Raw genomic sequence first — 1,149,131 nt, 5'->3', positions numbered from 1 at the left:
AAAATTCTATAAAACAGTGCCCTTGATCATCTTCTTATTGAGGTCATTGAATTCCATTCTAGCCCTCCCATTTTAGGTCTAACCTGATCATAGGAAATGAGGTCTAGGCTAGGGTCATGCTTGGCCAAAAATTCTTAAAGAAACTGGGTTTCAGAGCAGAAGTGGGACTTCCATATATTCTAACCTGACCTAAACAACTTAATTGTTGCTTAAAAACAACTAAAAAATTACTATCTCCTCTCAAGGTCCTGGGCATTTTGTAACCATATAACCAGGAAGCTATATCAATAGCCAGGAATTAATCTCCTGAGGCAGTCAAATATCAGGACAGTCTCAATACCTTTTAAGGAAAAATCTAACATAACTTGCATGGGGAGACAGGGCAGGTTAATTTACTCTTCTCACTATACCTTCCTAAATTTTCTTTTGTCTTGGCTAATCAGATTTTCATTATGCCCTTCTTCACCCAACACTGCCTTAAAAGTGACCTATTTGATGACAGTGACCTTCAGTGAATGATAAAATATTGGACTTTTACTATCAAAATTTTATAAGTTTTTTACCCTCTCATAGTAGTATGGCACTGCAGTTTTAATAAAGATGCTTTTATCTTTATTGCTATAGCTGAGAAAAATATAGAACGATTATAATGACATTCCTTTAAGAATTTCTTTCTTGAGAGCAGCTAGGTAGCATAGTGAATAGAGCTCTAGCTTTGGTGTCAGGAGGAACTGAGTTCAAATCCAGACTCAGACTCTTAACACTTAACTAGCTGTGTGACCCTGGGCAAGTCACTTAACCCCAATTGCCTAAGCAAAAAAAAATTAATTTGTTTCTTGTCAAGGCTTATAAGCCTTTGTTAATTTTACAGCTACTTAGTCCACTGCTAAGGGCAGCTAGGTGATGCAGTGGATAGAATGCCCAGCCTGGAGTAGTCAGGAAGACTCATATCTTCATGAGTTTAAATCCAGCCTCAGACATTTACTAGCTGTGTGATCCTGAGTAAGTGACTTAACCCTGTTTGCCTCAATTTCCTCATCTATAAAAGGAGCTGGAAAAGGAAATGACAAATCACTGCAGTATCTTTGCCAAGAAAACCTCAAATGGGGTCCAGAAGAGTCAGACATGACTGAAAAACAACTGAACAACAAAGTCCATCACAGAGAAAGAATACCAAAAAAATTCAAGAAATCCCATGAGCTGTGTGCAATGCTAATTCCTATGGAGGTTATAAAGAAATATAGGGTTCCTGACCATAAGGAATGTGTTTGTAAACTAGCTGGATAGATTGACACAAACATACAGAAAGTTACACAACCACACAAAACAACACATATGTGTGTGTGTATACTTTTAAAATGTTTTAAATTATTTACATTTTAATGGGTTAACTTAGCACAGAGGGACCATTTAGCTTAGAAAGTACTTAAGCACTCCGTCAACAATTATATTTAGTAGCTCTCAAAATAGCTGCAAAGGGAAACCAAGCTATGTCTCTGCTCTTTGAAGGTTGAAAGTCATTTTGTCTTTTGTTTCAGTTTCTATAACAAAGAGAAACCCACAAACTTCTCAGTCCTTGGAGGATAGAAGTGGAGAAGTGCCCATCACTTTGCCCTTTGAAATCCCCAACCTATTGTTAGAAAACTGGTCCCTCCCAGATCTCTCCCAGGACTCCATGTCTTTAAAAATACCAATCTAATGCCAAATGGTTGATTTTTCTCACCTCGCCCACCCCAGCCAGCTTGGAGGTGGGGTTGGCATTCTTCTTAGTCTCCTCTGCTATTTACAGACCACCAGTTCAGAACACAGGATTAGCCAACCCATTCCAATTCTTGTTGCTATCATCTGCTGATCACGTGGACCTTTTTGACACTTTCCAGTTACATGAATGCCTGACTCTATCTTCTGTTCAGTCCCTTCTCCTGTCATCATTTTTTGGACACCAGTATCCCTATCAGACATATTTGTAATAATACTCTTCACAATTCCTGAAACTTCTCCAACTCCTGACCTCCATCTCCACTCTACTGCAGTCACTCATCACGGCTGTTACAGTTAAGTAATTTCGCCATCATGTAAAGTAAAACGGCACCACCTTCAAGATCTTAAATTCTGAATTCCTCCTCTGGCCATTATCTCCTCTCCTGCCACCTCTTCTACTCCTTTCCTCTTGCCATACACAGTTCTTCTCCCCTCCCAACTGGATTTCTGACTTTTTGCCTCAGATGCAGGCTCATCCTGAACTTCCTTATCTCCTGAAGCCTCCTCATCCTGGAACATCCCTCCATCATGCAGGCCTCCTTCTTCTATCATTTCATTCCTCCTGCTGCCTCCATTTCGAAGAGGGCCTATACTGGCCAACCTTCATTCTCCAACCAGTTGTGCTTCTGACTTTCCAGATTTCAACAGCAGGCCCCAACACGACTACCTTCTCCCTCACCCCTAAACCCTTTTCAGGTCCCTTTTGTGAATTGTCTTCACCCTTTGGAATGTAGGCTCCTTCAAGGAAGGGCAGGAGCAAGCTTTTATTAAGTTTCTACTATGTCCCAGGCACCCAGCTAAGAGCTTTATTCACAATAACTCTGGGAAGTAGATGTTATCGCATCATTACAGCTGAGGAAACTTAGGCTGAGTGATAGTAAGTGACTTGCCCAGGGTCAAACAGCTAATAGGTGTCTGAAGCCATATCTGAACTCACATCTACCCAACTCCAGAACCAGGGCTCTGTCTACTTCCATCTCTAGATGCTTCTACTTCTGAGGGCATTAACCGCTTCTTTTGGTTTGTATTTTTTTCTCCAGCAATTAGCACAGTCCCTGGCACATACAACAAGCACTTAATAAATGCTTCTTGCCTTGCCTCACCTTGCCTCCCCTTCATTCTCATCTCATCTTTGTAGTTTCCCAATTTATTAACCCTATCCTGGTTTCCCTTTTCCCTTTCTATCCAGCCATTTCAATAATTTATGCCCTTTCTTCCAGTTTTGAATGTTTTATCCCTTAAATCAATCAAACAAATATTTAATAAGCTCCTACTATATGATACCAGGCACTGTGCTAGGTGTGGAGACATGAATAGAAAAGTAAGTAGTCCTTCCCCTCAAGGAGTTTATGTTCTACTGGGGATCACAATCTATTATCAGAAAAGAAAATATGGAACATATAAAAATGTTATTTTTTGAGAGGGACTAACAATTGGAGGAATCACAAAGGACCTTTTATAGGAAATGGCATTTGTGCTCAGCCTTGAAGGGAATAAGCTGTTCCAAAAGGAAAAGATGAGGAAGCCAAGCATTCCAGGCTCAGCGACCAGTCTGTACGAAAGCACAGAATCAGGATATGAAAGGTTGGTTGTGGACAACACCAAGGTCAAGTTTGGCTGCAACGTAGAGTGCATGAGGGGGAATAATTCATAATTAGCCTGGAAAAGGTGCATAGGGCTTTAAATGCAAACTGAGGAGTAGCCCTTTGCCCATATCAACCCTTGCCAGCCATAGATAAGTGTTACTACCTGCCTCCTCTGCCTCTACTCCTAGGGAGGTGGGGGAAGGAGGATGGGAGGTGAGGGAGGGTAGGGAAGAGGAAGAATACACTACTAAAGGAAATGAAACTACGCTGCCTGCATCTAACCCAATTCTTTGCTATCTAATTTCAAGTGAAGCCCCACAGTCTTTCTCTTCTCCTAATAATTTCCTCATATTCCAGAATTAGGAGTTGAGGGGCAGCTAGGTGGCACAGTGGATAGAGAACCGGCCCTGAAGACCAGAGGACCTGAGTTCAAATCCGGCCTCAGACCAAATGCTTGACACTTACTAGCTGTGCAACCCTCGGGCAAGTCATTCAACCCCAATTGCCTAAAAAACCCAAACAAACAGAATTAGGAGTTGGATTAGATTATCTCAAAGGTCACTTCAGGCTCTAAATCTATGATTCCATGATTCTACAGTTGTCATTCTAAAGTTCCTCTTCTTTCTTCAAGGCCTCATCTCCACCCTTCTACCCTCACTCTCAGCAAATCACCTTCCTTCTTACTTTATGGAGGAGGTTGAGTTCATCCAGTGTTACTGCCTCTGACTCCTTGCCTCCAAACCTTTCAGTCTTTTAATATCTTTACCTATCCCCCATTCTTCGGCAGCCAGGCTGAGGTCAAGGCTGTGGAGGCCGGGAGGAAAGGCTGAAGACAAGGATTGGGTTCCTGTCATTAAGCTGGGCCGGCTAGTCAAGGACATGAAGATCAAGTCTTTGGAAGAGATCTATCTTTTCTCCCTTCCTATCAAGGAGTCTCAGATCATAGATTTCTTCCTGGGACCTTCAATGAAAGATGAGGTTCTGAAGATCATACCTGTTCAGAAACAAACTAGAGCTGGACAATGTACCAGGTTAAAGGCTTTTATGGCCATCGGTGACTACAATGGCCATGTTGGCCTGGGTGTCAAGTGCTCCAAGGAAGTAGCCACAGCTATTCATGGTGCTATCATTCTGGCCAAGCTGTCCATTGTTCCTGGGAGATGTGGCTACTGGGGGAACAAGAACGGCAAGCTCACACAGTGCCCTGCAAGTTTACTGGGAGATGTGGATCGGTTCCGGTGCGCCTGATCCCCGCCCCTAGAGGTACTGGCATCATCTCAGCTCCTGTGCCTAAGAAGCTCCTGATGACGGCTGGAATTGATGACTCCTACACATCTGCAAGAGGCTGTACTGCCACTCTGGGCAGCTTTGCTAAAGCTACCTTTGATGCCATCTCCAAAACATGCAGCTATCTAACCCCAGACCTGTAGAAGGAGACTGTGTTCACTAAGTCTCCCTATCAGGAATTCACCTACTACCATCCTGTGAGGACTCACACTCGAGTGTCTGTCCAGAGGACCCAGGCAGCTGCTGTGGCAACCACATGGATGTTTTTTATAAACAAATAAGTTGAATTATGCCTGCTAGAAAAAAAAATGAAAGAACTTCTCCAAGATCCCTAATGACCTCCTCACTACTAAGTCTAATGGCCTCTCTCCGTGTTCTCATACTTCTTTATTTCTCTACAGCATCTGACACGTTTATCTTCTCCCTCTTTGAACATACACATTTTTTAGTTTGTATGATTTTTGGCTACGACACTGAGGTGATACAGTGGAAAGAGTGCTGGGGCTGGGGTCAGGAAGACTTAAGTTTAAATCTGGCCTCAGATACTTGCTAGTTGTATGACCCTGGGCAAGTCACTTAACCCTGTTTGCCTCAGTTTCCTTCATCTGTAAAACGAGCTGGAGAAGGAATAGCAAACCGCTCCGGTGTTTTTGTCAAGAAAACACCGAATGGTGTCAGGAAGAGTCAAACACAACTGAAAAATGACTGAACAACAGTGCTAGGCATCGTACTGGGTATTATTGGTAACACAAAGAAAAGAAAGAAACAATCCCAACCCTCAAGAAAACTTACATTCTACTTTTCCTCACCTTCTTCTTTACTGGCTTCTATGACATTGAATTTTCCTGATGCCTCTTTTAGCATTCCTATTATTTCTTTCTTTCTCTCTTTCTTTCTTTCTTTCTTTCTTTCTTTTTTTTTTTTGGTGAGGCAATCAAGGTTAAGTTTCTCACCCAAGGTCATACAGCTAATAAGTTTCAAGTGCCTGAGGCCAGATTTGAACTTAGATCCTCCTGACTCCAAGGCCTGAGTTCTATCTACTGCCCTACCTAGCTGCCCCCCCCTTTATTTCTTCAGGTAGCTTGTTATCATCTCCTTCCCTTAAACATGAGCACTACTCAAGATTCTGTGTTTGGCCTTCTCTCCTCTTGCTACTGTCTTCTACCCTATGGCTTCCATTTTCATTTCTATGTTAATGACTCACCAATCTATCCCTCTACCCCCACTTTTCCCCAATTCCTCATCCCTACACACACATTCAATAGATTCAAGTGGCTTCCTATTATCATCAGCTTCAAATGTAAAATCCTAGTTCACTTTTAAAGACCTTCATAACCTGTCCCCTTTCTACCTTTCCAACCTTCTCATACCTTACTTCCCTTCCAGGTACTCTACAATTCAGTGACTCTGGTCTCCTTGCTCTTCCTTCAACAAGAGAGTCCATCTCCCAATTCCTTCCTTGCATTTTCACTGGCTGCCTCCCATGCCTAGAATGCTTTTCCTCCTTACCTCCACCTCCTGGCTTCCCTGGCTGCCTTCAAGTCTCAACTAAAATCTCACCTTCTAACCAGAAGCCTTTCTTAATCCTCCTTAATGCTTTTGCCTTCCCTCTGAGATTATCTCCAGTTTATCTTGTCTTTATGTTATTTGTATTTAGTTTCCCCCACAAGATGGTAAGCTCCTTGAGACAGAGATTGGTTTTGCCTTTCTATTCCTGGTGCTTACCACAGTGCCTGGCAAATAGTAGGTACTTAATAAATGCTTGTTGATATGACCTCAGCAAAAATATAAAGTGTGTTTCATTTTCAAATATGCTACTAATATTTAATTACATAAATTAATGGCATCTACATCGATTAATTTTACAACTGGTAGTATTTAACACAACAATTTTAGCCAGGGTCTGGAGATAATCAATATTGTCTTGTTATTTGTTGCTTGCCCTCCAAGTTAGGATAACATTTTTGCTGATACTAATTGCCTCTTGTTTATTTTGTCCTGTTGTGATCACCGGAATCTACTTATCAATAACAGCCCTTTAAATTTATTTGTATACAGCTATCTAAATTTGCTGGCAACTAGTGGATAGAGTACCCCGCCAGCAATCAAGAACATTCAAGTTCAAATCTAGCTTCAGACACTTACTAGCTGTGTGTCCCTGGGAAAGTCATTTAACCTTGTCTATCTCAGTTTCCTCATTTGTAAAATGAATTGAAGAAGGAAATGGCAAAGCATTTTTGCCAAGAAAATCTCACATGGGGTCACAAAGGTAGGATGTAACTGAACAACAAACCAAAACCCAATTTTAGTTATTTGTATAATTTCTTTGGTATCCTTTTATTCCCACCACATAACCAAGACAAGTGGTTATTTTACAAAATAAAGAATTCTGAGCTTCTATGTTGATTTTTTAAAACTAAGGAATTCAGAGCTTCTGTGATGATTGCCAGGTCTGTCAAAAGGATCAGCTATAGGGTTTATAATAGCAATAATAAATCAATATGACACCAACTTTAAACTACAATTATCGGTTTGGCCCCCTTGAAGAAAGAACTGGGCTTGCAGTTCTTAAAGCATTTATAACATGGTTAAACTTTAATTATAAAGGTTGTGTTTACAACTAATTACAAGATGTGGAAAAATGAATGGAAAGAAAAAATTCCAGTCAAAATCTATAATGGAGGTTACGTGGTGTAGGGGAATGAGTACTGAACTAGGCATCACAGCAGCTGGCTTATAGTCCTAACTCTGTCACATCAGCTATGTGACCCACCACACCCTATCATCAAATCAAACTCACTTCACCTACTACCAAATTATGTTATACACTCTCCACTGGGCCCTACTCTATCTTAAACACTCTTTACCTCCTCCTCTAAACAGTTGGTTCTAAATCTTATCTTATTTCCTTTCTCTCCAGCCCTGTTCCCCATATTTATAGCAGATGACATGGTATCCAACTTAGCAAAGATGATGAAAGTCCTCTTCCATTCCTCAAAATATATACAAAAACCACGGGAGTGATATGTGGAAGGGTGGACTCATAATCAAAGCTAGATAGCAGTTTGTTATTCGGTTGTTTCAGTCATGTCAGACTCTTCATGACACCATTTGGAAGTTCTCTTGGCAAAGATACTGAAGTGATTTGCCATTTCCTTCTCCAATTCATTTTACAGATGAGGAAACTGAGGCCAACAGGGTTAAGTGATTTGTCCAAGGTCACACAGCTAATAAGTACCTGAAGCTAAAGATGAGTGTTCCTGATTCCCAGCCCAGTACCCTACCCACTGGCCATCTAGCTGCCCCTAGATACAACAGGGTGGCATAAACTTGCAACAACAGTATCAGGAAGCTAGAGCCTTGAGATTTCTGACCAGCTTCCCCAACTGGCCATAAGACAGATATCTCTTTAGATATCTCATCTGCATGTTTAATTCACTACATCCCAAAATAAATTTGTTTTCTTTTTCCCTTTTCCTCTCTCTGACTTGACTATTTCTGATTGTCACATCCTTTGTTTTCAGTACTTTTTCCTCTGAGGGCTGACTTTAGGTCCTCTCAGAATTGTCAGTGTGTTTCTCTCAAAGTAATTTTCTCTGAGGAGTTGCTTTCTCATAGGTTTTCTCAGAATTAGCTGTGTGTTTCTGCTGCTTTCAGATTTGGACAATTTTGTGGAAAGGAGCAGAAATGCAGACAGCTCTGAGAGAAGTGAGAAAACTGCCCCTCGGAGAAAAGCACTTACTCAAGGCAAAGATCCCAATGTGCTTTATTTCCCGGCAGCTAATTTACTAATAATGGCTTATTAGGAATTTGAGGTTGATAGCTTTGAAGCCCCAATAACTAGAACTTTGGGTGAATATGGGACACTTGTCTATTGACTATTTGTGGTATGTCTGACAAAAATGTTAATTTTGGTCTGTCACCTTAGGATAAAGATGAGTCACTTCACAAAAGGTTACCCAGCTTTCAGACAGGACAGAGACGACAGAAGAAGCATAGAAAACAGAATCATCTGAGCTCAGACAAAAGAAGCACCACAACTATCCTTTCCCCCACCCCCACCTCTCACCCCCATGCTTGAAGAGAGCTGAGCTCAGACAAGCCCAACTGAGAACTGTGAGAACAGAGGCTCAGAACCTGGAATGTCTGCCCCTGCCCTTTGAAAGGAGCCAAGCCCAGCTGAGCTATGAACAGAGAGCTCATAGGAAAACAGCCAGACTCAGAGGTGAGAGAAAACTTTAAAGCTTGCATTGTCCGCTACAAAGCTGCCTAGAGGAAGACAGGCTTTGCATATGCTGTTTGAATTGAGCTGATTGGAGGATTCAAACATGTGCAAAATTGTCCCTCCCTTTCCCCCCCCCTTTTCCCCCCAACCCCCATTAAGCCCTGCCACAAGTGTGACACAAGACCACAGCAAGTTTGGAAATGAACTCTATCTTCCTGCTCAGTGCTGGAAGGACTTGGAACTTTGGTATTATACAACAAATTCTGGGTGCTCCCTTTGTCCTTCCCCTGCCCTATGACTGTGGCAAGTGAGGCAGAGTGCTATGTCAGTTTAAAAGGAAAGACAGTTTCCAGCTCACTCTCTTCTTTTGACTCTCTTATGATGACAAGTTGCTTATTCATAGACCAGATTTTTTTTTCTCTTAAGGGATTTGGGGAATAAGTGGACCCCTTTCTACCCACACTTCTACCTCTCTTAGGTGAATATGAACTCATCTAGGCAAGCTTGTTCATCTCCCCCCAACCTCTTTTCCACGTTACGTTTCCTTTCCCAAGTAGGTGATTCTCAAGGGGGCTATATTTAGGGTTAGAGGCATACTTTGAGTTCCAGAGGTCCTAGATCTATCAGGTGGAACAAAGGGACCGCAGACAGCAGGAATGGAGTTGTTTGGTTGATGAAGAACGGAGGCCAAACGTGGATTGCTTATTTGGCTGCTTTACATTCTAATGAGATTTAAATATTACCCTCCTGAAAGACTGTAACAGTAGTTCTAAGTTAATGAATTCTTGGCTTAAGCTGTCTGCCCATGTACTCTGTGAGTCTTTGAGTCTTTGGACATTATGACTCTGTGTAGAAAAATAAATAGCTGTCCCATACCTCATTCACATTGTACATTGAGCACTTTCCTAGTTACCCTCTCCATTTTGGGGAGATTCTGGGCATGAGCCACCCCCTAAGTGATCAATAAATCTTCAACAGGGCACAGGGATAGGGGACACAATAAACCAAAGAGCTGGTTGGTTGTTGTCCTTTCTTCTGGAAGAGGACCAAAATGACATCACTGGGTTAGAATCAAATGTGTCTGACTGTGGCTGATCAAACCAATACAAACTCAGAATACTCTGCCATAGGTGGGGCACAAATAGTCCATGCGAACATTTGGGGTGGATTTTCTAAATTTATGCATCTTGTATTTCTTTTGAGCTACTTCATTTCTGCTTTGCTCACAGAGCACAGCACCTTCTCTGACCAGAGACCAGTCCTGTGCCAGCATCTCCCATGTCACAAATCAATTCCAAAGTTCTTAAGAGAGACCTTGAGAGTGCCCTTGTATCGATTTTTCTGACCACCGTGTGAGCCCTTGCCCTGTGTGAATTCTCCACAAAATAGTCTTTTTGACAAGGGTATGTTTGGCAGTTGAACAATGTGGTAAGCCCATCAGAGTTGTGCTCTCTGCAGTAGAGTTTGAATACTTGGCAGTTTAGTTCAAGAAAGGACCTCAGTATCTAGTATTTTATCCTGCCAGGTGATCTTCAGAATCTTCCTAAGACAATTCAAATGGAAGTGATTCAGTTTCCTGGCATGGCACCCGTATACTGTCCAGGTTTCACAGGCATACAACAATGAGGTCAGTTCAAGGGCTCTGTAGACCTTCAGTTTGGTAGTCAGTCTAATACCTTTTCTCTACCCATACTTTCCTTTGGAGCCTCTGAAACACTGAGCTAGCTCTGGCAATGCCTGTGTCAACCTCATTATCAAAATGTACATCCCTGGAAAATATACTGCCAAGGTAAATGAACTTATCCACAGTATTCAAAACTTCTCTATTTGCTGTAACTGATGGTTTCACATATGGATGGTGTGGTGCTAGCTGATAGAGCACCTGAGTTTTTCTTGGTGTTAATTGTCTGGCCAAAATTAGCACAAGCAGCAGAGAACTGATCCATACTTTGTTGCATCTCAGCTTCGAGGCTGCACTGAGTGCACAATCATCCGCAGACAAAAAACAAAATCATTCACTAACACTCCTTCCACTTTAGTCTTGGCTTGTAGCCTTTTCAAGTTGAAGAATTTGCCATCAGCACAGTAGCTGACCTTGATGCCATGCTCTTCCTCATTGAAGGCATTTGACAATATGGCTAAAAACACCATGCTAAAAAGCTTGGGAGCAAGCACACAGCCATGTTTCACTCTATTGGTGACTGGGAAAGCACAAGAGCATCGTCCACTATCTAGAACCTAGGCAAACATGCTGTCATGAAACTGATACATAATATTGATGAACTTCTCTGGGCAACCAAATTTTGATGTGATTTTCCATAAGTCCTCACAACTAGACAGTATCAAAGGCCTTGGTCAGATCTACAAACGTTGTGTACAGACCTCTGTCCTGCTCCTGACATTTCTCCTGGAGTTGTTGGACAGCAAACAACATAGCAACTGTTCCTTGGCCCTTTTTGAAGCCACACTGGCTCTCAGGTAGATAGCCATCTTCCAGGAGAAGGATCAGCCTATTAAGGAGGACTCTGGCAAGAATCTTGCCAGCAATGACAACCCCCACCCCTGTGATTTATTTCCTTTTTTATATTTATTTCCTTTACCTTTATAGAGATGGATGATGGAGGCATCCTTGAACTCCTAGGGGATAACCTCCTCTTGCCATATAACCTGGAAAATTCAGTCAGCTTTTGTATAAGCAACGGGCTCCCCACCTTGTAAATCTCAGCTGGAATAGAATTGGCACCAGGTACTTTGCCAAACAAAAGGAGACTAATGGCATTCAAAACCTCTTCTTCAGTTAGAACTTCATCTAGGGAGGGATTGACTTCAACCTGAGGTAAACAGTCGATGGCTTCAGCATTGATTGATGATGGTCTGTTGAGAACACTATGAAAGTGTTCAGCCCATCTCTGTAGAATCATGTCCTTATCACTAACCAATGGGGTTCCATCAGCACTGAGCACTTGAGAGACACCATAGGTCTTTGGCTCATAACTAGCCTTTAGGGCATCATAAAAGGGCTTTGGATTGTTACTATCAGCATAAAACTGAATTTCATCTGCCTTCTTACTGAGCCAAGAATCCTGCATTCTCTAAACTTTGCTTGTGCTTTACTTTTGATGGAATTACATGCTGCCTTCTTAAAGACAGATGAACCATCCTGCAGGTAAACCCCGTGGAGTTCTCATTTTTCATTTAGCAGCTTCTGAATTTCCCAGTCTTGATGTTCTGACCTGGATGAGCAAATGCAGTGCTATACACCCAGTCTCTGAAAGCTGCCAACTCTTTTTCTGATCCACTGTTGCCAACTGTGTGTCAGCTCAACTTTCCCTCCAAGTAAGCAACAAACTGTTCCCACTCAGAGAAGCTCTCTAATCTGTTGACATTAATTCTTTTGGTAGTCATTTTGCATTGCAGCCACTGCTTTTGTTGAATTCAAATATTTAACTTGGAGAGGATAAGTCTATGATCAGTCCAGTACTCTGTGCCACATACTACCTTTGTCACTCTCACATCCTGTCTGTCTCTTCTCCTTACAATCACATAGTCTATTAAATGCCAGTGTTTGGCATTTAATCCAGAAAGTATTGTGTTTAGGTAAATGGAAGACAGTGTTGGTGATGAGGTCGTGAGATGCACAAGTCTTTAGTAGTAAGTGACCATTGCTGTTGCTATTTCCAACTCCATTCTTCCCGAGGATTCCCTGCCATGTCTGGCAATCTGAGCCTACTCTAGCATTAAAATCACCTAGAATTTTAAGCTCGTCCTCTTTTGGCACATTGATGATAAGGGTCTCTAGGTCTCCATAAGTTTGTTTTTTTTATATACCTCATCAGGGTTTATCGTGGTGGGTACATAGACACTGATGATGGTGGCATGGTATTTTCCTCTTAGTGACAATTGTGACAATCACATAGTCATGAGCCTGGTCATTCACTCCTTTTGCTAGGCATACAAGCTTGTTGACTAGATTAATTTTGATTGTAAAACTTCCACCAGCTTCACGGTGCTTCTATTCACTGCAGCCACTCCAGAAAAACATGTCTCTAGCTCCAGCTTCAGTAAGCTGGCCTTCATTTGCCAGCCTTGTTTCACTTGGGGCTGCTATTTGGATGTGATACCTGCTGAGTTCTCTTGCAACAAGAGCTGTTCATCTTTCAGGAATACTGGATTTTGTGTTGTCTATGAGTGTGTGTGTACATTCCATGTACCAATGGTGAGTAGAATCATCTTTGTAGAAGTTTTTGTACAATTTTTTTGTGTTTTGACCACAGGGTGAGATCCTCACTTCCTGATGAAAAATCAGGCCAAGGCAGGGTAAGCAGACAATTTTTAGGGCACCTTTTCTAGTCCCTTCCTTACACCAGGAGGTGAGAAGTATGATCCTTAAAAGCCTGCTCAGACACCCAGAGGGCTGCTGAATGCCCCTGCTGCCTCCAGTCAGAAGGCAACCCTATGGACTGGGCTGCCTGTGTGCATGGTTGTAACTACAGCTCCCAGGGTATCTGCACCTGCTTCTTTGTCACTTGCTTGTCTCAACAGGACTTTGAGATAGGTAAAAATGACAAAATGGATTTGTGATGTCTTTTGATTCCTGTATAAATTGGATTGAAGTGGGCAGAGTTGCATGAAGTCGTCAGCCTCACTCTCTCTTCCAGAGACATCACAATCTAGTGGCAGGACAGAGTTAAGATGCCTGGTGATGGCTCAAAGTGCAGTGGATGACCTTGACGTCTTTGATGTTTAACCAAGCACTAAGAGCTCCACAGCACCTGCTTCAGTTGCCTTCAAGGCTGTTAGTACAGACTGTTCTCATCTGCCCATTCTACCAGGGGAAGTCTTCACATGCTTGGGGTAGACACTCCCTTGACTCACCAATGAGTTTGAGATGCCTTGGTTACCCTCAACCTGGTTTAACCTGTGTGCCCAAGCGATTTACTGGGGTGTGGCCACTGTTGAATACCCTATACCCAGAACCAAAAAGTATGAGAATGGGAAACTTGGCCCCTTTTATTAGAGGCCAGTTTCCCCCAGAAGTGGAGCAAGTACATAACACAGAGATAGAACTTGAATCCAGGTCTTCCTGACTTCACAATTGTTCCCTATTTACTGTGCCATTTTTCCTCTCTCTTTCCTGGGTTACTCTAATGGAAACCAGAGATGTTGTTGCATTGACTTTGGAATGAGTGCTGAGATGTGTGTTTCTTTTGTTTTATACTTCTCTCCCAATTAAATACATTTTTTTGTTTCAATGCTGAATTCCTGTCTGGCCTGTTAGAAAATGCAAGCTGAATTCAGATGACCTTTAGAAGTTCCTAGGAAAAATAAATGAGGACTGGAAGTAGCTGAGATGCATTGTAATTATCATCCAAGGTAACTCCACATTGAATCCTCGTTACATGTGAATCTAGAGTTGAATGAAAAAAATTTGCATTTGTAATTTAGGAAATTGAATTGAGCAATTATATCATAAATCAGTAATAAAGAAATTTAATATTGTTTAAGAAATGGAAAAATGGGCTAAAGGAATAGATTAGAGAAGAAAAACCCAGAAGTAATATAGAAACGTAGTAGTCTCGTATTTAATTGGCCCAAGAATATAAACTACTGGAGTCCCTGATAAGATATGAGATAAAATAAGAAACAATGTAAGATAAAAATAAGATAAGAGGTCTTTCAGAACTGGTACATATCAGGGGCAGCTAGGTGGTGCAGTGGATAGAGCACTGGCCCTGAGTCAGGAGGACCTGAGTTCAAAGCTGGCCACAGACCAAACACATGACACTTTCTAGCTGTGTGACCCTGGGCAAGTCACTTAACCCCAATTGCCTAAAAAAAACCCAATATAACAGAACTGATACTTGTCGATTAACAACTTTTAGACCAACATTTTCTAGCCAATCTGGCAACTTCAACAGTCTTCTCTAATGCTTTTTTTTAATGTCTTTTTAAATTCTTTGTAATTTCTGGATAACTATTTCCACTGCTAGTCTAGTCACAGCATGACATCATTCACACTCAGTGAATTTGATTGATTTGGTCCATGTACTCCACAGGAACTGCATGGATCTCTGCAGTTACTTCTGCCTTAGCCCAAAGTCAGAAGCCTTCTCTCATTCCTGTTGGAAGGTAGACAGGGACTTGATGCTTCCAGTCTTACACAACTGGTATCCAGCCATGACCTCAAGATTTGCATCTTCAATATATGTATAATATCAAGGACAGAACCTCTGAAACTCTTTAGTAATTGTTTATTTTCTCCATCAGACATCAGCCATTCTTTGATGATATCTGTGGTACACTCTATCAGACTATTCTTTGATATAGTACTTAACTAATAAATAACTTGTTCCACAGTCTGAGCCCATGCCCAAAAAAGTTTTGACTTACTTCCTCCACCACCACCAACTTCCCTCACACTATCCATAGTCCACACTTTTTTTTATCCGTAATGGGCCTCAGCTTGCTTAGAAAGTTCTTGACAGAAATAAAGGGTTTGGCAATTAATTTTCAACTATTCCATGACTGGGAATCTCTCTGAGGATATGGGACAGTTCCATAGTTTTGGACAATTAAGTATAATTTAGCAATTATTGGTTTTTCATCCAGTAGATGCCTTACTCACTATCTTACATTTTCTGAAAGGGTCCAGAACATAATATAAAATCCATTCATTTTCGTCATCACATTCAGCAGGTAGCCCCCAAACCTACTGTCCTCTACAGGGATATGCTGGAGCTAGCTTGTACTAGCTTCTGAGAGCAAATTGTTAAATTTTCCTTATGAGCATTTGCACTTCAGAAATTAGCAAACATTGTAAATCAGGGCCTGATTTATTGTTTTGTTCAAGTCCAGTGACTTAAGGAAGTGGCAAAAAAAAAATGTTAATAATGCAGATTAAACTTAAAGCTATATCAGTTCTGTACAGTGGTTCTTTGAATCACATTTTCCAGGTTTGTTAGCAGGGTTTATGCTTGGGGGAGGGGGATAGAAGGAGGAAGGCAGAAAAAAACATGTTCAGATATGGCCCACTATTAAAATACTAGCAGTGTTTTAGCAGGTAGCTTGAGTTTGAGCTCAACACTCCATCAATAATCTGGATGAGCCCTAACAAAATGTAATCCAGTTTACACTTGTAACCTGTGGCTCAAAGCCTATTTGCATGAGGCTCTCCTTATTGTTGGAGATTGCTTAGTCAATGCTTCCTCCCTTCCCTCCCCTCAGATAAGGGGCAGAGCAGGTGAGAGCTTGAGAAAGGAGAGAACCTGGCCTTCTGGCTTTCAGCTTTGCGAGAGAAGACACTTGTTTCGGGTCTCTGAAGGGAGAGCAAAACTCTAGGAAGAAGCTGACTCCAGCCCCATTTACTTCCCTCAAGATTTCCAAAGGTTCATCTAAATTCAACCTTTACCTGACTAACAGACTAGGTAAGAAGTAGTAAAATATTTAAGCAGGATAAAATTGCACAGCACACAATAGGAAAACATGTCTCAACACCCTTTCCCGAATGAGCATCAAGAGATAGCCATATAGAGAATACCTCATTCCCTGGCTAACAAGGGATGAACAAGATAACACAAGCAGTGAGTAGCAGAACTGAGATGTGAAATACAAATTCAAATTGAAACTTCAAATTCAGTGCTCTTTCCCCTACTCCGTAATGTCTCCAAATTTTCTTATTACATGCTACAAGAAATAACTCGATATTTTCTTTTATTAAGTATTCTGTCAAAATATAGAGAACCATTAAAATTCCTTATTGCCCAATGGATGTGTAATTGTGTAAATCTTCTCTGTTTCAACATAAAATTGAATATTCTCACACGGGGACATCCTTAGTGGAGTTAGGAATCCAAAGCAATTAGCACTACCCTGCCTCCCCAGCCTACATAGAAAAAATCATTTATTTCTTTTTTTTCTTCTCTCTCCCCACCATGATAATTTTGTTTCATATTTGAAAGGAATAGCAAGTTGTACATAGTAGATTTGCAGTTTCATATGCAATCATCTTTTTATTGCATTTGTTATGGAAATGTTTGTTTTATTCCATAAATTAAAAATAAAATAAATCAGATTTGAATGCATGTATTTTCCTCAAAAGGGAAAAGAAGCACAAAAAAGCAACATTCTGCAACTTTAATTCAATAAATATTTATTAAACCCCTTGTGATATACAAATCATTATGGTAGGTTCTGGAAATAAAATGATAAAAAGAAGGCATTCTCTGCCTTCAAAAAGCTTATATTGTACTGCGGAGTGAAAGATACAAAACACACCATAAGTAAATGAAGTAATTAGTGGATGAGTTGGGTACTAAGTGGGAGAAATCAGGGAAAGCTTCATGTAGTAGGTAGCACCTGAGCTTACCTTGGAAGGAGGATTCTGAGGGGCAAAGATGAAAAGGGAGAACATTTCTAAGCATAGGACATATCTTACAGGAAAGTTCCAAGAGATGGAATGTTGAGTTTGGGGAATAGCTAATAATCACATTTGGCTGAACAGTAAAGCTTATGAAGAGAAGTCATATGTGAAAGAATGTTGTCAGGAAAACCTGGAAAGATTTGTATGAACTGACACAGAATGAAGTGAGCAGAATCAAGATAACAATTTGTATAATAACAATATTGTAAAGATTAACAATTTTGAAAGACTTATGGACCCTTATCAATGCAATGAACAACCCCAATTCCAGAATTCCAATGATGGACCATGTTACCTACCTCTCGGCAGACAGGTAATGGATAGAAGAGGCAGAGTGAGGCATATTTTTAAACAATAGCTGTGGTAGGAATTTGTGTTGCTTGACTGTGTATTTATTATAAGGGTTTTGGTTTTATTTTATTTTCCTTTTCAATGAGGGAGCAAGAAAAAGTCTTTAATTGAAAAAATATTTTTAAAGAAATCTAGGTGATATAAAAACAAAGGTATCAATGTAACTTTTTAAAAAGAAGAGTCATATGAAGATTGAAGAGGATGGTTTGACCCAGTTTGATGAGGGCCTTTGATACCAGCTTGTAGTACATATGGAGAGAGGGAGGGAGGGAGGGTTATTTTGACTCATTTTGCTGTACTTTGCCTCACTTTGTTAAGGGGGTGGCAGTGAGGAATGTAAGCAAAAGACTGTCCATATATTCCCCTCTCCTCCAAATTGGGGACTAATTGTAAGCATGGGCTAATTATATATATTAATCTCAGATGTTTTTAATCCCTTCCCTTTTGACTACTTTTCATGAGTAGCTAAATGCAGCCCATGTGGCTAGAAACAGGGTACAGCAGCAAGGTCAGTTAGTATAGTTGTCTCAATTCTCTATACCCTAGAGATAGTTCTGATCTTTAGATAGGCAACCCAGCTACAGTGACAGGAAGTTACAAAATGAAGATATTGTATTGATTAGTTCTATGCCTATTTTTATCTCAGTGTAAATGAAAAGTTTAAATTGGTTTATCCCATACCCATGTGGAATATATCTGATCTCATGCCATCCCCATTTCACCATACAAACTGCATTTTTAAAAATTCAGTACCTTTAAACGAGGCATGAATAAAATCATTTGGAATGCTGGTCGAATTGCTTAGGGTGATTCAGATTGTGTAAACATGGTTATTCAGAAAGAAAAACAGGATTTCTGGCCCCCTCAAGTCAAAGATTTAGATAAAAATTTATGCTGCATTTTTGTCCTAATGAGCAGTAAGATGGAGGTATAGGGTTATTACAGGAAAGACCAAAAATTCCAATCAGTCTTGTAGAATTATATGTCTGCTTACTGAAGCTATTTTTGGATTTTTCAAGTCAAACAAGTTTTGAGCCAGAAAGAGAGAAAAATGCCTTATTTGTGGAAATGAAATATGTTCGGTTCATTCCATATTCCTAGTATGGCATCTGAATTATCATTCAGATTGTGTATAGATGCCTCCATTCCCTGAAACTACTTTCAACCTATTTTCAAATTAGTTTAAGCTGTAATAGGCAACCAAATTTAGTTAATAGATAATCAAAATTTTAGGATAACTTCATCACAAAGGCAATGTTTAGACCCTGTCCCAAAGGGAAAACGTTCCTTATGTTGCCTGTCTCCATAGAATCTCTACTTAATTCCATCAGACTCTTATTCTAAATGATACCTATCTAACTTTAGGTGAGTTTACAGAAATTCTAATGTTAAATTTTCAAAGAATCATTTTTTATTAATTAGCCATTTACAAGAACGAAGGAAAGGAAACAGGTTCAGATTTTGTCTTCTTAACATTAGACTGTGAGCTTCTTGAGGGCTTCTGTCCTCAGCCTTTAGCACAGTGCCTGGAACATAGGAGGCACTTGATAAAAGTTTATTGAGGACTGGCATGCAACTCATTCTAGACATTAGAAATAATGAGAACCAGAGCTTTCATTTGATTACTTTCATTAACTTCAGCCAGCATTGAATTAAATGTCATGTTATTATTTACGTAATCAGGTTCTAGCTTACAATGCATTTTCTTCACATTTCACATTTTCTTCTGAGATAGGTAATTCAATTCAATTCAGTATGTATGTATTAAGTGCTACTTTGTGCTAGGCACCATTCTTAGTATTAAGTATATAAAGCCAATAAGGAAATAGTGCTTGTCCTCAAGGAGCTTACATTCTATCAGGAGGAAACAGGAGCACGAAGTAAATGCTGTACAGAGAATGCTAACAATGCCAAGGACCAGGAAAGGCTTTGAGGAGGTACTAGCATTTGAAACGAGCCTTGAAGAGAGCTAAGGGTTCTAAGAGATGAGGAAGAAGAGCATTCCAGACATTCAGGACAGATTGTGCAAAAGGATGGAGATGAGAGATGAAATATCCTCCATAAGGAACAGCAAATGAATCATTTTGGCTGGAATATAGAACAGTGAGGAATAATGTGAAATTATCTACTAAGGATTTGTCCCTAGGTCTCTGTTAACTCCAAATCCAGAGCTCTTTCTACTATCCCATTTTACCTTTTTTTTTTTTGGTTTTTTTTTTTTTAGGCAATTGGGGTTAAGTGACTTACCCAGGATCACACAGCTAACAAGTGTCAAATGTTTGGTCTGAGGCCAGATTTGAAACTCAGGTCCTCCTGACTTCAGGGCCAGTGCTGTATCCACTGCGCCACCTACATGTCCCCACCATTTTACCTTTCTAAAAGGTATCCAAGTGATAACAAAGCACTGAAATCTCAGAAACTATATAATGACAACTATATTTGTTCATACTCATCAGGTGAGGACAGTATACAAAATATGTGTGATGGTAAAATCTCACAAAGGCAAAATCTCAGATCTCAAAATCTATGATCGTAAGTTTGAACATATTATTACATATTTGTTATTAACAGAGTTAGATCAAATCAATGTTAATATAGGAGGATGCCACTAAAAATTTTATTATTCTTCCTCCTCTCAACCTTCTTTTACCTTCTCTTCTAGTTTGGGACGGACTCGGGGCAATCCTCTGGTAGTTTAGGCTAGATAATGGAACAAAATGGGACCCTTAGAGGACATTCAACAGTTACCAAAAAGAGATTTACTTAGCCGAAACAGAGGAAGGACATTCAACAAGCAGAAGCACTGAGGAAACCTAGAGCTGATTCAGTCGAATAAAGCTCACTTGCCTGAGTGGCCCATCACAATCCACAAATCAAGCACCAGAGAGCTGTTCTAGAGATCCTTATGGCTGCTTTCTACTTGGGTGACCAACAAATTGTGTTAGAACCAAGGGCTCCACTGTTTTCCACAAAAGGCAACAAAACTGTCTTGGGACCTGATTGGCCCCTTTCTCCCTTGACACAGTTTTCTGGTTATCTAAGAACATAAAAAGTCCTGCCTAAGTAGAGTCCGGAGCCCCCTAGGCTTTGAAAATGTCTGAAGACCACCATATCCTACCTGGCTAACCAGAAACATCTCCATAGGGAGACAAGGGATAGGTATGTGTGGTAGAGGGTGAGAATTGGGATGGGGAGATAAATATATGCTGCATATGTGCTGCATACCTTCAGTTCCTCCATATCCTTACTGTATATTCTTGCTGTGTTAGGGCAAAGAAAATCTCCTCTTATTAACTGTTCAGTGACTTACAAGTGCCTCATTTCATCCCAAAACTGAACCTAAACTAAGAGTGCTGGCATAAGGCCCTAACAGATAGTGACAGCCTGAACCTTTAGTCCCCTTGAGCCAACCAAGTCTCTAGGAGAATCTCAATTCCATTTAAGGAAAATCTAGGCTAACTTGCATGGGGACACATGTTAGGATATTACTTCTCCTATACCCTCTATCCCTACACCATAATAAGGATTCCAAGTTAGTTAAACAAACTTTATTTTTAATCACAACTTAATTGAAATTAAGAGTGCCCGGCAAAGTGGCTATTGAGCTGAATTTGGAATCAGGCAAACCTGTATTCAAATCCTATAGTGCCCACATACAACTACAACACGTATATGTATAGTCAGCTCACAATTAACTGTATTATGCTTACTCAGGTACTCAGGTGGACCAGGGATTTCATCAGAGTGGATTCATTATGCATCTCTCAAACCCTCCATACCTGCTGTTGGAAGCAGCTCCAACATCAACACTCTCTTTATTCAGGTTCAATTTTGGGATTAAATGAGGTACTCACAAGTAATTGAACAATTGAAAAAAAACAAGTTTGCTTTACCCCTAACAAAAGAAGGGTAAGTAACCAATGGCTTTCCTTGATGAAGACCCCCTCATCTCCATAAGGTCAACAGAGTAGGAAGTCATGGAAGACATTGTGACCCTTGGGGTCTTCAGAAAGACCTAGAAGACTACATAGCTGGGACTTTTTAGGCTCTAGGTGAGAAGGAAGCTACACAGGGAGCAATTTTGTTTCCTTGTACAGAAAGCTAATCCCTGGCACAGGAGGGAAAGAGGAAGGATAGACCTAATCCATTTTGTTAGGAAATGATGGTAGATATTAGTCCAATCACACTTTTCCATTCTACAATCCTTCCATAAGCTCAACACATGTGGTTCACCCAACAAGCTGGGAACCTTCCTCATTTTCTCTTGACATACTGAGATAATGATGAGAACACATGGGCTGTCTGGTGGCTATCTCTTTCTTTTATCCATGTAATTCAGAAGCCATTAGGATCATATCCCAGAAATACTTAAATAGCATCAATCCCTGTTAGTACAAATCAACTTTCTAATCACAAATTCAATTCTTAAAAAAGAGGGTGAATGTTTTTTTTCTTAGTAGCATTTGGTAGATCACAGAATGTTAAAATTGTTAGGACATCAACTTCTTACCTAAAACAAGAATTCCTTTTGCAACATCATTCATTTATTTACTCATTGATATTTATTAGTCTATACATAAAGCACTGAGGATACAAAGACAAAACAAAAACCAGTCCCTGCCCTCATTACATTCTAGTGAGGTGGGGATGAGAGGAATACAATATGTATATAGTGAGGCGAATACAGAATAATTTGAGGTAGGAGCATGTCCTAACAACTAGAGGGGTCAGGAAAGAATTTCAGTTCGAGATGTCACATGAATCACGCTAGGAAGGAAGCTCTAAAGGTGGAAGTGAGAAGGAAGTGCATTTCAGGCGTGGAGGATGGCCACTACAAAAGCATGAAAGAAGGGGATGGGATGCTGATCTGGTACACAAGCAAGTAGACCAGTTTCTCTGGAGCACAAAAAAAGAACAATGAAATAAGTCTGGCAAGGCAAACTTGAATACTCACTGATTACAATTATCAAATATCAGAGCTGAAACAGTCTTTAGAGATCATCCAAGCTCATCTCCCTCATTTTACAGATCAGGAAACTGAGGTGAAGAGAAGTAACCTAGCTAGTTCTTCTAGCTTGTAATCCAATATACTTTCCATTATGTTGCTGTCTCTCCCTGAATTTTTGGCTGATATTACTATGGAGTAAACTTGCAATACACAATCCACATTCATTTCGGTTCTGTTCAATAAGCATATATTTGGTGCTTACTATGTACAAGGAACTCTCCAAGGATCTGAAGCTAGAGAAACAAATATATAATGCTTCTGCCCTCAAAGACTTTACGTTCTACTAGGAGAGTACAAAACATAAATGGATAATTAAATACAAGATAACTAGAGGCGGAAATGGGCACTAACAACTCGGGGATCAGAAAGGGCTTCATACATGAGGGGGCACTTGAACTGAACCTTGAATGAAGTTAAGAAATGAATCTAAGGGTCTTGGATGAGAAGGTAATACATCACAGGCATGGGGGACAGCCTATGCAAAGAGAGAATATTGCAAATCAATTTCAGTGTATAGTTAGCAAGCTAGTTTGGCTGGGCTGTAAACTGTGTTAAATTGTGTTGAATGTCTGAAAATGTAAGTGTGAATAATATTGTCCAGGTCTTTAAATGCCAGACTGAGAAATTTGTAGCTTAGAAGCAATGGAGAGCTAATGATGATTTCTGGAAAGGGGAGTGACATGGTTAGATCTCTATCAGAGAAATATTAATTTGGCAGCTATAGGGAGGATAGATTGGAAACGAGGAGCCTGAAAGCAGGGAAACCAACTAGGAAACATTCTGGGCCAGGCCTAGCGTGTCTGAGAATTGAAGTTCAGGACTGGAATGCAATGCAAACTCTCAAAGACCATAAAATGTAATTAAAATCAGTTTTACTCAGATTAAGGCGAAAAAGGATACAATTCCTAGCTGATAGAATGATTCATCATTCGCCACAGCAATGGAAATGTCAAGGCTAGATCAGAAAGGAATTCCCCCACAGAGTAACAGAAATTTGGCTAAAGCTTCTGAGGCCCACCTCCACGTAGGATGGGATTTTTATGTCCCAAGTCATCCTGGCTAATCAAGTCCTAAAGACTAACTTATTCCCTTAAAAGGCAACTATTGCAGTCTAAAATAAATATTCTTCTTAACCCAGGAGGCTACAGCGACAGTACAGTGTAGGGATGATGAATACCTGAACTAGGATAATGGTATTGTGAGTGGAGAGAAGGGAGCAGATTTGAGAGAGGGTGACATGGGGTAATTAATCAGTTCCTGATTAGTCTATTCAACTAAATCAAGTCAAATCAGTCATTATTAAGCACCTTCTAGTGCTATTTGTTGTTTTTGTTGTTATTCAGTCATGTCCAACTCTATGTTACCCTATGGACCATAGCATACCAGACCCTTCTATCCTCCACTGTCTCCTGAAGTCTGTCCAAGCTCAAGTTCATTGGTTCCATGATACTATCTATCCATCTCATCCTCTGCTGTCCCCTTTTCCTTTTGCCTTCAATCTTTCCCAGCATCAGAGTCTTTTCCAATGAGTCCCATCTTCTCATTATGTGGCCAAAGTATTTAAGCTTCAGTTTCAGTATTTATCCTTCTGATGCATAGTCAGAGTTAATTTCTGTTAAGTATTGATTGATTTGATCTCCTTGTTGCCCAAGGAACTCTCAAAAGTCTTCTCCAGCACCACAATTTGAAAGCTTCTATTCATGGCATGCAGCTTTCCTTATAGTCCAATTCTCACAGCTATGTATTTATTACAACTGGAAAAAACCACACCTTTAACTATATGGGCCTTTGTCAGCAAGGTGATGTCTCTGCTTCTTAATATGCTATCCAGATTTGTCATAGCTTTCCTTCCAAGGAGCATCTTTTAATTTCACGGCTGTAATCACTGAGTGCAGGGATCTCTGAGTTCAAGAATATAAAATCTGACACCACTTTCATTCTTCTCCCTCTATTTGCCAGGAAGTGATGGGACCACATGCCATGATCTTAGGATTTTGGTTTTTTTTAATGTTTAGCTTCAAGCCAGCTTTTACACTCTCCTCTTTCACCTTTCATCAAGTGGCGTCTTAATTATTCTTCACTTTCTGGCATCAGAGTGGTATCATCTGTATATCTGAAATTGTTGAATTTTATCTTGGAAACTTTAATTCTGGCTTTTGATTTATTCAGCCTGGCATTTCACATGACGTATTCTGTATATAAGTTAAATAAATAAGGTAGAAATATATAGCCTTGTCATACTCCTTTCCCAATCTTGAACCAATCAGTGATTCCATGTTTAGCTCTAGTGTTATCCACTGTGATAAATACTGGGGGGGAAAAGGGCAAAAACTGTCCCTGCCATTAAAGGTTTATAATCTAATGTGAGACACAAAATATAAACAGCTACATATAAATAAATCCTGTATATATATGTGTGTGTACTCTGTATACACACACACACACACTCACGATAATGTGGAGATAATCAGCAAAGGGAACACACTATCATTAAGGGAATTTGGAAAAATTTCTTGCACAAGGTGATATTTTAACTAAGACTTGAAGGAAGCCAAGGAAGTTGGAGAGAATTCCAGGCCTGAGGGACAGCCAGAGGGGAGTAAGGCATAAGAAGACTGGAAAGGTAGGAGGGGGGCAAGTTATGAAGGACTTTAAAAGCCAACCAGAGAACTGCACGATAGACTTCTGTTTCAGCTTTGAGCACCATACATGCTCAATAAATGCTTTCTGCCACATGGGATATAGGAAAGAGCCTCTGACTTGGATTTTTGGCTCTGACACTAACTAGGCTGGCCATATACAAATCCCCATCCCTTTCTGAGCCTTAATAGTCTCATCTACAAAATAAGGATAATAAATTTACTTGGCCTCTTATAATTGTATTAATTAGTCTAATAGCTTCCAGTCTTTCCCCTCTCTAATCCATCCTTCACACAACTGCCAAATGAATATATTTCTAAGATACAAGTCAGACTGCATCGCCTCAAAAAGTATTTATGGGGAAGGTGGCTTGTAAACTTTAAACAGCTATAGAAATGTGAGCTATTGATTGTAAGATTTTGATAGGGTTTCACATATTTAAAAAATGTTTCTAAGGTCACATCTACACAAATACCACGCTGTTTCATTTTTGTGGAGGTGACTCTGGGTTCTTGAAGACTACTGCTAGTAGAATACAAGCCCTGGCAGGTCCTACCAGACTGGAAAGGCTTCATGTACAGTCCTGCTATTGAAACTAATCTGATTTCAAAGAGCCTTTATGTCTATTGTTTGAAGACTAGCTTGATTACTTTGGAAAAGGCTCCTCACCAGGTTGGCTGCAAGGTCATGAATTTTTTTGACCACAGTAACTCTCACAGGCTACCTACACCACAGACTTGTTTCAATCTGCACTGATGGAGGGACTAGCTACATTGATGCTTGGAGTACTGAAGTATAGGTGGTGCGGTGGAAAGAGGAATGAGGAAGACCTGAGTTTAAATCCTGCCTCAGAGCCCTACTACCTGTGTAGTTAACTTGGCAAGTCACTTAGCCTCTCAGCCTCAGTTTCCTCATTTGTAATTCAGGGATAATATTAACATCTAATTCTTAGGGTTGCTGTGAGAATCAAATTCAAAAATATTTGTAAAGTACTTTATAAAACTCAAAGCTCTCTATTATTATTAAAGGTCATGGAGAATATTTGCTTGTATCGGCAGCAGCTCTGACTTGTGGAACGCAATCCTATGTTAAGACATGGGTACTTAAAGTTTTATCAGTGAGTTAAATGTAACTGGCATTGAGGATTATTGTGAGAGACCCCCAAAGTAACACTTTGAAGCCCAGTTAGTCACACACCAAGTCATCTCATCTACAGCAACTTTTCATGACAAGATGAATAATGAGTTCAAAAAAGGTGAAGGCACCAGCCTGAACCTCTTCTCTATCTCTATTTGCTATTAATTTAGCAAGAAAAGGACAGGTACGTTCTATAAACATTCCATGCAGAGCAAGAAGACAACCACTGGTTACTCTCTAAAGAGGGGCTAAAAGCCATCCTGAAATATGTGTAGGAACTAGGGCAACCCTATTCTCTGTTCTGAAGATGGAAAAAAAAAAAAGGGTGGAGGCCCAAATAGGAAAGTGAATAATTAGCTTAAAACATCCATTCTTTAAAAGCTTATTTTGTATGAAAACCAGATTTTTCCAGGTTCTTTTAAAAACTGTTGCAGTATTATTGTACTCTTATCTTAAATACCTCATATGTGCCCAATTACCAGCTATAACAGAATATGGCACAGAAAGCCATTTTTTTGTTGTTTGATATTTGAAATAGAGATAAATATTTAAGGTATTTTGTTTGTAAAAGAAATCGATCTCCTCTTAAGAATGCATCTTTTAAATTATCTGCAGACCATGCTTTAGGCCTATTAGTAAGAAACTCAAATGGCTTGAAATAGCTAATAACTAAGTGCACTGTAACCAAATGTGTATGTTGGGGAAGGGAGAGCAGAAGGTAAATGACATGGTTTGGTTTTCAAGTACTTACTATTTTACATGTGTGGGGGGGAAACACCCCAATAAAATGAAGTGACAGGTTTTTCTCAAAATGAGTCTTCTCCAACCCTCAGGGAAGTTCTGACATAACCTTTTCACATGTATTTTTTTTTAATTTTTTCTACCATTGTCTACCACAGGTAGCCAAGCATAATGCAGCACAACTCTCCAACAGACGAGTTTTACAGCATTTTAAAAGCAGCCTGATTTACAACCTCTGCCGAGGCTTCTAGCCTTTCATGTCTAAGATACGAACAAACCCTCTAGCAATCTGCCTTTCATCTTGTAAGGCACAGAACATGTGTAGGATGCTGAGAGCGCCTGTCCTTTAGCTCATAGAGTACATGATAGTAAATAGAGCCCTGTCATTAACTTTCGTGCCAACTAAGTATGTGCAATGATGAAAAAGAACTCCTCTCCCCTTCCCCAAAGGGGCTGTTATAGATAAAAGAGTAAAAAAAATGCGGATTGTGTTTTTCACATCTGGGAACTGGGATTTGCTTTTCATTATTTTGGTTTCCTTCCTCTTCTTGCTCTGAAACACACTCAGGTGTATTCCTGAAATACTTTTCACTATTGGTTGTGTATTTACTCTCCAATATTTCAAAGAACGGTGAACCCATCTTTTGGTGAGAAACATCTCCAAACTTAGCTAGGTGGTGCAGTGGATAGACTGGTGGTCCTGGAGTCAGGAAGCCCTGAGTTCAAATCTGGACTCAGACACTAGATGTGTGGCCCTAGGCAAGTCACTTACCTGTTTGCCTTGGTTTCCTCAACTGTAAAATGGGGATTATAATAGCACTTACCACCCAAAGTAGTTATGACTTGTAAAGTGCTTAGCACAGTGCCTATTTATATAATAGAAAATACATAAATGTTTATTCCTTTCCCTCTCCACCCCTTCTTTTGAAGATGGGAGGTTGCTGGAGCTCATTAAGTCCTTCTAGGCTTCATAGAGATCTTCCAGAGCTTGAGCTCCACTGCATGATCTTAGTGAACTTGAAATCACCTTCACATCATGAAACACTAGAGGACTTTAGGGATGATGCAGTTAATAATGCAAAATTTAAAATAATTAAGAAAAATATAAGATACAGGATTTTTTTTTAAATGCTACAACCCAGGACAACATCATCTGTAAAACCCCAAGAAATACTGGAGGGGATACATCAGTAGAGCATCCAGCTTTCTCCTGTTTCTTTACAAAATGGAAAAAGAAGTCACTGGTGTTTGAAGGCTCTAACTCCCCATGTCACCAGGGTAAGTTCACTTATCTCTCTGAACTTCGGTTCTCACATCTCTGAAGTAAGGGGATTGAACTAAATGACTTCTAAGCACCGATTCCAACATTCCTGATCTACATCCAATGGAGTTTAGCTGTCTTCCACAATACTGACCTCGAGCAACTGACAATAACTGTGCACATTGGTTTAGGAGCCATTTATTTCCAGGCAGCTTTTCAGCAATGAAAACATGACAGGGTAAACATTTGAAAAGCTAAGGAGCAGAAAAAATAACTAAATTTTTGTTTTCCTAACTCAACCCTTCAGCCTACATATAAATCACCAGATGAAAGCATTTTGATTTTCTGCTTATCAGGAAATCAGCATTTTCCACACTTAGCTCTTATGAATAATTTCGCTGGTAGTACTGTTCCAAGAGTACTGTGCAAACATTCAATGTTAAGATGATTAGGTCTTTCTTTTTAAGTACAGTACTTCCCAGAGAATCTTGTCCTAAGATGAAAAACACTCAGATTAAAAGAAAACTTGCTACACATTGTAAATATTCACTGTCCCTTTGAATTAGCTTTAAAAACCTCTTGTAATGAATATAAGTTCACACTCCAAATTGGTTTCATTTCATCTGGAATCCTTGATTAAATCTTTGATTTTATTTTAATCTTTGATTAAAAATATAGGGAATAGATTTCATAGTTTGTTGGTCAAACACAAAAGATCATTTACCCCCTTTGCTTAAAGCTTTCTTTCTGCAGATGGAATTTAAATGTCCACTTTTCTCAATACAAATTATATTAAGTAAAGGGGCCTATTGAAACAGAAAGTTCTATTTATCCTTATGGAAATGGGCTGGCTTTGTAATTTCCTATGAGTGAAAAATGAGAAGAGGAAAGAAAACCATCAGGCTCCCAGCTGGTTGACACAGCGAGTTTGTAAATTTGGGGCTAACTGACCAATTATCAAATATACTTTATGGTTTGTTTTCATGAGAGTTTTGAAATCTTAAGCAGTAGAAAAACAATTTTAATGGCTAATAACCAACCTTTAAGGTCACTTAAGAAAAAATTAACAAAATAACCACGCTTTTATTTATATAGTCTAACTGTCCTAGGAGAGGAAGTTTACCTAATATGTACTGTCTCAACATGCACAAATAAAATATTCAGATTTTTTTTTTGCTAAAATGTATTTTTTTAAAGCAAACAAAAACCCCAAAACCAAAACTCTACAACATATCACACTTTAAAATAGTTTTAATTTAAGGTATGTTCAAGTGTAAAATTTAAATTATAGAACAGGGATCATAAATTCTAATTATATAGTACCAGATAAGGGAAGAAAGTATTTATTAAGCCCTTACAGTGTACCAGGTGCTGTGGTAAGCACTCGAGATACAAATAAGATAAATAAAATAGTCCCTACCTAAAACAGCTTATTCTAATGGAGGAAGAGATTACATAAATGAAAGATGAAAAATGGAGGGGACAGAGTATGGAAGGGAAGGCATGGTCTCACACTGGTGGGAAGATATTTGATATAAATATTCTTTAAATTCTATTCTATAAATATTATAAATAGACCACAACAAACCATGGTTTCTATTAAGGCTTATAAAATATTTAGGAGTTTACCTCCTGAAACAAACCCAGGAACTATATGAACACAATTACAAAACACTTTTCACACAAATAAAGTCAGATCTAAATAACTGGAAAAACATCAATTGCTCATGGGTAGGCTGAGCTAATATAATAAAAATGACAATTCTACCTAAGCTAATTTATTTATTCAGTGCCGTAACAATCAAACTTAAAAAAATTACTTTATACAGTTAGACAAAATAACAAGATTCATTTGGAATAACAGGAGATAGAGAACATTACAAAAAGCAAAATGGATACCTGTGATTACATTAAACTGAAAAGTTTTTGCACAAACAAAGCCAATGCAACCAAGATTATAAGGAAGATTATAAGATGAAGAAATTAAAGCCATCTATAGTCATATGAAAAAATGCTCTAAATCACTATTGATTAGAGAAATGCAAATCAAAACAGCTCTGAGGTACCACATCACACCTATCAGATTGGCCAACATGACAAAACAGGAGAATGATAAATGTTGGAGATGTGGGAAAATTGGAACACTAAGGCATTGTTGGTGGAGTTGTGAAATGATCCAACCAATTTGGAGAGCAATTTGGAACTATGCCCAAATGGCTATAAAAATGTGCATACCCTTTGCTCCAGCAATAGCACTTCTATGGCTATATTGCAGAGAGAGCATACAAATGGGAAAAGGACCTACATGTACAAAAATATTTGTAGCAGCTCTTCTTGTAGTGTCAAAGAATTGAAAATTGAGAGGATGCCCATCAATTGGGGAATGGCTGAACAAATTGTGGCATATGAATGTAATGGAATACTATTGTGCTATAAGAAATGATGAACAGGCAGACTTCAGAAAAACCTGGACTTACTTGAACTGATGCTGAGCGAAGTGAGCAGAACCAGGAGAACATTGTACACAGTAACAGCCACGTTGTGTGATGACTAACTTTGATAGACTTAGCCCTTCTCAGCAGTGCAAGGATCTAAGACATCTCCGAAGGTCTTATGATGGAAAATGCTATCCACATCCAAAGAACTATGGAGTCTGAATGCAGATAGAAGCATACTATTTGCTATTTTTTTTCTTCTGTTGTGTTTTGTTTCCTCTTTCTGGTGGTTCTTCCCATTGGTTCTAATTCTTACCTACAACATCACTAATGTGAAAATATGTTTAATAAGAATATATACATATATATTCTTATCATATTGATGACGCAAATTACAACCCATCGATACCTGTCTTGTGTGATTCACAACCCATCCGTGACCATCTGAACAAGTTCATCAGAGGCATCCACTGACATTCCGAGGCCTTCCCCTTACTTTCTTCTGACATCACATATATGTATTCACACCATACATGCCAAAATAGTCATAGCACAACTTTCTGTGGTAGTGGGGGGAAAAAAACAACTGGAGGAACATGTCCTTATTCATTGAGAGATGGCTGAATAAATTGTGAGAGAGCAGAGAGAGAGAGAGAAGAGAGAGAGAGAGAGAGAGAGAGAGAGAGAGAGGAGAGGGAGAGAGCAGCGAGAAAGTGCACAAGTGAGCCTATATCAGATTGCCGCCATCTTGGGGAGGGAGGTGGGGAGGAAGGGGAAGAAAAATTTTAAACTCAAAAATTTATGGAAGTGATCGTGGATAATTCAAAATAAATAAATTTAAAAATTTTTTTAAATGTTTTGGGGTGGCTAGGTGGTGCAATGGATAGAGCACTGGTCCTGGAATCAGGAGGACCTGAGTTCAAATCCAGCTTCAAACACTTGACACTTACTAGTTGTATGACCCTGGGCAAGTCACTTAACCCCATTGCCTAGCCCCTCCCCCCCAATTAAGTAAATGTTTTAATCAATGTTTAAATGAAAAACAGTAACAACACTGAATTGAATGGAATGATTGGATCCTGGATCCTTACAACAACCCTAAGACCCAAGCCATCACACAGAATACTGAGGCTGAGAGGTATTGGACTTTACCTTGAAAACAAAGAAAAACAGCTGAGCCAAATAGACTTGTCCAACAGCATGTACAAGATTCTATACCCACAGGTGCCTTGCCTCATTTTTTAAAATAAGCATTTGCTTTCAATTAATAAGCATCATTTACCATAGTTTACAATATGATTTCTATTACATAATATATCACAATTTATTCAGCCATCTCTCAATGAATAAGGACATGTTCCTCCAGTTGGTTTTTTCCCCCCACTACCACAGAAAGTTGTGCTATGACTATTTTGGCATGTATGGTGTGAATACATATATGTGATGTCAGAAGAAAGTGAGGGGAAGGCCTCGGAATGTCAGTGGATGCCTCTGATGAACTTGTTCAGATGGTCACAGATGGGTTGTGAATCACACAAGACAGGCAGGTATCGATGGGTTGTGATTTGCGTCATCAAAGGCAACATCAAAATAAAAAAACTCACACACCAGATCAATCTGATTATCTGAGAGTATCTAGATACCTTCAATACCTATATATATATATATATATATATATATACACACACACACACCTGATGGCTTTGCGGGACACGCCCACTAACTGTATTGGTGGACTGAAGTGTTTGAATAGTTTAGCAACTTTTCACATAAAATTCCAAGTAGTTTTCTGGAATAGCTGCATCACTTCACAGTTCCATCATATTACTGTGCCTCTGTTCACAGTTTCTCCAACACTATTTGTCTTTTATCATTTTTACCAATTTTATGACTGAGGTAAAATATGAATTAAATTTGTATTTCTCTTATTAGTGACACCCCTGGTAATCTCATTCACTCCTAAAGCTTTGGTAGCACCTCTGACTCGCAAATCTCTATCCTTTACCTATTCCTGGAGCTCCAGATCTGTAGGAGGAAGCAGAGGGTGAAGCAAAAGGAACACATTCTTGGAGCCAGAGGACTTACATTCAAATCCTGCCATTGGTGGTTACTATCAGTTGTATCTTGGGCAGGTTACTATTTAGTACCACCCTAGTTTCTATTCTTATCTCAACCAATTCCCTTCCATGTACTTTATGTTCATGCCTAGCTGCAGGATACTCACTGCCCCCTTTACTTCCTTGCTTTCACACCCCTGGTGAAACTGCTCCCTCTATCTGGGATGCCCTCTTTATCTAACCAATTCCTTATCTAGCTTTTAAAACACATCCTAAATGGGATATCCTTATGGACACCTTTTCTGAACCCCATTGTCAATAATGACTTTTCCCCAATTAGGAAGCACATAGCAATTTTCCCCTCATACCTTTTATGCACTTACCACATGTTACTTTAGTGGTGAGGCCATTGGCTATAGTAAGAAAATAGGAATTGGAAAGAGAGTACCAACCAGCTCTCACTACCTATATAACAATAAGCAAGGCACTTAAACTCTCCAAGTCTGTTTCTTCAACTGCAAAACAGAAGTGGTGGCAATATTTACAATACCTACCTCACAGTTGTGAGCTAAGTACTTTGTAACTTTAAAGCAGCTCATTATATACAATGGATAAAGTAAGTTGGGCAGAGGAAGAACACTAGTAACTTTGGGGAATCGTCAAGAAATGGCTCATATAGGAAGTAGTACTTGGCGAAAGCTTTAAAAAAGGGAGTTAGGAGTTCCAAGAGGCAGGACCAAAGAGGGATAGTATGCAGGAAATGGAAACTGCTCTGCAAAGCACAAAGATGGGAAATATGACCACGTGTCCAAGAATCTATTTGTCTGGACCACAGTGTGTAAAAGGAGTAATGCGTATTAAGTCTAGAAAGGTTCCCTGAAGCCAGATTAAAGAGGCCTTTAATACTAAAGGAGGTTCTAACTTCATCCTAAAGACAACAGGTACCCACTGAAGCTTTTTGAGCAAGAGAGTGGCAGTCAGAACATTACATCGGCAGCCATGGGGAGGATGGATTGTAGAAGAGAGATCTGAGGTGGGGAGACTAGGAAGCTATTACAACAGTCTAGGTAAAAAAGGGATGAGCTCCTGAATTAGGGTGGTGACCATGTAAGAAGGGGAAAGATGTGAGAGATGTTTGGCAGAAGTGACAAAATTTGGCAAATGACTAGATGTGAGGGGAGTCAGGAAAAGTAAGGGGCTGAGAAAGCCTCTCAGGCTGTGGCCTAAGAATGGTGGTTATCTTAATAGAAACGGGTGTTAAGAGCAGGGGTGGAGCTTGGGGACATAGGAGGAGAAGACAACAAGTTCCATTTTGGACATGGGTTTGAGATTCCTATGGAACATTCAGTGGGAAGTGTTCCACGGGCAGCTGGTGAAGTGGAACTGGAGCTCAGGAGACAGACTAAATCTGGGATGCTTATGCAGAGATAATAAGTGAACCCACTGGAGAAGATATCATTGAAAGGGTGATAGTTACTCTTTCATGAGACATACAGAAGGTTGGAATCTGCAGCAGTGGAAACACAGCAATGAAATCATGTATCCTTGAATTAATTCAAATACCGTATTTGTATAAACTGACATTTATTATACTGAGGCACAGAGAGTGTAACTATGAGTACGACTTATGTTACTTTGGATTTTATTTTTTAAAAGGACAGTTGATCTTCCATATATTATGAGAGAAAAAAGACACACAAAAAAAGATTGATTCAAAGTTTAATCCACATAAACTATTATTGGTCAGTATCATCAATATCATCATGAAAATATCAAAATTTGTGAGTACTGGCATATGGCAGGAGGAATTTTATTTTTATTACAAATAATACAGTACTGGTGTTTCCACTACACATAAGCTATGCTGCAGAAAGAGCAATTGCATTAAATCTCAATTCTTCTGGGTCCCGTTCCATGAACTTCTTGCAAACTTCTATGGCATCCTATTAACAAAAGACATAAAGACACGGTATCTCAGTTTATGAACAAAAACATTTTCACTAACAAAGGCCGCTGTTAAGTAAACCCATAATTGTTATTCTAATTTATAGAAGTTATATACAGCAGACTATTATCTTAAAAATCAGATTCAAAACTGACTTATTTCTATACTTCCACAGTGGCACAAAGTCACCCCAGGAGTTAAAAAAAAAAAAGCCCAATCCCTATTGTTGCCCAACGTTATCACTCATTACCTGATGTTCTTCATTTGTTCTCTTAAGAACTGTAAGTCATTCCTTTGATGCAGATGGAAACTGTGTTCTTCAGGTCTTAAGTTACAAAAAATCCTTCAGATCGGGTTATGCTGGAGCCTACTAGTTCTCACTGTTTTTTCAGTGTGAGTATTTATACTTCAGAAATTGACAAATGTTGAAAATTATTTACTTGTTTTTGTTGATTGTCAAGACTTAGGAAAGTGATAGGGAAAATATTAATAATGTAGATAAAATTCAAAAGTGTGTTGTGCATACATTTTTTGGGAGGGCAAGTTGTTAAATATTTATCAGCACACCAATGGGTTAAAGTTACTAAAATAAGTAAAATGGGTTTTTTAAATGTAATTTTTAAATGTAACTTGTGAGTAGTAGTACATTTAAGGTACTGATATTTATAACAATGTCAACCGTTTATGTTCTGACTGTAAAAATTTACATATTTTCACTTGATGAGAGACAGGGTAGCACATGAATGCAATGTCAGCCCTGGAGTGTGGAGGATCTGGGTTCAAATCCTGCCTCAAGCACATATTAGCTATGTGACTATGAGCAAGTCTGGACATCAAAGAGCTCCCAACAACTAAGACTATAAATTACAGAGATGCTAATCTGTATTAGATAGAGGGAGTATTCATATTGGGAGTTCCTAACATAGATGAAATCACAGGACTGGCTCCTCTCCATTGCTCCTGAAACAAACAAAATCTCTGCAATGGCACCTCCTGAAAAGCAGTGTTTTTCTTCCTGTTAATTCTGGTGAAGTGGGTTTTCCCATAATTGGTATAGGTGATCCACAACATCTTTGGCTCAAAGTGGTCCATGGAAGGAAAAGAAGTGCTATTTTAGACATATTCTTATTCTAAAGCAATCATACTATCTTTTTTTAAAAAATGTTTTTCTAAATATTTTCCAGTATTGTAGTAACAGTTGAAAAACAGGACACAGATCCTGCTTTATTTATGGATTCATGTCTCCTAGATTCCAATCTTCTTGTGCTATTTTTCTGATCCCAAAGAGTTGAAGCCAAGAGACCTGGAAACTGTGACATTCTGTAGGGGGATGGGAGGGGCCCCCCTGAAATAAGTACAGCGAAAGAAGGCTATGCTGGATCAAGTAAGGTCTCTTTGTTCTAAAATATTTCCTATAATAAATTCTACCAATCAGAAACTCATGTGGAATAATAAATTCCCCTTTTAAAATGTGAGTGGCATATGGGAAGGTATACTTTAGTGTGAATTACTTTACTTTAATACAATAATCAGTACCAATCTATCCACATCCAAATAAGCAATATAAACATTTGAGGGAACAATGACTAAGGAAGAGGAAAAGGAGGAGAGGAGTGATGGAGCAGGAGAGAAGTGGGTAGAGGAGAGCACACCAAACAGCCAAAGGACCAAAGGTCATGAGGGTGCAGTGTGTCCAAAGGTTACATAAGAAGAAGCGTGCAATAGAAAGGCTTGGGGGAAAAAGGCAGCAATTCAAAAAAGGACAAACTTTGCTTACTTTCATAATTTTCCCTAGAACTTTAGTGGCAGCTAAGAAAAGTGCTACCATAAATTACCAACACCTAAAAGAAAACTATAAATGTTGCTATCTAAAAGGTCTAAAAATCACCAACGCTTAGCCTAAAAAAAAAAATTCAATCTAAAACCTGTAATGATGTGCCTGCCTTAATACTAAGTGTATCACATAAAATAATCAACTAAACTTTAGGAAGATATTTAGAAAATGCCAACCTAAAGGTCCCTCAAGGCTCTAGCTTAAATAGTAGATAGGACTGTCATTCATTTTTACATCTCACTCTGTATCTAGCATGGACACTTAATAAATGTTCATTCTGGTTTTCTAACGTAAAAAATAAATTGAAAAATGACTTCAGAACATTAGAATGGCTGGTGGCCTATTTAAAAACCATACTAAAGTGGATCTGTGTCCTCATCATGTAGGCACTTCCTTAAATGATGCAAACTGCACTTATTCAATACTCATCTTGTGAGCCTCATGTCTGTAGTGAATCCTCTATTAAGTAAATCCCCCCATTAAAACTTCCCCACATTACTCGGCTACCAGAGGATATACGTGAACTATCCATATGTTATTTGCTGCTTTTGACACACGACCAATCTACATTCCCTTTGAGTTATATATCTCTGATGAAATAATTTATATCACTCTTATACACAGTTCTTTCTTGGTAATATGTTGCAGTATGCTCACACCTACCATGTGTCTTCATGTTTAGCAGTTATTGCTTGATAGTTTATCATTTGCCAAACATAAAAATGTTTAAAAACACAATTGGACTTCTTGGTTACTCAAGTCTCCAAATTTACCATTAAAATAAAGCTTATAGATTACTTATTTCCCCTCGATCAAATTTTACATTTTTACCCCATCTGGGGACTTGAAAACCCTCCTTACTTCAAACACATTTTCTGTGCCAAGTGGCAATTTCTTTTGTTACCAGGGCTTCAAAAAATAGCAGGGTCCTAAAAGCATGACACAATAATAAGAAAGCTACAAAAACAGAGATGTCTTTCTCAATTGTATTTAAAATCAATTTTAAAATGTCTTCTTACCTCTAATAAAGTATCATCACTAGTTTTCCCATGGTTAATTGGAAATGGCTTGCGCCCATCTGGGAAAATAAAAGTATTTAATGCTCAGCTCTCTGCTCAAAGTGATCAACATTCAACTCCCATTTTCCTCAACTATAGACAATTCAACAGTTGTAGACAATGTATAATACTAAAGTTTATTCTGCATAGTTAAAATAATAAAACAAAGAGACATTTAAAATAATACATTTTATCTTTTATAATTATTAGTTCTTTCCTTCCACATTTAAGAGCTCACAATCAGTAAAAATATAATTTGTTAGAAAAATAATTAAACCATTTGGAAAAGATACACTTTGTAGCAAAATATATTTGTCTAGTGAAAGTTGTTATATTCACTGGTATTATGTTTATGCACATTGTTTTTACACAGGCCAAAAAATGTTTATATTAAAGAAACATATTACTTCCATACTTCAAAGAACCCAAGTTTCATCATGGCAGACACTCACTATCTCCCCTGATGCAGTCTTGTACACTTTTTTACAATCTGCTGTAGCCAAAAAATTCATCACCTGGTGGCTACACTTATGGTACTGAATTGATCTGAAGTTAGGCTGGTGTTCAAACAGGTAAGCAGACCACTGTCAAGTCCACACTTGAACTCTTCCAGCTAGAAAGTAACAACCAGAGCTTAGGCTTCACTGGTTTAAGCTCTAGGAACCTCAGGTTACCTCCAACCAGAATAAGACAAATGAGAAGAACTTAATGGCTTTTACTTTAAACCCATCCAAATAAAAATATTTATTATGTTAGGAAAATATCAGTATTGTCTCTAAGATACCAAGCAGAGAAAGCAAAATCCAAACCTACTAGCTCTTAACCAAAAGTGTATACAATGAATTTTCAATTATCTGGCCCAGTGAAACATAGCACTGACAGAGCTAACGAATAATGACTAACAGAATGAAAGAAAAAAACTACAGCTGGGAAGAAAACTCCTAGTAGCTATTAAGGGCTCAAGTTACACACAAATAGCTTAATATACAACATCATTCTTTTTTTCTTTTCTTTTGTTTCATTTTTTGGTGAGGCAATTGGGGTTAAGTGATTTGCCCAGGGTCACACAGTTAGTAGCAAGTATCTGGTCTGAGATTCGATTTGAATTCAAGTCCTCCTTACTCCAGGGCTGGTGCTCTATCCACTGCGCCACCTAGCTGCCCCTACATCATCATTCTTGAGAGGCTTTTTTGGTTTTGTTTTGTTTTTACCAGGCTTGCGATTTCATCTACATAGACAATTTCCAGCAAAGAAATTACTTCTACCAATGCAGATGGCAAACTCTTGGCAATTTTGTGTCACAGAGGAGCCCAGGGCACTGAAAGGGTTAGTGATTTGCCCATCACTTAACAGGATGTATGTCAGAGGTGTGACTTGGACTTCTGCAACCAGCTGTTTCCTCTATGCTGTGCTTCTCACAGGCATATGATAGGTATGTAAGGTGTTCATACATATGTTTGTATTTAAGCAGGTATGTATATAGCCAAGAGGAGGCTATGGTGCACTGGTGTCAGAAAAGACCTGCTTGGGTTCAAGTCTTGCTTTTGATACATACTGGCTATGTAATCCAAACAGCATCCTCAGGAAACTCAGACTAAATCTTGGACAGCAGGTGCTGACCTGCATTGATTGAAGCTTCCTTCCTTGGGAGTGCCCTAAACCAGTGAAATCACCAGTCCAGTATGTGTGTATGTACAGACATACATGTGTATGTGTATAGATATACATATATATTACACACAGTCTTAAAAGAGTATTAAGATGGTAAGTTCAGTATTAGGAAAGGATTTTACAGAACCTAATATTAACTACAAGAGACATGGATCTGTTGGGGGGGGGGCAGGGTGAGTGTTGTTTTAAAAGCTAAGATATGACAAAAAAAAATCTGAATTCCGTGAATTCTCCTCCAATCTATCAAAGCATTTTGTCTCTCTCCTATACACACAGTTATATTTATAACTTATATAAATATATTTATATTTATAAAATATAGAAATATATTTATATAAATTATAAAAATATATTTTTTAGTTATTCATGTTCCTGTTATGTCTACTACTGGTCTTTAAACTCAGAGGAAAGAGCACGCTCTTTCTCTGCTTTGTATTGCAGAAGAGTAGGTGCACAATTGATGTTCACTGTGTTAAAAAGCCAATGTTTCACTTTGGACTATAGTAATTACAATGTTAAGGCAAAATTTATATAAATTAACACACTAAATTCTGACTCAGATTGTCTTGAGCACACCTAAACCTAGCTTTACTGAATGCAGAGTTCTTTATTCATCAGTGACAAATTCAATTTCTCTATATAAAAATGAAAATACTCATAAATTCCACTTGATTTTAAATAGTTTTAAACATAACTGATATATAAAAGGAGATCTTTGAAATGTAACATATAAACATGTTTTAAAACTTCTGGTACCTACTTTTTAAAGAAAAGTATTGGGGCAGCTAGGTGGCACCATGGATAGAGCACTGGCCCTGGCTGGAGTCAGGAGGACCCGAGTTCATATCTGGTCTCACACACTTGATACTTACTAGCTATGTAACCCTGGACAAGTCACTTAACCCCAATTGCCTTACCATATACATATATATATTTCTGATGATTAATAGACATACAAACACAACAGAATGGCAATGCTCCAACTCCTATAACAATCTGTGTTGTGGGACCAAGTTTTGTAATTAACAGCTATCAAATACTTTCAGTTTCTCAATTTTGGTACAACACTGAGATTTCATTTTACCCATATATATACTTAAATGCGATTTCGTGTTTTAATGTCAGAAGCGTTCAAATTGCTTTCCATGGCACTCAATACTGTAAAACCACATGTTCTCTAACCCAGTTACTAAAAGTGAATTGTTAACATTTGCAAAATCCATAAGAGGGATCATTTTTCATAACTTAAATAGAAAGCACTTTATTGTTTATATTTTCTACTTTTAACTTGTTTTTTTTTTCTTGTCTTCTCCCTTGGGTGCTGGGCCTCCCCACTAAAAAAAGGCTCAAAATTACATTCTACATTTCTTTTTGCTGATTTTCATCCACTACCATTTATTTATTAAGAACTGTAAAACTAATTGCTTGATAATCTTAGTTTGCAATGCCAAAAGGATATGGGAAACTATTTGACAGTACTATCTCATTCCAATATTTTGATTCTGAAATTTTAGAGCCTTTGTGAGAAATGCTATCAGCAGAATCCTGGATCCAATAAAGTGGGTATGATTTATCACTTTTATTATAATAATTTTAGCACCATGTATAATATTTGTCTCTTGGACACATGCTACATTAGCATTTAGAAAGGTATTATCTCATTAAGTTCTCTCAACAAACCTGGGAGGTAGGTGCTATTATTATTATTCTCATTTTACCAAATGAGGAAACTGAGGCAAACAGTCCTTGTCCTTGAGGAACTTACACTCTAAGGCAACTTACCCCATTAGAATGTAAGTTCCTTTAGGACAGGGACTGTTTGCCTCAGTTTCCTCATTTGGTAAAATGAGAATAATAACAATAGCACCTACCTCCCAGGCTTGTTGAGAGAATTTAATGAGATAATATTTGTAAAGTGCTTAGTCCAGTGCCTGGCAATAGTTAAGTGCTATGTAAATGTTAGCTATTGTTATTATCATTATCCAAGTTTTTGATGAAAATAATGATTGGAAAAGGTCCAAATCCAAAGCTGTGTGGCACACCCCTAGAGACTTGGATCTCACTTTGCAGACCTCCCTTTCCAAGAAATCAAAGGGCTGAAATGTAGTAGAAGGCTTTTGGAAACACATCTCTGCAGGCAGAGAGAAGACTTCAGACACTAAGCTTGTGAGCTTCAGGGAAACATAATCAAGAATGAGAAAGTTCTTAATGATCTGGGTTTACCCAGGACACAAATTTAATTATTCGTGTTCTGTTTAAGTGCTGATGTTTATATTGATGCTATGTTGTTATAATTCTAAATGTTAAGTGTATGCCAGAGCTGATGTTGCAAGAGACTGCAAAATTCCAAATCCAGGAAAGGAATGTTGCAGGCTTTTGAAGATGAATCTCTATCTCACATCTCCAGCTTCCTACTAGACACTTGGAAATGAATGTCCCACAGACATCTCAAACTCAACCTATCCCAAACTGAATTCATTATCTTTCCCCTCAGGCCTTCCACTCTTCCTAACTCTCCCAGTCACCTGGGCTCAAAACCTAGGTGTTATCCTTGATTCCCCACTCTCCCCTCCCCCTCCCCCATATCCAATCTGTTGCAAAGTACTGTTGATTCTGTCTTTGTAACACCTTTCCTCTACTGTGCAGGCCACCACTTCAGACTTAGATTACTTCAACAGCCTGCCGATTAGTCTCCCTGACTTAAGTCTTTCTTCCCAAGTCTATCCTAAATCAAAGTGATCTTCTTAAAACTCAGGTCTGACCACATCCCCCTCCTTATTCAATAAACTCTAGGGGCTCCCAATCATCTCTCTCCCAGCTTCCTTCATGTCTCAGCCAAAATCTTACCTTCTACAGGAAGCTCCTCCTCCCAATCCTGCTTAATGCTAGAGTTCTCCCCCGATTATCTCCAATTTATCTTGTCTACATCTTGTTTGTACACAGATGTCTGCACGTTGTCTCCCTCATTAGACTGCCAATTCTTTGAGACTAGGGGACTGCTTTTTGCCTTCTTTCTATCCCAACTGCTTAGCACAGAGCCTAGCATATAATAGGCATTTAATAAATCCTTGTTGACTTGACTTGTTAGATATCTCCATGCAAAGAGAGGTCTTTACACCCTAGCTAAATGTACTTTTGGGAAACAATTCTTGTCTCAGGAAAAGACTGAGTCTACTGTGAGTTCTGAATGGAGCATGGCTGCAAAAAGCAAGCAGTGGGAAGTCAAAATAGAGATGTTTATTAAGAGAAAGTCACGCTCCTCTGGCCAGCTAAGAAGGGAAATAAAAAAGAGCAGCTCTGTCCATTTCAGAGATGAAATGATCAGTTAAGTCAAATCAAGAATTTATGAGATGCTCTTGTTTTTAAAAAAGAATGAAACTTTAGCAAAATATCGAGACAGTTGTAGATCAAAACCAATCTTGCCACTTGTATAATATTCTGAAGATGGAGATGGGCTAAGAGGGAAGAGCTGATTTGTCTGTGATACACCTGGCTATAAAAGTTTACCATTGACCTCTCCTTTCTGGATTCTATTCTGTTCTCCTTTTTGACAATCAAGATTCCTGTTTATTTCCTATCTTCTGGAATCTGTCCTAGTCTTCAGATTCTTCAAAGATTGCTGATAGTGGTTCCACAATCATATTTACAAATTCTTTCTATATCCTGCAATGCTATGATGGGCTAGAGACCAAAAATCAAAGAACTAGGTGCTCTGCCTATCTCTTTAACTTCCTGGATCTCTACCATGATTGTTTTACCTTTTCAATTGAAGATCATTTCTCTCCTTGATGAAAAAACAGAACAGAAGACAGTAATCTGCTTTCTGTAATGGTAGTAGTCAGTAATTCTTTCTGTTACTGTTAATCATGCTATACCATCTAAGCAATAAGTCTATTCCTTACTGCCTCTTTTGCTTAACTTAAACATCCTAAAAAGCCCCTTATTCAATTCAATTCCAACAAACATTTATTGCCAGGGGGATAAAGATAATTAAAAGACACAGACTCAAGTTTACAAACTAGTTGGAATAGCTATCATTCTTAGGATTTTCCATGAATCTGATTTTATTTAGCTTTCCTGACACTATTACTGTAGGTTCACATCACTCTTTTGTATTTGTCCTTTATTTTATGAACTTCCTTTGATATTCAAGAGAGATCTTGTGCTAATCAGAGAGGTCTCCATGTAACCAAGTTTGTTTCTTTAGGTGTTTTCTCTTTTTTTTTCCTCCAACAGCATACTTTAAAATTATACTGTTAGAATCTTTTTTTTCCCCTGGCCTTTGGAAATATGCTAGCTTAGGGTAAGGTTCGAACTATGCCCAGCACATAAACCTTGGCAATCATGAATTCTAAAATAACATAGCCTCTTCTCCCAAGATTCCTGTCACTTCTACTTCACCAATCAGTTCTTTTTTGTTGCTCAAAATCAAACTGATTTAAAGTAGTTTTCTATATCGCTTTAAAAAAAACTGCTCAGAGATGAAATGATCAGTTAAGTCAAATCAAGAATTTATGAGATGCTCTTGTTTTTAAAAAAGAATGAAACTCGTAGCAAAACATCGAGACAGTTGTAGATCAAAACCAATCTTGGTATAATATGTGTTAGGAAATCCCAATGTTCTGTACCTAGTAGGTGCTTCAATGTTCTGTATCATCTGCAGCTTCTAAGTATTATGCAATATAGCTTCATAAAAATATCACTTGTTTCTTTCTCTTTTTAGCTCACTCAAATGCACCTTTGCTTCTAGCCTCAGGTTCATGAATTTCCATATAGTTATATACTCCTCAGTGAGATACTCTTCTGCCTCTTAAGACCTCTTTTTAAGAAGGAGGCATCCATTTCCATTGTCAGGTGTGAGTCATGAGCCCCTTCTTTCCAAGTTTTGAAAGATACGTACAGAAAATAAAAATGTAGTATTTCAGTAAATACTATAAAAAAGAAAGTAAAAACAACCTCAGTAAGTAATTATCCTTCTGAGTTGAAGCAAGTCAACCTAACAAACATTAATTACTACGTTAAGCATTGAGGCTACAAAGAAAAAAAATGAAACGGACTCTGCTTTAAGAGGCCTTTTTTCTACTGGATCAAGATAAAATGTCTACATAGGCTAAGACTCTGTAAATGGCTGTATTTAAGCAGAATAGCCCTACTGCAACAGAACTGATTGGATGAGAATGTGAATTCAGATAAAAGAAAAGAATATGACTGTTACTAAGGATGGCTACTTTGACTTTATACCACAAACCTTATGGAGCACCTGCCAGAAAACTCAGGCTCCTGACAGTCTGGGAAAAAAATCATTTCCTGATAAAGGCCATACCATATGATGACACCATATATAAAAGCCTAAGAGTTACCTAATTGTAAACATTGTCATACATGAAATGGTCACTATAAATAAAAAATTCTATTTTAAAATTGTTTCCTTCAGTCATTCACCTTTCTGATACAGTCTTGGGATCATCACTGGTCAAGACTAAACCAGTATGTCCAGATAGAGATGGTAACTTACTAAATACTTAATCCAAGCTTCACAATGATTCATAGCAATTTCCGGTAATGGTGTTTTGTTTCCTGATCTGCTACAGTACAAAGGTGGTGCTGACATCCTTGAATTTAAGTTTCTTAGACTTAAAACAATTCTATTTTTTCCTGGTTAATAAAAAAAAATCTTAAAAGGAAAACTTAGCTGGCACAATAGCAACATTATGGGTCAATTAATGAACTAAAATAAACAATGAATAAATATCAACTTCAATAACAACACTTTCTCAGGAATGTAGAGATTTTAACTCCTTTTCCCCTTTCCCTTGCCAAGATAAATTAAAGTAGTTCTTACCTAATTCATAGAGATGTCCATCTACATGAACTAATGCAATAAAATGCAGATCTACTTTTTCATCTATACTTGGTGCCTGAAATAAGAGGAAAAATACATATTATGTACATTAGTAATCACATAATTCATCAAACTAAACATCAATATGAAAAAATACGTATTTAATGACATAAAACATGGCATTTAGCTGGTGCCAGAATTCATAGCCTGAATCTAGACATGGAAAGAGCGTCTTTCTACTTAATTTCATTGTGTCCATCCATCTTTGCAAAAGGTAACTGCAATAAAGGCATATTGCTCCATAATGTATCCCTTTTCTCATTTAGTCTTTTAAGGCCAAACTACTTCCTTGAACAAAAGTACCTCTTTGGTTTTCTCTAGGAAAGAGATCAGTGCTAGGAATTTAGATTTTTTTTTCAATCTGATTTTTTTATGAAATAAAGATAATGTAAAAGTAGTAGGGTGAAATTGTTTGCAAAGACTTTTCTAGGAAAAAATTCAGGTAACCCATAAAACAAAATTATGTTTTCCCTTAATCATACTTTAAGTGTTGCTTCTTGAACACCTTAACAGAAAACTACCAGAATCAAAGGGAGGAAAGGAATTCTCCAGGGAGAGTCACCCTAGATGCAAGAAGTATGAGAACAAACAGGTAGAGCAGAAAAGCCTAAATTTCTTGTAAAATGGAGATATCTGCACTGTTCAACCCATAAGGTTACTGTGAAGAAAGCACTCTGTAAACCTTAAAGCACTTTATTTGTATTATTACTGTTGTTATTGTTGCTATTGTGGACTTTTTAGGGGAGGACAAGAACAAATTCAATCCCAGTACACCAGTAACATGTTCACTTGGACTACAAGATAAATTTCTATACTAAATTAGTAATGGCAAATCTGAGAATAAAACTATAATTAATAATTCTACTGCCCTGTTTAAATCTACATCACTACTTTTCAATCTCCCTAAGAAATTAAGAGCTGTATTTAACATCAATTAATTATTATTAGGCTAGTAGTTTCTACTATAACTATCAACCTAGGCCTGATAATTATTATTAGACAAAATTATGTGATTTGCAATGGACTACAAATATTATTTTTGCTATTAAAGATATACTGAACACAAAAGTTAAAAGAAAAAACATTTAAAACGTGGACAAATAAAAATATATTTTACACAATTTAAGGCATCTTGTGGTAAAGTTTGGTATCTTGGGTCTAAAAAATGTATTAGCCATGACAAAGTCCACTTATGATTTTAAAAAGTTGTACTAAATGTCACTTTGGGGTAGAAGTATAAAACTACAGATATTATTATCACATCTTCGCAACACGCAAAAAATCATGCAATATCTTTCAGAGAACTCATAATATTTTGGGGTATTTTGCTTTTCTCACTGTCTTCATAAAGACATAAGAATATTTAATAAAAGAGAATACCATTTAAATATTTCTTGATGATAAGCATATCATCAAATTATTTAAGAATTTTAAAGGAAGAGGAAAGTGAATAAACATTTATCAAGTGCCTATTTTATGCCAGGCACTTTACAAATAAAACCTCATTTAAGAAACACTGCCAATTTCATACCTCAAAAACTACAGGTAGTTCTATATTATGAATAGCATACACAAAAAAGGGATGTCTAGATTGATTTTTTTTAAAAGCTTATGAAAAATAAAAATTAATCTTAGTTAACAGACCATTGGACTGCTAAGGTTTTTTCCAGCTCTAAATCTATTATCGTATGACTCTCCCTGTTGCCATCCCCACATTAAGAATGATAAAACTGAAGTACAAAAGGGGAAATTTCCCCCCAAGTAAGTCCGTGTATTAGCAAAAGTTTACTCCCAGGTTTCTTTACTCCCAGGCCAAGATTTTTTTGACTACTTGGAAACAGCATTTGAACTTATAAAATGAGCTCAAGTTTTTAAACCAGATCTTAGGATTCACACTGCTCTAATGATATAATCAGAATGGTCAAATGAGCAACTTTTTCACAAAAAGATATTACTGTGTTGACACTGAATCTGTAACATAATGCTTCTCACCAACAAACATGCAGAGCTGGCTACTAGCTGATGATGGGAGGGGAAAGGCTACCAAAATTTAAAACTCTTCTTGAGTCATTTAAGAAAATTACTCCCCCAACCCCAAGTTTACTTCTCATTCTTGAAGGTATGCATTTTCCAGGGTATTTTTGTGCTGTCATTTAAGGCATCAAAACTAAGAAACTGGGGAAAAAATGCCTCATATACAAAAAAATCTCTCAAACTTAGCTATGTCTTCAGTATTCCTATAAGGGCTAGCCTAAAATTTTCAAAAACAAAACCAGCCAAGACAAACAAAACATCTTCTAATATCTAATATATTCTAATGGTAATTAAGTTTAAACATGATGGAGATGTAAAAAAAGCAATGCCTGAATGCCTGTCATAATCCTCCTTAGATGGCCAACCTCAATTAGAACAATATTCTAATAATTTTGAAGAGGAAAAAAACACCCATAAGCATAAGCACTTACTAAGCACCTACTATCTGCCAAGTACTGTGCTAGGTGCTTTACAAATATTATCCCATTTTAAGTAACTGAGACATTTCACATATCAAAATAAAAGTAAAAAACAATAAGCAAAAGTTATATTGCTACTTCTAGAAAGCCTTCAGTTTCAAAAAGTGGTTATAACTATTTATAGCTCAAAGGCCAAAAACCGATTTTGCCAATTTTTCTTTTTTAAGCATTATATTCTTTATACAACCTCCCTGAGAATATACAATGAATTCCTACTTATTCTTTTTAAAAAAGTGACTTAAATAAATGTTAAGCAAAAGGAAAATAAGGAAAATATGTGATAAAAGATGCTCATGAAAATTTAAAATTCAAATTAATTTTATGAGAAATAAGATTTCAATGAGTGGAAGTAAAATGTAAAATAAATTCAATGTCATATAATGCAATGGTCCCAAATTTTAAACTTGCATTTTAGTTTAGGGATTGTTCAAGCACATTAAATGCTGAATTCGATTTACATTTAGCATTAAATCTACAATGTGCTGCCTATTCTTGTTTTTAAAAATAGGACTCTGTTTCAGTCCTTAGCAGCTATACCAACAATAGATCATTAAATAAAGATGGGCATTCATATGTTTATGGCAAATTCTACTGCATGGCTGCTTTGGTGACACATGCCAGAAAGTATCCAAACTCTACTCTATAGTCTCAGAGGAAAGAAATTTGGCATAACTTTTCATTCATTTTTTAAATCCTGGCTAAGTATATTAATACCTAAATCTCCCTGTGTTCATTTCTAGTAATCATCATTTATATGTTTACTTGTGATGTTTCCTACAAGTAACATAGCAACATAAATCAAAACTTGAGACAGAAATTTCAAAAGAGGGTTCAGCCATGCAGAAAGGCAATGGTGAAGGGCAATCACTGCTCTTGTTCAATTTTCCTATCTTATTTCAACAGGGTTACCAGAGTATATCACTTTCCCTAAGAATGCAGGAATAAACACAGTTTTTAAAAATTTTATGTATTAGTAGCTTAACAAAGAGGAAATGATTGAAATGTGGGAACATTTAACAAGAAGAAAATCTTCACCTCCAACCTGGATAAGATCTTTAGAAACTAAATAGGAAGGGAAGATCAGATAAAGATTAAACCAAGTACCTGAGGCACCTCAGGGAATAATACCTTAGATGAAAACACCCTACACCATGAAGGATTCAGACTGAGAACAGAATAAGTAAAGTGACCCCCAGGATGAGCATGGCAGAAGACTAACGTCATGTTCAATAACATGAAAAAATAAAAACAAAGTTACTGATGGCAAAGAACTTAGAAGCTGCAAAGCATTTGTCGATCAGTGTCAACTAAAAGAAACCAGAAAGATGAGGTGCAGAAGAATATAGATTGACTTTTGAGAGCTTACAGAAACCTGAATATTATGAATGTCGATCAATACTTTTCAAAAGATATTGGCAGGCCATGGAGTGGAAAGATGGATGCTCACCAAGATGACGGCACAAAAGTCAAGCTAGACAGCAAAGCATAAACAGATGTATGCTTGCAATCTTGTGTGGGGAAGGGGAAGCTAATGGTTAAGAAAACCAAGAGAAAAGCATCTTGAAGACTGAAAGAGCGTAAGTGGTAATGGACTGTCCTGGTCACGGGAAGAAGAGTTGGAAGATTGACTACACTTACAACAGAATGAAGCCCCACAGACGGCAGGCGTAAGAAGGGCCGCCAGCGACGAAGACGGAGAGATGGGCTGGTAGCCTTTGCTGGACCTACATGGTTACGTTTGACCCAGGGCAGGGATGCATGGTGACACAATGGTGAGGCCTTCGTTCTGCAGTGGCTAGAATGAGGCTGGGATGAGGATGGCGAGGACGACTACATAGATATTAAAAAAGAGAACATTTACTTAGACCACATTAATGGGTTAGCAATTTTTATCCCTAATAGGCAACATAATGTCACACTTCAATTCATAGGGTCTGGTACTTTTAATCAAACAGCCTAGTAAAAGATTCAGTTTGAATACTGATTTAAGGGAGAAAAAAATGGAAAATACCTGGTAGATAAGATGTAGCTACATAAGTGCCCCTGCTTCTCTATAAGATGTTTTATGAGAACATACACGAAGCATTTATGCAATCCTACTTTGCCTACTGCACAAAGACTTCTATGGAATGGGAAAACAAGCAATTCAAATAGAAATACTACATCAAACTGAAAAGCCCCATCAGTCCCAACAGTACACTTGTGATGGAGTGAGTGCAGAACAAAGGTGCAGGGTTCCAAAGCAGGTGAGAATTCTAAGAATGAGAATTCTAAAGGAAAAAGTCCAGATGAAACTTCTGAAATAGACCACATACGTACAAACTAACCTCTTGCACAATTGGCTGCTTAGGTTTTCATGGAGAAAAACCACCCCTTTCTTTGCATAGGACCTCTGATTTGGCCTACTTTTGTTAAACAAGTGGCCAAGAAAAGAATTTTAGTGTTAACATACAGTAAAGGAGACAGCCCTTGCTGAGTAAAGAAGCTTCACTTTCCTTCTAGGCAAGCTAGACATCTTTAGAGACCTATTACCACTTTCAGGATAGTACAGGACCATCAGGTGTTTAGAAGCAAGATCTAAGTTAACTCTGGACCTCAGTCTGCTCATCTGTAAAATGAGAGGCTTGGTTTTGATGGCCTCTAAGTTCCCTTCTTTTAGCTCTAAAATCCTATGGACTACTTTGGCAAACAGATATCATCAAGGGTCTACTATGTGCACTATCATGTGCCTGGTGCTAGGGATATCAAGACAAATACAAACTAGACCCTCTGGTCAAAGAGCCTACATGCTATTTAGTCAAAATACTTACTCATCAGATGGAGATTTAACTATTAACCTTTATGTATTAACAGAAACTTAAAATCTCACCTAATGGCAAAGTTTAATAATATTCATTTGAATTAATTATTAATGAAGCAATTTATATATCAATTTATTATTTATTAATAATTTTATAATTAAAAGCAATTTTATGTAAGTCAATAAGTTACATTTATAATAAATATGTAAATCTATAGTAAGTATGAAAGGATGCAGTATTGACATTGACAGTCCATTTATAACACTAATAACATGCTCCACCAACTACAATATAGTTAACTGATTCTCCTACACAAACAACACAACCATTACCAAAAAAACAATTGCATTGCTACTTGGCCACAAAGAAAAGTTGTAAGATTTTTCAGGCTCCATAATGAGAATCATTTGGATGAAAACAGGAGATATTGAGCCTGAAAAAAGAAAACTTAAAGGGAATATGATCCTGTCTTCAAATAGTTCAAGGGTTGACATGTAAATGAAGGATTCAAAGTTACAAGGAGGTGGATTTCACCTCTATATAAGGAAAACTTCCTAAAAGTTAGACCTTTCCAAAAAGTGAATGGACAAATTAGTTCTCCAATTAAATAGAGCTAATTAATCAGGGCCTGGAATGGTCAAGGATACTGGAGAGGGCATTCAATCTTGTTTCAGATAAGAGCTCGACTAGATTAAGAAATCCCAAACTCTAAGATTCTATGTACAAATATTTACTGAATGTGTACTACTCACAGAACATTATCCTTGTAATACAAGGGCACAATGAATTATAATATGCCATTTCCAACACAGATTCATAAAATGCTAGATTTGCAGCTAGAAAAGATTATAGAGATTATCTAGTCTAATCCCTAATTTTAAAGTTAAGGAAACTGAGGTCCAGAGAAGTGAAATGATGTATCCGAAGTAACACTCATGCTAAGTGGGACAGCAGAGATTTAAACTCAGGACCTGGCATATTTAAATACAGTACACATTCCGTTGTATCCTGTCATCATGCAAACTTTTAAAGGATGGCTTATTAACTCAGGAAAAGAAGGCAGCAGCCCTACTTTCACACTATTCAACATAAAAATAATATTTCTGACTGTTAAGGTTAAAACATGCCAAATTTGTTTTTCTATAGTGATGATACAACCATGCTCTTCTTAATCACTCATTCATGAAATGAGTACTGCCTGAAAAGAGATACCACTTATAGCAAAGGCAAAGAACACAAATGATCTTTATGGGAAACTAATTAGGGAACCTGATCTCACTGATACGCTCAAGCTAAATGACTTCAAATAGTCACCAAAGCCAGGGTTTAGATGTCTAATGAAGATTTCTTCAATTTATTCTCATTCTTATTTTTTCAGTAGTCCCATAATCTCATATCATCTTTATATCTAACTTATTTATAAAGAGTGGGACAGGATTTCTACATTGGTAAGGATGACAGAACTTTTCCATGTTGCACGTATTTCTGATGCAACCAAAAGCCCAGGGGATCTATGTCTAAGATTAGAGTTCATTAAGAAGTGAGAGAATGACAAAGTGAGGAAGGTGGAGAAATAGGGAAATGCTCAGTGATAACCTAGTTCTGGCCTTTATCACCACTCACCTATACACTGTATTGGTCTCCTTCCAATCTTTCCCCTATCTAATCCATTCTTTATATAGCTGTCAAAATAATCTTCCTAAAGCACTCCTCTGTTAATAATCTTAAGTGGCTCCCCTATTGTCTCTACAATAAAATATAAATTCTCCAGTCTGATGTTTAAGGTCCTTCACAATGTAGATTCCAACCCAATATTCACATTACTCCCCTTCACACAATCTATATTCTGGTTGAAATAGTCTATTACTCATTTTCCCAATCATGATCTCCTGCTTCCATGCATATATAACTCAGAATCAGAACAATTCACCCATAAAAAATTTCCAACATTGTAGCAGACTGTCTATAAAAATGTTTTTGGTCTCAGGAATTGGGCAGTAGTCACATTGTTACAAAATTAAATGAGACAAACTCTTGGAAAACAAGCAACCTACCTAGAACCACTAATTATAAATATTATGCCATTCTTATTATTTAGCACTTGTAGTACTAAAGGATTTTTATGCTTTGAGGTTATCTATATTTTCTCAGACAGTGACAAATCCACTTTTTAAAGTGAGGTTATTATAATTTTCAATGAAAACATAACTATACCGGCAACATCATGTAGCGGATAGAACTGAAGTTTTGGATTTATATGACATAGATTTAAAAATATGTGACAATAGGAAAAATAACAAATACTCATCCAAATAAGTTCCTTCCTCTATAAAAAGAGGGTAATAATAACTCTTGATTACTTAACACAAAGGTTTACTGTGAAAAAAGCACTTTGTAAATGGCACAGTGCTATATAAAATGAGCTATGACTGTTACAATGATATAAGGAAAAAGTCCTGCTGTGGTTTAATAAGCAGAAGGGGTTTAATAACAGAAGCAGTCAACATTATAAACGACACTGTCTTAAGTCAACGTTATAAACTACAATGTCTGACACTAGAGTGTAAATTCAATTCTACATAGGAATCCTTAGTGTAATAATTATTAAAAGAAGAGGAAGGCAATTTTCTTAAAATTTGGCATTGATTATATGGCATTTCTTCAAACATGCTTTTTAAGTAAATAATGATGCCCAGAAAAAAAGAAAGACCGTTGAATTTGGAGTCAGGGCGCCTGACTCAAATCCTACCTCTACAGCTTGATTTCTGTGTAATCTGAAACAGATCACTTCATCTCTCTGGTCTCTCTTCCTAGACTGGAAGTGCATTTTACATATTTCTACTTGAGCATCCTGGTTCAAACTTAGTGAACCTACAACAAACTTCAATGCCTCTAGCAACTATCCCCCTGTCCCAACTTATTTATGTTAATAGTACTAATACAGTTTATCTCAGTAACAGATTCAAAAGTTCAGCATAATTTGTGCTTGCTTTACTTCCTCATCTTTACCTCCCCCCCAATATCTAACCAATCACTGAGTATTGTCAGTTTTTCATCTCTCATTATTCTTATTATTTCTCCCAAATATTCCTACTGCCACTATTCAGGATTAGGCCTTTATCACACATTACTTAAGACTACCGGAACAGCCTCCTAATTGAGCTCTCTGCCTCTAATGTCTCCCTTACCCAGAATTAAGCAGTAGGCATAGGCCTTGGCATAGCACATAGAGAACATTGGACCCAAAGTCAGGAAGACTTAAGTTCAAATCATATTACAGGTATTTACTAGCAATATGATCCCAATCAAGTCACAACTTCTCTCATCCTCAATTTCCTTATATATGAAAAGAGGACTGAAATGACTTTATGGGGTAGTAACAAGGATCAAATGGAATAATATGCTGAAAATGCTTTGCAAACTTTAAAAGTCCTATATAAATCAGCAGATTAATTTTCCAAGGATAATTTTCTGGGGAATTTAACATGCTAAATTTTGCATATAATTTTTGAAAATACAAGCTGCATGGAGAGCTGCATTTTTATGTATAATCCTCTTTTTTCTGTTCATTGTATTTGGAAATGTTTATGTTTAGTGATTTTAAGTTTCAAATAACAAGAAAAAAAATTTTTCAATTACCTTTGTATTTCATCCTCTGGCAAATTCATTGCTTTGCACAGTTAGCACTTAATAACTCATAGTTCAGGAAATAAACTATTTTTTTCCTAGGTATTTTTAAAATTTTGTAATAAATTCTACTTTTAGTTAAGTTCTACTTAGAGTACTTAATCATTTATGGAACTTCTTGAGAGTTTTGCAATCTTTCATAAAAACACTAGAACTTTGCACTATAGCACAGTCTTCAGGTCCTGGTCACCAAACTGTTATGCCTACAAGGAGCTCAGAATACAGTGGTCCTTCATATTTTTTGTTTAACCTCTGGGCATTTTCTGAGGCTGTCCCTCATGACTGGAAAGCTCTCATTCCTCATCTTCACCTATGGCTTCCCTGGCTTCAAACTAAAATCCCAACTCTTCCTAAAATTTTAGTGCCTCCTCTCTTTTAATTACTTCTCATTTGTCCTGTTTGTTTGCTGTCTCCCTCATTAGATTGTCAACTTGAGGGCAACTTTTTGCGGTTAGCACAGTGTTTGGTATATAGTAGGCACTTGATAATTATTGAGTAAACAAACAACTGCAAAGCACATCTTTACAATCCTTCTGTGAGCCAGGTCTTGATAGTGTCTTAGGGCTCCTCTGTCCCAAGTGAAAGAGGATCCTGAATCTAGCAATGTGTAAATATACTGAAAGTGCTATCTCTAGTAGTCTTCCTCCTAAGGAAGGAAGGGCAACCCAGGATGCTCACTTATTAGGCTGTAATATTTTGAGGTCTGTAAGAATCAAGCCCTAAACTGAACTGTGTCAATTTTGCCTTAAAAATATTTTCATTGAACTGTGAAGGCTATAGTCTCAAATCCCTATCTAGAACACACTGCACACAGTATTTCCTAAGAAATATTTACTGATTTGAATTTCCTCAAAAAGCTTTACAAATCATGAAAAATTAAGAAAAAGTAGGATGCAACAGCATCCCATGTAATGGTGGGTTCCATTCAATAAGTGTTTCTAAACTACTAACATTCTAGAATAGAATCAGTATTTCAGGCTAATTAACTAACATTCACCATATCCTATTATTGGTATCCATATGATCCCAAATAGAAAGAAATAGAACAAGAACCAATTACTTCTCCCACCTGATTCTTATTCCCTTTGTTTCTGCCTCCTGTAGTTAAATGGAGACTGTACATTATAATAACAGTAGTAGTAGTAGTAGTAGTAGTAGTAGTAGTAGTAGGTAGTAGTAGTAGTAGTATAATTGCTGTTTTCAGTTTTTCAGTCATGTACAACTCTTTCATGACCCCATTTGGGGTTTTCTTGGCAAAGATACTGGAGTAGTTTGCCATTTCCTTCTCCAGCTCATTTTACAGATGAGGTAACTGAAGTAAACAAGATTAAGTGACTTTCCCAGGTCACACAGATAGTATCTGAGATCAGATTTTAACTCAGGAAGGTGAGTCTTTCAGACTTCAGGCCTTTTATCCACTGCGCCACCTAGGGGTCCCAATAGTAATAACTGGCTATAGTTTTTTAAGTTTTGCAAATCACTTTATAAAAATTAACTGATTTCATCCTCACAACAACCATGGACAGTAAATGCTATTACTATCTTCATTTTACAAATGATGAAACTGAGGCAGAAATAAGTTAAGTGACTTGCCTATGAATGTAAGGCTAGTTAAGTATCTGAGGTCATATTTGAATTCAGATCTTTCTGACTACAAGATTCAGCATTCTATCCACTGTACCACTTAGCTGCCTCATATAAGCTCTCTACCAGTGCAATTAAAATAGAAGATAGATAGATGGATAGATAGATAGATAGACAGAAAGATAGACAGACAGACAAATAGACAGAGATATAGATATCTCAAAAAGCACTTTTCAAAAGCAATTTGAAGCTTAGGCCTCAAATCACAGATTCACACCAGTAATTCATTTGTTGAGCAACACTGCATAAAAGAAAGACTCATGAACAATACCTTTCCAATAGATAAAGGAAGTGATATAATGTATGTTATTTAGGAATCAAAAACTTCTAAAGCTTTCTTCTTAGAATAACAAAGATTAAATTCACACACACCAATTTTAAAATCTAATAATTATTGACCAGAAGTATGTCCACCAGAAGCCTATTTTCAAAGATAAAAGCTTGGGGCAGCTAAGTGGCGCAACGGATAGAGCACCAGCCTTGGAATCAGGAGCACCTGAGTTCAAATCCAGCCTCAGACACTTGACATTTACCAGGCGTGTGACACCAGGCAAATCACTTTACCCCAACTGCCTCACAAAAAATGAAAGACCCAAAGTTAAAAAAAAAAAAGATAAAAGCTTAAATTCTGATCTAAATTATAAAAATACAGAATAAGAACCATATCCACTACTTAACAATTACTATCATCCTTTGACAGAACAGTAATATCCTTAGTATGTATATTCCCTTCCACTGGAGCAGCAGACAACTTACACCTACATCTTTCTAATTCTGTGAAATTCTGACCATGTAAATCTTCAAAGATTTATTCAATGTATTGGAGGCCTTCCTCTGGTCCTCTAGTACTTTAGGAAATGCTTTCTCAAAATTTATCACTCATTTCTTAATTGTTGAACAGAGAGATCAGGATGTAGGTGTAAGTTGTCTGCTGCTGGGCTGCTGAAGCAACAAAAAGCTTAGCATCATAATAAGTGCTGTTCCCCAGGTATTTTTTCTTTAAAATTACTGATTTTTAAAAAATGAATGAGGAAGTTTAATATTCTTAAATATTCCCATAATCTTTAGAAGAATAACAAAATTCACCTTCTGGGGTCAGTTTTATAGTCTTGATAGAGAATTCTAATGTAGCAAACATTCATTTCACCAGAAGTTTAAACATTATTGTGAGTGAAGGATTAATATTATTTATGGAACCATATTTATCCTTCTCTTCCCCATCCCTCCTACTAGCTGATTAGTAAACCTATTGTACCAGCACAACAATAATATAGGCCTGTAGCTGCAAAATTAATTTTCAATAGAGTATAAACCTTGGTAGCCATTTTGAGTTCAACACACATATGCGACAGGCTCTCTGAATGCATAATATTATTCAAAATCCTAGGAATACTAAAAAGCAGTTCAATTATTTGAACCTTTAGTGAGAATTCTTAAATTCTTCTCTGCAAGAAAACATTCAAAAAAGTTATTTTTACACATTTTAGTTGTGGCTTAATTTCTTTGGTAGCCTAGGACATACGGACATTACTTAACTGTGGACATATGTTTACAATGTTTCTTCAGATTCAAAGACAGTTAGTGAATATGTGTATGATTAAGAGACCTGATAATGTATCCTAAGGTCTCTTCCAAGAAGACCATACATATACAGATTTTCTTTCGGTCGATGGCTGTTACTAAAGTTTACAAGACTTGTTATTTATAGTTCTCTTTTGGCCACAGGCTGAGAAAACTCTTGAGAAGGAATAGCAGATGTTGGTTATTCCTTTTTCCTTACAAAAGACAGTAGTAAAGATGACAAGTATATCAAAAGATTTAGTCTAAGCAAAGTTTGAAAAATATGCAAATATCTATTACTAGATAGCCTTATCCTTTAAATCAGCATGGATTTTAAAGATTATCCAGTTCAACTCTTCCATTTTAAAAAGTGAAAAAAACCAAGTCCTAGGCAAGTTGTGATATTCCAGGACACATACATAGGTAAATAGTGGCAGGGCTAGAACCTAGGTCCTTCTTTCCACTATCCTATACTGCTTCACATGCACTCCATGCTATTTAAAAGTCATTTATAAATGTCCACTAATATTAATGCTTGGCATCAATATTCCCCAAGAGAACTTTCACATACAGTTTCTAGTCTTTAAATCTTCAATTAGCAGTTTGTTCCTAAATAAAGGTAAATTATTTTCAATCAATATGTAATTTATGTATTATGTGTGTGTCTATGAAAAGATGGACAGGGGCAGCAGGGTGGTGCAGTGGATAGAGCCCTGGAGTCAGGAGGATCTGAGTTCAAATCTGGCATCAGACACATAACACTCACGAGCTGTGTGACTCTGGGCAAGTCGTTTAACACCAATTGCCTCACCAAAAAAAAAAAAAAGATGGACAAAGATATGTAAAACTGTCAATAGAGAAAAAGGATCATGAAAACCTACTCTTTAGATATATCATTATGAACAAATATTGACAAAGAGGTAGCTAAAAGGGATTTGACTCATACTGCAAAATCAACGTTCTTTACTAAGAAACTGATTTGCCATAAGTATGTTATAATAACTTGGCTCTAAATCTTTCTTAAAATATTAGAATAAAGTAAATTCACTGTGGCCTATCCCCAAATAATTTCTTTATTTAAATTATATCCTGTTATTAAGGAAAATGGCATTATAACCATGTAATTTTCTGTACATGAAGGGATTTTTACCTGGTGGGACACCTAAAATAATTAGTTTTTTTTTTCAGAACATAGATAACTTCATCCAAAACATAACTAAGAAAAACAATTGGCTTAAGGGTAAGAGTTATGACTTAATAGAAAGAATACTGCGAAGCGCCCCCCCCAAAATAATCTTAAAGATAGAACAGTAGTTACAGTACAATCATAAATGGGCACTTAAATCTCATGTCTTTGTAACAGTATTCAAATGTTAGATACACACATCCTTTCTTTTAAGACATACAATATTGACAGCTAGTATTCAAGGTAGAGTAATATTACCAATAATAGTGATTGGCTATCAACAATGACAAAAATGGTAAAGTGCTTCATTCATTCATTCATTCATCCATTCATTCATTTATTAGTAATTCACATACATTTGCAGCTTTAGAGCACCACATTTTAAAAACATATTGAAAGCTGAAGAATGTTCAGAGGAAGGCAAACAGGGTAGTGAAGGATTCTAAGACATGTCAGCCGACAACAGTTGAAACCAATAATAAGCATTTATTTCAAAACCTACTATGTCAAGCACTGTCCCAGGCCCTGTAAAAACATGCTCAAAGAATGAAACAATTTTTAAGGAGTTTACATACTAAAGGGGAAGACAAGGAAGTATGTAAGTCAAGTCAACTAGCATGTGTTAAGTTCCTACTATACATGAGGCACTGTGCTAAGCATTGAGGATAAACAGAAAGGTAAAAATAGTCCCTACCTCAAAGAGCTCAGAGGGGGAAACAACATACAAAACAAATATATACAAACAAAATGTATACAAGATAAATGGGAGATAACTCTGAGGCAAGGCTGACTAGAAAAGGCTCCTTGCCAAGGTTAAGACTTTAGTTGGGACTTGAAGGAAGTCAGGGCAGCCAGAAGCAGAGGTAAGGAGGAAGTGCATTCCAAACATATGTATAAGAGGCAAGAATCATTGGACTGAAGAGTATGTGGAGAGGATTAAGGTATAAGACTGGAAAGGAAGGAAGGAGATAGATTATGAAGGGTTTTAAAAGTAAAAAACAAACATGCAGCTGATCCTACAGGCGATTAAGAATTCACTAGAGTCAGATTTGATGAGACTTGTGCTTTATTTAGGAAGATCATTTTGATAACTGAGTGGAATATGGACTAAAGGGAAGAGGCCAACCAGGTTACTGAAACTGTCCAGACATAAAGTGATGGAGAGTGTCACAGTGGTGGCAGCATCAAAGTGGACATGTAACTAAGTGGATATGTGGGGGATAGGGGAGAGGGTAGTGAAAGAGAAGGAGAAGTCAAGGCTGACACTGAGGTTGCAAACTTGGAGGATTAGGACAACATTGGTGACCTAGAAATAGGAAAATCAGGAGGAGGGGAGGGTTTGGGGGAGAAAGAGAATGAGTTCTTTGGAAATGGTAAGTTTTATGATTTCTACAGACATCAAGTTTGAAATGTTCAACAGAGAGGCCAGCTAAGTGGCACAGGGATAGAGCACCAGCCCTGAAGTCAGGAGGACCCAAGCTCAAATCCGATCTCTGACCAAACACTTGACATTTAATTAGCTGTGTGACCCGGGGCAAGTCACTTAACCCCAATTGCCTAAAAAAAAAAAAAAGTTCAACAGACAGTTGGAAATGTGGATCTAAATATCAGGAGAGAGGTCAGCACTAAATAAATTGATCTGGGAATCATCTGCATAGAAATGTTAACTGAATTCATGGAAGCTGATGAGATCACCAAGTGAAATGGTACAGAGTAAGAAGAGGATTGAGAATAGATGTTCGGGGGACACTCATGGTTAGCTGGCATGACACACAGAAGAACCAGCCAAGAGAAACTGGTAGTGAGCATGTGAACAGATCCAGAAAAGAGTGGTGTCACAAAGGAGAGGGAAAGAAATAAGCATTTATCAAGTGCCTACTAAATATCTCATTTGATGCTTACAACAACCCTGAGAGGTAGGTGCTATAATGATCCTCATTTTACAGCTGAGGAAACTGAAGCACACGAGAAGTTAAGTGACTTGCCCTGCGTCATAATCTAGGAAGTGTCCAAGGCCAAATTTGAACTCAGGTCTTCCTGATTCCAAGCCCAGCATCACCTAATTGTCTAGAGAGCCACACAGAGGTCAAAAAGGACCAAAACTGAGAAAAGATTGCTAGATTTAGAAAACTTTTAGAAAGCAGTTTCAGTTGAATGATAGAAGAAGTCAGAAACCAGACTGCAGAAAGTTACAAAGACAGTGAGAGGAGAGGAAAGGAGGTAGAAGTCTCCTTTAGCCATGAAAAAGAGGAGAGATTCAGGATAACAGCTAGCAGGGATAGATGGATCATGTGAGAGACATGGGTGGGCTTGTAAGCAGCAGGGAAGCAGCCAGTAGATAAGGAGACAATAAAAGATTATTGAAAAAGCTGGATGATAGGCAGGGCAACTCCTGGGGAACGTGGGTTAGAATGGCATCACTTTGTTCATGGAGAGAGTTTTCCCTTGGCAAAGAGAAGGGGAATTTCTTTGTGAAGGAGGAGAGAGTCCACATCTGAGTAAAGTGAAGTAAGGAAGAGGGAGGTTTTGGCAAATGACCACATCTTTTCAGTGAATTATGAGGCAAAGTCCTCAGTTGAGAGAATGGGGAAAGGAGAAGCCACGGGATACTGGAGGAAGGATAAAATAGTCTGGAAAATGCACTATGGGAAGTGGAATAATGAATGGATTAGGGAGGTGAAAAGGACTGCCCTGCTACAATGAAGGCCCAGGTGAGATTATGCAACATATATATTTGTAGAAGACCCAGTCAGCATAGTTTCATGATATTCTCCCAGCATCATTCAGCAGTCTGTGGACTGGAGGAGATACAACAGATAATGAGAGCAATCCAAAGGTAAGGCTTAGTAGGGCAAAATCAGCAATAAAGTAGACATAGCTAGACTAAATATAAAATGAATGCAAATAAATATAAAGTAATCAAGTACAAAGTATTTTGAGAAAGAGGGCACTAGTAGCTGGACTACGAAAGATTTCACTTAGAAGGTGGCGTTTAAGCTTATTCTGAGAGAAGGGAAGAACCATGATAAGAGAGATGAGGATGAAGTGCATTCCAGGCATGGAAGAGAAGATAGCATTTCACATATGAGGAACAAAAGGCCCAGGATACAATTGTGGGGAAGCAAGCAGCAACAAAAGGCCACTTTGGATTGATTACAATATACAGGAAGCAGAGTAGTACCCAATCAGGTTGGAAAGATGGGTTGGGGCCAGTTGTGAAGTCCTCTCTAGCTTCAAAAGCTAAAATGAAGAGTTAATATTTGATCATTGAGGCAAAGTAAAGCCACTGGATTTGATTTAATATAGGAGTGACATGGAGACATGGGCAGCTCTGTATTTAAGGAAAACTATTTTGACATCAGAGTTCATAATGGACTAGAACAGTAAAAGTTAAGGAGACCAACTAGAAGGCCATGACAATAATCTAGGGAGGCCTGATGACGGCCTGAACTAAGGTTGTGAGTAGAAAGAGAGTAAGACAGATATGAGAGATGTTGTGGGGGTAGAAAGAGAAAGATTTGGCAACTTATTGAACATGTAGGATAGAGAAGAGCGAAGACTTGAGGATAAAAACTTGGGATGTCTGGAAAAGGGAAGGGTTTGGGGCAAGGGTGGCAAGATAATGAATTCAGTTTTAAATATGGTGATTTTGAGACGACTCCAAAACATCTAGTTTGAAATGTTTAATAAAATTGTTGTTGTTTTTTAAGGAACTAGAAATTTTTATCCTGGCCTGTAGTCATAAGATGGAGTTTCACGTTTAAGAACCGAAAATAGTTCATACAAATGGATCATGTAGTACACGAAAAGAAGTATAGGAAGACTGAAAACAAAGGAAAAGATTATGAAGAGCTTTACCAGGTTATAAAGAGCTTTGAATACCAAATAGAAAAATTTATATTTTATCCTGAAGGTGGAACTATTGGGTTTAATGAACAAGAAATCATATGATTACATCTAAATTTCAGAAAATACACTTTACCTATTACCCAAAAAAATCCAAGAAAGAGAAAATGGACTCATCTGTAAAAAATACTTATTTTTTTAAGTGGCAAAGAACTAGAAACTAAAAGGATACTCATCAATTACAGAATGGCTGAACAAATTATGGTATAAGAATGGAATGGAATGGAATACTATTGTGCTTTAAGAAACAATGAAAGGGAAGGTTTCAGAAAACAGCAAGACTTGTATGAACTGATGCAGTGAAGTAAGAAGAAAAAGGAGAACAAATTACACAATGACAACAACATCATACAATTAATTTTGACAGACTCAAGAACTCTAACCAATATAATGAGCAACCATGATCCCAGAGGACTGATAATGAACTCTGCTTCCAACCTCCTGACAGAATAGAGATGGATTCAAAACATAAAATGAGATAACCATTATGGACATGGACAAGGTGGGAATTATAAATTAAATGAAAAGAAAGATTGAAAAAGGAAACATCCCCTTAGCAGCTGATTAGATCACGGATTAAAGTGGAGGCAGATTTCAGAAAGCAGACCAATTAATTAGAAGGCAACAAGCTAGGCAAATAGTAACAAGGTCCTGAACTACGGTAAGGCTGTGGGACTGAACAGAAGAGCATGTTATTAAGGTTATTGTTATTAAGGTAGAAACAACAGAATTTAGTAAGAAATCCATGTCCACTGTCCCTAACCTTGTCTTTTTCATAGGCTATTTTTCTCTTTCTCTACACCCTCTCTGTTGGTGATCTTTTTGACTCCTGTGTGTTCAATTATTATGCCTATTCAGATGACTCCCAGATCTGTATCCAGCCATAATCTTTCTCCTAAATTCCACATAATCAAGATCCTGCTCAACATAGCTAAGTGACCTGTCCTTCAGACATATCAAATTCAATATGTACAAAATGGAATCCCTTACCTTTCCCTCTATGCCCTTTGAACTTTTCTATTTCTATTACATCATTCAACCATTCTTTCAGTCACCCAAGTTCAAAATGTAAGATTATCTTTAACTTTCCTCTTACACTGCCCTCATATCTATTCAGTTGCCAAGCCTTGCCAATTCCGCATCCACAGTTTATCTTCAATCTCACCCTTTTTTTCCACTTACATGGGCACCATCATAGTTTAGGTCCTTATCACCTCCAACAGCCTACTAATTACACTCTAGGTTTCTGACCTCTTCCCTCTTCATTCTATTCTTCACCTACCTTTCAAAATAATCTTTGTAAAGATACAGATCTGGCTATGTTACTTCCCTGCTCAAGAAATTTCAGTGGCACCCAATAACCTCTAGAACAAAATACTAAATTATCAGCTGGCATTTAAAACCATTCATGATTTGGCTCTTACCTACCTTTCTAGACTCACTGCAATTTTTCTTCTTTATGAATTTACATTTCAACCAAACCAGCCTATTTGCTATCCTTTGAACTCACCTAACTATTACCTCTATTTGTCTGTACAAGCCATCCCCATACGCAGACTTCTTTCCCTCCCACCTCTAAGTCTTTAAATCCCTAGCTTCTTTTAAGGCTCAGTAGATGTGCTATTTCCTACAGAAAGCTTTTCAAGAGCCTGTGGGTCCTTTTCCCCTCATCTTGTCTTTTTCATGGACTCTCTACTTCTATCTCTCACCCTCTCTGTTGAGGATCTCTTTTTTATTTTGTCTTTTAATTCCACAGACCTTGAACATAGTAATCATTCAATAAATGCCTGACAGATTAAGCTGGATTAAACATGCTGTAGGAATGGTTCTAGATAATTATCTGCCAAATAACTCAACGTTTGTGTGACATGGCAACTTAAAAACCTAATAAAGTCCTAAGCTATGTATAGTGAAACTATGTTTACATCAAGAATAGTCCCATGATAGTCAAATCCCAACTGGAATTACTATGTTCAGTTCTAGACAGGGCATTTATAGAGGGACAGCAACAAAGAAGATCGAGAACAGAACAACTTGAATGGCAAAGAAACTCAAACCATGTCATAATGAGGACCATCTGAAGGAACTAAGAATGACTGCATCAAAAAGAATACTTCAAATATATGGCGAACATGAGGAAAATAGACCCCCCCCAAGTTGGAACAGACCTTAAGAGTCTATTAAGTCCAATCAAAATTTTAGCCAAATTCCGTCTATGACATTCTTAAAGATGGTATATACTATGTACCTAATGGGTAGAAATTATAAGACAGCAGATGTGAGGAAGAATTTTGTAACAATAAGATCTTCCTTGAAATAGCAGGCTGCATGTCCAAAGAACAAACCATGGAAGTCGAATCGCTATCACTTATTTTTACCTTCTGTTGAGTTTTGTTTCATCTTTCTGATGGTTCCTCGTATTGGTTTTAATTTTTACTTACAACTTCACTAATGTGAAAATATGTTTAATGGGTATGTAAATGTAAAGCCTATGTCAGATTGTGTGCCATCTTGGGGAGGGTGGGGGGGAGGAAAAGGGAGAAAAATTTTCAACTCAAAAGCATATGGGAAAAAAAACCATTAATAAATAAATAAATAAATAAATAAATGAATGAATGAATGAATGAATGAATGAATGAATGAATGAATGAATGAATGAATGAATGAATAAATAAATAAATAAATAAATAAAAGGAATAGCAGGCTACATTGTAGTTTGCTCCTTGTTCCTGGAAGCATCTGAGCAGTAGTTCTTGGACACTAGATCCTGGATGGAATGGGTGACTGAACTAGTGGACCTACTGTATCCCTTCCAATTTCTATGCTTCGAAGTCACTAAGTCTTCTATTGCCTAAATGACTGACACCAAATAGGCAAGCATAAGCTATTGTTCTTCTCCGACCATACCTGAATACTTAGGTTGAACATTATCATATCAGTGTGGGTACTTCCCCACATTACAGCAGATCACATCTCATTCAGGATCATTTTTATTCCTATCTTACTACAAATCTTCCACAGATGATCCACCGAATACATTGGTTCTGGCTTTTAAAAATATCTCACAGGGGCCAACTGAATACTAGGGTTTGCTATTTATTGTCTTTGACTCTTCCTATATGCTGGCTGACCTTTTTTGGTTATGTATGTTCTTTATTATTCCTTTAATGCCATTTCTTGCACAATCTCCTCCTATGCAATTCTGATCCCAGTTCACTGTTCAAAAGCATCACCTGTATGAAACATACACATATACACATCTGTACGTCTATATGCATGGATAAATATGGACCAATTCAGTGGGCTACTAGTCCAGCTATATATTTTAATCTGAGCAATATGTGTTCTTTATTTCCTTTATTTTTCCAGTGGATGGTTGGACCAATCGCCCTTGAATTACCACAGATTTCATTGAGATAGCCTTGTAGGGTGCTGGGGATCAATGCAATTAGTACAATTTCATCCGTACACAGGAGTATCTGGAGAACCTTACCATTGATAGAGAATTCTTCTACTTGGAAACTTAAGGACCAATGGTGGCGCATGCCTCCCTCCTCTTGACAGAGTGGTGTTGGACTATAGGTGCAGAATGAGGCATATTGTCATTAACAGCCAATGTGCTTGAACTGCTCTGCTTAGCTGTACTTGTTATAAGAGTTTGGAAGCGATGGCAACGTAGGAAATGAAACATTATTTTTAAGTACGTGGACTCAAAGCAATTCCTTTTCATAACAGTGGCATACATTGTGGTTGAGCTTGCCTCTCAGTTTAATGCTTCATTTGATATTGATCAACACTAAAAGTACTGCTGAACAAAGTTTTCCACGTAACCACATTTGTTATGCCATTTTGTAAAATTTTATGTCGGTGGGGAAAGCACCTTGTTTTAGGAGGACTCATAAGAATGCATATTGTCCTACCCAACCAAAGGCTTTTAAAAATTCAACAATAAACATAGTTGAGATTTACTAACTACATCTGTCAGTGAGTTACATGATTGTGGTCTCATCCACAAGGGCCTTAACTGGTTTTTTTTTTTGTTTGCTTGTTTTCATTAAACATATACCTGGTTCATTACAGACCACTTTTAAAAGTTTTTAGAAACAGGAAAGCATGATTATGGGTAAAAACTGAAATCATCTCAACCATCTTTTGGTAAAAGGACCATTTGTAATTTTTTTCTCCTTTCTTTTGGAACCTCTCATTCCTTAGGGAATCTTAAAAATCTTTAAAAATGCCCCTTAAATCATGTCAAAACCAGGATGGATTTCTCCTATATGGAATGTGATCCTTTCTCAATTTAATCTGATGTAACTGAATTCAATTGAGAGGAGTCCATCATTTTGATGATGAAAACAAGTCATTGGGAGATTTGTTTTAGTTTTTGTTTGCTATTCTCCTTGTTAAATCTAGAAATGCTTTGGGGATTACCTAGCATTGCTAGATCTTTCCCAAGTTTTCTTCATGCTCCTTTTCTTCTCAAATGCTTTTTAATGTTTTGTACTACTTGCTATCTCATTCTTTTCCAATTTTTCTTTACAAAAGAAATTGTACTCTAACTGGGCAATGCCCTTAGCTGACAAGTCTCTTCACTTGGCATGGAGATTGAATATCTGCTGGCCTCGGTGACTTCTGGGCTTTTTCAGCCTCTGTCGTGGTGACAACTTTGCACTGGTTAAACTACTAAGACGTGGTGATGGAATCAATGTATTTTTGTCTATTAATTTTTTTGGAGTCAGTAGGTTGGAGCTGTAGTCCCATACAGTATGAAATTCTTCTACGTTGTTTACAAATGCATGATACCCTGAAAAAGTATTTGGAAGTGTTCATTCATCCATCAAGCATTTATTAAGTGCCAACGTGCAAGGTCCTATGCTAAGTGGTAGGGATACAAAAAGAAAATCTATGCCTGCAAAGAAATTAAACCCTACTAGGGCTTATGGGAATTATGTGAAAGAAGTCACTATTTGGTTTTTTTTGACTTGGTGATCCTATTACTGAGCATATACCCCAAAGAATTCAATGACACATATACTAAAATATTCATCACAACCTTCTTTCATGACAGGGAAAAAAAAAATGGTAATAAGAGTGGGTGCTCACTGATTGGGCAATTGCTGAAAAAACTATAACAAGTCAATGCAGCAGGATAATATATGAACTATAAGTAAGGACAAAAGAGGAATTCAGTGAAATGTGGAAAGACTTGTATAAACTGATACTAAATAAAATAAGCAGAACCAGAAAAACAATTGCATAATGATTATAAAATATAAATGAAAACAACTCTAACAGGCAGCTAAACCTAGATTAATTGCACTGACAAATCTTGATCCTTGATAACAAATTATGAACCTGTTCCGTCCTCTCTAAAATGAAATGGATGTGAACTATCTCTATGCTCTCAGATGTGGGTGCTTCCTTGATTTTGCTTAACTGGTTTTCTTTTATAAAGGATTCCATGGTTAGGGGAGGAGGTACATAATGGGAAATGACTATAGTTTAAAAAAAAAAGGAATCAATAAAACTTTTTTCAAAAATCAACAGGACCTAGAGACTTCCCCTACTGAAATCATATTTCATGATGAAAACTGTGGCTCATCCTCTGGCACCTATAACACCCTTATATGGGGCGGGGCAGGGAGGAGAGTGTTTCAACCTGGCTTTCAGAAAAATCCTTGAAAAGTACTATAGGTATTCAGATTATCCCCAATAATTAATCACTTATCTTCATAGAGGGTGCCTAAAGTAACACTACTGAAAAGAATTTGTAATACTGAAATCAACACTGAATCCTGGAATTCCAAGTTACTGAAAGAAATTTTTCAAGCATATACAGGATGCTTGTGGATATCATGTGGAAAAGAGATGAAACTTGTTTTCTATGGCCTCAGAGTAGCAACAGGTAGGGGTTACAAAAACACAAATCTAGGCTTGCTGTCAGGGAAAAAAAAAACTTCTTAACAAGAAATGTACAGAAGTGGAATGGGCTGCTTGGAGAGGATAGGTTCATCTTCTTGGAGGTCTTTAAGTAGAGGCTGGTTGATGACTTTTCTGGTACATTGTAGTGGGATTTCCTTTCATATATAGATTCTAACTGGCTGAGGTCCCTCCAACTCTCAAACTCTGGGAAATATTTTTAGCTTTTCTTCAGATTCTTTTCACTTCACTGTTTTTTCCCCTACTCAGTGAGTTATGATTACTTGTTATTTACAATTCCATTCTTTATTTTCTGAATTGTTTATGACTTTTGTATTGGTTCCATTTATCAGCTATTAATCAAATATAATATATGCATCTAGAATTGTTATTTAGATAGATTACACATACTAAAAAGTGTACATGGAAAATAAAAACTTTTAAATGCCTTGAAGGGAAATGAAAAATGACTATTTTGAAAAATACCTTGCAAAGGAATGAATAAAAATGAGATTTTTATCCAAAAAAAAAAAGTACAATTATAGTTACAGTCTAGGTAATTTTGAACTACTTTCTGGTTTTAAAAGTATTAGTCCAAAATACTAAATTAAATAAAAAATTAAGGTTCAAAGTTAAAATAAGTAAAATTAGAACCATGGAAAAGAAAAAAAAACTTCCCTTCAGTATATACAAGATCATTGGCCAAAAAAAAGAAAAAGCTGGGAAAGAGAAATATGGGATGTATGGGATATGTGTCAAAATACACAAAATACCACCACATATTCCATGGAAAAGTTAGATAATGGCAAGTTTTTCCCCTGACATTTCTCAATTAATAAAATCAGAATGCCCAGAAATTCAAAAGGTTTCTTGAAACACATTACTTACAGACATTTAAAATTTTGTCATCAGTTTACCATTACCAAGTTAAAAACCACTATTCATATAACCAGTGTCTCAACAATCTACTCAAGCTTACTGACATCAAGGTGCCAAACTATCTCTCTACAACTCATTTTTATAACTTTAGGCTAACACTTCCCTCCTCTCTCCTACAACAAGATTCTAATTTATTCCAAGTAAATTCCAGTTTCTTGATTTCCTGCCTCTACCACCACTCCCAAATCCAGAGGAGGGAAAAAAGGGAGAAAGGGCATAAAAATTACCAGTCTTAGCTCTCTTTCTATTCCTGAAGAAAATCATTGTGTATAAAAATTATTTCTGGCAAAGTCTAGAGGGGACATTTGATGAAATGCACCTGTGTATTTTCTTTTAAAGTAAATAGTAATTTAAAGCAATGATTCATTTCTATTTTCAAAACCATGAGATTGGCAAGAAGAGGCTCCTGACCCTTTCTATGACAAGAGACTAAGATTACCTAAAAAAAGAGCTGCAGTATCAATGAAGACTAGCCACATTAACTTTTCAGGACCTCAATTCATGTGCATAATTTAGTTCAAAGTTATATTTCACAAAGTGGAATTGATTATTATATTAACACCCAAGTGTAGAAATTTGTGAAAGTGGGAACTTGACTGGTTCTAGTCCCACGCATTTGCCTTACACTCTGAGTGATTCCGAATACCCCTTCCCTTTCCCATAAAACAGCATGCATACCCACTGCGAACATTCAGCCACACACTCGATGGGAGGAGAGAAAAGAAGTCAAGAAAGAAGAGATGCAAAGAAGTAGAAAAAGAGTAAAAGGTAAAACTAATGAGTGTCCCAGTGTCACAAAATAATTTTTACCGGTCTGAAAGTGAAACAAAATTAAAATAATCAAAAATAAATAAATAAAAACTATTCCAACTCATCCCAAAGTCCTAGATGCAACAGAATATAAAAAGAAAACAAAATAAGAATGAAGAAAAACTAAGAAAAATATAAGAAAGCAGCCCATTTCAGTACTTTCCAAACTGAACTATAACAGCAACAATTTAAATTACATATGACACTTTTCATCAGAGTTCTATTTATTGTTCCATCTGTCTCTCTCAGGGTAATTAGGAACTAAAAAAAAACATTTAATTATATGTTGACTATTTTTCTTCCTAAACATCCTCCCTTGCTTCAAAGGGAAGAAAAAACAAATACTTTTAAAAAGTAACTTGAGAACTTCTGAAGCTATCTCCTCAACAGTTTGTAACAAATGTAAGTGACTTTTATAAGAATTCAATTCATCTGTAAATTTGTTTATTGGTTTTTTTGACTTAAGTGATCATGGACCATTCTTTATAACTTTTAATCAACAAAAAATGGCTTATCTACAAACACAAAAATTACTTGAGTAAAATGAAACTGAATATAAATAGTACTGGTGTATCTAATTATTTTCACCACTGATATAGACCTCATGTTCTACTCATCCATCACGCCCTTGCCCATTCACTTCAAAAAAACAAACTCCTTAGGAACAGGAATTATATAGTACCTAGGACACCATAGGTACTTAATAAAAGCTTCATTTCTAAAAAAAAATAACAATAATTTATCTTAGAACCAAGCAGAGAAAAACAGCACTTTATACAAATTGGTATTTATTTATTATCTAACCAATAAAGTTAAATCATCACTGCTGTAATTTATTAAATATTAATTTATTTTCACTCGATATCTTCCAATATCTTTACCAATATCACACCAAAGAAACATCTGGCTTCTCTCATCTTGAACAATGGGTGGTCTTTAAATATATTTTAAATAATTTGATTTGAGAAATGCAACAATGGAAAACAATATGGAACTAACTACCTGAGGTTCTAGTAAAGCTAAGCTTCAACAACTGGCTCACTGCTATATGATGAGATAGTGTTCATTAAGTTCACCACGAATCCACAGTAGTACCTACGAGATACTTCTCATAAAGATGATGTTTTGAAATCACTGAACTGTACTATATTTAATTACTCAGTACTCAATTTAATTATAAACCACTCCTAGCCCCAGACAAGTATCATATCATTATATTTGTCATTTAGGTCAGGAGCAAATATTTCAATCTTCATGAAACTATACATCAATAAGTATTAAATGTATATAGGATTCCTGAGAAAATATACTAGAAAAGACCTAAGAGCACAGAGACAGCTAGAGAACTATGAAATGCTATAAACAATTTCATGATTTAGCATGCTTAACTATATAAATTAATAAGAACTTGAAGGAAGGTTAGAGATCATCCTTCATTTCATGATGAGGAAAGTGAGAATCAGAAAGATTAAATAATTTATTTAAAGTTACAAAAGCAGTAAACAGCAAAGACAGGACTCAAAGTTACTTTAAGTTCAGGACTCTTGACATTTTCATTATATGGCTTTTCTCTTAATAGATCTCAAAACCAAATGAGATGAAATCTAGCAAGGATAAATATAAAGTCTTGCATTTCTGGGTTGTATTTTTTTAAAATTATATAACCTGGAATTATATTTTAGAAAAGTGAATGAAAATGTCCATATTCCTTGACCCAGTGGTTCCAATGCTAGGCATATAAAGAGATCAAAGAAAGGCCTCCCCTATACACCAAAAAATATTCATAAAAGCATTTCCTTTAGTAAACAACTGAATATAATGTAGATGCCCATCAACTCAAGACTGGATAAACAAATCACGGTACATGAATGTAACGGAATATTATTATACTATAGTAAACTATAAATATGATGAATTCAGAAGTGGAAAGATTAATATGAACTGATAAGAATGAAGTAGACAGAACCAGGAAAACAATGCACATGATAACAGTGTAAAAGGAGCAGGGAAGGGTGGTAGAGGAAGGCACCTGAAACTGAAAGCAGTATAATGATAATGAAGAAGCTTAGCTTTAGGAAATTAATAATAACTAACATATATAGCACTTAATATGTGCCAGGCACTGTGCTAAGTGCTTTTAAAATTGTCTCATGTGATCCTCACAATAACCCTGGGAGGCAGGAGCTATTGTTATCCCCATTTTACAGATAAGGACACAGGCTTAGAGAGTCACAAATGACTTGCAAAGAGTCACAAAAGCTAGTAAGTGTCTGAGGCAGGATTTGAGCTTAGGTCTTCCTGACTCAAGGTCAGTACTCTAGCCACTACACCACCTATTCCCTCAGAAAAGAACTCTGGAGTCACAGACAAGGAGACTTGGGTTCAAATTCTGGCTCTAACATTTACTAGCCATGTTACTTTGGGAAAGTTACTTCTCTAAGCCTCAGTTTCCTAATCAGAAAATGGGGATATCTGTACTACCCACTTCATAGGATTGTTTTAAGAGAAGTATATACTAAATCTTGAAATACTTTTTAAAATGTCAGCATTATTATGTGAGAATTTACCATCTTTCTACCTTTAGGGAGGAGTAAAATTTAAATTATAATAATTTCCATTCCAACTCTAAGAATCTATTATCACTCAACAAAGGTGTGTTTCTAAGAGTGGTAAAAAGCACTATAAAAATGTTTCCAATTTAATAAACATTCTTAATAATCTTAAAAATCATCAATCCACCCTATTTCCACACTAAAGCATTCTAGTCAGTATAGATTCCAACCTCCTACTTCTGTACACATACTGTCAAGCCCTTTGGTCACTGGACAAATACACAGCTTTTTGTAATCTAGGTCTCATGAACTGCAGCATTTACCAAGTGCAGCTACAGTAATTCACGTTAAAAGAAGTGTCCTAAATTATAATTAAGATCACACTAGTAGAATATAAAACTTTCTGTTTATATAAAACAAATCAGATTTTAATTATTCATGAAACGCATATTAAACAGGGAAATCTCAAGCATTTAATCAGCTAGGTGGCACTATAGTAAATAATGCTGTGCACAGTGCACAGTTGGTAAGAGCTGAGTTCAAATGTGGCCTCAGATAAAACTAGCTGTGTGATCCTGGGCAAGTCATTTAACCTTTGTTTGCCTTTGTTATCCCCTAGGATTACTGTGAGGTTCAAATTAGACAATACTTGCAAATCACTTAGCACAGTGCCTGCTACATGTAGGCACTACATAAATGCTAATATTATTTATTCAAATGTAATAACCAATAATTGAAATATTTCAGCTTAGAATGTTATTACAGAAAGAACCTGAACATACACTGCTCAGTCAAATATGCATAAAAAGAATCAAAAATTTAAATTTTACCAAGTAATGTTTTACAAACTTACCTTCAAGAGATAAAAGTTGCAGCTCTCAAATGCTGGTTATGCAAAATCTCCATTTTTTAATAATAATTTTCCTTTGTGAATGCAATAGCCTAATAACTAAAGCTCTAATTTATTAGCATTTTAAATACAAAGTCACCCACAAAATGGTTCCATATAGTTTACTGGGAGGCCTCCAAGACTAAAAAGCTAAGTCTTCTATCCCAAATTTTGTCTCTAGGCCAACAACTAGTTTACCACTTAATTATTTCTTTCAGACATGAACATATTTCATAAATGTAAGCCTGGAACATGTTGTCTAATCTGGAATATTTTAAGGGGAAAACAGGCAAGTTTATTCATACACATAAAATGGTGACAAAGATTTAAAAATCAGCTTTTAAGGCTTATTTTAACCATTTTAACATCTGGGACAACTTTCTTCATATTATCCTCACTCCTCTCTAAATTACATTAATAAATACCAAATCTCCAACACATTTTTTTTCTGGCCTTGTTTTCTGCTAAATTCAAGAGAGATACTATATTATATTATTATATATATATTATATACTACAATGCTTTCTGTCTCCATTCCACTGAACTTATACCTTAATAAAATCATATTCTTCTCTGCTTCTACTCCTCCTACCTTTCTGCCTGTTCTCCTACCACAGAACCACAGGTATGGAACTGGACAGGACTTTAAAGATCATCTACTCCAATCCTGTCATTTTATAAATGAGAGAGGTGAGACTCCATTAGGGGGAATGACCTGAGAGGCAATATATGTGACAGAGGAAAGACTGGTTGATCTGGAGGCTAGCTGACAAGTGTTATTAAGCACCTACTGAGTTCCAGGCATTGATCTGTGACCCTGGGAAGTTACTTGACCTTTCTGCATCTCCCTTTCTTCATCTGTAAAACAGGGACGCCCAACAGTTACTCTGAGGATACGTGTAAAGTGCTTTTTCAAACCTTAAAGCACTATATAAACAGTCATTATTATTATTGCCCAAAGTCACACAGCAAGCAAGGAGTAGGGCTAGCAGATATTAGGTCATTTGCCATGGATGGTCACCTACAAAATTAGCACAACTTCACATGGTTATATTATTGGCAATTTCACTATTAACAGAAGATGAAGTCTGAGTAACACATTTTGATATGAGGAGGTTTCTGACCAGAGAGGCCAATCTTTGCCTTAATCTTTCAGCAACAATCAGCACAGGGCATAGTGGTGAATCAGAAGAGATGACCACCACTCACCCAGAAGAGAGAGAGCTTCAAGTCCCTATTTCTTTCCCAAAATAACTTCCTTTTCTCTTCCTATCATCAGATAAAGCAATGTTTGTAAGTGAAATAAGCAGCAGGCTTGAAAACAGAAGAAATCTTGCCTGGCTCCCCTACTAATTCCTAGATCACTAGTAAGTCACCTGTGCCAGTCACTCAAGCTCTTAGCCTCAGTTTCCACATCTGTAAAATAATGACAACTGTACTTGCATTAGCCACCTTACAAGGCTGCTGTGGGGATAAAAATAAAATAAGGCACAAAAATCACTTTGTAACCCTTCTATCACTATCTCAATGTCAGCTCTTATTATTACGGCAGCTAAGAAGTCTAGAGTTTTATGTTCTGAGCAACAAAATGAAACTTTTTCCAGTTTATCAATCCTGGTTTATTCAGTGCCATATTCTAGTATATCTATTCCCAACCTTTTAATAACAAATGACATGTATATAGCATTTTATGGTTTGTTAAATGTTTTATATAAATGATCTCTTTTAAGCTTTACAACAAGTTAATACCTAAAAATATTATGAATATCACTTCTAGGGATGAGGAAGCTGATGGTAAGGAGCTTGCCTATGGTTACAGTCCTAGTAAATGTTAGAAATAGGATTCAAACACAAGTCTCTTCTGACTCCCAGATCAGCACTCTTTCCACCATACCAGACTGCTCTCTTGGTCAAGAATCTTTCTGGTATTTAATTATATTTTGAGTCGTTCATTAGAGTGAGAAATGACATGTTGGAGGTCATCTATTCTAACTTCTCTCCTCCAGAGATAAGGATACCAAGGCCAAGGGAGGAAAAGTGGGTTGTCTAGGGTCACATTGCCAGTTCTTGGCAGAACTGAGATCAAGCTCATGGAATATGGGATAGGGTACTACAAGCTGTAGCAGACAGGTAAACTAAGGACAGGAAAACAATAAGCATGACCTATTTGGAATAATAAAAGCTCTAAGCTGGAAAGGACTCTAAATCCAGCCTTCTATACCATGGATGGATCTGCTCCACAATATCCCCCAAAATGGTCACCCAAGCTCAATCTGAAAACCACCCCTGACTATGGCACACACCTCAACATGGCAGTCCATTTGATTTTCAGGTGGCTTTAATTGTTGAAGAACGTTTTCTAATGAGCTGAAATTTGCCTCCCAGTAACTTCCACTCTTCGGTCCCAGTCCTGACCCCTGGAAACAAACAGAAGTCTAATCCCTCTTCCATATGAAAGTCCTTAAAATATTTGACAATATATATTTTTCTCCCAAAACCCCAATCCCTCTCCTTCATCCCCCCTACCCCCCAAGTCTTCATAAGACTACAGATTCAATTCTAGAAAGGACTTCACAGTTAATCTCTTCCAACTGGCCCAACATGTAGATAAGAAAGCTAAGGCCCAGAGAGGTAAAATCATAAGTCAATAAATAAAAGGGCAAAGATTCTGGTCTAGCACTTAGATGGTGCTTGGCACATAGCAGGCACTAAATAATTATTTACTGATTGATTAATTGATTAGTTTTCTTTACAAAAAAATCCAGCATTCTTTCTACTGCATTGTCTTTTCCAGAATAAACATTACCAGTATCTTTTAACTGTTTCTCATGACATTATTCTGAATTTCTTTGCCATCCTAAATTGTTCTCCTTTAGATAACTTCAATTTTGACAATCTCACTTCAAAAATTTGACACCCAACTACTTTTAACAAACATTTATTAATCTTTCCAATGTCAAGGGCACCAGAACTAAACACAGTGCTCCAGATGTAGTCGGACCAGTGCAGGAGGACTAGCCTCCCTGATGGGAAACACTATACTTTTATCAATATTAATACAATGCTAAGATTGCGTTTACATGGTTTTTCCAAATTATATGTACTAATGGACTAGCTGTATGGGTTGTCTATTCAACTGCACATGGAGCTGAGCTATCAATACAAACACTCCATTCATTAGTTTTTTCCTGTGTGATTAGTTCGGCCAAACTCTCTTCAATGATTATAGATCTCATTTAGGAGTTCTTGTAATGTTGCTGTCTTTGATGAAATCTGCATAATGTTATCTGTGATCAGGAGAATCTGAAAGACCTTTCCAAGTAGAGGGAAATTCTCTTCATTCTGAACTCTTTGTAATAGACATCCTTCAAGCTAGTTACAAATACCTTTGTCAAGCAAATTTCTCCCTGTTTTAACTCTCATTTGATACTAATAATCAGAATAAAGTGATCTCTGTTGCTACATCTTTTGAAGATCTTGTATGATTCTGATATATATCTCTGAGAGAGACCTGGCTGAAGGAAAACCTTTAAGGTATCATTTTGTTCTACCAAATCAGATACTTTTTAACAGTAAACAACCAAAAAGCAGAGTAGGTTCTAATGGACAATGAGCTGGTCCTAGAATTGAATAAGAGGAAGAATGCAAGTTAGATTGCCTTTAAGAAATTTAATATTTCTATTAATGACCCAAAGCGTCTCCCAGAAATGAAAGTCAAGATCTTTTTAACACTAATATTCTTCCACTGAAGTTATATGGCTGCAAGTTAGGAAATATTAGTCTTCAATGAATGGAGGGTTAGGATTACCCAAAGGACAATGGAAAGGATACGGTAGTCATTAACTGTAACACATTATCAATGAAGGATTACACAGAAGTGGCACAAACGGTGTCATCGAGATGTATGCCTAGAAAGCCTAATCCCCTTACTTTACAGATGAGGAAACTATGACACAGAGAGGTTAAATTTTTTGCCCATGGTGACCTGAGCAGTGCTTGGATTCAAATTCGGACTCTAGGACTTTAATTAAGGTCAGTCTTCTTTTACTAGTACTATGTGGCTTCTAATACCCTGTGGACAACCTGCATGCTCCACTGTCAAGACATCCTAAGGCACCCAGGCATGTTGAATGGACCTTTTGTGCTAGGTTTGTACAAATAAAAGTCACACAGGATGGACAGGCATGGATGGGCTGTAATCTGCATCACTGGAAGGATTACTCATATGGGTAAGATTACAGATGCATCAAGTATCAAAGAAAAAAGCTGCATTAGGCTTTTCTGGTAGCCACCAAAGAAAATTAAATTTCCTTATTTTTACTGTACTTTCCCTTGATCTCCCCTTCTAGTTTTATTTTTGCCAAAAATTAAAAAACAAAAACAAAACAGTGCTTCAATAAGGTATGTATAAAGTGGAACCTTTCAGGCTATAGCCAAAGTGGTAGAATTTAAGCCAACAACATTCAAAATTAGACCCACAGTCTATGAAGTCTTAAGATGTGAAAGGTCTCTAGGATAACAAAAAGCACAGGAGTTTTCAAAAGAAAAAGCTTCTTTTCCAATCAATTTTCTAGATGTCATAAAAAAATACATTTGCAACATCCATATTCTCTACTATAAAGTAACTTCAACAGGATACAATCTACTAAATTTGGAGTAGGGCCCTCACTCATGAGAGTTTATAGTAGATATACTAAAAAGTCCTAGTCATAAAACTATCTCTACTAAAACATATTTATGATATGGTATAGTGCTTAGCACAGTGTCTGGCACATATTAAGATCTTAATAAATGCTTGATGACTTGTCAACCTGTCTTATATAGCAAGGCCACCCTGAAAATTACTGAGGTGTAAAAACAAAAAAGACATCCAAAAAATTTTTTAAATGTAAAAGCTGATCATTCTTTAGAGGTCTTATTAACATTTTTATCCATGATGTTACATAAATTATGCTCACTGAGCTTGTGAATAATACCAAATTGTGAGAAGAAACTAGTATTTTAGGAGACAGGATTATAATCCAAAATAGACCTGATAACAAATCACAATTCCAAAGGGATGAAGATGAAATACACTACTCACCTCCTAACAGAAAGGTGACAAACTTAAAAGCAGACTAAATCATATATTTTTGGACTTGATCAGCGAGGGAATCTGCTTTGCTTGAATACATATATGTGGGGAATTCTACATATGTTTTAATGAGGGAGTAGGAGAAAGAGAGAATAAGAGCCTGTTAATTAAGAAAAATAATGTTGAAGCAAAAAAAAATAGAAATTAGACATTAGAAAAGAGATCACAAAGTGATTAAGATTACATATATAAAATGGCTAGTTATGCAAAGTAATTTCAATTCTGAGGTCATATAAATTGAAATTATGGCAAAGTCAATATAATATATGCTGGTTTTGTTCCAAGCAAGCTTCCTCTCTTACTCTGTTCAGAGTGATTTCTCTACCTAGGTACCAAAATACAATTTCTTTTCTCATGTTTCAAGCACTCCTACCATCTCATACACAAGTATCCTCCTCAGATCACCTTCAAGAAGTAGTCTTAACACTCTACTGTTAATCATTCTTCTTGACTATAGGTCTTCCCTGCCTCCTATCACAGTGGAGGAAACTGACGCTCAGAAAAGTTAAATGACTTGCCCAGAGTTTCATAACTAATAAGTATCTAAGGTAAGACTTAAACTCAACTCCATTCTCTTGACTGAGTCCAGGGCTGTTTCCATTACATCACAATGTATCTCATACAATCTATGACTAACCTCAATTACAAAATTCAAGTTAAATCATACTATTTGCCAAAAAGTTATACATATACATACACACATACATGCACACACTATCCTTTAGAATACAAAGATGACAGTGTTCATGGTATGGCTCAACATTCATGTCTATGCTCTTGCTATCTGTTAGCCTCTTCCTAGAATGCCCTCCCTCCCTGGACCTCTGCCTACTATTGATCCTTCAAGTTCCAGCTCAAGGTCTCCTATTTAAATCTACAGCCACCTTTCTCTTCTCCAAAATGTTACTACACTCATCAGAGTTACTCATGTGGACACTGGAATTATATTGTCCTTTGTCATTATAAGCAACTATTTATCTATATATGACTTATCCTTTTCCATTCTCAACTCCCCTCATCTACCCAATTTCTGTTTCTTAAGGAGAAGGGCTAGATCTTAAGCCTTTCCTCCTGCCCTCAATGGGCCTGGCATTAGTGGCAGACATATAATAGGTACTCAACATTTGGTGAACTGAACATTGTGAAAGCAATTTTACCACTTCAAACAAGAAATAATAATAATTAAGCATTTGCATTTTTTATTCCTCAGTTTTAATAACTATCTGTATTACTACTAGTATATTACTGTGAAAAGCAAAAATGCAATAAACTTACATAATCTCTTTAAAATTGCATAAAGCAATATAACGTGGAGGCCACACATTCCACCAAGCCCTAATCTTCTGTTTAAGCTATTTAGATTTGACATTTTTTTATGAAATAAAGATATTTAAATGGTTAGAAGCCCAACACTGGGGAAAAACAAACTAATATATCAAAAGCAATAGGCCCCTCTACTTGAAAGCAAACCCCAAGAAGTAACTCCCAAGGGATGCAATATGGAAGAACAGAAAATGCCCTGAATTTAGAATTAGAAGACATAGTTTAGATTCCAATTCTAACACTAATTATCTGAGGCCTAGAGAGTTTAAGTGACTGGTCCAAGGTTCCTTCCAAGTTACTTAAAAGTTATCTTGGACAAGTCGCTTAAACTCTCTGGACCTGTTTCCTCATCTGTAAAATACGAGGCTTGGACTAGATGACCCTCTAAGGTCCCTTCCAGCTCCAAATGTATGATATATCCATAAGAGTTAACTGGATAAATATTCAGATTTCTAGAAAATATGAACCTCCAGCATGAATATTCAATGATTTATCTCTGTTCAAGGGAAAGAGCCATTTTAGTCTTAACTACTCAAGAACTGTATACTTACATGGCAATTATTTCAGTCAATAAATTGTTTTAGTTAGATATTGTGCATTCTAGGGAACTCTATTTTCAAAAGTCCAAAAACTACAGGTTTCAGAAACTACTCAATTAAGAAAAAAAAAAGTGGTACATTATAGTCACATTGCCCAAGGTCTGGAAAAATTCATGAATTGCTTAAAAGTAGATTTAACAATGATAATCATATTTTTTGCTTTATAACTCACTTATAATCTCATTTGTCTGTAACAACAGTTCTTTTGTGTCCAACTGAGGGGACACAGCAAGTTGCTGCAGAAGACAGGTTCACTACCGGAAAGGCCTACAAAGGTATCATACTTCTGGGATCACCTCTCACTTACAGAGAAGAAAGTTATATGCCACCTGGACATACACAGCATGGTAATCATCATGACTGGTCTAAACAACTAAACAAAATGTGAGGTATGAGATGCCAAAGTAACATGTTGCTACTTAAAGAAGCATGCACTTGGAATGTGTTGTGAACAACTCTAAATGTTGTAAGATCCTTGTGATGTTCCATAGCTACATCTGATGTGACAAGCCAACTATTAAAACAAACCAATGAAAGTTTAGTCATTGATTAGTTACACTAATGTGTAAAACTAGAAAAGGGCAATTTCTGCCATTGATGGCAAAAGATAATTAAGCTCAGAAGCTAAATTAAGACAAAAATAGGGAAAGAATAACATAAGGAAATATAAAATACCTCTGTCTGACCTTCATGGGCACTCGATTCGTGAGTAACTCGAATAGCCTGAAATGAGAATACATGGCATTTAAGGAACAATTACCACATTCAATTTTGTAAATGAATAGAATAAGACAATGTTAAGGTTGCAAGACTTGTAAACAATAATCAATCAGGGTAGGCATGGAAATAACAGGGAATAATTTCATTCTGCTTGGTCTCAGAATGGAGAACTAGGATTAATGCGTAAAAGTTGGAGGGAGGCAGATTTCAGTTCAATATAAGAAAACACTTGCTCACAACTACAGCTGTCCAAAAAATGAAATGTACTGCCTCAGGTTATACTCATAGGATATAGAGACAGAAAGAACCTTAGACCTACTAGAATCATACATCTATAACCGAGAGATGATAGAGGTCATGGAGCCAAACCCCTTCATTTTACAGATAAAGAAATTGATGCCCAGAGAACTGAAGCAATTCCCCAAGAGCTTAAGTAGTAAGTAATAAGGATGGGATTTGATTCAGGTTCTCTTTCCATTAAACCATATTCAACCCTCTCATTTCACAGGTAAGAAAGCTTAAGCCCCAAAAGATAAGGTGATAAAGTGACTTGAGTAATTACTCAATGTCTTTAGGCAGAGGCAGGATGAATAAACTTGTTGGGTATGTTCTAGTGGACACTTCAGGTTTAGGTAGTGCTAAATGACCTCTGCAGTCCTTTCCAAAAGTCTAAAAGGCTTCCCAGTTAGGTGCCTCATAGCAACATATGAGTACCTTAACTAAAACACTATGTCATCCCAGACCCACAGAAAAAGCTCAGTCTTGTTCTCTGCAAATCAGAAAATTATAGCATTTTTAATAACCTTTAGACATAAACAACATATACTTATCTGAGTTAATTAATGAAACCACTTCATCAGCAAATTCATTTTATTCTGACAGACTCTAGCAGAATTGGTGGTGCTTATTTTAGGCACTGTTCAATGAAACATAAGAAAGGTGCTAACGCCGAAAAGGCTTACCTCATCTGTTTGTATTTAAAGATAAACAAGCTATGCTCCAACACAGGTCAAGATATATTAGTTCTTACAAGTGCAATGCTATCACCAATCAGCTCACAAGTGTGGTGTTGTAAATATCTGTTTCTCTGATGATAAAGAATTTAAACTTTTAGAGTTAAAAAGTGGTTCTTAACAATAACTCAAGACTATTAGCAAACTACATAGAGTGGCAATAAGAAAAGAACACTAGATTTGGAGGCAAAGGACCTCGATTCTAATCATGGCTCTGCAACCTACTATCTTCATGATACTGGTCAAGTCAATTAACCTCTTTAGGGCCTCTGTTTTCTTACCTGTAAAACAAGCGGTACAGGCTAAATGATTTCTAAGGTCTCATCCTGCTCTAGATCCTATGAAAACTCTAAAAAGACCTCTTTGTTTCCATAACTCACCATTAAGAACACCCCACCCCATGTGACAATTTGGTCATTGTCACTCCTCTCTATCTAAAAGAAGAGGACAAAAAAGAACAGCAAGACGTGGACATATTTTGATGTAGTTAACTGGATGAAATTATATACTTGAACTTAAAGTATGTGTCATTAATATAATTCATGCAGATCCTATAAAGGATAAAAATGATAGAAAAGAATATCAATAAATCACTTAAAAAGAAACATAAAAAGACAAAAGGTTTTAAAGAGGATACACACAAGCAAGGAAATTTGGAACTACCATGTTAATTTGAATTATTTAAAAAAAATGCTTGGCATGCTATCTGCAGCTTTTCAAAAGTAAAAAAAAAATCATAAGTGTGCTGGCATTCAGAAATAACATGATCAAATCAACACATTACCAAGTGTCTACTACGGATGCTATGGCAGATAGGAAAATCACAGAACCAGGTTTCTGTATTTAAGGAAGTTATAATCTGTGTTAATAAGTGTTACTTTTCAGAAGGCAACATATACTTAATACAACATGGTAAATAAGAAAATAAGCATCATTAATAAAATAAATTTAAATTTATCAGTTGTATTTTAAAAGATTCAATTTTAAGTTCTACTGTTACATAAATCACTGAAATACTGAAAAGGAGAATTATGTAACCCATTTGTTAAACAAAAACAGGACAAGTCTAGGAATAGTACTGAGAATATATACTAATTAGGGAGTTAGTATATGGCCTAATGCTTGACTTTAAAGTATGTGTTCCTACCCTCTTCTGTTGGATAGGTCTGAAATGCTATTGAACATAGAGGGTGCTGACAGGCGTATATTTGTTTAAGAGAGAGAATGGTAAAGAGAAGAAGGGAGGAAGAAAATAAGCATATAGTAAAACTTCTGGAACAAGCTGCTTTTACTTCCTAGCAATAGTTTTGAATAAAGTATATTGGAACAATTTTTTTAAATGTAAATTTTATGATGTTATATGGAATGTTTAATAGTTACACCCACTAAGGTACTACACCTGGCTATAAATAAACATTTTGTACAACACAGAACATTACATAGCACTAACCACTACCTACCTACCCTTTACTGATAATGTACCCTTGGAATAGGTCTGTAGAATCCTCCCTCCTCTCACTTTTCCCACAGGCTGAGCAGTGAGCATAGAGACTATTTCAGGGTCAAACTACAGGGGCAGCTCCCAGTGCAACAGTTCTAGAAGAGTAAGTGTGGAACTGGTGGAAGGAAGCTGGTATAGCTGAAAACAGGTGAGAGCTTGAAAAAAGGCCTGGGGGTGAGGTGGAATCAGATTTAAAAAGAGGGACTCCAAACAGAAGCTTTGGGAAGATGAAGTTAAACCCTCAAGAATAAGTTTTGGTATCAATCTGTCTCCTCTCTCCTTTTTTAAAAAATGCCTATCTTAAAGACTAAGATTACACTGACTTTCGGAGCTGCCATTTTACTCTGCTGACTCATGTTGAGCTTGTAATGCACTAAAACCACCAGGTCTTTTTCAAATTAACTGCTATCAAGACATGCTTCGTTGTATTTCTGATGCTCTTTTACCCCCTTTCTTCCTTCCTTTCCTTCCCTGAGCCCCAGAGACTGGCCCACTTGTTTTATTCTGCATTGCTACCACTTGTTGCTTCCAACTAGGGTTGCTTCCATTTCTCCTCCTTGGCCTTCTGAGAAACAGAATCCACAAAGGAAAAACAGGGAATAAAAAGGTACCTTCCTATGGACCTCTTTCTTCTTTTTCTTTCATTTATATCCCACCAAGGAAAACAAAGTTACACCTAAGAGCTAATTATGGGCATTTATACAAAGATGAACAAACTTTAACCTCATTTTAGAGGAAAATCCGATTCATGTTCTCTTAAGCACTGTCACAGAAGCTAAGGTGGGGGCTGTAGGGCCAAAAGCATCAAAGAGGTATAGAGTGTCTAGATGAAGTGTGACAAAATAGGATAGGAATAGGAATACTGCTGAGGTGACCAATGCTAGGACTGAAGGTGCCAGTAGCAGTGGTAAGGAGCAAATAAGAGAGAAAGAACTATGAGGTTTACCTTTCCCTCCTTCAATACCACCACCAATGCTGTTGCCTCAGGCCTTGGCTTGGAGCAGTACCTGACAGTGGCCAGGGGAAGAGAGGAAAGGTGTATTACACATGGCCATTGGTAGGTAAGAGTAATACCTCTTGAATATAGTTACAAAACATTTATATTTATATACATATATTGTCCTTCTGGAACAGGTCACCTGTATATGAAAAATAATAAAAAGGTACTGACTTCATATTTTTCTAGGTATCTGGCTCTTTCTTCAGGATTCATACTTAGAGATTCTTCCAAGAACTTTTTCAATGTTGATCCAGATTCTAAAAGTATTAAAAATGACAATGAGAAATTTCTATAAGCCTTTATTTGGAAAGCAGATAAAGCATAAATAGTTCCTAAATGATTGAAGGACCCCACTTTTTCTAGGCTCCAGAGAAGCAGATTTTATGTCAATATAAGGAAGAATTTCCTATCAATCAAAGCTGTTTGAAAGTAAAATGGGCTGCCTAATGAGGTAATATGTCACTATTATTGTAGTTGTTCAAATCAGGCATATTAAAACAAGTATTTATCCCTTGGACAGGAGGTTGGACTGAATGATCACTTTCTAACTTTTAAAATTGATGATGCCATTACATAAAATCCTCTGTCCTAAATTCTTTCACAAGTAAATCAGGTAAATGTGTATGTGTGTGTGTGTGTGTGTGTGTGTGTGTGTGTGTGTGTGACATATACATATATATGTGTATATATATATATATATCTCAAAACTGACTTTTAACAGCATGTAAACAAAAGGTAAAAATTCAGTCCCTAGCATTGTTATCACTAATATTCAATTATTTTGAGAGAACAATAAGTTTCTTAAAAGTGGTATGATTTACCTTTTAAAGTTAAAAAAATTAACATTAATTTTTCAAATACCAGCACTTTCTTGCTTAATTAATTAATTAGTTTTTGCCAGAACTTTTTCAAAAGAGTATTAAAAACTATGGAGAACACATGTTTAAGAAGAAAATGGAATTTTAGTATAAATTTTTTTTTAAAAGTTAGGCAATCAGGGTTTAAGTGACTTGCCCAGGGTCACATAGCTAAAAGTGTTAGGTGTCTGAGGCTAGATTTGAACTCAGGTCTTCCTGACTCCAAGGCCAGAGCTCTAGTTGCCCCAGTAAATCTGACATATCACCTTTTTTATGTCATTTAGAACAGTGCCTGGTACAGAGTATATGCTTAATAAATACTTATTCCCTTCCTTTCCTCGTTATACTGTTCTTTTGAAAGGATATGTTTATCTGTAGAACATTAGGAAGGAAAAAATAAAGCTATATTCAAGCACTGACTTCCCTTTGGCAAAAAGATGACAGAAAAAATAGCTTGTTCTAGCTAACCATAGTTCTAAGTTAGAGTAAGAGCACCACCTACTGTCCAAAGCAATCAATTTAAAACTACAAAGAAAAAATACCAGGAGCGAGAAATTATTTACCAAAATTCATCTTGTCTTTGTTGTTAGCAATGGCATGGATCAGCCCAATTGTTCCACAGGCATTACTGATGGTTTGCTTCATGAAATATACTGATTCTGTGACATCTTGTCCTTCTGATTTTATTTTTTCTTCCTCTTCTATTCTGAATACTTCATACTATTTTGTTTTTTAAAAAGAGGAAAAAAGGTCAACATTCTGTAGGTGGAAAACAAACAATATTACATTCATATATTAAACACAGAAATTCACCAGTTATTTATATGGCATGGATTAATAATTTCTTGAAACAAAATTAAGACTAAATCCTTTATTACACTCAAAATGTCAATAAACAGGCTAAAGGAAAGCTATATTAAACTTATTTTTTAAAAAAAGACTCAAAAATTCACATGAACTTTTAAAGTAGTTAAAGTTTAAAGTTAAAAGTCAGTCTTCATAGGAATAATCTAAAAATGAAATATAGGTTAATCTCTACTGCACAGTTCAGGAACCTCTTTATTCCTAGTTCACTTGTAAAGCTAAGCAAAGGCCTAACATGCTGCTAGCAGGTGACAGGAGGGAAAGTTAGCAGAAGACAGAAAAGGAGAAAAAAAGAAAGTAGAAGAGAGAAATTGAGGTACATATGGTAGAGAGTGAAATAACGTCATCACCACCTGGCTCTGGTGCCCCTCAGCTGCCAAATACCATTGACTATATACACCAGTCTAAAATGGAGAAAATCTGAAATGCTGATGTTAAACTTATCCTGCATTAACTTGCTTTGTCCACTCAACTGCTACTTCAAGCAAACTACAGAGAAGAAGAAAGGAAGGAAAAAAGCATTTATTAAGTACATAATATGTACCAGACACTGTGCTAAGGGCTTCACAAGTATTATATCATTTGATCTTCATAACAATCCTGAGAAGTAGAGGCTATTTTTATCCTCTTTTTACAGCACAGGAGACAGAGGCAGAAAGAAATAAGTGACTGTCCAGGTCAGATGGCTATTAAGTGTCTGAGGTCAAATTTGAATTTAGGTCTTTCTGACTCCAGGCCAATACTCTTTCCACTATGCCACCTAGCTACCAGAGAGTACCTGATATTGAGAGTTTACCTAATTTAATCAAGATATGACTGTGTTATATCCGACCTTCATCTTTTCCCCAAAAATTAGTACAGTACTCTGAAAACAAAACTTAAGAAACATTAGATGAACTAAAGTTGAAATTCCTTGCATATATATAGCCTATTATTGAACGTTATTATTATTATATTGGGCATACATAGAAGAAAAATTTAAATGTTGTGATATTATAATAATAAATGTACGTATATATGTGACTGTTTTTTGATAAATAAAATGTTCTTTTTAAAAGTCAATACCCTTCCTTAACAGGCAGTTTTAAAAGGAATCTAAACTATCAACAACCATATGAAAAACTACTTCCAACCATTAAATACTGTGAATTAAAGCAATTCCAGGGTTCTACTCATACCTATCAGATTTGCAAAGATGATAGACAAGGAAAATGACAAATACTGAAGGGAAGGGGCTACAGGAAAACAGGCCCATTAATGTAGTTGGTGGAACTGTGAATTGGTCCAGACACGCTGGAAAAAAATTTGGAATTGTGCCCCCAAAGCACCAAGCTTTTGGGCTATGATATTATATTGATCCAAAGAGATCCAAAGAGATCAAAGAAAGAGGAAAAGGACCTATATTGCATATACAAAACTATTTATAGCAGCCAAAAACTGGAAACTTAAGGGGGTGCCCACCTATTGGAAAACGGCTAAACAATTATGGTATAGAAATGTTATAAAATGTTGTTCCCTAAGAAATGACAGTTTTGGAGAATAGGCAGGCTTAGATGAAACTTACTGAGAGGAAAGTAATATATATTCTCTCATAACCACAGGACTAGTATCCTATCCCTTTTTCCATAAAAGGTAGTGAGGCCATCTTTGGGTTCTGATTGGCTTTGGGTTTCTGGTTGGCAGAACAGAAGACAGCAACATGGGGCTCCCAGCTGGCTATGTGAGGATTGGTTGTCAGGCCATGATAGCAACTCAGACAGGGAAGCTTCTCTCAGCTGATCAACTTGAGATTGTTGCCTGCAAAGGCTAAGTAAATTTCTTTTTGTTTAGGGCTGAATCACCTAAAAGTGTCTCATTTTGTTCCAATATTTACCATAAACTACCAGAGAACTGGCCCGAGTTAGTCTTAGCCCAGAACAATAGAATGCCTACTTCAGGATCCTAAATGATACTTAAGAAAAATACTTTTATTGAAGAATTTTCTTAAGTTGAAAAATTATACAAGTCAAATGACAAAAACTGTCAATGATTGGGATTTCAAAATGTTCCAAGTGCTCCAATCATCCTAATTTGGGATCAACGTAATATGAATGGTGAAACTAACTTCAGAACTAACTGAAATTTTTCAAAATCTTAACACTAAGGAAATGAAAAGTATTTCAATTGACTTACTTCCTTGTTTATGTTCACAAAAATTCCCAACAAAGTTCTTTTAAAACTAAGTCTAAGAAAATAACGCACAGGGGCTTATGGAAAATTAAAAATTTTAATAATGATTAAAAACTAATGTGAAATACTCCCTTCAAAGTTAAACTCTAAGAGTTATTTAGATTTGATAGGCTATTTTCCAGTCACAATGACTCCTTACTAAGTCAGTAAATTGTCTATAATTAATGAGGCAGATTTTCTTTAGATGAACACATATAGCAAATTGTCTTAATGTTTCCAGTCTCTAAAATTCAAAATATCCCTATTAAAATCTCTTAAAACTAGAATAGAAATATTTTCTATACTGATCAGAATAATAATAAAAGCCAATTAGAAACATCAATTGCATTAGGAGTAGTAAAGAAGATTATTTGGAGATAATGTCTACTTTATTCAAACCAAGATTTCTGAATTCCATTAACAGGGGCTCTGGTAGGGAGCCATGTTCTGCTCCATAAAAGTAGTCTCCTCATGTCTTGTTATGACTCAAAGGGCTCAAGGCTCAGGCTGCTGACATCACTTCTTAGTTTCCTAAATTCAAAGCAGTCACAAGAATCCTGCTCCAGGTGTTCTCCAATGTGTGACTGGTGGAAAACAATTGGCAGCTGAGACAAGTGAGCTTCACTGGGCTGAATCAACAAGGTGTCCTTTGCTGCATAACCTTATCAGATATCTTTCCCCTGCCATAGGTAAGTAAATCTTCCATTAACTGTTGAAAGATCTGAGCGTCTGTCTCATTTTGTTCCAAAATGGAACATAAACTACCAGAGGACTGGTCAAGCCCAGAACAATTGGTATGGTCATGCATAGAATGATAGAAATGAATGATATTGCTGAAGTAGAGCATGGGCAATGCAGAGGAAGATGACCCAGAACTAGCCTTAAGTGTTTTCCAAACCCCTACAGAAAAAAGAAAAAGCACTTCATCAGAGGCTTGTTATGGGGTAAAGACTTTGTATTCCTTCCCTGACCATCACTAACAAGGCTCCCAGGGAAGTCCCGGCTGAGCACCAAAGAACACTAAGTGGGTGGTGGTACAGGACAATCCTCCATGGCCTGTGATCCCGAGGATCAGTGACCTTTGCTATGAGCCCTTGCTACAGCCTGAATTCAAATCTGCCTGGGCAAGTCACTTAACCCTATTTGCCTTAGTTTCCTCATCTGTAAAGGAGCTGAAGAAGAAAATGGCAAACCATTGCAATATCTTTGCCAAGAAAACCCCAAATGGGGTCATAAAGAGTTGACACCACTGAAACGACTGAACGACTCCGTCTGAGGAACTATGTTAAGCACCTTGGATATATACACACACTCGGATATGTACATGTATACACATATACCTATACACACACATTCATATGTGTATAAATACATATATAAATATATGTATATATAAATAATTATATATACATATAAAAGAAAGAGATTCTGCATTCAACCAACTTAAATCTTACAGTTCAATGTAATTCCTAAATGTAGGGCCCAGAACTGAACACAATACTCTGCCAAGACCTAACAAGGGCAGAGTACAACAGGTCTGTCATCTCCTTCGTCCTGGAATCCGTGTCCCTCACATCACACAAGCTTTTTTAGCTTCCATACCACTGTGGACTCACTGAGCTTGCAGTGTACAACACCCCCATCTTTTTCAGACGAGTTACTTTTTCCTCCATAGTGTACTTGTAAAGTCAATCCTTTAAATCCAACTATGTGTTTATCTCTATTGAATTTTTACTTTCTTTTACCTATTATGTTCATTTTTTATATTTGCTTTGACAAGGTGGTGGTCTGACTATACACAGAAGGCTGATCCAGGAAGAAATCTATCAGTAAAGAGTCACTTCCTATCTTTCAAAATATAAGCAAGTTCATTTTCTGTGATGTTGTCAGTGTTTACCATGTTGAGCACTGTATAGGCATGAAGCTCTGCATCACCTATAAGACTTTGACCCTTCTCCTGACCCATATTTTCCAATGCATGTTTTTGCCGCCTTTACTTAAAATATTCACATCTTTGCATTAAAATCACATAGTATCAAAGTATGTTTTACTTAATTTGGAGGTCTTATCAAATTCTTAATAGGATTTCTCTACCTCTTCATCCTCTGAAACATAATTAACACACAAATTGTAATCACCTTCATGGTGGTCTTGCAAATACTTAGCACTATAATATTAGATGACTAAAAAGTCCAAGAAATGATGTTTCTTATCACACTTGGACATACAGTAAAAATAAATGCCACCAACTCCTTTGTTTACCCCTTCAAAGAGGAGCTTGTGATCATTTAGATGCTCTTGTTGGTGGATGATCTGGTGTTGACTGCTAAACTGTCTTCAGGAAATTGCAAAGCTTCCTTAATGCTGAAATTTTCTCTCTAAAACAAAAAATCGATCTTTTTAAATATTTTTTTCTGACAGTGAGTATTTTTAAGTATTTAAGTATTTAAGTATTTTTTTCTGAACATTGTAGTCTCCAAAGAACTGAAACCAAGGCTTACCCCAAGAGAAATGAAGAGGTGTAGAATAAGTATGAGCCAAGAAATTATGAAGAAGAAGTAGAATAAAGGATGTCATCAAAGAAATTCAAGTGAAAATTAATAAAACAGGTCCCATGGCAAGCACAAAGGTTAGCCAAAAGCCCGTGTGTTCTGTTGGCATCCTTGAGATGTCAAGAGAAGGTGACAAACTGCTGCATCACTAGGTGGAGGCTCTGTGGTGACTTTATGACATATTATGGACAACAGCTGTGCAGATGGGCAGGCATAAACAGATTGTGATCTCTAACTCTGGAGGGAATAACCTCACCAATAAGATCACAGATATAGCTGAGCATATTTTATATTTTATTAGGCTCAATGTTCTGGCCTGTCAAGATCTTTCAGGATTCTAGCATTCAGTGTAATAGCTATCCCTCTCTGCCTTATGACCTCTGGTCACCTGATAAGTATATCATCTAAGCCTTATCCAAGAAACTGATAAAAACATGATGTAGTACAGGGCCATTCCACTAGAGATATTCTTCCAAGTCAACATCACATCACTGACATTCTACCTGTTCTAAAACAACAAACTGTATTACTGTCTAGCCCATATCTTTCCACCTTTTGTATAAAAGGAACATGAAAATAAGTGCAAATTATTAAGCATATTAAATACACCAAATCAAATGCAAATTGTTAAGAATATTAAATGACACACCAAATCATTAATAACTTGAGAAGTTATATAAACAACATGAAGCTTCATCTCATGACCATATTAGCAAAGGTGACAAAAGATTAAAATGGTAAATGTTGAAGGACCTATGGGAAGACAGACACACTAATGTACTATCAATGCAAGAGCTCTGGAAAACAATTTGGAACTATCCTAGAAGTCACTGAATTATAACTACTTTTTAAGCTACTGATGCCCCCTCAAGAGGCTTAAAAACAGAAAGATCTATTTTATTAAAAAAAATTTGTAGCTCAACTTTTGTAGTAACAAAGAAATGGAAACTAACGGGTAAGGATCAACTGGGCAATATCTGAACAAAGGGTGCTATATGAATATATTCGAACAGCAAGATAAAGTAAATATCAGGGGGCAGCGAGGTGGCGCAGTGGATAGAGCACGGCCCTGGAGTCAGGAGCACCTGAGTTCAAATCTGGCCTCAGACACTTGACACTTACTAGCTTTTGACCCCAGGCAAGTCACTTAATCCCATTGCCTAGCCAAAAAAAACAAACCAAAACAAAACAAAACCAAATACAAAAAAACTTGGGAAGACTTTATGAACTAATGCAAAGTGAAATAAGCAGACAAAAAGAAAATTTATTCAATGACCACACAACATGAAGGAAAACAACACTGTAAGACATGAGAACTTTGATGAATGACCAATTGTGGATTCAAAGGACTGACAGTGAAATGAACCTCTCAACTCTTTGCACAACAGACAGGAAACTAGGTACAGAGCGAGACACATACATCGTCAGACACTTCATTGTTATGAGGAAACTTTCTATTGTTCAAAAAGGGCAAATCATCGAATAATGATAGCACTTTTTAACAACAACAACAAAAAAGCATAAAACATTTTTAAACAGAACAAGAAAATTTACCAAATACTTCACTAAAATTTCATAAACTCTACTCAGAATTTCTCGGAAGTACCACTTAAGTAACACTATCAAAAAAAGAAAAAAGGTTAGTCTAGCATGATTTGATTTCTTGTGATTCCCTGCTTCCTTTTTCACATGTCCAATAGCCATCTCTTTAATATAGTCTAGAACTTTGCCAAGAACCAGAGTATGATCTATAATGATCTATAGTTTGTAGATTCTACTTTCTTTTCTTTCCTTTTCTAAAAATCAGTAAAACTTCTGCCTTTCTCTGCAGTTCTTCAGTGCTCGTCCCATTCTCCATTCTCTTTCAAAAACCACTGACAGTGACTAAACTGTCAGTGATATTCACCAATTGTTTCAGTACCACACAGTACGTATGTATAGTTCATCCGGGACAACTTGTGCAAAGAACTCTTTTTCCTCTTGCTTGTTACACGTACTTTGTGCATTTATATCTAGACATTTGTGTTTTACTCCAAGTATCTTTCTTGGACACTCTCTCATGTCAACATCTGGATTTCTCCATTCCTATTCTTTTACTGTTGCTAATCTCTGTGAAGCAGTGAAAAATTTAGGGGCTACAGATCACTTTTTTTTCCCTCACAATTATTTTTCAGTGAAATCAGTGATCTATCAAATTCTAAGAAACAACAAAAAGAAATAGCAGTTTCAGTTTAGTTCTTTAAAGAACTGTGTTTTCCTTTAGATGTGGACAATTTACTTTCTTAATGCCAAGAATCTTCTCAAAGGCCAGATCATTCATCAGATTGCACTCAAGAAATAAACTACATGTGTGTAATGATCTCTAAAATCCAGACTTCACATATCCTTGATCTCCTCCACCTACACTTCTGCCCACAAAAATAGCCACACCTTGATATCTCTCACAACTACTCTACCTTCAAGGTCTAGAACTCTAACATTCTCCTGTCTGACCACAACTACCCATCCCTTCTGCCACTCTGTCTTGCTTTTACCCTCACTATGAACACCAATTCTTTGACCTTGCCATCGACTTTTATATAGGACCAATTTTGATTTCACTTCCATTTCCTATCCAATATGATCCCCACAGTTAGACATCTCATAATGTTCTTTCTAAAATTTTTATTCTATTATATACTGCCCCCCCTTACACAGCCACAAATCCTGATGAAGCCTACTGTCTATTTACTCTGATCCTCAGTGGTTCAACAGTTCACTGGAACTTCACTGGAAAAAGTCAGAAAATCAAGCCAAATGCCCCTATTACAAATGAATGCTACATACCTAAACTTTTCAGTAATCCTTTCTTCTTCAGTAGACTTTATCAAGCCCTACAGCAATATTCCAAACTTTTTCTCAAATCAACAGTTACACTGATTCTCCACTTCTGAAAACCAGATCATCTGCTTTTACCTTACTCTCTCTATAGATGACCCTACCTCCTACTTTACTGAAAAGATTAAGGTGAATTCCTTCAAATTCCATTATCTCCACCTCAACATTTCTCTGTATTCCTCTGCAGAGAAAAGCTTCTTGCTTCTTTTCCAAGACTAACCCCACCATATATGTTAATTCCAACCTCTCCAGGACTTTGGCCAATTCTTATCTTCATAATTCTTCAATCTCTTGCAATCTGGATACCACCACCACTCCAATGAAACCACTTTCAAAAGTCACCAATGATCTCTCAATCAAAATAAAAATCAAAGGCCTTTTCTTGGTCCTCATCCTCCTTGACCCTACTCCTTTCTCTTGATTCTCCTACTTTGGATTGTTTCCTATCAGCACATATCTTGGTTAAATACAGTATGGAATACTTTATAAAAAATTGAACACAGATTTGAAATTTATATGATTACAATTTTACATACGATGAAAATGACCCAGAAGTTAATAAACTCTTTGAGCCCTAGGCAACTCTCTAAGATTTTATGTTGCAGAGAAGGTATCAACCTGCATAGGTAATTTCCTCAACTAGGTATTCCCCATGCCAGGGAAACAATAGGTCTAACTAGCCCCACGAGGGCTGATCCTAATGCTGAACTATAAATGTCAATATCAGGATCTGAAAATCCTATTTGATCAATTAAACTATTTTTTTCAGATGTCCTAATAATAATAATAATAATGATAGCTGAAATTTACATAGTATTTTAAAGTTTACAAAGCATTTTATATGCATTCACTTATTTAATGGTCCAACTCTATGAGTTATTACAGGTTATTATGCACACTTTGCAGACTGAAAAACTGAGGATGAGTAATTTGACTATGGTTACAAAGCTAATAAGTATCAGAGGAAGTACCTGAATCCAAATCTTCCTGATTTCAGGTTCCCATTCTATCCACTATAAAATCTGCCTCTCAGAAGGACATGCTAACTGCTAATTTTAGGAAAACAAATGATATCTATTTCAAAAAAAACCATAGTTTTAATTTCACAATAAAAAAAAAGAATTTTTGTCTTAGCAAACATTTACCTTTTCTGTAATTGGAAAGAGAAGCAATACTGCACAAACTGGTCGTGGCACCATGCTAAGGAGTTCAGGTTCCATACCATACACATCAACAAATTGCCAGCTGGGATGCAGACCTAATTGTTTAAGAAACTAGTAAAAAAGAAAAATAAATTAGGTTACTAATAGGAAAATCTTCAAATAAGCACTTAAAATTTTAAGCATTGCATATGACAGAAACAGCTTCACACATTATACTATTTCACCAAAGATGAGCTAGATGGACACAAATCAAAATCAATTTTCACCATTAACAACAACAAACATTGTGTTCTGCATCACCCTTTTCTGAATCCACGCTTTAAATTATACTTGAAACCTAACTAACAAGCTTTTCTCCCTAGAACTAATAACTTGTAAATTGGCCTTAAGTTATTGTGATAGTAATCTGTTAGGTTTTTTCCTTCTCAAAATAAAGAAAATAAAAACAAACTAAATTTTCATAAGTATTTACATTCCAAAAAAAGAAGGCAGTGCGTTATAGTGGAAAGAGAACTGGACTGGGAAAAGCAAGAAGAAAGAGGTTCTTGTCTCAGCTCTGATGTGAACCAGTTGGCTCACCTGTGACAAATCACTGAACTTCTCCGGATCTTAGTTTTCTCATCTGTCAAATGAGAAGTGTATATACTGGGCATATGTACAAAGATGGAAAGTTCCCACAAATACAAAAAAAATTATAGCAACACTTTATGTGGTAGCAAATAATTGGAAACCATGTGGGTTTCCAACAACTGGGTAATGATGGACAAACTGTAATAATACGAATACAATGGATGTTACTGCACCTTAAGAAACAATGAATATGAATTCAAAGAAACATGTAAAAACTGATGTATAAATAGAACCAGAGAAATAATATGTAAAATAACTACAGTAATGTAAATAAAAAGAACAATAAAACGAAACTAAACATTACATAATTATCATGACCAACTTTCACCCCAGATGATTAATGAACCTTCCTCCTTTTTTTGCTGGAGAGGTGATATGCATTGTTACATACTCTGTTAAATCTGGTCAATGTGATGGGTTTTATTTAACTGATTTTTTTCTTTGCTTCAAAGAAGGACTAATGGGTATGGTGCAAGAGAGGGAATATACCCAGAAATGCCTGTGATGTAAAGACAAAAGGCTTACGTAAAACTTTAAAGAAAAAAAAATAATAAAAATGGTAAGCAAAAAAAAAAAAGGTTCTCTTCCAAATCTAAATAAAACAAGATGCTTTTCCAATACTTTGGAATTCAATGACATTTAAGTATAAACTCAAAATGTCTAAAACCAATTATCTTCCCCTACACATCAACTACTCCTCCTGACTTCCTTATTTCTGGCAACCCCTCTCAAAACTTTGGAATCATCCTACAATCCTCCTTTCAGTCACCAGCTCTTGTACTAACTTCCCAATGTTTCTAACATCCTACTTTCTCTCAATTCCCACTGCCCCCCCCCACCGCCCCCTTCCCCACTCTGTTCATAACAGGTACTCAATGACTGGGGGTTTTTTTAGGTATAACAATCAACAAGTATTGATTAAGTACCTATCAGATCCAGGTAACAAAAATAATCCAAGATCTACAGACAGAGGAAGTGAAGAACAAGGCTACCACAGTCTCCTGGAAGGGCCAGGTTAAAGGATTTGACATAGATTAGCTAAGAAGTTGGGGGAGAACATTCCAAGTGGGAACAAATTAAATGCACATTCAAAGCACTAAGGAAAAATATGTAAGTCGCATTCTGAGAACAACAAAAATACCTTAAAAAATCACAAAATGCTTTCTTCAAAATCAGCACTGGAAAGTAACTTGATTTCACAGATGAAGACCAAAGAGGTCAAAGGATTCGCCTCAAGTCACAAACTGCATTAGCAACATAGCCAAGCTTTGAAATGGACAAATAATGAGATAGGGATGATCTAAATGGAGTTAGCAATGAGTTATTTTCAATATTGTAATGAATTCTAGGAGGATTAACAAAACTCGAGAAAAAGGATTATGACTATGCAATTATAGAGGTACTAAATGTGGCTAATGGCTGCACACCAAATGAAAAAGGATTTTCAACTTCATCACTTATATTCTAAGGGCAAGCATAACCTTAGGGAAAGACAAGAAAAGAAGCAGACTCTAAGAAATAAAGAGGCAGCACAATTTAATAAAAGGTGGCATTAAAGATAATCCTGGAGGGGTAGAGTTGAGATGGCTGAATAACAGGAAGCAATACAGCCTATCACCTAGCAATACAGCATTGTATCTCCTCTACAAAAATCTGGAAAACATACAAGAGCAGATTCTGATGGGAGAAACCAAGAAAAAAAAATTACAGTGAGTCATTTCTCCAGACTATAGGACCTCAGGGAGATAGAGAGGTCTTTGGACACTGAGGAGGACAGAGTCCGGCCAGGAGCATGTGGAAGAAAGTACTCCAGAACCCAGTGACTGAAAGAAGGCCAAAAATAAGCACCCAGGCAGGAAGAATGGGGCAGAAAGAAATGCTAGGGGATCTCTGAACAAGCACAGAGCACAGGTCTGAGTGCCATCTGGCAGCTTTCTTGACCACTACCAAGTTTCTGATCACAGATCCAAGGCAGAGAACATGGGCCCTAGCTATGCAATGAGTAAGTAAGGAACAAGTTTGAAAGCAAATCATAACTGTGTATCTCTGATCCCAGGAACAGAGGAGGGATTCAGTCTTAGCCTCCAGCTCAGGCTGAAACCTGCAGTAGAATAACCAGGGCAGGAGTCCCAGACCAAAGTGAAGCCTGCAGTGCAGTCACTCTGAATCAACAGAGCTTCCTAGCAGGCTAACAATGGCAGAGTTTAGCACTAGTCTCCTGAAACTCCCAACCAGGGACAAATGATATATCCAAACCCAGGTCAGGAACTTACAGAACTGAGACCAGAAGAGCAGTGAGCAGACCCTACCTTGGATCACATCACTTTAGGAGCACAGAAAGTTTACAGCTCCCTCCTAATCTGAGTTGTGAAAGCAGAAGGTCAAAAGAGGACACAAGTTCAGCCTATACTTCCAGAATTGTGTAAAGTCCAACACTAACATAAAGTCCAAAGCCAAGAAGTAAATCGGAAGAAGAGCAAACAAAAAAGAGACCTAATCATAAAAGGCTATTATTGTGACGAGGAAGCTCATGACACAAACTCAGAAGAAGAGAATTACTCAAAAACATCTACATGCAATGTCTCAAATTAAAGAGAGTTTGGCTACAAGTCCAATAAGAATTCCTATAAGACTTAAAGAAATAGTTTAAAAGGGGCAGTTAGGTAGTGTAGCGGATAGAGCACTGGCCCTGATGTCAGGAGGACCTGAGTTCAAATCCTGACCTCAGACCAAACACTTTATACTTACTTAGCTATGTGACCCTGGGCAAGTCACTTAACCCCAATTGCCAGAAAAAAAGAAAGAGTTTTTAAAAAAAAGAACTAAAAAATGACACTAAAAAACAAATGAAAGTGGTGGAGGAAAAAATAGGGAAAGAAGTAAGAGTTAAGGAAGATAGGAAAAGAGCATTAATAACTTGGAATAAGAGGTATAAAACCTTATTGAAGAAAATAACTCCTTGAAAATTAGAATTGGCCAAGTGGAAGCTAATGACTTCATAAGATATTAGGAAATAAAAAGTCAAAAGACTGAAAAAACAGAAGAAAACATGAAGTACCTGATAGGAAAAACAACAGATGTAGAAATCAGATCAAGGAGAGAGAATTTTAAAATCACTAGACTATCTGAAAACCATAAAAACCAGATATCTTAGAACCAGAAGAAAAAGTAGAAACTGAAAGAATCTACCAGTCACCTTCTGAAAGAAAGCTCAAAATGAAAACTCTTAGGAACATCAGAGCCAAAATCCAGAGCTCCCAGGTCAAGGAAAAAACACTGCAAGCAGCCAAAAAGAAAGAACTATTCATATACTTAGAAACCAGTAAGGATGATGTAAGATTTAGCAGCCACAACCATACAGAAGAGCAGAGGTTGGAATATGATATTCTAGAAGGCAAATGATCTAGGTTTACAACTAAAAATAACTTACTCAGAAAAACTAGGTATAATCCTACAGGGGAAGAAATGGAACTTCAATGAAATACATAGGACTTCTAAATATTCCTGATGAAAATACCCCAGAGCTGAGTAGAAAATCTGACATACAAACGCAGGAGTCAAGAACATAAAAAGGTGAACATGAGAGAGTGAGTAATCATAAGAGACCAAACAAGGTTAAACTGTTTACATTCCTATGTGCAGAGATGATATATGTAGCCTCAGAACTTTATCATCATCAAGCAAGGGTCAAAAAGTCCTTGAGGGGAAGTGTAATTAGAGAGAAAGCCTGACAGTGATTGTTATGTTCTGATAATCTCAAAAGAAGAATGAAAAGTGTAAGGAAGAGGAACAACCTAAGAGAGAGGGTAAGAGAGAGAAAGAATGAAGAAAATTATCTCACATAAATAATGTATACAAGTAGTAGTCTATACAATGAAGAGGAAAGGGGATGGGGGGATGGGGGAGAGGGAGAAAGAAATGAGCTATACTTGAACCTTACTCTCATCTAAACTTTTAAAGGAAAGAAGAAAACACAAATTCACAAAGCTGAGTATAAAAATACATCTTAGCCAACAGGGAAATTGGAGGGAAAGAGTGGAAAATAGGAGGGAAGGTAAATTAATAAAGTAGTCAGAAGTAAAACACTTTTAAAGAGGGACCAGGGAAAAAAGTGGGGGCAGGAGAAGACAGAGGGTAAATTACAGAAGGGATTAGTCAGAAGCATAGCAAACTAGGGGGCAGAGGGAAAAGGCAAGGAAAAATCTAAGAGAATAGAATGGAGGGAAATTTACAATTAGTAGTGCATGTGTAAAGGATGAATTCACCTATAAAATGGAAGCAGTTAACAAAATGGATTAGCAATCAAAATGCAATCATATATTATTTGCAAGAAACACATTTAAAACACACAGATATATATACACCGAGTCAAAATAAAGGGCTAGAGCAGAATCTATTATGCTTCAGCTCAAGTAAAAAAAGGCAGTACAGAAACTAGAGAAAACAATAGCAAAAATAGACCCAATTAAAAGAGATAAGAAGGGAAACTCCATTTTGCTGAAAGGCACCATACATAATGAATATCAATACTAAACAAATATGCACCAAATGACACAGGGTCTAAACTATTAAAGGAAAAGTTTATGAGTTACAAGGAGAAACAAGACAGTAAACTGTAATAGTGAAGAACCTCAATTTACCACTTTCAGACTTACATAAATGTGACTAAATAATAAAAAAAAGACCCTGAACAGAATATTAGAGAAGTTAGTTATGATACACTTCTGAAGAATACAGAATGGTACTAGAAAGGAGTATACCTGTTTCTCAATTGTGCAAGGCATCTTCACAAACACTGTACTAGGACAGAAAAACTTTAAAAATAAATGCAAAAAAAAAAGCAAAAACATGAAATATGTCTTATATTCAGGGACTCTGAAGCAAAGATTAAAAATCATTGGGAAACTAAATAACTTAATCCTAGTCTCAGACACATGACACTTACTAGCTGTGTGACGCTGGGCAAGTCACTTAACCCTGATTGCCTCACCAAAAAGCCAAAAAAAAAAAAAGAAATCAAAGGAACAAGCACAGGCACAAAGGAAACAAAACTATCACTTTTAGCAGATAATATGATGGTTTAGTCAGAGAACCCCAAAGAGCCAATCAAAAAACTAAGTGAAACAATAAACTTAAGCAAAGTTGTAGAATAAAAAATAAACCCACACAAATCACCAGCATTTCTGTATATTACCATCAAAATACAGTAGGAAGAGACAGAGAAATGCCACCTAAAATAATTACAGACAGCATAAAATATTTGGGAATCTACCTGCCATGATACACACAGGAACTAAATGAATACAATTACAAAACTCTTTATACAAATAAAGGCAGATCTAAATAACTGGAGAAAGGTTAATTGCTCAAGGGTAGACCAAGCCAATATAACAAAAATGACAATGCTACTTAAATTATTTTGCTTTTGTTGGTGCTCCTCCAAATCAAACTAACAAAAGATTACTTTGTACAGCTAGAAAATATAATAACAAAATCCATCTGAAGGAAAAAAAATAAGTCAAGAATATCAAGGTCAAGACTATTTCAATATAACGAGGACAAAAGTAGGAAGGAAGAAGGCCTAGCAAATATCAGATCTCAAACTACATTACAATGCTGTAATCATTAAAATAATTTAGTACTGAGTGAGAAAGAGAATTTGATCAGTGGAAAATATTAAATATAAAATACAGAGAAACAAATGAGCACAGTAACCTAGTGTTTGATAAATCAAATATCCCAGCCACTGGGGCAAGAACTCATTATTCAACCAAAAAAATGTTGAGAAAACTGGGAAGTAGTCTGGCAACATCTCACATTACTTACCAAGATAAGCTCCAAATGAGTATATGATTTAGACATAAAAGGTGACATCATGAACAAATTAGAGGAGAATGGAAGAAATTACATGTCAGATCTATGGATAGGGAGTTCATGACCAAACCACAGAGAGGTTCACATGAAATCTGCTCTCCCAAAACAGAGGGTAGATGCTAAATTATTCCTGGCTTTTCTTTCCTCCATCACAAAAGCTAGAAGAAATGGCAACTTCACCTGCAAGGTTCCCATCATTTCCAACCCACCAACCAGTTTCTCTCCCTGTTGGTAACAATCAGATCCAGAAAAGAATTTCCTTTTGTTGATCTTCTACCTTCTGAAAGAAGAAATTGTCATTCATGCAAGACAAGAAATTATAAGCTGTCTTGTTTTGGTCAGAGGGATCTGAGAGATGTCCAGATCAGTGAAATCTCCCTTCGTTTCTATGTCATTCCTTTGTGGAGGGTTTCTAATCTGTTTCCTGAACTAATTCATTTGCTCTTTCTATCTGTGTAGTGTGTAGTATACTCTGATCACAAAATAGCTCGTCTTTCTTCTACGGTTGATCTTGACTGAAATGATTTCCCTTTTCTTTTATTAGCATATGACCATCTTGGTCCATAACTGAGTTTACCATTTAATTCCATGCACCTATTAGCTATTTAAATCTTTAGGAATTCATTGTGTTATTTCTAATATAACTGCTAAGCTGTTTCAGTAGATATTTCCTTTAACATTTTTACCTCTGCTTGTCTTTTTTTTTTTATCTTTGCTTTTAGGTGAGGCAACTGGGGTTAAATGACTTGCCTAGAGTCACACAGCTAGTAAGTGTTATGTGTCTGAGGCCACATTTGAACTCAGGTCCTCTTGACTCCAAAGCTGGAGCTCTATCCACTGTACCACCTAGCTGTCCCAGCCCTGCTCCTCTTGATGCATTAGTTTCAGTGCATCACAGAATCATCTCATTTTCATTTTAAGAGTTGATATTTTTCTTTACCAATAGCTGTAACAAATATACAAAAGGAATCCCTACTGTAACATCATCCTGTCTTTCTCTGCTTGAAGATCTGCAAGAAGGTGGAGCCCACCACTTCTGAGAGTAGTCCATTCCAATTTTGGATAGCTCTGATTAATACAAAATTTTCCTAGATATTGACCTCTTTGAAGCTTCCACCCATTACCCCTGGCTTGGTTCTCTGAACAGAACAAAATGAATCCCTCTTCCGTGTATCAGCCTTTCAAATACTTGAAGACAAGTATTATGTTCCCAGTTGAGTCTTCTCTCCTCCAGGCTAAACATATCTAGTTCTTTCAGCCAACCTTCACGTATCATAGACACAAAGCCTTTCACTATCTGGACACTTTTCAGCTTATCAGTACCCTTCTTGTGCCAAAAACTCATCACAATACTCTGCATGAGGTCTGATGAGGACCACTCTTCTCTATTCCTGGAAGCTATGCCTCTTTAATTCAGTCCAACATCCAATTAGCTCTTTTAACTAAAAAGCATCATAAATACTAAACAGATTTGGGCTAAAAATAAAATAATTTTAATACCTACTCATTTTGGGGGTGGCTATTCTGATATAGCATGGCAAAAAAAAAGTTATCTAACCTATATTCTTGAACTATTTTTTAAAAATAAATTATCAGATCTCTTTGGTAATTATGACTTTATAGTATAATTTGAGATCTGATAGAACAAGTATCCAAGTGCAAGCATTATTTCATTATTTCCTTTAAGATTTTTTCTTTTGAACAATGTGATTATTATTGGTTTATCTTAATATATAAAGCATTGGATTAACATTTAGATCGTATAGAATTAAATCTATAAATCTGTGTAATAGTAAGTACAGAAGATCAAGCAGAAGACTTTCAGATCTGCATTCATAGATCCAGTTTCCTTACTGGAAGTTCCCTACACTAGTGAAATCAAAGGTACAAACAACAACAACAAAATCTCATTTTTGTAACTACTGATTTTCTGCAATTAGCTGAAACATTCAATTTTATTCCAATTTCTCATTCTAAATGTGTCTCTATTGTCTTTGGCAAATTTCCTAAAGACAATATAAATGAGTTATGTTTTTAAATCAACTTGTAATGCTTTTATTTTTATAGCTAGTTAATTCTTTTTCATTAAAGAAAATGTTAATTTTGGTTTTTCCCCACTCAGATTCATGCTTTTTGTTTACACAACCCAAGGTATAATCTATCTTGTATTCACTAGCATTACTCTAATCCTAATGTTCACAATCAAAGGACACAGTGCCTAGAACATAATATATGCTACAAAAACATTAGTTATTATTATGATTGTCATCGTTCATAATTACACTAAGACTCACACACTAACCACTGAACACAATTCTTAAAACTCTACAATTCAAGGTTCTCAAATTTTCAACTTTCTCACCTTTCTAACACCTTTAAATAGGAGTGTCATATAGGGACTACCTAAGCTTTTCACTTCCTTTCCCATTCATCTTCTCAAATTTGCTTCCTGTAGTTAAACATCAAAATAAGCCTTCAATTCTCCTCTATAAGACTGGGAGATAGTTATCAATCTGCTATAATTTAATTTTAATATTAGTTTTTTCCTTTTAAAGGGAAAAATGTTAACTCAGATCTACTTTTCTACTATTCTGATGTCAGCTTCACAAACAATCTAAATATACTTTAATAAAAATATTTATTTATACTAAAGCAACTCTGTCTTATTAAAGAACTACTTGGTATTGATTTGGAAAGGGAAGTGAATGGGCATTTATATGATTCCCTCAAGAGATCTTAAACAGCTTGAGTAAGAATTATTTTTATTATAGTCTTTGTATCCTCAGTGCCTTGCATACTATCTAACAAAAGTAAGCACTGATAAATGCTTATTAAATTGAAATTCTTGAAAATCAATCAACAATCATTTATGAAGGACCTAGTATGTATCAGACACTGGGAAAACAAAGATAAAATTAGTTTAACAGTCCTTGCTCCTTAAGGATCTTATATTCTAATAAGGGAGAAAACATGCACATATATAGGTACATACAAAGCACACATAAAAAATACAGTCAACTGAAGGGTATAGTACTAGCAGTTGGAAGGAAAGGGCTCATGCAGGCAGACTGGTGCTTAAGCAGAGTCTTGAAAGAAACGAGTGATTTGAAGGGTAGAGATAAGGAGGGAGGATATTCCAGGCATAGTAGACAAATCAGTACAAAGACACAGAGATATAAAATAAAACATTACATCTGAGAGACAGCAAGAAAGCCAGTTTTGTTGGGTTATAAAGCGCATGAAAGGGCATAATGGTTAATAAGGCAGGTTGGGGTCAGGTTACAACATGTTCTAAATGCCAAATAGAGATATTTATATTTGATTTTAGAGGCTATAAGGAGCCACTGGAGTTTCCTTGAGGGAAGAGGGTGTGACACAGTCAGACCTGTACTTTTAAGAAAATCATTTTGGAAGGGTCAACGAGGTGGCACAGTGTGGATAGAGCACCTGGTCTGGAGTCAGGAGGATCTGAGTTCATATTTGGCCTCAGACACATAATACTCACTAGCCAGGTGACTCTGGCCAAGTCATTTAACCCCAATTGCCTTACCAAAAAAAAGAAAAGAAAATCATTTTGGTACTTCTGAAGAGGATGAAATAAGAGCGCAAAGATGAGCAGGGGCTGAATAAAGGGGACTGGGAGTAAGTATAGGTGTGGAGAGAAATATTATCCTCTACAGGGTCAGTCATACATGAATACAACTATTAACTACTCTATAAAAATAAAAATAGACTTAAGTAATAGGAGAGATATTAACTGCTCATGGTTAGACTATGACAATATAACAAAACGGCAATGCTAGTGAAATAAATTTACAGATTCAGGGCTATACCAAACATGCCAAACTTTGTGGGACCAGAAAAAAATAATAAAATGCCTGAGTGACATAATTTTTATTTTTCCTTGTTTCATGGATTGTCATGGACAAAGAACGTTAACACCGAGAAGCCAACCCACTAGTGATAAGCCTCTTGGTATTTAGCAAGGCTAATCTGCTGAACAGCAGACACATTCTGCTCTTGACTCTATAATTTAAAGCCTTTCTAGTTTAGCAGAACCTACCATTGCTATTCTTTATTTCCAGGGCCCCTGAGAAACCAGTCACCTCCATGTCACAAAAGGGCAAGAGAGTAGGACTTTTGTGGAGATTGGTCTAGTCCAAGTCAGTAGACTAGCACCTTTCTTTAGAATACACTATATTCTCAGTGAATTTATCTCAGTTATGAAATCATTCTCTTTAACTACTAATTTTTAGACTACAATCTTATTTAATGGACCTCCAAGCTACTCTCGAGACTGCTAAAAGATCATGGAATCATTGTACGTATGTGGGGTTGAAAAGGACCTTAGAGATCAGAGTCTACCTTATATCCCCAATGTTTACTGAGGAAAGTGGGGGCTCAGGTTCAATGAACTGATTTGTTCATAGCTCTACAGTTAGCAAGGGGCAGAGCTGAAACTTGAATTCAGCCCTGCTAGCTTCAATTCTGAAGTTTTCCCACTATGCCATATTGTCTATATAGAGATATTTATGAATTAAGAGATGGGCTCTGGTAGTCCAAAAATTCGTAATAGAGTAAATTTTCATAGATGTTTCAAAATATAAGCACAGAGTAGTAGAGCTGACCTCAGACTTCAAGCTACAAAGAGGGTAGCAAGCTACACTGGTAGAGGGAATTTGTTTAGGAGTTCACTGAACCAAAAAATTACAGGTCTAATCCCTATCTTTATCCCTATTTCTTATATAAAACCAAGCAAGAAATAAACACTTAGAAGTATACCAATTTCACAATGAGCTCAATAACTGATAATGATGAAAGAATCTGACTATGGCATTCATCATCACAGACACGGAAAGGTAATGAGAATAAGGTAAAGGAAAATAGGCACAGAAGTGAAACCCTAGTGTTACATTACCTACTTTTCTCATAAGATTAAGATTATACCAACAAACCTGAAATAAAGGATTTGGGTGTTTCTCTCTGAAGAGTCAAGTATACTCACATAATTAAATGAAATCTTGCAAAAGAAAGAAAACAGGATACTCTGATCTATTAAGTAAAGCTATGTATTCATGACATATAATTAACAAATTCTGTAGATTAAAATATTCATATGTAGATTCTAGTTGCAATGTGGCATAGCAGAAAGAGCACTGGACTGCGGATAATAAGTCCTGAGATTTGGTCCTAATTCTGACATTAAATATGTAAATTCAGGCAAATCAGTATCTTTGGGCCTCTACTTTTTTCATTTACAATATAAGAGATTTGCACTAGAAGTTAACCTTCCAGATCTAAAAATGACTCTATTAGGGTAACACCCAAGTACCTGTAATACAATTCAGTAGTTAAAATGCTTTAAGAAAACTTGTCTGGTAAAATAGTCATAAATTAGCCAAAAAATAAACAGCCTTGCAACATAAAAGAAACTATATTAGCATCAAAAACTAAGGGCATGGGATCACTTTTCAAAGCCCCCGATGAAGAATTCAGTATCAATAAAAAACTAGCACCTATTGACTAAGAAGATGGCAAGTTTGAAATTAAGCAGTTTGAGTCAACTGATTAGGTTGTAAGCTTTTTCTAGGAGTCTGGCTGTGAAAACAAAAAGAGACATAGAGGATGACAGGTTGAATGGAAGGCATGATCAAATGAGAGTGTTTTAAGAATGAGGAAAACCTAGGCATTTGTAGGTAGCAGAGAACGATCAATAAACTAGGGGAGATTTTTTAAAAAATGAATTATGCCTTAAGTTTGACATTATTTATTCATCACTTACAAATTAAACATATCAAAAGATAGATGCTGGGCAATTTTTTTCCTCCAACCGTTTTGGCCTAGTTAGGATATATTTTTAGGGTAGTACGGTAAAATTTCTGGCTTTAGACCAATCTTTATTATGTCTGATAAATTAGGTTTCTTAGAGATTTAAAATTAAATAAAAGTTAGTTAAATTTTAAGTAGTTTTAGAGAAAGAATACTAACAGTTAGAAGTCATCAGTATCTTCAGAAACTCATCGTCCTGCAAGGTCACATCAATTCTGAAACATTTCCTCAGTCTGTCTTACTGGGGCCCTCTCTCTCAGAGAGCTCCTTCCAGAGCAAACACCTTCTCATTTCCCACCTGGAGGCAAGACTTCATGATGCCCCGCCCCACCCCCTTCTCTCTACTTTCCCCTCCGTTTCTTTTTATGTGTTGTCTTCCCCTATTAGATTGTGAGTGCCTTAAGGGAAGGGGCTATCTTTTACCTTTCTTTGTATTCTCAGTGCTCAGTACAGCGCCCAGCACAAAGTAAGCATTTAATAAATATTTATTGACTGACTGACAAGGTAAACTACAGCAGAACTCCACATTAGAACACTTGTTTAGCAGTAAAACCTTGTTAAAATTAGAAAACAATCTATACTGGATGAAACTGGCACACTTGTGTGACTTTCTCCATCCGTAGTCAGCAGCACAGAAGTAGCAGAGGAAGCAGATGGTGGGTTAATCCTAGGCCAAGGTTTAGCAAGACATAAGCAATAACAGGACAATGGTGCAAGGAATTTGAGAGTTGAGGACAATAAATGTTCACATTGCTTAATTACAGATTAAAAGGAGGAAAGTGAGAATAGAGCAGATGTGATGGTCTGGGAAAGGGAAGGGAGGGGAGTAGGCAGAGAGTGGTCTAGACTATGACTGGCGATCATAATGAGAATGAAAAACAGGTTTAGGAGGGATGAAGCACAGATAAAGATATAAAGATAGGAGGCTGCAGTCTATTCTCAATCATATAAATAGAAGACTTATAAGTGATGTTCAGATCAAGGGTCTGACCATCCCTTTGTGTGGCTGAAGTAGCGTGAAGATCACTGGAGTTGAGAAGATGGGAGATCAGAGTGTTTATGAGGACATCAACATTAATACTGAAGTCCCCAAGTAGAAAAGTAGCAATTGAACTGCAGAACAAAGTACAACACCCACTTCTGGTAAGTGCATAGAAGCGCGAATACATATACACACATACACACATACACACACACACAGAGTAGAAAATATAAGAATGGACCTTTCTTTAAAATAATGTGTGTGTGTGTGTGTGCGTGCGTGTGTGTGTATCAAGAGCTAACGTTATATATAATGGGGATAAACTAGAATCATTTCCAATAAAATTAGGATGTGAAAAAAGGATGTCTATTGTCATCAATTCTATTTGACATAGTACTAGAAATGCTTACTATAGCAATAAGACAAGAAAAAGAAACTGGAGAACTAAGTATAAAGAAGAAACAAAATTTTCACTTTCTGCGTTTGATATGATTCGTATACTTAAAAATCCTAGAGAGTCAACTAAAAAATTAATTGAAGTTAACTTCAGCACACTTGTAGGACAGAAAATAAACCATATAATTATCAGCATTTCCATAAAATACCCAGCAGGAGAAAGAAAGAGAAATACTATTTTGTAAAAATACTGGGTGTAAAAAATGTGGATATCTACCTACCAATAACTGGAAAAATAGTAATTGCTCATACGTAGGAGTCGTCAATGTAATAAAATGACAATACTAACTAAAATGAGGGGATGTTTCATCAGTCATGGAATGGAGAAACAAAATGAGGTACATAAATGTGAAGAAATACTAGCACACTATAAGAAATGAGGGGAAAAGATGATTTCAAAGAGACATGAAAAGACCGGTATAACTAATCAAGAATAAAGTAAGCAGAAGGGCAGCTATGTGGCATAGTGGATAAAGTGTTGGGCCTGGGCCCTGGAGTTAGAAAGACCTAAGTTTAAATCCAGCCCCAGGCATTTACTAGCTGTATGACCCTGGGCAAGTCACTTCACCCTGTTTGCCTCAGTTTCCTCATCTGTAAAATGAGCTGAAGAAGGAAATGGCAAATCCACTCCAGCATTTTTGCCAAAAAAACACCAAATGGTGTCGTGAAGAGCTGGACATGACTGAAATAACTGAACAACAACAAAGTAGAAGTACAATTTATGCTATAACATCCATATTATAAAAACGAACCATTTTGAAGACTTGATGAAGAATGAAATGAGCAGAACAGAGGAACAATTTATATAACAATATTGTAAATACAAACAACTGTAAAGTTGTTTAACTTTGATTAATAAACTATGATTAGATTTGTAACTATGATTAACACATGGCCATCCATGATACCAGAGGAATGATAAAGCATGTTATTTATCTCCTGACAGAGAGGTGATGGATTTATGGTGGGGTGCAGAATGAGACACTTTTTGAATATGGACAATGAGGGAATTTTTTTTTACTTGACCATGCATATTTGTTAAAAGGATTTTTTTAAAACAATTGGGTGGGAAAATGATAAAACTTTAATTTAAAAAAAAAACCCAGATACTGAACACCCTGAGATAGAGGGAGAATAACCTATGGTCAGTAAGTAACTGCCACCAGGATCTGGGTTGTAAATAAGCAAAAAGCACAAAAGAAAGGCATTTTCTGAATCTTTCAACTGTGTGACTAAAATGAGGCATGCTAAAGAATAGCATTTTCAAAGGCTGCCTGTTATCCTCTCATACATCACCAGGATGCCCTCAATATGCGCATAGATTATTCTCAAAGATTTTACTGAGATAGTTAAGCATACATATATTTGATAGTTACTGGTGCTTTTATAAATCACTATTTTCAGCAATGTCTGTGATACTTTCTAAGTATTTGGTATACTTCCCCTCTTTCAGAAAGCTTAAGAATCAATCTTCCAAACCCCAAATTGTATCACCTCAAGTACAGAAATGTTCTATATTTTCCAATCCAGCTGCTATTCCCGCCATTTCTACTTCCTCATGCAGCACAACAGCTAATTGCTCAAATGAGTTGACTCAAATGAGATTGTTTATAGATGATACTTAGAAAGGACAACTAACACACTAGATGATATACTAAGAATTCAAAAAAAATCATAATGAAAGCCTTTTTCCAATAGATCAAAGGATATGGAAAAAAAGAACTACAAATTACTTTATCACCATAAGAATGTTCTATTATCACTAATAATAAGAGAAATGCAAATAAAAAACTCTTAGTTAGACATTACAACCAGGAAATTGACAGAGATGATAAAAGATGAGAATATAGTCTTCTCTGAAAGAAAGGCATGCTAATAAATGGTTCAACAATTCTGCAATGCAATCCAAAATTACATGACGGAAATAATTAAAATGTTCATACACTCTGACCCAGAGATACTATTGCTGAATATATACCAAAAGGAAGTCAAAGATTTAAAGGTACCACATCCATCAAAAAATTTCAACAGCACTTTTGGTACTAACAAAAAAGTGGAAACAAAGTAGATGTCCAATGGCATCAAAAGGAGGGCAACCAGGCTGGTGGAGGGCCTCAAGTCCATGACATATGAGGATCATTTTAAAGAACTGGAGCTATTTTGCTAGGATAAGAGAAGACTGAGAAAGAAGGTACATAAAAGTTGTTTTCAAGTACGTAAAGAGGTGTAAAAAGGAAGAAAAATTACACTTTTTAGTTTTGGGCCCAGAGGGCATGGGGAAAAGTTATAAAGAAGCAAACTTAGATTTGACATATGAGAAACTTTCCTAATAAATGGAGGTATTTAAAAGCAGACTATTGCCTGAGGAGTTGTAGGGTCCCCCTCACTGGAGTTCTGAAAGCAAAGGCCAGATGATACTGAACTGGGTATATTATAAAGGAATATCTTTCTCAAATATGGAGTAGACTAGATACCTACTGAAGTGACATTCAAATTCTTTGTTGTAATGATCTTGGCAAATGTTTTCCATTGTTATTTTGTTTTGTTTTCCTTCTTCTGTAAATACTCTCTTGATAATTTGGCTTTGTTTTGTCATTTGCCAGGCTTTCTATATGCTGTTTTTTTCCCCTTTACCCACTAAATTATTAAAGTTTAAACACTGCACAAAGATTTCATTAAGCCCATGTGTTGTTGTCCTTTAGGGTTCAAGGACAGGCAAGGCCATATCTTGTAAAAAGTTATTGCAGTTAATATTTACTCTTATGTGATCACACCAGTCGCTTCATCTATCAGAGAAGAATCAAAGAACAGCTGTTTCACTTTAGCACAAGGTATTATCAGACCAAAATGACAAGTAAAGAACAAAGTTAGGTTAGGATAAAGTAATAAAAATTTAATTTTTTGTCCTCCTTTCCTTAAATCCGCTCAGGTGAGCTGGCTCCGTTTTATTATTATTCCCACTTACTTGTATCTAATTTTTTGTGAAGAAAATTTGCTGGTAAGGCAACGTTCTATTTTTTTGAGACAAACTACCCTCTGACATGTAAGTCACTTATATGTAAGTACTTATTACTTAGCCAATAGCATATCATTTTCTTAACTCTTCAATAAAATTCCAAAACCAAAAATGAACAGAAATAATGTCTGATTTCTTATTCACCATATATCTTGTGCGCTTTCTTGAAACATTTCTCTTATTTTCCATTATAAATAGTTGGAGATTAATTTCAATTATAGATACTATATAAAGACATAAAGATATTATAGTTTCAATTACAGATATAAATAACTTGTAAATAAATATTGTAGAAACAGCTATCCCTGCCCTACTTACCAAAGAACCTATTGATACTGTAATGACAAGCAATGACATTGTAAAGCATCTTTAAGATCAGAATTAGAAAAGGCTTAGAAAACAAAACAGCTTAAGGGAGCTGACCACAAGCAATTAACTCTCACCCCCCAAACTATCTTTAAGGTAGAAGGGTCAATTCATACAGTAAGTCTCTACTCCCAAATTCATCCCTCACAAAACCTTTCCTTTAACTTTCCTAAATTTTGCACTCCATTTGGACTTCTACCAATTAAAGATTCATTTAGATGTTAAAAAAAAAAAGGAAACACCCTTGGGAGGATTAAAAGTTATCTATGATCCACACATTTATGTGAATTAGTTCAATCAAATCATTTTCTCTCTAATAACTTGCTACGATAATTTATGCTGAGGAAATAAGAATTTTGATTGTGAAAGGGGACCTATAAAATAAAAGAGGAAGAAGCACATTGAAAAGTTGAGCAGGCCCAAGTATAGTTCTGTATGTGGACTTACGGCAAATTGAGAGCACCAGAATTTTTATTTTACAACTCCATAGTGCACTTACCATGTAAATGTTTCATATTACAATTGTTTGCATTTCTCTTATTCTTCTATACTGCATGCTCTATATTGCGTCCTACCACACTGATGCTGTCATCAGCATGGCCCAGTCTTAAACTTAGTTTTAGTGCCTCCCTCAATATTTTGTAGTAAGTACAACATAAATTCTTTAATGAGTGAATAAGATGAGCACTTGGCAAGAAAAGTTACTAAACTGTTCTTCCCTTTGACCTAACAATTTCACAACTGGGCACTCAGTCCAGGAAGGTAAATGACAAAAGGGTCACATATATTCTAAAACACTGACAGCAGCACTCTTTATGAGAGTAAAAGCTGTAAACAAAAGTGCGTGCCCATCAACTGGGGAAAGGCTGAAGAAATCATGGTACATAAATGTAGTAAAATATTATTATACCCAAGAAATGTTGAATATGAGAAATTCAGAGACATATTAGACCACTTTTTTTGAAGTGATACAGAATAAAGAAAAGAAGTAGAACTAGAAGAACAACATATGTAATGACAATAATGTAAATGAAAACATCACTAAAACACAACAGAATTCTGAATATATATAATGTCTAATTTCAGTTCCAAGGAAATGGAGATGTGGATGGCTTTGAGGGAAGACTGTGATCAGTTGCAGCCATGGATTCATTCTACTTAAATTTTTTCTACAAGAGATGGTTAAGTGGGGAAAGAGTATTGGGGTCTGAGTGACATAAAAAGCAAAATACATCAATAAGACCTTTTTAAAGAAAAAAAGAAAAAAGCACTAGGAAGCAAGAAAGCAGTACAGACTGTAGATCAAGAAAAGGGAAGAAATTATTTTCTTTATCCTCTTCCATATTACATGACCCTATCTCTCAAGACTTTTAGTTAGGGCTAATAAAAACCATAATTCATTTATGTAGTACTTTAGGGCTTACAAAAACACTTTCAAAATTCAGTTACAATAGGTTACCTATTCAGCTAAACTTGCTGGTTAGCCTAAGAAGCTAATAGCAAATTTTAGTAGTACTTCCCTGGGAACATGAAATTGATTTTCAAACAAGAATTAGAAAAGAATTCTTAGAACACACTTTATCTGTCACCTGGGGACTGTGTACAGCAGTAAATCTCTATGAAATCCTCTGGGAAGAAGACTTAACAAAGTCAGGGAGTTTGGGGAAAAGATCCAGTCTTCTGAGTTTTGGACTGATAGTGATGACCTCAGACACAGTAAGGACTCTGGCCTAGCTAAAAAGAGAGCTGAACTTTTGGGAATCCTAGGGTCCAGGTAGTAAGAAGTGTCCTGCCAAAAAAAATCAGTTGCACTCTGCTTCTATTTCATCAAAGGGGAAGATCATCTGACCAAAGCAGGCTAGAGAGATAGGGCAATAGCTTACCCGGAAAGAAAGAATTATTGCCTTGCTGTGTGCAATGAGAAGGAAATTCATATCGTGATTCCTTTAACGTTTCTGCCTCTGACAATGAAATTGTTTAAAATGAAGTGTCACACTGAAATGCATCCTTGATAAACATAATAATCTAAAAATACCACTAGATTAAGTCATCCTTGGGAAATTCCCTAAAAACAATAATATAATCAGATATCACACAGAGTCAAAGACAGAATGTCTGGGAGTGAGTTTGCTTTGTTTTGATGACCACTTTTCTAGTCCAAGATCACAAATTCAACCTACAGGCAAAAAACCAGGGCAAGGAACTACTGAAAATGGGTGGGCCAGATCACAGGTGCTAGGTTAGCTGTCCATGGATGTCCAGAGCTACTCAGACCCAGCTCCAGACCCATACCTGCAGCTAGAATAAGGGGGTGATGGGGAGAGGTTTTCTTAGAGGGGACCAGAATAAAGTTTAATGCCCAGAATGACAAGCTAGGCCAGCAGCATGAAGCTGACTTTGGACTTAGCCCAGACCAGTAACACAGGGTGAGGTCTCACAGAGAGACTGGGAGCACGGATTCAGCACCCAGACCCCCAAACTCAGGTTCACCCAGAACAGTTCAGTCCAACACAGAGAGTGAGGGAGACAGGAAAAGGAAAAGGGATGGAGTCTCTCAGAAGGGCCAATATGGTAGACAGCTCCCAAAGCTCTCAGCTAGGCCAGCAATATCACACTGCTCAGAGTAGAACACTAAGAGAATGAGTAAACAAATAAAAAAAGAGCTTTTCTGATACTAGAGATGTCCAAGACACAAACCCACAAAAGAATCATTCCAAAACACCTACAAGCAAAACCTCAAAGAAAAACGAAGCTTGCCCACAAGATAATTAAAATTCCTAGAAGAAATGATGCAAGTTAAAAGGACCAACAGAACTTAAAGACTATATGAAACAAGAAATAATAAAACGAAGTCAAAAGACTGAAAAACAGAAGAAAATAAAAGGTGACCAGTAAAGAAAGAAAAAAGTGATCGGCAAAACAAATCAAGGAGAGAGGATTTAAGAATCACTGGATGATCTAAAAGCTATGACCAAAACAAAAAAAGATCATGACTATCATATTTTAAAATCTCTTAAGAGTCAGAGGGGCAACCAGAAAAGACTTTTAAAGGATGAAGTATTTGCATTCTAATAGGAAAGGGGGATGATACAAAGGCTGATTCCCTAAAATCAATAATATAATCAGATATCATAGAGAGTCAAAGACAGAGTCTCTGGGAGTGAGTTTGCTTTGTTTTGATGATCTTAAAAGAACAAAGGAAAGGAAATGGGAGAAAAGATATACTTGGAAGAAAAGGTGAGGTAATTTATCTCACATAATTGTGAAACCCAAATAGAAGAAGAAAGAGAGGGGGAGTCAGCAGAGGGTCAGGCATCACATGAACCTCACTTTCATCTAGAATACATATACAGAGTTTGCTACAGATATATATTTAACTCAAAAGGGAACAGGTAGAAAAAGGGGGAGTGTAAGCAAGCAGGGATGAGATGGAGGGTAGACCTAAGAGGGATTCAACATAACCAAAACAAACCCTAAATTCAGAAGGAGGTATATGAAGAGGAGTTTAAAAGTAAAGGAAAAAAGGGTAAGAATTGTAGTATGGTCTTGGTTAGAGAGGCTGGGGAGTAGAAACTGCATCAAGTACAGAGAACTGGTGCTAAGCACACTCTTGTTTGATGTTTCTCTTCTACATAAAGGAGTGGGAAGCAAGGAAGAGAAAAAAAGTAACAGAATGGAGGGAAATATGTAAAATTAATAAGTTTTTGAGGGACTTGGGGACAGAACCAAAATGGCAGAGTAGAAGACACACTACAAGGGGCAGCTAGGTGGTGCTGTGAATAGAGCACTGGCCCTGAAGTCAGGAGTGTGAGGGATGGCTCACAAGTTCCCTCACTAATATTTCCCTGCTACACTCTTACCTCCCTGCTATGCTCCTATCCCTCTCCTACACTCTGCCTGGGTGAGAGATGGCCTGCAGTGCAGTTCCCACAGGCCTAAGTTTCGTTCCTCCAGAAAGCCTTGAGTTAAGTTTCCATTTTCCCCGATAAGTTTCTATTTCTCCAGCACCACGTCAGCATGGGTAGGGGAGCTCAGTGCCTGGTCTCTCCTACTTCCTAGTACGCTATGCATCTAGTCCAAACATGAGCATGTTTGCTTCTATTGGGTATTAGCTGCCGTGTTTAGAATGTACACCCTGAGTACCCAGTCAAGGGAGAAAGGGGTAAGAGAGTGGGAGGGGGCATCGTGTTAGGGGATAAAAAGCCAAGGGTTCAGCTCCCAACTCATACTCTCCTGGTCGGCAATGGCGACTAGAGGTGGTACCCTTTCTCATGAGAAAGCAATAAACTCCTTTCTGTTTTCAAGGTATCTAAGTCTTTGTTTTTATCTTGAGTAAGTGCTCTCTGTCCCACACAGGAGAACCTGAGTTCAAATCCAGCCTCAGACCAAACACATGACACTTACTAGCTGTGTGACACTGGGCAAGTCACTTAACCCCAATTGAAGAAGAAGAAAACGACGATGATGATGACAAACACGAAGAAGAAGAAACACTACAGCCATGTTTTCCCAAAATTCCCCTCCAAACAACTTTAAAATAACACATCAAATTGAACTTTGGAGCAGCAAAGCCAAGAAAAGGTCAGAGTGAGATATGTTTCCAGTGCAAGACAACTCAGGAAGTGTCAGAACGAAAAATCTGTGACACTGGGGTAGGGGTTGACCCAGAAATACACGTAGAAGCAGCACTAGCTATAGGGCTCGGCAGCAGCTACAGTAGTAGCAAAAGGTTTAGGAATTCTCAGACCAGTGACAATAAGGTGATTGGGCAACTGGCCAGAAAAAAGATTACAGGGATACCAGATCCTTGTGCCAGCACTCAGCACAGGACTGGGCACTGTTTAGTAACTCTATAACTCATACCCATCACAGTTCCAGCGAGAAGAGGAATGCTTTTGTCATAAGGAAGCTGGGGCCCTAAGGAGTAGTAGCATTTTTAATCCCAAGGGAGCAGGGCCCCTAACATGCAGTGGTACTTTCAGCAGCAAAGGGATCAGTAGCCATTCCTGGGTAAGCACCAGAGCACAAATAAGAGAGCAGTGACTACATCTCTCCCTGGACTATACCATCTTGGAAACACCAAAAACTTCCAAAATCCCAGAACTATCTGAAAACAGCATCACAAAAAAAGCTTGAAGCATGGACAGTCCCTTTCTTCCTCTTCCCCTCAGCATCCTGGGGATACAGCCCAATTTTAACATAAAGTACAAAGACAAGAAATAGTCTGGAAAAAATGAGCAAACAAACAAAAAACCTGACCATAAAAATCTACTACAGTAACAAGGAAGATCAAGACATAAACTCAGAAAAACATGATGTCAAAACAGCTACAAGCAAAGCCTCAAAGAAAAAAGAATGTGAAAATGTGAACTGCACACAAGCACAACAGAATTGCCAAAAAAGCTAAAAAATTATTTTCAAAATCAAGAAAGTGGCAAAGGAAAAATTAGGGAAAAAAATTAAAGTGATGCAAGAAAATGATCAAAAGACAATTAACAGCTTAGTTTTTTAAAAAGGCACAGAAAAATTACTGAAGAAAATAATACCTTAATCTAAGACATCTCCAAAAGTCTCATGATGAAAAATGCTATCCACATCCAAAGAAAAAACTATGGAATTTGAACGCAGATTGAAACATACTATTTGCTATTTTTTTTCTTCTGTTTTGTTTTGTTCTCTCTTTCTTGTGGTTTCTCCCATTGGCTATAATTCTTCCTTACAACATGACCAATGTAAAAATATGTTTAATAGGAATGCGTACGTAAAACCTGTATCAGATTGTGTGCCATCCTGGGGGCGGGAAATGGAAGGGAGAAAAATTTTGAACTCAAAAGTTTATGGAAGTGATTGTTGACAAATCAAAATAAATTAATAAAAAATTAAAAAATAACACTTTAAAAACAGAGTTGGTCAAATGGTAAAAGTAGTACAAAACTTCAATGATGAAAATGATACCTTAAAGAGTATTGGCCAAATGGAAAAAGTACAAAAGCTCAATGAAGAAAATAATTCTTTAAAAATTAGAATTGGACAAGTAGAAGCTAATTAGTCCATGAGACATTAAAAAAATAGTAAAACAAAACCAAAAGAATGAAAATATAAGAAAATGTGAAATATCCCATAAAAGACAATGTAAAATATCTCATGGGAAAAACAACTGACCTGAAAAATAGACTGAGGAGAGATAACTTAAGAATTATTGGACTACCTGAGAGTCATGATCAGAAACAGAGTTTAGATATCATATTTCAAGAAACTATCAAGGAAAACTGCCCCCAAATCCTCTAGAACCAGATGGTAAAATAGAAATTGAAAAGATCTACTGATTAACTCCATAAGGAGATCCCAATTTGAAAACTCCCAGGAATATTATAGCTAAATTCTAGAGCTCTCAGATCAAAAAGAAAATACTTCCAGCAGCCATAAAGAAACTTTAAATACCGTGAGGCTGTAGTCAGAATCACGCAAGATTTGGCAGCTACCAGGTTAAAGTAGTAGGGGGCTTGGAATATGATATTCCAGAAGGCAAAGGAGCTAGACTCACAACCAAGAATCACCTACCCAGCAAAACTGAGTATAATCCTTCGGGGGGGGGAAATGGATATTCAATGAAACAGAGGACTTGCAAGTATTCCTGATGAAAAGACCAGAGATGTAGAGAAAATCTGACTTTCAAATATAAGGTTCAAGAGATATCATCTCACATAAACAAGGAAGAGCTTTTACAGTGGAGGAGAAAATGTGGGGGAGGCAATGCCTGAACCTTATTCTCATATGAACTGGCTCAAAGAGGGAAGAATATATATACACACTCAATTGGCTAAAGAAATCTATCTTAAGGGCAGCTAGGGGACACAGTGGATAGAGCACTAAACCTGGAGTCAGGAGAATCTAAGTTCAAATCTAGCCTCAGATACAGTGTGACCCTGGCCAAGTCACTTAACTCTGATTGTCTCCACAAAGAAGGAAGGAAAGAAGAAAGGAGAGAGAGAGAGGGAGAGAGGGAGAGAGGGAAGGAAGGAAGGAAAAGGAAATCTTACCCAAGAGGGAAGTAAGAGGGGAAGGGGGCAAAGGAAAGGTGAGAGGGAAGGAAGATTAGGGGAGGCAGTGGTTAGAAGGAAAACAGACTTTTGAGGAGGGAGAGCGTAAAAAGAAAGAGAAAAGGATAAACAGAAGGAAACAATATGGAGGGAAATGCACAAGTGGTAATCATAACGTGAATGGGATGAATTCACTCATAAAGCATAAGCAGAAAGCAGAACAGATAAGCAAACAGAATGCAACAGTATGTTGTGTACAAGAAACACCTGAAACAGAAATACACACATAGAGTTGGAGCAGAATCTATTATGCTTCAGCTGAAGTAAAAATGCAAGGGTAGCAATCATCACTTCAGGCAAAGCAAAAGCAAAAGTAGACCTAATTCAAAGAAATAAGCAGGGAAACTTCATTTTGTTAAAAAGTACCATAAGCAACAGTATAATTCTGCAGGGGGAAAAAATAGACATTCAATGAAATAGAGAACTTTCAAGCATTCCTGATTAAAAGACCAGAGATGAAGAGAAAATCTGACATTCAAATATAAGGCTCAAGAGATGTATAAAAAGGTAAATATGAAAAAGAAATCATAAGGGAATCAATAAGGTTAAACTGTTTACATTCCTATGTGAAAAGATGAGACTCCTAAGAACTTATATTAGGGCAGTTATAAGGATTCTACATAGATAGGCCCAGGAGTAATATCAATACTAAACATATATGCATCATACGGCAGAGCATCCAAATTCTTAAAGGAAATGTTAAATGAGTTACAGGAGAAAACAGAGAGTAAAACTATACTAGTGGGGGACCTCAGCTTTCCCCTCTCAGAGCTAAATAAATCTAACCAGAAAATAACTAATAAAAAAGTTAAGAGATGAACAGAATTTTATAGAAGTTAGATATGACAGACCTCTGGAGAAAACTGAATGTGAATAGAAAAGAATCTACCTTTTTTCTCAGCTATACACGGCACCTTCACAAAAACTTACCGTGTATTACACAGGAAATAAAAACCTCACAAATGCAGAAAAGCAGAAATATTAAACACACCCTTTTCCTATCACAATGTAATTTTACATTCAATAAGTGGCTGTGGAAGCATAGATTAAAAATTCACTGGAAACTAAATAATCTAATCCTAAAGAGAATGAGTTGGTCCAAGAACAAATCATAGAATCAATAATTTCATCAGAGATAATGACAATAATGAGACAACATACCAAAATTTACGGGATGCAGCCAAAGCGGTACATTAGAAAATGTGTATCTCTAAATGCTCACGTCAACAAAACAGGGAAAGAGTAGATCAATAAATTGAGCATTCAGTTGATTTTCTGAACACAAAGGTAGGTATTCATCCCTACTAAAAATTATCTTATTAGTTGCATTCTTTTGCTGGAACCATTCTGATTCTGTCATTCAAAAGATTAGCTCTTGCTCCCAGCTTCCTACAGTCTGGGAATCTAAAAACTTCAAACTATGCTTTCATCAAACATTAAGAAAAATATTCAACAGAACAAGACAAAAACAAAAATCAGAGTCCTAAAGACCTCATAAATATTGACATCAATCCACTGGGTCTTGTCATTCAGTACAGAAATCACCTAAACATAACATTCATTTCACCTTTCTCTATTTTGTCCACAAGAATACCATGAGATCATTAAATGTCTTTCTGAAATCCAATTATACTATGTCTGTGGAATTTCCCTGGTCTATCAGTCTAGCAATACTGTCAAAAAGAAGAGGTCAGTCTAGTTTAACTTGTTCTTTAATTAAACTATGCCGGCTTATAAGTAATCATTGCTTCCCTTTCGAAGGTCCTAAACCATCCTTTTACTATCCATTCTATAGTTTCAACAAGAATCAATTCTATCATTTAAAGAATCCTTTTTTCCCCTTCTGAATATTGGGATGGCATTTACCTTTTTCCAGTAGCCCAACAAAAATATCTCATTCTCCATGATTTCTTAAACATTACCAAGAGCTCAGCACTGATAGATACATATAATTTTTTTCAATCTCCTGGTATGCACAGTCCATCCAGGCTTAATGACTTGAAATCGTGAAGGTCATATGGCGCTCTATCACCTCATTTATATGAAGCCCAAATTTACTGTTAACTATTTTTGTTTTGTGAAGGACATTGTTCTTGGTAACAGAAGCAAAATGAGTAATACTGGATTCTTTCTGCCATTATCCTCAATCGATTCCAGACAACATACCCCTCCTTTGTTTAATCTTCAGCATAACTTTAAAAGGCCACTTTTTAATGACCTCCGAACTTAACATAAGCCTCAGTATAATTCTGGACCTGTTTCTTACTTGTTTAAAAAACCATGCCACTTCTTTTGTATTCATTCCCAGTTACCTATCCTTGTTTCCATAATCTGTGCATCAATTTGAAGAGTTGTTCAATACATTCTTCACGCATCCCTAATAGTTTCTTTAAACAGGTAGCCCTTTTCTTCTTCAATCATTTGAGAAATTCCTTCCTCAGCACATCCCATTCCTCTTTAGTCAACTTACCTTACAGAATCTTATAGTATGCAATCTTATCTATCCTTTCTCTAACTCTGAGACTCAGCCTCCCAAGTCTGGGATAGGTGCCAGCTTGTGACTTGTTTTTTTGTTTTGTTTTTTGTTGTTACTATTGTTTTAAACATGGAACTTTTAACTGGAATGCTCATTTCCTACCCAGCTTTCTATCACTTCTATTTTATCAACTAGTTTAGAATGAAGTCCAGAATAGCACTTTACTTTATGATTTCATTTGTCAGAACAAGGAAGAAACCATCATTAGGAAAATTTAATTTCTCAGTTGGCTGAACAAATTACGGTTTTTAGCAAAAAGAGCACTCCAATATACAGATGAACAGATAATTTAAGCCCCCACCACCACTTCCATATCACATCTGTGCAAGCTCTGTGTTTTCCTCCCACAACTCATTTTGTGGGTGATTTCTAACAATATTTCCACTACAATATCACTTGTTTATCTTTTCTATCCTCACTCAAATATTCTCTAACAATTTTCCCTCAAAAATTTCCATATAAAATTCTATCTTTATTGACTATGTTTTATATCTAATCTGTTCCTTCTGACTAAGAGCTGACCTCCTAGCGCCAAATTGCAGTCAGTTGCCTATCATGTAGAATTTGACTCCCTTTTGCCAAGAACTCCACTTCATATTGTTACATAAAACCATGCACAGACTCAAGGCATATTGCTGCCCTTTTTTCTGGATATTATATTGTATAAATTACAGTGAATCTTTACTGTTATTCAAATTACTATGCTGTATCTGCAAGATCTGTATCTCTTCTATATAGTTTAGCAGTTACATCTAGACAGTTTTCTTGCCCTTCCAATTTGTTCTGAGCACTTAATTAGGAAGGAAAAAAAAGCAGCAGCACACATCAAGAGAAGACTTTCAATAAATCATTACATAGATTTAGGGCTGACTGTCCTCCAAGATTAAGGTCTCTCCATAGTAAGGCTTGAAGCCAAAGATTAGTAAAAAGATTCTAAGAGAGCACCTAGTTTTTCTAAATTAATTTCTGTAGAATTCACTCAATATGATTTATTACATGCCAAACACTTTGCTACGCACTAGAAGAAAGGCTAAGATAGTTTAATACATGATCCCTGCCCTAGCTTATAATTTAGTAGTATGGAATAAAATATATAGACAAACATGCAGTACTGCACAGAATATAAGAGGTCCTAAGCAATATGAAAAAACAACAAAGATTATTTCTGATTAAGTAATCTGAAAGGCTTAATGAAAGAAACAGCATTTGACATATGGGCAGAATTGATTCAAAAGGCAAAGATGGGGAAGAGTAGTCCAGACAAAGGAAACGGCATGGGAAAAAAGTCACAAATCATTCTAGAAAGCGATCTGGTATTATGACCAAAAATTCACTATACTACGCATACCCTTTGACTACTAGAGTTCTAACAGAAAGAGATCAAATAAAGATAAAAAAGGATCCATATATACAAAAATATTTATAGCAGTTCATTTCTTTTTGATGGCAAAGAACTGGAAACTAAAGAGGTAGCCATCAATGGGGAATGCTGAACAAATTATGGTAGATGGATATAATGGCACACTACTGTGCCAAAAGAAATGATGAAAGAGGCAATTCAGAAAAAAAATCAGGAAAAAAAATCTGCAGCAGAACCAGGAGAACAATTTATATTAAAACAACAACTTTGTAAAGACAAATTATGAAAAGCCAAGAATAGTAATCAGCACAATGACCAACAATTTTTGAGTACAGATGAAGCATGCTATTCATCTCTCGACAAACTCAGGGTACAAGATGAGACATATTTTTTTTAATATGCCCCATGAAGGAATTTGTTTTCTTTGATTATACATATTTGTTTTAAGAGTTTTGGCAGCTAGGTGGCACAGTGGGTAGATTGTGAGGCTTGAAGTCAGAGAAGTTCAAATCCAGCCTCAGGTACTTACTAGCTGTATATCCTTTAGATAAGTCACTTTACTGTTTTGCCTCAGTTTTCTCTGTAAAATGGAGATAATAATAGCATCAACCTCCCAGTGTTGTTGTGAGCATCAAATGACATAAAAATTATAACGTATTTGCTACAGTGCCTGATAAAAAAGTAAGGGCTATATAAATGTTAGCAATTATTTTTCTAAATTTAATTTAAAAAAAAAAGAAGAAAGCATCAGACTATGTAAGGGACAGATAGCAGCCTAGCTTGATTGAAATGGAGTATGTACAGAAGGTAAAAGTAAGAAATAGGGCTAGAAAAAGTGGGGAGGTGGCAAAGTGTTTTGGGCTTTGCATGCTAGGCCAAAGCTTTTCCTTTACTTAACAATAAGCAGGAATGATATGTTCATATCTGAGCATAATAAGTATACAGAATGGATAGGTAGGAAATACTAAAGACAAGGAGATGAGTTATCAGGCTTTTATAGTACACCAGAGGGCAACAATCTAAAGAAATTATGAAGGTAGAATAACAGGACTTGGGAACTGACTGGATGTGAGAGGTGAGAAAGGGGAAAGAGTCAAAAATAACACTTGAGGAATTTTACATGGGGGAAGAGAAAACAAAAGAAGGTAAAATGAATTTAAGTCTCAATACCTATAGCAGTTGCAATATAGAATTGAGGGAATTTGAAGATATGATTTTTTTTAAACTACAGTTGGAAATCTTTGAGGTGTGAAAAAACCAGACAAGGCAAATGCGGATAAACTGTGCCTAGATTTCAACAACACATTTAACAAAATCTCTTTAGGATATTCCGTGTGGACAAGGAGACAGGGGGGCTGAATGAGAATGTAACAGGTTGATTTGTAGTAACCGAACAATGTGCACAAAGAGTGTTGTATGAATGTTGAGGTCCACCCTGAAAGAAATATCCAATGTGTCACAAATCCCTAGTCTAATTCACTCAAATGTTTTTATCAAAATCTCAGATAAAGCAACAGAGAGCATGCTCTATAAATGTTAGGCCAATGTGAAGCAAAGGGAATAACTAATAAACTAGACTGAAAAAAAAATCAGGATTCAAAAGTTCCATGAGGAAAAAGTGTGAAACTAACAAGGACAAAGTCCCACATTTATGTTTTTCAAATTAACTATACAAATACAAAATGATTAAAATTGACAAAGGTAGTCTATATGAAAAAGACCTGGCAGCTTTGGTGGACCATAAAGTGGACAAAGTAAAGGGTTAAAAACAAAATAAAATGTAACATTGCATTAACAGAAGTTTTCTGTCCTAGGCAAGATAAATGAAGTTCACCTATATTCTGCATTGGCCATGGCACATCTGAAATATTATGAGCAAATCAAATCAACAAGCATTTATTAAGCACCTACTAAGTTCCAGGCACTGTTCTAAGCACTGAAGATACAAGGAAAGGCCAAAACAAAAAACAAACCAGTCTTTCAAGGAGCTCACAGTCTCAAAGAGGATGATGTATGAAAACAACTATGTACAGACAAGGTATATGTACAGACAAGGTAAACTGGGAGGTAATTTTAGAGGGAAGGCACTAAGACTATAATGGACTGGGAAAGCCTTCTTGCAGAAGGTGGAATTTGAGCTGAGACTTAAAGAAAGCCAATGAAACAAGGAGGCAGAGATGACAGTTCATGAAAATGCCTAGAGCAAGAGCAAGAAACAGCACAGAGTTCAGAGTTACTGGATCACAGAGTTCATGAGAATGAATAAGGTCAGTTCTGAACACATCAATCGACATTAAAAAACCAGAGTGACTTGGACTTGTGACGGGCCAAAAAACATTACATGAAGATGGTTAAAAAAACAAAGATTTTTTTATCTAGGTCATAATAAGACTTTGTGAGGAACAGAGTCCCTATTTTTAATTGAAAATATGCCATGTGAATTAAGAATCTATAGTTCTATGTACCAGACCTAAGACTAATAAAGCAGATTTTATAAATATAAATACAACTAAAATTCCCAGCTGTTCAAAAATAGCAGTTCTGACATTTGCACATGAAGATTAAAGAAATGATCACAAATAATTCTGAAAAAATTGACCACTACTAGCCCATTCCCCTGAACTAAAAGCACATTTACCCAACAGTGGAGTTTGAGACAAAATAAGCCAGTATCAGGCTTCCCAGTCTGATATTTACTCAACCACATATCTTTTCCCACCAGGTTTACTTTCCCAAAGTTATAACCTTATTACAGAATCAAGACATTTTATAATTAAGATCACCTAGGAACAAGGTCCAGTGTTAACTATATAACATAAAACTATTCAGAAGTTATATAATCATACCTAAATAGTAAGAAACCTAATGACTAAAGAATAGTTTCACATTCAGTCTTGAGTAGCATGTTAAAATCAGTAACATCAAGGAATAATTCTTGCTATAATTTATAAATTAAAAGTTTATTTCCACACTCTGGTCTTGTCATGAAAAAAGAAAAAAAAACTGTAGCTTTGTAGCATTTCTAAAATTCTGTGAACTAGGAATTTCAATAGCTATGAAATGCTGGGTTGGATGAAGTAAAAAGACATTTGCTGGATACTGTGCTGATTCAGAATAGAAAAACAAACTTTTTGTTGTTTTTTTTTCCTAGATAACCTACTGAAAACATACCTAAATGCCTTCAGAGGAAAAATATTATGTTTTTTAAAAATCCACCCACTGGTTGGTTTAGGAGTTTAGAAAGGAGATTATGTAGTGAGGATATTTTGCAAAATATAATCTGAATATTTTCATATGTAATTTCTAAGGAAATAAAATTTCTGAATACTTATGCTACTTGAAATCAGGAAACAAAAGCTAAAATGCATAAAAATGGACAACTTAAAATTCATGTATTGGGTAACGTTAACAAATAAAGATGTGAGGTTTCAAATAACAACAGAATAATGTTGTTTAGTGCACTAAAAACTGTGGAGTTGAGCCATTTAAAAAATGACCTTAAAATAAAATTCACACTCCTAACTTAAAACAACAGTCCAGTAAAGGGCAAAAACCACTTCCCGACCACCTCTTCCAGAAGCCAAAGGTAGCTTTTGCTTCTCGGACTTTCACACGCACCAGAATCGTTTTCTGATACCACCCTACTCCATACTGATTTCACCGCTCCAAGTCCTCATCCCTGGAATCAGTAAAAAAGGGGGTGGGGCAGTCTCCAAGGAACAGACTGGCTTTCAATTAAGGTTTAGTAAGAAGGTGCAAAAGCTAAATTTACCCATTTAGAAATCTGGGAGGAGAAAAGTGGGGCGGAGCAGAAAACAAGGTGTGTCGATGAGGGCATGGGAAGATGATGGGGGAAGGTGATTTCACCGAGCTGGAGGTGACTCAGGAGGTGAGTTTACAGGGCTTGCACTCCAGAAGAGTGGAAAACTCAACTCCCCTCTCCAAGAAATGCATTTAAAGGGAATTATGGAATCCGACCCTAGCAAGAAGTTATGAGGAAGGATGGCGAAGGGAGGGAGATCGCTGCTGGGGAGCGGATGGGAGAAAGCAGGCTATTGGGAACAGAGGCCGAGGCCGGGGGATGAATGCAGGGGCCCGGTCACCGCCAAGATCCAGCGGGAGAGGCTGGAAAGAGGAGCCTCCGGCGAGACTAGCAGCGGGCGGAGGCCTCGGCGGAACGAAGACCCGACCAGTGCGGGGGGCGTGGAGCAACCTGGAGGCCGGGCAGGCGGGGGACGAAGCACTCGAGGCTCCCGGCTACAACTCACTCACCTGGTTGGTGACCTGAAACGGAAAAAAAGAAAACGTGGGTCAGGGATCCACTCGTCGGGCTTCCAGGCCGCCTCCGCCCGGCCCGACCCGTTCAGCCCCGCCAGCCCGCCGCTCACCTCGGGATTGGCCTCCAGAGGCAGCCAGCGGTGACTCTCCATGGCCGGCTCGCTCGGGTTTCGGCTCAGTCTCCCGGCTCTAGCTCTGACAGCCACAGGCGCCCTCGCGGCTTCCGCCCCCGCGCCTCCTGACCCGGGGCCGGCCCAACCCGCCCCCCCGTCGTGGGGAGGGGAATGGAGAGCAACACGTCTCAGCTACGCAAGCCTCTCGCCCCTACTTTTGATTCCCTGCGCGGCTTCCCGATCTGAGTTAAATCACCAATTGCAACGAAGTCAGGAAGGAAAGGTCGAAGCCTAGGAACGGGGAAGAGTGACCCTGAATCCACCGCTCACTCCCCTCTGGCTTCTGGCACTTGGGCTCTTCCGAGTCCCCAGGCCGAGTGAGGCGCCTGTACGCACGCGCCTGCCTGGCGCCGCGTGGTCTCCGGCTACCTCTTCTTTTCTGCTCTAGCTACGGTTCCGAGGCGCTAGGGGGCGCGCGCCGCCTCCTCGGTCTGCAGAAGAGGCTAATCTGCTTGCAGGAATAAGCTGCAGCCACTAGGGGGCGGTGGTTCCTCTGTAACATTTCTCTTCCCCTCGTGTGGCTCTTGGGCAGGGTGGAATAGCCCTAATCTGCTACAAGCGTGTCTAGGCGCGCTGAGGTTTCTGGACCGTCCTGACACTATTGCGTGCATTTTTTTCTGGAGAATTGGGGTGCCTCCTAACACTGCGGAGGGAAGGACCTTTTGCCAGCTTGCTAAAAACCCTCGAAGGAAAAAAAAAAAGACAGACACAGGCTTTACTGCTAAGGGAAAATCCAGGGATCAAGGAGAGGAGCATAAATGAAGAGTAAGTCATCTAGCAGAATATGTCCAAAAAGGTTATTAAAAGCTTTAAAAAGCTAGTCTGCTGTCTCGTCTCAATAAGGTTCCCATAATTGCCTAAATACAATCTGCTGCAATCACCTCAATCGACCTTCTACAAAATAACTTGACCAGAAAAGATAGGAGATTTGGGGATATTTTTCTCCCCATAAATCTGTAATCTCTGCATCAGAGAGAGGGCACTGGGTGCACCCAGGGTATATTAATATACTCTTGCAACACCAAATTGGAAACAAGGCCAGAGAAATGCCATCCTCTGAGATTAAATAAGCATAAAACTAATTGAGATTGTCTGCAGGAGTAACTCACCCTTAAGGGAGAATTTGTGAATAATGAGATCAGGATCTAAATGTAACTGATATAAAATGAAATGCAATCAATTATAACTTGTCTAAGAAAATGCCTTGACAGAAAGTGGCGATTTCTTTTCAGGAACTCTAGAAAAATGCAGAAGCAAGAAGTAAGACTTAGCTTATTGCTAGCAGATTCTAATGATCATTCTGATGACTTTTTTTTTTAATCTTCCCTCCCTAGGACTCAGATATCACCCTTCTCCACTTCAGTAGATTGTTTCCATTCCTCTTCCTCACCATGCCCCCTCCCAACCAGTCAATTGCCAAATATCTTCACACCTATTCCATCTGCTCCCTTCTCTCTAGTCACAGGACAGCCACAATCCAAATTATCTTTCTTGGACTACTTTAGTAGCCTTCTAATTTGTCTCCTTTCATTTATACTTTCCCCTCTTTAGCCTAAACTCCACAGCAGTGACAAGTTGATAGATTAACACTCTTAATATAGGAATGACCACATCACTGCCCTGATCAAGAAGCTCCAGAGTTGTTTCCTCTCAATACTGAGAAAAAGAGAGGAGATCTTAGCCTCCCTGGGCTAGCCATTCAATCTTCTTACAAATTCCACATTGGTTGCCTTGCACCTCAAACCCCCTTTGCAGCGACATAGCAATCTGTGCCTAAAGAATGAATCCACCTCCAGACTGAAACCTCTAAGGATGATGATAATCTAACTGAACTCAATCTTCAATGATTAACATGTTTCTACTGGATCATACCCCCACCATCCCAGTAATTCTGAACCCCAACTTCTCATTTGGTTTAAAACTAACTTTCCATTCCCCACTTATTCCCATCTCCTTCAACCTAACCTCCACAATGTCCCACTCTAAAGCTACCAACTCTTTCCACTGTGCTCTCTAGAATGCTCGCTCTGTAATTAATAAACTTGCTTTCATCTTAAACCGTTTCCCTTCTCACTCCTTCTATCTTCATGGTCTCATTAAGACCTGGTTCCAGATGACACAGCTTGGAGATTTCTTGCTACCCATTGCTTTTTCCAGAATCTCCCTCTATCATTATCAGTCTCCTTCAAACACCCTGATCTACCAGTTCCTCCATTTATTCATTATCCATAACCTACTCCTTGACCCCACCTCAGCTACACGTAACAGCTATACCTCGAGCTTGCCGTCACTCACAAAAGTTCTACTTCCATGTTCGTAAATTCTGAAATTCCTTTATCAGAGCATAATCTATTGTCATTCTACTTCTCCTTTGTTTTGCAACATCTAACTCTGTTCTGTTTCCTCCCTAAGATGTCTACTCCCCCTTCAGTTCTTTTCCAGGCCCTCACCCCTATTAGCTATGCTCACCTCCTTCCGCATCTTGAACCCTGGTAAACCAGTTGAACTCCCCACAATCCTCATGTTTCAAGTCTCTTGCCCCTTTTTTCTATCAACAATGTTGCCCTATCAAACCCCACCTTTGTATTACTCCCACTATCCATTGTCTTCATTATTTATTATTCACATGTGACTGAATAAAACTGGCAAAAATCATGAAACCATGAAACTAGGTCACCACTATAAATTTATGTTACATATTATCAACTGGACCCTCATGAAGCAGGGCAATCCTTTTCCACTTCCCTGATTGACCCACTATCCCACCTACCTTAACACATTTTCCAAATCTTTTCATCCCTCTTCAAATTTTCCACGGTTTGCCTTCCCTCTACCCTTTTGGCTGAGAACCCTGACTTATGTTTCACTGAAGAAGTTGACCTAGAGCTCTCTCTTCTTGATGTGATATCACATCATTCAGATGCTTCCTCCCATTTTCTCCTCCTGTAATCCTGTATTGAATGAAAAAATGGCTGTTCTCCTAGCCAAGGCAGATCCTCTACATGAACAAGTGATCAGTGCCTTTAAGTACTTAATAAATGTTGACTGATTAATTCCATACTATCTTCTCAACAGATCGACCCCTTTATTACCCTCACTCCGACTCATCTTCAAACTCTTCATATCTGCTAGTTACTTCCCTACTGCCTACAAATATACAGGTGTGTCCTCTAACTTCAAAAAAACCCTCATTTGATCCATCCACCTCTGATACCTACTGTCCAGTATCTTTCTTGCTTTTCACAGCTAAACTCCTTGAGAAGGCCATTCTTTTCCTCTCACTTTCTTCTTAACTCCGCAGTTTGGCTTCCAACATCAACATTCAACTGAAACTGCTTTCTTCAAAGTTACTAGTAGTTGGGGCGCAGTGGACAGAGCCACCGGCCCTGAAGTCAGGAGGACCTGAGTTCAAATGTGGACTCTGACCAAACACTTGACCCGTACTGGCTGTGTGACCTTGGGCAAGTCACTTAACCCCAATGCCAAATATAAGTGCCTTTTTTCAGTTCTCATCTCTAACCTCTCTGTATCCTCATTTACCCTCTTCTCTTTGATACAATCTCCTCTAGATTTTGATGACACCACTCTCTCCTAGTTATCTACCTACCTATCTGACGACTCAGTCTCCTTTTCTGGATCTTCATCCAAGTCACTCCCACTGACCGTGAGAATACCCCCAAGGCTCTGACCTGGGTCCTTTTCTTTTCTCCTTCTATACTTTTTTCCTTGGTGATCTTTTCATTTCCCATGGATTCACCTATCATCATGGGGTTGATTCTCAGAATGATTTATCCTGCCCTATCCTAGAGTCATATCACCATCTGCCTATTAGACATCTCAGACATCTTACCCTCAACATGTCCAAAACTGACTTATTATTTTTCCTCCTCTAAACCTCCCCTCTTCCTAAATCCCCTTTTACTGTTGAGGGTGCCACCATCTTTTCATTTACCTGAAAACCTAGATGTGATCCTCAACTCCTCAATGTCTCTTCCCATATTGAAACAATTCCCAATTCCTATCAGTTCTACCTACATGGTATTTCTTATATGTGCCCCACTTTTCTCCTCTGACACTACAACTGCCTTGATACAGGCCCTTGTCATCTCATACCTGGATTATGGCAATAGCCTTCAGGTTGGTCTCCCTGTCACTAATCTTTCCCTACTCCATTTCATTCTGACTCCAGCGATATCAAACTCAAATTGCAACCCAGTCACTAAAACCAACGTAAGACTCCCTGCTGGTGCACATTTACTTAGAAAACTACGTGTTAACATTATCCATATTTTATTGTATTTGTATTTACTTTGTGAAATATTTGCCAATTCTATCTTAATCTGGTTCAGTCTGCTCTTGGGAGTGATGTGGGCCTCAAGCAGCCAGCTGTCCCACCTGTTTGACACCCCTGTTTCACTCAAATGTCAAAAAGATCTTCCTAAAGCACTCCTTATGCAATAAACTCCATTGTCTTCCTATTGCCTCCAGAATCAAATATAAACTCCTCTCTTTGGCATTCGAAGTCTTTCATAACTTACCCTCTCCCTCCCCTATGCCAACACACACCTTTGTAGTCTTCTTACACCTTACTTCTTGCCACTTACTCTGTGATCTAGGGATACTGGCCTCCTTGCTATTCCTCACACACCACACTCGCCAGCCAGCGGTGTCTTTTCACTGACTGTCCTCGGCACCCATGATTTTCTGTCTCCTCACCTCTGCCTCTTGTCTTCCCTTACTTCAGGACCCAGCTAAAATCCTACTTTCTGCAATGAGTTTTTCCCAATTCCCCTTAATGCTAGTGCCTTGCCTCTAAAATTATCTCTGACCTTTCTTGTATATATCTGTGTAAATAGTTGTTTGTATATTGTTTCCTCTCTTAGATTGTAAGCTCCTCAACATCAGATACTGGGGTTGTTGGGTTGGGGTTTTTTTCCCTTTCTTTATATCTGAAGCACTTACGGTAGTCATTTAATAGATGCTTATTGACATGACTTGACTGTAAGCTTCTTGAGGGGAAGGACTGTTCATTCTTATCTTTGTAACCCTCAAGCCTAGCATAGAAGATGGGGGGACAGTTAATCAAGCCCATCTGCCTACTTTCCCCACAAAGTAGCAAGAACCATTTTCTAGATGGGTGATTTTGTGGGAAGCCAGCAACCATACCAGAGAAATGTGTTTATGTACATAACTTACATATCTGGATATTTAAATACACAAGTGACCAAACCATGGATGCGGAGGCTAAGAGCAAAGTTGCTAGCTGTCTTTATGCCTGCCTTCCTGACCAATGTCCTTATCTAGCCTGTGAAGTTCCTGAGTCCTATGCCAATGTGTGATCTAGGCTGCCCATCCCCAAGCACAGCAGCCAGGCCAAGATCATAGGATGACAGCAGCAAAATGGTTCCCCAGTCTTCCCCTTTTATACAGAAAAGTTCCATTTCCAATGTAGGCTGTTATGTTTTATGGGATTTCCTCTCCCCACCCTACCCCCTTTTAAAATTTATGTCTCATGGGGCTCAGGGGTCAGAGACCAAACTTTGACTTGAGAATCCAAGTGACTATAGTCTAGTAGTGGTGGTAGGTTGATATACTATGCTGGAAGCATTGGTTGTCACTCCTCCTTACTGTGTGTAGTGCTACCTCTTCACCCTCTGTAGACTCCCTCTTGGCTCAGCCTCTTGGCATGATTTGATTTTCCTTTTGAGGTGGCTGAGGAGACTCTCTTTGGTCCATTCACTACCAGAATAAAGCAGCCAGACCATCGACATCCCAGAAAATGTTGACATCTCTCTTAAGGTTATTGTGAAGGGGCCCAGAGGAATCCTCCTTAGGGATTTCAACCGTATCAGTTGAAAATCAGAGCTCAGTCTCCTTGGAAAGAAGAAAAGAAGGCTCCAGGTGGACAGGCAGTGGGGGAATCAAAAAGAACTTGCAACCATACTTACAATCTGTAGTCATGTACAAAACATGATCAAAGGCATTAACATGGATTTTTTTTTACAAGATGAGGGTCTGTGTATGCTCACTTCCCCACCAATGGTGTTATTCAAGAGAATGGCTCATTTGTTGAAATCAGAAATTTTGGGGGTGAAAAACATGTCCAAAGAGTGCTCATGAGACCAGGTGTTGCTTGTGCTGTTTCTCAAGCCCAAAAAGATGAGTTAATTCTTGAAGGAAATGATATTGAACTTGTATCAAACTCGGCTGCCCTGATTCAATAGGCCACCACAGTCAAAAACAAAGATATCAGAAAATTTTTGGATGGCATCTATGTTTCTGAGAAAGGCAGAGTGCAACAAGCTGATGAATAAGTTGGAAAAAATGCCAAAGGCCATGTCCTGAGGAGTCAACGTTTATTCAGATGTCAAAATAAAAATAATTTTTATAATTTTATTTTTTAATATTTATTTTTAAAATACAGCTATTGACTTGTTTGTCTGGAAATATCTGGGTTGAAGTCTTCTCTCATTACTCCAGGGGAATGGTAAAACTGAATCAACAATTCTCTCATATGTAGTAGCTCTGAGCCCCTCGTCAGGAAAAGTTGCCCTGGTAAACACCTTTCATAGTTGAAAAAAAATTTTCTTCTCTATCTGTGAGGTATCCCCTTTGCTTCATTGTCTTTCTCAGTTGCATTTGAATAATGAAACACATAGATTAACAAACACACTTATCCTGCTTTAAAAAAAACAACTAAAAGAAAACAGCAAACAACAAAATATTAAGAAATGAAATATGGGCAGAGTATGCTTCTTTCCAAAAGAGAGAGGAAGGGAAAAGGGGAAAAGGAATCAGCAGTTTTGGATCTGCCTCTTTACATGAATTTAGCAAAGACAAAATCTACCTAGACATGTTCCGAGGCCCCAGAGTTTTACACTGGCAGCTTCATGACTGCACAACCCCTTTCATTTCCATGGTAATAGCTCTCCAAAGTCTGCTTTCCCATTCTCCTGCTATGCCCCCACTGGGGCTACTTCCTTAGGGTACTTCTTACTCTGCCATTTTTCTCAAAACTCACCAATTTTCCCTGTTCATATGCTTCTGTTGATCCCTGAGGCAATTACCAATTATTGCAGTGGCCACCCCACCTGTCTGCCACCACCTATGCTCTCCTTCTATGGTTAATACTAGTAGTGTTAAACTCAAATAAAAACAGGGCCACTAATCAGAACATAATTGATGCCTGTGGGACACCTATTAACTTAAGTTTTAAAATGTGATATTATCTGTTTTATTGTATTTTTATTTATTTTGTTAAATATTTCCCAATTACATTTTAATCTGGTTGTGGCCTCACAGAGAGTGCTGTAGGCCAAATGCAGCCCATACCTCATGTTTGATTCCTTTGAGACAAGAGAATTAGTTTGTCAGTCAAAGTCTGGCCATTCCAGAGTCAGGGCAATTCCCAGTTGATGGAGGAGGGGACAATTCTGATTGGAATTTCCATCTGAACCAACAAGCATTCCTTTCCTGTGTCTATATCTCCCTGGTAATCCAAAAGGGCAGTACAATAGGATCACAGATCTATAGCTAGAAGGGACCCTAGGAGTCATGTAGTCCAACTACCTAATTTTACAGATGAAGAAACTCAAGGCCAAAAAGGTTAAGGCAATTGCCCAAGGTTACCCAGGTAATAAGTGACAGAACAGCAATTCAAACCCAAGATTTTCCCCATAGTTGATGTAATCACCAAAAGTAAGAACAGATAACAGAAATAACTGGGTATTGTTATGCTAACAACATGTGAAAATATATCTATGCACTGATTCAGAAAAGCAGTAAGCAATTGACTGGCAAAGACTAGGTACTCCCCTAGAGGCCTTTAAAAAGTTAAGCCTGCCAAGTCTTGGAAACCACCAGAGAGTAGAGAGTTTATCAGTTCCAGAGAATTTGAGGCATAGTTAAGACACATACAGAAGGTAGCAGAGACACCCACTCTCTATGGAGTAGAGTAGAAGGTGAGGGCAGGCAGGTGGAATGTGACCATTACAATGACCGGTAATTACAATGAGGATCAGTAAGAGCATTCACACTGGAAAAATTGATGAATATGAGAGAAGTAGTAGAGTAAGAGGTACCCTGAGGAAGCAGCCCCTGAGAATGGGAGAAAGAGAACTAGCCTGAGAAAAAGAGTAGAGCTGTAGAAACGAACAGGTCCAGGGAGGCTGGTATATCAACCTATCCAGCAGAAATACCACACACGGTATATAGAAAGCATTAGTACTCTGCAAGGAAAGAATGAAGACCAGGACATTGTAGTTCGGAGACCTTAACAAGTGTTCCCTACTGTTTGTTCAATTTTTTTTTTAAGGCAATTGGGGTTAAGTGACTTGCCCAGGGTCACACAGATAGTAAGTGTCAAGTGTTTGGTCTGAGGTCACATTTGAACTCAGGTCCTCCTGACTTTAGGGCTGGTGCTCTATCCACTGCGCCACCTAGCTGCCCCTCAAGTGTTCCCTACTGGTGAGCACCTTGCTACAGGTATACTCTAAGTTTGTACCTACTCTTCCCATCAGTGCTGTGTATATTTATAGGAAAGTATGCCCCAGGTTTATGAGGGAAATGTCTTTTACCTATTTTTCTCACTGTATCATCTTAGTAAATGCCTTTGCTTTGAGTTAATATTGTGTCCTGACTACTAAAGGTAAGATCACTGGTAGGGGTTTATTAGCTATAATTTCAGGAAGTTCAGATCTTGTGATTTGTCATGCCTCTAGGGGAACCCAAATAGCAAACCTGTGAGTGCCAAATTGGGGGGGAGAAAGGGGAAAGGCAGGCCAAAGCAGGTACTACATAAAATAAAGTTTGTTTACATAATTAACATCTTAGCAAAATTTCTCTGTCTACTTTACTAATTCCACACTGAGCAAGTTTTGGTCAAAAAACAGGCCCAGCTACAAACATTAAAAAAAAAATTGGTTTTATCTTGAGAAAGCAGAACTAGCTAGGAAGAATGAAAAACTCATGCAAGGCATTCAATATTTCAGCAGCATTGAAAAAGTCCCTGTAAAATTTTACAGAAACTCTTTATAAAATGTGTATATTAATGTAAATATATATACATACTCTTCACCTGTCATAGATGTCAAGTTTTTATTTGCTTTTTTTATTTTTGAAAAGCAAATAAAAAGACAGTCATTCAAGATTCTGCCCTTTATTAGAGGTAAAGGTTTTTCATTTTATTTTTTAACTGTTAAAGTTTAATTCAAGCACAAAGCTTCTTAAAGGGGTTAGGGAAGGTGTCAAGAGATAGAGATTTTAACAAATATGACTGGTTTTAAAATACTTGCCACTTACTAATAAATGCATGTATATAATAATATAAAGGCAGTTTAGGTCTAGCCTAAATCAATTAATCACAGAAGTCCCAGTCATCTCAATTGAATCAATCAAAAGTAAACCAGTTATGTCCTTAATTAGTCTGAAAGGGTCATAGGACTTTGGGTCATTAAATAAAGACTGATGATGACACATAGAAAATAAGAAAATAGTTCAAATACTGCCTAGGACACTAGTTGTATGACCCTGGGCAAGTCACTTTATCTCTCTCTGCCTCAGTTTGGAGATAATAACACCTAACTCAGTCAATAAACATTTAAGTGCCTGTAACGTTCCCTCCAATCAGGGGTCAGAGGCTATTGATGAGCTATGTGGTTTTGAAGGATGATGGAAGATAATGGAGAACTCCCATGGCTGTTTTGAGGATAAAACGAGTTAACATTTGTAAAGTGCTTTGCAAACTTTAAATATATATTTAAATACAGAATAAATAAAATATAAATGCTAGTTATATTGTTTTATCTTAACTATAGAATACACTGAGCAGGTTAGCTCCCAAACTATTTTGTTTGTCCCCGTTTCTGGATTCAAATCTCCACTCTGCTACATACAACCTGTTTGACTTCAGGCAAATTGATTTACCTCTTTGGGCTTTCCACTCCCATAAAAAGAGATCTAAATGATCTCTAAGGTCCCTCTTAGCTCTAAATCCACTGAACCTGAGCATTAGTGTCTAAAAGTGTGAACAGCTTGGGAAATTTAGCTTCAAAAAAGTATGCTACTTCTTTCCCTAGTTCTCTATGGAAGTAGGCATGGGCCATAGGATGCATGGAGAGATGAATCCTGGAAACAAGCCACCTCTCTGAGCGGCTTCTGGGGCAGCTCCTGTGCAGCTAGAGCTCCGCCAGTGCCGGTGCAGCCTCAGCCTCTGGGAAAGTCTTCACGCAAGGGCTCTCCAACTTGCGCATGCGCAGGATCAGCCTTCTTTTCCCAGAGCAGGAAGAATTCAAGTATGGAACGCTAGGATAAGGAAGGGGGGGGAGAGGCCCGATTCAAATGCCTCCTCTTCCTCCTTTTACTGGGAGAAAGATACCGAAGTATTTTTATTTCACACAGATACAAGAAATGTTCAGTGTCTCTCTTGTACTGGAATTTTGCTGAGGGAAAAAAATAGGGATCCACGGACATGGAACGTCGAGTCCCCCCGCATCTTGGATACGTCCGGAGCCGGGACGGAAGCGGAAATGGCTACGGGCTGTCAGAGTTCCCCTGAGTTGACTATGGAGGGGTTGTGTCAGCCGCAGGAGGCCAAATCCGAGGTGAGGCTGGGGTGAGAGGGAGCCGGGCGGGGGTCGAGGCGGCTCTGTAATCCGACTGATTATTTCTAAACTATTTCTTGTTTCCTTTGCAGGTCACTAACCAGGTGAGTAGTCTCTGGCCCCGCCCACTTCGGCCCTCCCCCTCGTGGCCCCGCCTTCTCTCCTCCCTGTCTCCGCCCCTCTCGCATCCGCCCCACTGGGAGTCAGGCTCTTCTTGTGTAGGACCTCGGTCTCCACTCCCCTCCGTCGCCCATCCCCCCAGCTCCCTAACCTTGCTGTTCTTGGCATGCAACACTCTTGTTTCCCGCCTCCGTGCTTTTGCCCAAGCTGTGACCCATACCCTTCCTGTCACCTCCTCTCTGGCTTCCTCTAAGCCTTAGCTCACATCCCCTTCGTCTATTCCCGCCCCCCCCCCCCCCCCCGCCTTTATGAAGGAGGCCTTTCCTACTTTCACCCCCACCCGTACCCGAATTGCTAGGGCCTTCCTTTCTTAATCCTCTTCCATCTACTCTGTGTGTGTCTTGGATGTCCAAAGTTATTTAGATATTGTGTCCCCGAAGTGGAGTATGCAGTCCTTGGAGGCAGGGACCGTATTTTTCTTTATTTGTATCCCAAGAGCTTGGCACAGCGTCTGCTCCATAAGAGCTCTTAGTGAGTGCTTGTTGATTGACTGCCAGTGAGAGCCCTCTGTGATATTTTTTCCACTTTGTACCTGCTTTAATTTGTAGTTAGTCTCTGTCATCTCAATTCATAACCTCCCCACTTTAACTTAAAGTTCACGCAGAATTCCACTCTGGTTAAAATCTCCCCCCCCCACACACGTATTTTTAGGGTAGGATGCTTCCTTTAATACCGTTGAGCTATGTCTGATAACCTATTGGATTCCGGAGTGTGAAATCTAAGTAGAATTGAGCTCTCTATACTCTAGGTAATGCAAATTGTATTTCCTTGTACTGGTATGTTTTGGAATTACTTGCCCTGTGGTCATAATCTTGTATATGGCATTATTTATTTTTTAAACTTCGAAATGGCATACACAGGTGTTTGTTTTTTTAAGTGTTTAAGTCGATCTTAGGTAGCTTTTAATTTTTTGTGCACAGATGCTAGGCTAACAGGACATACAACTGGAAGAAACCTTGAAGACCATCTAGTTCAGCTGCCTTTTTTTGTACAGGAAGAAATTATTACATGCTTTTTTTAGTATGTAGTACTGGAAAGTAACTTGTAACTTGTCTTTCCTTGTCCATTTAGCAGAATTCCTACTATTTGTTGATAGTTTTTCTTGCCTCCTGTCAACAGAGCACAGTTATTTGTTTTTTTCTGTACCTCTGTTGTTTTGTTTTAATCTGAGTCTTATATGAGAGCAAGACTTGGAACAGAACAAGTGATTCTTCTTATGCTTTGATGTCCTTATCTCACATCCTACTAAGACTGAGAGTTCCATGCAACCCAGTTGGCTTCTTTCTTACATAGTAATGTACCCTATTTTGTCTTGGAAGGCTACATATGAAAATAAATTCATGAATTCTGGCAAGTCCTGCCAAACTCTGAAGTCATCAGATACAGGCCTACAAATAGTTCATGTTTGTTCTCTGAGGGACCAACCTGGCTAAATTCACGGAAGCTAGTCACAAGAAGGCACCCCATTTTAAGGGCAAATGTGAAAGGAAGATGATAAAAGTATTAGAATTTACCAAACTCCTTACAGTGTCTACATGTTTGAGGCCTGTATATCTACCAGCACTGAGTTTATAGTAATTAGACTAAATATCAGCTCTACTACTATCAGTGTGAACCAGGATAAATCACTTCAATTCTGAACGTTAGTTTCTTCATCCATAAAATGAAGGCATTCGATAAGATGGCCTCAGGGATGCCTTTTAGCTCTTTGGGGGGCCCTGTGGCATGGGAAGAATCTCAGAAAAACTGGCCATCTGTTCTACCCTATCATTGTACCCTTTGCCATAGTAAATAATCAAAGATTGACTGTATTTGGAGAGCATCCAGAAATTTGCATTTAATAGATATTCTACTCTTCATTTTTTTTTCACAGCTACTTTTTAATTTCGTGTTAATCTTCCTTTCAGCAGCACATTCCAGTCACTCATTACTTGCTTTCCAGGTAATGGATGCTGAGGAAATTAAATTTGCCCTAAATATTAAGCATATCTGTTATATTTTTTTAAATTACATAATATTTTAAAGTCAGATGCATTCTTTACATCATTTCCCCCCTTCTAGACTAAAAATGAGAAGAATTTAGGTTTTTAGACTCTAAGGTCCTTTCTGAAGGAGAACTTACTATGACAAAGGAAAAACTAGGTGATTTTGCAGAGCATCTTTAATAGGCAGATCCGTTTAGTAATATTGTGATAGTACATAATTGCTATTAAATACTATTAAGCATCTAGTTTTCATTATATTATTATTTTTTCTAAATATAGCTTATAGAAATAAAGGAGCCTCTAAGGATATATGTTTTTAAATAACAATAGAATAGTAAAAAAGAGCACTATTCTTGGGAGTCAAAAGACCTAACTTTAAGTCCTAGTAGTAGCAGTTTTCATTTAGTCAGTTGATAAGCGTTTATCAATTACCTACCATGTGCCAAGCACTGCAAGGTTCTGGGGGTACAAAGATAAAAAATGAAATCATACTTGTCCCCAATAATCCGACATTTATCCTCTCTGTGCTTCAGTCTCTCCATTTATAAAATGGCAATAATACTTGCCGAAAAGTGCTTTGTAAACATTAGAGTAATATCTAAATTTAAATTAGTAAATGAGTAATTATACTAATATTGATTTGATTAGATTCATAAAATGGAAACAGCACTGGTATTTTGGCAAGATTATAAGATAATAAGTATTTGCATTACAAATTAATTTTCATGATTTTTCTGTTGTGAAAATGAGTGTTTTGTTTCAGTATTTCAGAGATTTGTGATTTCTTCTGTGGAATGGGCCACTTGAGGATGTTTGCAAGTTAAGGCTAAATGAACACTTGTAGATGGAATTTCTGTTCAGGAATGAGTTGGGCCATCTGACTTTTGAGGTCCCTTCCATCCCTAAGTTCTCTATGGATATTCCTTCTACTGATACATATCAAAGTCATTCCAGCTTTAGAAGATAGTCTGGGGGAGTAAAACCTACCTTATATGCTGGTTAACTTTCCTGATGGTGAGTCTTTCCAAAATTAGCTAGACAGTTTCTTGAGTAACAGGTATGCAGCCTGTTCCTGGGCCTGCAATACGCAGGATCTTTCTAGATTGATAAGCTCCTGGAACTTGTATTTTACTGACATAGCTTTAAAAAATTAAGTCACTTCCATGTTACAGTAAGGTATCTGAATAGGACTTTAGAAGAGGCTGCAAATTTTATTTTTTCTAATCAGTTTACAGTTTTTATTTTGCTGCAGAGTCTTAAAGGTTGTATATCCAAGTCCAATAATTTCTGAAATGCTTGCCAAAGATGGTAGCAGATTCAAATTTCCAAGGCTGATGTTAGTGTACACCTCTCTTGACTATTTGTCAGTTACCAGTACATCATTAGTTGCAAAATTATGGGAGGACCTGGGTTTTTAGTTTCTTGGTCCAGAGCCCATTCCAACTATACTATGCAACTTTCCTTAGGTAATGGAATAGCTTTAGGAAAATAGCTTACTCTGTCCCCTTTATCAAATACGTTTCCATAGGTAAATATTGGTTGTAGAAAAGTTGACTTGAGTCTTCATTGTAATAGTAATTCCCACTTCTGTGGTGCTTTAAAGTTTACAGAGTGCTTTACTCACAGCAATCCTGTGAGTTAGGTGTAATATAAGTATTGGTCCTGTTTTTGAGATTAGAAAACTGACTCAGGGAAAATAAGTTGCTTATGGTTGTATACCTGGGATTTAATCAAACCCAGGTCATCTGACTCGAAATTCAGTGTTCTTTCTATTATAATACCTCCATCTAATTATATGTCTTTTTAATTTTGTCTAATACCCTTTCCAATTTGTGAAGTACTGGTTAAATCTCTTTGTAATCATTGTAGAAGTACATGATTACAAGAGTAATAATCACTTTCTTGAAATGCCACTAACCATTGCCACAAGTTATAAAATAGTGTTATCAGAGCTAACACCAGTTATGTAACTCAGTAATCTTTTGCTTGGTTGTATTTATCAAATAAAATAATATTTATGAAGTGCTTGGCACAGTGCCTTGAACATAATAGGTGCTATATAAATGCTTATTCACTTCCCTTTCCCATTTGTGATTTTGAAATTTCTGTAGTTCACAGCTTATGTTTTTAATATTATAAAATTTCCAGAGATCATGTAATAAGGTTGTTAAATACATGGATCTTTCATCTTTGTGTACAGTTAATATCCCCAGAGTTCCAAATTGAGTGCAAAAAAGAACTTGTTCTTTTTACCATTGTTGAATCATGAATATGGCTTCAAATTCTTCCAAAAACTATGTGGCACTTAGATCATGTATAGCAGGCATATTTCTGCTTTTGAAGCTTCAGATTTTTGGATATCAACATTGAAATACTCGGCTCCTTTGCAAAAACATCTTTAAGTGATGTCTTCCAATCGCTTGTGTATCATCCATGTGCCCTCAAATTCCTCCTGCTAAGGCCATTTCTGCCTAAGCTACTGATAAGCACAGATTCCCAAGGTTGGTGGAAGGGGGTCGAGTCTGGTATTGGTGCAGTTTTTTCTGTGCCCCACCAATACTTCATGAAATCAGAACTGAAACCTAGATTTTTTTCATTCCTTGTATATTGCTGTTTCTACTTTCCTACTACCTGTCCATCTTTTTACCTGAAAAGAGCCATACAGGTTACACACATGCCAGTATTAGGGGAGCCTAAAGCAAAAACTACAACTTGTATCTGACTTTAAAAAAAAAAGAGAGAGAGATTATTCCTTTTTTCTAGGATTAGAAGAGATTCCTCACTTGATATACTTGTATCTATAGCCTACTTTCCCAAAACTGGAAAAAATATGAAGCTACTAAGATGAAGAGTATTTTTTGTCTTTTGGGGGCTTTTTGTTTGTTTTTCATTATCTTTTCCAGTTTCTCAGAGTACATTAGAGAGGAGAAAGAAAGTGGGCATGAGGAAGAACCCAGTAAAGGTTCTCTTTCACTATGGACATATTGTCTTGTATGTAGAAGTATACTTTAGAAGTAAATTTTTCCCTGTATTGCTCAAGTACTTAATACTTTTTTCCTCTTGGGCTTTCCTGGTTGTTGTTTTCCTGGTTCTTTGCATCAGTTCATATGTCATCCCTCACTTCTCTGTATTCTCTGAATACAGAGTGTAAATCGATTGATTGATAGAGCATATATTAAGTACTTACATGTGCCAGAAACTGTGCTAAGCACTGAGAATACAAACAAGTGAAAAATTACAGTCTCTGCCCTCAAGACACATTTTAATGGGAGAAGACAACACATAAGTGGATTCTGGAAGAAAGGAGTAGAAGGTAGGGAGGTAATTAAGAACAGCCTCAGGGTCCTGGGAAGATAAGTTGAAAGTTGAGTTTTCAAAGTTCAGAGTTTTTCCAGGGGCAGAGTCTAAGTTTCCCATGAGGATAAAGGCATATTCATGATTCCTTATAGCACAGTAATATTTGGTTATATTAATGTATGATATCATCTGTTTTTAAAAACTGTAGGATTTGTTTTCAGCAAACTTCCAGCAAAAATTGAATTAGGAATAATTTCTGATATAATTTATTCAGATATAATAAATTCAGATATAATTTAGTGGGCTAGTATTTCTGAAAATGGGTTTGTGGGCAGCTGCTAGTATTGGTTGTGTCGATCAGTAAAACTATCTTTTCTCCTTCCACTGCTGTATAAAGAATTTATTGGGTAAATGAGGCATCTGCTTTTCCTGTTGGCTGCAGCCCATCCTTCTTACTCTATAAAGCCTTTGATTGTAAATAGGATAATTTTGTCTCATCATGCTTAGCAGCAGAAATGTGATTTAAATAACCCACTTATTCAATATAGATCTACAGGATGAGCCATCCATGTGACTACTGACAGTCCTGGGATGATTTTTCAATGGAGTACCTACCTAGGGGGCAGTTAACTTTAAAAAAAATAGTTTATTATAGTTATTTTCAAATAACAGTAGTTTTTAAAAACAAATCTGTCCCTCTCACTGCTACCCTGCCCTCTAGTAGAGTGTTTCTTTAAAAATGAAAACCAAACCCTTCACTATATATCTATACAGTCCGGCAAAACAAATTCCCACATTAACCATGTAAAAAATATACAAATGCATATATATATATATATATATATATATATATATATATATATATATATATATATGTGTGTGTGTGTGTGTGTGTGTGTGTCTGTATAAGTCTGTGTGTGTGTACATATATATATACACATACATTTCTGCATTTTAAGTTTCTCACCTCTGGCTTGGACTTGTGACTTACTACCTTAATCACAATTCTAAAGTCTTTAAAAGCTATTTTTCTCTACAGTGTTATCATTTTATAAATTTTTCTAGTTTTACTCACCTTGCTATGTATCAGTTAATAAAGATTTTCTCAAGTTTCCTCTGAAATTGTCTATTTTGTAATTTCTTATGGCACCATGATATCCCATTATATTAGTATACCACAATTTGTTTAGCCATTCCCCAAAAGAAGTATACTCCCTCAGTTTGCAGTTTGGGACTATCACAAAAGAGTTTCTGTGAATAATTTTGTACATATAGATCCTTTTCCTTTTTCTTTGATTCTTAGGGATATAAAATTGCTGGGTCATAGGGAATGCCCAGTTTACTAACTGTAGACATAGTTCCCAATTACATTGCAGAATGACTGGACCAATTTACAAGCTGCACTAAAAGGGCACGAGGATGCCCATCTTCCCACAACCCCTCCAATATTTGTCATTTTTTTCTTCTGTCACTTTTGTAATTGTGGACCTTCACAGTTGCTTTAATATACATATATCTGTTAGTGATTTAGAGCATTTTTAATATGATTGTTCATAGCTTGGATATCTTCCTTTGAAACTACCTATTCATATCCTTTGATCATTTATTTGTTGGGGAATGGCTCTTAGGTTTGTACATTTAAATCAGTTCCTTTTATATCTTGGAAATGAGACCTTTATCAGAAAAACTTGTTACAAATATTTTTTCCCAGTTACATGTTTTACTTCTAATTTTTAGTACATTAAATTTGTAAAAAAAAAAATTTATATAGTCAAAATTGTCTGTTTCACCTTGCATGATCCTGTCACTTGTTTCTTCATGACCTCTTTTCCTATCCGTGGTTCTGAAAGGGAATTTCTTCCTTATTCTAATTTGTCTGTAATGCTTCCTTTAAATCTAGGTCATGTATCCACTTCGAGCTGATATCTTGGGTGTACAATGTGAACTGTTGATCCATCCATGTGACTTAAGAGGCAGAATAATAAAGTAGAAAGTGTTATATGTGGAGTCAGGATCTGGGTTCAAATCCTGGCCATACCACTTATTACTTCTATAATCTTTGATTTGCCATTTAATATCTCTGAACCTCAGTTTCCCCATTGGTAACATGAAGGGATTACACTAGATGACCTAAAGTTTCTTCCAGCTCTAAATCTGTCATCTTGATTGTATAAACTTGCCATCAGTCATTTTCCCATCCATAGCCTAGTTCAGCCCTTATTACCTGAAGTCAGGACTATTAGCATAGTTTTCTAACTGGTCTTCATATCTCAAGTCATGTCTTTCTTCAATATGTTTATTAATAAAGTACTTTACAAACCTTAAACTCATGCCATATAAATGTTAGCTATTATTTTTGTGCTGTACATTGCTACCAAGTTAATCTTTCCCAAACACTGATTTCATAATGTCATTCCCTGGTTCAAAAACCTAGTTCATTTTTGTCTAATTCAATGTGCCTCTATTGCCAAATGGTGAAAACGCTTCTTAGAATGGCGTTTAAGGTGCTTTACAATATGGCCCCAACTTGTATCCCAGCTGGGGAAGGACTGAAACATATCAGTGATGAAAGTGTGTAGAAACCCATTTGGAGAAGTAAACCCAGGAAATCATTGCTACATCAAGGATCAAGATATAGGAAATGGTAGGGAGACACTTGTCTGATTCAATCTGTGCTCCAAGAATTTGTGGCAACTGAATTCCCAACCCTACCTGAGCTCCTGCACTGACTTTTTGTTGTAGTCATGATCCAAAGTTGAGAGCTACTGTGTCTCCTAATGTAACCACAGTTGTAAGACTGTGTGCCAAAATGCAGTCTACTTTTCCAACCTTATACTTAAATGAATTCTCCATGTAAGGAAGACTAGTCTGTTTATTCTAAGGCCTGCCAATATGCTTTAAACATTGATACCTCCATGCTTTTATTTATGCCTACCCACATCCCAGTCTGTCACCACATGTACACTTAGAATAGCCTCCTACTTGCTTTCTGTATTTGAATTATATCAGTTTTTCAAGATCCAGCTCAAGTCTCACTTCATGAAGCCTTTCCTTAACTACTTGCCACATGCTGATATCTTCTCCAAACTGTTGGCAGCATTGTGGTATAATGGAAGAGACACTGACTATAGAGTCCAAGAAGGTGGGTTAAAATCTCACCTCTGAGAGTACCTTTATGACCTTGGGCAAGTCACTTAAATTCATGGGGCCTTAGTTTCCTCATCTGTAAATGAGAGAGTTTGATTAGATGGCCTCTAAGTTCTGTTCCAGATCTGTATCTATTATTCTTTAATATTATCTGTATTTCTAATTTGCTACTTTTCACGTTGTATATATTTTTTGATGTATTACATTAATTACATCGTAAGTTTCTTTGAGAGCCAGGGAAGAAGACCCATCTTAAACTTTTCTCTCCATGGTGCTTAGCACACTGTCTTCTCTATAGTAGGTGATCAGTAAACATTGGTTTGGTTGGCAGAATCCTCTGAATGACTGGGAAAGTCACTTCACCTATCTGGGACTACTTCCTCATCTGTCAAATGAGGGTGTCTGTAAAGCTCCCTTATAACTCTAGAGCCCTATGACATAAGCTAATAAAAGAAAATCTTCCTCCAAGAAAACTGCTGCCATCCTTATCACCAAATCCAGGGACTTCTTGTTGTGTCTTCATCTTCCATCATCTCTGTAGCATTTATTACTGTGGAAGATAGTTATAGCTGTTTTCTGTGACATTGTACTCAGAATTTTTCTCAATGACTGTTCCTTATCTTTTTTTTTTTCCTAGCTCTTATCTTTTTCCCACCCTTCAATGTGGTGGACATTCTCTAAAGTTCTCTCTTAAATGTGCTTCTCCTTTTTCTAACCTTTTTCCTTTGGGGATCTCATCCATTCCTGTTGTTTCAATTATCATCTCTTTGCAGATGACGTCTTATCCTCAATTTCTACCAGTAGTTCTAGTGCTATATCTAAATGCCTGTTGGTTAGCTTTAATACTGTAGTTAATTGTCCTTTTCCTTATTAAAAGATAAGCTTATCGAATACAGATCATAAGTCCCATTTTTTTTTATCTCCAGTGCCGTGGACATAATAGATGAAATGTTAATTGAATCGAATGTTTAGGAGAGTATCCCTAAACTTTTGGTGTCAACATTGTCAGCAACTACCACAGCTCACCTGTGGTGCCAGTTCATGCAACAAATATTTAGTGAACATCTGCTTTCTACGTGCAAGGCATTATGCAGGGCGCTGTGGACGCTCAGAGAGAAACAGTCCCAGCCCTTATGGAGCTTAAAATACTGTAATTGAGGTAAGATATAGCTACAAATAATTGTGTTACGACATGTAACAGGAAAATATGTGAGATACAGTGCTTTCTTAGTTTAGTACTTGAGGATGACAGTATGATCATTGTTCTAACAAGTGTGACATCTCTAATGTTCTTTTTTTTTCTAAGTCCACATAAGTCTCAATGAGTAGACTTGGAGTAGGATCCAAGACTTCAACAGTAGCTTTGACCAAACTGTCTCAGAGACAATCAGGGGCAGCTGCTGAACTGAATCCTTCCATACCTTTCTTCCTAGAAAAGGACTTCTGCCTCCTTTTATGCAGAAATAGTGCTTATCCATTAAGCAAGCAGAGCTATTTGCCTCAGTCACACAAAGCCTGTCTGTACAGATCCAAGAATAAGAGCTATATTTTACCTTGGCCTGCTATAAACTATGGGAACATTGAACTATCATGGATAGAAATTTGATGCAGAATGAGACTTTCTCTATGAAGAGAGATTCAGAACCATCTATGCTGTTTCCCATCATAGGGCCTAAGTGGGAGGAGGGAAGTGCTTGGGCTCAAGTGCATAAGCAAAATTAAAGCTCACATTAGGGAAAGTAGCAAGGCTATTCGTTTCTCCCACCTCAGTTACTAATCCATTGACTAAAGGCTTGTGTGTGTGTGTGTGTGTGTGTGTGTGTGTGTCAAAGAATCCCAGCTCTGCTACTGTCTCATTGCATCTCTTAGACAACTCACTTGTCTTCTGGGGAACTCAGTATCCTCAACTGTAAAATGAAAGGATTGGGCTAGATAACCACTAAGGTTCCTTCTAGCTCTAAAAATGTCAGTGATTCTTCCCTATGTTCTTAATCACCTCTCTCTAGATGTTTAGTTTGATTTGAACACCATTCTCTTTTGCATTAAATTAAGGAGATAAAAAGCTTTATAAGGAGTAAGTTCTTTGAAGTGACAATTCTGCATTTGGGGGCTTATGAATTGAATTTAAATTTTTTCCTAGATCAAAAAGGGAGAATTATTCTTTAGTACAAATGTTTATGTCACGTAGTGTTAAGTTTATTCATTGGCTAATTTTTCCATGTTTTCTTCATATAAATATTGAGTTGAAACGAAAGGTTGGTGTGGGAGAAATAGAATTTAAGCAGCTTTGTGTATTCAGTCTTGTTGATGCTATGTACTTGTTTTTGTTACAGCTTCTAGATCTTCAGTGGAAAATGGGTATGGCGGTGAGCTCAGACAGTTGCAGATCTCTTAAGTCTCCTTATATTGCAGTGACACTAAAAGTGGCAGATCAGTCAGGCCAGATTACAAACAAGTCCTTTGAAATGACAATTCCACAATTTCAGGTTTGTCACTGAATTAATTTGAATTTTCTTCTAGGACATTATTGCTTTTAAAAAACACAGGGTTTTTTTTTGTTTTTAAATTAAAAAGGAAGCATTGTCCTTATTTTAAAATACGTAAATGTTATTTTAAAGTATTAATTGAAATACCTTTAATTTATTAATACGCAGAATCAAAAATATTTTTTATCTAGGGATTTGGCAAAATACATTTACTTTGATGTCCTGTATGAAAGCAGTCTTAATTGAACTTTAACATCTGGCCAGAATTTCAAAAGCTTTCATCTTTTTTGGATATATTTAACCAGTATTCTTTTTTTGTATTGGGGTATAGATGTACCAAAGATTGACTTTCCTCCTAGACTTATCTGCAGGAAATCTAAGCAGAATTCAACTTAGCCTTAAATGTACTTAACATTTTTCTGACAGAGCCCTGTGCCAATTTGAAGCATCAAAATCTGAGTGGCTTTACATCAGCCAGATACTTGTGTGAATGCTGTCTTTGTATCTGGAGACACACTTTCAAAAAGAGTTTGTAGCCAGTGCCCCTCAACATTTAACTGCTTTCATGGCTTCGTTTTTTATTTACCACTGGTCTTTAAGATTTAATTTCTAAAAATCCATTTGGTGAATGCAAAGATCATATCCCAGCAACATTTGCTGACATTGTATATATTTTTGTAAATATGTCAGGAATTCTAAGCAAAACAACTATAATCACTCAAGTGGAGAATAAGTGGCTGTTTTACAAACCAAATTAAGAAAAATTATTCCCAAGGTTTATTTTCAAGAACAAATTTTCACATACTCTCCGATGCTACTTTAATTACGTACTATAAACCACATTTTTCATGGTATAGTTGTTTTAGAGTCCCATTTCAAAACGAAAAAATCCTAGTCAAAAATATGTTATTAATACTGACCTCTTATAAAAGGACTAATCCTTGAATTGAAATAGTAAACTGTACTTTTGTATATCCTTAAATTCAAGTTTAGGTCAAATCTCTTCAGAAAATATAATTTTAACATGTTATCAAACTATCTGGGCAAGCAAAACTCCCCATCTAAATTTCAGATTTAGCCTAATCATGTATTGTTAGGTAAATTTAAATCCATATTGAAGCTCAACATTTTAACAAACTCTGGTTGCATTTGACAAAACAACTTGAATATGAATACAGATTGAACATTATTTTCTTTTTTTTCTTTCCAGTATTTCTTCAAGCAGTTCAAAGAAATGGCTGCTGTTATTGAAACTGTGTAAGAGCTGCTTACTTTGTTGCCAAGTCTATATAACTTTTGTAAGATCATGTATGTCATTTGATGTAAATACAGTTGTGCAATGATTAAATGCTATTTGTTAAATGAAGATATGTTTCTTTGTCATTTTCATAGGGTAAGATAGTACTGTTTTTTTGGTCTTTATTCATGTGTTACACTGCCCCAGAATCTCATATCATCTAAATAAATGTGGTATTGACAGTTACAAATAAGCTTGATAAAACAAAAAGCTTAAATAAGGAAGTTCAAAAGAACATGCAGTAATTGGTAGGATTAGTGAAACAGCTGATGTATAAGAGAGGATAGAAAGAATAACTTATTTTAAGAAGTTCAGGTTCAAAAAGTAGCTTGATCAAAATATAAATCTGTGGAGCTATTCACATATTAGAAACTGGATAGAATAATCCTTGGATGGTGACACAAGCAGAGAGAAGATGAACTCCTCTATCTAGACCAATCTATGCAAAATATTCTGAGTTCTTCTTTGCCTTGGAGTCAGAAAAAAAGATTTTAATGCATTATCTTACTAATATGATTTGAGCAAAGATATGGCATTGGGAAGTTACACAGAAATAACTATCAGTGAATTTTATAGCAAATTTCAGAAAGTATCTGTGCAAGATTTGATAGTTAAGAAATGATTTTTTTTGGAAGTGTTACCTAGCAAAGCTATTTGTGTTCAAAATGCTTATAAATGTTTCCTTATGCCTTAATGATAGGATTATTTAGAAATAGAAGGGACTCTTTGGGTCAGCTAGTCCTTCATTTGAGGCCCAGAAAGTTTGTAATTTGCACAGAGTCATATTGATTGGAAGTGAGAGGGCCAAAATTTGAACCTAGGTCCTCTGACTCTAAATCCAGGATTCTTTTCACTGGACTATATTACTATAGTTCATATACCAGGAAGATATTTGAACTGAGAGTCAGGAGACTTGGACTTTGATCTCTATTCCGCCACTAAGTTACTTCTCAGATTAAGTCATTTAATCCCTGTTATCTTTCCTTATTTGTAAAATGAAAGGGTTCAACCAAATCTCTAAGTTTCCTTCTACCTCCAAAATTTTATAGTCATAAGAAAACCTGAATTACTCTTGTTATGTTAATGAATAGTTTTTCTAAACTTAAACTTTATGTGATGGAGAAAGCAAAGAACCCACATTTAGTTCTATGAACCAAAACTTCAAATCTACCGGTGTTTTCAAAAAGGAGCATGGATGGATCATTCTGTTTTTAAGTAATAGCATGGAAAACATTTTGTGCCACCCATTTGAAAACATTTGAAATTTAGAGACCTGACCAAAAAAAGCTGTGTGTCTTTTAATGAAACTATCTTAATGAGATTATCCTTGCATTTAGTTGGTGGCAAAATACTTAGTCCTTCCACCTGAAAAGTGACCCCTCATAGAATCCAGTCAGATGCCATTCTGCCAGTTCTACCTCCACATTTCTCACATCCATGGAATTGGTGACATTTGAGTTCAGTCTTGAAGGAGGACAATAAATAAATAGCAGTTGGGTGGGGGGAGAGGAATCCATTTGGGCACCTGAGAATGGTGTATGCAAGTATGCTGAGATAGGAGAAGTCAAGATGAGTTTGGAAATTGTAAATAATTCCAGTTGAAGTGGAACTTAGAGTATGTGTAGGCAAATAGGGTAAAATACTACTAGAAACAGACTGAATTGCAGAAGAATTTAATGCCAAGCTCAGCTGTTTGTATTTTGTTTAGTAGTCAGTGAGAAGCCATTTAGATTTTTGAACAAGGGAATGATGTAATCAGACTTGTGCATTGGAATCATTTGAATCATCAGATGACTGAATCAAGAACTGTTTCTCTGGCAGAAATATGTGGGTTGGAAATGGAAGAGACTAGAGACAGGGAGAGCATTTAGGAGACAGTTACAGTAGTCCAAGCAAAGGATCACGAGGGTCTGGCCTAGAGGCTTTCAGTAGGAGTAGTAGGGAGTAGCTAGATGCAAGAATGAACTGTAATAACTACAAGAATGCAGTTTCAAAACCAACTTCGAACATTAGTCCACATGCTGCTATCCTGCCAACATTTACCAACTGGTATTAATTAAGAAATTTGGAAATTAAAAGATTTGACCAAGAAAACTATTGCTATAAATTATATCTCATCTAAGACAAATACCATCATTGAATAAGTTTTTTGTGTGTTTTATCTGTCACTCCTAAAAACTTAAATAGTCATAATTCACTGAATGACTTTAGGCAAGATTATACGAGCAGTTAATTCTATAAGACCAATATTTTTAAAATAATATTTAATTTTCTAAACTCGATAAACACCAAAAAACTGAACATTGTCATATACAAAGAACAAAAAAAGACCATATATAAAACCATGAATTTCCATTATGTACAGCTTTTTCTTTAAGTTTATAATGAATTCAACATTCCAGTTGCAAAGCTGTCCTGTTTATTTTGTCTCCCTCTGAACTTCCTTCACTTGCCTTATTGTTACTATATAAATTGTTCTCCTGGTTCTATTCACTTTATTCACAATCAGTTCATCTAAATCTTCCCAGGTTTCATTGAATCTGTCACTTTCATCATTTCTTATGGCACAATAATATCGTATTCATATACCATAATTTGTTCAGCCATTCCTCAACCAATAGGCATCCTCTCGATTTCTAGTCCATGCAAACAATACTTATGTCAGTGCATATCAGAAGAGACAATATTTGTAAAGCACTTACTTAGTACAGTAATTGGCACAATGTAGGTCCTTAACAAATATTTGTCATTCCCCAGTCCTGCAGTATGGAGACTGATGCTCAGGAGAGTGGACCCTGTACTGAGTCTTCAGTTTTAGCTTGGATCATTTCTGGTTATCCAGTTTGTAGCTTGGGTGATTAGTTGAATGATGGTTACATTGGGATTTATGTTAATGTACCTCTGAATGATGATGATTAGAGCAACTTGTATAGCATATGACTGTATTTCAAAGATACTACTGCCTATAGAGAAATTATTGAAAGGTAAAGAATTATACATCTTGGTCAAACTGAATTTGGTTTGCATTATTTTGGATTACAGATACATTAGCAGAACATCATTTTTCAGTCATTAAGGTATTACGTTTATATATATTATACATTTATATTACAATACTGTCACATAAGTTACTGCCATTAAAGCTCTTTGCAAAGTTTGAGATGCTATTTAAATGTTAGCTATTATTAAAAACTTTAATGATTTCCGTGTTCTGAAATTCATGAGGGAAAGGTATTTAAAATTCTCTATTGTGCTTACTGTAGCCTCATAAAGTATAAAAAGACAAAGAACATATGGGCAAAATTCATCCAAATTTGGGGAATCTTTAAAGGAAAACAGTTTAATATATATAATGAAAGAAACATTTGATGTAAATTTGGAGGGAAGGAGATGCAGCCATGTAGAAAGATTTTCAGTTTCATGTCTGTGATCATCTAGGGAGTGCATCTAAGAAATAGGAAAAAAATTCAATGCTATTATTTAGTCCCATTTCCATCAACTGTGGATTTCAAGGGGGAGAAAAGAGATGACTGAATATAATTTAATGGGGAGAATTAAAAGCAAGATTTTCCCCTCCTCCTGACATAATAATAACTAATATTTATATGACACTTAATAGCACAAAAAAAGGCCTAAATTTCTTTGGCTTTTTGGAGGAGTTGGGGAGATGGCACAAGGTAGGAAAGAGTGACCTACTATATCTTATGCCATAGTTGTCCTTTACCTACCTCTTCCCGTAAGGCCAAGAATACTACTTTTAGGAAGAAAACCAATTTTTTTTTTTAGCACAGCCATCATCCTGCTATGTTGCAGACAACAGGATCATCCATAGGCATTTGGATTTTATAACATCCATGTGGAGAGCACATAAGCAGTGTCTCAGACCTGGAGCCAAGAATGGTACAAGAAGCAGGAGGGATCTCAGTACTCTTATTGTCTAGTCAGAAAAAGTCACAGCCATGAAGCATGGAGAGCAGTGATACATAGAAAGGATTATCCTCTTTCACTGCATTGTTGGGAATAATTTGGACAGTGACTCAGCTGATTGATAAATATGTGCATTATAGAATTTATTTATTCATGAAGTAACAGGAAAAGTGATAAGCATGGTCTCATAAGGAAAAAAAAATATGATTAGCTTGCCATGATAGAAGATAAAAACAACAGATTAATTGGATCAGGACAATCTGTTGTAGAATTATTAATCAGTCTGTTACTTTAACAATTTAAATATTTGTGGTTTCATGCATATGGCCCCTTCCTCTGCTGGTAGTTGATGAGTTGTGATGGGCTATGCTGGTCCTTAAATGTCAGAAGGTAGTACTGCAAACTTTACTTAGTACTAGAGTTTACTAGGCTTCCTAAATAGATATTGAAGAACCCAGAGTAATCTCACTACAAAATATGGTATAAAGTGGGACTTTAGTGGAGAAGTTAGCATATCAGTTATTTGTAAGTAGTTGTTTTAAAAGTGCTTGAAGAGTTTATTCTCATTAAAGTCATAAATGTTCACCCTACCTTCTTTCCAGCCACATGAGGCCTTTTCTGATATTCACCTCTCACTAGCTGCTAGTACCTTCTCCCACCCCAAATTACCTTGTATTTATTTTTCAATCATACATGTTATTTCCTTTGATAAAATGTAAGTTCCTTGAGGGCAGAGACTTTTTCTTTTTTCTTTTTTATTCCCAGAACCTAGAACAGTGTATGCATATGGGAAGTGTCTAATAAATGCTTATTCAATAGAATTGAATGACTTACAAATGGTGACCCACACTTTGCTTGTAACAGCCATTCAAGTAGTTGAAAACTGTTATCATATCCCCTGTAAGTCTTCTCTTCTTCAGGTTAAACATCCCAGTTCTTTCAAATGGCTTGAACTGGATTCTTTCATGTGTCATGAACCCAGAGACCCTTTACCATCCCAGTTAATCCTCCCCTGGATACTGTCCAGCTTCTCATTGTTCTTCGTGAAATGTGGAGTCCAGAATTGAACATAATACCCTAGGACAATCATACAGCAGGACAATCATTTTCCTAGTCTTGAATGCTGTCTTTCGGTGTTTACATTAACTTTCCTGGCTATCGCATTTACATTTAGTTCACTGAGTGTTTTTCCAATGAAGTATAATCATGTTCATTCCATCTTGTACTAATAAAGATGAATTTTGGAACTCAGGTGTTAAGACAACATTAAGACAACAAATGATTACATGTCATGTTTGTTGATTTGGTTCAATGTTCTGGTATGTCAAGATATTTTTGAATGCTGACTGTGTCATCTAATGTGTTAGCTATACCTTCTAGCTTTGTGTCTTCTGCATACAATTTGATAATTATACTATCTGTGATGTAGTAAATAGCATTTTGGACTAGAAGTCAGGAAAGCCAAGGTTTGAAAGGTACCTCTAATACTTATCTTCTATGTGACCAGGACCAAGTTACTTATTTTTTCTGAGCCTCAGTTTCTTTATCTGTAAACTGGGGATAATACTTGTAATACCTACCTCACAGAGCTTTTAAGAAAATCAAATGAGATTATGAATTAAAAGTGCTTTGTAAAATTTACAAGACTATGTAAATATGAGTTAGAGTATGGTATTAAGGAAGCATGGTAGAGGATAGAGTGCTGAACTTGTAGGGAGGAAGGCCTGATTTCAAATTCTGATCTCTAATGGATCTGGTCAAGTCAATTAATCTCTTTGTAACTAAATCCATTCTCTAGCTCTTAGTTGCCAAATCATGTTTTATTTGAACCAACCTATCAACTCTACTGACCATTTTTATTCTGTTCTATTCTGTACTATTTTGTTTGGTGATCTCATCATCTCCCACGGATTCAATTATCATCTCTATGGAGATGATTCTCAGACCTGCTTATCTAGTCCTAACCTCTTTTCTGACCTCCAGTCTTGCATCTCTAGCTGAATGTCTTATACCTATCTTAAATTCAAGGTGTCTAAAACTGAACTCATTACCCCCCCCCACTCCCCCAACCCTTTTCTCTTCCTAGCTTTCTTTTTGTTGTTTTTTTGTTTGTTTTTGTTTTTGTTAGGCAATGGGGTTAAGTGACTTGCCTGGGGTCACACAGCTAGTAAGTGTCAAGTATCAGGCTGGATTTAAACTCAGGTCCTCTAGACTCCAGGGCTGGTCCTCTATCCACTGTCCCACCTAGCTGCCCCAAAATTGTAACACTTCTATTTACTTATTTATTTTCTTCCTAACTTTCTAATTACTGCCAAGAGTATCACCATCTTCCCAATTCCCCAAGTTCACAACCTAGGTAGCATTCTTGACACACTCTCTGTCTCTCTGTCTCTCTCTCTCCCTCTTTCTCCTTCTCCCTTAAGACACCCTTCTGTTGTTAAGTCATATTCACTCTTCTTAACATCTCTGCTATATACCCACTTCTCTCTTCTCACCCTGCCACTACCCTAGGGCAGGCTCTCGGCACTTCATACCAGGACTACTGCAGTGGCCTTTTGTTTGGCCTTCTTTCCTCCTGCCTCTTCCCATTCCAGTCCATTTGCCACTTAGCTATTAAAATGATCTTCCTAAAAAGTAGATCTGACCGTCTCACTCCCTATTCACTAAACTCCAGGGGCTCTCTGTTGCCTCCAGGATCAAATGCAAATTCTTCTGTTGAGCTTTTAAAACCCTTAATAACCTAGCCCCTTCCTACCTTTCCAGTCTTACACCTTACACCCCTCTGTGTATTCTATGATTCAGTGACTGGCTTCCTTGCTGCTCCTTGCCAGATATTCTGTCTCCAGAGTCCTTGCTTCTCACATGGCTCACCCCACCCCACCCTTACCTGGAATCCACTCACATTTCACCTCTGCTTCCTGACTTTCCTGGCTTCTTTCAAGTCTCAACTAAAATCTTTTCCTTCAGTTCTTTTTCCAGTACCCCTTAATACTAATCTAATGCCTTCCCTCTGAGATTACCTCCAATTTACGCTGTACAGATCATGTTTGTACTTCAATTTTTTTTTTTGCAAGTTATCTCCTCCCTTACATTGTGAGCTCCTTGAAAGCGGGGACAGTGTTTTGGCCTTTCTTTGTATCCCTAGTGCTTAACACAGCATCTGGCACTTGATAAATGCTTGTTGATTTGACCTGTTCTTTCCAATGCAAAGCTTGTTCTCCTTTGCAAAGGTAACAAAGCAAAATAATAATGATATCACCTTTACTTTATACATTGCTTCTGTTCCTGTGCAGTATTTCAGCCGAACTGAACTACTTAGTTACTGTTGCCTGTCTTAGCAACTATTCTTCTGTCTCCTCTATCCCAACACTACTCCTCTGCAAACATCCAGAGTACCTATTTACTGCCCTTGTGCATGGAATCCATTCATTACTCAACTCTGGTTTGTTAAAAAGCTTTCTTCTTCGAGGTTTAGTTTACACTGCCACACCCTAACTTGTAGTGTACTAATCTGTGTACATGTCCAATTCCCCCAGCAGACTATAAACTAGTAGAGAGCAAAGAGGATGTTATTTTTCTCCTTAGTATCTCTAGTGCTTTGCACAAAGTAAGCATTTAAATGCTTGTTGAATCATATCCCTTTAATGAGTTGATATACAAATCAAGGAACCTGAGAAACATCTTTGAAGATATACCAATGAGAACTGATGATATATTTCTGTCACCTTTGGTAGGCAACTTTACCCAAATGTGAAATTCTAAATTATATCAATATATTATTACTTTGGCTTAATTGGAGGGGAAAGCCATTCTAAACTAGTGAAAAGTTTAAATTAGAAATAGATCTTAAAACGGTTCTGTTGCTTTTTATTATAGGAAGCTATTACCTTATAGAGATTTAGGGAAATTGTTTAGGAAGGAACAGCTTGAAGTTGACTTAATAGAATTATAATATATAGTAAGAGTATAAATATAATTAATATAATCTAAATAAATTCTTCTAAAATACTTAGGGGCACTTAATAACAGTTTAGTAACTTAAGTACTTGTAAGCACTTTTTTTTAAAACCTTGTTTACAGTGCTAATTTGTTTGGAAACTGTCTTCTTGGACAGTAAAATGATCACAAATTACAAATTAGAGTGGGTGGTTGGAATTAACGAAGTTTCATATCATGCTATAAAAATTGACACTATGGTGTGAAAAGTAAAGCAGGGAATCAGATTCAAATGTTCATGATGGGTCAGATTTATTCTTATGAAAATGCTGATTCTGAACCATCAGTTTATAAAATATAATGAACTTTAAACCTAAAATGTTTAATTCTGAAAATAATAGAAGTATTCAGACCCTCTCCCCCAGAGGTCCAACGCATGCATGTTAGTAAACATACACTGAGTTTATCTCTAGTTCTTAGCACAATACTTGGCATATAATAGATGTTTAAAAAGTGCTTGTTAACTTGTGATTTCTACACTATAGTTGAGTGTACTATTATAGTGATATTGCAGCAAACAACTTAAAAGGAAAAGCTATGGCTATGAAAATATATCTATAAAACTTTAGGCTAGTAAGTAACAAAAGCACTTTGCAATTGCAATATACTTTATTTTTTTCAAGAAAGGAAGCCTCAGACATAAAGAATTCTAGAAGTTAAATCTTGGAAGCATCAACAGCGATGAGATCAGCATTCATAAAAATCAATCGTTTTGGCAGGAGCTAACAAAAGTGAATCACATGGGGCAAGCCTGTAGTGCTTCTGCTTATCCTTGTGGATTTGATTTTATGAAGACAGAATCCTTATTTAACTGGTTGCTGTGTACCAGACTCATAGTTATAGACATGAAAAGTCTATAATCCCAACAGATCTGAAAGGGTACAATGCAAGTATAAGCTTAGGGCTTCACTTCTTGCAGTGTTCTCTAGCATTAGGGAAACATTTATAGACCGTCTGGTGTGACTCACTGTGTCATTTCCACTGAGACAATAGAATTCAAGTATCTGAAAATGACCTTAAAAGGTTAAAGATGAATGAATCTGCATTTCTGTGGACTATCTAAGGGTGGAAAACAAACAAAATAAAACTGTACCAACTCTAGTAATCTCTGGTCATCCTAAATTGTTCAAAATTTGAAAATTTGACTAGAGGAATATTACTAGACTGATGTCCTTGGGGAAATACATTTAAAACAATGGACAAGGGCACCAAAATCGTAGTATGTGAATAGTAGAATTCCACCATAACATGAATCACAATTACATAACACCGTTAGCAAATCATGGCATCATGGGAAAGACCCAGAGCTCTAGGTCCTACAATGGCCCCTAAAACATAGTAGCATATAGTAAAAGCCCAAGATAGTATGATTAGTCTATAACTGCTTTTGCCAGACCATTATACTAGAAACTCTGCTGTTCTTTGGCCTGTGAGCAAGGATTTTATAACATAGTTTTAGTAGCAATAGTTTTTCCTCTGAAATTTTAAATATGAAACTTTATTAATATACTACATGTGTTAATTTTTCAGTATGAAAATAGATTTGCTTGTTTTGCTCCCAATTTCCCTGATACCTCTTCCTCCACCTTATCCCAGTGCTGTTTCACTCCCCCAGAATTTACAGTTCCCTGGAACATATTTCCAGTTCAAAAGTGTTCCAAAGCCATATATATTTGGGAATAAATTTGGGAGTGATAGTCTATTTACAGCATCACTTGTTTCCTCAAGTGATGGAATATATTCATTCCTTAACTCTTTCTTGTTAAAAATCTTGTTCCCTTCAACAACACTGTGATGATAAGTAAGTTCCTTTCTTGGTCTTTTGTATATAATTTATCTTCAAAGAACTCTTAGTATTTTGAAACTTTGCCTCCTAAAGTTATCACATTATTAGTAATTTTTCCTTTTCCCTGAAAAAACATGTTGGCATAAGAAAAAACAAGCTATGTTTATCCTTGTTAACAAGGGTTCTGAAATAGAGCTGTAATTGGTGTTGATTTTGCCATTCTTAAGAGATTATGATTTAGCAGACTAAATTTAGTTAGTTAGTGCCTAATGAGTAAATTGAAAGAATGAATCTTCCTATACCCCCAAACATCCTCATAAGGTAGATTTCCAATATCATGTTCTCCATAGTGTGCCTTTTGATACTATTATATTAGTATCATAAAACTTAAAGAAATATTTATTCTCCTAAACAAATGCTTTTATTTCATCCTGAGAAATAGTTCTTGGAAGGGCTAAGGAAAGAAGAGAAATTAATCCATATGCTACCAATTTAGTGATTTGATTAACTTGTGTATATATGTGTGTGTGTGTGTGTGTGTGTGTGCACCCAAACATAGCAACATAAAGATTCAACATAAGAGAATTTTAATATTTTCATGTAAATATTTGGTTCCTCTGTATAGTGTTTCTTGCACCTGGTAATGGGTAAGAATCAACAGAAATGTTGATGAATGAAATCATGAAATAAATTCATGATACTAAATTCAAGGAGTCTTAGTAACTATCTCAGAGGGCATCTAAAGAAAGAAAGAGAGGCAAATACATGTAAGTACCATTTTTAAAAGACACTCTGTGAGTATGTGTGTGGGGGTGGGGTTGGTGTGAGTGTGAGTGTGTGAGTGTGTGTGTTTCTTTTCCATTGGCTTAAAAAAAGAAATCAATAAATCAAAGAAACCTCACCCAAACCGATTTTAAAACAAAGATAAAAACAGATAAAGTTAAGCAGGTTTCAAGGGAAAATCCTCTGCTCTAGGTTACTAACTACCTCTAGGTAGTTATGTTAACACCATGTGTTATGTAGACTTGGAAAGTCATAATTTATTTGCTTCAGTTTCCCCATTTGTAAAATGGGGATAATAATACTTTCCTCACAAAGGCAGGTAATATTAATGGGTACTTAGCACTTGTCCATCTACTTTGAGCAGGTCAATGAGACAAAACTATCTGAATGGATTCAGATATGTGAATGACTTATGTAGTGTGTAGAATGACTTAATCTGATTGAGTAGATACTGAAAGTCAAACTGTGGGTTGGGTTTTTAAGACTGCTCCATCACTAATTGAGTAAGCATATAGTTGGCATCTGATAAAAGTAGTCAGCCTTGCCATCAAACATTTTGTCCTAATACTAGGGAATGTATGTGGAGAACTTTACAAAGGGCAAAATAATAAAATAAAAGGGTAGCTGGGTGATGCGGTAGGTAGATCACTGGGCTTGGAGTCACAAAGGTGTGAGTTCAAATAAGACCTCAGTTATTTAGCTGTCTGACCTCAGGAAAGTCACTTAACCTCTGTTTGCCTCAGTTTCCTCAACTGTAAAATGGAGGTAATAAGAGCACTTAACCCTCCAGGCTTGTTGTGAGGATAAAATGAGATAACATTTGTAAAGTGCTCATCGTAGTGCGTGGCACATAGTAGGTGTTATATAAAGGCTAGCTATCATCGTCGTCATCATCATCATCATCATCATCATCATCATCATCATCCTTATTGATGAACTATTAATAGGATGGTGTTTATATTCATTTATTTCCTCCTCTGCCTGATTTTTTCCCCCTGCCTTACAAAATATCCACTTTGGGGGGCAAAGAGTACAGTTTTATATTCCGTTTAAAGAAATGTAAATCTTTATTAAACTAGTATTTCCTAATGACTTGGATATAAAGCTCCTTTTGGAAATTTGATTAAACTCTAACCCTTCCTTGATGACCATTAACATTGTGGAACCAGCCAGTTATAAATCCATGTATCTCATTTAACATTTTTTAAAAGTCTATTAAATACCACTCAGAATATATTTCAGCAGGTGTATGAATTAGCCCAGCTGTATGATATTTATTCTAAAATGTATGATGACTTAAAGTCCTGGAATTGAAACAAACATTTGTAAACTGTATACGCTACCTACTATTTTAAAAAGTTTTATAAGTGATGGATTTCTTTTTGGTCATTTTATCTATTTTATATTTCCACCGTAAGGATAAAAAGCCATGAGCTGAACTGAAATTTATAACTTCCCCCCCCCCCAAGCAATACAGTATACTAAAGAAGGGAATTTTTCTCCATCATATAATTGAGAGTATTTAGCTCTTACTTCTTTGGGTGTTTATTAACCAGTTTGTGGTTTTTTCCCCTTCTTTTTACTATTCCTCTTTTGGCCAGTGCATTCAGGTTGGATAGAATTTGAGACTTCAAAGACAGGAAAACCTGAGTTTGAATTTTGCCTCAAATAATTACAAGTAGCTGTGCGATCTGACCGGGGCAAGTCGTACAACTATTATGTGCTTAAGTTTCCTCATTTGTAAAATGAGGATAAATAATAATACCTACTTCATAGAATTGTTATGAGGAAATGAGTTAACATAGGTAAAGCACTTTGTAAACCTTAAAGTGTTATAGAAATACTAGCTATATTATTATTATAAAGAAGGATTGACCTAAGAACAGGTAGGAATCAGTGGTTCTGGTGCAGTTTTTTGTTGGCAGACTTAATTGTGGTCATCTTCAAGTCAGTGTAGTTGCGCAGTCTGATTGGACTAGGCCCCTTCCCTCCCTGCCTCAGGAAGGAGGAATGAACCTATAGACATGAGAAGATGAATGTCCGTGAATGCTTGTTTGGTGAATGCAGCCCTTGATGCCAAAAAAATTCTATCAACCCTAGTGTTTATCCTAATCCAACCTATTCACGATTGGTGAATTCAGATGTGGCTGGGGCCTGCTTACTCCAGGACTGGTGCATTTGTGAAAGGCTCCATTCAGCTCCTTTTGTCTACTTATGGATTAAACTTGCATAGATCCTATTCACTTCTGGCTTGATCAGTCTATAGCCTGAATAGAGCCAATTTCCTATTGTGGCTATGTATACAGCTTCATTTTCCCGAACAAAACCAACAGAGGGACGCAAAGGTGTCAGTGTTCTAAGCATAGGACTCTTTAAATCCTTCTTGTGTTCCATTGATGTTTTATAGACTATTCACATCACTTCCAAGAAGTTGTGTGTAGTACATTGAGAGCCAACTTTAGAGTCAGGAAAGCCTGTATTCAAGTCCTGCCTCTGACACTATTAGCTGAGTGACTCTGGGCAAGTTATTTAACCTCTCAGGGTTATCAGGCAACTCCCTAAGACTAAAAATGGCAAAGTAAAAGGTGCTCTACATTGATGATGATGATGATAATAAATAGCTAGCATTTGTATGGTACTTTTAAGGTTTACAAAGTGCTTCCTTTACATATTATCTTGTTTGATCTTCTCAGCCCCCAGGGAGGTAAGTGCTATAATTATCTTCATTTTACAGATGAAGAAACTGAGGCACTGAGAACTTAAGTGACTTACCCAGATTCACACAACTAATAAGTGTCTGAGAAAGAGTCCCCAAACTGGAAGTTCCCTAAACCAATTAAATCACAGGGCCAACTAAACAAATGAAGAAAAAATAAAAACAGAGCAAAACCAACAATAATCACCCTCTAGTTAAATTAGACATGTATTTTTGATCTTTGAGATCCTGAACCTGACTCACTTGGTGTTATAGTGGCATGGTAACAAGGTATAGGGACAAATAGCCCTGGATTTGAAAGCAGAAGACCTGACACTGAATCCAGGGTCTGCTCTTACTACCAATGTGACCTTGGGCCTCCCTGGACCATTCCTCATCTATAGAATGTAAGTTCCTAGAGATTAGTGACTGTGTCACTTTATAATCTCTGTATCCTCAGTACAAAGTGCCTTGCATGTAGTAGGTGTTTAATAAATGTTTATTGTTGAATCTGAACTTTTTGTTGTTAAGTTGTTTCAGTCTTGTCCAACTCTTTGTAACTGCATTTGGGGTTTTCCTGCTGGATACTGGAATGGTTTGCCATTTCCTTCTCCAGTTCTTTTTACAGATAGGGCACTGAGGCAAACAAGTTAAGTGACTTGCCCAGGGTTACATAGCTAGTAAGTGTCTGAGGCCAGATTTTAATTTGGAAAGATGGCCAGATTTGAACTTGGGAAGATTGAGTCTTCCCAACTCCAGGTCCAGCACTTCATCCACTATGACACCTAGCTGCCCTTGAATCTGGATTAGCTGACAACAAAGGTCTCTCTTGTGATCCTTGATTATTTCTCTATATAAAACAAGTGGATTTTCTCAAAGTTTTCATGACTAATATAAACACATGGAGTATGGTTGCTGCTCCACAGTGATATATAGTGATATATACAAAATACACATCAGTTCATGCGAACTCTTTACCTATATTATACAAGGTGTCCCAAAAATCTCAGTGCAATTTAAAATACATTTTAATAATATTTAATAAACTTATTTAAATAAATAAATTTAAGTACCAATTTTAATAATTTGTAACTACATTAAGGCTTTTGAGATTATTATGCTGTGGTTAATGATTTTTTTTTTTTGGTGAGGTAGTTAGGGTTAAGTGACTTGCCCAAGGTTCCACAGCTAGTAAGTGGCAAGTATCTGGGCTGCATTTGAACTCAGGTCCTCCAGGGCTGGTGCTCTATCCACTATACCACCTAACTGCCCTTTCATCCTTCATTTTTGAAGAGGCCCAATGACATCACAGGTGATGTCTTGACTCATGGGTGAATTGGATTTAAGTGAGGTAGAAAGTTGTCAACCTCACTCACTCTTCCTGGGACACTAAAGTCTAGTGACAGGACAAAAAAGTCAAGACTACTGACAATGACCTGGGATATAGAGGATGACCTTGGCGTCTTCCACGTCTGACCAAGCTCTAAGTGCTCCACAGTGCCTACTTCAGCGGCCTTCATCGTGGTTGTTGGAACAAATTATTCTCATCTGCCCATTCTGCCCAGTAAAGTCTTCACATCCTCCTAACTCACTGACAGGTTTGAAACCTGTTGGTTACCCTCAACCTGGTTTAGCCTATTTGCTGAAGTTTTACTGGGGGTGGCTATATCGACTGCTACAGCTTCTTGGAACCGCAGATGAAATTTGGGTGGTAGGTGGACACCAAAGGTGGATGAGCAGCCCTGAAGAGGGCTTGGCAAGCCTTATGCCAAAGGCACTAGTCCTCCTGGAATACTCTATGTACTCCCCGTGTTATACTACGCACTTGATGTATTACAGTGAAAGTCAAGGTCAACCTTAGACAAAATTATGGAAGAGGTAAAATCTGTCTTTTGATGTCTCTATCTTTCCTTTTCTATATATATATTTCAATAGCCCTTTTCCCACACTCCCAACAGGCATCCGGGATCCTTATGGCTCTTTTGTTTTTGCAGTCATGTCCAACTCTTTATGACTCCATTTGGGGTTTGCCATTTCCTTCTCCAGCTCATTTTACAGATGAGGGGACTGAGGCAAACAGGGTTAAGTGACTTGCCCAGGGTCACACAGCTAAGTGTCTTGAGGCCAGATTTGAACTTGGGAAGACTGAGTCTTCCTCACTCCAGGCCTGGCGCTCTGTGTCCACAAAGAGCTTACATTCTTTTAGGATGTTCTGGTAATGAGTAAGGAGAAAAAGTGGCATTAAAAAGTTAAACTTTGTCAGCATTTTGTCAAGAACACTGCTTCTGAGAGCCCTTCTGATGGTATTCCAATGAACACTGACTTCACTTCTCAATTAGCAGCTCTTAGGATCCAGTGTCAAATGGTTGATAGGAAGCTATGGTAGCTATTGCACAGTGTTGGCTGAACCTCATTCAACATACAGGAAGCCCGTGCTAGACACAGTTGGGTCTGCTTTGATACTAGGCCATGCTATCTTCCCTACAGGGAGAGGGGAAATCTGCTGCTTAATAGATTGTCTGTCAGAGAAGAAAGAAGAGCTGAAGGTGAGAGCCAGAATCCTAGGTGGCCTCACACTTCTTTATTCAGGTAAGGGCTTCCTTCCTGCTAGTTTCTAAAACCTGCTTTTCTGCTCCCACTGAAGGTTGAAGGCAAAGTTAAACCCTCTGCATTTTAAGCCCAGTCTCAATTTAATTAAGTAAACAATTATTAAATGCCTACTGTGTGTTAAGGACTGTGCTAAGTTCTAGGGACACAAAAAGAAACTGATGTAATGATCATTTTGGAGGGATGCTACTCCATTTTAAGAGACTGTCCCATTTTTCATTGAAGACGTCTTACTCTTTAACAGAAAGTTGCCTCGTCAATTCAATAACGTGGTCCATTTCTAACAGTAGTAATGATAGTAGCTAACAATTATATAGCGCTTACTATACACCAGGCTAAGTGTTTTACAAAGATTATCTCCTTTGTTCCTCACCACAACACTGGGAGATAGGTGTTATTATTATCTCCATTTTACAGGCGAGGAACAGACAAACAGATGTTAAGTGACTTGCCCAGGTTTACACAACTAGGAAGTGTGTGCGGCTGGATTGGGAAACCAGTTTTCTTGACTCCAGGCCCCACTCTGTCCACTACACTACATCTTGTGAAAGGGGGTGGGGGGGTGGGGGAAGGATGATGGGGAGAGGGCTACCACTTGCTAAGGGACAAGTCATTTCTAAACCAAAAAAGGCCACCCTGGGTACCAACATAAAGGGCCTTCTCAGCCGAGGCGTATATCATTCCTTGATACTCCCTTTTCTAGGATCCATTGTTTTGGCAGAAGCTGATTGGGGAAAAGGCAAATTATGATGTGCTTTCTTCCCACATTTCCAGATTTCTATAAGGTAAACTTGTATCGGCTGATATTTATCAGACATGGTTTGTTTCTGAGCCTGTACTGCTTGGTAGAGCCTGTCAGATCTCATGTTTCATGTCCAGGGCCTTTGAGAACCCAGGATCATCACCATGCCCTGACAATGAGACCCTTGACCAGGGCTGTGGTGGAGGAATTCAGTTAGCTAAATATTTTTTATAATTACTGCTATCTTAAAGGCACTTCTTTGTGTGATGAGGATGTGGGGATGATAACTATACTCTTCAGCGAGTTTTAAAACTTTCATGAAAGTTTCAATTTCATGGACAATTTGTGGTATGTTAGACTCCCATTTTCTTTCAGATTGGCAGAATGCTTTGTGTTAGCAGACAAATGCTTTATTTTCTTGAAATTTTTTTTCTTTTTCCTTTTTCTCTTCTTTCCCTACCTCCCTCTTCCTTCCTTCCCTCCTTCCCTCCCTCCTTTCCTTCCTTCCTTCCTTCCTTCCTTCCTTCCTTCCTTCCTTCCTTCCTTCCTTCCTTCTTTTTTCTTTCTTTCTTTCTTTCTTTCTTTCTTTCTTTCTTTCTTTCTTTCTTTCTTTCTTTCTTTCTTTCTTTCCTTCCTTCCTTCTTTCTTTCTTATAAGTAGTATGTAATAGTGCAAAGAACACTGGAGTCTTGGCTCAGAAATTATCTTTGAAACTTTGGGCAAATCATGGCACCTCTTTAAGCCTCAGTTTCCTTAGCTGTAAAATGAAGATGATAATACTAGTAGTACCTGTTTCCTTAGCTGTAAAATGAAGATGATAATACTAGTAGTACCTGTTTCACAGGGTTGTTGTGAGGGAAACACTATGTAAACCAAAAAAATAACTGTGTAAATCTGAGTTGTTTCAGTAAGCAAACTATTTGAAAAAAAATTGATTTTGCCAGTCATCTTTGCTTTTTCTGAACAAACATAAATTAGGGAGTATTTATTACCACTACACTGTGGTAAAATGGAATAATGAGACTTTTAAAAGATGTCATTTCTAAACCAGATGATAAAGCAAAACAAAACACTAGGTAAGAGAGAACACATTTTATTTTCCTACAAAGGTATTAAACTACAAAAATAACCCTTTGGTCAAAATAACTTCTTAGAAACATTAAAAAGGCAATTTACCAGCTTGCTTTTTTAGTTACTAAGCTTCCTTAATGCCAGAAATTGGAGCAAGTTAATAAAAAAGACCTCCCAGGAGCAGGTGAGAGGGGGAAGAAGAGAGGGTTTTATAAAAATATTCTGACTTTAAGAAACAGGACAGTTACAGACACAGTATTCATGAAAATAACAGAGTGAGACAACTATAGAATCAAGATGATGAAACAAATTGCTGTTCATTATGAAGTGAAAATAAGTCCATGGGGGGGGGGTTGAGCTCATCTTTGACCCAAATGACCTTTCCCAGTCTAGGATGTAGTCACAGAAAGTAATAAGCTTCCAATCTAAGGCATATACAAGTGCTAAAAATATAATGTGAATAAGTATAAATGTAGATAAAATTAAGAGAAAGTAAAGGGCAAATGACAAAGTATTAATATGTTAACAAGGCACTAATATTCTCTATTCCTTTCATATAATGTTTTCCCTGATGAAGGGATAGGGGATGCTTAATATGCACTACCTCCAGAAGACAGCAGCATACATACTCTAGACACAGACTCAGGGAAGGAACCAAACCTTTGCCTAAATGTTAGGGATTTTCCTCACTGGGGAGGCAGAGTCCTTGTGATGGTATTTTACACTTTTCATTGAATATAACTCCCTATGGCAACAGAGGAGGGAGCAAGGTGGAGTTGAGGGGTAATGTTGCCCCCAGGCTTAAAAATGAGCTCAATCCAAGAAGCATCCTCAAGAGAGCTGACTAAGCAAGTGAACAAGAACTGGCCACGGAGAGTCAAGCTGTGGAAACAAATGGATTTGGGAACCCAAGTGAAAGATGGCAGATCCACTGAGCCTTGGGGCAGCAGGCTGAGGACTCCATAAGGAGAGAAAGGACATTGAGGCGCTGAAATACTGGAGATGTGAGTTGCCTTACCACATGCATTCCTACATGTGTGTGCATCAACTCGAATGTATTCTAGTTTCTCCCAGTCCAGAATATAATCACAAAAAGTAATATGATTCTAAACTAAGTTGTATGCAAGTGCTAAATAAATAAATATTTTATTGTAATTATATGTGTATGTGCATATATATAATTATAAAGATTTTCACCCTTTCTATGAATGTTGTATGCATTTGTAGGAGAGAATACTTTAGGATAGTGGGGGTGGAGGTGGTTATAACTACTGTTATTATTATGCCATCTTACTAAATGCCTTCTTTACTTTGAACTAATTTATCCACTGAATAATTAAAGGGGAAATTCATTGGAGGAGGCTTATGAGGCTTGTTTTAGGAGTGCAGACCCACAGTATCTGGGAATAGCAGGGGCAGCTAGGAGGCACAGTAGATAGAGCACTGGCCCTGGAGTCAGGAGGACCTGAGTTCAAATCTGGCCTCAGACACATAACACTCACTAGCTGAGTGACTCTGGGCAAGTCACTTAACCCCAATTGCCTCACCAAAAAAAAAAAATCTGGGAATAGCAGCCAGAATCTCAAAACCCCACCTATGAGTGCAAGTGCAAATTGGGAGAGTATGCCAGAGGGGAGTAGAACAAGTAAATGGAAAGGTAGATGGGAGTATGAAAATTCTGATGAACAGAATTACAAATAAAGGGTGAAAATGATTAACTGTGTGACCTTAGAAGGAAGAGAAACATTTAATTAGAAAGGGACATTGCTGTAACATAAAGATTATTAAAATAGGTAGCTAAAACAGGAAAAAAAACTTCACATGGAGTGAAAGTACTGATAAATGGTCTAAAACTGGATTTAAGATCAGGAATTTCTCTCCAGAGGAGTACAGATTATTAAAATTATACAAAGACTGTAAAAAAAAACCCTGCCTGATCCAAATAGCTCTTTCAATACAAATTATATCAAGGTAAAAGAAAATATCCAGTGATTTTGTAGTGGCAAAGAACTGGAAACAAGGATGATTCCCATTCCCTGGGGAATGGTTAACCAAATTATAGTATATTAATATGACTGGTTTTTACTATGCCATAATAAGCAATGAAATATTAAGAAATAATGGGAAGATTTATTTAAACTAAACGCAGAATGAAGTAAACAGACCAGGGAAACAAAGTATACAATAACTACAACAATGTAAATAGCAAGAACAAAAATCCAAAACAAATTGAATGCTGTAAATTATGACAATCAAGTTTGGCCACAGACATCAATTAGCTAACCACCAAGTATTTATTAAGTGCCTACTACGTGCCAGGCACTGTGCTAGGTGCTGGAGATACAAAGACAAAATAAAAGTTTGGTCATCAAGGACCTTATGAAAGAGATGAGAAAACACTCTTCTCTCCTTTCTTTACAAAGGGTCTATGGGTATGTAAGAGTATATATTCTATCAAACTTAGTTGATAGATGAGTTATTTTCATTAAGGTGTTTTCTCTTTCTGTTTTTATTCTTTGTTACAAGGAATGGCTGGATGGGTTTGTATGGGGAAAGACATTTTTGAAAATTAAGGTGATGTAAAAGCAAAAGACATCAATTAAATTCAAATAAAAAAGGGGGAAAAAGAAAATACCTAGTGACTATATACTACAAACACTATCTCACAATATTTTGACTAAAAAAAAACCACTTAAAAGTCCTAATTTTACTTCTTGCCACTTTTAATTTAAAATTTTTTCCCCCAACAGTTTCCTCACAGGTATTTAGTCTCTTTTTCTTTCTTATTTGTAGTGCTGTGATAGGGCATACCATATAAAATGAGTCTTCAAATATAGTTCTTATTCCCTGGCAGTTTACAATCTAAGACAATGCTATTGTGCAAAGACATAAAAGAAGTATAGTCAACTGAACAAGCATGAATGATTTATAAATCAAATAAACATTTCACTTGTACTATGTATAAGCACAGTCAATGTTTATTTTGAGTTGTTAAGCAAAGCAAAGTAGTGCGTATTGCAAGTTAAAATCAAATAAGGGAAAAGCAAGATGGCTTCATGAATATTTACCTCCTTTCACTAAAAGAAATTTATTTTGTTGAAACAACTTGACACTACCTTACTGTGGACAAAATCTTTTTGTGAGCCCAGTTTGAGACCATTTCCATAGACTAGGCAAACTACTGTGATGCTATAGTGTCTTGAAAGCAGCAGGTATTTGACAAATGTTTATTAACTATTAATGAGATAGGGAGCATTTAGGAAAGAGTAAGGGAGTTGAATGTCAGGGATGTTCCATTACACTTCTTTGCCAGTTCTAAAAAGTGCAAAATAAAAGAAAATTCTAGCCATCCAGTACATAGTTGAGTTTATTATAGATAAGTCCAAGTCTATTTCTCATAACTTCAAAATATAGAGCCTTTTTCTAAACAAATTTCTAAATCCTAGGGTATCTTTGTTCCTTAATAGGTTCTACTTCATCCTTCATTTACTACTCCCATAGGTCTTTGTAATTCTGTATACAGTACTATCATTTTATGTTTGGGATTTTCCAAAACAAAAGCTTAAATACTGTTTGAGGGAAACATGTGATGCATTTTCCATGACAGAGGCAAAACAAACTATTTTCAGAAGGAAAACAGATTTTATTTCCAAGTTTTAAAGAAGCTGTTAAAAATAGTAAATAAACAAGAAGCAATCTTACAGGGTTACTAATTCTATACAGAGTAAGCTTGCTTTCCAGTTGTGAAGGCTGTCTTCTAGGCTAAAGCTAAGAATACCAGGACAAATCTATGTGGTTATAAGGAGTATTAATATATGTGGTTAAGAAAAAGGGGGAGGCTGATAAAAGAAATGTCTATGCAACACACGGTATCCTTTGTAGTTTTTGGTTCATCTCTGGATCCTTCAGTTGTGGGCCCCTTGAAAGTTATCCCAAGTTTAAGAAACGGATTAGATCAACATTCACTGAAAAACCATAGATCATGAACCTTCACTAATATTTCTTTTATCAGTCCAACTAAAGAACACATTAGTTCAAAGAGAAGGAAGGGAAGAGAATAGGCATTTATATAGCCTACTCTGTGTCAGGCACTGTGCTAAGTACTTTTACAAATATTATCTTATTTGATCCTTACAATAATTCTTCAAGGTAAGTGCTATATTTATCCCCATTTATCCCCATTTTACAGAGCAAACAGAGGTAAGATGACTTGCCTCCTTAGCTAAGAATGCTGTTTTGCTTCCCTGGGCCCAGACTCAAGAAGACTTGAGTTCAAACTCAGTCTCATGGGGGAAAAAAAAATATATATATATATATACACACACACACACACACACACACACACACACATATAAAGTGGGAAGGAAGGGGGCCTAGCAGTAGGCCCCAATTCTCTCTTTCTCTCTTCTTTTTTTTAAGGTAATTGGGATTAAGTGACTTGCCCAGGGTTGCACAGCTAGTAAGTGTCAAGTATTTGGTCTGAGGACAGACTTGAACTCAGGTCCTCTTGACTTCAGGGCCGGTGCTCTATCTACTGTACCACCTCTCTGCCCCTCAATTCTCAAACTATACTAAAAAACAGTAGCCCTCAAATATATTTGGTACTGGTCAAAAAATAGAAAAGTTGATCAATGTAAAAGATGTACAAAAAAAAAAGTAATGCAAAAGATTACATACACAAAGCTCAGATGCAATTGAGCATAGTAACATTGTTTGAAACAGCAAAAAACAAAACAGAAAAATGTCCCCCATACATAGAATAATATACTTTCCTAAAGACTTCCATATCGTTAGTGGGAGAAGGAACATACTTAAGAATGATCACATACATAGGGAATACACAGAACCAGGGCAACTTATGTTCCTTGACCCATGTCTCCTTTTCATGTTCCTTTTCCTTATATGACTTACATATAAGGGTTGTATCATTAAAAAATTAGTGTAGACACCTCTGACAACTATGGATAAGGAGAGAGTTCTCAGATGAGTATCCAACAGAAAAGGTCATTAAAGATAAAACAGACAATTTTGATTACATAAAACTGAAAAGCTTTGCACAATCAAAATAAATGCAATTAGGATTACAAGTGAAATAGTGAAATGGGGAAAAATCTTTGCAGCACATTTCTCTGAGAAAGTTTAGATAGCCAAGATATACAGGCAATTAGTACAAATATATAAGAACAAGAATCATTTCCTTGACATTATTTAATTTACTCTTCACAATGACACTAGGATGTAGGAGTTATTTTCATCTATATTTTACAGATGAGGAAACGAAGGCTGAGAGAATTTAAGTCACTTGCCCAATGCTACATAGTGAAGAAATGTTTGAAGCAGGATTTGAACTCAGGTCTTCCTTGTTCCAATTTCAATTTTCTATCCACTGTGACATATAAAATTATTAATACCTAAATTTTTATTGTAGCAAAAAACTGAAAACAAGAGCATCACATTGGGAAAAGTCAAACAAGTTGATATATGAATGTAATGAAATATTATTGTGCAACCATAAGAAATAACTGACAGATTCAGACACACATGAGTAGGCTTATATGAACTGATGTAGAATGAAGTAAACAAAACCAGGAGAAAAAAACTCCATGACTACAGTACTGTAAAGGAAGACAATTTGTGGAAATGGTCATGTTGATGTTTGTCTAGCTCCCAAGGAAACGATGAAACAAAAAACCCAAACCCACAACTAAATTGTACTTGTTATGCCGCTTCTTCCCTGTAGGGTAAGGGATATATTACCTCTTTTACGTAATAGTTCTAGGAGCTCTCTTAGTTCTTTAGGGATTCAGACCCATCCATCCATCCAACAATAAGCATTTATTAAATGCTTACTATGAAGGGATGTGGGAAAAAAAATGAGACATTAATACATTGTTGGTGGAGTTGTGAACTGATTCAACCATTATGTAGAGCAATTTTCTGGAACTATACCCAAAGGGCTATAAAACTATACATATCCTTTGACCTAGCAATACCACTACTACGTCTGTATCCCAAAAGAGATTTAAAAAGAGGAAAGGACCTACTTGTACAAAAATACTTATAGCAGCCCTTTTCTGGGGGTAAAGAATTAGAAATTGAGGGGATGCCCATCATTTGGGGAAAGGCTACAAGTTGCAGTATGTGATTATGATGGAATACTATTGTAACTATAAGAAATGATGAGCAGGATGCTCTCAGAAAAATCTGGAAAGACTTGCATGGGCTGATATAAAGTGAAATGTGCTGTGTACAAAGTAACAGCAATATGGTAAGATGATCAGCTGTGAATGAGTCTCAGCAATACAATGATCCAAGACAACTCTGAAGGACATATGATAAAAAATGCCATCTGTCCCCAGGGAAAGAACTGATGGTGTCTGAATACAGATTGAAGCATACTTTTTTTTTAACTTTATTTTTCTTAAGTTTTTTTGTCTATGTTTTCTTTCACAACACGACTATTACGGATATGTTTTGCATGACCACACATGTATAACCTATGTTGAATTGTTTGCCTTCTCAATGAGGGGAGGTGGGGAGGGAGGAAGAGAGAGAATTTGGAACTCAAAGTTTTAAAAACAAATGTTAAAAGTTGTTTTATGTGTAACTGGGGAAAAATAAAATACTAAATAAATACCCAAAAAAGAGACATTAAAAAATTATTACTATGTGCTAGGCATTGTGCTAAGCACTGAAAATATGAAGAAAGACAAAAACAGTTCCTGTCCTCAGGGAGCTCATATTCTAACAGGGAACCAATATGTCAACAACTATGTATATACAGGATTTATATAGGATCAATTGGAGTTTGCAAAAGGTGGGAGTTTAGCTGAGAAATAAGGGAAGCCAGGCAAGTGATGAAGTAGAGATGAGGAAGGAGAGCATCAAAGGTATGAGGGAAAGCCAATGAAAAAGCCTGAAATTGGGATGGAATGTGAGGGACAGCAAGGAGGCTGGTGTTGCTAGATCGTAGAGTATCTGGAGGAGAGTCACATTTAAGAAGACTGGGAACATAGGAAGGGGCCAGGTCATGAAGGGCTTTAAAAGAAAAAGTGTATTTTAGATTTGTTCCTGGCTACAATAGGGAGAGACTAGAATTTAATGAGTTGAGGGTGACATTTAAACTGGAACTTTAGGAAGATCACTTTGCCAGCTAAGTAAAAGACAGACTGGAGTGAGAAGAGATTTGAAGTAGGTTGACCAATCATAAGATTACTGTAGTAGTCCAGGTGTGAGGTGATGGGGGCCTTCACCAAGGTAGAAATAGTGTCAGAGGTTAAAATAAAACAAGCCACATATGAAAGATGTTGCTAAGGCAGAATCAACAGGACTTGGCGACTGACTGGATATGGGGGTATGAGAGAGAGAGTGAGGAATCAGCGTAGGTTGTGAGCCTGATTGATGAGGAAAAAAGCAGTATCCTCAACAGTAATAAGAAATCTAGGGAGAAGGAAGGCACAATAATGAGTGCAGCTTTGGTCCCTTGTTTTAGTTGTGGGTGATAGCAAGATCAAGGTGTAGTCTTCATTTGCCTCCAGGCTCTGCTTTTAACTCTGGCTTTATTACTTTTCCTCATCTCACTCTAGAACTTCTTTTTGGACCTTCTCACCAGTGGTCCCTTTCTTTCATTGTGGAATTCCTCCCAGGACTTTCATTTTGGGAAGAGGCCCCAGCTAGCTCTCCTTCAAGTAAACTTCAATTTAGTCTGTTTATCTAATATGAATGATAAATCATAATAGCGAATCTGCCACAGTGACTATCTGAGTATCACTAGGCTGAAGTCTTAATCCCTGTCCTTTACCTCACCTCAGAGTTTGCCTTGAGTTCATTATTCTGGCATTGCCTGTATTCTCAATAGGTGAACTAGGTTCACTGCTCCTTTGAATTCCACCCCTATTTCAGATGACTGAGGAACAATTTTGATTTTGGTTCTAGTCTAAAAGATCGTCCCCAGCAAGGGGGTGGAAGGACATAAAGGTATATGACTTAGATAGGGAGCAGGTAGTTTTATGCCTGAGCAGAAAAGTGAATGCTGAGCATTAAAGAACCGTGAGCAGCAATTATTTTTTGTGTGGTGGCAAAGAATTGGAAATTGAGGGTATGCCCACCATGGCTAAACAAGTCGTGGTATATGATTGTGATGGAATACTATTGTGGTGTAAGAAATGACAAACAAGATGGTTCAGAAAAACCTGGGAAATCTTATATGAACTATGATGCAAAATGAAGTGAGCAGAACCAGGAGAACATTGTACACAGTAAAAGCAATACTATAATAATGATCAACTGTGAAAACCTCAGTTACTCTGATCAATACAATGATTCAAGACAATTCCAAAGGACCATGATGAAAAATGCTGTTCACTTCCAGAGACAGAGTTAATGAAATTTGGAGTGCATATTGAAACATACTTTTTTCACTTTGTTTTTCTGTGTGTGTGTGTGTGTGTGTGTGTGTGTGTGTGTTTTGCAACATGGCTACTATGGAAATGTGTTTTGCGTGACTTAAAAAAAAAGAATCATGAAACAATTACAATAGTTGAGAGGCTAATGTTCAAGTCTCCTTGGGACCTTTGCAAACAATTTCTTTTCCAAGGGTGCTAATTAGACATTTTATATTTAACTCACACTGGCTATATTTTGATCAGTCTCAAGTTGGATATCCATTTCTCTCTGTGTCTCTCTATATCTCTGTCTCTTTCTTTCTCTGTCTCTGTCTTCTTTTGTCTCCTCTCTCTGTCTCTTTCTGTTTCTGTTTCTGTCTCTCTGTCTCTCTCTTTCCCCTCCCCCGACCACTGTTTCCCTTTCAGCCAGTTTGCCTCTGTTGCTATTTTCATCACAGCTGCTACCCTGGTGCTTGGGTGCCTGGGAAGGTGAACAAGCCAGCTGTCTTTTAAAATCTCACAGACCCTATACTAAAGGAAAGAATACACAAACAGGAGGCAGCTCAGTTTAGACACAGGCTTGCCTGTGGGGTGGGGATGGGGGAGAAACTCATGGCTAGTAATTCCCTGCTTGGAAGGGCAAGCCCCCTCCACCCCAATCCCAGACTCTAGTAAGCTCAAAGTCATCCTACACTCAAGGCAAGCAGGAACAAGAAGCTAGCGAGTTGGGGATTGCCCCAGGGGTCTCTCCAGGGAGTTGTAGCTCAGTAGCCAATTAAAAGATTTCCTCAGTACTTCCTTAGTACACAGTACTAACCCTTTTAGACCTCAAGGCCGACAGGAAACAGTCAGAGGATATCTGCACCTGCTCTGAACTGGGGGGTGGGGGCAGAGCTCCTCCATTGGGCATGTCTGGAAGCAGACCCAACCAAAGCTATTACTGAACCTCACTGGAATGCTGACTGAGCATTTTTTAAAATAGGGGTGGAGGTGGGCCAAGGGGTGCTAAACTCATAACAACTGAAATTTATAAAGCACTTTAAAGGTTGCATAGAGCTTTTGCATAGTTTCAGTCTCATTCGACTATTATTATTGCCGATTTTGCAGAACAGAATAGTTGTGTCTCAAATGGTTTAGGCATTGTCTTGTCCCAAAGCATGGAGTCCTAATTAAAAGACTATAATTCCTTCCAGTTATAACGGTCATTTTAGGACAAGGAGATCTTCTACCCTAGGTCCATATTTATGTGTGGACCTTCCACTGCTCTCAGAAACTATATTCCTTTGAGTTATTCAGACCATAAACTAGGGATCAATGATATACCATCATACTTGGGTGGGTGGGTGGGAACATTCCAGTTATTTCCATACAGACTTATGATTTTTAAAAAACTCCACTGATTTTCTCCTCTGGAAGTCAGAAAACCCTTTAATGTCAAATCAGTAACTTTTGGGTTCCATTTCATTTTCTGGACCATCACTTTTAGAGCTTCTAGCTCAACTTATTTTGTGTGTGTGTGTGTGTGTGTGTGTTTCAGGCTTCTTATCTGTAAAACACAAATGCTTGCCAATTTTCTGCCACACAGGAATGCAATGAAATGAGTTAGTACTCAGCCTGTGTAAGGAGGAATGTGGGTTAGTGGATATCTGTTGGTACAAAAACATGGGGAGAGTTGTTTCCCATTGCATACATGAGCTGTTCTGTGCATGCTTGCTCTCCCCATGTGTACTCTGGGTTGTGTGGCTTGAAAAGGCAATATGGCTTTCCATGAAGCATAGAAATCCAAGAGTATTTTTCTTAGCAATTGTGTGATAGCATTTCCTGGGGCTATATATTCATAGAATTGATATTTCTCTGCTCAGAGCCCTTCTGGTTAGGAAGTGTGGTGCCCTGGGACAGCTATGACAGACATTCTCAAGAGGAATCAGTGGAGGGGTGGAGAGGGATGAGAGAATTGGGGAAGGGAACTGAGTTAATGTGTCAGGAACTTCCACCCTCTTGATTTTAGAAAGACAGGAAGGGAGAACTGAATCCAATGTTTACAAAGCATTTTAGAAGAAAACAACCACTTTCTAGAAAAAAATATTTTTATTAATTTTATCCTAATATGCACAGTATTCTACTACTCCTGCTAGTGAGGCAGCTGGTGGTGCAGTGCATAGGGTGCTGGGCCTAGAGTCAGGAAAACATAAGTTCAAATTGGGACTTAGATACTCACTAGCTATGTGACCTTTGGCAAGTCACTTAATGGATGCTTGCCTCAGTTTCCTCACCTGCAAAATAAGGATAATAATAACACCTACCTTGAAGGGTTAATGTGAGGATCAGATATTTGTAAAAGCATTTACCACAACTGCTGGACATAGTGGGCACTAGATTAATACTTACTCCCCTCCTCTACTATTTGCAAAAATTATCAACAAATTTTAAATTATTTTCAAGGAAATATATTGCTTCTTATGGTGTTAGGAGGCTTAACAAGCACACTCTGGATATAAATGCATATGGCAGACCGTCCTGTTTCTTGTCAATCAAAAAAGGTAGTTTGTTGTATGACAAGTTCCCATCTTTGATATTACTTTGATTTATTTACCTAAAATTATTCTTTCTCTAACCAACTACAGAATATGAAAAAAGAGTTGGTTATAATTAGAGAGAAAATTAGTTAATTCTAATCTCATGTCTGCCTATATTGTTTTGTTTCTACTTTCACTTAAATTGTGGGCAAGAACAGTATTTAGAAATTCTAGTGTTTTCATTTGTTCAATAAAAATAGGCAGAATGAAATAGTCAGGTAAAGATTACATTTTAAATGAAGGGCTAGGAATCTCTTCTATCATCACTGATCAAATTCTGAGTAAAAGTCAACTAATCCACTAAATTTTTGCTCTGACATAACACTGTGCTTAAGCAAATCCTAATGAAGTAATACGCAGTCTTTCCTAACCTCATTTAAAACATAGTTTAATACAATTTCACTGTTAATTATATATTAGAGAAATTATATGGAGAGAAGTCTTTAAATCTCCTACATAATATTATGTACTACTTAATTTTCTTTTATTAACTTTCTGACAGATCAGATGATGATAATTTTTGCTATTTATGGCACAGAGGGGTCTAATAATTTTGTTTAAAGATTACTTATAAAGAATTAGGTAATTCTTGGGGTAGAAGTGAGAAGCAATTTAAAAGAATCATTAATAAGATCACAAATTCACTTACAAATTAATATCTATCAGATTATTTCATTAAACATAAAAGTAAAATGTTACATAGTCAAATGTAATCTCCTATAGTTGTTATGGGTGAGATATATTAGTACCGCAAAAAATGCATTTAGCCTACTGTTTCTGTATGGTTACGGCTGGCACTATGTGTAGACAAAATAGGCCAATATGTATAAACTGTAGTGCTGCACCTAACACTCTGGGTTCAGACCAACTGGGTTTATTCTAGGGGGATTCCCAGGAATTAGGTTTTTGTTTGCATCTCGACTCAAGATTTCCCTTGGGTTCAGAACCTACTTCTGATACTAGCTAGGTGATCATAGGCAAGTCAGAACTTTTCTCAACCTCAGTTTTTTCATCTTTAAAATGAGAATAGTAAGACCTACGATACAAATTTTATTAGGGTTTTGTGAGGCTTAACTCAGATTATGCCAATAAAAGTGTTTGCAAGCTCTGAAGCACAATATACATATTGATTATCATTAAAGTCTTATCTCTTCCATCTCTACACATTTAAAAATGAGTTTTATTGGTATTATTTATTTTTACATTGAAGTCACATCAAGATATTATGCTTCTGGACCTTTCTTGAGGAAAAGAAACACAAATGGGGCAGCTAGGTGGTGCAGTGGATGGAGCACTGGTCCTGGAGTCAAGAGGACCCGAGTTCAAATGTGGCCTCAGAAGCTTACTAGCTGTGTGACCTGAATGCCTTAAAACACACACACTGAAGCAAAATGAACACAAGGATTGCATCTGACAGTATGTGAAATAGTACACAACTCTATTAGACATTTATTTACATTATTGTAGTCATTGTGTGTACTATTCATCTAGTTTTTGCTACTTCATTCTGAATCAGTTCATTCTGTTCTTGCCAGGTAGGTGGCTTAATGGATGGAACACTGGTCCTGGAGCCAGCAAGCTCCAAGTTCAGCTCCCACTTCTGAAACATTATATTTGGGGAAGTCAATTAAACATTTGTTTACCTCAGTTTCTTTCTCTGTAAAGTGAGGGTAATAGTACAATGATTAAGTGACTTTTCTCATGTAATTCTAAATTATTTTCTAAGTCAGACCAATTCATCGATACTAAGTCTTATTTTTCCAAGCTCTTCCAATTATTTCTGTCTTTTGTCATCTTTGCCAATTTGCTGGGTTTGGGGTGAAACCTTAAAGTTATTCTAACCTGCTTTGGTTGTCAGTAGCTTGCAAATGCTTATTTTGAAAGCTATCCATATCCTCTGCTTAGTTTTTGGAGGTCTTATATATTTATATCAGTATCCAATAGAGTTGTCATCCCTCCAGTTCCAACTAAAATCCTACTTTCTAGAGGAAGCCCTTCCCAACCCTCTTAACTCTACTACCTTTCCTCTGTTCATTATTTCCTATTTCTCCTGTATATACCTTGCTTGTACATATTTGTTCACTTTTTTGTTTTCCCATTAGATTATGAGCTCCTTGAAAGCAGGTACTGTCTTTTTGCCTTTCTTTGTATCCCCAGAAATGCCCATATAAAGTGAGAACACTACCACACTTTGGATTCTATTTTTCTTAGAACAAATCACTAAGTATGCTGGAATTTCCCCACTTACTAAAATTTTTATTTATGGTTTGGTGGACTGTTATGAAAACAACTAAATTATGTCTTTATAGATCTTTGAACTCTGAAATAGTAAGAGCTACAGATAAAATGATGTAAATTATGATGTCAGTCTGCATGCTCTAGCTATGAGGCTGGGAACACCTTGCGATATTGTAAAATTAAAACAGAGGTAAAAAATTTGTATTGGGGGCCATGCTTATATATGCACTTTTACACTTTTTACATCTCCTTCATTTACAAATATGTTCCTTTCCCAGAGAGCCCTCTCTTGAAACAGAACAAAAAAGCAGCTCTTCACAGCTAACCAACCCATCAATAGAATCTGGCGCTATATGCAATTTTTGCTTTTCTTTCTATCCCCAGAGCTTAGCAAAGTATCTGATACACTACAGGCACTTCATAACTACTTGTTGACTGACTGACTGTCATATCACCCATAGTCTTTCCCTTCCTCAAAGAAGAGAAGGTGCATGTTCTCATCGCCTCTTGGTACCAAACATAACTATTACAATCACACAGGGTACAATTTCATCCTACCCCTCCATTTACATTGATGTGAGTATTGTTTCTCTGGTTCTGCTTACTCTGCTGCTTTTTTTCAAATCGCTGTAGGTCTTCCTGTGCTTCTTTGAATTCTTCATCGTCATTGTGTCTTATGGAGCAGTAATATTCTATTACATTCTTGTACTCTAATTTGCCTAACTAATGGGCCTTGTTTCTAGTTCTTTGTTAGTAACCACAAAAAGTCGTGCCTATATTTAAGAAAAAAATCATTTGAGGCTAATTAATAAAGGTTTAAATAATCAGTTAACAACTAGTATGCTAGGTTTTTAAGCCAGTTAAAAAAAATCCCCAATGAACTTTTGGAAATGGCCCACTCTCTAGGAGGCAGCTGATATGACTGTTCGAGAACCAGAAGGGTGTTGGGGGAGGAAGATTTGATAGCCAGCTTGGGCACTAAGGGAAGGAAAACTTCCAGAGGGGCAGGAGGTGTAAGCCTGGCAAGTGGAGGAAGCAAAGGTGAGAAGATTTCATTATATCCGCATTTGTCAGCGTCCTTCCCAGCTCTCGGGGAAGAGAGGGAAGAGAGGTGGAGTAGGAGCCACCCAAAAGACAGAAGGAAGGAAGGAGGGGACAAGCGAACAGCAGGAGGAGGAGCTGTAGCGGCTGGAGGAGGAGCAGCAGCAGCAGCAGCGGCAGCAGGAACAGCAGCAGCTGCGGACAGGCCACGTTTTGTTTTGTTATTTTCCATAGGAGTAGTTTCTTCGTCCTGGCTGTCCTGGCTGGAGGACTGTCATCGCTGCAGTCCGCCTAGCCTAGCCCAGCCCCCGACCTTTTCAGGTGACAGCGGGTCACCTCGAAGGAGGCGGCTCCATTCCAGCCCACTCCAACCCCTACCCCTGCCCAGTCCTCTTTCGCACACAACCCACCCCGCCCCGCTTTCCAGTCCTCCTCTCTCTCTCTCTCTCTCTCTCTCTCTCTCAGGCTAGCACGCTTGGATGAGGGGAGAGCGCGGTGGAGGCTGCAGGAAAGGAGCAGCGGCCTCGGCGGCGGCAGCGGCGCCGAGAGCCGCAGCAGCAGCAGCTGGGTATCTAGGACCACGAGGTGGCCCCTGGCCCGCGGCGATCGTGACCGTGGGGGCGAGTCCTTCGGCGCCTAGGACGAAATTGCTTTCTGACGGAGCAGCCGAGCTAAAGGGAAGCGGAGGCATTTGAACCAGGGCGCAAGGGAGAGATGCAGCTTTGACCCTGCGTGCCCGTCCAGCCGCGAGGCGCCCACCCTCCTACCGGTGCCCACCGAACCCTTCGCCTGGCCGAGGCGCCCAGCGGTACCTGGCGCTGAGACGCTGCTAGCTAACCGGGCTGGGTCAGTCGGGGAGGGGACACTACAGCTGCTTGAGTTTGGGACTGGGCTGTGACTTGGAGGGGTAGCCCCGGCCCGAAGGAGAAGTGCGGACGCGGGTTGGCGCAGTTTCGTCCGCGGCGGCCCCTTCTCTTCACTGTCGCGGCCGGGCTTGGCCAAATCTCTCCTTCGAGTTCTTCGCCAGGGAAAGAGTTATGGAAGCGCTGAGCTGCATCCAGGACGAGCCTTTCGTCCACCCCCTAGGACTCGAGCCTGAGCCTGAACCGGAGCTAGCTCCGTTTGCAGCAGCAGCTGCTGCAGGGGGGGCCCCGTCCCAGCCCGGGCCGGGCAAGCCCGGGGAGAAGCGCTTCAGGCTCTGGTACGTGGGTTCGTCGTGCCTGGACCGGAGGACCACGCTGCCCATGCTGCCCTGGCTGATGGCGGAGATCCGCCGTCGGAGCCAGAAGCCCGAGCCTGGCACTGCCCGCGAGGTGCTCCTGCTGCTGAGCTCACCATACCTCCGCTGCGTCCCCGCCCCTCGGGTGGCAGCGGGGATACGGGGGGTAGCACTTCAGCCCCCGGCCCGCTGCCCAACCCGTCCGTCTTCATCTTCGAGCACAAGGCGCAACACATCTCCCGCTTCATTCACAACAGCCACGACCTCACCTACTTTGCCTACTTGATTAAAGCCCAGCCCGATAATCCCGAGTCCCGGATGGCCTGTCACGTTTTTCGGGCCACCGACCCCAACCAGGCAAGTGTCCCTGACCGCCGGGGGCAGGGGCGACTTGGGCATGGATGTGGGGGGCGAAGGAAGAAAAAAAAAACCCGAATCCGGCCAGAGCTTCCTAGGGTCGTGCTGCTGCATTTGGGGGGAGGCAAACGGAGGCTTTGGGAACGTTCTCTCGCACCTCTCAGCCCTTCTTCTCCCTCTGCTAATGAGAGAGACTCTTTTGGGGGGTGGGTACGACCTTTCTGGAGGCAGTGAAGTGGGAATAAAAGAAGCGCTTCTAACAAGGACGGGGGGGGCAGGGAAAAGGCGTCTCAAGAAGCAGAACGAAGGGGTTGCTTGCGCCAAGGGAGGGAGCTCACTCAAGCTGGACAGTTTGACCGTGGGCTTCTTGAGAGCAAGGACTTCTTTCTATTCCCAACGCCTGAGGTCTTTGATGACTGACTGACTGACGGTCCAGGGGGAGAAGTAACGTGGATTACACCGGACTGGCGGGATTGGAAGATGGAATTTAAAATGGGTCACGTGCAGCTTTTAAATGTTTTTTAAGAGGAATAGGATGGAGAGGGGGGTGCGGCTTTGGTTGGGGTACCCTTCCTGGTCAACACCTTCTTTGGGTTTTTCACTTCTAAGGCCAGTCGAGGCCAACATGAACAGCCCAGCAGCAACTTATTGTTGAGTTGGTAGTATTACCGGTGAATGGAACAAAGATTTCTCCAAGTACATATCTGCTACTGTTTATTAAATTGAATTGAAATGTCCTGATGGAGAAAAGGCCCAGCTATTTCTAAGTGACGAGAATGAAATACAATGTTTGGAGGCAGGTGTTTCGGAAGCGATTTATGGTACTCTGCAATAAAACTTCAATCTGGCAACTTTTTTTTTGAGCCTAGGATGTAGAAAACTTCCAGTGACGAAACTCCCTCTGCTGATGGAGATCCACCCTCTACTTATTAAGTTAAGAGAGTTGTCCTAGGGCATTGAGTGGTTTAGGGAAAGGATTTATATAGCACGTAGTATGTTCCAGGCACTATGTTCCAGCAACCCTACCAGGTAGGTGCTATTATTATTCCCATTTTACAGTTGAGGAAAATGAGGCAAATAGAGGTTAATAGACTTTCCCAGGGTCACAGCTATTAAGTGTCTAAAGCTGACTTTGAACTCAGGTCTTCCTGACTCCAGGCCCAGGGCTCTATCCATTGACAGCCATCTGCCTCCAAAGTTCAGTGACTTTGCCTGTGGTCCACAACTAGCATTCGTCAGATGCACAATTGGAGCTGATCTTCCTTATTTCAAAGTTTGCTCTTATTCACTTTGCCACAGCATCGTCTTACAATGGCCATTTTTTTTTGCTAAAACACGTTTTCATAAAGCTATTTATAACAAGTTTTATAGAACATAGTAAGGACTGAATATATGGTTGAAAACAAATCAGTTATTTAGTACCAGCAAACCTTTGGAGGAACAGTGTTATTTACATATACATAAGTAAGCAAACCAACCAGCCAACATAAATAAATAAATAATAAATAAATAATAAAGCTGTTCCGCTGTTTGTCCAGTTAGTTCTGAAATGAGAACATCCTGTTTTAAGTGAAGGCTGTTTGTTTCGTTCTGATTTAATACCCCTCTTGAAGACTGCTTGAATTACAGAGGTTTCTATAAAAGACATGTATGTGTGCATAAACAAACAAAAACATAAATTGCCTTAAGTTTAAAAGAAGCAACTTTGCCTTCATTCTTTGGGCAAACATTTATTAAGTGCCTCTTGTTTTGGGAGTACTAATCTAGGTATGGGAGGTAAGGGGAGGTGGTTAGAAAATTTAGATAAGATGCCCTTATTATAATAATTGATTCTTAGGTAGTATTTTATATACATTTTCCACTCTATCGAGACAATAAATCTAAGAGGGGTAGGTGCTAAAGGTACCTATGGTACCCTTGTTTTATAGATTGGGACACTGAGGCTGAAGAGGGTAAATAACTTACTCATGTTTAGGATCAAGGAACTGAACCCAATTCTTGTTGACTCAAATCAGTACTTTAGAGTGACTTTCCTATGGAGTGTATGGTCTAGTAGAGGTTGACACGAATGTATAAAATAATCATAATATATAATATTTTATGGTAAATGCCTTAAAGGCACAAAGTGTGTTAAACAGTTTAATATCCTGATTAGGCATGTAGAAATTTCAAATCAATGTGGGAGGAGTACCTTTTTGCAGATGAATATTCTGTGATTATTATCAAGTTTACAGCTGGTATTTTGTTAATTTAATGTGATTTATTTTTTGTTTTGTTTTTACTCTTGGTAGAAATTATCAGACCAAAGTATGATGTCTAATATATTGTTGCTATTTTCAGTAACAATGAAAATTTACTTTGTATTATTGGTTATGGCTACCTAGGTTCTGTTTCCACTAATTTTTCTATAATAGTAGCCAGTAGTATAAGTGACGTATTAGTGGATGGTCAATTATTTTTCATTATGTTGAACCAACCCTTCATTCCTCATATAAGCCTAAACTGGTCATTGTGTGTGATCTTTCTAATATGTTGTTGTAGTTAGTTGCTAATATTTTATGTAAAATTTTTGAATCATCATTCATTAGGAATGTTGTTCTGTAGTTTTCTTTCTCTGCTTTGTTTCCTCCCTTTACAATTTAGGTGCTAGAACTTTAATGTACATTTATTTTCCAAGTAATGTTATATTACCTTTTCCCTTTGAATTCACTGGGTCAGTAACCCTTTTGAATTGGGAAGGGTATAAGAGGAAGACAAATCATATTTCATTTCATGTCAGTGGCATTTGCAACCTTGGGGCCAGGGCTTTGGGTAAAACTACAAATATAAGATACTCTCATTAGATTGTAAACTCCTTGACGGCAGGGACTGTCTTTTGCTTCTTTTTGTATCCTGGTTCTTAGCACAGTGACTGGATCGTAGTAGGCACTTAATAAATGTTTATTGATTATTGAATGAGATGCATATTACTTGAATTAAATTGATAAGAATCCTTGTCCTGAGGATCAGTTAATGGAACAGTGGATATTCACCCTGGAGAAGAGAAGACTTATGTAATAGATGTCTTAAAAAAACCCCCAAACTTAAGGGTTGTCATATGGGAGGACTACATTTATTCTCTGTGTTTTCTGAGGGAAGAAATGGGGCCAATGGGTAGTAGTTACAGGAACTGTATTAGGAGTAATCTACTTACAGAACTATCCAAAAATGGAATGGGCTTTCTGGTGAGATAAGGAGTTTCCCATCGCAGAAATATTCAACAATGGATAGAGATGACCTCTTGTCATGGCTGGTGTGTAGATGAGGGTTCATGTTTTTGGTTGAGATTAGACTAGGCAAATGAAGAATTCCTTTTCTCCTCTCGGATTCTAGATTAAGTGAATACACTCTTCTCCCAAGTTCCCTTGTACTTAGTAAAGCGCCTTTTACATAGAAAGTACTTAATATTTGTTGACTAAAAGAAAATCATTCTGAGCTTTTGGTGAGGTACAACCTCTTTAAACTCTAGCTGATTCATTGTAAAGGTTCCTTCCAAGCACTAAGGTTTTACTGATTTCTGTGAACTCCTGGGGATAGGGTTTGGGGTGGTCTTCACTATAGTTAATGCAAAAGAACATTAATCAGCCACCTTTAGAAGTAGGGAGGCCTGGAGGCCTCAGAGGAGATTCTTATTATAGATTGAACTAAAGACCACCTGAGGTTCCTTCCAACTCAAATTCTTCAAGAAAATTCAGGCCAAATGAGGACTTGTAAGGGGTGTTTTAGAGAAGATTGATTCATTCGTCAGTGGGTTGGAGTGGGGATTGGACCAGATAACAAATGAGACTCATTTTAACTCAGGGATTTTATGATCTAGAATGACAAAGCAGAGTTTCTTCTAATATGTAGAGTGGTGGTCACTATGAAAGAGCAAAATATATTCTTGAAGGTTCTGACCATATCCCATTTTGGTGGTGTATTATAGGAGTTAAGCTAGGATAGGGAGAGAATTGAAGTTATTCTAAAGGTATTATAAACAACATTTATTAATATCTAGTTCACAGATATAGTTTATTGATCAAAATAAGCAACATCTAAAAAAATAACAATAACCTTTTCTAGCATTGAAAATTGTGATGATACACACTCTTTTGGACTAAAGAGGCAAGAAAGCCTCCCCTTTGCCTCCCTTTTGTGTTTTTACTTCAATTAAGAATATGAAGAACAAAAAAAGAAAAGAAAAGAAACTGTTTCTGGCCTCAAAGAGCTTACATGCTGCTGTTTTCCCTCTTTCACAGAGTTTTTAATGAGGCAGTCTCTTGCAAAGCCCTGTAGCAATGGGGTGTTATTATTTAATTATTATTTTTCCAAGTGAGTTTTGTGCTTTATATATAATCACCATTGCAAAGACAATGTGGTTTTTCCTATACAGTGGGCTTCATTGCTATTAAGGAAAATGTCATACAGAAGCATTCAGCCAGGGGCTTGGGAGAACTTTTCATGCTGCTATCTTTCTTCATAGCCCTATTCTCTTTATTTGATAGGGCTGCCCAGGCAAGTTTGCAGTGTATACAGGGCTGCTGTCCTAAAGGATGACCAGGCTCTTAAAGTTTCTGCCTACAGGAAGTGACAATGTCTGTGCAGAAATAACAATTCTATTAAAATTATTTTCTTTTATGGAAATGCGACCTCTGGGATAGAAGAAACACTTGAGTATCTTGGAGTGTTTTGATAGAAGTGCCATAGTAATGTGTTCTCTGGGAATAGGAAGATAGTCCACGGACCTCCATGAAAAAAAGAATCATAGCATTATTTTAAATAAAGTTTGTTTTCCAAGGTCACACAGAAATAAGTAGGAATCAAGTCATGATCCTCTAATTCCAAATCTAGCACTCTTTCCATTATACCGTAATGACTCACTTTATGCTGCCAACCTAGATAATTCAAATGGACAGGCTTTTTTTTCACAAACAGCAGTAATTCATTTTATTTGATTGACTGATATTATTTCAATTTTTTTTCCATTGAGGCAATATATCTGAAAGGTGCATACATATATAAAAGAAAGGCTTATTTTATTAAAGCTCAATGAAAATGTTAAAAAAGAAATGTTTTTCTTTTAAACAAATATTTAAGGTTTATAAAGTTTTTTGGGAGGGATAAAAACAATTTTCTTTGAACCTCATTTTTAAAACTTATTAGGGTGATATGAGCATTTAGAAGACAAATGATTATCATAAAATATTTTCTTTGATTATACTACTATATGTACTCCTTGAATACTCCTTGGTATTGCTTTAAAAGATAAACTGCAAATAATGCTGTGAAAACTCAACAATAAAATTGATATCTTTCTATTGCTTTCTTTAAAAAATTAAACTATTTTCATTGTTTCAAGCAAGATATGAACTTTCAACTTAATTTTGGACAAATATTCCAAAACTACAGTTTCTCAGTTCTTCTTCCTTTTTTTTTTGATAGCAAGTAGGATATGTTGTTCAGAAAATCAGAGAAATGTAGATCAAATGACAACCCAAATAACAACCCACATTCATCTTGCTGACTTGTAAGCATATTTAATATCACCCTTAAGCTGTTATGGCTAGATGTGTACTGTATATTTTTCTTTTAATAATTTTTTTCTTCCTTGTCCTTCAAATGTCTGGTCCTTTCTGTGTACGTTCTCCGTTTTCGCACCAAAATTAACCCTTAGGTTAATTCCATGACAAATCCTGATCATATTATGGCAGACTTTAGCTTCACTCTTCCTACTGTGGCATCCATCCTGGGCAGGTCTCTTGCCATTGAGGAATGGTGTCGAGTTCCTCGGTGTTTCTTGGTAGCATCAGCAAGTTCTTCATTCCTCTTCCTCAACTATAGAACTAGTTGGAGCTTCCCTATTGCAGGATTAGGAACCAAAATTTACCCAGTTGCATCTCTTTCTTCTAGGGTGACACATTGAGGGTACATAGCCATTTTCAAATTTGAGGAGCTCTGGGGAAAGGCAAGGGGAAGGAAACTTTCCACTTTTCAATCTTTTTGCCTCTTAGGCAGATTGAGGCAGCAGAGGGGATAAAATAAGAAGTATTGAAGTCTACAGCTGCTGCTACAGAGATATCCTGGGGGGAAGTGTAGAAGCATGTGTTCACATGTTCTTCCTCTGCCCAGCTGTGAGCTTTATGGTGAAGGATGGGATGAGATTGCTCAATGTCTCATTTCGATCACACTCAGTTATTTTGTGCTCCATTGGCCAATACCCTATAGAGTGTTCTTGTTCGCTTGGTTATTTTAAGTCTCTACCAGTGTTTAGAGTTCAATCTGAGAGTGGAAAAATAGTGCTTCATTACAGAAACATTCTTCCATCTTAACCACAAGTACTTTATACATTTTTGTCCCTTTTAGTGACTCCATTGTGATATGCAAACATATTACTTTTATATCAAAAATTTTCAATTGCTGCTTGGGGAATGAGCACAGGCGTATTTCCACTCAACTTCATTAAATGGTGTTGTAAAAAAAAAAAGTTGAGTGAAACAGCATTATAAAAACTACTTCATTTCATAGGTGCAGAGTTATAAATGGGAGATAAGTTCCTCAGGGACCAAAATTCAGGCTTTAAAAGCAAAAGTTATGTCTTTACCTTGACCTGAGAAAGTATAATCTTAAAAAAGTGCACTTAGTTTAAAAAAAACCCAAATACAATTAAACTTAGGTTTGTAGCTACTTATACTTAAAAATGAATTTCAGCTTATAGTGTGCCCATCATGACTTGTTAGTTATCACCCCTATGTCTCTTTCTATTCTCTATTTTTCCCTGTATTTGTATTTTCATTTTTATAGTGGCAGTCCTTCTTCATACCTTTTCTGTTGCCTGTATGACTCAGGGTTAATTATTTTTTTCTTTTTTTTTCATGGAAGATGGGATGAGCCATCCTATACAATCCCTCTGTTATTTGGGCCATGGGAGTTGGTTGATACTGGCTTGGTTCTCTTTCACTGGCTTTCCCAACTTTCGAGCTCTCTCAAAACAATTCTCTAATTGTCTGAGTATTAAAAACAAACTAGACTTGGGGTGGGGGGGAGGTAGGGTGTGGGGTAAGCCTTTCATCTGAGGAATTGGCTTTTTTAGAGTGAAGATTTTTGGACCTTATTGAAGGTTTTGGTTACAATGTATTAATGACTATTTAAAAACTTAAATAAATTCATGATCTCACTGATGTGGTTACTCCCTCCAGTGCTTATCTTGTATAGTTTTTGTGCATGTCTATTAATCAGTGACAATCCATTATTGACATTACTAAGCAAAAAAACTGATGGACCAACTTTATTTGCATTGTGAATGTAATTCATTTTCTAGATTATAGTCATAGCTTTAAACTAGTGGAGTTTTTCTCCTTTTGTAAATATATTTTATTAGGTTCTAAGATGTAACCATATTCAAAACAGCAGACAAATCTTATGCAAGGGTTTTGTTTTGTTTTTTTTAATTACTGATGAGTGAAGTAATCATTGCTTTGATGAGAAATCTGATCACTTTAGTGGGAACTCTTATGGAAGTTACTAGGAGAAAGGTTTTGACTTGATATAAGGGATAATTTCTGAACAATTTGAGTTACTTAAAAGTGGAAAAGGTTGCTGTTGTGGTAGGTGGGGCCAAAGAGGAAAAATTTATCATTACTGGAGGTCTTCAAGCAGAAGTTGGTGAACAGTTTGTTGGAGATATTTTAGTTGAGAAATGTGTAAGGGTTGAACTAGATGACCTCATATATCCCTTCCAAATTTGTGATTGTCTGATTGTAATAGTGCCTTGATAATGAATTGTGGTAGATTCAACTATTCAAACTTTTATTAAGCATTACTATGTGTCAAGTACTATGCTACATATACATATGCATATGTATATGAGAATACAAAGACAAAAAAACCAAAATGATACCTGCATGATATACACAGACAAGCAAATGCAAAGTATATATAGTAAGGTAACTTGTGATGTGAGACTTTCTGCAAAGACTCTGAGGTTGTACAGATTGGAACCAATCTTTGGAACCTGACTTAAAAAGGATTAACTTGTGCTTTAGTTAATTACCTTCACCTTATAGTTTTATTCTGAGATAAAGCCTCCAAAATAAATTTAGGTATAGTTTGTATCTGGTTTTCCTCAAATTTGGAGTAGTAGGGTCTTGAAATCCTATACAAGCATTCAATATACCACATGCATATTAGTTATTAGTCCTAATTTTACCTCCCAGAAAATGCATAGGATGCAAAGGACTCACAAGAGCTCATTAACAGATACCAAAACATATAACGCATGCTAATATAACCCAGGAGACTTCCCTCAGAAAATAAGCAGACGTTTGGGGAGCTGATGAGCAATAAAATCTCCATTTACATCTGACATGCATTATCTGAGCATCTCAAGGCAATGGTGAGATGGGTTGACGAGGTCCAGCTCTCCTGGCCCCTCCCAGTTGGTTTCTATTCCTTCATCTTCAGGGGCCAAAATTGGCAATCTTCTTCCTTCTTCATGTAGCGTGTTGTTGAGATTGTCTGATGTGTTCATATGGTCTGAATTCATTGAATATAACCCCCTCAATGTATAGATGAAAAACAATGAGGCGTAGGCTTAAATAGCTTGTCCAAGGTTCAAAGCAAGTTGCCCAGAAATAGGGTTGGAACCCAAATTCTCTATCTCTTCATTCAGGGCTTTTCCCACTAACATCATTGTTGTCTCTATGTGTTAACAAAAGAAGATCTTTCGTCAGCTACACTAAAACAAGAAAAAGACCATGGCTAATATCTTAGCAAACTTGACCAAGGAAAATGAGCAAAGTTAAGTTTAATAATTCTTGTTAAATTTTATGAATAATACAAGCAGTACCTTTTTCTTACTTCTAGTTTTCCAGTGTTTCTCCCTCTCTAAATTACTAAAGCTGAATAATCACCTGAAATCTTCATTTAATTTGGCCCATGTGGGCAGGCCTAATTTTCTTAACTTAAAACTTATATTAGTAGAGCATTCAGAATTGTTAATGGGATTTCTTTGTTTCAGATATGTTTTTCAGGGAATATTGATTTAATCCAGCTACTTTGGGGGTAGGAGTCTGTTTGGGGTATTATTGGCATGTGGGCTATTGTTTACTTTCACACTGGATTGTAGTAACTCACACTTCATTGAAAACCTATTAAACTAGCTTTGGAAGTTAATTATTCATTTAAAAATCTTCCAGGTGTGCAGTTGGCTTAGAATGAATTTATGGCTGTTCATTGGTAGTTTTTTTTTCTTTTTCCTTATTGTATGTTAAGGTCTACTGTTTTCTAAGATCTAGTTACATTATTAACTTTAATAGAAAGGTGTTGATTTTTTGGTTACATTTTCCAGATGTTTCTTGCAGTTTATCTTTGAAAACATTCTCTTGGAGGATTTACAGAAATATAATCAGAGTATTGGTAGAAGTATAAGCAATTAAAATATTTTATTAAAAACATTGTTTTTTAATACCCATAATCAAGCTAAAATTATTTTTAAATCAAATTTTAAAAGCCTTTAAAGCTGCTAAAATAAAACTATATTTTTTTATCTCTACAAGTCTTTTTTCTTTTTTTTTTGGCTAGGCAATGGGGTTAAGTGACTTGCCCAGGGTCACACAGCTAGTTAGTTGTTACATGTTTGAGGCCGGATTTGAACTCAGGTCCTCCTGAATCCAGGGCCATTGCTCTATCCACTGTGCTATCTAGCTGCCCCTCTACAAAACTTTATAAACATTATAAACATATTTTTGTTTAAGAAGAAAACAAACAAATATTAAATAATGCTGTTGTTTTTCTTTCATGGAAGTGTTTAATTGTGGGAGCCTGAAGAATATTAGTTAACAATTCTGGTTTCCATGCATTCCCCCCCACCCCCACCGTGATCCCCTGCTTAAATTGTTTTAACTTTAATATTTTACTTTATATGACCTTGGTAAATTAGACATAGGACCACAAAAATTTAGTTGGCTGGCTTAATTGTGGGTTTCCTTTATGTATGTTTGTAGCCTTGTCAAAGGAATCTAATAAGAGACTGTTAAATAAATGCATGAATAGGTGAATTAATTTTATTGGTAACTATTATGCTGCTTCTTTGAAAGTTTCTTGTTGTATAGGCTGCAGTTAGGGAATGTCTATATCATGTGAATCTCCTTGACGTATAAATATAAATAGAAATATGCCTACCTAAGGAATATTATTTGATGGATTACTTAAGCAGTGTTCTAGCCCTCTCTTATTTTCTTAGTATTATGAGTTTGTTGTTGTTGTTTTTTTTTAAATCCAAATCCAAATGCTTAATGTTTTCGTATACTCATTGTAACATGGAACACTGACTATTATAGTTTCTTCAGTGCAAAATCTACGTCAAAGAATCCACTTTAGAAAATAAACACTTAGGAGTACTTTATTCTTAGCTATGCCAGTTATTAACATAAACAGTGATTTTACTTGTGAGCCTAATTAAAGAGAGTCAAATAATCTTTGCCTCGATTTCTTCCTGCCTCCCCACTCACTTTCTTAGAAGTATCAACTTACTAAAGTAGCCTACTTTGAAATGTATGAATCACAGATCAGTAAAGTTAATTCATATCACTGCATTTTATAAATGATAAATAATTGTGTAAATCATTTATGTGTAGATCTAGCTCTATATCTATCTTTGTCATAAGGTTTACCTTGCATGTATATTTTGCTTTGATTTTTAGTGGATAATTTAAGAGACAATTTTTCACACTGATTTTAGTTAACTTCAATCACTCAATCAGTAATCATTTATTAAGTGCCTTCGATGTGCTAGGCACTGGGGATACAAAAAGGAAGCAAAAGATAGCTCTTGCCCTCAAGGAAGTCATATGGGGAAGACAATATGGAGACAGATACATACAATCTGTGTGCAGATCTATATACAGAAATAATTAACAGAAGAAAGGCTTGATGTTGAAGATAGGATTTTAGAAACCACTTCCTTCAAAAATCTGTGATTTCGTTGGTATGGGTACCTGTTCCACTATTCTAGAGATTGGTGCATATTAGTAGATGGAGGTTGCCAGCCTGTATTTGAAACCTCTCTGGCTTCTTGTTGTTTGTCTTTCACTTTTGAAGAGGACCAGTGACATCACAGGGTGATGTATTGACTTGTGCACAAATTGACCTTAAGTGAGGCAGAATTGTACAAAGTCATCAGTCTCACTCTTAATTCCTGAGTCAGTGGCAGGACAAAAGTCAGGGCAACCGACGATGGCCAGGGATTCAGTGCATGACCTTAGCATCTTCCATGTCTGACCAGGCCCTAAGCCCTCCATAGCTGAACCCGCTTCAGCTGCCTTCATGGCTGTCGGAACAAACTGTTCTCATAGAAACTGCCAAAGCCTAGGCCCTGTTGGTGTAGCCCTTGATGACTCAGGGTTGCCTTCAGGCCACCTTCAGACCCACAGAAAAGTTATGTATCATTAAGTGTTGTTACATGTTGAAGTATGTTTTACAAACAATGTAGCAGTCTTGGAAAGCCTCTTAGAAGAAATAGGGTTTAGGTTGCAGGATTTGGATAAAAGAACCCTAAGTGATTATACTGGGGAGAGTAAGGAGAAGGAAGGGAGGGAGGAGAGAATAGTAGCAGAGGCTTATAGTCTGGAAGAGGGTTTGACCATCATAACAGATAAGGTCAAATACAGAACCAGAGACCAGACTGTGGAGTAACTTGAATTTTGGACTTTTCCTTGTAAACACTGGGTAGTCACTGGAGGGATGCTGGAATAGGGATTTTTACAAGATGAAATTAGTGTTTTAGGATACAGAAGGAATAAATGAATTTAGGATGGAATAAAAGGGATAGGCCCAGAGGCAGAGACATCACTTAGGAAGCTTTTATAGTAATGAAAACCTAAGGACATGAGTATTATCAGAAAATATTGGAATCTAGCTTCTTGCTGTAAAATGTGAGGGCAGTGGAGAGATGCATAGTGGGTATGAGCAGAATGTAACGTATAACAAATAAGGATGTCATTAAAGAAATATATGATAGAAAAAGATGAGGGATTGGTCACATATATAGAAAAAAAGGATGACAAGTGGACAGGTATTCTGTGGAGGTCAGGAGAAAGTATAGAAGGCCTCTGGAATGTTAGTTGGACCGTCTGTGATGAACTTACGGGAAGACATGGACAAATGGGGCAAGAATGATTGACTTGTGATCTGCGTGGTTGGATGGAACATTCAAAATGATGAGATCACCAATCTATTGTATCTGAGTACACAAAGCAAACCCTTGAAATGCAAATATATTTTCATTCAAGGCAAAAATCAGTCATTGACTGAACACTCAGGGAAAGTATAATTTGAAAGTCTTTTATTTATTTTTTCACTAAACATGAATGTCCTTCCTGCTCTGCCAAAGAAGCATGGATTGTCATCTTACCAGTACAGACTAGTAAGTGGCTTACACTATTGAGAGGGTATGGGAAAAATTTCATCCAGGATGGGAAAAATCACTTCATTTTTTGCTCATTGTCATATATTACTTTACAAATTTCTGTCATCCAGCCTCCACTGGGCCCTCACTGCAGGAAGACAGTCCTTTTATTTCTCTCCAATTGACTCCCCACAGAAGTTATTCAAACCTTCTCTTCCCTCCAGAAGGCCCAATTATCTCCTGTTCCTCTCTCTTCTCTCCAAGGTCTCCAAGGACCTTGCCTCTTACTCTAATGAAAAAATTGAGACTATTTGGAAGGAGCTACCTCTTCTCCCATAATTTGCATCTCAAAAGTCCTTGATGTGGTCTCCCATTCTCTCTTCCTTTCTCTCAGGCTCTGAGAAAGAGATGGCCTTTCTCCTTGCCAAGGCCAACATCTCTACATGTACATTTGATCTTATTTCCTCTTACTTTCCCTGACACCCTCAATTTGTTCCTTCCCTAATGCCTTCAGACTTGTCTTTTGGACTTTTAAACTGGATATTCCAGAGGTATCTTAAAATTAACAAGTCTAAAACTAAACTCATTATGTTTCCTCCTAAATCCTTCTATCTTTCTAATTTTCATATTTCTGTCAAAAGTACCATCACCCTTCCATTGTCTTGGATTCATAATCTTGGCCTCACTGATCCTTTCTCTTGCACCACATAACTGGTCAATTGCTACATCTTGTTGTTTCTACATACAAAACTTTCCCCACATCTGAATACTTCTTTCCACTCTCATAATCACCACCTTAATTCAGGTTCCCACCACCTCTTGCTGAGATTATTGCAAGCAGCCTCCTGATTTGTCTTGCTACTTTAAGTCTCTTACCATTCAAGCCCTTCGAACAGAGTAGTGTCAAAGTGATTTTCTTTAAGTGCAGACCTGATCACTACTTACTTAACCAGACAACCCCAGTGGCTTCCTATTGCCTCTAGACAATGAACTCCTCTGTTTAACTTTAAAATTCCCACCCTACTTGGCCCAAATCTATTTTTCCAGCCTCGTTGAATATCACTACCCCTTCTTCACTCTGTAATCCAGCCTAACTGGTTTCTTTTTTCTTCAGAGGACACTCTATTCATTCCCTCCTCACATCCACCTTATAGAATCCCTCCCTTCCTTTAATTGTAGTCTGGGCAATATCTTATGCATAAAACCTTTTCTGATCCTACACTGCTAATGCCCTGCCTCCCAAACTATTGTACTTAACTATGTTTTGTGTGTGTGTGTATGTGTATACACCTACATATATACATAGACACACATATGTTTTTGTGTATATGTATTTATTCACTCTATATTTGTGTTGCATATATTTTTCAATATACTTGTTTTCTTCACCATTTAAAACCTCATTCTCTTTTTTTCCCCTAAAACCTCATTCTCAGTAGGAATGATTTCATTCTTTGCATTTGTTGAGTGAATGAATGTATATTAGCTATTACAAATCTTTTTTTCTCCTAGGCTTGTGGGCCAAACCATTACAAGTCAGTTTTTTTCTTCATTCGTTTTTCTAGATATTTTGGGAAGTAGCCTTTTTAATTTTTTATTTGAATAATTCCACTCAACTGCCCTGCAGGAAGACCAAAAATGGTGGGGGTAGGGGGAGAGAGAGACAGAGAGAGACAGAGACACAGAGAGAGAGAGACAGAGAGAGAGAGAGAGAGGGAGAGAGATGGTTTCCTAAGAGCCAACAGGTAGTGCTGACATAAGTAGGAGACACAACACCCATGTGATGGGAAAGAGGATTCATCTGGTAATAAGCCACAGTAAGCCTTTGTGAGGTATGAGGAAGAAACATTCCTCTAGTCTAGAGGTTCTTAATGTTGAGTTCATGAACTCCTAAGGGGTCAATGAACATATTTCAGGGGGTCTATGAACTTGAATGAGAAAAATTACATCTTTATTTCAACATAGTTGGTTTCCTTTGTAATCCTAAATTACTAGACTACCAAAGGGGCACATGACTGTAGAATTTTTGTTTTTACAAAATCTTTACAAAAAAGGTTAAGAACCTCTGCAAACAGCTCCAGAGGGATTTCTAATGTGTGTAAGGTTCATTAATAACAAAGACAGATTTGTCTAAATGTGTGATTTTTTTAAAGCTGTAAACATACCTGACCTGTTTTCCTTACACATTTTTTGGGAGTTAGTTTCCTCAAAGGGTAGTGAATATGATTTGCTGGGAGATGAGGAAGAATGCCAGAACCTTGGAAGACAATGAACATGAGGGTGACAAAATGATTATCTGGGAACTGACTTTCAGGGATACCTGAGAAGACTTTTATGAACCAATGCAGAGTGAAGTGAGCAGGACCAGGAAAACAATTTATACTAAAGGACCAACATTGTAAAAATGAGTAACTTTGAAAGAATTAAGAGCTCTGAAAAGTGGAATGACCAACCATGATTACAGAGGACTGATGACAAAGAATATTAGTCACTTCTTGTGAGAGAAGTGATGGACTAAATATGCAGGATGAGACACACATTTTTGGACATGGCCAGTATAGGAATTTGTTTTGCTTGACTGTACATTTTTATTACAGAATTTTGGTTTTTAGTTTTGTTTTTTCAGTGTCGAGGAGTTGAGACAGAACAAAAATAAGTGCTTATTGATTGAGAAAAAATTTACCAAAAGTTATTTTTTTTTAAAGAAAGGGAAGCGGCAGGAAGGGCAGCAGAAGAGATTTTCAGGAAGGAAGAGATGTAGGAATAAAGGTTATGAAGGACAAGTGGAGTGACTGAATAGTTCTAACTTCTTAAAAAGCTGAGGGGAGTTTCAGAAAGGAGAGTTGTGGAGGATAATGATAAAGAACTCTGTGACACTTGGGAATAGCAATACACATTAAAAATTGTAGGAGAGACCTAAGGACCTTGGAAGATAGCACTAATGGGAAAGACCTAACACTAGCCACACCCTGCTGGAGCAGTCTTTACTTTTGAAAATTGTGTAATTAATCAACCTCATTTCACTCTCTGTCAATAGTCTTTGGAATCTTCCTACACATCTTATTAATGCCATCCACAATTTAGTTAAACCTCAATACCTCTGTTTGGAATCCTCAAAGGAGGCAGTTCTCATCTCCATTGTTCTCAAATTCTTGCCAAACCTTCCTGGCAACAGAAAGAAGAGGAGCCATTTCCTAGGTGGGAACTGTCATTGCCAACTCTGGTTCCACTTCCTGTCTTCTTCATGTAAGATTGTTCACAGTGTAGACTTAAGTAAAATTGAAGAATTGAAGATGGTAAGGGACAGAGACATTCCTATGTAAAGGAGATGGTCTTTCATACTTAAGTTTTTTGGGGGGGCATTCTTAAGAAGCCCCTGGGACCATGAACCTGCCTCAAGGCCCAGACTCCTTTGTTCCCAGACTCTTATTTGCATAGATCCAACTAGAATCTGTGAAGTGTAGCTTAGTTTATCATCTTTTGTAAAGGTCTGGTTCCTTACTGTGGGCCACCACTTCTGAAGAAGGAAGGACTGCTGAGCACATGGTAGCCTATCTCCTTCCTGGAGGTGATAAACCTCAGGGTAAGGCTTTGAGGGAATCAAAGACAGGATCTTCTGCTGATCTTAGATCCCTTTTGAAAGAGTTTGGCAGCCCTTCAGATGAAGAGAGTAATGTAATACTCCAGTTGAAGAGAGTATGACTAATAATCTCTTAATTGCCAAATCCAGTGTCCTCATTCATGACCTCTGCAGCCTTTGATGCTGTTAATCACCTTCTCCTTGATAGTTTCTTGTCTCTAGGTTAACTGAGACACCATTCTCTGCTGATTCTCCTCTACCTCAGACTCCTTTGCTGGAGCTCCTCCAGGTCATGCATGCCCTTTAAGCATACATGTCATAACACATTTCTGTCCTAGGTTCTCTTCTTTTCTCTCTCTATACTACTTCACTTAGTGATCTCAATAGCTCCCGTGGATTTAATTATCATCTCTATGCTGATGATTCTCCAATCTGCCTATTCTGCATTAAACTCTCTGCTGCCCTCCATTCTCACATCTTCACTTGCTTTTCAGACACCTGAACTGGATGTCCTATAGATATCTTAAACTCAGGATATCTGAAATGAAACTCTTTTCATTACTATGAATATTATCTTGCTTTACAGAAAATCCTTATCTTTGTAAATAAAAATCCATGTATATACTGTAAATTTTATTTTCTATTGTGAACCAACTTTTTAATTTCAGTTTGAGATGTGTCAACCCAATCAGTAGTATGACACTTGCCTAATTTACAGTTCAGTTAAGAAGACTGTATTAGACTAGTCAAAGTATAGTCTTCTAATCAAATTTTAAAAGCAAAAATAATTATCAGGTCACTTCATCTAGTGTTCTTTATAAACACAATATTTTTCAAAAGTGTAAATTATTTTGATTGGATCATGTGCAACAATGATCCAACAAAAAGTGTCCTGTTTAGTCTTTCTAACTAGAAAGGAGGTTAGTTTGGGGAGGCCTAGAGAGCCAAAACTAAACATAGTAGACTTGATTGACCCTTAGTTAGTTATAATGGACACATTCTTGAAGATACATCATTATGACATCACATATGAAAGCAGTTTTCTGTATTCAGCTTAGAAGATGTTTCTTCCCAAGAAACTGAACTTTTTGGTCAAATGTACTTGACTGACTGAATGAATTTGGTTCATGAAATGGATTTATTGCAAACTTTATATGTAAATCATAGACATCACTAAAAAGGTTCATTATCCATCTTCTTATTATCCATCATAAATAATAAATCTCATATGTCCTGCAGTAACAAAAACAGAAACAACCACTCATTGAATTTGTCTACGGTTTTCAGGTACATATTGTTAGACAACCACATATTATCATCTACTAGGTTAAAGGCTGCATGCGATATGAACTGGCTCAGATGACAGTGATCATCCTTACATTCCTCTTTTCTGGCTGGTAGAAATTCCATTTCAAAAACTGGGTTATCATGATGGCTCACAGTTGCAAAGTAGAAGCTTCCAGATCTTGTCTCCAATGTATGGGTCCTGTGGGCAGGACTTGGCATCTGCACCTAACACACTGGCCACCCTTGTCCTCAGATCAGTTTGAATTCTTTAATTAAGATGTCTTGATAATAATCAACAAGCATTTGTTAAGTGCCATGTATGTGCTGGGGACTAGTTTAGGCCCTGAGGATAAAAAAGCAAAAACAATCCCTACTCTTAAGGATAGGTCATTTTGCATAATAGAGCAGATTTTTAAACTTCTTGTTAGAGGTAGTCCAAACCTGGAAGAAGGGTGTGATGGGGGACGTTAAGACATTCTGCTGATAAATAAAATTCTCTCTTTTGTTATCAGCCAAGAAAAAGAACTAAATCTTTGTCAACTGCCTTAACATGTCAGAATCTGTCAACCTGTTTTGAAAAAGGAGCATTACATTCTGAAAATTTACTGATTACTAAGTGCCAATAAAGTGTGTCAGCTGCAGTCACAGGAATATTTTAAATAACATCTGAAAAATCTGTTCAATTGTCTTTGATAATTTTTTCTGTAATAGAAATTATGTTAAACATATTAATTGGCACTTCATATTTTAATTGATAGAGTGCTGGGCCTGAAATCAGGAAGACTCATCTTCCAGAGTTCAAATCTGGCCGCACACTTACTAGCTGTGTAAACTTAAGCTAGTCACTTCACCCTGTTTGCCTCAGTTCCTCATCTGTAAAATAAGCTGGAGAAGGAAATGGCAAACGATTTCAGTATTTTTTCCAAGAAAACACCAAATGGAGTCACAAAAAGTCAGACACAACTGAAATGACTGAATAACACATTTTTAATACATGGAGAGTGTGTCTATAAATATGTTATAATGTGGTTAGCTGTTAGCAAAGTTAGAGAATCATTAATTTATACAATGTATCCTTTAATGTAATCAAGATGAAAGAAACTCAATAGTATTTAGATGACTGCAGCCTGTGTTGAAAGTTCCACAAAACAGGGATTACCTCTTACCTTATTTCCATGGTGCTTGACCTGTCACAATAATCCAACTTTTGGTCCTGTCTTCTAGAGCCAGACTCTTTATTTTACATTTCTGCATGCCAAATTCAATCTTATAGTGCTTGGTTTTTTCATAGAAAATAACATGCTGTTACTATAATTGTAAAGGAGGGAAGTTTCTAGCTTTGGCTATTTCTAAGAAGTCCCTCTCAATGTTTTTTCAAAGAAGTGCTTACCATTCAAAATATTCCAACTTAAACACTTTACCTATTAAAAGCCAGAAACAATTGCACATGGGACTAGACTAAGGAAAGAAGTTGGGGTGATGTAATATTGCAGATAGCAGCACAGTAAGAAACCAGTCCCCCATGTCTTTTGTTTTGTACAATGTGTTCTTTTTTTTTTAATAACTGTGGATCATAGTGCCATATTTCATTTTTCTTCCTCCTCCAGGTTTAGAATTAGATCATTATATTTTACAGCGCTTTAGGCCAGCCAGTAGTCTTGGAACGGTAAACGTACTCACCTATTTTGAGTCTTAGGTAGCTATAACATTTCTTGGTATTGTTATTCTTAGAAAGAATTAATTATCTCTTATCGTAAAAACCCTCATCTATGCATACACTGTTCAGAATGAATTAATAAACATGGGTTCTGTGTTTATTATCTTCAATTTGATCATTGAATCTTCAATTTGATAATTTAACATCATAATAAAATGTTTATTGTTCTCAGGAGGACAACACAATCCTAAGTACTACAAATAAGTCTTAAGGGGACTTATATAATAGACGAAGTTACATTTAGGCAGTTCCTAAAAATGACACATGGGCTTACTTCAGCTGGGCTTTCTTTGTCATGTGAATCTGGACATGACCACGTGAGGCCTTCCACTTAGTTGTGTCCTGAGTGAGTGAAAAAAACCCAACCAAATATTATTAAGTAGCCAAGGTTCAGTGCTGAATGATGATTGGTAAAAAGACTAATGGAATTTTACTCTTGAGTTCATTTTTGAAAAAAGAACAGATTGAACAACTGCTGCTCTTATTCTCTCTCTCTCTCTTCTCTCTCTCTCTCTCTCTCTATATATATATATACACAACACACACACACACACATATATATATACATATATATATTTATGTATGTGTATATGTGTGTGTATATACATATATGTATGTATGTATATAGTATTTGGGATAAGAGGCACAATATTCTCAAATTTGCATAGATCAACCTCCAATGTTAATAAACTAACAAAAATAAAAACCATTTTACTTCTCTAAAAAAAACGTGCAGGAAAGGATTCACAGTGATAGGGCCTTTTAAAGCATGGGGTATACATACATAAGAAGCAGTTCTCTGTCAGGGCAGCTCAAAAAACAATTAGGCCTCCTTATTTTTTTACCCTTTGCTTTTTTCTAGATCTTTACATAGGCCAGGTGGACTTTCTCACAGTGGATCTCAATGCCCCTTTTTACTTTGACTGATAAGGGGAGGAATGCTATTCCTATCGAAAATTGTGTTTTATATTTGTTGTTACTGCTTTGTTTTCCTTATGTTTGGCATAGTTATTTTTCATCTGTTCTCTGCCAGTCAGGCTCTTGGATTAATAGCATAACCACAACTGGCACTGTATTGTTTAAGGTAGGAAATAAGTAACTTACAGAGGGAAAGGCTAAAAATGGCTTTGGGCAGTTTCATATCATATTCACTCAGTTGCAGATGTACTAAGCCTTTTTTTTGCCCCCCAAATCAGAAATGTGCTTACAAGTCACTTAAGTAAAGGGACAGGAGGTAATGTGAATTTTATTTATTGAGAGTTTCTATTTGTAAGCATTGGATATGAGCCAGTAAAAAATTGCTCCACTTACCCAGGAAATGCCCAGGAAATGCCCAGGGTAACTAGGTATTGCATGTGACTGAATGGATAGTTTCCTTGGAAATATTGTTTGCTATTATTTTCCTTCCTAGAACAAACTTGTAAAATCTTGACATCTAATCTAGGTTGCCACATATACGGAAGCTCAAATAAAACTTGAAGTGTTTGACCTTGAAAGTAACATTGGCTCTCCGGATAAGATAGTTGTAGATGCTGTAACTTTTTGTACCCAACTTCTATGTATAATTTGTTTCTTAAAAGTCCCATCTCCAGAAAGTTTACAAATACATATTATATACATACATACACACACTTATATGACATATGTAACAAATTACAACATATAACAATTTACTGGAACCACTTTCATCTCTGCAGGAAATCAGGAAAACATAAAGGCTTTGTTTGGGTTGAAACTGATTCCTTAAAAATGTCATGGTGAAATTCTAAACATTTTTTGAATGTCCTCTGTGCATATGTCACCATATGGCCAAGTTATATGGCCATTACAAACTGCTTTGTAGATTGTAAAGTATTATATAAATGTAAACTAGGTTGTGCAGTGGATAGAGTTCTGAGCCTGAAGTCAGGAAACCTGACTCCAAATGTGGCCTCAGGTGCTAGCTGTGTGATCCTGGTCTCAACCTCTGTTTGCCACAGTTTCCTTAAGTGTAAAGTGGGGATAATAATAATACACAGTAAGAGTTTATTAAATGCCCACTATGTATCAGGCATTGTGCCAAGTGCTGGAGATTAAAAAAAAGAGGTTAAGAACAGTTCATGCCGTCAAGGCAGTCTAATGGAGAAGACGAAACAAACATGTACAAACAAGCTAGATAAAGGATAAATAGGAAATAATTAAGAAAGGGAAAGCATTAGAATTTGAGAGGGATTGGGAAAGGCTTTCTCCAGAAGATAGAGTTTTAGTTGGAACTTGAAGGAAGACAGAGAAGCCAGTAGGTAAAAATGAGGGAAAGAGAACATTCCTCACGTAGGAGACAGCCAGAGAAAATGCCTGTAGCTGAGAGAGTGTCTTGTTCATGGAACAGCATGGAGGCCAGTGTCATTGGATTGAAGAGTACAAGTAAGGTTTAAGGAGACTGGAAAGATGGGATGGGGGTGGAGCTGGTTATGAAGAACTTGAATGCCAAACAGGATTTTGTTTTTGATACTGGAAGTGATAGAGAGCCACTGGAGTTTATTGAGTAAGGAGGTGATATGATTATACCTACATTTTAGGAAAATAACTTTGGCAGCTGAATGGAAGATGGATTGGAGTGGGGAGAGACTTGAGGCAGATCAATCCAACCAACAGACTACAGGAATAGTCCAAGTTTAAGATGATGAGGGTCTGCACTAGAATAGTGGCAGTGTTAGAGTAGGGAAGGAGGCTATTAGAGAGATATTGCAAAGGTGAAATCAACAGGCCTTGACAATAGATTAGATATGGGGGGACTGAAAGGAAGTGATAGTGAGAAATCCCTAGGTTGGGAGACTAGGGACCTGTCAGGAGGGTATTGCCTCAACGGTAATAGGGAGTTTTGGATGGAGGGAAAGATAACGAATTTCATTTTGGAAATGTTAATGGCTACTGTACATTCAGTTCGAGATGTCTGAAATGCAGTTGGAGATGTGAGTCTGGAGAGCATCAGAGAGATTAGGGCAGGAAAGATAGATGTGAGCATCATCAGCTTAGAAAGGTTGATTAAATCCATGGGAATTGATGAGATCAACATTTGCAAAAATGCTTAGCATGGTTCCTGGCACGTAGTAGGAGCTAAATGAATACTTATTCTCTCCCCCCAGGATCTTAAAATCTAATGAAAATAATTTAAAAGTAGGATTCACTGGTAAAGTACTCTTCCCACTTCCTTTGTAAAAAAATGAGAAAAATCATATTTATATCTCCTGTCTCATAAAGCTGTTGTGAGGAAAGGGTTCCTTAGGGTCGTAAATTTCGAGGTGAAAGGAACCATAATGGTTATCTAGGCTTCCTTTTCTATAGAGAGGCTGAGGCAATAAGTACTAGAACTAGAATTCAGAATGAGGTCCTCTGATGCCAAATCCCATTCCATTCCTGCTGTACCACAAGGTTTATAACTTACGGAGGCAGTGTGGTACAGTATATACAATATATAAATCTGAGTTGTCATTGTTATTATTGTTGTTATTATCCTAAATCCACCCTGGGTTCACATCACCTCTTTCTTTAAAAAGTAATCACATCATTGTCTCAAAATACTTAGTCACCAAGTAATTATTAAGACTCAAGTATCTCTCCTAATTTGGCCTGCTTTGTTGAATTACTTTGCCACTGCTGGCTGCTGCATCTCATAGGGGTAGGAGACAGTCTATTCCTCTGGTAAATAAACTAAAGAAGACAGAACACATTTCCCAACTGCCTTCTTTTAAAAAAATAAATACAAGTCATATATTTAGAACATAAAATTGTATGGTATCTTCTTAAAAGGAAGAGTAGAACTCAATGATGTAATGGAAAGAAGACTAATTGTGGCCAGAGAACCTGGGTTTGAATCCTGGCTCTGCCACTTATTGCCTGTGTGACCTAGAGCAGTGGAGGCTGTCTGAGCTTCAGTTCCCTCTTATGTAAAGTGATGGGGTGAATTTTCTTTCTGCTTTAAAGCCATCATCCTATGACTAGGAGAACCTACTCATTTATACTTTGCTCTTGATCCACTGCAGCTAGGTGGTGCGGTAGATAGAATGCTGGGCCTAGAGGTAGGAAGATTCATCTTCTTGAGTTCAAATCTGGCCTCTGATACTTACTAGCTCTGTGACCCTGGGCAAGTCACTTAACCCTGTTTACCTCAGTTTCCTTATCTGTAAAATGAGCTGGAGACAAGAAAATCCCAAATGGGGTCACTGAGAGTCAGAAATGGCTGAAAATGACTGAACAACAACTTGATCCACCTTTACCATAATGGCACTCTGAATATGTGATTCTTGTAAATTGGCTTCTGAATGTGATGCCTTCTAGTTTTCCAGTGTACATTGTAAGACTGTCATTTCTGGATCTAGTAATGTGGTCCAATTTGATCAACATACAGATATGGTCACAAGTATAGGTAAGTAAACAAATATCAAATAAATACACAATTTTTTCGGTACATAGGTAATTACAGCCAAATGCTCAATGAATAACTCTTTATGTTTAAAATATATGAAAGCCCCTTGGAGTCAGGAGGACCTGAGTTCAAATCCGACCTTGACACTTACTAGCTGTGTGACACTAGGCAAGTCACTTAACCTCTATTGCCTCACCAAAAAGCAAAAAATAAAATTAAATAAAATATATGAAGGCCTTTTTGGTCAAGTATATAAATTTTTTTTAATCTTTAGTGTGCCACATACTTAATTACTAAATTATTATGTCTTCATGGCCTAAACTTAATCTGTGTTGAAATTAACTTTTTGGGCTAGCCTTGCCTTGCTCCGCCATAGTCCTTGTTCAGTTATGGCCCAGACCATACCTGGTGGCTAGGCTATTTTTGGCAGTAGAGCCAGTATTTATGATTTAAAATATCACTTTCTATAACCAGGTAACTCCCTATGACAATAAGCATCTGATTGTCTTTGGTAATGAAGTTTTAGATCTATCACTTCATGGGCCTCAAGACCTATGTTTTATTGTAGCTTTCCTATGCCCAAAAAGAGGTCACACCAGGATTCTAAGGTGGGCATCAAATGAAAGGAAGGAGCCTCTTGGAAAGAAATGCTAAAGTATAAAGAAACTCTAATGTATAATTTAAAACATTGCTTCTTCAACATTGTTGGCTTGGGGAACGGGGAAGAGAGCAGTAGCTGAGGTCAGCGCTTAATTCGTTACTTCAAAAGAACCATGTTTCATCGGCATGCACATGGTAGATAGTCTCGTGAATTGCCATGGGACCCCTGTCTCTCTCCCCACCTTTCTTCCACGTATCATTTGATGAGTAGCCTACTTGTGATGAGCCTTTCTGGCTTTAGCTAGACCAATCTAGTCTAGATATATTTTCTGACACCAGGCCATTCTTGAAGCCTTTCCAGCTTGGTAAGGCCTGCCAAAGCTTGTGTTCTGCTGGCACAGCCTTCAGGAACCCAGGGTCACCTCTATGCCATGAGGAAGTAGCACTTTAGTGAAGGGGAGACAATGACAAAGTGAAATTGTGGGTGAAGGAAATGAGGCAGAAGAGGTACTGGATCTAAGGCCAAAAGAGAAGGCTACAAATTAGTTAGAAGCTTTGCAGAAATAAATTACTGTAATAAAAGCTTCTCCATCTGGTGTCATGTAGGACTGCATTAGCTGCTCAGGTGCATCTTGTCCAAGGCAGTAGAGATTCTCTCAGTTTAGGATAATATTGCCCAAGACTCAGCTCCATTTTGCATCCTTCCCTTAGATTCTATCTTCCTGATGTGACTTCTGTCCCACTAGATATATGAACAGTAAAAGGGGAAGATCCCTAGCACATAGTGGGTGCTTAATAGATGCTTATTTGTGTGTGTGTATGTATTTGTTTTCATTTTTTTTTTTAGCAAGGCCATTGGAGTTAAGTGACTTGCCCAGGGTCACACAGCTAGTCAGTGTCAAGTATCTGGTCTGAGACCAGATTTGAACTCAGGTCGTCCTGACTCTAGGGCTGGTGCTCTATCCACTGCGCCACCAAGCCGCCCCAGTAAGTGCTTATTGATTGATTACTCAAGCCACAGTATAGTAGGCCTGGTATATAACCTAGGCTTGTTGGATTATAAGTTCCTTGAGGCCAGAGACTGTCTTTTGTTGCTATTTGTATTCCCAGCTTTTAGCAGGGTGCCTGGCACATAGTAGGCACTTAATAATGTTTATTGATTGATTGATAGGCCCTTATTTTGGCTTTGCTGAAAGGAAAGACATATGAATATGCAAAGCATTCCAAAAGTCTTCATGAGTTTTTTAGTTTTAAGCTATAGAAGCTTACTGAGACTTTTGGGACACCCTCTATATGAATGTCTGAGATGGATTTATTATGTTTTATTTGCTTTATTTGATAGATTGTGATTTCTTGCTTAGTTGTATTAGGCTATAGAATATGGGCTCATTCATATTTGCTTTTTGTTAAGATGTTAACGTGTAAATTGAGATGAATTTTTATGTATGAAAGGATTTAGAGGTTTGAGGAAAATGGAAAAATGTGATGTTATATTTCACCATTGAAATATACTTTTCTTGGGAAATGATGATAAACATAGTGATAGCCATGAGAATCACAGGCTTTAAGAGCTGTCAGGGACCTCAGAGGTCCCCCTGTCCAATCCATACCTGACCAAAGACAAGTGAACTTCTGGCTGGGACTCTCTTCCTCACTTCTGCCTCCCGGCTGCCCTGGCTTCCTTCAAGTCTCAGCTAAAGTCCCACCTGCTTTTCCCAGGCCTCCTAAAATTTTTGTGACTTCCTTTTAAGATCATTTCTAATTTTTCAATTTATGCATATTTTATTTGAGCATAGTGTTTTGCATCTTGTCTCTCTTATTATATTATGTGAACTCTTTGAGAGAGGACACTGCTTTTGCCTTTCTTTGTACCCCCAGCACTTTGTGAAACACTCCAGCTTAGTCTAGCCTCTGGAGTATAGTAGATGCTTAATAAATTCTTGTTGACTTGACTCTACTTGAAAACCTTCATTAAGGGGGAATCCATAGTGAGGGGAAATCCATTAGGGGAAGAGAACAAACATTTGTACAGCACCTATCATGTGCCAGGGGCAGCTAGATGGTGTAATGGATAGAGTGTTGGGCCTAGAGTCAGGAAGACTCATCTTCTTGAGTTCAAGTCTCACCTCTGATACTAACTAGCTTTGTGACCCTGGGCAAGTAACTTTACTCCGTTTGCCTCAGTTTCCTTATCTATAAAATGAGATAGGGAAGGAAACTGCAAACTGCTCTAGTGTCTTTGCTAAGAAAACCCCAAATGGGGTCACTAAGAGTCAGCCACAACTGAAATGACGGAAAGGAAACTGCAAACTGCTCTAGTGTCTTTGCTAAGAAAACCCCAAATGGGGTCACTAAGAGTCAGCCACAACTGAAATGACGGAACAACAAACTGTGTGCTAGATGCTTTTTCCAGATATCTCATCTGATCTTCATAACGACCCTGAGACATAGGTGCTATTATCATCCTCATTTTACAGTTAGGAAACTGAAGCAAACAGAGATTAAATGACTTGCCTAGGGTCACACTGCTAGTAAGTACCTGAGGTTGGATTTGAACTCAGGAGTGCAACACTCTATCCACTGTGCTGTCTAGGTAATCCATTATCTTCCAAGACAGCCCATTGCCCTTTTGGATAACTCTGGTTGTTAGGAAGTTTTTCCTTAAATGAAGCCTAAATTTGCTTCTCTGCCATGACCACCCTTTGCTTCTTGTCTCACTCCCTATGGCCAAATAGATCAAGTCTAACCCTTTTCCTACTTGATAGCCCTTCAGTTACTTCAAGACAACTATCATCTTACCCTTACACTTTCTGTTGAGCTGGACTTTCCTTGTTCTCCTGGTCTGAACATCTCTTGTTCCGTCAGCTGATCTGCATTAAATTCTGTAATTCTACCTCAAACCATCCTGGTCTTTTTTTGGACACTCACTACTTTGTTTATCTTTCCTAAAAACTATGATGCCCATAATGGAATACAGCCTTACTGATGTGTCTTGGCTAGGACAGAGTAAAGTGGAAGATTACTTCTGGTATCCTTGATACTACTATACATTAGCTTTTTTTCCTGCCAGGTTTTATTCTTGATTCATAATGAGCCTGCATTCCAATAAAACACTCAGATCGTTTAGAAAGAATTTATTTCGGTAGTAAGTTTTATTAATATCCTTTGTTTTTAGTTCACAGCCATCTCTGGAAATATCCCCTCCTCCTCATCCACTCTCCCAGTTGAACCTTTCTTTTAACCAGAACATTTAAGCAAAAACAATGTAGTGACTGTGTCTGACACAGCATACAGAATTCTGCTTACAAATCATTTTCACAGAAACTTTTACCTTGTCATGCCTCCCCTAATCTGTATTTTTGAGGTTGACTTTTGGATCTTGATATAGAACTTCACATTTATCACAATTAAATTTCATTTTGTTCAACTCAGCCCATTATTTTAGCTCCCTGGCAATATCTTTCTGGATTCTAACTCCTTCACCCAATACAGTCCCTTCAAGCTTTATGTCATCTCCAAATTTGATAGACATTCTTTCTGTGTTGTCAAATTATTGAGAACAAGAACAGCACAGGGCCCAGGGATGGACTAGATCTTTCAGTTTTAAATCTGTGATCTTTTGATCTTATGATCCTGTGAAATATTCTTAGAACATTCCACTCCAAGTTGAGATTGTGCCATTTCGTGGGTTTGGATGTTGGCTTGATCTTTGCTTGGCTCTTTGGGTTCAGTCATCCAACCAGTTCCAAATCCATCCGATAGTACTCTCCCCTGGTAACTGAAGAAGTTATATCATGTTTGAAGATGCCACTTAAAGTTATAATTGCTTACATTTGAGTTGAGAAGACAAAGCATAGATATTGAAAGATAAATAGCATGATGTTGTCATGAAAAGAGCATAACATGAGACCTGGAGTCAGAAGACTTGAGTTTGCAGTTTCATGTGCAACCATTGTTTTTATTGTACTGGGTTATGGAAATGCTTGTTTTTCTATGAATTAAAATAAAATAAATTTTAAAAAAAGGCTTAGGTTCAAATTCCTGTTCTGATACTTAATAACTCTATGACTGTCAAGAAGTCAAAACTTCACTGTGTCTTAGTTCCTTTTACATAAAATGGGGATAATAGTTGTACAGTCTACCAAATAAGGTTCTTTGAGTGGGGTGCTTTGTAAACTAAATTGTTATTAGTGTGAGTGATTAATATTATCAATAAAGGTCAGCATATGCTTATATGCAGAGGAGTGGTCTAGTTAATAACAGCTATTGAGAGTCTGAGAGGAGAATGATCACGTGTATTGTGGTCAGAATAGCAGTTTCTCTTCTTCTTTTTAAAAAGTTTTATTTTTGGCAGCAGTTCTTTCCACCAGAATAAGGATAAAAAAAATTTTAGGGTTTAGTTTAGGGGAATGGAAAAGAATAAATAAATAATTAACTTTCAGCTTCTTTGAGGGTTTCCATTTCCATTTCAATTCTACACTGGTAAGCTGTCTGAGTCTTTTTCAAAGTAATTTAAGTAGCCACAAGTATTAGATGGAAAACTCAGTGGGCAGATTCGCTTTTTTTTCAGTAATGAGTATGGCAATTGCTAGCTTAATCAAGTTAAAAATTACTTTCATTGGTTTCATAGTGATTATATGTTGCCTACAAATGTAATCGTAACACTTTTGCAGCTAGGTAGCACAGTGGATAGAGTGCTGGGCTTAGAGTCAGGAAGATTCACCTTCCTGAGTTCAAATCTGGCCTCAGATACTTACTAGGTGTGTGGCTCTGGGCAAGTTACTTAACTCTCTTTGCCTCAGTTTCCTCATATGTAAAATGGTCTGGAGAAGAAAATGGCAGACCACTTCAGTATCTTTGCCAAGTAAATCCCAAGTGGGATCATGAAAAGCTAGACACGACTGAAATGACTGTACAACAGAAAATACCTTTTATGAGGAAACCATTTATCCACTTATCAGTGGAAGTGGGACTATAGATAATACAATAATTAAAATTTATAAAGACACCCTTAGGTCATTATTTAGCATTAGCTGTTTCCAACAAGCTTTCTCCTACGTTGCCAAAAAGTAACAATATTAATTAATCTGGAATTTATCTTTTCCTCATCCTTGCACAATGTCTAAGATCCTATGAAGCATTGGATCTGTGACTTTTCTCATACTTGGTCTTTTAGTACCAGTTAAGAATCTCATCACCTGTTTTCTAGACGGTTGTAATTGTCTCCTGATTGGTTTCCTAGCTTCCAGCTTCATCTGTCTCTAATCTATCCTCCATATAGCTCCAAAATAGTCTCCTAAAGCACTGATCTGATCATGGCACTGCCTTGATCAAGACTCTTCAGTGGTTTCTTCTAGCCTCAAAGATAAAATAGAAAGCATCATTTTGTCATTTAAAGCCTTTTACAGTTTGATGCCAGGCTTCCTTTCTAGATTATTTCATATTACTCCTTTTTATAATTATTTACTCTACCTTTTAGCCAAAACTGTCCTACTTCTTGTTCTTTGGCCTTCTTGTTGTTGTTCTTTGGCCTTCCATTTCTTGACTTCATGCCTTTGTGTAAGGGTGAGAAATGTTTTCCTAGAATATACTCCCTATTCACCTCCCACCTTGATCAAATCACTTAATTTTTCTGAGCTTCAGTTTCCTGAAATGTAAAGTAATAGTAACTATTGCCAAGGGCAGTTGTGAACATCAAATTAGGCAATATGTTATAAAGTGATTTACAAACCTTTAAGTTGTATATAAATGTGAGCTGTTTATTATTAACAGTAGTAATAATATTTTCTCCTTTATTTTGATGGAGTTAAAAAGGAAATGATTCTGGGACAAATTGCTACCCCTTTTTTATTCTTTTATATTAAATATTCATTAAAAAGTAACTTGTATAAGTGGACAAAATAGCTGCTTTTTGTAATTAAATAAAATTGATCTGATATAAACTCATCTCAGTAGATGTATTCAAAACACCTTTGGGATAACTCTAGTAGCTGTCAGGATAACAGGGATCATATTCTGTTCTTACATGATTTTTATTTCTTTTCTTAGGTTCCTGTATTTTCAAAGTTCTTTTTTTTAAATTCCACATAATTTGGAGATTATGAGTATTTTGTAAAAAAAAATATGGCTTAATGTTATATGAGGGTGGTGAAGGGCAGTAATTCTGTTTGTGACAGTGGTATGGTTCCAGTATAGTTTGTTTGTTGATTTTTCAAGACTATTTTGAAGTCTACATTTGTTGTAGTACAGGGATTTGTCATCTGTTAGTTTATGAGTGTTAAATGAGTTTATGATTTATACTTCTAGCCACCAGGTCACATATTGCTGGGTTAGATGAATTCTGCAGCATTGTATTGCAGTCTTTGGTTTCCTTGCACAGTTTACATTGATCAATATAGCTCAGCTCCTTAAGGATAACCTGTCTATAATATTTGATGGTGATATCTGGTCTTTAATTGCCATCATGAATCCTTCCATTTCTATAAACAAATCTAGATGACAGCCATTTGTTGCATGTTGACATATTGTTGGTTGAATTCACGTGGATGTCTCATTTGAAGATTTTTTTATTGTACTCTTGAATATTAATAATAATGATAATAATATTTATCTTCCTTTAACTCAACTTCAGCTCAATTCATATTTCATCTCTTATGGGAAGTCTTTCCTGCTGTACCTTCTAATTGTCAATGGTTTTCCTTGTCCAGTTTTTGTATCTCCCTACCTGTGTACGTGTGATGGCTTCTAGCACAGTGTCTTACTCACAGGAGGTACTTAATAACAGCTTGTTGAATAAATGAATGAATATCCTCCCCTTTCTTCTCCTTTTTACTTGTTGAATTCAGTACCTAGCTGTAAAGTACAAATTCAATGCCATGTCCTTAATCCACTCAGTTGGTCTTGATTTTTTTTCCTTCCCTTGGACCTTACACAGCTTTTCATCCATCAAGTTGCACTTCTCTTTCACATTCTTTTATACTTAAATAGATCAGTAATCTTACTGATAACCTTCCACAGTAGTTTCTAATCCATCCATGCTTTCTCATCCTGTATGTCTTGTTTTTTGTTCTCGTGTAAATCTTCCACTTGAGTTTTTTCTGTGTTTCTTTATATTGTGTGAATACCAGTGAAGCACACAGGTTGTTTATGAGAGAGAGAGAGAGAGAGTGAGAGAGAGAGAGAGAAGAGAGAGAGAGAGAGAGAGAGAGAGAGAGAGAGAGAGAGAGAGAGAGAGAGAGAGAGAGAAGAGAGAGAGACAGCCACAGAGAGAGAAAGAACAGAGAGAGAGAGAAGGAGCCAGAGAGAGAAAAAATAGCCAAAGAGACAAAGACAGACAGAGACAGAGAGAGAGAAGGTCCAGGGCAGAGCCTTGGGGAACACCCATAGTTAGAGCGCATCATATGGATGATGCGTCAAAATAAACTGAGAATGAGTGCTTTGGTGGGAAGGCAACTAGGAAAGAGTATTGTCTTGAATACCCCAAGATTATTCAGGAAGAAAGGATATTTAGTAGTGTGAAATGCGGCAGATAGGTTGAGAAAGTTGAAGACTGAGGAAACAGCATCATATTTGGAGATTTAGCATATCTTTGTTAATGTTGCAGAGAGCAGTTTCAGTTCAGTGGTGAGATCTGAAGTTAGATCACAAATGGTTGAAGACTGAGTAAAAGGAAAGGAAGGAAAGGAAGTGGGGTTTTTTTCCTAGAAATTCTAGAAGTTTTCTAGAAGTATCTAGAAGCTTTTCCTAGAAGTTTGGCTAAAAAAAAGAAGAGCTTATAGGATCATAACTTGTGGGGATAATAAGGACTAATAAAGTTTTTTTTTTTTTTAAGAATGGGGAAGACTTAGGTGTATTTCAATGTAATGGAGATGGAGCCATTAGATAGGGATAAGTTGAAGATTAGAGGGGCCAGGAAGGGATGATTGAGGTTGCAATCTGATGGAGAAAGTTGGAGGGCATGGAATCAAAGACATATATAGAGGGGTTGGCCTTAGCAAGGAAAAGGTTATCTCATTGTCAAAGACTTGGGGAAAAGAGTAGAAGAGTGAGTGATGTTTACATGCAAACAGGTGTCCTGTTCACCTTATGTGTTCAAAAGAATCTTCCCTGCTTTATATATACTCCTGCTTTATATCTTATCATGGCCTAGAAGTGACCCTTTGTAACAAAATTCTTGCTAACTTATACAGGGTGTCCCTAAAGTTTTAATTTATTAAAGCTTGAAACTGCACTGACTTTTCAAACATCCCTGGATAAATGTGAAAAAATGAAATTTTACCTAAAACAACACTCTAACCCATACAGAAGATGAAGTAGTGTCTTTTGTGCTATTTGTAAAGTGTTCATTGTGCAGAGGTGCTACTGTTTCAATTGTACCAGAAATATAAACAAATTAGAAAGTCTTTGACTTTTCAGTAGTATCCATCCAGAACAAGATCCAACAAGAATGAAGAGATCTCAGTTAATTTTTACATTGTTTAATAGTCTAATCTAAAAGTACTTGTTTTCTTCTGTTTAAATCGTTTATGTTGAGGTGCAACCATCTGGGATGGAAAAATCATCTAATTTTGTTACTGTTTCGATATGTTTGAAACTTCTATTTAATCCCAAACAATTTTAATTTCCAAAAGCAGCTTTCTTTTGGGAAGGAGAAAGAAGAGAATTGGGTCAATGTTTCTCTAAACAAAACTCTGACTACTTTCTGCCCCTCTCCCCACCAACTTCTGATACTTATTTCTCCAATTATAAATGCAGTCTCTAACTATATATATATGTCACTGATTCGAACACAAGCAAATGATATGGTTTATTCTGTTCTGCATCTTGACTTTATAGTTTACACAGTGCAGTAAAAACCCAGAAATACTGGTCTTGCTACTTGTGGATACTGACTGTGTATTATATGAATTGGCTACATTTCTGTAGCAAAAGACCCAGTGGCTTAAATGGTTTAAAATCTGTGCTTGCCTAGATAACAAAATGTAATATCTAATAAGCGTTACCTAAGCATCTAAAGACACTGGGTTTTGAACACTGCTGATCTGAATGAAAATATCATGAACCTTTCTTGGAGTCTCTCCAGGTTTGAATCATCCTGTACCCAAAGCAAGGCCTTAGAATCTGGACTGAAATTCCTAGGATTAAAAAAGTACCCATTAAGAGTAAAACAGGAATAAACTTGCCCTTCACTTGTCTAAGGTAAAAGAGTACAGGCTCATACTAATAGGACATCTTAGTTGAGATCTAAATAATCAAGACCAGGTTGTGTTGAATGAATATATCAAAGATACCTTCCCTTCACCCTTAGTTATTATAAACAAAGGTTTTCTCCCCCAGGGTCATAATTTCTTAAACTCATAAGTATTTTACACATCCCTTCTGTAATTTTGTTTACGTAATTAATTTTCAATACCTCTAAATAAAGGTTGGCTTAAACAAATAAATTTCAGCTCACCCTTAATTGCTGTAAATATAAAATCAGAATTAATGTAGTCCAAATTGATTGGGTTCTACTGTATCTATTGATATTTCCTCAAAAGTTTGGTTGTGTTTTGCCAGGGAAAAAAATGAAAAAAGCATTTATTAAGCATTTACTGTATGTCTAGTACTGTACTAAGCAATGGAGATACAAACAGAAAAGTAAGATAGTCTCTGCTCTGAAGGAGCTCAGACTCCAATCATGATACTTACTAGATATAATAGAATTCTGCTGTGGGATGGAAGAAATGACCTCAGAGTCCTAAGGATTCAGTAGTAGGGTGTATGGAAAGGCCCAGGGGTCCTTAGGTGCAATCAGTAGGTCAGATGGCAGGAGCTGGGGTTATGGGTTGGTGTCTGGAGGGTGGGTCTTGCACCAGTGCAGCTGATAAGGCTTGGAAGCCCTTCATCTTCCTTACTGTTGTAGATGCTGACTCCCTACTCCTCCAAAAATGTTGGCTCAGCCATGTCTTTTCTGTGGGGTGAGGCCCTACCCAACATATGAGGAAGGGGAAGTGAACCTGAGGGTGTGAGTTAAATGGGAATTTTGGCCATAAAGATGGGGATGGGGAGAAGGATAAGGAGATGAGGAGATTTGCAAGAAGTTTAGAGGGAAGGGCACTCCCAGCACAACTTGTTTATTGCTCCACCAGTCCCTTCCAGGATTAGGTTCTGGGCATTCTGGAGTAGTGGAATGGGAAACAAGGGGAACCAAAATCTGTTGGACTATATGTGCTGTAGAAGGGATTTTGATGAGATATAAGAAGTTCTCCAGAATTAAAGTTGTTGAAATAGTGTAGAAATTTTAGAGGAAAGTTGTAGGACTTTGTTCCCTAAAGGGCTTCAGAAGCAGTACATTATCCTGCTGTCAGAGGTTTTAAGTACAAGCCTATTGCAAGGCCAAAAGGAATGGACTAGTTGACCTCATAAATTCCTTGCTTGCCATATGATTTTATGAAAATATTTGCAGAATGCTAAAATTCTAACAAAAAATAGCAAGAGTATTATCACCGTTGGCTTTATATAGAATCTGGCACATAGTTAAGTACATAATAAATGCTTTTTCATTCATTCAGAGTAGAAATAAGGAGATGTTACAGTGTCTACCATTAAGGTATTATGAACACTAAAATATGTGCTATTAACACTTTTCTGGGAGTAAGAAGATAGCAGTTGTTATACTATATCATTTAACAACAACCAGGTGGTGGTTTAATATATACTGAAATATTTATAGCAGCACATTTTCTTTTTAATTTGCAAGGAACCAGAAACAAAACAGATGTCCATCTACTGGGGAATAGCTAGACATATTGTGGTAGATGAAAACAGTGCAATATTACTGTACTATAAGAAATTATAAATCTGGTGAATACAGGGAAGCATGGGAAGACTTCTATTAGAATCAATACTAGATTATACTATAATTGTACTAGAGTATAATCTATTTGAGGGCTCTAGGTTTTCCCAACATTTTATTGAAGGTTGAAGTATGTTGAAAATTTAACCAGCACAGTCATCCTTAAAATTTTAGGAATGGGATGCTTCAGTGTATATTGAAAGATGCATTTAGAGTATGGAAATGGTTGATAAAAAGTATTTTTTAGGGGAAGGGAGAATGAAGAGCATAAATTGCCAGCTATCATGAATACAAGTGTTCAGGACCTAAAATAAATAGGCAAAAGGATATATAGACTTAGCTCTTCTTAGCAATGCAAGGATCAATTTGCAACAACTCCAAAAGACTCATGATGGAAAATGCTATCCACATCTAGAGAAAGAACTGTGGCATCTGAATGCAGATTGAAGCATACTATTTGCTTTCTTTTTAAAAATGTTGTTTTTTCCTTCTCTTGGTTCCTTCCATTCATTCTAAGTCTTTCTTATGACATGACTAATGTGAAAATATGTTTAATATGAATGTATTTTGTAGAGCCTACATCAGGTTGCACGCTGTCTTGGGGAGAGGAGAAGCGAAGAAGGTGGAGAAAATTTAAAACTCGAAAGCTTATGGAAGTGAATGTTGAAAACTTAAAAAAAATTTAATTAAAAAAATAAAGAATTTTACAACAACATAAAAGAAAGGTTGACTAAGTTGTTCTATAAGTGTCAATAGCCTTGGCTCCTGTATTTTAATATATGGCTCTTACATCTTTTTTTCCCCTATTGTTCTATTCTGGGTTCTACTCTGTGAGGTTGCATGATCCAATATAAGGATTACTGAATCTGAAGTGTGAGGTTGAAATCACAGCTTGGCCTCTTATTCTCCCTCTTAGTGAGAACCTGTCACTTAATTTTAATGGTCTTCAGCATTCTCACCTATAAAAAGAGGGGATTGGATCTGATGACCTTTAAAGTAACTTTCAGCTTTAGATATATATTCTGCTATGATGGGGGGAGAGGTAGGGGAGAATGAAATGCATTCACAAGTGCAGGTGTCAGGGCTTGGAGATCAATGAAAATTCTATAGATAATTTTTAAAAAGAAATTTCTGATTTTGAGAGGTCAGCAGACTAATCTAGTATTATTCAAATAATCAAACTGAACTTGGTCTTAGTTTCAGTACCAATGGCCTCTAAATGATTATTATTTATCATTTCACTGAATGACACTTCAATGGAAAAATAATATTATTTTTTATTTTTGAAGTTTAATTTTTTTCAATTAACAACAATCTATTTTTTCTTCCTTATACCTTTACTCCTGCCATTGAAGAGAAAAGAAAAACAAAACTCTTGTAACAAATATGCATAGTCAAGCAAAACAAATTACTGTGTCCTCAAATGAATGTTTAATTTTGCATTTCGATCCCATGATTCATCATCAATCCTCTGGAATTATGGTTGTTCCATTATGTTGATCAGAGGTCTTAAGTCATTCAGAGTTTACAATGTTGCTATTGTGTAAGTTTTTCTTCTGGTTCTGCTTGATTCATTATGTATCAGTTCACATAAATCTTGTCAAGTTTCTTTGAAATGATACTTTTCATCATATCTTATTGCACAATAATGTTCCATAATATTCATATACCATAATTTGTTTAGCCATTTTTAGATGCTTTCTTAGTTTCCAGTTCTTTACCACTATGAAAAAATGCTGCTATAAATATTTTTGTACATATATGTCCTTTTCCTCTTGCTTTGGTGTCTTTGGGTATAGTGCTAACAATGGTTTCACTGAGTCAAAAGGTAAGCACGGTTTTGTGCCTTTTTGAGAATACTTTCAAATTAGAAAAAACTCGAAGACTTATAAGTTTAAAGCAGAAAAATACCTCACTTTCCTCATTTTATAGATGAGGAAACTGGCCTGCTCAGCTGATCCTGTGCATAAAAAAGGCTACTTTTGGGCACATCAGAATATGAGGTCTGGCAGCCTGATTCCTAAGATTCCTGCACTCACAGAGTCTTATTCAGTCTTGATGAAAATATGGAGTTGTGAACAGATGATGTGAAATTCTGTTTTTCCCCAGCATTTCCATGATAAGATCTCTCATTCTAGGACTAAGACTTTAGAGGAATCTGTGAGACTATTGAAAAGGATTTCTTGCTAATAGTAACCATTCTTCAGAGTTTTAATTTAATAAATAGAATATATAGTCTGATGAGGGCATTATAACAATGACTACTCATTTATATAGTCCTTAACAAATATAAAGTATTTTTCATTCATTATCATTCTATCATCACAACAGTCCTTTGAGTTTACTAGGAAGGCATTACTATGTTTACTTTACAGATGAGGGTAGCAGATTTGGCTAGTTTAACTATATGTTTAATTTCTTTGGAGCTGTTGTTTAGTATATGAGTTTCATGATTTAAAAGTTTTTTTTTTCAAGAGAATATGAAAGAAAGTCTCAGGAGTCCTTCTCCACCCCTAGGTGACAACTCATGCATACATTATTAGAGGTACAGAACCTCAGGAGAGTTTTAAGACTCTTCCCCCTTCCCCCTCTCATCTGCCCTGAGTGGGGAAAAACAAAACAAAATATTGTTTCCTGTATTTGATAGGGAAATTTTCTTTTTTTATTTAAAAAAAATTAGTTTGTTTTTAGTTTTCAACATTCACTTCCATAAGATTTTGAGTTCCAAATTTTTCCTCCTTCCTTCCCCTCTCCCCAACCTAAAGCAGTGTGCAATCTGATGTAGGCTCTATATATACATTCATATTAAACACATTTTCACATTAGTCATGTTGTAAAAAAGAATTAAAACTAATGGGAAGAACTACAAGGAAGAAGAAACAAAAAAAAGAGAGAGAGAGAGAGAGAGAGCAAATGGCATGCTTCCATCTGCATTCAGATTCCATAGTTCGAGTCTTTTGGAGTTGTCTTAGATCCTTGTGTTTCTAAGAAGAGGGAACTCTATCAAAGTTGGTTATTGAACAATGTTGCTGTTACTGTGTACAATGTTCTCTTGGTTCTGCTCACTTCACTCAGCATCAGTTCATGTAAGTCTTTCTAGGTTTTTCTGAAGTCTACCTGCTCATCATTTCTTATGGAACAATAGTATTCCATTACATTCATATACCACAACTTGTTCAGTCATTCGCCAGTTGATGGGCATTCCATCAATTTCTAATTCTTGGCCACCACAAAAAGCTGCTATAAATATTTTTGTACATTTGGGCCTTTCACCATTTTTATCATCTCTTTGGGATACAGACTGATAGGGAAATTTTTAAGAAAGATAAAGACTTTTACTTTAATGGAGCTACTTTGAATTGCCATTGTCCCTTTAAGGTCCAGATTGATTGTACTCTCCCTTAATGGGGTTGTCTGGAAAGTCCTCAACTCCACTATTAAAAGGTAGCAGTTAATAGGAAGCCTTTGGGTTTGTATTTCACCCCTTTGGGAGAGAGAACATTTGTTGCTTTAGACCGTGGCCTAGTTTTGCTTTGCCATCCTCTTAACTTCTGCAATTCTGACCTGGACCATTAACAAAGCATCTGTCTTGTTTATCAACCTTGTTTTATATCTGTGACCTCCCTTCTGACATGCCTGCTCCAGTGAGCCATTTTGTTCACTATCTTTATCCGTGGCCTATTCTATTCCTGACCTTGGCTTAGAACACTTTGTATCAACCCTTCCACTTGCCTGATCAAGCACCTACCCAGCTTTTCTTTAATTAGTCAGCAGGAACACCTCCTCAGCCCTACCTACTGCCTTTGCCGTGATTCTGCATACTTATTACTAACACCTGTTAACCTAACCATGCTCACTCTACTGTAGCAGAAAATTCATCACACTTTGAAACCTAACTAAACAAAGTAGTTCGCAAACACCATGCCTAATTCATCTCTACTGTGTATATTTTGCTACAGCTATAGTTAAATAATATGATTTGATGTTTTTCTTTTATGATTTTATATATATGCAATGACCAAAGATCAAACTGATAGACGGAATTACTCAGATTTCCATGTATTTATAACACACTTTCCCTGATTCATACAGGTATGCAAATTTCTAGTAAAATTTCTTAAAGTTGTATGAATCTATGTTTGTGTTTTAAGTTGGACTTTTAAAAACAAGATCTGTGACTTCATTTGTATAGAAGTTCCCTGGGAGGAGTTTAATAATAGTACAGAATGTTGAAGGTTATTTTGAAGTTCTCTTTTATAGAGAAGCTTACTGAAGAAGAATAGGATCCACAGCTGACATAATGGACTACTAAGTGGGTGGAGCCCAGTAGAGGGAATTTTTATGGACAGAAAATTGCTTCCTTGAAAGAGAAACTTGTCCTTCAGCTCACTGAAAGGTTAAAAAAAAAAAGGAATTGAGCCTGGGACATCATGTCAAGATAAGAATGCTGTTATTCCATAATAATCCTATTTTCCTTTTAATTCCCTGAATGACTATAGAAACATCAGGATTGCATGGGTTAGCAATCATGTACTAAATAGAAAAACACTATTCATAATAATAAATTCTCTGATTAGAAAATGTTTTAATATTAATAGCTGATATGGAAAATAGAATTTGAGAGCTAAAAGGCACCTTGAAGGTTATGTAATTCAACCCACTGGGGTAACTAAGTGGCACAGCAGACAGAGCATTGGGCTTGGAATCAGAAAGACTCAATTTTGTGAGTTCAAATCTAGCCTCTGACACTAGCTAAGTGACCCTGGATGGATAAGTCACTTAACCTTGTTTGCCTTGGTTTTCTCATCTGTAAAATGAGCAGGAGAAGGAAATGGCAAACCACTCCAGTATCTTTCCCAAGAATACCCCAAACGGGATCATGAAGAGACTGAAGCAACTGAACAACAAGAAAGTTAAACTCATACCCAGCAAGGAAACTCACCACGTCTCAAGATACTAAAATTGCCTCTTTGCATTTTTTACCTAGAGCCCCTCTGGTTCTGCCCTCTGGGCCAAACAGAACAAGCCTTAACCCTCCCGACATGAGGGCCATCAAATACTTGGAAGACAATTATTATGGCTTGGCTCTACTGAGTCTGCTCTCCTCCATGTTAAATATACCTGGTTCCTTCATTGGATCCTCATATATCATGCACTCAAGGCCCTTCAACATCCTGGTTGCCTTCCTTTGGATGCCCCAGGTTATCAGTATCCTTCTGCAACCATGGTGCCCAGAACTGAACCTAATATTCCAAAGTCTGATAAAGGCAAAATGCAGTGGAACCATCACCCCTTTTATTCCTGGAAGCCATGCCCCTCTTAGTACAGACCCAAATCTCATTAACTTTTTTGGCAGCCACATCGTAATGCTGTCTCATTGAGATCACAGGCCATTAAAACTCCCAGATCTTTTTCAGAACAACTGCTGCCTACTTCATCTTATATTTGTGAGGTTAACTTGTACTCAAGTTAAAGTCTATATTTCTCCCTATTGAATTTCATCTTACTAGATTCAGCCCAGTGTTGTAGTTGCTCAAGATCCTGCATCCCCAGACTGTCATTTACTTTGTTAGCTGTCCCTCATAGATTCATGTCATCTGCAGATTTGATGAGCATGCTATTTATGTCTTTATCCAAGGCATTGATAAAAAAATAATCCAATAGCACAAGACCAAGCATAGATCTGTGGGTTACCCCATTAGAGATCTCCTGCCACTTTGACCATATAACCATTAATAACTATTTTCTCAGTTTGAATCCATCCTGATTGTATTGCGTAATCCCTATCTCTCTATCTTTTCCACAAGAATAATATGCAATTCTTTATTAAAAACTTTGCTAAAAATCTAAATAACCTGTATTCATAGCCTTCTCCTTATTTACTACTTGACTAATCCTGTCAAAAAAAGAAATAGTATTTCTAATAATTCTTCTTTTCATCTTTTGTTGTTGTTGCTTTAGGCAATGGAGTTAAGTGACTTGCCCAGAGTCACACAGCTAGTAAGTGTTCTGTTTTTTGAGGCTAGATTTGAACTCAGGTCCTCCTGCATCCAAGGCTGGTGCTCTATGCATTGCACCACCTAGCTGCCCCTTCTTTTCGTCTTTTGTTGTGTGGTTTTGTCAATCTGATGGTGGAACCACAGAATTAACTTTCATTTCTCTTAAAATTGGTGACCCTTCATTTGGAAACTGACTGTTCATGCCACTTGACCTCCTTCAATTGGAAAATAGGCCTTCTACTTTCAATAATAAATGTTTTCTCAAAAACTTGTCAGTTTTCAGAAATTCATAAAGCTTTGATGGTGGTTCTATATGAGATCCATAAGTCCTGGTGTTTAAAGCAATAATAACAGTGCCTGACTGAGCAACTATGGAATAGTCATTTATCAACTCTTCTCTTGACCCAAGAGGGGAAAATTGAATTTCATTAATTTATTGCCAGTGTCTTTCCTGAGGAGAGAAAATATTAAAAAATTAGGCAGATTAATGCAATTTTGGTATTTTGTGACAAAATTTCTTTTAGTTTTATGAAAAGGACATTGATTAAATCATGGAAATCCTTTTTGGGGTAGTGAGTTTAGCATAAGCCTTTAAAATAACTAGAAAAAAAATTTCATTTAATATAAACGTTTTGCTTCAGTTTTTGTTCCATATTGTTATTTATTATATTTAGCTGATATAATATTGGTCCATATGTAATTTTTGTTGTTGCTGTTGGGTTGTTTCAGTCATGCCAAACTCTTTGTGGCCCCATTTGGGTTTTCTTGGCAAAGATACTGGAGTGGTTTGCCATTTCCTTCTCCCCATCATTTTACAGATGATGAAACAGAGGCAAACAGGATTAACTAACCTGCCCAGGGTCACACAACTACTAAGTGTCTGAAGCCGGATTTGAATTCATGAAGTTAAATCTTCATGACTCCAGACTGGGTATCCTATTCACTGTGCTCCCAACCTGCCCTTCCATATATAATACCACCATTGAATATAGACTGTACCACTCAAATGAGATTTGTTTGAAGAGAAAATAATATAAATATATAATGAAAATAACATGAATTATAGGCCACATTTTGGTCATATTTGGAGAAAAAGTAAATACTTATATTGTATAAGTGGTTGCATATGTTTAATTTCTTAAACATTGTTATCATTATTATTATTTTTCTTTTTTTGGGGGGGTTAGGCAGTGGGGTTAAGTGACTTGTCCAGGATCACTAGTAAGTGTTATATGTCTGAGGACAGATTTGAACTCAGGTTCTCCTGAATCCAGGGCCAGTACTCTATCTACTCTGCCACCTAGCTGCCTTGTCATTGTTAAACTTTTATTCACCATCAGTGAAACAGTAGGCGCTTTGTAGATAATCTATAGAATTACAGTGATATTACCACTGCAAAAATTGTATTTCTATTTAAAAGGATAGTATTATTGAGATTCAGAATATTCATGGAAAGAAAAATTCTAAAACTTTGTGTTCATTTTGCTTCTCAGAATTTTAGGTTGCATCATTTTAAGATTCAGAATTTTGAGGAGCAGGTTTACCTGCTAACATTTATTTATTTATGCACATTTATTCAACTATTCCAACATGTATGTAGCAAATTCATGGTAGAATGTATGGAGAATATTGTGTTTTTTGGTTTCAGGGAAAAGGGGAAACAATTTAAGAAAGAGGAACAAATTTCAGATACAGCTGCACAGTGTTCTGGAAAGAGCATTAAATGAGATGTCAGGAGATTTGAATCATGCTTCTTTTTTGAAATGTTTGCCTTTCACAGCAGTGTTGTGGAAAGAACTTTTGTCCTTTGGATTGGAATATCTGAGTTTGAGCTCAGTCTTTGTCATTTACTACCTGTGTGACCTTGGGCAAGTTTTAAAAATTCTCTGGACCTCAGTTGCTGTCTATAAAACAGGTATAGTAATCCTAGTGTGACTTGTGCCACAGAGTTGTTGTGAGGAAATTGTTTTGTCAGCGCAATTGGGCTGGAGCTTAGAGGTGGAATAGGATGAAATCAAGCTGGAAAGAGAGACTGTGGAAGGTCTTGAATGTCAGATAAAGAAATTTGTATATTAATTGGTATGTTTTGGGGAGTCCCTGATGGTTTTGAGTAGGGGACTGACAAGGTGATAAATCAAATAGCTTATTAGTATGTTTGGTTCATTTTTTTTTTTGTAGCATGTCATAGTTGATGGATTGCTGGTCTCTGAAGTAGGAAGACCTGAATTCAAGTATTGGTTCTGACGCAGAAGGCTTTGTGATCCCTGGGCTGGTCAGTTATTCTTTCAGCGCCTCAGACAACAGTCTAAAGAGGATAAATTGCAGAGAGTTGGTAGAAGTGCCTTTCTCTGTAGGGACTTTATCAATGAAATTGCAGGTGTAGTACCTGTCTTACCTAAAAAAATAGTACTGCTTACAAGTAGAGGGAGGATGATGTCAGGAGGTTATATATTTGTCTTAGATGGACTTAGTTGGAAGAAATATGGGCCAGTTGGGAGTCAGGGACCAGACGACTCATTGGGATGGAGTAGGTGATGAAGGGCACCTATGAAGGTAACGTAGAGGTATAGCAATAGGCACTGGACAGCTCAGGTTCAAACAAAGCCATTTGGAAGAAACTGTCTTATAGACCCTGGAGAAATAAGACAGTAAATCAATGTAACAGCTTCAATTTGGGGGGGATCATGTATCTACTTATTAGAACTGGTGAACAAGACAAAAAACTAGGGATATAAGGTTGGAATGGGACCAAAAGCTAAACTGAGTTAATGCTAAACCTCTGAGAGTTACTGACTTACCTACAGTGTATTACGTTCCCCCTGCCTAGGGCTGGGAGTAGTCCCAGAACCCCGGTGATGACACTAAGAAGCAGAGGTTAAATATTCCCAGCTGCAACGGTAAGCAGGCTTCCTCCATAGTGAACTCAGCGCATCATTATCAGAACTTCTGTGAATGAGAAATCAGCTCGATGGTGTTTAGTGATGTCAAACTCAAATAGAAATGGGACCACCAAACAGCACATATGAATATTATCTGTGTTCTATTGTATTTTTATTTATTTTGTAGACTGTTTCCTAATTACATTATAATCTGGTTCAGCCCCACTCAGGAGTATTGGGGATCCTATGCAAGTGTGGCTGCCTTTTTGATACTTCTGCTTTAGGCAACTCTAAGACTATAAGATCTGACTTGCTTTGGTAAAGAAGCTCCTCAGCAGGAACTCTCTAAACCAATTTTCGTCATTGATGGTGAAACCACATATCCAACTTTATCTACTGGGCTGATTTAATTTTTCACTTCTGTGTTGAGTTTCTATTTAAAATTTGTCTATTCCCTTGTTTGTCGGCATCAGTGTGGTCTTAACTCCTAGAACACAGGAACAGATCTGAATAAGTCCTCTGAGACAGTTAGCAAATACAGTGCCATATGTAGCCAAGTGCTTAATAAATGTCATTTGATGATAGTTTGTGGGCAGACTAGCAGTTCCCAAGGAGTAGTTAAAGTGATTCCATTGAAACATTCTGGGTCTCATTCAGTATTTCTCACTGAGAAAGTATTAGTAAATGATTTAATGGACAACATCAGTAGTCACTCCGTCAGTCAACAAGCATTTATTAAATATTTGCTGTGTGCCAGGCACTGTGCTAATCAATGGAGATATAAAGATTGGCAAAAACAGTACCTGCTCTTAAGGAGCTAACATTTTAATGGAGGAGACAATGTATAAACTTTTTTTTTTTATAAGATATGTGCAGAATAGATGGAAAGTAACCTCAGTTGGTTTAAGCATGTTTTACAGATTACAGTGAGGTAAGAAGATTCAGTCTAGTAATATTATTAGAGTTTTTATTTTCATTCTTTGCTTCTAGAAATCAAGCTATGACTTAAGGTATAGAACATGTTTGATGCCCTTTTATGATCTCTTATGGGATTTTTTTCAACTTCAGTGGAACAAGTTGTATTAATAATGCTTATAGTGTTACAATGATATATTTTGTGGATTTATAAGAAATTTCCCAGTTCTTCATCTTGGCTTATTTGCCTTGCAGCTGCAAAAGACGTGATTACTGATAAGGCTAATGTGTTAAAAACACTGGCAGACAGCAAGAAGCTGAGAGAGAAAGCAGCAAAATAATTTAAAATTTAACCCTGACTTGCTTGAGCAGAGAGGAATCCAAGACTTTGCTGTCTCGAAGGGTCAGCGGGTGTGTGTGGGGGGAGGGTGGAGGAGCTGATGACAACAGTGGGGGTACATGAGTCACCTTGTACTTTTGGTGCCTGTCCATCAATAATTTACTGCCACAACAGAGCCTTAGGGCTCAGAGCAGTGGGGATTCACTGTAGCTGCTGTGTTAGAGCCTGAGGAGGCCAGTAATTTCAGCATCCTGCCTGTTTTGGGATAGCTCATTTAGGAAATATAACTATCAGGTACTTAAGGACAAGCTGAAACATTGTGGTAGGAGGTTTTTTTTTTCAGGAGAAAGAAACTTCAAAAAGCTTCTTTGGCTACCTGATAATGTAAGTAGGCATTTACCCATAAAGTGTTAGGAAAGGTCTAAGATAAATACTTGATAAATATCAACTCAGTAGAATAAAGTTTTTGTTTGTAGTGTCTCAGTTATCTTAGTGTTGTTTATCTGGAATTTTCAGCTATTGAGGGAATTAGGCAAAGAAAGTCAAATTAGCTGTCAGAGTCCATGCACTGCACTAAAACTTATTTGCCCATAGCAGAGTCTCTTAAGCCCTAACTTAAAGTAAATAAGCTTATTTACTAGAATTTTAAACCCAAACCACTAGTTTCCTAGGCCAGTAGAGATTACAGTCTTTAAAGGGGAGAGATAGGTTGCTATACAAGCAGATATACTATTAGGCTGAAATGATAGCTGATAGTGAAGGAGGAGAAAGGACAAATAGGATAAAACGAATTTGAATTTCTTGTTGTTCAGTCACGTCCATTTGTTTGTGACCCCATTTGGTGTTTTCTTGGCAAAGATAATGGAGTGGTTTGTTATTTCCTTCTCTAGCTCATTTTATTGAGGCAAACAGGGTTAAGTGACTTCCTCAGGGTCACATAACTAGTGTTTGAGGTTAGATTTGAACTCACAAAGATGAGGCTTTCTGACTAGGCTGGGCAATATCCACTGAGCTACCTATCAGCCCAACGAACAGACATAAGAACTCAAAAAACATGGTAGCATGGGGCCATGTGGGAAAAACATCCCCCCCCCCTGGACTTTTCATGTGCTACAGCACTATACAATTATTTGTTACAAAGATGACTGAGTCAACAGGAAAAAATTAAATTAAAAAATATATATTCTTAAGAGTTAAAGGTAGTGTGGTATAGTCACTACTACTAACATTCTGGTCCTTTAGCAGTGGTGTCAAACTCACATAGAAAAAAGGGCCATTAAACAGTACATAGGGATCCCTGTAGGCTGCCTGTTGACTTAGAAAACCACAAATTACCATTATCTATGTTTTATTATATTTTTGGTTACTTTGTTAAACATTTTCTAATTACATTTTGGTCTTCCTCTGGGATAGTGGATAGAGAATGACTTTGGAGATAAGAAACCAGGTCCTTCCTCTGACATGTATTAGCTGTGTTTACTCTTAGCAACTCACTTAACCTCTCGGTTATCAGAGAACTTTTTAATATCATCAGTGTGAATCAATTGCAGATCTTTATTGGTAGTGGGGATTTCCTCACTGGAGCTTGACAAAGGGATCAAATCGTAGGTCAACAGCAAAATTCTTAAGAAGCTAAGAAAGATTCCCATCAGATTTGATGAAAATAAATGAAAGTTTTGGCACTTAAAGAGATTCTGTTATATAGAAAATTCATTTCGTGAACATTTATTCTCAGAAGATGCCTGATTTGATTTCTCGCTTCCTTTCCCCTTCCATATATTGCACAAAATATGCAAGTTCTAGGTGGATTTTAGTCTTTTCATTTCCATTTAAGGGGACTATTCTATCACACATAGGTACAAGTTGAATACTTTGTTAATAAATAACCTATCTGGTTAAGTTAAAGACCTCAGGTATACAGGGAAACCCAGACTAAGACTACCATTACTTCAAATAGCAGTGCCATCTAGTGTTTTGTTCTAAAACCAAATAAAGGAAGAAAGAAATTTAAAACTCTCTTGATCCTGCAACTAAATTTTTTTTTTCAAATGCAAGCTCTGAAGTATGAATGTAATATTAACATGACAGCATATCATAAAAACTAATGGTTTAATGAGCGATGATGTAGTTTTACATTAGGGAAGATTAATTTGGTCATAGTAAGAGTGATGTATAGAAGGAGGAAGACAATGGAGGCAAGATGGATTGGGGGTCTGCACTAGAGAATAGTACTATAAGTGGAAAAGAGATGGCGATGGTGGAAGAGACTGCAGAAGTGGAATTTGCGGGACAGTGATTTTTGGATATGCGGACAGGAGTCAAAGATCATAGCATCATATTATTAACTCGTGGGAGGAGGCGTCTCAGAGGCCTTCTAATCCAATGCCCTCAATTTATTTATGAACATCTGAGGACCAGACAAGTGAAATGGTTTTCCTAGGGCCACACAGGGAGTAAGTGGCAGAACTGGGATTTGAACAACCAAAACCAAATCTAGCATTCTTAGATAATCCCACTGTGATCTGTCCTGATCAGTTCAACCCTGAAGTATTTGTCTTCCATTCTGTGTACCATTTTTATTTTTTATTCTTTTTAAATCATTGGTAGTATTTTATCTTTTCCCAATTTTATGTTAAGATAATTTTTAACATTCATTTATACAGGATTTTGAGTTCCAACTTTTTCTCCCTCTCTCTTTCCCTCCCCTCCTCTCTTCCTAAAATGGCAGGCAGTTTGATAGGTTATATATGTGCAATTATGTACAATGTATTTCCATGTTAGTCACAGTTGTGAAAGAAGAAACAAATCAAAAGGGAAAAAAACCCACAAAAAATAAAGTAAGTGAAAAGAGTATGCTTTGATCTGCATTCAGAGTCCATCCAACAGTTCTCTATCTGGATGTGGATAGCATTTTCCATCTTAAGTCCTTTGTATTTGTCTTGGATTATTGTGTTGTTGAAAAGAGCTAAGTCATTCATAGGTGATAATCATACAATGTTGCTAATACTATGTACAGTGTTTTCCTGGTTCTGCTTGTTTTACTTTGCATCAGTTCATACAAGTCTTTCCAGATTTTTCTGAAACCTGCCTGCTCAACATTTCTTATTGCACAATAGTATTCCATGGGCACCATTAAAAAAAAAAAGACTTGTAGAATTGGAGAATGTCTAGAAGAGAGCAGCCTGGGTGGGGGCCTTAAAACCATTGGCATTGATTAGAGAGACTGGGATTTGAAACCTGGAGAGGTGTAGACTTGGGAAGACAGTCTTTGTGTATTTGAAAAAATGCTCTGTGGAAAAGGGGTTTGTTCTGCTAGTCCCTAGAAAGCAAAGCTAGATATAATGGTTACAAGTTGCTGAGATCAAAATTAGGTTCCATGTAAGGCAAAACTTTCTAGCAATTTGTTGTCTAGAAGTGGAATGGATTACCTTAGGAGAAAATGGGTTCTTCTTCATTAAAGAGCTAGCACAGTTTGGTTAACCACTTGTTTTGAATGTAATCGAATAGACTCCTGTATGAGTTATTGATTGGACATCTGAATCTCCTTCCATCTCTGAGATTCCATGATTTGATTGGCCTTTTTGATTTATAGCTTGACTATTTAAAACATGGCTAACTACAAAAAATATAAATTAAACTTTTAAACAATGTGTGAAGATTAAAAAAAATTTATAGTAAATTATCATGACTGTGTGATAAAAGGCAGATGCTATATTTCACATATAAATGTAGAGATTTTTAAAGTTCTGTGTTACCTAAAGATGCTGTTCTAAATAGGGTCATAAATGTAGTTGGAAGAGAACTTGGAAATCATTTAGTCCAACTCATTTATTTTACAAGTGAAGAAATGGTCCCAGAGAAGTTATATGATTTGCATCATATCACACAGGTATAAAGTAGCAGAGCTAAGATTTAAACCTAGGTTTTCAAACTCTAGATACAGGGAAAATTCCACTATGACACTTTGTGACTTTATAGTCTTATCTAAGATGTTCTTTGATGGTAAGGCACTCATTTACAATCAACAGCATCTCTTCCAATTTATGGAAGCATTTATGAACCATACAGGAGCCTATTAGCTAAAAATGACTTTCCCATCAGAAGTTATTCATTTCAATATGTTTAGGTTTTCCTGTACATCTCAAATGTAACTTCATTTTTTCTCATAATGATGTTGTATATTGCTAATATTTAGTAATTTCATATTTTCTTTAATAAGTTACCATGCCTTTAACAACCCACATTTGTAGGTAATTCATAAAATGGACAAAATTCCAGTGAAAGACAGACTCATTTTCTTCAATACAAGCCAAACATTAACAAGGACAAGAATAATAAGCCAAAAAGTATTTGTTTATAATGGTTGTGTTCCAAGCAAACAAAAGTGAATTAGACTAAAATTTGAAAATAACTCGCTGTTGAGAGTTTCTTAACGGGAAAGGCTGCTTAATAGAGGCTATAAGAAAGTTTTGTTGTTTGGTGTAAACTCTCTAGTATTTGAGAGCAATCGCTATAATTTGATTTGGAGAAGTATAGTTAAGGAGTCAGATGTCTTAAGCTTAGGTTAAAGCACATTCAGAACTCTATGTAACAAGAGCACTTAAGTGGAAAGAGTAGCAAGCATATCAAAATTACAACAGCAGAGTTGTAATTTTTTTTTAATTTAAAATTTTAAAAATCAAAGGGCAGCTAGGTGGTGCAGTGGATAGAAATCCAGCCTTGGAGTCAGGAGGACCTGAGTTCAAATCCAGCCTCAGACACTTGATGCCTACTAGCTGTGTGATCCTGGATAAGTCACCTAACCCTAATTGCCTCACCAAAAAAGCAAAAAAAAATTTTTTTAAATCAGCATAAATATGAATAATGAACATATACGGTGTGAGGGCCATATTTTGTGACTATTGGTTTTAAAAATGGATTTTGATAATTGTGGCAAAAATGTAACGATATAAAAAGTGAAAGGGAATTTTTGTAAAGTGCTCAATTCCTGACCCAGGAGGAAAGATGCATCCATCTAGATCAGGAGGTTTTAATCTGGGATGGATGAATTAAAAAGAAATGGATAGTTATCAGATAACTGATAATAGTTATCAAATTTTTAAAAAATAAAACTGTATTTAGTTGACTTCCCTTGTATTCCCATATACTTTATTTTGTGCATTTAAACACATTATTCTTGTGCCACATTGCCAAAGGCGTCTATGACACAAAGAAGATTAATTAAGAATTTATGATCTAGAAGTATAGAATGTTCTTTTACAGCTAATTACTTTAGCCATGGTGTAATGCTTTCCCCCTTTCAGATTTCGTTTGTGGTGCCTTATGTCATGGCCAGAGGCCTTTAAATCCATTTCTTTGGTGAATTGGGTATTGGGCATGCTCCTTGAACCAAAGGTGTTTTGAGAAAATAGTGATTGGCTTCCCTTTTCTCCAGTCCTTCCTGATGTTCTTTTGTTGCTTTGCACCCTGTAGGTAGATACAAGCACAAAGTAAGTATCGGAATGAGAGCAACAGGATTGGTGAACGGTTTCTGGGAAACTCAGACATCCAAAATTGTTCTTGTGAGTGATTTATGAAACACTTGCTGTCAAAATAACAAAATGATGTCTTGACTTTATTGAGAGGCAGTAAGGAAAATCTAAATAAAGTGATCTCCATAACTTCAAAAGAAGGAAAATCAGATTGGGGGGATTTAAGTACTGAAAGGCATTTAAATGACTAGTTCAGTTTAATTTTTGTTAGTGTTGCTTGAGATTACAGTATTTAAAAATGCTGCATAGCACAATAGTAAATTAGGTTTTCCTTTTGCCTTTGTAATTGTCTTTTAGATTAGGGGTACTTGTTTGAAGCAAGTTCAAGATTGGTGGACAAATTGAGTTTAATCCTTTTAGAAGGGAGAGATGTTGTTATGAAGAAAAATTCTTTTTAAAAAGGCATAGTAACTACTTTACACCATAAAGTAATTATGTCTGTGGAGTTGATTGCTTGAAGCTCAGCCAATCTTCAAGGCGTTAACCCATCTGCAGGGGATTTACAGTAAGTAATATTGATTGACTTCTCACTGGCAAGGACTGGAAGCTAGTTTTCCTATCTTTAGTAAGCCAACCTCTATCAACATTTCTAGTGAGCAAGCTATTCCCAGTGACCCTGGGGTCAAGGGTGTGGTTGGAGTGTACTAAAATAATAATTTAACAACTGTGAACTAATGCCCTACAAGAGCTAAAGACTGCCCATCCTGCTGATCTTCATTTATAGTGAATAACTGACTCCTGGGAATAATTTCTTTTGAATTGAATTGCAATGTGGCATTTGTAAAATAGAAACTTCTTGGATACCCGTACTATTTTTTTTTTGTCTTTGAATTTACTTTTCTTTGAAGTCATTTATCTATGAATGTGTCTTTCATAAGCAGGTACTTACTCCATCTTTGTTAATTTGAATTACTTTGTTTATTGCTTTTACCCTGATCATCATTTTCCTGATAGACATTTCATTTAGGTGTAAAATAGTTGGAACAACTTAAACTGCAGAAGTTTATATATTAATATTATATATTAAACTCCAGTTTAAACTTCATGATTATAGAGTATTTCTGAATTATGGCCAGTTTTTTAATAAATCAAGAATATGGGTATAATAAAATAAAGTTGGTCCACCCACCTTTACAAATTAGTAATATATACTTTTACTCTAGATTTAGTGTAATTTAGTTTAATAGGTGGGTGTCTAATGAAAAAATTAGTTTAATTAGGATGGTAAATGGGGTTTGTATGTGGAAATCCTTTCCCTGAAGGGCTTGAAGCCTGAAACTATTCCTTAAGAATAAATAATCCCCTGGAGAGAAGAGAGTAGGTGGATTGCTAACTCCGGTTTCTTCTAATGTAGGTTATTTGAGAAGTAAGGGAAAAGAACCTTACAAATTTAGATTAAGCTGGTGGGGGTGAGATGAGACTTTTGATTGAATGGGTTAAAAGTTTGAATCTGAAATATTTGTAAAGGCCTGAAATTCTAGATTTTCAAGTACATATCAAATTTTGAATAAACTGCTACCAAAGCATTACCATAACCATTAATGTTTACTATGAGTTTAAATAACAGATAAGACTAACATTTATCTTCCTTGATATTTTTTACAAATAGATTAATATGAATTAATTTAAATTTTTTTCCTTAAGTGATATAAATACTCTCTCTGAAATTTTATTTACAACATTTATTGTACATCATGTAGCAAGGTCTTTCTTTTAATGTCAGAGGCAACTTCAGTCCGGGCTGCTGAGTTATCACAAATCATGCTGGATCCAGATGAATGAGATTTACTATTTAATTGCACAAATTCTGTCTGGTCATTTTAGGACCTAAATGACTAGATGAGTTTGAAAAGACATCTTGTTTTCCAGTATTAAGTAACAAACTTTGTGCGATTTTCACTTATCTTTGATTTATAAATTGATAAATTTGTTATTAAAGAATCAAGTCAAGGAAGAAACACTTGGATCCTTGAAAAAAAACTGCTATAGAACACAAGAAAAGTTTACCAAGTTGCTGAAGAGCCTTTAATTATGTTCATGTTGATATTCACTATCTAAAAATAAGTTACATGGGGTTTTGGGAAAGGGAGTTCAAACTGGAAATTTGACTTAAAGTATTCAAGTTATTCCTGAAGAAGTAGCTCAAATTAACACCTGTCTTGGATGCCAGGAATATAGTAGCTTGTCTCCTGGAATGTAAAGTTTATTCTATCTGTGAGACAATAAAGCCAATTCTTGAAACTATACACTTCTGAAAAAATTTTCTTCAAAATTCAATTTTCTCACATACTGGGACAATTTCATGGTATTTGCTGTCACAGCATGGACAGCCTTTATCAAAGCATCCTCTTGGGTTTTGGTAGTCTGAGGATATCTGAGCATTGCTATGTGTCTATATGAAAGAAATTTAAGGATTTTTCCCCTAGTTATTGTGTCATCTTGGTTTAGTGGAAAGAGCACTGGATTGAGAGTTACAATAATTTTAACTGTGTTTATTTGGGCATTCACTGTCTGAAAATAAGTTGTGTGGGGTTTCTGCAAAGGAGGGCCTCAGATTTTAGCCTTAGCTTTACACCAACTAGCTGTTTGAGTTGAGGCAGGTCAATCTTCCTCGATCTGTTTCCTGTCTGTAATGTGAAGAAGTTTGATTTTAGATACTTCAACCCTAATAGCTTATCCTTTGAGCTGAGTTCTACATTTTAAAAGGGCATTGTTAAATCTGACATTTTCTGTAGGAGGGTGTATGAGGAATATTTGGAAAAAAAAACTAGAGAGTTGTAAGCCTGCAGAAAAGATGGGGGGGGGGGACGGGGACAGCCAGGAACGCCAGTCTTGGAGTCAGGAGGACCTGAGTTCAAATTTGATTTCAGACAGTTGATACTTACTAGCTGTGTGTCCCTGGGCAAGTCATTTAACACCAATTGCCTAGGAAAAAAAGAAAAAGGGAAAAGACTAGGGGAAGGGAACAGGGGTTATGTGAGGATGACATGGAAGCTACATTTATATATTTAAAGTGCTTTCTTCCAGGAGAGGGAATACTCTTAATTTTACATTACTCCAAAAAGCAAAACTAAGGTCAGTTGGGTAGAAGTTAGATGTAGATGGATTTCATTTCAATATAAAGAATCTTGTTATAACAGCTAAAACTGTCAGCAGTGGGATAGGCTTCCTTGTAATGTAGTGAGCTTCTTTATCATTGGAAATAATTAACTAGAAGCTTGATGTCTAATTTTTAGAGATGTTATTGAATGGATTTAATATAAGAAGGAAAGTAAAGCCAGATGACTTCTAAGATCACTTCCAACTCTGATTATATAGTTTTGTGATCATTTCTGTGTTTGAGAAGATGAATTCCCATGCCCATTCTCAATACTTAAATACCCCAGATTGTACAGATGTTATTAATGGCATTATAGCCTAAGTGTAATTACATGGTTGAGGTGTGCTTTATTATTTAAAGTAGTCGGATCATCCTGGCAACTTAGTACAGATGTTCAAATACAGAAAGGATTGCTGTAGGTACTAATTTTAGCAGCATGTTTGAACCAGTCCCAATGCTGTTACTTATTCTGCTGTTACTTTAACTTACAATATTTTCTTAGCACACCGAAAAGAATAGCCACTCTTCTGCCACAGAAATAATCTCAGTCCCAGAATCTTAGTGTTTGAAGGGCTTTGGGAGCTACCTCGTCCAATCCTTACCTGTAGAGAAAACCTTCCTGTAACATCCTTAACATGAGTGCATCAAGCTTCTGCTCTAAGACCTTCAGGCAGGGGAAATCCACCACTTTTGGAGGCAGACCATTGTGTTTTCTGGCCAATTCTAATTGTTAATAAACCTTTTTCTTGGTACTTGGTTCTTCTGTAAGCCTTCTTGTGGTATAACTGGAAGAGCAGTAGATTTGCAACTGAAATCCTGGCCCTGCCACTCCCTACTTATTTAACTATGAGCAAATCACTTAATGGCTCTGGGCCACAATTGCTACAACTATAAAATGAAAGGGTTAGACTAGATCAGAGGTTCCCAAACTTATTTGGCCTACCACCCCCTTTTAACAAAAATTTACTCAGCACCCTCATGGAAATCTACTTTCCTTACCCCTTTAATGGTTTTTTTGGAAATTTGAGTAATTTTTTAAAAAAATGACACATTTTAAATTTAATAATTTATTGTAAGTTTGTTTTTTTTTCTTGCATTGAAATTTTTATGATGCAATATTGCATCACGTAACTGCATACTATTATATTGTAAACAAGCCATTACCGCACAATGCACAACATGCTGTCCTACTAAACTTGCTTGTTAAGACCTGTTGGCAGACTTGACCACTGATCAGTTATAACTTGTTTTTTGTGTGTTTATTTGGAAAATAATATAATCACTAGGACTTTAACTCTGTTATATAATAGATGAAACATGTACGAATGGTTTTTCAAAATTTTCTTCTCTTCTCTTTTTTCCTTATACTTCCACTGCCCCCTTATTTTTGTTCAATGCTTCCTAATCACACCTGAGGCTACTACCTGCCCATTCCTCCCCCCCTCCCCATCATTCCAGTGCCTCCCTGGGGGCAGTATCACCTACTTTGAGGACCTCTGGGCTAGATGATCCTATTCAGTGAGACCTGTTAAAGATCTTAGCTTAAAAAGTCCAAGGTCTCCCACCACCGCATCAAGGGCCATCTCCAGTCATCCTGACTGATATCTTACCACTGGACCCAGATGGCTCTGGAGAGAAGGTGAGGCTGGTGACTCTGCACATCCCTTCCTCACTTAAATCCAATTCACTTGCCTATCATGGCATCACCTCCTTCATGTCATGGTCTTTTTCGAGAATGAAGGACAAACCACAACAAGAACTAGATGATGTCTGAAGCCCCATCTAACTTGAAATCTCTGATCCTATGATCTCATGATCCCAAATCTGCTTCTCCATGACTTCTACCCATCACTCTTAGTTCTGGCCTTTGAAGCTAAGCAGATTTAATGTGAGCCCTCCTTAAATACATGGACTAATATCTAAACCCTCCAAAATATTTTCTTCTTCTGATAAAATGTGCTTAATTTCTTGATTGGTTCCTTAGTTGCAATGGTCTTTAGTTGGCTTGCTGTGCTGATTGTACTCCTCTGCACCTTTGCTTGTCTTCCTTTCTGAAAATCTCCTGCATCTGGCATTTAATAATGTTCTTCTTTAAAGATCTGAGGCAGTTAGGTGGGGCAGTAGATAGAGCGAAGGCTAGGAGTCAGGAAGACCTGAGTTCAAGACTGGCCTCAGACATTTATTAGATGGGTGACCCTGGGCAAGTCACTTCACCCTTTTTGTCTCAATTTCCTTGAAAATTGTTTGCCTCGATCTATTGAAATGAGGTGGAAAGAGAAATGGCAAACCACTCCAGTATCATGAAGAATCATGACAGAACTGACAACAACAACTATAAAGATGCATTTAGGAACCTTTGGTAAAGTGTGGTTTTATTCACTCATGATAAAAGACATAGATGGGGGGGCAATCACTTTATTTCAAGCATTTTCAAATGTTGTTAAATTGTCATTGATGTGAAGGTTGCTTTGTTCTTTTACATGTTAGAAAAAGAAACGTGGCCTTGGGCATAGCTTCTCTGGATCTTAAATACCTCATTTGTAAAATGAAGAGTTGGACCAGATGACCTCTCAGGGTCTTTCCAGCTCTAGATCTCTGATTTTAGGATCCTAATGTTTTCTGTCTTCTTATTTTCCTCATTCTCACCCCATCCCCAAAAGCTAGCATAATGAAGTATGCTTGAGAAAAAATGTCAACAAGTAGTATTGGTGTATGGGAAGCCTCTGAACTTTTTCCACACTTAAGGTACAGAAGTACCCCCCTTATTTGGTTGATTTTAGGTATCTTAAGCTTAAACTAACTGGATGCCTAGATGATTAGATGAAGTTTTTCGGTTTGATATTAGTCATTCCTTACTGTGAGGTATATCACATGAGTAACAGGTACTTAAAAAAACCTTACTTTCTCAGCAGGTTCTTTTTTTAGTATAATGAACTACTTTTCATTAGTTGCATTATTCATCATCATGGGAGTTTTAAGGGAATATCTTTACCCTGTGGAGGGGAAAAGCAAGCTGGACTGATACCTTTTGTGGATTTCTATGTTGGGGATCACTTTGGTGGACAGTTAGTAATGGATGGGGGAAATGCAGAGAATCTTTAGGCAGCAGAGTGGTGCCATGCAAGATTGGGAAGTTATAGAGGTGAGTGCTCACTCCTTGTCCTTCTTCTCCCCTCCCCCATGGTGGCCAGATTAGATTCAAGGAAAACTGGAGCTCAATGTGCCTGAGAAGTACCCTTGGGAGTTAAGGTGGCTCAAATGAAATACTGGCAACATTTGGTTTGAAGTGGTAGTTAGGTGGAGGAAATGAAACCTTTTATATAAGATTGTGTTGTTGTTCAGTTGTGTATGACTCTATAAACTTTTGTCTGTGAAGTTTTCTTGGCAAAGACACTGGAGTGGTTTGTCATTTCCTTCTCCAGTGTGTCTTCATTTTACAGGTGAGGAACTGAGGCAAAAATAGGGTTTAAGTGACTTGCTCAGGGTTATACAACTAGTAAGTATCTGAGGCCAGATTTGAACACAGATCTTCCTGACTTCAGTCACAATGCTCTATCCACTGTACCACTTAGCTGCCCTTTATATAAGATAATAGGCATTAAATATAAGTTAATTTATGTAGAATGGTGATTAAAGCTTCAGGTATGTTTATGGAAGTATAAATAGTATACTAGGGCATCTAGGTGGTGCACTGGGTTTGGAATAAGGAAGACTCATCTTCATGAGTTCCAATTCAGCTTCAGACACATACTAGGCATGTGACCCTGGGCAAGTCACTTAACCCTATTTGTCCCAGCTCCTCATATGTAAAATGAGCTGGAGAAGGAAATGACAAACCACTTCAATATCCTTGCCAAGAAAACCCCAAATGGGGTCATGAGGAGTCAGACGTGTCTGAAACTATATAACAACAACTAGTGTACTGTGTTGAATATTTTATGTAAGATGTATCTTTACTTACCTTCCTTTGCTTGCAAATAGAAAAATACTAAGTATCCAATATTCTATATATACTTTTTGTATTATTTTGTTTGTATCATTTTCCTTGTTGCCTGTGTGCACCATTTTCCTTGTTGCCTGTTTACATCATTTTTCTTGTTGCCTGTTTGCCTAAACCAGGGCTGGGGAACCTATGGCCTTGAGGCCACATGTGGCCTTCTAGGTCCTTGGGTGAGGCCTTTTGATTGAGCCAAGTTTTACAGAACAAATCCTTTTATTAAGGATCCTAGGGGAAAAGAGTCTTTGGTACTGGACCACATGTAAATAGGTACTCCAATAGGTTTGCTTAGGCAAACACTTTTAAAGACAAAAAGATCCTGAATGTAAAATCAGAGCCTAGTCACCTTTATTTTAACCCAGTCCCCAAGGATCAATTATTTTTCGAGTCAGACAAATGACTTTTCTTTTTGTTTGTAATAATGTAAAGAACTGTCCTAAAAGAAAAAGCTCATGATTTCTGTCCCATGTTTCTCACTTGAATTTTTTTGTTCTTTTCTAAGGAAATTGACTGCTTATGAAAGGTGCCAATTTTCCATGTCTCTTTTACTGAATTCTTGTATGTATATTTAGAGCTTGAACACTAATAGTCAAGATTAGTGTCTCTTGTCCTATTAGTAGACCTCAATCCTCACATTCTGTGAATGAATAATTTTCTTCTTCATGTGAGTTCAGGAACCCCTGAGTTCCTTTGAGACAATTAGCCTGTATGCCATTTGTGGCTGTGGTATTAAGTGATTTCTAGTCTCATAGGACTAGAAGCTAATTTGGAGCACTAATTCATTGAGCTATATCCCTCCTTGATGGACAATCACTTACAAAACATCTTTTCCCTCAGAGAATAAAGACTGTGCATGCAAACAAAACCACAACACAAATTTTATTAATAAATGTGCATGTAATACAACTTTATACAAGTCACTTAACAAAAATAATATATTGCAACACTCTCTATACATTCCTGTCACAAGCAAATATAAATTCAACAAAGTAATAATCCATTTGGGCAGCTAGGCGATGCAGTGCATAGAGTATTGGGCCTGGAATTAGGAAGATCTGAGTTCAAATATGGCCTGACACTAGCTGACCATGGGCAAGTCATTTAACCTCTGTTTGTCTCAGTTCCTGATCTGTAAAATGGGGATTCACTGGAGAAGGAAATGACAAACAACTCCCGTCTCTTTGCTAAGAAAACCCCAGGGACAGAAGTCCATGGGGACACAAAGAGTCAACTGAACCACAAAATAATCCAGTCAAAAAGCATCTATTAAACACTTCCTATCGTGTTATGTGCTAGAGATGCAAAGAAAAGCAAAAATACTATCCCTATCTCACATTCTAATGGGGGAGACAGCATGCTAACACCTATTTACATACAAGAATTATACTGGGGAAAATGGGAAGTAATATCAGAGGGAAGGCTCCGGTAGTTGGGGGAAGCAGGAATAAATTATCATTCAGAAGGTTTAGCTGAGACTTGAAGTCAGGGAAACCAGGAGGTAGAACTGAGGAAGGAGGCATTCCAGGCATGGAGGGAGAGGGGAGGTAGCCAGTGAAAATACATGGAGTCCAGAGATGGAATGTAGTGTCAGCAAACATTTAATGAACACCTACCTTATGCTAAATGCTAAGGATACAAAGAAGGTAAAAGACAGTCCCTGCTCACAAGGAGCTCTCAGTCTAATGGCAGGGACAACATGCAAACAACTTTGTACAAACAAAATATATGTAGGATAAATTGGAAATAACAGGTTACCAGCATTAAGGGGGATTGGGAAAAGGCTACTTCTAGAAAGTGGGATTTGAGGTGGGACTTGAAGGAAACTAGGGATGCTAAGGAAGTGGATAAGGAGTATAAAGAAGGGTATAAGGCCACTGTCACTGGATTGTAAGAATACTTAGAGAGGAGTAAGAGTGGCACAGTGGATAGAATGCTGGGGCTGGAATTAAGAAGACTCATCTTCCTGAGTTCAAATCCAGTGTCAGGCATGTACTAGCTGTGTGACCCTGGGCAAGTCACTCATCCAAGTTTTTCTCAGTTTCTTCATCTGTAAAATAAGCCGGAGAAGAAAATGGCAAACAATTCCAGTATCTTCGCCAAGAAAACCCCAAATGGGGTCATGAACAGTTGGATATGACTGAAACAACAATAACAAAAGTATAAGAAGACTGGCAAGTTTGGAGGGAGCCAGGCTGTAAAGGCCTTTGAAGCCCAAATGGAGAATTAGATGTTTGAAATCCTAGTAGCATTAGGGTCAGTGGAGTTCATCTAGGAGAGGGCGATCTCCCTACCCAATCTGAGGAAGATGGTTTTGGTATTTTGAGTGGAAAATGGACTGGAATGGGGAGAGACTTGGAGCGGGGAGACCAACCAGCTATCTGTGGCTGTAATCCAGGCATGAAGTGATGGAGCCTGTACCAGGGAATAACAGTAGCAGGAATGAGGAGAAAGGGATAAATATTAAAAATGTTGCAAAGGCAGAAATGATGAGACTTGACAGCAGGCTGGACACGTGGAGAGAGTGAGAGTGAAGCTGAGGATGACACTTAGTTTTGAGTCTGAGTGACTGGGAGGATGGTGATGCCCTTGACAATAGAAAAGTTGCTCATTCTTACAGAGTTCTATGATACATATCTCACTTAGCTCAGCAGTAACTCACTTAAAGACTATAAAATGTCTGAAAAGTCAGAGCTTCTAGGTGTTTATTTAAGTCCAGGGTCCACTCGAGAGCTAAGCCTGAACTTGGCTGCGCTGGGGACCACTTTGATTGTGAGCTACCATCTCTTCATAAGGGAGGCATAAAGAAGATCTTCTAACTTCGTTAGGTTGGGACTGGGGAAGGAGTTCTTTGACATGTAGAATATTTGACTTGTCATTTTGGTAAATATCATTTCATTTACTTAGAAACAAAACAGGACTTACTAAAATGCTAAACAAAACTTTCCCATTACCAAAGTGGAAAATTAATAGCCCTCAATACTCAATGAGAAAAAGGAATATATTTTCTAACTTCAAAATGGGAATTTTCTGTATTTCTCGCTTTAGGGATGATAGATTATAGGATAAACCTATGGCGAATTATATCTGATTTAGCTACTGATTTAGAAGGAACATCTTTTTAAATTTTTAAAAAATTTTTTGGCTAGGCAGTGGGGTTAAGTGACTTGTCCAGGGTTACACAGCTAGTAAGTGTTATGTGTCTGAGGTCACACTTGAACTCAGGTCCGCCTGAATCCAGGGCCTTCCATCACACATGGGTTCTGTGAATAGAGATAATGCAATATGAGAGATGTTGTGATGGTAAAAGTGCCAAGATTTGGTAACTGATGGGATATATGGGAAGAGGGAAAGTGAGAATTTTTGAATAACTAACCTAGGGGACTATAAGAATGGTGCTTCCCTTAACAAAAATCAGTAAGTTGTTATTGTTACAGTTTTCACTTGATGAGGTAGCATGGGACACTGGCATTTAGGTGGTGCAGTGAAGAGAGAGCTGGACCTCGAGTGAAGGAGAACCGAGATCAAATCATATCTGTACTTGCTAGCGTGTGACCCTGGGTAAGTCACTTAACCTCTTGTCTGCATCAATTTCATTACCTGTAAAATGCAGGTAATAATAGTACACACCTCCCAGAGTTGTGAGGATGAGATTAAATTTATAAAGAGCTTTGCAAACCTTAAAGCACTAGATAAATGCTATCATCATCATCATCATCATCATCATCATCATCATCATCATCATCATTGACTAGTTGTTTCCTGTACTGATGAAACCCAGGTCTGATCCCTATTCCTATCCCTTCACTTAGGCTAAATAACATAAAACATTTTTGGTTATTTACTTTAGGTTCAGCCTGTATTCTGCCTGGCTTAATAGCAGATATAGTCAAATTGGAGCTGATTTTTCATTGTAATACAATGACTAAGAAGAAAATGTGTACCCTGAAGCAAGATGGGCCATGGCAAAACAGAATCTGGACTGGGGAAGAAAAGACTTCCCATTGATCTAAAATGTTTCCTTTTATATAAAGGCATCAATTAAACAGATTTAAGAAGTGTATCCTTTTTTGCAAAAGACAAAACAAAGCTCTTGAAGTGAAAATTGTAAAATAAAGAATAGTTTTTGTTTGTGCAGTATGTAAAGGACTGTTGTCTTTAGTCATACACATATGTTTATAATAAATATATTTAGATTTTGGAAGGATCTCAGAAGTTCAACTCCCTTATTTTACAGGTGAGGAATGAGACCTAGAGATATTAAGTGTTTTATTCAGGTCACAAAAGTTAGTAAATGGTAGAATTAGGAGGCATGATTCTAGGTCTTCTTGGCTTCAAATCCTGTTTTCTTTAGTGAATATGTATCCAGGCAGTCCCTTGTCTTTGGGCTTCCAGACAGTTAACTCATTTTCTAGATTCTTTATGGGTAAAAATCCCTTCTAAACCAAGGCTCTTGAACCTTCACAGATACTTAGTTTTACTAATCAGTAAGAGGACACATTAAATTCAAAGCAAAATATTTAATGAAATAGCTTAGTAAGAAAAGGAACAATAGAACTTTTTTTCCTGTAAGACTCAAGTACACTTTCTCTTTATCTCTCTGTCTCTGTCTCTCTTGTTCACACACACACACACACACACACACACACACACACACACACCCATCTTTGGGAAGAATGGACCCTCATAGGTTGAATAGCCATATATAGGTGGAGATGACCAGGGCACATGCTTAGAGGGGCAATTCATGCTCTAGCACAGTGAGGCCTCTTCTGGTGACGTCATTGTTCTGTTCTCTACTTTCTGTGGGACCTTCCTGTCTCCAGGCAATCATGTCTTGGCTGCTCTCCATCGGCTGTCAGAGCTCTGCTGTTCTCTATCAGGCATCCTGATCAGGATCCTTGATCCATCTGGCCTTCAACTGTCCTGTTATCTTCAGGCTTACCCATTTTCTAATACTCTTTTTCAGCTTTCATCAGGCAAGCTGTAATTCCTTAGCCTCTCCCCTTCAGGAGAAGGCTAGAGTTCTTTCAGCCTCACCACTAGGTGGCCCAGTGGTTATAACACTGGGTCTAGAGTGGGGGAGACCAGAGTTTATATATAGCCCCAAACACTTACTAGTTATGTGACCCTGAACAAGTCACTTGATTTCTATCTGCCTTAATTTCTTTAATTTTAAAATAAGGATAATAATAGCACCTACCTTACCTCCTAGGGCTTTTGTGAGGATCCAATGAGATAACTGTAAAACACTTAGCACAGTGCCTGGCACATAGTAGGTGTTTAATAAATGCTTTTAAATTCGTTTCCTTCCACCTTTGCATCATCTTTTCCTTCCTTCTGTCTTTTCCTTCCTTCCTTCCTTCCATTGCTCCCTCCCTCCCATCCATCTATCCATCCATCCATCCATTCTTTCTTCCATCTTTTCATCCATCTTTCCCTTCCTTCTTTCTATCCATCTTTTTCTGCTTTCCTTCCTTCTATCCATCCCTCCTCCCTTCCCTTCTTTCCTTCCATCCATCTCTTCCATCTTTCTATCCATCTCTTCCTTCTTTCTATCCATCTTTTCCTTCCTTCCATTCCTCCTTTCCTTGCTTTTTCCCTCCCTTCTTTCCTTTTTTCCATCTATCCATCCATCTATCTCTTCCTTCCATACATTTTTGCTTCTCACCTTCCATCATTTCCTTATTTCCATCTTTCCTTTCCTTCTTTCCATCTATCTTTTCCTCCTTTCCTTCCTTCCATCTATCCATTTCTTCCATCCATCTTTTCCTTTCTTCTTTCCATCCAACTTTTCCTTCCTTATTTCCATCCATCTTTACCTTCCTTCTTTTCATCTATCTTTTCCTTCTTTCCTTCCTTCCATCTATCTCTTCCTTCCATCCGTCTTTTCCTTCCTTCCATTCCTCCCTTCTTTCCTTCCTGTCTCCCTCCCTTCCATCTCTTCTTCCATCCATCTTTTCTTCCTTCTTTCTATCCAACTTTTCCTTCCTTATTTCCATCCATCTTTCCCTTCTTTCCATAAATCCATCTCTTCCCACAATCCATCTTTTCCTTCCTTGGCCTCCGCCCTCGAGGGGGCGCTGCTCTGAGCCCGCGGGCTCCCCGCAGGGCAGGCTGCAGCTCTCCTCATTGGCTCTGCCCCAGTGCATGGCAGGTCTTCCCCTCAGCCGTGCTGGGTGCTGTTGGTGGGGTGGAGGGGGAAGGGAGAGGGGGTCCTTCTCTGAATACCTTTCTGTCCCGTTGTCTCTTGGAGCCTGTTTCTTCCCCGCTGAGTGACCTCTGACCTGGGGAGCCCAGTGGGCTGGGCGCAGTGACCCCGGCGGGGCGGGCGAGGCGACGTCCCCTGTCCGGGCAGTGTCCCCGATGGCCAGGAAGCCTCGAGAGGCTATGGTGAGAACCTGCCTCTGGGCCGCAGTGGGGCGTCTGCGCTGACTACCCGGGCATAACCCGGGCCCTTGCCGGGAAAGGCCTTAGGCGAGTTTGCATTCTCCTTGCATTACTTACTCTACCTTTTCAACTGCGCGTGCCTATGTGCGTGCCCACGTGCCTAGAGACACGTGTCTAGTATGGATATGTACATAATATAATTATGTATATGTTATGCTCGGGTAGATATGAGCAATGCACATATGCATATGTACACACATGTATGCATATTTATATGTGCATGTGTGTGTGAAATACCATCCAAAAGTTAGTGGTGATAATTCGTTCCTTAGGGTATATCTGTTCATCGATATCTCTATCCATATCCACATCTATCTAAAATCACTTAAATTTGTGTGTGTCTGGAGGTGCATATCTATATCTAAATTTAAATTCATCCAAAAGTAAGTTTTCTTAATTTGTTAGGGTTTTTTTGTCCATATATGTCTATACCCATATCTAAACTCATTCAAAACTGAGTTTGTTAATTTGTTTTTTTGAACGGTCCTTATTTATATATCGATTAAAAACCATCCAAAAGTAAGTTTTGTTAATTTGTTGGGGATGGGGGGGCAATGAGAGAGGGGAAGGAAGGAGGATGGGAAGGAATATATCTGCATATCAATAACTCTCCCTCTCCCATCAAAAGTAAGTTTGCTCCTGGAGTATGTGTTGGCACCAAAAGGTTGTGAATAGTGTCTCGACCACTGTTAGAGGATTCAATCTTGTCTTTGTGTTGTGTAAGGTTAGATTAGATTTTTTACATTTCACTGGATTAGGACTGCTTCCAAATAGCTGTAACTGTCAGCATTTAATAGGTTCCCACAAAGTGATAGTAATAGTCCTTTAATCCTAGATAGTTGTGTAGCACTCGCAGTTTGACAAAGATTTTCATATATATTACCTCATGTTTCACGCAGCAACCCTATAGGGAATGGGGTAGACAGGAAAGGTACTGTTTGTCCAGTGTTACAGATGAGACTAAGGTTAAATGACTTGTCCTAAGTCATCTCAGCCAGTAGGTGGAGGAGTAAGTTTTGGATCCAGAACTCTAAACCCAGTGTTGTTTGTAGTCTATCACAGTATCTCCTGATTGATAACTAGGATTTCAATTGCCACTATGTTGTGGGCTGAAAATGGATGTCTAGAGAAACTTGGTGAAAGTGGATATATACATACCACAGTGGCTATTGCATAGTTGACCTATCTTAAAACCATCAGGTTGCCTGAATTACATGGGCACAGATTTGGTAGTTAAAATATCTGTTCTGCTGTCATCATCACTGGCCCTGAGAGCTGTTATAGAATTGTATATATTAGAGCTGGATGGAGTCTTGGAAATGATCCAGTCCTTTATTGTGTTGTGTTGTATTGTATTGTATTGTATTATATTGTATTATTTTTTTTTTGGTCTAGGCAGTGGGGTTAAGTGACTTGCCCGGTGTCACACAGCTAGTTAGTGTTATGTGTCTGAGGCCAGATTTGAACTCAGTTCCTCCTGAAGGAGGACCTATCCACTGTACCACCTAGCTGCCCCGGTCCTTCATTTTATAGAGGAAGAAACAGGTTGAAGTGACTTGTCCCTCAGAAACCGTAATTACTAGTGATTCTTGGGTCATAAAAAGTGTATGATGAAGGATGGATGGCATTGAGAAAATGTACCATTTTATTTACTTCTCTTTCATTCTTTTCTCAAAAAGAATTTTAGAATTCTTTCCTATTATACATAAGAGAGAATCCTATGTATAATATTAGCCCTTACATATTGCATATTATACATAATACTCTTTTTCAAAACAGTCATAACACAGAGGACATGTCATGAAGTATTTTGCCAGAAATACTTTTCATTAAAAGTTATTCCATATATAAATTATATTTACTTTTCTATAGTTTCTTATTGCTAGATTCCATAGCTTCACAATTCATATAAGAAGACTCCAAGATCTATTTCATCATATTTAAAGAAACTCAAAGCAAAACTTGGTACATAAAGACCTGTTTTGTGTGTGTTTATTTTTAAAATTAATTTATTTTAAACCTTCATTTAAAAAATTTTTGAGTTCTGAGTTCTCTCCTCGCTCCCACCCGTCTCTCACCCATTGTGAAGGCAAAAAATATGATATAAATCAATGCATGTGAAATCATGCAAAACATTTCCACATTAGCCATGTTGCAAAAAAAGCTAGAAGAAAAAGAAAGTGAAAAAATTATGTTTCAGTCTGCATTCAGACTCCATCAATTCTTTCTCTGGAGGTGGATAGCATTTTTCAAGTCCTTCAGAATTGTCTTGAATTATTGTATTGTTCAGAATAGCTAAATTATTCACAGTTGATCATCTTATAGTATTGCAGTTATTGTGTACAATGTTCTCTTGGTTCTGCAAACTTCACAATACATCAATTCATATAAGTCTTCCTGGTTTTTTCTGAAACCATTCTGCTTAGCATTTTTTTTTTAGGCAGTTGGGGTTAAGGGACTTGCCCAGGATTACACAGCTAGTAAGTGTCAAGTGTTTGGTCTGAGGCCGGATTCGAACTTAGGTCCTTTTGACTTCAGGGCCGGTGCTCTATCCACTGCTCCACGTAGCTGCCCCCTGCTTAGCATTTCTTATAGAATGATAGTATTCCTTCACAATCATGTACCACAACTTGTTCAGCCATTCTCCAGTTGATGGGCATCTCCTCAATTTCCAATTCTTCATCATCACAAATAGAGATGCTATAAATATTTTTGTACTTATAGGTCCTTTTCCTTTTTCTTTAGTGTCTTTAGGATTCAGACCTAGTAGTAGTATTGTTTGGTCAAAGGACGTACAGTTTTATAGCCCTTTGTATGCAGTTTCAAATTGCTTTCATGTGTGTTTCTTTTGTTCATAAATATTTTATTTTTTTCCAATTGTGTATAAAAACAATTTTTAACATTTTTTCAAGAACTTGAGTTCCAAATCATCTCCTTTCCTCCCTCATTTACCCTGTCATTGAGAAGCCAAGTAATTTGATAGAGGTTATACATGTGCAGTCATGCCAAAACATATTTCCATATTAATCATCTTGTGAAAGAAAACAGACCAAAAAAAAAACCAAGAAAAAAAATTCTTCAATCTGCATTCAGATGCCATCAGTTCTTTCTCTGGAGGTAGATAGCATTTTTCATCCTAAGTCCTTTGGAATTGTCTTAAATTACTGTATTGCTAAGTCATTGAGTAGCTGAGTCATTCACAGTTGATCATAGTACAATATTGCTGTTACTGTGTACAGTGTTCTCCTGGTTTTGCTTACTTTACTTTGTATCAGTTCATTTAAAACTTTCTAGGTTTTTCTGAAAGCATGTCCTGCTCCTCACTTTTTATGTATAGTACAATAGTATTTCATCATAATCATGTCTTGTTCAACTTGTTCAGCCATTCCCTTAATTTCCAATTCTTTGTCAGTACAAATAGAGCTACTATAAATATTTTTTGTACATATAGGTCCTTTCCTTTTTTTTTTTTTAATCTCTTTGGGATGCAGACCTAGCAGTGGTATTGCTAGATCAAAGAGTACGCATAGTTTTATAGCCCTTTGAGCATAGTTCCAAATTGTTTCATGTGTGTTTCTTTTAGAAAAACCTAGTATTAAGTGCAAATCAATTATGTTAGATGTTTAAAAAAAATCTTTCTTCTAAAAACCATTTTACTGATGTCTGTTTTTCTCTGTCTCCCACTCCCTTTAAAAATTCTGTTTTGATCACTGGGACTTAGAAGTAAGCACTTTGTAACTATTTAAGCATTCTGTAAGTGAATTATCTCTAGTAGTCACCGGATAGCAAAAAAAATATATGTGCTTTTCCAGGTTTGTTAAAGAAGTGGCATATATGCTAAAGGCTAATAGCTACACTGGATCAACTTTGTTCCCCTTTCTTCATGCGAGGAGATGAACTAAAAGGCTGCTACTGTGCTCTTTTCTGCTCTGTCAGCTCTGGGTGACAACGCGTGTAGGATTCTACAAATGTCAAATGGATGGGTATTCCTGCCAACCTGGTCCCTTAAATTCAGCATATATATATTGAATGCCGCAGTGGTCATTAACTTGTTGTTGAACTTGCAAGTCCTTCCCATATGCTTCCTTGTCAGTGGAAGGGACAAGTGTCAAGTAATTTAGCAATAAAGCCATGTTTGGTAGCTGTTTTTCTGAGTAGGTTGTTTCTTTCAGGTCCCAACTGGCTGGTGCTAACTATAGAGACTAGTGCTGCTAGGACTGGAAGATGAGCCATATGGTGCTCTTTGGAAAATTTGCACTATTGACCAGTAAAGGCTCTGGGTACTGGAAATAGTGTTGAAAACCAATGTTTCTTCTAAGTTGAATTGACACTTGACTGGGGAAAAACTAACATGCCTTCAGATACAATTTTTATGTATCTCTACACAGTTAAAAGCATTAGGACTGACTTTAGACAAAATTGTAAAGTAGATAAAGTTTGGAGCCAAGTATTCTTTTGTATCACTATTATGTGCCCTTGTCTCATTTTTTTCTTTCTTATGTAGGTACCCAAAGCTCTCATGTTTTATGTTTCATCCTGCTATCTAAAGCTGATCTCAGAAATTTTTTTTTTTACTTTTAAAGGAAATTTTATTTTAAAAAATGAACAAAAATCTGTTTTTATCTCCTTCCCATGTGCCTTCACCTTTTGAACAAAAGAAAAACAAAATTCTTTTTTTTTTTTTGGGTGAGGCAGTTGGGGTTAAGGGGCTTGCCCAGAGTCACTCAGCTAGTAAGTTTCAGGTGTCCAAGGCTGCATTTGAACTTTGGTCCTGCTGACTCCTAAGGCCAGAGCTCTATCTGCTGTGACACCTAGCTGCCCCCAAAACAAAATTCTTATAACAAATTCAGTCAAAACAAATTCCTGCATCCATGCCCCCCAAAATATATGTATCTTCTGCACCCTGAGTTCATCACCTCTTTATCAGAAAGTTTGGCTAGCATGCTTCTTCCTCCTTGGACCTCTGGAATCCTAGTTGGCCATTGTGTTGAACAAAGTTCTCAAACCTTTCTAAGTTATTTGTCTTTACAGTGTTAAAGTATAAAATTTCCTCCTAGTTCTGCTCATCTTCCTCTGCATCAGTTCATATAGGTCTTCCCAGTTTCTCTGAAATACCCTTTCCATTATTTCTTATGCCATGATAGTATTCCATTATATTCATGTACTTACAATTTATTCATCTGTTCCCCCATTAATGGGTAGTCTCTTAGTTTCCAGTTCCTTGCCACTGCACACACACACACACACACACACACACACACACACACACACACACACACACACAGAGACACATGTATCCATGTATCTGTGTGTGTGTGTGTATGTGTTTTATACATAATCCTTTTCCTCTTGCTTGAGTTTTGACTAGTAGTAGTATTGCTGAGTAAAACAAATGGAATACATTTCCAGAATGAGTCTACCAACAGTTACAATCAACAGTCATTAATGTTCCTGTTTTCTCAAAGCTCTTCCAACATTTGTCATTTTCTTTTTTGTCAACTTTGCCAATCTTTTGGATTTGAGGTAGAGCCTCAGAATTGCTTTAATTTCTCTATTATGATAGTGTTTTGGAGTTTTTTCCATGTGGCTATTGATAGACTTTTTTCTTTTGAAAATTGCCTATGTTCTGATAGTTTATTCATACTGTGTTGTATCTGAGAGGTTATTTTACTTTCAAGTCTTGATACTGAATGAAAAGCATTGGCCAACATTAAAATCATTCTAGTCATCATTGAACATGTGGGGGTATTTTGGTAGGGCAAGAAGGCTCTGTGTCCTCTGAAGTTATAATAGTCCTGAATGTAAACTTGGATTAGTCATATTAAGGTATTAAAGTGTGTATAAGATGAGAGGAGAGGAGAACTACTTCTGGAAGTTGTTGCTTTTAGCCACAGCCCTAGGACCTGGAATCTTTTTTTTTTTTTATTATTATTATTTTTTATTTTTAGGCAATTGGGGTTAAGTGACTTGCCCAGGGTCACACAGCTAGTAAGTGTCAAGTGTTTGATCTGAGGTCACATTTGAACTCAGTTCCTCCTGACTTCAGGGCCAGTGCTCTATCCACTGCACCACCTAGCTGCCCCTGGAATCTGTCTTATCTGGAAGTAAACATTTGGGTCTCTTTCCTCTTGGCCACTTCCCTCCTAAAACTTTTGTTTAAAACGTCCAAACTAAAACTTTTGTTAGTCCCTTACTGTCTACTGCCTCACAACGTCTAGATGTCAAGGATTTAGAGTCCATTCTGACTTTGACCTCTTATCTCCCCTTATGCCACCACTTTCAGTTTGTTTCTAGTTTCCTTGGTAAAGTAAACTTCCCTTTGTGAAAGAAGTTGGTAGAAGATTGAGAGAAGCCTCCACCACCCTTATTACGACAAATTCTTCTCCCTCTGACATCTCATCCAAACCTTAGGTCCCTTGCATCCTGGTGCTCATGTTATCAGCTTGGTATAGTGTTCAAGAACCCCTCGGGTAGATGGGGTAGGTAGATAGGGTACAGGAATACAGGGAGTATTAGCCCTGTGCTAAACAAATTCGATTTTAGAGTTATGGATAGACAGAAAGAAGTATAAATGTGACTGCATAGTATTTTTAATTTATATCATTTAATTTATGCCATTATATAAATCTTAGTATTAACTAAGACTGTTTTTGTACAGTGTCTGCCTTCTGTCCATTTTTGTGCTGGCTACAGTGAATGTATACACATAATCGTACCTGTATCTTGATGTTATGAGGTAGTAATCGAGACAAAGCGTAGATAAGAGCCCGTGACCTAAATTCTTTAGAGAAAGTCAGCTCAAGAAAGATGGGAAGCTTTTTAATAATGAAATTTTGAAGACACAAAGAGAAACAATTCAGACAAGGTGGAAAAGGAAAACTAAATGGAACAATCAATTTTAAGAAGACAAGTTGATAGAGACAGAAGGTACAAAGAAGAACAGGTAATAGGAAAATGAATATAAAAGTATGGCTTGCTCCTATAAGAATAAGATTTATAAGGAATATTCAAACTTGAAATGAGCAGAAGCAGGGCAGCTAGGTGGCGCAGGGGATAGAGCACCGGCCCTGGATTCAGAAAGACCTGAGTTCAAGTGTGACCTCAGACACATAACACTTACTAGCTGTGTGACTCTGGGCAAGTCACTTAACCCCAACTGCCTCACTGGAAAAAAAAAAAAAAGAAAATGAGCAGAAGCTATTGAGAAAAAGTTAAGGACAAAGAGAGGGTTGTTTTTTTTTTTTTAAAGCTTTCTGGGAGGCAGGAGGAAGGTATCAAAGATGGAATAGAGCAGATGTTTATGGTGCCTGGGGACAATGAAGACAAAGTGAAACTACTCATATTTTATTTTGCTTCTCTTTTCTCTGCCAGGTAGCATGATCTTTGAATTGGAAAGGATATGACAAACATGGCTCATAGGGAGTTGAAGCACAAGGTATCTAGGGAGATAGTGAGAAAGTACCTAGCTGCCCTTGATGATTTCAAGTCACCAGGCCCTAATGAACAACGTCTCCAGGCACTGAAACAACTGAAGGATGCAATTGTGAGTCATTGTTAGTAATCATTGAAAGATAGAGAAACAAGCAAAGTGCTGCAGGGAACATGATATGTACCGATTTTTCAGAAAAGTGAAAAGAGAAAGTACAAACTTAGAGCTATAGGCCAATTAACTACTTTGATTCATGATAAAATTCTGGAATGTATTGTTAAAGAGATGGTTAGTGAATGTCTAGAAAAGAAAATGGGACCCAGCTGTTCTTCATTAAGAGCAGGTCATACCAGATGATCAGTTCACCCCCCTGCCCGAGTATTAGATTAGATCAAGGGAATGCTCTAGATAGTTAGAGTTTTCAAAAATTATTTGACAGTCTCTCATGCTATCCCTACAGATAAGATGAAGTGATGTGGGCTAGATGATTATATAGTTAGGTAGATTAAGAACTAGTTGAATAGTTAGTCAAAGAATAAGCATAAATGAATTGATTAAAGGAAAGGGGGTATCTTTTGGAATTCTCCTGAAGTCTGTGGTAGCTCTGAGTTGTTTAAAGTTTTTAGTAATGATAAAAGTCATGGTCGTCATCATTATCAATTTTGCAAAGCTCGAGGGCATAGCTAAACATTGGATAACAGAATCCAGAGACATCTCAGCAGGCTAGAATGTTGAAGTTGTGTTGAAATTGAGTATTGATATACAAAATGAGAAAAACTAATTTGATTGCTTTGGAAATTGAAGTGGCAAATTAAACAGTGCAGTATAGGGAAAGAAGAATTTTAGCAGGTAATGAAAAATTTAAAAATAGATTTTGATGCTGCTTCTTTGTTCTTCATAATTTTAAAAGTTGCATGAGTATTTCCCGTGGAAATTGAAATTAATAGAAAGTACTACTTTTTTTTTGGGTAAAACATTTGGGGTTAAGTGACTTGCCCAGAGTCACACAGCTAAGGAATGTTATGTGTCTGAGGTCAGATTTGAACTCAGGTCCTCCTGACTCTAGAGCCAGTGCTCTATCCACTGTGCCACCTAGCTGCCCCTGAAAGTACTACTTTTAAATGACGTTTTAGAGGAATTGTTATTATTTTCTTTGCATAAATAAAAATGTCCCCTAAGTTTTGTCCATAAGCAGTCTTTGAACCAAGTAAACAGTTAACATACCATAGAATGTAGAATTCCAAATATTTTGAACTTGTAAACCATTTATCTAATTAAAGTAATTCTTCTGACAACTTATAAATAAAACCAAGACAAAAAAAGATTTTTACTCAAATATAAACTACCTGATGTAAAAGAATACGAAGAAATTGTAAAGTTGTGTAGAAGTAGTGGTTTTCTTCTTGCTTTTCTTTGTATTTCCATTTAGCATAATGCCTGGCGCATAGCAAATACTTAATAAGTGCTTATTGACTGATTGTTGACTGAAGGAGAAGAGAGCAGAATGAGAGCAGGCATACAGACCATGACTATCTGGTTATCTAGCGACAACATTAGATAGAATGCTGAAAAAGAGATGATATTGTTATTATTTTGTAGAAGCTTGCATATGTATGTTTTCCATTTGGCAAATTACAGGTAGTTTGATGATCTGTGGTTTTCTTTCTTATTTATTGTGTTTGATTTTGTTGTTGTTGATGGGTTCTAAAGAAATGAATAATAAGGGCCATCTAGGTGGTGCAGTGGATAGAGCTCCAGCCTTAGAGTCAGGAGGAACTGAGTTCAAATGTGACCTCAGACATGGACTAGCTGTGTGACCCTGGGCAAGTCACTTAACCCCAATTGCCTCACGAAGAAGGAAAAAAAAAGAATAACAACATTAAAAAAGGAAAAGAAAATCATTTGATAGTTCTAGTTAGGTCTTTGGGGTTTAGGTTCTGAGGATGTTAAACATTATGCTTACATGGAAATTAATATACTTAATCTTTGAATCTTATTTGAATCTTAATAATGGAATTAGTATGCAATGACAGTTTTTGTTCTTCATCTTATAGAAAAGACTTCCTTCCCCATTCCTAAATACCCAGAATCGCTAGAGGAATTAAAAGGTTCGGAATTGATCAGTTGGCATCTTTCCCTCTGTTTTAGTTGCATCTCAATGACTTATTTATTTTGTTGTCTTTCCTTCTGTTTGTGTTATTTAAAAAAATTATTAGTCTATTGCTTTTTTCATTCAGTTTTAAGCTATAGTCTTTTTTTTGGTACTAAATTAAAATTTCTGGTTAAAAGATACTGGCCATAACAAACCCTCCCTTGTTAGAAAGGAATAGTGGTATGTTGTTTTTTTAGTACTGGAAAGATTGGGTAAAAACATTGGTCTGTAATGCTCTAATTGTATGACCATTATACTATTTGCGTAGTGAAATTACATAATAACTTATTAAAGTATTTCTTAAAAAGAATCATAAAGCTGCACTGCACAATGCAGAAAAGAAATTTACTTTTGGATATTGAATTGAAACCACATCAACTTTTCTGTTGAGTTTTGGCCAGTGTTTATAGTTTTCAACTGAAAGTTTATTGTTGCTATTTCGAGATTTAACCATGATGCGGTATCTTAATATGATGTCTTAAATTGTTTGGACCAGTGGGCCCGGCCCGCCTGTAGGGAATGCTTCAGTAAATTTGGCTTGATTACTTAAAATTCATTTTCATGAAAACAAACAAACCCAGGATAAAGAAAACTAGTACTTAATAGCAATGCCCCCCCATCCAAAAAACCAAAAAACAAAACAAAGACCATTTTGTTAAATTATATGAATAGATAGATTTCAATTGTCTACTTAACTTTACATGTATATGTGAAGAAATGTCTCAAGTATTATTGATTTGGGACTGAACATTTAATGTTTTTAAGTTAGCATTTTTACTAGAAGAGGCATCAGTTCTGATCAACTTACAGGTTGATCTGATTAAGTTACATGTGGCCTTGATTGAATGGATAAAATGAATATAGCAGTCTTGATTTTATAGTAATGGTATAGTGAAGATGAAATGAACTAGCCTTTTATTTCCTCTCCCTTCCTTCATATTTCACTCCTTTCCCTTAAATAATGACCTTTTATTTTACATTTTTCTCACAGATTTCTATGCAGTTTTATTTATTATAGTTATGTATAGGTCAGGTGGTGCAGTGGATAGAGTGGCAGGACCTGAGTACAAATCCAGCCTCAGACACTTTCTAGCTATGTGACCCTGGGTGAATTGTGAGAAATGTCTCAGTGAGACTCAGTAGGGATGAAGTTAAAAGCCCAGTTTATTATGCGGTTGCAGAAGTGGGTGTGTCCTATTGAATAGGCACATACCTTACCAAAGCAAAAGTTGACTATTTATTTCTAGTCCCTCCTCTGTTTCCTCATTGGCTGAGTACTCCAGCCCCCCTGCTACATATCTACTCTTTGACATGTCCTTCCTCCCTCTTCATGTGTCCCATGTACAGAAAATGGTGTCTAACCCTGCCCGGAAGCGAAGTGAGTATTCATAAATCCATTAAGCTAGCACACTCTAAGCGAAACTTGACCTTTGTCCTATTTACTGACTTCTACCACCAAAACAAGAGAAGACCTGCTGTATCTCCTTCTACTTAGTTACTTTTCTAGCAGTTGTTTCAATTTTATGGAAACAAACTTTTCATTATGTTCGTCAAACTCACTTAACCTCTGTTTGCCTCAATTTCCTTAACTGTAAGATGGACATGATAATAGCACTGAACATCAAGGGTTAATGTTAAGTTTAAATAAGATCATATTTGTAAAGTGCTTAGCACGATGCCTGATACATAGCAGGTGCTATATGAATGCTTATTCCCTTTCCATTCCTATCCCTCCCCTTCCCATTTATATCATTGCTCTGCTGGACTACAAGCTTCTTTAAAATTCTTTTTTGTGAGGCAATAAGGGTTAAGTGACTTGCCCAGGGTCACACAGCTAGTAAGTGTCAAGTGTCTGAGGCTGGATTTGAACTCAGGTCCTCCTGACTCCAAGGCCAGAGCTCTATCCACTGCACCACCTAGCTGCCCCTAGACTACAAGCTTCTTGAAGAGAGAGGCTGTGTCCTATCTAAACTTTGTGTATTTCTTAGTGAGTGGGACAGAGACCACCTACCCAAATAAAAATTCAGAGGTTTCTGTCAGTAGAAACAGAAGTTTTATTCTAGCAAGTCTCGTGCGAGAATTGGGCATCACCTACCCAGGGCGGACTGGAGTAGGGAGGCAAGATACAACAGCAAACAAGCAGTTACATACCCCTAGACAAACAACTCTAAGAAAAACCCTCCCCCACTTGTTTACTTTAATCTCTTTATCCTTATTGGTTGAGGTGAGCGACCTTACATTCTACCCAGAAACTAAGAGCTACATTTTACCCAAAACAAGCTTGGGAGCTAGAAGATTGCCTTGGCAAAGATAAGGCTGGGGTGGTGGTTACGAAACAAGGGAGGGCGGTGGGCAACAGATGTATGACCCGATCACATGATTTACAGGAAAACGAAACTTAGGTCCAGCTAATGCGAAGGCCTTAACTAAATTTTGGTGCATAGCTTCCATTTCATATGAGAAACTTTCACTTTTCCCACACAGTCCCCCCTCTCATTTCATAGTTGAAAGTTTCTCACACCAAAACTGGTAAGTTTCTGCAGCCTCCCTATTTTCTGTTTCATCAGGGTTTAACCTTCCCTTTTCTTTCTGACTGACTGCCATCCATCCTTGACTCTCCGATGTCATTAGTCTTAAGGACTCACTGACAGGCTCTTTTAATGCAATCATTCTAGAGAGGCTCTTTTGTACAGTGGTAGTAATTAACTGCATCATGCAAGGGACACACACTGGGAGTAGTATGACTCCACTCACTGCTATCAATAAGGACTGTAAAACCTGCTTCCACCAAGTTCCCCCAAACCAGGACCACTGCTTTAAGTAAATATGGGAAGGATTGATCTAAGCATTGAGAAATCAAAGGGGCAGCCCCTTCATAAATGTAGATACAGAGACCCAAAAGAAAACAATAATTCAATTGTCCCCTTAAGATTCACAGATTCTTTTCTTATAAAGCAGTCTGGCAGAGAACATCATCAATGAAGTCCTCTGGTCCTTGGTGCTTGTTCCAGCCATCTCCAGCACAGTATCTCAGCATCTTCTTCTTCTTGTCAGAACCAGCTTTCTGTCCATTCTCCTACAGAAGTGATCTTAGCACAATTTTAAATTACTATTTCTAGTCCTTATAACCCTGAGCATTTTTACAAACTCAAAATTAAAATCATGGCCAATTGTTGTGTTTAAGAAATTCATATCAGAACCCAGTGTCTTATGCTTTACATTAATCCATTATTAGTTTCCTCACCAGGGGGATGAGATTTCACTAAGGGATTAATCACAGGCTTTAGTACATACATATCAATTTTTAACACAGTACATATAAAATCTTAAAATTTTAGTCATGCCTTGTTTCTTTGATGGCATTTACAAAATAAATCACAAGCCATTCTTCTTTTGACTTTATTAATCAATGGTAACAAAACTTTAGACAAGTATGCTGTTATCCAAATAACAAATAACATTCTCACAAGCTCCTGATTGTATTCAACCATTATCAAGAATCAAAACACCCTAACTCATACCGGAACACAGTCCCAGTTCTATAATACCTAAGATGTTCCATAATCAATTATTTTAGTAAATTTGTTTTGTGTATGTGCCATGTACTGCCGAGAAAAAAGTATATTCCTTTCTATCCCCATTCAGTTTTCTCCAGAGGTCTATCATATCTAACTTTTCTAATGTTCTATTCACCTCCTTAACTTCTTTCTTGTTCATTTTGTGGTTAGACTTATCCAGTGCCGAGAGGGGGAGGTTCAGGTCCCCCACTAGTATAGTTTTGCTGTCTATTTCTTCCTGTAACTCCCTGAACTTCTCCTGTAAGAATTTGGATGCTATACCATTTGGTGCATATATGTTTAGTAATGATATTACTTCATTGTCTATGGTGCCTTTTAGCAGGATGTAGTTTCCTTCCTTATCTCTTTTGATTAGATCTATTTTTGCTTTTGCTTTGTCTGAGATCAGGATTGCTACCCCTGCTTTTTTCACTTCAGCTGATGCATAATATATTCTGCTCCAGCCTTTTACCTTTACCCTGTATGTGTCACTCTTTTTCAAATGTGTTTCCTGTAAACAACATGTTGTAGGATTATGGTTTTTAATCCATTCTGCAATCCATTTCTTTTATGGGAGAGTTCATCCCATTCACATTCACAGTTATGATTACTATCTGTGTCTTTTTCTCCATCCTTTTCCCCCTATTTATGCTTTTCTTTCTCCTTTTTCCTTTCTCCCCTTCACTAGTGTTTTGCTTTTGACCACCGCCTCCTTCAGTCCCTTCCCCCTTTTATTATCCCTTTCCCTTTTCTTCCCCTTTAGTCTTACTGCTGCTTCCCTCCCTTCTTTCCCCCCTCCTTTTCTTTCCCCTCCCTTTTCTTTCCCTTTTCCCTCCTACTGCCTATAGGGCAAGTTAGATTTCTATACCTAACTGATTATATTATGCCCTTCTTGAGCCAAATCTGATGAGAGTAAGGTTCAAACAATGCTCCCCCCCCTTCTTTCCCTCTGCTGTAATAGGATTTTGTGTCTTTTCCTGTAATGTAATTTACCCTTGTCTGCCTCCTCCTTTCTCAGTACATTTTCTAAGATCAGATTGATCCACTTATTTGGATCCATTTAACCCACTTGATTAGATTTTTTTTTATCATTACATCAAAGTCAACTAATATCCACCCTCTTTATGTATACTCCTTTAACAAGGTGTAATAACAATACAGTTCTCAAGGGTTGCAAGTCTCATATTCCCTTGTAGGGGTTTAAACAGCCCCCCCTTATTAACAACATATTGTATCTTCTGTCCCATTTACCTTTTTAAGTCCTTCTTGAGTCCTGTACTTGAAGATCAAATTTTTTGTTGAGCTCTGGTCTTTTTATCAGGAAAGTTTGGAAGTCTCCTATTTTGTTGAATATCCACTTCCTCCCTTGAAAAATGATGCTCATTTTTGCTGGGTAATTGATCCTTGGCTGCATTCCAAGCTCCTTTGCCTTATGGAATATCATGTTCCATGCCCTGCGGTCTTTTAATGTAGAAGCTGCAAGGTCCTGTGTAATCCTGACTGTGGTTCCATGATATTTAAATTCTTTCTTTCTGGCTGCTTGCAGCACCTTCTCTTTCATCTGGTAATTTTGGAATTTTGCTATTATATTCTTGGTGTTGTCAATTTGGGATCTCTTTCAGGTGGTGATCGGGATTCTTTCTATGGTTATTTTCCCTTCTGGTTCTAGGACTTCTGGGCAGTTTTCCTTTATGATTTCCTGAAAGATACTGTCCAGGCTCTTTTTTTCATCATGATTTTCAGGTAGTCCAATAATTTTTAAATTGTCTCTCCTGAGTCGATTTTCCAGGTCGGTTGTTTTACTGATGAGGTATTTTACATTTTCATCTATTTTTTCATTTTTTTTTTCTGTTTGACTGATTCTTGCTCTCTCATAGAGACATTAGTTTCCATTTGTCCAATTCTAGTTTTTAACAGATTGTTTTCTTCTGTTAGTTTTTGTACTTCCTTCTTCAACTGGCCAATTGTGTTTTTTAGGGACTTGTTTCTTCAGTATACTCTTCTGTTAGTTTTTGTCTCTTCCTTCTTCAATTGGCCAATTGTGTTTTTTAGGGACTTGTTTTCTTCAGTGTATTTTTTTCCAATTGGCCAATTGTATTTTTGAAGGACTCTTCTACCTCTCTCATTTGACTATTAAAATCCTTCTTGAGCTCTTCTAAGAAGGCTTTTTGGGCTTCAGACCAGTTCATATTCCCTTTTGTTGTTGCAGATGTGGGTTTGTTGACAATGTTGTCCTCTTCAGAATTTCTGTCTTGATCTTCACTCTTCTCATAATATGAATCTATGGTACGTTTCTTTTTACTCATGGTGTTTCTTTATTCCCTGGCCTTTAAAGAGATTGAGCTCTCCTGCTGGGGAACAGAGGGTACTGACCCAAGCTTCTTGTGTTGGGAGCCTAGGTCTTGGTCACTGGCTTTGTGCTGGGGCCTCTTATGCTGGGAATTGGAGGCTGTAGGTTTCTGGCAGCTTACCTTGTGTTGGGCTGGAATCAGCAAGGCTGGAACTTTCAGGCAATTCTAGGTTGCCTGCTTTTCCTTTCCTTTAGCTTTCTTCAGCTCCTTTTAGATGAGTGCTGCAGGATGTTTATCTGCCTGGGGCCCCTGCAGTGTTGTCTCCCTGTTTCTGCTAATGCATCGGGAGATTCCTTTGTGGTAGAGTGCCGAGGCACCTGGTGGTTTTCTGAGCTGGTTTCCACCGGTTCCCCCCGCCCTCACTGAGGCACTCGGAGGTCCAGGTGTTGGTGTTTGCCTGCTCTACCACCTGGGCTTCAGGATTTCTTCACAATTAGAGGCTTCAGGGCTCCTACAGCTCACCTGGTGTTGGGTTGGAATCAGCAAGGCCAGGGCTTTAGGAAGCCTTTAGGTTGTTTTCTTCACCTCCTTTCAGATGACTGCCACAGGGTACTTGTCTGCCTGGGGCCCCTTGTAGTTCTGCCTCCCTTATTTTTGCTGAGGCACTGGGAGACCGTTTGCTGGGCTGCTGCACTGCTGCTCCTTCTTTCTTCTAGTTCAGGTGTTCCAGGGTTTTTTTTCCTGGGGTGATATTTTCTGGGTTTTCAGAGGTTGATAGGGGAGAGTGAGAGCGACTACCTTTTCACTCCACCATCTTGGCCTCTGGAAGCAGAAGTCCAGTAAATTTGTTACTGTACTTGTAAAATGTTCTGATTATAGAAACTTGTCACTAAGAGATTAGAGTAAGGGGAAAATATTTCCCCCAACTTCCTGTCAACTCCAGACAGAGTGTTATGTCGAACTGCAAACTGCATTAAGCCAGACTTAAAGCCCGCCAGGTTTCAGATAAGGGCACCTGAGTTAGACTCAGAAACAGTCAGTCATTAGTCCTGGCAAGTTCCAACAATCAGTTTAAGATATGACTATAATCTAATCCTTTTCTTATGTCTCATGTTGACTACTTGCTCTGATCATAGAAACTTACTATAGAAGTAAAAAGAGGAGGGACAGGTGACATATCAAATATGACAAAATTAAACATCCTTAGCTTTGTTTAAATTCAGATAGAGTCACAGTTCTCCAATCATGCAGTATCTGTTTCTCCTCATAGCCAAACTCAGGAATAGTCAGGTGGGAAACATTCCTTTCCAAAGGAACACAATGAGGAAACTGAGCCAGGAGGATCCCATCCTACATTGAGACTAAGATTGTCCCCTCGGCTTTTTCCCAAATGAATCACATTTCCTCTAAATTTACCTCCACCTGTTCTGGTGGCATTTCTTTCAGATACTGATTTACTACAGACAACTATACACAAATTTAAACTCAAAACAAAATTAGTTATAGTCCCAAGAGCCTTTTACCTCAAACAGGAAGTCTCACTAGTCACAGCTTAAAGCCAGATGCAGTTAATTTCACTCTCATGGAGCTGCAATAAGCAATGTAGATTTATCAGGACTCACATACATAAGAGATCTCAGTTTACATCTTTCCTTCTAAAGGTGTAAAAGCCAATCATTAGAACTCATTTCTATACACTTGCAAATTCTTAGTAAGCTAAGTTCATTGTCTAGGAACTGAATAATCCTAACAAGTTCTTTTCTCAGGGCAGATGACCTTGCCCACACAGATGTAGTAATTAATTATCCCTCTTTGGTTTTAGCACTAAAACAGTAATCCAAACAACTTAGTTAAAAATCTCACAAATTTCATAAATGATAACACAACAATTTTAACTGAAAATTCCCTTTAAATACAGACAAAATTTGGAAATTCTATGCTTTCTTAAATTACAGTACTTAGAAGGAAATGTTACAAAACAGGATCATATAGAGTGCCCCAACAGCCAGATTCATTCCTTTTTCTCTTTTCTCTGAAGGCACAATTAATTTAACATTCCAGATTATAAAAGAAATTGCCCTTTCAACAACATAACTAATACAATTGAAAACAGACTTAATAAAAAATCTTTCTTTCTTTCTAGACCCCTTCATTAGCTTCAACAGTCTCCTGGGGCCACATAGTTAATAAATTTCTTAATGCCAAATAACTATATGTGCTCTTAAAATTATACAAATACACATTTCTAAGTTCAGTACCCTTGGCCCTTTATAAAGGGATATTATCCACAAATTCATATACTTCTTCCATATTTCAGTTCCCCATTCATGTTCACATTTTCTTGCAAAAGTTTTACAAACAATTTGGAATTACCTATTGTAATCAGGTCAGTTTAAAATGTCCTGGGCCAGTATTCTAACTACTTCTTTTTGCTTTCCCTCTAGGTAGGCACCTCTGGAGCTTAATAATTAATTGAGTAATAATAATGATAACTCACAATAACCAATATGGTGGGGAACTTAAGACCCCCCCCCCAAATTACACTCACCAAGACTACTACACAGCTTTCTTTTTGCATTTCTGAAGGGAGATAATTGAGTAGGGCTCTCCCTCCCTCTCTCTTTCTCAAACTGCCTGTACAACTTTACTATGCATTCTAAACATTTCACTCGTCTTACACTATTTTTCCACTCTGACTTAAGCATTAAATTAAGAGCATCACATTTCATTTGAAATATTGCCAGAATGGATTAAATGACCTTTGGTTGTGTGCCGGTACACAAAACTTTTCTCTTTTATGAGAGGCAGAAAAGATTAAGTGCTATCTCTCTTTCTCAATGGAGAGGAAAAGGTTCCCTTTTTCTCTCTTTGTCTCCACGCTCAAATTTGGCCAGAATTAGAATGCAGAGAGAGAGAGAAATTATTATTTTTTTCCAAAAGTTTCAAAACCTTCTTACTTTCAAAACCTCTATTCACACTGTGCAAATAAACTATACCTTCCTTAATCTTTGTATACATACTCTTCTCTCCTACATGCTTAAACTTTCTTGCCTTCCTTTCTAATGGACTTTGATTAAAGTCCTTTTAAAACTGCACATATCTTATTTCTCTAATTCTGACCTGATGCTTCGAAAATTCTTCTCAGCTTGCTTTTTACCAATCATATAACCTAAATAATAAAGTATTTTTCCCTCTTTCTTTCTCCCATCCACCCACTCCTCTGAGGCTGCTGTTACCAGGGAGAAAGAGGGGGAGAGAAAGAAAGCGACTTTCCAGAGTCCAGCTGCAGGCTTTTGCTGTCTGGCTGCAAAAGATACACACTGACACTCACTCATACCACACACAGACACAAACACACACACAAAATAGACATACAACAACCCTCTGTCCTGTAGAATCCTCAAATCCTCAAATCACATTTAATCATTTTCTTCCTATCCTTTCCTCTGTATTTTGGTAGTTCATTCCAATTCTGCAATCGATTGCCTAAAGGACTGTCTATGGGTACCTCACATTTGCACTCCAACTGTGCAGATTTAGATTGTTCCCTTCCCATTCCTAGGCCCTCACCTAGGGAATTTACGGGAATTGTCACCAAACTCCCCTAGTCTAAAGACTCAGCCAAATCACCAAGGAGAGTCTCCCACTCATCACCAGTCACCCATGAAGCTTTCTCAGCAATGTCTTTTCGATGAGGTATCTATTCCACAATTTGATTAGGCCCAGACTGCATAAACTAGAGTTTGCCCTAAAGGGTCCTCACCCTATGCCAATTACCTCCAGACCCCTGAGTGCTTACCTCTGGGTTGCACACGTACAACTTATGCGACTGCTGTCACTCACTGGCTGGGATTTCTTAGTTTCATTTTAACCGTCAGAGCCCTAACAAACCTTCTGTTTCTCCGAGTCCCTCTCTTCAGGGTTATTTCAAAGACTTGGTGGCAACTCCCCTGTGGGGCTCAAGACCTCCAAGAAATCCTGGATGTGCACTTGGTCTTGACCTTGGCAGGGAAGCCCCCTCCCAGGGAAGCCCCCTCCCTAATCAAAGAAAATTCCGGATGAGCTCCCAGTTGAGTGGGATAGAGACCACCTGCCCAAATAAAAAATTCAGAGGTTTTTCTCAGTAGAAACAGAAGTTTTATTCTGCAAGTCTTATGTGAGAATTGGGCATCACCTACCCAGGGTGGCCTGGAGTAGGGAGGCAAGATACAGGCAGCAAACAAGCAGTTATATACCCCTAGACAAACAACTCTAAGAAAAACCCTTCCCCACTTTTTTACCTCAGTGTCTTTATCCTCATTGGTTGAGGTGAGAGACCTTATATTCTACCCAGAGACTAAGAAATACATTTTACCCAAAACAAGCTTGGGAGCTAGAAGACTGCCTAATTTGGCAAGGATAAGGCTGGGGTGGTGGTTACAAAACAAGGGAGGGGGTGGGCAACAGATGTATGACCCGATCACATGATTTACAGGAAAATGAAACTTAGGCCCAGCTAATGCAAAAGCCTTAACTAAATTTTGGGGCATAGCTTCCATTTCATATGAGAAACTTTCACTTGTCCCATACATCAGCCTCTAGTAGTGTTCTGAATATAGTAGGTATATATTAAGTGTTTGTTAAATGAATGAATGAAGATTAAGATATAGTAAGTTTTTTTTAAAAAAAAAATCAATCTATGTTTGAATCCCAGCAGGATATGAAACCATTTTTTCATTATTATTATTATTATTTAGTATATATAAGCTTCCATTTTTTCAGATATGATGCTTCCAAAAATGTTGAATGGAGATTGCATTTTCCAGTTCAATGATGAAAGAATTCTTAGCTGACAGAAAAGTGTTTGTCAAATGGAGCTTAACAAATTATTTTAAGGTGACTATAAATGCCTTCCTTTTGAGATTACGATGTCTTTTTTTGTATATACTGCATTTCACCACATAATTGTCGCACCCTGTTTTTTCAGTCCAAAAATTGGTTTGAAGCCTTTCATCGAGTAATTGTCAACGTGGTATAATTTTGTTCATCATGCCACTTAAAAAGTAAACAGAGCAGCAATGTATTTACCAGTGGTATATGGATATGCATTTATCTCTTGTGCATTGTGAGGCATGAGCCTAGAATTCTCAGTGCATATGCATTGTCAGTATTCAGTTTTAGCATATATTCACAGTTATTCTGTCCATCCTAATCTTGCAACAAAGACAGTTTAGTAATAAATGATTTTTAAGTAATACTGGCACAATTTAAAAAAGCTTTACATAATGATCACATCCCATTTTTTTGCAAAAAAAAATTCGGCATAAAATATGTGATGATAATGTGGCGAAATATGGTATCTCATATGTACCTAGTTATTTTCATGTCTGTCTCCTCCATTAAAATGTGATCTCTTTGAGGGCATAGACTGTCTTACTTTTCTTTGTATCCCTAGCATTTAGTATGCCAGGCACTTGTTAAGTGCTTAGTAAATGTTTGTTGATCAGCTGATGTTTGAATACAGCTTCTGGACTTGATTCTTGGAAAGTAGACTCCTTATTTTCATTCTACGTCTGCCATATAGCCAGTTCCTTCTCTTCAGGGTCATTTATGTTTTCCTTTAGGGATTTTCCTAGTCTATTTCATAGCATACTGTATTTTTCCATAGCCAGAAAGCTATATAATGAAGCTTTGTAAAAATCTAAAAGTTGGTTTTACCATATTTTTATGAGGGAGATAGAATTTATATACTAGAATTTTTTTTTACAGTCTGAACCTGTAGTGTCGTGAGTGTAGGGATCCCTATGAAGAAATCCTCTCTTCAATATAGATCTGTAGTTTACAGTCAAGTGGTTAAGTGATTTCTTAAGTGATTTCCCAGGGTTTAAACCACTGCCATTTGGTGTCAGAGACAGAACTCAGGTTTTTTGGCTCTGAAGCTAGGTCTGTATCTCCTAATCCCATTTTCTACTTTTAAAGCTCACTTCACAATTTCAGTCAAGTGAAAGGGGAACAAGTGTTTGGTCTAGTTCTGCATTAGGAGCTAGATTTTGCTGTCCCCAAATCCACCTTCCCCAGAATCTAATGGCATTATCTAGAAGATGATGAGTGGAAGATAGCCACTGATAAGGTGAAAAGGTGTTATAACTACACACCTTTGGGAAAAGTAACTTCCTTTACTCCTGTGAGGATCTGCCTTTGGTTACAGTTGTTTTTCAAGGACTAAACATTTTAAAATGCTGTGCATTTCCCTCTAATATTTAACTTAAAAAGACTTTCCCTTTAACTTGTCATTTTAGGATATTAGTAATCAGAACTAAGAGTTCTCTAGCTTCTGTTTTCTTAGTTTCTTCTCCTGAAACTTGTAGTAGAAAATATTAACATTGAAAAATCAGTAAAATCTGTCCTCTTAACTGGCTGCATGCTTTTTTAGGCAGCTACCCAAGAAATTAGCTTTGGAGATATTGTGCAAGACTTCAGTGTTTGTTTTCCCAGGAATGGAATAGGAAGAGAGCAGATCTGTACATAGGCCAGATAATTGCTTAAAAATGTCACATTGCAACAGAACTTGAGGGGAAAATTAAACTTGGGCAGAGCTTTCTTAAGCAATTACCTAAGGGAACATAGAGTGGGTTCATTGTAAAGAGGGCATTTAACTAAAGGTCATATTAAAACTTAATTGAAATTAGTATCTTTCTAAACTTTTATATATTTGTCTTTAATAATGACAATAACATATTACATTTTACAGATGAAACTGTTAAAGTTCACAGGGGTTGTGTATGTTGTACACCTGAAAAAAGGATTTCTCACTTTTTGGAGTTGACACTATTATAGGTAGTCTTTAGCACCTGACAAAAAACTTACATATCCAAATGGCTATTCTCCCAGGGCTGCACTACTTCCTGTTACCCTAAGAATAGGTAATCCTCAAGGCCTTGCCCTTTACTCCTTTTTCTCTATTACACTTAATCACTTGGCTATTTTATCTGTTCTCATGGCTTCATTTGCCATGTCTGTGCAACATATAAAAATATGTGTAAGTATATACATAAATTTGTATATGTTGTCATAATATCTTTTCTGAACTCTAAGCTGATATTGCCAGCTGTCTTCTGTATGTCTCAATTTGGGTGTTCCACACTCAATATGTCTGAAATGGAACACAGTCTTTCCTTTCCAGGGGTGGGGAACCTGCGGCCTCGAGGCCCACATGTGGCCCTCTAGGTCTTCAAGCATGGTGCTTTGACTGAATCCAAACTTCACAGAACAAATCCCCTTAATAAAAGGATTTGTTCTGTAAAACTTGGACTCTCTCAGAAGGCTGCACCCAAGGACCTAGAGGTCCATGTGTGGCCTTGAGGTTGCAGGGGTTCCCCACTCCTGCAACCATTCTGTCCTTCACATTTCCATGTTTCTGTTGAGGGAAGCACTATCCTTGACTCTTTCTTCAACAGTGCCCATTTCTGATTAGTTTCCAAGTTCTGTTAATTCTACCTCAACTACTCCTCTAGCATATTGTTTTTATCTTCCCTATTAGAGTTACTATTCTAGTCCAGGCACTCTTCACTTCTTAACTGGGCTCTTATAATAGCCTTCTAATTGATCTCTTTCCCTTCAGCCCTTCCCCTTACCAATCCATCCTTTACAGAGCTTCCAAGTTAATAAATTTGTGGCACAGGTCTGACCATAATCATTCCGTGATTCGAAAGACTTGAGTGGCTCCGTATTGCCCATGGGGGACATTGCTTGGGCATTTAAAGCTATCTACAGTTTTGCTTCACCCTATCTCCAGAGCCATATTTCATGTTACTCTCCTTCATGAATTCTGTATTCTTGCCAATCTAGGCTTCTAGCTCCTCCTGTATAAACCATTCCACATGCTTCCTGTAAAGCTGACCTCAAGGGCCCTTCTGCCTTTGTAAAGACTTTGCAGATCACACTCCATTTATTAGCTTGTACCCCCAAGGTTCTTAAGGATCAAGATTGTTTTATTTTTGTCTTTATGTGTACCTAGCTCTAGTGAACATATTCCTAGAAGGTAGTAGGCATTTAAAAGAAAACCTTATTATAACTGCTATATTGAAAAGATTTGCTAGGGGGCAGTTAGATGGAACTGTGGATAGAGCACTGGGCCTGGAGTCAGGAGGACCTGAATTCAAATCCCACCTCAGACCAGACATTTGATACTTATTAGCTGTGTGACCCTGGGAAAGTCACTTAACCCCAATTACCTCACCCTCCCTCCCCCCAAAAAAGATTTGCTTTTAAGTGTGACATGTGATTAATGAAATTGAAAATAAGAAGACAATTGAACTAAATAAAAATAAAGCTAGGAGCTGGTTTTATGAAAAAAATCAATAAGATAGATAAACCATTGATTAGTTTGATTTTAAAAAAGAAGAAAAACAAATTGCCAGTATCAAAAGTGAAAGGGTTGAATTCACCACCAATAAAGATGACATTAAAGTTAATTATTAGGAGCTATTTGCCCAAGTATATGCCAGTAAGTCTAATCATTTAGGTGAAATGGATCAATATTTACAAAAACATAAATTGCCCAGATTAACAGAAGAAGAAATAGAATGCTTAAATAACCCTATCTTAGGAAAAGAAATTGAACAAGCCATAAATGAGCTCCTTAAGAAAATATGCTCAGGACCAGATGGATTCACAAGGGTATTCTACCAAACATTTAAAGAGCAATTAATTCTAATACTACATAAACTGTTTGGAAAAATGGGCAAAAGAGTGCTACCAAATTCCTTTTACCACATAAATATGGTGCTGATACCTAAAACAGGAAAAGCAAAACAGAGAAAGAAAGGTACAAACCATTTTCCCTAATAAAGCATTAAAGCAAAAAATTTAAATAAAATATTAGCGAGGAGATTAGAGCAATATATGATAGAGATGACACACTATTACCAGGTGGGATTTATACCAGGACTGCAGGGCTGGTTTAGTATAGGAAAACTATCAGCATAATTCACCTTTTCAATAACAGAAATCATATAATTATTTCAATAGGTACAGAAAAAGCTTTTGACAAACTATACCACTCAGTTCTATTAAAAACACTAGAAAGCACAGGAATAAATGAAACTTTCCTTAAAATGATAAATGGTGTCTGTCTAAAATCATCAGCAAGCATTATCTGTAATAGATAGAACTGCCTTCTCCATAAGATGGGGGTGAAGCAAGGATGTCCATTATTTCCACTATTATTCAGTATTATACTAGAAATGCTAGCTATAGCAATGAAGAAAAAGAAATTGAAGGAATTACACTAGGTAACAAGGAAGCAAAACAATCACTATTGATTAGAGAAATTCAAATGAAAACAATTCTGAGGTACCACCTCACACCTATCAGATTGCCTAATATGACAGGAAAGGAAAATGACAAATGTTGGAGGCGATGTGGGAAAATTGAGACACTAATGCACAATTGCTGGAGTTGTGAACCAATCTAACCATTCTGGAGAGCAGTTTGGAACTGTGCTCAAAGAGCTGTTAAACTGTATACCCTTTGATCCAGCAGACTATTGCTAGGTCTGTATCCCAAAGAGATCAAAAAAAGGAAAAAGGACCTACTTGTATGAAAATATTTATAGCAACTCTTTTTGTGGTGGCCAAGAATTGGAAATTGAGGGGATGCCATCAATTGGGGAATGGCTGAACAAGTTGTGGTATATGATTGTGATGGAATATTACTGTGATATAAAAAATGACAAGCAGGATGATTTCAGAAAAACCTGGAAAGACTTATATAAACTCATGTAAAGTGAAGTGACAAAACCAGGAGAACATTGTACACAGTAATAACAATATTGTACTATGAAGAACTGTGAATGACTTAGCTCTTCTCAGCAATACAGCGACCCAAGACAATCCCAAAGGACGCATGATGAACCATGATATCTGCCTCCAGAGAAGGAACTGATACCTGAATACAAACTAAAGGAAGTCCTTCCTTCCTTCCTTCCTTCCTTCCTTCCTTCCTTCCTTCCTTCCTTCCTTCCTTCCTTCCTTCCTTCCTTCCTTCCTTCCTTCCTTCCTTCCTTCCTTCCTTCCTTCCTTTTTTCCTTCCTCCTTCCCTCCCTCCCTCCCTCCTTCCTCCCTTCTTCTCTTTCTTTCACAGAATGACTAATATGGAAATGTTTTACATGTATAACCTATATCAGATTACTTACTGTCTCAGTAAGAAGGGAGGGGAGTGGCGAATAGAATTTGGAACTCAAAACTTTAAAAAAAAATGTTAAAAATTGTTTTAACATATAATTGGGGAAAAATAAAATATTGAAAATGGGCATGATTAAAGACAAAAATGGTAGGGACTTAACAGAAGTAGAAGATATTAAGAAGAGGTGGCAAGAATATACAGAAGACTTTTACAAGAAAGATCTTAACATCACTGATAACCATGATGGTGTGGTTACTGATCTAGAGCTAGACATTCTGGAGAATAAAAGACACAGTGGACCTTAGGAAGCATTGCTAACAGTAAGGCTAGTGGAGGTGATAGAATCCCAGCTGAGCTATTTAAAATCTTAAAAGATGATGCTATTAAAGTGTTGCACTCAATATGCCGGCAAATTTGGAAAACTCAACAGTGGTCATTGTATTGGAAAACGTCAGTTTACATCGCAGTCCAATGTTCAACTTTCCAAACATTTGCATTCATTTTACATGCCAGCAAGGTTAAACTTAGGATTCAGCAACCTAAGTTTCAGTGGTATGTGAACTGAGAATTACCACAAGTGCAGGATAGTTTATGAAGAGGCAAAAGAACTAGAGACCAAATTAGCCAACATTTGCTGGATTATGGAGAAAGCAAGGGAGTTCCAGAAAAAAAATCTCCTCCTGCTTCACTGACTACACTAAAGCCTTTGACATGTGGATCACAACAAAATGTGGGAAGTCCTCAAAGAGATGGGAGTACCAGATTGTCTTACTTGTCTCCTGAGGAACCTAAGCCAAGAAGCAACAGTTAGACCCAAACATGGAGCAACTAATTGGAAAAGAAATTTGACAAAGCTATATGTTATTAACTTACTAAAGTAACTTATATGCAGAGTAAGGTTGCTGGGGGAAATATCAACAGTCTCAGATATGCAGATGACACCACTCTGATGGCAGAAAGTGAAGAAGAATTAAGCCTTTTGATGAGTGTGAAAGCTGGGTTGAAGCTTAACATAAAAAAAAACTAATTGGCAACTGAGATCTTGGTTTTCATCACTTCTGGCAAATAGAGGTAGGAGAAATGAAAGCAGTGTCAGATTTTATATTCTTGGGCTTAAAAGATCACTGCAGATGGCACTTGCAACCATGGAATTAATTAAAAGACTCTTGCTTCTTGGAGTGAAAGTTATGGCAAATTTGCACATCATACTAAAAAGCAGAAACATCACTTTGTTGACAGAGGTCATATAGTCAAAGCTATTGTTTTTCCAGTAGCAGTGTATGGCTGTGAGAGGTGGACTATAAAGAAAGCTGAGTGCCATAGAATGATGCTTTCAAATTGTAGTGAACTAGAGAAGACTTTTGAGAATCCCTTGGACAGCAAAGAGATCAAAACAGACAGTTCTTAAAGAAATTCAGGCTATTTGCTGGAAGGTCACATATTGAGGCTGAAGCTTAAATACTTTGGCCACATAATGAGAGTACAGGAATCATTGGAAAAGACCCTAATTTTGGGAAAGATTGAAGGCAAAAGGAAAAAGGAATGGCAGAGGATGAGATGGATAGATAGTGTCATGTAATCAATGAACATGAGCTTGGACATACTTTGGGAAATGGCAGAGGATAGAGGGCCCTGACATCCATGGGGTTATGAAGAGTCAGATATGACTAACTGAACAACAACAACAGAAATTTATTTCTCTACCATCTCCTACCTTGGGGGAAAAAAAGAAAAATAAGATTCTTTTAATAAATATGCAGAATCAAGCAAAACAAATTCTTGTGTTAATCATGTTCAAAACTGTGTCTCATTCTGCAAATTTAATCCATCACCTCTGTGTCAGGAGGTGGGTAGCATTCTGCATCATTAGTCCTCTGGAATCATGATTAATCATTGCTTTGATCAGAGTTCTTAAGTCTTTCAAGGTTGTTTGTTCTCATGTTCTTATTTTATAAATTGTTCTCCTGGTTCGACTCATTTTGCTCTTCATCAGTTCGTAGAAATCTTGGAATGAAAGTTACTGGAAAGTTTCTCTAAAACCATCTCTTTCTTCATTTCTTACAGCACAATAAAATCCCACTTCTCTCATATGCCATACCATTTCACAGTTGATGGGCATCCCATTAGTTTCCAGTTTTTTGATGCCACAAGACCTTTTATAAATATTTTTGTACATATAGGTTCTTTTCTTCTTTCTTTGATCTCTCTGGGTGATAGGCTTAGTTGGGTTAAAGGTTATGTATGGTTTAGTAACTTTTTGAGCAGTTTTGGCTGAGAGGGACAGTGCTTCTGATCTTGTCTTGATCTCAACCTAGGCTTCTGACTACAATCTGCTCTCTGGTTAAAGTAACTGTCTGCTAGTCTAACCTTCGGGGACTGAGTTAGAGTCACTGGGGATTGATTGCAGTGCTTAACCTAGTTCTGGGCTGAGCTGGGTTGGGAGAGGGGAAGGGGTGTGTGTGATTGCTGGCCTAAAGCTGCTCTACAGTTGCAGCTCTTATAGCTTGCATGTGGTCCAAATTCATGATCTTCGACTGGAAAAATGACCCACTGTTGTTTCTCCTTAGATTTTCTAATCGCTGCTTTGTCTTGTGCTCTTCTTAAATCTTTGTTGTAATAGTGGTGGGTGGAATCTGGCTATACTGCTTCCTCCTACTCTTTTGGCTGTGTTAGTGCTCCAGATATCTTTATTTTTCAAATGAGATCTGTTGAGTGAAATGGAAATCTTTTTTCTTTTTATGTATTTCCTAGGCATAGGTAAGGATAAACTGTATGGTATAGTTAGAAATCTGATACTCTCATCGCTACCCTCAAAGAAGAATAAATCTGTGAGTGGTCTGTTATTCATTATTTTCATTACAAAAAAAACCTATAGGTATCCAACAGTTATTTCCATTACCCTTGCAATTTAGGGGTTAATTGTTCAGGAGTTCTGACTATGTAAATAAGGAAAAAGGAAGACTTTAATATGCTATATACAGACCAGAGCAAGGGTGGGGAAGCTGCGGCCCCCCTGGACCAGACCTGTATATGTAAGCAACTCTTCACAAGATAAATGATTTGTCTTCACCTACTATGTTTGTATGCACTTTATACCTACTAAAATTTAAAGGATTTAGTGACATTCATATTTTACATAGCTGCAATTTAAAAAAAATAAGTTTTTTTTAATGACCATTGTTGAATTAACAGGTCCTTGAATTGACAAGTAGGAGCGAACATATAGTGATCTTTATGACATCTCTGTTTTGCTTTAGCGGTTTATCTGTGTCTAGAATATGGACTATGACCTTTCCTCTACAGTGTGTTTCCACTATAGTGACTTGACTTTTAACTTGTAAGTTGCATCACTTTGAAAAACAGACAGGTGCTTATTTTCTCTTGAGAGTATAAATAACTTTCATGCAGACTGCACTGAGACTTTAGCTGTTGAGGCACACCATGATCTGTTTTCTTTAGTAAGTCTATCATTTGTGGAGTGTATTTATACTTGTGACCTCCAGTCTTCATTGGTTACTTGTTACTTAGGTCACAAATACAAAATGATGCTGAATTTTATACAAGGAGTCCCTTTTTAACCTAAGCCCTAGTTACCTTAGAGGCTGTTTCTCTTCTTGTTCATCTTGTCATTTAAGATACATTTAAAGATAAAAGATTTAAATTTTACAGATAAATGGGGGAATTAATTTTTTCCTTCATGACTCAGGAAAGACTCCTATGGATCATTGTAAATTGTTCCTAAGGAGCTCTGAGCAATGTGTCAGAAAGACCAACAAATAGTCCACCATAAAGACGAATATTGGGGATTACCAAAAGATATCTCATAAGATTTTTTTCTTTAATAAGTATTTATTGTAGTTGGATTCTATTGAAGATGCTGGCAGAAATTAGGCAACCTTATTTCATTCAGCTTAATCTCATGTAGAAAAGGAAAAGAAAAATTATGCCAAGTAAACACAGCTGCACATTTGTTCTTAGACCCTTAACATTTCTCTTGTTCAGTTGAGTTATTAATATCAAGGCCCTTTTATTTTATGCAAAGTATAACAAAAAATGTTCAGATTCAAAACAAATATTGCAGTTGCCTTAAATTTTTACTGGAGCCCCTATAGCTGATGCAATGAAACAACAGAATATTGATTACCAAATAAATTGTAAGATCTCAGCAAAAAGGATCTTTGGAATGAAGATAAAATCCTATCTTCTAAATGAGAACTAAAATACAGCTTCTATCACCTATAAATCACCTATAAAACTCTTAAAAATGATTTACCAGAATACTTTCCATGTACTTCTAGATGCCTACTTCAGATGTTAGGCCAGTAAGATATATATTTTTTTTTTGGTAAAGTTAATAGCCTTTCTTGTAGCTATCATGAGTCGGAGCAATTCGGTAGCAACCTTTCGTTTGACAGAATTAGTATGATTTATCTCAGCTTCAGAAGTCTTTTTTTTTTCCTTAAATACCCCCCAAATTTGTGTGTGTGTGGAGGTGGGGCAGGCCTTTGATTTCTTCATTTTGAAAGTTCTCTCCATTGATACAGACCAGCAAACTATCTCTGTAAGTTAAAGTCTTTAAAAGTTGCCCTTGAATACACAACTCATGTATATTAGAGGCAGGCCTCGAATCTATGAACGTAGACTAAAATAGCTAACATTTATAAAACATTTACTATGTGTCAGGTACTGTGCTAAGTAAGCACTTCACAGATATTTCATTTGATCCTCACAACAACCCCGTATAGTGGATGCCATTAATATCCTCATTTTACAGATGAGGAAACTGAGGCAGACAGCTTAAGTGACTTGCCCAGTATTATATAATTAGTGAGTGTCTGAGGCCAAATTTGAACTCAGGTCTTCCTGCCTCCAGACCCAGAACTCTATCCATTGGACCACCTTAGCTGCCCTTAGGATTTATTGGAACTTTTTAGCTTGGTGATGAAATTTGTTAATCTTGGGAACTACTATAGATAGGTGAGATCTAAATTTATTGACAAGATCCCTAAATAGATGAATGAGGATCTTTTGAAACTTAGATGTAGCAATTAATAAACATGATTTGTTAATTTTTAATTTAATATTAACTTTTAATTTTCTTACTGAGGGTTAGAATTAATTAACTTTATTACTGAGTGTGACTTTTGAATTAGACTTTTCTCAAGATTAAGATGACTTGTAGTTCTTTTGAATGCATTCATATTTTGCCATATGTTCTGGAAACGTTGATAGAGTTGAAATTTATTTTAAATGTTCACCGTTTCCCACTCTCAGCATCTCATATGAAGAAACTACTCCAAATAGGAAGGAGATCATTTCTTGAAGCCATGTCCTATACCTAACCCCTCTTAGGGTTTTTCGTTTTAGATTTCTACTGCAGGCCTTACCCTACAGCTATTGAGTTTGACAGTTTCTCTCTTTCTACTGCTGCTACCAGCCTCTCTGACAACCAAAAGATGGCTGAAACTTTGGGGAAATGTGTGAATCAAATTCCATTCTCCTTGAGTTTTTCTTTGTTCCCTAGTAGTAGGAAACAGCTTCATCTTCTTTTCCTGCTGTCTTTTTTCCTATTAAGAGTTATTTGCTTATGTGTGTATGACAAGGTTTAACTCACATCACCAGCTCTGGAAGTCCTGCTCTGTAGGGAGCTCATACAGAAGAACCTTGTTGTTTGTTCAAACAAAAACAACAACATTTTCTTATACCCTTATACAGTATCTTTGATCTAGGCCTGGAAGGCGCTTCAGAGATTATTTTGTCTAATCCCCTCATTTTATAGATGAGGAAACTGAGGTCCTGAGAGGTTAAGTGATTTGCCTAAGGTCATACAGATAGTAGTAGAGCTAAAATTTAAACATAGGTCCTGAAACTCCAAGTTTATTTGCTTTTTCTTCTCTACTGCCTTTTCTCCCATATTCCTTTTGGCGTATTTTCATACTTTTTTCTGCTTGCTGGTTGTCCATTGCAATATCCTTTTGTGACACTGATTTATATACCAGATTTTCTGAAATAGTCCTGATTTTAAGAAATCAGTCTTGCTGTCCAGAGGATTGCATCCTATCTAGGGAGATATACACATAGATAAGTACACAAAATCTGTACAAAATAAATACTAGGTTATTTGTCAGGGAAGAAACTAATAGGTTGAGGAAAGGCTTTACTTGGAAGGTAGGGTCTGATCTGAGCTCTGAAGGAAACTTGGGAATTAGTGAAGCAGAGGTAAGAAGTGAGTATATTCCAGTCATGGGGCCAGTCCAGAGACAGGAGATGAAGTGTATAGAAGAGGGATAGTAAGAAATCTAGGTTGTTTAGACCATTGTGTGGGTGGAGATTAGTGCAATAAAGATATGTTGGAGCCAGGTTGTTGAGGACTTTAAATGCAGAATGGAGTTTGAAGTTGATCCCAGTGGTACTTAGGGAACTGCTGGAATTTGAGTAGGGGATTGGCATAGATAGACTTAGTATTAGGAAAATTATTTACATAGCTGTGTGGAGGATGGATGGGAGAAGGGAAGGACTTGAAGCAGAGAGACCAATTAAAAAGTTGTAGGAATATGCCGGTGAGAGATGATGAGTGCCTAGACTAGGGTGGTAACTGTGGGGGTATAGAGGAGACAAATGTGAAGGATATTGTGGAGGCTGGATCAACAAGACTTTGTAACTGATTAGATCTGTGGGGTGAGAGAGAGGGAAGAGTCAGGGATAATGAATGTCAGGATTATGAGCTTGGCTGACTACAGTGATGCTCTTGATAAAAGAAGTATGGAAGGGCTGCGTAGTCTAGGCCAACCCTCTCATTTTATAGATGAGGAGTCTAAGGACTAAAGAAACCATGATTTATCCAGAATTTCACAGCTTTCATGTCACCTTTGCTAGATAACATTTTCATTTCAACAAAAGACATCAGCGACCTAACCCAAAGAAGTGAGCAGTAGTACACTTTCAAAATAAAGTCAAGAATCATTTATTATTAAATGCTTACTCTGTGCCAGGAGCTGTGTGTATTAAGTACTAGAAATAGAAATACAAACAAAAAGAAAGACAGTCTCTGTACCATCAGGGAGCTTACATTCTAACGAGGGAAGACAACACATAAATGGAAGCTAAAAAGGGAAAGAAGGGAGTGGTGAGAGAAGGCATCAGAGTCAGGAGTGGAGCCTGTAGAGGCATGAAGATGTCACTGGGCTGGGTATTTTCCTTAAAATGAAGGGTGTGAGATGAACCAGTCAATTAGAGGAAGGGGCCCAGAGACAAGAGTACTTTAATGTGAATAGTTCAGGGACAGTGTGAACTAGCATGAGGAGGCTTCTGGGGCTCAGTTGAGAAAGTCTGGAGTCAGGAGTGGAGACTACAGAGTATAAAGATGTGCCTGGCTTGGGCACTTCCTTATAAAAGAAATTTTGAGGGGGCATTGAGGCTTTCTGATTCTCCAAATGCTTTGTTTGTGGTATCTAGTGACCTTCAGAATTAAACACAATTTGTACATTTAAAAAATAGTTAAGAAAAAGTCTATAACCTTGATGATTTAATTCATCTTAAACTTTTGAAGTGCTAACTGGCCTTTTGACTGTCTTAGTGGCAATTTATTAATACCACCTAGTGTGGAGGTGATAAATATTAAGTTGGTTGTGTGGGTTAAATCAGCTTGTTAAAAGAGCAAAGAAGCATGCTGGCATGCATATAACCTTCACACTTGGATACTTTTACATAGTGCAGCTGTTTGAAAGGTGTAAGTGAACAAATCTGATTATGGGTGAAAAAGTTATCTGGCAGGTGTTACAGCTTGTTAAGAGTGACCTTTTAAAAATAATTACAGTATCAAGATAAGAGAATATACAGAGACTATTTTAAAGTATATTTCTAATAAAAATGAGCATAACATTTCAGTGAAAATTATCTAACCATCATTTAAATCTCTGCAAATCTATTAGAACCTTGTGCTGTAGTTGAGATTTTATTCATGTTAATAAATTTTTGTTTGATGGTTTGCTATAACAAAAGCCCATCTTTTTCAAATTGTTATTCTACCTTTAATGCTGTTTATTTATAAATCATAGCATCACACTATTTTGGAAGAATCAAAACTGCAGGTGACCCAAAGGAGCAGAGGAAAGACTAGAAATTGCATAACAGGTTTATGTCCTTAGAAGTTGTGCCATATCATCTCTAAAGATCTACATGATAAAAGGGGTAGAAAAGACATCATCAAAATGCCTACAAAAGGATGGAAATTGAATGTATAGGGCTAGCAAGAGATAACACAGGTACATCCTGACTGCTTCACAAGTATCAACAGTATTAAAGAGGAAGGCTTCTCTGATGCATTGAGCAGACCTTTGTGGAGAATTATATATAGGTACAGTAATTTCTTAATATGTATGATTGTTGACATGACTCCATATGTATGTGGGCCTTTCTCAAGTCTGATTTCTTGCCTTTTATATGTCATCAGATGTATGCCCTCCCATGTGGGAGAAGAATGGCAGGGGGAGTTACCTTCTTTTCCTCAATGTAGTTTTCTCTCTATCTAATTTTTTGCCTGCATAGTGGGGAAAAACTGTTAGCAACATTCACACTCGTCTCATAGACACTGGTAATGCGGCTAGCTGTTCTAGTTATTGGTCAACTTCCTGTGTCTCTGATGGTTAGAATGAGTGAATATCAGATGAGAAAATTTCTGTTACTTTTGGTTCTTGGAAGGGTTTTCTTCTGAAATTCACTACCTCTAATTGCAAAATTTTCTTTAAGAATAATTTTAGGTATCATTATCAGCTTTAAGACCCTAAAGTAGGCTAGGAAAATTGGACTCAATAATATTTTATAAAAATAAGGATGAGCTTACAAAGGGAAATTTGGAAGACTTTGTATTACTATGAGAACTTTCATTGAAAAAGCTGAAATTTTTATATTGCTAAACTCAGTTCTAGAGTAGTTATTGTTAGGACATCATCTTTAGAAGTATACTTAGAATAACTATTTGTAAAAATTAACCTTTTTTTTTCACTTAATAAGCACCTATTTTCTTTCTTTCCTGCTTCCTTCCCTCCCCTCCTCATAGTGGAGGGGAGGGAAGAAAAAAGAAAAAACTCATCACCAATATGCATTGTCAAGGAAAACTATTTTTGAGATATCATGAGTTATTATGAAAATGATGAATAACTTTTAGAAAGCATTTCTTCCTCCCCTTATTCCATAAGCTTTTTAGGGAGACAGTATGATGTAGTGGAAAGAGCCGTGGATTTGGAATCAGAGAACCAGGCATCAAATACTACTGTGCCTGCTTACTGTCTATGTTGTCTATGTTGGCTTTTAATCTCAGTTTCCTCATCTGTAAAATGAAGTTGTCGGATTAAATAACTTATAAGGTACCTTCCAATGCTAACTCCATGATCATTTTCCTATGACTTTGGATTTTATTTGGTAAATTTTGTAACCTTATGATGATCTCCAAATGTAAAAGCTGCCATTTTGAATTTAATAGTTTAAAGTGTCTCTTCATAGAACATAACTCAGAATTAAGGTAGTCCAGTATTTCTAAGGAAGATGTTTCAAATCTTGCTTCAACATGAATACACAAGGCTTAGACTTGTAAACATACTAAGCAGTAACATTTGAAACCTAGTACTTATTGAATGATTTTGTTAAGCTGACATAAATTTATGCATAATTATTGGTTTAATTGCTTTCCCCTTTTCTTAGAGATCTCTTCCTGAAAATCAATTATAAAGTTCAGTTTGTGATAAAAAATTAGCAGTTTACAAGTATTGTAAATTTATAAGTATTGCTCAATAGGTAACTTGCCAGTGCTTTTATTTTACCACAATGGGAGGGGAGATGGAGAGAAGAAATAATAATTGTCTTCTCAGGATGTTGAGTGGATTAACTAATGAATGAAAGCACTTGCGAAGTAGAAAGTGTTCTATAAATCCTTAAAAATAATGTTAAACCAGGTTTTATTTTCTTTGTGCACCCTGAAGATCTCTATATAAGAATTTTTTTTTAAATTTCATAAGAAACTTTTGAATGCAGAGATATAGAAATCTTTTCCAGTATGTACTGCAATTATTCTGAAGCATGGATGTCTCTCACATTAGAATATTCGAGATTTCTTCCTTTTTTTTTTTTTTTGGCTAGGCGATGGGGTTAAGTGGCTTGCCCAGGGTCACACAGCTAGTAAGTATCAAGGGTCCAAGGCTGGATTTTAACTCAGATCCTCTTGACTCCAGGACCAGTACTGTATCCACTGCGCCACCTAGCTACCCCGATTTCTTCTGTTCTTGAGAAACAGAAGCTCTTGTGATTTTTCCCCCTTTTTTTCTTTTTTTTTCTTTTTAGGCAATTGGGGTTAAGTGACTTGCCCAGGGTCACACAGCTAGTAAAGGTCAAGTGTTTGTTCTGAGGCCGAATTTGAACTCAGGTCCTCCTGACTTCAGAGCTGGTACTCTATCCACTGTGCCACCTAGCTGCCCCCTCTTGTGACTTTTTTGTATATAGCTCATGCTTTATGGAGTCTTTGGGGGGGCAGGTTTGGATAGAGTTCTGGGTTTGGAATCAGGAAGACACCTCCTCCTGAGTTCAAATGTGGCCTCAGATATTTACTAGCTGTGTGACCCTGAGCAAGTAACTTAACCCTGTTTGCCTCAGTTTTCTCATCTGTAAAATGAGGTGGAGAAAGAAATAGCAAACCACTCTTGTATATTTGCCAAGAAAATTGCAAATTGGGTACAAAGAATTGAAAACAATTGAAATGACTTAACAACAACAACATGCTTTATGCAATACTGTGGACATCTTGGTTAAAGATGAAACCAAAAATTTCTGTATGAGAAATCTTAAGAAATGAGAGTCTTTTTAATTTTAGGAATTTTCCTTTCTGTCTATTTGTCATTTGCCTTATCTATCTCACATATCTGGCAGTTTTAAAGATTTCAGTAGTGTCTTTTAGTGGGAAATAGTCATTTCAACAAGCATCTAGTACATGCTATGTGCCACGTTCTAGTTACTGGGACTAGAAAGACAAACACAAAATCCAGTTAATTTTTTTTCCTGTTTCAGACAACAGGGAGTGGGTCATAAATGAAAGTGATAATAATGCTAATGATGATAATAAGCATTTATATAGTGCTTTAAGGTTTGCAAAGTGCTTTACAAATATTATCTTATTTTATCTTTACAACAACCCTAGAAGATTGGTTGCTATTCCTACCCCCCTTTCATAGAAGAGAGAAAACCGAATCATACAACTAAGTGACTTGCTCAGGGTCACATAGCTATTGAGTATATGAGGCAGAATTTAAAACTAATCCTTTCTGACTCGAAGTCCAACACTCTTATGCACTGTGCCACCTAGCTACCTTAGGTCATTATACAAGTATTTTAGGTTCAAATTTTGGTGTCCTTTCACCCCTGTGGTTGGAGGGGTATGAAGGGGGAATGGTGTCAGTGCTGTGTTTGTTTGATAGAGCAGTTAATCTTACTGAAAAAGCTCTGTGGTTACTTATTGTCAATTCAGAAATCATCCCTTTGTTCCGTCTTCTACTCCCCTACACTATTAGGAAAGATCCTTCCTTACTTCAATCTCTCGTATTACTCTGTTTGATCTCTTTTTTGTGCCAAATTTGAAGTCACATACTCTGTGTGTGTGTGTGTGTGTGTGTGTGCGCACGCGTGTGCATGCGTATGTGTATCTGTGCATCTATGGTGCTTACTTAGCTCTTCAAGATAGTAGGTGTTGAATAGTAGCTAGCCTTCATATGGTAGTGCTTTTAACATGTACAAAATACTTTATATATATGTTATCTTATTTGACCCTCATTACAACCCTCTGACATGGGTTTAAGAGGATACATGTTTGTTCAGTTAATTGTAGTAGAATAATGTAATCTGCCTCCATCTAGATGACTTACAGAATTTTCAGGTTCAGGGTGTTTAGCTGTTATTTCTTCTAGGACACTGATGCTGACATAATTCTTTTCTCTTCCTGGATGTTCTTGCTTCCTGCTAGACCTGCCTAGTTAGTATCAATGCCCATGACACTTACATTTTAAAAAAGAAAATGTTTTAAAAATAGGTTTTGATTAATTGTACCACATAACATTTTTCACAGAATGAATTATATTTTAGAATATTCTGCTCACCTGCAAATAAAGAGGCAAAGTCTAGGAGAAGTTGATTGGTCATAATCTTTGTTAGGATGACCCATATCTTTCTTGATGTAGTTAATTAAAAATAATTTGAAATAATTATTCCTATAATTTAAGAGTGAGGTTGTTGAAAAAAATCTGTTGCAGAAGAGATTAGGATAGTAAATAGAAATGGAAGCTTCCATTGTATTTATTTTCTTTGACAGCAACAATAAGAAGTCATATTTCTGTAGTGCTTTAAGGTTGGCCTTGGCCTCTCCTAATGAACACTCTATAAGGTAACATAAATGTTATCTTTATTTTATAGAAAACTGAAGCTTGCCAAGGTTAGGTGACATGCCTCTTATCACACAACTAGGAAGTATCTGAATTGCGATTTAAATTCTAGTTTTCTGAATCCATTTTCAACATTCTTTCCACCACACCAAGCTGTCTTCCACTAGAGGCTTTCAATGTGAATTATGATATTGCTTTATCTCAAGTCAAGATTAGGGGAAAGACTAGAAGTTTTAAGAGATTGACTTTAAAAAAAATAAACATAGGCAGTTGTGTGAATGAAGAAGAGAGAAGAGTGATCATTCTTCTGTAGTTATAATTTGCTAACCATTGTTTCTCTGACCTTGGTATTGCAGCCAAAGATAGAGAATGAGAGTCTAATTCTTGGTAAAGGGTGATAGATTGTCTCACAGAGTGCCAGTATCCCTGAATAACATTTGTTGTTTTTGTGGGTAAAGAGAAATATTATAAGTTGTGTAAACCATGTGTCTTTTGGGAGCAGAAAGAACATCTTTCTCCAATCTCTTGAAACCATGTTGTAGTAGGTTCACTTAGAACAACTGGGTTCTGACCATGGCACACTTGGCATGGTGGTTGTAGAACTGAGTCAGTTTAGTGAGGCTTATCTAAGTGTTATAACTAGATCTGTTTCTCCTGGCATTCGTGTCAAGCAGCTTGGATCTACCATTAGACTTGTCCTGTCTGCAGCCACCTAATTACTACTTAAACTGACCTCTGAGGTGAGGAGCTGACTCTCCTTAGTCTGTACATTGATTTTATCACTTCTGTTTTAATGCCCTTGGTAGCTTAGTGCTTCCTGGCTAATTTGTGCAATGTTCAGTCTTGCTGTGTAGCCAATTCTGGCTGCTTGTGAGAGAGGAAAAGGTGATAATCTGGAGGCAGTAAATGTGCATTGGTATCCTAGCTCTGTCACATACTAGTTCTGTGACCTGGAGTAAATCATTACACCCCTTTGGGCCTATGTTTCTTTATTTTATAGAAGGATTTAATAACTTACATTTTCTACCTTCTGTGGTTGTAGGGAAAGTGCTTCTGGTAGAACCTGGTTCAGTGAATTTGATTCTCTGGATACTTAAGGAAAGCAGATTGTAGAAAAAATTTGCTCCATCTCTTATCTTAGGAAGTATAAATTATAAATTATGCTTAGAATTATAAATTCTACCCCTTTCTTTCTCTCTCTGTCTCTCCCCAACCCGTATATGTATGTATGTATGTACTTATGTATGTATGTATGTGTGTATATTTTTATACACGTACTTATAAAATGTTTTTAGGAGTGGTTTTATCACTTTTATTAAAGGAAAGCGATACAGGAAATAAAATCTAAAAGTAGTCCTTTTACATACAGATGAATTATATGGCATAAGGCAGGAATGTGGTCTTTTGAAATGGGCCTCAAAATTAATCTGTTCTTTCAATTTAATCTGTTCTTTCAATTTATAGTTATTACATGAAAGGATTTGAAAATCATGTGTAGGAGTATTTGCTACAGTAGAGTCATTGTTACATAAATGGTTAGTTTTCAGAAGGTTAATTTAGAAAGTAAAATGTTCTTCCTAGATGGAAGAGGGCTGAGCATCAAAGTACTGAGGTTTGTAGTTCACTGAAACTGTTGGTACAAAATGAAGAACTAACATGATTTGGCAATTATTCTTCACTGTTTGGTATCAATAGAATTTCCAGTTTGCTGTTCTGTGTGATAATTATCTTAAAATAGGGGCAAATCTACTGTCCTTGTCAAATAGCTATTTTTAGAAAATTTTGGAAGAAACATTGATATAGTTCTAAGGAGATAAATTGTATTAAGTTGTATATCCTGCTAATTTTTACTAGAAAGAGAGTTTCTTGTTGTTTGACTACTGTTCTGAGTTTTTTCTCTCCTGAAGAACTCCAAATATGAATCAATGTATTTCTTTGCAAATTGAGATGATCATATTTCTTTTTTAAGAGATTCATCAATTTATTTATTTTTAGTTTTCAACATTCATTTCTGCAAGATTTTGAGTTCCAAATTTTCTCCCCATCTTGTCCTTCCCCCAACCCCAAGACAGTATGCATTCTGAATACCTCTTCCCCTAATCTGCCCTCCCTTCTATCACACCCTCCCCCTTCTCTTATCCCCTTCCCCTTCTATTTTCCTGTAGGGTAGGATAGATTTCTATACCCCATTGCCTGTATATCTTATTTCTCAGTTGCATGTGAAAACAATTTTTAACATTTGTTTTTTAAAATTTTGGGTTCTAAATTTTCTCCCTTCCTCCCTCCCCACCCACCCTTATTGAGAAGGCAAGCAACTTAATATGGGTTATACTTGTGTAGTCATGCAAAACACTTCCATAGTAGTCATGTTGTGGAAAACTAGCTATATCTCCCTTCATCCTACCCCCCCCCCCGTTTATTCTATTCTCTGTATTCTCTCTTTTGACCCTGTCCCTCCTCAGAGGTGTTTGCTTCTGATTACCCCCTCCCCAAGTCTGCTGTCCCCTCTATCATACTCCCCACCTCTCACTGTCTTATCCCCTTCCTCCCTATTTTCCTGGAGGGTAAGATAGCTTTCCATACCCAATTGAGTGTGTATGTTAATTTCCTCTTTAAGCAAAATCCAAGAAGAATAAGATTAACTCATTCCCACTCTCACCTTCCCCCACTTCCCCTCCACTGTAAAAGCCTTTTCTTACCTGTTTTATGTGAGATAATTTACCCTATTCCACCTCTCCCTTTCTCCTTCTCCCAGATAATCCTCTCTCACCCCTTAATTTTATTCTCCAGATATCACCCATTCATCTTCAACTCACCCTTTGCCCTCTATCTATCAATCTATCTATACATATAATTTTTTTCCCTCCAACTACCCTAATACTGACAAAGGTCTCATGAGTTACAAATATCATCTTTCCATGTAGGAATGTAAACAGTTCAACCTTAATAAGTTTCTTATGATTCCCTTTTCCTGTTTACCTCTTCATACTTCTTTTGAGTCTTGTATTTGAAAGTCAAATTTTCTATTCAGCTCTGGTCTTTTCATCAAGAATTCTTGAAAGTCCTTTATTTCACTGAATGTCCATTTTTTTTCCTGAAGGATTATACTCAGTTTTGCTGAGTAGGTGATTCTTGGCTGTGATCCTATCTCCTTTGCCCTCCAGAATATTATATTCAGAGCCCTCTAGTCCCTTAATGTAGAAGCTGCTAAATCTTGTGTTATCCTGATTGTGTTTCCACAATACTTGAATTGTTTCTTTCTGGCTGCTTGCAATATTTTCTCCTTGACCTGGGAGCTCTGGAATTTGGCTACAATATTCCTAGGAGTTTTCCTTTGGGGATCTCTTTCAGGAGGTGATCAGTAGATTCTTTTCATTTCTGTTTTACCCTCTGGTTCCAGAATATCATGGCAGTTTTCCTGGATAATTTCTTGAAAGATGATGTCTAGGTTCTTTTTTTGATCATGGCTTTCAGATAGTCCAGTAATTTTTGCATTATCTCTCCTGGATCTATTTTCCAGGTCAGTTGTTTTTTCAATGAGATATTTCACACTGTCTATTTTTTCATTCTTTTGGTTTTGTTTTCCAATGTCTTGATTTCTCATAAAGTCACTATCTTCCAACTGCTCCATTCTAATTTTTAAGGAAGTATTTTGGACTTCCTTTTTCATTTGGCCAGTTCTGCTTTTTAAGGCATTCTTTTCCTCATTGGCTTTTTGGACCTTTTTTGCCATTTGGGTTAGGCTTTTTTTAAGGTGTTATTTTCTTCAGTATTTTTTTGAGTCTCCTTTAGCAAGGTATTGACTTGTTTTTCATGATTTTCTTGCATCACTCTCATTTCTCTTCCCAGTTTTTCCTCTACTTCTCTTACTTCTCAAAATCCTTTTTGAGCTCTTCCATGACCTGAGACTAATTCATATTTTTCTTGGAAGCTTTGGATGTAAGAGAATTGACTTTTTTGTCTTCTTCTGATTGTATGTTTTGATCTTCTTTGTCACCGAGGAAAGATTCTGTGGTCTGACTTTTTTGTGCAGTTTTCTCATGATCCCAGCCAGTTACTTGAGTTTTAAATTCTTTGTTAAAGTAGGGTCTGTTTCTAGTGTGAAGAATGTACTGTCCCAAACTTTGGGGATTTGGTGCAGCTGTTTTCAGAGATACTTCTAGGGACCTGTAAGTTTTCAGTTCTAAGGTGATCAAGGGTGAGGTGTTTACTCCTTTCCTGGCCTGTGCTCTGGTCTGTGAGAGAGTTTCTGCCTTGAAACTGTGAGGAGGATTCCCTCTTCACCACCACCACAAGCTCCACCATGCCAGTGCCCCTGTTCACCCCAGGACCGCCACCCAGAACTTCGACTCAAATCCAAGCAGGGCAAAGCAAGAGAATCCTGCCTCAGCACCAGCAAAGAGATCTCTGCAATCCCCCTCTGATTAGCCACTCTATTTCCCCTTAGTCAGTGGGCTGGAAGCTCAGGAAGAAGCCGCCACCCTGGGGCTTCAGCCAGGACTAGGGCTGGGACTAAACTTCTCTCTTACTGTGGTCACAGACTTTTCCCACTGACTTTCTAATTTGTCATTTGTGGGTTGAGAAGTCTGGAAACTGCCACAGCTGCCTGTGATTCAGTCTGCGCCAGCTTTGCTGAGGCCTATTTTGCCTATGCACCCATGCTGAACTTTGTTTCTCTCCCAGCCTGGTGCAATAGATCTTTTGAGTCCACCATCCAGGTTTTTGGGAAATTTGTTTCAGTCTGTCTTTTTGCGGGTTGTGCTGCTCTAGAATTTGTGTAGAGCCATTTTCTACAGGTGTTTGGAGGAGAGCTCATTGCTTTTGCTCTGCCAAATTGACTGTATTTCTTATAATTGTAATCAACATGTACATGATTTTAGTGGTGGCCTATTAGTTATCTGCCAATGTCAAGGTCTTTTATGGTTTTTTACTAATTTTAAATTAGTCATATAAGCAGTTCCTGGTTTAAGCACTTGACTTTGTAATGACTCGTACATTACAAATGATAACTACTATAGGCCCTGTCCTATTGTCCCCCAAAATTCCCATGGCTAGTACCATGACAACCACTGTGAAAACATTTGAAGCTTTTAGAGAAACTCTGGCTTCAGAAGTAGAGAAAGGGAATAAGAAAAGTGAGAGTATTTTAGGAGAGTTGACTTCTGAGTCATATTAAAATACTAGTAAATTTGCAATCTCATTTACAAATACCAGAAACTGGTGTTGGCCAAGAGTCTAATTAGTGGTCATTGATGATTAGTCAGCTATTATTAGTTAGCTGTTAGCTGGCTATTTTTGGTAATTAACTAAATTAGCTGATAAATTTGTGCAGTTTTACGCAAATGATCTTTCCCGGTACTTAGGTCTATTCATTTGATTACAAATAACTATTTCATAGAAAATGTAATCTTGTATTTGAACAATTTTTTTAACCTTTATGTAGCAGTTTCTTAATGTTTATTCTTATGGCACATGGTCAAATCTCTTTACTTTCTTATTTGAAAATCATTTGTATCTATATGTGAATTAGATTGAAAGACAGACCCCTGGTCTTTGGGAAATGGTAGTTTGTTATTTTTTCTCAGTCAATTTCCTTTTCCTTTCATGGAAACAAGAATTTCATAGTTACAAACACTGTAAACTACATTGATACCTGGAGGAAAAGAGGGCTTTATTGTTGTGACATACAATAATGAATTGGGTGAGTGGATCTGTGGAATAGTTTGTTTTATTGGTCTGTTTCTCTGTCGCTGCCCTTGTCTGTACCCCTTTCCTCTACATTACCTTTCTGCTTATTTTTGAAGAAAGAAACTGAAATAAGAAGTCATGCTTTGGAGAAATTATAAGGCATGTGAAACAATCCTATTAGAAAAATTTTCTTGAAGGTCCTGGCAGCAGTAGCATTAATAATAGGACATGTGAGATAAACCAGGTACTGTGTGCTTAGTTGTGTTGGTGAAGTCCAATCTTAGAAGATTACGAGAACAACCTAGTATGCCGTGTAAATAAGGAAGAAAGCCAGCCAGTAAAAATAGAGGCAACACAGAAGTAAATAGACTGTTAAGGAGCTGGGACACATACCAAGGCTGCATATATTTCCATTTATGACTGGTGACCTTCATAAACTTGGAACTGTACTTACTTCCATTGTTTGCGAGTTCATAATTTCTAATAATTCATAGAAGCCTGTACACATAATCTATGAAAGGGTATTTTTTTTGTGTGTGTCACTTATAGTTTATTTGAGTTTCTTCCCCTTAGTTGCCATTTTGGAAAGGATGTTATATTACTAGGATATGCCTTAATGTTGGTTAATTTCAGTCTATTTTAGGGCTCTTACAAATCTCACCCCCAAGGGAGGCAGACGTTGTATTGAATGATAAGTGACAAATTTGTCATTGGAGGGGCAGTTTGTATGCTGGTATTGGACATAATTAAAGATAGGAATTTGCTTTGGGGGATTTATGGCTCTAGAGAGCAAGATATCTTTAGCTTTAAGCTAAACCTAAGGGTTGACCCCTTTGCAACAAATGCAAATTTCTGCATTTATAGTTTCACATTAGAATAAAGTCTACTTGTGTCAGTCTGTCTCAAATACTGTAAAATTTATTTCCTTGCATGATTTCAGGTAGACTTGCTAATACTGCAAAGAACTTATTTGATTTATGGTTTATCCTGAGTAATAGAATCTGAACATGACTTGATAACTATATAGAATTTTAGGTTTTTGGTTTTGTTTTTTTTGGGGGTGAGGCAGTCAGGGTTAAGTGACTTGTCCAAGGTCACACAGCTAGTAAGTGTTAAATGTCTGAGGCCAGATTTGAACTCAGATCCTCCTGACTCCAAGGCTAGAGCTCTCTCCACTGTGTCACCCAGCTGCCCCTAGAATTTTAGTTTTTAAGAGATGCTAGGACAGGTATTTTTCTATATCATCCCCCCCCCCACATACATCAATGCTTTTGGTTATTTTCTCTATTTTGCAGTTGTATTTCCTACTTACAAGTGAATAAGAAATACTCTGAAGTATAAAATACATGGAATCTAATTGATGAAGAGATCATAGGATCACAGCTTTAGAACCAGATGTATCCTTGCAGATTATTTAATCCAATTCTCAGAAGTGGAGGAAGAGAATAAATTTACAGATGAGGAAACTGTGGCATGGAGAGGTTAAACGATTGCCCAGAATCACACAGGTGATAAAGTGACAGAGACAGTATTCAAACCATGTTCTGCGACTCCAAAACTCTGCCTTGCATTCAGTATACAGCTCAGTAGAGAGTCAGCTATACTTCAAGCCAGAAACTTTATTTTGCTCAAGATATAGCATAACATTAACTCTTTTCCCTAAATATTCAAAGCCTAGGTGTTAATATTTTGCCTCCCTTCTAAATCTGTACCTTGGGGTAAGTGGACAGTACAGTTGCTTAAGAGAGTGAAAGATGGGCCTGGCCTTGCAAGATTATTATGCATTTCATAGGGGTGCCTTTGACCTTGCAAGTGACTGTTATTTTAGGGTGAGAGGCATGCCTAGTGAGACCATTCAGAAATGCAGTAAACAAACAAAATGTGTGTGTGTGTGTGTGTGTGTGTGTGTGTGTGTGTTTAAGTGTATATAGTCACATAGAGGTAATATGGTCTATAGAGCATGGGACTTGGAATCAAGAAGTACTAGGTTTGAGTCCAGCCTCATGTACTTACTAATTGGTGAGGCTGAGAAAATATTTAAAGTAACTGAGATTTTAGTTTTTTCCATCTGTAAAAAAGGGATAATAATAGCAGTTAACTCATAGGGTTTTTGTTAGGTTCTAATATGGTTAATATATAGAAGGCATTTTATAAATCTTAAAGTTGTAAATTGTTATGTGTGCATGTGTATTTGTATTCTGTACCTCTAGTCCATTACTTTAGTGCCAAGGAGTAGGAAGCATGCTTCATCATCAGTTTTCCTTAGGAAGAGGAGGTCATTGTTTCTGTGTTTTTCAAAGTCGTTTCTCTTCACATTATTGGACAAATTCTTCCTTTGATTATACTCACTTCACTCTGTTTATGTTCATCTAAGTCTTCCCAAGTTTCTCTGTCTCTTTCACATTTATTATGCCATAATCTTTTGTCATATTCATGTACCATGATTTCTTTAGCCGTCAAGCCTAAGCACTAGTTTGATTTTTAAGGACCTCCATAATCTAGCCTTGTTGTACTTATCCATATTTATTATCCCGACTTTCCCCCAGTAGTCACTCAGTCACTCCCCATTCTGTTGGGGGTAATTTTCTCTTTCCTCTCCTGGTTATCTTCCTGACCACCATATGCATTTCTGGCTTTCTGGACCTTTTCTTTCTTGATCCAGATCTCATTGTTTGTTTCCATTTTTTGCTTTGACTTCCTAACTTTCAGGCCTTTAGTTTACTCTTATCCACTGATACAGTAGATCGTCTCAATTTTCTTTACTTTGCTATTTGAGTTCAGAGGTAAAAGCAGGACATTGGCTTGTTACTAATTTCCAGTGACTGCAGAAACCTTAATCCTTGGTTTAGTGGTCCAAGTCTTTTGACCTTCTCTGTCTTATTCACAGTCCCTTGCCTGACCTGTTTGATCCTATTACTACCCATGTCACCAGATCAGATTTTGGAATAGTTGACTTGATTATTTTGGAAATTTTCTTAATCCTTTTAAAAGCAAAATATTCATAATAGATAGTTGACCATGTTATGGATGAATTGATCTTTATTAATAATTAAGGTTTCTGGAATGATAAGATCAACCAGGATGTTCTTTGTTTATATATATATATATATGAGGCAAAGAGCTAGACATTCCAAAATTATAGTTTATTTTTCCACACAAATTAACATTAAGAGGGAACTACAAAGGGATACTAACTTCTGGGATGATTAAATGTACATGGAGATGAAGTGTTATGACATTATTTTAATAGGAAACGTAAGTATTGTGACAAATGAAGCCATAATTTTTTTAGATTTCTCCTTTCAGAGCTGTTTAAAAATTTTTGGCAGCAGTTGTAAGTAGCTTTGACAGTATGCTGAAGAAGGATCTGTGTGCAGAACATACTTCATATAATAGTGGATGTTATAGACAGTAGTCAGAAGAATGTGACCTCTTGTTATCCTGTTGTGGCCTTTTTTTTTTTAACCATTAGATGTCAGGAATGTTATATCTAAGTTTTTTTATATTATTATTTTAAAATTTCCTTTTTATGCCAGTCATTTCACCCATTTCACAAACATTCATATCCTATTGAATTCCTTCCTAATAGAGAAATAATTAAATAAAATAGACAGCAGTCTTGTATGATAGCACATAGAGCATTCTAACCCCAAAGTCCCTCACTTTCCTCTTAACAACACTCCTGATTCTGCTTACTTCATTTGATGTAAGTTCATACAGGTATGTCCATGTTTTTTAAAAATTTCTTATATTTTAATTTTTTTTACAGCACAATAACATTTCATTATATTAATAAACCACAGTTTGCTCAACCATTCCCCTAATCCATAGGACCCATGTGGTTTCTAATTTTTTTTGCTGCTGCTACTATGAATAGTTTGGTACACAATGGTACCTTTTTTTCTGTCTTTTATCTCTTTAGAATAGATGCCCAGTAGTGGAATCTCTGGATCAAGGGGTAAGAACTATTCAGTCAGTTTCTTGAATAACTTAAAATTTGTTTTCCAGAATCGCTGGCCCAATTCAGTTTCTTCCAGTGCAGTCTTGGGGTGCCTGTCTTCTCACAGTCCCTCCAACATTGAATATTTCCACATTTTGTCATGCTTGTAATTTTGCTATGTGTTAATTGTTCACTTTTAACATTTTTATTCTTCTTACTTTACTCTGAAAGAATTCTTATGCATCTTCTCCGGTTTCTATGAAAGTATCCCTTTTGTCATTACTTATGACATAGTAGTATTGTTTTATGTTTATGTAACATGATTTGTTCAGCCAACCCCCATAGGTAACTTATTTCCTCTTTAGTCTTTTTTGGGGGCAGGTGGAGTGGGAGTAAAAGCCTTGTTGTAGTATAGCTTGGTCAGAGGGTGGGCATAGTATGGTTACTTTATGTTGCTTTCCAGAATGGCTGGACCAAATCATAGTTCCCCTCAAACATTAATCTGCCCATAATCTCTCCAACATTGACAATTTACATCTCTTGTTGTCTTTGCCAATTTACTGATTGTGAGGTAAACCTCAGAGTTATTTTGAGTTTCATTTCTCATATTATGAGTGATTTGGAGCAGTGTTTTATGTAGTTGTTTATTGTTTGCTATTCTACTTTTGGGAAATGTTTATTCCTGTCCTTAGACTTGTGAATGATATTTATTGCATCTACCACTCCCCAGAACAATGCAGAACCTCCAAAATGTGATTCATCTTTACTAAGGAGTTTATCCTGAATATTCACACAGGCAAAACAAAGTGTATGAAGAGTGTTCATTTTTTCAGTAATATATATATGTGTGTATATATAATATATATATATAATGTATATACACACACACACACACACACACATATTGGACAGGCACTGCAGATGAACAATGAGCTGGGTTCTGAACTAAACAGAAAGGAAACAAAGTGGACTGGATTGTATTTGGGAAACTGCAGTTTTTTGTTTTTGCTTTTTTAAGGTTTTCTTTGAAGCCAAAGGCCATCTTTTTATTACTAACATTATTCTAGTAATGATATATGATTGGAAGTTATGGAATGCTGTAGTCTCTGAAGAACTGAAGTTGAGACCTTTGGATAGAGAGGTGGTGAACTGTATAGTGATCATGAGCAGGCTATAACAAATTACAAATAAGAAACTGCACCTCAGAAGCAGGGTAGAGGATGTCATCTTTAGTGGGAGCTTGAGTGAGTTCTGGGGGCTGTCACGACTGATTTGGTCATTGCATGTCCTCTACCTTGCCTCTTGGCTACCATCTTCCTCCCCTGTCCCCTGCCCCCATTCCCTTTTTGCACAGAAAATGACTTGTTTGAATTATAAAAAACTAGTGGGAAAAGTTGTTAGAATTTTTTTTTTTCCTGAACTTAAACTGTCTTCATGTCTCTTCCTTTAGTTTGTAACTCAATGACTAGGAAATGGGAGTTTTTTTAATGTCTTTTTTTATTCCTATATTATGAGTATCAAAATAAAGTATAGTACATATTTGACACCCCTACTTTTAGTCTACTAAGTCAGCCATATGTGTTTTAATTGCCTTTTGTGTGACCTACAGTTCTGATTATTTTGAGATTGTGTTTTAGGATTCACAGCCATGTGTTCCTACTAATATATATTAAATATTGATGTTAAAAATATGAGTGTTGTGTCAGCAAGTAACTTGGGATTGTTGAAAATGTACTGTACAATTCCAGAAATAAGATCCAGGCAGAGCCTTCTTTTCTAACTTGTTCTGATTCACACTCATTCATCATCTGTAATGCTTCTCTAAGATTCTCTGTCTCTGTTTATCTGTCTCTATCTTTCAGTCTCTCCCTCTATTTCTTTCTATGCCTCATTCTGCCTATTTCCCTCTCTCCCTCTTTCATCACTTCTTCCCCTAGAGTAACTGCCTGGGCTTTATCAACAGCTATATGCCATCTGGGCAACATGAATTTATATCCACTTTATTTTTTTCTTTGGAGTGCTGACCCTTTGCATGTAATAGGTATTTACAGGCTCTTTTTTGGTTGAATTATTTTTGTAGAATCATAATAGCAAAAACAAAAGCCTCTAATCTTCATAGGTTACCATGTATGTATGGATGGGTGTGTATACACGCCCAATGTGTCTCTATGCTTTAGATCTACTTTCATTCAAGTTCTGGTATACAAATGAGTGTTTGTGTTGTTATATAAGATTTCAAAATGAAAACTCTAGAGGTCATGTGTAGGGATTAGTATTTATGAGTGGTTGAAAAACCAAATTCCCATAGTTCTTTATTTTTATATAATAGCTGTCATTTATATCTGACACCCATATAGAATGCTGTATATATGGGATCTTATTTGATTCTTACAGTAACCCAGGCATACAAGAAAACGAGTTCTTTTGCCATAATGTAGGCTTGTTGTGCGCTGGATGTCTTGCATAGCTCTGGGTTTGCTTATTTTGCTTTTGAGCATTCTTAAAGTGCAAGATCAAGGACCAGCCTTTTATAGATTTCTCCTACCTTACAGGTGACAAGTGGGCATTTAATAAAGACTTTCTGAAGGTGAAAGTGGCTTTTGGCTGCGGAATGGGCTAAAGCATTATGGTTGGGGGGAGGTGAGAGGGTGGCACTGATGGCAGGCAGGTGTGGCAGAAAATGAGAAGTTGCAGATGTTGTTGGGGAGGAGATGAAAAGGTATTCTTCCTGATGTTAGGAAGATGTGACAAAATGTAGGATAGCAGTACAGATCCCTTTGCTCATTAGTGAAAGGCAATGAAGAAATCTATTTTAGTTAAGTGGGAGACAGCTTAGGGGAGTAGTGCAGGTAGTAGGGTATGGTGGACAGAACGCTGGACTTGTCAGAGCCTAGAATCTCATGATACCTTTGACTGGATTTATGCTATTATTAGCTAAGTTATCTGGAAGTCCCAGGTGGGAAAAATAATACTTTCTTTAATTACCTCTATAAAGTTGTTTCAAGGAAAGGACTCTGCAACCTTAAAGCACTGTTGAAAAATGTAAGTTATTGTTTTGGAGTGAGAATGCCCTACTCTCTTTAGATATCTTTTTGTTTTTAAAGGCAATTAGGGTTAAGTGACTTGCCCAGGGTCACACAACTAGTTAGTGTCAAGTGTTTGGTCTGAATCTGAATTTGAACTCAGGTCCTCCTGACTTCAAAGATGGCGCTCTATCCACTGTGCCACCTAGCTGCCCCCTTTGGATATCTTTGGTCTACAACACACAGCTGCCTCTTCTTGTAGATAGTGGGATGTGTTTGTCATGGAACCCCTAAGAGGTGTATGTTAGATTACAAGTGTTTGAGGAAAGGGACAGTCTCTCAGAAATTCTTTTGTATAGGTTGTGTGTTAATTAAGCTTTGTCAAACTGGCAGTGTTAAATGTAAAGACCTTTGTGAACTTGAAACTGCTATCTCCTCAGGAAACTGCCTTATTAATACTGATAATTAGATTTTGCACTGAGGTTAACATTTTTTTTTTAACTAGACAGCCCTGCAGCTTGTTGGGAGATGTGCTGCTTCTCCTAACTTTGCAGAAGTCTCCTGTCTTATTTAACTCTGCTTTTCTTTTTTTGAAAGGTTGCATGTGGAATTTTCTCTGTGGGAAGCTGATGTGTTGTCTGATTTCAGTGAATTTCCAGAATCAAACTCCTCGCTATTTGTATTTCAATTATTGGTAGAGCTTGGGGACTGTATTTCATAAAAAATGAAGCAGCATTAGAAGCATAGAATGATAAACTATGAGAACCGAAAGGGGTCCTAGCTATTATCTTATGGTGACTATGTCAACTTAAATTTTACTACAACTTCTAGGTTACATAACATGCTGCTTATGTGGTAATTAACTCCTTTACATTGAGGCCTCACTAGCGGAACAGAATTATATTTTCAAGTTGAACCAGACATGGTTAGATTTGTATTTGGGCCTGCTAATACCTTGTCGTCTTGTTATCTAGATGGATGGTAGGACATTTTATCTAAATATTGACCCTTTTAAAATCACCTGGAAAATATTTTATAAAAATCATGATGACATTTAAATAGCTTACAGAGGTTACCTTTAGGTGCACAAAAGCCCTATTTCTTGGTTATCTTGGTTCTTAGTCATGTGTTTTTCTGTTTCATCATTTCTGATTATTTTTGGAACTCCCAGAGAATTTTTACTGTTTTATCAAAGTTCACATTTTCCTGACATCTTAATAAATTTCAAAGCACAGTGTTTAAGTCTTCTCTCTTCTAAATAATAATGTTACATTTTTATAGTGCTTCACAGTTAACAGACTACTTTTCATATCTTATCAAATATGATTTGATAAGCTCTTTGAGGGCAGGGACTTTTTCATTTTTGTTACTATCCCAATGCTTAGCATATTGCCTGGCACGTTGTAGGTGCCTAACAAATAGTTCATGATTAATTTTCAAAACGATCCTGTTAGGTAGGCAGTTGCAGATGCTATTTTTTTCCTAGATGAAGATCAGGCTCAGAGAAAGATTAAGAAACTTCCAAATTGCAAAGCTAAGGTCATAGTGGAGTGGGGCTTGCCCTGAGTCTTCTGATTTTAAGTACAAGACACATTTTATAGTGCTGTACAGCCTTAAAATACCTAAATGTTTTCACTGATTCCCCTTAGTTTCTTTTTCTAGTTTTCTTTAAATACTTAATTTTTATTCACAAATTTGTCAGGCAAGTAACCAAATTCTTAATAATGTAATGTGTCTTGATGCCTCTAAATTCTGTATCTCATAGAATTGTCCCATACTGAACTATGGCTTGATGGTTTTGTTATTGGTATTGATCTTTATTTTTCTTCTTATAAAGCAATCCACATGTAGAAGAAATTGAGAACTTATGATTAAGAACCTTCAATGGCTCCCTGGTTGTCCAAAGGATAAAATACAAATGTTTTTGTAAGGGATTGAGGGCTCTACCCAATTTTGTTAACTGATTCTCCAGGCCTTGCTTCATTTTTTACTTACCTTTATAAGATAGCATCTGAGAAAAAAAAGATGACATCTGAGATATCCCCTCTTATATCTACATCCCCTAGAAAAGCTACTAAAGTTTTGAGGCACTCTGTGGGTCAGTATCCACTGAAAACTATAGCCCACAAATCCCAATAGATTTATTTACTTTTGCCAGCCAGAGGAAATAATTCAGAGCAAGACTTGTAATCATATAGCATAAATACAATAATAAGAAATGATCCTTCTATGCACATGTGGGGTGTTTCTTTATACAAGTTTACCACATCCCCTGTGAAATGGAAGGCACATACACGGAGAACCCGTGTCTCCAGACAGTACTCATGGGAGTTATGTGTAAGGACTCCTGTGGCCAGAACATCGTATGCTTTCTACATTTCAGAGTTTCTGGAGACCTTTGGCTATATCGTGATGATGTTCTCTGGTGGGCATCATATCTACTTTCTGCTCCCATCTGCTGGGCCCCAGCCATTTAGTCCCTTCAGGGCTGCTTGTTGCTGTTTCTACTAATCAGTCAATTAGCAAATACCTATGAAGTACCTGCTTTGTGAGAGTTATTGTACTAGATGCTGAGGCTTTAAGCACAAAGAGTGAAACAATCTCTACATTCTAAGGAGGAAGAGGAAGTATGTATACACATGCACACACACTTCACACCAGGGAAAGGAATGACTTTGACCTTTAAGGCCTGATGAAAAAAAAAAATCTGACAGCATATCTCTGAGCAGGTCCTATGCCGGATGAGGCTTGCTCCTGTACGGAGCCAACAGAGGGATGGGACACCAAGGTACTATGTGCTGCTTAAGTATTGCATTTTGTTGGTCTTACTCAAGAAACACCACCACCCTTTTATGTTTACTATTTGGTTAAGCTTTATATTACTAATATAAGCAAAGGGTATGCTAGAGCTAGTGGGGAGAAATATACTTGTATATAGGTGTTTTGCAAGTTCCCAAAGATGAATGAGTTTTTGTATCCTCCTAGAAACCATAAGTATAGGTTAGAGATTGACTTCTGGATGACTAGTTTTCTGCTCCATCTAGTCATAGTTCTGGAAGGATGAAATAGTAGTGTCTTCTCTCAGTAACTCTTTTGGCACCTGGATAACATAGCATTTTTTTCAGCTAAGAGAGGAGGCAGAAGCAGACTGGAAGAATATTTGCAAGTTGTGCTGTGTCTGAATAAAAATTGCATGTTCAAAATTAAAAATGTTTTTTGGGTATAAACACTAAACATTCTAGAAGTGCAGGAGAGAGCAGACTTCTAAATATTCTATATCATTTTTAATGTTGGAGATGTCTGTTGATATTGGAGCTTTATGTTCATTGTTATATCACATTTTCCCAGGATTCATCTTTCATTCTCTTGTCATTTTTCCAGGGATACTATGGTACATCTTAACTTTGTTTATGCAATTTGATCCTCTGATACCACCTGTTAGGACAAATATAATTAAGAAATAAAATGATTATTTAAGCTTCTTGTTAATAACTGACTTTAGAATTTGTGGTTGCATTTACATCATGGAGTTTGTGCTTAGCATTGTGTTACTTAGTGTATGTATCAATGTCATATGTGGGAAATGTGTGAGCATTATAGAGATTAAAATGACAGTAAGACATATTCTAATTCTTCCATTTCACCAACTTGCTAATTTTTGTTACTGAACATGGTTAACTATCTTTAAAAAGTCAGTTAATTTTCTCAATGTTGGTCTTTTAGTTTAAAATGTTATTATTATTTCAAGTTCCTTATAATGTAATTTCCATAGGATATTGTTTAGTAGAAGCCTTGTTGAATTATTTATTATTTGACTAGGTGAAAGAAGCTCAGGGAGAAAAGCTCCCCCTAGTGCTTGCTGGATAAAATGTGTAATTTTCTCTCTCTCTCTCTTTCACACCCCACCCCCACCTCCACCCACTCCCCTTTCTCTTCAGCTTCCCATATAGTGTCATGGCTGTGTTTAGAAAGCTAATGTTAATTTCAGTAATCCGTAGTTCCGAAGAATTACTCTTCTTTTTGGCAAATGAAATGTTTTATTTTGGTGTCTTTTGGATTCAGGGAGCTCTTTTCACTTCTTTTTTTAAATGGAAACTAATTTTAAAACTTATGCCTAAAAATCCTCTATTAAAGTCCTATTCTGGCATGGAGGTGATCCTGGATTCCCAGAGAGCTATTCCAGAAGAGTAGAAAGGCAGGAAGGCCCCACTGAGCTGGAATGGATCTTAGGGATGGACTGATTATATGTCTGTTGTTCAGGGACCAGCCTAGCTAACTTTGGAGAAGTGTATTCATCCCCAGATGGCCTCACACTGATGAACTTTTTAGCCATAGTGACTCTTAAACTATCTACTGAGTTATGAAAGAATTGCTATGTGCATCTGATTAAATTATAGATCTTTGAGTTATTGAATTAAGTGTAGTAGCATGTTAATTTTTTTAAAAAATTATTCTTTGTAGAGTGAATTTTAAAAGGTTAGCAGGGTTCAATGTTTATATTTTTAAAACCTCAGCAATATAAGTTTTGTTACTTGATTGTTTCATTACTGTGTCCCTCATAGTCATGAAAAAAACTAAAGAAAAGTCACCCTTGTCCCAGTTTGGCTAGAATTACATATCTTAAATCTCTCCAGCTGGTTTTTGGCATCAGGGTACTGATTTCTAAGATATTGAATTACTTACCCTTGATGTAGAGTAATTGAGTTTGCCTATTTTTATTCTTCAACATTTAACAAACAGTTATATCACAGAGATTATATAATTATGTGAGAATCAAAATGTCCATGTTTTCTTTGTTTTCACTTAGTACATGTTTATTTTCCTGTATTACATCTCAGTGAAATTTGCCAGCGAGTCTGTGATCAGAGAAAAATATTTCTCATGGGACTGTTTGATATGGCAAGAGTAGAACAGAGCTTGAATATAGAATAATGCTGTTAGTGATCATGCAGATTGACTTAGAATGGTGATTACTAATGGAATGATCTTAGATAAGAGGGGAAGAAGAATTGTAGTAAGAAATCCATTGTTTTAAACTAGTAATTACTTGGAATGTTCATTGTCAGTCTTTAGCAGTTTCTTAAGGGGGAAACTTCTGATCACAAAAAAGGCTTAAAATAAGAAAATCTTCACATTGTAAGAATTGAAACTATTCAGGGTCCTGATTTGTTTATTTATCTTCCAAAGGCTCTAATTCCTTTTAGCAGCATGGAAGTAGTGATACTCAATTTATGGGTACAGTGTACTACTTTACTATTAAATGTTGTATTCCATCACTACAATTCTTGGACAGAGGGTCTGCAACAGCTGTATGACTAAGAAAGAGTTCTTTTTGTCTCAAAAGATAAGGCTAGTGGAGAAAAGAGAAGAGGAAGTGGTCCTGTTACCAGCTGTCTGAGATGGTGATTGGCCTCGCTGTTCCCTCTCTACTCTAATTGTGAATGGTTTTCCTCACAGGCAGGTCTGTTCATATGCCTCCCTTTCCCTATAATATATCCCATGTATGGCTCCTTATTATCTGTACTTGGCATTTAAAGCTCTTTATAATTTGGGATCCCATCCTACCTTCCTAGTTTTGTTATACATTACTCCCCTCCACCAATTCTCCAATCACTCAGATGGGTCACTAAACAAGCATTTATTAAGCCCCTAACATGTGTAATGTACTAGGCATTATGCTAGGTGCAGTCGTGATTCACAGTGAGCCTTACTTACAATCTAGTGAGGGAGGCAACCAGTGCATAGGTAAGTATATACAGAGTAAATATTTAGTGAAGAAATAAAAACACATACAAAGTAGTTAGATACAAGGTAGTTTGGGAGAGTGAGCACTAGTAGTTGGTAGATTAGGAAAAGCTTCATGTAGAAGATGGTGCTTAAGGGGCATGTTAAAATTCATCCATCCAGTCATCTTCTTTTTACTATTCCTCGAGTATGACATATCTTCTCTCTCACTGCCTTTACACAGGTTGTCTTTCATGACTGAAATTCATTCTCTTCCCACTGCCTTTTGGAATTTCTGTTTTCTTTCACAGTTCAGCTCAAATGCCGTCTTCCATGTGAAACCCTTCCTGGTCCCCTAATGCCTAGTGACTTTTCCCTTTTTTTTTCCTGGTATTTTGTATAAACCTATATATGTGCATGTTGCCTTCCATGTTAGAATATAAGCTTCTTGAGGGCAGGGACTATTTCGTTTTATCTGTTTCTTCTTTTATCCAAGATACTGGCACAATGTTTAGCATATGCTTTATAAATTTGGGAGCATTGTGATACAATAAAAACAGTTACTAGATTTAAACTCAAAGGACCTGAATTTGAATCCTGATTGTGTCACTTATACTCTTATGGGCCCATATGCCTTGAACTTCTTAATGGCTCTGGGCCTACTTTGTAACTTCTTTTTCTACAGCCTTTAGAAGTCATTTTTTTTTAAAGGAAATGCATGTTGACCTTAATGTCAGCCTAAACAAAATCTATTTAGGAAGGAAAATTCATAAAAAAACTCAAATATTTCATCCTAAAGCCAAGTATAAAATTGAATGTTATGTCTTTTGCTTCTGGTGCTCCATTTTTATGGGTAGTTGAGTGGTATAACTTCTGATGAAACACAATTCTTTGTTGGTCTCAATATTTTCTTGATTTTCCCCCTCTCTTCCATGTAACTGTAATATATGTTTTATGTCCTAACCACTTTCATTTACGTAAGCCCTATTAAATATTATTAAATATTATACATGTAATTAAAATATAGTACTGATATATCAATATTGACATACTACCGAATATTGTTTTATTTCTCTTATACGTGTTAGGCTAGTTGATTTTTAATTTCAAACTTGAAGTTTCAAGTAGTTTATTCTGAACTCTGTTCATCTTAATTCCATCTCCAGATGTTTATTGAAGTATAGTCAGATAAAGGGAACACTGGGAAAATGATTATTGTCTAGATATTTCTTCAAACTGTGACTAGTACTCTGATATCTCCCTGATTAATAAGTGTCAAACTCCTATTCCCAGTTAATTTTAAACAGCAAAGAGAGGTCATTGAAATTAGAGCATTCCTTTTGAAAGAAATCAGAGGCTTTCTTTGGCTTTCAAATTCCGAACAATTCATGTATTTCCTGTATTCATTGTCAGGAAATGCTTGACTTTTGTAGCAGTAACGGTTACTAGTAGGAGATCTTTTTAACCGGTAGTGGCATACTAATATAAACTTCAAGAAATATTACTCATTCATAAAGAGAGAACGCTTCCTAGTAAATGTGGCAAAAACCTCTTATTAAGGATTATATTCGTTTATCAAATTTAGTATTCCTTGGGAATGGCTCCTCTCTTCAGCTGGATTCCTGATGAAAAGGTAGCTTATATCATTATTCTTGTTTTTTCTGAATTTTCTTTTGCATGGATAAGCTAAACAAATCTCAAATCATGTGTCAGTCTTAAGATTTATTCTTAAAGTTAAAAGGATTATTGTGCTTAACACTACCAGGATTCTTTGGTGCTTGCTAATTTAACTCTAAAAACTAATTAAATAATATGAAGTTTGATAGCACAGTGTTCTAACATAACACTGTTCCTACAGGAAGGAATGGCTTTGATGTCTGTGATTGTTTACTTAGGTAATCTGAGTCCCTTAGTAAAGGCACTGAAGCAATAGGAAGAAAAAGCTAACCATAAAGACTGTGCTGCTTCTTGGCAATACTGTGCTGTTTCTCAATATTGTGAGGCTTTTGAAAGTTAAACCTGTGTAAGGCATTATGTTTTTTGTCATTTTGTATGGATGCATTGGTCTTTTAATATTTGAGAAAATAGAAGTTTATCAAAATGTTTCTGATTAAATACTAGAAATTAGTATATTAGTCATCTTTTACCAGTTCTGTGTAGACTATTCCTTTTAAAGGTCTCTGAAATGATTTGCAGCTGTTGCCTCCATAGCTTTCAGAGCATACAAATATGGTTAGAATACTTCATTTATAGGATTTTTACCCTGTTTAAAACATAAGACTTTTCCTGTTAACATTTAAAGTAGGTAAAGACTATCTTTTAAAATTCTAAGTGGTTTCAATTGTCCTTTGATTTTTGGTAGTAGCCTTGTTGTAATTCCAAATTATGTTAGTTCCAAATTATCTTTTGTGGCTTAATGGTATACTTATACTAAGAAAATTAAAAAAAATAACCATTTTTATATTTTTTATAGCTAATACCAGATGCCATATGAAATGGCTTTTTTGGGATAAGATAATGGACTGGAGAATTTTAGAGCTATCAAGGATCTTAAAAACAGATTCAAGAGATTAAGTGATTTGCCCAGTGGCAGACCTGGGTAAAACTTTCAGGTATTTTTATATGGATAATCCATTGTCATCTTAAATAATCATGTGAAAAACTGAGCTTATGATGGGAATTTTAGAATGGCAAGTGACCTAGCTTGTGCATATTTTGATTTCTTTGTTTCTGTTATATGGAAACACCGTGTAAACAAACCATGATAAACCTTGCTGTTATTTTAGACTTTCCCCTCTTTTTTAACCCCTCCCCCAACCTATTTAAATGGTTGCCCCTGTCAATCCATCCTTATTAACTGATTCTGTATCCAAAAATCTCATTGTCATTGTAGGGCAATATGAAGGTTGAAAAACCCCATAAAAGAGGGTCCTAAATTCTGTACCCAAAACACATGAATTAAAGCATTTTCTCCCCGAATTTCTAGAATTGTATTTGTGAGTTGAGTAGCACCTAGTTTACTGAACTAGATGAGTGATATTTGATAAAGCATGATTTCTGATCAAGAGGAATCTTTTTTTTTTTAGGCAATTGGGGTTGAGTGACTTGCCCAGGGTCACACAGCTAGTAAGTGTCAAGTGTTTGGTCTGAGGCCAGATTTGAACTCAAGTCCTCCTGACTTCAGGGCTGGTGCTCTATCCGCTGTGCCACCTAAGTGCAAGAGGAATCATTTTTAAGGAGCTTTTATATTAATATTTTTGGCTTTTCATTACTTTTTCATTACCTTTATTTCTAAATATACCCCTTTCCAACTTATCCAGAGAACTATTCCATGTAACAAAGAATGAATGAATTAATGAAAAATCTTATATAAAGCACTTACTATGTGCCAAGCACTGCTGTAAGCATTGGGGAGACACATATAAGGACAACTCTTTACTCTTCAGGAGCTTAAATTCTTTTAAAAATTTTAATTTTTCTTCTGAATTTAATAAACACCAAGTAAAATACACATTTCCACATGAATAATAGACCAGAAAAAAGGAGATTGTATGTAAAGCTGCAAATTTTCATTATGTACAGTTTGCTTTTCTTTTTCAATATATAACTTTCAAGGTGGTACTGCTCATCCACAGTTCTTTCTGGCCTTCCTTCTGTTCAGAGAGCTTACATTATGACAGGGAAGACAATTGTAAAGGAGAGTGATGACCAGGGATGGGGCAAGAGAGAGAAAGAGAGAGAGAGAGAGAGAGAGAGAGAGAGAGAGAGAGAGAGAGAGAGAGAGAGAGAGAGAGAGAGAGAGAGAGAGAGAGAGAATGAATATAAATGAATATATGAGAAATTCCAGTATATGAACCAGGAACAGCATGTGTGGTGTTTTCTGATCATAGTAGTAAGCATCATGTATGTTAGTTTTGCTGATATTACTTACCTCAGTTCGTTTCAGTCTTTTCAGTGTTGTTCTTATTCATAGTTTCTTATAGTGCAGTACAATTTCATTACTTTTGTGTGTGTCATTTTTTATTAATTTCCCAATCCATAGACATCAGTTTCTTTCCATTTTTTGCTACCACAAAAAATGCTACTATATATATTTTGGGATGCATGGAGGTTTTATTTTTTAATCTTTAATCCCTTTGGTATGTGCCTAGTAGTGGAATATCTGGGTGAAAGAATATAGGCATTTTGTTAATTTTTTTTTTTGCCATAATTCCAAATTGTTTTCTGTAGTGGTTGGGCCAACTCATACTCCACTAATAGTGTTTTAGCATGGCTATCTTTAAAAAAAAAACTCTTTGACATTGAGATGTTGACTATTCCTGTCTTTTCTTATCTTTGCTGATTATAATCAGCACAAGTGTGAGGTGAGACCTCAAGGTTCTCTTGATTTGCATTTCTCTTTAATATGAAGTTAATTTGTAATTTTTTGGAGAAGTTTGTTCATATCCTGTGACTTTCCATTGGGAAATGGCTCTTGGTCTTACATATTTCTGTTAGTTCCTTATATATCTTAGATAGTTGCCCCTCAGTGGAGATACTAAATGAAAATAAATCATTTTAAAACTCTTGGTGCTTTTGCCAGCCAGCACCATTACTTGAGACTCTGGCTTGAGAACCAACAGTACTGAACTGATAAGGGGAAGAGACGGCACGGAGTTAAGCTGACTTGATCATGTGTTGGCCTGTAACACCTGACTTCTTTTGCAAGCTGTGTCATGTGTAAAGTCCCTTATCTCAAAGACATAACATAGGTTTTCCATTACTCTTTAAAAGGAAGTGATAGATATGAATGTATTACTTTGCGTCTAATTGCCTGATCCTATCTTCTATTATTTAAAAACTGGAATTCTTGTATTTAAGACTTGAACATTCTTGGATATTCATAATAAGTAATTTTGTTCAGGGAAGGAAAAACTAGTTTGCATAATATCATGGACAACTAAAATCTAAGGATCAGTTTCTATTTTAGCTAGAGATTCACCATATCAGTTAGTTAATAAACATTTACTAAGTACCCTCTATGTGCCAGACACTATGCTAACCACTGAGGATACAAAAAGAAGCAAAAAAGAGTCCCTGCCCTCAAGGAGCTCATGCTCTAATGGAGGTGACAAGCAAATAAATGGGACTTTTCATATGCACTTTCTGGGCTTCAGTTCAGCCTTGCAGTAGTTTTTATGTTCGTCACTGGAATGCTTAAGAGAACTGTAATTACTTTTTTGGGGAAACTTATCACATCTTGGAAAGCATTATTATAGAATCATAAGTTTAGATATGGAAAGGACCTTTGAAGCCATTGAGTTCCACCTCTTTTATTTTATGGATGAGGAAGCCAAGGCACAGAAAGATTAGGGGGCTTGCCTAGGATCACACAGGTAGTATTTCAAGTTGGATTTGAACCCAAGTCTTTCTGATTCTGAGTCCAGTGCTCTACCTACTGAATATCAGCTCCATAGAAATTTTACAGTTGTCCCTATTATAGTGACACAGATATAACTTTTTATGAACCCATAACAGTGATATCCATATCAGAATTTGAATTTTACCTAAACAAAACTGTAAATACCAGTCATTTGATGATTTCACTTTTCTGGTTTACCTAGATTAGCATTTGATTGTTATATATTTTATCAGAAGTTTTGAGAGGTATTTTCTATATATTGGTTAATCGTGCAATAGAAATGGTTTCCAACTTTACATCTGAAATGAGGATTTTGTTTTCTTTTCTTTTCCTGCAGGTTCCTGATGTTATTAGCAGTATAAGGCAAGTGTCTAAAGCAGCCCTGAAAGAGGATGCCAAACCTAATAAAGATAACGAGGATGCCTTTTACAACTCTCAGAAGTTTGAAGTGCTTTATTGTGGAAAGGTAACTGTGACCCATAAGAAGGCCCCATCAACTCTCATTGATGACTGCATTGAAAAGTTCAGTGTACATGAACGTCAGCGTCTCCAGAGTGAGCAGCGCAGTTCTGATTACAGTAGTGACCTTATGGTCCTTGAGTCAGAAGCACCCATTTCACCAGTAGATGGTCAGTTTGAGGAACTTGATGAAATAACCTCTCCTGCCTCTGGCCTAACAATGGTAGCAGGACAGACAAGTTTGTCTGGCTCTCGTGTCTGCTTCCCTGAAAGGATTTTGGAAGATTCTGGTTTTGACGAACAACAAGAATTTCGGTCTCGATGTAGTAGTGTGACTGCAGTTTCTCAGAAAAAGGTGCATGATGGCACCCTAAAAGTACAACCACGAAGAAGACATGCAAGTGCCCCTAGTCACGTCCAACCCTCTGACTCAGAGAAGAATAGAACGATGCTGTTCCAGGTACTTGCTGGGCATTCTGTGAGAGCTTTGCTTTGCAGTCTATAGTATCTTACATTGCAGCCTGAAGGCAGGCTGACAGCCAAGTTGACTTTAGCTAAATTGGTCACCTCCAAATGGGTAATTAAGCCTTCTTTTTCATCCCTACTCTCAAACAAGAAAGAATAGAGACAAAGCAGAAAATAAGAGAAAGAGAACAAGAGTGCTCCAAGTTTGGAGTCAGAGAGAATTTGGGTTTGAGTCAGAGATTCTGGCTGTGGCACTTATAACCTGTGTGGCCCTGGGCAAGACACTTATCCTCTCTGGGCCTTAATATCCTCATATATAAAAGGAGAGAGTTGTACTATATGACTTCTTAGGTCCTTTTTAGATCTAAATGACCTTTTGGCCAAAAGAAGGGAGAAAAGATTTAAGGAAATTGGAAAGGGAGAATATTAGGGCATAAGAAAGGAACATATATGAAAAAAGTAGATTAAAAACAGCAAAGTGGAATAAATTTAAGGGGAAAAAAGGTTATGTTTGTGGCTCTAGGTCTCTCCTATCAATATACTACATAGTATCAATCCATAAATAAATACTATTAACCTAGATCTGCATATAAGACATCTGAAGGGATCTGGGGTGGGGTAGCATATTTGAGGGAATCACCAACTCTTACCAGGCATGGGAGAGGTAAAAGAAATTTCCTAATGAAAAAAGGAAAGGCTGGATGGATAGTCATCAGAGTTTTCTGAGGACACACGTATGTACACACACACACACACACACACACACACACACACACACACACACACAAGCATAGATAGATAATAGCAGGCAATCAGGAAAGAAGACTGAAGAAGTAGTTGATTTAGTCATTGTGTATTTCTGTCATCAGAAGAATTCAGGGAAAGGTATACTGTGGGCATCAGAACAGTGTCTTTTCTACTATTCCCCTTCATTTCTCACTCCATCCCTTACCCCTGCCAAAATAAAGCAACTTAAGGTTATAAAATAGAGAGATTCTGAAGTTCCTTGTGTTGTAGGACCAGAGAGGTAGTTTGGTCAACCCACAGCACTTTAGGGATATTCCTCAATTATCAACATACAGATGAGAACCTTTGCTTATTTTTAAGGACCTTTAGAGAGAAAATGCTAAAATTTCCTTTGGTGACTCATTCAAAAAAATTTTTTTTTGGGTGAGGCAGTTGGGGTTAAGTGAGTTGCCCAGAGCCACAGCTAGTGAGTATTATGTGTCTGAGGCTAGATTTGAACTCAGGTCCTCCTGATTCCAGGGCCGGTGCTCCATCCACTCTACCACCTAGCTCATTCAAATATTTTAACAATCATTAGGTTCAGCACATATGGATCACCTTCATAAGGAGGAGGGTACCAAGGGAGCATACTGATTAGATTTGTCTAGACTAATATGTAAATTTTAAAAAGATTTTAAGGGTTATCTTTCCCTTTTGGGTCAGTCTACATTTGTATTATAAATTCTAAGGCTAATACTATATTATTGTGAGGGAACTTGGTAGTAATGGTTTTATTTCAGTTCAGAGTTAAAAAAAAAATCTACTACAAACTTGTCTCACAAGAAGCTAACATAGTTAAACTTATACATTTATACATTTTTTCAAAAGTAGGTAAATTATTTTGGGGAACTGATATTTCATAGCTAAAAGATGGATTGAGAAGGGTTGGTATATTTGGGACAGGTCAATTAAGTGTATATGCATAATTGAATTTTTATTGATAAAGTGAAATTTTAAGTACTTTTACATTGGAAATAATTAGTATGTCTTTATTTTCAAGGTTGGGAGATTTGAAATTAATCTAATCAGCCCAGATTCCAAATCAGTTGTTCTTGAAAAGAATTTTAAAGATATATCTTCTTGTTCTCAGGTATGTATTATAGGAGATAATATTTAAACGAAAAGCCCATATAATACATATAAATATACCCCAAAATAACCAGATCCAAAAAAAAGCTAGGCTTTAGTTTTATATACTTTAAGTTGTTTTAAATTTATGTGTGTTTATCATGTAATCTTAGATTACCACCTGCCTACCCTCATATCCACCCCTAAATAAATAGGTTTCTCAAAAGCTTGAGTAGTGAGGCCTGTGGGTATGATGTGGTCATTCTTATTCCTTTGAACTAAAAGTGATAGAAAAAAGAAAACTACTGTTTTTAACCAGTTCTGTCACATTTCCCATTCCTTTACCCCCTCCTTCTGTTAGTGGCCCCCTCTTTACCTCTACCCCGCAATCATTGGAAAATAAGAAATCTAACAATTCAAATATATTAGTTGGTGACTTTTACTTTTTTTAAATTTGAAAATATTTTAAACTGAGCAAAGTAAAACTTCATAGTAAGTCGCCCCATCTGTTTTACTTTCCCTGTCTGATTGCATAGCCTTACTTAACTTCTTTCTTCCAGCCCTCTTTTCTAGCTTTCCTTAGGCTCTACCTGGTTGAAGATAGCCACATTTAGGAAGAGAATAGTGGAGGGTCCTTTTATGAGTGAGAAGTACTGCTTTCCTCAGCTCAGGGAAGAGGGCCAGTTTCTTTACTGAAAACATGAAAACATCATGTCAGTGTTTTAAGACCCACTGAGCTAATGAGATCCTCTGAATATGGAAATTGTGTGTGTTTTCTTCTCTCCATTCATTATGGAGCTAATGAAAAGTTTTCTTTTAGTCACAATGAACTGTGTCAGATTCAGATTACTTTCACTTTGTGGTTCTTCAACCTACCCCTGGTTACTGGATCACTTCGTGCTAGAGCATCAGTATCCTCTTTCTGCAGCCTTTAAGCTAACTTTAGCATCTTAGGAATCACATTAGGTGTCTGCTGGTTTAGCTAAAGCCTCATTCCCATTTTTATGCTGGCAACACATTTGCTTTTATAACAGTATAGTCCTTCTAGCCAGTTGCTGCATGTGTGAAAGTGCTGGCTGGCTAGAGGAGATTGGAACAAAGGCTAGAGCATTCTCCAAGAGGTGTTTTGGAAGTTATCTGGGCTTGAGTTAAGGAGTAGCAATTAAGTAGGGTGATTTGTAGACGGTACTGATTTACTCAGGCACTGTGGCAGTCATCACTGAATGAAAAGTGTGGACAACTGCTGGCTACAGTCTTTTGTGTGTCGCTCTTCTATTGTGTGGCAGTTTCTAGAGTGTAATTTATTTACGTGGATAATGCATTTTAATGATAACTGAGCAGGCAGTGGCACATAGGGCAAAGGTGGCAAACACGTGGCATGCCACGTTGTAACCTTCAACACGCCCGAGTGAAGCCTGAACCGGATTAAAATGCAATTGGGAAACGTTTAACAGAATAAATGAAAACACAATAAAACATAGATAAAGTTAATGTCTGGTTTTCTGAGTCAGTATGTGGCCTGCAGGGATTCTTATGTACAGTTTAGTGGCCCCTGTTTCTATTTGAATTTGATAGCACTGGATATAGTAAACTTAGAGTTAAGAAGACATATAGTCACATCCTGCCTTTGAAACTGTGATCCCAGACAAGTTGGGCAAATATCTTATCTCTCTGAACTTCGGTTTCTTTATCTGTAAAATGAGGGGGTTGGACTTAAGAGTCAGGAAGACCTGAATTTGAATCCTACTGCAGATAATTACTAGTTGTGTGACCCTGGGCAAATCAGTGATCGTCTCTCAGCCAGTTTTTTCATCTGCCAAATGATAGCACCTACCTCAAACTGTAGTGAAGATTAAATGATATAACATATGTAAAATGCTTTGCAGACCTTAAATTGCTCTATAAATACTAGTTATGATGATGCCTCTCAGGTTCCTTCCATCTCTCAATCTGGATCTTGTGAAGTTCTTCCATTTAAGGAAGAACTAGTTTATGTTAACTCATTAGACTTATCGCCTTGTGTTTGTGTAGCATTTGCATAGTTTTCAGATTTATTCCGTGTTCAGTATACCATTTGATGACAATAGATCCAAAAACTCAGGGATAAGAGGTGGAATATGTATAATATATCACATGGTATGGTGGCTTGATGCCATTAATATTGCTCTTCCTGAAGCCTTGAATCCTATATAGCATTTGTTACAAATAAAGTATGCTTGAGTGATCTCAGTCTTGATTTCACTGGATATCGAAGTCATTGTATGGATCTCCTATACAAACATATACATTCCCTGTGCTCTAATATTGGACTTTAGTGACTTCTTAAAGGGTGTATGTGTATGGGTATGTATTCATTTCTAAGGATACTACACTTTCTTTTCCCTCTCCAGGGTATAAAGCATATTGATCACTTTGGATTTATCTGTCGGGAATCTCCAGAACCTGGGTTGAGTCAGTATATTTGTTATGTGTTCCAGTGTGCAAGTGAATCTTTGGTGAGTGACCTTATTGTTATTTACATCTCATACTGACAAAATAAGTAATTAAAAAAGCTATTTTTTTCTCAATCTAATTAAAGAAGCAATAAAAAAAATAGAGCATGGAGGAAACATTTGAATTCATTGAATGTGCTAAACATTTATTAAGCACCTACTGCTTTGTGAATGGCAACATGGGGATTGTGGATGGAAAACTGGCCTGGAAGACCTGGCTTTAGTTCCTGTTTTTGACACTGACTAACCATGAGAAAATAACTTTTCTATGTCCTTGGAAAGACTGCTAAGACTACTGATGACAGAGGAGTGACTCATCAGCACAGATGGAAGAGTTTCCTCATAGGGAATTGCCCATACCAATGAAATCACAGGTCTAGATAAAAAGTGCATATGCTCGGCTCTGGAATTACAAGGATGGATCTGGTACAGACCCTGCTTTTAAAGAGCAAATGGGGCAAAACACATACATCTCTAATTAGTGTTACACATAGCTACATATACATTGCTGTTTGCATATTATTTTCCCCATTAGATTGTGAGCTCCTTGGGGGCACAGACTGTCTTCTGCCTTTTCTTTGAAGCCCTAGTTCTTAGAACAGTGCCTGCTGCATACCAGGTGCTTGATAAATACTTGTTGACTGGCTGACATAAGTAGCTCTAATGTAAGAGACAGTATGATAAATGCCAAGGAGATATTCAGGCAAAATTTTGTGGGCAGCTTGAGAAGGGAGACATCACTTTCACCCGAGAGGATTTCAAACCCCATAAAACAGCAGAAGAATGGAACACCAAAACCAAATTGTAGCCATGTTCCCTTTCCTAAGTTTATGCATTTCGTTGAACTTAAAAATCCCATCGTTTAAAAAGTATGTGCGTGTTTTAACATTGGGAATGCAAGGGAAGGCTGCTTTTCTTTTTCCTTACTCACTGTGAGAGGGAGAAGAGAGTTGATTCCTTATTTCCTTCCAATCTGCTTTCAGAGTAAGACAACAAAAACCAGTGAAAGGCTGGGGGGAAAAAAGCTGGGTTTTTTCCCCCCTTTTGCTTTGATCTTTATCTTCTTGTCTGTGGTCTTTGGGTATTTTTTTTTTTGGCTTTTAAAAAACAGATTTTCCTATTTCTTTTACATTGCCTTGTTTTCTGGTCTGAATTTTCCATGTGTTTTTTACCCTCTTCCTGTACTCTTTTCTTTATCTCCAGCTCAAAATAATCAGTTTTGTTAATTAGAATACAGGAACCAACTGAGTAAAGCAGGCTTAGATAAGAGTTAAAAAATTACTTAGATATTTTTAGTCATCCATACTTTTTACCTGTTCTCTACTCAAGCCATCTTTATTATATATTTAATACCATTTCCTTCTTTCTTCAACACCTATAAGTATCATACCATTGCCCAAATACAGTAACTGTGAAACATTATGGGTATCACTTGGAAGCACACAGCACAGAAAACTTGGACATTGTCTTCAGGAATATGCACATCCTTACAAGTTATACATATACCACCTTGGACGTCAGTCCTGTTGTTCAACACCTCTTCCTCCTGCTCCTGCCCCAGCCCCACTGCAGCCTTTGCTTATTATCGCTTGACAGTGACAGAGACTGAATGGAAAAGTAGAGGGAGAATGGATGGAAATGTCCGTACTTCCCAGTGTCATTCACTGTAAGGGAATTTGCAATTTCTGTCTTCTCCCAAAGCCGGTATAGGCTATGCCCTGTAGCTAAGGGTCTTATTCTGATGTCTAATATGATCTCAGTCAGTTTTTAGGTGCTGGGAAACCTCTACTTTCTATGACTGTGTTAAAGGGAAGAATATGTTAATTAGGTCCACTTTCCTTAATGATTTCTATCCTTACTTCATACTTTTTATTGGGGAGAGGAGAATGGAGAAGATGAAGGGAGTTTTCCTAAATATCCTAAGATACATTTTGACCAACCTGGAAAAAAAGAAGTTACCCTTTGGGTCAGTCTGTTACTTTAGTGTATTTTAGTGATTTCAAATATTATTAAATATTTCTGTTACCTTTGGTTAATTCTCAGGCATAGGATAGTTTTGGCAGAGGGAAATCAGTGTAAGAAGCTTGGGTACCTTCAGCATTAATACCCCAGCAACACTGTGACTAAGGAAACAGACTGGACTGGCTGTGAATGTACTAGCATTGTATTGAGAATATCCTTGAGTCTCAGTTTCAGCACAATTGTTTTTAGAACAAGATGATTCCAGAAACCAGGGACTCTAGTCACCATGATTATATTAGTAAAACACAGTACAAAACGGAGAGACATCAGAACTATGAGATAGAGAACAGTTATATATAAATTATCCACATAATAAGGGACAGCTGAAACAGCTGACATAACAAGGATCAAAAACAAAGTCATTTAAGCAATATGGTTTCAAGTGACAGTCTCATGGATATGGCCTTGGTAGGTGTGTAAGACAGCATATTACATAATCACGCCTGGGGGTCTTATCTTTGTTGAGTACAAAGAATATAGAGGAAGCATTTTTTTTCTGCTCCTGTGCAGCCTGATGCAATTTATTTGAATTTATAAACTAATAGAAATACAAGAATGTTCTACTCCTGGATTAGTATAGTACATAAGCTGAAGAAACCAAACTATAGGATTCAAAGCAACTGGAATTTTTGCCAGATGTTCCTTATCCAAAGGTGGATGATATTCACAGAACTTCAGAGTAAAAAGAGACCTCAGAGGTATCTAGTCCAACCCCTACCTAAATGAAAATGCTTTTTTCAACATGGTTGACAGGTAATAATCCATCTTCTGATTGAAAACCCTCAGGGACCCCAGTGTCTCCCACAAACAGCTAGTAGCTATTTCTACTTTTCAACAGCTCTAGTTGTTGGGAAATTTTTACTTATATTGTCTCTTAATAATGCCTCACTGCAACTTCGTCCAACTGCTCATAGTAGAATAGTTCAAGAATGTAGAGATAAAAAAAAGTAGACTTTCTGCTTCTAAGTGAAGCAGAAAATTTGGGACAGCAGAGTCATATGAATATTCATGAACTTCATGATACTGTAAAAAAGCAAATATAACATGGGGATGTATTGACAGGAACAATATATGAAGTTTGGGAAGTTATTCTTTTACACTTGGCATTGGTTAGATCTTTTGTTAAATCCTGTATTCAGTGTTGGATGTGCATATTTAAAGGGATGGAAAAGCTAGCGGCTGTCCGGAGAAGAATGATAGAAATGGAGAGTCCATTGTCTAGATTTTTTCTTTGCCCTCATTATTCTCCCTCGTGGTAGTATACTTTTCTCTTAAATAGTTCTTCTCTTCCTCCTTTTCCTCTTACCTCCTCTTCTCAGGCTCCTTGTAGGCAGGGACTGCTCCTTTTTTTGTGTGTATTTTTATCCCCAGTACAGTGCCTTGTGCATGAGAGGTAAGTAATATTTATTGAATTGATTTGAAGGAATGGAACAGTAGTTCATAGGAAGAAAAATTTTTAAAAAAATCTATGATTGTTTAGCCTAGAAAAAGAGATGAGAAAGGGATGACTTAATAAGGATAGCTATAGGGATTTGTTAAGAGCATAAAGCAAATGGACTTAGTATGCAGCAAACTAGAGCCATACAACTAAGTCATTAGACCATTTGGAGATTCATGGACCTCATCCAGAAAGTCCTCTTTTATTTCTTCATGTGCCTCTCTAAGAAATAAAAGAAAGCATTCTTTAATTTATTCGTTCAGCAGACATTTGTTAAACACCTAGAGTGTATAAGATACTGTGCTAGGTACTTGGGATATAAAGATAAATGCTGAAGAGCCTTTGCCTTCAAAGATTTTTGACTCTGTTGGTAGTGAAACAGATTGCCATTTTGTTAGTGTTGCTCTGTAAAATTAGGATTGATAACTATTCATCTTAGATGACTCATAGATATGTGCAACTGTATAAGGTAAGAGACAGAACAAGATAACATCTTGAGATCCTTTTGTAACCTATGAGCATTTGAATTACTGAGATGGCTTTAAAAATGCTAAGTGGCATAGTGGATAGAGCACTGGGTCTGGAGTCAGGAAGACCTGAATTCAAATGTGACTTTAGGTACCGTATGACCCTGAATAAGCCACCTAACTTCTTTTTGCCTCAGTTTCTGCATTGGTAAAACGGGGATAATAATAGCACCTATCTTCCAGGATTGTTGTTAAAATTAAATGAGATAATAATTGTAAAGTACACAATGCCTGGCACATCATAAGTGGTATGTAAATATTATTCATTAAATTTATCCTTAGTAGATTCTGCTAATGTTCTAGGAACCCTATGGGAGATATAAAATAAAACAGTATGTTTAAAATTATAGAATAATAGTAATCGGTGTATTTTGTTGGAATTTGGTAGAAACATGCAAATAAATTTGAGAGCCTTTTGGAAAGGATTCCATTTCTGTTTGTTGTAAAAATGACTAAGAAGATTTTATACCTAGATCTCTCTGTTCGGCATAGTCAATTATGCACGGAATCTTTTACGGTAAGACTAAATAAATTGAACAAGTTAAACCCATTTTGAAGCTACTATTATTAATCAAGGACTAATCCTTAAGTGCATTTAGTAAAAGGTAGCCCCCTCCCCAAACAAACAAATCAGTCCATAGCAGTGAACATACATACATGTGCCATTCAAAATCGTTTTTTGGAAAACTGAGCACAGTGAAAACAAGCTAAGGGGCTGTGTATCATACTTTCCCCTCACAAGTTTTAGAGCCCTTGATTTTTTGAAAATGGAGCGTAAAGTAGCTGATCCCAAAGGCCCTGTGAGTAAATCCATTTTACAAGAAATTCTTCCCAAGCATCCATCATAAGAGGATAAGAATAATACATTAGACTCTTAATCTAGTCTGCATATTCAGTGCCTTGTACATACATATATGGAAGTTAACCTACTTGTTTAAATAGCACTGTTTCCTTAAACTAGGCCAAAAGGGTAGGGGACAGTTTCTAAAAAAAAATTATGGTCTAAGCATGATTCTAGTTTTGAATATCTAAAGTGCTTCTGGTGAGGAGTTATCACCCTTAGTTGTCTGCAGGAAAACTGTAGAGTTTGATCTTTTTCAGGTCTGTGGGGTGTGGGAAAACCATACTACTGTATTTGTGGTTGTATCACAGAGCAGGCAAGGGCGCAGGCTACACAACTGAACAATGACTATAGATGAGCTGTTACTTGGCCCTCAAGTGTAGCAGCCAGGAAACTTAGAAGTCTGCATTCAAATCTCCTGATCCAATTGAGTGAAAGAACAAAAAAGAAATGAGTTGGCCTGAGATGCTGCCAGGTCAGTAGTGGGACCCAGAGCTTCGTCGGTATTTGACGTGGGTCAAAAGTAGAATGATGCTCAGTTAGAGGTTCTGAGGACACATCATTGACCATAGAATTTTTTTTTCTGAATTAAATAGGTTACCTAAGTCATTTCTTCCTTCTCCCCCACAAAACCATATCAAAAGTAAAATTATATGAGTAGATACTACCACTACTGATAGCTGTTCATAGAACAACAATAGACATAGCCAGAAAGCAAGCTGTTCCTGATTGATCTTGCAAGTGATCTTTTTAACTTTCAGGAATCTCTGTCAAAATATTTAGTTTAAAAAGCATACGAATCTGTGATCAAATGAACACTCAGTCAGACTGATTTGAAAACTACATCCAGGTAATGAGTAATCAAAGCTTACTTCAGATTCCCATTGTTTTGTCTCTTCATTCTTTTGCCAAGTCTTATATTGCTGAATAAGTTTTTTATTTGGTACCACAAGAGCAACGTTTTATAGACTTGAATTTTGTTTCTTCTTGTAGGTTGATGAGGTAATGCTCACCCTGAAACAAGCCTTCAGCACAGCGGCTGCCCTTCAGAGTGCCAAAACACAGATTAAGTTGTGTGAGGCCTGTCCAATGCACTCTTTGCACAAACTCTGTGAAAGAATTGAAGGTATGTATTGACTTGACCTCCATAAAATAAGTTTAATTTTTGCCTGGTACATAGGAGATGCTTAATAAACACCTGTTAACTTGTATTTGCTAAACCAAAAGAAAAAGTTTCTACTTTTGTTAAATGACTCTCTATTTCTGACCAAAGCATATGTTGTATTCCCTGGATGTTCGGGTGGAGGAGATAGACAGAGAAGAGCTGCCCTTAGCAAAGTTCTCTGCCTCAGATAAGCTTTGAGCAAATATTTGTTGAAAGGAAGGAATACAAAAATCTCACAAAATGTTACTATTGGTCAGTGATTTCTTTTTTGTTATTGATGTATTTATTTTTCTGAATCAAAATTCAGAACTTTTAAGAAGGACTGATAAAGCATTCTCTAGGGGACAAAGCATGTCTAGAGTTTCAGGAAAAGAAAGGAAAAAAAGTGATTTTATGAGAATTCAGTAACTCATATTTGTATAGAATAAGCTTTAGTTTTGAAGAAGATTCCATACTTATCTCATGGAACTTTGAATATAATGACATTTCTTAAATGGATTTAGTGGTTAAAGCTTGATTCCTGGAACAAGTTAAGAAGCATTCAGATTTGAATTACTTGAAATTTTATGAGGTCATGGTCTCACAGACTACATTCCCTAATCATTTGTCAATTTGGGCTGCTGTTTAGGGAAGGGGAATAAAATCTTAAGAGTAAAACATTGTTAACACAAAAAAATTGAATATTCTATTTTAGATACTCTGGGGTCTATAGTAATTTCACTGCTAAATACCATATATTCTTTCCTCCCCTCCCCCCACCTCCCCACCAGACTCTCATTAATTAGATTCACAAAAATATGAGAACTAAAACAGCATTATGGGAGAGAGTTAGTTCCATAGAAATAGTATAGTCAATCAGTGAGTGACTTGAAAGTGTTACAGTTAGATTTTGTGATTTTGCAAATAGAGTTTGGTTAGAAGGTATTTAATGATCTTATTGAAAAATGAGGTTGAGGGTGGAGCCAAGATGGTGGAGTAAAGGCAGGGACTCGTTTGAGCTCTCCTCCAAACACCTTTAAATAATGACTCTAAACAAATTCTAGCACAGCAGAACCCACAAAAAGTCAGAGTGAAACCATTTTCCAGCCCAAGACAGCTTGGAAGGTTGGCAGGAAAGGTCTGTTGCACCAGGGTGAGAGAGGAGTGCAAACCAGGAGCAGGCCTTGGGAGCCACTGAATCAACATCTGCAGCAGCTGCTTCTGGAGCTCTCAGCCCACAGACAGTGGTCAGAAGGAGATTACAAGAGTCTCTTTGCTAGCACTGAGGCAGGACTATTGCTTTGCCCATACCTGGATCCAGGTTGTAGGCCTGGGTGGCAGTCCCAAGACAAGAAGCACTAGCACAACAGAGCTTGTAGGCACAGTGGAGTGGGGACCTTCCTTCACAGTTCCAGGGCAGAAAAGAGTGCTTGGTGTCATTTACAGACCAGAGCACAGGCCAGGAGAGTAATAAACACCTCACCTTAGAACATACCACCTTGGAAGAAATGAAAACTTACAGATTTCTAGAAGTATCTCTGAAAACAGTTACACAAAACCCCTGAAGCTTGGGACAGTGCACCCTCCACCCTGGAAGCAGAGCCCTACTTTAACAAAGAGTTAAAAGTCAAGTAATAGGATGGATAAATGAACAAACAGAAATAAATTCTGACCATAGAAAGTTACTATGATGATAAGGAAGATTAAAGCATATATGCAGAAGAAGACAACAAAATTAAAACTCCTATATCCAAAGCCTCCAAGAAAAATATAAATAGGCCATGGAAGAGCTCAAAAAGGGTTTTGAAAATAAATACAAGAGATAGAGGAAAAATTGGGAAGAGAAATGAGAGTGATGTAAGAAAATCAGACTAGGCCAAATACTAAAAGCGGTACAAAAAGCTGATGGGAACAAGAATGCTTTAAAAAGCAGAACTGGCCAAATGGAAAAGGAGATGCAAAAGCTCACTGAAAAAAATAATTCCTTAAAAATTAGAATGGCACAAATAGAAGCTAATGACTTTATGAGAAATCAAGAAACAAGAAAACAAAATCAAAAGAATGAAAAAAAAATAGAAGGCAGTGTGAAATATCTCATTGGAAAAACAATTGACCTGGAAAATACATCCATGAGAGATAATTTTAAAATGATTGGACTACTTGAATGCTATGATAAAAAAAAAAAAGAGCCTAGACATCATCTTTCAAGAAATTATTGGGGAAAACTGCCATGATATTCTGGAACCAGAGGATAAAATAGAAATGGAAAGAATCCACAGATCACTTCCTGAAAGAGATCCCCACATGAAAACTCCCAGAAATATTACTGCCAAATTCCAGAGCTCCCAGGTCAAGGAGAAAATATTGTGAACAGCTAGAAAGGAAAATGAGGTTGATTGGGATAATCTTATATAGGATATACTTGGGTTAAATTGGGTATATTGGGTTAAAAAATATGTAGGCTTGGAGGAGAGGGAAGGTGGGTGGGGGGAGGACAGTTGATCTGGGACTGCGCTCGGTTGCCACCACTGCCACTGCCGCTGCCATCATGCCAGCCAGTCAGTTTCTGCTGCTAGGTGAGAATCCAGAATGGGAGACAAGCCGATTTGGGAGCAGATTGGATCTAGCTTTGTGCAACATTACTACCAGTTATTTGATAATGACAGAACCCAATTAGGAGCAATATATATTGATACATCTTGCCTTACATGGGAAGGGCAGCAGTTCTAGCCTTCCATTTCAGAAAATCCAGCACAGCATCACAGCTCAGGACCACCAGCCCACCCCTGACAGCTGTATACTCAGGATGACGGTGGGGCAGCTAAAGGCCGATGAAGACCCCATCATGGGATTCCACCAGATATTTCTATTAAAGACCATCAACGATGCTTGGGTGTGCACCAACGACATGTTCAGGCTAGCACTGCACAACTTCGGCTGAGCCTCCTCTTCACCAGGCACCCACACTGTTTCCTTCTCTCTGTTTGAACATCTTGTGCGTGATGTTTGGACATTAGACTAGCTGCATCTGACAGGAGAATTTTGTGTTGTATCAGCACATGCCTTAGAAAGACTAAGTAATGCAGAAGGTTGTCTTTTTTTTTAAATGTACTGACAAGTTGCTCTAGTAACCCAAAGAAATGAAGGAGAAAGCAGCAGCTGTGTGTGCAGTCCTGACCTTGATTTGTTCAGATGTTCAACGCCTCATTATACAATAAAACCATGAAAATTTTCTTTAAAAAAAGTAAGCTTTTTTTGCCACAGAGATGCCTCACAGTGTCCATCAGCTAGTGATGTGTTGGAAATGGAATTACTGGGATGGGAATTATAGAGTAACAGTATCAGAAAGAGGAGATGAAGAAAAGAGATTAACAGCCCATGAAATGCCATTCATCATGGTGAAATGTGAGGAGAAGTTGGGCACCTACATGGTCCTGTTTTCTGTTCAATGAGACAATGTGAACTACTGAATTGAAGCTGCTAAGGTCAGTGAGGATATTTGTTCTGCTATTACAGATAATTGGAAAAATATTCTAAGTGTGACTTACAGATATTACCCTGCTTCTCTTTTAGCTAGGTGGTGCATTGTATAGAGCACTAGGCCTGATGTCAGAAAGATCTGAATTTGAATCAAGCCACAAGTACACTTACTAACTATGTGACCTTGTTCAAGTCATTTAATCTCAGTCTGCCTTAGTTTCCTCAGCTGTAAAATGAGGATAATAATAGCACTTCCCAGGGTTGTTGTGAGGATCAAATGAGATAATATTTGTAAAGCACTTAGCACAATGCCTGGCACATAGTAAGCACGTAATAAATCCCAGTTCTCCCTCCATCCTTTCCTCCCTTCCTCTTTTTTTTTCTTCCTCCCTTTCTTCCTCCCTACTTTCCTCTCTTTCTTTGCTGCCTTTTATATAAATGAAATTAATATCCATTGACCCTGGTTGCATAATCCATGTTAGCATTGTAGATAGAGACTGGGGATACTGATCAGTCTGGGAAAAGTGAGAGATGCATCCATCCTCTAGTGAAAAGCATTTGGGAGAGCTGCTAAGAAATTATTTCTCCCCTGGAAAATCACAAGCCTTTTTTAATCATGCTGTGATCATATTTATTAGCCAGGAGATAGTATAAACAGATAATGGAACCTGAAGCAACTTTAAAAAGTTCATATCATAGAAAAGATAAGCAGCTGGAGGCAGAAATGAAGTACTTCAGGACAAAGGGCAGAGATGAGGTTTCCATCTCACGAATCTACTTTTAGATTCTTGTGTCAGTCTATATCTTGTTGCTTCCTATGCTGAGAGCAGTATCCTAAATGCTTTCTCTCCCCTACAAAGTTTTCCTCAAAAGGTATTGAAGCCAATCCTAAAGAATTCATTGGTTTGGGGAACTAAAGGCCCAAGCATTTGACATCACTTCCTTGTCACCTGAATACACACAGACATGCCCTAATCACTGTAGGATGCCTGGCTGGTAGATCATGATAGGCAGCTTAGAGGTCAGGATATGTGATTGGCTGAATCAATGTTCAGTGTCCTCACTGCCCCACTTGCTGGATGGCTTTCCTTTGCTGTGTCTCTATCAGTCTTTTTGTGTCTTATTTCATTCCAATGTCAGGCTTGAACTACCGCTGGCCTGGCCTGAGAGAGGCACGTCCCAGAACATTCCTGTATCCCTGCCTCTTTTAAATAGTTTATTCGGTGAGGAGGATATTTGCAGAGTGAGGGACTTCCTCTAGCCTTTTCAGTCATCACCATCCTATTTATACCTCTATGCTGGAATTTTGTTGCATGTGTGCCTATAATCCTATGGTGAATATTTCCAATATTGTTTGTTTTTAGAAATTATTATGGTACTTTGAATAGGATGGTAACATAAAACTGGTCAAAGAATCAAAGGGAGTGTTTTTGTTTTTTAAAATGGTGTAGAGGAGGCCTCAGCATGTTTATAGGCAGAAGACAGTAGTCAATAGAGGGAATAATTGAAGAGGAAAGTGAAAGTAGGGATGATCAGTAGAGCAAAATCCTAGAACACCCAGGAGGAGTTGAGTCTTTGAATATTTTCAAGGATGAAGGAAATACTCCAGTGTGTCAGGAGTTTGGAATTCTTTGGGACTGAGAGGAGAAGACAGAGATAGTTTTTTCTGCTCAGGTGGGAAGGAGAATAAAGAATTGTAATTCTGAAGGAACTGTTTTAGGGGCATTAGGTATATATAGTATTGAGGTGGCTGGAAGCCAACATGGACACTGAATGCAGGAGCATGGAAAAAGGAAGATGAATGTCATAGAAAATAGATTTAGAGAAGGAAGGGATCTTTGAGGTCATTTCATCCAACTCATTTTCTAGATGAGGAAACTGAGGCTTATAGAGATTAAATGATTTGCCCAGGGTTACAAAAGTAGTAAGTGGCAGAGAACAATATGTGTGAGTAGGTGGGGACTGATGCCTGGAAATTTTAACCTGAGGTAGTAAGTTTGTAGGATACAGTGACTAGAGACTGAGAGCCCATGGTGTCACAGGGCTTGACTTAATGTGCTGGGGCACGTGTGCTTGGTAGTTAAGATCAGAACCTATTACTAGTAACTCCATAAAATATATAATGATACGGAGTAAATAAAAAGAATTGTAGTATTTAGTGCAACTTAGCTGAATCAAAGGAACAGCTGAATTTGCCTTCAGTTTTCTGGAGAATGCAATTGTGGGAAGAGCGCACTGGATAATCTCATGCAGTGGCTGTCTCGTCATGGCTTGGAGGTGATGCTGCCTTCTCAAAAGCCATTTCAGAAGAACACAAGTTCTTTCAGGTTTTACCAGAGTCTTGGCTTAGTTGAGACCTAAAATAAGTGAGAAGATGGTTGAAAGGGCCTACCTACCCCAAAATAAGTTTGTGCTGCCAGGGATGGATGGCTACTACATCTTAGAATATTGAAAAAGAGTTCCAGTCTGTTATCTTTGAATAGTCCCGTAGAAGAGGTGAGAGGATTGAAGACTGACGATTGGCAGATGACCCAGTTCCGTCCCACACCAAAACTATTCAAAAACAAAAAAATGGAAGAGGGTAGAATCTTTAGACTATAACCTGGTGAGCTTGACTTTGGTACCTGGCAAACTTTTAGAATATATCACCAAATGGATGGTTTGTGAACATTTGGACAGTGAAATAGTGATCACTAAGAGCCAGGAAGGTCTCATCAAGAACAGATTATTCCAAATAACCCAATTTCTGGATTTTAGTGAGATATTTGATAGTTTTTCACAGTATCTTTGTGGATGAGATAGATCAATGTCTACTAGTCGGTGATATTTATTGTTTTTTTTAATAGATTTTTTTTTTTGGTTGAGGCAATCGGGGTTAAGTGACTTTCTAAGGGTTACACAGCTAGTAAGTGTCAAGTGTCTGAGGCCTGAGTTGAACTCAAGTTCTCCTGGCTCCAAGGCTAGAGCTCTATCCACTGCACCACCTAGCTGACCCTAGTGATATTGATTATTAAGTGGATTTAGAATTGGTTGGATGACTAGGTATGAAACATGTTGATTAGTGATTTGATGTTTTCCTTGAGCAAGAACTCCAGGTGGAGTGCTCCTGAGAGACATGTCTTTGGTCTGATGCTGTTCACTCTTTTCCTTAGTGACCCAGATAAAGGCATAGGTAGCAGATTTATTTAACTTATTGAGAAGATGATCTATTGTTTTGAATACATAGCTGTGAAGATGGGCAGTAGTGAATTATGTGGAATTAAATTTGTTGTATGATATATTTCGTGTTTCTTCTGATTTTTTTAGGCCTTTATCCACCAAGAGCCAAATTAGTAATACAGAGACATCTCTCATCATTGACAGATAACGAACAGGCTGACATTTTTGAACGTGTTCAGGTAACAAGATCCAAAAATTTAAAAGTTAAAGATATGTAATAGTAAGTGACAGGACCTGACCCTGTGTTTATAAGATTATTTTACTCTTACTCCCTTAACTAAAGTTACAGATATATGGATCATGTTCTTATTACCTAATGGGTCATATCTAAAGTGTTAACATTGATTTTGCTGTTAAAAATAGTTGATATTTTAGTTGCTTAATATTATTGATATTTCCTTCTCCAGGCAAATTAGGAGTGAGAATAACTAAAATAATAGAAGCTACATTGTTAAATTTTTTTTTGTTTTGTTCTGTTCTTTTCATCAGAAAATGAAACCTGTAAATGACCAAGAAGAAAATGAGCTTGTAATTTTGCATTTGAGGCAGTTGTGTGAAACTAAACAAAAGACTCATATTCATATTGGAGAAACTCAGTCGGTAAATTTTTTTTTCTGTTTGTTGGTCTGTCTTTTGAAAATTGCTTGGATTTAGCCAAAATAGCAGAAGAGGTGAATGGAAATTTTCCTTGCCTTAAATTCTAGTATTCCTTAGTACTAAAATCTTCGAAACTATATATATTTTTGTTCACCTTCTTTCAGTGTTTGGAGGTTTTATAGGAAAATTACTAACTGTATTAGAAATATGATTTTAAAGAGCATTGTTTTTATTGATTAAAAAAGATCAAGATGCTTCTGGAATATAATCAGTAAATCACACATGTGTGTAATTAATAAAGGACATGAGCTATTAGGCGTATCATTTTGTTTTCATTTTCTGATTAATCTGATAGAGACTGTGTAGGGTAGTGATGAGATCACTGGATTTGGAATCATAAGACCTAGGTATAAGCCCTTTGTCTGCCTTTTAGTAACTGTGTGACGGTAAGCAAGTTCCATAATCTCATTGAGGCTTCTTTTTCTTATCTGTAAAATTATACTTCCTATCTCAAGATTTTTTGGCGAGAAAACTGTTTTTAAAATTCTCATTCAGGTACAAGTGTGAACTCTGAGTAACGTTATTTGAACAAAGTCTTAGGAGCGCTGAGAGGTAAACCAGCAGAATGGGATGTAGTGATATGGCCCCATGTTTATGAAAACTCCTGACACAAACTAAATCACAGTTCAGCCCTTTTAACCATATTCATTCAGATGACATCAGCCACAGTATAATCTTTAAACAGAATGTTGTTACAACACAGTACAAAGATCAATTCATCAATTAATTTATTAATTCATAAATATAATATTGTTGTGTTGAAGGGAAAAGAAGATAACCTGGGATTAACAGAATGCATCGTCTTTGTGCCAAAAGTAGCTTTCCCTCTTGACATTTTTATTTCTGCCAGTGGCATCATCAGTATTCCAGGAATCTAGGTTCAAAATTTTGGAGTCATCTATGGTTCCTACTCTCTGGCCATGCTCTCCAGTCAGTCACCAGGTGATATTCTATCATAATATCTTGCATCTGTCTATTCCTTTTCGTTTTCGTTTTGTCAGTCTAGCTGAGGCCCTTATCACTTTATATTTTCTCTGAAGGTCCCCCATGCATGTAATGCTCCCTCTCCTCATCTCTATCAGAAGCCTTTTTTCAGTCCTTAATTCTAGTGCCTTCTCTCTGTTGAATTTCCTGTTTATTCTGTATGTAGCTTGTTTGTACATATTTATTTGCTTGTTTCTCTTCTTTTAGATGGTTAGGTTCTCTAGGGCAGGGGCTTTCTTATGTTTTTCTTTGTATCTGCAGTGCTTAGCATTGTTGTTGTTTAGTCATTCAGTCATGTCTGATTCTTTGTAGCCCCCATGGACCATAGCATACCAGCCCCTTCTACCCTCCGCCATCTCCCAAAGTTTGTCCAAGTTCACGTTCATTGTTTTTATGACACTATCTATTCAGCTCATCCTCTGCCATCCCCTTCTCCTTTTGCCTTAAATCTTTCCCAACATCAGGCTCTTTTCCAGTGAGTCCTGTCTTCTCATTATGTAGCCAAAGTATGTAAGCTTCAACTCCAGTATTTGACCTTCCAATGAATAGTCTGAATTAAATTTTTTAAGTATTGACTGATTTGATCTTCTTGCTGTCCAAGTGAGTCTCAGAAGTCTTCTCCAGCACCACATTTCAAATCCATTCATTCTACTGTAACCAGCTTCCCTTATAGTCCAACTGTTATAGCCATACATTGCTATTGAAATAGTTCTGACTATACAGACATTTATTGGCAAGGTGATTTCTCTGCTTTTTGATATGATGTCCAAATTTGCCATAGCTTTCCTTCCAAGGAGCAAGTATCTTTTAATTTTATGGCTGCAGCTGCTGTCTGCAGTGATCTTTAAGCCTAAGAATATAAAATCTGACACTGCTTTAATTTTTTCTCCTTCCGTTTGCCAGGAAATGATGAGACCGGTGGCCAAGATCTCAGTTTTTTGATGTTAAGTTTCAAGCCAGCTTTCACACTGTCTTCTTTCACCCTCATTAAGAGGCTTCTTAATTCTTCTTCACTTTCTGCCATTGACGTGGTATCATATGTGTATCTGAAATTATTGATGTTTCTCCCAGCAACTTTAATTTCAACTTTTGATTTGTGCAGCCTGGCATTTCCTATGATATACTTTGCATATAAATTACATAAATAAGGTGACAATATACAACTTTGTTGTACTCCTTTTCCAGGCTTAAACTAGCCCATTTGGAAAACTCATTGGTGGCTACTAGATTGGAAAAGATAAATTTAAATCGCATTCATAAATGGCCAAGGAATGTTCAAATTACTGAATAATTGTGCTTACTTCAGATGCCGGCAAGGTAATGCTGAAGATTCTGCAAGCTAGGATTCAGTGATATTTGAACTGAGAATTACCAGAAGAGCAGGCTGTTTTTTGGAGAAGCAGATGAACTAAAGACCAAATTCCCAATATTTTCTGGATTATGGAGAAAGCAGGGAGTTCCAGAAAAACATCTACTTCTATTTCATTGACCATACTAAAGCTTTTGACTGTGTGGATTACGACAAAATGTGACAAGTCCTCAAAGAGATGAGAGTACCAGAACATCTTACTTGTCTCCTGAGGAACCAATAGGAGAGTCAAGAAGCAATCGAATCAAGTATGGAACAACCGATTGGTTTAAGATTGGGAAAGGAGTGCTTAGCATAGTACCTAGCATATAGTAGGCACTTAATAAGTGTTTCTTTGACTGATTGATTGATATCTGGTCCTTACAGTAACCACCTTAACTGATCTCCCTTACTCATCTCTTCTCCCCATCATTCTGTCCTGAACAATGTCATAAGATTAATCTTTCCAAAACATTCCTTTCATAATGTAATTCCCTGGCACATAAACTTTCCGAGGCTCTTCATTAGTCATAGGATAAAACCCAAAATCCTTTCACTTGGCACTTAAGATTTTCTATAGTCTGGCATTGTCTTTGTCTTTACTTTTTTGTGTGACCATCCTTCTGGCAGATTGATTTCTTCTCTGTACTTTGGGTATCCTTTGCACATTCTCTTCTTTCATGTTTTAGGTTAGATCATATCTTCTGTCTTGAATCTCCTTCTGTTTTTATTCTCACTCTTTGAATTCTATCCATCGTTCAACACCCCCTTCATTTTCTTGTTTTCCATGAATGCTTTTCTGACTTATCCTGTTAGAATTAAAGTCTTTCAAGGGCAAGAACTATTTCACTTCTGTTACATCTCTGCTGCTTATCAGAGTGCGGGGCACACAGTAGGTACTTGTTTGTTGGCTAATCGATTGCTTATACTGGGGTGTCAAGCTTACAGCTCACAATTTTCTACTTCAATATATGGCCTGCAAGAATCTATTTCGTTTGAGTTTGACAGCACTGGTTTGTACCGCTCATTTTACCTTTTTATCTGTATATCACAACTCCCAGTCAGACTATAAATTCCATTCAGTGGAAAGACCATGCTTTATATCTCTTTGTATCACTTACAATACAGCCATTCTTCAACTTTCGGGGAGGCAATATTCCTAGAAGATGGTGTGAAAGTGAAAAACATGAATGTTGATGCATCGAACCTATGGGAAATAGAATGTTAGAATTACGTGACCACTAAAAATTGGTGATCTTTTGCTAGAGCTTGCTGAAAATACCATTTTCTACATGTAATTCATTATAACAAAACATTAATTCTGATAATATGTACTTTTCCTAACACAGTAATCATGAAAAAACCCATAAAATAACAGGGAAGAGGAGAGGCAGTGCTGAACAGGAGGGAAGGGGCTGGGGCAATGATGTCAGAAGAACCTGGAGGTGAAAAAGAGAAAAGGGCAACCTGCCATCTCTAATCTCCCTTTTGGCTCTGTGGTTGAACTGTTCCCCATACTAAGCACATTCCTTGAGGTGAGTCCCTGGCTCCCCAGTCCAAGCTCAGAAGTCTGGCTGGCTCTCCACTCGGCCCCACTTTGGGAGCAGCATGGGCAGAGACAGGAGGCCTTGACACTAGGCTACCCTAGCATCAACGAGGCAGCAGGATGACCACCATCTCGTTTTCCCATTTTTTCAGTTCCAACATTGTGCACTTGAAGGTTCTTTAGTACTTCCTAGAGCAGATTCCCGAACACTTTTATGAATACTTTTCTTCTTTTTGTGGATATAAACTTGTACTCATTGGGCCTCTCTCTTTTTCTCTACTGCATATAGCCATGGAATGTGAGAGGTTACCAACATGAAAGTTAAAATGAAGATACTAATACACTCACATGAATGCTTGAAGTTACAAAAGTTAAGGGCGTGACTATTGAAGATCGACTATATCTTGCACATAGCTAGTATTCTGTTGTAGTATAGATAGAGTTAGACTGTAAAGGTCATAGTGTCCAATCCTTTCTTTTTATGAGTGAGGAAACAGACATTAAATCAAATATCTTCATTTAATGTAGATTAGAAAACCTAGGCACAGAAAGGTTAAGGGACTTGTCAACATGTGAGTTAATTGACTGATGAAGTGCTTTACTTGTGTACTTTCAGTGTACCTATGAAAAACCTTTAGAAATAGAATATAGCTCTACTCATTCTCTGATGAGTAGACTCATTCTCCATTGGAATGTCCTGCTGCTGTTTTCTTCAGCCTGTTTAGTATAAAACCATGTAGCTTGTAAAAAGGACAGACTGTAGTGGTAATCAAAACAGTATCAGTGACTCTCATCCTACCAAATTTAATCACTTCTCATTACCTTTAGAAAAAATACAACAGAGACTCGACCTTTTATCTTAATACTATCTTTATTTTTGCTCTTAACACCTGAAGCTGTGTTCTCTATATGCCATTTGTGCACAATTTGAACCACTGAAACCACAATTTGAACGCCTTTATTTAGGTACAGTAGGATTCTTAGGTTGCCTAAGATGTACAATAACCCAAAAGAAAGAAGGTAAGCATGATTAAATGTGACAGTGTGATGTAGTGAAAAGAACATTGTGTTGAGAGTTAGGACACCAAGTCTCTAAACCTAGTTCTTCCATACCTTTTTAAGTTACCTGGCACAGGTTGCTCCACCGCTTCAGACTTTAGTGTCTTGATAGGATTTGGGGGGCGGGGAGGGGATCAAGACTAGAGGTTGCCTAAGTTCCCTTTCATTTATTTGATTCTGTGATTCTGTTTCAAAATTAAAATTCATCTTTCTTCTTTTATAGACGCTTTCTAATAATACAGTTCCTGAAAATGTGGGCAGCAGTGGCAGGTTCAAACTTGACATTTTGAAAAACAAAGCTAAGAAATCCTTGACCAGTTCTCTGGAAAATATCTTCTCAAGGGTAAGTCAAGTACTATTCTATGTAATACTGACTATAAATCAAGGCACACTGTTTCATTTTTTTCTAAATAGGCTAACAGACTCTTAACTTGTCATCAATTAAATTAATACCTTTATTTAAGTGGACTCTAGTTTAAAGAAAATTGTAAACATGAACTTTTATATCTGGTGTTATTATGCTGATTCTCATACCTGAATAATCTGTAGAGTTTGAGTAGTGGAGACAAATACACAGAAAAATGAGAGTCTGCAGATTTGGCAGTTCTTTGTAGGCTGGACTGGGAATAGACTTGTTAGGAAGTAATTGCAGTAGTCTGGTTAAGAGGTGATTTTTGAGGGCTTGAGTGAAGTGGTAGCTATTGTGAGTGGAGAAAAGAGGACAGATATGAGAAATGTAAAGATTTAGAGCTAGAAGGGACCTCAGAGGCACTTGGATATGTGAGAAGGGTGAATGAGAGTGAAGTTTACTCTGAGGTTTTGAATCTAGGTGAGTGGAACTATGGTGTCTGTTTTTGGTAAAAAGAAAGTTAAGACCAACAGTTACTAAGCTGAGGTTGTGAACTAAAAAAAATGGATTTCCTTTATAGTCCTATGCATCTTATTTTATGCACTTAAAGATATTATTCTGAGAAGGTTCATTTGGTTCCACTAGATTGCCAAAAGGTGGGGGAGGGGAGGCCTATAACACAAAAAAGATTAAGAATCCCTGCTTTTGGAGGAAAGATAATGGATTCTGTCATGGGCTTTCGAGTATGAGATGCCTGTGGACATCTAGGTGGATGGAAGTATTTAGCAGATTTGTTAGTGCCATGACATTGCAGATTATGAGAGAGATTAGGGAGTCATCTCCATAAATAGTTTAAGACTGTCTTCTGAGTGAGATTCAGAGATGAGAGCAAATCATTGCTGCATTTACCAACTATAGTTATCCCTTCTGTATCGTGATTTTCCCTATCATGCTTTTGATATATTTGAGTCAGCATAAGAGATTAAATGGGAATTTTTGGAGAGTTTTGTGGAAGCCACAGATGACATGTGAAGGCCAAATACTTAACCAAAATTTTACAATAAGGTACTGTAAATATCCCATAAAAGAAAAAGAAAAAAATTTCAGTCTTGTCTGGTACAAAGGAAGGTGAAAAAATTTTATGCTGATTTTTTTAGATTGTGGGAGACATGGCGTGCCATGCCTTTAACTCCTGCAACGTGAAAGGGATAACTATTTCATATAAGTAAACATGGTAGTGCAGTGGATAGAGTGCCGGGCCTCAGACACTTACTAGCTGGATGACCCTGGACAAGTCACTTAACACTGTTTACCTCAGTTTCCCTATCAGTAAAATGAACTAGAGAAGGAAATGGTAAACCACTCCAGTAACTTTGCCAAATGAGGGCACAGAGAGTCAGACACAATTGAAAAGTGACTCAACAACAACAAAATAGCAGAAACTCAGTTCATGAAGAACACAGTACAGTTGAGGAGTCTGGGAAATAGTATATATTATAGGAAGATCTAAATTGTGATTATGTAAAGAAGGGTTTTAAAAAGCGTGTTTTCATATCTCATGTCTGCAGCAGGTGGTGAGGATAGAAAGAGTGGTTTCAGTTTGCAGGTGTTTTAATTCCATGATTTAGTGCTTTAAAAGAGAATAATATCATATGCCTGATTACATTTTGTGAGAATGCCTCTTCTGGTCATTCTCTGAACAGGCACAGCAGTAAGGTTTTACTTATAATGCATAAATGCCTTTTAAAGATAGATTTATGCATATATAGGGGTACAGAATGATATTGTGAATTGTTAGTTTCTTAACTGATTAGAATATTTAAAATAGTAAACATCAGACAGTATATGATAGAGAATTGTAAGAAATTTTAATAGAGATCGTGTCCTACAGTAGGAAACTACTTAGCTTTAGGAATTTTGCATATTTGTAGAATAGAGAATTAAGGAAAAAATAATTTCTGATATAATATATTGTAGCTATTTTTTTTTTTGCTGATATTCAAAGTACTTCCTACCTTGCAGAGGAGTTCAGTGGTTAATGTGAACATTTACAGATAGAAAAACTAGGACGCAGAGTGAATTAGGGATTTGTCAGAATTGTTTATTAGTGGAGTCTGCGATAGAGTACAGGTTCACTGGCTGTCTTATTTTTTTCTGTTTTTTTAGAAATAGGTGGTTTTTAATTTTATTTTAAGTATGGAAGACTGAAAAGTACGAAGTAATTTTAGATGTGGTTTAATCTACTTGATATCATCTACATTCCCTGCTGTATTTGTGTTCCTGCTGTTAGTTTCATATTTTTTATTAGGATAGGTGAATATTTTTTAAATCCTGGTACCATGCCAAGTAATATTACTCACAGGAGAAATAGTCTGAAGTTCAAGGGATGACTCTTAAAGCATTATTTAGTGTATAATTTAGGATTTAATATATAAGTGATTATACATATTAGAGATTCATATTCCACAATGGTTCTTTGAACTCTATTTTTCTTCATAATAATGATTATTCAGAAATTTGTTGATTTGCTACAGATGATGAAGCTCTAGAACAGTAATCCTACCTGTTAGAAAATTCTGTCCGTTGTAACTATATTAATGGAATATTCATTTAAGAGTGTGAAATATGGTGATCTGGGTTACTTAACTTCAAATGAGGTAGAATTTAAGAAGCATAACTTGAAATATTGTAGAACTACAAAATACAGATTATTGGAGCATAGTAGACATCAATGTTGAGCCTTAGGCAAAAGCATCACATTTTTTAGGGGAAAAAGAAAGACTGAGCCATTGTTGAGGAAACTCCTTATATGATTTAAAACTTTATAAGCTCATAATATGTTTAAGAGCTTCGGAAAGGGAAAAATATTGGCTTCTTTAAGATTGCAGTTATCTAAAAATTTAATAAGTGCCTGCTATGAGTCATATACTTAGGTAGACACTGGAGATCCAAAATTTCCATTAAGAATCCAAGTTTTAAATAAATTGCAAACAGGCAAGCTATAATATATAGATAATTGATTCTTCCCTTATGAGGAATGGGGGGAACTAGAAATAAGTAATATAGTATGTCAACAAAAGCCAAGATCTGTGACCATATAGGTAAATTTGTATTTGTAATTTTTAAAAATAGATTTTATTGATATCTTTTTTTCCCCATCACCAGAATTTCTTAGTGTCCCCCCCTGCCCTCCAAGAGGGCCATCTGATGTAACAAATATTTTTTAAAGGAAAAAAAGGGGAAAAATGGGGAAAGCCTATCAATACATCAAAGAAAATCTGCAAACATATACAATATACCATAGTGTCGACACCCTGCTGTTTTCCTATGGCTTCAAAGGAGCGGGATGGGTGTATTTTCTTAATTTTTCTAGTTGTTGTACAATTCTCTGACCCCAATTACTTTGCTTTTATTTTGAATATATTTTGTATTTACTCTTCTGTGAACATGCATTCCCCCTTTCCCCTTGCCAACTCCCTGGTAGAATGTAAGCTTCTTGAGGGTAGGGATTGTCTATCTTTTGTTATTTGTATGTCTAGCATTTAACACAGTCTGGTGCATAGCAGGTGTTTAATAATGCTTATCAATTCATTTGAATCCTATGAATTGGAAAGATTGAGATATTAAATTATTTTATAAATAAAAAAAACTTTATCCTCTGATAAAACCTAAACAAAAGAATCATTTTTTTCTTCAGTACCACTACAGGCCTTTTGTGGCAATTGTTGATCCATGAAGTAGGATCATTAAAATGGAATGAGACAAATGATATTTGAATAAAACTGAGATGCTGTCATCTAATACAGTTATCTTTATTTCTCAGTAACCTGTAGAGCTTGCTAATGGTAGGACAGGGAAGAGTGTATGTGTGTGTGTGTGTGTGTGTGTGTGTGTTGTGTGTGTGTGTGTGTGTGTTACTTATACTACACTATTCCTCTAAAAACCCAAGGCATCAAATATTTAACAATTTGAAGGTGTATTCATTCCTTATTACTATACCTGAAACTTAGTATTAGTATCTTTTCATATCAAGAAAAATCTGTATTTTAACAAAAATAAATTGCCTTGCTAAGCGTTTATTTCTGTGTACTATAAAGACTTCTGTCTAATCTATCCTCATGTATTATATTTTTAAACTAATTATAATGACTGTTTAAGTCAGATTCACTGGGCCTTTTTATTTTCAAACCCTCTAGTTTAATGAACTATGGGGAAAATAATGCTGTAAAAAAATGAATTCCATTTGTAGGTAATAATTCCTTACATTGTTATATAGTACTTTAGGCTAGACAGTTACTTATCTTGGGGTGTTGTCGAGTAGTTTTATGTTTCAGTTGAGGATTAGATTAGAATTATAGGATCAAGGAGCTGGAAGAGATCTTGAAGGTCACCTTGTTCAACCTGCTCCTTTTACAGAGATAAAAATGACCTCTGAGGTCCCTTGTAAGCTCCAATGTTCTATGCCCCTTTGACAGCTTGACATCCTTCTATTTGATGCTCAGGAAGGTTCTCATGCTTTGCATTGCTAAGACTGACATAGCCTAGTAATAGAGCAGCAGATATGTTTCAGTCAAGGTGGTGTACTGTAGACTTCGCATTCCGAAGTATTTCAGATTGTGAGACCTAAGAAGGTTTTACTTCATGCAAAAAAGAATAGGCTTATTTTTGTGATTTGGAAAAAAGTTCACGTGGTATTCAGGGTTATTTAGTGAAAGAGTTTCTTTTTTGCATATCCAGACTTGACAGTTTTCTTTCTCTGGGCTATGTAGTTAGTATAAGGCTGATGTCCTAGTCATATGGTTTGGCTCACAATCACTGCCATTTTTAGATGTCAAGATATTTTGTATAGCTAACTACAGTTGTTTGTGAAATAGGATCGCCGTTAACTATGTAGAGAAGCTCATTAGCAATACAGAATGAGTCCAAGGGGTAGCGCTGATACACGTATTACCAAACTAGTAAATGGAAGAATTGACAAAGCTGTCTGTACAAGGATTATGATATCACAGTGGTATATCCCAAGTTATACAGCTATAAGCATATTTCAAAGTAAGGGTCTACGAGAAAAGCTGATTTCCAAGTATGTCTTTTCTCAGTGTAACAACATTGGGCTTCACCTGCTTAAAACAGGTAGCCTCATAGGCAGCTTAGATTAGAATTGTAAATTAAATGTTCTGTCTTTTATTCTATGAAAAACCATGAATATGACAAGTCATTGTCAGTGAAGCAAACTCTTTGAGGTTTTTTTTCCCCCAGTAGTGGTGATAATTTTGTGTTATATTGCTTGAGAGGAAGAAAAGAAAGAAGTAATGAATGAACAAAAAAAAGGAAGGAAGGAAGAAAATAAGTATTTATTAAATGTCTCCTATTGCTAGCCACCATGCTAAGCACTTTACAAATAACATATCGTTTGGTCCTGACAAGAAATCTGCAAGGTGGGCACTATTATCCCCATTTTACAGCTGAGGAAGACTGGTAAAAAAAAGTAGGTAGAGGTCCAATGACTTGCCTAGGGACCCACAGTTAGTAAATGTATCTGAGGCCGGATTTGAATTCAGATCTTCCTCACTCAAGGCCCATTGCTCTATCTACTACACCACTTAGTAGTAAGAGGAGTGCTTGCTGAGCAGTCAGGAGATGAATTTAGATCCTGATTGTGGCACTTACTTGATATGACATTGGATAAGTCACTCAGTTCTTTTGAAATTTACTTTCCACATCTGTAAATTGGGGATAATAACAGTATATTTGGTAATGACTGAAGAGCATTTATTGTTATGCTGTAAAATCATACAACTGAAAGCACCTTCCCAGGTCATTTATCTAATCCAACCTTTTTCCACCCCATTTCCTTTAGATAGGATAGCACTTAAGTTATCTAAAGCAGTTGAGCATTAGAAACCCCACAGTTTACCATGGCTAACCTTGAGGAAAAGTGTTTTTTAAAATTCTGACATCAATCCTTTTTATAGCTTAAGCTTAAAGATTTTTGGTTTTAATTTTGGTAGAAATAGAAAATAAATAATAGTTCCCATTTTTCTGCGTAAAAAGTTTTTCATGTATTTGAAAACTGTTATTAAATCATCCTCCCTCCCTCCCCTTAAGCTTTCCAGTGAAGCTTTATTTTCCTAGCCTTTATGTAACTTGTGGGTCTCGTTTGAATCCCATTCAGGTTCACTGATACCCTTTCTAGTTTATGTAAAACTAGATTTTCTTTTTTTTTATTGTTCTAGTAAGGGCCTTCCCAGAGCTAAGTATAGTGGAAGAAAGATATCATATTTCTCATGTGCTCTACTTTTATTTACTTATTCTAGTATAATGCTTGTATTTTTAGCTAATTGCTGACTAAGGAAAAAATAGAAATCTTGGCCAGATACACGAGGTTATTAAAAAAAAAAGGGCCATTAAATTTTCCCTTTTACCTACACAGAAGGATATCTACATAGATATGAGAAGTAGACACATGTCTGACTGGCTCACTATTCATTCAGGTATTTTTTTTAGGTTATCTTATTTTGATACCTCAAGTTTTCTTTTTCTGTTATTTTTCTATGTGAAAAAGTTGATAATTTCCAGAATATCAGCTTTCTGAACTTACCTTCAGTTAATATGTATGCAATATATTATGAATCTTAAGCATATATTTCACAAAGATCTAGAATTAATGGATTCTTACAAATTCAAGGTGCCAGTTGCCAAGGGGACTGGAATTTTTTTTTTTTGCCAATAAAACAAGGTAGATAGATGGCTGAAGATTTCCTAATTAGGAATAGGTTCCCAGATTCTATGAAGTGTTATATATTCTGCCTTTTCTCTTATTGTTCATGACATGATAATATTTCAAATACCTTCCTCATAGGATTATTGTGAGAAAAGCACTTTGCAAATCTTCAAAATGTAGAAATGTGATTCATTTGAGTTATTATTAACCTGCTGTCCATAGTGTCATGGATCTAATGTTGGATGTCTTGGGTTCATCTCCCTATTGTTGGCTCATTGTATTGTGGGGACTATAATTATACCTATGACTAAAATATTTGGGGAAATTTAACCTTCATTTCCCATATATCCATTCCTTGCTTATGTTCAGAAGTGGGAGTCTATAATTTTATATATTTTTTTAAATTAAACTTTCTTATGTAGTGGATAGAGCATTGGGCCTAAAGTCAGGAAGACTTGAGTTCAAATGCATGCTCAGACATTTACTAACTATGTGACCCTGAGCAAGTCATTTAATTTCTGTCTGTCTCAGTTTCTTCAACTGCCAAATAAGGATAATAATAGTACCTACCTCTGAGGATTGTTGGGGAGATCAAATGAGATATTTGTAAGGCACTTAGCACAGTGCCTGGCACATAATAAAAGAACATAGTACCATAGATGCTTAATAAATGTTTACTCCCTTCCTTTCCTTCCCTCCAACCCCCAAGTGGGGAGGATGGGATTGGGGAACTTAGACATTTGGTTATTTAGAGTTTGTTGGAGAAAACTTTATTTTCTTAGAGAAAATCTTAACTCTGCTGTTCTTGAGTATGTATACTGTTCTTGAGTGTGCATGTGTGCATGTGTGTATGTATATGTGTGTGTGTGTGTGTGTATGTTTTACATTTGTATTTTTATGCCTATATATTTCTGAGAACAGCAGCTTTAGAGATGAAGAGTTGTTGAGTTATTTTCTGTCATGTCTAACTTTTTATGACCCCATTTGGGATTTTCTTGTTAAAAATACTGAAGTGGTTTGCCATTTCTTTCTCCAGCTCATTTTATAGATGAGGAAACTGAGGCAAACAGGGTTAATTGACTTGCTCAGGATCCCACAGCTAATAAGTGCCTGAGGCCAGATTTGAACTCAGGAAAATGTATCTTTCTGACTCCTGGCCTGGCGTCTATCTGATGTGCCACCCAGCTGCCTCTAAGATGGAAAGACCTGGTTCAAGTCCTGCCTCTGAAACCCACTAGCTGCATGATCCTGACCAAGTCACTTAACAGTTCAGTGCTCTAGGCACCCTCTAAGATTCTCAGTTGCCAATGTTTGCTGATCTGTAAGCATTTTCCAAGTACTTACTATGTCCCAGGTACCGTACTAAGCACTAGAGATAAAAAGAAAGAGAAAAACAGCCCATGCCCTCAAGGAGTTAACATTCTAATGAGACAACATACATAGAAGTAGGTACATACAAAAGTTATACAGAGTAGATCAAAGGTAATCTCAGAGGGGATGGCACTAGCCACTGGTAAGATCAGGAAAGACCTTTGCGGAAGGTAAAATTTGAGTTGAATCTTGAGGGAAGCCAAGGAAGCTAAGACATGGAGATGGGGAACATTGGCATTCCAGGCATGGGGGATAGCCACTGCAAAGACATGGAGATGGGAGACAATATCTTGTGTGAGGAATACCAGGAATTCCCTATGCTGATAAAATCTTAAGTTTAGGACCCTATTCCCCCATCCCCCTGAAAAATATGTATTGCAAGTATATATTTGTAAAAGCTTTTCTTATGCTTCCTGGAATCATTCTCACTTTTATTTTCTATATTTCAAATATTTGTCATGTTTTTTTTTTCATAATAGATTCTTATATCCACCCTTTCTATGGATACTAGCTAATAACAACTAGCATTTATATATGTTAAGCTTTGTAAATCTCTTTACAAATATTAACCCATTTGGTCCTCAGAACAACCCTGTGAGGTAGGTGGTATTGTTATCCTCATTTTACAAATGAGGAAACTGAGGCAGACAAAAGTTAAATGACCAGGGTCACATAGCTAACAATTATGAGGCCACATTTGAACTCCTCTTTCTGACTCCAGGGCCAGTGCCCTATCTACTGTACCATATTACTGCTTCTAATTCCTACTTTAATTCCTTGATACACTAAAATTGCAGCCTTAGAGTTTGAGTGGATCTCACACCTCATCTCTTCTAACCCTAACTTAATAAGAATGCCCTCTATAGCATCCAAAAAGAAGTGACTGTCCAGCTTCTGCTTGAAGATGTCATTGGTGGGGAATTTGCTGCCTCTGGAGGAAACATCCCTCTTTGGAGCAAACCTAATTGTTAGGATGTTTTTCCTTAATCAACCCTAAGTTTGCCCTTCTGAAGCTTCCTATGAAGAATCGCAGCATTTCTGAGTTGGAAAGGGACCTCAGTGGCCATCTGGTCCAAACCATAAATGAAAGGCACTCACTGTAACAGAACTTGTAAGTAGTCATCCTGCCTCTGCTGAAAGATCTCACCATCTCTGGAGACAGTCATTGTGATGGACAGTTCTAACCATTAGGAAGTTTTCCCTGACATCAAGCCTAAACGATGAAACTCCTATCCATTTTTCCTGGTTCTGTCCTCGGGGGCTACACCAAACAAATCTTGTCTCTCCTCCAGGACCACCTGTCCAACACTCAAAGACAGCTATCTTGTCCCCAGGATGTCTTTTTTCTCCAGGCTAAGTTTGCCCAGTTTAAGAAGCATCTTACTGTATGAAATATTGAACAGAATGCCCTTAATTAGTATTACCCTGTTTACCATAATTGTAGCGTGCTTTATAGTCTGAAGACTGTCCCAGGAGAGTGGAGTTTAATTAGAAATTCAGACCAGTACAAACTAAATGAATGGCACCTTTGTTCATTGTTTTGACAGGAAGCCCATTATGAGCTAATGTGTAAGGGATGAGCTTCTGGGCTCTGAGAAAATTTCTCACAGCCCAACACAGGCCCATACGGCAGGCCTGTATCACCAAGAGCTGTGGGTGAGCCACGCTCTTCATCTGCTTCCTTTATCCTCTACTTTACCTTCTCAACAAATTATAATGTCCAAAGATCCCAAAGCATAAATCTGGAGTGGAAGTAATAGGTTAAAGCCCTTTCCACCACTACATATATGATTTTGGACAGGATTACTCTTTGGGCCTTAGTTTCCTCCTCTGTTATGATTAGGGTGTTGAACTAAATGATCCCTAAGACCCTCATAACTCCAAATCCTAAGACTCTAACGGTGCATGGTATAGATTTGGCAAATGAGAAGAAATTGTTCATAAATTCACCCAGGAGCTTGAGAGTCCATTCTCTGCCTTTTGCCATGTTGTAGCCCTCAGAGTGGGAAAGACTTTGAATTGGTCTAAAATGACTCTTTGGATGTTCTTGTTTGTCCTTATCTATGTTTATTCTGTCTGTGAAAAAACAAAAGCCAAATTTCTTCTATTACCTTTTTACTTTCATTTTGTGTATAGATGTTATAGCATAGTAGAAAGAATATTGAAATATGGGAAATAGGGAACCTGGATTTTAGCCTCAGTTGGGCACATAATTTAAACTCCCTAAGTCCTTGTTTCTTCATCTATAAAATCAGGGATGAGGAAAGGAACATACATTTATTAAGTGCCTACTATGTGCCAGTCACTGTGCTAAGAGCTTTACAAATTTTATCTTATTTGATCCTCACAACAACCCTGTAAGGTGGATACTATTATGATCCCTACCTTACAGTTGAGGAAACTGAGGCAGACAGAGGTTAACTGACTTGCGTAGGGTCAAACACCTAGAAAGTGTCTGAGGCCAACTTTGAACTCAGGACTTCCTGACTCTAGGCCCAGCATTCTATCCACTGTGCCAGTTTCAGTGATGAAAAATTATTATTATAGATGTTTTTTCCTGTTAAATCACATTCATTTATTGATATGATCCTTCTCTTTCCCTTACAGACTGAGCCATCTCTTTAAACAAATCTCAAGATAAATGAAAGAAAAATAGCTTAGCAAAGCCAGTCAGTACATCAAACCTTTCTGGTGATACCCATGTTATTCCACAGCAGTAGCTCCCTACCTCTGGGTCCATGCTTGGTCATTATAATGAGATAGTATCAGGTTATGTTTTATAAGTCTTTCCATATACACTGTTGTAGTCATATATATTTCTTTCTTTGTTTTGCTTACTTCTCTTGGTATCAGTTCATATAATTCTTCCTGTGATCTTCTCAATTCTTCGGTTTCTTACCACTCAGTAATATTTTATTACATTTATTTACCAACACATTTTGCTTATCTGTTTCTCAATTGATGAATACCTATTTTATTTCTAATTGTTTGCCACTACAAAAGCATTGTTATGATGTATGGATATAAAGCTATCAATTCAGCAGCAGCATAGGATAACATTCCCAAATTAGCTTTTGGGATTCAGGAGATACAGAACCAAGTAAAATATTTAATTTTTGTCTTCCCACAGGGAGCTAACAGAATGAGAGGCCGTCTAGGGAGCATGGACAGCTTTGAAAGGTCCAACAGTCTTGCTTCAGAGAAGGTACCAAATGAAGGCTGAATAAATGCTACTGTCTTAGGACTTAATAGTTTGTTGCAGGTTTCAGGGATATATAAACTAATGTACTGTGACTTGCTTGGCATAATCCACTTACACACAAGATACATACTACTGTTTGAATTTTTATGTATGTATTTTATATTTTGATATTTTTTGAACATTGTTAAAGTTGACTTGGTAATATGTTTACATACTACTGATCTTGAAGAGTTCAATTGGACTCCATTGGTGCTTGGGGACAATAAATATCTCCCCTTTTTATAGGCTACCTGTGTTACAACAAGCTTTTTTTGCCATGCGGAGTGGTGATGCAATTTGATCCTCAGTACATACAAATTCATATAATAATGAGCTGTTTAGTTAAAGTACAGTTTTGTTGTATTTTAGAACTAATTTCATTTTTGTTCTCTTTCCTCTCACTTTTTTTTCTCTTAATTGAAACTCCACATTCACATTTTTCTTTTAGAAAATATCCTTCTTGTTTTTTCTCCTGGCTTTTGATAATCCTGAAAATTAAAGCATACTTATGTTAATTTCTTTTAAAATATACTTCACAATTTGAAGTCTATTCAAACTAATTTCTTTTTAAACTTACAAAAAGTAGTTTTAATAAACTTTTTGTTTGTGGAGTTTTCCTAACCAAGAATTTATTCCAAACTTTATTGGTCTCAGCAGACTAAAAAACATGACTTATGTAGTGACTGTTCTGTAACATATAAACAATGTACCTGTCTGAATTGGAAGATTTATTAGACTTGTCCATGCAATATGAGAGACATACCGGCATAGCTGACTTTTCATTTATTTCCTGTTTTTCATGTTTTTCAATTTACCTCAGGCAACACGTAGTTGGACAATAGTTTACCCAGGGGACAAGGATGCGTAACAGATTTTATTATTTTATTTTCCTGATGCTGCTGCTGCTAAAGCTGGACAATCAGACTGTGTTATATTGTTTTGACAGTACAGGAAGTATGCAACTGATATGTCAAGGAAATTAGCAGACATATATACACAAACCCCGCCCACTTTTGGTCATGATCTCTTTTCATCTTTCTGCCAACAATCAGAAGTACAGTAGCTACAGCATTTTATTGCCACAAAGTGTCCGAGGAAAGAATACCTTGTCTTATCACCACTTTCTCATTTTGGTCTGTCTTTATGGATGCTTTTGTCCCAGAGCAAGCTTATCAAAAGAAGTTGGTCATGCTACTACTGATTAGCATGCAGCATGGCTTAAGTAAAAAAGGCAATTTGCTCATGGCCCAGGAAGAAGAAGAGACATCCTCTCTCTTTTGAGCTATATCTGGTCAGGCCTGACATGCTTTCTGTGAGAAAGCAAGGCCTCACTCCCTTTTGATTTCTTCTCAGGACTGTTCACCAGGTGACTCTCCACCAGGCACCCCGCCAGCCTCCCCACTGTACTCAGCCTGGCAGACATTCCCTGAAGAGGACTCGGACTCCCCTCAGTTTCGAAGGCGGGCACACACATTCAGCCATCCCCCCTCAAGTACAAAGAGAAAGATTGCCTTACAGGATGGGCGATCTCATGGTGTTCGGTCTCCTCTCCTGAGACAGAATTCCATTGAACAATGCAGGTGAGTCTGAACTTTCCTTCCTATCGGAATTGGCTGTGCTGTTTTGATGAGAGTTTTGCTGGGAGGAAAATGCCATTATACAAAAAAGCATACAATGTTAGACCCTATTTTCTGTAGAGGGAGGAGAAAGGAGCTCTATAGATTTATCAGTGTGCTAAAAAATAGCATTATAATGTTGGTTAGTCCAAGTTGTGCATTATGCATATTGCTTGGAAGAAACTACGAAACCCCAACTAACAGAAAACCTGCAAGCAGAGGTTTAAGATATATCAGCAGCCTATTTATGTTCAATAAAGGGAAAGGATTGAAGGGGGTTATCATGAAGTTATTGTGACTGAAATTTGCTGACTACACCAGTTAGTCAGTGGCTTCTAGATAATGGCTACAAAGAAATGAAGTCAACAAGTCTTAAAATAACTAATCACTAGAACTTCCTGTTCACACAGAATCAAATGACTAGATAAGGCATATACTAAATTAATTTTAAACTTGGGATAATAATTTTGTTAAATGTAAAATAACATGTAAGAGATGATTCTTTTGAGTTTCCCTCTAGAATGAAATAAGTAGCCTTAATGATGAAAACAATGCATACGATAGTTGACATGGAAGTATAGCAACCTGAAAAACACTCTCAAGCATTTATGTAACATGGTATTTCAGAGTTAATTTTATTATGTCATCTTTGTCATGATATGATAAGTGTTAAAATTATGTTCTGGGACTATAGGATAATGTGCATGCTTAATACTGTCTTCTCACTATGTAACTGAAATAAAAATTTGTTTCCCAGACCTCAGATTCTTTCTCTTCCTGATATATAAGAAGTTAATTAGAAAATATATGGTAGGCACCATGGAGAGGATGATGTTAAATCTTATATTGATTATTGTCAGCTTTACTAGTGTTAAAAATTTCTAGAAGTTATTAGGACTAAAGATGGCAAAAAATGTTTTAAAGGAATATTATATGAAAGTAAATAAATTGAGGCAAATCTTCTTTCTTTTCTTCCTATGTAAAGATATCCCTTTGCCTCATATTTTGTAATATCTTCATAAAAATGAAAGAAATTATTTTAATATTTATATAAAAGATATTATGAAGAAAAGTAAAACAAAAATTATATTTATATTTACCTAAGACAGTCAATCTTTTCTTTCTCAGGATGAAGTCTATTACGCCCAGTTCAGGAGTTTAAAATGAATGCTCTTACTGAGTGCTTTTTTTCAGTCCCCAGACAAGCAGACAAAATACCCTTCAGAATGTGTCAATTAAATTAATTATGAACTTATCTTTTTAAAAACTAAGAAAAGAAGGGATCACTTTGAGGTCAAGCTAGTGCAAGAAGGTGCTATTTATGGTAATCCAGTGCAGGTTAGCAGATTTATTTTTTAAAATGCTCTGTGAGCTACATGTATAAAGACCTTGGATGAGAAAAGCAAAAATCAGTGAAAACTGGTGTTATATTAAACTGAAATTTAGATATTGATTTCCAAAAGCAAAACACGTTGTTCCTTTATTTTTAGAAAAGCTTACTATTTTATTTAAGATAGTCAGGCCTTTGAAGTCCTGATAACCTGCTTTTTTTTTGTGGAATTTGTTTCCTGTGATTATTTCCTATGAAATTTATCTTACATGTGAAAACAAACAACATTCTGTCCTAAAATTGTTATAATACTTTAAAGACAAATGCATGATGTAAGAGATACTGCATAAATTAGAAAGCATAACATTGGATTGTGAAAGAAGGGTATTGTGCACAGAGAGTGATATGTTAGCTTTCTCAAGTCTAGTTCCACACTTTCATTTTTTTCTTACATAATTAATTGATATCAAGAGTCTATTTAAAAGATTTTTTTTCTTAGTGAATAAAAATCTTAACTGTTGTACCATAAATTAAAACAAATTTGCTGTATTTTCTGTGCTTAGCGTTCTTCCATCAGGTCGACGCATTCACAAGGAGAGTAAATCTTCTTCTTCCAGTCTTCCAAGTCTTCATACTTCCATCTCTGCCCCTTCCTTCTCTGCCCCCTCTTTCCTGAAAAGCTTTTACCAGAGTTCAGGTAGACTGTCCCCACAGTATGAAAATGAAATAAGGTGAGAGCAGTAGCCTCTGTTGGCAAAGAAAACATTTTCTAGAGTGCTTCTGGTATGCTTATATGCTAATAAAAATTAATAAATTTTGGAGTGACATCTATCTATGTATCCTTCTTTGTGCTAATCTCTAATTTGTTTTTCTAAATATTTGATTTGTTTCTGGTTGAGTATCCTAATGAGAGAGAGTTTTGAAAGTAGAAAATTAACCCAAGTGAAGAACCAGTATTTGAAATCAGTAGTTTTCATGCTTTTTTCTAGTGTGGACCCTATCTTAATTTATCCCCCAGACCTCAGAATCCTAAACTTAGGTGTGGTGATAGAATGAGACCTGGAGCTGACAATATTAAATAACTTCTTTCCATGAATCCGTAGACCTGCCTCTTGAAATGCCATAGTTCCTTAGAACAAAGTTTGAAAGCTACTGATAAATGACTTCACCTAAGGAAGGTGATTGATGCATGTTAGTAATTTTTTTGAATGGTTCAGTTACTCTGATTAATTTTCTTTGACATGGATCTAATTTTCTGTGTTTAAATGAATATAGGATTCCAGAACCCACAATTCTAAATAACAGTTGGGGGGATGGATAGGGGTGAGGAGGTAAGGGAGATTAATGATGATTTTTCACTCTAAAAAAGGGTATTTTAATAATTGTGTATTCATTGTGATGTTGTCACAATTTATAGTACATGAGAAGAGTAAGCAATGAGATTGTGTTTAAAAATAACATATGTAACATTTTATACTCAGTAAGCATTTATTAACCTACTAGCTTTCAGACACCATACTAAGTGGTAGGGATACAAAACTAAGGTAAAAGATGGTCCTGCTTTCAAAGAACTTACAGTTTAATGGGAGAGTCAGCATGCAAATTTTCATGCAGATACAAGATAGCGTACAATGTAAATGAAAGGTAGTTCCTGAGCATAGACACTAGCAGTGGGGGGAGAACATGAAAGACCCTGTGAAGAAGCTGGGATTTTAGCTGGGGTTTGAAGGAATCCAGGAGACAGAGATGAGAAGAGAGAGCATTCCAGGTGTGGGGGACAGCCATTGAAAATGACCAGAGTCAGGATATAGAGTTTCTTGTTTTAGGAACAGCAAAGAGGCCAGTGTCCCTGTATTGTGGAATACATGGTGGGCAGTAAGATGTAAGAAGACTGGAAAGGTAGGAGGGGGCTAGGTTATGAAGGGACTTGAACTCAAACAGAGGACTTTGATATTTGATCTTTGAGATGATAGAAAGTCACTCCAGTAGGGAAGTGACATAGGCAGACCTGTACGTTAGGAAAATCACTTTAACATCCAAGTGAAAAATGACTGAATAGATGGAGAGAGACTTGAGACAGGGAAACTGACCAGCAGGGTATTGCAGTAGTCCAGGTGTGAGATGATGAGGAACTGCCAGGCAGTGGTAGCAGTGTCAGAGGAGAGAAGTAACAGATAAAATCAACAGGCCTTGGCAACAGATTAAATATGGGAGGTGAGAGAGAGGGTGAGAAGTTGAGGATGATAGTAGGTTTTGAGCTTGGGTGAATGGGAGAATGGTTGTTTCCTGGATAGTAATAAAGAAATTTTGACAAGAAGAATATTTGAGGTGTAAAGAGAAAAGTTCATTTTTTTTTTTGATGTTGAGTTTAAGATTTCTATGGGACATCTAGTTTAAGATATCCAATAGGCAGTGGGAGATATGAGACTGGAGGTCAAGAGAGATTAGGGCAGGATAAGTAGATTTGAGAATGATCAGCATAGAGATGATAATTAAAACTATGGGAGCATATAGGATCACTAAGTGAAATAGTTTAGAGAGAGAGAGAAGAGAGCCCAGGACATTTTAGAAACATGCATTGATGACCATAATCTACTCTATTTTTAATTTATGCTTATACAATAAATTATAGTAGTCTCTGAGAGATTCTGCTTCAGAGTGAGCAAGGGTATTTTAATGTAGAAGTTGATCACTTTGAAAAATGCAGTGCCATATTCTGTTCATCTAGTGTGTGGAGAATAGGAGGTGGTGACTATGTTTTGACCTGGTTGTGAGGTGCTGTACTGATTGTCTATTCTTGCATAGGACTGATAGTTTTGAGCATGGCAACTATTTTACATATATATTTATATGTATGTGTGTATCTGTGTGTATGTATATATATGTGTGTGTATGTATATCTGTCACACACACACACACACACACACACACGACTCATCAGGAGAGAGGGAATGACAACTAGCTTACATGACACTTAAAGTAAGCCCACGTGGCATTTTTTATCACGTGTACTTCATGTGGCAACCGTGTGTTACCAAAAAATAAAGTATTTCATAAGCTCTGATATATAGCTCCATTTTTAGAGATCTCTGCACCAAATGTCTGCTCCCCAAGTGTGTTTGCCTCTGCACTGGATGGAGAGATAATAGTTTTTAATCTGTGTAGTTTTAAATCTGGACTTGCTGTAAACTAAGAACAGAATTTAATTTCTAATGAGGGAGATTGGGGAAGGAGTGGCGTTACAAATTTTCTCATAAATAATTTAGCTGGAGGTTATATGCACTCAATGTGTAACAATATATTTAACCAGACTGATCCTTATGAAGTATTCAGTGAGTTAAGAGTAATCTGTTTTGTGTTCATGGGTATTAAATGTAGGCTTTGTTTGCATAGTACCCTCTTCTCTCATCTACCCCCACTTCTAGCCATTGATTGCAAGACTTGGGATGAAGCCCATGAGACATTTAAGTACAGTATTGGATAAATCAGAAAAGCAAGAGAAATAGCAGGGAGAATCCCATTTTGCAAAAATGTTATTCCTCCAAATGAGAAGGTCTGTTAATAATATTGTAGGTGAAATTTGGTTGGGGGAATGTAGACAACAAAAATAATTATTTTACCTTTTAAAAATTATTTCTCTATGCCATTTTTAATGTGGGTGTGTTTTTCTTTAGAATTGATTCTAATATTTACATTTGCTTCTTTTCTGTGGAGTATGGAAATATTGAATCCAGAGGAGTACACTAAATTTCACTGGAAATTATAGTTCTGTCTGTCAGCTTACTTCAAAAGCCAGGCTTACAGTGGAGTACGTTGGAAGTTTTGGAATCATTTTTGTGAAGTTAATTATTTTATTTTGTTGCAGCTGTTGTGTGACTTAGCACCCCAGATCAAAGTGCTCTAAACCTTTCTGACCAAACAATATGGAGACTTTGTATCCCATGGATCATGTGTACTGGGTGTCTTAAAATTCCTAGTGCAGTTTTAAGCCTCATTAAGTTAACTACTTTAAGGCTTTGGGGACACCCTCTGTTTAGAATGACCAGCAAAAATCTGGGATTGGTTGATTTCTCAAATTTGTATCCCACACAACAGTTTGCTTCATCCTAATCTTTCATCTTACCTTACCTATGACATGTGAGAGTAAAGATAAACTGAAATTTTAATGAATGATTTTGATTTTACTTGGATGTCTCTTAGGAAATAGACTTCATGGGTTTCTGAGTATCTGTAACCAAGTAAGATGCCCAAATGGAAAGCAACAGGATGATAAAGTACAATGCCTTCACAAAGTAGATGAATTTATAAAGATTTGTTGCTCACCATAAGTATACCTCTCCAGAACCATCATCCTGAACCTTGGGTGTTTAAGTTATTTTCATATCCTGATTTGGTGTTATCTAAAGGAGAATAAATATTCTATTTTATCTCATTTCCAAAGTGGTGGTATAATGATCAGTATATCAAATATATTTTATGTCAACCTGTTGTAATGATTCTTAAAATTTTATCTAAAAGCTTCTAGAATAGGTTCTTTTAAAGTTATTATTACCAAAATTTATAAATCCAAAGTAAATAAGAGTTATTCCTCTTCATTTTCATCATTTTCATATTCATCTTTACTACTCTATGCTGGGAAAATGAAATATATCATAGGCAAGATGTTCTGAGATATCATATTGATATTTTCCTATACTTACTGACAAAAATAGTGTAAGCCTTAATTAGGTGTTGTAATTGTTTGAATTATGTTGGCAAATCATCATAGGGTCTTAAGACAAACCTTTTCAATGATTTACCATGATTTTAGACATTTATCTTTGTTGTTATGCTAATGCCCTTCCTTGTTTCCCTATTGCACTAGAATGAAGGACTCTGCTTCAGAATCAAGGTTATTGGAAGTTTAAGTATGCTAATGTGTCATGAAGAAAGAAGGCTCATTAATTTTATTTAGTTCCTGTTGTCATTAATCCGCCTTTCCCTATATACCTGGTTTTTAAAAAAATTTAATATTCTCATATTTATTATTTTAAAACATTTATTGGGTATCTGTTGGATGCATGACATTGATTTGGGTGTTCTGGGAGTTATATAAATAAGGGGATGTGTTCCCTGTTCTCAAGAAGTTTACTTTATGAGTCTTTTCTTAGTAATTCTAATGAGAACTCTGTTTCTACTCTTCTCCATGTTGGCATTTCCAGAAAACTACAATGGCCTCCATCCCAAGCCTGGTAACATTGATAATAAAACCCTTCTTTTGTGGAGCTTAATGTACAACTGGAAATAATGAGTATTGTAGATAGCTACCTGTAAAGAAATATACCTATATAACATAATATTTGTTTTTCATATATTTTATAATGGTTATAAGACGAGATTAATAAAATATTTCTGACCATTTCAGTACTCCAGTGGATCAAGCTAGACCCACTATGGACTTTCAGGTCCCTGTAAGCTAGCTTTATAGAAAAGTAAGACTAGGACTTGGATCTTGGTTTCTTATTCACCAGGTCTGTTTAACTTCTTATTTAAGAGTTTGACTACATCTTCGGTAACTCAAAAAAAAATCTTCATTTCCTCTTGACACTTAGATGTGCTTTATGGATAAATGTCCATAACCCGTGATAGGTTAACTGTAGCTGTACTACCTCAGAATTATTTCCTAGATTTCATGTAGATACGATTTTTGAACGATATGCTTTTTGAAAATATAAATTAATTTTGAACTTTATAATTCTACTTTTTGACCTTTGATTGTAAGATAGTTTTGTATAAGCAGCTTTGCTGTGCTGTTATCTGTTTTACTTACTCAGACTGAGAATTCTGTATTTAGTCTGGGGTTTAGAAAAGGGAGTTTACTACTTTGGTTATTTGTATTATTCATATTTTTCATTGTTCCGTTGACTTAATATGACCTCTGTGCTTTGCATTAGTTTGTCCATACGGAAGGTCTAATTTGCATTTACTTAGTCAGTAAAGATTTTCTTTAGAATAGCAAAACTGCATGAAGATAAAAGCCCATGTAGATGATGTACAGTTTAATGAATTGCTTCTTCATGTTTTAGAGAATGTACCTTTTTTTTAAAACAAATTGATGCAACCTATCTTGATATATTTTGAAAGAGAAATACTTTTTCCTTCTTTTATAAACAGTTCCTTTCTTGTTCATCAAACTTGGTGACATCCATGTTTTACAGATTTAATTTTGTCCTTTTGTGCTCTTTAAGTTGTTATAATTTTAACTAAAATGTGTAGCTTTCATTTATAATCTTTCTTAGCTACCAAGATTGTCACAGTAAATATTCCATTCTATTAGGGTACATTCTTTAATATCCATAGTAATCCTTTTCAGAAAATGGCATATTAAGCTATTTTCAGGGAACAACACAAAAATATGCCAAGCCAGTTTGGCAGGTTGTGGTATCAGAGCTTCTACCTTGTCTGTGTTGATTTGTGATACTTTGCGATTGCCTGCTCTGTCATTGGTCCTTAGATTTAAAAAGAGTTGGTGTGATGTGTAGTAGTGCTAGCAATTTATAGAATCAGAGACATTATGACCATTGATTCCCAGTGGGTGGTTACTAAAACATCTTGCATGTCATAGGTGCATTATTATATTTTGTTTGGGGCAGATCATGTTAATTTGGTAGCTTAAGTGGGGAAATTTTGTGCTTTTTAACTAAATTGTGTATTTAAGGTTATCTTGGAACTTAATTAGTTAATATCCCAGTCATAGCATGAATCACCTCCTTTTGATTAATTGGTTGTAGAGAGAAGGATTTTCCCTACCTTGTATATTGGGAGAAGAAATCTGGGACTCTTTTTGTCCTTTCTAGATGACTGTGAAAAAGAATTGCACATGTTGTTTGTAGATAACTATTATATCGTTATAATACATTTTAAGAAGGATTCCTCATGCTTTATTTATTCTGTTGGTTGGTTTTTCCCTTTCTGGTAGATAAGCCGTTAGCATAGAATATTTTTCATAGTTATTTTCACTGGGGGAAATGTTGATAGAGGAGGATGTGTGTGTGTGTGTGTGTGTGTGTGTGTGTGTGTGTGTGTGTGTGTGTGAACAGTGAATATTAGTTGTTTTGGCTATTCAGCACTTTATATGGAACTTGTGACGTGTTAACACATTAGTACTCTTATAAAAATCAATTGCTTACCTTGTAAAATGCTGTTGCTCCAGAAGGAAAGGAAGCAAGGTTATTTACATAAATATAGAAGCATTAAAATGATCTTTCAGCATTAAAAAAGGATTTACAGTTATTTTTTCTGCTAGACCTGTAGAAGGGCTATAGAGAAAAGACATTTTTATTTGTAAATCTGGTCGTTTTCTTGTTGTTCTTACAAGCTATTTTGTATACCTAATTCCTGACTTGGTTTGATTGAATTAAAGGAGAGGTGAAAGCCAATATCAGAGTTTGGAAAACACCCTACTACATTTCAACCTTATCCCCAACCTTACTCTTTCATGTCTTGCCATTAATAGTTTTTATGATAACCTATTCCTGGATGAGTTGGAATGAAGGAAGTTGAGTATAAACACAGTTGAATCAAGAGTAATTCAAATGGTTTTGATTCTTGGAATTGTTCTCTTGTGCAAGGATGTCAGATAGCTGCAGGACTGAATATAAAGTATCAAAATGAAAGCAAATTGCTACAGTAAGTTATATATATTTACTAAATAAAATGGTAAAGAAACTGGTTTTTGCAACAGAATACATGTTATCAGTCTCAGTCTGCAACAGCAGTTTTCAAAATTTCCATTGGAAAATAACAGTTTTTCAAGGTATAATTTTTTAAATATATATAGTTATTGAACCCCTGTTCATATCCATCCTTTAATTAGTGTCTTAAGCCATTTTATGTATTAGCTTCTAAGTATAGGTTTAACTAGTGAACTGATAAACATCAAGACTTTTTGTTTTATGTGCTCATCAGTGTAAAAGATGTATTGAAAGTAAAAAAAAAATTAGTTCAGTGACTTCCTTTAAGTTACTTATGTTTGGAAATGAGCCATAATGAAATGTTGGATTATAAAAAATATGCTCCATTTACCTATTTTATGGCATTTTTCTGCAAGTTTTGTTTTTATAAGTGTAATTAAAAGACATTGAGGCACTCCAGTTTAACCTGTCATCTTATTAGTGTTTCAAAAGCTGAAGAGACCATTAGTAATGACTTAGAAAGAGCTTTGAAATGTTATTAGAATACCAAGATTTTATTGAATGTTTCAATTAATTTATCTTGATTTTTATTTTAGTTAAGGCTATATAGAAGTGATTCAATGGCTGTTGGGATGCCTAGTCTTTCAATTCAACTATCTTAGCTTATTGGCCATTAAAATTTATAGTAAATGAGTACATTTCTACTATATATTTTTTTATAATATAATAAAAATTCTTGCTTGAGTGTCAAATTGTTACACATTTGAAGTTTTTTCTTCTGGTTTTTAAGCACTTACAAGATATCTTTTTAAAAAAAAATTTAGTTTAAGAAAGAAACCCCCGCAAAAGTCTTACAATTTACCCTAGGTACAGTATTGTGTTATCACACTAATGCCTCATTCTAGGTCTTCCGGTCTTATTGTGTTAGAATCTTGAAGATTCACGTCCAAAGAGAGGTAGCATGTGCTGAATATGTTTTCAGCCTTATAATTTGTTCTCCCTTATGCACTGTAAGGCCTGTCTAAACTGAAATGTCCCCCAAAAGACCTTGTACTTTTTTCCCGCATGCCTTTGCTTATACTGGCACCAATTCAGATGCCATCTCCTCCATGAAGCCTTCTCTAATCCTGTCTGTTGATAATTACCTTCAAATGCATTTATCCTCTATTATTATCTGTTTTACTTATCTGTTTATGTGCCTTACTGTAGTTAGTAAGATTCATGAAGATAGGAACCATGTGTTACTAAACTTCCCATTATTCAATGCTTTGCATATAGTAAAGCTTAATTAATGGTTGTTACATTGAACAATAAACAAATAACTCTAATAACTTTCAATGGGTAAATGATTCTTAGAAGTATTATCTTGATACATTCCTGTTTTGAGAAGGCAAACAGGTCCTTTTCTGGTCCGTTTTACCTGTTGATCTCAGGAAATATTTTTCATGACACTTCAGTTAAATGTGTGGAGAATATAGTATAGTACTATCAGACTAGGGTGTTTGGACCCCAAGTTATACCACAGGCAGCCTAGTAAAGGGTAACTTCAGCAATCCCTAAAAGGATGGTATAAGTACTAGTGCTCTCAGAAGAGGAAGTGAAGAATAATATATGTCAGTTATTTAGGAATACATGATTACATCACTGTGAGTCTTCTGTCCAGTGACGCATATCATAACCCCTGGGTGTTTTGTGAATTCCTGTGGCAAAAAACAAAACAAAATTAAAAAAAAACCCCTGCATTCTCCAATGACTAGTTAAGCTGGTAGTCCTCTTACAACAGCCTTAAGGTTGGTCAGTACCAACCTAAAGCTTTTCAGCCTCTTGCAAGTGGTTAGAATTTGGGATCTACTGGCATCTTTTTAACAACCCTGCTTCACAAACTACATAGCATGATCCAGCATTGAGGTAGAACTTTGATAGAGGAAAAAGCAACATGTGTTCAGTTTGTTTTAGCAGTTCACTTCAACAAACATTTATAAGCAACTACAGTATGCTAGACACTGTAGTAGGCAATGGGTATCAAATTAAAAAATGGTGGTACTAGGGTCACATTACTTAAAAAAAAAGACCAGTACTCTCCACCCTGGAGAGCTTATTACTCTCTTGGGAGATACAAGTAAACACAAGATAATTTTAAGAGGGAGATCACTAACAACATAGAGAATCAACAGATGCTTCTCTTATGAGGTAGCCCCTGAATTAAGCCTTGAAATAAGGTTAGGATTCTAAGAGATGAGTATGAGGGGGTATATTCTGTTGATGGGAGATCAGTCAGTCAGCAAATACTGTGTTATGGGGCAATGCGTGCTGCTAGAGAAAGTCATAACTGAAATAGTGCCTGCTCTTAAGGAGATTACATTCTGAGTAAAACATGGAGGTACAAGAGATGAAATATCAAATTGATAGGCTACTTTGGCTGGAACTTAAGAGTATGCCAAGGTGGGGAATATGCAGTAAGTATAGAACAATAAACTGGAGCCAGACTGTGAAGGGCTTTTGTGCTGGCAGTTAGTCAGTCAGCAAACTTTTATTAAATGCTTACTCTGCCAGGCACTGTTCTAGTTATTATGGGTACAAATAAAGGCAAAAGCAATCCTTAATGTCAAGGAGCTCATATTCATATGTGTGTGTGTGTGTGTGTGTGTGTGTGTGTGTGTGTGTGACCAGAAAACAACTAGTTACTTTCAAGAGGTATGATATAGCAGGGGCAGCTAGGTGGTGCAGTGGATAGAGCACCAGCCCTGAAGTCAGGAGGACCTGAGTTCAAATGTGGCCTCAGACCAAATACTTGACACTTACTAGCTGTGACTAGCAAGTCACTTAACCCCAGTTGCCTTAAAAAAAAGAGAGAGAGAGAAAAAGAGGTATATAGCAGAGATGGAAAGTCATTTCAGAATAGAAGACACTGGTAACTGAGGGAACTTGGGAAGGCCTCCTGCAGAAAATAGGATATGAGCTGAGGCTTGAAGGAAGCCAGGCAAAGTAAAGATGAGGAGGGAGAGGAGCCAGTGAAAAGGTGTGGAGAGGGGAGATGGAGGGCCTGTGTGGGGAATAGTGATAGTCCAGTGTAGCAGCAGCGTTGTTGAGTATGTGGAAAGGAATAGGGCAGAAGAAGAAAGGTATGAAGGAGCTCGGGCATGAAGAACTTTAAATACCCAAACTTTATATTTGATCCCAGAGGTAGTAAGAAGCCACTAGAGAGGTGACGTGGTCAGATTTTCAGTTCAGGTAAATTCCTTTGGCAGATATTTGGAGGATAGATTGTATTGTAGTGAGGCAAGGCAGGGAGACTGTTTAGAGGGCTGATGAAAGCCTAAACTAGTGGTGACTATGTGAATTAAGAGAAATGAATTTATGTAAGAAATTTATCAAGATAGAAACGCCTCATCTGGCATCTGATCTGGAATGAATATATGGGGTGAGTGAGAGGGAGTAGCTGATGGCAATGAAGCTTTGATCCAGAGTGACATGTCCAAAAGTGGAGTCATTATTTTTACCCTAAACCCATCCCTCTTCTGATTATTTTTCAAGAACACCACCAACTACCCCCTCATTCCCACTGCCATCACTTAGTTTCCTAACTTTCATGTAGACTCCTCACATATCCATTCTGTTGCCAAATGAGCTATTTCTACTTTGACAAGATCTTTCCCATAAGACCATTTCTTTCTATTCACACAACCACCACCTTGGTTCAGGCCCTCAGCACATGTTGCTTAAACTGCTGTTGTAGCCTCCTAATGTGTCTCTCCCTCCTCCAATCCTTCCTCTTTATGTTGCTAGTGATTTTCTTTAGGTACAGATCTGACCATGAAAAGTCCAATGGCTCCATTACTTCTGGGCTCATATGTAAACTCTTCTGTTCTGTATTTAGAGCTCCTCTTAACCAGTCCTTTCTTGTCTTTTTATTCTCTGTGCACATTTTTCCTTTCTCTGCTCCCACTGTATGGTTCAGCCACACTGGCCTGCTTGCTGTTCCTCACACAGAACTCTCCATCTCCTATTTTCATGCCTTTTCACTGACTGTCCTCTATCTCTTCTCTCCTTTTTGTGCTTTTTTAGAATCCATGGCTTCCTTTATGACTCAGTTACAGTTCCACCATTTGCAGGAGACAGTTTTCTATCCCCTTAGCTACTAATGTTTTCCTCTCTAAGGTTACCTTCCATCTACTTCATATGCATATTGTATGTTCCCATTAGATGTAAGCTACTTGAAGACAGGACCTGATTTTTTTTTTGTGGCCCCAGCATGGTGCCTGGCACTTTGTGAGTGCCTGATAAATATTTGTTGATTGATTAAGAAAGCCAGCTTGACATGTAGTGTGTGAAGGGGGAGTCATGATTAATATGACCTGAAAAGTGGGCTGGGGCTAGGTTTTGAAATGTCTTAAATGGTAAACAAAGGAGTTTCTCTTTGTTCTTAGAAATGATAGGAAACCACTGAAGTTGGAGCAAGAGGATGACATGATCAAAAATAGATTGATGGGAAAGATTTGAGGCAAGAAAACAATTAGGTTATTTGCCACTTCCCAGGCAGGGTTGTGGTTTTGTAACTTGAGAAAAGGTAATGTATTCCATAGATGTTGTGGCTACTAATAGAATATGTGAGGTGAATGAGGACAAGGAGCTGGGAATGATGCTGAGATTGTGAACTTTGGTGACTGGAAGAGGTTTTTGTTGCCTTTGACAGCATTGGGGAGGTTTGGAAAAGGGATGGGTTTTGGGGGCAAGAGAATTAGTTAATTTTGTTTTGCACATGTTGAGTTAAAGATGCCTACAAGACATTTAATTTGAAGTGTCCAATGAATAGTTCTTAATTAGAGCTTACTAGAGGGGGAAAGGCATATATCTATATCTGTATCTATGTCTGTGTCTGTATGTATATCTATGTTTGGGAGTCTTCTGCTTAGAGATTACAGTGAAACCTATGTAAGCTGATGAAATCACCAGATGAGGTTGCAGAGAAAAAAGACAGGAAGGTCCAGGACAGAGCCTTGGGGTACACCTACGCTTGGAGGGCATGATAGGGATGATGGTCCAGCAAAGGAGACTTGAGGGGTGATCAGACAAGGAGAAGGAGAAACGAGAGAGAACAGTACCATGATAGCCCAGAGAGGGGCTAGTAATCTGGAAGAGAAGATAGTAACATCAAATGCTTTCATCCAGAGCTGAGAGACTGAGAAAAAATTAGTGGATTTGACAAAAGACCATTGGGGTAATATTGGAGTGAGCAGTTTGAGCTGAACGATTAGGTCAGCCATCAGATTTCAGAGTTGAGAAGTGAATGAGGATTGAGGAGGTGGAGTAAATGAATGTGTACAAATTTTCTAGGAAGTTGGCTGATTAAGGGAGGAGAAATAAAGGATAATAGTGTGCAGGGTTGGTAGGGTTTAGCAAGGGATTTTAAGGATTGAGAATAGCCTGTTTTTTTAGGGAGCAGGAAAAGATGTAGAGATTGAAGATTAGAGAGGGAAAGTAGAATGATTATGGAGGCATTCTCCTATAGCAGTAGTCTAGGCAATAGGTGATGTGAACCTGAGCCCAGTTGGTGACTGGCTGAGTGGAGAGAAGGTGTGCAAGAGATGTTGTGGAGGTAGAAGTTAACATTATCAAGTTTTGGAAAGATGATATTCTTCTCATAGGTATATTTTATCCATGATATTCCTCTTATTCAGATGTTCCTGTTATCCAGAGATCTGTCTAACCTGATTTTTGAAGCACTATTCCACATCTTGCTCTTTGTGTAAAACCTAAGGCGTGTGTGTTTCTCACAACTGATGCAATTGGTTCCAAAATAGTACTTCCAGAATTAATAACTAGCCCGCTGTCTTATATGTAGTTGGCACACAGTAAATTCCTGCAAAGTTGTTGAACTTTTATTTTGAGCTATGGAACCTCTAGCAGACACAGTTGCTTTCACAGTTGCTTTTTCTGCTATTCATTTTTATTGTTAGCAAATTGCTTTGCTGAATTACAACAGTTCATGTTTCAGAGGTTCACAAGGCAAGTAGTTGATAGCCATTTGTAAATGTTTTTTACTCGTCTTAGAGTATTGAACAGAAGTTTGTGTGTTCTGTGGAATGAGTAGAAACAGAGATGGACCTTTTATTACTGAGCTTATTAGCTCAGGTCTAGTTAATTCTCTTCGTTATTTGTCTAGTTGTGCAGAGTCCTTGGGCAGAGGGAAGACAACCCTGGTTATGCATTACTCCATATTGCCTGTGGCTCATATATATGCAGATTTTTGTTTGCCTAACATCCAAACTGTGAATGACTTGGGCTGCCATTTTGTTTAAAGTCCTTAATGTTCAATTTCAGGTACCTTTCTCATCTGAATGTTTGTTTCTCACAGTGATGGGGAAGGAAGGAAAAGGACTTCATCTATCTGTAGCAGTGACTCCTTAAATGTGGGAGGGATTTCTGTCACTCCTCGACGTGTCTCTTGGAGGCAGCGCATTTTCCTTCGAGTTGCTTCACCTATGAATAAATCTCCCTCAACAATGCAGCATCAAGGTTTGTATATCAATGAGAATCTCTTCTGAGCATATTCTTCAGGGAGGAAAATGAAAATTTTGATATAGAAAGAGGTTTATGCTATTTTTTAAAAAAAATCTGTTCTTGCTCTGTTTGTTAGGGATAGGCAAGTATAATATGGAGAATAAAGCATAGGGATACTTTGTCATATTGTTTCCTTCTCTGGAAGGAATCAATTATGTTTTAACCCATAAGTGCTGCCACTGGGGCTACGAAATACCACTGGATGCCACTGCCAGGCCTAAGTTATTATGAGGAATTTTTAAAAATTAGAATGATGAAAAGCTACACATTGTGAAGAGTGGCTGCCATTAAAAGCACTCTCTTTAATTTTGTAGCTTTAGTTGACTGTTTTGCTTTATAGTATTTTTACACTTCTCTCTGTGGAAGTAGTCAGTAATATCTCAACTGTTTAAACATTGTGTGGGATACAAAGAAAAAAATGAAACAATCATGGACCCCAAGGAGCCTATATTCTGTTGGAGGAAATAACACATACACATATGAGTAGATTCCAAATATATCAAAAATAAATACAAGTTATTTTGTGGGGAGAAGTAATAGCAACCTGGGTGATCAGAAGAAAGCTTCATGTAGGAAAGGGGACTTGGGCCCCTCTTTGAAGGGAACTAGGCTTTCTAAAGGCAGCAGTCAGGAAGGACCATGTTTCTTGCATGGAGAACAGGCTGGGTAAAGGTTTACTTTCATTAGAATGTAAGCTCCTTGCATGCATTCTTTCATCTTTTGTATTTGTATCTTTTATCTTAGTAGATACTTAATAAATTCTTTCTGAGTGACTGATTGATGTGAGGGACAGAAAAAAGTACATTTTGGTTATACCGAACAGTATGTGAAGGAGAGTAATGTGGAATAAATCTGGAAAGGTAATCTGGAGCCAGATGTTGAAGGGCTTTAAATGTCAAACGGAAGAATTTGTATTTGATCTTAGAGGCAATAGGGAGCCCAGGAGATCCATGAACAGGAGAGCATGGCGTGGTTAGACTTTTGCTTTAAGAATATCACTGTGATAGCTTTGTAGAGCATGGGTTTTGATTGATGGATTCTTTATGGTTAATAGAAAATTTGCTTTCATTTCTGATTTTTATAAGCTGAAGAAAATTAATGAATAGCTTGTTTTTGATAATATCCCATTATATAATTATGTCATTCCACAAATATTTGTTGTGAACTCATAGGATACATTGAGTCATGCTAGGTCCTGGAGAAATAGACTTCAAGCACTTGATCCTCTAAAATTGAGATGAGACGTTAAAACATGTAGTTCACTGGGTACATAGAAGTACACCTTGCTTTAAATTCAGTGATGAATTAATGAATGGAAAAACACTTATTAGTACTTAGTACAAATAGAAAAAGTGAGACAATCCCTGTCCTAAAAGAGCTCAACCCCTAATTGAGGGGAAGACTGTATGTAAAAGAATGTTTAGCTGCAAGGCAGATGGAAAGGCCTAGCAGTCCTAAGGGTACAACAGTGGGGTGCATGTGTTTCATATATTCGTTTTCCAAGTCTACTGTGTTCTTCATTATACACTAAAGATTTCTATAAGCACAGGTCCGACTGGGTTACACCCTCTCTCCCAACCCCCAGCCTCTGGTACATTCCAGGGGCTCCTTTTACTTTCAGGATCAACTATAAAATTCTCTGTTTGGATTTTTTTTCTCTGTTTGGATTTTAAAACCTTTCACAACCTGGCCCCTTCTTTTCTTTCTAGTCTTCTTGCGCTTTGTTCTCCTTCAGATATTTTTTGATTCAGCAACATTGGCCTACTTGCTGTTCCTTGACATATCTGGAATATTCTCTCCTTCCTTACTTCTGCCTCTTGGCTTCCCTGGCTTCCTTCAAGACTCAACCCAAGGGGCAGCTAGGTGGCGCAGTGGATAGAGCACTGGCCTTGGAATTAGGAGGACCTGAATTCAAATTTGGCTTCAGACATTTGATACTTACTAGCTGTGTGACCCTGGGTAAGTCACTTAACCCACTGCCTAGCCAAAAAAAAACAAAAACGAAAACAAAAAACAAGACTCAACCCAAATCCCATCTTGTGCTGGGAGGTCTCCACAACTCCTAGTGCCAGCCCTCTGAAATTACCTCTCTTTGTATCTTGTACAAACATAATACATACACATGTTATCTCCCAATATATCTAAGATATATTGTCTTAGAATGTGAAGACCTTGAAGGTAGGAACCATGTTTTTGTCTTCATATCCTTAACATGTAGTACAGTTCCTAGCAAATAGTTAAGTGCATGATTTATGTTTGTTGATGGACTACATTGACATTTGTATTTGAAACCTGCTTAGTTCTGAGGGTGGATTTAAGAAGAAGAATATTAAATAATACTTAATAATAATAATTTAAGCCTTAAGGGATGATTTATTTCTAACCCACTTCAGTGTTATTTCTTGTACAGATTTATTGCAGAAGTACTATACTATCAGGAGAAAGCTAATTTAGTTGGAAGCACCTATTCTGAAGGTATTGTGAAAGAAGACACTGTGCATAAAGAGGAAGTGGTACAATTATGTGTGTTTTTGTTTCATTATAAGAAGGAAGTGTAGTAGGGGAATTCAGTCAGTTCACCTAAGTCATTGATTCAAATAGCAGTCTGAAATGTCACCAGAGAAGTAAGTCGACTTTCCTGAAAACACCCACTTGTGGTACATGAGAGATTCCCAACATCAGAAGAAAAAAGTCTGTAACGCACTTGGCTAATAAGAAGGGCATGTCATTACTTTATTTCTTTGTAGATGGACTTGACAGAAACGAGCTGCTGCCTTTGTCTCCTCTTGCTCCAACTATGGAAGAAGACCCTCTTATCTTGTTCTTGCCTGGTGAAGACAAACCAGAGAAGGTTGACAACAGAAGAAAATCTGAAGAACTACGGGGTTTGTGGAAAAAAGCTATCCACCAACAAATTTTATTGCTTCGAATGGAAAAAGAAAATCAGAAACTGGAAGGTTAGCCACTCAGAGAAACAGGGCTAGAAAGATAATGCTGTAATTTAAGGATGTTGTTTATATACTCACCTTGAATAGATTTGTTGCTTTTTTTTTTCAATGAGATGTTTTTGTTGTATAGTCAATATATAAGAAAAGTCTGGCTTGAGGTAATTTAGGATTTGATTTGTGCTTGAATTGTGATAAGAGGTCAGTTTTAAGTATAGAGCTTAAAATATCAAAAGGTAAAATAAAAATAAGAGTTTAATTCAACTTTTACTGATTTTAAGTGTGATGCAAAATGAGTTTAATTTTGAGGCAAACTATCTACTCTTTAAATGTGATTCAACATTATCAGGCTTATTAAAATCTACAAAGCATTAGTTTGAGTATTTTAATAGACTCCTTTTATAGGTAAGCATTAGCTTCTTACTATCTGTTAGAAATTCCTCTCTTTGTGATAATTTGTCCATTAAGAAAAAACAACATGAAAGCAATTTGTTACTCTTATTTTTGTTTATACGTTGTACTTTTGCTTCTCCTCTCTTTCCATGTTGGCTCTGATTTATAGAGCCATATAGTAGATGTAATGGGTAGAGTGCTGGGCTTGCTGTCAGGAAGACTTGAGTTAAAACCTGTCTCAGACAACTTAAGGTGTATGTGTGACCCTGGACAATTCTTTTAACCTCTGCCAGCTTCAGTTTCCTCTCTTGTAAAATGGGGATAATATTAGCATTTACTTTACAACATTGTGAGGATCAGATGAGACAAAAGAGTAAAGTGTTTTATAAATCTCAAAGAAGTGTAAAAATGCTGTTGTTGTGTGACTACAAGTACATGGGAGTATAAGCCTGCCCCTGTGTAATGATCCTCTTTCTTTCCTAAGAACCTTCTAAAATAACTTAAATAGTAATAACTTACCTTTATGTAGCACCTTGTTTCACAGAGTACTTTACAGAGTGCCCTACAGTCCTGTGATATAGGTATTAAAATTGTTATCCTGTTTTTTCAGATGAAGAAATTGATGTTATGAAAACCACTGTAATCTGTGGAGATTTAAGATGATCTTATGTTTTTAAAATCGTCAAATGTAATATCTAGCCCTAAATCATAGTTCTTGAAAACACTTTGGTTTAACATAAACTTGTGAAGAGTCAAGAAAAGTTGGTATAATTCTCTTTAAGTAATTAGTCATGAAATTATATCCCATTAACAAGAGAGGTGATTTCCAAGGGAACAATCTGATGTAATGTGGTCAGACTGCAGTTCATTTTACATCCCTGCTCCTTTGGCTGTGTGACTACAGGAAGGTCACTTAATTTTCCTGTACCTTAATTTCCCCAAATGTAAAGTGAGGATAATAGTGCTTTAACATGTACTTCACATTAGCTTCAAATGATTTAAAGTATTTAAAAGACTTTGCCATCTTCAGAATGCTATATAATGCCAATTTTTCTTATTAATTACTATTAAAAATTCTAAATTCAGATAGTAATTTTTTTTTCATCATGGAATCAGAAAGCAATACCTTTATTTTTTAGGGGAGAGGGAACTAAGGTTCTTGGTGGGGGGTGTGTGGAGAAGAGATTACAACATTACAAAGAGACTAGGGGCAGTGCCTGGGTTTCTTAACTTTCAACCCAGAACTTTTTTCATTATTCAGTTTTGCTTCCTAACTAAATACTTTGCTACATGAAAAATTTATTTATTATTCCATACAGTACAGGTGCCTTGTTAGATTGTTAATTTTCTATACCTCAGAGGGCAATGGGGTCAATAGAGTTCTAGATGAATATGGTAGAATTCTAGCCAATGAAAATACCAGCTCCTAATATATTCTTACCTGGTGAAGATGACCCAGAGAAAATGAGAGGGAGGAAAAAAATCATAAAAACTATGAATTTAGTGGAGAAAATTTAAACAGATCCTTTTTGAAGGATCTCCATAGTAAAGCTTAACATGGAGCCAAATTAGTTGCTGTAATTGTTTTTTTTTAAGTGCTCTTTTCCTAAAAAGCACCTGGTAAATGTGTTAGAATATAAGCATTGACCAAAGTGGGAGCCAGTCTATCGTTTAAAAGCCATCTAGTGGCAACTGTTGTCAGACGCAAGTTTTCTGCAATGCTGTCAATATATTACTATTGTTTCCTATTTCAAATATGTTGGCATGAAAATAATAATTTATTCTATTGTTTTTTCTGCTATCGAGGACTCTTATTTTTTATAGAGATTTGTTTTACAGAAGGTAAGGTTATTTAAGTAACATGCTTGAGTGAATCCAGATTTTTCTGAGTCAGTCTTTTCCCTAAAAAAAAAAAAAAAAGAAAAGAAAAAAATTCCAGCTGACCTTAATACATAAAAAAACAAAAATAAGTTTAAAGTGTTTTTGATTCCCCTTTAAAAGTCAGGCAGTTATTCAGAAAAGAGACAAAGCTTCCATATTGCTTAATTAAAAAGTATTGGGTGGAGCAGCTAGGTGGTGCAGTGAGTAGAACTCTGGTCTTGCAGTCAAAAAGACCTGAGTTCAAATGTGGTGTCAGATGCTTGACACTTACTAGCTGTGTGACCCTGAGCAAGTTACTTAACCTTGACTGCCTCACCAAAAAGCAAAACAAACAAACAAACAAACAAAACTGTGCATACATCTATATATCTATATATGTGGAAGTTTTTTATTTTGTATTAAATATTTGTGTTTCATAGGAATATTAGAGCTAGCAGGGACCTCAGACGCTATCTAACTTATCCCCCTCATTTTACAGATGAAGTAACTAAGGCCCTGGGGAGATAAGCGACTGGTCTAAGGATACATAGTTTAGTATCAGAAACAGTATTTGAACTCAAGACCTCTGATTCTAGAATCAGTACTCTTTCCCTGTTCTATGTTAAACCTGTCAGGTGAGATGAGGTAGAATAGGGGTTCTTGAAACTTTTGAAAAACCAGAATATTTTAAGCTTCATTTTAATTGTATTTTTTCACCTTTAAAATCTCACTAAAAGCCATGCCCACATTATACTAATTGGTTTATTCTCTCAAAAAGTGGAGACACAGTGGGTATTTTCACTCTTAGTATTGGCATTGGTATAGAGCAGAAAGCCAGCCTTTTTCAAGTAGTAAAGGCCCATTAGTACTTGCTGAGTGTCAGACTATATATAGTCCTCACATCCTTGTCAATATTTGTAGCTTAAAGAAGAAATAGTGGAGTAGATAGGGACATTTTTCCATACATGTCACATGTAAATTATTTAGACTTTAGGGACTTTTAAGAATGCCAGATATGGCACTTATGGCCTATCACTTTGATTCAGGGATTGAAGTCTTCTGTATAGTAATAAGAATGGCAGTTTGCCTTTATTTGTATCAAATAATCATGTTGTTTATATAATAAAGAATAAAATATGCTTAGGAAATTCTTAACAATTTTTATATAAGATATTTATGATGTGAGGGCCTATTTGTATATGTATAATTTTTACATTTCGTTTTAAGAATTTTGTTGAGAAGTTTTCAGCGACCACTTATTTGAAAGCTCTTGTGATGATTTTACTATAATTTCAAAATTTCAGAACAAAAAAAAGTCAGTAGGTTTGGTCTTACAACCTTTTTTCTTGCTTTCTTTTAGCGAGAGCCGTGATGAACTCCAGTCCAGAAAAGTTAAATTAGACTATGATGAAGTTGGTGTATGCCAAAAGGAAAACTTACTGTCATGGGATAAGAAATTATTAAACTACAGAACTAAAATCAGATGTGATATGGAAGATATTCATATTACTCTTAAAGAAGGTATTGGGGACAAGGGAGTATCATGTTAGTTTTTCTTAGAGGTACCATATCACAGTATTTTAACTTTGGCCTTGATAGCTGTGACACTTGGTAGTAAACAAAAGTTTTTTTCTGTCTCTGACTAGTTTGGCAGTTGCTAAAGCAGCAGATTTGACCTTTGTACGAGTCATTCATTTGTGGTGTGGACTTCCTTATCAATCCCAGCTAATGGTGGTCCCTCTACCACTTGGGGATTATAAAAACAACTCAGAGTGCATGCCCTACTCATGATGGATTGGTAGCATATCCTACATGTACAAAAGAAAATTCATTACTGTCATCTTATCATAATAGCTTTTTATAATTCACTTAAATATGTTGTGTGTGTGTGTGTGTGTGTGTGTGTGTGTATACCTACTTAAGGAGATTGTGAGAAGAGTGTGTGTATGTGTGTGTGTGTGTGTGTACATATATATAAAATATTCCTTAGTCACATGACACATAGAATCATAGTATCTCAGAGCTGGAAGGGATGTCAAATTTGATAGACCAATCTATCTTTAGTTGTTTGATTTTTGTTTTTTGCCTTTGAGATATGTGATATTTTGAAATTTTTCTATGAATCAAACTATGTTAAGAACTTTTAAAAATGTGTTATCAAATTTTGAACCTGAATTCATTGTATTAAATAGAAACCTGTCCAACTATCCTCAGAAGTTTAGCCCTTGCCTTCATGAATCTTCACCTGATTCCATCCTCGCGTCCCTCCCCAATTTAATGAGATTCCCCTTCAGTCTTCAAAACATTTTGTGCAAGGGGCAGCTAGGTGGCACACTGGATAGAGCACCAGCCCTGGATTCAGGAAGACCTGAGTTCAAATCCGGCCTCAGACACATAATACACACTAGCTGTGTGACCCTGGACAAGTCACTTAACCCCATTGCCTAGCCAAAACAAACAAACACAAAAAAAACATTTTGTGCTGAAAAAAAAATGCACTTCTCACATAATAGTATGTACTTTAGTTATTCCCCTACTAGGTTGTAAACTCCAGAAGAACAGGGACTATAGCATCTCCTTTGTGGCTTTCTTGAAAGTGTTTATTGAATAAATGAATGTATATCTATTGATTTAATGTATTAAACTGTTACTAAAACTCCAAGAAGAGCCTGAAAGTATTCTAGAATTCTTTGAAAATTGGTGCTTTTGTATATTGGCTACATAAATGATATATTTTAAATTTTAATAGAAACAACAGAAATGCCCTTTTTCTTTGGTGATCTGGAAATCTTAAGAAAAATTAATAGAATAAACTTTTCAGGAAAAATATATTGAATAAAATACAGGTGAGATTTAGACTTGTAAATGTATATTTTTTAGAGACTTTCAAAGCTATTTTAGAAAAATTTCTTTTTTTAAAAAAATTTGATGCATGGGATGTATAATTAGGAACAAATTCAGGTGTCAGGATTTCATTTAACAGTAAATTTTAAGCTACCTCAAGATAGGTCATTTACTAGCCTGGCAGTACAACCAATTGAGAATAAAGTAACTTACTGTATTGACTTAAGCAGTAATGACTTCAGGAAGCAGAAGTCTCACACCCCTTCTTACAAAAATATTAAAAGCAGTCATATTAACCATGTTGTTTCTTTCGTGACCCAAAATATATTCAACCCAGCAAACATTAAGTGCCCACTGTATAGAGTACTTTGTGCTAGACACTGTTGTTGTTGTTCAGTAGTTTCAGTTGTATTTGACTCCTTGTGACCCTTTTTGGGGTTTTCTTGGCAAAGATACTGGAGTGGTTTGCCATATAGGATATACAAATTAGACCCAGTCCTTGCCCAGTGAAAAATCAATCATTTTATTAATAAAATGTTTTCCTGAGCAGAATAGCTCCTAAGATATTAACTACTATTTTTGCCCCCACCCCCAGTGACTGAATACCATTGTTCTGAGCTGGCCAGAGAATTTGGGTTTTTCTCTAGTTCTGTCACCACTATATGTGACTCAGTTCAGCTCTAATTTTCTCATTTTTTTTCTCCTTTGAATAGGTAAATGTTCTATGTGACATACCCTGCAGAGGTGTTATATGGGTTACTTTCAGACTGTCAATTTCAAAATATATGTTATGCATAATTATGAAGTAACAGAGACAGAAGAAACCTTAATATTTATCTAGTACAGTTCCCTCATTTTGATTATATATGAAGATTTATTCAAAAACTTCAAACCAACTAAAAGATGAAAATAGTGTATTTGCATTATAACTTTAGAGATTTCTGCATGGGATTAAAGTGATTGGTTGTCTTGGAATGTTTTCTGTTCAAAAGATGAAGGCAACTACAGGATTAAACTTGTTTAAATTACCCTTCTGTCATTATTGAATGCATTACTTAATCTTAGCAGGTGGCATGGCCTAAAGTTGCTACTGTCAGCATTGCATACAGTACTGCTAATGCAATTTTGCAAGCTAATTCAAGTGTTTAAACTCTTGTTGGTTTTTCTCTTTATTCTTAGGGGTGCCTAAAAGTCGCCGAGGAGAAATTTGGCAGTTTTTAGCTCTACAGTATCGTCTGAGGCACCGATTGCCAAGTAAACAACAACCTCCTGACATTTCCTATAAAGAACTTTTGAAGCAGCTCACAGCTCAGCAACATGCTATCCTTGTAGATTTAGGTATGGTTGCCATATTGATAAATAGCTTACTAAAGTGCATATCCTGTCCTTTTGTTGAAGTTATTAATGGCCCTTTCTTTTCTGGGAGAAAGGACATGCATTCTGCTTACTATGGTTTTTAGACAATTCTCTAACAAAACCTTTTTGAAGGTATTTCTGTTTGCCTTAGTTCTTACTTCTCTTTCATCTCCATTGGGTTGTGTTATTAGAACCGAAGACTTCTTTGAGAGTCCTATATGATAGGCGTTCAGTAACTTTTTGTTGAATGAATCGAGGAAACGTTGAACAAACCTAGAAAGAATGGTGGCAAGGACTGTGATTTTGGAGGATAGATATCCCAGACAGTGGATTCTGTTCCTATTGGAGTGAAAAATAATGAGAGCACATTTTTGGGGAAATTGAAAAATAATGACAGAAAGACTTTCAAGACTAAGGTTTAGTGAGAAAAGGGCATATAAAGGTGTATATTTGTGTTTTTTATTTTGGCTAATTTTATTTAACTGAAGAAGTAACAATGTAATAGAGATTATGGGGAAAATTGATATTACAGCCATCTGTATCTCTTCAGCCTTTTCATATTATTATGTCACTTCTTTCTCTTGTTTATACTGTAGATTAGCTATGATTACAAATTCCTGGAAAAACCACTTATGTACATATGTGGGAAAGAAAGCAAAAACTTTTTAGATTGGCATCTCTGCAAGTTCTGATAGAAAGTAATTATTCAGCAAAGGCATAAAATCTGAGAAGCTAACATAAGATCTCATTTTCTTTTGAACGAAGAAATGTCATGCCAACACCGTTACTGTTTTGGTGGTGGAGATGCATTTGTTACAGTACTTAGTTGTTACCATTTGGAGATTTCTGACTAAATTGCTTCCTAGCTGAAGTTGCTTCATGTTAATTTCATGCCCCAAGATGGATTTTTGAGGGAAGTATTTTACAATTTTTATCATTTTTCTCTTCCTTTTCTTCTTTCCTTTTTTCCTTTTCCTTTTTAAAGCGTTATATAACTGACAGTAATTCAGGCACATGTTCTATGAACTTATGGAGAAAATTTTAAGGGCTTTCCAAGATAATAGTATGGAGCCTAGAGGAAATTCTGGGGAGAAGAGATTTCCTAAATGTGAAGATAAATGGGAAAACTGCCTCCAATGTCAAATTCCTAGAAAAGGAGTAGGAAGTCTGTGTATGACTGACTAGATTTCCCCTTGAAATTAGATGATGATAACACTGTTTAAGAATTGTTTTAAGTTAAAACATGAGCTCTGCTAGAATTATCTGACTTAATAACAAATTTGAATCCTTGGGTTTCTTTGTGTCAAGAGTTTGCTTTAACACCAGTCCATTTTCCCTTGCAAAATTAATCTGCTCTTCTGCAGAAGTTGTTTTAATATATTTCCTGAGGTGAACTGGGTGGGTGAGTTTGTATAGTGAATAGAATGTTAGACTTGGAACAGAGTGGTCTGGATTAGCTGGCTCAGGGGTGGGGAACGTGGGGCCTTGAGCCCACATGTGATTGTCTAGATCCTCAAGTGCAGCCCTTTGACTGAATCCAAACTTCACAGGAAAATTCTCTTAAAAAACAAATCCACTTAATAAAAGGATCTGAAGTTTAGCAGTCTGAGGGCTGCACTTGAGGATCTAGAGGGCCACATGTGGCCTTGGAGCAGAAGGTTCCCCACGCCTGAGCTGGATGTTGGTTAGCTCTGGTTTCCTTTTACAACTAAACATTAGTTAACCTCGTGTGTGTGTGTGTGTGTGTGTGTATGTGTGTGTGTATACATTTGTAGACATACATAGATATACATATGTATACATGCACACATATAATTTTTTTTCTCTCTTGCTCTGACAGGAAGGACCTTTCCCACTCATCCTTACTTTTCTGTACAGCTGGGATCTGGGCAGCTATCCCTCTTTAACCTTTTGAAAGCATATTCTTTGCTGGATAAAGAAGTGGGTTACTGCCAGGGGATTAGTTTTGTGGCTGGAGTACTGCTTCTGCATATGAGTGAGGAGCAAGCTTTTGAAATGCTCAAGTTCCTCATGTATGACCTCGGATTCCGGAAACAGTATAGACCGGACATGATGTCCCTGCAGGTGAGTCAGTCCTTTGTCATAAACAAAGCAAGATCTTGATAGCAAATATCTTAGTAATAACTCCATTCACATTTAAGGTAGAGTGGAGACCTCTATTAAAATCTTGGAGTGAAAATAAGCATTGGAATGTAGGTAAATGCACTATTCCTATTGTTTTACTGGATTTTCTTAGGATGTGGGGATGTACTAAGTCTTTGGTAACAATTATAGATAACATTCTATTTTTATACTATACTTTTTAAACTAAGGCCTTGAAATAATCAAACATTTAGAAAGACGCTATGCTTACCAAAACAGAGGAGGTCCTAAGTTTAACTTTGGCTTTCCAAATCAATACTAGAGAGGCAGCTAGGTGGCGCAGTGGGTAGAGCACTGGCCCTGGAGTCAGGAGAACCTGAGTTCAAATCCACTTACTAGCTGTGTAACCCTGGGCAAGTCACTTAACCCCAATTGCCTTGTATAAAAAAAAATAATAGTCAATACTAGGTGACCTCTGATGTTCTTTCACACTCTAAATCTATGACCCTGTGATGACACAAGTATAGACTACATAGAGAAAATGTGTACCTTGAGAATTTTTTACTTTTTTGCAGCTCATTATTTGAGTAGTATCATAGATCATTTCTGAAACTTTTTTTCTTTTCTCTTGGTTATTGAAATAGAGTTTTCTTGATTGATTTATCTTTTTTGAAGTTAACATGAAAGCCTCATTAAAAACTAAACCAAATCAAGCTAAAAAATAAAATGACTCTCAGATTTTGCCTGAGAAAGAGAATTTATTTTCTTTTATTTAGTACTTGAAAATGTGGGGTAAAATTAGAGATGCTCCTTTTCATTTTTCCTTATCTGTTCCTTGAGGAAGGTGACTGAGGTAGTGAGTAGTAAGTAAGGATTTTTCAGCTTAGAAATGTGAGAGGTAGAGAGAATTTCCATAATTCCTGTACTTGCCCTAACTTTGGGCAAGAATTAAATACCTTGGAACTTCAAAAGAACTGTTATATTATCAATGTGGATTTTCGCTCTACCTAAATATGGAAAGAATCTAACCTTATTCACCTTGTTAGACTGTTTTTAGACAAATTTCTGATGATGAGCGTCTTTAGACCTGACTAACCTAGTCCTCTGGACAGTCCTATCCTATTCCTCTACCCATCCTGTTTCCCCCCCACCTCCAGTCTATACTTGGAGCCATTACAGCTTGGTAGAGTTTGCCTCTGCTTAGTTTTTTAATAATATTTTATTTTCCCCTTCAATTACATGTTAAAACAGTTTTTAACATTTTTTTTTAAGTTTTGAGTTCCAAATTATGTTCCTTCCACTCTTCCTCCCCACCCTCCTTCCTCAGATGATAAGCAGTCCTATGTAGATTATACATGAGAATGTATAGTCACCTTCAAGGTATGATCACCACTTGAAGAGGCATCAGAGTAGGAATGCAGTAAATAGATGGCGGTAGTTGTCAGTAGCTTGTCAAACAGTTATCAAAGTGACTAGAAAACTTCTTCATTACCTCATATTAAGTTCATATATCTTTGTCCCAGGCAGGTCACCTGAATTTAATAATTACGAATTCTGAAGAAAACATCTATATACATAGCTGCTATTTAGTATTTGGTGCTTGTAGAAATGTGGAAGGTGATGCCTACAGAGACAGAAGTCACTTCCATTTTCATCTTTTTAGGGTTTTTTTTTAATCTGACAAACAGATTTGCCTATAGGTACAGAAATTCAAATCTTTTTATGGCGGGGGTAATTTCTTCCAAAAAACTTAAATGAAGGGTTTTTTTTGTTCCCTATAGTTAAAGGTAGACATAGTACAAAATTCACTTAAAAATAAATCAGTTAGTTGTCTTTATGAAATATACATGTTGTGTGTATAAATCAACTTAATTTGACTGGTAATCCCCAAAAGATGGTTCCATTTATACTATAACTGTACTTCAAAAATCTTTGAATAACAACATTCTAGTCATTTGTAAAATGTATGAATAGAACTTTTCCTTCTGCAAAATGAGACTCAATACTTCCCACATCACAGAACAATGAGTTAGAATTTTCCTCTATTGAAAATGAGGAACAGAGGTCTCTCAGAACAGCTTTTTAGAGAGGAATTAAAAAATCCTGGCAATATTTCTAATGTAAATATTAGCTTTTATCCCCCCTTATTTAACAAAGAATGACAGTAAATGGTAGCTTCTGCCTTTCAGGACTTTGGCAGTATATCAAGCCTATTCATGTTCTACCCATTAACTTCTCTCTTACCATTTCCTTTTCTTTTTCTCTGTCCATTTTCCTCCTCTCCTCCATCACACACACACATACACACACACACACACACACACACACACACACACACACCCACACACCCTGTATAGGTGATAAATACGTATATATTTCTTCTCTAGTTTTAATTAAAAAGGTAAATGAAATAGTTTAGATTATTATGAAAGAAAGGGCTTTTTTTAAGTGGCAGGCACTGCAGTGAGAGGTATCTTTATCTCTGTCCTTCCTTCAGTGGCGCACATGGAATTATCCTCTTCTTACTCTTTCCCTTTCCCCTTCCCCTTTGTCTTCTTATTGCAATAGCCCCTCACAGGTCCCAATGCTGATTGATTTAGAAGCTTTTACTTACTCCATTTTTCCTATCTGGTCCCTTAGACAGCTTTGTGGACTTCCACACTGGGGGTTCACCATATTAACACTTAATTGGCTTTAGCCCAACTGCAGCTCAGAAGCTCAGAAGTGAAGGAATCTATAAGCCTGAGCCTCTCCCTTACCTATCTTTAAAACAAACAAACAAACAAATCCTGTTTTCTCCAAGAAGCCTTTTTAGATTCCTCCAAATTGGTAATGATGACCTTCTTCACACATAACACTTTGATTATCCTTTTAAATTCAGTTCTCTGCTATTTTGTATTATGTGTGTTCTCTTAGGAGGAGTGATGAACTTGGGGTTAGAGGATCTGGTTTTCCATCTTGGCTTTGTCTCTTAATACCACTGAGACCTTGGGCAAGTCACCTCTCTATGCCACAGTTTTCTTATTTGTAAAGTGAAGGGGTTGATCCCTTCCAGCTCTACATCTGTGATCTTGTATCGCTTTACTAGACTGTAATCTTCATGAGCATGGAGACCACTGTCTTTGGTGTCTATTTATGTTGTCTGATACCTGTCCTGCCCCAGGAGAGCGAAGTAGGCATATCCTCTTGCTACTCATGTTCTTCTTTAATCCCTTCTTGAGGTGAAGTCACTTAGCAACCTTCCCCTATATCACTTTATCCACGTTCTTGTTGTAGTTACCTCTGGGCTATCAGGTCTATTAATGGAGTTCAACATTGGCTTAATCTTCCCTTCTTCCTTAGCCCTTTCAACATGTGGGAAATTCAGTATACATGTTTAGGCCTTTTTAAATGCCATTGCCTCCAAGTTTACCAGCTTCCTCAACTCTGATGCTCTCCATCTTATCCCACTTTAGTTACATGCAGAGGTGGTCAGAAAGCTCAAGAAGCTTCAGTGGTTCCCTACTGCCACTACAAAAAATATGTATTTCTTAGGTTGGCATTTAAGTCTACCCTTGCAGATTTGTTCCACATTGTTCTCCCTCATGCATTGTGTCCACCCATACTTGCTCCTTGCTATTCCCTGAACTGAGCACTATCTCTTCTACATCTTTTCCTTGTCTTCATTCCCTCTGCCAGGGACTTTCCCCTCTACTCAGCCTCTTAGGACCTTAACCTTCCATCAAGGTTTAACTCAGATGCTACAACCTAGAGGAAATCTTTCCTAATTGTCTTAGTTGCTAGCTTTCTTTCCTTTCTCATATTATTATATATTTACTTGTTTAGATAAGTGTTGTATTCTGCATCCTTCTCTAGGTAACCTCCTTGAAGGCTGGGACTGTTTTCCTTTTTGTCTGTGTTTACCTTGTGCGTAGTGCTTAATAGGCATTTAAGAAATATTTGTTAAATTGACTTGGATTGTATTTAGATTAAACTATGTCTACCCCACTAGCCAGCTAAATATTCTCTATATTATATGGATTAAAATCTTTTTTGTCAGATAAATGATTTCTTTGTGTGATCCTGATGTATATATTTTCTTTGAACTCCTGGCTTAAGCTGTAAAGAAATCATAAAAATGTGATTTTTGTGTTACAACCATTATTTTCCTACATAAGAACAACAGAATATTTTGGATGAAGTGACTCAAAATTAAGTATGATCTCTTTTAATTTTAGTTACTTGTTGGCTTCCTGTAAACTTTATTATGCCAAATTAATTGTTATGTTGATTTAAAGCTGGTATTTCTACTTTCTAGAACTAGAACTACTTGTTGAAGTACACATGAAAACAATATATTTTTTCAGTAGGACTTATAGAAATATATTAATATGCTTCTAATCATTTATATTTCACTCATGATAAGCTCCTTTGTTTTATAGCTGTACTTTTACATGATTGTGGCAAACAGGGGTAAGAAGGAATTAGAATTAGCAGCACCTCAAGTTTCTGAGTGTGTATTTTAGCTGAGCAGTGGTAGTGAGCACTCCTATGCTCCATACTCCTGAGGAGGAGGAGACTGGTGTATCATTGGGCTTGGGAGTTCTCATCTGCAGTGTGGTAAGCCTATTGGATATTGGTGCTAATATGGTGAGCTCCTAAGAATGGGCAGGGAGTGGGGGTTCAGCAGGCTGCCTGAGGAGTAGTGAACTAGCCCAGGTTAGAAGTAAAGCAGGTCAAAGTTCCCATGCCAGCAGTGGGATATGGCCAGCAGGTAGCCCTTTACCTCTAGACTGGGTGAGATAGGGATTCTTAGTATCAAAACAAACCTAAACATCAAATACCTATCTGAAAGTCTGAGCAAGGCAAAACAGTTAGTAAATTCATAAATTGTTGTTTAAATTTTTGTTTGCCAGACTAATTATGATTAGTAAGAAAATAAACTGATTTCCTAAGTATGTATATGAATTTCACATTAATGCACAGATAATATCTCTAATCAAAGACAGAATATCTTACTTAACTAATTTGCTTTAGGGATAGAAATGCCAAGAATTGTATTTGAGTTGGACCTTGAAGGATGGATAGGAATAAACAGGTAATTATCTTGGATCATGAAGAGTACCTGTGGGTGATACATACTTTCATTTATACAAATAAATGTATGGAACTTGTTTGACATTTATGGATAGGTTTTTAATGACCCTCTATGATCTAAATATACTTGGACTTTTGGATCACCCTTAAACTTATAATATTAATAGATTTGTTTTGAGAAAGTTTATATGAAGTTTAAAGATTAAAAAAACTTTTTAATGCAGTGTAAATTGTGTACTTTAGAAACATCAAAACAGGCATGTAACATTCTTCCTCTTAAAATTAACTTTAGATTCAGATGTATCAACTCTCAAGGCTCCTTCATGACTATCATCGAGATCTCTACAATCACCTTGAAGAGAATGAAATCAGCCCCAGTCTTTATGCTGCCCCCTGGTTCCTCACATTGTTTGCCTCCCAATTTCCATTAGGATTTGTAGCCAGAGTTTTTGGTAAGATATGAACTATAGTCATTTGAGCATTTTTATTTATTACAGAGACTACCTAGCCATGTGGTGCCCCATTTTTCACGTTTTGCATTAACAGTGGCAAATTAATATTGGCATCTGATTCCTGTATCTGGCTATATTGATAATGATTTGAAACCATTTGAGTCTTAAATAGAGTTGAAATGAGAAACCCCAAGAGTTGAGCCATTGCCTTTGGACAGGCAGCAATAGAGCTATTATTTTCATATATTCTTGAAAGATAAATCAATGTCTTATTTTTCCTGAATCTGAGACAAGCACTCATACAGCACTGATTTCTGCATGAGTCTTTAGACCTGACTTTGCTCTGTTTTTTCTTTGCCCAGTAGACATCTTCTCTTTCCATCCAAGAAACAGTTTCCTAGTGAGATTATCTACCTAAGTACCCTTGTATATGTTATTTTAATTATCTCTTTTTATTGCTATTGGAGTGATGATTTTAATTCCTCTTTTTGTTAATGGTTCCCCTTCCCCATCCCCCATGTTGGCCAAGGAACAGGTTGAAAGAGTGCTCAGCTGTCTGAGTCATTGATATATGACTGAAGAGCATTACATAACTTGAGTGAGGCTGCCTGTGTTCCTGAAGGGTGGGCAGTCACCTATTTTCCAAGTGTCATTTTAAAGAGATTCAGCTATTTGTTTGTGGCAGTTTCAAGCAACTTAGAGCACTTCCTAGAGAGTCACAAGTTATTTTCCACATTACAGCTCAATATTACTTGGTCAGCGCTAGCATTTTGGATTGCGGCAGTTGTCAAGTGTCATCTGTTCTCTGGATCATTTGTCAGCCATCTTGTTAAAAATTAAAAACTTACCAGTCTGCCCTTTCCAAGATTCACCTTTTCAGCCAGGGAGTCTATAATCAGATGCAAGAGAAACAAAAGTGGCCTAGAGAATCAGAACATCCAGTGTTTACTAGGTGCCTGCTGTGGTGTATAGGGTGCTGTACTCTGCAGTACAGATGCCAGGACAAAAACCTGAGAGGCCTTTGGCCTTGGAGGCTGCCAAGGGAGGAGGGGACTGAGAAACTTTGTTTGCCTTTGAATGAGGAACCTTTAACAGGACTCCCACAGTCTAGGGAGAGAAGGAAATTTTTAGGGGAAATCCAGGTGTTGATTGCCAGATCCCAACTATGTCAGGCCAGTGCCTAAGTTCGTCACTTACCATCTCAAGAAGTGTGGCTTATGGCTTTCTCTCATTCTTTTCTGTGCTTGTCAGTGAATACATTTATTTTATCTCCTCTTTGATACAGTCGTCTCATCGACTACTTAGGAGTAGCACTTTGTCTACTGAGGATCTGCACAAATTAGATATTACACATATTAAATATATGTGTGTATATGTGGTTAAGCCCCTCTTCTTTCTGTGGATCTTCTGTTTGATCATGTATCAGTACTTACATATCTCTGGGAATTCTGCTTGGGATTGTACATAAATTAAACATGCATAGTATCTTAGACCTGTGGCTAGAAGGAACCTCAGAGGTCACATATCTGGTCTAGGCCCCTTAATTTACAGATGAGAAAACCGAGGCTGAGACAGGTTAAGTGACTTGCCTAAGGTTGCCCAGGATAAAAGGAGTCAGAGTTGGGTCCTCTGACTCCAGAGCCAGTGCTAGTGTAAATAGCTACACTAGTGCCTGTGCTGTATCCCTTGTTCTTATAATGGGAAACAACCTAAAACAAACCCAGAGACAAACCAACCAACCTTTTTAGGCTTTTCTTTTCCACTCTAATCTTAGATTCCTTTGAGTTAAGGGATTGAATGGAATTTGGCAAAACAATATGAACTTCAGTTCCATAGAAGGCTTTGCTTTATTTACAGCACTGCCACCTTATACTGTCATCTTTGGATTGCAAAAGGATCAGCCTAACTCTTTTCAAGGGATAGGATCATATAATCATAAGTAGATCCTGAAATGACCTTAGCAATCATTTAGTATAAGTCTCATTTTATCACTGAGGACACTGAAGCCAAGGAAGATCAAAATGGCTTGCTGAAAGTCACAAAAGTGACCACTGTCAAGAGTCAGGATTCAAAACCATGTTCTTTTCTGTTTTGGGAGAAATAGAAGTAAAGCACAGTCTCTTTATAGTACTTAATCACTTTAGATTCTTTATTTAAAAAGTAATACACAGATGGAATTTTGTATATAGTTTTATGCTCAAAGACTTAGTATAATCCTGAGGAAATAGTGAGCTAAGAGGAATATAGTACACATATTTACTCACATTCTAGGACTCTTAATATAAGCCTCCAATTTCCCTTCTAAGGATGATTAATGTGGTTTATCCTATCAATTTTCTCCAAAATGTTCACTTATTGTCACTGTACCCCGTAACTTCTGGCTACTTGGTTTTATTCTATTTAGGCTAAAAAAAATCTTATAATTTAGACTATGAGAAGATGGTTATGAAGATCAAGTGATATAATATATGTATGGAACATTATGAACTTTAAAGCAAATGCTTTCCATTCCTTTCTTTTCTTTTCTGTTTTTCCCCTCCCTTTCTTTTCCTATTGAATTCCTCACCATCTTTTCAGGCCAACTAAAATGCTATTTCCTCATAATTCACATGGATACAACACTCATAGCCACACTTCACCAATTTCTTTGTATAACAGATTTGCTAAGTTTAATTCCACACAAAAACTCTATGTAGTAAGTAGTACAACTATTATTATTTCCATCGTACAGGTGAGGAAACTGAGCCTCAAAGAAATCCAGTGACTTATCCATGGTCTCACAGTTAGTAAGTGTTGAAACTAGGGCTCAAATCTGTCTTCTGACTTGAAGTCTAGTGCTATTTCTGCTCTTTTTGTTTCCATGAAACATTGCCTTATCCTCCCTGTTGGTAATAACCTTTTCTCTCAGGCCTTATGTAGCCCTTTGTTTAGCCCCCTTCTAATGCGTTTATCATATATTATTATAAATTATAGTTCTCTGTGTATGCAACTTTTCCTTCTATTAGATTGTAAGCTCTGTGAAGTCAGTGACCATGTCTTGCTTAAATTCTGCATTTCTCCTCAGGCCTTTACACACTGGAGGTGCTTGATACATTTTTGCTGAATTTAAAGTATAGTCATTATTATTATTATTTCTCAGTAGCTTTCTGGTTTCAGAAGTCACACATCTGGTCCAGAGAAGGTTTCAGAGAAGGCTCATCTTTTTCTTATGCTTAGCTATTCATGCTGATAATTAGTAAAGATAGTATTTGTATCTATGTTTTTTCAACGGCTATCTGGAGGTTCTCATCAGAAGAAAGTTAAATTCATAGATTACCCCCATCTAAAGGATGACATCAAGCCTGAGAATCACTGAATCAGGCTTTCCTGGAAGACCTTTTATTTTTTTCATTGACATAGCTGCTTTTCTCTAAAGAAATTTCCTCTGGAGTTTCAGTTTCCTTTAATATGTCTTTCTGTGAATCCTTTCATTTTTCACTTCTCCTTTCCTTAGAGAAAATCTAGTCTGTCTCATTCCAGAAGAGTTCACTTAGATCAATGTGATGTTTCATTGGGTAAATGTCTTATGACTCACCTCAAAAGGCTGATATTGTAGTTCTGCAAAGAACACTTTCTATCACTTCTAGCTTTGAAAGTCTGGAAGATGCTCTTTTAGGCATGCCATAAATGTCACTGTGAACTTTGTTATGATGTTAGTTGTCGTTTCCTTCTTTGAATTCTAATAAGCTGCAGTAGCTCAGGATGGGAAAAACATGTTTAATGATGAGGATTTAATAGTTATCACCGATTATGTCGTTGTCTACTCTGATCTGTTTTGCCATGGACCATTGAAATATCTGGAGACAGTGTCATATAATAGAATCATCACATAGAGAATGTCCTTAGAGTCAGGAAGACCTGGGTTCGAGTCCTGCCTGGGGCATGTAACATTAAGTTATGGTCTTATTGTTGATTCCAGTGTTATTTATCTGTAATATTGAAGGAGGTTTAGACCCTAGGGAGTTTCCTACATAGGTAAAATCATAAGGCTGGAATCCTTTCTCTCTTCTTCCTTCTCTCCCCTTCCCTTCCATAGCTATTTAGAACAGGGGTCAGACAGACTTTCACTATTTTTGTGTGGCCAGTGAGGCAAGAATAATTTTTACATTTCTAAATACAATAAAACTTTAAAGTGTAAAAACCATTTTTAGATATCTGACAAAAACAGGCTATAGGCCAGGTAGTAGTTTGTGAATCCCTGATGTAGATGGAGAGATTTGGAAACAGAGGTAATTATTTTCTCAGTAGTCATTTTCCATTAAAGTCTTATTGTTGTTATGTAATGGAAAGTATTCTGAAAGCTTTGTGAACCGAGCCTCAGTTTTAATGGGTTTGTCCTTACAAACTGGAAAGATTTGAAGTACTGGTTGAGCAGTAGAGACTTTTGTGCCAATTGTCGAGGAACAGCCTAGCTAAATTCTGAAAGCATGATTGCCAGAAGGTAACAATTTGAAATTTCTTTTGGCTCAAGCAACTGATGAGGGCAGCAGCCTATTAAGGCCTGGAAGGGTTATGAGCTTTATTGGTGGTGAGAGCCCTCCCATGGACGAAGTGTCATGGGTTCTGGAATGCTGATAGAAGTTAATCCTATCAGCCCGAGTGCTGATCTTTGGCAAAGTGGAAAGAATCCCGTATGTGGAGCTAGAAGACTTCAGGTTCCAGTCTCAGTTATGCCATCTCGATTTTTTTTCTATTGTAGAATGTACACGTTACCTTTGCTGCTTACGTTACAGAATTTTTGTGAGGAACTATGTTAGTTAGAATCCTGACTCTTTCGTTAACTAGCTGTATGACCTTTAGCAAATCACTTACTTTCACTGACTCAGTATTCTCATTTGTAAATCAGAGACAATGATACTTGTATTGCTTGTGGCATTGGGGCATTGTAGAAAAAGCATTTTGTAAATCTTAAAACACTAAATAAATTTGACTTGTTATATTGAAGAGTACCATATTAAATGATAGACTAGCCATTTATTCCCATAATGTTTCCTGTGTTATATTAGGTGATATTTACTTTTCTTTATCCTCCTATTTAGCATATGTCTTTATCTAGATTAATAGGAGGGAAAAGTTCCTTTTTTAATTTCCCACTATGATGTTAGCATAGTAAATTATTATTTGGTTCATTTATTTATTTTTTTTCATAATGGTAATAATGGTTTAGTTGTAATTGGTCATTACTTTTTACATTTCCTGCTGTGAAGAAAAATAGCTTTAGATGTTAAGTGCTTTTCCTTCTTTCCAGTGTGTTGCATTGACTTTGGGGGTTTATGTTTTTAAAATCTGTAATGGATTTGTAAGTAAATGTGTGCAGACATAGATCTAGATATATATAAATGTGTATATAATTTGAATTTTCATTGTGGCTTTATCAACAGTTTTTACTGGGCCAAATTAAAATGAAAATATTTGATTTCTACAGTTAAATAAAAAATTCAGAAGCATTTAAATCTAAGTCATTTTGCAAAATCTTTGCTTAGTTCCCATAAATTTACAGTTCAATTTCTTTAAGAAAAATAAACATCTGAATTGTTCCTTAGTCTATCTGCTGTGATAATATCAAATAGTGTTTTACCAGAGAGTATTAGTCTTATCATCATTAAAGGTCTAATTAAAATGATTTTGTGTTTTTTTTAGATATTATTTTTCTTCAAGGAACTGATGTTATATTTAAGGTGGCACTCAGTCTACTAAACAGCCAAGAAGCACTTATAATGGAATGTGAAAATTTTGAAAACATAGTGGAATTTCTTAAAAACACAATACCAGATATGAATACATCTGAAATGGAGAAAATAATTGCCCAAGTAAGATGTAATTTAAAAAAAAACTGACATCAGGATTTTTTTTTAAAACTAGACCTATGATTTCGTTGATGTTGGGAACTCCCAATAAGGAAGCTAGCTAGCCCTACTATTAATGCATCAGTGTAGATCAGCAACTCTTTTATAACTTAGAGCCTTAAAGCAGTTGACTGGGCATTGGTAGATTAAGTGACTTCTTCAGGGTCATGAAGTCAGTATGTGTCAGAGATGGCACTTGAGGGTCTTCCTGACTTTAGAAAAATACAAGTTGGTAATTTGTATAAAGGTTTCTCTGCTAATGACCTGTAAGAGTGTGGAACCTAGATATTTAATTATTTAAACAGACTTCTTATAATAATTATATAATAAGTCTTAGCTTTGTTCTGAAGTCAGTGATCCTAGGGGGCATATACTCCTGTGTTCATCCATTCAAGGCACAAGAGAACTTGTAAGTTGAATTTTTGCTTTTCTTGAAACAGTATCTTGCTGACTCTTGGAAGAAGCCCTTCCTCCACCTGCCCAATGGCCAACACCCAAATTTCTTTCCCTCAGTTTCTCCTAATTGTCACTTTGGTCACAGGGATTTATCAAGTGTTGTAGAAAAGTCAGGTCCAGTCCCCAATCCATATTACAAAAAAATTATAGTGTTAGAGGTGGAAATCATTCTCCAAGTTATCCAGTGCTTTTTCTACTACATTGCGGACTCTAGGAAATGACTTTGGCTCTCATGGATTCAGAAGCCCCAAATGTAACAATAGTAAATGTCCTGGATGAAGGATGCATGGCCACATCCTAGAAGGAAAAATACAAATGGATCATACGTGGATGTACTAAGGGTGAATATATCATGATATAGATTTTATATACTCCCATTTGTATTAAAAGACCATGACAATTTAATTTGTGGGGCCTGCAGAATTTTGATGTGGTTAAAAAATAAAGATAATTTTTCTGTATATGTTTAATTTGCATAATGTTTACTTCATGAGACTGAACCATAGAGCCCAGTTAAGATGGTTAAGAGATCATGAGTGTGGTCCTTTTGAAAAGGACACCTTAAAGTTTACCCAATTAGGGATATAAGGATAGCTAGACAGAGGCAAGGTATAGGTCACCCTAGTTAAATATAGAGTCAAGAATTTATAAACCCACTTGGGTCAATAGCTACGTTATTGAGCTCTTCTACAGAGAAAAATCTTGATCTCCTGTGATTTGGTTCTGAGAACAAAGTGATAATGAGTTTTAACAGTGACAGTGCTAGGAAGAACTGTTTGCCTCTGGAAGGTGAGGAGCCATGAGGCCAGGTAGTCCCTGTCAACAAAGACCATGAGAAGAGGGCAACACTATGACCTTTCTGGCTATAAAAGAGCAGAGTCCTAGAGAAGAAGTGAACCATGGCCTGAGGTGCCTAACAGTTGGGAGGAAGACAATTCCTACTTTTCCATTATTTCCCTTGACATTTTAGATGTTTTATTCTTCCAAATGAATTTTGTTTTTCTTTTGTTTAACTTTATAATTTGCCCTTTTGGTAATTTGAGTGGTATAGCACTAAATTTAAATTATTTTAGGTAGTAATGCCATTTTTATTATGTTGGCATGGTTCAGCCATGATCAATTAATATTCCTCCAGTTATTTGCATTCTTTATTTCTTTAATTGTAACTGAAAAGAAATAGTTACACATTATATTTTAATTGCAATTTGTAATTGTGTTTCTAGAAGTCTTAACTATACTTTTGTAGATTGACTCCCAGATATTTTATGCATTTTGCCATTACATGATCTATAAGTCCTATGCATTGCGTAAAGTTCATAGCATGTAGCCATTGTTAATTCATGGTACTTTTATTACAGGTTTTTGAGATGGACATTTCTAAGCAGCTTCATGCATATGAGGTTGAATACCACGTGCTACAAGATGAACTGCAGGAGTCCTCCCCCCATTCCTGTGAGGAGAGTGAACCTCTGGAAAAGCTAGAGAAGGCTAATAACCAGCTGAAGAGACAGAACATGGACTTGTTGGAAAAATTACAGGTAAATAGATAAAGATTAATTTAACAGTCATTTATTTAGAGCCTACTTCAGGAGAGGGGAACCTGTGCCCTTCTAGGTCCTTGGGTATGGCCTTTTACTGAGTCCAAACTTTACAGAACAAAATTCTTTTATTAAGGGTATTTGGATTCAGTCATAGAGCTGAACTTGGGGACCTAGAGGGCCACGTGTGGCCCCGAGGCCACAGGTTCCCCACCGCTGGCCTACTATGTGCACAGGCCTCTGAGCACTTTGGAGAGATACAAATGAACTCACTTCAACAAATACTTATGAAGTGCCTACTATACATGTGCACAGGACTTAACTAAATTCTGTGGAGAATACAGAGAAGCTAATGTGGTATAAGTGATACCTTTTCTTGGGGAGCCTCATCTCTCCTTGGTGAAAAAGGTATATCCAGGCAGACCAGTTAAATAAGAATACAAGGCAGTATATGGGTAAGAGCTTGAATGAGGGATACTGACAGGAAGTGCTATAATAGTTCAGAAGTGGTAGAGGTCAATGTTGACCAGAATATTTGGAGAGGAAATAGGCTTTGAGCACGACTTAGAACAATGAGTAAGATATGGCTAGAGGGAAAGAATGTGGGACAGGTATATATAATAAGTTTTTTAAAGTCATGATTAGTCGTTGCATGGATCAGAGTTCTGAAGTCTTTCAATATTGTTTTCTTGTGGATTATTCCTGTAGATAATCTCTCTCTGTCTACTGGCTGCTTCCCTATTGCTTACAAACACTCCTGTCTACCCAACTTCAAAAAACCTTCACTTGATCCGTCCCTCTCTCCTAGCTATTGTCCTATATTTCTTCTCCCTTTTCTGTCTAAACTCTTTGAAAAGGCTCTCTACAATTGATGCCTTTGTTTCCTTTCCTCTTACTCCCTACTTAAGTCTCTTCAGTCTGGTTCATGACCTCATCATTTAACTAAAACTGGTCTCTTCAAAGTTACCAATGATATGTTAATCACCGAATCTAATGGTTTTTTCTCAATCCTGATCCTTCTTGACCTCTCTGTAGCTGTTGGTACTGTGGATCATCCTCTCTCCTTGATAATCTCTTTTCTTTAGGTTTTTGAGACGGTATTCTCTACTGGTTCTCCTCCTACCTGCCTTCTCAATCTCCTTTGCTTGATCTTTATCCAGGTCATGTCTGTTAACTGTGAATGCCCTCCAGAGCTCTGTTCTGAGCTATTTTCTCTTCTCCAGATATACTGTTTCACTTGGTGATCTTATCAGCTTCCGTAGATTCCTGTTATCATCCCTATGTAGTTGATTCTCAAATTTGTCTAGCTCTAACTACTTTGCTGACCTATGCACCCTCCAGCTGCCTATTAGACACCTCAAACTAGATGTTCTATAGAAATCTTCAACTCAACATGTCTAAAACTAAACTCACTTTTCCCCTCAAAAATCTCTTTTTTCTTAACTTCCCTTTAACTGTCCAGGTACCACCATTTTCACAGTCACCTTGCCTTGCCAACTAGATTTCATTCTCACCTCCTCACTAACTCCTCATATTCAATCAGTTGTCAAGTCCATCATTTCTACCTTTTCGGCATCTCTTGTTTATATCCCCTTCTTTGCTCTGACACTGTGTGACCCTGGTGCATATCCTCATCATCTTACACCTAGATTATTTCATGAGTAGTTTGCTGATTAATCTCTCTGCCTCTTGTCTCTCCCCACAATGGTTCCTCTTTTACTCAGTTGTCAAATTGATCTTCCTAAAGCACAAGTCTGATCATATCATCCCCTGTGCAGTAAATTCCAGTGGTTTCCTATTTCCTCTAAGATCAAATATAAAATCGTTTGTCTTTTAAAGCCCCCTGTAACCTGGCCCCTTTGTACCTTTCCAGGCTTCTTTATTTTGCATGACTCCACCCTCCCATGTACTTTGCAATCCAAGGACACTTGTCTACTTGCTGTTTCTTGAACAAGATAGTCCCATCTCCCAACTCTGGGCATTTTCTGACTGTCTCTCATGCTTAGAATCCTCTCTCTCTGTTTCTGCCTCCTGGCTTCCTCAAATCCCAATTAAAGTCTCACCTTCTGCAAGAAGGCTTTCCCAATCCTTGCCCTTAGTGTTAGTGCCTTTCCTCTGTTAATCATCTCTAATTTATCCTCTATATTGTGTTTGCACTTAATTTTTTGAATCTTGTTTCCTCCATTAGACAGTAAGCTTCTTGAGAGCAGAGACTATATTTTGCCTTTCTTTGTATGTATGGTGCCTGGCACATTGTATGCACTTGATAAATGCTAACTGGGAGTGAGGAGTTGAGGATGACACCTAGGTTGCAAGTTTGGTTGACTGAAAGAATGATGGTACCTTCAACAACAATAAACAAGTTTAGAAGAAGGTATGGTTTATTAAGAGAAAGATCACGAGATCGGTTTTGGACATGTTGAGTTTAAGGTGTCTATGGAACATCCTGTTTTTAGATGTCTAATAGGCAATTGGAGGGTGAATCTGGACATTAGAAGAGAGATTTGGGTTGGATAATTAGATCTGAGAATAAACATTATAGAGATGATAAACGAATCCATGGTAGCAGATATGATCACTAAGTGAAATAGTATGGTGGGAGAAGGGTTCTGGACAGAGTTCTGGGGGACATCCACTGTTGATAGGCATGACCTAGATGAAGCTCTAAGAAGGGAGACTGAGAAGGAGTAGTCAGGCGAGTAAGAAGGGAACTGAGAGAGCAGCGTCATGGAAACCTACAGACAAGAGATATTTTTCCCCATCTCTGACAGAGTTGGCCATTGTGCTTGCCAAGGCTAAACCCCTCTGTATATGCACTTGGATCTTATTACCTCCTATCTTTTCCAGCATATTGCATTCTCATTCGTCATCATCTACTAGTATTATTTGTAACACAGTTAGACTAGAGTCCTTTCCAATAAAATCAGGAGTCAAACAAAGATATCCATTGTCACCATTGCTTTTTGTCATAGAACTAAAAATGCTTGCTAAAAGAATAGGTAAGAAAAAGAAATTAAGGGACTAAGCATAGATAAAGAAGAAACAAAATTACCACTTTTGTAGATGTTAGATGGCATGCTGAAATAACCCTTAAAAGTCAACTAAAAGTAATTGGAACAATAACTTTAGCAAATTTATAAATATAAAATAAATCCACAAAAATTAACAACACACATATCTATGTCTATGTCTTTATTTAGCTATCTGTAAAATCAGTAAAACTCAGAAAGAAGAGATAAAAAGAAATTCCATTTAAAAACTCTATAGAGTATATTAAATACTTGGGAATCTACCTTTCAAGATATACATAAGAATGATATAACTATAATTACAAACAACTATTTATAGAAATAAACCTAAATAATTGGGAAAATATTAATTTTTCATGTCTAGGACTAGCCAATATAATAAAAATGAAAGGTAATAAAAATTACCTAAATTAATTTACTTATTCAATGCCATACCAATCAAATTACTGAAGAATTTTGTCGTTGTTGTTTAGATTTTTTCAGTCATATCCAACTCTTTGTGACCCCATTTGGAGTTTTCTTGGCAAAGATACTGGAGTGGCTTGCCATTTCCTTCTCCAGTTCCTTATATAGAAATGAGGAAACTGAGGCAAACAGGGTTAAGTGACTTGCCAAGAGTCACATAGCTAGTAAGTGCCTTGAGGCCAAATTGAACTGAGGACTGTAAGTCTTCTATATTCCAGGCCAGGTGTTATATCTACTGTGCCACCTAGCTGCCCTAATAATTACTTTATAGAATTAGAAAAAAAAATAACCAAAGTCACATGGAGGGGGGAAAAATAATAAATATCAAGAAAAATAATGGAAAGAATGGGAATGAAGGGGACTTCACTGTTCTGAATCTCAAACTATATTATAAAGTAGCTATTATTAATAAATACAATTCGGTCTTGATTAAGAAACAGAGAGATTGATCAAAGTTGATTTGAACATGATTCCAGAAATATAGGTAGAGTATAGGGGGTAGGTGCTAGAAAAGGTACATCTACACAGTGGCGAAGTAAATGAATGAATGAAAAAAGCATTTATGATACAGTAAGCACTGGGTTTACAAATAGAAAAATCAAGACAGTCTCTGCCCTCAAGGAGCTTTCTCATGGGGTGGACAACACAGAGAGGAAGTGTCAACTGCAGGTCAAATGAGAAAATATCATGATCCGTAGATGCAGTAGCAGAATGATGACGAAGTATTTTCTTTGGTGTTGTTTCCATTGATCCTATCATATCATATCCTTTTCTGAAGTTTAAACATTTGGCATTGCCAAAGACTTTGGTGTCAAGAACTTTATTTGTGTGTGTGTGTGTGTGTGTGTGTGTTTGTCTTCAGGAGCTGTGGGTGCTATAGGGGCTGCAGTACTTCTGCAGAAGTAGTTTCAGGTTGAAATCCATGGAGATTGCTTCCCCCTCTGTTGGCATGAGGTGTTGGACTGGCTGGAAGCAGGACCACCACTCAGGGGATTTTGTTGCTCCCAGGGCTCTTGGCTCACCTGTCAGTTGGTGACAGTTAACAGTTGATATATGAATGGTGAAGAAAGTGACCTCTTTTCCATAGTGACTGTTCCCCTCAGCAATGGCTGGTGGTCCGGGGCTGGAAACAAAACTAGTGGTGTGAGGGATACTGCTATTCCCAAGGCACTTTGGTCAGGGCCCTGGGATAATCATATCAGCATCTGAGGGAAGGTGGTGGTGATTGTGTTCTGACTCGCCTGGCACAGGCTGCTTCCTGTCTCTGTGTCAGGTTGCCTTGCTGCTTCATTTAGGCTTGCCTGTCCTGTAGGTGGCATTTGGTTTCCTGAGTGTGGAGAAGATGGCCAAGAAATAGAGAACGAAGTGTAAATGGGGCCTTCCTGAAATGGTTGGCCTTTGGGGAGTCACCAGTGAGGACAACAAGGTCCCTAGGGCAGTAGTTTGGAGACGAAAGGGTTAAAGCCTCTAGGTTATGGTCTGTGGTTTGGGCATAAAGGTGGTTGATGAGGCAGTGGAGAAGATGGCTAGGAGTAAAGCAGTTGTGGCAAAATAACCTCCATTTTCTCAGTAAAAAAGAGCTAGAGATGATGGTCTTTTCTGTGAGGTTAGAGGAAGAAAGTCATGTGGGAGGCTTGAGAGAAGAGAAAGCAGTGAATAGTTTCTGTGAAGAGTATAATAGAAAATAAATCAGGAAAGAGTAAAAGGATTACCTTGAAATTGTGAGGACTCATTTGTAATTAGGATAAATTTACAGTGGACTCCCATCAACATAGTTCAAATAGAAAAAAAGGAAGGCAGTCTTAAAATTAGGCCTGTGTACATACTTGACTATTTATAGATGAAAACAGGTATTAACCACAACAGTCTAAATTGTACTCATTTATATACAAAAAATGCCACAAGTTTCATTCATCACCAAAAACCTTCTGTGATAAGACAGAAGTGATTACCAGACAAGCATCAGTAAAGTATGCTACCTTTTCTCGAATTGTTATTGTACAATGTTATAATGTCATGCAGTATCTTCAAGAACATACTAGTCCTGCATCCAAGTACAAATAAAATGATAAAAGTGGCCCCCTGAGAGTGGATCTGGGCATGATTTATTTCATGTTGGGTAGGCTTTTCCACACAAGGGTGCAATTACATCAAAAATGAAATTTAAAAGAAGCTTTAAACATCCTTTCTGGAATCCCAAAACACATTCAACAGAAGGTATGCATGACAAATCAAAGTGTTCAAATACCTTTTGCAAAATAAAAATCATCAGATATCTTGTAGGGTTGGGAATCACTAGGTGACTGAGCCAGATAGTGAGTTTCCTGAGGAATGAGGAGGAATGAGTTGACATCTTACAGTAGATGACTTTGACAAGGCTCTGGTCCAGGTAATAAAGATGAATGGAGAAAACCTCAAGAAAAGGGAAGTTGCTTGATGACAAGGGCAGAGGTTTTGATCAATAATGAGGAAGGAATATGTCTGCTCTTTCTCTGGCTTTCAGAGCATGTGGGAGAAGGAGCAACCTGTACTGGAGAGGGTAGTCATGTTTGCAATGTTTTCTGGAGAAAATCAGGTTTTAGTGAATGTAAAATCTTTAAGAGGAAGAGGGAGGAGGTACAAAAATTTATTAACTGTAGGATAAAGAAAGGGAAAGGTAGAAGAGGACAGGGACTGAAGAAGAGTATGGCTAAAGTGGATGGATATGAGAGAGCAGAAAAAAGAAGTTTTCTCAAGGGATTAGGGGAGGAAAAGGTTGGAATTGCTAGCCACAGGATGGGGGAAGTACAAGTTTAGACCTGTCCACATCCTTCTGGGTTCTCTGATATATAACATCACTCAATTTTCTTCCAGACACTATGAAAGAAGGAATTGAGCCTGCAGAGCAATTGAGTTGGACATTTGGGTTGGTCAATATCTGGTGATTGGATCCACAGCATTAGACTGAACCTCACCTTTAGAGCCAACTTGGACCTTTTATACCAAATGATAGGAAAGGAGGTACACCTAGAAGAGAACTTAGACGTGGAACATGTACCTGGCTCCTTATCTCTGTTGGTTCTGATGCACCAGTGGTCCAGGGCTTCTAGTGCTTCTGGCTCCTAGAGGCTTAGACCTTTCATTGTTTCTGAGGTGTTAAGTCCTCTAGGGCCTCTTGAGCTCTTCAGTGTTCAGGACTTCGGTTCTAAAGCCTGTGATATATAATATTTCATAGAGGCATCACACGTAATAAGGAATATAAGATTTGGTTCCTTGGTGAAATTACCTTACTGAATGAATGGGTTGGACTAGATGATTTCTGAGTCTTGGAAAAATTTCCAAATCTAACATTCTATGATGCCAAAGTGTCAGTATCATTTAGAATATAAATTTAAAATATATGTGAGTGTGTGTGTGTGTATATATATATATATATATATATATATATGTATATATATGTATATATATATGTATATATATATATGTATTAGGTTTACATAATATGTGTATGTATTTATTTAAAATTTTTTAAACAGGTGGCTCATGCTAAAATCCAGAGTTTAGAATCCAACCTTGAAAATCTTTTGACGCGAGAGACCAAAATGAAGTCCTTAATCCGGTCCCTGGAACAGGAGAAATTGACCTACCAAAAGACCGTGGAACAAATCAGGAAGCACTTGCCAGCAGATGCCCTGGCTGACTGTGAACTGCTGTTGAGGGAAGCAAATTGTAACCCAAATAATAAAGCAAGAATAGGAAATAAGCCATAATTGAAGAAGTGCCACCTTAGTGGGCAGTGCAGTTTAACATGCTGAAGGAAAGGAGTCATATGTATGCTGCTGGACAGTCTCGGGAGACTCAATGGAGTGGAATCACCTACAACTAGTTTGGAAGCTCCAGTAGTATGAAATGGGCCTTTAATCCCAAAATGCAAATCCCAAACTATTAAAAGCATCTATGCTGGGTTTTTTGTTGCTGTTATTGATTGTATACATAGACATAAAGGGAAATTTAAAAAAATTCATGCTTTCAGATAAGACAAGTAGATGTATATTTAGAGCAAACGAAAAAAAAAAGTAAACTTCACCAGCGGGAAGAAAAAGCAAGACTTCCTGTACACATGTGAAATCTTTTTTGTCTTTGTAGTGAAGTAAAGAGGTTGTATCTTTATATATTGAATAATACTTGAAGAAATGAATGTATTTTTTCTCCAAAGAACAGCATGTTTCACTTTTTTTGTTGAAAATTTGTGGTAAATGCATATGTGCCTGTCATAAATTCTACTGAATTGTTTATGGGAGGATTATGACTGTGACTGATAGCCACTTTCATGTGACTTTTCAGGGAATGTGGTACATATCCATCCCTTCTGTTATGTGCCGTCTTTAGCATGTTGCTTCCACATGCATGTTCACAAGGAGTAGGCATCGTTTTTTAGCAACATGGCTAAATAGAATACAAAGATGTTTTGCCTGGAATGCCCAAGGTAAGGGGAGGAGTTTGTAATTATGTGGTTAACTGGACCAATGTTGACAGCCAAACTGGGTCAGTCAGGCCCCAAAATAGCATCCACTTTGGAACCTTAACTGTCTAGCCTGTCTACATTTGTTACTCAAAGTAACCTGGTAATTGTGAACTTCTCCTTTACTTGGTGCTATGTAAACACAGCCAATGACAAGGATTTACTTTCTCCCTCTCCAAACACATTTCAGAATTCCAGTTTTTGTTCTAATTGCTTTGAAGAAAGTCTGACAAGAAGGAAACTCAGATTTTCTCTGCCAGCAATACTTGGCCTTCTACAAGTGCCATGTTGTAATAATGTGGTATTTCTCTTCACAGTTGACAAAATTAAATAGATTATGATATTCTTCCTTTTTTCCATGTAATGTTTAGCAAAACTGTGAACTGAATTAGAACAAACTTCTTTTTAAAATCTCTTAGTGGGCAATGGAAAATGTAGCCTCATGCCCATCCCAGGACTGAATTCTAAATTCTTAAATTCTGACTCCCAACATTTTATCCATGCTCATATAAACTACTTAGATCTTCAGTCATACAGTATGTATGGGAGGGAGTTAGTCTTCAATTACAAAGCCCACCCCTCCCCACACATACATTTTTCCATATAAAGAATGAATTCTTAAATAGTATCTACAAAAGGAGACTCAGTAAAGTAAATGATGAAGCAATTTTTTGCTTTTCAGTATTCCTGTTTTATAAAATACTTTTATATAATTACTGACTCATTGCCTCTCTTCAGTAAGTTTCCCTTGCAATGGACAGAGTACTAAGAGAGAAAAGTGCTGAAACCCAACCACCTCTGAACCTTGTTTGTGTATTATTGTCATGAATCTGATTACAGTAGTACTTGTGCTGTAATACTGATATTGTTTGTTTTTGTGTTTCTGAAGAAAAAGTCTTATTCATAAGGTTATCTAAGTTAAAGTTCTCTTTCATTAGATGGAAAGCCTAGGTACCTTATGAAACCTGGGTAACCAACTGATTGGTTCCCATAGAATATTTTTATTGGATCAGAATTCTTTCTCTGGTAGTAGAGAGGTTTTCTTCCTATCTTGAATTTAATAAATGCATTGATAGACTACATAGATTTCTGTTATGCCCTGGTACCAGGATTTATCTAATGTGTAGACATGAAGCATCATATTTTGACTTGGCTGAATTATAACTAGTTAAGCTAAGGAGAAGGCTACTGTTTGGTTTTGTTTAAAATGAATTTTAGTTAACATGTCTATAAAAGAGACAGCCCTTGGGAACCTGCAGTCAGCAGAGTGATCAGAGATTAAAGTGACTCAGATAGTCTATGAAAATGAACATTTTTTTTCTCTTTGTGATTTTTATGTTGCACCAGTTGTGCTTTGCCCTTTGTTTTATCTCTGTCAAGTTAAATGTAGTGTCTGATTAATTTCCAATAAATGCCTTGCTGCAGTTTCTTTCCATGGCCTGTTGGATCTGTTTTTCATCTTGGGGTGGGAAAGTTCATGGTTAAAACCTTTCAAAAGGTCTCCAAAGAAAGGAATTTGTTACTTAAAATCAACCTAGTTAATTCTTGGTTATCTATCATACTTCAGGCTGAAGTATAGCTGTTAAAAAAGCAAAACAAAAAAGAAAGTTGTAAAAGGGAACCATTTGACCTGGTTTAGGCTTAACTTTTTCAGTTTTCCTAAACCTCTATACTGAGATACTAAGGAGAATGAATTGATCAAACTTGCAGAGCAGCAGAAAAGGCGGGGGGGAGAGGGGGACAGATGATTCTCAAATTAAATCTGCTTCTGTGTAATCAAGGCTTGAATGTCAAACCTGCTGTTAGCAATAATATGTGATGTGTTTTTGTAACATGTCTCTTGCAGAAAATTGTCAAACATATCCCTCATTTTAATAAAAATGTGCTATTCATTTTCTCTTAATTTCTGGGACTAAAAGCTTTAACTGTGTAATACCATATCCAGTAATGAAGCATTTGGAGTGGGAATAAACCCATGATTTGAGTCTGAATAACAGCCAGGAGTGTGCTGAACTGGGAAGAACACTGATCTTTGGAGATGTACGACCTGGTGCAGCCCCTTGCTCCTACCTGTACTTGTTCCAACCTGTTTTGTAACTGGCAGCCTCTCTTTCTTTTTTCTCTTAGGACCCTGTCTGTATTGTAGGCTTGCTAGTAGCTTCCATGAATATTACCTAACTGTACCATGGGGAGGTGACTACTGATCCCTGCTTTAGAGACAGCCCCAAGAAGAGGGAAACGGCATTTTTCTTAGAGGCTGAACATTTCATTTGATACGTGTATGTGTGTGGGCGCGCATATATAGATATATACGTGTGTGTGTGTGTGTGTGTGTGTGTATGTATATATATGTATGCATATATATATATACACATACGTCCACATATATATATATATATATATATATATATATATATCTCCTCATGTATTAAATCATGTGCAAAAACTAAGGTGAGAGCCTTTAACAGATTTGAAACATACTTTTCATTTTCCCTATGAAGACTGCTAGTTCTGAAAATTTGCTTTTTTTTGTGGAAGCATAATAAAATTAGGATAAAATTTTCTTCTTCTAAAAGCTGGTACTTGTACTATTGGGCACCTGGGATATGTTGAAAAACAAGACACTGGATTTGGAATAAAATGATCTAGGTTCAAGTACTAGCTGTGATATATACAAGCTGTGTGATCTCAGGAAAGTCTTAATAGTTCTTTGAGGTTCATTTCTCTGATCTGTAAAATAAGAATGATACCCTCATCTTAACTGCTCCTGCAGAGTTGTGAAGATCAAATGAGATAACTTATATAAAGCATTTTGCAGACTGAGAATCGATAAACACATGTCAGCTATTCTCATATCTCTGTGTGGTAGGTAAACCAGATTGGGCCACAACCAGTTTATTTGGTGGCTGATAACCATATTTCAAAACCAAACAAATCACATCATTATCTGGAGAAGGTGAGTACAGAAATGAATGGAGAAGACAGGTTCTGGGTCATCCTAGTTTTTGGAATGTAGCCTTATAAGAAAAAGATCTGAAATTAATGCTTAAAATGCCTTTTTTTTTCTTTCCTTTTTTTTTTAGGCAATTGAGATTAAGTGACTTGCCCAGGGTCACACAGCTAGTAAGTGTCAAGTGTTTGGTCTGAGGCCAGATTTTGAACTCAGGTCCTCCTGACTTCAGGGCCTGTGCTCTATCCACTGTACCACCTAGCTGCCCCTTAAATTTCTTAAAAACACAGGAGGAACCTAGCATAATAGAGAGGGCCAGGAGTCAGACCTCTGACACATTTTGGCTCTGTGACCAGTGGTAAGACGCTTCACCTTTTAGTGCTCTAAGCATCTCTACAAGTTGCAGAAAGGGTGTTAACCTGTATTGGTGGTGGGAATGTCCTCGTCCAGAGAGTACCCCATACTGGCGAAGTCACAGGTCCAGGGCCTGTCCTAAAAAAAAAGCATGCTATTTTTAGCAAACACGCAAAAGTTATATTTCTGATCATGTTGCTCAAACATTGATTGTTTTTATGTAGAGTTTTTATTTTATGTACTCTGATGTTGCTTTTCTTCTCAATTTAACAAGAATTGTGAATTCATAAATATTATTGATGATGTTATTCAGAAATGATCATTTCAATTAAACATACAACTTCCATTCATGGAGAAATCTCAGGTTTATGCAAAATGAAATGGGGTAATTTATATTTTGTACACTTAGGTTTATTAAATTTCCTCAGCATACTGTTGTACTGTTTCTTCTAGCATGTCTCTGTTCTTCATGCTACCTGATTACTGCTGCTACTAAGGAGCTTAGAATATTCATGAGGTTCCATTAACTCTATTTATAATAAGCACCAACTTTTAATGTAATATCACAGAGCAGTAAATGATGTCCTAATGGCCTGAAAGAATTATTATTCACATTCTTCTTCCATTCACTAAATGCCTTACTTATTTTTAGGAAATTATTTAAGGAGAAGTGATCTCACTTCAAATAACTTGCATATGGTTCTTTTAAAAAAGGCAGTGTAAGTGTACACATTTTGAAAATGTATTGATATAGAAACATAGCATATCAGCTCCTTGAAGGCAGAGGCTATTTCATTTTTTTGTCTTTGTATTCTTAGCATGATGCCTGGTACATTGTAGGCTTAATAAATGCTAGTTTAATTGAAGGGCATTGGACTGGGAATCAGTAAACTGATTCTGGTCTCGAACCCACCACTAACTAGCTGTGTGACTGGACAGATCACTTGTTCTCTCTGGCCTTTACTTTCCTCATCCTATAAAATAATGGACCTAAGACAAGTGATCTCTCAGGTCCCTTCCAGCTCTTAGGACCATATCTATTTTGCACATCCCTTAAATCAAGAAATTGTTAAGGCAGAAACAAATGTGAAAGAGTTGTTTGGGTGTGGGTGTGGCTGAAGAGACCCTGCAAGAAGATCTCCCTGCACAGTTATGAAGGACTAGAGGATAGTTTGATAAATGTTCATGATGGAAAGAAGTTTCAATAATATCATTTTGAGTGGAATGAAAATTAAATGATTAAAATGTAAATTTTAACCTCTTTGTGCCTCAGTTTCCTTACCTATAAAAGTAAGTTAGACTAGGTAATTTCTAAGGTCCCTTCTAGCTCCAAGCCTGTGGTATTCTTGTCCTATTTCAGGGAGGAGAGGCAGAGGAAGGCCTCTAGCACTTTAGGCAGGCCATCCACGGAAGACTTTGGGGAGGCTGTGGACCAGAATCCCACAGAATAGGGTGATCAGGATGGATTGTAAGCTGGACCGATGGAAGGAATACTCACGTTGATGAGGTGATGGATCCATTACCAGGATCTGAATAAGGGGGAAGAAGAACCGAAGCCCTTCAAATGAGCAGATTTGTTAGTAGAATTAAAAACATACTTTATGCCATCACCATTCATTTTGTCAATATCCTTGCTCATATCTTCATTGGTTCTCATGTGAATTATTGCCGTAGACTCCCAGCTGTTCTTGCTACCAGTCATTCTGTATTCCAATTCATGCTTCACCTATCTTCAAAAATATTCTTTCTAATGCATAATAAATAGCAACTCATATTTTTTAAGTGTTTTGAGTTTTGGAAAGTGCTTTATTTGTAGCATCTCCCTTTTATAATTGAGGCCCTGACTTGATTATAGTCACAGTAAAAAAGCGTTTGAGGTAGGATTTGATTCAAAAGTCCTAACAATATTGCTCCCTTGTTCAAAAATCTTCAATGGCTTTCTATTGCCAATGAAAAATTTCTTAGCTTGGAATTTAAGGCCTGGCACAATCTAGCTGCAGTCTTTATTTCTGGCCTTATTTCAATCTATTCACATTCATAAACTCAACATCTGTAAAACAATGGGGTCAGACTAGATAGTCTCCGAGTTCTTTTCTAGCTTTTAAATCTGCGATACATCCTAGCCAATCTGGACTCCACTCCTTTGCCTCTGTCCTTGCATATTCTCACAGCCCATGCCGTGAATTTACTCTGAAATCCCCTATTTCCTTCAAGGCCTACCTTGGATACTACCTTTTCTATTAAACCTTCCCTTATTTCCCGGCTGAAAGTGATCTGTCCCTATATAAATTTTCATATAAGCACTTTGCTTTGATTTCCTTTTATGTCTATCACAGCTCTTTGAGGGTAGGGACTGTGTTGATTTTCATCTTAGATACCCACCACCTAGCACAGTGCCTTTATCAAAGTAGGTGCTTTGTAGATGTTTAAATTAAATTGAATCACTGACAATACTAAGTTTGACATATGACATTTTCTTTGACATTATAGTAAAATTATTGGTTTATAGATTATAGGATCCTGTAATCAGTAACTAGAAGGGATCTTAATGATCATATGGTCTAACCCCTTCATTTTATAGATGAAGCGGAGTCTCAGAAGGGAACTGACTTGACTGTCTGTGATTGCATTTGGTAATAAACAGAAGAGCCAGTATTCAAACTCAGATCTAGGATTCTTTACGTTACAGCACACTGCTCCAGTAAAAGATGTGATAGCTGTGATTTGTAAGTTACAATACAGGCCTATTTGCCTTGTGATAGTCAAAACATCGTGAGCAAGTAATTTGATTTAGGAGTCACTACGTTGTGTTAACCAGTTCAAGCTTGTTTGTGTACAAGCCTTTCACCTGGAATAACTGGTTTCTCGTCCTGTCTTTTGGTACTAATCAACCAAAGGAATGGTAGATGGCTGTAGTGAGATCTCATTCTGATATATTTGTAGCACAGATAGATGTCTGGGAACTCCAGGTTCCCTCTGTGCTTAGCCCAAGGGCTATCTCTAATGATCCTTGCCCTGATTCTCCCAATTTTTAATGTTTGAGCCTCAAAAAAGAATAACTTTGTCTTTATTTTGTATTTTCTTACCTGTGTGAATGTTGTGTTCCCCCAATGTTAGAAATAGACTTGACACCAAAAATTTAGTATCAAGAAAATTTATTATAAAGAAAGTCCAGAGGATTTAGATGTTTCTGGCCAAAAGTGGGCTCCACCCCTCTTCAGGAGGGGTGGGCCCTGAGTGCAAGGGAAAGTGTGCTTTTATGCAGTTGAATTGGGCGTTAAACCTCCCAGGCCAGGATTGGTCCAACCCTTCCCAGGTTACACCTTTCCTTACATGTTTCCCCTTGATATGCTCAAGTATGTTCCCCCTTCCTTAGTCATAATCCTTGGTTCTAATTTTATGTGGGGTGTGTCAGATAATAGTAATGAAGTTCATTAAGCAGGCACACTAGCACTTTTCAGGTGTCCTCAGGTTGACCCTAACTGGTCTGAGCTGGCTCAACCCTTATCTTGATTTTGGGGTCTTCTTGGAACAATCCACTTACTTCCCATTGGTCAAGCCCAGCCCACCTGCAGTGTACTACTTCCTGGAGCTGTTGTTCTTTAAATCTCTGCATTATTCTACCTGTGGAAACATAAGCCCTTCTAATTCTAACACCCAAGAAAATAAAAAATCCTTGAGGATTGGGGGCTATTTTGCTTTTTATTTTTTAATCCTCATCCCCTAGCATGGTGCCTAATACAAGTAGGTGCCTCTAAGTGCTGAAATTGAAGGGCTGGAGCAAATTGACAAATAGCTTAAATGATTGGATGCGCCATGAGGAAAGTAAAGCTTATGACCACTTCTGATTTCGCTCTCTTAATGATATCATCAAGAAAAGACTTGAGCCAAGGGAGGCAGTATGGTCTAGCAGAAAAGAGACTGGATTTGGAGTCAAAGAACCTGTATTTAGATTTCAGTTCTATCATTCTTCTTGTCTCTCCTCCAGTCTCCTACAACTCCTTCCCTTTCTCTCTCTCAGCTGAAGACCTTGCCTCTTAATTAACTAAGAAAATTGAGACCATTCAGTTATCTCCCTCTTTTCATATCCTCTTTATCTCAAAACTCCTTGACAATCTCTCAACTCTCTCTTCCTTTCCTCCAGTCTCTGGTAAGGAGGCAGCCCTTTCCAATTGCCTTACCAAAAAAAAAAAAAGGTGGGGGGGAGGCAGCCCTTCTACTTGCCAAGGGCAACCACTGATCTGATCTGATCTGATCCCCTCCTGTCTTCTGCAGCAGATTTGCAAACTCAATCAAATAGTTTCTCTCCAATTGTTAGCCTCTTTCTATCTACTAGTTCTTTCCTTATTGCCTTCAAACATGCCCAAATCAACCCCATTTTGGAAAAAAAATCTTTACTAGGCCCTACCATCCCCTCAAGATATCATCCTATATTACTCTTCTTGTTTAACTGAAAACTCCTAGAAAAAGTCATCAGCATTTGTTTCTACTTTCTCATTTATTCCTCAGACAGTCTTGGTTTCCAACATCGTCACTCAACGGGAACTACTCTTTCTAAAGTTAGTAATGATTTGATTTCTTAACTGCCAATGTGGCAATTTCTTAAAAGCAAAATGATGTGGAAAGAGCATTTGGCTTGGTGTTAGGACCTGATTTTGAATGTTGTTATTTATTATAAATTCTGTTATGCTCCTTGGCAAATTGTTTAACTTCTCCAGTTTCTAGACTTGCATTAGATGACCTCTAAGATCCCTTCCAACTTTAAATTTTGTAATCTCAAGGAAGTGTGACCTGAATTTTGTAAGCTGATACTGAGCTTTTTGGTGTGGAAAATGGAGCAGTGTGACTCCTTTGGTGACCAGATGCCACTGTTAGACTCTAAACTTCAGAACTGTACCTGTCTTCCTTAGCCATGTTGCTGCTTCAAATAATTACTGAAGAGTGGCAAAAGAATCTTATTAAATGTGTTAAGCTTCTTATTTTCTATATAATAGTGTCTTGAAAATGTACCCTGTTTCTTCCATCCCAAAATAGTGCAGTGTGCTAGTCATAAATGCAACTTTATTCAGTTTAATTATGATAAATATGAAGTGCTTTGTCTTAATGTTATTCCTGGCCTTTCACTGGCTTACGCTATCCTACCACCTCCCAGAAATCAGTGTACTGGAGTGTTTTTATGAACACTTACTGTATGTGGCTCCATGATGGTTGGCATCATGGGGTTTTTGAAAGAGAAAAAGGAATCACTACCATTGAGTTTAAATATGGTTCAGAACATTTTCTAAAATGAGAGCAAAGGAATTATTAGAGCTGGATGACATAATAAGGTAAAGTTTCCTGTAATGTTTGCTATTTTCCCAAAAGAACTATTTGAAAATGACATGAATTCAATTCTTCCCCAAAGCATCTGAACCAGAGAACTAATCCTGATGGCTATGAAAATTGAAAAAATTAGAAGAGCACTTCTGTACACATCTCTCCTGTACAAGTTATTATAAGCTTCCTTGGAATTGTGAAACAGACTCTACTGTGGTTCAATTCTTGGGGCTCGTGTTTCCTATGACCTGTTTCCCAATTCTACCTGCAAGGTCCTGGTTGGAAATGTGTTTACTTCAGGAAGAGGAAATGCAACATAGAATTGTTGGGGTGGGGTATGAAGCTTTGAAACATCTTAAAGGTATTCATCCTAGCAGAGGCTAAAATGACTTCTTATAGTTGTGATCAGTGTGCAGACATAAATGTTTACCATCACCTTATAATCCTTGTACGTAGTAGGCATTTAAATGATTTTTCAATTCAAGTGATTTATCTATACGAATATTTGGCTACTTGTCACAATATTAAGCCAATTAGTACTTTCTGGAGAATCCAAGGAGAGTTTCAAAATGTGTGTATGTGGGTCCCCTATACTGAAGAAAGTAAAGGGATACAGAAGTTTAGGGTAGTGTTATCCTTATAGAGCACGAACCGAATGGACAATTAAATGTAATCTTCAAATATCAGGGCAGTGACTTTTGATAAGCTGATACAGCATTAATGTTAGAAAATTTCTTGGCTTTTTCTAAGTTAGAGTAGTTCTGTTGTCAAGGGAGTTTCTATTTCTTTTAAAAACAAAATTGAGAGAGTTGTATAAATTTAGAGAATTAATGTGATTGCTTTTTTTAAGGTCATGAAATACTTGTTCACTAAAATCTTTTCATTTTCATTTTCAAATTTTTTATTGGTGTCTTTTCTTTTTATATCTCCTCCTTTTCTGAGTACGTACTTCATCTCTGCTACTCAGTGAGCCATTTCTTATATAAAGAAATAAAAAAAGACAAAGGAGAATAAGCTATTCTCGTGTTAACTTAGACTCAACATATGCAAAGTTCCATACCCTTCTGTAAAAGAAGGAAGTGAGGTACATTTTCTCATCTCTTTTTTGAGGCCAAACTTAGTCATTATAATGACAATGTTCAGTTTAATTTTTTGGTCTTTTCATTTACTTTGTTGTGGTCATTGTGTATTATTATTTTTTTTTGTAGTTCCTTTTGCTTCGCTTTGCATCAGCTTGTATGTCTTTCCATGTGTCCCTGAATTCTTCAAATTCATTATTTCTTATGGCAGAGTTTCATTCTGTTACATTTCTGTACCATAATTTGTTTAGTGGGCTGGACAGCTAAAAAATAACCCTTTAAAATAGAGGTGTGAATGAAGTTGAGAGAAGTGGAACTATTAGGTAGGTAGAAGGTATTAAGGGATTCGTCCGTTGGTGGTAAAAACCATTTGAATGATGATCATTGGCAAGGGTTTTTTGCTCCCACTTTGGATTTTCTGATTTCTTGGACCCATTTTTGTTCATCTGTAAATCTCAGGCCTCTGGATAACATTTAAAAATTTTACCTAGCACTTTATAAAAGTTTGATACATTGATTAATTTTGTGGTATAGCATGGGTTTTCGTATTAATAATAATAATAGTTAACATTTACAGAGCACTTACTATGTAGTGTGCTGAGTGCTTAGCAATTATCTTATTTGATCTTCACAACAATCCTGGGAAGTAGGTGCTATTATTATCCTCATTTTACAGCCCAGGAAACTGAGACAGACTAAGTGACTTGCCCTGGGTCACACAGCTATTGAGTGTCTGAGGCTGGATTTCAACTCAGGTCTTCCTGACTCCAAGCCAGTGCTGTAGCCACTATGCCATCTACCTGCCCTGAGATATTACATATCTCCAATTAGGAACCATATAGAATAATTATAAAACCCCAAAGAGTCACCCCTTCCAAGTCAGAGCTGTCTCTGTTAACTACCTTCATGATATAGTAGGAGTAGCAGCAAAATGGCCTTCTGCTCAAACTCAACCTTCTATGGTACCTGAAATTTTCATTATCATCATTTACTCCTAGTAAAAGAAGGTCTCTGTTGCAGTGCGTATCTGAGAAGAATAACCCCCTTTATGCTTTAGAACCAATTTGTCCATCATGTTAGTAAGCCAATCACTTAGCACTTGTCTCTGGTGGCTGGGTAAAGTTTATCCGAGCATATGGAGGTTAGGGAAAGATCTGGAGCAAATAATTGGCTTTCTTTGAAAGTCTATAGAGCCAAGGGAGATGCACAGCCTCAGGAGCCTGGGAATCCAGGGTGAAGAGCATTTAAAAAGGCAGCAGAAGGAAGACTGTCAAGGATAAACTTTATTTGCTTTCCAAATCGTCCAACTTGCTGCCAGGGTCAGCAGCTAGACTTTCTCTTGGCTATCGAACTTCGTACCTAATGTCAGTTCTGGAGAACCTAAGACGCGCATGAGCAATGTGGCTGTTACAAATTTAATTAAGCAGCTGCTAATTCTACAGGGTTTTAGCCTTTAAACTGTGACTATCCAAGTACTTAAATTGTAATCTTGTAGTTCCCTCTAGTGGGTTCAGTGATCAGCCAGCCTGATGATTTTGGGATTCCTTTTCCCTTAAGTATACATAACTCAGCTGTGTATGGGGGGAAAAAAATCTTGTAACAAGTTTGCATCTAGGTTTTAAAAAATTAATTAGTTTTAATCTGACTAAAGTATGTAGGAATTTGTTCAGGTTGGCAGAGTGGGTTGTTATTGTGAAACCTTACACTAGATGTCACTGTTGTTTCAATTTATTTGCATTTGTCAATGATGTCTTTCTTTGGAATGATGGAATAAAAATCATACGGCACCAAGGAGATGTTGTAGTTCATTCTTTGGCTTCCTGGCAGAAGAGTATAGCTCAACTGTGCTACATAGATGAGAATTTAGTCAATTTATAAATGCCTCTGGAGAAAGGATCAGTTGTTATCCTCTTTACAATTTAACAAGAATTTCACTCTTAGGAAGTTTTTCCCTGTATCAAATCAAAGTCTTTGGTACTGAAGTTTAAATTCACTCTTCCTTCTGTTCTCAGTAAAAACAGAGAAAACAGTGAATCATTAATATTTTTTCTCTAGGAATTCTTCATATGCAAGGAGTTCAGTACTTAGCCTGCAATCTTTCTCTCTTGTTCAAACCCTGCTCTTATATTTGGGGACATCAAACATTTAAGTTGCTGCCCCTTCAAATGATCAGGCCTCCTAGTTCATTAACTTCCTTGGTGACTTATAGCTTGGCTCTACCTTAGCCACACAGAGGGATGGTCATACCCTAGATTTCATTGTCACCTATAATTATACCTCCTCCCTTATTTTGAACTCAGAGACTCCCCCTCTCTGGCCACAGTCTCCTGTCCTTCTACTTGTCCCTTTTCTTCTATCTCTTCTCACTCTCTTAAATTTATTCTTTGTCTGGACCATAACCCCTAGACTCTCCCTGTTTTATTCCATCACCTCCGCTCTAGCCTTAATGTCTTCTTTTTATTTACTTCTTGACTTTGTGGTTGATTAGTTCAAATCAAATCTTCAACCATGGATTACCTTCCCACCTGCCTTTTCCATTCATTTCTGAGTTGCTGAATGCTGGTAGAGGATGTCTACTACAGATTCATATTGTCCAATCTTAACTGGGTCCTCACTGCTTCTTGGAAAAATCTTCATTTTTCCTTTGTAGACTATCACATTATCCTCTGTCATTTTTCCAAACCTCTTCTATTCTCAAGTTCCTAATGCCTCTTCTATTCCCCTTCCCCACAGCAGATGTCCTTACTCTTACTTTATAAAAAAAAAAGTTGCCATTTATGAGCTCTCTTTTCTTCCCTGGCTCATAATACAAATTTCCTCAACATTTCCCTTATCTGCTCTTTTATTTTTGATACTTAAAAAGAGGTTGCCCTTCTCCTAGCCTTGCCTAATCCTCTAGTTATGCCCTTGACCCCATTCATTTATTTCTGTCTTCTCCAGGAGCTTGCTTCATCTTTTCCTCAATCCATTCCACCTCCTTTCACTTACGATCTTCATTCTCTCCCTGTCTTCTGGTTCTTCATCCTTTTCCTACACATTTGCTTAGTTCTACCTAATTTTCAAAGCCTCATTTGACCCTCCCTTCCTCTCAAGATATCCTGTTTTTACTTCTTTTCAGTAACAAACACTAGAAATAATTGTCTATAACTTTTGCCCGTCTTTCATGCCACCTGCTCACCCCGTAAGCCATTGCAATCCTGCTTCCAGCTCCACCACTCAACTGAAACTCATCTCTCCAAGTTACCAATCAACTCTTAGCTGTGAAATCTGTTTTCCTCTCATATTTCCTCTACTTCTCTTTAGCTTTTAATGATGTTGACATCTCCTTCCTTCTGGACTTCCTTTGGCTTCCATGACAGGGCTTTCTCCTGATCTGACTAATTCTCCTCAGTTTCTTTTGCTGAATCATCTGCTGCCTCATTAGTGTGACTGTTCCTGTGTGCTATGACCTGGACCCTCTCTTCTTCTCTCTCCTTTTTTCATGCTTTCTTAGGTATTATCTTGAATTCTTGTTAGTCCAAATATCATCTCTACACAAATGACTCCCAGATCTATATATCTAGCCCTAATATTTCTGATGACTTCCAGGAATATATCATCAACTGCCTGCAGTATATTTTTATCCTGCTTGGATGTCCTTTTGACATCTCAAACTTGGCATGTCCAGAATAGAACTTATTATCTTCTACCTTAAGCCTGTCACTCCTGCAAATTTCCCTTTTTCTCTTGAGAGTGTCACTGTATTTTCAGTCACCAGGGTTTGTCATATCAGAGTTATCCCTGAATATTTCCTTCTCCTCTCAATCTAATCAATTTGTTCAACTTCTTGATTCTATGTTGCCTATATCTCACAGCATATACCTGCCATCTCATTTAGGCCCTTATCACCTCTCACCTAGACTACTAAAATAGTCTCCTAATTGGTCTCCCTACTTCCAGTCACTTCCCTCTCCAATCCATCCTCCACAAAGGTGGAAGAATAATCTTCCTGAGGCCCAGGTCCTACTGTATCATTCCTTTGTTCCAAAACATTCCTAGCTCCCCTCCATTGCTTATAGGATGAAATACGGATGCCTTGTCTGGTGATTGAGGCCTTGCGCTATCTAGCTCCCATATTCCTTTGTATTACTACCTTTCCATTAAACTGTACTACTGGTCATTCCCCAGATTTGAAAATGTACTTCCCATTTAGTGGATTTACATGCCATGTCTGACTAGGCTTCCTCCTAATTTCTACTTCTCAGAATCCTTATCTTCAAGGCACAATTCAGGTACCACTTTCTCTGTAAAGCCTTCCCTGATTGCCCCAGTTTTTAGTGTTTCTTTCTTCTTAGTTTTTCTTGTATTTGTTGTTGTGCCTCTCCAATGTAATGTTAAGTTCCTTAAGGAAAAGGACTGTTTTATTTTATAAAAATGTTTTTATCTCCTGGGTCTAAGTGCTTTGGAATAGGTGCTTTGTAAGTAAGTCTTGAATTGAATTGTATTGAAATTCTTCTTAGAGCAAAATAGGATTCATTCTTTTAGTTTTCCTTTATGTTCCTTCTTGTCAATTATTTATTCATCTTTAGTGCCCTTTATGAACATTGGGAGGCAGGGTGGCACAGAAGAAAGAGCTTTAGACTTTGAGTCCAAGGACCTGGGTTCAAATTCTTACTGCTACTTATTGCCTTTGTGACCTTAAGTAGATCGACCATCTCAGGCCTCAGTTTCTTCAACTTTAAAATGAGAGGGTTGGGCTACATGACCTTTTACCTCTAATAGGTGATTCTATGGTCTTTATTCCGTTTAATTAATGGAATTGAAACTGAATTTGAGTCTCAGCTTCATTACTAACTAGATGTGGCTTCTGGCAAGTTACTTCATTTTTCTTATCTCCGTTTCCCTGTCTATAAAATAGGCATCATAATACACTACTTCACAGGAAGCTAAAATGAGTAACTAGAATTCGGGAGACCAATTGTGAAGCATCAGTTCAGCAGACCTCAGCCATTAAATATCATAACACCCCCTCAATGTCTTAGTAGATGGTCTTCATGGGTCTCTCTAATGTAAAAAATTTTAAAAATCACTTGGTGACTAACCATTTAGTGATGAACCTCTTCAACATTTAGCTTGAATGTTCCTTGGATGACAAATATATAATCCCTTATGGGGCCCATATCTGAAGCCTTTCCAGCTTGATTGGACTTGCCAGAGCTTGTTATCTTGTGATGTTGTAGCTTGCCTTTAAGAATCCAGAGTCAACTCTGTACCACAATGACATACTGGATCAGGTTTTAATAGAGCTGCATAAACAATGGCAGGGAAAATTAGTCTAATTACATAGCTCTGCTTTGTTTTGCTTATAATGAGGACTAGAGTAGACAGATATTCACCAGTTCTGACATTTACCTTGCTGGAACCATCTTAAGAGTTGATCTCTACTACCAGATTGTCCGGCAGTCCTTCTCCATGTTCCTGGCCATCTGGCAGTAGAGTTCAACTCTTTGTTTGAAGATTGTTCTACAAGGGTAGTAGATTGATTAGTTTATTAATTGGTTAGTAGCTGAACTCTTGGATTCTCAAGATGGGGTTAAGTTCATGGTTGGGGTTAAATTTTGGGGGTGTATGAGAGGAGACAAGAGAGCCAAATTGCTTGACAATTCGATTTCTTTCTTAACGAGAGACCAGTGACAGCATTTGAATGGGTGGTCAAGCGATACAAGATTATCAAGATACCTAGGAATTATACTTCTAAGAGCTGTAATTTCTCTACAGAAGGAAGAAATGGAAGGTACAGTTTCCCTCTGGAAGGCTGATTTGAGAATCAAAGGTTTCTCGTGTTTTTGCCTTAGTGATGCTACTATCTAGGTGATTCTGCCTTACTGACTGAGAGGATCTTCCCAGCTGCGATGTCTGTGCATTTTGCTGGCCACTTCCACTTTAACAGAGCACAGAGACAGGTCTTATTCATCAGTCTCTAGCAAAATGCTTTGCATGTAGCAGGCACTTAATAAATGTTTATTGAATTGAATTGACTTGGATGTTTTGCTAGTTTTTCCCACAGCTCCAAGTGGCCTTTCACTCTGAATGCTACACATCTCTTTGAAATACCTGAATATAAATTCAGTCTGGATAAGTGGATGTTGTGCAAGCAGTAGCAAATAAAGACCTACAGTTAGAAAGAGAAAAGATTTAAAAATCAGTCTTTCCGATTCAGAAAGAGCTCTCTGACCAAGGGTATTCTTGGATCTGGACAATGAAGGAGGACAATTTATTTCATCTACCTGCTGAAGCCATAATGCTCAACTCATATTCAGGTAATTAGGGCATAAATGTTTCCCCAAGGGCTTCTTGGGGCATAAACAAAGAGAACATCTTTTTTTATTATCTGTTTGCTTTCCTGAAAGCACCAAATTAGGGATGGGACTAATGGGTTGAGGATGCTTAAAGCCAGTTTACTGTGGCTTGCTGGCAGCATATCACCATCTGAAAAGCCATCCTGGTGAAAAAAAAACATCACTCATGGCCTAATTTAAATAATGGCAGCGTCTTTGCAGTGATGACAGGCTGTGACACTTTATAGGTTTTAGATGACTATTCCTGCACTTTGTAAAAATGGATGAGCTGCCAGCAGACCTACAATTATTGCACACATTTGTAATTTTTAAAGGAAAATTGAGTGGGCAGCTGCCATCATGCCCAGGTAAATTTAGACGAGTGAAAGTGTCCATCAAGTAATTTCTGAGATTGTGAGCATTCCTCTTTTTCCTGCTTTTAAGTCACTAAAGTACCTCTGTGGAAAATGAGGAGAAGCTGGAAGGAATCAGAACAAATATCTTGAGAGTGAGAAGAGTAAGAAAGAAACAATCTCCCTTCCCCCATCCTAACCCTTTAGGATGTTATTCTATAGCTCTGGAGGCCATGGGTAGACCATCTGACTTTCCTAATCTTTGGACTCTTCATCAAACTGGGAATAAAAATACTTGTCCTCCTAGGGCTAAATGATGTTCGTGAAAACACTTTGTTTTTAACTTCAATATCTGTAGGATCTGTAATTTCACCACCGTAAATACTCCCTCCACATACTCCCATTGAGATCCTTCTAAACTATCTGGGACTTAATAGGTTGTCTTTTGAGAATCTTCTTCTGAGAATCTTCTGAGATTGTCTTCTCTTTGGATTGAAAAAGTCATCACCTGGTGATGAGCCTCCATTACCTAGCTAGCCTGACCCAAAGATGATAGACATACAATACAATAGACAGTAGATACACAAATAGCCATTGCCATTTTCTACAACCTTTCCAACTGGGTTCTACATACATGTGTCATCTTCTAATCTTCACTGTCCCCACATCACATCCACTTATCCAATTAGTAATCAAACCTTATCAGTTCTATGTCCATACCTCTCCCATCTGTTTTCTGTACTCATATAGCTACCACCCTATGGTTCAGGTCCTCCTGCCTGGATTATTGCAATATTATCCCAATTGGTTTCCATGTCTCAAATGTCTCCTCATTCCAATCCATCCTCCATAAAGTTGTCAAAGTTATTTTCCTGAAGTGTAACCCTGACTGTCACTTCTCTACTCAAACTCCAGTGATGCCCTATTTGCTTTATAATCAAGTATCATTTCATGTTTATCTCATAACTTTAAAATGTCTAATTTTGTGTTTTTAATACATACATTACTAGTAAAGTAGTACATGGATATAATTTATAAATAATTATCACATTGGGAATATGTGCTCAACATTTTTTACTGCTGGGTTATACTGTCAAAAAAGTTTAGAGATGACTGGTCTAGTGAGGCAGTATGGTACAGTGGAGAGGGCCTAGTTACTGAACTGGAGAACCTGGTTTCAAATCCTGATAACTGTGAGACTGTTGACAGTCACTTGGCATCCTTGGCCCTCAGTTTCCTCAGCTGTAAAATGAGCCAATGGATACTCTGATCACTAACTGAATTGCTAGGTTGTGAGAGATTTATGTCATTAGAATAATCATCCCCTTTCCCCTTTACATGCAAGAGGTTGCAAAGATATGCATTCCTAGGCAAGAAGAGAGAAAAATCTTTCCTTTATTTACTTCTTAGATTGTCTTCTAACTTTGTTTAGACATGAAGAGAATTGGTCTTATTTGCTGGCCATCTTACATAATTAGCACTAGAGACAGAAGCTTTTCTGTATATTTTCAGAAGCTGGGTAGAAAAATCCCTAAATGGGGACTTCAGAATATTAGAGGAATTGGTTAGAGTAGACTAGAGAATCTTGTCTCCTCATCATACTTGTCCAGAATGTGTGCCATATGCCATAGTTGTTGTGGAAAGAGCATTGGTCTGAAAGTTATACCTGTGGTGGGTTTAAGTCCTGGCTCAGTTATTTACTAGATATGTGACCTTGAGCAAATCCCTTACCCTCTCTTATCTTCAATGTAAAATCAGGGCAATTCATGACAGTACTATCCACCTCAGTTGTAGAGAAAAACACAGTGTAAATCACAAAGTACTATGGAAATGTGAGCTATTATTATCTTTTGCCTCCTCTTTCAGCATGGACTGTGCAAACATTTATTGTTTTCTGTGGCTTGCTAAGTTTACAGAGAGTCGTGTTGAATAATAATAGAATTGTGAAGTCTGGCTGGCCCAGCAAGAAATAGTGGCTGCCAAAAGTTAGTTTTAACCTTTAATATCAGATGTACCAATGGCAGGAGGAACACCATTTTTTACCCCCAGAGGTGTCATATCTTTTGGCTGGAACCACCACTTAGAAAACTGGGTAAACTTCTCCCATCGAACATTCTCTTTGGGCTAGAGGCAGTGGTGTGGTTAAGGAGCCCTGTTGTGGGAGTCAGGAGACCTGGGTTTGAGTCCTGATTTTGTCATTAATTAGCTGTGTAACTGGACAAAGCATTTCATTTCTCTGGGCCTCAGTTTCCTCATTTGTAAAGTTGTATATGAACTTTCATTGTTCAAACTCAAGTCTTGTTGAGTTGTTGAGCTCAAGCCTGGCCTTTGAGTTTCATTGATCCCCATTTGAAGACTTGTTTTCTTTATCCCAAACAATGCTCCTGTCTTAGGTTCTCCGATGCCTTATACTTCATGCTTACCACTCTTAAAACCTGTCATCCTGCTTTATGGAACTTGTTTCCTGCTTCTGGCCCTTCAAGACCAGGCTTACCTGTACCAAGTATACTTTGAGACCAATGCCCATGGTGTACTGAAGTCCTCAGCTCCCACCGTTAGCCCCATGCATCTATTCAGGGTACATGCCGATCATTTTCCCTAATATATTCAGTAGGCTGATTAAACTCATATCTCAATCTTGGTGTATCATTCTGACTTCCTCAAATAGAAACTGGAAATAATATACCTAATTATATCTATATCTATATCTATATCTATATCTGTATCTATCTATCTATCTATCTATCTATCTATCTATCTATCTATCTATCTATCTATGTATATACATCTATCTAGTTGACCCCAAAAACAGAGTTTGTTCTACGAAAGAAACAAATGATTTAGGTCACGAGTCCATGTTTTATTTTTCTCAAGCTGGCTTGACATGCATTACATGGGAATTGCATTGGCCCCCTAAGGGGGCCAGTCTAGAACTGGCTGGATTTGGGATTTGGGGGTAGAGAATTATATGCCCTTTGAAGAACAGATGTTCCCAAGGGGTGCCAATCAACTCTGATTGGTCAGCACACTGGGAGGTGGGCTGTATTAAAATTTTGGTCTTGAGTCTATGACTTAGGTCACTTAATCCTGGTACAATACCTTTTCAACAGGGGCTGATATCATCCTGCCATCATTCTACCTCCAGACAGAGGAAATCAGAGAAAATACCTGTTCTATCAAACCATGCTCCAACCAGACCATTCTCAACTTTGGGCTATCTAGACAGAAGAACCTTTCTCCACCCAAGCCTGAGCAGATTAAATCAATTCAGGCTGGGGTTGGAGTTTGACCAGGATAAGACTCAATGCAATTTCATTATCAGCAATGTCATGATGAAGAACTTTAGAGCCCTAGGTTGGCTGGGGAGGGGAAGCTCTGAGAATCAATTTTCACAATACACACCCACAAATATATATGTAAAATTATATATACTTTTAATTATATACCTATATCTATATATATCTCCTTAAATAGTATATTTAAATAAAGTGTTTTAGAAACCCATCACTTGATAGTGGTAGGGTCTTTGTGCTATTCAATAATTGAATAATTCTGGATAACTCTATTAAAACTAAACCCTGTCCCCCTGCTCCCTCCTACCCCAATAGTCTTATTTCTAGGAATTGTCAAAGCAACCCAGTTGTCCCCCAGCTCATGTCCAGTGGGGATTGGGTTATAAGTAGGTTACTTGAGGGCAAAAGTACATATATTCAGCACTTCTGTCCAGGACTTCCCTTCCCCATCTAGAGGTCCATTTTTTAGCATTTTTCTTAACCTGTCAGCCCCAAGAGTAGAGTAGGTGTATAGTAGGTGAGAGCACTAAGAAGTGCTTGCTGCAGTAGAGGTCATTTTACACAGATATCTTGTCTAAATCAATAAGTACATGTTGCCACCCATTGTTATGGATTTTATGTGAATAAATGGCATGTTGTTGTGGTTCAGCTGTTTTTCAGTCGTTTTCTTGGCAAAGATAGTGGGGTGGTTTGCCATTTCCTTCTCCAGCTCATTTTACAGATAAGAAAACTGAGGCAGACAGGGTTAAGTGTCTTGTTCAGGGTCACACAGCTAGGAAGTATCTGAGACCAGATCTGAATCATGAAGATAACTCTTCCTGATTCCAAGCTCAGTGCTCTATCCGCTGCACCACCTAGCTGTCTTGTAAAATGGCATGCTTGTCTCAGATGAGAACTATCCATTCTGTCTCCTTGTCCTTTGTAAGAATGAGGTTACGTTAGGTCAGAAGAGTACAAAATAGCATGGGAATGACTTCTTTTTCTATTTGAACTTTCCATTAAAAAAACAAAAACGTGGAGGTGTATCATCCATGGGGAAGATGTCGGTAACTTTTGTTTGTTTCATAAATTGATCTATTATTGAGAAAGAGCATGCTATAGTGGAAAGAATACCAGATTTGGATTTGGAGTTGGTAAACACTGCTCAAATCCTACTTCTGGCACTTGTTAGCCATGTGACCATAGGCAAGTAATTTAATCTCTCTAAGCCTCAGTTTCTTCATCTGTAAAACAGGGACAATAATACCTAAAACACCTGCCTCACAGGACTGAGGATTAAATGAAAGAATACATGTAAAGTACTTTGCAAACCTTAAAGTGCTATTTAAATTATATAATATATGTACTATATATAATGTACATATATATGTTTATACATACACACATACACACATCCACTCATCCCTATATAAATGCTATGTAAATGTTAGCTATTATCAGTTCTGGTAGGTCAAACTAATAAATATCAAGCTCCTACTATGCACATAGAAGGGTTCCAGCACTGATTCAAAATCCATATGTTCAGAACAGTAAAAAGAACAAATAATGTAACAAGCATCTTTATTTACAGAGACATATCTTGTCTCTAAATGCAATTATTGTTTCTAAGGAGACATCAAGAGATACCTGGGTTAGGGAACAATGCTAATCTTTCTCCACTATGCCTGTTATTAAAAGCAATTAAATTCTAGAAAAGTGACACTTTTGACTTATGGCCCCCACTCTCCAAACGATTCCGTTTATTTATTAATTTATTTTCATCTTAAATTTCATTTATTTATTTATTTATATTTGGGGTCACATTTTGACTCCAAAAATGTAGTTAAAAATGCATCTAGACAAAGTCACTCCCCATCCACCATAGTTAGGCCACCATGCTCCTCAGCAAATATTCTCCCTCTTCCTGTTCTTTGGCTTTTTTCTCTTTGTGCTATGCCCTCCCCACAGGTTGATGGTATGGTTTATTCAGTGGGAAAAGCTTTGAACTGTGGTTCAGGAGGCCTAGTTTCTAGTCTTTATCACTAAATCCCTAACTCATCATAAACCTTCTGCAAGTCACTTATTTTTCTTGTGTTTCCATTTGCCTGCCTATAAGATGGGAATAATAATGCCTATTCGATTCTAAGGAGAGTTAGGATAGATGAGATAATGCCATCCAAAGCACAAAGCTTCCCTACTTAATTCATTTGAAAACAAAGCAAAGCAAAACAAAACATCTTGCTAGATGACCCTTGTTCTTTCCTAACCTGGTGCTCTGCTTGCATAAATACTTGGTGGAATTTATGTTTATATGAATAAATGATATGTTGTTGTGGTTCAGTTGTTTTTCAGTCATTTTCTTGGCAAAGATACTGGAGTGGTTTGCCATTTCCTTCTCCAGCTCATTTTCCAGGTGAGAAAACCAAGGCAGACAAGGTTAAGTGATTATGTTATTCCCAGTGCCTGTTACATAGTAGGTGTTTAATAAATGTTTCTGATTGATTGATGTTAGAGAAACTGGATGAGAGAATGGATGTTTGTCTTAACTCTTCAAGAATGTGCACAAGGTGTTTGCCTGATTACAGTACCACAGATAGTCCTGGATACTCAATCCCAAAGGGGGTATAAGAGAAAAGGAACCTAGCCAGCACCAGTTTAATTCAGCTTAGGTCAACATTTATTAAGTACCTATTATGCCTGAGTCAGTGAGATGGGTATGTAAGACACAGTTCATGCCCTTGAGGACCTACAAGCTAGTACTTGTGTAAACAACTCTAATTCAAAATTGAGTATGACAATCAATAAGAGAGGTAAAGATAAAATAGTATGAGAGATCTGAAGAGAAATTATTCCTGGCTGAGGAAAGAGGGTTTGCCCAGTGAGTGCTTCATGGACGAGGTGACATATCTAAGTTGGGCCTCAAAGAATAGGTAGGGTTTCAACAGTACAGGTAAAGATGGAGTTGGGAAAGTAGAGGAGATTTCTCCTTGAAATAATGGAAGAGATGAGGAAATGCATAGTGATACTCCCACTCATCTCTTATTTTGGGGAACATTGTAGGGCTTGTTACACTCTGCCATGATTAATTGGCAGACTTGTAGACCCTGTGACACCTGTTTGTTATTTGTCTAATGTTTTGCTTTTTTAGAATTTTGTAGCTGCAAGTACCATTTTTCCACATTCTGAAAAATGTAAATAATCAACATTGATTGTATATTCACATTTATATATGTAGCTATTAATCAGTAAGGCCTTTACTGTTGGGCATTTTATGTTTTAGAAGAGCACTTCCCCTCCCCTGGGGGAATCTGATGGCATTTCACAGGTAGAATCCCAAAGGAAAAAAATCTACAAGCTCCTCAATAAGTGATCCCTGACTCAGAAAAATAAACCAAGGCGATGCCAAGACTATCTGGTATTTACCAGATAACTTAAGGGACAGAACTCCCTGGGAAGATTTAAGCCCATATTACTGGGTGTCTTTCCTGTATATAGATTGTCCATGCTTTTTTGCTTTTAGCCCTGAAACCAGCCAAAAGGTCTCCCCTTTTTTCCCAATAGTAACTCCACTGGTCAAGTGTCCATTTGGGCCGAGAGCCCTATAACACCTGACATCTTAAGACCTTTCACTGGGCACATTTTATTTTCATACTCTTATCCCCCTCAATCAGTTAATGTGCTCAAAGATCCCCAAAGTGGATCTTTGTAGATCTTGAAATAAGAAGTAGCAGATCATACGTGGATTCCACCGGTCATATCGTCTTGGAACCCTGGAAAAACAAAAAAGCATCTCTAACATGTCGGGGATGGGACCTTTTCTACACACACACACACACACACACACACACACACACACACACACACACACACACAAAGCTGGAGAGGCACCTTTGGAGCTAACATACCAACACTTCAATCCAGTTGTGGATTTAGAGGACAGTAGCAATCTGGCTTTTGTCTTCAGCCCTTTAGTGAGGCCTTGGTTGGTTATACAGAATAAACTTTTGTAGCATCTGGGCCTGGGTGTGAGTATCTAGAACACCCAACTCTTCTCTCTTCTCTCACTTTGGACTGGTGTGTTGACTCCAGACTGTACCCACACTGAGAAAAGCAGGTTTTCATTGAAAGCTACAACTCAGTCTCAGAGTCGTAAGAGGGGCCATGAAGCTACAACTCAGTCTCAGAGTCCTAGGTTTGAAGTAGCTGCACATCTACTCCCAGCTAGTAGATCCTGAGTCCCCACCAGTATGCTTCCCATTTAGAAATCACTGAATAAGACACAATTTACCCTTAATCATGAGCATTCACTAAATGGAATACAAAGCAAAAATAAACCCATAAACATAGGCCGCACTTTCCCACCAATACACATAGTATCTGTGGAGGAAGAATGGGTACAAATTTATAGAAGCCTAGAAGGGAGGCAAGTGAGTAAGGAAATCCACATGCATGAAACAATTCACAGCTCTGGACTTGATATATATTTAGGAAATCTTTATCAAAGGCTACTTGAGCATGGCCTCTTCTTTTCTGCTTTTTCTACTCAAACTACTCTTTGACTAGGCTTTCAGGCAGTAATACACTCTTTTAGGAAAAGCAATTCCCCCAAACATGGGATCTCTTATGCTCTGAGAGGTTTCTTCCTCTTAAGTTTTAGGTGGTAGTGAAAGAAAAGATAGGCAAGTCTCTTCTTTCCCTAATCAGCTCTGTTAAGCAGCAGCAGATTCTTCTTCCTCAATTCAATAATCAATAACAAAGCTTCTCCAGTCAGCTCAGCTCCCAGAAGAAGATGCAAAGCCTATCTTCCTCTAGTCAGTTTCCTTAGCAGAGAGGCAATGAAGGCTAGAGTCTAGGTGTAGGATGTCCTCTCAGTTATCAGTTTATCTGCATTTCTGTAAGCTCTCTGTACAGCTGGACACAGCTGGACTTAGCTCCTTTCAAGTAACAGGCAGCAATATCAATTTTTTTTTCCTCCTTAGCCTTTTCTATCTTCTTCACTTCTATTCTCACTCTTCTTTGGTCTCTGACTTGATTCCTGCTTCAAAGCAGTATCTTTTTGTGTGAAGTGACTCACCTCTATTTTTGGGTGATAAACCAAAATTCACAAATTTGTTGCCACAAATTAGCAACATGCAATTGTCTGATAGTCACCCAAAAGTCCTAATTATCAGGGTTTCCTAGCAATCTACCTCAAGGTTCTCATAATAGTCACGTGTAAATTAGTTGTTAGAAATGATGATGGCTATATTTGTTTTCAGGAAGTAGTTTTTTTTCCCTTTCTCTGAGGGTTACTGTTTCTCAAGTTCTCTTAGAACTGTCTCTGCTTTTTCCCAAAGTACTTTTCTAATTTTAAAGGGCCTCCTCCTTACTCTTTAATAAATCGTTTACTGGATTCATAAGTCTTGTGCAGGTCTTTTTCCTTTCTCTCCAGGGCAGACACTGAGTTGCCATATAATCACTCATTTGGAGGGACCTTTGCGGATACATGTAGGAACTTATGCAGAAAGTCCTCCATTGAAGTGAGTGCTCTCTAATTTAGACAGGTCAGACAGAAGTAAGACTTTTTAGGAGACACAGTAAATAGAGAGATAGTGTAGACCGATCTTTGTAGAATAATAATAGTAGCAGGCATTTATGTAGTTCTTCAACATTTCCACGACACATCCTTACAATAACCCTGGTGGATAGGTGTCATTATTATCCCTATTTTACATATGAGGAAACTGAGGCAAACGACATGACTTGCCCAAGATCACATAACTAATACACGTCTGAGGAGATTTTAACCCAGGTCTTCCCGACTCCAGGTCCAATGCTCTATCCAATGTGCCACCTAATTGCCTAAGTTTGTTGGGGAAGAGCAATGAGATGATATAACAATAATAACAACAATAGCTAGCATTTATATAGTACTTTAAGGTTTGCTAAGTTTTTTACATTGTTATCTCATTTTATTCTCACAACAACTTTGGGAGGTAGGTACTATCATTACCCCATTTTACAGTTAAGAAAACTGAGTGACTTGCCCAAGGCTACATAGTAAGTGTCTGAGGCTGGATTTAAATGCAGTTATTCCTGATTCTAGATTTAGCACAAACTGTCCCTTATGCCAAGGGAAGGTCAGGATAGGATAGCGAAGACCTGAGTCTTTCTAGAAGGCACAGGAAAAGTAGTTATTGGAGAGGAAGAGACTGAGGATGGAGGACAGGATGATAGACATCTCTCAATGACATTTCTCCATAGCTGATTTCTTAACTCTATTTAATTATGTCTCACAAAAAAAAAATAAAAGGGGGAGTTTTGCATCATTTACTGAATTGTCATCAAACCAAACTCTTACATTTTCAGTCTTCACCATTTCGGATGAGGGAATAATCAAGAATGTCCAGACTCCACACCTTTATTGTGGGACGGGAGAAGAAGAAATCAGACATGCATCCATTATATTATTTTTCTTGTCATTTTAAATTGCTAGGTGGCAGTTTTGAAATACTGTACAGGACTGAAGATGGCCTGAAGTAAATACCGTGTCTGATGCTGGCAGACAATAGATTTCCATGAGCCTGAAGCATGCAATTTTTGAAACTCTCTTTTCCTCCTCCCCCTTACTTGTAGTTTAGGGTCATTTTTATAAATAAAAATAACCTTAAAAATAAAAGTGCAAACAATGAACTTTAAAATGTGCCTATTTACATGTTGTCATCTTTTCCTATTTTGAGGGAGAATTTCCTTTTTGATTCTGCCTTTTCCTTAGTTGCATCCTTTTCCCCTCTGCCTTACCTCTTCTCCAACCCACACCCACAACTATAGTCTTTCCTTTATGCCTTTTTCTCTTTTCGTTTTCTCATTTTAATTTATCTTTGAAAAACCATATAGCATTTTCTTCGTTATTTCTATTGTCTTTCTCACAGCACAGGACTTTCTTCTGAAGGTGAACTCAGGATAGAAAGGAGAGGAACACTAGTATTATCAGGGATGGGATCTGAACTCCTGAAAGGAAAAGACCATGTCTTTGGGATCTGGATCCCAAAAAAGAAAAGCCCTGGACTTTCCCACATGGCCAAATCTCTGGTGTTTGCCTGAGGCTATAATCCTATCAACTTGCCTTTCATTATCACACCCCCCCCCCCCCCCCCCCCCCCCCCCCGCCTTAATTCCATCTAGGCTCCATTCTCCCTTGCCTATATGGTCCAGGTCCCTGGCATTCAGTTACCCCAGCTTATTGGCCACTCCCATCCAGATCTTCCTTAGACCCCTCCTCTACTCACCCCAGACTATGTGGCCATTCCTAGATCCCTCCCACAGTCTTTCTATAAATAAGGTCCATCTGGCCTCCATTATGGAGCTCAGATTCTTAAGAGTCTGGCCAGTATGGCAGATTCTTTAAATCTCACCCACCCTGGATCGATGTTCTAATAAACCTTGTCTTTGGCTGAAAGAAAGCTTAGGTCAAATTCATACAGGCAGGACCCATGTGTTGTGATTTTGGGGTCCCAACACCCCTAAACCTCTAAACCTCAACAGTATGGCCATATCACCTTAGTTTTTTTTTTTTACAGCCCTCAGGGCTAATTCCCATTCCTTTTTCTCCTTCTACCACAGGTAGCCCATCTCTTTTACCATGCCTTCTATCCTTGAGATTTGGTTATCTAAAATTGAACTTGCTATTTTCACCCCTGACAAAGATATTCTTCCTAATGGCTCTATTTCTGTTAAGAAAAGCAAACACTGAAGAGATGGATACACAGTCATGTTTTATTCTGTGTCCAAGTTTTGTCAATTCTTCAGTCATAATCTCTTTTCCCTAGCTGTCTATCCCTTTCCATTTTCATTGTCACTGATCTACAACTGCTCTAGGAATCAGAGAGCTAGGGTTCTAGTCTGGCTCTGCCAATTTACTAGTCATATAACATTGAGAACAATATGCTGGAGCTAGCTCAAACTGTTTCAAGAGAGCTGATTGTTAAATCTTCAGTGTTCAGTTAGCCTTTGGAAATCTACAAATAAACCAGGACTTGATTTATCATTTTGTCAATTGTCTAGACTTAAGAAAGTGATAAAGTGTAGATTAAAAATGTAGATTAAATTTAAAAGTAGATCGTGTTACATTGTATTTTTCTGGACAGCAAATTGTTAAAACATTTTCCAGCATGCCACTGGGCATAGTGGATACAAGTGCTGGTCTTGGAAGAAGATCTGGGGTCAGATCCAACCTTGTACACATACTGGCTGTATGACATTGGGCGAATAGTGCCCCACCTGTAAAATGTAATTTGGGGGCAGCAAGGTGGTACAGTGGATAGAGCACCAGCCCTGGATTCAGGAGGACCTGAGTTCAAATCCAGCCTCAGACACATAACACCTACTAGCTGTGTGACCCTGGGCAAGTTGCTCAACCCCATTGCCTAGCCAAAAAACCCAAACAACTGAGAAAACAAAACAAAACATAAGTTGGATTTGATAACCTTTTAGGTCCTTTCCTTAGGTTCTGTCTTTAGGTCCTCTAACCCTGTGATCCTATAAGTGTTGACTTAATCCTCTGAATCTCATTTTGATCACCTATAACAGAGATAATAATTCTTGGCCTGTTGATTCACAATATTGTTGTGAGGATCAAATAGATTAGGGTATCTTAAAACACTTTGTAAACTATAAAATATTATATATGTAATGAAAGTTGATCAGGAGAGCCCTAATTGATTTGATGGGCCCCATAATTAGCTTGATGAGATTACAGGGTGTGGACTTCTGAAGGAAGGGAAATACATCATGAATGGAGATATGTGCCCTTGCTGAGAAGATACAGCTCTTATGATTGATTGATCACTAGTGACTTGAGTTCTCTCCAAGATGGTTGAAGTTTGAGATTCAGGTGAATAGACTCTGGTTGGAAGGAGCTAATCTCCCTCTGTGGTCTATAAACATCAGCTGTGAAACAGCCTACTTTTTATTTTTCCTTGCTTTTCCCTCTTTGGCTTTTAGACCAGAGTACCACAAGGGAGGGATGTGGAGGGAGGACAAGAAGGGGATTCAACCCTATCCTTAACTGTTGACTTTTAGGAGAAACACACAACAAGTGTCCCTGTGCCCAGGTAAGACTGAGAGGGAGATTATTAAGGCTTTTAGCTCCTGGATATTATCTTCTGCCATTCAGTTACCTTTTCTGAGCACAAATCAGAGACTAGAAATCCTGAGAATGTACCTTTGCCATTGTAGAGATTGTAACAAGGTCAACAAAACTTTAACTATTGCAGATGCCTTCTATAATGTCTGATCTCTGTAGTTTCTATGACTCCCTGCTTATTATGTATATAAGGTAGGCAGTGGATAGAGTGCTAGGCCTGAAGTCAGGAAGATTATCTTTGTGAATTTGAATTCAGCCTCAGACACTTATTAGCAGTGTCTTGGCATGTCACTTAACTTTCTTTGCCTCAGTTTCTTTATCTGTAAAAAATGAGCTGGAGAAGGAAATGGCAAACCGTTTCAGTATCTTTGCCAAGAAAATCCCAAATGGAGTGACAAAGAGTTGGATGTAACTGGAAAAAATATATAAGGATGTGGTTTTGTTTCTGAGAATTTTTTAAAAATTTATTTTTAGTTATCAACAATCACTTCCATATGGTTTTGAGTTTTAAATTTTTCTCCCCTTCCTTCCCCACCTCCCTTCCCCAAGACAGTATGCAATCTGACATAGGCTGTACATATGCATTCCTATTAAACATATTTTCACATTAGTCATGTTGTAAGGAAGAATTTGTTTCTGAGAATTTTAAAACTGATAATGCTATCCTTCCTCCCTGAGAAAATTAAAGAATTACTATTGCTTGCTATAAAATATATAGATTCATATACACTTATACATAGCTATATTAATTAGTAAAAAGAGCCTTTTTAGGCTCTTTGCATATGGGAAATTTATTCCTCGTTTCTTTATGACATTTGAACTGCCGTTTCACTCATGGAATGCCAAAGCAAGGGTGGGGGGCAGAAACACGTAAGCATTTCTGTAAGGCCTTGGATCTCTCACTTGAGAGAACAACCTAAGATCATTTTTTTGTTACTTGCCAGATAATTGACCTGGGGTGATTAGGTGGCTCATCGGATAGAATATGATAGGGCCTGGAGTCAAGAAGATCTGAATTTGAATACTGACGGTGTGACTCAGAGCAAGTCATTTAACCTCTGCCTCAGTTTCCCCAACTGTAAGTTGGGGTAATAATTACAAGTATCCCAGGATACTTGGAATGATCAAATGAGATACAATTTGTAAAGTGCTTAGTACAGTGCCTGGTAGCTGTAGGTGCTTAATAAATGCTTGTTACCTCTCTCCCTCCCACAGGTGTTAAGTATCCCTTGTTTTTGTTTTCAGTCCTAGAACCAGGCAAGGTTTACCTCCTTCGCCCAATAATAACCTCAAAGATAAAGGGTCTATCTGAATTGAAAAAGCCCCATACCTCCCTCCCTAACCCCTCAGTTCCTTTGCTTAGCTTACCCTAAGAAAATCAGTAAACATTCCATGCCCGCACTTTCAGCCCCTTCAACCAGTTGCTAAGCTCAAAAATCCCAAAGCACAGATCTAGAATTAGAGGTAGCCAATTTTGCTCCAAACATTCACTGTCCTGGAACTTCTAAAAAGGAGGAAGCATCTCTTTTTTTCCCTTTTTTAAAAAATTTATTTTTAGTTTTCAACATTCACTTCCACAAGAGTTTGAGTTCCAAATTTTCACCCCTTCTCGTCCCTCCTACCACCCCAGATGGCATGCATTCTGAATACCCCTTCCCCTAATCTGCCCTCCCTTCTATCTCTCCCCCCCTTCTCTTATCCCTTCACCTTGAATTTTCCTGTAGGGCAGGATAGATTTCTGTACCCCATTTCCTGTATTTCTTATTTCCCAATTGCATGTGAAAACATTTTTTTAAACATGTGTTTTTAAAACTTTGGGTTCTAAATTTTCTCCCTTCCTCCCTCCCCATCCATTCTCACTGAAAAGGCAAGCAATTCAATATAGGTTATACATGTGCAGTTACGCAAAACAGTTCCGTAGTAGTCATGTTGTGAAAAGCTAACTCTATTTCCCTTAGTCCTATCACGCCCCCCCATTCATTCTATTCTCTCTTTTGACCCTGTCCCTGCTCAGAAATGTTTGCTTCTGACTACCCCCTCCCCAGTCTGCCCTCCCCTCTATCATCCCCTGCTCTCTTGTCCCCTCCCCCCCCTTTTTCTGTAGGGTAAGACAGATTGAGGAAGCATCTCATTTCAAATCAGTGATGATACTTTTTCATACATGAAGTATGGAAATCTGGGAAGACTTCTTTGGGGAATGGCATGCCATCTCAAAACTGGGGGTTCTATACTACCACCCCAATCTGGACATAGATTTGGAGGTACAAAATATTCCACTTCAGTTTCTACTGGCTACTGTGAAAAATGATTCTCAGAGCTTCCCCCTAGCCAGTCCCCTTCTGAAAAGTTCTTCACAAGGACATTACTGATAATAGGATTATCCTGGTCAAACTCCAGCCCAGGCCTGAATTGATTTAATCTGCTCAGATTTGGGTGGAGACAGATTCCAAAAATGTGGGTAATATTTCCTCTGTCCTGATGGCAGGTGATACCAGCCCCTGTTGACTAGGATTAAGTTACCTAAGCCAGGTACTCAAGACCTCCTTTTAATATAGCCTATATCCCAGAGTGTGCAATCAGAATTGATTGGCACCCCTTGGGAGCAACTACTCTTCGAAGGGCATATAACCCTGTACCCCAAAATCCCAAATTGAGACAGTTTTGGACTGAAATCACATGCGATGCAGGCCAAGTCAGCTTGAGAGAAATTAAACTGTGGAAACATGCACCCTAATTTCATTTGTCTCTTTCTTAGAACAGAATATAATTTATTGGGGTTCAACACTACAAAGAATATCCTTTAACAAATCTCTTTTGAACCCATAAAGTCTTATTTATGGGTTTCATTTTCTTCCCCCTAGTGAGGGCACTCATCAAAGATAACAGCAGAGCCTTATCATATATGTTAGATATGTGCATCCTTTACAATCCAGGTTCTTCCTATCTTTCAAATCTTCTTATACTTTACCCTCCTTTGCAGACTGTAGTTCAGCAACACTGGCCTATTTGCTGCTCCTTGCCCATGATACTCCATTTCTCTACTCTTCTTTTTTTCACTGACTGTTCCCCACATCTGGAATAATTTCCCCTTGACTTCTCCCTCCTGGCTTCCCTGACTTCTTTAAAGACTCAGTCCAAATCCCAGCTTCTGTAAGAGGCCTTTCCTGGGCCACCCTTCCCTAATCCCCATCTGCTACTACCTTCCCTTTGAAATTATCTCCCATTTACATTGCATATATCTTATATGTGTACTATTGTTTGTTTGTTATCTTCCCCATTATAATGTGACTTCCATGAGGGCAGAGACTATATATTTTGCCTTTCTTTGTATCCCCAGCTTTTAGCACATGGATTATCTAAATATATAGGCTCATCACCCATACTGAGGCATGAGTAGATATTTCTTGAATCTGGTGTACCCCTCTGCAGGGGGAGATTGTGGTTTCTATCATGAGGGGAGCTGAATTGAGGACATGTGTAGGTACATGTTCCTTTCCTTGCCCATCTCCAATGGTCATGAAGGAAGCTGAAGCAAGTGCTATGGAATGCTCAGAGCTTGGTCAGGCATCAAACACACCAAGGTCATCCACTGCATCCTGGGCCATCACCAGTCACCCTGAATTTTGTCCTGCTACTGGACTTCGATGAGTCAGGGAGAGAGAGGGAGAGAGAGAGAGAAAGAGAGGGAGGGAGAGAGAGAGAGAAAGAGAGAAAGAGAAATGACTTTGTGTAACTCTGCCTCACTTAAATACAATTCATGCACAAGTCAAGACATTACCCCGTGATGTTGATGGGAATGGGATCTGGACCCCAAAAAGGAAAAGCCCTGGACTTTCTCACATCTTCAAGTCTCTGGGATTCTCCTGAGGCTATAACCCACTCAACTGGCCTTTCATTGTGGCTACACCCAATCTCCCAATTTTGTTCTGTTACCTTCTGCCCCTGGCCACTTCCCACCCTTAATCCTATCTAGACTCCATTCTCCCTGCATTTCTGTTACCTCACAGTCACCCCAGCTTACTGGACACTCCCATCCAATCCTCCTTAGACTCCTCCTCACATCACCTCAGACTACTTGGCCACTCCTAGATCCCTCCCATAGTCTTTCTATATGTAAGATCCATCTTGGCCACCATTAAGGTGCTCACATTCTTAAAAATCTAGCCAATAGTACAGACTCACTAGGAATCTTGCTCCCACCCCAATCAGTGTTCTAATAAACCTTGTCTTTGGCTGAAAGAAGGCTTGGGTTGAATTCTTTTGGTCAGGACCTGTATCTCTTGCTCTTGTTATTTTGGGGTCCTAGCACCCCCAGCACCCCTAAACCTCAACAATGTCATTGGTCCTCTTTGAAAACTAAGGGATGAACAACAGTTCAAAAGGATTAGCATTATGTCTGTCTGTTGCTGATCTAGAGTACAATTTTTAGGGGTTCAAAACAAAGCTGCTTCTCTAGTCACTAGGGGGAAGGGTAGCTCCAAGCTTATACCCACTGGCTAAAACCCTTCTCATCAAATGCTAATTTTACAGAACACCATCATAAATAATGAATAATGAGTAAACCCATTTATCCAAGCAAAACAGCAAAAAGAAATTGGAGAAGTTCTACTGACTTGAATATACCAGAAAACATGCAAGAGTAATTGAACTCTTTGTTGGGAGCAGGATAGAGTCTTCCCTCCCACCAGGAAAGAGGCCCTGATCTCACTGATCTCCAAAGACTTCTGAGAGGCAAAATGGAAATCAGGGACATTCTGAGAAGCCAGCTTCCCCTACATTTCTTTAGTTTCTGAAGTCTTTCTCTACCTCCTTTCTGGAGTAGGGCCCAAAGAAAGTCTGAGCCAGGTATCTCTCCTGGATCAGCAACTCTGGCACCTTCTCTATCCTTCATCCAGGAAAGCAACTTGGTATCAATATCCTTTCCATCAATTAGGAGTCTTCTGAATACACAGTGGCATGTAAAACACCCCAGGCTTGAGAACTCGTTTCTCACAGTTTATTCATTTAGAAAGCATTTGTTGCCAAATTAAAGAATTTATATGAGAAGAAACTGATCAAGTCTCCTCTTCATTTTCAAATTCCTCAAACTCAGAGAACCCTTACTGTATTTGCTGTAGTGAGTAGACCCATTTTAGGGATTGCCCCATAAGTAATTCTAAGTGCTAGAGTTACCAAGAATTTAAAAGTTCATGACTTCAAAAGTTGGACATCGCCTCCCAGAGGGAGATTTCCTTAACAGCATGTTTTTAAGAGAAGATGATCCTCCATGGAAGACTCTAAGGTATCAAAGCCATGTCAAGTGATCTGAGCCTTGCCAGTTCTGTTGATATTGCTGTGAACTGCTCAGGACCAAGGTGAATAAGAAATATTTGTTTAGCAATCCCAGAAAGGGGGGTTGAATGTCTTATGGTACTGTACTTGTTTATGAGTTCCTGTATGTCCTTTGCATCTGATGCACTTTCTTTAGTAGATGAAATAAAAAGGCTATCCTGTATCTGATACTTCTATTATAATGGAATTCCTATGTGGGAATCACCTATACTTTGGGAAACCTAACTAGGAGCTATACCTAAACTTTATTTTATAGTTTTTTTTTCAGGAGAAATTCAGGTTGGAGGCATAACAGTTCAAAGAGAAAATGTCTCCTTTGAGATTAGACCTCCATGATGAAACCAAGTCCATATATACTCAGAGTTCTTGAGGGACAGAGGAGAGGGAGGGATCCTGGGTCATATGTATATATATATGTATATATATATATATATATATATATATATGTATATATATATATGTATATATATATATATGTATATATATATATGTATATGTATATATATATATATGTATATGTATATATATATATATATATATGTATATGTATATATATATATATGTATATGTATATATATATGTATATGTATATGTATATATATATAATTATTAAATAAGGTCCTCGTTCTTCATATATGAATTATTGCATTTGTTTTCTAATGCATTTGCCTGCCTTCATTGTCTTCTTCCTTTAATCCAGGGGTTTGCTTTTGAGTGATTTTTTTTAAATTTAAAAAATGCATTTAAAAAATGTAAAAACCATCCTAAGCTCCCAGGCTGTACAAAAACAGGTGCCAGGAGTATTTTGCCCCCAGAGTTTGCTGAAGCCTGCCTAATCTGTCCTACCTAGTGTTAGTTTTTTGTATTATGTTTATCATATTTATATTATATTTTTAAAAATAAAGTTTTGGTGATAATTTTTTGTTTTAACTAATCTACGTTTTCCAATGTATTTGATGCCTCTCCCCTCCCAGGGAGCCATCCCTTATAACAAAGAATATAAAAGAGGGGAAAAAAGTTCAACAAAACTAACCTCTCTCTCTATACATACATACATACACACATATATGTGTATATATATATATATATACACACACACACATATATGTGTATATATATATATATATATATATACACACATACATATATGTGTGTGTATTGGATAAGGGACTTAGATTATGTATGTGCAGGAGGCTTGTTCCATATCTCTTTAGAGAGAAGAATAGAGACTCAATAAATAATTCTGGGGTTACTTAGAGACTCCAGTGGTGGTTGTACAGGAAAGGAGGACTCAGGGCTGGAAGAGGAGGCATTGCTGGTAATTGGAGCCCAGAAGGATATGACTCCTGACTGAGCTCAGAACTTGTCAGTCCTGACCCACAAGAAACTCATTAATGAGCAGAAGGAACTGGCTCTTTGCAAGAAACACTAAGCTCTAATTTGTAAGTATGTTATGATTTCTTGCCTATGAGCTATGACTTCTTCATAGAGAGTCCAACAGGGGTGCAGGGGGTTCTTCAAACCAGAGGAGAAGGCAAGTTTGCTGATGCTCCTTAGAGAAAATTGCAATTAGGGGGACAGATATGCCAGAGGACAAAATTGTATCCTGGGGAGCTGGACAGAGCCACTTCTGGAGGGATTTCATGTGAGGAGGTCCCTGGGGCCTCACAAAGATGTTGAATAAATATCTGTTGAATGAATGAATGAACATTTTTACAATTTTGAACATGATCTGTTTCTTAATTCCCTCTTCAAAAAACCCCCCCAAACCAAAAAAAACCATTTCACTTTACACTCTCTAGACTTTTCTGTCAGACTTTTCTGTCACATCTTTGTCCTTTGGCCATGATTGAGGAATTGGGGATTGGACTATGCTTTTCTTCCTCTTTTTTTTCTTCCCTTTTTCAGCCAGCTGCTCCTTGGGCCCCAGGGATTTTTGCTGCAAGGTGGGGAGGGTGTAGGGAAGGGAGAGAAGATTCAAGCTTTCTCAGAATAACCTTAATTTGTAGCCACATTTGTGACTCAGTGTTGTGATTCCTGCCTGAAACTCTTTCTCACAATTAGACCTAAAAGGAGAAAAAACAAATTAAAATCACCCATGTAAAGCACTTGCAAATTGGAGTAGGGTGTTTCTTGCAAAGAGCCAGCTCCTTCTGTTGGTTAATGAATTTCCTCTTGGTCAGCCTGTGCCATCATGCTGGGACCTCACAGAAGCTGATACCCCCTCTACCTGACACAGCTGGCTGCTCATTACATTCCTAGGATTTTGAAATGGGAAAAAAAAATCTTTTTTTCTTCTAAATAGGCTACATTTCTGTTCACTCCCTGAAACACAGAGGGTACGTTGCAACATGAAAGCAAAGGTTTGCTCCTGAGAAGGGGAGAGGAAGCAAAGAAACACTAAAGGGAAAAGAGACCCATCCATACATGACAGGAGAACCAAAAGAAATTGGGAGCACTGTGCACAATGGGCCACATGGCCTTTGTTTCACTCCTGGCTGACTCCTTTTGAATTAGGGGACGTGCCAAGCTATGTGGTAACTCAGAGTCCCTTGCCAGGCTCTGGGTATTTCTTGCCTCTTAGCATCTGTCCTGTTTACTCCTCACAATGAATGTGAGGGGATTTCTTCCTGAACTAAACACAGGGCCTCACAGGATGGCAGGCATCATTTCTACACCTCTTGTTTCATGTGAAGCTGAGGAATGGGCTTCCGGTGAGACCCCTCTTGTTCATTCTAATGTAGGCTTTCCACTCCCTATTGCCTTCCTGCAGATCCATTTGAAATACTGAATCTCTGATGTAGCCACAAAGAGTAGCTTACCTTCCAATGCTTTCTTTTTAAATGCCTTTTTCTTTCCTTTAGAAACGTTTTGTATGTGATTTAGAAACATTTTTGGGGGTGGTGGTGTATGTGTGTGTGAGTTAGCATTCATAATGTAAACAATTTAAAATTAGAGCTAAATAATGTTGAGTTTATTTGAAATTACATAATTATACAGTAAGTCTAAAATTAGGAAAATATCATGATCCATTGTGGACAAACCCCTCCTTCACTCTCAGGGTGGTTGTAAGGCTCTAATGAGACAGTATATGTAAAATGCTTTCCAAACTTTAATTCGCTATATAAATGCTATTTATTATTATTTTTACCTTTCACATTGCTTATCTAAAAATATCTTATTGATTAAAAAAATACCACTCTCACTTCTGATTAACTCCTTTCAGAAGAACCCTCCATTATAAAAAAAACAGTATAGTTAAAAATACACACACACACACACACACACACACACACACTCATTGTCCATGTCTAAAACATAGGTCTAATTCTTTGCCTCTAGTCCACTGCTTCTCTGCCAAAAGGCACGAAGCATGTTTCATTGTTGGTCTTCTGAAGTCATTACTATACATTGTGTTGATCAGAGTTTATTCAGCCTCAGTTCATAAACGTCTGTCTCCCCAAGTTTATCTGCCGTCTCCAAATTTATCATTTCTTATGGTGCAGTAATATTCCATTACTTTCACATGCCACAATTTATTTAGCCCTTCCTTAGTTGATGGGTACCCACTTTGTTTACACTTCTTTGCAATTATGAACAAATATTTCTCTGTATGTATGAGACTTTTCCTCCACCATCTTAGTAGCTTCTCTTCTTTGTCACTGTCAACTACCAACCTCTTTCCTTTTCTTTTCTGTGATTTGAGGCATTGGACCACTTTGTTTCCTGCCATCAACCTTTAAAACTTCATCACACACAGTGATAAACCTTTTGACTTCACACAATTCCCTGTACTTCTCAATTCCCATTATAACTGCCATATGAATATCAACTAGCCACAAGCATCATCACTCAGGATCAACCTACTTCCAGAATTTTGATTTCCCCCTTCTCACAACCTCCTGTCCCTATAATTCTCCCAAACTCTTCCTTTTTTTTGCTGAATTTATTTTTTGTCCTTTTTTAAATCTTCAGTCCCTTAATTATCATTTATTCTTCTAATTTGTCAGCCTGTGACTTCACTTTTTTCCCCACCTAGGTTCCATGATCACTTAGGTCGGAGATCTTTTCACTTATATCTTAAATCTGATCAACCCCTTGTCTTTTTTGCATATTCTCCTTACCCATGTAATGTCCTGGTAAATCCCACCATCCTCTTTCTCTGTTCTTGTTATTCTTGTGGGAAGAAGGCAGGAAATCCTCAACTTCTCTTTTCTACCTCAAAGTTTCTCTTTCTGTCTCGATAAAAAAAAAGTCCCTTCTTTTCAAAGCTAATTCATTCATGTGTTCTCATTTTTATCCCTCTTGTCTCCTCTGGTACTTTAAACCACAAATTATTTCCCTTTTCTCTTTCATTTTCAATCTGTCTTCTGTCCATTGGCTTTTTCTCTTAAACCTGAAACTTTTCAGGCCTCGTTTCTCGAAAACAAACTTTCCCTGGCCTCTGCTACCCCCAGGGTCTATTGTTCTTTCTCCTTTTCACCATCAACCATCCCAAAAGAGTACTTTATTCGCGGCGCTCCCCCCCCCCCCCCCCCGTTCACTTCCTTGTTGTCCCTTGACTCCTCAACTTTTGTAGTTCATTTTATTTTATTTTTTACCCCACTGATCTACTAAACTATGGTTTGGAAGGGTAACCAATAACATCATTCATTAATCCAATGGGTTTTCCTTAGCCCCCTTTTTGGACCTCTCTGCTGCATTTGGTTTTTTTTTGACCACGTTTTCTTCACCTGTGAATGGCCTTTTATATGTGATTGTTAATATGTAGCTTATAGGATGGGCTTAGGCCTTGTTCTGACAGGACATCTTTTTTTTTTTTAAGACTAAGTCTCCCTGTCTCACTCAGGCTGCAAGTATAAGGGCTACTCACGGGCCTGGTTGCACTCTATCGGTGCAAGATCCTTGATCTTCTCTGTTTCTGACCCAGGCAAGGTTGTTCTTCCTTAGGAAACTTGATGTACCCCCTTCCCCTCACAGGGGCTCAATAAATTAATGCTAAACTTAGTGCAGATGCCTGATTGACTTAGCACAGCATCTTTTAACTTAGAATTTCCCTAGGCAATTTTATTGTTAGAAGGTAGAGTCTATAATAATTGAATTGAGGATCATTTGTCAGGGATAGCTTAGGCCAATTTGTAATTTATTCCTCAGGCTTAGAAAAATCAGAACTGGCTTAATCCAAGCAGATATGTCTATGGATCCAGAATCTAGGTAAACACCATAATAATAATAATAATGACAAAAAAAATCTCCTAGTCAGAGCATTTAAGGTTCACAAAGCCCTTTCCTTTTGTAACATAGTAGAAGTATCATTACTCCCACTCAGTAAATTGTTTAAATGACTTGTCCTTAGTAATATAGTTAATAACAACAATCACAGCAGACATTTATATTGTACTTTAAGATTTTCAAAATATGTTTCATACATCTTATCTCATTTGATCTTCATACCAACCCTATGACGTAGGTACTGCAAACTTGTTCAAGTAACTTACCTCAAATAGACAGAATCTCAGGGTTAACCAGTTTAGAAATATTCAATGGGTCTCATGGCTTTTCTGAAAGACCCTGTAGATGAATTGCCCAATTACATGGGTAATCTCTGAGGAATGTGGGGGAATGGGAGAGGGAAGGTTGATTCATCAAAGTATAGACTCTTGAGCTTGGTATTTATTCCTAACAAATGTCTAAAACTGATGTTTACACTGATGGTTTGTGGGCCTTTAGAAAGAGAAATGATTACCACTAGGGGCCAGCATGGGCTCATTCTAGTTCTCTTAGGAGCTTGAGAAGTCATGAAAGACCAACCTCATTCCCTTCTTTGATGAAGTTACTAGAATGGTAGATGAGGAGAATGATGCAGATACATTGTATCTGGATTTCAGTAAGACATTTAACAAAGTGTCTCACAACATCCTAGTGGACAAGCTGGAGAGACTTGAGCTCATTGATTTTAGCAGAGTTAGGTTGATTTATAGCAGATAGAACAATAAGATCTAAAGAGTGTTGATTAAGCGAGATCTCTAGTGACATTCTGTAAAATTCTCTATGTGGTCCTTTTGTTGTCAACATTTTTCTCACTGACTCAGAGAAAGATGAAAACGACATGCTTATCAATTTGTAGATGGCATTATGCTAATATCTTGTATTACAAAATCAGGAAATAAATCTTGAGAAGCCAGAAGAGTGAGTCAAATCCAACAAAATGAAATTTAATAAGAATAAATGTGGTCTTGTCCTTGAGTTCAAAAGATCAACCACACATGCATAAGATAGGAAAGATATATCTGAATATGGTACATATGAAAAAGACTTAGTTTTTAACTTCAGATTCAATAGATGTCGACAAGCATTTATAAAGCACTTTTATCACATGCACTGTGCTAGGTACCAGGGATGTGACAAAAAAACAAACAAACCAAAAAGCTCCCTCAAGGAGCTTATATTTTATTGGAAGATCTCACATATACACATAGAAATAAACATAAAGTAAATTAATTTCCCTCATTGAAATTTTGGGGGATGGAGGCATTAGTAATTAAGGCATCAGGACATGCCTCATATAGGAGATGAGTTCTGAAGAAAGGTAGGAATTTTTCTTTTCTTTTTGGTGAGACAATTAGGATTAAGTGACTTGCCCAGAGTCACACAGTTAGTGTCGAGTGTCTGAGGCCAGATTTGAACTCAGGTATTCCTGACTCCAAGGCTGGAGCTCTATTCACTATGCCACCTAGCTGCTACCTGGAAGCTAAGAATTTTAAAAGGGAAAGTTTAGGAGCAAGAACATTCTAGGCAAGCAAAGGCATGTAAACTAGAGATAGACTTATGAAGGGAACAATAATTAGGTCAATTTATCTGGCATGTTGAATATGTGAAGAGAAGTAATATGTATAACCCTAGAAAGTTAAGTTAGAGTCAGATTGTGCAAAGGACTTTAAATGCCAACCAACAAGTTTGCATTTTATCCTAGAGACCATAGGGAATCATTGACTACAAGTTTGATGTGGTCTGACTTGTGGGAGATCACTTTGGCAGCTGTGTGGAACATGAGAGACTTGAGGCAGGGGTCCAGTTAGGAGGTACCAAGATAGTCCAGGTGAGCAGTAATGAGGGCATAGACTAGGGAGAAGTATGTGGAGAAAAAGAAATAAGAGATAAGGAGGTAGTAGAAATGATAATATGCGGCCACTGATTGGTTATCATGGTGAAGGAAAGTGAAGAGTCAAGAATATCTCTGAAGTTGCAAACTTGGATGACTGGAAGAAAGGAATGAATAGTATAATGTGGCTTTGGGGAAAAAAAGTTAATATAATGTTAAATTGCATTAAAAGGATTATGGTGTCCAGAGTAAGGGAGATGATAGTCTGAATGTATATTACTTTGGTCAGACCAGATTTAGAATACTGTGGTCAGCTCTGGGTACCATATCAAACAATACAAGCAAGGCATAACCAAATATTGACAGACTAGACTATGTACAAAGGAAAGTAATTAGAATAAAGAAATAAAGAAATAAAGAAACTTGAAACCGTGTCACTGTAGAACCTACAGATACATAGCATGGAGATGAAAATGAAGAGGTGCTGTGATAACTGTATCCAAACATGTGAAAGCCTCTCATGAGGAAGAGGGGTTGACCTCATCCCTATCCCCACAAAGTCTCACTCCAGATTTATCTACCCCTTCTACTGTACCCCTCTGAAACACTTGTTTCAGAATAAACAAACTTCCTTTCATTTTAAAGCTATTCCTTTCTCAATCCTTCCATTTTCTGACATTTGTTGAGACTTGGCTGTCTCCTGATGACACTTCTTCCCTCATAGCCCTGCACTGGCCACGCTTTTTCATACTCCCTGTCTCACTGGTTGAGATGGGAGAATCAAAATATTCCTTGATCTCCTTTACCATTCCAGACTTTCCTTCTACTATCATCACTCAGCAACTTCTCCTCCTTTGAAGATCGTGTTGTCCCAATTTATTCTCAGTCTAGATCCTAGTGGCCATTATATATTGAACCTGAGGGCATCATCCTTCCTTCTTCAAGGAGTTTAATGACTGGCTCAGTCTTTCTATCCCAGTTACTGCCCTTTTACTATAAATTTTATTATTTTTAATATTTATTGTATTTATAATTTATGGAATAAAACAAGCATTTCTATAACATAGTATAGTTAAAAAAGATGATTGTGCATGAAACTGCAAACCTACTGTGTACAACTTGCTATTCCTTTCAAATATACAAAGAAAACAAAGCAAAATATACAAACAAAACAAAAGAAAATTATTGCATAAATTTATTCTTTTTCCTTTTTTTCTTCCCTCCCCTTCCACTCTAGGGATGGCTACTATTAGACACAATAAGTATACACACACACACACACACACACACACACACACACGAATAGGTATATATACATGCACATATATATTACATATACACATACATGTGTATGTATATAAAATTATTCTATACATACTTCTATTTATAATTTCTTTCTCTGAATGCAGATAGTGTCTTTCTTCGTATGTCTTTTATAATTAATTTGAGTATAAGAGACATAATAACTTATTCACTCAAAGTCATTGCTGTTACTTTATTCGATGGTCTCTTGGCTCTGCTCATTTTGCTCTTTATTATTTCATGCAAATCTTTCCATGTTTTTCTAGATCATCGAGTTCATCATTTCTTATAGCATACTAGTATTCCTTCACAGTCATATACCACAACTTGTTCAGCCATTCCATTTCAAAATAGCCATATTAATGTTTTCTCAAATACACTAACTTCCTAGGTCCTCAATCTACTCAGTTTCCATGACCAGCTCCTCTATTCCTCAGCTACACATAGAGTCATGCCCTTGATCTTGTCATCATCCTCAATTGTTCTACTTTCATGTTTGTGAACTCTGAAATTCATTTATCTCATCATAATCTTTTATTGATTTTGTCTTGTGACTCCACCCTATTCTTTTTCCTCACTATTCTCCTCACCTCTTAGTTTATTCTGAGGCCATCACTTCTGCACTGACTATACTCTCCACCTTTTCCTATCTCTACAATTTAATGAACCAGTTTGTCTCTACATTATTTTCTACTCTTAAATCCCTTGCTGACTTGTCCTATTGTTGACTGTGTCTTGAAAAACCATCTACCTCCTTTGATCTTATTCATGTGATACATGGAGTTGGAAGACATTTTGAAAACATGCTGATTTGGCCCGCTACAACCTTATTATTAATTGGATCTCATTGCAACAAGGCAATCCATCTGTTTTTCATAATCAACTTGACATCCCACTCACCACTATGGTTGTTTGAAATCTTCTGGTCTGTCTTTAATCCCCTTACTACATGCCTACCCTCTTCCTCTCTGCTGAGGCCTAACCTTGTCTCATACTGTTGTCCCAGAGCTTCCTCTTCACCCATCTTCCTTGTCTCACATCATTCAGACATCTTTCCCTATGATCTTTTCCTTTGCTCCCATCTCAGATGAAAACTTTGCCAAATTAACTAATCTACATGTACTCTTGATCACATCTACCTCTCAAGGAGATTGCTAAAGTTATCAGCTCCCCGTCCCCTGCCCTGTATCTCTCTAATTTTCCATATCTCCGTGTTTAGCCTCTTTCCCTCATACCTGTAAACATGTCTATGCCTTCCCCATCCTTGAAAAAATTCTCAGTTGATTCAAACATTCTTGCTAAGTATCACAACATATCTCAGCTCCCCTTTTTGACTAACTTCCTTGAGAAAGCTGTCTAGCTGTTTTGGGAAGTATTGAATTTTCTGTTAGTTGGGTGTTCAAGATTAGCTGGATGACATTGGGGTTTATAAAGAGAGTTCATTTATTCAGCAGGGGTAGGAATAGATGAATTCTAAGTTATTTCCCAACTCTGCTATTCTAGGATTCTATGGTTGGAAACATTATATAACATTAAGGCATTGGTTTGACCCACTTGTTGGTCATTGGGTCATAAAGGACCAACTCTTGGCAAAATTATGAGATATGCAAAGTTTGTCTTTATTGTGTTCTAAGCTCCCATTTTACTTTCTCTCTCCCCTGCATGTGACTTCCCACTTTCTCCAGCTCTTATTCTATGTTGCCATTCCATAAAGCCTTGATTTTCGTAGGCTGTTAATTTATCCTAATATAAGCGATTAGTTGACAGTCTGTATGAGGACTATTTGAAGATAATAGGATTCATGATTTGGTTTGTAGTTCAACTAGATGACCTTTGTTCCTTCTGTCTATGATTCCAGGATTTTAAGGTATAAGCTGGTAATTGATTAAGGTTTTAGCCTTCACAGGAGAATTTCCCTTGTAAGTGGCCTTTTAAGACAAATTAACCTTCAAGACTCAAAGGAATGTCAGACACCACAACAGTTGGTCAGGAGATATTTTTGGCTGAGGTGGAGATATTTGGCAGTTCTCAAATAACATCATATGGGCAGTTGCCTACTTCAACTACAAGTGTGGCCAAACTCTACTAGTTATCGCTGAAGCCAAAGAGGCCCCTCTCCTTTTTTTCTTAGAACCCATGTCCAAAGGAAATGTGGCTATGTTGTTTAGATTAATTTCCCATGGAAACAATAGTGAAGAGTGGCTCTGTGGGAGGGGTCAAGATTGTGAATCAATGTGTGAATGACAAAGTGAATTCATGCAACTGATTATTAGAGTGTGACTGAAAATTCATAACAGAGAAATTCGAGTATCTGAAACTAAGAAAGGTCATGAAAATGTATGAGATAACTTATTAGGGTGAGATCAGTGTTGTGCAGTACTTATAGCTAATATTTTCGGGCCAGAGGACATTTCTGTGGGTCTTAAGAAGTTTTAAAATTATTTTTCAAGTTAATAACAATTCATGCAATTTTGGCTGGAGGCCAAGAATAGAATAGGGATTCTTTACATTTTTTGTGTTATAGACCTTTTTGGCAGTCTGATAAATCCTATGGATCCCTTCCCAGAACAGTATTTTTTAAGTGTATAAAATATGTAGGCTTACAAAGGAAACCAAAGATTAATGAAAATAAAGATGGAATTTTTTCCCCCATCTAACTTCACTGACTCCCTGAAATCTATCCATGAATGCCTTGGGGGTAGAGGTGCTGTGGATCCTAGGTTAATAACTTGTAAAATAGAGGAATACCCTGAATGTCAGTGGGCACAGGGAAGGTCCTTCCAGCTTCTTGATTTATTTATGATCTTATATTTGGGTAAAGGGTCATGTTTCTTTATTTCTGGCATTACTCAAGCTGTGCCAATTCATTTTCATATTTTATAAACATAAGTGACTTTTCCAAATCATCAAGTCGTTGAATGATAAAACCAACTGACACGATCTTTCCTCCTGACTTTACATTCTTTCAATTTCTATTTTGCCCTCTGGTTCTAAAATATCAGGGCAATTTTCCTTAATAATTTCTTGAAAGATGATGTCTAGGCTCTTTTTTTTTTGATCATGGCTTTCAGATAGTCCAATAATTTTTAAATTCTCTCTCCTGGATCTATTTTCCAGGTCAGTTGTTTTTCCAATGAGATAGTTCACATTATTTTCTAATTTTTCATTCTTTTGGATTTGTTATGCAGTGTCTTGATTTCTCATAAAGTCACTAGCTTCCATTTGCTCCATTCTAATTTTTAAGGAAGTATTTTCTTCAGTAAGCTTTTGGACTTCCTTTTCCATTTGGCCAATTTTGCTTTTTAGAGCATTCTTCTCCTCATTGGCTTTTTGGACCTCTTTTGCCATTTGGGTAAGGCTATTTTTTAAGGTGTTATTTTCTTCAGTATTTTTTGGGGTCTCCTTTAGCAAGCTGTTAACTTGTTTTTCATGATTTTCTTGCATCACTCTCATTTCTCTTCCCAGTTTTTCCTCTACTTCTCTTACTTGCTTCTCAAAATCCTTTTTGAGCTCTTCCAAGGCCTGGGACTGATTCATTATTTTTTCTTGGAGGCTTTGGATGTAGGAGCTTTGACTTTGTTGTCTTCTTCTGGTTGTATGTTTTGATCTTCTTTGTCACCAGAGAAAGATTCTATGGTCTGACTTTTTTTTTTGGTGAGGTTTGCTCATGATCCCAGCCAATTACTAGAGTTATAAACTCTTTGTTAAGATAGGGGTCTGCTTCCAATGTGGAGCATGTACTGTCCCAAGCTTTGGGGGTTTTGTGAGCTGTTTTTAGAGATACTTGCAGGGACCTGTAAATTTTCAGTTCTTCCAAGGTGGTATGATCAAGGGCGAGATGTTTGCTCCTTTCCTGGCCTGTGCTCTGGTCTATGAGTGACCACAAGCACTCTTTTCTGCCTTGGAACTGTGAGGAGGATTTTACCTTCACACCACCACTACAAGCTCCATCATGCCAGCATTCCTGCTTGCCCCAGGACCACCACCCAGAACTGTGACCCAGATCCAAGCCCAGGCAAAGCAAGAGAATCCTGCACCAGCACAGAGATCCCTGCAATCCCCCTATGATCAGCCACTCAATTCCCCCTCAGTCTGTGGGCCAGAAGCTCTGGAAGGAGCTGCTGCCCCGGGGGCCACAGGGGGACTGGGGCTGGGACCAAGCTTCTATCCCATCACAGTCATAGACTTTTCCTACTGACCTTCTAAGTTGTTTTTGGCATTTATGGGTTGAGAAGTCTGGAAACTGCCACAGCTGCTCATGATTCAGTCCCCCTCCCCAGGCCTGCTCCAGGTTTGCTGAGACCTGTTTTGCATGCATACCCAGGCCAAACTGCATTCCTCTCCTCACCCTGCACAATATACCTTTCTGATCAACCATCTAGGTTGTCCTGGGCTAGAAATTTGTTCCACTCTGTCTTTTTGTGGGTTCTGCTGCTTTAGAATTTGTTTAGAGCCATTTTTTATAGGTATTTGGAGGGGTTTGGGGGACAGCTCAAGCAAGTCACTGCTTTTACTCCACCATCTTGGCTCCACCCCCCTGATTTTTCATTACATTCATTTTGTTTGGTCTGTTCTCTCTCCTGTAATTTCCTTCTTTCTTTCTTTTAACTTTTAAATATTTTATTTTTTCCAATTATACTTAAAAATTATTAACATTTGTTTTTTTTTAAAATGCTGAGTTCCAAATTCTTTCCTTCCTCCTTTGTTGAGAAGGCAAGCAATTTGATATAGGTTATACACGTGCAGTAATGCAAAACATATTTCCATATTAGTCATGTTGTGAAAGAAAACAGACAAAAAAAACCCCAAGAAAAATAAAGAAAGTAAAAAAAGTATGTTTCGATCTGTATTTAGACTCCATCACTTCTTTCTCTGGAGATGGATAGCATTTTTGATCATTGTATTGCTGAGAATAATTAAGTCATTCACAGTTGATCATCATATAATATTACTGTTACTGTGTATGGTGTTCACCTGGGTGTACTCACTTCACTTCGTATCAGTTCATGTAAGTCCTTCCAGGTTTTTCTGAAAGCATCCTGCTCGTCATTTTTTATAGCACAGTAGTATTCCATCAGAATCATATATCACAACTTGTTTAGGTATTCCCCAACTGATGGGCATCTCCACAATTTAAAACTCTTTGCCACCACAAAAAGAGCTGTTGTAAATTTTTTGTGCATACAAGTTCTTTTCTTTTCTTTTCTTTTCTTTTCTTTTCTTTTCTTTTCTTTTCTTTTCTTTTCTTTTCTTCTTCTTTTTTCTTTTCTTTTCTTTTCTTTTCATCTCTTTGGAATACAGACCTAATAGCATTATTGCTGGGTCAAAGGGTATGAAGTTTTATAGTCTGCTGAGCATAGTTCCAAATTGCTGTCCAGAATGGTTGGATCAGTTCACAACTCCACCAAAAGTGTGTTAGTGTCCTAATTTTCCCATATCCTCTTCAATATTTTTCATTTTCCTTTTTCTGTCATATTAGTCAATCTGATAAATATGAAGTGGTACCTCTGAGTTGTTTTAGTTTGCATTTCTTTAATTAATAATGACTTAGATGTTTTTTTTTTAATATGACTATGGATTGGTTTGACATCTTTATCTGGAAACTGCCTATTCATATCTTTTGACTATCAATTAGGGCAAGACTTATATTCTTATAAATTTGACCACATTCTCTATATGTTTGAGAGATAAGGCCTTTATCAGAGAAACTTGCTGTAAAAATTCCCCCCTCAATTTTCTGGTTTCCTTCTAATCTTGGCTTCATTGATTTTATTTGTGGAAAACCGTTTTAATTTCATGTAATCAATATTATCCATTTTATATTATGTAATGATCTCTATCTCTTATTCAGTCATAAATTCTTTCCTTATCCATAGATCTGACCAGTAAATTATTCCATGCTCTCCTAATTTGCTTATGATATTACCCTTTGTGTCTAAATCATTGACCTTGTTTTGGTATGTGGTATGAGATATTGGTCTATACCTAATTTTTCCCAAATGGCTTTTCAGTTTTCCTAGCAATTTTGGTCAAAGAGTGTGTTCTTGTCCAAAAGCTTGGATATTTGCATTTGTCAAACACTAGATTATTATGATCATTTACTACTGTGTACTATGTACTTTATCTATCCTACTGATACACCACACTATTTCTTAGCCCATACCAAATTGTTTTGATGATTACTGCTTTGTAATACAGTTTAAGATGCGGTATGGCTAAGCCAATTTGTTCGTGTATTTTTTTTTTCATTGATTCCCTCGATGTTCTTGATGTTTTGTTTTTCCAGATGTTGATATTATTTTTCTAGCTCTATAAAATAATTTTTCATGGTTGGATTGGTATGGCACTGAATAAGTAAATTAATTTAGGTAGAATTGTAATTTTTATTATATTGGCTCAGCCTACCAATGTGCAATTAATATCTTTCCAATTGTTTAGATCTGACTTTATTTGTGTGAAAAGTGTTTTGTGATTGTGATTGTATTGTTTCTGGGTCTGTCTGGGCAGGTAGACTCCCAAGTATTTTATATTGTCTATAGTTATTGAAAATGGAATTTCTCTTTTTGTTTCTTGCTGCTGGACTTGGTTGGCAATATATAAAAGGTGGTTTTATTTCATATCCTACAACTTTGCTAAAGCTGTTAATTATTCAACTAGTTTTTTTAATTGATTCTCTAGAATGTTCCAAATATACCATCATATCATCTGCAAAGAGTGATAGTTTTGTTTCTTCATTGCCTATTCTACTTTCTTCATTTTCTTTTTCTTCTCTTATTGCTGTAGTTAGCATTTCTAGTAAAATATTGAATAATAGTGGAGATAATAGGCATCCTTGCTTCACTCCTGATCTTATTGGGAAAGCTTCTAGATTGTCCTTATACCAGATAATGCTTGCTGATGGTTTTAGATAGATAATACTTATCACTTTAAGGAACGCTGTATTGAGTGTTATATTTTGTCAAAAGCCTTTTCTGCATCTATTGAGATAATCATATAATTTTTGTTGTTTTTATTATTGATATGGTCAATTATGCTGATAGTTTTCCTAATATTGAATCAGCACTGCATTCCTGGCATATATCCCACCTGGTTTGTGATATATTACTGTAATCTCATTGCTAGTATTTTATTTAAAATTTTTTCAGCAATATTCATTAGGGAAACTGGTCTGTAGTTTTCTTTCTTTGTTTTTGCTCTTTCTGGTTTAGGTATCAGCACCATATTTGAGTTGTAAAAAGAATTTAGTAGGACTCCTTCATTGTCTGTTTTTCCAAATGCTTTATATAGTATTGGAATTAGTTGTTTTTTAAATGTTAAGTACAATTCACTTTTGAATCCATCTGGTCCTGGGTTTTTTTTCTTAGGGAACTGATTTGACAGTTTATTTAATTTTTTTCCCCCTAAGATGGGATTATTTAAGTATTTTATTTACTCTTCTATTAATCTGAGCATTCTTATTCATTCATTTCACTTAGGTTGTTAGATTTATTGCATACAAACAGGCAAAATAGTTCCTAATAATTCCTTTAATTTAATCTTCATTGGTGGTAAAGTCATCATTTTGATTTTTAATTCTGGTCATTTGGTTTTCTTCTTTTTTTAAAAAAAATCAAATTAATCAATGATTTATCTACTTTATTGTTTTTTTTTTTCAGCTTATTTTCCAGCTTGTAGTTTTATTTATTGGTTCAAAGGTTTTCTTACTTTCAATTTCATCAATCTCTTCTTTGATTTTCAGGATTTTCCATTTGGTATTTAATTGGGGATTTTTAATTTGTCCTTTTTCTGCTTCTTTTTTTAAGTTGCATATCCAATTCATTGATCTATTCTTTCTTTATTTTATTGATGTAAAAAGATATAAATTTTCCCCTAAGTACTGCCTTGCCTGCATCCCATAAATATTAGTATATTGTCTTATGGTTGTCATTCTCTTTGATGAAATTATTGATTATTTCTGTGATTTGTTTTTTGATCTACTCATTCTTTAGAATTAGATTATTTAGTTTCTAATTAATTTTAATCTATCTTTTCATAGCCCTTTAATGAATATAATTTTTGTTGCATTATGATATGAAAAGGATACATTTAATATTTCTGCTTTTCCACATTTGGTTGTAAGGATGCCCTAAAACATGGTTAATTTTTGTGTAGATGCCATGTACCACTGAACAAAAGATATATTACTTTCTATTCCCATTCAATTTTTCTCCAGAGGTCTATCATATCTAACTTTTCTAAAATTCTATTCACCTCCTTAACTTCTTTCTTATTTATTTTTTGGTTAGATTTATCTAGCTATGAGAAGGGAAAGCTGAGGACCCCCACTAGCATAGTTTTCACTGTGAATTTAGTCTTGTAACTCATTTAACTTTTCCTTTAAGAATTTGGATGATATACCATTTGGTGCATATATGCTTAGTACTGATATTACTGATAGTACCTTTAAGTAAGATGTTGTTTCCCTGTTTGTCCTTTATAATTAGATCTATTTTTGCTTTTGTCTGAGATCATGATTACAACCCCTGCCTTTTTTTTTTACTTCAGCTGATTTATAATTGATTCTGTTTCAGCCCCTTATTGCTTCTTTGCTTCAAGTGTGTTTTTTTGTAAACAACATATTGTAGGATTCTGGTTTTTAATAAATCCTAGTATCTGCTTCAGTTTTATAGGTGAGTCCATCCCGCAGTTATGATTACTACATGTTTCCCTCCATCCTATTTTTTCCCTGTTTACCCTTCTTTCTCTCCTTTCATCCTATCCCTCCTCAAAAGTGTTTTGCTTCTGACCACTGCCTCCCCCAATACACCTTCCCTTCTATCAGTCCCTCCTCTTTCTCTTATCTTCCTCCCCTCCCACTTCCCTATAGGGTAAGATAGATTTCTTTACCCAACTGAATGTGTATATTATTTCATCTTTGTGCCAATTCCTATGCAAGTAAAAGTCAGGTATTATCCACTCTTGCATTTTCACCTGCACTTTAAAAACTCTTTCACACCTCTTTTATGTGAGATAATTTATCCCATTCTATCTTTCCCTTTTCCTTCTCTCAGCACATCCCTTTTTTACCCCTTAATTTTTTTATATCATCTTTTAGTCAACTCACACCCATACCTTCTGTCTATTTACACTCCCATTTGTCCTAATAGTGGTAAAGTTCTTAAGAATTATAAGTATCATCTTCCCATGTAGGAATGTAAATACTTTAACTTTGTTGAATCCCTTGTGATCTCTCTATCCTGTTCACCTTTTTATGCTTCTCTTGACTCTTGTATTTGAAAATCAAATCTTCTATTCAGCTTTGGTTTTTTCATCAGGAATGCTTGAAAGTTCTCTATTTCAATGAATATCAATTTCTCTTCCTGAAAAATTATACTGTTTTGCTGAGTAGGTGATTCTTGGTTGTAGTCCTAGCTCCTTTGTCCTTTGGAATGTCATATTCCAAGACCTCCAATCCTTAATGTACAAGCTGCTAAATCTTGTGTTGTGGCTCCATGATATTTGAATTGCTTCTTTTTGGCTGCTTGCAATATTTTCTCCTTGTCCTGGGAGCTCTGGAATTTGACTATAATATTCCTGAGAGTTTTCATTTGGGGATCTCTTGCAGGAGGTGACTGGTGAATTCTTTCAATTTCCATTTTACTTTGTGGTTCTAGGATATCAGGGCAGTTTTCCTTAATAATTTCTTGAAATATATCATGTGTAGGTTCTTTTTTTATTGATCACAGCTTTCCGTTATTCCAAATAACTCTGAAATTATCTCTCCTTGATCTATTTTTCAGGTCATTTGTTTTTCCAGTGAGATATCTAATATTTTCTTCTATTTTCTCATTCTTTTGATTTTGTATTATTGTTTCTTGATGTCTTATGGAGTTAATAGCTTCCACTTGCCCAATTCTAACTTTTAAGGAATCATTTTCTCCAGTGAGCTTTTTAACCTTCCTTTCTACTTGGTCAGTTCTATTTTTTAAGGAATTCTTTTCTTTAGCAAATTTTTGTATTTTTTTTTCCATTTGGCCAATTCTGCTTTTTAATGAGTTCTCTTCAAGTAAATTTTTGTACGTCCTTTTCTATTTGGCCAATTCTGCTTTTCAAGGCATCCTTCTCATTGGATTTTTGTATCTCTTTTACCATTTAACCTGTTCTATTTTTCTTCAGTATTTTTTGTGCCTCTGTTGACTCTTTTTTCATGATTTTCTTGCATCATTCTCATTTCTTTTCCCAATTTTTTCGTTACCTCTCTTATTTTATTTCTAAAATCCTTTTTGAGCTCTTCCAGGACCTAAAACCAGTTCACTTTTTTTTTGAGGCTTTGGATGTAGCTGTTTTGATTTTGTTATCTCCTTCTGAATTTGTATTTTGATCTTCCCTGTCACCATGGCAATTTTCTATGGTCAGGTTTTTTTTGTTGTTGCTTGCTCATTTTTTCAGCCTATTTTCTGACTTTTAAATTTATATTAAAGTTGGGCTCTGCTCCCATTCTGGAGGGGACACTGTCCTAAGATTCAATTTTTTGGTGTAGTAAATACTTGTTTCTTTCCCGCCTTCCCTATCCTAGAAAGTGATTAAACTTTGATTCAGCTTCATTTTTCTCATCTAGTTCTGGAGGTGTGTAAGTTTTCAGTTCCTCCAAGATAATGTGATCTGAGGGGAAGTGTGTTCACTGCCCTTCTGGCCTGTGCTATATTTTGTGAGTGACCAGAAGTACTCTTTTCTGCCTTGGAGTTGTGAACATGATCCACGTTCCTGTTAGTGCTCCTTCTTGCCCTGAGAATTCACCCCAGAATTGTGTATGGTCAGCACAATAGAATTCTGCACCTATTGTCAGCAAAGGGTCCCCTATAATCTCCTGACTGCCTTACCAGCTGAGAGCTCTGGAAGCCACTGTTACTGCCCTTGACTAAGTTGCCCCTAAGGCCTGCTCCTGTCTTGCCAGGAGACTATTCTTTACTCTCACCCTAGTGAGACTGATCTTTGTTGCCAACCTTCTAAATTGTCTTGAGCTGGAAAATTGTTTTACCCCATCCCATGCTGGTTCTGCCACTCCAGAATTCATTTTAAGGCATTATTTTAACATTGTTAGGAGGGGAATTTGGGAGCGTTCAGGTGAGTCCCTGCTTTGACTTCACAATCTTGGCTGTGCTGTCTCTTGTAATTTCTGAAGATACCAACTAATTTTGTTACTGATTTCAAAAAGAGTCTTGACTCTAATCGTTATACATTAAACTATGAAATATATTAACACTAGTCAGGAATAGATGAAACAGAAAGATTACTAATGACATCACTTATAAGTTGTTTTCCTTTTGTCTCTACTGGTTTTATTGGTTTTTTAACCTCAGGACATGCATAGGATCCTTCCTATCATAGAACATTTATATTTATTTGGTGTGTAGTCTTTGCCCTAGGTTCAGAATAAGTCAACTAGCACTCAACAAGTCCTTGTGGCTGCTTTAATCATTATGTAGATTTCTAAGGGTAGTGTAGTACAGTGGAAAGTACCAGATAGGGAGTTAAGAAACCAGCTTCTCAATCCTTACTTTGCTGCTTCCTCCCTGTCTGACTGGGCTAGTTTCTCAACTTCTCTCTGTCTCTGTTTCCTCCCCTGGCAAAAGGAGGGCCCTGGACTCTAAGGTTTTTTCCAGCTGGAAATCTGTCATTCTAGAAGATAAGGCCCTGCCCTCCAGCTGTTTTAATTCTAAGGGAAAATAATAATAGTACACAATGATGAAGATGAAGATAATAATAATAATAATGGCTAGAATTTACATAGCACTTTAAGGTTTGTAAAGTGCTTTTTTATTTTATTTTTTTAATTAAGAAACTCTTTATATTTATTTCATGTTGTTTTGAAATCACAGAAATTAGGCAAGGGGAAAAAACCCAAGGGGACAAATACAACTGAAAAGGACAGCATCTCCCAAAAGTTCTCAGCTTTGACAGGAGTCTGGGCATAGGAGGGGAATAAGATCTATCTATATATCATCTACGGTGTAACTTAATGAAGGGGCCTGAACCCTGGACTGGGCATAGGAGGTGAGCAGCACACCCAGAATCTCAGCTGTCCTCATCAAGGGACTCCAAGTCCATCTGGACCAGGTCCATCTCTTTCCTATTGGTCATTCCCTGTCCTGTCCAGTTCCATATCCTCTTGAATGTTCTGTAAAGTGCTTTTACAGATATTATCTCCTTTTTTTTTTGGCTTTTTGGTGAGGCAATCAGGGTTAAGTGACTCATCCAGGGTCACACAGCTAGATATCTCATTTTATTAGAAAAAATGAGTATAAACAAGACCAAAAATCAGAAACAAAAACTCTTAACCAGTTATAGCTACATAAAATCATATATACATAATTCAAGGACCTGGAACTAAGGTGATTAAAATTGAGCAAGGTTAGTCAGCGCTACAAGTATAGTCTTTTTTTTTTTTTTGACTAGGCAATGGGGTTAAGTGACTTGCCCAGGGTCACATAGCTAGTAAGTGTCAAGTGCCACATTTGAACTCAGGTCCTCCTGACTCTAGGGCCAGCGCTATATCTACCATGCCACCTAGCTACCCCCCTGCAATTATAGTCTTAATCAGTGTTTTTTGGAAAGGAAGGGGGGACCTGTCGTGTTACAGCAAAGCAAAACTGATAAGGACCTAGCCAGGTGGAAGTTTTCTGTTGTTAATACCTCCTCTTTCTTCTCTACCAGCCCAGTGTACAACCTGCCTTCCTATTCTGATTCAGTTTTCCTGGGCAAATAGGTAATTTAAAACCCAAAGCTTGGCAATTAGAGCCTATGACTCCCTTTTGTTAAGTTCCATGAGTCTAAAAACAAGCGGCAGTGTGTTGGCTTTGTTTATTTCTTGGTATTCTCTTCTCATTTAAGTGCATTTGGCAAAATGCAGGTTATACCTGAGATCAATTTTATTCAGTCTCCCCTGCCTCATTTACTGAAAAATAGTCATTATGTCCTTTAAAACATGTGTTCCCCTCTTCTCTTTTCGGGGATTTGCATCTAAATAACCACTACTCTTGTCTGCCCCGAGTCTGCGGGAGTCAAATAAGCAGTCCACAATGCCAACCTTCCAAAGCTATTAATGGAGATTTTATGGGTGGGGAGGGTTGGTAATGGGACTGACTTTAGACCTTAAAAGAAATGCACTAGAATAGAATTGGCCGGGGGCGGGGAGGGGAAGGGGAAGAAAGAATGGAAAAAATGATGTAAACTACTTTGTTAGCAACCTGTACCCTAAATTGGTGTAATTATGCCTCGCACGTTTAAGGTTCCCCTCTTGTTGAATAGTCCAACTGACTTATGTATGTACCAAGGGACCTAAGAGATGTGTAGTCATAGTAGCATAGATTCCAAGCTGGAGGGGACGTCAGAGACTTTCTAATCCAGTGCTCTTATTTTACAAATGAAGAAGTTGAGGCCCAAGGTGGATAAGGTACATGGGTAGCATGGGGTTATAGATTTAGAGTTGGAAGGGAACTCAGAAGGCCATTGAGTCCAATACTCCTCATTTTTAGATGAAACTGAGGCACAGAAAGGTTGTTATTTACCCAGGATCATACAGCCCAGTAAATTTCAGAGGCAGGATTTGTACCCAGGTCTTCCTGAGTAATCTCTCCACCATGGCAGGTTACCTCTCAGGAGGAGGACTTGATGATTAATGTGAAAATATGTTTAATAGGAATGTATATGTATAGTCTATATTAGATTGAGGGAGGGAGAGAAAAATTTAAAACTCAAAAGTTTATGGAAGTCATTGTTGATAAATCAAAGTAAATTAATAAAAAAGAAAATAACTGATATAAACATTTTTTTTTTTAAAAAAGGACTTGGAACTGAAGTGCTCTATAGCCAGAGCCAGTTTTCTTTCCATTGTACCTACTATGTATACTCCCAAGAATTAGAATATGCAACAGTCAGATCAGGGATCTCACTTTGGATCCTCTTGTGACCTTTGGCTCGTACATCCTGTGGTGGCATAGCGGCTAGTGTTGGACTAGGAATCAGGAAGACCTGATAGTTACTCAGCTAGTTACTAGCTGTGGGATAGTATTTGTAAAGTACTTAGCACAGTGCCTGGCACATGACAGAGGTGTATTCATGCTTGTTCCTTTCCCGCTTTCTCTATCCTGGAAAGTTCTCACACTTTGATGCAGTCTCGTTTTTCTCATCTATAAAATAGGATGAATAATAGCACCTACCTCATAGGGTTGTTGCAAGGGTCAAACAAATAAGATGTGCAAAGCTCTTGGCAAACCTTAAAAAGTGCTAGCTAAGTGTTAGCTGTTATTATTATTTAAAATGTATGGCATGGCAGAGTTCATGTAGGAATGTAGGAGTACAAGTTAGCCTAGTTTTTCAGTCTACACCTTTTCCTAAAAGTGGAAGTTTTGGGAGAGAAATTTAGTGGGCTGAAAGCTTAACAACAACGATTGTTTCTTTTTTCTTTTTTCTTTTTAACTATTCCCAGCACCGAACAGAGTCTGTCTTATAGTAGGTGTTTAATTAATTTTTGTTGATTGATTGAAAATAGATTGTCCTTTTCCCTTTCTCCCAGTCAGAAATTAATGATGTCAATGAAGATTAAATTATTCTGCTCTAGAAGTACAGCCAATGCAAGGGAAGCCATTTGCAGATGTGCTTAAAATAGGCCACTCCCTGGGGGACAGCCTGAGGGGAGCTGGCTAGCCCATCAGAATTCCTGGGAAACACCAGGGTTGCGGCACACAGGAGCTGGCTTTCATTCCAGCAGCAAGCTGACACAAAGGCCTAGGTAAAGCTTTTGTTCTCTGATTGGGTGGAGCTACCCAGACTTGGCTGGCCAGAGATTGGCTCTGTCCCCCTTCTCTGCCTTGGGGTCATGAGGCTGCTGGCCCCTATCACTATGGTCCTAGTAGCTCTATTTCTCTCCTAGGACTTTACCTGAATTCTTTTGCCGAGGTGGATGGGTGGGCTCTGAGAGCTCAACAGAGTTGTGTAGACTTTTGTTTCATAGTTTAGGAATGCAAATAGGTAAATAAATAGGCCCCTCTTTCCCTCCAAAATCCAATTGAATCCTTAAGGGAATATTTTTGTTTCCTTTTTTTAGTGATTTCTACACAACATAAGGTCACTAGATGTAATGTGTGTATGTGTGTGTGTATGTTGAGAAGAGAGAGGAAGGTTGGTTATAGAGGTGGGGAAGAAGAAATAGTCAGGCATTTCTATTTTCAGCCTGCCTTGTCAGAAATGCCTGGCGTCCAGCTAACCTCTTTAATAGATGAGCTAAGCTTTGCTCTGAGACAACTTCCCAAGGAGACCTACAGCAGGGTCCCGGTTGGCTTCATTTCAACTATTTGCAGTAGATGGCACTCGATTCCTTCAGTCTTGCATCAGCTGCTATCAACGAGCAAGCAAAAGCGAGCTTTTTTTTTTTCTTTCTTCCGCTCTTTCTCCCCATTCGCTGAGCAGGCTAGCTACCTATGTTACTGCTCAGGGAGAATGTAAATATGAAAGAAAACATTTTATGCATTTTGAAAGAGCAGGGCTTTCTTACTAAGGCTCAAACTTGACACTCCAGAGACTTCTTTGGAAACTCCCTCTTTTACTGAACTTATCATTGCAACCTTTCATGCACTCAGCGAAAGCTACTACAAAAATCTCAGCTCATTTACCTTTGTCTCCTTTGACTTCTAATGCCTATTGGGTGGTTGCCTGAAAAACAAAGATACAGCAGCTTTCCCCCTTCCCCTCAACCTCCTCCTGTCCCCCAACCTCCCCAGTGACTTCTTTGCCCATTATTTACTGTATCAAATAGAACATTGATTTAATTGTACCTATAATATTTTATTTTTTTCTTTCAGTATCTGCTCCTGTGGGGGGAAAAGATGGTCCTCTGAGGGCAATTTTTTTTCTAGTCATACAGAAAGCATAAGGTCGCATATCATTTTAGAAACCAAACACTTAAAAAACTAGCATAGTAAATTTGTATTTGGGAGGGATCTATGCAAATATTTATAAACACATAATATATGTATATGTGTATGTGTGTATGTGTATATATACACATATATGTATATATGTGTACACATATATGTATATATGTGTACACATATATGTATATATGTATATTATAAATATATATGCATATGAATGATATATTTATATACGACTACTAACTCTGGAATCAGAAAACTTGGTTTCATATTTTGTCACTGATTATAACTGTCTGTGTGACCTTGAGCAAGTAATTACTTCCCTGGGTCTCAGTTTCCTCATCTATAAAATGAAGAGGCTGTAGTAGATTATTTCTGAGGGCCCTCCCAGCTTTTAATCTGTGACCTTATTATCTGTCTATCTGTGTTATAAACTATCTATTGATCCATCCATATTATAGATTATCTATATCTTTCTCTCTATCCATCTAACTCTTCTGGGTTACCTTCACAAGAAATTGTGAATAGGCAGAGCATCCATAAGGTTTCCTTAGCCTTGTTGCAATAACATTATTGAAATGGTACATACCATTATTTTATAATATAGAATATGTTATAGATTTATATTAATAAGATTTACATTATTGATATATAACCAAACTTCACCATATAGTCTCCCAAACCTCACTGTAATGTTCTTTGGGCAGTTCTACATTTCTACCATTGTTCTCCGGAACTATAGAGGTATTTGGATTACTTGGGACAAAGTAAAATAATTAAATTTATTGACATACAATAAACTTACAACTCTTTGCATCTTTAGAAAACTGTTGATGTGCAGTGTGTCCTTCTTTCACTTATATGTAATATTCTATTTAATATGTAGTATGCCCTTTTATTTCGATCACTTATTTTACACAATTTGACATTGAGGTCACAAGATTTTGACAGATTCTCTAAGCCTTCATTGGTACCTTTGACAAGAGTCTGGTTTTTCCTTGGTTATAGACCATAGGTTCTCAATGAATTTTGAATAAGGCAAGTTTCTAGGCTGTTGAAGCATGTTCAACTTTATCTCCTAGAAAAATGTCTTAACCTTTCATGATATGTAACATGTAGGAAGACCATGTTGCTCTTCTCTATCTCTGTCTCTTGGAATTTCTATGATTCTGGGACAACCCTGATACTCAGGTTATAAACATGTCTACTAGATGTCATCATTCCTTCAATGGGGATAAGACTAAGTGTAAAAAAACCCAAACAAACCCATAAACCAAACATTTTTGGGTAGCTGTTTTACAGTCTGATGAAAGATGCCCAGATTTTACAAATTTACTTGGATTTCTCATGATAGTTTTGGTATAACTTTGAATTAAAAAGTGAATTTTATCAGCAAAAATTACCTTTCCCCAATTTTTAATCCTCCCATTTTTGTATTATCTTGCTTAGGAAAGCAAGCTTTCTTCAAAGTAGCTTTAAAAAAAACAGATTTACTTATTGTTCTTTTAACTTCAAGAAGCCTATGCTACATTGTAGAAGAATCAATAATAACCTTTAGAAAGGAGGGTCCCTTACAGACTCAGATACCTTTGAATATATTTGATTATTTTCTAAGAATGAATTAAGTTACTTTTTAATGATAGCTTGTCAATTCTTGACATTTTTACTGTTTTCCTTTGTTCTTCAGTATGACAGATCCTGTTTCATTGTGGGTTTAAATGACTTTTGAAATGCTTGACTTTCCCATGCCAATAGATCCTGCAATATCTCTAATGGTCTTTGAATTGTGCTCTTTAAGAATTATATCATTTGTGCATTTCCTTTGAGTAATATCTACCTTTGAGGATATAGTGCTCAAGAGTATATCTAATACATAGGAATGAGTACCCAGGGAAGGGAGTTTTGATTTGGGGAGTCACTGGGTCAGTGTCAGTGGAATATGAATGAGTGAATAAAAAAGCATTTATAAAGTACTGTTACAATCTGTAAAGCACTATGTTAAGTGCTGGGAATAGAATAGAAAAGCAAGATAATCCTGAATCTGAAAGATCTTACATTCTAGTATGGGGAGACAACATATAAAGGAAGTTCTAGCCATTAGTCAGATAGAAAGACCTCATGGTCCTTGGGGTTCTGAAGCAAAGTAGATGGTAATGCATCTTCTTTAGTACCATTTCCATTAACAAGACCATGTCTGTTTCTGATGTTGAAACTATTTGATGTCAAGGATTCTGACATTAAGAACTTCCTTTCTTGAGTTTTAAGTAGCTCTTGCTGCTTAAGGAGTCAGCACATGTAGTGGCTGTTGCAAAGTTGTATCTCCATAAGGGTTACTTCCCTAGAGAGTGATTCAAAGGAATAAGGAAGGTGGTAGTGGGCTAGAGTCAATGCTGGTTGTCTGAGGGGTATTTCTGTTCCCCAGACTCTTGCCTATTGCTATAAGTTGGTTGGTTGATACTTAGTGTTCTTGTTGGTGGTGATAACGGTCTCCTTTCCATGTGGTGGTCTAAAAAGTGCGGCTATAACTGTGGCTCTTAATTGAAAGGTCTTGAGCTGTCTTCACTGGCATAGGAGTGGGGTGGAGATGTTGACCATAGATTGACCTGTCTGGCGCATACCACCTCCTGTTACTTTCAGGGTGCCTTGCCTGACTCAGCAGGGTGGTTGCTTGGCCATTGGTGATGGTGGTGGTAGTGATGGTGACAAGAATGGCAGGGGCCTTCTCTACAGGAGTTACTTCTCTAGATGGTGGCTGGTAGCTTTGTGCATGCTGCTATTCTTAGGGCTGTTGGGTTTACCCCCATTGAAGGCAATTGATAAAAAAAAATTTTTTTCTGGAAGATTTAGATTTATAATCTATAATACCCTTTTCCTTCTGCTTGGCTGCCTTATTGTTATATGCCTGCTTCTCATTATTGCTGTTTATTCCATATTTCACCTTTTTTTTTGTTTGTTTTATATATGATGAGTACCCTAGGGTTTGTAGGTTTTATCTCAGGACAAAATTTTGAACAGAACAGGAAAAAGCCATTGGGGGTTGTTTGGGATCATTAGGATTCCTCCCCTCCCCCACTTCTTTAGCTGGTTCATAATTCTTCTTTTCTCTGTCATGCTATACCTTATCAGTCTTCTCCATTTCGTTAAACTTAGAATTCTCTGTCCTTGCCCATTCTGCTGAACACTTCTTTGAAAATTTTGTAAAGTTGATAGGAACTTCAGTATTTTTTCCCCTTATGTTTTTCTTCAAAGTGTATTTGCACAAAGAAAGCATAAATAGGCATTTTGTCTTTTGTGGGTTTTTCTGAGTCATCTTTAACCATCTGAGCCTGTGTTGTTCTTTATTATAATTATCCATTCAAGTGGCAGACCAACAGTTATCCTCATCCCCTGGGGGAAAGTAGTGTGAATGAAATGAAATGAATGAAAAAAGCATCTTTTAAGTGTCTCCCAGAAACAGAGCACTGTACCAGGCACTACAGATACAAAATTTGAAAATGGAATTGTAGAGAAGTCAATTGGTAAACTCTTTCCAGAAGCAATAGTAGTATCAATCTGATTAATATTCCCAAGCTAGAGGTAGATGGGGCCAGGAGAGGGAGTTTACACATAGCAACAGGGAAGAAAGCAAAATGTCCAGGATGGATGGGATTTAAAGCATGACTTGGTGCTGGCTAGGTATGGTGGACCTAGTGATTTTCCAACCTATCCATTTGTCCAGATCGACTACATACTAGAAGAGAGTTCCAAAGCTGAGTGAATTAACTCCCCTAGTCTTTGAAGATCTGGTCAGGAGGGTGGGGAGAGGAAGGTAGTGTCAGAACAGGCATAATGTTAAGAGCATTAGACTAGGAAGCAGGACATCTAGCTTCTAGTTTTGTATCTACGAACTAGCTTTGTGACCTTTGTCAAATCACCCTGCCTTTTTTGCCTTTATTTGCTCATTGGAAAAATGAGGGGATGAAGATGGGGAAGAGGGTTGGACTGGATAACCTCAATGTTCCCTCTTGCTCTAACATTCTATTAGGACATTCTATTACTGATTTCTTTTATGGTGGGAAAGTAGAGTTTAGAAAAATCAGAAGCAGCATTAGAATTCACAATGCAATAACAACTTAGGGGCTGTAAGTTCTGGCTTGTCTATTGTCCTCTCTACTGTCTGTATTTTTTTTTTCTGGAGAGTATTCACTAGATTTTGAATGAAAGTGAGGAAAAAATCCTCTGCTGAGAAACAAGTCTTGTGTCTGTGTGTGTGGTTTGGCTATTAAACATCTTTCCAGAGGTCTTGGTCTGTTGCAATAGCTTCGCCAGTCCCTCAATTACTGTTTTTCTTTCATGAGGAATTGTTGGTAGAATGCACTCACCCTTTTAGGGAGCTGTGAATGTGGTTATAATTGCTTGTTTCTTAGAGAATTGGCTAGACTACATAGTCCTGGTAAAGTTACTCAAACAAATGGAATGTAGAAGAGATCCTGAGTTTCATTCAGGTTTAATCTTGGCTCTGGGGCCTTGTTGCCTACTGAGTGACAGTGTCCGTGATGAATCACAGTGCGATTATAAGAGATATGAACCCAGCAGAAAAGTTTTACAAATCACAGTGCCTCAGCATTCATTTGTTAAGTGAGGTCTGACATTTCTGTGCTCTGCATGTGTGTGTTTCTTTTTTCATTTGCTAGTAAAATCACTATATTTCTTTTTATAGGTCCCTATACAGAGGTAACTGAGTACTGTCTTTTCCAATTGAGTTCATTTCTTGTTCTTGTTCTTCTTCTTGTTTCTTACAGGAGGTTCTGAGGATAATTGGATGTATATGATCTTTAACCTTCCACAATACCCTTCAGGAGTATAGAATGACAAGGCAGTTAGGAAGGGTAGAAGAGTGGTTTGATTGTAGGCATTAGATCAATACAGAATTAGTCAAACATCCATATTATTAACTACAACAATAGCCTTTGATACTATTGATCGTGAAATTGTACCAATTCAATTGCACTGATTAAAATATTTAGACCTGGAAGAGAGCTCAGGGATCATCTAGTCTAAACCTGAAATTTTACAGATCAATTAATCAATTAACAAGTATTTATTAATCATTTGCTATGTGCCAGGCACTGTGCTAAGCATGAAGGATATAAGTACAAAGAATGATCTGATTCCCTCCTTTTCCTTATATTCTAATGGAGGAGATGATAAATACGTAGACAAATATGCATAGCACAAATACACACACAAAGCAGTTTAATATAAACTACCATAGGAGGGAGAACACTAACAATTGGGGTTCAGAGAAGGTTTCATACAGAAAATGGTGTCTTAGTTGCATCTTGAAGGAAGAAAGAAACTCTTTGTATGAAAGTAGGGAGTACATTCTAGGCATGGGGGACAATCAACACAAAGGCAGTGAGACATGAGATGAAGTGTCATAAATGAGGAACAGAGAGAAAGCCAGTTTGGCTAGATTGCCGCTTGTGAAAGGGGGAGTAATATATGATAAAGCTGGAAAGCTGAATACTGACTTATCCAATCTGAAATTCAAACCTGGCTTCTCTGACTCTAAATCTAGAGCTCTTATCACTAGAACACACTTAAAGCAGATTGATATGAAGTGGCTAGTTATTAGCTCTTGAACCCACCAGGAATTAGCTCCATGGGGATACCTTTATGTTACCTAATTCCATGATCCTTCTCAACCTGTTGATGTACCCTAAGAATCCCTGGGCCTTGCCATGTACCTTGCTGATGAAACTTAAGAACCTCTGGACCTTCCCATCTGCCTATATACATTGTTTCTCTCTCAATTAGAATATGAGCTCTTAGAGAGTAGAAATTGGCTCACTTTGACAATACTTGGCATTGTCTGTGCTTAATGAATTTGTTTATTTGTTTGTTGAGAAGAATCCGGAGGTTGTCACATTTACGTATGACTCAGGCTACTAAAGTTAAAGGCATTGTTAGAACTTCTCTAAATTTCATGTTTTTAATGGAGAGAGGGAGGGAAAGAGGAGAAAGGTGAGGGAAAGGAGAGAGAAAGAACATACCACATCATCCACTATACAAGATTGTTTAAGTGGGGGCTTAGCTGCTGAAGCAATATGTCTTTTCTAAAGGTACTAACTTACCATAAGAAAGTTAGTTAGGCATGAAAGGAGAACGGAGCTCAAAATCATAACATGGAAGAATCCAAGCAAGACTGTCCTTTTTAAACCTGTTTTAAAGCAGGTTGACCAGTCCGTTAGAGAATATATGGCAAGGAATAATCACACATTGCAAGGAGTACCAATTCAACCAATCAAAAAAAAATCAATAGTTTTCCATTTATATTTCAGGGTCTTTTCCCCACCTGATAAATAAATCTTACATATGACCCTGCCTTTCCTCTGTCACTGAAACCTCTTATTCATATTCTCATCATTTCTTTCCTTGATTATTATAATAGCCTCCTATTACATAGGTGTATGAAGCACATTTTAAAAAGATGTGAACCCAGAAAATTTTATTTTTTTAAAGGTGAATAGTAATAGAACATTTAATTTTAAAGGATATTATTTTCAGTCACAAATGAAATGAAAAAACCCTAAAATTTAAATGAACTTGATTTAAAAAAAATTAACAGCTGTTTTACTTAAAAAAATACAAATTTTCCCCAAGTTTTCCTTTTAATCAAACTTCCCTTCCCCTTATCCTAAAATACGAAATAACTTTTTCTGCTGTGATATGGGGCTCTCGCACACATACAGATTCATCATGATAAGAGCTGCTTTCAGAATAGTGATAGATCTGAACAGGCATGTGGACATTTCATAGCTGGTTCGAATCAGCTAGCTACATGTTGAAATAGAAGCATTTTGATTGGCTGCAGAGGTATTCAAAAAGGCTTGTCAGCCTCATTCGCTTCTGTGGAATCTTGGTGACTCTTTTGCTCATGTTGTGCCCAGAAGGAATGAGAGTTTTGAAAGGTGGGGAGAGCAAGCCACAGCAAGCCATGGTGCCCAGGCCAGGTTTCTTACCCAGTGTGGCACTGATGCCCCGAGGAGCAAGGAGAGATCTTTAGAAGCAATCTTTGCAACTCCAGCCCAGCAGAAGGATTTGAGAATATAGCCCATGCCAACAATCATGTTGCATATAAGTATGAATTTAGTGGGACCAAAGCCATGTAGGAACTGAATCAAATTTTGAATCCCCCCTACTTCCATTGAGTCGGTCTTGGGGTGGGATGGGGTGGGTGGGACTTACACTCCCCCAAAATGTTTGTCCTTTTGTTTTTGCTATATCTTTGAAGTATATATTCCTTTGTAAAAACCATCTCATGTCAAGTGGTTAAATGGAATCAGGATTTTAGCTTCTGACCCCTCCCTACCAAATGGAGAAAACATAGCCAGTGGGTACTGGAGCTAGTAGAAAAAAGGACCCCCAAAACCTGATGGTGCCCCAGAACCCTGAGGGGAAAGATATAACAGGCCTGGCCCTGAGAGAGTGGCACTAGAAACTTACTCTGCTTTATCTTCTTAATGTAAATAACAACAACCTCTTGGATTGGGGCCCAGAGCCAAGATGCAGAGTGAAAGCAGTGACTTGCTTGAGCTCTTCCCCAAACCCCTCCAAATACCTATAAAAATGGCTCTAAACAAATTCTAAAGCCACAGAACTGACAAAAAGACAGAGTGAAGCCAATTTCCAGCTCAAGACAACCCGGATGATTGATCAGAAGGGTATATCTACTGGGCTGGGAGCTCAGGCCACAGCAAACTTGGAGCAGGCCTCAGAGGACTGAATCGCAGGCAGCTGTGGCGGCTTCCAGACCTCTCAACCCACAAACACCAAAGACAACTTAGAAGGTCAGAGGGAAAAGTCTGTTTCTGCAGTGCTGAGAGAGGAGCTAGGTCAGAGCCAGCTCCAGAGCACAGAGTACGGGCACTGAGGCGGTGGCTACGTCCTGAGCTTCCAGCCCACAGACTGAGGGGGAATTGAGTGGCTGATCAGAGGGGGATTTCAGGGATCTCTTTGCCAGTGCTGAGGCAGGAATCTCTTGCTTTGCCCAAGCTTGGATCTGGGTCACAGTTCTGGGTGGCAGTCCTGAGGTGAGGAGGAGTGCTGGCATGGTAGAGTTTGTAGTGGCAGTGAAGAGAAAACCTTCTTCACAGTTCCAGGACAGAAAGGAGTGCTTGTGGTCACTAATAGACCAGAGCACAGGCCAGCAAAGGAGTAAACACCTCACCCCTTATCATATCACCTTGCAAGAACTGAAAATTTACAGGTCCCTGCAAGTATCTCTGAAAACAGCTGTAGAAACCCCCAAAGCTTGGGACAGTACATTCTCCACATTGGAAGCAGACTCTTACCTGAACAAAGAGTTTAAAACTCAAGTAATTGGCTGGGATCATGAGCAAGCAGCACAAAAAGAGTCAGACTATATTATCTCACTTTGGTGACAAAGAAGATCAAAATGTACAACCAGAAGAAGACAACAAAGTCAAAGCTCCTACATCCAAAGTCTCCAAGTAAAAATATGAATCAGTCCCAGGCCTTGGAAGAGCTCAAAAGGGATTTTGAGAAGCAAGTAAGAAGTAGAGGAAAAACTGGGAAGAGAAATGAGAGTGATGCAAGAAAATCATGAAAAACGAGTCAACAGCTTGCTAAAGGAGACCCCAAAAAATACTGAAGAAAATAACACCTTAAAAAATAGCCTAACCCAAATGTCAAAAGAGGTCCAAAAAGCCAATGAGGAGAAAAATGCCCTAAAAAGAAAAATTGGCCAAATGGAAAAGGAAGTCCAAAAGATTACTGAAGAAAATACTTCCTTAAAAATTAGAATAGAGCAATTGGAAGCTAGTGACTTTATGAGAAATCAAGACACTGTAAAACAAATCCAAAAGAATGAAAAATTAGAAAATAATGTGAAATATCTCATTGGAAAAACAACTGACCTGGAAAATAGATCCAGGAGAGAGAATTTAAAAATTATTGGACTATCTGAAAGCCATGATCAAAAAAAGAGCCTAGACATCATCTTTCAAGAAATTATCAAGGAAAACTGCCCTGATATATTAGAACCAGAGGGCAAAATAGAAATTGAAAGAATCCACCAATCACTTCCTGAAAGAGATCCCCAAAGGAAAACTCCTAGGAATATTGTAGCCAAATTCCAGAGTTCCCAGGTCAAGGAGAAAATATTACAAGCTGCCAAAAAAACAATTCAAGTATTGTGGAAACACAATCAGGATAACACAAGATTTAGCAGCTTCTACATTAAAGGACTTCAGGGCATGGAATATAATATTCTGGAGGGCAAAGGAGATAGGATTACAACCAAGAATCACCTACCCAGCAAAACTGAGTATAATCCTTCAGGGGAAAAAATGGTCATTCAGTGAAATAGAGGACTTTCAAGCATTCTGATGAAAAGACCAGAGCTGAATAGAAAATTTGACTTTCAAATACAAGACTCAAGTGGAACATGAAGAGGTAAACAGGAAAGAGAAATCATAAGAGACTTATTAAGGTTGAACTGTTTACATTCCTGCATGGAAAGATGATATTTATAACTCATGAGACCTTTGTCAGTATTAGGGTAGTTGGAGGAAAAATTATATGTATGATGTATGTAGATATAGATAGATAGAGATAGTAGAGTAGAGGCACAGGGTGAGTTGAAGATTAAGGGGTCATATCTGGAGAATAAAATTAAGGGATGAGAGATTATACTAGGAGAAGAAGAAAGGGAGAGGTAGAAGGGTAAATTATCTCAAAAAAAAACAGAAAAGAAAAGGTTCTTACAGTGGAGGGGAAATTGGGGAAGGCGAGAGGGAATGAATGAATCTTATTCTCATAGGATTTGGCTTAAGGAGGGAATAACATACACATTCAATTGGGTATGGAAATCTGTCTGCCCCTACAGGAAAGTAGGGAGGAAGGGGATAAGAGAAGCAGGAGGGTGATAGAGAGGAGGGCAGATTGGGAAAGGGAGTAATCAGAAGCAAATACTTCTGAGGAGGGACAGGATCAAAAGAAAGAATAGAATAAATGGGGGGGAGGATAGGATTAAGGGAAATAGAGTTAGTTTTTTACAACATGTCTGCTATGGAAGTGTTTTGCATAACTGCACATGTATAACCTATATTGAGTTCTTGCCTTTTCAATGAGGGTGGGGAGGGAGGAAGGATGAAAATTTGGAACCCAAAGTTTTGAAAACACATGTTTAAAAAAAAAGTTTTCACATGCAACTGGGAAATAAGAAATACAGGAAATGGGGTACAGAAGTCTATCCTTCCCTACAAGAAAATAGAAGGGGAAGGGGATCAGAGAAGGGGGGGGAGAGATAGAAGAGAGAGCAGACTAGGGAAAGTGATATTCAGAATGCATGCCATCTTGGGGTGGGGGGAGGGGCAAGATGGGTGAAAATTTGGAACTCAAAATCTTGTGGAAGTAAATGTTGAAAACTAAAAATAAATCTGTCTCAGAATAAATAAATAAATAAACAGGCTAATAAATAAATAAATAAATAAATGAATTAGAAAAATGAATAAATAAGCAAATAAATAAAGAAATAAAAAAACAAATAAATAATGGCAACCTCCAAACCTCTTTTTAACTGAACCCTTTCTCCTAGCCATCCGCATTATCATGAAAGACCTATGATGGAGTTTAAAGACTGATGACCACAGGAGAATCTTTTACAATTTAGAGGGTTATTATTATTTTTTTTGGCCTCCCTTACCCATATAATGCAGAGTACTAGGAAGCTTAACTGTGGAAAATAAAGTGGCCAGAGAAGTTAACGAGGAAAAATGTGCAGTTGATTTTTCCTTGTCTTTTCTGGTGTCCCTGCTAGTATCGGGGTTGTTGGTTGGGGTCTTCCTGGGAGCAGGGAGGAGATGGGCAGACGGCCTAGCTGACCCTGCCTGACTCATAAAAGAGCTAGACTCCAACAAGCAGAAGTGTTACCAGAACATGTGATGCATTGATAAGGAAAGAGTGTGAATGAGGGTCATAAAAGGGTAGGTGGGAGGGTGAGGACCAAGTCATCACACAGGCCTTCTTTTCTTTTGATTCTCTTCTGCTTAGGAGTATACTGGGATATGAATATTAAACAAAATGTTTATTGAATAGAAAGTAATATTAGTCTCAATAATACTTCAAAAATAATAATGAATTTAAACCTAGTTCTCCTAGAAGGGGAAAAAAACCCTCTTTTTTCTAATCACTTGTAATTAGATCATCTGGGGTGTAGAGTTGTTTTCAGGGAAGACTAGTATCTCTGATGAGAGGGCTGCATTCTACCTTCAAGGTCCACTGATATACCTAACCCTCACCTGTGGCTCTAAGAAGTTGTAGCATGAGCAGTGGCCACACCCCAGTAAACTATTTCAGCAGATGGGCTAACCAAGGGGTCTCAAACCAGTTGTTGAGTTGGGGGGTGTCTACCCCAAACATGTGAAGACTTCCCCTGGTGGAATGGTGGGTGAGAACAATTTGTTTCAACGGCTATGACACAATTGAAGCAGGTGCTGTGGGAGCTTAGAGCTTGGTTAGACATCAAAGATGCCAAGGTCATCCACTGCATCTCGAGCCATCACCAGTCATCTTGACTCCATCCTGCCACTGGACTGTGACAACTCTAGAAGAGAGAATGAAGCTGATGACTTCATGTAAATCTGCCACTTAAATCCAATTTATACATAAATTAAAAGACATCACCCACATAATTTTTACCTATCTCAAAGTCCAGTGGTGACAAGCAAGTGACAAAACAGCAGGTGCACTTATACTGAGACCTATAGTCACAATCTTGCACACCAGCAGCCCAATGCATAGGGTTGCCTTCTCACTGGAAGCAGCCGTGGGATTTGGCAGCCTCCTGGGTGTCTGAGCAGCCTTTTAAAGACTGCATTGCTCACCTCCTGGTGTGAGAAAAAGTGCTCTAAAAATTATCTGCTTACCCCGTCCTGACCTGTCTACCGCAGAAGGTGAGGATCCCACCTACAGCTGAAACACACAAAAAAAGTTCAAAAGCTTCTGCAAAGATGATTCCACTCACCATTGGTACGTGGAATGTGTGTACTCTAATAGACACCACAAAAGCCAGTAGACCTGAAAGACAAATAGCTCTTGTTGTGAGGGAACTCAACGGGTATCACATCCAAATAACAGCCCTGAGTGAAACAAAGCTGGCAAATGAAGGCCAGCTTACTGAAGTCAGAGCGGGATACACATTTTTCTGGAGTGGCCACAGTGAAGGGGAGCTCTGTGAAGCTGTTAGGTTTCACAATCAAAGCTAATCTAGTCAGCTAGCTTGTGTGCCTACCCAAAGGAGTGAATGATAAGCTTGTGATAATGTGATTGCCACTTGCAAGAAAATGCCATGGCAGCATCATCAGTGCCTATGCTTCTACCATGACAAACCCTGAGGAAGTCAAAGAAAACTTTATGAAGAGCTGGAGACCCTCATCATCAATGTGACAAAAGAGGGCAAGCTTATGATTCTGGGTGACTTCAATGCTAGAGTAGGCTCGGACTGCCAGACAGCAGGGAATCCTTGGGAGGAACGGAATTGAAACACAACAGCAGCGGTCATTTACTGTTAAAGACTTGTGTATCTCATGACTTTCTCATCACCAACACTGTCTCCTACTTACCTAAACACAACAAAACATGGATGCACCCTCACAGCAAACATTGACATTTAATAGACTATGTCACTGTAAGGAGAAGGGATGGATAGGATGTGAGAGTGATGAAGGCAATGTGTGGTGCAGAGTGCTGGACTGATCATAAACTTATCCTCTCCCAGCTAAATATTAATATTCAACAAAAGCAGTGGCACCAAGGCAAGATGACTATGAGAAGACAATGTCAACACATTAGAATGCTTCTTTTAACTGGAACAGTACATTGCTAACTTAGAGGGAAAGTTGAGCCAACACACAGTTGGCAACAGTGGAGCAGAATTCAGAGATTTGGCGTATAGCACTGCATTTACTCATCTGCATCAGAACACTTGCAACATCAAGACTGGCTTGATGGCAATGATGGGGAAATTCAGAAGCTGCTAAATGAACTGGATAGTTCGTCCTTCTCTAAGAAGGCAACATTTAACTCCGTCAAAACTAAAGTACGAGTGAAGCTTAGAGATATGCAGGATATCTGGTTCAGTAAGAAGGCAGATAAAATTCAGTTTTACGCTAAAGCTAACAATCCAAAGTGCTTTTTTGATGCCCTAAAAGCTATTTACGGGCCAAAGACATATGGTGCATCTCAATTACCCAGTGCTGATGGAGCCACATGGATTAGTGGTAAGGACACAATCCTGGAGAGATGTGCTAAACACTTCCATAGTGTTCTCCACAGATTGTCATCAATCAATGCTGAAACCATTGACCACTTATCTCAGGTTGAAGTCAACCCCTCTCTGGCCCAATTTCCAACTGAAGAAGAGGTTTTGAATTCCATTAGGTTCCTCTCATATGGCAAAGCACCTGGTGCTGATTGTACTCCAGTTGATATTTACAAAGTATGTGTGTGTGGGTCTATTGCTCATACAAAAGCTGAATGAAATTTTCTGGATTATATGGTAAATGGAGGTTATCACCCAGGAGTTCAAGGATGCCTCCATTGTCCATCTCTGTAAAGGTAAAGGAAATAGATTGTCCTGTGACAATCACAGAAGTGTCTCTCTCTTACTCATTGCTGGCAGAGTCCTCCTTAATAGGCTGATATGGATCATTTACTGATCTATGTCATCTACCTGAGAACCAGTATGACTTCAAAAAGGGCTAGGGATTATTTGATATGGTATTTGCTGCCTGACAACTCCAAGAGAAATGCCAAGAGCAGAACAGAGGTCTGTATAGTACAGAACATTTGTTGATCTAACCAAGGCCTTTGATACCATCAATTGTGAAGGCTTATGGAAAATTATGTCAAAATTTGGTTGTCTGGAGAATTTCATCAGTATTATGCATCCATTTCATGGCAGCATATTAGCCCGGCTTCTAGATAATGGACAATGCTCTCATGTTTTCCTAGTCACCAGTGGAGTGAAATAAGGCTGTGTGCTGGCTCCTATGATGTTTTCATGATGTTTTCAGCCATGTTGTCAGATGCCTTCAATGAGGGTTAACACGGCAACAAGGTCAGCTACTGCACTGATGTTAAATTATTTAACTTGAAAAGGTTATAAGCCAAGACTAAAGTGGAGGGAGTGTTGATACATGACTTTTTTGTTTGCAGATGATTGTGCACTCAATTCAGCCTCTGAAGCTGAGATGCAACAAAGTATGGATTGAATATCTGCTGCTTGTGCTAATTTTGGCCTAACAATTAACACCAAGAAAACAGGTACTTCATCAACCAGCACCACACCATCCATATGTAGAACCATTGGTTACAGCAAATTGAGTTTTGAATACTGGATAAGTTCACTTACCTTGGCAGTATGCTTTCCAGGGTTGTACGTATTCATTATGAGGATGACACACACATTATCAGAGCTAGCTCAGTGTTTGGGAGGCTTTGAAGGAAAGCATAGGAGAGAAGAGGTATTAGACTGACTACCAAATTGAAGGTCTGCAGTTGTGCTGACCTCATTGTTGCATGGCTGTGAAATCTGAACAGTATACCAGTACTACACCAGGAAACTGAATTGCTTCCATTTGAATTGTCTTAGGAAGATTCTGAAGATAGGATAAGATGCCAGACACTGAGGTTCTTTTTTGTACTAAACTGCCAAGCATTCAAACTCTACTGCAAAGAGTGCAACTTTGATGGGCTGGTCACATTGTTCAAATGCCAAACATATGCTTCCTAAAAAGTCTATTTTATGGAAAACTCACCCAGGGCAAGTGTTCACATGGTAATCAGAAAAAGCTATACAAGGACACTCTCAAGGTCTCTTTGAAGAACTTTGGAATTGACTATGTGACATGGGAGACACTGGCACAGGATTGCCCAACATGGCATGCCCTCAGCAGAGAAGGTGCTATGCTCTATGAGCAAAGCAGTATTGAGGTAGCTTATAAACAACCTGAGATATGCAAATTTAGAGAATCTACCCCAAACATCAATATGGATTGTGGTAGGGTATTTGGAGCTCAAATTGGTCTGATCAGCCACAGTCGGACACACTATACCATGACTCTAACATAGTGATGTCATTTTGGTTCTCTTGGAGAATGAAGATCAATGACCAATTGGATATCCTGCTTTAACTTGTCTTAGGATGGCAGCTACTGAAGCAGGAATCAGAAAAGAAAGGGTCAAGTCACCTAAAGGCATCCATAAAAGTCTGAAAACTTGTAATCCCCACAATCAAAGTCAGCTTCTACTTCGACCCTCTGTCACTATTCATGAAACTGTTTCTACCTTGATGGGAAGACAGTGAGTTTTGTTTTACTATTGGGAAGAAACTCCAGTTGCCTGGCTGGAACAACATTAGTTGGAAAGAAACTAACAATCTGTATGTGGACTCCCTCAGCAGTGGTGGGCCTTGCTTTCTAAGAGCTGAATCTTTCACCAAGTTGCCAAGAATCTTGGAAAGGTAATGGAAAACGTTTTGGCATGAATATAGAAGTGACCTCCCAGTCAGTTGTGATGTGGCAAAAGCAAGCCTTGGGTGCTCTTTGTAAGCGTTGAGGACTGACCATAGACCCACTAATGATGCTGCCCTGGGATTTCATTTCAGTTGCTGATGTAACTCTGGTGTTCGATATGGCCAACCTCTCCTCTAAAGTCTGCCACCAAGCCAAACTTTTAGCCGTCAGTGGAAGTATGTGTGTGTGTGTGTGTGTAGTGAATGGAGTGCTGGACTTGGAGTTGGGAAGACCTAAGTTCAAACCTTGTCTCATTCACTTACTAACTGTATGACTGTGGGCAAATCACCTGACCACTCTGGGCCTTCATTACTTCATCTGTCAAATGAGGGAGTTAGACTTGATGTCTTCAAAGGTCCCTTCTAGCTTTAAATTTACTATCCTACTATTATCCACTCCCTTAATTCATAAGCACTGAGGCTTTATTCCTCCTCAAAAGGCTGAGTGTGTAAATGTGGCTAAACAGTGTAAATGCACATTTGTTGTATATTAGCTTTTCTTTCTTTTTTTCCATCACAGCATAGGGCTGGTCACCCATTAACTACACCTAAGTGAAACTGTGATTTTAGTTATCAGCAAAAACTGACCAGGGAAAAATAGGCTTTTATTTTATTTTTTGCTAGGCAATGGGGTTAAGTGACTTGCCCATGGTCACACAGCTAGTAAATGTTAAGTGTTTGAGGTCAGTTTTGAACTCAGGTCCTTCTGACTCTAGGGCCAGTGCTCCATCCACTGTGCCACCTGGCTGCCCCAGAAGAGGCTTTTAGTGATTCTTTCCCATGGAAGTTCTTGGTAGCCCATAGTAGTTTTGCTGCAAACTCTTGTCAAAGTCAAACTTCAAGAATTTGGAAAAACTCTTCAGACCTAAAGCTGATGCTCAGTGCTTCCCGGTGGACAAACAGAATTGACTTCTCCTCTTAGACTGTGAACTAGATTGACTGTTCTCTGGCTTACTCAGGAATAAGATAAGATGGATTGAGGAAAGAGACAAGAAGTAGAACAGGGGTGAGGCACCTGTGGCCTTGAGGCCATGTGTGGCCCTCTAGATCCTCAAGTGCACCCCTTTGACTGAATCCAAACTTCACCAAGCAAATCTAGAGAAAAACTTCACATGTGACCTTGAGGCCACAGGTTCCCCACTCCTGGGCTAGAAGAAAATACTTTGGTACAGCGTCAGCATCTTCTTGTCCTCAATAGGCCAGCCACTAAGTTTTCCCTTTGTAAGTCCATAAGAAATGTTAATAGGAGAATGTCAATTTTTTAGAAAAATAAACCTACCAAGTATAAAACTGTGCATGCTGTTTGACCCAGCAATACAAAGAGATCATAAAAATGGGAAAGGGACCCACATGTACAAAAATATTTATAGCAGCTCTTTTTGTGGTGGCCAAGAACTGGAAACTGAGGGAATGTTCATCAATTGGGGAATGGTTGAACAAGTTGTGGTATATGAAATGTAATGGAATACTATTGTGTTATAAGAAATGATGAGCAGGCGGACTTTAGACAAACCTGGAAAGACTTGTATGGACTGATGCTGAGTGAAGTGAGCAGAACCAGAAAAACATTGTACACATAACAGCAGCATTGTGCGATGACTGATTATTATAGACCTAGCTCTTCTTAGCAATGCAAGGATCTAAAACAACTCCAAAAGACTCAAGTTGGAAAATACTCTCCACATTCAGGAAAAGAACTATGGAGTTTGAATGTAGATTAAAGCATACTATTTGCTTTCTCTCTCTCTCTCTCTCTCTCTCTCTCTCTCTCTCTCTCTCTCTCTCTCTCTCTCTCTCTCTTCTCTCTCTCTCTCTCTCTGTTTCTTCTTTCTTGTAGTTATTCCCATTAGTTCTAATTCTTCTTTACAACATGACTAATGTGAATGTTTAATATGAGTGTATATATAGAGCCTACAGCAGATTACATGCTGTCTTGGGGTGGGGCAGGGCAGAGAGAAGGAGAAAATTTGGAACTCAAAATGTCAAGGAAGTGAATGTTACAAAGTAATCTTCCTGTTGACTCCTTGGAAGCCAGCCCCTCTTAAAGTGTTTATAACATTCTCTACTTTACACTTAAAGAGAGACTTTGAGAACATGAAAAGGATTCACAGGAAAATTGTGATTCTGGGATTAGATCACTGGATTGCAAACAGAAAAGGAAAGAATAAAGGATGATTTTCAAGTATGTGGGCTACCTCTTTTTCTCCACTGAGAGGAACACACACACACACACACACACACACACACACATACACGCAAGCACACACACGAGTCTTAAGCATCATAGAATCATAGAAATAAGTTAGACATTTCTTGAGATGGTTGTTGAATAAGGTAGAAGGTGATTTTCTGAAAGTCTTGAGAAATAAGATTGTCCTATTTTCTGTTTCTGAATGAAATTTAGTCTTAAACATTTCTCAGACTTGAACCAAACATGAAATTGTAAAGGGATTCTCTTTCATATAACATGGCTTTCAGGGTGTTATATTCATGTTTTTCCATATCTGATTCCAACCTCTAGTTGTGGACTTACAAATTCTCTGTTGGTCTACACCAGGGCTTCTTAAACTTTTTCCATCTGTGACCCCTTTTTACCTGAGAAATTTTTACGTGACCGTGGGTATATAGGTATGTAAAATAGGTATACAAATCCAGCATTTACTAATAATAAATCATAAAGAAATTTATTGTAAAACAATTCTTTGGTATACATATAATTTTACCATTTATTGTAGATGAAAACAAATTTGCATACGAATGAGATCTATATACTTGTTTATTTTTACATAAATAATTAAATCTTGGTGGAATATTTGATACTACACAACACAGAGCATCTGCAGTATTTTTCAGAATTGATTGATATTTTTATTTTTAATTATCAATGCTGAGAACGCCACAAAATTGCAGAAATATGTTTAAGGCCATTTTAGAAGGTTTTGGAAATTCTGTCCTATCCCCAAGCCAAAATTCATTTAACAATTTTGTATGTACAGTAAAAACACTACAATTCATAACATGTAATAGTCACAAATCTGAGCCAAAGTGTTTCTGGCAGCATTCGTTAGCGTGGCGTTGCATTGCATTGCATGATGGCATGTGCAGTACAAAGTGCGCAGTTCAGAACAAAATTCAGAACAAAGGCTACCATGAAGTTGTGTGATACAGCATGGGCAAAGGCTGCCAGAAACACATCGGAGTCATCACACGTTTGATTTTGAATTAATTTTTGGTCACTGTGCATTCAGAAACCTTTCACTGTTGCCAAATTTTTCATGACCTTCACATTCAGTTATGTGACTCCATACGGCATCTGACCCACAGTTTAAGAAATGCTGATCCTTTACTCCTTTCATTTCGGGCTTTAGTTTCTTATATTTCTTTTATGCCAGTAAAAAAGATCCAACACTGGAAGGATCCAATCAGATCCTTAGATCTCACCAAACCAATGTCATCTTTCACCAATATCATATTAATACATGATGTGTGTGATTTTGTTGCTATTGACCAATAGCTACCTGAGTTAGATGTTGGTTTTGTTTGAGCTGGATCTTAGTATCATAGATTTAGAGCTGAAAATGACCTTGGAGCCCCCCTCCCCCCTTATTTTAAAGGTAAGGAAATACAGGCACAGAGAAAAGTTACGTGATTTGCCTAGGGTGGCAGAGCTAGTAAATATCTTGAAACAGAATTTGAGCCCAGTATTCCTGACTTCAAATCCATTGTTCTATTCACCACACTGTATCAAAAAAGCCCTGAAAATCAAAATCTGCATAATTTTTTTTATATTCCATATGCCAAGTCTCATAGAATTCCGTGTGATGTGCCAGACACATCAATTGAATTGCTTCTGTTGCTGGAGTTGGAGTAGAGGTTGGGATGGAGGTCTGGGTGAATGGTTTCCTAGGTGCATTAGGTTAGGTTTATCAAAACCCTGAAAATTACCCTGGAGAGTTCCCAATGGCAGTAAGCGTAGGCCACTTTGTTCATTCTGATCAATGATCTTTGATGCAGAGCTATCTATCTATGAGCATCCGAATCTAAAATTAACTTCTCTTTTCTAAATCCCTAGATTCTTAATCCATATTTAGTGAGTTGAATTACAATATATCTCTTTTCCCCCCCAGTTGTGCAAAAGTAGCTGCTGTGATACATGGATGTGATGCATACTACATGGAGCCAGAAAAGAGAACTTTTACTTGAATTATATTAAAGAATATATACTTTGTTCTATGAATATTAGACACTAATCCTTCCCAACTACATGTAATTTCTACAAATAAAGTCTTCATATGGATAAAATTAGCAAAATATCCAGACAATTTATATCAGGCATTTGTACAAATTACATTGTTTATAAACTGGTCAAGAGCCAGATTGGTTTTTCCCTGAATCTTAAACCTGATTTCTTAAGGACAGTAATTTCTGAGGACTCTTCCAGAAATGATTCCCTCTGAGAAGATTGCTTTCTAACATTTTTATACCTTCCCTGATTATTGCTTTGGCACAGTTATCTTAAATAAGACTTGCAAATAAAATCCAAAAAGGATTAGACCCAGTCTATTCTATTTAGCCTATAGAAGTTTCAGTGACCACCTCTGTCTTACTGGACAAAAACCCAAGAGTTTATCTAAAGCAAATTCTCCAAGTTCCTGAATAGACATGGATTCTTATAAAAAACAAAGAGGAAATTAAAGCAATGAGGAAGGTTACTATTGTTATTATTTTGAGCATTTATTTTTCATTAGGCCCATTAGGTTTTCTGTGGTGGACATATGAGTCAGTGCTTATTTTCATGATGATCATAGATCATTTGTTTATTTTCTGATCGAAAAATCACGATGTTTACCATTGATATCTGGTGAATTCTCTAATTGATGACTAAATATTTGAATGTGTTTGTCATCACTTTCAGACTATAAGAGGGGTGGCGGGTTATTTTATATTACCTTTTTGATCAGGGAGATCCCAGGGACTTCTGAGTTTCTGCTTGGATATAGGAAAGTGAATATCCATTTGTAGCTACAGAATCCTTCTGACCATCTCGTTTTGATCCCTTTTCTTTTCAATAATTCAGGCAATGGGCTATGTGTCTTAAACCACTTTAGCCCTCTAGGCCTCAAATTTCTCATCTGTAAAAAGAGGAGATTCTTAGACTCATAGAATTTTAGAGCTAGAAGTAACCTTAGAGATAATTTAATTCAGGAGTTCTTAACCAGTCCATGAACTTTTTGTATATCTATCTATCTAGAGATATCTATCTAGACAAATATATCTATATTTCTGTGAATCTCGAGCTATATCTTTGTATCCCCATATAGCAATGTAGATATAGCTAGAGACCAATAGAGATATGTGTGTATGTGTACATGTACCTTGTGTATATGTTATATACGTGTGTGTATCTATCTATCTTGATACAGAGATATATCTAGAGATAGTTATATATCTATGGCTGAATCTATATAGATATGCATATATAGAGAGACATAGATTTATCATATATAGATAAAAAGGTATATACAGATGTATCTATATTGATAGATTTATCTATAGCTATATAGCTCTCTCTATATAGATATATCTATATATAAGTAAAAGTATATATAGATATATCTATACATATAGATATACCTATCTCTACATCGATCTATCTATCTAACTACATATATATTATATAGCTATATAGCTCTATCTCTATCTGGTTTGGGGTTTTGATAGCTCAGAGTGAGTGTAAATAGCAATTGTTTCTGTTTTGGCCAGAAACTCTGAGGGTCTTCTCCTGCCAGATTTATTCTTTTCTGAAGGCAAACTAGGCCATCTTTTACCTCAATTCTTACCTAGCTTTTAATTACTGAATGGGCATAGCCTCAGACAAACTGAGACTCGAGAAAGACCTTAACTTAGAAAGGCCAAGGCCTCCCACTGTCTCCAGGGCTACTGCCAGTCATCTTGACGTATGTCATACCATTGGACTCCAGTGATTCTGGAGGAGAGAGTAAGGTTGATGACCATTCACAGCTCTGCCTCGCTTAAATCCATTTCACTTGCAAGTCAAGCCATCACCCTCCTGATAGTATTGTTCCTCTTCAGGAATGAAGGATGAACAGCAGTCAGGCCCTATCTCTACATTGAAATAAATGTATCTAATAGATATAGATAAATAGATTGCAATATAATTGGTTGCCTTTGTAATCCTAGGTATTTTATTTCATGCACTTAGAAGCATTATACTAAGGAGTCCATAGTCTTCACTGGACTTCTAAAACACAAAACAAGCATAAGAACCCCTGATTCTAATTCGATCCTCTCATTTTACAAATGGAGAAACTGAGTTTCAGAGAAGTGACTTGACCAAGGTTACAAAACGTCTTGAAGGCAAATGGTGGAGCTGTGACTTGAACCTGTCTTCTCAGCCCTGGCCTAGTGATTCTCCATAGCTGATTTTCCCATGCCATTGGACTAAATTAATTCTATGATTCCTTTCAGCTGTCTTGCAAATGCTTGTTAATGATTTTGAATTTTCAGGGAAGGCCCACCTTTCAGTGTGCAATGGAATCTGCATTGCTTTTAAATGTCCCTTGTATAATAGTTTGATTCTTTGAGTGACAGCTAGGTGGTACAGTGATTAGAGTGCTGGACCTGGTCAGGAACAGTCATCTTCCTGAGTTCAAATCTGGCCTTGCACTTACTAGCTGTGTGACCCTGGACAAGTCACTTAACTCTGCCTCAGTTTCCTCATCTGTAAAAATGAGCTGGAGAAGGAAATGGCAAACCACTCCAGTGTCTCCGCCAAGAAAACCCCAAATGGGGTTGCCAAGGTTGGGACAAGACTGAAAGGACTAAATAACAACAACTCTAGTAACAATCTACCACAGGGCCTTCCTTGTATGTATCAGACATAGTGTTTCTTGAACAAATTAAGAAAAAAAGGCCACAACAGAAGGAGAAAATGGTTGAAGAGTGTTTAAGAAATCCAAATTATTTTCTAATCAGCGGGACCTGATAATACACATCACAGGGAACTAATTTTAGCACCATGAGCTCACATTTCTGAGAATTAGTGAATCTGTTTTTACAAAGTTTCTTATAAAGCAAAATTTTTTTGAATTTCGGAAAATATAATTGCCCCCCATTGCATCCCATTATTGCCCTTTACTCACTCAGCCACAATGATATTTTAGAGTAACTTAAAAATGAGACCTAATAGTATATTCAATCCAATTCTCAGTTTTGAGAAAGCGGTTCTAACTGCATCTGTGCCTGTGAATGTGCTCCCTCTCCCAGCTTATGTGTTAAAACCAAGAGGTTTCATTTCTGCTTCTGCCAAGGAGTTTGTTGAGTTTTGGTCTTGAATTCAAACAGCAGATGTTTGGGCTAAAGAGAATATTTTGGAAATAAACTAGATCTGAGTATGCCGTGAGTGTGCCCTCATTATTAGCCCAAAAAAGGCCCATATGTGAAACCTGGACCTGAGACTTCTTTGTGATCTAAATGCGTTAAAATCTGAGGGCTTTACCATCTCAGTTCATTTGCCTTTACCTCTATGTATTTCATCACTTCCATGTTCCTCTGGCTAATTACCAAAGGCACTTGCACCACTCCCCTCTAACAGCCTTGTCATCTTTCCCTCCTTGATCTAGCAGTAAACTTGAAATGCCGAATTTATGACATCGCAATCATTTTCATGGCAACAGACTGTGGCATCATAAAAACAAGATTATGATGACTTCACTGCAGGATCAAGCAGAAGGAGAAGCTGGGTTCTGTGTGGGGAAAGCTCTTTTTGAGACACAAATAGCTTTGATAACAGCAGGAGAAAACATAGAAAATTACTGCCAATGTAAAATAACTTGTCATATAAATGCTTCTGTCAACTGTGCCCATGTTGTAAGGGCCCTGGAAGGATTTGTGTCAGGTCTGAGATGTGGCTGATCATGTATATCTAGCTATTGGAACTTACAGGATGTTGGAAGCTCTGCAAGACTGATTTACATGTAAGACTTTCCATTACTTCCCAGCCTGACCAGTATTTGAAAAAGTGAACAAAAGCATTTTATCATATTTCTGGAATCTGGAAACTATGCTACATTTGAAAGTTGGAATAGTAATAGTGTTTAATTTCTTTTTTACAACTTAGAAAGTTTTATGTTTGTTTTAAGTTGGAGAAAAGCTTGGAACTAAATTTCACTAAACTTAAAAACTTGAGCAGAATAGATGGCAAAACCAGCATTTTATTGTTTGCAAAACTCCTGGTCCTCCCTGTCCTCATTTCTTCTCTCTACATCTCTCTCTCTCCCTCTTTCTATTTTTCACTTTCCCGCCCTCTCCCTTTCTCCCTATCTTAATCTTTTGCTTTTATTCCTTCTTTGTATCTTTACTCTTCTCTTCCTTTTTCTCTCATTCTCCGTTTTCCCTCTCTTCATATATTTAGTATGTATAGCTAGAAACCAATAGATTTCCCATATGTACAAAAATATTTGTTGTAGCTCTTTTTATAGGAAAAAATCTGGAAATAATTGAGTGGTCATGATTTGAGGAGTAGCTAAACAAATTGTGGTATATGAATGTAATTGAATATTATTATGTTAACATAATGAACTTTTTTTTAAAGAGAGAAACCAAGAAAGATAAATGTGAACTGATGCATAGTGAAGTGAACAGAGCCATGAGAACAATTTATCCAATAACAATATTATAAAGAAAAACAAACATTACAACAACCAGAAGCCAGAAGAACAATTTATACAATTTTTAAAATAACAACATTATAAAGAAAAACAATAGCAGATTTGAAAACTCAGATGAATGGAGAGACCAACCATAATTCCAGAGGACTGATGATAAATAATGCTACCCTGACAGAACAATGCACATGCTGACATGAAGATGATGGACCCAAGTTACAGAATATGACATACTTGTTCAGATGTAGCTGATGTAGAATTTGTTTTGATTCACTATGTATATTTGTTGCAAGGTCTTCATTTTTTCTTTATTTTTCTCCTTTTTTCCAATTAGGGATAGGGTGAGAGAGAGAGAGAGAGAGAGGAGGGATAGGAATAGGGTAGAAAAAAAGGGAAGAAAAAAGAAAAGGAAAAGAAAGAAAGAGGGTCACTGAAGCATCTTTTAAAAAGTACACAGAAGAAAATAAGAGAAAAGACAGAAATAATAAAGGAAAAGTAGAGTAGCTTTGAAAGTTACATGTTGAATTTATTATGTATTTTAAAAGAAAAACCAACTGTCTATAGCAGAGATCTGCATTTTCACATACGATAGCATTCTTCAGTGATTCTATTTATAAAAAATATCCCAGAGGCAGCGAGGTGGCACAGAGGATAAAGCACCGGCCCTGAAGTCAGGACGACCTGAGTTCAAATTTGGCTTCAGACCAAACACTTGACACTTACCAGCTGTGTGACGCTGGGCAAGTCATTTAACCCCAATTGCCTAAAAAAAAAAATCCCATTTTATTTGATGTTTATTAAATTAATAATAAAAAAATAACTAAAGCATTTCACAATTTAGATAAATAGGAAAAAACAAACCCAAGGTTATGTTCTTGCCTAGCCCCTCACGATGGTGTAGGACATTCTGTAGAGTTACGAAAACAAAACAAAACACCTTTTCCTATTAGTCTGCTAGCTATATTCTTGCTGCCTCAACATCAACAAATTGATGCAATTTTTGAGAAACTGAGGTTTGGTGTAATGTAGAGAACATTACTAAACATTCATTGCCAATGCTGTGGCACTTAAACCATAGAACTTGGCTACAACCTGATGCTTTAATATCCCCATCTTGCTTTTGTCTACAGGTTATCCTGCAAAAATAGGTGTCAGGTGTCTTAAGTTTAGAATGATACCAGGCTGATGATGAATGCTAAAGACAATGAGCAAAAGATAGATCACAGCAAGGATAGGACCACTGTATGGGTGGATGAGAGAATGATAGATAATGAGGAGAAAGAGATCTTATTAACTCATTTTGTTTGTTTCTATTTACCAAGGAAAAATGGTCAACAGAGATAAGCAAATGTGAAAGTGCCAGAGAGAGCCTTCTTGCCCTGTGCAGGCCTATGTTTTTATCGTTCTCCTTGAGCAGAAGTAGATTAAAGACACTAGATCTGAATGAACCACATGACAAGGTACTGAAAGAACATCAGATCTTGAAAAAATTGTGAATAGGAGAGATATGATGGGATGAGAAAAGGGCCAATCTCCTGATTTTTGGGAAAAAAGGGGTAAATTCTATGAGCTACATATTAGTGAATTTCATATATCTTCCTTGAAAAATTTTAGGTGTAGTATTGAAATAAATTTTTTTTGTAGGGCAAGGCAATTGGGGTTAAGTGACTTGCCCAGGGTCACATAGCTAGTAAGTATCAAGTGTCTGGTCTGAGACTGGATTTGAACTCAGGTCCTCTTGACTCCAGGCCAGTACGGTATCCATTGTGCCACCTAGCTGCCCCTAGAATTATTATTATTATTATTTTTAATTGAAGTTGTAATCTCTGAGATTTTACGTAAATTCATCAGGATTGGCTCATGCCAAATTAAATTTATTTCTTTACGTGATGGAGTCAGGAGACTTGCAAGAGAGGAGAAGACTATAGATATTTATTTGGATTTCAGTGAAGTATTTCATAAAATCTCATGATATACTTGTGGGTGAGATGAAGAGTTGTGGTCTAGATAATTGTACAGTATGGTATCATAACTGGTTCAATAATTGATTTCAAAGGGTAGCCATTAATGAACTGAATCAACTAGAGCTCTCTTCTTTGGAGTAGAATGCTCTAGGAATCATTCCTTGGCCCTATGCTGTTCAGTATGTTTATGGATATCTTTTTTTTTTTTTATCATCCTTACAGATGACATGAAGCTGGAAGGGGTAGGTGACACATCATGTGTCAGGATCCAAAAAAAGAATCTTGACAGGCACATTGAACCAAATTTAATGAAATGTAATCTAATAAATGTAAAAGTTTTGCTCATGGGTTCAAAGTATCAACTTCAGAGGTATAAGATGGGAGAATTTAGTCTAGATAAGAGTGGTTTGATTTGTATGTAAAAAGATCTGAGTCTTTTAGTAGACTGCAAGATCAATGAACTGACAGTATGGCATAGCAGCCAAAGAAGCTAAAGCTTCTTTTACTTAGGCTGCATTAAAATAGGAAGAGTGTTCAGCACAAAAGAGGTGATCGTCCTGCTGTAGTCTGTTGTGTTCAGAGCACATTTGTGTTTATTTCTGGGCACCGTATTTTGGGAAGGACAATGACAAAATGTAACATGTCCAGAGGGGAGTAAGCACAGTGGTGAGTGGACTGGAGAGTATAACTTTGGAAGATTAGTAGAAGGCAGTGGGGATATTTGGCTTGGATAAGAGAAGGGAAGCTTAGTTCTCTTCAAATGTTTGAAGGGTTATTATTTAGAAAAAGGACCAGGCTTGTTCTATTTGGTTGTATGACAGATAGCTGGAAGCATCAGGGTGAGAGCTATAGAAAGATAATTTTATTTTGTAGTAAAGGTAAAACTTGCATCTCCAGCTTTTGGTAATGATAGTTAAACTAACAATTAAACAAGACTTACTATGTGTGACATACGGTGCTAAGCACTTTACAAATATTATCTCATTCGATCCTTACAACCACCCTGGGAAGTAGGTGCTATTATTATACTCTTTATAATAGTTGAGGAAGCTGAAGCAGAGGTTAAGTGACTAAGCTGGTTCAATGTTAAGTTTCTGAATCTGGATTTGAACTCAGATCTTTCTGACTCCAGGCCCAGTGCTTTATCCACTGAACTACCTAGTTGCCTAACAAAGAAGTGATGGCTATCTAGACTTTGCTTGAAAATTTTGAAGGAGAACCTATTACCTCCCAAGGTACCCCCTTTTTACTTTTGGGTAGCTCTAATAATTAGGAAGAAAACTTATTATATTTAACCTAAATCCTGCTTTTACTCCTGTCTTCAATATTTCCATCAGCTTATAACCATTCACTCATTCTCCTACCTCTCACATCTTGCTGTTATCTTTGATATTTCCTTCTCCTTCACTTCTATGTAATCAGTCAGTCAATCTACAAGTATTTATGAAGTGCTCCTTATGTGCCAGGCACTGTGCCAAGTGCTGGGGATACAAAGAAAGGCAAAAACACTATTCCTGCCCTCAAAGTGCTCACATTCTCTAAGTAACATGGAACTAGCCATGTACATGCAAGATTTGCTCAGAGTAGTTGGAAGGTAATATCAAAGGCAAGACTTTAGCAGTGGAGGGTGGGGTATAAGAAATGAAAGGAAAAGGCCTCACCAATTTTTGTCAATTCTACCTCTCTCACACCATTGCTCTCCTCTCTAGTTCCCTTGCAACCACTTTAGTACTGACCCTCATTACCATCCACTTGGACTATTCAATAGCTTTTTAAAAGGTGTGAGTAGCTCTACCCTCTTCCCCTTTCCCTTTCATCTCTCTTCCAGACTTTTCTTCCTTACAGACAGATCATATCATCTCTATCCTTAACAATCTTCAGTAGTTTACTTTTTTTTCTCACTGAGCAAAGTTCAAAATCATTTTCATGGTGCTCAAGGCCCTGGTGCCACAAGACTTCCCATCCTTGTATTCCATAATTCCAAATGTGCATTCTATGTTTCAGTCAAAGTGGTCTCTATTTTCTGTCTCTTGAATACTCCCTGTAAATTCTGGCTTGAGCACCTTTGTTCATGCCATTTCTGTTCTCTGAAATAGCCTTGTTTTTCTTTTTGCCTAACTAATTCCTACCCATTGTTTACAAGTCCAACTCAAATGCCATCTCTTCCATGAAGCCTTCTTTGACATCCCCTGTGAATAATAACCAGACCCTACATACATAGGAATTTATTTTCACATTTTCCTGATGCATTTATTCTATATTTTGTATTATAGTTATCTGTGATTCTTTTTTCCCCGTTCAGACTATAGGCTTCATGAAGGCAGGGATGATGTCTTAGCTATGCATAGATTAAGCACTCGATAGATGTCTCTCAAGCTTAATTTAATTAATAGTCATAATGTATTTTGCACTGGTCAGATCCCCTCTCCTCCATCTGTAGGATTGTATTCAATGTTGAACATTACATTTAAGGAGGGATGTTGACAAATTGGAATTCATTAAGAGGAAGACAAACAAGATGGTAATAGTGCTTGAAACTGTATCATATGAGAATCATTTGCAGGAATTGGAAATATTTAACCAGAAGGGAAGATGTAGATTGAGGCTTAATGTATGTTTTCAAATATTTAAATAACAATCATTTGGGAGAGATTTGAGACTTAGTTCTAGAGTGGAGGACTGGGACCAATGGATGGCAGTTATAGGAAAGCTCAATATGCAAGGCTCAATGTAAGGAAAAATTATCATCATAATTATCCAACACATCTTATCTGTCTCCAAGTCAAATTGATTCTACCACCAAAACATCTCTTCTCTCCTTTCTATTCACAAACTATTCCTCTCCATATGCTCTATGTTCAAGCCAAACTAATCGTCTTGTCATCCATCAGATCTATGCCTCTTTCTATACTATTTTGTATGCTTGAAATGTCTTTCCTATTTTTATTTGTTGATATTCTGTCCATCCTTCAAAACTACCTCCTTGATCCCAAACTACTTCCTGACACCAAAACTCACCTTTTTTTTAAAACACCAATGTTCTCCTGGTGATGCTGTTTTGTTTGTAAATATTGAAATATTACAATTTTGCAAGAATTGAGGTGGTGATGTCCTGGAAAAAAATGGTGGCTGAAAGAAGGCTGTAGCATATTTTACATGATGCAAGAAGTGGCAAAAGGTATATTATTCAGGAAATATGATTGGAAAGGGAAGTGTTTTGATTATATACAGTGAGAGTAACAGATAAGAAATGGATGGTCCAATGCACTGATGCCCATAAAATAGAAAAAGACCTAGAGGAAGGTTGCTAGTATATTGAGCAGAGCTTTAGTATGAAAGAACTGAATGAGAATTGCATACAATGCAAAGGCACAGTTGAGTTGTGATCTGTACCAAAGGAGAGAATATCTACGTTGATGAGATCACAGAATCAATGGGGTATTGAAGTATATTGTTTCACTTGGCAATCTCATCAGCACCCATGGATTCAATTATCATCTTTATACTGATGAGTCTCAAAGCTACTTATCCAGCCCTAACCTTTCTGCTGACCTCCCGTCTCACATCTCTGCCCATCAGACATGTCAAACTGAATATCCTGTAGACAGCTTAAGCTGGGCATGTCCAAAACTGGACTCGTTATTCCACCTCCTCCCCTCCTAAACCTTCCCTTGTTTCAAACTTCCCTATTACTGTCAAGGCATGGGTGGGTGGGAGCCATTGCTAGACATTTTGACCTATGTCTTACCACTGGACTCCAATGACCCTGGAGAAGAGAGTGAGGCTGATGACTTTGTGCAGCTCTGCCTCACTTAAATCCAATTCACCCTTCTGATGTCATTGGTCTTCTTCAAGAACTCAGGATGAACAACAATTACCCCCATCCCCCAGGCTCACAACCTAGGTGTCATCCTCATCTCATTATCTCTCATATCCAATCTGTTGCCAAGGCCTGTCATTTTCACCTTTGTATCATCTCTCATATATTCCCCCTTCTCTTTTCTGATTCTGCCACCACCTTGGTGCATGGCTTCATCTCCTCATACCTGGACTATTGTAATAGACAGCTTGGTGGGTCTGTCAACCAACACCCACCTCCCAGAATTATTGTGAGGATAAAATAAGATAATGTTTGGAAAGTGCTTGCCAAACCTTAAAGTGCTATGTAAACATTATCTATCATTATTATTCTGCAACACTAGTTCATTATTTCCATCACTCACATTTATATAGTGCTTTAAGGGTTATGAAGACTTCTTTATTTAAAAATAAAAATTTCACTTAGAAGCATTTTATTTTTTCCGATTACATATACAGATAGTTTTCAGCATTCACTTTTGTAAGATTCTGAGTTCCAAATTTTTTTTTCTCTCTCTCCCTCCCTTCCCCCCTCCCCAAGATAGCAAGCAATCTGATATAGGTTATACATGTACAGTCATATTAAACGTATTTCCACATTAATAATGTTGTGAAATAAGAATCAAAACAAAAGGGAAAAACCACAAGAAAAAAAATAACAGCAACAAAAAAGAGAAAATAGTGTGCTTAGATCTGCATTCAGATTCTTCCTCTGGATGAGGATAACATTTTCCATCATGAGTCTTTTGGAATTATCTTAGATCAATGTATTGCTGAAAAGAGCTAAGTCTATCAAAGTTTGGCAAAGACCTCTTTAGAGAAGAGAATTGTTAAGTGAATGTAGTAGGGTATATTCTGTTTATGCGTAGATCTGGAACAAATCTTAGCTATCATTAGTTTAGCCATTTCATCTAACAGATGGAAATTGAGGTCCAAAGAGACCCAAATAGACAGTAAGAGGCAGATCTGAGACTCAAACTCAGGTCTTCTCACTTCAAGTTTATGGTCTATAATGTATGCAGGCGACTGAAGTAAGAACTTGTGTTTTGTAATGTTGAACAATATCATAGAGCTAGCAGAGATCTCAGAGACCCTTGTCCTAAACTGTAGGGAAAAGAAAGAAAACAGAATTTCCTACAAAATGTTAGTGAGACCCCAGACTGGTTAGTGAAAGAGGTAACTGGAAAGTCGATGTGATTTTGACCAGTATACTTGGATTCCAGATAGGAAAGGGACTTAATCTTTCAAAGAGACTAAAGCAGTGAATTGAGTCAGTACTGGAGGGTGAAAGGAAAGTGGGTAAGTCAAAAGAACTCATCTATGAAATGAAGGGGTTGCACTGTCCCTGAAAGCTCTGATTCCTATGATCCTATGAACTCTAACCCCCAAGATTAGGATATAGAGGAAGAAATTTGAGACTAGATGAGAGCAAAGACAGAGTTCCTGTAAATGACTGTTCAGTGCTTTAACCTGGATAAAGCTAACTGAATAATATTAAACTGTGCTTTTGAAAAAACTCAACTAAATATAGTTTTTGTCCTGAAATTCCTTTATACTTTAGCAAAGTTTAATTGTGTTTGAAGTGACTATTCAGAGAAAAAAGGTAACACTGAAGAAGAGATAGTGGGAAGAGATTGGGGCCGAAGGTCAAAGTCTTTTACAGAGAAATTTTACCTTTTTTATACTTGGAGGATGGCACCCATTAGAGTGACTCTAACGTCGCTGAGATGATGGTATGGGGTGCTATGGCCCATTTTGTCACACTTGTGGACTCATGTTAAGTTAATAAGGACAACTCTGAGGACATGTGGTCATTCATAAAGCTTCTTTGTTCCACAAGGACCATTTTAGAGGGAAACTAAAAAGTACAGGTTGTGCAACATGAAGATATATAGGAATAGAACTCTGTAATGTGCCCACCTTGATGTGATAGCTCCAAAGGCTACAAATGAAGAAAAAGAAAAATTATTCTAATATGGAGAGAGATTGATTTCATTTGGCAGCCCTGTTATTAGGCAGTCATGGATATAACACATGACCCCAAATTGTGTGTAAGAGATAATATCTGTGCTTTGAGTCTATGGACTCAAATAACTCTGCTTCTGACTGGTTCGCTGCAAATCCACTGGGGTCTCAGCTGCCATTCGATAGGGCCACAGAGTGCAAATTAGCTATTCAGGCTCTATTGGCAAACAGAGAAAGCCATGTGCAATCTGTTATTTGGGTTAAATATCTGTGGCATAAACAGCCACTTTAAAATGATTATAGTTATTTGATCCTGCAATTTAATTGTGTGATAAAGCTATGTGTGTTCATGATCTATCTGCCTGACTTATGAGAACAAATACCAGAAAAAACCTGGTGTGGTAGAAACCACTGTATTTGCCAGTCGCTTGTAGAACATGCCCACCAAATAGAGATTTTTGAAGGAGGGTAAAAAAAAACACAAAAAACCCCCAAGAGAAAAAGTGTGCTTTATTCTATTTAGGCTAATGCTACAAAGTGACCAGGAAAGACTAAGGATTATGTTTTGAAGGGAAACATAAATGCATGCATGTACACACACACACACACACACACACACACACACACACACACACACAAATGAAGAATTCCTTCATCTGTACTAAGAGCTACACAGGCTAAAAGACAGACACAAAGAAAGAGAGGTAAGTACATCATAATCTAATGGAGCTAGGGAAACCACTAGGCTGTCAATTCACTGAGCTGGAGATGTAGGAACAGAATGGAGCCTTTCAATTCTGCTGCCTTCTCCCCGGGGTTAGAGACCGGTTGCCATGGATATTCCGGATTCCTGCAGCTAATGGGCGGGAGCTCTGTAGCTGTGGTATCCTGGGGACCGGCTAGGGTGAAACATGAAATGGAGGCCTGTGGGTGTAGTGGTGGAGGACTGGGAAACAGGAGGTCAGAGGGTCAGTTTCCAGCAGCGTTAAAGCTGAATTTTATTTCAAGTCACATTCATTTGGCAATCTGTATTTTCCTGAAAATCAGACCTTTTTATCCTTCCCCTACTGTGCAAGGGAATCATCATCTCTTTAAAATGGTTACTATCACAGCACTAAATAGCATACACTATAATTAGATGTGCACCAATGGTTTGGATATCAATTTTTTTTTAACATAACTTTTTTTGGGCAGCATAATTTTAGCCTGGTTCAGAGTTTAAACTGTTTTTGATTTTCAAACATAGTGCACCAGAAAGAAAGGCGGAGTATGATTTCTTCTTGATTTATTTTTATTTTTAAGATAGATGGTACATAGCATTCTGCCAATAGCTTACCACAGCCCTGGCCCTCTTTCCCTTACTTCTCTCCTCCTCAGTTTTTAACCAGGTCACAGAAAAAGAAAAAAAAATATTCTGCCTGTGTGATCATTTGGTTTCAAAGATATTTCTCTCCCTAGCTAGATAATCAAGTCTGATAAAAGCATATTCTCAAACAGCGACTATAAATGCTGATATGCTAAAGATGTGACCATAGACCCCGACCTTCCAAATTCTATTTCTTCACAGGATCCATTGAAATCATGACATATAACTTGTTAAATGATCTCATGGAGTAAAACGTTAAGTAGGAAATGTTGATGTTGGGATTAATTAACTCCAAATTCCTACCAACCATCAAGAAAAGACTTGCTCAAATGCAGAATAAATAAACCATTTTCAATGAATCTGCCTCATTAAAAGAGAAGTATGTCGGTGGCAGGAGTAGAAGGATATATTTTCAAGTATGTAGAGTGCTGTAGCACAAATTCACTTTTGAATTCCACTCGGTGTTTTGTACCTTGAATTCAGGTACAAGAGTGCTTGAAAGCCTGCCTTCCTTTTGTGAATTACGTTAATACCCAACATAACTCAATAGAAGAGCAAGATTGCTGTCGGTCTGCAATTTTGATTTGTCTTTAAAATGACTTGAACTTTTTTTTTTGAGAGACATATGTGGATGAGGAGGGTAGGGTACCCATTCTGTAGTAGAGAGGAAGGAGAAAGACAGAGAGTTTTGGCAAATTGTGAGGTTTGCAGCAGAGTGCCTTTGTGGAATATGTAGCACTGAAATCATTTTCAAATCATTCATAGTCAACTGCCTGCTGGCTATCTCCTGTATGTTAAATGTGGAATTTATTATCTTCTCCCCTAACACCATTTATCATTCAAACTTCTTGACTTGTGTTGAGGATGTCATAATGATGGATGTCATAATCCTCTCTCACCTCAGAGTAACCTCAGATTCATCCTTGACTCAGTTGCCTATGTCCTCCCAATTGTTAGCACTCTCTCCCCAAATTCCCTTATATTCACTTATCTGTAAACTCACTCTATCCCCCAGCAGAATTTAAGCTCCTTGAGAGCAGGGACTATTTTGTTTTTGTTTTTGTAGTCCTAATGTCTAGAATAATATCTTGCACATGGTAGGCAACTAATAAATCTCTGTTTGAATAAATTCACTTGGTGGTTCAGTAGAAGCCTGATTGTTTGAACCTTGTAAAATCTGGCTCTACCAGGGCTGAACTGAGCATCATAGATGAATTAACTATAGCTTTCCTGTTCCTACTGTAAATTTTATGGCTATGATCTTTCTCTCATTATCTATCAATGGTGTCTTTTGATTAGTCTTCCACTTTTTTCAGCTCCCCTGAAAGGGATGATGTAGGCCATCAGGCATTCAGTAAATATCTACTTCCTTTCCTTTCCTTTCCTTCTCTTCTCTTCCCAAGACAGCCAATCATAAAACTTAACTTCTGATGTTATTTTGGTTTTTGTTCAGTTGTTTCAGTTGTATCCAACTCTTCATGACTCTTTTTTTTTTTTAGCAAAGATATTGGAGTGGTTTGCCATTTTCTCCTCCAACCAAGGCAAACAGGATTAAATGACTTGCCCATGGTCACATAGCTAGTAAGCATCTCAGGCCAGATTTGAACTCAGGAAGATGACTCTTCCTAACTTCAGGTCAGGCATTTTATCCATCATGCCATCTAGCTGATATTATACACATATTAAATCATTTGTATGCACATCATAACATTTCATAAACCATTACTTTATCCACAGTATGCTGTATGGCATACTTGGGTCCTCTGCCCTAGTAGCAGTCAGAAGCAATAGGACTCAGGCTGCACTAGGGTGCAAGAAACAAAATTCTAGTGTAAGAGTATAAAAAGCTGGGGCGGCTAGGTGGCGCAGTGGGTGGAACACTGGCCCTGAGGTCAGGAGGACCTGAGTTCAAATTCTGCCTCAGACCAAACACTTGACACTTACTAGCTGTGTGACCCTGGGCAAGTCACTTAACCCCAATTGCCTTTAAAAAAAAGAGTGTAAAAAGCTAATTCAATTAGTTTTCTCTCCCATATCATCATTTGCTAATGTCAAAGCTATTTCAGAAACCCAGCCTGGGAAACACGGCATGTGTGTAGTGCTAAGGCAAAGACATTGAGTCTTTTTGGGCCTCAGTTTCCTATTTTTTTTTTTGTAAATTTAATTCCTCATGATTATCTGATATCTAGGATTCATTCCAGCTTCAAAATTCAATGATTTTTAGTAAATAATGGAACAAAACGTGCACATCTAGTCTCACTTCTAAATCAGCAGGCAACCACATATATATAGACTTATGACAGTATTGACAGGTTCGTTAGCAGGTCTTTAGTAAAGATATTAATAAAGATGATATATTTTTCAATTCAAAATGACAGTATTCAATACACAGGCATGTCTGATATTTTTCAGCATGATCAAAGACATGTACAAGAATCTGTGAGAAAATGACTATCTTTAGTCATCTGGATGTCAAGTATAGAAAGAATATCTTCCACACAGTTACAGATGTTTTCAGATTAAATAAATCCAGGAAAAATTGAATGTGATGTTCAGCTGAAAAAATATGAAAGTATAGATTATCAGGTTAAATCCAGGTTAAAAAGAAATGCCATTTAGCAAAACTTACAACTGTCTATGACTTTGTGTATAAGTTTCAGAATTGCCTTAGTTGGGTAGAGAGTTTAAGGGGCTGGCCCAAGATTTCATAGCTAAGTGTCAGAGGAGCAGATTTGAAGCCCAGGCTTCCTTAATGTCAAGTTGAGCACTATATTCACTAATATATACTATCTGTCATGATACTACTATTTATAACAAAACACAGTGGAGGTTTTTTGAGAAAAACTCAGTTATTTGAACTTTTAAACAACTTTTATCAAATGAGGTAGTATTTTTAAAGTGCTTAGCACATTGCCTGGCCCATAGTAATTACTATATAAATACTTAGTCCTTTCCTTTCCCCATACAAGAAAATATAAATATACTGGTTCAATTCTCCTCTTTGGATCTTTGTCTACGAAACATAAAAAAAAAAATGAAAATTTGTCAGTTTTTTGGTAAATTTAATCTAATTCAACTAGATGATACAGTCTAGTCCTAATTCAATCAGATACCTTGGGCCCAAATTAATCTATTTAAAATCAGAATTATTCAGTCTGGTGGTCTACATTTATAAAAGTAAATAGATAATTGTAATATCTTTACTTCATTTTGTTCCATTTTTCTGGTTGACTGTTTCCATTTTTCTGGTTGACTGTTTCTACTAAGAATAGGTTGCATAAATAAAGTTCTCATTTGTAGCTTGGTCTGATTTAAGATATAATTTATTAGGAATCTGACTGTTTAACTACCCTTGGAAAAAGTTCCATTGCCATTTGACTCCTCCTGATGTATAGCTAGCTTTTATATAGCATTTTAAGGTTTGCAAAGCACACAAAATTATCTCATTTTATCTTTACATCATTGATGAGAGGTAGGTACTATTATGATCATCCTCATTTTATTTTATTTTATTTTTTGCAAGGCAATTGGGGTTAAGTGACTTGCCTAGGGTCACACAGCTAGTAAGTGTCAAGTGTTTGGTCTGAGGCAGAATTTGAACTCAGGTCCTCCTGACTTCAGGGCTGGTGCTCTATCCACTGTGCCACCTAGCTGCCCCTGATCATCTTCATTTTACAGATAAAGAAACTGAGGCAGACAGAGGCCAAGTGACTTGCCCAGGGAAATATAACTAGTGTCTCAGGCTGAATTTGAACTCAGGTCTTCCTGACTTCAGGTCTAGTGCTCTATCCACGGCACTACCTGACTGCCTCTGTTAATAGAACAATAGTTCTTGGAAAAGAGGGGAGTGATGGGCTAAGTGAATAGATGGAGGAGTCAAATGTCTCTGGCTGACAGGGTTTTCTTGATTCAATACTTACCAGTCCATTAAAAAGGGTTAACATCTCCCCAAAGTGACCATAACATTTAGTGAGATGGGTAGCTATCTTCTTGCGATCTCTGGCTCTGCTCCTTTTGAGATTCATTGTAGTGTACTTTGCACCTTTAATTGTGCAAATCAAAGCTTGAGCCCTGGTTAGTGCAACACACAGACAATGAAAGCACTATTCATTACCAACTCTAGCAGCCCCACTTTTTAAACTCCCTAACCCCAAGAAAGCTCCCACCAATCAGATTTCTTACAGCTTTTTGGGAAATACAGTACTAGGAAAGTCTCCCAAGGAATGATGGTATCCGGGACTTGAACATCATGGGAAATGTAATGTGGAAGTTTTCTCCACAGCCATGCTCGACGTATCACCTTAAGTCTTTGAATGTAAAGGTATAATTTTGTCTCAAATCCTCTGGGGAAGCTGAGTAGCATGCCATAGAGACTCTACAAAGAAGGAAGGTCATTACATATAGTCTAAGGAAACTGAAAGTAGCAGGAAAGAATAACACCTAGATGTAGTTCTTCTTTACTCTCATGTCAGAAACTACAGCTCTCTTTTTGAGATGACTGGTCTTCTTTTATGGTAGAAAGTGCAGGACCTGGCACCTGAAGATGTCAAAATTCCATTTTGTTTGTGGGGGCGCTTCTATGTCTCTGTTTTTAGTTAGTTTTTTTTTAGAATTACATTTTCAGTTTAAAAAGTAATTTTAATAAATTTTACTGAGCTAGAACATTTTCCCAAAATTTATTTATTTGCTCTAATCTTAATTAAATAATTTCCTCCTGAGTGAGATTCAGATAGTCCAGTGACATAATTGGTATTTGCTAAAAGATCGCGAGAGTTGCTGAATAGCGTTGATAATAGATTAATAGTTAATTCTAGTAGAGAATTTTAAAATCTTGAAGCATTAGTAATTCTGTTCCTACCCTTAAACAGCTAAACTGGTTAAAAATTTGATATACCTATATACTTTAAGCAGCTTGTTTCTCTTTAATATATTAGTTTCTCAATTATCCTTCCTAAGTCATATTAACATAACACAAGTCATATTAACACAATAAATCTTATGGCCCATAGACTAGTTTATATCTTTTTAAAAAGGTAGGTGTACACCATTTCAGTAACTGTCTCAAAAACTCATCCCTTTTAATAATACTGTTTGAACACCCCTGGCCCTTTGTGATATCTGCTTCATGAATAATACAGCAACCTGGCATCATGTGAACTGTACAAGCATCTTCTGGAAACCATTCCATTTATACATGCTTTAATATACAGTTTCCAAAATGCACATTGGAGAGACTTGTAATCAAACCTCTCCTTGTTCTTTGTTTTTAAGTTTCACACTGGAGTTAGAAAATTGCATTTTGTTAAGTCAATTATTTTGTAGATGTACACAGTTTTATATGTGCTTCTACTCCAGGGACATATTTCTTTTATTTATTTATTTTTTTAAAAACTTTGTAATATCATTTGTTTATACATTCTATAAAGTAGCTCAGTAGATGGAGCATTACTTGGAGTCAGGAAGACCTGAGTTCAAATCCTATTTCAGATATTCACTAGCTGGTGACCCTGGGAAAGTCACTTAACCTTAGTTAAACTCATCTCACCTTAACCTCACTCTCAGCCTCAGTTCCTTCATCTCTAAATTGGTATAATAATAGCACTTCCCTCACCAGTGTGAGGATCAAACGAGATAACATGTTAAGCTCTTCTCAAACCTTAAAATTCTTTATAAATGCTAGCTATTATTATTGGAGTTGGTAGTAAAGGAATCTCAGAAACCATCTAGTAAGACTCCCCATTTTATAAATGAGGAAACTGAGGAAGGGGGAGGGAAGGGATAAACAGCTTGCCCAAGGTCACACAAATTGTCAGCATCAGATCCGAGAGGGAGGAACATTTTCCCATCTCTTCTTAAGGAATAATTATAATTATACACCTTTCAGATTTTTATTGCTGTTACTGTTCCTTTAATTTATATTGTTTTAATTGTTGTGTATATTTTACTTTTTTTGCTTATATCACTTTACACCAATTCACCAATTACTTTCTTCCTATGCTTCTCAACACTTTAAATATTCATCATTTCTTATTTTTGTTGTTATTCAATTGTTTTCAGTCTTGTCTGACTCTTTATGACCTCATTTGGGTTTTTGTTTTTTTTTTTTTAGCAAAGATACTGGAGTGGTGTGCCAGTTCTTTCTTTGGTTCATGTTACAGATGAGGAAACTGAGGCAAATAGGATTATGTGACTTGCCCTGGGCCATACAGCTAATAAGTGCCTGAGACTACATTTGAATTTAGGTCTTTCTGACTCCAGGTCTGGTGGTCTATCCACTGATCTCTCTAGGTGCCCAATCATTTTTTAGAGCATTCATATGCTACAATTTGTATAGCCATTCTCTAATTAATGGGCACCTACTTTGTTTCCAATTCTTTGCAACTTCAAAAAGTACTTCTATAATTATTTTGGTGTACATAGGACTTGGCTTTCTAACTTACCTCCTTGAGGAATATCCTAGCAGTAGGATCTCTGGGTCAAAAGATGTGGATATTTTAATTGCTTTTTTGTCACAATTCCAAATTGTTTTCCAGAATGATTAGCTCAACTCACAGCAACATGTGTAATATATTAGTGTAATTGTCACCCTCTAATCCCTTCAACATGGACTATTCTCATTTTTTGGTTATCTTTGCCCATTTTCTGGATGTGAGAAAAATCCTTAGAGTAGATATGAGACCAGTTGGTTTAGTATCCAGAATGAAAGAAGTCATAGTACAGTTGTATGCTGCCTTGGTGAGGCCAAATCCAGGCTACCATGTTCAGTTCTTGGTACTATATTTTAGGAAAAACATAGACAAATTGGAGCATGACCAGAAGGGAGTGACCAGAGTGGTGAGGAACATACTCTATGAAGACTGGCTGAAGGGAGTTGGAGATATTAATCTAGAGAAAGTAAAACTGGAAGGACTATGATAAGCTGTCTTTAGGAAGCGTTCTTACATGTAATAGTGATAGGATTTATTCCATTTAGTCCCAGAGGTAGGCTCTAGAACAATATGGCGATAAAAAGACAAAAACAAAGCAGTCCCTACAATCAAGGAACTTAGATTTTATCGGAGGAAATAGTGTATATTCATATAAGTAGATACAAAATATATACAAATGAATTTTTTAAAGATGAAAAAGAAAAAGAAAAAAATCACTGTAACTGATCAATATACTGAAAAAGTTTGAAAATATGTGCGTTGTGAACCTTTCACCTCTACAAAAGGCGGGGAGGTCTTCTCCTATCTCTACTGTTGAGCCATGCTTATTCTTTATATTTTGCAACCTCTTTTCCCTTTCCCATTTCCACTGTATATTATTTCGGCTTTACTGACTTCACATTACATCAGTTCATGTAAATCTTTCCATGTTTCTTTGTATTTATTAAATTCATCTTTTCTTTTTTTTAAATTCATCTTTTCTTATAGCACAGTAATATTTCATTATATTCATGGTGCCACAATTTATCTGACCATTCCCAGTTGATGTTAATTCACTTTTTTATTTTTTTGCTGTCACAAAAACTGCTCCTATAGATATTTTGATATATGTGGGGATCTTCCTCTTAGCAATAGCTTCCTTGGGGCATGAGCCCAGGAATAAAATTTCTGGGTCAAAAGATACAGACATGTTAGTCATTTTATTTTCATAATTCCAAATCGCTTTACAAACTGGTTGTCCTGATTCACAGCTCCACTAATAATGCAATGTGTGCCTTTCTTCCTGTCATCCTGTAGTATCTTGATGGGAAAAGAGAGCACCTGGTAGGTAGGGGGAACAAATAAATAGAGTCAGATTCTGAATGTGAACAAAATTCGAGGCATGTGCTCAAATGCTTATAAGTCTGTGTGGGTCTCTATCAATTAGTAAATATTGTTCTTTAATGATTGTTTTCTTTAAAGACTTGCTCTTTAAGAATTTCTGTTTAGCCATCTTAATATTTTTATTTCTTAAAATAATAATAGATTACAAGAGGTAGCTTGGTGTAGGAATGGATAAAATCCTGACTTTGGAACCAGGAAAACCTGGTTTCAAGTTCCATCTCTGATACATATATGTCATATGACCTTGAACAAGTCTCTAGAGCCCCTCTCAGGACTCTTGACTGTTCTGCATAAATTGGAGAGAAGGCATGGACCTACCCTGGTAAAGGGAGTTTCCTTATCTGGTTCCTGTATACCTACCAGTGAAATCACGAGATCAGGTCACTACATCATGTCCTAACATATAACCTAGATGGTGCTTTAGGGCTTGCAATATACTTTACACACACAATTTCATTTGATTCTTGCAACAACTCTGAGCTAGGTACTATACGTATTATCCCCATTTTACAGAGAATATAAACTGAGGCTGAGAGAGGATTAGTGATTTGCCCAACATCAGACAGCAGTCACACAGTGTATCAGAGAAAAGATTCAAACACAATGCTTGCTCTGGGCTTAGCAGTCTTTCCATTGTACCCCATTGTTTCTCCAAAAGAAAGGCAGAGTGGAAAAGTGTATTAATCTTTCAGTCATGATTAGGAGAATGCTCAGTATATGGTCCAGGAGAACCTAACTAAGATACTACCACCCACTTGAGGGTAACAGATATTAAAAACTGGATACAAAGTAACTGGGGAGAATTAGTCACTGAATGCTGAGCTTACAAATTTTGGCCTTAGACAACGACAGTAAACATCACTATTATTGCAATTGATTGCAGAAAGGCAGAGACAACTTATCTAAAGGCCTTTTCTCATCCTTAGGATCCCTGGAAAGGTAGCCTTGCTGACCAAGTGCAAATGAATTCCTCTAGTAGGTGGTGGGCTTCCATTCACATTGAGGCAAAAATACCCAAGGGTGGCAGAAGGTAATAGGCCCTATTTAGACAGTCTCTTTAGGAATGCTACCCTTTGCCGCATAAATGAAGGTCTGATACAAGATAACCAAACATTGAGGCTCATTCAAACTGGTTTATTCCAATTTAAACATATAGTTATTGATTCATTATAGGTTAATTATCAATGCTTACAGAAACAAAACCAGCAACACAAAACATCTAAAGGAAATCTCTTTCTTTGGAGGCCACCTCATAGAAGACACCATAACAGGAAGCTTTTGATGTCTCCATCGCTTCTTGAGTTCATAAAGTAGGATTCCTTGGATATTATCAATAGTTACTGTAACTTGAAAAAAATCCTCAAAATTAATTTTGTGACTTATGTATCCTAGGGAGTTTCATCCTTTTATAACTGGTACTCAGCTTGCTTTCTTCTTCTTATGAATCTCCTCAGGAAATCCTAAGATCCTTGAGGATGGGAAATATTTTTGGTTCATTGTGGTATCCTCAGCACCTAGCATGGTGCCTGGCTCACATTATCAGGCACTTAATAACTGAATGTCAGATTAGACTGATGGATCTCTGACTTCTCCAGCTCTGGGGAAAACAAGATGTCCCAAATACCTGTCTCCATTGCTTTTGGCCACTGAAAAGGGACAGAATAAAAAGGCGGGTGAGTATGGGCTATTATAGGAATTTTGCTCCCAGGATGGAGACTGTAATATTTGAAAGTCCAGGTGGGCCTTCAAGTTACTTTAGCTGCTGGAATAACAGCATGGATTATTTTCATTTCCTTTCTCCACAGTGAGATATAGACCTTTCAAGTATATGTTGAGTTGAGGTATATTCATTTATTCATCTGACAAATATTTATCAAGCAGTTATTTTGTCCAAAACTGTGCTCAGTGCTTAAAGGGGAGATGTAAAAGCAAGTAAAGTAGATTCTGCCCTCAAATAGTTTGGCCATTGCCCTTTTTGATTATTATCCTCCAATTACTCCTGCTTTTTCAGAGGGATTTGCAGCATAATGCAGAAGATAGAATGTCAAAGGACCAGTGTTGTAGCACTAGCTCTGCCATTCACTAGCTGTGTGACCTGGAGGGTCACACTCAACCTCTCTGGGCTTCAATTTCCTCATGTGTTACATGAGGGAGTTGAAAGAAAATGCTGAATGTTTCCCTTTCCATTCTCTATTTTTTTCCCCTTCATCCAACTCCCGTTTAACATTTCTTTTCAATTTTATCCCGAATAAATTAAAAACATATAATAATTATTTTCAGTTAAAATTTGGAAGCTCTTTGAGTTTAAAAAATCATTCATTTACACTATCAATTATTTTTTTAAATTTTTATTCATTTTATTTTAAATTTATGGAATAAAACAAGCAATTCCATAATATGGTATAATTAAAAAGATGATTGCACATGAAACTACAAATCTATTATGTACAACTTGCTATTCCTTTTAAATATATAATAAACTTACCATGTAAATTTCTTTCTTTCTTTTTTTTTTTTGTATTCTCTTACTTGGCCCCTGAGCTGATCTTCATCTACTGAAGACCCAGAAAGGAAAGTTCTCACCACCCAAATCCTTGGCATTGTCAAAGGTCTCAACATTACAAACAGATACCATTTTATCAGCGGCAATGACAACGAAGAAACATTAACATCTGTTTTGCTGCTGCACCCTAAATACCATGGGCCTCTTCCATATGACTTGCAGCTGCAATCTTCCGTGTATGGTTGTGTTCCTCATTAGAATGTGAGCCCCTTGAGAGCAGAGACTGTCATGCTTTTTCATTAATATCCTCAGTGCTAAACACAGTAACTTGCACATAATAAGCACTCGATCAATTCTTCATTCATTCACTCATCTATCCATCCATCCACCCATCTCTGAGATACCTGCCACCTCTGTGAGTCTGCACCTTTTTAAAAAGAAGTATAAATATTAAATCACTAGGTATAGGTTATTTGACCACAAAATGTGAGAGAATGTGAATAGTGTTGTCTCTTGTAAGACATACTTTCTTGTTTACCCAAGGTTATGAATTGCTCTCTCCTTTATATAGTTAAATTTTCTGCAACCAGGACCATACTACATGTATGAAGTTGCAAATGTGTAGGCTTGAAACTTCTCTTACAGCTGTAGTCTATCAGGTGGACTCAGTCACCAGATATGTGCAGTTATTCTGTGGGCTTCAGAGGAATGCATAGCACGCATTTCTGGAAATGTTCTTAGGTTGACTCAGTTTACCATGTAGTTGCTTCCTGAAAGGCATCAACTGGCAGTGACAATTATTAAGTGCTACTATCACAGACCTTGCACCATATGGGCAAAGCTTAACCATGATGATTGGAAGGCTGATGGGCAAAGGGACAATGTCTTTGATTTTATTAGCATGACAGAAGACCAGTGAATAAAATCTCCTTATCAGTGCAGATCAGCACTTTCTCTGCAATTTTTAATCTTAGAGAATTGTCTGGGAGCACGGAGAGGTTAATTTACTTGCTATGGGTCACATAGCCAGTATATGTCAGAAGTGGGAATTGAACCCAGGTGTTCCTAACTACAAGTCCAAGCTAAATCTACTACACCCCACTGCCTCTCTACTAATTGGTTTAATAAGATGGAAAACATTCAGGTGCTCAGTTATTCAATTCATTTAAACTTGAATGGAGAAATCAAATTACCTGTGGGTAGGTATGACAGGAGTAGACAGCTTTGACATTCTCAGTGTTTCATGAAAGCAAAGATGTCCTTGTAGAATTGCTAGTGTTCTTTCTCTCCCCTCCCACCTTCACACAGTTTCCTAACTTTGAAATCCATGTTTAGTACAAACCCTTCAGTGGAGACGTTTAATTTTAATTTAGTTTTGGACTTACCAGCCATATAATGTGCAAACTAGTAATAAAAGTCTGTGTAGTTAAAGGATTAAATAGAAAAAAAAAGAGAACCTCTTGAAATATTATTGTGCTGACCAATTTTCCAACCTTGTGGGGTATCTTGGCCCATAATGAGCATGGATATATGGATATGGTGTTTACGACTCATTTACGCTCACTCAGATAATTTTTGATTCATGTTACACAGAAAATAGAGCTGTCCCTGTTGTTCAACATTATTTTGATAAATCCTGATGCTGTGAATTCTCTTTTGAATGCTTCAGAAGATAAGGAGAAAGAAAAGAACAAAGTTAGCTTCCTTTGAAAATGGTCTTATTACAGCTTTCCAGACATTTCAGACATTTTTTTCCTTGAAGGCTATGGCATTTAGGGGCTAAGTCAGAGAATAAAGTAATTAATAGTGTAAATGGATAATATAGTTTTTCATTTTCAAAGCACTTTCAAACCATTTACTGAAAAATGACTATTATGAGGAAGCACCACCCTTTCTTAATTTATTTGGAATACAATTTAAGGGGAGCAGGTAAGTGGAAATGAGAGAGAGAAAACAATTAGAGAAATGAAAGAGAAATATCCCGTATTTTCATTGAGACTTTGAACAAATGTGTACAGATGAAAAATTACTCAAAGTTCAAAGTTATGATTGCTCATTAAATCTCCCTATGTACACATTTCTTTTTACTTTGACACTCATTGGATCTGTGATTTCATTGGTGTAGATGCTCCCTCCACCAATTCATAAACACAGGTGATACTCACATTTTGATTCCCATGAAGTTTGTACTGTGCTTTACATACACCATCTTATTTAAGCCTTACAACAAACTTGTGGGTTAGGTACTACAAGCAGGATTACCCCCATTTTGCAGATGATGAAACTGAGGTTTAGTGATTTTCCTCATTCACATACCAGTAAGTGGCAGTGGCAGAATATGAACCTGGATTTTCTTGATTCCAAATCTATTCTATCTGCCAGACTATATGAATTGGTATTAAATAGTACCTAGCACAGCTCTATCTACGTGTCAGTTACTTAAACGTGTATTTACCAAATGAGACATGGGGATTGAAGGTAAGGGCAGGCTTTCTGTGGGCCATCATAGATGGTTGTGATCAATCATTCAACAAGAATTTATTAAGTGCCTTACTATATGCTAAGTACCAGACACAATTCAGATTATGAAACTATCCCTATCATCAAGGAGCTTACATAAGTAATCCGAATTATTATTTGTTTGGTAGGTAATAGATGACTATAGCACTATGCTATATTGGATATATGGGGAAATATTTTATTATATTGTTAAGAAAACCTTATTAATTATTATATTGTTTGAATTTAGCTTGATATGGTTAGAAATTGCCTAACCCAAAAACTTATAGTAGAGGTCAGGCTGACCTCAGAGACTCTCTGGGGAAAGTGGATGGCTGCTGGCAATGTGTAAATCCCACCCAGCTCTTGTTTTGGGTCTAACCAAAGCTATTTTGGGTTCCTCAGATTTGAACATTTATATTTAATTGCTGATATGCGTCTCAAATTGCCCTTCTCTGGAAATCACCTAATGTCTGTGAGCATCCTGTAGGGCAAACGTCTTTCTGCCCTTTTCTGAACTCTATATAATATAAGCTCACAAAGACTTGGAAAGGAGCCGTACCTTCCCCTCCCCCATCCCCCATACCAAATGACCTAATAAAATTCTTGCTAAAATTATCTCAGGTTTTGGGGTTTGTTCTTGCTACTAACAGATATGAGGGCCGTTAATATGTTTGTGTTACATGTATATACAGATACATGACATATGTGTGCATAGATATATATGTGTGTTTCCTCACTATACTGTAAATAAGTTATGCCCTCAAAATAATGCAACTAATTATAGATATTCTTAATAATTGAAGGGTCAATTTGGGTATTATGGATCCTTTCTTTTTCATCTTACATCTCCTATTTCTTTTAAAAAAGTTTTATTGATATGTTTTGTTTTCAATGTTACAAAAATATAGATACCATTATTTTGTGAGAGATCTCTTGTAATGAAGTAAAATGTTTAATAAAACTAATAATGCAATGAGAGTGTGTGCCACATTTCACATCTGTGGCATCCTCCTACCACTATAAAAAATATAAATAGAAATTTATGTCCTTTCCTTCCATTTCCCACTCAGTTAAAAAGGAAAGAAAAGAAGAGAAAAAGAAAAGAAAAACAGTTGCTTTTAACAAGCATACATAGTCAAGCAAAACAAATTCCCTTAGCAGCTGCATATGAAAACATTTATGCTTTCTTCTGCTCCCTAAATTCATCACCAACATCAGCTTCATGGTTCATTGGATAGAGTGCCAGTTCAAATCTGACCTCAGACACTTACTAGCTTGTATGACCCTGGGCAAGTCACTCAACCCTATTTGCCTCAATTTCCTCATCTATAAAATGAGCTGGAGAAGAAAATGGCAGCCACTCCAGTATCTTTGCCAAGGAAACCCCAAATAGGGTCACAAAGGGTCAGATATGAGTTAAAGGAAGAAACAATAAAGTCCATCACCTCTGCAATAGATAGTATATTTATTTTTTGAAATCATGGTCATTGTATCAATCATAGTTCTTACTGATGTGTGGCCTAGCTGAGGTTTTCTGCCACTTGCCCCAAAGGGAATCAGATTCCTATTTGTCTACAGGCCCCAGCCCTTATCTCCCTTTGAAAGCCCTAGCCCCACCTTTTTGATCTCATCATCTATTCCCATTGTCTATCCAATCTCTCAGATCTTCCAATCAGAATTCTCACCCACACCCTTTTCCCAGACCCTCCCCTGGTCACCCAAAGTCACTTTAGTATATAAGATCTACCCTGGCCCTCATTTGGGGCTGAGAATCTCACGCCCAAAAGCCTGAGACTTTCTCATGCCCGCTTATCCTTAGGGGCATCAACCTGGCCTATGTGTTATCAATAATAAAACTTTTCCTCTGGCTGAAGAAGATTTGAGTTGAATTCTTTCAGGCAGGGCCCAGTACCATGATCTTGGGGTTCCTAGTACCCCAAAATCCTAGACCTCTTCATTATAGATTTTTAAGTTATTTGTTTTTATAGTATTATTGGTATTGTATATATTATTCACCTGGTCCTGCTCATTTTATTCTTTATCAATTTATAAAAGTCCTTAAGTTATTCATTTTTATAATATTGATGTTATATCATAAATTAGTCCTCTGATTCTTCTTGCTTTACTCTGCATCAGTTCATCTAAGCCTTTTCATGTCCTCATTTCTTGTAGCATTATAATACTCCCTCAATTCATATGCTACAAGATATTCAGCTATTCCTGAAGTTTCCAATTTGTTACTACCACAAGAAAAGAGCTGCTATAAATATTTTTGTACATAAAGGACCTCCTTTATCATTAGAACCATCCTAGCATTAGTATAGCCGGATCACTGTTTAGTAACTTTTGGTATATAATTCCAAATTGCCTTCCAGAATGTTGATACCTATTCAAAGATCAACCAACAGTACATTAATGTCTCTTTTCCCATAGCTTCTCCAACATTTATCATTTTTCTTTTTTGTCATATTTGCCACTCTGATGGTTACAAAGTGGAACCTCAGAATTGCTTTAATTTATATTTCTCTAATTAGTAGTGATTTGAGGCATTTTAAAAAATAGTTAGATATAGTCTGAGTTTTTTCCCTGTCTGTTCATATCCTTAAATTATACTTATAGATTTGAATCAGTTCCTTATATATTTCCCTCTTATATTTCTTGCTATGTGCATTTTGGATATTTTAGTTTAATTCAACAAGCAATTTATTAAATATTTGCTATGGTAGGTATAGCTATAGCCAATAAAAGATTGGATAAAATATAGTTCCTGCCTTTGTGGAGGTCATAGTCTAGTAGGAAGATATCATATGTAACATAAGCAATCCTACTGGGGCATGTGCTTTGGTCTCTTGGGCAATGGGACAGGACTTCAGTTCCTTTCTGAAAGATATGCACAATCAAAAGCTTTTGGTTGGTCTCTGTATAGCCTTCCTCTTTGCCTTGAGGGGTGGAGTAGATAGGATGTTGGATCTGTGTTGAAGAAGACTGGACACTGAGCAGGAAGAGCCTCCCATTCAATGAACTCTTTTTTCCTTTCCTCTGAAGGTGTGCTTGAGACTCCAACAGAGCTCCATCAAATTTCTCTCAAGGTCGAGAGGTTTTTTCCCACTTTCACACCTTTTTCCAATCTATTGTGGCAAGAATATGTGTTGTCCATGTGAACCTGAGACTGGACTTCAAGTCTCTGGCTGTCTCTTGTTTTTGTTTTCCTGAGCAAAGGTGGCTGAACACTGATTCTGAATTCGGTGTTTCCTAGTCTTGGTTGCAATCTGGTGAGTTTCAGAGGTCAAGAGTTCCTGGATCTGAATGCTATTTGTACAGCAAAAAGTTGCCCTCTGAAACAAATTTTCAGAGGAAAAGATCACCACCAACAGGAAGATGAATCTAAGTCATTCCTTAGATTGCCAGAAGAAATGGACATTGAATGAATTACTCAGAACAGCAATCTGATAACTGAAATGGAGGTGAAATGCCTGTTGTATCATTCCACAAAGTGTTCCATGTTTTATGCAAGTGAATTAGATTTAAGTGAGGGTGGGCTGTGCAAAGTCACCAGCCTCATTTTCTCTTCCGGAGCCTGAATGATCATTGCCTCAAACTGAGACCTGTTTAAGACCTTAGCTTAAAAAAGCCAAGGCCTCCCACTGCAACCAAGGCCATCTTCAGTCATTCTGCTCTGTATCTTGACACTAGACCCACATGGCTCTGGAGAGAAAGTGAGGCTGATGACTTTGCACAGCCCTCCCTCACTTAAATCCAACCCATTTGCATGTCATGGCATCACCTCCCTGATGTTATGGTCCTGTTTCAGAACAAAAGACAAACAACAAGAGCCTCATGTTTAAATATTTTAAATAGCTGCTTCTTTTGGGCTGCTCATAAGTTTGAGCTATAATATGCACACATACACATTTATGTATCATAAATACATATATGTATTTCCTGAATATAGCTAAGTATAGAGATATAGGATATATTATAAGGGAGCTACAAGTTATCAAACTTGTCATATTTTCTCCCAGGAGAGTGATGGGAAAGTCACTAGTGTATCATGTGATACATATTTATCACTGTGGATAAATGAATCTTTCTGTTTTTAAGGATTTATTTTGTGGTCAAGGAATGAAGTAGCAATCCTATACCTGATCAATATTGTATATTGAGAACCCTTCTAGGAGGGACCTTGTTAATGACTTTTAAGGCCCTAGAAATGATCTAAACCTAAACTTTAGGAAATTTTGTCCAGGTCTACATGATGGGATATAAGAAGCCAGAGAGTATGAAAAGAACCTGTCTCCTCTTCCTTAGAGGTCAGGTTACCCCAGGATTAACCCAGTCTGCAGGAATACAGAGCTAGGGTTACATATCAGGAACCCCTGGACTGTAGGCTTTACAGATACATATATGAGTAATTATAATGCAAAATATGATATAGTAAGTACATATATTATTCCACTACTTGCATAATCTTTGGAAAACTATGAATAAAAATAAGATGGGCATTTGTTTCAGGAAGAAGCTTGGGGTCATTAAAAGCATTGTATGATTTCCCAAAGATAGTCTAACCACCTTTCCTCATGATTTTTTTCTGGGTCCACATCTACTCAATATACTGGAGGACACCTTCCATTAATATCTTTGGGGTATCAGTGTACCAGACAGCTAGGTGGTACAGTAGAGAGAATGCCAGGCCTGGAGTCAGAAAGACTCATCTTCCTGAGTTCAAATCTGGCCTTAGACACTTGCTAGCTGTGTGATGTAACCCTTGGCAAATCACTTAACCCTGTTTGCCTCAGTTACCTCACCTGTAAAATGAGCTGGAGAAGGAAATGGCAAACCATTCTAGCATCTTTGCCAAGAAAACCCCAAATGGGGTCATGAAGAGTCAGAAATGGCTGAAAAATGACTGAACAACACCAACAATCCCAGTGTACCATTCAGAATATATATATTTTCTTTCTTATTCTTAACAAATGACTAGTCAATTTTCTTTTCTGGTCATACATGTCTTCTGTAATTTTTTTGGACATTTAATTTTTTCCCAATTACATGTAAAAACAATTTTTAACTTTAAAAAAAATTTTTTGAGTTCCAAATTCTTTTCCTCCCTCCCTTTCCTTCCCCCTCCCTGAGACAGTAAGCAATTTGACATAGGTTATACATGTGTTCATGTAAAACGTATTTCTGTATTACTCATGTTGTAAAAGAAAACTGTAATTTTTTTAAAGCTACTTATGTGCACCAATTATAATTGGAAATGTTGCAGTTTACTCATGCCCACTATACATATTTCCACAGTAATTTTTACTGTTCTGAAATCTTATTATTCCACAGTTCTCATAGTATCACCAGAAGAATATTGTTATTTGAGATAGGGAATTTTGTCTCAGTGAATAGTTTCTGATAATTAAAAGCATTGAACAATTCCTTTGTACTACTTAATCCACTTTGTTTTAGTTAATCCATTCAGTTTGGTGTTTTGCTTTAAACCAGAACTGTCCAGATAGCAGGGTGAGTGAGTTGGCTACTCCCCTCCGACTCCAACCCTACTTTTTCTAAGTAATCTCCCAGACTCCCAGACTATCCCACCCAGGACATTCATGTGCACATTTTGGACACTACTATGCATTATTTTCTTTTTGTACTTACTTTTCTTTGATTCCATTGTACTTCATGGCAGTGTTATGGATAGAGGGCTGGTTTTAAAGAGTCAGCAAGTTTGGGTTAATTAATGTACATTGATGATACATCTTCATTCCTTGACTAAGGAAAGTAACTTAATATCTTGATGTTCTAAGCAACTTTTGAAGACTTTAAATTAAAAGGGATTTGTTTGATAAAAGCATTGGTTTAGGAAAAAAATGGTGTGCATATGATTAATAAAATACATCCCTTTCTCTTCACCTATCTCAATAAGACCATTAGATCAGTAGACTCTAATTCTAACCATTAGAACAGTAGTCATCCCTATCAGTAAAAAATGAAAAAAAGAAAGGTGAGTACACCTCATGTATACACACTCATTTATAAATTATATACATACGTATGTGTATATATGTATATATATGCATATGTATATGTGTGTGTGTGTGTATATCTTTTGTTATTGTTATTCAGTCCTTTTTCAGTTGTATCCAACTCTTTGCAATCTCATCTTAGCAAAGATACTGGAGTGGTTTACCATTTCCTTCTCCAGCTCATTTTACAGATGAGGAAACTGAGATAAACAGGGTTAAGTGACTTAGACACAGCTAGTAGGTGTTTGAGGCCAGATTTGAACTCAGGAAGATGATTTTTCCTGACTCCAGACCCAGTACTCCATCTACTTTGGCATCTAGTTGCCAGATGCTATTATGCTATTATATTATGTTCATTATAAAAAATACAAAATAGATATTTTAAAGGATGTGATTAGGATGAAATATATATATTTTTATTTGATTAACTGATAAAAATCTTTCACAATTTTAGTGTGATTGAATTTGCTTAATTATTTCATATAGTGCTTGGTATATAGTAGGTATTTAATAAATGATTGTTGATTGATTTTTAAATAAATTCCAACATGTGCTCAGGGAATAGTGTGGTTTTATAAATAACAATTCTTTTTCTTAGTAAAAAAATTAGTTACTATGATCAATATAGTTATCCAACTGATGAATTTTTAAAAAGATACCTTTGTAATAAAAGATACATAATAAAACAAAGAAGTAATAGTCATAATATTGTGGTTTGGGGTGTTCAGAGCCCTGAAATGCAAGGGTTCAGGGCAGGAGTCTGCCTCAAAAGAATTTGACCATCCAAGCCTTCTTTCAGTCTAAGTAGTGAGTTTATTAGGACACAGGATAGGTAGGTGAGATTCCTAGTGAGTCAGTGCATTTGATAAGGACAAGACTGATACTTTTATAGAAAGAAAGACTGTAGGAAGATCTTTATGGGATCTAGGAGTGGCAAGTAGCCTGGGGTGGTCCAGAGGCAACAGAGAATGAAGGGATGGGCTGGGTTGGGGGCCACAATGAAAGGATAGTTCAAAGGATTATCCTGGGGTGGGACATATGCCTCAGGCAAACACCAGGGATCTGGGCTGTTGAAATTTGTGGGAAAGTTCAAGGACCCTTTTTTAGGGTTCATCAGCTCCATCGGTAACAGTCAGTGAATGTAACAGCTTTTCAGCAGGAGTCATGCTTCTCTATGTGTTGGTTTATTCTCTCTCTCTCTCTCTCTCTCTCTCTCTCTCTCTCTCTCTCTCTCTCTCTATATATATATATATATATATATATATATACACACACACACACAAATACACATACACATACATACAGCAAAAAATACTTGGAAAAATAAGTTATCTCTGAACAATTTTAATATAAAATCATCCTTTGTTCTTTGCATGGCTCTACTTAATAGATGATATCATGCCTTAATTTCCTATTCATGTTCTGGTATTTTGGTTATGTTTTTCCATGAATGTGAAGAATAGCAAAAAGGCTAGCAGCAAGATGGCACTGTAGCATGCAGGAAGGAGAGTAATGTTTAATAAGGTGGAAAACGGGCCAGGTAGTGATAGGAGTTAAATGCAAAATAATAGAATTTATATTTTATCTAAGAGATGATAGGGAGTCTCTGGTGTTTATTGTGTAGGAGAGGAGCATGGGTAGACCTACATATAAGGAAAATCATTTTGACACATGTTTGGAGGATGGGGAGAGACTTGAAGGCAAGGAGACTAAACAGAGGTGATTGTGATGCGGTTTAGGGGTCCAGGGGTCCTGGGACCCCAAAATCACCTCACATTGGTCCTCCCTGAAAGAATTTGATCCAAGCTTTCTTTCAGCCAAAGACAAGGTTTATTAGAACATCCATCATATTGGGCAGACTCTTAAGGAGTCTGAGCATTAGTAAACTATTGGCTTATTGGCTAGATTATGAGTCCCAGCAGTAGCTAGATTATAAGAATCTGAGCATCTTAATGGAGACAAGATGGACCTTATATACAGAAAGCCTGTGGGAGGGATCTAGGAGTGGCCAAGTAGTTTGGGGTGACAGGAGGAGGGGCCTAAGGAGATCTGAATGGGAGTGGCCAGTAAACTGGGGTGAACAGAGCTCCTGGGACCTGGACAATGGAGCCTAGCTAGGATTAAGTGTAGAAATGGCCAGGGGCCATAGGGAGGTAAGACAATGGACGGGAGATTGGGTGTAGCCACAGGCAATCATGGCCTCAGGGGAAGCCAGAGATTTGACTACAGGAAAGTCCAGGGTTTTTCCTTTCTGGGGCTTAGATCCCATCCTCATCAATTGCAGTAGTCTAAGTGAGAGGTGATAAGGACCTGAACTAGAGTAGTGGCTATGTGAGTGGAGAGAAGGGGACGGTTGTGAGAGATGAGGAGAGAAAAAAAAAGACACAACTTGGCCATTGTTATGTAGGGTGAATGAATCAAAGACGACATTGTGGTTATCAACTTAAGTGACTGGAAGGATGATGGTGCCCTTTACAGAAATGGAAAGTTTGGAATAGGGATGAGTTTTGGGGAAAAGATAGTGTAATGCAGTGTTCCCTTTATCCTACTCGATACAGAATACAAAATACGCCCTTCTGAGTAGCCCTTCACTGCAACATGGGGTGATTTGGGAGCAGTAGGGTGGCTAGGGTTGGGGAGGGTTTGGCTACTTGTTGGCTGTTATACTTTGTTCTTGAAGAGGACCAAAATGACATCACTATATTGGGGTCAAGGTACAGTGTGTCTGACTGTGACTGATCAGACCAATATGAGTTCAGAAGCATCTACCACAGCTCGGCACAAATAGTCCATGTGAACATTTAAAATTCTGGTGTCTCTGGATTTGTGCATCTCACATTTGAGCTACTGCAATTCTGTTTGCTCATAGAACACAGCTCCTTCCTTGATGTGGGCATGCCATGCTGAGTGGTCCTGTGCCAATGTCTCCCATGTGTCATGATCGATTCCAAAATTCTTCAGAGAGACCTTGAGAGTGTCCTTGTATGGATTCTTTAGCCTGTGAGTTGTGGGTGGAGAAGGTACTGATTAAGCTTTAACTGCTCTGAAGTGTTAATACCCCAAGCAAAAGGGGTGTGTGTGTGTGTGTGTGTGTGTGTGTGTGTGTTTAGAGCTTTAGGAACTTACACGGAGGCAGGAAGGGGCAGAGTAAGAGAGTGTTAGAAAGAAGATGAAAGAGTAAGGCATAGTTGTTTTGGAGACAAGCCCCACAACTAGCCATCCCGGGGAGGGTGGGATATGGCCCCTCTTCCTACTTCACATCCTCTTGGAGTTATGCCTCATGGGGCCACTCTGGAGACCAGTATGCTAGAGTGATATTTTCTTTCTTCCTATTTCTCTAAAGGTACATTGTTTTCTCACCCAGCAGAGCAGGGAACTGATGGTTTTCCAGCTAAAAGAAAACTCCATCCCTTGTGTTCCATGGTGCCCTAATAATAACCCTAGCTTCAGTTTGTGAAGCTAGATTTAGATTGCATGTTGATCAAGCTCCTTTTTTTTTTTTTGCTTCAGTGTGTCAGTCTGGGAGATACCAAACAGTTGAAAACTCCTTGGAATTTTCTGACTGACTTGTCCAGCGCCTCTCTTGAAAATAGCAATTTTGTGGCCCAAGGAGATGCGTTAGATAAATGTGTACAGTCACAAATGTGAAGGGGGAAAAAGTGTGATTACATGGTATTTCTGATCAGCCCCTCCTTTGTAAAGTGTCTTTGAGAGGCCATTGTGTGTGTTTATGTCAGTGCTCTTGACAGACCAGCAGGGCTTTTATTTACTAATCCTTTCAGAGTCTCCAGATACAAATAAAAGATAGCCCTCCCACTCCACCCCAGGCCACCCCCATTTTATTCTATTCTCCAAGCAATTGTTTATACAGTTAAAGCCTGGAACTCTGTCATCTGAGATAATGAGCTGATAAGGATTTGGAGAATAGTCTCACACAATCTAAGACCTCTGAGTTGGGGAAGGAGCTAAGAGGTCACTGAGCCAGCTCCCTTGCAATAGATGGCCTTTTAAGTTGCTTTGCACAGGCCATTTTCAAGTCAGGGTTCAATTTTCTTTAAAAAAAAATCACTATTGATTCCTCCATAAAAATCAGTCAGGAATTTTTGTAGTTGTCAATTTATCTGCTTATAAATCCATCACTATGTGATGTGCCATGAGCTCTGGGTTCCTGAATGTTTGATGGATTAGAGGTGGGAGAGGGACATATACAGCTTTAGAGTTCTAAGACAGCAGTTTGCTATCTACTTCCTGATAACTGTGGCTAAGGACATGGTGATGTCAATCATTGCACAGGAGACTGATCTAGAGGTTTTGAGGCTCTACGCAGTATCAATAGAGGCGCTAGGTGGCGCAATAGAAAAAAGTACCAGTACTGAAGTCAGGAAGATTCATCTTCCTGAGTTCAAAAAGCCCCAGACACTTCCTAGCTGTGTGACCCTGGACAAGTCACTTAGCCCTATTTGCCTCAGCTTATCATCTGTTAAAAAAAATGAGCTTGAGAAGGAAATGGCAAACCACTGTAGTATCTTTGCCAGAAAACCCCAAACGGGGTCATGAAGAGCTGGACTCAACTGAAATGACTCTACAACAACAACAACATAGTATCAATCTTGCTAAGAAGAAAATTCTGAATTTACCAGAAATAATCTGGATTAGGTGTTGTTCTCCTTAAAGTCAAGGTTTTCCCAAACTAATCCTCCCCCAAACAAAGGATTTACACTTTGTATTGGGTTTAAACATAAGCCATAGAAAATCTCAGAAGAGGACTCAGGAAGGTTTAGGATCATAGTGTTGAAAGGAAAATACTTTGTTTGGGCTTTCACCCTGATTAATGAGTAAAAACTCAGGACAAAGTTAATTAAAAGGAGTTTATTATATGTACTTCAAGGTAACAACAAATTGACAGGCTGATCGATGGAGATAAGCTATACCTAAGAATGGAGTTAGCTTTTGTTGATAAATAAATAAATATTGATAAATAAAATTCATGTTGTAATAAAGACAATTTGGAGAGGTCCAAGTCAGCAAAGGAGGTTGTTGAGCCCTTACATTTTCAGTTCCTCCCAAAGGTAGGCGTAAGTGACAGCTTCCAGATACAAACAAGTAGGGGGTGACTTGACTCCATGACAAATATCGGGGGACTGGAAGATGCATCCTCCCAGCACTGATTGACAAGCAGGTCTGGGAACAATGGGTCCCTGTGTCAGCATAACTTGCAATAATAGGATCTATGGATTTAGAACTGGAAGGGAACTTGGAGATCATTTCTTTCACCTCCTTAATTTTATAAATGAAGAAACTGAGTCTGGGAGAAGTTAAATGACTTGCCTAGGGTCACATGATAAGTGACAAGCCAGGATTTGAACCATGGTTTAGAATATTCTACTAGGTTAAAGGGGGAACTCTCAACTCCATAATATTTGTCATCATATAAAGAAATACGGGAAAAAAAATCAGCTTTAGGCTTCTTTTAGGTACTCTTCTTTCTTTGATAATCTAGTCCATGGTCCAAGCTGCTTTGATTATCTTTCTCCCTTTTGCTGCCTGACTTTGGACTACTTAACTGTTCATTAGTACTTTAATTCAAAGATGAAACTCAAACCAACCAGTTTGCTCTTTGCTTTGAAATACTTAGAAATCTGCACAGATTTCAGTTATTCCTACTATTTATGGGCCCCCATGATCCATTATTAAGGAAAGATTCAGAAGTGTTACCAAAAAAAAAGGTATAATCAGCATTCTTTACTAAGCCCTCAGGAAAAATAATTGGTACATAGTTATTTTGGGGATGACCTATCTCTGTGATATGCTAAAAGCAACATCTATTCTTGTGACGTTCTTAAATAATCAAAAACTAGAGTTTGGAAAGCTGTTTCTAGGAATAAGGGACTTCTTAGTTAAAAGGTGAATTCCTTTAACTGCTGAAAAGGCTGCCCTCTCAGGCATATCTCAGAGCAGAAATATATTACAAACCACACAACCTCCTAGGATATGCAGAGTAAATACTCTCATTAGAATGTTCTGTGAAAAAGACTCGCTGCTGTTTAACGAAGGTGAGAGAGACAGCAAGGCAAAGAGACAGTTCACTAGAAGTGCAACGTGCCTGACTTATTCACTGTTCTTCTTACATTTTGTGCCTACCAAAAAAAAAAAAAAGAGTAGATTATGAGATTGGATGCTTACTATCAGTCAGAGGCTAAGAAGAAGACTAGGTTGCAAGGACCAGAAAATAGAGATCCCACTAGATTAAGTGGAACTGTGATTTGGGAATTGCTGAGAGGCAGTAGCTGACAACTTGTTGCTTGAATTGGCTATAAATTTGTCTCCTATTTAAACCCTAGGGAATGTGTGTGTATGGGGAGCTGGAAGAGACTGAGAGGATGTAGGCTTAGGAAATTTGCAGATGTATATTATATGCATTCAGGGTACTGTCTGTGCAGCTAATGAGCTCAGTTTTCAATTTAGGACCTTTACGTAGTCAGTATCCCTGCTGAGCAATCAAATTGTCACCTAGACTCGGATAACTACAAAGGCAGAGTTAATATGGTGGATTTAAAAAATGCTGATAGCCACATTTTGGAAATAAAAAGTGCTCAATAAATGTTAAAAGGGAACATTAAATGGGTACTTATGGACTAATTGGTTTCTATGAAGTTAGATTTGAATGGAGGCATTTGACTGATCTGGAAGAACCAATCTTCCAAAGTACAAACATCAATAATTATCTTCCCATGAATTTCCTGGGAAGTATGGTATGGATGACGTATGAGTACTAGTATTAGTTAATTAACTAATTAGATGAATATTTAATTTTGAAAATAAGACTCCAATAATATCTTTGAGGTCTAGCTCTCATACTGGTGTCTCTGGGTCAAAGGGCATATACAGTGTAGTAACTTCTGGGATACAGTTCCAACTTGCTTTCCAGAATGCATGGACAAATCCACAGTTCCACAACAATGCATTAGTATTCTCATTTCCCCATAAGCCCTACGAACATTTGTCATTTTCCCTTTTAGTCAACTTCGGAAATCTGATAATGTATACACAGAGAGATAATGTAATAAATATGCAAAATGAGATACATTTTTGGACAAGTTCAAAGTGGGAATTTGTTTTTCCTGAATATGCACACTTGTTACTATGGTTGATTTTTATTTCTTCTTTCACAGCAACATTCTACTAGGTAGGAAATACAAATATTATTATTGCTATTTTACAAGGGCTAAAACTGAGGTTCAAAGAAACCAAGTTATTTGCCCAGGGTCACACAGCTAATAAGTGGTAGAGTTAGGATATGAACCAGTGTTCTGACTTAGAATCCATTGTTCTTTCTCTCATACCATGGTCATTCAACTACTCATTAAGAAGCCATGAGCTCTACCTGTTTTATAATTGCAGTGTGCAAACTACAGGCAGAGATGCCCTACATATATAAATGTCCTCTGAGACAGTGGGGGCATGCTTCCCTGCCCTCCTTGAAATCCTATTTCTTTTGCACAAATTCCTGTTAAGTAGAATTTAGCCACCAAACTATTGTCTTCCTAGGGAGAAAAATCTCATCAATGAGATTTTTTTTTTCCTTTTAAACACCAAGCAGAAAATCTAAGCTCTGGAGAATGACAGGAAGGCAGCTTCCAAAGTTGGTGAGAAAGTCCAGACAGCCTGTCAGCATCCTAGCCACATGGCAGACCTCAAGTCCACCCTAAAGCTGCCAGCTCAACTGCCTGGGGAGATTCCCATGGAACCAGATGGCACTGCTTGAAGACAGTTGTCCCCAACTTGGCATCTGGGGTTTGTGAGCGCCATCCAGCAGAGGATTGTTCAGGCAGAATACTAGACTACAGGCTTCCTCCTGAAATCCATTTGAGCTGCTCCAATGTAATCCATTTTCTTTTTTTTAGAAAAGGGAATTGTGCTGCTTTAAATCATACCAGGAATACCCACCCCAAGAAAATTTGTAAGATAAATAAAGAATTGTGCCCTCTACAAGAACAAGTTATCCAAGAATTTATAAAACCGGTCTGGGTGGCTCTTGGACAAAGCTGATCTGGTTATCAGCTCTAGAGAAGCAGAAGGACGTGGGATGAAGGTTTTCTTTTTTTCTTTTTTTAAATTTTTTCATTTTTAGGCAATTGGGGTTAAGTGACTTGCCCAGGGTCACACAGCTAGCAAGTGTCAAGTGTTTGGTCTAAGGCCGGCTTTGAACTCAGGTCCTCCTGGCTTCAGGGCCGCTGCTCTATCCACTGCGCCACCTAGCTGCCCTGGGATGAAGGTTTTAAATTAGTTCAGTTATCATTATTCTGACGGCTATCTTATTATTTGAAAAACTGGCACAGGAGAAGCCTCTGGTTTGGCTCCTTTGTGCTTGAGTTGCAACCAGTAGAGGTAAAGCTGAAATGTTTTATTAAGGTGTGCTTCCTGCAGAGGCACCAGCATTCTCCTCTGATGATCCAGAGGAAGTGCTGACCTCCTGTATAAAAAAGTGCTAGGTAGACAGAGAGAGGAGAGAGAGGTTAGGGGACAGACAATTCACAAACTGTTCATAAAGTAAGAACTAATTCAGATCTTATGCTTAAAAGGAAAGAAAGCAATAGATAGCTAAGCAAAGGATACTGAAAATAAAATTACTCTTTGCCCAATTACATATTTACGTTAATAGTCTTGATCTGTGGGTGATGTTACTAAATCTACAACTAAGATGAAATAATGAATGAAACTACCCATTTAGTTATTATACGGCATTTCAATGGAAATATATGTATCAGCTCTGCTCAGCCTTGGATCTGATGTCCCTGTCCACAAATGTCTGGGCTACATGATAATAGAATCAGATGGATTTGAATGACTCAAAGAATAGTCATTAAGTTTTCAGCAACACATTGGAAGGAAGTCTTCAATAGAGTGCCTCAGGTATTGTGTCTGGCCTTTGGCTTTTTAGCATTTTTATCAAGGTCTCTATCAATGTCATTAATAACATGAATACATTGAATACCTACCAAATACTCACATGACACAGAGCTAGGAAACGTAGTCAACATGCTGGTTAACCAGAAAGATCTTGACAAGCTGGAACATTGTACTGAATCTAATAAAATGAACTTGGGTAGAAACAAATGTAAAGTCTTAACAACTGGATTTCAGAAATTGACTTCACAAGTAAGATGGGATGGGGTAGGTAGGGGAGGATTGGGACATGCCAACACAGTAATTTAGAAAATATAGCCATACCTCAGAGATTTTGCAAATTTGGTTCCAGTTTACCATAATAAAGTGAATATTACAATAAAACAAGTCACATGAATTTTTTTGGTTTTCTAGTGCATATAAAAGTAATGTTTATATTATACTGTAGTCTATTAAGTTTGCAATAGTATTATATGGAAAAAGTGTATACATTGCAATTAAAAATACTTTATTGCTAAAAATGCTAACCACCCTCTGAGCCTTGAGTGAGTAGAAATCTTTTTGCTGGTGGAGGATATTGATGTTGATGGCTGCTGATTGATCAGGGTGGTGGTTGCTGATCATTGCTGTGGCAATTTCTTAAAATAAGACAACAATGAAGTTTGCTGCATCGATTGACTTTCACGATAGATTTTCCTGTAGCATGCTGTTTGATAACATTTTACCCACAGTAGAACTTCTTTCAAAATTGGAGTCAATTCCCTCAAACCCTGCCACTACTCGAGGCCCATCGTATTTGGATGTGAAAGGGAAGACTTTATTTAAAAAGAGGATAAAGTAAGACCTCTCAGTTCTATGGAAGCTTTCTGGTCTTGAGTTTCCCCACAGACTCATTTGCTTGGGAGAGCTAGAGTGGAGGAAAGCTCCATTTTTTCAAACACAACCTTGCAATTTGCAGTTTGTTGGAATGCAACTCCCTCCTCTAGTAGTTTGAGGAGGAATTCAATTTGACAGTTAGGAAATGGCTAAAGTTGAAGGGGGTTCTCCATCATTCAATGTGATGGGGTTGGGGCCCTCAATCTTCATAGCAAAAGGAAATGGAGTTCAGACAGACTAAATCCCTGTGCATTCTAATTAGCTAACTGGCTAGTTTGTGTTCCAAAAGAACTTAGACCTTGGGCTAAGATACTAGGAACTGATAGACCCTTCTCTTGAGGGTAGAAAGTTATATAGACCTGAGGTCCCTGTCCCCCCATCTGATAATTACATGTGGAAAGGTCTGCCTTAAAAAATAAAATAAAAAGAGCTGAAGCTTAGCCTTAGGCCTTCACTCCCTCTTTTTATTGCTTGTATTGATCCAATTAGCCAGTTAATTGTTCTGCTCTGTTTCCACTTCATTTTATGTGTCGAGATAGTCTTAGAGTGGGAATATCTCTAAATTGTCTTTCCTCTTCACCAAAGAACAGAGACCAGCAGGAGCAAAGTGTCACATCCAACAAAGTGACATTCTTAAAGCACAGGTCTGATCATGTTCTGCCCCTGTTTTCCATACCCTCCCCCTTCCCCCCAGACAAACTGAAAAAATTCCAGAGGCTTCCTTGTATCTTTAAGATCAAATAGAACCTCTGTATGGAATTTCAAGTTCTTTACAAGCTAGGTTCCACCTACCTTTCTAGGCTGCTTATAGATTCCTTCCCTTTACATACTTTTATGGTACAACCAAACTGCCCTTCTTTATGTTTCTCACCCGTGCCATTATATCTCCCATTTCTGTACCTTGGTACAGTCTGTCTCCCATGTATGGATTTTGCTCCTTCTTCACCTCTGACTCTTAGAAACCCTAGTTTCCTTCAAAGTTCAGCTCAGGACTTTTCCTGATTCTCTCCAGCTACTGGTTCCTTTCTGTCAATATGATTGCCAAGGGAAGGAACTGTTTAATTTTTGTTTTTGTATCCCTAGTGCCTAGCACAGTTCTTGATAAATGTTGTTGTCTAATTGACTGATTGATTAGGACTTGCTCTCAGCCCCATTGTTTCCTCTCCTAGACCTTTTGGTTGCTTTTGTTTTTACATGGTGTGGAAAATACTGTACTATATTGTTCAGAAAACTTATTAATTATTATACTTAAATCAAATTTTATGTGACTAGAGATCATTTGAACCCAGAATGTTGCCCTGACCTCAGCAACTCTCCAGGAATGCTGGAGGTGGCTATAAGAAATTCTGGATGCCTCTAGGTCCTGGATCCATTTAAAACATTTAAGTTTTAGGTCCACTCAAGTTTGTGTTTTGTATTCCCTTGTGTTTTTGCTTTAAATTTTGTTGAATGTTTATATTTGCTGAGATCCATCTCAATTTACGTTGCTTTCAAGTTAACTTTTCTGGAAGTCTGTATGCAGGTACTCTTGTCTCAATACTACATAATGTAAAATTCTCAGAGCCTAGGCAAGAGCAAGCCACACCTTCTTTTCAGCTTGCTCTCCTCTACCAAATAACCTAATACATTTCTTTCTAAAACGATTTCAGATTTTAAGGTCTATTCTTGTGAATGACAGTAGACAGTAGACATAGTAGACCTATAGCACAATCGTATTGTCTCTGCACAGGTGAAGAAACAGTTACATAAACTTCCTACTTTCTTCACAGAGGTAAGAATTGGATTCAATATTTCTTTTAAAAACAGATTCAATTTATAGCCCAGACAATTGTCTTTCAAGGTATTTTTTTGGCAGTTTATCAACTTTATTGTAGTAGGGCATATTATAAAGTGTGGTTGATTTGTAAGGTAAAGGTCCAAAACAACTATCAGGAAGGACTTTGAATGAGCTGGGTATGGACTATCCAGTATTTTCATTAAGCAATAATAGGGCATTAATCAGATGGGGAATAGCAATTGCCTCAGATTACTTGCTATTTTGAGCTAATCAATACTCGCTCAACAAAGTAATACCGTAATAGATATGAAAACAAGTGTTTGCTAAACTCCAATCTGCAATGAGGAGAGTTGTAAAAGAAATATACACCTCTCAAATCTGAACTAGATATTCTTTTTAGCCAAAAAATCAAACCCGGTCCAACATGAACTTCTATCACAGAATCATAACATTTTAGGAACATCTGCAGCGATCTGTCCATTCTATACCTGAAAAGATTCCACACTCTAACATCTGGTTAGATGTTAGATGGTTAGTAATCATCTGGTCTCTCTTTGAAGACTGCTGATGATGAAATCTACCACCTTGAGGAAGCTCATTCAACTTTTGAACATTCTGTTTTCTAATATTTATTCTTCCTGATATCAAGCCTAAAATATGACTCTTTTCAACTTCTACCTGTTGTTCTAGGTTCTACCTACTGTGTCTAAACAGAAAAAGTCCAATTCTTCTGCCTCAAGACAGTCCTTCAAACAATTGAAGATTGCTACCAGGTCCTGCCTGAGACTTTTCTGGTTTAAATATCCCTAGTTCCTTCAACCAATCCTCATATGACATAGACTTCCTGTCTGTGTGAGAAACAATTCATTTGGACCCCTGCTCTATTCCAATCAGTATTAATCAGCTTGATATTCTACATAAATCATATAGATTCTTATAGCAGACCTCAAACTTTCATGTAATGTTCACTACTTGTTTACCAAGTTATGCATATCCAATTTCTATTTAAAGATATCCAGTGAGGAGGTACTTATAAACAACCAAGGCAGCCCAATCCCACTTTTGGATAGCTCCAATTGTTATGAAGTTTTATCTGGCATCAAAGCTTCAGCATTAAAATCACCACTTTATAACTTCTATCCATCACTCCTATTCTGTTCTCTGGGGCCAAATGGAATAACTTTAAATTTTCTTCATCATGACAGCCCTTTAGGTACTTGAATAGAGTCATGATGTCCCTTCTGAGTTCTTTTATTCTGTAGGCTAAACATTCTCACGTCCTTCAATAAATCCTTCTATATCATGGACCAGAGGCTATTTACTATCTTGAATGCCTTTATCTGTACATTCTCTAACATATTAACGTCCTTGGAACTTGTAATGCCCAGAACCAAATGTAGTGTAATCAATAAACATTGATTAAGTGCTTATTATGTGCCCCCCCCCCGGAGTAAGCTCTAGGGATACAAATAGGAAAAAGAAAGATAGTACCTGCCCTCAAGGAGCTTATAATCTAATGGGAGAAGATAACACACAAAAAGAAAGCTGAAAGGGGGAGGAAAAGGTACCTGTATGGGAATACATGCGCACACACACACACACACATACTCACTCTAAGTGTGATCCTACTAGGACAGAGTACAATAGGATTATCAATTACTCTTTGTTTTTAGAAGCTAGGTCTCTCAGTGCCACTCAAGATTACATTTTCTCTTTTGCTCACCATACAAATATATATCATACAGTTGACTCATCCTGAACACGTATTTCATTAAACCTCCTATATTTATTTTCCAGACAAATTTGTGTCTAGCTATGCCTCTTTCAATTTGTACTTGGGAAGTTGATTTCATGAAGCCAATTGTAAGACTTCGCATACATCCTTATTAAATTTAATCTTATTAGATTTAGCCCCAATGTTCTAACCCAAGGACTTTTGGGATCCTGACTTTGCCCTTTTCTGCAATACGTATTTTTCTAGTACATTGCTTGAGTCATATCACTCCTTGGTTTGTAACCCCTTTAATGGCTCCATGATTGCTTGTTCAAACTTCTTAGTCTGACATTCAAAGCCCTTCAAAATGTGACATCTGCCTATCTTTTCAGCCTTCTCTCATACGACTCCTTTCCTTGTTCTCTATGCTACAGACAAACTAAATTATTTGCTGCTCCCTTATACATTCCTCTTCACTCTTCAAGTGCTGTAACTTTGCTCATACTATTATAACTTACACCTAAATTCCCTCCTTTTGTCTCTGCTTTTCAATTTTTCTATCAGATATTCAAAACTCAACTCTTATGCCACCTCTTCCACATCACTTCATGTTTCAGAAAGTTGAATTTTTGATTTTGCTTTTGATACCACTGACTTATCCTGTGGTAAGCCTTCTTCTACTGTGAAAAAAGGAAAAATTTTCATGGAAAATTAATTGATGTAGCAACTATTATCTGACAGTTTGTGTGATGGTTGATGCCTACAGTCCTTTGCTTCTCTACTGACTGGAGGAAAGTTGATTTTTAGCATCTGAGCTCTGGGATTAAAATGTCACTGAATTTAATCTGAATTCATCTTGCCTTTTAGTGTGGTTTTCATTTACATTGCTATAGTCATTCTGTATATATTGTTCTGTTTCTGCTTGCTTTGGCACACATTAGTTCACACAAATAATTCTCATATTTTTCTAAATTCATCATTTCTTACAGCACAATAACTTCCATTATTGTATATTTCTATGTCACAATTTGCTCAACCATTCCTCAAATAATGGGTGCTCACGTTGTTTCCAGGTTGGGTTCTTTTTTGATTTTTGCAAAAGTGTTTCTATGAATATTTTGATATATGTGGACCCTTTTCCTTCTTTTTTTTTGACCCCAAGGGGTTTATGGGAACGCTGAGCCAAATGGCTTAAAGCATCTAATGACATTTCTTGAATAGTTCCTGTTTTTCCGTTCTACAGCTCCACCAACAGTATAGTCAGCTATTTTTTTAAAATCATCTTTGCCATTTTGAGGAAATCCAATCTATTTAAACAAGCTATTGACTCAGAAATAGAAAGTGGGTTAAGGTGTAATAAAGACATTGAGTATGATTATAGTCATTCCTTACAGAATTTTAATCAATGTAAAATAGTTGTTCAAAACTAGGAGAGAAAAAGAGCCTAGAAACCTAACCAGCAAATGGTTGATTTCTTTGCTAACTAGAGACATTTTGCAACCAAGGGCAATGCCAGTTTATAGTACTAGCTTTTTGCAAAATAATGCAAGAGGATGATAGAAGATTATGAACAATGTAAAAAAAAAGACCATTGAAAAGCAATTGAGGAGAAAACAGTCTTGTAGAGAGATTGACATAAGATCGAAAAAAGATTATTCTGAGAACATTTATAGATGAGATTAGAAGGACAAAAAATGGAACAGATCTGTCAATGTTTCTATAGGAGCCTGTTTTTATCATTGATGACAATGCAGCTGCTACATTTGGATTCAATCATCTTGGTACCCAAAATACAATGTGAAGATGAAATGAAGAAGACTGGCTGGATTGATTGAATACACAAACATAATTAATGCTTAGGTTGCATAATTTTAAATGTACTCAGGGAACTGAATTTTAAGATGTGTCAAGAACAGCCTAAAAGAATGGAAATAATTATAGGCAGTGAAGAAGTTTATAGAGAAGCCACAAGCAACTACTGGTCCATATGATTACTTTCTCATCTCTGTTAAACCTTTATAGTAAAAATATATAATCAATCAATATTTATTAAGTAACTACTATGTGCCAGGTGGGTCACTAGGTGGCACAGTGGATATAGTTACAAGGCCTGGGGTCAGGAAGACTCATCTTCCTTTGTTCAAATATGGCCTCAGACACTCTCTGTGTGACCCTGAGCAAGTCACTTTACCTTGTTTTCCTCAGTTTCCTTATCTATAAAATGAGCTGGAGAAGAAAATGGCAAACCACTCTAGTATCTTTGTCAAGAAAACCCCAAATGAGGTCACAGTGACAAGAGAACTGTGTTAAGCGCAGGGAATACAAAAAGAGGCAAAAGACAGTCTCTGCCTTCAAAGACCTTACAATCTAACCAGGGAAGACAACATGCAATTATATTCAAAGCAAGCTATATACAGGATGAATAGGAAATAATTGATTAAGATTAAGAGAAGTTGAGGAAGGCTTCCAGTAGAAGGTGGGACCTAAAAGAAGCCAGAGAGGTCAATAGTTGAGGCAAAGGAGGGAGAGATTCCAGGAATGGAGGGTAACTGGGGAGAATGCGTGGAGCCAAGAGATGAAATGTTTTACTTGTAGAACTGGCAGGAGGCCAGTGTCAATGGATGGATGAGTATTTGTTGGGGAGTAAGGTGTAAGAAGACTGGAAAGGTAGGAGGGGGCTACGTTATGAAGGGCTTTGAGTGCTAAATAAAGCATTTTGTATTTACTCCTACAGGCAATAGGAAGCCACTGGAGTTTATTAGGGGAGGGGAGGTGACATGATCAGACTTTTGGTGGCTGAATGGAGGCTGAATTGGATAGGGTTGAGGCAGTCAGACACACCAGACAGCCAGAAAGAATACTCAAGAAAAACATTCAAACTCTTAACAACCCTAGGAAAGACTGTTCGACATCATTAATAATAAAATAAATATATATTAAAATAAATACAAGGTTTTATTTTATACCTTATAAATTGGTGAATATGAGAAAAGAAGCAAAAGTCAGTGTTGAAGAAGTTGTAGAAAGAAAAGCGTAGTACTATATTGTTGGTAGAACTGTGAATTGGTTCAAATTTTTGGAAAATAATTGGAACAGTACAAAAAAAAGCAACTAAATTGTACATTATTTTTGACACAGGTGAAGATAAATGGAAAGGTCCCATGTGTACCCAAATATTCACAACAACACTTTCTTGTTATCAAAGAACTGGAAACAAAGTGGGTGCCCATCAATTGGGGAATGACTTGACAAATTGCCTTATATAAATGTAAGGAAATAGTATAGTATTAAGAAATGATGAATATGAGACATTCAGAGAAACATGTGAAGACCTGCTTGAATGGATGTAGAATGAATTAATCAGAACCCTCAAAAATATATGCAAAGATTCAGCAATGTGAATAAAACAATGAAATTAACACAAATGCTATGTAATTATAAGGGCTAATCTTGGCCCAAGATGAAGATGAATTTTTTAATGGAGATGGGGATTATGGGTATAGAATGTTCATATGCTATCAAACATGGTCGATGTGTGAACTGGTTTTATTTAACTGTTTTCTTCCTTTCCCTCTTCTATCTTTTTTAAAAAAATATGGTAAGGCTCATTGGGGTCATAAAGGGAAGGGAAAAAATATGTCCAGAAATGAATGTAATATAAACCTAGGCAGCATAAATAAAATTAAAAATCTTTATGAGAATGGTCTATACATATATTGAAGGTGTCAGATGAAAATAAAAAAGGTAAGCAGAGAACTTTTTTAGACAATTTTTTGCAACAGATCATATCTATATAGTCTGAGAGAAATAGAAAATATAAGCTCTAGGTGTATTTATTAATGACAAAAAATATTGACTTACAAGAACAAAATTCATGTTTAAAGGAGCTTCTCAAATAATGTGTTTTGAATATGTATGTTAAGCTTTCAGAAGATTCCTAGATAGATATGATTACTGAGAGAAATTTCTTCTAATTATTGGTACCAAGTAAAGCATAAAGTAGGTAAATATATTTGTCAAAAGTCTCATGGAAGATGTCCCACCCAGAGTATAAATAGAAGGATAATCTATCAATCCAGGCTTCTTAAACAAGGATCTGTAAACTTGATTTTAAAAAATAGTTTAATGATTGCATTTAAATACAATTTTTTTTTGTATTCTGATGTATTATATTTTATACATTTAACAACATTATTCTGGGAAGGAGTCCATAGGTTTCACCATACTGCCAAAGACACAAACAAAGTTTAAGAAACTCTACTTTAGATGATGATATTTTCTAGTGATTCCCATTTGTAAATGCCATTATTCTTATTGCTTCAAACCTGGGAGTATCTATATGTCTCAATGAGGAGATTTGACAATATTTGACAGTAGTATCAAACTCAAAACAGGGGCCATTAAACTGTGCATAAGATCCTGAAAACCACATATTAACATTATCTTTGTTTTATCGTTTTTTAAAAAATATTTTGTCAAATATTTCTCAATTTCATTTTAAACTAGTCTGGCATTACTCAAGAGTTTTGGAGGCTGTGGACCATGTGTTTGACACCTCTGTCCTAAGAGATCATCATAGCAATTAACACAGGAAAAACCAAATGAATGAAGTATACACGTTACTCAGTTTATAGTGTATTGTTAGTTGGACAGTCCTTTGAGTTAGTTGATCACTACACATTACCCTAGATAAGCACTGTAGCTAAACAATGAGCTGGACCCAGAACTTAATAGGAGAATTAATTAATCAATATTTATTAAGTACCTACTCTGTGCCAACAGCTGTACTAAATGCTGAGAATACAAAAAGAGGCAAAAAGATAGTTCCAGCCTTCAAGGAATTTACAATCTAATGGGGGAGTCATCATGTAAACAAATATATACAAAGCAAGCTATATACAGGATAAATAAGAAATAATTATAAGAGGGAGGTCACTAGTATTAAGAAGGGTTAGGGAAGGCTTCCTGGATAAGATGGGAGTTTAGTTGGGACTTGAAGGAAGCCAGGGAAGTCAGTAGTCAGAGTGGAGTAGGAAGAGCTTCCAGGCACGTAAGACAGCCAGAGAGAATGTCAGGAGCTGAGAGGGTAGGGTCTTGTTCATGGAACAGCCAAGAGGCCAGTGTCATTGGAATAAAGACCATGTATTGGGGAGTAAGGCATAAGAAGATTGGAAAGGTTATAAAGGTCTTTGAATGCTATTAAATCCTGTTATTTCTACCTTCTTAACATCTTTCATATTCTTCAGGTCCTCTTTCTCTCCTTTGACACAATCACCATCCTGTTGAAGATCCTCATCACGTCACCCTTGTATACTGAAATAGCCCTCTGGTTGGCATCCCAGCCCCCAATCCATCTTCCACTTAGCTGTCAAAGTGATCCCCCTAAAGAGCAAATATTACCATTACTCTCTTCCCCTGATCAGTCAATAATTCCTTGGTCTTCCTACTGTCTCCAGGATTAAATATAAAATCCTCTGTTTGGCTTTTAAAGTCCTTCATAATCCTTCCCCTTCCTACCTTTCCAGTCTTCTTATACCTTACTGCCCTGCATGTACTCTGTAATCCAATGATACTGTCCTCCTAAATGCTCCTTGCACACGACATTCATTACATCTCTGGACTTGGAGTTTTTTTTTTTACTGACTAAGCCTGAAATTATCTCTCTCTCCTTTTTTCCACCTCCTAGCTTCCCTGGCTTTCTTCAAGTCTTGGCTAACATCCTACTTCCTGTAAGTAGCCTTTTCCAGGCCTTGTTAAGGCACTAAGAAGTGCCTTCCCTTTGAGACTCTCCTCATTTTAACCTATATATGTCTTGTTTGAAAATGGTTGTTGGCAGGTTGTCAACTGTGAGTTCCTTTGAGAGCAGTGACTCTTTTTTTTGGGGGGGGTTGGTTTGGTTTTTTGGCCATTTTTAGGTGCACCCTCTACTCAGCACAGTGCCTGGCCCAGAGCAGGCTTTTAATAAGTGCTTGTTAATTGACTGACAAGAATATTCCTGCTGCCCCAAAGCCCTCCAAAAATGGCTCTACACAAATTCTAGAGCAGCAGAACCCACACAAAGACACAGTGAAACAAATTTCCAGCCCAAGACAACTTGGATAGTTACTCAGAAAGCCCTGTTGCACCGGACTGGGAAAGGAGCACAGTTCAGCATGGGCCCCACTGGCAAAGACCAGGTCTCAGCAAATCTGGAGCAGGCCTAAGGGGACTGAATCACAGGCAGCTGTGGTGGTTTCCAGACTTCTCAACTCACAAACACCAAAGACAACTTAGAACTTCAATAGGAAAGGTTGGTCAGACATGGGTGAGGGAAGAGCTCAGTCTAGCCCCAGTCCCAGTGCAGCCTTGGGGCAGTGGTTGCTTCTGGAGCTCTTGGCCTACAGACAGAGAGGGGATCAAGTGGCTGATTAAAGGGGGATTGCAGGGATCTCTTTGCTGGTGCAAAGGCAGGATTCTCTTGCTTTGCCCCTATGTGAATCTGGGTCACAGTTCTGGGCGGCAGTGCTGGGGTGAGGAGGAGCGCTGGCGTGGTTCATCTGGGTCACAGTTCTGGGTGATGGTCCTGGAGCGAGGAGGAGTGCTTAGCATAGTGGAGCTTATGGTGGTGTTGGAGAGGGAATACTCCTCACAGTTCCAAGGCAGAAAAGAGTGCTTGTGTCACTCATAGACCACAGCTCAAGCCAGGAAAGGAGTAAAGACCTTGCCTTTGATCATACCATCTTGGAAGAACTGAAAATTTACAGGTCCCTAGAAGTATCTCTGAAAACAGCTGCACAAACTCCCAAAGCTTGGGACAGTACATTCTCCACACTGGAAGCAGACCCCTACCTTAACAATGAGTTTAAAACTCAAGTAATTGGCTGGGAAAATGAGCAAACAGTGCAAAGTCAGACCATAGAATCTTACTTTGGTGACAAAGAAGACCAAAACATACAACCAGAAGAAGACAACAAAGTCAAAGCTCCTACATCCAAAGCCTCCAAGAAGAATATGAATCAGGTGTAGGCCATGGAGGAGCTCAAAAAAGATTTTGTGAAGCAAGTAAGAGAAGTAGAGGAAAAACTGGGAAGAGAAATGAGAGTGATGCAAGAAAATCATGAAAAACAAATCAACAGCTTGCTAAAGAAGACCCAAAAATATACTGAAGAAAATAACACCTTAAAAAATAGCCTTACCCAAATGGCAAAAGAGGTCCAAAAAGCCAATGAAGACAAGAATGCCTTAAAAAGCAGAATTGGGCAAATGGAAAAGGAAGTCCAAAAGCTCAATGAAGAAAATATTTCTTTAAAAATTAGACTGGAGCAAATGGAAGCTAATGACTTTATGAGAAATCAAGACATTGTAAAACAAAACCAAAAGAATGAAAAAATGGAATGTGAAATATCTCACTGGAAAAACAACTGACCTGGAAAATAGATCCAGGAGAGATAATTTAAAAATTATTGGACTATCTGAAAGCCATGAAAAAAAAAAGAGCCTAGACATCATTTTTCAAGAAATTAAAAAAAAATTATCAAGGAAAATTGCCCAGTTATTTTAGAACCAGAAGGCAAAATAGAAATTGAAAGAATCCACCAGTCACCTCCTGAAAGAGATCCCCAAAGGAAAACTCCTAGGAATATAATAGCCAAATTCCAGAGTTCTCAGGTCAAGGAGAAAATATTGCAAGCAGCCAGAAAGAAACAATTCAAGTATTGTGGAAACACAATCAGGATAACACAAGATTTAACAGCTTCTACATTAAGGGACTGGACAGCTTGGAATATTATATTCCAGAGGTCAAAGAAGATAGGATTACAACCAAGAATCACCTACGCAGCAAAACTGAGTATAATCCTACAGGGAAAAAAATGAATATTCAATGAAATAGAGGACTTTCAAGCATTCTTGATGAAAAGACCAGTGCTGAATAGAAAATGTGACTTTTAAGCACAAGACTCAAGAGAAGCAAGAAAAGGTAAACAGGAAAGAGAAATTATAAGGGACTTATTAAAGTTTCCTACATGGAAAGATGATATTTGTAACTCATGAAACTTTACTCAGTATTAGGGTAGTTGGGGGGATATATATATATATATATATACACACACACACATATATATATACATATATATGTATAGATAGATAGATAGAAGGCACGGGGTGAGTTGAAGATGAAGGGGTGACATCTAAAAAAATTAAGGGGTGAGAGAAGATTATACTGGGAGAAGGAGAAAGGAAGAGGTAGAATGGGGTAAATTATCTCACATAAAAGAGATAAGAAAAAGCTTTTTACAGTGGAGGGGAAGTGGGGGAAGGTAAGAGGGAATGAATGAATCTTATCTCATCAGATTTGGCATAAGGAGGGAATAACATACATGCTCTATTGGGTATGGAAATTTATCGTACTCTACAGGAAAATAGAGCAAAAGAGGATAAGGGGGGGTTTGATGAAAGGGAGGGCAGATTGACGGAGGGGGTAATCAGAAGTAAACACTTCTGAGGAGGGACAGGGTCAAAACAGAGAATAGAATAAATGGGGAGTGGGATAGGTTGAAGGGAAATATAGTTAGTTTTTCCCAACATGACTGCTATGGAAGTGTTTTGCATGACTACACATGTATAACCTGTATTGAGTTGCTTGCCTTCTCAGTGAGGATGGGTGGGGAGGGGGGAAGGGAGAGAATTTGGAACCCAAAGTTTTAAAACCAAAAGTTAAAAAAAAATTGTTTTTACATGCAACTGGGAAATAAGATATACAGGCAATGGGGTATAGAAATCTGTCCTGCCCCACAGGAAAATAGAAGGGGAAGGGGAAAAGGGAAGGGGGGGGGGTGATAGAAGGGAGGGCAGATTAGGGGAAAGGGTATTCAGAATGCATGCCATCTTGGGGTGGGGGGAAGGGCAAGATGGAGAGAAAATTTGGAACTCAAAATCTTGGGGGAAGTAAATATTGAAAACTAAAAATAAATAAATTAAGATGAATGCAGGCCAAAGCATACTTTAAGGAAAAAGAATAGTTCTGCTGCTGTTATATGGTGCAAACTATGAAATATCATCATCTCTAAAGAATCATGACTGCGAGTGACTCAAAGGGCAACGTAGAGAATCTTGCTGTTTGAAAGCAGGCAACAAGATAGTACCAGCCATAATTTGTATGCAAGAAAGTGCTGCAAAAGACAGCATTAAAGGCCTATGGGCATGGAAAAGCAGGTCAGAGAGTTAGAATGAAGGTAATAGAGGTAAAGCCAGTATCATAGAAGTTTCCTTGGTATACAACCAAACCTAATCCAACCCAACACAACCCAAAAAACTAAAAAGATCAAGAGGACACCTTTAATATACTGGATTTTAATATGGATTTATGGAAGGGCATGAGCAAGCATCTCAGGCTGACAAAGCATGGAGTAGGGGAGGGAATTACAACATTGATGAGATTAAAGATCTTCCAAAATATCAACGTATAAGACATAATCAAAGTATACATTATTTGTGCATTTGTGTTATCCAACTATAAGCACCAACAGGACAAGGATCAAGCCTTATCTTAACTCTGTATCTACTCCAGTCCCTAGCTCAGTTCTCTGTTCATGGTAGGCATTTAATAAATATTTGTTGAATTGAACCTATTTGATGATGTCCAAGGGTCCCCTTTACTTTAAAATTCTATGACTTCTGGAGTGAATCAAGTGTCATTTCCCATAACCATGAAATCAGTTTCAATTTGTAGAATAGGTTTCTAATATTCTAAAGAAATACAGCAAATGCCATTGCATTGATCCTACTAACACAGCTGGAAGCTTGCACTGGCTAGTGGAAGTAATGAAGAGGATTATGAACACTTTCTGAATCACCAAGTTGTCTTGATTGAAAAAAAAAGTAACTTTCTTTTTGGACAGATGCCTCCAAAAGATTTTATTTTCTGACTCAAATGAGATTTCAGCATAAGCCATGCAATGAAGAAAAAGTCCAGGCCTCCTTCAGGTATTCTCCTTTTCCTGAAATTTCACAGCCCAGACACTTCTACCACATCTGTGTAATGTATGATTTAGCTGTGATGATCATCTATCCACCCTCTTAATGTTGCTTAGAGCAGCAAGGAGAAATTGACTCACAGTGATTCGGGTTAAGATTTAAATAAACATAGCCTTAATAGAACACAGATATTGCCATGATAAGATTTAGGATTACTTTAACTCTGCAGAAAACCTATTACTGTACAACCACAGGTCCTAGTCGGCAGTTGCTATGCACATGTAAGTTATTCCTAAGGAATTATTTATTGAATGCTGGCAGGGCAGTCGATCCTGCATAGTGCATAAAGAGAGGCTTGATCTGCACTCAATGGCCTTTCCATCTATGTAGGACATGCAAAGCAATTAAGATGGCAAAATATGCCTCCTGAAAGGAGGATAAATTCCAAAGGTGGATGACTTGCAGAGTGCTCATGTCTCTTACTCCTGAATAACATAGCAAGATCACACTCTCACCTGTTTTTGAGTAAGAAAGAGTTGGTGTGTCCCTTCTTCAAATGCTTATAATATTTCAATGGCTGGCTCTCATTTTCTATATTGTGATCCTGTGTTACCCATGTCTAAGCAGCTATGAGTGCTTTTAAGAAACAAACCATATGTGTATAGAAAAAATTAATACGTCTCTGTCACCCAAATCTTTTGGTATAAATTATGTTGGATTCTACCTGTGACTCTTTATTTTGCTTTTTAAAACTGGGGTGAACAAGAAGCAAAAGGAAATTGTGTGTATATATATAGAAATATACATACATATATGTACATATACATATGTACATATGCACACACACACATATATATAATATATACATGTATATATGTATACACGTACCTATATATCCCATCTATACTGAATAGGATTTTTTATTTCCATTTTTTTACTTGCCATGAAATTTACAACTAGGCTAAATTACGTATCTTATTTGATGAAATGGTGATAAGTGATTATTGCACATGACTAATTCTTAAATGCCAATTATTATAGGATAATTCATATTCTTGTAGTTCATTTCCCCCATATTTTCTCCATAAATAAACTTGTGAAGTAAATAGTACAAGTAGTAATATTTGTTTTACAGAAAACTGAGGCTCAGAGATATTAATTAATAATTACTCTAAGAATACATGACTACTGAGCGCTCTGCATATAGTAAACTGTTAGTTGAACCACTAGATTGTGAGTTCCTTGAAAGTAGGGATTGGGTTTTGCTTTTCTTTGTATTCTCAGTGCTTAGCATAAGGCTTCAAAAATATGAGGTGCTCAAAAAATGCTTGACTTGAGAACTAGGAAACTATAAATGTTTATTGTTCTGTATGTTAGTTATTTTCTCAGAGATAAAGATCTTCCGACTCTAAGCCTAGTATCTTTTTAAAAAATATTAAATTTTATTTTCAGTTCTGATTCCTTTCTCTCCCTTCTCCCTTTCCCCCTCCCATTGAGAAGGAAAAATAAAACTCATTACAAATATGTATAGTCATGCAAGACAAATTCCCACTTTAGGTATGCCCAAAGAAAAAAAGGAAAGGAAGAGAAAAGAAAGCATGCTTCAATCTGCACTGAGTGTATCGGTTCTCTATTTGGAGATGTTTCATCATGAGTCCTTTGGAATTGTTGTTGGTCATTGTGTTGATCAGATTTCCTAAGTCTTTCAAAGTTGGTTATCTTTTATAATAGTGTTGTTATTGTATAAATTGTTCTCCTGGTTCTATTCATTTCATTTTGCATCACTTCATACAAGTCTTCATAGATTTTTCTGAAATTTTAGCTTAAAAAGGCTAAGGTCTCCCACCACATCAGGGGCTGTTTCCAGTTGTCCTGACCGTGTCTTGCCATTGGACTCTGAATGACTCTGGAGGAGAAAGTAAGGCTGATGACTTTGCACAGCCCTGCCTCATTTAAATCCAATTCACCTGCAAGTCAAGACATCACTTTCCTGATATCATAGGTCCTCTCTGAGAACAAAGGACAAACAACAACAATTTTTACAATATTGTTGTTACTGTCCAATTGTTCTCCTGGTTCTAGTCACTTTATTTTGCATCATTTCATACAAATCTTCACATGTTTTTTCTGAAACCACCCACTTCATCATTTATTAGAGTACAATTGTATTCTATCATATTCACGTGCCATAACTTTTTCAGCTATTCCCCAATTCATGGGTATTCCTTCAGCTTCAAATTCCTTGCTACCATAAAAAGAGCTACTATAAATATTTTTGTACATGTAGATTCTTTTCACTTTCTTTAATTTCTTTGGTATACAGACCGAGAAGTGGTATTATTGGGTCAAAGAGTATACATAGTTTAATAGCTTTTGGGACATAGTCCAAGTTGCTTTCCAGAAGGACTGGAACAGTCCATAGTTCCACCAATAGATTTGTCTTTCCATAGCTTCTATAGCATTTGTCATTTTCCATTTTCATCAGCTTGGCCAATCTGGTGATATGAAACAGCACCTCAGAGTTGTTTTAATTTGCGTTTCTCTAATTTAGAGTATTTTTTTTTGCATATGGCTATTGATAGCTTTGATTTCTTCTTCTGAAATCTTACTCTAAAATATGCCTATTCAAGAGGCAGCTAGCTGGCGCAGTGGATAGAGCACTGGCCCTGGATTCAGGAAGACCTGAGTTCAAATCTGGCCTCAGACACATAACACTTACTAGCTGTGTGACCCTGGGCAAGTCACTTAACCCCATTGCCTAAAATAACAACACAAAAAAATATGCCTATTCATATCTTTTGACCATTTGTCAGTTGGAGAATCTTTACAGGAACTCGCTAAACACTCCATCCCCTAGATTTTCTGAAGTTATCAATCAATAAATGTTTATTAAATGCTATGTTCTAGGCATGAAAGATACAAAGAAAAAAATGAAACAGTTCTTGTCCTCAAGGAGCTTATAGTCTATCTATTCTAAGTCTGTCTCCTATATCCCAGGCCTCCATTTTCTATAGAAAATCTCTACCTGGATGTCCCACCTAGTTTTCTTTCTTAGCACATCCAAAATGGAACTAATTATCTTTTCTCTTAAACCTACTTCTCCTTCTGATGTTATAATTCTGTAATTCATTCAGTCATTTGAAACTTTGTCTTTTACTTTTTCTTCTCCTCTTTTCATATCCTATTAGTTACTGAATCCTGTTGACATCACCTCTGCAATGTCTCTGGCAACTGTCTTCTTTATTTACATGATCACCACCCTAGTAGCATCTTTCACTATTATTTTGACTTTACTCTTTCTTTCTTCAGTGAATTTTTAATATCATTGACAGACTAATTTTCGCCTTTTCTTTTACAGTCAGTGGCCTAACCATACATAGACAGATAATTCAGGAATGACTCCCATTTCATTAACAAGGCATTTGGTCACTTTACATAGTAACCTATACATAGATTTGATCACTTACTGATTACTTACTAGACAAAGATACAACTCCTTAACCAGGTATTCAAAGTCCTACACAGTTTGGTACCATCCTACCTTTCTAGCCTTGTATTACTTCCTTCCATATATTCTATGATCCAGCTAAATTAAATTATTCTCTATCCCCTGAATAAGTGCAGGACTTTCCCACCTCCATGCCTTTGCCCATACTATTTCCTACGTGTAGAATACTCATCCCTTTTTCCACCCATTACACTCCTTCCTTTCTTCTAAGACCAGTCCAGATGCCCCACCATCTAGGAAACCTTTGATCTCTCTAGTTGGTAATCTTCTTTCTCCCATTGGACCTCATACAACACTTTGTACTTCTTTTATGTTTTTACCATGTATTGTTTTGTATACTAGTTATTTGTGTATGTGTCATATTTACCTACTAGACTTTAAGCTCCAAAAGGCAAGGACTACATATTATATTTAATTTGTACTTCTCCAATATCTAACACCTACTCCGTATGGTCAGTACTTAGTGCATGTTTGGTGAATTGACTTGACTTGTATTGAGAGGGACTTATCAAGTTTCATATTATTATTTAATTATAATCATGTTTTATCATCAGGAACCTTGGCACAGGAACAGTGCATAAAAATTGCAAAGAGCCAAATTTGGGTTTGATATGTGGACAGATTTCCTAAAAATTAGAGCCAAGCCTTGGAGAGGAGATGATAAACCTCAAATTACGTAAAAATGAAGTTGATTATGTGTAAACAGAAAGGAAATGCCTTGTTAATGATGTGGGAATCATTCCTGAATCATCTGTGTACTGACTGTAAAAGAAAAGATGAAAATTAGTATAAAACTAGAAGAAAGAATAATAATGAGAAAAAAAGGGTATAAAATTAAAAGAACTCCATTGAATAATTTTAAACAAATTGTTGATGAAGAAAGACAATGTAGTATAGATAGAATTGGCTTTGGAATCAAGTCCTATCTTTGACATATGCTGTGTGATCCCAGGCAAATTCCATGCCTCAGGAAACTCTTTAAGATAGGAGTTCTTAATTGTGTGGGCACTTGTGTGTGTGTGTGTGTGTGTGTGTGTGTGTGTGTGTGTGTGTGCATGTGATGGACCCCTTTGACAGTCTGGTCAAACTTATGATCCTTCTTCAGAATAGTGTTTTTAAATGCATAAAATATACATGATTATAAAGGAAAAAGATTATATTGAAATGTAGGTATTTAAATTAGCAAATTTACAGACCAAAAATTAAGGATCCTTGCTCTAAGACTTGCTCATCAGGTGCTGTTCTGCACTGGTAATAGGAGTTTCCTCTTTAGGAATTTTCCTGTATTATGAAATCATATATTGTGTCCAAGAAAATGAGATGATTAAAATGGGAAATTTAAAAAAGGGACAGATTATGTCTGCACTGACTGCAATAGTTTTTTTGCATAGGTTTAACTGAGTTAAATGAATTACCATAATGAGGAGACCAATAGAGCCCAAGAACTACCTTAGCTGGCAAATATTTGACTTCCTTGCCAAATGTAGAGAGCTACAGTAACCAATGGGAATATTGGGTTAGAACATAATCTTGTATATGAACTCTTATGGAGAAAGATGATGGAATCTTATGAGCAAGATTACTTTGTAAAGCAGAGAAAAGCAGTGGAAGGTAAAAACCAGATTAAATAAAGTTTGGTGAGAGACTCAACCAAGTAAAGTCACCCAACAGCATGAAAAGATGTAAATGGAAGCACGAAAAAAAAATGGAAAAGATATTTTCAGCATCAACGACAATGGAATCACCTTACTTGGACTTATTAATAACAAAAAAGACAACAAAGAGGTTATTAACATCAACCTATTAACCTAAATGCCAACTTTGCCCTTTTAATTTTTTTTTTAATGAGAATAATATATACATAACATTGAGGCTATCCTTGATGAGGGAATTTGTAGGGAACAAGTTGATTTCTTTTTTTTTTGGTGAGGCAATTGGGGTTAAGTGACTTGTCCAGAGTCACAAAGCTAGAAATATGTGTCCGAGACTGGATTTGAACTCAGGTCCTCCTGACTCTAGGGCCAGTGCTCTATCCACTGCGCCACCTAGCTGCCTCAGAACAAGTTGATTTTCAAAAGCAATATTCTATAGTAGGTAAGGTCCTTATTATCATACTATTTACTAGGAGAAGCAAAAGAGTACCAGATCTCATCATCCTTTTTTTAATTATGAAAAAGTTTTTAATTTGCTAGAACAAAAAGAAAAAAAAACCCGAAGGCTGTCTCCCAAGATGTTTCTCATGTTGTTGTTCTTCACTCATTTTTCAGTTGTGTCTCACTTTTTGAGATCCCATTTGGGGTTTTCTTGGAAAAGATATTGTGGTTTGACATTTCCTTCTCCCTGCTTATTGTACAGATGAAGAAAATGAGGCACACAGAGTTAGGTGACTTGCCCAGAGTCACACAGCTAGTAAGCATCTGAGGTCAGATTTGAACTCAGGTTTTCTTGACTCCATCCCCAGCACTCTATTCACTGTACCACCAGCTACCCCTATGTGTTTCCCATACATATACCGGAATTATTCAAGATTTCTAGAAAGGTACAACAACACAGATGACCTTGTTTGCCAACTTTCAGATTATTGGTATTAGGTGAGGTATAAAACTAGGTTATATAGACTTTCCAAAGGTGTTTATAGGATTGGTTCAGATTCAAACACATTATAGGATGTGGGGACTAAGGCTCAGGATTCACAGGTGTTTGTCTCTGTCACACAGGAGATCCAATGTAGAGTCCAAATTGAAGAGCAATTCCTTAAAGAAGATGAAGTCCTCTATAAGCTCCTATGTGTAAGGACAATGTACTGGTTTTATTAAGCCCTAGAACAATGAAGAACCTCCTGGAAGATATCTGTGCCCATGCAAAATAGTTTTTTCCTTAATCTACACATTGGAAAAAAAAGCATATGAAGAATATATATTATCTCAATTATGTCCAGATATGTACAGATGTGCAGAAACCAATAGCATTTGTCCATCAGTATTCCTACATTGGACAATACTACAAATTGACTAGGTAAATACAAAATTTAAATGGAGGAGGAAAATAGGCTGAATTGCCATTGGGAAATTCTTTAATAGCCCTAATCTTCTCTGCTAAACAAATGCCTATTTAAAAGATACCACTATTCTATTAGTGGTATTGAATGTTTAGAAGCCATGAAATGCTATAGTTTCTGAAGAATTCAGAATGTGTCTCACTCATAGGGCAATACACAGACTTGTGTCGGTGTGAGAAGGTTGCAACAGGTAACAAATAAGGGAATATAAAGAAGAACCAGTGCAAAGGAGGCCACCAAAGAAATATATGATTCAAAGAGAAGATGGACTGTTCAGCTGGTGAAAGTAAAGGTTAATTGGTAGATAGCTCTTGTGAGCCATTGGTATGCTATTGACAAAAGATGAAAATGAAGAAGATCCTTAGCCATTTGGATGGACCACCTAAGGTAAACCTATGGGAGGACAGGGTTGAATTATATGTGATAGGCAGGAACATATGATTTGTAATCAGCATCACCAGAGGGAATATCCACATAGATGAACTCACAGATCCATTTGGGTATTTGAGTATACATGCAAGTGGAGAGGGAGATGCTGTGATACATTAGAAGAATTTTAGTAGTTTTGAAGCACAGAAATGTAGATAGATACAAACCAGTCCCGTATCCAGTGCTTAACACAGGGCCTGGTACATAGTAGGTGCTTAATAAGTATTTATTGATTCATTATTGATTGTATCCTCAGGAATAGGTATGTCCTCTATGCCTCAGTATAAGAGGGCTTTGGTGGGGGTGGGGGTGTTAGTATTTTCACTAATATCCTCTAAATTTAGCTAAGGTAAACAGAGAGGAACAATTGGTCTAATTTTTAAAATAGTAGAGAGCATCAGAAATTGCTAAAAATTTAGGAGCAAGAATTAAGGAAGACTTTAAAAAAAACCTCAAGGAGCCAGAATAAAAGACATATTCACTTTGCTCAGGAAGTGAGAAGAATGTGTTTTGCACCCTTCTTGGTGACAAGGAGGGTTTGTCCATATGACATCAAAACTAACAGTTAACCTGGTCAATTCCATCAAATAGCTGGTCGTTTTGGTCACTTTTAGTGGAAAAATAAGAATGTCACAATAGTTCCTATGGAATTGACAGGTTGTCTCAACTATCTGCTTTATTTTAATCAAAAGAGTCCAACTGGTTGCAGTTCTTTTTAAGCACATTGGTGTCTTCCCTGTTCGGGCAGCCTTAGGAATAAAACGTTGGAAACAAAGAATAGAACTTGAGATAAGGAACAGAAATGGGAAAATCTGCTCTATCATTAGCAAATGTCATTGGGATGGTCATTGAACATCATAATGAATGAATCAGTCGAATGCCTACAGCCTATCAGTCTCTGTTTATGAAAAAGAATACACAGAAAGAGTTAATTTCTGCACTCAAGGCCCAGGTGTAGAAATACTTTTCCCTTTCCCTTCTCCCATCAGGGGAATGAATATTAACTAGATTTAAAGCCTGGTTGTCATCTAGTCATAATCAATAACTCTATTTTTTTTTCAACCAAAAAAGGAGAGATGATTACAAGTGTTACATTCAACCACAAAGAAAACAATCAGTCCAGAATATTAAGACAGTTCATGACACACAGCTAACAGAGTTGATTGCAGGCAGGTAGACCTTGCATTAGAAGATGTAATGTCCTTGTATCAGGATGATTCGAATGGTGATAAGATTCCTATACCAAATAGTAGATAAGAGTCCTGGACTGATAGGAAACCTGGTACCATCCTAGATAGGGTGACATTACTGATAGCTTTTGCTAGATATAACCAGGGACAGTTAGGTGGTGTAGTAGATAGCATATGGAGCCTGGAGTCAGGAAGGCTCATGTTCATGAGTTCAAGTCTTTCAGACACTGTGTGACCCTGGACAAGTCACTTAACACCATTTACCTAAGTTTCCTCATCTGTAAAATGAGCTGGAGAAGGAAATGGCAAACTGCTTGAGTATCCTTGCCAAGAAAACCCTGAAAGGGGTCATGAAGAGTTGGACAAAACTGAAATGACTGAACACTGAACACCACCATTACAATAATAACAAGATATAACGAAGGGCTTGGAAGTCCATATATTTGTGTGGCCTCTACTGCCAGCACAGGCCACTGGGACCTCTGCCTCATCTTTTCCCTCTTGTGCTTCAGCATGTGCATTCATGATTTTTTTCCCCTTGGCTCTCATTATGGGGTAGAAATCTAAAAGGTGGTGTTAAAACTAAGAAAGAGAAAACCACTTGCATCAAGCAACACTAATTTTGAGCCTGAGCCCCCTTCTTCCAGCTTGGAATGGTGGTGGTAGTGAAAATAATTTGCCTTCTTGGAGAGAGGAAAAGAAGCTATATTTAGCATCAGATGAATTAGGTTCAAATCTAGTCCACCGTTGTTCGTGACAGCCACCTGTTGTCTACATCTATTTGTTTTTGAGGACTTAGTTGGTTACTTAGTTGGACTACCAGTCCTGTGACAGCTGAGAAAAGCCCCTTTCATGTATGTGGAAATGGGCATCACAAGGAGGGAACCTGCAGTGCTCTGACATTTAATAACATAAACACCTGCACATATTTTTCTCATATAATCTTCATATGACCAATGTTATTCACTCTCAATTTTTAAAAAATTTATGCTGTTCACCAAATGCTGTCAAAGAATTGTAATACATTAAGTAAACTTTTCATTATGTTCTATAGTGTATGTGTTATTTCAAAACAGATTTTTATTGATATCTTTTGTTTTTACAATGCCCAGATTTTTCCCTATATCTTTCCCTATCCCTCTTCCGGGAAGCCATCCTTTGTAATAATTTAAAAAAAAAGGAAGAGAAAAACAAGCAAAACTGATCAATATTGAAATAATCTGACATTATATGCCATTTTTCATATCTGTAGGACCTTTCTTTGCCAGCACTTAACATGTAGTCATTCAGTTAGGGAAGCACAGAAAACACTTAGTTTCCTGACTCAGCGTACTAAAGCTCCTTTCACTTGTAAGAATTCCATGATGCTATGTTTGCGATGGCAACCTAGGATGCTGTCTTTAAAGTCTGCATTCTCACTGCCAGGTACACCTCTTCCCTTTAGATAATAGATAGTTCAGCTGTTATCACACAACTCCTTTAAGTTGTTAATGTTGAAAAGGCACATTAGCAACTCTTGTTTTATTATTGGGCTGGAGGGATTAAAAATGGAACAAGAGTAAAAGAAGTAATAGTGCAGTTACCGTTACCTTTGATCTACTTTGGGGACTCTGGGCACACCACTACACTGAAGACTGAAGTGAATGTTCCAGACAGCTTATTAGATAGGTTTGGAATATCAGTGGCTCAAAATTGGGATATGTAAAAACAATTGAACTGCTTGAATTTGCAAAGCAAGTTAGACCTTAGCTGAATTCATGACTTTTACGATGGGGTAAAGGTGATTCACCAGGGCACGTCTGTCACTTACAAAAACTCAATTGTAAATTTGGATAAAAATTGAAGAAAGGAATACCTCAAAGCCTTTTGTATCACTGCCTTACTCAGTGTTCACCCCTGGAGTATTTACTGACTTAGCATAAAAAAAAATCATAGAATTAAATATATTCCAAGGATTAAAGATGCTCTCAGTTGTGCTGAGTGCAGACTGAGGCAGAACAGGGCAGAGGCACATTTGCATTTCTGGCATGGAAAGTCAATAAATGGAAGAAGCTTATAAAGAAAAAGAGCCTCTACTAAAAGGGCAAACTCCTATGTGCTGAGAGTTATTCAGTGAAGGAAGAAAGGAATGTGTGCACTTTGGTGAATAATGAACAGGCATAATTCCTTCATAATTTGTTGTAGTCATAGGAAGCCTATAATTTTCATTCTCATAGGCTTCAATAGTAAAAGCAAGCCTAAATGATTAAGAAAGGGAATAAGCATTTATATAGTGGCTACCGTATGCCAGGTACTGTGTTAAGCGCTTTACAAATATTATATCATTGATTACCCCCATTTTATATTGGGGAAACTGAAGCAAACAGAGCTGAAGTGATGAGGCTGGTGATAAGCCTGGTTGGACTTAGCTGGGCTGGTCTTCATACAACAGACATAAAATTGGTTGTCACGTCCATTCTTGAACTTGCCTGGGGTCCCACAGCTAGTAAATATCTGAGACTGGATTTGAACTCAGGTCTTCCTGACTCCAGGCCTAGCACTCTATCCCCTGGGCCACCTACTTGTCTAGGAAATGGATGGAGATATCTCTCCTCTGTCACATGCACTGATACTTTCACACTGTGTGATGCATCAGCCAGCCCCCAGGTATAGGCTAGGAGAAACAGCCCTGGGGCAAGACAGAAGGTAAGGATTGGAAGGGACAGAGTCAGGATATGTGCTTAATGAGGTCATTTTGCTAGTTGCTTGTTGACTCTGTTAAATGGACTCCTTCAATGGCACCTTCTTCCCCCAATGCCTCTGGGCAAGCTGGCAAACATTGCCAAAGGTGACATAAGCCTTATTGGTGAAGAGATTGTAGGAGGCAAATGGGATTGCAGCTTCTAACCTCCCTAGGGAGTCAATCAATCAAGAGTAATTTATTAAGCACCTACTATGTGCCAGGAGATTAGGCAGCCTTGCAAATTGGCATTTATCTATTAGCTTATGCTTGAAGAAATTAAATAAGTACTTAGAGCAATTAGGCTGTGGATAAGAACTGAATGAAATTTGGCCAAAAAAGTGTACAGACTGTTATAGTTGTTGGAAAGGGTCAGTCTTTCAAAGGCGCCTGCGCGTTTGTGTGTGTGTGTGTGTGTGTGTGTGTGTATCCTATACAAATACATATATATCCTATACATATACATATATGTCAATCTATCTATCCTAATAACTTTTAAAAACACATTTTTAGGGTTTTCAGTCTTATAATATTCATCCATTCAACATCTATTATATGCCAGGCACTGGGTGCTAGGTTCTAAGGATTTATAGGCATTGGCCCTAAGGAACTTACCATCCAGTGGAGGGGAAAGGCAAGAAATGCAAGAAAGTAACTGAGGAAATTTGAGGACATTTTCACCTTAAAGGGTTAGATGGAGGCAAGAGGCACCTGAGTTGGACCTTTTCAGAAGAGAGTTCAGTAGATGCAGATGGAAATAGTGAGGGTAGAGTTTATTCCAAGACAGAGAGGAGAGAGTAGGAGAAGGGGATACAGAGTAATTCAATTTAACAGTAATGTGAATATATGAAAGGAATAGTAGGAGGTAAGACTGGAAAGGTAAATTGAAGCCAGATTGTGGTGGGTTTTGAATGCCAGTATCAGGAGTTTATAGTTAATTTAGTAGACAATGGGGAGCCATTGAAGGCTTTTGAGAGGAGGAGTGATATGATCAGAGAAGTGCATTACGGAGTTTACTTGGGTAATTGTGCTAAGGATAGATTTGAGAAGAGATAGACCAGAAGCAAGAATACAAATTAGTAGTCTATGGCAGTAATCCAAGAGAGGGGTAATGAAGGCCTGAATTGTGGTAACTGCAGGAGTAGAAAGGAAAGGATGAATGAGAGAGAGAGTCTTGGCTCACAGCAGCCCACAGTGATCCTGCTTCCCTTTGAGTTCATATAGAACATATTGTCTCTATTACTCATTTGGCAGTTAATTGTGCATTGCCTTTGGAAACCTCTTGTGTTTTTAATTTAACTTTATTTAACTATACCTTGATTCTACTTGCTTCCTTGAAGCCAGGGACCAGGACTTATACTTCATTTTATCCCTCCACAGTGCCTAGGACTGTGCTTGACACACAGTAGATACTCATTTTTTTTTTGCTATTGTTGATTGATAATTTATGGCTTAGTGACAAGTATTTAATTTCTATTTCCAGTTGCTATAAAACGCTGTTTATATTCAGTAGTGTCTGATTCTTTGTGACATCTTTTGAGGTTTTTTTTTGGCAAAGGTACTGGAGTGATTTGCCAGTTCCTTCTCCAGCTCATTTTACAGATGAGGAAACTAAGGCAAACAGGGTTAAGTGACTTGCCTAGGGTCATACAGCTAGTAAGTGTCTGAGGCAAGATTTGAACTCAAGAAATTTCTTGGCTCTAGGCCTGGTACTCTTTCCACAGCACCACCTAGTTATCCCTCTGTAAAATGAGGGGGCTAGAACAGATGATCTCTAAGCTTTTACAATCCTATGAATATCAAAAACTGAATCAAATTGACCTGTAAACTTATAGATCTGGGGGTTCCTTCCAATGATGCAGATCACAAGCCAGTTCTGTGGAGCCTCATCCATGGACTCCCTAATGTTTACCACAGGGAGCACTTCTAATGTGCTGAAGGCCATGGTGGTTGTCTCCTGATGTCACAAGAATACCAGTAGAACACTCTGGCTATTCATCTATCATTTCTTCTTTTCTCACTACAACATAATCAACTCAATTTCTGTGATATGATTCTTTGAAGACCTCTTTAACTCCCGTTTTTAATGTTCCTTATTGGTTATATGATGTAGCCCGCTCATACCTATCATGCTCTATCTGTGATGCTTGTCTTTAATTCTTCAGAGGCAGTGGCATTCCTAGTTCCATTGTCATATTAACGGTAATATGAATGCCATGTGAATGAATGGTCAAATATTTGTGCTGAAAAAATGGATCCACACTGTTCTGAGAAGCTTGGGGTTAGTTTAAAAAAAAGTGCTTTGTAATTCCCTAAAAGCAATCCAATACATTCTTTTCCTCTTTTAGAATTGTGGGCCCAGAGGACTGTCCTTTTGTATTGTCTACCCAGATATTCATATTATTGGACAAGCTCTATAGAGTGTCCATTCAGATGCATGTTGAAATATGGACAATAAACATTGTTTATCCATTTGATCTTTTCAGTATAGATGGACAGTCCCAACTCTTAATATATATTTTATAGCATTGACATGACCTCAATCAGTTTCATATTGATGTCATAATTCCTAAGCTTTTTAGATATTCATTTTTTATTTTTATAAAACAACTTGCCATGAGAAATATAATTTTAGTCCCTTCTAAGTTTTTGTAAATTTGAAATAAGCACCTAATTTGGTTTTCTATGGAATTAACTTATTCTTAAGTGATTACATATCTCTTCCAGAAGGCTCTTTGGTGTCTTGGAACTTGAAGCAATCAATACAATGTCATCTACAAACAGGAGCATCTGAAGGACCCCATCATCCACAGGGAATTCTTCCTTAATCTGAACTCTACACTGGATCTTCTCTCTCATAGCAGCAAATACTTTCGGTGAATATAGAGACTTTTATGTATTGCCTCTTTTTTATTATTAGAGGATTATTGAAAAGTGTTACTTCTGTTGTTAGATCTTTTAAGGAATCTTGAATGATCTTGATATATGGAGGAAAGGCACCATGTTATAAAAGAGCTTGTAAGATGGAGTTTTGTTATATTGAGATGAATACTTTTATTTTTAGTAACAAGTGAACAATAAATACAATGAGATCTTATCTTCTCTATATCTTTCAGGCAATTATGAAATGGGAACAAGGTGGTAATTGCTAAATATCATTTGGGAAACCCTATTTGTTCCCTACTAATTTCTTCATCAAGGATGTCTTCAATATGTACATAGTTGACTCTCAAAATGACTTTGTATAGTTGGGAGAGTAAGCAGATTATTTATGTCTCTCTCTCTCTCTCTCTCTCTCTCTCTCTCTCTCTCTCTCTCTCTCTTTCTCTCTCTCTCTCATCTATCTATCTAATCTTTCTGCCTGACAGTAGTCGTTGATATTTTCATGTTTACTTTTTTTGGTATCAATGAGATTTTTCCCTATGCCCTTAGCATCTCTCTCTCCTTTAGGTATCTATTCTAATCCATTATCTTGGATATCTTGCCAAGATTTCTTTAGATTTGTCTTACTCTCCAGTGCTTTTTGCTTTATAGGATTATATAGCTCAAAACTGCCCATCAACCTTTGTCAAATTTTACAGATGAATTTATATTCCAACCTGGTACCACCTTGGCAGACATCTCTCTCTCTATTTGGCAAGTAAGTCAAATGTTTGATAAGGGACTTTTTTTTCTTGTATAATTAATTTATATTAGATAAGCTTCTGGTTGAAATTATTACAGTTGTGTCAATGGAATTCCTGTTGTTCATTTTTGATTTTCAGTGGCTTGTTTAAATAATTCAAGGCTAAATATTCTTAATTACATACCATATATTTTAAAATTACTATTCTTTCCTCTTTATAATAGTGTATTATAAATTATGATTGTAATTCTGATGAGCCAGTGATCTGACTGTGTAGATACCTGACTCAGTAATAATTCATTTCCATAAGTCTTCTATTATTTGTTAAAATATAATCAGTTTCATTCTTTATCATGTTATTTGGTGCTTGCCATGTCTAGCACTTAAACAAATTCTATTTTTTTTAGAAGAAAGCATTTATAATATACAGGCAAGAGCTTAATGTATTATTTATATCTTGGACCTTTCTCACTTCTTTGAAATTTCATGAAACATGATTTTTTCCCATCCTTACCTTTTCCAGCCTTTGTATTGAAGTCATCAAGTATTAAAACATGTATTCCTTTTATTTGGAAAATCTTGTCAAGTTCCTCTTAGAATTTCTCTACCACTATATTCTCAGCTAATGTTGTTGTCATTATCTCCATTATTGTCTTTTTACAAATACTTATCATTACTACTGAAATATATGATGACCAAATGTCTTGTGAAATAACTTTAAAAATATATTTTATTAATGTATTTTATTTTCATGTTGTCAACATTTCTCCCTGAATCCTTGCCTCTCCTTCCACCTGGAGGGCTCTGCTTTATAGCAGAAAATTTTTAAAAAGAAAAAAGAAAGTGGGAGAAAAGCAAAATTTATGAATATGTAAAAAAAATCTAATATTATGGGGCATGTTTCATACCCCTTGACCTACACTTCTACAAAAGAGCAGCGAGAAACTACCTTCTTGTATCACTTTTATGGAGCCAGTTTGTTCATTATTTCACATCAATATTTTATTGTTTTGTGGTAGTTGTTCTTTCAATTTACATTGAAGTAGTCATTGAACATATTGTTTTCCTGGCTCTACTTAATTCATTTTGCATCAGTTCATATAAATCCTTCTATGCTTCTTTACATTCATCACATTTGTTGTTTCTTCCTATATAGAAATAATCCAATGATTCAGGTGTCATAATTTGTTTAAGCATTTCCCAATCAATGAGTATTTACTTTGTTTTCTATGCTTTTCTACCACATAAAGAAAAAAAGTTGTTATTGATATTTTGATGTATATGTAGTCTTGTCAATTATCTCCTTGGAGTATATCCCTAGCAGTGAAATCTCTTGGTCAAAAAGTATGGACATTTTAGCCACTTTATTTGCATAATTCCAAATTGCTTTCCACATATTTTGTGCTAATTTACAACTTCACTAATAGTCAATTAGTTTTACTGTTTTCCCACAACCTCTTTAACATTGACTATTCCCATCTTCTGTCATCTTTGCCAATTTGTTAGGTATGAGGTAAAACCTTAGGGTTGCTTTGATTTATATTTCTCTTGTTATTAGTGATTTGGAACATTCTTTCATACGGTTGTTAATAGTATGTAATTGTTCTTTTAAGAACTATTTGTTTATACTTTTGGACCATTCATCTCTCAGGGAATGGTTTTGGTCTTATGTATTTCTATTGTCTGCATATCTTGTATAAAGGGATAAGAGATCAGAGATATTTGATACACAGATTTCCCCCCTGCTACCCCGCATTTGACCATTTTTCTTCTTATCTTAGATCCATTAATTTTGTTTGTGCAAAAGCTTTTGAATTTTATGCTATCAAAATCATATATTTTGTCTTTTATAATCACCTTTATTCCTTATTTGGTTCAGAATTTATCTCAAACTGAAATGTATATGATCTACTTCTCCATTTTTTTTATTACATAACCTTTACTGTTTAGGTCAAAATAATTTTTCTTGTTGCTTCTGGTTATATGATAAAGCCCATTCTGCTATCTCCTTTCTTTGCCTCTCTAGAGTGTACCTGTGAACCATCCTTCTTTTCCCTGATTTTGTTTATTGTAAGACCATCAACACTGATGTGATGCATCTTCTTCAGCAATATGTCTTCTCTGTCAGTGAGTAAGGACCTAACATTTTGAGTACAGCAAATTAGATTTTATTAGTGGTCTAAAAACCAAGTGATTTTTAATACTCTCTGCCCTCTTTCTTGCTACCACTCTGCTATTTTGGAAGTGGAATAATTCTAGAACTAAAACATCCTTAGAGAATAAATATGTAGTATTCTCCTGGATGCTGTTTTATGCCTTTCCCTTCAAATTTCATCCTTCTTTCCCCTCCATAATATTCTCAGCAGAAACTTTGGAAAAACAGAGTGGATGTTAAAGAAAAATACTAGTTTGAGTGTTTTTTTTCTGGTATGGAGAATGATTTTAAATGTTTTCAAATGTTATTTATAAATGGTGTGAGCTCTATAATCAGAGTTAGTATTATGTTGTCAGTTGATTTGGAGATTGTAAGGACTATGGTGCAAGCTTTGGTCAAAGCGTAAGATGATGTCTGCATGCTGCCAAACATTCAGAGGAAAATCAAAAGGTCCAGTTTTCTCTCTCCCTCATATAATGCAAAAGTTCTAGATTTTTTTTTTAAAAAAAGGTCTTTTAAATGAATGTTTCAGTTCTTAGCAGGACAGTTGGCATTGTATAGACTTAGCTTAAATCAATGAAAAATTGTCTGCAAAAGGAGTTGGGGAGGGGAAGGTAGAGATACAGTAAGGGAGAGGTGGTTGGATGCTCATTGGCATAATTCCCAGGCTGTGGCTTGCTTGGGGGGAGGGGAGGAAAAAGAAGTGGGGATAGTAGATCTGTGCATTTGGAGGTCAGGATAGTAAGGATCCTACCCCATTTTTTCAGTGATCTTTGTTTGACCTAGAAATGAGGCACTTTATAATCATAGCTGTTTCTATATCCCAGAAGCCTTCACTGGGAGTGCGTGGACTGTTCCAAGCAGTCCTCAGAGGTGATGAGTTGCAGGAGGCAGGGGAGTTTAAACTGGACATGTTTTCTCTTCTACATCTTCTGGGCACCAAAGAGGAGACTGGAGTCCTTCACATAATCATTATTTCCTTTATAAGTTAAATGCATTTTCTGATCAAAGAAGGAATGTGTCTTAGTTTGACATTATCCTGTTAAAAAGTAATCCATGTTAGCTGTTGTTTATTACCCTCTGAATCATGCAACTGCCTTATAATAGAAGATAAGATGTGGATAAGATGCCATGATAAAAAAAAATTCTTCTATGAGCATAAAAGAAATGCAAATGAATAGTAAAAGCAGCACAATTCAAATGATAGGGTTTGACATGAAAGGACAGTGTAATCTTTTTGTGTAATTCACTTCTTTTTCCCAGAAGAAGATAAATACCTTGTATTCTGTACAGCCATTTGGGAATACTGGCATCAGCAAATCATTCATCCCACAATTATTTATTTATTTATATTTAATTATTCATCCCGATATTTATTAGGGGCTTTCTACGTACAAGACGCTGGACTGTTTTCAAGTATAATTATTGTCTTCTTTTATAGCCCAATAAGAGAGGTAATGATAGGCAGCATGGCATAATGAATTGAGAAGCTGCCTTGGAGTAAGGAAGACCTGGGTTCAAATTCCACCTCTGATAATACTGGCTTTACGACTATTTAACTTCTTGGTGCCCTAGGCATCTCTTCAAGTTGTAATGCAGTGCTTATCTGAGTTCATAAAGAGAGTCTCTTTATAGGGCAATACCAATACCTATGTAATCATAGATCCAGTCTAAAAGAAAGACACATGTAAGATAGCTACATAAATAATTATAATATAAAGCACCAAGTACTAATCATAGTACTTAAAGGATTACAAAGCAATTTCTTCACAATAACCACAAGACAAGGTCAGTAGCGCAATATTATTTTCCTCATTTTTGTATACAAGGAAATTGTTTCTCAGAGAAGTTAATGACGTCTTCGGTGACTTTCACATAGCTATTATCAGAGTCAGGCATAGAATACAGGTTTCCTGACTTTAAACTAAGTGTTCTTTCCTCTACACAAAGATAGCTACCATGTGAGAGATAAATACTAAATATTATAGGAATCTAGAAGGAGAGATCACTTCGGGCTGTGAAATCAGGGAGGGCTTTGAGGAGGAGGCAGAACTTGGAATGAGTGGTTTTCAGTGGGTGGAGATGGCATGAGAAAGGGGAAAAAGAAGAATGGGATAAGCAAGAGTGGATATAACGTGGATCTCTCTCTCTCTCTCTCTCTCTCTGTTTCTCCATTAGTCCAATTTGAGTACAGTGTAGAGTACACACCAAGACAGCAATAAGAGATTAAGGTGGGTTGGAGCCAGACTGGGTAAAACCTTGAAACTCTGGATGAGAAGTCTGGATTTTATCCTGGAGGCACTAAGGAGCCATGAAATATTTTTGAGAAGGGTTGTAACAACTGTCAAAATCTTACTTTGTTGGGACTGATCTGATAGGTAGGTAGGTAGGTAAGCTGAACTGGAGATGTGAGAGACTGGATTTGGGGAGCCAAGTTAGGAGGATATGGAAAGCAGTCTACGTAGTAAGGATGGTTAGGTTTCTGGTAGAAGAAATAGAAAAAGAGGGGATAGGTAGGAGAAAAGTGATAAAACTTGGTGACTTATCTAATAAGAAAGGAGGAGTTGGAGTCAAAAATGACTTGTATCAGTTAAATGGGGTTGCCATTTACACACACAGGGAAGTTGAGATGGAAGATGATGAGTCTAGTTAGAGACATGTTGTGTTTCAGATATTCATGAAATATTCATCCATTCAACTTTCACTGAGAATTAGTTCCTGTCTTTTCTTGTAAGTCTCCACTAAAGTCCTACTCTGATGTCTGGTTGACGTAAAGGTGGCCTTGACTTCTTGAAATCTATGCTGGTAGAGCACAAACTCTCTCAGGTCCCACCAAGCCTTGAAGGCTGCAACCACAAGCTCGATGAATATCTGCTAAGGACCAGACTAACTAAATTTGGAACAATTCATCACCAGTGGGTTGGATAAGATGATGCATTTTTCAGACTCCAGCAATTTATGAAAAACATCTAGCTAGACATGCAATGGTTGTAATTTGTATCAGTGGATGGAATATATGTGTATGTATATGTATAGAAAGATATGTGTATATAGAAATATATGTATATATGTGTGTATACGTATGCATGTATATATGTACACATGCATATACACACATATATATGTATGTATGTGTGTATATATGTATATACTGGTGAATTCAAAGAATCAATTTAGAGCTAGAAGGGACCTTATAAATCACCCTTTACAGATGGAGAAACTGAAATACAGAAATGGGAAGGGACTCATCCAAAGTCATTCATCTAGCATGTAGTAGAGCCGGTACTTAAAATTTGTTTCTTTTACTTTAGTCTAGTGTTGTTCTCATTATTTATTCTGGAGCCCTGAAGTAAGTAGTCTAGTATTGGCTAGTGAGATATTAGAAGTTATCATATTTCAAGTGTGGAACACGTGGGATGATGGTCTGCAGTCTATAGCATGCCTTGCCATCTTCAGCTCAGCACTGGTGCTTTCCTTCTCAAGTCCCAGAGGCTAAAATCATGCCCTAATGAATAGCTATCCAATGGAATTACAAGTCAAGTCATCAATTGCTGTTGTAGATAATCATTGTAGAAAGCATTCAGTACAATTCTTCAGAAACTTGTTCTGTTGGTTAACTCTTGTGTCACATGTCAACCATCCATTATGTTGTATTTGCCATGGCAGGTATTCCTTTAAAAGAAATCTAATCACCGTGGTGCCACAGAGGCTTATTTAATGAAGTAAAATTCACACTGCAAGGACAGCATCTTTTGTTTCTGTGGGGGAGAACTTAAGGGTTCCCAGTTTCATCATTGTTTGAGTTGTAGTTGCACAAGGGCAGCTATTCTGTGCATAGATACCCAGAATCATTCAGATCAGTCCACTCTGGTAGTTTATTTGAGAGAAATGTTAGAACAGTATTTTGGAAACTGGTGTTTTGTCCATACAGATGTAATGCCATACATGGAAACAGTCACTGCAGGGTTTTATGAAAGGCAGACAGTAAGTATAGTCAGCCAAACTACATAAGTCTTCTGATGAACAGAGTTTGAACTAATGCCAGGACTGAAGTTGAGAGCAGATTTATCCATCTTGTTCACAGACTATTAAAGCAGAATGTGTGTTTATTAGGTCCATGACTAGGCTAAAGGCAGCAGTCTCTGGAATATATAACAGGGACAGTTCTGAAAAGAAATCTAATGAAATGAAACTAATTGAACAACACTTAATTTGGTGTCCTTGGCCTTGCTTCTTGTCATCTGAATTAATAGGTGTGTAAATATCAGAATGAGGCAAAACCTCAGCAATGGTCTGAACAAAAAGGCTCATTTGTGGTATGGTTGATCAGTCCAAGCTCCGGATGTGACCAAAGACAAAGGTTCTCTGAAATTTCCTGAGTTGGAACCTAAAACCCCAGGGGCACTTGGAAGGCTAAGTAAAGCCAGCTGGTGGCTATTTGCCTGCCCAACTGTGATGATACTGGGAACCCACTAGGCAAAGCCTGCATAGTCCCTATATGGACTTGCCCCTCCTAGCTTTTATTGTGCCAAATATAGAAGTGTTGAGACGGTTAGGGACAGTGGAGGGCACTGTGAACACATCATGAGACAGAGAGGACCCAGTGATGGGGAGAAAGAAGTAGCTTTGAATACATTCCATGTGCATGAATCACAGCAATGTGATTTCTGCTGATGACATACATTTTGCATAATAAGTAATGGTCTTCAACTACTTTTGTTCCTGGCTTCCATTGTATTATAATGACTCCACCCAGTCCTGGTGAGATTGCCTTTAAAGAGGAAAGGATTAGTGTTCAGCCTTTGTGCAAAACTTTTTTTCATTAAAGAAAGACCCTTTTTATATGGACATCTGGTAGAATTATATTCATGGGAGTTCTCTTACTATAAGAGGGAAAAAAATCAATTTTGTTAATGTAAAAATCACCTTCATAATTTCTTTCTCCAAGAAATCCATTGGGTAATGTCATGGTGTGAGCACAGAGATGTCATAAAGCATTTGGGTACCCTATATAGGTTTGAAAATTGTACTCCCTTTAGTGTTAATGTACTCAGGAAGCTTTGAGCCTTTGTGGTAACATATATGACTTACCACAAAATTAAAACCCATATGCTATGTGCAGGGAAAGTAGAATTTCCTGGCATTAAAAATATTTCTCCATGAAATCCATGGTGTTCTCAAAAACTCACATAGAGACTATTCTTACATATTACCTACTTTATAATAGGGATGGTGTAAAGGCAAAAATAATGACTCTTGGAGGAAAGGACCCTCAGCATCTGTCTAATGATTCTTTTATTAAGAGGATTTGTTCTGGGAAGTTTGTATTCAGGGCCACTGCTGAATCCAACCTATCTCACCATGTCCCTAAAATTTCCTAGTTGAGGAAATTGATCTTCACCATTGACCTTGTCCCAAGGTTGGAATGAATGTTCTTCTTTCTTGCCTTCTTGTTTTTGAAATTCCTTGCTCTTCCTTCAAGGCATAATTCTACATGGAGCCTTTCCTTATTCCTTCTCTTCTTAATCCTGTCCCTTCTAACCCCAGATTATTTTGTATTTACTTTATATGCACTTTTGTCCACGTATTTGTATGCATATTGTTCATTGCAGTAGAATGTAAACTCCTTGAGGGCATAGTTTTCATTTTTGTCTCTTCAGTACTATTGCACATAGTACATATTTAATTGATGGTTGTTAAAAATTCCTTCTTCGAGAAGTTTTTTCTGGACCTTCTTAACCCTCCTGCTTTTCTTGCAAGATAACCTCCTATTTACACTGTTTGTATCTTCTACATACATAGCTGTTTGCATATTATCTCCTCCATTAGAATGTGAGCTTTATGAGGGGAGAGACTTGTTTTCACCCTTTGTATTTTTAGTGCTTAGCACAGTGCCTGGCATGTTTGTTCAGTTGTTTTTAGTCATGTCTGTCTCTTCATGAGTCCATTTAGGGTTTTCTTGGCAAAGACACTGGAGTGGTTTGCCATTTCCCTCCAATCTGGCATATAACAAGAGCTTAAATAATGCTGAAATGGCTGACTGAATGGAATTGAATTTAGATGTCTGTTTGGCCTGGAGAAGAAACTATGGAAACTTGAGGTTTGTCTTCAAAAATTGAAATGATTATCACTTGTAAGAGGGATTAATCTATGCAATTTAACTTTGTAGTAAGACTAAGATCTATAAAAGATGTTAGGAGACAAGAGACTTTAGTTCAATATAAGCAATAATTTTTAAATAAAAAGTGAATGGACTATTCCATCAGAGATTGGGACTGGGGTATTAAAAAGAGGCTGGGCATTTAGAAAAGGTGTTGTAAGAGACATTAATGCTCCAAGAGAGGGTTGGATCAGAGGAGGTCTTAGGTCCTTTCCAAGTCTGCAGTTTCATGATTCTGTGATTTTTGTTGTATGTGAATTAATGCTTTGCTATAAAAATAACTATATGTATAATGTCATTTTTGACAGCTTATTGATTTTGGTAACTTGTATACCTGTTTGGATTATTTACTCTTCTGCCTAGAAAACCTCACGTAATTTGAGTTAAAATTTAAGAATTGGGACAACCAAAGCATAAGGGGTAGAGAGTTGGCCTTGGAGTCAGGCAAGAACTAAGTTCAAGGTCTTGGCTGAGTTACCCTGGGCAAGTCACTTAGTTAAGTCCTCAGTGCCACCAAGCAACTCTCTGCAATCAATGATAAGCTGCAGATCAGGTCTTAATCTGCGTTGGTATATGTAATGCCTCAAATGGGATGCCCTAAAATAATACAATTTTAATTTGATGATCACAATAAATTTCCAATGAATTTCTTAAAAAAGTATAAACTTACAGGTAAGGAAATAGTCCCAAAGAGCAGAAATGATATGCTAATGATAATAAGTACCAGGTAGAGCCAAGATTTGAACTGAGTTCTGACCCCAGATCCAGTTCTTGCTCTGCTACAATATGCTGTTCTTTGTGACTGGTATAAAATTCTCCCAGACTTTTAGATGAGCTAGGCAGGTGGGATCTAATAGGAATTTTGGATCACACCCTCAAGGATGACCTGGCTTCTCATTTCAACACAAGTTCATTTGATCTGCATTATCACTATTATTAATGAAACTCAACAGTTTGAATGCTAGATTGGGAGTCAGGAAGACCTGAGTTCAACTGGTACCTCTGACACTTACTAATTGTGTGGCAATGGGGAAGTCACTAAACATCTCTATGCCTCAGTTTCCTTCTCTGTAAAATGGGGAAATAGTACCTAAACTCCTGGGTTACTGTAATCAAATCAGTTACCACACATAAAATTCTTTGCAAACCTTGAAGCACTGTATAAATACTAGTTGTTGCTACTGCTCAAGCATAATCCCAGTGGTAAACAGTGTAGAGAGAAACAAAGCTAACCATTGGGAACCTGAAGCTATTCTGATGAGGTACATTAACTAGTTCTCTTGTATATACTGAATCAACTTTGCTAAGAAGAGTCTTTCCGTAGCCTATCTATGATCTAGGGAAAAGCATTATGTCAGAAGATAGAGTGCTGGCTTTGAAGAAGAAAAGCTGGGTTCAAATCCTACCTGAGGCACTTCCTAGTTGCATTACCCCTGGCAAATTGCTTAGTCTTTGGAATCTCAGGTTTCTCCATCTGTGAAACAGCCACTGCTTCACAGGTTGTTGTGAGAATCATATGAGATATTGTACGGTGCTTTGCAAACCATCAAGTGCTCTATGAATGTGAGATATTATTGTTACTAGGACCTGTAGTCAGCGGCTATGCAGCTCTGGCCCCATCACAGCTTATGTGGGTTTAACTGGGGGTGTGAGGCACTGGGGGAAGGAGTATAGATGGAGAATTTTGAGCACCTTCCTAGAACTAGAAGACAGAATCCAGCCCAGACTCAAATATAAATAACACCCTTTTCCAAGAAACTCAAAGTTTATGCGGGCATTATGACATTCTTATCCCTCCACTTTGCTATTAGTACTAGTCACAAGGATGAGGTAGTTTTTGAATAGCTTAGGAATGTGAGTGGCCACTAACCTCAGAGTCTTGGGCAAATCTGTCAGTCCTTGGCTAGAGCTGGACTGAAAAAATGCCTTTGAGATGACTTTTCAAATGCACACAGAATTCTTCAGATGAAGCCAATGTTATTACACCATCTGCTTTAGGTCACTTAACACCTAATCCATCCACCAAAGGAAAGTAGTGCCTTTCAGAGCCAAAAAATGGAGGAGAAAAGATCTCTCCATAAAATTCAGCTCAAACTGGAGTGGGCTGCTCCTACAGCTTTGAGAACAAGGCTTGACACAAAATTAATTGGCATTCAAATAAACAGCAGAGATAGACTTCCTAGGTCTTAGTGAAAGAATGAAAAGGGAGGAAGGTAGAGAAAAAGAATAAAAAGAACTAGGAATTTTTTTTTCTTTGAAGTACATATATGAAGAATGTTCATTAGAAAGTCTTCTCTCCCTCTTTTCAAAGTTTTTCTTCTAGGTCCTATCCTCATCCCTCCCCTGACGGTATGCTGATACTAATGCCTTTCCCTTCTCCTCTCCCCACCCAGATTTATTTCCATCTCTATTAGATGACCAAAGCTATGGCATTGGGTTCCTCTACTTCAGGTGCTCGAGCCATATGACAGGACCTTAAGCCAATTGTCATTCAATTTCTCTGTGTGTGTATTTGTAAGATTCTACTTTTTTCTCATTTTCATGGGTTTCCATCATAAAATGGTCCTTCTTGGAGCTTTTAGGAAAAACAAAAATCACATAAATTTTGCCAGTGTTGGAAAGAAATGCCTAATAAACAGTTCTGAGTTTATGAAAATGTACAGAACACAGGATGTCTGTATCTTGGTACTCAGGGGAGCCTCATGAAGGGAATGAAATCAATGGAAAATGTATTCTAAGAAGGAATTAAATCCATCCAAATTTAGATGTCTTTTAAAAAACCAAACAAATCTAGATTCTCAGGGCTCAATCTTCTAATTCAATTAATGTTTATTACAAACTACTCTGGGTTTAGTTATGTCATTGCTTGGCAATTATTTTACCTGAAGGAGTGGCTACGGAACAGGGAAGGCAATGTGTGTAAAACTGGGCTAATGTCAGACTCAAAATAATCGTAACTGACTTGTCTTATAGTGCTTTATAGTTTACAAAACAATTTTCTCACAACAACTCGGAGATTTAGGTAATAGTAATAGCTCATATTTATATGGTGCTGCAAGGTTTTACTAAGGACTTTCTTCATAAAAAATTAAGTGAGACTCATTGATGTAAACTTAGAAGGAAGTTGCTAGGGGAGTGCCCCAGGGATCAGGGCTTGGTTTGGTACTATATAGCTGAGCTGGTAAAAACCATTGGTCCACAAAGCTCTCTAGAGAGTAGCCTGAACCAGACTAAAATGTAATGGGGAACTATTTAACAACATAAATAAAAATATAATAGAACATAGATAATGTTAATAACATGAGGTTTTCTAAATCAATATGCAGCCTGCAGGGATCCTTAGGCTATGATTTAGTGGCCCCATTTCTATTTGAGTTTGACACTACTGCTATACACCATTATTATCAGTGATTTGGATGAAGACAAAAATGGCCTTCTTATTAAATTTCAATTCATTAAGTACCTTCTATGTGAAAAGCATTGTTCTAGGTTATAGGAATTCAAAGACAAAATCTTAAAGAGTCCCTGATCTCACAAAGCTTTCATTCTAAGTGATGGGATAGCTAACACATTAGATGAAAAAAAAATAATGATCCCAAAAGATCTTGACAAGTTAGAATATTGGGCCGAGTCAAATAAGATAAAATTTAATTCAGTTCTCCATTAGTTAAGAAAATACATTTCACAAGAATAGGATGGGGAAAGCGTGGCTAGATAGCAATTTTTTTTTTTTGGAAAAAATGTTCTGGATGTAGTAATGAACTGAGGCTCATAAGGTGTCGACAATATCCAGATTAAGGTTGGTGATTGTCCCCCTGTATTCTCTCCTGGTCAGAATGGATCTGGGGTCTTGCATTTAGTTCTGGTCACTGCATTGTAGTGTTCCAGAGATTCTGCTGTTGGCAGGAATGTACAACAAAGGCAATACTGCACAATCAAGGTCACCAGATCTAACAAGTTCAGCGGCTGGGTAACAACAGATGGCTGATTTGGGAATGGCTCTCATATTAGTAACAAATTGTTTTCTATTAGTTAAAATATAATCAGTTTTAAAAAATTATAATTATTTGGTGTTTGCTGTGTCAAGGGCCTCCTAATTACTTCTTTGAAGATGATGGTAATGATGTCTATAGATGAGGTTTCTGTATAGTTAAACGGGGGTTTGGGGTGCTTATCAATTTCCTCTGTCTCTAAGAAGCAAATATTATCTAAAGGGATGGATTTTGTAATAAGTCAATAGCCATGCCAGAGAAATGGAATGCAATCAATGCATAAAACATGTAAATCGTAAGCCAAATAGTAGGCATAAAACTTCGAGGTGCCGTTAGATAGTGTCCATTTTTACAGCCATTGTTCCTTTCCAAGGTACTTTCAGTAGGTCTATATTCAGCCAGACCTGTAATACCTCTGGCATTGGGACTGCTGCCGATAGTGTAGCACTGATAGTATAAGTGCCACCACTAGGGAGGCAGATCTTTGAAGAAAGCAGTAGATTAAAAGTGGTCTTTACTTGTCTACATAAAGAAATTGTCATGTGCAGAAACAAATCCTGCTTACTCATGTAGCCTAAGAGTTTTTAATCAGTTTTCTTTAGCTCTAACTTTCATACCTGTGTTGTGGGTTGGGTCCTGGGGCCAGAAGCCACATTTAACAAGCTTCATTTAAAAATGTTATATTAATTAAAAGGGTCTGAATATGTGAAGAAACATTCTTATCAAGTCACTGGCTCAAGATGTAAGGGGTTTTTTTTAGATGAGTGTTTTATCTATGAGCTGCCAGCAATGGGGAAGGTGGAGACTGGATAAGACATTGTAATTCAAGGTCAAGGACAGCCAAGAAATCCGCTGTGGCATATTTAAACAAAACTAGGACAGAAAGAACTACGTGCACATTCTCTCTCTCTCTCTCTCTCTCTCTCTCTCTCTCTCTCTCTCTCTCTCTCTCTCTCTCTCTCTTTTCTCTCATCTTATTGCATTCTAATACAACAGTTTCTGAATAAAACTTTGCAAATGATAAAGCTTAAAATTCATTAGTATAATACTTAGAGACTATACTTTCAGTAACTATAAGTACAGTAAAACATGTTTAATGAGAAGGAACTTATAGACATACTTTCCTCAGAAGTTGGGATATTGCAGGCATATATTTGAACAAATATCCCTTTTTTTAATTCATACTAAGAAATGACTCAAAGCTCAAAATGAAGAGCTGTGGTTGCTTGTCCTTTGTCCTCGAAGAGGACCATTACAGCAGGGAGGCGATGCCACGCAAGTGAATTGGATTTAAGTGAGGGAGAGCTGTGCGAAGTCACCAGCCTCACTTTCCCTCCATCTGAATCCAGTGGTGAGGTATAGATCAGAATGATAAAATGAAGTGACTTTCCCTGCAAATAATTGTCTTAGAGGAGAGAAAATGACAGCTAAAAACCACTCCTTCAAGTGGTTGTCTTAAGCAACTGAAAATTTAACATGAAAGATGCAAACATTTGCTTTTCACTTTGGTTCTTAAGAGGTTGATTATGATAGAAGTTGTATAGGTGTAAAATGGGAGAGGAGAAGATTATATTGATTGATCTGATAACTTGCAGCTAGTTTTGAAAAAGTGAATTAAACTGGGAGACTTTTATTTACTTCAAAGTCTAGCTTTGCGACACTGATTACAGGCCTCAACTTCTGGCCAGGTTTAAGAAGTAGAAGATGTATCCATCCATACATCCATACATACACACATCATCCATCCATCCATATATATATATAGATAGATAGATAGATAGATAGATAGATAGATAGATAGAAAGATAGAAGGATGGATGGATGGATAGATCTATATATTAAATTATACAGGGTTTGGTTGAGTACTTCATATATCACTATCCTGCCTTATGCCTACTTTTGGATTGAAATCAGAAATAAAGGAAGTATATAGTCATTTAAGTTAGAGAGTCTCATCAAATATTTCATGAAATGTCTCTCCTTACTAATCCTCTACAACAGATGTGGGCGCAGAAGCTGCAATCATTTTAATGGTAGTTTTTTTTGTTTGTGGTGTTGTTGTTTTTTGTGGAAATATTTATCCTGAGTACTGTGATATGATTACAATCAAATGCCCCATGAAGTGACATTTCTTATTGCCTTTGGATGCATTAGTTAACCAACTCAGCTGACTCCTCTATTAGTCCCTTCAAAGAGAACTTGTGAGCTGTCCTTCACTTTAGCTTCAATCTCATTTAATCTTTTGGTTCTATTTATTGCAAGAATGTCAAGATTAACACTCTCTGGGCACTAGATAAAGAATTCATATTTAGACTACTAATAGCTGATAACTAATAAGTTAAGGTTTATTGATAGTCTAAAAGCAATGATTCTTAGGACTTTCTGTCCCTTTTTTTCTGCCTCTGCCATGTCACAGCAAAAGGAGCAGGGGACTGTGCATAACTGAGTGCCATTTTGCATTTTTCTTTGTTTCATGGCTACCTCCGCTAAAGAATGATTTGTCAAATGGCTTGTCTACTGGTGATGGGAGTTGCTGGCTCTATAGTCAAAGGCATTTCATAGGATCATGAGTTTAGAGTTGGAAGGGGTCTTAGAGATTATTTATTCTAAGCCTTTTATTTTGAAGATGATGAAACTGAGATCAAAGGAGTGAATTGTCCAAGGTCACACAGGTTATAAGTAACAGAGCCAGAATCTGAATCCAGGTCCTCTGACTTTAAATCCAGCTTTTCTTCCATGGCATCACTCTTTCTGGTAAAGTAGAAACTGCTAGAATTTGTGCTTTGCTGACCTGGCTTTTGAGAACTTAGAGCCACATCCATACCACAATGAAGCATTTGAGAAGGATTTTGTGGATGGTTCTACTTACTTATACTTAGCTGGCACAATTCTGCTAGGCAGTGCTAAGTTGGATCTGACCACAGTTTTAATCATTACTTTCTCCATCAATTCTGACATATACTATGTGTATGTTCTGGAGAAGCATGGAACGTGACTGAAATAATAGAAAAGCTCCTCTTTTCTCCTTCCTTCCCTACTCTCTACCATGTACCGCAAGTGAGCAAGAGCTGTCCCTAGAGACTAGCATATACCATGGGCATCATAATTGCTTATAGCTATCAGTCTAAATTCTTCTCTTCATTTTGCTCATTCCACTGAAATAACCCCACCCATCCTTACCATTAGGAATAGGCGAATTTGAACAAAGATATACCAAGTCTCCTCCATTAATTAGCTCCTTTAAATATCACAGTGAAACTATCAGTCGATTCAGCTATTTTCTGCTTTACCCAGATTGTGCTGTGTACCCAGGGGAATTCCCTGCATTCAGTATATACTCTCTTTTGGCTATATAGGACTTTGGTTGCCTTTTTATACTGACCTATAAGTCTAGACAATGTTATACTGTAGTGAATCTTTATGCTTTGGGTTTTTAACCCTTTCATGAGTAGATATTTCTTCTTTGCCCTAACAGCTCATTTGAACACATCCAGGTGGTTGCTACTGTGTAGACACAGTCTTTATAATCTCAGTTTTCCATTACAATGGTGAGGAGAAAGGTCTGGATTACTACCTGATCATCTTGTGTTTATTATAGGGTGATGGGAAAGTTACTTAGCCCACTAACTATATGAATTGTGGTGCCAGGATACTATTAAAATACAAGCATTCTCAAAACCCACACACATGTGTGTGTTTGGGAGTATCCCGAATCTGACTGGGGCAGAGCAGAATAAGTAAAATCCAGTTGCAGATGGGTTCTAAATGTTTTCTGGGAAAAGATAAGGGCCTGGAAAGATAATTGAGGAGGAATCACTCTACTCTGCATCTGTTACTCCGCCTGGTTTCAGCTCATGGACATGCTGCTAACTGTTGACTCAAGCTTTGATTGATACCACTTTCCCCAGCCTCCTCTCCCTTCCAATTGGAGGGTTGGAGGATAGAGTACTGCATTCCTCCCAGTGTCTTCCTTTATAAAGGGCAGAAACTGGACTATAAGGTTCATTCCACTCTGTATCTGCTGCTCTTCCTGGTTTCAACTCCTTAGCACAAGATACCTCCATGCTGATACCCCCTAGATTCCTCCCCTACCTTTCCTGTCTGCTTTTTTTGTGTTGTCTCCCAACATAGATTATAAGCTCCTTGAGGACAGGGACTGTCTATCTTTTCACTAATTGTGTACACAACATGTAGCACAGTGGCTGGCACATAGTAGGCACTTTATATATATATATATATATATATATATATATATATATATATATATATATATATATGTATATTTTTGCATTGGATTGGATATAATGAGCTTGGATTGGAGATTGTGTGTTCTGGGTGGTGATATCAGAATTGTAAAAACAACTTTCAAATCAGAAGAGAATAAAACTTGAGAAGTTAGGATAAACTGTTCCATGTTGGCAGGTCTTTGCATAGGAATATGGAGTTTTTTTAGCTCATTAGCAAAAAACAAACATTAAAATCAGGGACAAATAATAAAGGTTAGAGAGATACAATCATGAATGTCTTTAAGCAGGCTATCACACCAGAACATTGAAGAAATTAATTCAGAAAGTTTCCTTGAGCAGGGTTCAGGAATTATCATTGAGTTCTAGCATGGACTAATCCAAGGTGAAAAGTGTCAGCCAGAAACTGGAATCTACATGGGACCCAGACAGAAAAGCATCTTGATTTTCCAGTGACCAAGGAACATGGATTAAATAGTTCAGCCTTGAGTTGAGTACGTATACAATTAGCAAGAAAGGACCATGGCCCAAATGACACAGACAATTATTATTTTTAATTTTTTTAATTTAGCATTTTATTTTCCCCCAATTACAAGCAAAAACAATTTTTGACATTCATTTTTAAAATTGATTTCCAAATTCCTCCCTCCCTTCCCACCTCCCTCATTTAGAAGGCAAATAATTTGATATAGGTTATACATGTGTAGTCATACAAAATATATTTCCATATTATTCATGTTGTGAAGGAGAAGAGACCGAAATAAAAAACCCAAGAAAAATAAAGTAAAAAAAAAATACTTCAATCTGTATTTAGACTCCACAGTTCCTTTTCTGGGTTTGGATAGCATTTTTCATCATAAGTCCTTCAGAGTTGTCTTAGATCATTGTATTGCTGAGAATAGCTAAATCTTTCACAGTTGATCATCTTACAGTATTGTTGTTACTGTGCACAGTTTTCTCCTGGTTCTACTCATTTCACTTTGCATCAGTTCATGTATTTCTAGATTTTTCTGAGAGCATCTAGATCATCATTTCTTATAGCACAATAGTATTCCATCACCATCATATATCAAAACTTGTTCATCCATTTCCCCTTTGTTGGGCATCCCCTCAATTTCCAGTTTTTTTTTGCCAACCAAAAAGAGCTGCTATAAATATTTTTGTACTTATGACACTGACAATTATAAGAAAGAGAATGAAGCAAGGCCTAGAAAAGACTAATTCATGCTTTATAATTTAATCAAGCTAGCGGAATAGCATGAGATTATGTATGTCAACTTACCTATTGTATATATTGTCTGATCTCCTTGAGAGCTGGTATTTCCCAGCTTTAATATTTTTATCCCATCACAGCAAAATTGTTTGTACATGTTTAAATAGTGGATTGCATGTGCTATACCTTACAGACATGATTGGAGGTGGGCGTCTTAGTAGTAATGATAGTGGAAAAACTGAATCCCCTGGATCTGTTGTTTAGAAGAGAAATCTCTCCTGATACCCTGACCTAGCACCAGTGGAAAGTTAGCAAACCAAATGTTGGTGGACCATGGCTGATGAGTCTTTTATTTAGATATGGCCTCTGGCACCCTGCTTCATCACAAGCATGCTTATGATCTAACCATATGAAAGCCATACTTCTGGTCATCATGCTCCATGGTCCCATGATGATTCTGAGGAGCCTATTAACCCAATAGAAATCATTCAGCAGACCACATAGTTGGGATGTATTCCATGATTTATCAGGGCCAGAGAATTTGTCACCTAGTCTCCATACCTTTTAGAGATTATTGTTATTCAGTCATGTCCAGCTCTTTATTACCCCCTTTGGGTTTTTCCTGGCAAGGATACTAGAGTAGTTTGTCATTTCCTTTCCCAGCTCATTTTACAGATAAGGAAATTGAGGTAAACAGGGCAAAGTGACTTGCTCAGGGTTACCCAGCTAATAAGTGTCTGAGGCTGGATTTGAACTTAGGTCTTCCTGACTTTCAGACCTAGCACTCTATCTACTGAGCCACCTAGCTGCCCCCTTTTGGGAATGAGCCTCTTTCTAATAAAAATACCTAACATTTAAATAGCTCTTTAAGATATGCAAAGCACTTTACATTTATTATCTCATTTGATTTTCACAACAATTCTGAATGGTAGGTGTTATCATTATCCCTATTTTGCAAATGAGGGAAATGAGGCAGACAGAGAGAAAGTGATTTGCCTAGATTACACAAGAATAAGTAACTGAGACAAGATTTAAACTTAGGTCTTCCTTACTCCAAGTCTAGACCTCTATTTAATGCACCACCTAAGCTAGGTTAGTTCTTGGATAGCAGATAGTCTATTGCATGCAATTAGTTGAAGCCTTTACAACTGGTAAAATTGGTCAGAATTTTCATTTTGATGACAGAGTATTCAAGAATTTGGATCACTGCCATGGCACTGTAATGGGCATTGCTCAGGTGAGTCCCCAGATCAACTGGATGAGATTTCAGGGTTTAGTCCTTTGTTTGGAGGCTTGTGGGTGTGTCCACTGTTGCCTTGCTGAGAAGATACAGGAAACTCTGAGAGTTTTTTGCTTGAGATTCAGGACTATGAGCTGTTGGCAGGACAGCTGCCCCTCTCTATAGTCCATAAAAGTGAGTTAACTGACCAGCTGAATCTCTTTCTTGGATTGTGCTCATGTCTAGTCTCCTTTCCTTAAGACTTAGCATGACTGCCTTAAGGTAGGAGGAGCATGTAGAAGTTGCATGGATTTGCAAGTGATAAAGAAGGTAGTTCATGGACTATGTTTGGTATGTGGAGGAGAGGAATTTTGAGTTTCCTTGGCAATGTGATCCTGGAATCTAGTTTTTAGGCCACAGAATGGGGATTCCAACACTTTGCACAATGTCTTCTTACAGTAAGTGCTTAATAAATGCTTATTGATTGATTTGTTGATTGCCCAAGCAACTCTAGTTTTGAGGGTTACTTCATGGGGAAACTCAAGTTCAAGAGTTCCTTAGTTTGAGAGTTTGAGGATTGGATCTTCTAGAGAGAGAAGAGGGTTGACCCAACATAGTCACTGGAGAAAGAAGAGAATCGTTACCACAGATCCCAAGTAGCATTCTGTTTGGAGAACAAAGCCTGTGAGTTATTCAGAGAGTATAAGTTCTATGGGAAGGGGATTTGTGTTGGGAGTCTAAAAACAGGGTGGCACCATGAATCTTTTAAGGGAGGGAGGATTGTGGAGGACTCCTTGGTCAAGAGAGACTCAATGGAATATCAAAGGGTCAACTCAGTTACAACCCTAAGTTCAGTTCCCTCCTAGGGTGAGCTGATGGCTTATTTGTATGCTTAATGTCTGTATCTATTCATGGGCTCATGTGAATCCATTTTGTTGGAAGAGAAATAAAGTTTATCCCATACTCGATTTGCATATGCTATTTTAAGTGATTGCATAACAGCTGGGAACTTTTTTTACCCATTCACTGGAAAACCTAGATATGAGCTACACCATATTAGGAGATTTTTCTTTTCCTGGAGTAACTTCAGGTGGGGGGTTGATAAGTTAAAGAGAGAAAAATGAGTCCTCATAGTTCAGCTCCTAGGTTAGGACACAGTCTGGGTAAATCCAGATTCCTGGTGGGCCATGGGCTGTAGAACAAATCACAATCAGGCATATATTCTGGATCCTGAATTTTTAAAGGTCCTTTTCAGCTTAAATCTTAAATACACTTAAATTTTAAAGGGTACACAGCCAAGAGTATGACAGCAAGCATTTGATAGGTTATTTATCCTTCATGTACTTTTACATATAAATGGGTAGACTGGAAGGGAGGAAGAAAGGAGAATGTAACCCTGGATTCAAGCCTGTAGCATTTGCATATGGCTCTCCTTGTTGGAGAGAGAATGATGATGCCACACTGTATGCCTGCGTGAAAGTCAGAGTTGGTTCAAGGGCTTGGGAGAGGAGAAATATTCTTATTGCTTCTGTGTTCAAAAGAAAACATGTGTGGTTTCATACTTTCAGGGAGCGAATCATGGAGAAAGAAGAAAGACTTTGGGAAGAGGCAGACATGCAGACAAACTGGTGGCTCAACATGTCCCTAATTTCTAGCTTATCTCCCTAGAGACTTTGAGGAATTTTCCCGTGGGCTAGGTAATTTCTCTTGATTGAGTCAAGATATCTCACTCAAAAGGGAGTTTTCGTTTACTCCGTATGTATCTATATCTATATCTGTATCTCTATAGATATATATACAGACATATATAATTATAGTATATTCTTATCTATATAACTTCTCTGATTTCTGTTTGCTATCTCCTTGGCTAAATAAATTTCCATATGATTCACTATTTGTGATGTCCTTTGTGTAACTAGCATTTAATGGGGAGGGGCCAAACTTTTGCCTATAAGCATGGGGTACAATATGTTCTTATTAGCTACATTTAGACAAATCCGTGTGAACATATACATAACCCACATGGACAAAACACAAATATCCTGTAAGTAAAGAAAAGAGAGAAAGAGGGATTGCTGACTCTCTTTTTAGATGTCATATGTAGCATTTGGCCAATGATGAAAAATTTAAAAACTCCTTTTGAATAATTTGAAACTCCCCTGGATTCCCAGGAACTGTGTCATTAGGTGTTGTGCTGTTGACCTTTCATGCAATGCACTCCTTTAGGTGAACAGAGACATCAAGAGAAGCAAATCTGTTTGATGATGCTAAGAGGACCAGGGCATGGCTAAGAGAAAGAAAAAACAGAATACAGCCTTTTTAATTTGGGGCACAGAAAGTCCACTAAATTGTCTCCTTAAACATATTATTTCTTTTCCTTATAAAATAAACTGAAAAGATTAAAAAAAACAAAAAGGGATGAACAGTAAAATTCCAATGCAATAAAAATGTTTCACTGGACTGATTGCTTTTTTTGCTTGAAAAAGCTAAGAACTGCAATACATAAGCAGTTAGCTGGGGACCTGCAGTAAGTAGACTTCTTGGAGGAAAGAGGGTAGAGAAGGTGGATCTCTAAGAAGTAGGACTTCATGGAAGACTGGGTCAGATGTGGAGGTGTTAGAATGTCTTCACCTGAGATCCAGAAAGATCCATTTTCTACCTGGGGAGCAGGGAAGAGATAGGATGTAATTATCCCAGGCAGGATATATCTAACACAAACAACAAATGAGAAAGCAAATCCCCTGGAACCCTTGCTGCCCACTTCACTTGATGACCACACTGATGGCACCAGCCACTTTTCTACAAAGTCTTACCTTATTCCCTCAACTGCCTTCACTTTCAAACTGCTTTGTATTTAGCTAATTTGTATTTGTTTTTATTTATTCTCTTTATATTTATTCTGTATAGACCATATACGTTTTTGTATATATATATAAAATATAGCAGATAGAGAGCCAAAGCCAGGAAGACCTGGGTTCAAGACCTGCTTCTGATACATATTGACTATATGACCTTGGGCAAGTTATTTAAGCCCTCAGCTCTCTAGCCAAGTCTCTAAGACCAAAGTTTCAGACACGGTGCTAAATTACATTGGTAGAGTATGCTTCCTCACCCTGAAGTTCTGTATATCAGTGAAATCACAGGTCCAGTTCTTATTTGATATGTTCCTGTCTCCCCCTGCCTTCTTTCTTTCATCATAATCCCCCTCCTTTAGAATGTATGCTCCTTGGGGTTATGGATTGTTTAATTTATTGTATTTGTACATGCTTAATTCCAGGCTTATCTCATACTATTCTTTTGTCCACATTCTATCTCCCTCCTTCCCCTCAATGCATATTGCATGTTCTGGGGGCCATCACCCCCATAACCATCTGCAGTTGTCCTGACCTATGTCTTGCCACTGGACTCCAGTGACTCTGGAGGACAGAGTCTCCATGGATACTACTATGTGGGTTCCCTAATTTTGGGAATCAAATCTTTTCAAGGCCACATTTAGCTCAGATCTAGAAGCTCCATCTTTCTATGAGGCTAAAACTGGAAGCATCTGGATTACCCAAGAAGAAATCATATGCCTGCCAAGCAACCTGTCATGTTTCCCAAGGAGAAGGTCTGGCCATTGATCTCAGCCAGTGTCTGTGCACACAGGGACTGTAACAAACAAATGAACGAGCACCCAATAAATCATCAAGGCTTGATTAATCAATTGGGATATTGATTTTGTTAGTGATATTTCACATTTCTCTCCCTATCCTAGGGATTTACACAAGTCACTGAAAGTTAAATTTATCTTCTGTTCTTTAGTACTTTTATTTGACCCAGTATAGTAGGAATCAATCATCATCCGAATGTTGTTTCTGCTGAAATGTTGTGATTGGTTGTATTAACATTGCCAAGAACTGAAGAAGTGACTGTTGGCAGCATAGTATACTGGACATAAGAAGGATTGTGTTCCAGTCCCAATTGCTACTTGCTAGCTGTGTGAGCCTCTTTGAGCTTCATTTCCTAACTCATAAGAAAGATGCTATGTACATCTTGAGAAAGAACTGATAAATAGAAATATCTATAGAATAATTTTACATATGTATACCTATTTGTGTCTAATAATAGCAATCTCTAGGGAGGGGTGGGAGTGAGAGGAGAGAAGGAAAAAAAAGAATTTACATGATAATTTTGTTGCGTATCTGAAAGGAATAGCAATGTACACAGTAGATTTGCAGTTCCATGTGCAATCATCTTTTTTTTTTATTGTTCTATGTTATGGAGATGCTTGTTTTGTTCCATAAATTAAAAAATAAAATAAATAAAAAAATAAAATGCAGGGTCTGCATTTCCTTAAGATCCCTTCTAGCTTTAAAATGCTAAAGCTACTTTTTCTTGTAACTCAAAACTAGAAAATAAGGTGGGGGAGAGGGCATAATGAGGATACCAAATGGGGAATAGTAAAACAAATCATGGCATAGAAATGCAATGGAATATTATTGTGCCATAACAAATGATGGAATGGGCAGATTCAGAGGAAAATGGGAAGAACTGGATGAACTGATGCAGAGGAAAGTGAGCAGACAAGGAGAACTATTTATTCAATGCTAACAACATCATAGAGAAAAACAACTTTGAAAAACTTTAGAAATCTGAAAAATGTAATGATAAATTATGAGTCCAGGGAACTGAAGATGAAAATATCATCCATCTCTTACCAGAGAGATAATGGCCTCAAAATGTAGAAAATCCATTTTTGGACATGTCCCATATGGAAATTTGTTTTGCTGAACTATGCATATTTTAATGAGGGTTTTCTTTTTTAAAAAAATATTTAGTGAGGGGCTTGTGGAAGGGACAGTTAATAAATACTTGTACAAATAAATATATAAATACAATTTTAAAAAAATGCTATAGCTATCTCTAGGTACAACTTTCTTGTAATATGACTCTGTGTAATAGACCCTGTACTATGGTTATCTCCTTTCCCCAGACACATTTCAATGAGAAAAAGAAAATGGCAAAATACCATTCTTCAGTTGCTTTTTCAGGACAGAATAGGCCAGAACAGGGAATAAATTTGATTCCTGGTTTCTCAAGTTCTCAGTTTCCCAGTAAGGCAGCTTGATATTAGCAAATACAGTGCTAGAGCCAAAGTCAGGAAAACCTAAGTTGAAATCTCACCTCTACTGCTTACTAGCTGTGTGGCTATGGAAAACTCATGTAACCTTTTTTTTTTCCAGTCTTAGTTTCATCATCTATAAGATGAAGAAGGGCTTGGCTTAAGTAATCTTTAAAGTCCCTTCCAACTCCAAATCTATGATCCTATGATCTTTTTTCCAGGTCTCACCACAATATGTGACAATTGGTTCTAAATGCCAAAGTTCTGGGGCTGCCAGAAAAGATAAGAAGTGAACAAGATGTAGGTACAGCCCGGGATTGGGATCCTGCAGAGATCGGTGGGTGCATTTCAGTCACAAAGGAGATCCAGTGATAGGGAAGGGAAGTAAGGGGTCTGGTAGACAGAGCATTAATGAGACCTTGTATTCAAGAAGACATCAGACGTACCAGATGTGTGACCCTGGCTGGACTCAATGACCTCCAAGGTCCCTTCTAGCTTTGAATCTATGATCCACGATTTTATGAACCAGGAATGCCAAATCCATGAGTAAGCCAGTGAGTCAATTCACATGTACTAAGCACCTACTATGTGCCACACATTGTGCTAAGAGAACAGATGAGGTTAGAAGGGAAAGAAAACATGAATCTGATTGAAGACGATAAGATGTTGAGAGAAGTAGCCCAAATTAGTTAGAACAGGCAATGGGATAGCCAGAAGCTGAGTAGGGTGATGAGACGTGGACACCATTTAACAATACAAGTTAGAATGTGAGAAAGTTGAGCAGCAGTCAAATGGGAATGAGAGATTAGAGTGGGTACAGAAAACTTAGTGGAGACAATTTCTATGAGGAGTAGTTAGCCATGGCATTCCTTTGACATGTTCCATTGGCATTTATCTTGAAGGGATCAACTCAGAAGCAGAGCTCTGAGTCAGTGCAGTGGTCCAGCATTGGTCAGGGGAAATGGACTGTGTGGGAAGATGCATGATTGGGAGGGGAAGATGTCTGCAATGATGCAGTTATGTGAGCATGTATGAGGCACTGGTGGAAGGGGCTCTATATAACTAGGAACAGTGTGTGTGTGTGTGTGTGTGTGTGTGTGGTGTGTGAGAGAGAGAGAGAGAGAGAGAGAGAGAGAGAGAGAGAGAGAGAGATGCTGGGGAGGGAGCTGTGCAGAGCTGGAGGGCTGGGGATAGCTATCTGTGTGAAGAGAGGGGCAGAGGAAAGGAGCTCCCTATTTCTTTGTTCCACCCTGGGATCTAACCTCTACTACTCAAGCTGGAGGGCAATCTCTGACTTCTAATCGCAGAGGTCAAAGCAAGATAGGGGCAATGAAGGTGTTTGGATGTTCTGAAGATCTAGGATAACTGAGAGATGTGAATGTGAATGTGTCTGGAGTATATGAGCCTGCTCTGAGAGGCTGGACTAGGGCCAGCCAGATCCCTGTCTGGCCTGTGAATGTTAGATAAGAACCCTATGCTTGGATGACTTAATTAGAGCATGGGCTATACTATTTTTCTCCTTTCCCTTAGCATTGGGATAAAACTGGGACTTTTCAGTGAGAAAATAGATAATTTCACAAATAGAAAATAGATAATGCAATATTCCTTGATTATCTGAGAACTCATATATAATTAATATTTTAATTTGCATTATTATATATAATTTGTATTTATATATTAATTATAAATTATACATAAAATAAAATTTTATATAAATTATATATCACATAAATGTATATACTTTGTATCTCAGTAAAGTATCCTCTTACCTCGTACCTAGAATCTGAGTGCTTCGTTGTGTCTGAGCTGGTCCTGGCCGGGAAGAAACTGCTTTGCTCTTTTAGGAGGTTTCAGTCATAATATTCTTTCCGTGCCACTGTAGCCTAGAACAGCATAATGGCTTACTTTGGCTCTTCCACTCAAAGAAAACTGAAGGATAGAAATGAGCAGATAGCTTCAGACCTGTGAATAATGCTTAAAAGGTAAAAGAAGGAATGGTTTATACTGTCTCATAAAGATTCCAAGTTCATTGCTCTTTTTGCTTATTGACTCCCTCCCAATTGATTTTCCTGTAGGTTACTAGCTCTCCACACACAAAAAAAGTTTCCTATTCCTGTGGTAGCAGTTAATATTCACACTAGTGATTTGCAGCTTGGCATAGAGAGACAACCTAGGTTAGTGGGAAAAACTCTAGACTTGGAGTCAAAATACCTGGATTTGACTTCGGGGCCTGATATTGACTAGCCATGGACCTTAGGTAACTCACTTAAGATATCATAGACTAAGTTCCCTCATCTGTAAAACAGAGATACTACTACTCAAACCTTTTACATCAGAGGATCAAATAAAAATATTTATAAATTTTCTATAACGGTAAAATGCTAGACAAATGCAAATTATATTATCATATAAAAATCTGAGTTGTCCATTTGGATGTCAAATTAGCTGTGCTGATTCTACCTCAGTTTAACTATTTTGGTGGCATAGAAATTCATTCATAGGTTAATAGATTTAGAGCTACAAGTGACTTAAGGGGTATGCTCCATCTCCCCCATTTTACAGATGAGGAAACTAAGGCCCAGGAAGGGGAAGTGATTTTTCTGATTTCATGCAGGCAGTACTAACTAATGATAAAATTTGAACCCAGGATCTCTGACTCAGAATCTAGGGCTTATGTGACCTGTAAAGCAGGCTTAAATATGTGAGCCCTCTGAAGTTAATCTTGAAACAAATGCTAATCTCCTTAACAGTTTGGTGGAAAGATGTTGGATTTAGAGTTAGAGAATCTGGTTTGCCCCTTGCCACCTGTGTGATCTTGCTTACTTAAGTCTTTTAAGCCATCTGAGCATCACTTTCTCCATTTGCAAAATGAAAGGGTTAGACTATAATGATTGTTAGGGTCCCTTCCAGCTCTAACTCTTTGATTCTGTGGAACCATGGTTACACTGATTAGCATCATTGGGTGCATCTGTGTCCAAAGTCTGCCTATTTGTTATAGGCTTATGGCTATGACTGCATAGGATGTTCTCATTGCCCAGAAGTTTAGTCTGCTCTAAGTGCTTGCTATCACAAATTCTTTATTTTTAAACAACGTAAAAAGATGGTGTAGCTCCCATGCCTAGCACTCCTTGACTCTGATCAAGGATTTAAAATGCTCAGGAGCTTCCAATCTCAGTGGAAAATTGACTGTCACATGGAGCAAGATATATACTAGCTGATCTTGCCATGCAATTGGGTTCCTAATGAAAGTAGCATAAAAGAAAACTGCCCCCTCCTGTATTTCATTTGTGTGCCTTTGTACCTGGGATAAAATGGTGCTGCTGTAAATCTTCAAGTTAGGTTCAATAAAGCAGTAATACTGTACTGTGCAAACTGACCATTTAACTTAACGACTGATTTGTTACACCATTAACTTGTCCTCTGCTTTGTCTTAGGGCCAGTTTACTAACTGAGTGGTTGTTAACTACTGTAATGAACAGATTCTTCTGTGGAAAAAAAAATTGTCACTATTGGGACAGCTTTGATATCTGACTTTTGGTAGATTGGCACTGCCAAGATGGTGATGGAATAATGAATAGATTATGAAGTTACTAAGACTTCACCTTGGGAACACTGCAGATCTATGCTACCTCCAATATGCCAATGAATCTGTGAGCTTATCAATGTAGGCACTCCTTGCAACGACATCAGCAGAAACCCATCCATGCGTATCCCAGCAATTTTCCCGCAAGGTCCCTTGCATGTTTATGTTCTCTTGACATCAGGGCACATTGCATCTTATTAGTGACTTATCATTTGCACACTGGGTTCTTAACTGTCACTTTTAAAATCTCTACATTCAAATCAAGAAGCAATGTGTCATAGGAACCTGAAAAGCCCGAGTTCTAGACCTGTCTTTGACATATACTGGTTGCGTGACCCTGGGCAAATGATTTAACCTCTCAGTGCCCCAGGTATCTCTCTGAAACTCTGGATTGCAGAGAAGGTGCCTATCTACACTGGCATCATCACTATTCCAATGAAATCACAGGTCTGGTACCTATTCCTCTACTCCAATTGCATGCTTTGGGAAATATATCACAATTAGGAGAAGTAGCAGCAAATATATTTGTGTTTTCTGGTAGGCTAGCATACTCTCTGATGTAAAAAATAGTCCTCATATTTTATTAGAGGAAATGGTCTGAGTTACAAGAATCATTGAACTCACAGTTAGAGAGCAGCTAGCTCATGGGAAGGTGCCAACTTCTCACAGAGGCTAGAGTTAGGGAAGCATTGGAAAGAGATAAGATGGCTCCAGGAAGATCAGTACCACTGGTAGAATAGTAGTACTGGTAGAGAACGCATAGCAGCAGCAGTTCACATTTATATAAATACTTAAAGCACTTTACATATATAGGATATTCCAAAAGTCTTAGTACAGTTTTAAGCTTTTATAGTTTTAAAACCACACTAAGACTTTTGGGACAAGCTATATTAATTTATTTGATCTTCACAACAACCATGGGAGAGAGGTACTATCATTTATTTATTTATTCACTATCATTTATTTGTTTATTTATTGTGTTTATTATTTGTTTATTTATTCTTTTTTATTTCTATTTTACACCTGTCTTGCCTGAGGTCACACAGCTAGTAAGTTGTTGAGGCTGGATTTGAATCTAGTCTTTCTTATTACAAGTTCAATGTTCTATCCATTAGGCCCTGTTGCTTCTCGGTAGTGAAATTAAAATTATGTTGGAAATGGTCGTAGGTGGGTCATAATAGAAGCGTAATATGGAAAAAAAAACCCTAAAACAAAACATTATCATCCTGAAATAGAAAGGGTAAAAATATAGCACAGGTGTGTTGTTAAAAAAAAAAACCCACCTATACATATGCAAGAGTCTTAATATATACCCTGATAAATTGCAGATGATTTGAAAAGGATGCTCTACTTTACAAAAGAATTTACCTTAATTGCCTTGCAGAAAGAAAGTTACATTGCTCTATAAGAAATACGATTCAGTTTACAGAAATTCTCCGTACATATACCCTTTCAAATGTATATTTTTTATAGCTACATATACCTACTGACATTGTAGGTTTGAGATTGATTTTTTTTTCTTGTTTCCTTTTGTTGATGACCTACCACTTAAAACCCCATGAAGTTAGATACCTTTGGAAGCTGTTTTTCAAATTATGGAAAACTATTTGATATTCAAAATTCCAGAATATAGGTTGTATGGGTATAAGGTCACGGGTATAATGATGGACTCTCTGAGGAAAAAAAGAATTAAGCAGGACACATTTTTAAGTTAAATTTGCATTCTTAACATTTTCTCCATCATTTTCGTAAGTCCAGACAATCCTTAAAACAATAAATTAAGCCCTGATTTTTAGTTGCCAATTTCCAAGATGTGAACGCTCACACTAAAAATTTAACAATTGGCATTTTGGTTGAGCTGGTTGGAATGGGCTTCCACACACTATGGAGTATTAACCACAGAACTTACAGATCAAGGAGTAAACAGCCCAGTTGTTACTCACAGCTCACCTCTTGGGCAAATGGAAGCCAGGAAATAAAGACACTTACACATGGATTCTGGGAATCTAACAGTGTCCAGGAGACCAAGGGCAGAATTTTCCCATCTCTTCCATGCTTCTGACTATATTTCCTTTGGGAACTGTAGTGCTAGGGGGACAAGAAGCTGCTGCTTTGTGCAGGTCATGGTACCTATAGCCTATGTTTGTGGGAAGAGCAATCCTCCTTTCTATGGGGAAGTAGATATTGACTAGTCAGCACATCATGGAGACAGTTTTATTCTGAAGGGACTATATCTGTCCTAACTGGAGGATATGTCACCATACTACCAACTCACCAACGTACCTAGAACTTATGGGGGTGTTACATGTTTTTTGAATGAGAGATGAGTTTGTACTGACTTACTGGACTAAATTTCAGCAAGCCAGTAGCACCAAAGTAAACATATTCCAATTTGTAAAGCTTGATTAACTTCCCAGCTGTTGGGGCAGCTAGGTGGCGCAGTGGATAGAGCACCGGCCCTGAAGTCAGGATGACCTGAGTTCAAATCTGGCCTCAGACCAAACACTTGCCACTTACTAGCTGTGTGGCTCTGGGCAAGTCACTTAGCCCCAATTGCCTTAAAAAAACAAAACAAAACAAAACAAAAAAACCTTCCCAACTGTTTACATGTTGAAATGCGTTTCAAATTCAAATTCAACAAGTATTTTAGTCATCATCATCATCATTATCCTCTTCATCATCATCCACAGTTGGTATCTACAGAGTACTTTAAGATTTGCAAAACAATGCACATTATCTCTATACTCATATAAGCAACAGCTCTGTGGGGTAGGAATTATTATCATCTCTGTTCTATAGATGAGGAAACTGAGACCTAGGGCAGTTAAGTGACTTGCCCAGGGCCAGCTAGTGATTCCTATCTAGGTCTTCCTGATTTCATGCCCCACACTCCACGATAGTAAGTACCTAATAAGTGTAAGGCTTTGTGTATAAAACTTTTTTTTTTTTAGTATCAGCAGTGAAGAAATCCAGCTCCCCACAAAGGACAATGGACCAAATTGAAAATGCAATTCCCCAACTACTATAGAGAAGAAGCAATATTTGAAATGTTGCTGCCTATCTCTTATAAATTCCCAAACATGCAAAAATAAAATCTGATTTGCATATAAAATAGGTACATAAAATTGGCCTACAGCTTATCTCATGCTGTAAACATAAGGAAGGAAGAAAATACACATTTGTATGTGCAGCTCATGCAGAAAAGTCTTATTAAACCTAAATGACGCAGTTCCACCCAGGAAGGATAACTCCAGTAATAGAAAGCTGTAGCTATTTTACTTGATAAAACATCCTGAAAGTTCACATGGTGAGAACCACTTCTTTCTGTTTACACGAGCTGCTTGCTAGCATGCAAGGGAAACTATTTCATTAAAATAAGAATTTCTCAGCCTCTTGCTGGACACAACCACACAGCAGAGGAAGTGACATCATTTGTGATGTCAGGGAATATGAGAATCTTGGATTAAAGTGATTTTGATGGATTGGGAGTCAGAGGATCTGCTTTGGAATTCCAGCTCTGCTACTTACTCATTGTGTGGCCTTGGGTAAATCACTTACCCTCTCTAGGCCCAGATTTTCTCATCTATAAAAAGCGAGGGTTGGGCTATAGCAGAGGTTCTAAAACTTTTTTTTGCTTCATGGACTCCTTTGGCAGACTGGTGAAGTCTCTGGACACATTCTCAGAATAATGTTTTAAGATGCATGAAATCAAATACAAAGGTTTGCAAAAGAAGCCAGTTATATTAAAATACTATTATAAATATATATTTTTTAAAAAGTTCATGGTTCCCAGTTAAGACTCCCTTGGGTTAGATGATCTCTAGAATCCCTTCTAGCTCAAAATTCTTCAATCTTAAAACAGTCTTCGTTCAGTACAGGCTGCAATAATTGTTCTATTCAGGTGATTTTTCAACCTTATTTTTTATTCTCTAAAATCCTGCTACATAAACACATTGGCTGTTCACTAACATTTAGTTCAAAAAGTTATAGTTGATAGCTATGTATCTATCCGATGGCTACACACTGTATATTTGTAGTACGATGTAGATTAGTGGTTTCCAATTTTTTTGAATATGAAGGCCCTTTTTTAACACAAAAAACATTTCTCAGACCCTCGCTTTTATCGTAGGAGGAAGCTAGGTGGCACAGTGGATAGAGTTCTGGGCCTAGAGTCAGAAAGACTTGAGTACAAATCTGGCCTCAGAAATTTACTAGTTGTGTGATCCTGGGCAAGTCCCTTAACAGCTGCTTGCCTCAGTTTCCTCAACTGTGAAATGGGGATAATAATAACACCTCCCAGGGTATTTGGAAAGATATATTTATAAAATGGTTACCATAGTGGCCAGCACATAGTAGGTACTTATTAAATGTTTATTCCTCCCCTCCTCTACATCTTTGATAGCAGTTGCACAATTAGTATCCATTGGAGAAAATAACCATGGTTTTTAAAAAAAGCTACTATTAATTCAGTACTTTTAAAAAATGAATTTGTGTTTTATTAAACATAACAGCCCTCTAATGCATTTCAAAAATAGTAGAACATATTGCAAAATTTATTCAATCTATAGAAGGCATATTTGCTTATCAATTTGAATATAGATTCTTGGATTTCTTGCAATAAATCTACAAGGCTCTGGGGTGCTTAGCCTACAGGCTGAAGGCTTCTTACTCTAGACTAAATTAATTAGAAGTGAGAATATGTCTATTGGGTAAACAGAAAACTAACTCTGGAGGCATATGATTTTAGAGCTGAAATAGACCTTTGGCATTATCTAGTTCAACTCTCTCATTTTATAGCTAAAAATCACCAAGATCAGAAAAGCTGACTTACCCAAGGTTACATAGTTACTTAGTAGTAGAACCAGGGCTAGAACATTATTTCTCTGTCTAGTGCTTTTTATACTATGCTACATTGACTCTTGGTGAGGCCAGAACCAAAAACATCTATAGGTTTTGCTCTCTCAACAAGCCCTGATGCTCCTACAAAATAGGCCTGCCTATGTGTATACAGAAGATGTCTTTGTGGAGTATTTTTAGAGGGTGGAAAAGTCCTGAATATTCCTGTAATCTGGGACTGAAGCCAATTTGTATAAGACTCTCCCCATTGGTAAAGTCTAATTTACTCAATGGTCCATGCATGTGTGAGGGGCAGAGTTGGCCAGACCTTGGGAGAGGAGAGACCTGGTCTTCTGGCTTCTAGCTTCAAGAGAAAAGTTATGTTTCCAGATCCTTTTTAAGAGAGTCCGTAAAGGGAGAAAAAGACTCTGGGAAGAAGACTACATGTAAAAGAGCTAGCACCTCAATCATGTCCCTATTCCCTCATTTATCACATTAGAAACTATAGGGAATTTCTCCTTCATTGAGATCTGGGATTCTTTGTCTTGGTTGATGTAAGATATCTCATTCATTTACTCTGTGTTTTATCTGCCATATTATCATCTGTGTTTCTGGTTTCTGGTACTTGGACAAATCATTTTGTTTGGTATTTGCTATATGTGGTCTTTGTGTAACTGAATTTTGGAGGGAAGAGAGTTGTCTTGTATAGGAAGCATAGGGTATTCTTTCCCCATTAAGAGATAGTGAGGGGTTTACAGGTGTTCAGGAAGACTAGTATGTCTTGGGCTGCTAAGCCCTTTTCAGGGCTGCTTTCTACCTTTGGTGTCCACCTGTCACCCAACTCTCACCTGTGGCTCCCGAAGCTGTAGCATGCTATAGCAAGAAGCATGAAAGGGTAAACCATTTCAGCAAATGGGTTAAACCAGGTTGAGGGTAACTGAGGGGCCTCAAACCTATCAGTAAGTTAAGAGGGTGTCTACCCCGAGCCCATGAAGACATCCCCCCGTGGAATGGGCTGATGAGAACAATTTGTTCCAATAGCCATGCAAGCAACTGAAGCAGGTGCTGTAGAACACTTAGAGCTTGGTTAGACATTGAAGACACTAAGGTTATCTGCTATATCCTGGGCCAAAGTCAGTCATCTGGACTTTTGTTCTGCCACTGGACTTTGATGTCTCTGGAAGAGAGAGTGAGGCCACAATTTCACCCAACTTTGCCTCACATAAATCCAATTTATTCACAAGTCAAAAGACATCACCCATACCATTGTACCATAATATCCTATATCGAAGTCCTGTGGCAGTGGGCAAATGATGAAACAGAAGGTGTGGATACCCTGGGAGCCATGGTCACAACCTTACACACAGACAGCCTAGACCATAAGGTTGTTTTCTCACTGTACTGAAGCAGTAAGTGGGATATAGCAGCTCCCTGCATGTCTGAGCAGCCTTTTTTAAGAAGCGCCTATTTCTTAATGTGAGGAAGGGGCTAGAAAAGGTGCCCTAAAAATTGTCTGCATCACCTAACTCTAGGCTGCTTGCCCCAGCAGGTGGGGATCCTACCCTGTGGTCAAAACACAAAAAAATGTACAAAAACTTTTGTGAAGATGATTCCATTCACCATTGATACATGGAATGCAGTCATGCTTATTACTTAACTCCAGTAGTCCCAAAAGACAAAAAGTTCTTGTTGCAAGAGAACTCAGCAGGAATCACAGCCAAATAGCGGCTCTGAGTGAAACGAGGCTGGTAAATGAAGGCCAACTTACCAAAGTCAGAACTGGATACGTATTTCTTTTTTCTGGAGTGGCTTCAGTGATGGGGAGTGTTGTGAAGCTGGTGTGAGTTTCACAATCAAAAATAATCTAGTTAACAAGCTTGCATGCCTCCCCAAAGGAGCACACAACAGGCTTATGACAATGCAATTCATTGCCACTTGCAGCAAAGCTCCATACCACCGTCAGCAATGCGTATGATCCCATCATGACAAACTCTGATAAGGTAAAATTTTATGAAGACCTAGAGACCCTTATCATCAGTATGCTGAAAGAAGACAAGCTTGTAATTCTGGGTGATTTTAATGCCAGAGCAGGCATAGACATAAGCATCAGACACGACAGGGAATCCATGGAATTGGAAACAGCAAAAGCAATGGTCACTTAGTACTGAAAACTTGTGCATCTCGTGACCTTCTCTTTACCAACATTGTCTTCTGTTTACCTAAATGCAACAAAACTTCATGAATGTACCTTCACAGCAAACATTGGCACTTAGTAGACTACGTCATTGTAAGGAGAAATGATAGGATGGGAGAGTGGCACATGTGTGGCACAGAGTGCTGGATGGTTCTCAGATTTATCCCCTCCAAGCTAAATATTTGCATTAAACAATTTTGCCCTAGGGCAAGATGACTACCAGAAAAATTAATGTCAACGGATTAGAGTGCTTCTCCCTGTACATGAGCAGTTTGTTGTTAACTTGGAGGGAAAGTTGAACCAACACACAGCTGGCAACAGTGGAGCAGAAAAGGAGTGGGCAGTTTTCAGAGATTTGGTGTATGGCACTGCATTTACTCATCTGGGCCAGAACACTTGCAACATCAAGACTGGTTTGATGAAAATGATGGGGAAATTCAGAAGCTGTTAAACAAAAAAATGAGAACCCCATAGGACTTACCAGGAGGATAGTTCCTCTGTCTCTAAGAAGGCAGTGTTTAACTCCATCAAAAGTAAAGTACAAGCAAAGATTAGAGAGATGTAGGATTCTTGGCTCAGTAAGAAGGCAGATGAAATTCAGTTTTATGCTGATAGCCACAATCCAAAGCACTTCTATGATGCCCCGAGGGCTACTTATGGGCCAAAGACCTATGGTACATCTCAAGTACTCAGGGCTGACAGAGCCACATTAAGTAGTGACAAAGGCATGAGCCTGGAAAGATCCATAGCACTCTCAACAGACTATTATCAACCAATGCTGAAGCCACTGACTCTATACCTCAGGTTGAAGGCAATCCCTCTCTAGCCAAGCTTCCAACTGAAGAAAAGATTTTGAGTGCCATTAGCCTTCTTTCATGTGCAAGGTGTCTGGTGCTGATTCTATTCCAGCTGAGATTTACAAGGCAGGGGTCCACTTCTCCTACAAAAGCTAATTAAAATCTTCCGGGTTATATGGCAAGAGGAGGTCATCCCTTAGGAGTTCAAGGATGCCTCCATTGTCTATCTCTATAAAGGAAAAGGAAGTAGGTTGTCTTGTGGCAATCACAGGGGGTTCTTTCTCTTAGTTATTGCTGGCAAGATTCTTGCCAGAGCCTCCTTAATAGGCTGTTCCTTCACCTGGAAGATGCTTATCTACTTGAGAATCAGTGGGGCTTCAGAAAGAGCCAAGGAATGATTGACAAGGTGTTTGCTGCCTGACATCTCCAGGAGAAATGCCAGGATCAGAACAGAGATCTGTACATAATGTTCATTGATCTGACCAAGGCTTGTGGAAGACCATGGCAAAGTTTGGTTGCCTAGAGACGTTCATCAGTATCCTATGCCAGGTCCATGATGACATGCTTGCGTAGGTTCTAGATAATGGATGATGCTCTCGTGCTTCCCCTGTCACCAGTGGAGTAAAGCAAGAGTATGTACTGATTGCTCCCATGATTTAACATGATATTTTCAGCCATGTTGTCAGATGCCTTCAATGAGGAAAAGCATGGTATTAAGATCAGATATCACACTGATGGTAAATTATTCAAATTGAAAAGGCTACAGGCCAAGACTAAAGTGGAGGGAGTGTTGGTGTGTGACTTTTTGTTTGTAGATGATTGTACACTCACTCAATGCAGCCTCTGAGGCTGAGATGCAACAGAATATGGATTGGTCCTCTGCCACTTGTGTTGATTTTGCCTTGACAATTAGCACCAAGAAAACTGGAGTACTCCACCACCCAGCACCACATCATCCATGCATGGAACCACTGGTTACAGCAAATGGAGAAATTTTGAATGCTATGGATAAGTTCACTTACCTTAGAAGTATGCTTTCCAGGGATGTACCCAAAGGTGATGAGGTTGATGCATGCTTTGCCAGAGCTAACTCAGTGTTTGGGAGGCTCTGAATGAAAGAGTGGGACAGAACAGGTATTAGATTGCCTACCAAACTGAAGGTCTGCAAAATAATCTTGCTGACCTCACTGTGGTAAGCCTGTGAAACCTAGACGGTATACTAGTGCCATGCCAAGAAACTGAATCGCTTCTATTTGGGTTGTCTTAGGAAGATTCTGAAGATCACCTGGTAAGATAAGGTACCAGGCACTGAGGTCCTTTCTCAAACTCTACTGTAAAGAGCACAACTCTGATGAGCTGGACTTGTTGTCCAAATACCAAACATACATTTGCCTAAAAAACTATTTTTATGGAGAACTCATACAAGGCAAATTCTCACATGGAGGTCGAAGAAGCATCAAAAGAACACTGTTGTGTTATCTCAGAAGAACTCTGTAATCATTTGTGAGACATGGGAGGCACCAGGACCACCCAGCATGGCATGCATGCATCAAAGAAAGTGTTGTGCTCTATGAGTGAAGCAGGATTGCAGTAGCCCAAAAGAAACATGAGATGTACATATTTAGAGACATCTCCATTCCAAATGTTCATGTGGACTATTTGTGCCCAACTTCTGGTAGAGCCTTCTGAGATCATATTGTTCTGATCAGACACAGTTGAATACACTATGCTTTGACCCTGACATAGTGATGTCATTTTGGTCCTCTTTGAGCGTGAAGGATAACAACCACTGAAAGATAATGATCAAGAGCGCAGCCTGAACCTAAAAATTACTCTCCCTAGACTAACAATACTTAAGAAAAGGATGGCTATAATATTATCCTAGTAACCTCTGTCCAAGGAGAGCAGAATGTCCATCCTCATGGCCCCAATCTCCTGTATTACTCCTAAAAGAAATCAAGGTCTCCCTTGGAGAAGAGTCTAGAGATATCTGTTCTTGTATCCCTGGAAGCCACATCCAGACAAACATAACTGACATGGGCAACATACAAATACCTCCTACCCTCAATAATGCCCTCCTGCCTCCATCTACATGCCATGGGTGTCTACTATGTCACTTTACCTTGTTTGACACCCACCATTATAGTTGTTACTAGGTTAGACAATAAAATGGGAGAGAGAAGTGCATCAGAGCCCTGACTCTGTGAGACTTTGTTAAGATGCACCAAAGTGGGTACTGATGGTTGCCTCTAACCTCCTTCTTGCCCTCTGCATGTTAGTATAGATTAGTTGATAGGATTAGTGAGTTTGACTCTAAGGAAATGGCATAATACAAGTAAGTTTACAAATAAGGAAGCATGGAAGAGACCAGACAATATGAGGCACTGGGCTAGGATGGGTGGGTCCTAGGGGAAGGATGATGAGTTCATGGAGGGTGTGTTATAGGGAACAATGAAGGCAAACCACTTCTTTTCCTTGTCCAGGGCCATCCCTGGGTAGAAAATCTTGCCTTGAGAACCCTTCAAGTAGTAAGACGTGGGCAACACTGGCATTCATTCATCCATTACTTTCCTCTTCCTGTCTCCATTCCTTCCTTAAAAAAAAAATTCCTCTCCATTCTTTTCCCTTTCTTCACCTGTCCTTTGTGACTCTTTTACTTTTTCTTTGCCTCTAACTCTCCTCCACCCTTCTTTGTTCTTTCTACTTTTGTTTAGATGTCTATGCCCCCCACTTTCCCTTTCCAATCAAATTATCTGTAAGAACAAAAAGAGCATCCCAGAGCTAACCCTGTAGTGTCAAAAAAAAATCACATCTCAATTCATCTCCCTCACAAGTTTGGATTTTCTAAGATCATATGTTTTAACCTAGGGCACACCTGTTCTCCTTTATGACCTATTCCAATAGGTTATTTTACATGCATAAATAACCAAGTTAGCATGTGTTAAGTAGCACCAGCTGATATGAATGTTCCTTATTGCTCATGACTTACATCAGGGAACTTGTCATTAGTTCAGCATCGTCTATTGTTTTCATATCATATATCTTCACTCCCTACATTGAGTAGATCTCTTTTTGTCCCCCTGGGTTATTACAAATTTTATTATTAATACTGTGGAACAATTTTCTACTCCCCTCAGTTTTGCTTGTATTGATTTTTAAAAACTGTATTTTTATGAACATTGCTTTTAAAGAAATGCTTATGGGCTTTTTCTTATATAAGATGACCTGATGACAGAATATTTGGTCCATTGTCCCCAGCAATTTGTACTTTCTAATTTGAAATCAGTATTTATAATTTAGGTAGGGCTGGTACCTGACGGTTTCTGGTAATAAGATGTCACTTTAACATGCTCCAGTCACTATGATGACTATTAAATGTGATCAAACCACAAAATAAACAATCTGTAGACCATCAGTCCACGTAGTACAATTAACCACAATCTAGTCATGCACATTAGCATCATCTTAAGATTCCGAGGCTGTTCTCACTAGTTTTAACATGATTCAGCCTAAGGAGGGATATAGGTATATAGCAGGGCCAGGACTGGTAATCAGAGCACACTGCTGTGAGGAATATGTTTTATGACTTTATTAAGTGAGCTAGAGCTTTGACTACTTAGTGTTTAAACAGGCAGGCTCTGGTCATAGACTAGGTGCCAAAGCCAGTGAGATGGATAGGGCAGGTAGAACTGTGTTCCAGAAATAGAGATCAAGGCTGGACAGTCATGGGATCATGTCTACTCAGTATTGTTCCCATGGGAATTTGTAGTTCAATGTGACCTCCTATCTGGATGGATGAATCAGAATTTCTCTTGGTGGCTCCATCTTGAGTTATCTCTTACTTACCCTAAGAGGCCTCAGGCCACTAAAATCATTCTCCCCAGTATTAGCCCTTCACATATATGTTAAACAGTTATAATATTTCTTCTGGTTGAATTGGGGACATATTCAGGAGAAGATAGAGATTAATTCTTCCAACCCTTTTAGCATTTCTTTCCTAGACTCTTCCCCTAGGTCTGGAGCTGGGTTTCTTATAGTTAGAATTTTGATCAGTCCTCTGATAACATCTCCCCTTCTAGTAACTCTACAACATGTGGGTGGGGACCAGGCTTAGGGGCTGAAAACAATGTAATGCCTGTCCTAGAGGAGAAACATGGATGGAGATAGTGGATACTCAGGTCTAGTCTTCTTTCCTACATAAAGAATCTACCACTGCCAAAGCCAGGTGCCCAACATGGCCTAAACTATGAATACTCCACCTCTCCCACAAAAAAAACCCAAACCAAACCCAAAACCAAACCCTAAACAACAACAACCATAAAGCCATTCATGTAGATAGGAAGCAGGTATATATAATGGAAAAAATTCAACAAAGTTAAAAAGGCATGGGTTATTAGGTAACTGAAATTTTCAAGTTGGGAGGATGATAATTTACTAATAAGAAAGTATCTAAAAAAGAGATTTTAACATTTTTTTTTGAGAGGGAATCAGATTTTGTGTATCGTCTTCGAGCCAGGATGTGTAGCAGGACTATAGTGGAAAATCCAATCCACTGCAATGCAGTACAAAGTGTTTGTTAAGTGATTACTCTGTCTGTTGTGCTGGTGTTAGAGTTACAAAGACAGATAAAAAAAATGGCTCCATGCTCTCAACAGGCTTATATTCCACCAGGGAGGACAATGACACACGTGAAGAAATAAACATATACATGATGATTTAAGCAACCTTGGTTGGGCCTGATGGGTACATTGGTGATGAGTCAAATTCAGATCTGGTTGTTACCATGGAGACCTATCAAGAAGAAGCACATTGGTGATGAGTCAAATTCAGATCTGGTTGTTACCATGGAGACCTATCAAGAAGAAGCAAGGGGAAGACCCAGGAATGATCACCAGGGAATTTTAATCCAGGGTCCAAGGCACAGGGAAATCAGCAAAAAGTAAAGAGCAGGATATGGAGGGGAGATTGCAACAACCAGTATGTGGTAATTGCAAACATATTGAGCTCTTGTCCCTGGACTACTCTTATACACATGTGCAGATGTGGCAACAACAGCATGCAGATACAGCAAGGTATTGGGTAGGGAGCTATCCAGGGTCCCTTGGGAGCCACCATTTGTCCACCTGTGTCTCATAGGATTCTTTGGATTGTCGGAAAGGTGTTTTTGTTTTGTTGGCTTGGCTTGAGAAGTTTGGCTCTCCCTGTGGTACTCCTTCATAGTCAACACAAGTAAAAGGGGAGGGGGTTGCGGAGAGGAAGAGGAATCTTCATATAGGAAAGCCATAGTTTGTGTAGAAAGGAGTATCTGAGTAGAAGAGTGGGCAGCTTAATTGTATAAAGATCTAATAATAAGCAGCAGTCAAGCTCAATTGTACTGGTCATCCACGATGAAGTTTTAGAGAAATGTTCTCCAGGGTGCTGTTTGTTAATAAAAGTAATAATAGATAGCCTTAGTGCTTTAAGGTTTTGCCAAACACTTTATGAATGTTATCTTATTTGATCTTCACAGAAACCCTGTGAGTTGGTGTTATTTTATCCCCACTTCACAGATGAGGAAAAGAAAGCTGACAGAGGTTAAGTCATATAGTTAATAAATGTCTGAGGCAGGATTTGAACTCAGGGTTTCTTGGCTCCAAGTCCCAGGCTCTATCCACTATTCCATCCAGTTGCTTAGGTGTTCTGTCTGGCTGTCCATCAGGGGTGGTATATTAAGCATAAGTGGATTTTGATTTCCATAGCCTTTCCAGCATCCTTGCCACCCACTCATACCAGAGATCATGCCTTGAGGAACTGGTTTCGGGGCCCTGATTGGTTATTGCCTCTTGTTGTTTTTTAGCCTAGTTTTAGTTGTCTCTGACTCTTTCTGACCCCTCTTGAGGTTTCAGTCATTTGAGTCTTCATGACTGTATCTATATTTATATCTATCTTATACATAGTTATTTGCGCATTTTCTCCTTGGGGGAAGAGACTGATTTTTTCCCCCCTTTCTTCCTATCCCTAGACCTTAGCACAGTGCCTGACATATAGTATGCTTATTGACTTGACTTAACGTGTGACCAGGCACGGATTATTTTACCCTTTTAGCCTCACCTGTAAAGTGAGAATAAAAAAAATCAAGTTTTGAAAGTCATTCCTTTTCTCTACAAGATAATCTTAATTTCCTACATCCTTGGAATCTTTGCAGGATTCTCTGGATTTTATCCTTTATGAAAAGTGCAAATAGGGAAGGAGAAGCTGAAACGGAGGGGAGGGGAGGGTAGTGAGGGATTATATAATACATTGCAGATCTATCAGGCACACACTCTCAAGAAGATTGGTGTTAAATCTGTGTACATACTCCTTAGGATGAGACAGGGATTGGGTTTTCAGGGAGGGGGATTCAGATTAGGGCTGACCACAAATCCAATACTGGATTTCTGGGATGCTCTTTTGCCAATTCCTCACAAACTACCTCTATAGGATTTGAGATCAGACCTTTAGACTGCTGAGTTATGTCAGCTTGGCTTTATGGAACATGTGTTAACTCAGCTCGTGCCTGGGGCCAGGACTAGTATAATTGTAGTTATTTTCTGGCTTGTTGCTTTAGCTTCTCTTTCCTAGAATGATTCTTCTTCTCCCTTTGCCCACATAGGCTTGGAGAAACCCAGCCTGGAAGCAATGTCACTTGGAAGACCATTGCATATTTGGACCATTTGTAGTTTGTCAGCAGTGGAGGTTGGAAACTAGGAAGCCTGGGCTCTTTCACACTCTAGGTGTGTGACCTTGAGCAAATAAATTACCAAAAAATCAAATAATCTCATCCCCAGCCTAAACCTGAACCCAATCTCCTCTACAATACACATGGAAAATGGCAATCGGGCTGGTCCTCTTGAAGACTCCCAGTGATGGAGAAAACTCATATTCATAAGGCAACCCATTCCACTTTGGGATAACTTTAAATTTTAGGCAATCTTCCCATTATATCAACCCCAAATCTACCTCTTTATTTCATTTTACATTTCTAGTTCTACCCTCTTCAACCAAGTGGAATAAATTTAATCCCCATTCTCCCCTGAAGACAGCTCTCTTTCTTTCTTTGTATTGTACTGAATTTTTTTTTATCTGTGCAATAAAGGAGTTGGACTAGATAATGTCCAAAATCTCTAAAATTCTACGTCTTGAGGGTGTCTTTATTTTGAGTGATAATGACATCTCTTTGTATCACTCCTCTCTGAAAGATAATGTATCTAGGAGGAAAAGTGCCAAGTTTGGACTCATGAGACACCTAGGTTGGAGGCTTTATTCTGATACTTACCAGGTAAGTAATTTCATTTTGTTGGGCCTCGATTCCCTCATCTGTAAAATGGGGATAATAACATTTGTGCTGCCTATTTCAGAGAGTTGTTGTAGGCAGCTAGGTGGTCTGGTAGAGTGCTGGGCTTAGAACCAGAAAGGTCTGAGTTCCAATCTCACCTTCTGTGCTGACTAGCTGTGTGACCCTGGGCAAGTCTTTCAACTTCTGTCTGTCTCAGTTTCCTCATCTGAAGAAATGGAGATAATAATAGCACCTATCTCCCAGGGTTGTCTAGGACAAAATGAGATAATACTTGTAAAGTGCTTTGTAAACCTTAAAGTGCTGTATGTCGTTCAGTTGTTTCAGTGATGTCCAACTCTTTGTGACCCCATTTGGGGTTTTCTTTGCAGAGATTCCAGACTAGTTTGCTATTTCCTTCTTCAAAAGTGATATAAAAATACTAGCTATTATTATTGTTGTGAAGAAAATGCTATAAAATGTGTTACTTTGATCAAAGCATTCCCTGTTGTTTCCTAATTTACAATGTGGACAAATAGAAAAAAAAGGCAAAATTGAAAATTGTTGTGCTCAAAAGGTTAGAAAACAGTTGCATCTTAGAAACGTTGCTCATAGCAAAGTGTGGTGTAGAGGGAAGCATATTTCTCATTAAGTCAGCATCTGCTCCATTAACCGGAGTATAGGGATGCTTCTAAAGTCCCCAGGATGAGTGAGGCAGAAGTACTTCCTGGGCCTAATTCTGCTCCTGTATCAAGCAACCTATTTTTGATGTAATACAGTAAGACTACATCAATAGCAATAATCATTTTGACAAGAAATGTAACGTTAATTTTTTTTACTTCAGTGTAAACAGTGAGCTTATAGTCTGCTTCACACCAAAAGGTAATTATCTCCTAATGAACAGAGGAGTTGTTATAAAAAAAAAGAAAGAAAAAGAATCATGATATAAGAAGAGAAGTGACTAACATTTTAATGGGATTATGCATGCCTGATTCTTATTACCATAATTAGCTTTTCCAGTGTTCCAGGCTTCTTGGGTTTGTATTCTAGTAGACTACAAAATCAATAACAGCCTCATCAGTGTCTAAAAGGAAGTTTAAGGAAAATGAACATTCCCATATGGAGGTAAAATGTGCTGCCATAAATAAATCTAAAGGTTTTTTCATGTGTTTTTAAGAACCTGAAATCAGCTGGAATGCGTCCTTTTTGGAGACACTATTAGATCACATTTTGGGAAGAAATACAAACTGAACAAAAGAAAAGTAACAAAGATTGGGCTGTGGTTTTTCTATCCCTCTCCTATTCCTTCTTAGTCTTCATCCAGCACTTAACACAGTGCTTAGTATATAGTAGGTGCTTAATAAATGTTTGTTATTTTTATTTATTTATTATAATGATATTTAGAATTCATTCCATTGTTAAGTCTAGGCATTCAGACTGTTGAGGAAACAAAAGGGAAGTCACTGCTTAGAAACATTCACCATGATTAGATCACCATGATTAGATTAGATTAAGGCCCAAGATTCTTGTTCTTTCTCTTTCCCTTCCTTATCTCCATCATCCTCACTTTTACCTTCACCTTCACCACCATCAGCAAGGACACCACTACCAGCAGCAGCAGCAGCAAGGACACTACCATCACCCGTCACTATCACTGTCACTGTCACCATCACCATCAAAGCACTTTAAAGGTACCTGTGTGTGGCCAGGTGTTGCATGCTATACAAAATAAGTTAATAAATCTCCACCCCTGCCCTTTTTAGAGCTAATATGTGAAGAAAGAAAATAACTTGCGAGGAAAACAGGCACCTGGAGATTTATTATACAGGTAGCTGAATTAAATAAATGGATTATTATAGTTATGAGCAGCAGCTGCTGTATTCTGAGGAGAATAATAGGAAACTTTCAATCTAGAAACCTTAGTATTTGTCCAGGCTTTGCCACTCACATATTGTGTGACCTTAAGTTAGTAACTTAACCTCACTCTTATTTTCCTCATACATAAAACGTGGGAGTTGGATTAGGTAATCTTGAAGGTCCTTTGCTGCTTTAAAATTCTTTGAGTCCTTAATTTCAGTTTCTGAGATATTAGAAACTAGCTAACACTGGAAATTCAAAACCATAAGAGGTTTAGAAAAGATCCTGGATTTAGTAGCTGGCAAAATGATGTCAGCAGCAAATCAATTAAATGTTAAAAAAAATTAAAGTTAACTAAGGCATGATACTGAACATCAGTCAATCATAACTTTCAATCTTTAATGTAAGGATTAAAATATCCATTTTCTGAATCCTTCACTCTTTTTCTCCATCATTTTGCTTTCAATAATGTCACAATCAGTAAATTGAGCAGGGATTAATATAGATTTTTTTTCCTCTTTGACCTTTCGATTTCAAATTCTTATCATGATAAGACAGAATGAGAAGTGAATGGTTAGAAATAAGTTCTTGTGAATGTCATAGAATGGAGTTTGGTGAGTTCTTTTGTTATGGGTATTTAATAGTTGTGTGCCACAGGCTTTATATGTAAGAAGCATGGAAAATAATTTGATTTAACATATTTAAAAGATGTTCATTAATAGTTTATATAACACTTGACATTGTAACTAGAGAATTGTAACTAGAATTTTTTTCCAATAAAGAGCTATACAGATAATGATCAGTGGTGAAATCAGGAGATGGAGTGGGGAGTAGAGAGGAAGACTGTGGATGGTTTAACACTGGGAAAGGGATTGTGCAGAAACTGTGGTTACCTTGAGTGGGAGGCAGGCCATTTTTTGTTAGGATAGAGCCACCTTTGCCTCATTGGATTTACTGCTTCATTTACAAAACACTTTCATACATATTACAACAATGGAATCTGAGAGAAGGAAGAGAACTCAGAAATCACCTAGTAAAATGTTTAACTTAATCATGTATTGGTTCTCCAACTTGCCTGGCAAATAGTTATCCAGATGCTGCTTGAAGACCTCAGGGACAAGGTACTAAAAAAGGAAATTATTATCGTTATTGTTATCGTTGTTGTTGCAATTATTTGCTACTACTGCATCCGACTATTGACTCCTTTTGAGCTTCATGGTACACTAAAACTCCTTAGTCTTTTTAATATAAGCTGTTGTCTAGTAAAGTCTCTCTTTTCCTGCACTTATGTACTTTTACTTATAAAAAATACAGTTGTAAGATTTTACATTTCCTCCCAGATGACCTTGTTCTCCTCAGCCCCAATTTTTTCTTGAGCACTTTATTTAAATCTCTTTGTCTCACTAAATTATATCTAATATTCTATTTGTGTACATGCCATGCTTAGCTCCTCGACCCCAGATCCTGCAGTAGGTTATAAGCTGCTTGGGGGCAGGAGACATGCTTTGTCTCCCTGGTGCGTAGTCCAGGGTTTTGCACATAGCTGCTACTTCATTAATTTTTGTTCAATTGAATTGGAGCCACATTAAATTCAATCACATTATTCTTAGATTTGGTCTCTGTCTTCAGCATTTAGAGATCTTTTGGGATCTTGAATCTCTCATCTGACATTTGAGCTATACCTCCAAATTTGTGTCACTTGCAAATCTGATAAAAATGTCATCTCTGTCTTCTTGAAGTGCTTATAACAATTTTAAACCAAATAGAATCAAGAAAAGAGAAAGATAACTACAACTCCAGACTTTCCTCTAGGCTGACATGATGAATTAATTGCTTCTCTTTGAGGTTAGATTTTCTGCTAGGTCCAAATGTCATGTAACCACACCATTGCCTGTATCAGTCCCTTGTGTCCACCAGAATGTTTCAAGAAATTCTCTCCCATCTCTTGATGAAAGGTGTATATGATATATTTATTTGATTACCTTTTTCTACCAGATGAGCAACTCTATGGAAAAAGAAATTAGTTTAACCTGTCATAACTTGTTTTTGTTGGCTTGTAATAATCACCACTTCTCTTTCTTAGGGAAAAGAAAAAAAAATACACAAGCCATATTATGAGGAGTATAGTCCACATATTATATCCATTCTCTGTGATGACCACCTCACAGCTTTTGCAACCATAAACCACTTTGAAGATAACAAGTCTAGTACAGGTAAAGTACACATATTTTTAATTATTGAGACTTTGTAAAAGTAAGCAAAGTATCTACTATGACCAAAGCATTTTACAATATTTTCCTCTTTCTACCTGAATTAATTTAATTATTTAAGAATGAATCCACTAAACAAATATGGAAAGACTGATGGACTTGAAGTCCACAGGTTTGTTTTTATTATTCATGCTAAACACCCAATATGTGCAAAACACTAAATTGAACACTGGCTATATATACAAATATATACATATGTGTGTATGTATGCATGTATGTATTATATATGTATGTATGTATGTATGTATGTATATGTTGGATGGAAATGAGATCAGCCATTCAACAATTAACAAAACAAATTAACAAAAGGAGATTCACTTAGCTATAACAAAGGAAGGATATTCAACATGGTTAGGCATTGTAGATACTTTGAATTGATTTGGCTGGGCTCAGTAAAGCTGCAGCTCAATCCACCAACTAAGTATCTGAGTTCTCCTCTAGCTCCTTACAGTGGCTTTTTACTCAGACTTTTTACTCAGGGAGTGACATGAATAGTTTGGACCCTTAACCCCCAGAGACAACCAAACCTAGAAGAATCTCTCCATATCTGTTAAGGAAAAACTGTCCTAACTTGCATAAGTAGAGGGGTTAGGATATTGCTCCTACCATTGGGGGATCTTCAAAGTTTAAATAAAAACAGTCCCTGTCCCTATAGAGCTTATAGATTAGTAAGAGGATAAGATATAAATACAGATAATAATAATAACTTACATTTATATGGTGAATTGGGGTTTAGTTTACAAAGCACTTTCTTCACAACAACCCTATGAGGTAAAGAATGCAATTATTATCATCCTCATTTTACAAGAAACCAGAGGTCAAAGACATGTGACCTCCCTGGGTCTGAGTTTCCTCATCTGTGAAATGAATGGGGCTGGGGGTTAATAATATTAATAGCCAACTCTTGCTATGTGCCAGGCATGGTGCTAAGTACTTTACAAATATTCTCTTATTTGATCCTAAAGACAACCCTGGGAAGTAGGAGCTATTATTCTCCCAATTAAACAGATGAGAAAACTGGGAGAGATAGAGGTTAAATGACTTTCCCAGGGTCACACAGCTAGTAAATGTTTGAGGCTGGATTTTAACTCAGGTCTTCCTGAGTCGGAGCAGGGAAGTCAATCTAATTAGGGAGTGGGAAGAAGGAAGGTTTAATGAAAGAAGTAAGCATTTGAGATTGTCTTTAAAATGTAGGTATGAATTCAAGGTCCTGACTCCAGTGCTCCATCCAACACCGCTGATGGCCAATGAGGTCCTTTCTAGCTCTTTATCTGTGATCCAGTCTCCTAAAGAAAAAATAATTGAGACACAGAGAACTTAAGTGACTTAGTGTGGTGTGGTGTAGAGAGTGCTTGAACTGGACTTGGGGGACCTGGTTTCAAATCTGGACTCTGACACTGATTAGCTGTTTGACCTTATTTAAGATTTAGGCTCAGGGAATTTGTGTCTCGTCCAAAGTCCAAAGAAAGTAAACATCAGAAGCCAGATTTGAACCCACATTTTCTGATCCCTGAGCCAAAGCTCTTTCACTATCAGATGATCTCTAAGGTACCTTCTAGCTCTATATTAAAGAACTTATGATTTGATAACCTCAAAAATCCCCTTCAGATCTAAATCTATGGTCCTAACAAACTTTACATTACGAGTACCTAGTAGATTTGCAAAACAATGTATCTAGGTAAGGTTGGAGCAAGGAAGTCAATCTAATTTGGGGGTAGGAAGAGGGAAGATTTTATGGAAGAAGTAAAATGTAGGTATGAATTCAACAGTACAGAGCAAAGGGAGGTATTTTAGGCTCAAGTAACGTCATAAACAAAAGCATAAGAGACAAGGAGATGACTAGTATATCCTGGGGTCAGAGAGTAGACCAGTTAGATTGGAACATAGAATTTGTAGAGTGGAATAATATGAAATAAGATTGGAAAGATAGGGCAGTACCAAATTCCAGGGAGCATTGAATTCTAGGAAAAGGAAAATTCAACAAGAAACAGGGAAACTATGAATTTCAAATTTTCTTCCTTCCTTCCTTTCTATTTTCTTAAACATGGAAACAGTTTTATTTACCCAATAAAAAGAGAAATGAGACTGTTAACCAAGTTGATAGTCTCCTATTCTTACAAAGATCTATACATCCTTTTGAATTATAGTTATTGTGGTTTAGGGTCAGTAGAGTTCATCTGGGACTGGGTTTGCTCCTTCAAGTTATGGCTTTGTGCCTTGTTGTTCCTCCATTGGGGGCCCTCCTCTGGTGCTTGATTTCACGAATTTCTTCTATATTGATTTTTATCTCTCTTGACAATTCACTTTTCATATCTGATGCTGGTTGTTTCTTTTTGAGTCTTTGTGGATACAATGCCCTTCAACACATTCCTCTCACCAAAGGCATATGTGGCGTGGCATCTCCATTTGGTGTTGAATAGTTTTCCTTCTTCTTTTCTTTTTTTGAATGTGACATTTTATTTTTTAAAATGATTAACTTATTTTTAGTTTTCAACATTCACTTCCATAAGATTTTGAGTTTTAAATTTTCTCCCCCTCCCAATCTTCTCCTCTCCCCAAGACAGAATGCAATCTGATATAGGCTCTACTTATACATTCATATTAAGCATATTTTCCCATTAGTCATGATGTACAGAACAATTAGAACTAATGGGAGAAACCACAAGAATGAAGCAATAAAACAAACCATCAAAAGAAAAGAAGAGCAAATAGTACACTTCTATCTGTATTCAGACTCCAGAGTTCTTTCTCTGGATGTGGATAGCATTTTTCATTGTGAGTCTTCTGGAGTTGTCTTCGATCCTTGCATTGCTGTGAAGAGCCAAGTCTATCAAAGCCAGTCATCCCACAATGTGGCTGTTACTGTGTATAATGTTCTCCTGGTTCTGCTCATTTCACTCTGCATCAGTTCATATAAGTCTTTATAGGGTTTTTTTTTAAGTCTACCTGCTCATCATTTCTTATAGCACAATTGTATTCCATTACATTCATATACCACAACTTGTTCAGCCATTCCCAATTGATGGCATCCCCTCAATTTGCAATTCTTTGCCATCACAAAAAAGAACTGCTACAAATATTTTTGTACATGTGGGTCCTTTTCCCATTTTTATGATCTCTTTGGGATACAGATGTAGAAGTGGTATTGCTGGGTCAAAGGGTAGGCGCAGTTTTATGGCCCTTTGGACACAGTTCCAAATTGCTCTCCAGAATGCAAGGGAAATGTAAGGGAAGGTGGCTTAGCTTACCAGTACCAGATTAAATTGTATTATAAAGCAGCAATCATTAAACTACTTGGTACTGACTAAGAAATAAAGACACAACAGTCAATGATTACGCTAATCTACTATTTGATAAATCCAAAGACTACAGCTTCTGGGATAAGAAGTCACTATTTAACAAAAACTGCTGGGAAAACTGGAAAAATGTGCGGCAGAACTGGGCATAGACCAACCCTATACCAAGATAAAGTCAAACTGGGTACAATATTTTGATATAAAGACTGATAACTGTAAGCAAACTAGAAGAGCAACCAGTAGTTTACCTTTCAGATCTATGGAGAAGAGAAGAATTTATGATCAAGCAAGAGATAGAGAACATTATGAAATGCAAAATGGATAATTTTGATTACACTAAATTGAAAAGTTTTTGCACAAACAAAGGCAATGCATCCAAGATTAGGAGGGAAGCAGAAAATTGGGAAAGAATTTTTACAGCCAGTGTCTCTGATAAAGGCCTCATTTCTAAAATATATAGAGAATTGAGTCAAATTTATAAGAATACAAGTCGTTTGACCCAAATCATTTTTTAGGATTAGATTATTTAGTTTCCAATTATATTTTAGTCTATCTTTCCATGGCCCTTTATTACATATAATTTTATTGCATCATGATCTGAAAAGGATGCATTTAATATTTCTGCCTTTCTGCATTGGATTGTGATGTTTTTATGCCCTAGTACATGGTCAATTTTTGTGTATGTGCCATGTACTGAGAGAAAAAAGTATATTCCTTTCTATCCCCATTCAGTTTTCTCCAGAGGTCTATCATACCTAACTTTTCTAATGTTCTATTCACCTCCTTAACTTCTTTCTTGTTTATTTTGTGGTTAGACTTATCTAGTGCCGAGACAGGGAAGTTCAGGTCCCCCACTAGTATAGTTTTGCTGTCTATTTCTTCCTGTAACTACCTCAACTTCTCCTGTAAGAATTGGATGCTATACCATTTGGTGCATATATGTTTAGTAATGATATTACTTCATTGTCTATGGTGCCTTTTAGCAGGATGTAGTTTCCTTCCTTATCTCTTTTGATTAGATCTATTTTTGCTTTTGCTTTGTCTGAGATCAGGATTGCTACCCCTGCTTTTTTCACTTCAGCTGACGCATAATATATTCTGCTACAGCCTTTTACCTTTACCCTGTATGTGTCACTCTTTTTCAAATGTGTTTTCTGTAAACAACATATTGTAGGATTATGGTTTTTAATCCATTCTGCAATCTGTTTCCATTTTATGGGAGAGTTCATCCCATTCACATTCACAGTTATGATTACTATCTGTGTCTTTTTCTCCATCCTTTTCCCCCCTATTTATGCTTTTCTTTCTCCTTTTCCTTTCCCCCTTCACTAGTGTTTTGCTTTTGACCACAGCCTCCTTCAGTCCTCTCCCTTTTATTATCCCTTTCCCTTTTCTTCCTCTTTAGTCTTACTGCTTCTTCCCTCCCTTCCCCCCCCCTTTTCTTTCCCCTTTTCTCTCCTACTGCCTATAGGGCAAGTAAGATTTCTATACCTAACTGATTATATTATGCCCTTCTTGAGCCAAATCTGATGAGAGTAAGGTTCAAACAATGCTCCCCCTTCTTTCCCTCTGCTGTAATAGGATTTTGTGTCTTTTCCTGTAATGTAATTTACCTTGTCTGCCTCCTCCTTTCTCAGTACATTTTCTAAGATCAGATTGATCCACTTATTTGGATCCATTTAACCCACTTGATTAGATTTTTTTTTATCATTACATCAAAGTCAACTAATATCCACTCTCTTTATGTATACTCCTTTAACAAGGTGTAATAACAATACAATTCTCAAGGGTTGCAATTCTCATATTCCCTTGTAGGGGTTTAAACAGCACCCCCCCCCTTATTAACAGCATATTGTATCCTTCTGTCCCATTTACTTTTTAAAGTCCTTCCTGAGTCCTGTACTTGAAGATCAAATTTTATGTTAGGCTCTGGTCTTTTTATCAGGAAAGTTTGGAAGTCTCCTATTTCGTTGAATATACACCTCCTCCCTTGAAAAATGATGTTCATTTTTGCTGGGTAATTGATCCTTGGCTGCATTTCAAGCTCCTTTGCCTTACAGAATATCATGTTCCCCGCCCTGTGGTCTTTTAATGTAGAAGCTTCATGGTCCTGTGTAATCCTGACTGTGGTTTCATGATATTTAAATTCTTTCTTTCTGGCTGCTTGCAGCACCTTCTCTTTCATCTGGTAAATTTTGGAATTTTGCTATTATATTCTTTGGCATTGTCAATTTGGGATCTCTTTCAGGTGGTGATCAGTGGATTCTTTCTATGGTTATTTTCCCTTCCGGTTCTAGGACTTCAGGGCAGTTTTCCTTTATGATTTCCTGAAAGATACTATCCAGGCTCTTTTTTTCATCGTGATTTTCAGATAGTCCAATAATTTTTAAATCGTCCCTCCTGAGTCTATTTTCTAGGTGGGTTGTTTTACTGATGAGGTATTTTACATTTTCATCTACTTTTTCATTTCTTTGTTTCTGTTTGACTGATTCTTGCTCTCTCATAGAGACATTAGTTTCCATTTGTCCAATTCTAGTTTTTAACAGATTGTTTTCTTCTGTTAGTTTTTGTCTTCCTTCTTCAATTGGCCAATTGTGTTTTTTAGGGACTTGTTTTCTTCAGTGTATTTTTTTTCCAATTGGCCAATTGTATTTTTGAAGGACTCTTCTACCTCTCTCATTTGACTATTAAAATCCTTCTTGAGCTCTTCTAAGAAGGCTTTTTGGGCTTCAGACCAGTTCATATTCCCTTTTGTTGCTGCAGATGTGGGTTTGTTGACAATGTTGTCCTCTTCAGAATTTCTGTCTTGATCTTCACTCTTCTCATAATACGAATCTATGGTACGTTTCTTTTTACTCATGGTGTTTCTTTATTCCCTGGCCTTTAAAGGGATTGAGCTCTCCTGCTGGGGAACAGAGGGTATTGACCCAAGCTTCTTGTGTTGGGAGCCTAGGTCTTGGTCACTGGCTTTGCATGCTGGGGCCTCTTATGCTGGCAATTGGAGGCTGTAGGTTTCTGGCAGCTTACCTCATGTGGGGCTGGAATCAGCAAGGCTGGAACTTTCAGGCAATTCTAGGTTGCCTGCTTTTCCTTTCCTTTAGCTTTCTTCAGCTCCTTTTAGATGGGTGCTGCAGGGTGTTTATCTGCCTGGGGCTCCCTGCAGTGTTGTCTTCCTGGTTTCTGCTAATGCATCGGGAGATTCCTTTGCGGTGGAGTGCTGAGGCACCTGGTGGTTTTCTGAGCTGGTTTCCACCGGTCCCTTCCCCCCCCCACCCTCACTGAGGCACTCGGAGGTCCAGGTGTTGGTGTTTGCCTGCTCTACCACCTAGGCTTAAGGATTTCTTCACAATTGGAGGCTCAGGGCTCTGGTAGCTCACCTGTTGTTGGGTTGGAATCAGCAAGGCCAGAGCTTTAGGAAGCCTTTAGGTTGTTTTCTTCACCTCCTTTCAGATGAATGCCACAGGGTACTTATCTGCCTGGGGCCCTTTGTAGTTCTGCCTCCCTTATTTTTGCTGAGGCACTGGGAGACCCATTTGCTGGGTTGCTGCACTGCTACTCCCCGTCTTTCTTCTATTTCATGTGTTCCAGGGTTTTTTTTTCTGGGGTAATATTTTCTGGGTTTTCAGAGATTGATAGGGGAGAGTGAGAGTGACTACCTTTTTACTCTACCATCTTGATTCCCGGAAGCCTAAGAATACAAGTCATTCCCCAATTGATAAATGGTCAAAGGACGTGAACAGGCAGTTTTCAGAGGAAGAAACTAAAAAGTTATCTATAGTTATATGAAAAATGTTCTAAATCACTATTGATTAGAGAAATGCAAATCAAAACAACTCTGAGGTACCACATCACACCTATCAGATTGACTAACATGACAAAACAGGACAATGATAAATGTTGGAGATGTGGGACAATTGAAACACTAATGTATTGTTGGTGGAGTTGTGAAATGATCTTCCTTTCTTTTTTCTTTCCTCTTTCCCTCCTTCCTTTCTTCTTTTTTCTTTCTTTTCTTTCTCTCTTTCTCTTTTTCTTCCTTCCTTTCTTTCTCTCCCTCTTTCCTTCTTTGCTTATTTATTTATATATTATCTATTTATTCATTTGCTTGTTTAGTCATTCATTTATTGATTGATTTGTTTATTTTTAAGCAGAGAATGACATATCCAGATGTATAAGTTTGAAAGATGGAATGGAGAGGAAAGAAAATGAAAATAGAAAGATAAATTAGAAGCCATTGTTAGAGTCTATAGGGGTGAGAATAGGAACATGTATTATAGAATCATTGATTTAGACCTGGGAAGGACCTTAGAAATCATCAAGTCAAAACTCCTCATAATAGAATGATGGCACTGGGAATAGAGTTAAGGGGATATATGGAAAAGATCTTAAAGAGGTGGAATGAACAGGACTTAGTAGCTGATTGGATATGGGAGGAGAGAGAGAAAAAAAATCCAAGGTAACCACAAGATTTAAAACATGGGAGACAAGATAAATGGTGTTGCTATAGGTAGAAATAATGAACTCAGAGGAATAGGTTCAGGGTAAGAGGAAATATGCAGATTTGGAAAATTCATTCATTCATTCAACAACACAGCTAGGTCTTGATTAGTGAGAACAAGGAATCCTAAAAAGTAGATGAATTATTCAAATTTGCACTGTGTATTTCCATTGGCCTGGAACAAATGACTATATTTTACATAATTATAGCTTTAGATAGTGTGAGTTCATATACATATAACCACTTTATGGGATTCATTTTCTCTAGTAATTGATACCTGAGATTGAGGTTCTAGTGCAACATCTAGATAGACAAAATCTCCCCAGATACACAATTTTATAAAACCCCCTACTTCTTCCCCCAGAATTTTTCTGGAGGAAGTGCTTATAGTCATGTATAGATGTGGATATTAGCAGGCTCTACTTTCGCATCCTACTCAGAGCTACTCCTTGAAGGTTGTGTGTAGAATGGAGCAGGGGTGGGGGGTGGGGGGCACAATGGTAGTTATACTGCCTTTTTTTGTCCCTGTCTTTGCTGAACTTTAAGACTGGTGAAGTGGATAGAATGATGGACCTGAGGTGAGATAGACTTGAGTTCAAATACGATCTCAGACACTTCCTAGCTACTTGACCTTGGGCAAGTCACTTTAAACACTGTTTGCTCTTTTATAAAATGGGAATAATAATAACATCTATCTCCTAGGGTTGTTGTGAGGATAAAATAAAATTATATCCATAAAGCAATTTGCAAAATTTAAAGTGCTATATAAATGCTAGGTATTACTACTACTACTACTATTACTATTACTACTACTACAACTACCACCACTACCACTACCACTACCACCACCACCATCACCACCACTACTATTACTACCACCACCACCACCACCACCACCACCACTACTACTACTACTACTACTACTATGAGGGTAAGGATAATTTCATTTTTTTCCTTTTTCACAGAATAGAACTTTATCACTAATTCTAAATGCTTTCTATCATTCATCTACCATCCTGTTGATACAGTAAGGTTGATGGTTTAGATCTGTGGCTTCTCCAAAGAAACATCATCTGGCCCTGTGACAGTTCTTATTCATATGTAGCTTGTCTTGGACAATCACTGTAATCAGTTTAACTCCTTGGCTACTATAGTTGAGAAAATTAAGGCTCAATGGAGTTAAATGACTTATCCAGTCATATAGCTAATAAGTAGGGGAACTAGGACTGAAGCCCAGTCTTCATATTCTAAATTCAACACTCTTTCCAGTACCCAGTAAGATTTTCTCTGTATCTGAGGTTGAGTCTTCATGGCAATAAACTTCTGGAGGAAAAGCAAAACAATGAAAACATCTAGGCTTTTGGAACCATATGAATGATTGGCATCATTTTCCCATTTTGAACTTAATCTGTTGTCATTTTGACAGAATCCAATATTAAAGATGAAGTTTCCATTTGATTTTGAGGGTATGATAACTATTTTCATGTTCACTTTTTTCAGACTCTGGCAACCTTGTATTTGTTGCAACTTCATGAATATACTTAGGATAACTTCACACATGCTATATCACAAAATCTGATAGCATTTAACACACAGTGCAGATATGTCACAAATTCTCAGTACCTTTATGAACCTCATCTGACACTGGAAGTATGAATTATTTCCAGAAAGAAAACAAAACCTTGAGTGAATTAAGTGACATTATAATTCAGTGTCATGTATTGGTAGCAGTCAAAAACTTTTTTTTTAGTGTAGCATTGGATATTTCGCTAGCACTTTGTTTCAAGGGGCACGTGCAAAGCTCTCTAATTTCTCTGCCTATATCCCATGTCTGGAATTCTCTCCCTCCTAATGGCTTTCCTGGCTTCCTGTAAGTCCCAACTAAAATCCTTCTATAGGAAGCCTTTCCCAACTGTTCTTAATCCTAGTGCTTTCTCTCTCTTAATTATTTACCATTTATCCTGTATACAGATTTTTTGTACATATTTATTTGCTTCTGGTCTCCACCATTAGATTGTGAGCTCCTTGAGGGCAGAGACTGTCTTTTACCTCTTTTTGTATCTCCAGGGCTTAATGTAGTGCCTAGCAGATAATTGTTGTTGTGAAGTCTTTGAGCTGTGTCCAACTCTTCGTGGACTATAACACAGCAGTACTGTCCATGGAGTTTTCTTGGCAAAGAGGCTGAAGTGGTTTACCAATACCTTCTCCAGTGGGTTAACATAGAGTACGCATTTAATAAATAAGTGTTTATTGACTGACTCTACCACAACAGACAAGCAATATAGATCATCTTCCATTATCTTCTGACTTATTGAGTTAATCAGGGATAAGCCTCCATTTAAAGAGAGCTCCCAGGCCAACCAACTCATCATCCTTTGAGACTGTATCAGCTTTGATACTCATAAGGATCCTCTGCCCTTCTGATTGGAGGGCTGGAGGGTAGAGAAAGGACTCTTCCAAAGCCTCCATTTAAAGAGGGTCCCCAGCCCAACCAATTCTTCCATTTGTACCAGCTACATTCCTTGGACTATACTCCACCAAGCCACTGTACCTTGCCTAGTATTTCCACCTCAACCATTTCAGCTTTCTTTTGCATGTTGTCTTCCCAATTAGATTATGAGCTGCTTGAGGGGGAAGACTGTCTTTTTTTTTTTCTTATTTATATCCCTATTACTTAGCACAGTGCCTAGAACATAGTAGGTGCTTAATAAATGTTTATTGATCATGAATGAAGTACAGAGCCCAGGCTTCTAAATTCTTCATCCAGCATTCTATCTTTTAGAATCCATTGCCTCCAGAAAAGACACTTCAATAGGTTTTTGCCTATAAAGTTACTACTGTTATACTGGAGCCCACTCCTCATTATTTGTTTCTTATAGAGAAAATTACTTTTTCTTGGCCCTAGAAGGATATTTAAATTTAATTAGAAAAGACATATTGACTTTGGCAATGTTCCTTTGAAGAACATGGTGGTGGGGTTTGGGAAAGGGAGAGAGAGAAGGAGAGAAAGAGACAGAGAGAGAAAGAGAAAGAGAGACAGAGAGAGAGAGAGACAGAGAGAAACTTACTTTAATAGTGGATAGCAAAGACCTTATGTCCATTTCTGATCTTCCAGTAAGGGTCTAGTAGATGATCCTCTTCTTTCTCCAAAAAGCAGACTGCTCAGGAAATTCAACTGAGCAAGAAAGATACAAATTATCTGGGAACTCTCATCTCAGCTCCTTTGGGCTTAGGTGAGAATTTGTGGCTTTTTAAACTTTCTTTATGTGTTTTATGCATTTGTTTACAGGCTCCTATGAGCCCTTGCATTTTCTATCTACATATTTTTGTGGGGTTAAATAAAGTCTGTCCTATACTTCATACATTGCTATCTTCTCTCAAATCCCCTCCCCCCCATCCTCTCATGACCACTACCCTCAACATTGCCAGCAGGTGACTTAGCTGCTTACTTCATTGAAGAGATTTAGTTCATCTAACGTGAACTCTCTCACATTCCACTCAACATTCCTTAAAGCTGCTGTGCTTTATCATGTATTTTCTTCTCTTTCCCCTTTCATAGAAGAAGCTTCCCTACTACTCAATGATTCAAACTCCTCTACTTGCAGCCTTAATTTTAAATTCTCTAATATTCTTTAGGACTTGCTCCAGCAATGATCCCATTTGTCTTCAGTCTTTGCTTCTTCATTAGCTGCTTTCCATTAGTTCATAAACAAGCTCAGGTTTCCTCAGTTTTAAAAGTAAGCCTTCCCTTGACCATTGTTTCAACAAATAATTATTAAACACCTACTGTTTACAGAGCACTGAGCTAGGTTTGTAAGAAAATGCCAATATTATAAGCATATCTCTTAACTTCATGGCATTTGTAATTTAGTAGGTATATAAGACATATGAACAGATAACTGTATTGCAAAGTAAGAGGGGAGTGAGGCAGTGTGGTGTAGTACAGTCAGGTCTTGTTCTCAGTGCTTCAGTTAGCTTTCCAAGAGTACACACTGCTGAATAATTGCTGATCTTCATTGGTAAAGGGAATTTCCTCAATAGGATACTATAAAATTATAGAGAACCCCTGCCCCATCTCACCCCTCCCAAAAGAAGAGGTCCAGCACAAAGTGTTAAGGTGAAATCCAGTGTGAAAAGAACATTACTGAGAGTGTCAAGGAAGACTAAAACTCCCACCACTGAGAGGGAAAAGTATACTTATAATCTTGAGATTATCTTTGACTCTTCCCTTTCTTTCACCTTTCCTGCCAATCAGAAATCAAGCTTATGTATCAATGTCTACATTCTACATTTCTTCTTTCCCTTCTGTTCCCAATGCCAGTACTTTTGTGTAATAATAGTAATATTTAGCATTTATATAGAGATTAAATGCTTGAAAATCACTTTACAAATTTATCCCCACAACAACCCTGGGAGATTGGTGCTGCTATAATCCTACTTTAGCAGATGTGGAAACTGAGGCAGACAGAGGTTAAGTGATTTGCCCAAAGTCATAGAGGTTGTAAGTATCAGAATCCAGATTTGAATTCTGATCTTCTTGACTCCAGACCAGCATTCTGTCCATTGTACCAATTAGCTGCCTGTGTAGGCCCTTGCTAAGATCCACTTTTACTATTGTACAAGCCTTCCAAACAAGGTCTTCCAACTTCTCTGTCAATTCTTCTTCATATGACTGCATAGTAATCTTTCTTGCATGTAGACAAATGATGAATTATAGGAGGAGAGAATGGAGATGACAAGGATATTATAGTAATTCAGCTTGGGGATAATGAAAGATGTACTGAGGTGGTAGATGTGGGAGGTTAGAGAAGGGAATTGATGCAAGAGGTGTCATAGATTTTGAATGACAGTAATCTATGTCAACTTAGATGTGAAAAATGAGGGAGAAATTGGAGGTTACCCCATAGATTCAATCTTAAGATCCTGAATGAATGTCAGCTTTTGTGGAGAAGTTATTGATTTTTTGTTTATGTATATATATATATATATATATATATATATATATATATATACATATATATATTCTATATGTATATATCAACTCCTCATTAGAATATGTAAGTTTCCTGATAGATTCACCTTTATGTATTTCCAGTGCTTAGTACACTGTCTAGCACGTAATAGGTGCTTAATTAATGTTTATTTCTTGATTGGTTGACCAATAGATCATTGATAGAAATACTGATGTCAAAAGGAGAAGCGAGCATAAGAGGAAAGATCATAAATTCAGTGTTGGGCATGTTGATTTTGAGGTGCCAACAGGCCATGGAATCATAGATTTAGAACTGGAACAGACCATAGAGATCATTTAGTCTGAAGCTCTTGTTTCATACATGAGGAAACTGAGCCCCAGGAAGGTTAACTCACATGCATAAGCTCACACTCACAGAAAAGAACAGAATCAGAAATTAAACCCAGGTCTTCTGATGCCAAATCTACCACTTCTTATCACTTTATCATATGGTCCTTGAGATCAAATGAGAGTTTGAGGGATAGAAAAAACACATTTGAGTATCAACTTAATAAAGATGATAGTTGAAGTCATTAGCTAGAATGAGATAACCTAAGAGGGAAGATGGCTGAGGACAGAGGATGGAAACTGGAGAACTAGTAGTAGCTAGAGGTGGAGGTGAAGAGGACTAATAGATCCTGGTAGTGCCTGGTTATCCCAAGACCATAAGAAAACTCCAGGATGGCTGTAAATGAGGATTGGGAGTCGTAGCATCCTATAATTTCAGAGTCTGAAGGGACTTCAATGATCATATAGTCCAGCATATACCTGAACAAGAATCTTGGTTACAGCTTACTTGAGAAGTGGTCAATTACCCCTTACTTGAAAACTTCTAATGAAGGGAAACACGCTCCCTCTCAAAGGAACTCATTCCTCTCAAATATAGCTCTAATTGTTAGGAAGTTGGTTTTTTTTTCCCCTTCTATCAAACCTAAATTTGTGTCTCTGTCACTTTTACCCATTATTCTCTGGGGCTAAATTTAAGAAACCTAATTGTTGTTCAGTTGTTTTCAGTCATGTCACTTTCATGTCACTCTTTGTGACCCCATTTGGAGATTTCTTGGCAAAGATACTGGAATGATTTGCCTTTTCTTTCTCTAGCTCATTTTACAGATGAGGAAACTGAGGCAAATAGGGTTAAGTGACTTGCCCAGGGTCACACAGCCAATGGAGAGACAGAGAAAGAGGGTATTAGTGAAAAGGCAAGATCCTAGAAGACCTTCAGGGGACACTTAATAGGGATATTTCTTTTTTACCAGAAGGAAAGAGGAAAGGCTTTTTCCTATCTGCACACAAATAAGTTCAATCCTTCTCTACCACTAAGATATTTTCCCTTGAGCCTTCCACTTCATCCAGTTACTGCCCTGTTTTTCTCCTCTTCTATGCAAAATTTTTGCAAGAAGTTTAAGGTTTGCAACATACTTGAACATCTATCTTGTCATTCAACACTCATAACAACCTCATGGAAAAGGTGCTATTATTTCCATTGTACAGATGAGGAAACTGAGACAGAGAGGTTAGTGACCCTGTGCAGGGTCACACAACTACTGAATGTCTGAATCAGTATTTGAACTTTGGCTTTCTTGAATCCATGTCCAGGAAAGGGTGGGTGAATATGAAGAGAAGTTTTTCAGAAGGGATTTGAAGGACTTCGTGTTGGGTGGCCTCCATCTTTATGAAGACCAGACCATTGATTTTAAGTGTGGTTCTTAGGATGTTGGTGGGAATTAGAGGAGAAAGGAAGAGGTTCAGAGTGGTTGTTGTATGGAATAAGAGAGGATGTCAATAAGATCGGAGTAGAAAAGTTGTTCAACAGCAGCACTGACCCGGCTAGAGTTTTGTTTGACATATTGGTAATGGGCAAGATAAGGTCCATTTCATGACTTTCTTTGGCAATATTCTGTAGGAATGGGAGCAGAAAAATCATGTGGTTGTGATTTCCATACACGAGTGTTAGCAGATGGGGAAAGGCTAAGGCCATAGGATCAAAAGTTTAGAGGACTGGGCCTCAAAGGTCATTGAGTCCAATGCTATTTTTGTACAGATAAGGAAATCAAAACCCAGAAAGGTAAAATGGTTTAGTGAGGGCCATGTAGAGAGTATCTGATGTCGTATTTGAGCCCAGGTATTCTTGATTCTGAGTCCACTACACTACCTTGCCTTTCAAGGTTCACGTGGCAAGATATTTTAGGGGAGTGGCTAGAGAAACATAGGGGTCAGAGCTCGGGTTACAAGGAAGAGAAACTGGAATGTGAGAAATGGACTGGGAAATAGGCTAAGTGTAAGTGATAGAGTAGGAGGAAATGAAGGATATAAGCTTGTCATGGAGAGGAATTTGTAATGGTTAGAATCATGAAGACTGTGCAGTAAGGATGGTGAGGTCTGATGCATGACCATACCAGTATGTGGTTGAAATGAGGAGAAGAAGAAGGTCTTGGCATTGAGGAGGCTGAAAAACTGGGTGATCAGGTTGTAGGTGTTGCAGTTGTTAGTGTATTCCACCTGGAGTTAAGAAGACCTGAGTTCAAATCTAGTCTCAGACTAGCTGTGTGACTCTGGGAAAGCCATTTAACCTCTGTCTGCCTCCATTTTCCTTTCTGTAAATTGGGGGAAAATAATAGCAGTAACTAACTCCCAGGGTTATGGTAAAGATCAAATAAGAATCCAGAATCCACTTGTTAAGCACTTTGCAAACTTTAAGGTGCTGTATAAAGGCTATTCTTCTTATTATTAGCATAGAGATCATAAATACGAATGTTGACAAGCCTTAAGATGATGGCAAAGGGTGCAGTGGAGAGAGTGACCATAAACCAGGCAGTAGAGTTATTGTAAAATGAAGAATATTCTGGAGGTTGGCAGATGATAGCAATAAGGATAGGGAGATGTTCTTAGACCCTTGACCAGTGTGATGTTTGAGTAAATGTTGTTTTACTGGTTAGTTCTCTTAGAGCTCAGATTATGCATGAAGGATTTAGAATACCCTGACTATTATTTCCATTAAATATTTTGGAGCCATAGGTAGTCAATACACATTTATTAAGCACTTACTATGTGGGAGGCACTGTGCTAAGCTCTGGGGTTACAAATACAAATAAAAAACAAAGACAATCTCTACCCTCAGGGAACTTGTAGTCTCATCATGAAGGTACTGGAAATCTTGGGTTTGATTTTCCATTATCATTCTACCTGGATCCAAGCTAAGTACCACTCATTCTACAGCAGGCAGTTTTAGGTCAATTCCCCTTAGGACTAGATGTGTTTCAAATTCTATCTGGGTACCAGCTTTGGTTACATGTACATCTAAAAGATACTAGTGCTACTCACGACCAAAATTTTGGCTCTCTCTATAACACAGAAGACACCCATTTCCTTATTTAATTTCTGGCACATAGGTTATGGTGCTGTCTGATGGTTTGGCTGTGATAAGGTTCTGGAGGGCCAGGCACAAGTTTCCCCTTAATCCAGCTAAAAGCTTCCCTGGCTTGAAATTTGATGAACAAGATCTATCGTCCCCTGATTCCAGGAGGAGATTGGAAGTTATTTGGGATATTGTGCCACCTTTCCATTTACAAATTTGTTGTTGTTGTTCAGTCTCAACCATCCTACTACAACTATATTTGAAAAGCAAACTAAAGTAAAGCTTTGATTGATATTTGTCGACTAATCATCAGCCCTTCATCAGAAACAACAGAGCAGAATATTTCAGTGACTAATTTGGTTCTGCTGTCTTTGCAACAGTCCCAGAATCCCAAGGGTCAGAGTGGCTGATTACATCACTTCTATTCTAAGATTATTTTTGTATGGAGGAGCAGTGTTGCATAAATGCACAAGGAACCTGGAACTTGGAAGAGCTGGAGTCTTACCTCTGACACTTACTGGCTGTGTGATGTAAGCAAAATCATTTACTTTTTTTAGTGATCTAAGTAATTCTCTGTAAGCTACAAAGTGTTAACCTGAATTGGTAGAGGGAGTTTTCTATACTAATAAAATTCCTGGTCAAGTCCCTATTCCTAACCTGAAGTCTTGATCTAGTAACCATTTGCCTGCATTTTGAAACCCTGATTTAGCATCTGTAAAATATAATACAATTATCTGGTGATTCAGCCAGAGCCTTATTAAAATTTCTGCATAAGATAGTCTGAAGACTGATATAAAGACAGAACTAGGTTTTCAGTATACACATGTGAGGGATAGCAAAAAGCTGTATTAAGTCTGCATGCTCAGAAAACTGATGGTATTTCCTACCCCTTACATCCCCCAATTATCTGCATAGTCCTTTAAATCCCTTGTGCCATTAACTTGAGCTAGGGACTGCATCTTCCCTTTATTCTATCTTAAGGTCTATCTCTGTGACTCAGTTGCATCATCTGTAAAATGAAGGAGCTAGATTAAATGACCTATGAGGTCTCTTCAAACTCTAACATCCCAGGATCCAAAATTGTAATCACTTAGTGCTTAACACAGTGGTTAAATATAATCCCGGAGCTCATGGAATGCTACTATAAAAATAGTTTGTTAAATGATTACATGACCTCAGATCAGCCTACCTAAAAGTTTGCCTTTGAGAATGTCCACATTAACATCTGTTCCCTATTATATCAAGACCTTGCTAAAGGCATCCATTATCTATGAATAGTAATAACTCTATTAATGAAGAGGATGCATTCCAGCAGCACAATCTTTTGTCAGAACTGTCATTCCCGAGGTAAATATGATACAGGAACTGTGGGGAGGGGTGTGTGCAAGGATGTCAGATAAAGAGGATTGTAGGACAAGAATAGTATTAAATCCTACCTAAAATAAGGTCAAGTGCCAGAGAGCATACACTATGTTTCTGGGAGCTTCGGGAAAGTGGGGGATAGACAGAGAGGGATGAATGGGAAGGGTTGTATTAAGGTTAGATGAGACTAGGGTCCTTGGTAGTCAGAATTTAGTCTCAGAGAGAGTAGGGGACAGAAGACTGAACGTGAAGAGAGAAGTGATTAGTCTTGATTCTGTCACAACAAAAACCCTGTCATCGTGATTAAGTCACCGAAAATCTCTTGGCCTCAGTATCTGTAAAATATAGGGCTGGAGTAAGTGATCTCTAAGGTCTCTTTGAGGGCAGCTGGGTGGCACAGTGGATAGAGTGCTGTCCCTGGAGTCAGGAGGACCCAAGTTCAAATCCAGCCTCAGATGCTAGCTATGTGACCCTAGGCAAGTCACTTAACCCTTTGACTCAGTTTCCTTATTAGTAAAATGAGCTGAAGAAGGAAATGGCAAACCATTCCAGTATCTTTGCTAAGTAAATCCCAAATCTGATCACAAAGAGTTGGACACATCTGAACCACATTGAGGTCCCTTTGAATTCCTAATATTCTGTGATTCTATGAGTCAATTCATAAAGATGGCTAGCCTGTCCCCTCTGAGACTTCTGTTCCCCAGACTAAATATTTCCAGTTCTTTCAAATGATCCTCATATGGCATGGACTTAGGGCCCTTCACCATTCTCATTGCCCTTCTCTGTATAGTGTCCAGTTTATCAGGGGAAGTGAACAAGCATCTACATAGTGTTTACTATGTGCTTTACAAATACGATCTCATTAGATCCTCATAACAACCCTGTGAGGTAGATACTGTTATTATCTCTACTTTTGTTTAGTCTATCTAGTTGTGTCCAACTCTTCGTGACCCCATTGGGGATTTTCTTGGCAAAGATACTGGAGTAGTTTGCCATTTCCTTCTCCAGCTCATTTTACAAATGGAGAAACTAAGGCAAACAGGGTTAAGTGACGTGCCCAGGGTCATTCAGCTAGTATCTGAGGTGAAATTTGAGCTCAAGAAGATGAGTCTTCATGATTCTAGGCCCAGCACTCTATTCACTTTGCTACCTAGCTGCCCAATCCCTACTTAACCAGGTCAACAGAGGATAAGTGCCTTGCCCAAGGTCATACAGTCAGTAAATGTGTGAATCCAGATTTGAACTCAGGTCTTATTAGCTACAGGCCAAGAGCTCTATGAACTGAACCACCTGTCTGCCTCTATTTTATTAATAAGAAAAATAATAATAGCTAACATTTATATATTGCTTGTCACTGTATTAAGCACTTTACAATTCTTATCTCACCTGATCTTCACAACAACCTTGGGAGGTAGGTGTTCTTATTATCCCAATTTGATGGATTAGGAAATGGAGGTAAACAAAGTGACCTTCACAGCTAGTGTCTGAGGGAGGATTTGAACACAAGCCTTTCAGACCCCAGGCCTAGTTCTCCATCCACTGCACCATCTAGCTGCCCTTTCAAAAGTGGGGTGTTCAAAGAGCCATACTTCAAAAAGTGTCTAAAGACAACACTTTAGAAGATGGGTTATTTCAGCATTTTTTTCTCTTTCTTCTGAGCTCAAAAAGTCAAGAAATAAAGGCAATGCTCTGCTTTTACTGGAAAGGAATTTTCAGTGGCTATACCATCTTACCTTGCTTTAGGATGAAAGAGGGATGGAACCTGGGCCTGTGATTCCATTGGTTTAGGGAACGCTTGAGTTTGCTCTGCCTTAGGAAAGCATCATCCATATACTCTGTCTGGCCAAGAGGCCAGTAGTTTTCTTTTTCTCTTCTCCTTTAAGTCTTACCTACATTTTCTCTCTCCCCCCCCCCGCCCCTTTCCTAGATTTCCACTTAAACATTAGATCCTTTGTGACATTTAGTATATGTACTTCTTCAACTCTCCCCCACCTCTTCTCTTAGATTTTTTTTTTCTTTTGGACAGAAAGCACAGCTGTTCCTTACTCTATTCCAATCATGGAGCCTACCAAGGCCCAAAGGTAACTATAAGAATGTATACATATGTAGTTACTTGTGTTAACATTTTGAGGAAAGATGAACAAGAGAAAAGGAGGTGGAGCAAATGAAAGACTTCATCCAAAAATTTGGATAAGCTTCTATTTTGTGATACTCATATTAATTTTTTCCTGAAAGGAAATTCCCTTCAGAAACAATCCATGAAGGAAGAAGATTATTAACTTGATGAGAAACAGGTGCTGAAAATCTTTTGCGAATGTCCTTTCCTGGATACGTTTTTGACAGAAGGCAGGATCTTCTGCTTATTGAGCTTCGTTAAATAGAGGGCTTTATCTGCAGAAAGGACACACTGGAAAGTGGATATTAAGTTTAAGCATATGGAGGAGATTAAATTACATCCTCTTAGTGCCTAGAACAGTGTCATGCACATTGCAGGTACTTGGAAAGTGAATGAGATTCAGAATATGATCTGTGAATCCTAAATCCATGTTGACCATTTGAAGGAATTTCAAAAGAATGATTAGATCAATGTTATAGTATCACAGAGAATCCGATTTAACTCATTATATTTGGGCTTTAATCTATTATACTTGCTAAAATTATGAAGGAATTGGAGGACTTGGCTTGAATCCTGGCTGTACTATTTATAAGCTGTGTGATCTTGGGCAATTTACCTCTCTGACCTTCAATTTCTTGTTCCTTAAAATGAGAGTGTTGGACAACAACAAAATAATATAATAATTCATATTTAGAGATTATTTTCATCTTTGTAAAATACTTTACATTCAATCTATCACAATATCCCTGGGAATTTAGGCATGTTTATGGCCCCTAATTTTACAATGAAGAAACTGAGGCTCTGTGAATGAGGTGGTTTGACTAAGGCCACACAATTAATAAAAGCATTTGAGGCAGAATTTAAATCCAGGTTTTCCTTCCTCTAAGCTGCCACGCTAACCAATCAATTGACAAGTATTTATTAAATACCACTTACATTCCAGGAACTCTGTCTGGTGCTGGGAATACAAAGACAAAAAAGGAAATGGTCTCTGCTCTCAAGAAACTCACATTGTATCAAGAGATACATAAATACATAATACATAAAATACATAACTACATAATACATAAATAATACATAAATAAAATACATAAATTAAAAAATAATTTTTGGCTGAAGGCACTAATCAGGGAAGGCTTCATTTGGAAGATGATACTTGAGCAGAGCTTTGAAGGGTACTAGGAATTTTCTGATGCATGATGACTAAGATTCCTTCTAGCTTGAGATCTTTATTAATATTAATATTATTGGTATTAATTTCTTGCTTTGGATAATCAATCAATTAGCAAGCACTTGTTAAGCCCCCTACTATGTGCTAGTCAATTTTACTAAGTGTTGTAGATACACCAATGGAGCTAATTAGGAGCTGATATTCTAATGGGGAAGAATATTAATTAATCAGTCAATAACCATTTGTTAAGTACCTACTGTGGGCCAGGTAGTTGTGCTAAGCACTGGGGACAGAAAGTAAAGACAGAAGCAAAATTGTCCCTCCCTTCAAGGAGCTTGCATTCCAAAGAAGGAGACATCATGTATAAATACATAGATGTGCAGAATACATGCAACAGGGGTTCTTAATCTTTTTTTGTGTGTGTCATAAGCCCCCTTGGTAGTTTGGTGAATGGCCCGATAAAGATCTCAGTACAAAATTTTTAAATGCATAAAAACACATTGGATTATAAAGAAACCCTAGTTATATTGAAATATAGATGTCAACACATTTTTTGAAAGTCCAGGCATACCATGTTAAAAAACCCCTGATATACAATATAAATACAGGGTAGTTTTGGAAAGGAAGACGCTAACAGCTGGAGGGGATTAGGAAAGGCTTTCTGGGTTACAGATGGAGTTGTGACCTAGCAGTTAACTACGATTCTATTCCCGGTCCATGAAGATCTAAACTCAGTAAAATCTCAGTCTTCCCACATATACACTGGTATAAACACAGTTTTGTCTGCTTAAAATGTGAGTCATATCTAAAAAGTCTTTAGAAGCCCTCAGATGTAGGGCTTTCGTTAAATTCTAAGTAAATTGAACCATACCAAATAGCTATTGTTTTCATTTTCTGCTGCCTTTTCTTTTTAAGGAGCCTTCTGAGTCTTTCAAAGACTTACCAACCAATGGTTAATGAATGCACTTTAAACACAAATGCATGATTCTACTACTTATCCATAGCAGGTAGTGAGATAATCACTTCCTGAAGAGATGCTATAAGGAGGACAAAGAGAGACTACATTCCTTTCTAGCCTTGACAGCTTTATACTTTCCACAGAGATAAGTGTACCTCTGTGGCCCATAATTACACACATCCTCTTTTACATATTTTATGATAACTGGCAAGCCAAATGGAGATCTGCTTATTTGAGTTTCTCTAAAAGGAACTGCAAAAATATATTCCCAGATACATAGCAGATGCACAGGACATGAATGGAGTACGGGATGAAAGCTGTCAGCCTGGCCTTCACTATCACGTTTCCTCACCTGCTTGGGGAATTACATGTCTCTGGTTTTTGGAGCCCCAATTTGAATTCAGTGTTGGACTCTTCTGGGTCTGAGATGCTTTCAAAAGCATGTTGATTCCTCAGTTTATATCTTACACTTGCAAGAAACCTTTTTTATTACATTTAAAAACCCAGGATATAGTGCTAAAGAAAACTTTTTTTTTCTTAAAAGACAGGAATTGCAGAAATATCACTACAGATTATAGCTTGTAACCATCTTCTTAGTATAGGGATTCACTGAATTTGGAAGAGCTAAACACACTAATATCTTTCTGTTGGTGGATTCCTAACTCATACTGTCCTAAAGCAGCTGCTCTTTTTAAGTTTTTTTTTAAACTACTAAATTTAGTTAATGAGAACATAGAATAAAAGGATTTAGGGCTGGAAGAAACATTAGAGATTATCTAGTTCAACCCCCTCATTTTACAGATGAGGAAACCAGGGTCCAGACAATTTAAATGACTTTTTCAAGGTTATTTCAGTTCTTCCACATTAGCCTTTCCCTACATGACTGATCTCTTGGTTAAAGATCAGCCTTAAGATGGCCATTTCCTTTTAAAAAAACAACCAAACAAAAAAAAAGGAAAGAAAGAAAACCATTTTTTTGTTGTAAGGTGAATGATGCTGTTTGGAACCAACTTACAACTTGGGTCAAGGCAAGCAGTTTTTCTATTTTTAGAGATGAACAAAGAATAAAAAAAATAGATTGACTATGTGGGAGTATGTAAAGAAGTATATTTTAAGCCAAGTATGAGAGACTAAACATTATAAAAGAACATTCATTCCTGCATGGGTTTCAACATTTATTAAACACATACGGGACCACTATACTAGATCCCATGGAAGAAACAGGAAACTGGTAAAAGAGAAAGAAACCTTTATCTAGAGTTACAGAACCTGGGTTCAAAACCTACCTCAAATGCTATCTACTTGCATGATGTTGGACAACTTTCTCACCTGTAAAAATGAGGGGATGTATTTTCTGACATCCCTTCCAGGATCTTGAAGTGTAGAAATAGTTCCTGCCCTCACTGAGTTTACAATCTGCATAGAGCAGAGTTCTAAAGCCTCTTAATGTTTTCTTTCACATTACTCTAGTCATCAAAGTTAGCTGTGGTCCTGCTACCTTTCTTCTATATTTTGTGGACTGTTACACAAGTGGATAAAATATATGCTTTTTTAACTGCATAAAAGTATTGGGTTAAAAGTCCATCTTCTGTGGATTCGCCGAAAGCATCTTTGAGACAGCTCCATTAGCAGGGATCATTTGTATTTCATCCTGTTCCCAAGTGGTTTTTATTTCTTTCGCTAGGTCTCTATGCTTTGAAAACTTCTGATTCCACATAGGTTGAGAATCATGACTATTTGGTATGGTGACAACTATTAAAATGCTGTTCTTACCTTTTTATGGATCAACATTATGTCCAAGAACTTGTAGATAACAGTTCTTTCTGTCGTGACATGTCTAGTTTCTGGAAAATTTACTTATTGAAGTTCTAAGGATATTTTGATGTCTGTATTTGAAGCACGGGGCTTTGTCATCTGTTTACGGTTTATGAAAGACAGTTAGCTTTTGATGTATGATTCTACCAAGTTGTATCTTGGTTATTGTTGTTATCATTCTTGGTTCACATTCATGTAACACTTTACAACATATAAAGCATTTATTTTTTACAAGTATTACCATTCTCTAGGTTAGGAAATGCAGCCTCAGAGAGATGAATGACTTGCCTATGATGGAAAATCTTGGTTTGGAGACATGAGGGATTATAGGATGGTGGCTTGTAAATCATTGAAGAGAAGATCGAGGTTGGATATGGAGGCAAATGAAACCCAAGTGGGAAAGATGGATGGAGAGATTAATCAACACTTATATTTACTTAGTATTTCAAAGTGTGAAAAGTGTCTTCTTTTTTAAAATTAAATTTTATTTATAATTTATGGAACAAAACAAGAATTTCCAAAATATAGTATAATAAGAAAAATGATTGCACATGAAACTATATCTACTATGCACAACTTGTTAGTCCTTTCAAATATACAACAAAACCATCATGTAAACTTCTTTTTTTCCCTCCCCCTGCCCTAGAGATGGCTACCATTAGACACAAATGGGTATATACATATATATGTAAAATTATTCTATACATACTTCTATTTATCAGTTTTTTTCTGGATGTAGATAGCATCTTTCTAGACACAAATAGGTATATACATATATATATGTAAAATTATTCTATACACAGTTCTATTTAGCAGGTTTTTTTCCTGGATATAGATAGCATCTTTCTAGACACAAAAAGGTATATACATATATATGTAAAATTATTCTATGCATACTTCTATTTATCAGTTCTTTCTCTGGATGTAGATAGCATCTTTCTTCATATGTCCTTTATAGCTAATTTAGGTATTTATGGTAGTCAAAAGAACTTATTTGTTCAAAGTTATTCTTTAAAAAATATTACTGCGACTGTATAGAATGTTCTCTTAGTTCTCATTTCGCTCATTATTTCACGCAAGTCTTTCCACGTTTTTCTAAAATCATTAAAAAGTGTCATCTTTGTAACAATCCTGAAATATAGGTAATACAAATATTACTGCCATTTTATAGTTGAGGAAACTGATGTTATGTGAAGGGGAAAGACAATAGCAATAACTGATATTTTAAATATACTAAGTGCTTTACCTGCAACAACACAGAGATAGGTGCTATAGATATTGTGATCCACAATTTTATAAGAAAAGGAAATAAAGACATGGTGAGTTTTCATATTTGCTTATGGTGAAACAGCTGGCCAGCGCCAGGGATAGGCTTCAAACTTGGGTCTCTTCTGCCTCTGTTCCCTTAAGCTTTCGACCATGCTATGTTGTCTGTGAGATAGTATTGTTTGGTTTGAGTTCCACTGGCTTTTTGCAGAGTTAACCGTTCAACTAGTCAGTCATTCAATAAATATTTATTAAACACCTTATATATGTCAAGCACTGTGCTATGTGTTATGGATACAAAAAAAAAAAGGAAAAGAAAATCCCTGTTCTAAGGTGCTAACAGTCAAATGATGGAGAATATATTCAAACAACTATTTATGAGAAAGCTATGTACAAACAGGATAAATTATGGGAAATAATCAACAGAGAGAAACCACTGGCATTAAGGGGGATTAGGAAAAGCTTCCTGTAAGGGTTATTATTATTTCCATTTTACAGATGAGGATGCTGAGGTTGAAAAAGGTTAAATGATTTGCCCAGGGTCACACAGCTAGTAAATATCTGAGGCAGGATTTGAACTCAGGGCTTCTTGACTCCAGATCCAGGGCTCTCTTCATTATTGCAGTAGTCTAGGTGTGAGGTGATTCTTATCCTCAAATGACCAATTTACAAGACCATGTAAACATGAACTTCTGCATTTCTATTTCTTGCTTGATGCCCCCCCCCGTCTGATGAATCATTACCATATTCTAATTCTGCTGCCAGTCATCTTCAATTTGTGATTATATTTGTGACCTTGGGCATATCACTCACCTTCTTTGCAGAAGCATCTCCAGTTGTTAAGGGAGAGGGACAACTGCCTTTAAGCTCCTCAGAGGAGGATGCTATAAAACTAGCTACTTGTGAAATATCGACAAGATCCCTAAAGGGCTGTAACATACAAAGAAGGCAGTTTAATTCTGAGCATGCAGGACTGGGACTCTCTGTTGAATTTTATGTATCTCGAAAGCTTGGCAATTGTTTGAAACATCTCCTGAAAGAGTAATTGTCATCAACCCGAATGTGGTACTGAGCTCTGTCTTGGCTGGTGTTAGACTTGGCCCCTGTTCACTAAGAGTTTAAAATGGGAGACTGATAACGATGATGATGGTGATGATGATGATGATGATGATGCTGTGGCAGAGATTCATGAAAGACTTAGTTGATTCAATTCAATTTAACAAACATTTTAAAAGTACCTACTAAAAGTAAAGCGCTATGCTACGTGGTGGGGATATTCATTCATTTATTCATCCAGCGCCTTCTAGGTGCAAGGCACTGTACTCTCTGCTATCATCTCTTATCAATGGGGCATAGGAGCTTATATCACTGCTCTTGGGTGGGTGGGGGGAAGAAACACATCAATTAATACATCACTAAATAAAATACAGTTCATATACCAATGCAATAACATAAAATGAAAACTTTTATATAACAAAAGCTTGGCCAATTCTCTGCCCATAATCCAGTAATATTCAAATCAAATCAGTGAATAGTTCATGGATGCCTACTATGTTTAAGGTGTTAAGGAATGTACAGAAATCTAAGGCACTATGTCTCCAAAGATTGGCAGTTCCAGGCATATCATTTAACCAAATTTCTCATGTTTTTCTTGTGGTTCGGATTGACAGATGTGGACTAGCTGGTAGTACAATTTAGGTGGATTTAGTAGAAATGATTGCATTACCAGATGCAAAAAAAAGTAGTCATTAATATGACTATTTCAATAGGATATCTATAGTGGAATGACTCAGGGCTATGTTCTTTGCTCTGTGCTTTTTAGTATTTTTATCGATGACTTGGATAAAGGCATAGAAGGCCTTCTTGTAAAATGTGCAGATGTGTGTAGCTGAGAAGTTTAGGTAACACATTGGATGACAAAGTCAGGATCCAAAAACATCTTGAGAGTCTAGAATGTTGAGCTGAAATCTAACAAAATTAAACTTAGGGAAAGGGGTTAGCCTTATGAAAGTAAAGGGAGCAAGCATATAAATTGAAACTTCTCTCCAATTTACAATAATAATAGCTAATATTTAAGTAGCACTTAAATATGTGCTAAGGGCTTTGCCAAGCATTTCACAACTATTATCTCATTTGGTTCTCACAACAACCCTGCGAGGTAGCTGCTATTATTATCCTGATTTGACAGATGAGGAAACTGAGGCAAACAGTGGTTGACTTGCCCAGGTTCACACAGCTAGCAAGTATCTGAGGCTGCATTTGAACTCAGGTCTTACTGACTCCAGACTGGTGCTCTATCCATTGGGGAACCTGAGCACCCAACTTACTGTCTTAGGGAGTTGCCTAGGCCCCTGAGAGACTAAATAACTTGGTCAGGTTCACAGAGCCATTATGCATCAGGGGAAAGACTTGAATCTAAGTCTCTCTCTCTCTCTCTCTCTCTCTCTCTCTCTCTCTCTCTCTCTCTCTCTCTCTCTCTCTCTCTCTGTCTCTGTCTGTCTCTGTCTCTGTTTTTCTCTCTGTGTCTCTGTCTGTCTGTCTGTCTCTGTCTCTGTCTGTCTGTCTGTCTCTGTCTCTGTCTCTGTCTCTCTCTCTGTTTCTGTCTGTCTGTCTCTGTCTCTCTCTCTTTCCCTGTTTCTCTCTCTCTGTCTCTGTCTGTCTGTCTCTGTCTGTCTCTGTCTCTCTGTCTCTCTCTCTCTCCTGTCTTTTAAACTATACCACCTGCCACTACGATTGCCAGTTGGCTAGCTGGGGAGGTCTACCAAGAAGAGATGGCAGATCTACAGGGATCAAGCTTGGTGAGATGGGCTATAGAAGGCATTCCAGGTGCTGAGATAATTTGCAGATACAAGAGTAGGACGAAAGGACCTGAGACTCCATACAATCCAGCATTTTCTAAGTCCGTAGCAGTTTCATCGTGTTTTCTTATTTTTTTCCTGTGTGACCACATCACTTCTCTTCTAGGCTTCTGTGCTACTGTGAGCTAACATTAACAATCTCTCTTGCACAGAGGATTCATCCAGCTAATCTTTCACCTTTCTCGCTGCCCTTTCCTACTCTGCTTTTCCATCCCCAGCTGTGACTGTTTGCTGCCTCAATTAGTGCAGTAGGAGATTTGGGATTGGAAAGTCAGGAGGGGAAAAAAGCATACAACAGTGAAGGCCGAAGGGGAAGAAGACAAACTCCCTAGGGAAGAGATGGAAAGGAAGAAGCAGAAAAGGCAAGTCAGAAATTCGAATAGAAGGGGAAAGGGAAAGAAACTGGGGAAAGCAATGAAAACTAACCACGGAAAGGGGGTAAGGTGAGAAAAAACTCTATGTCTGGAGAGGTCTCTGAGGGAGACTCTCAGGTTTCTACAAGTCATTCTGTTTACTGTGTATTATGATGGGAGTGGCTCTATATTTGTCCTTTCTGGGGTACTTTCTCATGGAATAGAATTGTAAAAATGTTGGAAATCTCTGTTATTCTGTAGTATCAGGTAGGGGACAGTTCACAGAATGTTATTTTTCTCTATACACCCCCTAGTCTAGAACAGGGCAGTGGCCTGGACATCTACCTGGACTCCTTACTCTCCCTCCTTTCACATGTCCAATCAGTTGCCAAATCTTTCCATTTCTACATCTACAACATTTCTCCAATCCCTTTTCTACACTCGCATAACTCAGTCCCTTATTACCTCTCACCTTGATTATTTCAACAGCCTCCCAACCAGTCACCTTACCCCAAGCCCTTATCATTCTAATTCATCTTCCACACAGCTGCCAAAGTGATGTTCCTTAAGCTCAGATCTAACCATGTCACTCCCCTATTCAAACAACTCCAGTGGCTTCCTACTGACCCTTGGTTCAAGTATAGGCTCCTCTGTTTAGCTTTTGCAGCCCTTTATAACCTGATCTCAACCTTCCTAGCTTCTCTGGACATCATTCCCCTCCACATTCTGTCATCCTACCAAACCTTCTGGAAATTTGTCCTCCACACATGGCCTGCCATCCCCATCTCTGTGCCTCCTACTGGCCATCCCTCATCCCTCCAGTGCACTCCTTTGTTTCAGAGCAACTCTTCCTTTACGAGCAGCAATCAGGTGGCTCAGTGGGTAGAGTGCCAGTCCTGGAGTCAGGAAGACTCATAGCTTCCTAAGTTCAAATCCTGCCTTCAGACACTTACTAGCTATGTGACCCTGAGCAAGTCATTTAACCCTGTTTGCCTCAGTTTCCTCATCTGCAAAATGAGCTGGAGAGGGAAATAACAAACAACTCCAGCATTTTCTTTTTGCTTTTTGGTGAAGCAATAGAGGTTAAATGACTTGCCCAGGGTCACACAGCTACTTAAGTGTCAAGCATCTGAGGCCAGATTTGAACTCGGGTCCTGCTGACTCCAAGGCTGGAGCTCTATCCACTGTACTGCTGGTCCTCAATTCCAGCATTTTTGCCAAGAAAGCCCCAAATGGGATCATGAAGAGTCTGACATGACTGAAAAATGATTAAACTTCCTGTAAGATGCAGCTCAAACATCTTCCACATGAAGCCTTTAGACATTGTCCAACAGCTAGTGCCCTCCCTCCCACACTACTTTATATTTAACTATTCTGTATATATTTGGGTTTACTCACTTTACATTTAAGTCCTATATATCTATATGTGCATTTGTTACCTCCTCTATTAGAATGTGAACTTCATGATTCTTCTCTTCTTTGTGCTGGTTATTACATTGACTTACACATGGTCTTCTTGTTCAGTCATGTCCAACTCTTCATGACCCCATTTGGGGTTTTCTTGGCAAAGAAATTAGAGTGGTTTACCATTTCTTTTTTCAGTGAATTAAGGCAAACAGAGGTGAAGTAGTCACGCAGACCTAGGGTCACACAGCTAGTGAGTGTCTGAGGCACACTTGAACTCAGGTCTGACTCCAGACCCAACACTCTATGTGCTGAGCCACCTAGCTGCCTCTACTGGCTCATAGTAGTGTTTAATAAATAATTGTTATGTGATTAGCTGATTAATCAGAAAAAATTTTTTTATTAATGCTTATTGAATTCAATTGAACCCCAGGTGAATAGCCCTAGGCTGCATAGTAAGATAATGCTAAAGAGAAAATTTTTAAAAAGACAGTCTCTCCCCTCCCCCATAAGTCTTTTGAATCCAGAGTTTGCTTTACAGATTTAGGCCATATCATTCCTCTGTATGACATTTTTTGTGACAAGGATAAGTCTGCCTGGCCTGGCTTCTGACAGTTTGGGCAATTCTGGGGTGATCTATGCACCGAAGGGCTTTTGACAATTTCTAAAGAAGACATCAGAGTCAGATCAGTGGGGAAGGTTGGAAAGACAGGGAACAGTGGACAAAGGATGATTGCGATGAGGTGTTAAGAACACCTCTCCATTATCTTGAATTGGTTCGTCTGCAAGATAATCACTCTAGTTTACCGCAGAGGCAAGATCTGGTGAAAAGAAAGTCGAGGTAGCATCAGCTTTTTTCCTAATCTGAGTAGGAAATGTTGTTTGCTGTTATTTGAGGGATACCCAGAATACTTACCCCTTCCTGCCCCAAAATCTCACCTGCCTTAGGTATCTGAAATGGCATCATTAGAGAAAGATTCCTTTGAGTTTCTAACCTTTAGTTTTCAAGAGTAACTTATTAGGATGCAAATCTCTGTGGGATCGATAACACCTTAAACCCTTTTTGACTAGTAGAGTGAACTTCAGGGTTATTTGTACTTTATAATTGTATAGTTCTCTTTATAGTTTTAAAAGCTTTATTAACATTGTATAAATTGATTTTTACAACAACCTTGTGCGATGTTTTTTGTTTTTTGCCTTTCTCTGTATCCCCAGTGTGTTAGCACAGTGCCCGACACATAATAGGTGCTTAATAAATGCTTGTTCACTTGACTTGAGGTACTCAGGACAAGTATTACTATCCGTAACTTACAAATTGGGAAACTGAGGCTCAGAGATATTAATTGATTTTCCCACAGTCACCTGACTAGTAACTAGCTGAGCCAGCACCAGAACTCAAGTTTTCTGATTACTGGGTTGGTACTTTTTTTCATTAAGTTGTCGCCAAGGATTTTTGGGGATAACAGAGTAATAAACAGAGCAGGATGAAAGGGACTTTGTCCCAGTGTGCTGACATCTGGACAGCATGCTTTTCCTTCCTGGCACATTTGTCCTTGCATTCCTCTGATGACCTTTATCACCTTATGGTGGCATGCTCTCTGGGACACCCCTATGACTCATCTTCTAGGGGCTGCTGCATCCACCACCCACCAACCCCTGAGGAGGTGAGGTCCAGCTTCTCTGGGAGATAAGCTACCCTTTCTATTCCAGAATGACTATAACCATAGGCTCTCCTCTGTTCTGCTGCCATTCCTCCTCCCCCTGTATCACACCACACACCTCTCCCAGCGTCCCCTTCCCCCCCAACTATTTTTGCCCCAGGTGAATAGTCGTGGCTCTGTGGGATGGTACACAGAAAAAAAATGCCTATCAGGGATGCTTCAGAAAAAGCCCTATGTGAGAGAAGGTACAAGACACAAAGGATCCACCTCATAATTTTTCTGAGGGTAGATCTTGGCTGGTACCAGTAATTATGCAGCTATGTCAGACCCAACAGTGAGATGTGACAGCCAAGAAGCCTATGTGACTGTAAGTTATATAATCAGAAATGGAGTGCTCAAGACCAGGAAGATTATAATCCCAGTTTTCTGCACTAGTCAAACCACATTGTTAGTATTGTGTGCCTTTCTGGATACTATTTTAATAAACTGAAGACCCCCTGGGGGACCCATTTCTAAAGCAAGAGAGGTGCATCAGACCAGTGAGGGACTGGAAAGGGTAAGAAGTGGTGGACATTTATGTTTCTAGTCCCCGTTTGATACTGGAGGGTGTGTGTGTGTATGTGTGTGTGTGTTATAAAGAAAGGATCCTAGGAGAAGATTGATTCTGGCGCATGTACAAGGAAGCAAGGGAGTGAGCAGCAGCAGTCACCTCCAGGGGAGATATTGATGTATACACATGGGAAACACGGGCTGCTTTCGTTTTCCTCTGCAGCTTATTTGATGTGAGGTAAACAAGGAGAAAAGATCCATTTTAAATAGATTTCAGATTAAAGAGTTAAAGAAGCTTCAAATTGCAGTTATAGAAATTACCCATCAAGTGACCATATGTAACCGAGGAAGGAAAGAACAAATATGATTATAGGAGAAATGAAGACCAAACTATGCAAAGTGATGCTAAGACACCACACAGCTGCTGGAGTTTAAAAATAATTATTGATAGCTTTGGTTGCTACATCACTTACATTTCCCTTTCCTGAGAACCATTGTTTACAATAAAGAATTTTTTAGAAGAGGGAGAAAAAACATTTCACAAACTAGACCATGCATCCCAAATGTTGATACAGTATACATTGTTCCACACTCACGGTCCACAACCCCACAGAGAAATAGGAGGAAGCAGCTTTTCTTACCTTTTCTTATAATTTTACAGCATTCAGTTTCAACTGTGCTGTTGGTTTTCTTTCCATTTACGTTGTTGTATTTATTGTGTGTGTTGGTGCTGCTTGCTTCACTTTGTACCAATTTGTGTATGTCTTTCTGTGCTTTTCTATATTCATCATATTAATCCAGGGATTCTTAACCTTTTCTGTGTCAAAAAAGATGAGAATAATATTTTTAAACAGTTGAAGAGCCTGCTAAATTTTAGTTAGAGGGTAGTGAAAACAAAGATAAAATTTTTTTTTCCCTGCAAGTTCACAAACTCCCTGAAACCTATCCCTGGGCCCCCAGTGAAGAACCTCTGTATTAATCCTTTCTTATATACCATACTAGTGTTCCATTACATTCATGTACCGTAATCTATTTAGCCATTCCCCAATCAACAGACATCTGCTTAGTTTCCTGTTTTCCGCTAACACAAAACTGCTGCTAGTAATTTTGTATATGTGGGGCCTTTCTTTTTGTTAGTGACTTTGGGGTCTATGCCTAGCGGTGAAGTCTCTGAGTCAAAGGTTATGGACATATTAGTTATTTCACTTTGTAAAATTCCAAATTGCTTTTCAGAATGGTTGAACCAATTTGCAGCTGTACCAACAATGAATTAGTGTGCTTCTCTTTTCACATCCCTCCACTATTGATCATTCCTATATTTTGTCATTGCCAATTCACTGGGTGTGAGATGAAACCTCAGGACTGGTTTGATTTGCATTTCCCTTATCTTTAGTGATTTGGAACATTCATTCTTTTGATTTTAAATAGCTTTCAAATTTCCTTTTGAGAAGCATTTGGTTATATCCTTTGAATCACTATTCTATTAACAAATGGCTTTTGGTTTTATACCTTTCTGTTAGTCTCATACATGTCATGGATGTCAAGCATTCATCAAAGATATTTGCTTTGAATTTTTCTTATGGCGTAAGTTTTATTATTAAAGTCACAGCTATTTTGCATTTGTGGTGATATATGCTCTAAGATGTTGATCTAGCACTAATTTCTGCTAGATTCCTCTTCAGTTTTTCCAACCCAGCAAACTACCATCCCTAGTCCCTGCCACACTAGAGTAGAAAAATCATTCAAAGCTCCAGGGTTCAAACTGCAGAGATAGCCTGGGTTTGTAATCACCTTTCCTAAAAAGTCAAAATAATATTGCATATAGCACCTAATTATATCATCAAGTATGTACACACACACACACACACACACACACACACACACACCACACACGCACACACACACACACAGACCTCCTTAAGAGCATTGCCTCACAAGGAGTACATACAAACAAAAGCCCATACACACACACACACACACACACGTACATTTTATATATATATATATATATATATATATATATATATATATATATATTATATATATTTATATATATATATGTCAATCATATATTGTAAGCTTTACAAAATGTTTTCCTTACAATGACTATGAAATGGGTAATGCAAATTTTTGTTTTTGAACTGGACATTTCATTTCATTAGTATAGGAAGTCCCTTGATGAGGAAACTCCCTCTACTGATGCAAATTGGCATTTACTCTGAGGTTTATAATCTTGGCATGTTGAAAGGTTAAAAATTTTACCTAGATCATACATACAATAAGAGGTAAGACACAACTAGTCAGAATCAGAATGAAAATCTAGTTCTGTTTGCAAGTACAGATCTCTTTCCCCTGACCCACAATTATAGCTTACATATAACTATCTGCTGCAGATGATTATGCAATTAAGAAAGTCTATGAAGGACTTGACAAGATCTACACGCAAAGACATTCTGTTCTTTAAAAATGGATGACATCATTGTGAAATTACACGTCGAGGAAATGGTGAACTTTGTTTAAAAACATAGTTTAAAACTAGATAATAGAAAAAGCCAAAAGTTTATGGACTATTTAGAAACCTCATGCTTGCACAATGTAAATATTTTCTTCAAGAAAAGAACTGGAAGGTATTGGATTTGGCAAGCAATGAACTACTACGAAAAAATGAAATCAATTATATCATACCATTTAGGAAGTGGTTGGTTATGTGGACAGGGAAGCTATTACTGAATCAGCTGTCTGCTGACAGTTGGGTCATCAGCTGGTTAGAGTAAAGGTCAAAGTAATACTAAAATAGCTAGAGATAAAAAGAAGACACTAAGATTAGAGCACCTCCAAACTGACCTGATTAAATGATTTGCTAATGCATAAAATGGGTAGTGGACAAAAGCAAGGACATTGACCTTAACAATCATTTCTTAGAAAAGCTTAACTGGATCATTTTGATTACATGAAACTGAAAAGTTTTTGCACAAACAAAGCCAATGCAACTAAGATTAGAAGGAAGGTAGAAAATTGGGAAATAATTTTTACAACCAGTCTCTCTGATAAAGGCCTCATTTCTAAAATATGTAGAGAATTAAGACAAATTTATAAGAACACAAGTCATTCCCCAATTGATAAATGGTCAAAGGATATGAACAGACAGTTCTCAGATGAAGAAATTAAAGCCATCTATAGTCATATGAAAAAATGCTCCAAATCATTATTGATTAGAGAAATGCAAATCAAAACAACTCTGAGGTACCACATCACACCTATCAGATTGGCCAACATGACAAAACAGGAAAATGATAAATGTTGGAGAGGATGTGGGAAAATTGGAACACTAATACATTGTTGGTGGAGTTGCGAAATGATCCAACCATTTTGGAGAACAATTTGGAACTATGCCCAAAGGGCTACAAAAATGTGCATACCCTTTGATCCAGCAATAGCACTTCTAGGGCTATATCCCAAAGAGATCAAACAAATGGGAAAAGGACCCACATGTACAAAAATATTCATAGCAGCTCTTTTTGTGGTAGCAAAGAATTGGAAATTGAGAGGATGCCCATCAATTGGGGAATGGCTGAGCAAGTTGTGGTATATGAATGTAATGGAATACTATTGTGCTATAAGAAATGATGAACAGGCTGACTTCAGAAAAACCTGGAAAGACTTATATGGTCTGATGCTGAGTGAAGTGAGCAGAACCAAGAGGACTTTGTACACAATAACAGCCATGTTATGCAATGACTAATATTGTTAAACTGAACCCTTCTCAGCGTTATGAGGATCTAAGACATTTCCAGAGGCCTCGGGATGGAAAATGCTGTCCACATCCAAAGAAAGAACTATGGAAATCGAATCGCTCTCACTTATTTTTACCTTCTGTTGAGTTTTGTTTCATCTTTCTGATGGTTCCTCCTAGTGGTTTTAATTTTTACTTACAACTTCACTAATGTGAAAATATGTTTAATGGGTATGTAAATGTAAAACCTATATCAGATTGTGTGCCATCTTGGTGAGGGTGGGGGGGGAGGAAGGGGGACAAAAATTTTCAACTCAAAAGCGTATGGAAGTGATTGTTGATAAATCAAAATAAATTAATAAAGAAAAAGTTAGCACATAAAAAAAAAGCTTACCTGAGGCAAGATAGCTCCAACAATGAGCAAAATAAAAAGGAGTCTAGAAAAATATTTTAGTCAATTCTTAGTCTCCTTGCCAGGTGGAGAGACATGGCCCCCAAAGGCAACCACGTACAAGCTCATTTGCAAAATGTTATAGAGGAATACAATGAAAGATTACAAGCATTAAAATCTCATAAAACAGTGAAAAGAAGTTGAGGAGAAAATGAGCCTCTAGAGAGAGCTTGGTACAGAACCCAGTTACATTAGATCTTCCTGAAAGCACTTTGAAATCAGACAAATTTTTCAGTGTGATTTGTTCTCACTAGGGATGATAATGGAACTTGTGAATTTGTGTTCTAATACCTTAGTGTGTTATTTATTGTGTGAAGTATAATGGATTAATAAGGAGAATCACCTTATTAATTTGATAAGCTTACTGAGTGGTGAGCCTTTGTCTGGAATTTTTGAAAGAACCTCTCCTAAACGGTGTGGGCATGCCCATTGGGACCTTGTTAAGAAGATAAAAGACAGCTCCAAATAAAGTCTCAGTGACTGGGGCTACTCCAAGGTGAGTTGATTGGATTGGTGCTGCTTTGAGATGAATGTGTTGGATTGGTGCTGCTGTCCCTGAGCATTTCCTATGGGATGGTTTCAGTGGTTGGGGCTGCCCCCAAGAGGAATTATTATTCTTTTATTAAAAAAAAATATTTGCTTATTTTTAGTTTTAGCAAATGGAATTGTATATGGGACAGCCTTTATTCCATCATTAGAGAAAATATACAAAAATTCAAAGAATTAAAAAATACTTATAAACCAGAGAAGAAAGCACATAAAGGGACTCTCCATAGCCCAGAAATAATCAACGTACTCCTTCTCCCTTTCAAATGGGTTCCACTCATCCACAGTCTTCCTCAAGACTCAGAAACAGTGTAGTTTATATTTCTCCTCTACAGGAAACTGAACTTAGGATAGTAGCTAGCAGGGCAATATCATATTCTGGTCAATTCCTCTTTCTCACTAGATCCTACACAGTTCCTCCAGACTCATGTGCAACACTGTTGTATTCTTCCATGTCATTGTTTTAGTTCCCAAATAATCTTCCAGCTATAGGGTCTACAGGAGCAAACCTCTTCTTTTTTCCAAGAAGCATGTTGCTCACCAAAGCCTCCTTCTCTAGATAGAAGACTAGATCATCAAATTTTTAAACTTGAGTTTAATTAAGAGGTCACCCAAAAAATCTTCCTTCCTTCCCTTGGGTAAAGTTAGATTCCTAGGCCATGCTGCCTGAGAGACATGATTATTAATAACCTAAGATTTGGGAAGATCCAGAGTTCCCCCATTTTTCTAAGGTCCTGATTTTTAAAAGTTCACTCTCTTGTAGGACATTGCTGATAATGATATTGGACTAACTTTCTGGTTCAGACTCCACTCAGGTGGAGTAGCCATTGTGCTCTGCTCAGGCTTTGGTGGAGCATAAATTATTTGAATAGATTGCCCAAGGCTGGAGGGGACTTAGAAATGGATGGCATAATCAAAGTTCAGGTACAGCCCCTCATTATAATATTAATTATCTCACTAATTATTAACCAATCCAGAGTTGATTTCCACCCTGAGGAACACCTACACTTCAAAGAGTATATAAACTGTGAGCCTACCATAATTGTCTTTGGTCTAAGAGAGATGACCAAATGACCATTCTTCTATCAATAAAAATGCTGGCCTTATTAATAAAATAATTAAATTACCCAGAAATTATATCTCTCAAATCTTTTTAATCAACACATGCTCAAAAAATTCCCTCTTCAAGTAGGAAAGAGGGGTTTAGGAATGGCATCATCCATGAACTTTCTCTAAGGATACATGGATAAGTAGATAAAAGTTTCTATGTATTTCTCCCTAAGACAACCATTAATAGCTTTTAGGGTGGTGGTGGATGGGAGAGAAATCTACTCCTCCACCATGTGCATGGGTTCTCTTGTAAGGTTCTTGAAAGAACCTTCCCTAAACCGTGTGGGCATGCCCACTGGGCATGTAGGCATGCGAGCATACACACACACACACACACACACACACACACACACACACACACACACACAAAACATTTGAAGTGCTCTTAATCTCTCTGGAAGAAAGTCAAAAAGGAAGTGAAGAGAAAAATAGAGTTTTGACAGACTTGTTTTACAAATGATCAAAAAATGGTACCTCCTTTAAGAAGACTTTGTCTTCCCAAGAGTTCAAGAAAAATAATTCATTTAGAACTAATGGGTGGAACCATGAGAATGAAGCAATAAAACAAAACAACAAAGGAAAAGGAGATCAAGTAGTATGCTTCCACCTGCATTCAGACTCCATATTTCTTTCTCTGGGTGTGAATAACAATTTCCGTCATTAATCTTCTGCAGTTGTCTTAGATTCTTGCATTGCTGTGAAGACCTAAGACTATCAAAGTCAGTTATCCCATAATGTGGCTGTTACTATGTACAATGGTCTCCTGCTTCTGCTCATTTCACTCTGCAAAATCTTGTGGAAATGAATGTTGAAAACTAAAAATAAATGAATAATTTAAAAAAAAAAAAAGAATAATAACTCCTCTTGGAGGCAGCCCCAACCACTGAAACCATCCCATAGGAAATGCTCAGGGACAACAGCACCAATCCAACCCATTCATCTCAGAGCAGCACCAATCCAATCAACTCATCTTGGAGTAGCCCCAGTCACTGAGACTTTATTTGAAGCTGTCTTTTATCTTCTTAACAAGGTCCCAATGGGCATGCCCACACCGTTTAGGAGAGGTTCTTTCAAAAATTCCAGACAAAGGCTCACCACTCAGTAAGCTTATCAAATTAATAAGGTGATTCTCCTTATTAATCCATTATACTTCACAAAATAACAGATGGTGTACCAGCTATCTTCTCATAGTTCTCACTGAAATTACAATTGAATCACTGATAGTTTTTTTTAAAGTACTTGAATAGGGTCTGCTATATTGATTATAGTTACATTTTAAGAGCTAATATATTAATGCATATTTTCTAGAAGAAGTGAAAGTTATTCTAATTCACATTCTAATTCACATTGTGACAATCTTCAAACAAAATGAATTACAGTCCTAGGCCTCTTAGTTATTCTTGTTCTGGCATTTGTTACTTATATGACTTTGGGCAAATCTCTTAACTTCTCTGGGCCTCAGTCATCTCATCTGCAAAATGAATGGATTTAGACTAGATGATCTCTCTATTTTTCCTGCTAATATGTTGTAACCCAGTTCAATTCAGACCTTCTTGTTGCCTTTCATATTTTTCACTTTGTCATGTAATTCTACTTAGGATTTTAGTTATGATGACACCAACAGAGTATGAATACATGGAAAGACTTCAAGAGGTCCTGGCAACATTTTTTAAATCATGTGTGTGTGTATGTGTGTGAAAGAGACAGAGAGAGAGAGACAGAGAGACAGACACAGAAAGAGACACAGAGAGGGCAAGACAGAGAGAGCAAGTGAGAGAAATGAAAATAGAACTTCAATGTTCTCTGGTTACCACATTATTTCTTTATATACTATATCTCACAATAGAATAAAAGCTCTTTGAGGTTAGGGGTTTTTTTTGATAATTATTTGGGTGGAAACCACAGTGCCTTGGACATTGTAGATGATTAATAATTTTTTTGTCAAATTGAATGTAAAGCTTCTCAAATGCACTCCATTGGAGATAAGATATAAAATGCCTTTCTTTCAAAAAACAAACAGAAAAAGAGATTCAAGCCTTCTCCCCATTTCTACCATTTTTTTCTCCCATAAAAGACAATCAATACTGAACCACTTCATTATCAACTGGAAAAGAGTATCCTCTGGCATTACTTGTTAGCATGAGATGAATTTCTGGAATATTAAGTAGTTATTGACTTCTGTGCTGCCTCTGTATCACTAATGCTTCACTTGAACATGTCAGAACTGTGCCTATTCACAAAGAACCAGGAGGTACTGAGACACTAATTGCTTACTATTCAAGAAGATTAATATTCCACAGAAAGGAACTATAGACAAATGAAAAATTAATAGTTATTTTTAAAAGATGGTGTATGCAAATAGGGTTAATATTTCTGGACCATGACTTAAAATACAGGAATGATGAGTTCTTAGCCAGGGATGGACTATACATACTGAGGGCCAGCAAAATATATATTTACTTGAATGCTTGAGAGTTTGATCAAGAAGGCTTTAAACATAAAAAGAAAAAAATAAAAGATTGAGAACAAATGTTAATAGAAATATGATTTCACAAAAGCGTATTCTGATATTGTATTGTGTCATTCAGATGATCCTAGGTTCTTAAAAGGTAGGTTAGTGTAATGCAAGCATTGGTACCTTCTTTCAAGCAGGGATGACCCCAAGTATGGTGCTGGCAAAAAGCTGTTTCTGCTTTCTGAGAACCAGCCTAACAGTGCATGCAAAGGCTAATCGCCCATTGGCCATCCATTTCATGATGAATTCTTTGGCCATGACATTCCATGAAATGACAAAAATACCAAATATTCCTCAGTCTGGTGTGGTCTCTTCTGCTTCTACAGTGATAGTGGCAGAGAAAACACAAAGGAGGCAAAAATTACTAAGTCAGACAGATTTGAATCCATCTATAAACATTAACTTAGCTGCTAGTCCTCTAAATATGAGATCCTTACCCAATGACCAATGAACATACACATTACTTGAGGAATTGAATCATATTAGTAGACATTTTTGTTATAAATGAAATCAGAAAGTAAAGGAAATTGTAGGTAAATATAAGGATGGTTCACAGGTTTTTCTGGGTGAGATCAGGGAGGAGTTGGTGAAATTGGTTTTGTTGTGTATCCAAAAAGCATCAACAAATATCATTTAATGCGACATTTGATCATTTCATCTTTCAGTGTCCATGGTATTTGTGAAAAGCTGAAAATAATTTCAGTTTATGTATTGTCTATTGGATAAAATGAAGAGCAAGAGATGGTCAAATTGAAGAAGCATAACTCCAAAGAACTTAGAATTCCAATACTTTGGTCTGATACTTTTATTGTTAGGAAGTGTTAGGATATATGAACACATATATCCATATGATTTTATATATATATACATACACATACTTACATGCATATGCACAATATGCTATTTTTAAATTAATTAGGACTGTAACATATAAAAAGCAATAAACAGAAACTAAAGGTCCGACTATAAGGGAATAGATGAAGAAAGTTGTACTGTATTAATGTAATGGAATACTATAATTCAATTAAGATATATATATATATATATATATATATATATACATATATATGTATATGTGTGTGTGCATAATTGCTGGCACTTTAAGGTTTGCAAAGCACTAATTATATACAGTACAAATCTGGGAAAGAGGGCCTTTATGAAACAATGTGAAGTATAAGAAGTTGAACTAGAAGAGCATGGAACCATTAAACTAACTAGGACTATTAAAAAAGAAGGGCTATATGAATGAACAAAGGAAATTGTTGGAAGCCCAAGGAGACTGACAGGTTGTTATTAAGATTTGGTAAACTGAAATTCATTTATTTAAATGTTAATAGTCGTAAAAAACATAATTTATTTTCTTGATGTTTGAAAATAAGTTTATAATATTTCTTTTTCAAAAAGGAGAGCTCTAAATTGTAAATGAAGAGGGAATAGGAAAATTGTCCATATATATTTGTTAAGCCTGGTGTCATACATAAGAAAAAGGGTATAAGAATATGGGAAACAATATCCAAGAAGACAGCAAGAAATAAAATTCATGCTCCAAATGTCTATATAAAAATACACAAAACTTGGGTAATAAACAAGGTGAAATAAGAAGCTTAATTAACATAGAGAGGTAAATTTGACCTCATGTATTTTTGTGGAATAAACTCCTAACTGAAATATGACTGTGGATAGGACATAACTTATGGGAAAGGGAACGGCTAGAATAGATAAAAGGTTAGTGGAGTTGTTTTGTAGATTAAGTTAATAAATTCTTATGAAGAAACCGAGGATATGGAGGTTGGAGACCATTTGGCTGTGGATAGAAGGAGAAATAGAAGAAATATTATGGTGGGAATATACCACAGACCACCAGGCCAGGAGGGATTTGATGATGAGTTCAAGAAATAGATCACAAACCTTGTCACAAGATAGGATATAACCGTGGTGAAGAACTTCAGCTGTTTGGACATCTGCTAGAGCTTTCTCTCTGCCAAAAGGAGAGCAGCTGATAAATTCTTGACTTGCCTTAATGATAATTCCTTTCTTCTAAAAAAATGGAAGAAATTGAAGAAAATTACTATTCTAGACCTGTTTCTGATGAAAAAGAAGCATTGGTTGCTGAAGCTCTAGAAACATTGGTTTTATATGACTACATCTTATGTGATGGAGAAGATAAAAGTTGGGCAGTCTCCCATGCACACTCTGTTTTGGATTTCAAGGAATTCAGAGAAAGAAAAGGTAGATTCCAAAGACCTAATTATCTAATGGAGGTCAGTTACAGAGGGATGAGAAATTCTCAAGAATAAAATTCTGATGACAAGAATAGAAATGGTTTTAATGATGAATAAAAGGATACTGTCTCATGAGACAAATGTGGGTATACAGAAGTTAACTGCATATGATTATAGAAAAGCAACATAGTCTTAGAAAAATAATATCAGGAGAGTTAAAATTCAGAATGAACTGATTCTGTTACCAAGTGCTAAGAACAAGAAAAATTGCTATTTTAGTGAATTGGGAGTAAGTATCAGATCAATGAAAGGGTTAGAGTTGCTGTTTAGCATGGATTAGAGATGATGGAGAGAGGATGGAATCAGTCTAATTTTGCTTCTGTTTTCCATGGGAAGGAAATTGATTTTTTGTACAGGAAAAGACAAAAGAAAATTATTAAAAGGGAATTGAGATGGGGAGCCAAAAGGGCAAAATAATAGGAAGAAGTATAACCCAAGTTCTCCCACACACCCTCTCCACAAAGCTTTAGAAAATACACCAGATCAAGTCCTGATTGAAAAATCCAAGAAAAAAAAAATCACAGTGAGACTTTTTTTTTCCCAGTCTAGATTGGCTTAGGGAAACAGAAAATCATGTGGACATTGGCAATGAGATCTGGACAGGAAAGTTCAGCATAGAACTGAAAGAACATGAATATGAACACCTGGACAGAATGAGGTCCCAAAACCCAAAGCAGGGAGCCATGACTTTTTGCAGGGTAAGGGAACAGCTGCCAACTGGCAACTATCACTCACTATTATGCAGAGATGCTGGTAAATGTTTAACAAATGGCTCTCCCCACTAAAAAAAACAGGGCACACTTTTAAGTTTAATTTACACGGTTATAATTTTTCCATCATTTTCTTCAATCTAGACACCCACAAAATAATAAATCAAGCCCTGATTTGTAGTTTGCTGATTTCTGAGATGTAAATGCTCACATTAAAAATTTAACCTTCAGCTTTCACAGCCCAGTAAGAATTAGCTTCAGTACATCCTAAGAGTCTACTGACAAGTTCAGAAGGAAGCAGCAGCTGTGTGGCTTTAACCCCAGGAGCAGAGTGGGGTCTCAGTCCTGGCTTCCTGCCCAGTCTGAAGGCTACAATAGAATGACCAGGACAAAAATCCCAGACCAAAGAGGAGCCTGCAATTCTATAACTCCTGTAGAGCTTCCCACCTGGCAGATAGTAGCTGGACCCAGTAGCAGTCTACTAAAATTTCCAATTAGGAAAAGGACCCACAAGAGAGTTGTTCAGATCCAAACCTAGATTTGCTGAGCTTAGATCAGGACGGATGTGATTAGACTTTGCCTCTAAATGTTATGCCTCCCAGGAATATTATAGCCAAATTCCAGAGCCTCAAGATCAAAGAAAAAAAATTGCTGAAAGGTACTAGACAAAAAGAATTCAAGTACCGAGGAGCCTTAGTCAGAATTACACAAGTTTAGCAGACAACAGAATAAAAGAATGGAGAGCATGCAATGTGATGTTTAAAGGAGGCAGAAGATCTAGGCTCACAACCAATAATAACTTACCCAGAAAGACTGAGTATAATATTATAAGAGATAAAATGGATTTTTAATGAATTAGAGGGCTTCTAAGCATTCCTGATGAAAACCCTAAGCTAAGCAGAAAATATGATATACAAACACAATAGTCAAGAGAAGCATAAAAAAAAGTAAACATGAGAGCAAACATAAGGATTAAACAAGGATAACTGTTTACACTCTTCTATGAGTAGATGATACGTGTATCCCCTCAGAACTCTATCATCAGCAGGGGTCATAGAGGGAATGCCTGGGAATAGTTCTGTTATATTTTGATGATCTTAGAAGAATGGAAAGGAATGGGTAAAGGAATACACTAGGAAGGAGGGAGGGAAAGGAAAGATGAGGAAAATTATCAAACATAATTGGGGTGTACAAACAGAAATCTATACAAACAAGAAGGAAAGGGTGTGACTTATGAAGAACCAGCCCAGTTGAACAGGTTCATGAAGATCCTGTGGAGGAAAAAAAAAAAGGATATTAAGGCTTTACAATTCTAAAACTGTGAGTTTCTTTGTCCTGGTATATTCCCTACACATATGCCTTCTATGATAGTACTTTAATTTTGTGATCACTCTTCCCCTCTCATGGATACTGGGTGTATTTGTTGAAAAGTGTGTCCCTAGTATTATGGAAATTATTTCTCCTGGCTACTGCCTGGGGAGAGTGTAACTTTTGTTTTTTGCTATACCATTCCAGTAAATGCCTTTTGTGAAAGAACTGAGTGCACTGAATGATTTTAAGGGGAAGAACACTGTTGGGGGCTTGTGAACTAGGACTTAGGAGGATAGCCACTTATACCTGGGAGTAATAACAGCCATTCTTCTGGGGACCAAGCTGACCAGTGGGATTGTGAGTTGCATTAGTAAGCCCTGAGAGAGACTTGTATTAAAATTGTGTTTTTCATATTTTGGAGGACCCCTAGAGAGATTATCTACCTGGGACTTAGACTTTTAGATACTCTAATTTTGGAGATCCTAACAAAATTGGCTTTTTTTCCCTGTCTTTGTTTTAGGCTATAAATTGTATAGTGGTTTTTCCGTCATGTATTTTCCTTATAAGTCAGTTCCACTTGAGATAATTTTAGACTTTTGCATTTGTTGATTTGATCAATGTTAAGTACTGTTATTATATTACTGAATCCTGCCAACTACTGATATTGAAGCTAATATGAGTCAATCAGTCAGTCAATCAACATTTATTGAGCGCCTTCTATGGCATCGTGCTATGGGGATCGGAGAAAGGCAATGGACGGTGTCTGATCTCAAGGAGCTCACAATCTAATAGGGGAAGATGACCCTCACAAAGAAGCTGAAAAGCCAGGGGGAAGGGACAGAAAAGAGAGTATGAAGAGGGAGTCCAAAGAAGTCCACAAGTAGTGTAGCTTGTGTAAAATATGGAGAAAACTGTGCCAGGCCCTTTCCTTAAATAGAGGTTTTGGAGCTCATGGCTTTGCCTGTCAATCAGAGGCTCCAATCAGGCACAGGGGTGCTGATGAGCTGTGAGTACCAAGGCCAATTCAATTTTAAAAAATAAATAAATAAATAAATCAAATTAATAATTTAATTAAATAATTAATAAATAATAAATAAATAAAATTAAATAAATTTTTTAAATTTTTAAAAATTTTCTGTTTCTTACATTACTGTAATTTTTCATGTATCTGTTCTCTGCCCCCTCCTCAAGAGCCACCCCATATGACAGATAATATTGTTTTAGGGAGGAAAAAAACTCAGCACAACTGATCAATACATTGAAAAAATCTGCGAGCATGTAAAACATGTAACACCTGTGAACCTACAAGGTGCATGAAGTGGTAGGTTGGAAGTGTCTTCTTTCATCTTTTCATTCAAGTCCCACTTGATCTTCATAATTTTGTTATTACATTTACTTTTTATTTTTAGATGTGTTGTTCTTTCCATTTACATTGTTGTAGTTACTGTGTATATTGTTTTCTTGGCTCTGCTTACTTCACTCTGCATCAATTCTTTCCATGATTCTCTGTATTCATCACACATATCACTGCTTACAATACAACAATAGTCCACTACATTAAGGGACCACAATTTGCTTAGCCATTCCACAATTGATGCATATCTGCTTTGTGTACAATTCTGAGCTATCATCACAAGAGGAGCTGCTATAAATATATTCAGAAGCCGAGATAATCTGATCACTGACCTCCTGATCTGAGCTCAGCAAATGCCTGCTCTGGGTTTGGATCTGAGCAACTCTCTTGTGGGTCCTGTCCCTGATGGGAAATTTTAGTAGACTGCTGCTGGATTCAGCTGCCGGCTGGGAAGCTCGTTTTATGTTGTAGAATGATAGGCTTCTCTCTGGTCTGGAATTCTTGTCCTGGGCATTCTATTGTGGGCTTCAGACTGCACTAGAAGCCATCTTATTGATGGCTTCCTTGGTGTGTGTGTCCAGTAACGGAGTCTCTGGTTCAAAAGGTTTGGACATTTCAGTTACTTCATTTACATAATTCCAAATTTCTTTCCAAAATGCTTCCATTCTAATTTTTAAGGAATTATTTTCTCCAGTGAGCTTTTGGACCTCCTTTTCCATTTGGCCACTTATGCTTTTGAAGGCATTCTTCTCCTCATTGGCTTTTTGGACCTCTTTTGCCATTTGGGTTAGGCTATTTTTTAAGGTGTTATTTTCTTCAGTATTTTTTGGGGTCTCCTTTAGCAAGCTGTTGACTTGTTTTTCATGATTTTCTTGCATCACTCTCATTTCTCTTCCCAGTTTTTCCTCTACTTCTCTTACTTGCTTCTCAAAATCCTTTTTGAGCTCTTCCATGGCCTGGGACTGATTCATATTTTTCTTGGAGGCTTTGGATGTAGGAGCTTTGACTTTGTTGTCTTCTTCTGGTTGTATGGATTGATCTTTGTTGCCAAAGTAAGATTCCATAGTCTGTGTTTTTTTAAACTCTTTGTGAAGGTGGTGGCTGCTTCCAATGTGGAGAATGTACTGTCCCAAGCTTTGGGAGTTTTGTGCAGCTGTTTTCAGAGATACTTCTAGAGACCTGTAAGTTTTCAGTTCTTCCAAGGTGGTATGATTAAGGGCGAGGTGTTTACTCCTTTGCTGGCCTGCGTTCTGGTCTATGAGTGACCACAAGCTCTCTTTTCTGCCTTGGAACTGTGAGGAGGCTGCCCTCTCTAACACCATAAGCTTCACCACGCTAGTGCCCCTCCTCACTCTAGGACTGCCACCCAGGACTGTGACCTAGATGCAAGCAGGGGCAAAGCGAGAGAATCCTGCCTCAGCACCAGCAAAGAGATCCCTGCAATCCACCTCTGATCAGCTCTCTATTCCCCCACCATCTCTGGGACAAGAGCTCTGGAAGCAGCCACTGTCACCACCACCACCACTGCCACCACCCTGGGGCTGCACCAGGACTGGGGCTGGACAACACTCTTCCCTCACTCAGGTCTAACAGACCTTTCCTCCTGACCTTCTAAGTTGTCTTTGGCCTTTGTGGGTAAAGAAACCACCACAGCTCCTCTTGATTCAGTCCACTGAGGCCCGGGGGTTTGCTGGGGGGCTGTCTTTGCCCACACTGAATTTTGCTCTTCTCCCAGCCTGTCACAGCAGACCTTTACCATCAAGCATCCAGGTTGTCTTGGCTGGAAATTTGTTTTCATGGGTTCTGCTGCTCTAGAATTTGTTTAGAGCCATTTTTACAGGTATTTGGAGAAATTTGGTGGGGAGCTCAAACAAGTCACTGCTTTTACTCTGCCATCTTAGCTCCACCCCCCCACATTCTTTCCCCCCCCCATTCTAACATTTTAAAAAGGCAATAATGTGTAGTTTTCAATGTTCAGCCCGATGATATCAACTTCAAATCATGGCAAAAGTCTTGAATAAATCTTCTCCCTTATATTTCCCCCAAAGGACTCTACATAACCCATTGTCATGTTTCTAAGAGAATAAACACAGCTTCTGATTGGTTTCTAGGCCCAGGGTCTCCCCTCTGGTAACGAGTTGCCTAGGTTTTTTAGGGGGATGAACTTTTGTTTTAGGAGGAGGAGAGGAAGTGAATAAGCATTTATATGGTATCTACTGTATGCCAGACACTGTGCTGAATGCTTTAATGATAATGGTTAACATTTATGTAGCACCTACTATATGCTAGCCATTGTTGTAAGTGTTTTACATATATTATTTCATTTGATTCTCACAACAACTCTGTGACATTATTATCCCTTTTTTACAGATGAGGAAACTGAGGCAAACAGAGGTTAAGTACCTTGTCCAAGGTCACACAGCTATTAAGTACCTGAGGCTCTAATTGAATTAAAGTCTTCCTGATTCTAGATCCAATGGCGCAACCTGCCTGCTTCTACCTTGTCAGAGGAAACACCCCTCTATGTCACTGTATTAAGGAAATAGACAGACCTCTTTCAATACCACCCAGACACTTTTTTCCTTTCCCTATTCAGAGGACAGACCAGAATACAACAGAGCGAACCTGAGTCTTCCTACAGGGAAGCTTGGCACTACCACCATCATCATCACCATCATTATCAAAAACAAGTATTTATTAAGCTCCTACTATGTGCCAGGCGCTATACTAAGCACTAAAGACACAAAGAAAGGCTAAAGCGTAGTCTTCCCTCTCAGGAGTTCTACATCATCTAATAGAGGAAACTACATGCAAATAAGTGCATATATACTGTGATCTCAAAGAGAAGACACTAGCAGTGGGGCACGGGTGTGAGGGGGAAAATGGGAGATGCCTCTTGAAGAAGAAGGGATTTGGACACTATGAGAAACCTAGGAATTTTTTCCCAAGGGAAGTTTATGACCTACTGTGAATTCTTTCTATGGCTCCCCATGAGTCCTTTGTATCTTTTATGTTTTCTGTGAGGTAAAATAAAGACCATTTTCTATCCAATATGCATTTATTGCCATGAATATAAAGGACATACCAACATTTATAGTATATTTGGAGTTTCCAAAAGTAATGCATAGGTGGGAGCATGTTAGTTAAAATTTTTTTTAAAAATGACTTTTTGTGTCAGGCCCCAATATTGTTTTTGTGACTGCAAAGCTTGGGGCCCCTGAGCTGCTTATTATAGGAAGATGCTGCAGCTTTCTTATGACTAGTATGCATCTCACTAAAATGACTAGTATGCATTTTAGGACTCTTTTTTTTCTTTAATCTTACAAGATTCACAATCATAAACATTGTTCGGTTGGTATTTGTATTTAAAAATTTTTTTTTTTTGTTCCAGGGAATAGTTTGGGAACACTGAAGCACTGCATAGTTTCTAAAAGGCAATAAAGGGCAGCTTGGTGGCGCAGTAGATAGAGCACTGGCCCTGGAGTCAGGAGGACCTGAGTTCAAATCTGGTCTCATACCAGACACTTGACACTTACTAGCTGTGTAACCATAGGCAAGCCACTTAACCCCAATTGCCTCTCCCCAAAATAAAATAAAATAAAAGGCAGTAAAATCAACTCTTACCTCTTATTCAAATTTGGGTACAATGCATTGTGTATCCTCAGTGCCTATACCAGAAACTGACACACATATATATCGGTAAATATTATAAATACACACACACACACACATACACACACATATATATATATATATATATATATATACACATACATACATATATGTGCATATATACACATACATATACACATAAACAATACACATGTATATGTATTTCTGTTTGTATATGTATATGCATATGTATGTACTGTTGTTGCATATACACATATATATGTATGGATGTGTATATGTATCTCTCTCTCTCCTGACGTTGTTACTCAACTGCATGTCATAGTCATAAGTATATTTTAACCATTAAATATGGTCAATCTCTTTTGAATAATCACAGATATCATTGAGGTGCCCCAGTAAAGTTCTGAGCCTTGATTTAAACAGTATAATATCATCTACAAACACAAGAAGACCCTGGAGAGCCTCACCATTTATAGGGAATACCTTATCCACTTGGAACCTGTGCAGGAATATTTAAGAAGGTCAGTGGTCAGTGCCTTGGTGAGCATACATCCCCTTGTTTTTATCCCCCAGTAACTGTTCATACTGTAATCAGAGAATTGTTAAAGTCTCCACAATTGTATTTGTCAAGGAACCATGTATAACCTTAACATATGCACAAGAGACTCCTTGTTTCAGGAGAGCATTGCTTAAGGCTATGCTCTATGAAGTCAAATGCTTTTTGACAATCAACAAAGAATAAAGGCAGCTGTAGCTTGTTTCTTTTCCACCTTCCAGACAATTATATGACTGTAAAGATGCTGCAAAATATAACTTGTGAAAGCTTGCTTGTTCCTTTTCATTCTGTATCTCATCATGGATACCCTCAGTGGGCATGTAGCACATACTTCGTGTGGGTTCACCAAAGGCATTTAGTGCTGTTGGAAAGGAGTTTCATAAAGATTTTATAAGAATGAGAAAGTAAGCCTATGGTTTGTTAGTTGATGTCTTTTTTGGATATCTAGATAGATATGTGGATAGAACACGTGGCCCAGAGTCAAGAAGGTGTGTTCAGTCATGACTCTTTGTGACCCCATTTTGAATTTTCTTGTCAAGGAGACTGGAGTGGGTTGGAGTTCAAATCCAGCCTCAGACAGTTGCTATTTGTGTGACCTTAGGCAAGTTATTTAACCTCTGTTTGACTTAGTTTCCTTATCTGTAAAACAGGAATAATAAGAGCACCCAGTTTCCTTATCCGTAAAATGTAAATAATGATAGGATCTACCTCACTGGGTTGTCAGGAGGATAAAATGAGGTAATATTTGTAAAGTGCTTTGTAAATCTTAAAATGCTATACAATGCTAGCTATTACTGGTAACCTGAGGGTAGGGAGTAATAATACCATTGATGATTCTTTTTCAATTCTTTCAGCACTTTTACCTCCCTGAAATAGCTAATAAAACAATCCCTTAATGTTTTCAAGATTGTGTTGCCTCAAGCACTGATTTCCATGGTATGGGCTTAGTCTGGTCCATGCCTTCCGGCTCTTTCCAGCTTCATCTTAAGAGCCTTTGAATGTCTGAGTATAATACTTTGGAGACTAAGGGGTTTGAGTCCCAAAATAATGAGTCTGCTATAATTGATCATGAAAACAGATCACTACAAAAATTCTCCCCCACCCTCTCCCAACACATACACATTTACCATACTTTTTTTTTTTTGCCCTGCTGCTATTTTATCTATGAATGCTCTGTAGATGATGTGGCTTATTTTGACTCCTACCTCTCAGTAAGCTTATTTTCACTTTCATTCTCTCTTTTTTTATATATAACAAAATAACATGGCTTATAATCTTCTGCTTTCCTCTTTTATATTGTTTTGAAAACAAAATTTCTTATTCACTGTTGATTTTGACCCTATGTCTTTTCACTTGGTAAGGAGATTAAGCATTTGTTGGCTAAGATTATTTCTGAGCTCTTAATTTGCTTCTTGTGGTAACTGCTTTACATTGGTTAAACTTTTGTAGGAAATGATGATGTCCAAGGTCAATATCTTTGTCTTTTTTCCATTTCCCATTTTTCTGCACTGCTGACTCGTTTGAAAGGATCAGGTTGAAGTTGCTGTAATTATTCACAATACTTTTCTCACATCCTTTCTTCTAATTTGATGTTGATTTTGATCTTTGCTCTAACTAGTCAATAATTTCACTGCACAGCTGATTCTGATATGATTCCCATATCAGCAACTCCCATGGGGGAAAAACAACCTCAGCCCCAAACTGACTTATAAAGGAATTATACCAAACATTTATAGAAGAAATAATCACAATGTCACATAAACCATTAAAAAAATGATTGAAGGTCTCTGCCGAAGTCCTTCTATGAATTTAACAAGCTCCTTCTATGAAACAAATGCAGTTCAAATACCAAAATCAAGGAACTATAAAGCAGAGGAAAATAACTATAAACTAATGTTACTAATTTTAAAAAAGTACTAAATGAAATATTGTGAAATAGACTTCAGCAATATATTGACCAAATACTTAATTATGGCCATCAATTTTTTTCAGTCAAAATCAGTAAAATAATTAATATAATTAACTATATTCATAGCAAAAAACTGAAACCCAATACTACCCTCACCAAAAGATTATAATAACAAAGGTCATAATAACCTAATATTATTTCGTCTTTTGACAGGACTATTACACTGGTAGATCAGTCGAACGCTATAGATAGAGTTCACACATATTTTAGCAGAGCCTTTGATAAGGTATCTTGTGCCCTGAGTCAAAAGGAAAAGGGAAGGATGAGCTGGGAGTTTCTCTCTCACAATGTGGGGGAAGAACCAGCTTATTGGAGCTCTGATCCTCTATAGATGTAAGATGACTGCGCACAGAGTCAGTGTGGAACAATGCATGGGTGTGATGGGTAGAGACAACATGGAACTCTGGATGTGTGGGGTCACTAAATAGCTGATGTTCCAACATTTCAGTGACATTGAATGCCACCTTATTGCCAGTCCAACCCATTCTAAAATGTGGGGCAAGAACAATGAGGCATACTCAGACGACAGGCACTCTCAGTCTCTAAAATGATAAAAACTACTGGCCCCTGGTACCTTAATGATCTGAAGGTCATGCAAGGTGTGTTATAGATCTGAGTGTCCTTCAGAGCAGGCCCTCTATAAATGTTGGTGCTTTGGGCCTCAGTTGGTAGAAAATTCTATAAATGAAATAAATAAATATATAAAAATACATAATATATATTATATGAAGATATGAATGCTAGTTGTTATAGCTATGCTAATGAGCTAATTATGATGGATTTCATTAATAAATTAAAATCTTGAGTCTCCTTCCCCCTCCCCCCCAAAAAGAAAATTCGCTAGTCTTGAATTTCATTTCTATCTGGGGCCTTTCCTTGTTCAGTCTTCCTGTAGTTTGCTTCCAATACGGCCTTTTGGTTTGTCTGTCATCCAGGTCTGTCCGTCTGTTATGCTTAGACAGCTGTATGCTCTTCCTGAGATGCTTAAACTTCCTCGTACCCTTTCTTTTCTTTCATTATTTTTGCAGGTGCTATCGATGAACATTGTGTTACATTTTAGAAGTACTGGAAATGCTGCTCCCAGTTCTCAGAGCCATGGACCTGTCATTCATCTGAACAGCTCCTGATGTCCTCCTGCCCTTCACTTGGCTCCCAAATAATTTCCCCAGATAAGTTTTAGTCTTTCCTAGGGTTAGAAGCAACTCAGTCCCTAACAAAGTAGGGCACTCAATAAATACCTTATTGAATAAATGAGTAAAAGAAAGAATAAGGGGACCAAGGCAGTACATCTTGAATGGATAGAGGATTTGGTTCCTTGATAAACAGTTGAGTCCATCTTTTATGGCCATACAAGATAGACTGAAAGAACTCTATTGAATCTTGGAGTGACCCAGAAGTTCAGGAACAGAAGGAAACCACTTTCTTGTGAATTTGGAACTTCAGGCAATCCCTTTCTCCAATATTCATTTTATCCTTACTCTTCTTAACTCTTTCAAGCCAAGAAATTACTGTCTAGCAAATGACTGCCATTTTTTACTCAGTTGGGCTGAAATCATTAAGGCTTTTTCCAGATTCTAAACAGACATCTGGCTCAATGTTTGCCTTTTTCTAGGCAGCAGGAATTAAACATTCAGCAATATTGGTTTCTTGGTTTCTCTAGGGAAGTGGCTCTTTCGGAAATTGTCCCTGTATGTTTTCTTGTTTGGCTTGTTGGAAATTGTACCTCTTGGACAGGCAGTAGTATTTCTATTTCTCATGGTTATGGGTCAGGGCTCTGACCTCCATGTGTTTAAAATCCTTCAATTTTGAATAAAATGCATTTACACAATTCTTCTGACACTGCATTGCCTGAGCTGCGCAAAGGCTAAATCTGGAAAGGTTTAACAGATCAGAATCAATTCTTCCACTTATGCACAAGGGATTAACACAGGCAACTCCCATTAATGTTAATCATCCAAACCTCTCAACTATTAAAGTTTCACTGCTCTCAGGGAAAGAAATCACACATTAGAAGGAAGTGGATAGGAAAGTAAATTATTCCCATACATCTTAGTGCATAGGGAAAAGGGTTGGGGGAGAGAAAGGGTACGTGCATAGAAGACATTTGGGAAATTAAGGTGTTTTCATTACAGAATAGTGAAGAGAAGTCCTTTCTTACCATGTCTCTCTACCTCGCTTTGGCTGAGCAGGCCTACCATCTGTGTTGGCAGGAAGTTTGCCCTTAGCTGTCTGGTGTCATGATGTTTCTCAATTCTGGAGTACCTGCCCTGGTTCCTGGCATTGGCCAAGCTGCCTTTCTGGACTGTAGTTGCATGGATTGGCGGAGGGTCGATGGATTGAATACAGGATTGGACCGATAAAGACCTAGATTCTGGATATTATCCCCCACTGGCTCACCATAAAGCTCTGGACAAATCATTTAGCCTCACTGTGCCCACTTTTTCTTCCATTAAATTGGATTGGGGATCATTTACCTCACAGGATGGGTGGGATCTGCAGATCATATTTTAGCACTTGGGGGATACATGACACTTTGCCTAGGCGATGGGAAGGATAAATCATTGGAGGTTATGTTTGCCAAGAGAAAGAGTTGTGCAAATGTGAAATAACATGGTCTGTCAAATCTGTTTGGGCCTCCTTTACGATGGATGATTAACACATAAATCACCACAGTGGAAAATTAAGTGCTTCCATGGTTATGGATCGATTGGTATAAAAACTGGCGGTAGTATTTAAAGTATACAGACCAAGCTGGCTGTCACCCATCCCACATCCCTCTTCCTCTACTCACCTACCCAAGGCCTGCTCTCTCCCTCTCCCTGATTAAATTCTGCCCTGATACTAGCCACTGAAATGCTTTGTATTTAATTTTTCCTTATTGTGATCATATTGTTTTCCTTTAATAGAGCGTCATCTCCTTCAGACAGGGACTGTTTCCCTTTATCTTTGTATCTAGCACATTATATACATACATACATACATATATATATATATATATATATATATATATACACATATACACACACACATATATATCTGTATATATGTATACATACACACACACATAGAATATATATATATATACACACACACACACCCACCATATATATGTACCTATCTATCTATCTACCCAATAAATTCTGGTTGAATTGAATTCATCAAATTCTGAATAGTACAAATTCCAGTCCTTCCAGATTCTCCTCTAATTTTGATATTCATTCAGGATAGTTAGGGACTATCATTTCATTGGTATAATGAGCTCCTAGATGCCTAAACTTCCTCTACCAATGCAATTTGGCACCTTTGCTGCCATTTATCAAATATAGAGAGGTGTTTAGAACATTAAGTCGTTATGTGGCTTGCCCAGAGACAGAGGTGGGCCTTGAACCCAGGTTTTTTTGATTATCTTTTGACTCTGACAACTTAACCTGTAATATATCTTGTGTGTGTGTGTGTGTGTGTGTGTATGGGTGTTTCTACATTGTCTCCCCAATTGAAGGTAGGGAATGTTTAGCCTTTGTTTTGCAGCTAGGTAGTACCAGTGGGTAGTGCACAGGCCTTGGAGTCAGGAATATCCCTCAATTTCCTCAACTGTAAAATAAGTATAATAATAGAACCTACCTCACAGGGTTATTGTGAGGATCAAATGAAAAAATATTTGTACTTAATAGATACTTGTTCTTTTCTCCTTCTTTCCTCAGTGCTTAGCATGGAGCTAAGCACATGACAAGCACTTTATAGATGCTTGCTGACTTGAAATGACTTCATGTCCAGTACCTTGCTAAGTTGTAGGGGATACAAAAAAGTGTAGCATGTGTTTCTTGTCTGAAAGATTTTATATCTATGTCACACAATGAATAGCTAGAAAACAAGAGATAACTATCAATTTAAAACGAAATGATGAGGGTCCTATGGGCCAGACCATAATTAATGGTCAAATTGTGAACTCAGAAGAAGGAAAGATTACTGGAAGCTGAAGAAATAGAAGACTTCATGAAGGAGGTCAGGCTTGAGTTGGACTTTGAAGGATGGATACAACTTGGACAGGTAGGGAGGACTGGAAAGGGTATTCCAGGTAGTGAAGTTCCCTCCAAAATCTCCCTCTTCACCCTGTCTAGTTATATCTTTCCCAATTCCCAAGACTAGGTACTTGACTAACCTTCTTCATTGATGCTGATCTGGGATGCATCTGTTTTTGTTACAGTAGATTGAAGTTTTTTTCTGCTTTAAACACTTTCATCTCTGATTTCTTTAACCTACTTTGACCGACTAAAGAGGTAAGCAGACTACTTTTACATTTCTCTGTGCCAACACCACAACTTCTGAGATGATTTCATAGGAAGGGAATGAGGTGGATCAAGAAGATGCTAATTGTTAGATGCTAATAATAATACCAGGCAATATTTCAAACCAGTCTTTCAAAAGCATATACAGTTCTGTGGGTTGTTGGTGGCTATGCTAATCTATATGTAGTGAGAGTGTGTATTCCTGACATGGATGATATGGACGAAGAACTTGGCTTGGTGTTTCTGCCAAGATTTCCTCCTGAAAGCAATTATCAGAATTCACCATATGATTTTAATTCTTTGCGGATTTCAAAGGAAGTGCTCCACCATTTTTTTTTGTTTGTTTTGAGCAGGGATCTGGTTATGAAGATGGTAGCTTGTGTGCATTATTTAGAAACTATCATGTCTCTATCCCTCCTGGAAAAGGAGAAGAACAGAATTGTCTCAGTGGCTTTCAACACCAGAAATGGAGAAAATAGAGAAGGGTAACTCCTCTAAATATGGGCAATCTGGGCAGCTGTACTTGGATTAATAATATGAATTTAAACATTTTCCCAACCCCTCATCCATGAGACATGTCTGGTATGGAATTTAATGTTTAAATTTCGCTCAAATTTGAGAATCATATAATGAAAATACCAACACTTCAGTGTAGTTTTGTCCTTGGTTGCACACATGCAACTTCAAAGGACACTGCATGAACAAAGCTGACAGCAGGATTTGCCTCATTGTTATTCTGAGTACTACATAGTGCTATTTGGCTTGGCCTTGAGAGAAGTTTCCAGGGTAGTGCATGGGGATTTGTCTGCAAGACTATGTCGAGGCATGTGTTAAAGGAACCATATAAAAAAAAAATTAATATTGCCATATGGGTGGTGAAGAGAGATAGAGTTCAACAGTTAACCACCCATGTAGCCTTGGGCATATCACTTTTTTCTGTGTCTGGTTGTTGCCCTGCTTTACAGATTGTTTTTAAAGGTCAAATGCTACACTTTTTAAACTCAATTTCTATAGCAGTGTTTTCTAAATATTTTGGATTGCAAACCCTATCAGCAAAATATTTTTGAATGTGTATGTGTATTTGTTATTATATGCATATTTGCTAATTTACAAATTATCTATAATATATTAACATATTATCTATGTTATATAATTAGAAACAATATATTTATCTATTATTAATATCATGTATTTTATTATATAATAAAATAATATGATAAATAAATATATTGATTATGTGATATAATAAATATATGATATACTATTGATATAATTATGTGTTATTTTATATGTATATGTGTGTATATAGCCATACATATACATACATACATGTATATCTATGTATATACATATAACACAGATACATACACACATATGTTTTTGGCTTTGGGGGCTAGGTGACACTGAATGAGTGGTGGCACTGGGAGACTCCTTATATCAACTTGGGCCCCAGGACAGATTGTATATAAGGGGCCTATGATCTCTTTGCTATTTTAATTCAGATGGCTCAAACCTACAACTGGGACCAATGGTGAAGATGGAAGTATTCTCATTTATTTGTTGAAACGGATGTTCATAGTTGCTCCTGGCCATCATGATTAAACAATTATATCCCCCAAAATTGTTACGAACTGCCCCTGATATCACTCTGTCACTGTTTTAGGAAGATTGACTATGTTGGTTAGCACTTTTTGTAATTTTTCTTATGTTTTAACCTGACTCCCATATCTGTTTTTTAGGGTTGTTCTAAGATTGTTTTATGGTGTGGAAGGTCCCCTAGAGAACTTTTAGGACCTTTTCAGCAAGGGTGGGATATGGTAGGCACTTAACCATACTTGGGCAGCTGGTCCTTTCCCACTACTGCAGACACTGAAGGCAAGCTCCCAAAGCTATTGCAGCTTTAGATGATTATTTGGCCCTGCCCTTTGGCTCAGCCCCATCTGACATCTTAGATACCTGGCAGCCTGAGTTATAAAGGGCTTAATCTCTGGTGACTGCAGAAGAAGAGTTATATTTTATATCCATTTTATTCTTAAATTGTGTTTTTTCAATGCTTAAATAGTAGAGGTGAGTTTTAATTGGATTTTATGGTCCATAACTGCTGATTGCATTTTAAACATTTTAAACTACAGAACCTGATGGACTGGCCTAATTTAGGGACTACAATAGCAGGAACACTTTAAAATCATCTGTCCATTTTGTGAGGGTTAGTTGAGTTAGAACTAGATAGTATAATCCACAAATCTATTTAACTGGGTCCATGTAAACTGTAACACACTGCAATAGATTGAAAACAAATAAATGAGTGAAGGCACCATTATCAATTACTTTACATTGCATAACTTGAACTCTTCTCTCAGGAGACCTTTCATTCCTTATGTGACACAGAATCATATGACATATACACTGACTGGGTGTATGTGTCATTTATGTATTAAATCCTAATGAGGTTTATTTTTTTTCTTAATTTTAGATAAAAGTAAATAGAAATAGAAATTCTAATATTTTCTTTTGGTACCCCAATGGATCAGCTTGCTTGCATAACCCTTCAATCGTATGTAGCCTACTTTGGAGACCTGCTGCACTGTTAGTTACTATAATCACATACCACATCCATTATAATCATAGATCACATTTATCTTATATCTCAAAGCTTACAAAACTCTCTCCTCACAATAACACTGTGGAGCAAGAACTGTTATTCCCATTATATAGATGTGGAAAAAGAGGCTTCTAGGAAATTTTTTTTCCAGTTACATAGCTAATGAGTGTTTGAGTCAGAGTTTGAACCCAGGTTTTGTGACTTGAAGATCATTGTTTTTTCCCCCCACAGTTCCACATTACATTTGTGTGACCCTGGGTAAGTCACTTAACTTCTGTTTGTCTTAATCCAGTGGAAAAGGAAATAGCAAACCACTTCAATATCTTTGCAATAAAACCTCATAGACAGTATTGGCCTGCAATGGTTCATGGGGTCATAAAGAATGGAGACACAACTGAATGATAACAAAAACAGTAGTGGGACATTAGACTTTTCTTATCTAGTAAGCTCTTTGAGGGCAGGGAGTGTTTCTTTTTTTGGCTTTGTATCTGTAGAGCTTGGGGCATATGGAGTGTTCAGGGAGGACCAGCATCTACCCTGTGAAGGCTTGCCAAGCCCTTTTCAGGGCTACTCATCTACCTTTGGTATCCACCTTTCACCAACTCTCACCTGTGACTCCAAGAAGCTGTAACATGTACAGGAGCCACGACCCAGTAAACCATCTCAGCAGAAGGGCTAAATCAGGTTGAGGGTAACTGATAGGCCTCAAACCCATTGGTGAGTTAGGGGGATGTCTATCCCGTGCATGTGAAGATGTGTCCTGGCAGAACTGATGGATGAGAACAATTTGTTCCAATGGCAATGAAGGCAGCAGAAGCAGGTGCTGTGGAGTGCTTAGAGCTTGGTCAGACTTCAGAGATGCCACTGCATCCTGGGCCATCTCCAGTCATCTTGACTTTTATCCTGCCACTGGACTTAGATGACTCAGGAAGAGAGCATGAGACTGACAACTTCATGCAATTCTGCCTCGCTTCAATCCCATTCATGCTTAAGTCAAGACATCACCCAGTGATGTTATTGATCCTCCTTGAAAAAATGAAGAACAAGCAACACTCCCTAGAGCTTATCACAATGCTTGGTGCATTTGTTGTAGACACCTAAAAAATGCTTAAATCGAATTGAATGAAAGGCTTATTAAGTGGGGCCAGATTATGGATTCCTGTGACTGCCTGGCTAAGGAGTTTGGAATTTATTTAGTAAGCAATGAGGAACAGGGGAGATTCATTTGGCAGTAGGGAGATCATCTGAAACCAGAGAGCCAAGTGAGCAAGCTTTTGCAGTAGTTCAAGTATAAATTGATTATGACCTGGAGAATAGAGCACTTAACTTCAAGAGTGAGGAAGACCTGGGTTTGCATCCCAACTCAAATGCTTAAGGATGATGTGACCCTAGGGAAGGTACTTAATCTTTCTGGGCTGGGCATCAGTTTCCTTGTCTGCAAAATTAGGGATTGGAATCAATGATCTCTAAAGTCGCTTCCAACTCAAAATCTGTGATATTTAGGCAGTGATGGTAATAAACTGGAATTTAAAAAGAGGGAATTTATCCAAGAACCATCAGAAAGGTAGAAGTGATATCACTTGGTGATTGATTGGGTGAGCAGTGAGTCAAAGATGATTTTGAATTTTTGAGAATAGTAAGAACCATTATCAGTGGCTCCATCTGCCTCAAGTATTTCCCCAGTGCAAGTATTTTCCTCCAGATAGCTATCAAAGTGATTTTCCTAAGGTACAGGTCTGATCTCCAATAGCTTCCTATTGCCTCCGGGATCAAATACAAAATGCTCTGTTTGGCATTCAAAATCCTTCCTAACCTAGCCCCCTCCTACCTTTCTAGTCTTTTTATGCCTTACTCCCTTATTTCCTACTCTTTGATCCAGTAGTACTGGCCTTCTTCCTGCCCCATGAACAAAACTTTTCATCTGTTGACTCTGTGCATTATCTCTGGCTGACTTCCGTGCCTGGGGTGTTCTTCCTCCTCATCTCCTCCTGGCTTCCTTGGCTTCCTTCAAGAACCAGCTAACATCCCATTTTCTACTGGAAATTTTTTCCAAGCCCTCTTTATTCTAATGCTTCTCTCTTTTAATTGTTTCCTTTTTATCGATTGCTTATAATAGCTGTGTTTTTGTTGCTCCCCATTGGACTGTGATCTCTTTGAGAGCCCCTTTTTGTATCCCCAGCACTTAGCACAGTGCCTAGTACATAGCAGATGCTAAACAAGGGTTTGAGTGAAGTTAGGAAGGAGGAGGGGCAAATATTGGGGAAAGATGATGAGTTTGGGTGAGATAGGATTCCAGGTGGAAATGCTCAGGAGGCAATTGAAACTATGGGCTTAGAGCTAAGCTTCATAAAAGGATTTGTTCTGTGAAGTTTGGATTCAGTCGAGGGGCCGCACTTGAGGACCTAGAGAGCCGCATGTGGCCTCGAGGCCACAGGTTCCCCACTGGCTTAGACAATAAGTTCAGTGCTGCCTGTAGGAGCATAGGCAGGGAGTCAGGGTTCCAATTCAATTCAACAAACATTTTAAGTCCAGTGTGTGTGAGGTATCAAGATAAAGAGTTTCTGTCACGAGTAAGTTTTCATTACACTGAGGGGATAGTATGTATATAGAGAGAGGCAATTTGAGGAGTAAAGCAGGCAGGGAAGGCTTCCTGGAGGAGATGATATCTGAGGTGAGCTTTGGAGGAAGATAAAGATTCTTTTCCACCATCCTCTTCTCCTTTGGATAGCTTGGTATGAAGTCTGCAGAGTTGTTGGGGTTTCCTTGTTTACCATTACACTCAATGACAGAATCTCAGACTGATACTGCTGAAGTATGTCTGGAGTCAGCAGATCCCAGGGTCATATTTCATCATGGATTGGTGCCCATTATAACCTGGAAAGGCTTGGCCATGTGATTGGTTTATTGGCACTGACTGTGGATGAATAAGGATGAAGGATGAAATAAGGATGTGGATGAAACATGTCTCTGGCCTTGGTGTTCTAGCCTGTTTTCCTGGAACACGGATAATTAGGATCCCACCACTGGGTTCTGAATTCCATAAAAGTAAACCTTCACATTTGAGGATAAGCCAGGATGGAAACCCACACCTCCACAGGTGTAGGATATTACTTGGTTCAATGAATCTGTCTTGCTTGGTCTGTGGTATAAAAGTTCCACCCCATTGGTGCTGCATCCTTGTTCTGACTTCTCCAGAGCTGAGATGGCTGCTCCTAGGCTAATAATAATAACTAACATTTGTATAGCACTTTAAGGTTAGCAAAGATCACCAGCATCAGATGTCATCTGATATGGATCTGCTTTTAATTACTGATGGCATAAGGTATCTGAAAAACAGCTGTTCTTAGTGACTGGTTAACATATATTTAGGAGCTTCCTGCCATCACTGTTTCCTATGCAATTGAGTCATTGTGAAAGCATGGCTACCTCTAGCCTGCTGCATTTGCCCTGTGCCTAAGTGCATAGAAAGCAATCTTCCACGGCCAAGATTTGCCTCAGTGAAAGTGTCTTCCATTCTGCTACTGTATGCTGTCTACCTTTCCTGGCTATGTTCATAACAAGAAACATTATACTTTTTCTGTGGAACTATGATCACCCTGAAAAAATTTACTTCTACATGCAATATTGCATGGAAACTGATTACCTTTGCTCTCTGTGGCTGCTCTGCCTTTTTTCCCCCCATCATTTTTCAGTTGGGTGGAACTCTTTGTGACTTCATTTAGGGTTTTCTAGACAAAGATACTAGAATGGTTTACCTTTTCCTTCTCCAGCTCATGGTATAGGTAAGGAAATTGAGACGAACAGGGTTAAGTGACTTGCCCAGGGTCACACAGTAAGAGTCTAAGGTTGGATTTGAGTTCCTGTCTTCCTGACTTTAAGCCTGGCACTCTATCCACTGTACTGCCTAGCTGCCCTGCTCTGTCTTAGATTATAGCAATATCTTTTTTTTGGAGGGGAGTTCTTGAAATATTGAATAAGTAAATTATTATAACATTTTTATTTTTCTTGTGATTAAATGTTTATGTTGAACACTGCTTCAGTGTTTACATGGCTTATAGAAAATCTAAGTCAAACATTCTGTTAACTAGAGTATGTTTATTTTAAGCCAATAGTATTAAATTTTGTCCTAGGTTCATAGGTTTAGCACTGGAAAAGACCTTAAAGGGCATCCAGTCCAATTCCCTTATATTACAGATCAGGAAACAGTATCAGAAAGCTTAAATGACTACTCCGAGGTGAGAAAGGTAGAAAGTGACAGGGATGAGATGTGAGTCCAGATCAAATCCATTGAGCTTCCCACTGTGTCCTGCTACCCATCAACTTAGTGCCATTGTAACTAAACTCTTCTGATAAAGAAAATAAGAATTCAGTAAATGTATTAGATATTTGGTGGTTTTAAAATTCCAACATACCTGATTCACAGACCTGAGTGAATAAAACAGATTCTTTTGATTGCTAGAATCACTAGGACTTCTGAACTCTAAAATGCTATGCATTTAGAAATCTGTACCTCAGGCAAGAATCTGCATTTAGTAGATGCACCTTTGAGGGGAGGAGTGCCCACCATTGGTGGTGGTGGTAGTGGTGATTGTTGTTGTTTGTCCTTTCTGGAAGAGGACCATGATGTCAGGGAGGTGATGCCATGACATGCAAGTGAATTTGATTTAAGTGAGGGAGGGCTGTGCAAAGTCACTAGCCTCACTTTCTCCTCTGGAGCCATCTGGGTCTACTGGCCAGATACAGGGAATGAATCAAAGGAAATTGAAGGTAATCCTTTATCTCATGATGAAATTGCTGGCTAAGACCCTATCAGCCCATTTAATTTTAGATTCATTTTCAGATAGGTACTGCCCAAAAATAACAACTGCTAAAATAAGGGATGGTGGGAGGTTTATTCTGAATATTAAACTGAATAATTGTAGAAAAAGTTATAGTAACTCCTCTTCTCTCTATAGATTCATGAAACTTTAAAACTGGAAGAGATCTTGGCAATCTTCTATCAGGAGTTAACAAGCTCATATGGTAGGTTAAATTCAACCCATGGTCTACCAGCTAAAAATGTGTTTTGTTTTGTTTTGTTTTTATATTTTAAAAATAAAGTTTCATTGTGTATAAAAATCACCATTGTACAAAATTAGGCCTCAGAATTTGGCTCTCTGCTGACCCTTGATCTAGCCTGATACTCTTGTTTTATAAATTAGGAAATGGAGGCCCAGAAAAGTGACATGATTTGCCCAAAGTCTCATCGTCAGTGGCAGTTTGCTTCCCAGCTCTTTCTTCCTATATCTCCAGGGGGAAAAGCATCATTTCTGAGACACTACGGCATCTACTTTCTTGCTGTTATTCAGAAGATTGATATGATCTATAACTTCAAATTCCCTCACCTTGGTAATTTCAGCAGTGCATCTGAGCCATTCATGTGTGACAGAATACTACAGAGGTCAGGGGAACAGGTAAAATTTCCCTTGAGAGGGACCATATCCCTGGGTTCTGGTTCTCCATTTTTCAGTTCTCAGCATTCCAGTACCTGGAGTTGGGATTACCTTTATAAAAGATGCCCTTTATTTACCCTCTAACCACCTACCCATCAAAGCTTTCTCCTCACTAGTCAGTCAAGGGCAAGTCAGACATTCTTACTCCAGCATTTCATAGGTTGTTATGTCTGCATAAAGGTAAAGAGATTAAAAGGAAGAAACTCACTGAGCCAAGAGGAGAATGAGGGGGCTTTAGGTGGGGAGATCTGGAAGTAACTGTTAATATCAGGGAAAAGAAGAAAGGCAGAAAAAGACATCAGGAGAGAGAGAAGATGATGGAAGCCAGAAGGTATGGGGATGAATGAATATTCCAGTGTGTCTGTGAAATACTGGCTCATTGTACTCAGGTCATAAGATTTTAAAAATGTTAAGGCCCAGGGAGATGAGCTAAAGTTCAATGCCTTTATTTTATAGATGGAGAAACTGGGGCCCAGTAAGGTAAAGTCATTTGCCCAAAGTCACATGGTTAGTAAGTGGCAGACCAAGGGTTTGAGCCCAGATTTTCTGATTCTAAATTAGTATTCTTTTCAATTAGCTCCTAGATTTCTTCTTCTGATCTGGAAGCTGCTCTCACTACTCTCACTACTGCCATGGGGCCCATTGAGGCAAAACTGAAGCTTAATACTGATGGACCAGCAGCAGCTATGTCCTGTAGCCCCACATGGGCTATTTTGAGTCCCAAGGCCTTTTTATTCCTTTAATAAACTTGAAGAATATCACTTGCTTATAGTCACATAGCTAGCAAGTACTGAAGCCAGGATCTGAACCAATTCTGAGGAAAATATTTTGTAAATCTTAAAGTGTTAAGTGTGAACTACTGTTATTGCCTGGTCAATCATCAACAAGCCTCTATTAAGCACTTACTATGTGCTAAGCACATACAAACAAAATGAATAATCCCCGATCTCAATTTCTCAGAAATGATGCTTTCCCCCCTGGAGGTGTGGGAAGAAAGAGCTGGGAAGCAAACTACCATTGACTATGAGACTTTGGGCAAGTCATGTCACATTTCTGGGCCTCCATTTCCTAATTTATAAAATAAGAGGGTCAGGTTAGATCAATGGTCAGCAGGGAGTTTATATTCTATTGGTGGGGTAGGGAATCACATATAGCTACGTGTGTGTGTGTGTGTGTATATATGTATATATATGTATATGTATATATATGTATATGTATATATATGTATATGTATATATATGTATATGTATATATATGTATATGTATATATATGTATATGTATATATATGTATATGTATATACACACACATACACACAAACACATATATACATATATGACATTATATCATATTAAAAATAAATATAAAATAGTTTAGGATCAGAAGAAACTTACAGTTGGAAAGGTCAGGAAAAACCTTTATGTGGTGCTTAAGTTATCTTGAAAAAATAAGAAGGGGATTTGGATCTGTAGTTACTGAAGTAGACTGTCAATTGATCCTTGAATATATATTTTTGGACCTAGCCAATGAGAGGGTTTCTCATTTGACTATGTTCTATGTCTATTATTTGTATTGTGGGGTGTATTTGCTGTGAACGGCACCCTAAGGGGATTATCTTGTGTTCTAGGTTAACCATTCTTATATGATTAAATGCTGTTGTGTTTTTTAATGCTGTGCTGTTTAAATCCAGATGGTTTTGTAAGAGATTGCGAAATTCAAAACTTCAGGGAGGACTGTGATAGGCCAGGCCTGTACAATGTACAGCCCATGGACCACTTGCAGCCCATTGAACAATTTCTAGTGGTCCACAAAAAAATGTAGAGGCTATAAAAGAAAGTAAAGGTGTAAGGAGTGCACTGTCCATGCCCCGCTTCACCTGCCTTCCACTAGTCACTACTGCATCCACCATTGGCAGGTGGTTGCTACTGCACACTCTCTCCTGTTTTTCATGTGACTGAAGGCAACCAACCATCGTCAGTCTGTCTAGTCTGAGAGGAGCGAGAGTTGTATCTTTTCACTGTGTTTTTGGTCATTACTGGTGTTGAACAGAGACAAAGTGAGTGCAGCCACGTGCCAACACAGCTGATGTCTGTTATGCAATGAGCGGCAACAACTCAAGGGCTTCTTCCCCTCCCTCGCTGCACACCCACCCTCTAAATTTCATGAGTGTCTGGCACCCTCTCCAACACCAGACACTCAGTTCAGTATTTCTTTGCATGTGGGCAGTTGCTGTGGAGATTTTTAGGTTTTAACATTAAAGTTTTTGGGGTGAGTTTATAAAATGGGTGACAAAAAGGAAAAGATGATCGAATCAGAACATAGAGCATTTAATCTGGAGTGGACAAATAGATATTTGTTTACTGACAAGAGACAAAATATCCTGCCTGGTTTGCTGAGATGTAATAGCTGTTCCAAAGGAATACAATCTTCCTCGCCATTTTGAATCGAAACATCCTGACTTACACAAATTGGATACCAATGACAAACTAATGTGTCCAAATTATTGAAAAATCTCTGTGGGAAATAATGTTTTTTTCAAGAAAGTAAACTCAGAAAATGAGGTGGCTACTAATGTTTGTTTTCAGATTTCTAAAGAAATTGCTGCTTCTGGGAAGTCTTTTACTGAAGGTGACTTCATAAAGAAATATTTGCTGATTGCAGTTTCTGGATTATGTTACAATAAAAAAAAGTGTTTTTAAGAATATAAGTTTGTCCCGTATGATCATGCAGCGAAGAGTAGCTGATGATAAACTGATCACTGACAAGAAGTGTAATATGTCCCATTAAATAAATGTGAATAGTAAGAAAACCTGAAAAAATGTGTCATTTAACAAAGTAATTTTTTAACATTAATGTGATTTCATGACAAAAATGTTAAATAAGTGTAATTAATTGATATTACTTGAAATTTCCCTTTTTGAAATATGATTTATTTGCAAAATAGTTTAATCATTAAATATACCCTTACTTGGAAAGTGAACCACTAAAAACCTATCTGTGGCCCAAGGAAATTTAGCCTATTTTAATTTTGGCCCCTACCTACTGCTAAGGTGTGCAGATCTGCAATAGGCTATTGAGATAAGCTCAAGTTGATTTCTATTTAATTGAATTCTCCACGGGAAGAGTAAAGTCTGAAACCTGAATGATGAGAATTCTGTGATTTGTAGTTCAGTTGGCCTGAAGCCCATGAGAGAGATGGAGCTATTGTGGTCTTTGAGCTTGGGATGTGGGTAAGGGAGAGGAAGGTTGGACTTTGGTTGTAACCAGGAATAAGGTGATGACCCAGGCAACAGGGCATATAGCCCCTGAAGGAGTGATCATCATGGTGGGTCATCAGATAGACACTTGCTGGCATCCTAGAACAAAGAATTCAGATCAAAGCTGCTCATTATAACTTACCCCTTTAAGAGAGGGGGGTCTGAAAGTTTTTTTTACTCTCTTAAAATTCTTTGTGGCTAACAGGTAATTTTTATAATTTCCCCTTGCTGTTTCTTTAAGCTTTTTTTATTGTGATTTTTGCTTTATATAAAAATCTGTTTCGAATACTTGAATTTATGTATCACATTTTGGGCTAGAAAAGGAGAAATGAAAGATTCCAGTAACTATGTGGGGGTACATAGAACTAAAAAAAAATAGGTCAGAGAACTAAATTGATATGTTGTCCTAATGATAATATATCAACTCTGATCTGGGGGCTCAAGAGCTATATGTGGTTTTAAAATTGATAAACTGTATTTTAAGCTCCCTAAAATAGTAGAGAAAGGGAGTTATGTGGAATTGAAGAAATTTTGCCTCCAGGCTAGAAAGTGAGCTCTTTGTGGTAGCAGGGAATACCCTGGTAGGAATCAGCTTTACTAAAATGCCTGCAGGATGAGGGAGTAAAAGGGTGAGTATTCAATCACCTTTGCTCCCCAATGACACCTGGTGAGTACCCAAGAATGAGGGACAGACAGTAGCACAAAGGCATAGAAATGGGATGCGGAGGGCCATGTGTAAAGAACAGCAAGAAAGCCAAGTTGGCTGGATTGTAGAGTACAGGAGAGGATGCTTAATGAGGCCAGAAAGGCAGGTCAGGACCAGGTTGTGACGAACTTTAAAAAAACCAAATAGAGGAATATGTGTGTGTGTACATGCGTATATACATATATACACACACATACATACACAGAGGACTATATATACACATATATGTGTGTATGTGTATGTCTGTATATACACACAAACATATATCATATAATATATTATTATATATTTTTTATATATTATATATAATATATATACACACACATAGTCATCATAGAGGCAATAGAGAGCTATCGAAGGTTATTGAGTGACATAATGAGATGTGGAAAACCAGTTCGGCAGAATAGGGAGAGAGAAAAGTTTCTCAATTGGTAGCCAGAGGGCCTGAGTTCAAATCTTGCTTCTGTCACTTCTTTTGTCCTTAGTTTCTTCCTATGAGATGATGGGGCTGGACTCTCTAAGGTCTCTTTTGGTTATAATCTGATAAAGCTTTAGGAAATTGTAGAGTTGGAGGGCCAACCATCCCAACCATGACTTCCCATGACCCAGAAGGAAAGAGTTGCATCTGGGTTGCCTTCAAAGCTGACACACTCTATTAGAGAAACAGTGAAATTTGTGCTTCAGTGCTTTTGCATTAAAAAACTAACACCTCAGCTACTTTCTCATAACAAAAAAGGGAAAAAAGAAAACGAGAAGAGAAGCCCTTTTGGTACCCTTGCAATAACAGGGTAACACAATAGTTAAAATGAACATCCATTCCTTTCAGTCCCCTTTGACTTGAGACCAGACTTATCTTTGCATCTTGGCTCACTTAGTCCGTTGGAGTCCAAGTCTTAAGAAAACCACGTGGGCTGGACTTTTCAAAGGCCAATAGTGTGGGAGAATTTGATTTTCAGATTAGGGATTTTGCTGCTCTGCCAATTAGTGAGTGAGTGGTTGATAAAGGAAGATAAGGAATTTCATTATAGGATATGATGTTTTGTCATACTTTGAGAAAATAAATGATCTGATGTTCTTTAGATTAGAGAATCAATACAATGCCAATCCATTATTAAAACAAAATAAAGTCTAAGGAAGGGCAGGATGAGCCTGGAGAAGGCCTTTGCCCCAGGAGTGCTGCATCTTTACCATTTCAGACTGATGGATGTTTTAACTGTCCTGAAAGCTCTCCAAAGAAATGATACAGTCCCCAACAGTGAATCATTCTTAACCGATTTTTATCTTCCTCCCTCTATTCTCTTCCTGCCCTGCTGTAGAGTTCCCAATGCTGCGCTATTGGGGTATCACTGCCACTGTTCAATTACAGAAAAAATGCACATATCTCACTTCTGCAACTAAACTGTAAGGTCCTCAAGGACAGGTGCCAAGTCTTTTTATCTTCTTATATCTCTATCACCTACCCTAATCTCCTGACATTCAGTAAATGGGGTTATATTAATGATGTCAATTATGTTAGTGATGATGTCATTGCCTTGATTATCTTTTTTGTTGCTACTCTCTAGCACCCAGGGTCAAAAAGTGAAGTATTTCGTCTCCAAAGTTTTTGCCTCTGGGTTTGCAGTATTTCCCCTCTTTCCATCAATGATGGCCTCACCCTCTTTATTGCCCTGAAGTGTGGCATGCTCAGATTTTCTTCAGTCCATTGAATGATGACTATTTACTTCAGGGTGGGAGACTCTCAGAGAAAAGCTATGTACAACTAAACTATACATGTACAATGAAATACTCCTGTGCCATGAGAATTGATGAAAGGGACAGTTCCAGTGACACCTGGGAAGAGTGGCGTGAATTGGAACAGAGTGAAGTGAACAGAAGCGGGAGAACAATTTATACAATAACAGTAACACTGTAAAAACAAGCAACCTTGAAAGACTTAAGAACTCTTGATCAATGCAATGGTTAAGCATGATTCCAGAGGGCTGAGGATGTAGAACACTAATCAATTTCTTTCAGAGAGGTAAAGAAATCAAAGTGCAGAATAAGACTTGCATTTTTGGACATGGCCAATGTGGGAACTTGTTTTGCTTGACTATGTATATTCATTACACAGGTTTTTCCCCCCCTTAATTGCCATGGTGGGAGTGTGGGAGGCAGAGAAAATCAGCTTTTGTTCATTAAAAAAAAAGTTAATTGAAAAAAAAGCTAGTTAAGTCACACATGCACAGCATTTTGTTATTTAAATTTGCACTTCCAAGTCTTCTTTATTATTATTCCTTTTTTAATCAGAAGAATTTTCTTTAAGCCCTGTCCTGAGTAGTCACTGTTTTTTTTCTTAATACCTTACAGCTATGATGGTAGTGTATTCCAAAGTGGAACCCTGGCAATTATGGGGTTAAATCCAGAGTAAAGCAATGCATTATTGGCAAGACCCAGCAGAGGGTGACAGAGTCCTCATCAATGGTGATAATGCTCAACACGTAAATTAAGTTTTAAAGTTTACAAAGCACTTTTCTTATGACAGCCTTGGGAGGTAGATAGTACCAATATTGTCCCCATTTTACACATAAAAACAAAGGCTCACAAGATAAGTGATTTGCTCATAATTACCCAACTAGTAAATTTTAGTTAAGATTAGAACCTAGGTCTTTTAACTCAATACTTTGTTCTTTCCATTATACTACACTCTGCCCCATTGTGTTTTCAAGAGTAGGTATAGCCACCCAGCCTTAATTGCCTGTAACTGCAAATGCTAGTTTATTCAGAGAAGATACGAACCTTAGATCAAGTATAGATATCTTATTGGAAAGTTTGGCTCAGGCTCTAGAGGAATGAGGCACCACACTTCAGAGAAGTCAGGCAGGAACATGGAAGGAAACCAGAGACATAGGAGATGAGGCAAAGAACAAAGGTCAACCAGCTCCGTGGGTGGGGAGGTTAGTAAGATCATGGATGGAAAGTCAAGAGTTCTGATAATTACCAATCAGTTGATGCCAAAGCAGCAGAAGAGATCTGAGAAGGCCTATCACCGTTGGTTGTATGCATATGTTGTCCACAGGTCTAATGCCATTCATAAAGCTTCCACTTGTCTACCACCTACTCTCATCTCGACTTCTTGTTTCCATTACCACCTACTGAAATTAATCTCTCGAAGTTCCCCAGTTGACCTTCTTATCTCCACATTCATTCACTTTTTTTTTCAGTCTCTGCTATCCTTAATCTCTACACATCATCTGACACAGTCGACCACCTCTTCATTCTGGCTAGACTTTCCTCCCTCAGCTCTTGATAAATTTTGCTCTTGTGCTTCTGTTTCATAACCATTTTAGACTTCTTTGCTGTCTCTTAAGCCTCTAGACTCAGGTCACAGGACATTGAGTTGGAATGGACCTTAGGATCACATAGTCCTATTTTTCCTCATTTTATGGATGTAGAAATTGAATCCTAGACAGTGGAAGGTTCTTGTCCACATAATACAACTAGTCAGTGTCATGGCTAGCAAGAGAACATAAATCTTCTCATTCCATTTGCTCTATCTATAGAATCATGGCTGCCCTAATAACTTTTTCCCAATTTCTTCCTTCTCTCTTCTTTGACCTGTAATAATGTGACCGACATCCCATGTCTCATACTTTAGGTACAATTTCTCTTTCTAATTCCGTCTTCCTTCTCAGGTTTCACAACACCTCCTCCTGCCCCAGTGGTTCTCTCTCCATTCTCTGTGCCCTAGATCTCAAGATACCCTCTCCTTTTCCATTCTCATGATCACTATCTTAGTTCAGTCTCTCTCTACAATACATATGGAAGTAATAACAGCCTAAGTAGGGCTTCCCATCCCTACTTCATTCCCTCTTTTGTAACATCCTCAGAATGTTTGGGGCAGCTGGGTGGTGCAGTGGATAGAGCACCAGCTCTGGATTCAGGAGGATCTGAGTTCAAATTCGGCCTCAGACACATACTAGCTGTGTGACTCTGGGCAAGTCACTTAACCCCATTGCCTAGCAAAAAAAAAAAAGGAAGAAAGAAAAAAAAATAACATCCTCAGCATCGTTGCCAAAATTATGTTTCTTTTGTATTAATCAGACATATCACTCCTCTGTTTGACACTTCCCATAGGATGCCCTTTGACTACAGAGTAAAATTCTAATTATTTAGCTTGACATTTAGATTATTTTGTAATTTACATGAGGAAAGGGGCTGTGATTTATACATGATTGAAAGCCATTTATTTGGTGTGTACTGTGTTGCAAGCACTATGCTAAGTGCTGGGAATGAAAACAGAAAAACAAGACAATGCCTGCTCTCAAGGGGCTCCCACTTTAATTGAAGATTGTTGCTGTGTTGTTCATTCTTCCTTCTTGAAGAGGACCATTGGCATCAGGAGGGTGATGTCTTGATTTGCAAGTGAATTGGATTTAAGTGAGACAGGGCTGAATTGGAGAAGACAATACATGTAAGAGAGTTCAGTGTCAGGGAAGATGGGAAGACCTAGAATTCCTAGGGGTGCAGAGGTAGAAAATATGGCAAAATCCCTGTATCCTTATGGTACATTAGCAGGTCAGATGGCAGATGTAGTGGTAAGGCAGATGGTTAAGTCCAGTGATCCCCCACTTCACCAAAAATAATTGTGGTTGGTGAGTCCCAGCTTGTCCAGGTATGAGTAGCTACGTTACTGTCCTGGAGGGGAAAAGGGAATGTAAAGAGGAAGAGTCTTCCTTCTTGGTCAGCTGATATCCCAGTTTTGTATTTCTCTGAGCACCTACCACACTGATCTATATCCACTAGGTACTTAATAAATGTTTGTGGAATTGCACTGACCTAGTACTTGGTCTTCTCAGTCTTTAGCAGAGTATGTCTAGCCCCTGACACCCAGACCTACACTCACTGAAATCTTCCTGGATTAAGTCCCTATAGGAATGTGATTCTGAGCCTACATGAGCTCTAGGGTTTTTGTTTCAGGATGAAACTACTCTCTCTCTATATATACATGAATGCCCATGGAATCTTCTGACTAGCCATTTTACTGTTTAAAGGGATTTAATCAGTCCCTTAATCAGTTTTCTTGAGTTTTATTCTTCTCCATCAGCACATTCTGGATGCCATTTCACTTCCTTTCCTGGTTCTCAAGTGTTTTCTTACCAGCAGATTGTCTCAGATCCTTCACTCTGGGTCAGTTTAATCTTAAACTCAATTTCTCCACTTCTTTAACTTTTCATACTTCCAACCACTGGCTTCATTTGCCCACTTGGTCTAGCCAAAAACTTTCATTCTTCTAAGGAGAAATGACACACCCCGGTCTGTACTTCAAATTCAAAGACAGAATTAGCAAGAACATGGATTTTTTCAACCTTAACCTGCTGTCTAGTCATGCCTCCTTCACCTTGTACTTGAAAAGATGATTATTTTTAACCCAAATATAAGTTCCTTTTTGCATAGCATAGCTTTTGAAAGGGAGTGGCATAATAAAAAGGGTATTGGGTTTGAAGGAATAAGTTGTTCAGTCCTTTCCAATTCTATATGATTCCATTTGGGGCTTTCTTGGTAAAGATACTGGAGTGGTTTGTCATTTCTTTCTCCAGCTCATTCTACAGAGGAGGAAACTGAGGCAAACAAAGTGACTTGCTCAGGGTCACATAGCTAGGAAGTTTCTCAGGCTGAATTTGAACTCTTGTCTTCCTGACTCCAGGCAAGGCACCTGCCCATGGAAGCATAAGATATGGATTTAAATCCTAGTACTGATACTTGCCACCTGGGTGAGCTTGGACAAATCACTTAACATCATTGTGATCTAGTTTCCTCATCTGCAAAAAAGAATAATTTGGGTTAGATGCTTTCCAGTTTGGGGTTGCTGGGAACCCCAAAATGTCAGGGTATAGTGTGGTATCTCCTTGGAAAGAATTCACTCACTCAAACCTTCCAGTCAAAGTGGCAAGGTTTATTTTAGCCAGTAGTGTGGGGGAGATTCTTAGGGAATCTGCAACTTAATAGGAGTAAGACTGATGCTTATATACAAAACAGACAGTGAAAGGATCTGGATGGGATTAAGGAATGGTAAATAGTCCGGGGTGGGCCAGGTGCAATAGTGAAAGGACTTAATAAAGTAGGCTAATTAGGTGACCTAGATGGGATTAAGGAGTGGTGGGTATATTTAAGTAGTTTGGGGTGGGCTAAGAGCTACAGTGAAAGGAATGTCAAATAAGCTAATTAGGTGATCTAGGTGGGCTAAGGTGGGCCAGTTGCCTTGGGTGGAGGTGTTAGTGATCTGGACTGCTGAAATGTATGGGAAAATTCAGGGACTGGGTTGCTTTCAAAGACATGGTCTTTTCTTTTTAGGGGTCCAGGTCACATCACCCCATCACTTCCAGCTCTAGACCTACATACCATTTCTTGACCTCTATTCATCCTATCTGCATTTTCGTTTACCTCAAGGTCCTTGACCAAAGTTAAACTAAATACTACTTCTGAGTAGAAATATTCTTTGTCATGGAGCCCACCTAGTTATTTGCAATGGAATAGGCCTGAAAGTATTGTTGTGATCTATGGAAAATGTCAGACAGTGAGACTGGCTTCCAAATCATATCTGCCCAGTTGGTTTCAGGGCCTACCTTTGGTTCCAAATTTGCAAAGTAGTCTAAGAGCCAATATAACTTTTGGTGGTTTCCTAGCTTGGAACATGTTTGGTCTTTAGAGATGCAAGGATATGGGAAATAGTTAATCTCCAATTCATTTGTTGGCATTTGTCTCATAGGAGGACTCCAATATTGTGCTAATATTCTGGGGGAACATGTTTAGTATGTCCTTTCATCGGTATCTTGTGACCTTCCAACTGATTGGGCATAATTAGTAAGATAGTTTCCTGAAAACATTCTACTAATCTTTTAATAAGTTTAAAAGGCATTATTCACATAATCACAGAAATATATCGAACTCCAGAAATGTATTTACAGTCTTTTTTAGAAACACAGATGTAGTCTAGGTAAATAACACAAAACAGTTATTCTTCTGCCAAAAGAAAATGCTCTGTTTGTATTAATCTATTTTTTTTATACAGGCAAACAGAACCACTCATATCTTAGAAAGATACAGGAAAGATCAAGTTTTTAGCCATATTGGTTTTTTTATTAGTCTGTATGATTATTCATCTCTAGCAGTTCAACTTTATCTCTTTTTTATCTCACTGTAGGATGCTATAGGAAGGCCACCATACTTTTAAGTCAACATGGTTAAAATGCTCAATATCATGTTATCTTGGCTTGTGCACAATTGAGCTCTATCTTCCGTTTCTTCTCTCCACTATCAGCACGCAACAAAAAAATATTTTGAAGGCAGTGACTCGCCAAAATTGTGTGAACTGCAGAAAGGGAGATATCTGGATTAGGAATTATCCATTCCTTGGTAATGCTTTAGATTGTTTAGGATATCAGAATTATACTGATTGTAAATATGAGCTGCAGTGGAGAGGGTTAGTAAATGTAGCATCTCTACAGGTGACAAGAGAGAGCAAGACTCCTTCTCTTTCTCTGACTAGATGATCCAGGCACTCTACAATACACTCTGGCTCACATTCATAGACAGAGCACATTGGCTTCCTGAAGACCTGTCCTAATAAGATGGTAGTTTCTTGTGTCCCTACTAAATACACACATATATGTGTATACATGTACACCTTGGGAAAAAAACAGAATTCTAGGAGTAGGGACACAATATATATACAAATGTATGTGTATATGTATATGTATATAGATAGATAGATACACACACATATATGCATGCATATATGTATATGTAAATATATGTGTATGTTATATACAATATACATATGCATGTGTATATGAAACATACACATATATGTTTATATATATACACATACATGCACATATTTTGTGTATGTCTATCTCCTTGCTCATAAAATCTTTGGTTTTAGAGCTGGAATGAATGGATGAATGAATTATTATGTACCAGGTTCTGTGATAAGGATACAAATCCCAAATGGAAGGTAGTCTCTACTCTCAAGGAGCTTACATAGTAAGAGGGGAAACAACACATATAAGAGAGTGGTAGCCAGGGAAAGGGGTTTGGACTAGGAAATCACAGAGATGGTAGAGTCATAAGGCAATTGATTGGCAATTATCCTTTCAAGGAATGGTAGCCTAACCTCCTTCATTTTACAAATGAAGAAACTAAGACCCAGGAATTTTAATGCCTTGCATAATTAGTTAACTAACTGCATGCACCATTAGTAAATGGAAGAGCTAGGGTTGAAATACAGGCCATCAAGTATCAAATCCAGGGTTCTTTCTACAATGTCATGTAGAATCTCTAATATGTGATTTAACAAGATCATGTGTTTTGTCAGTTAACTAATATATGGTGCTGATTTTAACTTACCAAGCACTTTATAACTGAAGTCCTCACTGCTTTAACCATCCTTGTTCTATTTGCTTTATTGAACAGTTCTTGAATCCTCTTCCCTCATAGGATCTCTACAGTGGACTTGCTAAAGAACTCTCATGGAAATTGAATAATCTGGCCACAGTGGGAGGAAGCAACATTTCTGGAGAATTTATTGAGAATCTTGATTGAGGGTGAGTGGAAAAGGATTAGCTGTAGAAGTTCTAGGGCTCTACATTGGAATTTTTTTTCTCATATTTATAGGTCTAGAATCTGTAGTGGCACAGGTGTGTGGAACTGAAACCAGCATGCTGACTCCTGAGCCTTGGGCAGTTTCTTGTCATGCTCTGCCATCTCATGGAGTAGATCCAAGTATGATTCAGTGGAGCTTCTGAGGCAAATGGGAGCACCATGCATGGATCAGCTGTGGAAGAGTGTAGAGCTAGATGAGATGCTGGCCAGCTGACATGTGTAATATCTGTGTGGTATATGTGATCTGACATCATGCTCCTGGAATGCCCCTCATGGTTTCTTTTTTTCTTGCTTTTTATATTCTTTCCTTCCTTCCTTCCTTCCTTCCTTCCTTCCTTCCTTCCTTCCTTCCTTCCTTCCTTCCTTCCTTCCTTCTTTCATTCCTTCCTTCTTTCCTTTCCTCCTTTCCTCCCCTCCTTCTCTTCATCTCTTCCTCTTTCTGTCTTTTATTTGAGGATACAATTAATTCACACAATCAAAATGAAAACTCAAAACCAAATGAAATAGCTATTAGTTCTTCTTGTGAAGACCTGAACTCATACAATCTTAAAATCAGAAGTTAAGAAATAGGAAGACTTTCAAAGGATCATTAATCTCTCTTTTTTTGTATAACTATTCTATATAACATGAGTGCTTAAGAGAAAATTAGGTCTTTACAGACCCAAATTTTGCGGATTGTGTGTGTTTAAGTGCTGTATTCTGGGAAGTTTTCCTGGTGCTCATTAATTCTTATTGCATTTTTGTGCATAAGGCAAGTACAAATGACTTCCTCCTTTGCTACAGCTGAAAATCTGACAGCAAACATAAGATGAAATCAAGAGTAGAATCCTCTATTTTCTGGTATAAATCTCTTCCCCTTAAGATATTAACACGCTAAAACTTACAAAATCTGTCAATGATGTGCTTTTCTAGAATGTAGGCAGTTCAGTTCACCCTTTGCAGGTGTGCACTTCATTAAGGAATCGTATTTGAAACTTTTTCAGGATTATTACTCATCATTAACAAAGCATGAACATAGTTTAATTACAGTAGAACTAGTAGTTATAGGTGATGCTGTCCATGAGGTGATGCTGGCCTTTAAAGATATTCACTGGCCTTAGGACTATAGGGATACTATAGACAGAAGCCAGAGGGATACTATAGAAATGATGAACCTGAATGTAATGGAAGAGCATAAGAAGGCTTATTTGAACTGATGCAAAGTGAAAGAAGCAATACCAGGAAAGCAATATATGCAATGACTACAGCAATGTAAATGGAAAGAACATCAAACTGTGATGAAGATGACCAAGCTTGGGCATAAAGAAGAGAAGAGAGGCAGCTAGGTGGTGCAGTGGATAGAGCACCAGCCCTGAAGTCAGGAGGACCTGAGTTCAAATCTGGTCTCAGACCAAACACTTGACACTTACTAGCTATGTGACCCTGGGCAAGTCACTTAACCCTAATTGCCTTAAAAAGAAAAAAAAAAAGAGAAGAAAAATGAAACATCTTCCCTTCTTTTCAGAGATGGAGGGCTACGAATATAGAACACTGAATATACTATCAAACTTGATTGATGCACAGGTTAGTTTTTCTGGACTTTGCTATTTTGTCTCTCTCGTTCTTTGATACAGGAAGATGGCAATGTAGTCAGTAAAGAGGGGTAAACTTATGGAATTGAAGGTGCAATAAATAAAACAAAACACCGTTTGAAAAAATGAAGGTTGGTAGAAACTCCTGGGTGTGGATTCCCTGTTAATTTATTTTTTGATCCAAAACAGTAGCTTCATAAGTGTGAGAACCTTCTGATATGGGATCTCCCTCCACTGATGCATATCACTAACTTTTCTGCACTTTATAAAGCTAGAGAGTTGACCAGGGCACTGAAAAGTTCAGCGACTTAGCCATGATCACACAGCATGTCTTTGTCAGAGGTAGGACTTGACCCCAGGTCATTCTGACTCCAATACTTTGGCCTTCTGTCTACAACTCCAAGCTGCCTCTCATGAATTCCTCATAAACCATACATGAAATTTTAAAACATGCTAATTCTGCTAGAAACTAGGTAAATATATATCACTTTTATCATATATCTATATATGTATACATATATATGTGTATGTGTGTATAGACATACATACCTACATGCATATATATATATATATATATATATATATACATATACACCTACATCTATACACACATACACACACACACACACACACACACACACACACACTTTCCTTGCTGTTGTCTTGCTTACTTCTCCAGTCTTTATCACTTTATCTTTCCTTATGTTGTGAATGTAAGTGAATGAGAGAAGGTTTTCCTGACTATTTTCAAAATGGAAGTAATTGCTTTTAGATGAAGACTAGACCCAGGATTCTGTTCAAAAGGAACAACTGAATATATGGTTGTTCTAGAGATTTACTTACATACTTAGCTCTAGCGTTCAGCCCCTTGGGTAGGAATCCTTGGGAAGTAACTAATTTATTGGTGCTAAGTAGTCCTTGGTATTTTGCCGTAATTCAAGTTATAAGGCTGCAAATTCAGTCCTATAATATGTACTATTATTTGTTAGCTCTAATGGAAGAAATTGAAACATCAAGATCTTGGGACCAAAACACATTTGTTATTCTGTAAGTTTGGAACACAAAGCTATTCAGAAGCTCTCAGCACAAGCAGGCAATGTCCATTTTAGCTTACATTCATCTAGGAGCTGGACATTTTACTGCAAACCAATCAGTGCTCTTGATGTGGTGTTCTTTCTCAGCCCTTGACCTTGCCTTTCTTTTACTAAGAATATTGAAGTTATATGACTTAGACTTCCCTAACTCCCATTCTCCATACCTCAAAACCTTTCTTACTAAACCTCTACTCATTTTCACATGCGTACACAAGACCAGCTTCTGCTACCCTAAAAAAACAAAACAAAACAAAACAATCATTTCCCCTTCCTCAATGTTTCCTTTCTTTCAAGCTGTTCTTCCATCTCTCTTGTCCTCTTCACTGTCAGACTTCTAAAAAGAAGTTGACATTCACTGATTCCACTTCTTCTTCATTTAGGCTTCAAACTTATAAAACATGGCTTTGAGCACTTAACTAAAACTACCCTCTTGATGACCACCACTGATGTTATGATCATCCATTTGGTAGATTAGAATAATGACCCTTTATCAATCTTCATCCTTCTTGATCTTTCTGAAGCGTTTGACACTGTTCCAATGAGCTAGGATCATACAGTTAGAACTGCAAGAGACATTAGAGGTTATTTAGTTCAACCCCTTCATTTTATAGATGAAGCTGGGGTCTAGGGAAGTTAAGTGAGTAACCCATAGTCATACAGGTGGACAGGGATTAAAATTCCCTATTCCCTATTGTTTGATGAAGAACTGTGAATGACTCAGCTATTCTCAGCAATATAATGATCCAAGAAAGTCCCTAAGAACTAATGATAAAGCATGCTATCTGCCTCCAGAGAAAGAATTGATATTGTTTGAATACAGACTGGTGTACGCTATTTTTTACTTTCTTTCATTCTTTTTCTTCTTGTACAAAATGACTAATATGGAAATGGTTTATATGATTGCACATGTATAACCTATATCTGCTTACTGTCTCAGGGAGGGGGAAGAGGAAGGAGGAAGGGAGGGATAGAATTTGGAACTCAAAACTTAAAAAAACCCCAAATGTTAAAAAATTGTTTTACCATCTAATTAAGGGAGAAATATATTAAATATATAATAAATATAAATATATTATATATAATAAAATATAAATAAATAATATATAACAATATTAAATACATTAAAAAGTTATATAGAGTATACACATATATACACACATCTATATATGTATAGATATATGTATATGTGTGTATATATGTGCATACACATATATACATTAGAAAATTAGAAAATTGACGCTGTCCTCCCCTGCCTTCCATGAAATTATAATCTCATTGTAATCTCAGACTTCTGTTTCCTTTTGTGATTCTTCTTCTCCTTCTTCTTCTTCTTCTTCTTCTTCTTCTTCTTCTCTTCCTCCTCCTCCTCTAACACCTCCTACTGTCTCCTCAAGATTCCATCCTCAGATTTCTTCTACTCTCTACGTCTTCTTTCCTTGGGATCAGAATTTAGACATTCTCCTCTCCTGAGAGAGAGAGAGAGAGAGAGAGAGAGAGAGAGAGAGAGAGAGAGAGAGAGAGAGAGAGAGACAGAGAGAGAGAGACAGAGACAGAGAGAGACAGAGACAGAGAGAGAGAAAAGAGAGAGAGAGAGAGAGAGAGAGAGAGAGAGAGAGAGAGAGAGAGAGAGAGAGAGAGAGAAAGGATTATAGTTATCTTTTTCCTTAAATATCGTTAGTCTAAGAGAGATACGTTTTTAGATTCAAGCTGCACTCCTGATTATAGTCCCTTAGTGAGGAAGGAGTGTCCCCAGCTATATATCCAAGGCTTGATTCCCTTCTCACTAAATATCAGTTTCACAATGAACACACATATAAAATAGGGAATAAATCCATTTATCCAAGTCAGTATCAAAACGGAATTCAGAGAAAGTACACATAGGAGACTATATATTAGACAATAAACAAGGGAGAATGAACTCTCCCATTAAGAGTGAGATATTTCATCTTAAACAAATAATTTCAGATCTTACCTAAAGAAGAAATTCTCCAAAGTCTCTTGGAATAAGAGCATAATTGAGGTGCTAGCTCCTCTACATGTTGGCTTCTTCCTTTCTTTTCGTTCAGGGACTTGAAGAGAGTCCGGATCTATGTGTCTAATCTCTTTAAAGGTAGAAGCCAGATGACCAGGCTCTCTTTTCTCTCAAATTCTCTCACCAACTCCACTCCTCACTGAGGCATGGAACATTGCTATCACTCTTCATCAATGAAGAGAATCCTACAGAAATGTTACTTGGACTGTATATGCTATCAAGACCTTAAGCTCAATGCATCCAGAGCTGAGCTTGATGTCTTTGTCTTCAGATGTGTCCCGCCATCTGGAACCTCAATTGTGGACTATTGCCTAAGTGCTCTCCCTGACTCTGGTTTCTCTCTTCTCTCTGATCTATCATATACATTCCTGTCAAATTAATCTTTCTAATTAAACCTTCAATGTTTTCTTATTTTCTACAGGATAAAGTTCAGATTCCTTACCATGACAGTCTAGATCCTCCACAATATGACTCCAGCCTATCTTTCCTGACTTAACTGGTAGTATGCACCTCCTCATGTTCCATAGTTCAGCTAAACCCAGTATTTCTTGTTCCCTTCTGAAACATCTTGTGCTTTTATCTTCTGTGCCCAGCTCAGGTCCATCACCTTCATGAAGCCCTCCCTAAAGCTTTCAGCTAGAAGCAACCTCTCTTTCCTCTCAACTCTATCAGTTAAAAAAAATCATACTCACATACTTTTCATGTTCTACCTACTTTATTTGTGTATATAGAAGGGTGAGTTGCAACCAGCTCGAACTGGCTCATGAGAGCTAAATGCTGAACTTTCAGTCTGAACATTTTGAACATTCAGTCTGAACATTTACACCTCAGAAATCACTAAATGCTACAAATTAAGGCTTGATTTATTGTTTTGCTGATTTTCTGGACTTAAGAAAGAGATGGAGAAAATGTTAATAATGCAGATTAACCATAAACATGTGACACACATACTTTTTTTTTCTTAGAAAGCCAGTTCAACATTTACCAGACTGCCCCTATTGATATTCCTTTTTGCATATTTATTTTGTGCCTATGACCAGAAAAGGAAGTGTGTAATGAGAACAAAGCCCATATATGCCACTTATAATCCACACAGTATCAGGAGATCCTGGGAAAGGTCCCAGTATGTTCATTGCATTCCTGTAGTTGATTGGCTTATGGGAGGACATGGATAAGCATTTCAGAGGATGAGAAAAGATGGATGGGTTGCATTCTGTGCAATCAGAGGGAGTACCCTCATCAATGAAACTCCAGCTGCATTGAAGTCTGTGTCTTAACATCCCTATTAGACTATTAACTCTCTGAGGGCATGAACTGTGCCAAATTCATCTTTGTATTCTTCAGTACCTAGCATTCTGCCTTGTGCAAAGTAGGCATTGGATAAATGATCGCTGAATGAATAAGCAAATTGCTAGCTATCAAAGAGAGATTCTTGAAAGAAAGGGACTAGGAGGGTAAGAATGTGAAGGGCAGAGACTGTGCAAAGATTGGGGTCATAAGCGGTGACAAGAACTTTGCAAGAGAAAATCTGAGAGTCTTATACAGCTGAGAAAAATAACTTCATTCCTCCTTAGGGGGTGAAAAAGATTAAGTCAAGTTAGTTGTAGGATTTTATTTTGTTTTGTTGGGATGTGAATTAGGAAAACAGTTTGTGAATGGTTTCCACAGAGACATCATCTAATAACTCATCACCTCCCCCACCATCATCACTGAGTCATTTCTCGGGGAGTCAAGGAAGAGGAGGTTTTTTGTTTGTTTGTTTGTTTCAAGGCTACAATGCCTTTTGAAATCTTAGGAGACTAGTGCTTCCCATCCATAATATAGATACTGCCTCTGCAAGGCTTTTCTGAAATTAGAGGATAACCATTGTTTGTGTGTTAATCCTATGCAAAGCCAAACATGAAAATGGAAAAGATTTGGGGCTGGAGATGGAATTGAACATCAATCAGGATTTGGCTGTGCTCAGATTTAAAATGATCACTGTTTTGTAAACAATGAGAACAGGTTTTTCCTGGAATAGCTCAACTGACTCACCCAACTGTCTGGGGGCCCAAACTAGGGCTTGATAGTAAAGGGAGAAAGGAAATTAAGCAATACTTCTCCAGTAGATTTCAGGGCTTGTTCATATACCCTTGGTATTGTACAGGTTGCAGCCTTAGTGGGGAAGCTGCATGATATTTTTAGGAATAAGAAGCATTCAATAAAAAACCAATTCTTGACCAAAAGCTGTCTTAGATAAGTGAGCACAGATTTGGAGCTAGTTTTCTCATCTGTGAAATGAAGGAGCTGGACTACATGGCCTCTAGGGTTCTTTACACCTCTAAATCTTTGACTCTATTTACACATATAACTATATACAAAAGAAATTCCAAGTAATTTTTTTTTGGAGGAGGAAGGTACTGACAGCTGGAGGAGAAAGGAGGATCAAGAAAGGAAAAGGGGGTTTATGGTTCTTAACTAGTAGGCATCAAGCCTTTGTTTGAACATCTCAAGAAACAAGTGGTAAATCTTGCTCTGCACTATTGTATGAGATGGCCCATTCCATTTTTGAATGTGTTGAACTATTACAAAGTTATTTTTTTAAAATAATGAACCAAATAGGGATGAAGTATTTGCTAGTCTTCTTAGAGACAGATATTACTGAGAGTATGCACACATCTACCTTAGGACACTATCCAGACCTTTTTTCCCCCCTAGACAACAACTAAAATTCAGAAGACAGGCTAACTAGTGTGGGTCAGCTGCTGATTAGAGCAGCTGTTTCCCAACATAGTGAGTTTCTGACATGTTTCAGGACTTGGGTATTTGAAATGTACTTTTTGAAAGCGTTTGGATTAAAAAGTCAAACAAATATTCGAAAACATAATAAAGAACCTCAGGACACCTCCCTTATCCTTCACCCCACCCTTCCCTTCTAACTCACATTTCAGCTGTGCAAGTAAAACTATCCTAGGTTTAGGGTATCTTTTGGGTCTGCAACCGCTCAAAACCATAGCTCATGAGCCCCCACCAATGTGCATGCTTTTACTGGTCAGCCAGAGGTCACAATTAATTCCAAGTATTTAATATAACAATATAATAATAAAAGCATTTATGAAACATTTCCTCTCTAGGACATGTTCTCCTACAAATATATATAGCATCAGTGGGAGGAACAGACATACGTAGAGAATACATAAAGAGAACACACATGGAAAATTATACACATGTGGAGAAGATGTGTGGCCAGGGCTCAAGGGCAGAGAGGACACTTATACCCCTGATGCTGAAAGATCACCAATGTTTTCAGATTATATAATTGAATTTCTCCCACTAGACATACTCCCTATTAATCTTATATGTCATGCAATATCTGCTGGGCATGTTGATTCTGCCAGGTGTGAAGGTGTAAATAGATTTTGCTGGGAATTGCTTTATTTATTTATTTTAAAATTGTATTTATTTACTTATTTATTTTCATTCATTCATTCATTTGTTTGTTTGTTTTATTGTTTTCAACATTCACTTTTATAAGATTTTGAGTTCTGAATTTTTCCCCTCCCTCTCCTCCCCTCCCCAAGATGGCATGCAATCTGATACAGGCTACACATGTACAATCATTTTAAACATACTTCCACATTAGTCATGTTGTGAAAGAAGAATCAGAACAAAAGGGAAAAACCACAAGAAAGGAAGAAAAAAAGAGAAAGAAAACAGTATGCTTCAATCTGCATTCAGACTCCATAGTTCTTTCTCTGGACATGGATAGCACTTTCCAGGATGAATCTTCTGGAATTGTTTTAGATCATTGCATTGCTGAGAAGAGTTAAGTCTGTCCAAGTTGCTCATCACACAATGCTGCTGTTACTGTGTACAGTGTTCTGGTTCTGCTGAGAATTGCTTTATGATGCTGTCCTGAGTTTCTGTTTGGCAACGCCTAATGGTCCTGTGGTTGCCCCTGGCTGCTCCACCACGCAGTTCTACATTGCTGCTACATCTTGCCCAAGATAGGAAAAGTGGCATCTGCTAAGGCTGATCTCACTTTCTTTTTGAAAGGCAAGGTCCTGACATATGTAATCATCTGACTAGGTGGAAAGAAAAATCCCTATGTAACTTTTCTTCTCATAACGAGTTCTTCTCAGAGTCTTAGCTGAAATGGCCATTTTCTCTCTGAAAGGAAATTTCTTGCCCCCTACACTAAGTGTTTTGGAAAACAGAGCAGTACAAAATCAAGTCTTGCTTTAAACTTTGACTTTCTGGTCACTAAGGGCAGTATCTCTGTCGGGCCCCCACTTTGACTTGGTGTTAGAAATGACCTTTCTGTTCCCTGCTAAATTCTTAATCACTAGGTTATACCTAGTTAGCATCAGTTTAGATTCTAAACTTTGAAGGCTGCTTTTTCAGAAAACTGCCAAGGGCTTTCTGGGTTCAAGTCCCCTCGGCACTCTTTTGAATAGGAGGAAAAGACAGCAGAATAAAAATGAGCCCAGGGCAAGGTCATTGATTGTCCTTCCCCTGCCTTTATCACAGATATGTGGTCACCATTAAGTTGTCTTACACTAATAGCTGAAACTATCAGGTGATCAGTCAATTAATGCACAGTCTTGAAACATTTTCCTTAATATAGAAAGAGGTTGAATCTTGGCCTTGAGAATAACCAAATGTGATAAAACTTTTTGGGTTTTGTGGGAGACATTGTGTTGACAAGCATTTTGAGGATTGATATCTTTTTAAAATGAATTTGAGACAAAAACTTTTCATTAAGAATTTTTTTAGTTTGCAAAGAAGAAATGTACTAATATAAAACAACAATAGTAATGACAATAGCTACCATTTGTAAAGCATTTTAAATACAGATATTTGCTACAGCAATTTTTTCTAAACTCTCTAAAGCCATCTGGTCCCTATTCATGCCAAGGGTAGCTGGGTGGCTCAGTGGATAGAGCACCAGGCCTGGTATTAGGAAGATGAATTCAAAACTGGCCCCAGATACTTTATAGCTGTGTGATCCTGAGCAAGTCATTTAACCTTGTTTGCCTCAGTTTCCTCATCTGTAAAATGAGCTGGAGTGGGAAATGGCAAACCATTCCAGTATCTTTGACAAGAATACTCCAAATGGGGTCATGAGGAGTCAGACATGACTGGAACAAAAGCAAAAATGCCATTTGGTCCCTGTTTATGTCAATAAAACATTTAATTAATTATGAAGGATATGTAGGTTTAGGAATATAGTTTTTCATTATTTTCCCTACTTTATTTATTACTTTCAAATCCTTCCTTTTTTTGTTTTTTGTTTTTTTTTGGTTAGGCAATGGGGTTAAGTGACTTGCCCAGGGTAACACAGCTAGTAAGTGCTATGTGTCTGAGGCTGGATTTGAACTCAGGTCCTCCTGAATCCAGGGCTGAATCTGGGAATCTATCCACTGCTCCACCTAGCTGCCCCCAAGATCCTTCTTTATTTGTCGGAGTAAAACAAAGCTGAGTTGAGCTTTGCAATAATTTGGATTCTGTAGTTAATAAATTGTAAGAAACAAGCATTTATTAAGTACATACACAAGGAGTATCCATAAAAAGTTTAAAGCATTTACAACCCAAGCCATTTAAAGGTGGGGCATATCTTGAAGATGCAATTTAGGAAACATAGTCATGTGCCTAATTGTCCTCAGGATCCCTTATTCAACTTCTGAATAATGGCACATTTAGGAATGGAGTGTTGAACTTGGAGTCAGGTGAACCCAGGTTTAAGTACTGGCCTTGACACATACCAGCTGTTTGGGAATTCACTCATCCTTTCTGAGTCTCATTTTCCTTATCTATAAGATGGGGATAATAATGCTATAGTAAATGGCTCGTAGTTGTTATGAGTCTCAAATGAGATAATGTCTGATAAGCACTTCACAAACCTTAAATGGTTATATAAATGTCAGTTATTTACAGGGATCAATGATGTAGATCTGGAGGAGACCTTAGACATCGTTGTCATCACATGTATTTTGCAGATGAAGAAACTGAGACCTAGGGAGGTCGAGTGACTTACCTAAGGCCACACAAAGTCTAGTTTGAAGCAAAAGTACTGTGATCCCAGTTTTACCACTCTTTATGCCATACGACATTGACTTCCTATTGCTATCTCTCTCTCGTCTTGATCTCTATTTCTTTGCGGTGGTGATGGCAGTATCATAGAATCTTAGCAAATCTTTAAAAATTGACCATATGTCTATCTTCCTCATGGGTTCAATCAATACTTGCCTAGAAAAGGAATGAAGATTTGAAGCCTGTAACTATTCTTTTCTGCCTATAAATATACCCAAGTCACCTCCATCCTTAAAAAAAAAAAAAAAAACCTAAACTAAACAAAAAAACCCCCAAATCCCAAACCCTCACGCTATCTTGCCATGCCCTCCAGTTATCATTCTTTATTTCTTCTACCCTTCCCAGGTATCCTCCTTATAAAATCTGTCTTTGCTTAGTGCTTCTACTCCCTCTTTTATAATTTTCTTCTAAACTCTGCATTCTGGCTTCTTATGTTATCATTCAACTGAAACCTTACTCAAAGTTGTCATCACTTTTTGTCATCCAATTGAATGGATTTTTCTTACTCCTCATCCATTTTGAGAATTGCTCACTGTAGCATTTGATTCCTCCTATATACTTTCTTTTCTCTAGATTTTCCAGACACTGCTTTTTCCTGGTTCTCCTCCTACTGGCCTAACTACTCCCTTTCAGAATCTTTTACTAAATTTTCTTCCATGTCATGGCACACCCTGGGTGTCCCTCAAGGCTGAGTCCTGGGCCTCCTTCTGTTTTCTCTCTTTCCTTTCTCACTTGCTGATTTCATCGTGTTCCATGGGTTCAATGACCCTTTCTCTGCAAATGATTCCTAGATCTATTTTTCCAACTGTAATCTTTTTCTTGAGCTCTAGCTCTATCACCAACTGCCACTGGCCATTTTGAACTGGACATCTCAGACTCTACACTTCCAACAAATCATTATCTTTCACAATAATATACAGAACATAGGTAACAGATATCTGTTGTAGTTATATCCACATTTCTCCAAGTTAATAGATCTGTATATCTTTTTTTTTCTTTTTCTCATTAGCTCCTAATGAATTAATTCTGTTTAGCACCCAACCCCAGAATTTTAAACATTGTACTGAATGTATTGTCATTTTTTTGTGACTTGAGGGCAGGGCTAGGCTTTTTGAGTTCACCTTCCTCAGCTCCTAGTAAAATATTTTTGAAAATATTTAGCTGACACTAAATATGTTCAGCGAAAGTAGCATAAGCAAAAGGAAATCTTAGAATTTAATTCAAGATAAAGTGTTTAATCCTTCCCTTTGTACTCCCCAAAAGGAAAAAAAATAAGAAAATCATTTTCAGGAAAATGTTCTCATTTTCTTTAACAACACTTCTCCCTTCCCCTCCTTCCTTTCCCCAATAGAAATAGTTCTTCTCTGACTCCCATTGGAAATCTTAGCTATTCCAAATCAGGTCTAGCCTCCTTCCTCATTTTTTACATCTTCCCATGTAACGCACTTAGGAGCAGGTAGTGCCAAGATCAGAGACCTTGCCAGAAGTAAAAGAAACATGCAAATCCACCATCTATTTTAAAAACTAAATCTTTGAAGAGGGAGAGGGTTTCACACCTTAATAATATGTGCTATTTGCATTGATCCAATTAGTGCATTTGTGTTCAGAGCATGGCCATTGGGGACCCCAGAATAGAACTTGTGGCAGCCAACTTCTTGGGTTTCATGAACTTTTATGACATTTGCATTGCTTGTTATGTCAATATAATTGTAAATAGAGAACACCTACACATAACAACTCAACAGCCAAGACAATCCATTTACGGGTTGATATTTGGTTCAGCCCTTCTCTGGAGATGGAACAACTTAATGCTTCAGGGAAAGGGCTTCATTAAAAGTTCAAATCTATTTCAATTCAATTCAGTACACTTTTATTAAGTGTCTACTATGTGCAAGGACTGGTTTCAGCAAAAGGATGGTAAACAACACAATCTCTGTCCTAAAGGAATGTAAAATCCACTTGGAAGGATAGGATACAAACAAATAATGCAAGGTAAGAAGTAATAAGGGTGGGGGTGATCCAGATAAATTACTCCAAGAAAATATGAGGAGTAAGAAATTGCATTGGATGATATACAAGAGGAAGGGAGTAGGGAAGGATTTGGGAAAGAGGTGTCACTTATTTAGGCAAGCCTTAAAGGAAGAGAATTTCAAGAAGTAAAGGTAAGAGGGTTGGTCCTTGTCTTCTCTTTCATAACATCTGGACTCTTCTCCTTCCACTCTTTTTTGAAGCTCACCTGGAGGATGTCTGAAAAATGTCATGGCAAAAAAAAAAAAACCCAAACAAAGCGAGAGAGACACCATATTACTCTCCATCTTTGTCAATTGCATGCCAAAGTCCAAACCAGTTCTCTAATAGCCCTGTACAAACTTTTTAGATTGATTAAAGGTGAGCAGAAATAGCAATTTTCTATTTTTATTCTGCATAGGTAAATTATTCTGTGGGAGAGATTTCATCTTGTAAAAATAAATGCCAAGAAGTTATTATTGCATACAAGAAAGTACACATATATGGAACCAAGAGGAAGCCAAATTAGGGAGAGGACATATTTCACTTCCAAACATCATGGGTTAAATTATAGACAGATATCTAATGACCTTCTAAATATCCTTTTGTCCACAAGAGAAACTCTGATTCAGGAGACAGGAATGATTATACCTTTGTACATGTATCCCTCCTCCCCCCTCCCCCCAGCCAAGGTGGTCTCTTGAAAGGCAGCTCTGTGACTCTGTCTCTCTCTCTCTGTATATACTTATATATGTCTATACATATATAGACATATATATGTAAATTATATCTTTTATACAGTAGCTAATGAGAGACAAAGACAGATAAAGAGGAGAGAGAGAAAATGTTTACTAAGCACCAGAGAGAGAGAGAAAAAGGGAGGGGAGGAGAGGAGAGAGAGAGAGAGAGAGAGAGAGAGAGAGTGAGAGAGGAGAGAGAGAGAGAGAGAGAGAGAGAGCGCCAGTGTTACACGCGGAGAGAGCCTGGAATCTTGATTGGATGAGAGACCTATGAGTCCACAACAGTATATACATATGGTGAAGTATTGCTCTTAATTGGCTGAGAGCCTTCTGAGAGAGATAATGAAAAGAGAGAGAAGACTGGATTTTGAAAGGCTAAGGGAGCCCCTCCCTCAGTGGTAAGCATATATGAAAGAGTTGGCGGTCCAACATGTTCCTTGATTCCTAGAAATTTGACCCCCAAAGGCTACTAAGAGTTAACTTCTTGGGTGAGATCTTTCTCTCCCTGAGAGAGAGGTTAAACTGAGACTTGTCTCACTTCCAGCTCCTGTGTTTTTTTATCACCTAAATTAAACTCTGTAGCCTTTCTGAATGCTGGCTTATTCGTTTGCTTTGATAAATATGTTTGCTTCTTATCCATGATTGTCTTTTGTGGAATAAGCATTTGGTGGGAACTGAAAGAAGCTGGTAGAGATTAAATTGTTACTCTCCAGGTAAGGGAGGGACTATTTCCCCTCCCTCTAGAGGCGGAAAAGTGGTTTTTATTTTGAATCCCCTCCGCGCAGTAATTATTCCCCTAGACTATAAATATCATATGCAACAGATACCCCTCTTGAATATAGGAGAACAAGGGAATCATCACACATCTGCACCAACCCTCCTGTTCAACACTAAGGGAAAACTCTAGTCTTCCTGAGATTTAGAGTGAGGCATTCCAGATCTTTCTATATATTCATGCGAAATAGTGTCTGGTTCTATGTTACGTGGTCCATAATTATTACATGCAAACAATAATTTAATTTTTATTAAACACCTCAGGATAATGACTAAAATACGAATCTAGGAATTTCTGTGTTACCCATTTGGAGCTACCACAGAGACCATTCCTGAGATCCCTGAGTTAGAATACCTATATGTACATATGCATGCACATATACATGACACGCAGCACATTTATTCCTCAGTTAATCTTTGAGACATTCTTCTCCCCTCAGGATCCCATCAGCATGAATCAGTGAGATAGGAAAAGGCCCCAAGCTCATCTCTCAGAGAGCTGGCACTCCCTGGCTGGTGTTCTCTTGTGAGAAGCTGCAATTACTTATTTTCTCTCTGAGGTCTGGCTGAGTGTGACATTTCCATTTGCTGGTGTGATCCTCACCCTGTCCCTGATTAGGGTTGTCAGCTCTAGTTGAGGCTTCTTAGCCAGAGGAGATGAGATGAGACCAGGAGGGGAGAGAGGGGAGTAAGGAAGGAGGAAGCAGGAGGATGGGGCAAGAGACCAGCCTTTCATCAAACAAATCCCCCCAAACATCCTCCTGTCCACTGCCACTAATATTGTTGCTCTGAAACTCCAAGGCTTGGAGAGCTATTGTTAGTAAAATAGTACTTTCACTATGCTAATTAGTATGAGTACACTAATACTGCCAGGTTCGTAAATCATTGAAAGGCAAGCAAGATAATGTAAGGGTTAAAGACTGGGCTCCCTCTCTGATTTCCTGAATGCTGCTGTCCATAGTCTTTTTTCCTAGCTCTAGGCAGTCTGATTCTGTAGCTCCATTTACCTTTGGTTTTTTACACATTTTGTTCAGAAGTTGGTGTTTACTATAGTTGCCTTACTGGGTAGGTAAAGAGCCACCCCACATACCTGTATATCCCTCCAAGTATCTCTGCCTGACATCCTTATCTTATACTTACAAAGGTGGTATGAAAGAAAGACCTCATTGTCTCAGCTGCATCTAATATCCAGTAATGAATGTGGTCATAGTCTTGGGGCCTCAAAAAATATGCCAGGTCTTACCTTGAATTAAAGATGAAATGTTGGCCCAGGCATCTGGAGGAGAGGCAAAATGTAGCAAGAAAGAAGGAGATAAATTATTTGCAGAATTACTGAATGAATGGATGAAGGAGAAAGCATTCATGAAGTACTTACTGTCTGCCAGGCCCAGGGCTAGGCAGATACCAATACAAATGCAAGACAGACATTGCTTTTAAGGATTTTGCATTTTCATAGGGAGAGAAAATACACATCTAAGGAATGGTGGCGGGAGACATGTTTTGATCTGGGAGGTCACAAATGACAAGGACAAAATGGTTAAACTGGCATAATCTTTCCAGAAGCATTGATAATGTTGACTTGATTATAATTCTAGGAGAAAGAGATGAAAAGAGGAAAGGGTGCATACTACCAGTAGGGAAGGAGATGGCTGGGCTGGAGAAACATGGTCCCGAAGGAGTTAAGAGATAGGTAGCTTAGCTCTTCCTAGCCAAGGTCCCTGTTTCATAATCTGGTGGTGGCTGAATGCTGTGATGTCTTGTAAAGTAACGAAAGCATTAATCCTCTCTACATGCTCTCCCATCAAGTACCTTTTTGGTGGTAGCCAACTTGTATCCTGCCCTCCATTCATTCTTAACTCTAGCTTAGGTAATTAGATAACGCTTTGAAACTGAAACATAAATTGTGCTCTTATATTCCAGAACTGGAGCTCTGGCTGAGTCCTATCCTCTTCTATCTTAGCTTATTCAACTCACACTTTGAAATCTAACTCAAATTCTCCCTTCTCCACCAGGAAGACTTTCTTGATAGCTTCTAGCTGATGACCATGCTCCCACACAAAGCACTTATTTCTGCAGCTCTCAAATGTACCTACTGCAAGATCCTGTAGTGTGGAAATGTGTGTGGGTATTTTATCCTTGAACTAGGCTGTAGACTCCTCGGGAGTAGGGACTGAGCCTCATCTAACCTTTAGTATTCCCTGGTTGTAGCTCAGTTTTCTGCACATAGGTGCTTACAAATGTTTGTGGGTTGGTTGATTTAAACTGAGGTATAAGATACCTGGGTAGGAGTTTGGGCAGTTAGGTGGTGCAGTGGATAGGGTGAGGGACTGAAGTCAAGAAGTCTCATCGTCCTGAGTTCAAATCTGACCTCAGATACTTACTAGTTTTGTGATCCTGGGCAAGTCACTTAACCCTGTTTGCCTCAATTTCCTCATCTGTAAAATGAGCTAGAGAAAGAAATGGCCAACCACTCCATTATCTTTGCCAAAGAAATCTCAAATGGGATCATGAAGAGTCAGACACCACTGAAAAAAACAAACAACTGAACAATAACACCTGTGTTGGTATGACTGAACAACAAAACACCTGTGTAGGTATGAGATAAGGCTGTTGAAAGTCTTGGGGAACTTAGGAAAGGGTATATTTGCACCTGAATTAGGAAGGGGAGTCACTGAATCAGACAAGAGTTAATTCTCTTGCTGAGGGAGTTCAGATAAAGCTTTAGCCTGGGGTGTTCAGGGTTGGTGAGGATTATCTCTCTCACTGAAGAAAAGTGGAATTTATGAGAGATGTAGACTTTTCAGGTAGCCAACGAGAAAATGACCAGGATTAAAAAAAAAAATTAAAAAGGAGCAGTTTCTTTTTTTTTTCTGGCTGACCAGAGGCAAAAGCATTTCAAAGTAAGTCATAGAACATTCTGCACATAGATGGAGAAGTGGAAGGGACCCCATAAGTCATCAAACCCAGTCTCCTTATTTTATAGATGAAGAAACTGAGGACCTGAGAAGTTAAGTGACTTGCCTTTGGTCCAGTGGGGTATTGGAGTAGTATTGCTTTTGAGAGCCAATTACGAAATTTTCCATGTGAGCCTTTACGTTTCAGAAATAGCTACAGAAATGCCATAAATCTGGGCTTGTTTTGCTTGGTTAATTGTCTAGACTTAAAGTGATGGTGAAATTGTTAATAATGCAAACTAAATTTAAAAATGTGTTTTAGTCCAACACTCCCCCCTCCCCTAAATCCTCACACTAAGATCACACAAGTAATAAAGGATAGGATTCAAATTCTTATCCCATGACTCCAGGGTTCTATGTTGGGTACTTTTCCCACCCTACTGCTCTGGGACCTATAAATGCCAGCTGACTGACTGATTGATTAGCTAGGCAAAGCTGTCTATATCTATTGCATATACCTGATCTTGGGTTCTAAAGACTCCAATTCCCCCCTCTGACACTTACAACCTGTGTGAAACTTGGCATGTCACCTAACCTCTCTAGCCTCAGTTTCCTCATATATAGAATGGAAATAATTATATTTGCATGACTTAATACTTTCGGGGTTGTTGTGGAGGGAAGCACTTTGTAAATCTTATGCATTATAAATATGCTGTATAAATGTATTGTTATTCAGTTGTCTCAGTTGTGTCTGACTCTTCATGACCCTGCTTGGTGTTTTCTTGGCAAAGATACTGGGACGGCTAGCCATTTCTTTCTTCAGCTCATTTTACAGATGAGGAAACTGAGGCCAACAGGTTAAGTGACTTGCCTAGGATTGCACAGCTAGTAAGTATCTGAGGCACTATAAATGTGAGGTTTTATCTATTACAGTCTAACATATATATACATATATATGTATATGTAGATATTTATATATCTACACACATGCATATACATGCACATATATACTATATATATATACATATGTGTATATGTATATCTTTCTATCTATTGTGTTCTTATGAATTCTCATGCCTATATAAAATTGCTTTTGTGTGTTCAAGATACCTCACTTCAGAGTGGGAAGCTACTATTGACTTACTATGAGAAGGACTTTCCGAGATCCTTGTCGCAGGAAAGAGCTCCAGGTGGTCCTGGACTTTGTCAATCTTGAAAGGCACAGGGCTGAGGACACATGGCTAGCCAGAATGTTATTAAGGTAGAGTTAGCATAATTGTTCCCTAGCTATAAATAGTCCAACTGGTCCATTGTTATATGTGTGGTGATGTTGATATTACACACTTCACCACTCTTCCACCATTCCTGCTGTCACCCTCTATGGCAGGGCTCCAGACCTTTGAGGAGGGGCAGACACCAGACAAAACACCTATGTTTCAGGTGAATTTTAGGTAATGCCCTTAGACTCACATTTCCTCTGCTCAAAATACTTTATCAAGGTTCTTAAATGTCATCCACTGGGGAGACTGTTTTAATGAATTCAGTATTAACAGATGTTGCAATAAACATCGTCTCCACCTTTCTAGAAGCTGTCTCAAGTCCAAATTGCTATTTTCAGTGAGGAAAAGAGCAGTTTTGTTTAAATGCTAATAAACAGGCAAATTCATACTTCTCTCTTTACCTTTATCTGAACTTGAGAGAAAGAACTCAAGAGGGACTTTGCCTCAATGAAAAATGCATTGGAAGTAGCACTGATGCTACTGAGAGGCAACTTATTATTCACCATAATCTCAGGCAGCCAGGTAAATAAGTACTGGTCCATGAACTGAGGGCCCAGAAGAAATCAGGGTAGGCTTAATGCAAGTCAGGCATCAGATGTCAAAGAAATTACTATAAGCTGCCTTATTCTATTTTTTAAAAATACCGGTTTTCATGGAAATTTTTGTTTACATGGCATAGAAATGAGAGCTTGGCTACTGTAGAAAAACATCTTTGCTTGGTTACGTTTACTGATATAAAGATAAGAAAGACAGAAAAAGAAAAATCGATGGTAAATGTAAGTTTAATCAATACAGAATTCAAAGGTCTGACAGAAGGGCTGTCTTCTAACCTGTCTTTTAAACAGGGTGAAAAGTGTAATGTAAGCAAGTCCTGAAATGTGCCATCATTCAGGATTTTGACATTTCAATGGATCTGTGATCTCATAAATATGGGCAATTCCTTCCATGCCCTTTCACCCTTGTCCAGGTCCTCCTGTAAATCCTCCACAAGGGTCCATCCAATGTACTATGAGCCTTCCTCTGGGTCTCTTGACATTTTGTAAATAGCAATGGTGCACAGAGGCAGTCCTTCACTCTTGCTACGTGGTTGGCCTGTCTTCTTTTGCACTTGTTTATCTAATTGATGAATCCTTTACACTCTTTCTCTTGCACAATTCTTGGTTGGCAATATGTTGCAGTTTGCCACATGCCTCTTCATTGCACTTTCAGTGAAAGCAATGAAGGTAGATAAGTGGTAAAATAAATAGAGTGCTGGACCTAAAGTTAGCAAGGCCTAAGCTCAAATCCAGCCTCAGATACTTAGTGGCTATGTAACCCTGGGCAAGTCACTTAGGTGAGACTGTTTTCCTCAGTTTCTTCAACTGTAAAATAAGCATAATAATAGCACCTACCTCCCAGATTGTGAGGGTCAAAAGAGATAGTATTTGTGAAATGCTTCGTGAACCTTAAAGTGTTCTATAAATGATGGCTATTATTATTGTTATTGTTATTACTATTTTCAATTCTAATTCTTAGGAGACTGCTGGAAGATGATAGAACTGGCCCAAGTAGCTTATACAGCATGAGACTAACCTTAGATTCATTGTCTAAATAAGTAATAACTAGCTTTTATGTATGACGTATGGAATGTCTCATTATTTTATAGACACATTGTTTATCCTCCTCCTTGACCTATTCTTAATTGATGATATCATAATCAGTTCTATGATTCACTACAACATAACATCAGTAGAAAATACACACACACACACATACACGGTTTCAAAAGAAAGTCTGTTTCAGAGAGAAGCTTGGGGTCATTAAAATACTTTGTAGTTGTTGTTATTCAGTCACATCCAACCCTTCACGACCTCATGGACCATATCACATCAATCATGTGCATAGGGTTTTCTTGGAAAGATATTGGAGTGGTTTGCTGTTTTCTTCTTTAGTGGATTAAGGCGAACAGAATGAAGTGACTTGACCAGGGTCACACAGCTAGTAAGTGTCTGAGGTCAAATTTGAACTCGGGTCTTCCTGACTCCAGCCCTAGCACCCTATCCATTGTGCCACCTAGCTGCATCTCTTTGCAGTTTTCCTACAGCAATAGATCTTGCTCTCCTCCACTCATTCAGTTTTACAGTCTGGTTATTGTCCATATATAATATCTATATAAGATACCAGTGGGCCAGAGCTGTGGACGATCCATCCAACTTTATGTGATAGTCTGAAAAAAAGATATACTTCATCCACCTAATTTTTCCTGTGTGGATAGTTAGACTAAATTCTCAATACTAAGTACAGAAGGAAATACCTCAAGATTTAGACAGATGGGTTGCATCATCCCATTTGCCATTTGCTTGAATTAGGAATTTATTTGCCCCTAAAGAAACTTATTTTTGAGGAACAATTTTATGCAAGTGACAAAGTAACTAAAAGAATGGAAAGGTAGGAAGTATTGGCTCTTTGTTATCCTCATAAGCAAAATCTTTCCTGGTACTTTGAGCCTCCTTTTTTCTGACATTATCAATCAAGAAAGATCCAGTGTGGCTATCCATTTTAGAATAGAATAATAGAACTGCTCTTAGTAACTCACCAAGTGTGAGAATCATCTCAGAACCATTGCCTATGTAAGAAACAAAGCTAATTTTTATGTGTGGCTTGTGAAATTTTTCTCATTACATTATAGTCACATTGTATATTCTCCTGCTTGACCCATTCAAAGACCATGACATAATTGAGCAGAAAAAATCCTATTACATGAATTGGGCTGGAGTAAAGAACTCACGGCAGAAGGAAATGACAAGTAGTGCCAGTTACAATATTAACTCAATTTCCCATCACTTATGATGGAAAACAGAGCTCTATATTGGGCCTGGTGTTATTTCTTTCTTTCTCACTTATCATGATCAACAAAGGAAATGAATATCTGTGTGAAGCTTAATTTCTGCTCCTCGGGAAAGCATGGAATTGAACGTCTTCACTTAAATCTCTTAAGAAGCCTTCTAATAAAGGTTATTCTAAGTTGGTGACTATACCATAGAGGCTGCAGGTAGCTTGTCAACACCCACTATGCCAAATTGATCTAGTCTTCAGGGCTTAATACAAGACTGAAAGCTAAAGTCAGGTACTAACATTCCACATGAGAAAACACTCAAGTATCTCATATCTTTCTTATCTGGTATAGAACTAACTAATGAATGGAAGGGAATTATGCTTGTTTTCTAATGTGCAATTAGAATAGAGCAAATTCGTCTCAGGAAAATTAGGGCATTGTTTGAAATGTTTAAATCTGGAATTTCAGGGAATGCCATATATCTTTAAGGGTCTTCTGACTTGTTTTTTTAGTATCCTTTTTGAAGAGATGAGTCATAAACCTATGGTTATTGCCACACTTGGTGAAGTTCATAGAATCATAACATTTATCTCTATTAAATTTCATCTCATTTAGATTTGACCCACCATTCTACATCTTTTTGGATTCTATGTATCTCATCCAGTATATTAAGATATCAGATTATGAATTGGAAAGTAGTGTAGAGGTCATTTAATCTAAATGCCTTCTTTTACAGTTGAGAAAACTGAGGGCCATTAGTGAAGTAACTTGCCTCAAGTCACTTGCTTTTAGTGGCAGAGCTTGTCTTTGAACTTAGATTTTTGTGATGTCAAGACTAGCCCTAGCAATCCCTCCAACTCTTATATCATCTGCAAACTTGACAAGTATGTCACCTGTGACTTCATTCTAGTCATTGAAAAAGCTATTAAGTAGCACAAGGTCCTGGACAAGTCCATTAGAATCCTCCTATGCTTTAACACTTTAATGACTACTCTTTGATGCCAGTCATTCAAACGATTCTCTATCCACCTAACTAGTCTGACCCACATTTTTTAATCTTGTCAACAAGAATAGTATGAGAAACTTTGTAAGATTTTAAGCTGAAATCTAAGTAAACTAAATTCTCAGCATTCCTCTCATCTACCAGTCTAGTAATCCTATCAAAAAAAAAGAAAAAAAAGTTAGTTTGGCATTACCTGTTTCGATGGAGTTCTGTTGGTTCTTAATGATCATTGCTACCCTTTCTTATTCTTATATACCATTTGTTTAATAAAATATTATAGAATTTAATCAGGTGTGGAGGGCATGAAACATAAACTCTACTAAAACTTAAATAATGAAATCTTAGATAATTGAGCCATTCTTGGGGATATAGGACATTGATAAACAATATCAACTTATTTTGCTCAAGATGACAATTGAATTTCCATTAACAATGGTTTTGTTTATGTACTGCTATATAACCACCAAATTAAAGAAGGTATTTAAGAATATACTATCACAGGCCCTGTGTAGAAACCCATTCCAAATTCATTCAAAGTAATCTAAACTTGCTATCATCATTTTATCACCACACATTTACTCCTCTACCCTTTGCAACTTGATTTCCAGCTCCATCACTTTGTAAAACAGCTCTTTTTAAGGTCATAGAAGACCTCTTCTCCAAGTCTTTGTATCATATTTATTTGTGTACAGGTAATTCCACCCCCCCCAACCCTGTGATTACACCAATATTCTCCAAAAAAGAAGCCAGAGACGTCTCAAGGGCCATGGAATTACTCAGGAATCCTAACCAAAGGGGGAATGTAGTCAGCAAAATAGGAAGTGGGAAGACAGTTTATATCCCACCCTCACTGGTAGCCAATCTTGAGATTTGTTTCCAACACAGTCAACATCTATCCCATCCACTAACACTTCCCTACTCTGCCTCCTACCTCTGCTGTGCAAACTCCCAAACTCTTGCCTCTACCCTTTTTAGGTAGGTGTCTGATTCTTAGAAGTCTAGAATCCAGTATATTAAATCTAAAACTCTTTAAGGTTAGAGACTGTGCCATTTTAAAATATCTTTGTAACCCCAGTGCCTAGCACAGTGTAGTAGGCATTTAAGAAATGCTTTTTGAGTAGGAAAAACAGTGTGCTATAGTGAAAGAGAACTGAGCCTGGCCAGGGTGACCTCCTTTTAAGTCCTGTCTTTGATATGTATTGGCTCTGTGACTCAGGGCAGGCTACTTAACCTCTCACTGCCCTGAGCAGCTCTCTAAAAACACAACTTGCAAAGAAGATGCCAACCTGCATTGGTAAAGAGTGCTTACCCAGGATTCCCCTATATCAATGGAATGGTAGGTACAGTCTCTACCCCTGTATTTTTATATGTGTCCATGTTGTTGCCCCACCTTCCCTTTGAATGTCAGTTCCTGGCTTTATTTTATTTACAATTCTACTATAGCACCAATAGGACTGATATAATAGGACATTTTTTTTTAGTATATGTCGAATTTTGAGTTAGTTTATGCATGATTTCTCCAATGAGAAAGTGAGAATACAGAAAAATGCTTCACTTCCCAATATTTCACAAACTACAACCCTTCCAATGCCCACTTCCACAAGCAAACCAGTTCTTTGTAAAGGCAAAATGCCATATTAATGGTTTATCTTCTGGTGCAATAGGAGCAGTAGATGAAGGAGCATTGGTCCATCTTCTCCCCCACCCCTCCTTATTCCATGGCCCCCAGCTCCTGAGGCTAGAGTTGTGGCCTGCCCAACTTGGAAGAGATTTTGCTGTCTAACCTGGCTGTGGGGACCCCAGGGGGACACCTGAGGCCTTAGACTCTGCCGCTGTTCACTGTAGTGTTTTTGTATTTCTTAGCCACTTAACATGTGTAAAACTGTGCTACTGCTTTGAATGGATTCCTATTTTTTTTGATGTGTCACTAATGAATTTCTTTGAGCATTGTGCCCTTACCTTGATTCCCCCCATAAGCCCTGTGGTTTTTATTGAGAGATTTTGCATAGCTGCTTTTGGGGAAAGCGTGTCAAGTTATAACAGAACTGACTGTATCTGCATCCCAGGGCCTGACACAGAGGTACTTAATATATGCTTGTTGGTTGACTGGTTAATTGATTCCCACTTAGTCAAATCTCTAAGAGTATAAAATTTAAATTGTGGAGAAGGTGCAGGTCCTTGCCCAGGTAGAGGGCCTTCATTGGCAGAGGGAGTTCCCTATACCAGTGAAATTACAGACCCAGTTGTCTTTATTTATGGAATGGAATGGAGCAGGCATAGTCACAAGGTCCCAAGTTTCTGTAGAGTACTTGTCTCCTCGGCTTTTCTCTAAGGAAATAAAGAGAAGTATGCAACAATGCAAATTAATACATGGTAAGAATACCATGCATATGCTTCTATGAATTGATTACAATTATATTTTGCAACAATTTTAAAAAAAATGTTCCTCACAATGAAGAACTGTGGCTTTAACAAAAAATGATAAAGATGTATGTTAAAGCAGTCCTCTCTGCCTTGCTTTGTCTGGATCTGATGATACTTTTAAGACCTTGTCTATCCCACAGGGGCAGAAGCAGCTTGTAGGTCAGGGATTTTGCATTCAATATGGATGCTCTATAAATATCCTACACTATATATCTATATCTATATCTATATCTATATCTATATCTATATCTATATCTATATCTATATCTATATCTATATCTATATCTATATCTATATCTATATCTATATCTGTATCTGTATCTGTATCTGTATCTGTATCTGTATCTGTATCTATATCTATATCTATATCTATATCTATATCTATATCTGTATCTGTATCTGTATCTGTATCTGTATCTGTATCTGTATCTATATCTATATCTATATCTATATCTATATCTATATCTATATCTGTATCTGTATCTGTATCTGTATCTATATCTATATCTATATCTATATCTATATCTATATCTATATCTATATCTATATCTATATCTATATCTATATCTATATCTATCTACATATATATATATGTATGTACGTATCCTACACTATGTAAGGGAAGGGGATGTTATAAGCAAGGGATAGAAGATGGAGACTGTAGGGATAGAATAGGGAGGGGAGAGGGAGAGAGACAGAGATAGAAACAGAGACAGAGAGAGAGAGAGAAGAGGGGAGGAAAGGAAAGGAGAGAAGAGAGACAGATACAAAGAAAGAAATGGGGAGGAGGAAGAAGAAGAACAAAATGAAAATGAAGACGAGATAGAGCACTAGAAAGGGCGAGAGAGAGAGAGAGAGAGAGAGAGAGAGAGAGAGAGAGAGAGAGAGAGAGAGAGATTGAGAAAGAGAGAATGGATTTTAAGTCAGATTACCTGGATTCAAATCTCCGTTCTATTACTTTGGGTCTCACTTTCCTCATCTATAAAATGAGTAGGTTATACTGCATGATCTCCAAGGTCCCTTCTAGTTCTAGATTGATAATCCTATGATCTTTGTTACCTTTCAGATTAAACCTACCCTTCTTCTCAATTATCCAATTTCTGTTGATAACATTATCCTTCAAGTCTCCCACACATTCCTGCTCAAGATGGAGGACTAATACTTCTGGTTGAGAGCTTGCTGAATATTTTCAGGGGTGCTCATCTACCTTTGGTGTCTGTCACCCAATTCTCACCTGGGGCTTCCAAAAAGCTCTAGCATACACAGCAGCCACACCCTCAGCAGACAGGTTAAACCAGATTGAGGTAACCAACAAGCCTAAAAAGAGTCTACCCTAGTGGAATGGGCAGATGAGAACAATTTGATCCAATGTCCTTGAAGATGGTTAAATCAGGTGCTGTGGAGTGCTTAGAGCCTGGTCAGACATCCAAGACACCAAGGTCATCCATGGCATCCTGGCCCATCACCAATTGTCTTGACTTTTATCCTGCCACTGGACTTTGGTGACTCTGAAAGACAGAGTGAGGCTGATAACTTTGTGCAACTCTGCCTTACTTAAATCCAATTCACATACAAGTCATCACCTGTCATCCACTATTTTACCCCAACATCATGATGTCATTGGTCTTCTTTGAAACTGAAGGATGAACAACAGAGATCCTGCTAATGAGCCTGAAACTCCAGCAGGTTGGTCCCCAGAAGTGACCCATAGAGCTTATCACCAGGTCTTTACTTTCTAGTTTCATTGGACCTTCCTGAGCTTGCATTATTACATCAACATTGTTTTCAAGTAACAAACAGTAGTCAGCTTTAGATCCCAATGAAGCATTGGATGAGGACCTTTTGCTTGACTATGCTTTGTGGTAAAACGACTGTCCAAGGTAAACCCAGGCAGTGTGATATAGCAGAAAGAGCATTAGATTTGGAGCCAGTCGATACGTTGGGTCTCCTACTTCTGCCATTTACTAAGGTCTTGGGCAAGTCATTTAACCTCTGTCTGCCTCAGTTTCTTCATCTATAAAATGGGGGAGTAAGACTCAATGACCCCTAGGGTCCCTTTCAGCTCTAAAATCTGTGACCCTTGTAATCTTACAAAAGATACTTGATACATATTTGTTTGGTAGTTAACCTATCAAAACCATGTTAGAGGACCAATCAGTCACCAGCTACATGGTATGGTGGATTAAGCAGTGGGCTTGGAGTCAGGAAGATCTGAGTTCAAATCTGGCCTCAGATGCTTATTAGCTGTGTGACCCCAGGCAAGTCACTTAAATGCTGGTTGCCACAGTTTCTTCATCTGTAAAATATGGGCAATGATAGCATTTATTTCTCAGAGTTTTTGTGAGGATCAGATGAGACAATACATTTAAAGTGCTAAGCATAGAACCTGGCACATAGTAGGTACATATAAATTTTAACTATCTGTATTATTATTATGATATGCCTTCTGTGTACCAAGCACTGGGGATGTAAATATGAAAAAAAGATAGTCCCTGCCCTCAAGTAGCTTACAGTCTAATGGGAGAAGACAACACACAAAAGGAAATGGAAAAGGGGTGAAGAGGAGGGGAGATACAGGCTGGGAACATGATGAAATCCAAAGAAGTGCAGCCAGCATGGGAAATAGATAGCTGATAGAGATAGCTGGCTTGGATACCCTCCTTATATTGAGTTCTGAGAACTCTCTGTTTAATTCTCTTATCAGAGAGCATAGATATATTTACTGATCAACACCCCACAAAGTTTATGTGTAGTTTTAAGCAGGTACTGAGCAAACTACAAGTATCATTGCCCCCAACTATTTTCCCTATCTAGGTGACAGTGTTTAAAATTAATTCCTCTGCAGAAATATCCTTGAGTCCCCTATTGTAAATGAGAATTCACTTGGGAGAAGTAATACATTAAATAAATTCAAGCTAAAGTGTTAATGATTAATCTGGTTTCCTTTTGACCAGGACAGAGAACAAATTCTTGGTGCAGGGAGGAGGCTGAAAATTGTACACAAAGGAGAGGGGGCAGATAGGAAGTTTCAAAGGAAGGAGAGAGTGCAGAAAGGAGAGAGTACAGAAAGGTCACGTATGTCAGTACTCTTGGGGTGTATGATATAAGCAGGGATGGTTTTTTTTTTCCAGTATGATAAAAGTACCTGGCATCACTTTGCCAATGGATAGGCATTCTAAGGCTTTTATGGGTGGACTCCCTTTAGAGATTGAATAGCCCTCATTTTCTGAAATGGATTAAAGGCACTGTCATGTGCTATTCTTGTTAAACAAAATGTGGCAAGTGTGCTTGACTTTGGTAGCTGTTTCTTCTGTTTCTTTTCCTCATTTTCTCCCACTTTCACTGTGACCTTTCACTGTGTAGTACACAAATATCTGTGCCCTGTAGGCTCTGACCTTCTTATACAGAGAGAATTCTACTACTCCATTTGCAAATGCTATTTTTTTTCCATGATGCAAGAAACGGAATAAAAGATATCATTAAGGGAGGACCTCTATGTCCAGAAAGAGAGGCAAGTAATGCTGCAAAAATGAGGAATAACAGGCTGATTGCCTGAATGCTGGACTGCTGCTATCCATGAAATATTGATAGAACCAGAGAAAGGTCTTTATAGAGGATTTATGGGTTGGCTTAGACAATCACCCAGGATGAGATGAGAAGTCGTGGATAGCTAGGACCTGTACTGAGAGAGGAAGAATTCACACAAATGAGATGTAGATACTTGGAAATATGCTGAAATAGGGATGATGGCATTTATACTGGTCTACCCACATTTTTTGGTGATCTTTCCAGTAAACAAAGGGATTTGTGAAGTACATGTCCATGACTAAGAAACTGAGGGAAGTTAGCTGACATAGACCTAATCAATGGATTGTTGTGGCATCCCTGTTAGCATGCTCACCAAAGGAGCTAAACTGCTACAGATGGTATGATGACATACAAACTGTTGCGTGGGAGTGGAGTCAGACTTCTTCTGTTTGTTTCCATAGAAAAGGAACCAGGAGCAAACCATGAAATTTTCAGAGAAGCATATTTGTATTTGATTTCAGGAAAAAGGTTCCTACCATTTTGTGTCTGGTTGTTTTCAGTCAGGTCCAGTTCTTTGTGACGCATTTGGGGTTTCATTGGCAAAGATACCAGAGTGGTTTGCCATTCCTTCTCCAGATGAGGAAACTGAGGCAAGCAGGGTTAAGTGACTAGACCAGGGTTATATAGCTATTAAGTGTCTGAGGTCAGATTTGAATTCAAGTCTTCTAACTCCAGGCCCAACACTCTATTCATTGTGCCACCTAGCTGCTTCCATATAATTAGAGCTCTGTGAAAGTATAATGAGCTGCCTTAGGTGGTACAGCTTCCTTTTTTCTCCTCCTCCTTCCTGCCCCTCCCCCCATATTTTTGAGCAGAGGATGGGAGGGTGACTACTGTATTCATCTAATATGTTGTGGTGAAGTTTGCTTCTCGGGATATTTCATATATGTAATACATATGAATATATGCATTTATGCATGAGTATATATATAGTAGATCTAGTAAACAGCATATGTGCATATTATAAAGGATGTATAATAGCTTAAGGCTGCACTAAGACTTTTTGGACATTTGACCTTTCCAACTCTAAACTTTTATGATTCTGTGACATTCAGGGAATATGATGTTATAACATCAGTGCTGTCATTGGAGTCAGAGAACCCAGGTTCCAGTCCTGGCTCTGGTACTTAGAACCCGTGTGGCCTTGGGTAAACTAACTTTCTCTTGCTCTCAGTTTTTTCAACTGTTAAATGATTAGGTTGCACTATATGACCTTGGAGATTCTAGCTCTAAATCTGTAATTCTATGATCCTAAATAAGACACAGGGGGTGGGGGTCAGGGGGATAAGGGAATAGAATCCATGTTTATATAGCACCTACTATGTGCCAGGTCCTGAGCTAAGCACTGTTTATTTAATTTAATTTAAAAAATATTATCTCATTTGATTTTCTCACAAATCCTGCATACTCTTATTATCCCATTTTACAGATGATTCAACTGAGGTAAATAGAGGTTAAGTGATTTGCCCAGGCTCACACAGCTAGTAAGTGTCTGAGAATGGATTTTAACTGAGGGTCTTCCTGACTTCAGGCCCAGCGCTGTCCCTGCCAGCTAGGAGATTACACTCTACAGTGGCAGAAAGAAATTTAAATGAAGATAAAGTGAATCATGGGGGGGTTAGAAACAATACTAATAAATGAATAATGAAGTCTGACTATTAAAAAAAACTAACCCACTGGGGCCCTTAGGAATCTGATCTCATTTGAATTGAGAAGTGAAAGAATCTCATGAAAAATCATTGCTGTAAATCTCTGGGTGAAAACAACTCTCTGAGTGCAGGCTGCTATTATAATTATTAGCTTTACCCAAACCGTGCCTCACCTCAGACCTTCACTGATAAAGAGGTAAAGCCCTATTGCTCAAAATGATTAAAACATTTAGCACATAAAATGAGCACAAGGGAGAAAGTTTTGTCTTCATTATACTCAGTGTTATGCTACACAATGAATATAATCTCCCCCAGGTTTTACCAAACATCCGAAGCTATTTAATTTATATTATTTTATTCACTTGAATTCACCTTAGACTTACTGAAGGGAAAAACCTTACAATAAATGGAAAGGTATAGTTAACAAGATATTTTAATAATGGATCTTAACAAAAACCATGTAGCAGTTAAAATGAAATCAGCTCAGCCTACAGTCAGAGAAGTTGATGTCCATGCGCTTTTTAGAAGGGTCAGAGTGTGTTAGTCTTCATCATGGGGAGATGGTAATTATTATACCAATCCGGAAGAGACCTTGACTGAAATACAGTCTGCATAAAGTCCTCCAAAATAAGTTCTGATCTAACATTTCATAATCTACCATGCTTCAGCAAGAGAAGAAAGCTCAGTGTAAATTTAAGAAAAACCATTACCCTACTATTGGTGAAGGAGAACATATATTGCTCACTATGATGGGCACATAATCACCCAGTAAGTGTTTAAACATAACTCATCTTATTTGGTTTTATGAAAACATGACATTGGTTGGAATGACATTACAGAGGGCACTTAGTTCCACAGGAATAATGTTGCATGTGTTAGAAATGAGTAGTGAAGTAGAAAGAATATTGGGCTTGAAATTGGTAAGACATGAATTCAAATCCTTACACACAAACTATATGACACTGGATAAGTCACTTAAACTCTTTAAGACTGTTACCCCATCTCTGTAAAATGGATTTTACAGGGTTTTGTGAGGATCAAATGAAATAACATATATAAAGCTCTTTGCAGACCTAAAATGTGCTGTAAAAAAGTGATAGCTATTGACCAGCTAATCGACATTACAACAGGATTTCACAATTTTATGGTGGGGTTTATTTGTAACATGTTATACTGGCCCACTTGGACTTGGCCTCAAGTATTGTTGCAAAGCACTTGGTACTCAGTTAAAGTTTGGGTTTGAGTCAAGTGAAACATCCACCCTTACCAATGCTGAATCAAGGCTGTTTATTAGTGGGGAGCACGTAGCAGGAGCATGTGCATTCCTGCTTGGTTACCTTGGGATTCCTCCAATGTCCTGCTCTGTACAGGGGTATGTTTTTGTATAGTGTTGACTATCTATTCTGAGAGCTTTTTTGTATAATGGACTCCCTTGGCACTCTGAAAAAGACTGTGGACCGTTTCTCAGAATAATGTTTTTAAATGCATAAATAAAATATATAGGATTACAATGGAAAAATTATATTGAAATAAAGTTACTAAAATTTTTTAAAGGAAGTTTATAAACCTAGGTTACATTATACTTTATAGAATAGATGTTTTATATATATATACTTTTACATGTGTACACATGTATATAACATGTATAGTTTAAAATATAATTGATATATATAGTATGTATGTGTCTATGTACATGTATAAATACACGCACATGTACTAGGGCAGCTAGGTGGTACAGTGTAGTGGATAGAGTGCAAGGCCTGGGGTCAGGAAGACCTGAACTCAAATCTAGCCTTAAACACTAGCTGTATGACCCTGGGCAAGTCACTTAACCCGGTTTGCCTCAGTTTCCTCATCTGTAAAATGAGCTGAAGAAGGAAATGACAAACCATTCTAGTAACTTACCAAGAAAACCCCAAATGGAGTTATCAAACAACATAGCCATATACTATATAACTATGTAATTATATATATATATATTATATATGCATATATAATAACATAATTTTATACCGAATATTCCAATTTAATAGGCAAGCATTACAAAGTTTCAGTTATAGGAAAAAGCCCCATTAGACAACGGTGTAATGGGAAGGCAGCTAGTGGTACAATGTGCAGACATTGATCTGAAGTTGGTAAGAGCTGAGTTAAAAATCTAGCCTTATACACATATACATAACTTATGGTATATGATTGCGATGGAATACTACTGTGCTATAATAAATGATGAGCTCAATGATCTTAGAAAAACATTGAAAGACTTGCATGAAATAATGAAAAGAAAAATGAGCAGAACCAAGGGAACATTGTATACAGTAACAGAAATATTAAGAATGACTTTGAATGAATAAGTTATTTTGACTATTATAAATGCCCAAATTAACTATAAAGGACATTTGAAGAAAGACGTTAACTGTGTCCAGAGAAAGAAATGAAAAATAGAAATATGTATAGAATAAGTTTACAAATATGCACACACACACACACACACACACACACATTTGTGTCTAATGGTAGCCATCTCTAGGGCTGGGGTGGAGAGGGAAGGAAAACAAGAATAAAAGGAATTTAGATGATAATTTTGTTGTATATTTGAAATAAATAGCAAGTTGTACATAGATTTACAGTTTCATGTACAATCATCTTTTTTATTGTGCTATGTTATGGAAATACTTATTTTATTCCATAAGTTTAAAAAAAAATCCAGTCTTACGTGTATACTAGCTGTAGGACCCTGAGCAAATCACTTAAGCTGTGCCTCAGTTTTCTCAACTGTAAAATGGGGATGATAATAATAGTACCTACCTTGAAGAATTGTAGAGTTGTAAGGATTGAAAGAGATAACTGTTACACAGTGGCTGTCACATAGTAAGCACTTTATAAATACTTATTCCCCTTCCTTCTCCTTCCCTTTTCTTTCATAGTCATGGTATAAACCAGCCAGAACATAGAGCTTAACATACAGATGGAGAATGTAAGCCATTTGAGCATGTAAATCATCTCACTTTTGTATTTGTGTCCTTAACCTAGAATAGTGCCATGTATATATGCTGTGCTTGTGAGAGAAGTAAAGAAAGAAATATTTGTTAAATGCCTGCTTTGTGCCAGACCCCGTGTTATACACTTATAAATATTTATCGCATTGGATGCTCATAACAACTCTGGGAGGTAAGTGCTATTATTATTCTGATTTTACAGCTGGGGGAACTAAGGCACATGGAAGTTAAGTGACTTGTCCAGGATCAAACAACTAGGAAGTATCTGAATCTGTATTTGAACTCAGGCCTACCTCTTTCCAAACCCAGTGGTCTATCTACTGTACCACCTGGCTGCCTCTTATCAGTAGAATAAATTGTTAACTCACACCCCACCACCCTACTGCTTAGAATTGAGATAATAATTTGCCCCTTTCCTACTTGTTTCTAGATGAAAATAAAGAAAATTAGCCTCCATACCAGTCATGTAACTAGAATGAGAAGGTATTTTTTTTCTATTTATGAATAGGGAAGAAGCCATTTGATTCCAACCTTTGTACTTTGAAAAAGAGGGGGACCACTTTACTGACTTTGAATTGGGCAAAGCTAGGCATACAAGAATTATGAAGTGGTTTCCAATTCATGAGAACATAGAACTGAATAAGCCTAGGTCCTCATATGTGACCTGACTTCAGTGGCAGTAGTAGGCAGGGCTGCTAGATGGCACAGTGACTAGAACACTGGGGCTGGAGTCAGGAAGACCTCAGTTTAAATCCAATCTCAGACACTTATTAGCTGTGTGACCCTGGGCAAGTCACTTAACCCTGTTTGCCTCAGTTTCCTCATCTATAAAATGAGCTGGAGAAGGAAATGGCAAACCACTCCAGTGTGTTTGCCAAGAAAACCCCCCAAAAACAGATCACAAAGAGTCAGACAAGATTGGAAATGACTGAACAACAATAATTATACACACACACACACACACACACACACACACACACATATATACACACACATATACATATACATACATATATATATACACATATATTCTGAGATTAATTTTTCTGTTTCCTTGAGTTGAAAAATATCACTTTGGGGTTTCATAATTCTCTTCTTTTTGATGAAAAAAAAAACAGAGAAACAGAGACTTGAGCCTTACTTTGCCCTATCCTGCATTTTCACATGGAGTATGGAGTAGTGAGGAGAATCATGCTTCTTAATTATCTCAGAATAGGCATCATTAAAAGCTGATCTTGTGGAAGGCAAAGGAATGACTAGCAGTCTTTTTCTTATTTTTTCCCCCTTATCTAAGAGTTAGTAAGTCTGTGTGGCCACATGCCAAAATAGGCCCAGGAAAGGACAATTCATTGCTATCCTCTTTTTAGAAATGATTGTGTATATCTCTTTAGGGTTGTTATTATTTTTAAAAATCTGAACCTGTGATTCCATACATGCAGGTGACTTCCACTGTGGTCACTTTATTTCTTCACCCATTTGAAGGGTCACACATTGGACTGAAGCTTCACTACGTTTGGAAATAATTGGAAAAACAAACAAACTCTCATTTCTAGATTCTCTGTTCTCTTGCCTTCTATTGGTAGAGGATACAGGAACCTTCTCATTTCCACAACTGATGGCGGAAACACCCTTTGCTGATTTATTTAAGCAACTAATCTTCAAGTTATGGTCCTCAGGAGTGTTAGGGTTAAGTGACTTGCCCAGTTTCACATAGCTAATGTCTGTCAGGGGCAGGAATTTAATACAGTTCTTCCAGATTATAAGAGTCTGTCACTTATGTCACACTGCCTATTCTCACTATATAAGTAAACACTTGTGTAGTGTGGTTGTATGATACGGAGTGTGAGCAACACTTCTCAGATGCTCTCGGGGACAAACACACCAACTCTTTGTATGTTATTGGCTCATTTTCTTATTCTTTCTTATGACTACTTATAGACAGTCTAGTGGATAGCTTCTGGAATATTATTTTAAAAATGACAATATCTCTGATTGGCTCAGTTCCCATCCTGAAATAAAATAAGGAAATCTCCTCTACTATGGGCTAGCTTCTCCTCTCACAATCTCAAATCATAAGTTGATAGCCTTAGATAAAAATCACCATTAACAACCATGTAATTTATTAGCAGCAGCAAGTAACAAATGAATGTAAACATTTAAACAATATATAGAAAGCTGTGATGGCACTTACAGCCAGATTCACCTCTATGTTCTGGGAAAACAGGGAAAAGAAATGCTAATTGGACTTTGTTCTTATGAACTGTCACCAACTGCTGGTTTGGACTGGTTTCAGCTCCATCCATTCCTTTGCCACATGCCTTTCTTCTCTCCTCTTACTCATCTGCTCATGTCTCTTTTGCCTCTCAACCTACTTACGTGGTGGCACAAAATTAAGAGAAAAGTTTTCCTCAAGTCATTAGAATCCCTTTTCCTAAATGATATCCTAGCAAACTAAGTCCTCCTCAGAATGTCCGTCTCTTTCTAGTCAGGATTCCCATTTATAGTCTAGCTTAATCATTCTCTTCTGAAGAAGTCTTCTAAACTTTTTGTGATCAATCTCCAAAATTTCTATGATTCTGTTAAGAGTACAATGATATTCAGAGTGTTTGGTCTCAGCGATCTGGGGGCTACAATGAATTATTTCTAATGGATTTGAGCATGTGCAGTGAGATAGAAATATTGCTAATAGTACATGTGATTAAAGTCCTCGTTAAATTTTTCTCTCTCTTGCCTCTTTCTATTTCTCTATCTCTCTGTGTCTCACACTTATTTAGTGGGATTCAGACTATCATGTATTTTATTAGTTACCGCTAAAAATGATCCCTTGCCCTTAATAGATCTTTTGGGGAATGTCAGAGTTTCATAATCAATAAAAATTTCTGGTGAAAGGATGCAGGCATGTAAATTATTAAATATTAACCCCATCCATTGTGGAAGAGTATGAACAGTGTGTCCCCAAAAGTTCATATGTTCTGGTGCTCATAACAAATAATTGATGGAAAAAATCAGTCTAGTTAAAAATGTATTACCAATGATCATAAATTGAGATTGGTGAGGCAACCTTCACTAGAGGTCAGATTGTAGTTGGCATACAGCAAAGATGGACTATCTTTGGTTTTAGTACTTGTCTACAATAGATGAAGTTATTTGAAGAGAGTATCTGCAGTTATTTGAAGTCTGGTCTCTTACAGTTGAAGCCTAACTCTTTTGTCAGCAAGTTGGATGAAATTTCAGTTGATGAAGGCATTTCATTGCACTGAACAGATCAGTAACTCATCCCAAACCTCATTTTGGAAAGTAAATACACCTGACACATTGATGTATCTTCTGAGAGTGTCGGGTTAGAAAGGATGTAAGATCATAGGGCTTAACAAAAAATGTGTGGGATGACTTTGATGAACCACTGCAAGTTCATTTGTGTAAAATGGGGAATTTGGAGATTTAATAGTCTTCTGCTATCAATTGTTGAAATGAGAAGGTTCCTAAATCCTGTACCAATAGTAGAAGAGAGACTAGAGGACCTAGAAATGACAAAGGAGAGTTTTTCCAATTATCTCCAGACATGAATGAACCCTTAATCCAAATGTGTGACCCTTCTAATGGATAGGGAAAATAAAGTTGCCATTGTGAAGTCAATATTTCAAAAAGTCCTTAAATTTGTTTAAAAAAGCTTCACTTGGGCTGCTTGTCACATACAAAATAGTGCAATCTTCTTCATTTTGGAGAAATAAGGAAAAAAGGCAATTACAGCATGAAAGTTTAATTAAAATCCCCTACTATGTCAATGAATCTAAATAAACAAAACCTGGAGAACTGAGATGATGGCATACACTCAAGCACAATAAGAATAAAAGATGAACAATGAGGATATGTTCACGAATTACTTAGTAAAAATCATACCCCATTATAAGAATATGTCTGAGAAGAAAAGAAGAGATGATTTTTAGCCTGGTTAATCTTAAAGCAATTTTCTATATAATTACAGGCTAACAGATATGAAAATAAGCCCTTTTTTTCTTATATGACAACTCTCATTCATGTACCCCAAGGCAGCAAGGTGCATTGGAAAGGGTTCTTGTAAATCTTGGCTTTGGTGCTTAGTACCTCTGTGACCTTGGGCAAATCATTTAACCTATGTGGACCTCAGTTTCGTCACTGATAAAATGAGAAGATTGCAGTAGATTATTTCAAAGGTATATCCCAGCATTAAATTTTTGTGACCCCCACTTCTCAAGAGGGAAGTTCTTGAGTTAATTCCCAACTGGGGAGGGCAGGAAATGGGAGACTGACTGAGGAAATGAGAAAAAAGAAAAGAAAACTCAGAATGCAGTGAATGAATACTATAGAGTAGATTCCCAAGAGGAAAAGGAAGGAATCTAATATTTCTTCTAATCAGAGCACAATAGGAGGAGATTATTCAAGCAGAGGTAGGGGTTGGGTCAATGGGAAATATCATGAACTCTTACTGGGCTAGGTCAGGGAAGGTTAATGAAAATTAAAAAAAATAAAAATATTGAAGTAATAGTAGTGAAGGAATTAAATGACTCAGCTGAGACAAGGAGTGTGAGAAAAGGAGTTTAAGAGAAAGAATAGTTTGGGGAGGGATAGCCTTCAACAGAAAGGGGCATGAATAGGGAAAGAAATAAATATTTTACTAGGATTATCTAAGGGGGAAAACAAAACTAATCAATCATAACTATGAATATAATTGGGATGAACATACCCATCAAATGAAGGAGGATGGCAGAACAGTTTAGAAAGCAAAACCCAACAACTGTTTACAAGAAACACATAACAGAAACTGCAATAATATGTGACTTTTTCTTAGAATTAATTATGCATCAGCAGAATCTAAAAAAGCAGGTATAGCCTGAGGGACTGAGATGTTAAGTCATTTGTCCATAGTCATAATTAGAATGTGTCAGAGGAAATATTTAAATTTTGCTCTTCCTGGCTTTAAGTCTGCCTCTTTATCCACTACATGATGTTGTCTTTTATAATAGTAAAATAGCATCAAAATTAAACATATGTGCACTGAATAGTATAGCATTTAAGTATTTAAAAGTTATGCCAACTCAATTATAGGAACACATACATACATAGTAAGTAAACATATTACATCCGTTATAATTATTGGAAACTTCAATATGCCCCTTTCAGACTTAGAGTTAATGGAGTATAAGGATTTATTAACTTCCTATTATCTGCTGGGCATGTGTTAAGTACTGGGGATACAAATACCAAAAAGAAAAAGCCCTCAAGGAGCTCGTAACTTAATGGGAGAAGACAACCTCAAAAGGAAGCCAAAAAACAGGGGTAGGGGATACCCAACAGAGGAGTATGGTGGAGAAATAGGAGAAAACTCCAAGTAGTGCAGCCAGGTGGGAAATGAAGAGGTGTCTAACCTGAACACTCTCCATAAATGGAGGTTTTGGAGTTCATGGTTCTGCCCTCCAATCAGAGTGGCAGAGAGTGGTTATGAGGTGTAAATACCAAAGCTGAACTGATCTTTCAGGATGATGAGGGTTTCCCAATATGAGGCAGCCTGGGATATGGTGCAGAAGTCAGAGATGCCCTAAAGTAGTGCAACCAGGTGGGAAATGAAACTTACAGAAATCTAACAGAGAGATAAATTAAAGATTTGAACACAATATTAGGAAAAAAACTACATATGATAAACGGTAGGCAAGAACTAAATGGGAATCTTAGGGAACATGCCTATTCTTAGCACTGATGTCACCTTTATAAAAGCTGATCAAATACTAAGGCATGAAGAACTCATAAATAAATGCAGAAGGGCAGAAATATTAAACAGATCCTTTATGGATCATAACAAAAATGATAATAAATGAAGGAACTATCAACAAAGGATTCAGATTTAAGTGTAGATTAAATCATTTAATTTTAAATGAGTGAGGTTAAAGAACAAAATCATATAAACAATAAATGATTACATTTAAGAAACAAAGCCATGAGACATCCTACCAATTTCTGGAATTTGGCTAAAGTAGGTATCTCTAAAGAGTTTCAGTAACAACAACAACAAAAAAGAAAGAAATGATCAATGAATGGCCTGAGCGTGTAATTAAGAAAAGTAAAAAATTAACAAATTAATAATAACTCCAATCACAAAAATCAAGGAGAGTAAGGCCAGTCTGTTGGGTCTAGTTCTTGGCGAACCCATGCTGGCTTAGGATTGCTATTTCTTAATCACAAGTCTTTGATTTGGGGGATATTGGAATGTTACATGTGGAAGCCAAGATTTTCACTAATTTTTGTACTCTATATTGTGAAGTATCTTCTCTGGCATTCTAATCAGGTTAAATTTAACAGACATAGGAAATGACTAGGTGGCTATATATACATTCATAACCATTAAAATTACAATATTGAAAGGCAAGCAGTTTTAGTACAATTCACCTACTACTTTTTCATGGTGAAAATAATGACTATTCTATTTGAACTTATTCTTCAGACACTATAGAGAAAAAAGAGGAAACTATTTTGAAAATTTTGGAACCAACTATTAAAGCCCTTAATTTTCTTCATCTACTCTCCCAAGTAAGAGAGGGAAGGAAATTCTAAGAGGGGCTTCTACTTACAAGTTAACCATGAGAATTCTGACAGAACGACTGATTCAAGACAAGCATAGAGAGTTGTTGTCACTGGGGCAGTTAGGTGGTACAGTAGACAGAGTGCCAGGTCTGGAGTCAGGAAGACTCATCTTCCTGAGTTCAAATCTGATCTCAGACTCTGCGACTCTGTGCAAATCACTTAACTCTGTTTGCCTCAGTTTCTCATCTGTAAAATGAGCTGGAGAAGGAAATGGTAGACCACTGCAATATCTTTGTCAAGAAAACCCTAAAGGGGGTCACAAAGAGATGGACACAACTGAAAAACAACTGAATGACAAAAATTGTCACTAAGTAAGGTAATTTTTGGCATCTGAGAACAATGAAGTGAGAAAATGGCTGTTAGTCTGTGTATCATCCTTATTTTGCAGGTAGAAAAGGGAGGAAATAGTGCTAAGAATCACTCTGTTTTTGAACCATCTGTAAACACATTAATTTCACTGTTGGTTCCATCAGTATAAGATCTTTGTCCAAATATGAACTAACATTATTAGATGATTTTAAGATGAAGTTGGTGAGATTGGACCTGAAAAAATACGTACAGAAGAAATATGTGACAGAGGTGATATAATTTTGCATATACTCTGAAATTAATTTTTAAGATATCTTAAAGAAGATTCCAAAAGAATGGAAAGGATCATGAATAGTCATACGTCTAAGGGCCCTCAGGTGATCCCCATTCAGTCTTCTCATCTTATAGATGAAGATACTGAATCCTAGAAAGGGTAAGTGATGTTTTCAGGATAAGATAGCTATTAAGTGGCAGAGCTAAGATTCAAACCAGACTTCAAAGCTGTTGACTTTCTAATACATTATGCTGTCTCTATCAGGGGGCATTTTTACCCAAAACAGGTAACAGAGAAGTCATTAGGAATTAAACTCCTACAAGTTTTCTTTTTCATCTTCATAAAACAAGAATGGTTTATACATGCATTGAGAATATCTTTTATGAAAACCCAGGAAAGGAATGGATAGGACAAATTTGTGACCAATTTTCTGCAGCAGAAATTTTCATCGTGGTCACATCAGTAATTGAGAGGTGCTGAGAACATAATATCCTGCTGTTTCTAGTGTTTGTTGTTGCTGTTTTTTTTTTTAAGCTTGTGCCATGACAGAATTCAATGCAGCCTTAAAGGCTACCATATAACAAGATATTTATTTCCCGGGCATACGTTAAAATAAGTTGAAATTCTATGACAAATGTGATGATGGAGACAGTTTGGAGATAACTTTATTCCATAGTCTGCTAAGCATTAATATCAAGCAAAGCATGAAGCAGGAATGAATCTATTAATATAAAATTTAATGGAAATAAATATAAAATCTTTCACTTGGGTTTTCAAAATTCAAGATAGAAGAGCATACTAGACAGAAACAATGTGGCTAGATAGCAGTTCATGTGAAAATGATTTGGAGTCCCCTTCAGAATGTAAGCTCTATGAGAACCTACTGTTTCATTTCTGGTTTTGTATCTCAAGCACAAAATAGGTGTTTCATAAATTCTTATTTATTAACTAATCGTTTTTTATTTCAATAGGACTCAGTGGTATAATATGGTAGTTAGTAGTGAAAAAAAAATCAGTCTTAGACTGCATTAAAGAATGTATGTTATCCACAGTAATGGAAGATGATATCTTACTTTGTGCTGCCTTGTCAGAGCACCTCAGGACTGCATTAAAGAATGTATGTTATCCACAGTAATGGAAGATGATATCTTACTTTGTGCTGCCTTGTCAGAGCACCTCAGGAGTACTGTGTCCAGTTCTGAGGGAAACATTTTAGGAAACATATCTAAGGGAGGATGGCCAATACAGTAAGGGTGACTGAAAACTTTGCCATACAAGCATCTAGTTATAGGAACTAAGGGTGCCTAATCTGGAGATGAGAAGACTTGAGGGATGTGTGTGTATATGTGTGTGTGTGTGTGTGTGTGTGTGTGTGTGTAGGGTTATGATCGCTGTCTTCAAATATTTGAAGGATTGTCTTGTGGAAGAGAAATTAGACTTGTTCTGGTTGACCCTAGAGTACAGAACTATTGGAAGGAAGGAAGGAGGGAAAGACAGAAGGAGGAAAGAAGGAATGAAAGAAAGAGAGAAAGAAAGAAAGAAAGAAAGAAGAAAGAAAGAAAGAAAGAAAGAAAGAAAGAAAGAAAGAAAGAAAGAAAGAAAGAAAGAAAGAAAGAAAGAAAGAAAGAAAGGAAGAAAGAAAAAGAAGGAAGGAAACTCTAGGAAGACAGATTTTGACTCAGAATAAGAAAATATCTTTCTAACAAATAGAGCTGTCTAAGATGCCTCTGGAGGTAATGAGTTCCCTCCCACAGTAAGTCTTTAAGCAGAAATTTCACCATCACTTTTGGAGATGGTTTTGAGTGCATTAATGCTTCAGGTCCAAGTTGACTTTTCCTGAATATTTCTTTTCAGTATCCTTTGTTGCTCTATTTACATGTTTCCCCCCACCCCTTCCACCCCATGCTCTGTCTTGGATCTGCTTCTCTCTATAAATGCTCTCTCTTTAGCTCTGGTGAGCTCAGTTTTCCTCTTTATATAGTAAACCACACAATCTATATAAGCAGCACTCATCTCTTAACTGAACTCCAGTTCTTTATCACCCAGTGCCCATTGGACACTTCCACCTGTATGTTCCATAGGCAAACAAATACAAAAAATAACTCATCTCCCACTCAAAATCCCACCTCTTTGATTTTGTTCTTTTTTTTATTATGAATTTGACAAACAAAAACAAACATGAACTTATACAAAGAAAATAAAAAAGGTATTATAAATGAAACTTTGAATTTGTATTATGCAGTTTATTTTTTAAATATATTAAATTTAACATGATAATACTAACATGGTTCTTATTACCTGTATTGACCTCTGAACATAATTCTCTTCTGTATATTTTTAAACATTTTATTGACACTTTCCTTTCTTTTCCTTTCATCTTGAATCACTGTCATTATAACCTCCACCCCCTATACTCCTGCAAATGGGGTAAGAAAGGATATTGAAAAGAAACACTCAGATAAGTCAATTTAAACCTGAAATATGAACGCACTCAACAACACCCCTGAAAAATATTGGTGCAACTTCTGCTTGAAGACTTAAAATGATAGGGAACTCATTACCTCCAGAGGCAACGACAACACAACACAATAACTACAATACAATAACCACAAGCAATATAATAACAATTAAGGGGGCAGCTAGGTGGTGCAGTGGACAGAGCAACGGCCCTGAAGTCAGGAGGACCTGAGTTCAAATCCGGCCTCAGACCAAACACTTGACACTTACTAGCTGTGTGACCCTGGGCAAGTCACTTAACCCCAATTGCCTAAAACAACAACAACAAAAATATATAATAACAATTACTTAGAGAGAAACAACTTTGAAAGACTTAGAACTCTGATCAATGTGATGCTCAATCATGACTCCAGAACACTGATGATGAATCAGGCTTTCTCACCTCTTGTCAGAGAGAGACAATAGACTGGTGATACAAAATGAGACATATATATTCAGGCATCGTCTGGATTTGTTTTGTTTGACTATACTTAACAGTATAAATTGTTTTCTTAGTTCTGCTCACTTAACTCTTCATCCGTTTTGGAACTCTTCCCAAATATCTCTGAATCCATCCTCCTTTTGACATTTCTTATAGTACGATAACATTACAGTATATTCATGTGCCGTAATTTGTTTATCCGGTTCCCAGTTGAGGGATGCCCACTTTGTTTCCAGTTTTTTACCCCAACAAAAAGTGCTGCTAAAATATTTCTGTGCACTTGGGTCTCTTCCCTATTTCTTTTATCTCTTTGGGGCATAGGCCTGCTACTGGTATCTCTGGCTCAAAGGATGTGCCTAGTTCGAAGACTTTCTGGGTATCATTTTAAATTGTTTTCCAGAATATCTTGTTGTGATCCTGATCTTGTTGGCTTCATGGCACCTGACTCTCTGCTAATCCTGTTTCCTGCTAGGGTTTTAAGAGGAACTCTGGCTTTAGGCCACTTTTAATGCCCTAAAACTTGTGCCACCCAGTTCTGTCCCTTGTGCAGTGAATGATCTTACGTAGTGATTTCCTGCTGCTATTCCACTGACCCTGGGTGGAGATTCTGCTGCCTTCAAACCCATTATGGGAATTTGTATTGGACCCTACCTCCTGACCCATGTCCTCTTCAGAAACCTGCAGGCTTCTTGTTATCATTATCCTGTGCAGTCCCGGCCTGGATAGAGGAGCCAACCGGTGTTGGTTTTCTTGGCCATTGTTCCATTGGTGCTTGTTTTAGATCATCATTGGGCACACTTATGGGAGACCTGGGCTCTTCAGGGACCTTTCACAGTTTGTTGTTGTTGTCGTTGTTTCTCTTTTGCTCTCGAAGAGAACGTGGCCTCAGGAAGGGGATGCCATGACTTGCAAATGAATTGGATTTAAGTGAGGAAGGGCTGTGCAAAGTCACCAGCCTCACTTTCTCCTCCAGAGCCATCTGGGACCAGAGGCAAAACATAAATCCGGAGATGGCCCCCACCTTTCACATCACTATCTTATCTAGAATCCACAGCATTTTTCTGCCTTTTCTATGTCTGTTGCACAGGTTACAAACCCTGATCATCCTTGGCTTTCCCTATTACCTTATTTCCCCATATCCAATGAGTCATTAAGTCCTGTTGATTCAAGCCCCATAATATCTCTCCTATACATGTTCTCTTCACCAGCACAACCTCCTCCTTTCTTCATGGGCTCATCACTGCTCACCTGGACTGTTGCAGTAGCTTTCTGATTGTCCTACTTTTTCCAATCTTTTCATCTTCTAATTCAACCTACACACCACTGACAAATCGAAGTGCCTAAAATGCAGTTCTGGCATCTTCTGCTTAAAGAAACTAACTCTCAATAGCTCCTTTTTACTTCTAAGGATAAAATAAAAAGGCTTGTGTAAAGCTTCTTCCATCTGGCTACAACCTGTTTTTCATGTATATACTCTGCTTTAGCCAAACTGGTCCAACTGCTGTTCTTCATACCTTACAATACATTTTTTATCTCCGTCCCTTGGATAGGATAAGAGGCTGTCTCCTATACCCAGAGGGCTCTGCTTCCTCTCCACTGCTTTGCATAATCTTTAACTTTTCTTAAAGAGGCCCTCTCTGAACTCCTGTGTTGCTAGTGCTTTCTCCCCACCCCGTGGAAACTACTTTATATTTACTCTGCATATGAGAAGTTCAAGGTTTTGTGTCACCATCCTACCTACAACTCCAAGGATGCCATGACTTGGACTCCCAAGTCTAGTAGGTCCAGTGGGGATTATGACCTGCACCTAGAAACTAGGAAGGACAAACAACACAGAACTGAAACAGGCCTATTTCTCAGTCTGGGCCAAAAAGAGGGAAACCTCTTACTGATTCAGTTCATGGCATCCGGGTTGTGGGTGAACCTTGTAGATGTAGTAGAAAGGAGTGTCTAGGAAAGAAAGAGTGATTATCTCATATGGCCAGTTTTAAATATGTAACTTGTTCCAGTTAAATTGCCAATTAAAGGAGGCTACCTCCATGCACATGGTGTGATAGGGGATTCACTGAGGCTCTGGTTAGGAGATCTTGGCATGCACAGGCAAGCCCCATTACACATTAATCTACTACATATTGTTTTCCCTTTATAGAATAAGAGGCTTCCACACAGTAGGTGTTTAATAAATGCTAATTGAATTGAACTGAAATTAGACTAGGTGACCACTAGAGTTCATTCAAAATTTGAGCTCTTATGACAAGGTCCCTTACTCTATGGGAAGTGCAATCTAGTAGAAGAAAGAAAGGGGCCAAATATGAACTGTGGATATTTTTAGAAATTAAGTTGAGAAAAATATTGGCCACTGAGGATCTGTGTCCCTTGCCCAACTGATAGAATTCAGCAAATGTATATTATTAATTGCTTACCATGTGCAAGGCATTACGCTAAACAATTGTGATAAAAAGACAAAAATGAAAAAAAAAACAGTCCCTGACTTCAAGGAACTTCCATTTTATGAGAGTGGTGTGTGGAGGAGGCAGGCATGTACAGATAGGTGTAATACAAGACAAGGAATAATGATGCAAAAAAGAGATCTAGACGAGGTGTGCTGGGATTCTTTGAAGAGGGAGGGGTGACAGTGGACAGAGTTCTCTGGACCTTGTAATTCTCCGAAGCACTGTCCAGTGGCTGATTTCTTTCCTGCTTGAGCACTCTTTTATAGAAGACAATATCAGCATTTTGATTAAATTTGTTCCTTTATTTCTAAAGCTAATGGGCAGTGCTACACAACTCCTGAAATTCAGTCCTATCAAGGAACTTTTCTGAAGCTTGCCTTAAACACTGCTTTTGTCTTTTCTGTCCCCTCTCCCTTTCTGGGCTATGGGAAAAGAAATGCAGAACTGATAGGTCAGCAGAGCAATGGATAACACATTAGGCTTGGAGTCAGAGAGACCTGAGTTTGAATCTTGCTTCAGATACTTATTAGCTGCATGACCTTGGACAAGTCACTTAATCCTTCTCAGCCTCAGTTTGTATCTGTAAAATGAGGATAATAATAACACTAACCTCACAGAGTTTGATATCTATAAAGGACTTTGCAAATCTTAAAGTGTCACGTGAACACTGGTGATGATAATTCTGCTGCCAACAATAATGATACAGAGCTTTCTCCTGTTTGTTGTGGTCCAGGGTGGGAGGAAAACCCACTGGAGATAGGTCAAATCCAAAAATATCTGACAAAAGTACGTTTAAAAAAATCATAACAATTAACTGTTAAACATAATCCAATTGACCATCTCTCAAATGCTGTTATTTATTGTGTTTCTCTTTTCCTTCTGATAGTTAAGTCCCTGGTTAAATATACACCAACATCATTATATTAGCTTTGCTCTATTATGATGTTAACGTGATTTATTTTTAATTATAAGTAAGTGAGTATTTATCTGTTTGCTATGAAGGTGACTTCCTGGGAAACAGCTAGGTGGCACTACAGGGTAGTTCTCCAAATCAGGAGATTTTCCTGATTGTAACCCATTTCCTTAATTCAGGCTGAAATAAGTTATGGGGTAAGAAATTCCATGTCTGGATTAGAGAGTCAAAGAGATTAAATGTGACTATTATAAACCATTTGTTTATTCACACCAAACTCTGGATGAGCATTTCTGTGAAATTCATCGATACAATTATGTGCACTTGTGGTATCCAGGGCCTTGAGACAGTATACTGGAATGGAGTATCCCTTTTACAGAGGCAAATTAAAAATAATGGAACAAAAACCCCTATTTATTCTTCTCTTCTGGTGAGGAGCTACATTCATTATTAATTCTTTAATACTCTAGAAAATAGCATTGGTTAGATTGGAAGCCATGAACATTGCCACCATTTTGTTTTCCAGTGAAATGCATTCTACAATTGTACTATTCCAAGGAGTAATGCAGCTATTTCCTTATTTCACCTTTGCCCCTCTGGTTATCAAATGGTTAACCAGATGCGCATTCCACAGTTCTCCTGCAGGACTATTGTTTTTTTCTGTGAAATTCAATTAGAAGGAATGGGAGAGTACTGGAAGTAGGATGCTTGTTTTTACAATCTGTTACTTTATAACTAAAGTAGTCCTTGGTCCCCAGTGACCTATTAACTTCAAAGTTTTAATAGGTTAGTGGGCTTCCTCAAAATCCCAGGTTCTAGGGTGTAAATCCAGACTTGAGAAACCAGGACTCTTCTATAAGAATGTTGGTCACATAAAGACTTGTCACTGAATTAGTGATGAATTCCATTCCCATGTTTCTCATACTTAGAGGTTTGAAAGGAATGGGTGTTGAGCCATATGCCAGGCATACTGCATGTAGTTATTCCAAATGAATATTTTGGCAGCCATAGGAGTCTGACAGTAGAATTCCATCCCTCACCCCCTCCATCCCTATTGAGAGCAACAGTGTGACCATTAGAAGGTCAAGTGAGAGTTAACATAGCAAAAGAAATTGGACCGCAGAGTGAGGTTTTGGTTGGGAATACTTTAAATGTCCAGCTAAGTTGAAAATATTTTATACATTGGATACCCTTTGCCATTGCATTTATGAGGCATTCTCGGAATGAAAAACATTGAGGTATATATGAGGCAGCTGTTGTAGTGAGAGGCAGGTGGTATAGTCAGAGGTAGTTGGTATAGTCAGAAGCAGCATGAGCCTTTGAATCTTCTGTAGTGGAAAAAGCAGTTGGCTTGGAGTCAAGAGACCTGGGTTTGATTCATGGCTATGCCATTTATTAGCTGTGTGACTCTGGACAGGTTATATGACTACTTTAAGGCTCAGTTTCCTCATCTGTACCATAAGTTTATTAATGCTTGTCTTAACAGATACGCAGATTTATAATGAGAAAAAATGCATTGTAAATTGTACAGTTCCAAAATAAATGTAAGTTATTATGATTATCTATTCCACAAAGTCCCATGGTTTTTTTTTTTTAGTTATGATAGTACTTAATACAATTAAAGCTCTAAACTTGGCAGGTGAATAATGGCGATCTGTAGTTTTACATATAATTTTACTATACTGATGTTTTGGAGATAGATTATGAAACTAGCAAATGTGAAAAAGGCTAGTGAATGGCAATGCTTCTTGGGCCCAAAGCTTGGCTTCAAAGACACAAGAGCACCACTTCTTTGTTTCTTTGTATAGGTGGGGAACAACATTGCATATAGTTAGACTTTTTCTGGATCATTTGGTTAGTTTGATTTAATTTTTTTTTCTCTCCAATTGTTTGTGTTCTTTATGTAACCTGACTTCCACCCAGCTGGAGGTAGTTTTGCATGCTGGGGTGTATTGAGAGGGAAATGTAATTCCTGATCGGCTCCTAATATAGACACTTACACAGGCTGTTCCAGGAAGACTGCTAAGCTTGCTGATAATAAGACAGGAAGTCCTTCAGTCCTCCAGAATGTCACTGAGGCCCTCCTCTGACCAAGGGGTGGGAGACAGGGAGGAAGATGAGCTGAAGCCTGAGGTGTTCTCTTCTTTCTCAGGGAATTCCTTCTGAGGGCAACTAGGCGGCATAGTGAATAGAGTGCCTGAAGTCAGGAAGATGAGTATCTTCCTGAGTTCAAATCTGGCCTCAGGCTGTGTGACTTTAAACAAGTCACTTAACCAAGTTTGCCTTAGTTTCCTCATCTGTAAAATGAGCTGGAGAAGGAAATGGCAAACCACTCTAGTATCTTCGCCAAGAAAACCCCAGAATGGGCTCCTGAAAAGTTGAACATGACTGAAAAAATAACTGAACAAAGCAGTCATAATCTTAGGCAAAGCAAGAAAAAAATAGACCTAATTAAAAGAGATAGGTAGGGAAACTACATCTTGCTAAAGGACACCATAGACAATGACATAATAACAGTACTAACATATATGCACCAAACAAGACGGCATCCACATTAAAAGGAAAAGTTAAATGAGTTAGAGGTAAAAATGGACAGTACAACTATATTACTAAGGGAACTGAACTTTTCCTTCTTAGAGCTAAATAAATCTAACTACAAAATAAATAAGAAAGAAGTTAAGGAGATGAATAGAATTTTAGAAAAGCTAGATATGATAGCCCTCTGGAGAAAACTGAATGGAAATAGAAAGGAGTATATCTTTTCTCAGCTGTACATAGCACCTTAAAGTGACCAAGGACATAAACCCCTCAGAAACAAATGCAGAAAAACAGAAATATTAAATCTATCATTTTAAGAATACAATAAAATTCAATAAAGGCCATAGAAGCATAGATTAAAAAATTAATTGGAAACTAAATAACCTGGTCCTAAAGAATTAGTAGGTCAAAGAACAAATCATAGAAAAAGAAATCAATTTTATTAAAGATAATGATGACAATGAGACAGCATTTGTGGGATGCAACCAAAGCAGTTCTTAGGGGAAATTTTATATCTCTAAACACATACATCAATAAAAGAGAAAAAGAACAAATGACAAACCCCTGATTAAACACCAAAATGGAAATTCTAAAGAGGAAAGATTAATAAAATTGAAAGTATATATAAATACATACATATATACATATATATGTATATTTAACACTAATAAATACAAACAGGAGCTAGTTGTGTGAAAAAAATAAAATAGATGAACCATTGATTAATTTGATTAAAAAAAGAAGAAACCCAAATTACCAAAGGGTGAATACACCATCAACAAAATTAAGGCTATTATTAGGTGGTATTTTTCCCAATTATATGCCAGTAAAACTCATGATCTAAATGAAATGGATGAATATTTACAAAAAATATAAATTGCCTAGATTAACAGAAGAGGAAATAGAACACTTAAGTAAACTTACCTTAGAAAAAGAAGTTGAACAAGCAATAAATAAGCTTATTAAGAAAAAAAAATCCCCGGGATAAGATGGATTTACAAATATTTAAGGAACAATTAATCCCAATACTATATAAACTATTTGAAAGAAAAAGGCAAAGAAAGAGTCCTTCCCAATTCATTTTATGACAAAAATGTGGTTTTGATACTTAAACTAGGGAGAGCAAAACAGAGAAAGGAAAACAGAGAAAGAAAACTATAGACCTATCTCCTTAATTAATATTGATACAAAGATCTAAAATAAAATACTAGCAAGGAAATGACAGTGTATATCATGAAGATAAGATATCAGGTGGGATTTATACCAGGAATGTAGTGCTGTTTTAATGTTAGGGAAAAAAACTATCAGCATAATTGACCATATCAATGACAAAAACAACAAAAATAAAAATCAAATAAAAAACCAATAAATGTAGGAATTGGACAAAACACAATGCCCATTCCTATTAAAAACACTGGAAAGCATAGGAGTAAATAGAGCCTTTCTTAAAATGATAAGTAGTATCTATCTAAAACCAAGAGCAAACACTACTATAATGGGGATAAGCTAGAACTCTTCCCAATAAGTTCAGAGATGAAGCAATGATTCAATATTGTATTAGAAATGCTAGTTATAGCAATAAGATATGAAAAAGAAATTGAAGGAATAAAAAACAGACAATGTGGGAACAAAACTCTACTCCTTGTAGATGATATGATGGTATACTTAGAGAACCCTCGAGATTCAACTAAAACTAGTTGAAACAACGAATAACTTTTGCAAAGTAATAGGATATAAAATAAATCACATAAATCATTAGCATTTCTATATACTTCCAATAAAACCCAGAAAGAAGAGATAGGAAGCAAAATTCCATTTAAAATAACTACAGACAGTATAAAAGACTTGGGATTCTTTCTGCCCACAAATCCACAATCTATATGTATGCAATTAAAAAGACTTTATACACAAAGACAGCTCTAAACAAATTGTGAAATATTAATTGCTTGTGGGTAGGCCAAGCCAATATAATAAAAATTATTATTCTACATAAAATAATTAACTTATTCAGTGCCATACCAATTAAACTGCCAAAGAATTACAGAGCTGGAAAAAATAACAAAATTCATCTGGAAGAACAAAAGGTCAAGAACATGAAGGGAATGAATAAAAAAATAGTAAATGAAGGCAGTCTAACAGTACCATATTTGTATTATGAAGCAGTAATCATTAATACAATTTGGCACTGGCTAAGAAATGGAGTAGTGGATCAGTGGAATAGATCAGGTACACAATACACAGTAGTAAATGACCATGGCAATTTAGTATTTGATAACCCTAAAGATCCAAGCTTTTGGGGCAAGAACTCACCATTTGACAGGAATTGCTGGGATAAGTTGGTAGAAACTAGGCATAGATCAACATCTCACACCATATCCTAAGATAAGTTCAAAAAATTTGGAGAGCGTGGAAAAATTTACCTGTCATGTCTCTGGATAAGAAAGGGGGTTATGATCAAATAAGAGGTAGAAGGGATCATGGGAAGTAAAATGGATAATTTTGATTACATGAAATTAAAAGTTTTGCACAAACAAAATCAATGCAGCCAAAATTAGAAGGAAAGCAAGAAACAGCAAGTTTCTCTGATAAAGGCCTAATTTCTCAATTATATAGGGAGTTAAGCCAAATTTATAAAAGTATGAGTCATTCCCCAATTGAGAAATAGTCAAAGGATATGAACAGGAAGTTTTCAGAAGAAGAAATCAAAGCTATCAATAGTTACATAAAAAACAGTTTAAATCATTACTGATTAGAGAAAGTCAAATTAAAGCAATTCTGAGGCACCACCTCACACCTATCAGATTGGAGCAAAAACAGAAAAGGAAAATGATAAGTGCTAGAAAAGATGTGGGAAAATAGGTACACTAATGCACCGTTGGTGGAGTTGTGAATTGCTCCAACCATTCTGGAGGACGATTTAAAGGCTGATAAAACTGTCTACTTTTTTACCCAGATACTAGGTCTATCCCAAAATGATCCAAGAAAGGCAAAAAAAATTTATACATTTTATGTATATAAATATATATAAATGTATAAACATTTATAGCAGTTATTTTTGTGGTGGTGAAAAATTATAAATTGAGGAGATGCCCATGAATTGGGGAATGGATGAACAAGTTGTGGTATATGATCATGATGGAATGTGATTGTCCTATAAGAAATGATGAGCAGGATGATTTCAGAAAAACCTGGGAAGATTCATATGAACTGAGGGTAAGTAAAGCGAGCATAACCAGGAGAACATTGTACCGAGTAACCTCAGTATTGTAAAGATGATCAACTGTGAAAGACAGCTATTCTGATTAAGACAATGATTGATCCAAGATGATTCCAAAGGACCCATGATGAAAAATATTATCCACTTCCAGAGAAAGACCTGATAAATTCTGAATGCAGATTGAAGATACTTTAAAAAAAAACCCTTTGTTTCTTTTTTTGTTTGTTTGTTTTTTGCAACAGAGCTAATACGGAAATATTTTTGTATGACTTCACATGTATAATGATACCATATTGCTTGCCTACTCAATGTGTGAGAGGGAAAGAATTAAAACTCAAAGTTTAAAAAAGTGAGAAAAAAACCCAACATAGCAAAATAACTAACAATAGACTGGATCAATTAATTAATGTCCCTTCAACTCATGTGTAAATGGCTTACATTTTTAAAGATTCCAGGGGAGTGCTAGTCAACTCTCTCTTTAATGCCTTTTGGTCGCCAACATATCTGGAAATAGACACAGTCAGATCTATCGCATGGCCCCGATGTGGAAACTTAGAGTTTAATGCCTCTCTTTACCTAATCAAGTTCCTCAAAACCAAAACAAAATCCAGAAGCCTTCTGCTGTAGTTCTCACATATAAAAAGTTGGAACAGAGGAAATCTCTCTCTTTGTTTTTCTCCTTCTCTGTCTCCGTCTCTTTCTGTCTCTCCTTTTCTCTCTCTGTCTCTGTTTCTCTGTTTTTGTCTCTGTGACTTTCTGTTTCTCTGCCTCTCTGCCTCTATCTCTCCCTATGTATCTCTGTCTATCTCTCTGTCTCTCCCTGTCTGTTTCCATGTATTTCTTTCCTGATCTAAGGTGAATGAGTATCAGTGACAAATGGACCAGGTAATGAACGTGGGGGCTTTAAAAGGCCAAAAGAGATATCAGATATCAACATTAGATGTCCATTAAAGCGTCTACCAGTAGCAAGAGCACCTAAGCCCAAGGAGGAGCCAGCTCTGAGGAATGATACAATTTGATCACTTGCTGCTTGATCCAGTATGGTAGTGTGGCCGGTCAGTTGGTTTAGTAGTGTCTGACTCTTTGTGACCTCATTTGAGGTTTTCCTGGCAAATTTCCTGAAGTGGTTTGCCATTTTCTTCTCCAGTTCTGAGAAACTGAGGCAAACAGTTAAATAACTTGCCCAGAGTCACCCAGATAGTAAGTGTCTGAGGCTGGATTTGAACTCATGTAGATGAGTCTTCCTGATTCCAAGTTCAGTGCTCTATGCACTATGGCACCACCTAGCTTCCTGCAGTATTGTAGTATTTGGGGCTGACCCCAAAACCCAAGATACTATGTCTTGTAAACAAGAGAATATCTTGTCAATTAGGTACACTACTTCAGATGTGAACTTGGTAGGAAAGAATGGAGAATTCATTTTAAGTTGGAGCCCACCCTCTCCAGTGACCAAATAGTAGAAAAGAGTATACTTTCAGTTTTGAAAGTTAAGCTGATTTTTGCCATATTTTCTCAACATATATACCTTTATAAAAGCTAATTAATATTAATTAGTTCACTGATGTGGAGAAAATTTTAGTTGGTTAAATGATATTAACCTGTGATTGATATTTGGGAACACATACTGCTGCAGCTGCTGCTCTTTGTCCTTCGTTCTGGAAGAGGACCATGACGTCAGAGAGGCGATGCCATGATATGCAAGTGAATTGAATTTAAGTGAGGGAGGGCTATGCAAAGTCACCAGCCTCTCTTTCTTCTCCGGAGCTGGCTGGGTCCAGTGGCCAATACGGATCAGGACAACTGGAGATGTCCCAGGATGCAGTGGGGGACTTTTCAATCTGAGATGCATTCTGTCTGGAGCAACAATATTAGAAAAACACTTCCCAGTCCATCAAGATCACCTCTAGATTCCTGCGGGGTAATAAAGCTCGTGAGCTCTGTAGAACCAACTTGACAATGAGAAAAGGGGGAGAATGAGCTCCAGAACTGATCATTAGGATAATAAATTTAGAGTTGGAAGGGGTGTGGGAGGTGATCTAAGTTTAACCCCCTCATTTTACACGTAAGGAAACTGAGACCTAGAGAGAGTAAATGTCTTGCTCAAGGTGTTACCTGCAGCAGGTAGCTTAATTGGAACTCAAAACTAGGTCTTTAGATATCAGAGGCCCTTTCCACCATACCATACTGTTTCCATTCAAATGCCACCTCCAATTGGAAGTCTTTCCATATTCCCCTTTCTTTCTCTCTCTTCAAATTATATTGAGGTATCCACTCTATATGGAAGAAAGGTGGCACAGTTTATAGAGCACTGGCTTGGAATCAGGAAGCCACAACTTCATGAATTCAAGCCCAGCCTCAGACACTTACTGGCTGAATGACCCTGGGCAAGTCACTTAACCCTGTTTGCCTCAGTTCCTCATTTGTAAAATGAGTTGGAGAAGGAAATGAAAAACCACGCCAGTAACTCTGCTAAGAAAACCCCAAAACGGGGTCACGAAGAGTCGGACACAACTGAACAACCACAATGTCTACTCTGTAGAATGTAAGCTCCTTGAAGGAAGAGACTGTTTTGCATTTAATGTTTGCATTCCAGGCCATATACAGTAGGTGCTCAATGATTCCTTTTTGGACTTAATTGAATTAAACTGCTTTCTCCTGTTGTCTGTTGTAGGTAAGTATGCTTAGCTGATCCAAGAGCACAAAAAAGTGTTAGGATGACATAAGGGAATTTGGTGATATATAATATACATAGTATCCTACTCACAGTCTCAAATTGCTTAGTTTAGGATAGGTGTAAAACATTAAACGATCCTGACCAGATAATTCTTTCGCTACTGCTCCCTTGCTCCACAACCGTCTCCACTTTAAAATCAGCAGATGCCTCTTTTAGTATCTGCCTTCATTTTCCTTTCCCTTTTTATCCTCTTGTCCTAGCCAAGCGAAGCGAAGGCTTGGCTTACTTCTGGTACTTTCCCATTTGAACCACAGGTCTATTATTTTCAATTTCTAATTGAAATCTCTGTTCATGTAGTTACCTGAGTAGAATTCAGCGCCTGATGCTGGGTAGAATCTCTTAGATTGATTTTCTCTATATTTTCTTTCTTTGACCATTTTCTTCTGAGATTCCCTGACCCTAGCAGTCTTGAAGAATTGCTCAGGACGCTCCGAAGTTAAGTGACTTACCCAAGGTCACAAAGTTAATAAAGGAGGTTCCAAAAGTCTTAGTCAAGTTTTAATAGTTTAAAGATACTTGAACTCAAGAGTCTCCCTGACTCCAAGGCCAGTCCCCTCTTCTCAGTCAATTGCCCCATTCTATATGGCACATTTATATTTATTCATATCACTAGTATAAAGCATTTTATACGGTAAAATCTACTCCTGGAGAGCTTTTAGCATGTAGAAATGACTCATCAACCAAAAACGTAAAGTTATGTTGATCCATAGAAGCCCAAAGTACAGTAAAACAGGTATTTTACCAACTGATCACAGGCTGCTGAATTTGATTAAAATCTGCTCCTCCTGCTCTCATAACATTTCACAAATCACTACCCTCACTTCAATAGGCTGTCTGTGCCCATGGTGCTAGTAGAATCTATTTCTGTCGGTAAAGCCCTTCCTATCTCTGGAATGACATTAATGATTATCTTTCCCTTTCACATGGGCGCCCACCAGCTGAATTGCCTAGGTGACTTCCTGCCCGCTTGGGTGATTAGAATCCTGCAAGTGTCACACAGACTCATGCAGCTGGATCCAGCTCCCCAACTCCACTCAGCAGCTTTGTGGCTCAGTGTCCCAATCCTTAAGGACAAAGAGATTGTAGAGGCATCTCCCTGACCTGGCTTTCTTTTTTTTTTTTTTGCCGGTGTGGGCTAGAATTTCACGTTTAATAAATGTGAAGTCAGCAAGGCGTTGCTTCATTCTAGGTGAACATTAATATTGAACAATGGGATCCCATTGGGAGTGGGTGGCTGCTGTTGGAACGCTAGGTCGATTCATCATGCCTGGTGGGAAACGTGCTGACCGACTAAAGAAAGGGAGGTTTTGTGTGGACTTGTCAAATGCATAATTCTAAGGGAATTAAGCTAAATGGAAAATATTGGGGTCTATTATTGAATTACCATCCTGGAAGGGAAACTGACTTGTAGTCTTACCAGAAAATCACAATATTCTAGGATTACAAAAGGATATAATTTATTCTTTGATATTTTATATTTAAGGGCCAATAAAATCTTAGTATCATATTTTGAATCAGCTATACTCATAAATTCACAGCATTAAGAACTGGAAGGGGCTTTAGGGATCATCTAATCTGATCACCCCTCCCCCTTCATTTCACAGAGAGGTAAAGCTCCTCCCTTAAGGTCACACACAGAGGAGGCAACAGAGGTGAGATTCAAAGCTAAGTCTTTTGGATTTAGGGCTCTTTCAGGACTGCTATTTGGAGAGCTAAAAATGATGCCTAACTAATAGGAAAAACTAGGGTTTTTAAAAAAATTATTTTATTTTATTTTTAATTCATGGAATAAAACAAGCATTTCTATAACATAGTATAATAATAATAAAAAAAGATGATTGCACATGAAACTGCAAATCCACTAGTACAACCTTTTAAATATACACAAAAAAACCTAGTTGTAAAAACTGGACTTCCACATTATTAGTAACAGATTACCTTGATGCCTTATACATTATTAAAAATTATCAGAGAATTATAGCAATGCGAGAGAGAGAGTATAATTGCCGTGCCATCCTACTGTGGAGCTTCAATCAGTCAATCAAGCAATCAAAAAGCATTTATTAAGCACTTACTAGATGCCAGGCATCATGCTAGACAATGAGAATACGAAGAAAAATAATTAATAAACAATCTCTACTCTCAAATAACTTAAAAAAACATAAATAAGTATGTATAGAATAAATAAAATAGATACAAAAATATTCTCAAATGGATCTGTAATCTTATCAGTTCAGGAGTTCCCTGTCATTCCCTGTGTGTGAATCTCTGCACATGTCCTGCCTAGGGGTGTCCATTCTTCCAGATGATGGTGTGTTTGTGAAAGAATGTATGCCGAGTTTATTGGGGAACTATTATTTTGTTACTTTCCTTAGGTGTTTTTACTTTCGTCAGTGTCCCCTAGTTGACTAGAGAAGATAAACAGATTGGTGTTTGTGGACCATGTGAATTGTATTTTTGAATGATTACAAACCCATGGAGTAACTTGAATTTTAGATCTTGGTTAACTTTGTCGGGAAAACCCACTCTACAAATTGGGGGGTATCCCCCAGTGCTATACAATATTTATCCTTACAATATTCACATTATCAATATGCTACTAAATAATTTGTTAAAACACACAGTTACAAGCTATAAAATTTTTCCTAATGTTGAAATTTCTTGCTATGGGTACATTAAAAGTTACTTTAATTCATTTATGTGAGTATCCTTCCAAACTGGAAATTTCACATCAAAATGGTTGCCTCCTCCCTCCACACTATCTTGTTTTTCTCAAAAGCCGAAAAATTATCCCTTCCATATCACAGGGCTTAGGGATATAGCACCTGCCACAGTCTAGGAAATCCACATAAAATTTTTTGACCCTCTTTTCTTTTGCTGTTTGGCAAGGCAATTGAGGTTAAGTGACTTGCCCAGGGTCACACAGTTAGTAAGTGTCAAACGTCTGAGGCCAGATTTGAACTCAGGTCCTCTTGACTCCAAGGCCAGAGATCTACCACTGTGCCACCTATTTTCCTCTGGCCTTCTTTTCATGTGAAAGAAGAAGTCTGAGGTTTTTTTTTCTTTTTCTTTTATGGGATGTTTACAGTACCTTATTGTAAAATTTGGGTTGATACTATACAATACTATACATATATTTTATGCACTTTTGAGTTTCTAAACTTTTTCTGTGTCATTCAAAGCCTTTGTGTGATGGCTGTGACTTCTGCAAAACTCCCAAAAAATTCCCATTTAATTTCTTATGCTGACCCCTGATATATCAAAATTGTCATTGAGAAAGTCGTGATATGGGAGGGATAACTGTAATTGCTTTTCCACTATTCTCCCACCCCTACCCCCACCTCCCCAGCCTGGTGCCCTCAGTAGGGTTTGCCAGCATTTAAAGTACCCAGGCAGTACAGTGGATAAGAAATGCCGGACTTGGAGTCAGGAAGAACTTGAATTCAAATATTGTCTCAGATGCTTATAGCTATGTGACCCTGGGCAAGTCACGCTTATCCTCAGTTTCCTCATTTATAACATGGGAATAATAATAGCACCTACCTCATAGGATAGGGGAATTAATTGGCATACCATATGTAAAGTACTTTGCAAATCTTAAAGAGCTTTATGAATACCATCTACTGAAGCACCTGAACTATTAAGAATGACCAAAGCTCTTGCCAACCTATGGCATCTCTTTGCATTTTTCCTCCCCTGGCTCATATGAACTTAAGGTAACTTTCCCATGATGCTTGGGGTAAAATTTGCATTTTGAAGAGGCCTCTCTCAATTTTAATCAGATTTACAATATGGATTAAATGGGATATAATAAAATTCTAAATGTTATCATCAAACAGAAGTTTCCCAATATCAGTTGCTTTTTTTATTCCTATGAACTTCTCTATTATCATCTAAAAAGCTACATTATGGCTTGGAGGGGACCAAGCCTTAGAAGTCCTTCCCATCTGAAGAGACTTTGAGCCCAGGTCTTGATGTTAATCATGTGTCTCATCTGAGAACCATAGAAATAGTTGTAGTTGAAAAGGATCTTGGAGCTCATCCAATCCTCCCCTTATATAAACAGTAATCCAGTCTACAACGTAATCAAATAGCCATCCAGCCATCCCAAAGGGGGATGGCTTCTTGTAATGGGGAACCCATCATCACCTGTCAACCATTTTGGATAGCTTTAATTCCTAGCAAAATTCCCCCTTATATTAAGCTAAAAATCCTTCTTCTGTTACTTCTGCACCTTCTTCCCAGTTCTGCCCACTAAGCCAAGTAGAATAAGGGTAATTTCTATTTCACATGCCAGCGAGTTCTTTCAGCTCTTGAATAAAGCTACACTTAACTCTTGTCTTCTCTTCTTCAGGCTAAATATACCCTTGTTCCTTCAAACAGTCTTCATGTAGCATGGTCTTCAGTTCCCTCACCATCCTGGCTACTATCTTAGTTATACACTTTTGTCATTGTCCTTTCCAAAATGTAGAGCACCAGACTGAACATAGACAGCTAGGTGGTGCAGTGGATAGAGCACCAGACATGGAGAAGACCTGAGTTCAAATCAGGCCTCAGATACTTAGCAGCTGTGTGACCCTGGGCAAGTCACTTAACCCTGTTTGTCTCAGTTTCCTCATCTGTAGAATGAGCTGGAGAAGGAAATGGTGAACCACTCCAGTATCTTTGTCAAGAAGAGCCCAGATGGGGGCAGCTAGGTGGTGCAGTGGATGGAGCACCGGCCCTGGATTCAGGAGGACCTGAGCTCAAATCCAGCCTCAGACACATAACACTTACTAGTCGTGTGACCCTAGGCAAGTCACTTAACCCCATTGCCTAGCCAAAAAAAACAGAAACAAAAACAAAAAACAAGAAAAGCCCAGATGAAGTCATAAAGAGTTGGATATCACTGGAACAACTGAACAACAAATTTAGCATAATACTCCAATGTAGTCTTTAGAAGTACAGGGCAGCGTGCAGTAGGATTGAACACTATACTTTTTTTAAGTGCAGCCTAAGATCTCTCTCTCTCTCCCCCTCCCTCTCTCCCTTTTCTTTCCTTCCTCCCTCTTTCCTTCCTTCCTTCCTTCCTTCCTTCCTTCCTTCCTTCCTTCCTTCCTTCCTTCCTTCCTTCCTTCCTTCCTTCCTTCCTTCCTTCCTTCCTTCCTTCCTTTCCTGCCACACCAGTGTTGACTTCTATCAAATTCATAGTCCATTAAAGTGCCTAGTTCTTTATAAATTTCTGCCTAGCTATACTGCCCCCATGATATACTTGTGAATTTGATTTTTTTGTACCAAAATGAAGAACTTTAAATTCTCTCTACTAAATTTCTCCTTATTATATTTGACCACTGTTTTGGCCTATTGAAACATTTTGGCTCCTGATTTTGCCATCACACATATTCACTATGAATCATATCATCTGCAGATATATGAAACATGCCATTTATACCTTCATCCAAACCTTCATCCAAATTATAAAAAAAAAATCGTTGGATAATATAGGGTCAAAGACAGATCCCTGGACTAGAGAACTCTTTTCAAGTTGATGCTAAGCTAAACACCTGATCATGTCTTTGGATGAGGTCATTCAATTATTTCTAACTTCACTTAGCAATATTATATTCTAGCTTATATCTCTCCGTATCTTTTCTGTAAAGATAACATGAGAAACTTTAACAAATATGTTGTTGAAATGTAGGTATGTGATTCCTGTAACATTCTTCTGCTCTATCAGTCTAGTGACCTCATTGAAAAAGAGATTAGTTTAGTTTGCTCTTTCCTACTTTTTTTTTTGTTTTTAGGCAATTGGGGTTAAGTGGCTTGCCCAGGGTCACACAGCTAGTAAGTGCCAAGTGTTTGGTCTGAGGCCGGATTTGAACTCAGGTCCTCTTCACTTCAGGGCCGGTACTTTATCCACTGCACCACGTAGCTGCCTTCCTCTTTCCTACTTTTGATCAAGTCATGCTCCTCTTTCTAAATATACACAAACTATTCCTTTAACCATACATTTTTGAATTTTTCTGGGCATTAAAGTCAAGATCATTAACTTAGAGTTTGCTAACTCTACTTTTTCCTTTTTGGGGGGAGGGTGTATATGAAAAAATTGGGACTTTTTTGTCTTTAGTCTTGTGACACCTTTTCCATTCTTTTCAGCTTTTTCAAATATGACTGGCTTAGCAAGCACATCTGTACTTTTTGTTTGGGTTTATCTGGGCCCTGGTGAAAATTAATCAAGAATATCTAAATGCTCTTTTGCTATCTCCTCACTTTTCTTGAGTTTCAAGTGCTAGTTAACAATTTTCATTCAATCATTTCTTGGCTAAAGATCATTATCATTGACAGAGAAACCATAACGCTGTATTGATAATGATTAACAGGCACATTTAGAGCACAAGATAAAAACCTCAAAAAGCTATAGAAACACTTTGGGAACAAGCAGATGTCATTTCCCCTAACAAAGGTAGACTAGATAGATATATGCCATTGGATTTGTCAAACGTAACAAAAAAAATGGTTTATCTCTTGTCGGAGCCTATGAAATAGTTAAGATCAGAGGGTGGGATCAAAAGGCCTTCCATGATCAACATCTAAATGAACCCAGCCAATCACATGTCAATAGTATTTAACATTAAACAAAGCACTAAACAAATAGCTGAGTCATATGGATTTGGTTGTGGAAACAGAGGGGTTTATGATGATAATTCAGGACCAGGTCATTGCTATCAGAAGACACAGAGGAAGTTTTGTTAAGAAGCCCAGACACGGCCATCAGTACAGATTGTGCAAGGAAATGGTAGAAGCGTATGCATTACTATAGTCCGGATGTTAAAATCTAGTTTCTATGAATCCCTAGCATGACTTGGTGGCTAGAATGGCATATCAGAAGCTCACTATCTTTCATGGACTGACACACAAGTTCCTATACCACTAAGACAAACCTCAAAATCTCCTGGAAGTAAACCAATACACTCTACCAAATAGAACCACGTACCATTATTCCAGACAAACTATAACTATAGTCAATGGAACATACTGAACCATAAAACTTAAAAAGATTATTTAAGAATAAATAAATAAAGCCATACAAAATATTCATAATCCCTGAGCTGCAAGGAAAGAAAATGTTTCAGAATATACAGACCCAGTAAAAGAGATAAAAATTGTATGAGGATAACGCACATCCTTATTATCCTTGTCATTCTGTGTTGCACTGAGAATACCTTCAGTGATTCTACAGATGAAGATCTTGCATCCTACTCCTTTTATTCAACTACAAAAAAGCAGTTATTTTATTCATACATGCTCTAATCTGCAGAATATTTAAACATAAAAGAATACTAGCAGTATAGAAACTTGTCACAAGGCAATTCTCTAAAACAAGATGTGAAGAACAAGATAAATATGAGTTGAGTAACTCTTTTCCTCTGTCATCTGCCATGATAATACTACTTAACCTTGAACAGATGTTCTATCCATTCCTTGATCCAAGGCAGCTTAATATCAGCTTAAGTTTCGTTCTAGACTTTAGTGCTCCTGCTTTTGGATTGACCTATATATATATATATATATATATATATATATGTGTGTGTGTGTGTATATATATGTGTGTGTGGTGTGTATATGTGTGTGTGTATATATGTGTGTGTGTATATGTGTGTGTGTGTGTATATGTGTGTGTGTATATATGTGTGTGTATATATGTGTGTGTGTGTATATATATGTGTGTGTGTATATGTGTGTGTGTATAGATGTGTGTGTGTATATATATGTGTGTGTACATATGTGTGTGTATAAATATATGTGTGTGTATATGTGTGTGTGTGTATATATGTGTGTGTGTATATGTGTGTGTGTATATATGTGTGTGTGTATATGTGTGTGTGTATGTGTGTGTGTATATATGTGTGTGTGTATATATGTGTGTGTGTATATATGTATGTGTGTGTATATATGTGTGTGTGTGTATATATGTGTGTGTGTGTGTGTATATATGTGTGTGTGTGTGTATATATATTAGATCTAAATTGATTGGAGAATGCCTTGTATGAAGAAGACAGATTTATAAAGATTTATTATATGAGGTAACATGTTATAACTACAATGTATGGATTTAAACAAAATGCTATAATCTTTTTAAAAGAAATTTTTTTAGTGCTTACTGTGTTCAGGGCGCTGCACTAGGGGCTGAAAGGGATATATTGAAGATTAAGGAAACTTCACCTCTGCTTTCATGGAATTTAGGGGTATATGACACATACACAAATAACCATAATACAAAATTGGGTAGATTTTTAAGCACATTCTAAAGCATTCTAAGGCACCTCCCTTAGACACAAAGCTAGTGTTATTTCTAAGGATAAATTAAGTGCTATGTTAAGTCTTAGGAAAAGAAGGGTCATAGAGGCAAGTATGCTGAGTCCCATTAGGTACTTATGTGTCTGGTATGGTAAGTGTTGAATTGTGCTTTCTAGCAGCTCTCAAGGTATTCTGACAATTGAGCACCTATCCTCAGAAGACAACAGACTGACTCCTAGTAACATTTGTGTGATTTTGTATGAACAAGATTTCTATTTTGGGTATTTTAATTGCTTCTCCTGAGGAACCCTATGAAAGCAAAATGTTATCTTTTATGAGGTTTTTCCAGGGCACTAAATCTTAAAATAATCAATACTATATATGTTAACTAGTCTCAGTATGTCTGTAGTAAGTATGAATTATTAGATGCCTGCATGGCCTGGCCTATTTTTCTTTCAGCTATCACTCACCATTTATCTATCCATATACATTATCTAGATGTTTTACAGGAATATCTCTGCTTACATAAATAAATTATGTGGCAGGTGGCAAAGACTGGCTGTGATCGCAAGGCTCTCCTGTGTATTATATTTAACAATATAACATACGATTGTGGGGAATGAGGTGGAAAGTGGACTGACTGCCCTGGGCCCTCTCCATAGTAGTTTATTACTGGAAACACCAAAAGCACTTTCTTTTGTAGCAGTTTCACCTATAATACTACTCCATCATGTAGAAAAGCATTTTGAAAAACAAAAACCACCAAAAAAAAGTAAGGTGTTATTATTTAATCCAGTATCATCAACTCTTGAAGATGGAACATCAGAGGCCACCTTTTCCAATATCCTGGAGAATCTGTCATCTGACCATTGTTTGAAGAGTTCTAGTGTGGAGTGCTACTACCTGGTAAGGTAGCCCATCACACTTTGGGATAACTATTTATAAGGAAGCTTTTCATTAAATCAAAACTAAATTTGCCTTTTTTGCAACTTCTACTTATTTTACTATCTACTTATTCCACTCTTTTTGTTCTCTGGAGACAAAACAGTTAAATTTCTCTTCCACATAACAGCTCTTCAAATTCTTGAAGACAGCTAGCATACTTCATTCAAGTCTTTTCTTTTCTAGACTCTGTCCCAGTTGCCTGAATACATTTTTATATGGAATAATCTCTTGGTTCTTTACCATCCTGGTTGCTTTCCTCTGGATGATCTCTCTCAATCAATGTCCTTTCTAAAATGTGTAACCAGAACTCAGCACAATACTATAGATGTCACAATCACTACTGTAGATTATAGCAGTGACAGTCTTCCTAATCTGTCACAAAATGTCTACTTCAAATCATACTAGGTTTTTCAATTGCCCGTTTGCACTGTTGACTCATATTGAGCTTACAATTCACTAAAATTGCCAGATATTCCACATTCCTCCCTCCCTCCCTCCCTCCCTCCAAGGAGTTGCTATCTCTTCATCATTGCTCACCATCTTGCTCTTATAAAGTTAATATTTTGTACCCAAGTACAATACTTTACATTTATCCCAATCACTTTTCATTTTCTTACATCCAGCCCAGTGTTTTAGCTTGGTAAGATTTTTTTTTTTGATTCTTACTACATTACTTATGTTGGCTTATGTCAACTAGAAATTGATGAGCATGTTGTTTCTGCATTCATCCAAGTAAATGGTAAAAATTTTAAATAGCATAGGACTAAGGGCACATACCAGGAATATTCCAAGTTGACATAGAAATGTTAGTGACTACTCTCGATTTTAAAGGTTTTCCAAATCTGCTTATACTATTATTTAGCTCCGACGTGTGGCAATGTGGCCACAATAATCCTGCTCCTAAGGCAGCCTAATCAGATTAAAATATAATTGAGAAATATTTAGCAAAATGAATAAAAATTCAGGAGAACATAAGCAATATGTAGCTTTCTAAGTCAATATGTGGCCCATTGGGATCCTTATGTATGGTTTAGTGGCCCCTTTTCTATTTGAGTTTGCCACTATTGGCTTAGCCTAGAATTCACCATCTTGTTCACAAGAAAAGAATAACAGACATTTTCAAATGCTTTGTTGATATTTAGATAAATTATTTCTACAGAATTCTCGTAATCAACCAGCATAGTAACCTGGTAAGAAAGGGAAATAGTGTTAACCTGACACAACTCCTTGTTGATGAATCCTATCCTGGTTCTTTATGATTACCGTATTTTATGATGTCCATTGAGCAGTTAGGTGATGCAGTGGATAAAGTGCCAGGCCTGAAGTCAAGAAGACTCATTTTCCTGGGTTCAAATAGGCCTCAGACATTTACTGGCTATGTGACCCTGGGAAAATCACTCAACCCTATTTGCCTCAGTTTCCTCACCTGTAAAATGAACTGGAGAAGGAAATGACAAACCACTCCAGTATCTTTGCCAAGAAAACCCTAAATGGGGTCACAAAGAGTTGGACATGACTAAGAAACAAATGATATTTATTAAAATACCTATTATGATATATTCTAGGGACTTCCTGTTTATAAAACCCGCTAGATAGTAGATTAGACTTTCCCCAGACCACATTAACTCATAAAAATCTCTCCAAAGAATAATTATGCATCAGCTATGGAGCAATGCCAACTAAATCCACAAACTAGAAACATGAGAGAATGCTGCCTAGAAAAAATCCTTGTGAATTAACACTAGAGAATGTAAATCTTTAATACTCTTATTTAATACACCTACCCTACCAGCCTTAATGTAGGGACACATAAAATGACTCAGGGGTTTGTGTCTAAGATCAAATTTGTATTCCACTCCTGTTGTAGAGACTATATATCTCCTGTCTTCTTTTAGCCACAAGACACAGACACTGATTCTGACCAGCCATATGATGAGAAAGGAGAAAGGGGCTGAAAGCATTTTGTCTTTTACCTGGGGCTGCTCCTGGGTTGGGGATTCCAAAGGCTTCAGAGAATTCTGTTCAAAACATACTCTCCACTCCTCCCCCACAAAAATTGGCAGATGGTAATTCAATCCAGCCAGAGAAGGAATGGAGAACAGCCAAGGAAGGAACTAGGGTAGTGGGCCAGCATTCATGATTGAACCAGACATGCAGGAAAGGGACTGAAACCCAGCTGGGTCAGTCTTGTCTTTTCAAGAGGTTATTCAAAGCAAGGACCCAGACTGGCAAACCCTAAATTCCTAAACATGAGAGGAAGCTGAGCAGGTTTGCAGTATAGCCTCAATGGTCTAGCCATCAGGAAAGGAGGAATCCGAGAAATGAGAGAAAGAAGAATATAATGAAAAATACTGAAACACAAAATATTTTGAGAAAATAGAAATTCTTTATAAAACCTGCAGATCAACCAGATAAATTAGAAAGGACTATAAACATAGAAGGTAAGATAAACACTAGATCCTCAGAGAGATTCTAAAATTTTCAACAAATATTAATAAATGAAAGAAATTGAACTAATACCTGATGAAACTCTGGATCCTACGGAATCTCAAGAAAGCATGGAATATCAAGAAGGAATTATATAATGGTTTAAAAAAGAAATGAAATTTATGAAAAGACATTAGGAATGAATATATATATATATATTATATGTATATGTATATCACAATTGTAGTAGTCAATGCAGAAATGGGAAAAAAAAACTACTCAGTAGATCAGGAAAAATTAAATCCAGAGTGGAGAATGTCCTCAAAGAAGCAAAAGATAAATTAACAGATTTAAAAAGAAAAAAGCACTGATGCGGAAGAAAAAAATTTAAAAGTAGCATAAGATGACAATGTTAAAAGAACATATAATTTCTATACAAATTAGTCACTTACCTGGAAGACAAGATCTGCAGAGAAAATGTAAGCATCATATTTTCCCCATAATAATATAACAAGTGGAAAAAAAAAATCTTGAACACCACAATGCAAGAAGTTTAAGAAAGTTACATGGAACTTCTGAATATTGACAACAAAGCATTAATCTGAAAAATCTACAGATCATTTCCAGAAGAAAAACCTGTTCTTCAAACTGCTGTATAAAGAGTGGTTAAATCAAACAATTTCCATGACAATCTCACTCACTAGAATCTATAGCAAAGAATAGAATATTAAATTTCAAAAAGCAAAGGAGCTCAAATTGCAACCCAAAATGATTCACCTACAAATCTAAGACAAATCATCAGCAAAAAAAAGATGAACGTTCAACAAAAGATAACCACTTGAGTCATTTTTGGAGAAAAAAATAAAGACCATAGCAGAACAGTCAACCTGCAAATACCCCAAACAGGAGAAACACAAGAAACATAAATGTTATAATTACCAATAATTACCAATAAATAAATGAGTAATGGGATAGTTTACCCAGTCTTCATGGGTTTTTTTTTTCAAAAAAAAGAAAGAAAAAGACTGACCTATGGGGCAAAAACATGAAAACAAAGAAACAAATAGGGATCCTCAAGAGATTTAGAAGCAAATAATGACTAATCATGACAGCATTTATAAAGTACTTAAAGGTTGGCAAAGCACTTTACATGTATTAACTCATTTAATCACACAAAAGAACAAAAATCTTAGCAAAAGTTAAAGAAAAGTGAAGGTGAAAGAACAAAACTAAAGCATCAAGAATTAAACCTTACAATCCCCACATATGTAAATGAATTTATTTTGTAAGACAAAACTGCAGAATGGGGAGGTATATTGCCGGGGAGAAGCAATACACAGGGAAATGAGTGATGTACCCCTTCATAAACAGGCAAGAGAAAATAACACCTATAGTATTTCCACCAGAAGAAGGGCTGCAGGAGAATGGGAGAGGTGACAGAAGGCAGGGATTGAAAATGGGGGAGTGACAGAGTGAGGTTTCAACCTAACAATAAGAGAGAGTCCCACTGAAGAGTATTACCCTGGGGGAAGAGGTATATATTTATAATGGGAAATAGGGACTTCATTATGAGTTTAATCTGGAAGGAGTTGATACATGGAGAAACCACACTTTCTGAGATAGTGCAATGTCTCAGTGGACAACATCCTGGTTCTGGATAAGGTAGTATATAAGTTCCTATGGGGAGCTACCACCCAGAAGGTAAGAAGTGAGGGTGATAACTCGGAGGTGAAGTGGCATGATCAATAGGAAGGAGAATGAGAATGAAGAATGCAGAGGGAAGATTGGACTAAATGATTTGAGACACAGGTAATTTCTACCATGAGGTGCTACCTCTATTTGCATTACTTTCCTCTAACTAGACATTTCTATGTGTGAAGAACAACAGAAAAAAGGGATATTGGGGCAAGTTCTGTAAAGGCACTTAATTGTTCACATGAGAGAGTTCAGATCTGATTAAATCCCTTGAGGAAAACAAAGAGATCAAAGAAGGAATAAATAAGGGTATATAGACCATAAATAAAAGAACAAATTCCAGAATAGCCTAGAAAGGAATATAATTAATAAAGAGAACAACACAAATAAGAACCCCTTAGAAAGAGCACAGTAAAAGAAAACTAACAAACAGAAGAAGATGGAAGGGAGCAAAATGGTGTGTGTGTGTGTGTGTGTGTGTGTGTGTGTGTGTGTGTGTGTGTGTCTGGTGTGTGTATATGAGAGAGAGAGAGAGAGAGAGAGAGAGAGAGAGAAAGAGAGAGAGAGAGAAAGAGAGAGAGAGAGAGATTTTGAACTAACTACTTAACTGACAAAGGAAAACAAAGGAAAAAGAAGGAAATAAATTTATAACTAAATAAAAGAAAAAAATCAATAATTTAAGTGAACACTGAAACTAGAGAATAGGTTGACAAATAGAAGTGTGGGGTAAGAGAAGAAGAGATCCTGTGGGAATTGGCTTACATTAAAATAGTTTAAATAAAACTAATTAATAGAGGGAATATTTTATGTCCTAAAATTGTACTATAAAAACTCAAATGGAGAAAAATACAAGCCTCATTTATCAGTTCAAATGTGAATAGACTGAACAATCCAATAAAACTAAAGTGTGGTTGAATGGATAAGAAAACATAACCTCACAATCTTTTGTTTACAAAGAACACATAAAAAACAAAGATACACATAGAATCAAAATGAGAGACTAAAGTGAAGGAAGAGTTGGTGTGCAACTTTTGGTTCACAGATAATTGTGTACTCAATGCAGTCTCTGAGGCAGATTTGCAACAGAGAATAGATTGATTCTCTGGCTTTTGAGCCAACTTTGGCCTGACAATTAAGACCAAGAAAACAGAGGTTCTCTACCACCCAGCACCATGCCACTCAAATGTGGAACCATTTGTTATTGGCAAATTGAGACATTTTGAATGCTGTGGATAAGTTTACTTACCTTGCTAGTATACTTTCCAGTGATGTACACATAGATGATGAGGTTGACACATACTTTGCCAGAGCTAGCTCAGTATTAGGGAGACTCCAAAGGAAATTGTGTGAGAGAAGTGGTATTAGACTCAAATTGAAGGTCTAAAGAGCCATTGTGCTGACCTCGTTGTTGTATGCCTGTGAAACCTGGACAGTATACCAGGGACATGCCAGGAAATTGAATCTCTCCTATTAGAATTGTCTTAAGAAGATTTTAAAGATCACCCAGCAAAATAAGGTACCAAACACTGAGGTTCTTTCTTGAGCTGAACTTCTAAGTATTCAAACTCTATTGCAGAGAACGCAACTCCAATGGGCTGGCCATGTTGTTCCAATGCCAAATGTGCATTTGCCTAAATGACTGTTTTATGGAGAACTCACACAAGCCAATCTCTCACATGAAGGTCAGAAAAAAGCATCACAAGGACACTCTCAAGGTCTCTCTGAAGAGCTTTGGAATCAATTGTGGGACATGAGAGACACTGGCACAGGACTGTCCAGTGTGGACACGTCCTCATCAAAGAAGGCGCTGTGCTCTATGAGCAAAGCACAATTGTAATAGCTCAAAAGAAATGTGCAATGCACACATTTAGAGATATCTCCATTCCAAATGTTCATACAGACTGTGCCTGACCTGTGCTAGAGCCTTCTGAGTTTGTATTGATATGATCAGCCACAGTTGGACACACTATACATTGATCTTAACATAATGATGTCATTTTGGTTCTCTAGAACTACAAAGGATAACAACTTTCCCCCCTTGTAACTATCTTCTGTGGATCAGGTGAATCCAAAAGAGTTGGAGTTATAGTGATGCTATCAGAGAAAGTAAAACCAAACATTCGCAATATCAATAAAGATAAACAAGAAAATTATATCATGTGTAAAAACATAAACAATGATAAATACCATTATTAAGTATGTATGTACCAAACAGCATGGCATCTAAAATCATCAAGGAAAAAGTAACCGAATTATAAAAAGACAATTATAAAAAGACATTACAGTTTCTTTTTAAAGCCTGGACACATCTTACAGAAAGATAAACCAAAAAGAACGCATGTAACTGAACAAACAGCTGGAGAAAATAAAACCGAAAGATATGTGGCATCTTCTGAATGGGAACACCAAGGAATATACACATTTTCAGGACAGAAAAATTGCAAATAAATCTATGTGTACATCACTGGAAAGTATACTAGCAAGGTAAGTAAACTTATCCACAGCATTCAAAATGTCTCAATTTGCCAATAACAAATGGTTCCACATTTGAGTGGCATGGTGCTGGGTGGTAGAGAACCTCTGTTTTCTTGGTCTTAATTGTCAGGCCAAAGTTAGCTCAAAAGGCAGAGAATCAATCTATTCTCTGTTGCAAATAAATCAATCTATTCTCTGTTGCAAATCTGCAAATACTAACTACATCCTTATAGGTATAGCCCAATAAATATAGTAATCAACAACACATCACACAAGTGAAAGACACAGAGCTAAATGGAGACAATAATTAAATTCTAAATCCACGGGTCAAAGAACAAATCACAAAAATCATACACTTTAAAAAAAACAATGATAATGATGATACAACATCCAGAGTTTCTGAGATGCAGTTAAAATAATTCTCAAAGGAACAACATATCTCTAAAATATAATGAACAAAATAGAAAAAAAAGGATTAGTGAAATAAATATGTAATTCAAAAATTCATAAGACAATGAATAAATCCCTAATAATTACAAAACATTAGATCTTTTAAATTATAGGTGAAATAAATCAAAGACCAAAGACTATGGAACCAATAAGTAAAAGTGAAACCTGGTTCTTTAAACATACCAATAAAATTTAAGAAATTTTGGCCAACCCAATTAAGAGAGGGAAAATCAAACAGAAAAATAAATAATGAAAGAGAAGGAATTATACCACACAGAGAAGAAATTAAAAAGTATTATTGGGACCTACTACATACAGTTAGGTGCAATCAATGCCAAGAATTAAAAAAAAAACGTGGTTTATCTTCAATAATGTAAAATGCTTAAATAAACAGAAATCTTAATTCAATCTAAGAAAAAATAGGAAATTGAACTAGCTATAAAGGAACTGACAGTGGTGGAGATGGCAAACAATTCTTATAGAAGAATTTAATCATATTTCTTAAGAACAAATAATCTTTTTAAAGAAGTCATTCTCAAAAACTATGAAAGCATTCTATTTGACTCCTTTTATGTGACAAATACAGTCCTCATACTTAAACCAGAAAAGCACAAATCAAAGAAATAGAACCACAGGCTAATAAAATTAATGAAAATAAATTAAAAATTTTAAATAAAATTCTGGAAAGGATTACTACATCAATTTGCTTAAAGTGTCATTCATTATGGTCAAGTTAGATTTATATTGAGGATATTAGGATAGTTCAACATTAAGAAAACAATTAACATAATTTTATTTCAAACAAAAACTACATGATTATATGAACAGATTCAGAAAAAGCATTTGACAAAATACAAAAATACAGGAATATAGAATTTTTAACACAACTATCCATCTAAAACAAAAAAGATAGCATTATATTCAATAGAGAAATGCCAGAAATCTTCTCAATAAATGTAGACAGTAAGCAAGGATGCCCACTATCCCCAGTATTATTTGACATGGTTTGATCCCCAATAGACTGTGAACTATTTGAGAGCAGGGGCTGTCTTTTGTCTTTCTTTGTATTTTCAGCATTTAGCACAGTGCTTTATAGTATGTGCTAAAGAAATGCTTGTTGTCTGACATATTTCTAGAAATGCTACCAATAATAATAAAAAAGAGAGAAAGAAATAAAAAGCATAAGGACAGGTAAAATGGAAATAAAACCATCTCTATTTGCTTCTGACATGATTGTTTATATAATCTTAAGGAATCATGAAAAAAACTAATTGAGACAACTAATTGCTGTAGTGAAGTTGCATGCTACAAAATAGGCCCACAAAAATCATTAACATTTCCATGTAAAAATAACAAAATTCAGGAGACAGTTAACAAAAAATGAAATTTCCCCAAAACAACTACAAAATGCATAAAATATATGGTGGTCAATTTACCAAATCACAAAACAATTAAAAAACCCTCCTGAATTTTTTTAAAACCCCAAAATATCTAGAGGCATATTTAGTGCTTTAGGCAGGGATATGCCAATATAATAATGCTATCAAAATTAATTTATAGATTTAGTGCTAATCAAACTATAAAAGGATACTTCATAGAGTCAGATGAAATAATAACAAAATTCATTTGGAGTAAGAGACAAGCTAAAACAGGGCTTCTTACCTTTTTGTGTGCCATAGATTCCTTTGACAAATTTGTGATACCAAAGACTCCTCAGAATAAAGTGGTTTTTATTTTTTAATTCATAATTTCAGTTGGAGGTTAGGGAAAATAATGTTGTAGGTTTTTTTTCTATCCAAGTTCATGGGACCCTCTCAAATCTATCCATGGAATCTGTGGAACCCAATTTAAGAACCTCTATTCTATAAGATCAAAAGAAAATAATGAAAAAAGGTAGATGTGAAGGAGAAATAAAAAAGCACAACTCTGTGATTTTTACTTTATATTCAGAAAACGGGCAAAGATGACAAAAGATGTAAATAGTGTTGGAGGTATCTTGGAAAGATGGACACATTAGCACATTGTTGTTGTGTTCATTGTAATTGGACCAACTATTCTAGAAAGCAATTTGGAATTATATGAAAAAAGTGACCCTAACTCTAAGGTGTTTCCCTAAAATGATATTATAAATCAGTAATTATCAAAACCAGTTGGTACTGACTAAAAAATAAAAGAGGAGTTCAATGGAACAGACCAGATAAAGAAGAATAGGAATATTTAACACTCAATAGCCTAGTGTTTGATAAACCAAAAACATCCATTCCTCTATTTAACAAATTGCTGAGAAAATTGAAAAACACTGAGACAAAAATTAAGTTTAGACCAATACTTTATGTAATTTACTATCATACATTTTGAATATTAAAAATCATAACATGAAAAATAAAGAAAATCAGATAAAATATCTTTCAGAACTGAGCATAGACTGTCAATCATTAAGAAGAGATAGAGGTTATTACAGAAAATAAAATAGATAATTTTGATTACATGGAACTGAAAAGTGAATGCATGAGCAAAATTAATATAACTAGGAAATAAGTGGAAGCAGTTAACTGTGAAAAAAAATTTTGTATCAAATATTTTTGATAAGGTTCTGATAGCCAAGATAAGTAGAAAACTATCAGATATCTATGTCCAAAAGTCATTCTCACCAAATTAGTTGGTCAAAGGATGTAAACAATCTAAAAAGAAAAATTGAAAATAAAAGAATGATCCAAATCAGTAATAATGCAAAAAAGGAGAGAAATGCAAAAAAAAGTACGATCCTGTGATTGTATCTCATACCCAGAAAATTGGCAAAGATAACATAAGAGGTGAAAAATTAGTATTGGAGGTATTATGGAAAGATGGACACATTAAGGCATTGTTGTGTCAATTGTGTGAATTTCACCAACCATTCTAGAAAGCAATTTGGAATTATCTGAACAGAATCACCCCAACTTAAATTATTCAGAAACTGTAGCATTCCAAGACTTACATTTTGAGGCCATTTGCTGTAAGCTCCCTTTTCTCCCCTCTTCATCTCAAACTCCTTTTACATCATTTCTCATTTCCTTCTTTCTTCTTCCAGTCTCTGGTAATGAGGTGGCCCTTCTCCTCGTCAAGACCAACCCTTCTCTATGTGCAATTCATCATATCCTTTCTGATCTTCCCTAGCAGATGGGCCCCTTAATCATCTCTTTCTCTTACGTCTTTCCCTCTCTGCCCATCTGTTTGTTTCTCTCATCTTCAGTGTCTCCCTATCTATTGGTTTCTTTCCTATTGCCATTTCTCCAAACTTCAAAAACTCCTCTCTAGACCTTATCCTATCCTTAAGCTGTCATCCTCCATCTCTCTTCTCTTTACCATCAAACTTCTGGAAAGGACTAGTGATTTCTGTGATCTCTTTGGCATAGAGAACTCCTGGGTAAGGAAGCTTTCCCTAACAATGAAGGCTGACACTTGCTCTGTGACATATAGTCTTAGAGAGTTGCCTAGAGCAGGGGTCAGTAAACTATAGCCCAAAGGGCAAGTCCTAAGACTGCCTGTTTTTTGCATGCCCAGCAAACTAAGAATGACTTTTACGTTTAAAAAATATTGATTTAACTACATTTATTTAAATCTCCAGAATGGAAAGTCCTTTGAGGAAACCAAATTAGATTTTGTATTACATTAAATGGGAATTCACGGGGCAGCTAGTTGGCACAGTGGATATCATGCTGAACCTGGAGTCAGGAAGACCTGAGTTTGAATCTGACCTCAGATTCTTACTAGCTGTCTGACCTTGGACAAGTCAGTTAACCTCTGTTTGCCTTAATCCACTGGAGAAGGAAATGGCATACCACTCTACTATCTTTGCCAAGAAAACCTCATGGACAGTAGTGGTATTCTATGGTCCACGGAGTCATGAAGAGTCAGACCTGACTGAACAACAACAACAATAACAACAATAGATGGGAATTTAAGGCATATTGCAGCATCTATGAGATCCTGAAGTTCTTTTGTAGGGAGTTTGATATCAAGAAATTCAAATTTGTTTATTTAATAAGGTAAAAAGCATTCTTAGCTTATGGGATATACAAAAACAGGTGGTAGGCTAACTATGAACCATGGGCTGTAGTTTGCTGACCTCTGGCCTAGAATACTGAGAGGCTAAATGTCTTCCTCAGGGTCACATCCTGGAAATGGAATATGAATCCAGGTAGGTCTTCTTGGCTTGAAAGTCACCTTTTTGTCTACCATACCACAGGCATCTCTCTTCATTTTCTCAAACTCTTAGAAACAGGTGTCTAAACTTATTGCTTTTATTTCTTCTCCCTTCACTTCCTCCTTAACACCTTGTAATCTGGTATGTTACAGTCATCGTTCAACTGAAATTTTTCTCTCCTAAGCTACCAACCATCTTGTAATTGCTAGATCCAATAGTCTTTTCCTAGCATCAGACTTGTGACCTTTCCTTTATGTTTGCCACTTAATCACTGTCTTCCTGAATACTCTCTTAACCCTAGCTTTTCATTAAAATATGCTCTCTTGGTTCACCTCCTATGTACATTACTATTTCTTCATAATCTCCTTTGCTGAATCATCATCCATATCATGGTAGCACCATAACTGTTTATCTACCTCTAATCCTCTGTTCTGGGCCCTCTGGCTTTTCTCTATATACGTTCTCCATGACATGCTCAGTTCCCATAAGTTTGATTACCAATTTTATATAGATGACAGTCAGATCTATATATTTAGCTTCTGAGCTCCAGTTTTGAAACTCTAGTTTTCTGTTGCACATTTCAATCTGCATATCCTGGAGAAATCTCAGACTCATACCCCAAATAGAACTTATTAACTTTCTCCCAAACCCTTTCTTCTGTCAAATTTCCCTGGTTCTATTGGGGCATTGCTGTTCTTTGAGAGTCATAACCTTGGCATCATACTCAAATCCTCATACTTCCTCTTTGAACATACCCAATAAATTATCAAATTGCCTCATTTCTTCCTGTACAATAACTTTCACTTCTTATCTCTTTTCTCTAACTTAGTTTAGGACGTCAACTCTCACCTGAATTATTGCAATGATCTCCTAATTGATCTCTTTTCCCACTACATTCCATCCTGTATATAATGGTTGAAATAATCTTCCTAAAGTACAGATCTTACCATGTCAAACCCCTTATTGAATAAAATCCGGTGGTTCCCCATTACCTCTAGGATCAAATGATTTCTCTGATTGATTTACAATTTTCTGATTATAAAGAAGTTTGACTATCTTTTTGTGGAATCAAGTTTTTCTTTCCTCTTTTTCAACTGTACATTCATGTGCTTTGACACAGCTTCATTGAGAAGTATACCTTATTAGTGTTTGTTTCCTTAAAAATTCATTTCTTTAAAATGATATAGTTTTCTTGTAAAGATTTGAAGCTTTCCTTTACAAATTTTATTGTAGAATTATAGGTTTATACATTTAAGATTGACATAATTTTATTTAATACAGTACCTTTTAATATAAAGTAATGTTCTTTATTTCTTTTAATATTTTCTGGTTTGAATTCAACGTTGTCTGATATTATTAGTCATTCCCTTTTTTTGTGTGTGATTTTGACAGTGTGAAGATAAATTTTCAACCAGCCTGTCATTTTAAATCTATTTAGCTCTTTCTGGATTAAATGTGCTCACAGTAAATATCATATTATTAGAGTCTTTTTAAATCATTTTTTCTCTCCTGCATTTTACTGGGGTGTTTAAACTATTTGCTTTGGCATAATTAATTGTTGGGTTTGTCCTTTCTTTAGTCATTCTTTTGAAAGGGAACACAAATTCTTATCATTTCTATCACTAATTTTTGGCCCAAGGTAATTCCTCCTTGTTTTGCTTCTTCTGTGAAGATCCTATGGGCCTAGGGTGATTCACAGAGAGGACTAAGTGGATTAGATTCTGAGATGCTTCAACCAAGTGACATTAGCCCAAGGGTTGCTCTAAGCTCTCTGCTATAAAAACCACAGGATAAATGAGATGTTGGTTGTGCTTTTCTAAATCTTCCTTTCATTGGAACTTGGGTGGGTGAGGGGGTGGTCTGAGAGACAAGAAGCACAGAGCCAGAGCTGCACAGCAGTGTCACTGCTAACAGGTGACTGTGTAGAGATGGCACCATTTATCCTGAACACAGCCATAGTGAGCCAGAAGGAGTGAGCCTTGTCTCTCTCTCTTCACGTTCTTCTATCCATGAGAAAGGACAGTGAAAACCCTTCCTGACTCTGTTCCTTTATGGAGTTGGCTGTGCCCTGAGAAGTTCCTCCATTCACACCGAAGATATGATGGAGGAAGGGGGAAAGGGAAGGAAATGAGAGAAAATAATGATGACCATGTTATTTGTTTTCCTTTCATTTCAACTTCATATTTATTAATGCTCTAGTTATTACATATTTTCTGTCTAAATAAATACTGGCACAGAGGAAAGACAATTCAGTGAATTCCCCTGAGGGTGGAGAGTAGAGGCCAGATAACTGTCATGCTTTCTTTATACTAATAGTTCATTTCTTCTTCTAAAACCTGGCATAAATAGCATCCTCAATGGAACGAGAAAGCAAAATAATTGCCACTGTTGTGGGGAACCCCCACACTTGCTTATGCCATCTGGGTGGCCAGAGGAATTTTGCACAATGGCCCATACCATTCCATCAGAGCGCCACCTGGTGGCCAATTTAGGTATTGCACTTTGGGTTAATTTAAGCTCTTTGGATTTTTATTTATGTTACATCAGAAAGTAGCTATACATCCCAAATGAATGCCACACATTTAAACAACAGAATCATAATAAACAATTATTTTGTCTTGTGTTGATAACTAACTGTGTAGGCTCCCTTAATTGGGATTTAATGTTGTTGTTCAGTCATGTCTAAATCTTCACGACCCCATTTGGGGTTTTCTTGACAAAGATACTACAGTGGTTTGCCATTTCCTGCTCCAGCTCATTTTACAGATGAGGAAACTGAGGCAAACAAGGTTAAGAGACTTGTCCAGAGTCACACAGTACAGAAGTGTCTGAGGACAGATTTGAACTCAGGAAGATGAGTCGGCCTGACTCCAGGCCTGGTATTCTACCCACTGTACCATCTATTTCCAATCAGCTGTCCTTTCCTTTGTTGATTTCTATTTTGTTTCTCTGAAATATCCTTCTGAAACCTTTAGTGATTTAGTTAATGTATCACCATTCATGTGTCACCCATTCCTCAACAGCTGAATTTTTTCAGGATATCCCACAAAGTTTTTTCCCCCCATCTCTGTTGCTCCTGTTTTCCTATAATATATAATATATTATAATATTATATAACATTACACATTGTAATATAATATAGTAATATCATATGATATGTAGTATAATATTGTTATATTATTATGTAATATAATATATGTAATAATTATCCTATAATATTTTGCTAATTGTATTGGTACTCTTACTTCCTTTGTTTGTTTGAAAATTTTTGACTTATATGTTTATATGACTTTTAAGCCATTTCTCTTTTCCTTAGTATTTCTAATGATTGTTTTTTTTTCTGTTAGTGTGCACAAGAACCCTTACCTTAATCCTCTTATTCTACCATCAATCTTTTATATGCTTAAAAAAATTTGAGTTGGTCAATAAGTTCCCTGTGTAGCCAGATCCAGTCTCTCAAGTCAACCCCTACTTTTCCTCCACCACAGAACAGTTTATCTTTGTCTTTCAGAATTTGTTTCCTGAGAGCTTCCCCATTCTCTCTGGCCTGACTTTTCCTGTACACCTTTAGACCATGGGATCAGATTTTTCTTCTGTACTTTTTAAAATACACTCCTAAAATCTAGTTTGCATATCAGACAATGACTAGCTTTCCTCTTCTTCTCTATCACAAATCTGAAGACAGAGTAGTCACTTTTCTTAAAATTTCCATTAGTAGGCTCCTTATTGAGCCTTCTATCTTTCAATAGATGAAATTAGAAGTCAAGTCAAGAAATTGAAAGCTCTAACAGATTTATGGATGCCTGATGCTCCTCTATCTACGTCACCATTAGTATAACATATTTTCATGCTAAGCTTGCTATTTATTTCCTAAATTCTTCATCTATTTTCTCCTTTTGTCCAGTTGCTCTGTAATACACTCCAATATCCAGTCACTTGCCATTTTTATTTTTGCTCCCATTGATCTTTACCCAAATCATACTTCTTCCCCTACCCCTGCACACTTTAATTCCTGAATTTTGTGATCTGAATATCTTATTATACAATTCTACTATGTTCCCTTCACTTACCCTACTGCTTTTAAATAATCTGTTCTTTCCAGGGTGATAGATAGATAGATAGATAGATAGATAGATAGATAGACAGATAGTCATTATTCTCATCTCATCACATCTCAAAGACCCACAGGAGATAAAATTTGTCATTAGCATTAGGATTTCTAATTCAACTAATTCAACTTTCCTGTTACCCATATTTGTGCTTTTGTGTATGCATAGGCATCTGAGGCCATTGGTTTTATTAATAGATTTTATTTCTATGAATTTCTATGAATTTATTTCTATGAATCTTTGAATTTATTACTATGAATGTCTATGAATTTCGCATGGTTGTTGTTAAATCGTGTCCAACTCTTTGTGACTCCCTTTGGGGTTTTCTTGGCAAAGAGGCTGGAAGAGTTTGCCATTTACTTCTTCAGCTCATTTTACAGATGAGGAAACTGAGGCAAACAAGATTAACAGACTTGCCTAGGGTCACACAGCTAGTAAGTGTCTGAGGCCAGGTTTGAATTCAGGAAGGTAAGTCTTCTTCACTCTAGGCTTGGCATTCTATCCACTGTGCCACCTAATGCTCTCATAGCCATATGTGGGTAAATTTTTAACAACTGGCTTCTCTTTAAAAAAAATGTATGCATGACATATTTTAAAGTTTTATCTGTATTATTAATATTTTCTCCCTTTCTTTCTTGTATATAGGTAATCGACAAAATAATAAATTAAACCTGATTTGTAGCATTTGCCAACTTCTGAGGTATAAATGCTCACAATGAAAATTTAATAACCAGCTCTCAACTAGCTGGCTCAATTTGGTGCCAGCATATCCCTGACCTATTTTCTCATGATAAATATATGCATGGGCATTTGTTAAGCATGGGCTAAATGTGCTCGAATATGTCAGCATACCCTCGGGTCAATGTTACTTCTGTCTCTTCTTTCCCTTTGAAGAGTTAAAGGTCATGCTTGTCCAATTATTTGCCAGCATACTCAGACAAAGCTATATAGATGCTTTATGTATACTATCTACAGTATCTAGCTTCATAACTATTTATAGGCAGTTTTACAGTAATTTTCTCTTGTCCTCCTCAGGTTAAAGCCCTTTTGACTAGATTTGTAAGACTCCAGGAAAATGCCTTCCCTACCCCAAGTTCTTATTATGTGCCTTTCATCCCTGATCAGGAGCCCACCATTCCTATAGTTTAAGTTGTGACCTAGAAATCAAACCCTGTTTTCACACCCTTTTCTTAAAACTACTTGTTTATTGCCCAAATCTGCCTTTCTCTTCTCATGTCTTTTGCTTTTGAGTGGTAGTGGTGACACTTGTGTCCCTAGAGTCTAATGGGGTTTTTTTTGTTTTCATTTGGGGTTTTGTTGGTTTGTTTTTTGCCTAATTCTTCATAATTCTCAGGAATGTTCCCATCTTCCTTCAGGCAGTATCACTTCTGCCCATGTATATTAAGAGAAGTGAGTAGCAGTCATGAAGTTTGACATGTCTTAAGGGACTTTCTATCTTGTGTCATATGTTTGGCATTGGAAGACAGCAGACCTTCCTTTTGTCAATGTCAGGCCAATAATGAACTGCTTCAGTTCCCCTAAGCATGAATGCACCAACCACCACTATTTCTCTTTGATTCCTCTATGCTTATTGGATGATCCTTCAACTGATGGTACATATACATATCTCAATACATATACATATACATATCTCAATATGAGAGAGTCAATAGGGTGGAATGGGAAAAACACTTCATTTAGAGCTAGAGGACTAGGTTTGAATTCCAGTTCTGCCATTTACTCTTTGTCTGACCTTGAACAAAGAAATTTACATCCCCACCCTCAGTTTCCTTAAAATCAAAATGATGAGGTTGGACTGGATCAGTGTTCTCAATCTTTTTTTGTGTGTCATGAACCCCTATGACAATCTGATGATATCTATGGACCCCTTCTCAGAATACTGTCTTTAAATACATAAAATAAAATACAAAGGATTATAAAGAAAACCAAAGGTTAGTGAAAATAAAAATATACTTTTTCCCACTTAAGTTCATGGTGCCCCTGAAATCTATCCATGGACCCCATGTTAAGAATTCCTAGCTTAGATAATCTCTAAAGTCCCTTCCAATTCTAAAATCTTTCACCTTCTACATCAGAGATCCTTCACTTTTTTAAGGCACAGACCCCTTTGGCAATCTTTGAAAGCCTACGAATACCTCAGAATAATGTTTTTAAATGTATAAAATAAAAGACACAGGATTACAAAGGAAGCCAATTTTTATTGAAATAGTTATCAAAATATGTATATGAAAAAGTTCATAAACACCGGGCTGTGACCATTGCTAGCTCACAATTCCTTGAAGAACAAACAGCCTCTTCCTCCTCCTTCAGAGGACTCCTCACATTTCACTGCTCTAAGTTCAGTGTTTCTTCTTCTCTTTCTCTTCTGTGGTACATTCCTTTCTCACCAACCTCCACAAATCGATTTTTACCTCTGTCTTTCCTGATCTCCTTTGTCTTTTGTTTACTCCTGGAAAGCCCTCTTCTTTTTTAACCTTTTAAATAAATACTTCATTATCCTGTGGAACAAAGAGGTGCTTCATTAGCTGTTTATCCTTTTTTTCTCGGAGAGAGACCAACTTGTACTTTGAGAATAATTAGATAGTAGTTAACTAACTCCAGAAAAAGAAAAAAGACAAAAATCACAACTTCTGTGTAGGTCATTGCAAAATTCTCCCTGATCTACATGCTTCCTGAAAGTCATATTCTTTTTCTTTCTTGCTAGTCATTCTTGCTACCAACTACCTAGGAGGACTTCCTTGGTCAAGGTCCTGCTCCAATCCATATCCAACTGTCCTCGCTTATGTAAAGCAGTTATCCTTTGTTTTGATAAGTAAGGGAATTCTTGGGGGGAAAAGTTTTCAAGAAGGATTTTTATATATTGATCACATTTTTTCAATTGACTTGAATGGCAATGTCAGAGAGACTTCATATTATCTTTGGTCTTCCTTTGATAGTGGTTTCTAAATTCTAGATTTATGTTTATCTTCTCTCAGTCTCCCAATCAAATCATGATCAGTTAAAAAAAACCCAAACCTTTGCATAGACAAGGGAACTGTCTTGACTGGATTAAATAATTGCTTTTCTTAAAGCAAATAATCAGGTCCTAATTTATTTGTTTTGTACATTTAGAATTTTTAATAAGTAACCAGTTACCCTTTATTTATGCAGATGGAATGGTAAAACACAGTTTCCCCACCACAGAACAATCTGGGTTCAGGGTGGAGGATTCTTCAAACAGATGCCACGAAGATACGTTGAACATTCACTCATTCATTCATTCAAGAAACATTCAGTGCCTATTTTTTGGAAGACATTGAGTTAGGCATTAGAAATACAAATGTATATATGTATATGTGTGTGCACATATACATAAACACATATAGAATACACATATGGAAACGTATGTACTGTATATACATGCACACTGTAAATATGTGTGTGTGTGTGTGTGTGTGTGTGTGTATGAGTAAACACACGCGCACACACACACTCCTTTCCTCTTCTGAAAAAACTAATATTCTAGAAAGGGTAATGCTTTGGCAATGATACAAGAAAGAGTGATTAAGTGCTAAGGAGACACCCAAGAAAAGTGGTATGTAAATTTTGAGGAAAAAGTATTCTTTTGGCCTAGTTCTTTGTGGAACAGGTAGCACCTGGTATTGAATTTAAAGGAAGATAAATGTGGGGAAAGAGTAATTTTCAGGCATAGGACATGGCAGGATCAGAATGGGGGCAGAATGGGGACTTTGACTAAAATGCGGTGTAACAACTGTTTTACCAAGGTCTTTCATGAACTAAAATACTGTTATTGTATTTTTTAAGAGTCAAATTGACTTGCAAAAAAGCAGTTTATACCGCAGTTGGGAGTGATACTTATAATTTTATTTGTACAATGTGCTTTTCCCTATGGAATCAGAGAGAGTGAGCTTTCATCTATAAGGATATACATGATAAACTATGGAGAAGATAAAAAGAAGGTGAGGAGAAACTTTTTTCTTCTGAGAACTGTGTTGGCTATTATTTTACAAAGAAATATAATTTTATGAGGAGTAAGTCTGGAGAGAGACTTGTTAAGAGTGCTAGTGTTAGATATGCTGCAGAGATTTATTATTTCTGATGGCTAAAGAACTAAGAAAGAAAAAGATTTAATATAAGTTATTTCCTAAGTGACTGAACTTAACTCTTCATATTGAGGATGAATATGAAGAAGATTCTTATGAGACTTTAATCAGTATATGGCATGATCTGAATGATGAAATTTTATTTCTGGAGGTAAAAAATTGCCATCTATTTTATAGAAAGGGCATGAAGTGACTTTGGTTGTAATCTTTCTCATAACAAAAATGTTGCAAATAATTATCTAAGTCTTTGTTTTATTGATTTTATTTCTTAAATTACATATTTCTTAATTTTAATATTTATTTACAGGAGATTAAAGGGTTTAATATGTAGAGATATGAATAAATACTATTGGGAATGGAGATTTCTCTGGTTTACTCAACAAATAATATTAAAGGAACTGGGGTGGGATCTGGAGCTAATATTAATTAGTGAGAAAGTAATCATAATTTTATTAATAAGAAAATATCACAATGTATCCTTTGATTGTTCTAGAGCTTGAGATGATAAGATTAAGTATGGAAATGAATCAAGGGGCAGGCTGAGGGATGACCTACCAGTGAAAAGTGGACAATCCCTATAAATTTGGCTACAGTGGAATATATAAAGAAGACGTGAGATGGAGAGGCAAATTGGAGACAGATTTTGGAAAGTCTTGAATACCAGAATTAGTCTTTCTTAAGATGATTGACATATGGTCTCTGGCTGTGGGGAGTGGAGATATGGTTTCTCTACCCTCAGTCTCTTCATTTTTTACCCTTTTTATGCTTAGTTAGCATTTATGTAATTTCAAGTCTAGTGCTTCTAGTTGATATATTTTTTCTTCTCTGCTATTTGAGCATATGTGTGTCTGCTCTTGGTGCTTTTAATAATCCTCTCACCAGGGAATAAACAAAACAAAGCCTCTTTTAAATTGCTGATTCACATCATAAAACACGCCATCCAATTGCCAGTTAATCGAAGCCATCACTCATTCCTTATGTTATTAGGATTCATAGAAGTAGCCTTTGATGCTAAACAGAGACATTTTTTAGATGGAATCTTAACCTTTTTACATTTCTAGGCAAGAAGATGAAGCAATAGATTCTTTAAAAAAGGACAAGGTGTACTATGGAATGGCAGAATGGCAGTAGTTGGAGAAGAATAAGTGGCATAGATATAATCCATGGATATGTTAATGTTAAGAGAAGTTACGTTTATTCAAGAAGTGGTACACTAGGTAGAGAGATGGCCTTAAAGCTGGGAGAAACTGAGGTTAAGATTTTCCTCCGCTGTATTTTAGCTATGTGATTAGGGAGTCTCTCAAACTTTCAGTGATTTAGGCAATTCTTTAAGACTATAAGTTACAAATGGATTGCTTGTCTTCATCAGGGACCGGTATTTTCACCCTAGGAAGTTTTTCTTGACTGATGAAATGACAGGTCTGAGGATACTGAAAAGCTTGTTCAAACACCTAGTTATTTTTTAAAAGAACCATCTACTTACTTTAGATTAGACCTGTGATGTAGGCAATTTGCAGTGAGGAAACCCGTTTTACCAGTGAAGCTCAATATCTGTTGTGCAATTTATTGTTTTAGAGAAGTTGTGTTTATGTGTGAGACAGCATTGAGAAATTAATGGACTAAAGAAGAATCAGATAGTCATGTGTCAGAGATGGGCATTGAACACAGGTCTTACTGACTCCAAAGCAGACACTTCATCCTCTATGCCATACTACTGCCTTTCAGAGTCAACTAGTTGCTTGTTTAAAGTGATTTAATTTCCCACAAATCCCAACCAGTTTGCATATATACATATAACATTAATCTCCTAAATCTCCATATTCCTAATATTCAGCTCATCTCTAGTTCTAAATTTATGATTCTATGATCTAGATTTCTATCTGTCTTTATTGTATTGGGGGTAATACGTGAAGTTTTTCGCTAATTAATCCTGTGTGTGTCTCATTTGAAATGTGTACTCTGTAAAGCTAAAGTGAGAAGTCTACGTTAAAACCTTCTGAAATGACTCCTCTAGTGCCAGCAGAAATATTCCCTTCCTTTAATGTCTAGGAAATACCTGATAGAACAAACCAAGATCACATTCTTTTCCTACTTTCTCTTTGGGCTCCAAATTTATGCATCTAAACCTGGATCATGTCCACTCCCCACTTCAGATTCATGGGATCTTCAGTGTATCTCTCTACTTGTGGTAGTTAAATGAAAGTTAAATCTGAACACTAGGCAAAGATATAAATTAATATTTTCCCATATATTTATGATATTTGGTTTATGTCAACTGAGAGTGACTGTATAGGTCACAAGTATAATAAAGAACCAAACACTCAGAATGAAAGCACCATAGATATAGAGCTAGAAGAGACCTTGAAGGTCATCTAGCCCAACCCCCTCATTTAATTTAATTTAATTTTTTAATTTGTGGAATAAAACAAGCATTTCCATAACACAGTGCAATCATTTTAAAGGTGGAGAAACCAGGATTCAGAATGATGAGGTGATTTCTCCAGTCTTCAATCATCCATAAGATCCATATGGCATTTCTTTTGGACAGGAATTCAAATTGTTTGATTTAAGTCTATGTTTTTGAGAGAAGTCTAGAAACCAGACCACTCCATTTGCCACTTAGAGCAGTGATATTAAAGATGTGGCCTGCAGCCACAAGCAGCCACCAGACTCATGAAGATAACCTAGAGCTAGATTAAAATATAATTGGGAAATGTTTAATAAGATAAATAAAAATATAATATAGGATAAACAATGTTAATTTGTGGTTTTCCATAGTCAATATGTATCCTGCAGGTATTAATATTTTCTTGAGTTTGACCCTACTGATAAGAACTTCATCAGCATCTTTTAAGTCAGAAGGGACCCTAGTGGTCCTCCAGTCTAATCCTTTTATTTTACATGTGAAGAAACTGAGGATCAGATAAGTGAAAGAACTAGCCTGAGGTCACAGTATATAAGCAGCAGCATCATTTGAATTCTGCTTCTCTGCCTCCAGACCCAAGGTCTAATTCTCCTGAACCACACTTTTTCTTGATGCTCCAGTTCTGTCCCTAGGCCCCAGCCATTTTCCTAATAAAGCATTAACATTTTAATATTAAAGCATCATCCCTTTGTATTCACATACTGCTCAGTTCAGAGGAGCTTGGTACTTATTTTGAAAGGTGGGGGAAGTACAGGCAAGACAGATCTACAGAAGTATAAAATGACTTCCTTAAAAGTCACTCAGTGAGCGACTTGTTTTCCCAGATCTCCTAAACAGACCACAATATCTAATACCAACAGTTCCCTTGGTAGAAGACTCCATTGTTGTTGTTATTGTCATTTTGTGTTCATTATTAAGAATTGTGTTGAACTTATTCCAGTGTGGTAAGGTAAATGTTAACTTTTATTTTGTATATGCTATTATCAGTCCCCAGGGTCATTCAGCTCTCAGCTTTAGGGCTTCTTGACAAATGAGACTGTGTTTCCCAGGAAATGTTGCTAGGGAGCCACTGGTTCCTTGATACCAGCTTTTCACACTTACCACTGTCTTTCCTGTTTTCCAGATGCATTCAGGCCCAGAGATTAAACAATAGAAAAAAAACTGAACCAGAAGGAAGGCATTTTGCAGCAATATGTTTTGGTAGTGTTATCATAAACCACTTCTGAATTGGCCCGTTGAAACAGGGAAAAATATATGGATAATTCTCATGTCGTAAAATTACCAGAAGTATTTAATTTTCATGGAAAGAAAATACCCTTTAAAAATATCATTAGAAGTCTGTGAAAGTGCAATATAAGAATCTCAAGCTTTCTTCTGGGAGCCCTTTTACTTTATAGTTTGGAGGGGAGCTTCTATTACGATTCCATTTCAGTTGTTTAATAAACTCGACCATGGGCTTATTTTGTTTTCTTCAGAAAAGGAGGGGGCTTTGTGGAATGGGAAATAATTAAGTGAATAAAATGAGTCCCTTACTTCACAAAATCCATAGGCATTATTAAAAGATGATTTTACCATGGAAGTGAAATCAAGTTGTTATGGCAACTGGATTGTGAAAATACCTGCCCATGTGTTTATTTTGATTTTCTGTGCTTGTTTTTTCAAAGAAGGGGTTGGGGAGGGGGGAAGAGTTATCTTCCATCTGGTTTAATCACACTGTTAAAATACCGATGTCAAGAAAAAGCACCTAATAAGGATAACCAAACATCTGTTTTCAAGGCTGAGTGATATTTCACCTCAACAAGACTTCCAGAAACAAATAAAATCTCAGGCAAATGTCTTCTAGGAAAAAAAAAAGACAATATGATTAGAGATCATCTCAAATTTCCAGATAATTCCTATAATTTTAAACCATAATTGTAAATTTTTAAAAAAACTTTAAATTGAATTTAGATTGCCCGAGTCATTGGGCTAGGGAATGGCAAAGGGGTGGCCAGTGAGGGTCAGGGAACACCCAGGTACATACATACACATGCACATATGCACACACAGTTATACAAATTTTTCTAATCACAGTAGCTGGTGCTCTTTAGCTAATGAATCATAATCAATAATATCAGAGTTGTCCAGAATAATGAAAGGAATAGTTTCGTTTATTCTGCTCTGGTCAGACCGCATATGGATTACTGTCTAGTGCTAGGCACTACATTTTAGGAAGGGCATTGACAAGCCAGACTGGGTCCAGTGGAAGGCAATTAGGAAGGTGGAGAGATCTAAATCAAACCATCCAAGGACTGATTGAAAGACCCGGGGATATTTCACTTTGAGAAGAGAAGACTTGAGGAGGGGAAATGATAGCTTTCTTCCCATATTGAAAGGTATGTCATATGGAAGAGGGGTTATTTTTTCCCCTCTCTTCTACTTAACCCAGCAGAATAGAACTAAAACCAATTGAGAGAAGGAATTTTTGGTTGGATATACTTGGTTTAGATGACCTTTGAGTCTTTTACTTTCCCCCTCCCCTCAACACTGAGTCTCTGTGAAATGGATACTCAAAGAAATAAGTTGGCTTATCTCACTCTATGAACCAACTAGACTGGCATACTTACTATTTCTCCCACAAGATACCACACCTCCCATCTACCAAGAAAGGAACTGACCATTTCTTAAGAAACAAGAATGGATCCATTGGAAATCGTCTCTCCAGTCAGCATAGATGCAATTAGTCAACAGAAAGGCTTATTGAGCAGGGCTTTTTCTAGGCAACACTGAATCCTACTTGGCTTCTTGTCCAGAGTAGATAAAGACAGAGCAGAGGGGGGTCATTCTTGCTGCCTAGATAGTTTCAAACAATAATAAAATGAGTTTTTATGATATTTTCTATCTCATTTTTTCCTAAAAGAGATATTGATCAGGCTCCAATTTCCAGCAGCTAACAGTTCATACATTATAGGCATTGGATCTAGAGGAATCTCATATATAAAGGGCTTTACCTTGAGAAAAAGTGTCTTTTTTATGCTTTGTAGTTATACTCAGCTAGTTGTATACAGAGGATAATGCAGTGGATAGTGAAATAAATTCAAGGGTTGACTCACTGGTCCTATGATCATGGTGTATGGTACTTGTTCTATAGATGAGGGGGAAAACACTCTGGGCTGCCTGTTGCATGTGAAGATACCACTATTGACCTTGAGCTGAAAGGATATATACTCACTGAGTTGTTTTTCAGTTCTCTGCAGAAAGAAAACCTATACAGCAAAAATCTGAACTTATGGAAATAACAAATTAGTGAAGGTATTCTTTTTAATAGCTTGTGCTATTTACCAGTCCCATCACCATGTGAAATTCCTTTTAAATAAAGTCTTATTCGATGAGTTTGAGTGGAAAGAATTGGGCTCCTTGCCCAGCATCAAGAATTTACAAAAGAGATCAACCGATTGAGTACCCTTTAAAGCAATAAGAGGCAATTTGCTCTAGCTGTAAAAGGACTGGACTAAGAGTCAGGAGAACTAGATTTAGTCTTTCTTCCACTATTTATTAGCTGCATGACTTTCCTCAGACTAGTCATTTTTCTTGAATGCCTCAGTTTTCTTGCCCGTAAAAAACGAGAAGTTTGGATTAGATGATCTCTATACTCTTCTTAGTTCAATATTTATGATCCTTTGATTGATAGGGTCACGCCTGTGCCATAAGAAGAATTTTGACAGCAATGCAGAGGATGGATCTTTAGGGGAGAAACTGGGAGTACGTCAATTAAATGGTTTCAAACTACTTTCTTCACCACAATCCTATGAGGTAGATATTATAAGGATTGCTTTTCCCATTTTAAAGATGGTAAAACAGAACCTCTTGGAGTTTAGGTGGCTTTCCCAAGGTCATACAACCAATCAGCCAGTCAGTTAACAAGCATTTATTAAGCTCCCCTCATGTGCCAGGTACTGGGAATACAAAGAAAGGCAAAAAACAGTCCCTAACCTCAAGGACATCACATTTTAATGGGAGAGACAACATATAAATAACCATTTATATATAAAATATATCCTCTAAGGGATTGGCACTAGTAGCTCAAAGACTGTGAAAAATCTACTGCAGAAGGGAGGATTGGGGATGAGTCTTGAAGGAAGCCAGGGAAAGAGGAAGAGGAAGAGCATTCCAAGTAGGAAGACAGCCAGTGCAAAATCATGGGGAAGAGAGCTGTGGTGTTTTTTTGGAGGAACAGTAAGTAGGTCAGTGTAGCTGGATCATAGAATGCAGGGAAGACAGAAAAGAAGTAGTCAGGTTAGGAAAAGATTTAAATGCCAGGGGAGGCTGCTGGTGCTCATTGGGTGAAGAGGGGTGGGTAATATGGTCAGAGCTACACTCTAGGAAAGAGCTACACTGAGTGGAGAATAGATTAGTATAGGGAGAGCCTTAAGGCAGAGATGCCAAACAGAAGGCTACTGCCATAGTGTAGGTGAGAAGTGATGGATGATGGCCTGAACTATAATCAATGTCAGAAATGGGATTTGAACCCAAGTGTTTCCTGACTTCAAGTGCAACATTCTTTCTACTCAATCTGAGTCAAAGGAAGGGATCAGGAGCAAAAATGGATAAAAATGAGTGAACAAAATTCAGAATTCCCACCTCATGTACTTTTTTACTCCTTTGACCAACAGTAGTACAGCTAGAAAATCAATAATACATTAAAATCAGTATTCAGGGAAGCTTTACTGAAAACTGGAGCAGAAAGACAACATTTTATAGTCATCATCTTCCTTCACCAATCACAGAATGAACCTTTGAATTTGTTGCTGGGGAATTGTATCATATAAAGGGTCCTTTATCTTCTCTGTGGCATGTTCTTGCTGGGTTTGATTTGTTCTTTAATGTTTATTTCTTCTTGATACTGTAGAGCACTTCATTTTCTGAAAATGAAATCAAAATAATAAATGACTGAAGGGATTCTTTAAATGGCATGTAGTATCTCCCAGTGACATCATCATGAGAAATTCCCTTTAAATGATGTTGTATTCTAAGAGCTCAAATTGAGTCAGTTCACCGAATGTGATGTAGTTCCCACATCTATCTAATAAATGATACATACAACATTAAGCTTTGCCTTGAATTCTGGATATGTCAAAGAACCAGTTATTTTAATTCCATTGTTTTCCTTGAGCAATCCTTAAAGTAGGTTTTTCTGCCTTTCCCAGCAGTTTCTTGAGGGGTAAAAAAAATGGTCCCAATTCTAACTATTATGCAAAAAATCTCAAAGCCTGTTGACTATTTAATTCAGTTGGAGTACCTTGTTACACCAAGAAGTTCACTGGAGTGTGTTGCTTTCAATTTCCATGTTATTTTCAAGTTAAAAATAGTTTATGAAACACCTACTATGTGCAATACACATAAGTATTGGGGCTGCAAAGATGAAATAAGATAAAGAATCCTTGCCATCAAACAGATGATGCTCTATTGGGGTAGGAGTGAAGTAAATAGTAAGATAAATAGGTAACTATAATGCTAGTTATAATATAAGTTCCTAGGAAAGCTCCAAAGAGACAGAAGAGAAGAAAGACTGGAGATATCACTTTTTTTCCAGGGGGAAGGTACATTGTTTTTCTTTTGTGTGTGTATCATAAGTTGGTAGAGTTTTAAGGGTCATTAAATGGAATCTAGTCCAACCCCTTTGAATTGTTGTGTGAACATCAGGTGTCTAGAGAGGGTATTCTAGGAGCCATAATATAAAGTGAAGCTCTTAGAAATGCTCTTCCCAATTATTATCAGAATCCTTCCCAGGCTCCCACAAGCCTAAGGATAGTTTCACAGACAATGTAAAAGGGTGAGCTAATGTGAAATGTGAAAGGGTACCAATCTAATGCGCCCGTTACTCATTGTTGTCATGTGGTCACTGGTACCTCCTCCTAAGGATTCTTTTAAGAGTCAGGAGCAGTTGGGAAGATGTGCCAGAAGAACAAGGAAGTGAAGAGCCTTGAAGTATGGCTGACATTAATGGATGCAGAAGAAATTGGTTTTAAGATCAGGGGTGGCCAACATCATTCTTCCTAGAGTAAAGGAAACAACTAATTTGAAAAAATCATTGGGTCAGCAGGTAGCCAACAACATTCTGGAATGAGTTTTTAAGGCTATATTTGCAGTACCTTTGGGCAGTTCTAATTACAAGCAATTAGTCTTCCCCTTAAACATGGTCTTAAAAACAAAATAAAAATACTTCAGGTTGGTTTCTTTTAGCTTTTTCCTCCCCTTCTGGTATAGATCATTCAGAGCAAATTATATAAATACTTTACCCTAAATAAGACTGGTAATAACACAGAGTTAAAATGTTTAAAACCAAATCTACATTGTTTGGTTTTAAATCAAACTATAGGACTTACTATAGTAAGGTCTTATTTTCATTATGTTGCTTTGTCAGCTAAATATTTTATTTGTAAAGCAAGGGGTTTTGTGTATATGTGTGGGTATATCTGACCATATGTACTAAAATGTGTATGTACCATCGTAATTTCCCCAAAAGGTTATAATTTGCCTTACTAACCTGGGAAGACAAGTCAAGTTTGATAATTAAGTATCTAAGTCAAGATCACATGTGAAAATATATACCCACTTGAGATAAACTCTCATTTTTGAAATATTAGATTGAGTCTGCTCAGACTTGGAGAACCAGTCAGGTCCATTCAAACTAGCTCAAGAGTGTGATAGAGGGGGAAGGGTATTGCCTCTGGAGCCAGAGAACATGGGTTCTAATTCCACTTTTGAAGCTTATAATGTTTGTGATCTTGGGCAACATACTTAACTTTATAGGCCTCAGTTTCCACATCTCAGCATGAATGATATTAGGACTACCTAAATGGCTATTGGCATTTGAATAGGGTGAATATGCACATAGCAAATTCTCATATGGCTCTGCCTTTCTGTGAATGAGCACAACTATATATGCATGTATGCATGTATTGTATATAATGCATGTTACATATTTAACTGGGACAGGGATCATGCCCTCCTACCCCTGTTATTGAGGGCATTGTTGGTGTGTTTGTTGTTTGTTTTTTTTAATTTTATTTTTCCCCAATTACATTAAAACAATTAAAAAAAAGTTTTGAGTTCCAAATTCTGTTTTTGAGGGAAATATTTCTTTGCAAAAGCTAACCTGACTGTTTAGTAGTTGAATGGAATTTGAATGCTAGGCTAAAATTGGAGGAATACAATTTGGGGGCGGGGCTTGCATCAACCAGAAACTAGATACCACCAAGCTATGGTAGAGTATCCTGGGGGAAGGGTGAAATATAACATATCTGACTCCCAGGCAGGGGGGCTAGGATAACCACTAACACATATGGAGCTTTACCTAGGATAAAACTGAGCCCTTTACACTTTGAGGGACCACTGAAGAGAGTTTCTACTTGGGACTTTAAATTTTAGATACCCTAAATTTGAGGTCCTAGAGAAATTGGCAATTTTAGAGACTGTACTTGTACAATTGACTTTTTTTTTTAGTTTATATTCCCTTGTGAGTCATTTCCCTTTGATGTAATTTTGTTCTTTTTTAACTTGTTGATTGAGTATTAAAAATTAATGCTTTCTGTATTATTAAATCCTACGTATATTGATATTATTTAGTGTGAGAGATCTGGAGTTTATATCAGTAGAATGCAACTGACTGCCTAGTTATAAAGTTTGCACCCAAACAGATCTAGAATGCTTTCCTGTTGTGAGTGTAAATAGCAATTGTTCTGGACAGAAACTTTGAGGGTCTTCCTCTCCCATATTGATACTTCTGTGATGGTAAATTAGGCCATCTTTTGTCTTCTTACCTAGCCTTAGTCATTGAATGGGTAGTGCCTCAGACAAACTGAGGCCTGGGAAGACCTTAATTTAGAAAAACCAAGGTTATCCACTGCATCCTGGGCTATCACCAGTTGTCCTGATCTATGTCTTGCCACTGGACTGAAGACTCTGGAAGAGAGAGTCAGGCTGACACCTTTGCATAGCTCTGCTTCACTTAAATCAAGTTCGTAGGCAAGTCAAGACTTATGATGTCATTGGTCTTCTCTGAAAATGAAAGACAAACAATAATACCAATGAGAGTAAAATAAATGTCCTGGAACTCCTTAAAATAAGGAGCCCCATGCCTAAAATCCACAAGTAACTGACATTCTTTGCTATTTCTCTGACTGACCTTGTCTTACCTGTTAGTTGAGTATGTAATTCCACTTGATTTATCCTTGAAATAGACAGGAAATATGGGGATATTTTCGGGTGCCTTTTGAAATAAGGACCCAGAGGAAATTTGTCTGGACCTCTGAGGGTATTGCCTATGGTACAGGAAACCCTGGAGAATTTGGTAAGCCCTGTGTAGAAAGGGACTTATTTTGTCCAAACGCCAGTTAGATGGCCTTATGCACATAGGGAATCACGGAAGATTTTCCACTAAGGACAGTTTTCACATCTGAGGGGAGTGGTTGAGGGGAATAAAATTGTTAAAGATAGTCCAGGGGATTCAAAAGTCACAGAAGAATGGTCTTGAAGAGGGGTGACCTGGATTTTAGTGGGCTTGCAGTATAGTAAGTTTGATATGAAGAGGAATAAGAATTCACAGGATTGCGTAGGTACGTTGTTTACAAGGTGATGAAACTAGATGAATGGTATTGGTTAACAGGTATGGTGGGAGGTAGAAGATGGAGCTTGCTTGTTTGGCAGAGCTTAGACAATAGGAGAACTCAAAGGCTTTGACTGGCTGAAAGTTTAAAATAGAACAGGTTTTGTCAATATTTTGGAGTCTATCTGCCTTGATGGATTCTAAGATCCACACTAGTGACTTTTGGATTTCCAGACTTGCATGAAATCTTTTGTTGTTTTTTGGTCATTTCAGCCATGTCTGACTCTTTGTGACTCCATTTTGGGTTTTCTTGGCATGAAATCTTACCCAGTCTTGAAACCGCTGAGTCATCTTTGGTTCTTCTTCTCCATCTCTACGCCTACTTAATTGCGAAGTCCTATCTTTCAACTATCCACCAAATCTGTGATATGTCTTTTTTATTCCCACTTCCACCAAGGAAGAGCCACTTACTGAACTCTTCATATATTCTCAGTCTTCAGCATGGCCATCTCTGTGTTAAGTGTTCCTGATCTCAAAATTGCTACCCACTAAATTGTTATTACCACAGCTCTTTTCTAGCCATTAGCTTTTTTGAGTTAGTTACAGTTGCAGCAGAAAAGTTAATAGTGAGTCTGAACAACGTACACCTTGAAAACACAGAATTGTGTAGGAAAAGAGATATAAAATAGAGGTATCAGACTTATTCAGCAAAACTCCCCAGTGTGGCTGTACTACATTAAAATTTAATTGGGAAATGCTTAACCAAATAAATAAAAATACAATATAATAGAGATAATGTTAATTTGTGGTTTTCTAAGGCAGCATGCTGTCTATAGGGATCTGTTTTTATTTGAGTTCTATAAAGGCTGCTATCTAATATAAAAAAGTAAATCGCCTGATCAAGAGTCATGAGTGAGGAATAACTACTGAACAACCCACATACTCTACTGGAATTCTCAGTAAGTCAATAAGAAGAAGGTCAGTAGAATGTCAATCAATAAGCAGGAATTCTTTAAGCACCTACTATGTGCTAGGCATTGTGCTAGAAGGTGGGGATATAAATACAAAAAAAAAATAGAAAATTCCTACTTGCAATAACCTTACATTCCAATGGAGAAGATAATAAGTGCCTATAAAATATATACAATATAAGTATAAAAATAAACATAAATATATACAAAGTAGTTGAATATTAGGTAGTTTTGGAGGAAGGATATTAGCCCTTGAGGGAATTAGAAAATGCTTCATACAGAAGATGCATCTGAGAGGCAGAGGTAAGGAGGAAGTGCATTCCAGGTATGGTAGGCAACCAAGACAAAGACATCAGGATGGAAGATGGCATGTTGTGGGTTTAAGATTAACACAGGATAGGCAGGCACAAATGGGTTACAATCTACATTAGAGGTGTCAAACCCACAAAACTACTGAGTGAGGGACCAGATTAAAATGTAATAATGTAAAAATGTAAATAAAAAATACAATACTACATAATGTTAATTTGAGGATTTCTAAATCAATACGTGGCCCACAGAGATTTATTTTTATTTGAGGTTTACTTGAGTTTATTTAACTCATTAGAAGGAATAAATCCACTGATGATATCATAAGTCCATTGCAGTATTGAAGAGAGACATTTCATGTTTAATTTATTATGTCACTTTTTCATTTAAAATGAGAAAATATTGCATCTTTTGTCTACTTTGTAATAGCTATGAGAAATTATGTAAGACAATGATATTTTAGGTCTGGATTTATGAATGGTTTTTGATGCATTGATCACTTTCATTGATAGAGGGATAGATACATCATAATATTAAAGTTCAAAAAGAAGAAAAATTCTCTGGACCCCATACAAGGTCATATTCCTTGGTGAGATCTTGCTACCTTGCCTAGTCTGAATCCCCACTTTGTCTTCCTTACACCTGTGAAATCTTGTCATTTAAACAAAGCTTTCAAACTTGGAGCCCTCTTAGCTACCAGCAGTTCCCACTCCTTACCTTTGCCATGCTAAAAGTACTGTGGCATCCTGCTGAAGCCTCTGTAAGACTAGTTTCAGATGACAGCAAGTGAGAGAAAGGGTCGGAATAGGCAAGGTCAGAAGAAGAGCCCCTGCTTTGCCTCTACAAAGCTTTTAAGTACTCTCAATCAACAACATCAACAACAAAAATCCTGGCCACTGAATTATCAGGCAAATAGTCAGTGAAGTGGAAGTTCATTTGGGTAACCCACAGAGACAGATGGTGAGAAGTTTTGAATAAAGGAAACAATAAAACTGGAAATATTCAATTCAACAAACATTTATCAAGTACCTATTCTGTGCAAAGTACTGTGATAGTGCTGGCGACACAAAGCCAAAAATCAAAATTATCTCTTTCCTCAAAGAACTTAGATTCCACAGAAGAAAATTGCAGATATTATCCCTTCCTCATTTTCTTGTTTCTGTCAATAGTACCACCATTCTGTCAATCACTCACACTGAGAAACCTTAGTTATCTTTGAATCTTTCCTTTTCCTTACCTCTCCCCACTTCCCTGGCAAAATCCTGTTAATTCTACCTCGGTGTTATCTCTCATATGTAATCTTTCCTTTCTTTTCCTGTTGCTATCACCATAGATCAGGCATTCGGCACTTCATACGTGAACTCCGATAGCCTCCTAATTAATCTCTCTATCTTTGTCCTTTCTCCTTAAATCCATCCTATGTAACCAGTTTAATCTTCCTAAAATAGTAATTACATACTGTCATTCCAGTAACTCCAAATTATAAGCCCAAATTCCAATGCTTTAAGGACCTTTATAGTGACCTCCCCAAACTATAACATCTCATCTTCCACTAATCCACAACAAAAAAAAACCTTTCTTAATCTAAAAAGGATGGTTGCTTCACTGCCTCACATTCCCCATCCTTCCCAACATAATACTCCAAGACAATGCCTATGCTTATTAATTCTTTTTTTCTGCTCTAGAATTTGGTTAGGGCCATTTTTACAGGTATTTGGAGCAGTTTAGGGCAATTCTTTTTTACTTTTACTAAATTTTCCCAATTTATTATTTATTTTTAGAAGCTATTTTTTAAAAAATTAAGTTCTGAATTCTCTCCCTCCTGCCCCTTTCCCATCCATTGAGAAAGTAAGAAATAATATATCATTATACATGTGAAATGAAAAACATATTTCCATATTATCCGTGTTGCAAAAAAGGCAAGGAAAATAAAGGAAATTTAAAAATTGTGCTTCATTTTGCACTAAAGTTCTCTCTCTCTCTCTCTCTCTCTCTCTCTCTCTCTCTCTCTCTCTCTCTCTCTCTTCTCTCTCTCTCTCTCTCTCTCTCTCGGTGGATAGTATTTTTCTTCATAAGTCCTTCAGAACTGTCTTAGATCATTGCATTACTCAGAATAACTAAGTCGTTCACCATTGACATCATACAATATTTCTGTTACTATGTACAGTGTTCTAGTTCTGCTCACTTCACTTTGCATCAGTTCATATGAGTCTTCTCTGGTTTTTCCTGAAAGTATCCTGCTTGTCATTTCTGATAGCACATTAATATTCCACCACAATCATATACCACTATTTGTTCAGCCATTCCCTGATAGTCAGTCCCTCAATTTCCAATTTTTTGCCACCACAAAAAGAGCTACTGTAAATATTTTATGCATGTAGGCCTTTTTCCTTTTGTTTGGTATATAGACCTTGGGTGTACACAGTTTTAAAGCCCTCTAGGTATAGTTCCCAATTGTTCTTCAGAATAGTTGGATCAATTCACAACTCCATCAACAATGTAGTAATGTACCTATTTTTCCACATCTCTTCTAACATTTGTCATTTTCCTTTTCTGTAATGTTAATTGATCTGATAGATGTTTGGTACTTTTTTGTTTACAAGTTGTTTCAGGTGTCAACTCTTTGTGACCCCATTTGGGGGTTTTCTTGGTAAAGATACTGGAATAGTTTGCCATATCCTTCTCCAGTTCATCATACAGGTGAGAAATTGAGGCCAACAGGGTTAAGTGACTTGCCCAGGGTGGCACAGCTGTTATGTGTCTGAGGCTACATTTGAACTTATGAGATGAGTCTTCCTGATTCCAAGCCCAGTGGTCTATGCACTATGGCACCACCCACCTGCCTTGGTGGTACTTCAGAGTTGTTTTAATTTGCATTTCTCTAATCAATAATGATTTAGATCATTTTTTTTTCATATGACTATAGATAGCTTTGATATTTTTCTTCTGAAAACTACCTCTTTATATTCTTTGAGCATTTGTCAATTAGGGTATGACTTATATTTTTATAAATTTGACAGTTTTCTTTATATTTGAGAAACAAGGCCTTTATCAGAGACGCTTGCTGCAAAAACTTTCCCCCCAGTTTCCTGCTTTCCTTCTAATTCTGGCTGCATTGGTTTGTTTGTGGAAAAAAAGCCTTTTTAGACTTCCAGGAGCCAAGATGGTGGAGTAAGCAGTAAGGAGCTCTTGCCCTCAGAGAATATTGCCCCAGGAAAAAAATCCTGAAATAGTAGAATCAGCAGAAAGACTAGATGCAGCAGTCTTTTAGCTCCTGAGGCTAGGGGGATTAGGAAGAAAGGTCCCTCTTGCTGTGGCTGGAGGGAGACTAGTACAGGAAGGGAGGTGTCCCAGCAAGCCAGTGGCAAGCCCTACCTCAGTAAACCAGTAACTAGGCCCCTAAATCCCAGCACAAGAAGCCTGAGACAGTGCCCCTCAAGCCCCCAGAAGCAGAGATCAACTTCAAAAGCCAGAAAAAAGGCAAACAATATGAGCAAGAAACAACATAGAAAAACAATGACCATAGAAAAGTATCTTGGTGACAAGGAAGATCAAAACACAAATTCAGGAGCAGATAACATTGTCAATATACCCACATCTGAAACCTCAGAGGGGAATATGAACTGGTCTCAACCCCAAAAGCCTTCTTGGAAGAGCTCAAGTGGGATTTTAAAAGTCAAATAAGGGAGGTAGAAGAAAAACTGAAAAAAGCCTTTTTAATTTCATGTAATCAGAATTATCCATTTTACTTCCTGTGATCCTCTCTATCTCTTCTTTGGTCATAAATTTTTCTCTTATCCATAGTTCTGACAGGTAAAATTTCCCATGCTCCCCTAATTTGCTTTACGTCTAAGACATTTTGTCTCGGTATGTAGTATCAAATGTTGGTCTATACCTAGTTTCTGCTGAACTACTTTCTAGTTTTCCCAGCAATTTTTGTCAAATGGTAAGTTTTTGTCCCAAAAGCTTGGAACTTTGGGGTTATCAAACACTAGATTACTATAATTATTTACTACTGTGTATTGTGTACCTAATCTATTCCACTGATCCACCACTATATTTCTTAGCCAGTGCCAGATTGTTTTCATGATTACCATTTTGTAATACAGATTGATATCTGGCACTCCTAGGCTACCTTCTTTCATACTTTTTTTCATTGATTCCCTTGATATTCTTCACATTTTGTTCTTATAGATGAATTTTTAAAATTATTTTTTCTAGGTCTATAAATAATTTTTGGTAGTTTGGTTGTCATTTTTGTTGTATTAGATTGGCCTACCCATGAGAAATTAGTATTTCTCTAATTGTTAAGATCTGTCTTTGTGTGAGAAGTGTTTGTAATTGTGTTCATATAGTTCCTGGATTTGTCTTGGCAAGATACTCATCAGCTCTTAAATTTGCTTATGTTGTTACCATCTGGGTTCTTCTGGTTTCTTTTCTGTATCAATTAATGTAAATTGTTTTAACTTATGGATGAAATTATTGTAGTCAGTGTTGATGTAGGAAGGCAACAAGCAATAAACATTTTGTAAACACTTATATGTCCAGCACTGCGCAAGTTCTGGGGATTTGATATGTACAAAAAGAAAAACAGTCCCTGCCCTCAAGGAGACTACAGTCTAATGGGGGAAGGCAACACATGAAAGGAAGCTGAAAAGGAAACTGAGGAAGAGGGTACCAGAGCATGGTAAGAAGTTGGCAGAAAGAAATATTGGCCAGCAGTGGAGTGAAGGATAACTGATGACCTAAATGGAACTCATGAATGGGAGAAGGGGAACTGAGCAGAAAGATGTTCTAGAGTAAGAAGACCTCAGGTACTGAGGGAAGTTCCAAGGTGAGCTGGAGGCTGAGGCATGATGGTAGAGTCCATAAAGTCATTTCTATTGCCTAATTCCCATTTTTAATTTTCAATATCATGTTAACTAATTCAAAGCTAAATCTTAATTGTGTACCAGAGCTTTCTGTCATTATTCTTCTTTCTTCTTTTTTTAACTAATTAATTAATTTTGATTTATCAACAATCACTTCCATGTGCTTTTGAGTTTAAAATTTTTCTCCCCCTCCCTCCCCAAGACAGTGCACAATCTAATATAGGCTATACATATACATTCCTACTAAACATATTTTCACATTAGTGATGTTATAAGAATTAGAACAAATAGGAGGAACCACCAGAAAGAGGAAAGAAAACTCAATGGCCTTTCCCCTTCCTGTTCATGCTTTTCTTTTTCCTTTTCCCTCCTCACTAGTGTTTTGCTTTTGACCACCACCTCCATCAGTCCCTCCTCCCTTCTATTAGCCTTTACCCTTACTGCTTCTTCCCTCTGTTTTATCCCCTGTCCCTTTTCTTTCCCCTTTTCCCTCCTACTGCCTATATGGCAAGTTAGATTTCTATACCTAACTGATTATGTTATTGCTTCTTGAGCCAAGTAAGGTTTGAAACTTATTTGAGAGTAAGGTTCAAACAATGCTCATCTCCCTCCCTTCTTTCCCTCTGCTGTAATAGGTTTTTGTGTCTTTTCTTGTAATGTAATTTACCCTTGTCTGCCTCCTCCTCTCTCAGTACATTTTCTTAGATCAGATTAATCCACTTACTTGGATCTATTTAACCCACTTGATTAGATTTTTTTTTATCATTGCATCAAAGTCAACTTATATCCACCCCCTTTATGTATACTCCTTTAACAAGGTGTAATAACAATACAATTCTCAAGAATTACAAGTGTCATTTTCCCTTGTAGGGATGTAAACAGTTTGCCCTTATTAACAACATATTGCATCTTTCTGTCCCATTTACCTTTTTATGTCTCTCTTGAGTCTTGTATTTGAAGATCAAATTTTCTGTTGAGCTCTGGTCTTTTTATCAGAAAGTTTGGAAGCCCCCTACTTCACTGAATATCCATCTCCTCCTCTGAAATATCATGCTCATTTTCGCTGGGTAGTTGATCTTTGGTTCTAATCCAAGCTCCTTTGCCTTATGGAATATCATGTTCCATGACCTACGGTTCTAGGACCTCAGGGCAGTTTTCCTTTATGATTTTCTGAAAGATAATATCCAGGCTCTTTTTTTCATCATAGTTTTCAGGTAGACCAATAATTTTAAAATTGTCTCTCCTGGATTGATTTTCCAGGTCAGTTGTTTTACCAATGAGGTATTTTACATTTTCATCTATTTTTTCATTTTTTTTGTTTCTGTTTGACTGATTCCTGCTCTCTCATGGAGTCATTAGCTTCCATTTCCCAACCTAATTTTTAACAAATTGTTTTCTTCCATTAGATTATGTACCTCCTTTCCCATTTGGCCAATTGTATTTTTTAAGGACTTGTTTTCTTCAGTGTACTTTTTTTTCCAGTTGGCCAATTGTCTTTTTTAAGGATTCTTTTACCTCCCTCATTCGACTTTTAAAATCCTTCTTGAGCTCTTCTAAGAAGGCTTTTTGGGTTTCAGACCACTTCATATTCCCTTTTGAGGTTCATATGTGGGTTTGTTGACAGTGTTGTCCTCTTCAGAATTTCTGTCTTGACCTTCACTGTTCTCATAATATGAATCTATGGTACGTTTCTTTTTACTCATAGTGTTTGCTTATTTCCTGGCCTTTAAAGAGATTGATCTCTCCTGCTGGGGAGCAAAGAGCACTCACCCAAGCTTCTTGTGTTGGGAGCTTTGGGCCTGGTCACTGTCTTTGTGTGCTGGGGTCCTCAATGTTGGCAGTTGGAAGCTGTAGGGTTCTGGCAGCTTACCTACTGTTGGCCTGGAATCAGCAACACTGGAACTCTAGGGGTAGGACTGGGCAATCTGGCCCTTGGATGTTGCCTTTTCCTTTCCTTTTGCTTTCTTCAGCACCTTTCAGATAGATGTTGCAAGATGTTTATCCACCTAGGGCCCCTTGGAGGCTTCACAGATTTTTGCTGAGGCACTAAGAGACTGCTGTAGAATGCCGAGGCGTTTGGTAGTTTTCTGAGCTTGTTTCTCCTGGTTCCCCAGCCCTCACTGAGGCACTCAGAGGTCCAGGTGTTGGTGTTTGCCTGCTCCACCACCTGAGTTTCAGGATCTACTCCTGGTATGCTAAAGGAGGACTTTCTGCTAGCTTGCTGGGATACCCCCCCTTCTGTACTGCTCGCCTTCCCCCAGGGCAAGAAGGGCCTTTCCCATTAATCCCTCAAGCTACCTGGGCTACTAGACTGCTGCTCCCCATCTTTCTTCTGGTTCAGCTGTTCCAGGGTTTTTTCTAGGGCGATTTTCTGGGCTTTCAGAGGTTGATAGGGGAGAGTGAGAGTAACTACCTTTTTATTACACCATCTTGGCTCCCAGAAGTGGAAGTCTCTATTTTTTCTTCTTTATTACAGATTCTTATCTTAGTTTTGATGAGTCAGTGGTCTGACTGTGCACTTACAGCTAGCTGACCTGGGATAAGTCTTTTCTCTACTGTAAACAACCAATATATACACTGATTTACTTAAGAAAGTCTTATCAAGACTTTTGTGGAATCTCTTCATCCTAGATAGTACACATAGGCTACAATTATTTTCATAAGGGTCTTTTTGTTTTGTTTTTACAGATACTTATGAGGACTTTAATATGAGCTGATTAAATATCCTATGAATTGTTTCTTATTGCCTTTGGACATGTAATAAAAATAATTCTATCTGTATTTGCCTTCCATTTTTCTAAGCACCTACAACTGCCTTTGTTTTTTTGGTTTCAATTAAAGTGAAACTGTCAAAACTGGTATAATTCAGTTTTTCCATTAGGATCTCTAATCATTGACCATTGGACAAGGACCTCATATTTAGATTACTGACAACTAAATTAATGTTTCTGATATTTCTAAATCTGTCATTCTCAGCACTCTTTGTTTCCCTTTCTATCATGTTGCTACTTGTGCTAAAAGTTCATAGGACAGAGGGGGCATTTTTACCTTTTGTTCATTTGTTTTGTGGGTTGTCATGGCAGAAGAATTATGTCCATGTGTCTGGCCTATTGGTGCTGAGTACTTCCTTACTTAGCTAGCTTGATTTCTTGACACAGTCTGTTTCAGGGACTGTACTTAAAGCCTTTTGGGGGATTGTATAACCTTATAGAGTGTGCACTATATTATCATAGCCTTCAAGAATCCATCTGTAGTATACTTTACAGAAAAATCACACCTAAACATCATGGGTACTTTCTTTGAGAAAAGAATTAGGAAGCTCTGTAAGTCAAAAACACCAAATAACATTACAAAAATGGAATTGCTCATGCTTTCATGGACAAGAAATATTTCATAACTGATACAAAAAGTCATTCCTGAATCATGTGCTTATGAATAGTCAAACCATAGACTTGTTACTGAGCAAAGATCAAAAGTAATTCAAAACTAGAAGGAAAATTAAAAATGAGAATAAAATATGATATACAATCCAAAATAGATCAGCCTAATCTATTTCAATAAGTTACTGCCGTTGAAACATGGGAAACGGATGGAGGAAAGAGCATCAACACCAATTATTTTAAATCCATTTTGAGGTTTTACCAAATCAATTAGTTACCTTAGCAAGAAAACAAAAGGAACCGAATATCTGCCTTGGCCAACAAACATCTAACGTACTTCCCAAGCAAGATACGGAGCCAAATAGAACTCTGGTGTAGAATGCAAATTTGATTGTAAGATCCTGTTTAAGACAATGATGGAATGTAATGAGAAGTGTTACTTAAAAAAAACCAAACAAACCAACAACAGTAAGAAGCAGTGGAAAGAAAACAAATTTAAAGAAAACTTAGCAGGTAAACTAATTAGATAAAATCGTCCTTAGGACGTTTAAAGTTGAAACTAGAAGGAGAACGACCAATAGAGGCAAGATGGAAAATATTTGTAAAGATTTTTAGAACAAAGTCTTTTCACCATCAAGTACAAATGGAATTACTACATTTGGACTTTCACTTTATAGTCCTCTATATACTCCATAAGAAATAACATTGATGAAAGCCTGGATGGGAAAAGCAGCTGAACTACATCAAATATATGCTGAACTGGTCCGTGTTTGAGTGATACAGTGTTGAAGGCTTTGAGAGACTAATTCTCAAGGTACCTGAAGCAGGGAAAAGTTCCAGAAATGTGCAAAAATATTGGGCCTTATTGCCCCCCAAAAAGTGATTGGGAGAATATCTACAGTTACTGACTTTATATGTCTATTTTCACCTCTATTATTGTTATGGGAATAATCTAAACATATTGAGGACATTAAATTAATGGTTTTAGATGGGAATGGGCAGAGATGTGTGAACAATATTCCACAGTATAACATAGCTTCACTTTCACACAACTGACTAAAAATATATAGAATGCAAGACTGCATTGTGATTTTTGTTTGTTGACTATAAAAAGACATTTGATTGAGAACAAAATGTTATCTTGAAAAGTTTCCTCCTAAAAGATAACATATTATACAAGAATCCTTGAAAGATACGACGACTGATACCCTTGTTCAAAGACCCTGTTATTATTACTATCAAATGAAGCATAAAACAAGGAAATATGTGTTCACCAAAGATATTTACCATTTTCATGAAGGAGATCCACAGTGAAATCTAGTTGAAGAGAGAATCTTTATTCTTTTTAAGGTTTTCCAAATATTCTTGTTTGTGGTTGACATATTGATTTTCTCAAGCCCTAAGACATTGAACTTCCTCCTAAATAAGGTCCATAGTTGGCCAAAAGAATTTGTCCTAACTCAAAACTAACTGGATAAAGGGTATTTATTATTTAGATTACAATATACTGATTGTCAGATGGACAATTCATAGAGCTTGTTCACCAGTATACATGTTTTGCAAGTGGATGATGAACTGGGCCCAGAATCTCTAAAACTTTGACAAATGTGTTTTTACTTGGAAGAAATGGGATTCCTTAGATGATTTGGTGGTACTTCTAAGATTGTAGATTAAAGTGAGGAAGTATTCTTATTTAGTCCACATGGAAAAAGAGGGAAGTCTTTTTAAAGAGACCTGCAAGGGGGTAAAAATATGTTATCATCCCCCTGACTTGGCCTTTTTGAGAGGGGAAGGTTTGGGTGGGTGAGTCAGGGAATATTGAGGCAGTGGTGGTATTGGGAGAGCTTCTCTGTCAATTTAGATCCAGGGGCAGATTGGATGCAAGAGATTGTTACTACAGTTGAACCTGACAGGTGATGGAGAATATGTGACTGTACTGTAGGTGTTATCATCTGGGTGGTTGCCCTGGTTTTCCTGGTACTATTCTTGCTCAGGAGATGCATAGAGAACTGCAAAAATTTGGCTTTACTCACCACATGGACTATTTGGTTGATATTTAGGGCTCTTCTTCTGAAAGGGGATTAAAAGCTTGAGATTTCTAGTCTGTTCTTTTCTACCTCTCTTGGCCATGCCTTCAGGAGGCTGTTAAGATTTCCTATAGTGTATCTGTTTTGATTTTTCTATCTTTTTAGTTTATTTTTTCTCGTTCCCCTCTCCACCCCCCCATACCTATGCCAGGTTTCTCACATCAGTGAGATTAGGATAATAAATAAAGTATTATTTTATAGCATAAATATATATAATTATGTATTATAAAATATAATAAAAAATTTTAAAAATCAAGGAAAGCTCTAAAGAAATTTAAATGGTGGAAAGTCCTCAAGACGATCCTTAGCATTTTGACAGCAAGGCATGGAATGTGATAGGAACACTATTTCCCAAGAGTCCCCCTTCCCCTACAACATATATTAGGTTAATTTTACTCTAAAAGAAATTAAAGCTGTCCCCAGACTGGATTGACTCAGAGGGGCTAAGGCCCAAGCTGTATATCTCTTGATGCTGTTTCCTGGTTACTTCTGATTGTATTGACGTCAATTCTTAGTCACCTACAGACACAAGTTAGGGATCTTCAGACTTGGCAGATATATTCCAAGACTGAGAGCTGCCATTCCCTGCCCTGCTGACCATAGATGTTTCCAGATAGAGACAAGGAGAAATGTCTACCCAAGGTCTTTTCAACAAGGATAGTAAGTCCCTCGAGTATCCTTGTTGAATTTCTATTCTATGGCTGAGTAAACCTCAGCCTTGTTAACTATTTAATGACCTAGAAGTGCCTCCTTTTATTCCAATGTCAAATCTGAATAGTGTACCAACCTGAATTGGACCTACCCCTAACACCATCCTTCTAATTTAATCTAAAAATGTTCTTGGGATAATAGAGCATGGAATCCCATGCCTTAGCTATCTGGAGCATTTGTTTGTTCTGAACAATTGATGATCTGAGGATGCTAGATAGTCAAATGTTATTGTTTATCATTCCTGATTTTGCTTATTTTCAAAAAAAGAGGCTACTATAAAATATACTCACCATTAAATTTACCCTAAACCAAATCCAGCATTTGTATGATGATTCACAATCACAAATATATACTATGTAAACAATAGAATAATATTAAATTATATATAACATAATTATTGATTAATATAAACAATAGTAGTCTGATGATCACTAATTACATTGTGGACAAGCTCGGGCAAGTCAATTCGTTTGTCTAAGCCTCAGTTTCCTAATCTGTAAATGAAGGGGGTTGGGCCACATGATTTCTAATTACCTTTCTTCTCTGATGCATGATCCTATGAACAGAAGCTCTGGTAATAAAAGCACTATTGTTAATAGAATGCTGGATATCAGACCCTATATTATGTGAAACTTTTGGCAAAATCAATTAGCGCTTTAGTTAACTGCCATTTACAGCCTTTTCCACATTGGCAGAACGCATGTGTTACCCAGCTCAGCCTTCTATTCCCTCCTTGCTCTTCTTTCGGAATCTGGAGCCTTCATCACAACTTATATCTCCCTGTGGCAGTGCTACTAGGATGAGGAACTGAGACTTTCTTCCCTCAGCTGTTGCACATTCTCTTTTGACTAAAAAGGCCTCTCCAAGGCAAGCATTTTTCTTGAGTCTGGATGACAAAAATACAAAGTGGAATGCAGCCTTTTGGCAATTTAACCAGAAGGCTAAGCAATGAGAAAGATGGCTCTCAGAGAAGAAATATGAAGAGAAAGTATTTTCTCAATTATTTTTCTACAGGAATAATAATTTAAAATTTCAATTTCCTTGGAGTTTGCTTGCCACCAAATAAATCTTGATTTTTTTCCCATTATGTCCCTTAGGAAAGATCACGTAGGAGCTCTGAAGCAAGGGAATGGTTTACTTAATTATGGAAAGGATAGACTACACATTCGTACATCACGCCTGGATGAAAAGATTTAGAGGGAAAGTTATCTTACTGCAAATCCCTTGATAATCGACTTAGAGTCTCATTTGAAAACTTGAAGTGTGGAAAAGTAGATGTGCTAAACCTATTCATATTCTCTTAGTGCCAATCTAATGCTTTTTATAGGTTGTGCTCGTTGCTGGGGCGATTCTGAAGCTGTTGTGATCTCACCAACCGGTTATGAATAACAATGGCAAAATGGAGCCCAGTGTGACTACAGTGAGGATGTCTGTGCAGAGAGTTCCCCTTCTCCCCAGACATGCAACTGAACCAAAGAATGCAAGTGGAGCCTTGTTGATTTTATGTTAATGCATATGTCATTATGCTGTGAGCATGTTTACATGGCATAATTCTGCTCTTATGCATTTAATCAGTTAGAATTGTGGCTCCATTTAAATACCTAGGTGTCCCCCATCTATTCAGTTTTATTGGAACCAAAATAAAATTTCAACAAGAATGCATGAGTTCCCCTATGGAGTCAATTTGTACCTACAAGTATTTATCTAAGCAGTCACTTAATGGCTGCTTGACTAATGTGTACTTAAATTCTAATTGAATAACAGAGTCCTCTGAATGTGTTCTTTTTTAAAGCAACAGTATCCTTGCTGAGCAAACACCAAATGGGGTCAAGAAGTGGTGGACATGACTGAATAACAACAATCACTCCCTAGATCACACAGAGCAGTGGATAAAAAAGGACAGGACAGAACTGGTGAATTGCTGAATCCTGTCTGAAAAATGGGACCCAGACACAATGAGAATTTTTTCATTATCATTTCTTTTCAATGTTCCTCTTAAGTCTTTCTCCTACCATGTCAGATTTTTTTTTTCCTTTTGCTTCCTGGCTGTGGCAATCACTCTCCACCCCACCCAGTTCTTCATTGTGACACCCTACTTCAGACAGGTCCTTCCTAGATCAGCCCCTATGGCCCAAGACCTTTATCATTCTTCCATCCTCCTTTGAAACATCCCTATCTTGTGAATCATCAGAGAGGTCCTGCTATGTTCCTAAGGTGAGAGCCAGCAAATCTAGTAAAGTATTTCAAGGTAATGTGTTAATGGGTGCTAATGTTGAGAATAGGGGAGACTGCATGTATATAGGAAGTCAATGACAAAAATCAGACGAGAAGCCAAGTAATTTAGAGTGAAGCAGGAGGTCAAGTAGTTGGAGGGAATAAGAGCATTGCCAGGGATACTGATGCCCATGATACTGGGGAGCCTGGAATGAAGCAATGAGTTGAGTAGATTGCTAGGTATTCTTCTGAGACAAATAACTATGAGCTAGCAATTTGCCCTCTCTTACTAAGGTGACTATGTCAGTGGATTTGGGCCTGGCTCAGGGCCAAGGGAGATGGCCGTAACAGAAAGCCTCTGCTGTGTACCCATCCCACAAAGCAAAGAGTATGAGTGGAATGGCCAGAAACTGAAATAAAACACACGCTACCAGAGATCCACTGAGAAGATCTCTCTGGTGTTTGGTGGTACGGAGGATTACTGAAGACTGGGAATCCAAAGGATCCTTTGCAAATCATTAACAGTTAAAAACCTGAATAAATAGGTGGAGAAAACAATGAAGGGAACTGCTATTTGGGACCTGATTCTGACCCATTAGAAAGAACTAGCTGATGAGGCAGAAATCATGGGAAACTTGGAAAGAAGTAACTTCTGGTTTTGGAGATCATGTTAAATAATGAAAGGAGAGATGGGTATAGTAGGACACACATCTCAAATCTGAGGAAAGTAGATTATAGAGAATCCAGTAGAAGAATAGATAAGATCCCATTTTCCTTCAAGGAAAATAGGCCAAAGAGGGATGGGAATTTCTCAAGAACAAAATTCTGATGACAACCACAAAATATTCCATTGAGGAAGAAAATGGAGAGTTAAAAATTTTATATAGTTACATACAGAACTCATAAATCAAGCTGGATTTTTAAAAGGTAAGTAAATCTGATGGAAACAAAAGTAGGTAATGGAGAATGAATATGAAAGAGTGGTATGGGCCTGTCAGGAGTGCTAGAGTGCAGAATGAGCTGCAGTAATGTAGTAGATAGGAAACAGATGATGTAGTTCAAAGAACACTGAATTTGGAGTCAGAGGAAAAACTGAAACTGTCTGGGTAACCAGTACTTTACCCCAGGTATCAACATGGCAGGAGGAGGGGGAATCATTTCTTCTCTTAGTGGTCTCAAGATTGCTGTCCCTGTTCCTTGTTGTCTTCCACCAGCCCTGTCCTGGTAAAGGCCCTAGGAGGGGGTGAGGGAACAGATTCAGAGGGTCCTGAAAATGGCAAGAGAGGAATGAGCTGCTCCCTTTCCTGGTACTAAATGTCCCTAGAAGACAAGTAGTAGGGAAGAAAGAGTTGACCCAGGCAAGTTGTTTTGCTCATGCAGTGCCTTATCAATTGAAGAACACCTCCCTCTCTGGGCCAGTGACTGCCTCATTCCCAGAGTCTCTGCAGCGTTAAAGCACTTTTACTCTTCAGATGATATTCTTGGCTGAAAGAAGTAATTCTCCCTTTCTAAAGAAGGCTAGACCCCTGTGGACAGAGTTCCTGGGGATACTTTGGAACCTTCCCTCCCCTATAGGAATAAGATCCATGGGAACAGAACCTCTCTTCACAATAGGCTGTGATGTGTTTTCTGAAGGTCTGGTCCTTGAAATACTTTCTGTATGAAAGCAGTGCCTTGTCTACAGAAGCACTTCTCCTTCCCCTGAGCAGGAGGACTATATTGTACCTAAAATATCCTACCTTATCTTCTACACCCAACTCTTTCTCCCAGCAGATGATTCCTAGGATGGCAAAGACCTCAATCATTTATGTTCAATGTGAAAAAAATTCCTACTTCCAGCCCCGATCAGAGAATCTGCCTTTTTTCTGTCATTTCTGTGTGATCTTTATAAAATGAGGTTTTAGATATCTAATTAAATTAGATAATTAGCTAATATCTAAATAAATTAGATAATCTCTCAAGTGCCTTCTGGTTCCAAATTCTGTGAGCTATTAATACTTTTTTGTTGTTGTTTAATCATTTTTCAGTTTTATCTGGCTCTTCATGACCCCTTTCAGGGTTTTCTTGGCAAAAATACTGAAGTGATTTGCCATTTCCTTCTCCAGCTCATTTTACAGATGAGGAAACTGTGACAAAGAGAGTTAAAGGACTTGCCCAGGGTCACATAGCTAGTAAGTGTCTGAGGCCAGATCTGAACTTACAACGACGAGTCTTCCTGACTCTAGGCCTGGCATTTTATCCACCACACCATCTAACTGCCTGCTATTAAGGCTAAGAACAAAAAAGGGGCCTCTTTTATTAAGCTCATATTGCATGATTGGTTGAGCTCTATTACCATTCATATACATCCTTGACACTGTCTTTGGCAGCACTTCTGATCTATAAATCATCAGTAATATGCTGCAATTTACTTAGAGCAAATGTGCACTTCTTGTTCCTTTTGGTCTGGGATATGCTAATGAATGTTTAACAATTGGCTTCTGAAAAAAATGTTTGAGATACACTTTTAAATTTAATCTGCATCATTAACATTTCTCCTTTCTTAAATCTACACAATCAACAAAACAATAAATCAAACCCTGAGCTGTTATTTGCTTGCCAATTTCCAAGGTATAAGTGCTCCCACTGAAATTTTAACAATTGGCTTTCTCAAGCTAGTTCAGTCTGGCTCTGGTACACCCCTGCTTTGGGATCTCCTGCCACACTGAATTGTCTAAAATTGTAGTGTTCCCTAATTCATACCATGGAGCATCCCAGAAAAAATATTAGTGTTCAAATGATGGGCTTTTGCAACAGGAGGCAGCTTGGTCTAACCAAAAATGCTATGTATCGTCTCCAATGGAGTCCAATCCACTATCTATCTTCTGCTCGATTCTGGGCCTAGCTCACTCACCAATAGGAGGGCTTGTCCATGAAATATGTACTGGTGGACTAACTTGCTAGCTGTCCATCTAAAGATTTGTGTGACTTTAAAGATTCCTGATATTTTCATATATTCAGTGCTATGAATTAAGTTTCCTTTTTCTTCCTTCCTTCCTCCTTCCTTCCTTCCTCCCTTCCTTCCTTCCTTCCTTCCTTCCTTCCTTCCTTCCTTCCTTCCTTCCTTCCTTCCTCCCTCCCTTCCTTCCTCCTTCCTTCCTTCCTTCCTCCCTTCCTTCCTCCCTTCCTTCCTCCCTTCCTCCTTCTTTCCTTCCTTCCTCCCTTCCTCCCTTCCTCCCTCCCTCCCTACCTTCCCTCCTTCCTTCCTCCCTTCCTCCCTTCCTTCCTTTCTGAAATCAGTAAATAAGAAAAGACTAAAGATTAGAGAGAAGGGGGAAGGGAGGGTGGTGGTGGTGGTGGAAAATGGGAGAAGGGATCAAGGGTGCATACAGAGTGTTGGCCTTGATGAGTAGAAAAATCACCTCTTTAGCAGAGGCTAGAGTAAAGGAATATAGAACGGGAGGTGATCTCAAACAGTTTTGAGATGAGAAGAAAGAAGAGATAGCTCACAAGAGTCTCCTTTCTCAGCAAAAATGAAGTTGGGTACTGAACTCAAGGGGTGTTGGGAAAGAGTGGTACCTGAGTTTGAGGAGGAAAGTTTTGAAAGAGATTGGTGAGGTAGGCTAGAGAATCAATTAGGAAGGTTTTATATGATTGTTTTGCTGTGGTGAGGACCCAGCTGAAATTAGATAATATACACAAATATATTAGATAATATACATTTGGATATACTCAGCTTGATTATGTGATTTCCTCTAGCTTTACTCTGTAGCATGTGAATAGGAGCAGAGGAGTAGCATGGTGGGAATAATCAAGGTAGGAGTTTGACAAGGCATGAAAGCTGATAGGACAAAAATTCAAGACATGAAAAAAAGTGAGGACAGTGAAGGGCTGAACTGGTTAAAGTTCAAGGTTAAGAAAGGAGAAAAGTGAAATTTTAGTAGAGGTGATGGTCTGGGTAAGTTCTGAGGGATTAGAAATTACAATAAGGGGGCAGCTAGGCAGCACAGTGGATAGACCACCGGCCTGGAAGTCAGGGGGACCTGAGTTCAAATCCAGCCTCAGACCAAACACTTGACACTTACTGCCTGTGTGACCCTGAGAAAGTCACTTAACCCCAATTGCCTAAAAAAAAAAGAAATTAAAAAAAAGAAATTACAATAAGAAGGAAGAATGTTTCAGAGAAGGAAGGCGCAGGCAAAGTGGAATTATACAAAAATATTTGATAAAGAAATTTCAGAATGTTGATCATGGAGATGGAACTCTCGTGGATGATGGTAAAATCAAGGATGTGACCATCCCTATGTGTAGCTAAGATGAAATGGAGGTAATGGAAGTTGAAGAGACTGAAGAATTGGGAGGATGAAGTGTTTAAGGTGAGAGAAGGACATGGAGGACTGGTAGATAATTGCCAATTGTAGGTTGAATTGGTTGACATATTTGGATGTCCTCAAAGAATGAGGAGTTTCTGAGTGATGATGATAAATGGATCGTAGTGCGAATAAGAAGCATTTAAACTCTTTTTTTGGGACCAATGTCTTTCCCCCATACCCCCAGTACTGCCTCATTCTAACCTTGGGGTCTACATAGGCCCAAGAAAGCTTTTCCATACATGTTTTTAATAGCCAGGATTTTTCAATGTTTTATTTATAGATTTTATTTTATTTTATTTTTTTACCCCCTAAATCACTCTATGACAGAATGTGTTGTGTTGTGAATAGGGAGCTGGCCTTGCATTCAGAATCAGGGTTCAAATTCTGCCTCTGACACATACACTGTAGAACTATGTGCAAATTAGTTTTCCTTATAGTGCTCCCAAGTAGCTCTTTAAAGATTATAAGTTATAGAGAAATTGTTGATTTCCATTGGTAGAGGGAGTTTCTCACAAGGGATCCCCTAGCCTGATAAGATTACTGATCTAGAACCCATTCTCAAAAAAAACCCAACTCTACATTGTTCCAATGAATTTTCATCTCGTTTTAATCTCATTACTTTTCCAATTTGTCATAGCTACTACCCCCTCTTTTTTTGTTGTTGTTGTTGTTGAGGCAACCCAAGTTAAGTGACTTGCCCAGGGTCATACAGCTAGTAAGTGTCTAAGGCTGGATTTGAACTCAGGCCCTCCTGACTCCAGAATCAGTGCTCTATCTACTGTGCCACTTAGCTGCCCCTGTCATAGCTACTGTCAACATATTCCTGCTTTTTAATAAAAGTAGTTTATAATTACGTGATGCTTTAAAGTTTACAAAGCTCTTCCCTGGCAAAAAATATTATGAAGCAAGAATTATAAGAATTATTATGCCCATTTTACAGATAATGAAATTGGAGTGGAGAGAGAGACTAAGTGATTTGTCCATGATCACATGACTAGAAGGGAGCAGAGAAACAAGCTGGAACCTGAGTCTTGACTTAAAGTCCATGGTGCTTTCTATCAAGCTACACTGCCTTAGCACAGGTTTAACTTGAGATCAACTTTCAATGTATTCTCATGTTTCATTGTATTAGTAATTAATAAAATTATTAAGTATCCCTGGACCTCTTTGTATACTACAAGGAACATCTGAGTATGCTGTGAGTTTGGAGACTGAGTGATGCACACTCTACCTAACCTTCTTTGTGACTATTTCCTTATTTGTAGAATAGGAAAACATCTCCCCTTCTTAAGTCATAGCATTGTTATAAGGATCAAACATAATCATTGATGTTAAAGTGCTTTGTGAAAAGGGTGATGTGGATGTAGGTTATTAAAGATAGTGAGGTGTGGTACAAAGAACCATGGATTTAATGTGAGAATGCCCAGCTTTGGGTCCTGCCTTTAATACTAGTTAGTTGTGTGATCCTGAGAGGTCTCTTTAACATCTCTGAGTATCCGGAAACTAGAAGTGTTAATACTTGTACCAACAGTCTTATTTGGATGTTGTGAAGAAAGTGCTTTGCAAACTGTGTCCATGTGAGTTGTTATTAATAATAAGGATTAATAATCAATAAAATAATATAAGTGGTATGTAGTCAGTACAGAGATAACATGATGTTAGATGGTTGGTTGGTTGTTATAAACAAATGAAAAAATGATATCATTATGCTAGAGTCAAGTTTCATTGTGTCCAACTGCGGCTGATCAGACCAAAACAAGCTAGGAATGCTCTACCAGAGATCAGGCACAAATAGTCCCCGTGGACATTTGGGGTGGATTCTCTAAACTTGTGCATCTTCTGTTTCTTTTGAGCTATTTCAATTCTGCTTTGCTCATAGAGCACAGCATCTTCTTGGATGTGGGCACACCATGTGAGCCCAGTGTCTCCCATGTTGCACAATCAATTCCAAACTTCTTAAGAGAGATCTTGATAGTGTTCTTGTATCGCTTCTTCTGACCACCATGTGAACGTTTGCCATGTGTGAGCTCTCCATCAAATAGTCTTTTTGGCAGGTTTACGTTTTACATTCAAATAATGTGGCCAGCCCATTGGAGCTGTGCTCTCTGAAGCAGAGCTTGAATGCTTGGCAGGTTAGTTCGAGAAAGGACCTTAGTATCTGGTACCTTATCCTGCCAGGTGATCTTCAGAATCTTCCTAAGACAGTTCAAATGGAAGTGATTCAGTTTCCTGGCACAGTACTGGTATACTGTCCAGGTTTCATAAGCATACAACAATGAGGTCAGCACAATGGCTCTGTAGACCTTCAGTTTAGCAGTCAGTCTAATACCTCTTCTCTCCCACACTCTCCCTCAGAGCTTCTCAGACACCGAGTTAGCTCTGGCAACCTGTGCATCGACCTCATTATTAATGTGTATATCACTGGAAAGTGTACTGCCAAGGTAAGTGAACTCATCCACGGCATTCTTAACTTCCCCATTTGCTGTAAGTGGTGGTTCTACATATGGATGATGTAGTAGTGGCTGATGGAGCACCTGTGTTTTCTTGGTGTTAGCTTGTTATGCCAAAATTAGCACAAGCAGCAGAGAATTGATCCATACTTTGTTGCATCTCCCACTAGGTGTCTGAGCAGCCTTTTAAGGATTGCACTGCTCACCTTGTGGTGTGAGGAAGGGGCTAGAAAAAGTGCCCTTAAAATTGTCTGCTTACGTAAAGAGATAGTATGGTACAGTGGTTAGAAAGCTACCCTTGGGAGCAGCTAGGTGGCACAGTGGATAGAGCACCAGCCCTGAAATCAGGAGGACCTGAGTTCAAATCTGGCCTCAGACAAAACACTTGACACTTACTAGCTGTGTGACCCTGGGCAAGTCACTTAACCCTAACTGCCTGAAAAAAAAAAAAGGAAAGCTACCCTTGGAGCCAAGGATTGGATCCAAGTCTTACATATATTGGCTATGTGACCATAAGCAAGTCATTTAACCTTTTAGTCCCCCTAGCAGCCTTGTAAGCCTCTAAGATACAGCCCTCCCTTTGTACCAGAGAAGAAGTCTGAATTTCTTCTTTTGCTTTTATGGGGTGTTTACAGTACCTTATTGTAAAGTTTGGGTTAAGTATTTGGTCATGGGCCGCATGTGATCTGCTGGCCTTCTCGTATCGTCTCTGGCTTTCACAAAACTCCAAAAAAATTCCCATTTAATTTCTTATGCCAACCTGAGATATATTGAAACTGCGATGGGGAAAATCTAGATGTGGAAGGGATAATTGTTATTTAGTGCCCCCCATTTTATAGATAAAGAAACTGAGGGTCAAAGGCATCAAGTGACTTACCCAAAGTCAGACACACACAGAGCTAGTAAGGGGAAAAACTGGATCTTGAATCCAAGTCCTCTAGTTCCAGGGTTTATTATTTCGAAGCATGCCTCCATTCTTGTTTTCATTCTTGTTTGTCCCCAGAAAATAATGGCAAGCTTCTTCCTTATCCTTCTAAATTGCCAGGGAAATCATTGAAAGAGTTCCCTTCTCTTGATCCAGCAGCTTATTTCTAACTCAAGTGAAAAACATTTAAAAGAGCTCTTCCTATTTTTGTTTTGAGGTTGGTTATTGCTATTAAATTAAACTATTCTTATGTATGTAGTAACTGCCTTATGAAATCTCATAATGCAACTTCATGTTAACTGATTCACTAATTATATAATTAAATTGCTAGAACAATTATCCTACTTATATTTTATTAATGCTTAATTAAAGACATAGCTTAAGTAATTATATCATGAAGTCAGGAACTAGTGAACCAGAGCCTTGAAGTAAACAATGGGAAGGCTGAAAATTACTAGGTAGGAGATTTTCATTTGATGGGGTCTTTAGCTACATTAATAACTATATTCTATCATGGCTAAAATTTTTTTCTCACCATATTAACCTTTCTGAATGAATTTCGGACATAAAAATGGCATATTCATGAAGGTGGCTTTCATTGGTTGTCACAGAATAGGTATCAACATGACCTTTGTGTATTTTCATGCTTCCAATTTTTAGATCTGATGTCAATAGTGTTTTAGAAATAAATTGAAAGAAAGATTGACAAAAAGTCATAAATTGAATCTCCACAGGGACCTTGGTTTAGAGGCCTCAGGAGACTGTGGCTGTTGAATTATAACCTTAATAGAGTTAAATAGTTCCTTTCTGAGTGTGTTTTCTTACCAGTCAGAAACATTATACCACATCACGTTTTGTATAATAGAATGAAATGAATAAATAGTTTTATTCCAAACCTGAATCTTTCAGGCTACAACTGGGGGATAACATATGGCCAAACCTACAAATGTACCACGAAGTAGGAAATTGTGACAATTATGCAGTGAACTGGAGGCAAAGTGGGATTATTTTACTTGAATTATCTGGATAATTGCTTCAATGATCCACTTCCTATCTCATGTGTAGACACAGCTTCTCAGTATGTTGACAGCTCTTCAGAAAACTGGAGTTTGCTGAATAGAGAGGTGACATGGTAAGAGATATACTTTAGGAAGATTAATTTGATAGCTGAGTGAAGGATGTACTGGAGTGGGGAAACAGGAGCCAGGGAGACCAACTAACCATTTCATACCTCCATGTCCTAATTTCCAATTCCTAAAAAAATGAGTCCAGTATTGTGATCTCTTTTCTTAATACTTTGAGAATATTGGAGAAACATTGTTTCCCTGGAGATTTAAAAAAAGATGAACCAGAAAATTTATAAGGTTTCCTTTCAACTTTTTTGATTGATAACTCACATTTAAAAATGCTTTCACACATATTGTCTCAATTGATCTTCATAATCACCCTGAGGGGGAGGTAGATAGCACTTGTATTATTATATGCATTTTATAGATGAGGAAACTGGGACTCTAAGAAGTTAAGTAATTTACTCATGGCTAGTAAAGGGTAGAGAGAGGTCTTGAACCCAAGTCATCTGATTTTAAGTCTAGTGATATTTCAAGGGCACAAAAATTCCTTGTGGATTTATAAATTTCTGTTTCTAAAAGAAGCCTCCTTCTGCAGGTTAATTTCTGCTCCACATGGGGTTGTCCTCACTTGCATGAATTTTAAATGACTTATTGCATTCTTCCCATATTGCATGAGAGCAAAGAGACATTCCATAAGAAGTATGTATGCTTAATTTTGTGGCTAGCCATAACTTATGGAAAGGCATGCGGAGAGCTTTTTTTTTCCTTTTAAATTGACATTTGTTTCTTCCTGTAAACACATTAAAGAAGACAGCTTTATGGCCTTGGTCTACCCTTTAGACATGGGGTCACCCATTCCTGCTGGCATATTTGTAACAGGCCGTGGGATTTGGTTCTTTTCTTATGAAATCCAAGCTGAATGTTGGCCTGGGTGTGTAGGGAAAGCAGACTGTAGTCCATTCTTCACTGACCTATCATAGCAAAATTCTGAAACTCTTCTCCGTAGCAATTGCACAAGATTCTTGTGAAATTACATGAGTCAAAACTCAGGTTGCTGTAGTAAACTAAATGTTCATGGGCAAATCTGAGAGAACACTGTTTTTTCATATATAGGAGTATCAAAGAGCATGGTGTAGATAGAAAACTGGGCCTGGAATCAGGAAGAACTTGGTATTCTTGTGTGATGGGTTGTTGCAAGGATAACTTTTGATGTCTCCCTCCAACCAACTGGATGACATAACAGGCATTAATTTTGTCAGAAGGGAATACCTTTCCTGAAGCTGGATGTGTGATCCCTAGAACTTCATTAGGATGACATGGGGAACTCCTCCAAGTGGTGGCCGCTGCCTGGTGCTGCCCCTAATGAGTACTGACTGGGAGTTATGGTGGGCAGACTCTTGTCTAAGCTCATCCCCCAACTCAAATGGCTCTTTAGATATAATACTACCACCACCACCACCATTTATATGGCACTTCAGGTTTGCAAAGTGATATGTATTCTCATTAGATGCTTGGTGTTGGTGCTAATATTATCACCATTTTACAGATGAGTAAACTGCAGCTAAATGGCCAGGATCACATAGCAAGTCAATGTCTGACTCAGGATTCAAACACAGGCCTTCCTGACTTTAAGTTTAGTTCTCTATCCACTAGGCATTTTCTGGCTCTTTCTTTTTTTGTACTGAGTATTCTCTTCCTTGTATTTACAAGATGGGAGGGCAGAAAGGTGAAGAGGGGATTTGTCCCTTTCTCTCCAGCAGCCATGTTGACTTACAGCAGAAATTCTGTACCCTCCAATTTATGGAGTAGGGGAGGAAGAGAAGACTCATTGGATTGCTCAGAGTTTCTCCTGGTAAATGAGTCTCCCTCCTCCATTATTGTTTAGTCTGTTTTTCAGTCATGTCTGACTCTTTGTGACCGCATTTGAGGTTTTCTTGGCAGAGATACGGGAGTAGTTTGCCGTTTCCTTCTCAAAGCTCTGAAAACAGAGGCAAACAGAGTTAAGTGACTGGTCCCAGGCCACATAAATAGTAAGTGCCTGAGGCAGGATTTGAACTCAGGTCTTCCTGACTCCAGACTGGGCTCACAGGGTTGTTGTTTGTTCTTCTTTCTCTAAGAGGACCATGACATAGTGGAGGTGACACCATGACATGTAAGTGAACTGGATTTAAGTGATGAAGCGCTGTGCAAAGTCACCAGCCTCATGAGGAGAAAGTGAGGCTGGTCACTTTTCATAGCTCTCCCTCACTTAAATCCAAGATCAAGCACTCTATCCACTGTAACCACCTTGCTGCCCAATCCCTCTTCCATTACACTAGCTACATAACCATAGTTAAGTCATTAAATCATTCTGAGCCTCAGTTTCCTCATTTATAAAATGGACATAATAATACTCGTACTGCTTGTCTCACAGTTTTCTCATGAGCTAATGTCTATAGCGCATTATACAAATTGAAAAGAATTATATAAATGTCAATTATTAAATTAACATGTTGTAAAAAGTAATATAATGATTGCAAAACCAATGTTAAGTTGTGCCAAAGCTGTGGTTTTCATGTTCATTGTTGTTCACTGTTGTCTCTGTTGAGAGGGCAAAATTTTTTGAGTCCATTGTTTTCTAGAATATTACATGTAAATAACAGGAAAAGCAGTCTTTACCAGTGCAAGAAGCATAAAACAGAGTGAAGCATTTAGAGATAATCCTCCCTCTGAAACTGGGGTGTTTTGTAACTTCTGCAAGTAATATCCTGTAGACAAGGGGTGGGGAAATCCATGGCCTTGTGGCCATCACTGCTCTAGACAATTGCCTACCTGCAAAATGAAAAACATAAAATGTCCTAATTATTAACTATAAACAGGAGCTGAAGACCTAACTGATTAATAGCTTTTAGAGATATTATAAAAATTTAGTGCCCTCTAAAGATTAGCAGTGTATTTTATGTTTTGAATTTGCAATCCTTACAAGAAGTTCTTCTATGAATATTTTGGTATCTGGTGAGCCTTTGTTTGCTAGAACGGTGCCTGGCAACTGTGTTGTGCTGTAGCACAGTCATTTAAGTGGGGAAGGAGCAGTTCTCATGTAACTTGCTGTGGAACTTTGATTGGTCAAAGCATCTCTGGAGAGAAAAGCAGCATAGCTCATCGGACCAATTAATCAGCTGGAGTTTGGGAAGAGCAAATTTCCTTCCTCCTTGGCTTCTGACCCACCCTCACTTAGTGGCCCTCTATGCTTCTTTCTCTAGGGCCAAAACAAGAATGCTCATATTGTGGCATCACTGTAATTGAATACATTTGAAGCAGTAACACAGACAAGTTATTGAATGATTTCAAAGATTTAAATTTGACCTAGATCAACTCCCTCCCTCCCTAGCCTGGAAAACATGCTATAGGTATTGACTACTTACACCAATGACTATTTTCCATTTCATTCAAATTACCAGAAACAGCTATTGGAAAAACAGGATCTATGTAACTTTGGTAGGGAAATATGGGATTGATGGGAAGACTAGAGGAAGGACAATGTCAGGGATGATATTGTCCCCTCTGCTTCCTCTCCCTGGAGGCAGTTATGTGGTGCAATGGATAGAGTACTTGTCTTGGAGTCAGGAAGAGCTGTGTTCAAATCTACGACTTTCTAATAGTTCCCAGTATCCCTGTGCGACCATTATTAGTTGTTTAGTTACCCAATGGTCTACTTCCTTTTTTGTGTGTGTGAGGCAATTGGGGTTAAGTGACTTGCCCAGGGTCACACAGCTAGTAAGTGTCAAGTGTCTGAGATCGGATTTGAACTCACATCTTCCTGACTCCAGGCTGGAGCTCTATCCCCTGTGCCACCTAGTTGCTCCTGTTCTATTTCCTTTTAGAGATCTCTTCATTAGAAAATGAAGCTGTGGAGAAGTAACTAGATCTCGAATTAGGCTTGGAGGTAGGAAGATCTGAGTTCAAGGTCAGACTCTGGCACATGCTAGCAATCACTTAATCACCCAGTGCCATAGGCAACTCTTTAGAACTATAAATTGCTGAAGAGCTCTTGATTGGTCATTACACCAGGAGTTCCCTATAGCAATCACCTCAAACTCAAATAGAAAGAGACCCCTGTAGGCTATATATATCACACACACACACATATTGACTAAGCAAACCACAAATTAACATTATCCATGTTGCATTGTATTTTTATTTATTTTGCCAAACATTTCCCAATTACATTTGAATCTGGTTCTGGCAGCATTGGGAATTTTATGGGCCATTGGGGCTGAAACCCACCCCTACTGCACTTAAAAATGTGCAATAATCTTTAAAAAAAATTATACTGTTGTGGAAATGCTGTTTTATTCCACAAATAAATAAATAAATAAATAACTTAGGGAAAAATGTATATGTTGACCTTCCATTTTCAGTTGTTTCTCTGTGTCAGTTCACACAAATTTTCCAATATTTCTTGTAATTCTTTTTATCTATCATTTCTTATTATACATGACTCATTATACCCTTATTCCAGAGTAGTACCCTGGGGAAGATCACTTAAACGAAGCTTAGCTTTGGCTCATCTCTAGGGTCTCCCAGAATGGATTAGCAGGGCCCTTTTTAGAAATGCACTCAGTGTGTGTAGTAGATCAAGTATATGACAACTGTTTATTTCCTCCATCATAAAAGAAATGCTTAATACATAAAAGACTCATAAACATACATTGACAAAAACATAAAACATAAAACAGTAACCCACAGCTCCTCTTGTACTCTCTTGGGAGGTTGAAACTTATAACATTAAAACATGAAATACTTTGATGAACAGCCATTTTACCTTAGATCTGCACTATCTCAGAAACTCATTCAAAGTCCTTTCCTTCTGGTAAGTCAGTGCATGAGTTAGCCTTGTCCTTCTCTTGGGTGCCATATTTTCCTCTTATAAGCATTATGATAGCTTCAGAAAATACTTCATGGTGTTATTAACCCAGATCTCTCAATGAACCAATACCTATTTAATGTAAAAGGTAGCTTTAAAGTTGAAAGTATCTCTCAAGATAACTGTTCATTCACTTCTACTCAGGGAAGGAAACACAAACCAGAAGGGGTCACTAAGGTTAGAGAGCAGACTTCAAGTTCACAAAGACATAGACTTTTACTGACTTAAGAGCAGCTGCCAGTTGCCAGTGGTGGGGTGAAGGAGAATCCCCTTTCTATCATGGGAAGTCCAAGGGAGAGATATCTGAGTCAGAAGAGAAGAGGAGAGCAACAGTTAAAAGTCTACTAAGTGAAAATTCCCCAAATGACTGATATAAAGAGAAATATAAATGAAATAATTCTTAGATTCTGCCCCATACCCATTAGATCACAGAAATACAAAAAGAAAGACAGAAAGAAAGGAGAAAGAATGGGAGGAAGGAAGGAAAGAAAGAAAGGAAGAAAGGAAGAAAGAAAGAAAGAGAGAGAGAGAGAGAGAGAGAGAAAGAAAGAAAGAAAGAAAGAAAAAGAAAGAAAGAAAGAAAGAAAGAAAGAAAGAAAGAAAGAAAAAGAAGGAAAGAAAGAAAGAAAGAAAATTCTAATTGTTGGGGGAGACATGGGAAGTTAGACACACCAATGTTCTGTTGCATGTTGGAATGGTTTCAACCACTTTGAAAAGCATTTTGGAACTAAACATCCAAAGTCATGAAACTTACTTAGAGATAAAAGAAAAAAAAGACCCTTATGTATGAAAATACTTATTGCAGTTCTTTTTGTTGTGGCAAAGAACTAGAGACTAAGAGGTTACTCATCATTTGAGGAATGGCTGAATAAATTATGGTATATGAATTTAATAGAACATTATTGTGCTATGAGAAATGACAAGAGGGACAGATTCAGAGAAACCTGGGAAGATTTGTATGAATTGATTCAGAGTAAGTTGAGCAGATCCAAGGGAATAATTGATACAATGACTACAGTATAAGATCTAGAAAGGACCTTAGAGTGCCCCTTGGAGTGCCCTTAATACCTAGTACAACGGCTAGCACATGAGTATTTCACAAATACTTGATGTTTAATTGGTTGAGGTTAAACAACCACATTTTGGAGGTGAGCAAATTGAAGCCCAGAGAAGTTGAGTGACTCACTCAAGGCTACATGGATAATAAGAAGCGGTGTTAGGACAATTTGTTAAATATTTATAAAAATAGTTAAATAAACATTTAATGAATACTAAAATATTTGATTACTTCTCCAAAGCACAACAGCACTGTGGAAGTTGTTGAGGTAGACCAGTGGTGTCATACTCAAACAGAAATAGATCCCTGAAGCTACATATTGACTTAAAAAACTATAGATTAACGTTATCTATGTTGTATTGCATTTTCCTTTATTTTGCTAAACATTTCTCAATTACATTTTAATTTTATTTTGGCTCCACATGTGAATTTTGCTGGCAGCATGAAGCCAAGGGCTGTGAATTTAACACCCCTGGGGGAGAGACTATGATTAGTTAGAGTTCCATAAGAAAAAAAAATCACAGTATTAGGCTAAATAATGTAATCATAGAATTTTAAAATCAATTGAATTAGGAGTAATTTCAAAGTAATTCCTGCCAGTTCAGCAAGGAGAAAACCAAACCCACTCAGTGTTGGGAGGAGCCTGTTGGTTATGGCAAAGCCTATGTAGACATCTTGATTCCTCTTTCCCAGACCCCTATAGCACATTCCACTTCTTTCTGGTTTCTCTGACTGCTGACATTACGAAGACGCAGCCAAGCAACAATATATCAAACCAACAGCTCCAGGCACAAGGCTGTTTCAAATCAAAATGGATTTTATATTTTTTTTAATGAAACAGGAATGGCATATTGTGAATAATTCTAGAAATTTACCAGCACTCTAAGATTTGTACATGCTGTGGAGGTGTTGAAAGGTTTACATTTCAATCAAGTCTTTGCACACCCTCTCTATGCTGTACAGGATTTAAATGGGACAGGGATATTTCAGAGGCTCTTGTTTCAAGGGTTGGTTTATTAAAAGGCAACAGATTCATAAGCAGAATGTGGGATGTCAACATATATACTTTTTTGAGGGATTATGCTTACCTGCCCCAAAGGCCAACGTGTCCCATTGCATCCAGAGCCATCGCCAGTCATCCTGAATTAGGTCTTGCCCTGGACTCCTTACTAACTGTGTGACCCTGGGCAATTTACTTAACCCTGTTTGCCTCAGTTTCCTCATCTATAAAATGAGCTGGAGAAGGAAATGGCAAACCACTCTATTATCTTTGCCAAGAAAACCCCCCCAAAAGGGTTTACTTAGAGTTGGACATGACTGAAAATTGATTAAACAATAAAACAGTTAGGAGGTTTGTCCTTATGTAAAGATGGAGACCGACTATATCAATTATTCAATTACCATACTCCACTTAATATAATTAACAAGATGAATAAGATGCTATTTATACCCAATACTTTAACCAGATGAGAATACTTCTCCGTTGAATCAATCAATCACAGGCTTTTGAGGAAATATGCAAAAACCCTTGGTGTCCTTGAAAGCCATTGAATAAACCGGAGTGATGTTGCTCAGGAAGCACGTTTGCATTGGTCGAAGAAATGTGGTCATTTCCTGTGGTTTGTCCTTAAATTTGAACATCTGCAAGCTTAAAAAAAAATAGTCCTCCTCAGCCAAACCCTGGAGAAGGAATCACTTTGGGTTGGCCGGGGGAGAATAGCCTTGTTCTCAGTCTTCCACTGTTGTCCCAACTCCTAACCTTGCCCCTTGTGAACCTTGGAGGATCAGAGGATTTTAGATTGTCCATTGACATCCAGGTGCTATCAGTGCCCCTGGAAAAGCGGACACAGCATCTGCACTGGGAGCCAGGGACAAGCTAGGCACAATAAAAAATGGCAACTTTCTTTTTAGAAAGACTCTCTAAGGAGTCCAGCAAAGAAGCTCTGCCACATCTAAGGGGAATCTCATGAGATGCCCATGAAGGGGAGAAAAAGATCAGCAGCAGCCAGAAGCTTTGAGCTACCCTTTTGGATTCATGTACTAATAAATATGAAGTACTTAGGACATAGTAAGTGCTATAAATTTTAGCTATGATGGTGATGATGATATACTTGATGCTTAAGCCAACTTATTTTTGAACTCTGCATATACTAATGGGAGTGTAAGTCATAGGCTTTTTTTTGGAGGGGGGGATGTTTTGTACCAACCTTTCTTATTATACTATCTTAGTAAATACCCTTTCCTGAAAGCTAATTGTCTGACTAATTGATATAAACCAATAATCATAAATGGAAAAACTCCAGTTGGGGGGTTATATGCTAAAGTATTAGAGAAAAACAACTCAAACCCTTAAGGCTACTTTAAGGGGACAAATAGCAGTCACCTTCTTGGGATCTGACTTGCTAGGGTTTGGTGAATAGCCTCATGATCTATGCTTATGTCAAACTAAAGTATTTCTCTTTTACAGTTTCCACTCATTACTCCTAATTCTGCCAACTGGGGATCAAGCAAAAACCTTCCTCTATAGGAAATCCTTCAAATATATAGACAGATATTATATCTCTTATGCATTTTTTTTTCTCCAGGTTGAGTATCCTTAACTTTTTTAACCAGTTCTAATAGGACATGCTTTTGACGTGATATTTATTTACTTCAAGGGTGGCAGAGTAGATAGAATGTTGGATTTGGAGTCAAGAAAATTTTGGTTTAAATCCCACCTCAGACACTTAATAGCTCTGTGTGAGCCTAGACAAGTCACTTCATCTCTCTAAAGCTGTATCTTCTTCTGTAAAATGGGGGTCTTATTAACTTCTGCCTCATCAGTTTTGAGGAGTAAATGAGATAAAGTATGCAAGATGCTTTTCAAACCTTAAAGCACTGTATAAATGTGTGTTATTATTGTTATTATTATTATTATTTTCCCCTTGGTCACCCTTCTCCAAATATGCTGCTAAGAACTTTCCTTGGTATTCTTCTTGCATATTTTCTTCCTATTGGTAACTTTCCCACTCATTCAAAGGTAATTATTTCACCTAGTTTTATATGTTCACTCTTTATATTATCAGTATTGACCTCTCCATAGGCATTTCCTAGCAGTTAATGACTGACTAGGTTAAGGGCCCTGGGCTTGCCTGAGGCCCTAAGCCAGCTTCTCGTTAACTGGGAGAAAATAGGCTCTCTTTCAGTTACTTACTCTCACGTACCCTTAATAGAACAGAATCCCTGAGAAGTTACCTAGACGAAAGCAGACGGCTTTATACTTTCAGTGTCTCATTTGTAAATAACCCTGTTATGAGTAATAGGAAGTGATCCAGATGGTTGTAAAAAGACACAAGTTTAATGGTTAACTCCTAGTGGACTAATGGTTTTGCTTGAAAAACATTGCACCTGCAGGATATATTGCTCCAGTTTTTGTTCAGAATATAATGAGCCAATGCTCAAGCAGAGATGTACTCAGATCTCTCTGGGAGTTATAAACCTAGAAATATACAGAAGAAAAATTAAACAACAACAACAACAACCACCCAACCCACTTCTTTCCCTAATGGCTGACAGGACACTATCTTAGCACCATTCTTTTCCAAGAGTCAGTGATTTCAGGTGCAAGCAGTCACACTTTTTAAAAAATTATTTATTTTTAGTTCTCAATATTCACTTCCGTAAGGTTTTGAGTTTTGAATTTTCTCTCTCTCCTCCTCCCCCTTCCCAACATGGCATGCAATCTGATATAGGCTCTACTTATACATTCCTATTGAACATTTTTTCACATTAGTCATGATGTAAAGAAGAATTAGAACTAACGGGAGGGGCCATGAGAAAGAAACAAAACAAAACAACAAAAGAAAAGGAGAGCAAATAGTATGCCTCCATCTGCATTAAGACTCCAAAGGTCTTTCTCTGGGTGAGGAAAGCATTTTCCATTGTGAGTCTTTTGGAGTTGTCTAAGGTCCTTGCATTGCTGAGAAGAGCTAAGTCTATCAAAGTCAGTTATTGCACAATGTGGCTGTTACTCTGTACAACGTTCTCCTGGTTCTGCTCATTTCACTCAGCATCAGTTCATATAAGCCTTTCCAGGTTTTTAAACTACATATTGTAGGATTATGGTTCTTAATCCACTCAGTTATCTGCTTCTGTTTTATGGGAGAATTCATCCCATTCACAGTTACAATCTGTGTCTCTCTCCACCCTACTTCCCCTCCCTCCCTCTTTTTTCCTCTCCTTTCTCCCTTTCACTCCTCACTAGAGTTTTGCTTTCGACCACTGCCTCCCTCAGTCTACCCTCCATTCTATTAGCTCCCTCCCTTTTCTTTCCCCTTTCCCCTCCTACTGCCTATAGGGCATGTTAAATTTCTATACCTAACTGATTATGTTATTCCCTATTTGGGCCAAATCTGATGACAGTAAGGTCCAAACGATGCTCATCTCTCTCCCGTCTTTCCCTCTACTATAACAGATTTTTGTGCCTTTTCCTGTGATGTAATTTACCCTTGTCTGCTTCCTCCTTTCCTCTTCTCCCAGAGCAATCCCTTTTCACCACTTAATTAGATTTTTTTGCCATCACATCAAAGTCAACTTATACCCACACCCTCTGACTGTGTTATACCCCTTTTTAAATATAGTAATAAAGATACAGTTCTCAAGAGTTACAAGCATCATCTTCACTTGTAAGGATGTAAACAGTTTGCCCTTATTAATAACTTGTGTTTTTTTCTTTCCTGTTTTCTTTATTATGCCTCTTTTGAGTCTCGTATTTGAACATCAAATGAGTTGTCTGGCCCCTGGAGGACACCTGCTCACCTGGCTTCTTTAAAGCACTCAAATGTTTGGCTGCTGGAGGATATCTGTCAGCCTGGAGTTGTGCTGAAGCATGGGGAGATGTGGCTGCTGATGAACATGGTGGTTTTCTGAGCTGGTATTAACAAATTCCCCTGCCTGTGCTGAGGCACTTGGGGGGTCCTGGTGTTGGTGCTTGCCTGCTCCACCACTTTGAGGATCTCCCCCTGCTTTGCTGAGGTGGAACTTGCTGCTGGCTTGCTGGGACACCTCCTGTCCTGTATTGCTCCTCCTTCCCCAGAGCAAGAGGGACCTTTCCCGTTGGTCCCCTAAACTTCCTGGGCTTCAAGACTGATACACCCCATATTTCTGCTGGCTCAGCTGTTCCAGGGTGATATTTTCTGGGCTTTCAGAGGTCAATAAGGGAGAGGGAGAGTGACTTACTTCTTACTCTGCCCTCTTGGCTCCCAGAAGAACAGTCACACTTTTATGTTCACTGTTATACCCCTTTAAAGTTTTACTCACTGTCTCTGTCACTTAAGAACACAACAGTTGGACCATTACTACCAATAAGCTACAATTCTGTATATTTGCTGATAGTGTGATTGTAAACTCCTGACACTTTTCTCCTCTCATCACAGACTGATTCCCAATTCAGCTCCACTCCTAAGTATCTCACATTTGTCTTCTGCTTTCACGATTGCTTTTGAAGGCTCAACAGATTTGGCTGCATCTGGAATCCCAGGAAAGAAAATCAAGAATTAAGTTTCTGTCTGTCTCTGTCTCTGTGTCTGCCTCCTCCCCTTTTGCCTTTCCTCTCTCCTTCTTTCTCCCTCTTTGCCCATCTCTTCCTCTTCATTCTCTTCTCTTTTTCTCTTTCCCTCTCCCCTTTTCTTTCCCTTGGTGATCTCATCAACTCCCTCAAATTAAATTATTATTTTTATGCAGATGGATTCCAAAACTACTTATTTACTTAGGCATCCAGGGCCTGCTGTACATCCCCACCTGATTATCCCATGGACATTTCATGTCTTAAAATAGAACTCACATTTCTCCCCAAACCTATTTCTCCTTCAAGCTTTCCCTTTTCTGTTGAGGGTATCACTACATTTCTGGCTGTTACCTAGAGGTCGTTTTGGACTTGTCCCTTTCCTTAGACTGTAAACTCATTGGTGGTAGGGACTGCTCTACTTTGTATCTCTAGCACTCAGCACAGCTCCTGCCTGGTACATAGTAGGCACTTATATATTACTAATAATTTTTGTTGACTCTGACTCTCTATTGCAATTAATTTCTAAATCTTGGCAATCTTTCCTGCATCTCTCTCATACTTATCCCCTTCTATGCACTTATGTACTCTACCTTACTTTAGTCCCTCATCACCTCTCCACTGCACCATTGCAATTGCCTCTTTGTAAGTCTCCCTGTCCCCAGTCTTGTCTTTCTTCAATTCATCCTCCACATAGGGGATCAACCAAATTGATTTCCCTACGACACAGATCTGGTAATGTCAGTCCCTGTACCCTGGACCTTCCCTCCTCTCCCCTCATCAAAAATCTCCAATGGTTTTCTATTACCTCTAGGATAACATTCTTCATTCAGCCTGACCAACAAAGCTCTCTGTTTCACTCCTACCTACCTTTCTAGTCTTAATTCCTATTACTATCCTGTTATACTGTCCATTCTGGTCCAGTTGGCCTGTGTATAGCCTTCTGTCTCTGGCCTCTGGGACTTTGTAGAAGTGGCCCTTCATGACTGGATTGTCTTCCTGCATTGCAGAACCCCTTTTTTCAGAATATAACACAGCTAGGGGCAGCTAGGTGGCACAGTGGATAGAGCTCTGGCCTTGGAGTCAGGAGGACTGGAGTTAAAATCTGGTCTCAGACACTTCCTAGCTGTGTGACCCTGAGCAAGTCACTTAACCCCAATTGCCTCACCAAGAAAAGATAACACAGCTATCACTTTTTCCATGATAGCTTTTCTGATCTGCCCATTATTGCCCTCCCCTCTTGAATTTCCTTGTCTGGAGTACTGAAAAATTAACTGAAAAATAAAAATGAACTTAAAAAATTACATTTTATTATTGAATATAGTTATTATATAATATATATTTCATACTCTTGTACATGTTGTCCTACTCCACCTCTTTTCCCTGAGTCAAGTAAAATATAAGCTACTTAAGGTCAAGGATAGTTTCTTTCCTTCTTCTTTTTTAATCTTTGTAACTCTAGCATCTAGCAGACTATTAGTACATCATAGGAATTTAATAAAATGTGTTCAATTTAATTTGGGGGCAGCTAGGTGGTGTAGGGGATAGAATGCAGGGCCAGGAGTAAGGAAGATCTGAGTTCATATCTGGCGTCAGACACTTACTAGTTTTGTGACCCTGGGCAAGTCATTTAACCCTGTTTGCCTCAGTTTCCTTATCTATAAAATGAGCTACAGAAGGATATGGCAAATCTCTCTAGTATTTTTGTTAAGAAAACCTCAACTGGGCTCATGAAGAGTCAAATGTAACTGAAACAACTGAACAACAGTTTAATCAAATTCAATTTGAGAAGTGTTGTAGATAAAGTGAATAGAATGCTGGACTTAGAGACAAGACAATCTGGGTTCAGATCCTACCTCTGATGCGTATTAACTGTGTGCCTATAAGTTCCTATAAGTTGGGGATAGTAGTACCTGATATTTTTCCCTGTAGGCTACCATGAGGTTCAAACAAATAATTTATATAAAGTACTCTTCAAACTCGAAAATGTTATGCAAATATCAATTATTATTTGTGGCTCACTCTGTCATGTTGAAGCAAAATGGTATTGACATATCTTCTCTGATTTTATCAAAGAGACAAAATGCCAGAGTGGATAGAGAGCCAGCTTTTGAAGCTAGCAACACAGGGGTTCTAATCCAACCTCTGATATATACTTCCTTCATGTACTTGTATACTTGGACTTTGTACATAATTTCAGTGCTTGAAGCAACTCTAAGAATATAAACAGCAGGTAAGGTGCCAATCTTCTTCGTTCTGAGAAAACCATAGCTCAGTCCCAATTTCTAATTTTTAAACAGATTTTAAAGATGATTGGTACAGCAATAAGAGTCCCAGAGAAATGTAATTACATTGCATGAGGTCTCCAGGCTGCAGGTTACATAAGAATAGAGAATAAGGCCATAGAACAAACTGCCAAGTCTAGTTACTGATAGTGGGGTGTGAGTGAATAACAAAGGTAATGAGTACTCATTTGAGGCAGAGGGTGGGATTTCATGGCCCTCTGGAGGTTCCTGGTGAACCAATTAAATTGTTGAAGAGTCACTGGTCTTATTCCATGCACTATCCGGGAGTGGAGAGGTTTTGATTTTGTACTAGTTATATAACTACATGACTCCATTGATTTATAAGCAGTGTGGAGATATGATGACACTGGAGAGATATTATACATACCGCTCATTTTGATTTAGACTACTATTAATGGCTTTTCACGAAAACATATTGAATAGCCTGGGCCATGAGGGAATAGTCTACCTTTTCTCTTTATTTTAGAAACATCATTGATCATGGAATCTCTTAGACTTTGTTGTATAAGGAAATCATTTCCCCTTCCTAATTCTGCCTCACCAAACTTTTTTTTTTGATTACTCTTTTTCAATTTGACATGTCCTCAGATTTAATGGGCTAAAAAATACAAATAGGAGCACCAGTTATTCGTTACTATCAAATAATGTTTTACCATACATGACTTAGTGACAATAGGTGATAACTATATGGAACTTGACAAAGAACTTTACATACATAGCCTCACTGAATTCTAAGTAGATTTTGATATTGTTTGTCCTTTGTTCTGAAAGATAACCGGTGACATCAGGAGGGTGATGTCTTGACTTGCAAGTGAATTATAACCCTGTAAGTAGGGGACATTGTCACCTATTCATTTTTTTCTAAAAATGAGGGAATGGAGAGGTTAAGTATTTTGTAAAAAGTAACATAGAGAACAAGTGCAAAAATAGAAATTTGAACCTAGGTCTTCTTTCTCCAAATTAAATAGCTCCCTCAACAGAGAAATTTATTTAAATTTATTTAAACTGAAAAGTTTCTAGGGATTAAATGTTATAATCTATCATATTTCATATTAGATAAAATATAATAAACCACAATTAACAAAGTATCATAAGGATCTGGATATAGTCACATAACAAATTATTTCTTCCCAACTATGACAGATAATTATAGCAATAGTCTGATGCACACACATTTTATATATATATATACTATATATATATGTATGTATATATATATATATACATACATATATATATATGTATATGTAAAATTAGCATAGTCACACAGTTAGCTCTAAGGTGGTTGTTAGTTCATTTTACAAAAAATAGTGAAAGGAGTCCCATGGTATATCTTAATAAAGATATTTTGGGACAACAAAATTACTTAGCAACAATATTGATTGAATATGTGAAATGAGTGGGAATGAAGAGTTACGAATGACACCAAGGTTGAGGGCCTGGGCGACTGTGGTTGTGCCATTGATAGCAATAAGGAAGTTGGGAAGAGGGGAAGATTTTGGGTGAAAGATGAGCTCTGCTTTGGGCATATTGAGTTTGGAATGCCAGGAAACATTCTGTGAGATTTTTTAGAAGAGATTCATGACATTTAAAGACAGTTAGGTGGCTTACTGGATAAAGCACTGGGTCTGCAGTCGGAAGACCTGAGTTCAAATCTGTTCTCAGACACTTACTAGCAGTGTTACCTTGTGCAAGTCACTTAGCTTCTGTCTGCCTCAGTTTCCTCAACTGTAAATTAGAGATAATAGTAGCACCTGTCTATTATGAGGATCAAATGACATATAATTTGTAAAGCACCTGGCACACAGTAGATTCTAGCTATTATTGCTATTGTTATAGACTTGCAATTTTTTTTTTGAGATTTATGTCATGCAAGTCTCATCCTCATTTTGCCAAAGGGGAAATTGAAGTTTAGAAAAATTACCTGACTTCTTCAAAGTCCCATAGCTAGTAAATGACAGCATTTGAATAAAATATTACAAACATTAGATAAACATTTATTAAGTACCCACTGTGTTTAAGATACAATACAAAAACACTGTAAGTTGCAAATAAGGTACCAGTCTTCATTGGGAAAGCGAGTTCCTTGTTGACAGCCCTGTATGCAATGGAATCGTAGGTCTGATTTATAAAATGTGGCAGGTATTTTGTTAGTCTCTGGACACCGTACTAGACAAAATCCAGATCTGCCAATTCTGAGTTCAAAGTTCTATTACACCCTGCTCTCTCTTTGAAGATGTTAACCCTCCTCTGAAGTATTTAGTTGTAGGTTAGATATCTTTGAAAGTTTTGTTAACTATCTCTCTAACATCTTTGGAAGTTACATTAACTATCTCAACTGGATAGCTCAGTATGCTGAATAGCTTATCCTGGTACTGCTCCATTTTCTGGGGATCTGAGAATGTTCTGAATTTACTCCTGTAACTGAGGCAATAGCCCCATTGAAGAGGTTGGGGAGCTTGTTTCCAGAAAGGCTTGATGATATGTAATGGAAGTGCTGTGCTCCCTGATTTGAAGCATGTGTAGACAGTCTGTAACTGGTTCTGGTTGGCTCACCATGTACTGTGCACAACTACTGAGTGGTTAGAACTGGGGTGCACTCAAAAGACACCAACTGGCCAACGTGAGGTTGGTCCTCATTTCTACCTGGGTGTATTCAAATGAGGAGAAAAAAATCATGCAGGAAAAGCAAGAAGCTAGTCTCTCTCCCTTGCCACCCCACATCCCTCATAAGGAATACCTGCTAACTCTTGGAAAAATTAGAATAGATTGAATTTTTTTTTTACAAAAAATTAAAAAATTTTTTTTTAATTTTACACACTTCTCAGATGTAATGAAAAATGCTTGCTGTGCTTGTGAATACTACTGATGAATAATGGTGGAAAACATAATCAGGTTTTTCATTGCAAGTAAATCATGGTGTTAATTGGGGATCAGGTGGTATGCTTCCTGAAGCAAGCAAAGGGAAAATAGTATTTATAGGAACTGTCAATGGAAACATGTACATTCCTGCTTTGACCCAATGTCAAAATGGCAGATGGTGTATTTCAAGAGGTATTAGAAAATTAAGCTCTTCTTAGGTTAGCAAGCTTGTCAAGTTGGATGACATCAAAAATAAAATATAAAGTAGACTTTCTCTACAACTGAGACTGTCCAAGATTGTTTAGTTACATTGAAAACCTAGTGTTAATGCTGTGAGATGTCTTTCTTGCCATTCAGCTCACGGATTTTTCCAATTACACTGTTACTGTTATGTCTTCATATAATAGCATAGATTTATTTAATTGGGGGGAAAGAATGATAAAAATGTTTTATTTAACCTTAACAAGTCAATATAACTTGACAGTCAGCTCTCCATGAGGGTTACTGGGGCATCTCAACAGACATCCTAGATATTTCTGGGCCCAAGATAAATGTTTTTAGCCTCAGTGATTTTTGTCTACACAGACTGAATTTGCTACATAATTACTCAACACTCGACTTCATTTCCACTATTGAGACTTGGTGGCCTTTGAGCTCTGGCATTTTGTTTTCAGAAAGGAGCCATACATGTATTCTCTGTCTTGATAAATGTAATAGCACATGATGGTGTGAATCCTAATTAGGCAATCTCACATCTCTGCTATGTGAAGGTCAAGAGCCTTTAAGTACCAAAGAAGTGTGTTTATCTCATTAGTATATGCTGCTTCGGAATGGATTATTGCAATAATAATATAGTTTTAGAAAATTAGGGTAATTAAAATATGCAGTGTTTCCTTTTTATGTTGTGTAAACGTTTGGTTTTTTAAGCTACTTAATTTTAAGTTGCTGTAAAATGAGTCTTTAGGGTTTTGAGTTCCTAAAATTTGTAGCTCTTCCCTGTGAACAGGCAGTTCTTTGGGGAAGAGCAAAGCATTTACCAGGACTGTGATAGCAGAAAGAAAAAGGGAAAGAGTCAAGGTTTATTACATTTAGCAGAGAATCAACTTTGATACAGACAGCTTTTTACCTATGAGAATTGCCTTCAAAAATGTCTTTTTCTCCAAATGCTCTAATTTTGCTCTGAATTTTTCTAACAAAGCTTCCCACCTTAACAGAAATCTCGAAAAACTAGATAGCCTGGTGGTGGTGGTTGTATTTACTAAGCATCAGGAATTGTCTTGGTTTTAAGCTACTTTAAGGTAGAGCAATAATAACAGCCCATAGGTGTATAGCGTTTTATAGCTGGCAAAGTATTTTCCACACCACAATCATCAGGAACTGGAGAGGCCCATGTGTTTATTTAGGTGCCTGCCATTTTTCCTGTCATCAGAGGGGGAAGTTTCTATTAAATTTACATACATCACCCCTAGCTCTCAGGAATAGGAATCAGGAGCAACTTTTAGGGGTCAAATTAGAATGAATAAAAGACTAGAGTTTCTTTAGAAGAAGGAACTCTAAAAGTGAAACAGATACAGAAGGCCTTGAAAGGCAATGAGTTTAAGTTGCAGAAGTAGAGTCAATCTTTGATGTTAAGTAACAATTTCTTGGCAATTAGAACTGTCAAAGAGTGGAATGGTCTGTCTTCAGACTTAATGGACCAGGACCAAAACTTTCATTGGAGGCCTTGGAGCAAAAGTTGGTTGATGCCATGTTGGATATGTTGCAGTTTCCATTAAAATTGACCTCCAGTGCCACCTTTCCAGATCCATAAAGATGCTAGGGCCTCCCCTCTCCCTACCTCTTAATATTATCTTGCACTTATTTTTGTATGAGAGGTCACTTCAAAACAAGGAAAGCTTGGGTTTAAATTCTCCATCTGAACTATATTGGATGTATAACAGTGGGCAAGTCACATAACACTGCAATATGACTGTGCTGACCAGTTTTGGAAGAGGGAGTTTCTTCATTTGGGAGTTCCCTTTACCCATGAATTAATAGATCTGATGGGGTATGGGCCCAATCCTTAAACTTTTTTTACTCTGGTCTCAAAGGGTTCCTTATCGACTCCCCTTATCTCCCTTTGAAAACCCTAGCCCCACCTTTTAATCTTATGAAGATGCCTTTCAAACTTCTTCCTTCCAGTTCCCTTCATTATGTAATCCCATTGTGTATTCAATCTCTCAGACCTTCCAATCAGAATTCTCACCTAGACCCTTTTCTCAGCCTCCTCCTCTGGCCACCCAAAGTTACTTTAATGTATCCACCCTGACCCCCATTCAAACGCTGAGACTCTGTCGTGCTCAAAAGGCTGAGACTTTCTCATGCCACTTGTCCCTAGGGTGGGACTAACTTTCAGATTCCTTAAGAGTCTGGCCTGTGTGGTTTATCTCTAATAAACTTTTTCACTGGCTGAAAGAAGATTTGGGTTGAATTCATTCAGGCAGGGCTCTCAGTGTCATGATCTTGGGGTGCCAGCACCCCTAAATCTCTACACCTCATCAGATCCAGTTCCTGTCTGTATGTTTTGTGTATAACTGTGTTAGAAAAATATGAAACAAAAATCTATTACAGTGAATGAGTGAAGGAAAGCCTTTATAACACAACACACGTTAGTAGCACGTAGGCACTGGTTCAGTGGTAGAATCAACTTTTAAACTGTTAGTAAGATCCTTACTACACCCATTAGGGCTATGATTGGTCTGGTTCATTTGAGTTACATCCTTCCTGGACAGCCCATTGAGTGTTCATCCATGTTCTGTTAACTCTGCCCACTTCATGGGTCTGTTAGAAATAGACTTGACACCAAAAATTTAGTATCAAGAAAATTTATTATAAAGAAAGTCCAGAGGATTTAGACGTTTCTGGCCAGAAGTGGGCTCCACCCCTCTTCGGGAGGGGTGGGCCCTGAGTGCAAGGGAAAGTGTGCTTTTATGCAGTTGAATTGGGCGTGAAACCTCCCAGGCCGGGATTGGTCCATCCCTTCCCAGGTTACGCCTTTCCTTACATGTTTCCCCTTGATATGCTCAAGTATGTTCCCCCTCCCTTGGTCATACGTCCCATGACTCATTAATGAGGCTCTAATTTTATGCAGGGTGTGTCAGATAATAGTAATGAAGTTCATTAAGCAGGCACACTAACATTTTTCAGGTATCCTCAGGTTGACCCTAACTGGTCTGAGCTGGCTCAACCCTTATCTTGATTTTGGGGTCTTTTTGGAACAATCCACTTACTTTTTTTTTTTATTGGCTAAGCCCGAGCCCACCAACAGTGTACTACTTCCTGGAGCTGTTGTTCTTTAAATCTCTGCATTATTCTACCTGTGGAAATGTAAGCCCTTCTAACTCTTAACAGGTCCCATGTTAAAAGATGGCTCTCTCCGCCCTTGGAGTGTGTCAGTTCATATTCAATAAGTTTATTAGGCAAGCACAGTGGAGAAAAGCCTTTGGCAACTGGTTTAGCCTCTAGGGCTCTTTCTTAAGGAACTGGTTGTTTATAGAAAAGTTTGGAGTACTTTCTGAATGGTTGAGGGATTCTCCCCAACATCTTAGAATTTCTTATCCTGCTGTGGAAGCCTAACCCCCTAAAATTTTTCTTACAATTATATGTCAACAAGTTATCTTCTCCATTGTAATGTAGCTTCTTATTTATATTTACATTTATATTTTTTGTCTTTGTATTCCCAGGCTCTGAGGATACAAAATAAATGTTTATTAATTGATTGGTTGTGGTTTGTCCTTTGTTCTCAAAGAGGACTATGACATCAGGGAGGTGATGACATGACTTTCATTGAATTGGATTTAAGTGAGGAAGGACCGTGTAGTCACCAGCCTCACATTTTCCTGCAGAGCCATCTGGGTCCAGTGGAAAGGTGTTGATCTGGACTATTGGAGATGGCCCCAGATGCAGTGGAAGACCTTGGCCTTTTTAAGCTAAGGGCTTTTCTATGTCTCAGTTTGACTGAGGCAATGCCCATTCAGTGAATAAGCGTTGAAGAAGTGAGTTAAGGGATGGCCCCTTTAATAAGAAAAAAAGACCCTCAGGCTTGCTGGACAAAAGAGTACATTCACTCTGAGCCCAGAGGTTCTCAAAAGTAACCTTTAAGAGGTGGGCAGGGCCCTATTGTTGTCCAATCAATGAGATTCAGAGTGAATTGGGTTTAAGGCTTGGTCTTTAAGAAAGAAATCTAGCCAGTAAACCCCAAGGCAACTAGGTAGGTTTCAGCCGTCCAAATTTTCCTTCCTTTGGGCAGAACACCCTCAGGCAAGGGTATGATACCCCATTAGAGGAGAGGAGAGGAGAACAGAGGAGAGGAGAGAAGAGAGGAGAGGGGAGGGGAGGGGGAGGGAAAGGGAGGGGAGGAAAGGGGAGAGTTGAATGATCAATAGAAGGGATTTTTTTTTTGGTGGGGGGATATAGGTTGGGTTAGGTGATAGAAATCTTTTCTAACTTTAATTCTGTGACTCTACAAACCTATAGGAAACAACTTCAATTTTACATTAAATCAAATGAGTGAATGAGTGAATCAATGAATCAATGAGTCTCCAAATTGAGTGGATAAAGTCTCTCTCTCTCTCTCTCTCTCTCTCTCTCTCTCTCTCTCTCTCTCTCTCTCTCTCTCTCTCAATGGATGGGCTCTAGAGGGCTAATGGTCTATAGTGTGGAGAAGTACGGAGGATTAAAAGACTACGGGTGAATAGCCGGAAAGGATGTGAAACAAATGGAAATTTTTTCAGGATTATTTTTAGAGGTGTTGTGAGATCATAAATACACAGTTCTTTAGTGCATATTAGCGCATGAGCAGAATGAGAGTTCACAGTTGACAATGCATTTTATACATGCCAACCCACTCAGGCAGTTCGTACAACTACGATTTTTTTCAGGCAAGAAGACTGAGGCTCACAGGGATACAAGACAGTTCATCAATTCAGTCCTCTTGTTTTCTGCCCTAGAAACTTCCAATCTAAATTCACAGGATTATAGAATTAAAGGGGACTTTGGAAGTTATCTATTTTACCTTCTCTTTATTTTATAGATAAGGAAATGGGAGCTTCTAGAGGTGAACTAATTCATGCAAGGTCATACAAGTAGTAAGCATTAGAGAGAGGATTTTCGCTCAGGACTTTTTACTCCAAAGGCGGAACTCATTCCCCTGGACCCTGCTGCCTTAGATGAAGTCTGAGAAGGCAGACAAAATAGAGTGCAACATTTACGTATTTAACATGATAAAGGCTGAGCTGGACATTTGAAAGTGGAGATTTGTAGGTTCTGTTATTTTACTGGCACCAGATCTTGGTTCCTTTATAACTTAATAGATGCTCTTGGTTAGTTGTTGTGACCAAAACATTCATTACCAGGTGGCCAACCTTATTGAATTTAGCTATGTTGGTCGTCAGCCAGGAAGTATGCAATCTGTTGCTGCATATGTACTAAGTTTTTCCAGAATCCTATGGCCTATAATAGCCATTGGCATCGCCTTGGAGAAGCCAGGGAATATCAAGGCACCAGAGTAAGACTTTAATAGAGGACAGACATTAATAATTAAGTAATAGTGCATTTTTTAAAATTGAGGTAGATTTCCCCATTTTTTTTTTGGCTAGGCAGTGGGGTTAAGTGACTCACCCAGGGTCACACAGCTAGTAAGTGTTATGTGTCTGCGGCCGTATTTGAACTCAGGTCCTCCTGAATCCAGGGTCAGTACTCTATCCACCACGCCATATTAGCTGTCCCAATTTCCCCAAATTTTAAAAGACTTATTTTGTTGTTGATGAGTCATTTTTCTGTCATACCAACTCTTTGTGACTCCATTTGAGGTTTTCTTGGCAAAGATACTGGAGTGGTTTGCCATTTCCTTCTCTAACTCATTTTACAGATGAGGAAACTGAGGCAAACAGGGTTAAGTGACTTGCCCAAGTCCACACAGGTAGTAAGTGTCTGAGTCCACATTTGAACCCAGGAAGATGAGTCTTCCTGACTCCAGGCCTGGCACTCTATCCACAGCACCATCTAGTTGCCCTATAAGACTTGTAGGATCATGTAAAACAAAAACTATATAATCTCATACATGTCAAAATTATCTATGATACTGGATTCTAGTTCTGATTGTACCTCCTTGTAGTTTCCTAATCTGTAAAATTAAGGAGTTGGTAGCATAATAAGGGATCATTAAACTATCAGAAGACCTGGCTGTAGTCCTGACTCTGGGCATTTAATAGTTAACTTTGGGCAAGCCACTTTGGCCTGTGATGCCTCTGTTTTCTTGTCTATAAAATGAGGGGGTTTGACTAGATGAGCTTTAAAGTTTTTTCCTGTTTTAATTTCCATGGCTATGATAAGTCAATGTTTACTGTCCCTTGCAGTTCTAAAATCTATAATAATGTGACCTTTGGCCACACACAGTCCTATATACTTGAATTCATGGGTTTTTTGTTTGTATCCATGTATCTATCTATACCTAGACATATGGATACACACAGTGCGTATACATGTATACATAGATATTGTATACACACATATATCTGTATATATGTATATACATAACAAATGTAAATATATATGTAGTATATCAAAGCATATGTGTATATATGGATACATACATACATATATACATATATACCCTGGAAGTTGAGTGAAGTGATTGAGGATATTTATCACAACAAGAGGAACAGTTGTCCAGGTCTGGTGTCGATGAGTATAGGATGAGTGAAGGCAAGCTATGTGGACATATAAAATGAGAAATGGGGTTATGTGGAGAGAGACTAGAAAAGGAAGTGAGTTAGGTCATCTGGCAATAGGGGTAGAGGGACAGGGAGGGAAATGACATATTTTAATTTTAGTTGTCTTTGATAAGGGGTTATCCTTGAGTGTTTGCTGTTCCCACCAGTAAGGGCTTTGATCTGATACTGTTTCATTGATGATGGAGGGACTGCAGGCAGAATAAGTGGTCTGTGGTGCTTCCTGATTGGTTGATTGATTTTGCCAGTTTAAATCAAGCCTATTTTCATTTTCATCTTTTTTTTTTTTATAATTCTGTGTTATGGAAATGCTTGTTTTATTCCATAAATTAAAAACTAATTAAATTAAAAAAAAAAAGAAAGCCAGCATGGTAATAAAATAAAAATATCACATTCTGCTATAAAATAAATAAAGCCTATTTTACATTTAACAGTTTATTACCTTCAATTTACTTGCATTTAATAGTTTGTTACCTCCAGTATTTGAGGACTGTATTGAGGATTTGAGGACCTTTCCCCACTTTTGTGAAAACTTAGATGCCACCCAAATGTGCATGTAAGTCTCCAGAGTAAACTCTAAGTTGGGTGTGGGCCATAAAGATTTTATTTAGTAAAAAGCCCAGAAGTTTGAAACCAGTCTAAGCAAACTCAGAGAATCATGTTCTGCTATGAAATTTTGAAATACTGTAGCAGTAAACTTTAAATAATTGAGTTTGTTTTGGGAGGAGGAAAGGAAAGGAAATGGAAGGCTTTTGATATCTTCTTAATATGGATAAAAGAAATGAAGTTTAAAAAATCATTTTGAGGAATGATGATCCCAGTAGATTTTTGAGGCTAAAAATAAATGCTGAACATTTGAATACTTGGATATTTTGTGTTCAGTGACAAAAATTTCATAAAGTTCATGCTTTGTACATAATAGACATTTATTACATGTTTGGTGTTATTGCAAATTAAATCTCAATTTGGATTTTGATAATTGGATTGATTTTAAGCAGAGTAAGTTGCGAGGAAGAAGAAAAGACTTCCAAATTGCCATATTTGTAAAGTCTGATCACATAATGTCACATCAGTTCCTTTTCCTTTCAGAGTCCTGGGTGTTCATATTTTTGTGGAGATCACTGACATTTAGTGTGTAAGTAAGTCCAGAAGAATGTTTCAGGAAGAATTTCCTATTTCTTCACCAAAGGTGAAGTTTCTTTCTTTCTTTCTTCTTTCTTTCTTTCTTTCTTTCTTTCTTTCTTTCTTTCTCTTTCTTTCTTTCTTTCTTTCTTTCTTTTTTTCTTTCTTTCTTTCTTTTTCTTTCTTTCTTTCTTTCTTTCTCTTTCTTTCTTTCTTTCTTTCTTTCTTTCTTTCTTTCTTTCTTTCTTTCTTTCTTTCTTCTTTCTTTCTTTCTTTCTTTCTTTCTTTCTTTCTTTCTTCTTTCTTTCTTTCTTTCTTTCTTTTTTCTTTCTTCTTTCTTCTTTCTTTCTTTCTTTCCTTTCTTCTTTCTTCTCTTCTTTCTTCTTTCTTCCTTTCTTTCTTTCTTTCTTTCTTTCTTTCTTTCTTTCTTTCTTTCTTTCTTTCTTTCTTTCTTTCTTTCTTCCTTTCCTTCTTCCTTTCTTTCTCCTTTTCTCCTTCCCTCTCTTCTTTTCTATATAGCCTTTTCGACTCTCTCAATTTTGTTAATTCAGCTATCTCTTATTTTTCTGATGTGAATTTTCTGTCAACATGCACATATACACACAGACATAGAAACACACACATACACACACACACACATGTGCATGCAGGCACGCACGCACAACCCAGGCAGTAAAGCTGGCTAGCAAGGCACACATTATAAAAATTATGATTTATTTTTTCAGTGACCCTAATGATAGTTTTAGTGTAGTAAATTTTTTATTAGAGTAAATTGTTTATTGCAGGAGAAACATAGAAGCCAACAAGTAATGTAGAAAAAATAATGTTGAAATTTATGCCATTTTTCTGGAGCCATTTTTTTTCTTCATCCTAACAAAATCACTTCTTTTATTTGAAATAAATGCTGAAAATAACATGAGATGGGCATTGGACACTTACACAAAGAAGAGATGAAGAGTTGAATTCGTGGCTCACTGTGGTTTTGTAAGGGTACTAATATCCATATTACCTCAAACCAGTCTTATATCCATCCTTTTTTTGAGGTGACAAGGAGTTTGGCACTACTTTTCAAAGCCATTATATATTTTTTTCAAGTTCAAAAATATATCATTATGTTACTCTTCTTCCATTAGCTTACCAGTGAGTCCATGCAACTATTCCAAAATAAGGAAAAATCTAATTTTACTTGAAACATCCTTTAGAAGAGGGCAAAAGCAGAAATAATTTGAATAATGATGAGAGAAAGGAGCATTGCAATGTACCATATTTTGACAGCCTCATGGTAGTTTCATGATTGTCTTTTTTATTTGCTTTATTATGTGCTGCAAGAAATCAAGATTAAACAAACTGTCTTTACATAAAGATCTACATTTCTTTCCCTTTCTTTTACTTCCCTAGTTGTAGAATCCCAGAAGTGAAGACAGTAAAAAATAATCTTTGATTAGAGTGGCCATAAGTTGTTATAGTATTGACTTATTAATGGAATTTATTTTGCTTCTTATTTTCATTCAAGGAACTGAAAATCAAGGCATGATGGAAGTAGTAGGTCTTACAGAAAAACATACTAGAGTCTGTGAAAAAAAAATGTCCACAGCAGTTTATTTTTAAATGACTATAATTTTGTTTTTATAACTATAATTCTTGTGACAGATATACCTGTAACATGAAAGGCTTCAGTTATTTTTGGAAATACATCAATTTAACAGCACAAAATTTTGTCCTGGAAGAGAGTTTGGAGATCATGTGGCCTAATTATCTAATTTCTTAGATGAGGAAACTGAGGAAGTAGGTAAAGTAATTTGCCTTATGTCATATAGACAGTAAGTAGAAGAGTTAGTATTAAGACCTAAGTCACGTATTCAGGCTTTAAATGTAATGCAGTACCACCCCCTCTCCCCCCTCAGACAGACAGACAGACACACACACACACACACACACACACACACACACACACACACACACACACACACACTATACCAAGCTGTATCCCTTTGTTTTCCTTTTTGAGTCCATTTAGAATTGTAATTAGGGTGGACTGGTAAGTATGCTTTTCCCCAGGGCACTAAAATATATAGTGTGCTGTTACTTTTCCAGCAACATAGATACAATTGAGATTAGCACCTAGTCAGCAAGAATAATTAGTTAAAATAGGAAGATACCAAATGGTATGTTTTCCCACTCTTGTTCCCTGCCCTCACCCACAACCCTGAAGGCCTTTCTCCACACACCCGTCTTTGCTGATGATCCCCTCTACTGCCCTGCACCCCCTCCCAAACAACAACGATGATAATGACAACAATGACAAATCTGATGGCCTCCTAGCAGTGGCTTTTCAGTTTCGCAAGGTATCTTTCTTCTCCCAACAAAGTAATATCCCAGTGTGTTTTTTCCTTCCCATAATGGAATTTTTCTTATATAGGTAATTTGGTGCAGTAGCTAGGTAGTACAGCACTCTACTAGAGTAGAGTGCTGAGCCTGGAATCAGGAAGACTCCTTTGCATGAGTTCAAATCAGGCCTACTCTTTTGTGACCCTGGGCAAGTCATGTAACCTTGTTTACCTCAGTTTCTTCATCTGTAAAATGACCTAAAGAAGGAAATGGCAAACCACTCCAGTATCTTTGCCAAGAAAACCCTAAATGGGGTCAGATATGACTAAAAAAGGACTCAACAGGTGATTTGAAGATGAATTTCATGCTGCTTGTTCCAGGTATGTTTTCTGAACATTTCTGTGGACATCACAATTCCTAGTTATGATGTAGATCCCACTCCTCCCCTAACCCATCCTCTACAATCTCTGTTCAAGATCATTCTATAGAAACCTGAGAAATACACTCTACCACACAGCCCAATGCCTCACAATTTGTACAACGGCTATTAGATACCAATAAAGAAACTTTTAGTTACAACAAACAGTATTCGAGGTCAAATTTGACATAAGCATAAACATTTTGCCCCAAGGTTCCTAAAGTTATTTACAATTTCAGACCAGAATCTACAGGATTCTGTACTGATTTTGGCTAACAGTATACTTTTGGGGGCTGTATGGATGACTTAACAACTTCTAATGGTGTGGTTTGCTCTGTATTCACACTAATATTAGCTACTCCAACAAAGTACTCTGAAATTCATTCCCTGATGGTGGAACTCCATATTCTATGGCCTAGTTTCTTCTTCACACCTTGAGCTATCATTTCATTTAGCCCGTGTGCTATAATGATAAGGGCTTTGGGTCTGGCATCAAAAGATCTCAGTTTGAGTCTGGCTCCATTTACTAGTTGTGTGTTCTTGGAAAAATTGTGTAATCTCTTTGAACCTCAATTTCCATGTTGTAGGATGGGCATAATACTTGAATTTCTACCTCATGAGGCAGTTTTAAGGAAAGTTCTTTTAAAATAATTCTGTATGAATATGAGTTGTTATTATTGGAGATGAGCCCAGAAGTTTCCATCCTGCTCTGTAGTTAATGACTAGTTCTTTTAAAGAGAATCATGGATCTCACTACAAAAATGTTGGATTAGGAGATTTTTTTTCTAAAGTAAACTCCACGGTTATGGCTCGGTTATTTCTGAAGGAGTGAGGTCAAAGATAAACTATATTCAGGGCCCAGACAACTATATATATAACAGAACACAGATGATTATGGGGAATGGGACCTTGGTGTCCCTTCAAACAATGACACGCTACATACTCTGTTGACTTCGATTTGGTAATGACAATGACTAGGGTCATCATTTATAACCCATGTATAATTCTTGTCCTGATAGCCTATCAACAATCTTTAGAGGAAGAGATGCCTTTCCCTCAAATATTTACTTTTCTGGGGGTTTCAAAGCCACTCCAAAATTCCCCAGTGAGGCACTGAGGCAGTTGTGGAAATTAATCACAACTCTATCACCCTAACAACTATGGATCATAAATTTAGAATGGGAGTGGATCTGAGAGTCTGTGTAATCCAACATCCTCATTTTTCAGATGAAGAAACCTTTAATAACCAGAGAGGATATGTGACTTGTCCAAGATCATACATTCAATACTTGGCAGAGTTGGGATACAAAACCAGATCCTTTGACTGCAAATCTATCACTCTTTCTATTATGCCACATTACATTTGTTATATAGTATTTAAAAACAAAGGATTATACAAAATTAATGTTAATTTATGGCATAAATCAATAGAGGAAGTTTGTGTTTCACGCATTAAAAAGCAGACATATGTAAAGACAGTCGAGAATAACAGAAAGAAAAATAATTAAAACCATTCTCCAATGGATAAATGGCCAATAGGCCACCAGAGGAAGAAATCAAAGCTATCAATGACCATATAAAAATGCTCTAAATTAGTAATAATTAGATAAATGTAAATTAAAACAAGTCTGAGGTAACACTTTATATACATTAGCCTGGCTAAGAAGACAAAAAAGGAAAATGACAAATACTGGAGAGAATATGGAAAAACAGGCAAACTAATGCACTATAAGTGGAGCTATGAATTAGTTCAACCATTCTGGAAATCAATTTAGAACTATGCCCAAAATGCTATTAAACTGTTCATACCATTTGGCCCAGCAATACTGCTCTAGGACTCTTCCTCAAGTAGATCAAAGAAAGGAAAAGGATCTATGTTTACAATTGTATTTAATAACACCTATTTTTTTTGTGGTGGCAAAGAATTGGAAACTGAAGGGATGCCCAACAATTGGAGAACAGCTGAACAAGTTGTGGTATATAAATGTGATGAAATACTATTGTTGAGTCATTTCAGTCATGTCTAACCCTTCACAACCTCATTTTGGGGTTTTCTTGGCAAAAATACTAGCGTAGTTTGCCATGTTTTTCTCTAGCTCATTTTACAAATGAGTAACTGAGGTTAGCAGGGTTAAGTGAGTTGTCCAGGGTCACACAGTTAGTAAATGTCTCAAGCTAGATTTGAACTCATGAAGATGAATCTCTCTGATTTCAAGCCCACTGTTCTATCAACTGAGCCATCTAGTTGCCCTGATGTACTATTGTAGTATAAAAAATGATGAAGGGGATGGTTTCAGAAAAATCTGGGAAGATCTATATGAACTGATGCAAACTGAAGTGAGCAGAATCAGAAGAAAACTCTATAAGTAACAGCAATATTGTAAAAATAATCAACTTTGAAGGACTTAGTAATTCTGATCAACACAATAACCCTCCACAATTTCAAAGGGTTCAAGATGAAAAATGCTATACACCTCCAGATAGAGGACTGATGGACTTAGAGTGCAGATTGAATCGTATCTTTTTCTCTTTTTTGTATACACACACACACACACACACACACACACACATATATATTCAGACATTTATAATGGGCTTTGTTTTTCTTGCCCTCTCATTGGGTGGGGCAGGGGGAGGGAAAATTTGGAACTGAAAAAAAAAAGAATAAAACTGCCTCTGTGCTTTGAAAGAAAAAAAAGAATGCTCATTTTATTTGGTGTTTGTTGAGTACAGAATAAAATAATAAGAGAGGGAAAAGAAAAAAATTACAAAGCTACATTTTAAAACTGTGACTTTTATACAGCCCCATTATATTATATACTTAAAAAATGTAGTTTGGGGTCAGACTGAGCTATTGGAACTGAAAATCTTTCCCTTTTAAAACAGTTCTGACATGTTAGATGTTCCAACCAACATCCAAGATCTGCTCTTCTTGAGTGTGGGAGATAAGGAGCCAGGATTTATGCAGCCAAGAGGTTCCAATTCCAACAATTTCTGGAAAGCAGTTTCAGAGGAGCTTGGCCAGAAATTATATAATGGCTCTTGTCCACAAAAATGAAGAAAATTGATAATATGCCATCCCAGACTGGGGGTGGGGTGGGACAGGATAAAAGTCCTATCCAATCAAGTCAGATGAAATATTTGTAACAAACATTTAGCACAATACTGGCGTGGCCCATAGTAGGTGCTATATACATGCTTATTCCCTTCCCCTATCCATGTCCAAGGACAGTCCTGCTAGAAACAAGGTGATAAAATGAAGATGACATCTGTGATGAAAGGCAATGTGTCTCTCTTGTTCAACAAAAACAAAAATGAGCCTTTGGAATATTAAATAATGGGAAGAAGATTCATCCTGCTACTTAGAACATGGTCTAGGAGTTTTTGTTTTCAAGGATTTCCAATTAGCAAATGTCTACTTTCAAGTGGCTATTCTATGTGAAAGACCCATGGAACTATTTTAAGTCCAATGGGTGACAAAGCACACCCACCCATTCATGGCACCCTTCCCACCCACTCCCACCACTCTAAATGCCCTTCCCCAATACATATAATTTCATTTTTTTTTTAAAGAGTAAAGCAGAGTAATAGGTTCTGACCATTTAGTTAGAGCATTTTAGAGCATTTTGCAAATACCTATATCAGGGTAAAAGCCTCATGTTTTAGTAAAGTTAACCACTTGCATGTTGGGGTATCTGACAAATCTCATTGATTCAAACAATGTTTCCATGAGCAACATGGTCAATAATTTTGTACTTGAGACAAGAATATAAAATTTTAACACCCCTCCTCCCCCACTCCTAATGACATGGCTTACTTGGGATAGTAAATGTGTATTTTATGGCTATTTCTTTGCCTCCCAGCTTTCTGAGCTGGAGGAAAGTGCCTTACTTGCTTTACCCTTGTTATGGTTCTAGCCATTAGATTAGATTTAGGAAATGGGAATCCTAAATTCTACTTAGAGGGAGAGGTTTATTAAACAGTTGAGTCCTATTTTTTGTTACATATTACAAACTATTTCAGGTAAAGGAAGCGATAAAGTCCAAATAATTTATTGGCTCTTGTGATGATAAAGAAAAGAAGGGATACAGACTTGGAATATTTAACTGAAGAAAAAGGAAGTGGTGATGAGAAGTCAAATATGTCACTATAATCTTAAATAGTTCTCTCTTAAAATTTCTCTATTATTTTATTATTGAAGCTGCCCCTGTGAATTATGAATAGTGACATATTTGATCTCATATGAATAGTGACATATAGATCTCATTTTCCCGACTCAGATTCCTCCAGCTTCAAGTCTTAGTTTGTTTTAAATTTGTTTTTTTTTTTTTAACTTTGGTCAGGATTGCTCTGGAAGGACAGAGATGTTCACAATGGGACTGTGAATGTTCGTTAAGATCAGACAGCTGGCTAGAAGAGAAGTAATTAAAAAGAAAAGAATGGCATAAAATAAACATAGACCTACAGGAGTTTGGATTAGAAAATAATGAATTGGAGAAGTTACAGTCCTATTGAAAGTAGAATGACTAGCCTAGTTATTATTCCTTTGACTATAATCTGGCTCTTCCTCTTGTAAAATGACAAAAAAAAATAATTACTTTAGATTCAAATATCAAGACACTAAGATGAATGTTAGATACTTTGAAACTTAATTATTCCTTTCAGTCTGTATTACCTTTGTCCTTCACAAAGTTTATTTTTATAAAACTTATTCAAAGACACCTAATGGAAAATTGCCTCCATGTGGTATTTCCTCTGGCAGTTTTCATGAACTAAACCCCAAGAAATGATCATTAAGAAGTTTTATGAAAATCATATGATGGAGTATAGAAGAATAAGCATATTTCTAATTTAAATCCCAGGCAATGGCTAGAATTAACAAGTAGTAAACTAGATAGATAGTAATTAAAATTGCAGCAAAACCAGAAAACAATGGGAAATATGTCCATACAACTAATCTGAAATGATAATATAAAGTTCAGGGAGAATTGAATTTGTGTGTGTCACCCCGGGCAACCAATTGTTTCTTCTTCCATTTCAAGCTTTGGTTATAGTGACTTCTATTACCTTGTATGTTGGCAGCGACCCAGTACAGATTCCCACCCCAACCACACAATTGCCTACCCTTAACAGCAGGAAATGTGTCATACTAATTGAGCGCCTTAGCTTGAGAAAGTGAAGACTGTATCAATTAATCCCAAATTGACAGAACTGATCTTCAGTACTAAAAAAGGGAAGGTAGATACAGATTCAACTGTGGACTTTCCACAATTTCTATACATCTCACTGAGCTCTCCAATTTTCAACCTGCAGAAAGATCTAAAACTACTCAGCTGTTATTTGGATAAAAGAAATTGTCTGAGGAAAGTGTCAGGTCTTGTACTTGATACAAAACTAATTGATCAGAACAGAAATGGAACAACAAGGAAAGCCAGAGATAAGGCTAGTTGCTAAGCTAAAAAACTGGCATAGAGATCTATAAAAAAAAAAGCCCCCCACCAAAAAAAAAATAAGCAGAGAGAGCTGAAAAGGTCATAACACAATGAAGAGATATTACAAATGACCAGAATACCCCCAGTAAAGAAGTAAGGAAGTTGAATTCTACAAGTTCCCAGAAAAAAAAAAAGTAGAACAATGGTGAAAAAACTCTGGAACAGTTAAAAGAGAAGTAGAAAAATTAAAAGATAAAATAAGGATGTAAATTAGAGCTGAAATTATGGCATAAATCATACTTCTCCAAAAAGAATTCAGTAAGACAAATGAGGAATAGGAAATTCAAAAGATGCAGGGGACAGAACAAGAATGGCCGATGTGGAACTTACAAATACAGACAGGAATGGATTTTAGAAATCAGGGTAGAAGAATAGCAGCATTAGAAGATTACAAGAATACTAAACAAGTCAAAGCATCCAATCTTGAGAGTAGGATTCAAGGCCACAGTTTTAGAATCGTAGTATTTCTAGAAGAACACACTAAATACCAAAAAGCTGCAACTAATACAAGAAAATTGCCCAGAAGTATTCATTCACTTGTTAACCACTGAAACATTTATTAGCCATTTTTACTGCGTTAGGCAGTGGGATTACAAGGACAAAAAATTAAACAATCCCTGTTTTCAAGGAACATAAATTCTATAGAGAGAAATGATAAGTATGTAAATTTGTTGTGAGTCATTTTTCAGTCTAGTCTGACTCTTTGTGATCCCATTTGGGGTTTTCTTGACAAAGATCGTGGAGTGGTTTGCCATTTCCTCCTCCAGCTCATTTTACAGATGAGGAAACTGAGGCAGACAGGATTAAATGACTTGCTCAGGGTCACACAGCTAGTAAGTGTCTGAGTCCAAATTTGAACTCAGGAAGAAGAGTCCTCCAGACTGCTGACCCAGTGCTCTATCCACTATACCACCTAGCTTCCTCGAAATATATACATAAATATATAAAAAAGGATAGGGAGAGAAACTGTTTAGAGTTTGGACCTCTGGTTTAATTTGTATAGAGAAATTTTAACTCTATCAGAGTTTTAAGGAAATAAGTGATTCTAATATACAAAGGTGAGTCAGTAGTTCATTTCAGAAATAGAGAACAGTTAGTACAAAGGTAAAGAGTTGGGAGATATAGTATAATATGTGAGAAACAGTCAGATATCTAGTTTTACTGGAGCAGAGTGTGCAGGGTTAGGTGGTCCACTGGATTTGGAGTTAAGAAGAACTAAACTTTATTCTTGCTCTATTAATTTACTAATCATATGACCTTAGGGGAAGTTATTTAACTTCTGTCAAGTCCCTTTTCTTTAGAAAGACTGGGGAATTGTAATAGTATAAATGTCACAAGGCTATTGTGAGAATCAACTGAGATCCTATATGTGAAACATTTTGCACTGTATAAATGCTATCTTTTATTATGATGATCATTGTTAAGATTGGAAAGATTGGTTGAGGCCAGATTGTGAAGGGATTTAAGAGCTAAATAAAGGAATTTACATTTGATCCTGGGGGCAAGATGGAGTCATTAAAGTTTTGGGTAAGGAAGCATATGATCAGACTATTACTTTAGGAAAATAACTTCTGTGTAGAATTTGGATTAGAGGGAAGACACTTTGAAGCAAGGACACCAAACAGGAGATGATTGGAGAAGTCCAGGTGAGTGAAGATAGAAATGACAAGCTTTAGAAACTGACTATATATGGGAAGTAGAGTGAAGAGTCAAGGATAAATCCAAAGTTGTAAACCTAGGTGGCTGACTATAGTGTGTTTATACCATCAACACCAATATGGAAGTGATTTGGGGGAACATAATGATTTCTGCTTTGGATATGTTGGGTTTTAGATATCTATAGGATATGCAGTTTGAAATATCTAATAAGTAATTAGAGGTGCACAATTGGAGCTCAGGAAAGAGAGTAGGACTAACTATGTGATTTGGGGAGTCATATGAATAGAGATGGTAATTAAAATGATGAGAACTGATGAGGTCCCCAAGTGAGAGAATGTGGAGAAAGAAAGAGGCCTAGGACAAAGCCTTGTGGTACACCTAAAGTTAAGGGATGACATATAGATGATGACAGAGGAAAAGAGACTAAAAACTGGTGGCCAAGCCAGTAGGAAGAAAATAAAGAGAAAAGATTATTACAAAAATTCAGAGAAAAGAAAATATCTAAGAGGAGATGGTCATTAGAGCTTCCTTTCTTGTGGTCGTCTTCTCCATTCCAGCTCCTACATTTATAAAAGTTCATGCAAATATTCTAACAAATCAATTTGTCAAACTCAACTCTCATGACTTATTCTTCCACTTAACTTTGGCCACACACGGAGATGATCACACACCCTTATTTTTGCCGTAATCCACAAGTTAGCTTTAGTAATTAAAAACTCTAAAATCCAGATAACAAATCAACGCTCCCTTTCATTTAGTCTCTCCCTGTGCTTTACTTCTAAAATGATTCTAACTAAAAAATATACCAAAAAAAAAAAAAGAATTAGACTCATGGAAAACTAGATATTTAAAACTCATGGCTTTTTCTCATTAGGAATATGAAATAATATGCCAACTTCTCAGTATCACATAATACCCTTAAATTGATTGTGTGTTAGGGTTTAAAGAAATCATAAATAAAAGTAAAATTGTAGAAACAATAAACACATCATTTATAGTTCACACTGTAATACAATTAATAAGTAATACAGGGAAGAGAAATAAAAAATATAGAATCAAATCAATAGACTAAATGACATCCTTGAAACCATTCCGCTTCTGGAAGCCAAGATGGCAGGGTAAGAAGTAAGTTGCTCTCACCCTCCCTTATGGACCTCTGAAAGCCTAGAAAATGTCACCCCAGGAAACACCCTGGAACAGCTGAAGCAGCAGAAAGACGGGGTGCAGCAGTCTGGTAGCCCAACTAGCTTGGGGAATTAACATGAAAGGCCACTCTTGCTCTGGAGGAGGGGGAGCAATACAGAACAGGAGGTGTCCCAGCAAGCCAGAGGAAAGCCCTACCTCAGCATACCAGGGGGAAATCCTGAACCCCAAAGTCATGCAGCACACAAGCACCAACACCAGGACCCCCAACTGCCTCAGTACAGGCAGGAGAAACAGTGGAAACTGTCTTGGAAAACCACCATGTGCTATGGCATTCTCAGGCAGCCAAGTCTCCCGGTGCCTCAGCAAAACTCTGGGAAGAACAAATCTAAGAGGGAAAGCTCCAGGTAGAGAAACATCCTGCAGCAGCAAAACATCCATCTGCAAGGCCCAGGTGAGAAGGAGCCAAAGAAAGGAGTGCAAGGCCTGAGTGAGCAGTAGATGAAGAAAGGAGCAAAAGACCTGGTGAGCAGGCAACCTCCAGGGGCCCAACTACCCACTCCTACCCCTAGGGCTCCAGTGTTGCTGATTCCAGCCCAACACCAGGTAAGCTGCCAGAACCCTATAGTCTCCAACTTCCAGTATCTGAGGCCCAAGCACACAAAGCCAGTGACCATGCCAAGGACTCACAGCATAAGAAGCTTGGGTCAGTGCTCCCTTCTCCCCAGCAGAAGAGCTCAATTTTTTTTTAAAGGTCAGGTAATAAGCAAACACCATGAGCAAAAAGAAATGTACATAGATTCTTTTATGGGGACAGGGAAGATTAAGGTAGAAATTCAGAAGAGGAAAACATTGTCAACAAACCCACATCTGAAACCTCAGAAGGGAATATGAACTGGTCTGAAGCCCAAAAACCTTCTTGGAAGAGCTCAAGAAAAATTTTAAAAGTCAAAAAGACATATAGAAGAAAAATTGGGAAAAGGAATGAGAGGTATGCAAGACAGTCAATAAATTAAAAAAGGAAGGACAAAAATTAACTGAAGAAAATAAGTCCTTAAAAAATACAATTGGCCAAATGGGGGGAAAAAAAGTAAACTGAAGAAAATAACTCCTTAAAAAGCAGAATTGGCCAAACAGAAAAGGAGATACAAAAACTCACTGAAAAAGGAGGTACAAAATCTAATAGAAGAAAACAATTCATTAAAAATTAGAATTGAGAAAGTGGAAGGTAATGACTCTATGAGAGAACAAGAATCAGTCAAACAGAAACAAAAGAATGAAAAAATAGGTGAAAAGATAAAATACCTCATTGGTAAAACAACTGACTTAGAAAATAAATCCAGGAGAGACAATTAAAAATTATCGGTCTACCTGAAAACCATGATGGAAAAAAAAGATCCTGGACCACATCTTTCAGGAAATCATCAAGGAAAACAGCCCTGAGGTCCTAGAACCAGAGCGTAAAATAGTCATAGAAAGAATCCACCAATCACATCCTGAAAGAGATCCCAAATTGAAAACTCTAAGGAATATAGTAATCAAATTCTGAAATTACCAGGTCAAAGAGAAAATACTGCAAGCAGCCAGAAAGAAACAATTTGAATATCACAGAACCACGGTCAGGCTTATGCAGGACCTTGTAGCTTATATATTATAAGACTGTAGGTCATGGAGTACAATATTCTGTAATGCAAAGGAGCTTGGATTACAACCAAGATCAACTGCCTGGTGAAAATAAGTATAATCTTTCAGGGAAGGAGATGGACATTCAATAAAATAGGTGACTTCCAAACTTTCCTGATAAAAATACCAGAGCTCAACAGAAAATTTGATCTTCAAATATAAGACTCAAGAGAGACATAAAAAGGTAAACAGGACAGAAAAACAACAACATGTTATTAATAAGGGCAAACTGTTTACATTCCTACAAGGAAAGATGATACTTGTAACTCTTGAGAATTGTACTGTTATTATACCATTTTAAAGGGGTGTACATAGATAGAGGGGATGGATATAAGTTGACTTTGATGTAATGATAAAAAACATTTAAATGTGTTAAATGGATCTAAGCGGATTAATTGGATCTAATTAAAGGATTGTACTTGGAAAAAAAAAAGGAGGAGGCAGACAAGGGTAAATTACATTATAGGAAAAGGCACAAAAAACTATTACAGTAAATGGAAAGAAGGGAAGGAGATGAGCATTGTTTAAACCTTACTGTCATCAGATTTGGCTCAAGGAGGGAATAACATAATTAAGTATAGAGATCTAACTTGCCCTATAGGCAGTAGGAGGGAAAAGGGGAAAGAAAAGAGAGGGGAGAACAGCAGGGAGGGAAGAAGTAGTAAGGGTAAAGGGGGAAAAAAGGGAAAGGGCTAACAGAAGGGAGGAGGGACTGCCCCTGCAGCATTTCTTAAACTTTGGGTTGGGTTGTGTAACTGAATGTGGGGGTTACGAAAAATTTGACAACAATAAAAGACTTCTGAACATGCAGTGACCACAAATTAATTCAAAATTAATTGTGTGGTGAATTTGAGGTGTTTCTGGCAGTGCTTGGCTGTGTTGCAACACCGTACTTCACTGCAGTCTTGATTCTGAACACACAACATGCATTCTTTGCACTGCACATACTGTCACACCATGCAAACCAACAAATGCTGCCAAAAATACCTTGGCTTAGATTTGAATTGCAGTGTTCTTACTTTACATACAAAGCTTTCTGCTATTACAGAAACATAAATATAATTATGGAAAATAGAGACTTTTAATATTTTTCTACCATCATTCCTCAGCATGTAAATATCAAATTAGCATATCTTTGGATTGTATTGTGTTAGAATGTTTGAATTTTAAAATGCTGTTATCTCCTTTTACAGAAATATATGTTTAATTGAAGCAATTAAAGAAAAAAGCCCTTTAGTAATATTTCTCCACTATCACCACTGTATGTGTATGTAGGTGTGAACATCAGTTTTCAAAATTAAAAACAAACAAATTACATACACTAAAGCTAGCATTTATTTGAGAAATTATTAGCAATACTTATTTATATAAATTTAGAACAAAAATTTTTTTGGTTATGGATAAGTAGCTAAATGTAGACAGAAGAGGCAAAAATACTGATGAGAATGCAGCACAGTCTTTGCTAACCAGGTTGTAGTGTCCTGAAATTGACAAGAAAAAGAAAATAAGTTGAATCACTTTTGCAACATGGATTTACTTCTAATAATGATGGTGGTGTGGAATTTATAATGAAGTTTTGGTTGCAAAGAGCATGAAACCAGCTAAACTAAAATGGCATCTTAATGCTAAGCATGTAGCATATTGCAATAAACCAAAGGAATATTTTGAATGACTTTTAAAATATTCAAATAAAGAAAAACAATGTTTTGAGAAATGTGTTACTGTCAAAGCATTTGCTTGCACCTTACAAAACTTCTTATTTAATTGCAAAAAACTAAAAAGCCCTATGTGATAAGAGAAGATCTCATGTTACCTGCTGCTATTAAAATGTCAGAAATAGTTCATGGGAAAAAGTATTGGGCTGAAGTTTGTAAAATTCCTTTATTGAATGATACTATTTCAAAAATAATTTCTGAAATCAGTAATGACCAATTTCAGCAGCTTATTACCAGGTTTAAGTGCAGCTCAAAGTTTGTAATTCAGTTAGTTGAAACAACTGATATTTCTAACATGGCACAGTTGTTACTTTATGTTAAGATATGTTTATAAAGGAAGCATACATGAGGAATTATTATTTCCTCACCCTTTGGAAGGTCCCTCAAGGGGGAAGATATATATCTTAAAGTCACTTAATTTTTCACAAATGAAAGTTTACAGTGGAAAAATTGCATTGGTGTCTGTACAGATGTTGCTGGAGCAATGATGGGCAAGAATGTTGGATTTGTAGCAAAAGTTAAAGCTGGTGGCAATGAACTTATCACTTTTATTCCCTGCATGATCTATCAGGAGGCACTTGTAGTCAAAAAATATATATCCAGAGTTAGATGTTGTCCTTCGAGATACTGTCAAAATCATTAACTTCATTAAAACCCAGGCCCTTAACAGTTGTTTGTTTTCAAACCTTTGGAAAGACATGAATTTTGAAAGCTTATTACTACATGCAGAGATAAGGTGGCTCTCAAGAGAGTAAAGTTTAAACAGGTTATTGAAATTGAAAGATGAAGTTATATTTTTGACTGAGCAAAAATCTGATTTTGTTAATTTTTTTCATAATGACTTGTGACTTTCAAAACTGTGTTGTTTGTTGGATATTTTTGAAAAACTCAGTGATTTAAATATGTTCCTTAAAGGAAAAAATTGTAACATATTTATATTAAAAGGTAAAATAGAAAGTTTTACTAAAAAAATTAACATATGGAAGAATAACATGGAAAATGATTCTTTAGAAAAGTTTACAGCTACAGATGATTTTATAATTGAAAAGAATCTTCCCAAAGATTTAATTGTAAGAATTATATATTGGATCATCTGAAGTGCCTAGAGATACGGTTTCAGAAATACTTCCCTTCAAATTTTGATTCTAGGAAATTAAGTTGAGTTCATAAACAATACTCAACTGAAATAAAAAACATCAGTCATCTGCCATTAAAAGTTCAACAAGAATTTCATGAGTTATCAAAAGACACAAGTTTAAAACTTGAGTTTCCTAAAAAAATCATTAAATGAATTTTGGCTAGGGATTAGGACAGAATTTCCAGCAATTTCTGAAATGACCATAAACATAATTCTGCCATTTTGTACTGTGTGTTTATGTTAAGTGGCATTCTCAGCATTGACGATTATGACATCAAAATATCAATCAACTCTAAAAAACATTGAAGTTGCTCTACATCCTGTGGTATCAAATATTCTGCCAAGATTTAATTCTTTATGTAAATAAGCACATCTATCTCATTAGTATGAAAATTTGCTTTCATCTTTAATAAATGGTAAAATTATATACCAAAGAATTGTTTTAAAATAAATTCTTTATGATTTATTATCAGTAAATGCTTGATTTGTATACCTGTTTTATATATGTATACACCAAGTGTCATGTAAAAATTTTTCAGGTGAACAGGGTTCATGAATGGCAAAAGTTTAAGAAGCCCTGATCTAGCATAACCCTTCTTTATAACATAAAATGTAGTTAAATAAAAGCAAAACCAACCAACACAGTGACAGCATCTCACAGCACAGGCAACATTGCCCTTCCTAATCAAGAAGAGGGGAGTGAGTTTTATCATCTATGGTTAGGGATCAAGAATGATCATTGCATTTCACTCAAGTTAGTAGTCTTATAGTGCTGTGGTAATTTAATCATCAGAGTTATTGTGTACATTGTATATCTATTCTTTCAATTGGTGCTTATTCAAACAAGTCTTCTCATTTTTCTGTGAATTCCTTCTATCTGAGTGTCTGAGGCTGGATCTGAACTCCTATCTTCCTGACTTCAGGCCCAGTGCTCTATCCGCTGTACCACCTAGCTGCTTCAAGGCACAAAAATAGCATCAAAGATTAGAACATAATCCACTCATCATCATCATCATCATCATCATCATCATCATCATCATCATCAACATCACCACCAGCACTATACTCATTAACATTTTCTTTGCACACACAGAATGGCCTAAAAGTCTTAGTGTGATTTGAAGGTACTAAAGGTTTAGTAGCTTATTTGCATAAAATTGCACTAAGGTTTGTGGGACACCCTGTATTTATCATCCTTATGTTATAACACCATTTCATTATATTCACAATTTGTTCAGTTATTCCACGCTCGATGGGCATCCACCTTGTTTCTAGGGTTTTGCTAGTGCATTAAGTCCTGCTATTAATATTTTGGTATATATATGGTAGCTTCCTTGTAATCTTTTGCCACCTTGGGCTATTTATGCCCAGCATTCCAGCTGCAAGGTCAATGACCACAAACAGTTTAGTGATTTCACTCAGATAATTTTAAATCATGTTTCAGAAAAGTTGGACAAATTCACAGCTGCACCAACACTTTGTTAGTATGCCTGTGTTTCCACAATCCCTCCAACATTATTTCTTTTATCATTTTTGCAACTTTGATAGGCATGAGGTGAAACTTCAGAGTTGTTATAATTTCTCTCATTAATGAATTTCATTATTATTAATATGAATTGTCATTAATTATTGATTATTTTATTATAATATAATTAAATTATTATATATAATAGTATAGAATATATAATATCATACTGTTATGACATAATTATTGTTTATTATCTTATTAATGAATTTCTCTTATTAAGAGTTATTTGAATATTTTATATGGTTAATGATAGTTTTCATTTTCTCTTTTCACTGTTATACATTCATTGCCTTTGATTACTTATCCCTTGAGAATGCAATTATGGTTTTATAGATGTGTCAAATTTCTAAATGTATGTCTTGGATATGGGGACTAATGATAATGGCCTGCTATTCATTCTAAGTGTGCACAGAAGATGTTGATGAATGGTGGTGCTAGTATTGATAATGATGATGATAAATGGATTATGTTCTATTCATTGATGCTATTTAGTGCATTAAATATTCATAGTTACTTCTGTTTAATACAAAGTTCAGTAAAGACAGCTGAAAATAATCAGGTTTGAATGAAAACTCTAAATAAAATATAATGTTTCTTTAGACTTATTATTCCAAAGCAAGACTGATTACATCTTTCCTTTAACATCCTCAGGAATTGGGTATTTCTAATGCCATTAGCCCCAATTCAGATGTGTTCCTCCACTCTCTAACCCAATTAACAAAGGAATATTTATTTCACAGATATAGTACAGACAGAAGCACAAATATTTCTCCCCCACAATGCCCTAAGGATATACTCTCCCCCATACCTCCCTGGGGAGAGTGGGCTCAGACTTAACAGAGTTTCTACATAGCCCTGATCCTATCAAATTTTCTTCCAAATGTGGCATAATCACTAGATGAATCCACATTTTAGATATAGCTGTTGGGCACGTCACTTAACCTCAATTCCTCATCTGTAAAGTGAGTATGCTAGACTAGTTAACCTTTCAGTTCTTTTCCAGGTCTAAATCTATGATCCTATAATCGTTATGACTCCTTTTAGCTCTAAATTATATGATCTCTAACTTAGTATAGTTATTTGCAAAAGCTGTCGGCCTTGCAGGAGAGACTAACATTAGCTTGTTCAGTGGAGAGCAGTGCGCTTGGTACTTTATTATTTTCTGCCTCTTTGCATTCAGTACTAAATGAGTAGTTAGAGCTTCTCTTATAAAAAATAAATATTTGATACTATATATATATATATATATATATACACATAAGGAAGCTGCTATTGTCACTCAGTAAATCTACCCATGATTGAAAGTATAACCTGTGAAAAATCAATTCAAAATGGCATAGCAAAAGAGAGATTCTTACAATATAAATTCAAATAGAGTAATAGTGACTACCTCTGAGTCATGGGGGAGTGGAGGAGGGGGAGAAGTACAATAATTTAAAGCCAATATAATTTTCATCAAGTAGTAGAAACCCAAGTTAACAGCACTTGGAACTGGTAATAAGGAACACTGGTAAGTGTATTGGCAATGACAGCTATACAAGAAAAGAATGACATTGATATAGAAATAATTGAAGAAATTAGTTGCTTGGCATCCATAAAAAAGCATTACTTCCAATAAAGTTAAAAACACAATCAATCAGCTCAAGTCAGGACATTCTCCTGGGAGGGATGGAGAGCCCATTGTGAGAGATGTACTAATTGACCTAAAGAAAAATGATTCAATGGATGAGCATTTAAATAATGTTCATGGAAGCTTGGATGTCATCATTGATTGTTAGGTTATAACATGAATTACTTGGGTTCCCAGTACACAGAACATTTATTTTATGATCTCTGTGAAAGGTTTCAGTGTGGTCACTTTTTGCTGTCTTCATGCAAAAGCTTGAGACTTTAAAAAATATATTTTCAGTTGCCTATTGCTCAGAATAAAACAATGGGATTTTGAAATTCCATTTGAAACCCCACTTTTGAAAGTGAAAAAGAAACGTGCGGTTTATCTATCAAAGAAGCTCTATTTAAATGATTAAGTTCTGGTGAAGAAATTGGAAGCCATAGCATTATCTTATCCTCAGCCAACTGAAGCACTTGCATTGTTAAACCCAAAGAGATCAGTATTTTAAGGACATTTTATATAGGAAACACAAGGTAGTAAGTAGAAGACCAGCATTAGAGTAAGAAAAACCGAAGTTCAAGTCTTTATTCTCACAGTTAAACTTTGTGACTAAAAGCAGGCCATTTGATTTTTTGATGATGTTGATGCCACTAGACAACTCTATGACTACAGGTAAAAAACATAGATTGTATTTCTGAAGGAAGTTTCCTTACCCCCAGAAATCACAGGTACAGATCCATACACCCCAACCCCCACAAAAAGAGGGTAGTGCCTTACAGACAGACACTTTGGCTGAATTGTTAGTAAGGCTGAACAATTAGACAATTCAAGCAATTTCTTAACGAATCTTTCCTTCCTTCCTTCCTTCCTTCCTTCCTTCCTTCCTTCCTTCCTTCCTTCCTTCCTTCTCCTCCTCTTCCCTCCAATCCCCCTTCTGTTCCCTCCCTTATTCTCTTCTCCCTTCCTCTCCCTTCCCTTGTTCTTTCCCTTCTCTTCCCTTATCCTTCTCCCCTTTCCCTGCCCTCTCCTCCCCTGTCCTCCCTTCTCTTCTCCTCCCCCTTCCCTCTCCTTTCCTCCTTTCCCTTTCCCCTCCCCTTCCTCCTCTCCTGCTCCTTTCCCATTCTCTCCCTGGTCCTCCCTTCCCCCCCCCTTTGTTTTCCATTCACCTCCCCCACCCCATCCTCCTTCTCTCTCTCATTCTCCCTCTCCCTCTCCTCTTCCTATGTCTATCTCATCCAGACTGGAACTCCAGTGGCCGCTCACAGCCTTAATACCAATACTGATCAGCAGGGAAACTTTAAGCAGCTCCATTTTTCTTATCTGGGTCAATTCACCCCTTCCTTACCTAGAAGCCTGGTGGCCATCTGTTCCCGAGGGCTCACCCATCCCATGGGGCTCACCATATTGTTAATAGAATTAGTGCAGACATGTAATCAACTTTGACCCTGCTGCAACTCAGAACTCTTGAATTCAATTAATCAAAAAAAAAATGAAAAGCTTCAGATTCCTTCAATATCAGGGATGACAGGTATGTGCCCCCACATAGCCCATGTGATAAATCTTTTCAATGAATCAACCAGTTGTTTGACACAATCTTGGAAAAACATTTTATAAACTCACTTTTTTTTTGTGGTGCCATGACACTCATGATTCTGACACCTGAAATTAAAGAGAGATATAAGAATACAAATTTGTCAAGTATTGAAGGGAGAGAAAGGAAGTCAGTATATTCTCAATTCTCCTCAAATGGAAATTCAGGGTTGCATCTTTTGTAGGAAAAATTATGGTATTTCTGTAGCTTTCCTCTCATATCAGGCATATTTGGTGGTTTTTTGAGGAACAGCTCCACAGCATTATGTGCTGCATGTATTCACAGTGAGACACACTTGCGGGGAGTCCAAGGAAGGGAGAGTGAAAAGCCAGTATGGACTTTTGAATAACAAACAAGGAATCTTCTTGGAGCTGGAGACACATTGGGAATCTACCTCCCCTCACTCCTCATCCCTGCTATGTCCCTTGATTCACAGGAGCTGCAACCATAGAGATTACTAAGAGTGGACTCTCTTTGATAAGATCTTTCTCTCCTTGGGTGAATCATGGACTTATTTCGTTCCTAACTAAAGAATCTTGCATATTATTTGTTCCATTTTATACTGTATAACTTCCCCAATTTCTCTTTCTTGCTTCCTTTGATAAAGAGGTTTTCTGGCTAATTGTGATGGTCTTTTGTGTAACCAGCATTTTGAAGGAGGGACCTAAGTTGGTGTTAGTAAGTTAGGTCTTACTCTGCTCTTGAGAGTTGTAAGGGAAAGTGACTGTATCTATCCTATTATTAGAGCACAAATATTTGAAATGTGGTGGATCATTATAATTCTAGCCTGATACCCCTCTTGGAGGTAGGAAAGTGAAAGAGAGATTGCTCAGCTATGGCAGTCTTTGATACTTCCTGCTCCTCTTCTACTCTACTATTACAGGTACAGGCATGACCCCTTATCTCTACAAAAGTGGAAATTACAGTCTCCCTTGGAGAAAGTGTGAGACAGCTCCCAGATCAATATCTATCCATGTCACATGCAAGCCAGCCATGTGTATATTAGAGTTAATTCAATAAAATTTATTAAGCACCTACTATGTGCTTAGCGTTGTGCTAAACTCACCAATCACATATATTACTTTTCAAAGGTATTGTGGGTAGATCTGTAATTTATCATAAGAATTTTAGGAAGGCAAAGCCTTCTGGATAATAGTGAATCATAAGAAAGAAAATTGACCTTTTGCCAGGGGATAAATGGTCAAAAGCTAGCTCAGAAAGTCATGGAAATTCCATTCCCTCTCCTTAAATTCATCCTTTAAATGATGTGACCAAGTATCAAGGAGTCTGCATCTTATTTAAAGGCAGATTTAGTCCATCTGGGCAAGGCTATTTTGTTTCTTATTTCTTCCTGGGGCTAGTCCCAATAAAAATCTACTCTGTAGCTTTCAGTTCTTATATATCCTATGCCCTTCAATCCCTTATAGATATTTCCTTAGGAACTTAATAACCCTGCCTATCTCTTTAAGTCTCATCTAATCAGGGCATTTACTAAAATACCTGAAGACACCTTTGGGACTGAGAGGAAAGAAGTGAAGGTGGGGGTAAAGGCAGGAAGGCCATCTTCAAGTATCTGAAGGACTGTCACATTGAAGAATGATTGGACTTGCTCTTCTTGGCCTCAGAAGGTAGAACCAGAAGCAATAGGTATTAATTTCTTAATCTAAGTAAAACTTGTTAGCAATTAGAGTTAGCCAGAGATGCAATCTGCTGCCTTGAGAGGTAATGAGTTACAGTAGAGAGGAGATTCTCACACCTAAGCTGGACTAGTTGGCCACTGAACTCTCTTCCATCTTGGAAATTCTGTGACCCTGATCTATCAGATTTTCTTAATTCAGTGTGTCTTACCAGGATCCCCAGGGCACCTTGCTCGTGGTGAGATTTTCAACACATCTGGGCACAGAACTCTGCTTAGCTCTAACCCTTTGTAGTTTAGTTGTGCTATTGGTTTTGCAATGTTCCTTGAGGAGATCTATTTGTAGTGTGAATGATCGGTTTGGATTCAGCTTTAATACACTTCTCCTTATAGCCTGCTAGGTCTGTCTTCTCTTTGTTCTACCTTTGGTTAAGAAATCGACTTGGCCACTTCATACTCTCTTTTTCCTCCATGTTATATCTCAGCCGTAGAGCGAAGCTTATTTGATCAAGTGCATTTGGGAAGAGGAATAATTGAGTTGCAAAACCCAAGTCAGCATATTTCTTCCTTAGGTCCAAATTGTAACAGTGTCTCCAGGATCAAATATAAAATCTCCTTTTGGCATTTAAAGCCCTTCACAACCTGACTTCCTTTTTAACCTCTTGTGTTTTCTTTCAGTTTACTCCCCTTCACATAATTTATAACCCAGTAATGCTGTTCTACTTGCTGTTTCTCACACATGATGCTTCCTTCATCTTCTAAATCTGTGTACTTTATATTAACTGTTCCTGTAGTGGGCTGGTAAATGTTTAACAATTGGCTCACCAAAAAAAAAAGTACACATAACACACTTTTAAAGTTTAATCTGTATCATTAACATAATCTCCATCACTTTCTAATGTCTACACAATCATCAAAACAAGAAATCAAGCTTTGATTTGTAGTTTTGGCTAATTTCTGAGGTGCAAATACTTGCATTGAAAATTTAACAGTTGGCTTAAGATCCAGTTTGTACTGGCTCCAGCACACCTTGACTCTGTCCCATAGCTAGAGTAGGCTCCTTTATTCATTTCACCTCTTAGCTTTTCTGGCTTCCTTCATGACTTGGTTCAAATCTGTCTACAGAAGACCTTTTTCCAGTCCCCTAACCCCCACCCCAAACCCGGTGACTTCTGAAATTACCTTCCATCTATTCTGTATGTATCACATACAACAACGTAATATACAGAATAATATATGTATAATATACAGAATTATCTCTATATTATTTCCCTCAGTAGAATGTAATTTCCTTGAGAGCAGACTCTGCTTTCTTTGCCTTTTTTGATATCTCTAGCACTTAGTACAGTTACTAGCCCATTGTAAATGCTTAATAAATATTAATGTTTATTTACTGACCAAATATCTAATATATGAAATACATGTTATTATATGATCCTCTGTAAATTTGCTTTCCCTCCCCCCCATCTCCAAATTGTCATGCAGCACACTTAATGTTTCAATAAGCTAAGCTCCTACTAGGTACAAGACATTTATAAAACGAGGGGCTTGGACTGGGTGGTCTCTGAGGTCCTTTCTATATGTAAATCTATGATCTTTGAGCTTCCATTTATAGGTTCAAAGACAGAAACAGAACTACACCTGCCCTCGAAGAGCTTGTATCCTACTAGAAAGAGAAAATACAGACATCAATACTGCAAAAAAATCTATCATTTCATTAGTGTAGGTACTCCTGCTACTTACGCAGAGGCAACATGGTGTACTGAATAGAAGATTTCACCTGGGATTAGGAAGAGTCTTGCCTCTCCCACTGACTGACCACAGTCAAATTACCTAACATGAAGTTGGTAGTATCGTGGGTAGAGTACTGGGCCTGGAGTAAGAAAGACATGAGTTCTCAGACACTTAATGTGACCCTGTGCAAATCACTTAACCTTTGTTTGCTTCATTTTTCTCAGCTATAAAATGGCACTTACCTTGCAGGGCTATTGTGAGGATCAAATGAGATAATATTCATAAAAAGTGCCTAGCACAGTGCCAGACATATAGTAGGCACTATTTAGATGCTTATTCCCTTCTTTTCCTTTCCTCTTTCCCACTTAACATCTCTGAACTCCAGTTTCATAATCTTTAAAATGGGGATGATAGAGGCATTCATAGGTAAGGTGGTGAAGGCTGAACCCTGAATCAGGAAGACCTGGATCTAAACTCTGTCTCTGCCTCTGCCTGACCATGGGCAAGTTACTTAACATCTTTGAATCTTAGTTTCATAATCTTTAAAATGGAGATGATAAATTCCTATAGTACTTCACAAGATGGTTGTAAAACTCTATGAAATAAAGTGTGTAAAACATTTTGCAAACTACATATATGATTTTTTTTTCTATTATAGCCATTCAACTCTCTGTAAGCCAGTCTTCCAGAGGTATGATGGCCAGCCTGATGATGAACCTCTTAGAAGACAGTCTGGTCTTTGGAATGGCCATCCATCATTTGGCCCATACTCAAAGACTTTCCCAAACTAGTTAGAAATCATGCTTAGCTAGCTTTATTTTCACCTGGTCTAACTTGACCCTAAGATGAAATGTCTGACTGAATCCAGCCTGGAGGTGTGGGGCCACCTATAGTCATCATTCTTAATAATACCTCACATTTATATGATACTTCATACTTTTTCAAAGGGCCAAATACATTACCTCATTTATTATAGTCAGAGGCTCTAAGTTGGAACAACATGAGATTGCTGGGAAATGTGTCTTTGAAAAAAGACCCAGCCTTAACAATGGAGCTTGTGTAATATACTACTAGGAAAAACATTCCAATTTAGGTATATGAGGCAGAGTTAGATTAGTTAAAAATATATTTATACAGCTAAAGGTATCAATTCCCCATCATTTTTATGTCAGACTGAGAGATATTTCTCTTAGCAAAGGTAGTGAATCTAAAAAATTCAGTGAGATCCTACCTGATTTAAGCCCTGTTGTAAAGGCAAAACACTTTTCACATTTGTTTGATATTTATTATAGCATTTATATTCACTAAACATTTATAATATTTGTAAATGGAGATGAATTTGAATGCAGTGACACATTATGCATACTCTGAAATTATAATACATTTTTATCATGCGGTTTAAAAGTCAACACTGAAATCATTTTTCCTGAGAAACGTCTGGGTGCAATGTGAATAAAGATAATATTGAATAGTTGATAGTATATGCATCTTTCAAATAGGACTTTCAGCTGTGCTAAATGCTCATGTATGAGGGATAGATGTGCTTTTACAGTCTCTGTGAGGAGCAAAACCTATTTGCCATTCTCTTCCTAACTGAGAAACTATCAGTTCTTTGCAAATGGTCAATCACCTGACATGAGAGGGAAGAAAGGGCTTGAGATAAATGAATGCCTCTAATGCTTAAAGAGTGATGTCCCATAAATGAAAATGGAATTCACCTTTATTGATGTGGGTGTATTGTTGAAAGGGAGATAGGTGACTCAAAGGAGGGGGAAAATATCACAAGTTGTCATCCAACTCAATGCCTTGATTACATAATGGAAACCAAAGTCGTGATGAGAAAAAGTCCTACATATTAATAGGCAGCATTTTATTTTTCAGGTGTCAACCACAGATACTCTCTAAGCCTAATGTACAGGACATCAGATGAGTTGCTTTGTGGAGAGTTTTTTGGGGAATGTGAAAAGCCCTGTAAGTAAGCTTGATAATTAAAGGAGAGATAGTAAAAGAAAATGGGGGGGGGGGGAGGGGGAGGGGGAAAAGAAGTTATAAATCAAATAGATTATCTTCTTTGTAGTAAAGATAAAGTAGGCAATGTGCCATTAGTGGATAAAGAACTACCCTCAGAGTTAATTAGTCCTAGGTTCAAGTCCCTCATCTCACACATTGTGTTGTTGAGTTATGTTAGTTGTGTCCAACTCTCCATGAACCCATTTGGAGTTTTCTTCATGAAGATACTGGAGTGGGTTCCCATTTTTCTGCAGCTTATTTTGTAGATAAGGAAACTGAAGCACACAGGGTTAAGTGACTTGCCCAGGGTCACCCAGATAATAAATATCAGAGGCCACATTTGAACTCGGTTCCTCCTGACTCAATGGCTGGTGCAAAGATACTGGAGTGGTTTGCTATTTCCTTCTGTACATTAAGTGACTTGCCTAGGGTCACATAGAAAGTAAGTGTCTGAAGATAGATTTGAACTCAAGTTCTCCTGACTCTATCCACCACACCATCTGCCCTATGGGCATCATGACCCCAGGCAAACAACCTCTCAATGCCCCCAGGCAACTCTCTCACACTACAAGTTGCTAAGAAGACCTTTATTTGACTTGAAAGAGAAAGCTCCTTGCTGGGAACTACCTATACCAATGACAGCTCACATCCTATCAAAAAAAGAAAAAAGAAAATGAAATGTAGAAGGTAGCTTGATTTATGTTTGACTCAGGTAACCAAAGATAACAGCTGGTGTGAGTGATGGAAAAAAGGTGGAGCACAAAGATTTCCATATGGAATAGTGCCTGCCCCCTAACAATATGATAAAGATCACCTAGGACCCAAGACCACCAGGAAACAGGCATGGACTCAACTTAGAAAAGAGAAAAACAACAGTTCTTAAACTCTTTATTAATGTGGAGAAGAGTAGTGATGAGAGGTAGGAAAGATTCTGTTGTATGAATTCGAAGATTGAGTCATTATCTCTTTGGAGATTGCTAATGGGTAGCAGGTTAGCTAAATAGCAGATATCTCATGGGGGCAGCTACTGGCTTCCCCAGGATCACCTGGAAAAGAGTGTAGAAGAAGGCAGCATTGAGGTGGTGTTTCCAGGAAAAGACTAGAATTTGGAGAAGTCAATGAAAAGAAATCTTAGGATTACTGGTGTCCTGGAAAATATTAAACAAGAAAATAATCTGATCACTATTTCAGAAAATGTTATAAGAGAACTCCCCAGAAATATTTAAAAAAAAAGTAACATCTTACAACTAGAAAAATTTATCAGAATGCCAGCAAGAAGAAACTCAAAATTCAACTCATTCAGGCATGTCGTCAAATCAATATCAGAGCTACAACAACAGAAAAAATAATCTTTCAAGCTTCCAGAAGGAAGAAAGACATTGCCTACATACAAAAAAAAATCAGTTTGGAGTCTCATAAGACTTTACTACAAAATTCAAAAATTATTAAATTATGTAGAATATGACATGATACAATTCTGAAACACGAGTCTTAGTCCTGGAATAATTTTTGCAGAAGAATCTAAGGATTCTATATTGTTGGGGGGTTTTTTTTGTTCATTTGGTTTTTTTGGTGAGGCAATCAGGGTCACACAGGTGTACAGGGTCACACAGCTAGTGAGTGTCAAGGGTCTGAGGTTGATTAGGATTCTGTTTTAAAGCAAGATATGGACGTGAATGACATAGTGGAAAGAATGGTGGATTTTAAGTAGGTGAACCCCAGTTTTCCATTAATTCTACAAGCTTCTTGGCTTATCCCTCATAATCTGTCTTGAATACAACACATTCATGTCAGGTAAGTATAAAAATGGGGCATTTCTTTAAGAGAGATTTCTGGCTTTTCCTTCGCAAACTATAGGTTTGAGAAATAACAGTTTTTTTACCTACTACCTATGTTACCTTGGACCTTACCATTTTACCACTGAGTGGTAAAATTTCTTGTTAAGAAAGATGAGGAACCTGAGAGATACCCTTGGGATTCCTTTCCAACTCCTGAAAATTTGGTGATCCTTCAGTATAGTTAGGTATTACCTGCCACTAATGAAGAGTTCCTAAAGTGTAAAGCATAGATGTGACAGAAATCCTGCCAGGGCTCATCAAACACAAATGATTGATTGCTGCTTAATTTTGTTGAATGACCTGAGAGTAAATTAATTCATTGTATAGAGTGCTAAATCAGTAGTCAGAGGATCTGAGTTCAAATTCTTTTTCTGCTGTTCACTATCTCTGTGATCTTAGAAAAGATGCTTAAATTCTCTGAGCCTCAGTTTTCTCATCTAGAAAATAAAGATATTGGACTAGCTGACTCCTAAGATTCCTTCCAACTCCAAGTTTATTGACTGCTCTTTCCTTTTGACTACTGTCTCTTTTCTGAGCTTTTGTTTTCACAGACGTGGTTCTTTTCCTCTTTGTCTGACAAAACCTTCTCTGTCTCCTATGTAGGATAATCATTCATGTCTCTGTTTGTAACTATGGACGCAATGTCCAAATCTCCACCCTGTCTTTTTTTCTTCTTCATTTAAGCCAATTTTCAGTGATCTTAATAGTTGCTATCAGTTCAATTCCTATCATCTCTATGCCAATTGCTCCCAAATTTACATTTCTATTTCCCATATCCCCTGAGTCTCATCTTTCCAATTACTTGTTCAAAATTTCTACTTGGATGCCCCTTGGATATCTCAAACTCAATATGTCTAAAACAGACTCATCATCTTCCCCCTTCCAACCCTATTATTCCTTTTAACTTCCCTTTTTCTTTTTAAGGCATCATCATTCTTCCAGTCACCCAGTTTTGCAACATAAAAGTTTTCCTCAACTCTTTCCTCCCCACATCTAATCATTGCCAAACCTTGACAATTCTATTTCCACAATGTCTCTTACATCTGTTGCCTTCTCTACAATCATATGACCATCACCCTAGTTTATGTCTTTGTCACCTCTCACATTGGCTATTACAATAGTCTCTTAATTGGTCTTAATGTCTCATATCCATAAGTTGACAAAGAAGACAAAAAATGGAAAGAGTCAATATTTGCGGGAGGTATATAAAGACAGGTATATAGGTCCACCATTCTGGAGGGCAATTTTGAATTACGCAAAAAATGAAATGCCAAAATGTCTGTACCGTTAGACCTAGAGATCTTATTGTAAGATATATACCCTGAGGAAGCCCCAAGGAAGTCTAAGACAAAAGGAGCAGGTCAAAGTATATACCTATTTTTGCATATAGCTGAGGTGGGAATGAAGATGTACATCATGTAGGTTAAGTAACAAATTAAAGAATGAATGGGGGGTGGCACAGTAAATAGAGCTCTGGCCTTGAAGTCAGGAAGACCTGAGTTCAAATCCAGCCTCAGACGCTTAACACTTACTAGCTGTGTGACCCTGGGCAAGCCACTTAACCCCATTGCCTAGCCAAAAAAAAAAAAAAGAGAGAGAATGAATGGGAAAAATATTTATTAAACACTCCATGGATTGCACTTCAATCCAGCCTATGCTTTTCATAAAAATATCAATGGAAATAGTCAATAGCAGAATTAATAGAAGTCAAAATGCTGCAAGAAACAATAGAAATACCAAAAAATATGAAAGAATATAAGGAATGTTAATGAAAAGTGATGAATTTGGAGGATAAATCAATGAAAAGAAACCTCAGGATTATTGGTGTCCTGGAAAATATTGAACAAGAAAACAATCTGATCACTATTTCAGAAAAATGTTATAATAGAACTCCCTAGAAATATTAAAAACAAGTAAAATCCTACAAATAGAAAGTTATTAGAATGCCAGCAAGAAGAAACTCAAAATTCAACTCACTCAGGCATGTCATCAACATTAATATCAGAGCTACAACAAGGGAAAAAATAATCTTTCAAGCTTCCAGAAGGAAGAAAGACATTATCCACACACACACACACACACACACACACACACACACACACACACACACACAAAATCAGTTTGGAATCTCCTAAGAGGTTACTACAAAATTCAAAAATTATTAAATTGTATAGATTATAACATGATAAAATTTTGAAACATAAGTCTTGGTCCTAGAATGAGTTTTGCTGAAGAATCTAAGGATTCTATTTCAAAACAAGATATGGATATAACATAGTGAAAGAATGGTGGATTTTGAATGGGTAAACCCAATTTTTCAATAATTCTGCCAGCTTCTTGGCTTATCCCTCATTATCTGTCTTGAATACAAACACATTCATGTCAGGTAAGTGTAAAAATGGGGCATTCCTTTCAGTGAGATTTCTGGCTTTTCCTTTGCAAACTTCAGGTTTGAAAAACTTAGTTCTTTTACCTACTGCCTATGTGACCTTGGGCCTTACCATTTTACCACTAAGAGTGGTAATTTCTCAAAAAGAAAGATGAGGAACCTAAGGGATACCCTTTCCAGTTTCTGAAAATTCAATGACCCTGTAATATAGGTAGGTATTACCTGCCACTAATGAAGCTTTCAAGTGAAGCTTTGACTTCCTACAGTCATGAAGTGGAGAGCATGCTCATCACTGTAGAAAGTTTCAGAATGCTTGACTCCCATGGGACCTTGATCATGGTTACAAGGATTATCAGTAGAAAAAAGGTGCACTGCATGGAAAGGGGGCAGAAATAAGAGAAAGGTGGCTACTGAAGCAGTGAGAGAGTACATAGATGGAGAGATAATGGGGCTCAGCTTCTGAGGAATTCGGGAATTCCTGAATTGAGTAGAGAGATCCTCACTAGAACAAGATTGCCAGAGGGAACTGCATGAGGGGGCAGAGACTGAAAGAAAAGCTGCAGATGTAATGGGGAGATGAAAGGGAAGGTCTCCCATTCCCAGGAGAATGTAATGGAGTCAAACCCAAACAATCCATCAGATTCTAGTCTACTTCAAGAGAGGAAGCAATCTCTAAACTGCCTACTGAAAAGTATGGACTTACTGAAAGTTTTCTCACCCTATCTCTCCATGTACAGAGGGGGAAATTTTCCTATGCATTTGTAGGTTTTTCTCTAGGATATTTCTGTACCAGCCTCTTTATTTGGAACAATGTAAGAAATTGTACCATTTGTGTATATATAGAACAGACAGTGACTCTAACATTTGATTCATTTATTATTTACACCTCTTTTACCTCTAAATTATTATTATTATTATTATTATTATTATTATTATTAATTTTGTTGGAGCCTCTTGCATGGTGAGCTTATAAAAAGTGTCAGAACTTGGGGCTTGGACTGTGTTTTGCATAATCACTTAATGAAAACAAAATCACTGGAACGTGTGAAAAGTATCCAGATACTCTGTAGTCCAAATTCTCTGACACTTCAGGGTCTCAGTGTTATAATCAATCCTATGAAAGTAAGAGAACATGAAAAAATTTAATGGAAAGAAAAATGAAACTTCAAAAATGCCTGACCTGGAAAAATACAGGAGAGTTAAATCTTTGTAACAATAGATTCTTTTCAACTGTGGTTAACTAGTTTTTATCTTAAAGTAATCACCATACAGTGATGATAAAAAATAACTCTACTTTTGTATTGGTTAATCATTGAATAACACAGGTTTAGAAAGGCAAAAAGAAAGAAGCATATGTAATTAAAAGGGCATTGCAGGTAAGGAGGAAGGCAGATGAAGGGAAAGGGCACGGGATGATTCTAGGGCACAACTCTTTATTAAAAGGCAGGGAAATTTTTAGGTATTCTTATAGAGGTGATAGGAAACTTAATTCAATTTCTCAGTTATATTTAATGTCCTTTTAAATTTGGCAAAGGAACAGAAATATTTAAATAAGAAAATGTGTTACATTTTGACAAACCAAATCTGTTCCTTAGCATACACTCTTCACCATGCCTGGCATAGATATTCTAATCTTAAATGATCATGCATTCTCAGACAAAGCCAATGTATTAGATTATTTTGCTTTACTATACATATTTGTTACCAGGGAGGGCATAGGGTTAGTGGATAGTGATAGATATGGAAGAAAAAGCATCAATATAAATGTTTTTTCATTCATTCGCCCATCCACTCCCTCCCTCACTTATTCATTCATTCTTGGCTCCAGGTCCCAGCACGCTATACTCTGTATCATTTTGCTGCCTCATCTTGAGACAAATTTTGTAACAGAAGCTCAGTTTCAATATTTGATAAATTGAAATTTAACCATTATAACATTTCACATTTATATAGGATCTTCAGGTTTCCCTCCCCCACAGCAACCTTCTAGTATATCTTACAAGTAGTATGTAGTAAAAGAGTTATTATCCCTCTTTTATAGATGAGGAAGAGGTTAAGTGGTAAAGAGAGTAAGCTAACTTTAGAGAAGTTAAATGATTTGCTCATGGTCACCCAACTAGTCAGTTGCAGAATCCAGCTATTATCCCATGTGAAGGGACTGAACTCCTTCCTAAAAATGAAAAATAATTATGGAATGGATTAAATGAAATCCAAAAAATATACCATCTACAAGAAATACATCAAACCTGTGCAAATGTGCAGAGATTTAGATAGAAAGGATGTACTAAAATTTATCATGTTCCAGCTAAATCAAGAAAGTCTGGATTTTCAGTGATGATATCTAACTCAAATTCAAACCAGGAGGCATTAAGAGAGATAAATAAGGAAATTATATCATGCTTAAATGCACCATTAGTAATGACAGCTTATTGATTTTAAATATGTATGTACCAAATTATAAAGCAATTGACTATGTAAAGAGAAAGTTCACAATTGCATAAGAGACAGATAGTACAATGTTGAAATCTCCTATTAATTTTCTATCAGCATATGAGAAATTTAAAAAGAGACAAATAAAAAGTTGAGTGTTTAAGAAGCTAAATGTAATGGATATATGACAAGAACTTATTGGAAAAAGTAAGAAATGTATTTTTGATTTCTAAATACACATGGAACTTTCACAAAAAAATAGGTGATTTTCTAAGACATAAAGAATCTTAAGTAAATTTTGAAAGGCTGAGATTTTAAATACTACACTTAATTACCATAACAATAAAATTAGATACAAACAGTGATAAAATTTATTCATTTATTTATTTTGCATATGCTTTTGGATGTACATTTTGTCTCTCTCAATAGATTGCAACTCCTTTGAGAGCAGGGATTGCATCATTTTTTTTGCCTATGTATTCCCAGAACCAAGTATAATTCTTCTCACATAGTATGTGTTTAATAAATGCTTATTGATTGATTTATCAAAATGATGAAAAGCTATAAGCCTGCCTAAACATTTTAAAAACAAATTATTGGGAGCAGCTAGGTGGCACAGTGGATAGAGCACCGGCCCTGGATTCAGGAGGACCTGAGTTCAAATCTGGACTCGGACACATAACACTTACTAGCTGTGTGACCCTGGGCAAGTCACTTAACCCCATTGCCTAGCCAAAAAAACAAAAACAAAAAAAACCAAATTATTGACCAATGCCTGGGTTAAAGAAGTCTAAACAAAAGTAAACATATAATCAAATGATATTAATATTAATAATAATATAGCTAGTATCATATAGTACTTTGTTTACAAAATGCAATTATTATCTCTTTTTTCATATATTGTGATGTGTAATGATGTAGGCCATCTCTCATCCCCTCTCCCTCTCTCTCTTTTTCTTTCTTTCTCTCTCTCTCTAATGATAATAGAAGTATAACTGTTTTAAAATTTGTGGGGTGCTACCAAAGGAGTACCCAGATGCAAATTTTTAATACTTAATAAAGATAACAAGAGAAAAAGACAGATTGGATGAGTTGAGTCTGCATATAAAGAAATAAATGAAAAAAATAAAGTATTAAGGGGGGGAAGATTATCATGATCAGAGGTAAGAAAAAGCATTATTTCAAAATTTTTCAAAATTCTAATAACCTGAAAAATCCAAATGAAAGCAATTTGGACTCATGAAATTGGCAAGGCTAATTAAAAATCATAAAATTAAATTATTGTGGGTCTATGGGAAAATAGGCATGCTATTACATTGTTGGAGCTATGAATTGATAAATTCATTTTAAAGGATAATAGCTAGTATATAATAAGTATTATGGCATTGTTCATAATTTTTGACCCATTATCTTACTATTAGAATATTAACAAAAGAAAAAATGATCTATCTGTATATGATATTCATATGTTTTATTTGGAATAGTAAGCAAAACTGGTGGTTAGTAATAACCTATATCTTCAGTGACTAGGGAATGGTTGAATCAATTGTGCAATAATAAAGTAATAAAATATTATTGCACTATAAAATCACAAATTTCAAGTATAAGGAAATAAGGCTCATAAAATAACAAAATAGTAGAATAACAAAAAGCATATTCATTGCCTTCACCTGCTAAGTACAATAGTAACAAGTATAGCAATTTAAAAAAATCAGAAGTTGCAGAAAAAAACGTAGATTTCAAGAAGTTCAAAGAAAAGTGTGAAAGCTAAAAAAGGAACATGGTTCATGAGGAATGGCAAAGAAATCCTAACTAATTATTAAGAACTTCTATAAAAAAAGAGATATTTATCTAATGATATCAATACAAAAGAATAGTGTCAAAAATGAGAAAGCTAGAATGACTGACAACAGAAATAACTTTTTAAAAGATATTTTGCAAGTAAGAAGAACAAGAAAGGGATATGGCCACTGAATAAGGCATGTGGCATAATGTTAACGAGTGGCAGAACTAATAAAAATAATATAAGACACTTACAACTAGAAGTGTCTGAGCCAGGATTTCCTAATACCTAGTCAAAAGTCTAAGTTTATTAAAACTAATTATAAATCAACATATCATCTTCAGTAAAAAGAATAGTCTTCAAACAAGCTAAAGAGTAATTTGCAAAATATTATTTGATTAGATAGCTCTCATGTTAATACCAATTATAGGAGAAATCTAGGATTTTTTCCCTTCCTATTTCTTCATTCTCTGCTAGGTCAAATAAGAATCTGAAGAATAGGACAGAAAATGAGATTGGATTTAGCATTCTCCACAATCTTGTTCAGACCCCACCCAACTGGGAAAGTTTAAATCTGATCAAAAGGTAAAGAGACTTTAGTCTAGATGAATTCCAACTCGTGTATCTGAGTGATCAGAATCAGATCTACCAGCCCCTCATTAGAATAAGCCCACCTCTCATTAAAATATTCATTATTCCTATTAATTATTAACCAATCACATTTTATTGCTGTCTGTTGGGAACACCCTCTCCTTCAAGGGCATAAAGGAACAATGGGCCTCCATGATTTATCTTTGATACATGGGAGATGGCCAAATGGTGATCCTTTTATTAATTATTTGCTAGCCATAGTTAATAAAATGATTAATTACCAGAAATTATGACTCTCAAACTTTTATGTCACATAGTTCAAAGGGGTTCTATGATTTCTTTTTTTAAGTGTATTTTTTTCTCTCTTTAGAATGTAAGTTCCTTGAAGGCAGGGATTATCTTTTTGCTTGTATTTGTATTCTCAGGTTTACAGTGCCTATCATGTTGTAAATGTTTAATACAAGTTTGTTGACTAGGCTTGTCCAGAGTCATGTTGCTAACAACATAATTTGACAGTGCATAAGTCCTAGCAAGCTGGAAGAGGGTTGAACATGGGCTTTGCAAAGGATTGTATTTGTTGCCAAGTTCTGGACTGGCAGAGATGTTCATTACCAGAGGCATGGCTATCAGGTAATAATTTAAGATTTGGGGTTGGATGGGTGCTATGGCAATTAGTGAAGATTCTCTACTCATGTTTAGAGGAGTTATTGCCTGTATCAATAGGAAAAGTGAAGAAGACTTCCAGAATTTTGAATTATTAATACTGGCTCTTTCAGAGACATTGTTTAATGTTCACAACCAACTGGTAAACCAGGTAATGCAAGCACTAGTATTCTCAAATAAGGAAACTAAGGCCAGCCCTCTAGCCCAGTGTTACAAAGCAAATAAGTGACAGAGCCAGGCCTTTAAACTAAATTTTCCAACTCCAAATTTAGTACTTTTCCCAAGGCATCATGATATCATCAGATGAGGAATCTGAACTCCAGAGAAATTATATAAATTATTCCTTAGCCATAGGAAAAGGACCAAAATTCACCTTGATTCCTAATTACCATGATGTCCTATGAGATATATATGAATTAGTAGCTAGATTGAGGAATTTGTCTATTTTTATCAGAGCCAGGATCTGAACTCAAGTCTCCTGCCTCCATAGTCAGCACTTTTTTTTTTTTTACTGACTTTGGTAGACAGCATGGTATCATGGAAAGTAGGCTGGGCTTGGAGACAGGGTAAGACCTAGGTTCAAATCCTAGCTCCAATGCTACTCGAGTCTGTTTTCTCATCTGCATAATGGTGATGATGGGGATAGGACCTGGACCTCTAAAAGCCCCTGAAACTTTCCCACACAACCCACTCCCTGAACCCAGATCCCTGGCCTTAGCCTGAGGCACCCAGCCCTTCCCAATCAATAATCCTTTTAACTGCCTTTTCATTGTGGCCCTCATTGTCTGCACCTGGCCCCACTCCAGGCTATTTCCCACCCTTAATCCCATCTAGACCGCTTCTCTGTCACCTCAGGGTCACCTCAGGCCATTGACCACTCCTTGATCACATGCAGATCTTCCCATAGTCTTTCTGTATAAAAGTGTCCATCTTGCCTCCGTTAAATTGCTCAGATTCTTAAAAATCTGGCCTGCTTGTGTTAGTGTCATAATAAACCTTGTCTCTAATTGAAAGAAAGCTTGAGTTGAATTCTTTTGATGCAGACCTACACCTTTTTGACCTTGAATTTTGGGGTTCCCAGCCTGCCTAGATAGCAACAGGGATAATACTGCTACTAATGTTAATGCAACCTCTTAAGGTTGTTGAAAGGAAAATGCTTTGAAAAACCTTAAAGTACTATAAACACGAGTTATTATACCAAGAATATTTGTGGTATATGTTGGGAAAATGTGAAAAATAATAATTAATAACCAATATCTTGGGAAGGTTCAGAGGTCTTCCCCCCACCCCTTCTTCTAAAGTCCTGACTTTAAGTTCAGTTTTTCTTCAGAAGGACATTACTGACAATGAAATTGCATTGACTCTCCTTATCCTGGTCAGACCCCACCCAAGCTTGCAAGGAATTTAATCTAAAATGGGGGAGCTCATAGTGTTCTACTCAAGCTTGAGTGGAGAGAGATTCTTTTCTCTAGATGGGGACAGGGGAGAAACCTGATCCTTTTATTAAAGGGACTTTATTAAGGTGATTTGTTCTATTAAGTTTGGATTCAGTCAAAAGGCTGCACTTGAGAACCAAGGGGGGCCACCTGTGGCCTGGAGGCTGGGAGTGGTCTGGTATAGCTGGGAATGGTCAATGGTCTGGTATAGAGATATTTTCTCTGTCCAGGGGTGAAATGATGATGCTATCAATTATTGTTGAAAGGGTATATAAACTGTGCAGCCTAACTCCAAAGTGAACTCAGTTACTCACTGCAGTTCCTATGCATCCATGTCCTTCTGTTGCAGAGTACAGGCCGGGTAGTCTGGAATGAATTCACAGACTCAAGCATTCTTCAAGTCAATGTGGCAAAGATTTATTGTTACGATTTTCAGCGGGCAAGGATTCTTAAGGAACCTGTGAGAGACTGAGGATGGAGCTAGGGTTTATATGGAAAAGGGCATGGGAAAAGAATGCCAGGGACACTGATGAGGTAATCCAAAGGTGGAGGTGCTTTGGGGGTATAGATGGAAAAGTACAGGGAGTATACCAGACAGGGAGGGAGATGACGGAGGTATGGATCTTTGGAGTCTGGCAGGAGGAAAAGTCCTTGGGCTGGGCAAGGCACCCCTCTCCCTCTGTCTTGATGAGAGAATGCTCTGCAACAAGGGAAAGCTTTCTCACAAGACAGGAACTTACCAAGGAATTGGGAGGCTTCCAGAGACATGATTTGAGAGCTGGGGCCTGAGCAGCCCAGCACTCTCTTGCCCAGCTTTGTGTAGCTGTACTAGGAAGAGAGATAAAGGTCTTGCTGAGGCCCATGCATGAATAACTGCTAGGCACAGCGTCCTTGGGCTAGGGAGTGGTTGTCAGAGACAATGTTTATGAGACTAGGGAGAGATTGGGGTCCAAGTACAAGCACAAGCACCGAAGCACCCCATCACTCCCACTTTGAGAAAAATAAGCAGGCATACAACCTAATTGTGTTTGTCTTTCTTAGATCAGACTCTGGAGGTTGACAATGTGAAGCTAATGAGAGTTTGATAATTGTATGAAAAGATGTGGAAGAAGCCAGTGACATGATCAATCCACAAGAATTTATTGAGCATATTAATTTATGAAGCATTTATGTTTCAGGAAACAGATGAAACAGTTCCTGCCCACAGGGAATTTGCATTCTATAGGACAGAAGAGCTTATTTGCACCTGAATGACAGGCTGATTTTCAAAATTATTTTCAAAATTTGGCTAGTGCATCTGCTTTACATCTGCTTTAATAGTAGGTGATCTAAATTGCCTCCTCAAAATATATATATATATTATTGGGTTGTATGTGGGAATGCAGGATGGAAGGCAAAAATCACTGGGACTGGAATCAGGAAACACAGGCTAGAATTCTGGACTGGGCTGACACTTACTAGCTGCGTGACCCAATGCCAGGTCATTTCCCCTCAGGAGCCTCAGCTCTCTTCTCTGTAAATGGGATTTGGAATATTTGCTCTACCTTCCTCCCAGGTTGTTGTAAGGAAAGCCTTTTGTTAACGTGAACACACTGTGTTCTTGTGAATTATTATTATTTTGTTGCTTCAGAAAATGTTGACTAGGACCTAGAAAATATCATTCTCTACCCCCCAATCAGAAAGTAAATATTAAGAGGTTGAAAGGTCGCAGTGCTGGTCTTGGTTAAAGAAAAAAAAAAGAATCCTACTTTTTTCTGTCCTGGAAGTTGCTATCATTTGATTTCAGCCTCTGGCTCATGCAAAAAAATCTATACCCATTTGAAATAGCATTATTTGAAATGCAAGCTGTTTGCATACAATAAATTTTTCAACATAGAAGAGATATTATTATGGAGTCTTTATTATAAACTACAGGGTGTGACCTACAGTAAAAGGCATATTTTTCCTTGTCTTATTTTATACCATAATCAGTAGATTTAAGTCATAGAGTGAATCCTGAATATCAATCTGGTTAGCATGGCTCTGCTTAATTCACTAACAAAATAAAATATATGTGCATTTGGCAGTTGAAATGAGAAATAATGAGGCACTTAGAGGAATTAGATTTCTACATTATAATGTAATAAGATTTTAATGACACAAGAAATATATACCATTCATACATTTTGGTGTTTGAGAAACCATGCAATACTGAAAGCCATGAGATTTTTTCCCACCCCCTGATGATTTTTGGTTGCCAGAAAGTGTTCATGTGATTTATATCTTGATGTAACAATATTGTCCTACTGGGGACAAAATCTATTATGACATTATATACAGCTTTTATTAATTCTATTCTATTGGGTAATTGGAGACCTCTTGTGTTTTTTAAAATGACAGAGTAGGGACCTCAGTTCATTTTACATTTTTTAATTTCATGCTTGTCTTCTGCAAAATCTTTTCCATAAATTTAAATTCAACAAAACATGGATACAGCCCCAGAGAGAAAAGATCAATAAATGGGTTAGAATTTCATCCAGAATTCAGAGAAATTTGAATTTATTTTTCATTTCCATGATTATGTCCCACTGATATAAAATTTGGTGGAAGAGAGCAAAACTTGAATAACTATTATACAAGCAAGCATAATAAATGTATCTGAAACTTGGAACTCATAGATACCAAGATATCATAACTAATACAAATTCTTTAGACAAGATAGCCAATGTTAAAATCAGATTCACAAAATTCATTCGGAACATTTCTAATAATAAAAAAAATGCCCCTCAGAAATGTAAGTTAAAGACAGACAGGACAAGAATACAAGATTCAGTGTTAACAAACTCAATTTGCTGCCTGCTGTTTTAGTGTGTAATGTTATTTACTCATAGTGTCACACATGCAATAGGTGTTTAATAAATGTTGAAGTGAATTGAATTGGTTTGTGAAAGACTTCAGTTTGTTGTGTTACATTCAAATGTTTCCCTTAATCTCCCAATGCCATATTGTACTTAGCTGAATTTACCACTTTAGATCAACATTTACTTTGAGAATATTAACTGTTCCTGGAAATTAACATCTTTTTTTAGACTTTTACAAAAAATTTTCCATCCTGCAGTGACAAAGAAGGAAACCAATTACAGAAAGCTATTAAATTAACAATTATGGTCTAACAAAAACAAGGGGATTGTAATTCTTTGCTTATTTGAGAATACACAATTTATAGGCCTCAATTCAGATAAGAGTTGGGCAGAGTTGGGTGTCTTTATTCTATAATTTCCAATTAAAATTTTTTCTATGTATGCAGTATTGGGTCAGAGGGAAGCACAGGTAAGTATACCTGCTTCATTGGGTAGAAAGAACCAAAGCACAGCTAGGTGTTCCATAGTGAAAATAACATGCTGGTTAATCTGACTGCCACACATTTCTCGCCATTCTAGTCCATCCAAGTAATCTTCCTGAAGTACATCTGACCATGTCACCTCTTTGTTCAATAAAATACAGTGGCTCCCCATCACCTCCGGGATCAAATATAAAATCCTCTGGCATTCAAAGCCTTTCGTGACTTTTCCCCCATCTTGGATCTGTTGAGGTTTAGGGGTTTAGGCGTGCTGGGACCCCAAAATCACAACTTGCGGATCCTGGCGAAAAGAATTCAACTCAAGCCTTTTTTCAGTCAAAGACAAGGTTTATTAGAACATCCATCATATTGGGCATACTCTTAAGTAGTCTGAATGTGAGTGAGCTATTGGCTAGATTTTAAGAATCTGAGCATCTTAATGGAGACAAGATGGATCTTATATACAGAAAGACTGTAGGAGGGATCTAGGAGTGGCCAAGTAGTCTATGAGGTAATAGAACTCCAGGGACCTGGACCACAAGACCAAGGGAGAATGGAGCCCAGATAGGTTTAAGGGTAGGAAGTGGCCTGGGGCCATGGGGAGGTAAGACAATGGAGGGCTAGGCTAGGTTAAGGGTAACTGAGAATTGGGAGGCTGGATGTAGACAATAACAAAAGGCCAGTTGATGAGATTATAGCCTCAGGCAACTGCCAGAGATTTGGCCAAGTGGGAAAGTCAAGTGTTTTTCCTTTTTGGGGTCTAGATCCCATCCTCATCAGATCCAGTGACACTGGCTTTTTGCTCTTCCTTGCACAAGATATTCCATCTCTACTCCAGGCATTTTCACTGGCTTTCCGCTATGCCTGGAATTCTCTTTCTCTTCACTTTGCCTCCTGGCTTTTCTGGCTTCCAAGTCCCAGATAAAACTGGACTTCTGACAACCCTTCTCGTTAACCTTCCTTCTCTTGATCATCTCCAATTAATCTTGTATAGATCTTGTTCATCCATAGTTGCTTGCATGTTATCTTTCCCCATTAAACTGTGAACTTCCTGAGAGCTGGGCCTGCTATTTGTCTTTCTTTGTATCTCTAGCACTTAGCAGAGTGCCTGGCACATAGAAGGCACTGAATAAATGTTTATTGACTCACTGTCTGATTATAGACATAGAAGAGTGCATGCATGGGGTTTGAGGAGGTAACAAGAAGCTGGCATTCTGGACCAGTCGTTCCCTGAGCAGTTACGGAATGTGCAGGGTACTTTGGGAGACAATCAGGCAGTCCCAGGTAGGAGTCCCAGAGACACAGGAACATTGAAAGAGAAGGGAAGGCAGAGGTCAAATCAGGAGTCAAGAGTTGGGAAGGGACAAGAGTTGGAGACTAGGGAAAGACAGTAATTTGAAAGCTAAGGAGGCAGTCATAAACCAGGAAGGGGCAAGTCCTGAATAGTAGGGCAGGGACACAAATAAGCAGTGGCAGGCTGCAGTGGGGGACAAGGTTGAGCTAGGGTACCTCTGACTCAGCCAGCAAGTTTCTTACATATCTATGCTGAGGCACGAGATAGCCCAAAGTGGGATAAAGCAGGGCTACAGGTGTAGAATTGCATGTTAGAAGAATTATGTGCACAGGTGATACAGTTTTCTTGCCTTCATGAATACTGGATGAGATCTGATTTATTTTATTGGATTAGGAAACTCTCAGTGAGGAAACTGAGTGTGGAGTTTAGTCAAATCATGGATACAATCTCAGTTTTACAGCCTCAGTTTCCTCATCTGTAAAATATAATAGCACCCACCTGCATTGGGTAAGATGATACATGCCTAGTTCTTCTCAAACCTTAAAGCACTATATAAATGCTAATCAACTGCTGCTGGTGCATATTGGCACCTGGTTTGCAATTTCTAATCTCAAAGAGTTGCCTGGGCTCATTAAAAGATTAAATGACTTAGGGAGAGTCACATAGCCAATATGTCTCAGAGTCTAGGCCAGCTCTTTATACACTAAGCCACCTTGCCTCATACATGTTTATATACAGAAAAACTATCTACCTATTTATCTATCTATCTAATTATCTATCCACACACATATCTATATATGTATATATACTATATATATATATATATTATTGTTGTTGTTGAGGCATGTTTGCCTCAGTTTACTCATCTGTAAAATGAGCTGGAGAAGAAAGTGGCAAACCACTCCAGTATCTTTGCCAAGAAAACTGCAAATGGGGTCACAGAGAATGTACTGGAGAAAGAAATGGTTGTATATATGTTTATATTTTATTGTTGTTGTTCAGTCATGTCTGACTCTTCATGATCCCTTTGGGGTTTTCTTGGCAAAGATACTGGAGTGGTTTGCCATTTTCTTTTCCAGCTCATTTTACAGATGAGGAAACTGAGGCAAACAGGGTTAAGTGACTTGTCCAAGGTCATAAAGCTAGTAAGTATCTGAGGCTGGATCTGAACTCAAGTCATCCTGACTCCAGGCCTGGTACTCTATCCACCGTGCCACCTAGTCATCTAGGTATCTTATGTTTTATACACACACACGTATGTGTGTATGTATATGTATATATGTATGTATACATACATATATACATATATAGCTGTGTATATGTGTATACACACATCTATATCTATATGTCTATTTTTTCTCTATCTTTACACACATATGTACATAGACAGGGGACCTGTCATTTATTTTTTAAGGAGCTCCTAGGTAAAGAACCTCACTCTAGCAATGTAGGATGCTGCTGTGCAACAGAGTACTAAGAGGTTAAGTGACTTGCTTAGGGTCACACAATCAGGAAATGGGACTGAAACTCAAATTTTCCTGGCTTTGAGGTCAGTTCTCTATCCCTTCTGGGGATCCAACCTTTGAGGGCAAAAGCAGATGGGGTGGAGTAACCCCAGAAGATATCATAAGAACAGTTCATAAAAAACATTCCACTTGAAATCCTGGGTTTCATTCTTCTACAAGTACACATGGAGTCTGTTGGAAGGAAGGGTATAAACTTGGGGTACAAGGGTAGTGAAACAATGTAGCAAATGTGTGTGATAAAGGGTTAACTCCTGCATTAGACATCCTTTTAGGAAGCTCCCTTTACACCCAGCATTCATACCACCCCTGTGGCTTTGCACTGGCCATTCCTAGAATGTATTCCCTCCTAATCTCTGCCTCAAAGATCCTTATTTTCTTTAAGACTCAGTTCAAGTAACCCCTTTCCTTACTCCACCTCAGGAGCTAGTACCCCCCCGTCAACATCCTTGTATTAATCTGTTTTGTATTTATTTTGCATTTATTCTGTATACATTTATATGGTGTATATGTTATGTATCTATCCCTCAGAGAAATTTAGCTCCCTGAATTCAGGGTACATTTTATTTTTTTTGTCTTTATCTCTCTAGCCCCTAGCATGGTACTTGGCATGTAATCAGTGCTTAATAAATGCTTATTAATTGATTACTTGGTTTTATTAGTACTCCATGAATCCCACTATGAAGAGACAGATTGTAATGTCCATATGGAAAACAGCAAGATGATGTAGCAAGGAGAAGATGTGTATCATTCCTGTGGTCAGTCTCTTATTGTCCTGAGGCACAAGACCCTATTGTCCTTATCATTACCTTATGATGAAGAGCTATAAATACACTTAGTGACCAGAACATTATCTAGTCCATTCTCAAATCCAGTGAGAGCCTTTGTCCCTCTGACCTTCCTGCGGCAGGCTTCCTTATGTGCCATTTCGAATAGCCTTTCGTTTTTTTATCGGTTCAAAATGGGTTCTAACGCAAGTTTTGTGGTTTAAAATCACTCATGCTTCTTAAAATGTCAGACTTAGGCTATGTGCCATTTATCTCTAGAGGAAAATAGCCTGGCCTATTCCAGATAAGAGAGACTTCAGGCTGTAACCATTTTTTAGGAATGGAAATTCTGGGGTCAATATGTCACTCAGGTTGATCCCTTCCATAAGATAGACACAGGAAGGTGGTCCTGTTCTCAAAAATAACACAACCTTTAAATAAAGGCTCCTGCCTCTCTCTCTATACCCTAGCATGGAGGCTTCTTTACCACCTCTACCCTGGAAGTCAAAAGGAGCTTTTTAATGAAAGGAAGAAATTGACTTCTGGTTCGGCAGACTTGCCCATGGCATCTCTCCTGCCTCCAAATTCCTCCCCTTTTTTGAGTCTTTTTACTCCAATTTGTTACACTTTCTGAAATTTCACCAGAAATGTATTTGGATTAGTGATTCACAGACCTGAACCCTTTGACATGAGTTCCCGAATGGCATAAAGGGTCAAGATTTTTTTTTTCCTCTCCCCGAGAGAGGATGGGATTTCCCCTGCTTTGGGCTCAGTGACTTTACCCAGAATCACGAGACAACCTGGTACACAATCCTTTCTGTCTGAGCACACTAGCTCTACCTTAACTAAGGCAGGTTTACTACACAGACAACAGAAAGAATAAAGGGGGAAAAATCTACCAATAGCTTGCAATGTCTCATACACACTCCCCAACCCAAGTCCACAAATTCTGAAATGAGTACCTCAGGGACAGCCAGCCTGCTTCTAGCCCAGAATTTCTCATAGAAAGCAGCTCCTCTGAGCAAACCGTACTCACTGAAGCTACTTATGGATTGTCTCCACTGGTCATCCCATTTTGGATTCTAGTGGCTCTTTTATAGATTTACACATTTACATTGAATTAGAAAATTTCCCCAAAAGTCCATGTGCTTGCCAGTCTCATGTGAAGTTATCAGGTGTTAGTATAAATTGTTTTCAAAAGTGTCAACAGAAAAATCAGAGAGTCCAAGTCTATGAAGAATGGATTTCAAGTATTGAAAGATCATAGGATTAGAATCAGAGTGGGGATGGGGAGGAGGGCCAATAACAGACAGAGCCTCCTTAAGGGGAGACTACCTACAAAAATATCCAAAGGAGAGAATTCAGAAGAGAAATTCAATCAGGTCAAGGACAGCAATCTCTTGCCTTCTAAACTTTTCATTGTGATGTTATTATCTCTTACTTGGAGAAGATAAGGACTGGACTTCTGACTTTAGTGATGTAGAGAACTCCCTAACAAGGGGACCCCCTCTATCAATGCAGGTTAGCACCTCTTTTGAAACTCGTAGTACTAGAGAATTTTCTAGAGCAGAGGTGTCATTATTGTTGTTCATCCTTCATTCTCAAAGAGAACCAATGATACCAGGAGGGTGATATCTTGACTTGCAAGTGAATTGGATTTAAGTGAGGCAGGGATATGCAAAGTTGCCAGCCTCACTTTCCCCCTCAGAATCATCAGATACCAGTGGCAAGACATAGGTCAAGACAACTGGTGATGGCCCCAGATGCAGAAGTATCAAATACAAGGCCAATGGGTCACATGTGGACCACAGCACTCCTGAGGGGTCCTAAACCATATGAAATGTAATTGGAAATATTTAACAAAAAAAGTAAAAATGCAATAAAACATAGATGATATTAAATTTAAATAATTAATATGTAACCCATAGGAATCCTTATGTGCAATCTCATGGCCCCATTTCTATTTGAGTTTGACACCACTGCTCTAGTGCAATGAAAGGTTGAATGACTTGCCCCAGGTTACGCAGATAGTATGTCAGTCAGTGAGTGAGTCAATTAACATTTATTAAGTGTTTACTGTGTGCTAGGAACTGTATGAGAGATGGGACTCAAACCTAGGTCTTCCCATCCCTGAGGTCAGCTTCACTATGCTACAGCTGCCTGTCAGTAATCCTTGGGTTGATCGTGTCTTTTTACTGTATGAACTTCTTCTACATGTAGCTTTACTCTAGCAGACCTATGATTCTAATCCTGCCATCTTTTAATATCTGAGATTCATCTTTTTTGCGACTTGGATCTCCTAGTGTCTCTGCTCACATTTTTGTCAACACCTGATCGATATTAGGTGACCCCTGATAACTCCTTCTACTGTGACACTCAGGGGGCAAGGTTTTAATATACCCTGGCAAGCACATGGCCTTTGGGGAAAATTTCTATTACTACGCAAATATGTAAACCTATTAAAACAGTTGTATATATTTATAGCAGTGGTTCTTAACCTTTTTAGAGTCATGGACCTTTTTGGCAATCCAATAAAGTCAATGAAATCCCACTCAGAATAAGGATTTTTAAAAAAAATTATGATCAAAAGAAATACTAAATTTCAGTTAGAAATTCATTCAAATAAAGATGTAACTTTTAATTTATTTTTCAACTCAGTTCACAGATCTCCTGAAACCTATCCATTGACTCATTGTGGGAGGTTGATGGGCCCCAGGTTAAGAAGCACTAATTTAGAGTGATTTTGAGTAATGACTCTAAAGGTATAGATCTATATACAATTCCTGCAAAGATGATGAAATTACATGAAATATTAGATCCGCTCTTGACCCATAAGAAAGAGATGGTGAAGCCTCTGACCTGGCTACAAGAAAATAAAGAAAATAGAGAGGAACTCCCTCGCTCTTTATGTGTCTTCCTCTAACACTTACCTCTGTTTTTAAGCTAGAGCCTGAGTTGCATGCAAAATTGCCACTCCCTTCCTCCCCACAAAAATAAGTCAAGTTCTATGATAGGTTTTTGCTCTCTCTCTCTCTCTCTCTCTCTCTCTCTCTCTCTCTCTCTCTCTCTCTCTCTCTCTTTCTTCTTCTTCTTCTTCTTCTTCTTCTTCTTCTTCTTCTTTCTTTTCTCCTTTTATTATAGAAAATTGCATTTAGTCAAAATAGAAGACAAAGTATAAAACACTCATAGTTCCTATTTCCCAAACTTCAATCTTCCAAACTTTTCTAGAAAGTAGGTTATGAGTCTCTGAGCTCTGTTTTCTGAGATGGCTTATTGGCCTGATACTATAAGTTAACACAAGGAAAAGAGCTATTCAAGTCTATTCTTCTCTACTAACTCCTGTCCCCGAGCTCTGCTCACACTGACACAATCCGGCAAAGAGGAAAAGGGTTTTAGTAACATACCCCAAAAGCGAACCTTGGGGATTAAGGGCCAGAAAGGCAGTGCACCTTAGTAGCAGATATCTGATGAATGGAAGTTGAAATTGTATCTGCTCAGGTTAAGAACTCGATCTGGGAGGACATCTGCTGCCATTATTTCTTAGCTCTCAGGATCTGAAGCTTCCTGGTAGCAGCACCATGTGTTAGACACTGTTACTGGACAACTACTTGGCTCCCACATACATTTTCTTTTCTCTCTTATGATAGATGGTCTGAATCCCATCTTTCTCATGAGAATTCATGACCAGCCTTCCAGTAAGCATGCTGCAACACTCCTGCCTAATGAGAATACACAATGAAGAGAAGAGAAGGAAGTGAAAGGGAAGGGAATAAGCCCCTACTAGGGGACAAGCCCTTTGCTAAGCCTATCACAACCATTATCTCATTTGTCATTATCATCTGCTCTGTTTCTGATAAACTTTTAGGAGATGTAGGAGGCCAAGGAGGCTTCTTTCTCCCATTCTAGGTTTTTCCACTTACAATTTTGAGAGGCCTGCAAAGGCTAATACATTTTCTCTTCCCTAGCATTCAGCATAGTGATCTTTACATGGTAAGGATTTATGGTTTATGAAATCTACTGTTCCTGGCACAGAAATCTGGTGCAGAGTGGGTCTTGAGATAGCCTGGTCAAAGAACTGGAATTTGACTCCCCCATCTCAGCTATTCACTACCTGTAGTACCTGAGAAAGACATTTCCTGGCTCCAGGACCCAATTTTCCCCATTGTAAAATAAGGGAGTTGGGCTAAGCAACATTTTCTCATCCTTTTTGCCCCAAAGTCTATAAAACCTGTGGATCTGCACTTGACAATCCCAAGATGCGGAAGGAAGGATTAGTTTCTTTCTCATTTAGCAGGTTGGAGTAGAAATTAAGGGATATTTGGCCCTAACTACCACACTATTAAAAGACATCAGAATTCTAACTAAGCTTTGCATAAAGCCTTTGACTTAGAGGCTTGTTTGAAATCGTTTTTCAGATACAGGCAAGCTATCTAACCTCTCAGAGCCTCGGTTTCCTCATCTACAAAATGTATCTTTTTACTCCTTTTAACTGCTTACCTCCTGGGGCTATTGTGAGGAATGAAGTTTTGCATACCTCCAAGCACTCTAACAATTCGAGGTATTAGCAATTATGATTATTATTTTCTCTTCTGCCCCCTAGTTCCACTTACAGGGGGTGATGAATCAACGGTTTTTGTTGAATTCCCTTCAGTTCAAGCATTCTTTCCACCCTACTAGGCTGCCTTTGGGGCTCAGGGCTCCTCCATGCACACAGTATAGTATACACTGACACAAAATCTCAGAGTTGAGAGAGATCAGAGGCCATCCCGGCCAACTTGGGGTGTCCTCATGGAAGTCTTTTTAGGTAGGCAGCCCTCTAATTTTTTTGGTCTCAAGACCTCTTTATACTTTTAAAAATCATTAAGGACCCCAGAAAGAACTTTTGTTTATGTTGAATTACATTTGCTGATCTTCATTGTATGACATTAAAAGTCCTAAGTATGATTGTAAAAATAGTTTTAAACCACTAAAAGGGTCTTATAGAATACCCAGGGGTCTCCAGACAACACTTGGAGAACTGCTGACTTAGGTTAATTCCCTACAATGGAAAGTCAGCCTTTGGGGGTTACCTTGCTGGGAACGTGGCCAACAATTTCAGTGGTGAATAGGATGCTATGCTAGCCATCTAGTTCACTTACATTACAAGTTACATGGACATCTGTGAGTTGGGCTAAATTGGGATGTCTACCATTTATAATGTTATTTCTGAGACAAAATGTTTTTCAATTTTCATCCAACTCTTGGAACGCAATCCATTTATAGGCTGGTAGACTAACAGCCTATACTTCTTTTTTTTTTCTTATGAAGACCTAACAAATAGTGAGTGATCTGTCTATATCTCAGAAATGTCCATGCATGCTATGATGTGATTAATTACAGCAAAGTTGAAGTTTCTGCTCAGAGGGAATCTTTGAGGCCAAGTTATCATGGTGTTTGAATGACCTCTCTTCTTTAGAAAGTGGAATCAAGTCAGGGTTCTAGACACTGTTTCTCAGGAAGTTCATTTTGTCTCTGCTTGCCAGGTAAAATGGGAATAAATTATTTCAGTCTCCATCACGAACTCACTGTAACACTTAATTTTAAAAGAGAGAGGGAGAGAGCAGCCCTTTTGTCACATGACCTTATAGTTCACAGGCTTCTTGGCTCTGTTTCCTCAACATAAAATAATCTTGGAGACTGTTGCTCACAATCTTTGGTAGAGATCACTTCTATATCATATTCCCACTAGTTTTGGGGAAGTCAGTTAATTAGCACTCACAATTTAATTTTAATGGAAATTATATTTTAGGAGCTTGCAAGATAAATATGTTGTTAAACATCCTTCAGGCCTAGGGTGCTTAAGAGTGAAGCATCCTTAAACCTATTAGGCTTATGTGATCACATAGGCCTACTGAATTTCCTGTCCCTAGCCTCAAATTGATGGAAATAAAACATTTAAACTTGTAACTTTACCTTCTTACCTTCTTAATAATGTTTGCATACCTCTTAGGTTATTTGCAGACATTACTCTTGCTCTAGGAGCCATTAATGTTTAAATATTCTTTGGGAAAGATTTTCAGAATTGTGTGTTTTGGACTTTGTGGGTGTTTTAACCTGTAGTGGATTTAAACTGAAGCTCAGTTTTTTCTGGCAAAGCCACAGACAAAAGCACCCCTAGACCCCCTTAGCCTTCTGGGACCTGGAATGGATTAGCAGCAGTAACTCCAAGAAACCTGGGGACGTACATGCTCTTTTGGGTCCCTAAAGAGGTTAGTCAGTTAATAAATATTTATTAAACATCTACTGTGTGCCAGACACTGTGCTAAGCCTGAGGTCCCCATCTATTCTGAGAATATACTAAGATACAGAATAATTCTTGGGCTAAAAGGAACTAAAGAGGACATGGGGTGCATCCCCCTTTCTCCTTCCCCCTCTTTCCCTCCTTTGCCCCCTTCTCCCATGAATCTAGTTTCCCTCAATGTACTGGACCTTTAACGACCAAATTGTGAAGTTGTTTAGAAATAAGCCTTTATTAATAAACCTGGCCCATCTATGGGCAGTCTTGGCTGTTGCCTATGACCTCGGCCCAGTTATTTCCTCTCAAACTTCTTGGCTTTTCCAGTTCTGAACACAATCTGTTAACCACCTGCCTATACTGTTTCTTTCTCTTCCTTAGTTCTTGCTGGTGACCTTTCCTCAATCTGGTCTGCTGGCTCTGCTATGAGGTCATGGTTTACATACCTCCTTCAGGCCACTTGACTAGCCCTCTCCCTATATTTGACTCATATTTCTCAGACTTTTTCCTTGCCACTACACCAAGCATTAGCCCAGTCCTCTGTTCTGATCAAACATCACTGCCATCTGCTTGCATGACCATTCTCCATATTTAAATATTCACTTATGGCACCTGCTGACCTGATACGTGTTCCGTGACTGGATGTGGGTACGTTCTGCCCAGATGGAAACTTGGTTTCCTGATTGTTTTTAACAATCTCGCTATATCAGTGATCTGTCAGAGCTCCTAATTGGCCCCAGCTTAGCTTTTCCAACCACATTTATTCTGTAAGATGACTATCCTATTTCAAATCAAGTAAACTCCTTTGTCTCACCGTTATGTTCCCATGCCTTTGTTTATGCTCTTCCGTGCCCCTTCTATCTATCCTCTCTGCTGATACAAATCTTCTTCATCTCATTTTCAAAATAAGTTGAGATTTGATGTTATTTTGTATCAAAACTCTTACAACATTAACAAATCTGAGTGGCTCCTATCCAGAAGGCAACAACATTGTGCCAAAAAGGAGAAAGAGGATCTATAGACATTTTTAGAACAAACGACAAACATGAAAAATCCGCAAAAATATTTTTGGAAGAAGTAGACATCACTAAACAGGCAACAGGAAAGGCTGAGAACAGGTAACACACCCCTAGATTAGTCAAATATAACAGAAAGTGGAATGACTACAATCTAAGAGTAGAATCACAAATCCTTTTATGGGTACCATCTACAATGACGTAGTTCACGATGTATCACTAAGGAAGCTCTTTACAAATGGTTGAGTCACCCAGACTTGTTTGTGAAAATGGAGAGGTTTATTGATTGATAATGGTGATTCAGGACCAGGTCTTTACTTCCAGAAACTATGGAAGGGTTATCCTTAAGGAGCCTGGACTTAGTGATCAATGTAGCTAATGCATGGAAATGGTGGGAACAGTGCAACACATCATTGTAGGCTGTAAAACTTTATCACTTACTGAATACTTGTGAAGACATGACCTGGTGACTAGAATCACACACCAGAAGCTTTATCTTTCATGGACTGACAGATGACAAATGCTCAAGCTATAAATGCAGCTATAAATAAATGTTTTAGAGAAGTGAACTGATAAAGTCTACTAGGACTATATTATCACAAACTGAATTAGTGGCCACAATCATCAGGAAATAACATCTTGATTCATAAAAACTTAACAATTTCTTTAAGAATGTCACCTTAGCAAATGCTCATAATCTTCCAAATTAGGCCCATCTCTAGGCCTAGGGTATATAAGAGAAGAGATTTGAGCAGGAAAGCGTCAGGCTTCTTGTACCCCCTTGTCCCTGTACCAGAGGTCACTCAGGGGAGGGAGGGGTGAGAGTGAGCCTAGAGGGCCTGTCACATTCTCCCTTCTACCCTCCCCCACTTCCCCCTACTGCTGACCGTGTCTTCAAAGAGACTGGTCCAGTAACAAGTAATGCATCCAGCTGGGATCTGGGAGAAGGCAAACTAGATACATCAAGGAAAGACAGCTTCAGGGAGCATGATTGCTTTGCGGTACAAAGACACATAGCTATGGACTACAAAGGCACCAACTTTGGTGCCCAGAAGAGAGTTATCCCTCAGGGGGACATTGTGAGGACTCCGTGAAGAAAGAAAAGAGATCTAATAATACAGAGATGTGAATTTACCCGTTGGTCACAAAGCTCTCTGAGCTTAACGCTGATTTCCCTTGGTCTCTTGTATGAAAGTGTGCTTCTAGTTTGGGGGAATGTTTTCTACCAACTATTCTTATTCTAACACCTTAGTAAACACCCATTTTCAAAAGCTAATTAGCTCCAGCTGGCTTATTAATCATCAAAGGGGGAGCACACTGATGGAGGTTCAATGCCTGCAGAAAAAGCCATGCCTGAGGGGAGAGACTGAGTGCCTGGACAGAATAGCTTGGCTCACGCTAGAGCTAGAGATGAGAGTGACAACTTCTCACTACCTTAGCAGAGTGCCCCACCGCAGACCCTTTAATATACTAATAATACTGACATTTATGCAATGACTTAAGATTCACAAAGCTCTTGACTGCATGTGGCAATGGTTTTTTTAGTCAAAATAAGTAAATGTAAAAAGACTCTGTTTTTCATAGTATCCAGTTTCAAATGTCACCGAAATTGATTTTGTTGATGTTGAATATTTATAGTGAATTTTGTTTATATTATATAGTTTGTATTTGAACTATTTATTTTATATTTTAACACATAAATTGTATTTTAATATATCAACTAATGTAATTAATTCAATATATACTTTAATATATTAATTTATATTCTATAATTATTAAATATTTTATACTTATATTATATTGTTTATATTGAAAACTGCTTTGGTAGAAGCCAAAAAGAAAGGCTGAATGATAGAATTTATGCTAGAATAAGCAGGATATTACTAGGGCTCCTTACCTCAAGTTGTTGGTTTCATTTCTATCCTTGTCCTGGCTCCTCTCAGGTCCTCCTGGATGAGCAAGCTTTACTATTGGGGAGGAGATTTTCCTCCTTTACAGAAGGTAATTTATTTTTTAATGGAGAACTTGGAGTTTTAGAAAACATGGCTATTTACCATGACTTATCATAGCATACACGAAGCCTGTTTCACCAAATATCAACTAATATGAATGATTTAGATAAATTTCCAACAAAAAGGTAGTCATGAACATGAAGAAAAAGTAATAATAGCTAATCACAGCTAACATTTATATATCACTTAGTATGGGCCAACCACTATGCTTTGTTCATCATTTGATACAACAACCCTGGCAGGTAAGTGCTATTATCATCCCCATTTTACAGACAAGGAAACTAAGGCAAACTGAAGGCAAGTGACTTGCCTAGGGTTGCACAGCTAGTGTGTGAGACTGTATTTGAACTCAGGTTTTAGTGACTCCACGCCTGCCACCTAGATGTCCCGATTTCCCCTATGGTTCAGAGTTTGTACTAAATAACAGATGAAGGGCAAAGGTTCAATTAGCATGAATGGCTCAAGGCAGAAGGAATGAAAACCTGAGCCCTGAAGGTTGCAGCTCCTCCATTAGTAACCAAGGTTGGTCTTAAGCTGGTGACCCAAGTCATATATAATATTTTATATGCTGCCTTTCTATGACTTCCTTACTTTTTCACCTTTTATCACTGATTAAATAACAAAGGAGGGGGGAGATGAAAACTGGTGGGAGGCAAAGTTGATGAAAAATGCAATTGTTTCTCTCCTAACCCTGGGCCCCTTGCAAAGGCTGCAATTCCAAAAGGGCCTGGGTTTTTACTGCCTCCTGAGGAGATAGAGGCTGGTTGGCCTGACTCCCTGTCTCTGCTTGAATGACTTGCAAAGAGCTTCTGTCTGCCATCCCGGTGCTCCAGGTCATCTGTTTCATATGCCTCCTGTGGGAGAAGAAAAAATATGGTATGCACTCTGGAGAAGTTGGAAATGACTGATGATATCGTTTCATTGCCTTGCTTTGGACAGCGAATTAGGTGCCATGTCTTTCTTTTCTTTCGGCCGCCTTCCTACTCATCCCTGGTATAGGAAAATCAAGCTCAGACAGCACAGCATATTCTCCTTACGGAGCAAATGGAAGATGCTTTCTGGTTAAATCTGCTTTGATCTTACTGGAGAGGGTAGAAACAAGCTCATCACAATGGGAGCTCTAAATTTAGGCTCTCCAGGACAGCCTCTTTATCTGTGGCTCTCCACATGGCTGCTTTGGGGTCCTTAGTTTCTTTGAAAAATGCATTTTCCTTTACTTGGGGCCTGTACTGCCTTTTCAATATTACATGTTTTTTAATGTATAATGTTAATATAAGATATTGTTGCTAGACCTATTGTGTTTCATGAATAAATTTATTTATAATTCAGAAACAGTATTTATCATTTTCTCATAGTTTACAGCAAAAACAAGTATTTAGTTCCAAACAAAGTGTTATGAGCTTTTCTTGAAATAGGGCTAGGATAAGTGGGAAGCCCTGTAAAGGCTTTGCCTGTGCTAAAAGCACTGGGCATTTTCTGAGGATTCATGGCCAGCTGGGAGGAGTTGATGGTCCTTGGCTGTACCTTGGGCCATTAACCCCAACCAGTCATTAATTGCCTGGAAATGTCCTGGGCTGAGGTCATTATTGCTATTATAAACTGAATTAATGCCCTGTGCATTGGCCAATCAGATTATCTGAATTATCTCAACTTTCCATTCAATTTATAATTTTAAACAGTACCACAGGCAATCAGAACAGATGATAGATTAATCACATGCAAAATTACATTTTAAATGAGTTGTTTTTGATTCATACAGATAACCAAAGGATTTGAATGCATTAATCTTGTCAGTATTTGGCATTTATAGAAGTTGATTGGCCATACCACTCCCTGCCCCACCCCAATACTTCCTCTTTCCCACTACCAAATGTCCATATTATGAGGAAAACAACAAAATGAAAATGTTCTTTTGCTTCAGATTGAGGTATTTTTGGCACTCCTCTTCCTAGAGAATGTTTGCATGCAAAGTTTTCGTTATTCTAGTGCCAGGGAATCAGAGTCAAAATGGTGACGTATGTACATTGTGTCCAAGAGTTGGTGCCTCCCAGATGAAGTCTGAAGTGGTCTGTACATGAGATGATGTGGGCCAAAGCCTCATTGCTTTTTTTTTCATCCCAAATTGTTCTTTGAAGTATTGTTACTGGGATTTCAGAGACCTGGCAGAGTCCTCTTTTCTCCTCCCTGATAGTTTTGGTACCATTTTGGCTCCTACCATATTTCTTCTCCAGCAATCCATTTAGCATGTCCATTTCTATACCATTGGCAGTCTTCTATCATATCCCCCCAGCCCATTTTCAAAAAGGAAGTTCTTTCCTTCCCTTCTTCTTTCCTCTTTATCTACCACCCCAACTCTCTCATTTCTAAGACTGGGATATTTTAAAATATAATTTTTCAAGCCTTTTGGAATATCTCTTGAGCTCTTTGGAGGAAAGATATTTTCTATTTATGTGGCAAATAGAGTAATTTGGCATGTCTGGACTAAACAAAGCATGTAGATAGATTTGTTTTGTCTTCTGGAGTTCAAGGTCACAATTTAGATTATATTTCTAGATCACATTTGGTTTGATCTGGTGTCTGTTTGGATATTTCTTGACACTGTGTAAAATACAGATTTAAAAGTGGAAGTAAATTAAACAGTGTGGCATATTTATTTAGACTTTGTGGTTTTGTGAGATGGAGTCATGAGGCAATAAGATAGTCAAGAGAGGGTAGAGAGAGGATTGTTCAGAGCCTAGCCAAATCACATATTTGGAATCATAGGATCTCAGGGGTGGTAAGGACCTCATTGGTTTTCTAGTCTAACCCTAACTGAAGTATGTGTGAATCATTGTAGCAATGGAGCCAATAGTATCTGCTTAAAGATCTACAATGAGAAGAAGCAATAAGATTTAATGGAAAGAACTACTCCTATCATTTGCTGTGTGATCTTGGTCACTGAACCTGTTTCCATATCTGCAAAAAAATGGATAAGAATATTTGGTGTTTTTTTCCTGCTTTATATGGTTATTATAAAGCTCAAACAAGACAGTGTAGGTAGAGTGCTTTGAAAACTCCACAGCGATAAATAAATGTCAATTATTGCTATTATAATTCCCCTCCCTCTTCTTCCTCATTATCTTTAATTATTGTAGTACCTGATTTTAAATCTTGGTTTGGCTATTTACTACCTATGCGATTTGGGGCAAATCTCATTATTTTCATGTATCTGAACCCTTTTCAAATGTTGAAGGCTGAGCTAGGGGATCTCTAATTTCCTTTCTAGCTCAAAATCTATGATCCTCTGAGGAATTCACTGGTTCCTAAAACATTCCGTTCTACTCTTAGACACCTCTAAATGTTAGAATGCTTTTCCTCATATCGAGCTGAAATCTTCTCTCTAACTTCCATCACTTAAGCTTCAATACTCTGCAGTCTAGGGGTGAAGGCAGAACAGGAAATCTATTTCTGTTTTAGGAATAACCAGGGCATGAACTTTCTATGTATTATATCACTATTCAGCAAAGAAAGATACTAGAAGAGTCAATCAATGTGTTGCCAGGCCCACCTCAGATGTTGAGGTCAAGAGTGTGGATAGTGGGGGAAGTGTTGGATTTGGAAGCAGGAAGACTTGGGTTGGAAACCTACACTAGACACTTAATAACTGTAAGCCAGGCAAGTCACTTAATCTTTCTAATCCTCAGACTCTTCATTCAGACAAAAAATAGAAGATGGAGATGATAGTAATAGCTTAGTTTTCAGAGTTGTTGTGAGGATCAAAAGTGTAGACCTTAGAGAGCCATGTAAATCTTAGCTGACATTATTATCATTTATCTTGCTATTTTCACTATATTATTTTTATTAATATCATTATTTAATAATAATTACCTTCTTTCTAGGTTTGTGAAGCACTTTACAGGTTGGGGTTGCAAGACCCTAAGGAGGCCAGAATCATCAGGAGCATGTTTAGAAAAGTACAGAAGACAACCTTGCTCATTTACAACAGGGATTTAAGATGGAGATTGTGAAAGAGAGATTCCAATAGAACACACAAGAGTTTTCAGAGACTATTATGTTTTGACCATAGTAGGACGTAAGGCAGTACTTCCTGGGTTCTCACCTTGGGGAAAATCAGGATACTATATAGTCTTGGAGAGAGGAGAAATGAGACATTCATTCTTGTTTGTCTTCTCTGCCTACTTATTTTGAAGTCACTTCTGGAGACTGGTATAAGTGTGGCATAATGGTGATATGGAGGGGGTATGACATGTGGACAATAAGAAGATGAGGGGACATATTTTTCTGTAGGCCATTTCCGCATGTCACCATTTAAAGAATTTTTCCTCCATTGGATATAGCCACTTTGGATTAGGAAAAAGTTGTGAATATCAGCTCTGCTTGGATGCATCTTTTAAAATGCCCAACAAAATAATGAATAAATATGAATAAATCTCTACTAAGATGTTTCTTTAGATTTTTAAGTATGAAATTAAATAGTATTTAGGTCAGCTGCTTTGTTAATGTCACATGTCCCTATTATTCAAATGAAATCTAGCATTGCATATGAACCTCCTACTTGGAGGAGAATTTATTTTTATTTTGATGTTTATTTTTGGTTTGAAACTATGACAGGGGTGCAGGTACAAGGAACTTCCAGTAAAGAAATGCTCCCTGCCAATTCAGACTGGCACCTGCTCTACATCATGGAAATATTTCTTAAACTCTGCAATTTACACTTTTTTTTGTTTTTAATGGTATTTTATTTTTTTCAATTACATATAAAAATAATTTGTAATGTTCATTTTTTATAAGAGTTTGATTTCCAGTTTTTTCTTCCTCCCTACCTCCTTCTCTTTCCTCTTCCCTAAGACAGTAAGCAATTTGATACAGGTTATATATGTATAGTCATGTAAAATCTTATGGAGATATCTATGGAAATCTTAAAGAGTTTCCTGGCACATTGAAATTCAAAGTGTCTTGCCCAGGTTCACACAGTCAGGATATGTTGGGGGTGGGCACTCAACACAGGTCATTCTGACTTTGAAGCTCCTTTTTGCCTCTATACCATGTTGTTCTTAGCATTGGAGTATCGTGATAATCCTTACACATTTAAGCAAGCACCCTCATTTCTGCTTCCTAAGGCAATATGAAAACTGTAATTAAACAGATATTTCTGATAACTCATTATCCATTTACTTTAATTTCCTGATAATGCATTTACTTTCCCCCAGAACCCTCTTTCCTCTCTATTTGCTAACTTTATATGGCAATTTATTAGTTGACTATTCCATTATCTTTCTTTGTTGGAAGATCACATATTTCATAGCAAGTCCAGGTCCTGGTTAGTTCTGTTATTGAAGTTATATTTCTCCTGTGGCTATGGCCTCCTTTCTCTTTCATGACCCATATATGCATGTTTTGGTAGTGTTCTACTCTTTTGTTTATTTATGGTAAAAATCACCCCTTTTATTAGTCTGAGCTCACAGCATATAGACCCTAATAAAGTACCATGCACCCTTTGGGTGATAAGTATTAATAGGCTGAGAATTGAATGAGTGCTAAATATCTCTTTTTCTTCAGAGAATCACTCTATCCTACAGCTCTGTTTGTCAGAGCCTCTGATTATTTCCAACACGTTAAGTCTCTGTTCATCCTTGATGTGACTGTTAATCTTTTTGTTATAACCTCATTATCTTTCCCTGTGCTTGGATCATTGGCACAGATTCCAGATAACCAGGCCAAAATGGTTTAAAGGAGGAATAAAAAGAAGCCCCATTGTATTTCTCTTTCATAATGAAGGATGCATCTAGTCACTGACAAAGAGAAACCTTGTCCATTTGCAACCAAGGTAGAAGACTAAGAAAATTAAGCAAAGATTCCAGGGAGGCTAAACAGAGAAGAGTCTGTAAAGAAGTCGTTGTTTTTGTTTGCCCAGAACAGGAATTAATGTTGCTTCTTGGCAGGTGCAGTTTGCGCATGTAAATGGCCAGCCACAATTATGTTGTTTTTCTGTCTATTCTGTTCATCTTTATGATGAAAACTCTCCCTTGTTATTTGAGTATCTGTCAGCATTTCCCATTAGAAAAACTTAATCCATCACATATGATTATTTCAGCAATAATGTTTGACCACATTCCTGGAAACTTATTTTGAATGATGTTTGGTTTTACGTAAATGTGTACATCTATTAGACACTTCCACAAGTGCACATCCACACACATACTCTTTTAGAAAATTGCTTGTATTAGGATTTCTGGTTGGTTTTTTTTTTTTGTGAACCACTGAAACTTTGTGAACCTTTGTGACCACATAGGGTAACTATGATATCTGTCAAGTCCTTCATTCCACACCAGAAGAGAAACCCAAGGCAGGCTCAAAGGGTAGATATATAATCAACCATTGGACTTTGAAGGACAAATCTTGTCTAGCTTGGTAGCAAATCCCACAGCTTGTGCTATGTGAGAAGCCAGGGTCTTCTCCATGTGATGATGAGGCTTTCTTTCAGTTAGAATGTAAAAATATATAAGGATTACGGTGGGGATGGAAACTGAACCTGCGATTTTATCAGTGTAGAGAAGCTGAAGATTAGCACCTGCTCTGTAACCCAGAAAGAATTTCCTAGAAAACTAAGAGATTAAGTGATTTACCCACGGTCACACAACAACTATTGTGTTCACCATTATCATCACCATCACTTTCACTACTGCTATCACTTCCACTATCTGTTACTATCACTATCTATATAATTTATCTCCGTTCATTCATTCAATAAACATTTATTAAGTGTCTACTCTGCCATGCATTTGTGCTAAGTGCTAGGGATACAAAAAGAAGCAAAACGCAATCCCTACCCTCAAGTAATTCACAATCTAGTGGAGGGAGACAACATGCAAATAAATATATGCAAAACAAGCTATATAGAGAATAAATAGGGTATAATTAAAAGAGGGAAAGCACTGAAATTAAGAGAGGTTGGGGAAGGCTTCTTCCAGAAGGTGAGATTTTAGTTGGGACTAAATGAGGCCAGAGAGATCAGTAGTCAGACTGGAGGAGGGAGAGTATTTCAGGCATGGGGGATGTCTCTACCTCTGTAAGTATATATCACATACAATTTTATATGTGAATATATGATATGTTAATTATAACACTAATATATTGGTTATTGTATTATGCAATATTATAATGCCAATTGCAATTTATAGATTAATTTATACACAACTACATCTATATATGCATGTGCAAAAATATATATATATATACATAGACATAGACACAGACATATATGTGTATATATATATATACACATATACATACATATGTGTGTGTATGTGTGTATACACACAGAGAGAGAGATATCGGTTTCTAATTTTGTCCCTGCTTTTTTAGCTGTTAACAGACATATTCTAACTGAAGTTGGTGAGGGGCATTGACAATTTGACCACAGGAACTCTCAAAGACCATTTCCTATATTAGAAAGGGGTTGAAAACTTCATTAGTGAAGAGAATCTCCACACTGACACTCATAAACCCTTGAAATGCTTTTTCAAATGTAATACATATTCCATTTCTCATTCATGCCTCAAATTAACAGTAAATGTTTACTCTTTTTTCCTTACCAAAAGTAGGTCATAGAGCTAGAAGGGCCTAGGGATCATTGAATTCAAAACCCCTCCATTTTGTGTAGAAATACAGAGAGTTTTTATCACCAACTCAATGTCACATAGCTTATTCATGGCAAAACTGGCACTTGAACCAAGGTTTCCTAACTTGCAGGCAATAGATTTCCCGCTCTACCGTACTACATGGAAAGCTTAGGGTCCATTCAACAATTCAGTCTCTGAAATATGCCTGTGAGAAAACATATTTGAACTAATGCAAAGTGAAGTAAACAGAACTATAAAAAACAATATACATAATGACTATAGCAATATTAGTGGAAAGAACAGGAATAACAAAAATCAAAACTGAATACCATGAAATTGTCCTGACCAGACTTGGTCCCGGACAAGAGATATAAGAATTTACTTCTCTTCTTTCTTTGCAAAGGTGGGGGATTAAGAGCGTGGAACATCACATACAGTGTTGGCATATTGGCGTTGGTGAATGTTGGTTAGGAAAATGTTTTTTCCTTTTTCTTTTTTATTCATAGTTATAAGGAATGCTTTCTAAGAAAGGGAGGGATGTATCGGGAAATAAATGTGATATAAAAACAAAAGATACTAATAGCTATTTTTAAAGCAATAACCCTAAACATTATTTGAAGGGAAACTCATATTCTGCTGTTGGCAAGGTGCACACCTGCACACCAAGACATTGCTGTACATTGTTCTGAGTGTGACATAAAGGAATAGTGGACTAATGCCCCAAGAACCATTACTGGGTCCCCAGGAGATGCCTGGGAACACACCTGTCAATTCACCCAGTCAGGGACTTGTCACCTAGGGAAGAGATGAGTTGAGTGGCTACAAAGAGAAGAATTTGCTTATGTACACTTTGCTCCCTACCTCCTGCATAAATACTTAGAGAGTAATTGTCTACAGGTTATTTCACTTGAATCTGTCCTCTGATCTGTGGGTGAGACAGATATTGGGTTATATGAGAAATGAACGAGTTTAAGTTTCCACATAAGTAGATAAGAAATCAGCACAGACAGGCTAACTTCTCTTGGGGGCAGGGAGGAGTGATAACACAATTCTAGGCACATAATGTATGCTAGGGGTGGGGCATATAAGGAAGATTGTAACCCAGAAGGATTAGGACCACTCCTGATCCAGAAGGGAGGAGTTAGGTAATTACCAGCTATAAAGCTTGCTCTGGCTTCTTTTGCTCGCACAATTCTCCCCTTCCAAGGAGGTGTGCCCACTTCTGGCAAGAATTGAAAAGACACACTTCAACCTGTTTAATAAAAAGTCTTTGAGACACCAGTCTTCAGAACTGAGTCTGGGGTCTTCTTTATAACAGTTAGTTAAGGAATCCATTCAAAGATCCACTTAAATCAATGTTTTCCTGTTCATTTAAACTGGCTTAAACAAAGCTAGAACTCAAATAATTTAGTTACGCATTTTCACTCGATTTTACTATTAGATGTTGGTTATATGAATAATTATTAAGTAAATATATACTTTTTGGTGACTCCTTTATCACTGAGGGCAGATAATCTAGTAATTTTCAATACACTCTTTAATTTTACAATTATTAGTGAAATATCTATTGAAAATGGAGTTAGAATGAACTTGGCAATAGGAAAGTTCAGAATTATGGGCTTATGTATTTTTTATCATAACATTTAATTGTGTATTAAAAATGCATTGCCATTGACAGAAACAAAGTGAACTCTGGGGAATAAACACACCAAGCTGTTCCGGTTTTCTGAAATGGAATGGAATTTATGATTTGAAAATTATTTTGCATCTTAGAGACTTCGGAAATTGCTTGCCTTTGTTGGACAATTGAATAGTTCTTAGGGATTCAATGTCAATCTTTTCCTGCACAAAAGCAGTCATCTGGTCTGAAGCAGAAGACATTACAAAATGCTAATTAAAAATAACCAGGAGAGTATCCATCGACTGTAACTTATTGGCTAAATGAATAAATGATTGAATATCCTTGCAGCCACACATCCGGGGTAAGTATCTTGGCCGATCTTAAGAGCCACCTGGGCTGAAAGGGGTGGGGGGTGAAGTAGGAGACGCTGCCCTGGGGCAAATAAATGACACGAAGAAATACTTTGACCAATCCATTAGAATATGCCATGTTCTATTGAAGCAATCTTAGTGAGGGAAAACACCAAAACCAAAACCTGAATATGGCTGGGATAAATAGCAATCTCTTGGATGTTTTACTTTTGCAGAATCACAATTTTAGTGTTGGAAGGAACCTTAGTGGGTATTTAGTCTGACTTATGATGGAAAAATTATTTCCAACACAAGATATCCAATGAGTAATTATCTAGTCTGTGCTTAAAGATTTCCAGAGAAGGGAAACCCACAGCCTCTCGAGGTTGCTTATTCCACTTCTGATTGTCAGGAATATTTTCTTAACATCAAGCTAAAATTTGTCTGTGAGTAATTAGTCCTGATAAGAAAGTACCAAGATATCAAGAAACATTTTCTTATACCTTCTAACCTCATACACTCCTTTACTATGTATATTTTCAACATGTAACTTACATTATATATCGTTCTTGCTTAGGTGTTGCTTTGAGATGCTCTTTAGTTGTTTCTTATATAGATGTCTTGTCTCAGTGTTCACAAGAATTAGAATCCTATCTTCTATTTTTCTGGTATTTCCTCAAGACACCTAATAAAAAGTAGATATACATATTAAGTGAAACACACACACACACACACACACACACGCATATATCCAAAATTATTATTACTATTGTATTATTCCTGGTGTAGTAGATAGAGGACCTGCCTCAGAGTTGGACAACTAGGGATTAAATTTTACCAGCAGTGTGACCCTGATTAATCATTTAATATCTTCTGATCACTCTAGACAAACACTCTAATAATACTGTAAATTTCAGAATAGTCATCTATTTATAACAGTAAAGAATATTTCCTTAATGAGAATTCCCCATAACAATGAAATCACAGTTCTGCAGGAACACCAACAAGGACAACAGCACTGCAAATGTGAAGCAACATCTTTGGAGGAAAGGCACAACTTCCACTACTGAACCCTAGTAGGATGGCTATGGAAGATTCCTCCCTTCACTTATTCTCTCACCAGCCACCATGTTTGAAGTAAAGCTTGGGTGTTTCTTCACAGAAAATTTATACTAAGGGAATTTGAATGTATCCTGTCATACTGATGACTGTCACAGTATAGTGCAGTGACACATTGGTATAGCCTCTATTAATTGGCAAAAGGCTCAGGGTGAAAGCAAAATTGGAGGAGTTGCGTAAATGTCATTGAGTTTAGATGTCCCCTTGGTATCTGGGAGACTAACAGTGTGATTTTTCCAGGCTTGTACAAGGACCACAGAAAATTGGTTTCTATTTAGGTGAGTGTGGAGTTGAGATTTCCCCCCTCATTTCAATCCATGATTGCCATTCAATGAAAGCTTATGCAGGCTAGCTTGCCCATGCAGAGGAAAAGTGAATTCTATTAAGTTAAACAAGGGAAGTGGTGTGATATTTTAATGGAGAGAGAGCTGGTCTCAAAGTGGACTGCCTATGTGACTCCAGGCAAGTCACATAACTTCTCAGTGGTCTAGGCTAGTCTGAGATTATAAAGTGAAGAGAAAATTCCAACTTGCATTGGCAGAAGGAGGTCCATTTTCCAATGAAATCACTGGTCCAATCCCTACTTCTATCCATAAGTTAAACAAGTCTTTACTTTTTATTTGCTATTATAAGAAACAATAAAGTGCATCTAGGTGTCAAAGTACTCATTTTCATTGGTAAAAACTTTTATGTGGGCCTTGAAATAAACTTTCTAAATTCCTTCATTTAGAAAACAGATGTATACCTGATTGTCTGCTATATTTTGTGAGAATATTTTATGCTTTATCAGAACTAAAGAGAGGAATTGTGTAGCGAGTCTTAAAAATAGGATCATACATCTAGAACTAGACGTTCTTGTCAGAACAGCTATCATTCCTTTCATTCCATAAATAAAGAAAGTGGGGCTCAGCCAAATTGGTGTGATTTGGCCAGGGTCATAGAAGTAGTGTTAGAGGTGAGATTTGAATTCAGGTCTTTTGACTCCAGAGCTCACTGTATCATGTTGTTGTTGTTGTTGTTCAATTGTTTCAGTAGCGTCTAACTCTTCATGACCCCATCTAGGGTTTTCTTGGCAAAGATGCTGGAGTGGTTTACCATTGCCTTTTGCAGCTCATTTTACAAATGAGAAAGCTGAAGCAAACAGGGTTAAGTGACTTACCTGAGGTCACACAGCTATCAAGTGTCTGAGGCTAGATTTTAACTTAGGTCTTCCTGACTTCAGGCCCAGCACTCTATCCGTTGCACCACCTAGATGCCCAAAGATGGTCCAAAGAACCATAAATAGCTAGTCAGAGTTGGGGGTGCTAAGAGCCTTCTACTTGGTACCTCCCTGATTACCCAGTGCTGTTACATCTTTGTAACTTCAGTGAATTTCTTTTTCCAGAAGAAAAAGCAATTGACTTTCCCAGTCAATGATGGATCTCCATCACAGAACATCCATTTTTCCCTTTAGGCCATGTGACATTTGCTAGGCACTTAAAAATCCCACTGTACTGCACATTTCTTTTCTGTTTGATCTGTAAATGGAGGAAAGAGTGTATGCCTTCCGAGAGGAAAAACAATAGGCATTCTTCCCCTTTTAAGATATCATCATGGGGAAGTGGCTGGTTGTCATTTGTTTTCAAAAGTCCTTATCCTTCTAAGTAATGACTTCTCTTTATTTAGGGACTTATTTACCATGCTGGCTACACAGCTTTCTCCTTCATGGGCCCCCGGGGCCACTTGAATTGCTCATGATTAGAAGTGATGAGCTTTAGTTAACCAAGAATCCCAGAGGTGATAGGATTTTGTTAAGTGCTGTGATCAAACCCTGGCTTTCTCATTCTCTTCTTATTCTATATTCAGTGTCAGGCTCTTGCTGCAAATCTTTGTTACTTTATGATTGGATAGTTTTCTCTGGAGACCTAGGCTTCCATGGAAAGAATTAAATGTGCATTAGCTAGTCTGACCCTTTAGGGTATATTTACCCTAAGACTATTGGTTCTTGGATAAAGTCTGTATGAGTCAAAGCAGGAATTAAGATTTCACATATAGACCTCATTCTCTTAGGGCAATGTTAATCATTAAAACTTTCCTCAAGGGCTAGGTTGGTCGGTCAATCTAGATTCCACTTATGATTCCACCAGCTTCTGTGCTTGTGGGCCATGAAAGCCATCCTACATTTTACAGGTCTGGTTTGTAGATATTAAACAAGGTTTTTTTTTTTCTTAATCCAGGTGACTTATTTCTTAACACTTACTAACTGTAATTATGTGAAAATCAAAAGCATAAGACTTCAGTTCAAATCTCACCTCTACTAGTTGTGTGGCCACGGGCCAATTGTTTAACCTCTTCATGACTCAGTTGCCTCATCTGTAAAATGAAGGGTTTGGACTAGATGGTTTCTTTCTTCTAAATCTACAAACCATTTAGCTAGACCTTCATATGTTGGGCCAAGCACAGGGTGGCTGTTCTGGGGACTCCTCTGTACTTGTGTAGATTATATGTCTGTTGTAAAACATTTGAGTGTGAGGGAAGGGCCGGTGCTAATTTTGACTCTCTACTACCGACATACACAGTTGGGATTATAGCCATCACTGTAGTACACCAGGAAATAGATCATAACCCAGTGGAATTAGTCAGGGTGGTGTATAGCAGATAGTCCATCGGCAGGCCAGTCCAGTTGACTAAGGAGCCTTGAGTTGTAGTTCACTGTACAAACTTTCCTTAATCTGTTTTATATGTGCTCTGGCTAAAATCCATAGTGTAGCTCATGTTAAACACTGCATTGACCAAACAGATTGACCAGACAGGATTATAGAAGCATACACCCCTAGGTCTATTTCTCAGAAAGGAACCTTAGAGTTTTGATTTCCAGAGAAGTGAAATGATTTCACTACGGTCATACAAAATTCACATTTATCTAGTGCCATAAGATTTACAAAGCACTTTCCTTACAGCAACCTATAAGAGAGGGACTAGAAGAATTGTTATCCCATTTTATATATGAGGAGACTGAGGGTAAACTAGTTTAAGTGACTTATCCATAGTCATAAATAACTGGCATTTATACAGTACTTTAAGGTTTGCAAAGTGCTTTTCAAACATTATCTCATTTGAGCCTTATAATACCCCTGCCTGCTGTAGCTCAGAACTCAGAACTCAAGCTATCCACCAGGCTCTGTCTCCTCCAGCAGCAGAGATTACAGTACCTCCATGTCTGGCTCCCTATTTAATTTCAGGTTTTTCTAGGCACTAACAATCTGTTTTCTTTTTTTGTGGTATCAAACGTAAAGAATTGGTCCTGAATTGAATGTCTAATGTTCTCTTTCCCATCTGAAGAAGTTGAAAAATGTGGGAAGAAAAGCCATATTGAAAAAAAGCAGACTATAATACTTACCATCTTGCTGCTTTTCATTGTGCAGGTTTTTTGGACCACTTACTACAGAACATTTCCCCATAGAACTATTAGAGTTGAAATGTGGATTCAGATTCTAGTGAAGAAGTGCAACTGTTAGGACTGAGCATTCTAAGCAACAAAAGAATAGAATAAAAATTGAGACATTACTTTTATCAACCAGAATAAGAATTGAATGCTACTATTAATATAGCTAGGATATGTAAACTACATTAGTTGTGCTCTAAAATCTTACTTCCCATAAAGCAACTAAGGATGCAACGACGTGAGTGTATTGCAAAGCTGGAAACCTCACAAAATGTTTATTTTTCTTTCTTTTTCTACAACATCTTCTCCTTTTTGCATTCCATTACCCTGGCAGCTCTGATGGCAATGTGCATGTTCCTCTGTGTGATCTCTCAGTGCCTGCAAGGGAGTTCTTCTCCCTAGGGAAAGGGGAGTAAACTTAGCTGGCAAATCAGATATGTGACTCTTAGACTGAATCTGGGACATGGATCATCTTCACTTTCGATGACATCTGTGTTCAGGCTCTTGAGCAGCATAAGCACGGACTTATACAAATACAAAGGGGAAAATACACATGTACAACCCAAATCAGAATGGGAAATAACCAAGAATCCCAAATGTCCATGATCATTCTACAATGCACTTCTTGAAAGCCTCACCTGATTACAAATCATTCAGGGTTTGAACAATTTGCCCCCTTGTCCTATCTCTGTTTGTTTTATTTTATTTTTGCCAAACCTCAGTCCAAATTGAAAAAGGGCAGACTATTCATTCTGTATTTCCTCTGCATTTACTCATGTGCTACTGGATGGAGCTAATGTTATCCACTTCCAACACAGCCCTCATTGAAACAAGGAAGTGCTTCTATTCCTCTTTACCTGATTCCCTGTCTCACTCCCCACAGAAACCATTCCCAGTCTTTTCCCCCTCAATCTTCCCATCTGTGTTATTGTTCAGTTGTTTCAGACATCTCCACCTCTTCATGACCCCATGTAGGGTTCTTTTGGCAAAGATACTGGAGTGGTTTGCCATTTCCTCCTCCAGCTCATTTACAGATGAGGAACTAAGGAAAACTAAGAAAACATGAAATGACTCAGGAAGATGACTCTTTCTGACTCCGGGCCTGATACTTTACCCATTGTGCCAACTAACAGCCCTTTCTTTTGTCTCTCCCCCAATACCGGTCTCCTCAGCTAGGGACTTTGCTTTTTACTTTCTTGAGAAAATTGAGGCCATTGGAACTGACGTCTCTTTTCTCTTTCTTTTCATCTCAAAACTACTTGTTGTCATTCCTCGCTGCCTTCTTCTTTCCTTGCGTCTCTGATTAATATGTGACCCATCCCCTTCCCAAGGCCAATCCTTCTACATGAGTGCTTGATCCCATCCCTTCCCACCTTCCCCAGCAAGTTGCAAGTACAATCATCCTTCAATCTTCATACTCTCCCTAACCAGCTCATTTGTTCCCCACTGCCTTCAAACATGCCTAAATCCCCAGATATTAAGGGAAAAAAAACCCCAAAAAACCTTGAGTCAATCTTGCCATCCCCTCAGCAATCATCCTCTCTCTTTTTTCTAATTTTTTTCAGCCAAATTCCTTAAAAAAAGTTGTCTACATTTGTTGCTTCCATTTCCATGCCTCTATCACTCCTTAATCCTTTCCAATTTGGCTTCTGATCTCATTACTCAATTGAAACTGCTCTTTCTAAAGCTACCAATTCTCTTTTAACTGGTTCTTCTCCTACCTGTCTGACTGTTTATTCTCAGTTTTATTTGTTGCCTCATCCATGTCATGTCTTCTAACTGTGAGTGTTCCCTCAAGGTTCTGTGCTAGGCGTTCACTTCTCTGTTCACACACTCTCTCGGTAACCTTGTTGTTTCCCATGGGTTTAACTATCATCTTTATGCAGATGAATCAGAGATCGACATATATAGCCCCAGTTTCAAACCTGAGCTTCAGTTCTGCCTTGCCAAATATCTATTGGACAATTCAAACTGGATGTCCTGGAGAAACCTCAAATCCAACATGTCTAAAACTGAACTCATTATCTTCTCACACTCCCAACCTTCCCCTCTTCCAAATTTCCCTATTTCTGTCAAAAGCACCATCATGCTCCCAGTATTCCAGGTTCAAAAACTTGGAATTAATGCCTTTAGTCCACATGTCCAGTGGTTGCCAGATCTTGCCATTTCGGCTTCTCTTCCAACCGACTGCTTCTCTCCACTCACAGTTACCACCTTAGTTCAGGCCTTCATCACCTCTTGCCCGTGCTATTGCAACAGCCTCATGACTAATCTGCCTGCCTCCTCTTTCCCTAGTCCAGTTTATTCTCCACACTGCTGTCAAAATGATTTTCCTTACAATTAAGAGATCATTAGCAACTTTGGAGAGAGCATTTTCAGGAGAATGATAAAGTCAGAAACCAGATTGTAAGGGGCTAAGAAGAGATCATACTTCTATGTGTAATTGTTCTCTTCCTCGTTAGAGTGGGTAGAGATTATTTCATTCTTCCTATATGCATCTTCAGGGCCTATCTCAGTACTTAGCATGTAATATGCATTTAATAAATGTTTATTAATTGATTGAAACAGGTATCTATTAAGCATTAATTAATGTGCCAGGCATTATGTTAGGTAATGGTGGAGTACAAATTAAAAAAAAAAATTAAGCAAAGCCAGTTCTCAGGGAGCTAATATTCCACCTCAACTTTAACCAGTTGTCTTTACAAGCCTTTCTTTATGTGTTGGAGTATGCCCATGGTGCTCTTTAATGCTTTCTTTGCCTAACTATACTCACTGATCCAACTCCAGAGAGGCTATTTCCAATAGTAAGCCCCACTTTCACTCTTTTCCTTCAAAAAGGCATTTCTCTGTGCTAACAATATAACTATGATTAGATATTTTTAAAATCTCGATTTTTATGAGAAATATTTGTGGAAATCCCTCTAGGTCCAACTATAGAGCTATGAAAATTGACATATAACTACTATGACTAATTTTTCTCTCTTCTATTATGAATGATAGTCTATTATATCAATAAACATAGTCTCTGCATTTGGACTTTTGATCAAAATGTTCTGTCTAGTAGGCTGATTACGTTATATGCAAATATTTGCAGAGAGTTTAAAATAATTACAGGAGACCATGATAGATCTCTGTTTCTGTAGCTACATTTCAAAGCTGAAATAAACCTTCATGCCAATACATTTTTTGACCATGTCCTGCAGTGATCAAAGACAGATACCAATGCACTCCTCTAGCTAAATGAAATGGCAGATTAGAACTTCATTAATAATGGACAAATGCAGGTCTCTGACATACTTAGAAGTGGTTGAGGCAGAGGGAAACAGGGCAGGACTCATCTATATCTATATCTGCACTTACAGTTATAGATATATTCCCCATCATCTAGTAGCAAATGCCCTCTGAATGGGTGGTTATGTGGTAATATTGCCAACATACTAGGGAAATGGGACTATAATGCATGTACAGAAATTATATATACAAGACATTTATTCAGAGAGAAATCATAGTGGGTGGGTAGTTGGTGGAGCAATGGATAGAGTACTGGGCTTGGAATCAGAGAGTCATTTTCTTTAATCAAATATGGCCTCAGACAGTTACTAGCTGTGTGACCCTTGGCAAGTCACTTAACCATATTTGCCTCAGTTTCCTTATCTGTCAAAAAAAAAAAGAGCAAAGGAGGAAATGGCAAACTACTTCAGTATCTTTGCTAAAATAAAAACAAAAAACCAAAACCAAAACCTAAATGGGGTCACAAAGAGTTGGACCTGACTGAAGATGACCCAACAACAACAAAAATCATAATTGACTGGGTCCTGTGATGATAGGGCAAGGGTGCAGGAATATAATTGCCTCAAAAGTTCCTGCTGAGCCTCTTCAGATCTTTAATTTGGTAAATAGCTATTGCTCATGTAGATACTTGAGGATGGTTTGGACCAGTTTGGTGTGCTGCTGAAAGTCCCAGGAACAGATCAGTATATAATTATCTAAATACTACCCTTTGCTAATCCAGTTAAGTCTTGAAACATTGAATTTGTGAGCATCTGAAAAACCGTTGGAACCCCATTCAACCAAAATATCATAGCCTAGTAAACATGAAGGTCACAAAACATGTCTAGAAAGTTATGTTTCTTTCATTCTTTCAGGTCTGAACTAGGCTGTTTGTGACTCAGAAACCCAGTCTTTTGAATTTTGTCACTCTTGCAAAGTGACTTAGATCACTTTGCAATCAAATCAAATATATAAGAGATACTAGTCTATTTAAAATACAAACTCATTGGTGACAAACCAAAACAAAAGAGGCTTCCAGAAGATTATGAACAGTATCATATATTAAGGGCTCTTCCTTTTTAATGCGTAACACCAAGGCTCCTACAGAAGAGGAAGAAAATTAGATTAACCTCTTTTCTGTGTTCTTTCCCAGGAATTCTCTCAGAAATATTGCCTTTGACTTCATCAATGATCAGCCAACTAAGGCAAGGGGTCCCGGGACCATTTTTTTTTAGGCTTTATTTAGGCTCTTCTTTTGGTCCAGCTGATCTCATAGAAGCTTACCTTCCTGGGTCACTGGTATGAACTGATTGAGAAGCCCATTCGTTCTTACAACTATCATTGAAAGAACATAGAAATTCTGAGTTACTTATTTTTTCAGCCAACAAAGTCTGGAGAAGTCCCTGATTTTGCTGGACTGCCTTGGGAAATTCTCTCTCACTAGAAGTCATCAAGGAAAGGCTGGATGATTATTTGCTGGATATTTTAGAGGGGAGCCTTTTGCTATCTTCCACTCCTTGAAATAACTTGTGAAGCAGTTTCTCACTAACAATGCTTTCAAGATGTCTGGCTTTCAACGAGTTTTCTTAAACTGTCATTTTTTAAATTATTGAAATTAATTATTTAATTATTCAAATTTCATTTGAATTTTAAAGGTAGGGGGAGAAAATTGAATGACACAATCCTAGAAAACAGAAATTAAATTTTCTTAAAATAGTATCTCAAAATCTTCCTTTTAATATTCTGGGCCTATCTCAGCTCTAAATCTATGCTCCTACCTTTGACCTTCAAATTCTGCTGGGATGGTTTTCCTCATTTGGATCTCACATGATGCTTTTATGGGAACTTGTTTGAACTTCTCTGGCTTTCTCCTTTTTTACACATGATACTGTTCATAATCTTCTGGAAGCCTCTTTTGTTTTGGTTTGTCACCAACTAATTTGTATTTTAAATAGATGCTTCCTTTTACTATCATATCTCTCTACTTGGTGAAGAAGAAATCAAGTGTTTGTTGACTAGGTAGTTTCTAGGCTTCTTCAGTCTTTTCATTACAGATGCTATTTATATTGATTAAACTTTTTCAAGAAATGGTGATTATTAAGATGAAAATTTTTACTTTTTAAATTTAAATTTTTTTTTTTGCTATTGATGGCTTACTTGAACCTGCCAGGTTGAAGATATTTCCATTGTTCATAATGTCTCTTCATCTTTATTCTTTCTTTAAAATTGCATATTGATTTTGACCCTTGTTCTATATAGTTCAGGGTCTGACTACACAGAAACAGCTATTTCCAATATGATTCTACATCATAAACCAGTAATTTCTTTTTTTAATTAATTTTTAGTCAATTTCATTTTTAGTGATGTTGTTTCATGTTCACCATGTCTAGGGCCTTTTGGCTTGTTTCTGTGTAGCACATGCTCTGGACTTACTCCCCCAATTCTATTTAGACTATTAGTTCAGGTTTTCAGAGGGCAACCACCTATATTCTTTCCTCAGAATTCAGGGGTAGGCCTAGGAGTGTTTTTTCTTTAAATTTATATTTATTTATTTTTTAATTTATGGAATCAAACAAGCATTTCCATACATAGTATAATATAAAAAAAATCACACATGAAACTGCAAATCTGTTATATACAACCTGCTATTCCTTTTAAATATATGATAAACTTATCATATAAGTTTCTTTTTTTTTCTTTTTCTTCTTTTTTCTTCCTTCCTTCACCCTGCCCTAGGGATGGCTATTGTTAGACATGAATGTATGTTATATGTACATGCATATGTACATTTATGTATGTGTATATATATATATGTATATAAAATCTATATAAAATCATTCTATACATAGGAGTGTGTTTTTAATGTTCACTAGGGGCTCAAGCCCCATGGTAATCAGTTGATTTCAATTAGTTAGTCAGACACTAATTATTAGAAATGGAAATTTACTGAGGTGATATAATTGGTACCAAAAAAATCTCTCTAAACTATGACCACACTCTCCCACTTATGGAGTTTAGTGGGAAATGAACTCAAGCTTAAAGAGAACATGGTGCAATAAAGAACTCATAAATTCTGGTTGCTGGAAGTTCTTTTGTCCCTTTCTTGGGGGTGGTCCTTAGACCATGTCCCTTGGGAATGTTGTAGCTTTTCTGCTATGTTCCTTGAATCTGCCTTTCCTCACTGTGTCCCATCTGTTTTTGGCTTCTGATGTAGATACTAGCTACTGCTTATGATGAAGAAAAGTCTAAATACTCCAACTCCTTTGAAATTCCCATGATGTTCCTCTGGCCAGGGTAGAATGGGCAAACAGAAGGGGGAAGGAGACTGATGCTATGGCTGATGATGGGTTTCTTCTTCTTCTTCCCCCTTTCTTCCACCCCTCAAGCAATTTCTTCTCAGAAACTTAGCTGGAAGGCTTCCGTATGGTTTACCACTTGCTTGAATCCTTCTGTTCTAAACTGACTCACCATTTTATTGAATAACCCACAGGGGATGACTGAATTTCCTCAATCAATCCAATCACACTTCTGTGTAACATGACTCCAGTTTATCCAATGGCTTTTAAAGGCATCAAATTTGATCATCAACTTTTTATACTTAAGCTAAAGTCTTTGACCAATTAATACAATCTGTCAACTGGTGAAAATATCAGGGCATGACATCTCATCACCTACTTAAATTCAGGTGAGGTAACTGATGGACTGACTCAATGAATCCCAACCTGATATCTGGAAGAAAGCATTTATGAAAAGTAGACATGAACCTTCTGAATAGTCTACAGTCTTGAAAAAGTTACTTGTTGTCTGATATAGACTGTAATTTTAAAATATCTTTTTGGACCAGCTGCCTCAATTATTAAAGCAAAATATATTTTGGAAAGCACAGTTAAGTTAACATGGTCCTATATTGGTCCAATGATTACCTTTTTGAAATGACCTCTGAAATATCATCTAGTTTTGAGCTCAAGAATTCTAAGTCTATCACATGGTCTGGAGATCACATGGTACTGGATAACTACTCTTTTTGTTAATCTTACCTTTGGCCAAAAGCGATAAAATGTGACCTGTTTACCGAACAACAACAACAAAAGAAACAAATCCAAAACCTAGGGTAAATGTCTGTTGGCTGTATAGAAATGTTTGGTTTGATTTATTTAAAAGCAAATTGGAGTGTGTCCTTAAAGCTTTTGTTTGTAGCCTTAAATTAATTGCAGTTAAGGTCTAATGTTGTTGTATTCCAAACACTTGAGCTTTCTGAATTTTGTTTGCATTACTTAGCTTCTACTGAAGCAAAAACAAATGCTACATGGCTTTAAGATGAATTGCATGGCCTTGTGTGTGTTCACCAGTGAGCTTGTGGAATGGTTGCTTATTAGCTTCGAGAGATTAAGTGGCAGTTTAAAAAAATACTTTTTCTATCCATCTCAAGTCATCCCTTTAGAAGATAAAAACACTGTACTTGTAACACTTGAACTGGAGGTTTTTTAAGCAGATGATTATATGTGTGACAGCGTGACCTTCTTCAGCAAAAGAAGTCTGGGAACTCTAATATAATTAAAATGTAAGAGAAAACTAGAGTATCTAAGGCAATTCCTCTTCTGTATTAGGTTAAAGATCAACGCAAATGATACATCTATAAGCATCATAGAACAGTCAAGCTCAGGTTTCTTTACCTGAAGACAGAGAAGGCAAACCATTAAAATTTTTCAGTTTGATTTGTCTTTATAACTTATATGGTCTTTTCTCCTTAGACTCAAGAGCTTTCTGGAAGAAAAAAAAGGGAAATTATCTTTAGTTGCTTGCTTTTTTATAACCATTGTTTCCAATCTTTATAATAACACTAATTATTAAGAATATTTTATTTATTTAAAAACTAGAACCCCAAAGTTTCCATTAGTGGAAACCAGGCATCTCTTAAGAACTAAAAAATAATAATTTTGAGTTCCTCTTTTTTTCTCCCTCATTTTTTTCCTGCTAAATGTTTTTTAATTGGCCTATTTTTAAAAAAAGAAAATATGCAACAGGTATACTAGCCACCACTACCACCACCACCATCACCATCACTCCACTAGATTGTGTCCTTACTCCACTCCTGGCAGTTGCTGGCTTCTCTTCACTATGCTTCTGGCTTTTTTGGCAACAGGAAGCCAGGAATTTGGGATTTGTTTTTGGTTTTGTTTTTCGATTTGTTCTAACTATGTAAATGAAACAGTATCTGCATATATAAACTGCTAATGAATATGACATGGAGAATCCGGAAGCTATTATTTTTTCTGCAGTGATTTATCTACTGTATTTATTCTTCCCTGGGCCAACAGGTTAATCCCTAGAAAAAGAGTGGTCTTAGGGTGTTGCTTCATATTTACAAACATCTAATGGCTTAACCTCCCTCCCTTCAACCTGGCCCTATTTATCTTCCTAGTGTTATCCCCTGTAATAATCAGTTTGGCTTCTAGTCTGCTAAGCTTCACAGCTGTAGCCACTTAATCTCTACCTGTTAGCTTCCAGGACCTTTCCTTGGGCAGGAGCAAAACAAAGAACCCCAATCAGCAGCTTAACACTGAGGCAGAGTTCAGCGATGAGATAGCCTTACTTCTAGTCCTGTTTGGACCTTATGTTCCATTACCCAGGGTTTTATGTTTTCCCTCCATGATCAGTCTTTATGCTGTATTGCACTATGATCTTAATAACTGCATCTCAATCTTGTCCCCTCACATCTGATGCCCTGGTACTCTAGTTTCTTTGAGATTTAGGTCATCCCTAACTCTTCCGAGATACCTTTCAGGAGACTATTAGAAGGCAAGTTTCTTGAAAGAAGGGAATTTTCATCATTTGTATTTGCATCTCTAGAGCCTGGGCATAGTATACACTTAATAAAAGCTTCCTGCTTGACTGGAATTCTGTCTTTGAACCCCAATCACTGGGAGCATTTTCTGCTACCTGATGACAGATCCCTATGACTTTTCCTGTCCCAGGATTCCTAATGAGCAAATTTCTGACTCCTTCCTGCTCCCCCTGTCCAACTCACATATAAGCATCTGTTTGATCTTAGGGTCCTGACTTTCCCCATTCCCCTCAGATTGGATCATTGTGTAGCCAATTAAGCCCTGATTAAAACATACATAATACAGTGAACAGTCTTACTTATTTAGATTCATTGATTACTAAATCACTCAAATGTATTCAGAGAATGCAGAATTTTGACATTAAGATAGAAATGACCACAAAGAGATTTCATAAATGCTGACAATGATATGAGCTTTAGAAACAGCTTGAAAGGCTAATCATATGATTGTAAAGCATATCCATCAACAAAATTTCATCATTTTTCAACTCACATAGTCTAGGTGGGTCATCCAGTATGATAGTCATCTCTTTTAGCTTTTACTTATCTGGAAATTCAGTAAACATCCTATCCATGCCTTTATTTAAGTCATTGATTTTTTTTTTAAATTTTAAAGTAGTAAACGTACCAAAACCAAGCATAGGTCTCTGAAGCAATCCCTTGGATACCTCCTGCCATGTTGATATGGAACCATTAATGGTTGCTCTTTGGATCCAAACATTAAACCAGTTCTGAATCCATCTCTTTGAATTACTATCTAAACTATATCTTTATTTTCCATACAATAAGAATAGTATGTTATTTCATGTTATCAAATAACTGCTAAAATTTAAGTAAACTATGTTTTCAGTATTTTTCTGATTACTTAGGGAGATAAGGTTAGTCTAGCACTAAACTTTGCTTTTATGATCAGAGTCAAGTTACTGGCCTGCAGTTTGCAGATGCTATTCTCTGTCTCTTTCTCTCAATCTATCTGTCCCTTTCTCCCCATCTCCCTCACTCTCTGACACTGGGTTTACCTGTCTTGCCAAGCAAAAAGTACCACAGCAACTCACTGGGCTATCTTCACTGCAATTGTAAGAAAACTTTAACCTGTTCTCTTTCTGCTCTGGGTTGGTATGACCCTCCTTAAATAGCCTAGTTTCTCCCCATTCCAAAGGTTGCCCATAGTTGTGTCCAATGGTCTAAAGCTTTAGCCCTATGGCACCTCAGACCTCTTCCAGCCTCAGTGTCTTCTATTAGTAGGAATTATAGGCATGTGACATTAAACCTGGCACAGACACAATTCTCTTAGCTTTTTTGAAAGGTGGGGCATTTGACTTTCTCTAGTCCTGTGGTGCTGTTTACATTTCCCATAATCCTTCAAACATCACTGACAGTCATTCAATCATTTTCAGTCATGTCTGAGTCTTCGTGACTCCTTTTGGGGTTTTCTTGCCAAAGATACTGGAGTGGTTTTGCCATTTACTTCTCCAATTCATTTTACAGATGAGGAAACTGAGGCAAACAGGGTTAAGTGACTTGCCCAGGGTCACACAGCCAGCAAGTGTCTTTAAGGATCTACTTTCTCCAAGCCAGTTAATATGAATTCATCAAGGGCAGTTAGTTGTTCTCTCATTACTCATCTTCTAGCATCAATGTCCTTTTGGCCATTTTAATTCTGTTATTTCCAATGAAAAGGTTATTTTCCCATTCTAATCTGCCTTCCAGCCTCATCACTCAACTAAAATCGCTTTCTCCAAAAATTGCTAATAATAAATTCTTACCCAAAATCTAATAGACTTTTCCCAATCCTTGTTCTTCTTGACCTCTCTGTTGCATTTGACCACCATTGACCACTCATCGCTACTGAATATTTTCTTTTCTCTAGGCTTTTGTGGCAGTGCTTTCTTCTACTTTCTTGTTTCTTCGAAGTCTCCTTTGTTGGATCATCGTACACAGATACACCTTAATTATAGGAGTATCACAAGGCTCTGTCCTGGGCCTTCTCTTTCTACACTCTCTCTTGGTGACCTCATCAGTTCCCATTTCTTTAATTATTATTTCTATGCTGACCACTCCAAGATCTTTACATGACATCCTCAAATTCTTAGTGCAGTTTTCACCTAGTTTAAAACCTACATATTCAGGCTCAAACTCTCCTCAGAATTCTGGCTTCAAGTCATCAACTGTCTGTTGGATATATCAAGCTGAATGGTCCTGTAGACATCTCAAACTCAATATATCTAAAATGGGATTCATTATCTCATCCCCCCAAACCCAGCTCTCTTCTGAACTCCCCTATTTCTGTCAAGGGGACCACCATCCTTCCAAATACCTCGTTTTGACTCATCTCACATATCTAATTGGTTGCCAGACTGCTATTACCATCTCTGGAATATCTTTCACATCTATCACTTTCTCTCCACTTTTGTAGACAGCATCTTAGTCAGGTTCACTTCTCCCTGCCCTATTATAATAGCTTCCTAATTAGTTTTCATGCCTCAAGTTTCTCCCTATTCCAATACATCTTACATATCACTGCCAAAATGATTTTTTTTAATGTACAGGTCTAATATTATCATTCCCTTGCTCAATAAACCCCAGTAGCTTCACATTACTTTTAAATGCCTAACAGAATACTTTGTATGTTTTCCCAGAGGTTATAGCGTACCACCGGAGTTTATTGGGTGGGAAATAACATGGTTTTATTCATGCTTCAGGAATATCATTTTGATAGTTGCGTGAAAGCTGTATTAGAGAAGGGAGAATCTTGAGGCAATGAGAGCAATTTGCAGGATTTTACAATAGTCCACAGTAAGGTGGTTCAGTGGGTAGAGTGCTAGGCTTTGAGTCAGAAAGACCTGAGTTAAAATCTGGCTTCTGACACACTTATTAGCTGGGTGACCTTTAGCAAGTTACTTAACTTCTGTTTGTCTTAATCCACTGGAAAAGCAAATGGTAAAACACTGCAGTATCTTTGAGCAGCTAGGTGGGCACAGTGGCTTCACACCAGGCCTGGAATCTTCCTGAGTTCAGGAACTCATCTTGCTGAGTTCAAATCCAGCCTCAGACACTTACTGGCTGTGTGACCCTGTGCAAGTCACTTAACCCTGTTTGCCTTAGTTTTCTCATCTGTAAAATGAACTGGAGAAGGAAATGGCAAAACCACTTTCTTTGGCAAGAAAACTCCAAAAGCAGTCATGAAGAGTCAGACATGGCTGAAAATGACTGAAAAACACAATAGTCCAGGTAAAAGGTTATGAAGGAAATAAAATAAGAGAGATGTTATAAAGGTGGAATCAGTAAGACTTGGATGAGCAAATCTTCCTAATGTACAATGTAATCCTACCCTCCTTTTTACTTATCATATTTCTTTTGAATAAGGTATACCCATTCAGAACCTTATTCTAGTCATTAGTTTCATCCTACCAATACTCATTTATATCTGTGAGATCAAATTTGCTTCCTTGTGTTAAGATTTCTAGTTCTTCTTGCTATCTGATTAAACTTTGGATGTTTGTATGTGGGAATCATAGATAGATAGAATATTTATGATATACTTTCTAAGCCCTGGAGATAAAAATATAAACAAGCAAGACTGTCTCTACCCTCAAGGAGCTTATATTCAAATGAAGGAAGTCAAAATACCTGGAGTCTGGGGAAGGGAAGTAATAAGGAGGTAAGGCAGGAGTGGGGAACTATGGCCCAAGGCCACATTGGCCCTCCAAGTCCTCAAGTGCAGCCCTTTGACTGAATCCAAACTTCACAGAACAAATCCCCTCAATAAAAGGATCTGGTCTGCAAAACTTGGTCTCAGTCAAAAGTCCTCATCCAAGGACCTAGAAGGCCACATATGGTCTTGAAGCAGCAGGCTCCCCACCCCTGTGAGTCCAGATAGTGACATTTTTTCCCCCAATTCTTTTTAACATTTTTACTTAAAGTTCTGAGTTCCTAATTCTACCCTCCCTTCTCCCTCCCTGAGATGGTAAGCAATCAGATATAGGTTGTACATGTGCAGTTATGTAAAACATTTCTATACTTACTCATTTTGTACAAGAAGATTTGAATAAAAGTAAAAAAAATGAAAGAAAGCAAAAAAATAGTATGCTTCATCTGTATTCAGTCAATATCAATTCTTTCTCTGGGGGTGGATAGTATGCTTCATCATTAGTCCTTTGGGATTGTCTTGGATCATTGTATTGCTAAGAATAGCTGAGTCATTCACAGGTCTTCATTGTACAATATAGCTATTACTGTGTACAACATTCCCCTAGTTCTGTTCACTTCACTATGCATCAGTTCATGTAAGTCTTTCCAGGTTTTTTCTGAAATCATTCTGCTTGTCATTTCTTACAGCACAATAATATTCCATTACAATCATATACCACAACTTGTTTAGCCATTCCCCAGTTGATGGGCATCCCTTTGATTTCTAATTCTTAGCTGCCACAAAAAGAGCTGCTGTAAATATTTTTGTACAAATTGATCCTTTTCCCTTTTTTTGGATGTCTGGGATATAGACCTAGTAGCGGTGTTGCCAGATCAAAAGGTATGCACAGTTTTATATTCCTTTGGGCATAGTTCCAAATTGCTCTCCAAAATGGTTGGATCAGTACACACCTTCACCAACAGTGCATTAGTGTCCCAGTTTTCCCACATCCCCTCCAACATCCAAAAATTTCTTTTTCTTCCATATTAGCTGATCTGATAGGTGTGAGGAGGTACCCCAGAGTTATTTTAATTTGCATTTCTCTGATCAATAGTGATTTAGAACATTTTTTCATTTGACTATAGATAAGTTTGATTTCATTGTCTGAAAACTGCCTGTTTATATCCTTGGACCACTTATCATTTAGGGAATGACTTGTATTTTTATACATTTGACTCAGTTCTTTATATATTTGAGAAATGAGGTCTCTATCAGAGATACTTGTTGCAAAAATTTTCCCCAATTTTTTGCTTTTCTTGTAGTTTTGATTACACTGGTTTTGTTGTGCAAAAACTTTTTAATTTTATATAATCAAAAATGATCTGTTTTACATTTTGTAATGCTCTCTGTATCTTCTTTGGTCCTCAATTCTTCCCTTATCCATATATCTGACAGATAAACCCTTCCATGCTCTCTTAATTTGCATGTGATATCACTCTTTATGTGTAAATCATGTATCCATTTTAACCTTATCTTTGTATATGGTGTGAGATGTTGGTCTATACCTAATTTCTGCCATTCTGTTTTCCAGTTTTCTCAGCAGTTTTTGTCAAATAATGAGTTTTTGTTCCAAAGGCTTGGATCTTTGAATTTATGCTATACTAGAATATTATGGTCATTTACTATAATGTGATTTGTACCTAATCTATTCCACTGATCCAATACATTATTTCTTAGCCAGTACCAGATTATTTTGATAATTACTGCTTTATAATACAGTTTGAGATCTGGTATGGCTAGACCACCTTCTTTAGCATTTTTTTTCATCGATTCCCTTGATATCCTTGAGCTTTTATTCTTCCAGATAAATTTTATTTTTTTCTAACTCTATAAAATAATTTTTTGATAGTTTGAATGGCATGGCATTGAATAAATAGATTAATTTTGTTAGAATTATCATTTTTATTCTATTGGTTCAGTCTACCTGTGAGTAATTAATATTTTTCCAATTGTTTAGATCTGACTTTATTTGTGTGAAAAGTGTTTTATAGTTGGGTTCATATAGTTCCTGGCTTTGTCTTGGCAGGCAGTATCCCAAGTATTTTATATTGTCTACAGTTATTATAAATGAAATTTCTCTTTCTATCTCTTACATTCTTTAATAGCCTTTGTTAGGTACACTTCTCCCTTGGCCAAGAGTATTTCATTCCAGGATTTTAAGCGATAGTCCCAATTCTCATGCTCAGACATAATCCTCTTCTAACTATTAACTTGTAAAATCACTTTCCCCCTCTTCTGCATCCCTTGCCTTTAATAGACAGCAATGAGGAAAACATCATTCATACTCTATAGTTTTCAGTTTCTTGCCCAAGACTCATAAACTTTGACAATACTTTCTGAGCTCTTTCTGTAAGAATCATTTGTATCCACATGAATCACCAGAAGGAGATAGTAGTCATTCATTCTGACAAGTCCATTGACCAATCAATCAAACATTTATTAAGTGCCTAATAAATGCCAGACACTGTGCTAAACTGGGGGTACAAAAATATGGAACCCCTGTCCCAAAAAAAACCTTACAATATAATGAAGTCACAGTAATTACTCTGTTATGTCTTACATACATGCCCAAGAAGACAACAGATATCTCTGTTATCATCAGGCTGATAAATCGCTATTTCTGTTTTCCTGAGCAAAGAGTATTATTCTTCTTTTTTTTCTTTGATTCTTACTAAATTATTTTTCATTAATCAGTCAGTCAACAAGCAACATGTCCCAGGCACTTCATTAGACCTAATGATACAAATACATGGCTGAGCCAATCCCTACCCACTAGTAGCTTACATTCTGTTTGATAGTTTCTGTGGCTTTACTTTATCATTCCTTGGAAGGCAAACAACAGCCTTTTTAGACCTCAATCACCTGTTCACGAAGAGGCTAAAATTTGATTTTGTTTTTGTTTTTTTTAGCTTCAAGGAAACATTTTTACTTTTCTTTCCCTCTCCCACTCTGGGATATTTTTCTATTCTCTCACTTTTTCTCAAGAATTATTTACAATTTGTGACTTCTGTTCTTTTCCCCTTGCATTGTATCCTGTCTTCATTTTTTTTTTAAGTAAAGCAACACTTCATTGTGTCCAATAACCTGGAATGTGGAGAGTTATTCCTTGAGTCACTACACTTTTTCCTCTACAAATAAGGCCAACCTGCCCTTGGAATATAGATAAACAATCATTTGGTTATAGCAGAAATACTAACATTGGCTACTAAATGTAGCTCAGTTCAAAATTTACCATGCTCCATAATGAATGAGATTTTCAGTCTTTTTTTTAAAAAATTATTTGTGGGTGTTTATCCTTCACTTTCTAAATATTTTCTAAAGACTTTTCCAACTATTCCAATCCCATTTTATGGATGAGGAATCTTCAGGCCAAGAAAAGTTAAGTGACAGAGGTAATAAGTTAAGCATCAGTTGATGTCAGTCACTACTTTTCCTATTGTATTATGCTGCTTCCTGAGATGTTTTCTCAAAGTTATTCTTTCTTCTCTTTATTAGTGAATTTGATCATTTTTCCAAGTGATCATAAATCATTTGTGTTTTAACTTTTGAAAATTATCTGTTTATATATCCCTTAACCATTTATCCATTGTGGACTGGCAGTTATAATTCTAATTTCATAAGTTTCTTAAATATTTCATATATCAATGTTTATTCTGTCATGTTAGGCATAGATATTTTCCCAATCCATTCTTTTTTCCTTTTAATTAAATTGTGGTGTTGTATATACATATATATGTACATATATATTTTTATTTTAATATAGTCAAGCCCAGTGATCTTGTCCCCAATAATTCCTTTCATTTACTGAATAAAAAGAAGTCTCTTCACAATTTAGAAAAACATTTTATTTTGTATTTTTCCATTTTTTATAGTTCTTTGGAAAATGTTTAAATTTCTCATTCTTCTGGAATTCACTGAAGTAAGTGATATAAGATTTGGGTCCAAATACTTTTTATATCAAAATTGCAAACCAATTTTCTCAAGTACATTTGTTAAATAGTACATTTTTTCCACTTAGTTTTTATTTTCTAGAGGTTTGTCAAGCTCATACTTTTTTATACATTGGATTGGATGTTCAACATACACACACACACTACATATATATATATGTATATATATATACACACACACATATATATACACATATATACACACACACATACAGTATGTATATATACTATATGTATATATACATACACATACATATATGTACATATATATTTAGTTTCATTGATTTATTTTTCTATTTCTTTAGTACCAGTTTTAATTATAGCCATTTTGTTTTTCTTTTCTGTATACTACTTGATATTCTTGCTATTCATTTATTTTTCAATACAATTTTCATTATGATTATGTCTAGTTCCATAAAGAAGACCTCTGATATTCTTTGGTATTGCAATAAACATAGATTCTTGTAGAGTAATATTATCACTTTTATTAAATTAATGGAATAATGGATAGATATCCAACTTCAGAATCTGAAAGACCTGGGTTCAAATAACTCTGATACATATTGGATGGGTGACCATGTCACTTAACTTCCAGTGTCCCAGGCAATTCTTTACAGTTATAAATTTCAGGGCAGGTACCAATCTATATTAGGAAAGTAAGATTTTGGTATAGGAAGGCTTAGTTGAAAAGAAAAATCCCACCCATTTAATGTGAATATTTAATGTGTCTCCAGATGTTTAGGTCTTCATTTATTATGGTCATTGTAGTTTTATAGTCCTTTTTTTTTTTTCAGCTCCTGCATATTCCTGTGTAGGTTAATTTCCAAATATTAGGGCTTTTGTTGCTCTTGTGAACCTTTTTTTTTTTTTATTACCTTTTCTTTATTTTTATTATGATTAAATAAGAATGCCAATTTTTTTCTGTATTAATCTTGTTTTTAGTGACTGCTGAATTCATTTACTATCTCATAATTTTTTAGGCTGAAGTGATTGGATTTTCAAGTTATACTGTCATGTCATCTGCAAATGACATTTTGAAATCTTTATTTCCAATGTTAATCCTGCTAATATATTTTTCCTGCCTTGCTACAATTGCTAGAATTTCCAATACCATATCAAATAAAACCAGTGAAGATGGGAATCTTCACTTTGTACTTATTATTTAGAGGAACTGCTCCTAATGCTTCTCAACTGTATATCATATTGATTGTTGGATTAAGGTTGATAAGTTTTTCATTATCTTAAGGAAAAAAGTCCTCAATAAAATATCTATCAGTTTTTATCTCTTATTATGGATGCATATTGAATTTTATTAAAGGCTTTATTATATCTTATGAAATATGACCAAAAGGTATTTTTTTGTTTGTTTGTTAGTGTCTTATATTTTGGGGGGTGGGGAAATTATATTCATAGTCTTTTTGATGTTGGACCAGTGTTGTATATCTGATTTCAACTCTGTTTGGTCATGATGAATACTTTTCTTTTTGCATTGTTATATTCTATTGGCTAATACTTCACTTAATGTTTTTGCACCTATATTGGCAATATTGTACTATAAGTTCTTTTTAGTGTTATTTTGCTTCATTTTAAAATCAATACCACATTTCTCCCCTTGGCTTTCTGTACATTTATGAATATGTATGTAACATAGGGATATTGTTCTTCAAAATTTGAAAGAATCATACTGTGAACTTGAATATTCCAGGTTTTCCTTTTTGCTTACTATGGAGATTTTTTAATGACTTGTCTTATTTCCTCCTGGAGATTGGTCTGCTTAGAGATGTTCCTTTTCTGTGATGTCAAGTTTGGCAGTTTATTTTTTTTTTGTGAATAATTACCATTTCCCTTAAATTTTCTCATATTTTAGAATGTAGCTGTGGGTAGAAATTCTCTTATAATTTAAAAAATCTATTTTTTAATTTTTAATCTCATTTTCCATATATAATTTTTCAAATTCACATTTTTCTCTCTTTTTAAAAAATTAGATTTGCTAATGGCTTGTCAGTAACCACTAAATTTATCAATTTAAATACTTTTCTACTTATTTCTGCTCTTACTTTATAATTTCTTTTTACAAATTAAGCCTTGTTCAGGATTCCTTGAAATACAAAATACAAGTAATTTTAATAACATTTTGAACATTACTATTAAATACTAAATAAAATAGAGATGTATATTTGCAAGAAGGGTTTGCTACTGCTGTGGAGGAGATCTAGGATAGCGTTCATGTTAAGGAGGATTTCCTGATAAATGGGTAACTACAGAGATTCTTGTTTGCATATAGTGTTCTGCTAATTGCATGAAATCCAGTAGTAGTGCAGAGCTTCCTAAATGAGAACTATAATTATTTTAAGAGTTTTGCCTAATTATCCCATGGGAAAAAAACAAGTGGATGAAGAATATCTATTGTCTAGACCAGAAGTGTCAAACAATCAATGACTCACAATACTCCCCATTAAGGCTGGACAAAATTAAAATATAATTGAAAAATACTTTAAAAAAAAAAAGAGACAGTAAAACATAGATAATGTTAATATGTGATTTCTAGGTCAATATGTCGCCTACAGGAATCTTTATGTATGGTTTAGTGGTTCCCAGTTTCTGTGTGAGTTTGACACCACTAGACTAGATTCTGACAGGTAGTTCAATGGGGAAGCTTTAGTTTGGACCCGTCAATCAGTGTATACCAAAACACATATAAGTGTGTATATACCTGTGTGTACACATAAATACTTTAGGAAATATTAAGGAATGATTCTTTTTGCAAAGCTTTTTGCTTTTTTGTGTGTCTTAACAGAGAGAAGTACTATGTTTTGTCAAAGGCTTTTTTTTGTGCCTATTAAAATAATCGTTTGATTTTCATTTTTGTTTTTGATTGATTCATATTTCTTATTTTTTTAATCTTTCTAGTTTTAATCAAATCTTGTCATGAGGAATATTACACAATATATTCCTAATGTTCTTTTTGCTTTTACTTTTACTTGATATTTTGCCTCAATATTATGTGATATGTTGATAGTTTCCTTTCTCTGCTTTATCTCTCTCTGGTTTTATATCAAGGAGATAGATATTTGTTCAAATGATAGCCTTTCCCAGTTCATACTTGCTAAAAAGCCATACTGGACTTGTAAAGTTAGAGGTTTCCTGAGACACAGTCCAAAAGACGTATACACTAACCGGACTTTTAATAGAATGGAGTTTTCTATGAATTTTATTTTTAAATTATATAAATTACATATTAGATAAATATATGAATATTCATATATTATATAATTTATATAATTAAAATTATTTTTAAATTATATAAATTTTAATAGAATGGAATTTTCCATAATTCTTACCTCCTTCCTGATTGCTAGGAAGAGGGAGATGCAAAGATTTATATCTGGATCTGATTATGATGGTAGCATACAATAAATAAGAATTTAGATTTCTGCTGGAAAAGAATAATAACTCCATTTAACCCAACTAGAATTTGCTGAATATTTATCATGAGGCCAGGACTCTATTCTGTGCTGTGGCAACTAGAATAGAAATGGTTCACTGTCCCTAACCTCAAGCAACATGTCCATGCGCACATACAAAATAGCAAGATAACAACACATTATTAATTCTGGTTTCTAACCAACAGAAGTGCCATAGGATTTGGAACTCGAAAAAGACCTTAGATATTAACTAGTCCAATCTCATTTTACAAGGAATTTGTGCTGCTGACTCCCTCTGTGACCCTGGGCAATTCATATCATCACTTGGTGAAGTTTTCTGCCCAAGATTACACAGGAAGTCAGCAGCAGAGCAAAGATCCAAATGTAGATCTTTTGACTAGAAATTCAGTTTTTTTAAATTTTAAATTTGAAAAAAAAATACTACATTGCTGTCCTTCTAGTACAATCTAGCCTTGCCCAGAATTAGGGGAGCACTAGTATAATAAAAAGCCTCGCATCTCATTTCTGTGCCAACCTGGACCTGGAATCAGAAAGATCTGAATTCAAATCCAGCCCTGAATCATTTAGTAGTTGTGTGACCCTCAGCAAGTCACTTAATCTCTGCTTGCCTCACTTTCTACAACTCTAAAATGAGGGTAATAATAGCACCTTCCTCCCAGAATTGTCATGAGGATTAACTGAGGTATTTATAAAGCACTTAGCACAGTGCCAGGCACATAGTAAATATTATACAAATGTTAGCTAATCATCATTTTCTTCATTATTATCATCATTATTTTTATTATCATTATTTCTCCAGATCATTTCTGCAAAATAGGATGGAATGGTCAGGGGCTGAGCTAACAGCCTACTGAGGAAGTCAGGAGGGTCAGTGGCAAGGGCTCATTGGAGTCTGGTGCCAGGAGGTTAATGAGGGACTTCAATTCAAATGATCTGTTGCAAACAATTACTCAAAAAAACAAAAAGAAATTATGATGAACTATTCAGCCAGAACAAGGTCACTGATTTGGATATTTGGTGGATTTCTGCTCTCATCATATGCATGACAACAAAGCAGAAGGACAGCAACAACAACAAAATATAGCAATAATAATAATTTATATAAATAATAAATTATGAATAAGTAATAGCTGGCATTTGTATAAAGCTTTAGGGTTTGCAAAGTACTTTACAAATATTTTCTCATTTTATCCTTATGAAAACTCTGCGAGATATTGTTCCTATTTTACATATGACGAAACCGAGGCTATCTGATTAAGTGACTTGCCTAGGGTCACACAGCTAGCAAATGTCTGAGTTCATATTTGAACTCAAGTCTTCTTGACCCCAGGCCCACCACTCTATCTGGAACTCCCCAGCTGCTTCTGGTATTAACTAAGTAGAGTGTGTATGTAGGAGAAAAGGAAATAATGCAGTGTGCCTATGCCTCTTTCAACATTTCTGCACCTTTCCCATCTATCAGGTCTCTTCTGAACAATCTTTTAATGACTTACTATCCTACACATGACAAAATAAGGCAAGAAGATTTATTAAAAGACCTAAGTAGCCTAGAACCAAGAGGGCAACCTCTTCCATTGGTGGATACAGTTGCACCCCAACTATATTGAGATGCCAGGACTTCTAGGATCTTTCGGCCTTGGCTTTGGAATGCCAGCAAAGCTAAACCAACAGAAACACTTACACGGTGTTGCTCTAGGGTAGAGAGAGATCATAGATTATAAGGTAGAAGCTCTCAATTAAGTAGGGGGTCTGTGATTTTGTTTTTTGAAATTTTCCAATAAAATTGATTTCTTTTGTAACTCTTTGTATTCTGTTTTATGCATTTAAAACCATCACTCTAATAAGGGGTCGCGGGTTTCACTAGACTGCCAAGGGGGTCTTATGACATAAAAAAGGTTAAGAATCCCTGTTCTATGGGGGAATTCTTAGCTCAGTAATGCATCTACTAGTCTTAAAGAGATCAATCAATAACCAGGGGTTAACTATGACATTTTGGAAAGATTGTAGAACTGCAAACATAGCTATAGGGAGTCATTTAGTAACTGTGACATTACCAAGCAGAATGGAGAACTGGGGACATCTTGCAACACTCCTCTCTCTGGTAGGTTGGAGTCCATCATCATTTCCACCACATTACCAAGTATGGGCAGATGAAAGGATGCCTGTACTAGCAGACTGTAAGCTCTAAGAGGGCAAGCATCAAATTATATTCATTTTTGTATCCCCCCCAGCATCTCGTACGGTGGCATACACATAATGGGCACAGACTTATTTGTTTTCTTTAATGACTTGTCTGATATCATATAGCAAATCAACAGTGGAGGATGAGTTAGACCCTAACTCTTTTCCCAGTGTTCTTTCCACTAGACCATGCAAGACCAACTTAGCAGTTTATAGCAAACCATTCTAATTTAAAGCACATCAGTAATTGGATATTGGCTACATCTTCAGTACCCATAATAATGAAAGGAATAACTCTAAATATATCATAATGACCAATTACTTGAAGGGGCTCTATTCTGCACGTTGAACGCGAGCCCAAAGCTCAGCTCACAAGGTCTGTACTTCCTGAGGTGGTTGGTGGTGGTAACAGACACACACAGCGGTGTGGAGTCGCTGATCATTTTAAGTGGCAATTTCCTTTAATCATCTACTCATAGAGGAGAAGAGAGAATTAAAGGCCCCTCAAGCCCTTCTTGCATCCAGAAGCAGGTGGTTAGGGTTGGGAGAAGGGAGCAAAAATGTATGTAGTATTATACATGGTAATTCAACTCTGTAAAAACACTCCTTGAATGATTTCTGTTATTTAAACACTTAATCTGGTACCTTGCAATCAATTGTGTCAGTATTTTTAGGATGATAGTGATGATTCAGTGCTGTGATAATAATATATACATGAATATATATATATATATATATATATATACTTACACATACATATGCATACACATGCATATGTACATATGTGTATGTGTTTATACATATATACATATTTATCTCCCTTTAAGGTTTGCAAAGCACTTTTAAAAAATAGTAACAACCCTGTGAGGTAGGTATTTGAAGTACTGTTATTCCCTTTTTATAGCTAAGGAAACTGAGGCTCAGACTGGTTTAGTTATTCGCGCATTGTAAGAAAATTAGTAAGTATAAGGACTGGGGCTCAAATATAGTTCTCTTCTGACTCTACTACATGCAAATGTCTCTGCAAGTAGGGCCCAGAATTGTGCCCCAAAAGGTCAGTCCAAGACTGCTTCTTCTTGTTTTTGTCATTTTCAGTCATGTCTGACTCTCTGTGACCCCGCTTGAGGTTTTCTTGGCAAAGGTACTGGAGCAGTTCACCATTTCTTTTTCTAGCTCATTTTACAGATGAGGAACTGAGGCAAACAGGATCACTCCACTAGTAAGTGTCTGAGACCAGATTTGAACTTAGGTCTTTCTTACAGACTAAGAATAAATGTACAATAGCTGAAAATACTTATTGAAATTACAACATTAGTTATGCTATTTATTAGAATTTTGAATTCTAGTTTAAATTCTAATTAAATTAAGTCTAATTTAATTGTAATTTAAATTTAAAATTTACACTTAAAAGTATGCTTTAACTTTAATCTGAATGTTTTAGTGCAGTGTAAAACTGTGGAAAAGCAGGCTGGATTTGGAATGAAGGGACCTGCATTTGAATCTTTTTTCTATCGTTTACTATCTCTGTGACCTTCAGCAAGGCATTTTACTATGATGGGCCTCAGTTTCCTCATCAATAAAACAAAGGGGTTGCACTAGACGGCCCCTAAGGTCCTTTGTAACTCTTAATGTATGATCCTATAAATTATAACAAAGAATTTCCCATATTTCAGAGAATCAACTTAAAATGAGCAGCAAGGGCCTTGAAAGTCATTGCAATGTGTTGAAAATCCAGAGAGCAAAATTTTGAACGTCTTTTAAAAAAACATTTGCCCTTTAGAAATCTCATCCCGAGTTCCTCACATAGTACCAACCATAAGTAAGAAAACATAGACGGGAAGCTTCATAATTCTGCTTCATCTTTTTTCTTTGGTCTTTTCTTGATGGAGGAATGAGTAGGGACAATCTACTCTGTTTAGGAAACTACTGCTTACCTCTAAAGGAGAGGTCAGTGGTGACTGAGCTAGCCAGTTGTCACTGCATGTCAGAAGGTGTACGTGAGACTCACAGCTCCCTGATGACTAACTGCCACAGTGCAGGTTACAGGAGCATCTGGAAATATGGGTTACGAAGTAAAGGCGGGGTAGGAGGAGGCCAGGGGGAGATCGGAGGGTACCTTCGATAAATCATGAAAATTGGTCCACAGATGAAAGAGCAAACAGCTTTTGTTTTCTAATGAGCTCACTGGATTCTGAAATGGAGCCAAGGCAAGCAGAAAGACCCTATGTGGATTTAGGAGTCTTCCCTTATCTGCCCCCTAAAACATGTTTTTAAGCTGTAGTTTAGTTTTATACATGACAATTATTTTCCAAATCTCCCGTGGATGATACAGTTTCATTATGCAAATAGTCTTTGTTGAAGAATTTATTTTATAGCCCATCCAGAGGCTAAAATTCCCCATGGTGTCTCATTCTGATGTTTCTAAAGAGGCCCTCCTTCTGAGGAAATGCCAGACCATGAAACCCTGCTTTGGCTGTGTTTCGCAGAAGAATGAAGAGGGGTGCTGTGTGTAGAACAGACATTCCCTACCTGGACCAGAGAACACAGACACAGCTTTAAGCACAAAGCAGGGACTGACCCTGGGGATTCATCATTTGCAGACTGATTATCCAACTGCTTGCTCAGTCGAGTCCATACACAGTGTGACAAATGAGTGCTTTGGGGGGCATGACAATGCCAACCGTTGTTCAGAATGTGACATCCTTCGGTCTTCTCACAGCCACCCCATCTACAGTGAACCTGTTCACTTCCCCCTCCCTCTATCTTTTCACAGACCATATGGAGAGGAGCTAACAGATGTGTCTTGGTAGTGCAAGGGATCTCCACTGCACATAAAGGTGTCAGGAGTCCATCAGGGTAAGTGGGCAGTCTTCACTGTCCTTACGTTGGCTGTTTCTGCTCTGTGTATCAGCATCCCGGTGGTTCTCTTAGAACCTAGAACAATATATCTAACCTGGGTCCCGTTTTTAATAATAGGAAGTGCAGTGGATCAGTCGTTAAGAGTCCTTGATTTATTGTCTTTTTATGGGCCCTTTGCTATGCTACCACGATGGATACCTTGGCAGTCCCTTTCATTAATATCCCATAATGGAGTATTTATGATACTACTGTTAACTCATGGAGATATATTTTACATCTCTGCATAGTAAGTTAAAATGCTGGGTGTAGATGGGAGCCCTGGGTTGGGGACTAATTAAAAAAGTGGTTTGATTACAATTATGGCAATATGATTACTGTATGCAGTATGCTAGCAAAAAGCAAGCAGGGGAACGCAAAAGCCTGTGGAAAAATATACAGGTCCAAATCAGTAGTAGGATGTTTCCTCAACCTGAGCGATAATAGATAAATTCTCTGCCAGGGAGAGATGCAGTAAAGTAGGACTTTATAGTGTAGAACAGTTAGCATCTGGAATCAGTAAAACACTTAAAACCTTCTCTGGTTATTGATTCTTTTCCTCTTAGGAAATGGAATTTGGAGTCATCTAGTTAAGAATTTCATGTATCAAATTTTCATCCTTTTCCTTCTCCATATTTTGTTTTATTATTTATTTTTGTGTGTGTGAAAAGGAAGTCACTCAGGATTGGCTCACATTCTTCTCACTTTCGCAAAGCTGAGTCGTTGTTGTTGTTGTTTTAATTCCCATGACTATTTCTGGAATGATTTGCCAAGCTGTGATTCACTTCATTAGGCTGTCTCTGTGCCATCACATACCAGTAAATTCAATTTAGAGGGAAAAGAATCATGTACATCATCACACCTAAATTACCTCTGATGACAGAAACATGAATTTCATATGTGGCCTTCAGAGTCATGCAAAAGTATCAACGACGCTTCAGAAAGCCTATATCCTAGTTCCCTGTTCTTTAAATTTAGTTGCTAAATATGGACCCAACTGTTATCCTTCCTGTCCAGATAGCTTGCCTTCTCAAGATGCAGTGTGGTAAAAATGGCTGATCTTAAAAACATAAGATCAGGTACAGTTAGGTAGTGCAGTGGATAGTGTACAGGCCCTGAAGTCAGGAGGACCTGAGTTCAAACGGGGCCTCAGACCAAACACTTGACACTTACTAGCTGTGTGACCCTGGGCAAATCATTTCACCCCAATTGCCAACCCCCCCAAAAAAAACAACAACAATAACAACAAAAAATCACCATAAGATCATAGATTCAACACCAAAACGTAAGTTCAATTCCTTTCTCTCACATATACAACTTATATGATTTTGGTCAAGACAGTTAACTCTATTAGGCCTGAGTTTCCTCACCCATAAAATGAGGAGGCTGGTCAATGGAGACTATGACATTCCTTTTGGTTCTAAATCCATGACCCCTATGATTCTATACTACACAAATGTGACTTAATAAATAATAAATGCATGTTATTTTGAATAGACTGTACAGGTCATGATGAAAGAGAAGCATAATAAAAAGGTGTCATCAAAGAAAAGTATGGAAGTTCAGGAAGATGGTCACACAGGCCAAGTAAGGAATGGAAAATCCATAGGCTCCACTGGGAAGCTCATGATGTTAACAGGAAGTGAGGGAGGCAGTTAGGTTGGTACAGTGGATAGAGCACTGGCCCTGCAGTCAGAAGGACTGCCTCAGACACTTGATACTTACTAGCTACGTAACCCTGGGCAAGTGACTTAACCCCATTGCCTAGCCAAACAAAAAAAAAGAAAAAAGAAAGAAAAAGAGGAAGTGAGGAAGGTTCCCAGCACATTGGATGGATCCCACTGTGGCAATCTTATGGAAGGACCCAGACAAGGGTTGCATAGGATGAGAAGCATAGATAGGTTGTGATCTGCATTGTTGGTAAAAACTTCAAACTAGATGAGATTGCAGGTCTGTATGAGTGTGTAAGAGTGTGGTAGCTTGCTGTATGCAGATTATGTATGTATACAAAAGTTTTTCTAGAGATGGTTTGCAAGAAGACAAGCATAGACATCACCATCATCTCTTCCCTCCACACTTCTGCATACTTCATTCCTGCCAGAGTGGGAAGCAGGAGATTGGCACCAGAAGTTGGCCATTCTGCTCTCCTCAGAGAGAAAGAGTACTCGTCTATAGTTCTATCTATCTAATTCTTTAGATAGTATTAATTTAGGAAAAGTAATTTTTAGGTTCATGCTAAACTCCTGACTCTTGTTCCTTAATGGGGAAGCAATATCCAGGACTTGACGCCCTTCCTATCAGAAGCAAGTTCCACAATGAACATACACAGCAAATAGCAAATAAACTCATTTATCTCAGTCAAGAGCAAAACATAAATCAGAGCAAGTATACATATAAAAATATATGCCAGACAATCTAGACTGAATGAGCTCTCCCTTTCATAATAATATCACTCAGCTCAACAAAAGATAGAGATGCCACCCAAGGGGAAATTCCTCAAAGTCTCTAGTATAACAGATTTGAAATAGGACAAGATTGAAATTCTAAATGTTGGCTTCTACCCAGAATCTTTCTTCCTTCATGTTCAAGAGGTTAGAATCACACATCTTCCCTCTTGAAGTTGGAAGCCAGAAGAGATCAGGTCCCTATTTACTTACTCCTGTTCCCACTAATACTACCTACCCCCATGCAGGCTTGGGACATTGAGTAATCAATCTCCCCCATTGGAGAGAGAGTCCTATGCAGCTGGCCTTTTTGGGCCAAGCACTATGAGTGTTCCAGCATTGTCATTAACCCTTACAAGTTAGTGGGGAAAAATATTTTCCCAATTTATGCAATGGTGAAACTGAGCTACAAAGAAATTAAAAGAGACTTGTAAGCCAGATACAGAGCCATGGACAAAGCCTGGTTTCCCAGCTTCCCACCCAGGGCCATCTCCACTGGCAAGACTACAATTGATTATCTCAAACCTTTTCCTGCAATCATATAAACTAGTTTACAACTTAAAGGGGAAAAAATCAAGAGATTACATATGAATTTCTGGAAGTTATTGATTACATTTTGATAGCCAATTCTTCAAAAGACTACTGAGGCATCTTTCTTACTGGAAGAAAAAGTCCCTTTAATAGCTTATGTAATCTATCTAGTGAAGATTTACTACCGGTGAAACTAGGCAATGGAGCCTGGCACATAATAGGTTCTTAACTGTAGTAGTAGGTTTATTGATTGACTGACTACCTGATTTCAGTAAGAAGTTGAAAATACTCAGGCTTTGAGGAGTCACATCTACCTACCAAATGGATGGTACAGGATATCAAGTATTTTGACAAACATAAAATTCTTTGTCCTTTTATCTCCCCTTGAGCTTCTCTAGAATGCATTTCATAATTTAGGACTCCAATAGACCATCAGTCAAATTAGAACAGGTATCTCATAAAGGCTGCATAAACTTTCAGCCAAAGCTCAATTCTACAGCGCAAAAGCCAGTTCATCTGGAACAAATTGTTTTTACTCACCTTAAATAATCAATGTGGGGGATATTACTGTGTCCAATGTCTTCACTTTGTAATTGTCCTCTATCAGAAAAGTCTCATTTTCAGGCTTTATAGGTCTTATGCACACATTGGCATTGGCCATTAAGTTGTCCTGCAACTGTGTCCATCTAATTAGGCAGATTACTTGTTCACAATCCTCAGAAAGACTTGAAAGTTTTCGGTGACACGAATTATATATGAGTGTGTGTGTGTGTGTGTGTGTGTGTGTGTGTATGTATACCTATGTGTATATATGTATGCTTATATCTATGAATTACATGTCCATACACATCCTCCTGAACATAGAGAGTCTTTGATAAAAGAATTTTATCTTTGAGGTTTTTCAAGCATAAATGGTGAGTAAAGAAATTCCATTGAAGTTGGAGTTTCTGAGTGGGTGTTGGAAGGGACCTGAGAGGTCATTAGTTTAACTTCTAACTGGACAAGGATCCTCTTTCCAACATATCTGGCAAGTCCTTAGCCAGGCTTTGCTTGGTGAAATCCTTTTAAAGGAACCCAAAGGAAATCCTTTAGCAATGAAGATATGAGAGAATAGAGAACTCTCACAAGGTGAGAATGTTTGCTGAGGATTGTGAGTAGAGATAGACAAATAGAATTCAACTAAACTTTGCCCATGTGTATAGGATACCAGCTACAGTTATTCCTTCCACATTATAGGGGTTAACACTGCAGTGCTCCTGCAATCTGGAAAATCTGCATAAAAATTTTTGGCCCTCCCTTTGTACCAGAGAAGAAGTCTCAATTACCATGGAATTGAAATGTAAAATATGTTGATATTATACAATATTATACATATATTTTATGCATTTCTGAGTTTCCAAACTTCTATGTTGTCTGCTGGCCTTTGTGTATTCTCTGTGGCTTCCTCAAAACTCCCCCCAAATTCCCATTTAATTTCTTATGCCAACCCATGATACATTGAAACAGTGATGGGAAAAATTGTGATGTGGAAGGGATAGCTGTACTTCCCTTTGGATATCATTTTCCTTCATACATTTGTTCCAAACAAAGGATATTATACTAAGTTGCATAATTCAATTCAACTCACAAGCATTTATTGAGTGCCTATTCTGTTTATACAACTCAGTGCCAGCCCTGAGAATATAAAGGCAAAACCAAATCAGTGCCTGATCTTAATGATTTTACATTTCCTGAAGTAGGAAGAAAAGTTGGAAGAACACTATATGCACACAAATAAATAGAAGAAAGCACTAACATCTTGAAGGATTGGAGAAGGCTGTATGTAGGAAGTAGCACCTGAACCCAACTTTGAAAGATGAGTAGCACCCTGTTTGATACAGAGGAGGGAGTGGTGCATTTCAGGCCGAGGCGGCTTGTCCTAATGCACTAGGGCAGGAGAGAAAGCATGGGGAAGAACTAGTAGTGTGTTTTGATTGGAACACAGAATTCACAAATAGAGGAGTGTGTAATAGGGCTGGAAAAGTAATAGCGGTAGTGGGGCAGCTCATAGCAGGGCTTAAATGTTAAACTAAGGACATTGTATCTTATCCTATTGTTAATGGGGAGTCCCAGAAGGTTTTTGGGCCAGAGAGTGACATGGTAGGACCCATGTCTTAAGAAAATTATGTTGGCAGTGGTATGGAAGATAGACTGGACAACAGAAGAGACTGGAAGCAGAGAGACCAATTAGTAGGCTATTATGATAGTCAAAAGGAGAGAGAATGAGAGACTTGGGTGGGAGATGGGTTGATGGAAAGAAGGGGATGGATGGGAATGCTGTTTTCAAAGTATTTTATTTAAGAGATGTTCCCTCCTGGAGAAAGGGAAGAACATGGCTTCTGAGTAGAAGGATAAAAAGAATACTACTGTCAGAAGAAGTATAGTTAGGTCTTTCAAATTGAGCTTGAAATCATCTATAGCTTTATCAAAAGGAGAACAAGGTGAAAATGTGCTGATACTGTATAAATAAATCTACTAGTAATGTTCCCATACATTGAAATATTTGGGATCTTTTCAGTCATTTCTCTTCTATTGCACAAACAAAATAATACAACTTATTTCTGTGCTCACAAAAATTGGATAGGTATTGAAAATGCTCAAGAGTAGAGCTGGTCAGTGACAGAACTCTACCAACAAATAGATTACTGCATTATTTCCAGGTAGCGTAAGTGTGGAGGTTATGTCGGCACATCTTTCTAACATGCAGACAAAGAAGAAAATATACTGTGATCTATACAGCTATTGAAAATGTCTCCAACTTAGGATAACATGATCCTTGAACTTTGCAATAGCCGACTGATGGACACAATACCCACTTAAGAAACTGACAGATGCTCAGCACCAAATTCCTACATATTTGAGGTTACCTCTTTGATTTTCTTTCAACTCCAGTCCAAGTTAGTCCTGGCTCTCTTATTACAAAATAATAACTGTAGCATCCAGAAGTAACTCTTATTTCTCATGCCCTCCCCCTCTCCATGAATCATCTTGCCCAGAATTTCAGAGAAATCCCAATGCACTCTCCTTGCCTTTTGACTCTCCAAGAGTCCAGCCAAAATAAATCAAGAAAATAGTTTCCAGTTGCAGGACTGGCTGCCCAGCCACTCCACCACATCCTACCCGAATTAAATTTAGGTGATTTATTGGGAGGCTTTGATCTAAATAAGATAGGTAGAGCAGTAAGGTAGCCTTTAGCTTTAAGACCCAAAGGAAAAATAATGTCTTCCTTCCTTCCTTCCTTCCTTCCTTCCTTCCTTCCTTCCTTCCTTCCTTCCTTCCTTCCTTCCTTCCTTCCTTCCTTCTTTCCTTTCTTTCTTTCTTCTTTTCTTTCTTTCCTCTTTCTTACTCCCTTTCTCTTCTTTTTCTTCTTTCAATATAGTGCAGATTTTATTCATAAAAAATGCAAATAACTGGCCTTTTTCTGAGGGGCCTCCACTTTCTACAAGGACCTATTTAGTCACACAGAATCACAAAATCTGTAGTTGGAAGGCATCCCAATGGCCATTTATTTCAAACCATACCTAAAAGGAATTCCCTGTACAATATTGTTATCTGACAGCTTTTTTGCTTGAAGACCTCAAATAAAGACAAGCCTACTACCTCCTAACCGAGTCCATGCTGATTTTTGCTAGCTCTCATTAGTCAGAGAGATTTTTCATTTGTTAAGGCTAAATATGCCTCTTTGTAACTATTATTCCAAATTCTGCCCCCTGTAGCCTAGCAGAATACATCTGATGCCTCTTCCATGTGATAACCCTTTAAATACTTGACAATAGCTATTGTGTCCTGTATGTCTTTTCTCTTCCAAACTAAACTTATTTTGGGTGCTTTTCATTTTAGACCTTAGTGTAGCTACACATCCTCCAGTAAAACTTACCCTATGACTCAGTATGATTCATGCAGTTTTCTTTTTCTTCCTTCCTTTCTTTCTTCCTGTCTTCCTTCCTTCCTTTCTTCCTGTCTTTCTTCTTGCCTTTCTTCCCTTCTTCCTGTCTTCCTTCCTTCCTTCCTTCCTTCTTTCCTTCCTTCCTTCCTTCCTTCCTTCCTTCCTTCCTTCCTTCCTTCCTTCCTTCCTTCCTTCCTTCCTTCCTTCCTTCCTTCCTTTCTTCCTTTCTCTCTTTCTAGAAACCCAAGCAACTGGGAGCATTGCAAGAAGTATCTTAGAAGTCTTCCAAGTTTATACTTCCATGAAACAGGTCTCATCTAGTGCTACTAGTTATCTCTCAGCCACTGATTCCATTTCCCTAGAAACCTATAATGGGGGGGGGGGGACATTTGCTGATATCACAGTATTCCTAGTTTTTCTAGATTCAAGTAACAGGAGATAATTATGGAGTAACAAAGCAATGAATGATAGGTAGAGTGGGAAACTTTGGTGACCACAGGGTAATGGTGCATTGTGGAAAAATGCATAATGCCTACAACTAGTATTGATGTCATTCTGAAAGTGACTGTGTGGTACATCAGGTGCAGTAATCTGGACATCTGGACTCCAAATGTGCAGATCAGGGAATAGCAAAGTAAGCCAATCTTCTTAAACTGTGGAAGAGCCAAGTTTGGTGATATTCACATACATTAATAAGTCATCACACATTGGTAATTCAATACACATGGGCATCAGTCCAGAAGGTGAAACTTTGGGGTATGTGGCATATAGAATTATTTTCATTTTCATCATGTCATTCCCAGCTCAAAACTTTCAATGGCTCCTCATGCCTATAGGATGTGGTTCAAATTCATTATCTTCTAATTCAACACCCTCCATAATCTTGTCCTATCCCTCCTTTTTGGGGTAATGTTCTATACATTGAAATATTTGGGATCTTTTCAGTCATTTCTCTTCTATTGCACAAACAAAATGTACAACTTATTTCTGTGCTCACAAAAATTGGATAGGTATTGAAAATGCTCAAGAGTAGAGCTGGTCAGTGACAGAACTCTACCAACAAATAGATTACTGCATTATTTGCAGGTAGTGTAAGTGTGGAGGTTATGACTGCACATCTTTCTAACATGCAGACAAAGAAGAAAATACGGTATAGTAACCATTTGCCTCGGTTATTTCCTGTGTGCACCTTGTACTTCTCTACTTTCATATCTTTGCTCATATGTCTTTGGCTCATCTCTCCTTCAACCCCTGCCACTGTTCTCCTTATTCCTATGTATCCTCTTCAAGCCCAAGATCTACCTCTTCTTAGAAGCTTCCTTGACATCCCCAAGCCCATATTGATCTCTTATATTTCTGCCTTCTGAGAGTACTTGCTACCTTTGAGAGAGAGAGAGAGAGAGAGAGAGAGAGAGAGAGAGAGAGAGAGAGAGAGTGTTGGTGAGTTGCTGTGAAGCTATCCCCACATGTAATGAAGGTTGATGCCCACGTGTAATATGGGAATGTCATTGTGTGGCTCAAAGGGAGGCAGAATAGACATCTCTAGCTTCTTCTCTCAAGTGGAGACAATTTTCTGCCAGGAGGGGAAATAGGAGATTGGGGGCAGAGGACACGTCTTCTGCTGTCCTCAAAGAGAGTGGGTACTGGGATAAAATTATATCCATCTGCTCCCTTCAGTACTGTTAGTCTAACTGATGTGATTTTCAGGTTCAAGCTAACTTCTGATTGCCATTTCATTTTTTGGGGGGAAGGAGGACCTGAAGCTTCGTGTCCAAGTCTTTACCTCCTTTCAATCAAATACCAGTTCCACAAAGAACACACATATAAGGTAACAAGGCAGTTCATAGGGAAATGGTATAATTCAGAGAATGAGTTCAGACTGAGTGAAGAGAATAGCATAGTAAGGGATCCTTAAGAAATGTCCCCTTAAGAAATGACACACCAACTAGTGCACAGGTTTCAGGGTGTAGTCATCAGAAGGTGAGCCCGGAAAGGTGGTGGGATGGGTGAGGGGACAGAATCTTGTGGAGAGTGAATTGAGCCAGGAATGAAAACACCTTTCATTTCCAGCCATGTACTGAAGATCACCTTTTCACATAGAGGTGTATGGGTTATTTAGGGAGGACTAGCACCTCTGGTATGAAGGCTTGCTGAGGCCTTTTCAGGGCTCATCCACCTTTGGTATCCACCTTTACTGAACGCTCACCTGTGGCTCCAGGAAGCTGTAACATGAGCAGTGGCTGGTGATAAAACTGTCTGGGTAGATGTGCTAAATGAGGTTGAGGGTAACTGACACACCTTGAGCCCATTGGACAGTTAGGGGGATGTCTACCCCAAGATGTGAAGACTTCTCCTAGCAGACTAAGGGGATGAGAACAATTCGTCCCAATGTCCATGAAGGCAGCTGAAGCAAGCACTATGAAGTGCTTAGAGCTTGGTCAGGCATTGAAGGAGCCAAGATGATCCACTGCATCCTGAGCCATTGCCAATCACCTTGACTCTTGTCTTGCCCCTGGACTTCACCAGTCTGGAAGAGAGAGTGAGGTTAACAACTTTGTGCAACTCTGCCTCACTTAAATCCAATTTATGTCAAGACATTGCCCCATGACATCACTGGTCCTCTTTAAAATGAAGGCCAAATAACAACAACCACCTTTTCATAGACATGTCCTTATTTTCCAAATTAGACTGTAAGGTTTTTATGAAAAAGGACTATGTTTTTGCTTTGTATCCTTTATAGTACCTTAGTCATATCATTGGCCAGCAAATATAGTGATACCTGAATTAATGAATCTCATGGGAAAGAAACCCCCTAAAATAGTGTAGAGAGAATGGGAGGTTATCACCCATAAAGCACAGTAAAAGAAGGATTATCCTGAAGTAGTGAGGTATGGAGGGAAACTATGTCCTGGAGCTCATTCCGGAATGTGTCTTTTATATCAGGCAATCAGTATGTTGAGGATCTACAGCTTCCTTGGTAGGAAAATTCCTTCCACTAATGTAGATTGCAAGGTATATCACTAAATAGATATGCTTTAAGGGAATTACTAGAGGGCTAATGAAGGTAAATGACTTTCCCAGGATCCTACAGTTAGTAGGTGTCAGAAGTGTGCTTTAAACCCAAGTCTTTCTGGTCTTCTTACCCTAAAACTAATAGAATACAATCCAACATGCCAACCCTGAAAAGGAAGTTTCTAACAAGCCAATGTGTCATTGGATTATATCTTTAATTAATCAACAAGAAGTGATTAAGTTCTTATTGCCATCAAGGAGCCTACATTATAAAAAGGAGGACAATAAAAAAATCCAATCCAATAAACATTTATTAAGCATCTGCTCTGTGCTAGGCATTGTGCTAAGTGCTGGAAATATAATTAAAAAGACAGTGTCTGCTCTCAATGAGTTCACAATCTAACAGTGGAGGTGCGGGGGGAGACAACATAGAAAAGGAGGCAGGAAAGCAGGTTGTGGGACAGTGGAGGTATGGAAAGGAGAAGAGATGAGGGGCTACTCGGGGGAGGTATAGGGGAGCATCTTGTTTGGTGGAAATGAAACCAGGCAAAGCAGCAGATGCAAAAGGAGTAGGCAAAAGTCTAGTTTCTGCCTTCCATAAATGAAGGCATTAGGAGAAGCTTGGTATTCCACCCTCCAGCTCTATAGTCAGAGGGGAAAGGAAGCTGAGGGACTTAGTGTCAGTCAAGGTTTGAGTTAGCATCATGGTGCTAAGATATTATACACATGGGATGCATATTAATGGGTATATAAGACATATATAGAATAAATGTTATAGTAATATTGCTGTTGGTTGAATGATGATTGAGATCTCTTTTATGAGTGATAGAACAGAGATTTTTTTGGCTAAATAATAGGTATTAATAGCACACTTGACTAAATATTCTTTCAATTGTTAGAACAAGAAAAGGAATATGGAAAAAGCACTAGAAAGGAGTTAGGAAGTTGTAGTTAAAATCCTATTTATAACAGTAAATATTCCTTTTCTACAAGTCGGAAATTTGGAGTAAAGAAAAGCAAAGTGTGCTGGAAGAATTATTTGAACAAGCTGTTTCTAGAAACTAGTGGGGTTTTTTTTATTGGATTTCAGGGATATACAATTAATCCATCATCAGAACAAAACAGGTGGGATTGCCTGCCCATCCCATACTCTTCCCTCTTACTGCATATTTACTGACATCTTTTTTATTTTGATACTGCCATGGATGTTCATATACACTTGATATCACACATACAAAAATATTTTGGGGATAGACAGATTGTGAATGGGGGAAGATATGTAGGATAATTTGTCTTAGTGTCTAAAAGCCTAAGGATAGTCTTCTTCTTGTCGTTTGTTGTTATTCATCCCTCATTCTTGAGGGGACCAATGACATCACAAGGGTGATGTCTTGACTTGCTTGTAAATTGGATTTAAGTGAGGCAGAACTGTGCAAAGTTGTCAGCCTCACCCTCTGCTCCAGATTTATTGAAGTCCAGTTACAAGACAAAAGGCAAGAGGAATGGTGATGGCCCTGGGAAATAGTGGATGATCTTGGCCAAGGATAGTCTTGGCTCCTAAGCATCCCTCCTGGGGATAGCTTCTGAATGGAGCAAATTTGTGGCCTCTTTTCTGAAAAGAATATTTCTTTTTCTATTTGTTTATTTTATTAGTGTCTTCACTTCTACTTTAGTAACCACCTCCAGGGCAGCCTGTTTTTTCTGAAAAGAACAGAAACTATCATCAACAGAGGAATCAATTGAAAAGTTTGGAAAACTTCCTGTCCAACAGACATCCCTGTGGGTCTTCCCATACCAGCAAACAAGGTGATGAGACAAATGGATGCCACAATGGCAGAGGTGTCTATAATTCCCTGATGCTGAGGCTGATTTTTAAAAATACAATAGCACTGAACTCAGTCTGGGGCTTTCCTCCATGTTCAGAAGCTGCTGCTTGGCCTGGCATTCAGAGCAGCTCAAATGTGGCAGTAGATGCTGGAAAATGGCATGGGTCAGACATGGGCTTCACATTTTAAAGGTAACAGGATTCTGGCAGTGTCTACCCTGGAGATCTAAGAGTTCTCGACAGATTAAGAGGGTTTTTGGATCGATTTCAGAGGGTTTTTCAACTTGGATGGGAAAAAATACATCTTTATCTCATTATAATTGATTTCATTTTTAATTTTATTATATTTCATGCATTTAAAAACAATATTCTTAGGAGTTCATGGGCTTCATCAGACTGTCAAAAGGGACCCATGACAGAAGTTTTAGAAAACAATACTTTTCTACAGATTTGGGGATCAGGGTAATTGTTTAAGGCTCATGGTAAATTCTTTTCTTTTGTGCAGGGATGTCATCACTTGGACTCCTCTATAGGGTTTTTCTTCTTCCTTTGTATTTTGAAAATACCCCATTGGACATGCTCCATGACAATGATGAAGAGAAAGCTGACCTATAACTGTGACACCCCAACAGTCTGTTTTGTAACTTCAAATTGAAAGGAGTAGCAACGTGCTTTACTTTCCAAAGTGAATTCAAATATTTGGTTTTTCAAACTTCTAGAGATTTTGTGATTTTTTTCACTTCAAACCTATAATTCTTTCTATTATAGCACGTGTCTTTCAAGCACTAGAGTTCAAGCAGGACTTTTGACTCAAGAGAATAACTTCTGGATTTGTGCATGCTTAATGTTGACCCTAAGAGATTTGTGTGAACCCAGTTGTTCTTTAGACAAAGGGATCTTTTGGGGTGGGTGAGAATGGGAGATGTGGAGCTGTGCTTTCATCACTGGACAGAACTTCAAGGGATGAAACTCCTTCTATCAATGGAGACTGTCAATTTTCTACAACTTAACAGTCTTAGAATGTTGCCTCAAAGCACTAGAATGTTAAGTGACTTTCCCAGGGTCACACAGCCAATATGTGTCAGAGGCAGGACTGAAACCAGGTCTTCCTGACTCCTAGGCCAACTTTCTATCCAGTAAATAATGCTACTTCTCATAGACAGGGACCAGATTAGAAAAAAATATGATAATGTAATTAATTTATAACACACATTGAAGGCATAACTTGATTTCCTTCCTTCCCTCCTTCCTTCCTTCCTTCCTTTCTTTTTTCTTTCTTTCTTTCTTTCTTTCTTTCTTTCTTTCTTTCTTTCTTTCTTTCTTTCTTTCTTTCTTTCTTTCTTTCTTTCTTCCTTCCTTCCTTCCTTCCTTCCTTCCTTCCTTCCTTCCTTCCTTCCTTCCTTCTCTTTCTTTCTTTCTTTCTTTCTTTCTTTCTTTCTTTCTTTCTTTCTTTCTTTCTTTCTTTCTTTCTTTCTTTCTTTCTTTCTTTCTTTCTTTCTTTCTTCTTTCAGCAATTGGGGTTAAATCACTTACCCAGAGTCACAGAGCTAGTAAGTGTCTCAGGCCAGATTTGAACTTAGATTCTCCTGACTCCAGGGTTAGTTGCTTGATTTCTTTTTAAGTACATGTTTATATCATTTATAAAAAGAGGATAATGGGCTAAAAGCTTGATCTGAGGACCTAGGGGTCCCTGAGATCCTTTCAGAGATCTACAAGGTCAAAATTATTTTCATAAAAATACTGACATTTTAATTTCTTATATGCTAAATATCAATAGCTATAAACCACAGAAGCAATAGCTCTTTGGCATCATCAATAATTTCGGGGAGGGTACACTGCTTCTGGCTGGGGCTGGGCTGGGTGTTGTTAAAAGTCCCCACCAGCTCTAGCAGCTGGCTGATGCTAGTTGTGATTTTAAGAAGACATATCTATTCCCAGCATCCCAGTCAACCTGAAATAGCTTCTGAAGTTGACAAGAAAGATTTTGTGTTTCAGATGTGTTGTAAATACCCAGATCAATTTCACATGTGAGATGGATTTTCCTTCCCAGCCTGGTTATCTCACAGCGTATGATATTGCCTGGTCATATGATTGCAACTAGAAAAGCATACGAAGTCTTCATAGCTAACCTGTGGTGATCCTCTGCTCTCAGACCAACATAAAAATTGGATTTGGTTCAGTCATCCAAACCAGACTGATTCCTTTCCCCCACTTAATGCCCCAGGGCTATTGTCATACCCAGCCTACAATATGTCTTGGTGTTCTATCTCGGATGGATGGTTTGTTCAGAAACATCCTTCGGCGTGTTTCACAGTTTGTCAGGTACAATTCAACTGAGTAAAATGGAGACTGCCTGTGCTCAAATTAACAGTTTTAGTGGAATTTAAATTCTCCTATTGAAATTGTGCTCATGTGACTGGACTTACAAGTCTGTTAACATGAGACTTTTTCTTGAGTTGTAAATACTTACTTTTTTTCCCCCCTACCTTCCTGAAGAGCTAAAACTAGGAGTTTTTGTATCTGGGGCAAACGCTGTTAACCGTACCTAGGACGAGTGGTATGAAACATGCCCTTAGTTGGAGAGAAGGAGCAGGACAGTGCAAAAGGTGATACTTACTCCAGCCTACCCTCTGTCAGTCAATAAGCATTTAGTAAGCACCTACTATGTGCCAGGTACTCTGTTAAGCAATGGGGATGCAAAGAAAGGGGGTGGGGTACAAAAAAAGGAGCTAACAATCTAATTGGGGAGATAACATGTAAACAGGTACAAGCAAGCTACATTCAGGAAAAAAAGAAAATATCAACAGAGGGAAGGTGCTAAAATTAAGGTAGGTTGGGAAAGGCTTCCTGTAAATACAGGGTTTTTAGCTGGAACTTGAAGGAAGTCAGGAAATCCAGGACGTGAGGATAAGGAGAGGGAGCATTCCAGGCATGAAGGACAGCTAAACCAACACCTAGAACCAAGATATTGAATGTCTTGTTCAAGGAATAGCAAGGAGATCAGTGTCTAATATTGTGACATGTAAGGAGACTGCAAAAGGGGGAGGGGTAGTCTATGAAGGCCTTAAATGCCAAGCAGAGGATTTTGTATTTGATCCTGTTAGAGAACCACTGGAATTTATTTACTGGCGAAGGGAAGCAGGAAATGTGAAATGGTCAGACTTTCACTTCAGGAGAATCTGCTCACTTCTTAGTTAACTAATTATTCCTTTTATTCAGATGTTATTTCAGTTGATTCTGTTCTGCTAAAGGCCTGAAAGTGCTGACAGTGGATTCTAAATTTATAGCCCTGGAGCAAAGCTCCATTCAACCTATACTAGCTGTAGCACTCATGGAAAATAAGGCCACGTGAACAATAAGCTAAACTAGAAATTCACATCTAAACAGCACTGACACAAAAGGAAAATATACCAACATACACATATTTTAAGTCCTTTTCCTACACCACGCCACGTTGCTATTTCTAGAATTAAGAAATAATATTTTTTAAAAAGCTGCCCCTGGTATGAAAGATATAACAATGGCTAGGACTGTTTATCTAATCATTTTGCCCATTAATAATTGAAAGACCTCACAATGACCTGTCCGTTTCACTAGATCAGGTTTTGAAAAATAAGCCCTGGTGAGGCTTCCAAACAATCAACAAATACTTCACCACCTGCTCCATGGAAGGCTGACCCTGTCTAGCACCCCGGCAATTCTACTGCTTGGGGAGAGCACATTGCCGATGACAAGCAGGATCCGTAAAGAGAAAATTAGAACATCTCCATACATTAGAGGTGGCCTTTTAAAGGCTATACTCAGAGCCAGGCTGTGCTTTAGGCTAAAGCAAAGTAATTTAATTTCAAGTACTGTTCAATGAAAAGCGTAGGATGCTGGAATCTGATTTGAATCATTTGGCTTTGTGTGTGAATTCTATCTCAGATAAAAATGGATGCTCAGATTTTTAATGTGTAACTAATGTGGTGTCTGAATGCATTACGGTCCTGAAACCTTCCTGCTGTGCTGTGAGCACCTGAGAAAAAAGGAAATACTTCTTCACAGGAGCAATAAGGGCCCAGATCAACACGATCATTTTGAATATACGTAGATATGTATATGTATATATAATATGTATACACACATATTCACATATATACACATACACATATATACACCATATATACATATATATACACTATATATACCTACATATATTGTTCTACTTTCCATGCCATATATATGTATGTTTATACATATGTACATACATGCATATACACATATACACACACACACACACATATAATGAAAATAGAATCATCTCTGCAAAGTCACAATGAGGAACACAGGTACAGAAGTGGGCAGTAACCGAAAGCTAGAGAAGCAGATGGAGTGCCTTGTAGGATGCTTTGTATGCCAGGAAAGGAAGCTAGGCTCAGCTAGGCTCCAGAAGGTATTCCTATGTTTCTAGCTGATTTTTTTTTAAATGAAAATAACCTGGGATTTGCCTTGATTTTTTTTTAGTGAAAAACTCCTGGGAAGACTACCTTTTCTTTTCGGCATGACTGACAGCCTTCACTTGGTCATCTCTATTCCCTTCAGGATGCTTTTCCTTCCATCTTTATTCCCCACTCCAATTCTTGAAGCACACTTGTGCTTCATTGCAGGCGCATGAAAGGGACTGATTACGAAGCTGGAGGTAAAGAGCCAGATACGACCAACAGAAGTATTATCAGAAAGCTGTGTTCTTGTCCTTGGGGAAAATCCATCCTAGCAAGCTCTTTGGATCCCATCTATCTGTGAGACCCTTGAGAAAAGAGACTTTTTCCCCATTTGTTTGCCTTCCTTTGCTTAGCACAATGCTTGGCCCATTGTAGGTAAAATAATTAATGCTTGTTGACTGACTGACTGACTGACATACTATCCAATCTTCTCCTGAGTTAGGTGTTAGGGCATGGAGCATTGGAGTCTTCCTCAGTTCAGAAAGGCTGAATCGTTCATTCAGTGTCACACCCAACTGGAGGGGGGCAGGTGTGGGTTCAAATAGGATTCATCATTCTCATTTATTATTCTAATTTTCTAATCCTTGTAACATCTCCCTTTGACTCTCCAAGGTATGAGTGAATATATTTGCCAGATAGCCACTGTTGCTCCCTACCGTCACTCCCCACCCCTGCCCAAATTTACCTTGTGTTTATTAATTATAGGCTTATTTTGCATATTTTTATATGTACATGTTATCTTTACCTTGAAAGCAGGGACTATTCCATGTATCCCTAGTTCCTGATATACAGTAGGTGCTTAATAAATGCTCACTGATTAATTAACATAAATAAGTTCTGACCTAGACTGTAGGCATTTGTATGAGAGAAGGATGTACCTATATCTTCCCTCAAAGAAACATCTCTGTTCACCAGGTTATTCCCCTATACCTCCTACCTTCTCTTCTATCTCCTAGACTTTGCTTATAATGTTCCTTCACCTTGTTTTGTTTTGTTTTTTTCTATCTGCATTGACTCACCTGGGCTGGTCACTTAACCCTGTTTGCCTCAGTTTCCTCATCTGTAAAATGAGCTGGAGAAGGAAAATGGCAAGAGTATCTCTTTGCCAAAGGAAACCCCAAATAGGGTCACGAAGCTGAAAGATGATTTAACAACAATCTACTTACTTGAAAATCAAAGTGTACTCCTCACCTCAAACCCTGCCTCTTCCTCCATGAATCCTTCCCTCACTACAGATCTCTGCATCGATCTCTGCATTCTCTGATGCTTAGAGCACTAACCCTGCAGGCTTTATTGTTCTCTAGTTTTTTCATGTCTATAAGCCTTGTATTCTCAACAAGTTGGTAAGCTTTTTGAGGTCAGGAACCTTATCCTACATATCTTTTGAATTCCTTACACCATTGGGTAAATAAAAGGAATTCAGTAAATATTGATTAAATACTGTGTAAGTGCTACTCAGGATCATGACACTCTAATCTGCTTGGCCCCAGAGGATAGAGCTAAGAATGATGGGTGGAAATTACAGAGAGGCACATTTCAGCTTGATTTAAGGGAAGTCTTCTCAACAATTAGAGCTGTCCAAAGGTGTAATGGATTGCCTGGTGGGGTATTGGGTTTCTCTTCACTGAGGGGTTTGCAAGTAGAAACCAGACGACCATTTGTCAGGGATGTTATAAGAGAGATTTTTGTTCTATTGGGTTTGACTAACTGGCCTCTGAGGGCCCTTCTAGTTCTGAGATTCTGTGTTTTTCCTCTTTTAAAAATCTCATTATGAAGCCTGAGTAAGGAGTCTTGCCAAGATAGGGAAGGTGTGGGGTCAGAGAGTTCAATCAATCAAAATATATTCATTGAGTCCCTACTGTGACCAAAGCACTGTGGAGTGGTACACACATGTAAGGGGTTCCCCTCTCCCCCAGAGGAGCTGTCCTGTACTATCTGTTGCTGGTTGGTAGTGGGGCCAAGGTCAGGGCCCAGGAGGTAAGGAAGCTGGGAGATTTCCAGGGGGTTAGGTAACTGAAGTATTGCTAGAAATGGGACTAGCTGGTCACTAGATAAGTAAACAATTTCTGAAGGGCTAGAGTAGAGGTCTATCCACAAACCAAAAGCAGAGGTCATAAAGTCAAAAAACAAACACAGTTCAAAGGAAAAAGATGAAGCAATGGGTCTGAAAAGCAGGGTCACAGGCCATAAACCAGGGAGGTATGCCAATTCAGAATGACCAATAGCAATTTGCTTAGTTCAGCAGATAAAGACTACCACTGTTTTATGTGCTGGGGAGAAAAGGGTTAGTCATGCCTACTTCTCGTCCTACTTAATGTAACACAACTATGCTGTTATAGGTATTGTAGACAAGAGCCAACAACTTCTTTTGAAAGATAATGTATACCATTAATCCTATGCAGTAAACATTTATTAAACAACTACTGTGTACAAGGCTCTAGGGAGAAAGTTATTTTAAAAAAAAAGGACAGAATTCCTGTCCTCTAGAAGCTTACACTCTTACTAAGGGAGATATGACTTAGAGAGAAGCAAGTATGATAAAAGAAAAATTTGATAAGGATAGTAGAATCTAGACAGTGTTATTAAAAATATATTAGGATGGGAGACATAGCTTGGTGGAGTAGGTGGTTTACTGGCTTTGGAGCCAGAACAACCTGGGTCAAAGTCCTAACTGTGTTACCTCGATCAAGTCAGTTAATACCTCAGTCCTCTAGGTAACTTGCTAAGTTCCAGGGAACTTGTCTACCTACACTGGTGGAGGAAATTTCCTCATGTAGAAGTTCCCTGTATACAAGTCTAGCTCCTATCCCAAAGGAAGGTTAAGTGGGAGTTAGTGAATATATCACTAAATGACTGATAGAAATGTAAATAGTAAATGACTGGTTGAAAAATAAAAGGCATAAAAAAACCAAAATAAAATTTTAAAAAATATTAGAAAGGAAATATTTTTTTCATCTAAGGATCAGGGATCACAAAAGGCTTCATAGTAATGGGGGGAAAATAACTGCTATTACAATTCTGGAATAGAGAAATGCATAGAAAATAAATATTAAAGGATTCCAGAGAGGGAAAGTTCATTGTACTGGAAGAGCTAGGAGATGCTTTATTGAAGAGATGAGAATGCAGAGAGACTTTCAAAGATGTTTAGTGTTTGGATAAGTGGTAAGATCAAGAGAAAGCATTCCAGACTAGGAGTACAATATGAGTAGTTGTCCAGTGCCATCTGCCCACAGGTGAAGAAGGTAGGATGGTAAAAATGGTAAGGACACCATTTAGGCTAGGGTCGGTTAGTGTGAATGTTAGCAGTCACATCCAAGAGTGAGTAGAGAATGGAAAAAACCATACCTAAAGACAAGGTAGATTCATTGCATTGGAGCAAGGAAGTGGTCAAAGTTCAAGCAGCAGGACATAAGAGAAGGTCCAAGTAGGTAAGCAAAGGTCATCATTGCTAACAGTAAGCAATAACTAGAGGCTCTAGAAGACAAGAAAAGGTCCTAGAAGCAGAATTAGACAGGTTTAGACAAGTTGAAAGGCCCTACAATTTTGGAAATTCCGGGTTTGAGTAATACTAGCATTGACACTGGGCACATGACCATGGCCATGTCACTTCACCTTTATATGTCTTGTCTTCCTCATTTGAAAAATGGGGGTATGTAATGCATTGAGTCAAAGATGAGAAGCTTGAAGGGACCTTAGAGATCTCCTCATTTAACGTATGAGAAAATTGAGGCTCAGAGAAATGAATGTAGGTACAAAGTGAAAGAACTAGGATTTTAATCCACATTTCCATACTTAATTCAACAGTCTACCTCACAGATACCATGTGAGAAACACACACACACACACACACACACACACACACACACGCACACGCATGCTATACTCATTACTCATTATTGAAATGGTAGCAGATTGAAAAGACCCATAAATCCAGGGGCAGGACTTTAGTCCCAGGAAGGACTAGGGTTTGGGCAAGGCAGGATTCCAACCCAAGAGAAATCATTAATACTCTACAGAAAACTAGAGAAAGGAATCAAGTCAAAGGAGAGAAGAGGAATTAGTTACTGCATCACAGGGTGAAGTAAAATCTTAGTGTGGAAAACAAAACAAGATCCCTGTTATGGTAGAAGTTAGAGCAGGACCAGAAGTGGATCGACCTAATGTTACACCAGTGAGCTCTTGGTTACAGCCCCTTAGAGTCTCTCTTCCCAAGGCCAGGCAGGACCAGGGACTCTCCTTCTGCTCTGCCACATGGCCATATTCCAACTCACCCTTTTTGCTTGGGGATTGATAATCACTGTTATCATTGCAACTAGAGGATCTGACAGACTATTGCCCCATTGCTCCACCCAGAATGCCTCTGATTCAAAATCTCACGCTGACTAGGTCTGAATGACCCTTTTCTGGCTTCTATTCTTACTCTTCACACTTAGCCATATCAGCCTCATCTCTGTCGTATCCTCGACTACTCTACCCTATCTTCCATTGTGCCCCTTGGAAGCCCTATTCTATTGTTAGTGCACTGCCCTGTGTATTACACCTGTGTCTTCATCCTCTCCCTAGGAGATTAGTTTGATGTATTTTGTATTTGATTTTCTTTTTACGTGTTTCTTTAACCAAATAGAATATGAACTCCTCTGGGACAAAGACTGTTTCATTTTAGTCTTTGTGTTGCTGGTGCCTAAAAGTGCCTGACTCATAGTAGGTACTTCACAAATGATTGTTGAAATAGGTGAATTCCAGAGTCTGTGACACATTATGCCTACAGGTGGGCTTTAAGTGGTCCTGCTGCAGGATTAGAGAGCTGCAGGGACAAAGAATCAAGTATTGCAGTGTGTCAGCTACTGAGCTTTGTAAAAGAGATTTAAATTTTGGATTTGCATGCTTTCTGAAGATTGCTAGATGAGTTAATATTTATACAAAGTAGACTTTGACAGAGCTACTGCTGATTGCACAGGAGATGGAAGGTTTTGGGGAGGGAGGGGTTAGAATATAAAAAGAAATGATGATGATACAAACTCCTTTTTAATTCACAGATTCCTCTTCCAAGACATATTTCATCAGCTGGCTCTGTGGTAACCTGCATTTATCTTTCTGCTTTATAGCATTAAAAATCAATGTATTAGGCAGTTGATTTTCCCCCACAATGGTCTGTGTCTTTGTTTTATGCTTTTCTGTAGTCTATTACTACGTTAAGTATGACCTTGTGGCCGGGGGAGGGCACCAAAAACTTCAATATATCACTTGGTCCCCATAAAAGTTATGGCAAAATAATATTTTTCATCTCTCAAACTCATGGAAAGTGAAACCATGTGTGGCGAATTTCAAATATTCCATTTCCCCATTCTTGCCTTTCATGGAAGTGACCACTTCTTTTTGCAGTCCATCCTTCAGACCTACTTGTGGGGAGCTTTTCATACTCATTCACCACAAAAGGATCTCATTCTGACATTACCAAGGATAAAATAAGCAGAGAATGTTGTTATCAAACTTCAAGAGCAATCCATCAGGATTTGTATCGGGTTCAGTGAGTAACCCCCTCCTCAAAAGTATGTGGATTTCTTTTTACTGTAGCCATGTCCTCTGGGGTTAGGCTCAAATTTCTAGTTACTAGTGTCTTGCTTCCAAATCGCCCTAAATTCATTTAGTATATACCCATATATATGGTATGAAGAGGGGGAAAGAATAAACATTTATATAGCACCTACTATGGGATAGGGCAGCTAAGTAGTATGGTGGATAGAGTGCCTGGTCTAAAGTCAGGAAAATGAATTTTCCTGAATTCAAATCTGACCTCAGACCCTAACTAGCTGTGTGAACCTGAGCAAGTCACCTAACCCTGTTTGCCTCAGTTTCCTCATTTGTAAAACGAGCTGAAGAAGGAAATGGCAAACCACTCTAATATCTTTGCCAAGAAAAGCCCAAGTGGGGTCATGAAGAGTCAGGGCATGACTGTAACGATTGAACAACAAACAACCATGTGCTAGGCATTATACTAAGTGCTTTTGACAAATATTGACTCATTTGATCCTCAGAACAATCCTGTGAGGTAAGTGGTAATACTATCCCCATTTTATAGTTGAGGAAAGTGAGACAGAGGTTGACTTGCTAAGTATCTGAGACCAGATCTGAATTCAGGTCTTCTCAGTTTCAGGACTAGAGCTCTATCCACTGTGCCACCAGCTGCTACCCACACGCACACACACACACACACACACACACACACACACCACACACACACCCCACATGTGTGTATATGTGTGTGGATATGTATATATGTACCCACACATATATACATGAATATGTTTATATGTATGCATACTATATAAGTATATATGAGTTTGTATACTATATAAGTATATATACACAACGTATATTTTACATACAATTGTATACATACATTCATCATACATATACAAATATAATCTCCTTGATGATATAGAACATTTTTCCTTTGTCTTTATATCCCCCATGCCTACCACTGTTCTGGCACATAGTAAATGCGTATTGATTGATGAATATGATAAATGTTTTTATGTATATTTACAAATAATCTTTTGTAATGGGCCAAAAAAACATGGGTTGACAGGACACAGAACCATGAATCTGGAGATGTGAATCTTGTCCCTACCACCTGAGAAGCTATATGGCCTCAGGCAAGTCAATGAGCCTCTCTAAGCTTCATTTTCTTCTTTAAAATGGACATAATAATACTTGCCTCCCTCACATGGTTTTTGTGAGTATCAAATGAAATAATGCAGGGGAAAGAGATTTGTAAACCGAAAAAATTAGGATAAAACCATGGCAGAAACCACAAAACATTAGTTATTATTGTTGTTAGTACTGTTAGTTCTCACCTGTCAAACCATATGGACTAGACTATTTCAGAGGATTCTTCCAGCTCTGTCAGTTTATCAGCTTCCATATTCATTTGGTCTTGTGTCCAATTTCATCTGAACTTCTAATGCTCCTATTTATTTTAATATTTTAAGGATCTTTAATTTTATCTGAATGAGTAATTCTTTTTACTTACTCAGATCACAATTCTCTGTGCTATAGTTAAAAGTTTTCTGAGTTGTTGTGGTTGACCAAAATCATTGTGATTTTGGTCCATGAAAAGGATGGATTCAGAGAATTCTGGGTAGACTCATGTGACTTGATACAGAATAAAATGAGCAGAACCAGGGGAACAATTTATGCCATGACTGCAAAATTGTAAATGAACACAACTGAGGAAGAATTAAGCACCCTAAATCAATGAAATGGCCAGAATACTGACAATGAAGTCAATTTTCCACCCTCTTGGCAGAGCAGTGATGTACCAGGGGTTCAGAAAGAGATATGCATTTTTAGAAGTAGCCAACATATGGATTTTTCTTGCTTGATTACGCTCATTTGTTACGAAGAAGGGATATTTGGGGGAGGGGCAGAGTTACAGGGATAAAAGAGGGGGAGTGATAATGACATCAAAAAAGAAGAAAAGAAAGAGAAGTACCAATGAAACTTTTTTTAAAGGCACAGAAGAGAACAGAAGTTCAGAAAGAGACACAGACAAGTAGGACTACCATATTGAATTTGCTACATACTTTAAAAAAAACCATCCAGTTGTACGTAACAGTGATTTGTAGTTTCATATATAACCCTCTCTAAACTTAGGTCTCAGATGAGCTTACTTATATATTATATATGTCTTGTATGAGCAACTTTTTTGCCTCTTACCTTCCAAATTAGAATGTGAGCTCCTTGGGGTCAGGGACTTTGTTTCTGCCTGTGTTTGCACCTCTAGTACTTATCACAGTGCCTGGCACATAGTAAGTGTTTAATACATGTTTGTTAACTGACTAACTGAGCTAGGTTGCATGATACACTGTAAATAGTGATGCATTTAAAGTCAGAACACCTGGGTTCTTGTACTAACTTTGCTACTTTGGACTTTGGACAAGTAACCTCTCTGGGTCTCAGTTTCCTTAACTGTGAAATGAGCAAGTTGGATTACACAGACTCTGAGGGCCCTTCCAGCTAGTAATCTCTGAGCCTGCCTCTAATTGGACATGTACTTGAAGCCCATAGAGTTTGGCAGGACTGTCCAGAACCTCCATTATCTGCTGGCATAGTACTCATCATCCCACCATGACTGGCTATCAAAGCAGGACTCCATGGGAGAGTTCTTCTGATTTCATGCTAAGGAAGCAGAATCTCTGCATTCAGCCTAGCTTCCTAGCATGTCAGAAGGGTTCTTCCAAGTTGCAGTTTCTTACCTTTCTTGCCTCTATCATAGTGTTGCTATGGTACTCTGTTCTTATAAAGAAAAGGTTTATTTCAAGTGGACACTCCCTATGTGTGTCTTTTTCAGAATATCATATGCTCGTGTTCAAGGTGAAGAAAAATGAAGAGAAAGACTTGATGAAGGGATACAGCTATTTTGGGCAGATGGAATCAAATCCATACCAACACTGAGATTTAGTTTTATAGATGGCGTACTTGGTATATTCTTTGTCAGAGCTGGTAATCACAGAAATCCTCCTCAACAGAAAGGATTGAAGAGACCCTGGGCATGTTGATCCAGATTTTTAAATCCTATTCAAATTGTTTGGTTGCCAAGTTCACTTACTCTTGGTAAAACACTACTCCCTGTATCTGTGGAGAGCCTGGACAGTTGCTTTTTTTTTTTTTGGACATTAAGTAAATCTTACAAAACCACATTTGTTCAATTACGCTTGAGTGAATCTGAGACACATAAATTAAATTTCCCATGAAATACACATGGAATTGAAAATTAGGAGGAGGAAGGGCTTAATGATGCGTTTCAGGTTTTGACAAGCGCTTGAACCAAAGCTCTTAAAAAATGAGAACGCAAGCGACGTTTTGGGTACAACTAACCATCTCACATGGCTAGCCTCAGAAGAGTGCTAGAGATTAAAAAGCTTCCTAATGACCATCAGTGCTTGGACCAGAAGATGGCAGCCTCTTCAGCTGCTCCCCAGGCTATCCTGACCTCCCCACTCTCTAAGGCACTGGGCCTATTAAAAAGGTCCAATTCAGCTTGCAGAACAAGGTTTGGTGACATCATACAACAATCTGTTAAATGAGTGTCATTATTCTACAACAACCCAGGGTTTGCCAAAGTCAGATGATATTTTCTAAAGGATACCTCCTTGGAGGCAAATTTTCTCCAAATTGTTCACTGAGGTCAAATGTAAGTGGAATAATATAATTTCTGCTTATATTTTTGAAGTATATAGAAATGCCTGATATCCAGGTTTGTCGGTTTAAGTTCTAATTTTGATTGAATGCAGTTTTTATTACCTTCTTGGTGTGTTGTATGTTTAAATCATTCATCTTTTGCGATAGCCTAGAATCCAGTAAATTTTAAAAAAAATCATTACACTATATCCTTTTACTCTTTCTATCAAATCATTTTTAGGGTACTAAAAGTAGTAGTTTTGAAAGCATAACTGATTTACTCTTAAATGTCGTTTCTTTAAAAAAGAAAAACTCCCCAGAGAACAGGTGCAGAGATCATATTTAGATGTCCTGAGCTCACTTGTTTTTGTAGGGATCTGGCAAATCCAGACCTAGAATTTTGGTAAACTTGTATACCAAAGCAAAATGGATTCAGCTTTAGATAAGACAAAGGTGGAGGGACTCCTGTAATCATTCTTTTGTGCCACCAGGATCTCGATGTGGATTACTCCCTGAATTGTGTTCTATTTAAAAATCAGGGGAATGGAAATAATACACCTGAGAAGAGCTGGGCAGAGAGTACCTCGAACTACCTCCTACATTAATCACAGCCAGCTTTCCTTCGAAGGGCTCCAAATTAGCAACAGAACAACCTTTTTTTTTCTACCCCCCCAGTCTGAACAAGCAGGTGTTTCTTTCACAAGGCCCATATGTTCTCCTACAGGCTTTATCCAAAGCACCTACAGTATAGCCTGAGGCAATGTGGAACAATGCCAGTTTCCCTGCAAGAATCTTTTTTTTCATTCCAAGAAAGGGGTGTGTGCGTGTGTGTGTGTGTGTGTGTGTGTGTGTGTGTGTGTGTGACAGAGACAGAGAGAGAGTACTTGCATGTCTATGTGAGAGACAGAGCAAGGGACAAAGACAGAAACAGAGAGACAGAGAGAGACAAAAACCAGAGACAGAGGTAGGTACACAGAGACAGAGAAAGATAGACACAGAGACAGACAGAGATATAAGGACAGAGAAAAAGGACTGTATCTTTGCAATGGCAGGCCCATGCCTTAATTATAACAACCAGACAAAATGAAGATGTTATTGTCCCAACTAACCCTTTCTCCATATCCCTGCAGCTTTTCATAAGACCCTGATAGAACCTTGAAAGCAACTGCCTCTGCCTGGCAAACAGACGGAAATCTGACCAGGTGGATATCTTAAATTAAAACAGTAATTACAAAAAAAGAAGAGTACCACTCAAAGCTGAAAATTCCTTGTTCAATCAGGATCACTGAGAAAAACCCAAAGGGTGCCAGAAACACTATGAGTCTGGGGAAAATCAGTAAACAGAGAAACTTGTGCTACAGCCATGGGGAAATGGGAAACATCTGGGAACCCAAGTCAAACTGGCAGGGAGGTAGCTTGCTGGGAATGATTTTCTGTGTGTGATCACAGTCAAACGCATATGGATTATTGAGCAGAAAGCATACATTGTTTACTAAAGGCAAAATTCGTATGTGTCAGGTTAAAGGAATACTCTCTCAAATGTCTAGGGAAATAGTCAATAATGTAGAGAAGGGAGAAAAAGATTTTTTTTTAACATATAGACCTACCACTGAACCCATTATTTCTGGTCTGATTATATGTATTTTGGATTTCATGTTAGTAAAGTACTGGAAAATATGAGACTCAATTTCCATTTTGGCCAGTTAGTCCCATTTTAGGTACCTTAAAATACCTGAATAAGATGAGTTTTCTCAAAGGGCTAAATGTCTTGAGAAGCATAATTACTCCTGACTCTATTTCTGTATTCCTTCCTCATTGAACCTTCAGTGTATGTGTGTGTGTGTGTGTGTGTGTGTGTGTGTATACACACAAACATATATACATACATATATATGTGAGTACACATACATACACATTCTATGCGTGTATATGTATATACGTATATATATATATATATATATACATACACGTGGACACTATATATATATTATATCACAGATCAGCACAAAAAATTAAATGGGAATTTTGTGGAATCCGCAGATGACATGTGAAGGGCAGCAGACAACACAGAATAGGTTTAGAAACTCAGAAATGCATAAAATATATGTATAGTATTGAGTTATAGCAACTAATTTTATTTTTTAATGGCATAATAATTTGATGTCTTCTGTGGTACATAGGGAGAGCCAAAAAATTTTATCTGGATTCTCCACATTATGGGGGCACCTTGCCCCTAACCCCTACTATGTGGAAGGGCTGACTGTAGACACATATATACACATTGTAAAGCCACACCACAATATACATTTACATATGCACATTCAGCACACATATGTGCATTATGTTCATGAACACACAAATGGATATATTCACAAATGTGTGTTTATAAATGCATGTGTACACATTACACATGTGTGTGCCCTGGTTATGGCCCCCAATGCTCTCAAAGTGCTTACATTCATGAAAGGCTATATGGTATTGAGGAAAGACCAATGAAGGGATGGCTTTCACCATGGCCTCCATATTGTTCTCCTTATTTCCCATCTACTCCCTGTCTAATCTATATTCTACTCAACTGCCCAATTAAGCTTCCTAAAGCACATATTTAATGGTTTTTTTTTAAATTTCTTCGCTCAGAAACCTTCAGTGGCTCCCTTTTCCCTTCAGGTAACTCATGCTGTCATGTAAGGTCTTTCACAGTCTGACTTTAACCTCCTTTCCAGCTTTATTTCACACTATTCCCTTTGGTCCCTCTGTTCCAGTACAGCTGGATTACTAGCTGTTTCCCAGAATTTACATTCCATCCTCTATATCTATGTATTCACAAAAGCTACCCCAGCCCCCAATACCTAGAATGCACTTCCCCTGAGAATCCTTATTTTCTTTCAAGGTGCCTCTGAAAAGCCTTCCCTAATTTCCCACCTACCCCACTTTTTTCCCCAATAGAAGTAATCTCTTTGAGGGCAGAGACTTGTTTTATTTTTGTCTTTATATGCTTAGTGCACAGCATGGTGCTTTGAACATAACTATAAGAGGGTAGATTTAGGGATAGAACAAACTTTTGAAGCAATCTAGGCCAAACATCATGAGCTTGGACAGACTTCAGGTAATAGTGGAGGACAGAAAGGCCTGGCATCCCAAGAGATGGACACAGATAAATGACTGAACAACAAACGTCCAAATAGCTCATTGTATAGATAAGGAAATTGAGGTGAAGAGTAGTTAGGTGACTGGCCTAGGGTCACACAGACAGTAATCAGCAGAGCTGGGTTTTATGCTCAGTTCCTCTGATTTTAAAATCACTATTCTTTTCAAGACACAGAGCTACATACTCTCTAAAACCTGAATGAGAGAAGACATAGACAGAAAAATTGTCTAGCAACAAACATCTTCAAATGGATCAGTGAGGGTTATAAATAATAGGGCAGAGAATCCTGGAAAGACCCTTGGAGGACATGGCACTTGAACCACAGGATTTGTGATATGCAGAATATGTGCAGATATGAGTGTTGGAGAAGAAGAGGAAGGTAATATAGTCTGGGGTTGAATTTAGGCTCTTTATAAATGTTTGAATTGAATTAGAAGACCTCGTAGCTCTATTTCTTAACATGAATGACTCTATTACTCTCCTATAATCTCAGCTAGTGGGTGAGGGGGGCTGGTAGAGAAGGAAAAGATCGAAGCTGTGGCAATCAGAAGTGAGACTGGCCGTGTGTGGCCACTGCACTTTCAGCCACAATGAGACAGGGAGATTCAGTCTCAAAAGCAAACAAAACTAGTGTCCAAACAGTCAAACACACATTTCAGAATGTGAGCTCATCTTATGTCCCCACACAACCTGCTCTTGTCCCTTCTCATAGCCAACACAGATAAAGAATAATTTTCTGTTCCTGCTGTTAATATTTTTCCCTGAGCAAAGTAATTGTCTTTTCTAGATTAAAAACAACAACAAAAAAGAGGTAAATTCGTGTGTGCTCAATTTGGAAGGATTCCTCCATGGGAAGTCTTGTGTAATTCTTTGTTTATAAATAAAGCTTTCTCTAACCTGAATGCTAAATTTTGAGCTGCAACTTTGCCACAACTTCATTTGAAACCTCACGAGGCACCAGACTGTGCCTGTCACCTAACTTTTGTGAATCTCAGTTTTCTTGTCTGTAAAATGGGGATAATATAACTTATACTATTAACATCATGTTATAAGCAAAGCTTAAAGCACTAATTAGGGTAGGCTTTTATAACTATGCTTTCTCAATGCTATTCTGACTTTGCTACTAGAATCTTTTTTTTAAATCACTTTGCAGAGTATCAATTATTGTCAAAATACTTCTCACATCTCAAAGAGCTGATTAACTAGAGATGAATAATTAAACCCAATTTATAACTATTGAAATGAGGACAAAAGAGTCCAGAAAGTTACCCAGTGAATCAGTGACAGAGAACTGCACAATAAACCACACTTCCACATTGGTTTATCTGGACATAAAATATTCCCCTTCCATTACTTTACCCTCCCTAGTTTTTAAAAAATAAATTTTTATTGATATCCCTAATTTTCACATCACTAAAATTTCACCTATATCACTTCCCCTCCCCTGCCAGAGAATATTTCTTAGGACAAAATTTTTTTAAAATGGAAGGAAAAAAAACCCCATAAAACCAATTGATATGTTGAAAAATACGAGAAAACATACAGTATTCCACTTCCACTTAAAAAAAAAAAGCAAATACCTGAGAGCAGAGCAAATCAAATGAAACTCTTGCATTTCATTTTGTTTCTGCTTGTATTTGCATTACCATTGCTTAGCACAATGGGTGACACAGAGTAAGTGCTTAATTAAATTAAAGGGCAAACAAATCATGCAACCCTTAAGCTTTACTAGTTCTGGCTTTACTTCTAGCCTGACCCCTGGAACCTTCATTAAGGTACGCAATCCTCACGCATTCATATTGACAATGATGATGAAAAAAAAAGGCAAATATAGAAAGGGTTTCAGGAAAACAGCCCTGTTGGATCTATACATGGGCCCAACCATTCTGAAAAGCAATTTGGAATTATACATAAAAAGTTATTACATGATGCTTGCCCTTTGACTCAGGGATACCACTCCTAGATTTATACCCCACAGAGATCATAGAAAGAGGAGAAGGTCTAATATATACAAAAAATATTTAAAGCAGCTCTTTTTTGGTGGCAAGAGACTGAAAATGAAAGAAGATGCTCATTAGTTGGGAAATAGCTGAACAAATTGTGGTATATGAATGTAATGGCTATTGTGCTGTAAGAAATGAGGAGATATGATTTCAAAGACATGGATAGATTTGAATGAACTGATGCTTAATGAAGTGAGCAGAATCAGAAAAACAATTTATACTCTCACATCAATATTATAAAAAGGAGCAATTTTTGAAAGAGAACTAAAACAAATGATCAGCCATGACACCAGACTGATGAAAAACACTGCCTATCTTATGAGAGAGATAGATAATGAACTAATATGCAGAGAAAGCAATACATTTTTGGATGTGATCAGTGTGGGAGTATTTTTGTTTTGCTTTGTTTTGCCTTTGGGATATAGGGGTTTATAGTTCCTTGTGGGTGAGAGGAGGAGGAGGGAGAGAGGGAAAAGGAATGTTTGATCATTAAAAAAGAAAAAAAATGATATTCTTCAAAAAGGTGAGGCAATCATTGTGGAGAAGGGAGTCAACATTCCCAACACTACCAGCACTAACTGCTGACCAACCGACAATGAGGCGCCCCCAGGAATAGCCTGGTCCCCCGACCACTGGTGCTACTTTCAGCCTTCCAACCATCACCCATCTCCAACCTTTTGTGGAGATGCAACCTGGCAACTGTCTTTGCAATTGTTGCAGCCACTGCCTCCTCAATAATTACAAAGATCCAGAAAAGAAAGTTCTCTACACTAATGTCTTTGGTGCTGTCACATGGCAAGAAATGGTTATGGTTTTATCAGTGTAAACAACATTTAAAAAGATTTGTTACCATAAGCTTTGATACTGTATCCTCAAGACCACTGGGCCTCCCATCTGACTTGCAAATGAAACCTTCTATATGACTTATCTCATTCCATTAAAATGTGAGCTCCTTGAGAGTAGGGACCATCTTTTTTTCTACTTCTATTCTGAGGACTTAGCTTAGTATTTTCTTTCTTTTATTCATTCATTCAATCATTTATTCATTTATGAAGTCTAAGAGTTGATATGAGTCAAATTTGTGGCAAAAAAAAAAAAGAGAGATGATGAATCCCTACAAACTTATCCAGGTTGGTCCTCAGGCAACAAATAAACATTCCTTAGCCTGATCCACATGTGGAAACTTTCTAACTAGGTACAACCTATCAGACTTTGTACTCTACTTCATAGCCTTTGAAAACCTAGGATCATTTTCCTACTACCCTGAGACATTGAAGTTGGACATTACTGATCATATAATGCTTATTAACTGACTAAGGTGGCTAAGGTGGGTTAGTTGATTCAATGCAAATAGTGCAGCATCTCAAGTCAAAAGACCTGGATTTACATTCTGGATCTGCTGTTTACTATCTGTGTGACTTTCTGGGCCTCAGTTTCCTCATCTGTAAAATAAGGGGATTGAACTAGATAGCTTCTGGGGTCCCTTGAGGCTCTAGACTTGGATCAAATGAAGACCCAAGTCTCATAGTTATTGTAGTATCTGTTTTTTTGTTTTTGTTTTTTTTTGGGGGGTAGGCAATGGGGTTAAAGTGACTTGCCCATGGTCACACTATGTAAGCGTTATATGTCTGAGGTTGGATTTGAACTCATGTCTTCCAGACTCCAGGGACAGTTCTCTATCCACTGTGCCACCTAGCTGCCCCATAGTATCTCTTTTTTTAAGGCAATATTGGTTTCTATGGTTAGAAGTGGTTGCAGGAACGCTTAACTGCTTGATATCCTTCTCAGTCTCTATGGACATTCTGAAAGAAAGAAAGATGGAAAACAGGAAACTCCCTGATATAGTTGACTAAAATGAACTACACAAAGAAAGTTTTAGTTCCTAGAGTAACAAAAAAACCCAACCAAACAAAAACCAAATTCATATGTATTTACATCTTCATCTATTGTTTCTCACATGTTTTTATGCCAATCCCATCATATGGTACAATATTACAGTAGGAAATTTTGTTTTAAGACAATCAATGCCTTAGTAAAAATTCTTGATTAAAGATACTGATTAGCTACTAAGAAGTCATGAGAATGACATCCCAAATCAATTAGATTGCACCCACATGTCTCTGATAAGACTGTATTTGCTGGATCAGATAACTGCATATGTGCTTAATATGAGGTAGGAACCCATTAAAGAGAATTTAAAATAAAGGAGGCATCTTTTGACTCCTCAAACAATGGTGACAAAGGAGTCATATTGAACCATTGCTGTTATTGGCCAATGAAGCCAGGCTCTGAAATCCTTTCGAAAAGGATGCAGCACAACATTAAGAGGCAGAGGACACTTGAGATCCATTTGTTCCCGGGCAATGCTCTTTGTGACTATTCTTAGTGCTATATCCTGTCTCTGATTTTATTCTCAGGTCTTCAATTGACTCCAATGACAGTTATGTACATGAAACAATGACAGGATGGATACACCCTAGATGGGCACAAAAAACCTGGGTTGTTCAGGGAGCTATGAAAAATGCATCATTCATAAACTCATATATATTTTATATGCCTCATACCAAATGAGGCATTTTTCATAGCATCTGAGGAAATTCCTAACTTACAGAATTTGCCATTTCAAAGAAACAATGGCCTTTTCCTCTTTCAAGATGGTTCCTTCTCCTATATCATCAAGGATGATGATGATGATAAAAATTATAAATATAAATATATATTCTACAATATAATATATAAATCTAAATAATTTATATGAATAATAACATATAATATAAATAATATTTTATATAAATAATAATAATGATAATAAAGCAGTCACCAGCATATCCGCAGTCTCCAAGCCATATGGAACAAAATGCTTTAAAGATGTAGAGACCTAGTCTCAGAGATCCAAATCACATGGGAGCAGAATGAGGCACATATCATCCCTGGGGCCCTGCTGCAACTGGAATTGTATTAAGGATGCTTTCAGTGAGCCTACAAAGGACAGTCTTACATCCTTACACTTCTATTCTACTATGAAATGAATTTGCTTATCTTCTTGTGCAATAGCTCCTTAGGACATTAAATATGAAGGAAAAATAGCAGGATACTGACTTATCCCAGTACTGTCTCTATCTGATCCCCTTCAAAAAAAGATGAGAACAAGTTTAAAATGATGCCTTGTATTTTCATAGCATATTCATATTCATTGACTCATCTATTTCTTAAGTAAGATAGAGCCCCTTGTACAGTTTTCCTTGGGGGAAAGGAGCTCTAAGAAAGCAAGATCTCCTATGCAACATTTATTATAGCCCTCTGGGGTAGACAGGAAGAGTTTTATCATTCCCATTTTGCAGATGACAAAACTGAATCAGGAAGACACACACATGTGTATGTATGTATACATACATATACATACATGTATATGTATATATAAATATGTGTATATATATGTCTGTGTATACATGTTTGTGTGCTCAAGTTTATATAGCAAGTAAGTGGTAGGACCTACTCTTTAGCTGACAGGTTTAAACTTCTACCACTTACTAGGTATGAGAGTTTGGGCACATATATCAATGTACCTTTCTGGATCTCATTTTCTTCCACTGTAAAATGAATGGTTGTATGAAGTTATTGTTGTCCTTCTAAATATTCCATCCTATGATTCTGCAGCTTCTATGGACCCACGTCTGGCACTACTATGTCATCTGATTTTCTTACTTGATGGAGTTTAGTGAATGACAAAAGGCATTCTCATCTAATTTAATTGTAAATACTGGATTTTCTTACAACTGGGAGAATGGTCCTCTGGACGAATACAAAGAAGAGAAAGCCACCTGTTCTCTTCTCCCACATTCCTAATTCAATACTAAACTGACAGGGTGCTCAATCATTCTGATCCTGTATGTTGCATAGTTATCCTGTGCATTTGGGCAGTCCTGCAATATTAGATCCTAAAAAGCTTAGAAAAGAGATTGTGACAAGACCACTATTTATATGACTTAGGTTGTTGTTGTTGGTGGTCCTTTCTTCTAGAAGTGGACCAATGACATCATGAGGGTGATGTCTTGACCTACATGTGAATTAGATTTAAGTAAGGCAGAGCTATGCAGTCATCATCAGCTTCACTCTCTCCTCCTGAGTTATTGCAGTCCAGTGGCAAGACACAAGTCAGGAAGACTAATGATGGCCCAGGATGAGTTAGTCTATTTTTTCCCTGAAAGATAGCAATGCTATCCCAAGGAGATGATTGGCCCAGGGGGCTACAGTTCAAGCCATACCTCCTTTCCTGGTAACTTCTAGTCCTATCTATCTATCTATCTATCCATCCATCTATCTATCTATCCATCTATCTATATCTAGATAGATAGATAGATATCTTCCTGGTCACCTCAGGATATAACAAGGGCCCCCTCATGTGAGTCAAGACCTTTCAGACATGGCAAATGTCCCTGTCTGCCATGGTGGGACATTCCTCACCCATAGGTTTCCATATGTTGACAAGTAAGGAGATGTCTTATTCATGTTAAACATTTCTGTGCTAGGATGAAGTAATCTACTTTCTGTTAACTATAGAATGACCTGTGAATGCCTAATTTTATTCCAACATCAAGCTTGAATAGGTTATTAGCCTGAGATAGGCCCACTCTTAACAGGGCCAGAACTGGTAGGGAGAAATTTGCAACCAGTTCAGGGACGGAAGAATTCCACAGATAATTTTTAATATTGATGTAGCTTCCCTGATGTAATGATAATAATAATGATAAATGACACCTAATGTTTATATAGTGTTTACTATTTGCCAGGCACAATGTTAAGTGCTTTACAATTATTACCTCATTTGCTTCTCATGACAACCTTGGGACATAGATGCTATTATTTTTCCTACTTTACAGATGAGAAAACTGAGGCAAACAGAGGCTAAGTGACTTGCCCAGGGCCACACAGTAAGTGTTTAATGCCAGATTTAAACTCAGGTCTTCCTGACTCCAGGACTGGTGTTCTCCCAATGCCCCATCTCCTCTGTGAAGCAGATAGCACTGTTATCACGAGCATTATATTTCACACAATGAAGTGGGCAGCAAATAACAGTCAGTTGCTTCTTTCATTCATTCATTCAATATCTAATAGAAAACTTAGAAAAAGTGCTGAAGACCTTTGACTTGAAATCCAGGATGAACTATTGTACTATCAGTGTACTATAGTGGAAAGAGCTAACTCCTCTGGAGTCAGAGAACCTTGGGATTTGCTGCTCCAAGCCCTCCATCAAAGGAGTATGCATGCCTCACCAAATCTATCTTCATTTTTACTGGCTTTCTAAACTCAATCGCCTAATTTTATCATGTATGGACAACAGCACACTGATGCTAACTTCTCCCTCCCAAACCTTTAAGCCTATTTTAATCACTCCTCATTCTCCCAATCCCACCTTAACCTCATTTACGTATCACCTGCCCCATTTAATCATATCCTTTGGAAAACTTTCCTCCCTTTCCTCCCTTTACCCCGTTGTTGTAAATCTTCCTATCACCAAATATTTCCAACAATCCTTTCTTCCATATCCTCATTTAAATGGAAACCTGGATCTCCCTTGAGGACACTCCATCCTTGAAGTCTCGCCATTGATGGTCACTCTTTCTCTTACTCCTACCATTAGGGTCAAGGGGAAGTATGAATGCACTACTCTCTATGCAAACTGCTCTTTAACCCTCATAATTCTTTGGCTTTAACACTTGAGATCTATGTAACGTTTCTATCATTATCTTCTCACCCTTGTTGCTACCATGTTATCTACCACCTTTAGTACCTGGTTTATGGTTTTGTTCTCCATATTATTTTCTGTCATCATTATTGTGGGCTTAAATATCCATCCATTTTGACATCTCTCCAACAATCTCACTATAAGAATCCATATTCTCCTCAATCCCTGTTCATTTCTCTACCCACTTCAGCCCCAAACTGACATATGAGCGGGTAATCTCATCATCTCTCAGAATTATACCATTACTGAGATTTGGAATGTTGAAATCCTTGTCTTCAATCATAGCTTTCTATATTGCTTTCTCTCACACTTTCTCATGCTCACTAAACTGGGACTTTACATTCCTTAATACATCCCTATTATCTTTAGTTCATCCCATCCATTCTGGTTTCATTTCCTTCCATACCTAGCCTTGATCCTATGGTTTGCCATATTAATATTTTAGTAGTCACTACACTATGGTAGTTAGGGGGTGCAGTGGGTAGATCGCTGGCCCTGGAGTCAGGAAGACATGAGTTCTAATCTGATCTCAGACACATAACACTAGCTATGTCATCCTAAGCAAGTCACTTGACCCTATTTGCCTCGATTTCCTCACTTGTAAAATGAGCTGGAGAAGGAAATGGCAAATCACTCCAGTATCTTTACCAAGAAAACTCCAGGGGCAGCTAGGTGGCACAGTGGATAGAACACTTGCCCTGGAGTCAGGAGGACCTGAGTTCAAATCCAGCCTCAGACACATAACACTTACTAGCTGTGTTACCCTGGGCAAGTCACTTAACCCCATTGCCTAGCCAAAAAAGAAAAGAAAGAAAAGGAAAGAAAAGAAAAGAAAAGAAAAGAAAAGAAAGAAAAGAAAGAAAAGAAAAGAAAAGAAAAGAAAAGAAAAGAAAAGAAAAGAAAAGAAAAGAAAACCTCAAATGAAATCACAAAAAGTCAGACATGACTAATCAGCAACAACAAAAGTCATTACCCTATAGTCTATTACACCTTGACCTTCTGGAAATCTGTACATGAATCTTGATCTGTTTCTTCTTCAGGGATGCTGATTGCTAAACTCTTTCTTTTTAGCCAGTTATTTGTCTCACAAACATTCCTATACCCAGTCCTATCTAGAATACCCTCTGTGGTCTTCACTCCTCCTTACCTAAGTGCTACCGTTGATTTAAGGCCTGAAACACTCAGGGGTTGTTTCTTCTTCTGGACTCCTGTAAAGCTAAGTTGACTGTACTACTGATTTGGAACTTGGCATATGGTACCCTCCTGTCAACTAGACTGTAAGCCCCTTGAGGATAAGAGTTGTGTCTTATTCCTTTTTCTATTTGCTGACTATAGAACTGAAAGATAAATACCCTGATTGTATACAATGGACAAAAGGAAAAGTCTCTTCTTCATCAAAATTCTCAAATCATAAAATATATAACAAGAGTGAGTAGTTTTAAAACTCAGCTAACCAAGGAGTTATAAAATAGTCAGTTGAAGACAGGTGAATCTTTGGAGTTTTACAACCTATAGCAAAGCCTGACATTGATATTCCATAAATTGCTAAACTTTGAGAATTATTTGACAAATGTGAAATTACTAAGGTACTTTATATTAAAATAACACAGTTATTTCAACCAGCCATTATTCAACTTGAAAATAGAATCTTTCTTTTAGGAACTATAGAAGAAAAAAAATTATAGGTTCATATCATAATGAACTTTCTGCTTTATTATTTAATAGATTGTTATTAGTTGTAAGAAAGGGACTATAACTGCTGGACATACTATATCTTATGTACATCAGTGTCATGTGGAATTACCCTGATTTCCCTTTTAAAAGGCAAATCAAAATAATTTAAAGGATTATAAAGATGAAAAAACAGCTTTAGCAAACTGGTTTTTTTATGTTTATGCCATATATGTGCATGTATAGTGTGCATTAACCGGGGCCCTTCTACTGCTGACTCTTGTTAAATTGTACTAGGATTTACTTTAATGCCTCTGGTGATAACTTTGTAGATAAAAGAAAGATGTGCCGTGCATAGATGGTTTTACAGCAGGCCTCATAGTATTCAGAGAGTTAAAGCTGTGTTAGAATTTCCATTATAAATGCCTAATTTCAAAAGTATACAATTTTCTGGGCTGAAATTTGGCATCAAAGGCTCAGGATTGAACTGTCCTATTGATTAAAAGAAAGTATTTCACATTGTTAAAAATGCAATGTTATGAAAAGAAGCTGGTTGGTTTTATCATTGTTCTTTTATAATCATGAGATTCTTCATAGGGACACCATTGATTTCGTAGATTCATTAGAAAAAAAAATCTATCTTCTGTGTAAGGTTATATGGATGCATAGGCTGCATGGTATATAGAAGCCCCGAACTAGAGCCAAGACACCTAAGTTCCCAGTGCCTGCTCTGCCGCTGATTAGCAATATTTCTTCTCTGGGCCTGAGTTTCCTTATCTATAATATGAGAGAGTTAGACTCTGTAAGGTATTATAGTACATTGGCAAGAATGTTGGATTTGCCATCAGAAGACCTGAATTTAAATCATATCTTTGCCATTTACTCCCTGGATTCTTTTAGAAAAGTCAATTAGTTTCTCTGGACCTCAGTTTACTCATCTGAGGAGGCATCTGTTTCTGTGATTCTATATAAGAGTAATTTCTTCCTCTTTATAAAAACCTGTCTGTCTGTGTCTATCTGTCTCTATCTATCTATCTATCTATCTATCTATCTATCTATCTGTCTGTCTGTCTGTCTGTCTGTCTGTCTGTCTGGGTCTATCTGTCTGTCTGGGTCTGTCTGTTTCCATCCATCTACCTATCTAGCTAGCTATCACCTATCTATCCTCTCTCTAGCAATCATTTATTTATAGACAGCTAGGTGGTACAGTTGATAGGGCTCTGGGCCTGGAGTCAAGAATACCTAAGTTCAGATCCAGCTTCAGACACTTACTAGCTGTGTGACCCTGAGCAAGTGATTTAACTTCTGTCTGCCTCTATTTCCTCAACTGAAAAATGGGGATAATAATAGCAGATCTCTCCTAGGGCTTCTGAGGGGTTCAAATGAGATAATGTTTGTAAAGCACTTAGCACGTTGCCCAGCATGTAGTAGGTGCTTGATAAATGCTTGTCTCCTTTCTTCCAATCATCTAGCCCCCTTTACTTAGATTTTAACAATATAGTGGGGAAAAGAATGCCTTAAAGTAGGCAGACTTCTAAATCATTCTAGATAATGAGTATCCATTCTCTTCTTAAGGATCTCTAGACAAAAACTTCTCTTCATAGCTGGTTTCGGTGTTTAACCACTCTTATATAAATGTATCTTTTAGAAAGCCTTTAAATTTGCAAAATATATAACTTTGTAAATTAGCTACATTAGGGTTGCAATAGATACATTGTAAGTAAATATTAGCATCTATTGTACACAAGCATATTGTACTTTGGTGTAATTTAGATCCTGCAAGATTAATTTGCATAATGGACTATGACCACTTAAAAGGAGTGACAATAATGACTAGCCCAAAGTACTTTATCACAAAAGCAGACACAGACACATAGGAACTAATTTTCTCCTCTGTCTCTACTGTTAATCATTATCTGAGGAGGGCTAAAGTTTCTCAGTCCAAATACAGAATGAAAGGGCAGCTAGGTAGAGCACTGGCCCTGAAGTCAGGAGGACCTGAATTCAAATCTGGACTCAGACCAAACATTTGACACGGTTTAGTTGTGTGACCCTCAGCAAATCACTTAACCCCAATTGCCTAAAAAAAAAAATGGAATGAATTGCTCTGGGGGAAAAAAAGATTCCACAACTTCCCTATATGTTTAATAGTAAGAGAAAAACAAACAAATGTCTTTTTATCATTAGTGATGCTCAAAAATAATTGCCTTAAGTGCCTCATTGCATAGAGAATTAGGCTAGGCTCTGTGGTAGGAGAGTTGAACATCCATTTCTGACCTCAAAGCAGGTTTGAATAACATGACCTGTGCTATTGAGGATGTGTGCTTAGTATATGGACAAAACCAGTATGTATATTTTGTTCTGTCCAGGGGTGATTGAGGTGGGGTGGGGGAGGATTAGTAAAGGGAATGGTAGAGGTAGACATTTTACAGTAGAGAAGGAATCACTCTCACTTCCAATTAACCTAAGTCCCTTAGGTTTTGGCTCCAGCCTATGCTATCCTGAGTAGAAAAAGGGAACAGTTTATTACCTTTTTCCCAGTAAGAATCTTTTACATACTGATGATGGTGATTCAATCACTCTTGAGTCTTCTTTTCTCCAGGCAAAATAAACCCAGGTCTTTCAACCTTTTATCACAGACCTTCCTAATTCCTTTCTCCTCACCACTGCTCAGAATCCATAACCACTGTCAAAGCTCAGCTTGAGGTCTACTTCTTATACAGGAGCATTTTCTTGACCTCTTCCCAGCTGCCAGTGCCCCTTATGGAAATTTGTGTTAACTCTTTCTATATTTTGTAAATATTTGTATGTGTACATGCTGTCTCCCTGATAGAATGTAATCTCCTTGAGGGCAGGGATTATTTTATTTCTATATTTGTATTTCCAGCCTCTAGCACAGTTCTTGGCACATAGTAGGTCTTTTATAATCATTTGGTTATTGATTGATTGAACTAATCATTTCTGCTGTGGCTCTCCTCTGGGTTGCCCATTGGCCTCATTAGTTATAAAAGCCTCTTCCTGTGATGTTCTGAAAATTAATAGCAGAATGACCTCCTGAGTTTTCTCATTCTGCATGGAACATTATGTTCCACTTCTTAAACTGCATTTTCCACCTACCAAATTCAGGTCAACTCATTATCTAACACAGCTCCTTTTCTGAGAAGAAGCATAGAGGCGGGACAAGTATTGCATTTGGAATAAGGTGAAACCTAGGGATGAATTATTACTTTAACACTGACTAGCTATGTGATCATGGCTGTCACATGACTTTTCTGAATTTTGCTTTCCTCATCTGTAAAATGGGCATGTAAACACCTGTATCTCTTGCCTCACAGGGGTGTTGGATCAATAAAATACATAAGCAACTTTCCAGTTAGTCATGAGTCATCAAAAACCAGAGACCTTTCAATGACTTTAGCAAATGCTTTTAGTTCCATGGATTTTAAATCATCATGACCTACATATTCCAATAAAACCAGTCTATTTAAATCATCTTTTATCAAATCTTTGTCATTCTAACTTTACTTCCCTTTCCCCAAATCTATTATGGAGTGGAAGAAAGAGCTCTGGCTGGCCAAAAGGTCTGAAGACTAGGGTTTAAGTTCTATCCTTTCCACTAACTATCCCTATGACTTTGGGTAAGTCGCTTAATCTCACCAAGCCTCAGTTTCCTTGTCTATAAAACAGGGAGGTCAACATCTGGTCTACCAGTTCTATAGTGTTGTCATTGTAAATACTGGATGAGTTTCACCTTTCTTGTGTTCTTTAAAAAAAAATAAAGACAAAAAATTAAATACAATTGCCTTGGGATGGGAGTGAGTATGTATTATCTATTTTTATCTTTGTCTATTAAAGAAGCAATATTTTCTTTTAGCTTTACTTCAATTGCGCTAAATTTAAATCTCAACTTTTTGTTTCCTTTTGTGTATATTTATTTACCAGTAAGATCCTATTCTAATGCTTCCTCATGGTGAAGAGATCCTTAAGATCCCAAAGGAAGCTCACGTATGTACTCTGTCAGGTCCTGCTAGAAATAATCTCTGAAGTACTGACTTAGCAATGTCCTGTTCATCTGTCTATCCGGGACTAAATTAGCTAAGTCTGAAAAAGGCTCATCACTAAAAATTTGGCTACCAAATGGTCAATTTTTTCAACAGAAAAGAATCATGAAGACTATAGAAGGGGTTTAATCTGCATTGATGTTGAGACTGCCTAAACCATGAAATCACAGGGCTTTGAAGAACTGAGGTAGAGTATCCATTTATGGACCTCAGTTTCCTCATCTGTACAATGAGGTTGAATTCAATCATCTCCATCATCCCTTCCGTATGTATGGAATGGGATTATAAATGTATGATTTTATGTATGTATAAGATATATGATCTTATACATTATATAAATTATGTATATAATAAATATATGTGTGATCTTATAAATGTATGATCTTATGATTCAATTCCAATTCCAATTAAATTCAATTAATTTCAGTTCAGTTTAATTCAAAGAGCATTTATTAAGCATCAACTATATAGTAAATCCCAAGATACAAAGACAAATGGGAAAACAGTCCCTACATTCTCAAGGAACTAAGACTCTACTAAATTTTATAACCTGTTCTGTCATCACTTGCCATGAGACTAATGTCCATCAACTGAGAAGCAGTGAGATCCTATGCTCACTGTTCCCATCCTTAGAGAAGCAGCTGCATCGTTGGTTAAACAAATCCAGTTTCTGGTCTTCTATATGGCAGTGTGGGCCCGTGGCTTCCATTCATGTTTTCTGCTTTTCTATTCCAACTCTTATTGTCTACTGTTTGCCACCATTCCAATAAGAGCTTTGTTTTAGATTGTTGTTGTTTTAAATTTGAGTACAACTAAGTATATTTTAATTGTTTTTATCATTTTGTAAGTACTAAGGGGGCAGCTAGGTGCCTCAGTGGATGCAGTGCTGAACCCAAAGTCAGGAAGATTCATATTCTTGAGTTCAAATCCAGCCTCAGACACTACCAATGTGACCTCAGGCACATAACTTAATCCTGTTTGCCTCAGTTTCCTCACTGTAAAATGAGCTGGAGAAGGAAATGACAAACCACTCCAGTATCTTTGCCAAGAAAACCCTAAATGGGTCATGAAAAGTTGTGCATGACTAAAACAACTGAACAACAACACCACGAGTAGGATGTATGCAAAGCTGTGAAAGTCTCTTTGTGTGATACATGATATTTTTAACCAATCCTATATGTCTATTGAATTCTATTCTCTTAAAATTCATTGTTTTGGAAAGAAATCTGTTTTCTGTATGAGAAAGGATTCCTGGTTGCTTAAATTGGAAGATAATTCAATTACAAAAGAGGAAGGCAATTTAATTATTAGATAAAGAGTGATGCTTTTATTTGCTTGTGTAATACTTCAGATAACTTAATTAAGGTAATATTCATAGCCAAGTAACCAAGTTGAGATAATTTGCTTGCATAATAATTTTTAAATATTAGGAGAATAAACTGCAAGAAAAGTCTATCCAGGGTTACATGATGTACTTCTTTCCATAAGTATTATTATTTATATTTCCTAATTCATATTTTTCAGTACTTTAAAAGAGTGATGACTTTTGCCATTGTAGATATTTTATTACCTGGTGCAAATCACAAGCTTTCTAAGCTTTTGTAGATAGTTTTGATGAGTTTTTGTGGCCAAGGAAATTTGTCAGCTTGTGGTCAACCTTTTGGGGTAAGCCTTTCTATATTTTATTGGGGTTTTTTTTTCATTTTTGGAATGGGAAGGAAAGAGAGGTAGACTCTTAGTAAAGAGAGTTTATTTGTTTTTGTTTTGTTTTGGTTTGGTTTTTTTGGTTGGGCAATGGGGGTTAAGTGACTTGCCCAGGGTCACACAGCTAGTAAGTGTTATGTGTCTGAGGCCGGATTTGAACTCAGGTCCTCCTGAATCCAGGGCCGGTGCTCTATCCACTGTGCCACCTAGCTGCCCCTTCTATATTTTAATAAGCTAATCTAGGAGGGTGGGTATACAGTCTATTGCTGGTCCCTTCCTCAAAGCCTTGCCATTTGGGCAGGACCTACACTCTGCTGACATGACTTTTGATAAGTCAGTGTGTCATCGTTAAGCCATAAGCAGACATTTTTGTTGTTCAGTCATTTTCAGTTGTGTCTTACTCTTTATGAACCCATTTAAGGTTTTCTTGGCAAGGTTACTACAGTGGTTTGCTATTTAGTAAATATACATGGTATGTTAGATTACTTTTGACCATATAGGGAAAAATATAGACCATGGACACAGATTATTTCAAGTCTCCTTTTCAATTTCTGAGTGTTTTCAAAAATAATTACAATTACATTCAAATATTCTAACAGATCTGGGAACTCCCCTTTCAACAACATATGAACACATCTATACTTGCAAGTCCTATATGTTTCTAGCTTATATTCTTCCACATGTTGCTTTGCTTTCTCTTGGCATTCAGTGGGAACCAGTAGAAAACAGAGGCTGTCCATCTCTTAACCCTCTCCTTTGACATGTAACCAATCATTGTTATTCTTCAATAATACATTTCTTTGATGCTATTTTTACTCTACTTCTCCTATATAATTGCTTATTTGTAATGTGTTGCATCTCACTCACATATACCATAGATAAGTCTGTTCACTGATGAGAGATACTCATTGGCAACTCTTTACATATTACAGTGTCCTGGAGTAATAGTCATATAATACCAGTTGAAGAATAATAGTCATAAAAGATGGATTTTTGTTTCAGGGGGAAATTTGGGTTATTAAAAACCCCAGTTTTCCAAAGTCAATCTTTTTCCTATTCAATTCTGTACCCAATTCATTCTCCATTTGCAGTTTCTGCTCAAGATAGATACATTGAGAGACAAACTCTATAGGTTTTTAATCTAATTATAGATCATAGTTTGGCTAAAAGTCATTATTCATACACTTTTTTCCTTTGTGGATGGTAAGGAAAAACTATTTGATTTCATTATAGATCTTGTCCAAGAGGTTTGACACAATTATCACAGTGTAATTTGTAAAACTTTTACAGGAGGATCTGGAATCCCCCCCTGCCCCATATGAGGACCCTTCTTCAGTGGATAGGGAATATATCTTTGACTTCAACATATGATGAATCTCCTCTATGATTGGGTAGGTAGGTGGTACAGTGGATAGATGCTGGAACTGGAGGCAAGAAGTACTGAGTTCAAATCTAGATTCAGACATTTGCTAGTTGTACCTCCAGATGCAAGACACTTATCCCTATCTGCTTGTTTCCTCATCTTTAAAATGGGAACAATAATAATGATAATAATAATAATAATAATAATAATAATAATAACTACCTGTCAGGATTTGCAAACTTTAAGGCACTATACAAATGTTAAATGCTAGCCACTAAACGTCTCCCTGTTTTCTGTCTTTTGTTATTTTATCCAAAGGGTCATTAAACAAAGTGACCTGTGTTGTTAAATCTTTCAAGGAGTCTTGTATAATTTTTATCTTTTTATTTTTATTTATTTTTTTTTGGGGGGGGAGGCTAGGCAATGGGGTTAAGTGGCTTGCCCAGGGTCACACAGCTAGTAAGTGTTATGTGTCTGAGGCTGAATTTGAACTCAGGTCCTCTGAATCCAGGGCCAGTGCTCTATCCACTGCACCACCTAGCTGCCCTGAGTCTTGTATAATTTTAATGCATAAATGGGTGACACCTTGTCGGAGGAAAGATTCTGAGATGATGTTTGCTCTACTAAATCTAATCAATCATTTAATGAATGAACATTTATTAAGCACCTTCTGTGTGCCAAGCATTGAACTAAATGCTAGAGATAGAAAGAAAGGCAAACACTAGTCCCTGCTCTCAAGGAGCTCCCAGTTTAATAGGAGAGAAAACATGCAAACTATGTACAAACACATTATGTACATGACCAATAAACAATAAGCATAGTGTGATATTGTAATTTTTTATATCTTTCAGTCAATTTTGGAATGGCAAAATGTGGTCTACTATGGAATATTGCTTGTGGAAGCCTGCCTGTCCCCTTCTAATACTCACTTCAAGTAATCTCTTGATCTAGATCACTCATAAAAGTTTTTATAAAGATGAGAAAGTAGGCATATCAAGTTAATAGCTGTTGATTTTTTTCAGTTGTCCTTTTTTGGTGATATAAGGTCTGAGAAATTTTCCACGACTTAAAGTATCCTTTCTTCCTTGAGATACCTTCAGAACTGATTCTCCAAATGCCCTCACATTTATGTCAATCCCAGCACAGACCTTCTCAGTTTATACTTGACCTAATTCAGCTGGTTTTCCTATTTCTATTCCCTTTCATAATATCTTTAGAATTTAATCTTCGTTATTAAATTATCCTAATGAGTGATTAATGATTAACAGAAATTCATGAAATTTTTAAAAAAATTGGAAGCCTAAAACAAAGTTTGTGTGGTATAGAAGCCATTTGTGATAAATGGAATTTACATAAAAACCAAAAGTTCTTTTGAACTTACAGCTGTGCGTTACTGCAAACATAAAACAATAAACATTGGAAGTTCCTTTTTATTCTTGAGTTAGAAAATTTTATCCCCTGTTCTCACCACAAAAACATTAAATCTCTTCCTTCTTAAACATTGTGACCCATAAAATTAAAGAATATTTATCAAGCATTTATATAAAATAAATCGAGGAAGGATAGCCAATGAAATGATAACAGAACCAAGATTCGTAATGATCTCAAGAGGTTAAAATGCTGGACCAAAACCAACAAAAATGAAATTGACTAAGTTTAAATGTTTAGTCTTCCCAAAAGCCTTACTAGTTGGTTATAGTAGTACATGCCTGTAATCTTTTCAACTGGGGAGACGGAGGCTGGTAGATCTCTTAAACTCTGGAGTTCTGAGTTAATCTGATGTCCACACCAAGTTCTGTATCAATGTGATGATCACCACCAACCAACATGTTTATGATATTTATATGAACCTGGAATTTTTATAGGTTGAAAGAGAATTTCCAGATATTTGTTCAGGGAAAATGTCTCTTTCACGTCAAAGAGTATAAAGTGTACAAGGTATAGTAAAGGTTATTTGTCATTGACAACATATCCAGAGAGGAACACATATATTTCTGAATTCAAATCAACTTGCAAGTTAAGTGTTTTAGTTTGAGATCGAACCCTGAGACTTTCTCTTGCTTCAGACTCCCTGGCTGCATGTGAATGAGCCTTTGTGTGGAAGGAGAGATATAAAAAATGGACAGCATAAAAGAAAACCTCTTAAGGAATTACTTTGCCGATTGTCCCTGTGGGTGAGAGTGTGGGTGTGGGAAGTGGTAAACTACAGGAAGTAGTGACCTCAGTGTTTTCTCTTAAAATATATTCGGCTCCATCTCCTTAAATAAGCTAAAACTATGATGTCATTTACATCAATGTATCTATGAGACATTTCTGTGGATACAAATGAAATTATATTGAAAGCTTAGTTTCTGTCACAGGAACCATAAATAACTGAGCTAATTGTGTTTAATGAAATGTATTTGCTACATTGACATATAGATGTTAAATGATATTAAGTGGATATAAATATTCTAGTATTGTCATATAGTTATCTCTCTGCCATAGTTGTATATGTAATATATCATCTTTTTTTGTTGTTGTTGTTCATTTGTTTTCAGTTGTATCCAACTCTTCATGACCTGATTTGAGGTTTTCTTGGCAAAGATACTGGTTTGCCATTTCCTTCTCTAGCTCATTTTACAGATGAGGAGATTGAGGTAAACGGGGTTAAGTAACTCGCGCAGGGGTCACACAAATAGCATCTGAGACCAGATTTAAACTCAGGTCTTCCTGACTCCAGGCTCAGGGCTCTATCCATTGCACCTCCTAGCTACATACACCATGTAAAGCCCTCTATAATGTAGCTCTAACCTACTTTTTCCAACCTTTTTTCATACTACTGCCCTTCATTCCCTCTATAGTCAAGCCAAATGGAACTACTATTTATTCTTTAAACTTGACATTCCACATTCTACCTCTTTTGCATTTGCAAAGGCCATCTCCTATGACTGGAATGCATGCTTTCCTCACCTCTGTCTCCCAGAATCCTTATCTTCCTTCAAGACTCAGCTGAGGTACCATCTGTCTCTACTATAGAGTGTTCCCTTCTCTTTCCACTCACCTGTCCTCCCTCCCTCCTCAAATTATCTTGTAATGGAAGAAAGAAAAAAAGGAGGGAATGGAAAGGAATAAGCATTTTTAAGTGGCTACTATGTACTATAGTCTCCCACTGCATCCTGGGCCATCTGCAGTCGCCCGGATCCATATCTAGAGCCACTGTCCCCAGATGGCTCTAGTGGAGAAAGTGAGGCTGGTGACTTTACACAGCCCTCTCTCACTCAAAGTCAATTGTAAGTCATGTCATCATCTCCCTGATGTCATGGTCCTCTTCGAGAACGAAGGACAAGCTGTAACTACAACCATAACTATGTGCCGTGCAATTTATAATTTTTTTTCATTTAATCCTCAAAACAACCCTGTGAGGGAGCTGTTACTATTATCCCCATTTGATAGTTGAGAAATCAGAGACCACAGAGGTTAAATGATTCACTCAGGTTTACAGAGCTATTAAAAGTCTGAGGCCACATTTGAACTCAGATCTTCTTGACTCCAGGCTCAATGCCCCATCCACTGTGTCACCATTGCCTCTTATATCTATCTGGGCAGAGGTTTGCTATATGTTTGTTTGTTATTGTTGTTGTTGTTGTTTTGGTACCTCTGGTGCCTAGCCTAGGCTTTTGTACTGAGAAGGCACATAAAAATGCATGTTGTCTTAATTGAATCTTCTTATGGGTTGTAAGCTCCCTGAGGACAAAAGACTCTGTGTTATCTAAACTCTGTATCATCACGAGAAGGTAGCATAAATGCTTTTTCCAAAGTAGGCACTTAATAAATGATTGTAAATTGACTCTAGACTGCTACTTTATCACTGTCTTATAACTATCTCAAGGAGTACACAGCCAAGACTATTCTCTTCATTTTTCTAGCACAACTCAACCCTATTTCCTTATCGTTCTAGCCAAAGCATGAATCAACCCTGATTGTACTTCTCTCCATTCATTCAAACCTCAATGTGAAAAGCCATCTTTATTGTCTTCTGTTACTCTACACCCCATAATTTTGCTAGAACTGATCTATTCTTGTCCATTTGGGTGGCACCCTTAGCTGCTCTGTCACTGCATTAATCAGGATCAACATGGAGGCCTCTGGCTTTGATTAACATCCATACACCTTTTATTAACAGGCCTAAAAGATAAGAGAAAGCAAATAACTTTGGCCTGAAGATTAGAATTCAACCTTGCAAGCTAGTACCACAATTGTTTCATATGGATGTATTTCTAACCTCTTGGACTGTAGACCCTCTTGATCAGGTGGGTTACACTTCTCTATTTTCCCTGCATTAAAGTACCTTCTTTAATGTTACCCCTTGCCTGGATGAAAAGTTTTTGAAAAGTCTTTTCTTTTACTCCTTTAGTGTCTCCATCTCCTTCCTGGATAGATAAACTCTACAGCCAAATACTTGAGTCTGGCCTCACTTGGGTTAAGTGAACCTTTTATGAACCATGTCTTTGATAACTAAAAAAAGCGGTGAAAGCAAGGCCTATCATTCTCCACGCTCTAGCCTATCTTTGAAAGAACACGTTTATTGACTTTACAAATTGCAAGCTGCTTCCTCTTCTCTAAAAATCTACCTTTGAGCCACACTTAGCCCTGAAATAGTATGAGAATTTTCATCTTCCAAGAGATGTCTTTTGAAGTTTCTTTGCCACACAGTTACACATAGAAAAGAGGTAAGCATCAATAAAAACAGAGAAGGAAAAATAAACCAGATTTAACAAAAAAGCTAGCCTTCCTTCTGTTTGCACACTGGATATAACAGTGATAGTCAACATTTTAATAATTTTAGTAGTTTTAATAATTTAATAATTCTGCAAACTTTAAGGTGAGAAAGATGATACATTTCTGTAAGTAGACAGACAAGTTTATCTATTTATCTATCAACTATAAAATTTGTTCTTCTATGAGGTAGGTCCTATTACTCTTCACATTTTACAGATGAAGAAACTGAGGTAACAGGTAAGATTTTTCCAGGATCACACAGCTAAGAAAGTAGCTGGGGAAGGTTTTGGACTTGGATATTTCCTAGGCCAGAACATGATCTACTATCCTAAATGCTCTGAAAAAGCAGCAGAAAAATGTTCAATGGATCTAATTAATTGAGAAAATGCTAGAGTCGAGAAGAAAGTGGGTAATTGAATAATTGGATTTGAGTTTTAATTTTGTCATTTTTACAGATAAAGCAACCAACACTAAGAGACTTCAATTGACTTGCCCAAGGGTCACATGGGTAGTAGATGGCAGAGCCAGGTCTTAAGCCCAGTCATTCAGTCAGTCAACAATCACTTTTAAGTGCCTTCTACATGCCAGGCAGGCACTGTATTAAGCTCTGCAGGTTATGCCTCCCAACCCTCACACAAAGAAAAGACAAAACAAACAAACAAACAAAGCAGTCTCTACTCTCAAGAATCTCAAAGTCTAATGGGGAGACAATATGCAAACAACCATGTGCAAACACGATATTTACAAGATGAATTGGAAATAATCCACAGAAGGAAAGACTGTAAAGGGCTCCTTCCTGTAGATAAGATTGTACTTTAGCTGGAACTTAATGAGAAGCAGGGAAGATAAAAGGTGGAGATGAGGAAGGAGAAGATTCCAGGCATGGGGGATACCCAGGGGAAATGCTCAGAGTAGAGAGCTGGAGTGTCTTGTGTGAACAGTAAGGATATTAATATCACTGGATAACAGAGTATGTAAAAAAGAAGAAGATCTAAGAAGACTGGAAAGGTAGGAGCAGACTAGGTTATAAAGGGCTTTGAAGGCCAACCAGAGGATTTTATATTTGATATTTTATCTTGGAGGTATTCAGCCCTGATTGTCCTTCCCATTCATTCAAACCTCAATGTGAAAAGCTATCTATTATCTCTGGTTATCTTGCACCCCACAATTTTGTTAGAACCAATCTATTCTTGCCCATTTGGGTGGTACTCTTAGCTGCTCGGCAGCACAGTAGATAGAACAGCAGGCCTGGAGACAAGAAGACCAGAGTTCAAATGCAGCCTCAGATACTTACTACCTGTGTGACCATGGGTAAGTCACTTAACCCTGTTTGCCTCAGTTTCCTCATCTATAAAATGAGTTAGAGGAGGAAATGGCAAACCACTGCAGGATCTTTGTTGAGAAAACCCCAAATGAAGTCATGAAGAGTCAGACATGCCTCAAAAATGAATGAACAACAACTGAACTTATCTGCTATGTCTGTATCAATCAGGATTAAGAGGGAGATGATAAGGAGTCACTGGATTTTATTTAGTGGGACAGGGAGGATGACATGGTCAAACTTGTGCTTTAGGAAGATCAATTTGACATCAGAGTGGAGAATTTTTGGGGGGTGGGGGGACAGACTTGAGGCAAGGAAACCAACCAGCACTTTTGCAATAGTCTAGGAATAGACCACTGAGGGTCTGCATTGGGGTAGTGGCAGTTCAGAGGTGAGAAAGGGGCATTTATGAGAGATGCTATGAGAGTAGAATCAACAGTTCTTGGCAACAGACTAGATATAGGAAGGGAGGGTGGTGATGGGGTGAAATAGTGAGGAGTCAAGGATAACACCAGGTTGTAAGTCTGGGTGACTTGGAGGATAGTGGTACTCTTAACGTTAACAGTTCTGAAAAAGGGATGGTTTGTGGGGGAGGGGGAAAGCTAATGAATTCAGTTTTGGACATATTGAATTTAAGACATGTATGGGATATGTAGTTCAAGATGTCTAACAGGTAGTTGGAGATGAGAAACTGGAAGTTAGGAGAGAAATTAGAGCTGAATTAGTAGACTTGTAAATCATCAGTTTAGAGATGATAACTAATTCAATGAGAGTTATTGGGATCATCAAGTGAAATAGTATAAAAGGAGAAGAGAAGAAGCCCAAGACAGAGCCTTGGAGGACACCCACAGTTAGCATGTAATATCTTCATGAAGATACATCATAGAAGATTGAGAAGTGGCCAGACAGAAAGGACGAAAACTAGGAAAAATTAATGTATCATAAACCTAAAGATAGTATCAAGGGGAAAAGAGTGATTGTGTCGATGGCAGCAGAGAGGTCAACAAGGATAATGATTAAGAAAAGGCCATTTCACCCCAGATCCAGGGTTTTTTTCAGTGCCAATCTTCCTTATCTCCCAAATAGTAAAGTAAAGCTGGCTCTTGTCTCAGGGTGAACCTCTCTGTTGGACAGCTGGTCCTGTACAAGCTATCCGGAAATGATCCACCAGCTGTTCTAGTCAGTAAAATGTAGGAGGTTATGGTCAGGACAAGCTGTCTGCCTCTCCTAATATGACCTTGTTGCTATGTTGTTGAAAAGGAAAGGAGGGAACTGTAACTGGAGGCTGCACAGAAGCCATGTGGTATGAACAGGTGGATGTCAGCAGCTTAGGATGGGCTGCTGGGACCTAAATAACAGCTGCCTTCACTACCTATGCCAATAATGGAAACTCCTAATCTGGGGAAATGAACTACCTATTCTTAGACCAACTGTTTGCTGGCACCAACAAAGGTGGTCAGTCAAGGGCAGACCCATACTTGTTAGCTTTCATGGCTTCACTTTTCTAGTGGACACCTAACTGAAGTTATGCATTTTTTCTCAGAATCTTGAAGTTGGAAGGGACCTCAGAGGTCATCTTATCCAACCCTTATATGAATAGTCAGGTAGTTAATAAACATTTATTAAGTACCTACTGGGTGCCATGCACTGTGATAAGTTTTAGGGATCCAAAAAAAAGGCAAGAGACAGTTCCCTGCCCTCAAGGAGCTCACAATCTAATGGGGGAGACAACAAGCAAACTGATACATGCAATCAAGCTATATCCAGGATAAACTGGAAATAATTAAAAGAGTGAAGACTCTAGAATTAAGAAGACTTGGGAAATACTTCCTACAGAAGATTGGATTTTAGTTGGGACTCCGAGAAAGTCAGGCAAGTCAGGGGGTAGAGATGAGGAGGGAGAGAATTCCAGGCATGGAGAAGAGCCAGAGAAAATGCCTGGAGCTCAGAGATGGAGTGTTTTGTACATAGAATGGTAAGGAGGCCAGTGTCACTGGATCAAAGAGGACATGGCCAGGAGTGATGTGTAAGAAGACTGAAAAGGTAGGTGGGGATGAAGTTATGAAGAGCTTTGAACATCAAAAAGAGGATTTGGTATTTACCCTGGAGGCCATAGGGAGCCAATGGCATTTATTGAGTAGGGGGTGATTTTGTTGGGCCTGCACTTTAGCAAAATCACTTTAGTGGCTGGAGTGAATGGAGGATAGATTAGAGTGGGGAAAGATTTGAAGCAGGTTATTGCACTGATCCAGGCATGAGGTGACAAGGGCCTTCACCAGAGTGTTGGAAACGCCAGAGGAGAGGAGGAGGCACATTCTAGAGGTTGCCAAGGTAAAACTGGCAGATCTTGTATATGGGGCGGTGGGGGTGGTGAGAGATATTGAGGAAGGAACAAAGAATGACTTCTAGATTGTGAGCCTGAGGAACTAGGAGGATGGTGTTGCCTTCTACAGTAATATGGAAGGTAGGAGAGGGCTGAGAGTTTAGGGGAAAGATCAGGAATTATGATTTAGATATGTTGAGTTTAAGATGTCAATGGGACATGCAGTTCAAGATGTCTGAAAGATAGTTGGAAATATGAAGTTAGAGATTAGCAGAGAGGTTAGGACAGGAAAAGTAGATTTGAAAATCATCAATGTAGAGATGGAAGCTAATGAAATCATGAAGTGATGTAGTATAGAGGTAGAGGAGAAGACCCAGAACAGAACCCTGAGGGACACCTACTGTTAGGGGACATGACCTAGATGAAGACTTAGCAAAGGACACTGAGAGGAAGTAGTGTGCTAGGTATGAAGAGAACCAGAGAGTGACCTGAAAACCTAGATGGAAGAGAGTGCCAAGGAGAAGAGAGTGACTAGTAATGTCAATGCTGCAGAGGTATCAAGAGAATGAGAACTGAAAAAAGGTTATTGGATCTGGCAATTAAGAGATCATTAGATATTTAAAAGGAATAGCAAGTTATACATAACAGATTTGCAGTTTCATGTGCAATCATCTCTTTTTATTCTACTATGTTATGGAAATGCTTGTTTTATTTTTATTCATTTATTTATTTATTTTTTGGATGAGTCAATTAGGGTTAAGTGACTTGTCACACAGCTAGTGAGTATTTTGTGTCTGAGGCCAGATTTGAACTCAGGTCCTCCTGACTCCAGGGCTGGTGCTGTATCCACTGCACCACCTAGCTGCACCTGTTTTATTTTATAAATTAAAAATGAAATAAATTGAAATTTAAAAAGAAAATTGTTAGCAATTTTGGAGAGAACAGTTTGCAGGAGAATGATGAGGTCAGAAGCCAGATTGAGGTTAAGAAATGAATGAGAAGAGAGAAAGTGTAGACACCGATTTTAGGTGACTGTTTCAAGAACTTTGGCCATGAAGGGCAGAAGAGAGATAGGACGATAGCTGTGATGGAAGGATGCAGAGGGTGTTTTTTGAGGATGGAGGCAACATGGGCATATTTGTAGACAGGGAGAAGTTGAAGCTAAATAATACATAGGGATGACAGAAGGGGTAATCTGTTGGACCAAAATGGGATGGAATGTGATCACTTGTACAGGGGAAGAAATGGGACTTGGAAAGGAGTAAGGCCACCTATTTGTGTGAGACAGGGATGAAGGAAGAGATAGTGGCAGAAGGCATCTGAGTAATAAAGATGAGGAAGAGGGGAGAAAAGGGAGCTTATAGTGAAAGGTCTCAATTTTTTCTGAGAAACATGAGGCAAGGTTCTCAACTGATAGGGTGGTGGGATGGGGAGTCATGAGAGGAGAAAAAAAAGTGCTTGGAAGACCCTTTGTAAAGAGTGGGATAGTGAGTTGATAAGGGAGGTATAGTAGGATTGTCTAGCAGCAGTGAGAGTTGTGTAACATAAAATTTTAGTACACCCAGTCAGAACAGTTGCATGATTTTCTCCACCTACATTCAGCAGCATGTGTGTAAGAGTGAAGGTGATGAATGGTACGAGTGATCCAAGGTTGAGGCTTGGCAGGATGCAATTAGTGATATAAGGAGGCCAGGAACTCAAATGAAGAAGATATTATAGATTTGAATTGGTTCATCAAGAGGTCAAGATAGAAAAAAAGGAGAGAGTGGGTACTGTAGGGAAGAGGGCCTGAGAGAGAAGCGAGGGATTGATAGATTGAATGTGTGGAGAAAAAGGAGAGTTTGGTAAGAGAAGGCAGAAGAAAGAAGAAAGGAAAAGAAGGAATGCCAATAGATTATGGTCAAATAAGAAAATAAAGAATTAGAATGCGAATTTCCTCTGTCACATTTCTGATAAATGATCATCCAGCCTCCTGAAAACCAACAATTGGACTTGCTGTTTCAGGAAATAGGATGTTGTTATACTTCTGCAAAGATCAGAAAAAATCCAGTGTTCCAGAGACATTAAATCTTGGTTATTGAATAGTTGAAGGCCATTTTCAGCATGCAAAGAATATTAATAATACCCAGGGTTTGAAGAACAAAATAGCATATTTTTGCCAGCTAGTTCATGTTTTTATGTAACTACTAAAACCACTAAAACCTAAGGCTCCCCAGAACCGACTTTTGTTTAGGTCATGGAAGAAATCGATCCTGGCCACCAAAATGGCTTAGGAAAATATCGGATTGATTTTCTTGCCCCCACAGAATATTTCTGGGATAGATAAAAGGTAGAGGCTACGATCCCACCTACGCAGCTCTGCTTTTGAGGATTTGCTGCTACTATTCCCTTGTTGCCAAGATGTAGAGACTATTCCAAGAATAATGACTATTTGATTCAGTTATTTGACCAAAGTACATAGTTTCCAAACCCAAGAAAGAGAGAGACTTGGGTCTGCTTCTGTTGAAAGCGGACCCAAGAGTCGTCCTTGTTCCTGAACAATTCTTTAGGAATTCAGATTATTCTACAGCAGGTTTTGGGTGACCCTGACTGTACTCAAATGTAGTCTTAGGCCCACTGAAAAGTAGTCAAAGTCACTGAGGGATGCCTTATCAAGGGAAGAAGTGAAAGAGAGAGAGGCTCCCTGCAATCACTTATTTTCCTTCATGAGGCTATTTTAGAGTTCTATAGAATCAAAATAAAAGTTTGAGAAATTTTGGCCATTGAGAGGAAAAACATTAGTTTTTCAATCAGTGATGCCTTGGGCTATAAAACTGTGCATACTCTTTGATCCAGCAATACCCATTGCTAGGTCTGTATTGTAAAGAGATTTAAAAAAAAAAAAGGAAAAGAAAAAAACCTATTTGAACAAAAATATTTATAGCAGCTCTTTTTGTGGTGGCTAAGAATTGGAAACTGAGGGGATGACCATCAATTGGGAAATGGCTGAACAAGTTGTGGCTTATGATTGTCATAGAATATTATTGTGCTATGAGAAACAAGTGGGATGTTTGCAGAAAAAACTAGAATGACTTACATGAACTGATACCAAGTGAAGTGAGCAGAACTAGGAGAACATTTCACACAATAATAGCAATATTGTATGATGAAGAACTATGAACGATTTAGCTATTTGCATCAATACAATGATCCAAGACAATCCCAAAGGACTCAGGATGAGAAACACTATTTGCCTCCAGAGAAATAACTGATGTTGTCTGAATACAGACCGAAGCATATTAGTTCGTTTCTTTTTCCTTCCTTCTTTCTTTCTTTCTTCTTTCTTTTTCTTTTTCTTTCTTTCTTTCTTTCTTTCTTTCTTTCTTTCTTTCTTTCTTTCTCTCTCTCTTTCTCTCTCTCTGTCTCTCTCCCTTCCTCCCTTCCTTCTTTTCTTTTTTTTCTTTCTTTGTTTTTTCTTCCATTCTTTCTTTCTTTTGGTTGTTTTCTTGCACAAAATAACTAATATGGAAATGTTTCATGTGATTACACATGTATAACATGTCAGACTGCTTACTATATCAGGAAAGAGAGAGGGAAGGAAAGGAGGGAGAGATAGAATTTGAAACTCAAAGCTTTTTTTAAAAATGCTAAAAATTCTTTTTTACATGTAATTGGGGGAAAATAAAAATTTTTTTAATGAATGCCTGAATGGATGGATGGATGGATGGATGAAAAAGCATTTATTAAGTTCTCACTATGTGCAAAGCACCAGAGATACAAATAGAAAAGCAGAGATAGTCCCTACTCTCAAGGTGCTCACACTCTAACGGGGGAGATAGACAAAGAAATTTTTTGCTACCAATCAGATAGAAAGGTCCCACAGTCCTTGGGATGCCAGCAACAAAACATATAGTAATGCTTCTTCTTTATGGCCATTTCTGTGGATAAAATAATAATTTTTCTGATGCTAAATGATTTGACAATGCCAACAACTTTGATGGTACCAACAACTTTTCAGGGTCTTGAGTAATTGTAGTTGTTGAGAAGGTGGTAAATTCAGTATCTGTAGAAGCAGTTACTAAAATGCACCTCTAATTACTGTTGAGACTGGGTTGCTTTTCTCAGGACTGTTGAGTTCAGGCTCCTGAGCTGTCTCCTTTGTGGTCTGAGGAGAGGTAGTGGTTGAGTTAGTGGTAGAGTAACTCAACTGGCTGAGGTGCATGTGGTGGTCAGGAAGGACTAACACCTCTGGTGTGAGGGTTTGCCAAACTCTTTTCAGGGCTGCTCACCTACCTTTTGTGTCCATCTTCTCCTTATTCTCATTGTGGTTCCAAGAAGCTACAGCATGTGCACTGGCCACACCCTGGTAAAGCATCTTGGAAGACAGGCTAAACCAGGTTGAGGGTAATTGACAGGCCTCAAAACTGTCAATGAGTTAGGGGGATGTCTACCCTCAATGATGAAGACTTCCACCAGAACAATGGGTGGATAAGAACACTTTGTCCCAATGGCCATAAAGGTGGCTGAAGTAGGCATTATGAAGTGCTTGGTCAGACATTGAAGATGCCAAAGTCATTACTATATCTTGGGCCATTGCCAGTCATCCTGACTTTTGTCTTGCAATGGTCTTAGATGACTCCAGAGGATAGAGTGAGGCTGACAGCTTTATGCAACTCTGCCTCACTTCAGTCCAATTCACTCACAAGTCAAGATATTGATCTTAGATGTCATTGGTCCTTTTTGGAATGAAGGACAAACAACTCACCTGGCCTATGCTGCCTGCCTTCTTTTACTCCCTCAGTGTGTCTTGCTGCTTCAAGGAGGATGGTTTGCCTGTCCTGTAGATGGTAATTGATCAAAAGTTGGTGGAATTGGCTAGACCTTTTCCCATAGTAATTGCTTCTCTAGAGATGGCTATGGGATCTGGGTTGGAAACTAGATCAGAGGTCTGGAGACACTGTTTCTCCCAGAGATCTTGGCTTACCCGCCCATTGGTCATACAGGACAGGTAATTCGTATTCACGGTGAGAAGAGGAAACCACAGAGATTGTTTCCCTCAAAGATGGCTGCAGGGCCCATGTTAGAAGCAAAGTCAGTGGTCTGGGGGAGGGGGTGGGTCACTCCATTCCCAGAGAAATTGGGTTCAGGGTCCTGGGCTGTCTCTGTTGAGGTCTGAGGGGCTGGTGGCAGTTATTGGACTTGCATAGTACATGCCATCTCCTGTCTCTCCCTCCAGATGATAGTCTTCTTCAATTCAGTTTCAGTTCTCTATCTTCCACATACTAATGGAAGTCATAATCTTTTGGTGTCTCATACAACTTTCTAAGATTGTAAATTTCAGAAAAATCACTGGTATAAATCAGTGGAGGGAGTTTCTACATAAAAAGTTCCTAACACTAAGGAAATCATATGGTTAAATCCAAAGGGAAAAAAAATCCATAAGCAAGAAATGGTCCATTTGGTCATTCCCGGAGACCTTATTTTATTTACCAGTTTCCTCTTCTATTTGCCCTAACCTATAGCCATATCTTGATTTCCAATCTGTCACCCTCCTACTACCTTTCAGGATTAAGTCTTCCTCTCTTACCTAAGTGGCCTCTCCTCTAATTATCTGAAACAATTCACTTAGTCACTTTTTCCTTCTTTTTTGGAAAGATTAAAAAAATAAGAAGCAGAGTTTCCCTCTGCTGATCTCTAACAACAACAACAATAACAACAAAACTCCTGTTGTTTAAGAAATAGGAAAAAAAAAGAAATAGGCTGATTTTTATACCCTTTTCTGGGCTTGAATGAATGGATGAATGAATGAATAAGTACCTACTGTCAGGCTCTATGCTAGGTGCCAGGGTTACACATGCAACAGTAACATAGTACTTACCCTTAAGAAAATTCTGTGTAGTAAGGGGTATTCAATATCTATTCAGGGAGGGGCTGGGAAGGGAGTTTTGGGTTAGGAAGTCACAGAAATTGTGAATAGCCAATAGTCACATCCAAGTAATTAATACCATTAATCGTTAATAAAAATAATATAATTAAATACATTAAATTATATTAAATAAATTAAATATTAGTATTAAATATTAATAATATAATTAATTTGATTACTATTCTCAGGGCAGAAGGAAGAGACAGAACAAGATGGGGTACAGACAGGAAGGTGGCAGATTTGTGATCAGTTGCAGAACATATAGCAAGATGTCCATCCCTATGTAAGCTCTGACCTGGTTGATAATAACTGATGTCAATCTCAGTGAAACTCCTATAGATATTTGAAAGTGGTTATATAATCAAAATGCAAAAAAAAATGTTATTTGACATTAGGCATTCAGGACATGAGGAGTTATCTCTTTCCAATGGCATGGTCACAGAAAAACAGGATAAATTATTTTCCACAAGATATTATATGTTGTGAAGCATGAGATAGGCTAGAGAGTCACATCAATTTCAACAGTGTTCAGGACATATCCCCTGACCAATATTTTGTAGACATGATTCAATCAAGCTGCATATAGAAGTGGTCAATTATAGGTCAGTTGTGACTAAGCTCTAATTAATTTGTATCAATAATTTTGGCCATCAAAAATTTATTTATAGGATAATGATGAAATAATATAATCTATAGATCACATAAATGGGCAGCATTTATTGTCACTGCAAGAAACTGAGTAGTTAAATCAGTAACTGAGATGCTAATCTATTAGAAATTATCAAAGCCTGCTTATAAGGTAAGTAATGAAATAGTATTAGAAATTGTAAGATTTCTCATGGAACCTTACATTTCAACCAGAAACCTAAATGTTAAATGCTAATGCTAAAGCTACCACTCAGCAAAGCAACGCAGACAGATCTTGTCAATTAAGATGTTATGGTATCATTTATTTCCCTTAAATTATATTCATGCAATGTAATGGAATTTGTAGTATTCTGACATATTAAAATTTTACATCTGTACAGTTCCACATTCTGATGTAATATTAAATTATGAATTTTAAAATGTGACTATAACAACATAGCTAGGTTACCACATCCTGTGTAATAACCTGAGGTGGCTTTTTGTTGTTCAGTCCCAGTCAGATTTCATTTTCAAACATTGGTTCCCTCTGGACCTTTGCCTTTGATATTTCAGGCTGCTACTACTTCTGGGATTTCCTATTTATTTGAGAATGAGAAGATTATTGCCCCTTTTATTCTGAATCTGAGTCTATTTTTAACAATCCTCATTTCTTTCAACATTTCATTTTTCAGAATTATTTGCTTTGAGATAAACAATTCCTGGCCCTTTCTGTTTTTCGTTTTCATTTTCAGATTCCTTGCTGACAGATTCTAGCATACCTGTGATATGATCTTGGTTCTTAGAGTTCAGCTCAGACAGTAACCTCATTCCCTTGCTGGGGATTGACCAATAGAGGGCAAATAGGTGCTGAGGCAGATGATTGAACAGTTGAGGCTGCGAGGTGGAGGTGAGGTAATGAATACATTGCTCTGAGGAAAGAATACTGACATAAGAGTAAGGAAGCCTAGGGCTTCCAAACTCTGCAACTCTCTGGCAAGTCACTTAATCTCTCTGTGCTTCTTCATATGTAAAATAAGAATGGGACTAGATTAGCTCTCTAGTGTGTGACCAAGTGTGGGATAGTAAAAGAGCATTACAGTTAGATTGAGAAGACCCAGGATTAAGCCTCACCCATCATTACCTAATTATTTAATTTTGGGCAACTCACACAAAAGTTGTGATCCTGCTTCTTCAGTTGTAGAGTGGAGATAGTCAAACCTGTTCTAGCTACTCTATGGAATTTCTCAGAGGAATTTTTCATAGGTGAAATGTGCTTGTGATTCATAAAGCAATATACAAAAGAGGCAGTTGAAATAAAGAGATGGCTTAACTAGCATTCAGGAGGCCTGAGCTCAGTAATATTTCTGCCTATAACTTGCCACATGATCTTGGGACAATCATTTAGCTTTTCTAAACTCATTTTTTTTTGAATTGTAAAATGAGGGGATTTTGGATAAGGTCACTATTTCCTAAGTGACCTGGTACTGTTCTGCAGCAATTTGTATGAGTTCACCAAACAATGGCTCTCAAAGGGACTTACCTTGGTGTTATTTTGTTTACATTTTCTGTCACTTTCAGGTTTACTTAAGTATTTCATTTTTATATTACACATATTTGCTGATTGCTTCCACTTTGGGAGAAATCTCATAACAAAGAAGAGTTAAGTAAAACTACTAATATAGTAACTTCATCTGAAAGTGCATGCAATATTTTACCTTTTTATCACCAGCACCCTTACCTATCTGTTTTTTCTAATTAACAAAAATCCGTTTTCTTTCCCTCTAACACCCCATCCCAATGGGGACAAAAGAAAAGGGAAAAAATCAGATTACTTATGATAGAAATGCTTAGTTAAACAAAACAAATTTCTCCAATGGTAGTATACAAAAAGAAATGCCTCATCTATATCCTAAATACATCACCTCTCTGTAATGAATAACATGTTCCATGATTTGTCCTCTGAAATCACAGTCATATATCAATCATAGTTTTTACAGTTTTCAAAATTGTCTGCTTTTATAGTATTATTGGCACTGTATATATTATTCTAGTTCTGTTCATTTTATTATTCATCAGTTTACATAAGTCCTCAAAATTGTTCATTTTTATAATATCGATATCATATCATACATTGTTCTTCAGGTTTCCCTTACTTCATTCTGCATTATTTCATACAAGTTTTTCCTGTTTTTTTGAAATCATCTCTGTCATAATTTCTTATAGTGTTGTATCATGTTGATAGGCCACAACTCATTCTGGCATTCCTTAATTGATGGATATACTCTTAGTTTTCAGAATTTTTGCACCACAAAAAGAGTTGCTTTAAATATTTTTATACATAAAGCACGTTTCCCCCTTTAATCTCTTTTTGGATATAGGTCTAGCAGTTGTATAGCTGGGTCAAAGGGTTTTACTATTTAGTAACTTTTGTGTACAATTCCAAGTTGCTTTTGAGAATGGTTGTACCCACCAAAATGCTTCAATGTGCCTGTTTTCCCACAACCCCTCCAACATTTATTGCCACTCTGCCAAGTGTGAGGTAGAATCTCAGAATTGCTTTAATTTGTATTTCTCTAATGAGTAGAGATTTGCGACATTCTTTCATACTGCTGCAGATAGCTAAAGATTTTTCCCTTGAGGACTGCCTGTTCATGTCTTTAGTCCATTTATCAATTTTGGAATGACTCCTTTTCTCATAGATTTGAATTCATTCCTTAAATATCTTGGCAATGAAACCTAGAGAAACTTGTGGCAAAGGGTTTTCCCTCATTAATTTTTTTTTCTCTTTTAATCTTAGCTTTGCTAGATTTGTTTGTGCAAAAACTTTCTTAGTTTTATGTAATCAAGATTATCCACTTTTTCTTCTGTGATCTCTGTGCATGGTTTGGTCATGAACTTTTTTTCCTCCATATATCTGAGAGGCAATCCCCCCCCCCATATTTCTCTAATTTGTTCATAATGTGACCTTTTGTATCTAGGTCATATATCCATTTGGAGCTTAGCTTTACATAAGGCATGAGGTGTTGGTCTAAATCTAATTTCTTCTAGCTTTTTTTCTCTAATAATTTTGTCTAATAGCTTTTGTCTAATAGGATTTATTTAATCCTTATCACAGTAGCTGGGATCTTTGTGTTTATAGTATACTAGTGTAGTAGATACATTTATTTTTCTGTCTTGTGTACCGAATCTGTTTTACTGATCAATCTTTCTTTTTCTTAACCAGTACTACATTCTTTTAATCGTAACTGCTTTGTAGAATAGTTTGAGACTTGGCATTGCTAGGTCCCTTTCATTCCCATTTTTTAAAAATTATTTCTCCTGAGATTCTTGGCCTTTTTGCCTTTATTGTAAGAAAAGGTCTGTTCATTTTTTTGGTGTTTTTTTCCCTATTTTTTCAAGTGTTTTGTTTTTAGAAACAGAAGTGTGTGTTATGTTTTGTTGAAATCTTTTTCTGCATCTGTAAATACAATCATATGATTTTGTTGACTTTGTTATTGATATACTCAATTAAGTTTAGAATTTTCCTAATATTTAAATCAAACCTGTATTCCTGGTATGACCCTAATTGGGTCACATACTACAAACTTTATGATGTGCTATTTCAGTCTTTTAATATTTTTTTTGAAATTTTTCATCTATGTTCATTATGGATATTGACCTATAGTTTTCTTCTGTTTTGTTTGTATTATGTTTGTATGTCATGATCATATCTGTGTCATTTAAGGAATTTACTGAGATTCCTTCTTTTGCTATTTTTGCAGGCAACTTGAAAATGTGCAAGTAATTTAACAGAATTAAATTAATAGAGTTCACCTGATCCTGGGATTCAAGATTTTTATCAATCACTTTGACAAAGTCATCAACTGCAAATATAATAAGTTCATATCAAGATGACACAAAGTGGACAGTTACCACAGTGGACAGCAGGATAAAGAGTAAAAGGCTCTCAGTAGGCTAGAATGATAGTTCAAATATAATATTAAGAAAATTAGCTGGGATAATTTTTAAAGTTCTATACGCAATCAATGCAAGATTGTGAACTAGACAAACGACCCTGTATATAGTAAGTGCTTAATAAATGTTTTCATAATTGAACAGGAGCCTGGAGATTCAGGTGGTAAGACTCAAACACCTCAGAGCTTTGCTTTTCATGTCCCCTTCATCGTCCCTTCTGCCCTTGTTCATCCCAGTGCCTGATAGCACACAGTAGCCAGGAACTCAGGAAAAAATGTAAAGGCATCTTTGGCCAAGCATGGGGGCGAGGAAAAGGGCAGATGATGGTTTATAAGCTCCAGCCCCAGTGGGTCAAATGATAACCTTAAAGCTCTGCCTGCATTTCTTTTTTCTTTCTTTCTTTCTTTTTTTATTTTGCCCATGTTATCAAGTTTGGTGATGGATTTTCTTGACAGAATGTCACTGCATGATATTTCTACAGATGGAAAATCATTCTCTATTGCCTGAGTAGTACTAAAGAAAGTTATTACTTTACATCTGATTTCAGAGGGTTTTCATTCAGATTTACTAGCATGAGGGTTAATAAAGCAGACCTACAGCGAATAGCAATGGCAAAATATTGCTTCTGCATCTGGCTACAATGTTTCACCTCCTATGTTGCATCCTACAAATGGCGCTAGTGATGGTACTTTGATAAGACAGAAGTAACTGTATCACAAAGTGAATCTGAAACTCATTTCTAGATTTTTCCTTACTAAGAGATCAGTTTAATCAGATATTCAACTAGTTTTGAAACTCTCCTACCTGAAAAAAAAAACTGATAAGAATAAGATTAAAAAGAAAAGGGACCTGTTTGAAGATGGGAGAGGCAACATGACTTAATGAATCACAGGCTGGGCTCAACATCAGGTAAACCTGGGTTTGAGTCTCACCTTTGATACTCATCAGCTATGTGACCTAAGTCACATAACTCAGGAAACTCTCTAGGATTATAACCCTTCTATAAAGGCTGCATCAGATGAAATTTAAGATCCTTAATATTTGAGGATGAATGTTCTAATTGTTACTTAATTTTTAATCAGCTTGGTATTAGAGTGCTTCTTAGAGCCTTTTCAAGTTCTAACACCCTATGATTTTGTAAGTATGTGGCAAAAATAAGCTATAAGAATATAAAAGTCTTGCCACCTGATTTATTATGTGATCCGTTCATAGTAATTAGTTTGCTTTGCCTAAATCCACTTTATGGCTGTATAGTTAAATGTTCTCACCATCTGAAAAAAAAAGAAAAGAAAAGAGATGTCTAACTAAACATTTTAATAATAGATTATAAGATCTGATTATAAAAGGGACCTTAGAGATTCTTCAGTTCCTCTCCTCCTCCCCCATTTTACAGATGGGGAAAACTGAAGCCCAGAGTTTTGCCCAAGTTATACAAAGTTACGTAGAACTGAAATTGAAACCAAATCTTCTAGATTCAAACCCCACTATGCCACACTGACTACAGATATTATAAAGAGCATTGTCCTTCAAGTCAAGTGAGAGCCAACTTTGAGACCCACCTCTAACACTTTGTGATGTGAACATGGCAAGTCATTTAACATTTGTCAGCCTCAGTTTCCTCATCTGTAAAATGGGGATAATGAGATCTGTAGTACCCATCTTACAAGGCTATTGTGAAGATAAAATAACTAATGTATGTAAAAAAAAGTTTCGCAAACCTTCAAGCTCTTATTTCTTAAAAATAATTTTAAAAAAATAAAATGGAATTTCATTACATTTGCTTGTAATAAAATAGAGGGGTTTTTTCCTGTATTTTAATTTAAAAACTTTTTAAAATGTATTTATGTTGTAGCATTTTAGTGTAGATGGTATAGAGTTGTGTTTGGAGTCTGGAAGACCTGAATTCAAATGTCACCTCTGATACTTCAGAGCTATTTAATCTTGAGGAAGACAGCTAGCTTCTATTTGCCTCAAGCAAGTCGCTAGGATTTATCTAAGTCATAGATACTTGGGAATCTGCCTTGGTGGAAGGAATTCTGACCCTGTGAGTCTCCTGTAGCTAAAGAAATCATAGATCTTTTTGTGCATATACTTCATGACAACTTTTCTGGAAAAACAAAACAAAACACAAAACATGAAAACCAACACACCAAACACTATATCATATAAAAGTCTCAGGAAATTTCATTTGGAGATACACTAAGCTAACAGATTACCTTTATTCAGGAAGCTAAGCAATCTGAGTTCTGATTACGGGAGGACAGTGCGTGAAATTGATCATAGTACAGTGGAAAGCATTCTGGACTTAGATGATGTGGGTTCGAGTCTTGGCTCTGTCCCACATGATCTTGGCAAGTCAATTCGCTACACTGACTTTTTCTTTATTTATTTGTAAAGTCAACCAATAGTAATTTATGAAGCCCCCCACCAGGTGCAAGGCACTATGCTAGGCCCTGGGGAAACAAAGATATAACATGAAACCTCCCTTGCCCTTCACTCTCCTATAGGCAATATGCACATAATTATAGACAAAATAAACACAAAGTGTTAATACAAGCATAGCATTTGTACATAGCAAATGCTTACATAATTTTGATGAATTAATTCATTAATTCGATCGGGGGAGAGGACAGGCTCCAGAATCTGAGGAGGTTAAGAAAGAGCTTGTGTTGAGGCTCCACCACCTACCTCATAGAGTTGTTGTGGAGATTAAATGGAATAGTATATGTATATGCTTCAGAATCATGAAAATGTTTTATTATCATTGTCTCTGTATGACATTGTTACTGAACTGTGAAATAACCATTCATTCATTCATTTAACAAATATTGAGTGCCTTCTATCTAGCAGGCACTAGGCTAGGTGTTGGGTGCGTGTGTGTGAATATAGAAAGATGTCTCCCTTGAAGGAGTTGATAATTTAGTAGGAGGGAGGGGAGAATGACAAGCAAACAAATAACTCTATTACAAGGCAGATTAGAATAAGGCAGTCTGATCATTCAGGATGTATTGATGACTGGTTCTATTTTTCATGGACAGATCCATGAAAAATCTTCTGCTGGTGATACATAATAATGAGACCATCCCAATTATCAGTCCTGTCATGGTCTAAATGTTTTGGCTATTGAAACCAGCCTCAGTGTATGGTAACTGAAAGCCAACAAACTATCTTGTCTTAAACTCTTCATATTGGAAAAATGGGAATAATGATGAGCATCTTCTGACTTCATTCTATAACATCTAAATGGGTGGATGATCAGAAACTTGAAGTCCTTTTGATCTCAGAGAATAATGCAGTACAAATAGGGTATTATAATTATCACATGAAACACTCTAAAAATTAATAATCAGAAACCTTTAAGATATTCAAAATATAAGAAATAGGCTGTCATCTGCACTGCAAATGCTACTTTTCTAGGGACAGAATTAGATGGCACTAGAAGAATGAAAGTTTAGTTTATCTTATCTTTATTTAAAATGAAAGGCTTTTATCTTAAGTATTATAATGCTCTCTCTTTGCAACAGCAATAATCCTCCCCTAAATTCACAAAGAATATGTTATGGTAATGAGTTAGTCATGCAACAACAACAGCAACATTGGTTTTATTGGGGTTCTTTTATAGGGCCTTCCGTTAACCTGCCTTCCTCTTCTACACAGCAAAATGTTCTTGACCTACATGTTAAATTACACACATAGAAAACTTAGAGATTGAAATAAGAGGGTCATGGTAAAGTGCCTGCCTGAGGCTTGCACTGGTAAATGCTTGTTGATTGACCGACTGCCTAGTTTGAAATCTTGCCTCTGACACAGGAAAGTTTTAATCTCTCAGCATTCCCAGATGATTCCCTAGAACCATTACCTTCATCTGGATTGGAATTTCCACCCTGGAAGTTCTCCATCAATGACTCACCAGTGTGTGTATGCATATATGTGTATGTATGCATGTATTTATAAATTATCTATTAGAAGATACATAGTTTTATACCTTTAATAGCTTAAAACTGGGCTAAGACTTTAGGGACACCCTGTATTTGACCTGACCCTATGATTTCATTGGTGTGAATAACTCCTGTTATGGAAACTTCCTCTACCAGTAAAGATGGGCATTTTGTCAGTAATTTATAGTCATAGATAGTTGCTTGAAGCTCTGAAAGGTTATGTCTTTTTTGTTACATAGGTGATATGCATCAGAGGTAAATCTTCCTGACTCCAAGGTTGGACCTCTATACATTCTGCCATTATGATAATATCATCATCATCAATGTCATCTTCATTGTCATCATCTTAATTGTCATTGTCATCATAGCTAACATTTATATATTGCTTTGAAATTTTCAAAGTGCCATACGTATGTCATCTGATTTCCTCCTCATAACGACACTGTGAGGTAGGTGCTATTATTATCCCCATTTTGCAGGTGAGGAACCTGTGGTTGAAGAGAGGTTAAATAACTTGGCTAGAGTCACACACAGCTAGTAATTATCTGAGGAAGGATTTGAACTCAGATCTTCCTAACTCCAAGTCAAACACTTTATTGTGCCATCTACTTTGTATGGTACCTATCTTCTCTCTCTCTCTGTCTCTCTCTCTGTCTCTCTCTGTCTTTCTCTCTTTCCTCTCTCTCTCATACATATATACATGTGTATATGTTAATAGATATATATGTGTATATGCAATATTTGTATATATGTGTGTGTATATATATATATATATATATATATATATATATATATATATGTTTTACATGTTATTAAGTCCTTACTATGTACCAGACACAGTTCTGGGGATACAAAGAATGCCAGGAACAGTTCATGCCCTCAAGGACATTATATTCTAGTGGGAGAGATGACATATAAATAACTAGTTACATATAAAATTCATATAGAGTAGATGGGAAGTAATATTCTAGTTTATTCTTGAAGGATATAACAAAGTCAGTATATTAATGAGGCATTAGGAAGACAATTAAATTTTCCTCTGGGTCTACATTCTGTGCTTGCTGAAATTCACTCACATGGCAAGAACCAAAGTATTTGGGGTTTGAGGATTTGAAAACAAAAACAAAACTGTGGTTGGTCAGATCCACACAGTTCCATACAGGTCCTGGGTCAGAGCAACTGGACCCCTCCCCAGCGGTTTTTGTGTGATGTGAAGCCACAGAGCAACTCAAAACAGGAGTATTGTATCTGGTTTGGGGGTTGGGCTCAGATGAGAAGGAGGAGTGTCTCCAGGTATTATATGCTTGGAAAGACATTAATGAGCTAAAGAGTAAGCAGAATAGAGACTGGAACAGCAAAGTTCCTTGAGACCATGTCATATAAAAATACCCTTTGACCCAGCAATACCACTTGTTAGGCCTATTTCCAAAGATTATTAGGGAAAAGGGAAAGGACTCACATGTACAAAAATATTCATAGCAGCTCTTTCTGTGGTGGCAAAGAATTGGAAATTGAGAGGATGCCCATCAGTTGGGGAATGGCTAAACAAGTTGTGGGATATGATCGTGATGGAATACTACTGTGTTATAAGAAATGATGAGCTGGCTGATTTTAGAAAAGAAAAAACATGGATAGACGCACAAAATAATGAGTGAAATGAGGAGAATCAAGAGAATATTGTTTACAGTACTAGCAATATTGTTTTAAGAACAACTTTGATCGACTAAGTCATTTTAACTATTGTAAATACCCAAACTGTCTACAAAGGACATATGAAGGATATGTCTAGAATAATTTTACATATATATATATATATACATATATATATATATATATATGTATATATATATATATGTATATATATATGTATATATATATATATATATGTATGTGTGTATATATATATATATATATATATATATATATATATATATATATATATATATATATAAATATTTGTGTCTAGTACTAGCCATCTCTAGGGCGTAGATGGGAGGGAAGAAAAAAAAGAAAGTTGCATGATAATTTTATTATATATTTAAAAGTTGTACATAATAGATCTGCAGTTTCATGTGCAATCATCTTTTTAAAAATTCTACTTTGTTATGGCAATGCTTGTTTTATTTCATAAATTAAAAATAAAATAGAGAAAATTTGAAAAATAAAAATAAAAACTATTTTGAAGGAAGTAGGAATGTTTAACCTGAAGGAGAAAAGACTTAGGAGGAAAATGATAGTAATCTTCAAACATTCACTAAGACTCTGCTGTGGAAGAGGGATGGGTGTTGTTTTTTAAGGATCAATAACTAAAAGCTATGGGTAAAAACTGTAGAGATGCAGAGTTAGGCACATTGTTTAGGAAAACTTACTAACAATTTGGGCTGTTCCAAAGTGGGCTGACTTGCCTCAGGGGGTTGTGGGCTCTCCTTCACTAGGAAGTTTCAAGAAAAGACTGATTGACCACTTGTTGAGAATATTATAGGCAGGTTGACAAACATTTATTAGGTGCCTACCATGTGCCAGGAACTGTGCTAAATATTGGGGGATACAAAGAGACACACACACAAAAAAAGCAATCCAAGGCCTGTAGGTGCTAACAATTTAATGGGGGATTTAGCAAGCAAATTACTATATGCAAACAAGATACATATATGATAAGTAGCTGATAATCTCAGAGGAAAGGCATTGATATGAAGAGCGGCCTAGAGAAGACTCCTTGTATAATGTGAGATGTGAGCTGAGACTTAATGAAAGCCAGGGGAGCCAGGAGGTGAAAATGAGGAGGGAGAGAATTCCAGGCATGGGGGATAATTAGAGAAAATGTGCAGAGTTGGGAGGTGGAGTGTCTTATGAGAATGACATGGGGAGGAATCTTGGACAAAAATGGATTAGACTGGGAGATTTCTGAGATCTTTTCCAGCTCTTCAGCTGGCTGCAGAAGGTTAGCCTAGGCACTGGAATCAGATACTGTATTAAATCAGAAACTTGACAGGACTGAATAAGGTGCTGGATTTGAGGGTCAATAAGTCTAGTTCAGATCCTACCTTCGATGCTTGCTAACTGTGTGCCCCTGAGCTAGTCACATGCTTTTTCTGGGCCTCAGTTTCTTCATTTGTAAAATGAGGTTGGATGACCTCTAATGTACCTCCTAGCTCTTAAACTTCATCCTATGATCTTAGTTGATGACATTGAAAATGAAAGCAAGGCAGATGATAAGCAAACAAGCAAGTACCTACAAGGTGACCTCAGAATTGAGACCACCTTTACCTTAGCCAAGAAGTCTTATATATAAATTTTTAGAGACAGAAGACAGTCTTGGATTGTGATCAATTCCAGGGTCAGTAAGAAGGAATAAGTGAACCATGTTAAGGAGGTGGCAGGTATCCTCATTTGGATGGCATTTTGGGAGATAGAAATAAGAACAATTCTCTTGGAAAACAACATCTACCTTCTTAATGCTCCCATAGGAAAATTGGAATGAAGAATTAGATCAGTTCTCTAAGTGGATCTGAGCTCCATAGAGAAAAATGCCATGTGAAGATAATATATTATTTTTCTATTTTCCATTATATCCAGAGTGAATCACAAATTTTTTTTTATATACACAGATGTGCCATGAATGATGTCTAAAGCAAAATGCATTGACCTTTATGAACAGAAAGAATAGAAAGACAAACCCTCCTGGAGTTCCATCGCATATTGTCACTCTTCAGAATGCCATTTTTGTCTGAACTTCAAGGATTCTGAATATTTTTAAATATTCCTACCTAGCCAGGATTTTTTTTTGTAGAAATAGTTACAGTAGAATATAGGTTGCTCTAGTCTTTGGAATTTGCACAACTGCTTAGGAAGTGATTGGGCAAACTGAGCGGTATGTTGTCAAGGGGGGACAATGCACATTTGGAAGATGAAATGAATGATTGCTCAGGAATCTTAAATAAATCTCATACATGGTTTACAGTCATTCGAACTGCGAAAGGCTGGGACAAAATAGCCCAGAGTCAATGCTTGTCACTGTGTGATGTGTGAGTTTAGCAAGGAACTCCAGCTGGCTGCCATCAGGGCTAATAGAGGGATTTTGCGCTCCTTTACCTGGCTGCACACTTGTCAGGAGAGGGAGCCATAACATGGTTTTTGTTGAGAGACTGCTTACTCCTCTAATTTCATTATTGTCTTAGTTTTATTGCACAGAGGAATTACCGTCCCAGTGTTCTATCCAAATGGTTCTCTCTTAAACCAACTTAATAGAACTCTTAGAGAATTTGATCTTGGAAGGGTGGGGCTAAATTTTTCTTCTACCCACCTCTGTTCTCCCAGCTGCCAGAGGCTATTAAGGCCTCGGAACACTGTTTATTAGCTAGGGGGATTGAGATTTGCATCAGTGCTGGTGGGTATAAGCGTGTGTTATCTCTGTGACTCGCTGGTGTCCCAAAGTACTATGCCATTGTTCAGACCTGGGCTTTAGAATGCAGATGCCAGGGAGGCTTGGTTTTGAAAGGCAGAACTGGCATTTCATGTTACTTGTATGTTAGTTGTCTAAGCTTCCTTATTCTAATATTACTAAACATTGAAATCTCCAAATATAAACAACTAGCCAAACTCTTAAATGTCTTCTGGAATTTTAACTATGATTTCTTCCTCTTTCATCTCACAGTGTTTTACATTTATAGTGATGGATAAATATGGGCAGCTAGGTGGTGCAGTAGATAGAGCATTAGGCCTGAAGGAAGAAAGACCTGAGTTTAAATCTGACCTCAGACACTTGCAACTGTGTGAACTTGGCAAGTCACTTAACCCTGTTTGCCTCAGTTTCTTCATCTGTAAAGTGAGCTGGAGAAGGAAATAGCAAACCACTCCAGTATCTTTGCCAAGAAGACACCAAATAGGGTCACAAAGAGTTGGATACAACTGAACAACAACAATAATAATAAATTTTTTTTAAATTAAATTTTTAAAAAATAATTTTTTAAAAATTCCAAGAATGAGATATACAGTATTATCTTCCTCATCAGGCATTGAGCATATAATAATTATAATAAAAGACATTCATCTTCTTTTTCCCTGTTCATATATCCTTGATCCCAGTTCAGGTGCTTATTACTTCTCCACTCTGTACTGTAATCATCTCCTAATTGGTCTCCTTGCTTCCAGACTTTCCAATCCATCCTCCATATAGCTTCCAAATTTATATTCTTAAAACATAAATATGGCCATCTCATTTTGCTACTCACAAATTTCCAGGATTTCCCTATTGCCTAAGATCAAATATAAAATTCTCACTCTGGTATTAAAAGCTTTCCAAAATATGGCTCCCAACTAAACCATTCCAGTATCCTTTCACTATTCCCCTGCATGCACGCTCCTTTCCAATATCATTGGCCTACTAACCATTTAAGGCACTCACCATTCCACCATCCTGCTTCATATCTTTGCATAGATTCCTCCCTCCCCGCCACCACATCTGGAATGCACTGCTTTTTCCACGTTGCCTCTTACAATCCCTAACAGGCCTATGCCATGTCCTTAACAAATACTTTTATCTATCTATTTATATATCTGCATGTTGCATTATTCCCAGCAGAATGCAAGCTCCTTAGGATAGAGACTCCATTTGTCTTTGTGTATCTTATAGGGAAAGGCACCATGGACAGTGGATAGTGACTCAGGTACACCTGGGTTCAAGTCCCACTTCTGACACATAGTGGCTCTACTCAGTCCTCTCCTGCATGTAAATATAAGGGTCTAGTCCATAGGGTGCCAAAGTAGGCGATACTGCCCCCTTGGGGCCCTTGGAATGATGGAGGGGCAGTATTTTTTTTTTGAAATGGCACAAATTTTTTTTAAAAATTGTTAAAGGATTAAAGAAAGTAGATTTCCAGGGGGTCGCTGAGTAATTTTTTTAAAGGCAGTAGTAGGCCCAATAAGTTTGGGAACCTCTGACTCTAGTCTCTAGTCTTTGCAGGACTTCACACATAGTAAACACTTAATAAGTTGATAGGAGTTTAATTCTTGATCTGAGATGGTTTTGCTCTTTAGCTGTTTGGGAGGCAAAGGCAAAAAGAAAGTTGTCAGTTTATGAATAAGTCAGGCAGCTGGGTCCTAGGACAGCTTGAACCACAAGCTTTTCAAGGTGTAGCTAGCCTCATACCTGGAGACTTGGGGTCTACATGATTATATAGTAAGGATAGAGGCACCAAAGGCAGTGAGAAAGAAAACCCAAGGAAAAGGAAGTGTAATTTAATCATGAGTAACATGTTGTTCTATTAAATGAAGGTTAAACATAAAAGACAGAGGGACATTCAATCAAAGAGGCAATAAGAAGGTAGCTGAGAGATTCTTTCCTGAATGAATTATAACTGGTCGTTTACAGAAGCATAAGCAGCATAGTTTCACAGTATCACGTTCAACCTGATGGGGCTTAAGGGACATAGAACCAAGGGATGAATTTCCGATCTAGTCTAATCTCCGGTCATCCTTCTTAGGGCTTAGGTATTAGAGGAGCAGCAGCTGCCTCCACAAATGCCTAGAAAAGCATCTTTGAAGCTCAAATGATAGTTTGGTAAACTGAATGTTTTAAGAACTGCTTGATGATTTTTAATAGCCCTTTAAAGTTCTCTGAGAAGTCAGAAGGACAGCTGGTGGCATTTCCCATGGAAAGGCTGTGATTTGTAAAATAATTATTTTTCCATGGAGAAGTCAAAGCTAAACTATGTACAGAGGGCTGGGCTTAAGTATTTGAAATCCAACAAGTTCCTAACAAAATTCAGATCAAGAAAAGAAATGCCAGAAGTAGCTCAGAATACTTTAACATGGAAGGCAATGTTACAAGAAAATAAAAACATTCAATGGGCCATGGAATGAATGAGCTAAGAAGAATAAATAGAAGGAGAGGTCATTAGAAAAGTAATATTAGATGAATAATAGAAGGTGGATCAGGGCCAGAATGGAAACTTCAGACCATGGACAAAATGGGAAATTGTATTTGGTGATTGGATTAGTTTTCTAAATGGTAACTCTTGAGAGTAGGCACATAAGTAGAGCATTTATTAAAACCTCTTTTGCCCAATGAGCCTGTGACGGACTCAAATATTGGGATATAAAAATTGGATCATTCTCACTTATTATTAATAAAAGTTTCCTGCTATGGTTGTAATATAACGATAACAATAGCTAAAGTTCATAGAAGCATAGATGTAGAGCTGGAAGAGACCTGAGGCCAATTAGAATTAACTCCTTCATTTTAAAATAGAAGAATCTGAGGTTAAAGAGTTCTTTCAAGGTCACGGTAGCAAAGCTGTAATTGTCATGTCATAGCAAAATACAGCATTTAGGATTTTTAAGAGGAGGCAAGAAAATAACTTTCAGGACATACTGGTGAAATAGTGACCATTTCTAGACCACACTTAGTTCATCGCACCTCACTAATTCACTAATTTTAATTACAGTATCCATGTTGGTGTCTTATCGCTCTAGTAGGCTATAAGCTCCATGAGAACAGGGGCAATGTCTTAAACTTTGTGTCTCTTAGAGCACAGAGCATAGTGCTCATCATGTGATACATACTTAACAAGTTTTTGTTAAATTGAATTAATCCTTGTTTTTAATACTAGGTTACTGAGCCTCCATAAGTTTTAGTTTCTTCATCAGTAAAATAAGGTTTATAATATCTGCAGTACCAGCCTTGTGAGGTTGTTTTGAGGTGTAATCAAAATCGAGTGTGTAAAACTTTTTGCAATTTTTAAATACCTGTTATTCTTGTTGTTTGTTGTCAGCTGTCTAGTTCTCATCTCTCTTAATGGAGTTTAGATAGACAAGGTTCTGGGGCAAATAATTATTCTGTTATTCTTCTTATGTACTAATGGTCAGTGGACTATTGTACAAGTATATGAACTGCTTTTTGTAATTAAACCAATTTTTTTAGGATATGATCTCATCCTCACAGAAAGCAATACCAGGAGCAGACAGGACAATGTAGCCATGCTTCTCATACTACTCCCAACATGATTTTTATTTCTTCTCAAAGATTTAGATCTTTGTATGTTAAAAGGTGTGTGTGTGTGTTGTTTCATGTAGCTTATAGAATATGAGTATTTGGTATAGCAAAATATTTTAAAATGGTCTTAAACTGTTATGGATTAATACTGGCAACAGTTCTGTCTGGGATAATGATTAGGTTTCAACATAATATATTGTTTGGATTTTCCAGGATATTTTGAGGTCTGTTTTTGTAGCATGAGCATTTTTTATCTATTAGTCCACTTAAGGAAGCAAGCTTCAGAAATATAATCCTAAATACCAGGTCATGTCTTGCTAGGTATTCCATAGGTGCTAAGTTTTGACAGCCTGCAATGATGAGTTGCACAATTTCTGCCATGCCCTTGAATAATCTACATTATTTGATCCTTAAGGACTTCTCTAATTTCTGGTGGCAAAGACCTATTCCTAACTTGCTATCCTAAACACCTGTTTTTACAAACAAATTTGTATTGTAGTTATTTGTTTGACTCTTCTTTGCCAAGATATTGACTGAAACATGTACATTTGGCCGATGGAAGAACTTTTGACTCTACTCTTGGATCTCAGGCATTTCAAAGGCACACTTGGGAGATAAACTGGTTTTGATTTACATTCAACAAATCCAATGGAAAATATCTGTTATCAGTTTACTATTTCTAAATGAAGGGACGACTGCTATTTCAAAATTATTTGTGTTGATTTTTGACCTTTTCATTATTTGTTCTAAGAATATCTATGGATGTTCTTCTTCTCTTTTGGCAAAGAAGTAATAATTTTTCTATACCTGTGTTAGGATAATAGGCTCTCTGTTTTCCTCACAGGTTTTTATTAAAATGTTTTACAAATCTGTTTATCACATTTTACAGTTCTAGAAGTGAACATTAAGACTAGTTTTGCCCAAGTGGTAATTGCTTTACATGTATTATCCTAATTAAACTTTGAATTCAACATACCAGTAAATCTTTTAACATTTTTGGCCACAGCCTTCTCCTTGATACATTATGCTAGGTGTCTTGCTTGGAGGAGGCCAAGATATGTTAGGTATCATTTTCATCCATTGCAACAATATTTTTAGATTCAAGTGAAAAACTTTCAGTCTCTATCTTTTCATAAAGTATATTAAGCATTTATACTTATGGGTTCCAAAAGATATTTTAATATGAAAAAATCTGTCCTGAGATAAAAAGAAAATAATTTATTGTTCCCCCCCACCCCAACTCAATGGACATATATAGCTTGATGCCTTCCAAATCTATACAGTGAAAAGATATTTTGGTTCAAATTTCTTTCTAATTTGAAAGCCACATTTAGCCCTATTAAGGAGACATTATTGTAGAATTTAGTACTAGACAGAACTATGAAGGGCTTAAACTGTCAACTTGAAAAAATGCCACATTTTATATGAATTGTATCGACACTGTTGACTTAGTAGTGTGATTTAAATAGAGGATAATTTTCCATGTTCAAACATTCTAGCATTTTTTCTTTCTTTTTGAGGGGGGGCGGGGCGGGGAGGCAATGGGGGTTAAGTGACTTGCCCAGAGTCACATAGCTAGAGAGTTCTGTGTCTGAGGCTATATTTGAACTCAGGTCCTTCTGACTCCAGGGCTGATGCTCTACCCACTATGCCACCTAGCTGCCCCTTTAGCATTTTTTTGTTCATCAGTCCACAATCTATTTGTATATCTTTACAATAGATGAATAAGCCATGAGTGCAGAAACAAGTCAAAGGCTTATTGTTGTTGCTATTATTAACTTAGCCACCATATGATTAAAAAAAATAGCTTACTTTGTATTACTCTTTATAGTTAGTGAAGTGTTTTGTATCATTTTCTCATTTGCTCCTCTCAACAATCCTGTGAGGAAGATGTTATTATTATCCTCATTTTACAAATGAAGAAAGTAAGGCTTAAGTGATTTGACCAGGGTAACATGACTAATGTCTCGGGCAGGTATTAAACCCAGGTCTTTCCATATAAGTTCAATCAAAATAGTCTTCTTGACATTTCTCACAAATCACATTGCATCTCCATGCCTTCGCACTTGCTGTCTTCCATGTCTGAAACACATTTCCCCTTCACCCTGGCTTCTTAGACTTCCTAGTTCCCTTAAAGATTCTGCTCAAGCACCATCTCCCTCCTCTCATGATTCCCACAGATGTTTGGCCCTGTGATGTTTAAAGAACTCAAGAGATATAGTTTCTGGGTAATTAATCATTTTTAGCGATCATGCTAGCATTTTGTTAATAAAAGGAATGGGCATTTGGCCATCTCTCTCAGACAAAAGACTATTCATGGTGGTGGGCTCACAGTTTATATGCCCTTGGAAGAGTGGGTATTCCTTAGGGTGGCAATCAACTCTGAATGGTTAATAATTAATGAGAGAATAAATATTATAATGAGAGATGGACATATGCTAATGAGCAGTTTGGCTGCAGGAATGACGAACCTGCAGTCTCGAGGCCAAATGTGGCCCTCTGGGTCCTCAAGTGTGGCCCTTTGACTGAATCCAAACTTCACAGAACAAATCCCCTTAATAAAGAATCTGTTCTGGAAAACTTGGACTCAGTCAAAAGGCCACACCTGAGGACCTAGAAGGCCATATGTGGCCTCAAGACCACAGATTCCCCACCCCTGGTATTAGGGGATATGCATTTATTTCCAAATTAGCCCCCAGCCTTGAGTAAATTTAGACAAAGGATTTATATCCCCCATGAAAGCCTGAGTAGAACACAATGGGCTGAGAGTTTCACCTTGTATGAAATTCTTTGTAAGACAGGATGAAGTAGTAATGCCTAGATTGAGGAGAATGTTAATGCTATCTGCTATCATCAGTCTTGTCCTTCGGAGGCTAAGCTTTGAAATGAGGACTTTAGAAAAAGGGGGAGAACTCTGGGTCTCCTCAAATCATTAGTTATTAATAACCATTTCTTTCAGCCCTTATCTGAAAACATTCTGTTTATTTTGTGTCTGTTTTATGTGTGTGATGCTGTCTTTCTTAATAGAATCTGAAATTCCTGCCTGATATATGCAGGTCTATAATGAATGTGGCTGATTGATTCCTGATTCCAAGACCAGTACTCTTTCCACAACACCAATGCATTTGCTTTACTTTTATTTCTTGGGCACATGAAAAAGTTCATTTAATTTCCTTATCTTACCATATATTTTATAAATAAGATGCTATTTTTGTATTAATTCTCAACCACGTATGAATGTAATGAATAAAAACAAAAAGTGATTATTATATGTATACATTGATTATGCTGGCTCTTTCCTAAACAACAGGTCATGTCGAAAATAATGAGTGGTTTTAGTGTAAGCCAAGTTAAGTGAAGTCAACAAGCATTTTTTGGTGCCTACTATGTGTCAGATACTGCTAAGTGATGAGATATAATGAAATATAAGAATAGTCCCTGCCCTCAAAGAGCTCACAATTCCAATGAATCACCAGTTTGATGTGGAAACTCCAAAACCAAATTTAATCTTAGATTATATTAACAGAAAGGTGATGTACAGGACAAGAAAAGTTTTAGATTTGTGATGGGTGAGTATATGCCCTCCTCAGACCATTTCTGGAATATTATCTTCATTTCTGAGAGCTACAATTTAGGAAGGTCTTTGTTTAGCTGAAACACACACAGAGGAGAGAAGCCATGATAGTCAAGGAATGTGAAACTAGGATATTTGGGAATCAGGTGAAGAAAATGAGGATTTTCAGGCTGGAGAAGAGAAGAATTAGAGGATGTGCAATAGCTGTAGTTGAAGGGCTGTCTTGTGGAAACAGGGTAATAATACTTATTTCTGCCTAGTTCAGAAGTAGGGAGGGAATAAGCATTTATTAAGTGTTTACTATGTGCCAGGTATTGTGTTAAGCACTTTATAATTATTATCTTATTTGATCGTAACAATAGCCCTGGGAGGTAGGTGCTATTTAATCCCCATTTTAGTTGAAGAACCTGAGGCAGATAGAGGTTAAGTGACTTGCCCAGGCTCACACAGTTAGGAAATAACTGAGGCCAGACTTGAACTTACATCTTCCTGACTCCAGGGCCAGCTCTCTGTCCTCTGTGTCACCTAACTGCCTCAGTAGAAATTAAAGGAAGGCACATTTTGTCTCAATATAAGGAGAAGATTCCTTAAAAACAGAGCTGCCCCCAAAGTGGAATGGACTGCCTCAGTAGATAGTGATTTCTCTATCACTGCAGGTGTTCATAATGCTCATTTGTTAGGGATGGTGTAGAGGGATTTCTGTCATATATGAGTTGGATCAGCTGGCCTGAGTTTCCATCTAATTTATATCTTTTGTTTCTATGATTTTATGATTCTAGACTGCTGCGCATGAAAGGGTGCTTTGTTATTTTTATTTCTAATACATCATTTACATCAGCTTTGACAACAAGAAATGTGATTATAATCCTTTTGATGTTATTGTTGTTCAGTTGTGTTTAACTCTATGTGACATTGTTTAGGGTTTTCTTGGCAAAGATGCTGGCATGGTTTGCCATTTCCTTCTCCAGCTCATTTTGCAATTGAGGAACTGAGGCAAACAAGGTTAAGTGACTTGCCCAGGGAGACACATAAGTGTCTGAGGCTGGATTTGAACTCAGGAAGTTTTCCTGACTTCAGGCCCAGTGCCCTACCCTCTGTACCACCTGGCTGCCCTTCGGTGCATGTCCTAGAGGAGGATAAAATACATTGGTCTTCTTGCTGTTCTAGAAACAAAACACTCCATCTCTTGGCTCCAAGCATTTTCACTGCCTATCCCCTATGCCTGGAGCACTTTCCCTCCTTGTCTCCTCTTCCTGGCTTTCCTAGTCTGCTTCATATCTCAGCTAAAATGCCACCTTCTATTAGGGAGTCTTTTCCAATTCCTCTTAATTCTAGCGCCTTCCCTCCTTTGATTATTTTTTCTTTATCCTGTGTATAGCTTGTTTGTACATTGTTGGTTACATGTTATCTCTCATATTAGACTGTGAGCTCCTTGAGATCAGGCACTGACTTTTATTTCTTTTTATCCTAAGTGCTTAGCACAAAGTAGACTCTTAATAAATGTTTACTGATTGAAGTAGAACTGATTCTTGCCTCCCACTCTCTGAAAAAGGAAGAGACAGTACTAAAGAGAGAGGATCTAAAAATGAACAACCATCAATAACCTTTACACCAACTAAAAGATGAGACAAAATTGCCCATAAACATTAAGGTCCAGAATGTAAAAATCATTAATAAAGAAATGGAAAATCACAGAGTGATTTATGTCTTCGCACAGTTGTTAAAAAAAAAAGGAAAGAAAAAAGAAAAGGAAGGAAAAGAAAGTAGGAGAAATGGAATGACTAGATGTGCATCATACAATGGAAGTACAAAAGATATGCATAGATTTTTGTAACTGATCATTCCATATGCTTTTATTAAATGCTACCCACTGTGCTGGTAACTGGGGACACAAAGCAAAAGGGAAAACTGTGCTCAAGGAGCTTATGTTCTACTATGGCAGGGTGGGGAAGAATGAGTCAGGAGAGTAATGCAATATGCATGAAGATAAATATAAACTAGATATATACAAAATAATTTCGAGGAGGACATACACAACTGGAGGGGATCAGGAAAGGTCCCTTGAAGGAAAGTGGCACTTGAACAGAGCCTTGAAAAAAATAACAAAACAGATAAGATTTTTTTAGATTTGGAGTGCTTATCAATGACAAGGTATGTGGATTTTCCAAGTATTTTTGTGGTGTACTAATACACCAGAAAGGCAGTTATATTTTTTAAAAGATTAATTGACAAGATTTCCAGTGTCATGGGGATTTATTGTATCTTTGGGGATATTCAAATATAGCCTTTGCTGTTGTTCAGTTGTGCCTAACTTTTCATGACCCCTTTTGGTGTTTTCTTGACAAGATATTGAAGTGGTTTGTCATTTCCTTCTCCAGCTCATTTTATGTAGGAGGAAACTGAGGCAAATGGGGTTAAGTGTCTTACTAGTCACTAGGTAGTGAGTGTCTGAGGCAGTATTTGAACTCAGGTCTTCCTGACTCCAGTCCACTGCTCTATCTACTTCTGCCTCCTAGCTGTCCCATAGCTATGTAGCCACATAGAGGCTAACATGGGATACTAAACTGAAAAACTTTAATTCCTTGTTCACTATTGCAATATGAAAATATGTATTTGATCAAGTTAAAGTTTGTGGCGTTGTTCAGATGATGGCCATATTTCCCAAAGTGATCAACTTGAGGGAAATGAGGCTTTGAATAGATTTGTTAAAAAAATCACATTGATTAATTAAGCAATTAAAGTGAACAACGTGTGTGAAAAGGTGTAAAATGCAGTCTTTATAAGCCAAATGTTTCAACTTGAACCTCATTCCTAGACAGAGCCCACAAATGGATCTAAAATCCTCTGATGTTTTGCTTATTTTCTTCAAAACATTTATTTTTCATGTCTAAGCTCATTAAAAAAACAACAACTTTAAATTGGTTGATATTATTACAGACCTATATCTGTGGACTTACTGGCTTCTCCTTCCTATGCTCATCTCCCATGGACTACATAACCCAGAAGCCTCTGAGAGCTGAGAAGTACACTTGTCTTAAAAGATTTCTGATGTGCACTTGTGAGGCAGATAAGCATCACTAACCATGGACTTTGAAGGTGAAAGCCAAAGATACCTTTGGTAAGGGGTGGAGCAGCCACAGCTATCCTTGATCTTGACTGAACATACAGACTTTACTATCAAACTACTCTATTACATTGAGGCACATAGATGATGCAGTGATAGAATGCTGGAATTAGGAAGACCTGAGTTCAAAATTAGACTCAGACACTCACTAGCTGTGTGACCCTGGGCAAGTTATTTAACCTCTATCTGCCTCAGTTTCCTCAAATGAAAATGAGAGTAATAATAGCATCTATCTCCCAGGTTTGTTGTGCAGATTAAATGAGATCATATTTGCAAAATGTTTAACACATTGCCTGGCACATAGTAGGTATTTAATAAAAATTTCCTTCCTTCCTTCCTTCCTTCCTTCCTTCCTTCCTTCCTTCCTTCCTTCCTTCCTTCCTTCCTTCCTTCCTTCCTTCCCTCCTCATTTGTTATAAAATAACGATAGTATTAAGATTTAGAAGAAAAACAGCAACAAATTGGATTAAGGGCTTCAGTCCTAGCTATGACATGACCTGGCTAGGTAATTTAGGCAAGTGACTTTAATTTCTCTGGGCCTCAGTTTCTTCATTTATAGGCTGGAAAAGAAATAACCACTCAGAATCTTTTTGGCTTTAATATTCTATCATTCCATAATTTAAAAAAAATAGTGAAAAACTTTTTGTGCTCTGTGACTTAAAAAAAAGGAGCAAAGAGAATATTACGAATTCAGCTAAGAAACTAATCAAATAAACCATACCATCATGGAATAATAAACGTGTTGGTGATAGATCTTATGAGCCTGTACTTCTGGTTGGGATTAACCCAAATGGGTTTGAAGTAAAAAAACAAAATGCCCCACCTGGGTGCAGTGTTGTAATTCAAGGAATTTATAGGGGAGTCAACAGAGTGGCTGCAGCTCTTAAGGAAGCAGGTGGATGCTGCTAGTTTCCCATATAGACACAATTCATAGACATGCCTTTGGTCTCAGTAAGAAGCCAGAAAGATATAAAACTGGACATCTGATAAGTAAAGGCAATCCAATTGTCTGGGTGTCAGACTCCATTACCGCTTTTCTCATCTCCTGGCACCAATACCTGAGTCTGATTTCATAGAGAACAGGGTCCTTCTACCTTTACATGACGTGCTCAATCTAGAAAAGCAGTGCCCTATTTAAAATATATTAAAAGACTTGGGTTTTTCTTTATTAAAGGCTGCACAATGCTACACCTGGTTACATCTCCTGTCGAAATACCTCTGAGAAGGAGCAACTTAGTGGTAAACATAACGGCCTTTCCAAACAATGGACATGCAGGCATTGGGATCAACTCTCTGTGTTTGCTGCCCTTGGAAGATTTCTTTGGGGATCTCTTCTCTCAATCTGTTGAAGCAGAGGAAAGTACAGGCACAGGATTTAATGCCATAGTTTATCAGATGATACTGTCCCCTAAGCATGTGAGCCTCTCACTGGTGGTGTTTGTTCCCTGGAGATTTAAACTGCTGCTCTGTGTCTTCTGACACACATTTATCTGACAGAACACAAATCTGAAGTGGTCATTGGCTAATAAAAATTTGCACTACTCTTATTCCTAAAATGCTATTTTGTGGAAATTGGCTAAGTCCATCCTCTTCTTCATGATCATGGAAGTATAGGTTTAGAGATGGAAGGAATCTTAAAATTTCTCATTTCACAGATGAGAAAACTGAGACCAAAAGCAATTAAGAGTCTTACCCAAGATCACATAGATGATAAGTAACAGACCTAGGATTTGAACCCAGGTCTGCTGACTATGATCCAAAAATGGCTATGCCTGAATTGGGAGGGTGGGAGATTTGATCAGAATATTATATTCAGTGGTGTGCTGGTAAATGTCAAATGACTAACTCTCTAGTAAAATACATACGTGTGTACTTACATAATACACTTTTCAGTTTAATCTGCATTATTATTTTCTCCATCTCTTTCTTAAGTCTAGACAATCCACAGAACAATAAATCAAACCCTGATTTGTACCATTTGCCAGTTTCTGCAACTGTTCACACTGCCTGGGCATACCCTTGATTATACTCAGTTTGGAAATCAAGCAGAAACCTATGCTGTCCACTAAAGAAATGGTGTCAGGGTGCAGAGACCAGCACAAAACTATTAGCAGAAAATACTCAAGACCTAAAGATATTTGCTGTTGTAAGTGAAACCAGTAGTTGCTTTCTTGGTTTTGTTATTTTCTTTTTATTCCCTTTTGTGAAAGTAGGAGTGCAAGAGGAAGTAATAAAAACAATTATAGGGGATTAAAAGGATACACAGACCTATTCATGGCAATTATCAAACTGAGAAAAATAAAAGGAAGTAAAAACAGTTTAAAATGAATTTAAGTGAATTCACTGCATAGGAAAAGTGCATGGTTGGTTGGATACAGGATGCATTAATTACCAAAACTGGTATCAGAAGAGCAGGAAAAATACAATGAATCTTGATATTTCTGTCCTGAAACCTTGCTAGCCCCATCAGAGACAAAATCAGTATGATTTGAAGGGAATATGCCCCAGATCTCTGAGCCTCTCATCACTGCTGTAATCTGCTATAGGCTGATTTTATGGTAGAATGGGACAACCCTGGACTAGGAGAAAGGATACTCTTGTTCTAGTTCTGGCTCTGGCACAGTTTTCATATAGGATTTTGGCCATTACACTTTTCCCCTTGGGAGCTTTAATTTCTTCATCCATGAACTGAAGGTGGAACTAAATGATCTCTAAGGTTCATTCTAGTTCTAAAATTTTACTCTTGAAAAGGCTGTAAGATAATGTTGGGAAAAGAGTGGTGGATATGGTGTCTGAGGACAAGAGTTCAAGCCCTGTCTCTGTCATTTACTCCTGGGTGGACTATGATACTCACCTACCATCTTGGGGCTTCAATTCCCTTATCAGGCATTAGATGAAGCATCAGAAAAACTGGGTTGGATTCCCAGCTCTGCTACTTCATAACACGAGGCAAGTCACAACTCTTTCAGATTTAGTTTCATCTTTAAAATAAGGGGTTTGGATTAGATGACATGAAAGGTGTCCTCTATCTCCAAATCTTGGATCCTATGAACTATAAAAATAAGAAGGCGAACTGGATAATATCTAGGATCCATTAAAAGTATGAATCTCAAAAATTAAGAGGTAGTTTGGGACAGTATATAGCAAACCACTCTACGAGTCAAAAATACCTGGATTCAAGTATTACTTCTGACTCTTACTAGCTGTGTGACCATGGGCAAGTTGCTTGATGTCTCAGACCTCCAGGCTACTCTTTAACTATCTAATCACACTTGGAGTTTTCCTTACAGCTTAAATTATAGGTCTGAAGGGGAACAAAAATGGGATTACTCTTTTAAGTTAAGGTACTGTCTTTCTGAAAACTCTTGTTAACATGTCTTTATTAACCAATTTCATGCAAACAGATGACAGAACCCTGGATGAAAAGAATACAAAATAGGTAAGTCAGGTCAAGTTGACTTGTCTTGATTTGAAAAGTCAACAATCATTTATTAAGTTCATTATTATTTATTTATTATTTATTAAGATTTATTGTTATTTATTATTATTAATAAGATTATTATTAAGATTCCAGGCACACAAACACAAGCCTTAAAAAAAGACAGTTCTTCCTTTCAAGGAATTATATTCTAATGGGAGAATCCAACACATAAAAGGGACCTGAATGGGGACGTGGTGGCAAAGCCCAGAGAATAAAGCATGGCTCATCTGGGGTCTTCCTCAGAATGGAGGTTTCAAGAAGAACTCACCGATGGGAGAAGGAGGCCACAAGGCAGAAGGAAAAGATGGCTGAAGTGCGATGGCAAAGTGATAGTGAAAGGGTACTGTTTAGTTGGTTTTCGGTCCGGTCTGACTCTGTGACCCCATTTAGGGTTTTCTTGGCAAAGACACTGGAGAGGTTTGGCTTTTCCTTCTCCAGCTTATTTTACGGATGAGGAAAGTGAGGAAAACAGGGTTAGGTAGCTTGCCCAGGGTCACATAGCTAGTAAGTGTCTGAGGCTAGATTTGAACAAAAAAAAGATGAGTCTTTTTGACTCCAGGCCCAGCACTCTATCCACTGTACCAAGTAAACAGGAACATTTTAAGTGTGAGGATGGGATAAATCATATGGGAGCTTCTACTGGGGTTTTGTTTTTTTTTAATTTTCACTTTGATCATTTACAACTCAGAAATTGACAAATGCTACAAATGAGGGCTTGGTTTATGGTTTTGTTGACTGTCTAGATTTAAGAAAATAATGGAGAAAATGTTAAGCATATAAACTAAATTTAAAAGTGTGACATATACATATATAGACATATGGGTGTATATAGACATATACATATATACATATGTATGTGTATGTATATATTTTTTAGAAAGTTACTTGTTGAATATTTACCAACACATCTCTGGAGGAGTGACAGGACTTGACGCATGAGATGCTGTCATAGAGGCCTAAGCAGGTCCTGAATAGCCAAGGAGAAGAGTGAAGTTATTAGGATCCTGCAAAGTTTGGATATGAGTTGGCTGCTTATGAGAGAGTGGGCAAACTGCCCACTCACTTTTACATACCATGGGAAGGGGTAGCTCCCCCCACCAATCCAACTCCCTGAGTCTCAGTAATTTAATTGTCTTAAGTTCCCTGCCTCTTACAAGCAAAAAGCCGGAGGCATGCCCCCATTCTACTAACAAGAGCTATCACTCGCAGTGTTCCAAAGTTGTTAAAGCTTGCTAAGAAGAATTTGGGATTCAGCCTTTGACCAACTGGATGTGATCTTGGTGAGTCATTTTTCAGTCATATCTGACTCTTTGTGACACCATTTGGGGTTTCCTCATCAAAAATACCAGAGTGGTTTGCCATTTATTTCCCTAGCTCATTTTACAGATAAGGAAACTGAGGCAAACAGGGTTAAGTGACTTGCCCAGGGTCACATAGCTAGTAAGTGTCAGAGGCAGCATTTGAACTCATAGAGAGGAGTCCTGACTTCAGGCCTGGGATTCTAACCACTGTGCCACCTGGCTGCCCCGGATATGATCTTGTGATCCTAGATTCAGAGCCAGAGATCTCCCAGACGTCATCTAGTCCTGCTCCTTCATTTTACTCTTGAGGAAATAAAGGCCCAAGGAAATTAAATTCACAGGGAAGTTAAGTCTCATGCTAGTCACATTGGTAGTGTTAGGAGCAGAATTTGAATTCAAGTCCTGTGACTCAATAGGTAGAGCTCTTTCCAGCTTTGTTCTTTAGATCAGGGCTGGCATGTTGTATAGGTGTTCACCATGTGTCATCAACAAGTAAAAACATGACCAAGAATGTGGTTGAAGAAAACTTGAATTTCAAGCACATTGGATTAAAGTGTGTTCTCATATATTTAAAAAATCCACTTGGTGTATCCAGAGTCTATCTAGTCAAGTATCAGGTTTTAGTAAGCAAGTAATTATGAACAGTCTCAGTGGGATATGCCCATCGAGTTGCTAATCTTTAGAAATGCTCTTCTCTCCCACAGAAGAGATCTTTCTTTGCAATCCATTTCTCAGCCATAGATAAGTTGCCACTCCCTGTGGATAGCATCTGGTTTAGCATTGTTTGTCCCTACAGGTGTGAATGTTTGCTGCTTAGACCTAAATATGGTTCTTTAGTTTAGGGAAAAATTAAATCTTTTTATTATGACACATTATGGCTGGGTTGCTGAGAGAAGAGCACCCTTTATCTCCCTCCTTGGTGCTGGGCTACACCTGGTGAAGAGTTGGCAATATGATAAAATTGGAAGAGCATTAGATGAGGCATACTTTCTCTCACAAGTACAATTCTAGGTCTAGAGTAAAAAGGAAAAAAAAAAGATTAGAATTAGTCTTTTAATTTTAAACCCTTATTAACAAGCCTACATTGACAGTTTTATACAAATAAACAGCTGGCCCCTGGGGGATGAGGACACTCAATAAGTAAATCAAGTCAAGTCAATAACCACTTATTAAGCATTTAAGATGTGCCAGGCACTGCCCTGAGTGCCAAGCATTCAACTATAAGAGTAAAGAAAGACAATGCCTGTCCTCAGGGACTTAACAGTCTAACTGGGAAGACAATACATAAAAAAGAACTGAAAGCCCTGTGTGATTGTGAATGGGGCATGATAGAGTCCTGGATTGTAGTTCTAGATATTACTATGTGACCTCAACAAGTCATTTGTTTGCACATTTACTCTTGTGACCTTGGGCAAACAATTTAACCCCTCAGTGCCTGGGGCAACATTTCTAAAATTCTAAGTTGCAGAATAGTTGTTAATCTGCAGTTCTCTTCATGGAAGTTCCGCTATGTGAATGTAATGATGAGAAATTCCCTTAATGGGAGTTTCCAATGTGAATGCAATACCACATATGGACAAAAAATTAGGGATAACAACATCTTCCCTGTCCATCATGGGGTGATTTTGTAAAGCTCAAATCAGAAAATGTGACAGGGTATTTGTAAAGGAAAGTGTTGGACCTGATTTCTGGTTCTAGCTACATCGCTTTCTAGCTAGGTGACCCTGAGATGGTCATTTGCCCTCAGTTGCATCATCAGTATAATGGTGATAATAATCCTATCATTTCTTTCATATCCTTGTGTGAGAAGAGTGCTACTGTAAATTGTAAAGTGCTATTAATGTATATGGAAGTACTTTGAAAAACATAAAACCCTATACACTATAAAGAAGTAAATCATTTTCATTAAGTTGGCCAGAGACAGAAGCTATGGTTCTTCTAGGGAGTTCCAAAGGCTAGCTAGACAGCTCCAGGCTAATCTAACAAATGAAAAGAAATTGCAGATAAACTACGGTATCCTCTAAAGAGAAGATGGCTAGTGTAACCAAGAAAAGTTCAAGGATTTCCTTTCTGTTAATGATATTTTCACCACCCAATTTTCCAGTGAGAAACCTTATTGCTATCTCTGATTCTGTCCCCTCCTGCATTTCCTATAATCCATTGTCACCAAGTTTTGCTTCTTCGTTTGAAAGATTCATGAATTTTCTTCTCAATACCCAATGACAACTACTTTAGCCTAGATCCTCATCCCCTCACAAATGCACACTCTAAAATATTGTGCTGTTGGACACAGGATTTTATCATTTGGGGTACTGTCTCCAAAGGTACAGATTGCAACCCAAATCTATGACTCTCATCCATGACCCCCATAAATCTACCCCAAATCCTACCTCAAATAGTTAGTCAGCCATTCTAACAATCCAATCTCTTTGAAGGCAAGGGGAATGTGCATATTTATATGTGTATTTTAATAGTTTTACTTACTTAAATTTAGCGAATATTTTCAGTCTTGTACTTCATAGATAGGTATCTATGCCCAGAGACGTACCTTTTATTTTGAGTTTAGTATGAGGTAGATAGCCTGCACCTTATAAACCTCATTGAACTGCTGGGAAACAATGAAGCAACACTAATAATAGGAGCATTTTTATAATACTTTAAGGTTTACAGAGTGCTTTATACATATTATCTCATTTGATCTTCCCAAGAGCTCTAGGATCTCCGTTTTACTTTAGGCAGAGAGAGAAGTCAAGTAACTTGCTCCAGTCAAGCAGCTGATCTGCATTCAGACTCCATAGTTCTTTTTCTGGATGTGGACAGTATTTCTTTTGGAGTTGTCTTGGATCTTTGCATTGCTAAGAAGAGCTAAATCTATCACAGTTAGTCATTGCACAATGTTGCCAGTATTGAGTTTTGTTTTTTTAAATAAATTTTATTTATATCTTTTGTTTTTAAATCACCTACATTTCCCAGGGAATAATTCTTTCTCCCAGAGAATAATTCCTTATAACAAAGAATTTAAAAAGGATCCGGGGAAGGAAATTACAGCAAAACTAAGAGATAGATACAGAGATAGCAAGATATAGATATATGCATAGACATATATGTGTGTGAATACATATACATACTCATAAACACAAAACTATATACATGTATATAGTCTGCCATTATATGTAGTATTGTACAGGCATAGTTCTCCACTTCTGTGAAGGTGGCTCAGTGGATAGTGTCGGGCCTGCAGTCAGGAAGTCTCCTCTTCCTGAGTTAAAATCAGGCTTCAGACCTTTCACTAGCTGTGTGACCTGGGGCAAGTCACTTAGCCCTGTTTTCCTCAGTTTCCTCATCTGTAAAATGAGTTGGAGAAGAAAATGGCAAACCTCTCCAGCGTCTTTGCCAAGAAAACCCCAAATGGGGTAAAATAGAGTCAGACAGTACGGAAAAACAACCAAACAACAAAAGGGTGAGGTAGTTTTCTTATATCACTTATTTGGGGCCAAGTTTGGTCATCATAATTCATCCCCTCACATGCGATTACCTGTTTCAGCTCATAGTGATACCATCTGATTATTATTATTATTATTATTATTATTATTTGCTATCATACAATGCTATCATCATCATTATTATTATTATCTGATATTATAAGAGCATCTTAAAGATTTCCTTACCTCGTCTCTCCCCAGATCCAACCCAACTTCCCCCACAAAGCGGTGTTTATAAAGCGGTTTGGTCAATGTCACTCCCTAGAATAATTGGTCCCACGGTTTCCTCTCACCCCTAGGATGTGATAGAAACTCCTTCGTTTGTCATTTAAATCTCTTCACAGCCAGACTGTGGATGATCTTTCCTACAGTCCAGCCCAGTTGGTATTTTTGCTGCTCCTCACACAGGCAGTCACTGTGCTCAAGTTGTCTTCCATGCTCCCTTCTCTCTTCCCCCTCTTAAAATCCGTAGCTTCTTTCAAACATAGATTCAAACACTACCTTGCCCATAAAACTTTTCCTAATTCTCCCAGCTTCTAATGCCTATTTCTTTAAATTACTTTGTTTGCAGTTGTTTACACCTGTTGTTTCCCTGATAGAACATAAACACCTTGAGGATGAGCATTATTTAATTTTTCTCTTTTTATCACCAGCACCTAGCACCTAGTGCTCGGCACACAGTAGGAGCTTAAAGTTTGATTGATACATTGATTGACTGACTGCCTCAAGCATGGTAATGATTGCAACCTTCCAAAACTTCACTAGAAGGGTCAGCGGTGTGTGTGTGTGTGTGTGTGTGTATGTGTGTGTGTGTGTGTGTGTGTGTGTGTGTGTGTGTGTGTGTGTGTGTGTGTGTGTGTAGGGGTCTTCCCTGCTGATTCTTGTACAGCTGATGTTTTATTACTGACATGGCTTGAGACATCACAAAATATTGTATGGGAGTGACATTATTTATGTTCAAGAGAAATGCAATAGCCAAAAAACAGTTTATCATCTGGGACATAGAAGACCATAATTAATGATTAAGTACGAATAAGTGAGATTGTAAGACCAGCGTTCTATTTAGAGTATTTTACTCTACCTGAGTAAAAAGAGATTTTACACATGGATTATGCTCCTGAAGAGGTTAATGGGGTGAAATTCTGAGTTAAGTGTCCTTAACTCCTGGCATTGCCCCTGCCTATAGGCCAAGAATCAATACAGAGAATAGTGTTTCTCAAACCAGGGTCATGACCCCCCCAGGTAGCCTTCTGAAGAGAGCATCAATCTCTTCCATCTCTCTCTTCTCCCTCACCCCAGAGTGCTGTTAATGCCTGAGCAATTGGAAACAATTGTCCTTGAGCCACTTCCTCTTCTCTCTCCACGTCATGGCCTCTTCATAGCAAGTGTTACCGCACTTCAGCTCATCATTAAGTGGAAAGGCCAGCTTGGTCTAGTCCCAAAAGGTCTTTCTCTGGATTAAAAACATAAAGCATATGCCACACTAGTGTATTACATTCTCTTAGAGCCCTGGATTGGGAGGCCAAGGACCTGGATTATAATGATCCCTTTCCTAACTTTTAATCCTTATGTGAAATTTGGCAAGTTTCTCTACCCATCTGGACCCTGATTGTCTATCTCTTATATGAAAGGGTTCAACTAGATGGTATGCTAAGCTCCTTTCTAATTCTAACACCTATGATACCCTTTAATTATTGATTAATGGTGAGAAAACAAGCTTACCATTTGACTAGAAATACATACATATACACATATATATATATATAATTTGGGGAGATTTATATATTGTGTGCATGTATACATATATATATACACACACATATATAGTATGTATGTATGCATAGAAATATTTCTATCCAAATGGGTGTACATACACACACATGCACACAAACACACACACATCCCTAAATTATGTGTGTGTATATCTTTCTATCCAAATGATAAGTTTGTTTACTTACCATTAAGTAAACCATTATATGCATATGTGTATGTACATACAAATATACATACATATAAATTTCCACAAATTATATGTGTATATATGTATGTATTTCCATACAAATAATATATATATATATATATATATATATATATATATATATATATATATAATCTATACATATAAAATCTTTCCAAGTTTTATAAATATATGTGCATATACAATCTTTCTATCCAAATGGTAAGCTTTTTTACTTACCATTAAGTAAACCATTATGTATGTGTATGTATATACACATACACATATATAAATCTCTACAAATTTTGTGTATATACATGTATATATTTCTATACAAATGGTATTATATATATGTATATATATATACATACACACACACACACACACATATATATATAAATCTCCCCAAATCTTATGTGTGTATATATAAAATATTTCTAGCCAAATGGTATGTGTGTGAATACATACTATTTTTTACCATTAACTATTTACCATTAAGTAAACCATTATGTATGTGTATGTATGTATATACACACACATATATAAATCTCCCCAAATTTTTTGTGTACATATGTATGTGTATATGTGTATATATGTGTATATATGTATATGTATGTATAGGTCAGTTAGGTGGCACAGTAAAGTGCCAAGCCAGGAATGAGGAAGACTCATCTTCCTGAGTTCAAATCTGGCCTCAGACACTTACTAGCTGTATGACCCTGGGCAAGTCACTTAACCCTGTTTGCCTCAGTTTCCTCATATGTAAAATGAGCTGGAAAAGGACATGGCAAACCACTTCAACATCTTTGCCAAGAAAACCCCAAATGGGTTTTCAGTCAGACATGACTGAAAAATGACTGAACAACAATGAACTATACATACATATATACATAATGCACACACACACACACACACATATACATATACATATGAATATCCCCTAATTTTAAGTGCTTTTGTTAACCTACTTTTCCTCAGTCCCCTACAGAAAAGCATAATTTTGCTGATGGCAGTGTTTCCACCACTGTCCCATTGAATCCTATAGAAATATTAGGCTAAAATTACATTATTTCTTCTTTAAACCCTAGTTTAATTCATGATTTATATCCTGAATGTGACTTTATTATGAAAACCGGGTACTTTATCATCAGTGGCCAATAAGTACCCTTCAAACAGTTTTGGAAATAAGGGAATCATTAAGCCTGAAAGAGTGGCAAGACATCTATAGCATTCCTTGATTTTTATTATAAGTGTTTGTTTCTAAGGATTCCATAAAACCAAATTTATTGATCTGAGGTGTTACTAAATTAATCTGTTGAGCAATCTCTTTTCAACTTAGAACCAAGCATTTTAAAGCTGACTCTGTATTCACATATGAGTTGAACTGTGCAGAAAAATGTAAAAAGGTAGATTTGGGGAAATTGGAACCATTAGGCAAAAAATACATGTCTGTTCTGTCCTCAAATTCAGAATAATTCACAGATTTATAGGGATTGTACAGCTCATGGAGAAACAGTCATACAAGGTAGATCATTCAAGTATTTTCATCCTATTTTACAGATGAGAAAACTCAGCCTCAGAAAGTTTCAAATTACTTGTCCACAGTTGCAGTGCTGGGCGTTAAGTTACTCAAATGCTGAAACTGCAATGCCAAACACAAGGTTCTTTTTAGCAAACTGTGCTACCTTTGATAACATAACTTTCTGAGAAATAAGAACTAGACCATCTTGACCAATGGGCACTAAGCATAGACTTTTATTAACGCTAAGACTCTACTGTTGAAGCTTTTCCATGGATAGCAACTAAGCTACTAGGCACATTTTAACTACATCATTCATCCCAGGCAAAAAATGCACCACTAGTTTACCAAATTTAGCCACTGAGGCCAGAGAGTTCTGGAGTTTCTGCGAGAAACTGGGTCAGGAAGAAAAGAATAGAACTTTTCAGGGTCAGGACATCATCCATCCATGCTTTTAATCTGGCCTCACCTGAATTATTATGGTGTTAATCAGTTGGTTTTAACTTATCTTTTATAACCCAAACACCTTAGTGCATGGGTTTAACCTACTGTTAGAACAGCTGGACCTAATTCACAAGATGGAAATCATACTGTGTGAGGACCAGGTACTAAAATGACAAAGGCCGTGCACAGGGGTAAAACCTAAACCTCAAAGAATGCATAACAACCTCTGTGAGTGGCCAGTGGCTTAAAGACCTCTAAGGCTCAGAGCTGAGGCTCTAGCTCAGAGCCATCTGAGGATAAACCAAGGATACTAATGCTGGGTTTGCAGTGGGTCATTTTTTAAAGGGCTTAGGAGGTCTTCACCCTTCTGAATATAGACTCAAATTCCTAAAGAGGCAACATTCCTAAGAATTGGCTATTCATAAGTAAACAGTCACATTGCCAGCGGACAAGGAAATCCATAGGATTTATATTGGCTCCTTCTGTTTAGAAATGAATTGCAGAAGTGGTATGTTTCTGGTTCACATCATAGCCCTTGGAGTTTTCTTTATTATTACATGGCTGCTGAAGGATAAATTTCTTGAGAACCAGTTCTTTCCCAAGGAAAGATACTATCTCTTTTCTTTTACTCCATCTCCATTGTTTTCAAGAGGATAATAAATAAGTGATTAAATTAGATAGATAGACATACATATATATGTACACATATACATGTATATCTGTATGTTAATATATTCATATATGTATGCATTGTATGCAGTGTATATCTATGTGGGGGTGGGAGGGTAGGAACTGTTGTGAAAGGTGGTTCTAACAAGAAACCTGAAAGACTAGAATATGAAAGAGTGGCAGCGTATAAGAGATTGTGGCTTGGATGTGAATACTTGACTTGCTGTGAATTTTTTTCAAAGGTTAAAGTTCAACAACAACAAAGTATTTATAGTATATAAAAGTACTTAAAACTATAAATTGGCGCCAACCTTCACAATTCTCAGCCCATGTGTCCAACTCTCAGTTTAGACAGCACTATGGAATGCTTACAAAGACATATGAGAATTTGGCTCTTGATATAGTGTAGGATGGCAACATTCAAAGGGCACATACCCTTAACTCGACATAGCCCTGAAAGGATGTCAGTGACACAAAATCACAAGTTCCATCCATTATGACCTAATGGTCAACTCTATGTTTTTCTAGCATTGGGCTGATTTCCAGAGGTCATTATGGAATTATGGTTTGGTGGTGCCACAAAAATATCTTTTTAGGTCTTGTACTAGTGGTCAGTCTAATGCATAAGGCATATTTATTCAATGGCCCTTAGGCTTCCTGGGGCAGCAGCATGATCTAGAAAAGGTGCCAAATATAATGGAGTGAACAAAGGACAAGAGGTCTATAGCTCTTGAGTTTGGATCGCAGCGTAGCTATTAACTCTTAGTCTTGGAGAAAAAAAATGTGATTGTTCCTCCATTTTCTTGTCTAAGATCTAGGGCGCCATCATTTTCCCGGTCACTAATACATGCGACTTTGGTATCATTGTTAGTTTCTCATTCTCACCCACCTCACAGGTTCACATGGTTACCAAAACTTGTTTCCACCTTCACAATGTTTCTTGTATATGTCCTTTTCTTTCCATTCCTATGTCCCCCACCATAATGCTGGCACTCATCACCTCTCAGGTGCTATTGGAATAGCCTTCTAATTGGTCTCTTTGCCTCAAGTCTCTCCCTATTCCAACCCATACTCCACATAGTTGCTAAAATGGTTTTCTTGAAGTGTGAGTCTGAACATGTCACTCCTACCCAATAAACTCCAATGGCTCTCTATTATCTCCAGCATCAAATATAAAGTCTTCGGTTCTGACGTTCAAAGATCTTTGTGACCTGGTTCCCCTTCACACACTCTTGACATCCAGCTATACTGGCCTACTTACTATACTTTTGTACACGCTATTCTATCTCCCATCTCTATGCTTGATACTTGCCGACTCAGATGCTTAGGATGCTCTACCTCTTCACTTCTGCATGATAAATTTCCTTGCTACCCTCAAAGACTCAGATCAAATGCTGCCTTTTATAGAAAAAGTTGCCAGTCTAGAACCCTCTATAGCTAGAACCTTCTCCTCTAAAGTCACTTTCCACCTATTCGGTATGTATCTTGTATTACTGATATGTTTATCTATTACAACAGCAGCAAGTTTAATGTACAAGGCATATTGATTCAATGTTGCCTAGATTTCCTGGGGAGAGAGAATGGCTTAGGAAAACTGCTACATATAAATACATACATATGTGTGCATATATATACACATACACACACATATACAACTAAGCAAAGGACAGGAAGTCTCCAGCTCTTGAGTTCTGATCAAAGCATAGCTACTGACAATTATCTTTAGAGAAAACAATTTGATTGTTTCTCCATATTCCTGCCTAAAGTCTAGGGCACCATCATCCTCCTAGTCAGGACTGTCTCCCATATTAGAACATAGGCTCCTTGAGGATAGACTGTTTTATTTTTCTTTTTAACCTATAATACTAGACAAAAGCTTTATCAGTGCTTGTTTGATTGACATTTCAAATCCCCATAGAAACATGTGAATTGGAAGTCAAATGATGATAATATTAATGTGATAATCATGAGTAAAGGCCAAAGCTACAAAGCTAAAGTTCACCAGACTATTGTTCAACTTGCATCCACTCAAATAGTCAACCCAAGTGAGCTAAATGAAATTGCATAGGTACACTTTGAGTTAACATGGCAACATGAATGGTCAGAGAAGGGCTGAGCTCTACCATAGAAACTCCAGCAATTATCTTAATTGGGCACCAGAAGGTCCTGATAATAAAGAAATCTAACAAGAAATAGGACTTGGCTCCTCAATCCTATCCAGAGCTGCAAAAATAAGAAAGGAATAAAAAATGAAAGGGAAAAAAAGATCAGAATAGAAGGTGGGAAAAAGTTATCCAAGTCATGTATTTACTGAAAAACAGAAGAGAAGTAAAAAGTCATTGATTCCAGGAGACAACAAATAGAATAGGTAAGGTATGCTCACCCTCCTCATTTCTACCTTCTGACTTCCTTCAAATCCCGGTTAAAATCCTGTGTCCTACTGGAAACCTTCCCCAGGCCCTTTTAATTCTAGTTCTTTCCCTTGGTTGATTATTTCCCTTTTATCCTGAATATGGATTGTTTGTACAAAGATGTTTACATGTTGTCTTCCCTACTAGATTGTGAGTCCTCAAGAGCAAGGACTGTATGTTTTCCTTTCTTTGTATCCCCAGAAATTTAGTTCAGTGCCTGACACATAGTAGGCACTTAATAAATGCTTATCGTTTGACAACTGACCTGGAAAATACATGGAGAAATAATTGAGAATTCATTGGACTCCCTTAAAATCATGACCAAATGGCAAACCTGGATTTAAAAAAAAAATCATGAAAGAAAACAGACTCAGAGGAAAAGGTGAAAAATGAAAAACTCAAGCAATCAATCAATCATTTCCAGAACAAAATCTTAGACATAATACTTGGAATTTCCAAGGCAAAGTCCAGAGCTTCCAAGTCAAAGAGTATGTATTTCAAGCATCCAGAAAGAAACAAGTTTATGTACCAAGTGTAGCAGGCTAACTGGGGCTCCAGGGAGATACTGCTTGAAAGAGTTAGTCTTCTTTCTTCCTTTGAAGGGATGGGACACTTTTGAGGCAGAAACCTTTAGAGACAAGGTGGGGATTTTAAACTGAGAGTGGTGGTGACAACAAAGAAAGGGGTGACTAGCTATAGATACTGTCATTGCTGATGCAGCCACAGTGCACACAATATATAGTTTCAGGAGACAGAAACAGCAGAGTGGATGGGGATTTCTTTCACTAGGGTAGATGAAATGGCTATAACCAGGGCAATGGGAAGTTGGTGAACATTTCCCCAGACAAGAATCCAGGCACTCAGTAAAGCAACTTTCTCCCTTTCCCCATCCCTGTATTACCAAGGAAATAGCTATATAGTCCAATTTTCTGTTCCTTACAGATGTTTATTTGCTGCTTTAACCTGACTCACTCAAACTAAAATCTGACCTGTTTTGACTGATTTTGATTTGAGTATCTTTATGAAGAAGATATAGGAGGAAGGAACGATGTGTAGTTTTGATGTTCAGAAATACAGAAAGCATGAAGGTTCAAGTTGTGGTCCCAAAATGCCAGGATTTCTCCAACAGCCAAATTCAGGCTCAATTTTATGTTTTGATTTATTGGCTTTTGTCTTATCTTCTCTAAGAGCCCAACTGAGCATCAATTTTATGGTTCTGATTTATTGGTTTTTGAATAAACTCTCCAAAAAGCAGAAATATAGAGAATCTTAAATTCTCCTTCTGCCCTACAGGATAAAACATCTTCACTTTGCTATCTAGGATTAAGCTGGGTTATAAGGTATTTTATTTCACTTATTCATTCCTTCCCTTCTCCTCCCCCATGCATATCTCTGAAAGTGCAGAAATTGCCAGGTTGAGAATTGTGGCTGATCCTGACTAACAATACCCATACTCCAAAGATGAGAGCCGCAAGAGAGGGTGTTTTTCCCTTTTGGCTCCACCTTCAGCCTCACGCTTAGACAGTTATAAATGTTACATAAGATACCATAGCCAGAATAGCACAAGACTTAGCCGCATCTACTACGAGGAGAGAAAAGCATGCAATATGCTATTCCAATAGGCAAAAGACAAAGATTTACAACTAGGAATAACTTAACCTTCAAGACTGAATTTAATCCTACAGGAGAATAAATGCATCTTTTATAGAATAGAGAACTTCTAGGCATTGTTGATGAAAAAATTAGAAGTAGGCAAGAACTGAAATGTAAACACAAGAGGCTAAAGAAGCTTAGAAAAGTAAACACATTTAAGCAATGGAAAGGGACCATACAACTATGAAGTGACAACATTGTAATCTAAGGAGAAGAGTAAAGTTTTCCTTCAGAATCTCAGAGTATTAGAGGGTAAAAGAAGAACTTAAATAAGACAAACATGAGACTTTGGTGTGGTTTTGTTCAGTTTCCTTAGGTTTAGAGGAGGGAAAAAAAGGAAAAGAAATGCATCAGAGTGTGCTTTGGTGTGCTTGAAAAGATTATTCAAATATGGTGGAAAGGGTAAGAGGCCAGTTCCGGACTGATCTTATCTAATTCTCCCAAACAGAAATTGAACAAAGATTCATATGCAGGAAACACAGACACACAAAGAGTTTAATGGATATACATTAAACTCAATAGGGATACAGATGGGAAGAGGGAAAGGGGATATGAAAGAGGAAAAACACAGTCAGTGGAAGGAATATTCACAAGCAAAAAAACTTTAATTTTGAAGATTTAATCATACAGAGATGATTAAAAAGAGTGAAAGTGCAAGAACTAGAGATCAGGATCTTGGCTTGGTGAAGAGAACAGGGACAGAGAGTAGGAACAGGTAATTTAAATTGCTAGAGATCATCAGATTCCTTTTTCTCCGCTCTCTTCTTTCTAAAGAGGGACCTGAGAGAAAAATGAATAAAATGTTTAGGAATATATGATGGAAGAACAAACACAATTAAAAGTCATAATAGTGAATGTGAATGAGATTAATTCACTCATAAAACATAGGAAAATAGCAAAAGGATTAGAAAAAATCTAACGATATGTTGCTTAGGAGAAATAACATTCAAAACATAAAGATTCATACAGAGTTAAAGTGAATGACTGGAGTAGAATTTATTAGGTTTCAGGCAAATATTAAAAAGCAAGGGTACAAATCATGACCTCAGAAAACACAGCAGTAAAAATAGAAATGGTTAAAATGGGAGACTGCATTATGTGCAAAGGCCATATGTTACCATAGATAATGAAATAATATCAATACCTTATAAACACACACATATCCCAAAGGGTATAGCATTTAATTAACTGAAAAATGTTAATTAACTACGCAGAGAAATTGAAAACAAAGTAATAATAATCAGGGACCTCAATGTGCCTATTTTAAACCTCAACAAGTCTAACAAACAGATAATTAAGCAAGAAATTAAGGATTTGAATAGAATTTTAGATTAAAAAATGTGTCTGGCAATTATTGAATGGTAATAAAAATAAATATACATATTACTAATTTATGTATGGGACCTTTACAAAAATTAACCACATGCTCCAGCATAAAAATATTGTAAACAAGTTAAGAAATGTAGCAATATTAAATATCCTTTATTGATCAAAATATAATAATAATGATAATGATAATAATGAGCTTCAGAAGAAAGGATTCAAACTTAAGGGGAGATTAAACAATTTAATCTTAACAACTGGTCAATGAAAGAGTAAATCATAGAAACAACAGGTGACTTCATTAAAGAATGTGACAACAATAGGATCTCATGATAAAACTATTAAGATACAGCTAAAGTAGTCCTTAAAAGGAAATATGTATCTCAAAATACCTTAATTAACAGAAGGGTGAAATGAAAGATTGATCGATTTGTCATGCAACTAAAAAAAAATTGAACAGCAATAATTCAAAAAAGCCCAATTAAACAAACAGGAAAAAGAATTATGAAAATTAAAGTGATAAAACAGAAACAAATAAACTAATAATTTGATAATTAAATATAGAACCATTTAAAAAAATTCCAAAATAGAGAAACTTTTGCCTTACCAAATTAAACGAAAGGAAAATCAAATTACCAGCACAAAAAATAAAGTAGAACTCAGAATAAATGAAACAGATGAAATAAATTAAATCAGATAGTATAGTATGGTAAAAAAAAAACATCAAAAATTATAGTATAGGCCATCAAAATGATAGAGTAGTTTTTTTTAAATCCCAGATTGCCAGAATAAGAAGAGAATTCAAATAGCCTATTATCAAAAAAAAAAAATTAAAGAAGCCATAAATGAATCGCCTCTCTCCTCAAAAAACAGAAAAAAAAAACTCTCTAAAGATGAAGTACATTTACAAGTGGATTCCAGCAAACACTCAAAGGACAATTAACTCCAATTTTAGAAATATTGTTTGGGAAAATAAGGAAAGATGCCATGCTGCAGACGCCATGTTACCAACTGCCTTCTATGGGACAAATATGATCCTAATACTCAAACAAGGAAGAGATGACTGATAAAAAAAAGAAAATACAGACCAATATCTCTAATGAGAATCAAAAAAATATTTTAAAAGATAATTCATTATTGTCAATATGGATTTATAATTGGAATTCTGTTTTGTTTCAATATTAGGAAAACCATAAAGATTGTATATGGTATGACATGACAATGACAAATGCAATTTTAAAAATCATACTTATATAAACAATTACCAAAAAAGCTTTTTACAAAATATGACCCTTGTATAAGGAACACAGGAATAAATTAACCTTTCCTTTATATGGTAAACCATCTATTTGAAACCAAGAGTACATTATTTGTAATGTAGTAATGTAGGAAGGACCTTTCTAATAACAAAAGAAGCAAAGAAAGGTTGTCCACTGTTACCACTACTATTGAATATAGTTCTATAAAAGGCTAGATATGGCAATAAGACATGGAAACAAAATTAGAGGAATAAGTATAGGCAAAAAAGAAACCAAATAATCATTTTTATAGATGATATGATAGTTACTTAGGGAGCATTTTGAGGATAATATGGCATTTCCAGGTTGCTTCCTGCTCTAGCTCTTCAACAAGAAACAGCGAGACTGCAGAAACTGCACCACTTTATGATAATTAGCAAGTGGCAACCTTTCTTATGCCCACTTTCACAAATAAACTTCAGGTCTTTCTCAAGGTAAGGTGTCATTTTTATTGTATCTCTTCTGGTGCAGTAGGAGGGATGGGTTGAGAAGCCTAGACTGTCTCCCTTTCCCCCACCCAACTTCTTCTACCATGGCTGTAGACAGGAAGACCTGAAGTTGCTACCCACTCAACTTGCTTAAGCAACCTGGGATTTGGGTGGTCCTGATGCCATGGCTGTAGTCATTATTTATGATATCATTTATATATTTCTTAATCATTTAACATGTATAAAACTGTGCTGCTGTTTTTATTAGGTTCCTTTATTTTATGTGTCATTGATGAAGTTTTTGACCCATGTGTCCCTAACTCCATTCAATCCCTAAGCTTTGTGTTTTTTGTTGCCTAATTGTGGACAGAACAGTGCTTTTTTGTTGTTATCTCATATGTACATTATAGCTTGTCTTACCGAGCTGTAAGAAATGGACAGATACAGAGAAAGCAGGTAAGACTTGTGTGCAAAGTGCAAAGTGAGTTGGGAAGAAACATAAGGACTATTTTATATAATGATCACAACATTGCAAAAACAAACAACTTTGAAAGACTTAAGAATGAGGATGATACAATGGACAATTACAGCTCCAGGAGGCCTCCCATCTCTTGGTGGAGAAGTGATGAACTCTAGGTAGGTAATAAGATGTGCAGACAAAATTTTGTTTTATTTGACTACATTTTTGTCACAAGAGAGAGCTTTAATGGAGGAAGAAAGAGTTGCAAGGAGGTGATAATGCAAAAAAAAAAGAGCATCAATAAAATGTGTGAAAAACACATAGAACTGAGAGAAAGAAGGAAGTTTGGACGAGGACATGAACAAGCAGGCAGGGCAATGTGGGTACTAGCAATATTATGTACTTAATACAGTGGATCCCCAAAGTCTCATGTAGTTTGGCTTAAAACTGCACTAAGACTTTTGGGATACCCTGCATATATACATATATTTGAAAAACAAAAACAACAAGCTGTATGTAATGGATTCTGTTTCATAAACAATCCCTATTTCCTAGCCTTGGGGTTGAATTTGGAGTCAGTAAGTCCAGAGTTCAAATCCAGCCTCAGACATTTCACTTAGCCTTCTGCCAATGGGCAAATCACTTAACCTCTCTCTCAGCCTCTTTTTCTTCATTTGCAAAATGGAGATAACAATAGCACCTACCTTAGAGAGTTGTGGTAAGGCTCAATCAATCAATTGATCAATCAATCAATATTTATTAAACACATACTATGGGTCAAGTATTGTGTTAAGTGCTGGGGATACAAAAAGAGGTAGATGGTTCCTTCTAGGCTTTCAATCTAATAGATCAGATGAGATAATGTATATAAATCACTTTGCAAATTATAAAGCACTATATAAATGGTAGCAATCATTATTATTATTATTATTGCTAGTAGTAATAGTAAATAGTATGTTCTTTTTGTTCATGATGTTGTAGCTCATTAAAAAATATGAAATTACATTGGTAATCCCAATCCAATTCTCCACCCAAAAAAAGGACATATTTCTCTTGCAGGAAAGTCTGATTCCGAGTGATAGGATTTCTGTTCTAACATTTTCCCCAAATGGCAAAATTTTTATGTAATCAAAATTTCTGCCTCTTCTTGTACTGCCTGGCAGCTTACAAAGGAATTTGCTGGGGGGTTCTGAATAGCTTACTTGATAGTAGATCCCAAGGGGATGTATTTACATGTTCTAGCCTCCAAGCCCAGCAAGAAAACACATCTAGCCAACAGAGAGCAAGGCAGTTTTATTGTTTGAACAAAGGCTTGTCAGACTTCCACCTGATTTCATGGCACCTTTGTTAGCATCCATCTGTAGTGCTTCAGCCTTGTGCAGCCATCTCCTTCCTTGTCCTTCTGGTTTCTTAGTTCCTGGTTGTACAGACTTCTAGTGAATCTCTACCAAAACAAATAAGGATGTTAAATGGTTTGTGGGTGAACCCAAGAAAAAGTTAAAATGAGCCTATATCCTTCGCCTCTGGGAATTTGAAATATGTGAGAGTTGCAAAAAATGATATCAATGGAAAATTGTGTGGAATGTGTCAGTGGCTCAAGAAGTCATTCTTAGGAAAAAACCCAGAGTTTCAAACCCCCCTGCAGACTTAAGAACTACAGTATACCACCTTCTAATGTGGTAATTGCTAGGGGATAGTTTTGAAACCAAGTTTTTACTCATCATTGATTTACTTTAGACTTTAAAGCCAGAAATGATTATTCTAATTCAACAAGTGTTTATTGAGTCCTTACTATGATGTTTAACACCATCTATATCAACTACCTTTGAAATGTGGTTGGCATCATAGCACATTTTATTCAGTGCTTTTGAAAAGAGCACTAAGAGGAAAGTGCTTTATATCAGATAAATCCTTAGGGTTTTTTTTAACTGTTCTTTTTTTTTTCTGCTCCTTTTTCCTTTTTGCCTTTAACCTATATTCTCTCATCAGGAAAGGTATAAATATATAATTTCCTTGTAAGCCTGGAAGTGGGTTCTGAATTATGGACTTATCAATCCTCTCTTATAGGTCCTGGAAAAAATAGAACTCAGACAAAAAACATTGCCCTTGAATACTCCAGCACTATTATGACCTTGTAGCTTTTCCTTTAGACATGGAATCTGACTGTCACTGATATCTTATAGTCATTTTATATGAGAAGGAATAGAGGGTCAATTCAAACTTCATAAAGCATGTCCTAATAGTAGCTTGAATAGAAAACCAGATGACTGGGTTAGTAACCCACTTAGTTTGAGTGATAGTTGATTTTCACTGCTGAAAATGGAGACAACAGCAACCTCAAACATCAGCCTGGAAATATTGGCCAGGGCCTAACAGCCTGAAAGAACAATGAAGCCCCGTTGTCTTTCAAGATTAAAACAATTTATAAAAAGGTTGGAATGTGCCCTATGTCTTAAGCAAAGTCAGGAGAAAATGAGCAAGATTCTTCCAGGTTCATGTAGCCTTAACAATATGTGCTAACATTTCTCTCAAATTGGATGTAGGAAATTTTTCCAGAAGGTAAACTTAATTGAAAATTTCAGTGAGAATTTGTAGGAGATTAATTTTTAGCACTGGTTGAAGAAATGGCTTTGGCTATACTTTGCAATTCAGCAGCCTAAGGAAGGTCTTTATAATGTCAGAGGGACTAGCTTGATGGCTCTTAAAGGATGGAACAGATTTATTTAATGGCCCAGGAGCACACTTATAAGTACCACACACTGGTACTGCACCCATTTCATTTCAGCAATCCATGGTTTTTGGTGCTATTGTTGACTTTTCTTCGAGAACACAGTACAACAAGAAAGAGCCCTGCAAACCAAAATAAGGCTGTTAGAATGCTTTCCAGGGGGCAGCTAGGTGGCACAATAGATAGAGCACTGGCCCTGGAGTCAGGACTACCTGAGTTCAAATCTGGCCTCAGACACATAACACTTATTAGCTGTGTGACCCTGGGCAAGTCACTTAACCCCATTGCCTAGCCCAAAAAAGAAAAAAAAAGTATATAAAAAAAAGAATGCTTTCCAGAAGGAACTTTACCATCCAGCCAATGAGATCACTTAGTTGTTAAGCAATCTCTAGCTGGTATCCCATTGTCAGTTATTTGTCAAAGGACTTTTTTTTAGCACTTTTAAAAAAAATTTGTTATTATTATTTTTGCGAGGCAATTGGGGTTAAGTGATTTGCCCAGGGTCACACAGCTAGTAAATGTCAAGTGTCTGGTCTGAGGGCAGATTTGAACCCAGATCCTACTGATTCTAGGGCCAGTGCTCTATCCACTGTGCCACCTAGCTGCCCCTTTGAAGGACTCTTAAAAAAAAAGGTTAAGGCTCATTTTCCCAGTCTGCAAAATAATCACTGGAACAAATAGTATTTCTTAAGAACTTCCTATGTGTTCTTACACCGTCCAGGTAGAGGTAGAAAGGTAGAAAGATGAATAAGACATGGCCTCTGTCCTCAAGGTAACAACAGTCTATTAAGGGGGATAAGAGATATATTCAAGCCAAGTCTTTTGACAATTCAGAGGAATCATTTTGGATGAAAAGAATAGGAAAAGCTTCAAGGTCAGGCAACATTTGAACAGGCAAAGATGAAAGGAGGACATTCTGAACACAAGGAAGAGTCTACACTCAAGGTACCCAGTGAATCCAAGAGGAAGAGATGGGAAGGAGAGCTCCAGGCATGGAGGGCAACCAGTAAAAATGCCTAGAGAGAGGAGATGGAGTGCCTTATTCAAGGAATAGCAAGGAGGCCAGTGTTACTGGATTGAAGAGTCCTTGAGGATGGAGGTGTGAGATATAAGAAGACTGGAAAGGTAGGAAGGGGCCAGGTTTTAGAGGGCTTTGAACACCAAACAAGCTTTTGTATTTGATCATGGAGGTGACAGGGAGCCATTGGGATTTATTGAGTGGAGGTAGAGGTATGACTTGGTGAGACTCATGCTTTAGGAAGATAACTCTGATATCGAAGGTGAGGATGGACTGGAGAGGAGAGTGACATGAGGCAGGAAATTCAACCAGCAGGCCATTGAAATAGTCTAAGTGTGAGATGGTGAGGGCCAGCATCTGGGTAGTGGCATTGTCAGAGTGGAAAAAAGTAAGAATATATGACAGATATTATGAAGAGAGTGGTGCCATCAAGAGTCATTAAAAAAAAAGTTAGGAAGAGGAAAAGACTTGGAGGGAAGATAATGAATTAAGCTTTGGACATGTTGAGTTTGAGATGTCTACAGGACATCCAGTTTGAGATGTTCTATAGAGAGTTAGAGACATGAGGTTAGAGGTCAGGAAACAGATTTGGACTAGGTGAATAAGTCTGCAAATCATCTTCATAGAGGTGATCATTGAATCTATTAAAGCTAATGAGATCACAGAATGATACAGTATGAAGGGAGAAGAGAGGAGGGCCCAGGAGAGAGCTTGGGGGACACCCATCATTACTGGTCATGACCTTGATGAAAATCCAACAAAGAGACTGAGGAACAGTCATATAGGTAGGAGGAGGACCCTAGTAGTGTCATAGAAACTTAGAGAGAAGAGTACTTCCTCCTGAAGTAAGAAGAAGAGGGTGATCAACAGCATCAAAAGCTGCACAGAGGTCAAGAAAAGTGAGGCTAGAGAAGAGGCCCTTAGATTTGGCAATTAAGATGTTATTGGTAACTTTGAAGAGAGCAGTTTCAGGTGAATAGTGAGGTCAGAAGCCTGATTAGAAAGAATTAAGAAGATAGTTTGAGTAAAGGAAGTGGAGGCATTGATGCTATATGGCCTTCTCAAGGAGAAAAATCAGATCATTGTTAATGGGGATGGTTAGATAAAGTGAAGGCTTGGTTTTGTATTCCTTGAAGAAGAGGGAGACAGACAGATTTGGAGGCAATAGGGAAGCAGCCAATAGATAGGGAGAGATTGAAGATAAATGAGAACAGAGATAATAGAAGGGGAAATCTGCTGGAGAAGACGGGATGGATTAGGATCAAGTACGCATGTAAAGGGGTTTATCCTGGCAAGAAAGGTCACATCTTTGTGTGAGACAGAGGTGAAAAAGGAAATACTTGTAGAAAACATTAAGCAATGTGAGATGAGGAGGACAGGAGAAGAGGAAGCTCTTGGTGAATGTCTTCAATTTTTCCAGTGATAAATGAGGCAAAGTTCTCAGCTGAGTGGCTGGAGAGATAACTATGGTAATTTTGAAAAAGAATGAAAAAGTTTGGAAAAGTCATTGCAGTGAGTGGAATAGTGAATCAATTAGGGAGGTTTGTTTATCAGTGAGGGCCTAGTTGAGATTACATAACATGAATCTGTATGAGACTCATCAACACAGTTTTTTAATTTTCTCCATCTTTATTCAATAGCATGTGAATCAGAGTGAAAGCAGAGGATCCAAGTTAAGTCTTGATAGGGAAAAAAATTAGCAATAAGATAAGGTGACAAGAGACTTAAAAGCAGAGGACAGTGCAGAGTTGACTGATTTATCAAGGGGTCAAATGGGAAAGGAAGAAGAGTAGAGCTAGCTCAAAGCAGCTAAGTGGTCAGTGGGATAGAGTGCTAGGCCTGGAGACAAGAAGTCCTGAGTTCAAATCTGACCTCAGACACTTAGTAGCTGAGTTACCCTGGACAAGTCACTTCCCCTCTGTTTGCCTTAAACCACTGGAGCAGGAAATGGCAAACCACTCCAGTATTTGTCAAGGAAACCCATGGACAGTGTTGTCTGTTATGGTCTATGGGGTCACAAAGAGTCATACACGACTGAATGACTGAACAACAACAAATGGGCAGTTCAGAGACTGTGACCTGGAAAATAACTGAGTGGTGAAAGGACTGGAAATACCAGTGAGGATAAAAAGTAGAATTAGGCATTCCAGTGTAGAAGGAGAGGTGGTTTATGAGTGGGAATATGAGTGAAACTGCAACCAATATTGGAAAAGGTAACCAAGGAAACTCTGTCATCAAGAGGGAGCCAAGACTCAGTAAGCATAAGAAGGTGAAAGGAAAAGGTTTAATGAAAGCAAGCATGTTACCTCTGAAGCAGGCATTCCAGAGAGTACAATGGAAGGGGTGAGTAGCCTTAGAGCGGGGCAGTGGGAAGTGGGGGTGGGGAGGAATCAAGTCCTCTAGATTCTGTCTTCACATCATCTTTCGTATCAGTCTCCTTTATTTCCACTGCCACCATGCTAGCTCTGGGTCATATTAACACCACCTGGATTATTGAAGTAGCCTCCCCTAGAGATCTTCTTATTTCCTACCTATAATCAATCTATCCTTAATACTTTTACCAGAAAAATATTTCTTACTCACTCATTATGTTATGTGACTTCTCTGCTCAAAAGTCTTCAGTGGTGCCTTATCATATCATAAGAAAGTGTTCTTCCTAGCACTCAAAGACAGCACCAAAATGCTCCCAACTTCTATTAATGTTACTCTCCTTCCCATTCTCTATGGTCTAGCGAAACTGGACATATACCTTTCCTATCCCCACTCCCTATCCACCCCTCCTCCCTAAATACATCATGTTCTTATGCTTCCATGCCTTTTCTTGCCTGTTTCCTATAAGTACAATACAATGCCTTGCCTTTCCATCTTTGTTTGTTGAACTATTCATTCATTCAACCATAGTTCAAACATGACCTTCTCCATGAAGCTTTTACTGTCTCTCAACTGACAAAAATCTTTCTCCTTACAGCTCATACAACAAATTCTTTAATGATCTTTAATACATAAACCTTGTATCATATATTGTAGTTATCTATATTGGCATCTTATCCCCTTCCTAGACTGAAAGCTCAATGAGGGCAGGAACTACACCTTATTCTGTATCTCCTCAATACTATACACCCAGTAGGTGCTTCAGGAATATTTGCTGTACTTTGTACATAAAAGGACTTCAGAGAAGCAAACAAACAAACAAACAAAACAAATGCTGTGCACAAATCTGTGGAAGACATTTGAATAAGACAGATTTTTCATTCAGGCCCCTTCTATTTTATATCATTCAAGTTCATTTTTCCCCTTTCACCACTTTCATGTTCTTGCCCTGATTACTTCTGCAGTAGCTCTGAATGCTATGTTTGTTACTGGACATCTTGAATTTTATTTAAGATGCATTTGCTCTGTTAAATGACTTAGCTTTAAAGTTTCCAGATGAATTTCACTAATTGAATGTCATTGCTATTACAGTTGTTGCTGTCTGTGCTGTTTTGAAAGGCAAAAGAACTTTGCTGTGACTCCTAGTTTCTTTTTTTTTTTCTATCATGGAAAATTCTCACATGTCATCACTAATAAAGAGAAAAGACATTGGAGACAAAAAAGAGCCCAGTAGAGAATCCACCTCCCTTGTCTGAACCAGTGTAGTCTCTCCACTGGTGCATGTATTAGTGACAGGAGTACCTCTCCAGCCTGCATTGGACTGGGACCAAACATTTTTATGTAGCCAACTGAAATTACAAGAAAATAACTTTATTTTCCAAAGAGCAGGTTAAATGGAATGCCTCAAACTGCTCTGCATCCCAGTATTTAAAATTCCAGTTTTAGGATGTTAGGTGTAGAGCTTTAACTAGGAATTTTTGTACCTGGGCAAGCAACCACAAAAAAAAAATGCCCAGAAAGATACTCTTATTTAGTGGTAAGAGATTTAGACACCACCCTATAGGGATGAAAAGTGGTCCCAGGATGCTAGCCTTCACTGGGGAATGGAAGGAAGGGCAAGGAGGGAAATCATCATAAGCCTTGGCCTTAAAGCTGTTGTTTGGCAGACTACTTCTATATTTTCCCTTTCTTCCCCCCATTCCAGTCCCATTTGCTCTTTCTGGAATTCTCTACCTCTTAACCTCCCCTACGGGAACCATACAGGCTGAAAACTTCTAGACCCACTCACTCATGGGACTTGAAGACAGTTTACAGGCAACCTATAGCTAGGAAAATGCCTTTTTTTAAAAAAAAATTATTTATTTTTAGTTTTCAACATTCATTTCCATAAGATTTTGAGTTTTAAATTTTCTCCCCATCCCCGCAAGACAGCATGAAATCTGATATAGGTTCTACTTATATTCTTATTAAACATATTTTCACATTAGTGATGATGTAAAGAAGAAATAGAATGGTGGGAATCACGAGAAAGAAGAAACAAAACAAAACAAAAGGAGAGCAGATAGTATGCTTCCATCTGCATTCAGACTCCAGAGTTCTTTCTCTGGACCTGGGTAGCATCATGAGTCTTTTGGAGTTGTCTTAGATCCTTGCATTTTTGAGAAGACCTAAGTCTATCTAAGTCAATCATGGCACATTATGACTGTTACTGTATACAGTGTTCTCCTGGTTCTGCTCATTTCACTTAGCATCACTTCATATAAGTCTTTCCAGGTTTTTCTGAAGTCTGCCAGCTCATCATTTCTTATAGCACAGCAGTATTCCATTATGTTCATGTACCACTTTTTCAGCCATTCCCCAATTAATGAACATCCCCTCAGGAAAGGACTCTTTGAAATAGGTCCTTGCCCTGGGGCTAAGGGCCATGGGGAAAATTTGATGCTATCTTCTTTCCCCAGTCTTGCTCAGCCTGAAAGGACCGAGGTCCCCTTTCTGAGATCCAATGGTTTAGGGGGAAGGGAGAGTGGAGCAGTGATGATGTCCCACAGTTTGTATCTGTGCAACCTCAAAGCTGTGCTGACCTCTCTTTATAGGCATAAAATGCTAGAAGTCAATCATTTAACAAGCATTTATTAGGTACTTACTATATGCCAGATAGGGGCAGCTGGGTGGTAGAGTGGATAAAGTGCTAGACCTGGATTCAGGAAGACTCATCTTCCTGAATTCATATATGACCTCAGACACTTATTAGCTGTGTGACCCTTGACAAGTCACTTAACCCTGTTTACCTCAGTTTCCTCATCTGTAAAATGAGCTGGAGAAGGAAATGACAAACCACTCCAGTATCTTTCCCAAGAAAACTCCAAATGAGGACACTGGACATGATTGAAAAATGACTGAACTTGATATGCCAGGCACAGTATCAAGCACGAGGGATATAAAGAAAGGCAAAAATACAATCCCTGCCCTCAAGGAGCTCTTATTCTAATAGTGGAGACAATGAAAATAATTATGTACATAGAAGATATAATGGGTATAAATGGAAGGTATTCCAGAGAGAAGCAACCAGAAGTGGTGGGGAGCATGGGAGATAGTTGTATACTAAGATACAAGATACTCTTGGAAGAACTCTTGAAGAAGGTGGAATTTAAGCTGAGTCTTGAAAGAAGCCACAGAATCCAGGAGGTAGAGAACAGAACAGAAGGGAGAGCGTTGTCGGTATGGGAGACAGTCAGTGAACATGCACTGGGTTGAGAGATGAAGTGTCATGTGTAAGGACTGAGAAAGAGGCACAAGATTTGACAGCTAGGAAATCTTTTGTGACTTTGGAGAGAGAAGTTTCAGTGGAATAATGAGTTTAGAAACTGATTTGCAGAGAGTAGGAAGAGAGTCAGAGGACAGGAAGCAAGGGAACAGATTGTAGATAACTTTCGCAAGGAAGTTCACTGAGGCTGGAAGGAGAGCTATAGGATATTAGCTAGCAGGGATGGTAGGATCGAGTGAGGGCTTTTTAAAGATGGCAGAGACATGGGCATGTTTGTACACATTGGGGAAGCAGCCGTTAGACAGGGAGAAACTGCAGATTAGAGAAATAGTGGGGATGATGGATGGGTCAATCTACTGGGGATAACCAGAGAAAATGGGGTCAAAGATTCATCTAGAGGGGCTTGAGGGGCACCTCTTCATAAGAGACAGGGCTGAAGGGGGACATAGTGGCAGAAAGCATCCATCAGGGTGATGTGAGATGAGAAGGGAAAAAGAAGGAGCTCTCACCAAATAGCTTCATTTTTTTTTCAATGAGGGGAGGTACTCAGGTGAGAGGATGGGAAGAAAGCATGCCATGGCTGGCTTGGGGAAGGTTGGGTAGGTTTGGAATAGGTATTGTGGTGAGTGAGAGAGTGAATCCATTATGAAAGTATAGAGCTAGGTCTTGAAGCAACATTGCTGTTGGCTCAGAGATGACTAAGTCACTGTTCCATGGTCAGGATCAAAGCTTCATCCCAACTCTTTAGGCCAAGGGCAGCTAGGATTCCACTCTACCCTCTGAGTCAAGAGTCTTCTCTTACCCTTACTTACAGTCTTTTCACTACCTCCATCCTACCTCCAGGCCCTACCCCTACATTCTCCTTTGGAGGAACTTAAATACTATTTGTAGACCCCCTAATTTCCCTATATTGGGACAAGTCTACCTGAGGAAAAGTCCTTGCTATAACTCTCTCAATTCCTCTCCACCACTGTCAAGTCTGCATGACAAACTCTTCCTATTTTCTTTCTAAACTGCATAAACTAGAAAAGCTACTTTCTACCTTTAAAAAAATGAGAACTGAGGCTTAAAATTGCTCCTTCAGTTTATGGGTCTTTTTTTACGGGGATAAGGGTTGGGCCTATCATATAATTAGTAGAGGGAACTCTCAGATGAGGAAAATCCCTCCACCAATGTAAGTCAGCACCTTCTCTCCAACTAACAGTCTTAAGTGAGTTGCCTCTCTTGAGAGGTTCAGTGACCTTCTCTGTGTCATAAGGCTAGTAAAGTGCCTGAGACAGGGTTTAAAAGTAGGTATTCCTAGTCTAGTACTCTATTATTCCACCTAGCTTCCATGTATACAGCCCTTTGAAAATGGTTAGTATAACTTTTATCTAATATTTATTGAGTTTTTACAATGTAGGGCACTATATCAAATCCACCCAAGACAAGACATTCAAGACAAGAATTTATTTTTCCAAGGGTCTTAGGGGTACTGTGACAATGGGGAATAGGAGAAATCATCAGATTTCTGGGAGCTCTCTTGTTTCACTAGTGGACACTAGAATGATATTCCCTGATATTTTAGGAATGTGGTAGTCTGGGATAGAAATGGTTAATAGTCTGTGCCATTTAAGCGAGAAAATTGGACTGCAAGTATGGCCCTGAAGTTCATCCCACAAGAAAGAAAGAGCCTCCGGCTGATTTGTTAGTTAGCATGTACCACATGCTGTGGTTTTGGTGTTTTGTTTACTTGGTGAGTAAATTATAGTCCTCATAAGAACTCTTCAGTCCTAACTGGTAGAATCATGGTTACATTTCTGTCAATAAGAAAAATAACATTAAGGGCAGGAAGTCTTAAAAGGCTGATAGCAACTCTTCAGATCTAAATGCACATAATGGGGAGGTAATTAATGTACTTGGAACCCTAAGCCTGAGTTTGTTTGGAAAAGATGGCCTACATTAGTTAATTTAGGATGTGAGATCTCCATGCAACAATCATCAAACAAATCTCACAGCTATGTTTAGAGCTGGCTTCTCAAAAGGGCAAAAAGGAGGGAAAACAGGAAATTTTAAAGAGGAAGTACTTTACAACAAGGACATTTCCTCTCAATTATTTCACTCAGTCACAAGATGGTGGCAGCTGTGAAAAAAAAAAACCTTGTTCATTAACAACCTTTGGCTTTTGACTCACCACCAAGAACATCCTATATTCCAACATTTAAGCCTTGAGGCCAAGAGCAACTCTCAATTTGTTAAAGGTTTGATAATGATTTAATGCCTGGAAGCAAATGGCAAATCCAGCCCAGTAAGTGTTGTTAACAAAGTGCCCATGGGCAGAAATAAAAGTGTCATGGTGGTATAAAGAGCTGTAATTGGAGTTAGTAACATTCACTTCGAATGCTTCCTAGTTCTTGTGGCCATGGGCAAGTCACTTAATATGTCTCAGGTTCCTCATCTGTAAAATGGAGCTAACAATCACATGTCTCACAGGGTTGTTAGGAGATTCAATTAAGATTACGTAAATAAAGTGTTTTGCAATTCTTAAAGCACTAATACATGTTAGAAATCATTTTTAAGAAATAGTATGATGCATTTGAATTTTAGAAGGATCTGTGGACCAGTTTTAGCTCTCTGAATTTGGGATTGGACCCACCCCACCAGGCTCAAGCCTCTCCAACTTGGTTATTGACTTAATAGTCAGTCAATAACTATATGCAAATTGCTGATGTGGGAGAGGCCTCTAGGAAAAAGGAGGAGCAAGGTGACTTGCATATAGTAAGTCATCAATCGATATTTGATGACTAAATGATCACTAGGGAAGTCAGAAGACTAAGGTATTGAAAAGGAAATAGAAGTTATTTGGAAAGGATAGCTTAGTAAGAAGTTTACAGGAAAGGAATGGAATGAGAAGAAAGAGAAAAGAAAGAGGAAAATATAGGAAGGGGCTAATTTGAAGCTATAAAATGAAAGGACTGATACTTATAAAATACCAGAATTGTTGGCATTAGGTTTCTAGTTGAACTGCAATAAAATCTCATTGATTTGAACCCCACTGATTTAGGATTATAAATCATTTAGCTATAATGTACAGGATTCTTTTAAAATGATAAGAATTTTAAAAAAATATTCCTAAGTGATATCTAGCTCTATGATATATTATTACATGATTTATGCTTATTGCAAATTGTAATTTCTTGTATTAACTAATTTTAATTATTTGTATCCCTATATTTGTGTGTGCGAATATACATCTATATATCTGTTTATAATATGCAAAGTTCTGAAAATGAATAAAATTACATTTCTTTATAATTTTCCTACAATTAGTACTTTACACTAAGGACTCCAGGACTCTCCATTCTGAATTAGTGAAGTACAGTAACTGTATTGGCTTTTTAAATTTTGGGGAAGAATTTAGACTATATTTCCACACTGGTAAAAAATATTATCTTTTAAAGCTGATATAAAACTCAGTTTCTCTGAAAACACTATCTCTGACTCATCCTTTTTGGTGTAGATCATTACATTAATTTTATGCCCCACCCACGGCAATGGCCAGATAGTAATTTGAACTTGCTTTTATTACATTTTTGGAGTTCTTATAGTTCATGGTATTTGTTTTGCTCTCCCATTAATTACTAGATTTCTGAGGTCAGGCAATTAAAGTCAGCAATGCCTGAGTACACAGTGGGTACTCTTCCAACTCCTATCCCCCAACCCAAACGAAGGAAGGAAGTAGAAATGGATCATTTTTGCCTTATAACCATTCAACCAAAAAGACTATCATGAGAAACCTCACCTCTTCTGCTTCAGCCCCCACAAGTTTTAACTTCCTTAAAATCTGTTATATCTGTTCAAAAACTAAGAATATCATAAAGTAGAAATCTTACGGCATTTGTGATATCTCTATTTTTAAGTAACAACATTGTATTTTTAAAGTGTCCAAGAGAACATGAATCTGAAATAAGGGATTAATACTTCTGTATTTCAAAATATCATGACTTTGTTAATAGTCCTTATGACCCACCCCATTCATGGCAAAGAAAATAATCTCGTAATACATTAACAGATGGACTTCATAAGTTGTTGTGGTTAAATACATACACACATACATATAAGTGTGCATACGTGTATATGTATATACAGATATATTTCCATGTATGTATATATGTGTATATGTGTGTGTGTATTGTGAAAAATGATTTCTCTTGGTAATCTGTGTCTTAGAGACTCAGAGCTCCCAACTCCCCAACCCCCCTTCTGCTCCAAAGCTATTCAGGAGGACATTACTGATAATGCGATTGCATTGAATCTTCTTATCCTGGTCAAACCCGACCCAAGCCTGAATTGATTTTCTCCTACTCAGGCTTGGGTGGAGACAAATTTTTCTGCCTAGAGAGACCAAAGTTGGGAGTGGTCTGGAATAATGGCTGGTTGATATAAGCCCCTATTGAAAAGGTATATAACCCTGTACCCCCAAATCCCAAATCGAGCCAGTTCTGGACTGGCCCCTAAGGGGGGTCCAGTTTTGGACTGAACTCCCATGCGATGCATGTCAAGCTAGCTTGAGAGAAATTAAACCGTGGACACATGCACCCTAAATTTGTTTATTACTTTCTTAGAACATACTCTGTGATTTATTGGGGTTCAACATTAAATATATATCATTCATGTGCAAGTCAAACTTTTGGTGATAAACTTCTTAAATTGAACTAGGTTCATCTTCCAAAAACAGTTTTACATTGGACCTATACTCAAAATCTTTCTATTTTGGTAGAAATTACAGTGCTTACCTTCTTCTCTTACACATACTCCTCCAGAACCCAAAGCCTTTTCTAAGTGTTGAGGAAATATGACAATGAACTTTAGAGAAGCAAGGAATACATTTCTTTCCTCCCTTCCTCCCTTCCTCCCTTTCTCCTTCCTTCCCTTTGTTCCCAGTTTTGAAGTTTTAAAAACTTTTGAACTGATGCAACTTTAAATCTCTTTTTATTTGCATTATAAAATGGGAGACTATTAAATCAGGTATAAATACATTAGGAGCTAGGTTGCTAATTAACATCTTTTTGGATGTGCAGAGATAACCAAGCATACAAAAAGTTAAACAAGTTTGACTTTAATTATGGAGAAGACTAATTTAATCAGATATTTATCGGATTTCCCCCATGGATTCTTGTTGAAGCAGCAACCTTAATATTGTTTTCTTTAATATTCACTAGAGTGAAATGTGTGTTATGGGGATTCATTCATAACTTTCACAAGCTATATAGTCTACCTAAGTCCCGTTGGTAGGCTGGTTCCTTTTTGACCAGCTACTGTTGAAATTGCTTTTCCACTAATTGCCTATCTGACTTCAAAGAATCCCCTAATGGTCCTAGCAAGATGAGGGAAACTGGAAAACACATTGACAGGTGTACACAAAGGTGTCAGGAAACTGTGATGTCAAATTAAGAAGAATATTTAGTGCCTTCCATAGAAAACTTTATTTGGATCCATTCTCTTAATGAAAAGTCCTCCTTTTCCCACCCGGATGTTTCCCTCTGACTTAGAAATATAATAGGGAAACTATTCAAAATAGTAAAAATATAGAGTCTGTGGTGTTACATATGCTCTGACACTTCCATATCATTCATAGCAAAGCTGATGCCTTAACTTTACTACATATTTCATAGTGCTTTTTATTTCTTGGCACAGAAATCATTCAACTCTTCAGAATTTGGAGCTTAATCATCATTTCAGGTTTTAAGTTTAGCTGTTACTGTGGATCATTCATAATCTACTCATCCCTCCTCTTCCCCTTTTGAAGTGCTCCCTAAATATTTTATAGACCATCTCTTCCCCTTGCTTTTCCATGTGAAGGTCTCCAATGAAAGCACAAGAAATGCTACTGTCAAATTTGGTATTATGTCTGCACCAAAAAAAAAAGTTAAGCTAACCCCATTTGTGATGTTAAAATGGATGACATTAATTTTTACTTCATTTAAGTCAGGATCTGTGACACCCTAATTAACCTGGGATTTGTGAATTTGTTTCTTTCAAAATATATTGATAACTGTAAAAATATAATTGATACCCTTGGTAAGTCTATGTGTTTTATGTTATGCATTTAAAAACATTTTATTTTATGCATTTAAATCATTATTCCCATAGGCTTCACCAGATTGCCAAAGGGGTCCATGACATAACAAAAAGATGAGGAACCCCTGAATTTTAAGTGGATTAAAATAGGAACTGAGGGAATGAATGAAAGAATAAAAAAAATGAAATTTAGTAAGTTCTTACTATGTGCCAGGAATTTGCCAATATTCTCTATTTTGGTCTTGAGTACATTGACAGTGAGAATAGGAAAGAAGACTCAGAGTGTGGTAATGTCTGAAAATGATCACAGGAAGAAATATGTGAAAATTTGATGTTGATCATTTTGCAAATTATTTTAAAATTTTTGAAATAAAGGAAATACCTTTTAAGTATGTACTTGAGTATGTAATGCAGATTAATGTGTGTGATGGTGGAGAAGAAATAAGGTTGCTAAGAACAACAAATACTGCTTAGCAGAATCTAATAGCTTTTCCCAGCTCCCATAATGTCAGTAAACCACCCCATAGCCTGTAGTCATTGATTACCATTTCACTCCATGAATGTGTGCACATTTTAGAAGGCATGGTGTGCTGTAGATGGCTGATTTTCTTGCTTTTGAGGGGAGGAGGAAGAAAGCCCCAGTAAATTGCTACACAATCACTGTAAACATTTCTTTTCAAAGGAGAGACAGTGTTTCAAAGGTTGAGGTATAATTTTCCCTTGGTTTATTGTATGACTGAAGTACATTGCTCTGAATAGTATTTGGAATCTATAGCTGTTACACCTGTCTGTCTGCTGTACTCTAGGTTTGAGATAAATAGGAGCCTCAGGCAGACCAAGAAAATCCCAGGACACATTAGTTAAGCAACAACAGCAAATCACAGTTTCTTATACTCTTTTCCTACTCTCCTCCCTTCCCCCATCCCCTTCCCCCATTCTCCCTCTTTGCTATGGAATAGCAGCTGTGTTCAACCCAGTGAATTTCAATAAGATATGACAGATGTTGGAGAGACCCCTGTTAATAACAAACAACAAGAAAATATTAAAAATCACCAAGGATCTCTGCAATACAAAATAGCACCCGGAATTTTCTATGTCCAGTTCCAATCTAATAACTACCTATAGGTCAACCCAGAAGAGTTCAGGAAAAAAATGAAAGGAGACTTCCAAATAGGGTGTGGTCCTTCCTTCTCAACAAAACTAAAAAAAAAAAGAATTGGCTTGTGGAAAGCTAGGGCTTTATCTTAGGGGAGTTATCTTGGCTAGACTAATCTACCTGCAATTACCAAGTCCTATCGACAATAATAACAGAAGTAATAATCACTATCAACAATAACAATTATGATCATAACTAGCATTTATGGCACTTTAAGATTTGCAAAGTACTTCACATATCCCACTTGATCTTCACAATTACTCGATGAGGTAGGTATCCCCATTTTACAGATGAGGAAATGACTTTAAAACGTAAATGACCTACCCAGAGTCACATAGTTAGTCAAACATCTGAGGTGGGATTTGACAAACAACAGATGTTTCCATAGAAAGTTTTTAAGGCTGTTTATACGCTGATGCTTAAGAGTATGGCCTGAAGGTTTGGGAAAGAAAGCTGACCTTAAAGTAGCTCCCATTATTGTTAATGAGCTCTAATTGTGTGCCTGGTGAATTCCCAGGACCCACCCTGAAAACCTTGCCAAAGGTCCTCCCTTTGATGACTAGCTCCAGACAGGAAGTTGCTTCAAGGGTGAAAAGGGTGAAATTCTGCCTTTAATCCTCCCTGTGGTACTTGTTCATAACCCTCAAGCTTCTATCGTATGTTGTTTGTGAGTGGCGGCATAGGCCTATCTGAGATGACCCAGGCCCTGCTTTCATGTCCCTTTACTAAAATTTGGAGGTGTTATGGTCCATGTGGAAATAATATTACAGGAAAATGCTTATTACTGCTGGACAATAAACATTTGTTGGATTGGATTAAAGACAAGTGGAAGATAAAGTCTGAACTTAACATTTTCCTCCCTTCTGGAACAGATTGTAAAGGCAACCATAGGTTTCATGGCTTTGTTAGCAAAATGGATGCTCATCTTATAGAAGATTGTAAGGATCAAATCAAATTAAATACTATGCATGAAGTACTTTGCAAAGTTTAATTTTAGTTTCCTTCAAAACAGCCCAATTACTACTTTTTGTATGAAGGCTTTTCTGATTCCACAGTGGCTATCCCTATCAAAATGAACTTCTATCTATTGTGTATACAGTTTATACACATACCTACATTTCTGTTTACCCCTCTAGAATGCAAGCCCCTCTGAGGAAAGGTATTATTGTTTAGCTTTTCTTTTGGTGTTCCCATCTCACCACTAGCATAAAATTCTTGTTAATTGACTGATTGATTAAAGAGCTATATAAATGATTATTGTTGTTGTTGTTCTATTTCCTTTTGACAATTGACTTATCAGAAAATGGAAAGATAAAGCTTTCAGTGGTATATATCTCTTCAGAAAGAAGTATTTTACATAAGAGATTTTTTAACCCAAAGGAAAACTAACCTATGGATTTAAGGTGGAGCTTTAAATCAAAGTAAAAGCCTGGAGCTATTGACCATTAGCGTTAGTGCACATTTTTCTTCTGAGTAATCTGAAATAGATTCAGGGAGCAAATATGTTTGTTTGGTTTTTTCTTTTCCTCTTAAGCTGGTTTGGCAAAGTATATATTATTGAAGATGAAGTTTTTTTCCAAAATTAAAGAATGATATTAAGTCACCTCTGAACATAACATGATATCTAGTTATGAGTTATTGTTAAAGATGTTAACATATATAGTGTTTTTCTTGAGATTTCATTAAGGTAGATCTAATGTCACACATACAGAGAAGAATCCTAAGAAATAGACTGACAATATCCCTGCATCTGAGAAGCACGCATGTTTTAAGTTAATGGGCTCTGCTAACAGACATTTTTAGATTTAGACTTCCAGTGGTTGCAACCCCAATGACACTACCCCTACATATGATATGATGACCACTGGGCTACCAATTTCTAACCTGTCTTTAGTGAAAAGGGACATTTCTCACATGGAACTCAAATATATACATTTCACCAGAATGAATCACTGTTAGTTCCAAATACTTGCTCTTTCTTGACCCTAGGATAATGATGGGGAATGGGCCCAAGCCAAGATCCTCGCCCCTTACCCCAAAAAGAATTTGGGTCCCATTTGTCTAAAGGATTCTCCTTGAATTCTCCCACTTGATCAAGGAGGTCTCTGGCCTTCCCTTGTGATTATAATCCTATTAACTGGCTTTTCATTGGCCTATGCCCAATCTCCCAATTCTCTGTTACCCTTAACCTAGGCCAGCCTTCCATTATCTATTACCTCCCAATGGCCTCTGGTTACTCCCCACCCTTCATCCTATCTAGACCCCATTCTCAGACCTCTCAGTCACTCCCATCAAGATCCTTCCTAGATCCCTCCCACAGTCTTTCTGTAAAAAAGGTCCATCTTGTCTCCATTAAGGTGCTCAAAGTTTTACAACCTAGCCAATAGCTCAGATTCCTTAAAGAGTCTGGCCAATATGGTGGATCTTTAACAAACCTTGTCTTTGGCTGAAAGGCTTGGGTCGAATTTATTCAGGTAGGACCCGTATGTTGTGATTTTGGGGTCCTAGCACTCCTAAACTTCAACAATTCCAATATTAAGAAAATGGCATCACAGATTTTGTACTGGAAGGGACCCCTAATGTCCTCAGATCTGATCTCAACCTTTTCCAGACAAGGACAATGAGGTTCAGGGAAGCTGTGACTTGTCTAAGGTTAAACAGATAGCTAATAATAGAACCAGGATTTAAACCCAGGACTTCTATCTTTAAATTCCAGGCTTTTTCCACTACATCATGCTGCTTCATATTCACATTTTCATTTTTAAATTAGAAAGTTCACAAACTGGTAAATCTATGTATGTATCTATATCCATATCTCTATTATCTCTATATCTACCTCTCTCTCTCTTTCTCTCCCTCCCTCCCTCCCTTCCTCCCCCTCTTTCTCCCCTCTCCTCTCTCTCTCTCTCTCTCTCTCTCTCTCTCTCTCTCTCTCTCTCTCTCTCTCTCTCTCTCTCTCTCAAAATGTGGTGATTACATCTCAAGCCATGCTGGCCAAGAGCATTTTCACAAAAAGAGCAATAATGATGCCCATTCCTCTCTTATCACTGCCCCACCCAAGAAGATATCTCTGGCAGATGGCAATAGTAGCTCCCTGAGGAAGCAGTAAAGAACAACTTTAGAAATAAAGTGAATATCTATTGAGACAGGATGGAGCAACACCTCTAAGGGGAAACCCAGGATCTATGACTATGAAGGCACAAATCATTATGAGAGCCAGACCAATGAGAAGTGTTTATCAGTCAAGGGTGATGAAGCCTTTCTAACAAAGAGCTGAGAAGGTGTTGATTAGTCCCCTAGGCATGTTGGCCAAGAGTGGTTTCAACAAAAAGCATTGACATTCCTTCCATATTTCTGTGACAGCACCAACACCCCATAAGAAGCCATGGCGGTTGCCTTTTCTAGGGATAGGTTGATGGAATAGCAGGAGTCCATAACTTTGTAAGGACCCCAGAGAAGCAGCATCAAGGTGAGCTCTAAGAACATACAAAGGGAACTGTCAGAGAAGGAGTGAATAAACAAAAAGGCACAGTAAGTTACCACAAGTTAGAGGAGTCAGAGATGTTCTTGCCATAGTAAGACACCTTCTTACCTCAGAGTGTGAGTGCTCTGAGGGAATGTACCCCACAGTATGGGAATCTATGGAATATTTGCCCCTTTATGTATGAGGGTTGCAGTAGGGTGCTATTGCTTCATTTTATATGTTATTTACTTTGCTATTCTGTCCTAACAAAATGCTTTGCAAATTTGATTTTTGGTTTCTGTCTGGTCTACACATACAGGGCAGAGGGCTAGGTAGAACCCTTTTTTGCATATTTATGATTATCTCAAACATCTCCAACATAGAAACAGGGGAAGCAGTAGGTTTCTGAGTTATGTGGGAACCATGCAACCTATTCTATTCATAGTGTAAGTATAAAGAAAGATATTGCATGTTGATATTAAGAGAAAGTATTCACCATAGTACTTTGTGGTGGCACGTATTAATTCTATCTGACTGAGTTCATCATAGAATCACAGGGCTTAAAAGGACTTGATTAATAATTATACTTTACATTAACATTGTGTACTTTCCTCACAACAAGCCCTGAGGCAAATAGTTTGCAAATAGACAAATTATTATTCAGTCCATCTTACAGACATTCAGAAAGGTTAAAGTCTTTTACCAAGGCCACACAGCTTGTAATTATCAGAGGTGGAACTGGATGGAATATGTCTCTTGCCTTTCAAGTCCAATACTCTTTCTCTTAGATTAAGCTTCCTCCTTAGATATTCCTTCTTTAGAATCTGCTTGTCTTAAAGGATGATCACACTTAAAACTATTGTCTATCCAAAAGGATGATAATGGACTTTCTTTTCAAACCTCCAAGAAATCTTAACTTTTTCAGGAACCCATGCCAGACTATGAGAAAGTTTCATTCTTGGTCCCCAGGTTGTAGACAAAGCTTGATTTTCCTTGGTTAATGATCCATGTTCTCTTAGAATAGGAGCTACCATACTGTTACAATTCATTTGCAGTGCCTGTGCCTCAGTTGGACTACATGGCATAGGACAACTTTATGATATTGCCACATTTTATTAGTGTTGACAGGAGAGGGGGGAGTGATTAGAATAAATTGATCTTTAGAGATCAATAAGCTACCAGAAAGTGCTTCAGGAGAGAGTTGTTAAAGCATTGCCCATCCTATCTGTACCAGATCTGAAACTGTACTATAAAGTAGCTTTCATCAAAACTAATTGGGACTGGTTAAGCAATAGAGTGGTGGGTCAGTGGAATGGGTTAGGTACACAAGACACAGTAGTCAATAACTATACTAATCTACTATTTGATAAATCCAAAGACTCCAGCTTCCGGAATAAGAACTCACTATGTGACAAAAACTGCTGGGGAAAATTGGAAAATAGTGTGGCAGAAAGTAGGCATAGACCAATATCTTGCACCATATACCAAGACAAGGTCAAAATGGGTATAGGATTTAGACATAAAGGTGATACCATAAGCATATTAGGAGAACAAGGATTAGTTTACCTGTCAGATCTATGGGGAAGGGAAGAATTTATGACCAAATAAGAAACAGAAATTATGAAATTTTATGGAATGATGAAATTTAAAATGGATAATTTCAATTACATTAAATTACTAAGTTTTTGCACAAAGTCCATGCAACCAAGATTAGAAGGAAATCAGAAAGTTGGGAAACAGTTTTTACAGCCAGTGCCTCTGATAAAGGCCATATTTCTAAACTACATAGAGAATTGAGTCCAATCTATAAGAATACAAGTCATTCGCCAATTGATAAATGGTCAAAAGATACAATCAGGCAGTTTTCAAATAAAGAAATTGAAGTTATCTATAGTCATATGAAAAAAAAACATGCTTGAAATCACTATTGATTACAGAAATGTAAATTAAAATAGCTCTGAGGTACCATCTCATACCTATCAGATTAGCTAATAAGACAGAAAAGGAAAATGATAAATATTGGAGATGTGGGAAAATTGGAGCATAATACATTGTTGGTAGAGTTGTAAACTGATCCAACTATTCTGGAGAGCCATTTGGAACTATGCCCAAAGGGCTATAAAGATGTACATACCCCCTTTGACCCAGCAATAGCACTTCTAGGTCTATAACCCAAAGAGCTCATAAAAAAGGGAAAAGGACCCACATGTAAAAAAATTAATATTTATAGCAGCTCTTTTCATAGTGGCAAAGAATTTGAAATTGAGGGAATGCCCATCAGTTGGGGAATTGCTGAACAAGTTGTGGTATATGAATGTAATGGAATACTATTATGCTATAAGAAATGATGAGCAGGCAGATTTTAGAAAAACCTGGAAAGACTTATATGAACTGATACTGAGTGAAGTGAGCAAACCAGGAAAACATTGTACACAGTAACGGCAACATTGTGTGATGACCAACTTTAATAGACTTAGCTTTTCTCAGCAATACAACGATTTAAGACAATTCCAAAAGACTCATGATGGAAAATGTGATCCACATCCAGAGAAAGAACTATGGAGTTTGAATGCAGATGGAAGCATACTATTTTCTCTTTTGTTGTTGTTGTTTTTCTTTCTTGTGGTTTTTCCCTTTTGTTCTAATTCTTCTTTTACAATATGACTATGTTTAATATATTTAATATGATTGTATATGTATAGCCTATATCAGATTGCTTGCCAACTTGGGGAAAGGGGAGGAGAGAGGAGGGAGAAAAAAACTTGGAACTCAAAATCTTATAAAAGTGAATGTTGAAAACTATCTTTACTTGTAATTGGAAAAAATAAAATATTATTAAGTGGGGTGGGGAAGAAATAAAGCATTGCCCATAATACACAAAACTGTTGTTAGGGAATCAAACTTCCTTTACTTCCTTCTTTGCTCTAGCGTTCTTGAATTGAGTAATATATACCCATTATATCATTGTTGATGTCTGACACATGAATGCACCTGGCAGATTGTCCACAGAGTCAGGACAACCTTGATTCAAGTCTGGCCTCTGACCCGAAATTGTTGGGTAATTCTGGGCAAAGCACTTAACATCTAGACAATTGTCAATTACTACAAGTTACAGAAAAGTCACAACATGCTCTAATAATGGGAGTTCCCTCACTGAGAACTCCTTCGATCAAAGAAATCATAGATCTGGAACAAAAAAATTAGAAAAGAAAATGGCAGGGCATATGATACAACAGAATTGTCTGTTTTTTCTTCTAAGCAATGTTCAAGAAATGAAAAGCACATGCAAAACAGAAAGTTTTGTTGTGGACCATATTTAAAAGGATATCTTTGTCATTATAGCCCACATAGAAATGCATTTCTAAAGTAAACTTCCTTGCAGATTGTAAATTTTCAAAAGATTGCCAAGGATAGATCAAAAAATTCTGGACTACCTTCAAAGCTTCTTGATGAGTGCATCCAACTAGCCCCTTCTCACTGGCCAAAGCTCACTGGCTCTGCAAATTATACTACCCCCCAAAAGAAGTTTAACCAGTGATAAACAATGGATTTAATACATTTTTTCCCATTTGTTGTTCCCATGGTTACATTAATGTCAACACAGTTGGAGGACTTTTTTTTCCCCTGAGTTTCAGTATTCCACATGTGCAATGGGAATCATTTTCAGTCAAATGCTTCTCTTTAAAGTTCCTTTGAACCTAATGCTTGCATGACAGATTCATTCCAAACATTACATATGTGGCATAGATCTTTCAAAAGTAAATCTAATAATTTATAGAGGAAGAGTTAGGACAAACAGATCATGACTTCTCTCCTTTCTGTCTAGTACATTTTGCCTTCAAATGTAAGTAAGAAGCTGTTGTACAAGTTGAAATTGGAGATCCTAAGAACCACTTCTACTTCTTTAAAGCTATTGCCTGGGAAGGAAAGTCCTTTCCTTGGCTTCCTTCTCTGAGAGACAACTGGCTCACTTTTTTCTGGGAAAAAACTTCCTTAAAGACCCATGTAATGGTGTACCACAAAGGGAAGAAACCTGAAAAAATATTAAAAAAAATAGGAAAACTTGTAGGAAAATGAAAATAGCTAAACTATTTTATATTCCAAAACAATGAAGAGGTGAAGGGAAACCTAGTGGATTATCTGACAAGAGAGATTGGTGTATCTCACACCCAGTCAAGAGCACATCTATTGGATATGGGGAAAAGACTGGTCTCAAATGAAGGAAATAGGTGGAACTTCCTGCCTCCTTTCCTTTGTTCGGCTCTTTCTGCTGTATATTTATCCATCCCATCTGTTAGAGGCACAACTCTAACAATAGAACCCTCTTAGATCAAGTTCAGTATTAGGATGAAATGACGCACTTGAATGTTTAAAAAGTCTTTGAACATTTTCAAAAGGTTTACTTTGCTCTAACAGCAAGAATCTGCAACAAGGATATAGTGGTACTTAGCTCTCTGGGAATGACCTCCTCTCATCCCCATTTGGAGACTTGTCTTGCTAGTAGGTCATCAAGGTATGGCAACCAGCATGGTCTTAGGCACCCACTATATCTGAGAGGCATGTGGTCTATGCGGCTGGTGACCAGAAAGCTACACCAGGAAAGCTGAAGCCCATCAGGTCCTCGAAGCAGCTTTGTCCCATCATACCATCCTCCACAGGTAATTGTTAGGTGACATGAATACAAAACATTCTCCAGCTGGAGATTGGCTCCCTGTATTGGGATTTGGCTACTTCTGCCACTATTGCTCAAAGGATTAAAGAGTATCCTCCTCTTTAAGCATCAATCTTGGGAACACAGTTCTCTTCCTCTTCTCTGAAATAAATCATACCCTTAGTCACATACATATGCACATCCACCCAAAAATATATTTGAACCTGTGATTTCATGGAAGTAAGAAACTCTAGGTAAGGAAACTACTTTTACCAATGCAGATCAGCAACTATTCTTCAACTTAGAGTCTTAGAAAACTGAATGGGGACACCAAGGGATTAAATGTTTTGCTCAAGGTCACATAGTCAACGTGTGTCAGAGATGAAACTTGAATCTAGGTCTTCCTGACCTGAGAACAACTTTCTATCTGTACCATACTGTCCCTCAAAGATTATATATAAAGCTTTTGCACAGACAAAATTAATGTATTCAGAATAAGAAGGAAAGCAGTAGAATGGAAAATAATCTTTGCACCAAATTTTTCTGATTAGTGTTTGGTTTATAAACATATACATATACATATACATATACATATACATATACATATACATATACATATACATATACATATACATATACATATACATATACATATACATATACATATACATATATATCCTATATATAGTAAACCTATTTCATATGTATGTGTATTTTTTATAACCAAAAGCCATTCCCTAATAGATAAGTGTATGAGCAAAGTATCTCAAAAAGAATGCTTCAAATCACTGATAATAAGAGAAATACACATGAAAACAATCCTGAAGTTTTTACCTCATGCCCAGCAAATTAGAAAAGATGACAAAAGATGGCAATAGTCAATGTTGGAGGGGTTGTGAGAAGACAGGTACTCAGTTGGATTATTGGTGAAGTTGTGAACTATTGAAACTATTTTTGAAAAACACTTTTGAATTATGCAAATAAAGTGACTAAAATGTTCATATCCTTTGACACAAAGATTTCATTAATGGATTCACAGCAAAAGGAGGACATTGATAAAAAGGAAATTTCCGCATACATCAAAATATTTATAGCAGTATTTCTTGTGATAGCTAACAACTGGAAACAAAGTAGATGCTCATCATTTGAGGAAAGGCTGAAAAATTGTAGTGTGTAGATAGAATGAAATATTGCTGTGCTATAGGAAATGATGAATATGTTAAATTCAGAGAAATGTGGAAAGATCTACATTAACTGGTGCAGATTGAAGTAAGCAGGGCCAAGTAAACAATATACACAAGGACTACAACAATATAGGTGGGAAGAACACACACACACACACACACACACACACACACACACACACACACCCCAAGTGAATGTTGAAAAATTATAAAGAATAAACTCATCCAAAGAGGAGATATGGACAGATATTTCCCCCCACTTGCAAAGGTAGAAGGGGCACAAGTAGGAGGGCCATTGCATATTGTGCTTATTTTCAGACTTTTTTTTGATATATTAATCAATTATACTGATTTCTTGTTTGTTTGTTTTTTAAAGAAATGCTATTTGTTATAAGGGACTCTCTGGGAGAAAAAGGGGAATGGATACTGGGGGAAGCCATGGTAATGTAAAACAAAAGAGTTTCTATAAGAACTTATAAAAAAAAAACAACAACTATACAAGTCAGCAAATTATAGACACCCGACATGTTTACAGAATCCAGATTTGCTAACCTAATTCACAGTTTACTTTCTCTTCTTAGCTCCATGCTAGATCCAGTTTGAATAGGCTGTCAAGAGACAATTATTAAATGTTCAGTGTCAAATGTTGGCAGTCAGGTCTTGATTTATTGGTTTGTTCACTTTCTAGACTCAAGAAAGTGATGAAGAAAATATTAATAATGCAAATTAGACTTGAGTATGATGTGCATTTTTTTTGTTTAATTGTTTGTTTTCCCTCCTGGTCTTTTTGAAAATTCTTTTCTCTCATATTTGAATAGATGCAGTTCCTGGATTCTGACTCTAACTGATCTTCCAAATAGCAGCCCCAAACCAACATGATTGATTTACTCCTCTCCCTCCCTTCCCAAAACAAAATTTTAGCTGCTAGTATTTGTTTCCCAATATCCACCCACAGTCACCATCTTTAAGTTGTTTTCTCATTTCCTCTTCTGATGAACTAAATCCTTTCTATTTAACTTAGATTTTATTCCTGTTTTATTCTATTCCTAGTCAGCTTCTTTATTTGATCATTTTTGTTCCCTAGCTAATTGGCCTCAAGTTACCTCCTTTGTAATGGTTCTGTCCCCTCTCAATTTTTGTCCTTTCACAAAATTAACATTCCCCAAATATATGCATTGCATGTTAACAAAAATGATTTTTGTCTTTGTTACTAACCTGGTACAAGCATCATAAGTATATAATTACAGAGGAAGCTCTTCTCTGCATTAGGATTAGGTATTGAGAAGTAATAAGGATAATAATAGTTGTTGTTCAGTCATGTCTAACTCTTTATGACCCCATTTGTTTTTTTGTTTGTTTGTTTATTTTGTTTTGTTTTTGGCGAAGATACTGGAGTAGTTTGACATTTCCTTCTCCAGCTCATTTTACAGATAAAGAAACTGAGGGAAATAGGGTTAAGTGACTTGCCTAGGGTCACAGCTAGTAAGTGTCTGAGGTCAGATTTGAATTTAGAAAGATGAGTCTTCCTGACTCCAAGCCCCACACTCTATCCAATGTGCCACCTAGCTGCCCAACAATTATGCTAATAGTATCCTATTAGCATTATTATTCCTCCCACTTCCCAACACCTACCTTCTCTGCCCTAGTCAAATCAGTTTCTTTCTTGTCTCCTACAAGAGTCATGTCTTTGCTTTTACTATATCTTTGGCTTGGAATGGCCTTTCCTTATTACCCTTCACCTATAAAAGTCCTATCCATCCTTTAAAGCCTAGTTCATGTCCCAACTGGTCCATAAAATTTTCATTAATTATTCCAACACATGTTGATCACCCCTCTATTATTTAATGTATACCAGAACTTTAGCTCTTTTGTTTTTTTTCTCTCCAACTAACTTCTTGAGGGCTTTGTCTTGCCTTAATTTATTATTTCTTAAAGAGCCGGGAACTGTACTAGGCTTATAGTGAGTTCAAACAGTTTTTGGATTAATTGTTGGAAATGAAATCAGAAAGAATGGTCAGAGTTCCGTATTCAAGCTGGGAAGGACCAAATATCATATTTGTGCTGCTTGAAAACATTAGAATCCAAATAAATTAAATATAAAGATATGTCTCACTTGAGCTCGTTTGGTTGGTAAGATAGGTTTCTTAAGCCAGAAGGATTTCCATAGTTGTCAGCTTGATTCTAGGCCATAGAAACTAATGTTAGAAAATCCCAAGGGGGTAAAAGGGGTTGGGAAGGAAATTTCTTAGAAGCATTTGCCCTGTTAGAATTGCAGGGTATTTGACGCTGAATTTGCTGCCTTTGCATTTCAGACTTCATACATATGAACTCTTGGAGCATCCCGGAACTCAGTGGTTTCTTATATTTACTCCTTTGGTTGCTTCTCATGTCTGTGGCTGGTAGAAACTGCTGAACATAAAATAATACCTAATGTTAGGAAGAAAAGAAAATTTATACGCTATGGATCATTTATTGACAATTGTCATAAGAAATGAGGAAGTAATTTTCACCATTAGAGGCAGCTAGGTAATGCAGTGAATAAAGCACTTGATCTAGTGGCAGGAAGATCTGAGTTCAAATTCAGCCTCGGTCACTTACTAGCTGTGTGATCTTGGGAAAGTCACTTAACCTCTGTCTGCCTCAGTTTCTTCAACTATAAAATGGGAATAATAATACTATCTACCTCCCAGAATTATCCTAAGCATTAAAAGAGGTAATATTTGTAAAATACTGTGCCTGACACATAGTAGGTATTTAATAAATGCTTACTTACTCCCTTCCATTTGGAGGGATTTTCAACTTCAGTTCTTTCATATAATAATAAAGGGATGGTAGAAGTTCATCAATGTTACTGAAATAGGAACGTTTCCTGCAGTTTTTTTTCTCTCGTGTTTAGTCTGTTCTGGTGATTGTCATGAAATGGCCTTCCTACATATATTATATTTGTTCTCTGGGAGGGAATTATTTAATTCAATGAACCCCCCCGAAAAAAAAATTTATTTTATTTTGTTTTTTTTTCTGTTGTTTTTTTGGTTGGGCAATGAGGGTTAAGTGACTTGCCCAGGGTCACACAGCTAATAAGTGTTATGTGTCTGAGGCTGGATTTGAATTCAGGTTCTCCTGAATCCAGGGCCGGTGCTCTATCCACTGCGCCACCTAGCTGCCCCCAAAAAAGAAATTTTTAAATGAGCTATTTGGGTCATATGCATTACCTTCCACATTTCGGGGCATGAAAAAAACTAATGAAAAAGGGACATTTTATGTTTACTATCCTTAAAAATTAGCTATCAGAATATGAAAACTTTTATGATGACTTTACCTTTCGATCCCCTTACTAATGCTGTCAGTGACTCATAGCCCTCTAAGTCTGGAGCCTACGAGTTTGTCTCTCGCTAGCCTCACTCCTTGGGTTTGCTTCCGAGTCTCAGTCATTCATGTCTTTACCCTGTTGTGTTTAATCTGACTCCAATGGACTAGATACTGAGGTCCTCATGATAAGATTTACAGCTTTACCTTCCTTTGCAATTTCCCCAAAGCCCCTAAACGCAGTTGGTGCTAAATAACTGCTTTTAACATCTGATTAATGTCTAAAATGTCCTCAGCTGAATTCCATGAGCACTTCTCTTCATTTCATTGTAGTAATTTCTTTTTATAATTACCAGCATGTGTTGTGTTCTCTTATATTGTTCTCTGTTTCACATGTGTGTATCTTGTATCCCCAATAACATTGCCACTCCTAGAATGTGAGGTTGGCATCACCCATTTCTTCCTTATCCTTCTTTAGGATCTACCCCCCTGTTAAGCAAAAAAATAGATGTCAATAAATATTTACTTGAATTAAATAACTTGTAACAAACTATTGGGTGATTCCAAAGTAAAACTTTGGGAAAACTAAAATTAAAATGAAGGTATGTCTTTTTTTCTTTCACCATCTTGCCTTTTCCACTGCCTGATAATACACAATAACTGTTGGGAGGAAATCATGGAGCATATGCCTAATGTCAAGGTTTATCAGAACTAGCTACTAATTTTCTTGACTGTACTAGGAAAATAAGTTGAGGACCAGGCTTTAGAAGGGGTCTTTTCATAGTATAAGTATATTAAAATTTTCTCGTATGCTCTTTTTGGCACACACTGTGCACTTATACTTTCAGTTTGGACAACACTGATTTTAATTTGGTTCATTCTGGGCTGATGCTCTGTTAAAGTACTCCATGGTTTCCTAGGTGTAGTTCTGTTACCCCACCTGGAATTCTTAGTGTTTTAGTAATATTTAATGGAGAGTATTTGCCTATGCTTTGTTTACTCAAAGCCCTTTAATAATGTAAAGAAATAAGCTCATTACACAAAAAGTCACTAAACTGGGCATACTTTTTGACCCAGTGATACTATTTGTAGGCATTTGACCATAAGAGGTCAAAGACAAAGGAATAAACTCATACATAGAAAAAATATTTGCAGCACAGCAAAGGAATGGAAGTGACTGGCTGAACAAATTGTAGAATATGAATATAATGGGATATGATTGTATCCTACAAAGAATTCAGATAAATTGGAAATACTTTTATGAACTGAGATGTAAATGGAACCAGGAAAAACAATTTATAAGATAAATACCTTAATATAAAAGCAAACAACTTTGAAGGAATTTGGAATTCTGAGCAATGCAGTGACCAATTAAAGAGCATCAACAAAACCGCAAAATACATAGAAGAGAACAAAAAAGAAATTCAGAAGGGGAGCACAGACAGAGCAATTCTTGATTGACTTGTTACATTTTACATATGTTTTAAAAAAATTACACAACAGAAGTTCATGATTGTGAATATAGTCCTTTTCTTCATGTATTGAAATGTTTTGTTGATTGTGTTCATAATAAAAAGAAAAAAATTTAACATGTTCACTAATTATTCAAAAGAAGAATTCTGTTGGAAATTTATTGGAAATAATAAGAAAAATTTATTGGAAATCGTATTAAACAAGGTAAGGTGCAACCCATCAAAATAACTTGCTCATTTAGTTGGTCTTTAGGTCAATGTAAAAAGCTACGGCTAGGTGGCACAGTGGATAGAGCAGCAGTGCTGAGGTCAGGAGGAGCTGAGTTCAAATCTGGCTTCAGACCAAACACTTGACACTTATTAGCTGTGTGACCCTGGGCAAGTCACTTAACCCCAATTGACAAAAAAAAAAATGCTACAGTATATATAGGGCCTCAGTAGTTAATCTACCCTATGTTCCTTTGAGAGAATGGCTGTATTGGAGGGGCAACCATGTTTGAGAAGAATTTTTTACTTAGACCCTATATTGTGTATGTATATGTGTGTGTATACACATATGTGTTTTTATATATTTATATATATACATATATGTATGTATACATACACACACATATATAGTTCATTACACACAAAAGCAGATTTAAAAAAATTATAACATGGAAGGAGAGAGCATGATATGAGGCATAGCTACTCAGAGTCACAGATTGAAATACCATCATAGATTGAGTATTATTGTTAGCCTGAATATCTTTTAGTCTGGAATTTCTTGACTGGTGTTTGGTCTCTTCTTGAAACAAACCTTTCTTAAAAGCTAAGTTCAAACATAGATATATGCCCCATAATAGGTTGCTTTAAAGGATATGCTAATATTACTGCTAATTACTTATTTTTACAAGAACTCATTACTAATTTAAACGTTAACCTTCATAAGACTGGTGCTACATATACAGAATATAAATAGAGATTTCCTGTTACCCTCAGTCCTCAGGTAGTTTATCCTCTACGCCTCCAAATCTTTCCCCACTAAGCTCAAGTTCTAACGAGAAGAATCTAACTGTGAGCTAAAAATGTGCACTATTCTTTCTAAAATGCTATTTAACTGGGGTATCCTGCCAATTACCTTTCCAAGTCCAATGATCTCACTTGTTTGGTTTCCATATGGATTGTTCATATACATACAAAAGCAGAATCCACAAACAGCAGGCCAGCTCTCAATCCAGAAGCACTTGCGTAGGGCAGTACATGGGGATTTGAAAATAACACCATAAATTCTACTCACTATATTTAATTAAAAATTATCAATGAGGTTTTATGCGAAGGCTGGGTCACATGGTCTTAATGTGAGGCTTTCTTAGCCCTTAAAAAAAGGACAATTTCTCTATGGCTTTAGGACATTGATTTATAAAGTAATTATTTCATCACGCTGGTATAGAGTGCCTAACCAGTTACCATAAAGCCATCAGGTTTCAAATCTGGGAATAATTTCCTCCTCTTTGACTCAGTTTCTTCTTTATATTCCCATGTTATATTCCCTACATATATGTATATGTATATATATATGTGTGTGTGTATGTGTGTGTGTATATATATGTATATGTATATGTATATGTAGGTTTCCTTCTTTATATTCCGATGTGAATGGAACATAGTAAGAGCTTCATAAATGTCAGTTGGTTGGCTGATTCCTGCCTCCACAAAAATCTCCCCCTCCCCCAATATGCATTTGACATCTTAAGTGCTTATATAGGAATTAGGAGCCTCTTTTACCTACACTTAAAGAAAAAGAAAAGAAAGAAAAATCCTGGATTCGAACCAGAGGTCCAGTGTCTAAATACTGGCCGGATGCTTTGCTACCTGTATGACCTTGGACAAGTCATTTAATCTGTACAGGCCTCAGTTTCCTCAACTATAGAATGAGAAGACTGTACTAGATAACTTCGAAAGTCTGTTCTAGTTCTATGATCTTATGACGCTATGATAGCTTATAGAAAGAAATTTCGAGATGCTTAGAATGCTCATAACTAGGTGGGGAATTGGTCTAGAAAGACTTCTCATTGAATTAGACCCTGAGCCTTTCTTTGAAGGAATCTGGTGATTCTAAATGGGGAGGGAAGAAAGGAACTGACCACCAGATAGAGGCAGGTGTGTATTGGAGTCTGCTCATACTGTCTCAGAAGCCTGTTATTAAATTTTCAGTGTGAGCATTTTCATCTCAGAAATCAGCAAATACTACAATCAGGGCTTCGTTGATTGCTTTGTTGATTGTCTAAGCTTAAAAAAATAAGTGATGGAGAAAATATTAATAGTAAAGATTAAATGTTAACATGTGTTCTGTGGTAGATTTTTCTTTTATCCAGAGATACGGTTATCAAACACTTGCCGGCACAGAACAGCATATGGGGGAACCATTTGTGAACAGCCACAGAGGTGTTTGAGACATCAATTTGGCAGCTGTTTGGAGGATGAATAGGAGAAGGGAGAAACATGAGTTAGGAAGACCCATTCATGGGTTATTCTAATTGGCAAGAGGGGATTAGGGCCTGAACCAGAGTAGAAGTGGTAGGAATAGGAAGAAGGTGATAAGAGACATACTTACAACAAAGTCAACCTTTATGTTATTCTCAGCAACAAACCTTTAATTTAGTACACTGTGACATTTTCTTGTGCTGGGTAATGATAAGCACTAACCCACTGAAAAGAAGTATGGATCCCAATGAAGAGTCCTCACTTCAATGAGAAAGGTTATTAAAAGTCCATATGGAACCGGCTAGAGCCATATCTCTCAGCTTGATTTTCTTCTTCTGCATATATATGCATGGCTTCCATTAACTCCAACTGATGTTTTTCCTCATGCAAGAATGAGAAATTCAAGTAGTCAGTGGAGTTAATGAAATATGAGTGACCCTTTGAATATTATGGTAAGATAGTTATATTTCCACTCAATAGGAAATGTCTTTGTATAGATGTGTTTTCAATCTGATAGCCTTCACTCTTGAATCAGTCAGCAGTAAAGCTGTTTTACCCAAACTGTTTAAGAAATACTATGAATGAGTATGTAGAGAACATTTACACTTTATAGGCAGGCAATCTTTGATTTATGTCCACTTGACTGAAAATAATTTATGCAATAAAACACAAGCATATATAATAAAACATATAACACCACACTTTTTTTAAAAAAGCAAACAGATAGCCATCTTAAAATAGCCATTGTCTTGAGATCTTATTTTGCTCCCATTGCTACTTGGGACTTCTCTTCTCCTACTCCCAAACTTCACGTGCTCTTCAACAAGCTCCCAGGATCAATCCAAGTGTGTATGTTTGTGGAAATGGTGTTTTCTGAGCTGTAGGATAGAGGTGCTAAAGAAGAAGGGGAGGAGAGATTTTTAACTGATGTCTGTTCCTAACTCCTCTCCCACTTTTAATTCTAGCACCACACCTGGAATCAGGAAGATTCATCTTCCTTAGTTCAAATCTGGCCTCAGACACTTACTAGCTGTGTGTTCCAGGGCAAGTCACTTAACTCTGTCTGCCTCAGTTTCCCCATCTGTAAAATGAGCTGGAGAAGGAAATGGCAAACCACTCCATTATTTTTGGGAAGAACACTCCAAATGGGGTCATGAAGAGTCAGATATGACTGAAGAACAACTGAACAACAACAAATTCTCCTCCAGTAGCACCCTCAGCTTCCAAGTGACTTCCACGAACCCAGTCCTCTCTAGGCTCTCCTACCCACCTTTCCTGCTCTTCATCACAAAGCCCCAGTACTACTCAGCTCCTATGGCAGAATGCCACAAGATGTCCTAAATCTAATCTGATTTTCCTCTAAAATATAAGAAATCAAACTTTAGCCTTATCGTTAGCATTGACATATACCTTTCCCCATAGGGTCTACCAATACAAACAAAATCAAAAGAGGTTAATAATAATTATTGTTGGCAGAAGACTAGGGAAATTTAGACATGGACCTAGTGGAATTTATAGTTTTATTATATCACTGCATCCATTGGCCTAGGTTGTCCAGTCACTCCACTCCAAACCGCTCTCCTACTTCCCCGCTATGCATATTCATGTCTCCTTTCCTTAGAAGTCCAGCATTTAAATGCACTATTCAGCATAGAATATAATTGTACAGACTCTTATTACTGTTTTTTGTTTATTTGTTTGTTTATGCTTTTTGGGGTATCAGCAATCAGGGTTAAGTGACTTGCCCAGCATCACACAGCTGGTAAGTGTCAAGTGTCTGAGACCAGATTTGAACTCAGGTCCTCCTGACTCCAGGGCTGCAGCTCTGTCCACTGCACCACCTAGCTGCCTCTAGACTCTCATTACTATTACTATACAGTGTTGGAGAAGTTACTACCAGGAAGGATTTCCACGTGAAGTCCTTGGGGGCTGACAACTTCCATCCTTTGTAGTCATTTGCACCCACTACCAACCTGTGAGAGCACAACTACACCATCTCACTCTGTCAAACCAATGCAATCCCAAACATATTCTTACTATGGACATATAGAGGTGTCCCCTACGCCCCTGCTATCTCATCACGCCACTCTCATTTAAACTGATGATTCTCTTCACTATGATGCTGAAATTCCCAGCTCAGTCTCCCTGACCATGTAAAGGCATGTGCCAGCCCTGAGCCTACTTCCTAATTCTCCTAAAGAACTTCTCTCCCCTGATGTCAGACACTTGTTTCCTGTATTTGAAGCCAAAGGATCTAGTTCAAATTCAAATTGTACTGCTTTTTAGTGGCCAGAGGTAAATCACTGTCCTTCTCTAGACTTCCATTTCTTCATCTATAAAATTAGGCCTATTGATAATCTCTATGGTCTATTCTAGCTCCAAATCTGTGATCTATACAGCTGCCCTTGAAGTAACAGCAGAGAGGGAGGAATCAGGGGATACTTATGTCAGTCTCTTCCCCTCTCAACAATACAAGATTCTGACTGGATAAATAAATAAACGAATGAATGAATGAATATACATATATATGTATATATATATATATATATATATATATATATATATATACATATATATGTATGTGTATATATATATATAGGTGTGTGTATATATATGTATATATATATATATATATATATATAATTCAAAACAGTATAATAATAGAAAGTAAAATATCTGCCAATGCAAAATCATTTAACTCAAAGCAAGTCTATGAAAGGGCCTCCTGGAGAGAAGTGATCAGCCAGGCGAGGTCAAGGAAGGCTTCCCAGAGCAGGTATATGTTATTTTGAAGAGATAATTGCAGTAATAGTGTTCTTCTCTAGTGAATTTAAAGCATTTAATATGCATAGTGACTAGAATCCAAAACAAAGATTACTATTTGGAAAAATGATAAACTTTGGATTACTTTGGATCTTAGCTATATTTCTATTTAATTCTATTAATTTTTTAAAAAATTCATTGTTATCTTATCCTCACTAGTACCTGTCAGTGAATAATGGTGTGCTTGAACTATATGAGCATTTAGATATATGACTTAAGTTCCTGTGGTGTTTTTATACAATACTTAGAATCAAAGAATAAAACCACACTCAAGCTAACAAATTGTCATCTTTGACTTTGTAAGCTTTACAATATTAAGTATGCACAGGACATTGAATCATGGATTTACTTATTATTCTTAACTGTTTAGAACTCTAGCTTTTCATACTATAATAACTAACCCAATCCAGGAAAATAATGAGGGAAATATGAGGAAGAACAGTATTTTCATTAGAAAGATCCCTTTCCTAAGAGTAAGGCATTGTTGGCTTGAATCTCTAGGGTAAAGGCAGAGTACATCATCACTATAGGATGTGATATATTTTCTATTCTTGTTGTTTCTTTTAGAAATCTGTAAAGACTGTACAAGAAATAGATGAAGTTGTTCTGGGAATCAGATCTACCATTCAGCTACATAGAGGACAGATTTTAATAATCTAAGATGTTAGCCATACACCCCAATGACCTGTGCTGCTCACCTCCAGACTTACTTGAATACTGATGAAAGGATCTGTGATCTCATCTGCATAGGTACTCCCTATTGTATGGGTGAGAGGCATGGAATACCACAGTTGATGAAAAATTGATGTTGAGGATTATTGAAAGGGCAATACAATATGCAGTGGGCATGAACAGGTGAAAAAAGGCAATTGCATAGGAGAAGCTGCATAAAAGAGATCCTTATAAAGAAGTACATGTATGGAAAAGAAGATGAGCCGAAGAATAACAGATATATAGTCCACACATTCTATCAGCATTGATGCAATGTCAAGAGAGATAAAAAAAATGGCCCCCAAAAGTTGGATAGATGCCCTGTGGATTTATGGAAACACAAGGATATGAGTTGTACAGTATCTGTAGGCATAGATTGTGATTTGCATTGTTGGAGAGTACAATTGTAAGTGAGATCATCAGTGCAGTGAAGTGACGAGGTAAGTATTCCCCACGTTGACTTAGATGGGGTACCCTCTCTATTCAGCCTTCTAGAGGGGCTCTGGCTGGTTAAATTCAGCACCTAGTTGCCAAACTTTAAGGCTGGAGCCCTTCCAGCCTCAGTTAGGCTGATCCTCAGATGACAAAACTCCCAGGCCCACTCACAGTCAGGATTTTTTCAACTAGGTATGATCTACTGTAATTTGACCTTCACTGAGCTAGCCTTCAAGAATCCAGGTCATCACCTCTGGGACCTGATGAGATATCATAAAAGAACTTCAGCAGACAGCAACACCTCACTTACTTTCACAATTTGAGTAATGACTTCATTTAGAATATTATATAATACTTATTAATAAAAAACAAATTTTTGTCTCTGTGAATGAAGGCACTAACTAAAAGGAGAAACTTTGAATGTGATTGAATTAGCAGCACACAAAGGACTGACATAATTCAGAATGACAGAATTTAAACACCACTATTTCACATTTATGAAAGATGCATTATTTATATTATGGCATATATTTATATTAATGACATACATTATCTTGTTGTTAATATAATAAGGACAATTGAACACTGCTTATGGGACTTCTCTTATAAAAGGATGTGTTTTGGTTTAATAGGGCTCCTCTAGAACTCCAAAAGAGGTGAATGCCTCTGAAAAGATAGATGAAGGATGATTAGTCACTATTGTAGAGAAAGATTTTCTTTTGGTTAATCTAAATTCAGCTTACTCTTAGCATTAAAATTAATATTCCAGTTTGTATTGACCTCCCATTAAAAAATGAGAGAAGATAATTGTAACAATTGTTTCACTCAGCATCAAGAAAATAATCAAAGTTTGTGAAAAGAGGGACACAGATTAGGGAGTGGGGGTGAGGAAGGGTTTCTGATCCTTCAGAGATACTCATTCTACCTTTTCTCCCTCTTCTTCCCCCTCCAATCACAGGCCTTGGTCACAATGCGGAAAGGGGAGTAAGAAATTAAAGAACGTGCATAGAGGACAATCAATTCAATTAAAGATGTTTAATAAGCACTGAGTATATGTCCAGTGTTAGGTTTGGGTTATGATGTGAATCAAATAGGATAGTGTATTTAAGTCAATTTCAAAATGTGAACAATTATTATCTTTAAAGAAATTACATATATCAGGGGAGGAGGGCTACCACAGGTGCACAGGTAAGTAAATACAAAGTCAATTCAGAAGGGAGAGTAGTAATAACTTGGAGAGACTAGGAAAGACTTCCTTCAGGGGGTGGTGCCTAAGCTGAGACTCCAAAGGGGTTAAAGAATCTGAGAGGGGAAGGTGGGGGAGGGGGATAGGATGTGCATCCAGGTATGGAACAGCCTGTACAAGAGACACAAGAGATAGCATGCTGAATTTGTGTAGACAGTGAGTAAGACAGTTTGATTGGAATGTAAAGTACATCAAGGGGAGTAAACTCAAGTGACTGGAAAGGTAGGTGGATACCAGATTGTGAAGAGCTTCAAATCTCTTCCTTCCTTCTTTCTTTCCTTCCTTCCCTCTCTCCCTTCTTCCTTCCTTCCTTCTTTCCTTTTTTTCTTCTTTCCTTCTAATAAAACCTCAAATAGTGCTCTTTCCTGACACATACATAGCAACCCCTAGGGATATTTAATGGAGGGGTGCTTCTCCCCTACTATAGAGCAGACTCATATATCCTCTGCCTTTTGTCTTCCACAAGGATACTTTTAATTGACTACTGAGCACAAACTCCCTGGATATACCAAAGCTGCAATCCCTGACCCTTAGGGCCACTCCTTTTGCTGCCTGGAAGTAGACATATAACTATCTAGCTCAGAAGGTCAATAGGGGCATGCCTGAGACATGGCATAGTGAGATCTCAGATGGTAGTTGGCATCTTTCCCCACTTCTTGAACACCGAAGCAGCAGTGAGTTTGGGCTTCTAGGGCAGCTGTGCAGCAATAACAACAAATAAAAAAAAAGGAAGAGTCACCCCAAAAAGAGAAACCACTGGAAAGGAAAGAGCCCCCTTGGTATTGATTGATTAGGGTATACTCAGAGTGGGTAAAATGTGAAATAGCTAATGAGAATCCTTATTGTCAATTCCCAATGACCTTGGAAACTAGCCTTTCAACTGGTTGTACTTATAGGATTGTAAGATCAGAGCTTGAGAGCTGGAAGGGACCTTTGAGGCCATCAAGCACAGCACTAGTCTCCATATTAAGGAAAGAGGCAAACTCAGAGCAATGATCCCAAGTTAGAAATTGGCCAAGGTTTAGCCCTGCTGATCTCAGCCTAGCTATCTGATATACTAGATATGAAACAGCCCTGACAATTGGAATCTGGAATATGAAGGCAGAGAAACGGTCAACAAGCTAAAGTCTATCTCCAAATGGTCAAATATATGTCTTCAATTAAGAGATTGGCCCCGGCTGCAGGCCCCAGGCATGACAGGAAAATAAGGATGCATGGAGAAGATTTTAGATTACTAAACATTCATTTGCTTTTAACCTGATGATACTCCAACTTGTCTAGTTCCTCTGAGGCAACCAGTTCACTCCTATTGCAGGTACTTAACTAGTAGATAAACTCTTCATGGGACTTTATTTATTTTAAGGCAACAAGGCAACCAATTATTCTTTCCCCCTACCACCTGGTATGATTATTGCCTTAGCAGCAGAAAATAGTGATTCATGAAAAAAAAAACAACCACCACAGAAGCAATTTCTTTTCCTCAAAATTATCCAAATACTTGCATTGACTCTTTGCTTTGCCTAGAAAGACACAAACTAATTTTTTTTTAACTTAATCTTGAGTATGAGCCCTATAAGGGTTATTTCCTATGGAAGTTGAGTAGAGCTCCAGATCTTGAATCAGGAAGGCCTGAGTTAAAATCTGGCCTCAGATGCTTCTTAGTTGTATGACCCTGGGCAAGTCACTTAACCTCTGGTTGTCTCAATTTCTTTGTTTGTAAGATGGGAAGAATAATAGCACCTATCTCCCAGGGTTATTGTAGGCCGGTATAAAATGAGATCATATTTGTAAAGTGCTTTGTGAACCTTAAAGTGCTGGCTTTAAGGTTTGAGTACTGGCTTAGATTATGAAGATGGGAGAGAAAAGAGGAAGGAAGGATGGAAGGAATGAAGGAAGGAAGGAAAGGAGAGGGAGGAAGAAAGAAAAAAGGAAAAAACAGAAGGAAAGAAAAGGAAGGAGAGAAGAAAAAGAAGGAAAAGGAAGGAAGTACACAGATAGATTTGTTGGAACAGCATTCATTAAGATATCACTGAAATCCCTGAATGATTTGTGCCTCTTAAGAATTTTCACCTGGAGACAAAGTATTTTAGGTGAGACTTAAAGAGTTGTCAAGTTTTTTCCCCCAAATCTAAATGTCTATAATTTTAGAACTCTTAAGTAACATTTTAAAATCAGAAATTGTAACTCTTCGCTATCACCTCCTTCTCTTCATTCCTCCTTCCTTCCCCTTCCCCGTCCCCTAATCCCAGGATATCCACTCTTGTCTATTGCCTGTCACTGATACCAAATTAACTTCACTCTCCTCTAAATTCTGTAAACTCTTTTTCTTACTAGGATTTCACCTTGGCTGTCATAATTGCTTACATTGTTTTGCATGTTTACTCCTACATAGTATTTATTATATTAAAGTAACCTGATTCTTTCTACTTGAGCTGCCTGGAGGATAGAGGCTTGTTTGCATCCAATCTGGCAAAGAGTGAAGAATTCTCCTGTGCTCTGCACAGTACACAGATACTAATACCAAAACATATTAAGAACAATTCAACACGTTTTCCAGAATCAAATAAGGTGTCATTGTACAAAATAGAATAAAGAATAGGATTAAAGGCAGAATGCATCAACAGAAAATAATGGAAGCTGAGTCTGACAATTCCAAAAAGGAAATTATGCTTTCTTTAGAACTTCAGCCAGCTGTAACTATTCAGTACAGTGCAAAGAGCAACTGTGTCTGTACAAATCTGCCACATTTGGCATTCATAGGCATGTTACCCACACTCAATATTAGTCCTTGTATTTATTCTGAATTCAGTTGCCTTTTTGCATTTTAAAAAATTTAAATCATTGCAGTAATTGTGTAGATTGTTCTCCTGGTCCTCCTTATTTCTCTTTTCATTGATACATACTAGTCTTCCCATGTTTTTCTGAATTCCTCCTATTCATCATTTATATATTATAATTTGTCTAACTTAGTCTAATCAATTGGTGCTCTCATTCTTTCCAGGTTTTTGCTACCTTAAAAAAGTTCTCCCATGAAATTTTTGGTAGCAAAAAGCTAGAAAGAATGTATCTATTGATTAGAAAACAGTTGAACAAATGTTTTTGTTTTTGTCTTTGACTTTCTTGTAACACAAGCCTAGTAGTGAATATAATTTCTTCTGCATAATCCAAATAGTTTTCTGATATAATCAGACCAATTCTAATCTCAATCAATGGTATATTAATGTCCCTTTGAGTTCTCCCTGATAAGTCTGGGGTTCCAGATTCAGTTCCAAACAAGGATTCTCAGACTATAATAGTGCTATTTATACCTTTGCTAAGAATCCTCAAAGGATGCAAGAATCGGAGATGCATTATGCGAAATCAGACTGAACTGTCTTGCCTCTCCCATTCCTTCACAGAGCTTGTCCAGGGTCCTGAAAACACCATGTGCAAATGGTGAGGATCTTGCCAGGTCAGAAGATCAGTAGTTCCCTCCTCTCTCTCAACTGCTTTTATTATACAAATGCTAGATGCTATGTCAAGGGTCAGGGGAGGTGGGCGATTCAGGATTACTTTTGTAATTATGTACAAAGTAAACACTAAATACTATTTACATTAACTTGGCATATATTTTATATTGACTTATCTAGGGTTGGGGAACCTGTGGCCTTGAAGTCACATGTGGCCCTCTAGATCCTCAAGTATGGCCTTTTGACTATTTGGATTTAGTCAAAGGGCTGCACTTTAGGACCTAGAGGTCCACATGTGGCCTCAGGGCTGCAGATTCCTCATCCCTGGACTAACCTAAGGACATATGATTTTCTCCCCTACATAAAATGTAGGCTTTTCGAGGGCAAGGACTTTACTTCCATCTTTGTATGTCTTTGTATCCCCAGTGCTTTTGTCAGATACTGTCAATGAGGAATAACACATCATCAAGCTCAGCTACTGCATTGATGGTAAATTATTTAACTTGAAAAGGCTACAAACCAAGACTAAAGTGGAGGGAGAGCTGGTGCATGTTTTTTTGTTCACAGATGATTGTACACTCAATCTGAAGTTGAGATACAACAAAATATGGATCCATTCTCTGCCCATGTGCTAATTTTGGTTTAACAATTAACACAAGAAAGTACGGGTGCTCCACTAGCCAGCACCACATACATGGAACCTCTGGTTATAGCAAATAGAGATGTTTTGAATATTGTGGATAAATTCATGTACCTTGGCAGCATACTTTCCATGAATGTACCACTGATAATTAGGTTGACACATGCATTGCCAGAGCTAGCTCAGTATTTGGGAGAATTCTAAAGAAAGTGGGGGAGAGCAGAGGTATTAGATTGACTACCGAACTGAAGGTTTACAGAGCCATTGTGCTGATTTCATTACTGTATGCCTGTGACACCTGGACATTATACCAAAAGCATGCCAGGAAATTGAATTACTTCCATTCAAATTGTCTTAGGAAGGTTCTGAAGATCACCTGGCAGGATAAGATGCCAGACACTGAGGTCCTTTTTTCGAACTAAACTGCCAAAGATTCAAACTCTACTGCAAAGAGTGCAGCTTTGGTGGGCTGGCCATGATGTTTGAATGCCAAATATACACGTGCCTAAAAGACTATTTTATGGAGTGCTCATATGGTTGTCAGAAGAAGCAATACAAGGATACTCTCAAGGTCTCTCTGAAGAACTTTGGAATTGATTGCATGACATGAGAGATACTGGCACAGGACTGCCCAGCATGGCATGCCTTCATTAAAGTAGGTACTGTGCTCTATGAGCAAGAAGAATTGAAGTAGCTCAAAGGAAATGTGAGATTCACAGATTTAGAGAATCCAGCCCAAATCTTCACATAGACTTCTTGTGCCCAACCTGGGGTAAAGCTTGTGTTGATCTGATCAGACACGACTGCACACACTGTAACTTCACTCTAACATAGTGATGTCATTTTGGTCCTCTTCAAGAATGGTCAACAACCAGCCAACCAATCAACCAATCCCCAGTGCTTAGCACAGTGCCTGGCACATAGTAGACCTTTAATAATTGATGGTTCAATTATGGTCATTGAGTACTCCTTTTATTATGTATAATTCTTTTCTGAAAAAAACAAGTAGTTTTTAAGATATATCATAAATGATATTCAATAACTGTAGATATCTCAGGATGGACTCCCCCTCAGGATAGTCTCCTTTTCCTGTTTTATAGCTTTGTTTTAAAGGGTCCTCTCACTCTCATTCCCACCCCACCCCAGACTTCAGATTTTCTTTCTATCACCTAGCTCAGTCCTTACCATGCTCATTGCCTTTGGCTATTTATTTGCTTATTCTAGTTCTATGTACTGCAACTAGGACTTGGAGGTAGGGGTCACAGCAGGGCCTAGCCAAAATCCACTACAGGTTGGCTTCTTACAAATCCTGGGTTATTAACTATTTACATTCTTTATCACCTTTGTTAACTTGTTGTGTGTGAGTTAGAACTTTATGGTTGTTTTAACTGGTATTTTTCTAATGGCAGAAAATTTTTTCATATGTTTAATGGTTTCATTTTTCCACTTTTTAAAAATTATGAACTCAACAAACATCAACAAACATTACGTTCCCTATTTTCAAAACTGCCTTTTTTTATTCTTTGCCTACTTATGTATTAGGGGATGTTTCCTGGTCTTATGTATTATTTCATTTTATTTTAATTTCCTGTACATCTTGGAAATGAAATTTTTATGAGATATGTTTGATGCTTCAATTAACAGTTGAAATCATGTAGTTTTTCCCATTACATAACTTATCTTCCTGGTTTCTTTATTGATTTTTTTCTCAAAAAAAGCTTTTTAATTTTACATAATCAAAATTATCTTATCTCTTATGATCTTTTCTATCCATTATTCATTTAAGAATTATCCCTCACCTATAGCTGAGAAATGTACCTTCTTCCATCCTCTTCTAGTATGTTTTCTTTTAATGATGTGACCTTTTATATTTGGGTTGCAGTTATATTTGGAATATAATGAGACATACTAGATAATATGCTGTTCTAAGTCTATTTGATGGCAAACTATTTGTCACTTTTCCCAGCAATTCACAAGTACTTTGCTTACTTGGGTTTTTTAAATGCTGAATTATTATTCTCTTTTATTTTTAGGTCTTGTTTGTCTACTCTGTCCCAGTGATCTACTTCTCTGTTTTTAAGTAGCATAACATCATTTTGATAACTATTATTTCGTACTATGTGATAATGCTTAACTAGCTTCCTCTTGGATTTTTCTTTATTTTGTTGAGATTCTTGTAGACATTCTGGTTCTCCAAATCAATTTTGTCATTATTTCATCTAATTCTTTAAAGCAGCTTTTTGTAACTTTGGTATAGCACTAAATCTATTAATTATTTTGCATAGTATCATCATTTTTTATATTGGCAAGCCCAGCCATGAATGTATCTCTTTTTTATTGGAAAGATTACTTTTAAGTTGTTTTATTTAATTGTTTCCCAGTCTTTTTGTATGATGTCTTTTTTAGCCCAATGTATAAGTAATTACTGGTAAAAATAATGCAGCATACAAAATTATAGTTCATATCATTTCAATTTACTGCTTCAATTTGTTTCAAATTATAGTTTATATTGACTTATTAATTATATTGACAATTGTTTCAAATTATTGTTTATATTGACTTATCAACCAATCAGTAGTTACCCCCCTAAGATAGAACATAAGCTCCTTGAGGGCAGGGGCTGCTTTGTTTTTGTCTTTGTCATCCCAGTGAGTAGCACACTGTCTTGAGTATAGAAGGTCTTTAATAAGTGCTGATTGAACAATGAATGAATAAGTGAATGCATATTCATTGAGCATTCTTTTATTTTTTATAGTTCTTTTCTGAAGAATATAATATAATGAATCAAAATAGAATTCAATAACTATATAGAGTACAGAAATGAGTACGACAAACCGGTGTAGCATGTTGGAAAGAGCACCATATTTAGACTTGAAAGATTTGGATTTAAGGCCCAACTCTACCAGTTACCAGCTCTGTGACGAATGGAAAATTCACCTAATTTCTCTCATCCTTAGTTTCTTCATCAGCCAAATGAAAATAAAAATGCTTAAAGAACCTTATCCCCAGGTTTTATATAAGGATCATACTTAATAAAAGTAAATACACATATGTATATGTACATAATGTGTGTGTATATATTATATGGAATATATATACATATGCATTTGAAATCCTAAAATGCTATGTAAATTTATGTTGTTAATAATAAAAACAATTCCTTGACATCAATCTGCAACTTCACAGAAAGAACACTTTTTCCCCCTACACTATACTTTCTAAGTTAGGTTATATTTTAATGTCCTCTCACTTTGAGGTTTAGGGGTATAGGACTGGATAGGGAGGAGATGAAGGGGAAATGATGACTTCCAGGTTTCCTAGCTAGCAGTTAAAGTCTTCAGAAGTCATCAACCTAGAAGTTCTAATGCCACCTATGGGAAAACAAATGATTCTTTTAGGCACTACTTTGTTCCATCCTGTTGCCATGAGAACTAGAATAAAGTTATGGGAAGGAGAATATGACTAAATATCCAGCCGTAACGCTCACTGAGTTCACAGCAGTTGCCACCCTGGTCTCATACTCATACAGCTGAGAAAAACATGAAATGGAATCGCTTTTTTTTAATTAAATTTTTTTAATCAACAAAGACTAACCTTTTCTCTTTCTCACCTCCTCCTCCCCAAATGAAAAAGAAATAAAAAATATAATGCATGTTACAAACCATTGTATTCAAACAAAACAAATTCTCACATTAACCATGTTAAAAAATACACATATTTTTAAAGTTGCATTCTAAATGTATGTTTCATCATTAGTCCTCTGGAATCATGGTTGATCATTACAACGATTGGAGTTCCTAAGTCATTAAAATTGTTTGTCTCTTCAATATTCTTGTTATTGTAAAAATTGTTTTCCTGGTTTTTCTCACTGTACTCTGCATCAGTTCACAAGTCTTCTAAGATTTCTATTCTATATCATTTGTTTTTTTAAAATGTTTTTTCTCAATTATATTTAAAAACTATTTTTAACATTCATTTTTAAACTTTTGAGTTCCAAATTCTCTCCCTTTCTCCCTCTTTTCCCTTCATTGAGATGGCATGCAACTTGATGTATATTGTACCTGTGTGGTCACACAAAACACATTTCTTTAATAGTCATATTTTAAAGAAAACAGACCAAAAAAGAAAAAGAAAGCTTAAAAAGTATGCTTTGATCTGCATTCAGACTCCATCACTTCTTTCTCTGGAGGTGGATAGTACTTTTCACTATAAATCCTTCAAAATTATCTTAGATTATTGTATTATGGAGAATAGCCAAGTCATTCTTAGTTGATCATTGTACAATATTGCTATTACTGTGTACACTGTTATATTGTTTCTGCTCACTTCATTTTATATCAGTTTATGTAAGTCTTTGCAGGTTTTTCTGAGAGCATGCTATTCACCACTTCTTATGGCACAATAGTATTCCATCACAATAATATTTTGCTGAAAGAAATGATGAGCTTGATGATCTTAAAACGACCTGGATAGACTTGCACAAAATAATGAAGAATGATATGAGCAGAACCAAGATAACATTGTATACGGTAACAGCAAAATTGTTTTAAGAACAATTTTAAGCAAATAAGTAATTTTGAATATTATAAATACTCAAATTAAATACTAAGGACATATGAAGGAAGATACTAACTACATCCAGAGAAAGAACTGATAAATAGAAGTATGTATGTATGTATGTATGTATGTATTATATATGTGTGTATGTGTGTCTACTGGTAGCCATCCTTAGGATGAGAGAAGGGAAAAAGAGAAAAAAAGAAATTTACGTGATAACTTTACTATATATTGAAAAAGAATAGCAAATTGCACTTAATAGATTTGTAGTTTCATGTGCAATCATTTTTTTTATTATATTATGTTATAGAAATGTTTGTCTTATTCCATAAATTAAAAATTAAAAAAAATTAAATAGTACTCCATCACAATCATATACCACAGCTTGTTTAGTCATCTCTCAATAGATGGATATCCCTTCCATTTCCAATTATTTGTCACCACAAAAGAAGCTGCAATAAATGTTTGTGCACATAGGTCCTTTTCCCTTTTAAAAAAAAATTTCTTTGATATACAGACCTAGTAGTGGTATTGCTGGGTCAAGGTATGAACAGTTTTATAGCCCTTTGGGCATAGTTCCAAATTGTTCTCCAGAATTGTTGGATTAGTCCACAAACTCCACCAAAAGTGCATTAGTGTCCCAGTTTTCCCACACTCCCTCCAATATTTGTCTCTTTCCTTTTCTCCCATATTAGCCTCTCTGATAGGTGTGAGGTAAAACCTCAGATAATTGAATTTGCATATTTCTAATCAATAATGATTTAGAGAATTTTTTCATATGACTATAGATAGCTTTGATTTCTTCTTCTGAAAACTGCCTGTTTTCCTTTCCTTTGACTATATCAACTGGGGAATGATTTGTTTTCTTATAAATGTGACTCAGTTCTTTCTATATTTGAAAAATGAGGCCTTTATCAGAGAAACTTTCCCAGTTTTTTGCTTTCCTTCTAATTTTGGCTGCATTGATTTTGTTTGCTCAAAACATTTTTAATGTAATTTGGATTCTATACCATTTGGTGCTTATATGTTTTGTATTGATATTATTCCATTGTCTATGTACCTTTTAGCAAAAGAAGTTACCCTGCTTACCTCTTTTAATTAGATTCATTTTTGTTTTTACTTTGAGATCATGATTGCTACCTCTGCTTTTTTTCATTACTTCATTTGAAGTAAAATATATTCTACTCTTGCCCCTTACATTTAATCTCTGTGTCTCTCTGCTTCAAGTGTGTTTCTTGTAAACAACATACTGTAGTATTCTGGTTTTTAATCTGTTCTGCTATGTGCTTCTGTTTTATGCATGGGTTCATCTCATTCACGTTCATAATTAGGATTATTATATGTATTTCCATCTATCCTACTACCCCTCCATTTATCCTTCTCTCTCTTTCTCTCTCTCACTCTCTCTCTCTCTCTCTCTCTCTCTCTCTCTCTCTCTCTCTCTCTCTAACCTGCTCCTCCCCCAATGTGTTTTGCTTCTGACTACTAACCTCCCCCAATCCACCCTCCCTTCTATCAGCCCTCTCTTCTATTGTTTACCTCCTCTCCTATCTGTCTATAGGGATAGATTTCTATGCCCATCTGAGTATATATGTTACTCCCTATCTGAGCCAATTCCAATGAGAGTAATGTTCAAACGTTGTTCACCACTCCCTCATCTTCCCCTCCACTGTAAAACCTCTTTTCTGCCTTTTTTATGTGAGATAATTTCCCCATTCTATCTTTCCATTCCCCCTTTTCCCAGTGAATTTTTCTTTCTCATTCCTTGATTATATATTTTTGGATATTATCCTATTGTAGTTAACTCGCATGTCCTCAGTGAAGGTGTACTCTTTCTAACTGGCCTAATAAGGATAAAGTTCTTAGGAGTTACAAAAGTATCATCTTCCCATATAGGAAGGTAAATGGTTTAACCTTATTGAATCCCTTATGATTTCTTTTTCTTATTTACGTTTTTTATGCTTTTCTTGACTCTTGTATTGGAAAGTCAAATTTTCTATTTAACTTTGGTCTTTTTTATCAGGAATGCTTGAAAGTCTTCTATTAATATCTATGTCTCTCCTGAAGGATCATACTCAGTTTTTCTAGGTAGGTGATTCTTGATTGTAATCCTAGCTCCTTTGCCCTCCAGATTATCATTTTCCAAGCCCTCGGATCCTTTAATGTAGAATCTGCTAAATCTTTTGTTATCCTGACTGTGGCTCTATGACTTGAATTGTTTCTTTCTGGCTGCCTGCAATATTTTCTCCTAGACCAGAAAACATTGAAATTTGTCTATAATATTCCTGGGAATTTTCATTTTGGAATCTCTTTCAGGAAGTGATCAGTGGATTCTTTTAATTTCTGTTTTACTCTCTGGTTCTAGCATAGCAAGGCAGGTTTTTGTTTGTTTGTTTGTTTTTCAAGATTCATTAATTTATTTATTTTTAGTTTTCAACAATATTTTGAATTCCAAATTTTCTCCCCATCTCGTCCCTCCCCCAACCCGAAGACAGTGTGCATTCTGATTACCCTTTCCCTGAATCTGCCCTACCTTCTATCTCCTCTACCCCTTCTCTTATCCACTTCCTCTTCTATTTTCCTGTAGGGCAGGATAGATTTCTAACACCCCACTTCCTGTATATCTTATTTCCCAGTTGCTTGTGAAAACAATTTCTTAACACTTGTTATTTAAACTTTGGATTCCAAATTTTCTCCCTTCCTCCCTCCCCACCCACCCTCATTGAGAAGGCAAGCAACTTGATACAGGTTATATTTGTGTAGTCATGCAAAACACTTCCACAGTAGTCATGTTGTGGAAAACTAACTGTATTTCCCTTCATCCTATCCCACCCACCATTTATTCTATTCTCTCTATTCTCTTTTTTGACCCTGTCCCTCCGCAGAAGTGTTTGCTTCTGATTAGCCCCTCTCCCAATCTGCCTTCTCCTCTATCATTCCCTCACTCTCTTATCCTCTTCCCCCCTATTTTCCTGTTGGGTAATATAGCTTTCCATACGTAATTGAGTGTGTATGTTATTCCCTACTTAAGCCAAATCCAACAAGAATAAGATTTACTCATTCTCTCTCACCTTCCCACACTTCCCCTCCACTGTAAAACCCTTTTCTTGCCTTTTTTATGTGAGATAATTTACCCCAGTCTACCTCTGTCTTTCTCCTTCCAGTACAATCCTCTCTCACCCTTTAATTTTATTCTCCAAATATCACCTATTCATCTTCAACTCACCCTGTGCCCTCTATCTGTCAATCTATCTACACATATAATTTTTTTCCCTCCAAATACTCTAATACTGACAAAGGTCTCATGAGTTACAAACATCATCTTTCCATGCAAGAATGTAAACAGTTCAACTTTAATAAGTACCTTATGATTTCTCTTTCTTGTTAACCTCTTCATGCTTGTCTGGAGTCTTGTATTTGAAAGTCGAATTTTCTATTCAGCTCTAGTCTTTTCATCAAGAATGCTTTGAAAGTCCTCTATTTCACTGAAATTCCAGTTTTTCCCCAGAAGGATTATACTCAGTTTTGCTGGGTGATTCTTGGCTGTAATCCTATCTCCTTTGCCCTCTAGAACATCATATTCCAAGCCCTCCAGTCCCTTAATGAAGAAGCTGCTAAATCTTGTGTTATCCTGATCGTGTTTCCACAAAACTTGAATTTTTCTTTCTGGCTCTTTGCAACATATTTTCTCCTTGTCCTGCGAATTCTGGAATTTGGCCACAATATTCCTAGGAGTTTTCCTTTGGGGATGTCTTTCAGGAGGTAATCGGTGGATTCTTTCAATTTCTATTTTGCCCTCTGGTTCTAGAATATCAGCGTAGTTTTCCTTGATAATTTCCTGAAAGATGATGTCTAGGCTCTTTTTTTGATCATGGCTTTCAGATAGTCCAATAATTTTTAAATTCGTTCTCCTGGATCTATTTTCCAGGTCAGTTGTTTTTCCAATGAGATGTTTCATAATGTCTTCTATTTTTTCATTCTTTTTGTTTTGTTTTACAATGTCTTGATTTCTTATAAAGTCAGTAGCTTCCAATTGCTCCATTCTAATTTTTGCGGAAGTATTTTCTTCAGTGAGCTTTTCGACTTCCCTTTCCATTTGACCAATTCTCCTTTTGAAGGCATTCTTCTCCTCATTGGCTTTTTGGACCCCTTTTGCCATTTGGGTTAGGCTATTTTTTAAGGTGTTATTTTCTTCAGTATTTTTTTGGGTCTCCTTTAGCAAGCAGTTGACTAGTTTTTCACGTTTTTCTTGCATCACTCTCATTTCTCTTACCAGTTTTTCCTCTATTTCTCCTACTTTCTTCTCAAAATCCTTTTTGAGCTCTTCCATGGCCTGGAACTGATTCATATTTTTCTTGGAGGATGCAGGAGCTTTGATTTTGTTGTCTTCTTCTAGTTGTATGTTTTGATCTTCTTTGTCACCTAAGTAAGATTATGTGGTCTGACTATTTTTTGCACAGTTTGCTCATGATCCCAGCCAATTACTTCAGTTTTAAACTCTTTGTTAAGGTAGGGGTCTGCTTCCAGTGTGGAGAATGTACTATACCAAGCTTCAGGGGTTTTGTGCAGTTGTCTACAGAGATACTTCTAGGAAGCTATAAGTTTTCAGTTCTTCCAAGGTGGTATGATCAAAGGCAAGGTGTTTACTCCTTTCCTGTGCTCTGGTCTATGAGTGATGACAAGCGTTCTTTTCTGCCTTGGAACTGTGAGGAGGATTCCCTCTTCACTGCCACTACAAGCTCCTCCATGCCAGTGCTCCTTCTCACCCCAGGATCACCACCCAGAACTGTGACCCAGATCCAAGCAGGGGCAAAGCAAGAGAATCCTCTCTCAGTACCAGCAAAGAGATCCCTGCAAGCCACTCGATTCCACCTCAGTCTGTGGTCTCGAAGCTCCAAAAGCAGCTGCCATCCCAGAGTGCTAGGGGTGGTACCTAGCTTCTCTGTCACCTTGGTCACAGACTTTTCCTACTGACCTTTTTTTTTTCCTACTGACCTTCTAACTTGGCGTTTGTGGGTTGAGAAGTCTGGGAACCACCACAGCTGCCTGTGATTCAGTTCCCTGAGTCTTGCTTCAGGTTAGCTGGGGCCTGGTCTTTGCATGTGTACTCATGCTGAGCTGTGTTTCTCTCCCAGGCATAGCATGATGGACCTTTCTGATCAACCATCCAGGTTATCATGGGCTGGAAATTTGTTTCACTCTTGTCTTTTTGTGAGTTATACTGCTCTAGAATTTTTTTAGAGCCATTTTTTACAGGTATTTGGAGGGGTTTGGAGGAGAGCTCAAGCAAGTCACTACTTTTACTGTGTCATCTTGTCTCAGCCCCCCAAGGCAGATTTCCTGGATAATTTCTTAAAATATGGTATGTAGGCTCTTTTTTTTATCATAGCTTTCAGGTAATCCAATAAATTTAAAATTATCTCTCCTTGACCTATATTCCAATTTGTTTTTTCAATGAGATACTTAGCATTTTCTTCTATTTTTTATTCTTTTGATTTTGTTTTATTGTTTCTTGATGTCTCATGGATTCATTAGCCCAATTTTAATTTTTAAAGAGTTATTTTCTTCAGTGAACTTTTGTACATCCTTTTCCATTTGGCCAATTCTGCCTTTTAAAGGAGTTCTTCTCTTCAGTGGATTTTTGTGCCTCTTTCCTATTTGACCTATTCTGTTTTTTAAGGTATTATTTTCTTTAGTATATTTTGTGCCTCCTTTACCGTGGTTGGCTCTTTTTTCATTATTTTTATTTTTGTATCACTCTTATTTTCCCTCCAATTTTTCCTCTACTTCTTTTATTTGATCTTTAAAATCCTTTTTGAGTCCTTCCAGCAATTTTTTTTTGGGGTCTGAGACCAATTAGCATTTTTCTTTCAGGCTTTGAATGTAGCTTTTTTGACTTTGTTGTCTTGTCCTGAGTTTGTGCTCCCTGTCACCATAGTGACTTTTTATGGTCAAGTTCTTTATTATTTCTGTTTGCTCAATTTCCAGCCTATTGACTTTTAACCTTATGTTACAGTTGATCTATGCTATTGTTGTGGAGGGGACACTGCCCCAAGCTTCAGGTATTTTCACGCTGCTGTATTTAGAGTTAGTTCTCAGTATCTGTAGGTTTCAGTTCTTCCAAGGTGGTATGATCTAAAGAGAGCTGTGGTCACTGCTCTTCTGTCCTGTGATATGTTTTGTGAGTGGTCACATGTACTCTTTGCTGCCTGGAATGGTGACCAGGTTCTGTGCTCCTTCTTGCCCTGGGGCAGTGACCTGTAATGTGTATGGGAAATGCAACAGAGTCCTGCACCCAGTATCAGCAAAGGGCCTCTTGCAATCTCCTTCTGACCAGTTGTGTGATCCCCTTACTCCCTGTGGGCTGAGAGCTCCAGAAACTTCTACCACCAATTCAGTAGTCCCCAAGGTCTGCTTCTGGCTTGCCAGAGCATGACCTTGTGCTGGACTATGCTCCACTTTCAGTGAGACATACCTTTCCTGCCAACCTTCTAAGTTGAATTGGACTGGATAATTGTTTTGCCTCATCCCTTTGTTGATTCTGCCCCTTCTAAATTCATTTTGAGGGATTATTTTAACATTGTTTGAAGGAGAATTTGGGAAAACATAGTCAAGTCCCTGCCTTTATTCTAGCATCTTGGATTCACATGCACCCTTCATCATTTTTAAGCACAATAATATTCCATCATATTCATATGCCATAAACTATTTAACCATACCCCAATTGATGGGTACACCCTTAGTTTCCAATTCTCTTCCACCACAGAGCTACATTAAATATTTTTTTTATATCTTATTCATTAGGAATCCAACAGACCAGCCTACTCTTTCTGGTGTGTTTGGTTTTTAAAGCCAGCAGTTATACCCAATAGGACTGAATGGAAAGACCTCAAAGTTTTCTTACAAAAAAAAAAAGATCAGAAATCTTTTTTTTTTCTTAAACTGCTCTGACCACTGGGGAAAGTTCTAAATACTGTCACTCATCCATCTTGGCATCTGAGAATGTGACTGATTTGATTTCATCTTCCATGAGTCACACCTTTTTTCCCTTATGTGATCTCTAATTGAAGGGAAAAACCAAGAGTCCTCCAGTGAATGCTTCACTCCCAACGTCATTCCCATCATATGACAGAGCTGTAATTAGTGGGGGTGTTTTCCACCTGCTTGCACAGCTGGGCTCAGGACTGCTTCTTTGGTAATGTAGTGATTTGTACAAGAACTGAAAGGGCACAGCTTCTGGTGTCTTACTCACCAATTGTCATCTTAACTTGTACTGATTCCACACTGTAGACCCCTAGAGAGAAAAACTTCACTCATTCAACTTTTATTATATTGCTTCCTTTCTTCCTACCCTCTCTCAGGTTAACATTTAGAGTGTTAGCTTCCTAACAAAGCAACCAAAAATGCTGTGTTTCTTAGTTCCTTATTTAATTTTCAAGTGGATGAAAGCTAGATCTGTTTGGACCAGTTTCCACAGTATAAGAGTGATGAAGTTAACATCCAACTCCTTGGCAAAATATACTCTCCAAGTCAATAACGTTCTGAAACTGATTTTTTCCAAAGTGTTAGTGTGCATTTAGAAAATCAAGTGACATCTCACAAAATATCACTAAATGAATTGGCTTCAACAGAAGAGAAAATTCAGAGACAATTTACACGTAAAGCCTTACCGTAAGAAAGTACATACTATTTCTACTTGCTAATGATTATAGCAGGGATTGGCTAATGAGAGCCTCACCCTCATGAGTATAGATTCTCATTGGCCAGTCCACACTATGGAGGAAATTGTCATAAAGTAGTCTGAATGTTCCATAGTCCACATGGGGGACTGCAAAAAGCCAAGAATACTATGCATATTCATAAGGGGTGGCAATCAGTGGCCAGTTCCTATTATATATAATTACCATCATTATTTTTTGAACAAAACATACAAAGCCACAAAGAACAACACTACGGCCTGATGGAATTAAGACCAAGTGTGTTATTTTTTTTTGTCCAGATTTGTAATTTTTATCTCTGAAAAGAATTCCTGATGTGGAAAGTTCCTCCAACAATGCAGACCAACAACTTCTATGCATAGTATAACCTTAGAGAGTTGCCTGGGGCACCAAGAAATTAATTGACTTTCCTATAGTGACAGCACCATTATTTGCCAGTGGGAAGACTTGAACCTAAGTCTTCCTGAACCCCAAGCCAATCCTCTGTGCATTATATACCGCACTACATTTTTGGTGTTAAATAAAAGTTACATTATTAAATGAGGCAGAAAGAAATACCTTCTACCATGAATTGATTAAAATCTTTACTCTCCATCTGTCTCTGTCTATTTGACTATCTGTCTCTGTCTTTCCCTGTCTCAAGCTCTCCCTCACATGTAATCAGATCTGATGGCAGAATGATAGAATGATATTTGCCTACACTGATGAGACCAAGAACCCTTAGGAAGCAGGATAAGCTTTTGTAAGTATTATACAAAGCCAACAGCACTATGATTGCTAACACAGTTAAGCTGAACTTTGAAACAGTGTTGGGTTTAAATGGCAAGCTTGTTTTCAATCAATTCCTCCTTTTCAATTAATTTTATTTTAACCAAAAGCACCATAGTGCATCCCTATAGGGTGGAACTGTAACAATTCAAATTGCATTCTTAGTAATGTCAAAAAAGGTTTCTTCAGGTTGGGTTATATATATTTGAGAAGAACATGCTATTTTCCCAGCCCATCATATGAAGAATTAAGAAAAGGGGGAAAAATAACAAGACACTATCTTTTCTTTTAAGAAACAAGATTTTTAAAAGTAACTGATTTTCTATTATCAGGTCCTAAACATATCACTAAATTTATTCTGAAAAAAATAGCCCTTCTTTTACTGATGTTAATCTTTGTCTGTTAATATTATGATATAGTAAAAGTCATTTTACTATCATAAAGAATTCTAGGGAAAAGGAGGAGAATGGATTTTCGGGTAAGATGGTGATGTCTCTCCTACATAAACCCCACCAAATAAAAGTTGAAAGAACCTAAGAAAGATACCCACGGATAATGAAAACAGAAAAGAAAAAAAAACTAACTTTTGCATCCAATTCAGCATTGAATGCAAAGATAACAGAGGCTGGTAGAGGGGTCTTATCAGAGAGGTCAGTGTGATCACTGGTAACAAAGAATGGAAGAAATTAGGAAGGAGATGAGGAGGGTTCATCTAGGGAAGCCATCAGGAATTCACATGAACTAATTAAAGGCCAGTATAAGCCAGCTCAAGAACCCACCAACGAAACTAGTGCTAGTATAAGTAAATGGGATAGAAGCTGATGAAGACTAAGAGAACTATGCCAGGGAAGTAACCTCTTGATCCTGCAAACAGACTTAAAGTCAGGCAGGCAGCACTCTGAGCAGAGAGATTTGAAAGCTATCAAAGCTCTACTAACAAACTCTGACCTGTCAGTACACTAGCAAGGAAAGAGCCAACCCCCAGCAATCACTCTGCAATTTGGCCAGGCCCAATCATAAACATCTCCGATCACTGGGAGCCACAGCAGAAGGCGAGGTCATCTCAGCCCCTGGCAGAGGGATCTAAGTAGGGCTGTGCAGGAGGCCTGTGATCAGCATCCCATTAGCATTCATCAGGGATATAGCAGAAAATGGAACTAACTCCTGATTGTTTATTGGGCAAAGAGAAGAAGATTGAATATGGACAAACTCAGAATTCACAATGGATCACCAAAAGATTGACTCAGAATTCAGAGATTAAGGTAGAGGACTATAGGACCTAGTACTATCCACCCCTTTTGAATCTGTAGTAGTAGCAACATGCAGTCTACAGCAGGTGTAGGACCAAACAAAACCTATACAACTTATCCAGGAGGAATGAGAACAGGACCAAGCACAAAAACCTGAAATTGAGAACTGAAACTGATAACGTAAGAGAACAGGGGGAAACACTCAATACAGCAAAGAAATGGTATGGGTCTAAAGAAGACCAAGGCGCAAAACCAAAAAAAGAGCAACTCTGTAACAACTCTAAGCAGAGCTTCAGAGAAAAAATAGATTGCAAGCTACTAAGGGTGTTTTCCTCCTTTTTTTCCTCACCCCTTTCCACAGCCTTGTGCCACACAGAACCCATCCTGGATGACCAAATGTTGAGAAAGGATCCCTCTCCCCTTGCCTTCCCTTCATCTCCTCCCAAAGTACTGGCTACCCAGAAGCCATCTCTGCTACTTCACTGTTCATTCAACTTATATGAAATGGGAATCATTCTTTCTGATGAGATGCAGGATTACCCAGCTTTACCAGCTGCTTTGTCACTCCTAAGATCCTCTAGGCACTATCATTGATCCTCCCTTTATGCCCCGCTGAACCCTTGGCACTATCATCTGACCTACTATAACCTAAATATTCTTGTTCATTGTCTTCCATGTTGCCATTGCACTCTTCAGACTTCTAGGTCTTTCCAACTACCTGGAAGCTGAATGTTCTTTCATCTTTTGTCTTTCCCAACTAGTGTGAGTTCCCCAAAATATAGCACAGTGCTTAGCACATAGTAAGTGCTTACTAAATACTTTATATTCACAAAAACACCAAGAGTGGCTGGAAGAAATTAAGTAAGAGATTTTTTAAAAAAGAAAATTAGAAATGAGAGTTGAGAAAAAAAATAAAAGAACTAAATACTCAGAACAGAAGGTGGAAATTCTTGCTCACATAATGGCTTCCCTGCAAAAATAGAATGGAGCAAACAATTCAGTAGCTCTGTGAGAAAACAAGAAAACAATTAGAATAAATTTTAAAAGATTGGAAAAATAAAATGTAAGGTGTATTATTTCAAAAACAACTGAAGTAGAAAAAGAGTCGAGGAGAGAAAATTTAAGAATCATCAGATACTCTGAAAACCATGACCAAACAAAAACCTTAAATACCACGTTTCAGGGGGGGAAAAATAGAAGAAAATTTCCCAGATATTTTAGGATCAGAAGACTAAGTAAAAATAGAGAGAATTCATAGACTACCTTCTGAAAGAAACCCCAAAATGAAAACACCCAGAAATATCATAGCCCAAATCCAGAAATTCCAAGTTAAATAAAAATTACTTCAGGCAACCAAAAAAGGAGTTCCAGTACTAAGGCACTACAGTCAGGATCATGCAAGATTTGGTAAATGTCTACAACTATCATGTAGAAAAAAGAAAGAAAAACAACTTGAAAAATGATATTCCAAAATGCAAAAGGCAAGTTGAACCAGCAAGGGACCATGAGGACACCATGTGACAGGCAATTCAAACTACCAGCACTATGACCATCTTGACCACCATTCCCTTTCAGACTCTAATGGTGACAACCCAGGACTCTGAATCCAAGAATAATGGAAATAGGGCCATTAAATAATGATATTAAGGAAGAAGTGTTAGCATCTGCTTTACCACTTAACCCCAAGAACTATGGGACTTTTCTATCTTACCTGCAGCTAAAACCTTCCACATATTTGCTTCCCTCGTTAAAATGTAAACTCTTTGAGAGTTTGGACAGTCTCACTTATTTATTTGTATGCCCAATCCTTAGCATGGTACTCTGCACATCGTAAGTACTTAATAAATGCTTTTTTCACTCATTTATTCATTCAAAAGACAATGACTTTGCAACCAAGTATAATTTATCCTGCTAAGCTGAATGTATGCCTACAGCAGAAAAAATTTAAAAGACCTTCAATAGAGGATTTTTAAGCATTCTTAATGAAAAAACCAGAGCTGAATAGAAACTTTGAAATGCAAGGGAATCAAGATAAACCTAGAAAGGCATATGCATTTGAGAATCTGGAAGGAGTTACAGAAGTGCCTTCATTCTAATAGGAGAAGAAGAGACAAATGTCCCTTCAGAATCCTAATGTCTTCAAATACCCAAAGAGAAAAGTGAAACAGAACAAAGATAGGGCCTGGGTGTGATTTTGTTGTTTTATTAGTTTTTTAAAAAGGAGAAAGGAGTACATTAGAAAAGAATTTAGGAAGAAAGGGACAAAACTTACTATTTCTCATAAATGGTGTATACAAGAAGAAGCCTATATTAACATGTAGGAGGGTATGAGGAAAGTAAGCATATATATATATATATATATATATATATATATAAAACCTTTATAAACTCTGATGATCTTTGTCCCAATTCCCACTCTTACAGTCAAGTTGTATGTTATGGATCATGGTTACATCTCTCTTTTATCATTTTAGGTGTACTCCCTGAAGAGTTCTTAAACCATCGGTTCAAGTCTCTACCAGTATACTCCATATTACCAATTGAGAATGATTTTAATTAGCCAGCCTTAAGTAATTTTTAGTAAGGGGTATTTACTAAAGTATTATAATAAGAACAGTTGGTGAGACAAAAAAATATGCCCCCCAAATCTGTGACACTTTCCTACAAGTATATATAGAACCCAGGGGAAAAAGGGGTTTAAACGATGTGTGCAAAGCTCCTAGTTACTAAAAGTCCTTTTCTCCAAGCAATGATCAGCAGAAACTGAACTGGGCCTGATTTAGATAAACTCAATTAATTGTCATGGCATAAGTGAGCATCACTACCTATTTCCCAGCTTATCCACTCCCTCAGATCCCAATCTTTCCCATCTTCCCTTTGGGTGAAGTAAAAATGTTTTGTATCAATTAGTTGCTCTGCACCGTTTCGGTAAATATCTCTTTCTAAAAGAGATCTAAAGCTGTATTATTAAAATGACTTCCTGTTGGGCCAGTCAGAGTTTTTAGTTAGTCTTGGTAAAGTACTCCACAACAGTGGATGGAAAACTCAGATGAGAATTAAGAATCACAAGGTTAGAAGGGACCTCAGAGAGTATCTAGCACAACCTGTACCTTTATAGGAATACTTTCGAAAACATGTCCAATAAATGATCATCAAGTCTTTATGTGAACATCTCCCTGGATATCCTGCTTAAGTAGCTCTGACTAGATGATTTTTTTCTTCACTGAGGCAAAATCTACCTTTTTTTAACCTCTATCCATTGTACCTAGGTCTTTCTAACCTTTGGAACTGAATAGAACTAACCTAATCCCTCTTCCACATGATAGTCTTCCAAGCACCTGAAGATCTCAATCTTGTCTTCTTCAGGTTTTCTCCATTCCAAACTAATCATCACCGGTTTTTTTAGTCAGTCCTCATTTGGCACAATCTAAGACCATTCTCCATTCTCACTTCTTTCCTCTGTATATTCCCTAGCCTATCAAAAAAAAATGAACACAATAATACAGATGATCTGTCTACAGTAAAGTACATCAGTACTATATCCTTCTTGGTCCTGAATTCTTCAGGCTGTCATATTGTTTTTGGCTCATATTAAGCTTGCACTCCATTAAGACTATCAGATCTTTTTTCGTAAGAACTATCCAGCCTTTCTTGACTTGTACATGTGTAGTTATATATCTACCATTTCTAAAGATATTTTTAGAAATCACCGACAGTAGCTGCACAATTCCAGCTGCCAAGTCTTTTAGTACCTTGGGATAAAGTTCATCCAAGTCAGGTAGTCATTACTATCTCCTTACTTACTTTGTGTTTCAACTCCCTCTTAGCCTTTTTGATCTGTCTTCTCCAGGTCACAGATTGGTCTCCTTGGCAGATAAAACAGAATCAAAATACAATTTAAATATTTCTATATTCTCACAATTATCAGAGTTTCATCTACTCAAGTAAAAACACAAACTCAATTTTGTTGTCTTTAGCTTTTCTTGCCAGCTCAGCTCATTCTGAGCATTAGTGCTCCTAACACTATTCTGTGACACACTTTTGTATACATCCTCATTATGTGCCCTTGCTTCCATCTCCGCATCAGTTTCTGTAGATAGCCCTTTATTGCCTTCCTTATCAAAAGTGTTTCTGTTTGTGTCTTTAGTGTTTCATGAGACCTTCCCATTTGTCCTTAGCCAATTTCCTTGTGGAAATTGTGGCTGTAGGATCCTATGTATCTTTTCTCTGATGTCTTTGAAATCTACTCACTCTAAATCTAGGGTTTCTGGAAATGGAAGAAGCTAGGGGCACTCTCCTAACCTATCCTAACTTCTTATCCTATCCTATCCCATCCCATCCCATCCCATCCCATCCCATCCTATCCTATCCTATCCCTATCCTATATCCTATCCTATCCTACCATCTTCTTTCCTATCCCATCCTTTCTCTTATTCCTATCCTACCCTATCCTATCCTATCCTTTCTCCTGTTCCTATCCTACCTTATTCTATCCTACCCTACCCTACCCTATACTATCCTATCCTTTCTCCTGTTTCTATCCTATCCTATATTCTTTCCCATCCTATCTTATATCCTATCCTATCTTTCTCTTGTTCTGTTCCTAACCTACCCTATCCTATCCTTTCTCCTATTCCTATCTGTCCTATATCCTATCCTATTCTTTCTCCTGTTCTGTTCCTATCCTACTCTATTCTATCCTGTCTTACCCTACCCTATGCTATGCTATCCTATCCTATCCTATCCTATCCTATCCTATCCTATCCTATCCTATCCTATCCTATCCTATCCTATCCTATCCTATCCTGTCTTTTTATTTAAATTCAGTCAGTCCTTTAGAACTCATTCCAAGTATGATCTCCTCCAAAAGCATTGCTCCACTGCTCCACTCCCTTTCTGATCTCATCACATATATTGACCATACCATCACTAGGCACTTCTTATTATACTATGTGGTAAATATTATCTTATCATTATTTGGCTTTTGTGTATTTATAGCTTCATACAAAAATGTTTTGTTTAATAGATTCATTTCCCCAGTAGATGATAAGTTCTTTAAGAGAAAGATGGATTTCTATAATAGCTATATTATAGCTTTAGAATTTGCTTTCCTCACAATAATCCTTATAGGAAGGTAGGACAAGTATAATTATCTTCACTTTAAGGAAAAGGAAACAGGTTCTAAGGGGTTAATCAACTTGCTTATAGTCACAAGGATAGCAAATGTCAGTGGCTGAACTTGAACCCACCTCCAAGGCCCTTTCCATATCCCACTATGCCGGGCATATATAGTAAATATTTAATTAATGTTTACTTACTCAAGCTGACTTTTAGGTGCTCCATCATTTTTTTACAGAATGAATAACTTTCCCATGCATGTTAGGAATCACACATTAATTGAATTCTAGGCAAAGGACCTCTACTGGGTCTCTGAATAATCACAAGAATTCTCTAACTTTCTAAGCAGCACCTGTCGACGTGAGGAGAAACAAGCTCGTTCAGAGTAACATGTCATTTCTGGAGAATTGACTTACACTTGTTTTATTTTTTTTCCCCCTCAGCAACATTCTCATCTAAACCCAGCTGAAATGAACATTCTTTTTTCTGAGTTCACAGAAATTCTAAATCATAGGTTGGACACTTCTTGCATAATTCTGTGGTGTGTTTCTTGGCAAGCTCCAGGCTGCCTTTGCTGGATACATTTTAATTGCGCCCTGATCACATATCCTGTAACAGCTCATCATGCTACAATGCTGGTTGCAACTTTGCATTTGATATTTGAAGGAACTGACTTTTCTCTCCCCTCTCCAACTCACCAATTCCTTCTTTATCACAAAATTACAAAATAGCAGCAGCTGAGTGACTGCCTAATTACTGATTTCATTAGCATAGAGCGAAATGTCATTAAAATAAAAGCAAATAGCACTGATCCATCGCTGTCCTTCAGGAGTGGCAGATGACAGGACTCGTGGCAGATCACTATCTCGATGCCGGGGTGTGGCTGAAGAGATCAATATGTGACTGGCATCTTTTTCCACACTGTGCACACATTAAGATAATCCTTTGGTTTGCAGCTGCAGCTACTGTTTGCCAAGCCTGATACTGTCTGCTCCTGTCTCTTTTCTCACTCTGCCTCACTCCTTTTGTCAAAATAAGACAGTCGATCTCCAATTGTGATATGCATTTATTTTTTGTCCCATTCATTTGGCATTTATCATTTAGAGTCTTGTATTATTATTCATAGAGTGGGATGAAAACAGCATTGGACTTAAGAGTCAGACAGACCTTGCCTTGGGTCCAAATCCCAGTTCTGTCAATTACAGGCAATAGAATTTTAGGCAAGTCATTTGAATACTCCAAGCCCCAGATTCCTAATTTCTAAAACAAATGTGATAATATCTTTACTGCTTATAAGAATGAAAAGAAATAACATTTGATTCAGTGTACATTTATTAAATATCTGCTGTTTTTAGATTTTATGAAAGCTCTTAAAAACTCCCTTCCAATTTGATCATGAATTTAAGATTTATCCTTACGGTGATCTGTTCTAACTTCTTTATTTTATTTAAAAATAAATTTTTAAATTTATTTAAAATTTTTAATATTTAAATTTAAATATTTAAATTTATTTTAAAAATAAAAATTATCTAAAAACCAGAATGTAAAGTAACTAAAATAATAATAACAACAACAATAACTTGCATTTATATAACACTTTAAGGTTTCCAAAGCACTTTACAAATATTATCTCATTTTATCCTCACTGCAATCCTGGGAATTAGGTGCTATTATTATCTCCATTTTACAGATGAGGAAACTGAGGCAACACAGGTTAAGTGTCTTGCCTAGAGTTGCACAGCTAGTGGGTGTCTAAGGCCAAATTTGAACTCAGGGTTTTCTGACACAATGTCTACCACTCTTCCCACTGAACTGCCTAGCTGCTAAGGCCACATGGGTGGTAAAGAGCAAATAGAGACTCTAAATGAAGTATCTCTAACTTCAAATACAGAGCGCTTCTACCTATACCGTACTCACTCCCTTACTCCATATATATGATTGTACAAGGTCACTTGATAGATGAAGCCAGAGATAAAGCTTAGCTTTGTGACTTTCTGTTTAAAAATGACAAGTGTAAAGACTGGAGATTTAGGGATAAGAATTCATTATTTAGTTTAAAAAAATTGTTGGGAAAACTAAAAAGCAATATGGCAGAAACTGAGCATAGACCAATATCCTACACTATTTTATCACAATAAAGTCAAAATGGATATGTCACCTAGATATAAAGAGAAATATTACAAAAAAATTAAAGAACATGGAATACATTACTTATCAGACTTACAGCGAGGTGAACAATTTATAAATAAACAAGAGATAGAGAACAGAGTGAGGTATAAAATGGATAATTTTGGTTACATTAAATTATAAAAGTTTTGTACAAATAAAATGAATGTAGCCAAGATCAGAAGGAAAATAGATAATTGGAAAAACAAATTTTGTAGATAGTTTCTCAAATAAAGGTCTCAGATCTCAAATATATAAAGAACTTTGTCAAATCTATAAGAATGTAAGTTATTCCCCAATTGATAAATGGTCAAAGGATATGAACTGGCAGGTTTTCAATGAAGATATCAAAACAATTTATAGTCATATAAAAAATGCTCTAAATCATTATTGATTAGAGAAATGCAAATTAGAACAACTTGGAGATATTTTATACCTATCAGATTGGCTAAAGTGATTGAAGGAGAAATCAAACGTTGGAAAGAATGTGGAAAAATCAGGGCACTAATTCATTATTGGTGGAATTGTGAACTGATTCAATCATTTTAGAGAACAATCTAGAATTATGCCCGAAGAGTTATTAAACTGCGTATATGTGACCCAGAAATACCATTCATTACTAGGTCTATTTCCAAAGATGATTGGGGGAAAAGGAAAAGAGCCTATATGTCCTAAAATATGGATAGCAGCTTTCTCTGTGGCAGCAAAAAACTGAAAATTGAGGGAATGCCTGTCAATTAGGGAATGGCTGAACAAGATATGACATATGATTGTGATGAAATAATACTGTGCCATAAGAAATGATGAACTTGATGATTTTAGAAAAACATAGACTTGAACAAAATAATGAAGAGTGAAATGAGCAGTACTAAGAGAATGTTGTATATAGTAACAGCAATATTGCTTTAAAAACAACTTTGAGCAGATAAGTAATTTTTACTACTAAAAAAACCCAAATTAACCCTATGAAGGGAGACACTAACTGCATCCAGAGAAAGAACTTATAAATAGGAGTATGTATAGAATGACTTTACTTATACACACATACACATATATACATGAATATACCTATTTATATCTAATGGTAGCCATCTCTAGGATGGTGGAGGGAGAAGAAAAAAAGGGAAAAAAAAGGAATTTACAGGATTATTATATATTATAAAATAATAACAAGCTGTACATAATAGATTTGCACTTTCATGTGCAATTATCTTTTTATTAGATTATGTTATGCAAATGTTCCTTTTATTCCATAGAATAAAAATAAAACAAATAATTTTTAAAATGCTAATGTAAAAAAGTCTTAACAATGAAGATCAAAAAAAAAGACAAAGCAAGGTATAAAATACTGAAGTGTTTGCTCACCAATTTTGCAAAGTACTATGATAGGAGATGTCTTTGCCATAATCCAAATGGAAAAAAGGATTCTCTATAAATGATGAGGCCTTCTAGATGTTTCTTTTGCAGATATCATTTAGTCTATCACACACACACACACACACACACACACACACACACACACACACACACACACACACACACACACACTCCACCCCAGGATATCACCTGGCCTCCTCAAAGAAATCCCTGTACACTCACAAGAGATCCATGTAACAATCTACATAAGAAGAAATAAATGGATTAAAATGCCTTTTTGCTGAGACTATGATAAGCAGTTGAATGAACAGTACAGTGAGACAGTCTATTAGTATATATAACTAGAACAAGCCCTGAAGATAGACAATGAACAGGACACAAAATTGAATAGAAATAATGTGGTAAGCTAGATTGAAGGTGAGAAATGGTGCAGAATTACCAATAATCTTATACTGCTTCCTCACACAAAACTCATCTTTTTAAAAGTAATATTCTTCTAGTGTTACTATCTGTCCAAGAACCACACAGAACACAACGGTCTCTGAAAAATAAAAATTAAGGGTGACTCCCCACAGCAACAGAGACACATGTGTTGACTATAAAATTACTAGAAATTTACAGTTAAAGAGGCAAAGCCAGACCCCTAATGAAACTAAACTTTTCCCAGTCAAACAGCATGATTTAAGTCTCATAATTTCTCAAGAAGGTAGAGGGGTCAGAGTTGTCTACAGGAAGTAAGTTTTGGTATTGTTGGTACATTTTAATTCAAAGGCAGCACAATGTATCTCAAGGTGAAGAAAACCAACCAGTCCTGGAGGGGAGAAGTAAGCAGCCTGAAGCATATTACTGATGATGATTTGTATGCAAGAAATGTTCTAAATGATATCATCCAGGAAATGTACGATTGGGAAAGTGAGAAAAGTAGATTTGGTCACGTAGTGAGAGTAAGATAATAGATGGCAACATGAAGCCTGCACCAGTCTTCATGAAATATTAAATGATCTGGAATAAGGTCATTGGATAGATCATCTGCAGAGAATTTACGGCGGTACATTGACAATAGCACATGGACAAGAATCACACAGGATGAGGAAATGTAAGTGGAATGTTCTTGAACTCATGGAGAAGTATCACAGATCAACTGCAATATAGAAGAATATGCTAAAAGAAACACAAAGAAGAATTCTAGGTAGCAGTTCTGAGAAAGTAATGCCAATGTCAGTAGAAATATAGTCATTGCCCTCAAGGTGTTTATAGTCTAATTGCGAAGATTGCAGGTACCTCTATCTATAATACAAATTACAATATGACAAATGCACCAGAGAAATACCAAAATAGTTCCATTCAACTTAAGATGTAGAGAAGACTACTTCCAGTTTGGAAATAAAGGGAGGCTTTGTGGTGCCTGACTTTGAGATTAGAATATGGAAAGTATTTCACCTGGTAGAGATGGTGACATTCTAGGCATTGGAGATGGTGTGAGCAAAGGCATGGAGTTAGAAAAGCATGGAACAAATGTAGACGTCATTAAATGAGACAGAGAGAGAGGGAGGAAGAGAGAGAGGAAAGAACGAAGGGAGGGAGGGAAGGAGGAAGGGAGGGAGGAAGGAAGGAAGGGAGGGAGAGAGAGAGAGAGAGAGAGAGAGAGAGAGAGAGAGAGAGAGAGAGAGAGAGAGAGAGAGAATGAACAAGAGCCTTGGAGGTTAGATGGAGAGAAAACATTCAAACTCATATGGACCTGGTTTCCTAACATGTTCAGTGAAAGAGTTCTTCAAATTCCTGAAAGAAATGGAGTAGTTACTAGACCAAGCAGGGGCCAACTAGAGTTAAGGAATAAGAAGGAATAGTTACAATAAGGAGGAGTAAACCCAGAACTTGTCATCCACGGGTATTTAGGTTATGTGCACTATGCAGATCCAGAAGTGTGTGTGGGGGTGCAGAAAAGGCAAGATGGGGGGTCAACTCTATCAATAACAAGTGTTTCAGTCTTGCATGGGTTAGAGAGAACTCTTCTGCATGTCAGCACTGTAAGTCTAGAGGACTGTATATTTGTCTGGGGAAATGGGGCTCACTGGAGAAGGAAGAATACTTGTTTTGATTATTTGTAGGTTTTGTTACAAATCCTTTGCATTGTTTTGGTCCAAGTGTCCTATTTTCAATGTCTTGTTGGCATGGATGCCTATAACCCCGAGTTTAGGGCTCTTTATTTTTTATTTCAGAGACCTAGACTTGAGCCCATGTCTGACATTCCCAGAAGAAATCCTGGGTGAGAGCAAAACAAATTAAATGGTATAATGATTAAGAAGACCTCAGTACTGAATCCAGTCTCTTGAAGCAAGAGCTCCAGTTGAGTGCCAAAACTTATAGAGAATTCAAATTTTAAAACCATAGGTTCGCCCATCAGTTGGGGAATGGCTAAACAAGCTGTGGTATATGATTGTGATGGAATGTTATTGTGCTATAAGAAGTGACAAGCAGAATGATTTCAGAAAAACCTGGAAAGATTTACATGAACTGATGCGAAGTGAAGTGAGGAGACCAGGAGAATGTTATAAACAGTAGCAGCAATATTGTACAATGAAGAATTGTGAATGACTTAGCTATTCTTAGCAATACAATGATCCAAAGCAATCCTAAAGTATTCATGATGAAACATACTCTGCACCTCCAGAGGAAGAACTGACATTGTCTGGATACAGACCAAAGCATGTTTTCTTTCTTTCTTTCTTTCTTTCTTTCTTTCTTTCTTTCTTTCTTTCTTTCTTTCTTTCTTTCTTTCTTTCTTTCTTTCTTTCTTTCTTTCTTTCTTTCTTTCTTTCTTTTTTTCTGTCTGTCTGTCTGTCTGTCTCTCTGTCTTTCTTTCTTTCTTTCTTTCTTTCTTTCTTTCTTTCTTTCTTTCTTTCTTTCTTTCTTTCTATTTGAATCTTGTACAAATGACTAATATGGAAGTGTTTTACATGATTACACATATATAAGCTATATCAAATTGCTTACCATCTTGGGGGTAGGGGAAGGGAGGGATAGAATTTGGAACTCAAAACTTTTAAAAATGTTTTAAAATTGTTTTAACATGTAATTGAGGGGGAAATAAAATGTTATTTTTAGAAAACCATAGATTCAAATGAACTTTCTAATTTTACAATATCTTTCCACCCCAACTATATAACTGAAGCAATTTCAATAGTTTGTAGTGATTGTCACAATACATCCAAATATATTAAAACTCAGGAGCAGAAAGAACTCATCTTGGCACTTCTATAGCTTGTTTACAGTTCTACTTTTGACCACATTTAATAAAACTAATAGAATCTTAAATTTGGAAGGAGGCTTAGAAATCCCCTTATCTAATTTTTTTAAAATTTACAGATGAGGAAACTGAGGCACAAAACTATTTACTGATTTGTCTAGGGTGAAAGAAGTGTTTCACTTCCTTGTATCTGTTTCTTCATGTAAAATGGCAACAGCAACCATTCTTTCAGGACAATAGTAAGGAATCACTTAAAAAATTAGCTTAGTTCAATAACAAATCTAAGTACTATGTGCCTGTTGATTAGACTTTCTAGACCAAAGTGCAGAGAAATGGCAATGCCAATGTTAGTAGTAATATAGGGAGGAAAAAAAGTAAGTTTCCCAGAAAAAAGGAAAGATTTTTCCTCCTTAAAAATACAATTTGGATAAAAATGAACTTCAGGTTGTTATTATGTGTGATATATGCCACTTACATCATCTCAAGGGCCTGCAAGTAATATAAAAATAGCCTATCAATTCATCTACAATATGCCTATACTCAGAAAGAGTGTAAAGAACCTTCTGCCAAATCATGCTGCATTAATTCCAATTGCAAGAGCAATGGGCCCCAAAAGGACTGTGTGTGATATTTTTGTCACTGAGTTAAATTTGGGGAGTATTTGGAAGGCATTTTAAGAATATATTGAGCTACAAAATGCTCATATTCACTCCTCAAGGATGAGCACCTCAAGGTGGTCTTCTGGTGATGTGTTACATTTAATAATGCTTTCTTTGACTTTGGAATCATAGAATCTTTAAGTTGGAAAGAATCTCTGAAACTGCCTGATGTAATCCATCCTCCAATGCAGATGGTGTCTGCAATATCCAAAACCAAATGACCACAGCCTTTGGCAGGCCCTCACCATAGATGGTGTATTCACCGTGGGGCATAGTGGAAGAAGCTCTGGATCTGGGGTCATAAAATGAAGGTTTGGATACCAGTTACTCTATTTACTAACTCCTAGGCATCTTAGGCTTTTAATTTATAAAAATCCAATTTATGAAGTTCATACTATGTTCTAGGCATTATGAATAAGAAAATTTAATTTAAAAAATGAAAAAGTCTCTACCCTCAAGTAGCTTACATTCTCTTCTGGGTGGGGGAGGAAGGAATACAACCTAGATAAATACAATCCAGATACACAAATGTCATGTATGTAAAAAGAAGAAAAGGTATTTCAGAAAGTAGAGGATACTAACAACAGATTTGGAAAGACCTCTTATGAGAAATAGCACCTGAGGTAGGCTTTGAAGGAAGCTTGGGATTTTGCGAGGTGGATCACAGAAAGGAGTATACACTAGACAAGGGGAATAGCTAATTGAAAGGAATGAATGGAATCGCATGTATGAAGAACAGCTAATAGAATAACTTGATTAATATGGAAAGTTAGTTAATGGGGAATAATTTGAAACTAGACCTTTAAGGAAGGTGGAGAGAAAGATTGTGGAGAACTTTAAATAACTGGGTTAAGAGTCTGAATTTTATATCTTTGAAGCAAAAGAATGTGAAGGACAGATTGTTGGGAAAGTATAACAAATTTTCCTTTGGACTTTTGAGTTCAAGATGCTTACAGGACATCCAGATGGAGATGTCCAGCAGTCATTTGGTTAGTGTGGGATTCAAGTTTAAATTAGGGATCAGAGGTGAATACACTGATGTTTAGGGTCATTTGCTTAGAGATGATAATTGAACCCTAGAGAACTGATGGGATAACCATAGGATAGAATTTGGATAGAGATGAGGTAAAAGCCCAAAATATGGACCAGTGGGATTTGGATATTGTCTCACAGGCAGGAGAAAGCTTACGCAGCAAAAGAGACTGAAAAGGAATAATCAGACAGGTAGGAAGAGAACCACAAAGACAGTGAATTCATAAGGAGAGAAAGTATTTGGGAAGAGGTGGTTGACAGTATCAAAAGTTAGAAGAAGAATGAGGACTGAGAAAAGCCCATTAAATTGAGCTGTTAAGAGAGTATTTATTGGTAATCTTAAAGAGAGTAATTCCAGTATACTGATGGGACCAAAAGAAATGTTGCAAACAATTTAGAAGTAAATGTAATATACAGTAGGAATAACATCTTTCAGAGTTCACCACCATGTAGGGTTGACTTGATCTTTTCTTACAAGGGAAGGAAGCTGACTGCCCCCTAAGACTTGATTGGCTCAGAGGACTAATAGCTCAAGAGGAATCTTCATAGATGGGTGTTTGGTCATCTAAGAGCATGAAATAGACCAGCCCAAGTAAAATCAGTATCCTTTAGGCTTGATGGATATCCTACAACAATACAAATGTGTTTCTGTATGGAGATGAGTAGAGGTTGTTGGAGTGGGATGGTAGGGGATGTCTACTCAGGCAAGTGTTGTATCTTTACTGAGTAACCTTTCCATGCTATGGCTAAGTAAACACCCTTTTTTAAACAGTTAAGTGATCTAGGAATATTTCATTGAACTTCAGCCAGCAGCACAACCTACATCAAGCTAAGTCTATTACAGTAAGTGAGGAGATGAAGACAAATGTAGATCATGTTTTCTAGGAGTCTGGCTGTGAAAAATATAAGGCATGTAGGATAATAGCTGAGAGAAAGCAGACTCAAGTGAAAGGTTTTTAAAGATGAGAGAGAACTGCTGGAATGTTGGCCAATGGCCACCACTGGACACATAAGTCCAAGGGCCCCAGAAATAATAGTATACCCCCAGGCCACTGGCCTTGCTTCTAGCATAGCTTGGACAGATATCATCCAGGAAAACAAGCTCTGTGCAGAAAGGGGCCATCACCTCTACCAGCAGCCAATCAATTGACACATATAGGGAAGTTAAACCAGCCTAACCAAAGGGTCAAGGTACCCTGAGGAAGAGAGAAGAGGCAGCATATGATGGGTGAATGCCACCACCTCCAACTACCACTAATGGGCAGCGGCTGCAACCTTTGGCTCCTCAGCCACTCACAGTTACTAATGGCATGGAAAATAAAGACCTCACCACCAGACTCCTTGGAATTATAAATTGGTAAACATCAGAAATGGACATGGTTTTATTAGTAGAAATAGCATTAAAGGTGCCAGATAAGAAAGGTACCACTGCTGCTACACCCTCATGACCGTAGGACCTTTTCCTCTGACTGTCACCTCTCTCATGAGTATGTGAGTTCCTTGAAAACAAGGATTGTACTTTGCACACAGAAAATACTTAATAAATGGGTTTTTTTTTATTCAATACATTCATTCATTCATAATGATACCTATACTACCTATCTTGCAAGGTTGTTGTAAGGAAAGGACGATTACTAGGCAAATTACTAGTAAATTACTAGTGAAAGGGGAGTAATAGTACTTTAAATGAGGGATCCCATTCCATTTTCAGACAATCTTAATTATTAATAAATTCTTCTTTATCTGAAACCAAAATCTATCTTCTTGTAACTTCCACCCATGGATCCTACTTACACCCTTTGAAGTCAAACAAGTTTCAACCCTTTTCCACAAAACATTGGTCAGAATATCTGAAGACAGCATCATGTACTCTACCCAGTTTTTTCTTCTCCCAGCTGTATGTTCCCATTTCCTTCAGCCTACCTGCATATGTCATATTTAGAGTTCACTCACTACTCTGGTGAAGGACTTGGAAATCCAAGTCATTACACATTGCACTATAAAAATGCCAATGACATTTGAATGATGCCAGAGGACTTAAAATGCAGTCCAGGGCATGTTTGCTAGGATGTTTCATTTTTTTGAAGGAGAAGTCAATTAGGAGATATAAGCCCCTGTTTCTGCTCTCTGTAGGCAAGGGTTTTTCTGAGATGTATCACAGCAGCTTGAAAACAACAGAATCAACAGAGCAGGACATTGGTGTGGCAGATATTGCAAAGATATTCAGGCATTTGGAAACTCTTGAGTAGCTGAGGCCATCTGGAAAAAGAGGAAAGACTGTAGCATGGTAATATAATTGCAAATTTGCAAAAGTCAGGTTGTACAACTAACAATTGATTACATTTGCTTTTTTGCTGAAGTTTATGAGTTCTTGGGGGCAATTTGGTGGGGGAGAATTGCAAATCAAGATGGAATTTCCATATGGTGTTCAGATGCTCTCACTTTCATATTAGATCTCAAATCCACATTCCAGTCATGACTTCCCTCTACTTCTTCCCTTGAGGATCATAGAATAATGCAGAGATCAATTCAACTCAATTTAGAAAAGATTTATTCATCTCCTACTATGTGCAAGGCCTGGGGATACAAATAAAAATAGTGAAATAGATTTAGCAGCTAAAATATCATTGGCAACATTGGAAAAGCCAGAGCTGAAAAATAACTTTGAAATACAAATATAAGACTAAAGAGAACCATAAAAGGCAAATATAAATGAACAATCAGAAAGGACTTTATAAGGAAGAACTATTTACATTCTAATGGAGAAAGGGATGATGTAAAGATTCTTTCAGAACCCTTATGTCACCAGATATCATAGAGATAGTTAAATGAGACAGAAAATCTAGAATGTGTGTGTGTGTGTGTGTGTGTGTGTGTGTGTGTGTGTGTGTTGATGATGCTGAAAGAAGAAAGAAAATGGAGTAGGGAAAGGATATACTCATGGAAAAGAGTGGAGGAAATATGGGGGAACTTATAAGTCTATGTAATTGGGTATACAAGTCTATATGAATGTTGAAAGGAGCTGGGAGTGGGACTCATTTGAACTCTACTTCCATCTAAACTGGTCAAAAGAGGGCAGAACACAAACATGAAGAATTCATTAAAGAAATGCATTCAACTCAACAGGATTATAGGAAAGAACAGGAAGACAAGAAAATGAGGATATGATAAAGGATAGATTCAGGGAGTTACTTAGTTATAAGCAAAACTTGGAAAGCAATCATGAAGAAATGTTTGGAACAAAAGAAAAAGGTAAGAACATGTAATAAAGAGAGAGTTGGCAGAAAAGAGGGGAAGAAAAGCAAAAGAATACAGGGTAGTAGAAAATACACAATTAACTGTGATAACTGTAAAAGTGACTGGGCTGAACTTAACCATAAAGCAGAAGATAGCGTACTATATTAAAATTCTGAATCTAACAATGTATTGTTTATGAGAAACACATTTGAAAAATGAAGGCTCAGAGTGAAAATAAGCAAAATCTATTATGCCTCAGCTGAACTTTAAAAAAGCATAGATAGTATTTATAATTTCAGACAAGGCAATATCATAAAATAGACTTAATTAAATGAGATAAATAGGGAAGCTACATTTTACTGAAACATACACAATGAATTAATTTCAACACTTTACATATATGAATCAAATGCTATAATATTTATTTTAATGCAAAGCTAAATGATTTCCAGGGAGAAACTGACACATATGGATATGTATACATATATACACATAGATACATATACATACTCATTTAAATGTATAGATATAGATATATGGAGACACATGTATACATATGTTTCTCATGTATATGGAATATTTACAAAATTTTCCGTATATTAGAGCATACCTTCACACATAAATGCAGAAAAGTAGTAATATTGAACACATTCTTTATTTGCCACAATGCAATTAAAATCATATTAAATAACTAGGCACTGGGGAAAAAATTTTTCAAAATAAATTGGAAGCAATAACTAAATCCTAAGTAATTGATGCATCAAAGAACAAGTCATAGAAATTATAGATAATTTTATTGAAGGTAATGACAAGAATGAGATAACATACAAAATGGGGGTAGAGTGGGGTGCATACAAAGCAATCCTTAGGGAAAATTTTATATCTCTACACACTTTGATTAACCAAAAGAGGTGGAAAAAAAAAACCCTGAAGAGTATCAATAATTGGAATTGATACTTAAATAAACAAAAGAAAGTCAAGACATTTTAAAACCTAAACACTGATAAAGAAATACTGAAAATCAAGTAAGAGATTAAAAAAATTACAAGCAAAAAATTGAGTTAGTACATAAAACTAAGAGCCTGTTAGAAAATAAAGTAGACAAACCATTAGATAATTTGATTCAAAATAAAAATAAAGGAAAACCAAATCATTAGTATTAAAATTTAAACAGGAAAATTCACAACAAATGAAGAAGAAATAAAACATATTATTAGAAACTTTTGTCCAACCATATGCTAATAAAATGACAATCTAAATGAATTAATGTTTTTTTTTTAATTTTTAGGCAATTGGGGTTAAGTGACTTGCCCAGGGTCACACAGCTAGTAAGTGTCAAGTGTTTGGTCTGAAACTGAATTTGAACTCAGGCCCTCCTGACTTCAGGGCTGGTGCTCTATCCACTCTGCCACCTAGCTGCCCCCATTAATGTTTTTTTTTAATAACCATATTTACAGAACTAGAAATAGATTATTTAAACAACTTAATCTCACACAAAAGAAATTGAATAGACAGTAAATGAAGTCTCACAGAAAAAAAAATAAACCAGAACCAGATAAATTCATGAATGAATTCCATCAAACATTTGAAGAATAATTTATTCAATGTCACAAAAACTATTTGCAAAAATAGCAAAAGAAGGGATCCCACAAAAATAAACCGTTGACTAATATCCCTAATGAATATTGATGCAAAGATTCTAAAGGAAAAAAATTTGCAAAAGGGTAATAGCAGCATATCACAAAGATTGTACATTATTACCAGATTGAATTTATATGAAGAATGCAAGGTTAGATTAATATTAGTAAAATTATAAATATAATCAACCATATTAATAACAATAACAAATGGTATAATTATATCAATAGATTTAAAAAAAGCTTTTGGCAAAATATAAACCAAATTCTATTTTTAAAATCACTAGAAAGTATAAGAATAAATGACCTTTCCTTAACATGATAAATAGTATTTTTATATCTAAAATCAGAAACCAGCATTACCTGTATTGTGGATAAACTAGAATCCTCTCCTATGATATTAGGGGTGAAACAGGGATATCTATTGCCACCATTTCTATCTGTCATAGTTCTAGAAATGGTAGCCATAGCAATAGGACAACAAGAAGAAATTGAAGGAATTAGCATAGGTAAAGAAGAAACAAAATCACCACCCTCTCAAATAATGTAATAGTATACAGAATCCAAGAGAGTCAATGAGAAACTAATTTAAGCAGTTAATGACTTCAGCAAAGTTTCAGGCCATAAAATAAATCCACACAAATTATCAGCATTTTGGTATAACAGCAGGAAGAGATATATACATTTAAAATTTCATTTAAAATAAGTTTAGAAAGCATTAAATAAGTGGGATCCTCTGTACCAAGATATACACAAGAACCATATAACTACAACTACAAAATAGTTAACAGAAATAAGGACAGACCCAGACATTTGTAGATATATTCATTCTTCATGGGTAGACAGACCTAATATAATAAAAGACAATGTTACCAAAATTAATTTACTTAGTGCCATACCAATCAAACCGCCAAAAAATTACATTTTAGAAATAGAAAAATAACAACAAAATTCATTTGGAAGTCCAAAAGTTCGAGAATCTCAAGGGAAAATGATGGGGGGAAAAAAAACTAGGCAAGAAGGGAACCTAGCAGTAACCAGATCTCAATCTCAGTCAGTCAATAAACATTTCTTAAGCTCCTACTATGTGCCAGGCACTGTGCTAAGTATTAGGGATACAAAGAAAGGCAAAAAAGAGTTTTTCCCCTCAAGGGCTCACAAGCCAATGGAGGAGACAACATGCAAACAATTTGGAACTATACCCAAAGGGCTATAAAATTGTACATACTCTGATGCAGCAATATCACTACTAGGTTTGTAGCCCAAAAATGATCAAAGAGAAAGGAAAATGACCTATTTGTACAAAAATATTCATAGCAGCTCTTTTTGTAGTGGCAAAGGATTGGAAATTGAGGGGATGCCCATCGATTGAAGAATGGCTAAACAAGTTGTGGTGTAGGATTGTGATACAATACAACAATTTGTGCTGTTAGAAATGACAAGCAGGATGGTTTCAGAAAAACCTGAGAAGACCGACATGATACAAAATGAAGTGAGCAGAACTAGAACATTGTATACGATAACAGCAATATTGTAACGACAACCAACTGTAAAATACTTAGCTACTCTGTTCAATAAAATTATTTATGAAAACTCCAAAGGACTCGTTACGAAAAATTCTATCTACCTCCAAAGAGAATTAAGGAGCTACAAATATAAATTAAGACATTTTTTCACTTTGTTTTTCTTGCCTTCTTTTTTGCAACATGGCTAATATGGAGATATGTTTTTACATGACTTCATATGTATAATCAATGTTAAATTGTTTGCCTTCTTAAGGAGGGGGGAAGATCAGGAGTGAGGGGAGGAATTCCAAACTCAAATTTTTTTAAATGGATGTTAAAATAAATAAAGTATAATTATTTTTAAAAAAGACAGAAAAAAGATCAATCACTACTGCTAGGTATATACTACATACATATGTATATACTATATACTATTAGGTATATACCCCACACTGCTCAGAGATAGAGGGAGGCTTCTTTTGAGGGTTTCCAGTAGGGTCGTAGAGCTATCTGACATGAATAGAATGGAGGAATGTTATCTTCCTAGGGCACATATAGCTGAAACATGACCAAGAACTACTAGTTGTTTATGTGTGGGATAAATTAAATGATACCACCAGAGTGATGGAGAAAGCATTACCAAGGATTACAAAGTCCTAGGCAAGAAACTAGACCCCTTAGGAGCATAGAAGACACTCTCATCACTTTTCCCAGGGATCTCAAAAGAGAACTGGGGATTTGAGCCTAAGAAATGGATTTTTCAGGGTTACACAGCTAGTAAGTGACCAGGGCAGGATTTGAATTTAGCTCTTCCTGACTTCAAGTTAGGTGCTCAATTCCTTCATCTATAAAATACGGATAATTATAGTAGTCCTTCTTGTGTGTTCTCCTTTACTGAGAGAACTCTTTCGTATTACACTTTCAATCGTGGTCCAGAAATACAAATCCCACTCACACCAATCACGGTTTCTTTCCCAAGTCCCCATACATGTTTCAAGGCTGCAATTTTATGCAACTGACTTTTGGAGTGCCCCAGGAAGAACCTCACACCTGGGGGAGAGTTGAGGTCCATGAACTAGAGACTAATTAAAAGACTGGAAGAGAAAAGAGCACAAAAAGAGACCACAAAGTGTAGGAAGAAGGAGACCAGAAATGCAATATTTATTGCAACTATATATACTATATTACTGTAAGATAGAGACAGCCAGTAGAAAGATTTAGAGTAAAATGAGATAAGATCCAAATGCTAATGGCAAAATATAAATCAAGAAAATTTACAGAATATGATCAATATGAAATCCCAAAGTTTAATTCACTATGAAAAATTGTGGTGAAATTTCAGAATGGCAATATCAGAAAACAAATTTTAAAGGCAACAAAGAGAGAGAAAAAAAAAACCCTTAAAATTCCAAAAACTCTGAAGAGAACCAGTTATAATAGGATAGGGTGACTCTAAAGTTATAAGAAATCAAAGGAGAAATTAGAATAGGATATTTCAAGGAGCTAATAATATTTGTTAGTTCCTCAATACAGCACACTCAATGAAACTGAGCCTGAACTTAAAATTAACATTCAGCAAAAGAGAGTTTGGATCATTCCTTCCAAAGAACTCAGAAGTTAACGGAGTAATTAACATGCAAATCAATCAGTTAACAAACAATTATTGAGCGTTATCTCTGTGCTACCCATTGTGTTAAGCATTGGGTATAAAAAGACCAAAATTAAAATTTCCTGCTACAGTTAAATATTTTCAGAAAAAAACGAATCTTATTTTCATGTGACTAGGGCTAGACAACAACAAGAATGTGGAATGAGACCTTTTAAGTTTTCTATTTGCAATTAGGTGGCACAATGGATACAGCACTCACCCAAAGTCAGAAGATGAGTTCAAATCCAGCCTCAGAAACTTACTAGCTGAGTGGCCCTAGGCAAGTAACTTAACTCTGCCTACCTTAGTGTCCTCAACTATAAAATGAGAATAATAATAGCACCAACTCTCAGAGTGATTGCTGGGATCATAGGGGTCTGACAGATTATCTGGTGCTGAGCTGGGGTCCCAGTGTTGGCGTCTGGCATGTGCTAAAGCCTGGTGGAGCTACACTGAAGCATGTGGATGTCTGGCCTACTTTCTCATCACACTGGAGGTTGCCTGTTTGCCCAGGACTACACTGAAGTGCATGGTGTTTCTCAGAGCTGGAGTCTGCCCATTCCCCTGGCTATGCTGAGGCACTCAAGGAGTCCTGGTGTTGGCATTTACCTGCTCCATCTCACCGGGGCTCAGGATCTACCACTGGTCTGCTGAGGTGGGGCTTGCTGTTGGATTGCTGGGACCCTTCCTGTCCTGGACTGTGTTCCCCTTTTACCCAAGCAAGATGGACCTTTCTTGCCAATCTTCCAAGTTTCTTGGGTTAAAATATTGTTTCGCCCCATCTTTTTGCTGGTTATGCTCTTTCAGGATTTGGCTTGGGGTGCTATTTCATGGTTGTTGGGAGGTGAATATGGAAGAGTTAAGGTGATTTACTGCTTTCTCTGCCATCTTGGTTCCCCAAAGTGGTTGTTAGGATCAGATGAGATATTATTTGTAAAGCACTGAGCACAATGCTTGGCATATATCAAGTACTTTAAAAATGCTTATTCCTTCCCTGTTTGATTTTCTTTAAAAAAAAAAAAGTTGGGGTTTTGGGGTTTTTTCTGGAATGACAATGAAAAGATAAAAGTGATATTTAATGGGTTAAAGGATCTAAGGACAAAAGATGTAACAAGAAAAATCAGGACCACAGTGTATGAAAAAAAAAATTAATTATATTTCAGGGGGAAATCTCATGCCCCCATTAGCAAATCATTATCGAGAAGTGTCTCTCTGATACAAAGAGGAGAGGGAGGTCCCAGGCAATGAATGATCAGTAGTATCATTGGGGGGAAAAAAGTAAGACAGAAAGAGAGAGAAGAAAAAACCCTTTGTAACAAAGGTTTTCCAAGCACATAGGTAATTTTAAAATCTTCTTGACTTTTTTTTTCAACTCTTCTAGTCTGATAGATGAGAGATGGAGCTTCAAAGATGCTTTATTCAAAAGACTTTGTATAAATATAATGAAGAGAAAAATAGAAGATGAATGAAAGAGAAGGGAAACAATTCACATTAAAGATCACTGATAAAAGCTTACCATTTAAAATGCCTAGGGAATCAACACAAATATATAGTGATAATAGCCATTCTCCAATGGACAAATGGTCAAAATATATGAACAATCTTTCTCAAAATAATTGCAAAAAGTAAATGACCACATGGATTCCAGATCACTAATAGTAAGAGAAATTCATGTATATGTGTGTGTGTGTGTGTGTGTGTGTGTGTGTATACTCTCCTAATAATGAGAAAGGTCTCATGAGTTACAAATATCATCTTTCCATGTAGTAATGTGAACAGTTCAACTTTAATAAGTCCCTTGTGATTTCTCTTTCTTGTTTACCTTTTCATGCTTCCCTTGAGTCTTGTATTTGAAAGTCAATTTTTCTATTTAGCTCTGTCTTCCCAAGAATGCATTAAATTCATCTATGTCATTTAATATCAATTTTCCCCCTCATTGATTACACTTAGTTTTGCTGGGTAGGTGATTCTTGGTTTTAATCCCTAGCTCCTTGACCTCTAGAATATCATATTCCAAGCTGTCTGTTCCCTTAATGTAGAAGCTGCTAAATTTTGTGTTATCCTTATTGTGTTTACACAATACTTGAATTGTTTCTTTCTGGCTGCTTGCAATATTTTCTCCTTGACCTGAGAACTCTGGAATTTGGCTATAATATTCCTGGGAGTTTTTCTTTGGAGATTTCTTTCAGGAGATGATCAGTGGATTCTTTCAATTTCTATTTTACCCTCTGGTTCAACAATATCAAGGGAAGTTTTCCTTAATAATTTCTTGAAAGATGATGTCTAGGCTCTTTTTTTTTTTATAATGGCTTATAGGTAGTCCAATAATTTTCAAATTATCTCTCCTGGATTTTCCAGGAAATGATTAGTAGTATTTTCCAGGTCAGTTGTTTTTCCAATGAGATGTTTCACATTGTCTTCTATTTTTTCATTCTTTTGGTTTTGATTTGCAATGTCTTGATTTCTCATAAAGGCACTAGCTTCCAATTGCTCCATTCTAATTTTTAAGGAAGTATTTTCTACAGTTAGTTTTTGGACTTCCTTTTTAAGGCATTCTTCTCCTCATTGGCTTTTTGGACCTCTTTTGCCATTTGGGTTAGGCTATTTTTTAAGGTGTTATTTTCTTCAGTATTTTTTTGGTCTCCTTTAGCAAGCTGTTGACTAGTTTTTCATGATTTCCTTGCATCACTCTCATTTCTCTTCCCAGTTTTTCCTCTATTTCTTTTACTTGTTTCTCAAAATCCTTTTTGAGGTCTTCCATGGCCTGGAACTGATTCATATTTTTCTTGGAGGCTTTGGATGTAGGAGCTTTGATTTTGTTGTCTACTTCTGGTTGTATGTGTTAATCTTCTTTGTCATCTAAGTAAGATTCCATGGTCTGACTTTTTTGCGAGGTTTGCTCATGTTCCCAGCCAATTACTTGACTTCTAAACTCTTTGTTAAGGTAGGGCTCTGCTTCCAGTGTGGAGGGTGTACTGTCCCAAGCTTTGTGCAGCTGTTTTCAGAGATGCTTCTAGGGACTGGTAAATTTTCAGTTCTTCCAAACGATATGATCAAAGGCAAGGTGTTTACTCCTTTCTTGGCCTGTGCTCTGGTCTATGAATGATGACAAGCACTCTTTTCTGCTTTGGAATTGTGAGGGGGATTTTCTCTGCCCCTGTCACTTCAAGCTCCACCATGGCAGCGCTCCTCTTCACCCCAGGACCACCACCCAGAACTGTGACCCAGATCCAAGCATGAGCAAAGCAAGAGGATCCTGCCTTAGCATCATCAAAGAGATACCTGCAATCCACCTCTGGTCAGCCACTTGATCTCCCCACCTTCTGTGGACCAAGAGCTCTGAAGCAGCCACCACCTTGGGCCTGCTCCAGGACTGGAGCTAGACCATGCTCCTCTATCACCATGTTCCAAGAGATCTTTCCTACTGACTTTGTAAGTTGTCTTTAGCATACGTGAATTGAGAAGTCTAGAAATCACTACAGCTGCTAGTGATTCAGTCCCCTGAGGCCTGCCCTTTGCATGCACAGCCTACACTGAACTGTTCTCCTCTCCCAGCCTGTTGCAATAGACCTTTCCCATCAACCATCCAGGTTGTCTTGGGCTGGAAATGTGTTTCACTCTGTCCTTTTTGTGGGTTCTGCTGCTCTAGAATTTGTTCAGAGCCATTTTTTACAAGTATTTGGAGGGGTTTGGGGAAGAGCTCAAGCAAGTCACTGCTTCTACTCTACCATCTTGGCTATGCCTCCCTAGTGAAAATCATATTAAAAAATAATGGAAATAATCTATTCATAGGAAATTCATATAGACATTTATCCTGCTATATCTTTAAGAGATGAACAAGACAGAAATTGAAATGGTTTTCTTGGATTATTATTTTTTTCTTACTTACTTAGACATTTCCTTATTAATTCAATGCAATCCTAGTTGCTTTTAAAAATATTAGCTCTCTCTGCTCCACCCCATTTACAATTCCCTCATTATCCAGCCAACTCTTAATTAAATGCCTTAATGAAGGGATGCACAGAAGAGCTCCAAAAAGAACACCCAGCCCTAAAACTTAGCTATGATATAGTCACAAGATCATGGGATTTTAACTTTAGAGGTAGACAGGACCTTAAAGGCCCTCTAGATCAACCCCTTGTTTTACAAATGAAGAAATTGAGTCCCAGAGGAATGTGGGGACTTGCCTAAGATTCTGTGATTAGGTAGAGACAAAGCAGAGACTGTCATCTATAGTTTCCTAGCTCTTATCCTAATGCTCACCATGCAAAGACCAATCTAGAAATAATACACATTTTGACTTGAAATTTGATGGGATGAACCTCTGCTGCAGAACAGATTGACATGTAGCTTCCTGATTCTATCTTGGTGAGGTTAACCCAAAAATAGTTTTGTACTACATAAGTAGGCACTGACTAAGTGGGTGGAAGAGAAGAGAGGTAAAGAGAAGGCTGCTATTGTGTTTGGGAAAAGGCAACTCAACTTGAAAAATTCATGAGTCAGAGAGCTCATGCTTCATGTGTGGATAACAGAAGTTGACTGCATTTTTTCCTTCTTCTTTATTCTTTTACCTTCTGCTAGTTCTGGTAAATGTCTGCTGCCTATTCACTTGGTAAGTCTGTTTACATTGTCTTCATTTGTCCAGCAATAAGCTTGAATTTACGTCTATGTTGTAGAAAATGATAGTACTTTAGAAAAGTGATCTACATACCATGAAGGACTCTCTCTCTGTCTCTCTCTCTCTAACTGCTGTGTTTGCCTACTATCCATGTCTTCTGTCTGTAAAAATTCTGGTCTCAGGAGTGCTGTGGAGAAAGTGTTACACAGATGTCAAATTCATAAAGAGGCTGGTCATAGTATTTATGCATCACATTAACACAAGATACAGGTCGGACAAGACACAAGCTACGTTATTAAGATGTCTTCCAGAGAACACCTGACCTTTCACTTGCATTATAGAAAAATACTTTTCTTAATGTTTCAATTTCTGTCTCCAAGATGGGCCCAAACTCATCAGAATGATATATCAATACACAGAACTGTCATGATTATGCTAAAGAAAAAGAAACATTTCCTTAAATTTGGCTGAGTTCACTTTGGATTCAGGATGTTCACACATATATCAGCAATTTTCACAGACAAAAAATGTACATCCATCCAATGTTGTAGTGCAAAGATGAAAATCAGCACTAGGCAGAATTTCCAAGGGGAACAGACTCCTTTTAGCTGAAGAATACAAAATACCATCTAATAAGGAGGGAGCTCAGAACTATAAAAAAGCAGGAAGAAGGAATACGTTATTGAAAACAATGTTTTTGAAAGTGGGAGAAGACTTTGGGAATCATCTAATTCAACCTAGTCCCTAATGGAATAACTAATATAATATAGCCAGCAAGTGGTCATCTACCTGCTGATTGAAGATTGAATCATCTCCTAAGACAGACTTTTCTAGAGCTAATAGAAAGGTTGGGCAAATAGTGCTGTACATTAAGAAAATATAAAGTTATGTAGAAATCTACAAAGCTGAAGGCAGCAACATAGAGTGAAATATTTGGAGTGAGGAGCAAAGTATATAAGAAGGCAAGCCAAAGTAAGGCAATGAGCATTTATTAAGTACTTATTACGTGCCAAGCACTGTGCAAAGAACTGGGTATACAAACACTGGCAAAATGAATGATAGTTCCTGCCCTCAAGGAGTTTACTTTCTAAGGAAAGAACATACACAAAATGGAGCTGAAAGGGAGAGGGAGAGGATGAAGGATGAATATACCTGCTTAGGAGTATGGTGTTGAAGACTAGAAAGTCAGAAACATAGTTGCAAAATGGCAGCCTCAGAACAAACTCATACATAAGAGAACATGATGAGCAAGGCAGAGGGATGCTTCAGGATGAATAGGCCTGAGGCCAAGGGACTTCCAGAAGCCAAGATGGTGGAGCAAGCAGTAAATCACAACTTTCTCACATTCACCTCTAAACAACCATAAAATAGCACCCCAAAACAAATCCTACAACAGCAGATCTAGCAAAAAGATGGAGGCCTAAGAAACTTAGAAGATTGGCAGGAAAGTTCTGTCTCAGGTAAAAGAGAAGCACAGTCCAGGTCAGGAAATGTCCCGGCAAGCCAGCAGCAAGCCTTACTTCAGCAAACCAGGGGGAGAGCCTGAACCCCAGCGTGGTGGAGCAGGCAAATACCAAAATCAGTACGCCCATGTGCCTCAATGGGCAGTCTCCAGCTCTGAGACCCCCTGTGCTTCAATGTCTCCTGGGCAAACAGGCAGCTTCTCACACCTCCAGTGCTTCAGTGTAGTCCCAGGGAAATGCAGAAACACCACACCAGCCTCAGCACATGCCAGACATCAGCACTAGGACCCTGGCTCAGCACCAAACAAGCTGCCAGACCCCTACAGCCTCCAGCAGTCCCAACCACCCTCTACTCCACCCCCTCAACACAGCATCAGACACAAGGGTCCCCCACGGCCTCAGGACAACATCAGTGCAGTACCAGCAAGACAGCCAGGGCCTGTAGCCCCTGGCACAAGAAGCCTGAGACAGCACCCCTTTCACTCTGGGAGCAGAGCTCAAATTTAAAAGAAAGGAAAAAAGGCCAAAAAAAAAAAAGATGGGCAAAAAACAACAAAAGAAAATCTGACCATAGAAAGTTACTATGGTGATGGGAGAGATCAAAGCACAAACTCAGAAGAGGACACCAATGTCAAAACACCAATGGGCAAAACTCCAAAGAAAAATGGAAAGTGGTCTCAAGCCCAGAAAGAACTCATGGAAGAGCTCAAAAAGGAGTTTAAAAATCATATAAGAGAGGTAGGATAAAAATTGTGAAAAGAAATGAAAGTGATGCAGGAGAATTATGAAAAAAAGAGTCAACAGGTCAGAAAAAAAAAACAACAACTGCTTAAAAAGTACAATTAGCCAAATAGAAAATAAAGTGCAAAAGCTGATTGAAGAAACAACTCCTTAAAAATTAGGATTGGGCAAATGGAAAGTAGTGACTCTATGAGATATCAAAAATCAATCAAACAGGATAAGTAGACCTCAGGATGGATAGATATTCTAGAGTGAGGACACATTAGGCACTGAGGGAAGATGAAAGCTAGGATTAGACTGCGGTTGAGGTATGGTATTGAAATCCAGAAAGTCAGAAGCACAAGTGAAAGGAGAGTGAAAGAAAGATATTATATCATTGTGGGAACATAGAACAGATATCCAGATAGCCAGGCAGATCATATAGAGGATGCTTTGCTATAATATTCTTTATTATAAATTACCAAAATCTAATCAAGAGAAGTTATGGTAGTAAAGACTTTCCTAGATACTCGCTAGAAATCTGATTCTGATAAAAGTAGATCTCATTGATTCTTGAAAAGATTTGCTAACAGTTTCATCCCTCAGAAAGTTAAGGAAGCAATAATTGGAAACATAAGGCTGAACTTAATTCCAACCTTCAAAGAATGAATGCTTAGAGATATAGGAATCACACAAACTTTGGAGGAAAGCAATCATATAGGAGTTTACAATAGCGAAATAAGAAAATGTTGTTGTCAGATATGCACCTTGGATCTTAAGAAAGTTGAATTTTAAAAACTCAAGGAAAAGACAATGTAATCCCACAGACACAGGCTATAAAAAGGAGGGTCAAAGTCAAGGAAGGTCAAAGAAGATGGGAAGCTCTAGGGGGAAAAGTACTATATGATAATCTGAAAATACTAATAATAATCTCAACAAATGAGAAAAGGGAAGGCAGGAGAATAAACTTATAAATGCAGCATAATGTCAGAGTAAAAAACTTCTAAACTTTCTTCTAAAATTCTATTTTCTATTATATATTTAAAACAACAACAATAATAATGTGACTGCACAGGCTGCTACATTGAACTCAAATTTTAAAATATGTACCAAATAATAATTTATGTTTCTTTTTCACTTCATAGTTTCCAACATTCCTTTATATTCATTTTTCTCATATGTGTGTACATATATGTGTATAAGGATTGTTATTCTCCTTATTTTACATATGATAAAAACAGAGGCTTAAGTAGTTTATATAACTTGTCCAAGGTCATCAGCTAGAAAGTGGTGAATCCACGTCTGAAATTCAGTTCTGACGTTTAAAGACGAATAGGCCACGAAGGTTCTATCCAAAAGAATGCTGTACGACAGAGCTACTGTTATGAAGACTAATCCCAAAGTAAGGCAACTTGCCAAAACAAAACCAAAATGCTCAGAACCAAAAGAAGAAAAGAACATGGGAGAAATAGGCCCATAGTTGGCAGATGATATAATATGAATAATAGATAATGGAAAAGAGAACAATTTAACTTCTAAATTTTATCCATCAACACTAATAATCTTCAATCTAGAAAGGGTAGAATGATCGTGGTTAAGAGGAAATTGAAGCCAGAGATAAGGCAAAGTCATAATAAGAGAACACCTAGATGCTTTAAATTGTTTCAAGCCACTAGGCCCAGCCCACCTTTTGCCCCACCATGGTATTGAAAGAACTCAAAGATATGATCTCTCTACCAAATGATCATCAATCTTTTAAAAATCATGGCAAATAAAATAAGTATTGGAAGATCAGAGGAAGGCAAATGTCCTGATTTTTTGAAGGGAAAAAAATGGTATATCCTGGAATAGAAAATAACATAATAGAATATAAAATGTAAATAAAACTGGGAAGTTTCATTTCAATGAGCAAAATTATGTAATGATAAAGGAAAGGTGATTACTACAAACTAGCATTGATTCTTCAAGAATAAGACATACCAATCTAAACTCTCTGGCTCTTTAAAGAACAATTTATAAAATGGTAGATTAGGAGAATATTCTAGACATAATTATCTTAATCTTCACCAGATATGATGTCCTGGTGGACATGACGGAGAAAGGAAGCTAGATCACAGTACAGTTATATAGATTGGTCGGGGATTGAATGAGCCATTTTCAAAGAATATTGATGGACAGATCAATGAAACAAAGCACAGTGCCTGGCACGTGGTGAACTCTTAATAAAAATGTTGATTGATTGATTGATTGGAGATTTGCCTCTGGGTATCTACTTGACTCTTCTTCTGTTCAATATTAAGAAAAAATTGTTATTGCTTTTTGAAAAATAAGATAGATATTTCCCCCTGAAATGTCTACTCCAAACTGAACTCTAAATTATATCAAAGATAAATTCTTACATAAAATCAATTAATCAACAAGTATTTATTAGGCACTTTTCTAGTTATCTGGGAATACAAATAGAATTAATGAATCAGTTCTTACTCACAATGGGCTTACACACTGTAGCAGGAAAGACAATAAATTCAATAACTGGATTTGGCAGCACTTATGACATTTTAAATCCATAGCCCTTCACTTCTCTACAGAGAGCATAGAGGTGTGTTTGTCAATTCTCAGAGAAGGTGATAGATCACTTCTGTTAAACCAGGTGGTACAGTGGATAGAGCATTGTGTTTGGAGTCAAGAAGACCTGGGTTCAAATCCAGCTTCAGATACTTCCTAGCTGTGTAATCTTGGACAAGTCACTTAACCCCTGTTTGCCTCAGTTTCCTCAACTGTAAAATGAGGATAATAGCACTTACTTGACCAGGTTGCTATGAGGATCAAATTATATATTTGTAAAGTGCTTAACACAGTGTCTGGCACATAGTGTTCGATATAAATGCTAGCTATTATTCTTAATATTATTTATAAACATATAATACTTATTGTATATGATATAATATTATCTTTATATTATATATTTAGGTAATAATAAACATTTTAATTACTGAATTTTTAAATAGACATAGCTCAGTGGCAAGAAAAGACCTACTAACATGTTTGCAGGGATTTTGTATATTATTTAGCTTGACAGTCCTAGGAAAATTTATATGCTATGCAACTTAGAAGGCAGACACCAACTCCCCTTCTGTGAACACATAGTGTTACAGAAGGTTATACCAAAAAAATGAAAGAGAAAACAGAAACGATAAGAAGGGCAACTCATAATCCCAAACACCCCACAAAGTAAATTTTCCTAAGTCACTCTTTGTAGTGGGTCCCTCACAAACTTCCTTAATAGTTACTTTCTACTACCCTTATCTGGTGCCTCCTCTATCTTACCTTCACTGTTGCAATGTACTCAGTACCACACATCAGACTCATCTCCACAAAGTAGCTCCTCTATAGTGTTCACCATGACAACCATCTGTTCCTCTCAGCTTTTTTTAAAAGAAAGAGAGAGCCCAGGGACAGAATCCCAGGTGCTCATCACTTGGTCCGAACTGTGGTTACCACTGTCTTCATAGCTTTATAAGGACCAGGATAGGGAATCTCTCTGACTGAGAATCTTCTACTTAAAAAGCTTCCACTACCTCAGAGCATACACAGAGAGCCCTCTAGAACAGGGTTTTATGTCATTCTTGACTAACTGATCCACACTCTTTCCTCGGAATTTCCCTCATCTATGTCTCCATGTCAGAGTCTCTGATACAAGCCCTATCTGCAGGTAGAGTAAATGCAGTCCTATTCCAATCCTGACACCACCCCACCCTCAATTTCCCCCTTTTATATCACTGTGGACCTGGCATTCCTTCAAGGGCATGAAGTGCCACAGGTCTGAGGGCTGACAAGCATCATCAACCCTCACTGGCTCATTCTCCTACTGGGTATAGAAGCCCTAAGAAATAGGTCTGGTTCTTGGGGCCAACTCCCCAGGCTCTCGTGTTGTTACTCTCACTTGTTGATTACCTTCAACACCCATTTTTTCATTCCAGCAATTCCACGGAACAAGATTCAATTAGAACAAGCATACAACCCTCCTTTACAATATTTCCTGTTAATCGCTAAAGAGAATAAGTAGATTTAAAAATCACAAACTAAAAGGGAAAGTCATAAAGTTATGTGTCTTAAGCAATCAACAAGCATTTAATAAGCACCTACTCCGTACCAGGTTCTGCATTAAACACTGGAGATAGAAATAGCTTAATAGCTAATGCTGTTCTTCCAAGTTGAATGTAGATGGAACTAGTTTTTTCTTAGCCCTTTTTGTGTATACCTGACCCCTTCATTTTAGTTTATTCCCTAGGCACTAGAGATACAAAGACACAAGAGAAATAGTCCCTCCTCTCAAGGAGTTTACATTCATTTGGAAGAGAAATATGTGTGCATACACACACATATACTTTATATATATATATACATATATATACATATATATATACACACATGCATGTATACATATACACACAAAGACATACACATATATGTATATATTCACATGTATACATACACATATCACAATTCTCTGTATCATATATTATATGTTTTATATAATAAATATCAAATTAACATATAATTCTGCAAAATAAATACAAGATAACTGGGGAGGGGGGGTTTGGAAGGTACTGGCAGCTACGTGGATGAGGAGAGGTTTGATGGTGAAAGTGACAAACTGATATTTGAAGGAAACTAAGAAGTGAAGGTGAGGAGGGTAGGCATTCCATGAGGACAGGGAAAAACCCCAGACACAGAAGATAAATTGCCCTGTGTGAGAAACTGACAAAGAGCCCATTTTGACTGGACCATAAAGTGGCAGGAGTAAAACATGATAAGTTGGGAAGGGGGGAGGAAAGGGGTGGTGAGGTTTTCAATAGAAATGGAGTTTTAAAAGGGGTGAGTTTTTAGGGAGAGATAATCAGTTCTGTTTGGGGGATAATGAGTTAGAGAAGTCTGTGGGATATTCAGTTTGTAATGTCCAACCTGCAGTTAGTGATGAAGGACTGGAGCTCCAGAAAGATACTAGAATTGTCTATATATAGATCTGGGAGTAATCTACATAGAAATTATAACTAAATGCATGGGAGCTGATATGGTCACCAAGAGAACAAATATAGCAAGAGACTAAAAGTCTTCTCATTACTTTGACTTTACCCTTTAGTATGTTATTTTTAAACTTGTCTTTTTCCAGTAGTAAAATATGGTTGTATGCAAATTCTAAAGGCAACAGAGTCTTAGGGGACTGAGTCCCTCTCCCCACCTTGCCACACACACAGTTAAGTGGAATGGTGTAAATAATGTTGTAGGAAAAGATATTGAGTAGTCAGATAGGTGGGACAGAACCAAGTGAGAGTGGTGTCATAAAAATCCAGAGAGGAGAGTGTAATTGAAAAGAGTGGCCCTGTTGAATGTCGAGAAGAACAAGGATTTGGAAAGGCCATTAGACCAGATAACTAAGAGATCAGTGGCAACTTTGCAGAGGACAATTTTAGTTCAGAGTGCAGGTTAGAAGCCAGGTTCCAAAGGGCTGAGAAATGAATGACAGGAGAGCAAGTGGAGGAGATGAGAGAAGGTATCTTGTTCTGGTTGTTTGTCTGTGAAAGGTAGGGTGTATCTTTCTATCCATCTATCTATCATCTCTATTTTTCAGCAGTCATCTATATCATCTATCATCCGTATTATCTACCACCTATATTATCTATTATCTATGTTCTCTACCGTCGATATTATCTAGCAATCATCTTTATCATCTATTATCTATCATCTATATTATCTATCTCATCTATCTGTTATCTAACTAAGATCATGCTAATTTCAGGGGACAGAGGTCAAGTCACACTGAAGCTAAAATGCTAAAACATTTTCACATTTTAGTTCATCTCCACTACCTGGCTGGTAGGTCACATGGGCCAGCTCTGCCCACTCTCTAACTCTGGTCATAAGCTTCAGATAATGAATTCTGATGTTCCAACTAGAATTTGTTAAATAATGGTTTATCTCCTTAGTTACTTGACATCTAGCTTTTATCCCAGATATAAAATCACAGCATCTCAGAGTGAGGCAGGAGTCATTCAATGCAATCCTTGTCTGAGAAAGAATTCCCTTTTACAATAGGAGATTTCAATTAAATGCAACCAACATCTATTAAAAGTATATGCTATGGGCAAGGAACTGAGGAGTACTAGGGTTTGATAAATGAAATATCAATTCATCTGCTGTCTACCTATAATGATCCACTACTTCAGTTCATTTCTTCTCCCCTTTAACTGTATTGTAATAATAGTAACAATAATAATAAACATTTATATGATGCTTTAATTATTTCAATGTGATATATGTGTGTGTGTGTGTGTGTGTGTGTGTGTGTGTGTGTGTGTGTGTGTGTATTACCTCATTTCATTCCTACAACTCACTGAGTGAGAGGTAGTCACAAACTGAGTGACTAAAAGATAGGGAATGGACCAATAATTTCATTGGTATGCAGCAAAGCCCCAGGTGCAGAAACTCCCTCTACCAATGAAGGTCAGCACCTCTTATGCAATGTACACTTCTACAAAGTTACCTATAGCATTAAGAGGTTAAGTGACTTTCCTATAATCACACAATCAGTATATGTCTGTCGTGGGATGTGAACCTTTGAGACCAGTTCTCTTTCCAGGATCCCAAATTGCCTCAGGTAGGTATGTGTTATGATAGGTATTATTATCCCCATTTTATAGATCAGAAAAGTGAACCTGAGAGAGGTGAAGAGGCTAACAGCCATATTGCTAATAAGCATCCAGGGCTGTATTTAAACCAAGGTCTCTTCTGAATCCAAGTCCAACATCTTTGCTGCTATAGAATACTGCATATAACTCATATTTTAAAGTATAACTAAATATAATTCAACAAATATTTTAATGCCTACTATACACCAGGCACTTTGATAGATAGGTGCTAGGGTATTCAAAGACAAAAGCAAAAACAAAAATCTCTGTAGTAAAGAAGCTTACATTCTACTGAAGAGACAGACACAAGTCCATAATCAATCAACAAACAGTACAAGGATAAGTAAATGCAAAAGATATTTATTACATAGATAAGTAAATACATAATAAATATAAGATAATTCAATCTTCCCACCATGATGGCTGTTCCTTTCCAACAGCTAGCCCAACGCAGCTATCTGGCCAACCTATTGCTACCCTGAGGAAATAGTGTAACCTGCAGAAAGAGTATTACATTGGGAGCCAGAGAACCTGGGTCCAAAACCAGCCTTGGGCACTTACTATGTGACCTTGACAACTCATTTAACCTCTTTCTGCATTGGTTTCCTCATATGTAAAAGGGGGATAAAAATGGAAATCTGCTTCCCAGAGTTGTTGTGAGGGAAATTGAGCTAATATTTGTAAAGCACTTTGCAAACTTTAAAATACTAGCAATTATTATTGTTGTTGTTATTATTACAAGTATAATTAACCATCTTGAACCTTAGTTTCATCATCTATAAAATGAGGAGATTCAACTAGATCAGTGGTTCTTAACCTTCAGTCCATAATTTGGGTTTAAAAAAACATTTTGATGACTGAATTTCAATATAATAGTCTTCCTTTGTATTCCTGTGTATTATTATACATTTTTTAAAACATCATTCTAACAAAGGCCCCATAAGCTTCACCAGACTGCCAAAGGGATCCATGACCCCAAAAAAGTTATAGTAGATAATCTCTAAAGTCCCTTTCAATTTGAACATCCTATGATTCTGTAATCCTTCTGGGGAAACCTGAGAACTCTCAGAAATTTAGTAATGTTTTGATTAAGGCCAACATAGGTCAAGACACATCGGTCCACCCATGGCTCAGGTAGGATTCATTTGCATCTCAGAGGAAATTGGAGACTTTTATTCTTCATCTCAGCATCTTGCTAATTCTCAGGGAAAGCCTTCTTAGGTCATTTGTTCACATCTGGCCTCCAGGAATGGAGGATGGAGAAGTGGTAAGGGCAGTCTTTTGGCACATTATCCCTATGGCTTTCTACCAGTCAGCACAGTAATGTCCTAATTATTTCCCAAGGTCTTCTGTGTGTGGCAGATTTCAAGTCACCCTATTATGCTGTAGTAAAAATCACATTCAAGATATGGTGACATTTTTACTGTCTTGAAAGTATAAGCTTAAGGTTTATTTTCTGCAATTCTCAGCGAGTGTTTCAGCACAGTGATTCTTGCAACATCTTTTCCCAGTTTTATTAACAACATGTTTATGTCCATCACATTATTGCCTGATGAAAGTAAGACTTGCCAGTGGGCATGTGAAAAACTCAATGGGAACCAGTTAGAAGGGTGATATTGTAACTGATATAAAATTCCAGGTTTGTCTCTTCTGTTCATGAACTTAAGCTATATAGCACACATGATGCATGTCTCAAAATATTCTGAGAAAAAACATATATGTGTAGCAACTCAGTTTTCAAAATTAGGAATCTCTTACACAGAGCTTCCTTCAATACAGGAACCTTTTATAGGGTGTCCCAAAGTCTTAAGTTTGTAAGCAGTTTTATAGCTTAAAACTGCACTAAGACTTTGAGACACCTTGCATAAGGTTCCTTTACATTCAGAACCAAAATTTGGTTCTTCTGCCTTGACCCATTAAGCCCTCATTTTGGAATTTGAAGGTTGGTTGGGAGTAGTAAAAATTGCTGTCTTGCTGTATAAAGATTATGCTACTGACCCCAAAACAGAAGGAATATGTTCTGAGTTGTATTTATACTGGTATGGATGAGTTTCATCAGATGACATAGATAAGAGTGATAGTGATACCTGACTAGAAGGAAAAGATGGGTTGTAATCCATACTATGGGAAGAAGTAGCCACATTGATGAGATCATGAAATTGATTCATGAAATATTGAAGCATAATGATGGATTTTCATCATTAAAACTGCACTTTCGGGTCAGCGAGGTGGTGCAGTGCATAGAGAACCGGCCCTGCAATCTGGGGGACCTGAGTTCAAATCTGGCCTCAGACACTTGACACTTACTAGCTGTGTGACCCTGGGCTAGTCACTTAATCCCATTGCCTAGCCAAAAACAAAAACAAAAAACAAAAAACTGCACTTTCATTCTTCTTTATAGACTGGAAGTTTTCCTAGGTTCTCAGCACTTTCCCAGTGGAATAAGCTCATGGAGGTCCTAACAAGATGGTGTGATAGATATGTGCTGACAGCCAAGAACTTATTTCCCCTTGATGCCAGGGGAGTGAGGCACACACTCAATGAGGGAAGAGGGGGAGAGAAGCCTCCTGCAGTAATAGAAGTGGTTTCCAGGAGTAAAGGTATCAATTTAGAAATGCAAAACTGATTGATCAAGTCAAAGAGACTGCCAGCCAAGTGGTAAGAAGCACCTCAGTGCAACTAAGCATGAAAAATGAGACATTCTGGAATGGCTGTGCAGAGTGCAGATACTGCAAAACTAGGAGCTGAGACTGATGCAGTCGAGTGGATGCTAGAACAAGCAATACCATGAGATGGGAAGCACACAATGAAACAGGAGGCAGATTTTAACTTCACCAAACTTCTCAACTCTAATTAAGCTATAGAAAACTCCCTTACTGGTGTTGCAAGTTCAAATTATGTTGGTATAGGGACAGATCTTCCCCTTAGTAGAGAGGAAATGTCCCTGCACCCTTGCTACCCAAGATCAGAGGCAATTCCAATTGTTTTATATATTTTGTAATAAAAGTGGTTTTATAGACAAATATTCATTAGGAACTTATTGCTTAGAAAGGGACAGAGAACGCAGTAATGTATATCCTAAAAGAGGGTTAGTAAATAGACAAATTCAGCTATTCCTGAAGGGTAATTTGGATGGCAACAAACATGAACCATGCTAATATAGACTAGAGAGAAGTCCTCCCAAATAGAATCCAATGTTTATATTCTCAATATATGGATTACATTCTAAAAACTTCATATTCTATGTCCATTATCCAGGGTTCATGATAAATAAATTTGGAAAGATTCAGCATTAGAAGAAAACCCACCAGGTGGAAGAATATTTTCAAGCCTCAAACAACTCATGAAATCTCTCTACTAAGCTGTAGAAGGCTCTGATCTATACAGATGGAGGAGTCCCAACATGAAAATATTTCAGTGTAAGTAATAACAAGTTTGTGATGAAGAGATAGCATTCTCTCATGTCTCCTGTTTAATCAGCAGCACACATCTAGGAAACAGATGGTTTGGATGTAATGTGAGGCCATGCTATAAAGTGATGGTAGCTGATACATAAGAGAATGAACTCACTATTTTGACCCCTTTAGTACTATGCTCTAACCAACTGTACTAAGTAGTCACTCGTCCTGTTTAAATAATAAGTGGACATTTACACACATTCTTATTTGCTCATTCTTAACCTTCTATTGAATGTCATGAATCCCTTTGGCAGTTTGGTGAAGCATATATACCCTTTCTCAGTATGTTTCTAAATGCATGCTATAAAATGCATAGGATTAAAAAGGAAACCAATTTTGTTTAAATACAGTTTTTTTTTAAAAAAGTTTTTAAGTTCATGAATCTCAGGTTAAGAATCTCTGCTGAATGGTTAACACTTGAGTGAACATGGAAGTTGCCCAAGTGTATTTGACAGGTCTTTGGTTGATGACACTAGCAAAGATCAATGTATGTTATCCCTGATTTGCATAATAAAAGGTTTATATCCATGCTGGGATGTCAGAGTTCCAATGACTGTCATGAGACCAAAAACATTGTGCCAATATTGATGCCAGAATTCAGTCAGTTTGCTAATTCCCCAGTAGGACAAGATTCTTCAAGGATAATGGCTACTAGCCTGTGAGTTTCTCATATACTGCCTTGTTCAGCATCCCAGATGTGTTGCCAAACAGATTGAAATGTTAGTTACTGGTGCCGATTGTGACCATGTCTCTGTAAAGTTAACTCATAACCCATTGTGATAATAAGGTTCTGAGTGACCACTTTCTAGACTTCATCAAAAAGCACCCCTCCTCCACTGGCTCCAAGGGGAGTTTTTGATTTTCTAACTGCCTCTTTCAAATTAAAGATCAGTTAACTAGTATCTTATTTCTATATCTGGGTAACCCCAGAAAGTCTTACCCTGGCACTTCATCACAGTGGAGAAGTGACCCTGAAATCTTTAAGGGTGTTCCAGTGGAGTCATACTATGGCAGAGTTTAATATAAAGGTTTCAAGTATGGTTCCAGAAGTAGAACTGTGTCTACTATCCAGAGTCTAGGTGATTTAGGTCAATCATTACCAGTACACTGATGGTTTTATAATGTATTATTTGACTTTTTTATACTTGATGCATCTGGAGTCCAATATAAACTGCTTTGTTTGGCTTTTAAAGATCTTCACAACGTGGCTTCTTCCAAACTTTCTCATTTTCTTAGATTTTCATGTCCTCCATCTTCTCTAAGTTTCAGCAACCCTGGCCCACTGGTGGTTATTCAGACACAGCACTCCACATCCCATTTCTGTATCTTAATGCAAGCTATATCCCACACTTGGAACACTCCAACCCTTCACCTCGGCTTCTTGGTTTCTATGACTTGTTTTAAATTAACTCAAATCCTACCTGCTTCAGGAGGACTTTCCAAGCTCCCCTACACCAACATCCTCAGCTGTTAATGACTTCCCCTCCCTGAGTATCTTCCTCATACTTTGTATGTACCTTGTATCTACCTAGTGATTTACATGCTGTCTACAACATTGTATTGTGAACTCCTTGAGTGTAGGAATTCTCTTTTTGTCTTTCTTTGTATCCTCAGCTCTCAGCATAGTGCTTGGAACATAGACATTATTTAATAAATGCTTGTTGGCTTTAATTGACATTAACAATCAGTGGGAAAAAAAGGAAAAATGCAAAATGACCCATAGTCTTCCACATTTGTAGTGGTGGTGGCATTGTAGTAGAAAATGGTACAGAGCATGGTAAGAATTAAAGGTTTTAGCCTATCTATAATTATTAATTTGTCTATTGCTACTCTAACTGTGAGACCCATGTCCAATGACTAAGAAGTGGACAAACTAGATGATGAACTGAATCAAATCAATCTTGACATTCTCACTAAGGAAGTTAAAACTAAAAAGGAGTGGCTTACAGCTTCTCCTTGGAGAAATAAACAAAGTAGTCATTTTATCACATGTCCAAAGGAAACAAAGAAACATCATTTCATGAGTTGTTTCATATTGCCAAGCTCATAATAAGTGTTTGCAAAAAGATCACCAGTAATATAATTGAAGTTCGTGTACCTATATCAGTGGCAGAAGATGAAAATGTAAAGAAATTCTACAAATAACTCACTAAGATCTTCCTAATTAAATCAACTTATACTTTAACACTGTGGCTTCAATGAAAAAGTGGGTAAAGGTAAGGACAGAGAAAAAATATGTTAGAAAATATGGTTCAAGAGCAAGAAACAAGATCATCCAAAGACTCAGATTTATACATCATGAATATTTTCTTTGAGTAAAGACTTGAAAAACACTATTGCCCCAAAATGCCCCCCCAAAATGAAATCAATTCTATTTTGACAAGAAATATAACTCATTACTGCTGTGATAGTAATTCATAAAACAGCTTTCTGTCTATAGTCTTGTTAAAGCAAAGATAAAAATTAGTACAAAGCTAGAAGAAAGAATAAAAATGAGAAAAGAATTGGAGAAAAGAAAAAAGGCATGCAATTAAAAAACCTTCCAACATGATCTACTTAAACAAGCTATTGATTACCAAAAAATGGGACTGCATGGAGGAAAGGTCATCAACACTAGTTTCAACCATTTCATATAGAAGTTTAACTGGTGCAAATCAATTGACATAATGAATGAGGAGACTAAAAGAGCCTAGAAACTACCATAGAAAACATTAGTCTTACTTGAAGAGCAAGAGAGATATGACAGCCAAGGGCAAGACCAGTTAAGATTATAAAGCCATTTGTAAATTTTATAGAGAAGTATGGTGGAGCATAAACAGTGAGAAGCAGTAAAGGAAAAAACTATTTAAAGAAAGCTGGGTGGCATCAGTTGGGAAATGGCCAAAAAAAGTTTTTGATCCATAAATGAGATAGAATATTACTGAGTTGTAAGAAATGATGAATATCATCAATATAGAGAATCATGGAATGAATTACTCAGAACTGATACAAAATGAAATAAGCAGAGCCAAGAAAACAACATGCACAATGAGTTCAACAATGTAAATGGAAAGAACAACCACAAAACAATTGAAAATAAGTGATAGAAAAGTACAAAGACAAGCTTTCCCCAAAGAAAAGACCCCATTCTTGTGCAGAGGGTCATGTATTGTCATATTTTTTTTCAATGTATGGATCAATTTTGCATATTTTTTTCTCTTCTTTCTCTTTTTTTCATTAAAAATTATATGTTATATCTGATGGTTCTCTAAAAATGGGAAAGGGAATGATATGGGGGAAATTTAGGTGAAAACAAAAGATATAATCAAAATTTATTTAAACCAAAAAAATGTTGAATAAGAGATCCAGTTAAGCAAAGTCATCTTGATGGCATTTAAGAATGAAACTGGAATGACTAGATGTGCATCATACAATGGAAGTACAAAAGATATGCATAGATTTTTGTAACTGATCATTCCATATGCTTTTATTAAATGCTACCCACTGTGCTGGTAACTGGGGACACAAAGCAAAAGGGAAAACTGTGCTCAAGGAGCTTATATTCTACTATGGCAGGGTGGGGAAGAATGAGTCAGTAGAGTAATGCAATATGCATGAAGATAAATATAAACTAGATATATACAAAATAATTTCGAGGAGGACATACACAACTGGAGGGGATCAGGAAAGGTCCCTTGAAGGAAAGTGGCACTTGAACAGAGCCTTGAAAAAAATAATAGATTCCAGTAGGTAGAGTTGAGGATAGAGTGCATTCCAGACATAATGGTCAGACTAGGCAAAGATGAGAGATAGAATGTCATGTAGAGGGGCTGGTAAATAGACCATTAAGGACAACTGAGCCACGATTATTTGACTGTAATTCATATCACTAGAGGTATTTTTCTTTCCTCTTCTTTTCTTTCTTTTCTTTTCTTTTCTTTTCTTTTCTTTTCTTTTCTTTTCTTTTCTTTTCTTTTCTTTCCTTTCCTTTCCTTTCCTTTCCTTTTGTTTTTCTTTCCTTTCCTTTCCTTTCCTTTCCTTTCCTTTCCTTTCCTTTCCTTTCCTTTCCTTTCCTTTCCTTTCCTTTCCTTTCCTTTCCTTTCCTTTCCTTTCCTTTCCTTTCCTTTCCTTTCCTTTCCTTTCCTTTCCTTTCCTTTTCTTTTCCTTTTTTTTTTGCAAAGCAATTAGGGTTAAGTGACTTGCCCAGAGTCACACAGCTAGTATTATGTGTCTGTCTCCTGACTCCAGGGCCAGTGCTCCATCCACTGCACCACCTAGCTGCCTCTACTAGAGGTATTTCTAGAGCAAGAGTTCTTAACCTGGGGTCCATAAATTCAGAATTTTTTTTTAAAAAAATCATAACTACTTCAAAATAATTAGTTCCTCTGTAATCTTATTTTCTTTTATATTCTAAAACATTCTAAGAAGCTATCCTTCGGCTTCACCAGGCTGCTAAAAGGAATAAATGACAATAAAAAAGGATAGGAATCAATGTTCTAGATAGAGGATGTGGAAATGATTCTGAGTGGTACAAAAGTGATTTTTTTAAAAAAGCTACTGGACTACACCAAGTATACACAGAAGAGATCTGTTCTGGAGGTGACATAATGATGATAACATTAAGAGACCAGTTATCAAGATATCTTCAGGAAGAGAAGATATCAAAGGCATTGAAAAAATTTGAAAACCAAAAGACTATCAATTGCTCTTGACTCATATGTCCACTTTCCCATATATATAAAATTCTGAGAGTAGTATATAAATACATATACATATTAAGACTATCTTTGATAACGATGTGAGAAGGAAATGGGCAGGCTTTCATGAGCAGTATTCTAAAATAAACCACATTTTAACCATTATGCAAGGGACTGAAATATGTAGACAATATAAGATAATGATTAGTTTACTTTGGGCTGACTATTAAAAAAAAAACCCAACTGGTTCACTGATGCAAAATGCCACCTCAATGACTCCACTGAAAATGTTTCTCTAATTCATATATTAAAATTAAACAAATTTCTTTGAATGATATAATTAATTACATGCTGCGTAAGTTATAGATATGTAAGTTCATATGTTTTTGCCACTGTCATGGAGAAGACCTAATGAAGAGTCCAAGTTGAAAAAGTTGAACAAAGATTTCCTAAAAACAGTGAGGGCCTCACTTGACACTTACTAGCTGTGTGACCCTGGGCAAGTCACTTAACCCCAACCGCCTAAAAATAAATAAATAAATAAATAAAAAGATAGTGAGGGCCTCTAGCAATTTATGTTCACAAATGAAATTGTGATGATTGTATTAAGCACAAGAATACTGTGGAGCTCACTAAATTATATCCATAAACATTCTAAAGAGTTGGACCTAATTATCTATATTGGAAAAAGCAAATGGATGAAGAATACCTTTTGTCCATGTGGTTAGATCAACAATCTACAGAACTCATCTAGCAATGTACGTCACTGAAAATGGACAATGGTTTGTGACCAAAGTTGAAGGGCAGTAGGCTGGATTGCCTTTGGGAAACTATAAAACTATTTCAATGAACCATAGCTTCTCCATGAAAGAAGAGCCTATCTTTTAGTCCTGATATTTTTCTGCTGGTATTGTGTGGCTACAAGTTATGGAAACTCATAGTTTCCAAAGAACTAATGCAAAGGTACATGGAGCCTATGAGCAAGTTGCAACACATTAGAAATAATAAATTACGAATAACAAATGGCATAAAGGATATGACAGCAAAGAAATGTGCAGTGGAAAAAAAAAATTTGTTAGTTATGTCATGAGATTGAAGTCAATTGACAGACAGCCCACATGCTCAATATTATCTTTGCAATGTCAAAATAACTTGAGGGAAGATAACCAGCATGATGGCCTCTTTTTGGTAAATTTATGGGAAGACACGGACATAAGTTAAATAAGATGAGTAGGCATGGATGGGCTGTAGTCAGGACAGCAAAAGAAATACCTACATAATCTCACAGATTTATCTGAGTGTTTGAGTTTATCTTGGTCAAGCAATTGCAGTTTCCTGCTATTCATAGACTATCAATTGAAAATTATCCATGCAAAAGAAATCCTTAGGGAAATATTGGTATATTGAAGCTCTGGTACCTGAAGATGGTCCCTCACGGGAAGTATTTTGTCTAAAAGAGTTGCACTGGTAAAGAAGAATCTGATTTGGAGATTCATATTGTAGTTTTGTGGGTAAGAAAGAGGGTCACAGGAAGAAGATACTAGGTTCGTTCAATATGATAATGTGGAAAAGTTCTTAACCAAAGCTCTTTATATGAAGTTGAGAATAATACTTGTGGGGTTTATTAAGGGCCATGATTTTTTTTTATTAAAAGAACAGCTTATGTAAATATGCTTACTCTGCAGCTAACATACATGGCAACCTAGTATTACACTAGCATTCTAGATACCAAATATGAAATAGTTGAAAGTAAGCCTGCTGTAAAATATGGTAATTAGCTGAACATCCCACTTTGGGGACCATTTCATTAAAAGGTGGGGAAAATTAGAAATCTTTGCAAAACCTAAAATAAATCCTTTCCCAGCAGAGGATGGTGATTGCATTTCCAAGCTGACACTATTATTAACTTATTTCTCCAGCTAATGTAAAATGTCATTCAGAGTTCCTATCTTGGCAGTGAACTTCTGCACCACTAGAAGGTGGTACTTTGTGGACTAGATCCATTTGTATCAATTTCTTCCAAGTTAGTGCAGTCTGGCAGCAAATGTGTCACTGGCTTCAGTTATAATTAATATTCAGAAGTGGGTATGGGCCAGAATTTAAATGCTTAACACTAGCGAATATTGACACCATTCCTCAGAATGTTCCCAAAAAGCCATTGAAAGGAAATCTGAGAGAAACATGGTCCTTTACCATTTTGGGGTTCAATACCATATTCTTCTGACTGGCAAAAACCTCAATGAATTTAGAATGAGTGTAACATCAAGCCTTCTAATGCTTCAGTTATATTTTAAGGGAGATTGTTTGGGTATTTACTGACTAATTACATTTGTTGTTCTACATAATATGCAATACAAGTCTATGCCACCAAATGATAAATGTCCATAAAAAAGTTCCTAATGATAAAATAAGTTTCTTGCTAAACATGATTTGCTATCTGTTCTGTAGGCAATTCAATATTTAAATATAATTGAGGACATTATAACCCATTTTAAAATGAGGAGTCAGTAAGATAGAACCTAGATATTTCAAATAAGAGAAGAAACCTGCTCTTAAGTAGTTTGAGTCTCTTATTCCAGATAAATGCTTATTGAGTACTAAAAGAGATTAGAGATTTAACTGCTAATCATTGAAGAATCATGGAAAAGGGAAGCAAAATATGCTAATTGAATAAAGCAAAATAAGAGTTATATAAACAGATAGCACAAATATCCTTTCATATATATATATATATGTGTGTGTGTGTGTGTGTGTATATATGTATACATATACACACACCCATATGTATGTGTGTGTGTGTGTGTGTGTGTGTGTGTGTATGTGTATATTCATATATTCATGAAAGGGAGTGGCACTAGAAAATCAGAGCTGGACAAATGTCCTAAGTTTCAAAAATTGGGAAAAAGTGCAAAGGCAACCTGAAGTAGTGAATAGAAGGTTGACCTTCAAGTCAGGAAGACTGGGTTCAAGTCCTGGCTCTGACACATAATAGATCTATGAGCATGGGCAAGTCACTTAATTATTCAATGCTCCAGTCAATTCTGTGACTGAAAGTTACAGAAGAGTTGCCAATCTGCATTTGTGGAAGTTTCCTTATGCCATCCTTAGAGGAAGTTTCCATGAAATCACGTGGCCTAGAACCATTCCCCCTACTTGTGAATCTTCAGTTGTAATCAAAGGGAAAAAACAAAAGACAAAAAACAAGCAAACCTCAGACTAGAACCATAGAATGTTAGCACTCAATTCAATGAGCCCTGTCCTATATGCCAGACACTGTGCTAGGAATACAAAGACAGAAATAAAAATAGTCCTTGTTGAGGAGCTTACATTCTATTTGAGAAGGAACAACATGAACATAGATTCACTAAATACAAAGAGAAGGAACATTAACGGTCACTGAATCTGACTTTCTGCCTCAAGCAGGAGTTATCTCTATAATATCCCTTGCCAGGTAATTCAGCCTCTGCTTAAATACCTCCCTCCGGTAACAGAAAATTCTCTCTTCCTGAAGCAGTCTTTTCCATTTTTAAGATTCTAATTTTTGTACCTTCCACCAAGTGGTCTTAATTCTGTCCTCTAGTGCCCCACAGGATACTTCTAACTCTTTTTTTTAGATAACAACCTTTTAAATATTTGAAGACAATTATCATGTCCCATTCACCTCAATCTCTCTCTTTTCCAGAATAAATATCACTCATTCCATGAACCAGTCCCCATAAAATATGACTTCAATTTCTCTCACCATTCCAGTCTTCCTTCTCTGAATATTACAATTTAGTAGTGTCCCTTTTCAAATTTGATTCCCCAAAGTGAATACCATACTATAGATTAAATCTCAGTAACACAGAAGATAGGAGGACTATGAATTCCTTTGTTGTGGACACCAAACTGCTAGTAATAAAGACTAAGAATTTATTAATGTTTTCTGGTATACTATTAAGTAATATTGAGCTTTCAACCAACTGAGTTCTCAGATGAATTATTATGAAGCCACTTCTTCCTCCATCCTGTGCTTCTGCAATTGACTATTTGAACCAATATAGGACTTTACAATCATCCCTATTAAATTTCTTGCTGATTTGGGCTCATCATTTTGGTTCGTTGAAGAGTTTATTCTGTTTTGTCCTTGATTCTGTCATCCTGATTCTGTCATCAATGTATTAATTATCTCTCCAAATTTTGTCTTCTAAAAGTTTTATAATCATGTTATTTTATGTTTTTATCTAATTGATTATAATATTGTAGAATTAAGAACCCTTCATAAAGCCATTAAAGATGTTTCTTCAGGTTGACATTAATCACCACTATGTGGTCATAACTGCTCAATCAGTCATAAAAACATTGAACTCTATTATTATCTAGTCCTTATTTCTCCATCTTGTCCACAAGGCTATCAAAATATTCTTTGTCAAATAGTTTGGTGAGATGCCAAGAAATGTTGTCAACAGAATGTAAGCTCCTCAAGGGTAGAGATTGTTTTATCCTTTGTATTTGTACCTTTAATGCTTAGTAAAATACCTGACATTTAGTAGGTGGTTAATAAATGTTCATTGATTGACTCTTAATATGTTTTCCCTAATCCACCAATCTTGTGAATCCAAGAAAGACCTGTGATTTTTGTCAGCTTGAAGAACTCCAGGTTTGGGAACTCCTGTCAACAGGGCAATTTCTTAATTTTTCTATAACTTGGTTGATAAGTTGTAGAGAATTGCCTAAGTTATATGGAAGCTAAGTGACTCATCTGGGGTCACATGGATATATATGTCAGAGGCAAAATTTGAACTTTGGTTTTCCATGCTACCTCTACCAATCTAGCGACCCAATGAAAAAATAAAAAAAATAAAAATTTTAGTGTAACTTACATTTAGGGAAAAACATGAGTTCTCAAAACATCTTTATCAGTATTTCTTCCTCATCTACATGATTCTTCGATGATCATCATTTGTAAATTTCCAAGTACATTTGATGTTCTAGGATAGAGTTTATCTGGGATAAGTGACTCAAACTCATTTAGAATAGATAAATTCACTCTTTTAGAACACCTAAGAGCTCTCATTACATATCCTGGGCTTCAATTCCCTAAACTTCATTTGATCCAACTTTTGTGATTCAAAGATCATTCTTACTTAACCAGAAGATGGGGGGAAAAGTTAGGAGCTGAGTAGTTCTACTATCTCTGTTAAATATTATTTCACTATTTGCCCTGAGCACTGGGACTATCAATGTTCTTGCTCTGAAAATACTTTAAAGTGCCATTGTAAAACTATGCTTACTTTTTTGTTCAAAATTCAACTAATTTTGGACTTTGGCCTCCCTGACCCAATTCTTATAGTTCTCTGTTAACCTTTTTATATTCACATTTTGGTATGAGGTCCTCCTTACATCTTTTGAATACGTCCCTTTTACGTCAGATTCATCTGAAAACTCCCTGCCCAGACACAAAGTTCTCTTTCAATGCCTTCCTTATTTCTTCTTCACTGGAATCATCGTAAGAATTTCATTTTTGAGAACTTTCTATCTAGAGGTATACTGGTAAATGTTTAACAACTAAATCTCGAGGGGGAAAATGGTACTTTTAAATTTAATCTGCATTATTTAACTTTTTTTTTTTGGAGGCAATGGGGTTAAGTGACTTGCCCAGGATCACATGGCTAGAATATGCCTGAGGCTGGATTTGGACTCAGATCCTCCTGGCTCTGGGGCAAGTGCTTTATCTACTATACTACTACTTCTCCCTGCATTATTAACATTTTCACCATCACTTTTAAAAAGTCCAGACAATCAATATAACAATAAATCAAACCCTGATTTTTGCTGATTTCCCAGCAGTAAATGATCACACTGAAATTTTCATGAATTGACTCTCATGAGCTGGTTCAAGCTGGCTCTAGCACACTGCTGCTGAGTTCCTTCCTCCTAGAACTGTCTTTACTTTTAGAGTTTGGAACAAAAGGATCATGTTTGTCATTTCTCTGAATATTTTGAATTCAATTTTGAACTCTTCTTCTATCTAAATAGGGACAGTACTTATGCAATGTTTATTCTAAAAAGAAAGATCTTTCCATTACATTAGGGTTACTAGCTTCTCCCAAAAGTTAAGACAGATGAGTAGTGGTGGGTTTTTTCTTTATTTGTTCATTTTTTTTTTAGCAACATAGAGCAGTACAAAGAGCAATAGATTTGAAGTCAGAGTACCTGTGTTAAAAACTGCCTCTGACCTTGGACAAATCACTTAGCCCCTCTGGGCCTCAGTTATATATACATATACATATGTGTGTGTGTGTGTGTGTGTGTGTGTGTGTGTGTGTGTGTGCACGTGCTCGCGGGTGCACGCTTGTGCACACACACATATGTGCGCTTGTGCGTAAGGTTCCTTCTAGCCCTAAGTCTGTGATCCTATGAACTCTTGATTTGCAGTTGGAAGATCTGGGTTTAAATTTTGGTCCTATTGCTTATGTATGACCACTTAACCTCTAAAGCAGGAATTCTTCACCTTTTTGTTTGTCATGGGCCCCTTTGTCAGTCCAATGAAGTCTATGGACTCCCTCTCAATCTAACCTTTTGAAAAACAGTACACACATGCATATTTGAAAAGAACTCACTAAACTTTAATTAGAAGTTAGTAAAAATGAAGATATAATTTTTTCCCACCTGAGTTCCTGGACTCTCCCCACTCCCCAGCTTAAGAATCTCAGCTCATATATGGTCTTCAGTTTCTTCATCTATAAAATGATATGGTTGAACTAAGTAGTCTCTGAAATCCTGTTGAGTTCTAAGTCTACGATGCTTTGATCTTCTGAATATATTTATAAATATCTAAAAATATGTTAAGGACTAAGTTTGGATAAAATTCTCATTGGCAGTCTGTGATGTCATTTCCACATTTCTATTACCACAAATGTTCAGTCTTTACAGCTCTCTTAATTTTTATGCATAAATTCCATTTCAAATTAATAAGCAGACACTTAAGGCAGCAAATTACATAGTCATCATTATGTTTCTGAGATTGATTAAAGTCACTCTGCCTGTGGGCTCATTGCTACCAAAACAACCCTGGCCCATAATAGTTACCTGCTAATGTATTCCAGGAGCAGGCAACTGTTTAATCAAGGACCAAAGGACATTCAGCCAATCAGATAAGCTTCCCATTCAGAAGTCTTTCTTATCGAACCTGATTGAGCTTACATCCTGCAGTCATGCAATCTTCTTTAGAAGTGCTCAGATATAAGAGCAATCAGAGACTCTGTGGTTATTACTGTTAGGGAGAATCTTTAATTTTCTACAAAATAAACTTTGGTTCCCCAAATGAAAATGGGTATTATTAATAATGTAGATAATTATTAATAATTATTTTTGGTCTTACTATAGCATTACTTACATTTACATAGTCCCTTTCACCTGAAGAATTTAAATGTGCTTAACTCACTCATTTTGTGTATAAATATATAATATATATGTACACACACACACACACACACACACACATATATATATATATGTATATATATATATATATATATATATATATATATATATATATATATATCTCTGTTGTATAAATTTAAACCATCTGTGGGTGCTTAATGATATGTTAATACATGTACCTGGTGATGTCTCTGCTTATATGAGAGTATGAATCATCACATTCTTAGTTTGGAAGGAGGGCAGAATCCTTATCTGTATCTTAAAGTCATTCTGGACGCATCCATTCTGCTCCAGCAGAGAGATGCTGATATGAAAATGGAGACTTCCTCATGTAATTCAGGTCATGTCACTAAAGCTGATGGTTTTGACACTTGTGCTCCTTGGCCGGTGGTGGATGCATTACTTTAAAAACTAACTCTGACATGGATTATGGTGTCAGGCTGGGCCAAAGCTAGAATCCCAGGTGCTGACTATGCAATTGTCTCTCTCAACTTCATTTGTCTTGATTTCGAAAATGTTGCACTGAGTATAAGTGGTTTTCTGCATTTGTTACTTATTCCAATAAACTAAGGGTATTTTGTTCGGCCAGTGAAGTTATATGTATACAATTTAATTTCCCTACCTATTTTTCTAATTAAACCTGACCAAATCCTGTATTTGCTTTAATTTATATAGGTGTGTGGTGCTTTATTCATTAATTGTTTTTACTAAAAAGCTTCTTTTTTTTTAACTGAATTTTAGAAATAGCATATTGTAATGGATGTGGCATTGAACCTAGAGTCAGGAAAACTTGCCTGAGATACTTACTAGTTGTATGACTAGATAAGTCACTTAATCGCTATTAGCCTCAGTTTCTCTTTTGTTTAACTGGGTTAATAATAACACCTACCTCTCAGAATTCTTGTGCAGATCCAATGAGTTAATATATGTAAAGTGTTTTGCAAATCTTGATGTGTTATATAAGTGTTTTATTGTTGTTCAGTCCTGTCTGACTCATTGTGAACCCACGGACCATATTGGCCATTGGGTTTTCTTGGCAAGTTTGCCATTTCATTCTCCAGTGTATTAAGGCAAAAAGAGGTTAAGTGACTTGCCCAGGGTCACACAGCTAGTAAGTGTCTGAGGTTGGATTTGAACTCAGGTCTTCTTGACTCCAGGCCCCAGACTCTACCTCCTGAGCCATCTAGCTGGCTCCTAGATAAGTGATAGTTAATATTAATACTATTCTAGATCTAAATTACGATCCTACATATTTTAAATACGCAAGTATTTAAAGGAAACTTGAAAAGAGGGAAGAATCCTTTTGTAACGTGAATAGGCAAAATTTTCATACCTCAGATTTTCTTCAGTCCTTTGATATTTTGTTCATTTTTCCCCATTATTTGAATACTTTTGTATTGAAAGAGATTTTTTTTTTGGAGTGATTTATGAGTGCACGTTCATGTGCATGTGTGCTTATGTGAGAGTGCTCCCATCCACACAAGTCCTGCTATATACGCTGAGAGAAGCCCGGGTTATACCGACGGCAAGAGGCGTAAAAGTAGGTATGTAAAGGGCAGACAAAGCATAGGTGGTCTCCTAAAGAAAGACTAGTGCACCATGTTCCTGAGGCAGGTGGAGGGCAATGGGCCTGGTGGGTGAGACTGGAATAGCTGCTAAGGATGCAGTCTTTTTTCAAGCTAGGAGATGGTGTACCAATCTGCTCTAGTTCTCTCTCTGCATATGCGTGAATAGGATCTGCCCAGATTTGGAGCTTCTAGCTTTCCTTTCGATATCTTAGCATTAGTCTAGATTCATCTAGTCTATGTAGGGCAGGTAGGGAGAGCAATAGATAGGGCGCCAGGCCTGGAGTCAGGAAGATTCAAATCTGGCCTCAGACACTTCCTAGTTGTGTGACCCTGGGCAAGTCACTTAACCCTGCTTGCCTCAGTTTCCTCATCTGTTAAATGATCTGGAGAAGGAAATGGCAAACCACTCCAGTATCCTTGCCAAGAAAACCCCAAATGGGGTCATGAAAAGTCAAATGTGACTGTACAACAACAGTCTAGTCCAGTCTAGTGTAAGGGTATGAAAATGTCCCACAATAACCCATAACTTAAACGAATCCTGCTCATACTCATCCCACTGAAGTTCAAACTTCCCTGTAACCTAAAAGGATTTCTCACTCATAGATAGATTAGAGGACATTTTATCAGGATTGATATCAAAGTGCAAAGTTAGAAGTCTGAAGCATTTGGTTGCTCTTAGGCAGAGTTTTAAAATCTCAACTCCCCCAATTGATCGGTCAATATGCATTTAAGTGTCTACTCTGTTAAGCACTAGAGATGTCAAGAAAGGTAAAGTTCCTTCTCTCAAGTAGATTTCTTAACAACAGTGAAAAGAAATGAAAAAATATCGGCTTGAAAACTCCCAACCATGGAGGCAGCTGGGTGGCGCAGTGAAAAGAGCACCTGCCCTCGAGTCAGGAGGACCTGAGTTCAACTGTGGCCTCAGATACTTGATACGTACTAACTGTGTGACTCTGGACAAATCACTTAACCCCAATTGCCTAGCCCCTGCAAAAAAAAAAAAAAAAAGCAAAAAACACCTTCCAACTGGAGAACAAATAGCCACTCCTAGTGAAGTCAGAAATATCAGCTCCTCAGGTTAAGGTTTGACTCCACTTCCCCAATCTCAATTATTACTCTCACAGAGATATTGATACCCATAAAGGCTTTTGTACAAAGCATGCTATGTCTAAGTCACCAAGTCTAGGAGAAAGGCATTGACTGGTCTCAGTTCCTTTGACTCCACCCTCCTCTGTGAGTGGCCAGTGAAGATTATTCCCTTGAACACAAGTAGGGATGGCAGTCTCTTCCTGGTCATTAACTCAATGAATCCAGGGATCTAATGTTTCAGCAAGCTAAACTTCAGAGGGTCCATGGTTAAGCATTGTCTCTCAAAATTTTCTGCTTTCTAAGGGTAGGGGAAAGATACACCGAAATGGACCAACTCCCAGCTCTGGAGTCACTGACTCTCTCTTCTGGCTTGCTTTCAAACTGTCCCCACCCTTGAATGAGCTCAGGCAACTAACTGCCTCCACACTAAATACTTAGAGCAATTCAACTCCACCTTTCCTGCTTTTCTCTGCTGCTTAGGGATGTCAGGAAAAGAAGGGGGGGAAAACACAAGTAGAGGTTACATGTGCAATTCTATTGTTCGCTTTAAAAAAGAAAAAATATATGACTATGATTTAACCCTTTATTACTTGTTCATAGTAACAACAACAACTAACATTTATAAAGAGCCTACGATGTCCTAGTCACTATGCTAAGTGCTTTATCATATTTGATCCTCTCAACCCTAGGATGAAGATGCTATTATTATCCCCATTTTCTCACAGATGAGAAAACTGAAGCAAACAGAGGTTAATTGACTTGCCTAGTGTCACACAGCTAGTAAGTATATGAGATGAAATTTGAACTCATGTCTTCCTGACTCCAGGCCTAGGACTCTATCCACTGAGCCACCCAGCTGCCTTCCTTATCCACTGTACCACCTAGCTAAAATAGGAATGCTATACTTCTGGTCAAGGATAAAGTTTCTGATTTTTAAAAATATGATCCCAATAATAGTTTGTGTTAGTGGTATGCTGGAAATGCCAGCAGATTTGGTGTTAGGAGGTACATTTGAATCTAGGTACTGCTGCTTATTAACTGTTTGACCTTGGACAAGCTAATTAACCTCTCTGGGACTTAGATTCCTCATGTGTAAAATGAGGAGGCTGCACTACTAGATGACTTCCGAAGTCCCTTCCCTTCCTGTTCCATCTCAATGAGCCTGGGCTTGTTCTATACTTATAAGTGATAAAGGCCAAGAAACTTTCCGTTACTATATCCATAAAAGTTCACCTTCCCATTCTTCCCCCGTTGTTGGCATTATTTCTGAACATTTTAAATATATGCATACAAATATCATATTTATGTATATACAAATAAGCATGTAATATACATGTATATATTATATATACACATTCATATATAGTAAACGTATGTTGTTCAGTTGTTGTGTCCAACTCTTCATTACCTCATTTGGGGTTTTCTTGAAAAAGATACTAGAATGATTTGCCATCTCCTTCTCCAGTGCATTTTACAGATGAGGAACTGAAGCAAACAGGGTTAAGTGACTTGTCCAGGGTCACACAGCTAGTAATTGTCTGAGACTGGATTTAAACTCATGAAGATGAGTCTTTCTGACTTCAGGCTTGGTACTCTATCTACTATGCCACATAGCTGCCCTTTAAATGTATGAACATATGTTATGTACTTATATATACACATATAAGTATGTTCTATACATACACATATGCATGTATATGTGTGCATACGTGTGCATGCATGTGCATGTGTATGTGTATTTTTTCCACTGTGGTTTCAGTTCAGGTTTACAGACAGCAAGCATGAAGCCTAAACCTTTTATGTTATGGCTGATGTGTTACAAGAGTTTTAGAGTGAGTAGAAGGCCCCCAAAATACTGGGCCCTTTGTAAACATGGGAAAGGGGGTCATGATACTTCAAGATCAGTTAAAAGTTAAAGGGTCCAATTTTTGGCAGCCAGTTATTGTTTCCCTTTATGGGGTAAAGGTGCCAGTCCTGATTCAAACAGATGGTTGTTATTTCATGATTCAACATAACTTCCCTCGACATTTCCATCTCTGACAATTGTTGGTCTAGATTTAGTATCACATTTTTAGGGAAGAATATTGAGAATGTGACTGAGAAGCAATTCCAATGATATTTAGCATTCCTCTACTTCCATGTCACTTAGCAATAGAGATTTAAGCCAGGGCTGCAGAGGAGCTTATATTGGTTTTGATTGTGGATGTCTTACATGGTAGATAACAGTGGAAAGCACATTCTATCTGCAGTCATGGGGCCTAGGTTCAAATCCTGCTTCTAACATGTACCCATGTCTCCTTGGGAAAGTCACTTAATGGTCCTCAATCTCGCTTTCTTTACCTGTAAAACAAAGGGATTTGACTAAATGCTGTTTGAGGGTTCTTCCATCTCTAGATCTATGATCCTATGACTTATTCCAAATAAAAAGGCAAGAGAAAATACTCATGGTGATCCTTTAGAACTTATTGGCAGTTTCTAGCATTTGATACTGGGGAAGGGAAAGGAAGGAAAAATATTCAAAAGATGGTTAGTGAAGATCTAGAAAAGAAAGCAGAACTCATCAAGAGTGCAAGTTGTGCTAAATCAACCTCACTTCCTTTTTTGACATCTTGCCTCGTCTGGGAGATTATGGAATTTTTTAAACCTAAAACCATGAATTTTATGCATGGTTTGTAATTCAATATGTTAATTTTAAAATTGCCCTATGTCTCCTGTTCTCAGGAGAATGTTACAGATAAGTTTGCCTAGATTTTTAGCAAAGCGTTTAAGTCTTTCACACTATTCTTGTTAAAAAGAAATAGAGATGAGGACCAGATAGATGAATTCTTAGCTTCAGAGACTCAGAGCTCACCTATTAGCCATGCTATCATAATATCAAGTCCACAGAGGTTACCAACAAGGATGAACAGGAACCTCCAACTGGTACATAAAGTGCATAAAATATACGTTCCCCGCTTGAGAATGATTGAGCTTGCTCAGTGCTCACTCATTTGCCTTTTGGCATAGGATACAGTACATCATACCTATGCTCCTGCAGCTGCACTCATTACCTCTGTTCTTCCAAGTTCTAAAGCCCTAGGAAATCTGGGTTACCTTAAAAACAATGAGGTGCAGCTGGGTCACTTTTGCTAAAAGAGCTTGGCGCTTGAACACACCAGAAGCAGAATATTTTCTAGGTCTACAATTCCATAACTCCACCGGCAATGTTTGAGTACAAGCTGTAAGATGACATTTTTATTCTGTTGTATTTGGGTCCCTTGATGATTATTAGAACCTTTCAAAGGCTTTGGTTTTAGTTTTGCATTGACCTGAGATTTCATTGGTATTCAGAACTCCCAGGTGAGGAAATTCCTTCTACCTATATATATAAGCACCTGTTGCAAAATTTATAGTCCCAACCTGGAGTCCCTAAACTTGTTGTTGTTGTCGTTTAATGAAATATTTTGATAACTATCTCCATATAGTTTTCTTTGTAATCCCATATATTTAAAAGCATTATCTTCAAAAGCAGTCTATAGTTCTACCAGCCTGCTGCTAAAGGGGTACACATGATACACATGGTACATTATTTTACACAAAATATTTAAGACTCTCTGTCATATAGAGTTACCCGAGACACTGAGAGGTTAAGAGCCTTGCCCACAGCCACAAAGTCAATGTGTGCCAAGGTAGAACATGGACCCAGGTCTTCCTGACTCCAGAACCAGTTCTCAGGCCAAGCTGCCACTCTTCAATGGTTCAAATACGCTTAATGCCTTAAAAATCATTTAACATCTTATGCCCAAATTTAACAAAATTCTAAGCACCTGTTACTTCCCTTAGTAATGAAATGTTCCTGGGAGGAATGGATAGCAAGGGTCAGAGTAATGGAATGGTCATATGGCCAATTTAATGCCAGAAGCTCTGAGTTGTATTTTTCCCCTCCATTTTGTTTCTAAGTTTGCTTATCTGACAGATGGGGATAATATACCTGAATCACTTAACTGAGTGTTATTGAGATCAATTGAGAGAATATATGTGAAAGCCCTTTGTATCTATAAAGTATTATATAAATGTAAGCTACTATTATCCTCATTTTAAACATTTGAAAATCAGAGTGACAAGATTGTGTAATGATCAACTTTGTTAGACTTAGCTCTTCTGGTCAATGCAATGATCTAAGAAAATTCCAAAAGACTCATGATAGAAAATGCTATCCACATCCAGAGAAAGAACTATGAGGTCTGAATGCAGATCAAAACATACTATTTTCACTTTTTTGTTGTTTTTCGTTTTTTCTGTCTCATGGTTTTTCCTTCTGTTCTGATTCTTCTTTCACAACATGACATTCTTCTAATGTGGAAATGTGTTTAACATGATCATACATGTATAGCCTACATAGGATTGCATGCCATCTTGGGGAAACTAGAAGGGGGGTGTGGAAATTTAGAACTCAAAATCTTAATAAAGCAATTATTGAAAACTGAAAATAAATTAATTAATTAAAAAGAAAAGAAAATCAGATTGAAAGAGGTCAAAATACTTGTATCAGGTTATGTAATCAAGAAGTCATATGGTTATATCCCTTTATCACACATATAATTTGAAAAACAAATATATCTCCCAGGTTAACTACTAGAAATAACATTTATCATAGTATGTTGTACAAAGCATAAGTACTACCCCTCAACATAAATGTGCCATTCCTTACAGAAAGTGTAAGAAAGGAAGGGTTCTTTCCACTGGTGATCTTTTAATTATGCAATTCAAAGGATACAGCAATTCCTTCTGCAAACTTTGCTTGGGGGCCCAGAATTTCAACTGATATTTCTGTGTAGAAAAACAATGTTTTCCCTTAAAATTTGAATCTAAAAGCATTCATTTAAGGCTAAACTGGTGAGGTTGTGCTGGGAAATATTGTTAGCTTTGTAGGAAGAACGCGGTTTCTGCAAAAATAGATTCCCCCTTCACTGTACAGGTATGATTCCAGTCTGCTCAGAGCTTTCCTTCTCTAAGGAAACATTTAAAGAGCTGGCATCAAATTCCTCTTTTCTGTCATGGCAGAAGGAGAGCATATGGAGGAAGCTGGAATTGATGAGCAGGATCTGAAGGGCTGTCATTCATGAATTCTTTCTCTGAGACTACAGCATCAAACTGCAGACTCTGAATTCCTATTCCCCGTGACTGCATCACCAGTAACTCTAACCGAAGGAAGCAGCAGTAAAAATAAACAAGGCTGCCTTTGCATTTTGCAGGTGTGAGATGGGCAATTGTTTGAGACACAGGTCACTCCATAGCTTAATACTAGTAATGTCTTCTTCCACTTGAAACAATGCTTTTATGGAGTGGAGCACTGTTACAAGTTGCCCTGAGGAGCAGTGCTGTGGGTTTAAAGTCAAGTGGGATGGATTATTCCTTAAGGGACCATCAAATTGAACATAGGCCTGTAAAGAAAGGCAACTCTTACTTTAGAGGGCTGGTGCAAAATATATTGATGCCCTTGACAGAGGTGTCTTTGACACCCTTATTTAGAGTCCTCTCTACAGATCCAAATCTGAGGTTCTGTTCCAGATCAGCCAGCCACAAGCTAGCGATGTACTTTGGGCAGATCACACACATTCTCTTTACGCCTCAGCTTTGTTATCTCAAAGTGAAGAGGGAAGAGAGTTGAACTTGGGGGATGGATTGGGAGATTGCTGGGTGGGTGAGGGAAGAAACTGGGATATATGAATATGATAGAACACAATAAAGAAATTAATAATGACAAATATAAATAATACACAAGAGATTAAATAATGGGAAGAAAAGGAAACAGAATGAGATCAGTGCATTTATTGACTAGAGCTATACAAATGGAAAAAAATATATATAAATCCAGGCTGAAAGGACAAAGACAGTGGAAGAGTACACGAGAGTTTTGCACATGTACATATATATTCACATATATACATATATACACATATGTATATGTATATATATACATATATATATGAATATAGCATATATGTATATATATACATATATATATATATATGAATATAGCATATATGTATATATACATATATATATATGAATATAGCATATATGCATCTATAAATACAAAACTGGATTTTTACAAATAAGGAAAGTGAGACTCAGAAAGTGAAGAGAATTATTCATGATCATACAGCTGGTAACTATTCCAAAACACTCATTTAATTAAGTATAATTTAATTGATTAAATAATTTGTACTTTAAAAACTTTAGACAGTAATAAAGCCAATTGAATTTCTATTTCTAACTAATTAAATATTTTTTCAAAAGAAAGAACAACATAAATATTTATATGTGGCTTATATGTAGCAGCAGGAAATACAAGCTTATTGTTTTATTACAATTATTTAACAAAATAAGGCATAATATATCAATCTATTAAATGAGTATAATGGAAAAATAACTCACTAGTTGTGTTATCTTGGATTATTGTGGGTCTCAATTTCCTCATTTGTAAAAGAAGGAAGCTAAACTAGATCATTCATTTAACAATTAGTAAGTACCTACTGTATTCATAGCATATGTGTATATATATATATATATATATATATATATATATATATATAATATATTGGAATAGTTACCAGCTGTATGATCATGGATAATTCTCTTCACTTTCTGAGTCTCACTTTCCTTATTTGTAAAAATCCAGTTTTGTATATATATATATATGGGGGCAGTCTTTGTCCCCATGAGGTTTAAGGTGCAAACACAGATATCTATAGGACACAATATTTTGTGATAAATGCAGTCAAAATGTACAAAGAAATGTTGTGAAGGGCCTAAGGGTGAAGATTATGAAGACCCATGAGAATCAAGCAAGACTTCTTAGGGAAGCTGCCATTGGATTTAGACTCGGAAGGGTGGGTTGGAATTCAGTAGTCGAAGATGAAAAGTGAAATTATTCCAGCCAGAAACAGTGGCATGAGTGAAGGCATGGAGCTAGAAGAGTTCAGGCCATGTTTGGTAAGAATTTGAGTGGAATTAGAGAGTATGAACAAGAGCGATATAAGACTAGAAAGGTTAGTCAGGGGTGAATGTCATAATGTCAAAATGTCAAAGGGCCACACTTGAGGACCTAGAGGGCCACATATGGCCTCAAGTTCTCAGGTTCCCCATCTCTGGGTTAGGTGGTGCCAGACCATGGAAAAGCCGGGAACTTAAGGTAAAGGAATTTTAATTTTAATCAGGAGACAACATGAAGCCAATAATTTTTTGGCAAAAGAACAAGAACAGATCTGTATATGAGAAAGAGTATTATAGAGATGATGTGAAGAACAGAATTGTGGGTGAGTTTTAGTTTGGAATTAATCAAGCAATAAGCATTTATCAAATACCTACTTTGTGCCACTTTCTACCCTGTGCCTTTACTGCTGGGGTTGCTGGTGCTTCACTCTCCAAAGCAGACCACCTCTCATGACTGAGCAAAGCTCTGAACTCCCAAGGAACTATATCTGCAGATATTTAACCCAGTCATTTTTTATCTTGTTATATAGCTTATACCTTTGCCTTACCTACTTTCCCTCATCCTTTGCTATGATCAAGTTAACACTATCTCCATTGTCTATGAAAAAGACAGGTACATAAACTGCCTTATTTTCTATTCACTATTCCTGTGATATCCCAGAACAAAATACCATTTTTCCTGGCTACCACTCATGTATATTGTCTACCTCTATTGGAATATAAACTCCTTGAAGGCAAAGACTCATGGAGATATAAGATAATAACCTGAAGGGATAATGGATCAAGTGAGGGGTTTAAGAAAATGGGGTTTAAGAGGATAGAATCCTGTTGGGAAAAGTTATTCCATTTCTGGTCTAGAAGAGTGAACAATGAAACAGCCCATCAGAGGACTCATTTTCTTTTCTGTTCTTTTCTATATTTCCTGGCTTCTCCTTGAACTTCCAGACCAGAGAGCTAGAAGTGGGGGGAAAGGAAGATTTCTTTCCCTCTCTTCCCTTCTTTCCCACCTCGAACAACAATGGCAGAAGCACATGGCAGTTGAGACATGATTTCATGCAGCCTGAGAAGGCAGTTCTCAGCAGCTACCGGTGTCCCTCAGATCTAGTTCATACACAACTTCCAGACTTAGCTGCTCTCTATTTCTATGCTATATTGAGATGTATCAAAAGTCTTTGGTGGTTGCTATGTGACTTCACCAAATTAAACTCAATTTTCACTTTCATTCCACCTACCAGTTGCCTGATGGGGCATTCTGCCTCTTTGAAATTATTGAAAAGAAAAACACCAAATATACTTTGAATGGACTTCACTTTCACCCAAACCTGGCTATCTCTTCAAGGGTAAATTGGAAACATGGGGTCTCTGGGAAGTGTATGTACGCACACATTTCCAGCTTACCTGAACCTCCATGGTCCTTTATCCCAGCCACTTCTGGGAAGTCTGGGAAAGTTATACAAAAAGCTATACAAAGAAGGCTTGAATAGCAGCCAAAATCACCAGTCTGAGATAAAGAAATTCCTGCATTTGTATGAGCATATCAATTACATTGAAGTCAATAGAAGGGGAAAAAAAACTACTATATTTGGTTTCTATAGTGTCTGGCGCTATTTGACTTCCTTTGTGAATCAGCCATTTGCCATTGCTCATGATTCCTTCTCTTACTCTTCCATAGAGCAGAGGGAAAGGGCAGAGTCTAACCTGCCTTCATCAGGTAACCAACTATGGTGGTCCCATTGACAAAAACAGAGAAATCAGAATTAATAATCTGTGAATGTGAAACTTTTTCTTCTTGCCATGTTGAGTCTCTGGTGTTGAAAGAACATTCAGGTAGGTAGACATAACTAAGATGCCAGGCATGATGGTAAATACCTGTAATCCTCAGCTACCAAGGAGGCTGAGGCTAAGTGTTTTGAGTTCTGAGCTGGACGGGGCTATGACAGTCAAGAATGTATACTAATTTCAGCGTTAATATGGAGAACACCTAGGAGTAAGTGGCAACAGATTGACAAAGGAGGGGTGAACTGGACCAGGTCAGAAATGGAGCAAGTCAAAACTCCAGTGCTGGTCCACAGTGGAATCAGGCCTATAAGTATTCACTACATTTCCAACCTGGGTGAGATGGGGAGAGCTAGTCTTGAAAAAAAAAAAAAGATATAACCCATAGAAAGTTGGAAAATATGCCTGGCATTCAGAAAGAAATGTTGAAGCTTGAAATATAGATTTGGGAATGTGAGAATGATAACTGACATTATCATTGACACTGTGTTAACACAGTCATTGACAGGATGAATAGATGAAATTGCCGAGCAATGAGTGAAAAGAGAAGAGAAGAGAGAAAAAGAAAAGAGAAAAGAGATTGAGATGTCAAAGAAGAATCCTCAAAGGGGACAAAGAATAGTCAGATACAGAGGAGGGGGTGGTGTCATGGAAGAAAGGGGATCAAAGAGATGGTCAACAGTGGCAAATAAGACAGTTAAATAGTAGGAAGGACCAAAAGCAGGTCTTGGTTTTGGTAAGAAGAATATTATTGATAATTTTTTAGAGAGAAGCTTCTGTGGAGTTAAGATGAAAGTCATTATTGCAATACACTGGAATGAGTGAGTGATGAGGAAGAATTCTGTTGTGTCAGAATTTTAGGATATAGGTCAGTAAAGAAGCTTTATTTAGAAATACATAGTTACATATAGCTCTTCCATAGGGGACAATTTAAGAATTCCCATCAAACCCTTCCCCCCACCTTACCTCAGCCCCCTCTTCCTACCGAGTTTTTAAAGGACTATTGTACTCAGATTAAAAACAACTTGGTTACATTATATCTCCATTTAGCCTTACAAATGAAACAAACAGTTGTGATGGCAGAGATAGGAATGTGTATGTGCTTAAAGCATGGCTAACCTTGGGAATGCAATATGGGGATTGGGGTGGTAATAGCAATGTACTGGTGAATGTTTAACTACCAGCTCTCCAGAAAAAAATATACCTTCAATACTCTTTTAAGTTTAATTTGCATGTAACATATTCTCTATGACTTTCTTAAGTCTTATAGACAATCAACAAAACAACAAATAAACCCTGATTTGTAAGGTTTCACATTTCACACTGAAAATTTAACAATAAGCCCAATCAGTTCAAACTAGTTCCAATACATTCCTGGGAGGGAGACAGAATTGAATATGACTAATTTCTTTACCTGAAATGGCAGATTGCTATTCAAATAGAATTACTCATGTTAAGAGAGGTATGTACAAGTTTCCTTTCCCCTGGCCTCCACAAGAGGCATTGTCATCAGCTGCTCTTTCAAGATTTTTGGTGGTTAAAAGGAAGTAATACATAGGACAGGCAAGGAGATTGAGTGGGAGAATTGTGTGGCAGATTGTATGTTAGTTTTTGTTTTTGTTTGTTTGTGTTTTTTTTTTTTGGTGGGGCAATCAGAATTCAGTGACTTGCCCAGGGTCACACAGCTAGTAAGTGTCAAGTGTCTGAGGCCAGATTTGAACTCAGGACCTCCTGACTCCAAGACCTGAGCTCTATCCACTGTGCCACCTAGCTGCCTTATATGTTAGTCTTTAAATTACAAAATTCAAATTCATCATTTGGAACTTGCAAGCTGCATGACCCTGGGCAAGTCACTTAACCTCAACCTCTGTTTCATCATCTGTAAAATGGGTGTAATAATATTAGTAGTATTATTAATGAACCTCCCACAGATACTTTAGGGTTTAAATTAGATGACATATATAAAGTGCTTAACATATTTTAAAAGGCTAAATAATTGTTTGTTATTATGCCAAGATTTTTGAAGTATGATAGCAGGAAATTAAGGGAGCTCAGGGTGATGGCCTCTACTCTCTCAGTGAAGTAGCAAGTGAGGTCACTTGCTGTAGATGGAGGTTAGGGTAAAAGTTGAGGGCATCAACAGAGGAAAAGGTTTAGAAGAGCCATTATGGGGAATGAGATGGGAAATCAATATGACTAGAATAAAAGGATTACTGAGCAGCATTGAGAGCTCAACTGAGGTTATGCAGCATAAATTTATAGCAAATGAAATTAACTTGATTTTGAGCCCTTTTTTTTTTTCCAGTGAAGCTCAGCACCTCCGAAGCAGGCTCTGAGAAATTGGAAAGCGGAAATTACTCAGACAAGTTGAGGATTAGAAGGACAGGAATAGCAGAAAGTCAGCGGGGGTAGTGATTTGTATATGCAAATAAGTGACCCCAACAAGAGCACTGGGTAAACACTGGCCAAGAAGACAAGGGAATGGAGACCAGGGAAGAGAGCTAAACTGAATAGGGAGATGCCAATGAGGGCTCAGAGCATGATTCCTTGGAGGGAGTAGGAGGGATAGAATGATAGGCTATTAAGACCAGAAAGTAATTTTCAGATTTTATAGCCGGTATAGTTTCAAATAAGGGTAAAGTCTAAAAGGGGCCATGCTGATGTGTGACTGCAGTAGGGTAAAAAATGAACATTTTAGGAATCGAGGACAAAGATGCCAGACTATTAGAAGAGTTATGGATGAGAATACTGACATTACAGAGGATGATGTTTGTGAATGGAGTAGAGGTGAACTGGGTGCCAAATATATGTTGATGAAGATATAAGAGTGAGCTAGAGAACAACAGACAGAAACAAGGAAAGGTGATATACTTGTAGGAATGGCTTTTATCGAAGAATGGTGGTAGCCACAAGAAACGAAAGTAGCGATAGGCAGTAAGTGATACAGGCTGTCCCCAAAGTCTTAGTGCTGTCTGTACAGGGGCGCCTCTTCCTGGCTTTGTGAGTTGGGGAAAACCAGAAAAGGTACAGCTTCCTTTAGGGTATGGAGGGGTACGGCATTCAGAGAGAGAAGTAAAATTTTCTTTAATGAAAGGATATGGAAGAAATGTTGGCCAAAAAGTTTAAAGATTAAAAAAAAACTTACTGAGATTAGAATAAGGGTTTGAAAGGATGTGATGGAAAGAATCATAGCATGATAGGCAGAGTTAGGGTGTGTCTGAGGAAGGGGAGGTTGATGGAGTGAGAGTGCAGAGAGAAATGGTAGCTTACATCTACAATGGTAGGGGTAATTATGTCAGATTGGATTCCATGCTGAGTTCAGAATCAGGAAGACCCGTATTCAAATTCTGTCTCTTACATTTACTAGCTGTGCGACTCTGGGAAAGTTATTTAACTCCTATAGAATTCAAGCCACTTCTGTAGGACTTACCTCCTGAATCACCGATAAATCAAGATCTGTCTCAGTGGATGGAGTCCATAAAGTATCCCATTTGATCAGCAGGTTGAGAGTTATACAGGATTAACAGTATTTAAGCAGCAGGGGAAAGGAAAATCTGACTAAGTAGAATCTAAACCATAATTTGTGAGCTGGAGTCTTGGTATGGCAGACCCTCTCATGCATCTGCTACCCTGTTATATTAGATCTCTCTGACAGCAGCTTGCAGAATGCAATAGAGATTAAGAAAAGGCCTCTACCTTCAAGGAAGTCCTAGAACCTATGCCATTTAAATGTTTTATTCTCCCAGTCAAGTGATCTCTTGATTTTCAGTTTTTACATATATCTGATACATTTGTGTAACATTAAATACTCCTGAAAAGCAAGAAAAGGTCTGTGCTCACCTTGCTCCCCCTCTCCAGACAAAAAGGGGATAGAGCCAAGAGCTATCTGATGGCAATAGGAAGAGCTATGGACATTCTCCTGTTATCCCAACTAGCTCACTGTACCCTTCAGGTAAAAAATGTGGAGATTATCCTCCTGGGCAGCTACTCATGCCTTCAGCAGCACCATGCCTCTGACTGTCTCACCCTTCTACGGAAATCTAAGTGATCCCAGAGTTCAGTTTTAGGGTTATATTTGAGAGAGTTAGAGGATCATATATATAAAACTAAAGTGGAAGTTGTTATCTCCCCCACCCCCACCCCCACCATACCCCCCACCCACCCCAGGTCTTTCAATCTGCCATGTCAGAACTGAAGGTCCTCACATATATACAGTCTGAGAAATACAAAATCCTTCAAAGCCTTCCCCTTGCATGCTTTGAACTCAGGTAGCAACCTGACAGCAAACAAGGGAAACAAACTCATTTATGGAAAGAGAATTGGGCTTACAAGCTATCTTTGGCAGTGGGTGATAGGGAAATGGGTTAAATTTTGTTGTTTTTATAAAGGGACAGAGAGAGAGAGGACAGGGGAGAAGAAAGATGTTCCTCAGCTGCTTAGCTTCATAGCCAAGGTGGGGGCATCTGGGAGGCAGGGGGAGTCCACTCCCACTCAGGCTCTCCCTCCAGTTGGTTTTCTGCAGTTCTATCTGCCTGTCATGAACAATGACACTGATTATGCCAGAAGAAGCCTTCTACTCCATTGGCTATGGCTCCAGCTTCTCCACTAGCTCCACTAGAGCTCTGTTCCCAGCCCAAGCCCTTCTTCCTCTCAAGCTCCACAAGTCGCCAGAGCTTGTACTTGAATCCCAAATGTCTTCCATTATTTCTTCTATTTTCCCAAGGGGTTGGGGTTGAGGGGGGGGATTAGAACAAGAGTTTTCAAGCTATCATTTGCCCCAGTGAGGTTGCTAGCCCAAGCAAGGTCTCCAGGGTATTTCATTCCATATATCCAAATGTACATTTCATCCACAATTTGCCTGTTCCTAAACCCATCTTGTCAAATGGTCTAAAAGGGGTTTCTTCGTATTCAGCGCTTTCTCTTCCAGTGTGAAATACTATTAAGAATCTGCTGACTTTAAACCAGAGGAATACCATAGGGTCATAGTTTTAGAGCTGGAAGAAAACTTAGCATTCCTCTAGACCAGGGTTGGGGAACCTACAGCCTCGAGGCCACATGTGGCCCTCTAGTTCCTCAAGTTCTCTAGGCTGCAGTTTTCCCATCCCTGATCTAGACCAATCCCTTAATTTTGTAGATCAGTAAAATAAGATCCATGCCAGCATTGCACAGGTAATAAATAAGTAGCAGAACCAAGATTTGAACCCAGGTTCCCTATCTCTAAATCCAGTGCTCTTTTCATTATATTTTTGCCAGGGGGTCTATGGGGGGGGGGAATGATTTACTATACTGCTTGAGAAAATTATTTAAATCCAGCCTTATATAATTAAAGCTTGTCCACACCCAGAATGTCCCTTGACCCAAGTAACTCTCTAGGAATGCCAGAGCTACAAGATAATTTTGATTCTCTCAGGCCCCAGATGCACCACACCCAGGAAACCAAGCTTCTGTTTTGAGTTACAGTTTCTCAAATCTATCTTAATCTACCTTGCTTTCAGCTGCCCTCTTGGCAAAATTACTTAACCACATACATAAGGTATGTGAGCTCCCTGTGTGGGAAACCTTTGTCAAAATCCTATATGACATAAATTTTCCAGAATCTCAAGAGAGTCACTCCCTTTCTGGCTCGCTGTCCTAATAAATTTCTTTCAAAAATGATTTCAGATTTGGGGGCCTGTTCTCTAGAACAATAAATCTTCCTTACATGGCATTAGAGACAATTTTGATTTCACTACCCAAAAGAGCCTATGTCTATTATCCATACCAAATGAGTTTAGTTTCTAAGATTCCCTGTTTGAGTTTGAGATTCTTGTCTCGGATTTCCATAGTTAAAATTAAACCTCAATCCACAAACAAAGCTCTCTGCTGAAAATTATTCAGCAAGGTATTTGTAAATTATTTTTCTCTGTTAGGAAAATTCAATGAAAAATATTCATCAGGTTGTCAAAGACTTGACCATTTATCCATGTGTTTATTAACTTTATTTCTTTAACCTTTACTTGCTTGAAATCAATGATCCCTCAATGACTCTCTTGGGGGTTACAATTGACCCACACTGCTCCATAGTGGACTCCGGTGTATATGGCCCTGACCCTTTGGTAAGCCACACCAGACAAGAATGAACTCAACCGTGCTATACTATAGGCATTTCTCAGTCCTTTTCTAAAATAAAAGCAAATGTGGTAATTGCTTTCTTTGGATCAATAAAATCTCACAAGATGTACAATTGATCTTGTTCATTTTTATTTCTTCTTATTCCTTCCAGGATTTCTGTGATATTATGAAATAACAACTTGCACCTTGTTTCTTCTGGGAGGTGACAGGTGAGCTGTACCCTTCCCTCACTGAGTGTTAAAGCAAGCCCTGGCTGAAAATGGAATGAAGCTTGCATTACAAAACAAGGTGATCACAATTATTTGATTAGGTCAAGTAAAAAAAATTGTAATATTAGAACAGGAATGCTGATCTCTTTTAAGTAAGAGGTGACAAGCAAAGTCACTCTAGGAGAGATTAAAGGCAAAATTCTGTATCACTTTCTGTGGTCTCAGTGCTCTAAACATTTTTTGCTCTGATATGTCCCACCTTCTCAGTGAATATACATTATACAGCTCAGGCATACTGATTTTCACTTCATGAATCTACAAACCCTATAATTCTTACCAAAAAGCTGGCAGTTTTACCTGTCTTTGGAGCAATGATTTAATAACAGAGACCTGTAATGAGAGCTCTTATCGCTAAAATGTCACTGTATTTACAAAATATACTACAGAGCACTTACCAGTATACTACAAAGTGCTGTCATAAATCATTAAACCAAGGCTACACTTAAAATACACACATATCTATTAATAAAATGCATGTAGCTCTCTATCCTTGATAGGGAAAAAAATCACTCTCACTAATCTGGAAAATTCATATACTCCTATTTAGAGGGATCTGAATTTCACTTATCTTTGTTTTTTCCCTCCATTTCTCCTGTGAATAAAGACAGAATTTTTTCAGGGTTGAAGAGACCTCAGAGTACACCGCCATGAAAAAGATTCTTTCCAAAACATATCTGACAGGCGGCCACACAGCTTTTACTTAAAGACCTCAAGTGAGGAAAGGACCCACTGGTGCCCCAAATAGTCCATTGCACCCAGAAAGGGTTTTTTTTTAGGGATTATTACACCCACAACAAGCTTAAATTTGCTTCTTTTCAACTTCCATCCATTGCTTTTTTGTTCTGTCCCCTGGAACCCCCCAGAACAGATCTAATTTCTCTTCCATGGCAGCCCTTCCAATACAAACAGAAAGATTCCAATTATCCCCACCTCCTATCCAACCTCCTCTTTTCCAGTCTAAATAAACATCATTAATTCCTTCAAAGACTCATAATAAGGCAAAGCCCTTCATTGTCCTTATTGCCTTCCTCTGGACTGTCAATATTCTTCCTAAAATATGGCACTCAGCACTGAACACAATGCTCCAGATGTAGTCTGAGCAGAGCAGAGTATAGAGAGACCATAATGTCCTCATTCTTGTATGTAGCATACTTAATTCAAATTGAAATAGCAGTCTTTTTTTTTTTTGGCTGCTATATGGCATTGTGGGTTTATGTGGCACCTGTAATCTACTAACTCTTTCCCTTACTCAGGAATTGCTGTCTTTTCACACCTCCCCCATCTTTTATCTGTAGAGCTAACTTTTTTTTATTCCCGTGTAACATTTTTTCATAACCTGTCTACATCTCAGTAATCTTTTACAGTTAGCAATTGTCTGTTTCCAAGTGCTTCACTAGGAAAAGGAAGTACTGACTTCTTCATCTTACCTTACATATGGAAAGCCTTTGCTCAGAAAATATTGAATAAATGAATTGCTGATTGGCTGTCTTAAGTCTACATTAGAAAGATCTTTTTCAGATCCATTTCCTAGGTAGGATGAGAGGTCAGTGGAAGAAAAAAAGATCAGGAAGCTCTTAATCAGCAGGAAATAGAATTCCAGGATTTCTGAGACAGAATATTTTCATTATTAAGAATAGGGAGATGTTATTGGCATAGGGAGCTCCTGGGTAAACTTCTCTGTACCAGTGAAGGTGGGCACCCCTTTCTTCAACATAGAGTAAGACTAAAAAGGATTTGCCCAGGGTCCCATGACTCTCTCTCTAATAGACATCATTGCTTTCCTGTTGAAAGGTCCATCATTAGGCCCTCCTTAAAAATGGACAAGGGGGAAGTAGATAAAAAGAAACCAATTAAAAAGAAATGACTCAACTACAAATCTAGCAAAATCCAAGCAGCTCCTATAACCTTCTTCCCACATTTTCCCATCAACCATGAATGGCAAATATAGTGGGGGGGAAAAAAGAGAAAACAGGAAGGTTTCTAAACTATAATTTGATGAATGCTATGTTCTTTCTCTATGCATGCTTGTAGGCTCTTTTTCCTTAGAGTAATAAATAATACATAGATAGAAAGTTAGAGCTCATATTAAGGCTTCATTTTATTTTCAGAATTGTCCTTTGATATGAACTGATGCAAAGTGAAGTCAGCAGAACCAGGAGAATGATTTACATGACAACAACAATATTGTAAAGATAATCAACTATGAAAGACTTAGTAACTCCAATAAGCACAATGATTCACCACAGTTCCAAAAGACTCATGATGAAAAAATGTTATTTACCCCCAGATAGAGATTGATAGACTCAGAGTGCAGATTTAAACATATTTTTCTCTCTTTTTCTTGTTTTTTTTTTAACATTGCTAATGTAGAAATATGTCTTGAATGACTTCATATTTGTAATTCTTGCCTTCCTAATGGGGAGGAGGAAGGAAAGAATTTGGACCTGAAAATGAAATAAAATTGAATATCTATATCTATCTATCTATCTATCTATCTATCTATATCTGTATATATAATGTGTGTATGTATATATATGTATACACACACACATTTACATATGTATGTGTATGTGTGTATATTCACTTTGTCACCTCCATTAGTCACACATTGAGTGTCTAGTATGTACTCAAGCCTTGATCCAGATGCTGTGAGGATTGCAAAAGAAGAATAAAGATGTAACTGAGATAGGAAAACCAAAAAGTTGTACTTCACCTAGTCCTCCCAAGTAGTCCCTGAGTTACCTTGTTGCTGCCTGAGAGGCTGAGACCCCTCAAAGACTGAAGTACACAATGGGGTCATCTGGAATGAATTCACAGACTCAAGTATTCTTTAAGTCAAGTTGGCAAAAAGTTTATTGTTATGCTATACAGCAGGCAAGGATTCTTAAGGAACATGTGATCTTAAAGCGGTACAGTTAAAGTTTATATGGGATAAAATATAACAAAACATGTGTCAAATATGCTAACTAAGTTATTCAGGGAGGGATTAGGGAGTGGTTAAGGAGTGGTCAGTTCTTAAAGGAACATGCACTTTTTGTATCTATTCTGCAGGCATTTTACCTAGAGTTCACTAGGAAAAGCCCATGGGGGTGTCCCACAGAGGTGTGGTTTTAGGCCTGCTGCATCACTAAGTTAACTAGCAGTCAGGGGTAACTGAGAGTTGTCCAGTCTGCCACCAATCAATGTCTTCTTTGACGAGATAGATGTAGGGAGTATAAATATATCTTAGGTCTAAAATACAGATAATGAGGAGTCCAGGATGTAGATAATGAGGTAGGGAGGTAGTATAGATAGTCTGGTGGGTAAGAATATCTTTATGACCCAGTGCAAAGCCAGCTCAAACTAATAATTCTTTCAGGTGCTGTTTGTAACTGCACCAGGGAGAAAGATAAGGGTCTTGCTGGGGCCCACTCACGAGTAATTGCTAGACACAATGTCCTTGGGCTGGAGAGAAACTACCAGGTATAGTGTTTCTGAGGCTAGGGAGAAACATGGTCATGGAATTGGGGTCCCAGTACAAGCACCCAAGCACCCCATCAACATGATTCTATCTATAGAGACAAAAAAAATATTCCCTTATTGGCCACTAAATCATCTCTTATTCAGTGGCCAATAAAGGAATTAATTTCTCATCTCCAAAGTTCCCAAGAGGTGTGTCACACCTGATCTCTTTGTATATACCTTGCTCAACCCTGGAATTATAAAGGGATTGTCATTTCTATGAGGATAAAAGTCATACTATTTTGTTTATCCGTTTCTATTTGTAACTAGCAAAATAATAATAGATAAACTACTGCTGGGCTGTGTTGACCATACACCTTGTTGAATAGCTTATCTTTCTGACTTGTACAACGTCCCAAGAAAGTCTTCTTTCAGGCAGCCAGCCTCTTCTCTTCCTGCAAATCAAATGATCATTCTGGTAATATTTATTGAGTCTCTCTGTTATTAAACTGAATCAATTATATTCTCTTATCAACCCTTCCACAAGAACACCAAAAGGAAGACAAATGGGAAAAAACAGCAACCACAAGAATCCACAAAACCCTCCCCACTGTTATGCAAACTGAGGCCAAAATAATCCTTTTATGCACAGTGTTATGTAACCTTGTCACAATCTTAGCAGTAAAACCCCTCTATAGGCCTGTGTGGAATTAATGAGTCAATTTGCAGGAGTTTGTAGAATCTAAAACCGGCATCAAAGAGTTTAATAATAATCCAGATACAGTTGTATAAAGTCCCTGCAACAGGAGGTCTGGTTTTCTGTTTAGTTATTTTCATTTGGAACTTTCCAGATTAGTTTCCTGAGTGAATCAGAGTGACTCATAAGAAGGGAGAACCAGGTATGCAGGACTGGAAAGTGAAGTGCCTCTTTAAACAACAGTTTTTCAGGGCTATTCACCCAGGACTACAACTAAGCAAACTTCAATGGATTTTACCTCTTTCATTGAAATCAATTCATTTTAACATGGCTTTATTTATTTATTGAATACGTATTGTGGAAAAGTATATTTGGTAGGCCTAAGGAATACAAATAGAAAAAGAGAAAAACAGTCCCTGCCCTCAAGGAGCAAATAGTGTGTAAAAAAATAATACAAAATAATTCTAAGAGGGAAAAGAACTCTAAATTATTTCGGTCATGAGGGTTATGTATGTCCTTCTTTTTCACATAGTTAAAATCAGTACTGCAATTGAATATTAAACTACATGTCCTGTGGCCATCTTAAACTCCATGCGTCAAAACTAAACTCATTATTTTTCCCCATGAATCCTCCCTCTTCCACATTTTCCTATTATTGTCAAGGGTACCATCCTCCTAGTACCCCAGACTCAAAACCTAGATGTCATCCTCAACTCTGCTCTCTCTCTCACCCCTCATATCCAGTTTATTGACAAGTCCTCTTGATTTTACCTACCTAACAACTCTCTCATTAGCTCCTCTTCTCTCCTCTGTTACTGCTACCACCTCAGCACAGGCCAGGGACTATTGGAATAGTTTGCTATTGATCTCTCCCTCAAGTCGGTCTCCACTCCAGTCTATCCTCCACACAATTGATAAAGTAATCTTCCTAAAGCACAGGTATCATCATGCCACCCCTATTCAATAAACTCTAGTGGCTCCCTATCACTTCCAGGGTCAAATAAAAAATGTTTTCTTTGGTGTTCAAAGTCATTCATAATTTAACCCTCTTCTACATTTCCAGTGTTTTTATATTTTATATCCACTTACTCTTCCATCAGTCACACTGTCCTCTGCTATTCCACTAACGAGACACCCCATCTTCTGACTCAAGAGCAAATTCAGTAGCTGTCCCCAGGCCTAGAATTCTCTCTACCTCTTGTCTTCCCTGGCTTCTTTCAAGTCCCAGCTAAAATCTCACCTTCTATCAGAAGGTTGTCTCAACCCCGCTTAATGCTGATGGTTTGGGATCTGGACCTGAGAAAGGAAAAACCCTGCACTTTTCCACATGGTCAAATTTCTGGCATTTGCCTGAGGCTATAATCCCATCTACTGGTCTTTCATTGTGGCTACACCTAATCTCCCCTCCACTGTCTTACCTCCCTATGGCTCTTGGCTATTTTCCACCCTTAATCCTAGCTAGGCTGCATTGTTCAGGTTCCAGGAGTTCTGTTCACCCCAGTTTACTGGCCACTCCCATTCAGATCTTCCTTAGACCCCTCCTCCAGTCACCCCAAACTACTTGACCACGCCTAGATCCCTCCCACAGTCTTTCTGTATATAAGATCCATCTTGTCCCCTTTAAAATGCTTAGATTCTTAAAATCTAGCCACTGCTTAGATTAGATTATAATCTAGCCATTGCTTAGATTTTTATAATCTGGCCAATAGCTCACTAATGTTCAGACTCCTTAAGAGTCTGCCCAATATGACAGATGTTCTAATAAATCTTGTCTTTGGCTAAAAGAAGGCTTGGGTCAAATTCTTTTGGCCGGGACCCACGTATTGTGATTTTGGGGTTCCAGCACCCCTAAACCCCTAAACTTCAACATTTGATGGTTTTCTCTAATTTACCTTGTATACATCTTGTTTGTGAGTAGTCTTTGCATGTTGTCTTCTCCATTAGATTGAAAGCTCCCTGAGGGCAGGGGACTGTCTTTTGCCTCTTTGCAATCACCAGTGTTTAGTACAGTGCCTGGCATATAGTAAGCACTTAACATATGCTTATTGATTAATTGGACTATGAGCTCCTCAAGCAGAAATTGTCTTTTCTTTTCTTTGCATCCACAGTACTTAGTACATAGTAGGCAATTAATAGAATCTTTTTAACAGACTAATACATCCATTTGAAGAGTTCCTAGAAGTTTGCAGCTTTGAAATATTTGGTAAGCTTTGGGGGCTTTCCCATTTCAAGTCTACAACAGATCGACTTTGCCTAAGGAAAGCAGCTCTGACTTTGTCCTAACCAAATTAGAAGCAGGAAATCCTGGAAAGCTCCTGTGGAAGTCTGTAAAATCATCAGCTGAGTTTTGTATACCCCGGAGGCTAAGGTAGTTTGGCTTCTTAGCTTCACAAGATCCTTCTGTTTTTGAATACACTTCAGTGAGGAGGAAAAACCACAGAGCACTAGTAATTGAAATTTTGATTTAGTTTTATCCAGCAAAAAACTCATGGAAAGTGGGCTTTGTTTTTATTAGCATGTATTAGGAACCCAACACTGAGTGATTCACTTCAGATGCTTTGTTTGCCTGTCTGAAAAAACTGTCATCAGGATATTCAAATGGCATTGAATTTTTCAGAAACACCAAGAGGGACCTTTTTAGTAATTCTGAATTCTTCATCGGATTTCCCTCAGCGGCAGTAAATATACTTGAAAAGCCAACTGAATTGTATCACAGTAGTTCAGGGAGAATATTTTCTTATTTCTCAGCTGAGATATTTCTGTAAACAATAGGTCCCCACGAGGAAGCCTGATTCCCAAAGTGGGTGACTAATAGATTACTACAGCCGCTGAGGCAAAGGGCTTTGCAATGTTACACTCCTCTCTGACATGAACAATTTCCTTCTGGAGAGAGAATGAAACACATTCATTACTACAAGAAACCAAAAGCTACACGTACTTCATTTTTGGCCTTGTGCACTCACCTACCTCTTGGGTCTTCTTTTGTCCTAGGTAGACCCTGAGGCTCTGAATCCAATCATCACCCCTTACATTAAAGGAACCGTGACTCAGAAAAAGCTTTACTTTTGTAGGACTGGGGAAGGTAATTGTCATGATTTTTAGAACTTTACAAATAGAAGATATACTTCCAATTCCACCCTCCCTTCCAACGTTTTTGTTCCCATTTCTATTCTGCCGACCTTGCTGGCTTTCAAGTGCTAGTTGCTACATACTCCACTTAAAAGCGCACTAGTGTCCTACCCTGGGAGACCGTACTTTACTTCAACCTTATTACTTTTATGGTCAAGGTCATTATCTTTTCATTCAAAATACAGCTGAACTTTCCTATGCTTTCCTTCTCCTATTGCTGAAACCCTCATTCGTACCTCAGTTGGAACATACCCATCAAATGGATATGACACCATGTAGCAATTACCCACGATGCATTGGCAGGGATGCAAATGTCAAATGTGGTGGTGGAAAGGTTACTTCCCTGCTGGGTGGCAGATATAATCACTCCAACAGGCTCCCAAGCTCTATTCATTTCTACTTCCTATCATATCTATTTCCAAGTTTTTCACCTCAGTCTTAGAAATGATTTCCTAAATCTGAGACTCCTGGGACCCAAGAACTAATTGGCTAATCCTGTGCTTTGTGTCTTTTGGGCACCCCTTAATGAAAATAAGACTTTAGAAGAACTGGAAGGTTTTTTTTCTTTCAGTTTGATGAAGAGTTTCAGTCTTTGGGGTGATCTATATCCTCATGTGAGGCTTCAAGGACTGAAGGTTTAGTAAAAATGTGCCATTTGAATTCATTACAGATAGTTTGAAACCACATTTCATTCCCTAGCCCTTGTGGATCTCCTCTTCCACCATTTGTTCTCAATTATCCTGTTAAGGAGAATTTGTTAGGGATGGGGCGGTTGGCTATGTGGGATAAGATGGAGACAGAGAACCTTTGCACAGGCTGTCTCCATGCCAGGAGTGTTCTCTTTCCCTCCAAACTCTTCTTGACTTTCTCCAAGACTCAGCTCCAATCCCATCTTCTGAAGGAGGTTTTTCTAAATCCTTCCTACCACTAGTTGGTATTCAGTAGTGTCTGCTTTCTTTGTGACCCTATTTGAGGTTTTCTTGACGAAGATGTTAGAGTCATTTGCCATTTCCTTCTCCAGCTCATTTTACAGATGAGGAAACTGAGGCAAAGAGGGTTAAGTAACTTGCCCAGGGTCACACAACCAGTAAGTGTTTGAAGCCAGATTTGAACTCATGAAGATGTGTCTTACTGATACCAGGCCCACTGCACCACCTAGCTGCCATGCTTTCCTCACCACTATAACTAGTCCCTTCTCTTTAAGATTACTTGTAGGCCCTGACGCTAGTGTTTTCCTTCTAAAATTACCTCCATTTACACCATATACAGTTTGTTCAGTCACACTCATTTACATGTTGTAAGTCAGAATCTGAACCCCTTGAAGGCAGGAAAGCTGTTTTTGCCTTTATATCCCCAGTGATTAGGACAGTGTGGGCCCATAGAAAGCACTTAATAAGTGAATGATGCTAACTGAATGAGAGAAAGGATGCTTTGCAACTCCTGTTTTTCTTTCTCACTTGGGGAAGGGGAGGCAGGGAGCTGCTAACTGATGGTCTCTGGCAGCTGAGCCCTTTTATGAGGTCAGTGCAGAGGCAGGGGCAGGGAATGCTAGGCACTATTTTTATCTCCAAATTGATTCTGCTGCAGTAACTGGGCTGTGACCCACTGACTTCATTGCTTCCTGACCCTCCCTCCTGTCCTGACTTAGATGCTTCAGCCTGGTTAGGGGACTACCTACAGTTTCTAACACTGCTTCCTCCACCCTTCCCCACCCCCTCCTTGCCAACCAGCTCTTTAACTCTCTGGAGAGCCTCAGCTGTGCTCTGGCCTCTGTCGAGGTACCTACTGAATACTGGTGGTGACAGAAACAGATTTCATGGCAGGCGCTGGCATCCCTCTGTGTCAGATGGAATCATGCAATCAGAGAATGGCTCAGTGCAGCACTGCTATCTAATTGTTAGCCCTCTGATTGTTCCTGCCCCTGGGAGCCAGGTCTCCAGAAAGCATCCCCATCAATTGACTAGCCACAAACCTGAATATTTGCCAGGCTTGTCTGGGTTGTCTGGCTGACTAGGAGTCTGTGTGTTTTAAGATATTGCTGTGAAGAAGAAGATGTTTGGTGCTATAATAATAATTAATAATAATAATACCTACATTTATATGTCACTTAAAGTATGAAAAACACTTTTAAAATGCCATCTCATTTTACCCTCACGCAAAAACCTTTTTACAGATGGGGACACTGAGGCAGATAGCGATTAAGTGTCATGATACACATAAGTATGTGAGGCTAGATTTGAACTCTAGTTTTCCTAACCCCAGATCCTGCACTGCCTCTTCTGAAGCGCACTTTGCTGTTTTTGAGCTTCTCATCTTCTTAACTTTAGTAGCAACTGCTGGAGAGGATTATGGGCAGGGACAGCTACTAAAATGGCTCAAAGGACCCTTCCTCTTTGAAGGGCAGAAGTGAAGGTTCAAAAAACACAGGCCTAATTTCTTCCCTTCCCCAAACCCCACTGTTAGACGTTTCAGATGAGATCATGTGCTTGAACCTCACGTTCGTTATGTTAATACTGAGTGCCCAAAATATCGAGGGAAAAAATATATATACTCTAGGAAATATGGCAATGCATAACACCGTATGCAGATTATATAAATTCAGCTGCTTTGCAAAAGCAAAATTATCCCAGATTATCATTTGCTCCAGAAATAGTCCAGAGGAGACCTAGCATTACTGTAACACAGGATGTAACGCTAAGGGTGGGATAAAAGACAGGAATGTCTGAAAGAGATGAATAGGATAAGAGATGAAGAAGCTGAGAAAGAAGAAAAAAATTATTTAATCAAGAGATGGAGGAGGGAGCAGCCCAGAGGAATTTATCAAGGTTGGATACTTATGAAAGAGATTAGTTAAGAGCCTTCCTGGTCTGAGCAATCAGGGAGGAGATGAACAGGCAGCTTAGCATCTCTTGGAAAAAAAAGTTGTAACTGAACCCAGGGCTTTAGCATGAGGAGGAAGGAGCATTTTTAAGCAAAAGGACTTCCAATCACCCTCCTCACCAACCACTCCACACAGGCAACTTACCTACAAATCAGTGTGGTCGTGAACCTTAGACTCTTTTCAAATTCCTGGCACTCACTGATCAGTAAATTTGCCAGAGTATTGTGTGTTTAATTGTTTTTAATATGAAAGGGCCAGGGGGCGGCTAGGTGAAGTAGTGGACACAGCACTGGCCTTGGAGTCAGGAGGACCTGAGTTCAAATCCAGCCTCAGACACTTAACACTTAACTAGCTGTGTGACACTGGGCAAGTCACTTAACCCCAATTGCCTCACCAAAAAGAAAAAAAAATCACCCAGTCCAGTTCCTTCTTTATAGATGAGGAAATCAAGGCCCAGAAAAGTGAAATGGCTTGCCCACAACAACCTAGGGAGTAAATAGCAAAGCCAGTATTTGACCCACATCAACTAACTCTAAATTCAATGCTTTTTTTCTATACTATATAGTTCAATGCACCATCATCAGGCCCAGGTAATCCTGGGAGCTCTTCTTTTTTCCCTTATTTCTTTTGATAATCTTACTAAATTCCATGTATTCAATTATCATCTCTATCCAGGTAATTCCTACATCTATGTGTCTAGCCCTAATCTCTGTTCTGAACTCCAGTCTCACATCACCAATTGACTGACGACATTTTGAATTGGGTGTCCCAAACACATCGCATACTCAACATGTCCAAAACAGAACTCATCTCTTCCCCCAAAACCTTCCCCTCTTCCCATCTTTCCTACTACTGACCAAGGTACCACCATCCTCCCAGTCCACCCAGGTTCACAATCTGAGTGTCATCCTCAACTCCTCACTTATTCTCACCCCACATAATCTACCTGTTGTTAAATCTTGTCCTCTCTACCTTCCCAACATCTTTCCTAAAAGTCCCTGCCTCTTGATTCAACCAGGCATCACTGCAATCTTCCTTCACTTAGCTGTCAAAGTCATTTCCCCCAAAATCAGGTCTGATCATGTCATTCCCCTGACCAATGAGTTTCTATAACTCCCTATTACCTCTAGAATCAACTATTAAATCCTTTTGGTAAAGCCCTTCACAATCTGGTCCCTTCTTACCTTGCTAGTCTTTTTGCACTTAATTCCGACTCCCACATCCCTAGCCTCCCCTACCATACATACTCTACAATCCAGCTACACTGAACAACTTGGGAGTTTCTCACCCATGACGCTCCATTTCCTGACAATGAATTTGCACAGGCTGTCCCCTATGCTGAAATGCTCCAATCTATGTCCTAGCATCCTTAGCTTCCTTCTAAACAGTTTAAATCTCACCTTCTGCAGGAGGTCTTTCTAAGTCTCCACTAGTGCCCCCCCAGGAGATTAACTTTTTATATTGTATGTATCTTATATGTTAATATAACATATTCTTCCTTCAAATGTGAGCTTCTTAAATACAGGGACCATGTTTTTGCTTTCTTCACATCCCCAGCAGTTAGTACAATGCCTAGCACAGAGTAGGAGCTTAATGAATACCTGCTGATTGACTAAGAATTACCTCACCTATCTCCATTCAAAACTTGGGAGTGACTGGAGAAACATGAAGCCAAGTCAATAGACATTTATTAAGAACTTGCTATGTGCCAGGGACTGTGCTAAGTGTTGAAGATGTAAAGACAGCACTGCTCTAAGGAGCTTATAAACTCAAGTTCAGAATCATGCCCGATTTAGCAAAATCTCTTGTATGATATGTATTTGGCAATAAAACTGCATGCCTCAGGGACAGTGACCTATAACATCCTACTAGCTGCCAGGCAGTCAACTTCCTAAAGTGACATCTTTGCTTGGCTACAATGTTTGGGTAAAATGTGTCTGGTATTACCACGTCTGAAAATTTTTTAAAGATTGCAAAATCATACCCTTTGTACTTTTTCTGTTTTTTTTTCTTTCATTCTCTCTTATTTAAAAATGAACAATCATAAACTTGTAACCTATTTCTAGAAATGTGCTGGGAATATTTATAAACATTACCCTTTCACTCATTCCCACCTCTACGCTGGCAAACAGAAAAATGACCATGTGGAATTTACTGCAATAAAATAAAATAAAAAAATAAAATATTTACCAACAGTTCTTTCTTTTTAGCAAAACAGAAGGATTTCCTCTATCGCCCTTCAAAAAGGTAGGCTCTCCCAATCTCTCAGGTAGCAAAGTAGACCTAAAAAGATTTTCTCAAATAAGCCAAATCAAGGACAAGCTTTTTTTTTCCCTTAAAGTATAAAGACACAGAAACAAATGCTTTCCGAAGCTTAAACTTAATCCCCTGAGAGGGAAGGGGGGAAGGTTGAAATCTCCTTCCTCCCCCTTCCCCAAAGCACCTCCAGTGTGACTCTAAGGAGTAGGTTTTTTTTTTTAATCCCTTGGTGGCCCACACTCAGTAAGAAATAATAAAGCAGCAGTTTAAAACTGCATTCATCTTCAGCAAAAGGCAGCTGAGAGCTTTGAATGCATTTCTTTTTTCATCATTCCTTTTTTTTTTTCCTGCAGACCCAATTATGCTAGGTGCTCCTGAGTTTCTGGCCACTGATGGTTATTTTTAAATAGAGTTTTGATGGTTGCACCGGGAACCTTCCCACTGAGACAGGGTCAGACATGGATGAAACAAATCAGTTACGGGTGAGGGATTCTTTTGCATCCAATTTTTTTTTGGGGGGTGGGAGTACTTTTCATGTCCAAATTCAACCTTTCATAGGATCAGGGAGTGAGGGTAGGGAGACAGTCTCAAAAAAAAAATGAGGAGCTCATTTGACCTTTCAATAATTAAGCTTTCAGTATTTTTCAGTATTTTCCTGCTGTTATTCAATCTAGTTTCCAACATTCTTGGCCGCCTCTTAATCTGAAGTACCCTTACAAAGGGAAAGCTACCTTGCCTGGGGCAAGAGAAATCCTGCTTCACTGAGTTGAATATTGGGATCACGTAAGGAAACTACTGAGGTGATTCATCAGAGCCTGATCTTTCTGTTTCCCTTAAACCTCCTGGAGAGAAATCCAGGTAGGACATCATTACATGGACTTTCGTGACAGACCTTTTTGGGGCAAAGAAAGGTTGGGGTTGGGGGGATGGAGAACCTTATTTGTGACAAGAATTGTCCTGTGGGGGCTTGTATTCTACAGGGAGGACCTGGGGGAAATAGAGGAAGAAAAACAAGAGGTATTCTTTGGATAATTGTGTCTTGGGAGTCTTCAAACCTGTTTTCTCTAAGCTGTTCTGAAGAGAATGCTTTCATACAAGTGTGGAGGGAAGCCAAGTCCAGGAAAAAAACAAAATGAAAAAACAAACAAAAAAAACCAAAACACCAAAAAAAAAAAGCTCCCTTGAGTTGTCTTACCCATTTGTTAGGACCTGGGTGAATTGGGGTGTGTGGGGGGGTTAAGGTTAGTTTAAAAAGAAATGAAGTTGCCCTAAGTGATTTCCCCGATTACCTTTTTACTTGATGATTATAGAAAAAATAGAGAACTACAGCAGCTCCCATTAAGTACTCCACTACTTGGTATAGTCAGAAAGAAATAGCAACCTCATGCAGTATGCTGGATACCATGCCCAGCAGTGGGGCATTGAGCGAAAGTGGAGTTTAACTATTGATGGGAATTAGTGCCTGATCAGTACCATTGGCACAATAGTAGCCAGGTGTAGTTGTGGTGGTGGGGGGGGGAGGGAATAAAAATAAAAGAGCAGTGGAAGCATAAGGAAAGAAGAGAAGACAAGAAAAATTTGAAAAACCATTCATACATGTTTCATCTGTTGTGTAACAGAGTTAACATCCTAGTGATTACTTTTTTTCTGAAATAAACCACAAAACACAACTTATAACAGATCAATGGTCAAGTCTGTTGACAGGTCTTAACAGGCAAGTGTTGGCAGGACAACATTGTCCGGAAGTCCAGCATGCATTAACAGGAATATGCACATGTAAAGATTTGTTTATAATGCGATACTATATAATTACATGGTCATCATCAAAATTTCAGTGCAGGAAAAAATCTGAACTTATGATAAATTATTAAATTTAAGATGTGTCATTTAAAAATATTTTATGTTTTTTTGAAATGACACCAATTCAAAAAAATTGTTAAAGGGTTAAAGAAAATAAATTTCCAGGGGGGTGTTGGGTATTTTTTTTTTTGTAAAGGGGGTAGTAGGCCAAATAAGTTTGGGAACCTGTAGTCTACACCATTTCCTTACCCCCAAATAGATAGGCTCTAAGAACATTTATTATTCAGAGGCAATATTCCTTTAAGGTCAATGTAAAATTTGGCCTACAAGGGTAAAAGAGCAGTCCTTGACTGCCCAGGACCTAGTCACAGAAAAGATTCAGGAGAAGGAGGTGTTAAATTAATTGTAATTACTGGTGATTACTTTATGAGGTTTGAGTTAGTCCTTGTGTGAATCAGAATGGAAGCAAAGATATAGGATGAAGAATGATATTTCACCTCCAGGTGACCTTCAAATCCATTCATTTAGTCCCAGGAAAAGACTTACAGAGGAACCTAGCTCCTGATTGGCCAAGGAGAAGACAGACAAAGCTGGAAAAGGTAAAGCTGTAAGAAGCCACTTGGAGATGAGAGAACATAAGTATAGGCAAAGATAATCATCACAGAGTAAATGGTCAAGACTCTAGGATTGGGGTTGTTAGGGTTGAACAAGCATGGGTTATGACAAGCAAAATCTGGGCTGCTGAAATCCTCCCCATCTTACTAGAGACTCCATGATACCATCATATATCTCCTTTCTCTTTTTAAATTCTTTCATGGGAATCAGAATTATTTAGGCTAGAGAAATCTTCAGCACATTATTGCTTTGAAACCCTGAAATGCTACTTTATAGCAAACAAGTCAACATTTATCTTTTCTTCCATTTCACAATGATAAAACACTATTAGCATTGGGGTGTTGACTGACTGGAAGAGTCCCCTAATCAGTGGTGGAGTCCTAAAGACATGACTCTCTTCTAATGCTCTCCTCGTAGAGTCATAGTTACTCATTTCCCAGTAGCATTTATATCTATTTGCTTTTTGCTCTATTTCCTTGTGAAAGTCAATCTCCTTGTCTCTTATTTCTTGCTTCTCATTTGGCTTCATCTGCTAATGTGTTATGTGGTTTTATTTTTTATTTATCGTTTCAACTCTCAAATTGTATGTACAGGGTCACTTTCTTTCTTCCTGGGTGAAGCCACATGGTTTATTAGAGAATCTCATAAAGACCCATGCAAATCATGACACAACAGAATGTTGGATTTGGAGGCAAGGGAACCTGGGCTCAAATCAATGCTCTACTACTTAACCCTGGTGTGAGTTTGGGCAAAACGCTTATCTTTTCTGCCCCTTATTTTCCTCAGCTATAGAATGAGGGGGTTGAACTAAATGATCTTGAAAATAATTTCTGTCTCAATATCTCAATTTCACTTTCAATTCCATGAAATTTTGCCCAATGTCTTTTTTTTCTTTTTCTTTCTCTCTCTCTCTCTCTCTCTCTCTCTCTCTCTCTCTCTCTCTCTCTCTCTCTCTCTCTCTCTCTCTCTCTTTTTTTTCTTTTTGGCGAAGCAATTGGGGTTAAGTGACTTGCCCAGAGTCACACAGCTAGTGAGTGTTGTGTTTGAGGCCGGATTTAATTCAGGTTCAATTGACTCCAGAGCCCAGTGCTTTATCTACTGGGCTACCTCGCTGTCCCTATTTTGTTCAACTTCTAAAAACTCCTATCTTTGAGTAGAAAAACAAATTTATTGTATTACATTACATTATATTACATTACATTACATTACATTATGATGTTATGTTATGTTATGTTATGTTATGTTATGCTATGCTATGCTATGTTATGTTATGTTATGTTATGTTATGTTATGTTATGTTATGTTATGTTATGTTATGTTATGTTATGTTATATTGCTTATCTTAGCACAGGCACCCCCTAGATTTGGTGTCAAAAGACCTGGGTTTGAGTATGAGGATCTAGGTTACCTCTGAATCTTACTACAAGACAGTTACTTCCCTGAGCCTCAGTTTCATCAACTATAAAATGAGGGGGTTGGAGTAGGTCTCTGAGATTACTTCTAGGTCTGTGGCCCTATGATGCTATGTAAAAGTCCCAACTCAGTTATTTACTCCTTTTGGAGACCTTGGGCAATTCATTTAGGCCTCAGTTTCTTCATTAGCAAAATGAGGTGGTTAAAATAATTAGTCTTAAAGGTCTCTGCCAATTCCAAATCTATGACTCTGTCATCTGCCCTCCACTCTGGCCATAGCTACTTCCCCACAACAATCTTGGATTTCACCCTTAGCACTGCCTTGTGTTCTTGTCAGTGAGCATTCATTAACCTTATCTTGTCCTGAACTAGGCCTCTAGCCCACTTTGAGGCCAACAGTTCCATATTATGCAGAGCTCCTCTTTAAATGTGGTCTTCCTCCTTTGAAATGTAAGCTGTTTAAAGTAGGAACTTTCTTGTTTGCTTATATTTGTATTCCCAGTACTTAGCTTAGTGTCTGGCACACAGTAAGTCCTTAACAAATGCTCCATTACCTGTCTCCATATTTCTGTCTTTCTCTTATCTCTATAATCTATCTTCTGTCTTTTTATGTCTTTATTTCTCCATCCATCTCTCTATTTCTCCATCTTTATCTCTACTTTCAATTTCTCTATCATCTATCTTTCATCTTTTTATTTATCTCTATCCATCCATCTCTCTCTCTTTATATATATATATATATATATATATATATATATATATATATATATATTCATATCTTTATTATTACTCTATCATTTATCTATCATCTCTCTCCATCCATCTGTAACATCTATAATCTATCATCTGTCTCTCTATCATCTCTATATATCTGTCCATCATTTATCATCTCTATCTTACTATCATCTCTATCTATCGATCATCTTTCTATTATCTCTCTCTCTATCTCTCTATCATCTCTCTGTGGTCCTGTTTTCTCTTCTAGGGGCTCACCATTGGAGGGCTTCCTAATCTCTAGACTCCTGTGCTGTACCCTTCCCCCTTGTATACCACATCAGAGGTGACTGATGTGAAAGAAGTTGAGGATGCAAGCACCCTTGAGCTGCTAAATTGTTTTCATTCTGCTGAATAAAATGGTTCCTAAAGAGACAAAGCCATGAGCTGTGGCGAGGCTCCCAAACTGGCCTACAAAAGCTTATCAAAAACATAATTGAAAAGTGAGGAGAAGAAAGATGAAAGGCAATGGAGAAAAAAGAAGAGGAAAAGAAGTTCCTAAGGGCAGGGACAGTGAGTCAAAACTGGGGGTAATTACAAAATAAAATTATGTCATCTGCTTTGAGGCTTAAGCAAGCTTTGTGGGATCTTTTGGGGAACCTAAAGGCCATTTATAATATTAGTTCTATGTGAAAATAAATTTTAAGTTCCAAGCAACTGACTTACAAAGTTCTCCCCATGCAACATATATTTATGACCTCTTCATTCACATGGACAACATCTTAATTGAGGCCCTTATCATTTTTCGCCTAGACTATTGCAATATCCTCCTAGGAATTCTTCAACTAGGGTGTGTGTACTTGGGTTTTTTTAAATATATATTTTGATGACCTTATTTCAATATAATTGGTTTCTGCTTTAATCTTACATACTTTATTTTATGTATTTTTAAAAAAAGCATTCTGAGATTTCCATAAGCTTCATCAGACTGCCAGAGGGTTCTAACACAGAAAGGTTAAGAATTTCTATAGATCTCCCAGCCTCTAGTCTCTTCTCTCTGTAACCCATCTTCCACATAGCTGCCTAAAGTGATATTCCTAAAGCATGAGTAG

General features: G+C 37.4%; 3 protein-coding genes, 1 long non-coding RNA gene and 4 pseudogenes across 10 annotated transcripts; 6 read left to right on the top strand and 2 right to left on the bottom strand.

Annotated features, from left to right (window-relative positions):
* The first annotated feature begins 4,169 nt into the window (after window positions 1–4,169).
* LOC144454869 (small ribosomal subunit protein uS5 pseudogene) lies at window positions 4,170–4,915 on the top strand (annotated as a pseudogene).
* A 29,695-nt stretch (window positions 4,916–34,610) lies between these two features.
* UCHL3 (ubiquitin C-terminal hydrolase L3) lies at window positions 34,611–95,646 on the bottom strand. 4 transcript variants are annotated; one of them, XM_020992458.2, is made up of 9 exons: window positions 95,518–95,646; window positions 86,435–86,591; window positions 85,186–85,271; window positions 81,456–81,503; window positions 76,028–76,141; window positions 49,470–49,661; window positions 45,259–45,334; window positions 37,707–37,765; window positions 34,611–34,851 (listed from the first exon to the last, which is right to left on the bottom strand). In XM_020992458.2, the coding sequence occupies exons 1-9, from the start codon at window positions 95,590–95,592 to the stop codon at window positions 34,768–34,770; spliced, it is 891 nt and encodes a 296-aa protein (XP_020848117.2). In that variant the 5' UTR covers window positions 95,593–95,646; the 3' UTR covers window positions 34,611–34,767. The 4 variants fall into 4 exon arrangements, with proteins under 4 accessions (XP_020848117.2, XP_020848119.2, XP_020848118.2 ...); XM_020992460.2 differs by lacking the exon at window positions 49,470–49,661; XM_020992459.2 differs by lacking the exon at window positions 76,028–76,141.
* A 32,466-nt stretch (window positions 95,647–128,112) lies between these two features.
* Window positions 128,113–134,531, top strand: LOC110212480 (large ribosomal subunit protein uL6 pseudogene; annotated as a pseudogene).
* A 3,886-nt stretch (window positions 134,532–138,417) lies between these two features.
* Window positions 138,418–151,197, top strand: COMMD6 (COMM domain containing 6). Of its 4 annotated transcripts, XM_020992466.2 has the most exons (4): window positions 138,441–138,736; window positions 138,829–138,840; window positions 149,679–149,831; window positions 151,042–151,197. In XM_020992466.2, the coding sequence occupies exons 1-4, from the start codon at window positions 138,662–138,664 to the stop codon at window positions 151,090–151,092; spliced, it is 291 nt and encodes a 96-aa protein (XP_020848125.1). In that variant the 5' UTR covers window positions 138,441–138,661; the 3' UTR covers window positions 151,093–151,197. The 4 variants fall into 4 exon arrangements, with proteins under 4 accessions (XP_078003308.1, XP_020848125.1, XP_078003310.1 ...); XM_078147184.1 differs by lacking the exons at window positions 138,441–138,736; window positions 138,829–138,840 and adding an exon at window positions 140,834–140,858; XM_078147183.1 differs by lacking the exons at window positions 138,441–138,736; window positions 138,829–138,840 and adding an exon at window positions 148,033–148,504.
* Window positions 151,198–183,442: 32,245 nt separating this feature from the next.
* TBC1D4 (TBC1 domain family member 4) lies at window positions 183,443–397,128 on the top strand. Its single transcript, XM_020992453.2, is given in 22 exon segments — window positions 183,443–184,327; window positions 184,330–184,550; window positions 310,731–311,312; window positions 313,104–313,193; window positions 315,562–315,666; window positions 321,485–321,617; window positions 328,422–328,513; window positions 328,824–328,934; window positions 334,152–334,271; window positions 345,500–345,574; window positions 346,964–347,190; window positions 349,120–349,287; window positions 362,585–362,745; window positions 365,538–365,747; window positions 368,284–368,285; window positions 369,353–369,509; window positions 372,012–372,170; window positions 374,029–374,273; window positions 379,660–379,819; window positions 385,499–385,668; window positions 387,519–387,698; window positions 394,708–397,128. Coding segments are annotated over 22 exon segments (3,918 nt in total). The 5' UTR covers window positions 183,443–184,011; the 3' UTR covers window positions 394,942–397,128.
* On the bottom strand, window positions 201,601–202,057 carry LOC110212456 (trafficking protein particle complex subunit 2-like; annotated as a pseudogene).
* LOC144454744 (nuclear transport factor 2 pseudogene) lies at window positions 322,134–327,150 on the top strand (annotated as a pseudogene).
* A 210,501-nt stretch (window positions 397,129–607,629) lies between the features above and the next one.
* On the top strand, window positions 607,630–1,131,083 carry LOC110212486 (uncharacterized). Its single transcript, XR_002325678.2, has 5 exons — window positions 607,630–607,719; window positions 654,716–654,782; window positions 902,704–902,786; window positions 1,100,979–1,101,139; window positions 1,130,953–1,131,083. It is a non-coding gene; the product is annotated as an uncharacterized LOC110212486 (long non-coding RNA).
* The last annotated feature ends 18,048 nt before the right edge of the window (window positions 1,131,084–1,149,131 follow it).

Source organism: Phascolarctos cinereus, unplaced genomic scaffold (assembly GCF_003287225.1).
Source record: "Phascolarctos cinereus isolate Bilbo 61053 unplaced genomic scaffold, phaCin_HiC Scaffold_7;HRSCAF=346, whole genome shotgun sequence".
Taxonomy (NCBI): domain Eukaryota; kingdom Metazoa; phylum Chordata; class Mammalia; order Diprotodontia; family Phascolarctidae; genus Phascolarctos; species Phascolarctos cinereus.
The sequence above is the reverse complement of the archived record's forward strand: the minus strand, read 5'-3'. Positions and strand labels throughout refer to the sequence as shown.

Excerpts from the sequence above, each read along its gene's own strand:
- COMMD6 (XM_078147182.1), top strand. The coding sequence starts at position 138,662 with ATGGCTACGGGCTGTCAGAGTTCCCCTGAGTTGACTATGGAGGGGTTG. Across the intron at positions 138,737-138,828 it reads CGCAGGAGGCCAAATCCGAG|GTCACTAACCAGGTGAGTAG; the intron begins GTGAGGCTGGGG and ends TTTCCTTTGCAG.
- UCHL3 (XM_020992458.2), bottom strand. The coding sequence starts at position 95,592 with ATGGAACCTGAACTCCTTAGCATGGTGCCACGACCAGTTTGTGCAGTA. Across the intron at positions 85,272-86,434 it reads CAAAGACAAGATGAATTTTG|AATCTGGATCAACATTGAAA; the intron begins GTAAATAATTTC and ends TAATACTTTTAG. Across the intron at positions 49,662-76,027 it reads AAATGGACTGCCATGTTGAG|TCGTCCTCGCCATCCTCATC; the intron begins GTGTGTGCCATA and ends ATATCTATGTAG.